This window comes from Schistocerca americana, chromosome 7 (genome assembly GCF_021461395.2).
Source record: "Schistocerca americana isolate TAMUIC-IGC-003095 chromosome 7, iqSchAmer2.1, whole genome shotgun sequence".
In the NCBI taxonomy this organism is placed as follows: Eukaryota; Metazoa; Arthropoda; class Insecta; order Orthoptera; family Acrididae; genus Schistocerca; species Schistocerca americana.
The window spans coordinates 210,790,502-211,943,934 of NC_060125.1; the positions used below are offsets into that span (position 1 = coordinate 210,790,502).

The window sequence follows — 1,153,433 nt, forward strand, 5'->3', positions numbered from 1 at the left end:
GACTAATTTTTACCCGAAGTTTCCACAATATTTCCTCTTGGCAGCTTTCAAATTATGTAGCAGCTCCACTTGCCAGAATTTCATTAAACAAACATGACTGTAAGCTTCCATTAAGGTCCCACATATCAAGATCTTACTTATTTAACAGGGCACTCCAACATAATTGCTTGTTTCCTTATTGGCTTGCGGTGACACAACTCAACAGCACAAAGACCTCAAAAGACCGTAATCTCTGGTAGATCGACTCCTCTGCCCACTTCTGCAGCTGACGTGAATATATTCTCGACAACGGTATCAAAGTGTCTTGACTTGGTTCCTTAGAAATCTTTTAGGGTACCCTGTTTTTGGCCAGCGCTGAGACGTTCTTCGTTCTTCTCTTGATATTTTCTTATTTGTGATTTCTAGTTATCCCCAATACGCCATTTGCTTCTGAAATGCGATCGATCGTGCAATCACATCCCCTACATACCGATAATGCGGCACCTAGCTATCTCCGAAACTATGGCGTGGTTCGTAAAGAATTACTTCACGTCATTCAGTTCTTCGACTTAATATACCTGCTGACCCAGCTCACGTATAATAGTTTAGGATATGATTCGCAGCAGTAGCAAAAATAAGTGGCCAGATAACCACACACGGCAACATTTTTATTTTATTTTGTTTAATTTTTATTTTTTATTTTATTCTTTTTTTGCGCCGTTAGTACCTGACGGGCGTATGAGGACTATTGTTCCGTGAAACGCCGGACGGGATTTGGGAATCAGAGAAGTGGTCGGGTTAGAAGTTAGTCAGCCACGTGTGCTCACACTGCGGGCCGGGCCGTGCAAGGGACATGTGTGTAATGAGGACGGCGAGTGCGATACAGAGATTTACATTTTAATGAAATTTTAGTTTTCTGCTTATGCGATCTCTAATAGAGTTATGCTGGGGCGACAGATTGTATTAGTGCTGCATGCTATTTTGATGAAACACGTACGGACGGCAATAAGCATGATTGTCGAGCATTGTTTCAGAAATCGGCGGCCGCGACATATTTAATTGTTGCGTCGTACTTGTATCGAAAATACGAAGTACAGTTCTAAATTCATATCTCTGGTAGTGGAATAATTGGTGCGAAATACAGAATTGTGATTTCTAAATCAAATATATTTGGCTTCTGTGTGTAGAGGTATTAAACCTGTTTCGAGAATAAACTGAAATTTTGTTATTTAGCTTGCAAATGTTTATCATTTCAAATATCCCAGTAATATTGCATTTTTCTCTGAAACTTTAACGGCGATCCTATTTGTTTAAGGCATACACTACATTATTATTGCAAATATGATTAACGCTTGTAGGGCTCTCTAAGTCAATTGTAAAATAGCTCAGTAGCATTAACTGTAAAATCCGTTTCTGCAGGGAAGCTTGCTATATACAACAGCGGTTAGCTTTAGATTTGGTCACCACGCCAATAAATTTTTAATAGCTACCAGGGTTCCAGTAATGTATCCCAGTAAAATCCTTTTGACTGTTTCACTCAGAAGACAAGAAATGTAGAACAAATTGCGAACGAAAACACTTCTGGTATAGACTGGTCTTTGTCTACTAGTCACTCTTTGTATTTTTTACTAGTTTCAAAGAATAATTTAGTAACATCAACAATCGTTGACATAGAAGTATTATCAGGAAATGCCCGATACCGTGATCGTTCTCACGCACAAAAGAATTAGGCCCATGCCAACTCCGACTTGGAGAAATTTACTATAATGGTTTCCTTAGTCGTTCTCTGCCTCTCCTTTCTGTACAACTAGTCATTGAGTATTCTTTCATCTTTAATGGTATTCATGAGTTAATCCCACCTGTTTCTGTAATCAGTTATTTTCACATCAATAGCAGGTACATTCAACTCATTTCATACATGTTCATCTTCCATTAACTCTTGTGTAGGCATTTACTCGACAATCTCGTATCTTCTGTTTGTATGTTGCTGTCTACTTTCTTTTTATCTGTCCAGCTCACGCTTTCATACAATAATAACGGAATCGACACAGTTGCATTAAACTTATTCTTTATATCTTTTCGGGTTTTGTTGCTAAGTGTTATGTCTATTATTGCTCACATTGCTTGAAATTTTGCACGTTTTTATCCATAAAATTTTCAGACTCATTACTCTTCCTGCTGCCTAAATATTTAAGTTGTGACATCTGTTCAATTAGTTTTTTTGTTAATTATTATTTACGGCCGTATTTGATATTTACCTAGAAAGGCTATAACTCGTCTTATTTAACCATATTTTGAGATTCCGTCGTGCGCATATCCCATTCAGCCGATTTACTGCTAACTGGAGGTCGTCTTTACTGTCATTTAATTATCGCCTGAGTATATTAATGCAATGTTTATCTATTTTAATTGCTGAATAATTACCTGATTTCTAATTTTTAGTGATGTTGTCCATAGAAAAGTTAAAGACAATGGTTAAAAGGGAACGCCCCAGCCTGATTCCCTGACTCAGACTTATGTCATGTGCTCCGCACGCCGTCTCAAGGCGAAAGAATATTGAGGATCCATCAAAAATGCATTTTTATTGTGCAGTTTGTTATACTAAAATATAAATTAATATTATACCTACGATTAAAGCTTTCAGAAAATAATTAACATGCCGTGGACGCGACTTATTTGTGTTCAGTTTAGTGTAATGAGGAGAGACCCAGGTCAGTGAAGTAACGATTGCCCGTTGGCTGGCTTGCTTCCCACTGGATCCAAATATTTTTTTATTGACATTGATGTTTTCTGACAGTTTCTGGTAAATTTTATTAGTTTAATGGAAGAATATTCTATTATATTCGACTTTAATTGCAATATAAGAGCAGTTTTTCTGACGAGTGAAATTGTTCCAATGGATGTATGTACAAGACGCCTTGTACTGTTTTCTGTAAGAGATTCTGCACTTCATTGTTTCAAGTTTTTATGCTGTAAAGAATCGGATATTGAATTGAAACAGAGATCGAGTAAGAGTGATATTAGAGTATTACTAAAAAGTGAGAATGGTGAAATAATTCTTATCTTATGTGGAGAACTATTGCAAATTTTCTTAGCACTATTTGTATTGGAACTTTTATAAGCCTGTTTCCTTATTGAGTGGACATGTTACTTCCTGTTTTGTCTTACGGCGTATCCATGGAAAATTAAATTTTTGAAATTTTTCCATGAGGTGAGGTTTAACAGCCATAAAGTATTTTATAAAACATATTTTAACCATACACATATAATTACGGCCAAGGATAATATCTGCGGGGATGCACACATACGCCCGAACTCTTGCGGGAGTACGCCTGGCCACGAGCATTGAGATTAATGGGCAGGGAGCACTACTTTCGTAGTGTGTGGAATAAGTTCAGAATGTGAGTATGGTGAGTGGAAGAGGGGGGGGGGCGTGTTTGGGATAAATCCGCGCAGCCGCGCTAATTCATGTGTCCTCCGTGGCTTAGGAGTTATAGTGGATGCCTAGTAAGCAGGAGATCCCGTGATCGAATGCCCGTCACGCACACATTTTCAACTCTCCCAACTGATTGTATCAACGTCCCGTATACAGTTGATGTTTGCAGATCATTTAAATTTCCTCAGCTGTTTATTTTTCCCACTAGTTATATACCGGTTTCGGTCATTAACCATCATCCAGGATGTAGGGTACAACAGATTAGCTAAAATCGTCCCATATTCCTTTGAAGCTGACACATTTTCATGTCTCCCCATTGATTGTATGTGTACACAGCTGATGTTTGTAATTCATTTAAGTTTCCTCAGGTGTTTATTTTTCCCACTAGTCATCTACCGGTTCCGGTCATTAACCATCGTCCAGGATGTAGGGTAAAACTGATTATCTAAAATCATCCGATATTTCTTTGAAGTTGAACAATATCGAAATTATCCAGTGCAATTGTATAAACAATTTATCTTAAAACACTGACAGTCGTATCTCATGTCAAGCATGAGTGTCAGTATCCTATGAAAATTGTTTGTACAATTCCACTGGGTAAATATATATACGAAGATGGTTTCCGTTCAGATAAAAATGGTTCAAATGGCTCTGAGCATTATGGGACTTAATATCTAGGGCCATCAATCCCCTAGAACTTAGAACTACTTAAACCTAACTAACCTAAGGACATCACACAACACCCAGTCATCAAGAGGCAGAGAATATTCCTGACCCCGCCGGGAATCGAACCCGGTGTGTTCAGATACCATCAGTCACTATGCAGCTCGTTAAATGAAATTACAATGAAATGAATACCCCGAAAAGAACAGATACCATCTTCATAGTTAAGGCTGGCCGGCCATTTGACCTTCTTCTTCTGTGCAGAGGCACAAACAGTGCCCGAACTCTTACGGGGGTCGGAAGTAAAGACGCGAGTAATGAGTATAATGGGCAGAGGCACTATGAATATAGCAAATGTGGGTCTCAGGGGAGGCGTGCCAGAGATAAGTCCCTGTAGTCGCACTATCCTCATTCTCCTCGGTGGCTCAGATGGCTAGAGTGTCTGCCATGTAAACAGAAGATACCGGGTTCGAGTCCTGGATGGTGTACACAATTTCAACTGTCCACGTTTACTTATATCAACGCCTGTATGCAACTAAAGGTATTCATTTCATTGTAATTCCGCTGGCTAATTCGGATACTGTTCAGCTTCAGAGGGATATGGGATACTATTAAGAACCTCCTCGATGATGGTTAATAACCCAAATCGGTAGATAACTAATGGGGACAAAAAAACAGCTGATGGTTAAAATCCATTTTGTATGAAAAAAAGAAACTGAAATTTTTCTTTATGTATACCACAGACAGAACAACGTGACTAGCATACCGAAAGGGGAGGAAATGTGCATTGTAATGGAACTAACCCGGGAAGTTTACACCCTTCCATTTGGTGAACAGAGAGATTTGCGAGCCAGATACAGCTGCCAACTGCCGGTGTAGCGCGCTGCGATAGCATAACCACGCTAACACACACATACTGTATCCACAAGTCGCATCGCTTCTGACCTTTCACATGCACGTTGAACTCGGCACCCTTAATGTTGAGTTCGAAAGCACGGTCCGCGTGCCGTAGGCTCAAGTTTCATTCTGAAAGTATCAGATATAAGAATCCGCCGGATCACGAAGAATCATGTGGCGTAACGAGGTAACACAGTATCCTTTCTAGGGTTAGAAACAGGTGCCTCACCGAATAAGAATGAAAGAGGCTGTACTCTTCCCTCGTAAGCAGTCAGGCGCCGGTACGTGTGAACGGCGTCGGGCGCGACCTTGGGGCACCGTTACGTCGCACGCCGGCGGGGCAGCCGCACATATCGACTGAGCCGCCGGCCAGCGGCCACGGCGGCATCCCAGCGGCAGACGCAGTACGCGCCTCCCCTGCCGCCGGAAACGCCGTCGCCACTGCAACCTCGCGAGTGGTGCGCCCCTCCACCAAACCCCACCTCCCACCCACCTGCGTCGACTTCAGTGCACCACAAAATGCGTGTTGCCAGATAACACTCTGCGTCACACGAGTGCTTTGACAAACATTCTCGATCTTGCACAAATATGTCGTCGATATAGATTACATGGTGCTAGTTAGATGCGAGAGACGGTCATAAAAGAAAACTGTCATATCGAAAAATCGAGCTCTGATAAATGAATTTATCGTATGGCATTTTTGGCCGGGGTACCCTATCTGGAGTATTAGCTCGCCCAGTACGAGACTTTTTATGTGGCGCCATTTCGGCAACTTGCCCATCGACGATGATGAACGGTGATGACGGCAACGCAACACCCAGTGCCCGAGCAGATCAAATCTCTGACCTCGCCTGAAACGAACCTGGGCCAACTGTATGGCAGTAAGCCGCGTCGACAACTCAGCTACGGAGGAGTACCAGGTTCCAATGGGTGACAGTCTTTCTCCACACAGGGTTACTCGGTTTCCCCTACCGGTACAGTTTTATGCAACCCCACGTAACAGAACAATGTATTTGGCCAGTTCGCTTTGACTATATGAAGCACGCTGTAAGAACGTTTCAGAATAACTGGTAGAGTACACGAAGACATCTTAGATATGCTTTACACATTTTGTTACTGTAGCTACCTTAGCACATTAAAGCGGCGCGTCATACACTGGAGTGTCAAAAGCCATGGGATAAAAATTGCGAGAGTATCGCATACATAAAGCATAGAAGCCTAGTGCATTGGCGCTCTACCATTTGTGCTCAGGTGAATCATGTGGAAAGCTTTCCGATGGTCGCATGACGGGAATCAGCAGACTTTGAACATGGAACGGTAGTTCGGGCTAGACGCATGGGACATTCCATTTTTGAAACTGATAGGGAATTCAGTAGTCCGAGAACCACAGTGTCAAGAGAGCGCCGAGAATACCAAATTTCAGGTATTTCCTCTCACCACGGTCAACACAGTGGCCGACGGCTTTCGCTTGACCGACAGGAGAGGCGTTTGCGTAGAGTTGTCAATGGTAACAGACGGGCAACATTGCACGAAATAACCGCAGAAATCAATGTGAGACGAACGTATCCGTTAGGACAGTGCGGCGAAATTTGGCGTCAAAGGGCTACGGTAGCAGACGACCGACGCGAGTGCCTACGTCGTCACCTGCAGCGCCTCTCCTGGACTCGTGACCATATTCGTTGGACGCCAGACGACTGCAGAACCGTAGTCTGGTCAGATTAGTCCCGATTTCCGTTCGTAAGGTACGGTTCGAGTGTGGCGCAGACTCCACGAAGCCACGGACCCAAGTTGTCGACAAGGCACTGTGCAGTCTGGTCGTGGCATCATTATGGTAAGGCTCCGTTTACATGAAATGGACGTGCTCAAGGACTGGAAATGGTTATGTTTAGCTACGTGGAGACGAACTGTGCAGCCTTTCACGGACTTCGTGTTCCCAAACAACAATGGAAATGTTATGGATGACAATGTACGATGTCCCGAGCTACAATTGTGAGCAGAACATTCCGGGTAACGATTTCGCCACAAAGATCGCCCGCCCTGGATCCCATCGAACATTTATGGGACACAATCGAGAGTTCAGCACGTGCACAAAATCCTGCACCAGCAACGCTTTCGCAATTATGGACAGCTACAGAGGCCGCATGGCTCGATATTTCTGCAGAGAGTTGGGTTGGGTTGTTTGGGGGAAGAGACCAAACAGCGATGTCATCGGTCTCATCGGATTAGGAAAGGATAGGGAAGGAAGTCAGCCGTGCCGTTTCATTAAAACCATCCCAGCATTTGACTGGAGCGATGTAAGAAAATCACGGAAAACGTAAATCAGGATGGCCGGACTCGGGATTGAACCGTCGTCCTCCCGAATGCGAGTCCAGTGTGCTACCACTGCGCCACCTCGCTCGGTTTCTGCAGAGGACTTACGACTATTTGTTGACTCGTCACATCGAGCTGTTACACTACGCCGGGCAAAAAGGAATCCGACTCGATATTATGAGGTATCCTATGACTTCTAGTCACATCAGTGTTTGTTAATCTATTTACTGGTTTATATACCGAAAGTTGTTACTTCCACAATTTCCATTTAGATACCCGTGTTAATTTCGTGTTTGTAACAGTGTAACCCACTGTCTGAGACAAAGTTTCAAAATCATTTATGAAACATTAAGTATTATAAACGGTATAAATTTTCCGTTGTTTCCGATGGTGGAATATGCCTTACAAGGCATCGTTGCTGCACCATTTACGAAATATTAAGTGCTATAAACAGAGTAATCTTACGGAGACGCCCAAATCCTGTACGACTACATCACTAATTACACAAAAAGAGATTGAAGACACTTGGATAAAAATGTGTAACTCATAGCCAATACCCAATTGTACTTTTAACAGTATGTTTCAGTTTGCTAACAGTCGCTCAAAGCTCTGAGAGGAAACTTACATCGATTAAGTGGCTGGTGCCTGTCTAGATCCCGTTCCTGGTAGAGACAAATGGCGGGCCGCATTAAACGATTTCTATAGTGGGAATCACCCTTCATATCCACTCTAGAATGAAATACGTTTTACCAACATTGTATCTATTGTTGCAGACGTTCATTGTAAAACTGTGTATTCCGACCGTTCAGGAAAATTTCTAATCATCTCGTTGCCACTGCTAAACTCTCTGACATGTAATGGTATTGTTATGAGAGGAAAGAGGATGCTTGTCATGTCGGGAGGGTACGGTTGATGGTGGACAAGACATCAACACGAATTCATTATCATGCTTCTCAAACTACTGTAGCATAATTCTGGCATTTTGACGCAGACAGTTATCTGCTGAAAGATGGCATCATTACAAGTGAGGGCATCAAGCGTGAAGGACTGCTGTGGTCAGCATTAACGTTAATGTCCTCAGATATCATGGTGTATTCGATTACTACGGAAGGTCCTATGAAAGCCCTGATGTTCGGAACGGTAGTCCACCAATAGCATACCCGCTTCGCCATTTCAAAAATGCACTCTCTTAGATGCAGCATCGTAAAAGCGTGCGTCGTGTCAAGTTCGCTTATTTTAGTGGATTTCTCCATTTGTGGACTGTACCGTAGCTAGAATGATTCCCCAGTCGTCTATGTTATGCTTAAATGCTTTTTTGTTTTACGATGTTCCCACAACACCAATACGTGGCAGTAGTCATCATGTATCCGCTCATCTCTCATCTCTTTGTCGAATAAAACTCCCCTCAATAACAAGAACTACAAAAATCAGCTACAAATCAGATAAGTATACGTTGAAAATGTGTTCAAAACAAACATGATAGACAAACTAAACCAAGAAATAAAAACAAATCTGATAGAATTGCCCAACAAAAAGCAGCGAACAGATCAACACTAACGCACAAACACAGGCACACAAAACAAACGTACAGAACACCGGCACACCCAACACATCTGAGAAAGGAACATTGTGGCACGTTTTATTTGTGTCGGCTCGATGGTGATGGTTGTCTCAGTCCGGTTGACATGGAACAGTGTCCGTCGATCGCAACGACTCCGATCTGTAACTGTTAAAAACAATCTCCTCGCTTGATTAGTTTCAGACACTATCTCCATTAGACTGACATGTAGCAGCAAGTCGCAATGAGTAAGCAAACCTCGTATAAAATTGATGTACTGGTGTTCGAAGTCTGTCAGTCTTCTTCACTTCGAACCCACAGAGACTGCACCACTCGGTAGCGCAACAACTCCCTTGATCTGAAACAATTAACCAAATATGCTTCCCGTGTTCGCGACAGGCTGATAAGCTTACGCGAACTTGATAACTGTAGTTCTTATGCCCCGTTTGTGAATGAGTTCAAACGCAGGTAATAGAATATCTCGAATTATAAAGTCCATCACTCAAGCCGATGCCACTTCATAGTTTGCGAGGATGTTGATTTATTAATTATTATAGCGTCGCCAAGGCGTCGCTACTGTGTTAATTCAACAACTAACACGACGTAATGATAGAGATAAAATACCCTTCGGACAACGTACGGAAAGCGTCGTATTTCGGTTTAAACTTGCTGTTCAGTGTTAATAAAATCACTAAATCACCTTTAACTTCTGCGTTCTCTCAAAAAATAGTTAACTTCACAATTACACAGTCTATTTCCATTAAATGACGTAGCCGACACGTAGCGTTAAGTTTATTTTGGAGTTTATTGAACATCGTAATTATTTAAACTTGCACTGAAAGCACACCTATCTGTCAGTCAGGGTCTTGAATCTATTTGCATCAGCGATTCATTCTGACACTGACTACAGCTTCCGACAACACTACGTAACTGTAAGTTATTCGTGATCGCGTGCAGCATTTCCTACTCAAGGCTAATAATAGAATTTATGTCGGCATTTGGTATATTGCTGTGTCATTTAATGTTCGTGACAATCACAGATCACGAAGTCTAAGTCTCATCGTTAATCAGGTATCACACGATTTACTTTTTTTTCACATATAATAACTGCTCCAATGTCTGGCTAAACCGTAAATGTTATTTTACTTCAGTTCGAAATTCTGACTAGTATATCAAGTCGATACTGTAAAATTTTTAAAACTTCAGATCGGTTTGAAACAATCTAGTAGCGTTCTATAGACTTTCTACTATTGCGACGTCTACCAGAGAGACTGAATTAACATCTCCATTGCAGTGTGACACTACAGTCGCAGCGAACTTACAGCACGATGCGGCTACAACTCTCTGCTTGGATAAATGTTATCTCTGATCTATTTATGGTCTGGGCTTTAACCTTCGTAAGGAATATATTCTGAATTGTTTGTTTAAAGTTTCAAGCTTCGTATCATCTGATTGTCTTTCATTTAGTCTTTTCTTTATAATAAACGTTATTACTTACATAGTATTCCTGTTAGTCAAATTGCAATAGTGTTAATTTTGTTGTCAGTAGCTCCCGTCAATGTCAGGATAACTAATTTTGCTATTTCGTTTGCTACCAAAGGGTTTTCAATTGGGGTTCCACATTTGAGGTGTTACAGCATCCACAAGAACAAACAAATTGCACACACTCACCTGTAACAACAAAGCAGCTCACAGGAAATTATCTTCAAAAAACAAGAACTGAAAATTGCGTGCAGAACTGATAACTCTGTACACAATAAACTGAGAGTCACCAAGACAAACACAACCCACTTGTCAAAACTGTAACACAATTTATACCGGACAAACAAGTAGAAATTTCGACATCACACAGATTGAACACAGAATCGCACTTAAGACCAACAGCAATCATTCCACCTTTGCTGATCATCTCGTGGACAAGAAAGAGAGACTAACAGGTGTAAACACAGACATAAAAATTCTTAAATGAAGCAACAGCCTTCCACAGTAATTTATAAGGGAAGAAAATTACCATATACAAAAAGCCATAGTAGAAGGATAAAGTAATAATAAATGAATACACAGAACTATGTAATGCATACCTCTTCTCAGACCTAACAGAACTATTAGAAGACACACACACACACACACACACACACAAACACACACACACACACACACACACACACACACACACACACACACACGTACACACAGAGGGATAGAGAGAGAGAGAGAGAGAGACAGAAGCAAACAAATACCCACTCCCCCAAAACCCCAATATCACAACAAAATTAGTAACAGCCACCCAGAGTAAACAGAACGAGATGGCAGTACATGCGAACATCACAAAAACACACTGTAGAAGTATGAAAACGCTACAGCAACATAAAGTAAATACATACATTTACGTACAAAGTCTGCCTCCTCTCCCAACTCATCATTTCACAAAGCGTTTTTGCAGTCGGCATACACTGTAACATTTTTAGAAATCTAGTACTGTAACCTAAATAACGCTAGTCAAAGAGTAAAACTGCTAATCTTTGTTTACAACAAAACGTGCTGTAATGGCAGTAGTGGTATAAAAAGAAACTACACTAAACTCCACCCGAAGAGGCCATGAAGGCTCAACGGTACCGACCAGTAGCCGTGTCAACCTCAGCCCATAGGCGTCACTGGATGTTGCTAAGGAGGAGCATGTGCTCAGCACACCGCTCTCCCGGCCGTTTGTCAGTTTCCGAGACCGGAGTCGCTATTTCCCAATGAAGTAGCGCATGGGCTGAGTGTACCCTGCTTACCAACAGGGCTCGGCAGACCGGATGGTCACCCACGCTAGTGCTAGCCCAGCACGACAGCGCCTAACTTCGGTGATCTGACGGGAACCGGTGTTACCACTGCTGCAAGGCCGTTGACTATAAAATGGAAAAAGTAAATAAAAACATAACAAAACCGATGATTTCATACTGAGCCTAAAATTTGGCAAATTACATAACACACCATTGGTAATGCTTATTAATTACAGATGGCATACTTGAAAGCAACAATTATTGTTGTACTGTAGATAACAGACAGCAACATGAACACAAATATGTAATACTACGGTATGTATTTATTATTCCAATTAATATTTCTGTCAGTGCTTTCATTAAAGTGAATACTATAACTTCAAAAACTTTTAGTTATTACAATGTATAAATTCTTTACATATTATTTAACAGAGAATAATTGAACTCCCTGAAGATGGAGAAACTTCTCGAAATCATGTTTGGGTACTGAAACACAAGAACAATAATATTTCCTTAAGGCAGAACGTTTTTCTCTTATTATCATTATTTGTAATTAACTGACATATAATTATAAAAATTGTATCATGTTTTTCACCCATCTTCAGCGCACCATTACCTTGAAACGGCGCATTTTCCTAATACCCGAGATACAATCTCAAAACAAAGAAATACAAAAATTCTGTAACAACCAATATGACGTTTTCCTTCATCGTTTACCTTCATTCACTTATAACAAATCGTACTAAAGGCTATGCGTTCTTTGGAGATCCTCAGATTGATAGCGCTTTCAAACTGTGGTTCTTCATAGGATTTAAGTTATAATACAAAATCCACCAAATATGTTTTTCAACTAATTTGGACTAAAATTGACACGTATAACGAATACTCTAAATTTTAATGTATTATCCAAGAGCATAAGCGATATATCGATTACAAAGACGTACTTGTGAAAGAAGACTACGAGGCAGCTATCGCTGAGGCAGAGTATGTGTAACAAAGAGCTTATGTTACGTCGCACAGTAGTGGACAATTGTGGCTCGGGAGGAGCAGGGGTAGCGCGCCAGAGGCCGGCAGTGTCTGTTGCGATGCTCCGGAGTGGGCAGCCGCTTAGTCTTAAATATTCAGTGTAATAATTCCAGTGTTGTGTACTAATGATTTATGGAAGAAATAAGGTTTGGAAGAAGATTAATCAAGAAAATGCTACAAATGTTATTATGAAATTTTGATGAAGAATCTTTCGACATACTGTTACATCGATCTACATTCTACAACAAGGTAATCAATATTCATGTGTCTATATGCTTTTGCTGTAGAATGAGTTTGAAAGAGACCAGCTTGGTATGGAACCCTAAGCTTTTATTGTTTTATTTCGTAAAGATAATTTATCTGCATAAATGTAATTTTTAACATAAGGCTTAACAATTGCAAGTCAGTTTAACAGTACAGTAAGATTTTCAAGTGAGATATTACTGTCATTCTTCTCAGTAATGTTCCGCCTCCCAATTCCAAGTCGTTTTTTTTTTTTTTTTTTTTTTTAAATTCTAAATGTGTCTCAGTCAAATAGCTTGCATTTTGCAACTGTAGTTAGTTTAGGAGTGCTGAGAGCAGAACAACGCGTTATCCAAGACGACACCAATACGAGGTAAGAAACTTATCTCCCACATTTTATGGATTTTCGCACAGGCACCACTTTTGCACTTATTCAAATTTACAGGGCAGTAGTAAGATCGGGTAGATCTGAATGTACCTACCTCTAATTCGTCATTATTGAGAACAGGTTTTCATTAGTTTAAGTTTACCTGTATTGCTTTATTGCTGGTAGACAGATTGTTTAGAACAGGGTCAGATGAATATACAGAGACACGTAATCAGACACGCACTCAGCACACCACTTGATATGTAACTGTTCTTTGTTAGACATAAACATCACACCTCACTTTAGACATAAAAGTTACAGGACGAAACTCAATATGGCGTCTCTGAAGCCCTTCTTGTGACGTAGCTATGACGTAACGTGACATAGTAAGCGCCTGAGCATTTCCAAGAGGCACAAGAGCTGTACCTCAGCTGCTTAGAGCTAAGCGGCATTTTCAGTCGTAGTTTTAACACTAGCAGCAACCTGTTCAGAAAACATCACGTAATATCAGATATCAACAGATCCGAAAATGTTGGACATCATTAGGTAAATTCCTGTCGAAAATATTCGAAATGCAAACAGATAATTTAAATTCTGTAACCCATTACTAAGACATGTGTCTTGATGTACGTTTTAGGGCGTCTCTAACTTAGAGTCTTTACTCGTGAGCCGCCCCTTGTGCTTCTGATGCCATTATGACTTCTCAACTTTCCTGCTCCATCCACGAGTGGGGCGTGGGAAGAATAACTGTCGATAATGATCCGCACGACACTTAATCTCGCTAATTTTCTCGACGTGGTCATTTCGGCAGACGTACGTGGGAGAAAGTAATATGTTTCCCGCCTCTTATTGCAGCGTATGCTCTCGAAACATGTACAGATATTACATTTGTGTCCAGTACTCGACTCTGTCCCCTCAACTTTTAACAAAAATAATTTGCACTAACTTTTGGTTCATGTAGTAGACTCAATACGATCAGAATGTAACTGCGTTACCGTACCGGCAGTTATATTTGGAGATTATATCGAAAACCTTTGTAGGAAACACGCACTGTTTTCCATTCACCGAATTATTACGGAAAATTGCGAGGTACGCGCGCAACGAAGGCGACATGCTACTCGTAAATTGGGGTTGACATATTTCCAACGGACGCATCAGGACGGGCCATCGCTCGCTCGCACGGTAATAAATCAGAATTGATTTAAAGCTCGTGTGAATTACCACTCGGAGAGGCAGCGTGCGTGCACTGAGGCCATAGAAAATTTAGGAGCAGCTTCCAAAACGGGAGTTGTTTGAATGTAATTATTCATTTATTTATTTATCAGATTCAGATCTTACATCCGATCAGGGTTTTACAAACACGGTACTTAAAAATAACATTTTGTTTATATGATAAGTAGGAATGAAATGGTGGAAATGGTAGGAAGCAAGATTTGAAGGTACCTAATGACAGTTCGCGTGGTAATACAGACTAAGAACTAATAGCGAATATACTAGCAGTACTAACCCATACGTTGAATGTGCTGTTGCTGCTGCTACTAACAACAACAACCTCAATAATAATAATAATAATAATAATAACGCAATAATTATGCTTAACGAGTAAAAAATTCGTAACTGTAACTCTAAGAAACAAGATATATCGACGAAAGTGCAATTTTGGGAACTACAGACTTTTCAAAACTAAAACGGACGAAAGAATATACTGAAAAACAGGCCACTTTTCGGTTCCCATTTCCCCTCAAGAAATACATATTAACCTCCATAACAAATGTGAAGTTTGTAAACAATACAATAATGACAGTTCCAAATGGTTCAAATGGCTCTGAGCACTACTGGACTTAACATCTGAGGTCACCAGTCCCCTAGAACTTAGAACTACGTAAACCTAATTAAATTAAGGTCATCACACACCGCCATGCCCGAGACAGGATTCGAACCTGCGGCCGTAGCAGTCGCGCGGTTCCGGACTGAAGCGCCTGGAACCGCTCGGTCACAGCGGCCGGCAATAATGACAGCCACCGTGAAATGTGCAAATAAAGCATTCATACTAGTCAGTGCACATATGTTAAACAATGACGAAAATAAAGCGAATGGCGGAAAGGTAGGCAAATCATGGGAAACACTAGGAGCAACGGTACCTAATATTCCACAAAACCGTGCCAAAATCCTACAAGGTGACATCAGTGCATAGCTAGCCAAAGAGCGAAAGTACAGGAAAACAATTCGAAATGCCCGGCATATAAAATGACGAACCAAAACGAACGATGATTACTTGAACTGAGCAGGACAACCAGTCTTAAAATTATGTCAACACGCCTCAAAAAGGAACCATCAAAAGAGTAGACATGGGGATATCACCAATCTCGCCAATCGATGAATTCCAAAGTGGCCATATACCAGTCTCTTACTCAAACTACAGATGAATTATGAAGTTCCAAATCAGAAAGGATACAAACATAAACCATTACCTGACAATAACAAAACTACGTTCAAAACCTCAGACGTTTACATAAAAACATACAAACCCTCAAATTAGGCATTAACAAACCCTACCACCTCTCAACGAAGAATTAGAGAAAAAGCAGTCAAAGAATTGGCAACAGCTTCGAAGCGATTCGATAGAAGAAGCACAAACAATAATTCCTCTGCCCTAAATAAACACCGTTCTTGAAATGAGGAATGTGTGTTTGCAATTCTGACAGGGTGCATACAACAACTTTAACAGCCACAATACTGAGGACAACTACAATAAATTCCTGACAGTGAGGAAAGAGACAGTCAAATTAATCAGAAAGACGAAAAGGAAAGTCGAAAAGGACCATGTAGTTGAAACTGAAAAAGACTTCCAAGGAAACAACACATGAAATTACTGTAAGAACTTCAAAATTGTGCTAATAGGACATCAACCACAAAGTCTCTGCTCGAAGGAGGGAGATGGGCGACTGACTGTAAACGGTCAAGAAAACTGCAAGGAACTTGGCAGATATTTCAAAGAAGTACTTAACTGCTCCGTAGCAACACAAAGATCCCCACCTCACAGACTTAGAATGATAAACATCGAGGGAAGATGAACCCACAGCATAAATCTTCAAATCATCGAGCTCAAACACCATAAAAGAAATCACCAAATCCATGCAGTACATTTGGCAAACAGAAAAAATCCCAGAAGACATAGATATACGTGTTTATTCACCAGTTACACAGGAAGGGAGACAGAAGAGATATAAATAACTGCAGTTGAAACTAACAAATATCTGTTGCATACAAGATACTATCCAAGCCTCTCCTATAGACAACACACATTTCTTAAACCAAAAACTGAAGAATATCAGGCGGTATTCAAGCCAGATCATTCATTTCCAGAGCAAATCTTCACCCTAAAGCTAATCCTAAGACAACAGAGAACATGTAGCATAAATTTAGTCTTCATATCTGCTGATTTCAGAGAAGCCTTTGACTCAGTTGACTAGGAGCCACTCCTCCAGATACTTAAAACACAAGATCTTGATCTGAAAAAACTCGTAATCATAAAACGAACACTGGAAGATAAGAAGTGTAAGGTGAAATTTCTGGGAGAAATCTCATAGCCTTTGGAAATCAAAAGGAAATAAGAGAAGTAGATAGAACAGTTCATTACTTTTCAAGTGTGTCCTTCAGAAAGTGATACAATAACGGTGCAAACAGAGGTCAGTTCTCAAAATTCACCAACCAAGCACATAAGCACATAAGGCAAACGCAAATTATCTATAAATTTCCTACCATTTTCAGATGATTTAGAAATATTAACTCGCGACACTTTATCAGCCTAAAATCAGATTGAACTCTTGAAAGAAATTGCAAAAAAGAATGCACCCTGACAGACCTGCAAAACAAATAGTTTATTTGTAAAGCCAAAACGAACACAATTAAGTACAACGTGAGATCAAAACTGTACTTAAATTTGTACACATTACTCTACAGAATGTACAAACATGCGAAACCCTCTGGTCCCAAATTAACAAATGGCAAGTTGACCAAGAGAGAAGACCAAAAGGAAAACTGAAGAAACGTGGTCTCAAGAGACAAAGGAAGAACACAGCAAGGCAATGAAAGAAATACAGGCACAAAGGATGGAAAATGCCTGCCTCTAAGTACTTTGCATAGTAATAGTGGGCTTATTCGCAAATAAATAAGCAGAAATCAAATGTACTTATGGGTGTGTAAAAGCGATATATTCTGTCAAAGTGAGTTCTAACAGAGAAAAATGAGTAAGGTCAGATAGGAAGAATGAGTATGTAGTTGTAACGGGGCACGGGGTACATAACGGACAAAGACAGATGCTATTGTGGTTTTATCACATACGCCATTAATTGTCTTTTGAAATTAGTGTTCATTTAGTTCTTTGATACAGTCAGGGGGATAATTCCAGAGCCGGGTTCGTACTTTTGAAAATGGCGTGGAGATGGAGACCGAATGATTAAGTGGTACACTTAGTTTATTTTGAGAATGAGTGTTTCTGCTGCTTTATTCAGACAGGAGCATGAAGGTAAAGTAGTGATCTAAGGTACGGTATAAGTTGATATGAGGGTAGAGGAGAAACTGTTTAGTAATCTCTGCGCTTGTTTGCCCATAGCCAGGACAACAGTGAATCAGATGATGACGTGGAATACAAGTAGTAAGAAAAGGAGATGCTAGACTGAGATTCAAATCGTCTACGAAACATCATGCTTAAAAACACATTTTCAACTGACTCTATAGTTTTCTTACCACTCTGAAACTCTTACCAGGCAGGACTAAATGAATAAATAGAGTAGATCCAACAAAGAGCAGCGTGTTGCGTCATAGGGTTGCTTAGTTGGTGCCAGAGTGTTACAGAGATGCTTAACAAACTCGAATGGCTAAGCTGCAATAGCAGCTTTGAAGCCAGGCTATTAGGTGACGCCTTGATTTGGCGTTGATTGTAATATTGACAGGAAACTATCTTTCATAAGTTCTAGGCTGTTTGGTATCTGATGATGCCAATAGCCGAAACGGCGTAATAAATAAAGAAATTCTAATAAGCGATCTAGACGGCTATATTCACAAAATTTTCACAATGATCGTGCACTGATAAAAGAAATTCATTTACTTTACAAAAAAAAATTTAGTTTGGTGGTTCCAATGGTTCAAATGGCTCTGAGCACTATGGAACTTAACATCTGAAGTCATCAGTCCCCTACACGTAGAACTACTTAAACCTAACTAACCTAAGGACATCATACACATCCATGCCCGCGGCAGAATTCGAACCTGCGACCGTAGCAGCAGCGCGATTCCGGACTGACGCGCCTAGAACCGCTCGGCCACGACGGCTGGCCTTTAGTTTGGTATTGGTGTGTGTGTGTGTGTGTGTGTGTGTGTGTGTGTGCGCTCGTAAACATTTTCAAATGAATGTATGTTGCATTAGTTATTCGACGATGAAGAGTCTTTTGCTGAGCAGACCAACTTAGAGAGCTCCATCAAACCAGTTTTCTGACATAAGATCATTACAACAATAACGAAGTCCAGTTTTTACCTGCAATACAACGCATGCCTGTATGACAAATGAGCAGTTGTTAAATTTTACAATATCCCATATTACTGTAGTATTTAAAGAAAATTTGTTTGCTATTAGTGTTCATCGGTAAAAACAAATTTACATGTTCTCTCACTCGAGTAAAGGTATCAGAAGGACAAGGAGCTATTTATTCGTAAAACAAGCTGCGTTGCCGTCTAGCTGAAAATGTATTCTTCGCCAAACGGATTGCTGTGCATCAGGCAAAGACTTTTCAACGATATTCGTATCTTCCTTTACAAGCACAGAAAAGTGACATCTCCCCGTCTGCTTTGTTTGTGTTTACGTTCCGCATGCTCTTCTTAGTTTCAATATTCTCCACTATTTTTGGCTTGTCGGGAGATTATCGGTAGGTTTCATCGTCAGCAAAATCAGTGTGAGTCTTTTGACATTCGTTGACAAAACTCCCAGCCAAGAATACTAAATGGAGAAGAGTATTATAATTCTCATGTACAATAAACGAGGCTGCTGAGTTCAGATTTTATCTCGTAACAAAAATATACGACAGAAAATAAAAATCATTACAACGCTTCCAGAGGAGCAGTATGGTTTTAGATCTGGTACGTCATGTACAGATGCCATTCCTATATAAGTTGCAGGGAAGTTCATTGAGTACAACAGACCAGCTTCTCTTTGTTTTATTGATTTACAGAAGGATTTAGATAATATTCAGTAACAGGTGTTTTAAATATGATGCCGGAGGCTTTCCGGCAGTCGTTCTTCCCGCGAACCATACGCGACTGGAACAGGAAATGGAGGTAATGACAGTGGCACGTAAAGTGCCCTCCGATACACACCGTTGGGTGGCTTGCGGAGTATAAATGTAGATGTAGATGTAGAACAATAGGGGGATTTCTTCCAACTTAATAAAAACAGTTGAAAACATTTATTCCAAAAACTACATCCAGGTGAAAATTGGTTCCAGGTTAACTAGTTGCTTAGCTGTTAATAGTGGTGTTGGACAAGGTGACTGTTCTAGCGCGCTACTTTTTAATATAGTCGTGGAAGGGGTGATGAAGAAGGTATTGTCAGGTAGTGGTTACAGAGTGGGGGACGTAGAAATAAAAATAATTTGTTATGCTGACGATGCAGTTCTTTTGGCAGACAGTGAAGATAACCTGCAGAAACTTTTACATGTATTTAACACGGCAGCCAAAAATATAAATATGTTCACTCAAGAAACCAAATGTATGACAGCATCCGTGGAACCGATCAGATGCGAACTGGAAGTGAATAGAAAAATTATTTCAGAGAGAATAGTATTTAAAAATTTTGGTATTGAACTGTCTAGTACATAAAATATAGAAAAGAATGTTAAATAACTAGTAGCAAAAGCGAAAAAGAGTAAGTCTTTCCGTGATACTGTTTGGAAAAACAAGTACAATATATAGCATAAGACGCAAAGACAAGAATAAACTAGACAATGCTGAGACCAGTTATGAAATACACAGCTCAGACAGGAGAAGAAACATGAAAAATAAGGATATTTTTGGAAATCACGAAAATGAAAATTCAGCGACGAAATACTGAGAAGACATTGAGAGACAGAGAAGTGAAAGCATAAAAAAATTATGTAAAGTGGACTCCATTAGTCAGCAGGTACATAAAAGCAACCATAAATGTAATGTACACATAGACAGGATGGATGAAAGAATGATAGTAAACATTGTAAGGAATAAATTACCTGCTGGTGAAAGAAATACTGGTCATCCAATCCTAGGGTAGAACTGAGGCTACTGATGGAAATAGGCTTTATGCTAGAAAGAAAGGAGGAGGTGGAAGACGAAGAAGAAGAAGAAAGTTCAGTTTTTTGTTACCATTCTAAGTTGGAAACAGCTAACGATGTTGGGTGGCTTGCGGAGTATAGATGTAGATGTAGATGTAGATGATATATTTCCACTACAGTCTTATTTCAGTATGATCCATATCACCAAAATTATCAGTTTGCAAATAAGCAAAGGCATAATTATATTTAAAAACTGCACTACAAACATCGTACTATTAAAAATCTTCCCCCTCATTATGGAAATTAATATATACTGTACATTCTGTGCAAGCATCTCATGAATTCCGTATCTGGCGTGGACGTTTTAGGTGGTTCACCCTGTCTATTCCGTCCATCGAGGGGGAAATTACTATGAGAGAACGTGAAGGGCACTGCATAGAAGCCCTCCATAAGTGCGCGTGCACGAAATTGGAATGTCTCAAACCAAACACAAAACTGTTGTTGTGGTCTTCAGTCCAGAGACTGCTTTGATGCAGCTCTCCATGCTACTATATCCTGCGCAAGCTTCTTCCTCTCCCAGTACCTACTGCAACCTACATCCTTCTGAATCTGCTTTGTGTATTCATCTCTTGGTCTCTCTCTACGATTTTTACCCTCCACGCCGCCCTCCAACACTAAATTGGTGATCCCTTGATGCCTCAGAATATGGCCAACCAACCAATCCCTTCTTCTAGACAAGGTGTGCCACAAATTTCTCTTCTCCCTAATTCTATTCACTACCTCCTCATTAGTTATGTGATCTACCCATCTAATCTTCTGCACTCTTCTGCAGCACCACATTTCGAAAGCTTCTATTCTTGTCCAAACCATTTATTGTCCACGTTTCACTTCTATACATGGTTATACTCTATATACAGGGTGTTTCAAAAATGACCGGTATATTTGAAACGGCAATAAAAACTAAACGAGCAGCGATAGAAATACACCGTTTGTTGCAATATGCTTGGGACAACAGTACATTTTCAGGCAGACAAACTTTCGAAATTACAGTAGTTACAATTTTCAACAACAGATGGCGCTGCGGTCTGGGAAAATCTATAGTACGATATTTTCCACATATCCACCATGCGTAGCAATAATATGGCGTAGTCTCAGAATGAAATTACCCGAAACCTTTGACAACGTGTCTGGCGGAATGGCTGCACATGCAGATGAGATGTACTGCTTCAGCTGTTCAATTGTTTCTGGATTCTGGCGGTACACCTGGTCTTTCAAGTGTCCCCACAGAAAGGAGTCACAGGGGTTCATGTCTGGCGAATAGGGAGGCCAATCCACGCCTCCTCCTGTATGTTTCGGATAGCCCAAAGCAATCACACGATCATCGAAATATTCATTCGGGAAATTAAAGACGTCGGCCGTGCGATGTGGCCGGGCACCGTCTTGCATAAACCACGAGGTGTTCGCAGTGTCGTCTAAGACAGTTTGTACCGCCACAAATTCGCGAAGAATGTCCAGATAGCGTGATGCAGTAATCGTTTCGGATCTGAAAAATGGGCCAATGATTCCTCTGGAAGAAATGGCGGCCCAGACCAGTACTTTTTGAGGATGCAGGGACGATGGGACTGCAACATGGGGCTTTTCGGTTCCCCATATGCGCCAGTTCTGTTTATTGACGAAGCCGTCCAGGTAAAAATAAGCTTCGTCAGTAAACCAAATGCTGCCCACATGCATATCGCCGTCATCAATCCTGTTCACTATATCGTTAGCGAATGTCTCTCGTGCAGCAATGGTAGCGGCGCTGAGGGGTTGCCGCGTTTGAATTTTGTATGGATAGAGGTGTAAACTCTGGCGCATGAGACGATACGTGGACGTTGGCGTCATTTGGACCGCAGATGCAACACGGCGAACGGAAACCCGAGGCTGCTGTAGGATCACCTGCTGCACTAGCTGCGCTTTGCCCTCTGTGGTTGCCGTACGCGGTCGCCCTACCTTTCCAGCACGTTCATCCGTGACGTTCCCAGTCCGTTGAAATTTTTCAAACAGATCCTTTATTATATCGCTTTTCGGTCCTTTGGTTACATTAAACCTCCGTTGAAAACTTCGTCTTGTTGCAACAACACTGTCTTCTAGGTGGTGGAATTCCAGCACCAGAATAATCCTCTGTTCTAAGGAATAAACTATGTTGTCTACAGCACACTTGCACCTTGTGAACAGCACACGCTTACAGCAGAAAGACGACGTACAGAATGGCGCACCCACAGACTGCGTTGTCTTCTATATCTTTCACATCACTTGCAGCGCCATCTGTTGTTGAAAATTGTAACTACTGTAATTTCGAAAGTTTGTCCGCCTGAAAATGTACTGGTGTCCCAAGCATATTGCAACAAACGGTGTATTTCTATCGCTGCTCGTTTAGTTTTTATTGCCGTTTCAAATATACCGGTCATTTTTGAAACACCCTGTAAATATTTTCAGAAAAGACTTCCTGACATTTAAATCTATACTCGATGTTAACAAATTTCTCTTCTTCAGAAACGCTTCCCTTACCATTTCCAGTCTATATTGTATCCCCTCTACTTCGACTAAATAGTAAAACTCATTTACTACTTTAAGTGTCTCATTTCCTAATCTAGTACCCTGAGCATCACCCGACTTAAATCGACTACATTCCATTACCCTCGTTTTGCTTTTGTTGATGTTCATCTTATATCCTCGTTTCAAGACACTATCCATTCCGTCCAGCTGCTCTTCCAGGTCTTTTGCTGTCTCTGACAGAATTACAATGTCGCGGCGCACCTCAAAGTTTTTATTTCTTCTAAATGGATTTTAATTCCTACTCCGAATTTTCCTTTTGTTTCCTTTATTACTCGCTCAGTATACAGTTGGAATAACGTCGGGGATAGGCTACAACCCTGTTTCACTCCCTTCCCAACCACTGCTTCCCTTTCATGCCCCTAGACTCTTACAACTACCATCTGGTTTCTGTAGAAATTGTAAATTGCCTCTCGCTCCCTATATTTTACCCCTGCCACCTTCAGAATTTGAAAGAGTGTATTCCAGTCAACATTGTCAAAAGCTTTCTCTAAATCTACAAATGCTAGAAACGTAGGTTTACCTTATCTATTATCTAAGATAAGTCGTAGAGTCAGTATTGCCTCACGTGTTCCAACATTTCTACGGAATCCAAACTGATCTTCCTCGAGGTCGGCTTCTACCAGTTTTTCCATTCGTCTGTAAAGAATTCGTGTTAGTATTTTGCAGCCGTGGCTTATTAAACTGATAGTTCGGTAATTTTCACATCTGTCAACACTTGCTTGCTTTGGGATTGGAATAATCATATTCTTCTTGATGTCTGAGGGTATTTCGCATGTCTCATACATTTGCTCACCATATGGTAGAGTTTTGTCGGGGCTGGCTCTCTCAAGGCTATCAGCAGTTCTAATGGAATGTTGTCTACTCCCGGGTCCTTGTTTCGACTCAAGTCTTTCAGTGCTCTGTCAAACTCTTCAGTCAGTATCGTATCTCCCATTTCATATTCATCTACATCCTCTTCCATTTCCATAATATTGTTCTCAAGTACATCGCCCTTGAACAGACCCTCTATATACTCCTTCTACCTTTCTGCTTTCCCTTCTTTGCTTAGAACTGTGTTTCTATTTGAGCTCTAGATATTCATAAAAGTGGCTCTCTTTTCTCCCAAGGTCTCTTTAATTTTCCTGTAGGCAGTATCTATCTTACCCCAAGTGAGATAAGCCTCTACATCCTTACATTTGGCGTCTAGCCATCCCTGTTTAGCCATTTCGCACTTCCGGTCGATCTCATTTTTGAGACGTATGTATTCCTTTTTGCCTGCTTCATTTACTGCATTTTTATATTTTCTCCTTTCATCAATTAAATTCAAAATTTCTTCTGTTACCCAAGGATTTCTATTAGCCCTCCTCTTTTTACCTACTTGATCCTCTGCTGCCTTCACTGTTTCATCCCTCAAAACAACATATTCTTCTTCTGCCGTATTTCTTTCCCCCATTCCTCTCAATCGTTCCCTAACGCTCTCACTGAAACTCCTTACAACCTCCGGTTCTGTCAGTTTATCCAGATCGCATCCCCTTAAATTCCCACCTTTTTGCAGTTTCTTCAGTTTTAATCTACAATTGCTTACCAATAGATTGTGGTCAGAGTCCATATCTGTCCCTGGAAATGTCTTACAGCTTAAAACTTGGTTCCTAAATCTCTGTCTTACCATTATATAATCTATCTGAAATCTTCGATTATCTCCAGGCCTCCTCCATGTATACAACCTTTTATGATTCTTGAACCAAGTATTATCTATGATTAAGTTATGCTCTGTGCAAAATTCTACCAGGTGGCTTCCTCTTTTATTTCTTACCCCCATTCGATATTCACCTACTACGTTTCCTTCTCTTCCTTTTCCTACTACCGATTTCCAGTCACCCATGACTATTAAATTTTCGTGTCCCTTCACTATCTGAATAATTTCTTATATCTCATCATACATTTCAGCAATCTCTTCATCATCTGCGGAGCTAGTTTGCATATAAACTTGTACTACTGTGGTAGGCGTGGGCTTCGTGGATGTAGAAGAAAGGGTGATAGGGTGAGAACAGTTACTAAGATCAGTCATGGAAAAAAAAAAGAAATTGACTCGGGCATTAAATGACAAGGACTGAGCGATAAAGGGTGTTATAGAAATACTTTCGAATGAACAAGTGGTTAAAAGGGCAGGGAAGATACCAGCCAATAGATCGGATAAGGCAGATCTATATACTGAAAAAGGTATAGAATGTGGGGAAATAGGAATAAATGGAAGCCGCTGAGCTTATAGTGAGAGAAATAACCATAGCGCTGCCTGCGTAATGTTGATGGTAATGCTGACCTAGTTCCCGACCTGTTCCCTGAATATGAACTTAATATTGGAAAACGGTTGTGATTTGCGAAATTTGACATTATGGTGTGCAACGGAGCGACAGATTCGCTCACATGCCTGTGGCAATAAACACGCGGTGGCTTTAGCTTCTATGCGCTACAACATGGAGGCCGCAATTCATTGCTGTTGCGGCATAAAACTACGCACGTTGACCGTGGACCAGATCCAGGTCCGTAGCTTAGCGAGTGTCACTTCCGGTACTTTATAATGGATGACATAATAGTTCGCGACAACTACAATAAGACTGAAATTACAACTACCGACGAATTTTCTACGCTAAATGTTTTTGAATTGGTCATTATTATCCTTCGTAGCACCTGTATGTGTATCGGATAAATGTGAGTACCGACGAGCAGCCACTAATTTGATACTTAGATTGCGCCTGGTTTCAGATTTCAAAGTAAAGAAACAAAACTTTTGTTCTTTTGGCGCAGTTATTTTGACATTTGGTTCTCGATCGCACTGATAAACAGATAATTTAGGTGTCCTGATACCCTTCAAATGATGAAATATTCGTCTTATGTTTCTATGTTCTAAAATAAGTCAGTTTACTCTTTAAAATGATGGTACAGTCTTATATGTAGCTTAGGTCTACATACAGGGTGTTTCAAAAATGACCGGTATATTTGAAACGGCAATAAAAACTAAACGAGCAGCGATAGAAATACACCGTTTGTTGCAATATGCTTGGGACAACAGTACATTTTCAGGCGGACAAACTTTGGAAATTACAGTAGTAACAATTTTCAACAACAGATGGCGCTGTAGGTGATGTGCAAGATATAGAAGACAACGCAGTCTGAGGGTGCGCCATTTTGTACGTCGTCTTTCTGCTGTAAGCGTGTGCTGTTCACAACGTGCAAGTGTGCTGTAGACAACATGGTTTATTCCTTAGAACAGAGGATTTTTCTGGTGTTGGAATTCCACCGCCTAGAACACAGTGTTGTTGCAACAAGACGAAGTTTTCATCGGAGGTTTAATGTAACCAAAGGACCGAAAAGCGATACAATAAAGTATCTGTTTGAAAAATTTCAACGGACTGGGAACGTGACGGATGAACGTGCTGGAAAGGTAGGGCGACCGCGTACGGCAACCACAGAGGGCAACGCGCAGCTAGTGCAGCAGGTGATCCAACAGCGGCCTCGGGTTTCCGTTCGCCGTGTTGCAGCTGCGGTCCAAATGACGCCAACGTCCACGTATCGTCTCATGCGCCAGAGTTTACACCTCTATCCATACAAAATTCAAACGCGGCAACCCCTCAGCGCCGCTACCATTGCTGCACGAGAGACATTCGCTAACGATATAGTGCACAGGATTGATGACGGCGATATGCATGTGGGCAGAATTTGGTTTACTGACGAAGCTTATTTTTACCTGGACGGACTCGTCAATAAACAGAAATGGCGCATATGGGGAACCGAAAAGCCCCATGTTGTAGTCCCATCGTCCCTGCATCCTCAAAAAGTACTGGTCTGGGCCGCCATTTCTTCCAAAGGAATCATTGGCCCATTTTTCAGATCCGAAACGATTACTGCATCACGCTATCTGGACATTCTTCGCGAATTTGTGGCGGTACAAACTGCCTTAGACGACACTGCGAACACCTCGTGGTTTATGCAAGATGGTGCCCGGCCACATCGCGCGGCCGACGTCTTTAATTTCCTGAATGAATATTTCGATGTTTGTGTGATTGCTTTGGGCTATCCGAAACATACAGGAGGAGGCGTGGATTGGCCTCCCTATTCGCCAGACATGAACCCCTGTGACTTCTTTCTGTGGGGACACGTGGAAGACCAGGCGTACCGCCAGAATCCAGAAACAATTGAACAGCTGAAGCGGTACATCTCATCTGCATGTGAAGCCATTCCGCCAGACACGTTGTCAAAGGTTTCGGGTAATTTCATTCTGAGACTACGCCATATTATTGCTACGCATGGTGGATATGTGGAAAATATCGTACTATAGAGTTTCCCAGACCGCAGCGCCATCTGTTGTTGAAAATTGTAACTACTGTAATTTCGAAACTTTGTCTGCCTGAAAATGTACTGTTGTCCCAAGCATATTGCAACAAACGGTGTATTTCTATCGCTGCTCGTTTAGTTTTCATTGCCGTTTCAAATATACCGGTCATTTTTGAAACACCCTGTACTTTCCATTTATTTTCTAAAAATAAGCAGACACAGATTTGTCACGACCTGTTTGTCACATTATGTTTTCTGAAAAGTGTTCGGCCATTCATGTTTTTCACTTATATTACAGATATACAACGGGTGTGCACCCTGCCGCCGTTGGATAAGGAGCTGCCAGCAGAAAGTCGTATACCCCTAGCTCACTCATTTGTTACATAGTTTAATTCTTAATTTCTTTGCGTGCTTTTGGTACTTGCATTGTTTAATTCATAAATTTCGAGTGTATTATAGTAACTGAGAGTTGTAGCATCGCGTTTTAGTACCTGAATATTGTAAAATCGCGTAGTCGTCTGTCTTCTGTTTTTGTTTTGAACGGCCAGTGTCGGTTGGTCACAGCCAGTGTGCTCCCTGCCGCCGTTGGATAAGCAGCTGCCAGCAGAAAGTCGTATACTCCTAGCTCACTTATTTGTTACACAGTTTAATTCTTAATTTCTTTGCGTGTTTTTGGTACTTGCATTGTTTAATTCATAAATTTTGGGCGTATTATAGTAACTGAGAGTTGTAGCATCGCGTTTTAGTACCTGAACAGTGTAAAATCGCGTAGTCTCATTCCGCCGCCGAGCTGTGTGTCAGCAGTGCGCAAGTAGCAGCATTACTGTATTTACTAGACAATCTTGTATTTTAATAACCGTTTAAATTTTGTGTCGATTTATTTGTGCTCTCTGTAGATTAGTTCAGACGTTCTTTACACAACACTTTTTAGCATGGATAGGGACTGCAACTGCTGTGTTTGGATGCAGGCTGAGTTGACATCCCTTCGCTCCCAGCTTCAGACAGTGTTGGCTTCGGTCACACAGCTTGAGGCTGTTGCCAATGGGCATCACTGTGGGGGTCCGGATGGGGGTTTGTCGGGGACGGCCAGCTCGTCCCACGCATCCCCCGATCGGACTAAGACTGTGGCTGCCCAGGATACTGCCCACATTGAGGCTGATCCCTCACCTGTGGTAGAGTCTCGAGGTGTGGCAGGGGCGAAAGACATTCCGGAGGGCTGAACGGAAGGCCTCTCCAGTTTGTCTGACGAACCGGTTTCATGCTCTGTCTCACGCTGATACTGATCTTCGGACGGACACGGCTGCTTGTCCTGTTCCAAAGGTTGCCCCTCAGTCTGCAAGATCCGGGCGGTCGCAGAGGGTGGGCATACTGGTTGTTAGGAGCTCCAACGTCAGGCGTGTAATGGGGCCCCTTAAGGATATGGCAGCAAGAGAGTGGAAGAAAACTAATGTGCACTCCGTGTGCATACCGGGGGGAGTCATTCCAGATGTGGAAAGGGTCCTTCCGGATGCCATGAAGAGTACAGGGTGCACCCATCTGCAGGTGGTCACTCATGTCGTCACCAATGATGTGCGTCGCTATGGCTCGGAGGAAATCCTCTCTGGGTTCCGGCGGCTATCTGATTTGGTGAAGACTGCCAGTCTCGCTAGCGGGATGAAAGCAGAGCTCACCATCAGCAGCATCGTCGACAGGACTCACTGCGGACCTTTGGTACAGAGCCGAGTGGAGGGTCTGAATCAGAGGCTGAGACGGTTCTGCGACCGTGTGGGCTGCAGATTCCTCGACTTGCGCCATAGGGTGGTGGGGTTTCGGGTTCCGCTGGATAGGTCAGGAGTCCACTACACGCAGCAAGCCGCTACACGGGTAGCAGGGGTTGTGTGGCGTGGACTGGGCGGTTTTTTAGGTTACATGGCCTCGGTTAAGTACAGAAAGGGCTACAGCCTCAAAAGGTGCGGGGCAAAGTCAGGACATGCGGGGACTGTCGAAGCTGCATTGGTAAAGTACCGGAACTTCAAGCGCTGATAGAAAGCACCGAAGCTGAAATCGTTATAGGTACAGAAAGCTGGCTGAAGCCAGAGATAAATTCTGCCGAAATTTTTACAAAGGCAGAGACGGTGTTTAGAAAGGATAGATTGCATGCAACCGGTGGTGGCGTGTTTGTCGGTGTTAGTAATAGTTTATCCTCTAGTGAAGTAGAAGTGGATAGTTCCCGTGAATTATTATGGGTGGAGGTTACACTCAACAACCGAGCTAGGTTAATAATTGGCTCCTTTTACCGACCTCCAGACTCAGCAGCATTAGTGGCAGAACAACTGAGAGAAAATCTGGAATACAATTGACATAAATTATCTCAGCATGTTATAGTCTTAGGTGGAGATTTCAATTTACCAGATATAGACTGGGACACTCAGATGTTTAGGACGGGTGGTAGGGACAGAGCATCGAGTGACATTATACTGAGTGCACTATCCGGAAATTACCTCGAGCAATTAAACAGAGAACCGACTCGAGGAGATAACATCTTGGACCCACTGATAACAAACAGACCCGAACTTTTCGACTCTGTAAGTGCAGAACAGGGTATCAGTGATCATAAGGCCGTTGCAGCATCCCTGATTATGGAAGTTAATAGGAATATAAAAAAAGGGAGGAAGGTTTATCTGTTTAGCAAGAGTAATAGAAGGCAGATTTCAGACTACCTAACAGATCAAAACGAAAATTTCTGTTCCGACTCTGACAATGTTGAGTGTTTATGGAAAAAGTTTAAGGCAATCGTAAAATGCGTTTTAGACAGGTACGTGCCGAGTAAAACTGTTAGGGATGGGAAAAACCCACCGTGGTTCAACAACAAAGTTAGGAAACTACTGCGAAAGCAAAGAAAGCTTCACTCCAAGTTTAAACGCAGCCAAAACCTCTCAGACAAACAGAAGCTAAACTATGTCAAAGGTAGCGTAAGGAGGGCTACGCGTGAAGCGTTCAGTGAATTCTAAAGTAAAATTCTATGTACCGACTTGACAGAATATCCTAGGAAGTTCTGGTCTTACGTTAAATCAGTAAGTGGCTCGAAACAGCATATCCAGACACTCCGGGATGATGATGGCATTGAAACAGAGGATGACACGCGTAAAGCTGAAATACTAAACACCTTTTTCCAAAGCTGTTTCACAGAGGAAAACCGCACTGCAGTTCCTTCTCTAAATCCTCGCACAAACGAAAAAATGGCTGACATCGAAAAAAGTGTCCAAGGAATAGAAAAGCAACTGGAATCACTCAACAGAGGAAAGTCCACAGGACCTGACGGGATACCAATTCGATTCTACACATAATACGCGAAAGAACTTGCCCCCCTTCTAACAGCCGTGTACAGGAAGTCTCTAGAGGAACGGAAGGTTCCAAATGATTGGAAAACAGCACACGTAGTCCTAGTCTTCAAGAAGGGTCGTCGAGCAGATGCGCAAAACTATAGACCTATATCTCTGACGTCGATCGGTTGTCGAATTTTAGAACACGCCTTTTGATCGCGTATCATGTCGTTTTTGGAAACCCAGAATCTACTCTGTAGGAATCAACATGGATTCCGGAAGCAGCGATCGTGTGAGACCCTACTCACTTTATTTGTTCATGAGACCCAGAAAATATTAGATACAGGCTTCGAGGTAGATGCTATTTTCCTTGACTTCCGGAAGGCGTTCGATGCAGTTCCGCAATGTCACCTGATAAACAAAGTAAGAGCCTGCGGAATATCTGACCAGCTGTGTGGCTGGATTGAAGAGTTTTAGCAAACAGAACACAGCATGTTGTTATCAATGGAGAGACTCTACAGACGCTAAAGTAACCTCTGGCGTGCCACAGGGGAGTGTTATGGGACCATTGCTTTTCACAATATATATAAATGACCTAGTAGATAGTGTCGGAAGTTCCATGCGGATTTTCGCGGATGATGCTGTAGTATACAGAGGAGTTGCAGCATTAGAAAATTGTAGCAAAATGCAGGAAGATCCGCAGCGGATAGGCACTTGGTGCAGGGAGTGGCAACTGACCCTTAACACAATGTAATGTCCTGCGAATACATAGAAAGAAGGGTCCTTTATTGTATGATTATATGATAGCTGAACAAACGATGGTAGCAGTTACATCTGTAAAATATCTGTTAGTATGCGTGCGGAACGACTTGAAGTGGAATGATCATATACAATTAATTGTTGGTAAGCCGGCCGCGGTGGTCTCGCGGTTCTAGGCGCGCAGTCCGGAACCGCACGACTGCTATGGTCGCAGGTTCGAATCCTGCCTCGGGCATGGATGTGTGTGATGTCCTTAGGTTAGTTAGGTTTAAGTAGTTCTAAGTTCTAGGGGACTAATGACCACAGCTGTTAAGTCCCATAGTGCTCAGAGCCATTTTTTGAATTGTTGGTAAGGCGGGTGCCAGGTTGAGATTCATTGGGAGAGTCCTTAGAAAATGTAGTCCATCAACAAAACACTCGTTCGACCTATACTTGAGTATTGCTCGTGAGTGTGGGATCCATACCAGATCGGGTTGACGGAGGTGATAGAGAAGATCCAAAGAAGAGCGGCGCGTTTCTTCACAGGGTTATTTGGTAACCGTGATAGCGTTACGGAGATGTTTAGCAAACTCGAGTGGCAGACTCTGCAAGAGAGGCGCTCTGTATCGCAGTGTAGCTTGCTCGCCAGGTTTCGACAGGGTGCGTTTCTGGATGAGGTATCGAATATATTGCTTCCCCCTACTTATACCTCGAGAGGAGATCACGAATGTAAAATTAGAGAGATTCGAGCGCGCACGGAGGCTTTCAAGCAGTCGTTCTTCCCGCGAATCATACGCGACTGGAACAGAAAAGGGAGGTAATGACAGTGGCACGTAAAGTGCCCTCTGCCACACACCGTTGAGTGGCTTGCGGAGAATAAATGTAGAATGTAGAATGTAGAATCAATGAGATGCCACATGATAAGGCAGACAATGGAGCTAGCAGTAATTCCGAGGGGAAACAAAAGGATTTGGGGAGGCAAAATAGAGAAAGGAAAACATGTACTGAAAAATGTATAGATGAGGAGTAGTCTTTTGTCTCATAAAATCGTTCCTACGGTCAGTGACCTCGTTAAACTGTGAAACCTGCACCATGATTCAAGCAAAAGTGTTTTTTCTTTTTTGTCGTATAAGCAAAATTTGTAAGGTAACTGTTAGAAATAAGGTTCTGACATCTTCACCGTTTGCACAGCAATCTGTTTACACTATCGTCATAAAGTGAGAAGAAATGAAATATCAGTGCCATCAAAAGGTAGTGAGAAACTTATTCAATTTTTCCAGTTATGTAATAACTATCAATGTAGACCGAACTCACTTTGACAAAAGGAATCAAACATACGCACCATATTACACAGAAAAAGTAATTTTATAGTGTATACTGTGCGAGAGAAAATCTGCCTTGAATATTAGTGGTAGAAATGGGAGGGGAAATTCAACGAGAGCAGTGATTCCAAAACTTCACTTCGTCAACATTTTCCTCTTGCACAAGGTTGCCTAAGTGGGGGAGATAGCAAATACAAGTCGCGTTCACAAACAATGGTGTTCAGATCCCTGTTCGCCAAGTTTACACTAGTATCCGTAATCTCTGTGCCGAATACCAGCATGGTTCTTTAAGCAAGGCATAATCGACTCCTTAGCCTGTACTTTGATAAAAAAAAACACACTCTACGTTCACTGGGTTACAGGATGACTGCTTACGTCCTGATTACCGGTTTTGCGACATTATGCTCATGTAATTGACACGCAATTTTAGTTTCACCGGTCACAACCATGTGAGCCAAAGATCCTCCATCTACGCACGTGAACTTCAGCTGTCCCTTGATAACGGTTACAATCGTGAAACTGACTTACACGCAGCGAATGAATGCTACTTTCAGTCGTACGCAGAAAGATATTTCGTTTCGTAACGAATATTTGTTACGCTCTAAACGACTCAGCCAAACGGAAGGACAATAATGTTTATCTCATAAACGTTATGCCAAAAGTGAGTAAGCTTGGAATTACGCAAAGCTTTGTCTGTAGTGCATGGCACCGAGAATCCAAATACTGGTTATCTTCTTGCAAAGGACACAAGGACTGAAAAGCACAAAGCTCAGTTGCCTATCCCCAGTTCCAAGGATTCCAAACACATTCCCTCCGAAGTAATATCGAGGGCGTAAAACACGTGAACAGATGAATAAGGGCCCGAGGTTCGTGATTTACGAGCGAAGCTTGCGGTTATGCGGTAGGTTACGTCCATCATAAAAGAGGCACTTCCATCACGTGAACATCCCAGTCACATCTTCAGATCGGCGTCAGATACTCCCCAAACAGTTAGCATCACTACCAGAGGGTGATTTTAACCGTATATTATTTTTGTGGGACTGACATCACGATCGGCAAGCCACTTTTTGTAAAAGACTAGGAAAACTGAAATAGCTGATTCCCTTTAATAACACCATGATTCACGTACCAGCAAATGTGGCAGCGTGTTTCTTTGTTTGTTTAAGAGACTGTTACCAGTACATGTAACTGATTTAGTTACCACAGAAAACTTCTATAGTTCCATGTACTGTCAGGCGATACTGTTGTACCTACGTATTTCGTAACATCTACCTTATGATAGCCACCATATAACGAGAGACAGTACCACACTTTTCCTTCAGCCAAAATTTGTGATTTAGTACCAATCTTATAACATTCTACAGAATTGCGCTTATTTCCAGTTATCAATACGTGCTATTACCATCTGCTACCAGGTACTGTCTTCTCTGCATGTTACCCTCGAAAGTTTATTTGTACCAAATACTTTGTGCAGTCAAATTCTGGCCGTATCGTGTGTAGACCACACGACAGTAAAAAAATCGTTACTCTGCAATAAGTGAAACATGCGTTATACGATAAGAAATATTGCTAGCGTTATCTTTACACGACACAATGGCGACGGAGAAAGAACGAAATGCGTTTTGATTTTGGCCAGGTTCATGGTAGACTAATGTACGTGTTCTCCTAATATTCCAATACAATATCCTAACATAAATGTTGAAGTTCGAAATACATGTGGCAAATTAGAAAGTGATACAGACCTACTCCCTTCCAATTACAGAACATTGTTAGCAGGAAGAAATATATTCCGTGCAACAGGGCGTAAATCGGGAGTTTTTCCTTTAATTACGTTGGAAATATTCGGTAAAGGGGTTGAATTAATGAAGAAACCGGAGATATTTCTGCCAGCGGTTTTTTATTCTTTCTACGATCCGCAGACTTTTGTTTGAAATAATATCTAAGTTGTTATTCTTTCGAAAGAAATATTATTTCGTCGTAAAAGGGCCGTGAAATTCGTAGCCTGTATTTGATCAAGTGATGCTTAGAGTATGAGAATATTTTTTGTTGTTATGCGCACTGGCACCCTATGTTTTTTCAGATGCATAGCCGGTCTTGGAGTTACTTCTGTGTATTAGGTGTCAAAACGTTAACTTTACTGATTTATTAGAATAAATTATAATTGTGCTCGTAAGGCTGCACTTCTCCTCTCCCACTTCGGATAAGTAGCATCTTCTCAAACAGGAATATACCACCAATTAATACAATCAATTGCAGTTAACCTAATGTTTTGTTCAGTTATTAATGCAACAACTTTATCGTTATTTTATATTGGCCCTTCTCGTAATTTTCATTCTTCTCATGTCACAACAAGGCAACCATATCCTTCTGCCCTACAGCACTGCAATTACCAAATGAAACAAACCGATTCTCTTCACACAATTGAAAGCACTTATAATCGTCGCTCTTTCTCACTAGTACAGCTCAGGGGATGAAGCAACACGTTACACGTACAATAACTATAGCGTTACCACATACAACGTACAGTAAAGTGGGGTGAATAGAACCCGTTTTCAGCATTAGAAGAAAAATATATAATTTTACAAAAACATACGGAATTCTAGGTTTTGTGCCTAGCTTTAAACGTTTAATTAGATTTAGACCATTCTCATGCTCCTATATCGTAAAAAACTGATGATTCTCTTAATCCCACACAGAGTGGAATAGAATCAGGATCGTTAATTTTTTTATTTTTTCTATTTATTGGTCTTTGGAGTGAAAAGGAACATGTCAAGATCTGTTTTTGGTCTACGAGAATAAGAAACAGATTTTATGTGCTTCAAAAAGTTTTTTCAGTACAAAAACTAAAACTACTGAATTGTGTTTTTTTCTGATTTCCAAATAATAAATGTTATATCTCTAATTACTTTGTTGTAATACTAAGTTGATGAACTTTGCATGCTTGTTAATACAAGGCACTGACATCTTGTTTAATAATTATGTCTGTGAATCTGCAAGTCGAATCCTTCCCTACCACACATCCCTCTCCACTCCCAGGAGTAAAGTAAAGCTTTCGAACATCATCTTCCCAACGAAAAAATGATTACTTATCCGTTAACAGAAATGAGTTTAATTGCTCCTGTCTTTTCAGAAAACCTGAACGTAACATTTACGACTGAAATTAAGAAAAACTGCATCCTTTCCTCATTTTTCCATGCTTAGCACAATGTGTTTCGAGAATTTATACTCATTTTCAACTGCACTCGTTTAATTAAACAGTTTTGGTGATTTCGGTGGTGTATTCATTAATGGTAAAAACAAATTTTATAATTAATAGTTAATATTACACATCCAAAAACTGAAACTATAGTGTCGGAATACCTTTGCAGCATAATTTGCTTATTAAACCAAACAGTGTGAGTGGTAATTTCCGTGTGTGTGACAGTCTGTGTAACAGAGGAGGTACAATACATGTAACTAAACAAACAAAAATACGATTTCTAACTTTAACATATAAAAAAACTCGAAGTTTCATTTTGTACCGTTTACTGAGTGCAGTATAACCTCAAAAAGACATCTACAATCCAAGTGTTGGAAATTGGAGTTGTCGGGACATTTATATCTCTGATTAATAAATTGATTTGTAAGACATAACATGTCGTAAACTCTTTGGTTATATGTATGTTCTGTGACTATGGAATAAAGGGTTGTGTTAGACTTCAAATCGCTGCTTGCTACTGTGATTCACGACATAAGAATTGGTGCCGAAACCCGGGAACTGATTTCCACGATTACTGTTGTGAACCACGAATTCTGGACGCACGTCACGCAGCAATGCCACGACGGGTTTAGTGCAGCGATTTGTCACGCCACGTAACAAGCTCTTCGACGACAACCGCCTGCGTACACAGTTAAGTTCAATTGAATTAGCACGCGACATGTTTTGTAGTGCCATTTGTAAAGGCAACTGGTTACATTATTGCCGCTCTGTACTGCTATTGTAGCTGTTCGATTGGCGCTTTAACGGATTATCAGATCTTACGCTACACCTGGAGGTTGTTTATGACTGGTGCTGCCATCTGTTACTTGTTTAAAAACCTACGTGCTATTTTGATCCGCTTAGACAACTGCAATCACTTCCGGATGTCTGACACAGAAAACGCTGAAACCAACCATCAGTTGCACCGCTTGAAAAGTGTACGGGAGAGAGCAAGAGCTAATATTACACGTATTTTGAACGAAATACACATTTTTAATCACTCATCTACGTTCGAAGATTGTGAATATTCCAGACATCGTTTGCAGGAACTATTGTACACACAAACAAATCTTCATAACAAAACACGCTATCTTCCCGATGACGCTGATCATGCTGCTGATGTATTCCAATGTAACGAATACATAGAAGTGGCAAGAGGTTATTGTACGCACGTCGCAGGGAATAGAAAGTAAACTTACTAATTGGGTGGCTTACACTACCATCACTGATTAACAACCTGCTATTAAGTTACTGGTATTACTGTAATCTCTGACACAAATTAAGAAACCAAGACAATCCTCACAGCATGCTATAGCGATACAAATAAAATTGTACAAGCTCACCTGGAGTATTTAGAATCTATTAAACCCATCCAGTTTACGAATACAGAATCCCTTAATTCTACATTTAGCAGTTCGCCCCCGGTAGCTGAGTGGTCAGCGCGACAGACTGTCAATCCTAAGGGCCCGGGTTCGATTCCCGGCTGGGTCGGAGATTTTCTCTGCTCAGGGACTGGGTGTTGTGTAGTCCTAATCATCATCATTTCATCCCCATCGACGCGCAAGTCGCCGAAGTGGCGTCAAATCGAAAGACTTGCACTAGGCGAACGGTCTACCCGACGGGAAGCCCTCGTCACACGACATTTCATTTCTACATTTAGCGAGTGCAACCGCCCCAGCCAAGATTTGCGGGCGCTCGGTGAAGACGTAAATGCTTATGGTCGCGTACGAGCACCAAAAATTCTCAAAACTTTTCCTGATGATATCTGCCGGCGCTGTCTCACTCATGTCAAGCATACCGGTCTTTCAGAAGGGGACATACTTCGATTGATGGGCTTTACAGGAACGGAAATATACACAGCGCTTGCCTCTCAGGAGATCCGCTGTGACAATAACACGTTGACTTAGACTCCCGCAGCTACAGCTCTTCAGGTCCTCGCTAATCAGAAGCAAACACTACCCACGGGCGACAGAAACTATGGTCCATTTTGCGTCTTTTACGAAGAACGTTGTCACTGGGCCCAAGAATGTGTTAAAGTTACCGACCGCACTGCCGATAAAGATGACATAAAATGTCAGATTGCAGGAAGAAGGTTAGGGCCTTTTGCGCTAACTGTAAATAACCACGTCACAAGTCGATATGCATCGAAGGTACGACGTATAAGAAATCAGCACAGATCAACTGCACTTATGTTAGCGAAACAGATGCTACTACTCCCACTTTTACCTTGATGCAAACACAAAAACACAAAACACTAAAAAAGTCACGGTGAAATCAGGCGGTCTCGAGTGGTAGTGGTGCAACGCGATCAGTCGTTGAGGCAGATAAATGTTGAGGAAGGCTTATGTGCAGACGCGTCGCCCAACGACTCACCCTGCTTTTGTTCACTGTCAGGTCTCCGTTACGAACGCCATTTTGAAGGCTGTATATAGCGGCAACACCTACCGAAACTTCACAGAACTGTATGGGCTGAAGGGGGAATGTTCCACGGTGTCCCACTACAAATACCGCATTTTTTCAACCAAAACTGGCGGAGAAAGAAAATGTGTTGCATTCGTCATTGACGCCCCTCGTACGACCAACCAGAAGCGGTATTGTGGAATCGGTTTACGCTGATTTTGGGATCACATGTCAACGTAATATGTATGTTAAAGCGGAAGCTATTTTGAAAGTAACGGAGAAGAACTGCTTAAAATGTTGTGACTCTCACCGATAGTGTGACAGACGTGAAGAGACAGGGCTGTTGAGCGGTGGGAACGACAAGTGAGACACGGGCGGCTGCCGGTTGGCGGAGCGCGTGCCTGCGGCCTGGCTCGCTGTCTCCGTGGCAGGCGGTGATCGATTCGACTCTCGCCGCGCGCTCGCTAACGCCGTCGTGCCGGAAATTGTGCTGAGGAGTCCTCCGCACTCAACGAGCAACAGTTGCTGCCATGTACATCTACAAAACGCCCCCTTGCCGGCGGAACATCACAAAAAAAATCCGATGCTACCTGATGCACAGCCACGCGGGGTAGCCGCGCGGTCTTCAACGTCTTGTCACGGTTCGAGTGGCTCCCTCCTGTCGGAGCTTCGAGTTCCTCCTCGGTCATGGGTGTGTGTGTCGTACTTTAAGTTAGATTAAGTAATGGTTTAGCTTGAGGACCGATGACCTCAGCAGTTTGGTCCCATAAGACCTTACCACAAAATTACCCAGTTCCGTGATGCACAGTCTTCCTCAATATACATGGTGGATCACCTAAACCTAGCGCCGCAGATTTTGTGTAAGTGGAAAGTGGTATTGATGAGTGGTTTTCGCAGAAAGGATTTGTAATCAGAAGCTTGTACTGTTCAAACAAATTTCGGGCTTGCAGCCGGTCGTCGTTCAATACTTCGCACGATATTTCAACTGGGCACCTGCCAGTCATCTTCAGGTGAGCCGCCGCAGACTGGCGATAAAGTTCTCCGCTCCGCAATATATAGCGTACTGTAACTATTCTGCGCATGCGTCGAAAACTTGATAGTTGAACCAACACTGCCCGCCGGCAGCGAAGAGAGAGCGCTTGAATCAGTTGCCCTGAAGCCAACAGTTTTTTGGCGGTATGTGGATGACACTTTCATAGTGTGGCCTCATGGAGAAGATACATTAATGGAGTTTCTACATCACCTCAACTCCATTCATAGCAACATCCTGATCACCATGGAAGTAGAGAAAGATGGTTGTTTGCCTTTCTTGGATGTCCTGGTTCGAAGGAAGAATGATGGTTCTCTAGGGCATTCAGTTTACCGGAAACCCACTCATACTGATTTGTACCTGCAAGCATCGAGTTGCCATCACCCATCGCAAACCATGAGTTTGCTTAAAACGCTTGTTCATAGAGCTCATACTGTCTCAGATCTAGATAGCTTATCTCAAGAACTCGCCCATCTAAAGACAGTATTCAGCGAAAATGGGTATTCCATCCGGCAGATTAACAGGGCACTAACAGTTAAAACTAAAAAGCAGGAAGTGAATAAGGAGGAGAACATGCCGGAACAATCTTTAGCTTTTCTTCCTTTCGTTGGCAACACTTCGTTTAAAATAGCAAGAATCCTCCGAAAATTTCAGGTAAAAGTGGTTTTCCGCCCACCATCGAAGATTGCGGACCTTGTGGGATCAGTTAAGGACAATCTGTTACTACGAAAGGCCGGAATTTACAAGATACCGTGCCAATGTGGTATGGCTTACATAGGTCAAACCACACGCACCGTGAAAGAACGCTGCACTGAACATCAACGTTACACCCGCCTTTTGCAGCCAAGCAAGTCCGCTATTGCTGAACATTGTATTTCTACTGGACATTCAATTGAGTATGAGAAAACAATGATTTTGTCTACAGCAACGTCTTTCTGGGACTCCATTATTAAAGAATCCGTAGAAATACGACTGGCGGAAAATCTGTTAAACCGCGACAGCGGCTACCAGCTGGACAGTGCATGGAATCCCATCATCTCCACAATTTGCTCAAATCGAAGACGACAGAGTGCGTCGATGGCCGTGGCAAACAGCAACGCAGAGGGCGACTGAGTTCCGCTATTCCACCAGCGAGGGCGCTGCCGGCGGGCAGTGTTGGTTCAACTATCAAGTTTTCGACGCATGCGCAGAATAGTTACAGTACGCTATATATTGCGGAGCGGAGAACTTTATCGCCAGTCTGCGACGGCTCACCTGAAGATGACTGGTAGGTGCCCAGTTGAAATATCGTGCGAAGTATTGAACGACGACCGGCTGCAAGCCCGAAATTTGTTTGAACAGTCAATTCGCCGGGAAAATTTTAAAATTCACAGAAGCTTGTACTGTTAGTTAAAACGCAGCTTGTAATAAGACTTGGAAAGCGTATGTTTGTGCAAACGTACACGTTTTCAAATGGAACAATGCCTATTGACAATAACAAACCAAAAGTAGGGTAAATTGGAATGTCAGTGGTGTTTATTGTAGGAGTGTAGTGCGAGTGGTTTACGAGAGATCATATTGTGCAAGGTTTCCACACCGACACTTGTTTGTGTCATTCAACCTGCGTGGTTGCTAGGTAAGATGTTGTTATGTTTGCTTAGAGCAGGGGCGGGCAGGAATCCTGCACGTGTGCGGTGCACTTGCACGCGTGCAGTAACAGGTGTTCCGCGTGCACACAGGGGCAAGTTGGCCACCCGCTTATCTCCCATCCCCACCATACCTTCTGTCCGCTCCTTCCTCTGTAATGCGTTTTGTTTCCTAGCTTGCTTTATTGAGTGAATCAATAAGGTTAGTAGGAGTGATTGAAAGAAATCATGGTTTGAAAGAGTACCTATTACCTACGATACGTTTTATTTAATTATCGCCGGCCGGAGTGGCCGAGGGTTCTAAGCGCTACAGTCTGGAACCGCGCGACCGCTACGGTCGCAGGTTCGAATCCTGCCTCGGGCATGGATGTGTATGATGTCCTTAGGTTAGTTAGATTTAAGTTCTAGCGGACTGATGACCTCAGCAGTTAAGTCCCATAGTGCTCAGAGCCATTTGAACCATTTAATTATCACAGGTGGAGTTTACAATACGTTTAATATCTGGAACAAAATTTCTACATACAGACAAACACAAACAGTTACGTAAATTTTCATCACTGATGTTTGCTCTTAACCGTGGATTATTAATTCAGCAAATGGTTTTCCAGCTCTCGCTATATTAAGCGCAGTCTTATAACTTGCACATACCGCTGGGCTATTATGTTGTCGTCCTGAAAACTTGAAAACAGTGCTCCATAAAATGTTAAATCAGATAGATGAGAGACATGACGAGAGAAAGTCACAGATCTCTCGTGACAACAGCAACTACGACAAATTCAAATGGCTCTGAGCACAATGGGACTTAACTGCTGTGGTCATCAGTCCCCTAGAACTTAGAACTACTTAAACCTAACTAACCTAAGGACATCACACACATCCATGCCCGAGGCAGGATTCGAACCTGCCACCATAGCGGTCGCGCGGTTCCAGACTGTAGTGCCTAGAACCGCTCGGCCACTCCGGCCGGCCAACTACGACAGATTCATCTGGTATCGTCAGATCGCTCTTCTTAAGCTAAGTCAATTCCCCATCCGCTCAGAATCCGACAATAAATTGTACTCGTCCTTGTGAAATTTATTATAATGGCCTTCAATACTAAACGTTTTTGCACAAAGAAAAAATGATTCTCCCATTACTTTTTAAAAGATAGCAAATCTCCAATTCTCCGTTTCTTGAAATACAACGTTCACTACATAGTGCTCGCTTCGCATCAACGACCGCAGCTTAGCCTGGCACTACACTGCCGCAACCTGCCGGCTGTTGCCACAGCCCCGGTCGACGCCTGCACGCGAGCAGCACACGTGCAGCGCTGTGCGCTCATGAGCCGCGTGCAACGTTTGCCCGCCCCTGGCTTAGAGTGTGCTTCTGTGTTCCTTAAATGCATTGCGACTCGCTAGTCGGTGAACGTGTTACATTCCACGCAGCAGGTCCTGAGTGCTCGATGGGATTTACCAACGCAGAAAAAGCCGGTATGCTCATGGTGTACGGACAGTGAAGGAAGAATGCAATTTGTTCTTATACGATATATGCGGCAAGATATCCCAATAGACGTCAACCATTTCGGCAGTTATTTGTCAGCCTCGTCAGTTACGTGAAAGTGGTAGGGTAACACCTAGACAGCGTAACAGAAGGGAACGAGTGACGACAGAAGAGGGAGAAATTAATGTTCTTGCTGCTGTTGCAGTTGATCCGTACATTAGCTCCCGCGCATCCACACGAGGAAGTGGCATGAGCCAAGCAAGTGTTTTGCGCATTCTCCGTCCACTTAGGTTTCATCCCCATCATATCTCTCTCCATCAAGAGCTGCATAAAAACCATTATAAGAGTCGTGTTAACTTTCGTTCAAGGCCGTTAACACAGGATACTCCAGATGTTCCGTATATCCTGTTTAGTGCTGAAGCCACATTTACCAATCATGGCCAGGTAGACCGCCGAAACATTCACTACGGGTCTGTTGAAAATCATTGTTGGCGTCGTGAGGTAGAACGTTATCGTCCGTGGAGTGTAGGTGTGCGGTGTGCGGTAGTGAACCATCAACTCATAGGCCTGTTTTTCACAGATGGACCACCGAACGTGCAAAACAGTCGCGGCCTCCAAACAGACCATTTTCCACGGGTGCTAAAAGACGTTCCTTTGTAGAATAGGAGGAACTTATGATACCAACATGATGGCTGTCTGGCCCTTATTGAACGAAATACTTCAGCGTGTGCCAGCCGATGTGGCCGTGCGGTTATAGGCGCTTCAGTCTGGAACCGCGTGACCGCTACGGTCGCAGGTTCGAATCTTGCCTCGGGCATGGATGTGTGTGATGTCCTTAGGTTAGTTAGGTTTAATTAGTTCTAAGTTCTAGGCGACTGATGACCTCAGCAGTTAAGTCGCATAGTGCTCAGAGCCATTTGAACCAACTTCAGCGTGTCTTCACAAATAGTTTCCAAACCGTTGGACTGGACGTAGAAAACATGTACTTTGACCGGCCAGTTCCCCGGATTTGACGTTTGTAGACGTTTCTCTGTGGGTAAGACTGAAAGCTGCTGTCTGCAATGACACACCAACTACACCCTACGACATACAACGTCTTATTACTGCAACCTGCCTCGACATCTCCTCTGATGTGCTAGTAGGTGTGCAGCAGTCATTCCATAACTCTACTGCCGCTGCAGGTGGTCATTTGAAACACAACCTGTGGTGGTAAATTGTGTCGTTACTGGTAAGCACTTGTATTTTTCCACACATATAGTACAAGTGTCGGTGCGGGAACTTTTCAGACTATGATATCTCGTAAACGACTCGCACTAGACTCCAGCAATAAACAACACTGAAATTCCGATTTATCTTACTTTTAGTCTTTTCTATGACAGTAGGCATTATTTGATTTAAAAAGTCTATGTTTGCCCGAAAAATATATTTCTAACTATTATTACAGTCTGCGTATTGGCTAACAATACGAGCCCCTGACTACCAATTCATTCTGTGAAAACCGCACATCAATAGCACTTTTCATTTCCGCAATATTTGACGTGATTAACCTCGTATACACGCCGTCCGGAAACTACCGGCCAAGCTATTGACTACGTAAAACGATAATTACATAAAAAAGGTACCGTTTTCAAAAAATGTAAGTTATTTTTAGTATATCCATGGTGCGCTTACTTGTTCAGAGTCTTATTTTATTCAGTCTCTAAATAATTGCTCGTAACCCATCCCTTAGCGTCCCAAACCAATATTCATCTACACTAGTGCTTCCTAATCTATCGACTCTGTTCGAGAAGCGTTCTACTGCAAAACACTGGTTTATACAAAATTTGCAACAAAATTAACCATCATTGCTAAGAAAGTCGTAGCCATATTAGAAGCGCTACATTACTGTTCTCGGATGAAAACAGCTTCATCAATTACACACAGTGATGGGAAGGCCCACGCTAACAATTCCTTATAATTCACCACTGAGAGCGAGATCCCTATTGGACAAGAGTTCATTGAAGTATTAGCATCTAAAGGAGTAGGAGACACATTGCTTTACGTTTACTTGCTTGTAAAGACATAGCTGAACTGTCAGGAAGCATATCTTGAACATTAATCCCGATTTTTGATTATAGACGCAGATTATTTAGAATCGTAACAGAAGGGCGTGAACGAGAACTCAAGTAGACTACAAGACTCAAAACCATGGACTATGCAATCATATTCCTGCCAGTTCCTCAGCACATGAGATACTATTCATATAGAGTTCTAGGCGTCTGACGTCTTTAACAATAAAATTCACCTTCAACCACGGACGTTTTCGGGAAAATATGCACAAAGTGTTCACTGCCGAAACTTCTTTCTATTGAGAGTGGTAAGATGCTACTCTTCTTATATTTACGTATCGAAGACAAAATCAAATTACAGCTGTCTTCTGAGATGAAAGTTGTGCACCTTGGTCATCCGTTCCCAACACCGACGACGACTTCTTTGTTGGAAACGCCGCATGAAAGATTTTACGACAGATTCGTCAGATATATTGTCACGGCAGACAATGCCGACTACATGAGTAAAAGATATTCCATCAGAGTAATGGTCTGCAACATTTGTAAGCTTTTTTTTTTGGGTCATCAGTCTACTGACTGGTTTGATGCGGCCCGCCACGAATTCCTTTCCTGTGCTAACCTCTTCATCTCAGAGTAGCACTTGCAACCTACGTCCTCAATTATTTGCTTGACGTATTCCAATCTCTGTCTTCCTCTACAGTTTTTGCCCTCTACAGCTCCCTCTAGTACCATGGAAGTCATTCCCTCATGTCTTAGCAGATGTCCTATCATCCTGTCCCTTCTCCTTACAAGTGTTTTCCACATATTCCTTTCCTCTCCGATTCTGCGTACAACCTGCTCATTCCTTACTTTATCAGTCCACCTAATTTTCAACATTCTTCTATAGCACCACATCTCAAATGCTTCGATTCTCTTCTGCTCCGGTTTTCCCACAGTCCATGTTTCACTACCATACAATGCTGTACTCCAGACGTACATCCTCAGAAATTTCTTCCTCGAATTAAGGCCGGTATTTGATAGTAGTAGACTTCTCTTGGCCAGAAATACCTTTTTTGCCATAGCGAGTCTGCTGTTGATGTCCTCCTTGCTCCGTCCGTCATTGGTTATTTTACTGCCTAGGTAGCAGAATTCCTTAACTTCATTGACTTCGTGACCATCAATCCTGATGTTAAGTTTCTCGCTGTTCTCATTTCTACTACTTCTCATTACCTTCGTCTTTCTCCGGTTTACTCTCAAACCATACTGTGTACTCATTAGACTGTTCATTCCGTTCAGCAGATCATTTAATTCTTCTTCACTTTCACTCAGGATAGCAATGTCATCAGCGAATCGTATCATTGATATCCTTTCACCTTGTATTTTAATTTCACTCCTGAACCTTTCTTTTATTTCCATCATTGCTTCCTCGATGTACAGATTGAAGAGTAGGGGCGAAAGGCTACAGCCTTGTCTTACACCCTTCTTAATACGAGCACTTCGTTCTTGATCGTCCACTCTTATTATTCCCTCTTGGTCGTTGTACATATTATATATGACCCGCCTCTCCCTATAGCTTACCCCTACTTTTTTCAGAATCTCGAACAGCTTGCACCATTTTATATTGTCGAACGCTTTTTCCAGGTCGTCAAATCCTATGAAAGTGTCTTGATTTTTCTTTAGCCTTGCTTCCATTATTAGCCGAAACGTCAGAATTGCCTCTCTCGTCCCTTTACTTTTCCTAAAGCCAAACTGTTCGTCACCTAGCGCATTCTCAATTTTCTTTTCCATTCTTCTGTATATTATTCTTGTAAGCAGCTTCGATGCATGAGCTGTTAAGATGATTGTGCGATAATTCTCGCACTTGTCAGCTCTAGCCGTCTTCGGAATTGTGTGGATGATGCTTATCCGAAAGTCAGTTAGTATATCGCCAGACTCATATATTCTACACACCAACATGGATAGTCGTTTTGTTGCCACTTCCCCCAATGATTTTAGGAATTCTGATAGAATGTTATCTATCCCTTCTGCCTTATTTGACCGTAGGTCCTCCCAAGCTCTTTTAAATTCCGATTCTAATACTGTATCCCCTATCTCTTCTAAATCGACTCCTGGGAGTTTCTTCTTCTATCACATCAGACAAATCTTCACCCTCATAGAGGCTTTCAATGTATTCTTTCCACCTATCTGCTCTCTCCTCTGCATTTAACAGTGGAATTCCCGTTGCACTCTTAATGTTACCACCGTTGCTTTTAATGTCACCAAAGGTTGTTTTGACTTTCCTGTATGCTGAGTCTGTCCTTCCGACAATCATATCTTTTTTGATATCTTCACATTTTTCCTGCAGCCATTTCGTCTTAGCTTCCCTGCACTTCCTATTTATTTCATTCTTCAGCGACTTGTATTTCTGTATTCCTGAGTTTCCCGGAACATTTTTGTACTTCTTCCTTTCAGTGATGAGTTGAAGCATTTCTTCTGTTACCCTTAGTTTCTTCGCAGCTACCTTCTTTGTGCCTATGTTTTCCTTCACAACTTCTGTGATGGCCATTCCTCTTCAACTGTACTGCCTACTGCGTTATTCCTTATTGCTGTATCTATTGCGTTAGAGAACTTCAAACGTATCTCGTCATTCCTTAGTACTTTCGTATCCCACTTCTTTGCGTATTGATTCTTCCTGACTAATGTCTTGAACTTCAGCCTGCTCTTCATCACTACTATATTGTGATCTGAGTCTATATCTGCTCCTGGGTACGCCTTACAATCCAGTATCTGATTTCGGAATCTCTGTCTGACCATGATGTAATCTAATTGAAATCTTGCCGTATCTCCCGGCCTTTTCCAGGTATACCTCCTCCTCTTGTGATTCTTGAACAGGGTATTCGCTATTACCAGCTGAAACTTGTTACAGAACTCAATTAGTCTTTCTCCTCTTTCATTCGTCGTCCCAAGCCCATATTTTCCTGTAACCTTTTCTTCTTCTCCTTCCCCTACAACTGCATTCCAGTCGCCCATGACTATTAGATTTTCGTCCCCCTTTACGTACTGCATTACCCTTTCAATATCCTCATACACTTTCTCTATCTGTTCATCTTCAGCTTGCGACGTCGGCATGTATACCTGAACTATCGTTATCGGTGTTGGTCTGTTGTCGATTCTGATTAGAACAACCTGGTCACTGAACTGTTCAAAGTAACACACCCTCTGCCCTACCTTCCTATTCATAACGAATCCTACACCTTTTATACCATTTTCTGCTGCTGTTGATATTACCCGATACTCATCTGACCCGAAATCCTTGTGTTCCTTCCATTTCACTTCACTGACCCCTACTATATCTAGATTGAGCCTTTGCATTTCCCTTTTCAGATTTTCTAGTTTCCCTACCACGTTCAAGCTTCTGACATTCCACGCCCCGACTCGTAGAACGTTATCCTTTCGTAGTTTATTCAATCTTTTTCTTATGGTAACCTCCCCCTTGGCAGTCCCCTCTCGGAGATCCGAATGGGGGACTATTCCGGAATCTTTTGCCAATGGAGAGATCATCATGACACTTCTTCAATTACAGGCCACATGTCCTGTGGATACACGTTGCGTGTCTTTAATGCAGTGGTTTCCATTGCCTTCTGCATCCTCATGTCGTTGATCATTGCTGATTCTTCCGCCTCTAGGGGCAATTACCCACCCCTAGGACAAGAGAGTGCCCTGAACCTCTATCCGCTTCTCCGCCCTCTTTGACAAGGCCGTTGGCAGAATGAGGCTGACTTCTTATGCCGGAAGTCTTCGGCCACCAATGCTGATTATTTATCAAAATTTAGGCAGTGGCGGGGATCGAACCCGGGACCGAAGACGTTTTGATTATGAATCAAAGACGCTACCCTTTTTTTTTAGACGCTACCCTTTTTCCGCTGTTTTTTTTTTCTATTGAAGCCGCTACTATTTTTTTTTTAATTTTTTTTTTCAAAAGAAATCAAAGACTCCAATTATACTGGTTTCTCCTTCCAGTAAACAAAAATGAGTCTCCTTCGTTTTGTTGGCGAAGAAGCAATCTTTTGGAAGAAAAAAGAGTTTCTCAAAGCCAAAATCAAATTTCTTTTTCCTTTAAGAACAAATTATGAGGAATAAGTAAGGAGACTTTTTTTATTTTTTTATTTATTTATTAAAGTCGTCGTGCGACTTGTAGTTAGAGACCAGTTCTTACAGGAGCTCCTGAAGTGTCTCCGCCTACAGCATGCCAGCTCGTCCAAACGTGTCTTCTCATGGCTTAGGCGTGGGTTTTGGGTAGCGGATCTATTCAGTTCCGTTCGGTATATACAGTTTTCAGCTTCTCAAGGCTTGGACGTTCCAGCTACTAGGTGGGTCACCGAAAGTTCTCCGTAAGAAATTGGAAAAATATTGCTTATAGCGTGGGTTGCGTATCAGGACGCAGTGTCGTTCGTTGAGATAAGTCCAATATCCTAGCGTAGACTTGTCGCCAGAAGTAAAAAGATAGCGGATCGTGTGGCCACAGATCCAATTCACAGAGTGAGTTTTGGCGGAGAGGTAGAAAGTCTTATCGGGTTACAAAAGCATGTGGACGTCGATCTGAGCCGGTGTCTGGCGAGTAAGAAACGCCAAAATTCGCCGCGCAAGTGTCCAGACGTCGAACGCTGTGCCACAGTGGAACCGGTGGACATCCGTGTCATCCACTCCACAGTGGGTGCAGAGGGATGAATCGGCGAGATGGATGCGGTGCAGACGATCTCGGTTAACTTGTTTGCCATTCACGGTGACGTACCATGCTGATTGAACGTCTGATTCAAGAAAACGCGCATGGATCGCCATCCATATGTGTCGCCACACGTACTGTGGATACTTGCGTTCGATGGGGTTGGACGGGCGGTACTGTTGTAACAAGTCGGAGACTGTTTTCGTGAGGTACAAACGTGTAAGTGGTAAGAACTGGTTGATATAACTGAACTCCAGGAAATATCGTTGGATGTAATAAAAGGGGGTTGGAATGGTCGATACCAGTACTGGGGCGGACAAGGAGGCCGGTGCAAAGTTGTAATGCAGGAGGCTAGTAAGGCTCTGCGGGCAACGATGCCAAAGTTTTAGTTGGGAGCTGACGTATAGGGCCTTGACACGAGTCGGCACGTGGATGAGTCCCACCCCGCGACGATCTCGTGGCAGTGCAAGGGATTCATACTGCACCTTGAATAACATCCCCGAGCTGACGAAGGAGCCGAAAGCCATCAACAGTCGTCGCGCCAGGAGATTTGGGACTGGTAGTACTTGAGCTACGTGTGGTATACGGGAAACATGATGCATGTTCACGTATTGCGCGCGTTGGATAACGTCGCGAGCTCGTAGCCGGTGATCTGCGAGATTTGCTCTGATTCTCCGTAGCAAGCGTCTACCATTGATAGTCGCTGAGCGGCGCAGGTCTGCTGTGAAATCAAGTCCAAGACACTAAGGGGGGCAGCGCATCTCTCCGGCAAGCCCTCACCAATGAGCAGGACCTTGGATTTTGACACGTTGAGGCAGCTCCCCCACGCTTCGCCGTAAGTCGCCACCCATGTCAGTGCTGCTCGTACTTCATCTTCACTACGCAGATATAGTACTATGTCGTCTGCGTAGGCTGTACAACAAAAACGGTGGCCGTGCACAGCCATACCTTCCAAACGTTGGCGCATGCCCTGGAGCAGGGGTTCCAAAGCGAAAGCATACAAAATCGTGGAAAGAGGGCAGCCTTGCCGCACAGATCGTGCGATGACCAGGGGCGGTGTTAGGTGACCATTGTACATGATTTTAGAGGTTGCACTACTCAGCAGGCTCATACCCACTGAGACAATACCGCCAGGAAAACCCATATGCTGAAGAACTGTCCGTAAATAGAAGTGGTCAACACGGTCGAAAGCGTGGCTTAAGTCCAGTGAAGCCAAGGCGCCAGGGAGACACTGATAATGCGCTAATGCTATCATGTCTCTGTAACGGCAAAGGACCGTACGGATGTTGTTGTCGCCTCCTATGGAAGTCTGGTCGCAGGATGTGACGTAACGCGCGACCTTCTTGAGTCGCGATGCCAGTAGCCGTGTGAATATTTTCATGTCGCTGTTGAGCAAAGTAATTGGTCGATAGTCCTGGACCCTCGATAACCCTCGCAGTTTATGTACGGGGATAATAATGCCTTCCACAACGGCGCTCGGGACCACTGTCATCGGTGACATCAGCTCTTGCGCGATTGCCGTCCACGTGGAAGCCAACAAATAGTGAAAACTTTTATAAAATTCGATGGGTATACCGTCAGGTCCAGGAGATCTGTTATCGGAACCCGCCTTGATAGCATCTACCACTTCATCTGTGGTTACGTCGTCTTGGAGGTCATGCAATGCATCCTCCGGAAGAGTGTTCGTAGTAAGCTGAGCGACTTCTGTGATCAGTGCTGCAGAATGTGGTACGACTGCGTATAGCCCCGCAAAACGAGCATGGAGAGTACGACCGATGCTTTGTTGGGTGTCGTGCCGGCGCCCTTCCACATCAGTGAGGACTTGGATCAGAGCTCGTCGTCGTCGTTGTCTTTCCTGAAGGAGGTGGTACATCGACGGACGTTCTTGAGGGATTCGGTTAGAAGCTCGAGAACGGACTACAGTGCTTTCCAAGCGACGCCGCATGATCAAGGAGATCTGCGCCTTCGTGCGATGGACCATCGACTGCCGGGCTGGCGAGAAAGGCATCGTCGTACAGTCACGTAGTATGGTGTAGTAGAAGTGCAGGGTATTAGTTTGCCACGCCTTTAATTCCTTCCCATAACTCATCAGAGTCTTCCTGAGGGTCGGCTTTGCACAGGAGAGCCACCATGATAAGGTGGAGTCATAGGCTTCTCGACGATGGTGGCAGCGTGCCCACGCTTCTTCGACCATACGGTGACAGTCTGAGGAGGTCAGGTGAGCGACATTGAGTTTCCACAGACCACGACTATGCCACAATTGCTGTCGGGCGAGAGTGACGTCACAGAGGTACGCATCATGGTCTGAAAAGGCCAAGGGCCAGACTTCCGCATGACGTGTGCCATCGGCAAGGGAGCGGGTAACGTAGATGCTATCTATGCGGCTTGACGAGTGAGAGGTGTAGAATGTATAGCCCGGTTGAATTCCGTAGAGCTTCTTCCATGTGTCAACAAGTCGTAGACGGTCGATGACCACTGAGAGAGATGCACAAGGGGAATGTCGCGGGAGTTGGTCCACGGTCTCTTGTTTCGAGTTAAAATCCCCACCGAGTACCAAATCGTCCTGCGGACCGGTGAAGAGTGGTGTGACGCTTTCGGCAAAAAATGTTTGTCGGTCATGACGGCGGCCAGTGCCGGACGGAGCGTAGATATTAATAATACGCACGTCGAAAAGTGTGAGGGCCATACCTCGCGCAGTGGGGAGGTAGATGACGTCCTCTGCAGGGAGTCCGTCGCGTAGCAGGATGGCGACGCCGCTACCGGTGTCGGATGCGGGGGAAACATGGGCGTTGTATCCGGTGGGAACTAGGAAGTCAGCCACAAACACCTCTTGTAAGAGTGCTATATCCACATCCGCAGAGTAAATAGTGTCTCTGAACATGGCCAGTTTATGGGGGGCACGAATGGTGGCAAGATTCATCGTGGCGATTCGATATTGCTGTGTACGGCCATCCTCAGTGTTCGCAGAACGTGCGGTAGAAGTAGCCGGCAGGTGGAGACCTGCCGCTGGTCCCGCAGAGGTGATAATTACTGGTGGGGCGCCAGCCCCATTGTCGCCGAGGTGGACTCCTGTGCAGACACGCTGGCAGTCTGTTCCGCTTCTTCTTCAACGTCATCGGCCCAGGAAGCTGACGACGTGGACATGTGACGGTCACGTACTTCCGGAACGGGTGTTGTGGATTCCGCAACATGAGTGGCAGGGGGACCGCAGTCAACATTCGTTGACAACGGCGAGGACACGTCCCGAGCCGGGAGAGGAGGCGTCACAGGAGGGGCGCTCTGTTGCTGCTGCATCGCGTGACTGGACGCAATGTGGGAGATCACCGTCAGACAACAGGTCGACATCTCGCGGGGCCGTCTGAGAAAGGGCGTCATCGGAAGGCATTCGTCGTCGTTTCCTGTGTTTGCGAGGCGACCGCTGTTTTCTGATGTGGCCTTCTGAATCAGAATGTGGTCGCCCGTCGTCTGACGCCGAACCCGTCTGGACAAAGGCAGACGTCGGCACGACACCGAGGTCGACGTCCATGGTTCCAACAGGAACATCGGCTTCGGTCAGCAACCCGGACGGTCCTGAAGCGAGCACTGTAGGCGACGCCGTGCTTGTGTCGTCGGCGCGTTGTGCTGCGGCGGGTGGTGTTGACGATGCTGCTGGCGCAATCGAGATTGGTACGACGGGGTCCCGTGCAACCTTGGCGAACGTGATGGGTAAGGACGTGACCGTCGAAGCCGGGGTCTCTTCACGTAACGGCGTCTTTATTAAACGGCGGTGTAAACATTCGGAACGTACATGTCCCTCCTGGCCACATCCTGCGCACGTTCGTAGCTGTCCATCGTATATGACGATGGCCCTCACACCGCCAATCAGCAGGTGCGATGGGACATGTTTCGTCAGCTCAATTTTTATTTACCGGACGCCATTTAATACGGGGTAGGTCGTAAATGTTTGCCACTTCTCCGCGACGTGACCCAAGACGGTGCCATATGGTTGGAAAGCGGCAATGACCACATCCTGAGGCACCTCGAACGGAAGCTCGAACACTCGCAATGTCCGGAGACCGAATCCAGCATGGGCACCCATATGTCCATCAGAGTGTTAAAATTTGAGTCCGGTGGCATGACGGTGAAGTATGTCATTGCAAATTTCCTCCGTCGACATCTTGATGTAGACAACACTTCCAGTGATGGAAAAATGTATGCCGATTACGTCCTGGGGGTTCAAACGTAGATCCTCACGTATGAACTGTTCGACTCCGAAAGCTCTGGGTCGTGGATGTTCGGCCTGAAACGTTACTCTGATCGTTGCACGGCGGTACGAGTGCGCCATGGTGTAGGTTAGTACTGGACTCGATAGACACAAACACCGCGACGCGGAAGTAAACACCGCCGAGAGCGGAGCGTCGGACGGCGCGCGGAGCAGCTCCGCACGCTAGCACGGCTGCGAGCCGACTATCGACTATGCTCCTAGACCACGGGTACTCCCTGTAATCTATCTACACAAATGAGTTGAGCCAGCCGGGGTGGCCGGGCGTTTCTAGGCGCTTCAGTCTGGAACCGCGCGACCGCTACGATCGCAGGTTAGAATCTTGCCTCGGCCATGGATGTGTGTGATGTCCTTAGGTTAGTTAGGATTAGGTAGTTCTAAGTTCTAGGGGACTGATGACCTCAGATGTTTAGTCCCATAGTGCTCAGATCCATTTGATCAAATGAGTTGACTGTGACGGAAACTTAGCGCCAACAGCTAAAATAAAATAGTTTAAGGTAAATATACGACCAATGCGACTTTTCAGGAAGTGAGACCGGAAATCACACAGTACCAGTACAGCATCAAAAGCATAGGCCTAATGCTTGTATTTTACGTTACTGTGTTGATATTCTGTACACATTCCAAGATGATATGTCTTCAATAAACATTTGCTACGGGAAAGGATACTGCTTACGATACTGCTAATATTTGCTATTAAAATTTTTAAGTATAAGAGTTTGTTGTTGTTGTTCCTGTAGTCTTCAGCATGAAGAGTGATTTGATGCAGCTCTCCATGCTTCTCTCTCCTATGCAAGCCTCTTCAGCCCCAAGTAGGTATTGCAACCTTCATCCTTCTGAATCTGCTTACTGCATTCATCATTTGTTCTATCTCGTCTATTTTATTCCCCCCCCCCCCCCCCCCCCAACCACAAACACTCTAAATCGGTGATCCTTTACTGTCTCAGAATGTGTCATGTCAATGGATCCCTCCTTTTAGTCAAACTGCCATACAAATTTCTTTTCTCCCCAGTACTGTTTAGTGCCTGCTCACTGGTTACGTGATCTACCCTTCCAATCTTCAGCTTTCTTCTGTAGCACCACATTTCAAAAATTTCTGTTCTAGTCTTGTCTAAAGTACTTACCGTTCATGTTTCACTGCCATACATGGCTACGCTCCAGAGAAATAGCTTCAGAAAATAGTTCCTTTCACATAAAACTATATTCCGTGTGAACAAATATCCCATCTTCAGAAACACTTCTCTTGCCATTGCCAGTCTACATTTTATATCCTCTCTACTTCGGGTATTGTCAGTTATTCTGCTGCTCAAAAGGGAAAACTCATCTACTACTTTATATCTCGTGTCTTAATCTAATTCCTTCAGAATCACCAGATTTAACTTGACTACAATCCATTATCATTCTTTTGACTTTGCTAATGTACGTCTTATATGCTCCCTTCATTCAACAGCTCTTCCAATTCCTTTCTTGTCTGTGACAGAATTACAGTGTCGTGGGCAAACCTCAAAGTGTTTATTTTTTTCCCTGAACTTTAATTCCTTCCCCATATGTTTCTATTCTTTCCTTTACTGCTTAGAATAAATAACATCGGGGATAGGGTACAACCATGCCTCTTTCTTTTCTCGACCACTGCTTCCCTCCCAAGCCCCACGACTCTTACAGCTGCCGTCGGATTTCTGTACAAGTTATAAATAGCTCATTGTTCCCTGTATTTTACCCCTACTACCTTCAGAATTTCAAAGAGAGTATTCAAATCAGCATTGTCAAACGCTTTCTGTATGTCCACAAACAGTATAAACGTAGTTTTGCCATTCCTTAATCCTTCTTATAAGAGGATTTGTAGGGTCAGTATTACCTCACGTATTCCTACATTTCTCCGGAATCCGTAGTGACCCTCACCGTGCTCGTCTTCTACAGGTTTTTCCATTCTCTTATGAAGAATTTGTGGTAGTATTCTGCAACCGTCACTCATTAAACTGATCGTTCGGTATGTTCACACCTTCACAACTGTCAGCACCTGCTGGCTTTAGATTTGTGCTGCAAAAAAAAAAGTATCTATATATCTGATAGTAATTTGGTCTACAGTGTTCTAGATTGCAACGAAATACGTTTCTCAAAAAAATGGTTCAAATGGCTCTGAGCCTAGAAACGCTCGGCCACACCGGCCTGCTATTATTGATAACAACGTGATTCATTGCCATTCTGTATGTTTCAACAATCGTTCAAGTTTATCTTCGAATGTAGGCAGTTTAGGTTACGACTAACTGTAAAGTTTATGAATATTATTTACGTAGCAAATAACTTCAAGCAGATACCTATCTTTCCACCAGGCGTTTGTAGGATTACATCTCCATCATCAGGCGGATTGGTCTGAAAAGTCGCAAGATAGGTGGTTCTTATGTGGAATGTGTAGCTGTGTTTGTAAAATAACTTCTTATTACAGAAGGTAAAGCGTTTTCGTTTCTTAAATAGAAATTATGGCATTTTGCTTTGCATCCTTGATACACGCAAACTGTGCCGTAAACAGTTTTTATTTCTTATCGAGCCATCAGCAAACGATCTGTTTAAAATGAGGACAGATAATGAGACGATTATTTCCGCTTTTATTTCTTTGAGTCGTATTTTATGTGACCCATTTTTATTTCTGAAGTTGCATTTATTTAAAGAGTACAATGGTGTTATTTATTTTATGAGTTCACAATATGCCATGTTATTAGTGACGTTGTATATCCTCGATGTGTTTCGTGCGTTGTAATTAAACGTATTATTTTCACGCCGTTTCCCGCTTCATCGTCACCTAGAATAACGAGTTTTCATATAAAAAAAAGAACGAATTTAGCAGATCGTATGGCGTCACACTCAACCGTAGAATAACGTCCGCAATAGTATTTCTAAATTGGTTTCGTAAAGGAAATGATACTGTACTAGGTAACATTTAAGTGGAAAGAGGATGTCATCAACACTATATGTAACTGCAATGAACGGTGTACACGTCAAGAGCGCTCAGTATCAGAAGATAATGCGTGACGTCATTTCAGGTCATAAGATGATAAACAGTAGGCCTCCATGTCAAACCGTCCCTCAAATTATTACTTATTCTGGAAAAAAAATAAGACTCTCAGAAGACACACATACGAGTCAAGATACGTGTGATAAATACACTCTAAAAAAGAGTTATCCAGATTGGTCATAAGTTGATATTCATACGGGTGTCAACGGAAACTGCGACATTGTAAATTTTGGCGGTCGATATATGAATGTGTAACACAATTTCCCCGTACAAATGGCAAGGATAATAAGCAGGGGTATGTCAATAGCAGGACATAAAATGTTTGTGAATTTCATTCAGTGAACTCTTTTGGACAGTTACTATGCCTTGCACACAGGTGCATGTACAATATACACAGATTTCCGCAAGTGTGAAATGACGTGTAGTTAGGTTCAAAAAAGTTGGTTAGAGTAATCGGCAAAGTGCTCGATATTTGAATGGAAGCGATGCCACTACTCAACGCTGTTGGCAGAAAGAGGTGAACCGTGGGCGAACACGGCGTCAAGAGGGATGCAGTGGACCTAGGGAGCCGATGGAAAGTGAGGACGGAGCAGTCCTCAGAGAGGCGCTCAGAGTCGCAGATCCTCATGGATCCGATTTGCAAATGGTGCTTCAGTGACCACAGTGACCAGTAATTGACGGAAATGGGGCAGAGCTCACTGCACCCCTTGTGCCGACTCCCACTGACCTTTCTACACACGCAAGCCCACATCAATTGGTGTCGGGCATGCCCGGAATGAAATCTCATTGACTGCAGTATTCTTCAGTGACAAGTACCGCTTCGAATTGAGCCCCGACGAGCAACAACGAATTGTATGCAGACGACACAGGTCGTTGTGGGATACCATCTGACTATCACCCGCCATATCACCATGTAATGAGGAGTGATGGTCTACGCTGCTACTTCTTTACATATCAGGACGTCCTTGGTTGTCACCCGCGGAATCCTTACAGGACAGCACAGTGGTAGGTCAACGATGCCCGTTTTATTGACCTTCATGGCAAACTATTCTGGGCCTACATTTCATCAGGGTAATGCCTACACGCACATGGCGAAATCTTCTACTGTTTGTCTTCGTGCTTGCCAAACTCTTCCTTGGCCAGCAACGATGCCGGATTTCTCTGCAGATGAGAAAGTTTAGAACATTACGCAGAGGGCTCGGGATTTTGACGACCTAACGCGCCATTTGGACGGAATTTGACATGATATCCCTCAGGACGACATCCTAGAACTTTATCAATCATCGCTAAGCCGAAAAATTGCTTGTATAAGGCCAGAGGCACACCAACGGGTTATACAGTGGAGCTCTTTCTCTTGAATAAGTCATCCAATTTTTACGAAATTGTAATCATTTGTCTGTCTATAGATATACGTCACATCTACCGATTTCCGTCCCATTCGGATAATTTCTTCGCGGTGCGCCTTTTTTTGTCTTAGAGTGCAAAGGGAAAAAATTGAAACGTTGTGATTTGCAGAATGCGGCATTCTTTATAACCATAACTTAAACAACAAAAGCCTATGACGTCAGTAAACTGAAGTGTGTCACGTGTACATTGAGAGACGGTATCATAGGTTTATTTTTCCCAGGAGGTTTTGCTTTGCTACCTGAATTTAAATTAATGTACATAACAATGGAGGTGTAATACCCCTAATACTGTAGTGTAAACGTGAACAAAAGTGGTACGGTACAGAAGCTACTCAATATTAGCAGTAGATTAAAATCCGGAAATATAATATTTTCGCTATGATTATCACTATGGCAGACCCTTCTATGATAGGTCTTTTTAGATAGCTCACTGATGACGCCACTGTGGAAGTTTCAGCGACACGATACGTGGCGGTCGGTCGCGAAGGCAATTCCGCGGAACGTGTCAGCGGATCTCGTTTACTCTGTCACTAATTTGCAGCTCTGTTCCTCTCTCTCTGGTTCCTGTCCTACTCAGTGACATCAGGTGGCCGGAGAGGGTGAAACCGCGGTCTGCACCTCAAGAGTCCTTGCCGGCCACAGAGTAGAACCAATGCGTGCAGTTCAGCGATTCGCTGGATAGCCATTTAAATACGTCGCACAGTAGAAGGGCATTGCTATGGTGCACCATCCATTTGAAGCCTAAAGTAAAACATAGATGTCCTGTTTTACAAAACGAGATGATTTACTTCTGGTTTATCAGTACTTACGTAACGTCGTCTGTTCGTTTCGGCAGGCATCATTTAACAATAGTTTCTTCTACATTTTAGTTATCTTGTAAGAATATTTTGTGGAATATAAAATACATTTAGTTACATACACCAAGTTTAATATTTAAAATAAGAGTGAACAAAAATTAAGTTCTGGCAATTACATACTGCTGTTAAACAATATTACAGAATTTTACTTTCTTGTGCATGTATCGTATAGTAGGAAGAATTCATCATGAAATTTGTGATTTTGGGGTAACGGGGTAGGAATTCACAGTGGTTTAAAGGTACCGGCTTTCAATAATAATAAAAACATCCTGGGTCCCGGGTTCCAACACAGCCGCCGCTTAAAATTTGAATAAAAATCACGAGGAGTGGTGGCCGAAAAATTCCAGGATAAACAGTCTGTCAACAGCTTTGTCAAATAGGGTGGAGGAACAAACAGAGGCTTCTGTGACCCACTTTCCCCTGCAATTGGAAACCGTCTTTAAAAACAGAAGGATAAGCAATAATTAACAGTGTGAGGATGCAGATGGTAATGGAAATCACTGCATTAGGGACGCTCGATGTGTGCCTACACAAGATGCCGCTTGTAATTGGACTTGTGTCATAAAGATCTCTCATTTGGCAAAGGATTCCGGATTAATATCCCTATTCGAATCTTCGGAACAGGACTGTTGTGGGGGAGGTGTCCATGAGGAAATGACTGAATAACCAACGAAAATGTAACATACTAGGAGTCGGAGCGTCGAATGTTAAGAATATGCCGTAATGGGAAAAGCTAGAAGATGTGAAAAAGGAGAAAAAGTACTTGTGATATTCTTAGCCGTGTGTCCCCCTCTGGGGAGTTCGGCCGCCTTTTGCAGCTTTTTTTTTTTTTTTTTTTTCATTATACACCACGTCGACGACTTGTGCGTTCATAATCATGAAACGATGATAAGAACAACACACACATCTAGTCGAGAGTGGAGAGAACTCCAGACTGGCAGGAAATCGATCCCGGATCCCCGTGATCGAGATAAAGCAACGCAGCCACAAGATAACAGGTTGCTAACCTGAAAATGGAAATGTGAAATCTCATTGTAGATACAGTGAGCTTTAGTAAAATGAAATGGAAAACCGATTGGGATACCTGGTCACAGGAGTATATGGTAAAACCAACACTAGTGGAAAATGGTGTAACGGGAGTAGAGCCAAGAGTGAGTTGCTGTGAATTGTGTAGAGGCAGAATTATTCTCACCAGAATCGCAAGCTACCCGACGCCAACAACAATAGCTCATGTATACATGTCGACGTGGCAATCTAATAATCATGGATGGCTAAAACGCAGTAGCAGGTAAAGCAATAGGAGACAGAATTACGGGAGAATATATGCTAGATAGTAGGAATGAGAGAAGAATTGTTCGAGTTCGGAAACACATTTAAGCTAGTAATAGCGAATAAACTGTAGAAAAATAGCAGGAAGTGATCGTGTAGCTGGAAAATACATGGAGGCATGGGAATATTCCACATGGTCTACATCATGGCCAGACAGAGATTCCGAAATCAAGTATTAGATTGTAAGGCGTAACGTGGAGCAGATACAGACTCAGATCATAATTTGGTAATGATGAAGAGCAGACTGAAGTTTAAGAGAATCGTCCAGAAGAATCAATGCGGCAAGAAGTGGGGTACTGTGGCAATGAGGAATGATGAAGTGCGTTTGATGCTGTAGATCCTACGATAGCAAATACCAACAGACGGCGTTCAGGCCGGCTTCTTTGGCCGAAAGGTTCTAGGCGCTTCAGTCCGGAACCATGCTGCTGCTACGTCGCAGGTTCGAAACCTGCCTCGTGTATGGATGTAGTTAGGTTTAAGTAGTACTAAGTCTAGGGGACTGATGACCTCAGATGTTAAGTCCCATAGTGCTTAGCGCCATTTGAACCATTTGAACGGCGATAAGTTGAAGAGCGATGGACATCTCTAAACATGGCAGTCACAGGAGTTGGACAGATGGAGAAGGAAAGTGCGAAGGAAATTTTTTTTCTCTCACAAAGGAGATACTTCAATGGATCAGTGAAAGAAGGAAAGATAGCCTTCAGGGAAAGAAAGGAATGCCAACTGTGAATAAATTAAACAGGAAGTCTATGGAAATTAAGGCGGAAGAGCTGTGGGAGAAATGGACAAAGAAATGTACGAGGGCAGTTCAATAAGTAATGCAACACTTTTTTTTTCTGAAACAGGGGTTGTTTTATTCAGCATTGAAATACACCAGGTTATTCCCCAATCTTTTAGCTACACAACACTATTTTTCAACGTAATCTCCATTCAATGCTACGGCCTTACGCCACCTTGAAATGAGGGCCTGTATGCCTGCACGGTACCATTCCGCTGGTCGATGTCGGAGCCAACGTCGTACTGCATCAATAACTTCTTCATCATCCGCGTAGTGCCTCCCACGGATTGCGTACTTCATTGGGCCAAACATATGGAAATCCGACGGTGCGAGATCAGGGCTGTAGGGTGCATGAGGAAGAACAGTCCACTGAAGTTTTGTGAGCTCCTCTCGGGTGCGAAGACTTGTGTGAGGTCTTGCGTTGTCATGAAGAAGGAGAAGTTCGTTCAGATTTTTGTGCCTACGAACACGCTGAAGTCGTTTCTTCAATTTCTGAAGAGTAGCACAATACACTTCAGAGTTGATCGTTTGACCATGGGGAAGGACATCGAACAGAATAACCCCTTCAGCGTCCCAGAAGACTGTAACCATGACTTTACCCGCTGAGGGTATGGCTTCAAACTTTTTCTTGGTGGGGGAGTGGGTGTGGCGGCACTCCATTGATTGCCGTTCTGTTTCAGGTTCGAAGTGATGAACCCATGTTTCATCGCCTGTAACAATCTTTGACAAGATATTGTCACCCTCAGCCACATGACGAGCAAGCAATTCCGCACAGATGGTTCTCCTTTGCTCTTTATGGTGTTCGGTTAGACAACGAGGGACCCAGCGGGAACAAACCTTTGAATATCCCAACTGGTGAACAATTGTGACAGCACTACCAACAGAGATGTCAAGTTGAGCACTGAGTTGTTTGATGGTGATCCATCGATCATCTCGAACGAGTGTGTTCGCACGCTCCGCCATTGCAGGAGTCACAGCTGTCCACCGCCGGCCCTCACGCGGGAGATCAGACAGTCTTGCTTGACCTTGCGGCGATGATGACACACGGTTTGCCCAACGACTCACCGTGCTTTTGTCCACTGCCAGATCACCGTAGACATTCTGCAAGCGCCTATGAATATCTGAGATGCCCTGGTTTTCCGCCAAAAGAAACTCGATCACTGCCTGTTGTTTGCAACTCACATCCGTTACAGATGCCATTTTAGCAGCTCCGTACAGCGCTGCCACCTGTCGGAAGTCAATGAAACTATACGAGACGAAGCGGGAATGTTTGAAAATATTCCACAAGAAATTTCCGGCTTTTTCAACCAAAATTGGCCGAGAAAAAAAATGTGTTGCATTACTTATTGAACTGCCCTCGTATTTCGGAAGGAATGATTCAGCTCTTAGAAAAGTCGAAACAGTCTTTGATGAAATTAAAAACAAACGTGTGAATATGACGAGAGCAGGAAAAATTCCATTGCTAACTGGATTGCGAATGGGTGACAAATATACATTCAAGTCGTTTAAGAGGGGTGAAACTCTCTGATGAGGTGATTGAAGAAGAAATGGCAGTCAATACGAAAGACACAGTGTGCGGATGCATTAGTCAGAATTTAACAGAGCCCTGGTAGACTTACGATCAATTAAAGCGGAACGCATAGAACTTTCCTAATTTCTAAAATCATTTGAGGAAGTCAGCTACAAGAAACTAGTCAAGTTGGTTTGTAGAATCTATGTCTATACACATATCACCCGAATATCCGAAAAATACCATTTTTACCGTACCAAAGTTAGCAAAGGCACATAAGTAAGAGAACTATAACAGAGCTCATGCATCCGTTTTCATTATTCTTAATGAAAAAAATAATGTACAAGATAACTGATGATCTATTAGATGATGATCAGTTTTGCTTTTGGAAAGATAAACGCACCAGAGAGGCAGTTCTGACGTTTTTACTAATAATGGAAGCTTGACTCAGTCAAGTTCATATGATTTGTTGACCCAGCAAAAGCGTTCGACATTGTGGTATGGTGCAATTCTCAGAAAAATTTGAGTGACCAGATAAGAGAATATTCTTCCCCATGGGTACCGGTCCTCATAAAATAATGAAAGTCGGTTCCGCTTGGAATGAATGTTTAATTATTTAACACTCTCTGTTACATCTGCATCAAGTTTCATAGATATCAGACTTGTGGTTTATAATTCAACATTTTCCATTTCCATCAGTGTATGTAAGTCACGCATACATTCATTGGGAGTAGCAAACTTTACAGACACAAAATTAAAACTGTTCTTAACAGAGCCTTGCTACCACGATACTCTTGTACGGAGGACTATGAAATGATATCACAAAATAGCACCTTTTATGTGCTTCCAATAAAGCTACTGCAATCCATGATAGGTAGACATCCTATGACAGCTCCCATAGCAGAGTTTCGAACTATAAGGTACGCTCAGTTTTTACGCTGTGACGTTGAACATAAACTCCGCAGCTGCCTGTAGGCAGGGCTTGCTAAACGTGCAGACAGAGGGATGATGCTCGCTAAGCTGTTGATAACAAATGTTGCCTTTATTGCGACTCAGATGAGATATTGCAGCAAAACGAGCAATTTGAGTCGCTTTATGCTGCCGGAGCTCAGTTATTGCCCTGTCAACTCTAATTACCAATTACGTAACACCCTTCCGGTTACAAGAGAGGCTATGTGATCTATCACCGGCCTTTGACGGAAACACGGCATGTAATCCTTCTCAGTAATGAGTGAAATTTGATATGCTTTTGCACTGCCGTGTGACGCACGCATCGCGGAATTCGTATTTATTTCTCTTTTTTCTGAAGTTCGCTGCAAAATTTTCATCAAAAATGTGATTCGCAGTTATTTCTTACTTCGAGATAATTTTATACATATATATTTATTCCCATATCAGTAAGTAGGAACACCAAATACAGTATTTCATTGAAGCCTTCGGTTTTCGTGGAGAACTCTATTAACGTTTTTTGCCTAATAAAGTTTTCTAAATGCATTGACGTATTTCATGATTTATTACGACGTCGCAGCTACTGATATCATCAAAGCGGAACCTAGAACTAGAAAGCGAAGTGGCTCAGTGGTAAAAAAATAAAATGTAGAGATCCTGATACATTTTATATGTCCACACGCGAGAGGAAGTTCACGAGAAGATCGCTCGACGACGCACTTAAAAACGCAATTGTACATCCAGAATGAGATTTTCACTCTGCAGCGGAGTGTGCGCTGATATGAAACTTCCTGGCAGATTAAAACTGTGTGCCCGACCGAGACTCGAACTAGGGACCTTTGCCTTTCGCGGGCAAGTGCTCTACCAACTGAGCTACCGAAGCACGACTCACGCCCGGTACCCACAGCTTTACTTCTGCCAGTATATCGTCTCCTACCTTCCAAACTTTACAGAAGTTCTCCTGCGAGTTCGAGTCTCGGTCGGGCACACAGTTTTAATCTGCCAGGAAGTTTCGCAATTGTACATGTTTGGCGTGACAACTGACAACATTATGTGCTGCAAAGAGCACAAAGGAAGTGCCTTGAACATTTTTGAAGACTTTGGATTTTTTTCCCATAAAAGCATCCACTAACAATTTTGACTGAATTTACTCCTAATTGCGTTTTTGAAAATTTTTCAAGAACTGCCGATGTGAATTTTGTTAGCCGTGGCGTCCTCTCCTGCTGTCTGCAGGGCCGAAGAATCTCCGGCTGGCTACGTCGCCCCGCAGACGACTTGCGCCTGGGAGCAAGGTGGCAGATCTACCTCAGGAAGTAGCTGTCTTTCCCAAAATTATTGATTTTGAGATATGTGTAGTGCTTGTAAGTTTTGGTGTAATACATACAGAAAAATATTATGTGTGCTAGATAACTTTACTCGGAAAAATCCGTAGCGGTCGAAGAGTCATTTATTGAATTCATCTCCTTTATGAATTATCTATGGTCTTTGATGTCGGTAGGGTGGATTGCGTGCCTCAGCGACACAGACAGCTATACCGTAGATTCAACCACGAAGGAGAGGTGTCTGTTCAGAGGTGTGACGATATCTAACAGTTACCGCTGGAGTAGCTGCTCTTCTGAACAGCATCCCATACGAGAAAGCCAATGGGGTGTTTACTTATGGTTATTCATACTTTCGGTACTTGGTCCACGGCTCCGTTTAAAAAGAATAGCTGGATGTAGTCGAGCCGCTCACGTCAGCTTCCATACCCCGCAGCTAGTTCGTTGTAAACAATAACTTGCAGCTGTGATCCTGCAGTCAAATGGTCCATGCAATGGCTAGAATTTCGAATTAATGCATTGCACAGAAATATAAGATAGAAGATAAATTATTAATTTAATATCAAGGGTTCTAGTCTAACTTCTGAAATTGATTTACGCGACAGAATATTATGGTGAATAATTGATGAACTCTTCTTGGGTTATCAGGCGAGTGGTGGCGTCGTCTTGTAGCAATGTTTCAATGAGTTTCGTACGCATCATCTTCAAAGGTTGATCACTTCAGAAGATGATGGATACGAAACTCACTGAAACGTCTAGACAAGACGACGCCACCACTCGGCTGATAATACGAGAAGAATTCATCAACGGAATACGTCGAGAAGGACTGCAGTCGCATATGGTGAATAATATTTACTCAAGAAAGGACATGTCAAATAAACGGGAAGTGGTCCTACGATACTCAGTTAAAATGCAGACAGAAAATACCCTTAACAAATGCAGTTAAGTCACGTTGAGAGCATACGACAATGGTATCAAAGCCTCAATCTAAGTAGTCATCAAAGACTCGCTAAAACTAAGTCCATTTCATGATGACAATACACGAAATATTCACCAGCTGAAGACAGTTCAGAGTTCAACATGACGATTCACAAACTGACAAAAGCGATACGAAGAATAGTAACTCATACACTATCTACCCTCAGCTCCGTAAATCAAGCGGAAAAAGTTAGAGTCCTAGTCTGGAGCACATTCAGACCTCTCGAAATATAAAATCCCTTCAAAAGGTAAAGTATGGTAGCGGGTTGTTCACCTCTCAGAATCAATTACCTACACGACCAAATCTCGCACTTTACCGAAAGCAGGTCTGCCTTCTTCAAAATCTCGACATATAAAGTGTCCAGAATGCGTCCTTTGAGCTCTTTACTCGAGAAGTCCCAGTCTCCATTTGACACCAGCAGTGTTCCGCCACTGTCCATCTCTCACTGGCTGAAGGCCATCCCCACCAAAATTGTGCATCGTTCTCAAGCTCTACAGACATGATCTGACACAACATGACCACATTCCCGCACTAAACGAATAACGTTAAAAATGTTCGGTCACATTCAGATTATTTACAAATATAGGTAACAGTAGGTTCATAAATAAATAAACCAGTATTTTTGCGCAAATGCGCTCACGTTCAGTGACTACAGAATATCACTAAAAATTATTTAAACTATTACTTGTGCCTTCTTCGAAGAGGGGTCTTTTGGTTCTCTTTCCAATTGTAGTGTCCGCTAACACATGCGGTTAACCACTTTTGATTCAACAGTTTTTTAATAGCACTTGCAACCAGCATTTAAATAAAGTTACTGGAACAATAGTAAACTATTCATTAAGTAAAAGCACAAGTAGGACAAAATATGAAGTAGTCGTGCTGCATGCATCTGCTATGTAAATGTGGAGAATGCGATATTCTGAAAAACATGTAAAGGACGTCTTAAATCAATAAATAAAATAGATACAGATACGTAGCTTTCAAGAATGATACCTGTAGATCAATGCTGTCATCTGAGGTAACTTTCGTTGAAAACGCATGAAGCCTTTACAAGTTGTCAATTCAGAGGGTCACTCTAAAAATGTTTAATACACTCCTGGAAATGGAAAAAAGAACACATTGACACCGGTGTGTCAGACCCACCATACTTGCTCCGGACACTGCGAGAGGGCTGTACAAGCAATGATCACACGCACGGCACAGCAGACACACCAGGAACCGCGGTGTTGGCCGTCGAATGGCGCTAGCTGCGCAGCATTTGTGCACCGCCGCCGTCAGTGTCAGCCAGTTTGCCGTGGCATACGGAGCTCCATCGCAGTCTTTAAGACTGGTAGCATGCCGCGACAGCGTGGACGTGAATCGTATGTGCAGTTGACGGACTTTGAGCGAGGGTGTATAGTGGGCATGCGGGAGGCCGGGTGGACGTACCGCCGAATTGCTCAACACGTGGGGCGTGAGGTCTCTACAGTACATCGATGTTGTCGCCAGTGGTCGGTGGAAGGTGCACGTGCCCGTCGACCTGGGACCGGACCGCAGCGACGCACGGATGCACGCCAAGACCGTAGGATCCTACACAGTGCCGTAGGGGACCGCACCGCCACTTCCCAGCAAATTAGGGACACTGTTGCTCCTGGGGTATCGGCGAGGACCATTCGCAACCGTCTCCATGAAGCTGGGCTACGGTCCCGCACACCGTTAGGCCGTCTTCCGCTCACGCCCCAACATCGTGCAGTCCGCCTCCAGTGGTGTCGCGACAGGCGTGAATGGAGGGACGAATGGAGACGTGTCGCCTTCAGCGATGAGAGTCGCTTCTGCCTTGGTGCCAATGATGGTCGTATGCGTGTTTGGCGCCGTGCAGGTGAGCGCCACAATCAGGACTGCATACGACCGAGGCACACAGGGCCAACATCCTGCATCATGGTGTGGGGAGCGATCTCCTACACTGGCCGTACACCACTGGTGATCGTCGAGGGGACACTGAATAGTACACGGTACATCCAAACCGTCATCGAACCCATCGTTCTACCATTCCTAGACCGGCAAGGGAACTTGCTGTTCCAACAGGACAATGCACGTCCGCATGTACCCCGTGCCACCCAACGTGCTCTAGAAGGTGTAAGTCAACTACCCTGGCCAGCAAGATCTCCGGATCTGTCCCCCATTGAGCATGTTTGGGACTGGATGAAGCGTCGTCTCACGCGGTCTGCACGTCCAGCACGAACGCTGGTCCAACTGAGGCGCCAGGTGGAAATGGCATGGCAAGCCGTTCCACAGGACTACATCCAGCATCTGTACGATCGTCTCCATGGGAGAATAGCAGCCTGCATTTGCTGCGAAAGGTGGATATACACTGTACTAGTGCCGACATTGTGCATGCTCTGTTGCCTGTGTCTATGTGCCTGTGGTTCTGTCAGTGTGATCATGTGATGTATCTGACCCCAGGAATGTGTCAATAAAGTTTCCCCTTCCTGGGACAATGAATTCACGGTGTTCTTATTTCAATTTCCAGGAGTGTAGTTATGATATTTTAAGTTATGCAATTTTAAAGATACTGAGATATTATTGTGTCCTTGTATGTGCCTCATTTTTTTGAGATCGGAAATGTGTTCAGATCTCCATTAGTATTTGATGTCAGTTATTGTCGGATATTAAAGAGCCGTCCAATTCCCAGCTCTGAGATTTATCCATTTCTAGTGACACGCTCATTGTCCCTGCACGCGCGCTCTCTAGTACCTGTCACCTAGGCAGAAGCTGTTTCAATTGCCGCGGCATGCCATGAGCTCTTGGGCCCGCTATCGTTAAGCCATGCAACAAATTCACCTTACCTTTTTCCAATTCAAAGCGGACGATTAGCTCGAATACATATTTGTAACGTTACAGCGGCCAGATGTGGATCCTGAAGATGGTCAGAAGCCTTTTCAGTAGTTACAGGGTCAACAGTCAGGGTGATTGACTGATCCTGCCCTGCAACGTCAATCAAAATACCCTTGCTTTTCTGGTACTACTAACAGCTGAAACAAAGGGGAAATGATAGCTGTACTTTTTCCGGAGGGCATGCTGTTGCCCTGTGTGGTTAAATGATAATGACATCCTCTTGGATAAAATATTGCGGAGTTAAAAGTCTTCCATTCAGACCTCCGGGTGGGGCCTATTCAGGAGAATTTCATCATCAGGAAAAACAAAACTGGTGTTCTACGGAGTGGAGCGTGGAATGTTTGGTCTCTTAATCACGCAGGCAGGTTAGAAAATTTAAAAAGGGAAAAGGATTGGCTGAAGTTAGATGTAGTGGGAATTAGGGAAGTTCCGTGGCAGAAATAACAGACTTCTGATCAGGTGAATGCAGGGTTATGAATACAAAATAAAACAGGGGTAATCCAGCAGAGTGTTTAATAATGAATAAGAAAACAGAAATGCGGGTAAGCTATTATTAAGAGTACAGTGAACACCTTATTGCAGCGAAAAATAGAAAAAAAGCCACACCCTCAACAATGGTAGAAAATGATAAGAAAACTAGCACCACAGATGATGAAGAGATTAAAGAAAAGTGTGAGGAGCTAATAGAAATTATTCAGATAGTTAAGAGAAACGAAAATTTCGTTGCGATGGGGGATCAGTATTAGATGGCAGGAAAAAGGGAAGAGAAGTAAGAATAGTACATGAATAAGGGTTGGGGAAAGGAATGAAACGGGAAGGCGCCTAGTAACATTTTGCACGGAGCATAGTTTAATCAACGAAGAAACTTGGTTTAAGAAGCATGGTAGTAGGTTGTACGCACGGAAGAGACCTGGAGACCACGGAAGATTTCAGATTGATTGTATAATGGTAAGACCGTGATTTCTGAACCAAATTTTAAATTGGAAATCATTTCTGCGGGCAAGATATAAAGAATAAAATAATAATACTACTAGTAACCAAAATAAGACAATTATTTTATACTCGGGCGTGCTATAGAATCAAAAAGCACAAGAACAGGCAAATTTTTGTATGGAAGCTCAACACAAATGCAGAAGGAAAACAGGTCATAAATAAATGCACTACACTCTGCTAGGGCACACTATTTTACGCATTAAAGGAACTTTACAAAGAAGACGAAACAAACAGCTAGAAACTCTACACACACACACACACACACACACACACAATCACACACACACCCACACACACACACACACATGAAAAATGGATAAATACACTCTGCAAAGGCTCACCACTTTACACACTAAAGAAACACCACGTGAAAGACAACACAAACAGCTAATAAGCATATAGAACAAACACACACACACACACACACACACACACACACACACACACACACACACACACGAACACAAAGATGATAAAATGCAAACAAAACTGGCCTGGGACACACAACAAGCACAAATACAGTGTGTACTGGTGATGTGCAAAGTGTTTTTACTAACAAATTTTGGGAAAATATGTGTAATTTTACGTGTGCTTCACACCAACTCATCAGGATCTTGAGAAAAAAGGGTTTGTCACACAAGAAAGTAAGTAAAAACGGAGCGAAATATCGCGACAAACTAAATAACGTTTAGACTGTAATGCGATAGGTTAACTCCCAATAAGATTTCTCATCAACATCATTTGGTTGCACATGACGAGCTACCTGTAATAAATGATACACAAGTGTCCTGAAAAACCATGCAAATCGAGTGTAAAGGTAGTAAATAAAAGAAACAAATTGTTGTTTGAACTAAACATCCCCTTAATTTTGTAATCATTTAGTAAAAATGTTCACATTACAGATTAAATAAAACAGAAACCCACTGATGATGGCACAGAGGTGCTGAAACATGTTTGGGAACCTGGAAAAAAGGGTGTTTTGCGTAACTGGTGGACCTTACATCCAGAAATTTTAACTGCAGAGACCGTAAACACAAGGAGCTACATATCCAAATGATGAACAAATTGTTCCATTGCGAACAATTAATTAACGCTAGATCATACCCAGAAAATGTACAAAATAATTCAGCTCATTGTATCGTGTTCACAATTTCCCCCGGTTCTGGGCGCTCAGTCAGAAACGCGTGACTGCTACGGTCGTAAGTTCGAGTCCTGCCTCGGGCATGGATGTGTGTGATGTCCTTAGGTTAGTTAGGTTTAGGTAGTTCTAAGTCTAGGGGATTGATGACCTCCGGTGTTAAGTACCCTAGGGCTCAGACACATTTTTTGAACAATTTCCCCCTCCACCCCCTTTTCATCACTCCCGCCCTCAAAATAAATAAGAAAACAAAAAGTCAATCAGTTTCAACTAACTTACACCAAAATAATATTTTCTCTCGGATGCATATATACTCTACTGGCCATTAAAATTGCTACACCAAGAAGAAATGCAGATGATAAACGGGTATTATACTACAACTGACATGTGATTACAATTCCGCGCAGTTTGGGTGCATAGATCCTGAGAAATCAGTACAAAGAACAACTACCTCTGGCCATAATAACGGCCTTTATACGCCTGGGCATTGAGTCAGACAGAGCTTGGATGGCGTGTACAGGTACAGCTGCCCATGCAACTTCAACACGATACCATAGTTCATCAAGAGTAGTGACTGGCGTATCGTGACCAGCCAGTTGCTCGACCACCATTGACCAGATGCTTTCAGTTGGTGAGAGATCAGGAGAATGTGCTAGCCAGGGCAGCAGTCGAACGTTTTCTGTATCCAGAAAGGCCCGTACAGCACCTGCAACATGCGGTCGTGCATTGTCGTGCTGAAATGTACTGTTTCACGGGGATCGAATGAAGGGTAGAGCCACAGGTCTTAACATATCTGAAATGTATCGTGCACTGTTCAAAGTGCCGTCAATGCCAACAAGAGGTGACCGAGACGTGTAACCAATGGCACCCCATACCATCACGCCGGGTGATACGCCAGTATGACGATGACGAATACACTCTTCCAATGTGCGTTCACCGGGATATGGCCAAACACGGATGCGACCATCATGATGCTGTAAACAGAACCTGTATTCATCCGAAAAAATGACTTTTTGCCATTCGTGCACAGAGGTTCGTCGTTGAGTACACCATGACAGGCGCTCCTGTCTGTGATGCAGCGTCGAGGGTAACCGCAGCCATGGTCTCCGAGCTGATAGTCCATGCTTCTGCAAACGTCGTCGAACTGTTCGTGCTGGTTATTGTTGTCTTGCAAACGTACCCATCTGTTGACTCAGGGATCCAGATTTGGCTGCACGATCCGTTACAGCTATGCGGGTAAGATACCTGTCATCTCGACCGCTAGTGATAGGAGGCCGTTGGGATCCAGCAAAGCGTTCGGTATTACGCTCCTGAACCGACGGATTCCATATTCTGCTAACAGTCACTGGATCTCGTCCAACGCGAGCAGCAATTTCGCGATACGATAAACCGCGATCACGATAGGCTGCAATCGGACATTTATCAAAGTCGGAAACGTGATGGTACGCATTCCTCCCCCTTACACGAGGCATCACAACAACGTTTCACCAGGCAACGCCGGTCAACTGCTGTTCTTATATGAGAAATCGGTTGGAAACTTTCCTCATGTCAGCACGTTGTAGGTGTCGCCACCGACGCCAACCTTGTGTGAATGCTCTGAAAAGCTAATCATTTGCATATCACAGCATCTTCTTCCTGTTGGTTAAATTTCGCGTCTGTAGCACGTCATCTTCGTGGTGTAGCAATTTTAATGGCCAGTAGTGTATTACTAAATCACTAATATGTCATTTGGTTCACACGTTGCTGCTGCAAAAACGACCTGAAATAATGTTAGACCGAAGACTCGGAATGAGGCTTTATAATCACTCTCAGACTCAGTTAACAGCAGTGAAATAACATGGTCATCTTTGCACAGAACCGCTGCACATACAGGCTAGTTAGCAATAGTGCCTCCTCTGCATTCTCTGCTAGTACAAGACTAGCCGTATAACGGACAGGCCTCACAATAACTTGCACTGGCCCTTGGAAGTGCTGTGCGTAAAACACACACACACACACACACACACACAACAGCCCATGATCTTGCCCCAGTCCGTGCTCTCCAGTAGCAGCAAGGAACAAACATCTGGGCGCCAAGAAGAAACCGGACGCCGTGTAATTCCTGTCTTCGGCACCGCACGCTCGTATAGTCTGGCACTGCCACCAGCAGTCGGCTGCAGTTCCTGCTGTTCCGCTGTTCCACAACACTTAGTCCTCCAGACTCTGCAGGCCTTCGACCGTTGCTTCCTAGAGGCGCTGGTGCGCCGCCTCTCCAGATTCCAGCTCTCTCCCGTACAGGACGAGGGAACAGCAGCAGCGTTCGCGCCACCTTTGCATCGGGCGGAACATGCCTCTTGCCACGATGTCACGGTACAAAGAAAATAAAAATTGCTGCCGTTCTCAGTTCTCTTGCTAATAATGACTAGAGAGATTTCTTCGCTACTTTTCCTTGCGTTAGACTGCCCACATTCGATGCTTACCTAATACGATTACCTGATGTCTCATTATGCTTATGAGGCATATTTGCAGCTCCGAGTAAGAGATCATCTCAACGTAACATTAAAGGAAAACTTAGTAGGGATAGGCCGAACAGGAGGACATATTAGACAACCATTTTCTACATTTATGAAGCGGCTTCTTTACTTGTGTGTGACTCTGGGTGGTCGTCAGGTAATTTATTATTAACCATTGACAGAAGGCAAAGGACAAGTAGGGGCTTACTTTGCTTCTCCGACAATGAATACGTATTCTAAAGCAACATGGGTTCGACACTGATATTCTTTCAAATGCTCGTCGGTAACACCGCTTTCAACACCGAAACCCACATCGGATTAGAAACGTAACTCACTCCATTTGTCCTACGAGGCCGAGCATTTAAAATATTTTATGCCTCTTTCTATCGGCTCTTGTGTATTGGAAAAGGCGGTATCTTGGGGAGAATTATAGCTTTATCAGCTTGTTGCACCGATGGAGGATTTTGTGGCACTCAGTAGCCATCTTTCGGAACTGTCGTGAATAAGCGAGCTCTTTAATATATTCTCAGTTCGAATGTGATAAATTTCCTTCAGACGGAAAAGCTTTATGTCTAAGGGCGGTTTCAGAAAGCATTCATCGAGCGAAACTCAGCGCGCTTTTTTCTCAGATGATATACTGCGAACTATGGATGAAGAGCAACAGGTAGATTTCGTACTTCTAGATTTCCGACAAGCATCAGTGCACCACTACAAACTGTTAACGAAATTATGAGCGTATGGAATAAGTTTCCAGATATAAGAGTGTCTCTAAGGCATCTTACGTAATACACTCCTGGAAAATGAAATAAGAACACCGTGAATTCATTGTCCCAGGAAGGGGAAACTTTATTGACACATTCCTGGGGTCAGATACATCACATGATCACACTGACAGAACCACAGGCACATAGACACAGGCAACAGAGCATGCACAATGTCGGCACTAGTACAGTGTATATCCACCTTTCGCAGCAATGCAGGCTGCTATTCTCCCATGGAGACGATCGTACAGATGCTGGATGTAGTCCTGTGGAACGGCTTGCCATGCCATTTCCACCTGGCGCTTCAGTTGGACCAGCGTTCGTGCTGGACGTGCAGACCGCGTGAGACGACGCTTCATCCAGTCCCAAACATGCTCAATGGGGGACAGATCCGGAGATCTCGCTGGCCAGGGTAGTTGACTTACACCTTCTAGAGCACGTTGGGTGGCACGGGATACATGAGGACGTGCATTGTCCTGTTGGAACAGCAAGTTCCCTTGCCGGTCTAGGAATGGTAGAACGATGGGTTCGATGACGGTTTGGATGTACCGTGCACTATTCAGTGTCCCCTCGACGATCACCAGTGGTGTACGGCCAGTGTAGGAGATCCCTCCCCACACCATGATGCCGGGTGTTGGCCCTGTGTGCCTCGGTCGTATGCAGTCCTGATTGTGGCGCTCACCTGCACGGCGCCAAACACGCATACGACCATCATTGGCACCAAGGCAGAAGCGACTCTCATCGCTGAAGACGACACGTCTCCATTCGTCCCTCCATTCACGCCTGTCGCGACACCACTGGAGGCGGGCTGCACGATGTTGGGGCGTGAGCGGAAGACGGCCTAACGGTGTGCGGGACCGTAGCCCAGCTTCATGGAGACGGTTGCGAATGGTCCTCGCCGATACCCCAGGAGCAACAGTGTCCCTAATTTGCTGGGAAGTGGCGGTGCGGTCCCCTACGGCACTGCGTAGGTTCCTACGGTCTTGGCGTGCATCCGTGCGTCGCTGCGGTCCGGTCCCAGGTCGACGGGCACGTGCACCTTCCGCCGACCACTGGCGACAACATAGATGTACTGTGGACACCTCACGCCCCACGTGTTGAGCAATTCGGCGGTACGTCCACCCGGCCTCCTGCATGCCCACTATACGCCCTCGCTCAAAGTCCGTCAACTGCACATACGGTTCACGTCCGCGCTGTCGCGGCATGCTACCAGTGTTAAAGACTGCGATGGAGCTCCGTATGCCACGGCAAACTGGCTGACACTGACGGCGGCGGTGCACAAATGCTGCGCAGCTAGCGCCATTCGACGGCCAACACCGCGGTTCCTGGTGTGTCCACTGTGCCGTGCGTGTTATCATTGCTTGTACAGCCCTCTCGCAGTGTCCGGAGCAAGTATGGTGGGTCTGACACACCGGTGTCAATGTGTTCTTTTTTCCATTTCCAGGAGTGTAGAACCCAGTACCTTGTCCTCGACGGCGAATATTTATCAGAAGCGAGGGTATCTTCAGGAGTGTCCCAGGGAACTGTGATGGAACTGCTATTACTTTCTATATACGTAAAGGATTCGGCAGACATGCAAGGCAGTCTTGTGGCACTGTTTGCTGGTCATGCTGTGGTGTAAGAGAAGGTGTCGTCCTTGAATGACTGTGGGAGGATACAAGATTACTTAAGCGAAACTTGTAGTTCATGTGATGAATGTCAGCCAGCTCTAAAAATTGAAAAACTGAAGTTAGGACAGATGAATAGGAAATACAAAATCGTAATGTTCGAATACAGCGATAGAAGTGTGCTGCTTGGCACAGTCACGTCGATTAAATATCCGGGCGTAACGTTGCGAAGGGATAGGAAATGATATGAACATGAAACGATTTTAACGGGGAAGGCGAACGCTCAGCTCCAATTTAATGTAATAATTATAGGAAGCTGTGGCTCATCTGTAAAGGAGACTGCGAAAAGAATATTAGTGCCATCTGTACTTAAGTACTGCTCCAGTGTCTGGGATCCGCAACAGGTCGAATTAAAGGAAGACATCTCAGCAGTTCATAGATGGGTTGCTAGATTTGTTACAGATAGGTTCGATCAGCATGCAGCTGTTACGGAGGTGAGGCTCTTATCAAGGAGCACTAATGAGAAAATTTAGAGACCCGCTAAGTGAAGTTGACTTCAGAACGATTCTGCTGTCGCCTATGTACAGTCTTAGACAAAAAAACTGACTGCCGAACGGCCACCACAGGGACTAAGTCCGAGTCGTTCACTTAAGGTGGCCAATAAAACTGACCGCCCCTGACAACTCTAAGTCCGGCCATCTGCACAATCTGGCAACACTGTAAGATGCGGAAGTGTTAGGAGGACGTGTTGTCTACTTCCTAGATAATTTGGTTGGAGTGAGCCCGTGGTCTTGCGGTAATCGTCGTGCATTCTAAACTTAGAGTCGCGTGTTCGCATCCAACTGTTTTTTTTTTTTTTACCACATTTCGGTCTAAACTTGTGAGTCTGATTGAACATCGAAGACAATTCGCTTATCATTCTACCCACCTGCAATAACAAGTATTCCAGAAACAATTCCGCAGGACAGCTCGTGGCTGCGTCGCGATCATAACAGCTTACGCTCGCGCTTTTCCTCGCGATGCAGAGGCTACCGGCCACCGGCCAGACGCCACCCGCCGCCTGAAATCCGGCGTCGCCCATGTGAAAACGGCGCCACGCTGTCAGTGTATGTATCAATGCCATTTTCGAATTTGAAGTTCTAGTTAGTATCTTGCAGTTAAGCATTGGATTTTGCATACCTGAATATCATGAACTACGGTTAAGCATTGTAAAATTGAGTCGCAAGTGGGAAAAGGTGTAACATCTGCAACACAGTATTTACTTTGGTATAACAGAGGGGTGAATGTAGAGGAGGCAGCTAGAAAGATTAGAACTGTGTTTGGAGCGAGTGCTTTTGGGAAAAATACGCCAGAAAAAGATATTCTTGTTTCAACAAAGATCGTTCTGGCATGAATGCTTTTCCACATTAAGGAAGTCTCGACTACTGATATATGTGACAGATTACCATTTTACCATCATGCGACATTTGCATTCAACAGGCAAAGATCCGAAGTCTGGTGTAGGAGTACTGCATGTTCTAATTCGAAACAACAAAAATCAACGGAGTGACTATTATTGAACGTCATCAGGTCGCTCATTGAGCATTCCTTTGCAGTACTGTTACTGGTGACGTGTTATGATGCCTTTATCGTTAACTTCCTAAGAAGAAATGAAAGGCTGAGTCCCTCCAAAAGACGTAGACTAGAGCAAAGAATAGTGTGAACATAATGTTTTACATTTGATAGCTCCAAAAGTGTGTTTTGGACTACAAATTCTGCCCCAAGGGGTGTGTGCAACACAGCTGGAATTTGTTGTCAACAATTGAGACACCTTTCGGTCGCAGTGTAAGAAAGTCGAGCATGAAAACTACATCACCTTTGCTACTGCATGATAACTCACTCTGTTGATTTAAGAAACAAAACTACCCAGGAGATTGATAGGAAAGTCGACTCTCAGACACTTGTATTGTTAGGGATGTCCTCTCTCAAGCACTTGTCCCTCTCGTCATGTATTCGTAAAATATTACCTTTCCCGCTCTTGATCGATCAACCATCAAGGCAATTCATTTCTAGACGAAAATACTCTTAAAACTACAGTGGTTTAACGACCTCGTTAAAAGAAGTAGGTTTCTACGGGCGTAGAATTTGTAAACAACTGCAGCCTTGTGGGTGTGTTGGACCTTCCATTGGGCTACGGACCCCCTTGAAGATGTCTCCCGCAGTCGGAGACGAAACGTTGGGAATCGACACAGAATTCATCAACCGACCACGGCATAACAGCCCGGATAATTATAATGGACAATGCCACAGTTGTTTACAAATTCTACGCCCGTAGAAACCTACTTGTTTTAGCGAGGTCGTTAAACCATTGTAGTTATAAGAGTATTTTCGTCTAGTAATGAATTGCCTTGACGGTTGATCGATCAAGAGCGGGAAAGGTAATATTTTACGAATACACGACGAGAGGGACAAGTGCTTGAGAGAGGACTTCCCTAACATTACAAGTGTCTGAGAGTCGACTTTCCTGTCAATCTCCTGGATAGTTTTGTTTCTCAAATCAACACAGTGAGTTATCATGCAGTAGTAAAGGTGATGTAGTTTTGTTGCTCGACTTTCTTACACTGCGACCGAAAGGTGTCTCAATTGTTGACAACAAATTCCAGCTGTGTTGCACACACCCCTTGGGGCAGAATTTGTAGTCCAAAACACACTTTTGGAGCTATCAAATGTAAAACATTATGTTCACACTATTCTTTGCTCTAGTCTACGTCTTTTGGAGGGACTCAGCCTTTCATTTCTTCTTAGGAAGTTAACGATAAAGGCATCATAACACGTCACCAGTAACAGTACTGCAAAGGAATGCTCAATGAGCGACCTGATGACGTTCAATAATAGTCACTCCGTTGATTTTTGTTGTTTCGAATTAGAACATGCAGTACTCCTACACCAGACTTCGGATCTTTGCCTGTTGAATGCAAATGTCGCATGATGGTAAAATGGTAATCTGTCACATATATCAGTAGTCGAGACTTCCTTAATGTGGAAAAGCATTCATGCCAGAACGATCTTTGTTGAAACAAGAATATCTTTTTCTGGCGTATTTTTCCCAAAAGCACTCGCTCCAAACACAGTTCTAATCTTTCTAGCTGCCTCCTCTACATTCACCCCTCTGTTATACCAAAGTAAATACTGTGTTGCAGATGTTACACCTTTTCCCACTTGCGACTCAATTTTACAATGCTTAACCGTAGTTCATGATATTCAGGTATGCAAAATCCAATGCTTAACTGCAAGATACTAACTAGAACTTCAAATTCGAAAATGGCATTGATACATACACTGACAGCGTGGCGCCGTTTTCACATGGGCGGCGCCGAATTTCAGGCGGCGGGTGGCGTCTGGCCGGTAGCCGGTAGCCGCTTCATCGCGAGGAAACGCCTGAGCGTAAGCCGTTATGATCGCGACGCAGCCACGAGCTGTCCTGCGGAATTGTTTCTGGAATACTTGTTATTGCAGGTGGGTAGAATGTTAAGCGAATTGTCTTCGATGTTCAATCAGACTCACAAGTTTAGACCGAAATGCGGTAAAAAAAAAAAAAAAAAAAAAAAAAACAGTAGGATGCGAACACGCGACTCTAAGTTTAGAATGCACGACGATTACCGCAAGACCATGGGGTCACTCTAACCATATCATCTAGGAAGTAGACAACACGTCCTCGTAACACTTCCGCATCTTACAGTGTTGCCAGATTGTGCAGATGGCCGGACTTAGAGTTGTCAGGGGCGGTCAGTTTTACTGGCCACCTTAAGTGAACGACTCGGACTTAGCCTCTGTGGCGGCCGGCCGGCGGTCAGTTTTTTTGACTAAGACTGTACATTTCGGTTAAGGACCATGAAGACAAGATAAATTTTGGTTCGAACGTCGACATATAGAGAGTCGTATTTCCCTTGCTCTATCTGCGAGTAGAGAAAAGGAAATTAAATGACTAATAGTGGTACCCTTCGCCATGCACCGTGTGGTGGCTTTAGGACACTGAATTGCCAGTGGCTGGGTGGAAAGTGGTGACTTCTTACTAATGAATAAAGGAACAGTGAAAGCCTATGCAGTACTTCACACTTTAAAGTGTGAGTTAATAAGAGATTATGACATCTATTCTTAACCCCTGAAACATTACCCCTTTGTATAGAATCTCATCTATAAGTGAATAAACGCAATCTAACTTCGCTTTACGTTTGGCTAGAAAGAAATTCCCATTTACGCAACGAGAATAAATAAATGGGGTTTAAGAAGGGTTAAACCAAGCTAAATGTGAATCCATAATCTGTGAAACAGATGTCATGTGGCTGCTAACTATATGTGTGCCTGAACTACATCTTTTGGATGCAGTTTGTGCATACAGAAGTGTTTGTACTCTCTATCCGTAACACCTAGTAAATTGCATAGATTTGAGCTAATTTGATAGCGGAATTTTATCTGGAAGTCTCCGTCTTTGCAAGCAGTTGTCTTGAAGTTCCACAGCAATTCGAAGTTACATACACAGCTGACAATTTCATTTAAAATGAAAATACCATCACAGCTGAAAGGAGGCTATACCCTCTTACCTTTAAAGACAGTTCATGTGAACGTAGTATATTCAGAAACGTAGTTCTCAAGTCAACAAATTTAACGTTACATGTGAAGGTTAACTTGAATAAGGATCAGGGAAGTCCTAAATCGTAAGGATCTGACTGTTTGAACACGTAATGTATTGTTGAGGAACTGGATACAAAATGTCTTGTTTCATATACAAATCACGTTCAACGATCCACATGTCTTTACACTACTATCCACATACAAATAGCAAAGAAAATCACCTTATATTTGTATTAACATTATTTAATGAATGGAACAGCAGAGAGATAAATCACCAGAAAGATGGGATGACTGAATAAAAATTGGACATAAATTTCCACGTGATTTAACAAAGTTGTTGACTCGAACAAAGGCTTTACGTTTCCCGTGTAAGAAACAACTACAAGAAGTCTGGCAGACAGAAAGCTACAACAACTGGAGCCCCCCCCCCCCCCCTTCCCCGCCTGGTCCCCCGTCCCGCCGGGCGCGGCGACGTCTCACAGAAGACGAATGTAGACCCAGATGTTTGAGCGGTAGAGTAATTATGGAGTATGCGTACGTGTCGACAGTATTTGAGCAGCAATATCCGGCATAATGTAACTGAGGCGGAATAAGGGGAACCAGTCCGCATTCGCCAAAGCAGATGGAAAACCGCCTTAAAAACTATCCACAGACTGGCCGGCACACCAGACCTCGACACTAATCCAGGGGGCGGATTCTTGCCGGGGACTGGCACGTCTTCCCGCCCGGAAAGAAATGAGTTAGTCCACACGGCCAACCGGATGGACTAACCCATATATACTGTCACAGGAAGAAAATCACAACAACGAAAAATTATAAATGTAGAGTAAAGAAATTTTGCGAATACTTTTGTCTAACATATTTAAGGGGTTAACATCGCAAGAGCATAGGTTAAGGTCAGCGCGAGATAAGCCATTGCAAATGTGAAATGTTGCCATATCAGTGACTGGTGTAACTGCAAGGATGTTGAATTTAAGCGCGCAAACATGCATGCATTGTGTTGTACAGGTTTCGGATTTTAGTTTATGGGATGGAGTCTCCTGCCTGTTTCACTTGGCCGGTCAATACAGGGACGGTTAACGCTGTTTGTCGGTGACGCTGGGGTTGCCATTCGATGATGTCCCATATGTGCTGGAGACTGATCTGGTGATCAAGCAGCAGTATGTGGCCGAGCGTTATCGTATTGCAAACCACCCCTGGACTGCTGCTCATGAATGGCAGCATAACAGGTCAAATCACCAGACTTACTTACAAATTTGCTGTCACAGTTCATGTCATAACCATGAGACTGCTCCTGCAGTCATACGAAACCGCATCTCAGAACATAAGTCCAGCTGTAGGTCCATTCTATCTAACATACAGTCAGGTTGGTGGTAGGCCCTCAGCTGGCCCCATTCTAGCCAACATATGACCATCACTCGTACGGAGGCAAGCCAGCTTTAATCAGAAAACACCACAAATCTCTACCCTGCTCTCCAATGACCTTTCGCGTGCCACCTCTGACGTTGCAAATGGCGGTGATTTTGGCTCAGTGGAATGGACCCCAGAGGGGGTCTAACTCGGAGCTGCCCTTGAAGTAACAAGGGCCGGCTTGTGTGGCCGAGCGGTTCTAGGCGCTTCAGTCTGGAACCGCGGGGCCGCAACGGCCTCAGGTTCGAATCCTGCCTCGGGCATGGATGTGTGTGATGTCCTAAGGTTAGTTAGGTTTAAGTGGTTCTAAATTCTTAGGGGACTGATGACCTCAGATGTTAAGTCCTATAGTACTCAGAGCTATTTGAACCATTTGAAGTAACAGATTTTTAACAGTTCGTTGTCTCTCTGTGGTGCCAACTGCTGCTCAAACTGCTGCTGCAGATGCAGTACGATGCGCCAGAGCCATACTCTGAACATGATAGACGTCCCTCTCGGTACTACCTTGGGAGCGTCCGGAACCCGATCTTCTTGCGACCGTACATTCTCATGATCACCTCTACCAGCAATCATATATATTGCCTACATTCTTCCCCAGTTTTTCAGCAACATCGCAGAAGGAACATCCCGCTTCTCGTTTCCCTGTTTCGCGATCCCGTTCAAACTCAGTGAACTGTTAATAATGGCGTCTTTCTCACCTTAGAGGCATTCTTGACTAACATCAACTCACCACGTCAAATCGCGAAGGTAACTAACGCTCACGACTGTTACGAGTATTTAACGCACACCTGATTTGCATCATCATAGTCGTGCTACTAACGCCACCGCACGTATGCGACTAGTGCGAAAATTGAACAGACGTAATCTTTTGTACAAACACTCCTACCAAGCTGCGTTGATGTCGCACAATTCATTTTGGGCGTTTCGATGTTTTCCGTTAGTGTGTTATAATAATGTATGTATGTTTGTTCCACATCTCCTTGCAAACCACTGGATCGATTTCAACCAAACTCCTTTACATATCCTTTACTGTCGGGAAACTGCAGGTCGGGGTGACCGAGCGGTTCTAGGCGCTTCAGTCTGGAACCGCGTGACCGCTACGGTCGCAGGCTCGAATTCTGCCTCGGGTATGGATGTGTGTGATGTCCTTAGATTAGTTATGTTTAAGTAGTTCTAAGTTCTAGGGGACTTATGACCCGAGAAGTTAAGTCCCATAGTGCTCAGAGCCATTTCAACCATTTGTCAGGCAACTATCGCTGTGGTGGTACGAATAATCTGTCATATTTCTGGAGATATGACTTCAGAAATAATGAAATGTGTAAAAATTGGCGCATCATGAATTACGTTTCAATTTATTTCTTCTGTGATATTAACTTTATTTACACTAAATTATGTATACAGTACCCAAATATACCAATAAAAGCATCTACAAAATTATATCACTGTGTCACACGTAGTTCAAGAGATATGACGTCATAAACACTGAGATGTGTGAGAAACTGCTGCATTGTGTGTGACGTTTATTACTTCTTTGCTATCAATTGTGTTCACAACTTATTCGCAGATAGTATTCACACATGCCGCTGAACGTACCTGCACAAATACATCATCGTATGACAAAAAGAGCACCTGTGGTCTAGGGGCAGTCCGCCTCCGGTGTTGTTGTGGCTCTGACGTGCCTAGGGCTCCGGCCGCGCTCTGCTAGCGCGAGCTTTGTTTACATCCGTGAAGCTCGGCATGGCGGTGCATTGATTACTACTACAAGGTGGCTCTATACTGACGGAAGGTGACAGTCAGGTTCCCACAATACACAAGACCAAAACCAAGCTACATCGAACGTTTCATGTGCCATGTGGTGAAGCTAGATGCATGGAAAGCCCGTCCGGCTACCCGCGCGGTGTAACGCGCTGCTTCCCAAGCAGAAAGGCGTGCCGGTCCCCGGCACCAATCCGCCCGGCGGATTAGCGTCGAGGTCCGGTGTGCCTGCCAGCCTATGGATGGTTTTTAAGGCGGTTTTCCATCTACCTCGGCGAAGGCGGGTTGGTTCCCCTTATTCTGCCTCAGTTACACTATGCCTGCGATTGCTGCGCAAATACTGTCTCCACGTACGCGTACACCATAATTACTCTACCACGCAAACATCTGGTGTTACACTCGTCTGGTACGAGACGTTCCCGCGGTGGAGGTAGGGTGGGGGGGGGGGGGGGGGGGAAGTCAACTGGGGGCCGAATCGCACACAATAACCCTGGGTTCAGTGTGGGGCGGCGGTGGGGTGGGTGGATTGCTGTGGCCTGTTGTGGGGTTGTGAACCACTGAGGGCTACGGCGGGACGAACCCTCTCTGTCGTTTCTAGGTCCCCGGTTTAATACACACAATACACAACGTAGCTACCATGGGACACCCAACACCCACCACAGCAGATGACATCGCCGCCTGTTGTATACATGTAAGCGCTACGGAACGACGCGAGCGACCTGCATGATAGACAGTTGCCTGTAGAGTCTACGGGTATCGCCCCCGACTCCATGTAATTGACGGTGTAGTTGCACTTGTCAGGTCATGAGCCAGACGCCCCAAAATCACTGCGGAGTCAGGATCCTTCCACGCTACCGTCCTACCCCTTCTTTAGACATGGAAGCAGATACGCAAGAGAATCGCACTTAACAGCATCCGTCAGCAGACGTGGAGGAGCGACTACGCAAATTACGGAAACAGCGACCGCAAAAGAAGCGACGGCTGTCCACAGAAGACGAACAGCACAACCGAGGCTACGAACAAGACAGTGGGAATGTTCACGATTCGTTTCCACTGACAAGCAACGAAATTCGCACCCACAGCGTCTGTGCTACGGACCATGGAAGATACGCGATGAACACAACTACACAACAACTCGACGTTCCACCTGTGAATAACAGAGACCAGCGACGGTCACCAGATAGAGCCCCCATCAATTCTTTGGGAGACCGGGCACAATAAATGGATCAAACGGACGAGCTGTAGGAGGCGTACGTTCAGTCACAGGCCCCCACCGACAATGAGTCGGGAGGGAACCTTGATCACGGCGGCCAGTGAAGCGATGTCGTATGGCTCTAGTCCAGAAAGAATGCTCCGTAGCCAGCCGATTCGTTGGTGCGTGACGTTCTACCAGTGCACACCGAACACCATATCCAACGTCTATCGTTTTGTTACAGTTAACGTCATTGGTATTAGCACCCCAATAAAGATCAAAATGCTGCAATATATATCGCGGGCAGCGGAAGTCAATATAGTCATTCCGCTGGATGTACGAAACGATACCCCAAATGAGTTTACAATTATGACGTCTATCGTTGAAGAGGTACCGACGGAAGGCGTGGCACAGGTACATTGCCACGAGAAGGAATAGTGTTAGAAGATTTGATTACTTACCAGCGATCCGTGGTGTTGGCCTGACTGTAGGCGGTTCGCTTGGTGAATGTTTAGGACCCGTCTGGCTCGACTAGAGACACGAACGCACAACCTTTTACACAGGCACAGCTGAAGTGCCATCGGTCTTTCGAGGACGTCAGGAGAATTACATTGTCGGCGGCGACTTTAAACGCGTTCTGCCGCCCCAAGATCAACGCCCACATTTCATCACTAGCCCAGCGTTACAAGCTCTGGTCCGAGACCTTGCACTGCATGACCTCTGGGAAATGAAGTACGGCGACAGCCGCTGATGTATCTACTTTACGAGCCATTCAGCCAGTCGACTAGACAGGGTGTATGCGTCGCGTGGGCTACTCCCGGCGACGTTTGGCGCTGAGGTGTGACGTACGGCCCTTATAGATCACCAGGCTTATGTCTGCACCATCGCTCTGCCACGGCAAAAGACATGGCACAGCAGGTGTCATGTAAGACCAATGTTACCCACCTGCGGGATGAGAACTTTTTCTGGGAGCCTGAAGACATGTGGCGTCAATGTCAACACCGAGAACAACGTTTAAATGGTGGATCTGCTTTGTCTAACAGGCTTTACAGAAAACGATCACACGATTTGACGAAGGTAAATCACATTGGCAACGGAGACTTTCGAATTTCATTTCGCAGTCCTATGTGAGTTCTTACGTCAGTGAAGATAGAAAGAGCCGGGACTGATCCACCATGGTAAATAAAACACGTCAGAACACTGTTGCAGAAGCATCGAAAAAGGCATGCCAAATTCAGAAGAACGCAAAATCCCCAAGATTGGCTAAGTTTCACGGAAGCTCGAAATTTAGTGTGGATGTCAATGCGAGATGATTTTAATAGTTTACACAATGAAACATTGTCTTAAAATATGGTACAAAACCCAAAGAGATTCTGGTCGTATGTAAATTACACCAGTGGCAAAAACAGTCAATACCGTCACTGCGCGTTAGCGATGGAAATGTTGCCGATGATGGTGCCACTAAAGCGGAGTTACGAAATAAAATTGTCCGTAATTCCTTCACGATAGAAGACGAAGTAAATATTCCAGAATTCGAAACCAGAGCAGCTGCTAGCATGACTGACATAATAGCAGATATCTTAGGTGTTGCGAAACAACTCAAATCACTTTAGAAAGGCAAGTCTTCCGGTACAGATGGTATACCAATAAGGCTCCTTTCAGAGTATGCAGACACAATAGCGCATTTCTTAGCAACCATATACAACCGCTCACTTGACGAAAGGTCTGTTCCTAAAGACTGGAAAGTAGCACAGGTCACACCAATATTCAAGAAAGGAAATAGGAGTAGCCCATTGAATTACAAACCCATATCATTGACCTCAATTTGCAGTAGGATTTTGGAGCATATACTGTACTCGAACATTATGAATCACCTAGAAGAAATTGACTATTTGATACATAACCAACACGGATTCAGAAAATATCGTTCTTGTGCAACGCAGCTGGCTCATTGTTCCCATGAAGTAATGAGTTCTTTCGACAAGGGATGTCAGATCGATTCCATTTTCCTAAATTTCCAGAAGGCTTTTCATACCGTTCCTCACAATCACGGATTCAGAAAATATCGTTCTTGTGCATCGCAGCTAGCTCATTGTTCCCATGAAGTAATGAGTCCTTTCGACAAGGGATGTCAGAACGATTCCATTTTCCTAAATTTCCAGAAGGCTTTTCATACCGTTCCTCACAAGCGACTATTAATCAAATTGCCTGCTGGATTCGTGATTTTCTCTCAGAGAGGTCACAGTTCGTAGAGATAGACGGTAAATCATGGAGTAGAACACAAGTGATATTTGGCGTTCCGCAAGGTAGTGTCAGATGCCCTCTGCTGTTCCTGATTTACATAAATGATCTAGGTGATAATCTGAGGAGCCCCTTTAGATTGTTTGCGGATGACGCTGTAATTTACCGTCTAGTAAGATCATCAGACGATCAATTCCAATTACAAAATGATCTAGACCGAATTTCTGTATGGTGCGAAATGTGGCAACTGGCACTAAACAAAGAAAAGTGCGTGGTCATCCACATTGGTACTAAAAGATATCCGATAACTTTTGGGTGTAAGATAAATCGCATAAATCTAAGGGCTGTCAATTCGACTAAATACCTAAGAATTACAGTTACGAGCAACTTAAATTGGAAAGACCACATAGATAATATTGTGGGGAGGGCGAAACAAAGACTGCGCTTTGTTGGCAGAACACTTACAAGATGCGACAAACCCACTAAAGAGACAGCCTACATTTCACTTGTCCGTCCTCTACTGGAATAGTGCTGCACGGTGTGGGATCCTTACCATGTAGCATTGACGGAGGACATCGAAAAAGTGCAAAGAAGGGCAGGCTCAATAAGGGTGAAAGTGTCACTGAATGATGCGCGAGTTGGGGTGGCAGTCACTGAAACAAAGGCGGTTTTCATTGCGGCGAGATCTATTAACGAAATTTCAATCACCATCTTTCTCTTCAGAATGCGAAGATATTTTATTGACACCCACCTACATAGGGATAAATGATCATCATAATAAAATAAGAGAAATCACAACTCGAACGGAATGATTTAGGTGTTCCTTTTCCCACGAGCCATTCGTGAGTGGAGTGGTAGAGAAGTAGTATGAAAATGGTTCGATGAACCCTCTGCCAAGCACTTAAGTGTGAATGGCAGAGTAACCAAGTAGATGTAGATGTAGACGTAGAGTTCAAGTACGTGCCAGGGTGTTCGATGGATTACGCAACGAACGTCATTAGACTGTATAGTGAGGAAAATGCGGTACCGGCGGCGACCCTCACACGGGACGTCGAAATGATTGATGGATCGCTGGTCACGTCACGGATAGAGCACGTAATTTCACTCACCACGATCTGTTATGCGGAGGTCCAGCTGTACAGAGCAGGGCTCTTTGAGTTCTGCTGGGCCTTTGCTTCTCTGATGGGCCGGACTCGGATACAGATGTAAAACAAACTCTGAACACCTACCTTACAAGTCACTACTGATTTCACCGAGGGTATTATGATACCCGTTCCCCTTCCAAAACCACTTGGTGGACGCGTATCACAAGACTATCAGTCTCTGACATTATTGAACGTATACTACAAAATCTTCAGACTACAAAATTTTCGCACGTATTCTTCGTGCCTGCCTTCACGTGGCAATAAAGGAAAAAATACATTTAGATCAAACGTGTTGAGGTGGGAAGAGCAATATTTACGTGACACTAGGGCATAAAGGTGCGTCATAGCACTGATGTCGCCATGTAGGTTACGAGGAACATTAATGGAAGTTGATTTACATCACGCTTTCGACCGAGTGGAACATGTGTTTCTGCTCGTGGTCATGGAATGGATGGAAATCCCCCTGATGTTTATGGGCACAATCTTGCGGCTTATTCACGGTGCGCACTCGACAGTCCTGGTAAACGGTGTTATCTCAGAACCTATCACGATTCAGAGCTCGGAGCGGCACGGTTACCCACTTTCAACCATCTTTCTTGCAGTCGCTCTTGAACCTGCACTACATGGCCTTCGAAGTCCAACTACAGACTGCGCATGGGCCAACGACGTCGATCTTTTGGTCAAGTCGGGAGACCAAGTCTGGGCAGCGCTGGGATGGCTTCAGCAGTACGAAACTGGGGCGGGAAGTGTCATTAACATAAGAAAGACCAGATGCATGGAAGTGGACAGAGGACTGCCACCAGAGACAGCAGTGCCCATTGCCAAGGTCCCCCACTCTCAAGCATTTGGGAGTGGTGTTGCAAGGAAATATACGACGTACAGCGGCGGATAATTATCGATGACTACTGCAGAAGATTCGTGCATTAGTACGACAACACGCACCGCCCACAACAGACGTGTTCTACCGCGCACAGTATGTCAGCGTTTAGCTGTCACAAAAAAAGGTCATCTGACGCATATGCTGCCGTTTCCCACCACGATTGCGTCAAGGCTACACTTAGCGTTCGTGCATTTAGTGAGTGTTGATCTCCACTTTAAAACCCATCACAATACCTTTACGCCGCTACCGATAGGATGAGGCATCTGACTCGTAAACGTGAGAAACAGAGTGCGAGGGATGTTCCTTAGTACGATATAACACCTTTGGAGAACCGAACACGTCACCTTAATGTGCGTTGTGGTCGACGATGTGCCCCCTCCCAGTCACTCAGACCACCAATCAATGCTAGTCACCTCACGGCACCGCTTGCACAACTTCGCGACTTCTTCGACAATTACAGTTACATTCTTTACGGTTTGCCGGGGGCCATGCTGCCCACTACGAAAGACGTAGGTCTAAGTTTCCTTCAACAACACTCTCGAAATGTGGTGAAGCAAACGTACCGACTATAAAAGTGGCAGAGTATACAGAGAGCGGTTCATCTTCCATCTCTCTCTACGGAGATATGATATGTGGCGGTGAACAGCAAGTTCCCGAACAGTCAAAGACTACGCTCTATTCACCTGGTCGACTTCCCTTGTGCCCCCCCCCCCAACCCCCTCCCCCTCGCCCCTGAGCGGTCGTCGAATCTTATGAGCATCATTTAGTTTGTGGCGCGACAATCGAGTGTTGGACCTTTTTTTGAATACGGTGCATAAGGCGATCAAACCTGATAACCTACTCCTCAAGGACTAAGTATACTTTTCCACCGCCAGGACTAACTCCGTAAACTGTATAAGGGGATGGCAACGTGTTATATGTGTAGCGCCGACGACAAGGACGTCATTGACTTCTGCTACATACTAAAGAGCAACATATAATCTTGCGGTGACACGTGAAATATGGAACATGTTTTTCCAATTAGTTGGGTTCATTATTCACGGAGCCCACGGCTAGCTGCGGTGTTCTGGCTGCGAGAAGTGAAGTGAGAAGGTAGGTCTTGGTCCACGAGCTTATGTTCATGCCTGATGTGCTCAGGTTTTCATCGTTTTTAAGTTAGCGAGAAGCCTACCTGCATACGCACCAGCTGGGACGTTGCAGGTTACCGTTTCCCTTTTATTAGTGGATTCGTTAAATCTAGACAACCTTGGTAGCTGTATTACGTTTGGATGTGTTGAACTGCAGCTTTAGTTTCTTTACTTGTATTTTGTACATGTAAATCACAAAAAAATTAAAAAGTAAAAATTCATCCCTTGGAGCACACTCCCAGGAACAGGAATGACGAGACATTGTGTTCAGGCCCCTGGTTGCCACCGTGCCCACTCTGCCTACGTCAACCCACGACCTGATTCCTTAAGGGCCTCGTGAAAAATAAAATTATTAAAATAAAAAGTAGCATCTATTACTAGTAATAAATAATAGAGTAAACAGAAAAAGGGTAGCGTCTTTGTTTATCAATCAAAACGTCCTCGATCTCGGTTTAGAAATCCATCACAACTTAAATATTGAATAAAGTTCACCAGCAATGGCGGCCGACGACTTCCAGGATAAGAAGCCACCCTCAATATGCCAACGGCCTTGTGAAAGAAGGCGGTGGAGTGCACGGAGGTTTAGGGCACTCTCTTGTCTTTGGGGTGAGATATTGTCCTTTATGGCGCAGCAATCAGCAATGATCTACGGAATGAGGATGTAGAAGGCTAAGGAAACCACAGCATTAAAGACACGTAATGGTTACTCACAGGATCTGTAATTGAAAAAGTGTCATGACGATCTCTCCATTGGCAAAAGATCCCGGTCTAGTCCCACATTCGGAACTCGCGGGAGGTCTGTCAAGAGGGGGGTGACCATGGGAAAAAGATCGAATAACCAACGAAAGGGTAGTGTTCTACGAGTCGGGGCGAGCAATGCCAGAAGCTTGAACGTGGTAGGGAAGCTAGAAAATCTGAAAATGAAAATTTTGAAGCTCAGCTTAGGTGTAATGGGGGTCAGTGAAGCGAAAGGGAAATAAGACAAGAACTTTCGGTCAGATGAGTACAGGTAATATCAACAGCAGCAGCAAATTGTATAACGGGAGCAGGATTCTTTCTGAATAGAAGGTAGGGCAGAAAGTGAGCTACTGTGTACAGTTCAGTGGTAAGGCTGTTCCCATCAGAATCGACAGCAAACCAAGACCGACAACAATAGTTCAGGTATACATGCCGACATCGCAAGCCGAAGAGACAGAAAAAGTATATGAGGAGAATGAACGGTAATCAGTACATAAAGGGAGATGAAAATCTTATAGACACGGGGGGTTGGGATGCGGTTTTATGGGAAGACGTACAAGAAATGTTTACAGGGGAATATGGGTTTGGTACTAGGAATGAGAGAAGAGAAAGACTAATTGAGTTATGCAATGAATTTCAGCTAGTAATAGCGAATATTCTGTTCAAGAATCACAAGAGGAGGAAGTATACTTGGAAAAGACCAGGAGATACTGGATTGTAAGGTGCACTCAAGAACAGATGTGAACTCAGATCACAGCTTAGAAGAGATGAATAGTAGGCTGAAGTTTAAGAGAGTGGTCAGAAGAAATCAATGCGCAAAGAAGTGCGGAAGCACTAAAGTACGAAGACATACGCTTCAAGTTCTGTGACGCTGTAGATAATGCGATAAGGATTATCTCAGTAGGCTTTTCAGCTGAAGAGGAATGGACATCCCTAAAATGGGCAATCACGGAAGATGAAAAAAAAAAAACTTTGAAAGAAGGTAACTGCGAAGATACGACGGGTAAGACATAAAGTAATTCCACTTGATCGATGAAAGAAGGAAGTACAAAAATGTTCAGGGACGAAATGGCTGCAGAAAAAATGTGAAGAAATCGAAAAAGGAATGATTGTCGAACAGACTGTCTCATATCGAAAACTCAAAACAAACTTCTGTGAAATTAAAAACAAGACTAGTAACAGTAAGAGTGCAACGGTAATTCCACTATTAAAATGACAGAAGTTAGCGGATAGGTGGAAAGAGTACATTGAAAGCCTCTATTAGGGGAAAGAGTTGTTTGATGACGTGAAATGTGAAGGAGCAGGAGTCTACATGGACGAGACAGGGATCCAGTATTGGAACTGGAATTTAAAAGAGCTTTGAAAGACTTACGATTGAACAAGGCAGAAGGGATAGATAACATTTCATAGGAATTTCTGCAATCATTGGGGGAATTGGCAACAAAACGACTATTCACATTGGTGTGTAGAATATATGAGTCCGGTGATTACCATATGACTCTCGGAGAAACGTCATCCACACAGTGCCAAAGACTGAAAGAGCCGACGAGTGCGGGAATTATCGCCCAATCAACTTAACAGATCATCCATACAAGTTGTTAACAAGAATAATATAGAGAAGAATGCGGAAGAGAATTGAGGAACTGAGGATGTAGGAGTGGGGAACTAAGAGCAAAGTGCTGGGATAAAAAAAGTTGTAACACAAGGATGTAGTCTTTCGCATTTACTGGTGAATCTAAACATCGAAGAAGCAATTACAGAAGTCAAAGAAAGGTCCAACGGTGGAATTAAAATTCGGGGTGAATGGATATCAATGATGATATTCCCTGATGACATTGCTATCCTCAGTGGCAGTGAAGGAGAATTACAGTATTTGGTGAATGGAACGACCCCTCTGATGAATACATAACATAGTTCGAGTGTAAATTGAAGAGAGACGAAAGTATTGAGAAGTAGTAGAAATGAGAATGGCGAGAAACTTAACGTCAAAATTGGTGATCACGAAGCAGACGACGTTAAGAAACTCTGCTATCATTGCAGAATAGTAACGTGTGATATACGGAGCACGGAAGACATCAAAGGCAGACTCACGGTGACAAAAGGGCATTCCTGACCAAGACAAGTTTACTAAAATCGAATATAGGCATTAATTTGAGGAAGAAATTTCTGAGAATCTACTTTTGGATCACAGCGTTGCATGGTAGTGAAAGACGGACTGTGGGAAAACCAGAAAAGAAGAAAATCGAAGCATCTGGGATATGGCGTTACAGAAGAATCTTGAAAATTTGTTGGGCTGATAAGGTAAGGAATGAGGAAGTTCTCCGAAAAATCAGCGAGGAAAGGATAATGAGGAAACGACTGAAAAGAAGAAGGGACATCTACATCTACATCTATACTCCGCGAGCCACCTTACGGTGTGTGGCGGAGGGTACTTATTGTACCACTATCTGATCCCCCCTTCCCTGTTCCATTCACGAATTGTGCGTGGGAAGAACGACTGCTTGTAAGTCTCCGTATTTGCTCTAATTTCTCGGATCTTTTCGTTGTGATCATTACGCGAGATATATGTGGGCGGTAGTAATATGTTGCCCATCTCTTCCCGGAATGTGCTCTCTCGTAATTTCGATAATAAACCTCTCCGTATTGCGTAACGCCTTTCTTGAAGTGTCCGCCACTGGAGCTTGTTCAGCATCTCCGTAACGCTCTCGCGCTGACTAAATGTCCCCATGACGAATCGCGCTGCTTTTCGCTGGATCATGTCTATCTCTTCTATTAATCCAACCTGGTAAGGGTCCCATACTGATGAGCAATACTCAAGAATCGGACGAACAAGCGTTTTGTAAGCTACTTCCTTCGTCGATGAGTCACATTTTCTCAGAATTCTTCCTAGGAATCTCAACCTGGCGCCTGCTATTCCCACTATTTGTTTTATGTGATCATTCCACTTCAGATCGCTCCGGATAGTAACTCCTAAGTATTTTACGGCCGTTACCACTTCCAATGATTTACCACCTATGGCATAATCGTACTGGAATGGATTTCTGCCCCTATGTATGCGCATTATATTACATTTATCTACGTTTAGGGAAAGCTGCCAGCTGTCGCACCATGCATTAATCCTCTGCAGGTCCTCCTGGAGTACGTACGAGTCTTCTGATGTTGCTACTTTCTTGTAGACAACCGTGTCATCTGCAAATAGCCTCACGGAGCTACCGATGTTGTCAACTAAGTCATTTATGTATATTGTAAACAATAAAGGTCCTATCACGCTTCCCTGCGGTACTCCCGAAATTACCTCTACATCTGCAGATTTTGAACCGTTAAGAATGACATGTTGTGTTCTTTCTTCTAGGAAATCCTGAATCCAATCACAAACCTGGTCCGATATTCCGTAAGCTCGTATTTTTTTCACTAAACGTAAGTGCGGAACCGTATCAAATGCCTTCCTGAAGTCCGGGAATACGGCATCAACCTGCTCGCCAGTGTCTACGGCACTGTGAATTTCTTGGGCAAATAGGGCGAGCTGAGTTTCACATGATCTCTGTTTGCGGAATCCATGTTGGTTATGATGAAGGAGATTTGTATTATCTAAGAACGTCATAATACGAGAACACAAAACATGTTCCATTATTCTACAACAGATTGACGTAAGCGAAATAGGCCTATAATTATTCGCATCTGATTTATGACCCTTCTTGAAAATGGGAACGACCTGCGCTTTCTTCCAGTCGATAGGTACTTTACGTTCTTCCAGCGATCTACCATGATGACAAGATATCCGTTAAGACCTCAAGGAATAACTTTCATGTTACTAGACGGAGCTATAGAGGGTAAAACCTGTAAGGGAAAATAGAGATTGGAATATATCCAGCACGTATTTGAGGACGCAGGTTGCAAGTGGTATTCTGAGATGAGGAGGTAGGCACAGGAGAGGAATTCATGGCGGGCCGCATCAAACCAGCCATAAGACTGATGTCAGCTAGATCAAGAGATACGACGTCATAAACACTGAGACGCGTGAAAAAGTGCAGTCTTACGCGTGAAGTTTTTATACGTCAGTTTCTTACTACAGTCGCGACAACTTAAGGAAGTTCATGAACCCTGGTTGCAGTTTTGACAGCTTTTATCTGTGAAACGCAAATGGCTTTAGGCGAAAACAATCGCGTATATAGAATTATGAAGAGGCGTTGGCACAGAGATGCTTACAAAATTGCGTTTTAGACTCGTGAAGCATCTGCACCCGGTGTGCAGAAACTATACGTGGTATTACCCTGTAAACCCAGTTCATTTTTTTTTTCGTTTGTAGTAGAAAATTGGCAAAATCAATACCCTGGGAATGCTGGATTGTCAGATAGTACGTATGTAACGAAGCGCCGTGCATTCACCTCGTGATTTAGGCTTTTCAGTTTGTGCAGGGTGTTCGGAAATTTCCATTATAAATTTCAATGACTTGCAGGTAGTAGTGAGTACACAATACTTTAAATGGGAACCCGTGTACGGAAACGTACGGTATCCGTTCTACGACTGTTTCAATTCAGACGTGTAACGCGTTCACATCTGTTAGGCGAAAGATAAAAGTGTCAGAGTTGCTCGTTCTGGTGCGCAGTAAGGTAATGTACTCGTATGCTCTACTTCTCGTGGGGTCGCATGCAAAGTTTAATTTATGTGACTTCTATAGAGACTGAGGAAGAGATGCTAGCACGAATAGTGGCCGCTGTACTATAAATTCTACATCAACATCCACATCTACATGGATACTCTGCAAAGAGGGTTCATCGAACCACCTTCACAGTTGTCTATTATTCAAATCTCGTATAGCGCGCGGAAAAAACGAATACGTATATCTTTCCGTGCGAGCTCTGATTTCCCTTATTTTATCATTGTGACCATTTCTCCCCAACAAAATATTCTCGCATTCGGGGGCGATAGTTGGTGATTGGAATTTCGCGAGAAGATCCCGTCGCAACGAAAAACGCCTTTCTTTTAATGATGCCTCTATCGTTTCAGTGACACTCTGTCTCCTATTTAGCGATAATACAAAACGTGATGCCCTTCTTTGAACTTTTTCGATGCACTCCGTCAATCATATCTGGTAAGAATCCCACACCATGCAGTAGTATTCCAAAGGGAGGACGGACAAGCGTAGTATAGGCAGTCTAGTTAGTAGATCTGTTATATTTTCTAAGCGTCCTACCAATAAAACGCAGTCTCTGGTTAGCTTACCCCACAACATTTTCTACGTGTTCCTTCCAAATTGAAGAGACACCAGGTGGGATAGGGAGTATGCAGCAGAACATGCTTCGTAGGTACAATGTTTGTAACAACGCTGGTGGTCGCCATATCGAGCTGCTGTTGTAATGCATCAGTACTGTTCTGTAAGTACAGTATACTGTTTTTTTGTATTGGAATAACATAAATAGGCCGGCCGCGGTGGTCTAGCGGTTCTAGGCGCGCAGTCCGGAACCGCGCGACTGCTACGGTCGCAGGTTCGAATCCTTCCTCGGGCATGGATGTGTGTGATGTCCTTAGGTTAGTTAGGTTTAAGTAGTTCTAAGTTCTAGGGGACTGATGACCACAGATGTTAAGTCCCATAGTGCTCAGAGCCATTTGAACATAAATAGGTAATGTTTAACTTTTAGTACTAACTAATCTGCTTGAGCGATAAACTGATGTATCGATATGATTGTTACCTAATAACTGTATTGGGTCGGGCTTAATATAGTTGCACAAGCAGAAGCGGATGATTTAGACATCTGCATTGAAACCGTCGTAGAATGGCAATGGCAGGTTTCTGGATATGGTTCTCTATTCATGTCCTATAAGTCCTAGAAATTTATAACGGGAATTGCCGAACACCCAGTATATTCTGCGTTGCAGTGTGTGCTGTTCTAAATTTTATTAGCATATCCGATCTGTGCTCTGGAATGGGACTCGAACCAAGATCTTCGATTTCCGCGAAAAATGCTGTTATAGACTTTTCAGGCGTGACTCATGACCCGCTCTCATAGCTTCACTTCTGCCAGTACGTCTCTCCGATATTACAAGAGCAGCGACTTCGCTGTACTAGCACTATTTTCTTAAAGGATATTGGGTAGAAAGCTAAGGGGACTGTTTCCAGAATGAGTCTTTGGTTCTCCAGAGGACTGTTCAGCTAAAACTGAAGCTGTGCAATTAGGTCAGCAATCGTGCATGAGTGGCTCAGTCGGTAAGAACACTGCACACGAAACTAATATTCCTGTTTCGCATACAGGTTCTACATACACCTTTAATCTGCCAAGAACTTTCATTCTCGTCTGGTGGTAGCACGCTCATTGTGCAGAGGGAAGTAGCAATGTACTGGCGTAGGGTGATTTATATCTGCACTACCTGAGTAAATGTGATCTGATTGTGAAATGAAAACGCGAAGGAACAACCACAACTAATAGCAGATCAGGCAGACGTCACGTTCTGACGAACAGAGACAGTCGAGCATTGCGGAAGACAACCGTAAAAAGGCGCAGGAATTCAGCTGAATGCATCACTCGTGAGTTCCAAAATGCTGCCAGCAGTAAAGATGGCACAGTGACTGTGTGTAGCGAGTAGAAGAGAATGGGGTACAGTGGTCGATCCCCTCCTCACACGCGTTTCTGCAACGAAAGCTAAGCGAAGCTTGAGATTGTGTAAAGAACGACGCCACTATACAGGTTGGTCCATTGGTAGTGACAGAGCCAAATATCTCACGAAATAAGCATCAAACGAAAAAACTACAAAGAACGAAACTCGTCTAGCTAGAAGGGGGAAACCAGATGGCGCTATGGTTGGCCGCTAGATGGCGCTGCCATAGGTCAGAAGGATATCAACAGCGTTTTTTTAAGTAGGAACCCCCATTTTAATTACATATTCGTGTAGTACGTAAAGAAATATGAATGTTTTAGTTGGACCACTTTTTTCGCTTTGTAATAGTTACAAACGTACAAGTACGTGATATCACGTCACATAACGCCAGTGCGGATGGTATTTGCTTCGTAATACATTACCCGTGTTAAAATGGACCGTTTACGAATTGTGGAAAAGGTCGATATCGTGTTGATGTATGGCTATTGTGATCAAAATGCCCAGCGGGCCTGTGCTGTGTATGCTGCTCGGTATCCTGGACGACATCATCCAAGTGTCCGGACCGTTTGTCGGATAGTTACGTTATTTAAGGAAACGGGAAGTGTTCAGCCACATGTGAAACGTCAACCGCGACATGCAACAAATGGATGATGCCCAAGTAGGTGTTTTAGCTTTGGCCGCGGTTAATCCGTACATCAGTAGCAGACAAATTGCGCGAGAATCGGGAATCGCAGAAACGTCGGTGTTGAGAATGCTACATCAACATCGATTGCACCCGCACTATGTTTCTATGCACCAGGAATTGCATGGCGACGATTTTGAACGTCGTGTACAGTTCTGCCACTGGACACAAGAGGAATTACGGGACGATGACAGATTTTTTGCACGCGTTCTATTTAGCGACGAGGCGTCATTCACCTACAGTGGTAACGCAAACCGGCATAATAGGCACTATTGGGCAACGGAAAATCCAAGGTGGCTGCGACAAGTGGAACATGAGTGACCTCGGCGGGTTAATGTATGGTGCTGCGTTATGGGAGGATGGATACTTGGTCCCCATTTTTTCGATGGCAATCTAAATGGTGCAATGTATGCTCATTCCCTACGTAATGTTCTACCTATGTTACTACAAGATGTTTCACTGCATGACAGAATGGCGATGTACTTCCAACGTGATGTATGTCCTGCACATAGCTCGCGTGCGGCTGAAGCGGTATTGAATAGCATATTTCATGACAGGTGGATTGGTCGTTCACGGGATCTCACGTTCCCGGATATCTTTCTGTGGGGAAAGTTGAAGGATATTTGATATCGTGATCCACCGACAACGCCTGACAACATGCATCAACGCATTGTCAATGTATGTGTAAACATTACGGAAGGCGAACTACTCGCTGTTGAGAGGAATGTAGTTACACGTATTGCCAAGTGCATTGAGTTTGACGGACATCATTTTCAGAATTTATTGCATTAATGTGGTATTTACAGGTATTCACGCTGTAACAGCATTCGTTCCCAGAAATGATAAGTTCGCAAAGGCACATGTATCACATTGGAACAACCGAAATAAAATGTTCAAACGTACCTACGTTCTGTATTTAAATTTAAAATACCTACCTGTTACCAACTGTTCGTCTAAAATTGTGAACTATATGTTTGTGACTATTACAGCACCATCTATCACAAAGCGAAAAAAGTGTTCGAACTAAAGCATTGATATTTCTTTGCGTACTACACGAATATGTAATAAAAATGGGGGTTCTTATTAAAAAAAAAACGCAGTTGAATTCCGTTTGACCTATGGTAGCGCCATCTATCGGGCCAACCATAGCGCCATCTGGTTTCCCACTTCGAGTTAGACAAGTTTCGTTCTTCGTAGTTCTTTCGTTTGACGCTTATTTCGTGAGATATTTGGCCTGGTCACGATCAATTGACCACCCTGTATTGTGGATGACTGGAAATGAGTGTTTCAGAGTGATGCATCGCGTTGTACCTACTTCGTGGTAATCCTATGGTAGGATTTTCGCTTGGGGAATGCCACAAGAATGTTACCTACCATTATTGTAATGCAACAGTTAAGTAAGGAAAGATGGCGTCACGGTATAGGGAGTTTAATTTTTCGTGTTTGTGGTGTAGTCCCCCTATAGAGCTTTAAAGAACGCTAATATCGGAAGGATATGAACAAATATTACAGCACCGTGTATGCGTACTCTCAGGACACGGTGATAGTACCTGCATGACAATACACCTTCTATAGAGCAGGATCTGTGAGGCGATGGTTTGTGGACTGGCCTGTCGAGGGTCCTGACCTGAACCCATTGATGAGTTAGAACGTCGACTTCCTTCCACACGCCTGCTCTGATCTGTGTTACCTTCCCTAATAATGAAAGGCTGCCATTCCTCCAAAGACATTCAGACAACTCGTTGAAAGTGTCCCCAGCAGAGTCAAGCCATCATGATGGGGAAGGGTGAACACGACCCATATTAATGTCCACTAATAGGTGATCAGATACTTTTGATGAGATACTATATTTACTATAGAAGCTTATCTCAAAAATGGTTCAAATGGCTCTGAGCAATATGAGACTCAACATCTGAGGTCATCAGTCCCCTAGAACTTAGAACTACTTAAACCTAACTAACCTAAAAACATTACACACATCCACGCCCGAGTCAGGATTCGAACCTGCTACCGTAGCGGTCGCACGGTTCCAGACTAAAGCGCCTAGAATTCCTCGGCCACAGCGGTTGGCAGAGAAGGTTATCTAATCATGCTGAAATCAGAGTATTTCAACGATCGGTTGAGCTCTGTTGACATCCAGAGGTCCAAAGACGAGGAATTGCAACAAAGTGTGTTACATTTTATAAGTGCAGATGGTCCAGGATCCGTCTCCATGATCGTTAATGGATGTCATACTCAGTATCCTATGGCGTTCGACTTTCCTGCAGTAAAATTCCACCAGATGCAGCCTCCTGTGAGACATTGCTACCTGAATTCTGTAGCAGATTGTAAAGGTGTGTTAGGTAAGTGAGTGATGAAGGAGGACTGTTGGCTGCACCAGTGTAGGAGCTTGGTACAGTATCATCCACTAGTTTTATCTAATGGTGTCTCCCAGAATTGTGCCTGTTGTGGAGGACATTACAAGAACTGTGTGAACCTCTTTTGCTTTCAACTTTTTAGCAGTGTTCTGTCTGCGTTTACAGGTTAGAGATGTTAACATCATGCTCATCACCTCTCAAAATATAGAGAATTCGGAAAAGACTAAATCTGTCATACTATCCACGACGTAATTATGCAAGTCACGACGTTAGAAACTTGTTTAAAACTGCTACAGGCCTTGTACGTGATCAGTGATATGTGCAAAGAATCATACCTTACCTAGCAAACAAAAAATGAATATAAAATAATGCACATATACAGACGAAAATGCAAAAATTTTTAACCAGTACATCAATAAATAAATTGCGAACACCCACTATCACCTAGGAGCATGTGCCCTGAGCAATTTTAGTGTTGGAAGACTACGTAAATATGTGGATTTTTAAGGTGGATGTCTGAATGAGATATATCGACAGAAGCATATAAAAGCCTGATTAACCCACGAAGGAAGCTGTACACGTGACATTAGTTCAACTATTTCGTAAGTTCTGCTCGTCATTCTGAGGCTATTACCTGGCTGAATTAATGGAGGAGATACAGATGATTCCAAGTGGGGCATTTCGCATATTTCATGAGTTCGTTTCTCAACACACAGAAATGCTCAACCAATTGAAAGACGTTACAAGAAAAACTTCTTTCTCAAAATCCCACTTTCAAGACACATTCAATATCTGTAACGACAACGATGATTTTTTGAGAGGAACTTCTCGTTTTGCAGGAAACTATCGACTGTCTCTTACCCAGCGTTTCATCCTTAAACGAGAGAGAGAGGTCCGGGATAGAGGGGACTCTAATTGATAGGTCGTATCTGGCTTCGTGACTGAATATATCTTTACAAAATAGTTTAATTTACACAATTATAAGAGACTTGATAATGGCGTTGTGAAAATAAATGCAGTGCGGCAAAAATGGATCATCTTCAAGAACTGTGTTCAGTGGTGCAGGGTATGTGCGTGCTTATTGAGGAGTTGTGGTGTTAGTGATTCATTTGTCACGGTCATTGGCGATCAAATATCCCTCTGGAGGCCTATCAGTGCACCCTCTGTTTTGACTCTGCAGGTAGTAAATGTGCTGAGTTTATGATGAGCCCTGTCTGCAGCATTTATTCTAGGGTACAGCCATGCCCGGCCAACGAATACGTAGTTCTCTTTAACAACTTCAGCTATTTGAACAGCGCCTCATTTTGGGGTTGTGGGAAACTGGATGGACATATCAATGGGTTGTTTCCCATGTTGGGCACAGTGTATCGGTGGTTTATTTCTGCTTTTAGTATTGGTCCGTGGAACACCGCGAGTGGAAAATGTTTGGGCACCCTTTACTTTGACGGGCGTTTCATGTGGTCTGAATTTGATATCGTATTCTGCTACAATGATGAACTGCTTGCCAATCACTTGTCAATAAAACAGCATTGTCGTTTAGGATGTTGCATTTATTTCCTGCAATGTAAATCGAAATGAATAACAACTGCGTTTTACTAGCAACTTACTCAAGGCATTCCTCAACTGTGATGATTGTGTGAGAGTTTACTAAGTTCCATAAAATTGATACATGTTTCAGACTGATCGTTTATCTCTAAGGAGTAACCTAAGGGACAAAGTACACACACGCCCATACTGAGAGTATACATCTTAGGAAACCAATATAAACATCTCACTAAATGCATAAGCATTGCACCACACGATCCTGATCAGAGCCCTGTTTGTGTTGTTATTGCGATAATGTATTAGCCTTTAAGTGAATTTATGAGTACGTTTATCCAAATAGCACTACATTCAATGATTTCATATCGTCTAGAGATGGGCAAAGTCATTCACCCTTGAGAGCTAGTTCACTGGTGATCGCTCTTCTTTGGGAACCGTTCATTTTTACACGTTCACCGTTCATTGTGCTTGGTATATGTTTCTTATGACATACTGAAAATTAGTAGCATAGGTGACTGAAAATGGGAGGCGCCAAAAGGGCGCACTTGCCTCCCCCCTGGAGTACAGCGTTTTTATTCGTAACAGGATTCTGACACACTTGCAATTTACGGAATTCTGCAAAACATCTCGCTTAGCCAACTGTAGCGTTATGTGGCTGATCGCAGTAAAATAATATAAGGTGGTGCACGAAAAACCGGCCCCGAGTACAGACTGCTCGCCAGTAACGCAGGATTTATTGACTGCTACGAGCAGAATAGATAAACATGTGATAATTAGGCAGTGAAGAAATAACAAATAAGCTAATGCAAACAACTTCGAAACAATAGATGACGACTGGTAAGCGACAATGCGCAGCCTAGTACTCGGGGCCGATTTTTCGTGCGCCACCATGTACCACTGAAATAATGTTGCAGGAGTTATCATATTCTCTTTACAAAATGTGACACCATACACTCGATTACGAAGCGCGGGCTCCATTCGGTTGTAAGTTGGTCTGCCTTCCATAGCAATGAACATGCTCATTTATCTTGGAGCTAAGAAAGAAAATGGCCACTCGTGTGTGTAGTGTTGCATGTCTAATAACAAAGAATCTTGCCTTTTTACAAATGTATTTTCTGCTATTTATCGTAATAGTGAAATAAGCTGATACGTCGTTTTGTTGCCTGAAAAGATGTATGTATTCCATACCACGTAATTTTTATCTAATTTACGTAATTATAAAATACATTTTAATTACCGTTCGTGGACGCTGAATAGAATACGAAAAGAATCAGAAGTTCAGAGTTCAAAAAAGGTTTGAAACAGATCTACACTCCTGGAAATTAAAATAATAAGAACACCGTGAATTCATTGTCCCAGGAAGGGGAAACTTTATTGACACATTCCTGGGGTCAGATACATCACATGATCACACTGACAGAACCACAGGCACATAGACACAGGCAACAGAGCATGCACAATGTCGGCACTAGTACAGTGTATATCCACCTTTCGCAGCAATGCAGGCTGCTATTCTCCCATGGAGACGATCGTAGAGATGCTGGATGTAGTCCTGTGGAACGGCTTGCCATGCCATTTCCACCTGGCGCCTCAGTTGGACCAGCGTTCGTGCTGGACGTGCAGACCGCGTGAGACGACGCTTCATCCAGTCCCAAACATGCTCAATGGGGGACAGATCCGGAGATCTTGCTGGCCAGGGTAGTTGACTTACACCTTCTAGAGCATGTTGGGTCTCACGGGATACACGCGGACGTGCATTGTCCTGTTGGAACAGCAAGTTCCCTTGCCGGTCTAGGAATGGTAGAACGATGGGTTCGATGACGGTTTGGATGTACCGTGCACTACTCAGTGTCCCCTCGACGATCACCAGTGGTGTACGGCCAGTGTAGGAGATCGCTCCCCACACCATGATGCCGGGTGTTGGCCCTGTGTGCCTCGGTCGTATGCAGTCCCGATTGTGGCGCTCACCTGCACGGCGCCAAACACGCATACGACCATCATTGGCACCAAGGCAGAAGCGACTCTCATCGCTGAAGACGACACGTCTCCATTCGTCCCTCCATTCACGCCTGTCGCGACACCACTGGAGGCGGGCTGCACGATGTTGGGGCGTGAGCGGAAGACGGCCTAACGGTGTGCGGGACCGTAGCCCAGCTTCATGGAGACGGTTGCGAATGGTCCTCGCCGATACCCCAGGAGCAACAGTGTCCCTAATTTGCTGGGAAGTGGCGGTGCGGTCCCCTACGGCACTGCGTAGGATCCTACGGTATTGGCGTGCATCCGTGCGTCGCTGCGGTCCGGTCCCAGGTCGACGGGCACGTGCACCTTCCGCCGACCACTGGCGACAACATCGATGTACTGTGGAGACCTCACGCCCCACGTGTTGAGCAATTCGGCGGTACGTCCACCCGGCCTCCCGCATGCCCACTATACGCCCTCGCTCAAAGTCCGTCAACTGCACATACGGTTCACGTCCACGCTGTCGCGGCATGCTACCAGTGTTAAAGACTGCGATGGAGCTCCGTATGCCACGCAAACTGGCTGACACTGACGGCGGCGGTGCACAAATGCTGCGCAGCTAGCGCCATTCGACGGCCAACACCGCGGTTCCTGGTGTGTCCGCTGTGCCGTGCGTGTGATCATTGCTTGTACAGCCCTCTCGCAGTGTCCGGAGCAAGTATGGTGAGTCTGACACACCGGTGTCAATGTGTTCTTTTTTCCATTTCCAGGAGTGTAGAATGCGCGTGCGAAGCGAACGAAATGAACAACAACAACTCGATACTGAGCTAACTATGAGCAGTCGGCAGTGGAACTGCGATCAGTCGCCACACGAAGAAGGACGAGTCCGGCCGAGCGAGACCGAGACAGACGAAACGGGACCAAGGCTGGAACGAGACCGGCCGACGTGCCGTTGCGAGAAAGACACCGACAGTATCCCGTTCCCGTGAACTATAAGTAGGATGTCGCGACCGAAGTGAACTATGAAATACTGTTCCTTAGAATTCGTTCCTCTCTCGTTCCGTTCATCTTGGTGAACCGTTCGTTTGTACCCGTCAGTTCGTGAACGAACCATCTCCAGTATCGTCATAGAGGGAATGATCCTAGTACAGTAACTACCCTCCACTCCCTACTACACAGTGCCTCTAGGAACAAAACTATAGGCGGCAGAGTCAAATTAATTAGCCTGAAATCCCTTTAAATCACACTGCGCTGTGCATGTGATATGCGTTCGGTCATGACGTCGCACGGCATGTGATTAATTTCATGGTGCCAAAAGCTTTTGCCTGCAACCTGGGATCATATAAAAGGCCTTATCGCTGATGACGCTGAAGTAATATGCGATCCAAAAGTGGCAGATTCGTCACGCCAGATCCTTTAGTGCCGGTCGATTGAACATAATGAAGGGCGCAAATCCTGCGAACAGCGAAGGCTGTGTCACGAAGAAAAATCTGTCGCACATCCACCCCACTGAATCCCTGAAGAGGCACCCATACACTCTAACACTTACTCTTGTAGACGTGTCCCACTCTCTAGGAACACATTCACTTTTGTCTTTTTGTTCTTACACCCCTCACAATACATGCAACAAATGGTGTTTCAAGAGAGAACACTCCGCCGAGAGAATAGATTTAACATGTAAGACAGCGTTAACACGTCTGCATATTTTGATTTTAATGTCACTGAAGTTCCTTGATAAGTCTAATAGCATGTTCCCTTCTTTTACATTACTAACTCTGCCCAGGACATATTCGCCTTCCTTTGTGCTGTGATAGGGGCGTTTTTCATTCTCGTTCCGAGCTTTTACTCTACCATAACCTCGACAACCGTTGTAGGTTTTTGTTGACTCCGGCGACGACTAACCCAGTATAGTCTTTTTATTCCCTCTCGAATCTTGTTCCTCATAGCGTAGCAACCGATAAATCTTTCACAAAACTGTAGGATCGCAATTAATTATATTTCAAGATTTTAAATACGGCTAAAACAGCAACAGTTGAAATACTTCACGATGAATGATGACAGCCAAACCAGTTTCAGGATAAAGATGTATTAAAAATTCTTGACCAAGTTTTCGATGCATATATATATACCTGCATCAGAAGTAAAATATCCTGAACAAGAAGACTCTTTCATTAGCAAAAACTTAGCATCGGAAATCAGAAAGAGAAAACACTATAGCTTAGGTAACCGTAAAATCAACAGAGTACTAGAGGCACAAAAACTTTTATTCACTTGCTAAAATTACATCCTGCAATGGAGATTAATAAAACAACTGTGCCAAAGGCGTCGCCAGTAGTTAAGACATCATCTCCATATACAACATGATTGTGGACACAGGGTCGATGCGAACACAGTTTAGCATCAGTACTTCGCCTACGAACTATCGTGACGAGAGTGTGAAAGCCCTAGGGCAGATAGCTTCGCCGTATCGTGACGAGAGTGTGAATGTCATAGGGCAGATAGCTTCGCCGAGAGACGGCACTTGTGGTGTTTGCCAGACACTAACGCACATTAAAATCCATGGATACATACACATGTGCAACAAAATTATTAAAAGTTGTGCTAATTCACGCCTTCTGTCATTAATAAATACAACATATCAAAACCATATTAAAAACATCTATGTAAAATAGAAAATGTTCAACCAATTTATCCGTGTTCTGGTGTTAAGTAGATGAAGCTTGTGGTACGGAACACATCTATCAAGAGAGGGCACTAGTGTTATGCGCGAGAAACTCGCGTAACGTAAACGGTAAAGTACATACTAGCGAAAACAGCCAAAATGTTGAAGTAAAACGAAACCATCTGTCGTTGTGAATAAAAACATAACAGTCAATTAACCACACGTACTCATCGAAAATCACAAACAGCAAACATCAAAAATACGTAAAATCCCAACAAGGCAGGAAAAGCGCGTCTCACCGGCAACAACAGGCAAGAAGACTAACTTCTAGTCAGCCAGACTATATTACCATAACTGTATAAACATTTTTTGTTTCTAAGCTGCACCTGATCATTAAGAACAAAACCATCTTTTTGAGAGAGATACTTGAAAATCTCTAATTCTTCGAGCAGGTCCATTTTGTGATCCTTACTCGCTTCATGAAGCAATTCTACGTCATCCAATTCACGTGGCGTATGCTGTAAGTGCCATAGATGTTCGGCAAACGTGGAATTATGTACGTTTTCCCCATTTTTACTTAGCATGTGTTCTTTATACCTTACTTTAATGGGTCTACCTGTCTGTCCGATGTAATAGTTTGGGCAGTCGTTACAAGTAATTGTGTAAACTCCGGATTTAGCGCCAAGTTTTTCCCATGCTCCAATAGTATGAATCACTCTTTGTTTCAGGCTATTATTAACGGAAAAGGCAACTCTGTAACCGTATTTTTTCTGCAGAAGTCTTCTTATCTTATATGATACGTTCCCAAAAAATGGAATAGAAATAAAGTTATAACCCTCATTCTTTTTCGCCCTGTTATCTCCTAAGGTTGAACATTTTACAGCTGTTTTTCTTTTTTTTCTAACAATTTGGTCAATTAATTTAGGGTCGTATCCATTGTTAGTAGCTATTGATTTTACTAAAGATATTTCTTTTTCTAAGAAATTCTGTTCTAAAGGTGTGCTCACAGCACGATGAACTGCAGAATGAAAGAAGGCGATTTTGTGAGTTTGAGGATGACAAGAACCTGCTGGGATAATATTATCAGAAAAAGTTTCTTTACGAAAAATGTCGAAGCTAATAGTGTTATCAGATAACTTAAGTTTCAAGTCAAGAAAATGGAGTTCTCTCTCACTGTTTTGTATCTATCTCGTGAAATTCATTTTCTCGTGAAAACTGTTAAAAACATGAAACATTTGTTGTAGATCTTGGTCACTCCCTTCAAATATGTTGAGTACATCATCAACATAAGGAGCATAGAACGAAATCATATTACCCAACACAGGATTATGTTTGAAAAAAATTTCTTCTAACGCTTCCACAAAGATGTCAGCCAAGATACCAGCTAACGGGCAACCCATGGCTAAGCCGAATTGTCGCTCATACATTCTGCCATTACACTGAAAGTAATTATAATCTAGTACAACCTGCAGTAATGACATAAGTTCCGACAAATGCAACTCACTTAAAGTTCTGTGTTGCCGAATGTTATCTTCAATAATTTTTAGAGTGAAATCCACTGGAACATTAGTGTATAAACTTACGACGTCAAAAGAAGGCAGACGAGAAGAGGAAGTGATATCTACCGCTTTTAGCTTGTTTATTACCTCAGCACTATTTTTAACCGGTTTCTTTAATTTTAGTGTGTAAGAATCTTGTTAATTTTATGATGTGGACTCTTTATTCCGTTAACGATCGGACGAATTGGGTGTTGACTTTTGTGTACCTTAAACTGACTTCTAAGGGTAGGCTCTCTAGGGTTCATATTGATTAAAGTTTTCTTTTGAAGCTCTTTCATAAGATTAAAGTTCGCGGTGTTCTGACCTATCCTTGTACTTTCTCGTGGCGTATGTGGATAATAACGTAGACTGCCTTCAGAGGATGCAGCAACTAACTGTAGCTTGGGTAACACCATTACCTTACAATTACGCGTAGAAATTCGTGCTACTCTGCATACTGCATAGCCAGCAGAGCTGAAAATTTTGAGTGGAAATTACCCGATTTTCAATTCTAAATGGAAAAGCTTCACTTTAATTCCGCACACTTCACCCAGCTTTTAGTGAACATCAATCGGAATTACGAGTGTCGTGTAAACACTCACGATTTATTTTATTGCCATTCCATGCGTCGTTAATTTAAGCGTCCATAATTACGTGGATTTGCACATGGATGACGGAGGTCAAGGAGTAGCTCCTAATATCGTATAGGACATTCACTTCCTCGGCATAGTGCAGCAACTCAACGTTCCATGGACTCAACCAGCCGTTAGATGTCCCCTCCTGAAATAGTGAGCCATGCTGCCTCTAAATCCATCTATAATTGCAGAAGTGTCACCGGTGCAGGATTATTTGCATGAACTGACGTCTCGATCATGTACCATAAATGTTTGAGGGCTTCATGTCGGCCTGCCGGGGTGGCCGAGCGGTTCTTGGCGCTACAGTCTGGAACTGCGGGACCGCTACGGTCGCAGGTTCGAATCCTGCCTCGGGCATGGATGTGTGTGATGTCCTTAGGTTAGTTAGGTTTAAGTAGTTCTGTTCTAGGGGACTGATGACCTCAGAAGCTAAGTCCCATAGTGCTCAGAGCCATTTGAACCATTTGATTCATGTCGAGAAATCTAGGTAATCAAATCATTTAGTCGAATTGTCAAAAAAGTTCTTCAAACAAGTCGCGAACAATTGCGTCCCTGTGACAGGGCGCACTGTCATCCATAAAAATTCGATCGTTGTTTGAGAACCTAAAGTCCTTGAATGACTGCAAACGACCTCCAGTTTCCAGTCAATTAACGGTTCAGTTGGACCAGAGGATGCAGTGCATTCCATGTACACAGAGCCCACGCCATTATGGAGCCACCACCAGCTTGCTCAGTGCCTTGTTTACAACTTTTTTCCATGGATTCGTGGGCTCTGTGTCATACTCAGACCCTACCAGCAGCTCTTAACAGCCGAAAGAGGGACTTACTTGACCAGGCCACGATTTTATAGTCGTCTAGGGTCCAACGGATACTGTCACTAGACCGAGAGAGGAAATGAAGGCGATGTCGTGCTGCTGCGAAAGGCACTCTAGTCAGTCGTCTGCTGCCATACTATGTTCTAACGAATAAGTTCGTCTTACGTCCCACATTGATTTCTGCAGTTAGTTCACGCAGAGTTCCTTGACTATTGGAACTGACAACTCCACGCAATCGACGCTGATGACGCTCGTACATTAAAGGCCGTAGGCCACTGCGTTGTTCATAGTGAGACATAATTTTTGAAATTTTGGTATTCTCGGGGCACACGTAACATCATGTGTCGTGGAACTCAATTCCTTAACGATTTCCGAAATGAATTTTCCATGCCTCTAGGTCCCACTACTATTCCAAGTTCAGAGTATGTTAATTCCCATTGTGCCCCCTAGTCACGTCTGAAACCTTTTCGCATGAGTCACCAGAGTACAAATGACACCTCCACTAATGACCTGCCCTTTTATAAACTGTGTTCGCAATCTATCACCATCTGTGTATGTGCGTATCGCTATCCTATGACTGTTGTCTCACCAAAATTGTTGTGTGCGTCTTGTACACGACGTTTTAGTAACCTGCTGCACTGTCCGGTAAAGGAAGCCGTAAAGAAAACACTATTTTGGGTGAAGTTTGTAAGATTTGTGGAGGACTTAGATAGCATAGATGAACAGTAATATGGACATAATTACCACGTCCTGTCGTGTTTGCATCACATATATACTTCAGTCAGTCAAGATGGAGTATGCCACTTTTTTAAAAAAAATTATAAGGCTATACGTGTAGATTACTTAGTCGACACCGATCCAACTATTATACAATTTAAGTAAGCATTCACAGCAATGCACTTTGTAGACTATGATTCCAATTCCCGTACAAGTGCTCCCCCCCTCCCCCTCCGTAACAAGGAAAGAAAAGAAAAAAAAGGTTTGGCGGAATAAATTTACGTAAGTGCCAGGAGTAAGTGGCTGGAAAGATTATGACTAATTATTCCACGAATACTGCCGTAATATGGGCTTCATAGCCATCCCTAGTGACCCTGTCGTCGACGTGATGTTGGGCACTGACCTCCCTTTCTTCCTTCTTTCCTTCCAACAAATAATTCGTCGTTGATTGGCCTGTTGGATTTCCGTGAGAAGCAAAACGCACTGCACTGATACTTCGAAGCTAATATAACCCAGCTTATTAAGGGTGAATCCTCTCTACGGATTTTTATTTGCACATTATGTTTGTGAGCTGTTACACCAACACGGAAAAATTGAAAAGTTCTTCACTTTTTAACACAGTCATCGTGATTTTCACTGCACTTACTTCATCGTTGCAAAAGCTTTCCAATACCGTCACCAACACACGAATGCAACGTTACTTTACCTGTGTGACGGAGATAAATCTTAAACGATCTGCAAGAGGACCAAACAAACGGATATCTGACTGGACGCAATCAGGAGTGCATACAGGATGCAGGTTTCACCTCGTTCTAGAGCATATTAATGTCACACTGACTGCTTACTGTAGGCCCTTTCTCCAGGTAATTCTACTGTTATAGAACCGGCCGTTGTGCTTCCCAAAAAGCTGTGAGTGTTATTTCGCTGCTGAGAACTGACTTGTGAATTACTTTGTGGCAAGAAATCCGAGGTTATTTCCATTACATACTATGGTCCTTACTCAACGGTTCAGAACTATTAACCAATGTTTCATAGCTACCGATTATCTGTTTCAACAACATTTAACATCATCAGTAGGTCGGTGCAGTAGCTGTTGAGAGATTCAAACAGCTGTTCTTTAGAACCTCGTTGAGTCGTTTTGGAACTCATCTTACCCAGACTTCATGAAAGCTGAGCCTGTTATTGATGGTTTTATACGAAGAACCATAACTGAAGCGATGTTATTTCTACATTTAATCAAATCATTCGTTAGTTATTCGGAATTGTTCAATGTTTCCGTCAGCGGTGGTTGTGATTAGGTGTTTTGACGTTCCTTCGTCCTTCACACTTGATCGTGCGCTTTTGAACTGTACAGCTCGCTGGTAAACGGTTCTCCGTAACAAAAATTTGACCCCGCATTGTGCTGAATGCTGTCATTGAATAATTGCTCCTCGAACACTTTCAGGCCACAAAATACAGAGTACAGAACACTGTTCAAACTATCGCAGCCTTATTTACTCCTGAAGAGCGCAAATCGAACTTACGTGACAATGCTGAAACCTGTGATAAACGAAGGTAACGGTCTGTTTAGTTGCTGGCTGCAGCATTAAATCACACAGCCGACCGCAAGCCGATTAGAACGAAAGTGCAGATAATTATTGGCTTAGCATTATATGTTAAATCACGGAATATTAACTTTTTCTATGCTATCCAGCACAGACACTCGTGGAAATGGTCTGTCCTCGCGGCAACGGTTTCCCCTGCTGCTAGGCAGCCTATTCGACATCAGAGCTACGCGGACGGCCAGTGGCTGCCCCTGCGCTCCGTCCGCAATCCAAACACATCTCACCTCAGCTCCCGACCCCGGCTCCATTACGGCGTCGATATCGGCGCTGGCGGTTTAATTGAGGCCGTTTTCATACACAGCCGTCCCCACTGGCTGGCTAAATGGAGTTCTGCGGAATATATCCGCTGCAATTCGGCCGCTTTCATTTACCAAAAAATGAAACATGACCGCACACGCCCCAGCGGGCTTTCGATTGCGTTAATTGCTCATTATAAAAAAACTTCCCAGTTAACATCACCCTGCTTTTTGTGTGTTTGTAAGTATCATGATGAACACTTACGTGTGTGTGTGTGTGTGTGTGTGTGTGTGTGTGTGTGTGTGTGTGTGTGTTTGTGTGTGTGTGTGTGCGCGCATCCATCCCCATATGTCAGTTTGTACGCATCATGACAAACAACCTTGAAGATAAAATACGAAAACTGTACGCAACAAATTGCTGGCGCTGTCTCAACGGAATAAGAATTAAAGCGCTCGGATTGAAACTAACAGTCGCCCACGGTGGCCAAACGGTTCTAGGCGCTACAGTCTGGAACTACGCGACCGCTACGGTCGCAGGTTCGAATCCTGCCTCGGACATGGATGTGTGTGATGTCCTTAGGTTAGTTAGGTTTAAGTAGTTCTAAGTTCTAGGGGACTGATGGCCTCAGATGTTAAGTCCCATAGTGCTCAGAGCCATTTGAACCATTTGAAACTAACACGCCAGTAATACTGTTTATACTAGTGGAATTTCACCGTTAATTTAATTGTCTTTATTAAAGGATGAAGAAAAGTGTTTTAAGGCATCAGTCCGTCTAAACATATACTTCACTCGATGCCTGGAGCTACACTATTGAACCATTGGCTCTATCACTTTAGCTATTAACATGTGTTGGTATCTGAGACTAACTGTGAAGTAAAGTCGTCTGCCATTGTTAGTTGGGATACTGTCCTGAAGCTGTTTGGACTTCTACTTAAAAAATCGCACAAGCAGTTTATCTTCGCGATGTGGGTTGGCTCAAATGGCTCTGAGCACGATGGGACTTAAATTTGAGGCCATCAGTCCACTAGAACTTAGAACTACTTAAACCTAACTAACCTAAGGACATCACACACATCCATGCCCGAGGCAGGATCCGAACCTGCGACCCTAGCGGTCGCGCGGTTCCTAATTGTAGCGCCTGGAACCGCTCGGCCACCCCGGCCGGCGATCTGGGTTTTATCTTAAGTGTAGGTGACTGTAATGAGTACGTGTAAAAGTTTGCTATCATATTTTGTGTTGATGGTAATGATGGAAATGACAGATAGGAGGTAGGAGGTGAAAACTGGTTGCTTCCTTGAGGTAGTACGAGGAGGACCACTGAACGTCAAGTAATCATCAGGAGGGTCACGTACTACCATCTGAATCTTAACTGTTCAATTGCACTATCATTTTTCAATTTTTTTAAAAGATAATCGTTAGCTTTTCCCCGCGATGTTCCGCCAGTTTATGCTAAGGTTGACGTCGATTATGCGAGTCAATCTCTTTGGACTACCTCTTTGTGTCTCTGCCAGAGCGTGTTCGTATCTTTGGTGGACAACGAAGGGCATCAACCAATAGGAAACGTTCGCAGGTGTCGAGACTAAGTATTTATAACGGGTTCACGCAATTCTATTCGTGGCTGTTCTACTCTGTTTTGCTTCTAGTTTGTTATGGTGTGTTCTGCGTTCGACGCGAACTGGTGCGGAGTGTGCGAAATTTCGTGCATTTACCTTATGACGATTTTTAACAGGAACAAGCTCCTTGGCACGTAGCAACACAGAGCCTCATCCACTGATTAGTTTTCTGGTGACAGGATGGAGTAATACCTTTTCTGTTCGTTGTGATGTACATTCATGCTTATCATCCTCTTCCGCATTGTAAATAGTTTATTGTCTTATTGGGAGAAGAGCCTTGATAATGTTTAAATTTGTTTTTCTGGTGTTCCATATTAGCACAATATCAACTGAGACACCATGTCATCTTTGTGACTTGCCTACTTTGTCTTCAGAACAATATGCTAACTATTTATAACATTTCTCTTAATTATTTTGGTCATTCTAAGTAGTTTCTTCATTTTCTCACATAAAACAGTTCCAGGTTGCCTTTCCACCATAATGAGACCACCGGTCGTTGTTGGTCTTACCTCATCAATGAGCAGTTGTGATACGATTGCTAGCATTATTCAGTCCTAGGCTACTACTGCAGCACAAGAAATATAAATACCATGTCTTGGCACGAATCATATTGCAGGTGGAGAAAGGTTGGTCACTGGACGCTGTGCTCGAATGTTGACGACTTCCGAAAACCCACTGAGTTTTATATAACAGTGCGATATTACGTGTAATATTAGGAAGTGAGGGGTTCGCTATTGTCAAGAACACATGGAGATTTTGTTCTTAAGTTGAATAAGGGTCTCACTAGATTAATGAAGCATTTGAGTAATTATTCTTTCGAGTCTAAATTCGATGATTACTTATACGAGGAAACAGGCCAATTGTACTGCTTTTGGCTATAAGCCAAAATTATGCATATCATCAAATTCTTTGCACAGGTTCTGAGTGATTCAATACCTATTATTGGGCGTTAGAATATCAAGCTATGAATATTCATTAAAGTTGCGCTTATATTAAGTTTGTGTGTATGTGTTACTACTTCATTAACACTAGAACGGCGGAAGAGGTCGTAATGACCCCTGCAATATGTTTTTGGTTCATTGTCGTATCCAATTTATTTACTTCGTTAATGAAATGATATGACTTTCCTAATTTTTCTCCTCTTTTTGAAGATGTTTTAGTATTTAGGAAATTTTTTAATTCTATTTGCCGTTTCATTCAATATACCTAGAATAGCAGAAGGTGTCAATTTCACCCCACTGTAAATTCTCTCCTGAATATAAGTAAATTATCCAACAATACATTGGCAACAGTGAGCAGTAACGCAGCGCAGTTGCTCCTCATTGTTGCAACTTGGAACGTGTACACTCCAGTCCGCCATAGCTTACGTTGTGTCACTCAGACAATCTTTGTCCGTGAAACACGTTTTCGAACATGTATGTCAGTGTGGACTCTCTGATGAAGAAGTGTTACATCTCTTAGAGAATCCCGAAGTTAAATCGGAAATTGACTTCACTGATGAAGATGATGATCATGTACCTGACACAAGTGAAGAGAAGACATTTTGAACGAGGGGCGATTAGTGGAAGAGGAATGAAATGCTGATATACGTCAATCACCTCCTCTTTCACCACAGCAGGTACAGTTGGAAGCGTCTACAAAGAAGATTTCAAGGTATGGAACAGTGTAGGAGATTGGAGATTATTCATCTTGTGGAAGACAGTCAGCTGTGAATGTTTTGTAGGAGAGAGAAAGTCCCAGTGCTTATGCTTGACAACTAGTAGACAGCTCTGTCATCAGTGCCTTCCGTCTTATTTTCCATGAAGTAATGTCACGTCTCATGAAGAAATGCACGGAATCAAATGCTCAAAAATTACTAAAAAACAATGACTGCACTATGTCACTTGAGGAATTGGAGAAACTGATAGCCATCATTTATGTTCATGGTGTATTGTGCACAAAGGTTATATCTGTGCATGATCTCTGGTCGCACTCTTGGGGGCCTGCTGTTATCATGGACATTATGCCAAGGGACACATTTCAGGAGCTTCTCAGCTTTCTTTGTTTTGATGAAAAATCAAACCAGGCTAAACGTCTGGCAGCCAAAGAATTCGCTCTTGTATCTGAAATTTAGGGAACACTGACGAGCAACTATTACCAAGGAAAGCAAGATACAAATTTACTCAATTCATGTCCAACAAACCAGACAAACATGGTGTCAGATTCTGGTTGGCTATTGATGTAACGGCAAAGTGTAAATGTAATGCTTTCCAATAGCTCGGCAAAGAGGACACGCATAGAGAGAAACAACCACTTGGAGAATACGTCTCTTGGAGTCATTTTTAAATCAAGGAAGAAATGTGACCACAGACATCTTCTTTACGTCTCTTCAACTTGCTAAAAAACTCAAAGAAAAGAGAACTTCATTTGTTGGTACAATGACCAAGATCCGCCGAGAAATCCTTGATGAAGTAAGGAAGTCGAATGCTGAAATACACTCCACCAGAATACTGCATGCCGGCCGGTGTGGCCGAGGAGTTCTAGGCACTTCAGTCTGGAACCACGTGACCACTACGGTCGCAGGTTCGAATCCTGCCTCGAGCATGGATGTATGTGATGTCCTTAGGTTAGTTAGGTTTAAGTAGTTGCAAGTTCTAGGAAACTGATGACCTCAGATGTTGTCTCATAGTGCTCAGAGCCTTTTGACCCATTTGATCAATACTGCATAATAGCGGCAACACAGATTGCGGCGTGACTGTATGCCAAGGAAAGAAGAATAAAAAGTTCATTCTCCTGAGGACGGACGACTAAACAAGGAAGGAAAGAAAAAACCTGAAACCGTAACGTCCTACAATGCAACAAAGTTCGGGATGGATGTGGTTGATCAAATGACCCATAAATATACTACGACGGCTGCATGTAGAAGATTGCCAATGCATGTCTTCTACAACATACTGGACATGCGGTAATAAATGCATGGGTCATCTATAACATAGTTATGAACAAGAAAGTGGAAAGAAAGAAGTTAATGCTTCAGCAAAACGAAGAGGATATGGGACTGAAATCACCTAGAAAGCGGAGGAAGTGCTAAATCAGCCCCTGAAAAGGCAAAAAAACCAGCGAAAACTCCGTAAAGTGCCACAATGTCGTGTGCAGGAAATGTGAAATGTGCGCGTAAAATAGAGATCACCTGTGTTAAGTTCTTCTAGCACCTTCAAATGACTTGAGTGAAAAGTAATACAAAGCTGTTTGAAAAAACAGATGTGAGAGTAAAATGGGCCAAATATACTAAATGTGTCTATAAGGTTGTAAGAATAGTTAATAAATTAAAATCTATAGTTAAGAAGCTCGTTAGCAGTAGCAACAATAATTTTTATGATACATTGTTCTTCAAATAAATTAGTAATTACTTTTTATAATTGTAAATAATTGTTGTGATTACTGGATTAACAAACACTAAAATAAGTACTTGTTTAAGTAAAATATGAAAATGTTTATGTAGGGTCAAAATGATGCCTTTCCGCCGTTTTAGGAATGTCAGAAACTCCGCCATTCTAGTGTTAACCATCTGTGGCTAGACCACGTTTTCAGTTAAGTATGTAATACAGCATAGCTTAATAAATCAGAACTTTACCTCACTGCTCATTTTAATAGCACTTTCTTCCAACACAGCAAATGCCTCACAGACTCTTTGAGGAAGCTTAGAAACGCTCGTCTTTTAAAGCAGGATGTTTGTGCAATACCTGACATCACCATTCCTCCCTTTTTCCAATCAAATACTGCAGTAGAACATTTCTTCAGCAACCAGCATTAACAACTTCCGCTCCGGAAATGGGTGACTACCATATTTTAGCAGAATGGAAGGAGAAGATAACTGGACAGCTGGTGCTGTCTCCAGTCTGCATTTTGTGACCTCCTTCGTTTACTAAATGGTTGCTAACTAGTTTTCTCCCTGTCGATTATTTGCTGTTTCTTAGATACCATCACTATGTGATCGGGTGGATGGAGTTAATTAAGCACAGAAGACTGAGCTATATTCATAGTTTATTACATCCTTTGTCGAAAGCTACTATTTAATCATCGTGTCACGATAAAAATTCAGTTTTCATGAATGCCTCAATCTTGGACGACATTCGCTACCAGCGAATTGGTGTTCAGTATTTTTCCGAAACGCGGCCATTACATTCAGTACACTACGTGGCAACCATTCGGATGCCTCTCCTGACTTGCAGTTCACGACCGAGCACGACTGTAGACTCTCCTTTAACGACTTCCGCACTGGAACGCATTCAGAAGCAAGCGACCGTAAAAGTTATAGTTGAGCCCAGAGCTGCGTAGCCGCACTTTGTCGTCCCTCAGAGAGATTTGCTCTCGTATCGATCGAGATGCAGCAACGGTGACCTCGCAGCTTTGAAGAGTACCAAAAAACACGGAAAGCAGAGTCATCTTCATCCATGATAGCAGAACTGCCACTCGAAAGTCAAGATAATTGCCAGAGCTGGTTGTAAGACAATCACTCAATTGCATGACGTATGTGCTCAATGTGGCACATGTGAGGTGGCCTGAGGACACACACGTGTTACTGGCGTGATTATCCAGCCACTATGAAACGATTGTAGAACAGTTCCGAGGTGCATCATCTTGCGGCGTAACCGAGTGAGATGGCGCAGTGATTTGCACACTGAACGCCAATTCAGGAAGACGACGGTTCAAACCCACACCAGGCTACCCAGATTTAGGTTTTCCGTGAATTCACTAAATCTGGTCCAGGAAAATGCTACGTTGGTTCCTACGAAAAACCACGGCCGCTTTCCTTCTCCATCCTTGAAACAATCTGAGCTTGTGCTCAGTTTCTAATGCCCTCGATGTCGACACGACGGAAAACCATAATCTTCCATTGTTTAGAATCTTAAGTAACGTCTACTGAAAAGTGTGAAGAGTGACATGCCAAAAGAATGAAACCGATTCAAAAAAGTGTGTGTATGCTGCGACATCAAGCCACAAGTTGGTAGACAGTGTATCAGAACAGCCAGAGGCTGCTTCCTCTTGTGCATTTGTGGAATCTACCCACCTGTAGCTATACAAAGAGCAAAGTTCATTAACAACAAAGTGATTGCTACATTTGGTTAAGTTAGGATAAATTTCATTGATTTTATAGCATATGGGTGGGTTTTGTCCAGACTTAAGGGGAGTAGGAACGATGAAAATGACAAAATTAACGATTTTTTTTTTCGTTATAAAATTATTTGGAGTTTTCTGAATAAAACAAGTCAAGTTTCACCCTTCTAAGTGAATTATAAGTGTGTTTTTTATCGCTGCAAATTGCCGCGCCTCGTAAACGGTTGTAGCGACTTGGTGTGTCACCTCTGATGGCACCCCTCGCTGGCTGCAAGCAGGGTATCTTTGCGGAATTAGACAGTGGTTTGTTTTCCAACGTTGTGTGGCTTTATTTCTGTGACAAGTGACTGTTCATATCGGTAAACATAAACGCTATACCGTGTGTGTTGACTTGTGGAGTTTGCTTTTTGTTGTTTAGCTGTTCAATTTTGCGTATTTGACGGATTTTGCTCGTACCTGTTTTACGTATTTGGTTGTGAATATCAATATGCCCCGTTTCAGCAATCGAGTGTTTAAGAAAAGGCACAATGAGTGGAAGAAGAAATCTTTTGTTTTTTCAAAGGGAGATGCTGTTCAGACTGCTTCACCGACTACTCCAAATGAATGTGATAGAACTTCTTCCAGCAAGAAACTTTATGACAGCAAAGAAAAATTTGAAAACTATGAAAGTGACAGTAATGATGCGAATGAAATAATGAACATTTCCTTGCTCTCTAATATTTTTAAATATAACGTATTATGCCAAGTTGGCAAAGAAAGAGTACTGGAATTGAAAATAATTTCACACATTGGTTTGGCATGTGAAATGTTATTGAAGTGTAACAAATGTGCTGCAGGAGTTTCGTTTTCTAATTCTAACAGTATTGCTCGTAGTGGTAGTAGTGGAAAGGAGGTGTATGATATAAATGTTAGGCCATTGTATGGCTTGCGTTGTATTGGCAAGAGCAGTGCTGCAGGGACAATGTTATGTGGAATTATGAACTTGCCAAAACCACCAACCAAGTTTGAATTTTATAATGAATTGGTGGGATCTCTTGCTAAAGTTATTGCTCAAGCAACAATGAAGAAAGCAGTTGAAGAAGCTGTGACAGATAATGGGAATTGTAGAGAATTAACTGTTGCTTTAGATGGATTATAGCAGCGTAGAGGTTATAAATCACTGAATGGAGTTGTGACAGCTACCAGTGGAGACAGTTACAAAGTAATTTATGTTGCTACTCTCTCAAAACATTGTAGATGGAAGGCCAATACCAAGGATGAACATAGTGAAAGTTGTGAAGCAAATTTTCACGGCACGAGGTGGAGCGATGGAAGTAGAGGGAGTGAATGCAATTTTTTCCAGATCACAGGAGTGGTATAATGTACGATTCACTAACTATCTAGGAGATGGTGATTCTAAGGGATATATAGCTGTAGAGGAACTCAAACCTTATGGCATGAAATTCACATAAAAAACAGGAGTACATTGGACATGGGCAGAAAGCGCATGGGGGTTCGCTTGCACAAACTAAGCAGACATTAGGATCCCAGAAGCTTAGTGATGGTAAGATTCTTGGAGGAAGAGGAAGATTAACACATGAAGCAGTTGATAGATTGCAGAGGTATTATGGGTGTGGAATTAGGCAAAATACAATGAGGAGAGCGGTATGGGCATTATATTTTCATACTGCGTCAATAATGAGCACACACAACATGCACTGTGCCCCACAGGTGATGACTCATGGTTTAAGTACCGTCAGGAATATGCCCATAAAAACAGTTGGCCAAATGCTGTAATTAATGTAATTACGTCCATATTCAGAGATTTATCACAGCGAAGTTTATTGGAAAACACAAAATCCAAATGAAAGTGTAAATAATTTAATTTGGAATAGGATTCCAAAAAGAGTGTTTGTACAGATAAAAACAGTGCATTTTGGAGTGTATGATAGAGTGACAACATAGAATGAAGGAAACATTATCAAACGTGATGTGCTGAAACGTTTAGGCTTCCACCCAGGACACAACACCATTTCCACAATGCGCATTATTGATGAAGATAGACTAAGAGGTGCAGGAAGAAGAGACAAAAGCCTACAACAAGCATCAAAGGGGAAGAAAAGACCAGCGAAAAGGAAACTAACACTTGAAAAAGAAGACGATGCTGACAATCCATCATATGGGGCAGGAATGTATTAAAAATCTTTGGAAGGTGTTTCCCGTAACTTTAAAATTTCCATATTTGAGGAACATTTTCTCAAACCCTGCTCACAATATATCAATGAAATTTGTACACAACATTGTTTACTTCTTTTCCTTCATTTTTACAATAAATTGTAAAAAAAAATTGTATAATTCAAGAGTTATTTAAGAAAAAGTGCTAAATTTTTGAGAAAAAATAAGCATTTGTTTAAAAAAATTGTAAAACAAAAAACAATAAATATTTCCTAACATGGCACTACAACTTTGTAGAGAAATATTCACTGAACATATAGTCCAAATTTCAGAGCAATATGTTTAATGGCTTTAGAAAAAATGTACCTTCTATTTGCTAAAATTAACACGGAGGAGATGGATCGTTCCATCTCCCCCTTAAGCAGATAAGGCACCAGCAATCGATGAAAGTCCGAAATGCACAATGCTATACCTGTTTATCGAATTAAAATATTTATATTAATAAATTTATGTGACTGTTTGTGCCCATAAACACAAAGCTACACTGCCATGTACAAGGTGTTGGGATATTTCCGTTACAAACTTCTAGAACTTGCTGAAGGAAGTGATTACATAATATTTTGTATAGCAACTCATGTCCGTGAGGTACAGTTACATTCTGTGACGGTTTCAGTTCCCATGTGTAACACGTCGACGTCTGCTGAGGGAAAGAGAAAAGTCTCAGAGTTGCTTGTCCTGGTATGCAATATAGTAGAGAAGGTGACGTGGGGTCGTGTGCAAAGTTTAATTTACGAGACTCCTGTAGAGACAGAGGAATGTCTGTTGGCAGGACTTCTGACAGCTACAGTAGAAACTGAAGAGACACCAGGTGGAATTGAGAGAGCGTACAGGCCGTGCTTCATAGGTACAATGTCTATGATGATTTTGGTGGTCGCCAGATCGATCCGCTGTTGTGATGCATCTGTAATGTTTTGTACACACAGTATGCTGTGTTCTATTTTGTTTTGGACTAATGTAAACGCATAGTGTTAAATGTTGATAGAAACAAATGCACCTAAGTGATAAATGGATGTTTCATAATGTTTCCTTTTGAGATTGTACCTAATAAATTTTCGAAGTCAGACCTAATTTGAATTCCTCAAGCTAAGTGGATGAGTTCAACATTTGAACTGAAACCGTCGTACGTTACATTTCCGGACATGGGTACCTATTCAGCCTAGAAGTTTGTAACGGGTAATTATTGACAGCTTATACTTATAAATCTTGTTCTTACAAACACATATAATAAATTTAAGAGATAAAGCTTTCAGAAAAAGAAACTTTTACGGAAACGGCAAAAAGCTCAACAGGCATCAATGCACGTTAAAACCCTGATCGTATTAAACAGTACAGAATATCTCTCAAGGTGATATAGCACTCCGTCTTCAGGCCACAAGTGGCCCATCGGGACCATCCGACCGCCGTGTCAGCTGAGGATGCGGATAGGTGGGTCGTGTGGTTAGCACACCGCTCTCCCGGTCGTTATGATGGTTTTCTTTGACCGGACCCGCTGCTATTCGGTCGAATAGCTCCTCAGTTGGAATCACGAGGCTGAGTGCACCCCGAAAAGCAGCAACAGCTCATGGAAGCCCGAATGGTAACCCATCCAAGTACCGGCCACGCCCGACAGTGCTTAACTTCGGTGATGTGACGGGAACCGGTGTATCCACTGCGGCAAGGCCGTTGCCAAGGTGATATAGCTATTAATTCAATTGGGGAATCAGAATAGGATTGCATGAAAACGTACAGAAAATAGACGCAATCAGTGGATGGAGCATCTCTTTCAGTTTTAACTCACATGGATCATTGTGGGCACTGTTGTTGACCTGGCAAATGTCAATATGTGCATGCTATTCACTGAAGTCGCTGACACGGATTACCCCAGAATGTGGGACAGCAGCACAGTATGAAAAATCTGTTCGCTATCCATCTGCAAATGGGAACCAATTCCACTCGATAGTACGAAGTGGATTATTTGTCTACATTTTCTGACTCCTAATGCAACTACGCCATGGCTTCTATTACGAATTGAAAGTTAGAGAGATGTTCTACCCCCTGATATGTGCCATGTTACCGTATGTCTTATACTTTTCATGTAGTTGGCTTCTGAAACCACAGCGGTACTTGTAATTAACCCTATAAAAATAACAAAACTGCTTTTCAATGAGAATTCTACCTTTGCTGTAAGCACTTGCACATTGATCACGGTGATATGTGAAATGTTGTTCTTTAGTAATTAGACACTGAAAGAAGTCAACTGCTGCATAAATTATTTCCTCGCAGGTTCTTTGCTGCAAGAGAACAAGGTATCGCTGATCGTCTCTAAGCGACTGTCACAAAATCATGCTGCATTGATGTTGGTTCTTTAAAGACGACAGGGAATTGGCGCATATCGAAATGTCGTCCTGCAGATTGCGGAGATAGTTCGTTTTGAGATATTTCTAACCGTAAATCAGGCCTTGATCGAGATGGTATGCCCCAGCGTAGTGCTTTCTCCGAACGACTTTTGCACGTTCCATTGTTCTCGCTTTTCTGTCGCGATTCTCGGTGGTCGTGCAGATATATTCTTCTTTATACATAAGTTTAATATAAAGACATAAGAGTAATTATTTCCTCTGCTCAGCCTTCTTATCATTGTTTATTTCAACTTGGCTTCTAATTCAAACTGCACTCTACATATATATCTACACTGAAGCGCCAAAGAAACTGGAATAGCCATGAGTATTAAAACACACAGATCTGTAAACAATTAGAATGCGGCGATCCAGTCAGCAACGCCTATTTAAGACTTTAGTGTGTGGCGCATTTTTTAGATGGGTTACTGCTGCTAAAATAGCTGGTTATCACGATCAAGTGAATTTGAACATGGTTTTTTAGTCGGTGCACGAGCGATGGGACACAGATTCTCCGAAGTAGCGATGAAGTAGAGATTTTCCCATACAGACATTTCACGAGTGTACGGTGAATATCAGGAATCCGGTAAAACATCAAATCTCCGACATCGTGGCGACTGGAAAAAGACCTTGCAAGAAAGGGACCAACGACGAATGAAGAGAATCGTTTAACGTGACAGAAGTGCAACTCTTCCGCAAACTGCTGCATATTTCAATGCTGGGCCATCAACAAGTGTCAGCTTGTGAACCATTCAGACGTGGGCTTTCGGAGCCGAAGGCCCACATGTGTACCCTTGATGGTTGCACGACACAAGTTTTACCCTCGCCTTGGCCCGTCAAACCGACACTGGACTGCTGATGACTTTAAACATGTTGCCTGATTGCACGAGTCTCGTTTCAAGGGGACTGTTCAAGCTGCTAAAGGCCCTCTAATGGTGTTGGGCATGTGCAGTTGGGGTGATATGGCACCCCTGATCCGTCTAGATACGACTCTGACTGATGACACGTACGTAAACATGCTATCTGATCACCTGCATCCATTCATGTTCATTTTGCACTCCGACGGACTTGGGCAGTTCCAGCAGAACAATGCGACACCCCACACATCCATAATTGCTGAAGAGCGGCTCCAGGTACACTCTTCTCTGTTTAAACACTTTTGCTGCCCACCAGAAATGGTTCAAATGGCTCTAAGCACTATGGGATTTAACTTCTGAGGTCATCAGTCCCCTAGTACATAGAACTACTTAAACCTAACTAACCTAAGGACATCACGCACATCCCATGCCCGAGGCAGGATTCGAACCTGTGACCGTAGCGGTCGCGCGGTTCCAGACTGAAGCGCCTAGAACCGCTCGGCCACTCCAGACGGCTGTCCACCAGACTCTATAGACATAAACATTATTGCGCATATCTGGGATGCCTTGCAACGTGCAACGTGCTCGGCCACTCCAGACGGCTGTCCACCAGACTCTATAGACATAAACATTATTGAGCATATCTGGGATGCCTTGCAACGTGCTGTTCAAATGAAAAAGAGTAGTCGGCATTGTGGGCCAGGAGTCTCCCATTGCCGGCCGCTGTGGCCGAGCGGATCTAGACGCATCAGTCTGGAACCGGGGTGCTGCTAAAGTCGCAGGTTCGAATCCTGCCTCGGGAATGGATGTGTGTGATGTCCTTAGATTAGTTAGGTTTAAGTAGTTCTAAGTGTGGGGGACTGATGACCTCAGATGTCAAGTCCCGCAGTGCTTAGAGTCATTCGAACCATTTTTGAAGTCGAAGAAGTTCGGCCGCCGAGGGCAAGTACGTATAGCATTCGGCGCCACATTGGGCGACTTGCTCGTCGGAGATGGGGATCAATGATGATGAGAACAGTACAACACCCAGTCCCTGAGCGGAGAAAATCTCCTGCCCCGGACCCCTTGGCGTAACATGCTGTCCAGAAGAGATGTATGGCCCACTTACTCTTACAGATTTACGGACAATCCTGGAGTATTCCTGGTGTCAGCTCCCTCCAGCACTACTTTAGACATTAGCCAAGTCCTACGGCGTGCGCGCGTGCCCTTACACGATACTGGGCAGTTTCTTTGAGTCTTCAGTGTATAACCTGCAAACGTACTCCACAAGCCACAGGGTGCCTTATACCAGTAGTAGTGGTTTCCTTTCCTGTTCCACTCGGAAAGGGAAACAACTGTCTTTATTTCTCCGTACGAGCTCTCTTCTCTTTGTTGTATCTATGCGAAATGTACGTTGGTGGCAGTAGAATCGTTCTGCCGGTTCTCTAAATTTTTTCAATAGTTTTCCTCGAAAAGAAATCTGTCGGGCTACGGGGATTCTCATTTGAGCTTACGAAGCACCTCCCTAATACTCTCGTGTTCATCGAACCTGTCAGTTACAAAGCCAGCAGCCGCTTCTGCACTGCTTCACTATCTTCCTTTACTCTGTTTGGTAATCCCAAACATTCTCTGCAGTCCGTACTGCTAAAGATGGATATTTAAGGCTTTTGAGAGGTGGTCACGCTAATGTGAGTGGATAGTGTATGTATTCGTACGTACCTCATTCAGGCAATGTTCATTGCGCAGCTGGGCTGTGTAAGAGTCTATCAGACCCACTTCCAACTCTTCTTTGTGTGCTGTTTTTTTTATTAGTATGTATCAAAAGTAGGCGAATGACAATTTTTTTTCATTTATTTCGCATCCCAGCCGGACTTATACAGCCATCATCATACATATAAGGTCTAATATTATGTAGAGCAACATGCGCATATCGTTTAATACACTGTACATCAGCATGAAGATAAAGTTACAGTTGATGCATATTAAAAGTTGACCTGTTCTTATAACAAAAATACATATAAAAGGCGATATATTGTTTAGTCTTTGAAGCACAGAAGTACGATTACAGATGTCGGCAGACAACACCCGATGGTGACCACAGATTGTTGTAGGTGACTTATAGCTTTGTCTGGGCGGACAGCCAAAAAATATGCTGACAGTGTCATCTTCCACAGCCGCACAATGGCGATACGACGAGAAGAACACGATGTAGATTCTTCCTGTAACAAAACATTAAGCTTCTTATAGTGTTCTTGGGTCTTCTGGAACATCGATGATTGTCGTAACAGAAGTTAGTACTCATCACCGGATTCTTCGGGGGAATAATCTTTGGCTTCGTATTTGGAGGTCACTTGCAGTTCTGTGTTCGGCTTCTCTCTACTAATCTGATAAAATCTGAAATGTCTGTAGTTCGTAGTTCCACGTGTTTAATCTCTCATAGATGTCTACAATGGTTAGCTTGTTTACTGTTTGACTGCCACAGTGTCCTTTTACTCGACCAAGGTAACATCGTTATTCTGACTCGTGGTCTTCAGCAAAAGATTCATGGTGTCATGAGGCATTGGGTGGCTGGGTTGCCCTCTGAGCTACTGTCTTATTGAAAACGCTGAATTGGAATCACAAAAGATGACTAACTTATGGGCTACAAACTTGTCGGCATATAGGAAAAAAACTCAACCGTCATTATTGTTAGTTCCTTGGGTAGGTTGAACTTAATTTCCATACGACAGCCGTCATCCTGTAAACACCACCATATCCATCTTCATCCTTCAAAGTGTCAGTATAGACGAATAATGCGTTTCTATGTTTTTAGAGGTACTTCTTCGTATCGCAGTAATGTAAGTAACCACAGCCAAAGTTCATATCTAGTAAAACTTGTGGTTTCAGTACACTCTTATGGTAATCTACTCCAAAACTGAGAAGTCTTCATGCAGACAGGCTTCTTTTGGAAATTGGACTAGAACCCATATACGTAAATAACAACAGGAACAAAACATCTGTCGTTTATCTAGATGTGTAGCTAAACCTCGTTAAGATATCGTTTAATTACTGGTCTTGTGTGACCCGTGACCATTTCAGTAAAAGTCTCGCACTCAGATATTCGCACGTACATGTTGGCAGGCTTATTTGTTTCGACTAAAAGAGCTTTAGTCGGTATGGAATACACTGAACCCTAGCATACTATCTGTGCTTTATACTGACGATGTTGCTACGAGTATTCGACAAGGCGGGAGACGTCGATGCAGGTGGATATTGGAACTCCATTATTATACAGTGTGTAGTAGGTAGCAGTCAGTGAAGTTAAGCACAACGTGTAATTGATCATCATACTTTCGATCTTAACATATGAATACTGGGAGAGATGGACATAAAGTAGGAGAGAGCGGGGTTAACTGGCATGGATTTTAGTTTTTAATTTTTCTGTCGTTTTGAGTAATACTTGGAGAGATACTTCTGAATACGGCGCAAAGCTAAACATTTCGACTGCAAAATCACACAGGAACCACCAGTTAAAGAAATATATAGGTAACCCAAAAGTACTTTTCCTGAAAGCTTTGAACTATGCCAGCAAACTCCTGGGAACGAGGTTAGTTGGCATACCTTGAGAGGCGAGTTGACATTACTTGAAATGGATAGGGATACTCGGGCGGAACGCAGCAATTTTCGAGCAAAACAATTTCGTTCTATCAAAGCTTGGCATAATTTCCTTTTCAAAGTATGAATTCTTCAAAAAATAAATTCCTCGTGAAGAAATAATACTTCAATACAAATAATTGTGCATAGGTGGATAAACGAAGTATGTACGTATATGCGTGAACAGACAATGAATTCTTCGAGAAAATGAAATTCTGCTTCTTTTTATAGTACTTATAGTTATTAAAATAGAATTAGCTCATTGTTCTAAACCAGCCACGTATATAGCAGTTGGGCCCTCGTTTATTTATACAGACTGATTCACTTTCTACACAATTTTACTTTGTCGTATCAAACTGACTAATCCTTGTCTGCTCATCTCCAGTTTTTCATCTTTGCGACCATGGTGGACTCGTGAACATAGTTGCTGTCGGTCACAAAAATCTTCCCAGGATACTGGCGGGCAATTTTTTGAGTCATAAGTCTTCTGACTGGACAAAATCTTCATCTCAGAGTAGCACAAGCAACCTACGTCCTCGATTATTTGCTGGATGTATTCCAATCTCTGTCTTCTTCTCCAGTTTTTGCCCTCTACAGCTCCCTATAGCGCAATGGAAGTCTTTCCATGATGTCTTAATGGGACATGCTCTTGAAAATGACCAAAAGTTAGAAAAAAATTCTTGGGCTATAGAAAAGAGCATGTCATGCTGATTTCAAAAATATATAGTTCATGGGCATTATCACTTTCCGTTCGTTCTAAAATTGACGTTGAAAGTATTGTTGCAAAGGGACGACGACCATCTATCAGTTTGAAGTGCATCAGAATACGTGATGCATTATTTTGTTCTTCCGTTTTTTTCCGTCGTTAGTGACGGATCGTTAACACAGGCGTATTCTAGAAGGCACTGACTCCTGGAACCAAAGTACAGGCCTGTCTAGAAGGCTGTGGTTCGCATGTACACAAAGATCTGAGAATATATGATTTTGGAATTTCATACACATGTGGTTTTGTGGTTATTGTGTGTTGTTTTGGTTCTGTGTGTGTGTCGTATCTGCTACAAATGCCGAGAGTAAAGAAATTTAGCCCCAAGTGAAAGTTTCGCGGCAACAAGTTCCAAACACAACAGAATAATACACATCAGTTACTTCAAAAGCCGCCCACGGAAATTGTGTCTGTAAGCAGTGCTTCTAGACGTAAAATTTCACTTTCTGCATGTAATAAGAACAAGCCTAGTAGTATTGTGAGCAGCAGTGACGATTGAAATGTTATTGTGAACTTAAATATGCTGTCAAGAGTTTTGAAGAGTGCTGTGAAATCTAAGTACAGCAATTGTGAAGATAGTATTGACGTTTCTGACGACATTTTAGCAAGGAAGGGTCTTTCTGGTCGGTTAGTGATTGCTTGTAACTCGTGCAAGATGCACAGTGATACTATGACATCGCCAGTAACTGATAGTCGACATTAAAATGTAAATATTCAGCTTGCTTATGCAATGCGATGTATTGGAAGGGGAAGGAGAGCTGCCCAGACTTTTTGTGCAATGATGGATTTTCCTCCACCTCCACTGAGGTTTGACAGATACAATGAATTAATACATGATGCTTTATATGGTGTAAGTAAACATTCAGTGAAGAGATCAGCAGAAGAAACAGTAGCCTTGTCTGAGAATACAGACATTATAGCAGCATTTGATGGATCTTGGCAGACGATAGGTCATACTTCTCTGAATGGGGTTGTAATTGCCACATTTATTGAAACTGATAAGATACTAGATTATGAATATCTAACAAAGCACAGCCAGGGTTGTTCAAGTAAATTTATTGGCACCCATGTTTGTGTAAAGAAGTTCGACGGCGCAAGTGGAAACAAGGAAACGAAAGGAGTTCGAAACATTTTTAGAAGATCATAGGCTAGTTGTGGTGTGAAGTATGTAGGTTACCTTGGATATGGAGAGTGTAAAGGACACACTACTGGTGTTTATTTTAGACCATATGAGGACACTCTGACAGAAAAGCTTGAATGTGTTGGGCATGTACGAAAGAGAATGGGAGCTCGGCTGAGAAAATTATATAAAGACTTCAGTGGAAAAAAAACTGTCAGACGGAAAACACATAGGTGGCCCTAGTCGTCTTACAAAAAGTGAAATTGATCCTTTGACTCAATATTGTGGACTAGCAATAAGGAGAAATGTAGAAGATATGGAGAACATGAGACGAACTGTTTGGGTAACATGGTTTCACATAGTGTCAAGACATGAAACCCCACAGTATGGTTTGTGTCCAAAAGGGGAAGAATCGTGTTGCAAGTATTAGTTGAGCAATGCTACAGGCATACAATATACTCACAAGCATTCCTTACCACTTGCTAAAATGAGGCAATTAGGCCTATATATAGGGATCTGTCGAATAAAAATCTGTTTAGGAAATGTATGCATGGTCTCTCTCAGAATGCAAATGAAAGCTTCAACAGCTGTATTTGGGAGAAAATGCCCTGAACTGTATTTGTTGAGCTGACAGTGCTGGAGATAGGTGTAATGGATGCAATAATAACATTCAGTGATGGTGCAGTTTGAAGGATCAATGTTATGAAGAAATTAACCATCCAGACAGGAAGGAATATGACTTGAGCTCTAACTGCTGTTAATAAGCGGCGGGTAACCGAAGCAGACACAGCTGCAGAAGCTGCTGCCAAGGAGTCAAAGATAAAGAAAAGAATGAAGAGAAAGTGTAAGGAGGACAAGGAAACTGGAGGACAAATGGAATATGCAGCTGGAATGTTTTAAACGAGCATAGTGGTAAGTTAATAAATCTGTAAATCTTCTTTTGCGATTTACCGAAAACTTGAATTTTCGTCATTCTAGTAGACTTTTCTCCTCAATGACTGAAGTTAAACTCACAAAAATTTGTACAGGTATTTAGAATGACCTCTTCTACCTCACTCGCCTACTATTTACAGAATATTTTATAACATGGTGATGATGTCAGAGATACTTGAGCTACATTTTTAAATATTTTTGTTGTATTTAAATAAATTACTTGTCCTTTTCACAGATCAACATCAGGGAAGGAAATTGGAGGCATAAAACACTTATGTGAAAGTTGTGTGTACTCTAACTCTTTTTGCAAGTTGTGCAGTCAGTGGTTCCAAAGAAAATTGTACCGCAGTGAAATAGTGTTCCGTTTTTTATACTATTATATATATATTTGTCGCTACCAAAATATAATAAATATCTCAATGATTTTTTGGGAAATGCTTTCACAAATAACCCTAACTGAGCCCGTTCAGTGGCGTGTCTGCTTAACACATGTCGTATCATCGTGTCCATTCTCCTTGACAGTGTTTTCCTCATATTCTTTCGTCTCCGATTCTGCGTAGAACCTCCTCATTCTCTACCTTATGAGTCCTCCTAACTTTCAGTAATCGTCTGTAGCACCACATCTCAAGTGCCTCGATTCTCTTCTTTTCCCGTTTCCTACAGTCCACGTTTTACTACCATACAATGCTTTACTCCAAACGTACATTCTCAGAAATTTCTTCCGCAAAGCCGCGCAGAGTGGCCGTGCGGTTAGAAGCGCCATGTCACTGACTGCGTGGCCCCTTCCTCCCTCGGGCATGTGTGTGTGTGTTTTTCTTAGCATAGGTTAGTTTAAGGTAGTTTACGTAGTGTGTAACTCTAGGGACCGATGACCTCTGCAGTTTGGTCCCTTAAGAAGTCACACACATTTGAACATCTTCCTCAAATTAAGGCCTGTGTTTGATACTAGTAGACTTTTCTTGTCTAGGAATACACTTTTTGCCAGTGCTAGTCTACTTTTGATGTCCTCCTTGTTCCGTCCTTCATTGGTCATTTTGCTGCCTAAGAAGTAGAATTCCTTAACTTCATCTACTTCGTCACCATCAATCGTGATTTCAGGTTTCGCGGTTTCCTCATTTCTGCTACTTCTCATCATTTCGTCCTTCTTCGATTTACTCTCAATCCATATTCTATACTCATCAAACTGTTCATTCCATTCAGCAGAGCATGTAATTCTTCTTCGCTTTCACTCAGCATAGTAATGTCATGAGCGAATAGTATTTTGATATTCTTTTACTTTTTTATTTTAATTCTACTCCTTAACCTTTTTTATTTCTTTCATTGCTTCTTCGACGTACAGATTGAACAGTAGGAGCGAAAGTCTACGTCCCTGTCTGACACCCTTTTTAATCCGAACACCTCTTTCTTGGTCTTCCACTCTTATTATCCCCTGTTGGTTCTTGTACATAATATATATCACCCGTCCCTCCCTACAGTTTACTCGTTTTTTTCCGGGAATTTCGAACATCTTGAACCATTTTATGTGGAACCCTTTTTCCATTTAGTCAAATCCTATGAACGTGTCTTGATTTTTCTTTAGTCTTATTGTACGAAAACAAATCCATTTACATGGTATTAATGGTATTGCTTGATACTGGTTGTTGGTCTTGTTCGATGTGACCTGTTGGCGTCTTTTGTGAGGTTCTCCAGGGATCACGGGAACGGTTGAGTGAATGCCCTCACTATCGTCTTGGCAGGAGGCAGAGGGTGAATTCTCTTCGTCATCAAGGAAGACAAGCTCTCATCACCTTTAGAATCGTTAGAATAGAAGTCATATAGATAATTCCTGGGGAGTTTATCCTTCTTCGACTTTTGAACCTTATCTATGTGACCCTTCTTCATTGTAGATGGCTTTCTCGTCTTACTGGTCCTTTTAGCGGTGATTCTATCTTTGATGGGACTCTTTGCTAGAATATAATTAAACACTCTATTTCGGCCACAGCTGGATTGCTGCCATGGCCCGCCTTTGTGGAAAAGGTGACTTTCTTGTGGGGAGATGTTAGAGAAGTAGTTTCTTTTTTAATGAATGGTAATGGAGGAGTTAGTTGTCATATGCGTGGGATGAGTTGTCATACCTATGCCAGCTGACTGCATAGCTAATTATACGAACTAGCCCCATGAGAATACCAAAAACGAAATCGATATGACAGACTCCCAAAGCTCAGAAGCAAGAGATTATGATGCATGCACGCAACCACAGTTAACCACCCCTTCGAAAACTGACGTCAGTAGCGCCTCGTTTTGACCTACAGGTTCACAATAACAGAAGTTACGGTGAAAAAATTTACTCACCAGTTAGGAAAACAATCGAACTGGGTCCTTCCTACGTGACGTTTCCAAGTGGACTGAAGTTACGGTGGATGGAGTGCCCATACATCCACTCTCCACTAGCATGATGACAGCGTTCTTTCTCTACAGTGGTTGAAAACAGAATATGTGTGCCAACTAGTCGCTTGCCAACAAATTCGGTGTTCCCTGCGTGTAAAGCTGTCATCGATACCACTCTTTCCTTTCCGCCTCCGAGAAGCACCTTGTCGTACCTCACGTGTATGCTTAATCGCAACACTACAAACACTTTCTTGATTGCAGCTCGTGAAAACTCCCAGTGGAGGACTTTCCGCTCAAGTATCTCCTCAAAACTCGAACTCTGCCTCGCTGCTTCGGCTTCGCAGCCACAGTGTTACTTCATGTCCTTAATAAGTTTTCCGATGCTTATCCTGGAATAATGATCTCCTCCACCGATTACTGTGTAGGGCTGACGACGCACGAGCTCGTTCAGTCGTTTTTATTTCGTTGGTCGAGTGCTCACTTGAAAGTATCCATGTGTAGTATCATATAAAATAGCAGCAAATTCTGTTTCTTCAAAATTTTGCCGCAATTTTTGTTCCTCTTAAATGCATGTATGCAGACTTACACGACAAACGTCACGTCGTCTGGTGTTTTCTGGTGACTGAGGGAAACAGGTGGCGTCCTATGCCGGTCCTCACTTTACACTTACCAGGAACTTTCATTGCCTGTCTCTCCTTTAGTGTTCAGATTATTCTTTTTTAGCTACCTTACAGAAATTTCGTCCTGTCGTCCACTTCGTAAGAAGAATTGATTAAGTAGTACACACATGAAGATATGCCATTCAGAAATTATCTCAGGATTATAATTATCCCATATCTACAAGTTTTATTCCTCTTAAATGGGATTACAGCTTGATAATAAATTCATATGGGAGGAGCACACCACAGAACTGCTGAAGCGTTTTAACAAATCTCTAATTGCAATGTGAATTGTGTCAGACATAGGGGACATAAAAATGAAAAAGTTGGCATACTATGCTTACTTTCATTCCACAAAGTCATATGCGATTATTGTTTTTATTTTGGGGGGGGGGGGGGAAGGGGTAATTCACCAAGCCAAGCTAAAGTTTTCCGGGCACAAAAATGTGCAGCAAGAGTTATATGTGGTGTGAACTGAACAACATCCTGCAGAAGCCTGTTTAGGGAACTAGGGATAGTAACTACTGCTTCCCAATGTATTTATTCCTTAATGAAATTTGTCATTAAAAATATCATCTACATCTACATCTACATTGATACTCCGCAAGCCACCCAACGGTGTGTGGCGGAGGGCACTTTACGTGCCACTGTCATTACCTCCCTTTCCTGTTCCAGTCGCGTATGGTTCGCGGGAAGAACGACTGTCTGAAAGCCTCCGTGCGCGCTCTAATCTCTCTAATTTTACATTCGTGATCTCCTCGGGAAGTATAAGTAGGGGGAAGCAATATATTCGATACCTCATCCAGAAACGCACCCTCTCGAAACCTGGCGAGCAAGCTACACCGCGATGCAGAGCGCCTCTCTTGCAGAGTCTGCCACTTGAGTTTATTAAACATCTCCGTAACGCTATCACGGTTACCAAATAACCCAGTGACGAAACGCGCCGCTCTTCTTTGGATCTTCTCTATCTCCTCCGTCAACCCGACCTGGTACGGATCCCACACTGATGAGCAATACTCAAGTATAGGTCGAACGAGTGTTTTGTAAGCCACCTCCTTTGATGATGGACTACATTTTCTAAGCACTCTCCCAATGAATCTCAACCTGGTACCCGCCTTACCAACAATTAGTTTTATATGATCATTCCACTTCAAATCGTTCCGTACGCATACTCCCAGATATTTTACAGAAGTAACTGCTACCAGTGTTTGTTCCGCTATCATATAATCATACAATAAAGGATCCTTCTTTCTATGTATTCGCAATACATTACATTTGTCTATGTTAAGGGTCAGTTGCCACTCCCTGCACCAAGTGCCTATCCGCTGCAGATCTTCCTGTATTTCGCTACAATTTTCTAATGCAGCAACTTCTCTGTATACTACAGCATCATCCGCGAAAAGCCGCATGGAACTTCCGACACTATCTACTAAGTCATTTATATATATTGTGAAAAGCAATGGTCCCATAACACTCCCCTGTGGCACGCCAGAGGTTACTTTAACGTCTGTAGACGTCTCTCCATTGATAACAACATGCTGTGTTCTGTTTGCCAAAAACTCCTCAATCCAGCCACACAGCTGGTCTGATATTCCGTAGGCTCTTACTTTGCTTATCAGGCGACAGTGCGGAACTGTATCGAACGCCTTCCGGAAGTCAAGAAAAATAGCATCTACCTGGGAGCCTGTATCTAATATTTTCTGGGTCTCATGAACAAATAAGGCGAGTTGGGTCTCACACGATCGCTGTTTCCGGAATCCATGTTGATTCCTACATAGTAGATTCTGGGTTTCCAGAAATGACATGATACGCGAGCAAAAAACATGTTCTAAAATTCTACAAGAGATCGACGTAAGAGATATGGGTCTATAGTTTTGCGCATCTGCTCGACGACCCTTCTTGAAGACTGGGACTATCTGTGCTCTTTTCCAATCATTTGGAACCCTCCGTTCCTCTAGAGACTTGCGGTACACGGCTGTTAGAAGGGGGGCAAGTTCTTTCGCGTACTCTGTGTAGAATCGAATTGGTATCCCGTCAGGTCCAATGGACTTTCCTCTATTGAGTGATTCCAGTTGCTTTTCTATTCCTTGGACACTTATTTCGATGTCAGCCATTTTTTCGTTTGTGCGAGGATTTAGAGAAGGAACTGCAGTGCGGTCTTCCTCTGTGAAACAGCTTTGGAAAAAGGTGTTTAGTATTTCAGCTTTACGCGTGTCATCCTCTGTTTCAATGCCATCATCATCCCGTAGTGTCTGGATATGCTGTTTCGAGCCACTTACTGATTTAACGTAAGACCAGAACTTCCTAGGATTTTCTGTCAAGTCGGTACATAGAATTTTACTTTCGAATTCAATGAACGCTTCACGCATAGCCCTCCTTACGCTAACTTTGACATCGTTTAGCTTCTGTTTGTCTGAGAGGTTTTGGCTGCGTTTAAACTTGGAGTGGAGCTCTCTTTGCTTTCGCAGTAGTTTCCTAACTTTGTTGTTGTACCACGGTGGGTTTTTCCCGTCCCTCACAGTTTTACTCGGCACGTACCTGTCTAAAACGCATTTTACGATTGCCTTGAACTTTTTCCATAAACACTCAACATTGTCAGTGTCGGAACAGAAATTTTCGTTTTGATCTGTTAGGTAGTCTGAAATCTGCCTTCTATTACTCTTGCTAAACAGATAAACCTTCCTCCCTTTTTTTATATTCCTATTAACTTCCATATTCAGGGATGCTGCAACGGCCTTATGATCACTGATTCCCTGTTCTGTACATACAGATTCGAAAAATTCGGGTCTGTTTGTTATCAGTAGGTCCAATATGTTATCTCCACGAGTCGGTTCTCTGTTTAATTGCTCGAGGTAATTTTCGGATAGTGCACTCAGTATAATGTCACTCGATGCTCTGTCCCTACCACCCGTCCTAAACATCTGAGTGTCCCAGTCTATATCTGGTAAATTGAAATCTCCACCTAAGACTATAACATGCTGAGAAAATTTATGTGAAATGTATTCCAAATTTTCTCTCAGTTGTTCCGCCACTAATGCTGCTGAGTCGGGAGGTCGGTAAAAGGAGCCAATTATTAACCTAGTTCGGTTGTTTAGTGTAACCTCCACCCATAATAATTCACAGGAACTATCCACTTCTACTTCACTACAGGATAAACTACTACTAACAGCGATGAACACTCCACCACCGGTTGCATGCAATCTATCCTTTCTAAACACCGTCTGTACCTTTGTAAAAATTTCGGCAGAATTTATCTCTGGCTTAAGCCAGCTTTCTGTACCTATAACGATTTCAGCTTCGGTGCTTTCTATCAGCGCTTGAAGTTCCGGTACTTTACCAACGCAGCTTAGGCAGTTGACAATTACAATACCGATTGCTGCTTGGTCCCCGCATGTCCTGACTTTGCCCCGCACCCGTTGAGGCTGTTGCCCTTTCTGTACTTGCCCAAGGCCATCTAACCTAAAAAACCGCCCAGCCCACGCCACACAACCCCTGCTACCCGTGTAGCCGCTTGTTGCGTGTAGTGGACTCCTGACCTATCCAGCGGAACCCGAAACCCCACCACCCTACGGCGCAAGTCGAGGAATCTTCAGCCCACACGGTCGCAGAACCGTCTCAGCCTCTGATTCAGACCCTCCACTCGGCTCTGTACCAAAGGTCCGCAGTCAGACCTGTCGACAATGCTGCAGATGGTGAGCTCTGCTTTCATCCCGCTAGCGAGACTGGCAGTCTTCACCAAATCAGATAGCCGCCGGAAGCCAGAGAGGATTTCCTCCGATCCATAGCGACACACATCATTGGTGCCGACATGAGCGACCACCTGCAGATGGGTGCACCCTGTACCCTTCATGGCATCCGGAAGGACCCTTTCCACATCTGGAATGACTCCCCCCGGTATGCACACGGAGTGCACATTGGTTTTCTTCCCCTCTCTTGCTGCCATTTCCCTAAGGGGCCCCATTACGCGCCTGACGTTGGAGCTCCCAACTACCAGTAAGCCCACCCTCTGCGACTGCCCGGATCTTGCAGACTGAGGGGCAACCTCTGGAACAGGACAAGCAGCCATGTCAGGCCGAAGATCAGTATCAGCCTGAGACAGAGCCTGAAACCGGTTCGTCAGACAAACTGGAGAGGCTTTCCGTTCAGCCCTCCGGAATGTCTTTCGCCCCCTGCCACACCTTGAAACGACCTCCCACTCTACCACAGGTGAGGGATCAGCCTCAATGCGGGCAGTATCCCGGGCAACCACAGTCGTAGTCCGATCAGGGGATGCGTGGGACGAGCTGGCCGTCCCCGACAAACCCCCATCCCGACCCCCACAGTGATGCCCATTGGCAACAGCCTCAAGCTGTGTGACCGAAGCCAACACTGCCTGAAGCTGGGAGCGAAGGGATGCCAACTCAGCCTGCATCCGAACACAGCAGTTGCAGTCCCTATCCATGCTAAAAACTGTTTTGCTAAGAACGTCTGAACTAATCTACAGAGAGCGCAAACAAATCGACAAAATTTAAACGGTTATTAAAATACAAGATTGCCTAGTAAATGCAGTAATGCTGCTACTTGCGCACTGCTGACACTGCTCGGCGGCGGAAGGAGACTAAGCGAAATTACACTATTCAGGTACTAAAACACGATGCTACACTCTCAAATACTATAATACGCCCGAAATTTATGAATTAAACAATGCAAGAACCAAAAACACGCAAAGAAAATAAGAATTAAACTATGTAACAAATGAGTGAGCTAGGAGTATACGACTTGCTGCTCAGCTGCTTATCCAACGGCGGCAGGGGGCACACTGTTTCAAACCAACAGCTCAATTCATGGAATCAATACTACAAATAAGAATAATCTTCACAAGGATTTAAAGTCACTTACTCTTGTACAAAAAGGTGGGCATTATTCAGGAACACACATTTTCAATAATTTGCCAGCAGCCATAAAAAGCTTAACAACCAATGAAATTCAGTTCAAGAGGAGACTAAAAGATTTATTGGTGGCCAACTCCTTCTACTCCATTGATGAATTTCTCCGTAGAGTGCTATCTAACTTCTGCACCATTTCAGTGGAGTAATCTGTTCATTGTAAATAAGTATTGTAGTAGTTCTATTATATATTTATTACCTTATAAATAAATAAAATTAATTTTAAATTCAGTGCATTAATGCGATCTTAGTAAATGAGTGTTTGTAAAATGATTCTTTAATATAGTGATCATTAAAAAAAAAAAAAAATTACGATCATTTCACTTGGGACCTGTGGAAGGTACATCAGCTTCTTTGTTTCAGTTGTAAATATTTGCCATGTATTGTTTGTTTTTCTGACATGTTCTACATCCTGGAGGACCTCCTCACTACAGATGAATTAGAATGAAAGTAAATATAATCTAATCTAATCTACAACGCTGTGTCCATTTTTTAACCTACTGTACCGCTGTGAAACGTTAACTGTTTTACCGCTTCCGCTCTCCGTCTTTGTAGTGTGCTGAAAAAAAAAACGACACAAATATTTTAATCATATATATCTTGTCTGATATAAACATGTGTGTTTCCGAACATAGAGAAATGGCAGCATTTGGGATGGGTTATGAAGGCGATGCGTTTCAGGTCGGGTTTAAGAATATGGATCTGATCTGCATCAACGAGTTTAGCGCTAGTGTAGGTAAAATAAGCAAGATCGGCATTTGCAGAAGAAAGTGACGAGCTATAGCAGTTCGACTCTGTACTGTCTGATATCTTATTTGACGCTGTGAAGAGGCGCTCATTGTACTCTAACCCCTATTTTTGCAACTACATTCTAAATACTTTTCCCTCATTTCTCCACGGCACGTTGTCTTACGCAAGGGATGCCAGGGTACTCATTTTAGGTGATCTGAATTTGGAAAGGAACGCGCCCACAAATTCAGTTGTAACTGCAGCTGTACGAATAGAATCAAGAACGGTACTAACTCGAACCTTCGATTAGCAAAGTAAACAGTAATTTTAAGCGTACCTAATTACAATAATACCAGCTATTTCGAATTCAGAGAAGATAATCCTGCTTATTATTTATTTAGCGAGTGGCAACATAAACCGAAGTGCAAATAACACACATGAATTGCATAATTTTACAAAATAAATAGAACTAAAACAACAAATTAATACTTATGATTTTAATCCTTTGATAGACTGCCTCCTTCACTCCAAAAGGGTCTCCTATCTTTCCTTGATAAGCTCGTCTGCTACTGCTTGCTACAATGTGTTTGATGGTCTAACGTTCGTTGTCATAGTGACGTTGAGAAGATGAAGGCTCTCCCCATCGGTGGAGGCTTTGTGCACAGATTCCAAGGCCTGTAAGAGTCCTATTAATTGTCTTTCAACCACATTTCGGTAATTCCATGCCAGTCTGCATGGTACCAGATCTCGTAGCGAATCTGATGTTTCTCATGGACAATGCTACTCCATGTTTCTAATGGCTTCCAGCTCATATTGAATTTAATTGACACTGCCAATAAAATAGATGTGGATTTTTATCGGTTCATTCTGTGACACATCAGAGTGGATTTGGAGCCCGGAAATTTTAATAAATTTCTTATGCTCCTTAAAAGCGACATTCTGTCTTCAAAGATATGGCCCCATTGTGGCTTAGGAATGGTAACCAGTGAAGAAAAGCAGACCTGATACAGCCTATTATTGCCGTCATTGCTGCATTTAGGAGAAAATAGATTTTTCACGTACGAACTACTAAGCCACTCTGGAGCACAGTATTCGGTAGCATAGCAGTGGAGTCAAAACGAACAACACCGTAGTGTTGTAGTTCTAGCGACTGATGAGGTTCAAATGGCTCTGAGCACTATGGGACTTAACTTCTGTGCTCATCAGTCCCCTAGAACTTAGAACTACTTAAACCTAACTAACCTAAGGACATCACACACAACAATGCCCGAGGCAGGATTCGAACCTGCGACCGTAGCGGTCGCGCGGTTCCAGACTGTAGCACCTAGAACCGGTCGGCCACTCAGATGAGGTTCCACGCAGCTTCGTTATGATATTATAGCGCAATCTACGTGTTTCTATGTTTTCTCTGTGTTTCTTGTGCTATCACGATTTATTTGAAATATTTTGGGAAGCGAGGAATTTGACAGTTGAAGGTGAATTTAGTTTTGCATTGGCCATTCTGTGCTAAGATGAAAGCGCTACCTCCGTTATGATGTAAATCTCCACATTTTCACATATTCATGCGCTGTATATAGAGCTCCAGAAAGTATCTATACAACATCTTCAAGATTTCTCAGCTGAGTGACCAAAGCCAGATCGTCCACGTAAAAGAACTTCCTTGACTCTGTTACAGGGAGATCAGATGTGTATAACTTGAGCAGAACTGGTACGAAAAGTGAGCCATGGGGGGGGGGGGGGGGGGGACCATTAGACCATTATTAAATTTCATCTGTGCGTTTATTCGACTGCCGAGAACCACTTGAAAGTACCTTTCAGACAGTATGTGTCTTTTGAGGTCAAGTATAGTTTGGCAATGTACAACACTTGCGAGTTCGTACATGAGTCTTTGTTTTCATCATGTACTATAGGCAGTTGCAAAATCAAGAAATACCGCGGATGTTTTAAGTCGCTGTTGTAACCCAGCTTCTGTGTGTGTGGTTAAGCGAAGTGCTTGGTATCTGCTTGTTCTTTTATGGCTGAGTCCTGCCTGTTCGATGGGACTAAATTAATAGATCTTTGGACTGGCTCCATACTGTATGCACAAAAAGGAAATGGTACAGAGCAGAATAACGTACACTATTCATGGTGCCTTGCATTATATAATTATCTAAAACTTTTAAAACAATTGGACTGATCTTCTACAGGAATATAGAAAAATTAATAAATTTTCTAAAGACTAAATAAGATATTTCTTCATCCTTTGCAACACGTAAGACTTGTCACAGGCCTAATCGGCTATGAAGACAACTTCCACTTTATTCCCTGCTACGTTATCCGTCTCACGACCCGGTATTCCCCCATCAATTACAACAGCTGAAAAGAGAAGTCAAGTACAGTTAGATAACAGAAAAATGAGCAGGGAGTGAATTTTTTCCGAAGAGGGGTGTTATTCGATCTGTGGCAATTGTAAGGTATACAGCAGTACGTCTTTTTACAGTGATAAGTCAAACAATATGACCACTGCCCGTCGCGACTTTGGATCCCGCCTGGTGACGTTGCGGTACGTGACGCTGTACCAAAAGTATGGAAGCATAGCAGACACGGGAGGGGCATCACCCTAGCGAAGATATGAGCTGAAAATGGGGAAATACGTTGAGGTAAGCGACTTTGATAAAGAGAAGATTATTACTACGAAGAGCGTGTGAACGAGTACCTCGAAAATGGCGAAGCTGGTCGATTGTTTACGAGCTACTGACGTGAGCATCTACGAAAAGAGGTACAAAACAGTGAAACTACCACTAGGTGCTAAATGGTTGGACGTCCACGACTCTTCATAGAACGTGGTTTTCGGAGGCTTGTCTGCTCTGTAAAGTAGGACAGATGATGGTCTGTGGAACTTCCGCCGAAAGAGCACAACGCTGGTGCAAGTGTTCCGCAACAAACTGTTCATCGTATATTGTTGAACATGGAGCTGCGCAGCAGACTACACCTTAGTGATCACAAGTTTATCCAAAGACATCGACAATTACGATTGCAGTGGGCACGGGACCATCGAGATTCGACCGTCGATGAATGAAGACGTGTCGGCTCTTTGGGTGAATAATATTTTTGCTATACTGCTTCAGTAATTGTCTTCACAAACGCTGTCATCGAGAAGAGCGTTAGCACGGAAGGTGCAGCGCACGACGGACGCGGACTGGTGGGAGCAGTATTGTGGTATGAGAGGCATTCTCCTGCGTCGCATAAGACCTGTGGTATTAGTAGAAGACACGCTGACAGCTGAGATCCACTGGCATCCCTTCATGCGTCCGCGTCTCGGAACCACAACCGTGCTTCAGTGGTTTGAGGAGCGTTATAGTGAAGTCACTTTGATGTCTCGGCGACCGAATTCATCTAATGTAAATGCTAAGGAACTCATCCCGGTTGCTGTCGGGCACCATCACCGTGTACGCAAATCGGCGGCATGTTATTTACGCGAATTACATGACCTGTGCGCACCTGCCAACCTACCAACGAACTGTGTGATCCCCGATACGCAGAATCAATGATGTATTTCGTTTCAAAGACGGGCAAGCAAGCTGTTAAGCAGATGGTTATAATGCTTTGGCTCACCAATGTATCTGTAATGTTGGGAATCATAGTAGCTGGAACCAAGTATAATATATTTCTGTAAAAGAATGTTGAAAATAAGCGTAAAAATTAGATATTGTCGTTTGAGGATATATTAATCTGTGATTTATCACTGATTTTATCTCTTGCTTGTTAATGTCGATTAGCACTGTCGTTCAGAGCCTACGTTATACTGAGGTTCCCTCGTAAGGTACTGGGTACGTCAATTACAAAGTCGTTGGTAGGCGACGGTGTATCACTTCCAAAAGGACCATGCCTAGTACGGCACTGTGGCGTTCAAACGAAACTGTTGGTTGATGGCTCTTGTACCGTAGCACACGAAACGACAGTGTAAAGAATAGGTGACGGAAGTTATCTACGGAAATCCTTTCCTTGTAGACAGAACAGGTTGTTGGGACATCATCTGCGACACTGGAGAATAGTTTACTTGGTAGTAAAAGGAGTAATAGAGTGATAAAACTGCGTTGAAGGTGAAATTAAATTGCACAAACATTCAGTCGGACCTTGATTAGATTTCAAATTTGTCCAAAGATTGGGGATTTGCTTTGATGCCCAGAAACGGTAGACCTTGGACCACAAAAAAGGTGAAAACTTAGTATGCTCTGACTACAATGCCAGTGATTCGCAAATGGAGTGAGTCACGTCACACAGGTACCTGACTGTAATAAATTTTGGGTGCATGAAATGAAATCATCACGAAGGTACAATTATAGGTAAAGCACTTGGAAGACTTCGCTTCATTGGCGGAACAAAGGAGAAACGCCGGCAGTCCGAAAGATAGGACTACTTGCGAAATATCTTAAAATTTTTCTCATGTGTTTGAGACCCACAGCAGATAGGAATAACAGGGAACACTGAAAGTATATTGACGGCATTACGTATATCAACAACTTTATTTGATCTATGACAGAGAGTCATTTTGAAGCTGATACACCTGAACGGTTAGACAGCTGAAGATAGATATCAACTACCCCTCAAGAGCGTACTTATAGAATTTCAAGAATCATTATTATGTAGGATGTCTAGGAATGTACTGCAGTTACATTCGTGTTGCTCGAATGGGAATCAGTAAGACAGTATTAGACTGATTACAGTGAGCACAGAGTGTATAAAAATAAATTTAATTTGGTGAGAGAGAGAGAGAGAAGTATGACGATAACATCCAGTTGAAAGACTTTTCTTTTACACAAGCACAGTGGAAGAAATTACGATAGGTACTCCTCTCAATCTTCTGCAACATGAACTTGGACTAATTAACTTTGAAAGTTTACGTCCTATTAACGATAATTACCTCTTCTCTCTTGTAGTGCGGCCATGAAGATGACGATGCGACGCTCGTCTTCTTGAAGATTATTCCCGTGCATCCTAAGATTTAACCTAATGGTTCATGACGCGCACAGAGGAGAACAGTTGTACTTCAGCTCGTAGCAATAAAATATTTAGTCACATATATAAAAATAAATAATTCAGAAGCCAAGATTGCTTAAACAGTGTTTACTAGCTGACCGGTTTAAACACATACCTTTAGTGTGTTGAAACCGGCATCTAGTAAACAGTGTTTAAGCGATCTTGGCTTCTGAATTATTTATACAACAGAGTGACCGTCCCACAGCGCACTATGTGTTCACTGCAACATATAGAGAAAGCCACAATTGTACACCAAGGCGTATGAGAACAAGAGAGCTATATTGCAAGCATTAAAACAGGAGAGGTAGTCCAGAATGAGATTTTCACTCTGCAGCGGAGTGTGCGCTGATATGAAACTTCCTGGCAGATTAAAACTGTGTGCCCGACCGAGACTCGAACTCGGGACCTTTGCAAAGGTCCCGAGTTCGAGTCTCGGTCGGGCACACAGTTTTAATCTGCCAGGAAGTTTCAGGAGAGGTAGTATTAAAAGAATGTAATACACGTCTTTTTTTAATTTTTCCAGCTCCCTCTAGATTACACTAATACGGCATAATATGAAATAACATATCTTCGGTGAATCACCTGCCTCTTGTATGAGTTAATACATGAGGCATTTCAGCAACAATATTTCACTCTCTTCGTACAACAATCGAACGGGAACAATCCCTAACACGTGAAACGATGGAAAGTACCTTCTGCCATGCACTTCACAGTGATTTGCATAGTTTAAAGGTGTGAAAGTAGATGTGAAGTTACGTCGCGTCAAACCGATTGCAGAGGACTCCGTGTTTAGTACATACAAGAAACTGGAGAGCGTGGAAGAGGTCAAGAAAGACAGAAAACACGTCAATAGACTAATGACGTTAAAGAGACTTGCTCAAAATTTTGACAGTAATACAAATTTTATCTGACTGGTATATTCCTAGTTTATTTGTTGGGTGTGTATTAATCATATTTTTTCCTACTTACACAGCAAAATAGGTATCAATAGCGTAGCTTTTCCGTAGATCGTGAAGCACGTCTTCATAACTTGTAACAATGTGCATATCGTCTTTACAGCGCGATGCCGCGAAAACGTGTCTGTGCCGCGATCAGTGGCGGCAGCTGTGTAAGAGCGCAAGAGCACGTGAAGGCCCTAACTTTCCACACATTGCGGATTTATTGGTTATTTTTCTTTTAATGCTGTCAAACGTACCATAAATGTTAACGTCTGAAAGGTACGGCACTTAAATGTACCTTTCTACTGGTCCTCTAGATTCTGTGACACTCAGCATCAGCATCATGAGTACACCTTCTTTTGTGCACGTTTTAAGGAGCTTTTTGCGCACGTGCAACTCGCGTGTTGCAATTGCCTTACGTGCCAAATACATATGGATTTAATAAACAACGTCCATTGTAGACGATGAGTACAACTAGCCCTTGCCACTCAACTAGAAGTTTACACCAGTGGCGACAGGTCGTCACACACTGCGGCAGACTTTTATCGCCGTTCGCTTGGCATCAGTCCTGCTAGACAATAGCTCACTTCTCAGATACGGTAATTCTCTTACTATATACTGTAGTTAAATTGGATCTGACGTCACTATGTGTTAAAGCTGTACTGGCAGTAAACCTATCTTGTGGGTTCCTGAATGAGTTATAGTATATTAAGTTATCAATTTTATCATACAGTAACCCATTTGAGGCGTCGACAATCATAAGGGCCTAAAGCACATCACCGTCGATTGTGAGATTGTAGTATTTCCTCATGCTTCTGTAATCTGTTGATCTTACGGTCACATCTGTGCTATAGGCCTACACTGTATATAAGAAAATTCATGAAAAGTTGTATCACTTGTTTCTCTGATATTCACTTAAATGTGGGATCGACGACGGTGTGCTTTAGGCCCTTATGGATCTCAGCGCCTCATTTGTATTCTAGTCAAGTGACCATGTTGATTGACATTACTGCTTGAGTTTAATCACTTTGTGTTTGGAGTTAGCCGCAAAGGACGTGGGCCCCCGAGAACAGATCCTTTGATTGAGAGAGTGGTGAAATCAAATAAGCGTGACTACAAGCAAACATTTAACAACATTAGTACAGGTTGTGTGGTTGCAGCGTTAGAATATCTGATTTCCAGTCCGGAAGTAAATTCGTTAACTAATACATGTGTTAGGAATCTTGTGCACCTGTCCGAGAAAAATGAAAAGCACGGAAGCTGCCACTTACATAAAAATTCGGAATGGAGAATAGCGAAAGCTTACACATTATTTCGTTATTATGTACAAAACAAAATAATTCAACAAAAACAATTCTTCCTTTGGTCATGTAAGCTATTCATCTTATTATTACTACATTGTTATTATTACTGGCAGTGGTTGTAGTTGTGTAAACTTGTTGATATGCACAACGGCTATAAAGCAGATGTTATTAATTTCACACTCTCAGGTTTATCTGAATCCAAAAATTTGTGAGCACCCAGAATGTATACTCACGAGCAGTCACTGCCACCGATGAACCAGTTACAGGCATTTAGTACATACACGATCCTGTTACACGACGTAATGACTACACTGCCGCCGTAAAAACGGTTAATCGGCGATTCTAATCAAGTATCTGTACCGCTAAAATGCAAAATAGTTTTTGATGACGCACTACTGCTTCATTTCAACCCTTGAAACATGGTTAAAAAGTCACAAATTTGACTGTCGTCTAATAATCCGAGTCTGCTGAAATTAGCCTCAAGACCTCACCAGCGGACGGGAGACACACAACGTAGCAGTTTCCTACCGACCCTTTAAAGCATCCTTGGTCGTCACGGAAAATAAAACTTCTCATAATTAGAGGTGAAACATGTTAAGTTTCGCCGGCCGGAGTGGCCGAGCGTTTCTAGGCGCTTCAGTCTGGAACCACGCGACCGCTGCGGTCGCAGGATCGAATCCTGCCTCGGGCATGGATGTGTGTGATGTCCTTAGGTTAGTTAGGTTTAAGTAGTTCTAAATTCTACGGGACTGATGACCTCAGATGTTAAGTCCCATAGTGCTCAGAGCCATTTGAACCATTTTGTTATGTGTCAGGAAGCCACATGAAAATAAAACTCGTCAGCTTCCACGAAAGAGCACCCAGTTTAATCACGCCTCAATACACTTCACCAAAACCCTAGTACCTAGTCCAGTTAACTGACTCGGTGCAAGCAGGCCACTTATTAAAGTTCGCAGGGTCTATACCACCCATCACTCGACGTCCAGAAATGTCCGTCATTTATTCCTGCCATAAAGCACTCGCTCTCGTATTTGCACGCCCACACTAAAATGAAAAAGTTCGCCTACCAAGCTCGTAATTGCCAGTAACACCTCACTACCTCGTTCAAGCCTTCTAAATAATTAGAACACCTGCTCATAGGTAACATACGTTGCAATACCGTCACAAACAGCGAGTGGTTTATGAAGTTTCACTTCACGACTAATGTTGTGCTACATTCCTTTACTGCTCGTAACTGTTGGAATCCTCATCGTGAGATCATGTCGTTCGTGTTTCAGGTATGAAGATGCAACTGCTGTGTTCCGTACTGGAGACGAATCTATGAATTCCTGAAAATAGGTTACATGTTTTGTGATTTCTGAAAAAGGATCTACAGTGGAATCGCTGGGTCATTGCCAATGTTCGTATCATTCAGGCAAAAGATCACACTGTATTTTAGACATCGTGACACATATCTCACTTTCGTTTAAGTAGCTATGAATAACATACCGAAACACTTTTCATTCAGTCGTATATTCCTGGTTACTGTTATTAAATCATCTCCAAGGTTGTTACTGTCACATATGTGATATCATGTGGTCAAGGCAGCCGAAGCCGACGATCATTCAGTAAACCACAAAATATATTTGCTAAGCAAAATTGTCGTCTTCCATACTTACATCCGTAACACGGTAGGCGAGCTTTCCGGACAGCTGAAAATAGGGAAGTTAGCTAGGGTTTTAGCACACCAGGGCCCCGTTCATGTCGGATAAACTCGAGTTTGTAGAGGCTTAAGCGCAGAGCAGGGCAAAGAATAACCCGCGAATAGAAACAAACAGACGTAGGCTAGCGCATCACCTCAACCTAACATGACAAAGAAAACAGACACGCAAAAACTAAAATGCAAACATAAGCCGGTCGAAAACGAAACAACTTACGGTGACACTCCAACAAAACTGCTAACTGAAACTGGACAGGAAGATCTAACAGTTCCAGGTACTGATCAAAATGGAGGGATTCAACCAAATTTTACAGACGTCACCCAAGACGACAATCAACACACGTACAGCATAATTCTTCAAGGCAATGCTTAACAGGGCTACATTAAACACCAAATAAACTCCGCCCGAATTAGGCCTTGAAGACCCAACGGTACCGATCGGCCGCCGTGTCATCTTCAGCCACAGGCGTCACTGGATGCGGAGAGGAGGGGCATGTGGTCAGCACACCGCTCACCCGCCCGTTGAGTTTACCAGACCGGAGCCGCTACTTCTCAGTCTAGTAGCTCCTCAGTTAGCCTCACAGGGACTGAGTGCACCCCGCTTGTAAACAGACTTGGAGAGACCGGATGGTGACCCATCGAAGATCTAGCTCAGCCCAACAGCGCTTAACTTCGGTGATCTGACGGGAACCGGTGTTACCACTGCTCCAAAGCCGTTGGCCACGGAGCTACATTACCCAGATGAAATTGATGAAAGGAAGTCATTCAACAGATACTGAGTCAGAAAATGAAGAATTAGATACAAAAGCTCATACTGATCGTAAATACTCAATTCGTATTTCAAATTTAGAAAAAATGTTGGAACAACAAAGAAACTGTACACTAAACTAAAGCAACTAAACGTAGCGCAAGAAATTACAAACAAGAAATTCATCCGAAATGATACCGTAATACTTATCAGTGGGAACCCAAATATTGAAGAACTAACTGTCAAAAACCTGAAGGAAAATTACTGACCAGAAATGAAAGTTCAAACAATAAGACCTCACAATAATTACAGACAACAGCAGCAACAAAGTCCAGGAAATTTTGCCCCAAGTCTGAGCGTAGTCCTAACAAAGGTTGACTTTGACGGCACAGTCAATGAATTCGAAGACGCCCTCAAAGAACTAGATCTCTATTTTGTCAGAGTAGTAAAAATGAAATCAGGAAACGAAATCTCAAAAATGCCGGTGATCACTCTTGATCAACACGCAATAGATTATCTTCTAATAAATCATCTGAAAATATATTAAAAAATGCATTTAGTAGAAACCTGGAAACTTCCTGCTCCACAATCAGTACAACCTGCTAAATTTTATAGCTTTGATCGCTCTTCCAACAATTGTGCAAAACCACCAAAATGTTTCAAATGCGGAGAGCAACATTTCACAAGCAGCTGTACAGAAAAAAACCTAAAATCAAAATGTCAAACATGCGGGGAAGATTATTAGCAACCGATGTAAGATGCCCTAAGAGACCAAAAGAAGCTGCATCTATACACAGATACTAAAGAACACTTTGTTAATACGTCAGCAATAAAGAAAGCTCGTTGTTGTTGTAGTCTTCAGTCCTGGGACAGGTTTGATGCAGCTCTCCATGCTACTCTATCCTGTGCAAGCTTCTTCATGCCCCAGTACCTACTGCAACCTACATCCTTCTGAATCTGCTTGGTGTATTTATCTCTTGGTCTCCCTCTACGATTTTTACCCTCCACGTTGCCCTCCAGTACTAAATTGGTGATCCCTTGATGCCTCAGAACATGTACTACCAACCGATCCCTTCTTCTGGTCAAGTTGTGCCACAAACTTCTCTTCTCCCCAATCCTATTCAACACCTCCTCATTAGTTATGTGATCTAACCATCTAATCTTCAGCATTCTTCTGTAGCACCACATTTCGAAAGCTTCTATTCTCTTCTTGTCTAAACTATTTATCGTCCATATTTCACTTCCATACATGGCTACACTCCATACAAATACTTTCAGAAACGACTTCCTGACACTTAAATCTATACTCGATGTTAACAAATTTCTCTTCTTCAGAAACGCTTTCCTTGCCATTGCCTGTCTACATTTTATATCCTCCCTACTTCGACGATCATCAGTTATTTTGCTCCCCAAATAGCAAAACTCCTTTACTACTTTAAGTGTCTCATTTCCTAATCTAATTCCCTCAGCATCACCCGACTTAATTCGACTACATTCCATTATCCTCGTTTTGCTTTTGTTGATGTTTATCTTATATCCTACTTTCAAGACACTATCCATTTCGTTCAACTGCTCTTCTAAGTCCTTTGCTGTCTCTGACAGAATTACAATGTCATCGGCGAACCCCAAAGTTTTTATTACTTCTCCATGGATTTTAATACCTACTCGAATTTTTCTTTTGTTTCCTTCACTGCTTGCTCAATATACAGATTGAATAACATCGGGGAGAGGCTACAACCCTGTCTCACTCCCTTCCCAACCACTGCTTCCCTTTCATGTCCCTCAACTCTTATAACTGCCATTTGGTTTCTATACAAATTGTAAATAGCCTTTCGCTCCCTGTATTTTACCCCTGCCACCTTCAGAATTTGAAAGAGAGTATTCCAGTGAACATTGTCAAAAGCTTTCTCTGTTTTGTTGTTTTGGTCTTCAGTCTTGAGACTGGTTTGATGCAGCTCTCCACGCTACTCTATCCTGTGCAAGCTTCTTCATCTCCCAGTACCTACTGCAACCTACATCCTTCTGAATCTGTTTAGTGTATTTATCTCTTGGTCTCCATCTACGATTTTTGCCCTCCACACTGTCCTCCAATACTAAATTGGTGATAACCCTCTACATTCTTACATTTATCCTCTAGCCATCCCTGCTTACCCATTTTGCACTTCCTGTCGATCTCATTTTTGAGACGTTTGTATTCCTTTTTGCTGCTTCATTTACTGCATTTTTATATTTCCTCCTTTCATGACTTAAATTCAATATTTCTTCTGTTACCCAAGAATTTCTACTAGCCCTAGTCTTTTTACCTACTTGATCCTCTGCTGCCTTCACTACTTCATCCCTCAAAGCTACCCATTCTTCTTCTACTGTATTTCTTTCCCCCATTCCTGCCATTTGTTCCCTTACGCTCTCCCTGAAACTCTGTACAACCTCTGGTTCTTCCAGTTTATCCAGGTCCCATCTCCTTAAATTCCCACCTTTTTGCAGTTTCTTCAGTTTTAATCTACAGTTCATAACCAATCTGACCCTGGAAATGACTTACAATTTAAAACCTGGTTCCTAAATCTTTGTTTTACCATTATATAATCTATCTGAAACTGTTTAGTATCTCCAGGGTTCTTCCATGTATACAACCTTCTTTCATGATTCTTGAACCAAGTGTTAGCTATGATTAAGTTGTGCTCTGTGCAAAATTCTACCAGGCGGCTTCCTCTTTCATTCCTTATCCCCAATCCATATTCACCTACTACGTTTCCTTCTCTCCCTTTTCCTACTACCGAATTCCAGTCACCCATGACTATTAAATTTTCGTCTCCCTTCACTATCTGAATAGTTTCTTTTATTTCGTCATACATTTGTTCAACTTCTTCTTCATCTGCAGAGCTAGTTGGCATATAAACTTGTACTACTGTAGTAGGCGTGGGCTTCGTGTCTATCTTGGCCACAATAATGCGTTCACTATGCTGTTTGTAGTAGCTTAACCGCATTCCTATTTTTTTATTCATTATTAAACCTACTCCTGCATTACCCCTATTTGATTTTGTATTTATAACCCTATATTCGCCTGACCAAAAGTCTTGTTCCTCCTGCCACCGAACTTCACTAATTCCCATTATATCTACCTTTAACCTATCCATTTCCCTTTTTAAATTTTCTAACCTACCTGCCGATTAAGGGATCTGACATTCCACGCTCCGGTCCGTAGAACGTCAGTTTTCTTTCTCCTGATAACGACGTCCTCTTGAGTAGTCCCCGCCCGGAGATCCGAATGGGGGACTATTTTACCTCCGGAATATTTTACCCAAGAGGACGCCATCATCATTAACCATACAGTAGAGCTGCATGCCTTCGGGAAAAATTACGGCTGTAGTTTTCCCTTGCTTTCAACCGTTCGCAGTACCAGCACAGTAAGGCCGTTTTGGTTAGTGTTACAAGGCCAGATCAGTCAATCATCCAGACTGTTCCCCCTGCAACTACGGAAAAGCCTGCTGCTCCTCTTCAGGAACTACACGTTTGTCTGGCCTCTCAACAGATACCCCTCCGTTGTGGTTGCACCTACGGTACGGCTATCTGTATCGCTGAGGCACGCAAGCCTCCCCACCAACGGCAAGGTCCATGGTTCATGGAGGGAAAGAAAGCTCATACTGATGAAAAACACGTTCAAGTAGCTGACCTATTCAGAGCAGGTACGACAGATGTGATCTATATACTACCTGACAGTAAGTACAAAATAGGAACTTCTATTAGAGATGTATTAAAAAAATTTAATAGGAAAATTGCTATTTAAACTGTATTCATATCCATATTAATAACCTCCAGGGACGATCAAATACAACACAAATAGATAAAAACGTTTCTAAAAAATTAATGTCATGTTACGTTACACGTGGAGTGTAAGTAGAATTGATGTCGCCTTTTGAGAATTTAAAATATAAAAACGAATGCCTTCTAATGACGTCTGATATTGATGGTGATGCTGATATGTAATTTTTCTACAATGCAGGAATTGGCTTATTAATACTATTTTGGGATACTGTCTTGGAAACTAAGTAGGATAGCAAAGACGGGCAACAGATCCCGATCCAAGAGGTTGGAAACGCAAGGTGGTTAGTAGGGAAAAGAAAAGCCAAGATATAGAAATGAGTAGGAGTATTTTGTTAACCGAGGAAGCGTGGGATGACCTCTCGCAGATTTCGTGGTCGGATAGTCTTGGGTCTCGCCCACTCGTCTCGTATAGTGTGCCTAAGGAATGCAGCGTTCTTGTAATGCTATACCATAATTCAAGCAAATAACATTAGTAGTTATATCTGTATAAAGCAGACTGACAATGCTTAATTTTGAGATTTACAAGTAGTAGCCACAAACGATGGGTGACATGCAAACAGCTATGTGCGTAGCTATAGCCGGCCGGTGTGGCCGTGCGGTTCTAGGCGCTTCAGTCTGGAACCGCGTGACCACTACGGCCGCAGGTTCGAATCCTGCCTCGGGCATGGGTGTGTGTGATGTCCTTAGGTTAGTTAGGTTTAAGTAGTTCTAAGTTCTAGGGGACTGATGGCCATAGACGTTAAGTCCCATAGTGCTCAGAACCATTTGAACCATTTTTTTTTGCGTAGCTATAGACATGCCCAGACTGGCAACTGTTAAGGATTACAACTAGCTGCTCTTGTAACATGCTCCACGAATACGTTCCACTAATGTCAGGCTGAGGCTGGAGGGAGGGGCGCTTGTATACACTTCTGTCAGGTGTCGCTCCTGTCGTGACTCGGTTGTAACCAATGCTCCACTGGCCGACGTCCTTTCACTGCCTTTCTGGTCTTGCTTTCTTCGTCTTCGTTCCGGCGCTTGAGGTTATGCTAGAACAGATACAGTGTGGAATCATAACAGTTGTCTAGGCGGCTTTTTTTAGTAAATAAGAGCCTTGAGATTAGACTGCCTATCTTACAGTGACCACTACATGGCAAGAGGACAGGGAGAAAGACTTAGACATCACTAAGAAAACTGCAGTGGTGAACGACTTTCTTTGTCAATGTTAGACAGTTAAGCAGAGACAAATAACAAAAAAGAAAGAAATCCATGGTTCTTTAGAAGACAACAATAATGTAATCAAATGAATGTCTAGCATACTTTACGTAAGTAACAGCTCTCAAAAAATAATAAACCTATTTAGGTCACATGAGGTGAAAGTAGCTTTCCCACAAGCAACACACTTCAACAGAAACTTGTCCGTAACTTTCACAATAAAAAAGATAGATTCTCGGACTCAGGAACGTATAAAATGACATGTAAAAATTGCTCAATCCGCTACTTAGGACAAAATTTTCAAATTAGGTACACTTAACACACTAACTGTTACACACATAACCAATTTACAAAACCATCAATAGCAAAACTCATAAAAACATTTGAAAAAATAGAAATAGATCTTAAGGCACCCCACCAATTTAAGAAACCACATCAATTGATTTAATGGAGTAGCTTGCAACTATTGCACACCACACCACAAAATAAATAATGAATCAGTTGATTTCTTCAAATTTTTCTCCCACATATGATAATTGTAATCATATTCGTAAGTATGTACATTCCTCATTAGAAAAAATATACTCGATAATTTTGTAAGTCAATAACGGTAAAAATACGTTTTATGATTGACAGCCTTATATATAAGCCCAAAACACTGTAACACAGACTGTGTACAATCTCTTTGTAAACCATAGTGGCGTTTTATGTTCTTAGCACGTTTTATTAACAATTAGAGTAAGTGACGATTTGCGTGTACATCATATTCTTTATATCGGAGAAGGCACAATACCTCTAGGTAGACAGACAAGAATACTATTTCCAACATTAAAAGAACTGAAAGATTCAGTTTGCTCTTTTTTTCGAGTGGAGTCTAACCGCAAAAAGACGTAAAATAGGGAGGAAACCATACATGCAAACATCATCAAACATAATGAAATTTCATTTATCAGCGCAGTGTGCGCTGATGTGAAACTTCCTGGCAGATTAAAACTATGTGCCGGACCGAGACTCGAACTCGCGACGTTTGCCTTTTGCGGGCAAAAGCTCTACCAACATTTTTCTTATTTTTTAAAAATAATTTTGAACTCGGGATCTTTGCCTTTTTCGGGCAAAGCTCTACCAACTTTTTTCTTATTTTTTTTAGTATAATTTTGAACTCGGGATCTTTGCCTTTTTCGGGCAAGTGCTCTACCAACTTCTTTTTTTTTTCTAGAATGTCCAAATTTTAGCAAATAGTGGCTAGTAGAAAATAATTATGTAAAGGAAATGAATAAAATTGAAAATATCGATATGAAAATGACAGGATGACATCGCTGACAGTACAAATACTCCTCTAGCAATTAAATGAAATCAAAGTCGGGGGCGACACCTGATCACCACCCGACGGTCGATAGAGCAATAGAGCCATCTAGCGACCCGTTCTCCAGACGTTGGTGTAAGACTCGGTCGTCTTCTCGAAAATTAACTGAGGTTCCGTTAAGTGTGATCGATGTCTGATCTGTCTCTGCTTACTTCGTCTATCTCATCTCTCACCCGTCACACCCCATCTGGATGGCAGGTCGGTAAATGTCCGCCGCAGATAATTATCGAAGTCTTGCCTATGTTTCTTATGCTGTTGCAATTCGCATGTCCATCCTGGAGAAAATGCCATAAAACCGTTTTGTCCTTTTCAACTGAGATATCCAAGCACGAATGATGACTTGTCCTCACAGCTTGAGTGGTAGTGTACTTGCCCCCAAAAGGGAAAGGTCCCGAGTTCGAATCTCGGTCCGGCACAGAGTTTTAATCTGCCAGGAAGTTTCATCATCAAACATATTCGTGTGAAAAATGCACAAATGTACTTGAAAATTGGAATAAATTCTCTAAATGCGTTGGGTCAACCATTAAACGTAAGTTACTGGTGTAATTTTCATTGTTTAAATCACCATTCCATGGATGAAATAACGGCGGTTCACTTTAATCTTTACTTTCTACGTGATGACAGATTTCCGGTCGGTTGATGAGTAATACACGATTTATTCTTCATCAAACTCAATTCTATCATTATTAGAGGCGCTGTGCTCAATAACTGTCTATTTTTCCAAATCTCGATAGTTCAGTGTGCCATTGGTGCCTTACACAGTTTTTGAAAACTGTTCATTCGGATTACAGACCAATATACTTGCTTCCTCACTGGCACGTAATATAAGTTCTGTCTTATAATAGGGCAGCTTGTGACAGTTCCAACATTGAAATAACGCTTGAGTTATTCAGTGTCCACAGATCCTGAAACTAAATTTCATATAATTTGACTCGGGGAAGCCACCGCAATAAGGAACCTAAATAAAAAATCTCCCGGGAAAATTAACTCACCAGTATGACTCATATCTGCGGCCCTAAAATTCGCCTCTGCCTGCGTTTACTAACGTTGCACCTCTCCAGACCACGCTAATAAAACGAAAGAACACCAGAAGATGACTCAAAGAGCAAATACTTGCCTCATCTTCATGCAGCAATTAAAAAAACTGCGCACTGCGCTAGATTATTGCAGACAAAATGAGAACATTTTCATTTTAATTTACACTGCAAAATTAAACCACAGTATTTTCAGACTTAAATGGTAACACACCTCGCGTTTATAGACGCACGGAAAGTTTTCGATCATTTAGATGGGAAAATCGTACGGAATATACCATACAAGAAAGGATATCCTCAGGAAATAACAAAGGTGATGTAAAGCCTGTATGTAAAAATAAAAAGAAAAACTAACCTTGCTATTTCAGAAGACTTGCCTACAAATCTAGGCTCCGAGAAAAGTGTACTTCTCACTCACGCTTTTTAATATGTACCTTTACGATAATACAGTTGACACATATAAACAGCAAACTGATTCAGGCTTGAGATTATCATACAAAATATGTTTAAATATAATGATTTTGCAGACGACAATATAATCGTACAACACAGCGAAACTTCGCTAATAAGGTCCATCTATAGATTTAGCCAGCCTTCTTAAGAATATAATATAAAATATATCCTCTCCATATACGGAAGTGATGACTTTGAAACAGAATACTAAGAGCACAATAAGAAAACAATGGAACAAGTTAGTCACATCAGCTAGCTCGGAAATATTATGAACTTCCAGAATGAACTGAACATTGAAAAGAGGCAGCTGAAATATCTAATGAAATGTAAACAGTCGATAGAATATTAAGGAACAAAGTTATAAAGACATGAAAATCAACTTTTACGACTTAATGGCCCTCTCTACCATGATGTTTAGAAGTGGTGCAGTTACTAAAACGCAAGAAACTAATGTCCAAGTGACTAAAATGAGCTTTCTGAGAGGATAGAAAGGCTGCTCGAAACTAAGCAGTCAAAGAACTGAAAACATAAGAGCAGAGCTTCAGGAATGTGCTATAAATGAGAAGATCAAGTTTAATCGACGGAGCAAACTAGAGCATCTACAAACAATGCCGTATTCGACACTAGCTAAACAAACCTCATATTTCAGACCTCTAGGTACATGTTCCGTAGGAGGACCAAGAAAAATATGGGTAGGTACTTAGAAACGAAACACAAGCCTATGGCGGAGGTCATGATGAAAGAATCAAGAATTGAAAACATTGTTCATTGAATTAAAAACATATTATTTTGTTTGAATAATATTATAAGCAATGCGAGTCGTAGTAATTACTTTGTAACAATATTTAAGGAAATATCAATAACAACTGCACTAGCCTGAGCGAGCAGCAACTATAGTCACGGCAGTGTAGAACGAATACAGTGCAAAGACTGAGTGCTAGAAAGTTCAGTTTTTGTGGTTTTTTTCTTATTGTGTGACTGAGATTGGTTGTGGGTATCGTGTCTCTTAACGGTAAACCACGGTCACGAGAATCAATATCATTTACATCGATTTCCCAGATGCTGCAGTTGCGACGTTCTTAAATGAAACATGCAATACTTCTTCCAGAAGTTATTAATAATTTTTTCCTACTTATCGCCCTCTCCCATTACGCAACAACAGTTTAAAAGTGTATGATGTGATTCTTGAGTTTCTCCCGGCGTATTTGATAATCAAAATATCCACGGGAGTACTGCCAGTCTACAGTGTCCCACGGGCACAATATTTCGGCGATCATACATGTCGCCATCATCAGGTGAACTGACGGACTGAGCACCTGTGAGCGTGCCGGTACGGAGATCCGTACGCTATGGCTGCTCAGGGGGAACTGGCTTCGGTCGCGACGGCTGCCGATTTAAATACCCTCCGCCCGCGGTGCACTCCCTCCGCCGTCCGCGCCCCGCGCCACGGTCACGCGGTGGAACAGATTGCGACGGCGTCTGAGATGACGTCGGTGTGATGGCTCTGTCCGCCGTGGTCGTCACAACTATACGTTTGCTTGATATACTCTTGATTAACCCAATCGCTGGTTCCCAAGCCTTGCTAATATTATAGCCACAGTCACGGTTTATGAGGTCATAATTGGTGCGAATTTCGATGGCCTCTCTAACAACGCTGTCCCAGTATCTCGACGTCTGTACCAGAATCCTCATGCGTTCATACTGGACACTGTAGATCGGCAGTACACCCGTGGATATTTTGATTAACAGTTTAAAAATTCGTCATCCTCTGCTTATATCTGAAATTAATATTTTAGAGAGGAGCAAAAAAAAAAAACGGAATTTGTATTACTGGACCGTCAAGGGCTTCCCTTTTGTTTCCCTTGTTGGTAGGAAAATTCCTCTTGTACATAATCAGGAGTCTGAATTGGTTTTGGCTCACTTCCACGTGTGAGATGTACAAGTGGCAATAAAATGAAAACAGGAAAGATGAAAAAAACGTAAGCCTTTTATTATTTCAAAACTACTCACTGTAAGAGTTAATACATTTATTCTACTGTGGGTGGTCCAACATGTTGTTTAGTTCGTTTCGACCACACTGAAGAAGTTTCTCCGTGAAGCCTTCCACAGAACCCCGATTTCTCCCCATGCGGTTTCCATACTTCTGGAAACCTGAAAGAGATGTACGCCTTTGTGCAAACATGGTTCCGCAGGCAGCCAGACATATTTTTTCCCTGAAGTCATAGACTGCCTGGCCTCGCAATGGGATTAGTGTATTAACAGTATGGCGGTTACCGTTGAAACAGTAAAATGTTTACTTACTCATTTTCCATCTGTCTCGTTTTCATTTAGAAATATTAGTAGCAATTGCCAATATTTTGACATGAGCTGCATTAGATATTGAAAGAATATATATTGGTGACACAAGAAAATTTATGCCCGACCGGGACTCGAAACCGGATTCAGGCTTATCGCGTGCGGTCGCCATAACAGTCTCGCCCATCCGTGCCCGGTCCCAGAACCGACCCAAGCCTCCATGAGCCACAGTGTCTGTGCCCGTAAGTGCTCGCAGCTTTACGAGGATTCACGCAACAGGCATACATGGCTAAAGAAGAAGACATTGTACAAATAAATCATTTTCGTTTGGCTGCCCCTTACAAAAACGGCTAACGTTTCGTGATGGGACTTCTTAACATTATGATTTCACTTTCCGATGCTGAAAGTTCCTAATGATGTACAAATTTTCATTCACTCTAGCCGTTTCAAGTATTTTAGTTCCAAATTCAGTATTCCACAACATTCTTACTAATTACTGCAATTGCAGAATTTTTATTTCCGCGCCTTAGAGAGTTTTTTTAGGACTATAGCTCTAAAACTAATGTTTTTCAAAAAGTTTTGAATTTAATTAAGTTTAGAAATTCGTTTCATTCAAATCAGTTTTTCAAAAACAATCAGTGGTAATAAAACTACACAGCGAATAAGGTTAATGATCAGATGGTTATTCCCCTGCAAACTGTAGCTACCGATTTGGAATAGGTACGTCATTATCTTAGCAGAGTTATGGTAGGAAATTCATTATCATTTATTTCACTTTCTTATGAAAAATATAATTATATAAAAACAAGCAGCACTTAAGACGGCTTAACTAGTACGAAGTAACTAATAATTCAGTATTCGTGAAATGGTTCCAGTCCAGAGATACGCTTGCAGTTGTCTAACATCTCGTTGTTTGTGTGAGATCTCTTATTCGAAATGTGTCACAGTCTTTTTCTGTGTTCCAGAGTTTCTGTCGCTTGGTGTCCTGAGTTGTTATGCGATGTCCGCAAGCCGGCGCCCACTGGCGTGCTGGAGCAACCTAAGGTATACTATAGCATCCTCCTCCCTTCTGCTTGCACTTCAGGATTTCATAACGCCAAGAAATAATTCTCAAAGTTTTACATTAAATGAAATTATTTATTGCTGCCCTAGAATACCTGTTGTTTGCAGTCCACAGTATATCATGGATATTCACATTTGGTTGAAAAATTAGTCTGTGGTTTCCGTTAACAGTTATAAATAAGACCTCATTCCAGCTGCATGGAGATACAAAGTTATGTTGCAGTATATCATAAGAACAATAGGTTAAATAATTCGTTATAGTGTCGGCACGCATGAGACAGCAATGGTCCCTAGCCCTCGGGCTAGGGACCATTAGTGCACCCAACAGATGGATCGTCTCGGTGCCACTGTCGTGCAGTGTGGGGTCAAAGTATGAATATTACGCACTTTCTCCTGTTTAGATAAAAGGAGAAAAATCGGTTGGTTCTTTTTGCATTTGAAGTGGTCTAAGGTGTGTTTCATAGGACTTATTGAGGCACCGCTAGTACATCTGTGGTTCTCCGGGAAACCGCAAAAAAATTTTCTTCGTAAATTCTCGTGACCAGCGGACCAAACTCCAGCACAGAAAATGGCTGTAATTTTTATGATGTATTCCTAAGATGCCTATCTCGTACAACCTTGAAAATTTTCTTCGTGTCTTCAATAAATTCTGAGATGCAGAGGTTCAAAGTTACCTTACCTGCGCACGTAAGCTACGAGCGTAAAATAGGGTGACACGGGAAAAGGCAGTTTACAAAGTGACGTAGCACGGAGTAGTATGCTGTAAATGGTCTGTTTTATCATCTGGGAACCCCACGTTGTAGTACTGAAGCACATACAATTTTTTTTCTCGTAAAATCCGGTCTGAGGTGTAAAATTAGTTTTGCATTATTTCGCTTTCACATACGTAAACTATCTACATGTTACTGACCATTACATTTCTTCTCCTATGAGTGACAGGATCTGCTGCAGCAAGGAAAAGAAGAAAACCAGAAGAAAAATACTCCTGTCGGAGCACAAAAAATGAGAATATGTTTCTGTTTATTTAAAATCCTGTTGACTTAAAAGTGAGGTACCAGCTGCCGCATTCTACCTTCCTGAGAACCTTTAAAATTTTTCACAAAAATTTTGGTATGGAAAGATATTCACACATTTTCATGCTCTAAGAGAAGAAGACAGTGGCAATGGAAAAAGTGGTGGAAAAGTAATAAATACTGGAAACAGTGAAGATGATAATGGCAGAGTGAGAGAAAGACAGTGGAACGTAGTTTACAGTGACAGAACAGTGCTAGGAAAAGATTGAGGGAGACAATGCCAAGGAGGGGAACGGGGGATACAGAGAAAGGGAAATTGGAGGTGCATAATAGCCAGCGATATTGAGTGAAATAGTTTATGACAACGACAACGAGGGAGACAGTGAAAGAGTCGGTGGGAAGAGACAGCAGCAGTAGGAAGGAATGAATAAGATATTAGCAGTAAGAGAGAGCAAGAAGCAGACAGTGGAATGACATTGTTGTGGTGGGATGGAACGAAGGGGTCTTTGGGTGTGACACAGGAGACAGTGACAGAGAGACACAAAGAGATAACGACAATGAGTTAGACTGAGTGAGTGAGTGAGAAAAGGAAACTAGGAGTGAATGAGTACGAACGACTTACAGTGATGGACTGGCGAGTGTGAGTGGTGGTAAGTTCCTATGGGGCCAAGCTGCTGACGTCGTCGGTCACTATGCTAGCACACTCCTTAATCTAACTGAAACTAACTTACGCTAAAGACAACACACACACCATGTCCGAGGGAGGACTCGAGCCTCCGACGTGGGGGAGGGGCCGCGTGAACCGTGGCAAGGCGCCTCAGGCGTAGACCACGCGGCTACACCGCGCGGTCAGTGTGAGATACAGTTAGGGAATCTTGTCGAAGTTCGAAGTTTGAGGTAATTTGCATGTTCATTAAAAGCACTAATACGAGTATGTTTTCATTCCAAAATTTTTTGGAAAATTTTTTAAATGCGTTGAGGAAGGTAGAAAAACCAGCTAGTACCCCATTTCTCACTCAGAGCCTCTTAAATAATCAGAAACATATTCGACATTTCTTTGCTCCGATAGGATAATTTTTCCGCCTGTTACCGTATACTCGTATTCTAGACGGATCAGTAAATGCAGAGTGAGCAATTGGATAGTATTCGTCGAACGATTAGGCCAAATGTATATGCATTAGATACATATTACCTTCTGAATGAGTCAACGGAGAAAACTGAATATATGCAAAATGCGGAATGATTTTAGGGATCAACAGCTACGATGATTTTTTTTGGCGAGATTTCCCAGGAGTCTCGCGGGCTCTGGAACGCAATTACATATATATTTTGGGACTTTGGAAACTTCAGTGTAGCACTGAATTTTATCACCGCTGAAAAGATCTCAAAAATTAAATATGCGAAGGCTATTATCTAAAACTTAAATAGAAGTAAACTGTACCCGATTTGTGCCGAAGCTCAGATTCAGATGATGGATGCTGACATTCAGTTGACAGGGAACAGAAGCGAGTTTTCATTTCAGTAGATCTGTCAAGAAAGCACACACCACAAAAAACTAAAGCGTAACGCGTTTAGCGCGTTTCAAAATTTATTGTCATTGGTCGATTGGCAATTGGAGGATAGTTTACGGAGCCTTGTGTTATGGAAACATTGCAATGGTCTTATGTGTACCTTGTGTTTGACTGTAGGCCAGTTTGTTCCCGAATGCGTGGAGAAAAGATGCTACTAGTCGCTTATTGTGCCCAATTTAGTCTTCTGTCCTGGTTAACGGAGGAAGTAAAACACGGAAACAACCGAACGAGCACTTCAGCGACTTCCAAGGTGGGGAAGATATGCAGAACTGAACAGAGAAACTTATCAAATGAAGAAATTGATAATCACACCAGTTTAGGTGTATGGTGGTTAAGGACGATGTGCTAGCCTTCGTAGGATTAATTTTGACTGCCTTTTGAAATATGAGTGCGGTTTATCTGCTTAAACGGCCTACGGACCAATATACGGTGCTTATTATTTAATGCGAGATAGATGGAGGTATTACAATTCTCCACATACATAAACATTCTATCGTAGTCCTATAACTGCAGCTTAACACAGTGATGAAATTATAACAGTAAATAATAGCTGTAATAAGGTCTATGAGCCTTGGCGACTGGCTCTAGTTAAGCTCCACTTGCTTCGCTGATATCGGCACTCGTGTGGTCTTATATCTCTGACTGTTCCGCCTTTGGTTTTCCGGCTTGGCGTGTGGCCGAGCTCTCTCGCTGGTCGGCGTTCAACGAGCCAACATGTTTTGAAGGCAGGCCCTCGTCTCTATCCGCTGCGCCTGGGCCTCGCCGTCCTCGCTGTTTCACCGCACGCCGGGTGGACGGTGCTGATTAGTCGGCGCGTTTGCATGCGAAACGGTGGCGGGTCCGTCATCTCAGGCTGGACATCTTCTCATCGCGTAACTGGAAACATTAAGTTACGTAGGATTCATATGCTGCTGTTAACCTGTGAAGATTTGTGAAACTTATGGTGGCATGTTGTATCTGCCGGAGATCAGCTAAGGATGGTTCTGAATAAGAGAGTGTCACACTGAACTTACGAAGTCTAAGGCTTCCAAGTGTTGTTTACTGCTTGTTTTAAAGATTCCTTGCAGTGTTAATTTGATGGATTATTTTAATTAATGTGGTCTCCGCCCAGTTTTGGTTTTAGACTTTCTTTTAATATGAAGGGCAGAGCTTTGTAAGTCACTGTAATTTTAATTGTTCTTTTATTCGGTAAATGTCTCAGTTTGGTTGTCAGTTATGTTACAGGTAGATGTGTAGTTAGTAAGCCTGGCATAGTCTTGAAAAGCTGAATCACGAGTCGGATTTGCTTGCCGCGTGAATTATTTGCTGTTGCAGTAATGGTCTGGTATGTGGGGCAGATGGGGTTTGTCGCCTTGGCGGGCAGGCTGAGATCGTGCGTGTGTTCGGCGTGTTTTCTGTCCTGGTTTGCAGTCTGATCATCTTCTAAATTGCTTGGCGGTGCTTTCTACTCGTTTGTGCCGAGTACCACCGTGTATAAGCCGTGCTGCCATCCTTTAGTAAAGTATTCTGCCTGTTCGCCGGGACGGACGAGATCTTTTTATAAGTAACACAATGTGGATCATTAGTGTTGTGTAAATTCTGGTTACGTAAGCAATGAACTGAACAGCGGGCTTATGGTGCTGACTGTCTGTGGTCGTTTTGCAATCAGATCTAATTATTATTTTTCAAATATTGTTTGTTATATTAATTCATGGCAGACGGTTAAAGTCAGTTGATATTCTCTTAAGAGGACAAAGTTCCGAATTAAATTTTATGTTGTTATTCGAATTTTGTAATTCCGTAATAATGAAATTTGTTCTTTAGTGGGAATTAATATTATGTGCCAATCACAAGTATGTCCATCAGCAAATATCCCTAGCTTCCTATCTCCTTTGAGTATCTGTGGTTAAATTACAACTTTTATTTTTCTTGCACGTGACTTGAGCAGCCACAAAGCTCAGTCTACAGTTTTGAATCTTTGCAGATACATCTATACACTGAGCCCATCGAACTACATACGAAAGTGTGGGGTTACCGAGGCTGTCGTAAAATGAAGAAAACAGTCCAGTAATATCTTACGTGAAACAGGAATACAGAAGCAGCATCGTTATTGTCAGATAGTTACAGCGTGAACTATTATGGTCAATAAATGGTAGCGATTTGAGATGAAATGATTGGTTTTCAGGTATGTAAAAAGAATCGTTCCTACCTCTGCATGGTCCTGTTGATGTTGCGGCGTTCGGAGTTAGTACCGCATTTCCGAGACGAAATAGCAACTGAGTGCCAGCTGCGGGTTCCGTGTCAGTATCGTTGTGTAACGCATGTTCACGACACATATTCCACTATCTGGGAATAATCTGACTATTTGACGCTAAACAGTGCATATCCAGTGACAAAATGTATTCTGCTTCATGACATCTGATGCTGAGATGATAGCTCTGGCGTTCACGTAGACACGACGTCAGATACCAGCACCGTGGTTATCATGCAGGCAGACACTATATCATATAGGCAATAGTAGTAGTCTGCATTAGTGTATAGGAAACGTATTATTGAAATAAAGTCACTGTTTACTCAGTTAAGTAGTGCATGAGAAGCTGACAGACGGTCGAGGGAGGCCGCAACCGGCAATAATATTTTTAAAAAGTTGTCTTATATTTACGTAACCGAATTCAGCCTATTACTACCATTATCAGTTGGCTACCTTTATTTGTTCTGTTCCACAATCAGTACTGTCAGCAACATCTCACCTGCTCCTGTACGATATGAAGTTAGCACCATTTTACATGCTCCACGGGTGCCATACATACACAAGAATATGCTAATGTTCTTGCATTGGTATTAGTCATTAGGGTAGTACATAAATAGTTGCTAACAACACCGATATCCTTATGTAGTGGAGATGCAGACGACATGTTGCCAACGATACTAATTGTTTAGTATAACAAGTGTAGTTATTTGAAGATGGAGGTAATGATCCAAATTCGATTATGGCAGTAAAATGCAGTTTTCTAAAAGGTATGTGTGACCGTTTGCGGTCCCACTCAACAGTCTTTAACTGAACAACAGTCACGATGGTCTGTCAAAGACAAAATAACAATTAAATGTTACCGTTATCTTTGGACAAGGGCATCATCAAACATCATTTACTTGTCAGTGTTCCAGTTGTCCAGTGTCTTTAGTTGCTCTGTTGTACTAAGGATAGTTTAGTTTCCTCGGTATAAAATTCTTTGCAAAATTAACTAATTATATTTCTGTGCCATCTACAGACCCCATTTCCACGTTAGATGAAAAATAATTAAAACTTTCACAAACAATACGAGACGTATGAATGTTATAGTTTTACTGAAATGTAGCACACATCGATAAGCAGTCATTTATTTATTTACCTGTTGGGAAGTCACATACGAGAGCTACAAAACCACTACACTTCAGCTTTTAAACCTAGCTTTTCAGCATAAAATAATCGAAATGAAAATAGCTATATATGGATATCAAGATCTTTTTATGTATTGTAGCACACCAATCACCGCAGCCAATAAGTCTTCAAAACGACCCTTGTAAGTAAGTGCGGGACATTTTGCCATAATGTGAGCAACTGTAGGTCGTTCTGCACCAATGTCAGACGATGGCGATGAAGATTTGCTCCACTTGTGGAGAGTGTCTGCACATCGTCCGTAGCCCGTTCTGATGTGAATCAGGGTAGTCCAAATGACTGTTCCTATCCGTGACATTCCGTAAGTCACACGTGTCTTCTGAGTGGTGCTAAAGAACAGTAACTTCAAGGCAAATATCTAAGGCCATGAAGTTCAGGCGGCGAGATAATCTCAAAGATCTCCTTGCTAAAATTCAGTATTCCGAGATCCACAGTGTCAAGAGTGTGTCAAGATTACCAAATTTCAGCCATTGCCTATCATTACGGAAAACGCAGTGGCCATCACTGAACGACTGAGAGCAGCAGTGTTTGGATAGAGTTGTCAGTGCTAACTGACAAACAACATTGCTTGAAACAACCGCAGAAATCGTTGTGGGATGTACGACGAACGTATATCCATTAGGAGAGAGCAGCGAAATTTGGTGTTAATGAGCTGTGGCAGCAGACGGCTGAAGGGGGTGACTTTGCTGACAGCACGACATCGTCTGCAGCGGCTCTCCTGGGCTCGATACCACATCGGTTGGACTCTAGACGACTAGAAAATCGTGGCCTTGTCAGATGAGTCACGATTTGAGTCGGTAAGAGCTGATGGTATGGTCCGAGTGAGGCGCATGGACACAAGTTGTCAACAAGGCATTGTGCAGGCTGTAGTGGTTCTATAATGGTGTCGACTATGTTTACATGGATTGAACCGATCATTGACTGGAAATGCTTTTGCTCGGCTACTTGAAGCCCATCTGCAGCTGTTCATTGTCTTCATTTTTCCGAACAACGATGAAAACTTTATGCATGACAAATCACCTTATCATTGGACCACAGTTGTTCGTGATTGGTTTGAAGATCATGTTGGACAATTTGAGCGAATGATTCGCCCACCCAGACCGCCCAACATGAATCCCAAACAATTCCTGGCTGCTTCGAAACCGATTGTCATTGACAGTAGGTGATACGTTTCTCTACTCCACGTCGGTTCGGCCCTTTTTACGACCAATGTTTTTACGTGGTAGTCCTTGGTTGCGAGCTGTACATAATTCCTTGTAGACAAGTTTTGCAATCCGTATTCTTATATCGACAAACCTGGAATCTTAAATTACGCTGTGTTCATGCCACATCCAACCACTCTATCATCACGTCATCACGTCGTGGTTGGAGGAAAACTTGCCGCGCGGGATTAGCCGAGCGGTCTTAGGCGCTGCAGTCACAGACTTTGCGGCTGATCTCGGCGGAGGTTCGAGTCCTCCCTCGGGCATGGGTGTGTGTGTTTGTCCTTAGGATAATTTAGGTTAAGTAGTGTGTAAGCTTAGGGCCTGGTGACCTAGGCAGTTAAGTCACATAAGATTTCACACACATTTGAATTTTTTTTTTTATTTTATTTTATTTTATTTTTTTTTTTTTTTTGGAGGAAAACGTGGCCAACTGGTACCATTTCTGCACTATCAAGAGGGCTCCAAAGTCATCAGTGTCCTCTTTCAAATGGGTAAATAATATTTGGTCCTGTGAGCTTACACACTACGAGACTTTCACGTCAGTGATATTCCGCTATCGTTAGACGCAAATTCTGAATGGCAACGAATAAACGTTATCTTAAACGGTCAGTCCGTGCGATTCGTCGTGTTATAGGTTGAGGCCTACTATATATAGCATGTCTGTAATGTAGCAACTTACTATAATACTAGTTTTTGTTGCGGAACTAAGTTCGATTTCATACTGACAAAAACTGACGTACTAGAATATCAAAATTGGGTTACCATTGACACCGTTGTTCTCATCGATTGTGTGTATGCGTTTGCGGTTTACTGGCGCTCAGCGAAGAGGCTTCCAGAGCTCTTAGGAAAACTGGTAGGAACATATATGTTGAAAGTGGCGAAAAAAGTGTGAAAACAGGTGAAGTAATTCCTAGTAATTTACACTCTCTCTCTCACAACCTCGCTCATGGTCACCCGCAAAGTCACACTATCTCACATCGCACAACACAAAGTAAAATCGTTGAAATTTTCTGCAAGTGGCAATGAGACTGCAAGTGGTACAACAGGAAAGTTAAAATAAGCACACAGTAAAATCCATCTGGCCGAACACTTAAAAAAGTTGGATGAGTCAGCCACTTTGATAACATTCACCTGATTTTCAGTTAAAAAGGGGGCAAACTGATCAGCAAATGAGCTGCTGATCTCTTTCCTGAATGTAAAACTCTCTCTACTGATGTATAGTGCACTGTGATCTGTGCACTGCAATAACCACACACTGGAGGGTGCTCTCATTGGAGCCAGAAGCCATACGTCAGAGTGCTGTGTCCAATGTGAAGACGAATGAGAAGGACCTCATCCCGTCTACGTGACTGGAAAAGATGCACGCCATGGCCTAGTTGTGGACTTTATGAGACACAGTTTATTGTCTGCCTCTTCCAGCAACTCCTCTTCCAACCTACTCCTGACTGTATCTCAGCAGTGAGGTCACAGCACACTGGGGGATTGCGAACTAAACATTGGACAGTCGCGACCCGCCTTGTTGGCTGCTATATCCACTAGTTCGTTTCCTTTAATAACCATGTGCCTTGGTACCCAGCAGAAAGACACATCCGTTCCCAGTCATTGTAGATGGTGATCGGAGTCGTGATATTGTGGACTACTTTATCTACTGGGTAAAAGAAAACAGATAAGGAAACTCAGGGAGCCGGAACAGGAATTTAGCTACCGCAGCGTATGTCCTCCGCTCCAGTGCCTCAGGATAATTTACAATTCTGCATTCAACACAGTGAATTCTCGAGGCAGTCTAATCTTGAGGAAACGACCAAGTAGAACAACAGAGCAACAAACGGAGTCCACTTGTTTAGGTCACCAATGAAAACAGCTATATAGTTGTTCTGCTCATTTAACATCACGAAAATTATGGTATTAAATACAGTTGCAGGAGTGCAGCGTCCTCTGTACTCCACAAAACGTAAAACGCGTGGCCGGTGTAACTGCTTTGGAAAATACTCCATCTCTTGATATCGTGCCTATAAGACATTAATATTGTCGGAGACTGTGATCATATTCTGCTTCAGCAAGTGCAGCTGTCGCAGTTGAAAAATTCTTCTGTACTCGTTGTAGACATATCGCAATGGTCCAGAATCCTGAAAACCTGGGCAAAATTTCAAAATCTGCTCCAGTATGGACAAAAATAGGTAAAATGGTGTTCCTGATTTCTTTTATCAAAACCAAAAAATTCAAAACTGCAAAAATAATCCGGAAAAATTAATGAATTAGACAAAGAATGTGTTCAGGCAATATTTATAATTTTGTTGGTAAGCATTTATTACCAGACTTGCTCTGTTATTGTCGTTATTACAGAATATATATATATTAATAAATAAATTAAAGTCTTACAAATCTTCTTAATCTTCTCCCTCTTGCGCTTCTGGCTCTTCATTTGAATTACTTCTTCGTCTTCTTCCTCTCTGACTTTTGTATCCCCTGCAACATTATCAACATTTGATTTTTTGTAATCCTCTCCAGCAAGTACCGAGAGGACAACAGTTTCCGACAGCAAAGTTTTCACTGGTTCCCACAAAGAAGAAATTTAGGGATCAGTTGTTCTCAGCAGTCTCCGGAACACATCGTCCATATTTTTCACGTGAGAAGACTCTCGTGCAAAACTCAAGCGATATTGCGTTAGCAACTAGGTTGTTGTTTTCTGCGCATCTTGCGGCGACTGGCAGATTGTTAAAATTGTAATAATTATATTTTTATTTTGTAAAAGCTTATTAAGAACGTTATAGAAATAACAATTAAATGATCGTGTGTGAGTATGTTTTTGGTTCGTAGTTCAGTAAAAATTAAATTTTTCTTCTCAGAGTAAATAAAGGCATTTTGCAACTGAGGCCGACGTTGAGCTGGATTTTATGGCTGATTCACGTAGTACATACTCAAGAACGGAATGAAACAGATGACGGAATGTCGAGGAACCCAAAACTTACACTTTCTTTTCTTGCACTCCGGTAAGAAATTTATTAGCAAAAACCAAATATGAATTAATGATTAAACAATGAAATAAGTTCTTGTAATTAAGTTCATACCTTCTGAAATAGATTCAGTTTAAAACAAGTTTGGTCTGATTACACTGAACAAAAATATTTTCCTGTTCGGCTAGCTCGGTCACTTGTAAGACTGGAACTCAGTAGTCTTAACATCCCTCTAAACAAACTATTAAACAAACCTTCTTCGCACCTCCGAACTTTTTTTATATGTATGGCAACGTTTTAGGATTCTGGCCCACTATGTGTGTGTGTAAATTAAATACAGATGGTATGTTTTAGAGAGTCATCAGACGTTGCGTAATTTAATCGAACAGGTGATGAACGGTGCATATATCTTTCTAAAGAAATAAAACACATTGGTCTTGGAAAAAAAAGAGAGGCAATTTACGCTTTTAGAGTCACCCTGTTTCGTAAACAAAGCATCCAGACCTCTAAGGCTCCGTGCGGGTGGCCAATAGACAAGCGTCATGGTTGCGTAAGCTGTCGTAATGCCCTGTATATGCGAGTCGGACTGTGAGATCATCCCACATCGCCTGGGAATGTGTATACATTTTGGGGGCAGCCTAACGCTCTTTGCTAGCAGTAAGGCGTCATGGAGCAGACTACGGCAGCAAACATAGTTCTTCTACCAGCGCGTCCTCTGCAGTCCGAAGATTGGGTGCGTCACGGTCGGTGGTCACCTGGTGGGCAGTGGGCAGTGGGCAGTGGAATTTCATTTAGCCTACTCCAGACGCTCCTCTTCGCATTCGACGCGGAGCCAACTAAATTAAACCACAGTGCCAATAGGGCTCACGTTACCTGATTGAGTCCCCGGAATTTACAAGTACAATCCGATCATCGCTCTTGCTGTTCCACTATCACACACACGGGTGGGAGAAATTGGCCCCCGCCAAGCCCGTCAGTTGAAAACATCGACAATTTGATCACCATACAGAAGTATCTACATCTACATCATACTCCGCAAGCCACCTAATGGTGCGTAACGGAGGGTATATTCGGTACCACTACCTGATCCCTCCAACCCTGTTCCACTCGCGAATAGTGCGTGGGAAGAACGATTGTCGGTAAGCCTCTGTATTGGTTCAGATTTCTTGAATTTTCTCCTCGTGGTCAATACGCGAGATGTATGTGGGGGGAAAGTAATATGTTGTCCGACTCCTGAAAAGGGCTGTCCCGAAATTAAATCTCTCCGTGATGCGTAACACCTCTCTTGTAACATATGCCAGTGGAGTTTGTTTAGCATCTCCGTAACGCTCTCTCGCTAGCTAAACGATCCCGTGATGAAACGCGCCGCTCTTCTTTGGGTTTCTCTATCTCCTCTATCAGTCCTACCTGATTCGGGCGAATAAGTGCCTTGTAAGATACTTCTTTCGTGGATGAGTAACATTTCCTTAAGTTTCTCTCGATGAACCTGAGTCTGCTGTCTGCTTTTCCAACTATCTGTTTTATATGGTCATTCCACTTAAGGTCGCTCTGGATAGTTACGCCTAGATATTTTACAGCAGACGCTGACCTCAGCTGTTCAGCTGTCATCAGTAGCGTAGCTCTACAGTAGTGGGTTTCTTTTACTATTTATGCGCAATATGTTACGTTTATTTACGTTCAGGGTCAACAGCCAGAGTCTGCACCATTCATCAATTCTCTGCAAGTCGTTCTGCAAATTATTACTACCTTCTGGGGTTGCTACTTTGGTACAAACAACTGCATCATCAGCGAATAGCCTTAAAGAGCATCCATCGCTTTCTACTAGATCATTTATATATGTTGTAAATAGCAACGGTACTATCACACCTCCCTGTGGTATTCTGGATATTAATTTGACATCTGTCGATTTAGTTCCGTTAAGAGTGACGTGCTCAGATCTATCTGCTAGAAAGTCTTGAATCCAATCGCATGTCTGCTCCAATACTCCGTAAGCTCGTATTTTTTTTTTATTAAACGGCAATGCGAGACGGTGTCAAATGCCTCACTGAAATCAAGGAACATGGCATCAACCTGAGCGCCGTTGTCCAATGCGCTGTGGATCTCATGGAGGAACAGGGCGAGCTGAGTTTAACAGTATCTCTGTTTGCGGAATCAATGTTGATGTTTATAGAGGAGATGTTCATTTTACAAGAACATCATAATTCTTGAGCAAAAAACATGTTCCATGATTCTACAACAGATTGACGTCAACGATATAGGTCTATAACTGTGTGGATCTGTCTGACGGCCTTTCTTAAAAATGGGAATGACCTGCGCTTCTTTCCAGTCGTTAGGTACCTATCGTTGCTCAAGCGATCTACGATAAATTACCGCTAGAAGGGGAGCAAGTTGTTTTGCTTAGTCTTTATAGAATCTTATAGGTCTCTGATCTGGTCCTGAAGCCCATCCACACTAAACGATTGTAACTACTTTCCATTTCCGCTATCGGTTATCTCAATATCTGCCATTTCGACGTTCGTACGACGATTGAAAAGAGGGACAGCGTTACGATCTTCCGCGGTGAAACAACTTCGGAAGACCGAAATCAGTATTTAGGTCTTTTCTCTGTTATCTTCCGTGTCGGTGCCGGCGTGGTCGCTGAGATAATGAATAGATGATTCTGACCCACTAACTCATTTTACATACGACCAATAACCTCTTAGGGTTTTCACTAAGGTCGGTTGACAACGTCTTACTTTCAAAATCATTGAATGCTTCTCTCTTGCCCTCCTTACGCTCATTTTCGTGTCGTTCAGCTACTGTTTGTCAGCTATGTTTTTACTCCTCTTGAATCTGAGAAGAAGTGCTCTTTGTTTATGTAGCGTAGCGTACGTCTGTTTAAACTTGGTGGATCTTTCCCATACCTTGGAACCTTTACTCGGAACACAGTTGTCTATGGCATATTGAACGATGCCTTTGAATTTTTTTCATTTGTTCTCCACATTTTCGTCCTCATCGCCGAATATTTGATGCTGACTACTGAGGTATTCTACAATTTATATCCTGTCATCCCTGCTGAGCAAATATATCTACCTACCTTTCTTAACATTCCTTGTAGGACCCATTGTCATAGAATCTGTCACAACCTTATGATCTTCCTCTACGTTAACTGATTCGATAAGTTCAGGTCTTTTTGCTGCCAGGAGGTCTAAGACGTTACCCTTACGAGTTGATTCTCTAACTATTTGCTCAAGGTAATTTTCGGACAAGACATCTAGAACAAAGCCACACGATTTCCTGTTTCTGCCACCAGTTTTGAAGGCATAACACTCCTAATGTATACCTAGCAAGCTGAAGTCACTCCCTATGACAACGGCACGATCAGGAAAATTATTAATGATATACTGCAAGTCCTGTCTGAAGCGCTCCACAACTACAGATCCTTACCCAGGTGGTCTATAAAAGCATCCGATCACCATTTTTGACCGTTCGCTGATACTCAGTTTCACACAGATTAATTCACATTCGCAATTCGTGATAAACTCGCTAGATTTTATCGAATTTTTTTCTGCAATAAACACGCCGCCACATTGGCGAGTAATCTATTCTTACGATAAACATTCCAGTCTGAACATAGGATTTCGTTGACATTGACGTCTGGCTTCAACCATGTTTCTGTTCCCAACACTATCTGTGCATTATAACCTTCAGTAAGCGATACTAATTCTGCGACCTTTCCTTGAATGCTCCTGGAGTTTACTAAAATCATATTAATATTTTCTATCTCTGATCTGCGAGGACCAAGATTTTCTGAGGTCGCTTTGACTGATTTAACAGCCAAATCGTCTTTGCTTCCAAGGGAAGGGTCCTCAAACCTAAAAAAGCCCCATGTGCCCGCCACACGTACTCCACTACCCTAGAAGCCGCTTCCTGCGTGTAGTGCATGCCTGACTTATGAAGGGGAACCCTAAAATTCTGCACCCGACACCGGAGGTCGAGAAATTCGCATCCGATACCGTCGCAGAGCCGTCTGAGTCTCTGGTTTATTTCTTCCACTCTGCTGCAAACCATAAGACCGCGATCAATCCTGGGTACGATGATACAAATAGGCAGTTTAGTCTGCGCCCTCAGTGCTTTGCTAGTTGCCTTCACCAAATCAGCCAACCGCCGAAAGAAGCCGAGGATGGCCTCAGAACCCAAGCGCAAGACGTCATTCTTGCCGACGTGTGCCACTACATGCATCCTGTTGCACCAAATGCGCTCGAAAGCCGCCAGCAGGGCCTTCTCCACATCACGGATGAGACCTTCCGGCAAACATACCGAATGCACATTGAAATTCTTTCTCGCCTTGCCTGCTACCTCCTTGAGGGGCTCCTAACATTGGAACTCCCAGTGACTAGCATACCCACCCCCTGTACTAGTCCGGACGGCCCGGAAATCGACCGCTGGCCCAACAGGAGAGACATCCCATTCTGACTCAGAGTTATCATCAACACCGGGAAGCACCTCGTAACTGTTGCTAAGACGTAGGTAGCCAGCCGCACGGCCTGCTCCCTCTTTCGCCTTCCGCACCACTGTCTGCCACCCACTCTAGAGTGACCGGTCAGATGTTGCGTATCGGAAGCCGCAGCGACGTCCGGGTCACCAGGGAATTCCAGTGGCACTAAAGATGTCGCTGGTCTCGTTACTGGCGCCCCGACGACACCGCAACTTCGAGAATTAGCTAGAAGCTTGTCGACGGTAGCCAACGCAGCTCCCAGCTGTTTACGGACAACAGCCAACTCTCCTTGTATCCGCTTACAAAAAGCACAATCTTTTGCTATATCTTACTGTGTATAAAATAGATATAAGGTCTCAAATGGCGTTACTAAGTTTGAAAATATACCAAAGGAGAATAAAGTAACCCTAAAAATTGGTGTGCAGATTTCTCACAGTACTCTAAGACTGCAAGCTATTAAAGGGAAATAAATTACTCTAGAAGTAAAATTTAGACTAGGATACACAAGGATAGTCACAAGACTTATACAACAAAGAAACTACGATTAATTTTCTAACCGCTAGTCTACACAGTAAAATACACACCTAAAGTTCACGTCCTTGCAGAAGCATGTGAACAAAAACAAAGACTAAATTAAGTTACAGTTTATCACACAAATGCTGCTGCTGCTCTGCTGCGCGTCCTCTCGGTTCTGCGGCTGCCGCTACACTATATTCAGTCTACGAGGAGAAGCTTCTCGCTGCCGAGGCTATAAAAGTATACCGTTTTCTGTTCCCGTGTGATGTTTCTTTAGGACGCTACTTGGACAAAATGACTGACGTCTCTCGCTAAAATTCATAGCAACAATGCGTTTGGTTCACACATTTGCCACTAACCCAGTTATCCGTTAATGTTCAACAATGGAGTCCTTGTTTCTACTTCGGTATAGTGTTGTAGTATACGGTGTTGTAGGTTCTGGAAGCAGGCTCTGGAGCAAGTATGCAACTGATCGACCGTTTTAGTTTTTTCCAGGTTTATGCCGACTGTGGTTTAGAGTGAGACGTGTCGGTGGGGAAAACAACAAACATGGGCAGAGTGGTTATGTGGTTTATGGGCCCATGCAGTTAGTACTTTTGATGGTCCCAAGTTGTGGCTGGCACCATTTGCTGTTTAGATAAAAATAATTCCAGAATAAGTCTTCTGTGACTCATTGATAATATAATGGGAGTTGTTAGTTCTTACATCTGCTGCTAAATTGTGTTCATATGTTGAAAGGAGTGAAAGCGGATCACCCACATACAGGGTGTCTAAGACCAGTGAACAACAAACGATGTTTTGAGACATTCCGCCTACCATTCGTTAGCACACAAGGTCCTGTAACTCTGAAGCTCTGTAGCACCGCTGGATGACATTTCGGACACGGATTCCTATCCTTCTTTCTTCCTCAAGACACCCTCTAAAGCCCGTCGAAGTTTGTCGCTACACTTCTGGGTACCCGTAGTGTCTTGACGACAATATGTGACAGCCGCTAAACTTGACTCCAATGAATTTATCAACGAGTTTGCTTCGCTGAAACCAATGAATTGCCTGTAAAATTATAATAACAACATAATACCTGGATTTGATATACTTTCTCAACTCTTAATTACAGCGATTTCCCCTTTTCCTAGTAATAATGTATGGACTATTAATAATTCATAAAGACCAAATAAATTCCTGTGCTTGTTATACTAGGGCATGCTGAATGACAGTGCTTCAAATTTTTTTATTCACTTCTCAATATTGGTTGCGCTATGAATTATCTTGCGTACTACTTGTTCGACTTTCATTATTCGCTGACGCAATTAGCAACTCTCTGCCGCTAGAGGGCTCCGAATTGTAGCGTGTAACGAGGCGCTGTGTAACGTAGCTACGTGGTGACAAACCCTCAGAAAACTAAAATCTTTAATTAGAAGATTGCCGCCTCTCTTTCAGCATCACAGTCCCAGATCACATGTTACCGCTGTAACATCTGCAACAATCCGATATCTTGGGTTCACCATCACCTCCCATCCTCCATGCAGTTCCAACTCAACTCCATCTGATTTTCAACTTTTCCCAAAACAGGAAACACCTGCAAGGACTTCCTCTGAGAGTGATGAAGCGGTGCGAGCGGAGATAATGTTGTGACTCAGGCAACAAATTCAAACATTCTACAGTGAAGGAGTGAACAAATTGGTCTTTCGCTGGAAGAAATGTGATTGTCGCCATGGTGAATATGTTGAACAATCAATATGTAAACACGAGTAATAAAGATGCATAATGTTGATAACGATTGTATTATTGAAAATGCTCTAAGATTTTTCACATAAAATATTCGGAGGCATACCTTGGTATGTCACATGAAAAACCAAGTTACAATAGGGACCACAGACACTAAGATATAGATTTTGTTTTATTTTATGAAGTTTTATAAACTTTTTGCAGACTGCAATATATTAACTGCAGGCGTAGATTTTTCCATCAATATAGGTTGTGTAAGTAAGATTTTTCAGCTATCCTTCGATTTATGAAACCTACTTACAAAATTGTAAAATTCGCTTAATCTGTGTAATGCTAATTGACAGGAATTCAATTTAGTCCGAAATAGGTGGAGGTGCTCGCGAACTCGGCAGTTCCACCAAGGTCGCAGAAACTCCTCGATATGACTCTGATTACACAACATGTAGTCGCCAAGAAGATAGACCTATAATTATGTGCAGCCGTCCGGAGATCCATCCTGGAAACGGGACTGAGAAGTGCATTTTACGAGTTTTATGGAAAGGTTCGTTAATTAAGCCACCTACGATAAACCTCTGTTAGAAAGGAAGAACTTTGCTTTGCACAATTTATACAGAAATGTTGATGTGTGTCATCAGTACCATTGCTTTTTTCCCCTCTGGACAAATTTAACTGAATTTTGATTTCACTTCCACATACGGAAAAATCTGTCGTTTTCAGCTTTCCTGCGATAATTGTGAGAAGGAACCATATTACAGTACTCCGCAGTAAAATACCTTTTGGTACAGAATTCAATATTTCTGCTATTGCACATATCGGTGGCAAGATTATCACCAAGCGACTGTATTCATGACCATCTTCCATGTAGTGACTAAGAGTAAGACTGAAACTTTTCAGGATCTTTCATCCGTTTGGACATCATCATTTTATTTTCTAATTCACTAAGCTCGCGTTGCTCCCCATTTCCTCATTTTGGCTTTACCCACTTCCTCCCCTTTCTGTAAAATGCAGTGAACCGTGACCACGCACTGCAACAGCTGTGAATGTACCAGTTCTAGTTATTCTCGCGAAAATATGATACGATTTTGACTATCGTCTGGTTGCTTGTCAAGTGTCCCTTGGAGGGTCTGTGGAACAATTATGAACAGTCAGTTGATTCTTTCACCCAGAACACGGTTGTAGGTAGTACCCCATGGCTGTAGAGGGTGGGCAATGTAAAACTGACCTGGCGAAAATCTACACCTACAGCCAAACATTTATATCTATGCTAATGATGAACCTGTAAACCTGTTGTGTCTGTAGCCGGACGCTGTGGTCGAGCGGTTCTGTGATGACCTCCGATGTTAAGTCCCATAGTGCTTAGAGCCAATTGAACCATTTTTTTTGTTGTGTCCGTACTGAAAGGTGGCTACACTGAGTCACAGCGCCAGATTGCGTCAGAGGGTATTCTTCCGCCACCTCCACTGGGGCACTAGTAGTTCTGAGGTTGCCGTGGGCAGTGCTTGTTGAGACGATGTCGATAGCAGTACTAGTTGAGGGTATGTCGTGTGCAGTTGTTCTGTTGAGCGAGACAGCAGATGCTGTTCGATTAGGGATGATGTAATGATCACAGTGTATTTTCCGACAATATATATGAAGGTAACAGAAAAAATTTGTTATCTGAAATTTCCTAAATAACAATGTCTCTTGGTCAGAGGTTCAGTCAACAAAGCATCTGGCTTGTGTTCATGGATTAGACTGTAATTCTGGTTTATATGTGCAATTATAGTATTTCTGGTTTTTTAATTACTTCATTGTAAATGGTGTTTAAAATATCTTGCCGCATCGAGGAAGAACCGTGCCAGATGTGTACGTTGAATCAGACTTCCACACACAGAACAGTTGCACTTGTGCTTTGTTGTTTCGTAGCTTTTATAGTTGCTGGGGACTTAATTAATTAATTGTGCTAACGAAATTTCCTTTCATTCTTTATTGTTATTTTATGCAGTCAGATTGCGTATTGATACTACTCAGGGCCAACCGGTTACGACACTTCGTAACCAGATACACAGCTACTAAAATTATATTTTCATTAAATAATTAAGCCCCCATGCAGGTGGCGACCGCTGCTTCGGATCGTCCCTTGGAATTCTTTTACAGTAAAAATAGCAGACAGTGGTACTGTTGTAGTAATTTGTAGTTTAGTAATTGTAGTCTATACTGCATGTGTAGATTTGGCAATTGAACATTTGTAGTTGTCTTGTCGTTCTTCTAATGGTATTTTTGCAGAATTTTATTTCTGATGTCTCGTATACGGGTTTGACAATTTTGTGTAATTATGAAGATTTCAGTTGTTCGTTAATCGACTTTGTCGGGAAGCATTTCGTGTGAACGGTATTGTTGGCGATAAAGTGTCTTATTGTGTGTAATTTTCGTATAGTGACGAGTTTTGTATGTTTTGTAAATGATTACGCGATCGATGAAAAAGGCAAACATGTTTGATAGGGAGAATGACGAAAATGTTAACATGGCGAACTCGCCAACACAGGAGAACAGTATGATGAATAATGAAGTAGAAAACAATAAGTTGGGAAAATAGTCCGGAACCAGTTCAAAATTTTTCACAATCAAAAAATTTTCAGAATACGAGATTAACGACAGAAGATTCTGGAATAGTATCGAACACAGATAGTGTTGTGTCTAGACAAGACAGCCTAGACACAATGAGAGGAAGCCGAAAGGCACGCGCTAAGTTAAAGAAGGATGGCGTGAGGTCTGAAACAGGATACGTAATGAATGCTATAAAGAAAAGTACGTAGCTTCTGGAATACTTAACTTTAATCCATCCTTTTGGTACATCTGGAGATTGTGGCGATACAAGTGAGACTCTTTAGATACATGCAATGTTACTAATGGCGCCTTGCTAGGTCGTAGCCATTGACTTAGCTGAAGGCTATTCTAACTATTGGCTCGGCTAATGAGCAATGCTTCGTCCATGTAGTCGCTAGCAAAGTCGTCCGTACAACTGGGGCGAGTGCTAGTCCGTATCTCGAGACCTGCCTTGTGGTGGCGCTCGGTTTGCGATCCCTGACAGTGGCAACACGCGGGTCCGACATGTACTAATGGACCGCGGCCGATTTAAAGCTACCACCTAGCAAGTGTGGTGTCTACCAGTGACACCACAGATAGCTTTACAGCTATGACGAAAGAAGTTGGTTTTGCGGGCAATGTTAGGGGTGAAAAGAATTTCGAACCAGTTAATATGAAGCAATTGAAGAGTGCAATATTAAATTTAGGATCTGAATTAAAAACAGTGGGATCACAAATAGGAAAAATTAAAATTGATATGGGAACAATGGAAACACAGTTAAGATCTGAATTAAAAACAGTGGGGTCACAAATAGGAACAATTAAAACTGAGATGGGAACAATGGAAACACGGTTAGACTTACTCGGATCACAGTTAGGATCTGAATTAAAAACAGAGATGGGAACTTTGGCAACATGGTTAGATACTGATATGGGAACAATGGAAACACGGTTAGACTCACGAATAGGGACATGTTTTAAAAACATGAAAGAAGAATTAAAGAAAGAAATTAGAGAAGAAGTACAACCGATTTTGAATGCTCACAATAATAGATTAATTTCAATAGAAATCAGACAAAAGGAACAGGATAAGGAACAGGAAGAAAGAGATCGCGTGATAGTACAAAAATTTTCAGAGTTAAATTTACAACGTGCACATGATAAGGAAGAAATACTTGAAAGAATCGAGGAATCCGTACAAATGAAAGAAAAAATAACCTAACACAACAGTATGAACAGTTAACTACTAAATGTGTCAATACTGAAACCCGAGTCGCGACACTTACGGAAGACGTAAATAAACAGAAAAAACAAATAGGTGACTTACCGGAAAGAGTTGAGAAGATTTCACATAAATTGACAAGTCTTAGTTTAAATGGGGACAGAGATTCAGATGATACAGCTCCATTGCCATTTGCAGAAACAGACGAGTACCAGAACATAAATAAACATGTTGAAAATCAGGGAAAATTTAATGAACGCTTTAAAAGGGAATTTGAAGCGTTACGAAAGCAAGTCAAACAAATTGAAGGCGAAATCGGAGGAAAAGACAGCAGAAGAAATTTAGAATCACAGATAGCAGAGGGCTTTGAAGAAAATAATTTATTTCATTTACGAGATGCAACAAGAGAGCGCCAGGCGCGCGAACTTGACAATAATCGACATTCGGAATGGGACAGACACGGTAGGTCTTTGTTGCCACGAGGCGAAAACTTTGACTATAAACACCTTTTAACTGTTGGGAAATTTAAGATCTTTCGCAATTCTAAGAATGACATACACCCATGTTCATGGTTAGATCAATTTATGTACGCACTTCCACCAAACCGGCCACTAAGTCACATACTGGAATTTATGTGTGGATATTTAGGAAACGAACCGGCGACGCGCATGCGCGCACTTATTAGAGATTGTAATAATTTAAAAGATTTTTATCATGCATTTCTATCGCCATATTGGTCCGAAAACACGCAAGACAGAGTCAAACATAGTCTTATTATGCAGCGTAATTTTAAACAGTCGGAGTTCCGCACGCCGGCAGAATACTTTGAAGACATGATTCGAAAGAATCAGTTCCTTTCCAAACCTTATAGCCCGACTGGTTTAATTCGCATTTGCTTAACTAAGCTGCCACAATCGATAAGACAAATTGCTTTAGCCGGAAGATGTAAAGACGACATTGAGACTTTTAAGACTTTGCTACAAGAACTTGAATATGACAACGACGACGGGACTTCTTGCAATTTTTTCAGTAACGGTAATCACAATACATATTCAGAGAGAAGGGATAATTATCGGAACGGACGTGATATGGGTAATTTTGAGAATGACAGACGAAACAGACAGGACAGTAGGTACCAGCCTTATGACAATAACAGACGTTCTAACAGAAATTACACAGACAATTATAATAACGGAGATTCCTACCGGAATGGTCAATCATACGCAAACAGTAATCGGTATCATCAAGACAGAAATTTTTCATACAATAATAGAAATTCTTACTACAGAAATAACCAGGGTAGTAGATCTAACAGTAATTTCAGAATTGACAGTCGAAATTACACAAGAAGTAGTCATGCAGATAGCCAGGAAAACAGAAATTTTAATATCACACACAACCAAGAATTTACATGTAACGGACAGGAAGGGTCTAATTGGGATCCTCCACCTGACAGAAATTCAGAGAGAGAAGTGCAAATCGTGGAAATTGATCCGCGAAATGACGCGAATAATCAAAGACGTGACGCAAACAATCGACAATGACTTGTAGCCTCGGCTTCTGGCAGCAATACAGACGGTTCAGAAAGTAATGACACGACGACTTTACACTACGTACGCCTGGAAGACATGAGAGACATTTTGCTAGACGAAAAGGAAAATAATGTAGACGCATTTTTACATCCTGTTATTGAAGTATGTGTCGGTAAGAATAATTTCACTGTGGTTTTAAATTCTGGGAGCCCATTGAATGTTATTAGTGAATCAGTTTTGCGTATATGTGTAAGAACTATTGTTTGTCCTGTGTTACCTGTTTCTAAAACTACAATTCGAGGAGCTATTTCTGGAAAATTGTGGAAGTCAAACAACAGACCAACTTAAATTTCATTTGTCAAGGATATGAATTTCCTGCTAATTTGATTATTGTTCCATTACTCAGTACACAAATTATATTAGGTATGGAGTTTCTTAACACACGTAAGGCAATTTTAAACTTTAAGGAAGGAAGTGTGAACTTGACTGTTGCCGGAATGCCAAGATGTTTGAAATTTTTCGAATGTTTAACGAAATCTGAATCAGACACAAAATGTTTAAGGTTTCTTAGTTCTGATGTTTTCGCTGAGTATTATGACGACAATGTGTTCATTCATGACAACGACAATAGATACAGAGACGCGATGGATGATATAATTAATAGTGAAGAATTAATTTATGAAAAGGTTAACAAAGCTGAAGTGCCAGATGACGTTGCAAGAGAAGAATTGCACCAAATTTTGACTTCACATGCTACAGTATTTAGTCATCACACAGGAACTATACAAGGCTTACAATATTTATTTAAAGTGAAAGAACACCACCATTTCGAGGAAAAACGTATGCTATTCCTTTGGCTTACACAGACAAGGTTAAGAATGAACTTCAATACATGTTTGATCAAGGCATTATTGAGCCAGCAGTCAGTCCTTATACCAGCTCATTATACGTCGTTCTTAAAAAGGATGGGTCAATTCGTTTGGTTCTGGACTCCAGACAGATAAATAATATCATCATTCCTGAAACTGACCGTCCACAAAATCTAGATGAACTTCTTCAACTTTTCCATGGAATTAAAGTTTTATTCACGATTGATATGCACGCAAGTTTTTGGCAAATAGAACTCCAACCTGATTGTAGAAAATACACTGCCTTCTTAGTCTTTGGTAACTGTTATCAATTTCGGAAATTACCGTTTGAACTTACTATATCTTCAGCAGCATTCATTCGCAGTTTAAACGGAATTTTACCTGTTTATCTTCGTGACAATATTACTTCATATGTTGACGATATTCTTATTGCTAAACGTTCTTGGAGTGAGCATAACAAAATTTTGGATTCATTATTACGTATTTTTGCAAGAGTTGGCATTACAGTGAACTTGGAAAAATCTGAATTTGGTCGTTCTCAGATGAAATTTCTTGGTCCTATTATTTCTACAGAAGGTATTCTTCCTCATCCAGAGAAACTAGACGCTATTCGTAATTATGCTGTTCCTACTACAAAACGTGATGTTCGTAGTTTCCTTGGTGTCTGTAATTTTCTTAGACGCTTTGTTAGATTGGACAATTTGGCCACATATCGTTTATGCAAACTATCTGGAAAGAATTCTAATTGGTGTTGGGATGAGGAAGCTCAGTCAGAATTTGAACATCTTCGTGATGCTTTAGTTACTGTTCCACTTCTTTCACATCCGGATTTATCTAAAGATTTTTGTTTGGCGACGGACTCATCATACAAAGGCCTAGGTGCACACTTATTTCAAGAGATAGAAGAAAACGGCGTTGTAGTCCAGAAAACTATTGCATTTGGAAGTCGTGTTCTCCCTAAATCAGAAAAGAGTTGTTCGATTACGGAGCTTGAAGTCTTGGCTGTTGTATGGGCTTTCACAAAATTTCGCATATTTGTGTATGGCAGACATACTAAGGTTTACACCGATCATCGAGCTCTGGAATTTCTTATGTCAACAAAATTAACACACGGAAGATTGTCACGATGGGCGCTGTATCTAAAGGAATTTGATTTTAGTATTGTTTACATGCAGGGTTCTTCAAATATTATTGCTGATGCTTTATCACGTGCACCCATGGGTTTGAAACAAAGTGCTGAGGAGGACTGCAAAGAAAACAATTATTGTTTGATGTATATTCAAGGTGTTGCGTTTGAAAATTTTATTTCGTCTTCGCTCCAGGACATCGCTAAGGAGCAAAACAAGGATCCAATCTGGAAGGACATTAAGGAAAAGTGGAGGAGAAAGGAAAGCGTAGCGATTACACAGTATAACTTAGTGCGCAATGATATTCTTTTTAAACGAAAATCGGTCGACAACTCTGTTTGGTTAGTTTGCATTCCTGATGAGTGGGTTAATAAATTGATTTGGTATACACATTTCAGTTATGCACACTTTGGTCCCAGAAAATGCTTTCATAAATTACGAGAAAAGTGCTACTTCAGTAATATGGAAAAACGTACTCGATCTGATCTTGCCAAATGCAAATTATGTCAAAAGGCTAAGCCGCCAACTATTTCTCACAGAGCACCGTTGTTTCCTATCATTCCAGCGAAATTAAAGGAGATGGCTGCAGTCGATTTGTTTGGTCCAGTGGTTCGTTCTACTAATGGTTTTGCGTACATTCTGGCAGCAGCGAAATTGACGTCTAAATATGTGTGTTTTACACCATTACGCAAAGCAACAGCTCGTTCAGTATCTAATGCTTTCATCAAACATTTTCTTAAAGAAGTGGGTCATGTTGATAAGGTTATATCAGACAATGGATCACAGTTTCGTTCTAAAATTTGGCTTCATACTCTACGGCGTCGTAAGATTAAACCAATTTTCATTTCACTTTTTCACCCTCAATCTAACGCTTCAGAGAGATGGATGAAGGAAATCAATAAATTGTGTCGTCTTTATTGTCATCAGAATCACAGAACGTGGGATCAGTATCTTCATATTTTTCAAAACATTCTGAATGAACTCCCTAATGATTCAACTTCTTTACCGCCTCTATTGATATTAAAAAATAAAGCACCGGCAAATCGCATTTCTGAAATAGTTCCTTTTCCGCCTTCACGGAAACTGCGGCATTCTGAAGTTGTCAACCTGGCTCTACGAAATATTTCCTCTGCGGCTGTTAGAAGAGAGAAATCAGCTAAACGTCCTGGTCGTTTAAAAACCTTGTCGGTTGGTCAAAAAGTGTTAATTAAGCCTCATCGTTTGTCTCACAAAGGAAATGGTTTGTGTCGCAAATGTCTTCTGCTTTATAACGGTCCGTATAGGGTTCGCAAAATTATTCATGATCACACTATCGAAGTAGAAACTCTTCAATCTCGGCGCTCTAAGGGAATACATCATACATCGAATGTTAAAATTTTTGTGGAATGACATACTTTTGAGAAACTAACAGTTGTACGTAAACGCGCAGAGAATACAAGGATACCGCGCCGTGTTCTGGCGGCGGCACATACTCAAACCAGCAGTCAAGTCTGCACGGCGTACAAGGCAGTCGTTGACCGCAAACAATTACTTCCTACGTCACGCGTACCTACAGCTGATCGAGCGCTCAGTGCGAATGCACTGACAGCCGTAAACAAATACACAGTCTAATTTCTCTGATTCAATTCAGTATAAAGCTATAGTGACTTGATAAATTATGTTATTAACGTTCAATATTTTTCAGGATACGATTGTACAAAATATTTAAGAACTTCAGGTAAATTCTGTGTGTGTCCCACGTTAAGAGGACTTGCTATCGAGAAAATTTCATGAAGAATATAATTTCGAAGAAGAAAGCAGTAAACTGAAAAGGTAACTATTAATTGAGTTTTATTTTCAGGTAACATATTTCCACTTACGTACATACTTTAGACGTAATTTGCTGCTCGCGATTATGTGATTTATACTTTGTGTTAACTGATTTTGACAATGATTGATTAATGAACAGGGTTGTTACTTATGTATATTAAGCATCGCTTGGCCGCACTGCTTTTTCACTGATGTCACATTTTTTTTATTATGTACATGCTGTGCTTATTTGTTTAAATTATAATTGTCACCTGATTAGTTGTGCTGATATGGTTATGTATGTAAGTTATACTTTGTGATTTATCTGCTTGCGCCTTCATGTTTACTTATTAAGATTACATACGAACATTTATTTGCTTACGCTGATATGATGCTAATGACCTGCTTTGCGTGTGGATTGGATATTTACACATTTTTGTTTTGTTGTCATAACTATTCTTTAATTTGATATATAGAAATGCTGATATATGGTGTACGAACGTGGAGTTTAGGTCACACTATGATATTAATTATAGATTGTGCTACATCCACTTGTTAACATTCTGTTCTCTACTGGTATAATTACTCGCTATTGCATGTTTTGCTTACGCTCAGTGCCTTATATTTTAAGATAAGAAAGGTACTGCTATAATTCTACGAACGATATTGGTACAAGAAACTTCATTGAAGTCACATGAGCTGGAGGTTTTGTGGAAGTTCTATAAATTTATGCTAGTAGGAAGGAAGCTAACGACATGAAATACCAACACTAGGTTTAGACCATTGACAGTTATTACACTGCATTCTTCGTGAGCAATTGAAATAGTAAGTGACACTTGACACAATAAATACTCGACATGTTTCCTTCTGTTTTGCCATGATTCTTGAAGTGGTGTACAGACTGTGAAATATTACGATCATTAAAACTCCGTACTCGTATTTACTTACTGAAAGTTATTCGAACTAAAGGCTGTTAGAGGTCATGTATGCATTTCTTTTATTTAATGATGGGCAAGGTAACCAAAATGTATTTTATAATTCATAATGAGTAGAAGATTTGGCTCAGGTGGACTACACAGAGGTTGTGTGTGGACATTGTGTCTTCGGATTGCATGGGATGATAAATTGATGTTTGCACTAGGATTTTGTCTGTACTTGTTCGAGGAGACTGACTAGAGGAAAGAGTTGTTATGGAAGTGAAATGATATTGGTGATAAGGTTTATATGTATCGACGTATTGAAGAGGTGTTATTGAGGTATTGAGATTGTGTGAAGTTGATGATTATTGGAGTTTTGGTGGGCAAGAGGTAAGGTAAATGATATTGATGATAAGGTTTATATGTATCGACGTAAGAGGTATTATTGAAGTATTAAGATTATGTGATGCTGATGATTTTTGAAGTTTTGGTGGATAAGAGGTGAAGTAAGTGAGGAGCATATTTTTGTTGTTGGTTTATATGGAACAAGGAGGATGAAAATGGCAGACTAGAACACTCAAGTTGAAGGAAGATTGTTTACACACACATTTTGTTAAATCAATAAGCAGTATATACTTTTGTTTGGAGAGAGGAAGTATTTGCATGTCTTGGCACACTGACAGTTGTTCAGCAACCGTACACTTGATTTGGCTTGGCAAACATTGGTCTTGACATGATGACTATGACGTTGACTAACTATTATTGACTGTTATACACTGCTGCCACTACTACTTGATACACATGTTGAACATCAAATTTTGACAGAATTGCAGTTACACAGTTAACACTATTCAATTAGAAAGATGAGTGAGTGTGTTTTGTGTGTTTGCTCTGACACCCATAAATATTATAGGCTTACTGATATTTGTGTGTTTGTAATAGTTAATATGACAATTATCTGATATCATTTGTGTGTTTATTATAATTTGTATGTTTAGTGTAAGAACATTGAGAATAAGTTTGTAAAAGCAATTGTGTGTGCATTCACACTGTTCCTCGTGCTTACACGTATTAACATTGATGGGGACCCCTTGGAAATGTTTAATTTCTGCTGATGAACTCTGATGAGCTGTCTAATTAGTGATAGTGAATATTATGGACTGTTACCTGCGCTTGTTCAACATGTTGGTTGGCAAATGGAAATGTTTAATTTCTGCTGATGACCTCCAATGAACTGTTTCATTAGTGATAGTGAATATTATGGACTGTTACCTGCACTTGTTCAACATTGGTGGGTGCCACTTGGAAACGTTAAATTACTGCTGATGAACTGTCTAATTAGTGATAGTGAATATTATGGACTGTTACCTGTTCAACATTGCTGGGTGCCACTGATGGAACTGCTTCTACTGAGATGATGTCACTTGTTGGTGTCTGCACCTGTTCAACATTACTGGGTGCCACTGTTAGAACTGCTTCTATTGAAATGATGTCACTTGTTGCTGTCTGCATCTGTCAACTGATGGAACTGCTTCTACTGAGATAATGTTCCTTGTTGGTGTCTGCACCTGTTCAACATTATTGGGTGCCATTGATATAACTGCTTCTACTGAAATGATGTCACTTGTTGGTGTCTGCACCTGCTCAACATTACTGGGTGCCACTGTTGGAACTGCTTCAACTGAAATGATGTCACTTGTTGGTGTCTGCACCTGCTCAACATTGCTTGGTGCCACTGATGGAACTGCTTCTACTGAAATGATGTCGCTTGTTGCTGTCTGCACCTGTTCAACATTACTGGGTGCCACTGGTGGAACTGCTGCTACTGAGATAATGTCACTTGTGGGTGTCTGCGCCTGCTCGCCATTGCTGGGTGCCACTGTTGGAACTGTCAACTACTCTGAGGAGTGCTACCTGTTTATTGAACTATTGAAAAGATTTTATGTGAATATTTGTATAAACTTATTTTTTGTGTATTTACTGTTTATGAAGTGTTATGAGACTCTTACCTGCGCCTATTCGTCATTGCTGACGCTATTGATTGAATTGTTTAACCACATTGTTTAACAAATGATACTTGCGTAAACTATTATGTAAACCACATGTATGTATGCATTTGTATTCCTTACTGTATTTTATATATTAGGTTATTGAAGCGTCAGTGGAAAGCCAAAATTTATTTAATTATGTGATATTTACTTATTAGTATCATCTTTTATTTTTGTCTGTATTTTTTTGAACGAATTTGGTGGTATTTTCACCACCAATGCTGGCAAAAATACCATCAAATTCTAGCCCGTGGAGGAGGGGCATATGACAGGTGGCTGCACTGAGTCACAGCGCCAGAGATTGCGTCAAAGGGTATTATTCCGCCACCTCCACTGGGGCACTAGTAGTTCTGAGGTTGCCGTGGGCAGTGCTTGTTGAGACGATGTCGATAGCAGTACTAGTTGAGGGTATGTCGTGTGCAGTTGTTCTGTTGAGCGAGACAGCAGATGCTGTTCGATTGAGGATGGTGTAATGATCACAGTGTTTCTTTCGTCAATATATATTAAGGTAAAAGAAAAAAATTTTTATTTCAAATTTCCTAAATAACAATGCCTCTTGGTCATAAGTTCAGTCAACAAAGCATCTGGCTTGTGTTCATGGACTAGACTGTAATTCTGGTTTCTATGTGCAATTATAGTATTTCTGGTTTTTTAATTACTTCAATGTAAATGGTGTTTAAAATATCTTGCTGTATGGAGGAAGAACCGTGCCAGATGTGTATGTTGAATCACACTTCCTCACACAGAACAGTTACACTTGTGGTTTGTTGTTCCGTAGCTTTTATAGTTGCTGGGGACTTAATTAATTAATTGTGTTAACGAAATTTCCTTTCATTCTTTGTTGTTAATCTTTGCAGTCAGATTGCGTACTAATATTACTCAGGGCCAACCAGTTAAGATGCTTCGTAATCGGACATAGAGCTACTAAAATTGCATTTGCATTAATTTAATTAAGCCCCCATGCAGTACACTGAAAATATTTGTCAAAATGTGATTCCAGGTGGTGTAGGGTGTGTAGCAGAAAACAATAAGACTAATTTCAAAAATTATGCCTGTCTGTCAGAACACAATAAACTCCGAAACTACTAGCCGAATTTTATGGGATTTCCACAGTTAACTCCAGCGTAGCTGGGGGTAACATATAGGCTTTATTTCATTATAATCATACCACAAAAGAAAGAGATATTTTGATTTCATGTCTTATAAGTAGGCTCAGCCTGATAGTTCGGCTGTTTACCTCAGAACCGTGATCATCATGCCATAGTACACCAAAAAACCAATAGAAAGCGCTGCTACGTTTCTCTTAACTCCGTATCAAAAGTATTTTCGGAAGTTTATGTCAGTCACAGAATTAAAAACTGCACTCTTATGTGTATCAATACACGCTAACATTGAATTTATTTCGCTACAATATACGGATTTTACGATTTTGCTTTATGAGTAAAAATTTTACAAAAATTACATTGCTTCTTTTATTAGGTGTTCTGTGTATTTTAATTCTTGGCTAGGAAAGACGAATTTATTGAATTTGCTTTGTACTTTGGGTGCCTACTTATTTTGATTTCGCTTTTTTATGACGAAGTGTCTAGAAAATAGTCGAGTTTTTCTTTGTACACTACAGTGCATAATAGACTGAGAATTATGCAGGCACAAGAATCCAATGAAAATCGTGAAAGTAGACATGCTGTGGCTCGTGGACATCAGGCTTCAACGCATTTTAGAAGCGCAACGTAACTCCGATTGAGACCGCATGCATTAACTAGCACCTCGCTACAGAAACAGTCATCCAGCAATAGATACATAGTGCTACCTGTAGGTCGCTAGTTTACAACTGACAGGAAATTGTCCTTGATAATGAACGTCACAGATGATGTTGGAAATGGCCAGAGTTGGTGTCGATGTAGTACTGAGCTTAGATGAAAAACTGAGAATCCAAAAGTACTGATTCCACTTCTCTCAAGAGAGACCGGCAGAATTCAACACCCAAAAATTCGTCTGGATGCTTTAACAAGAGTAAATTTGTAAGAATAAAGTTGTAAGTCTTTTTCCATAATATTTCGAACACAACACTCTCTTGCACTGTCCTGCAAACTCTCACGTGCACATATAAACAGAATTGAGATTACGTCGGATTTTGTTCTAGGTTTTCCTTTGCTCGAACAATGTTTTCTGATATTCAAACTTTTTCGGAAATTTACTATTTTTATTCGCTGTAGAGCCCGTTTAGCGCCATTTTGCCATTGAATTTTGTATTTCAGGTTTTGCTGGAGGTATTGCCCGAACACTTTTTTTTTTAAACTCTTGCACAAACAGTTCACGTAACTCTCGATTTTAATGAAAGCACCATGTAGTGTTCCGTTCAACTGACCACTAATACATGGGCTCTTCTCACTCACTCAAATGGAACGACACAGCAAAGTACTCGGGACATAGCACGTTTGAGATGTGCATGTGCAGATATGTGAAAGCAGCCGACTGGTGAATCAAAGTGACATTATCCCACACTTTCTGAATGGTTAGTTCTCCTGTTCATTAACAAGGGTCAATCCCCGTCAGTCTTAGCAGTATTTTCTGAGCTATTTTAATTTTGCGTACCCGGTAGAGTAGGGACGACTATAGTAGCCTGGGCGGGATAAGCGGCTGCTTCATGTTCTTGTCTTGGAGAGTGCTGCAGTCTAGTGGCAAGCATTTAAAACAGTTCAAAGAGATTTCTTTGATTTTGCCAGTGAGTTTCGTGACGGTAGCTGCGTGCTCTTCTCGCCCCTCTAAGGATAAGTGTCTTGTTTTTCCACTACGTATGATGTAAGGCAAGCGACAAATTCATCTGTATGTATTAAAAATATTTATTGTGGCATTAATTCTTACGATGTCTTTGAAATCGAACATTGTGGCCATTCACTTGATACAGCAAAGTGGCCATGTGATCACTTCAAAGAGCATACACTTTGTAATGTATTTACCTTGTTTTAGAGCAACGGAAATGATAATAAGACAAGAGTATCTAATTACGATGATGTGCCTAAAAGTAATTCTTCACACTTTTTATGTGAAAACTGTTAAAGATTTTTAAACGAAACTATCTTTACTAAGTTTCTACATCTTTGTTCATCATCTACATATTTAATTCTCAATATAATCTTTTTGGCGACGATCACATTTCTCCAAACGTTAGATCAGTCTACTGACACGGTCGCTGTAGAATGTTTCACTTTGTCGACATAGCCACAGCCTCCCCTCTGCGTGCACTGCTTCATCACTGTTAAAGTGAAGTCCTTGAAGCTGTTCTTTAGGTTTTGGAAAGAAATAAAAATCTGATGGGGCCAAGTCGGGATGTTGATTAATGAGAGTGAATCCAAGGTGTCGTATTGTTGCAGAAGTTACAGGACTTTTGTGTGGTCTGGCTTTGTCATCACCTGACACAGATTTCGTTCTTCTATGGATTTCAATTAGAGGCACGTTTCCTGAGGTTAGAAACTCGAGTACAGCTTTCTCACGCACCGACATAGGTACATCACACACCGCCATATTAAGCGCTACATTTCATAGCACTCTAGCGGATTAAAGCTGCAACTTGCTCCAGCGTAACGGGAAAGTCGGAAAATTCGGAGGTACTACGTTTCAGCACGCCCTCATATATTAAGGTATTACTATATAAACAACGTGGTGAAAGGTTATGTTCTCTTATAACAGGTGAATATTAAGATACCATAAGATCATAAACACATCAAAAACAACTGGTGCATCGTCTTGGTTCCGAGTGTTCCGGAACCTGTACACAAAATTGGAATAGAGATAAGCATAAATATCATTTCCGCCCTTTTTCTTGCTCATGGTAACCTCACTTTACATGTTGTACCATCATACAGTGAGACTTTTAGAGGTGGTGGTCCAGATTGCTGTACACACCTGTACCCCTAATACCCAGTAGCAAGTCCTCCTGCATTGACGCGTGCCTGTATTCGTCGTGCACACTATCCACAAGTTCATCAAGGCACTGTTGCTCCAGATCGTCCCACTCATCAACGGTGATTCGGCGTAATCCCTCAGAGTGGTTGGTAGATCACGTCGTCCATAAACAGCCCTTTTTAATCCGTCCCAGGCATGTTCGATAGGGTTCATGTATGGATAACATGCTTTCGATTGGGTTCATGTATGGATAACATGCTGGCCACTCTAGTCTAGTCTACCCTTCCCAAAGGAAGTCATTCATAAGACGTGCACGATGGGGGCGCAAATTCTCTTCCATGAAGACGAATGCCTCACCAATATGCTGCCCATATGTTTGCCTCGGAGGATGGCATTCATGTGTCGTACAGCCTCTATGGCGCCTTCCATGACCACCAGCGGCGTACGTCGGCCTAACATAATGCCACCCCGAAACAGCAGGGAACCTCCACCTTGCCGCACTCGCTGGACAGTGTGTCTAGGGCGTAGAGCCTGACCCGGTTGCCTCCAAACACGTCTCCTACGATTCTCTAGTAGAAAGCATGTGCGACACTCACCGGTGAAGAGAACGTGATGCCAATCATGAGCGGTCATTTTGGCATGTTGTTGGGCCCATCTGTACTGCGCTACATGGTGTCGTGGTTGCAAAGATGGACCTGGCCATGGACGTCTGGGGTAAAGTTGCGCATAGTGCAGCCCATTGCGCACAGTGTGATTCGTAACACGACGTCCTGTGGCTGCACGAAAAGCATTATTCAACATGGTGGCGTTGCTGTCTGGGGTCTTCCGAGCCATAATCCGTAGGCAGCGGTCATCCATTGAGCGAAGCATGTCATCGACAGTTCCTGTCTCTCTGCATCTCCTCCATTTTGGAACAACATCGCTTTGGTTCACTACCCTTGTTGAGAGTCCTTCCTGGCGCAAAGCAACAATGCGGACACGATCGAACCACGATACTGACTATCTAGGCGTGGTTGAACTACAGACACATGATCCATATGCCACCTTCGTGGTGGAATGACTGGAAATGATTGGCTGTCGGACCCCTTCCGTCTAATAGGCGCTGCTCACGCATGGTTGTTTACATCTTTTGGAGGGTTTAGTGACATCTGTGAACAGTCAAAGGGACTGCGTCTGTGATAAAATAGCTACAGTCAACGTCTGTCTACAGGAGTTGTGGGAACCAGGATGATGCGAAACGTTTTTTGATGGGTGTATTAGAAAACCATTACAACAATCATGGGATTTACAAGCCTAGCAACAGTCATTGGATGCCATAAGAAAAAAAAGTGTTATTGACCGCAACAGCCAAACTATTCAGTCTCTCAAGGGAACCACTTAAAACGTAACTTAGTAAAGAAAGCAGGGATGCTAATGAAGACAAGAAGATTCTTGAGAACTTCAGATATGTATTCGACCAACAGCAAGAGGAAGAGCTTCTAAGCCATACTTTTGACATGAATCGAAGGCATTACGGCTTATTAGTAACTGATTTTCACCACTTGGCATTCCACCTTTGCCGGCCGGTGTGGCCGTGCGGTTCAAGGCGCTTCAGTCTGGAACCGCGTGACCGCTACGGTCGCAGGTTCGAATCCTGCCTCGGGCATGGATGCGTGTGATGTCCTAAGGTTAGTTAGGTTTCATTAGTTCTAAGTTCTAGGCGACTGATGACCTCAGAAGTTAAGTCGCATAGCGCTCAGAGCCAGCCATTCCACCTTCCTCAGCAGAAACCCATTCAACAAAGATGAAAAATGGCAGACAAGGGTATGGTAACACTGTTTAGGAAGAGGCATAATTAGAAAACGAGAAACCGCTTCATCTGAGTCTTACTTTTGTCCGTTTCTGTCTTTCTGACCACTTTGCCCTACCTACTGGGCTAAGTGGCCTTTTCGGAGACATCCACTCACCGAGCAAGGTGGCGCAGTGAATAGCACACTGGATTCGCATTCGGAAGGACGACGGTTCAAACTCGTTTCCGGTGATATTGATATAGGTTTTCCGTGGTTTCCTTAAATCGCTTCAGGCAAATGCCGAGATGGTTCCTTTGAAAGGGCACGGCCGATTTCCTTCCCTAATCTGTTGGAACCGATGTTTTCCCCCTTCCCGAAATCAACCAACCAACTTCCACTTAAACTCACTTTTCTTTTAGAAAAAGAGGATTTAAATAATAATGCAACTGGTACACTATTTTTGTAGGAGTATTTCATATGCTCATGTATGACATGATGTCTAACAAAAACATCATTAGAGTAGTCACTAAAAAAAATACCCTTGTAAAATTGGACATGTGTTGTAAAGAAACACATTGTAGTTCTATGCTGCGTCATATAGACCATTACCTGCAACCTTATTAACCGGCAACTTGAAACCAGTGCCAAGGTAAACTTTTAGTTTCGGAGAGTAAGTTAAAATTTACTCCCAGTTTCCGCATCCATTCATGTTGAAGATACAGCCATGGCAGATCTGAGGAATCTATTTCAGACATTCAGTATTTTATTCACTTACGATATTTATTAGTTCTTAAAATAAGCCGTCGCTCCCTGTTAAAATATTTCACATCCCAGGGAAAACCGTGGCAATAGTTGTGTGTATGTCAGTCCTTTCTCTCCCACCCACAGGACTCTGCCTGCTCGAGGCATCGGTGTCGTTGATAGTCCTCATTAAGCTCAAACAGGCCTCGAGGACCGACGTCATGTCTCTAATACACCAGCGCCCAGCGCTGCAAGACAATATCCTCCCGCGGCAATCAGACAAATTATCCGCAGACGCCGTTCCGCATACTCAGTGCGTCGGCCACGCAGATCTGCAGACGCCGGCCTGTGCAGGCAGTGGTGGACTCCTTCGATCCATTACCCAGATTGCCAGGAGAGAGAGATGGGTAGGGTTAGGCCTCGCCACGCCGCGGCGCGGGCCGCGCACAGCGCCAACTCTTTCATTACGGGGCGGCCGAGAAGGGGAAGACGGCGGCGTCGCGGGTGCATTCCGTCCGTCCAGGAGCTGGCTGCGGCGGCGGCGTCGCTTTCATCAGCTGAGAGCTGACGGCGCACAAAGAGAGCAGTGACCGCGGGCAGGAGCCGCCGTCACCTGGCAGCGAGCCGTGGTCGCCGGTGCACTCCATAGAGTAGCGCATTGGCATCCACAGCGTGGCGTTCCACTATCTTGTTTTACAACGTATCTCTGAGCTACAGGTATCGTCTTGGATTTTCCTAGATGTTACCGGGCAAAGCTACCTCCTGAAGAGCTGAGCAGGGTGGCTTATCGCTTCTATTTCTGGCGGCCATGGCTACCATCAAGTCATCCAGGGTATCTTATGTACTGCAGCAGCTAGCTGACTTCATAAAAAGTATCGCTAAGTGTTTGAGACCAAGGAAAGCTCACACTTGTCGGTTTCCACAAGCCACATAAGTTCAGTGAGCTCCTGCTTTTAGCTGGTGTGGGATCAGCGGAGCGTGCTGTGCACTGATTTGCTACCGGATATGGCTTGTGCGCGAAAAACCTACGACTTCGATCACATGAGTTAGCAAGATGGGGGTAGGGGGACTGTAAGGGCTAGCACACATTACCTCTTAGAACCTGGATACAGGCATATGAAGATTTCTTTGTGCGGCTGTAATTTCGGATCTAACTCCAGTCCAGATTTTTAGATGACTGTGCTAAAATAATAGATTCCGTCTATTTCTGTCACTTCCTCGTCTTTAACGATCTGCAGAAAGCAGCGGTCCAAGACACTGGCCCACGATTTCGTCACCGATGTCCAACCCAAAATTATGGCAGCAATATACATCCCCTTTATCCACCCCAATCCAAATAAGGGTGCTCTGTCCCCTCCAGGCACAATGGAATCACAACAGTTGCTTACATTTCTCGAAGGGAAAAGAAAATCCATAATGATTTGCTGACTCTGCATTCAGTTATACACGACAAAGCTACTGTAGTTCACTTGTAAGAGCACGATCTTGGTTAACCGTTATAACTGGAGTGCAGCTACTCACGGACGCCCAGTGTGTGCTGCAATTATCGTATGGCAGCTGGAAACTTGGTAGACATTCTAATGCGTTAATGCGGAACCAATAGCCCTCCGCTCTAGCCGAGCGGTTCTAGGCGCTTGAGTCTGGGACCACGCGACAGCTACGGCTGCAGGTTCGAATCCTGTCTCGGGCATGGATGTGTGTAATGTCCTTAGGTTAGTTAAGTTTAAGTAGTTCTAGGGGACTGATGACCTCAGATGTTAAGTCCCATAGTGCTCAGAGACATTTGAACCATTTTTTTTTAAGCGGAACCAATATATTCTGGAGAAAAGTTCCGATATCTTCCACCAGGTGCTGACCTGGCGCTGTGAATTCATGAAACCCTTATAGAATCGTCTCTGTAAGTAATGGATTAGAAAATAGACTTCGTCAGAAAAGGTCAAACAACTGAGTAACGCATAATGTTCATTTTCTTATTAAACGACGCTAACGCAGTTTGTTGACGTCGACTAGGCGCTGCACGGTTGAAAGGACGTAATTTACAGTTCCTCGCAGCAGTTCCAGTGGAATTTGCGCTAGGTGTTCCTGAATGCTGGCCTTCAGTTCAGGTAGGTAGCCGAACGTATCCCTGGTAAGCGCTATCTTTTAGGTATCTCTAGACTCAAAAGACACATGAATACATTTGAGATGGTCTTTCAGGGCGCATATCTGGAAAACCTCTGGAATAACAGCAAACGTTGCACCATTTTGCAGTTACGGAGTGTGAGACTGCGGCTGGTCGATGAATTGTAAAAGTACGAGTGGCGTCCAACAACTAACTCTTCACTTTTTTCTGAACGCAGGTTGGTACCCAACACACCATATTATTCTCTACTCATTTGGCTACAAAATCCGGTATTTTAGCATAATCTCCGTTCAACACGACGGCCTTAAGCCACCTTACTGCATGGTATAACTTCACTGACTGACGGCGGAGTCAAACGTCTTGCTGTATTAATAACCTCCCCACTACTCACGTTGCCGTAACCTTGCCGGCTGAGGGTGCCGCTACGAACTTTTTCTTCGGAGAAGAGGTTGTGGATTGCTGTTTTGTTTATTGTTCGAAGTGGATAACCCACGATTCATCGCCGGTGGCGTAACGCGTAGGAAATATCGCGCATATGGTCCTTCGTTGCTCCTTATGGTCTTCTGCTGGACGGCGAGGATACCAGTGTACACATACATTTGAGTACCCCGACTGGTGGATGAGTGTGTCAACGCTACCAACAGAGACTTCAAGTTGAGCAGTAAGGTGTCTGATCGTGGTCCGTCGCTTACCTAGAATGAGAGTGTCCGCACGTCCCAACACTGCAGCAGTCACAGCTGTGTGGGGCCGGCCGCATGCGGGAGATCGCACAGGTTTGCGCGATCTTGTTACTATGATGACAGACAGCTCTTCCAAAGACTCACCGTGATTTCATTCACTGTCAACTATCCGTAGACATTGTGCAAGTGCCTATAGATATCTGCGGTGCTCTTGTTTCCAACCAAAAGAAGCCCAATGGCACCTCTCTGCTTGTAACTCACCTCCGTTGCAGACACCAATTTGAAGGCTACCTATAGCTCCACTACCTATCGGAACTTTATGAAATTATAGGGGCTGAAGCGGATATATTCCACGATGTCCCATGGATGAAATCTTAAATTGTCAACCGAAAATAACGGAAAACAGTAATGTATTTCATATTGAACGCCCCTCGTAATAGTTCAATAGCTGTCATTTTTATAACTTGTTGTTAAGGCTCTAAGCCTCGGCTGCTCAACAGAGTCATCTACAGGTCCTGTAGCATGAACGACATAAAGCATCCGGCCGTACGTACGCTACGGAATCAAAAGTGTCCGGACACCCCCAAAATATTCGTTTTTCATACTAGGTGCATTGTGTTGCCACTTACTGCCAGGTACTTCATATCAGCGACCTCAGTAGGCATCAGACACAGTGAGAGAGCTGAATGGGGCGCTCCGCAGAACTCACGGACTTTGAACGTGGTCAGCTGATTGATAGTCACTTGTGTCATACGTCTGTACGCGAGATTTCCACACTTATAAAGATCGATAGGTCCACTGCTTCCGATGGGATAATGAAGTGGATACATGAAGGGACTCGTACAGCACAAAATCGTACAGCCGATCTCGTCTGTTGACTGACAGAGACCGCCGACAGTTGATGAGGGTCGTAATGTGTAATAGGCAGACATCTATCCAGACCGTCACACAGGAATTCCAAACTGCCTCAGGATCCACTGCAAGTACTATGCCAGTTAGGCGAGAGATGAGAAAACTTGGATTTCATGGTCGAGCGATTTCTCATAAGCCACGCATCACGCCGGTAAAAGCGAAACGACGCTTCGCTTGGTGTAAGGAGCCTAAACATTGAACAATTGAACAGTGGAAAAACGTTATGTGGAGTGACGAATTACAGTACACAATGTGACGATCCGATGGCAGAGTGTGCCAGCGTGTGTAGTAACAACAGTAAAATTCGGAGGCGGTGCTGTTGTGGTGTGGTGGCGTTTTTCGTGGTTCGGGCTTGCACCCCTTGTTGTTTTGCGTATCACACCCCAGGCCTACATTGATTTTTCAAGCACTTTCTTGCTTCCCACTGTTGAAGAGCAATTCGGGGATCGAGATTGCATCTTTCAACACGATCGAGCACCTGTTCATAATAAGCGGCCCATGGCGGAGTGGTTAGACGACAATAACATCCCTGTAATGGACCGGCCTGCACAGAGTTCTGACCCGAGCCCTACACAAACACCTTTGGAATGTTTTGCAACTCTGACATAGTGCCAGACCTCATCGAGCGACATCGATACCTCTCCTCATTGCGGCTCTCCGTGAAGAATGGGCTGCCATTCCTCAAGAAACCTTTCAGCACCTGATTGAAGGTATGCCTGCGAGAGTGGAAGCTGTCATCAAGGCTAAGGGTGGGCCAACACCATACTGAATTAGAGCATTACCGATGGAGGGCGCCACGAACTTGTATGTCATTTTCAGCCAAGTGTGCGGATACTATTGATCACATAGTGTATATATAATAGGTAACTAATATCTGTGCCTGATATCCATGGAATACTTCACGAGCAATGTTTGCTCTTCACAGTTGTAACAACTATAGTTGCTAGAGGGCCTGAAGCTGATATTGTTGACGAGTCGAAAATGGTGGCCTAAATAAAAATTTATAAATTTAGAAATTTGTTGGACTATAATTTTTACTGGTTCTGGAATAACAAAAACTTGAAATTTTGCATTAAGCAGATTTTACATTGGGTGAGCAACATAAGATGTTACCTCACCTTGCATGAAAACAGTAGTTTCCACACAGCTGCGCTCTTCCAAAACAGGAATCACATGCTGTAAATGAGGTCTCGATAGCGTGCAGACGTCACGGTACAACTGATAGGCCCTCTGTGTGGATTCTCTTCAAAAACGGACAGACACAGAGTAAAGGTGCTTGTGAATCCACACCACACAGCCACAAACGGCGAGTGCAGTGACTCAACATCCGTTTAACAGTGCCCCAAATTCGGCAGTTCTCCGTATTCACTGCAGCATGTAATGCCTCGTCACTCCATGGCACATTGACCAGAAATGTGTCATCGACTTCCATCCGTTTCAGAAGCACAAATTCAGAACATTGCTGCGGATCATGAGGTTTCAGTTGCTGCACCGCCTGGATCTTGCACGAGTACCAGTGTAAAGCAGACCTCAAAACATACCGTACTATTGACTGACTATCAAAGTGGTTCAAATGGCTCTGAGCACTATGGGACTTAACATCTGTGGTCATCAGTCCCATAGAACTTAGAACTACTTAAACCTAAGTAACCTAAGGACATCACACACATCCATGCCCGAGGCACGATTCGAACCTGCTACTGTAGCGGTCACGTGGATCCAGACTGAAGCACCTAGAACCGCACGGCCACACCGGCTGGCGACTGACTATCCTCGTGACATTGCACGACCGCTAGCACCACACGGGACCCGGGACACGGGCTGCATGTCACTTACACCAACAGTAACCTCGTCAATAGCTTTCACCGAGATACGACGACTTCCTCTTGCAGGTGCCACACCTAGGTCACCCGTGTTTTCGAATTTTATTATCATCCTCTATAAACCTTTTAATGACAGCGGGCCGCTCCCCAGACCTTTCAGTCGGCGATACTCTCTCAATTCAGCACTGTAATTGCTGCGGTTTACGTAAAACAGCTTCGCCAAAAGCGTACGATCCCTCCTCTCGACATCCATACTGTTCACTCACGTTAAGGCTTGCCAAATGACAGGTTGAAGTCATGCCGCCATACAGTGTACGGCGCCATATCTGCGCCTAGGGGCCAAAACCGGAACCAGTTTTTTCCAGCGTCAGCCGTTTCCGCATTAAAGCATTAGCATATCTACCAAGTTTCTACGCCATTTGACAGCTACAGTCCACAGTGTACCCCTGTGAGTAGCTGCATTTTAATTATTACCGCCGGCCGCGGCGGCCGTGCGGTTCTAGGCGCTCCAGTCCGGAGCCGCGCTGCTGATACGGTCACAGGTTAGAATCCTGCCTTGGGCATGGGTGTGTGTGATGTCCTTAGGTTAGTTAGGTTTAAGTAATTCTATGTTCTAGGGGACTGATGACCACAGCAGTTGAGTCCCGTAGTGCTCAGAGCCATTTGAACCATTTAATTATTACCACCCGGTATATGGGTACATCTGTACTTGACCAAAAACACATCAGTCGAGTAAAGAAAATACCTTTTTCTGTGTCATAAGAGGGGCACAAACAGTGTTAACTTTCAAGATCGAAAAAATGTGCTCACCAGGCTTGGAACCATCTCAAAGCCTGTGGGTGCAACGCGCTCCTACATGTATCTGTAGAGCTACGAAATCTATTGTCCAGTGGCGTGCTACACAGTAATGTGATACGCTGGAGGGATGAGGCCTACTTTGGTGAAGTTCCAGGCTGCTAAAATTTGATTCTGCCAGCCAGTTTCGTGATGCTTTTTGATGTATTCGATAGTCATATGAGCTACACTGTTCCTAACCGAACTAAAGATATCGATTTCAGAGCACGTTTTGTTCAACTACAGTTATGGCAGTCAACAGCAAAAAATATAAAAATCTGGAAAGTAATGTAAAAATTTCATTAATGTTAACGTATGTGAAGTTTATACGCAAACAATGTGGTACAACATAAATAAGCGTATTTTGAAGTTTCCTTCGTGTTTCTCCACTTGGAGGAGTATTAATGTGGTATTTTTGTTGATATCCAGCAGGATTTTCTCAGTCTTACAAACTTTTTTCCTATATCACGTTTTTAATTTTCAGTCTCAATCTAAAGTTGACAAAATTTTTTGTGGATATTTTCGAGCTTTATTTGATAATTCTTTTGATATCCTGAATTCAGTGACATGAAGATGAACGTTCAGATCATTCTATTAAACAAGTAGCATCCAGGTCATGTGTTATTAGTATTAAAATACGTGCTTTTGGTATACTATTTAAATGTACTTAACGTTATGTACCATATTAACCTACTTTAAAAATACTATGAAGACAACTATCAATTTTTGACATAGAATAAGTTTTGTGAACTCCTTGTCAAATTTAGTTCTTAGGGACTCATCGAATCAGTTATACAGAAACGGACACGTTTTGAATCTTGTCTCTCTCCTGGAAAAATTTCTGCGGTCACCAATAACTTCAATTCTATTACTTAAACAACAAAACAAATAGTGTAACGGTTCGGTTGTTCTCGCGTTATGTGTATCCACCTTAAGCATCAAATTAATAAGTAAAGTTAGAACGATGTGTTGAAAATGTCTGATGAGTGATGGGATTAGGGCTGGGAGATCTGTTGGATGTAATGACGCCCGCGTCGACACTCAGATGCGCAATCCAGGGTACGTAGTACCTTATCTGCATGCAGGATGATAGTGCAGTGGAAGTGGAAAAACGATGAGCTAGTTAGCACAGGTTCTATAAATGCTGTTGCCGGGCGAAAAGAAGATTTGATTAAACCTTTACACAGCAGCCGTTGTCCTCTATTCTTTACTGAATGGCTTTGATTTTATTTTACATCAGACCATTATAATGAAAGTTAATATTGAATGAATGCTACTCGACGAACGTTAGCAAGGACGTATTACAGGGCACTATTACTGTACTTGGAATGAGATTTTCACTCTGCAGCGGAGTGTGCCCTGATGTGAAATTTCTTGGCACATTAAAACTGTGTGCTGGACCGAGACTCGAACTCGGGACCTTTGCCTTTCGCGGGCAAGTGCTCTACCAACTGAGCTACCCAAGCACGACTCACGTCCCCTCCTCACAGCTTTACTTCTACCAGTATCTGGTCTCCTACCTTCCACGCTTTACAGAATCTCTCCTGCGAACCTTGCAGAACTATCACTCCTGAAAGAAAGGATAGTGTGGAGACATGGCTTAGCCACAGCCTGTGGGATGTTTCCAGAATGAGATTTTCACTCTACAGAGGAGAGTGCTAGTTCTGCAAGGTTCGCAGGAGAGCTTCTGTAAAGTTTGGAAAGTAGGAGACGAGATACTGGCAGCAGTAAAGCTGTGAGGACAGGACGTTGGTAAAAAAAAAGTTGGTAGAGCACTTGCGCGCGAAAGGCAAAGGTCCCGAGTTCGAGTCTCGGTACGGCACACAGTTTTAATCTGCCAGGAAGTTTCATTACAGTACTTTCTCTTGAATAATATATACGGCACCTTTACTTCAACGATTGGAATTTTAATTTACTGAAATAACATGTGGGACAGTGTGACGACGTTATTTCCAGTTGAGAGCACTCTTCTTTTTATGTAACGACTGCTACGAGAATTAGGGTGGGATGCTTTCTTTTACAGAGTAGTCGTGGCCTTTTCCTGCCCTGAGTAACTGAATTGGGAACTTAGTTGAAGCAAGAAACTGGAGAGTAAATACATTTAGATCGCGTATTTTAGGGCGCCACTATGCCTTTTGTACTTTTACTTTATGGTCGGATCACCAGAGCCAGTTAAACATAACTGAAATTATTACTAAACTTTAACGCTCGGGTTACTGAAGATTAGAATTCTTTCAGTCAAAACGTATCATTCACTATAAATAGCCGAACCACCACAACAGAAATTCAACAAGGGTAAGAAGTCTCTTCAGTGAAAGCACTGTGACACATTTATTAAAATAATGTTACTCTTAAAATTTGTAAGATAAGAAATGTTATGAAAACCCCGAATCACTCTGAGCGTTCTCGGGTTGTCACGAACAGTTCTCCACGAAGTGATCTGCGCTGGCAATTAGTCTTGAGGTACACACCTTGTTGAAATTAGTGACTTTGAGAGTTGGATTGAGTCAGCGAGCAACACAGACGAGTTAGGTACTACGATAGTTGTTTATTTCTTGTTGTACATGAAATCTATTCTTGTTACAAATGTGAATTATGTTGGGTATGAATTATAGATCAGTGATTGTTGTGGGAATCCAATTATGTGGTTGTCGTTTCCTTATTTCACAAATGCCAACGCCGTGAATAAAATAACGGGCGTCTCTCGTGAACCTTCGACTACGTCACTTAATAGTCCATCAAAGCCTGAATATCGGAGTCTCCTACTGCGGCTATCCATTTCAGACAACAGTGCCCGAAAACAAAACGACGCCTCGCGTATCACTGCGCTGGGGCAAACTACTTGCAGTAAGACAGCCAGGCCAATACAACTTACATAACACTGCTGTCTTTACCGATGTGTTAAGATACAATTGCTACCCTCGCACGGACTGTAGTCTCGGTATGAATTATGTCAGTACCGCAAACACAGGATTGCATTTGTAGGAGGACGGTTCCATAAAATTTAAATTAAATCCTCATTGCGGCAGCAATGTCTTGTTTATTCCTGAGAAACATGACGGGGACTTAGTAACATTGTACGCTCCCGCAGTCTCCGGTAATCTGACGATAGCCACATTTCCCCCAGGCTAGTGAATCTGTATCAGACTTGCCGATTGCGGGCTGTGGTTCAAATGGCTCTGAGCACTATGGGACTCAACTTCTGAGGTCATTAGTCCCCTAGAACTTAGAACTAGTTAAACCTACCTAACCTAAGGACATCACAAACATCCATGCCCGAGGCAGGATTCGAACCTGCGACCGTAGCGGTCTTGCGGTTCCAGACTGCTGCGCCTTTAACCGCACGGCCACTTCTGCGGGCTGTGGTTTCAGCGTCTGGGTCCATAGCTCACCTTGTTTAAACTGGCCATGGGCGTTATGGTGCAGGTAACCATACTATTACGCTTAATCGCAGCGTGTAGGGACTTCTTTAATGATGTATTGCTGACAGTCATGGGGCTCTGCCTCTCATACCTTGCAGTGTGCAAAGAAGAGGCTACTTAGTATGGAAATAAAAGCACGAGAAAATAAGACAGCTCCAGAGGCGGAACTCGTTTAACAAGAAAAAGATGAAATAAAAATCCTTGCTTTACGACAGGAAGAATGAGACGTCGCTACGTGGTGTAAGGTGGCAAGATGACAATGGCTTCGTAGAAAACCGCTATCTCGGGTTGCTATTAGGGCGGATAAACTGGCCGTCGTACCTATTCTCGGAAGGTGTCCCTCCGGCCAGAGAGAGCTGTACCCCTATCCCGGCAAATACCACCTACGACAAGGTGAAGGAGGCGTCATAGACTTAGCATTACCCTTCTCCCTACTATCCTCCTGAGCTACCGTGAAAAGAGACTATGGCTTAAAATAGCTAGTCCTAAATTGCGAATGATTACTCTAGTGAGGGATCTGCAGTAGTCAGAATTTAAAGAGAACGACTCACATTAAAGGGGGATATACATTTCATGGACATTATATGAGTAGCCTTTCCGCTCGGCCCCAAAAGCGTTCGACACATACGAGTACATTGAACACATCTTCTCCTGCTGTCTCTCTCTCTCTGAGTCCACTTTTCCCTTCCCACGACTCCACTTCCTCCCACTATCTGTCCGTTTACTCCTCCCCTCTAGCTCTGTCTCTTCATCTCCACCTTCCCCATCTCTCTGTCCACCTTATCCACCCGTCCTCCTCCCTTATAACATATTCTCCCCCTCCCTTGCTCCATATCCGCCTCTATAAGTCTCTTTAGATCTCCTACTCACCTGATTACTCTAGTGAGGGATCTGCAGTAGTCAGAATTTAAAGAAAACGACTCACATTAAAGGGTGATATACATTTCATGGACATTATATGAGTAGCCTTTCCGCTCGGCCCCAAAAGCGTTCGACACATACGAGTACATTGAACACATCTTCTCCTGCTGTCTCTCTCTCTGAGTCCACTTTTCCCTTCCCACGACTCCACTTCCTCCCACTATCTGTCCGTTTACTCCTCCCCTCTAGCTCTGTCTCTTCATCTCCACCTTCCCCATCTCTCTGTCCACCTTATCCACCCGTCCTCCTCCCTTATAACATATTCTCCCCCTCCCTTGGTCCATATCCGCCTCTATAAGTCTCTTTAGATCTCCTACTCACCTGATTACTCTAGTGAGGGATCTGCAGTAGTCAGAATTTAAAGAAAACGACTCACATTAAAGGGGGATATACATTTCATGGACATTATATGAGTAGCCTTTCCGCTCGGCCCCAAAAGCGTTCGACACATACGAGTACATTGAACACATCTTCTCCTGCTGTCTCTCTCTCTGAGTCCACTTTTCCCTTCCCACGACTCCACTTCCACCCACTATCTGTCCGTTTACTCCTCCCCTCTAGCTCTGTCTCTTCATCTCCACCTTCCCCATCTCTCTGTCCACCTTATCCACCCGTCCTCCTCTCTTATAACATATTCTCCCCCTCCCTTGGTCCATATCCGCCTCTATAAATCTCTTTAGATCTCCTACTCACCTGACTTCATTGTTCACATCCTCGCTATCTTTCTGCACCTTCTTCCTGCCTCCTACACCTCCCTTTTCCTTCTCTCTCTATCCATCTCGCCCTTTCCCTCGTTACGACCATTACTTTGTACTCACTCTGTACATCTCTACCTTCTCTTTCTGTCACGTCTTCTTCTCATTTCCCTCTCTGTCCATACCTTCTGTCCCTATCACTCTGTCCATTTTGTCCATCTTCACACTCTCCATCTCCTCCTCCACTGACCCTTTGTCAGTCTCCACCTGCCGTCCCCCTCCCTTCACCGCTTACTCTCTCCATGTCTCAAGCATACCTAATGATGCCCACCGAAATGTGTAGCCTCTGCAAAACAGGTTGACAAGGCAGGCTAATACTACAATAAACACATCTGTCACGCAGGCTCACCTAGATGTTGGGGTCGTAAAACCATTTCTTGTTCACGACATGTAGACTGCCCTAAAAAGCGGGTCAATAAGGAGGGATGACACTGCTCTCCCGCAACACACCTCTTATTCAGGGGAGACAACAAAGCAAAGGCTGAAAAAAACATGGTTTTGCCCCATATCTCCGCTCCTATTCGAGCTAGGAGGTTATAATACACAAGGTGCTGATGCTCGTGAAGTTTCCTCTTCGTGTGGCAAATTTGGATGAAATCTATCCAGAGGTTTAGGAAGAGATCCTGGACATACATACTTATGGTTTGCTTTATATATAGAGGGTGCTTCAAAGGTGCACCGACAAACTTCAAAGGGATGGAGAAAGTATCCTGAGGAATAAAATGAGGATAAGAACCCGCATCTGGAAAAGTCATGCAGTGACGCTACAGAGCGACGAAGTTAAAGGCGCTGGCACCTGTTTATGTAGAAATGCTGATGTAGAAAACTTTCAGGGATGATGGAGAAGGATAAATATATCATTTGCAGGTAAGAGACCATGATCCAGAAACTGACGAGTCGAAAAACGTTATCGAGAATCGTTCGGTTACCTCTGACAGTGAAATACATGCACCTGTACTGTTGTTGCTAATACTCTAAGGTAGGCAAATTTTTGAAATAGTAGTATGGACCAAAAGAATAAAAAAAATATCTAGTTAACACGGACTACGTAATGCAGACCTGTGGAGTTACGAGCACTTGTTCGTCTCGCCACTGTGAAACACATCTCTTCTAGTGAACGCTGCTCATAACTCTTAAGGCATGCATTTTAGAGCCGTGTTTACTGGGCATGTCGGGTAGGATGGTGGGGGGGGGGGGGGGCGGAGTGTATGGGTTATTTGGTAAAGTCAAGACTGTGCTGTTGAGTGCCATATGGGCTGGAGTCTTAAAGGCCACTGGGCAGGAACTCCTGACTGCAATCAGATACAGGAAGGAAAGTGCTCCACGAGAATGGCTGAATACAGACAGGGGTGAGTGAAAGTTCCGTAATAGCGGAGTAGTGCTCGTGGATTCCTAACTTGGCTTAGATATGTAGATTGTTTGCTATATTCTTTTTACATATTTTAGTAATTCTAGGACTTGTTTGTCAGTACGTGTAGTAAGTGCTAGGAGTACCTTGTAAATGAATGTTCATATTGTAGGATAGCCTTAGCAGAAAATTATTGATTGTTCTTAAGTTGTCTGTGCTCTTAGGAGAATAGCGTGTTTCATCGGCTTAAAGTAATAAAATTATTGAAATTAAATGTCAAGAAATCTCTAACTGTGTCATATTGTACGACAGTATCATCATAACTTGTCATTTAGTGTACTAATAGTGTACTGAACTTCCTCCAGTTGACAACAGATGCTGTTAGGAGATATGGGTTCTCCTCCCTGACACAAAGAGCAGCAGCATTTCCCTTTTTTTCTGGACAGTAACGTCTAGTAGGGACCATCGTATGCTCTGTTTCATTTGTTTATTCCTTATGTCAGAGCTACCAGTATAGTTGCAACAGGCTCTTATTTAATACGTAATTTAGCAGACTAAGGGACAGTGTGGAAGAGAAATGGAGGTATTAACCTCATAAGCCGGCCGTTGTGGCCGAGCGGTTCTAGGCGCTTCAGTCTGGAACCGCACGACCGCTACGGTCGCAGGTTCGAATCCTGCCTCGGGCATGGATGTGTGTGATGTCCTTAGGTTAGTTAGGTTTAAGTAGTTCTAAGTTCTAGGGGACTGATGACCTCAGATGTTAAGTCCCATAGTGCTCAGAGCCATTTGAACCATTAACCTCATAAAGGACTTGGTACTGAATAAACGAATACATAACCAAAGCACACTCTTCGCGTAGCCACACAACAGGAAGACCGTATGAATTATTACCCAGTGTTGAGGGGAGGCTAAAACTAAATCATCTGAAGCTTACGGGAGAGCTAGTATGTCATGGTCCGTACGACGCATTTCTTTGCAGAATGGAAAAAAGGAGACACCAGCATGTGACTGCGGCAAGGTTGATGGTACTCCACGTCACCTGCGACCAGTATACATTGGAGTGACAGAAATCATGTGATATCTCCTTACATCGTGTCGGATCTCCTTTTACCGGTGTAGTGCAGCAACTTCACTTGGCATGGACTCAACAAGTCGTTATCAGTCCCTATAGAAATATGGACTCACGCTGCCTCTATAGCCGTCCATAACTGCGAAAGTGTTGCTGGACCAGAGTTCTGTGCACGAACTAAGCTCTCGATTACGTAACATAAATGTTCGTTGGGATTCGTATCAGAGGATCTGTGTGGCTCAAGCATTCGCTCGAGTTGTTCAGAATACTTTTCAAAGCTCTCGCGAGTAACAGTGGGCTGGTGACATGGCGCACTGTGTGATGGTGTGGATAGATGCCTGCCTATTACACGTTACGACCCTCTTCAGCTGTCGGCGGTCTCTGTCACTCAACAGACGAGGGCGGCCTGTTCACTTTTATGCTGTACTTGTCCCTTCACGTTTCCACTTCACTATCACATCGGAATAGTGGACCTAGAGATGTTTAATAGTGTGGAAATCTCGCGTGCGGAAGTATGACTCATGTGACACCCAATCACCTGATCACGTTCTAAGTCGGCGAGTTCCGCGGAGCTGTCCATTCTGCTCCCTCACTATGTCTAATGGCTACTATGGAGTACCAGGCAATAGGTGGCAGCACAATGCACCTAATATGAGAAACGTATGGTTTTGGGGGTGTCCAGATTCGTTTGATCACATAGTGTATGAAGGCCTGCTCTCCCATTTCACCCCATTATTTTCAACTCCCTACACACAGTCACTGAACTAGCTGGACTGCTGGCACCGCTTTGGAACTCACGAATGTTTCCTACCGCTGATCTGGTGCGATGATTTACCCCCACACTCCGTCATGCTCGACGGACCCTGTTCCTCAGTAGGTGAGGTCTGCCTGGTTATGGTTTCGCTACGATTATTTCTTCGCGTTTCCGATATACAATCACGACACCAACAGTCGACTAGAGCAGCCATAGCGGGGTTGAAATGTCTCTGATGGATCCCATGCCCAACTGACATCCAGTCAGTAATCGACAAAGTCAGTGAACTCTCGTGACTGGCCTATTTCGCCATTACTGTTTCTCTATCGACAACACAAAACTCCCCGTCCTCCTTTTGTACTGAAAGGTACATCTCTCGTGACGTCTAGTGTAAGTTACGCAACACAGGAGTGTTCGCGTACTTTTGATGAGATAGTGTACACCTTGCGCCCTGTGTAGGTTAACAATTAAGCCGCGAACGAAGCTTCCATTGGCTAATACTTGCACAGATTAACTGACACAACATTTATTCCCTGTGTAATAAGTATGAATAAACGACTGGCCACTTAATTTCTGAAGCTTAATTTATTTGTAAGATCCAATGTAGCGTGAATTGTGTTACTACTTCGTCTCGATGGGACCTAATGACGCATTTACTCCACCATTTCTTAAATTAAAACTCCACAGACATAACAATTTTTTCTCGCAGTTTTCCTGTTTACGCTGCCGTAAAGTTGTGTCCTATAGGAACTGCAATGTTTTCAAAAAGTTGTTTATATTTTACGTAACACCGCAGAAACTGACGGCTGATAAAAACCGTCAGTGGGTTACTTATTGTTTTATTCGGAGTCGCTTATCTGAATTCTACTCCTCTCGGAATGAATCATTCTCTCCGTAATTTTCAAGCCAACGACATTTTGTTTGAACGTTCTGTCACTTTTTCCTTGAGCGCAGTTAAACCTATCTCCTTCAGTCACTAATAAATGTAATTACGTTAACAGCAGGTCCTCACAGGAGCCTCCAAACCCGTTTTCCGCCTTCGCTTTGCTTGCTTCCACTGCGAGGCTAACTTTGAGGGACGAGAATCGTCGACAGACGGAAAAGTAACGTCAGGCGCCGGAGGGAAGTGAGTCGGGACTTTAGGTGTTCATGCCTGTTATTGAAGTACTGGCAAGCACTACTCAAAATTATCTCCAACTGTTTGTGAATGACTGAGCTATCTGTAATGTAGTACTAACTGAAAGAAGCTGCACAAGTGTCTGGACAATTCTTGAGACGATTTAACAGATGCGCAAAGATTGACAACGTGCTTTAAATATACATAAAACTGTTCACGTGTCAAATACAGAAAGGCAGTACACTATGATGAGAATATCGTTGAAAAAGGACTACAGTTAGTCAGCTTGAACGTATACCCCGATGTAACAGTTTGTAACTATACGAAACGGAATGGTCGTAAAGACTCGGGTCAGGCACGCAACGCAGGAGACAGAGTTCGGTTTGGTATCACGATACTGGGAAAATGCGAGCAATCTACAAAGAAAACTGCTTATGAAACTATTCTGCTTCCAATCTTATAATATTGCGCAGGTATATGACACCCATAAGATATAAGAATATTGGATATAAACAAAGAAGGGCAGCACGAATTGTCACAAGTATGTTTCACCTAAGGAAGAGCGTCATGAAAAGGATGAAGAACCAGAATTGGTAGAAGTTTGATAAACGGAAATTACTCCACGAAAGCGTGTTTACGATGATGCAAGAACTAGTATTAAGTGAAGACTCTAGATATATATTAGAACCACCTACGTACTGATCTCGCAGGGCCACGAAGACATGATGGGCTAATTACAGCACGCAAAGAGGCATCTGAGGAGCTGTTTCTCACGCGCTGATTACGCTGTAGGAGCGGAAAGAAACCTCAACATGTAGTAAACTGGTAACTACTCTCTATTATCTACTTCAAAGTGATCTGACTAGATTGTGATTTATTTATCAGAGCACACACTAGGACCCAGCATAAAGTCAGCCTATGCTGCCCCAGAAGCGTCTTATGCAGTGTACGCACTCCCGGGCTTCCGATACATTTGCCTACCTGTGGTAAAGTACACGTAAAGTGGGTGGCATGCTGATGCACAATAGTTGTGTGAGTTGTACCACATTTTTCTCCAGTGAACAGCATTATTCTGCGACATTTTCCCGTAAGATGTACTTCGGATTGCGTGCTGAAAATTTCTCGTTTGCACTCACGTTAAGTTTGTTACGCTAAGGTTATTTATCCACTGAAGTGTTCGTTATGTTTTATTGTTTTTTTGTTGTTTCGGCACAACAAGTTCTTTAATAATGTTGGCAATGTATTAAGGGTGGAACTCTATTTTGCCCCGAGACTACAGTCCCTGTGGGGGTCGCAGTTTGATCTAAGTGCATCGAAAAGAATCACAGCGTTCGGGGAACTGTACGGACCTGGCGTGTCACTTCAATTACTTGTCCAAGCGCAGTGAAAGGCGGGACGGACGATTCTCATCCTCAGATAATCAGGCTCAGCAGTGTATTAAGCAACGTAAATTTCAAAAGGGGCACCTGTTATTTTATTCGCAGTGCTAGCGTTGGTTGAAATAACAAAACCTCAGTCGCCACAAAGTCGTATGTTCACAGCGATAGGCGATCTACAAATCTACACCTGTAAATTAATATGCGTTTCATACACAAATGGACGATACGCAAATTCTTTCTAATACGTAGTTGAATACCATTGCTCACAGACTCCTAGCATGACTCCGGCCGTTCATAACTTTTCATACATTTCTAATGTTACGGTATAGTTTCTTCGGGCGACATTCTTCAAAAGATACTTCACAGAGTTATTGCCACGTCCCATTTGTATTCAGTTTTTAGCTTTCTACGACTTCGTGACACGACAAGAACTCCCTGATGGATTCATTCGTGTTTCGAATGTTATTGCCAGATTATTTGCGTTCGTACTCCCTAGTGAATAAAATGATAGTGTACCGTTTACACTTACTCAAAATCACACTTGGTTCCTCATCTAATTAATGTAGACTACAAGAAATAATTTTTGCTGTCCATGCAGCAGAACGTGAGATCGCGCCGTAGGTGCTACTGCAGCTAAATGAAGGCTCCCGTCAAACTTTGGAACCGTATGGGAAACGACATACATGGCGTCCCTTGGTTCAATACATCGCGCAAAAATTTCTATTGACGTCAACTGCATGCCATAGTACACAGGAAGCTTTGATTGTCAACAGATTAATCATGGCTGCAAGAGCGAGAAATGTTACAAAACGAAATACAACTATAGCGGTGACAAACGATGAGAGAAAGTATCTGGTACCCCCATTTTTTGCGGGGTTGGTTTGAATCAGGAACATGGTCCAATGGGGCACATCGCCCGTAATACCAGTTACTGGGACAGGCAAAAGGTGGAGCGTGCGGTGTGGAACAGAGAGAGCACAGCGAAGCACATCACGCACCTGCAGTCATACTTGCACACCAGTCTCAGCACCCAGCGGAACCGTCTTCGTCCGACTAGTCGGACGGCCGTGTAATATCACACGCAACCGAATAATCCCAAGACATATAGCGGCACAGACACGCTTCCACTGCACAGGACTAAGTCGGCCACAAACGGCCGTCTGACGGATCCCAGTGAATTAAGACTGGTTGGACGCAGTCGGTAAAAGCGAGCGCCTGTTGTTGCTTGTGTTTGGGTGTGTTTTGCACTTAAATACCAACTGTGGACATAGAGAACCTTATAAGATATGAGAATGACAACAGGTCACCGTGGAGCATGCAAGGAAACAGATATCACCACCGCGAAGTACGGAGGAAAGTGTGGTTGAAAGTAGTAAAGACAAGAGTGAAACTAATCATAATGTTGCAAAAAAGCGCAATACTGTGTTATCAGATTTATTGAATATGCACAGTATACATTCATCAAGACTTCTTAGATACTACATAGAAAATCTAAATTAAGTGGAGCTTAAAGATTCTCCACAATCATTTCTAAAAAGCCGACGCCTTAACCAACGACGGAAGAAGAAAGCGCGATCGATGTCCTCTCTCGCCTTTCTGTCGCGGTGCCGGAATGAAGCTGCTGCACCGAAGTTCTTCAAATATAAATGCCTATTAACCACCACCCAAGCACATTGTATCTACGACAGAATCGAAAGAGCTTTTCTTCGTGAGTGAATTCACACAACATGGTAGGACTTAGCAAGAATGGATGAGGAACTATTGGATATTTTCTAACAATTAAGTAGCAGAATGCACCGAGATGACTGGGACAGGATCGACAGCACCACCCACAGGAGCAAGCTAAATGATCTCGAGCGCTTCACTAAGAGATAGAAGAAAAAGTTTGCAAGATGTCGGACGAAGACTGACGAGGTGACTCCCGACATGTCATGCACAGTGGTCAACCTCACTGAACGACAACTGGCAGGAAGGGAAGTGTCCGTCCATCAAAAAGGAGGGAACTTTGCTATCATCACGAGAACTATACCTATGGAGGACATCATTGCTAACATCGAAGGGGCCATTCGAACTCTTCCTTGTGAAAGAGCAGAGGAAATACCCACTGATACAACCAGGATACTGCGCCGAGAAAACCACCAGCTTGCAACCTAAAGAAAGAACAGGTTCAAGTATTTAAGAACCTTAACGCCTGCCGATAAGGGAAAAGCGACTGTCGTCATGAAGACTGAAGATTACGAGCAGAAGATCCGAGACCTATAAGATCCGACGACGTACCGGAAGCTAAGCGCAGATCCGACCCAGCGTATCACACGGAATACGAATCGGTTAATCACAACATCTATTGACAAGTCATACAGGGGAACCTGCGCAAAACAGAAGCCCTACTACCTCGGCTGTATGCATTATCTAAGATCCATAAGAATAACATTCCACTAAGACCGATTGTTAGCGCTCCGGGCTCAACGACGTATAAACTATCAAAACAGTTGGCCTCTCTGCTCCAGCCGCACGTGGGAAAAACTGACACATACATTACGGACTCAGGACATTTCATCGAGAAGCTGAAGAAACTAAAACTTGCACCAAACGACATCCTGGTCAGCTCTGATGTTGTTTCTTTGTTTACAAAAGTGCCACTTAGGGACTCTCTGGAGCACATCGGTTCCATCTTCCCGCAAGAAATCACAAAGCTCTTCCATGCATGTCTCATCACGAGCTATTGCACGTGGAATGGCAACAGCTGGAAGGCGTTGCCATAGGTACTCCTCTTAATCCAGTGGTGGCCAACTTCTTCATGAAATACTTCGAAGCACAGGCACCTTGTAAATCTAAAGTGTGGTACAGGCATATCGATGATACCTTCGTTATGTAGAGCCAATGTGAAGAACAGATCGGTGACTTCGTAAGACACTTGAACAGTCTCCATGACAACATAAAATTTACTATGGAAGTAGAGAAGGACGAAACACTACCAGCGTGTATCGAAAACCTACACACACGTGCCTATACCTGGACTAACTATCAGATCACCACCGGAGCAAGAAAAGAGGCATGATTAAGACGCTCGTTACACAGGAAAGAGCCACAGCACCTGAGACGCGAAATACAACACTTGGAGAGTGTTCTGAGGAGTAACGGATATTCCACAAGTGATATTAGAAGCATAACAGAGCCGAACACTCGGGGAAGTAAGATATCAGGAAAAGCAATGTCGGGTACTGCCTTACTGCCATACATTCTCAGAATGACGGACAGAATCGGCCTTATATTGCGCAAACATGGCGCAAAGACTATTTACAAACCGAAAAAAATCGAACAGTTGGTCAGATCTCCAAAGAAGGAAAGGGACCAACTTGCAGTGCCAGGAATATACCGCGTACCATTCACAGCAGGCTTACAGAACATAAACGACATCGCTGGTTGGGGCAGGTGGAGAAATCGACTGTGGCAGATCACGCGCTGTGTGAGACCGACCACGTAATAAAACTCACCGACACGGAAGTTCTGGCTGTAGAGAAGAACTATCACACCCGCTCGCTCAGAGAAGCTGTAGGAACACACAAACACGAGAACAGCTTCAACAAGAAAGAGGAAATCCTCAAAGTAAACGGATCCTGGCTTCCCATGCTGCAGCGAACGGCCGTCGCAAGTAGCAAGAGGAGAACCGCACCGGAAATGAACGCGGAGAGGCCGTTTACGTTGGCGCGCCAGGTGCATATAGTCTGCGGCCGCTAGCTCGGCTCCAGTCCACCACCAGCAATGGAGGGTGAAACTTTGACAGTGCCAGCCACTCGTGCTGGCGAAACGTCAGAAAAATCATCAGACGAACGTCGGCCGAAGAACCCGAGACAGAAGCCAACAGGTATTTTGTATTACGTATGCTTGTCAGACCACCATAGGGCTGTGTATTAACTGAAACCATACAGATCTTGGAAAAAGCATATATTGTGATATGTTCTATTGAAATCTCTGTTCTTTTTGTACGTCATGTATCGACTGCATCACTAAACTCTAGAAACTCTAGAAACACTAGAAACTGTATTTAAAATCAAGATCGAGGAAAACACCTTCAATCATACATTCACCTATATAACTAGTATTCTCTAAAATACTCAGACCGCTTTCATTCGTGCGCATCTCCTGAGCAAACAACGTCATAAATCTGTCTCGGATGGAATACACTGCACTGACACTGTGGTTCTCACCCACAGAAGTTTTTCTTTTTGTCGATGTGTTAGCTGGCAAGTGAACGCAGCTGCTGGTTCTTACCCCTCCTTGTCAAATACGATGTTGTGTAACTAGAATATACATTTCAGTATAATGTTAACACTATCGGGCTTATTAATTTCACTGTTTGTGCAGCTATCTTCATTTACTATGCATCGTTTCAAACGTACTTTCTATAGCGTGTCGCATCCTAGAAAGACGTCTGTTGAAAGCAGTATGCATTGGTCCAAGTTTTGACACTCTGAATGTTGTCATCAGGTAAGTCTTCACTTCACCTGCTTCGAGACTGCTTGGTTGCCGGAAGTGTGTCGGACGTTACTTCGGCTCCAGTGGATGAGCCTCGTTGGTCGGCCGTAGTCGTACGACTATAAGGACAAACTGTTAGTCGTGGAAACGCTGTGGTCCTGTGTACCCTAGCACCAGCCAGGCATTGTCACATAGATCTGCCAGCAGGGTGAGTGCTTTCTAACGGGTAGGTGGTGGCGGTTAGTGTTTAACGTCCCGTCGACAACGAGGTCATTAGAGACGGAGCGCAAGCTCGGGTTAGGGAAGGATTGGAAAGGAAATCGGCCGTGCCCTTTCAAAGGAACCATCCCGGCATTTGCCTGAAACGATTTAGGGAAATCACGAAAAACCTAAATCAGGATGGCTGGAGACGGGATTGAACCGTCGTCCTCCCGAATGCTTTCTAACGGGTGGGTGGGGTAGAAACGCCCACTGCAAGCCACCAGGTAGGAGGGTGGGTGCCATCTCTTTCGGTTCAAGAGATTCTGCTGAGACCATTTCGAGTTGCGGCACTACTGAGATCCTCAAACAGCTAGTTTTCACTACAGTAAGAAGTCGCCTCGAACCAAACAGAAAAATGGACAGAAAAAGTAATGGACCTCTTACAGTTTAATTCAGTGTAACGTCAATAAAATTTATGTACAGTTAATTTTAATAGAAGTAATTATAGAAACTACGATAAGTGAAAGTATAAACTGATGAGTCAAAACATTATGACCACCTGCTACGGGTCCGCAGCTGGTGGTCTAGTGGCTGCCTCCTGATCGTGGGGTCCGAGTTGGATTCCCGGCCGGGTCTGGGATTTTTCTCTGCCCGGGGACTGGGTGTTTATGTTGTTCCAATCATTTCATCATCATCATCATCATCATCATCATCATCATCATCATTCTAAATTGAACTGTGTAAAAAAATTGGTCTGTGTATAAATTGGGATTTTGTAGGGGCGCTGATAACCGCGCAGTTGAGCGCCCACAAAGCAAACATCATCATTATCATCATCATCACCACCAGCTGAGAAACGTGTTGGTCCACTCGTAGTACTCAGTACAACAAGCATACGTGGCAAGTATTCAATTAGTCCCGGATGAAAGAGCATCTGAATACGAGAATCGGGCTGTTCTAACTAGAAACGAGATTTATCCAACAAGGTTACACATTTACATTGATATGCTGTCCAATCTCTGTGATCCCTTGCGCACTGCAATCGTAATTAAAGGTCTCCTTGGTTCTCAATGGACCGTTTAGAGGTAGTCTATGAGCACTATTGAGCACACATAGTCGTATGCTAAACGCTGTATTACAAAACACATTGAGACGCCTTCTAAACCCGCTGGGCGGGACAGGTAATAGGATTGCGGAAAGGGCCAAATAGGTAGAGGTCAGTTTCGCCTTCTAATTGTCATTTATTGCAATTTAATAATCTTTACAACCAAAGCGGCACATAGCCGGATCTTTACCGATTGCACTCTTTCACGGCTGAAGACCTCCGACAAGAAATCTTAACAAATCAACAACATAAAAAATCAAATTAAGATAGCAATAAAATAATTTAAGAAAACAGCAAACATACGAAAGGTGCAATACAAATGACTGAGGGCTGAAATCAAATTTCAAAATTTTAGAATATATTACCATAGACTTTTAAAGGCAGAAGGCGGCAATGTTTAAGCTTGAAAGATAAATTTAAAAATAAATTTTGCAAAATTTTAAGAAAACAATACAAATAATTATAAGCCTAAAATTTAAGTTAGCTGTAACAGATAATTAAACACCAGTGGCAGAAAGACTCCAGGGAGGTCAGTCTTCCCTCGTTCACTTAGGCGAGATAGGTGGTGAGCCCAACTATACTGGATCCGTCGGAACCCAACGATGGCACAGCCATGGACCGACCGACACAACGACTTATTGGCCACCAATCGATACATGGGAACTCACACACGAGAGTTACGAAGCACACAACATGAATGGACGTGGCTTGGGTAGTTGAAACTACTACTCAACTTCGATGTCCTGGGTTCGGTGAACCACCAAGCTCGTAGCGATCGGACAGCTCCACACACGCTACGATACTGCGCAGGGACTGGCAACCGACCCAGCGACTGCACCGCGCGGAGACTTCTTCCCTGGTCCGCCGCAACCGACCGACTTTCTGCTGGTCTGTCCCCGACTGCTGCGCAGTCGCGACTGGACTGCTGGTGCGTCTCCTACTCACATCCAGACACATGACGGCGAAAATACTGGCTCGGACCCAATCACGCAGAGGTAACACGCCCACTGACCTAAACGACATCCCTGCACCAGGAAAGGACCGACCCAAGTTCCACAATAAGATAATTGAAGGGGGCCAGAAGCGCTCAGAGAACCAGTTACATGTCGTCCTATCAGACGACCGACCTCACAGGGCCAATACACCGACATTTAAAATAACTTGTTAAAGGAAATCACGCCAACTACACACAAACCTGAAACTTCCTGGCGATTAAAACTGTGTGCCGGACCGGGACTCGAACTCGGGACTTTTGCGTTTCACTGACAAGTGCTCTACCATCTGAGCTACCCAAGTACGACTCATGCCCCGTCCTCACAGCTTTGCTTCTGCCAGTAACTCGTCTCCTACCTTCCATACTTTACAGAAGCTCTCCTGCGCAGGAGATTTACGTTATGTGATGAGGTTTGGACGTCCAACACCTTGTCGCCCGCTAGTGGTATCACCGTTCATCCACCATTTTACCAGACGCTCACGACTAGGGTTTCCAGGTTTTCCAATTGAAAGTAAGGGAGGTTCTGGAAACTGCTAACACGTTAAGCGATGTATTTCTACACTGTCGATGTTTACTGTTTTACATCAGTTTCTAACTGGTTAAATTAAAATTTGCTATTGTTCGTAAGGACGACAGTAGCACGCGAACAACTGACCACTACGTCGTTTCTGATATGTTCCTTCTCAGAATGCCGGGTGATAAGAGTCAGCACTTTGTGAGAGTCGCTTACGTCAGTGGTTTTCGCTATTTGTGTCCCGTATCGTTGCTAGAATGATTTCTCATCTCTCGTTACTAGAATGATTCCTCATCCCTCTGCCCCACTTATATAGGGGAAGGCGGGGCAAGATGGGGAAGCTAACGTTAAACCCTTTCAAAAGGGACAAAAATAAACAAATTCAAGTAGGTTTGATTATCATTTGTTTATTTAACCATTTAATTACAATAGCATGCAACGAAACCTGCAAACTTGTTACATTTAGTTAGAAATATCTCTATTTGAAATATAAACTACCAATTCCCCGTCTTGCCCCATATGCGGGGTAAGATGGGGAACTAACATGAATTCATCTCTAAAGCTTAAATAAGGACTGGAATAACGAAATCATGTGACGATAAGGTTTCGAAACATGGTTCTGCGAATTGTAGAATCAGGTATTACGTTTTATTTAGGCCTCTTACTTTCACATAGTACACAAGTGTGGACAGCCTCGTCATCGTCACTTTCTGTCCCTGCACAAGTGTCGTGGGCACCCCGACGCTGAAACACATATTTCTGTGGCACGTTGAACTGTCGAGCAGCCCTGAAAGAACCCATATGACCTTCCATAACAGCATTTACAGCACCTTCCATTGACTCCAATGACCAATCTTGCCTAGACGTTTGTCGCCGATACTTGCGAACCATCTGAAATAAAACACGTGGAACGTACTACTGAGACAGATCATTCCTGGCAATCTATATTATAAAGTAAATACCATATTTCCAATAGTCAGTCGTTAAAGCATGGCAAGAATATTGACTTTGCACGTTTTGTGTATTTTTATTCACCATATAGCCTAAGGCATACTTTGTAATTAATTAGGAAACGTTGGAATAACGAATACCATTATATTTACAATTGTATTCAACGTATAATGTACGTGTTCAAAACACGTAGCGAGGTAAACAGATGAGACGATAAGAACGTAATGGTTGGACAAATGGTATGGGCAAGACGGGGAAGCTCCCCTTCTTGCCCCTCCCCGTCTTGCCCCCTACCATTCTGTCAGGTTATATTACGCCTACATGAACGCTATGTAGTGAACATTGACTACTGACACACACTTTACTGTTAATAAGACGTACTATTCAGTGCTATATATACAGTCTGGACAAATGTTTACGAAACACATGTTTTAGGACCTCGAAAGGTGTAAAACATTGCAAATCAGTATAACAATTGTACATACCTTGCAAAGCTCACAGAAACCGCCGCGAAACTAAGGGTCAGCAATGTCGACACACTGAGACCTGCGTATTGATGATGACGTAGCTATCCACAGGTGGCAATTCTCTAACTGTAGCTTATAGCCCTTCCCTATCTTACCCCACCTCCCCGTCTTGCCCCGCCTTCCCCTACAATGATGAAGAAAGATCTCAGTACCAAAAAGTAATAATGTACAGCAATGAAATTTTTGGGAATACATTTGTCTAGGTAACATAAGAGGTTTTTAACATTGCAAGATCACAGATTAATGTAGCACGAGGTAAACCATTGCAAATGTGAAATACTGGTACATTAATAACCGATTTAATCGCCAGAATGATGAATACAAGCATTTAAACGTGCATACATTGTATTGTGCAGGTGCCGGATGTCAATTGTCCCATATTTGTTCGACTGGAGACAGATCTTGCCCGATCGAGCCGGCCAAGTCAACATTTCGACACTCTGTGGAGAATGTTGGATTACAACAACGGTATATAGGCGGATGCTATCTTGTTGAAAACGAACCCTATAATTATGTTCATGATTGGCAGTGCGACAGGTCGAAGCAGCAGACACACAAATTTACAGTTTGGGTGCATGGGGGTAGCCATGAGAGTGCTCTTACTGGTAGTAGGCCCTAATCTGGCCTTCTACTAATCAATTCACGCCAATCACTTGCACCGAGACGGAACTCACTTTCATCAGAAACACAGCAGACCTCCATCCTGATCTCCAACAAGCTCTCCCTTGACACCACTGAACTCGCAAATGGGGTGCATTGGGGTCAGCATGCTACAGGGCGTCTGGCTCGGTGCTGTCCTTGAAGTAACTGATTACTAACAGTAATATCACTGTGGTACCAACTGCTACTCAAATTTCTGCTGCAGATGCAGTAAAATGCAGAAGAGCCATGCGAGGAATACGACGGTCTTCCCTTTTTGTAGTGCCACGTGGCCGTCCTCAGCCCTGTCATCTTGCGACCCTACATTCCCGTGACCAACCCTTCCAGCAGTCATCTACAGTATGAAGATGGGGTTATGAAGATTTAATTGTAATTTCATTCTAGAGAGCTGCACGGACATGTCCGAAAGAACAGATGCCATCTTCTTATCGTTTAAGGCTAACCGGCTGATGACCTTCTTCAGTGAAGATCAACACGATTTGACTGAACTCTTACGGGACTAGGTAAGATTGTCTGCCGCGAGTAATGGGTATAATTTCAGGGGCACTACGAATGTAGTGTGTGGACTATAAGCTGAGAATGTGGGTCTCACGGGGGGTGTGCTAGCGATAAATCCTGCAGTCGCACTATCCTCTGTGCCCCCGGTGGCTCAGAGAGCGTCTGCCATGTAAGCAGGAGATCCCGGGTTCGAGTCCCGGTCGGGGCACACATTTTCAACTGTCCCAGTTGATGTATGTCAACGCCGGTCGGCAGCTAATGGTATTGATTTAATCGTAATTTCATCATCTACAGTGGCATCATTCTTGTCAACTCTTACTGCAGTACCCCAGAAGGAACATCGAGCTACACGTAGTCCAATAACGCTATGTCGTTCAAACTCAGTGAATTGTTGGTAATGGCATCTTTGTTGCCTCATAGGAATTCTTGACTAACGTCAACTCACCGCGTCCAATCTCAACGGTAACTAAAGCTGAAGATCGCTACAGCGTATATTTAAAGCAAATTTGATTTGCTTCCTGAGATTGGCGCAACTAGCGCCCCAGTTGGTGCGAAATTTGATCAGACAAACGCCAACGGGAGGTATTCAGTCTCTCGATGGAAATTGATATCAACGTTTGCCTAACCCCTATACAATAATCTTCAAAACAAGACGTCAGTACTCGATTAAAACAAATTACTAATCTGCGGCCAACAACTATTTCTTGATCACACGTATCATGAGCATCACAGCCCGACTAATTTATTATAACAGTTGTTCCTGTAATCCCACTTGCGAGAATGCTTCTGAATAGATCACCTGTTTCATTAAATAAAAAAAGAACCGGTGGGTTTTAAATATTAATGCTTACTACACTCTGAATGAAATCACGACATAATTTATTTTTATATCGCTTCTTTTATTGATATACTCAGTGATGAAAAATTTTTGCAAATAGGCTGGGCCTATATGCTTTTTGATGTTTTCCCGTAGGATAGAATATTACACCATCTTTCCGGTGCACACCCGGAATAGTACTATTTCTTCTTCCGGTACTGCGGCTGACAACCGAACATCTATCTTCAGGGTGAGTCGCTGACAGAATTAAAGCCACTTGACACAGTACCGTCGAGTAAATGCGCGAACTATCGGCAAGCGTCAATCACAGGTAAAACTTTATGATTTTAAGAATAAGTATAGGAAGCGCAGAGCCAGCAAAGCTACAGTGATTCAGGATTATGTTATCATTATGAAGACGAATGTCAAGCAGCTAAGTCTCAGAACAGTAATTTGTCTGTGAGCGCAGCCGAGATTGGTGTAGTTTCCATGATTTTTCGAGCTGGGAAGCAGGTTGTCCACGAATTGTATTGGAAATAAAATGGTCAACCCAAGAAATCTGTTGTGGCTGAACATAGCATTTTCTCAGTCCGGTACAAACAGCAAGATAAAACGTTATTTTCTATAGCTGTCTTTCTCCCTGCTTCCAGCTCGCATGTATTGGTTATACTGTTAAAGACAAGAAATGTTTTAACCCTTCAAGGGCATTGTAGATTTTGCGTTGAATAGCCCCTCTGTGAGTCTGACAACAAAACTGTCTCCGAAAATATTTCTTTTTTTTTTTTTTTTTTTTTTTTTTTTTTTTTTTTATGATGGATAACAGAGCACAGGTACGATATTGCCGTAGGGCCTAGAAGAACAAACTGAAAATACAAAAGCACTTCTTCAAATTCTTCTTCTACTTCTCCTGTGAATCCAACATCTCAGACATCCAGCAGTGGAGATCAGAAGAAAATCTATTAAAGCTGATGGAAATATACGAAGAACTGATTTACTTGCACATCTGAATAGTAAATATTATAAATGCCAATGTCACGCAAAAAAAAAGAACGTTACAGAGGCACTCACATTACTCAAAGTAGTGATCAAAGACATAGTCTCCTCCGTATCATCGCAGGGCTATACCTACGAATCCGTGTATCCCCACTCATTCCCGCAAATTCAGTGTCTTGTTTTCATTTAGGGAACAGTTCTTATACTATAATACTGATATGGACAACGCAGCGCAGCGTTTACATGTCCCCGAAGTCTTTTTCTATTTGCGTTGTGAAAACAAAGTAAGAATGGCTGAAAATGGTTGTGACGATCGCAGCGCCTGCGCACAAGTATATTATGACTATATTCATCCCACTGGAGGTAAGATGTATGATCACGTTAAGAAAACAAATGAAGTTGTTCGAGGATGGAAGAATAGAACGATTAGGAAAGAGGAGAAAGAAATAGAGCGAGTCGGAGTCTCATTTCTAATAAAAACACCGCGGCGCTGTAAAATCCTCCCACGTACGTGACTCGATCACTGCGTCGGAAGCCAATACCTTTTGCAGGAGAAGGAGCACCCTCATCAGGAATTCAGAAAACGTCTGGCGCACCACAAAGTAGCGTGGAGCGGCCGTTTACGTCCATAGCCTGAGCAAACGACCTATTCGGTAGCTGTTCGCTACAGACGTAGATGAGCACAATACAGTGCGCGCGTGGGTTAAGGACGTACTTAATATACGTTGAGACACTTTCAGAGTGATAAAAGCCGATCTCGGGTATACTGGCTCGTTGCAAGAAACCTACAGTATTTAATGTTTTAGATTTCTTTCAAGTTTCATAATGCTTACTCTACCTGATAAATCGTTAATGTTTCCTGAAAATATTGACCGTCCTGTTACGATTATTTATTGCACATCCGACGGTAATTTCGTTTCTGTTGTAAATTCGTTGTCTAAATTAGCATAATCGAACAGTCGTCGCACCTCTCGAATGTGTGTGCAAATACTTCGTATGATAGTTTGTTATTAGCCGACGATGTGACACACGGTGCAATGCCATCGGAAATTTAGGGAGGTGGAAACCGATTATTTACCTACATCTACTTGGCGAGCTATCCTGCATGAATAAAGGAAACGATGTTTTAGGAAAGTGTATTGCATATCTATGGATTTAACGAATTTAAAGTAAGTGCGAAGAAACATGTACAATGTACAATGTAACAATCGCAAACGTGATTAAATAGTTCCTGTTGAAGCTGTTCAGTGTAAGTCCTAAAGACACCTGACATTTTAGGTAAGAATACGTATTAATAATACAAACGTTTTTGCAAATGGCTGAAGAACTGAAATAATTTTGATACACAACAATTTTTGTATTTCTCTGTAGTTGAGAAATGCTTCAGTGGTACAGTTTATAACACCAGTGGTACAATTTAGGAACTCTGCTTACAAACTGTAACACTTTGCACCTCTGCACCTACTGTATTCCTTCTTTTAATCTGTAGAAAATTACCTTTCGAAACTCTCGGCACATATGACTGAGGGTATGGGCTACACATTATTAGTATCGCATTTAGCCAATGGTTCAAATGGCTCTGAGCACTATGGGACTTAACATCTGTGGTCATCAGTCCCCTAGAACTTAGAAGTACTTAAACCTAACTAACCTAAGGACATCACATACATCTATGCCCGAGGCAGGATTCGAACCTGCGACCGTAGCGGTCACGCGGTTCCAGACTGAAGCGCCTAGAACAGCACGGCCATTTAGCTAATGTATGTTAAATTTACGTTACATCAGAAAAATGTAAAATTCACGAGACTTCAGTTAATTTGTACCACACAAATCGATTTTGGTTACACCACTGTGCACCTGACTTACTGAATATCGTTTGGCGATCTCTGACAATGTAATCGGGGTCTCTTAGCATAGGATCATAGAATCAAAAAGGATAACGGTACGTTTCTGAATAATATGTCTCTATGTGGTTTCATTGCGGATGTCCATTACGTCAGCTGAGATTGCTCGAAGTCTGTGACGAGTAAGTTACTGCCAACACTATCTCAGACAAGTTCGGTGGCAGATTTATCAGGTGCATTTGTGGCCCAGGAAGGGGATAGTATTCAATATTCTTCCAAGAAACCTTACCCACTGTACGTCACATGTCATCGGAATTGACTATCACAGAGACGGAAAAGGGGGAGTACCTTCCGATCCATAACTACCACGACTTGGCAAGTGCTTTTCAGTTTGGCTTCAAAAAATGGAAAAGTAAAGTTCTTGTATCGCATTGAATTGCACTTCAGACTGTTAAAAATCTGACGTGTTGCATGCTGACACTCGTGAAGGACTCTTTGGCCATTTTTATACGTTTGCCACCAGGTGTGGCTTACATTGTCAAAGTTTTACCCCCCCATAGCCGGTTGCGAACAGGAGGCCAGCAAGCAGTTCGAGGTTGTGCACCATCTGCTCAGAAATAACCGGGCACTTCTATACGTTGCGGTACTGACCACTAAACGACACGATGTGCGGACCAAGTGGTACATACAGAGGCGGGAGTATTGTATCATCATAGAGAAGCAGGGACATCATAGTGGATAGGTAAGGAGAAGTCAGTGAATTCGTACGTCGACTAGTCGTTCAATGTCACCAGAGTACAAAATGCATCAGAGATATTTCAACACTCCTAAACCTCCCCAAATATGCTATTGGTGATGCGATTTTGAAGTTCATATGTGAAGGTAAATTAAGACCATACAGACATCGCGTACTGACCAACAGTGACGGTCGAGCATTGTGGAGGGTGGCTGTGAAAGATCACATGAAATCTGAGAACAGTCCAGCTAGCACTGTGACTCTGCATGGGGAGTCAAAAAGAAGGCGTAATGAGGCTGAGAAGCTCCTCGTAAGCCACATATTTCTATAGTCAATGCTAAGCGACGTTTAAGGTGGTCCAAAGAACGACGCCACTGGACGGTGGTTGACTGGTAATAGCGTTTAAGAAAGCACTAAATGCGGAATGTTATGAACACTTCACATAGCATTGTACACTTCGTACAATACGGTAATAGTTTGGAGAAAATGATTGCATAGGAGCTGTGGGGGAGTCGTTGGCGCCAGTGATTCTCTTATCTGGTAGGGGCAGTAATCCCGTTCGAGCTGGCTTGCGCTTCCTCTTCTGGCCGCCATTTAAGAGCTGCACTTCCGGCTAGGGCTCTCTTGGTTTCCTGCTCTGGTGCCCTAGTGGTCGTGCGTGCCCGTTGCTTGGGTTTATGTTGTGTTGGCGAGTCTTGGAGTGACCGTTACGCAGGAGCGTTGGTTGCTCGCGGCTCTGTTTCATGATTTTAGGAGTGTGGCGGCGGCCGGCAGGTGGTGATGCCCTCCAGTGCCCTAGCAAGTGTGTATATTGGATTCTCGTCGTTTCCTACTACTAACGGTTAGCATCTGCTACTTTGAAGTTGTGTTTTGTGATCAATGTGACCGTAATTTGTGTCCACAGCCTGGAACAGTAATTTGCATGAGATTATCCCCACCGTGGCGGGAATAAGTAATTCAGTCTTGGTTCCAGTATATGTTGAGTAGTGGTGTTAATGCTCAGTGATGGGAGTAAACGCGAGTAGTGTGAACGCTGTACGATCATTCTAGGATATTGCGCAGGCAGTGTTTAGTGTTAAGACAGTGTGCTTGTAATGTTACTTGAGTATCTTATGATTTCCTCTGTAGTCTCCGTTAGACGGGACCGGGACTTGGTGTCTTGTATTGTGGGTTTCTATGCTCTTGGTTCGGCAGGGCGTTAACTTCTCCAGACTTTCTGCTTGTTATTGGTATCTGCTTGTAAGAGTAAAGAATTATGAGCTGTAAGAAAGGCATAATTTTCCGTGGTATTTGTTTGAGGTCTTGCATGTGTTAAGGGTGTGGTGTCACCGCCAGACACCACACTTGCTAGGTGGTAGCTTAAATCGGCCGCGGTCCATTTAGTACATGTCGGACCCGCGTGTCGCCACTGTGTGATCGCAGACCGAGCGCCACCACAAGGCAGGTCTCGAGTTACGGACTAGCACTCGCCCCAGTTGTACGACGACTTTGCTAGCGACTACACTGACGAAGCCTTTCTCTCATTTGCCGAGAGACAGTTAGAATAGCCTTCAGCTAAGTCCATGGCTACGACCTAGCAAGGCGCCATTAGCGTTACAGAGTTTGATAGTTATCGTATGAAATGTCTCATCAAGAATGCTGTATTCACAACAAGGATAAATAAAAGTTAAGTATTCGAGGAGCTGCATACTTTTCTTATTAGCATTCAATACTCATCCTGTTCCAGAATTCACGCCCGTCTGTGTTAGATAGCGTGCATTTCGGCCTCCTCTATCTACAAGGTGTTGGCACATTTGCCAACACATCAAAGGGTATTAAATTTAAAGGGGGGACATAACTCTGAGAGTAGAGGGTTTGTGTTGCGTCCTTTGGTTTGGTTGTCTGTTGTTTATTATAATAAATTTCACAGTGTACCGTGATCGGCGGGCACAATCAGTACCAGATTGACCAATACAGGGGGCGGCGCCTCGACTTAAATACACTCCTGGAAATGGAAAATAGAACACATTGACACCGGTGTGTCAGACCCACCTTACTTGCTCCGGACACTGCGAGAGGGCTGTACAAGCAATGATCACACGCACGGCACAGCGGACACACCAGGAACCGCGGTGTTGGCCGTCGAATGGCGCTAGCTGCGCAGCATTTGTGCACCGCCGCCGTCAGTGTCAGCCAGTTTGCCGTGGCTTACGGAGCTCCATCGCAGTCTTTAACACTGGTAGCATGCCGCGACAGCGTGGACGTGAACCGTATGTGCAGTTGACGGACTTTGAGCGAGGGCGTATAGTGGGCATGCGGGAGGCCGGGTGGACGTACCGCCGAATTGCTCAACACGTGGGGCGTGAAGTGTCCACAGTACATCGGTGTTGTCGCCAGTGGTCGGCGGAAGGTGCACGTGCCCGTCGACCTGGGACCGGACCGCAGCGACGCACGGATGCACGCCAAGACCGTAGATCCTACGCAGTGCCGTAGGGGACCGCACCGCCACTTCCCAGCAAATTAGGGACACTGTCGCTCCTGGGGTATCGGCGAGGACCATTCGCAACCGTCTCCATGAAGCTGGGCTACGGTCCCGCACACCGTTAGGCCGTCTTCCGCTCACGCCCCAACATCGTGAAGCCCGCCTCCAGTGGTGTCGCGACAGGCGTGAATGGAGGGACGAATGGAGACGTGTCGTCTTCAGCGATGAGAGTCGCTTCTGCCTTGGTGCCAATGATGGTCGTATGCGTGTTTGGCGCCGTGCAGGTGAGCACCACAATCAGGACTGCATACGACCGAGGCACACAGGGCCAACACCCGGCATCATGGTGTGGGGAGCGATCTCCTACACTGGCCGTACACCACTGGTGATCGTCGAGGGGACACTGAATAGTGCACGGTACATCCAAACCGTCATCGAACCCATCGTTCTACCATTCCTAGACCGCCAAGGGAACTTGCTGTTCCAACAGGACAATGCACGTCCGCATGTATCCCGTGCCACCCAACGTGGTCTAGAAGGTGTAAGTCAACTACCCTGGCCAGCAAGATCTCCGGATCTGTCCCCCATTGAGCATGTTTGGGACTGGATGAAGCGTCGTCTCACGCGGTCTGCACGTCCAGCACGAACGCTGGTCCAACTGAGGCGCCAGGTGGAAATGGCATGGGAAGCCATTCCACAGGACTACATCCAGCATCTCTACGATCGTCTCCATGGGAGAATAGCAGCCTGCATTGCTGCGAAAGGTGGATATACACTGTACTAGTGCCGACATTGTGCATGCTCTGTTGCCTGTGTCTATGTGCCTGTGGTTCTGTCAGTGTGATCATGTGATGTATCTGACCCCAGGAATGAGTCAATAAAGTTTCCCCTTCCTGGGACAATGAATTCACGGTGTTCTTATTTCAATTTCCAGGAGTGTATGTTCACGCCGCTAGCTCAGCCAGCTACGTTTTGGTGACGTTTGGCACTACTTGGCTGTATCCTGTCGGAGTCGCGGCTCGCCCCAGTAGCTGACAGAAGCTGAGTATTCTCTCTTGTAATTATTTGGAGATTCCTCTCGTTAATGTGTACGCACTGCGCCAAGGTGCGTCACCTGTTCGTAGTAGTTTGGTCACTCTTGTATTAGGTTGGCGCATCCGTTGGGCTTCACGTCTTGTCTATGGCATGGGTATTATTTCTGAGACTCGCTAGACGATTCTAGTAGTGTATCGTTATTCCTGGATATAAGAATAGAACGATTAGGAAAGGGAAAAAAGAAATAGAGCGAGTCGGCCCCTCATTTGTAATAAAAACACCGCCGTATTGTAAAATCCTCTCACGTACGTGACTCGATCACTGTGTCGGAAGCCAATACGTTGCGTGGAACGTAAACTGACTATTAAGATAAGTGTCTTTTTCTGTCTGAATATTGTTATACTTGAAACGGATTTCAAGAGCGAGTTCAGAGGAATAAGTCACTATTTAACTGGTGGAATTCCGTTGTTCTATGATCTATTTATTGGTCTAAGGTTCCCGTTGGGAATTTGCTCTTTTGCTTAAAATTTGTTATTTAATATTCTGTACTTTGGTTTGTTTTACCAATGGGGATATAGACCCGGTAAATTCCTGTTGACTTTATTGGTAATTATGCTTGTTGCATGTATTTATCTGGAGCTACTTGTTACTTGTTTAAAAGGACGGATCCTTACTTGTTCGATTCCATATGCTCTAGTAATTATATTTGTTATTGGTGGCTATTGGAAGGCCGGTTTTGTAGAAGGTTTTGCAAAACCTTTTTTGGGGAAATGAGTAGTAAATCTTTGAACTTCAAGCCCGTGTTTGCGTTTTCTTGTGATTGTCCTTTGTGACTGGTTTGAGGATTGTAAATTTCACATCCCAGCATGTATCAGACAATACACTCTGTCATAAAGCAGCATCTGTGAAGCACTGGAGAGTGGACAATAACACTCCTGAAATGGCTTGTCCCGCTCAGAGTGCCAATTTCACCCCACTGGAATACCTTTGGGATGAGTTGGAACATCGACATCGCTATAGACCCCAGCATCAGTACCTAATCTGGTTTCTGCTCTCGAGCTAGAATGGGCTGCTATTCTTCAATGCAAGTATCCCCAGCAGAGCTCATGCTATTATAATGGCGAAGGGAGGTCACACTGCATAATACTGTTCACTGGCAGGTGTCCGGATACTTTCGACCATCTTGTGCATATACTTGCCAACGTACTAGGATCTTGTTCATAGGAGGAGCTGAAAGGTGCTCGGTGTTAGATATGACCACAGTCGTTGCATTGACGCTGGGTGAACAGGGTCAAAACGAGATTTGTGTCTTTATGAATAGCCGTACCATAAGTACACATATGTCTGAACATTACTTTTAACCCAGAACGACTTGTTACTCTGCAGCGGAGTGATATTTCCTAGGAGGTTATTCAAATGGTTCAAATGGCTCTGAGCACTATGGGACTTAACGTCTGAGGTCATCAGCCCCCTAGAAGTTAGAAGTATTTAAACGTAACTAACCTAAGGACATCACACACATCCATGCCCGAGGCAGGATTCGAACCTGCGACCTTAGCAGTCGCGCGGTTCCGCGCTGAAGCGCCTAGAACCGCTCGGCCACCGCGGCCGGCCCTGGCAGGGTAAATCTTTGAAATGGGCCGGGACTCTAACAAGAATCTTTGCCTTTTGTGACCAATGCTCTTATCGCCCAAGCTATATAGCCACCGCACATATCCACCCCCCCCCCCCCCCCCCCCTCAGAGCTTTGCCTTAGAAGTACCTGTATGCGACCCTTAAAACTTCAGTGAGCTCAACCGTAGAACTGCCGGTGAAAAGCCAAGGTTCCTGGTTTGAGTCCCACTCCACCATAAAATATTAATCTGTTAGGTATTTTATTTCTATTTATCAGAGGAACTTGACATAGACGAAATACCGTATCGTCTGTTCCTCTGTTTACAGTACCTAGTGCCTTTTACTTTGCCGCATTTTTAAATATAATTTTTATTATTATTTTATTATTATTATTTACTTTATGGCCTTCATTGGACCACTTTAGTCAAAAATACAAAGTTTTAAACAAGTTGTTACACAGGGATACAATTTGGTTCAACAATAACTTAATATGATATTTAAGTAATATAATTCTTAGTCTATTCTTATATGAAAGGTGTTATGCTGTTCTGTCTGCCAAATATTTCTTCATTCTTTCAGATATTTTATTTCTTTCTTCATCTGAGACCACACTTCCTGTACTCTTTTTGATTTTCATTTGTAGTCTGGTTTGCGGGTCTTGCAGTATTCTGGTTTTCTCTGTCTTGTTTTTTAGGTCACCTACTGTAATTTGAAGTTCTTTTATATCTTCCTTAATTTCTGTGATCCATTTAATGTCGCTCTTGCTATTACACAATTTTTGTATTATTTTTTTTACTAATTCTGTTTTCTGGAGTTCTCATTAGATGTCCAAAGAATGAGATGCGTTCCTTCCTGATTGTGCTCATGACTGTTTCTATTTTCTTATATACTGTTTCATTTGATGCTGTTCTCCAATGTCCAATTATTTTATACTGTTTATTTATACATGTCCTAATTATTCTTCTTTCTATTTTTGGTATTCTGTCAATTTCTGATGTATTAGTTGTTTTGAAGATAGTTTCAGCTGTATACTTTATTTCTGGTTGTGTAACTGTTTTATAGTGTTTCAATTTTGCATCTATAGATAGGCTTTTTTTGTTGTATGTAGTTTTGGTAATGTAGTTTGCGTAGTTAAGTTTTTTATTCTGTTCTGCCATAGTGGCTTCTCATTTAGATTGTATGGTATTATTTCGCATAAATATTTAAATTTATCAACAATTTTGATTTCCTGATCTCATATTGTAATTTTGTTTGCAAGTGGTGGATCAGTTAGCATAATCTCGGTTTTTTCAAATGATATTCTAGGGCCTACTTTCTCTGCTATTTCTTGTAGAGATTTCACTTGTTGTCTGGCTTCTTGAACTGTGTTGGCTAAGAGGGCAAGATCATCAGCGAATTCCCAGCAGCTTAAGCTAATATCGTCTTTTGCACTTCCAATTCTTACCATCTTTGGATTGTCCTTTTACCATTCTCTCATTATGTATTCCAGTGCACAGTTGAACAGTAATGGTGATAGGCAGTCACCTTGTTTTAAGCCTGTTTTTATGAGGAATGGTTCCGAAATTTTTCCTCTTAACTTCACTTTTGATTTGGTGTTTGGTTAGAGTGAGTTGTAATATTTTGATTAGTTTTGGATGGAGTCCTAGATTTCTTAAAATTTTTTATACTGAAGGTCTGTGGAGTCATATGCCTTCTTAAAATCTACAAATGTAATTGCCAGAGGTTTGTTGCGTTTCTTGTAGTATGCGATAATCAATTTTAAACTAATTATCTGCTCTGCACAGCTTCTCCATGGTCTGGAACCTTCCTGATATTTTGTATGTGCAATCTAGAAGAGAGATTCCTCTGTAGTTGTCTGGGTTGCTCTTATCTCCCTTTTTGTGTAGTGGGTGGATGATAGCTGTGGTCCAATGTTGGGGAAATCGTTCTGTTACCCAAATTTTTGTTAGAGCCATGTGTAAGGAGGTCTTGACTGTGTCACTTGCGTATTTCCACATTTCAACAAAAACCTGATCTTCTCCACATGCCTTATAATTTTTTTGTTCTTTAAGAATTTTTTCTACTTCTTGGAAAGTTGGAGGGTCTAGTTTGTTAGGTTTGGTTTTCATTGTGGTATTATTTTGATTTGTAAGTGTTCTTTGGGTTCCTCGCAATTCAGAAGTTTGTTAAATGCTTTTGCCATGATTTCTGCATTTTCCTTGTTACTGTGTGTCATTCTTCCATTATCATCTTTCAGTATTAGTGTAGGGGCCTCATATTGTTGTAGTTGTTTCCCAAAGATTTTATAGTAATACCTGGAGTTGGTTTTATGAGAATTACGTTCTATAGAGTTTATAATATCTTTATGAAATCCTCTCTTGATTCTTCTAATATTTTGTGTGAATTTTTTCTTTCATTTTTTAGGTTGATGGCATACTCTTCAGTTTTGTGTTTGAAACTTTAACCATGCTTGGTGTCTATCTTCATGGAATTTGTCACATTCTGATGTCCACCATGCATGTTTCCTTCGTGGGTTCAAGGGAGCTAGATTCTCTGCTTCTTTTTTAAGAATAGGCACTAGTTGTTCTAGATCATCTGTTAATTTGATGGTTTGTGTTATTTGCTGGTACTTATTATTTTTAATTAGCTGATGTGGGTCAAACCAGTCCCCTTCTTTAACGGAGTGAATGTGATTTTAATTTTAACCATGTAATGGTCTGAGCCTGTGTGTACTCCTCTCAGTACTTCAACATTGTCTATACAGACATGGTCTAGCTGCCACTCGCCCTTCCTCCAGTCTGGATGTTTCCATGTTTTTACTCGGCTTCCTCTTAAAGTATGTTGATTGAGATATAAGGTTGTGTTCTCTGCACAGTCCTAGACCGTTTTCTTCGTAAATTTATGCAGACTCCATTTTCCAATTACATCTTTATATTTCCTTTCTTTTCCCAACTGAACATTAAAATCTCCTAATAAGATTTTTACATTCTTTTTATTTACTCTGTTCAGTTTTTTCTAGAAGATCTCAAAATTTATCTATCTCCTCTGTTTTTGTTAGAAAATTTTTTTCATTTGTTGGGGCATGAGCATTTATTATTGTATAGGTTTCATTCACTGTTTTAAAGCTTAGAGTCGCAATTCTTGGTGATACTGCTTGGAAATCCGATACTGAATCTATTATTTTTATGTTTGCTAAAAACCCTCTTCCAAACTGGGAACATTGTTTCATTGCCCTCGGTCCTGGTTTCCCATTATAAATTCTGTATCCTTGTGATTCGAGTGGGTCCTCTGTGGTGTTTCTCATTTCTTGGACCCCTGTTATTAAAATTTTTTGTTTATTTAGTTTATCTGTGAGCTCCTTGAGTTTTCCGGTCTGAAGTAGTGAGTTGATGTTGTGTTGCTATATATTTGCTCATGTTTAATCTTCTCTTTGTGTTTTAGTGTGTATTTGGATGGCTGCAAACTCTCCGATTTGTTGCTGTCTTCTAGTTGACTTGCCACAGAATTCGATGTAGCCTTTTCCTGTCCTTTTGAGCAGGACGGTGGAATTTTTTTCCTAAAAGGCCTTTCCATTTTTGACTTTCGAAGGTTGTCAACCTTAGCTGGAGCAAGCTCCGATTTACAACTACGGTTGTTAACCGCAGAGGGTGTGCTTGGTTCGCGAGAGCTATTTTATTTCACTCAAGTCCGCCAGTAAACCGGTGAGGACTTCCCTATCCGCCACCTGGGACGCGCCACGTAGGAGTATCACCTCTCCTTCTACTATGACAGCACAGTAGATTCGTGGTAAATAAATTTTTACTATGCATTACACATTATGCCAGCAATTTAAATTATTAATTGATCGGTTGCCCCAGCGCATCACTATGTCTGGGATAATAATATGGTTTTTTACTGCACGGAGTTAATTATTCGGCAGTCTATAGTTGACAACGAAGCTGTCCTGCTACACTGATGTGACGAAAGTCGCAACATATTTACTAATATCGTGTCGGAACTCCTTCTCCCGATGTATTACAGCAACTCGACGTGACGTTGACTCAACGAGTTGTTGGAAGTCTCCAGCAGAAATATTAGGCCTCACTCCCTCTATAGCCATCCATAATTACGGAAGTGTTGCCGAAGCAGGATTTTGTGCCCCAACTGACTTCTCGATTATGCGTCATAAATGTTCGATGAGATTCATGTTGGGCAATGTGGGCGGCCAAATCAGTCGTTCGGACTGTCCAAAATGTTCTTCATATCAATCTCGAACGATTGTTGGTCGGTGACAAGGCTCATTGTCATTCACAAAAAACCTACCGTTGTTTGGGAAGTCCCTGAGTCGCAGCAGATGGTCTCCAGGCAACCGAATATGACAGTTTCCAGGCAATGATCGGATTTGTTGGACCATTAGACATATACACAGCCCACAACATTATGGAGCCGCCCTACAGCTTACAGCTTGCACAGTGCCTTGTTGACAATCTGAATCCATACTGGGTCTACAGAGCACTCGAACCCCACCATCAATTCCTTTCAACTGATATCGGGACTCGACGGACCAAACAATTGTCTCACAATCGTCTAGGGTTCTACCGATGTGGTCACGAGCCTAGGAGAGGCGCTGCAGGCGATGTCGTGCTGTTAGCAAAGACACACTCGTCGGTCGTCTGCTGCCATAGATCATTAACGTCAAATTTCACAGCACTGTACTAACAGATACATTCGTCGTACGTCCCTCACTGATTTCTGCTGTTATTTCAGGCATTGTTGTTTGTCTATTAACACTGGAAACACTACGGAAACGCGGCTGCTGTCACTAGTTAACTGTAGTCTGTCGGCCACTGCTTTGTCCATAGTGCGAGGTAACGCCAGAAATTTGGTATTCTCAGCACACAATTGCCACTATGTATCTGGGAATACTGAATTCCCTAACGATTTTAGAAATGAAATGTTCCATGCATCTAGATCCAACTAGTATTCCGCGTTCGAATTCTGTTAATTCCCGTCGTGAGGCCGTAATCACGTAGGAAAACTCTGCACATGAATCACCTGAATTCCAATGACAGCTCCGCTAATGCACTGCTCTTTTCTACCTTGTATATACGCTATACTACCGTCATCTGTGTATGTTGTTATCGCTATCCGATGGCTTTTGTGACTTCAGCGTAATAAGACATTATTGTAGTTTACAATACTAAGAAATGGTTCAATTGGCTCTGAGCACTATGGGACTTAAAATCTGAGGTCATCAGCCCCCTACAACTTAGAACTACTTAAACCTAACTAAACTAAGGACACCCTACACATCCATGCCCGAAGCAGGATTCGAACCTGCTACCGTAGCGGTCGCACGGTTCCAGACTGAAGCGCCTAGAACCGCTCGGTCACACCGGCCGGCTACAAGACTAAGATTCGCATTCATCTGTAAAGTTTGCACGTTACTTTTTCGTACAGTAACTGCTTTATTAGGTGTCAGCTCCGGTTATAAGATTAGTATTTATATTTGTAGAAATAGCAGCTCCCGCAAGGGAGAAATTCAAATCGAAATTTACTGGAAGATTTCTGGAGAAAAATAAACAATTAGCGAATGAAGTAGATTACAAAAACATTCATGAATGTACTGGAAACCAGGTGCGAGGGGAGGGACAGAAGTGTCAGTTTGATCGCGGACATCCGGGAAGAGGGAGTAATCGAACTGGGGATCGTCAGGAATGGTAAAGACATCGGAGAGGTAGGAGGCAAAGTGATTGGCCTTACTAATGGCATCAGGGAAGAGTTCGTTGTTATGAAGGCGAGGATAGTAAGGGGGGGGGGGATTAGATCCGGTAAGGCGGCGGAAGGCGGACCAGTACTTGGACGAGTTGATAGGAAGGGTGGCGTTTAAACAAAAACATTCATGAATGCGATTCAAGAGTAAATACTGGAACCCTTCTCGAAGTAGACGAGACAGAGAACACACAAAGAAGAGCAACACGTTTCGTCAGTCGATCGGCTAGTAAAAGTGGTAATTCCATGGAAATGCTGATCCAGCTCCACTGCAGCTGATCCAGCTCCGCCTCTCTCGTTGTGCGTCTCGGAGAAGTTTGTCAAAAATTCAGAGAACGCGAGTTACAAAAAGAGGTAAGCTACATGATGGTTTCAGTAGTACCCTCCACCATTCTCCGGAAAGTGTTTGTGAATTATATATGTAGATTTAGATACTGAAATTCTTGTCAAGATAATGTTTGTATAGATTTCTGTCTTTCCCATACTGTTGCTTTGGAGCTCTTTTACAAACAGAAAGCTGAAAAAAACATAAATTATATGCAAGCAATCAGCTATAAATACTGAATGATACAGTTTGTGTGTGGGAAGGCTGGTTAAGGCTTCCTGCATGTATGAACTTGCCTCCGTCATGCCTACGGTTCGTATTACATGTCGACGTAATGAGATGTTGGGGTAGGGTCACACTAATGAACTTAGACACGCACGAAACTCAGAATATGTAAGCACTAATTAAATTATCCCACTCTCGTTTATACCACTCCGGCTAGTCTATTTCATGGATAGGGTTACGTAACGGTAAAGAGCTCCCATCATTCCCAGTCATGTCGTCAAGATCAGCGCAATAGAAAATACTGAAAGAAAGGGACATTTGAAGTGAATAATAAGTTTACGCCAATCTGTTGTTACTCGTGAAATGCACTTCTATCGGCATGGGAACACGTGTAACGGATTACCAGTTTAAGCGAAGAGTGCACCGTTAAACTACTCTCGCTATATTTTTACCTGAGTAACATGTGCTGTTCAGGGGTGGAACTCGAGTTGCAGTTAAACCCGCTACACCCTCATCCATCCAAGGCCGCTATCCTTTTTACTTTTATTTACCCTCGGGAAACCCGTTCAGTAGCGCCGTAGGCCCACTCCCCTTGCCGACGAGGGTTATTGAGCTGTGTACATGACTCTCTTTACAGAGACTTTTTGCCTTTTTTTAAAATCAGTTTCCGTGCTTCATACACTCTCTGTTTGAGGGACCTGAGTTTGTGTGCACACAGTTTCATATATAGGGAAGCTGGCCGCTTTTTTCCCGTTGAAAATAGCTCTTTCTCTTCTGTTCTTACACTGCAATGTATATTTGTTCTGCGCAAGTTACATGTAGAGAAACTAACTGATTCTAAACTATTATATCTATCATTGCAGTAATCTTAATGTGCGCGAACGCACTTACACACCCGTAATCATTAGAACGAATATCACAGCAACACTAAAAGAATAAAATGTTAGTAGGATAAATCTTTTTCTGCACCTATGTCTATAGTCGTATAGTGGCTGGGAAGTAGGGCCACGGTTTTATATTTACGCAGCCAGAGTTTATGAGATTGGCCAACTGATATAAAAACGCTGCAATAATGAAGGCACAATTAACAAATCAATGTAATGAAATATAACTAAAACTCTGAGATGCTACCAGTAAATATGATACAATAAAGATTTGAGGATGAATTCTAAAAAACACAAAAAGCAAACAATTAATGTCCACGTCTGAAGTGATGAGTACGTTGACTTTTTTCACTGTAGGGTGCTGATAACTTCGCCGTTGAGCACATGTAAACTTCAAAGACACACACACACACACACACACACACACACACACACACACACACAGGCTTTTTTACCACAGACACTTTTAGTAATGCTAAAGACAATAGGCTGATTTTTCCAACGACACTTGTAGTCACAGAGAACTCATAAAAAAAAATGAAAAACGTGTTTTTGTAAATTTACTGAATTAAAGAGAACAGTTTTTTTCTAAAACTGAACTACACTGTCGTGTGCAAAGTAATAACACAAAAATTCAACGATATAGTTAATTTGAAGGTTTGAAGAGAGATTACGAAATAAATTTTCTTGCAGTAGAATAACTATGCACTACTCGAATGGTCTAGCGATTCTCAGAAATAATACCCATGCCTGAGATAAGACGTGAAACTGTGCTCAGCATTCCAGCACTTCAAAACCATAAGGATTATTTGAATCCACTACATAGAGATATGTTGAAAACCTCTTATCGCTATAAAGAATGATCCCACTTTCAGAACGTTGTAGCCGGTATGGGGATACGTTTACTTATAAAGCTTTTATATCCATATTGAATTATAATAAGCTAGCTGTTTCGATATAATTACTAGGATATAATAACTATATGAATTTAAATGGATAGGTATAATTAGTTCATAATTTTGGTTACCTTCTGTCCCTCATAAAAACTTGCATGCTCTTCTGTTGTTCTTGATGCATTTTCACGACATTATTCATAAATAAGTACGATTCTTTGAATCTTTTAGTTTTAATTCGTAAGGTTTCGAGATTGTAAATATGTAACGAAAAACGTACTGTTTATCGTCTGTGACACAACTCTCACCAAACTTGACGTACGTACGAGTGTCAATTATGTGTTGGTTGATAAGCATGGTGCTAACAGTTTCCCGTACGTTCGATAGGTATTTACGTTTATAGAAGCACAAAAACCAGCAAAATGTGTGTGCAGACATTTAGTGCGACAGAAAATTTCTCCAGAGGCGATCAGCGTCCCGCTCTGGCACATAACTTTTTTCCCGGAAGACACTACAGCTATTAGGTCTATTGTGACGAAAAATCTTCAGATGGTAAACAGAGAAATTTCTTCAGCTGAATACGCTATCCTCCTTCTGTTCATGACATTTGGCATAAGATGAACTAATTTCACAATGTCTGTACAAGAGTATTCACGAATTAACCTATTTTTATGATGCTATCTATTTCCTTGAATTGGTGTTCTAAGTCCTTTGCGTACCTGATTGAGTCATGACGCCCTTGTAAAACTTAACTTTTTTTTCTTCTCTTTGAACTTTAGTTTTATTTTGTAATTTCGTCTTGGTAGTCTTTATCGCTTCCACTACGTATGAGACGTACGGCTAATAGGCTACAAATTTGTCTCACTCCCTTCTCAATTACAATTCATCAATTTTAAGACAACAGAGTTCAGTGGGGTCAATGGGGAACGGAGGAAGCAAACTTGGCCCCCCAATCTGGCCAACGAGGGGTGGGGAACCGTGTGGTCCTTGTAGTGCTGGTATCATAAACTGTATATCCTACTCCTGCGAAAGCAGAAGTCACACACGGAAATCAGAATCGCTTTAAAATGATGATCGGAAGCTAAACGGATATCGTCTTATGCATTAACTTAGTTAATATGGATCCTGATTGTAGCAATTACGTACACTTATGGCAAGGAAAGAAAACAGAAATACCGTTTACGACACTATGAATGGCAGATTGTTTTTCGCGCTTATTGAAGCCGTCACACTTTCGTAGAAACCTTTCAAACCATCTGATCATTCTTTCTCAATGTTATGACATTCCGATGTGTCAGATTCACCGTCACTTTCATCGAAAGTGTATCTCTACTACAATATCAACGTGTTTCGAAATAATGCAATAACGAATGGTGTTTTTATACAAAGCAATGCGTCAGTAATCAAAGGTAAAGGACAAAGAAATTCGGACGAAACAGAGGGCTGCTTCAAAGCGATATCGGAAACGGAACCTTATCTTTTCTTCCTTGGCGTTTTCGGTGATATACCAGGATAATTCTTGGAAACTGTTTGATCCCCGCAATGCTACGCATACTTTGTTCCCTGTGGGCATATGTAGCAGTTCTCACGGAAGATTTGTAGATGGAGTGGAATAATTTTTTCCGCTCCGTTTCGTTTTGCAGCATTCAGTTGCACGCGATATAATTTTGCGAGCATCGCTACGTAACAATGATACCCTTCTAACAATTCGTCCACCGGTAGGAATTGTAGACGACCGGGCCAGGAACTGTCTCATGACTCATTTTGGTAACGTATCGCACAGTAAAGAACACTTAGAACAATGAAGTGCAAACCAATAACAACACAACAGGACAGGTACCTGATGCTGGCTGCAGCCAAAAACACAGATGACTGCCGGCCGAAGCAGTCGGCTAGCTAAAAGTTAATCTACTGTACTGAATTTTTTTGACCTTGCGTTATACCTGCAGTCTGGTTTCTGTGCAAGTTGCAGAAATATTTCGCTGACTGTATTTTTTTAGTAAAAAATTGGAAAAGTTTATACGCCGGTCCACACGTTTACCTGAATCTACAAATGTTATAGACTATCTGCTCTTCACCATATCTATTAAAATAAAACTGAGTGTAGTAGTCGTTGTTTCGAAGATGTGTAAGGTAAGATGCGCTGTATGACAAAAAAACCTTAGTGACTTAGTAACTCTGTGCATATGAGGAAATTGCTTTCGATGTTTATTCCCCCCCCCCCCCTCCCAACTATGTAGTTAGATAAGCATTTATGTGGGTAGTATCTGCTGTGAAATGCGAGATATCGATCTAAGGTCGGAAGGAAGAGGGCGTTAGATGTTAATGCTCTGCCGGCAGTGAAGTCATTACGAGTGGAACGCCGCCTCCAGTGGAGTCCGCCTAATTGAAGAGAAAGCGAACGAGCTTCCCGTAGAACTACCTTGATGGCCACGGCTCATCACGTCGTGTCGGACGACGCCCAACTTCGGTGCAAGAGCCTCACAAGGCGCTCTAGAGCCGATCAGCGTTCTTAATGACCTAGACGTGGCCGCGACATTAATTCTACTCTTTCCTTTGAATGAGAACAGCGTGTCGCCGTACAGTACCGGTCAGACTTGGTATTGCTGGTAGCACCTCACTTACGCCGTCAACACACGGGACGTGGCAGATAACGTTAACGTTCACGCAGACAGAATATTCAACGTCACAAAAGACAGCACCGTCAGCATATGGGACGATCTGCTAAACGTGATTTTGCACTCTCCAGCAGTTGTAGGCTTTTTATGGCTCTCAAACCATACCGTTTGTTCACGAAAATGGACGCGCAAAATTCCTATATTGTTGTTGTGGTCTTCAGTCCAGAGACTGGTTTGATGCAGCTCTCCACGGTACTGGATGCATTGGTGATAAAGGAATCTTCGTATCTAGGATTATCATGTTGTAACTTGCATGTTCCGCGATCAGGCCGTTTTAAGACAATTGCAAATTGAAAATTAATTTTTGTGATTAATGTCTATAACACAACGTCTCCCCTCACGAAGCTATAGTGCAGTGTAGTGGATAGGAACATTACTCTGCGCAACACAAATTGAGTTGGTAGAGGAATTGAATCCTGCTGTATCTAAATTTGTTTCAATTAGCATTTTCTAAAATTTTGTGGGACTTTCTTACAACATTGACAGAAATAATTTCTATAGTACTTGATATTACGCAATATAATTGCCTCCCTTTTCGACTCTAAAGTTTGAAATTTGGCTCGAAGCTGCCTGTGACCTCTCTCTTACCCACATGGATCACCCCTTCTTTTGACGCCTTTGCGGTGGGAGTTAGAACTGCGATTCCCAGGGCTGAAATCATGTGATTCTTTTTAGATTGTGCATACTTGCCTTCAGGTGCTAGAGCAGCAACGAAGCGCCAGTAATGTGAATGAGTGTCGAACACAATAAGTTACATTTTTTTATAGTGTTCAACACAGAAGCACGCCTGGCACCTAGGGTGTTGCTGAGCTGTGGAGTCTTAAAAGGGACGCTTTGCCATGTTAACTTTATGCACTTTCAATGTTGCCAAACCCTCTCCGCTTCCCTCCTTCTCCACCAAAATCATGGCACAAGAGGGCATGAAGCAGTAAGGCCGAGAAGTATAATCACACTTGGTTGCTCCGGATCACATACAAAGTTCATCAAATGCTTTTGGACGGTTCCTCACGGTTGAACCAAGTATACCCGAGCAAAAATAGCAGTCGGGTTACACTCCAAAGAGGTCGGGAAGCTTTCAGTGAGGCTTCAGGCTCCACGATGTCCTTAAAGATGGGTTGAATAGTCCGCCTATGTTTTCAGTGTCAAATATTGTCAAGAACTTGGTCCTGCTGTTCATTGCACAGTGGAATGTCGTTTACGACCGCGAAATGTGTGGAGGTGAACGCCAATGGAACAAGTGCTTTCATTGACGCCCTATATGCAACCTATTGAGGCCTCTTGATGTCTATTATGGGCGTCGGTGTCTCTCAACTGTTTTCCTCGTCCAGCCGTAAGAAAACCAAAAAATTTCAACCCTTGGTGTCGCGGTTCTGGCCTTCATCGCAGAGACGTGAAAAAAACGGTTGAAATGTGGGTAAGAGCGGTTGTGACGACCTTATCATCAAATGACACGTCCATGGTGCTGTTCGGCAAAGTTTTGGTGAAATTTCGTGCCAGTGTGACATCTTTAACTGTCCTTAAACCTCACATGACCTTCCAAGCTCTGGCCTTTTCATCGCATGTGTCAACACCTTGCTATCTGAAGTGTCGCCGAGCCCTGAGGCCACGTCATAGGGTGTCACGCTTCTGCATCAAGAGGAAGGTTGTCGGAACCTCTGAGCCAAATTTCATACTTCTGCGTCGTAAAGGGAGACAATTACGGGGTTTGCACAAAGTGATCGCTTAACTTTTTGCGAAGCGCCCTTCTGTAAGAATTATAATTGAAATGTATATGTGGTCTAATGTAATTGAAAAATATATACATACACCGTCTGGCCTAAGCCAAAACGAATCAGAACACAGGACCACGCCTTTTCCAGTCTTGATAATAGGTGGCAACAAAAGTTTCAGAGCACAGTGTACCTGTATTGTACTGTGACACAGATCATTCCACTGAAATAAGAGCAAGGAAGCGCTGTTGAAGGTGAATTTCTCTTCCTCATAAAAGTGGGCTCGAGGATACCGGCGTCAACATATAGGATATACATCGACAACTGCGTAAGTACTCCGCAAGCCACCATACATTTCGAGGTAGATGGTACCTTGTACTAGAGCTAATCATTGCCTTTTCCGTTCCACTCGCAAATAAGATACATATGCTTCCGCACGAACCATAATTTCTCTTTTCTTGTCTCTTGTCTTTGTAGTCCTTAAGCGAGGTGTAGATTGCTGGCAGCTGCTTCGTTCTGAAGTCTGTAGCTAAAGCCGGTCCTCTAAATTTCCTCAATTCTATAAGCATAGGCTTCCGCGGCCATTGTCACAGTCAGTAAAATTTTCCTGGCTTTGAGACCGCACTGTCAATATGTGAAAGTACCAACGCTTCGGTCACAGTTGCAGGTGACCTTCTTTATGGAGTTTTTTTTTTCTTTACAGTAAACAAAGAAACACGCTGATGAAGTCACTTGCGACAGTGACCTAAATGTCGGTAGTTTTACATATTGGCAGTGCGGCCATAAATCCAGAAAAATTTTATCGACTTTTTCAGTTCTGTTCCTCGAAAAGAACTTCTTCCACCTAGGGACTCATACCTCAGTTTGGGTAGCATTTCCATAAACTTCACGGTTTGATCGAACCTATCGGTGACAAATCTAGCAGCACGCTTCTGAATTGCTTCGGTGTCTTTCTCTAATCCGAGCTGGTGGGGATCCAAGGCATACTAGCACTGCTCATAAAAAGATCGCAAAAGTGTTCTGTACCAGGTATTGTCTACAAATGAGCTAAACTTTACTACAGTTCTCCCAATAAACCAAAATCATATATTCGCCTTCCTATAACTGACCTTACGTGCTCGTTCCACTTCAAGTCACTTTGCAACTTTACGTTTAAATATTTAATTGGCTTTACTGAATCACGGAGCAGACAACGAATGGTGTATCCTAACATTATACTGAGGTTACGAAAGTTACAGGTTAGCGATATGCACTTGTTAAGATGGCGGCGGTAGGGCAGTGCCGCTGTCACTTGTACTCATGTGATCCGTGTGATAAGGTTTTCGGAGTGATTATGGCCGCACGACGGGAATTAACAGACATAGAAAGCGAAATGTTTCTTGGAGCTAGGTGCATGGGACATTCCGTTTCGAAAATCGTTACAGAATTCAATATTCCGAGATCCACAGTGCCAAGAGTGAGATTTCAGTCATTATCTCTCACCATGTTCCAGGACCGAGAAAAGCAGCTTTTTCATTAACGTGTCAGTGCTAACAGACGAGCGACACTGCATGTAAGAACCGCAGAAATCAATATATACGGCGTACTGCGAACGTACCTTTTGTGAGGACATTTCGGCGAAGTTTGGTGTTAATGGGCTATGACAGTAGACGACCTGTGCGTGTGTCTTTGCGAACAGCATGACATCTCCTATAGCGCCTCTCATGGGCTCGTGATCATATCGCTTGGGCCATAGGCGAATGGAAAATCGTGCATGGTCAGATGAGTTCCGCTTTCAGTTGGTAATAGCTGATGGTAGCGCAGCCGCCATGAACCCAAGCTGTCCACAAGGCACTATGCAAGAAGGTGGTTGCACCATAGCGATGTGGGCTGTGATTACGCAAAAAGACTGGGACCTCAGGTCCAACTGGACCGATCATTGACTGGAAATGGTAATGTTCGGCTACGTGGATACCATTTGCATCCATTCATGGGCCTCATGTTCCCAAACAACGATGGAATTTTTGTGGATGACAATGCCCTATGTCGCAGGGCCACAATTCTACGCGATTGGTTTGAAGGACATTCTGGAGAATTAGGGCGAGTGATATGGTCCACCCAGATCTCCCGACATGAATCCCACCGAACACTTAAGTTATGTACTCGAGAGGTCAATTCGTGCACAAAATCCTGAACTGGAGACACTTTGGTAATTATGGACAGCTATATAGACAGCATGGCTCAGTAAGTACCCCATGACTTCTGTCACCTCAGCGTAAGGGACTGTTTCTCCTACTATATTATGCATTTCAACCGCTGCTGTAGCTGACCTTGATCAACCACTGCTATCCTTCGGGCAGCAGTGCCTAGGTTCGAAATGTTCTCCACGTACATGAAACAATGCTATGAGTAATACTTAATTCCTGGGCTACACTCGTAAAACTTCGTCCTTCCTTTTCCGCTGCAGTTCATTCCTGTGTTAAGTCGTCCTAATGTTGTCTCAGGGCTATGCTGGAATGAAGAGCGCCACCAGAGTGCACCATAACTGCTCAATGACTGACACACTCAATCACTCACACACACACTCAATCACTCACACTCACACACACACACACACACACACACACACACACACACACAAGCTCGCGCGCGCACACATAGTTAATGCGATATGTTACTTCATCTAGCTATCCCCCAACAGTCATTTCACGTAAAGACCATGAAAACAAGAAACGAACAATTGTGGCTCATATGGAGTCGTGTAGCCAGGCGTTCTCCCCTCGCTCTATTTGCAAGTGGAACAGGGAAGGAATGACTAATAGTCGTAGAGGATACCCTCCGCCACGCCACGTACCGTGCCTTATGTATGTGGGTGGAGACGTAGATATAATCCTTAAGTTGGGCAAAGCAGTGCAGTTTAGCGAGGAGGGAAACCGTAACGCATCAGTACATGCTTACTGTAGAGGTGTGCCGGCCGGTGTGGCCGTGCGGTTCTAGGCGCTTCAGTCTGGAATCGCGTGACCGCTACGGTCGCAGGTTCGAATCCTGCCTCGGGCATGGATGTGTATGATGTTCTTAGGTTAGTTAGGTTTAAGTAGTTCTAAGTTCTAGGGGACTGATGACCTCAGATGTTAAGTCCCATAGTGCTCAGAGCCATTTTTTTGTAGAGGTGTGCGAGATGATGAAAGTAGTGAATGGTCTAGAATCCTTTTAATGTGTAGTGTCACGAACTGGCTAATAACAACGACTGCTCTGGATAGTGCCCAGGTCACTGATGCTTGAGTTACGGAAACAGCTGTGCAGCGTTCACAAGCTACTCTCCTCATCCATCACGTCATACGCACGCTCTTTCCGCTTATGAATAGAACCTACGTGGTCACTGCAAAAATAACGTCCAACTGTGCTTATCCACCTTGGCTGTGGTACACTCCGTGGCAGAGCTGTACCGAGGGGCATGATGGGTAGACCCCGCCAACTTTTTTTTTCAACTGATATTTATTAATGTCTTATGAACTTACATAGTTAATTAAATATGATAAACGAGAAACTATTTGTCACTGATTGTAGTTCATTGTAACTAGATGTTACTGGGATTCCGACTGCAAGTAGAGAGGCTGACTCGTTGATCCCTCTCCTGTAGCTTTCTTCTTTCCCAGGTCTTGAGATGCTATGTTGCTGCGTCTTGATGCGGACAGGAACCCGTTGGGTTTTTGTGTTGTTGAACAGTTTATTAACCAACATGGTTGCCAAATATGTGATCAAGCGGGCAGGGACGGTGTGTGTCAATCAGTAAGCAGTTACGATGCGTTGTGGTCCATGATACACGGGCGCAACCCCCGGTCTTATGGTCTGGGACGCGATGAGCTACTGTTCTCGTTCATCCTTGGAGTTTTTGGAGGGGAAATTATCCCGCTCTCGGTACTTGAATGTTGTTAGATTGGTTCTTTTGTTGTTCTTGCGTTAGGAACCTGAAGCGTTGCTCCAACAGGATAATCCACGCCCAAGCACTGCTCGTAAAACTCAGCGTCCTGTCCAGACTCGTCTACAATCGAGCACGTATGGGATGTGATGGTACGAAATCTGACTCGTGCGACTCGTCAAGCAATAACTGTTACTGAACGACATGAACAGGTCGCGCAGGCGTGGAATAACGTAGCTCAGGACATTTCCGCCATCTGTAGTATCGACTGGATGTCTGAGTCGGTGCGTGCATTGCCTCCTGTGGAGGCTACACTATTTACTAACAGGGGGTTTTCAGCGACGGTCAATACCTCTCACCTCTGAACCGCTTTTGTTATTGATCTGTTGATGCAGTCATTTCATGTACTCCCTATGCCCTGTTGCAACAATAAATATTCACCGCAGCTCGTGATCGTGTGGTAGCGTTCTCACTTCCCGCGCCCGGGTTCCCGGGTTCGATTCCCGGCGGGGTCAGGGATTTTCTCTGCCTCGTGAAGACTGGGTGTTGTGTGATGTCCTTAGATTAGTTAAGTTTAAATAGCTCTATGTTCTAGGGGACTGATGACCATGACCTTCGCTGTTTAGTCCCCCTTAAACATACCAACAACCACCACCACTGATGACCATAGATGTTAAGCTCCATAGTGTTCAGAGCCATTTGAACAATAAATATTCAGTGTGTTGGAAACCTCTCAAAGGGTGTACTAATTTTTCCGGCAGTGTATGATGCTAATTGTGTACGCAGTTTTGACCGTTCCTCTCAACCTGTCTCATCCATTCGTATAAGAGATCACCTTTTTGCTTAAAGAAGGAAAGCCTAATAATTTTTGGGTACCATTTGGGAAAGGTCTCTCTTCGAGTAGTTTTCTGTATTAAATGCGAATCTCACTGCTTCTTGGCTTTGGGATTTACCTCTATATTCTAACACCACAGGTGGAGGATCTCATGGAACGAAAGGCTATTCGCCAAATTAAATGGCTTGCTCGCTCCCTCGACTTAATGTCTTCGAGCGCCTGTAGTAAGCGATACGGAGATGCTTTGCAGCACGTCCGCATCTATTAACGACGTTGCAGTAGTTTTCAGCTCCATGGCGAAGGAATGCAGCGCCTTACCAAAACAAAGTGTTACCAACCTTGTGCCCAAAATGTGAGCACGTTGCAAAGCATGCATTACTGGCCGTGGTGATCACACCACCATATTACGAACCATGTTTTCCCTTTTGTAATATCCAGAGTGTCATTATATAAATGCCATTATATATCGCGGTGACTTCAGTCTAATTATTGACTTTAAATTGAAGTATAATTTCTGTTCGTCTCTTTGGCTATTCCTTTCATTTGCCTTATGTACTATACAGAAGATGTAAAGAAAAACATAGGTACAAAGAAGGCAACAGCGAAGAAACCATGGATAACAGAAGAAGATAAAAGAAGAAAGTGCAAAAATTTAATTAAAAGTCACTTTGAAATGAAATAAATAGGATGTGCAAGGACGCTAAGGCAAAATGGCTGAATGAAAATTGTGCAGAAATCGAGAAAAAAATGATTTCGGAAGGACTGTCTCAGCATACGGAAAAATGAAAATAACCATCGGTGAACGTAATAGCAACGGCGGTGACATTAAGAGTACAACGGGAATCTCACTATTCAATGCAAAGGAGAGAGCGGACAAGTGAAGGAGTACATTTGATGGCCTGTGTGAGGGGGAGGACTTATCTATTAGCTGATGGAAGAAGAAACATAAGTCCATAGGGAAGAGATAGTGCAGCTTTGGAAGACTCGAGATCAATTAAGGCAGAAGAGAAAGATTACATTCTACCGAAATTTATAAAATTACTAAGGGAAGTGACGAAAAAACAACTATTCATATTAGTGTACTGAATGTATTAGACTGGCGACATATCATCAGTCTTTCGGAAAAACATCATCCAAACAACTCCGAAGATAGCAAGAGACGACACGTGCGATAATTATCACACAAACTGCTTAACAGCTCATACATCCAAGCTGCTGACAAGAATAATGCACAGAATAATGTTAAAGCAAATTGAGTATTTGTTAGACGACTATCAGTGTGGTTTTAGGAAACCTAAAGGCACCAGAGAGAGAGTTCTGACGTTGCGGTGGATAATGGAATCAAGAATGAAGAAAAATCAAGACAAGTTCATAGAATTTATCGACCCGAAAACAGTATTTGACAATTTAAAATTCTGCAAGACTATCTAAATTATGAGAAAAATACGGATAAGCTATAGGAACAGATAAGATCCGAGAGGTAACAATAATACTGGAAGACTAAGAACGAAATGGTCGGATTAATAAGGATGCCGTCTCTCGCCCCTATTGTTCAATCTATACACCTAAGAATAAATTACTTAAATGAAAGAAAGGTTCAAGAGTTGTAATAAGACTCAAGGTGAAAGGATGTCACGGATAAGATTTGCAGATTATATTGCTATCCTCAGTGAAAGTGAAGAACTATAGAATCTGTCAAACAGAATGAACAGGTTAATGTGTATAGAATTTGGACTGAGAGTAAATCGAAGAGAACGTAATGAGAAATAGCAGATCTGAGAACACCGAGAACTTATCGGAATTGGGGATTATGAAACAGTCGAAGTCAAAGAATTCTGCTACCTAGGAACAAAATAACCCGTTATGGACGGAGCAAGGAGGACGTAAAAAGCAGAACAGCACAGGCCAATAGGGCATTCCTGGTCAAGAGAAGTCTACTAGTGTCAAACGTAGGCCTTTTTCTGAGGGAGAACTATCTAAGCACGCTCGATTGGAGCACAGCGATGCATTGTGGTGAAACATAGACTGTGGGACAACCGGAAAATATGATAATCGCAATAATTGATACGTGGTTCTACATAAGAATATTGAAAAGTAGAGGAACTGATAAGGTAAGGAACGAGGAGGTTATCCGCAGAATCGGCGAGGAAAGGAATACGTGGAAAGCATTGACAAGAAAAAGAGAGAGGATAATAGCACGTCTGTTAATACATCACTGAATGACCTCCATGGTAGTAGACGGAGCCTTAGAGGGTAGGAACTGTAGAGGAAGAAAGGCATTGAATTGCATCCACCAAATAATTGACGACTTAGGTTGCAAGTGCTACTTTGAGATGAAAAGGTTGGCTAAGGAGAGGAATTCGTGGCTGGCTGCATCAAACCAGTCAGAAGACGGTTCTAATTTCATTCAACCATGGTAATTGGCAGTGACAGATTATGCGAAAGTTGCTTTAAACCTGACGTTATGCATATCTGTGTGAACGAAATGGCTGTCATCGAATTGAGAGCTATAGCGCGGGTATGTTAAACCAGAGGGCATTTTTATGCCTCCGCATTTCTTTTCGTAACGATTCTGAAATAGTTTCTGTGTTAGCAGTCTCCTGCTCTCCTCTTGAAGTATAGCTAACTATTCAGGGCGCCATTAAAGCGTTGGCATAAAGTCCTAAAAAACGGGCCTACTGCTTTATTCGAGACCTGCTGGTAGGAGAGCGTTGCCCCGCGGTTTTCTCCCCCAAGGCGTCGTGTCCGTCTTTCTCCTGCGTTATTACGACCACCAACAGCTGCGACGACGTTTTACGACGTCACAATATAGCCCAACAAATTTATGTCTGAGGGGCAACGAACTCCATAAATCCAGTTTCAGGTGCAGTAATCTACAAATTCGTGAGTGTCGGTATGGTGACAGCTGAAATGTCAAATACAACAAGCTACATTGATTGCTCACCATGTTTTTCCACTTGTAATTTTAAATTGGTGAGTGGAGCCGTCAATATGACAAAACTAGGTGTTAGGTGTTCTGAGATCTGTTATTTGATAATGCACAGAAACGAAACCTATACCCGTAGATGCTGGAAGCCAAGATGTATTTACGCCCATCGAGTAGAAAATTTTACCATTTACGTTAGGGATACAAATAATCGTCTCATAGGAATCCGATAATAGTATCACATGAGGAAACACTGTCAATTTAAGAAATAATGAAGATTTTCCGAACATAGTTGTGGCGATTCGTAACCCCACTGCCTAGCTAACTAATTAGGATGAGATCTGAAATTTTCCTGCTGTAACACAGTACTGTGTCGGCCACGGAAACAGCACAAACTGCCCTTTTAGAACTGGTGCATGTGGAAGGCTGCTGGCCCAGTTCTCAATGAAAAGATTCTCGCGTTTCTTTCCTTCCCAGCCAGAGAAAAGCGGAGATCTGCTTTTCTCGTGGTTTTCTAAACTTATCTCGCTATCCCCACTGGTTTCCTTTTCTGCTGGCCGAAGATCATAACGTGCGAGTAATGAACTGTGAATAAAAAATGTTAAGTGGGTTTCCAGTTTCGACAAATGTATCTGTAATGTATCCCCCGAAAACTTTAAAACGTGACAGATGCCCTTATGTATCATAGGTCATTACGACGTCAGATAGTGAGCATCTCACAGCAGCAACAATAATCATGAACACGGTATGGAGAGAAGCGGTAGTAAAGACACACTCACATTTGCACATCCGTACCACAGTCATGGTAAACACAGACAGAAGCATTTATCTAATTTGGCTCTTCAGTGCAACGAGACATGACTGTGTAAAATATACTATATGGCTACCTGTGTGAAAGGAATTACTTAATAACACTTACGCACTGACGAGGGTCATATATCAGTCATTATATAATTAAATTTTGTTGCCAGTTACAAGAGTTTTAATTACCTGCAGCTATGTATTATTTAGTTGCATGAGAAGTGAGACTGGGAGTTTATCTTTGAGTCGAGGGCCAATTTTATCAAGGCTGGTCTTATATTCTCGAATAACTAATTTGAAATTGAAGTAGCACTGGTTGTTACAGTTCTGAAGGGAGTCAGTTTAATCAATGCTGCTCCGCTTATGTTGCAAGCTGCACATCTTGACAAAACCAGTCTCCGTATGAACCAAATTAGGTTCTTCATTCGTCCTGTATGCGTCCATATTAACACAAGCTCCACTGCGGTGCATGCAATCAAAATATATGCTCCACCATTTTAACTTCTAAATATTGCGTCAGTTCGATAAGGTCAGTCAGAATGAACACGGGCACACCGAGTTTCCTCTATGCCTTGCGCATTTTTCCTGCTAAACAAACTGGAACGTGTAGTGAAAGAAAATGAATGTTTGACTCCTATATGATACATCAGCCTACGGCGGCACAAAATGTATCCAGTCAGCAATGACTAAAAAAGTTTACTAAATAATTATAAAACGCGTACTCCTACATGGATTGAAACAAAACATAAAATAATTCAGTTCTTGAAATAGAATAATAGTATTTCTAGAGTTGAAGACCAAATAGATAGTCACTAAGTCTAAGTTCATTAAACACACACTTCATAAAAGTAAATGTCACGTAGGACGCTCAGTGCTAAAGTACAAACTGAATCAACGAAGTTTAAGTGCCATGAGAGCAAAATTGCCTGCCAGGTTGTAGCCATTTGGAAGTTAGAAATATATCTGAAAGTCCAAAAGTCTGCCATGATGATTGAGTTCCCGTCTTCTTCCTCGAGTCGGCCGCGAACTCTCTAAGACGACAGATGGTAGCTCCCAGGATCATCAGATCAGACGTGAACGTCTTGCGACGTCATGGACGTGGCTCTCGAGTGAGAATCCAGATCGACGTCCCTGGAGAAGATGGGTTCTGTACTTGCAGTCGGAGCGGTTGGGGTGATGTTGTCTACATCTGTTGTTGTCGGTACTGACGCGGTGTGCGCAGGTGTTGAAGGCCCCTCCAATGGGCTGGCCGCCGCCGGCGGTTGAGACCATCCAGCAATGTCCAGAGTGGAAACGGTGAGTATCTGTGTCTCTGGAACAAAAGAAATTGGTAGTTTCATGGTGTAAGGAGAAGCACCATAGCAAAATTGCAAATACTTGAGATGTTTGCGACTCAGTGTGCCTTCCTGAACAGTCCTCATCTCAGCCAGGGCTCTGCGAAGGAATTAGGAAATTACTGCCTGAAACCAATGTTGGTGTCCCTTACAAAAAAAGGAAGGGGAGGGGGGGGGGCGGCACTGTGTCTTAAAGTGATAAATGGTGTCAGATAGGCCAAGTATGGAGATTGTGGACTCTATGGTGAGGAACAGAAAATTGAGACCACTGAGATGGGTCATGGATTTTCACAGCAGGAGACAACGGCGCAGTTGACCAGTGGGATGTCAGAAAAAGGGTAAGAGCATCGTTAAGAGGGTGTTGACAGTGAAGTTACAGAATTTATGTTTTAAAAGTGCGTATTAAACGTTTCTTTAGTCCGTTTGAGGCAGGAAGGAACTAGAGGAATGTCACAAAAAGTGGAAAATCCCGCATTCGCAAAGTGAGGTTTACTGTCGTTTACAATGGTACCAGGAAGTCCTACAGTGGAAAAATGCGAAATACAGTTTGAAAAACTTGACTGGTTTATGTGGTAAATATGCAGGTATCGTATGGGAACGTGCAGCCTGTGTGTATTGCGGTGAGCCACGTGTAGCCCAGGAAAGGTGCCACAAAATCCAAATGATCCTGGAGCAAGGACTAGAAAAGTCGGGCCAGGAGAAAAAAATTACCTGCTCGCTCTGGAAGGTGGTGCACGATAGTACCATTTGAGTAATAGCAGTGTCAATGCCATGCCAACAGACATAGTGTTAGGCCAGACGTTTAGTCAGCATGACATCGTAGTGCCTGACTAGGAGAAACAACCAAACGCTCTGGTAGGGAGGTGCAGGGTTGGCCACCCAGCTGCAGTAATTTTCTCCTTGAAGCAGCGGCACATCGTTTTATGTTTAGAGTTCATTCCAACGATGCTAGTAGGCCTGGATCTTCTGCTGCCGTTTACTTTGGGGTTTGGTGGTTGACCACAGCATACCAGATGGCGTATCTCATTGAGGGTTGGGTGTTCTGCGGTGTGGCATGTGATGTAGGATGCTCCTTTCACAGCGATGTCCAGGTGGAAACAATCTTTGGGATCCTTGTCGAATACTGGATCCTGACCCAGGGATGACCGTGAAAAGAGATTACCATTTTACGTTGTGTCGTAGGGTGATACTGAATATAATAATCGTAATTCGACAGTAACAGTGCCCATCACTGTAGATAGCATGCAGTTTTCATGCAAATGTTGGATGAAAGCTTGGAAAGAAGCAAATGTTAATGGTGGTTGAATAATGTGAAATGCCTACCATATACATAACCAGGTACTTCTTAAACCCGGAACTGATGGCTGATTCTTCTTTCTCAATCTGGCTATAATTTTGCTGAGCAGTAGTGAGGGTTTTGGACACAGAAGTGTCTGGGAATTGCAATTCGTTAGTAGGTTGTAACAGGACTGCATCCACCCCGTAGGTTGATGAATCTGCTACCAGGATAAGAGGTTTTTCGGGGTAGTGTGCTGTGAGGCACGAGAGGGGTGGTGAAGAGTCTCTTTTAAGTCTCTGAAAGCTTTGTCGCATGATGAGATCCTTTGCGAATGGCCATTTTCCGGCATCAGGTGGTGTAGTGGTTCAGTAATGGCAGCCGTAAAGGGAATCAACATTAGGTAGTAGTTCAATTCTCCTAATACTGATTTCAACTGTCTGGGACTGGAAAGAGCTGGAAGCTTCCGTATTGCCGCAATGTGCTGAGGTGTGGGGTGGATATTGGAAGCACTGAAAATGTGTGTTATGTATTCATCGTGACAAACAGAAACAACAAGTGTCTTTGTTACATTTTAGATGGGTCTGTTAGAGATCCATAAACAGAATGACATACTTGTTGGGCAGGTCCTTGTCATTTCTGCTGTGAATGTTGCCTAAGTAATTTGCCGTACCACTGCTAGTGAAATGCTTCGAACATCTTTCAAACATCGCCTGGCACTGGCTCCACCAAAAGAAAGTCTGTTGTACTAGAACCACGCAAAGTGAGAGTTAATTAGGATACATCGAAATTCCTCCTCGATGGTTGGTGGAAGACATCCCTCAGGTCCAGTTTTGTAAACACTTTTCTGCATACTAGGCAGGCTATGATGTTCTCTATCTTAGGTACCGAGTATGCGTCAGTGACTCACTGTGTCATCTTGAAATCTACACAAATGTGTGAGGCACTTTATGGTATTCCCGCAATGAGAATGGGAGTGGCCCATTATCTGTTCGGGACTGGAGTGAGGATACTCTCGTGAACGTTGTAATTCCCCCTGAAGCTTATTTCTGAGACGAGCAGAAACATTTCAGGCCCTAAAGTGGAAGGAGGAATTGTGGGCTTCAAATTCTCTTACACTTTAAGGCGGTTGAAAAAAATCTTTGAGGCCATGGTTTGTACTCAGTGAGTGTAAAACCATGAATCTATAATCCAAGTGCATTGAGAAAGTAGATGCCCAAGAGACGGGCAACTGGCTGCGCTCAGGACATCAATCGTGAAAATCCAGGCTCTAATGCTGTGCGACCGATACCGTACTTGGTCCTTGAATAGTAAATTAATTTTTAAAGCTCACTGCTACATTCTTGCATTGGGGTATCAGAGGGTTGGAGGGGAGTATATCCGATAATGTAATATGATTCCCAATCAACAATGGTCATAATGGACCACACATTTCTCTGCAGGGAAGTTGATACGTTATTGATTTTAACAGTTAATGAGAGATTTTCTGTAGAATGAGGGAACACTATTGATTATATGCTATGTCTGGGTACAAGGTCATCCATGTTGTTCGCCCTCGTGTCTTAGGGGTTATTGCAGGGCAGTCCACTGACATCTTCAAAGCTGATTGATAAATTTCGGCTCTATGTTTGGATTTCCGAAGACGTGCACTTTGTTCGCTGGTAATGGCATTAGTGCCGACAGACTATTCACACATCCGTTGATCAATGCGCGAAGATGGAACAACTACCACAGTCATATCTTAGCCGAAACATCTGATCGATAAGCTGAGATAAGTCTAGTCCTAACCAAAATAGCTAAGTGAATCAACGGCTTCCATCCAGACACTCATTGACCTGTTTCGTATGGCAATAGAATACAGCAAACGGAAAGCCACAGTTTTAAATGCTGCGTTAAGTACATCATTCAGGGAGGAGGATCTTGCAAACATACTGTCATCTGTATGTCGTAGAGCATTGTTAAGTACCAAGCGACTGGAAAAAGCGAAAGTGACTCCTGTTTATAATATGTTTAAAATAACGGACCCACAAAATTTGAGATAAATATCCTTAACAACGGTTGTCTGCACAATTCCTTAAGACATTCTGAGTTCAAATAAAATATATTTCCCTCAGATGGCATCCCGTTTTCTCACATGATGTATGAAGGGCAACAGGCAGATTCCATATTCCTAGATTTGCGGAGAGTGTTCGTCACGGTACGCTACTGCAAACTGTTAGCGATAGTACGAGTATATAGATTGAGTTCTCAGATATGCGAGTGGCTCAAAAACTTCTTGAGCTGTAGAATTCAGGACGTTGTCCACGACGGCGTGTGTTCATTACAGAGAAAGGCATCGTCAGGAGTGTCCCAGGAAAGAGTGATCACCGCTGTTATTATCTATGCAGATCTATGTGACAGACGGGATGAATAGTAATCTGCAGCTGTTTGCTGGTGATGCTGTGGTGCATGGGAAGGATTTGTCGTTGAGTGACTGTAGTAGGATACAGGATGATATATGCAGAATTTCTATTTGGTGTGATGAATGGGAGCTTGTTGTAAAAGTTGAAAAACGTGTGTTAATGCAGATGATGACACAGTTACGTCGATCAAATATCTAGGTGTAACATTGGAAGGCTACATGAAATGGAACGATCACGTGATGACTGTAGCAAGGAAGACGAAGGGACCATTTCGATTCGTTGGGATGATTTTATGAAAGTGTGATCATCTGGATAACAGAACGCATATAGGATGCTAGTGCGACACATTGTATTCTTGAGTACTACTCGAGTCTTTGGGATCCTCATCAGGTGGGACTGAAGGAGGAAATCGAATTAAGTCAGAGACATGCTGCTATATTTGTTACCGTTATGTTCGATCAACACGCTAGTATTACGGAGATGCTTCATAAACTACACTCCTGGAAATTGAAATAAGAACACCGTGAATTCATTGTCCCAGGAAGGGGAAACTTTATTGACACATTCCTGGGGTCAGATACATCACATGATCACACTGACAGAACCACAGGCACATAGACACAGGCAACAGAGCATGCACAATGTCGGCACTAGTACAGTGTATATCCACCTTTCGCAGCAATGCAGGCTGCTATTCTCCCATGGAGACGATCGTAGAGATGCTGGATGTAGTCCTGTGGAACGGCTTGCCATGCCATTTCCATCTGGCGCCTCAGTTGGACCAGCGTTCGTGCTGGACGTGCAGACCGCGTGAGACGACGCTTCATCCAGTCCCAAACATGCTCAATGGGGGACAGATCCGGAGATGTTGCTGGCCAGGGTAGTTGACTTACACCTTCTAGAGCACGTTGGGTGGCACGGGATACATGCGGACGTGCATTGTCCTGTTGGAACAGCAAGTTCCCTTGCCGGTCTAGGAATGGTAGAACGATGGGTTCGATGACGGTTTGGATGTACCGTGCACTATTCAGTGTCCCCTCGACGATCACAAGTGGTGTACGGCCAATGTAGGAGATCGCTCCCCACACCATGATGCCGGGTGTTGGCCCCGTGTGCCTCGGTCGTATGCAGTCCCGATTGTGGCGCTCACCTGCACGGCGCCAAACACGCAAACGACCATCACTGGCACCAAGGCAGAAGCGACTCCCATCGCTGAAGACGACACGTCTCCATTCGTCCCTCCATTCACGCCTGTCGCGACACCACTGGAGGCGGGCTGCACGATGTTGGGGCGTGAGCGGAAGACGGCCTAACGGTGTGCGGGACCGTAGCCCAGCTTCATGGAGACGGTTGCGAATGGTCCTCGCCGATACCCCAGGAGCAACAGTGTCCCTAATTTGCTGGGAAGTGGCGGTGCGGTCCCCTACGGCACTGCGTAGGATCCTACGGTCTTGGCGTGCATCCGCGCGTCGCTGCGGTCCGGTCCCAGGTCGACGGGCACGTGCACCTTCCGCCGACCACTGGCGACAACATCAATGTACTGTGGAGACCTCACGCCCCACGTGTTGAGCAATTCGGCGGTACGTCCACCCGGCCTCCCGCATGCCCACTATACGCCCTCGCTCAAAGTCCGTCAACTGCACATACGGTTCACGTCCACGCTGTCGCGGCATGCTACCAGTGTTAAATACTGCGATGGAGCTCCGTATGCCACGGAAAACTGGCTGACACTGACGGCGGCGGTGCACAAATGCTGCGCAGCTAGCGCCATTCGACGGCCAACACCGCGGTTCCTGGTGTGTCCGCTGTGCCGTGCGTGTGATCATTGCTTGTAGAGCCCTCTCGCAGTGTCCGGAGAAAGTATGGTGGGTCTGACACACCGGTGTCAATGTGTTCTTTTTTCCATTTCCAGGAGTGTAGAATGGGAATCTGTGGAGGGAAGACGACACTCTTTTCATGGAATATTACTGAAAAAATTCTGTCAACCGACATTTGAATCTGACTGCAGAAAGATTCTATTGCCCCCAACTTACATTTCGCGTAAGTACCACGACGATAAATATGAGAAATTAGGGCTCGTACTGATGCATATAGGCAGTCGTTTCCCCCTCGATCTGCAAGTGGAACAGGAAAGCAAATAACTGGATGTGGTACAAGCTACACTCCGCCACGCCTTCCACAGTGACGTATGGAGCACGTGTGTACATACAGATTTAGATTTTATGTAGATTATCTACACAGAATTCGCGCACGTGTGAAGAATGGGGCCATTGTGCAATAATGAAGAAACCGGTTTCGTTTACCAATGACTCTTTTTTTCCTATCACCATTATGCCATCTTGCTCTACGACTTCGTGTTTTCCCAAAAACAGTTTTAATTATTTCATATCCGTCTTTCTGCAAATACGTAAGTACAACCCATTTAACCCATTTCGTCGAAATGTTGATCTCTATCCATGAAGCTTCCTCAATATAGTATCGAATGAAATGAAAATATCGGCCAATATTGATCTCCAGCTGGAGACGTAAGCTAACACTGTGGTGGCACCGCCTCTAGGCTTGCCATAGTCCTTCACTCGAGTAAGAAGAGTGTCCACAGGTTTCTCCACGTATGTCATACCCACATGAAATCATCCACTGAAGATGAGTTCACGTAGGGCTAGAAAAACTGCGGGATGTTCATTATTACGTTCACCTGCCGTTCCAAATAGACCAAGATATTTTCTATTGGACAGAGCTAGTAGAGAGCGGGTGAGTCGTATCCCGAATAGGTGCTTGAGTCTTCGTCAAGTTACGATCGTATACTGCCAGCAATTTGATCACATATTTTCTCATCTTGTATGACGGGACTGTCCGCAAGATGCTTCTTGAAGGTGTAGAAGAAAGGGAAACACGTGGTCACCGGGACTGCTCAAATAGTCATGATGGCTCATGTTCACGGTAACCAGAAAGAGTGGGCCCAAGTCATGATATATAAAAAACTCCAAAAAGATCACAGAATCACCGCCGGCTTGAAATTCACCCTCCACAAACAGCCTGCTAATTGCATCGTTGGACCGCAGATGCACTCATCACCTAGAATCATTTGAGATGCAAAATTATAGCTCGTCCGGCCATGCTGCACGCATATGGCCAGCTGTTTTGACGTTTCTGTGTTATTGGGTCCATTGACGATGCGCAGCTTTAGGTGGTGATGAGGACAATCACTTTTTGCGACGTACACGTCCCTTGATGTCCATTGAATGCAGTTACCTGCGTAAAGGTCGCTCAGGAGCTGGCTGAGATAGACGTGCGCTAATTGACAGAAGAAATTCCCGTCGCGTTTGAAACCGACTGTATCAAATTATAAGACATCGAATACACACACTTTCGGTCAAATAAAGCACTGCGTCGCTGCCACCTCTGTCAGTACCAGTCTAATTTGTTTGCTGAAAAACATGCAACTGAAGTATACTTCCGTAGTGATTACCGCCGTTGCTGACGTAAATTGAAATTTAAAGAAAAATCGGAGAAGTGTAAGTACGATTCAGACAAGATATCGGTTTTGGGAATTCGAAGACTTTCGAGAATGACAAAGAAATTTGTGTTGTGGGATATTATTACAAATTAATAATATTCAGATTTTGGTCTTTTAGTTTTACTGTGGAGCCTTGCTTCTTGACAAATTTCATTATTTTAAGCCAACAGGAAGTAGGTACTCTATATTCTTTTGTGAGTTTGGAAATAATAAGAAAATGTATAAATTCAACAGACATTTTTTGACTGCATTGGCCTAGAAGCTTATTTGTGTTAAACCACAAAGGGAACGTAGTTCTTAATACGTTACATAAATCTCAACTTGACAACTCTACCAGTTCTTAAGAAAACGTGTCTTGACAAATGAACGGACGGACAGAGTCAGACAGTCGGGTAAGAAATGACACAAAAACATTTTGTGTGATGTAATTAAAAATTAACTTTTTTCGGATGTTTTCCTTTAGATGAACTGCAAAATTTGGCTTCTTTCCAAATTTCATTATTCTATGTCAGCGGGAAGTAGCCCACCCTATGAGATTTGATGAGTGAGTTCTCTAGTAACAAAACAGATGACCGTAAGTAGTCGTACCTTGTGATTGCATTGACTTAGAAGCTTCGTCAACTTTTTTATACCGCGAATGAACCGTAGATCTTAGTATTTGACATAGATTTGCACCTCATACGTCTATCCGTTCCTGACAGTAAGGTTTTCTAACAGTCGGGCTGACAGAAAGGCGGATGGCCAAAAACGTGCTCTTACAAAAGTTCCGTGTTTACCGATTGAGGGACGGAACACTAACAACCGCCAGATTCCACTTGAGCTTGTTGAGTAACACGTTTCGCACCAAATTAGCGTGTATCAACAACTGAGTGCAAATTGCTCAGTACACTAGTATCCTGTCCAAGTCAATTACGATCTTTGGCGACCACTCTTCTTACACAATGTTCAATGGCTGATGTTGGTACACCAGTTCTTGTAGAAACATTGTAGACTAAATTCGTGGGATAGCGATACGCACATATTCACATGGCGACAGTATCGCGAACACAAGGTATAAAACGGCACTGCATTGGCGAAGCTGTCATTTGTACGCAGGTGATTCGTGTGGAAAGGTTTCCGACGAGATTGTAACCGCACGACGTGAATTAACAGACATTGAACGCGGTATGGTATTTGGAACTAGAAACATAGGACATTCCATTTCGGAAATCGTTAGGAAATTCAGTATTCCGAGATCCACGGTGTCAAGAGCGTGACAAGAAAACCAGATTTCAGCTATTACCTCACATCATGGACAACGCAGTTACCTATGGTCTTCACATAACGGCCGAGAACAGTGGCGTTTGCGTAGAGAGGCTAGTGTTAAGACAAGCAACAGTGCCTGAAATAACCGCAGAAATCAAAGTGGGTCTAGCGACGAGTATATCCGTTATGACAGAGTGGCGGAATTTGGCGTTAATAGGCTAAGCTGGTGGTGGCTCAAAAACGGCCTGGGCTGTATTTACATGGATTTTTTTATGGATGACAATGCGCCATGTCACCAGGCCACAGCTGTTCGCAATTTATTTGAAGAACGTTATGGATAATTCGAGCGAATGGTTTTGCCACCCATATCGTCCGACGTGAGTCCCATCGAACATTCATGGGGCGTTAGTTTGTGCACAAAATTTTGCAAGAATGACACATTCGAATTACGGGCGGCTATAGAGACAGCATGGCTCAGTATTTCTGCAGGTGACTTCCAATGACTTGCTCAGTCCATGCCACGTAAGAGTTGCTGCACTATGCCGGGCAAAATTAGGTTAGACACGATATTAGGAGGCATCGTGAGACTTTTGTCGCCTCAGTGTATAGTCCGCAGTGATTAGTTAAGAAATAGGACAGTTTCACTCATGGCGTAGTCCAAACACTGAATGTCATTCTAGCCAACATGTCACGTCTGTGTGTAGACCCGTCCAACTGCACTAATTTGATGCAACCAAATGCCACCACGTATGTATCACATGATTACCATGGTAGGTCAGCGTTGAACGGTCACATGACCGCTTGATCTCGGTTCCTTAACCTCTACAGCACTCGAAAGCGAGACAATGAGTGAGGTAGCGCAGTAGTTAGCAGGTTAACACAGTGGACTCGCATTTCAGAGGACGACGGTTCAAATCCCCGTCGGAAACCCTCATTAAGGGTTCAAATGACTTCTCTAAATCACTTAAGGTGAATGCTGAGATGGTTCCTTTGAAAGAGTGGGAGGGGTATTTTAGTTTCGTACCTCTTCCACAACGTTCTAATTCACTGAGTTATTAGTATTCTACACTCCTGGAAATTGAAATAAGAACACCGTGAATTCATTGTCCCAGGAAGGGGAAACTTTATTGACACATTCCTGGGGTCAGATACATCACATGATCACACTGACAGAACCACAGGCACATAGACACAGGCAACAGAGCATGCACAATGTCGGCACTAGTACAGTGTATATCCACCTTTCGCAGCAATGCAGGCTGCTATTCTCCCATGGAGACGATCGTAGAGATGCTGGATGTAGTCCTGTGGAACGGCTTGCCATGCCATTTCCATCTGGCGCCTCAGTTGGACCAGCGTTCGTGCTGGACGTGCAGACCGCGTGAGACGACGCTTCATCCAGTCCCAAACATGCTCAATGGGGGACAGATCCGGAGATGTTGCTGGCCAGGGTAGTTGACTTACACCTTCTAGAGCACGTTGGGTGGCACGGGATACATGCGGACGTGCATTGTCCTGTTGGAACAGCAAGTTCCCTTGCCGGTCTAGGAATGGTAGAACGATGGGTTCGATGACGGTTTGGATGTACCGTGCACTATTCAGTGTCCCCTGACGATCACCAGTGGTGTACGGCCAGTGTAGGAGATCGCTCCCCACACCATGATGCCGGGTGTTGGCCCTGTGTGCCTCGGTCGTATGCAGTCCTGATTGTGGCGCTCACCTGCACGGCGCCAAACACGCATACGACCATCATTGGCACCAAGGCAGAAGCGACTCTCATCGCTGAAGACGACACGTCTCCATTCGTCCCTCCATTCACGCCTGTCGCGACACCACTGGAGGCGGGCTGCACGATGTTGGGGCGTGAGCGGAAGACGGCCTAACGGTGTGCGGGACCGTAGCCCAGCTTCATGGAGACGGTTGCGAATGGTCCTCGCCGATACCCCAGGAGCAACAGTGTCCCTAATTTGCTGGGAAGTGGCGGTGCGGTCCCCTACGGCACTGCGTAGGATCCTACGATCTTGGCGTGCATCCGTGCGTCGCTTCGGTCCGGTCCCAGGTCGACGGGCACGTGCACCTTCCGCCGACCACTGGCGACAACATCGATGTACTGTGGAGACCTCACGCCCCACGTGTTGAACAATTCTTCGGTACATCCACCCGGCCTCCCGCATGCCCACTATACGCCCTCGCTCAAAGTCCGTCAACTGCACATACGGTTCACGTCCACGCTTTCGCGGCATGCTACCAGTGTTAAAGACTGCGATGGAGCTCCGTATGCCACGGCAAACTGGCTGACACTGACGGCGGCGGTGCACAAATGCTGCGCAGCTAGCGCCATTCGACGGCCAACACCGCGGTTCCTGGTGTGTCCGCTGTGCCGTGCGTGTGATCATTGCTTGTACAGCCCTCTCGCAGTGTCCGGAGCAAGTATGGTGGGTCTGACACACCGGTGTCAATGTGTTCTTTTTTCCATTTCCAGGAGTGTATATTAACAATGGTTACTTGATTCATCTGCCTTTCACATATCGAAGCTTTTATTTCTCTGTATAATCTTTTGTGATTATCAGCCTAAAGCCGCCAGCCTGAATGAAGTGAGAAAATGAGCTGCTAATCAGTGGAGGGTTCCTTTCTTCTTTCTCTAGAACGCTGGTGGAGGTGTCATTTAGATTCCCCATCAAACGTAGTTGGCGGGTTCGCATCGTAACGGCAGAGCTGAAGTTGCCCTCCCCTCCCCATTCTTAGAACATCCTGACGTTTGATTGGCAGGGTAGATGGTTTGACATCCTTCTCAAAGCCTTCTCTATTTTAAAAGAACTGAGAGCAACAAACGCCTGCCCTTTTACGGGCCTCTCTAATTGGCATAGCGCATCACGTTTCTGGTGGTTGTAGGCGGTTTTTGAGTTCGCTGTCCGCTCTATACAAGACAGACGCTGACGTTTGTGACGGGTGTAGGGAGAGGAAGAATGGGAGTATAGAGTTTTCTGTAAGGAGTCGGTGAGTATTGACGCTCTGTTGAAACGCGAAGATGTAAATTTAAGTTGGTTGTGAGTTCGGACGCTTTTAAACCTGTGGGTGTCAGCACATACTGGCACAGGGAGTGACTATGACTACATTTGAATGATATTTTTTATGTGTCAGACTTGTTATTTCGAGTGAATTTTGATATCGTGAAATCAGGTTGTATCCGTTTGTTTCGACGCACCATGGTACTCGGATTAGGCTTGTACCGATCCTCCCCACTTAAATGCAGTATTAATTCACTTTATGCTTTTCATGATGGTACGGAATACTACGTGGTCTTACAAATGTTTTATTCAGTTAGCATCCATTTCAGCTGGAGAGACTCGCTAATCTAATTTGCACCGTTATTTGGTGTAATAGGTAACTTGATTCTTGAATGCAAAATCCCTTGTTCATAAGATTATTTGGAATACCGTTTGTCAAGGGATAGGTCTTCCAGAAACCGTTCCATATCGTTATTAGTAAATCATCATTCAGATGAAGATATCCAGTCCATTTAAATTTCTAGCACTGCCTGAAAGTATGTGCCCAGTTGAATCTAATACCAACGAATGTACATGTAAGTAATAACCTTTCCTGTAACTCTATACGGTGACGGGCATTGTAACGTTTTTCTCCAGTTTTAGATTGCCAGCCACCTGTGAGAACTCACAAGAGCACCGAAGGGGAGTGCAGCAGGCAGACAATAAAACTGTTTCTGCTAAGAGCCAGGTGTCAGCCATTTAAGGGCTTGCGACAGAGCACAGAGCACTGTTTTTTTCGACAGAGACAAATAAATCAACTCATCACCGAAGGGGCAGCATGCCACGAGATAGTGGCCAATATGCTGTAAGCTTTCAGAAAGTGAGGAGTTTAAAGAATCTTCTTTAGAAAAGATAAAATTGGCTGTGGTGTCAGGAAAACACGACGCACTCGTGGTGGAAGACTGACTTTGGGGGCCGAAGGAGATCACAGGCGTAGGTGTTAAATTTTTTAAGAAAGCATTAAATTTCAGAAGGAGGCCTGTGATTGGTTCATAATAATTAGTTTGATAGTGTTGATAAGAAATTGCGATTACATATAGGCAAATGTTTTCCTAGACAGGATGCGAAAACACACATTTAGCGGCAGAGAATTTCTGTCTCTCACACCTCTCTAAGAGGGCAGAATTGATTACACACGGCAGTTTCTTTAGTAGTAGGGAAATAGTTACTACTGTTATAAAATTTTCCGTGGTTGTAACTCGGAACATTTTAGGGCATAAAAGAGTATTGACTTCGTCGCAAGGCGTCAGAGAGATTACAGAGTTCTCTTCACTTTATAACTGATCGCAGATACTGGACCTGAACTTAGAATTCTCAGGCACTTCTGCAACCATCCTCCGAACCCGAGCATCAGCACAGTGGTAAGAACAGGCCGTATTTTCATACGCCATGATGAGAGGACCGCCAAGTTATTATTTTTTTTCAAGTGAAAGTTTCCTTCTTCTGAGATATTTCGTAGCCAGCTAGCTCCACCCAATATATGCTTAGACGAGAGGACTGCCACTGGTTCATACTTTTCTGAATCTTTCCTTTAGGCTATCATCTTATTTAGCAATCATTACGGATTATTGTGCACGCCAGTTTTGTATCATTCTATCTCAAACCCATTGACCTGTTCCAAGGTCTTTCGTACGTGTCTTTGCATTTTTTTTATTGCAGTTATGTGTATTATTCGTTCAGTGACTGGAATCATATAAATGCGTCTAGTAATAGTCACATATACAGTGAACTTTCGTTTCATTTAGTTGTTTGATGGAAAGCGTTACAAGAATTTCTGTGTCAGTTGTGATGTCCAAATTACATATTCACTTGGGATACCGCTTTTTAATTCAGTTAGTCAATTAGTTCTCCGTTACAAGACTTTGCCTTTTCATTTCGCATGACCTCGTGGGGAGTGATCAATTCACCCCATAAATCACCAGGTCTTACCTCTAGCCTCTCAGGGGAATGCTAAATGTTTAAGTGAAACCTCACACATCCCTTTATAGAGAAAATATATCTATGAACTGATTTGTTAAGAATAAATACTGAAATAAATTTGTCACAACTAAATTCTTCACTACATTAGCGTTTTCGCTGTGTTTATTTTAATTTGGACAGATTTATTAAAATCAGAGCTGAAATGTTTCACAGTCATGTAAGAATCCAGTACGACACTGCATTTGTAGTAGATGAAGAATCACACAAGTGTTGTCGATAATGTGGTCGTCAACGCATATCGATACCACAGATATTAGCGATGTCTCGCTGCAATGCGCAGTGACGAAAGGGAGAGGCCGGAGAAGACACACCCTTTCTCCCAACACAGCAGCGCCCTCACATGGAGGTCACTAGAGATCCGAGCATGGAAGCGCCCTGCCCCAATTCGTGAAATTAGCTGTAGCAACCAACATCATCGAGTATGGCTAAAGAGTTATTCAAGTCTCAGGCGAAAGTGCACTTTCATGAGAACAGTTAGTTACTTACTCTATCAAGTGATGCTTGAGTCAATTACCACTTTGGTGGCAGAGAGTTGTATCAAGTCAAGTAAATCATTTCGTCATTCATGTAATAAAGTGAACTAATGTTTCATCTGTTGTAGTTCCGGTGATGTATCTTCCTGAGCAATCAAGGAACCCACAGTTATGGCTGGACGATTGTAGTTTCCTCTTGTCAAACAGATAAAACTGAGCGCCACGTTATATTTTTCGTTCCAGCATGACAAATTACATCCATTAAAACAGAAATTAATGATCATCGCGTTCGAAAGACACTACCACTTCCCTTCCCGAACTTCCTTAATCCAAACTTGTGCTCCGCCTATAATGACCTCGACGTCGATTGGACGATAAATACTAATCTTCCTCCCTTTATTTTCAGAGAAGACTAGTTCGCTTTTTTTAATTGTCAGAGAGCTTATAATAGAAAGTCTGCTGAACCTGTTGTCCCATTACCAGTGGCAGATTCACGAAAGTGAGATTCCTGTACAGTGATTATTCCTCGACTTTCCTGCTGAGCGGCGAATGCTCACTGCCCGGATTCACGAGCGAGGGCAGCCCCCCACCCCCTTCCCTTCCAGGCCCTTGCTCCACGTTATCTGCTGCGGTCCTATCGGTTCGGCGCCAGATGGCGCGCTAGTCGTGGTCTCCACAATTCGCATGCAAATGGGCCAGGACGGGCTGGGCTCCCATTAGCGGCGGCATCCCACGCATTCCTCTGACGTTCGATCGCGTCTGTGAGAAACGGCGACCGTCTCCACCGAACGCACCTCGTCAGCTCCGGCCACACCGGCCGCCAATTTCTCAATTATCACGAGAAATAAAGTTCCCCTTCAAAACATGGCAGTTTAACACGATTATGTTGTTACCTATTAATCGAATTTATACCAAATTATTTCAACGACTATTAAATGAAAGAATAACTGCAGCCATTAATTGTATCCTACTTTTTGAACGCAGTATAAGCTTTTTGAAATCTTTATCAGATCCTCAGGTGATTTTCAGTTCATAGAAGCAATTTTTTCATTTCTTTTGGTTCAATTTCTGTCCCCTTAAAATTCTTATGTTGGCGGAAGGAAAACTTAATGATCTTCAGAGACTATAAAATCAAAGATTTTACTGCCTTGCGAAACATTTTGGACAAAACCTCTTTGATAATTTGGTAGCACCATTTAGTCATGCAAGAACAAATATGAAGAGACGTTCCGACTTTTATCCTGACGAGATCTCCTGCAAAGACCCAAGGAGAGTCAGTCGATAGTTCCTTTTACGCCTTGAAAATAAGGCGTCTTAATGCTTTAGAAGCTTTTATAAAAGTTTACTATGGCAATGAGGACGTAGGTACTTTTGTATTTCAAAACATGCGATGCGTATCGGCATTATATTGTAGTAACGAAAAGGACAGGAGTTTTCGGTTTAACTGTAGAAAGATGGTGGGAACAGAGCCAAATGAACTTTTACGATTTGGCTCGGTCACACATAATTTCTGCACTAAACTTGAGTTCCTATATGTGTTGTGATTTGTTGATAATGTGAAAGCAAGAACAAGTTACTGTTTGTTCTGCAACTCGTTCTTCATGTTCATGCTAATTCAATAGCAGAATGACAGATGACCTAAGGCTACTAAAAAGAGTATATTTTCACCGTAGCAGAAACCGCCTGCGCAAAGTTTACTGATTTATTGCAGACTATCGTATTTAAAGTATCTAGACACACCTGTAAATGTCAGAAGAAGAGGACAAGCCAGTATAAAAGGATACAGGGAGTACTGTGTTGTCAGCAGAGAGTAACACCAGAATCAGTCTATTAGGAGGGGTAGTGACTTTTAACACGCACTAGGCACTGAATGTCACATGGGTAATAAATCCGTCTGAGATATTTCAACTTTCTTAAACCTTTCCAAGTCAACTTTTGGCGATGTAACTGTGAAGTGGAAACACTAAGGAACAACCACAGCGATACCAAGACCAAGCAGACCTCATGGACAGGGCAATCGGACAATGCGATGGGTGGTTGTAAGAAAAAATCACGATAAGAAACCAGACGAAGGTCTCGCTCGTCAGTTTCAAAATATTACCAGCAATACAGCAAGCACAGCGACTGTGTGTAGGGAGTTAAAAAGAGTGGGGTGCAATGGTCGGGTAACTTACTCATTTCTGTTAAGTTTGTTAAATTTTCGGTTTTATAACCCATCATCAGTGGCCCTTGGTAGATACATCAAAGCCACGGGGCAAAAATCTTTCAAAATTTTATTTGTGTGAATATTAGGTGGCGAGTGAGTTGATGTAAAGAGCGACAGTGGATGAGTGGAAACGATTGATTTCAAGTGACGAATTACTCTATACCCTGTGTGAATCCGACGGAATGATTTGGCTTTGGTGGATGGCTGGGGAGGTTACTTGCTACCGTAAATAGTATGGAGCAGGTGACGTGATGGTAAGCGCTTTAGAAAGAGCTAAATATGGAAGAATATGAACTATTTTACAACATCGTATACTGCGTAAGGTAGAGAAACAGCTAGGCGATGATCATGGTCTGTATCACCATGACAGTGCAACTTGTCATACAGCAGGATATGTAGCGTAATGATTTGTGGCGAATAATATTCCTGAAAGGGGTTGGCCAGCTCTGAGTCCAGATCTGATCCCAATGGAACACTTTTAGGACGAGTTAGAGAGTCATCTTCGCTCCAGACTACAGCATCCAACATCATTACCTTCTTTGGACGAAGAATGGGCTGCCATTTCTCCATGGCCACTCAACTCACAGAAAATGTTCCCAACGGAATCAAAGCCATAATAAAGGCCACTAATAATGTGAGGTGGGCATGTCATTTCGATTTTTATAAGCTATCGAAGTGTATGTCAGACAGAGACAGCAAGTTATGTTACTATTAAACAGCCTTTGGTCTTGTTGTGGCACGGTCTTTGTCTCTGCGCAGTCTGATACATACTTCACAGAAGTCTGGTAAATGATGGATCTACTAAGGAGACTGCCTACACTACGCTTGTCAGTCCTCTTTTAGAATACTGCTGCGCAATGTGGTATCCTTACCAGATAGGACTGACGGAGTTCATCAAAAAAGTTCAAAGAAGGACAGCACGTTTTGTATAATCGCGGAATATGGGAGAGTGTCACTGAAATGATACAGTATTTGGGCTGGACATAATTAAAAGAAAGGCGTTTTCCGTTGCGACGGAATCTTCTCACGAAATAGCAATCACCAACTTTCTCCTCCGAATGCGTAAATATTTTGTTGACACCGACCTACATAGGGAGAAACTATCAACACGATAAAATAAGGGAAATCAGAGCTCATACAGAAAGATATAGGTGTTCGTTCTTTCGCGTGCTGTACGAGATTGGAATAACAGAGAATTGTGAAGGTGGTTCGATGAACCCTCTGACAGGAACTTAAATGTGATTTGCAGAGTATCCATGTAGTTGTAGATGTAGATGTACTCAGCAGTGCTGTGTTGACTTGTGGCTATTAGATGAAGAAAGATTTATTGTGAAGGACAGAAAGGGTGAATATGATGTATATACTGGATGGAGAAAAGAGTATGAATTTCGAATAATTTTTTTTTTTTTTTTTTTTTTTTGAAAGAGAGAAAGTTTCAGGTAAGGCTGCGGCACTACAGTTAGTTTCTCCGAATGATTATTGACAGCTAATTAATTTACCTGAGAGAAAAGACCACCCTACTTCCGTTAGCCATGCATTAAGACATCAACTGATTAATCACTTTGGTTTTATAGAAATTTTCTGTTAACATTGTATGCTTTTCAGATCATTGTTCACTTTGTAGCGTTCAGAGCAGTGTTATGTGTGAAGGTCATGCGAAGCTTTACTCTCTCTTTTTGAATGCGTGCTTCATTATAAAATAGTTGTTTTGGAAAATCATTTCATAGAAATAGTTACTCTTCCCATCCCACTGTTTAAAGAAGGTTTGTCATTACGCATTACCACGTCGCACCATACGATATGCAACAGCTTGAATACTGTTTGGAAATTTTATTTAAAAATAGAGATCTAACTTAGGACCTAGCCAACGGCCTTGCCCAATGTTATCGCCGGTTTCCACCAGATCACCGAAGTTAAGCGCTGTTGGCCTGGGCTAGCACTTGGATGGATGATCATCCGGTCTGTTGAGCGCTGTAGGTAGGATGCTCTGTCCTCATGAGGCAAACTGAGGAGCTAATTGATCGAGAAGTAGCGGTTCCGGTCTCGTAAACTGACATACGGCTGGGAGAGCGGTTTGCTGACCACATGCCGCCCCTCCACATCCTAATCCAGTGACGCTTGTGGGCTGAGGATGACACGGCGGCCGGTCGGTGTCGTTGGGCTTTCATGGACTGTTCAAGTGGAGTTGCTTTAGCTTAGGAGCTGCCAGCTTCCTGTATGCTGCTGTGCTTTCGATAAATCTGCTATAATATTTTGATTACGGCCAGATAGTTGTTTTACTTCAGTTGCGCATTTAACATAAGGGCAAGTTTTATTCACACCAGATATAGTTCATTTCAAATTAGGTTCCGTTTAGCCAAAGGTTAGTATACGAGTTTAAGTTGGATAACAGTTTGTGGGTACACAGCTTTGCTAATATGCCAATACCTAGATATTTTATAGAGAGTTAGGTAAATTCGGGCTAGGTTTCATACAAGAACGTGTATTTGTGGGCTTACAATACGTGTACGGATCCTTTCGATCATATCAGAGTGTGTATTTGACACGTAGGGCACACTGCCTAAAAGATTAGGGTTTTTTGCCTCTCAATAATTGTAATACAAAATTACTGAAGCACATTAATACCAGATATAGCAGCTACATAATTTCTACCCTCAGATCAGGGCCGACCCTCCCCCCCCCCCCCTCCTACCCTCGTCCCACACTACAGTATTCTTGTCTTTATTGTACACTGAGCAGCACGCCATTTAAATTCAACTAATCTCACCCTTACTTATCCTTTTTCTTTATATTTATGTTAATGTTTTTAGGAGAGTAGCCGTTATTGGTTGTTATTCATGAATAAAACTGTTGCACTGAAAAGGAAATGGAATGAGGCGTATAGGTAAACATATCGTATGATCGGCGGTGGCAAGCCAATTATTCACATCTGCACAATAAAGACAGATTTTATTGCTACAAAATTTTAGTTTCTTACTTTAATTGACTTGACCGACGGCACACAGAACAGAAGCATGAGAAGCTTCAGTATCTTTATTTTGTCCATTATAAAATAGTTGTATAGAGGCGTGTAAATATGAGCTTACTTCTGGTAGCAAATTTACAATTACTTACTACGACAGCCAGTTATTAATCACTGTTTAATTATACTAAGTACACTGTGTTTCGACAATTTTTTCTCATTTCAAAGCGCTCCATGCCAACATTTTTCATTTAGCCGACGATGCGTGTTTTTCTTTTGAGCGAGGACCCCCATTTATGGTTTAATTTGTCTTTGTTGGCAGCATATTAGGTGTTTGGCCTTTTAGAAACTCGCTCGTTGTCACATTCGAGGCACAACATTAATGAAATGAAGTACTCCGCTATGGAGATAAAAAAACGATAAATTCAACTTGTGCTGGAACAAGTGATTAAAAACGAATGATTCTTTTGAGGAAAATTGTGGAGTGGGTGATTTACGTCTTTGCGGATGGAATCGACGGATATCAGGAAATGCATGCAATTTTACTTTTATTTAGTTGCGACGTAGTTTATCACTCATTCAGCGTTGAAATGTGAAGTTCCTAAGCTACGATTTTAGCAGATATAAACACAGTGAAGACCTCGTACTGCTTCATTAGTCATTTCTGCTTATTTCCTCTAACATTTATTAAGAGTTGGGATTACATTTTCAATTACTGGGAGACCAGAAGAGAATACCACTTCTCGTTCTACGAATTGATTTAGGTATATGACGAATATTTTAAGACATGTGCCAAACGAAAAGAAAAGAAACACTAAATGTGCACATACAAATAGACCCACACATTTGGACCTTCTTTTATTTGATACTGACAAAATATTGCTGCAACGGAACGAAGATTTCTTCAAATAGCTCTTCATGCCTTACACACAATATCTACTGGCTATGATTTTAAGCCATCGACTAATAAAAATTAGACGACCACTTTCAACAAGTATTATAGCGGAAATATGTACTATAAAATAAATAAATCTGTATCGATATGTGTTGTAAAACAAAGAAGCCCGAAAGAGAAATCCCAAAGGAAAGTCCACTGAAATTGAAATTCTGTTCTGAGATTGTGATTCCGTAAACCAGCCGCAGCGCGAGTTCCAACTTAAGGATGTGGAGCCGCGTGGGATTAGCCGAGCAGTCTGAGGCGCTGCAGTCATGGACTGTGTGGCTGATCCCGGCGGAGGTTCGAGTCCTCCCTCGGGAATGGGTGTGTGTGTTTGTCCTTAGGATAATTTAGGTTAAGTAGTGTGTAAGCTTAGGGACTGATGACCTTAGCAGTCCCATAAGATTTCACACACATTTGATCATTTGAACGGATGTGGAACTTGAATAATCTGGGGGAAATAAGAAATAAAAATACTAGCTACTGATATAAAGTTTCCTAGAGCTGCAAACGTACACTTGCACATTTTACGAAAACACGTTTCCTCTAGGGAATGTATACATTCACTTAAGCTGGCGCGTCTTGTCGTATTCTGGCAACAGTCGTACAGCAACGAAATTTATTGATCTTCTTGCTGTCACGGATTAGGGAACCATTTCGCTTTGCTGTCCATGCACAAACAGGATGTTATGGGTATATAGAGAATGGAAACATTCTTTATTTATATGCCAACCCATTGACAAATATCTTAAAACAAAACAGAGAAAAGAAATGCTCCAGCTTCAAAGGCTGAATGACGGGAAAATGTCGAAACTTCTTAAGAGATACCAGGCGACAGGTAAAAGAGCTGTTGGTTAACCTATGAAGTGATGGACATCCAAGCGAAGAGTTTCCCAAACCCGTGACTGCAAGAAAATTATCTATAAATGTCAATGCTGCGTGAGTGTTCACAAAATATACGATACACCAGTTTATATGAATGGTACATTCCTAAGGGGAAAAGTGTATTCATAAAACGAGCAGATGTACACTTGCACATTTTACAAAAACACGTTCCCTTTAGGCAATGTATCCATACACTTAAACTGGCACTTATTTTATTCTGTGAACAGTCGCACAGCAATGAAATTTATTGATCACCGTCATGCAGTCATGGTTTAGGGAAACTCTTCGCTTTGATGTCAACACATACAGAGGGTGTTATGGTACAGGTACCATATATTTGGATCTTTAGAACCTTAATATGTAGGAACTTCAATGTGTCAGTTGTTTTTTCTCTGTGACTAAAAGTCTCCCTGTGAACGCATCCCATAATTTGCCACATGATGTTTTCTGCATGGTCGCAACTGCGCCATAAAGTGAACTATGCCTGTCAGTATAGACTATACGTTTTGCTGCCATGTGTCCACACCTCAACATCTGTCCTTCTGCCCAGGGGAAAACAAAAATTAATGAATTGTTATGTAAACTGAAAGTGAGGATGAGGTGGGAGTGGGGGCAGGGGCGTGGGGGAGAATGTAGGGAACTAATGATATCAGCTGCATCAAGACATCTATGTGGAAATACGAGTGAAACTGTGTGCCAGACCGGGACTCGAACCCGGAATATACTGCTCACTAGGCAGATGTTTTATGCGGAAATACAAGTGAAAATGTATGCCAGGTTGCGATTCAAATGCGGCATCTCCTACCATCTAGGCAGCTGCATTAACCACTGCGCCACCCAGACACAGCGTGTACTGCAAATTCGTGGACTATCGCGACACACTCCCCTGCTGACTCACATAGCGCCACATATCTGCAGTCCCCGACCATCCTCCATGCAGCTAATTTTAGATTCCTGCTGGAGGTAGAATGTAAATGCGCATCCACACTGGAGGTTGTGGATTCATTACCCATTGAGAGGAATCAATGATATGGATGCATGGTGTCTGTTCTTTCGCATATGTCAAAAAATACGAACACCATGCGTGATCCGCAACAGAGATGCTACTGTGTAAAGTGAAGAGCGAGGGGGAGGAGGAGGGAGGGGCGAAGGAAAGGAAAGGGAAGGGACTAATGGTATCAGATGCACTCTGACATTTTGCAGAATGAGTGAAAAATGTCTTCTGTACTTGGACGCCGGATCTTCTGATTACTAGGCAACTCCATTGACGCGTATGCCACCCGGATGCAGCGTTTATCACAAATGCGCAGACTATCTCGCCACACCTCCTTGCTGATTCACATTCGCACCTAGCACCACCTATTTGCAGTCCCCGTCCTTATCCCCCAAGCTAATATTGAATTCCCGCTGGAAGTCGAATGTGTATCAGCATTTAAGGTTGTGGATTCATTACACATCGCGGCAAATCAGTTTCACAAATGCTTGATGTCCGTTCTTTCGCACTTGTCCAAAACAACATACACCACGCATTCATATGACACTATCCTCAGTCATCTGTAGAAATATAAATATCTTCTGCAATTGTAAAATTCAACACTATATACACATATCAAAGAAAATTTTCCATCACCCTGATTCCCAGAACATTTGAAATAGACGTTGACTGTGGCTATAGAATCACAGACACTGTCCCTTTGACTGTTAAGTGATGCCTCTAAACCCGCCCAAAGATGTAAGCAACCATGCATGATCAGTGCCTATTAGACGGAGGGGGTCCGACAGCCGATCAGTTCCAGTCATTCCACCAGGAAAGAGGTACACGGCCTGGTTGTCTGTAGTTCAACAGAGTGATTCAAATGGTTCTGAGTACTATGGGACTTAACTTCTGAGGTCATCAGTCCCCTAGAACTTAGGTTACTACTTAAACCTAATTAACCTAAGGACATCACATACATCCATCCCCCAGGCAGGATTCGAACCTGCGACCGTAGCGGTCACGCGGATCCAGACTGAAGCGCCTAGAACCGCACGGTCACACCTGGCGGCTGTAGTTCAAACGTGCCTAGACGGGCAATACCGCGGTTCGATCGCGTCCACATTGTTGCTTTGTGCCGGGAAGGGCTCTCAACAAGGGAAATGTCCAGGCTTCTCGGAGTGAACCAAAGTGATTTTGTTCGGACATGGAGGAGATACGGAAAGACAGGAATTGTCAATGACATGCCTGGCTCAGGCCGCCCAAGGGCTACTACTGCTATGGATGACCGCTACCTACGGATTATGGCTCGGAGGATCATTGACAGCAAAGCCACCGTGTTGAATAATGCTTTTCGTGCAGTCATAAGACGTCATGTTACTACTCAGACCGTGCGCAATAGGCGGCTCGATGCGCAACTTCGCTCGCGACGAACATGGCGAGGTCCATCTTTGCAACCACGACACCATTCAGTGCCGTACAGATGAGCCAAACAGCATGCCGAAGGGACCCGTTGGGATTGGCATCACCTTCTCTTCACCGATGAGTGTGTCATATGTCTTCAACCAGACAATCGTCGGAGACGTGTTCGGAGGCAACCCAGTCAGGCTAAACGCCTAAGACATATTGTCTAGCGATTGCTGCCAGGTGGAGGTTCCCTCCTGTTTTGGGGTGGCATTATGTGGGGCCGACGAATGCCGCTGGTGGTCATGGAAGGCGCCGCAACGGCTGTATGACACGTGAATGCCATCCTCCGACCGACAGTGCAACCATACGGGCAGCATATTGGCGAGGCGTTCGTCTTCATGGACGACAATTCGAGACCCCATCGTGCAAATCTTGTGAATGACTTCCTTCAGGATAACGACATCGCTCCACTAGAGTGGCCAGTATGTTCTCCAGACATGAACCCTATCGCATATGCCTGGGTTAGATTGAAAAGGGCAGTTTAAGGACGACTCGACCCGCCAACCACGCCGAATCGCCGTTGAGGAGAGGGACAATCTGGACCACCAGTGCCTTGATGAACGTGGGGATAGTATGCCACGACGAATACCGGTATTCATCAGTGCAAGACGACGTGCTACTGGGTATTAGAGGTACCGGTGTGTACACCACATCTGAAAGTCTCGCTGTATGGTGGTACAACATGCAATCTGTAGGTTTCATGAGCAATAAAAAGGGCGGAAGTGATGTTTATGTTGGCCTCTATTCCAATTTTCTGTACAGGTTCAAATTGTTCAAATGGCTCTGAGCACTATGAGACTTAACATCTGACGTCATCAGTCCCCTAGAACTCTGAACTACTTAAACCGAACAAACCTAAGGACAGCACACACATCCATGCCCGAGGCAGCATTCGAACCTGCGACCGTAGCGGCCGCTCGGTTCCTGACTGTAGCGCCTAGAACCGCTCGGCCACACTGGCCGGCTCTGGACAGTTTCCGGAACTCTCGGTACCGAGGTGATGCAGAACTTTTTTTGAAGGAGCAAGGCAGAAGTGAGAAGTAGAATTGTTCAAGCAAAGGCTGCTTTTAATATGAAGAAAAACATCTTGACATCTAAGAGCATCAGCCTTGAAATCAGGAAAAGATTTTTGAAATCATATGTGTGGAGTGTGGCATGCTATGGGTGTGAAACATGGACTCTCGGGACAGAGGAAGACCAGAAGCTAAATTCTTTTTAAATGTGGTGCTACAGACACATGCTCAAAATAAAATGTATCGACAAGGTCACAAACGAAGCGGTTCTGGAAAGAGCTGGTGAGAAGAGAAGCTTCTGGAGTTTCAATGTTAAAAGAAGAGTGCAATTTACAGGTCATCTATTAAGACATAAAGGACTCCTGAGCACAATCATAGAGGGATATGTGGAGGGAAAAAGACCAAGAGGAAGACCACGACTGAGGTACATGGATCAAATCGTGAAAGATGTGGGATGTAACACCTACAAAGAAATGAAGAGAAAAGCTGAAAGACGCACAGAATGGAGACAAGCTGCCATTGTAGCTGTTGCAAACCAATCCTTGGATTGACCACTACAGTAGAAGATATAGGTTGTGCTGAGAAATAATTATTCGGAAATTATGCGGTTTCGGAGTTAATTAGCATTGAAGTTAACCAGTCGGGATGTTGCGGACTCAGGTTCAAACTACCTGCCAGATTCAGCTTCTGTCGGTTGTTCTCATAGCATAGACGATAACGCACTACATTGCTCAGTCTTAGGATCGGGTTTGATGCATATCACCGGCGCATGTCGAACATTTGTGTCGCAATTTCGTTCAGTTTTAGGAAACCAAACGAAAAACACGTTTAGCGACACTCTCCCATGGCGGACCGCTTGAATTTGCGCGCAGTGGCCTGATTGGCTAACTTAAACGCTAATTAACACGGAAACGGCGCTACGTATTGAGGTTTCTACTTAGCAATTACATCTCAGCACAACGTACCCTTTAGCACCCTTACAAGCTTTTCAGATTGTTTCTGACGACTCTATATAGTGATTCTAGGGAATGTAGAGAGGCCTTGGTAATTGAAGTTTTTGTAATGAACCCACTTCCAAAAATGCACCGTCTGCAGATAAGTTTGAATATCGGATCACTTTGAAATCTCCCGCTTCACAGTACGTGCACAAACTCAGAAGACTAAGTCTCTGTCCTTCGTCCGCCATCAATAACAGCTCTGGTGCTTCACGGGCGTGCTGCGCTCTCCACTTTGAAGAACACGTGCTCCGTCACAGAGAAGAGAACTCGTGGGCAATCACTAAATGCATTGACCATCCCATGTGCTCCTGCAGCAGACAGGTCGGAGATCATTGTCTCCGCTGTCTGCGTACCGTGGTGCGGCAGATCTGAAAGTGATCCGATCCTCAAAATGATCTTAAATCCTAACGGCACATTTCCTGAAAATGGGTTCCTTATCAAATCAGCATCTACTAAGTCCCCTCTACAGCTCCTACACGCCTGTTGATATGTGGATCCTTAAACGTACCACACTTACACACCATACCTTAAATACCATAAAAGAGGAAGCGAGATGGAATCATGGTTGATAGTCACAATTTATAATTAAGGCAGTTTATTGACATTACCACTTTTTTTAAAGAAAATTGGCCAATACAATTGTGGACGAGCGACTAGATAAAACCTTGGCAAATACAGTTAGAAGTCCAACGTACTGAGTACTCTAACAAACCATTCCAAATTAAGGAAAGAGGGTTAGTGACAAACTAGAGAACTTCAAACTCACATATAGGACTTCCCTCAAAATAGATATAATGAAAACAATTGCAGGTAAAGGGTGACTTAATAACACTTGAATACTAGTGCCAAGCTAAAATGCCATTACATAACATGATAGAACGACTTAAACAAGAAAACAACAGAAAAACTGATCTTTAAAAAATAAATGTTCACGTGCTCAGACGTGTTAATAAAAAATTACTAGAAAAAGCACAAGGAACTCAGCAGATGCTATGCAGTTTAAGGTTTAGCCAGTTGCTAGTCCCTAATATTTAAGAAAACAAGTTCATATACAAACAGGTTACATACAATATGTATGTCTACCAGTTTAACCCACGTTGAAGGCAGGAAGATAAATACTAAACTTTGGAAGGCGATATTTGAACAACTCCGGTTGTGGCCCGGTTCTTAAACACTGCCAGGCCCAGACCTCGGATGACCTTTCACTGACCGCTAAGGCGCTGGTACCATCAAAAGTTTCTGCCCAAATCACAAAAAGACTCGAATAACTCTGAAACGTAGAAACACTCGGCAGAACCTTTGACTCGCTTACACAAGGACAACTGTATTAATAGAGTGTAGGCTTTAAAAACGGCAACATAAAATCATTTGATTGCTAGAGACACAAAGCACTAGTAAAACTTCTGAGTCAAATTACGGCCATCATTTAACTAGGCCAACTGATCTCTTCCACGCCGTCTTAAGGTTTCGCTATGAAAGTCTCACCATAATAATGAAGTTTACAATCTCTCAGTGCGACGGTGAACAAACACAATTATGACTTACTCCATATCAGGTGCACAATACGAGGGAGCAGGTTCCACAGCTTCAACGCTTCCCTTCAAATTTTCTTCCCAGCGAAGTCACAGAACTTGTATCTAGAAGCTGCCCATGTCAGGAAAACGCCCAACCAATTTCCCATTACGAGTAACGGTCGTCACGCTCGTTCGGCAGCCGTTGACACTCGTCTCCCCGCGAATGTCACGAGATCTCGAGTGTTACCCATCGAAGGCTAACAACCAACTCGCTTCGCCCACCAACACGGAAGATTAGTCACGCGAAAAGCAAAGATAACTTATCTCAACCACAATCGATCTCAATGACACATGAACAAAATAACACTGGCGCCAGCTCGCCATGGCTCACCTGTAACAGAAATTTTGAACCACCCTACATATTTTTTCCGAAAGTCACTACACAGTGCTTGACAGGAGATACATCGTATCTACTAAATAGCCTTTTCCATTCGGGTGTTGTACGAGAGAAGAAAAGAGTGTTTTTACACCCCTGTAAGTGAAGTGCCGCAGTCTCTCACATTTTGTTCTTGATCTCTACACTCGACATACATCTACACATATGTTCTGCAAACAACTTGCGGTGTGTGATGGAGCATAATTTGTGCACTGTTCCACTATTTTGGTAAGCCTGTGTCGAGCCTCACTGATTGTATTGAGGGCCAACTACCAATCCCAGCACCAAGTGCCGCTCCTCTGCATGTCGTCCGGTAACTCTCTAATGTTGCAACTTCTCTGTATACATCAGCATCAGCCGCGAAAAGGCTGCTGGATCTTCCTATGTTATGCACTAGGTGATTTATATAGGTATATTGTGAACAGTAATGGCTCTATAACACTCCCTTTGGGTACAGCCGCAGTTACTTTTACGTCTGAAGCTTTCTCTTCTTCGAGAATGACATGCTGTGTTACGTTTTCTAGGAACTCTCTGTGAGTACAGCTGTTCTGATACTCTATACGCTCGCAGTTTATTCATTATGTATCGACGTAGAATTGTGTCTAACGCGTTCTGGAACTCACGGAACATGCCATCAACATCCGGTATCTCTTGTTTTCTGAGTCCCATGGATGAACACAACAAAGTGAGTTTCACACGATCCTTGCTTTTGAAACCGATGTTTATATCTGCAGAGGGGATTTTCGGCTTCCAGAAATATCGCAATACGTGAACGTATACAATGATAGCACCAGAAATGCCAAACAGTTTCTTTCGATTACTGGTCGTTTATTAGGACAAAAGTCACATTCCTTCCAAGGGTTCCCATTTAAGATCCCTGAAAATATTTTTATTTTCTTTATTTTGGTATTGATCTCTGGGTGCAATAATAAAGTCAGTTCAAACTTGCACTGATGCCTTTCCACAAAGCACTAACTAATTTAATGCACAAGTTTCATTGTCATTAACGACGACACCTTAATCAGCTAACTGGACAAAAACTCTGTATATCTTAGATCAAAAATTATGTTCTGAGTATAAACGTTTATATTCATTGTTGTCCATCAACACATTTGAGAGACATCCTTTTTTCATTTTAACCAGCTCCGCAAGTGGCTAGTCTGATTCATTGCTGTGTCTAAGAAGCCAAACTGTACACCTTGTAACAGATCTGTAGATGTTTTTGTATGTGGTACCTTAATATGTACGCACATCAATGTGTTCGTTGTTTTGTTGTCTTCTTCGAACAGTCTTCCCACAAACACGTCACAAACTTTACGACGTGGTGTTTTCTGCATGACCCTAGTGAATCACAAAGTAAAGAGTAAACATTTTGAGTTCATGTGTTCACAATTCAATACCTGAAACGCTACCCATGCAAAAATAAGCATTAACGGATCGCTCTTGCGACATGTACTTCGAAGTATTACGTAACCTATAAACATACAACTTGTAATAGCTATAATTGTTAGTCTGCAAATGATGTAAATACTGCTGTAATGTTGTTCAGTACATCGTACTCAGTCACCAATAGAAACATCTGCACTTGCACCTGTTACATCCAGTATGTGGCTCATGTCTTGATTGCCCAGCAATTGTAGTGTTTTGGAAATAGGCGTGAGTTCTATGGAAGTCTCGGTGGCAGATCTGATTGAATTTCGTTCTGGCAATGAATATTTAGAAACGCCTCTTGTTCAGTTAGCCAGCTGAGTTAGGTTTCATTCCATCGTGTCATCATATGTGAATTTGTATGTACCATGAGCTCTTGTGCAGATGAGTAGTTGTCCATTCCTGGTTTCATTCAGGTTTGGTCTTACTGCAGTCAGGTTCTCAGCTTGAAAGAATTTCTCTTATATTCGAACAGTCCACGGGTATACTGCCGGTTCATAGTGTCCAACGGGCACAATATTTCGGCGATCAGACATGTCGCCATGAACTGAGCTCCTCCTCCTCCTCAGCTCAGTTAGTCAGCGCACCTGACGATGGCGACATGTCTGATCGCCGAAATATTGTGTCCGTTGGGTACTATGAAACGGTAGTATACCCGCGGACTGTTCGAGCAACAAATACGCCGGGAGAAACTGAAGAATCACTCTCTTATATTCAATTATCGGCAGCATTGTTTGACAGTTGGTTGACGTTCTTACTTCCCACAATCCCTGGATGCTCTTTGGTCCATAGCAATGATACGAGGGTCGTTCAATATGTAATGCCCCATACTTTTTTTTCTCAGAACATATTTATTGTGAAGAGTCAGAATTTGGTGACAACATACTTCGATATGTCTTGTCCTTGACCTATTTTCTAAGTAGTCTCCATCACGTTCTATGGCCGTACGCCAACATTGTGGAAGAGCATGTATTCCTTGCTGGTATAAGCAGGTGGTGCACTCAGCTTTCGTTCCCCGTAACGATCCGTGACAGAGAGGCCTCCCCATCGGTCTCAAAACGCTCCAACACCAGATGAAATGGCCTTTCTTTGAATCTTTTGGTCCGTTGTAATAATTCGTGGAACCCATCGTGAGCACCCTTTTGAATATCCGAGAGTCTCGATCATAACAGACGCAATTCCAGTGCTGATCGACAACTGTAGAGCCAATTGTCGAGTTGTGATGCGCCGGTCGCCACGAATAATGGGATCCGCATGACCCAGCCTGTCTGGATTAGTGGCTGTGACAGGACGTACCGAGCGTGGCTGATCATGGATCTCTGTTTCTGCATTTCCTAAAACTGTAACTTCCTGTTCCCATCGCTCAACTGTACTCCTATCAACTGCAGCATCGCCATACACTGCACACAAACGTTTATTGATGTTCACCACGGTTTCTTTTTGTGCACACAGGAATTCAATAACAGCACGCTGCTTGTAACGTGTCTTATGTAGACACCATTTTGACGATGTACTGCGGCTCTGCCATCTGCCAGAACGGTTCAAAACTTCACCGACACACAGAAAAAACATCAAATGTCAGGCACCTACAAGGACGTTTGTCTATCTACGTTAATGGCCTTTCTTTTTTAAATTAGGGGCACTACTTATTGAACGACCCTCGTACTTACGCACCGTTTCGTTGTAATTCTGACAGAGCTACAGCATCTTTCGTGTGGCAAATAGCAGGTATCATTTTTTTTTCATACCGACTGATAATACTATTTGCAACTGTAACGTCTCCCAGCTACTTTCTGCTGTCACTGTAACTTTATACTGTTTGACGATACAATAGGAAAGACCTTCAGATGCCATAATTGTTTTTCCACAGACAATAGAAAAAATCGCTCAGTTTCTTTGGAACGAGTGGAGAGATATTTAATAATGTCTCTTTCTTTTCCTTACGCCCAGGTCATTTTTAACTGTTTTCGCGCTAAGCTGTATAAGACGGCATTCTGAAAAATGCCTCCAAAATTTTTAAACCAAATGTTATTAACACTCTACAGCTTTATTCTTCATGTATACATGTTTATTTCTCAACATAGTAACCCTGGCGATGAACACTTTTCTCCTAACGAGAGACCAGTTTGTTACATGTTTGACTTTGTTGACGAAACTACAGCCCCTTCTCTGATTACACCGCATCGTCATTATCAATTTGAAGAGCTCGAAGGTGTTCCTTAAATTTCGAAAACAGACGAAAATCTGATGGGACCAATTTCGGACTGTATGGAAGATGACCGACGTCAGTGAAGCCGAGGCGTTGATTTGTTGCAGAGGTCACAGCGCTCGTGTGTCGTCTGGCATCGTCATGCTAAAGGATAGGGAGGTCCTTGTGTGGACGGACTCTTCGAATTCGATAATCGATTTCAGCTTGCTGTTTCTCACGCATCGACATAGCTACATTACATACCGCCATGTTGCACGCTACAATTCGGAGACCCCTGGCTGCAAAGGGCTGCAATAATGTAGCTCTGAAGAACAAAGATGTGGAATGTTAATAACGTTTGTATGATTTAAAAAGTTTTAAGAGTTTTCACTTAAAAAGATCCGAGGCATTGTTTCTCAGCAGGCCCTCGTATTAGTACTGTGCACCAACTCTTCTTAAAGCAGATGACATTCAAATAGCTTTTATAATTTATACGAAGGAATGTGAATGAACCAGCACAATGAATTATTTAAACTGTAACACTACCATAGAGCAAAGTCCATCTGGTTATTTCCTACTCCGAAAAATCTGTTCTACGTCTATACGGAGGCCTGATTCTGACACACTCCACATCATTACGAAGTGTAGTATTCATGATCTATGGAACAACTACTAATCTAATCTAATCTAATCTAATCTAATCTAATCTACACTAGGAATAGGAATCCTGCAACCTTACGGACTGATTAGATAGCATAAAGGACAAGCCTGTTATTTCAACAACGTCAGCTTGGATACCCACATGGTATCTTAGCGCTCTTTCACTGGGTAAGAGTTACGCCTTGTAGACTGATGTTTCTGTTCGCAGAAGAGACTAATATTTTTACTTCTGGTATCACAGCCAGTGAAGAGTTCATATGCCCTATACCGGCTCTTTGCAATCCGCGTCCTGTACTCGTTGACGTCTGGTGTCATACTTCCTTCGTAAGACCTCAAGCACTCGAGTAGCATTGTAGGGTTATTTGCGCTAGAGTTTTGTATTGTATTTGCCTTGCCAGCGCGCTGCACTATTTTCAAACCTCTCCAACAAATCGAGTGTTTCATTTGCATAAACTTGTTTTGCAAGTTGCAGCCCTTTTATTGAGTCCGAAGGTGCGCACAGAATTGTCGCGCTATGCAAAACAGAATCATGTTTTGTTGCGCAATGCGAAAATCGGTGACAGAGGTGCATACATAGTCGGTGAATAATGTATGAGAGCAAAGCTCTGACCAGAAAATCTGAAAGCGACCGTTTTCGAGGCAATAATGAAGTATTGATGATACCGCATGTCAGTATTGGACGTTAACTAGCACAGTGACACCCCACATTGAACAAACGCTCTAAATGTCTCTGAAGCTGATATCGGAGGAATAAGAGATCGGCGAGGTCAGCGTTAACGATAAGTTTCACAGCAATTCAGATAACAGGGCCATGTGGGTTCTCCTTTTTTTTTTCCTTTGTGTTGCCTAAATAAACCGATGAGCAGAATACCGTTCAGATAGTAATGGAAATATAACATGTGAGCGAGAGGAATCTCTCTCTCTCTCTCTCTCTCTCTCTCTCTCTCTCTCTCTCTCTCTCTCTTGTAAAACCTCGTCGCCAGTTTTGTTTTGTAAAGGCCTCGTCGCTGCTGCAGTGGAGTCTGTGTTGCCACTGTTCTTACGATAGGCCGAGTTCGTGAGTTCGTGAAACGTCCTCTCGTGCAGTACACCACTAAGACAATTATTCCCTGCCACTATTACACAGCTATGCCCCAGAGTCGGCTATCAGGATAAGACAACGAAGGTTCTACAACACTCCAACAAATTAGTAACAAAGTCAAACAAATGAGTTAAGAGGTTTACTTATCTTTGTGGCTAGTTGAAATGATTAAGCCTGCAACACTGCATGTAATATAACATAAAATGGCCCTCAATGGCTAAATGCAAATAATCGTAGAGAAACACCACAGTACATAGTAAATGCAATTTACAACTGTCTGTTCACTTCTAAGAGTTCACTAAACGACGTTCCCTATCTAAGTCAGCCCTGGCCGATGATCTATAACCAAGTGGGCGAAAGCTGCTCTTCCATCTTCCGAGTACGTTCCGTTGTCCCCCGGTCGTTGACCGATTGTACTCGACCAACAACTGGCCGAGGCGAAGTCGATATCTTCATCCTGAGCGCCGCCCGTGGCGCTGGTGGAACTCGCTCAAGTGGCGGGTCTCCATGGGACTGGCACCAGCTCGCAGTTTTGAGCCTGTTGTGCTTTTGCCCTGGCTGTGTCTTATTCGTACGACACAACACTCTCCCTCACTCTTTTTATTTGTCAGTCTTCTTGATGGTTTAATGCAGCCCGTCACGAATTATATGTGAGTGCAGGCTTTCTCGGCCAATTTCTTATATGAAGATTTCAAGGGTTGTCAGCCGAGTACCGTCGTCGTCTCGTAGCGACGTTTCGATGGAATGCGTCTCCATCATCTTCAGGCGAAGTGTCGGGATATCGTGCTGCTCTCATCTTTCACTTTCCCCTCTTTGGGGAAGCGTGTGGGGGAGTTCGTAGCCTTTCGGCTTTTACTCTCCTGTGTATGTGTGTGTGTAGTTTTTTGGTGTCTGTGATATGTGATGATTGTTCTGTACGTGTCGGGTATTTGCCTGAGGTTGGCGAGATGTTTGGTGTTATATGGGAAGGAGCGGGATTTGGGCTTGTGTATTGGGATTTTCTCTTCGACTTAATCGTCGAAGATCGTCATAGGGCGCTTGTGCTTGTCGCGGGACGTGTCATACCGACCTAGGGAGTGGATGAGGGCGTTTCCTGATCTGGAAGAACCCTCATAGAAGGCCCATGCCAGATCTTGGAAACGCTCTCTCAGGAGTGGGATTTCAGCTGCAGCGTGCAGATCATCTATGGGGAATCCTAGGGGTAAATGCAATGCCCTCCTGAGGGCTCGGTTCTGCAGCCTCTGGAGCTTGTCCAGGTGCTGCTTCGCTGCGTATCCCCAGACAAGGCACGCATATTCCATTACTGGCTGGATCAGGGTCTGGTACACATTTACTGCTACTGGGCAAGGAAGGGAGCTGCTTGAGTTCAGGATTGGGTATAGGATGGACATTCTGTCGCAGACCTTCCTGTGGACCTCCACTATGTGGGGTTTCCACATAAGGTACTTGGCGATTCTGCGCCTGGGGAGTTGGGTTCCGTTTAGGTGAAGGTGAAGGTGGAAGGGGGGGTGGGGGGGAGGGACGTTGAGGAGGTTCGCGCCTTCCGAGCATGCGGGTAATTGGCATAGCCTGCGTCTTTTCAGAGTTGATGGTGATGCGCCAGCGACGGGCCCAGGTTTCTGTGTTGTCTAAAACCCTTTGTAGCCTACGATTGACCAGGTCCTTGTTCGCATTTCTCGTGCAGAAGGCTGTGTCGTTCACGTACTGTGCAGTGTCCGCAGTGTACAGACTGTACAAAACGGGCCCCAGGTCCGATCCCTATGGTACCCCAGCACGAATACGCCTTTTGGTGGTCGTGGCAGTTTCTACTTTGACGGAGAAAGTTCTATTCGTGAGACAGCTTTTGATCAGCTGAACTATGCTCCCGGGAAACCCTTGTGTGTACTACTTGCAGAGTAGCCCTCTATGCCATACTGAATCAAAGGCTTTGGCTACGTCTAGTAGCACTATCCTGCAGTATCCTCTGTGGTCGAAGCCCTCTGTGGCTGCTTCAACCATTCTCATGACCTGTGAGAGTGGTTCTCCCAGAACCCGAATTGGAAATACGGCAGAATTTGCTCTCTGGTAATATGTTCTTGTATGGGTCTTAGCAAGAGGCGTTCATAGATCTTGCTGAGAGTTGGCAAGAGGCTAATCGGCCTGTAGTGCTGGGGGAATGGAGGGTCTTTCCCTGGTTTGCGTATCGCGACCACTTCCGCATGTTTCCAGCAAGCTGGGAACTCGCGGGAACAAGTAACCTCGTTGAGGACGCTGTGGGTGGGAGATTTTTGACTAACTGGTTAGTTAGTTATTGTAGGGAGGGACCTGATTACTCTTGCCACGTCCTCAGGGGCAAAAAGTATGGGTTCGTCGTCTGGGTCCTCCTCAGCATTTAGGAAGACAGCCAGTTGACGACTGACCACCTCTTCATGCTCTTCATCCTGGGGTTCTGCCGCTTGAAACTGCTTCTCGAAGGAGTCGGCGATGGCGTTGGCCTTCCCAGCATGGCTGTAGACCAGTCCCCGCTCGCCGTGCAGTGGCGGCATCCTAGTGCGTCTTTTTGTGAACTGTTTGATTGCTTGCCTTAGTGTATGATCGTCTACTTTGAGAGCTGTGAGGCGGTTTTGCCATTGCTGGTTTTTGCGCTCATTGAGTGCTACCTTCAGTTCTCTCTGTAGACAATTGAGCAGCCTCCTGGTGGCCTGGTTTCTGGTGACCTTCCACTCTTTTGCCACTCTGTTCTTATGTAGAATTTGAGCTAGCAAATGTTGAGGGAGCTGTATTTGCTACGATGGGCCATCCCTTTGTGGAGGGGTGGCGTCTTCCGCTGCCTGCGAGATGGTGCCTGTTAAGTCTTGTAGCGCTTGTTTTACTGTTTCGGCAGTAGGTGGAAGAGCGCGAGCGATATCAGAGACGATAGTCTCTCGGTATCTCTCCCAGTCTGTACGTTTGTAAGACGTCTGGTACCGTGGGAGTGCTACTCATTCTCCCACATCGACTTCTAGAATCACTGGGTTGTGGTCGGAGGACATTCTGTTGATTGCCCTTGCAGCCACAAACCCTGGGATCCTCCTAGTGAGAGCTATGTCTAACACGTCGGACCTGCCTCCGTTTTTCGGAAAACGTGTGGGCTCGACTGGACCCCATGTTTTGAAGTGGTGGATGCGTGCTAGTCGTTGCAGTTTGGCGCCTGACCTGGAGGTTACTCTAGAATTCCAATGAGGGTGTTTGGCATTGAAGTCTCCCCTATTACGAGTTTGCCTTCAATTTGCCCTAGAGCAGCTATGTCTCCCTCATCTATCTGGTCATGTGGGGGTCGGTAGACTGCAACAATTGTTAGGGGTCCGGTGGCAGTGGTTACTTCCACCGCCACTGCTTTAATTTTATTGGTAGCTGGTAAGAATACCTGGTGGTGGGGGATCCCTCTTTTTATGTATATGGCCATTCCTCCGCCTTGGGTTGGCCTGTCTTGGCGATAGCTAACATAGTTGGGGATGTCGCTTTTATTCCCGGTTTTAGGTGGGTTTCTCCCATCATGGATATGTCGATGGAGAACTCCTTCATGAGTTCTCTGAGCTCGACCTCTTGATTAAGAATGCCGTCTGCGTTAAAGACGCACACTGTCAGGTCTTGGATGTTTGGTCGTTTATTCATGATGGGGTTTAGAAACTACTGAGGATGCCGCTGACGGGAGCGACTGCTTGACTGCTGCCTGAAGGACAACGAGGATCTGCGTGTTCTGCCTCTGGGTTTCCCTGAATTCCTTTATCATTTCCAGGAAGAGGTTCATGGTCTGCACCATAATGCCTAACACCTGATCCGAGGGTGTGGGCTGTGTGTGGGGTTCCCTAGAGCTTTCTCTGTAATGGTGGACCTGGTCGTTGTTGCTGTGTGTTTCCTGTTGTTGATCTTGTGATGGTGTATGGTGTTGTGGTGATGGTGCTACGTTTCTGTGGCTTCTCAAAGTAGAGACCATTTCTGCGTGTTTCCCTTGGTGTGTCCGGCCTTGGTTTTACCCAGGCCTTGTCTGTGTGTGTTGTCGTGTTTTGTTTTCTTGCGTGGCTGGATGGGATCGTGGTGTTTTGTTTGCGTGTGTGGGGGGCGGCCTTTGCGCCCTTTGCCTGCTGTGTGTGTCGTTTATGGACCTCACAACCTTGGTAACCCACTGTGTGGGCTTTTGCCACACAGCGCGCACCTTATTTGTGGGTCCGTGTGTTGTAGTGCGCATGTCCTTGTGTCGTGGGCCTCGACGCTCTTTCTGCATCTTATTGGCATGCTGCAGTTGGCGGCGATGTGGTTTAGGCCTTGACACCTGAAGCAATGCACCGTCTTGTTTTTGTGGGGCAGTGGTTCAGTGGTCACAGGGACAGGCAGGATCATCTTTATTTCCCTTTTGTTTTGTGGGATATCTGGCAGTGTGACCTGATACAGGGCCCATTTGCTCCCTATATTGCCCATCTGCTGGACCGCCTTGACGACGTACCCCTGGGCTGTCAAGTCTGTTTTGATCGCGTGGGGGTACATTTGTCTCGGTAGGTCTTGGATGACAATGTTCTTGTTTCGTGTCTTTGTTGTGGGGAATGTGTAGTGGGGTATGTTTTTGTTGTTCAGAAGTGTTTTGATAGTGGCGTAGTGCTCAAGTATGCGTACTGTTACTTTGATTTTATCACCAACAGCAGATTTTGCCTGGAAACTACCTCCCCCAATTTCTGTTTTTAGCATCTTGAAGAGTTCCTCATAATTCTGGGGAAACTCTGCGACAATCGGAGTAAGGTGGTGGGTGACCTGATTTTGTGTTTATGTTGGGTCATGTGATGTCTCTGGCTCATCGGCCACCGCCTGAAACCTGTTTGGGGTGGGTTCCACTCCCCGAGCAGCCGGAAGCCCCGGCTGGCGAAAGGTTTACTTGGCCAGCACGAAACCATCCGAGTCTTGCCCGGTTACATGGATCCCTTCGAGTGCAGTTGTTTCCTGGTCCTCTCTCAGGGGGTTGGGTAGCAATTGCGGGTTTGGGAAGGATTTTGGCTGGTTGACGGGACTTCTGCTTGCGACTTAGGTTCAAGATATCATCGGCGAGGCAATTTCGGGCGTTGGCAAGTAGGAGCGGGCTAAAGAGAGGGGTGAGAGAGGGGGGGGGGGAATCGTAAATACTGACAATGTATTTGTTTGTTTGTGTTTTGAGTTTATTTGCCGTGTCAGGAGCGGAAAGGGGGTTACTGCCAGGTGATTGTCAGTTGTCACCGTTGGGTTTTCCGATTGCATGGCTGACCCTAAGAGAACGATAGTAGACGTGGAATTCTGGACGGAGGTGGCGGAAAACCTTCCTGTGGTTCCGCGGCCTGCTTCCAGGTCCTGGCCTACTTTTACCCTATTCTTGGGGGGGGGGGGGGGGAGGGGGGGGAGGGGGGGGGGCAGAGACTAACTCTGCGACAGCCGAAGCGCTCGAAACGGCCGACGGCGCGGCCCGCGGCAACAAGAAAACGCGCGTCGTGTCGTCAGCGGAAAGATACCGCCGTAACAAGGCACCACCCAAGCTCGACATACCACCTCGACGAGGAGCCACAACAATTCTGCCGTCAGGCGACGCCATGCAAACCTTCCCTAGTGCCGTTTTCGTAAGACCTCGGTGCAAGTGCCCGTCAGTGTTTTAATAAAAACAGAGACGGAAAACACTTCTGTTTGCACCCCCGTGCAAGCGGGGCCTATGGCTCACAGTGCGCTAGTTAGAGGAGCGATGCTCAACCCTTGACTGCCACTCAGCGAGTGTCGGGATATCGTCGGTCGCTGCACCGCTCTCCGCTTCCCGCCGCCGGCCAATCACGCTCCCGCGGAATCGCCCGATGCAGCTGGCGGTGGCGGAAGGGGGGGGGGGGGGGGGTCCTACAACGGCAAAGATCGCGAGAATTCTCAACAAACATAAAGTCAAGACCCTTTTCCGAGCAGCAGGAAAAATTAAAGCCCTTCGCGGCTCAACCAAGAATCCACAAGGACGGTGTGTACAAGATCGGATGCGAATGTGGGATGCATTGTATTGTACAGACGCAGCGTTGCATCTCACAGCGCCGCAATGAACACATCATGCATGTACGCTTGGGTCAGACCAACAAATCTGCTATGGCGGAACATAGTATTGACGAGAAGCACACCTTTGATTTCGAGGAAACAAAGAAAATATGCAATACGAACGGATATTTCCACAGACCGGCAGACACGTGCAGGAGTGCCGCAGGGGCCAGTCCTCGGCCCCTCGCTGTACTCCCTGTACACTCGCGACGCCCCGAAAGTGGCAGGAGTTGAACTGGCGTTGTACGCGGATGGTACGTCCGTGTTCACTCCCAGCATGAATACCCAAATGCTGAGAAACCGCCTCCAACGCGGGTGCGACGCCTTCGGTTCATGGGCAACAAAATGGCGGCTGAAATTCAACGCCACGAAGAGCCAGGCAGTCGTCTTCACCTGAAGACTCCTGCCGCCAGGGCTTACGCCAGTCTAAATCCTGGGAGAACGTATCCCATGGAGTGGGACAGCGAAATACCTAGGGGTCACTCTAGACGCAGGCTCACCTGGAAGCATCACATCCGTGATGTCAAAGGGAAAGCAATAGGACGCCTTCGCGCCCTGTATCTAAGGCTAAACCCGCTGTCGTCATTGCCACCGCAACACGGCATCACGCTATACCTGACATTCGTCCGCCCACTGTTAGAGTATGCGGCCGTGGTCTAGGGGAAAGGCGCAGATGCTCACATTGTGACTGCAGCGGATACAGAACCGCCCGCTGAAGACTGCAATGCATCTTATGAGGCGCTTCCCGACGCGCCAACTTCACGAGGACACCGGGATCCCGCCTCTCTGAGACAGGATTCGCGGCATCGCCAAGAAGTTCTACGTGAAAGCGGCTCATCCGTGGACTGGGCCAACAGCCTCATCACAGGCCAACCACGCGTTGGCCTGGCCTGCTGAGGGACTAAATTTTACTAATCCCCCGTCAGAATGTGTCTTTCTCTTTTTCGGGCTCCACCAGCAAGGACAAATCCAAAAGAGTGGTAAGATATATTCTCTCCCCCACAGGAACTGCAGGAATGACAAATTTTGTCCAAACTGCACCATCTCGAGCCAAGGATGGGCTCGTCTTTTCAGCGTCAGCCTCAGCATATCCCGACACTTCGCCTGAAGATCATGGAGACGCATTCCATCGACATGTTGCTACGTGACGACGACGCTACTCGGCTGACAACCCGTGAAAACTTCATATAACCGTCACGAATTTCCCTCCTGTACCCACCTCTTCACCTAGGAGTGGCACTTGCATCCTACATCCTCCATTATCTGTTGGATATATTCCCTTCTCTGTCTTTCTCTTCAGTTTTTACCCCCTACAGCTCCCTCTAGTACCATAGAAGTTGTTCCCTGATGATTTAACACATGTCCTACCAGCTACATCCTGCGCATCGCTCCATTTCAGATGGCCTCATAACCAACAAGGGTACTGTTCTTTATAGAACCAACATGGTGCAGACGGAGATTACTCGTCATTCAAGTAAGTCTTTTCAGTAATCAAGGCTGCGTGCAGATGATGACGGAAATGGAAAGTGAATGATGGCTATAAAGGTACAAACCCTTAACAATTGTTAAATATATAAATTAATCAGTTTCAGTAACTTACAAAGTTCCCTCGTGGTAATGAGCCTCGGAAAGAGTTTATCATCTTAGTCGCGGATGAGTAGAAAGCGACATGGCTGACGTACAGTGGAACTGGTAGTTCCGTCCCACTTGAGACTACATGAAATAAATTAACTCCTTCTCGGATTCATCTTAATGAATTGAGTCTTGGAAATTCTCTGTACCTATTCTGTATGGCTTTCTTGCTGATGTAGTCACGTAAAGCAGTTTTTTTAGCGCTACTGGACTCTTTTTGGAGTGAACAGTACAGCTGTGTGGTTATAAATGAATATGAAGATGGCTAATTTCCTTCAAATAAATTATGGGACGCCATTACAGTGCATTTACTGACAAACACCATAAAACAGTCAATAATTACACAGTTAAGCATATATAACTACGTAATTACCTAAAACAGAGAACATGGTTTCGACAGAAACCAGGTCTGGATTGCATCCTAACGTTAACTGATTAGCAAGATGCAAAACAGAAATCTTTCGTACACTTACTATAGTTAATAATTATTCTTATGCTACCTTTAACGTAATAGTTTTCACACACAGTGTAATAGGTATAAATGCAGAGTTTTTATTGATGACTGAAGACGGTGTACTGAACAACGTTACACTACTATTTACATCGTTTGCAGGCTACTAATTACACCAACTGCAAGTCGTATGTTTTAAGTTGAATAGTACCTTCAAGTACATCTGGCAGTACCAGGCCATTAATGGCTATTTTGCCTTGGGCAGCAGATCAGGTGTTGGAGTCTGGATGCGTGGATGCAAAATGGTTTGTCTATACTGACAGTTCTAGACCACACGGTAGTACAGTTACAACTGTGCAGAAGACACAAGTTAGTACATCATGCTGCTTGTTTGTGAGAAGACTGTTCGATGATGAGAGACAACAACCAACACAGTGGTCTGTGTACATTTTAAGGTACCATATATAAAAAATGCCTCATTGCTGTAGCGTTCCAAATTGATGCTTAAGAAAAAAGAGTTATGGAGTTAACTACAGTGTCCCAGTACGATACTGAAATTAGCGAATGAAATGAGAGGCAAATAAGAGGAATGTCACAGACGTCGTGTGCATGGACAAAGTGACCGTAAGTAAGGTACTCAGTAATCAGATTACCAAAACGCAATTACCTGTAACAGAGCACACGTTAAAATCATTTGCCGCTTAGAATTTCAGCAACTATACAGTGAGGTGGAAGTAAAACAATAGACTAAAAACAATAATGCGACAGTGCAAAGACGAGACAAAAGACATACAACGACCAGATCTTAGGTTAAGATACAATATCCCAAAATGTACTACCCCAGAAGCTGACTTAACAAACTAAGACTACACAGTTGGCAAGAAAACAGAATACAAATAATAGAACACGCCACCACTGGGTGCTGGCTGCTAAACGGAGCTACAATTAACGAGAGCAGCAAATCAGCGAACGGCCACCGTAGGGATGGATCCAAATGTCACTGAGCACGATAAACAATAAAGTACAAATTCCCATAGTTTAACACACTATGGCCTTCAGCATCCTCGCTTTAGGTACTATTTAATATCTTGCACAGCGAAAAGTGACCAAGCCAGTCACGACTGTCTCCACTAAAAAAGATCTGCACTGAACACAACCGGCACAATCTCCTTTAGCCGTTGTAGCTAAACACAAACTGCGACTAATGACTTCTTGTATCCTAACAGCGTCACGTTCGCTGGAGCCACGAAGCCAAGCGTCAATTGCTCTTCCAGACGAGAACCGGCGCCTCGTATTGACAGCAAGCCACAGCAACCGAGCAGCCAAAGTTCACCGGCCTGCATCACCGCTCATACTCCGATTAAAATTACTTTGTGACTGACAGATTGCTGTGGCAGGGGGTGGGCATATTGGCACGTGCAGCCATCCACTCCAGCACGCTGCTAGAGCGAGGCTCTACACGGCACTAGAAAACTGGCGTCACAGGGTACACGTGGCGCTCGAGAAAAAAAAAACAGCTGCCCCCAACTACTCGCCTCGCCGGAATGTCAATCACGAAGTAATTTTAGTCAATCTGTATGCTGCACGAACTTCCTGCTTAGCCTCGTCCGGCTGGTTGCCGTCTTAGTTGTATGCAGATAAGTTCAGTAAATTTACAGGTTAAAGCTGTGGAGTGCTGTCGTTACTAAGCGGATGATAATGGTCTTTTACTTGAAAGTATTTATTTGTAGCTAAGTAATAAAATCTGAATGAAAAGGGTCATTATACAATATTATGTTAAAAATATTTGGTCCTCAAACCTAAAACATGACGAATGGCCAACATTTAGAGACGAGACAATGTTTATTTCTAACTTACTGCTGAGGTTCCTCTGTTATAAATGTTTTCTAACGTACATGGTGGTTAAAAAAAGAAAGCACAGATTTCAGCTGTTTATGACAGCCCAACTGTGAAAGATAGAAACACATTGCATATGTCACAAGACAAAGGGAAGTTCATAGTTTTATGTTCGCATAGACACTGAACCATACACTCAATGTGAGTACTATACGCTGCTCGAGAAACATCGAAATGGTAGTTCATTTCATTCTACATTCGAATGAACAGTTCCCTGTTTATTGACAATTTCAATTCAGTATCTCAGATCTTTAAGAGTAGCTGCTCTAGGTGGACAAAAGACTCTGTGTCTTATGTACTTTGGCAGAAAAAATCGCTACGTGTGACGTTTGGTGACCAGGAAATGCACAATGCATTTGAATAATTGATTGACTTCGTGCAAGTTCCAGCGCACAAAATGACGTCTCTTGCGCTAAAGACACCATGTTACTACAAATAAATAATAACTTTTAAACTTCCTCTACCCTTCGACATGTGTGTTTCTTTCTTTTATTGTTTGTCTGTAACATAGAACCGAAATGTATTCTTTGTTTTTGAATCATCCCCAAGCCCAACCAGAGGATCGGCAGTAAGGGCGACGGGGATTGGGGGGGGGGGGGGGGGGGGGGGCGGGCGGGCGATAAATCTCCAGAATCCGAGTCTCATGGGGGGCCCAAGCTGATAAGGGGTTCGGGTCCCCCAGTGAGCTAAGTTACCAAAAATTAGGCTGCTATCGCAAAATAATTTTTACATCGTAAGTAAAAGAACATTATCCCAGCGTTAACGTAACAAATCTAGCTCTTCCTTTCTTCTTCAGTTTTATGTATCATACAGGTCAGTTGCACACAGTTCTTTTCCATGTCAACCCTGAATGTCCAATTTTTTTTTTTTAGTCATTGTGTATTGAAAATAATGTCTGACGTATTCGAGAATGTGCTTTATTTAAATGTTGGATATCCTACCAAAACGTTTCCCCAACAAATGTACACGAAAACGGTCGGTATATTTGGTAGATTTGCCTACAACATACAAGAATAAGGCACTACCCATTCCATCACAAGGCGATTTTACACGAAAAAGGAGTACATAGAAAATATTTTGCATTCAAGAGGAAAAACAACGTAAAAGTTTGTATTTGTATGTTGTTCTCCTGGAAGAACTGTGAAACTGAAGAAATGAAATTATATGAAAGATTTGCATTGGAAATGCTGATGCTCGGAAAAAAAGATGTACCGGTAATTTTCTTCTCGTCCGTAGAATAGCCAGCTTACTAGAGGAGTAGGGAGGAGATTAGTGTTTAACGTCCTCTCCACAACGAGGTCATTAGAGACAGGGCACAAGCTCTGATAAGGAAGGATGGAGAAAGAAAGCGGCCATGCCTTTTCGAAGGAACCATCGTGGTATTTACCCGAAGCGATTTAGGGAAATCACGGAAAACCAAAATCAGGATGTGCCGGAAACAGGTTTAAACCGTATAAAACCCTACCACTACTATTGTAATTTAGTATGCATTTACCTAAATAACAAAAAACGCTGTCTCTATGTTGCCACGTATAATCCTCTTACTAAATTTAGTTTAGTTCCCAAGTAAAGTGCACTATGGGAGGATAGTTTTGCTAATAGGGAAAGCTAACCAATAGTTACCCTTTTTGCAGGATTTGACCGTGTGTTGTGTCTATGAATAAGTAAATCAGACTATTCAGTTCTTTTCCTAAGATATGACCCAGCGGTTAGAAAGAAACGAAGTATGAACAGTATTATATTGAAGCTAGGACAACTCAGCTCCAGGTTCGTTTAGTGGTTTAAAATATGTACTAACGACCGCCAGCCTATCCAGGCAATTTAACAGTGAAGTATTGGAAAAGCAGAAGTATACGTTCTTGCTACTATTTAAGTTGCTTCTTCAAATAAATTTTACTCCACGTAAAGAATGTTGGACTACACTATCATTACGTTTTTGAAAGGAAAAACGTCTAGTAGATAACTTTAAGAAAGCTAAAACGTTTAGCCAGTGGGGACCTTTTGAAAAAGCACTTCCCATAATCAACACACTTATATACTAAAATAGTTTAGCCTTAACACACAATTTCTATACTGAACATTTCACTTCAAGAAAACCTCTCTTACAGTAATTTACTTTCAATAGCTATTATTGTTTGAACTAATTCTGTTTAGTCATTTAACAGATTCTAGTAACTTGGCTTCACTCTGATTGAATTCACATAAGGAAACTTTTACTATAACACTTTTCAATAGTTTAAAATAGTCTCATTTGCACAAAAACAGTTTAAATGGTGCCTCTTTAGATTAACTGGGCACTTCATAAGCCTGTACAACAGGATACTCGGATTATTCAAACACCAGTAAGGAACCCTATATAGGTGCACGATTAAGGTGAAAAAACCGGATGAACCATTTTATTTAAAGTTCAAGAATGATTATTAAAACACAGTTTAAATTAATGGTTCACGCTGAACAAAAGAAAATGCTAATAAATCTTATCTGGTGGCTGTGGGCTTGGGTGTGGCGAACAATTATGCCGGCTGCACTATCCACAGTACAGCCTGCAAGTATCTTACTGTATGGGCTCAATTTCTCTTCTTGGCGTCGTTAAATTTTATATATAGTGATTCAACAACTCGCAGATATGCCGTAAGCCGTTTGCAGTCTTAATCCGAGGCAGTTTTGTACGAATTTGCAGGCAGAGCTTCTCCTGCTCCACAAAGGTGTTGTCTCAATCACTGCTGCCTACAGACTGTGTGACTTACTCCCCGCGCTTGCTCTAGCTAGCGCGCCAATTCGCCAAGAGAACTGGCCTTCAGAGATCAGCTCAGAAAATTGGAGTTTGGAATATGAGAGCTGTTAAGTCACTATGATCCTGTTATCGCAAAATACATTAGAAAAATCAGAGACTATTGAGATCTTGAAAGCTCTTACAAGTGCATTACCTGTCAAGTGATACGCAGAATGTGATTATTTCTAGTTGTGCCCATCATATCAGTGGTGCCCTCTTGGAACAGAGAGAAAATGAGAAGTATTATTCAATTATTGTTGATGCAGCGCCTCACTCAAATCATATTGAACGAACAACATTCATTCTGTGTTACATTTACTTCAAGAACGAAATTGGTGAATATGAAATAAGGCACTTTGAGAGCCTGTTAAATGATTTAAAATAACGCTTCGAAAATTGGGACTGCATTCTCCCTGATCTAAAAGCTGTTGCCAGTGCAATTAATATCGGTCCTGAGTTTCTGGAGCTGTGCATTAAATAGAGGAAATCATTCCATAGTGAAGACAGGAATAAAGTGGCAGACGTTAATCGAAAAGCTATATTCAAGATAAATGCATTTTATGTGGTTATTGACAATCTAGTGTCTAGCTTGAAAACCTGATTAGAAATATTTAAGATTTTAGATGAAAAATTTGGTTTTTATGAGTCATAATTAGGACGCTGTGGCATGAAAGTTATCTATAATCAATACCGTTATGAAGTCACATGATATTTAGAGGAGGAAAATAAATATTTGAAAACAATTCATATTTATAACTTTGAAAAAATTACATTCGAACCATTAGAGCTCTTAAATAATATCGACGAGCTTAAAATTTAAGCTTGTTTCCGAATGTATTTGTAGCTACGCACGTATTCTACTCTCTTTCATAGACTGTAGGTGAAACAGAAATATCATTTAGTACTCTGGCTCATGTTAAAATTTGTCTCAGATCAACTGTGCATCAACATCTCACAGATATGGAAAACTTGGTATCTGAATATAATTTCGCAAGGCAGCCAGCCTCTGATGCTGCGATTCAAACATTTCCTGGGCAAAAGCCTCGCAAAGCGGTATTGACAGTGTTATAGGTAAATAGGTTACAATATGGTCTCTGTTGCACGAATGGCAGTTCATATGCGAGAGTTCTGACGTCTGTTTACTGAAATGTGTGGCATGCCTGGAAGATGTGAAGATGTGAAGATGGAAGACTCCATGTCACAGCGGTACTGGCTTCAGACTTCTCGTTACTGTACAATTCAGTATAATACTTAGCCTTTTCTTTTAAAGTAATGTGAAAGTAAATTAAACCAATTTAAAAAATTTAATGATGCGTACATACAGTTCATAGTAATCCATTATTTCCGGTCCATACCCTCCCAAGCCAATGTATGGTGCCCAATCCGTTCTCTTTTCCATTTCCACAGTCTCACCTCGCTTTTCCTCCCACTCCTTCTGCCTCCATGTCACTGACCATCAATGTCTCATGTCTCTTTGGCTCCCGCTTCTATTGTCTTCATCCATCTCTCTTTCTCTTTCAATTTCACTTACTCTCTGTACTATCACTACCGACTCTTTTCTCTTTCTGTCTCACTGCTATAGTCTTACACTGTCACTGTCTCTCTGCTATTCTCTATCAGCACAAAAAAGCGCGAATATATTCGCATGCCAAAATATTTGGTGGGGAAGGAGGAGTTAGAATTGAGGCAGCTGGTTCCCCAGTTATCTGTCAGACTCTGTACAAAAAGAATATATTCAGCCTTTTGTGCTCCAGGAGGAGCATTTTTCTGCCGCTTGTCCTCTTTCCCTGCTACAGCAGCGTATGCAGTTTACACAAAACGAATTCTACAGTTAGTAAAGTTCTGACAGTTTCTTTATACACTTCGACACATTCATATACGTTGACACATATTATAAACAACTATTCAGTGCTCGTAATATAAGAATGAAACAAAATCATTTGGTTTGCGCTTTTCTTCAATACTAGTTCATCGAAAACGCCCAGTTTATTATTTGTTTCATGAACGAGTGAAAATGTTATCACAAATGTCTTACTGAATTTGTAGTCTTTATAGCGCTACATACTTTGTCACAGCAATTTTAAGTTATTTTTAGGCATGTTAAGACCATTTGTAGTCCATTATTTTGTTACTGCTGTACCATTTTGACCATATTTGTATGGGCGTGAAATAACCATTACACAGTGATAGTGAGTCATAACGTCTTATTGGTGAAGAATGCTGGTGAAAAATCAGAGTTTGGTGACCCCTGGATCCTTGCAGTGACCTTAGAACACTTTCCATGTGTCCAAACTGTCTGTTAAAACTACATTTACGTCTCACATAGGATATTAAATACATATTTTGCTGTATAAGCATTACTAATTTGAAACTATGGATCTTGGTAACGGATAATGAAACCGAAAAATGTTTAGAAGTTCCTGAGAATATCATCTTTAGAACATAAGGCAAAATTTTCGACTATCTGTCACGAGGAGGGATTTTAGACGTGGAAATCCTCAAAGGTGGTACTTTTCCTACACAAAAATTGTGGTTTTAAGAGATTTTCTAAGGGATCGCCAATTAACAAATCGTGATGATGTGAGCCACGTGGGGTGCACCAAACACCACGCCTAATGCAAAATAGTTTAACGATTTGCAAAATTTGCCGGGTTGGAGGAAGTACGTAATGTTTAAACTACGAGGCTGCACTGTAGGATAGCTATATTTTGCCAATTCTTCGGATAGGTATAAAAATGTTCGCTAGGCCGAGGGATATCCAAAGTAGTTGATCCCTTAACTCTGCCATCAGCGGAATACGATATACGAACCACTGAAAAATCGATTTTTTGTGCAGGGATTTTGGAACATACGTGCACCTGTACTGTGTTGCCTGGACCGATTGCATTTGTGAAGATACGCGTAGTGTTTAATAAGAAATTGTATTTATCCTATATTTCATCCCAATGAAAATTTGTTGTGAATTTCCGATACTCCCCGAATTGCATTATGTTTAAATTATGTCATATCTCGTTTAAACCAACAGTAAAATTGGGTTGCTACATTTGGAGATGGGGCCCAAACACACATTCTGCCCCAGGTGCAATCCTGACTCTTAGTATACCTGATCACTCTGTATCATGGTTCTTATCTTGGTACAGCTTCGTTATCTGGACTGGATGAAGAAATTTGGAGAACAGTCATAAAATATAAATGTTTGCTTAGGGTAAGAAACACACATTATGGATAGAAAGGGATGCCATTTCTTACAAAACATTAATGAAAAATTTCAAACACATCCTGAAGAGTCGTCAGAAATCAGATGTTTCTTGTCAGACTAATATATCTGCTTCTACTCCTGTGGAAACAGTGAAGTAAATAACATGAATGCAACAGATAGGCTACAGGATGAATTGTAATTCAGCTTCTAGTAAAAATAAAGGAAACCCAATACACAGCTTCAAACTGTATGTTACCACTTTACCTTGCCAAATGTAAAAGCAGTATTGACCACATCAATAATAGGAATTTAGTAGTAATCTTGTTAACTGTACTAATATATGTATGTTACTAATACAAGTATCCGTTCAACTTTTAAAGTCAGCTATAAGTAGGAAAAATTTTAAATGGCTCCAATTCGCAAAGTGCAGACAATCGGAATCTTGCTGCCAGTCACGTGACTTAGACGTTGGTTATAAACCTCAGCACGGCAGAGATAGGGACATACTCGGTCTGCATCTACGGTCTAAGGGCGTGGTCCCCAATTGATTGAGCCGCTTATGCGAGAGCTTGGCCGCGGGGAAGAGCTGCCTGCACTCCAGTCAACATGCCACAGCTAGATGGCAGTGGACTGACTCCTCCACCCCCCACCCATCAGTCGACCCTATTGCCCAGCGTCCGGTCGCTCGTGGCTGGCTTAATTACAGCTGCACAGCCCCCAAGGGGTACGGGGCAGGGGGCAGGCGGGGCTGGAGGTGGGGATGGGAGGCACTCGCGAGCGACAGCGACAACGGCAGCTCGGTCTGAATGGCCAGAGGGCAATAACGCTGGACGACGGCCAACCGGCCAGGAGTCGCAGCGTCTGGGTCTGCGGCGGCGGGAATTTAGCTCTCGGTTCACCCCCCCCCCCCCCCGGAACCCTCTTGCAGAACCATCAACATTCCAAGTATCTGCATCGATCGCCATATCCTAATTATAATAAACCACTCACCCTTCCATGGAGACAGTGTTGATACGACAGATATAATGCTTGTGTTAAATTGGTGTCTGCAGGTTTGGTCTAGTGTTTAGCGTCGCTGCCTCTATGTAGAGGGGTCCCGGGACTGATATCCGATCTTGTCGAAGACTTTTCCCCGCTCGGGCACAGAGTGTCTACGTTGCCCTAAACATCTCATCTCATCTTCACCAACGCGCAAGTCGCCAATGTGATGAAACATGGAAGGACTCACACCAGGCTGTTGAATAATGCTAGATGGAGTTCCCCGGCCAATAAAGCCATATGATCCCAATGGTAACAAGGCAAAACAACAGTCAATTCTAGAAACTAAATAGTTTGACTCACCTGATTTATAGTTGATAGCTCGTTACCCATACACCGAGGTGATAAAAGTCATTGGATGCCTCCCAATATCGTGTCGGATTTCCTTCTGCCCGGCATAGTGCAGCAGCTCGACGTGGCGTGGATTGAACGAGTCGTTGGAAGTCTCCTTCAGAAATATTGATTCATGTTGCCTCTACAGCCGTCCTTGATAGCGAAAGTGTTGCCGGTGCAGTTGTGCAGACAAGAACTGACCTCTCGATTACGTGCCGCAAATGTTCGATGAGTTTCATGTTGGGTGATCTGGGTAGCCAAATAATTCGCTCTGATTATCTGAAACGTTCTTCAGAAAAATCGCTAACAATTGTGACCGGGTGCATGGCGCATTATCATTTATAAAAATTCCATCGTTCTTTAGGAACATGAAGTCCATGATAGGCTGCAAGTGGTCTCCAAGTAGCCGAACACAATCGTTTCCAGTCAGCTATCGGTTTAGTTGGGCCAGAGGACCTGTACAGCCCATACCATTATAGAACCACCATCTGCTTCCACAGTGTCTTGTTGACAACTTGGGTCCACGGCCTTATGAAATCTGCGCCACACTCGATCCCTACCATCAGCTATTACCAACATCAATCGTGACTCATCCGACATGTCGTCTAGGGTCCAACCGACATGGTGTCAGTCCCAGGACAGGTGCTGTAGTTGCTAGCCTCGGTCGTCTGCCGCCTTAGCATATTAACGGCAAATTTCTCCGCGATGTCCCAACGAATATGCGCGTCGTACGTCCCAGACTGATTTCTGCTATTATTTCAGGCTGTCTTGCTTGTATTTTAGCACTGACGGCTCTACGCAGACCGAGCGAGGTGGCGCAGTGGTTAGCACACTGGAGTCGCATTCGGGAGGTCGACGGTTCAATCCCGCGTCCGACCATCCTGATTTAGGTTTTCCGTGAATTCCCTAAATCGCTCTAGGTAAATGCCGGAATGGGTCCTTTGAAAGGGATCCACTGACTTCCTTCCCTGTCCTTCCCAAATCGGATGAAATCGATGACCTTGCAGTTTGGTCTCTTTCCCCAAACAAACCCAACCCCACTACGCAGATGCCACTAATCCCAAGAAGTACAACGTTACGGATCAGTACAACTAAAATACGATCACAGTATTCTGGCAGTTGATATAATTACGGATACAATGACCGCAGTCACGGTTCGATAGCCTTAATTACATTAAGCAGCTGTATAAACTTAATACGAAAATCTCTCGCAATAAATTAACTATGTCTGAAATTCTAAATGTACAGACGTGTTGTGGAACGATAGGACTATCAGATAGTGATATAGGAATTAAAAATCCCAATGTAGCTTTAGCCCACACACTAGCGGAGGAAGTCAGTTTACCTGCTTGGGGTTGTACTGGGACATTTTTGTCCCATTGTGTCACATACAGGCTGCAACAAGAAAACTTATCTTCTATTTAACACATATTCAATTAAGATATTTTCCGGGCTATTTAACCTCCCTAACGGAAAGGCTGCCGCAGACTTCATTCGCCCTAAAGAATCAAACTGTATCAAAATTCTCCTAACTCGCAGTCCGGCTCTACCATGGTCATGGTGACAGGAAAATTTGTCGGACGTAAGAAGAGTGGGGAAGGAAGGGACTGCTGGGAAAAGACTAATCCCAAGTAGTACTCAAGGGTCATTTCCTAAATTTTCTGTCAGCAGAGATGTGGAACGAGTTATTTTAGAGATTAACTTATGTATTGAATTATTTTCAGTGGATGGGTACACGCTGGCCACTTACAAGTTCCTGGATGGGGCTCTCAAATTTCACGCTGGTTAACATATTAGTTTTCAGCCCTACTCATGCAACAAGCTAGTTTCGTGCAATTTTTAATTTTTTTGCAAGCTGTAATTTGTTAATAGAAATTCCACTGGAGTGGGAGTTATCCAGAAGAGGAGACTTTATGTTGTATTTGAAACTTGGTTTACTATTCATCAAACATTTTATGTTATTGGACATATGATGAAAAATTTTGATTGATGCATATTGAACTCCTTTCTGAGCCACTGACAGCTTTAATAATGAGTAATAAGGTTAACTTTTTCTTCTAGTGTTGTAGGTATGCACATCCGTATTTTTCACCATTTGTAATGGAATTTCTCTGACGGTTCTTATTAGCGAACATAAAATCCCTAGCGCCTTTAAGAACTACCTACAAGCTGACTGTGAGTACTAGATATTATGATTTGTGTTTGATTTAATGCAATTAACCATTACTTTATGTTAGAAGATCATACTTCACATTAAAAATTAATTTTTATCCAAAGAATTATTTTCTGCTTTTTTGTCTTCTTTGTATGAAATTACACAGTGGATTTTAAACATGTTGATGAGATTATAAGAAAGACTAGGGTTAAATTTCGGATTAATTTCAGCGTATTTTTACCGGATCAGAGCTGAAATAGAGTAATGTTATATCTACTTCCTAGTAATACAACACTCTGTTTAAATGCTATTCTAAAATAAATAAATAAATAAATAAACAAGCAGAATTAATTATCTACTATTTGTTATAAGAGTTTTATTTTCATTGTGGCAAATCAATGTGACCGGAATCGGACAGGGATTCGGAAAGACTCGAAGAGCTAGCATTTCCTCACCGACTGACCAGGGGCCGCCGACAGCAGTAAGGAAGACAACAACTGGAGGAAAATGGACAATGGAACTGGCATGGCTGAATAACAAAGATCAGACGAGCACTCCAAAAAAAAATACATAAGGCGTGGCGAAATCTGAGATTAAGCCATTGGGGTGTAATGACAATTACAGGAGAGTGCTACGAATACACAACTGAAGCCAGAGTCACGGTGCAGTTTGCTACAGGGTAACAATTATTGTATTACATCAAAGAAGAAACGTAAGTTAGTTATGAACTAATGGATGCACACACTTTATTCAACATCTAAGTGTCACTACAGATGTTCGTATTTAGGTTATGACATGTTCGATACGCCTGTCAACACTGGCGATCATGTGCTGCTGACCAGTAGAGTAATCGTCATGAAGTGTCGGAATATCCACGCTGTCGATGACCTCCTGAATGGCTGTTTTCAGCTCAGCAATTGTTTTGGGGTTATTGCTGTGCAGGATGTCTTCAGCCAACGGCCTTGGCGCAGTGGTAACACCGGTTCCCGGCAGATCACCGAAATTAGGCGCTGTCGGGCTGGGCTAGCACTTGGACCATCCGGTCTGCCGAACGCTGTTTTGCAAGCGGGGTGCACTCAACCCTTGTGAGGGAAACTGAGGACCTACTTGATTGAGAAGCAGCGGCGCCGGTCTCCGAAACTGACACACGGCCGGGAGAGCGCTGTGCTGACCACATGCCCCTCCATATCCTCATCCAGTGATGCCTGTGGGCTGAAGGTGACACGGCGGCCGGTCGGTACCGTTTGGCCTTCATGTCCTGTTCGGGAGGAGTTAGTTTAGTTTAGGTTGTCTTCGATGCAGTCCCACAAAAAGGACTTCCATGTGTTCAGTTCCGGAGAATATGGCGGTCAATCTTGGCCCAGACCAGTGGCCTCTGGGCATCCCAAAGCCAGAATGCTATGCCCAAAGTGCTCCTCCAGGACATCAAACACTCACCTACTTCGATGGGGTCGAGCTCCGTCTTGCACGAACCACATCTTGTAAAAATCAGGGTCACTTTGGATAATGGGAATGAAATAACCTTCCAAAACCTTCACGTAATGTTCGGTAGGTCACCGTGTTATCAAGGAGTATCGCACCGATGACTGGTCATTTCACACCACACAGTCACCCGTCGAGAGTGAAAAGACTTCGCGATCGCGAAATGCGGATTCCCATTCCCCCAAATGCGGCAATATAGCGTACTGAGGACCCATCCAAATGAAAGTTCGATTATACGCTAATCCAAACACCAATGTGCATACTAATTCTCATCAAGCCCCGAGGCCGACCGGTGCAGTTTGAACGTCCTAACGCAAACCGTCCAGAAGCTATGACCATTTTATTTCATATAGTTCAATAATTGTCACCATGTGTATAGTACAGGGTGGGCATGCACGTCCCGCTCTGTGGTACTAGCGCTGCAGGGGTGATTCTAGCCATCGCAGATGTGACCTATATTTTTTTATAGTGGCCATCACTCAGTTCCACCACTGTCACCTGGAATTCATTTTGGTACTGCCTACACATACACGTCTGTCCTGGCAAGGGAGATCAGTGGATCAGACTGAAAAGGAAGCAAGTGAATATTGCATTGTCGTTTCTGAGATCGGTTTGAAATGTCATGCTCATCTGGAAATCAGTTTCAAATCAGCTGCAAAATTTGTAGCAAATTGAAGAACAAACAAGAGACCGACATAATAAAAACGGGTAAAAAAACCTGACTCAAACATATCTGATTCCTCATGTAAAAGTGTGCCAAGGGGAAGTTTTGGGGAATAGATGCCAGTGACGAAGTATTTTCTTTTATGAGAGTTGTGGAAACACAGGTGGCTGTTAGAACAGTATGAAAAATTTTGTACTATTCGTAAATTTGCTAATCTCTGCAATACATTTTACATAAATTTTAAAATGGAGTATTTTCGTTATACGATAAAATATCACTTTATTCTATCATATTTGTTGATAGGAAACATTATGATGTAATTCGACTCTGCATTACATTTTACATAAATTTTAAAATGGAGTATTTTCGTTATACGATAAAACATCACTTTATTCTATCATATTTGTTGATAGGAAACATTATGATGTATTTCGATTTACATTACTTTCATAACATGCTTGGTAGTAAGATGACAGCCAAGTTTAAAATTATTATTTATATTTTAATGCTATTAATTAAAAATTATTGGACTGTAGAAAGAAAATAATAATTAAAATCGAACATATTAATACTATATGTATGAATGAAATGAAGTTATTTAAAATTTGAAATACTGTAGAACACTCAAATACTAGGGAGCAAATATCGTGAACTGTTGCGGCATCTTGTTCTTTCTCGGCGGTTTTATTCTGGACTAGGGGCAGAAAATATGTTAAGGTCATGCACATTGTAGAAAGGAAGAAATTTAGTGAAATGGACCGTGTTAGCATTAAGAGAACGTTGTGCAAACGAAAAAAAATCGGGGATACCTAAAAGAATAAATTTGGAGCTTTTCATTTGTATCAGCCGAGTTACCACGTAAAAATTACAGTGAACCCCTTGAACTGTGACAGTGTTAACTGGTTTATCTATCGACAACAAACAAACAGGGTGATGCCACTTAAAAATGTAAAGTTGCGCCAAACCGAAATACTGTGTGAGATTGTCTCGTAATTCATTTTCCCTTACTGCTACAACAGTGATTCGATCCTGAAGGACTTTCATCGACTCAATTTACACACTTCAAATGTCGGAATACGTAATTAGCGAAATTATGTTACGTTTATGTGCACAGGCTTGCCCCTTGTTGCAGCACGCCGCACACGAACGTCGCAAACGCCTCTTCGAGAGCCCCTAATGCCGACCAGTAGGGGAAGGAAATAACGGGGGGTGAACTCGTCGCTCAGAGCGCGAAGCGCAGACGTACGTGCAGGACCTGCGTAATGACTCGGCCGTGCGGTGCGTGACGCGCACGCAAAATGCGTCTCTGCGACCAGCCAGCGCTCCGAAACAAGACTTGTAGCCGAAGTGCCGGAGTGATCCTCTCCTGTCTGCCTTTAATCGAATCGTCTTTACTTCACTGTCAGGAGCAGAGGCCGCCTCTGGCTTCTCGGAGGCGCTCAGTGGGAAAAGCGAGTTTCTGCGTCTCAGCTGTTCATTACTGCTACTGTAACTCTGTTGCGTTCGTCGCCACCTTAAAGTTTAATGAATGCTGCCGGCACCGTCTCGTTTTAGATTTCTACAGTTGGTAAAAGTGGAAAATGGCGTCTCCAAAGACGTGGCACAGGAGTAGATATCCTTTTTACCACCTTCGGGCTGCAGTATCAGAACCAACATCTGCGTATACAGGTCGGACGGAAAGTTTCTTCCTGACGTTCTTTTTGGATAATTTTTATCACACAAAATTATTTTTAGCGAAACTCATTTCTACATTTGAATGAATGATGTGGATAGTGATTTGTTCATTTGCTCAGTATTTTGTGAGGCGTCCCTGATTATTAAGGCTCATTTCCCAAATCTTTCGGTGGGCGCTGCTGTTTATTCAGGCCTGACTGAGTTCCATCGCTCCTGAACACTCGAAGTAAGCTGGTCTCTGTTGCGGTTACGGGGTTCTTTCAAGGCACTATCCTATAGTGTGGCCCAAAAGTACCTTTGCGGTTTAGGTCTGGATTGTTTGCAGGCCACTCATCCCAAATTACAGGGAATGTCCTCTTCAGAAATTCAATTGTTTGTTTGGCTGAGTGAGCTGTTGCTCCACGCTGTAAAAGATCAGCATTGTCTAGATTTGTGAGAAGACCATTCGAAACTGTTTGAGCATAGACAGGAACGATCCTTTCCGGTAATAATCGGTATTTACATGTTTTCACATCAACCGCTTGCAGTTCAATTTCTCCATAGCCACAGATACCACCAGCGACCATTATCAATGCTTGTTTTAGTATGTGGACTGGGGGATATTTTCTCTGACACATTTGCACAGATATGTACATTTTGATTGTTGGACTTCGGGTAAAGCTCTATTGGGGCTCATTGGTAAACAAAATATGCATCCTTTTCTCCCTTTCCTTCAGGAGTGGTATTGCAAAACCCATCAGACATTATTCTTCCGCCAAACTCTGACGATCAAGAAATTTATTTTCTGACAGCACTGGTTTTGTTGGCCGGAAGTAACAACGTTTCCCCCAGGATTGCCTATGAATAAAGTTTTTTACAGTTTTCCTATCGATGGTCTTATGTCTTTGCCGGTGGGCTTCTGGAAATTCAGACTTATGGCATCTGCTCTTTTATCGACGACAGTTTTACCTCTTACCAAATGCCTTGTTTTGATTTTAGTGTTTGGTATGGGTTCTGTTGTTTGTCCAACTCTGTTGCTGTTACTAACATTACCATCACCTCTGTTAATCCAGAGTCGATCAAATTCCTACTTTTGAGCATTTTTGGTGTTCGACGTTCACATATCATGGAGGTTTTGAACCTGTGCATGAACATGTTCATATTGTGGACCAATATTTTAAAAACAGCATAAAAAACAAAAACTTAAATACTCATGAAACAGTAAACAAACATAGTTAAAAATTAATTTAAATAAGCAAAGTGTAAATCAATAAAATTGTAGAAAATTTAACTTTTCTCTTTTATATTCGTAATTATTCATAAACTATATTGATGAGTTTAAATATTTCTTTTTTATTCGTTGGGTGAAAACATAACTATACGTAAAAAAATTATTGAATGAGAAATTTTCATTTAATTTGCCCATTACAAGTGTCTTCAATTTATAAAAGTGATATGATTAGAATATGTACATCACTACAACAACAACTGGTATCAGCAGGTAAAAAGCTGTGGAAAAGTATTCCCAGTGACTTAGTAAGTACTACAGACTAACATAAAGTTCGTGCAGCCAACAGGATGTATTAGTGTAAAGTGATGCTGTCTCAACAAAGCATTAAATCTCTCTGGCTCTGTCAGTAAAAAAGGGAAAAACTTTCCGCAAACTACAGTGCAGTCCATGGCAGAGGGATGATGTTATTATAGGAACTGTTGAGCCGCAGAAAGATATCATCGGCAAACGCAAAACTTTCTAAAAATTTTCTCCACCCAGAGGAATAAAAGTATCTCTTGCTAATGCTGTCTCGTTAGCGCACCGCCGTCACTTTCCAGGCTCCTCCACCCTGCAAGCTCCAGTGTCTCAGTCCAGGCGCTTCCACAACAATGATTATTAAAGGGAAAAAATACCATCAAGACAGCTTGGATGGCACTTGTGGCTGACTGGAATGATAAAGAGCCATTAATAATTAAAAACTGGAATATGCAATAGAGATGTTCCACAGCAGTGCTTATTTTACATTTTCCTTTGCAGATTTTCTTGACCGTGAGAGAAATTCACTCTAGTTCGGTCATTTGGTGTGTAGACTGCTTGCCGTTCCGTCGTTACGGACCGTTGCCCGGGGTACACCGTCTTAGAGGTCGTATACACTTCGTACCCCAAGAAAAGACTGCTGTACAGCAGAATATATGACTCCATAGACAGACTAATTCCCGCAGACCAGGCAGGATTTACGAACAAACGGAGCTGCTGTGAACAAGTCCTTGCCTTAACCTCATACACTGAGTCAGGCTTTCAAAGGGCACAAAAAAACCTGTGTGGCTTTTGTGGACCTCTCGGCCGCCTATGATACCATCTGGCTCGACGGAGTCATACTCAAGCTAAAAAAAGCGATCCCTTGCCGCAAGACAACTGAGCTTCTGGAAAACGCTTTGAAAAACCGCTACTTCAGAGTAAACGTAGGTCAATCTACGAGTAAATCCTACTCAATAAACAATGGGCTCCCACAGGGATCAGTGTCGGCTCTCCTTTTCTTCAACGCATACACGAGTGACAAGCCAGCAACTAAATCGCAAAAATTCTGCTATCCAGATGACATTGCAACAGCCACTCACAGCAAGACATTCGAAGAGACGGAAGCTACTCTGTCAACGGACCTTCAACTTCTTAACCAGTATTATACAAAATGGAGGCTCTGCCCAAATCCAAATAAAACTGAGGTAAACGTATTCTACCTAAACAATCATGAGGCAAGACGAGAGTTACAAGTAATATTCTGCAATGAGCGATTGGCGCACAACAGCCATCCAAATTATCTAGGAATCACTCTTGACCGGTCACTAACCTACAAAATCTACCTAGAAATAACCGGTCAAAAGATAGAAAATCTAAATAACATATTAATAAAGCTGACAGGAACCTCCTGAGGAGCTCATGGTAACACCCTACGAACGGCAGCACAATCTCTTGTTTACTCGGGGGCAGAATACTGCGCCCCAATCTGGTACAAGAGCACACACACGAAGAAAATAGATGTCCGGCTTAATACCACCATGAGGATTGTCTCAGGAACTCTGCAATCCACTCCACTTCCCTGGCTTCATGCCCTTTGCTATTTAGCTCCTCCCTCCCTCAGAAGGAAACAAGTAGTTATACGAGAATGGAAGAAAATTAATGACCCGTCTGTCTCTGAAGATACACCTATCCGAAAAATATTGGACCATCTATCAACTACGCACCTAAAATCCAGGAACCTATATGGGAAGACGAAGTCCTCAAATTCTCAGAAATGTACGACATAGTAAGGGAATGGAGGCAGTACTGGTCGCTGAATAATCACCATACTCCCATCACTGATTTTGATCCTTCGATAGCGGTGGAAGGAATGCAGATGCCCAGAAGATCCTTCTGCAGAATTAACAGTGTGAGGACTAACCACGGCAGGTGTAATGCTATTCTCCACAAATGGAAACTCACTGATGACCCACGATGCAACTGTGGTGCAGAAGAACAAGCAATCCCTCAACTGATCTTCGAATGTCCTGCGAGGAGAATTGAAGGAGAATGGAGGGATATCATGAATGCTACTCTAAGTGCTGTTCAGGGGGTGACCCGCTTAGATGTGGACTTGTAATAGCTGCAGTAGCTGTCTCCCTAATATTTCGCATATTCTAGTTAGCAGTCAATCATTTAATAATATATTTGTAATTCATTTATTATATTAATTAATATTATGTGTGCAATTTCACTCTGTAGATGCCACACGCCAAATAAATAAATAAATGAAGTGCTTATTTTATTTTTCGTTGTGAACTGCATCTCGCCTTCCTAAGCAATAGGGTTGTTCGCGTCAGAATCGACAGCAAACCAACACCGACAACGACCGTTAAGGTATATATGCCGACGTCAGAAGCTGAAGATGAAGAAAGAGAGATAGTCTTCAAGGATATTGAACTGGTTATTCAGTACCTAAAGGGAGATCAAAATCTAATAGTTATGGGGGACTGGAATGCAGTTGCAGGTGAAGGAGCAGAAGAAAGGGTTAAGGGTGAATATCGCCTTGGTACTAGGAATGAGAGAGGAGAAAGACTAATTGACTTCTGCAATAACTATCAGCTAGTAACAGCGAATGCTGTGTTCAAGAACCACAAGGGAAAGAGGTACAACTGGAAAAGGCGGGGAGATTTCAGTTACATTACGTCATGGTCAGACAGAGATTTCCAAACCACATACTGGATTGCAAGAGGTACCCAGAACCAAACATAGACTGAAATCGCAATTCAGTAGTGATGAAGACTAGGCCGAAGTTTAACAAATTAATCAGAAAGAATCAATACGCAAAGAAGTGGGATACAGAAGTACTAAGGGATGAATATATACGCTTGAAGTTCTCTGAGGCAATAGATATTGCAATAACGAATAGCTCAGTAAGCATTTCGGTTGAAGGAAAAAGGACGTTTTCAAAAAAGCAATCATGGAAGATGTAAAGAAAATCACAGGTGCAAAGAAGTTCAAAAAATGGTTCAAATGGCTCTGAGCACTATGGGACTCAACTGCTGAGGTCATTAGTCCCCTAGAACTTAGAACTAGTTAAACCTAACTAACCTAAGGACATCACAAACATCCATGCCCGAGGCAGGATTCGAACCTGCGACCGTAGCGGTCTTGCGGTTCCAGACTGCAGCGCCTTTAACCGCACGGCCACTTCGGCCGGCTGCAAAGAAGTTAACTGCGAAGAGACCGTGGGTAATAGAAGAAATACTTTGGTTTATCGATGAAAGAAGGAAGTAGAAAAATGTGCAGGGAAATTTACTAATACCGAAATATAAGTTGCTGATGGATGAAATAAACAGTAAGTTCAGGGGAGCGCAGACAAAATCTCTGTATGAAAAATGTGAAGAAATCGAAAACAGGATTGATTGTCGGAAGGACTGATTCAGCATATAGAAAAGTCAAAACAAACTTCGGTGAAATTAATAGCAAGTTTGGTAGCATAAAGAGAGCAGTGGGAATTCCACTTTTAAACTGAGATGAGACAGTGGACAGATGGAAATCGAAGGGCTTTACAAGTGAAAGGAGTTGTCTGATGACATGATACAAGAAGAAACTGGAATCGACAGGGAAGAGCTAGGGGTCTAGTATTAGAATCAGAAGTTAAGAGAGTTTTAGAGGACTTAGTATCAAATATGTCAGAAGGGGTAGATAACATTCCATCATAATTTCTGAAAATCATAAGGGGAAGTAACAACAAAACTACTAAACATATTGGTGTGTAGAATGAATAAGCCTGGCGATATGCCATTGACTTACGAAAAAATGTCATCCACACAATTCCGAAGACTGCAAGAACTGGCAAGTGTGACGATTATTACACAATCAGCTCAACAGATCATGTATTCAAGTTGCTGGTAAACATAATATACAGATTAATGGAAATAAAACTTTAGGATGTGTTGGGTGACGGTCAGTTTGGCTTTGGGGAAGGTAAAGACGCCAGAGAGGCTGACGGTGCAGTTGATTATGGAAGCAAGAGTAAAGAAAAATCAAGACACATTCATAGGATTTGTCGACCTGGAAAAAGCGTTCGACAGCGTCAAATGGTGCAAGATAACCGAAATTCTAAGAAAAATAGGGGTAAGCTATAGGAAAAGATGGGTAACATACGTTAAGTACAAGAGGGAACACTACTGCTCAATCTATGCGTCGGAGAAGCAATGATGGAATTAAATGACGGGTTAGCATTGGAATTGAAATTCAAGGTGAAAGGAGACCAATGATAAGATTCGCTAATGACATTGCTATCCTCAGTGAAAGTGAAGAAGGTTTACAGAACCTGCTGAGTGGAATAAACAGTCTAATGAGTACAGAATATCAACTGAAAGTAAATCGAAGAAAGACGAAAGTAACGAGAAGCATCAGAAATGAGAATAGTGAGAAATTTAACATCGGGATTGATGGTCACGAAGTAGTTCAAGTTATGGAATTCAGATACCTGGGTATCAAAAGAACAGTGACGGATTGAACAAGGATAACATAGGAAGCAGACTAGCACTGACAAAAAGGGCATTCCTGACCAAGACAAGTCTACTAGTATCAACCACAGACCTTAATTTGAGGAAGAAATTTACGAGGATGTACGTTTGGGTCACAGCATTGTATCGTAGTGAAACACTAACTATGGGAAAATCGGAAAAGATTAGATTCGAAGGATTTGAGTTGTGGTGCTACAAAATACTGTCGAAAATTTCTTGGGCTGGTAAGGTAAGCAATGAGAAGGTCATCCGCAGAAACGGGGGAAAGGAATATGTGGAAAACACCGACAAGACGAAGGGTCAAGATGACAGGACGTCTGTTGACATCATGGAATAACTTCAATGGTACTACACGGAGCTATAGAGGTTAAAAGCTGTCGAAGAAGGCAGATAGAAGAATACAACCAACAAATAATTGGGGATGTAGGTAGCAAGAGCTAATGTGAGATGAAGAGGTTGGCACAGCAGAGCAATTCGTGTTTGGCAGCCTCAAACGAATCAGAAGACTGATGACTTGAAAAAAAAGAGCAACAACATTTTATAGCGAGTCATAGCGTAACGCATGTTTACGGTCGCAGCCCACACGGAGAGGCAATAAGCTTTGAAACTCAGTTCTGCGAGCGTTCCACAGAAATGAAGCCTACATCGGGAACGCTCAGAGAAGGTGTGATAAAACTTATGATGAACGATTTATCAGATAGGATCAGCAGTGCTATTAGATTGTTCATTGACTTTGCACTTGTGTACAGGAAAGAATCGTCGTTAGATTATCGCAAGTAACTGCAGCAGACATGAGCAGATTAACTCTTATTCTTAGTGCACTGAAAGGCATCTCTCTTTAAGTGAGATTAAACACAAGATAATGGCTACAAAAAGAAAATTAACCTTACAGTATTTGTTTACAAGAGGGATGCGAACATTTTGAGGATGTGAGATCGTATAAGTATTCCGGAGTAACACTAACAAACGATATGATTTGAAAGATCACGTAAATTTAGTGTTAGTGAAGGCGTATGAAAGACGTAGATTTGTTGGAAGAGTTCTGGGAAACTGCGATGTACCTGTAAATAAAACTGCATGGAAGACGCTAGTGCGACCAATTCTATTGTTCCCGTCTTTGGAGTCCATATGAAGCACGCACGGCAGAAGACATCCATTTCAGTGACGCACTAGTAGCTTCGTAGCGGGTCGGTACAACCAGTACGAAAGTATAACAGACGTAATCAGAGAACTTGAATGGGAATCATTGCCGGAAGGGCTGCGCCGTTGTCACGAAACTCTGCTGCGTAAATTTAGTGAACCTTATTCGAAGATGACAGTGCGACCGTTATGCTGTTAAAAACGTCTATCTCGCGTAGGCATCACGAGAATAAGATAACAGAGATTAGGTCGAGCACAGAGGCGAACGGGGTGAATCAGAAAATGGAACAGGTGCGAAATCTTTAATACTAATGTGATGTATCTTCCTTCACTGCTCATTGTACAGTGGCCTCTGTAGTATTTATGTAGACTGAGAATGTGTGCTCAAATGAAAATATACGAAACGTAGGAACAATCAAACCACTTGAAATTCTTATATGCCGCTTTAGTATAACGTAGTGAGACATCTAGGGATGGAATGTGGCGTCGTCACCTCAGCCACATCCGTCTAAAAATTTCAAAGCTTTGCTCTCAGCAGGAAAACTGATGCTCGCTGTATTTTCTCGACGTCCGAGGTCCGCTACTCACCTAATTCCTCAAATGCGTACTGTGAGACACTCCGTAGCCTACGCGAGTCCATTATGAACAAACGGCCGGGCTACTCACAGAGTGACCGATTCTGCTCCACGATAATGCTCGTCCACACAAGGTCACACAAAGCGTAATGGCCTAGTTCAAGCGAGAACAGCTTGAGCATCCGCGCTATAGACCTGCGGCTTCCATGCGTTTGGTCCGCTAAAAAGGAGTTTAAAGGAGAAATACTTTAATTCGGACGAGTAATTCAAAGACCGGGCGGAGGACTGGCTCTTGCTACAGTCACAGGAATTCATGGGACAGGAATGCATCGGTTCGCGGAAGGGTGGAATAGTTATGGTCAGGTCTGTGGTCACTGCTTTTGAACAAAGACATCAATTGTACCTACAGCGTTGTTTTGTACCTTTTCATCCGAACCACACCCTTATTGATAGAAATACACTACTGGCCATTAAAATTGCTACACCACGACGATATGCTACAGACTCGAAATTTAACCGACAGGAAGAAGATGCTGTAATATGGAAATGATTAGCTTTTCAGAGCATTCACACAAGGTTGGCACCGGTGGCGACACCTACATCGTGCTGACATGAGGAAAGTTTCCAACTGATTTATCATATACAAACAGCAGTTGACCAGCGTTGCCTGGTGAAACGTTGTTGTGATGCCTCGTGTAAGGAGGAGAAATGCGTACCATCACGTTTCCGACTTTGATAAAGGGTTTGATTGTAGCCTACCGTGACAGCCGTTCATCGCATCGCGACATTGCTGCTCGCGTTGGTCGAGATCCAATGTTAGCAGAATATGGAATCGGTGGGTTCAGGAGGGTAATACGGAACGCCATGCTGGATCCCAACGGCCTCGTATCACTAGCAGTCGAGATGACAGGCATCTTATCCGCATACCTGTAACGGATGGTGCAGCCACGTCTCGATCCCCGACTCAACACATGTGGACGTTTGCAAGACAACAGCCATCTGCACGAACAGTTAGACGACGTTTGCAGCAGCATGGACTATCAGCTCGGAGACCATGGCTGCGGTTACCCTTGACGCTGCATTACAGACAAGAGCCCCTGCGATGGTGTACTCAACGACGAACCTGGGTGCACGAATGGCAAAACGTCAGTTTTTCGCATGAATCCAGGTTCTGTTTACAGCATCATGATGGTCGCATAAGTGTTTGGCGACATCGTTGTGAATGCACATTGGAAGCGTGTATTCGCCATCGCCATACTGGCGTATCACCCGGCGTGATTGGTTACACGTCTCGGTCACCTCCTGTTCGCATTGACGGCACTTCGAACAGTGTACGTTGCATTTCAGATGTGTCACGACCCGTGACTCTACCCTTTATTCGATCCCTGCGAAACCCTACATTTGAGCAGGATAATGCACGACCGCATGTTGCAGGTCCTATACGGGCCTTTCTGGATACAGAAAATGTTCGACTGCTGCCCTGGCCAGCACATTCTCCAGATCTCTCACCATTTGAAAACATCTGGTCAATGGTGGCCGAGCAACTGCCTCGTCACAATACACCAGTCACTACTCTTGATGAAGTGTGGTATCGTGTTGAAGGTGCATGGGCAGCTGTACCTGTACACGGCATCCAAGCTCTGTTTGACTCAATGCCCAGGCGTATCAAGGCCGTTGTTAGGGCCAGAGGTGGTTGTTCTGGGTACTGATTTCTCAGGATCTATGCACCCAAATTGCGTGAAAATGTAATCACATGTCAGTTCTATTATAATATATTTGTCCAATGAAATCCCGTTTATCATCTGCATTTCTTCGTGGTGCAGCAGTTTTAATAGCCAGTAGTGTATATTATTTGTATGTCGTCTCTGATTCGTGTATTCAGCCAGGGAAAAATGGCATATGCCTATATATCACCATACCCGACAGAATATCCCTCATCTCTCATGATCCCTAAGACACATACTATGACCTTTTACTCGTGATTCCTAAGATACAGGGGTTGGACAATAAAACGGAAACACGAAAACACAACGCATTACCATGCCTAATACGGTGAAGGAAACAGGTTAACGTCCTAAATAGCTGCGGGCTGCGTCAGACCCTGTGTAATTTTCAAGGGAATCTTATTCCATCCTTCCTGCAAAATAATGGCAAGTTCAGGCAACGACGGTAAACGTGGATAGCAATCGCGTACACTTCTCTCCGATGCAGACCACAAATGCTCGATAAAATAGCGATCTGGTGACTGTGGTGGACAGGAGAGTCGCAACACCTCGTACTCGCTCTCACGAAACCAGTTCTGGACACTGCGAGTTGTGTGAACCATGGGGGCAGGGGAGGCGATGGGTTGTCGGCTTACAACACAGCGTTCCCATTGGAGAACAGATATTGTACCACGAAATGCACCTGAGCATCCAAATTGTTCACGTAAACTTTGTTACCACTGTTACCTTACAGAGTACCCATGGATCCCATGCAGCATCACGACATATTCGCGCATTATCGTTACTGAATCCTGGCAATTTTTCATTCTTGGTCCGTAAACTGAGACAGAAGTTGCAAACGGTTGTTTCTCTTGTGGTCTTCAGTCCTGAGACTGGTTTGATGCAGCTCTCCATGCTACTCTATCCTGTGCAGGCTTCTTCATCTCCCAGTACCTACTGCAGCCTACATCCTTCTGAATCTGCTTAGTGTATTCATCTCTTGGTCTCCCTCTACGATTTTTACTCTCCACGCTGCCCTCCAATACTAAATTGGTGATCCCTCGATGTCTCAGAACATGTCCTACCAACCGATCCCTTCTTCTAGTCAAGTTGTGCCACAAGCTTCTCTTCTCCCCAATTCTATTCAATACCTCCTCATCTAATCTTCAGTATTCTTCTGTAGCACCACATTTCGAAAGCTTCTGTTCTCTTCTTATCTAAACTATTTACCGTCCATGTTCCACTTTCATACATGGCTACACTCCACACAAATACTTTCAGAAACGACTTCCTGACATTTAAATCCATACTCGATGTTAACAAATTTCTCTTCTTCAGAAACGCTTTCCTTGCCATTGCCAGTCTATATTTTAAATCCTCTCTACTTCGACCATCGTCAGTTACTTTGCTCCACAAATAGCAAAACTCCTTTACTACTTTAAGTGTCTCATTTCCTAATCTAATTCCCTCAGCATCACCCGACTTAATTCGACTTCATTCCATTATCCTCGTTTTGCTTTTGTTGATTTTCATCTTATACCCCCCTTTCAAGACACTGTCCATTCCGTTCAACTGCTCTTCCAAGTCCTTGTCTGCTTCTGACCGAATTACAATGTCATCGGTGAACCTCAACGTTTTTATTTCTTCTCCGTGGACTTTAATACCTATTCCGAATTTTTCTTTTGTTTCCTTTACTGCTTGCTCAATATACAGATTGAGTAACATCGGAGACAGGCTACAACCCTGTCTCACTCCCTTCCCAACCACTGCTTCCGATTCATACCCCTCGACTCTTATAACTGCCATCTGCTTTCTGTATAAATTGTAAATAGCCTTTCGCTCCCTGTATTTTACCCCTACCACCATCAGAATTTGAAAGAGAGTATTCCAATCAACATTGTCAAAAGGTTTCTCTAAGACTACAAATGCTCGAAACGTATGTTTCCATTTCCTTAATCTTTCTTCTAAGATAAGTCATAGAGTCAGTATTGCCTCACGTGCTCCAACATTTCTACGGAATCCAAACTGATCTTCCCCGAGGTCGGCTTCTATCAGTTTTTCCATTCGTCTGTAAAGAATTCGCGTTAGTATTTTGCAGTTGTGACTTATTAAACTGATAGCTCGGTAATTTTCACATCTGTCAACACCTGCTTTCTTTGGGATTGGAATTATTATATTCTTCTTGAAGTCTGACGGTATTTCGCCTGTTTCATACATCTTACTCACCAGATGGTAGAGTTTTGTCAGGACTGGCTCTCCCAAGGCTGTCAGTAGTTCTAATGGAATGTTGTCTACTCCGGGGGCCTTGTTTCGGCTTAGGTCTTTCAGTGCTCTGTCAAAGTCGGCACGCAGTATCATATCTCCCATTTCATCTTCATCTACATTCTCTTCCATTTCCATAATATTGTCCTCAAGTACATCGCCCTTTCTATAGACCCTCTATATACTCCTTCCACCTTTCTGCTTTCTTTTTTTTGCTTAGAACCGGCTTTCCATCAAAGCTCTTGATATTAATGCAAGTGGTTCTCCTTTCTCCAAAGGTTTCTTTAATTTTCCTGTAGGCAGTATCTATCCTGCCCCTAGTGAGATAAGCCTCTAAATCCTTACATTTGTCCTCTAGCCATCCCTGCTTAGCCATTTTGCCCCTCCTGTCGACATCATTTTTGAGACGTTTGTATTCCTTTTTGCCTGTTTCATTTACTGCATTTTTATATTTTCTCCTTTCATTAATTAAATTCAATATTTCTTCTGTTACCCAAGGGTTACTACTAGCCCTCGGTATGCTACGATATTTATCCAGCCAATTGACTTTCTCCAGTTGCTCCACAGTCAAGGCTTCATGGCTTCGGACAGGGAGTTTTCATGTTACTGGCACTAGCATGTCTGATGAGTGGTCTTGGAACGCCTCCTCTACCGGCAGTTCACTGCCTATGGAGCTCCCTTCAGGTTATTTCAGTGCCGACATGTTTCGCGACCCTGACATTTCGCAGTGAGTCACAATCGTCTTCTATGACCATCTGTAATGATTACTCAACACACACTTTCGTCCGCGTTGTCACTTAACGGGCGATGTTCCTTCGCTTTCCTTGTATGCGGTATACATCTTCGATAAGGTGCCTCTTAAAACATCAGCCACTTCCGCCACCTTAGTTTCGGAAGCACCCGCCATACGAACACCAACAATTTACCTACGTCCGACTTCACTTATCTCTGACATAATGCACTCACGCAGAACGCTGTTCTGTCCACGAGAGACACTTGAAACATGCTGAGGATATTGCATATGTGCCGTTCGTGGACAAATACAACAGCACAACATGCATCGGCATTCATGTTCAAGCTTGCATCTGGCGGTGTTTACATATTTTTGTTCACCTGTATATATGCGATGGTGGTAGTATCATGTCTGTACAGTCTTGTTCGAATACAGGGTTTCCCAATCTAATGAACAGGATTTCGAGAGATTTATGCTACGTACTCTCTTTTACAAGAATTTCCACTTGTGTTTGCGAAGCATTTGCTACACTTTCGTAAGGGCTACATCGAACCGTCGCGAACCTAGCGGCTTCTTTCTTAATTAGTTTGACGTCTGTTTTCATACCTACTTGATAAGGACTTCCAAGAGCGGAAAACACCCTGGATTTGGCCACACTGCTGTCATTTTATGGGATTATTTTACAAACGCTGTGAACTTTCCAAGAATAAATATAACTCCTCCAATCACCTCCCCCAACACTCATTTAACGTGATCGTATCACTGAATATCGCTTCTTACAAGCGAACCTCCCCATCGCACCCCTCTCAGATTTAGTTATAAGTTGGCACAGTGGATAGGCCTTGAAAAACTGAATACAGATCAATCGAGAAAACAGGGAGAAGTTGTGTGGAACTATGAAAAAAATAAACAAAATATACAAACTGTGTAGTCCATGTGGAAGATAGGCTACATCAAGAAAACTGTGAACTTAAGAGCGCCGTGGTCCAGTGGTTAGCATGAGCAGCTGCGGAACGAGAGGTCCTTGGTTCAAGTCTTCCCTCTAGTGAAAAGTTTACTTTCTTTATTTTCGCAAAGTTATGATCTGTCCGTTCGTTTGTTGACGTCTCTGTTCGCTGTAATAAGTTTAGTGTCTGTGTTTTGCGACCGCACCGCAAAACCGTGCGATTAGTAAACGAAAGGATGTTCCTTTCCAATGGGAACCGAAAACATTTGATCGCAAGGTCATAGGTCAACCGAAAATGGTTCAAATGGCTCTGAGCACTATGGGACTCAACTGCTGAGGTCATAAGTCCCCTAGAACTTAGAACTACTTAAACCTAACTAACCTAAGGACAACACACACATCCATGCCCGAGGCAGGATTCGAACCTGCGACCGTAGCAGTCGCGCGGTTCCAGACTGTAGCGCCAGAACCGCTCGGCCACCAGCGGCCGACAGGTCAACCGAGTCCTTCACAGGAAAACACGTCTGATATATTCTATACGACACTGGTGACGGCATGTGCGTCACATGACAGTAATGTGTTGTCGACCCACCTAACTTGTACACTTGGCGAATGGGTAAAAAGATTCTTCTTCCTTGCCCGATTTAGGTTTTCTTGTGGATGTGATAATCACTTCCAAAAAAGTGATGAAAACATAAGAGTTTGTCACATAAACTGAAAATAAAAAAGTAAACTTTACACTCGAGGGTAGATTCGAACCAAGGATCTCTCATTCCGTAGCTGCCCACGCTAAACACGGGACCACGCCGTTCCTGAGATCAACTGTCCTTGATGTTGCCTACCATGCACATGGACTACTCAGTTTGTGTAGTTTGATTATTTTTTTCATAGTTCCACACAACTTCTTCCTGTTTTCTCGATTGATCAGTTTTTAAGGCCAAACCACTGTACCAACTTATAACTAAATCTGAGGGGGAGGGGGGGTGCGATGGGGAGGTTCCCTTGTTAGTACTATCCTTAAACACTTATACAATGTAAAATGCTCAAGACGTTCATCATCTTGTGATCCTACATAATGTACTTCTTTCACTTTGTGATAGTCACTAGCTTCCATTTAATCACAGTTCTTCACCATACACATTTTGCACTCGGTATCGGAAAGTTGTTGAATAAAGAATAAGTTAAAATTCAAAAAACTGTTTTTTTCCTTTGTACCATTTTCAACATTAGCTTAAAGTGAGGTACATGTAGTAGTTCACTGAAAGTAATACTAGGGACTTTCAAATAAATATTTTGGTTAAGCTTAATGTCGCTAACGACGATATACATTAATGTTTATAGTACTGCAGACGAGATACTACTCTCGTACCTCTAAGTTAATTGCAATTCAAGAAAAAAGAAAACCAACGAAACTGAGGCGCTTCGAAAGCATGTCTGTTGGTATACTAAAGTAATCGAAATAACAAGAACACAGTTAGTTTAACATTATTCCAATCTGTCGCGAAAACACAATCAGTATATTCTGAAATACGAACAGTGCTGCCTGTGGACGCTGCTAAAAACAATTTGGGATGCTGGAGTCGAGCTTGCCTCCGCAGCTGTGTCCGTGTGAAGGCGACGGAATAAAAACCTCACGTTTCATCGCTGTGCTGTGGCCGAAAATGTAATTGCGGATTAGTTGTTCACACGGAAACACGCTGACCGCACTCAAATACCAACTCTGGTTTCTGGTTGTTGTGATGTACGTAAAGCACAAAACATATCTGGCAGTTTTGTTCCATGCATTACGACCAAAACAAATATGGGCCTGGTGACCGCACGAATTGTTTGCCGGCCAGTGCCATACAGCACTGAAAGTTGGGTTCGTGTGGCTTCCGGCCTTGTGCAACGTTTTCAGTGTGACGTCTCTTCTACGCTTCCGTGTCAGTATTGCTACACTTTTATTATGAAATCAGGATCTCATTTAATCTCAGAATGTTAAATGGTATCTGTTCCTGAGGTTCCATCATAGAAAATACCTAACCGCTATACGTGTGTAGTTATGAGTCAAACCGCAGTAAAGGTAGTGGTTCAAAGGGCTCTATTATATGCAGATGTAGCAGATGTGTAGAATGATTAAAAAAACTTGTTTCAACAACATTTCAATCATTTACAAAATCCTGAATCGGTGCTTGAAGGTCATGATAAAAACGAAACAAATTTCATTGCTGATTTTGAACTTTTGCTACCAGATATCGGTTTTTTTGACCATCATATGGTGACAACTTCGTGTCCAAATCATAGAAAAAAATGGCGTACTACATACAAATGTACTAGTGACACAGAGTTTCACAAAGGAAATTGTGACATGTATAGGGTGGCCCACTTAAACGTTCAGTGCAAATCTCTTTGGAACAACAATATATACTGAAAACCGAAAATAACAGGTATGAGTGTGAGACAGGGGCTCGTAAAAGAAAACACTATGAGACATTCTAAAACATAAGCAAACAGAAGTTTCAACGCACACTTACGTTTTTTTTTAGTAGACACCCCGTATTATTTCTTACGCTATCAGTATCACGAAAAATCAAAAAAAGAATGGCGTTGGTTACATCACAATACATCAATTACATCCCGAGAAACTGCAAAGCGAAGGTGGCGCTTCAAATAAACGAAACGTGGCGCTATTGCAAATCCAGAGTTGCAAGCGTGGTCCCTACATATCGGTCTTTGTGGCAGGAAACCCTGTTATTAGTTTCGGTCCTCGCAACAGTAGTGAAAGTAGGATTACGTACTTCGGTAACATCGCGATAATAAGCAACGTTGGGTTTACGTTTGTATTTCGAGATGTGCAATAACGGATATTTTCGTTTATTTCATGCGTCAACTTCGCTTTGAAATTTCTTGGGATGCAACTGGCGTTTTGCGATGCAAGGAGCACCATTCTTTTTGTGATTTTTCGTGTTGCTGATTGCATAAGAAATAATATGGGCTGACCATTAAAAAAAAGAGAAAGAAGGGAAAAACATAATTTTGTTTTGAAACTAATATTGGTTACGTTTTCAGAATGTTTCATGGTATTTATTTTCAATTTTTACGAGCCGCTATCTTACACTCATAACAGTGAAAGCCGCTTTTGAATATTTAAGTGAGTTAATATATATATATATATATATATATATATATATATATATATATATATATATATGTGTGTGTGTGTGTGTGTGTGTTTGTGCGTGTGGGTGTGAAAACGTTACATTTCAAAATGTGTTAATGATAAAGTTGGTAATTAATTTTATTATTTTGAATCAGTACTCCTCCACACTTAGGACATACTTTAACGTACAGGAGAAAATATTCTACAACTGCTCATACAAAACTGAGGTAGCACCTTTGCGGTCTAAAGCGCTCCTTCACGAGCGGAAAGTCGTGCCGGTCCCCTGCACGAATCCACCCTGTGGATTAATGTCGAGGTCCGGTGTGCCGGCCAGCGTCTCTATGGTTTTTAAGGCGGTTTTCCATCTGCCTCGGCGAATGCGGGTGGTTCCTCTTATTCCGCCTCAGTTACACTGTGTCGGTGATTGCTGGGCAAACACCTTTCCACGTACGTGTACACCATCACTACTCTACCAAGCAAGGTTACACTCGTCTAGTATGAGCCGTTCCCGCGGGGGGGGGGGGGGGGGGGTTGTCTTCCGGGGGCCGAACCGCACAATAACCCTGGGTTCGGTGTGGGGCAGCGGCGGGGTGGGTAGACTGCTGTGGGCTGTGAACCACTGAGCGCTGCTGCGGGACGAAGCAGCACTCTGTGCTGTGTGTTCATTGTTTTCAGGTTTCTCAAATGGTGCAACTTTTCTATTGTCCTTAACAGTATGTAGAACGTCACAGTGTACTCCATACACGCTATTTGATGCAAAGCACCTGTACACTTTTTATCAATTTTATGAATATGGGGTGTGTTCATCTTTTGCCTTTATGACAGCTTAAACTCCGCAGGCAACAATTTCAGTGTGGTGAATGAATTTCAGTACAGGAATGGCAGCCAATTCTTCCTCAAGAGCTGAAACCAGAGAAGATGGTGCCGTTGGACGCTGGTGTTGCGTTCTAACGCATCCCAGACGTGTTTCAATGGATTCGGGTAGGGACTCCAGACAGAGAGTCCGTTTCAAGAATTATTGTCACAAACTTTTGTCTCACAGACGGTAGTTTATGAAAGGGTGCATTGTCATCCTGGTACAATTTTTGTCTTGGAACAATTCCTCAGCTGTAAGCGACAGAAAATGATGTCAAATATGTTCACATGCTTCCGAATTCTGCGTTTTCTTAAGCACAATAAGGGGACAACATCTAACCTAGAAAAACACCAATGTATGTGACATCACCTCCTCCGTACTTCACTGTGGCACTACTCATGGTGGTAGCTAAATTTCTGGGGGCATTGGCCAAAACCACGCAATTCCATCAGACTGCCACAGGACATAGAGTGATTGATCACTACATATCACTCCTTTTCGGTCATCAGTGGTGTCGCTTTTATCTCACATCAACCGTCACTTAAGAACGACTCCAGAAATACACTGCTGGCCACCGTAAATGCAACACCCTGAAGGAAGCATCCGAATCAAGTGAAATTTACACCATGGGTTTGCAGCGATGAGATATGCAACTGATTAGAATTTCAGCGCAGACGCACATCACGCGTGCCTGTGGCGCTACCTCATAGCGCCATTTAAGGCTTGGCGATTTCGACGAGTGTACGTTCGGCACGTGTGTTTACCTTGTGGTTGTTTCACAAGACGATCAGTTATGCCTCGTAGACAACAGCGAACATCGTTTGATCAAGTATCCGAGTTCGACAGAGGAAGGATAGTGGCTTACCGAGATTGTGGATTATCATACAGAGAAATCGCTAGTCGTGTTGGACGAAACCAAACAACTGTAATGCGGATATGTGACCGTTGGATGCATGAGGGTACGACGGACCGACGTGGTCGATCGCATTCACCTCGGTGCACCACTGCACGTGCTGATAGGCAAATTGTGCGCATGGCAGTGACGGATCGCTCAGTGACATCCCGAACCACAGACGTCTGTAAACGTAATCATTTGATACTTGGTCAACATGTTATCTACAAAATAAATTTTGTTGTGCTACCTCTTGTCTTTCTTGGTGTTGCATTTACGGTGGCCAGCAGTGTATGTTGCTACGCGGCCATTGTACCCCGTTCTTTTCAACCCCGTACGCACAGGCGATGTGCTGGCTGGTCTACTTTGGAGGTCACGGGTAATTCCTTCTGCCAGTTTCTGACAATTACCCTCGACAATGCTCGGCGATCCCCGCCCGTCAACACATGCTGCCTACCTAATCTTTGTTTAACTGTGTTTGTTCCTTCGCGTTTTCAGTTCACAACCACATCACCAAAAATTGACCCTGACAGCTGCTGCAATGTTGAAACGTCCCCGACTGATTTGTAGCGCGTGACATCCAATGACTAGTCCACGTTCCAAGTCTTTGAGCTCCCTTGACGTACCCATTCAGCTGCTATCGCTTCTCTGCCGACAACACAATACCCCCCCCCCCCCTTCCCCACCCCCACCCGCCTCATTCTTACTAACACATCCGCCTCTCGAGACATCTAGTGATCGGTTTCGAAATGCACAAAGGTGTCCGGATACTATTTATCAATTAGTATTGGTACTTTTTTGTCACAAAGAGACTGAGATGTCTTCAGCTTCTCGTATGTTCAAAATAATCGCCATGCACCTTTACGGCCGATCAATATTCACTTTACGATAGTGCTTCCACGCTATCTTATATGCAGTTCGCTTCACAATTCACTAATGCCTTAACTGTAGTACTTTTATTCGAGAACACAGATCTCTATTAGCGAGATTTTACTTCTTTTGCAAGACTACCGAAATTTTTGCCTACATTGGAATAGAGCATCTGTTTGAGTCACTATTGACTGAATCGTATTTTCAGACGCATTTCTTCTGAAACGCTGTATTAGGTAGTGGAGATATGCGACGATACACCACTGAAAGGAAACCTGCAAGTTTGTGGCATTTTTGATGCTAGTAACTTACATGAGTAGACGCCAAAAATGTGGTGGTGTATGCTGGTGTCTATATTTAGGTTCAAGAAATTTTTGGGATAGCGTCCAGTTACATAGCGTATTGACTTTTGTTATATCTGTAATGTAAATGTTGAAACAATGTATTTAAATGCCAAGTAGTACCTACACATAAAAATATCACACCATCCGCCAGCTGTTCTAGTATCGAATTTTGTTTGTCGGGAGTTGTTCACATAGAAAACTTGTGAAAACTGATCCATATGATTTCAGATAGTATAGCACTGTTATTAAATTCTGTTGAGTAGGAACTCTAGTTATCAGTCAGACGCTGATTTAAAGCACTCAGTATCTAACATATAGCCGACTCTTTCTAAATGTAAGCTCTAATTTTCCTTCCAATCTAAATTTCAGGTATTAAAATTTTTGCTGAAATACCACGGAGAAACTTTCAGCGACAAGATAAAATTTTTTTAAACTATTCGTCTTTTTTTGAAACCAGTCACCTTACCAATGTTTACACACTTGTCCTCATGTTCTTAGGCTCTTTTTTTGGAAATGATGTCTAACATTATCAGCATTTATTGAAAGTCGAATCCCACAATTCTTCGCAGTGAGGCATTGTTGTATGAGGCCACATCACCAAATTTGATGTGGAAGCACTGTTCTACTTTTTTTTGGAGCAGTCGGAAAGAAAACCAGCGTTTCCAAGCAACTGGCGTATTTCAGTCGAAGCACTAGGTCGAAGTACCTAGATACAGACAACGTATATAATGTAAAAGATGATGCTAAGATCTGATCTAATGTTAGAATCGACTCCCTAAATAAAATGCTGTCGTCTGATGAAATACATAATTTGATGTGCCTTAATGCTGGTTTCCATCCTAATGTATCCTGTGCAATCTTCTTCGTCTGTGAATACTTACCGCACCCTTACATCCATTTGAAACTTCTCACTGTATTCCAGCCTTAGTGTCTCCCTTCCGATATCCCCCCGCCCCCTCCATAAAAAAACACAAATTTCCCTCCGTTTCAGCCATAAGACCATGGGATAAATTGCCCCATATATGGGAATGTAGGGTTTCTCGGAGCATTTGGTTGAGGAAATCTTGTCAGGTTATCAGCCGAGTCACGGCGTCGTGTTGTCGCAACCTTTCACCGAGTTTCCTACTCGTCATCTGTATGCAAAGTGAGGAAATTTTGTAATGTTGGTTTGGCTGACATTTATTAAATTGCTCGTTTTCATTCCTGTAAATATTGTCGTTATATCTATTATCATTCTTATGCAGAGTTTCCTTCCTGCGAACGGGCTAGAAAATTTATAAAAGATATACTTCCATTCACTTCTGGCATGGTAGAACTTTTCTCTCTCCACTGTATCCTACTTTACTCCTGTTCTCTTGACATCTTCACTAACCTGATCTGTTCGTCTTTTCCTAGGTCACCCAATTGGTCTCTTTTCTGGTACCTCTATCCCCAAATGGAGCCAAATGCATTCGCTTCACATGACCTAACCACTTCAATCTCACAGCTCTCATTCTTTCATCCATGGTCAAGGTTATCTGCAGCTCTGTTCTTCCATATTCATACCGGACTCCGTCTCTCCTGGTTTTTGTATAGCTGACTAAGAAACTCGTTTCACATGCTTGTATTTCACTCTATTATCTCCTGTTTATATCACGGGTCTCCAGACGATTCGTCATACTTGACAAGAGATACATTTTAAAAAAATGGTTCAAATGGCTCTGAGCACTATGGGACTCAACTGCTGTGGTCATAAGTCCCCTAGAACTTAGAACTACTTAAACCTAACTAACCTAAGGACAGCACACAACACCCAGCCATCACGAGGCAGAGAAAATCCCTGACCCCGCCGGGAATCGAACCCGGGAACCCGGGCGTGGGAAGCGAGAACGCTACCGCATGACCACGAGATGCGGGCAGATACATTTTAATTCATGGTCTTGCAAACCCCATGGTGTTATCCTACCCACTTCTTGTGTAAACTGTTTATTGTCCATTTTTCACTTCCGGACAAGGCTAAAATCCAGACAACAATTTTTGCATAGTTAATAATTGATTAATACTTATATTAATAACATTTTACATATTAAATACTTGACAGTTTACGATAAATTTTGTTATTATGTCTTCAGCTCTCCTATACTCATGTAAACTCTGGACTGTGTACGTGTAATTGCCTGATGCATTTCTCATATCTGTAAGTGATTAAGATCCTGACATTGATACACTACACCTAAAAAATTCTTTAAATCGAAATATCGTGTTGTGATTTTACTTCATTTTAGTATAGCACATCAGACCAAAGATTCCTCTCGGGATGATATTACAACGAATCACAGTATTGATACCGTATATTATATATTTAAAAAAATGAAGACCGCAAAAACTGTATAAACATGAAGTTCACAGTATCGGATTCTAACCCATATGTAATTTTGAGATTGGTTTAAAATATGTTTGGCCTTCGTTAGTCCCTGGCACCTGTTATTGGATGGTTACGAAGTTGGCAGATACTGCACAGCGATGAGAAACAGAAGAATTTTACTCTGGCTGGCACTTTAAGAAAACGCTTAGTAAACAAGCAAATGGAACTCAACACATTTACTGTGACTGATTCTCTGTCTGCCAAACTCCAGTGCGCAATCATCTATTGAAGTACGGGCAGAAGTTGTGCTGCACCTGTGATCTCCTCGCTGGGGTGTTGTTCACAGTTGAGTACGCGGCGTACATACAATTCTCTGCTTACACAGTGGAGCCAGTGGGCCGTCCGCCCACTCGTAAAGATGGAAATTACCTCACTACAAGACAGAACACAGGTCAAGATCTCGTTTGCTCATTATCCAGGAACAGAAACTCGAATCAAGTATTTTTTCTTAAAGATGCACTTCAATGTGTACCGTACTCCACTGAGAGCTAAATAATCGTCACTCTAGTAAACACAATAACAAGCCTTTCATCGAGGAACGACTTTGTGTGCTCCCTGTGTCGAAAGCAGCACTTCTGAAAATCTAACCGAGAGATTCTCTATAGTGACTCTCACCAGATAAGTCTCTAGCTTGTTCCTTGGAACTGTTTTCGGCCTCTCCCAGTAGAGCAGTGATTTCCATCGATCTCTGGAGGGAAGTCATTTCTCACATCATTCACCGCTCCATCATGAACAAACGGCGTTCATGTTAGCGCTCAGACGACGAATCCCAGTCGCCATTACAAAACTGTTACCTCCCACAACACAGAACATGAATATTCGAGCTCATTACATGGAGCTAATGTTCTATCTCCCCTCCTGCATCCTTATCACTCGTCAATCAAAATACGCATCACTGCTTTTTGGTGGGAAGTGTGTCCCGGCACATCCAATTAGAATATTTCCCAGTCTGCGACCATCATTTCTGATGCCGCACTTTCCTCCACACTAAAATGATGTCCTTTCACTTTCTTCTGGGCCCGAGGTACGCTATAGCGAAATTGTTTTCCCATACCACCAAATGGAAACCTATCGCCTGCTCCGTCTGCGCTATGGAGTTTCTGCCACTTCCAGCATCGTAAACCACGGACGCTACACTCTGCTCCCTCCGAGCGCAATAAATATCTGCCCCTTGCAGAACATGAAAAGTCTTTCCGCAGCCGCTCTTTAGCCGATAGCAGCTTCTCAGGAACACTTGGTCCACTTCAGCTCTAATTAACCCCCGACATACAGAACTACATAAATTGTTAGTATATGATGCTAGCCAGCATCAAACAATGAAACTATTAATATTACAATTGTGCATCGTAAACTGTGGCCTAATATAAAAATAAATTTGTAACATATTACATGTATGGTGCCAAAATCTTGTCGCCTTACAGCCTGTTTAGCTCTTAGAGGGACTCTCTCATCCGAGTTAACACTTCATACTTGGTGGAAGAAGCTGGAGTCTTATGCTGTTCTGTTATCACTTCTAAATTATCATTCCCATCACTTGATATGACACTAGCCATATAACAGAAACCTTTCACGCATTTATCCATCTCTGCTTCCAGTACATGTTAGAAGGTGTGGCTGTCATACTCATTTTCATTTTTCAATTTTACTGCCTTGCTCTTACTCACAGTCAATGTAGATTCTTTAAACTACATACTCCAGTAATAGAGTCTCCTCTGAACATCCATTTTTGTCTCTCCCAAAATGACGATGTCATCAGCAAAAGCATAAATAATGAAATCTCCATGTCTGGAACCGCGTGACTGCTACGGTGGCAGGTTCGAATCCTACCTCGAGCATGGGTGTGTTTGATGTCCTTAGGTTGGTTAGGTTTAAGTAGTTCTAAGTTCTAGGGGACTGATGACCTCAGCTGTTAAGTCCCATAGTGCACAGAGCCATGTGTACAATTTTTGTTGTTCATATATCCATTTCCTGAAATTGTTATTATTATTATTATTATTATTACAATACCGGCCATTAAAATTTCTACACCAAGAAGAAATGCTGATGATGAACGGGTATTCATTGGACAAATATATTATACTGGAACTGACATATGATTACATTTTCACACAATTTGCGTGCATAGATCCTGAAAAACCAGTACCCAGAACAACCACCTCCGTAATATACGCCTGGGCATTGAGTCAAACAGAGCTTGCATGGCATATACAGGAACAACTGCCTATGCAGCTTCAATACGATACCACAGTTCATCAAGAGTAGTGGCTGGCGTATTGTGGCGAGGCAGTTGCTCGGCCACCATCGACCAGACGTTTTCAGATCTGGAGAATGTGCTTGCCAGGGTAGCACTCGAACATTTTCTGTATCCAGAAAGGCCTGTACAGGACCTGCGGTCGTGCATTATCCTGTTGAAATGTAACGTTTCTCAGGGGATAGAATGAAGGGTAGGGCCACGCACGGATTGTAACACATCTGAAATGTGACGTCCACTGTTGAAAGTGCCGTCAATGCGAACAAGAGGTGACCCAGACGTGTAACCAATGGCACCCCATACGATCACGCCGGGTGATACGCCAGTATGGCGATGGCGAATACACGCTTACAATATGCGTTCACCGCATTGTCGCCAAACACGGATGCGACCATATGATGCTGTAAACGGAAAGTGGATTCATCCGAAAAAATGACGTTTTGCCATTCGTGCAGCCAGGTTCGTCGTTGAGTACACCATCGCAGGCGCTCCTGCCTGTGATGCAGCGTCAAGGGTAAGCGCAGCCATGGTCTCCGAGCTGATAGTCCATGCTGCTGCAAACGTCGTCGAACTGTTCGTGCAGATGGTTGTTGTCTTGCAAACGTCCTCATCTGTTGACTGAGGGATATAGACGTGGCTGCACGATCCGTTACAGCCATGCGGATAAGATGCCTGTCATCTCGACTGCTAGTGATACGAGGCCGCTGGGATCCAGCACGGCGTTCTGTATTACCCTCCTGAACCCACCGATTCCATATTCTGCTAACAGTCATTGGATCTCGACCAACGCGAGCTGCAATGTCGCGATACGGTAAACCGAAATCACGACAGGCTACAATCTGACCTCCATCAAAGTCGCAAACGTGTTGGTACGCATTTCTCCTCCTTACACGAGGCATCACAACAACGTTTCACCAGGCAACGCGGGTCAACTGCTATTTGTGTATGAGAAGTCGGTTGGAAACTTTCCTAATGTCAGCACGTTGTAGGTGTCACCACCGGCGCAAACCTTGTGTGAATGCTCTGAAAAGCTAATCATTTGCATATCATAGCATCTTCTTACTGTCGGTCAAATTTCGCGTCTGTAGCACGTCATCTTCGTAGTGTAGCAATTTTATTGGTCAGTAGTGTATTACTATTGTTATAATATCATTCACATAATTTTATAGTGTTTACGCACTGAGAATGTATGGTTAGATGGAAGACATTAATCTTACCAGGTGAAATATATGTATAGTCTGTAGTATAGCCCCCTGACTGGGCTGTTGACCTGGCTGCAGATAGAGGACAAGCCTGATTGGCTGCAGCACTGGCAGCGCAGGTGGCTACCCAACGCCCACGTCACATTTTACCCCCAGAAAAGGTCTCTCGTTCTCATTTGACACCTAAGTGGACTTGGGGCTGTCCTGGAGAGTCTGGAAGGAGGAAAAATATCCCCATCCTTGTCTGGTATTCAACTCGGAGCCTCCAAGGCTGGAATCTAGTGCTCTACGGCATAGATTATCAGACACACGAAATACGTAAATAAAAAAGAGAAAGTAATTGCCACTTTGATGGTTCTTTGATAACTCAAGATATTTTCCTTCTTTTACTCAAATTGTGTCAAGAATTTCATTTCTCTCCCACTCCATTTCAGTACCACCCTATCAACTACACGATCTACTCGTTTAAGTTTCAAAATTTTTCTGTGGCAAGACATTTCAAATGATCCTGTTCTCCTCTTAAGTAAACTGTTTACTGTCCTTATCACACTCCCATACAAGGCTAGACTTCAGACAACGACCTTCAATTAATCAATACTTGAGTAACAGTTACAGTAATTGCAATTTGTTCACTTTTTATTTGACAGTTTACGGTACGTTTCGTTACAATGTCTTCAGCTCTTATACATTCGTTTCAAGTCAAATATTTATAAACGTGATTTGCATGTAGACATGTACGACACTTTAACAGTGCTCCGGCCGGAATGGCAGAACTGTTCTAGGCACTGCAGTCTGGAACCGCGCGACCGCTGCGGTCTCAGCGCAGGTTCGATTCCTGCCTCGGATGTGTGTGATGTCCTTAGGTTAGTTAGGTTTAAGTAATTCTAAGTTATAAGGGACTGATGGCCTCAGAAGTTAAATCCCATAGTGCTCAAAAAATAAATTTAACAGGGCCTCTTACTCCTATTACGATTCGCTGAATAGTGCAGAAAGTTGTCCAGTACCTTAATTTACAGTTTTTTTTAAAGATGAAGGGAACAGAAAGAGAATTCTTTGTCACGAATGGGTTTGTTTAATTTGTGACAGTGGGATGGATATGCAGAACTTCCCAGGAGGAAAGATCAATATTCTGAGATACAAGAGTAACGTCCATTCGAAAGAAAACGGCCTCTAAACTGCATATCTTAGGAACTATGTACACTTCTTCAACTTCGCTGCTGTGAAACACCACACACTGCACAGCCCTTGGCTTTTCACATTTTGGAATGAGGTGGAATGGACAATTAAAAGAAAACCTGGATAACATGGGCTCTGAAATGCTCACCTGAGAAGCTATGAGCTCGTGTTCAGTAAAAAAGGTGAGTTTCACAGTAGCAAAGATGAACAAATGCTCCTAAGTCCTAATATATCCACTATTCAATCCATATTTAGTGGACACTTTTTTCTTGTTGTGGTCCATACTACCTCCTCCCAAAATATTGAAAGCAAAGAGCTTGCAGTAGAAGAGAACTGTTACACAGTCTCATAGATAAAGAAGTAGTCGTAGCTCCTAAGTCTGCATTGTAGAGCCCATGTTTAAACGACATTTTTACTTCAGATGATAATTCCAACCATATATCTGAATACTGACAGTTCTTCCTGGGTCACTCTGTATGTCTAAGGCGTATCATAATTACTAACGAAAACTGACACTGTTAAAAGATTTCGATGCTAGAAGCAAAGAATACCCAGTAAACATGTATCTACAAACGAGTCATATGGGAAATAGCTACCCAAGTACGGATGGAAGTCGTCAATGATTTCAATGCGAAGTACTGAATCAGTTTTTATAACTTCACTTTAAATAGAAGTTTTTCGATTAGTGTCCCTCGAAAGGGGCTGAAATTTCTCTGAGTGGAAGCAATAAGCTGTCAATAGATATGGCCAAATATTTTTCTAATGCTATATAACTTCTATAATCTTTGTTAGTCTTGTTCGTTGGCAGTTCCGTCTATTTCATATCGTCTTTAATTTTTTGGTTTATATTCTTGCATTCAGATATTTTCTATTAGTAGTGCACTGGTAAACAATATACACTCCTGGAAATGGAAAAAAGAACACATTGACACCGGTGTGTCAGACCCACCATACTTGCTCCGGACACTGCGAGAGGGCTGTACAAGCAATGATCACACGCACGGCACAGCGGACACACCAGGAACCGCGGTGTTGGCCGTCGAATGGCGCTAGCTGCGCAGCATTTGTGCACCGCCGCCGTCAGTGTCAGCCAGTTTGCCGTGGCATACGGAGCTCCATCGCAGTATTTAACACTGGTAGCATGCCGCGACAGCGTGGACGTGAACCGTATGTGCAGTTGACGGACTTTGAGCGAGGGCGTATAGTGGGCATGCGGGAGGCCGGGTGGACGTACCGCCGAATTGCTCAACACGTGGGGCGTGAGGTCTCCACAGTACATCGATGTTGTCGCCAGTGGTCGGCGGAAGGTGCACGTGCCCGTCGACCTGGGACCGGACCGCAGCGACGCACGGATGCACGCCAAGACCGTAGGATCCTACGCAGTGCCGTAGGGGACCGCACCGCCACTTCCCAACAAATTAGGGACACTGTTGCTCCTGGGGTATCGGCGAGGACCATTCGTAACCGTCTCCATGAAGCTGGGCTACGGTCCCGCACACCGTTAGGCCGTCTTCCGCTCACGCCCCAACATCGTGCAGCCCGCCTCCAGTGGTGTCGCGACAGGCGTGAATGGAGGGACGAATGGAGACGTGTCGTCTTCAGCGATGAGAGTCGCTTCTGCCTTGGTGCCAATGATGGTCGTATGCGTGTTTGGCGCCGTGCAGGTGAGCGCCACAATCAGGACTGCATACGACCGAGGCACACAGGGCCAACACCCGGCATCATGGTGTGAGGAGCGATCTCCTACACTGGCCGTACACCACTGGTGATCGTCGAGGGGACACTGAATAGTGCACGGTACATCCAAACCGTCATCGAACCCATCGTTCTACCATTCCTAGACCGGCAAGGGAACTTGCTGTTCCAACAGGACAATGCACGTCCGCATGTATCCCGTGCCACCCAACGTGCTCTAGAAGGTGTAAGTCAACTACCCTGGCCAGCAAGATCTCCGGATCTGTCCCCCATTGAGCATGTTTGGGACTGGATGAAGCGTCGTCTCACGCGGTCTGCACGTCCAGCACGAACGCTGGTCCAACTGAGGCGCCAGGTGGAAATGGCATGGCAAGCCGTTCCACAGGACTACATCCAGCATCTCTACGATCGTCTCCATGGGAGAATAGCAGCCTGCATTGCTGCGAAAGGTGGATATACACTGTACTAGTGCCGACATTGTGCATGCTCTGTTGCCTGTGTCTATGTGCCTGTGGTTCTGTCAGTGTGATCATGTGATGTATCTGACCCCAGGAATGTGTCAATAAAGTTTCCCCTTCCTGGGACAATGAATTCACGGTGTTCTTATTTCAATTTCCAGGAGTGTATTTATTGTACTACGAAAAATTCAAATAAGGCTTGGCAGAATTTGTAGCCAGCTCCTAAGAACTTTCTTCCAGTGTCGTAACCTCTGTGGCACATTACTCTGAAATTCTCGGAATGAGCATTGATACAAGCTGAGTGGGAGAGCCGTGAAGTACGTTACTTGTTGGTCCTGATGCAGATGAGAGAGTCTCTATTAAATTTTCTCACACAGCCTGCCTCATCCAGTCGTGAAATGAAAAATCCAAACATTTTTTCTCTGCCCGTATTTCAGTAGATAGAGCTTATTTATGAGTGCTACAATAACTCGTGATTATGCGCTCTCTTTATTACCTCGCGGAGTTTCTAAATGAGACGGAGCGCCCTCCGCGTTCCCATGAATTCGAGAATGTGTTGTTGTTTTTTAGAACGGGTAAAATGACCCGGTCGATGCATTATATTTCCAATCAGCTACAGCAGCTACCGACGGCGCTGAAATGTCAATCACGTAGCCATTCTTCATGTTGCTCCATTTTTACGCTTTGGCTTTGATTTGTTGATATGCGTAGATTTTATAGATACGAGGTGCTAAATGTATGTTCATTACAACAAAGAATGTATGTTCTAGACGTGCATCACTGACAATACGTTCGTGACTCTCCGGTATTCTTCATGTAGACCAACCAAAGGAACTGCTACGTCTATTGTTCCTTCTAGGATACCAAGCATCCACTCATTCTATATTCTATAGGAAGGTACGAAATTCATAACAACGAAAAACCAGTCCAGATTTGAAAATTTACTTTTTTTATTCACTCGATGTCTAGTTTCGGGCAGAGATCCCTTTTCCGAGCATCGTACCACATTCAAAAATGGTATTTCTGAAGATGTGAAAACCATGTAAAAAATTTTGCAACGAGCTGTTACAGTGCCTACAGTAACAGTTATCTGAAGTTGCTGACCAAGAGCTACTCTAGCATGCTGGAAGTACGGAAGTTCAAAAATGGTTGCCTCGCCAGCTGATAGTACTTCATTGCAGAAATGGCGGCCATGGATTCTAATGGAACTATACATTACAACCATTCTGTCAGTCTTTTGTTTATCTGAGTTATGGGAAAGTCAGTTTGGATTCCGGAGAAATGTAGGAGCACACGAGGCAATACTGACTCTGTGATTTGCCTTCGATAATAGATTGTGGAAAGACCCACCTTTATTTAATAGCATTTGTGTTGTTGTAGTCTTTCATCCTGCGAGTGGTTTCATGCAGTTCTCTGCGCCAGCCTTTTCAATTCTGCATAGCTATAGTTTCCTATATCCATTTCAACCTGCTTATTAAAGTCAGAAACTGGCCTCCTGCAACTTTAATTCTTACATGTAACTATGTTACCAAACTGACGGACGCTCATTTTAATTGTGTTGTGCCAAAAACGTATTTACTAACTACTACTAGTTCGATCCCTTTCTGCTTGATTATTTATCCGATCTACCCACGTAATGTACAGGGTCTCTCAGAAATGTTGCGACAAAGATCGAGGGCTTGTAGAGCGGGTCTTGAGTAACAAATCGAGGATTGACGAAATAAATCTCGGGTGAACAGCCTGGTGTATGTGTACAAAGGACACAATATTTTGGCTATCGACCTTGTTGCCATCATCAGGGTTGCCGAAATATTGTGTCCTTTGTACACTGATACAAGAGATTTATTTCGTCACGAAATACGCCTGGAGAAACTGAAGAATCGAATAGAGGACTGGTACTCGCGTCCGGAAACTTCATCCAACAGCCCTACAGATGTCTAAGGTATAGGCGCCGGGACCTGCCACCTCCGGCAGCAGCCACGATACGTACACTGACAGACGATAGGTGGACCGTCTCGCAATGGCGCTTGTTATTCAGTAAACGGGACTTATTGCTACGATCGCCAGTAGTGAATATGGAGCTAGCTGCTGCGTACACAAGCCTTCTCTCCTATCAGTACGCTGCTTTGTTGTCTTAGTGGTTGATAGTTTTGGACACGAGTATCCATCTGCAGTTTATTTTTCTCCTGTATGTGGAAAACACGGAATATTTTACAGGGTTCCAAGAGAAATCTCCAAACATATACACTCAGGAAACACTTCCTAACTATTAAAAATTAAATTCGGTGATAATAGCTTTCTCGCGACTTCCTGTGTCTACGTTTCACTTCTTCACCAACTCAGCCGTCGCCAGCTATTTAACTGGCCAGATACCACAACTCATCTACTGCTCTTAGTGTTTATTTTCGTAATCCAATTCCTTGCATTCAGTGCCTGATTTAATTCGATTATATTAGATTCTCTTGTTTCGCTTTGGAAGATATTCATATTGTGAGCTCCTTTCAAGACTATAATCATTCCGCTTAACTGATCCTTCACGGCCTCTGCCTTCTCTAATTACGATGCTAGTGGCAAACCTCAAAACTTATTATGCTCCTTGACATTAGTTTCTCTTACAAATTATTCCTTCGTATCCTTTACTGCTTGCTCACTGTGCATACTGAAAATATCGTAAACGCGCCACAACATTGTCTGACGCCGTTTTTAACCATTGCTTTCATTTCTTGTCCTTCGACTCTTATAACTGAAATCTGGTATACGCACAAGTTGTGAATAACCGTTTGCCACCTGTGTTTTATCCTTGATACTTATGAAATTTGAGAGACCATTCCAGTCAACACTGTCAAAAAGCCGGCCGCGGTGGTCTCGCGGTTCTAGGCGCTCAGTCCGGAGCCGAGCGACTGCTACGGTCGCAGGTTCGAATCCTGCCTCGGGCATGGATGTGTGTGATGTCCTTAGGTTCGTTAGGTTTAAGTAGTTCTAAGTTCTAGGGGACTGATGACCACAGATGTTAAGTCCCATAGTGCTCAGAGCCATTTGAACCATTTTGAACTGTCAAAAGGTTGTTCTGAATTCATAAATGCTGTACGACATGCTGACACACTTCGTTTAAGATGAATAGGAAGACAAGTGGAAGCCTATCTCGGTGAAGATTGTTTTTGTTTCTGGGGAAATTTGGGATCACGCGAGGCAATACAGACACTTCGATGAAAAAAGGCAAACATACGGTCACAGGATCTGCAGATTTAACAAAACTTTTGAAAATGTTGACTACTGTACGTCTTTACAGACAATATATAAATAAAGTACCCTGAGAAACTCACACCTTCCCCCCCAACGACCTCCCACTTGACCACAGTTTTCGGGTCAACATTAGTTCGGGCAGTACTCAGGCTGGCTGCAGTAGTGAACTGACTGGTAGACACGTGTGACAGGTTGGTCGTCCCTTGGATACACACGTCGGAGCACCCCACATTGATGGCCATTGTTAACAGCCTGAAGGTGCATGACCTAAAGCCCATACCTCATGGAATTATCAGAATGCCTCTCTCCTTCGTCTGACAATCAGGTGTCACGATGTCTGTGGTTGATAAATGAATTGGTAAATAAAGTGTTGGGTTAACCACATTGATTCAGCTACGCTGCCCACCTCAAATATTTCCTGAACGTTTCAAGGCATCGCAATTCTTTCTTCACCAAGGTGAAATGTGAGGATGTACTCACTACACGAGAAATAATCTCTTTTCATAGCTATATTAATTACAAAGATATCGGTATCAACTTCTCATTTACAGATATAATAATTTCTGCTGCTAATTGTTTAATTATAAATGAGACGAATTCAACCGAGTTGTGCGCTTCAAGATCCGATTATTGGTGTCGGGGAGTTTACAATATATAGAACTTCGCATATACCTGTTTTGAACAATAAACTGACTACTCTCTTATGCGGAAGTTCGCATTGCTAAATGGAAGAGTCGCAACCGGCTGAGGAGGGGTTCAGCTAGAAGCAGCTCTGGAGACTGTTAGGCCTTTTGGAAAAATTTCGCTGAACGTATCTTCGGTTTTAGCTAGTTTTAAGTGCTCATAAAGATTTCAGTTTAAGTACTTTCTATTAGTATCCGAGCTCTGGTTCTTTCCCAACACAACTACGACAATTTACATCTGTAAGATCTAGGTCCAACCTTGTCCTGAGCTTGACCTTTACCCTTTGAAACTGAAGCCCTATTTGAAGCTTCCCGAGACCCTCTGACGTAAAAAACCGTTCTGTCCATTCCGCACAGTCACCCCGTTGCTCGATCACGCATTAACCCACACGACAAATTAACCTTTGGATTGTCCCTGAAGTCTTTAGTACGATAAGAGGATCTTCTGATCCCCAGATCTAGACATTATAGAGGTTAACTGAGTCGCAAACATGAAATGTACCCTCACTGCAAATACACACACGCTGCAAGAAATCATTGATCATGATCCTCATTCAAACGGTTCAGCATGTCCATTGCAAATGGTTCACCTTTTGGGAGGTCACATTGTTGCAATTTAAGAAGTTTGCGAACCACTTAACGCTCTGTACTCTTTGGCAGTTACAGCTCCGGCGAAGCTTGTCTATTCGATTTCTGTGACGACAGTGTGAATGTGGTTTCAACTGCCTGCACCATCTCCTCCGAAACAGATGGTCTACCGCTACTTGCCCGTTTCTGAACCGACCCCACCGTTAAAAAAGTTCCATCCATGTTCTAATTAACTTGACTTCAGTAAATTCCATAATGAGACACAAAGTTTCGTATCACAGTAATCGGTGATTTGGTTGCTGCTAGCACATTAGTCTTTCTCCGGGGGGAATCAGTTATTACTATATAGCTCACACAGAGTTTTGATTTGGCGAAGGTGTTGAATGGAACACAGTTATACAGAAACTCCATTGATTGTCCTAGTACACTTGCAACAAAAAACAAACGTTAATGGTTCAAATGGCTCTGAGCACTATGGGACTTAACTTCTGAGGTCATCAGTCCCCTAGAACTTAAGACCTACTTAAACCTAACTAACCTAAGGACATCACACACATCCATGCCCAAGGCAGGATTCGAAACTGCGACCGCAACGGTTGCGCGGTTCCAGACTGAAGCGCCTAGAACCGCTCTGCCACCGCGGCCGGATAAACAAATGTTACTGTCATAGACGTAACTAATACATAATCTTGATAACAGGGTTAATATATATGGATACCGTGTATATTTATACCTTGTTCATTGTGTGTGTTAGACTAGATCTGTAGATGACAAGCATGCACCCTCGAAACAATTAATGCAGTTGAATGTCGTAGCTGATGATCTTCTTCAACCCCTTGAATGACTGTGCTTAAAGTACGCGATGAATTGGTTGACAGAAAGGGAACACGACGCGGCGACCTTTTGACACGCGGCAGCTTCGGACCTGGAAGGGCTGTCGGCCCCGTTCCGCTCTGTAGCGAGCCCACACACTCACACGAGGGCGCCGCGCCCCGCATCAAAGGCCAGCTTGTAGCGGGACACCCCCAACCCCGCCCCCACTTCCAACCCGCCGGCCCGGCTTAGGCCTTTGAAGCAAAGCAACACTTGAGGCGAAGCAAGCAGACTCTACCACAGACGTGCCTCTCACAACATTTACACACTTTGCTTCAGTCACTTCCGGCGTCGCGAAAAATACTAGAGCTCCTCAAGCTTTACTCGAAAGCTCCATCTCTATCTTTATTACTTTGTGTTGCGTACAAAATTTGACACATTTTCGAGCTATTACGCCACTTTGAAGGCGGATTGTGCGTGTGGTCCAAGCTCTGACTAAGGAGCGTTTGGAATAGCGTGGAAGTTCATCAGTGACAAGTGTATCATCTATAGTGTCTGGTCCACTATTATTTTACACATACATAAAAGGGCCGACAGACATGGCGAGCAGCATTCTGCGGCTGGTTTCCCTCATGCTGTGGTTTACGAGAAGATATAGTTAGTGTAGTAGGTTATAGGATGATTGAGACAAAATTTCTGGTTGGCGTTTAGTATTTCAGCTAGATCTAACTGCAGAAAAATGTAAGGCAGTGCAGATACGCATGAAAAAAATCCCCTAATGTTCGAATACAGTGTAATGTTTAAAGCTTTTCCGGTGTACTGATTGTTCCATAAAAACATGGGAGAACGCTATTTAAAGCCGTACTGAGGTGACATTGCGCATGCGCTGCTCAGCGTGCGCGTTCATAACGGCTCCGTGCGCTGCGCCTCGCGCCCTCCACTGTGAAAGCCTGGCGTATCGATATCAGGTCGATTTTCATCTTTATGCAGATAATTACGTCGACTACGAAGTTTCTCTGTAATAGAATTCCGAGCAGAATTTAGCTGATAACCGCTATCTCGATTGATGAGAGTCTTGTTGTCAGACAATCTTATTTCCACAGAATCGAGCTCCAAAAGTTTGATGTATGGGCCAAAATTTTTGTGTCGTTGTAATTCTTGGAATGGTCTGTGGAAATACAGTGTTTGTAGTGTCACATCGATTAAATACCTGGGTGTAAAGTTACAAAACGACTTTAAAGAAACGAGGATGTAAGGACTGTAGTAGGCAAGGTGAGTGGTTAACATCGGTTTATTGGGAGAATTTTACGACAGAGTGGCTCATATGTGAAGGAGACCGCGTGAGAACGGAGGTGCTACCCTTTCTTAAGTATGTTTGAGTCCACACAGAGGTCGGACTCAAAGGAGACATCGATGCAATTCAGAGGCGGGCTGATAGATTCGTCACTGGTAGCTTGGGTTAGCACGCTAGTGTTACGGTTGAGGAACCCAAACTGGAATCCCCAGAGGGAAGGCAATGTTCATTTCGAGAACCACTACTGAGAAACTTTAGAGAGCTGGCATTTCAAATGGACTGTAGAACCATGCTACTTTCGCCAGCTTACATTTCGCGTAAGGATCATGAAGATAGAGTAGAAACTGTTGCTCGTCCGGAAGCGTATAGTCGTTTTCTCCTTCGCTCTGTTTGTAAGTGGAACAGGAAAGGAATGACTAGTAGTGGTACAAGGTACTCTCTCTGGCTTGCGAAATTTGTATCTAGATATACAAGTTAGAACAGACCAGGTCCACTGTCGACCCGAAAAAGGCGGTAGCTGTAGTTTTTGTGGCAGAGAAGAAACTTGTGGGGGTAGCCACTGAAGATATACTGAGTACCGGTGTTTACACGTGTCGCAAGGAGTGGTAATTGTCACTACTGATATTTAATTTGTACAATGAAGAAGCAGTGAAGGAATAAAAGGGTTATTTCGATGTGGAAACGACCTGTCACGGAAAGAAATTCAGCGTGGTACTGTTTGCTGATGACATTTCTATAATCACCGAATCTGAATTGCAGTGAAGTTGGGTGTTTAATGAACACAGACTTAAAACACACACACACGAAATTATAAGCGTGGTAATGGTATGTCCAACCAGTAGCCACATTAAATGCCTTGACCTTGGATAAGAAGTCCTTGAAGAGGTAGACGAATTTCACTGTGTAGGAAATAGAACATACAAACAAGAAGGACGGCAGAGCCTTAGTACCAAGTATTACACGCAGCAGAGTCTTCTGCGTAAGAAATAGCTACTAACACTCAAGACATAAAACCCCTGAATTTAGTAAAACATTAATGGAAATTCATGTTTGTAAGATAGGTATGATGACCTAAAACACAAACAAGCGCAAAGCTGATACGTGCTTCGAGACTATTTGCAGTACTAAATGGAGTTGCCAGCTATAACTAGAACAGTATTTGATGCGTTTGTCATTTCGTACAAAGCTGTTCGCGAACTTTCGTTGGATTTGTCAACACGTTTGTCTTCCACTGAGATGAGAGGAAAAATGATTTTCCTAAAATAAGCACCTTATTTGGCGATGTCTGCCAATCATTGCTCATATTGAAGGAGCAACAACCATTATAGATCATCACTTCTTTCTCCACAGAACAGTTTTAAATTCTGTGCGTACTACCAAGCTCGGAATAGGAGTCATGACGTAAGTAAGTGGGCCCTTGCCTACCGAGTGCGCCCAGTTTTTTTCCATTGCTGACGCAGATGCAGGTCACCGTGACAAAGGCGGAAACGTTTGGTTTACCCATCGAGTGAAAATAATTTTATAACAATATACAGCTCAGCCCATGGAACACATCATTGTCAAGAACGTCTGGCTGCGGCAATCTTCTTAACTATACTTGGGCCAGTAAAATTGCAACACAGGAAGGATATAAAAGAGAAACGTGTTGCATGTACTCGTTATTGTAGGAGAAACACATGATTAAATTTTTAGGTGATACATTCGTTGAACTGTTGAACTGATTTGGATTGGATTGTGTGGGGGGAAGAGACCAAAGAGCGAGGTCATCGGTCTCATCAGATTAGGGAAGGACGGGGAAGGAAGTCGGCCGTGCCCTTTCAAAGGAACCATCCCGCCATTTACCTGGAGCAATTTAGGGAAATCACGGAACACCTAAACCAGGATGGCCGGACGCGGGATTGAACCGTCGTCCTCCGGAATGCGAGTCCGATACGTTCGTATATAGGGCCAGTAATGTAGTAGATACACCTGCCAACAGGTGAGGAACAATGTCCGTACCCTAGCTTTCTATCATGTCAAAGAGCTAGGGCGAACGATATGGATAAGTTACTCGATATTACTTCAGCTCTATGCCAGAGTTCGTCAAAGACCAGCGCAGTCTGGCAACTTTCGTTCCCCCCATCCACAACTGATACGTACATCATGGTGCAATAGGCTAAACCAGGACTCGCTAGAAACGACAACCTGATGTGGCTCTAGTGTCCACTGCTGTCGTTGGGTGCACCATTGTCAGCTCGCCTGTGGTCGCTACAACACCGAGGAAAGTTGCGACATTGGCCGCCGTGTTGACACTGCATGATGCGCCAGACATAGTACATTGTCTGTGTTGCTGCAAATAAGCCCATTTCCTGAGGTAAATTGCGAGAATTGACGGTACTGACCAGCTAGGTCTTCTTACACAGTTCGCAAGAAGGCCTCCTCACAAAAAATTAGCACTGAAATGCGATAAATGATTTAGCACACTCGGGTGTAATCTTCCCTGAGATACATAATGCAGAAGGGGTTACTCTTGCTTACTAGGTGTCCTTGGGTTGAAAAGTTAATCACTTGCAATAAAAGCAACATCGCTCCACCCTAGTTGGACGTTTGCTCCAGCAGCCTTCATATTGTTGGAATTTTGATAGCCACCTGACGAAAAGAGGAATCGTCGTAAAGAGGGCTACATTGTTCTCGCTGAAAAGTATTCAGTAAATTTACTGAAACGGTTTTTGACGTAGACTTTGTCTCAGATTAACTTCTTCCGACTTGTATATCACACAGCTGCCACAAAATAAGTCTCATACGACAGTAGACGACATTCCCCCCGTCTTATTTACTTAAAAAGATTAGATACGGCTAGATAATCTTAATACGAAGAACTCCCAACCATTCACTAGATATGTAAACAGGGATGTGTGATATCGCTATAATAGCTGAGGACTGCTGTTTCTCACTACCCCTCAGAGAACTACAGAGAAGCACAATCCGCTTCACGCGGTGGCGATGGGTGTGGCCGCCCCGTGTCGCAGGTAACGAGAAGCAAACACTCAGACAATGGCCCGCCTTCTCCCCTCGCCGCCGCCGCCCCCTTCACAAGCAAACTCCTTGGCCACGTGGTCCCTTCCACTGTCCCTCTGACAGCTCTCAGCGGATCACAGCACGACCACCTGATCCACCACCATAGCTATTCCACGGACAGCGCCCATTTCAAGACGAAAGGAACGGTGTTGGCTGTATTCTTAATCCTAGACTGCTTAAAACGCACAAATTCTTCACAGTGAAATAGAAAACTTGGTGGAAGCCAGTTTTGCTTCTGGAGACTAGCAAAGTAACGTGAGGCAATATTGATCAGGCGACTCATCTTACAAGGCAGTCTAAAGAAAGACATTTTCACTTGAAGAGCATTTATAGATTTAGCAAACAGTTTTGAGAATGTTGGCTGGAACACAATCTTTTAAATTATAAAAGTAACAAGCATAACACACATGGAACGAAAAGTTGAATGACAAGGGCATGGATATGAAGCAATAGTTGACCAGAGAAAACCAAGGAGTTATTCGGAGAAGGAATTAAAGTTTAGGATGAATAAAAAAAAATATAGCTCTGTGACAGAAAACAAAAGTCTTCTCAGAGTAGGCAAACGCAACGGGTATTATCTTGAGAACAGATTATAAGGCTATACACCGAATAGTAGTATGACAACGATTTCGATTTGTATCTGGCCGTTCTGAGCTAATTACATCATGAAACGAGTTACTAAAGGAAGTAGGTGAGACTTGCCGTTTAGGCAGCAAAATGATGATGGCCGCTGAATAAATGACACAAAATACAGACTGGCATTAGCGAAAAGGAGATTTTGGAAAATGGAAATTTTTAAACACTGAATATAAATTTAACTCCTACGAAATCTTTCCTGAAGATATGCGTCTGCATTATAGGTTTCTATGGAAGTGAAACGAGACCCTAAACTCTTTAGACAAGAAAAGAGTGTGGTGTTACATATGAACGCCGAAGATTAGGTGTGAAGAACGGATAGCTAATAGGAACGTACTGATTCATACTGTGCAGAGCTGTTCTAGGAGCTACAGTCTGGAACCGCGCGACCGCTACGGTCGCAGGTTCGAATCCTGCCTCGGGCATGGATGTGTGTGATGTCCTTAGGTTAGTTATGTTTAAGTAGTTCTAAGTTCTAGGGGACTGATGACCTCAGAAGTTAAGTCCCATAGTGCTCAGAGCCATTTGAACCAATCATACTGTGCATAAATGGAATTCTTTAATTGAAAGAGATGAGGGATTGGTGATACGATATATCGTGCGGCATGATGGAGTCGTCATTTACGTAAAGAAGGGAGTGTGGAGGATATTTGAAGGTGCAGAGGGAGATTTAGGTTAGACTACTGTAAACAGGTTCAAATCAGTGTAGAGTGCAGTAGTTCACTAGAGATAAAGAGGCCTGCACAGGATAGGCCGAAGAGATGCTTCTAACCAACTAAATACGACGATAGCAAAAATAAGAACAATATTATGTACGACATTGGAAGAAATATACCTGACAGTTCCTTCTGGCAGTCCTCTTTTGTGAGTTCAGATGATTTCGTAACAGCTACAACATTTGATGAGAGCGAAGGTACCAAACGATCTCTAATTACCGGTCGTACCCACTTTGTAGTAACCAGAATACAGTTTCCGAGTATAAACTACGCGGAGGAAGATCTTTCCAATAAAGATACTATAGTAGAGCTTAAAAATTTAAGTCGCTTCGCAAGTTAATAGCTAAATATGATCCATTTCACTACCTGGAAAGAAGAAAATGTACAGGAATTTTCTATCGCCAGTCAGTGACAGACGACAGACATACGGCTTTACTAATGGGCTCGAGGGGAAGAGGGAGGAGAGATTATCACGAAGGCTGTCTGAAGAACACTGGGAGATGTGCTGGGTGTCCAAAAACGAGTGGTAAATATTCAGAGAAATGACAGGGACGATAATTCGACCCAAAGAGTCTAATGAGCATGTTCTCTACAATGCAAATCTTACGAGTCCTTAGCACTTCGTTATCTTCACTACTGTGAAACACATGTATCTTCTACTGAAAGCTCCTATCTTTCCATATTTTCCGAGTACTTGTATGGACCAAAACAAGAAAAAATCTTGAGTAAACGTCGTCGGTAAAGCGCATACCTGAAGCGCTATTAGCATTTGTTGATCTTCATTACGGCACTGTGAAAAACATCCCTTCTATTGAACAATTCTCATAGCTCTTGAGGTATGCATTTGCGAGCCCATGTTTACTAGACTATTTCTGTCGCATCCCTAAATAGTGGCCATTCCTCCTGGGCCACACAGTATGTAGTTCGTATGTGTGATGCGGAGGCAGTTGAATTTTATTATTAGAACACCTTTAATGTAAGTGCTATTCGGGAATAGAAACAATATTAATTTTGTATGAGTTTGGGAGGGCGGGCTGGGTCGGGGGAGTGTGAAGTGCAGAAATTTAAGATTTTCACCGAAAAAAGATTAATATGCACCAATGTACGGTAGAATGGAAAATAAAATGGGAATCGGTTACATGACGATCAGTTTAGGTTCAGGAAAGGTACAGCAGCAACGCGGCAGTTAACGTTGCGCTACGTAATGGACGATTTAAGTAAAAGCAGAATAGGTTCACAGAATTTATCGACCTAGGAAAAGGGTACGACTACATAAAATGGTGCAAGATGATCAGAATTTTCACGAAGATATGTATAGGCTCAAGTGAAAATCAGATAGTATACACTGTAAGGAAAAAAAAAAGCAAACGACGCACCACGAAGGAACTACCCCAATCGGACGGAAATAGGTAGATGTGACGTACATGTAGAGAGAAAAAAAAATGAAGATTACAATTTCAGAAAATTTGACGATTTATTCAAGAGACAGAGAACTACAAACCGAGCAAGCCAATAACGCGTTAGTTCACCTCTGGCCATTATAGAAGCACTTGTTCGGCTTGGCACTGATAGATCGATATGGTTGTTGGGTGCCCTCCTGAGGTACAAAGTGGCGAATTCTGTCCAGCTGGGGCGTTACATAGTCAAAATCCCGAGTTGGTTGGTGAGCCCTGCTCATAATGCTCCAAACTTTCTCAATTGGGGAGAGATCTGGCGACCTTGCTGGCGAAGGTGGTGTTTGGCAAGCATGACGACATGTGCGGGCGGGCATTATCTTGCTGAAATGTAAGGCCAGGATGGCTTGCTTGTAGGGGGGACAAACTGGGATGCAGAATGTTGTCGAAGTACCGCTGTGCTGTAACGATGCCATGAATGACAACCAAACAGATCCTGCTAGGAAATAAAATGGCACCCGAGCTACCACTCTTTGTCATCGGGCAGTATGGAGGGCGATAGTCGGGTAGATATCCCCCCCCCCCCCTCCCCGCTCCTGCTGTCTGGGGCGTCCCTGCACACGCCTTCGCTAGTCGTCGGGGCTCACTTCGATGCGGGATTCATCGCTCAACAGAATTATACGCCAGTAAATGAGATTACAGGTCGAAGACGTTTCTGGAGACGTCCCGGGTAGCGATAGGGTACCAAACAGGCTATCGTCCACCGTACGGCCCGACAACCAGGAGTGATGGTTTGGGGTAGCATTTCTTTTCATAGCAGGACCCCTTTGGAGTCATTCGCCTCACCCTTGCAGAAAAGAGATATTTCGACGATATTGTACGCCTCGTTTGGTTGCAATTCATGACAAGTAATGCTGGACTTTCATTTCAGCGACATAATAGCCGCCAGTATAGGGCTACAGTTTCTGCTGGTTATCTTCGTGCTTGCAAAATACTACGAGGTGAGCCAAGTGAAAACCTTAAATACTTTTTTAAATATTATTTATTGTGGAGAAGTGGTACAAAGCTGATTCACTTTTCAACGTAATCCCCCCCACGCTCAATAGAAGTCCTCCAGCGCTTACAAAGTATATAAATTCTTTTGGTACTCCACGCAACCACTCATGCACCGCGTGGCGTACCTCTTCATCAGAACGGAACTTCTTTCCTCCCATTGCATCTTTGGCTGGTCCAAAGATATGGAAATCGCTTGGTGATGAGGAATGGCGCCATTCCTTCCTCGCTCTAATCGTTTCCTGTTGGTGGAAGTGGGCCTGGGTTTCGTCCCCAGTAACGATTCTTGCAAGGAAGACATCACCTTCTCGTTCAACTCGCCGAAGAAGTTCTTCATAAGCATCAACATGTCGTTCTCTCATTTCAGGAGTCAGCTGCCGTTGCACCCATCTTCCAGACACTTTGTGAAACTGGAGCACATCACGCACAATGTGGTGTTCAGACCAATGACTAATCTTGACCAATCTGTATACATGCTGTAGTGTCATGCAGTGTCACTTGGGGGTTTGCCTTCACTATGGCTTCAACTGATGCAATGTTCTGTGGAGTCACAACTCGTTGTGCCTGACCTGGAAGAGGAGCATCTTCCACTGAAGTCACACCTTTTCCGAACTTCCTACTCCATTCGTAGACTTGCTGCTGTGACAAACATGCATCACTGTACCGAACCTTCATTCGTCGATGAATTTCAGTAGATTTCACACCTTCACTAAGCAAAAGCCGAATAACAGAACGCTGTTCTTCCCTGGTGCATGTCGCAAGTGGGGCAGCCATCTTTATACTAATACTGCGACGATATGTGTGCATCTGCACTATGCTGCCACCTTCAGGCCATTCTGCACCCTGTTTGTAGCATGCTTACCAACTTACAGGATAACCGCGCGAAATTTCGATTTGTTATTGCAAATTTAAAGTTTTCATTTGACTCACCCTCGTACCTTGGCCAGCCAGGTGGCCGGATCGTTGCCCAACTGAGAACGTTCGGAAAATTATGAGCTGGGCCCTCGAGATTTTGAAGATCTAACGCTCTAATTGCACAGAATTTGGTACGATATCCCTTAGGAAGACATCCAATAACTGTGTCAGCTAGTACCAAGCCTCATCACTGTTTGCAGGAGGACCGAAGGTGGACCGACGAATTATTGACTTGCTCAATTTTTGAAGTAATTTTCCTTGAATAAATCAGGCAATACTTCAGAAACTGTAGCATTTGGTTGTGTGTACATGCACATCGCATCTATAGATTTCTCACCCATTTGTCTATTTACTTCGTGGTGAGCCTTTTCTTGTCTTGGAGTGTACGATACGTAGAAAAACCAAGAGGTTAAAATAAGAATGGAAAGCCAAAAACGTTGTGCTCGGACTAACGGGGATCTAGGACTTGAATACAGTCTTTCATCCGTCTTATTTAGTATATACATAGAAGAAGCAATGAAGAAAATAAAAGTTCTGGTGTGGGTTCAAAATTGAGAGTGAAAGGATAACAACTATTAGATACGCTGACGGCATTGCTATCCTCAGTGAAAGTGAGAAAGAACTGCAAAATATACTGGTTGCATGAACAGTCTAACGAACGCAGAATACGGAGTGAACTGAAGAAAGATGAAAGTAATGAGAAGTAGCAGATATGAGATGAGAAATAAATTTGGAGGCCACCTATAGAACATGTAAAGAGTTCTTCTATCCGTGAAGGAAGGAGGACATAGTACAGATAAGGAGGGCGTTTCCGCTGGAGTTCTCCCTCGAGCATTTCTGTGTGTTGTTCTTAGCATAAGTTAGTTCAAGTAGTGTGTAATTGTAGGGACCGATGGCCTTAGCAGTTTGGTCCCTTAGAAATTCTACACATTTGAAACAGGGCGTTTCTGGCTAAAAGTAATTTAGTAGTATTTGTCATACTCCTCAGTTTGAGGAAGAGAATTCAAAGAATGTACAGTTCGAACACATCCTTTTATGTGGAACTGAGTTATCGACTGTGGGAGAATAGGAAAACAAGAGATTCGAATCGTTTGAGATGTGGTTCTGTAAAACGACGTTGAAAATTAGATGGGCAGGTAAGAAATGGGGAGGTTATCCGCAGAATCAGCGAGAAGAAAAGAAGAAGGTACAGGATGGTAGGACATTCACTAAATCATCGAGGATACCTTCGATGACAGTGGAGGGAGCTGCAGCACACGGTCGGCCACTGTGTGCCAAACCTCACGCGAGTCAGATGTACGGGCCACGCGAGGGCCAAGGCTTTGCTTGTCTCGGCTTTTTCCTGTTCTTCTCGCACAGTGAGACATTTCAGTTAGTGTTGTGGTGGGGCATTTTTCGGACGGTACAACACTCTTAAGTTCGGTAGACTCGTTGTGTCACTGCTGTTTAGCCTTCGCTGTTTGTTCGTGTTATGAAGAACTTTCACATGTCCAGTAGCTGTTTGCACAAAAAGGGCAATCTAGCGATCTGTCCTCAGAATCCTTTGAAACTGAATGGGAATGAGGAAAGAGAAATTTAAATTTCTATTGTGGATTCGCCTATTAAACGGCTACTGCACATTTGCTATGAAGCGGCATTGCGACATCATGCAGAGAGAATTAAAGATTTAGTTGAGAATGGAAAAGGTGAAAATTACAATGACAGACAGAATGCCACGATCTGTGTATCAAGAAGCACTCGGTGCTAAATTTTCAGTCATGGAGCACAAGAAGAAACTGTTGATATGAATACTAAAATTTCTTAAGTTGCACGCATTATTCCACTGTTAGTCGCAATAGTTTTCGATGGAAGTGAGTGAAAACTATGGAGACTTTAAATATAGCAAAGTATGCTGGATAAGTCAGTGACATGCCTGGAACGACTTTTCGATTTAAGACACGATGTTGTCGAGTGTATGAAGAAAAGCACAATGGAAGAACGACAATTATGAGATCCGTAATAGACTGCAGATCTCGCATTTTAAGTGGACATGACTGCATACTGCCCACAGTAAGACATGGCAAGGTGAGAAACCACTTATTTCTAATTCGATGGGCACGAATTTAGAAAAAAACAAATCACGTTATAGGAGAGTTCAGTTATTACAAACACAACCTAGTTCCCTAAGCTACCTAGCGTTAAAGAAAATGTAAGTTTCGGATAATTCGTTGTTCACTTGAAAGAATTATAAGGGCAGATTTCTAAATGTTCCAAGTACACTGCCAATTTTACTTCTGTTTTCGAGCTGCTTTAGAGACTGTTTACCGTAAGGGTTGAAAGCTTACCTGTTCTTTACAACACCGCTGTTTCAATTTCGAGTGCGTATACGACCTAAAATTCACGTTGCTAGCGCTCAGTTAGCATCTTGCACTGCTAAATGTCGGGCATACACGTGGTTGCAGATTATATAGATGAATTCGTTGCCACGTGGATGGCAGAGCTCAGGTTAATGAAGCCCTAAGTTGCGGCTTACTGGAGCACGTGAGTTCGGGGAACAGCGAAATCATACTCTCATGAAGTAATAGATGGATTAGAAACAGACCACGAACTGAGTAATATGATGCACATGGTTTCAGTTAATGCAGCTACTGTTGTCTGTTACGTTAATGTGTACAACTATGTAGCCTGTGCAATAGAAAAATGTTCAAAAGTATCCAGTTATACATTGACATTTCCGCAAGCTTCTTCAGTTGAATTGGGCAACATGTTCTACAGTATTCGATTATTTATCAAAAATTTCGTAAGCAGAACGCGCGCACACACACACACACACACACACACACACACACACACACACACACGTGTTTTTCTTCTATGTTCGAAAGTATCGTCCAGCAAATTTCATCCATCTGCCATCACTCACTCTCTCTCTCTCTCTCTCTCTCTCTCTGTGTGTGTGTGTGTGTGTGTGTGTGTGTGTGTGTGTGTGTGTGTGTGTACTTATTTGCATAAGCTATCAAACCGCACTATATTACATACATATTACAGAGGGAATGAAAGGAAAAAAAAACATAATACTACTGTTTTATTATAATTTTATATCCTTTCACACAATATTCCGCAGTTACTACTTTTTGCATTTTCGCGTATAGACAAAAATCACAATTAACTTTATCTTGCAGCACAAATCGTTTGATATCTTATACTGTCACGATGTGGAAACATACGCCTCTAATGTACATTCTTATTCATCTTCAGCACTTTAAAATACTGTCACCTTTGGCGAGCAAACAGTTGGTTGTTATTGGGACACACGTGAACTTGCAAAACATTTTTTTAGAGTTTACCACCATTTATCATCTTACATATTTTGAAATTTCCCGCCAGGAATATTTTTAAATTTAAAATTTTCCACCAACTTTTGTTTCTAAATTCTCCGTCACTCACCATCTTGATGATATCTTGCAATCATGAGTCACTGATGACGTCATGTGAGGATGTAACAGACCCACGATAATCTCAATGACCTTGAGCACACATCTGATGGTCACATTGGGCCAGAACCCCGTAGATTGCTACACTTGTTCAGCAGTGGTCTACCATTAAATGTAGGTTTCACGATCCAGTTGATATCGAGATCATTAGAGGACAAGCTCACACTCATTCGAGGGTGGGGAGGTCGACCGTGACCTTTCTGTCTGGAGCAGTTTAGGAAAAACCAAAATCTGGATGGCCGGACGCGGATTTGAATTGTCATCTTCCCGAATGCGAGTCCATTGTGCCCAGCGTTTCACCACCTCACTCGGTGTAAATTTTGTCTGCTAATGGCCTGCTGGACGTAAGTACCTAACAAACTAAATGCGATTTAGTATGTTTTTCGTACTAATATCGGTCGAAAATAATTGTAGAACGTTCTTTGCCAATGTAAAAGTAATTATTTCAATTCCTTAGGAGAAGCTGTAGGAGAGAATCGGTGCTGGAATTTTTTTTTCTCCTATAGTGGACATAACTGCTTCATAATTCACAGAAATTAAGAAAGATTGAGGTTTAACATACCGTTGACAACGGCGTCATTACAGACGGAGCACATGATCGAAACGGGAAAGAGTCTCTCATATATGACCTGCTTCGTTCGACCACTGACTTAATTTTTTCAAACATTTTTACTGATTGAGATCCAGCAAACGTGCATTATTTAGTTACAGGGTCTACGTATAGCCAACGAGGTGGCTGTACATACATTTGTAATTAACTTATTTGTACTTTAAGACTTGCAAAATATTGTAGCTTCAAATCTAATGTGACCAAGACATTTGGTGCCCTTTGGCAGAATGAAACCACTGTAGCTCTTCAACATACCTGTAAGCACAACAGTAAACCGATACATGTTATGAAACATGTATGTATGTGTGTATGTGTGTTTCTGTGCGTGCGTGCGTGCGTGCGTGTTTGTGTTTGTGTGTGTGTGTGTGTGTGTGTGTTGGTGTGTGCTCCACATCTCCTCCTAACCCATTGCACCGACTTCAGCCAAACTCGGTACACATATCCGTTGCTGTCAAGAATGAGAAGATTAGTGTTTAACGTACCGTCGACCACGAGGCCATTAGAGACGGAGCACAAGCTGGTATTAGGGTAGGATGGGGAAGGAAATCGGCCGTGCCCTTTCCCGGCATTTGCCTGAAGCGATTTAGGTAAATCACGGGAAACCTACATGTGGATGGACGGACGCGGGTTGGAACTGTCGTCCTCCCGAATGCGATTCCAGAGTGCTAATCAGTGCGCCACGTCGCTCGGCTAGTGTCAGAAACCAATCGTGTGCAGGGTTATAACCAACTACCTGTCATAATTCAACAGATATGACTTTATAAACAATGAATAATAGCCACATTATGCGTGAATGCATGATGTCTGAATGTATTACTTCTGTGGTATTAAATCTATCAGCAATAAATTACCCACGCAGTAGCCACAGGTGCCGCTAGGCAGCTACAAAAAGTACCACATATAGTTCAGAGGACATGACGTCATAGACACTGAGATGCTAGAGAATCTGCCACATTATGATGACATTGAAATTTATTACTCTTTTTCTACTACTTTATTCGGAACACGTATTTCAGACAGTATCCACAAGCACCGCTGAATGTACCTACAAAACTATATCATTGTATAATACGGACCGGGAGAAACTGCAGCATTATGCATGACGTGTAAAGTTATTACTTCTTTGTGTGTGTGTGTGTGTGTGTGTGTGTGTGTGTGTGTGTGTGTGTGTTTGTATGCATGCGTTTGGAACTGATGGACGCTCAGTGGCGAGGTTATCAGCGCCCTTACACTCATTAAAACAAACGAATGTGGATAAAATCTTTAGTATTGCTGCACACAGCGCAGAGGAAATCTATAAAACGACACACATTCGTTAACTCCCACTTCACTCGCGTCGAGCCACACAATCACACAACCACACAACCACACAACTCAGGAATGGTGGAAGGTGATACACCTGGGATTAAAACAGATGTGAAACTGTAGAAGTGCTAAAATAAAGACACAGGGAAATGTAACTGCCTGACCACTTACAGAACACAAGAGTGTGTCAGTCAACCTGTTAACACATTAAAAACATCATCCTAAAATTTTCAGAAACAAGCTGGACGCGTCACAAAATCTTAAAACCCGTACCACATTCGTTTGGACGTCACCAAATAGAGGGTAGATCTTCTGGCAAATCTGCAGCACCCTCTCGTCCGAAAATAAAATACAATCTAGTAAAATGTGACTCACTGATCTATACGCCACAAGCACCAAACACTGTAAGGTCCTCCCACCGGAGCAAGAAGCCATCCGGCAGAGGACTGTGGCCTACGCAAATACGAGTGAGGAGGACCTAACCAGGACTTCATGCCTGAAACGAAGTACGCCATGGCCACGTAGTGGGCTTTCTGAGACACTCGTTCCCCTATCGACGCATCATTGTTCCTCAACAGCGAGGCGACAGCATGCAGGGGAATGGCACACTGAAATAACTGAGAATCACGACACACCTCATTGGCTGCGACATCCCCCCTTTCATTCCACGCAGTACCCACCTGCTCTGGTACCCGGCAAAAAGACACCTGCTTCCCCAGCCGTTGTGGTTGGAGGAGGACGTCCTGGATATTAAGGGCTACTGTATGTGCTGAGAGAGGGTGAAGGGCACTCAGATCATCGGAACAGACGAGACATTTAGCATTCGAAGCACTTCTCATCTGTTCCAAGCCGTCAGGATCGTGTATATTATTGCGCCGAAAACAGTAAAGTCTCGAAGCAGTCGAACCTTGAGGACAAGATCGGGGAAAACAACATAGCATCAAATGGACTTCACCTCCTTGGACCCATCCGTAAAGATAGCTGTGGTGCTCATTAAAATGTCAGAAAATAGTATATTACAAACATATGTAGCAGTAGTCTCTCCACTACTGCAATAAATCTGTTATTACTCTGGGCCTCTGCAGTAACCAGGGTGACAGACGGTTAAAAACCTGGTTTTAGGGTTCTACTTGCTCCACACCAAGTGGCTCCATCACAAGCCACACGCGGATCACAAATCGCCTTGTTGCTCATAGACGGCTGGAGGAAACGAGTTCCAGAGGAGGACGAGAGTATGGTATAGAAGTGAATATTGAGCTGCGAGGAACGTACATGTCTGACGCACCATAAGGAGTTGCTGTCGGATTGTAAGTGGCAGCGCACCGGCCTCAGTACACAGACAGGGCATGGCACTGGCCAGCCTAATCCCCTCATGGTTGACAGCGTCAGTCGTCTTCCCACAAGAAGGTCTCGCGATTCATACACCGATCACCCACAGTCTAGTCGCTGACCTGGGAGAGGCCTGCAAAAATGCAGCAAATGCGGCCTGTCTGCTTCTAGAGACCGGTGGATAAGGAACTTCATGATGTTCAGCGCCTTTCAAGATTCTGGCTTTTACATCTCTCAGGTGTGGCAACCACGACAAGCTGGAGTAATAAAAGAGGCCCAGAAACCTTACTGAGTCTCTCAGATGTAGAATGGGGACGCTCATATGCAAGAGGGCTACATTAAAAATACGATGGCAACGATTAAAATGAATACACACACATTTATCTGCGGAAAACTGAGAACCCATATTTACAATCCACTCCTCTCACCTCCGCAATGTAAGTTTCAGCTGACGGCTCGCTATTGTAACACTGTACGAAGAACAGAAAACAGCAATATCGTCCACAAATAAGGAACACTGTACAGGACTCCTCACCACAGACGTGATACTGGTTATGTTTCTGGCACATAGGGCAACACTTAAAACGATTCCTTGAGGAACACCATTCTCCTGCTTAAAACTATCTGGCGACACATTACAAACTCGGGACCTGAAAAAGCGCTAGGAGAGGAAGAACTGTATGAAGATAGGGAGATGGCCATACACATTACTGATAGGATCTGGTCAACTGCCTTCTGCTCCTATAATAACGCGACATCACTAGTCTGTGTCAATGCGTCACGCCACCACCTAATCTTGCTAAAATTAAGAGCTCCTTTAAGCCATACGGACACACACTCTGACTCATTTATTTTTCATCGTCCTGAGAATCAACGGCATTGTAGACACATAATAAGATGTACCACTATCTCTGTTATAAACTTCACATATCTGAAATGTCCGATAAGCAATAATTTATCGACTGTCTAGTTTTGGGATAGGTACCACAGCCACAGCAACCCAATCATTATCATGTCGATTAGCGTCTGCGTTAGCAAAAGACTGAAGGGACATGCAAAATCACTTGGGCGCCTACTCCAATCTTTCTGAACAACATTAGCAACAGCTTTATATACTGTAAGGCGCTAACGTCTTCTCCTCCTATAATAACGCGGTAGGCAGCCTTAAGTATCACAGATAAGCATATTACACTGTTCTATGCAACATATACATCAAAGTATGTCGCAGTGTAAGTGAGACTCTCAGAGATGCCTCACACAGAGAGTATCGTAAAATAAATGAGCCAGAGTATCTGTCCGTATGGATTATTGAAGCGATTAAAGCTGCTGGTGATGTGACACTTTATTATAGAAATTTAAATAAGCTAGCTATCTTTTTTTAAAAAAAGAAAAACCAAAACAGTCCACAAACTGATCTTCCCAAAAGCCGAGAAGCGATTCTTTCTGGTGTTGTAGCTGTCAAGGGCACCTTGGGACGCTCTCTGTGTGAGGCACCTCTGGGCATCTCTGTGAATTTTGCTGCCGCTGCAACATATTTTGATATACTGCATTGCCATACAATAGTGTAATATGCTTACCTGCGATACTTAAGAAAGAACGTTAAGGAAGGAGGCCGTCAGGCAGAGCTCCTAGTATCCGCGTTGTTATAGGAGGAGAAGGCGTCCGTGCCTTACAGTATACAAAGCTATTGATATTATTGCTATTAGGAGGAAGAATCGAGTAGGTGCCCAAGTGATTTTGCATGGCCCTTCAGTCTTTTGCGGATGCATATTGAATTTCACGCTTTCGAACGCAGACGCTAATGGACTGGTAATGGTTGGGTTACTGTGGCTGTAGTACGTGGACCTAAAGTAGAGGCTGTAACAGGGCTGGAGGCTTTTAAGAGTCGAGAAATTATTGCTTTTCGGACATTTCAGATATGTGAAGTCTGTAACAGAGATGAGGTACATCTTATTATGTGTCTACAATGCCGTAGGTTATCAGAACGAGGAACCACAGTAAAATAAATGAGTTAAAGTCTGTGTCCGTATGGCTTGAAGGAGCTCTTAATTGTACAAGATTAAAGTTGTGGGTCTGCCTTACTGATATCAAAGAATATGCCATTACTGTGATGTTTACGTGGTTCAAGTTCTCGACAGTGGACCGAAATCTCTGGAATTGCCTGGTCTCGTACAATCAAAGTAGACGATGGTTATCCATTCGGTGCAGGGCCTTTTCTACACAGATCGTTAAAGACTACGCTCTGGTAACTACTGAAGCATGGGTTGTCCATTCCTGGTTTGAGGAGAGGTATCAGAATTGCCTCTCTCCATGACTTGGGAAAGATGCTGGTCTGCCATATAACATTAAAACATTCGAGGAGGACATCCAGTGACACTGCTGACAAATCTCGAAGCATGCAGTTCCAGATTTGGTCGTAACAGGTTGCAGTATCACGAGTCTCACAGAGTACCGACTCCAGTTCCCACATGGAAAAAGGGCAATTTTAAGACTCAAATCTGTGGTATCTGAAGTCCAACTAGCCCCTCTCTACAGACGCACACTAGTGTGAAACGCAAGATCCTGGTTGGCACCATCCCTATCCCCTGCAAAATGCTCTGCCATCGTCAGAGCAATGTCTCTGGGCATTGTTTGGAGACAACGCTGTTTGACCACTGCTGCTATTGGTAAACGATTTTGTTTACTGGAAATCGTCCTGACGGCTTCCAATACTTTTGTAGAACAAGAGGAACAGTTGATGGAGTCCAGGAACGCTTGTCATGGCCATTTCTTGCTCTCCTTAATTACACGTGGAGCCCTGGCTCCCACGACTTGAAATGCTATGACATTCTCTGCACTTGGGTGGTCTTAAACCGTCGAAGCACCACACACCTGACCTGGATTTCTGAGGGTCATTCACCAGTACACCAAGGTAGAAGTTGAATTCCATACTACTGGCCATTAAAATTGCTACACCAAGAAGAAATGCAGATGATAAACGGGTATTCATTGGACAAATATATTATACTAGAACTGACATGTGATTACATCTTCACGCAGTTTAGGTGCATAGATCCTGAGAAATCAGTACCCACAACAACCACCTCTGGCCGTTATAACGGCCTTGATACGCCTGGGCATTGAGTCAAACAGAGCTTGGATGGTGTGTACAGGTACAGCTGCCCATGCAGTTTCAACACGATACCACAGTTCATCAAGAGTAGTGACTGGCGTATTGTGACGAGCCAGTTGCTCGGCCACCATTGACCAGACGCTTTCAATTGGTGAGAGATCTGGAGAATGTACTGGCCAGGGTAGCAGTCGTAATGTAGGGTTTCACAGGGATCGAATGAAGGGTAGAGCCACGGGTCGTAACGCATCTGAAATGTAACGTCCACTGTTCAAAGTGCCGTCAATGCAAACAAGAGGTGACCGAGACGTGTAACCAATGGCACCCCATACCATCACGCCGGGTGATACGCCAGTATGGCGATGACGAATGCACGATTCCAATGTGCGTCCACCGCGATGTCGCCAAACACGGATGCGACCATCATGATGCTGTAAACAGAACCTGGATTCATCCGAAAAAATGAAGTTTTGCCATTCGTGCACCAAAGGTTCGTCGTTGAGTACGCCATCGCAGGCGCTCCTGTCTGTGATGCAGCGTCAAGGGTAACCGCAGCCATGGTCTCCGATCTGATAGTCCATGCTGCTGCAAACGTCGTCGAACTGTCCGTGCAGATGGTTGTTGTCTTGCAAACGTCCCCATCTGTTGACTCCGGGATCGAGACGTGGCTGCACGATCCGTTACAGCCATGCGGATAAGATACCTGTCATCTCGACTGCTAGTGATACGAGGCTGTTGGGATCCAGCACGTAGTTCCGTATTACACTCATGAACCCACCGATTCCATATTCTGCTAACAGTCATTGGATCTCAACCAACGCGAGCAGCAATGTCGATCCAACGCGAGCAGCAATGTCGCGATACGATAAACCGCAATCGCGATAGGCTACAATCCGACCTTTATCAAAGTCGGAAACGTTATAGTAGGCATTTCTCCTCCTTACACGAGGCATCACAACAACGTTTCACCAGGCAAGGCCGGTGAACTGCTGTTTGTGTATGAGAAATCGGTTTCAAACTTTCCTCATGGCAGCACGTTGTAGATGTCTTCGCCGGCGCCACCCTTGTGTGAATGAACTGAAAAGCAAATCATTTGCATATCGCAGCATCTTCTTCCTGTCAGTTAAATTTCGCGTCTGTAACACGTTATCTTCGTGGTGTAGCAATTTTAATGGCCAGTAATGTAAAACGACCGGAGGACTTTGTGTTCAATAAATCAGCAGCATGATGGATCATTCGTGTAATGTGGTCCACCCATTCTTGGACACTGTTTGGGTTGTCAAACACCACTAGCTGGCTGAACAGCGTCCAGTTAGCCCTGCTGACGATACATTTTGGTGGCATCTCTTCACGAACTGCTCCACCAGTAGGCAGATGCAGAGTGACAAGTGGTCACTGGAATGAAGGTCGTCAGTGACATCCCATTGAACAGAGTCTACTGCAGGGCAGAAGGAGTGGTCCATGGCTGAGAGTGTCCCAGTAGCAGCACAGAACTGAGTGGGGGTACCTGTATTGAGAATGCACAGCTCATAGAAAGGCTCTCTAGATCCCGACCAAGAGAGCAAGTAGAAGTCGAGCCTCACAGTCATGGGAGTCGTTCCATGAGATCTGTGAGGGCCTCAGAGTATGCTGCAGCTTGCGGAGGCAGGTACCGTGGGCAAAGAGTTATCCTATGACACACAAACATTTCAATGGCAATTGCTTTCAGGTCAGTAGCCAGCGAGAGAGCAGAAGAGTGATGCACGTTGTTTACAAATATAGCAACACTTTCCTTTGCTTTGCCCCTGTCAGATCATCCTCTCGGTGAAGACTATAACCCCGTAGCTAAGTGGCGTCAGTGTCTTTAAAATGTGTTTCTTGTAGACACAGGCGCAGAAGGCGTTCCTGTTTTAGCAGTTTTAGTTCCACCATATTTGTCCTGAACCCATTAATGTTCCGTTTTTATATGGGAGCCACCTTTCACGGAGGTTACTCTTTCACCGTGTCTTTCCGCTGGGTAATGTGTGGGAGCTCAGCCTTGAGGCGAGATGTTTGCCCCAGTCCGACATCAGGGCCCATTAGCTCGATAGAAGAATCAAGAGAGATGTCAGATGGGTTGACATCGACATCGTCGGACTGATTAATTCTCGACTCCGTGGGTGGTCGAAGCTTGGTCTTTGATTTCTTTTGCCCTGGGTAGGTATCAGAACAACAACCGTGGCAGTAGTGGTGGCAGGACTGGACGGTGAAGCAGACTGAACCTTTGCAGGGGCAGGGAGCTCCGCAACCTTAGAGACTACGGCTCTGCATGATGTTCTGGGAGGAAGTGTAGGCTTTGAAGTAACTGTGACAGCACAAGTGCACTGGCAGGTACTACTGCTGACAGTAGTAACCTCCGTTTGCGTAGCGTCATCGATCTTCTGAACTGGCTGATTAAGAACAGATACAAAGAAGGTAGCACACTTCAGGGACTGCGTGGCCTTATAGGTCTTTTTGGGCTCACCATCCAACATACGCTCAGTTTTTTAGTCTCCTGCATCTTCCTCTCTTCAAGGAAGACACTACAGTCCCTACTCCAGACGGGGTGCAGTTTACAGACTTCTAAGAACATGAACAACCAACATCTTCATAGGCGCCCTTACCACATTTGCCACAATTGGATTCTCCCTTACAATCGAAGGAGCTGTGCCCAAAGCGCTGACACGTAAAACAGTGCATTGGGTTAGGAATATAAAGCCGAACACAGGCGAAGGAAAACAGCCTTAACATGCTCTGGAAGTCATTATTAATGAGTCTGATTTCACTAGATCGCTATCTACAGTTTTCATTACGTTTCACACATCAACGATGCCTTTCTGGGAGCACTCAGCTTACAATTATTCTTGGGGAATGTGAACCAGATCTCTACAAGTCACAATACTTTTGCTATAGTTCAAAGAGTTGTGCAATTCACTTTCTATTGCATACTCATTAAGGCATTGAGCTTTCTGGATGGTCTTACTCGTTGGAAATTTGATGTTTCTACCAACAGCGTCCCATTCCTCAATTGCTTGATAGATTCTAAATTTCCTGCGATTCCATCTAAACCATTCTGTATGTAAAAAGGGGAATCTATCTCAGAGATCCCCTCTTTCCGTTTAGCTATAAGAAACGCATTCTGACATCAGCATGTGTTCTGTTACGCGATACTGAAAGACTGAATGATATTCGCAAGTCTGGAGGACTGGCTACACCAGCTATGAGCTGCGGCAGGTTTCCCAAAGGTTGCCCGCTAACTGCTTTTCCACCTCGGCAGACATTCTACACAAACATATCATGGTACGACAAACAGTTCAACAGATGTGACGTCATACTGAGACACGTGAAAAAATGCTGCATCACGGATGAATTCTTAATACATTTGTTGTTTACTGCTAAGACACTCCTACAGTCGAGTCAACTTAAGAGAATGCCACTGCGAAGCGCAAGCAGCTGTAGCTGAAAACAATAGCCGTCCATAGAGTTATTCAGAGCGGATATCATAGAGACGTTTACAAAATCGCATTGTAGACACGCTAAACAGCTGAAACTTCCCAGGACCATTTTTCTTAATTTGGTTACTGTACTTATACATTTGTACATTATGCGTGTTTCTTTGTACGTATGTTTCATAATTTTAGACGCTTTTTCACTAATACTTGGAAATTATTTTTTTCTATACTTCACTACAAACACAGTTAATCCTTTGTTTCCTTTTGTGATAAAAAAAGTGGCAAAATGAATACGTGGGAAATTCCGTTTTTGTCAGTTAGTATTAGTATAAATGTATAAAACATATTCAATAACGCAATTAATGCTAATGTTTCTAAATTGGAGTTAGACTAATGCTTACCAATAAACGTCACATTCCATTACGTAAAAAGCAAAATCCACCTGAAGATTATGACATGACAGAAACGCGTAGTATACGGCAAATACCCTACTTGCAGGTGACCTGACTCTTTAAATGTTGTATCTTTGACATGAGGAAGACGCTATATCCTCTTAATATCTTATCGATCCCCTGTCATTGGAATCTGTCGCAGCTGTTAGGTAACTAGAAGAATCTGAAATTTAATATGAAGCAGTCGCATACATTTAGCCATGGGGAAGAGGGGCAGGTACCATACTTAGATATATTGGATGAACAATGAGGAAGAGCAATTCATCCCTGATGCAAGCCACAAAACCGTCTAACAACTAATTTATGAGTACTGTTGTGACTGTGAAGCTGTCAACAAGTTCGTTATTGGAAGAATTAGAGAAAATTTAAGAAAACAACGAATTAACGCTTCGTCAGGCGTTTGTTTAATCACCACAACAACGTCACAGAAATGATCAGAAATCTTCTGACACATCGTGATCAGTCTCTCTGTTACGAGACACCAAATGAAATGTTACCGCCAACAAGCATCAAGGGCAGTGATCGCAATGGAAGAAAGAATTTATATAGTTTGCGAGGTGTACCAGAAATGTATCTCTTTTATCGCGTGACATCCCTGATTGAGGGGGCTCAAGAATATTTAAACATCATGTCCTGTCACCACTAAAACCTTAGCATGGCTTCTGAAGTGCAGATATGGGTGTGCACTGACAATTTGTCAGCAATGGAAGTCTGTAAGTCTGCCATGAGTTTACTTGTATACAACATCACAATTATTACAGACTTTCTGGCTAGCCTAGAAAGCTTTCAGAGACGCCGTACAACAAAGGGAAGTAAAAGACAACCTTTATATGCAATGAATACTGGAAATAACTTTTCCCATAAAGCCGCTGGCAAATGAGGAATAGGCAATTTCAAATTTCGTGCGGTATCTCAGTAAATGATATAACAGCGATTTTTCTACCTCCTTTTTTATCTGAGAACGAATTATTTGAACAGACTGAAGGCGTTGTTATGTCGGTCAATATTTTTATGGAGAATTTTGAGGAATGCACACTCGATTCAGCAGTTTTAGAACCAACAGTGTTCTGGTTATTCGTTGATGATAATTCTAAAGTTTGACCTCATAGTGTGCACAGTGTCCAACAATCCCTTCATGGGGTAATTCCACACACGAAAATATAAAATCTCTTATAGAGATGGAAAAGAAGGTTGTCTTCTGTTTCTAGGTGCCTCATTGGGACTTAGGAGCTGTGGTACAGTTGGACATGCAGGATTTAGAAATCCCATTCACACAGACCTGTTGTTACAGGCTACTAGTTACCACCATCTGGCACAAACAGTTATGAAGACCTTAATTCATGGAGTTCATAGCATCTCAGATGCCGATAACAGGCAAGCGGAATTGGAAGACTTCCAATCTTTGTTCATGGAAAACGGATATCCATCTCAACAGAGCTCTGCAGAAAAGTAAGCGGCAGAAGAGGCCATTCGTTGAGGTCACCAAGATGACAGCCTATCTGCCATTTACCTGAAACATTTCCACGAAAATAAGCAGAGTAATAAGCAAACGTGAGGACACAGTCATATTTTATACCACATATAAACTATCGACGCTTCTCGGATAGATCACACACGGCTTAAAGCTGCTCGAAGCAGGTGTTTATAACATTCAGTGCGAGTGTAGTAAATCATACATAGAGGAACTGTTGGGTATAGTTCAGGAGCGAATCGTTGAACACAAGCGGCTTATTCACCTTCTTAAAGCCAGAAAATCAGCTATCGTAGAATACAGTGAAACGAAAATTTGGTCCTATGCTTCAAACGTTTGGAACTTCATTATTAATGAATCTGTGAAAATACGACTCTATGAGGCCCTCATCAGTTGCTACGATAGTTTGTATTGATACTGCATGGAATCCTGCTGTGACCACAGTAAACACGTACTGTTTCGCACGCAGAATGTTAGGCTCAGTTCGTCACAGTGGCTACTGCCAGCATTGTAGAACATTATCTACTGGTCTGTTAACAGGTTTCCCATACACAATCGGGAAATTTTTTGAAAGTAAGACAATGATCAAAGCCTTCTTTAAGTTTTCTGTACCTTCTTCACGCAGAATGGTTATAGAAGCAAAAGCTATTGTTCGTTCCACACCAATTACGGTGTGCAAAACCACGGCTTTAAGCCCATGTTCAAATCACCAGCAGCCATGATAAGCAACTCTTAAGATCAATGTTCTTTAAGAAAGTGGGTTTAGTGAGCGCCTGCTAAAGCTTGCGGAACGCGTGTCGACATTCGGGGGACCAGTGACACTGCACATGTTTGCATAACAACTGATGTAAAGGTTCTGAAATGGCTGCAACGTGCGCAGTAAGTTTTCTTTAATAGTTGAATTGACCCAGAACACACTTGAGCTCCTCTATGTTCGTCAGAGGCTCTAACGTCTGAAAAGTCTCGTTGAGTTTCGGTTTGGAAATTACACCATCGACGCTGAATATGTGTCTCAAGTACTGTGTTTGCCTAACGAAGATAACACACTTGCCTTGTTACATTTAGCTCGTTCTAGAGACTGACAAAATGATACAAAATTACATGAAACACCACTCGCGTCTTTTCATGACGGTGATATCATCAAGATAACTGGCAGTGCCCGGAACATCTCGATTAACTGTTCGAGATGTCGACTGACAACTGGAACGCTAGAGACATTAAACTGCAACCTTTCATATCGAGAAAAGCCGGTCTGAGTATCAATCACCAAACGTTTTTCGAATGTTCACCCAAGGTTAGTAGAGGATCGATTTTGAGAAAAATGGTACCTCTTCCCAAATTAGCTATAATATCCTCCATTTTGGTGATCGGATGTGTATCCACAATCATTTGTAAATTAACAGTAGCTCTAAGGTCACAGATACCCAGAGAAACGTATGGTTTGACGACGAGCACTATAGTTGTAGCGTATCAGCTATTTAGATCAGTTCAGTGCAATCTTTTTGCTGTAATCGTTGCAGTTCCAACTAAAGCTTAACTCTCTTAGCAAAAGCACGTTAAGAGATTCTAACATCTTGGATACCACTGTAGGCTTCACAGTGGCATGCGCTTTATAAAAATGGTTCAAATGGCTCTGAGCACTATGGGACTTAACTTCTAAGGTCATCAGTCCCCTAGAACTTAGAACTACTTAAACCTAACTAACCTACGGAGATTACACACATCCATGCGCGAGGTAGGATTCGAACCTGCGACCGCAGCGGTCGCGCGGTTCCAGACTGTAGCGCCTAGAACCGCTCGGCCATTCGCTTTATAATCCCTGATAATTTTGACATTAAATACCCTCGCGTACTTCCTTAATAAATCCAGAAGGCGAGTGAGGGGTATCACAGCCAACACTTGATTGGCTGATCGCCGCTCGGGATTAGCCGAGCGTTCTAAGGCGCTGCAGTCATGGACCGTCGGTTAGTCCCGGCGCAGGTTCGAGTCGTCCCTCGGAATGAGTGTGTGTGTTTGTCCTTAGGATAATTTAGGTTAAGTAGTGTGTAAGCTTAGGGACTGAAGACCTTAGCAGTCCCATAAGATTTCACACACATTTGAAATTTTTTTTTTTTTTTTTTTTTTTGCCGGCCGAAGTGGCCGTGCGGTTAAAGGCGCTGCAGTCTGGAACCGCAAGACCGCTACGGTCGCAGGTTCGAATCCTGCCTCGGGCATGGATGTTTGTGATGTCCTTAGGTTAGTTAGGTTTAACTAGTTCTAAGTTCTAGTGGACTAATGACCTCAGCAGTTGAGTCCCATAGTGCTCAGAGCCATTTGAACCATTTTTGAAATTTTTTTTGATTTGCTGATCCGTGCGCCGCAAGACCAAACTTAGAGAACATATCGAAACCTAGTATTTTATTACCTTTCCACTTCTTCACTACAATGAATCTTGTTCCGTCTGTGGTATCCCTGTATTGCACAGTACCACACATAGAACACATATCGCCGTGCTGTCCTTACTGTAACTAAATAATTTACTGTCAGTTGGCTGTAACTTTGGTGAACCTGTATGTTTCCAAATTAAAAAAAAAAGCTCTCGAATAGAAGCTCACATCATTCTGGAACGTAACGAGAGCTCCGTTGATTGCCACTTGTAAACTAAACGATTTATTAGTAAGTGACATGGCGGAACTACCTTGAAAATTTTAGCGAAATTAGCACTCTAATGAGCATGCAGAATGCGGATCTGCACCGGTAAGGCGTGTGCCACTCACATTAAATCTACGTGAACTACACATTCCGGCTTGTGACCCTTCTTATAACAGGAATTAAACCTGACGTTAGCCGGCCAGAGTGGCCGTGCGGTTCTGGGCGCTACAGTCTGGAACCGAGCGTCCGCTACGGTCGCAGGTTCGAATCCTGCCTCGGGCATGGATGTGTGTGATGTCCTTAGGTTAGTTAGATTTAATTAGTTCTAAGTTCTAGGCGACTGATGACCTCAGAAATTAAGTCACATAGTACTCAGAGGCATTTTCCACCAAACCTGACGTTGCGAAGATAGTTATCACGTTTGTGAAAACTGACGCACTACAGACATGAATGCAACGTAGTGCTATCTTGTTTCCGTGGTGTGCCCTGCGAACGGTCGTCGGAGTCCGGCGTGCCTTGTTTACTGGGACAGCGCGAGAGCTCTCGCCCCGGCTTTGGTTTACTAGGCTGATAGGCGACGGATGGATTGCGTTACACTGTGGATGACGTCATCGTTTGCTCAAACCCACTTATGATAAACATTCATCTAATAAGGGTTTGGTCTACTTTAACACATCATTCTTCAAACACTATTAAAGGGAATATATTAAATCATGTCCCACGTTTTGGAATCAGCAATACCTACAGTTATCATTAAGATAATTATCAATCACGCTTAAATCCCAGCGAGTGAAGAATCCAGTCCTATTAATTTCACCCCATTTCCTTAATACCGTTACAAAATTTATGCCTTGCAGCAACTACAAGCATTTGCAGTTTACAATAATCTGCGAACTATACGTTTGTTAGTTCATTACGGGTTAGTTTAGGGTTTAGCTCTTTTAGAGGAGACAAACATCTCAACCTGCATAGGCAAGGGATAAAACTTTCTGCTGGCTGTCACCTGTGACTTTGCGGGCAACAAAGAGCTGTTCCAAACTAGCAATGTCCGCAGCTCGTGGTCGTGCGGTAGCGCCCTCGCTTCCCACGCCCGGTTTCCCGGGTTCGATTCCCGGCGGGGTCAGGGATTTTCTCTGCCTCGTGATGACTGGGTGTTGTGTGCTGTCCTTAGGTTAGTTAGGTTTAAGTAGTTCTACGGCAACGAAGGCTGCGCAAACTCATTAGCTATGCTGCGTCAGTATCTGGTATGGACAGTTTCGTCAACACAAGCACCTGGATAAGTCATTACAGTGAGACATCCAGTATTGGAGTTGCCATGCTGAAATGTAAAAACTTGACTATTAGACCAGCTTTCATAAAGTGATGGATACACCAAAATTACACTGCACTAGATGGCCACGAAGGGACTGGTTACCAATAATCCTCGTCGCCTTATTTACTGTGCGCAGTGTCACTATGTGCTATATTCCACCCAAAGCCTTAGTCTCAGTTTTCAAGTTGGCTACGTAACTACTGAGTGACAGAACTGAATGAAAGTCAGCTCATTTATTCCAAGTACAGTAAATACAGTTCAATCGATTTTGAAAAGTATCAACGCAAAACAGACAAGTCCACTCATCACATAAACACACACTTCTAAACAAAATAGTTTACATGTTGCTCAGTCAAAATATGTGTAACGGGCCCTGGTTTGCAGGGAAGTAGACAGTCGCAGACTACTGTTGAGCTCCTAGTGACAAATGCGAGCAACGTTAAGCACTTGTAGAACAAAAAAAATGGTTCAAATGGCTCTGAGCACTATGGGACTTAACATCTGTTGCCATCAGTCCCCTAGAACTTAGAACTACTTAAACCTAACTAACCTAAGGACATCACACACATCCATGCACGAGGCACGATTCGAACCTGCGATCGTAGCAGTCGCGCGGTTCCGGACTTGTAGAACAACTCACTGCCGTTGTTTGACCGTTGTGAGCGTGTGGGGTTGATCTGCCATTCCGTTATTCTGCGCAACGAATTAATCTGAGATGTACCCTTTACCCCGTGGCTCCTGCAAGATGCAATTTCCACCCCGACACTACTACAGAAGTCAGACAGACGCTCCTAACGTTCTAAAGAGAAATGCCTGAAAAACTCTCAGCAATAAATATCTTCTGGAGTCGTCCGCTGTAAGGAAATGACACAAACATTCACAAAATTTCTTATGTAACTAGTGGGATACTTGGGTACTGGAGTAGTGCTAGTTAGTGTAAGAAAAACATGAAACTAACGAAAGTTATTATTTATTTGGCAAAAATTCTGAGAAATGACAATGTCACTTTTAGTTATGAATTGAACAAGTTATATTCTGGTTCCTTTCGGAATGTGAAGTTACCTCTCAAGCATAGGTTTCGCTAATGAAATTTCTATACAAATTTTAAGGTTGTTATTGACTTGGCAGAATGGCTGAGAGGCGCGCCTACTCAACTTGAATAATTATCCATTAGAATGTTGCTAGGTACAGTCGAGGCTGTCGCGTGTGAAATGCAGTGAAGTGTATTGTTGTGGAGGAAATATGGAGCTCGCAAGAGCTGTAGCGCACAATACCGTAAGCTGCGATGACTGCTGTCTGCGCCGCTCCCTGCTGACAAATAAGATAACTCTCGTTCTATCTGGATTGACCTTCGCCAATCAAACTCTCCCTACGTCTTGGTGAAGTCAAGGATTCCTATTCGCCCCTAGTCTAACTACTGGCATGGTACACCGGTCAGATAACCAGTCCACCGCGATGCCACTCAAAAATTCGCTTGCAGGCGTGTAACTATAACTCTGTCAGTTCACACCGCACAATAAGTGTGCCGGCCAACACAGTGAACAACGCCGAATCGCAATGACTCGATACAGAGTGAGTGGCACTTTGATCCGCTCTCGACAGAGGTGCTCTCCCAGTGAAGTACTGAGGAGAGACTTCTTCCTCGCTCCAAGAGCGACAACGGAACGGTGCCTCTCCATGCCAGATGTGAAGGGGTATATCTTTTGGTCTCTTCCATTACTCCTTCAGCTCAAGGCGTCAGGAATATCGTCTGTCAATCAGCATTGCTCTTCTAAAACGGAAGAATGACGTTTCGTTTAAGGTGACCAATCTGGAAATCTGTAGTATCGGCATTTGGCATTTGCTGTTTCCCTGTGAAAATCTCTGAAACTGTGTGCTATGTGTAATGAATCCATAGGTTGGACGCACACACACAATGTAGCGGAATTTACTTTCAAGCCGAACACGGGGTTTTCCTCCTCTCACTCGGGCACACGCTTTCTGCCCCACGGATAGCCGAGATTGACTTGTTCTCTGAAGGGACCGGCAACCCTGTGTGCGGTCTGCCTCTCTCGAACTAACAGTTCCTGCGACCGTCGTGTCTGGAACGTGTGTGTGTACACCAGCCTTGATTATTTCAACCCCGGTGCGCACTTGTTATTTGTATATCGTTCACATGAATTCATACAACACTGACTTTATCTTATCGAGTTCAGGTTCGAATGAAGCGTCTTGATGTGCGGAATGTGATTGTGAGAGCAGAATATGTAAGCAATGAAGGTCAGGAGACTACGACGTCTTACACCGTGTAGGCCCCTGAGTACTTAGTAAGGGGAGATATCCTGCCATGCTTCTGTTGGTGAACGAGACTGCCGTTGTGAAGTAGGGCGGCCATATCGGCGCCATCTTGTCGGTTGGAGCCATGCATAATCCTGACTGGAAATTAAGTTTTGGACTATCTTGTTGATGTCTACCGAGCAGGCAATACCGCGTACCTGGCAGTACTGTGGAACATACCAGTGCCCATTGGCTATAACAAATACCGTCATAGAAAATGTTCGCATTATATGTAGCTGGCGTCTTTCTGCGATTTTACTATGTGAAGATGATCGATTTTGGCGAGCTTTTACCATGGAGGACAATAGCAACAGCCCATAGACTTGTGCAGAAGCGCATGTGCGGCGTCAGCGATGCTTGTTGAGACTCCGCCAAGCCATTCAGACGTGAAACTTCGTAGCAGGATTTCCATAAACTGCCAAGAGTAACAAGTGAAATGGTTCCATTATAAACCTCCATCATTCTGGGCCTATGCTCCATCGTTACAGACATTATTGTTGACTCGACGTTAATTTCATTATTAATCTTATGCTAAAGAACGGTGGTCCAGATTTAAATTCCTCCCGGACAGGCCATGAAGGCCCAAAAGTACCGACCGGCCACCGCGTCATCCTCAGCCCACAGGCATCACTGGGTGCGGAAATGGAGTGGCATGTGGTCAGCACACCGCTCTCCTGGCCGTATGTCAGTTTCCGAGACCGCAGCAGATACTTCTCAGTCAGGTAGCTCCTCAGTATGTCTCACAACGGCTGAGAGCACCCGACTTGCCAACAGGGCTTGGCAGACCGGATGGTCACCCATCCAAGTGCTAGGCCAGCCCGACAGCGCTTAAATCCAGATTTGGGTTCTCCATAATTTTCCTAAACCGTTTACGGTAAATACCACGATGGTTCATTTGAAAGTGCAGTGCGATTTCCTTTCCCATCGTTTCTTAAGGTGAGCTGATAGCCTCCAATGACCACGTCATCGACGGACATCAATCTTACTCCCTTCCCTAATCTTTCATTCTTCTACACGTGTTTATAGAGACGTACTCGCATGTTTTGTGCGTCGTTTCCTAACTTTTTGTTTCATCAGTGTTTTCTCATAGGTATAAACTTTAGTGAGACTGGTACTTCTGGGCGTATAACAAATGGTTCAAATGGCTCTGAGCACTATGGAACTCAACTGCTGTGGTCATTAGTCCCCTAGAACTTAGAACTACTTAAACCTAACTAACCTAAGGACATCACACACACCCATGCCCGAGGCAGGATTCGAACCTGCGACCGTAGCAGCAGCGCGGCTCCGGACTGGAGCGCCTAGAACCGCACGGCCACCGCGGCCGGCAGGGCGTATAACGAAAAAAAGCTACGTTAATATTGAAGCCTTTCTTCAGTGGGTAAAACTTCATCCAGAGACGAATATTTACACCACAATACAGTTTTTCATATGAATACATAATTATTTATCCTGTTTGACTTCTTTATCACATATCCTATTTATTCAGAATTTGACTTCAGTCTGCGTATCATTCTCGAGTAAAATTGCGCAGTTCATTCACGAATGCAGGGAGTATCATCGGTGACTCTTAACGTTCTGAAATGTTGTGATGAGGTACAAACATTTATGATGCAAAAGTTTCTTAATGAGTGCAGTGTAAATGAATCCGTGAGCAGCACAAAAGAATGTCGTCACAAGTTGAAGCCGATCTAGCACCGTATCCGATAGCTGATATCATAAGTCCATACGACGCTCTAAATTTCGGAGCCAACATATGCGGAACAGAATTCTTCTACAAAAGGCAGAGCTATTGTTGTTTCCTGAAACTGCGAATAATTACAAAAAATATGGTTTGGAGTTTGTTGCTTACCTGTTAAAGAAGTTTTCCAAGAAAGAACAGAGTAATGAATTGTTTTGTAATTTCATGTCGATCCGTTTCCAGTGAAAATGTTTTTGAACAATCTGTAGCCGGCCGTGGTTACCGAGCGGTTCTAGGCGCTTCATTCGGGAACTGCGCGACTGCTACGGCCGCAGGTTCGAATCCTGCCTTGGGCATGGATGTGTGTGATGTCCTTAGGTTAGTTATGTTTAAATAGTTCTAATTTCTAGGGGACTGATGACCTCAGATGTCAAGTCCCATAGTGCTCAAAGCCATTTGAACCATTTGAACCGGGAATCTGTAAACAGACAGTTTCAGAATAATATGTAACACTACGGTTTTGAAATTTGTCAATTTTATTCCTGAACTATTACTACTATTTAAATTAATTCGACACGTGGTACTATTATTTCTTTGTCTGGTTGTCACTGTCTTACTGCGTTACTGGTTGCCATATGCAGAGCGAAGAAACATTACGATATTATTAGTACTGGATAAGGTAATGTTCGTATGTATTACAGTGTTAATACACGAGATGTTAAAAAAGGAAGTGGAGATTAGTGTTTAATATACCGTCGACGATGAGATCGTTAGAGGTAGACCACGAGGTCGCATTGCGGAAGGAAATAGATCTCAGTGGAGTAGATACTACAGCAACTCGCACGTTCCCATGAGCATGAGTAATCCGCTGTCATCTACGGGCACGCCTGTCTAAAATTACTGAAGCCAGTAAATTATGTTTCCTGCAGGTACCACACCCTTAATGTTCACGGTGGAGGTAGGGGCTAGAGGAGCGCAGAGTACTGACCACAGATTCATTATTTATTTAAATGCTTTGACCGCAAATATACAGTGATTTGCTGGCGATTACTCCGTGTTGATTGAAATGCTTTGAGCTGACGAACAAGTAATTCATTTCACCGCAATACTGTTGCACAACGTTGCCAGCACGTTCAGTTAAAAATCGCCTCGCGCAGTCTTTTTATGCGTCCGATATTTATGGAGGATGCAACGTGATCAGAATACGATGCTCTGTAATCAGTAGCTCACCCTGCAAATACGTGCAGGGATTAAACATATTTACAGAGAGTTAACTAATTGTTGCCGGCCATCAATGAAGGCGAAAAGGCTATAGACAGGCTGTATCTTTCCTCACTCCGCTAAACTGAAATTTTATTACGTTTTGAAAGTAAGTGGAGCAGGTGGATGACTATAGAAAGACGAACTCATATGATAAAAAGTATCTTCATTTCTCAGGACTGAAGATCTCATCTCTTTTAGATATAAAGTGATTTTTTCAGGAATTCCATTAACATGTTTTGACAGGCTGATTATTTTTTGGATTTTTGATTGTCTGCGACTTTTGGTGAGCGCACGTCCGTATCGTTACATGTGATTCCTAGACGATGGTACTAGGTGCGCCTAAAAGCATCTTTCATTTATGCGTTAGTAGCAATTTTGGGTCATTTTTATTTTCTTTGCATCAATTATCCGGATAATAGACCTTCATTTAAATACGAATTGATGCATCCCGGTTTGGCACATAACTGAAACATGACAACACATTTATGGAATAATATTTTATCTACGAAATTACGACACACTTCCTCGATTGGTGTTCAGTGTGCGATTTAGTTTGAAGTCGTCTGATTGCTTGAAGATGTCAAGTCTTCACGTCTTTGTACTTTCTTCTTCACTTCTCTGTAGGTGTTACAATCGACCCATTCTTTGAAACTTCCTGGCAGATTAAAACTGTGTGCCCGACCGAGACTCGAACTCGGGACCTTTGCCTTTTGCGGGCAAGTGCTCTACCATCTGAGCTACCGAAGCACGACTCACGCCCGGTCCTCACAGCTTTAATTCTGCTAGTATCTCGTCTCCTGCAGAGTGAAAATCTCATTCTGGAAACATCCCCCAGGCTGTGGCTAAGCCATGTCTCCGCAGTATCCTTTCTTTCAGGAGTGCTAGTTCTGCAAGGTTCGCAGGAGAGCTTCTGTAAAGTTTGGAAGGTAGGAGACGAGATACTGGCAGAAGTAAAGCTGTGAGGACCGGGTGTGAGTCGTGTTTCGGTAGCTCAGATGGCCCCGCGCCCGGGTTCCCGGGTTCGATTCCCGGCGGGGTCAGGGATTTTCTCTGCCTCGTGATGGCTGGGTGTTGTGTGATGTCCTTAGATTAGTTAGGTTTAAGTAGTTTTAAGTTCTAGGGGACTGATGACCATAGCCGTTAAGTCCCATAGTGCTCAGAGCATTTGAACCATTAAAAAAAAAAAAAAAAAAAAAAAATAAATGATGGTAGAGCACTTGCCCGCGAAAGGCAAAGGTCCCCAGTTCGAGTATCGGTCGCGCGCACAGTTTTAATCTGCCAGGAAGTTTCATATCAGCGCACACTCCGCTGCAGAGTGAAAATCTCATTCTGGTGACCCATTCTTTAATTTTACCTATGTATTTCAGTTATGGCCTACCTCCAGTTCTTTTTTCATTGATGTACAGGATATACCTCTATGATTGTTGTCAGAAGCACCTGTTTTATCAGTAGATAACCAGAACTCTTATGACAGTGTTCCACCATCTCATCTTCTCTTCAGCAGTTTCAATTAATTCGTAATTCGTGATCTCTTAGTTCCTTTTTTTTCAGAAACTACAACACAAAATAGTCCAGTCTTTCTCAGTCTACAGAGTCCGAGTCTCTAGCTGATACAATGTCAACTCCAAAAGTAAAAATATACAATGTTCAATGTTACTCAGGAGGGGGTGGTGGTGGGGGGTGGGGGGGGGGGTGGGGGGGGGTAGCCGCGCAGTCTTGTCGTGGTCCGCGTGGCTCTCCCCGTTGGAGGCTCGAGTCCTCCATCGGGCATGGGTGTGTGTATCGTCCGTAGCGTAAGTTAGTTTAAGTTAGATTAAATAGTGTGTAAGCTTAGGGACCGATGACTCTCAGCAGTTTGTTCCCACAACACTTTACCACAAATTTCCAAATTTTTCCTAGTCAGGATTGCCCTCTCTTCACAGAACGCCTCATGCACACTCCTGATAGGGTTTTCAAGGCGGTATGTGCTGTTGCACTGTCCTGCTGAAAATATCCATATAGTATTTCATCTTCTGTGACTTGATCCACATATGGATAAAACAGTTCCTGGACACACTGGTACTATTAACTCTTTGTTGAAAGAATCCTGCTGTGATGCGGACATAAGACATTCCACACGTAACAGCCATTCTGACATTGTGTAAGGGTCCTTCGCAGTAACGATGGGGATGTTCTGATGAATGATGGTGCATACTCTGTAAGTCCAAAAGCCCTGAAATGCTGAAAAACGCCCAATGTGGAGAAATTAAATACTGGGGATCTAATATCCCTGCTCTAAAAGTTCTGATTTCATACGGAAACCACTAGCAGCACTTAACACGAGAATGTTCATCCGGACGTTTCCTGCACAGCGAACGGAACGCGGAAGAAAATTTAATCTGGTCAGAAATATTTTAACGCTAAAAGCTTTCAGCTTTCCTCTATACCACTGTCCAAGTGCGGCGGTCTGTCACGCCAAGGGGCACGGGTTCGATTCCCGGCTGGGTCGGAGATTTTCTGCGCTCAGGGAAAGTCGCTTATGACAGTAGACCTGTTCATTTGCGGTATCATTATTAGAACAATTCTTCATTCGTCTCTGCTACGCTTGTGCAGTATTATTAAGCGATGATCCGCAAAAAATTACTCTCAGGGAAAACTTTCACGATTGACGGAGGAAGGATAAATGTATCAGTTTGGTATAAGTGACCCTGGTCGGAAACGACTGAGTCGGAAGTTATAACGGAAATTGTTATGATGCATCTGACAGTGGATCTCGTCTACTCCCAGCCCTTTGCTGTCCATATATTTGGAAGAGGTGGTATGACCAAAACAAGGAAAAAATATGGGAAGCCTGCAGTAGAATAAATCGACTGTGAAAGGTATCAGAAAGATTTTTGTTAAGACTTTCGACTCGGTCGTTTCTGCTTTATGCTCTCTTAATCCAAATTGATGCGTTTACCATTTTCCATCATCCCTGAAATTTTGTAACATCATCATGGAATCACCACGCATATTTCTCATACCTCATCACGCATCCGCAACGCACAACGCGTCATTCGGTCTCACTGGCTGTCACATTGTTTTGACACATCACTGGTTTTACAGATTCAGTAACATGGGAGTGCGGGTAGGCAAAGCATGCGATAATACGATAAGGTGACAAAAATCATACTATTCTCCTAATATCGTGTTGGACCTTCTTTTGACTGTCGTAGTGCAGCAGTTGGACGTGGCATCGACTCAACAAGTCTCGGGAAGTCCCCTGTAGAAATATTGAGTCAGTTTCGTCTACAGCCGATAATAATCGTGAAAGTGTTGCTAGTGAACGATTTTGTCCATGAACTGACCTCTCGATTATGTTCCATATATTTTCGGAGAGGTTCATGTCGGGCGATCTGGGAGGCCAAATCATTAGCTCCAATTGTCCTGAATGATCTTCAAATCAATCATGAACAATTGTGGTGCGGTGACATGACGTAGTTGTTCGTGGACATGAAATCTATCAATGGTTACAAATTGTCTCTAAGTAGCCGAATTTAACTATTTCCTGTCAATGATCTGTCCATATTCCAGCTTACTAGCTGAAATCTGGACTCAGCTGACAAGGCACTGTTTTTCCATTGGTCTAGGTCCAACCGATATGGTCACGAGCCAAGTAGAGGCGTTGCAGGCAATGCCGCGCTGTTAGCAAAGGCTGTCTTTTCGGTCATTTGCTGTCATAGCCCATTAGCGCCAAATTGGGGACACTGTCGTGACGGATACGTTCGTCGTACGTCCCACATTGATTTCTGTTGTCATTTCACACAATGTTGCTTTCCTATTAGCACTGACAATTCCACGCATGCGCCACTGCTCTCGATCTTAAGTAACGGTCTTCGGTTGTTGTCCAGTGTGTGAGGTAATACCTGAAATATGGTATTCTCGGCGCACACTTAGCTCTGTGGATTTCGTAATATTGAATTCCCTAACGATATCCGAAACGAAATGTGCCATGCATCTAGCTCCAACTACTATTCCGCCTTCAATGTGTGGTGTCACAGCCAGACACCACACTTGCTAGGTGGTAGCCTTTAAATCGGCCGCGGTCGGGTAGTATACGTCGGACCCGCGTGTCGCCACTGTCAGTGATTGCAGACCGAGCGCCGCCACACGGCAGGTCTAGAGAGACTTCCTAGCACTCGCCCCAGTTGTACAGCCGACTTTGCTAGCGATGGTTCACTGACAAATCACGCTCTCAATTGCCGAGACGATAGTTAGCATAGCCTTCAGCTACGTCATTTGCTACGACCTAACAAGGCGCCATTATCATTTGCTATTTATCTGTGATGCATGTACCGTCAGACCGATGTTCACCAATTATGGATTAAAGTTAAGTATTCCAGAAGCTATGTACTATTTTTGCTACTATAAAGACCTTTTCCTGTTCCAGACCTCACGCCATCCTGCGTGAGCTTAAATGCGTGCCCTTCGGCCTCCCGTCCTAGTGAATTGGCTGTCTTGCCAGTCGACAAAACAAAGTCTGTTAATTCTCGTCGTGCGGCCATAACAACGTCGGAAACCTTTTCACGTGAATCACCTAAGTATAAATGACAGCTCCGCCAATGCACTACCCTTTGATGTCTTGTGTACGCGATACTGCTACAATCTGCACAAGTACATATCGCTATTCCATTACTTCTGTCGGTTCTGTTTAAGTAAATAAAATGTCATTCATTAGAGGCATTTTCTTCTGAACGTTTATTTCTTTGTTTTCTCCTTGCGCTAAGGGCAATGCTCCTTAAGCGCTTTACGGTTGGCGCCCTGCTGGTCGACTGACCCACAATGGCGCCGCTGTGAGGGAACGGACGGTAGGGTGTCTGCCCTGTGACGGACCTGTAACTGAGTTACGTCGGCCAATGCCCTTGGCTGGCCGCCGCTCCATATCGATACACGTCGCATTAATACACAAGGTGCTCGCCGTGATGGCTTAGTACCCAAAGAGGACAGCAGTTCACATGCGTAAGTGGAGCTTCCCGTCATTTACGTTCTGCACGAGAGAAGAACAAGTCGGGAAGACTAATCTGTGATGTTAGTCCTCTCTTTGCACTGCGATAACAGTCGACTGTAGTGGACCGATAGAAATGAGCAGAAAAAATTCCCTCATTCACGCAGCACGTAGTTATAATTATTTTTCTACCATGACTTTCCACTTCTCTGCCTGCATTTGTGACACAATAATTATCGAATCTATTTTATTTGTCAATAAAGGTGTTTTAGTTTGCCTATTAGTGTTTCTACACAAGCAATAATACAAGCGCATTAAGATAGAAGGTATTAAAAACCCTAATTCTGAATAACTTTAACATTAAATTGCATTATAGGGCAAGGCCTTAGTCACACAATAGATCAGAACTCGCGAATGGGACTAGAAAACAGGACAACAAACCAACAACGGCCATAGCGCAAACCAATGGCACATCGCCACATACTACCACAAATGATGATAGATGACAGAGAGATCTCTAAATTTCACTCGAACAAGCAGCTCAACGACAACTACCCAGATCATCAAAATGTAAAGACAAAGGAATCAACATCTCGGAAGACGACAAAAATTACAAGGACTCTGACTCTGAAGATGTCACCAAACACCAAGGCGCGACATGAGTACAACAGGAAGACTGCAGACGAATATACTGACTTTCAAGTAGTTACTCCAAAAAGCAACTGGAACGAAACTGATGAAACATACGGGCGCAACACAACAAATAAGAAAAAAAAACAACACCCATAGAAGTTGCCAATAAAGCACTACTAGTGGCAACAACCGCTGGTTTGAACAACTGAAATTTCAGCGCAAGTATGGTTCACTGTTAGAGAAATGATAGTGGCCTGAAACACGATAAGCGATGCACATTCACTAAGACATTTCCCTCTTTGTTCACTACAGTAATAGTCTCTAAGAACGTGTGGATTTGCAGACGGATTCTTATTTTACTGCAAAAATAGTTCGTTAATGAACAGAAGTTAGTTACGTAAAATTTAGGTAGGATATCTTCGATTTTGCTTTCTCATACTGGAGTAAATTTCATTACCATTGGAATTGCGATTAAAATGCATATATGATCCTTTTCATTTAGTTTTTCTGTAATCAATACAGTGAACCTGGTACAAGGCTAATGAAACTACAAAAATGATAGTAGGTGAAGAAATGAATTGAACGGCTGGTCCCGGCGCAGGTTCGAATCCTCCCTCGGGCATGGGTGTGTGTGTTTGTCCCTAGGATAATTTAGGCTAAGTAGTGTGTAAGCTTAGGGACTGATGACCTTAGCAGTTAAGTCGAATAAGATTTCACACACATTTGAACATTTTTCAATGAATTGAAATTCGTACCATGGCCAGGACTTGAACTAGGCAGATTGGTTAGCCACTACACTACCGTAGTAGTTTAGGTTACGCAGCCATACGGATTACCACAGCCCAACGTTCTCCCTAACACAAAATTGTAATTCAGATACAATTCTACCCTTGAATGACGTTTACTAATTTTCTATCTTCATACTCGCAGAATCCATGCGAAAAGTAGTTCATACAATAGCTATGCCATGAGCGCATAAGTATTCTTTGTAGTACTCTCTCTGGTGGTTGTTCGAAAAAAAAGAAAGGGAGCTTCCGAGATTGTCTTCGTGCCGGTTAGCCTGAGCTTGGTTTGGAAGAACTGAAATGTGTTTATTGAGATTTATCACAGAATTTAACTGATACGAACTGTACGATTAAAAGGAAATATATATAGATTGCTCCTTCAAATAAAAGGTGTGTATTTGAAATTTGAGAATTAATTATATTTATCGACATATTGCGTAGTTGTTAATCAGAAGGGAACTTCCGAAAGAGTGAATACGAACCTGCATTTATAATCCAAGAGCTCCATTACTTCTTCGGAAGGTTAAACTTCACCAAAGCCAAATATCCGCTTGATCTGAGGTTTCCCGACTGATTATACAACGCTCCCAAAATTACGAGGCATTTTATTTGTACAGATTAGCAGACTGCCGCAAAGCACGAGCCTGCAGAGAAGAAGAGTCATCGCCTGATTTCATTCTAACAAGTACTTAAGTCGATGATCCCCTCACGGAGAGCGAGTTAGGTCCCGAGCTCCGAACAACCAACAGCTGCCTCGACTGTCCGCAGCGGACCACCTGCTGCTGCCACTTCGCAGGCTGCGAAGATCTCGTGCCGCCCTTCTCTTGAGTCACATCCGATGCTGCGCTTCCAACAGCCGCTCCGAGAGCAGCGCTTCGGAGTATTTTTTGAGACTGACAATGAGTGGGATAAAGACAGCATCAGCACACATTGAGGGTTGCCTACAGGAGTATACATATAGGGGCACACCTATTGTTGTGGTTTGATTGCGGGTCCTTAACCTATTGTTCTGTTGAGAGGATTATGACCGCCTGGAGATATTTGCTCCTTTTGATTGGCATGTCGCTAACCTACTGCTCTATTAAGTGGTTCTCCAAGAAACCGATCGTGATGCGCGGTTTTTGTCCTGTCCGAAGAAACAGACACCACGCATTCATATAAATAATTTAAGATGCAACTCAGCTCACATGACCATTCTTTGATTTCGTTGATATGTTATCATAATCACCAGAATACTTTGATAGTAAGGATATTATGATGGATGCTACTTCTGTGAGAGAAATGAGTGTCATTTCCATTTTAGTGAAGGTTTTTATATAGACTTGTCTCAGGTATTCCATTACACTGTTTACTGAACCCGATAACCGCAAGCAACCAGTAACAGAAATGATGTACTTGTTTAAGAGGTTTGCAACACTAGATGCACTTGCTACCAATTTCTCAAATGGTTCAAATGGCTCTGAGCACTATAGGACTTAACTTCTGATGTCATCAGTCCCCTTGACATAGAACTACTTAAACCTAACTAACCTAAGGACAGCACACACATCCGTGCCCGAGGCAGGATTCGAACCTGCGAACATAGCAGCAGCGCGGTTCCGGAGTGAAGCGCCAAAAACCGCTCGGCCACAGCGCCCGGCACCAACATCTTATTTATTTTTAGAGCTATCTGTTCCTCAAAAATGAGATCGACAGGAAGTGCAAAATGGCTAAGCAGGGATGGCTAGAGGACAAATGTAAGGAGGTAGAGGCCTATCTCACTAGGGGTAAGATAGATACTGCCTACAGGAAAATTAGTGAGACCTTTGGAGATAAGAGAACGACTTGTATGAATATCAAGAGCTCAGATGGAAACCCAGTTCTAAGCAAAGAAGGGAAAGCAGAAAGGTGGAAGGAGTATATAGAGGGTCTATACAAGGGCGATGTACTTGAGGACAATATTATGGAAATGGAAGAGGATGTAGATGAAGATGAAATGGGAGATACGATACTGCGTGAAGAGTTTGACAGAGCACTGAAAGACCTGAGTCGAAACAAGGCCCCGGAGTAGACAACATTCCATTGGAACTACTGACGATCTTGGGAGAGGCAGTCCTGACAAAACTCTACTATCTGGTGAGCAAGATGTATGAAAGAGGCGAAATACCCTCAGACTTCAAGAAGAATATAATAATTCCAACCCCAAAGAAAGCAGGTGTTGACAGATGTGAAAATTACCGAACTATCAGTTTAATAAGTCACAGCTGCAAAATACTAACACGAATTCTTTACAGACGAATGGAAAAACTAGTAGAAGCAGACCTCGGGGAAGATCAGTTTGGATTCCGTAGAAACACTGGAACACGTGAGGCAGTACTCACCTTACGACTAATCTTAGAAGAAAGATTAAGGAAAGGCAAACCTACGTTTCTAGCATTTGTAGACTTAGAGAAACCTTTTGACAATGTTGACTGGAATACTCTCTTTTAAATTCTAAAGGTGACAGAGGTAAAATACAGGGAGCGAAAGGCTATATACAATTTGTACAGAAACCAGATGGCAGTTATAAGAGTCGAGGGACATGAAAGGGAAGCAGTGGTTGGGAAGGGAGTAAGACAGGGTTGTAACCTCTCCCCGATGTTGTTCAATCTGTATATTGAGCATGCAGTAAAGGAAACAAAAGAAAAATTCGGAGTAGGTATTAAAATTCATGGAGAAGAAATAAAGACGTTGAGGTTCGCCGATGACATTGTAATTCTGTCAGAGACAGCAAAGGGCTTGGAAGAGCAGTTGAATGGAATGGACAGTGTCTTGAAAGGAGGATATAAGATGAACATCAACAAAAGCAAAACAAAGATAATGGAATGTTATCTAATTAAGTCGGGTGATGCTGAGGGAATTAGATTAGGAAATGAGACACTTAAAGTAGTAAAGGAGTTTTGCTATTTGGGGAGCAAAATAACTGATGATGGCCGAAGTAGAGAGGATCTAAAATGTAGACTGGCAATGGCAAGGAAAGCGTTTCTGAAGAAGAGAAATTTGATAACATCGAGTATAGATTTAAGTGTCAGGAAGTCATTTCTGAAAGTATTTGTATGGAGTGTAGCCATGTATGGAAGTGGAACATGGACGATAAATAGTTTGGACAAGAAGAGAATAGAAGCTTTCGAAATGTTGTGCTACAGAAGAGTGCTGAAGATTAGATGGGTAGATCACATAACTAATGAGGAAGTATTGAATAGGATTGGGGAGAAGAGAAGTTTGTGGCACAACTTGACCAGAAGAAGGGATCGGTTGGTAGGACATGTTCTGAGGCATCAAGGGATCACCAATTTAGTTTTTCTGTAATCGTAGAGGGAGACCAAGAGATGAATACACTAAGCAGATTCAGAAGGATGTAGGTTGCACTAGGTACTGGGAGATAAAAAAGCTTGCACAGGATAGAGTAGCATGGGGAGCTGCATCAAACCAGTCTCAGGACTGAAGACCACAACAACAACAATCTGTTCCTCTTCCTTTCTGGCACCACCTTCCTCTGTCTTCACTATATCAGTATATCCCATTTAGTTTTTATTTTGTTGCCTGATGCAATTATCTTTTTCTCAGAATAATTATGCTAAGATTTCTGGATTACTTACTATAATATTTGGCTACATTCTTTATAATGCTAGCACCGGAGCTGTTCCTAAGCAGTAGATTTAATTATAATTTCGTCCCACATGATACCTTTATTGCTTGTGTGTCCTACGGTTTATTTTTAGACTTTGGTTTGATTTGAGTTGTCTTTTGGGGGAAAACAATTTTCAAACGCTGTACTAACTTTATTAATATATGCTTTGTATTTTACATTTGAGTGAGAAGTATTGTAAATATCTATCCAGTTCATGTCTTTGAGCTGTCTCCTAAAATTCTCAATTTCTTACCCTCTTGTACTCAGATTTAACAGATGTTAAACCCTGACAAGTTTCAACATTAAACATAAGATGCTGCGTGTCATAATCAAATAGCCGATTTACTGTTGGTTTTGTGATATGACCTTTATCTTAGATTTGTCTACAATGACATTACAGTAGCAATCTCAGCTCTTACACACCTTAATAGTGGTCACAGGATGTTCAAAGAGGAAGATTATATCAGGCGCTTCAGTTCAGAACCAAGCAGCTGCTACGGTCGCAGGTTCGAATCTTGCCTCGGGCATGGATGTGTGTGATATCCTTATGTTTGTTAGGTTTAAGTAGTTCTAAGTCTAGGGGACTTATGACCTCAGATATTAAGTCCCATAGTGCTCAGAGACATTTGAATCATTTTTTTGAAGATTATATGAAATAGTTTTCTCAACTCTAATAATTCTTCAACACAAATGAATTGTAACTTTAACAATGGACTTAGTCTTTGAGCAGTCTCCTAAAATTCTCAATTTATTACCCTCCTGTACTCAGATTTGAGAGATGTTAAATACTGACAAGTTTCAACATTAAACATAAGATGCTGCGTGTCATAATCAAATAGCCGATTTACTGTTGGTTTTGTGATATGACATTTAGCTTGGATTTGTCTACAATGACAATGAGTAAATTATTGCAGCATATTAAAATTTAAATTCGAAATAATTATACGAAATACTGAAAATCGAATATTTGCAGCCACTCTAAGTCAGTCGATAGGCAACCAGTATCTGATACTGGATGGCCATTTAAGGTATTTAATAAACCGAGGCGACTGTTTGCAAAGTATTACATGGAAAAATATGACTGACCTATGAAAAGAACCATAAACTCGCCATTTTTGTAATGTGCCCTCCACTTGGTGTTAATAGTGCGTTGCGTTGACAAAATAGGAACAATGCAACAAAAGAAGTTTTGTGTGTTGGCAAACATGTGATGTGTGTATACTTCGTCGATTGGTTTTTAACAGCCCCTAATGGTTCCACCCTGTACACAAGAGCAAAGGATGCCGTCGTTCTCACAGTAAACTGGTGCGGTCACGTTATAAGGGATTGATCGCCCGCAATGTGTCAAGAGCAGGATACAATCGTCCCAAGGACATTTGCCGGCCGGTGTGGCCGTGCGGTTCTAGGCGCTTCAGTCTGGAACCGCGTGACCGCTACGGTCGCAGGTTCGAATCCTGCCTCGGGCATGGATGTGTCTGATGTCCTTAGTTTAGTTAGGTTTAAGTAGTTCTAAGTTCTAGGGGACTGATGACCACAGATGTTAAGTCCCATAGTGCTCAGAGCCATTTTTTGAACCCAAGGACATAAGCAGTGTCAAAGGTTGCCTAGAACGTCGCTCTGATGGTCATCACAGTGCGGACTGTCGTTTTCGACAATGAAACATGTAGGACTGAACGTCCCATGAGAAGGGGAGGTTTCATTGATACCTTTTAAGCCACCTCCTGGGACATTTACACGTCGTTTCTAGGGCGACAGTGTATCTGAAATGTTTTCCCTGGCCACCCATAAGGAAAAAGCGTGATTTCAGCGCTAGATGTCGCGATTTTAACCTCCTTGGTGAAAGAGTCAAAAGAAAGGGTGAAATGTGGATAAGAGGGTGTTCAAAGACCTTCCCATCGCGTGAGATGTTCTTGGTAGCATTGGCTGAATTATGGTGAAATTTCGTGTCAATGTAACATCACAAACCTGCCTTACACAAACCTCAGCCCCTGAGCGCTGGCATTCATTCCCATGTGTCGACGTCTTGCTGATTGAAGCGTCGTCGAGCCAGAGGGTGACGTTGTAGGGAGTAACGTTTTTGCACCATTACAGAGAAAGCTTGTAGGCACCATTGAACAAAAATTCAAACTTATGCCTCTCAAAGAGGAACATATAGGGAGTTTCGAAAATGTATTCAATTGTATTTGGAGTGTATCATTTCGGGAAAATCTTCCATGTACAGCTCTTACCTTGATATCCGGAGTTATGATTGTTTCCGCAACCGACTGCTGATTCCAAGAATATCGTCTTCCAAGACAAGACTCACCACATTGGATTATCCATGTTTTCCGCTATCTGAACGACGAACTTAGAAATTGCTGGTTTGGGCGTCGTGTTGTAGATTATATGACTCCGTTCCCCTGGGCCCCAAGGCCACCTCACCTAACGTCTCCTGACTTGCGCCTTTGGCGGTAAATTAAGAACAATGCTCTTGTGCCCCCACTGACAAAACCACTGGAACAGCTCAAGAAATGCATCAGCTGTGATCTGATGGCCATGGGCAGGCTTTTCTACATTAGTTAAGGAACAAACTTGACTTCCGCAAGACTTGAACTTCTATCATTATCGCATTCCTATTTTACTATTTATATTCTACTAGAAAACGTTGGTTTTTATTTATTTATAGAGAAATTTGCTATTTATTCATTTGCTATCTACTCATTTCAGTATTCTGTGGCGAATGATATATAGCTTCAAATGAAAGTAACCAATGTGAAGAAAGGTGAACCAATACCTGCACGAATTTTTGGAAGTCAGTAATGGAAACTTAGATGCAAAGCACATGTGTGAGGTGCATATAAGTAAGAGCGCATGGGGTGGGCTCTTTTGGTGGTGGTGGGGGTTGGGGGGGGGGGGGGCGAGGGTGCTTCATGCAAAATTTGCGGAAGTGCAAGCCACAGAGGATGGGGATGCTGATTTCAGCGTAATGTGACATTCATGCAAACTTCATTCAAGTTTCGCTCCCACAATTGCAGAGTGGGGAGAGGAAGTGTGGTGGCTCCTGGGGGCAGAGGGTGCTTCATGCAAAATTTGCTAAAGTGCAAGGGTTTGGGGAGGCCCTCCCCTACCTTCCCCTCCCCTTCTTTCTATGATCTTGAAACGTGGCAGGATGCCGTGATCTGTGGAATTACCTTGAAGATAAAGAACTGCTGATGCTGCTGTCAGTGAAATATGATATGCGCAACTGTCTAGCTGTAATATGACACCACACATACGAAAGCACTGGTGCTGATGTCAGCACATTCTCTGTCAGAACTTGAGAGGACCGTAGAACAGCCATTACGTTCGCTACATCAGTTAAACGTACGGCTACGTCTCGCACAGAATATTATGTGCATATTTTACGTGCATAAGTACAGTAAATTTGCAGTTCTGGATCATGGTTACGGATAATGATATCTAAGAATGTTTAACCGTTCTCCAAGAATATCATCTTAAGAACATATTTTATACATTTCCAAGATTTATTATAAAAATGGTCTTTCCTTTTATTGCTGCTATTGGTAACCAAATGCCGTGGTTTTACTTGCGTATAGATTTTCTAAAACGAGAAAATTTGTTTCTAGATTAGTGTTTAAAGAATGTACTGTTCAAATCTGAGGCATTTCCTATGGTTAGTTATTTACATAATTGGGACACGCGGTGCAAAAACGGTTAAAAATCGATTTTTGCTGTATGGTGCGTAAGTATGGTAACTTTGAAACTCGGGATCTCGGTAACGGGTAACCATACCGAAAACAGTTTCCTAGTTCCCCGAGAATGTCAGCTTAAGAGCTTATAGCAGAAACTTCGACGCTCTGCAATAAATGTAAATTGTACAAGCGGTCATCCTCGCAAATGCAACTTTTTAAAAAGTCATTGTTTTCAGGCGTTTTCTCAGGAACCGCCTAGAAAAACATTTTGCTTCCATAAACCGCCACTGATCCACCCTATACCACAAGGGGTTGCTTGGGTTGGAGGATGTGTGTGATGTTTGAATTTTGACACGGTACTTTAGGATAGCTACAGCGTGCTCGTCCTTCCTTATAGGTAAAAAGTACTGGCTAGGCCAAGGGCCATCCAGAACATTTGACCCGTTATCTCTGTGATCAATAGAACCCGAGATATGACTCCCTGAAAAATCGCATTTTCGGGCCCGGATTTTTGGAACGTATTGGTACCTTGCACTGCCGCCCACGGACCCGTCACCCTGAGACACCGGTGGAAACATGATGATTCTCCACCGTCGTAGCAGTCGGGACACTACCATCATAAGTCGAATTTTACGTGAAGTGTCTTTATGTTTTTTTTTCTGCCTAAGTTTGGTACTAAGAGGTTGTTCTGGTAAGGGTAAAATATTCGCTGGAGCATACTACCGAAATATCATGGTCAGGTTAACGGATTTTTTTTCCCAATAAAACGTCCCGAAATGCGATCCAACGAAGTGTTTTTGGGCATTGAAGATTCCCAGGACATTCTGCACATACTATTAAATTTTGCTTCTCACCTCGGGGTTCTCCTGATATGTCATATACTGACTTCCTTTACAATCCTGGGATAAGGAAACCAATGTGTATCAGGTATTTTCACGATGACGACGAGAACATTCTCAAAGCCAGACCATTCATGAATAGACTAAATGCGGGAGTTTATAGCTGAGGTGTTCACCAAATCAACTGTCGCAGGGCCGGCCGGTGTGGCCGTGTGGTTCTAGGCACTTAAGTCTGAAACCGCGTGACCGCTACGGTCGCAGGTTCGAATCCTGTCTCGGGCATGGATGTGTGTGATGTTCTTAGGTTAGTTAGGTTTAAGTAGTTCTAAGTTCTAGGGGACTGATGACCTCAGATGTTAAGTCCCATAGTGCTCAGAGACATTTTTTGAACTGTCGCAGGAAGAAATGTGTCGTAGTGATAGGTGAACACACTCAAAGAAAAAAGAAAACGAAGAGAAGCTGCACCACAGATCAGACGGATATCGCTGGACGTGGTGTACATGTACAGACGAATAGCGTAGCTCAGTATCATGCTGCTCTAACTCATGCCATAACACGAGCTTCAGCTTTCCATTGATTAGTAGATTTGCTCGACTTCCTCCTCAGGTAAACAGTGCCAAATGCTCTGCTACTAGCGCGTTACATCGTCAAAATCGCTAGCTGGTTGGAGGGCACTGCCCGTAATGCTCCAAATGTTCTCAATTGGAGAAAGGAAAGATCCGGTGATGTTGCTGGCCAAGATAGCGTTTGGTAAGCACGAAGACACAATCAGTAGAAACTCTCGCCATGGAGGGGGCTATTAACTTCTAGAAATGTAAGAGCAGGACGTCTTGTCATGAAGGGCCACAAAACCAATCATATCGTCGACGTACTGCTGTGATGCCAGGGTGCCGTGGATGACATCCAGAGGGTTCTCCTATAAAATCAAATGGCACCGCAAACCCTCACTCTTGGTTATCGGGATGTATGACTGGTGACAGTCGGTTTCGGTTTGGTGTCGCACCGCTGTCCTAGGCGTTTCTGGGCAAGTCTTTGCTGTTTATCAGGGCACAGTTGGAAGGGAGACTCATCACTGAAGCCAATTCTACGCCAGTCGATCAGATTCCATGCCGAAGACGTAGACCGATCTGACTTTTGCCCGCCATACGGCCCGAATAGCATGAGCTGTGATCTGCAGTACCATTTCATTTCATAGCAGGAGCCCATTGGTCGTTATCTGCCGCACCCTAACAGCACAGCGTTTTGTCACGGCAAGCCACCTTGGGCTTGAATTCCCCCAAGATAATGCCCGACTGCACACGACAAGAATTTCTAATGTTTGTCTTTGCGCCTGTTAAACTCTACCATAGTCAGCAAGGTTGCTGGATCCATTTCCAATCGAGAACATTTGGAGAACTTCGGGCAGGATCTTCCAAGATCGGGATTTTGAAGATCTAACGTGCCAGTGGACAGAATTTGCCACGATATCCCTCAGGTGGACATCCAACAACTGTATCAATCAAAGCTAAACCGAATAACCGTTTGAACGATGGCCAGATGTGCGTCAACGCGTTATTGAATTGCTCAATTTGTTGAGTTACTTCTCTTGAATAAATCGTCCAGTTTTTCTTAAATAGTAGCCATTTGTTTCTCTGCACGTGTGCAACACTTCTACCTGTTTCCGTCCCATTCAGATAAATCCTTCGTGGCGCGTCGTACGTTTCATGACGAATGCTTTATTTTTTTCGTGGTGGTATATTGAAATTTGTGACAATTTCTGGTATTGCTCCTTTCCGAAACTGTGTTTATGTTTCAGAAAAGGTGATGTGCATGGTATACCAAAACAGAAAGCATGAAGAGCGCAATAGATGTTACTGTCCCTTAGAACAGCTTTTTGTGGACGATGAAGCGCTCTAGTTCTGTGAATCTTTTCTCAGATTCTTATTAAATACAACGTCGAAGCAGTAAAGCAAACACTCGCGTCGGAACGCCAGCTTGCAGTTTTAGTTGCAGCGATGCACGCGTCGTGAAAGCCGTACTAAAAAGTGAAATCTGTTGTCGATGTATACGATGAGAGAGCTTGTCGCAGCGCTGGTGATACTCTGGCGCGACTCCTCTGCGACCGCTCCGCCTCAAGAATCCACGGGCGTCAACTTTTAATGAGGTGACACTTCATTACTACCGCGCTGGCTCCCGGCTTCTGACGAATGCTGCTCAGAAACAAGAAGAGAGGAAATTCTGACGTCATCCTCTTTTGTCGAGTGCTTCCAACCGAGTGCTGGGAATTATCAACTTGGTGCTCTCCGGTAGGAATCACGTACTACTAATGAAGCACTATCCGAACAGATGAAGCAAGTCAGAGAAAACTGACGAAACTGTAACTTTCTACGTCGCAGATCACCGTGAATATACTTAAAGCCGACTGGTGTGGCCGAGCGGTTCTAGGCGCTACAATCTGGAACCGCGCGGTCGCTACGGTTGCAGGTTCGAATCCTGTCTCGGCATTGATGTGTGTGATGTCCTTAGGTTAGTTAGGTTTAAGTAGTTCTAAGTTCTAGGGGACTGATGACCGTAGATGTTCAGTCCCATAGTGCTCAGAGCCATTTGAACCAATATACTTAAAAACAAATTTCTATACTCTAACAGTGAGAGTGTTTACCTTTTTGATTTTTGCAGGCACGAATCTCCACGGGTGATGAGCACTTCTTGGTATTCCATCACACAGAACTTATGGCATAGAGAATGGTGCCAACCTTTGCGAGCTTTCGACACACTATTAGACATAGGGCGTTGGCTTTGATGAAATTTTGTTCTCTGGCATTATTCGGAACCGCCAATAAATCTTTGGTTGTTGGTTTGGACATAAAATGAGGTGACAAAAGTCATGGGGTACCTCGAAACTTTTTGTTGGACCTCCTTTTTTCCGCTTTAGTGCAGCAACTCGACGTACTTTGGAATATAAAAGTTGTTAGACGCCTGCAGAAATATTACGCCATGGCTCCTCTATCAACACAGCACTTCGTCTTCAGGGCACAAGTGGCCCATCGGGACCATCCGACCGCCGTGTCATCCTCAGCTGAGGATGCGGATAGGAGGGGCGTGTGGTCAGCACACCGTTCTCCCGGTCGTTATAATGGTTTTCTTCGACGGGAGCCGCTACTATTCGGTCGAGTAGCTCCTTACTTGGCATCACGAGGCTGAGTGCACCCCGAAAAGTGGGAACAGTGCATTGTGGCCTGGATGGTCACCCATCCAAGAGCCAGCTATTCCTGACAGTGCTTAACTTCGGTGAACTGACGGGAACTGGTGTATCCACTGCAGCAAGTCCGTTGCCATGCCTCCTCTATTTTTTTTTTTTTTTGGTCATCAGTCTACTGACTGGTTTGATGCGGCCCGCCACGAATTCCTTTCCTGTCCTTTGTCCTCTATAGCCGCCCATAATTGCGGAAGTGTTGTCGATGCAGGTTGTTCTGCATGAACTGATTACTCGATGATGTCCCATAAATGTTAGATGTCTTTCATGTCGCGTGACTTAGGTGGTAAAATCATTCGCTCAAGTGGTCGAGAATGTTATTCAAACCATTTGCAAAACTTGTGGCCCTATGACATGGCACGTCGTCATTTATAAAAATTCCACCGTTGAATAGCTCCAAATTGTCTCTAAGTAGCCTAATATAGCCATTTATAGTCGATGATCGATTCAGTTGGGCCAGAACTCCCAGCTCGTTCCACGTAAACACAGCTCATGCTATTATGGAGCCACGCCCTACTTACACAATACCTTGTCGACAAACTGGGTCCATGGTTTCTTGTGGTATGGGCCACACTCGAACACTACCATCGGCATTTACCAACTGAAAACCGGAGTCATCTGACAAAGCCACGGTTTTCTAGTTGTGTAGGGTCCAAACGATAAGATCATGAGCCAACGAGAGAGGCCGCAGGCGTTGTCGTGCTGTTAGCAAAGGCACTCGCGTCGGTCATTTGCTGACGTAGCCTATTAACTCCAAATTGTGAAAACTGTGCTAACTGATATGTCCCACACTGATTTCTGCTGTCATTTCATGCAGAGTTGCATATCTGTCAGCACTGACAACATCGCTCAAACGGCACAGCGCTCGATTGTTATGTGAAGTCCTTCGGTCACTGCGATGCCCGTGGTGAGAGGCAATGCCAGGAATTTGGTATTCTCGGCAAACTCTTGACACTGTGGATCTCGGTATTTACATTGCCTAACGATTTGATAAATGGAAGTCTCACGTGGCTAGCTCCCACCACCATTCCGCTTTCAGAGTCGTGCGGTCATAATCACGTCGGATGCCTTTTCATACGAATCACCTGGTATAAATGCAGCTCTGCCAGTGCACTGCCCTCTTACACCTTGGCCGGCCGTAGTGGCCGAGCGGTTCTATGCGCTACGGCCTGGAACCGCGCGACCGCAACGGTCGTAGGTTCGAATCCTGCCTCGGGCATGGATGTGTCTGATGTCCTTAGGTTAGTTAGGTTTAAGTAGTTCTAAGTTCTAGGGGACTTACTACCTCAGCAGTTGAGTCCCATAGCGCTCAGAGCCATTTGAACCATTCTTACACCTTGCGAACGCGTTACTACCGCATCTCTGTATGTGCCGCTTGTAACATCCCCCCCTCTTATCGACCTTAATGACAGTGAGAAATTAAACCGCGTGTACCTAATGGAAATTTGGGAAAAGCAAATCGTCACCGAAGTTAATCTGTCGGTAAAGAGGGAGGAAAGGGTTACATCTAAATGAAAGGAAAAATGCAAATGAAACTGGTGGAAATTAATTTTAAAAAGGGGTAAAGTTAATAAAGAAAGTAAATGTGCAGCTGTTACGTCAGCAATTAACTAGCGGTATATAGATACTTGAGATTTGGGGGAAATTACGGTCGCCAGTCCTAAGGACAATTACTATAGTAACTGAAAAAGAAAGGTTATTGCACATATAATTAGCACTAGAAGCGTGGCAACTGAAGGTTGACACGTGTAGTGTGAAAACCGAAAGTTTGTCAGAAGTAATAAATTTCGCTACACTCTGAGTTAATTTAGCAGAAGAATTAATAAAACCGGAAAATTGAAAGTTAATTTAGTGACTGAGATTAGTAGTGAGCTTTCTTTCTGGAGCACATCGAAATTCAGTAAGATATGGTTAGTCTTGGACTACCTCAACAATCATTTCAAAAGCTACTTGAATCTACGCAATTTAGAAATAAGAGATTTAACTTTGAACTTGAAGTAAATGATTCTGAACAATTAACAATAGTAAAATTTAGTACGTACCAAGCTAAGCTGCAGTCACAGGTAAGCTGAAATACGGTAACAAAACTCGCACTCTTAATTTGTGCTTGTGTAATCTAAATATTGTAGCCAGCTATTAATACCTTAACTGAACTTTGAAATTAAAGCAGTGAAATCGAATGATGCTGGCGTTTGAATTTCAACGACACTCGGGTTCATTCCGGAAAAGGAAGGGACCCTGCTTGGTAATGCAATAGGGACAATGAGCAACAAAGGTTCATGCTACGTTGCTGTAATTTTGAAACAGTTTGAATAGCTGAGGTCTGCCGTACAGTTCTGAAACTTTACGTGCTTCCAGTCTTTCTTGTTGGTTGATTGAAGGTTTGAAGCTATTGATCGAGGAGGTGGCGACAGTCACTCATTGTCGGCCGTCGCTGTTGCAGAAGCTGGATGTTGGCGCGCCTTCTTCTCGACACGGTCACCAGGCGAAACGGGCTCTTGATGTGCGCCAGCTAATGCTTCCAGTCCGTGACACCGTGTCAGAAACTATCATAGCAAGTCGAGCGCAATTACATGCTGCCCAACCCCGAAAGCGCGGCAACTCGCGGGAGCGTCACACAACACACCTGCTCCACTGCACCACCCCAGCCAGACTCTCTCTGCTCAGCCCGCGCTCTACGCGGCAGAGTTAACACTACCAAAGATCCTACACACTTTGATTCTTCACACGACCTATATATATATATACATATATATATATATATATATATATATATATATATATATATATATATATATATATATATACAAATAGTAAAACAATTACAATATGTAAAGACACAGAAATGTCATATATTCAGGTAACAAAAATAACGAAAACAAATTTATAGTACAGTAGATGGAAATAGGAGGATATGCATTTTCGGTGTTACACGCTATCCCATCGCTTTCGTCACCTTAGTGTATATCGTCATGTTACACTTTCCAGGCAATTAACGAAGACAGATTAGTTCATCAGAGACAACAGTCATGGGTAATTAGGGCTTCTGTATCAATATCATTGTAATACTCAGAGTTTGTAGAAAATTTAATCTGCTAAGCACTTTAGATTTACAAACAACAAACAGTTTCCTGGGGACAGAAACTGATGGGACACACGCAAGATTCTGTTTCAAATGACGAATGAACTTCCTGCTTTCTTGACGTCTAGTTCTTGAGCACTCATACTGAAGTCTCGAAGGACGAACGTTGTTAAAATCAGAAAAGGTGTTGACAAACTGTAGAATAAACGGTCAATTTTTTTTCTAACGCAGTTCATGTGGAACACCCACACTCATATTCCAAATCTCCCATCCACACTCCCACACACCCACACATCTAGCCATATATACAAGTGTGTCAGAAGTGATCATTAATATTCAGACATACGACAGCAATGATCAGTGGAAACAGAAAGGTCAGTTGAACACGGGCTTCAAAAGGCATGCCTTAAAAGCTATTAACAATTATTGATCTTCGATGTTATGAAACAAATCTATTCTACTGCGAACTGTTTGCTTTCCAAATTTTTGGAAAGTGATAGTATGGACCAAAACAAGAAAAAAGTGCAGTGAACATGTGCTCTAAATGTTCTGACGTAACCACAAGCGCCGGAACGGGTTTTCGTCACAGGGTTATTTGCTAAGCGTGATAGCGTTACGGAGATGTTTAGGAAAACTCAAGTGGCAGTCTCTGCAAGAGAGGCGCTCTACATCGTGGTGTAGCTTGCTGTTCAGGCTTTTGAGGGGATGCGTTTCTGAATGAGGTATCGAATATATTGCTTCCCCCTACTTATACATCCCTAGGAGATCACGAATGTAAAATTAGAGAGATTCGAGCGTGCTCGGCGGCTTTCCGGCAGTCGTTCTTCCCGCGAACCATAAGCGACTGCAACAGGAAAGGGAGGTAATGACAGTGGCACGTAAGGTGCCCTCCGCCACACACCGTTGGGTGGCTTGCGGACTATAAATGTAGATGTAGGTAGATCTAGAAGAACGCATGATCAGAGAAGGCGGTGAGGCGACGTCAGCCAATAGTCCGCTAACAAGGACCGTGCCACGACAGGAGCGACGTCTGCAAGAAATGACTGTGAGCGCCCTCCCTCCCAGCCTCGGCCGAACATTAGTGGACAGGATTTGCAGAGTATTAGCATGGCCTAGCAGAGAGTGCTACGATATCAGATTGTAGTGATCCATATGCACTGCTTGTTTGAACATTGTGTATAGAAAGGAATCGGATTTATGTTGCATGTCGCCCATCGCTTGCGACACCATTGTAAATTCAAGTTAGGTATTGTCAACCTTTTTTATTGAAATAAAACTACGAATGATATATGCTTGAATTGTTCCTATACCATTTCGAGAACGCATCATCCTTTAGGCATCCCACACGAGACGAGTGGGCAGGACCCCACACTATAATGTATACCTTAAGAGCTATGAGCGCTTGTTCATCTTCGCTAATTTGAAAGACAACCCTTCCAAAGAAACAAGTGCTCATAACTTTTAAGGTATACATTTAAGACAACACGTTTACTTGGCCTTTTTTCTTGTTCTGGTCCATGCTGCCACTTCCCAAAATATGGAAAACAAAGAACTTGCCGTAGAAGAGACTTGTTTCACAATATTGAAAATCGAGAATTGCTCATAGGTGTTAAGGTAGGCGCTTTAGAGCTTTTGTTTACTTGACTTTATTTTTTCCGAAAGATCATTCCTGTCATGTGCCTGAGTATCACTTCTGAAAGACCCTGTATCATGATACAAAAAGTTGAGGTCGAAGCTAACTTTAGCATGATGTGTCCCTGCTAAGTAATGTATTTAGAGTACGTGGAAAGAAATGCTACAATATAGCAAACAGGCAAACGGAAACATATATACAGTGAAACGGACAGTAATGACACTTTTATTTCTAGAGAATAATTGCACTGAAGTCACTTGCACCTTAGAAAAAGGGGAGATGCTGTTCTTAATATTTCGTGTGCTCTGCAACATGCCTTCAACCTACCCACAAGGTTGGTAAAGAGCTACCGGAACCGGGCGTGAGTCGTGCTTCGGTAGCTCAGTTGGTAGAGCACTTGCCCGCGAAAGGCAAAGGTCCCGAGTTCGAGTCTCGGTCGGGCACACAGTTTTAATCTGCCAGGAAGTTTCAGTTGTTCCATTCTTCACCCAGCGCGGTTCACAGTTGCTACATGATCTTTGGTGTATGTGGACGTGCTACAGCACGTCTCGCCATCGCATCCCACACTTGCTCGAAGGGGTTTCAGTCGGGGAAACGGACAGGTCAGGCCATTCACCAAATATCCTCTCATCACCAGAGCTCCTCCAAATAGTCTGTTCGATGCGGTTGCGCATTGTCATCCATAAAAATGAGCCATGGGCGAATGTGCCTCTGAAAATACAGATGTGGGAAAATATTATACTGTCATAATAACGTTGACCAGTTGAGCACCATGTTCAAAGATTTGGTGGTCAGTACGGCCATGCAACAGTATGCCGCCCCGCACTGTAACACCTGGAGCACCACAACGATCGCCTTCCACAATGTGCATTACGTATTCCCACGCCTCGCCGTGCGACGGTAAGCCGAGCATTGTCCAACATGATCGTTTTGCGGGTCCAGGTGTTTGGGGGAGGCATAATGTTGGTCGGGTGTACTTACCTCCAGATATTTGAACATGGCACACTCAGTGATCAACGTTATTATGGCACTGTACTTCTTCCCCACGTGCTTCTTTTCTGGAAAGGATTCGAAAAAAAAAATGTTTCAAATGGCTCTTAGCACTGTGGGACTTAACATCTATGGTCATCAGTCCCCTAGAACTTAGAACTAGTTAAACCTAACCAACCTAAGGACATCACACAACACCCAGTCATCACGAGGCAGAGAAAATCCCTGACCCCGCCGGGAATCGAACCCGGGAACCCGGGCATGGGAAGCGAGAACGCTGCCGCACGACCACGAGCTGCGGACGGAAAGGATTCGTTGCTGACTAAATATCTGTTGGTGACTCCTCGCCTACGCATCGAACTATGAATGTGGAGGAGCTGTTGGAACGAGAGGAAAATCGCCAAATGAACTGGCCTTCCGGTTCCCCCGACTTGCATCCCACACTGAACATCTGGGACGCCTTGGGAAGGTGTTTCGCAGTACTTCCACATGCATCGAAGTCCATCCAGCGGTTTCCCACACCGCTATGGAGGAATGGAACGCACTACCACAAGAACTCCCCACCAACCTTGTTCCCAGCAAAGGAGTCCGTTGCAGAGAACAAACTGCCGTCCATGGCGATCACATATCCTTTTAAGAACCATGTTGCGCCTTTAATAAAGTTCAGGAAACTATAATAAATCACGGTGACTTCAGCGTAATTATCGTATTTATATGAAACTGTCATTTATGATCGTTTCACTGTATCTTTCAGGTGCCCTTTGTACTGTACTGTACTACACTGTGGCAGTATTTTGTATGTGTCGTCCCAGTTTCATCGAGCTATGTTATTTGGCAGTGGCAGATCACATGAAAGTTACTTTTGTCTTTAAGTCTTGCGTACCATTGTATTATGATCATAACATGCATGTTTCCGCGTTCTTTGTATTTCCTTTGTGACAGCTGGTTTCTGGAAGTTTACCCACAGTCTCTCGCATATTATTTTACCTAACATTTAATCTCCTGATTCGGAAGGCAGAGGTATGGGATGTGATGAGTCTGGTAAGATTTTCTGACGTTTGTTACTCAAACAGCAACACATTACTCGAAAAAGTGAACAAAGTAACCCAACTTTTTATTTGTCATCCCGCAATGATCATCACAGATGCTAATGTAAAAGTTGTCAATTAGAGACGAGTAGCAGCGAATTGTTAATTCGTTTATTCTGTAACACTAAGGCTGACGGATTTTTTAAATGTAAGTCTTTGTGCTCTTCTGCTAAAGAAGGTTTGCAGCTCTCATGCTTTTCGTAATTTCTATACACTTATCTACACATTCCAGGGAAGAAACTGTTAGAGGTAGACAGAACGCCGGTTTCGGAGAAGCATATTTGGTGACCACTTGGCCATGAACATTGATCGCCATTACAAGATTAATGGGTGTCTAGTAGAGCGCAGTTGCCTTTGTTTATGTTGAGCCGAAGGAAGGAAGGTAAAGCTTTAAGTTTACGTGCCGTCGGCATCGAGGTCATCAGATGCAGAGATAATCTCGGAAGGGGAAGGTAGTAGACTGTGTCCAGTCGAAGGAACCAACAAGTCATTTGGCTAGAGCGATTTAAGGAAATCACGGAAATCTCTATGGCCGTACGCGGATATGAACCGTAGTCCTTTCAAATGCAAGCCAACTGTGTTAACCAATGCGTCATCTCGCTCGGTTTCTTAACCCGAGTGTTAGCGTTTCTTTCGTAGGTGTTCGTGATTATTAAGTGAAGCAGACATGGTTAACTTGTCCACAGAACGATTTTCAACAATCGTCGGATGACAGCACCACACAACGTCCGTTGCGTGGCTACGATCAAACAGTTGAGATCTTGCTGTTAGTTGTGGCAGCAAAGCGTTGCGTCCCAAAACTTAGATTTTTGAACCGACTGTTTCTTCAGCGTCTGACGATGTATATCACAGCTGCATCTGTTATAAAACATTCACGTTATTGCTGGTGAGTGATATATTTCGATAATTTATGTTTGCTAATACTTTCGTGCGAGTTATTTAGCGATAGCTTTTCACCTGAAACAGTTGTATGTTTTTAAGGTCATCTTATGTAAAGCGTGATAGGATTGGAGAAAACGTACCAAGGGATAAATTCGCTGTAGTTACAAGCTACGAATATTTATATGTTGTGACGCTCAATGGCGTGGTCAAGATTTTGGGATACTGCACAAGCTATCGGCTTTGACCATTAATGCAATGGTATTGGCTGCCGCGACGTAACATCTTGTGCAAGTTTTGAGCTGCGTTTCTGTGTAACGTTATTAGTTGCCATATTCTTTTGCTCAGAGGCAATTTTTTTAACCTCTGCCGTGTACAAGAAACAAAATAGCGCTTAATTTGTTTTGGCAGATATTCTTATAGTTCATTGGTTCATCAATCTATATTTTTCGACAAGCTTGTCTTCTTTTACAAGCTGTAGAGGTGTTTCTTTTAATTTTATTTACAATAGTGGATCCCTTTTGTTTCCGATAAATGGATAGACCTCTACTTGACTGATAACCGTTTCGAGCTACTGCTAAAGCCTATGTTGGCAACTACGTATCACACAGCCTCCACTTGAGCTACTGAGCTAACATACTGCATGTTCTGTGATTTCTGTTTCTTTTTCTTTGTAATGTTTTCAATTTTTTGAAACTTTGTGCCGTATGTATTGGTATTCATTACAGCTGTAAAGATTTTTTTACGACTCTGATTAATTATGTTTCTGATAAACTTTACTATTAATAGTCTATAACTGAGAACCGTCATTATAACTGAAAACATTTCTCTTTCCCTGCCAGTAAATTCTCAATATCAAAATTAACCTGATTTATTTATTTTTCAAAATATTCCCAGAAAATAATAGTATAGTCACAGAACTGCTTACGCAGTCGACGCTTGCTGACTACGTCTGGTAGAGGAGAGCTGATGGTTACGAAATTTCGTTTTGTTTTACACAAATAACGCGTAAAATATTTATCCAAAATAAAGTGTTTTGGCGTAGATATAGTGTAAAATTACCTGTTTCCACAATTTTACGAATTTCTTTCATTAAGAAATTAAATGCACATGTGATTTTTAAAAAAAGTTATAGAAGTTTTGCGTGTTATGGAATAGCGACGCGGATATCGAATAGTGGGAACAGTATTCAATGAAGTCTTCTTCATCCACAAACAATACAAATGTGCTGATCATCATACAACCAACAAATTCATCACGAAACCTTATTTGCACTGCGCAAATTATGCTCTGATTTCCTCCTTAAGGTAATTTGAAAGTTTTGCCCCAGGAAATATGCCACATGTAGTGCTACTTCATGCTTCAGAATGCCTTCTAATCTCTACTTCATCAGTAAAATCTGACGATTCTACCATTTCTGAAACACTGGAGTTTGTAATTTGGAGATCTTCTCGGTTTTCAAAGTCCTTTAAGATCATTTTTATCCCACAGTTCCTTCTGGAAGACATTGATGGATGGCCGTTTACATCGAGTGAGGTAATACAGTGGAAAGAAAGGCAAACTGTACTCAGTCATATAGAAGCTATTTCCTACCTTTGCAAGTGCTTTATAAAAGTGAAAGTGATGTAAAATGGTCTACAAAATGAAACAAAAATAATAAACAGGATTGCTGGTTTCAATATTTAATGTACTACTTACCATCTTCTACGAATGATTTAAAATACTGGGTGATTAAAAAAGAATACCACAACTTTAAAAATGTGTATGTAATGAAAGAAACATAATATAACCTTCTGTTATACATCATTACAAAGAGTATTTAAAAAGATTTTTTTTCACTCAAAAACAAATTCAGAGATGTTCAATATGGCCTCCTCCAGACACACGAGCGATATCAACCCGATATTCCAACTCGTTCCACACTCTCTGTAGCATATCAGGCGTAACAGTTTGGATAGCTGCTGTTATTTCTCGTTTCAAATCATCAATGGTGGCTGGGAGAGGTGGCCGAAACACCATATCCTTAACATACCCCCATAAGAAAAAAATCGCAGGGGGTAAGATCAGGGCTTCTTGGAGGCCAGTGATGACGTGCTCTGTCACGGGCTGCCTGGCGGCCGATCCATCGCCTCGGGTAGTTGACGTTCAGGTAGTTACGGACAGATAAGTGCCAATGTGGTGGCGCTCCATCCTGCTGTAATATGAATTGTTGTGCTTCTTGTTCGAGCTGAGGGAACAGCCAATTCTCTAACATCTCCAGATACTGTAGTCCAGTTACAGTAGCACCTTCGAAGAAAAAGGGACCAAAAACTTTATTGGCTGAAATGGCGAACAAATGAACAACTAAATGAAACTTTATAGCTCCCTTAATTCGCCGACAGATAGTGCTTAGCTCTGCCTTTTGTCGTTGCAGAGTTTTAAATTCCTAAAGTTGTGGTATTCTTTTTGAATCACCCTGCATATATTGGGGCTGGTGCGTAAGTTCGTAGCGTTTATCCAGAAGTTTAATAAACAGAACACATACACATAACAGAGACTTTAGTCATCAATAATATATTCTCCTTCACTATTTTCAACAGTCTGCGAACGCTGGGGTAACTTTGTGATTCTGCGACTGTAGAGACCACGTAGTTTTGAGGCGAAGAACTCGTCGAGTGACGTTCGGAGTGTACTTTTATCCAGGAAGGAACTTCTTTGAAAGTTGTTCGATAGGGAGTGAAAAAGGAAAAAATCTAAGGCCGTAAGATCAGGTGAATAGCTTGGGTACGGAATTTCTTTCCAACCGCACTCCTGCGTAGTGTTTTTTGTCAGTCTAGCAGAATAAATGCTAGGAGTAGCATCACTTCATGTAGTCTTCCTTGTCGTTGTTCTGTGCTTGTGTCTGCATGACGTCTCAGTTGTTCATAGCAGTGATTCCTATAACTCGGGGAAGCTATTCGTAGTATACCACACTGTTCTCGTCCCACTAGATGCATAACACTGTCTTTTATAATTCACGCTGGTCTTTGCAGGGGAGTTACTGTTTTGTTTGGGCTCAGCCATTCGTTCCTTTTCCTTATGTTGGTATAAAGACACAATTTGTCGTCACCAGTAACGATACAGGATAGAAATAGCCTGTTTTGTCCACGAACCAATTTATGACGAGCACGCAGAGATGCACATACGGGCACCCCTATAAGTTTTTGATTCCGGCTTAGAGCATATACCTACCGCACATCCGGTTTTCGAACGTTCCCTATTCCATGCAGATGGCGCACGATGGTGGAATGCTGACAGTTCATCACGTTTGCCAATACACTGACGTGCATCATTGTGAATTAATGCATTTAAGCCACCTTCATCATACTCCGAAAGTCTCAGTGCACGTGGAGAGCCACTAATATCAAAACGATCCTCCTTAATACGAGGAAAGCATTTTCTTGCCTTGCTCTGTCCATTAGCATTATTCCCATACATGGCGGAAATGTTTCTGACTGCCTCCGCTATTGTACTCTCACTGCTGAGCTCAAACAGAAGAGTATGTCGGAAATGTTTTGATTTCTCCACTTGGAATTCCATTTTCTAGAGTCCACAGCTCCATTCACTATTTCCAAATGACAAAATGACTATATGTAAACTCGAACAGCGAGAGTGAACTACAAATACAAGAATAACAATCGATAAATAAATCCATAGCAAACGGAATACCATCATGAAGAGCAAAAGCGCTACGAAATTGTGCACCAACCTAACAAGTCAGCTTTCAAAACTAGTAAATGATTTAAACAACCATGGGATACTTGGAAACGGAACTAATGCATGCTTTACTTTCTGTGTCCGGGAAACAACATTTTAACTCTATCCTTCCAAATTCTGCTACCTCAACGGCTTTTTCAGTGCATAAAAATAGATTTTCCGCAGTGCAAGTGAACTCTTTGCTCTGGTACATGATCTGGTACATGTTCGAACGTCTGTGTTTCCCATCATTCACACTGGTGATCTTCAGAGTTAACCATGTTGCCTTTACATTTTGCGACTCTTTTCCTTAATCTGTTTATTGGTCTCCGTATTCCAAACTACAGTTTTTGTCCTAGCGTGTTTTCCTCTTTGGAATGTAGGTTTATATTTTGCATAGATACTATCATAAAGATATATGGTGGGGCTGAGGGCGGCCTTCTAGCAGTACTGTCCGTTAGTCTGTTAGATAACAATTTTTGGCTTAAGACGAGTTGGAACTATTCGGTGGTTACAGATTAAGTGCCATGGGTCAGTTTGCTGTTTCTCCCTCTCTGTTCCACCAGCTACTTTATGTTGTAAGTAGCCTGTTTGTATGTTGGCAGCGCTATACACTGCGTTAATGTCGCTGACAGCGCTCTGCGCCCTTGGCAAGAGACTCTGTGGTTCGGCGGACTAGCAGTTAGCGAGTCGATAGAGATGTGTATGGACATATTTTTTCTTAGTGGAGACTGTGTTGGTAGGACATGAGCTCTAAAGTGTGACGCAAGAAAATGAGGATGGACCTTGTTGGTAATGTCTGCGTAGTGAAGTTATTGACAACTATATAATTTTAGGAATTGGATGCCGCATGAATAAAGTAAAATTTTCTAAATAAGTTGTTTGCTCTTCAATAAAATTTTTCTTTTCCTATCCATATGCCTCCAAGTAGTTAGCGTCTATAGTACACTACTGGCCATTAAAATTGCTACACCACGAAGATGACGTGCTACAGACGCAAAATTTAACCGACAGGACGAAGATGCTATAATATTCAAATGATTAGCTTTTCAGAGCATTCACACATGACTGGCGCCGTTGGCGACACCTACAACGTGCTGACATGAGGAAAGTTTCCAACCGATTTCTCATACACAAACAGCAGTTGACCGGCCTTGCCTAGTAAAACGTTGTTGTGATGCCTCGTGTAAGGAGGAGAAATGCGTACAATCACGTTTCCGACTTTGATAAAGGTCGGATTGTAGCCTATCGCGATTGTGGTTCATCGTATCGCGACATTGCTGCTCGCGTTGGTCGAGATCCAATGACTGTTAGCAGAATATGGAATCGGTCGGTTCAGGAGGGTTATACGGAACGCCGTGCTGGATCCCAACTGCCTCGTATGAGTAGCAGTCGAGATGACAGGCATCTTATCCGCATGGCTGTAACGGATCGTGCAGCCACGTCTCGATCCCTGAGTCAACAGATGGGGATGATTGCAAGACCACAGCCATCTGCACTAACAGTTCCACGACGTTTGCGGCAGCATGGACTATCAGCTCGGAGATCATGACTGCGGTTACCCTTGACGCTGCACCACAGACAGGAGCGCATGCGATGGTGTACTCAACGGCGAACCTGGGTGCACGAATGGGAAAACGTCATTTTTCCGGATGAAACGAGGTTGTGTTTACAGCATCATGATGGTCGCATCCGTGTTTGGCGACATCGTGGTGAACGCACATTGGAAGCGTGTACTCTACATCGCGGTACTGGCGTATCACCCGGCGTGATGGTATGGGGTGCCATTGGTTACACGTCTCGGTCACCTCTTGTTCGCGTTGGCGGCACTTTGAACAGTGGACGTTACATTTCAGATGCGTTACGACCCATGCTCTTCCCTTCTTCGATCCCTGCCTTTCTGGATACAGAAAATGTTCGACTGCTGCCCTGGCCAGCACATTCTCCAGATCTCTCACCAACTGGAACCTTCTGGTCAACGGTGGCCGAGCAACTGGCTCGTCACAATACGCCAGTCACTATTCTTGATGAACTGTGGTATGGTGTTGAAGCTGCATGGGCAGCTGTACCTGTACACACCATCCAAGCTCTGTTTGACTCAATGCCCAGGCGTATCAAGGCCGTTATTAGGGCCGGAGGTGGTTGTTCTGGGTACTGATTTCTCAGGATCTATGCACCCAAATTGCGTGAAAATGTAATCACATGTCAGTTCTAGTATAATATATTTTTGCAATGAATACTCGTTTGTCATCTGCATTTCTCCATGGTGTAGCAATTTTAATGGCCAGTAGTGTAGTTAGAATCATTTTATTTAGCTGGCTGTAGTTGATGCTTGCTGTAATTGTTGTAATTGGAATTATGAAAATTTTCTGTGAGGTAAGTGAGTTACGAAATAAATGAGGTTCGTGAAAAATGAGTTTAGGCAATTTAGAGATTTGGAGGTCGTTTCATATTTCTCTAATTTCTAATTTTTTTTTATAATTGTTAGGATTTCTTGCAATTCAGGGCCGTTCTTTTGTGTTAATCATTGGAAGTCATGTTGTCACTGTATAGCAGTCACATTGCTTTGGGCTTGTATATTGAGGGTAATAAATGAATAGGTTAAGCATGTGTTGTCTTTGTCAGGGAAAATTCTGTAGGTCAGTGTTAATATGACGAAAATCATTAAAGGCATAGGTTCAACGTCTGGTAAGTGGTTGTACTATAGCCATAAACGGGTAAATTTTGTGGAGAGGTATAGGCCTCAGACATCCAGTGACAATCTTGATAGTATCTTTCAAAGGGACATGTATTTGTTAGGAATGGCAAGATAACACTGGTGCCGTATATTCTCCAGTTACACAACAGTCCCACACTGCTGATGGTCGAAAAACTTCAGGCTGTGCTCCCCATGTTGATCCAGTTTACGTTTAATATTGTCTCTTGTATATATTTTTCATTAAAGCCCACTGCAGTGGTTTTCAAATGACAGAATGCGGTGTACGCTAACACCCAAGTATTTTAGTTTGATGAAACAGTTTCATCTAACCCATGACTTTATTTCCAACTGTCTTGAGGCTTCTCTGTTACGCAGTTGAAATGCGCATGCTTGAGCTTTTCCTAGTTGGGGTCCCAGTGATGTTCTTCATCGATTTCTCCAATACTTCCAATGCCTTTGCCGACTTTCATTCAACTTCTCCAAATGTTTTTCCTTGATCAGTGATGGTCGTGTGGTCTGTATGTACGAATCTTTCCATTTCCGGCTGGTGTAGCAGGTTAGTTTTGCATATACAGCTGACACTTGACAGTATTCGCAACTGCGAACAGTAATACGGGTGGGGGAGCAAGGGGTCGAGACTCCATGCCGAAACACTGTTCTTTTTAAATTTTTATTATAGTGCCACTGCAAATAAACCACAACAATTCTCAGTTTATTATGTTTATTAATTTTTTCATAAAAGGCACGAAAAGGAAAGGAGAAGGAAAATTTGAAACCACAAATATATCTCCAGGAAGGGATTGCAGCGCGTACACGAAATCTTCGTGTATAAAACTAATTTTCCCAATTAACGATTTATACGTGCTGGGATGATATTTATCGTAAAAATTAAGGAAGCAATAATTTTCTCTGAGCCCCCCACACGTTATGAACACTACATCTCTTTCCTTTAAAGTTTCTATAGAAAAACAACCGTAGTTTACAGTCGTTAAAGGTTGTCTGCCGTGGTAGAGTTTGACAGCAAATCACATGTAAAGCATCAAGTCGCAAATACTGGCAAGGTTAGCTGGTGATATACAGAGGAATGTATTTTGATGCAATCTCCACGGGATGTGATTTCTTTCTTTCCATCGATGAGATAAGAGCAGTTTGAAGCTTATTAGTGAAATTCTTTTCCTGACCATAGAAACAGACATCGCAGAGTTGCACTAGCGGAGTACGCTTGGGGGGGGGGGGGGGGGGGGGGAGAAACCACTTTAATACTGCGTCATGGCAATCCTTCTTCATCTTGAAGAATCTCATTGATTAATCGTGGATCTGTTGACCTCCCTACAAGTAATTTAATAATAGACATTTGTATCCTCCACGTACTTCGTCATCACATCAGTCAAAAAGTTTTTGTATATGGCTGTTGTACGTTTCCCAAGTTTTGATGAATAAACTAGGATATTCCTCTACTTTGTCACGGACTCCCTTTTTTTTTGAATCCTCGGTCCAGAAGAGCCAGTAATCTCTCTTAGACATATGTAGATCCTTGGAAATAATTTCCCAGGAGGGTTTAAGGCATACTGCGCTGTATATGAGTGGCTTACATTGTTCATATCCTGTCGTTTCAACAGAATTACATTTGCCCCGCAATAGTCGAGGTTTTGGTTATAGGTCGAGGAATAAGATTCACGTCGAGGAATGAGAATTCTCGATTTACCTATTTGTTTGGACGCTACAATTTGAAATTCTTCTTGGAAAGTTATTTGCTACGTCCTTGTGGATGCTGTAAGTATAATCCTTTATTGTAATTATTTTGTAATTCTAAATTTTCCTTCGTCTTTCCTTTTCATGCATTTTATGGAAATATTAATAAATATAGTATTTTGAGCAGTATTTCAGTTTGTTTTTAGTGAAACTAACATAAAAACTGAAAATAGAAAAAGAAGAAAAAGATTTGTCCAGAAGAACTCGACCTCACGACATTCGTATCACCGTTCTATACACCTTCCGCTTCGCCAAGCACTGTCTGGAAACCACGCTAACGTAAATGAGTCATGTTTCCCCCTATCCGCGCGACAAATACTATTTTGTCTAAACAATTGGCCAGCTTGAGTTCCCACTTTGTCAGTTTCGTGTCTTGCCAAGCCCTATATATACTATAAATTTGACGAAATCGATGATTATGAGCAGGCGTGATCCCTTATCAGTCGGTTACCAGGCTTTGGTAAAGGGTGAGTTAAAGTGAAAGAAGAAATTTCAGTTGCAGACGAACTATAAACGACATTGCACATGTCACTGGATGGAGGAAGGCTCAAAGCTGTATGTTCGCATATACGTTATACCATAATCTTAACACGAGCACCTTGAATTGCTCGAGAAACATCGAGACGAGACATGTATCTGTTTGCTGAATCGACAGCTTTAGCAGTTCAGTTTCTCAGGTCTTGACGAGTAGCATGTGAAACACACTTCCAAGAATTTTGTACGTCAGTCATAAATCTGCTTGTGAATCTACGGCAGAATGCACGTTGCACTTGAAGAATGGATTGACTTCGCGCGGATTCCAACACACAAAATCATTTCTCTCGTGGTGTAGTCGTATTATGGCTACTAACAATCAATAGCGCAGCCGGCAATTGGTGAGCAATCTGGTTCTGAGGGACGTTCGCGCTCAACGGAGAACTCGTTGGACAGTTGCTATAATTTTTTATCAGTTTCCATGCTCTTCGACTGTTACGTTTCATGTCCATATCAGATAGTAATTTAATCCACTTTTCCATTCGTTGATCATCTTGGTTTCGGTGTAGTTCTGCCGCTTCAGTTTCATCTGCTGAGAAAGAATCTGCGTTGTACTTGCTGTGGTCGTCATTCAATACGTCTTGCGAACTTGTGACGAATTCGAACATAAATAGGATGCTACATCCACGAAGATTACGCCTACTTTTCACAAGTTCGACAAATTCCTTTTAGATTTTCGGGTTTGCGTCTACGTTTTCAACATTGAGATAAAGGTCTTCTCTGAGATCCATACATTTCGCTTGCTTGAATGGCACATTTCTACTCGGACAACTTCAGACACTACACAGTATACAGATGAGTGTTGGATCCTGATGATGGGTTCTTCTGCTGCTTTTGTAACATTTTACACAGTGTTCTGAGCAATGAGGATGTTGTCAGGGTTATACCCCCTCTGCCATCTGCCGCTATTAAATGATGGTCCGAGTTGAGGGTCGGAAATAATATTCAGTCCATCTCATTCTGTCCAGTTCTTCAACATTTTATCAGTCGAATTATATCCCCAATTGAGACTTCGACGGTTAATATTTCTCAATTCAGTCGTGATGTTTGCTTACGAAAATTATTTGGCTTGTGCAAGGTAAAGTCAATATTAGATGGTTTGTGCATTGGCGTAGTAGTGCACAACTGGATCTCAGTTGTTAAAATTTCAATGTTGTTTGTGCCAGTTTTCGTGTTGAGTTAACCTCTATATCTGCTCTTACGAAGGTAGCACTACAATATTGTTCATTGGGGCGTTCTAATGCTATCTTCATGACTTCAATTTTTTGTCTTAGGTTGTTTATCCCACAGAATGTTTATTGCAATGTTAAAATGTCCCTCGAGTTGTTTGCACTTATCTGATAGTAAGATTTATTTCTCTTTTGACAATTTTTCAGTATCTAATGGCCATTAACTGTAGTTCAACATTTCCATGGTGCGCCAGATTACGTTCTCTGCACAAGAGTCATTCGTGAGAATTCCTTCCATGTACCTCCACTGGTCCATAATCGACTCCTACATATATCCCGGCTTCACACATGGTGGATGGTTAAATTGCAACGAATTAAAAAAGAAATACATCACCAAACAAGCCACATGAAAGCTGTGCAACCTACAGTTAAGTTATTTAATTTATATCTAACACACTTTTGAGGATCAAATGGCATCAAAGGAAGAGTTCCTATTTGTACACATTTCGAATCCTTACAATGTGGGGTATCTTCTCTCACAGGTGTATACTCGTAGCAGTGACGTTGTAAGGTCAAAGCAGCCTCTGAGGAGTCGATTTTTACGCATTAAATGTTAGAACTTGAAATAGGAATGACGTTAACGACAGATCACTGCAACTATATCGTTTTAGCTTAGGAACCGATGAAAGTATCTGCGAAAATAACTGGCGCTCGTTACAAAGTAACTGCATTTCGTGTGGCTTCTAGCCTATTTATCTCAACTGCAATTAAAACTATGCACTTCAGAGCGACTGTTGACGGTGAGCGATGCGTTTGTTATTTAGAAACACACGTGTTCCGTTAACTCAGGGTACATGCTGGTCTCAACTGCAATACCAGTTCAGTAGTGCTCGGTTTGGTAAGGGATATTTGTTTTTCAGAAGTCTTAGTTGTACGTTATCGATGATTAACACCAGTCCGGATAGATTTCCTGAAGTATAGTTGGCCTATATGCACCTCACGCATGCCTTCACCGAATGCAGTGGAAGCACGGTTCAACGATACCGTATTGAGCCATGCTGCCTATATAGCCTTCCATAATTGAAAAAGTGTTTCCTGTGCAGGATTTTGTGCACCAAGTGACCTCTCGATTACGTCCCGTAAATGTCCGACGATATTCACGTCGGGCGGTCTGGGTGGCCAAATTACTCGCTCGAAGAGTCCAGAATGTTCTTTAAACCAATCACGAACAACTGTTCCCCTATGACATGACACACTATCACCCATAAAAATTTCATAGTTGTTTCGGAGAATGAAGTCCATGAATGGCTGCAAATGATCTCTAAGTAGCCGAACATAGCCATTTCCAGTCAATGACCGGTTCATTTGGACCAGAGAACCCAGTACATTCCATGTAAACACAGCCCACATAATTATGGAGCTGCCACCAACTTGCGCAGAGCCTCGTTGACGATTCGGATCCATGCCTTCGTGGGGTCTGCGCCACTTTCGAACACCTGAAATCGGGACTCATCTGACCGGGCACGATTTTCCAGTCTTATAGGGTCCGATCGATATGGTCAAAAGCCAAAGAGAGTGGCTACAGACGATGCAGTACTGTTAACAGAGGCGCTCGCGTCATCTGCCTTTTGCAATAGTCCGTTAACACCAGATTTCGCCTCACTGTCTTGACGTGTACATTCGTTGTACGTCCCACGTTATTTTCAGCGGTTATTTGGAAAAATGTTGCTTGTCTGGTAGCATGACCTCTGTTTTCGGTCGTTAAGGCTGTCAGATGCTGTGTCGTTCGAGATGAGAGGCAACGCGTAAAATTTGGTATACTCGGCGCTCTCTTGACACTGTGGATCTCTGCATATTAAATTCCCTTTCAATTTACGTAATTTAATGTCCGTTCTGTCTAGCTTGGACTACCATTCCGCATTTAAAATCTATTAATTCCCTTCATGCGACCAAAATCATGTCGGAAACATTTTTCCATGATTCACCTGAGTGAAAATGACACCTTAGCCAACGCACTGCCCTTTTACACCTCGTGTATTTCATTTTCTTAAGCTTTCTCTGAAGATCAAATACGGCGAACGTGTTATCGTACGGTGTTTGTAGTCTCTAGCGTATTTATGAAAATCCATGAACACTTCGACTCACTCCTGAATATTGTGTGGGGAATATACACCACATACTATTAAGCAGCCTATATTTCCTTGTACCATAAGCGGTTTAAACATTCTCGAAATGTAAAGTAGAAATGCGAGAAAAGTAGTGGTTTTGCTTGTTTTGTGGCTTTTTGAAATGATTTATGGTTTATAGTTTAAGTGTATGTGAGAAAAAGAAAGAGAAGAAAGCTTGGTACTTATCGTCCGTTGACGAAGAGGTAATATGAAAAAAAACTAAAACTTCGGATGATACAAGGATACGGAAGCTAGTCGTCCATGTCTATTTTAAAAGAACCATCATAGCAAACACATAAACTCATTTTTGAAGATCACAGACAACCGAAATATGGCAATAACCTTGGAAGTTTACTACAAACTGCGAATCCAGTTCGATAATCACGGCAACTTCCCGTGCCATTTTCGATCGTAAGTGACAATGTGTACGTTACTTTAATTTGGAATTTTTCTATACTCTGCTAAATCTTGGAAATAAGAAGATTATTTGGCCTAACATTAAAATAATATTTATCAGTCCACGCTTGGTCACTTTGTAGTTAACAGGCGCTATCAGGTGGTTGTTGAAATGCTCAAGCATGAACAAAAAGCCAGCTGCCTACCAGAGTATGACAAGCAAAAATGGACAACTATAAGTACCTTGGCATGATCCAGTTTTGCAAATGAAACTCACGGGCATTCAAATGTATTTGTTAAAAATACCCGTGCATGTCTGACATGTTACGACCGCAGTAGACTGCTGAGAATGTTATATGTGCCTCTGAAACTGATGATAAATTGTACATCTAAGGGCAGTTCATTGGAACACATCAAACATATGTTACCTGCAAGTAATTTCTTATAAAAACATAAAGTGAGAAACCATCATTTATACAATAATCCTAGGTAACCTGACCATGTCAAGATTTTCACTGTTGTTTTCAGTTTACGCAAATTAACAACTTTAAAAACGATGGTTTTATCTCAAAGTGCAGTACCCTCATGGATAAGTTTGCATCTCAAACGAGATTATGCAAATTATTTCAGTGAATGGGGACATGTGAAAACGTTTCACGAATGCATTAGCGCGTTCCGATTTATTATATTAGGTATAGTTACCTGCAATATTCAGCAAGAAATCCAAATGAGATATAGCATTCTCATTAAGTCTCGCTTGTGTAACTCGCAACATTGGTAGGAATGCCATTTTGGGCGATCAGATTGATTCTGTTGAGGGACTGAGCATCTACGATATCAGAGTCAGAAAATGAGGAAATTTTTCGATAGCTAAATAGTGACCTGTCATCCGATGACTCGCATCTTAGAGCCGCTTTTCAATCCGAATGTAAATTATTGTGTGAGGAATAGGTCCTTGAATACTGTCTTTGTGTACAGCGAACAATATCTAAGAACGGAGTCCCAAATAAGGCTTTTTAAAGTCAGCTACAGAATAAAGTCTCTAAAAAGAAAAAGGGGCCGTAAGCTTTAAACCGTGAGATTGCACAAAACACGTTAACTTTTGGTGAATTGCGAATTTGCTGCACGAATGCGAGAGGATTCTCTACCGCCCAGATTCGCACATTGTTTCTGTTCACTTGACCATTAAGAAAAAATGTTGCTTCATCACTGAAAACAAGTTTCGCACTGAACGCATCCTCTTCCATGAGCTGTTGCAACCGCGCCGAAAATTTGATGCGTTTGACTTTGTCATCGGGTGTCAGGGCTTGTAGCAATTGTAAACGGTAACACTTCTGCTTTAGCCTTTTCCGTAAGATTTTCCAAACCGTCGGCTGTGGTACGTTTAGCTCCCTGCTTGCTTTATTCGTCGACTTCCGCGGGCTACGCGTGAAACTTGCCCTCACGCGTTCAACCATTTCTTCGCTCACTGCAGGCCGACCCGTTGATTTCCCCTTACAGAGGCATCCAGAAGCTTTAAACTGCGCATACCATCGCCGAATGGAGTTAGCAGTTGGTGGATCTTTGTTGAACTTCGTCCTGAAGTGTCGTTGCACTGTTATGACTGACTGATGTGAGTGCATTTCAAGCACGACATACGCTTTCTCGGCTCCTGTCGTTATTTTGACTCACTGCGCTCCCGAGAGCTCTGGCGGCAAAACCTGAAGTGCGGCTTCAGCCGAACAAAACTTTATGTGTTTTTCTACGTATCTGTAGTGTGTCGTGACCTTATGTCAATGAATGGAGCTACAGTGAATTTATGAAATCGCTTCAATCATTTGTAATAGCCCTGTATAGGAGAAAGATAGTGTTCAGATTTCTGGAATACAGGTAAATAGCGGTACGAACACTAGTATTACAGGGTGAACCAGAAATGTGACTAATTCTCAGGTATGGTAGAATGGACCAAACCAAGAAAAAATTATCCGTTAATACGGCATTAAGAACTATGAGCGCCTGTTCATTTTCCCTACTGTGGAACACATCTCTCCACAGCACAAGTGCTCATATGTCTTGAGGTATATATTTCAGAGCAAAAGATTATTAGATAATTTTTTCTTGTTTTGTTTTGGTCCTTCCCACTACCTCTGAAACTTTGTCGGTGCAGTTCAGCCTCTACTGAAGCGCATAGGATCAGCTAAATTTGCAGCAGGCATTAGTAACAGTACAGGTTATTTTCTAAGATCTCGTTGTCTTCGCCGGCGACTTGAACCAATATAATGTTTTCGGATTTGGAGTCATCTTCCTCGGAATGTGATTGGAGTGACGTTAACGGAAACGACCTGAAATTTAAGAGGACCTCAGCCAGGTGGAACCAGAGAATTCAATATTTGTTTCATCTAATGTGTATCTTAAGTATTTAAGAAAGATATAATTTTCAGAGTATTAAAACTTGTATAAAGAATTACATTTTGTATTAATTTTTTGAAGTCATACACTTATTAAGAAAATCAACAGTCACCTTTTTCTCGGTACATATATTCTTTAACATTATCTGTCGTTAGCAATACATTTATTTTCTCAATAAATAATGTTCAAAACATAAGCATAATATCACGAATAAAAGCATTTTTTATAATGACAATAATAACGATGAATGAAAGAAATGTATTCCTTAACCCACCACAGCATATCTCATCTTGCTAGAGTCAGAGAATTTTAATGACTATTCTATTGGTCAGTTTGTAGTACGACACCCCTGAAGAGCTCCGTGTCTGGTTGGTGGAACATGGTTAATCTATTGCAACATATAGAATGAAACAGTGGCAACGAATGAAACCCAACGAAGTTCCTGCTCTGTGGATGGACACGCACGTGAAACTTTTAGAAGCGTAATGCATATAAAACACCAGAAACAACAACTGAAACACGCGAAAAAACTTTTGATGAAGGGAGGAAGTCATGTTTTTTAAACAGGGCGAATGCAGAAATAGTTGGCTTCATGCTGCTACTGCAACAGGATACTCGTAATAGCGAATTTACAACGCTTCTTTCTTGAGCTAATTTGTGCCTAAATCCACGAATGACAGCACATGCAGTCGGGTCAATGTGCCGTGTCTCTGCTTCATCTACTCAAAGCTATTTGTGGTCAGCTGCCAGTCTGTGACATGTAACTCGAGCAATTATTTCCGGAACTTGCTCTATTTTCGAAACAGAGGTCCGGATGATCACTACGGTTAGAACTTCACAATTTCGCAATCGGTTTTCTAGGTGCCCTACAGAATAAAAGTTATTTATATGTCTTCTGACTCCTAATAGCGAACCCACTACATGATCTTGGATACTGTTTTCCTCTGGATTGATTACATTAATTCCTACTCGAACACTAGAAAATTGTAAAGACTAGTACAAATTTCTACTCCTTGCAATTTAACAAATGGAAATTACTAACTACAGTCCTCTATATGGTTTCCGTACATTCAACTGTGGTCTGAGTGCCTGAAACATATTCTCTGATACCTCCCTAATGCTTCTATTGCTGTTCAGGTAGACACCAATACGTGGCAGTTCAAATTCCAGGTCTATCCAGAAGCGCTACAAAACAGTGTACTTGACGTTGTCAATAACTTCAAAATGCTTCTTGCCTTCCCAAGGTCAGCAAGATAGCGTCAAACACGTATTGGCCGTCACAGAAGGACAGTTTGACGACGGCTCCCAAAACACTATCTTTTGTTATTGAGCATAACAGTGAACATATATGTATAGGAGCCGCGTTCTGAGAAATTTGCAAATTCTGTGCAATGAATTTGATGCATGTGTGCATCCGGTACGATCTGTAGCAAACGGCGTCAAAACGTCGATACAGACGGATAGAGAAACATACCAGTGTCTTTGTGTCCAATCAACAAATGAACAAAGCAGCAGCTACAATTTATTACAGCTATTGGGCGGAAAGTTTTGTGTCAAGGGCCCTGTTTCTTTTGTGTAGTTGATCAATCACGTGTACAGTATTAGGGATGACAACCCACCTAGATTTCGCTCTTTATAGCAATGTTCATAAATTCACTAGCCAATCTGAAAGTTTTTCTTTTTTAATAATCAGAGTGTTAGTTACTTTCTGTAGCTTAATATTCTTTTTTATCTATATTATGAACACAGTGCTCCATCCATTATTATGTGCATCTTAACTATGTAATAAATAATTTTCTTGCGCGGTGCAGCTAACTGTGTTCTTTATCCTTGTTTCATTTTAAGCTAATTCCCCACCACACCACGTACATATTTTAACCACGTACACCTCTCTACTATTAACTGCATTATAGGTGCATGACATCTACAAGCCATCTCACAGGATGACAATCAAGGTAACAGAGTACAGTGAAACTGCCGCGTAATGCACACACATTTATACGATGAGCATTCAATAAATAATGCCACACAACTTTTTCTCGACAGTTTCAGTGAAAAAATGCGGTATTTTCTGTGAGACTAGCGGAATATTTCCGCTTCAGCCCCCGTAGTTTAATGATGTTCCGATAGGTGGCTGTGTCTGTAACGGGGGTGTATTCCAAACAGAGAGCAGTTACTGAGTTTCTTTTAGCTGGAAACCGGAGCATCGCAGGTATTGATAGGTCCCAGCAGAATGTCTACAGAGACCTGAGAGCGAACACAAGCACGGTGAGTCATTGGGTGGGATATCTGTCATCGCCCCAGAAAGCTCGCAAATGTGCCCGGTCGGCAATGTGCCGGCAGCCCGCACGCAGCTGTGACTTATGCAATGTTGGAACGTGCAGACACACTCATTCGAGATGATCGACGAATCGCAATCGAACACCTCGCTATTCACCTGGACATCCATGTTGTTAGTGCTGACACACTTGTTCACCAGTTGAGCTACTCAAAAGTCTGTGCCCACTTGGTTCCTCGCCTTCCGAGTTCTATCTGATCAAAGATGCAATCGCCGGGACGTAGTATGTGGATTATGTGGTGTTTACTGATGAAGCAAGACGCTAGCTCCGACGTCGACTAGCAGAGCGGTACCATGCAGGTATACACGCCTTCCCAGTAATGTAGCGTAAGGCCGTCGCATTCAACAGAGATTAAGTTGAAAAATTGTTTTTTTGTAGCAAAAAGAGCAAGGAATAAAATGATTTATTGGAATCCTGAATAAAACCAAACTATTTTCAGAAAAAAATTGTTGCATTACTTACTGACCACTCCTCATATATTGTACTCTTTGACGTCAGCATGAAATCCTCGAATCTGTTTCGCGTACGCATTCCGTTTGACACAGTTTAAGCTGCTGAGCATGCCTCACGACTCGGGTTCCTGACCAATAAACAGAGGAGCACTGCTGAGACAAGGAGTATCCTGAGGGTTTCATAATGTATGGTACACATTATTATTGCAGGACAGGTAGCTTTACTGAAACTGCACTACACTTCAGACTCACACAGATAAGTGAACTACGCCTCAACATAATTACCAAGTCTCTGTAAACGATGGCCGGAACTTCCTATCAAACGCGCAGTGCGTTGATGACAGAAATCCTCTCCCTAATCACAGAGCAGTTCGAGAACCGCTGAGTGAACGTCTTCATATCTGCAGGATGTCTTTCTCCTTGATATTCTTTCAGCTTGCCGCAAAGAACGAGGCATTGATGTTAAGTCTTCCTTGCATAGCTCCGTCGGTGAGAGTATTGCCCTCGAAAGTCAAAGTTCTATGTTCCAGCCCCAGGCCCACACAATTTAATTTGTTAGGAAGTTTGAAAACAGCGCAAACACCACTAAAGAGTGAATCATTCATTCTGGAATCAGCTACGGTGTAAGATCTGTACTTGCCGATCAGCATCATTCAAGTCTGTGTGGTCTTGGTCTTGTTAGCACCTTTTCACTACCAAACTTTGAATATTGTCCAAATACTGCCTGAATTTCACTGTGAATTGTATGCACAAACTATCTTTACCGCACCAGAGCTGTGTCTGCAGAAAACACGAAACATGTAAGGCCTGCTCTTTTCTGACAATACGCCACTTTCTTGCAATGGGCTTAGTGTGGAATGATACGTGTATATCATTTTATACGTACTATGTTAACTTGTTATTACCGGTACAATGTTCCACTGCTTCTCTTTAGTTTGGATATATTTATGCCTCACTGTCTGGATGTTACAACGTTCACAGCTGTTATAGAGGAAGCTGCAAATCCTTCATGTATCATTTACCACTGGTCTAGCTGATTCCAGAATGAATGATTCACTCTTTAGTGGTGTCTGCGCTGTTTTCAAACTTCCTAACAAATTAAATTGTGTGGGCCTGGGGCTGGAAAATAGAACTTTGACTTTCGAGGGCAATACTCTCACCGACGGAGCTATGCAAGGAAGATTTAACATCAATCCTGAACTTTAATTTTATCAAATTCCTTACGTTGTGCTGTATCATGAATATCGCCAAATCTCAAATATCCATCCGTTGACAGAGTAGTGTGAAATAGTTCTGCTCCTAGTTCTTATGGAGAAAACAGACCTAGTAAATTCGTTTCAGCTGCTCTGTAAGAACCAGCAATTATCAGTAATCCAATAGAAGATCGTATTTCTATTACATCTGTTTTTGTTCTTATAGATGCGCTCAGTGACATTAATATAAAGGTTGATGCACGCTACTACCGTACGATTATTTGAGCATTTCTGAGCACATTGAAGCATTCTACAGAAATCTTGCATCTTTTAGCAATTAATTTGGTACCAGGAAACTGAATTACTATATTCTGTTTCCTAGTTCTGATACTGTTAGGCTTAGCTGTAGAAATTCATTTAGTTATTTTATCCTTACCAAGCATGAACTTGTCTGGTATTATTGAAAAGGAGGATGCTATTTCTTTTCCAGCTCATCAGTGGACGACGAGAGGGCTGAGAGGAGGTCATTTTAACTAGGTTGCGTATTAGGCATTGCCCTTTTAGTCATCGCCATTTGTTGAGTGCTGCTGCCACACCACTTTGTACACCTGGCGCCCATGTTTCAACTGTCCGCCATATCCTGACGGAATGCCCATTTTTTTAACTGTTTGCGTTCCCGCTTGGGTTTTCCATCTGAGTTATCGGCCGTTTTAGCGAAAGACGCGCGGGCTGTCGACCGCGTTTTACTTTTTATCGGTGGTAGCAATATGGTGAAGGCCATTTAATATTTGGTTCTGAACCTTCGTTTCTCTATGGGGTATTTTATAGACCTTTCTAAACGTCCCTGTTTTAGATGTCCTCTCTTACGACGATTGGGATTGACGTGTAGTCGTTTCTTAACTCCTCTCTTCCTTCGTGTTCTCTAGTTTAGACTTGGCAGCTTATGACCCAAGTTGTTTTCGCACCCTAAAATAAAACAAAACAAACTTACAGATTAATGATTACTTTCTTCACTCTGCACTTTTTCATTGTCATACGAATGTTAAAACTCCGGCATGTAACAACGATTATCATCTTCATTCAGAACTTCCTCCAATAGCCTTCTAAGATACTTTTGCTGCTCCGTATGTGACATAATGCTATACACTACTCACTGCAGAATATCGCGCTAGTAGGTAGGTGGGATATTACCAGTACCCCAACGATAAAACTTGTGGTACGCCATTGCGTGTGTTTAAAAACAGAAACAACGGTTTCGCAACAAAAACGAAGGTAACAAGCTTCTCAACAGTGTGACCAGCATCTGCCGTAAATATCAGGCAGCTTTTACATTTGGGATATTGTGAACACTCCACATCCCCAATTAAAGACTATCCGTATCCCGTGTCGCTCCTGGCCACTTCTCACCTACAGAAGCGATGTCTGTTCTTTCAGATATGTCTGGAAGAACAGACGCCACATCTGTATAACTAGGGTGGGACGGTCAAATCATCGTTTCTGTGCAGACGCACAACACGCTCGAGCACTTACCGGAATCAGGGAAGCACTGCGAACAGTGAGCGTAAGGGGCAGGGGCCCTACGTCAACAGTGTGTGGATAAGTGGAAATTTAGGTCTTTCATGGGCTGTGTCCTGATGACTGATGTGCTCAAGGCGATCGTTCGTGAGACGAGTCACGGTCCGGTTCAGAGTTTCAACATTCCCAGTTGATGTATTTCTGTTCTCGATAGCAGCTAATATCTTCCTTTCCTTTTTATCTAATAATGTATTTCTGCGTGAACAAAAATGGCGTCTGCCGGGCCGGCCGGATGGCCGAGCGGTTCTTGGCGCTTCTGTCTGGAACCGCGCGATCGCTACGGTCGCAGGCTCGAATCCTGCCTTGGGCATGGATGTGTGTGATGTCCTTAGGTTAGTTAGGTTTAAGTAGTTGTAAGTTGTAGGGGACTGATGACCTCAGCTGTCAAGTCCGATAGTGCTAAGAGCCACTTGGCGTCTGTCGAACATATCGGAAAGAACAGACACCGCATGTATTTAAGAACGACGGGACCGCCCAATGATCCTTTCTGAGCAGATTATAGCACACTCGCACTGTTGCAGGAATCAGTGAACCGCTGTGAAAAGTGAGAGTGATGGACAGGGGCCTACATCAATAGTGTGTGAGTAAATTGGAAATTTGGATCCTTCAGAGACCGTGTTCAGATGGCCGAAGCGATCGAGGCGACCGTTTGCGAGAAACGGAAAAATCGGGGTTCGAGTCCAAGTGTGGCAAAAATATTGAACTTTTTCCATTGATGCGTTTCATTTTCAAATGCCCCAAATGTCTTTCTTTCCCTTGTATCAACTCCTCGCCTAATTTAAAGCTGACGGACATATCAGAGGCAGACTGAAAATTTACGTGTTCCAACCAGGACTCCCACGACGTCTAGTTTCCCAGGTATGCGCTTTACCACTAGGCTACTATACTCGACTAGTTTCACAGAAGCTGAGATAGGAAAATAGTAACTTCGCAGCGGAGGAATCAGTGGAATCAAGATGACTTTGGGCCTGCTTCCGCACGCAGCCACCCTCAGCTAGGAAACAGTATGACGCGCCACAGCAATACGGCATTGTACAAGGCGCTGAGACTTGAACGTAGATTCCAATGTGCAGCTGGCCCTAGGAGCAAAAGGCAGGGCTTGTCCTCCCTCACTGCTTTCCCCGACATTCAACAACCCTTGTAGACCTCAAAACGAATACAAAAAGATCGAGTAGGGGAAAAAAATCTGTTTAGTCGCAAAATTTTGTACAGTGTTAGGAGGGAATGTCATGAACAACGTACTAAATTGTAACCAATGGGGTGTAAGCGTGGGGGTGTCAATGCGTTTAAACGTGACTCTTTCACGTTTTGTTTGAATAACTCGAAATCTGCGGCTTTCAGTGAAAAGATTCCCTTGTATCAAATTGAACTTTATTACATGTTATACAACAAAGATGATATTAATTTCTTCTCTAGATTTAATACTTTCGACGTTGTAGGAGACGCAAATATCGCAGATTATAGAAAATAGTGTTTTAATAGCATAGAATTAGTTTATTGTTAAGTGGCGGAGGTTAAGAACATAAATTACATGTGTGCACCTCATCTAAGTAGAACCATATTAAGGGGCAAATTGCATTCTTTCTGTGTGTCGGCCTGGGGTGCAGGAGGTTGGAGAGAAGGTAAAAATATGATGGAAGGCAGCTCGAGGGATTCTGGTCATGCACTTTCCCTGCTTGTAGGTCTGCAAACTTATTAGCAGTCAAGCGAATCTCCACTCTCTCTACTCCACGTCACAAGAAGAAACTACAGTGTGTTTCAGAAAGCTATACTTACTCTTCCGCAGTTCGTTGTAAGAGGTATGCGCTATATGCGCTGCCTGCAATAGGCAAGGCATAGGAGAGTCTCTGACCAGAGAGCAATATGTAGTTAGTTGTTGCTTGTCGCTAGTCGGCAGTAGTCTGGTGTAGTCATTGTAACAGCGGATCGAAGTGCCGACCATCAACGTTTTTTCCTTCGTTTCCTTCCGCATTGTCACTTAATAATTGTACGCCTAATTCAATTCCTCAAGCAGAAGTGAATGAGTCAAACTTCTGAACTGAAACCATAGTACAACGGAAACAGTAAGTTCCCGGACGTGGGATCCTATTCAAAATATTATGTATCACTCTACAAGTTCTAGAAGTTTGTAAAGGGAATTTCCAAATATTCTGTATACCGCCCCGTGTAAGACATTCATCTCTAACATAACTTTTCTGGAATCCAGAATGCCATTGCCAAACTCAATAGTTCAAATCTGGTAAATTCAGTAGTTCTTTAAAAGGTTCTGTTCGTATGTATTCCAATTTGTGCCACTATCAGCATTGAAGTTGCTTTCCTGACTCCAGTAGAGACACACGCTGCACTAACGGTGAGTGTCCTGACTTTCGGCTGCCTTTGGCCACTGTACAGCAATGATTTGCTAACGACTGTCCCAGGGTACACAGAAGTAACTCCTGCAATACGCCAATCCGCATCACCATGTCACATGCAGTTCATCACATGTATACGCTGCGATCTTCACTTACACAGTATGTTTTTCGTTATAGAGAATCAGTGTTCTCCTGTTGTTTATGATGATAGATCTCCAGCTCTCCTGGGTACCTTCTCAGCTGTTATCCACTGTTTCTGAAATGAGAGGGCTGATCAATATAGACTGGCGTTCCAATTTCCCTCCAGGCACAGTCACTGTCTAGTCGATGTCCTGTTCCGTTCGTCTTCCTCATTTATGCCTTGCCAAGGGTGTACGGCAACCAGTGTGACGGGAGTTGTTGTCTGGTTTGCAGGCTGTGATGCGGAGCGGACGCCATGCGGACGACCGTACTGTCTCCCTACTCGGCGCTGCGAGGCCGCGTCTGCAGTAGGCTGCACGCCAGGAGTGCCGCCATCGCCAGCGCAGTCTACACGCTGGTCAGTATCCACTGCACTGCACTACACTACAGTAGCGCTACACTGAGGCTGTAAGCTGCCCACAACAATGTCCGTATCGCCAGTGCAGTCTACACACAATTCATTACACACTACACTACGATAACTACACTACACTATACTAACGATTCCCTGATTAAGTAGACGCCAGCACTGCAGCACGATGTAGCTCGTTGCACTGGATCACAATGCATGGACTCTAGCCTATAAATTGTAAGTTAAGGTGCGCCAACGTATTGCAGCTCAGAGATCCCACAGCAAATATGCCAAGATGTTTCGATTTTAATGTCGCTGAAGACATCACATACGTCGAAAACCTAGTTTACATCTCTAACTCTGCCAAGGACATGTTCGCGTTTTTGTGCTACAATACGAACATTTGGTACTGTAGTTTATTAATATTTAGGAGTCAGTACATGTGTCTTCGGCTCACGTTGTCGTTCATTCAGATGGACTACCACGTCCCTACAATCAGTAATTTTGAGTTTCTGTATCTTTCATTAAATGAATAACTTCCCCTTGCGCGATCTTGGAGTACGTTCCTGTGACAATCTCTCCAAAGATCTATCACATAAAAAACATAAAAAGGAATGATACAATGTTGGCTTTCAGCTCGATACAAAGTTGGCTTTCACGGCGTGAGGAAAAGGCGTTCACGTTTTACAGTTTATAAAAGCAGTAGATGATGCTGAATTAGTAGCCCAACCTGCTAATTAGCACAGTTAAGGTTTCCAGGTCGCGAAGCCATAGTCGATATATAATGATCTACATCATCTACTAACGATATATATATATATTGTGGTCCATTGACCGTGACCGGGCAAAATATCTCAATATCTCACGAAATAAGTGTCAAATGAAAAAACTACAAAGCTTCGAGGGGGAAGCCAGATGGCGTTATGAAAGGCCCGCTAGATGGCTCTGCCATAGGTCAAACGGACATCAACTGCGTTTTTTTAAAATAGGAACCCCCATTTTTATTACATATTCGTGTAGTACATAAAGAAATATGAATCTTTTAGTTAGACCACTTTTTTTCGCTTTGTAATAGATGGCACTGTAATAGTCACAAATACATGGCTCACAATTTTACGCGAACAGTTGGTAACAGGTAGGTTTCTTAAATTAAAATACAAAACGTAGGTACGTTTGAACATTTTATTTCGGTTGTTTCAATGTGATACATGTACCTTTGTGAACTTATCATTTCTGAGAACGCATGCTGTTTCAGCGTGATTACCTGTAAATACCACATTAATGCAATAAATGCTCAAAATGATGTCCGTCAACCTCAATGCATTTGGCAATAAGTGTAACGACATTCACCTCAACAGCGAGTAGTTCGCCTTCCGCAAGTTCCGTAATGTGTAATATCCTTCAAATTTCCTCACATCCTCACAGAAAGAAATCCGGGGGCGTCAGATCCGGTGAACGTGCTCGCCAAGGTATGGTGCTTCGACGACCAATCCATGTGTCATGAAATATGCTATTCAGTACCGCTTCGATCGAACACGAGCTATGAGCCGGACATCCATCATGTTGGAAATACATCGCCATTCTGTCATGCAGTGAAACATCTTGTAGTAACATCGGTAGAACATTACGTAGGAAATCAGCATACATTCCACCATTTAGATTGCCATCGATAAAATGGGGGCCAATTATCCTTCCTCCCATAATGCCGCACCATACATTAACCCGCCGCGGTCGCTGACCTTCCACTTATCGCTGCCATCGTGGATTTTCCGTTGCCCAATAGTGCATATTATGCCGGTTTACGTTACCGCTGTTGGTGAATGACGCCTCGTCGCTAAATAGAACGCGTGCAAAAAAATCTGTCATCGTCCCATAATTTCTCTTGCGCCCAGTGGCAGAATTGTACACGACGTTCAAAGTCGTCTCCATGCAGTTCGTGGTGCATAGAAATATGGTACTGGTGCAATCGATGTGGATGTGGCATTCTCAACACCGACGTTTTTGAGAGTCCCGATTCTCGCGCAATTTGTCTGCTTCTGATGTGCAGATTATCCGCGACAGCAAACACCTACTTGGGCATCATCATTTGTTGCAGGTCGTGGTTGACGTTTCACATGTGGCTAAACACTTCCTGTTTCCTTAAATAACGTAACTATCCGGCGAACGGTCCGGACACTTGGATGATGTCGTCCAGGATACCGAGCATCATACATAGCATACACCCGTTGGGCATTTTGATCACAATAGCCATACATCAACACCATATTGACCTTTTCCGCAGTTGGTAAGTGGTCCATTTTAACACGGGTAATGTGTCACGAAGCAAATACCGTCCGCACTGGCGGAATGTTACGTGATACCACGTACTTCTACGTTTGTTACTATTACAGCGCCATCTGTCACAAAGCGAAAAAAGTGGTCCAACTAAAATATTCATATTTCTTTATGTACTACACGAGTACGTAATAAGAATAGTGGTTCCTATTTAAAAAAAAACGCATTTCATATCCATTTCACCTATGGCTGCGCCATCTGGTTTCCCCCCTCAAGCTAGATGAGTTTCGCTCTTTGTAGTTTTTTCGCTTGATGCATATTTCGTGAGATATTTGGCCTGGTCACTATCAATGGACCACCCTATATATATATAAAATAAAAATTCGTGTGATTGTGTCCCAATATACATTGGGCTCACGAAAAGAAAGGTCAACAACCGCTTAGCTAAACATAAAAGGAAGTGCCACCTGGGGCAAACTTACAAATAGTCCACGGAGATACATGCTTTCTGATCTGCAAACCGTGAAATAAAAATTCAGAGATACTAGCCAGCGTTTTAGCCGATACAATGTATTGTCATGCGCGTTTGTATAGAGAGGCAACACAGCGGTACAAACGCTATGTTAATTTCTACGGAAAAGAAAGAGGAATTAAGTCACTGAAATATGAATGCCCTCTTCGAGTTAACAGAATAACGGTCGATGACACTAGTCAGAGGCATTCTCACATGACAAATGGTGGTCCCCTCTATACAGTTCTATAAATCCGGGAATCCCTTGAACCTTTGATTCAGTTCCTCTTTTATCTCCGATGATGTTTCTCGTAGTCGGAGAAGAAACGTCATGAGATAGTTTTATAATGCCGACGAAGGATTCCCACCCCGCACTCAAGGTAAAAAAGAATTTTTCGTATAAAAAAAGGAAATTTCAATGGTAACAACAAACAAACTGATGTAGAGTTTTATGAACGAGTCTATAGACTATGTTTACATTACTAAACGCCTAAAAGTTTCCAGAAAGTTTGGGAGGTTGGAGGCGAGGTACTGGCAGAACTGAGGCTATGGAGGAGGGGGGAGGGGGGGGGGCGTCGTGAGCCGCGCTTGGGTAGCTCAGATGGTAGAGCACGCGCCCGCGAAAGGCAAAGGTCCCTAGTTCCAGTCTCGGTCCGGCACGCAGTTTTAATCTGCCAGGATTGAATTCCAGTTGGGTTGCTTATCTAAAGGATTCCTGAAGCAACAAAAATGTAATATTCGGTATTTCATACAATTGTTGACTGAATTTAAAAATTGAAAGTGCTTTCTTAAGCTACACATTAGGAGCTATGATGTAGCGTTAAAGGTTTACGACAGATACTCAAATATTAAGGTCCGAAACTGTGAAACTGGAGACAACGTAACTCACTTGCCGCAAACTGCCCAAGCTCTATTCGTTTAGTGTTGAGGAATGAGAGCATTTAGTGACTTCAAACAACTTTATGAATAATTCAAAACATTTTGGGAACATTGGTCGCTCACGAAAAAATGAAAGGATAATAAGTTTGTTGATTCCTACATTTTCGCTGTTCATGCAGTAAAACTGACGTTTTAATTTATCTCTCCATTACTACAACATCTATGACCAATACATTTTCCAGACAGTATCCACATACAGCGTTTAACGCACCTGCAATATTATACCATTTACTACAAATAATACAGGAGATATGAAGTCATGATATTTACCTGCGTGAAAAACTAACTTTTCTTAAAGCGGAACGCGAATCACCCAGACTACCCTCATCCAGTGTTCGATTATAAGAGCAATCAGCGACTTCCTCAAACTTTAAACGTAATATCGAACCGTATCATTTAACACATTAACTCATTTTTAAAGTAAACAAACGTCTGAAACTGTTGTCCATATGTGAGTTCGATTTCTTAATGAATGATGGAGTGACATATTATAAAACTGACGTGTCCATTTAGCTTTTGTAACTTCAAACAGTTCTTCAGTAAGCGTTGCCTTTAGTTATTGATTATTATGTAAGAACTTTGCGACCGGTAATTCGGTCATCCCAACAGTATCTCGTAGAAGACAGTAAAGTAATCCGGCAAGACACAAAAGAGTGTCTTTTTCTGCTCGTTTTCGTTTGTTTCGGGAGCACAGCAGCGAGCTCAATAGTATGGAAAGTAAACTGTCTCGGACACGATGGAAACTCGCCACTCCATTATGGAGTGTCTGTTATTACTCTTACTCACCACTTTCTGACAGAAAAGATGCTGTTCTTCCCGCAATAAATATAAACTTCTGTAAATTAAACCCGCCTTACTTCAATTCGCACTCTTTTTAACTTTACTGAATGCGTTAGCATTACAATCCCCGGGGATGGAAACCCGAATCTTCCTCCCCTCTCGTAGGGCCAGAACCTTAGATATTTCGTCACAATAATTGCCTCTAACAACATCGAGAATAATACAAAATATTTTATTTCAGAATATCCGTGGATCAGAGCCACGGCTACTGCTAGTTTATCAGTAATTTTATTGTTTTCACACTTTTTGTGGCATCGTATTTCCGTTAATGTACAGTCATGCTCAAAAGTATCCGAACGACCTCAATTACATTTCGCCTGATACGCATGCAACCCACATAATGCAGCTGTCTAGCAGGTACTCTAATCGATCCTTGGTACAGTCGTTTGACTATTGAAAATGGTTCCAACAAGTCACCACTAGAAAACTCTGCTCTGTATCGCAAGAACTCAAGACGTAAAGTAATACCACGATACTACAAATATCAAGGACCACCTTATCACAGATAAGACTCTCCTTAAGGCTTGTAAGCTCACATTTATTGCAATAAATGACATACCTGAAATGTTACCACTCTCATTTTTACATCACATAGGTAATGCACGTAGTAAGTTCATCGTATTCATGATTTCCTCTTCAAAGTAACATACCGTACTTGTTATTTAACACAAAATGACATTAAAAATTTAAGTTATTCACGAGCAGCTACTTGAGAATATGTATGAACTTCAATCACACGACGACCTGTCTCGTTCTGCGTATGGATTCAAACCCAAGTCATGCAGAGTAAGATTTCGAGACTGACGGAAACTAACAGTCATTCCTGAGTAGGCATACAGAGAGTGATATACCTCGATTTTAGACAGTATCAGTTAGCAAATATCAACTTTAAATTATATAACGTAAACGTTTTTAACCGACGCGAATTCCTACCCAGCATCTATTGTCCCTGTTAACGTACTACGAGAGATGTTAAATATTGCTTCTTCATCAGTAACTTACTTGAAATGCCGTGAGGTAAAACTTTGTGTTGGACAGGGATTCGAACCCAGAACCTAAACGGATTGTTATCGAAGCACAATCAACTGTGACATATCGGATCTTCTCGGCAGTAACCAGATGTTCTAACCGAAAAGACGAAACGAAACATTAATTTTTTCCTTCCCACGACTCCAACCCGCCACCTATCGCTGTTGTATTCTAGAGAAAACGAACGTTAAATATGGGTTGGTTACACTTGCAGCGACATGTGAGCATGTTTAAACTAGAAATAATATGACGAAGAGTTCAGTGCTGACTGGGAATCGAATCCCACGCATATTGTTGTTGACTACACACAAAGAGACGTAAGCTACCGAATTTTTCTCCACCAGAGATTTGAAGTTCATACATCGCTAGTGTTGACAACGAATGAAAATGCATTAAAGATCAAAATTAAAATCCACCAGCAGATAGGCGCTCTCATGCTAGAGCCTGATAATACATAACGAAAACTTTAGTGCCGGGCCAGGATTCGAACCCATTGACGCGCAATATGTGGACATGTCGAGGAATCTGTAGTTTTGAACAAACAACAAATTGTGGTCGAGCTGTATTGTCGCGAAGGGATCAAATTCGGCTTTAAGGGCGGTCTGAGTTGCATTCCAAGCTCAGAACCAATTTTATCGACATACAGAAGCTCAAATGAAAGATGGAATAAGTGTTCTCTGACCCTACATAGCGTTTGTTTCGTCACTAGAAATAAATAACTACTATAAGAAAGGTTACTGGTGATAGAGTTCCCACATTTCGCCCTTCCTGACTTTCTTGTGGTTCAGCGTAACGTCTACTTGGTAGTGAAGGAATATCATGATTAATGTGAATTTCATACCACAACACCATTGTACTTTCTGCACTTGGCGTAGCCAGAAGAGAATAGAATCTGTCTCTCCCTATTAAAGATCATCGGCAGAAGCTGGAATCGAACCCAGGCGACCATTGTAGGAACCTATCATCAATCTAACAGATCACTAAATGTTCTTCTCTGAAACTCAATTTTCTATCATAACACCGCTGCGGCACACTCAATGAGATTTCTGACACACAGGCTCCCTGTAGTGGTTTGTAGGATGTTCAGTACATTCATTTACTTGGTTGACCGAATCGCCATGAACTAGCTGCCTCGGCGAAACAGTGCTTACTTTCGACTCTATTTTATAATCACCGAAATAAAATCACGTAACTGCCACCTACACAGAACTGCCAACAGTGTAGGATGCAGAAATTTAAGTTGGAAGTGTTCCTTTCCATTTGTTGGAAACGTCGTGCAGTGCAAAAGAAAAGCAGTAACTGTCTGTCTCTCAGAAGTGTAGATCCGGCCATATGCATTATCTCACAGCACTGTGGAATTCGGAAGTTCTGGAGGAACTGTTCTTGACTTCTGGAGATGCTGTAGCTATATGAAAGATACTAGCGTAACGGTAAGGGTGGCTCACTCTAGATAACACGTCGCGAGTTCTATTACATTCGCTGCTACATTTTTTAAAACGCAATTCTGTGTCTTCTGAAGTTATCAATTTAATGGAACTTGGAACATAATTCCCTTCACTTCTCACCCCAAAATAGCCGCATGTGAAAAAAGGGCTAACGTCTGCGACATTTGGTTATTTTCAGGTTTAATAGACGACCAGGCAGCAGCTGCATCTCGAAACTTTTGTATTATGTATAGGGCGAGCGCATAGTGCCAAAATAGTCAGAAAAGTATTTTCAACATTAGCTGTCGTCTGTTAGTGGCATTTTATTCTTCTTCAAACTTTGTTTGACAGCTTTAACTCACAACAAGTTTTCTACACGCATGTAATCAATAAACTGCATGTGCATTGTCAGACTGTTGTCAGACTTCAATCCAATCACACAATTGGTCTGATAGTCCATATGCCCTTACTTGGTTCATTAAACGACTGTTGGGAACTGTATCGAACGCCTTGTGGAAGTCGAGAAACACGGCATCTACCTGGGAACCCGTGTCCATGGCCCCCTAGGTCTCGTGGACGAATAGCGCGAGCTGGGTTTCACACGATCGTCTTTTTCGAAACTCATGCTCATTCCTACAGAATAGGTTTCTAGTTTCCAGAAAAGTCATTATACTCGAAAATAATACGTGTTCCAAACTTCTACAACAGATCGACGTTACAGATATGGGTCTATAGTTCTGCAAATCTGTCCGTCGTCCCTTCTTGAAAACGGTGATGACCTGTGCCCTTTTCCAATCCTTTGGAACGCTACGCTCTTCTAGAGACCTACGGTACACAGCTGCAAGAAGGGGGGCAAGTTCCTTCGCGTACTCTGTGTAAAATCGAACCGGTATCTCATCAGGTCCAGCGGCCTTTCCTCTTTTGAGCGATTTTAATTGTTTCTCTATCCCTTTGTCGTCTATTTCGATATCTACCATTTTGTCATCTGTGCGACAATCTAGAGAAGGAACTACAGTGCAGTCTTCCTCTGTGAAACAGCTTTGGAAAGAGACATTTAGTATTTCGACCTTTAGTCTGTCTTCCTCTGTTTCAGTACCATTTTGGTCACAGAGTGTCTGGACATTTTGTTTTGATCCACCTACCGCTTTGACATAAGACCAAAATTTCTTAGGATTTTCTAACAAGTCAGTACACAGAACTTTACTTTCGAATTTATTGAACGCCTCTCGCATGGCCCTCCTCACATTACATTTCGCATCGCGTAATTTTTATTTGTCTGCAAGGCGTTGGCTATGTTTATGTTTGCTGTGATGTTCACTTTGCTTCCGCACAGTTTTCTAACTCGGTTGTTGTACCACGGTGGCTCTTTTCGATCTCTTACGATCTTGCTTGGCACATACTCATCTAACGCATATTGTACGATGGTTTTGAACTTTCTCCACTAATCCTCAACACTATCTGTACTTGAGACAAAACTTTCGTGTTGAGCTTTTGCTAAACAGAAAAATCTTCCTACCTTTTTTAATATCTCTATTTACAGCTGAAATCATCGATGCAGTAACCGCTTTATGATCGCTGATTCTTCGTTCTGCGTTAACTGTTTCAAATAGTTCGGGTCTGTTTGTCACCAGAAGGTCTAATATGTTATCGCCACGAGTCAGTTCTCTGTTTAACTGCTCAAGGTAGTTTTCCGATAAAGCACTTAAAAAAATTTCACTGGATTCTTTGTCCCTGCCACCCGTTATGAACGTTGGAGTCTCCCAGTCTATATCTGGCAAATTAAAATCTCCACCCAGAACTATAACATGTTGGGGAAATCTACGCGAAATATTTTCCAAATTTTCCTTCAGGTGCTCTGCCACAACAGCTGCTGAGCCAGGGGGCCTATAGAGACATCCAATTACCATGACTGAGCCTGCTTTAACCGTGACCTTCACCCTAATTATTTCACATTTCGGATCTCCGTCAATTTCCTTCGATACTATTGCACCTATTATCGCTATAAACACGCCTCCCCCTTCACTGTCCAGCCTGTCTCTGCAGTATACATTCCAATTCGAGTTCAGAACTTCATTACTGTTTACATCTGGTTTCAGCCAACTTTCTGTCCCTAGTATTATGTGGGCATTGTGACCGTTTATTAATGAGAGCAGTTCTGGAACCTTTCTATAGACGCTTCTGCAGTTTACTATTAGCACATTAATGTTGTTATTCCCTGTTGGATTTTGCCTACTCCTACCTTGCCGCGTCTCAGGAGGCGTCTTTTCGGACCTAGGGAGGGAATATTCTAACCTAAAAAACCCACATGTGCACTCCACACGTACTCCGCTACCCTTGGAGCCGCTTTCTGCGTGTAGTGCACGTCTGACCTATTCAGGGGGACCCTACATTTCTCCACCCGATAGTCGAGAAATTTGCACCCCAGACCTCCGCAGAATCGTCTGAGCCTCTGGTTTAAGCCTTCTGCTCGGCTCCAAACCAGAGGACCGCGATCGGTTCTGGGAACGATACTACAAATAGTTAACTCAGATTCCATCCGGCGAGCGAGGCTTTCCGCCTTCACCAACTCCGCCAACCGCCTGTACGAACTGAGGATAACCTCTGAACGCAGACGGCAGGAGTCATTGGTGCCGACATGAGCAACAATTTTCAGTCGGTTACACCCAGTGTTCTCTATAGCCACCGGTAGGGCCTCCTCCAAATCTCGGATGAGACACCCCGGCAAGCAGACAGAGTGAACACTGGCCTTCTTCCCCGACCTTTCCACTATTTCCCTAAGGGGATCCATCACCCGCCTAACGTTGGAGCTCCCAATAACTAATAAACCCCTCCCTCCGTGTGCCTGCTCGGACCTTGCTGAAGGAGCGGACGCATGTCCACTCACAGGCAGAGCGTGCGATGCCACACGGCCAGCCTCCACATTGAACCTCCGCCTCGTGCGCAGCGAACGCCGCTGAACCCGCCACTCCCCTTAGGGAGAGGGTGGCCCAACCGCGCCCGGTACCCGCGAAGATGTCTCGACAGCAGGGACAGTGGGTGAAGCACGTAACACCTGGGGTGTACCATGCGACGCACCAGACTCCCCACTGCCGCCACACTCCGAAGCAGCAGCCTGAAGTCGGCTGACCGCGGTCATCAACACGTTCAGCTGTTCGCGAACAGTGGCCAGCTCCTCCTGCGTCCGTACACAGCAGTCACACATTTGGCAGATTTTATTTTATTTTATTTTATTTATTTATTTATTTATTTATTTTTTTTTTTTTTTTTTGTCATCAGTCTACCGACTGGTTTGATGCGGCCCGCCACGAATTCCTTTCCTGTGCTAACCTCTTCATCTCAGAGTAGCACTTGCAACCTACGTCCTCAATTATTTGCTTGACGTATTCCAATCTCTGTCTTCCTCTACCGTTTTTGCCCTCTACAGCTCCCTCTAGTACCATGGAAGTCATTCCCTCATGTCTTAGCAGATGTCCTATCATCCTGTCCCTTCTCCTTATCAGTGTTTTCCACATATTCCTTTCCTCTCCGATTCTATGTAGAACCTCCTCATTCCTTACCTAACATTCGTCTATAGCACCACATCTCAAATGCTTCGATTCTCTTCTGTTCCGGTTTTCCCACAGTCCATGTTTCACTACCATTCAATGCTGTACTCCAGACGTACATCCTCAGAAATTTCTTCCACAAATTAAAGCCGGTATTTGATATTAGTAGACTTCTCTTGGCAAGAAATGCCTTTTTTGCCATAGCGAGTCTGCTTTTGATGTCCTCCTTGCTCCGTCCGTCATTGGTTATTTTACTGCCTAGGTAGCAGAATTCCTTAACTTCATTGACTTCGTGACCATCAATCCTAATGTTAAGTTTCTCGCTGTTCTCATTTCTACTACTTCTCATTTCCTTCGTCTTTCTCCGATTTACTCTCAAACCATACTGTGTACTCATTAGACTGTTCATTCCGTTCAGCATATCATTTAATTCTTCTTCACTTTCACTCAGGATAGCAATGTCATCGGCGAATCGTATCATTGATATCCTTTCACCTTGTATTTTAATTCCACTCCTGAACCTTTCTTTTATTTCCATCATTGCTTCCTCGATGTACAGATTGAAGAGTAGGGGCGAAAGGCTACAGCCTTGTCTTAAACCCTTCTTAATACGAGCACTTCGTTCTTGATCGTCCACTCTTATTATTCCCTCTTGGTTGTTGTACATATTGTATATGACCCGTCTGTCCCTATAGCTTACCCCTACTTTTTTCAGAATCTCGAACAGCTTGCACCATTTTATATTGTCGAACGCTTTTTCCAGGTCGACAAATCCTATGAAAGTGTCTCGATTTTTCTTTAGCCTTGCTTCCATTATTAGCCGTAACGTCAGAATTGCCTTCCTAGTCCCTTTACTTTTCCTAAAGCCAAACTGATCGTCACCTAGCGCATTCTCAATTTTCTTTTCCATTCTTCTGTATATTATTCTTGTAAACAGCTTCGATGCATGAGCTGTTAAGCTGATTGTGCGATAATTCTCGCACTTGTCAGCTCTTGCCGTCTTCGGAATTGTATGGATGATGCTTTTCCGAAAGTCAGATGGTATATCGCCAGACTCATATATTCTACACACCAACGTGAATAGTCGTTTTGTTGCCACTCCCCCCAATGATTTTAGAAATTCTGATGGAATCTTATCCATCCCATCTGCCTTATTTGACCGTAAGCCCTCCTAAGCTCTTTTAAATTCTGATTCTAATACTGGATCCCCTATCTCTTCTAAATCGACTCCTGTTTCTTCTTCTATCACATCGGACAAATCTTCACCCTCATAGAGGCTTTCAATGTATTCTTTCCACCTATCTGCTCTCTCCTCTGCATTTAACAGTGGAATTCCCGTTACACTCTTAATGTTACCACCGTTGCTTTTAATGTCACCAATGGTTGATTTGACTTTCCTGTATGCTGAGTCTGTCCTTCCAACAATCATACCTTTTTCGATGTCTTCACATTTTTCCTGCAGCTATTTCGTCTTAGCTTCCCTGCACTTCCTATTTATTTCATTCCTCAGCGACTTGTATTTCTATGTTCCTGATTTTCCTGGAACATGTTTGTACTTCCTCCTTTCATCAATCAACTGAAATATTTCTTCTGTTACCCATGGTTTCTTCGCAGCTACCTTTTTTATACCTATGTTTTCCTTCCCAACTTCTGTGATGGCCCTTTTTAGAGGTGTCCATTCCTCTTCAACTGTACTGCCTATTGCGCTATTCCTTATTGCTGTATCTATAGCGTTAGAGGACTTCAAACGTATCTCGTCATTCCTTAGTACTTCAGTAGCCCACTTCTTTGCGTATTGATTCTTCCTGACTAATGTCTTGAACTTCAGCCTACTCTTCATCACTACTATATTGTGATCTGAGTCTATATCTGCTCCTGGGTACGCCTTACAATCCAGTATCTGATTTCTGAATCTCTGTCTGACCATGATGTAACGTAATTGAAATCTTCCCGTATCTCCCGGCGTTTTCCAAGTATACCCCTTCCTCTTGTGATTCTTGAACAGGGTATTCGCTATTACTAGCTGAAACTTGTTACAGTACTCAATTAGTCTTTCTCCGCTTTCATTCCTTGTCCCAAGCCCATATTCTCCTGTAACCTTTTCTTCTACTCCTTCCCCTACAACTGCATTCCAGTCGCCCAAGACTATTAGATTTTCGTCCCCCTTTACATACTGCATTACCCTTTCAATATCCTCATACACTTTTTCTATCTGTTCATCTTCAGCTTGTGACGTCGGCATGTATACCTGAACTATCGTTGTCGGTGTTGGTCTGCTGTCGATTCTGATTAGAACAACCCTGTCACTGAACTGTTCACAGTAACACACCCTATGCCCTACCTTCCTATTCATAACGAATCCTACACCTGTTATACCATTTTCTGCTGCTGTTGATATTACCCGATACTCATCTGACCAGAAATCCTTGTCTTCCTTCCACTTCACATCACTGACCCCTACTATATCTAGATTGAGCCTTTGCATTTCCCTTTTCAGATTTTCTAGTTTCCCTACCGCGTTCAAGCTTCTGACATTCCACGCCCTGACTCGTAGAACGTTATCCTTTCGTTGATTATTCAGTCTTTTTCTCATGGTAACCTCCCCCTTGGCAGTCCCCTCCCGGAGATCCGAATCGGGGACTATTCCGGATTCTTTTGCCAATGGAGAGATCATCATGACACTTCTTCAATTACAGACCACATGTTCTGTAGATACACGTTACGTGTCTTTAATGCTGTGGTTTCCATTGCCTTCTGCATCCTCATGTCTTTGATCATTGCTGATTCTTCCGCCTTTAGGGGCAATTTCCCACCCCTAGGCCAAGAGAGTGCCCTGAACCTCTATCCGCTCCTCCGCCCTCTTTGACAAGGCCGTTGGCAGAATGAGGCTGACTTCTTATACCGGAAGCCTTCGGCCGCCAAAGACTAATGGCTCACAGATGATGCTTTACAACAATGTGCATTGTCTTACTGATACAATCGTCACCCCAGAACAGTTCCTCTACTGTATGTAGTACACAATACCGAAAAATCAGGTCGTATCCTTACGCACGTTGTTTTCTTAAGCACAAGAAGCGAACCACAGCCTAACTTCGAAAAATTCTGAACTGGTTTCACCTGCTGAATATTTCTTGTATCATGGTCATGAAATGCCGGCCGCTGTGGTCGAGCGGTTCTAGACGCTTCAGTCTGCAACCGCTAAGGTCGCAGTTTCGAATCCTACCTCGGGCATGGATGTGTGTGTTATTTAGGTTTAAGTAGTTCTAAGTTCTAGGGGACTGATGACCTCAGATGTTAAGCCCATAGTGCTCAGAGCCATTGGAACCATATATATTTATTTATTTATTTGTTTATTTATTTTGAGACAAGACGGTCAGTGCCTTTATGGAAAAATGGTTAAGGTTCCCTCCGGAACCACGGCTGTACGGACGCGTTCACCTCTTCGTCCCAAGCAAATCGACGGTCACGAATGTCTTTTTTCAGGGCTCCAAAAACATGTAAATTACATTGGGAGAGATCCGGACTGTGTGGAGGGTATGTAAGGGCTTCCCAGCGATCCTTCTGCAGCGAAGTCGGAACAAGTTTGGCAACATGTGGGTGGACGTTGTCCTGTAACAGAATGATAGCGTCCGTCAACTATCCTGCGCGTCTCGACTGGATGGCGCATTTCAGTTTTTGCATAGTGTCCACCAACATAGCGTCGGCTAGGCTAAATAAGCTGTAATAAAAATCAATAACTGCCAATCAATGTTACCGATTCTATTCTTTCTTGTTAAATATTACCACCTAACTCAGTGATGAAACGTTAATCTAAATTTTACGTGCTTAAAGTAGATGACATCAGATTAAAACGGAAACACACTCTGCGTATTTAGATGACATTGTAACACATAAGACTATCAAAATAGTTTATTTGAGGATGTATTCAACCACACCGAGAGTAGGCCTACATTATTACGTTCAGACTGTCTTTGTGCTACACTGTTGTTGTTGTTGTCTTCAGACCTGAGACTGGTTTGATGCAGCTCTCCATGCTACTCTATCCTGTGCAAGCTTCTTCATCTCCCAGTACCTACTGCAACCTACATCCTACTGAATCTGCTTAGTGTATTCATCGCTTGGTCTCCCTCTACGATTTTTACCCTCCACGCTGCCCTCCAATGCTAAATTTGTGGTCCCTTGATGTCTCAGAACATGTCCTACCAACCGGTCCCTTCTTCTTGTCAAGCTATGCCACAAACTTCTCTTCTCCCCAATTCTATTCAATACCTCCTCATTAGTTATGTGGCCTACCCATCTAATCTTCAGCATTCTTCTGTAGCACCACATTTCGAAAGCTTCTATTCTCTTTCTGTCCAAACCATTTCCTTTACTGCTTGCTCAATATAAAGACTGAATAACATCGGAGATAGGCTACACCCCTGTCTGACTCCCTTCCCAACCACTGCTTCCCTTTCATGTCCCTCGACTCTTATAACTGCCATCTGGTTTCTGTACAAATTGTAAATAGCCATTCGCTCCCTGTATTTTACCCCTACCACCTTCAGAATTTGAAAGAGAGTATTCCAGTTAACATTGTCAAAAGCTTTCTCTAAGTCTACAAATGCTAGAAATGTAGGTTTGCGTTTCCTTAATCTATTTTCTAAGATAAGTCGTAGGGTCAGTATTGCCTCACGTGTTCCAACATTTCTGCGGAATCCAAACTGATCCTCGCCGAGGTCAGCTTCTTCCAGTTTTTCCATTCGTCTGTAAAGAATTCGCGTTAGTATTTTGGAGTTGTGACTTATTAAACTGATAGTTCGGTAATTTTCATATCTGTCAACACCTGCTTTCTTTGGGATGGGAATTATTATATTCTTCTTGAAGTATGAGGGTATTTCACTTGTCTCATACATCTTGCTCACCAGATGGTAGAGTTTTGTCAGGATTGGCTCTCCCAAGGCCGTCAGTAGTTCCAATGGAATGTTGTCTTCTCCCGGGGCCTTCTTTCGACTCAGGTATTTCAGTACTCTGTCAAACTCTTCACGCAGTATCATATCTCCTATTTTGTCTTCATCTACATCTTCTTCCATTTCCATAATATTGTCCTCAAGTACTTCGCCCTTGTATAGAACCTCTATATACTCCTTCCACCTTTCTGCTTTCTCTTCTTTGGTTAGAACTTGGTTTCCATCTGAGCTCTTGATATTCATACAAGTGGCTCCCTTTTCTCCAAAGGTCTCTTTAATTTTCCTGTAGGCAGTATCTATCTTACCCCTAGTGAGATAAGCTTCTACATCCTTACATTTGTCCTCTAGTCATCCCTCCTTAGCCATTTTGCACTTCCTGTCGATCTCATTTTTGAGACGTTTGTATTCCTTTTTGCCTGCTTCATTTACCGCGTTTTTATATTTTCTCCTTTCATCAATTAAATTCAGTATTGCTTCTGTTACCCAAGGATTTCTACTAGCCCTCGCCTTTTACCTCCTTGATCATCCGCTGCCTTCACTACTTCATCTCTCAAAGCTACCCATTCTTCTTATACTGTATTTCTTTCCCCCATTCCTGTTAATTGCTCCCTTACGCTCTCCCTGAAACTCTGCACAACCTCTGGTTTAGTCAGTTTATCGAGGTCCCATCTCCTTAGATTCCCACCTTTTTGCAGTTTCTTCAGTTTTAATCTACAGTTCATAACCAATAGATTGTGGTCAGTGTCCACATCTGCCCCTGGAAATGTCTTACAATTTAAAACCTGGTTCACAAATCTCTGTCTTACCATTATATAATCTATCTGATATCTTCTAATATCTCCAGGATTCTTCCATGTATACATCCTTCTTTTATGATTCTTGAACCAAGTGTTAGCTATGATTAAGTTATGCTGTGTGCAAAATTCTACCAGACGGCTTCCTCTTTCATTTATTTCCCCCAATCTATATTCACCCGCTATGTTTCCTTCTCTCCCTTTTCCTACTCTCGAATTCCAGTCACCCATGTGCTACACTACTGGCCATTAATATTGCTACAATAAGAAGAAATGCAGATGATAAACGGGTATTCATTGGACAAATATATTGTACTAGAACTGACATGCGATTACATTTTCACGCAGTTTTGATGCTTAGATCCTGAGAAATCAGTACCCAGATCAACCACCTCTGGCTGTAATAACGGCCTTGATACGCCTGTGCATTGAGTCAAACAGAGTTTGGATGGTGTGTACAGGTACAGCTGCCTATGCAGCTTCAACACGATACCATAGTCCATCAAGAGTAGTGACTGGCGTATTGTGACGAGCTACTTGCCCGGCCATCAGTGACCAGACGTTTCCAATTTGTGTGAGGTCTGGAGAATGTGCTGGCCAGGGCAGCAGTCGAACATTTTCTGTATCCAGGACTTGCAACATGGGTCGTGTATTATCCTGCTGAAATGTAGGGTTTCGCAGGGATCGAATGAAGGGTAGAGCCACGAGTCCTAACACATCTGACATGTAACGTCCACTGTTCAAAGTGCCGTCAGTGCGAACAAGAGGTGACCGAGACGAGTAACCAATGCCACCCTATACCATGACGCCGGGTGATACGCCAGTATGGCGATGACGAATACACGCTTCCAATGTGCCTTCACCGTGATGTGTCCAAACACGGATGCGACCACATGATGCTGTAAACAGAACCTGGATTCATCCGAAGAAGTGACATTTTTCCATTCGTACACACAGGCTCGTCGTTAAGTACACCATTGCAGGCGCTCCTGTATGTGATGCAGCGTCAAGGGTAACCATAGCCATGGTCTCTGAGCTGATAGTCCATGCTGCTGCAAACGTCGTCGAACTGTTCGTGCAGATGGTTGTTGTCTCGCAAACGTCCTTATCTGTTGACTCAAGGATCGAGACGTGGCTGCACGATTCGTTACAACCATGCGGATAAGACCCCTGTCATCTCGACTGCTAGTGATACAAGATCATTGGGATCCAGCACGGCGTTCCGTATTACCCTCCTGAACCCATCGATTTAATATTCTGCTAACAGTCATTGGATCTCGACCAACGCGAGCAATATTGTCGCGATACGATAAACCGCAATCGCGATAGGCTACAATCCGACCTTTATCAAAGTCGGAAACGTTATGGTACACATGTCTCCTCCTTACACGAGGCATCACAACAACGTTTCACCAGGCAACGCCGGTCAACTGCTGTTTGTGTATGAGAAATCGGTTGGAAACTTTCCTCATGTCAGCACGTTGTAGGTGTCGCAACCGGCGCCAACCTTGTGTGAATGCTTTGAAAAGCTAATCATCTGCATATCACAGCATCTTCTTCCTGTCGGTTAAATTTCGCGTCTGTAGCACGTCATCTTCGTGGTGTAGCAATTTTAATGGCCAGTAGTGTAAGATTTTTATCAACATGAAGGTTATTGTCGATCTTCTAAGCCCAACATATCCATTAAATCGGTGTCTTAAATATGACTGTGAACTGGAAGGCAAGTCCCCGAAGGCTGTTTACATGCCTCAATAGTTACAAATGTTACGGATGTTCGTGTGTTGGAGAAGGGGGTTGGGGGGTGTAACATTTTGTGATGCGTGATGTAAAGACTGCAGCTTTTCGCACTGTACACACTTTAGACTGTGAAGAACATTGTTGCTCTTGAAAAGCATCATCGTAGATGTGGAACATAATTAAGTAAGGCTTAGTTACGTCTTAAACCAAGCGTGGTACTATAATCGGGTTTAGGATATTTGCAAGTGCAGCCATTTATTGATAATGACAAGCAACAGCAGCATATATCAGCTGGTGTTTTGGAAGCTTTTGCAGGACAATATTTGAAGTACAACAGTGTACTATTAAGATATTAATGAAAACATAGCTGCCAATAATTTTTTTAACTTGACACCATTGACGTATTTTAGGTAAGGAAATACTACAAACGTAATTTTTGACATACAATTCACGTCGTTTGAATATTTTTATCGCAAGCCAGATGGGTGCTCTGGGGTTATATTCTGATCTCATTTTATTTACTGATAAAATACCACATTATGACTGGGTCTTTCACTTTCATTACGGCTAAAATAGTAGGCCCTGTTGTAGTAGAAAAGAAGGGCTACGAACCACATGTGGGCTAGTTCTTTGGATTTTTCCCTACTAGCACAACTTGGCTGTTTCCGTCATCTTGGACTTAAATTGGCTGTTTCATTTGAATATACTAGTCGATGATTAGCTGGAGATGGGAGAGGTTCTACATTTATTATTACCAGAACTTAGGTAGTTTCGCCACCTTGGATGTTGGCTGACTACTTCATTTTAATGGTCCCTAAAATACTGGGCTGTGATTGGATAGATAGGGATTGTGGAGTATTCTAGCAGCCATTAAAATGAAACAGTCAATCAGAATCAAAGACAATAGAACTACCTCCGTTGTGCTGATGGGAAATGAAAAACCTCTATCCTCTGCAACCAGTCAAAATGGCTACTGCCATCTTGGTTGTTACGACATGGTACGTCAATAATCTGGGTCACGTAATTTAAACAAATTAAAACTTATCAACTTGTAAACAAAGTTGGGCAGTATCGGCATAGATATACTACCAGCATTCTCCATTATGTCAGTTGGCTGAAACTAGTCGGAAAAAAGTCAGAATGCTTCCCTTGGTAGAGCATTTAGACCACGTGAAAACTTCAGGTACGATGGTTTTCTGATGCATGGCATTTGTTTACACATAGTTTTCTGATGCATGGCATCTGTTTACACATCAGTATTCGCCATACTATGTTATTCCAAAGCCAACGTAGGGCCTTTCCTGCTTGTTGAAGAGCATTAATAATTAGTTTTCCATCTACATCTACATATGTGCTCGGCAAGCCCATTTACGTTATGTGGAGGACGATACTTCGTGTACTAGTGCCACGTCCTCTTCTCCTGTTCCAGTCGCGAATTGTACGAGGGATGAACGACTGCTGACAAGCCTTTGTGAGGGCTCGAATCCCTCTTATTTTTTCTTCACGATATCTTTGAAATATATACGTAGGAAGAAGCAGTAAACTGGCTGAAGAATCTAGGAACGTAATCTCACAATTTTAGCGGTAAACTATAAGATGATGCAGAACGTGTCCTGCAACGTCTACCACTGAAGTTTCCCGTGGATCTTCGTGACACTTTCGCACTTAGTAAATGGACTATACAACGAAACGTTTAGCTCTTCTTTCTATCTGCTCTGTTCTCTGTGTCAGTTCCATCTGGTATGGATCCCAGACTGACGAGCAGTTATCCAAGTATTGATCGAACTAGAGTTTTGTAAGCCATCTCCTTTGTCAATGGACATTATTTGATCGGGATTCTTTTAATGAGTCTCGGTCAGACATTTCCTTATCCGCTATTAATTTTATGTGGCTGTACGCATACTCCGAGGTATTTTACTGAAGTAATTGCTTTCGGTTACTGTTCTGCAATCGTGTAATCATACGAAAGAGGGTCTTTCTATCTATAAATTCGCAATGTAATACATTTCTTGACGTTCAGGGTCAATTGCTACTCGACGCACAAAGCGTCGATTCTCTGTAAGTCTTCCCGCAATTTGTTACAACTGTCTAGAGTCGAATTCTCGGTATACAACAGCATCATCGGCGAAAAGCGTCATGGAACTTCCGACGTTATCTACTAAGCCACTTATATTAATTCTATAATACTCCCTTCGGACACGCCCGAAGCTACTTTTACGTCTGCAGACTTCTCTCTGTGCCGGCCGGAGTGGCCGAGCGCTTCAGTCTGGAAACGCGCGACCCGCTACGGTCGCAGGTTCGAACCCTGCCTTGGGCGTGGATGTGTGTGATGTCCTTAGGTTAGTTAGGTTTAAGTAGTTCTAAGTTCTAGGGGACTGATGAGCTCAGAAGTTAAGTCCCATAGTGCTCAGAGCCATTTGAACCAACTTCTCTCCGTTGAAAATGACATGCTGTAATCATGTCAATAGAAACTCAGACACTTCAGTCCAGTCAGAGAATTGGACTACTATTTCGTAAACTCTTAATTTGTTTCAAATGGCGTAAGACTTCCTTCATACTGGAAACAGACAAAATTTTATGCTTTTAATGACTCCTAAATTTGCAACATCTTGTGTACTTTTCGTAAGAGATCTAACAGGTTTTCCCACTTCTATTGTATGAGCATGGCCGTTTCTGTTAGGAGTAATATTATGGAAGTTCTTGTTTTATTACAAGCTTTAAGCATTACTGTGGCTTAAGAGGGAAAGCTACTCGCTATGGAGACCAGCTCTGAAACGATTTAAGGAGTCGTATTAGGTTCAAAGCAGCGGTCGCCAGTGGAATACATCCCAGAATGAGAACATTACCTCTGAGCCCCTCTGTGTATACAATTTCTTCATTAAACGAGCAGTGACCTCCGTGGTGCGAAGACGCTCTTATAAAAGGAGTTGTACAGAAGACCCATCAGGAGGATTTTCTCTCCACAGTGGGATATCTATATACTGTTTGTTCCTAATATACGACTGTGAGTTCCCTATGTGAGGACCGCACTGCATCCATTCTCAGTCATCGTTAATATTCAGTAATGATTAAATATTGTGCTTGCTTATAGTATCGTAACCGAAGAGAGGTCTTGAGGGCAACAGCTTCTCGTCGGCTTCAGTCGTGGCTGACCTTGGCTTGCGGGCTGTCAAACCGATGCTCGTCACGACACGGTTACAGACATGAAAGCGGCCGCCATTCTCACTCCACTTCCTGCCGCACCCAGCCATTATTTCCACTGTGGAGTTCACGTACTCGGATCCGCTCTGACCCAATGAAATCCGCAGTAGTGCGATCGTGCCCTCTAACATTCAATTACTGCCTGATACGTCACACTGTGAACAGACCTTCTTACTGTTAAATCCTACCTAGCCGTCGGATATGGACACCATCCTTCCAAATACGAGGTCAGCATCATAACAACTGCACTGCCCCGTTCAGTTGATCCCTATTGTGCAACATTCTTTGACTTACACACTGTTCGTTCCAGATAACTTACTGTACAGTATTATTTCCTGATAGAAACTGATGTTTTGGGCTTTTTATGTAAGACAAAACTGACTCTTTTTCTAAGATTACTTATGCAACTATTAGTGAAACACTTAGTAATGTTATCCCTAATTTACGCCACAGACTGGTAAATGTACTCATCTGATGCAAGAAGGATATCCAGTTTTTCAACAAGTTCTTTACATTTAGCTCGATTACCAACTCTACTTATAATCCTTACGGTCCATCTCTGCAGTTTAAAAATTGTGTACATATTTTGTGTCCCAAATTCAAGAAGTGAATATGTAGGAATAGTAAGTCACCACAAGAGCTCGTCTGTTACAAACTAATGAAGGAAATTTAGGAGCATAGCTTGCCAGTAACATTTCTTCTCTAGCATTCTTGTGTAGTCATTTCATGTTAGTTGTCAATCAATGTTCATCCGTAATAACTAGGTTTTTGTTATTCAGTCTAAAGACTAGTTCTCCATGCTTTATACTGAAGGGCACCCTGTTAGTTCGTTTTCGATGTATTCAGTGTATTGCGAACTGGCGAGTCGTATACATCCTTGAGGACTTCATTTGCATTCGCTAATAGGAGCTCTGAAGCTTTGTCAGTGATTATGATGTAACCAACACTAGCAAACAGAACTTTTCCTTCCCTCTTTTACTGTCTGAGGTGTGAGCGTTATATATTTAAATCGGAAGTGGATTCAATACATTATCCTAAGGGACATCTACGATCATATGTTTCCGGTAGGACAATTATTTTGCTGCATATTCATCACTAAGAGACATGTAAACTACGAGTGTCTCTACCTTTTGTTGGAACCACTCGTTTGCTATTCCTCTTATTCTCAGTGCTTCTAGATTTTTTAGCGGTATATTATGTTCAACAGTGTCAAAAGCCTTGGACAAATCTAATAATACTTGTCAAGAAGTAACAGTACCACTTTCGGGAACTCCGTAACGGTTGGTTTAGGATCTTTCCCACTTCGAAAAAGAAACTGTGATTTGTTAAAAGTTTTATTTGTTCAAGAAACTCATTAGTTAAATTCTTAGTCCTTCTGAGCTGCCTTGTATTTAGTGGTTGCGTAATGACTTCGTCACGCTCTACTCGATGCATACACAGGTTACATATATGGTCGGCCGGTGCTTCCTTGCGCAGTGTGTTGCTTTCCATGTCGGCGGAACCATTCGAAATAATACAGCAGCATTTTATGTACGTTGTAGGCATTACTTTCGAATGAACCACAATGTGGAAGTTGAAATCACGGTAGTGAATATTTTCCTGAATTACTGGCTTCATCCCCAGTGCCTTTTTCAGATAGGTAGAACATTCGAGCCGTATTGACGCGTATATGTTTCCGCTCTGTTACAGCGTTTCCTTTAGACTTGTTTTATATGAATCTATGAACAGTCGAGGATAATTAAACGTGAAAATAGTTAGATGTATGGAAAAGTTGTCTACAAACATCGGCTTCATTGGAATTTCAGCTAGAGTGAAAGAGTTGTTTGCGGCGTGAAATGAAAAACATCCAAAAATCAAGACGACCTTTCCGCGGAACGGTGTTCCACGAAATATGAAATTCGATCTATAACTTCAAAATCGTACGTGATAAAGCAAAACAGCTTTTGATTTAAAATAAATGTCAAATAACTGCATTGTCAAAAACGAAAATCGTTTACATACCTACATCTTATTTATCACCGTAATTATTAAACGGTGAATTTTCCTAATCCGACGATCCTGTACCTTAGTGGCAAGTGCGCCCAATCCATAGTGTGTAGGGTTGGGGAGGGGCTAGACTAGGGGTTATGGAGTATTTTTAATATTATAGCCATCAAATAGATCCAGTTCCGATCCTGTTAAAAACCTGTGTAACACCGAGTTTTAAATCATTTTCTTGAGAGAAGAACATCTGACTACTCTATTCTTTTTCCTTTCATTGAGGGCTAGGGTGGGGGGACTGTCACCCCTATCCCCTTGTCCCCAGTTCTGGGGGTCCTTGCTTCGAGGTCCAAATTGTGTATGGGTACTATAAGACAGTTTAAAAGTTCCCTTCAATTTGTCACCTTGTGCAGTCAGTTAAGCAAAGTTATCTACGTATTAAATCTTTGTTGTATTCCAGGAATGCATCTTTATAGCCCTTACAAGTTACCTTCCTGCCATCTAAAGAATTCACTTCCACAAGATTGGAACACGGACAGTTGTGTGTTACACAATAGTACTGCTTTTCCTTTGACGCCTGAAAGAATACTTGTGTATAAACGCTCCTTTGACAACACGCCTCTTTGTAGTGGCTGCACCCCTCTGCAAGAGTGCTGTAACATGTCTTAAGACTTTATGAGCTGGAAGGGGTGGGGTGAGCGGAGGCGGATGAGATACTCTGCAACTACTGAGCAGAGCCAAGGATTACGAAGCAGCGGCGAGGGCTAAGTTACGTACCGCTTTTACTCATGAGACCTAAATTATGTGTGCGAGGGGTCTTGAACGAGGACAGGATGAAACAAGGAGTAGGGAGTACAAAAAGGCTGCAACACCGACGGCAAACCCACTACACTTAATCAAAGCCGTGCGAACCTCCTCAGCTGAGCTTCTCGATTACTGTTGATCTGGTAAATTTGATAATAAAACAAAGTATCTCCAGAATGTCCAGAAGCATTTCCTTCGCAAAGGCTTGTAGCCGATAGTGTTAGATGGTGTTCTGCCCACAGACTCGAGTATTACGCAAGATGACCATAATAAAAATCAGTCATTTTTATATATTGTCATCTAATGGCATGGATATAGTATTATTCGGATACATGTCTTAATGTTACATTAATTATAAGTTTCAGTTTTGATATAACTTTATGCCGCAAGAGCTGCATTTGCTTACATTTTTGTTGATACGTGGCTACGAAAATACAGTCACCGATACCTTGAACTTCTGGATGCGATAACTGAAGAGAATATATCTACTCTTATAGGAAAAAGAATATAAAATGAATTTGACTCATTGTTGATAACAGCAACTTCACGTTCTCATCAAAGTGATCTCGGAGAAGTGTTCACAAAGGAAATTAATTACTTTTCGTAATTTTTGCTGATTGTAGGTTATGAGAAAAGTGTTCGAAAGTAAACGAAAGTGTATTTCTCTCTGCTCTTTTTTTTTTTTTTTTTTTTTTTTTTTTTTTTTTTTTTTTTTTATATCTTCGCACAAGATGCGTTCTCTCCACAATCAAATACCTCGCTGCATGACTGGACGTCTCTGTTGGCGATGTTGACCCAATCGTTCACTGGGTAGTGGGTAGGATACTCAAAGACGTGTGCACGCTGGGTACCTCGCTGCTTAACACAAGACCATAAAGAGCAGCGAAGGACCATTTGCGCGGAATTGATTGCGCGTTACTATGCTGATCGTGACAGTCTTTTATCTAACATCGGCACAGGCGGTCCGCCCCGACAGCTGAAAAAAAAAAGTGGTCAGCGCTGTGGTCTATCACACCAAGAGGCCCAGGTTCGATTCCCGGCTGGGTCACAGATTTTTTTCGCTCAGGGACTGGGTGTTGTGTTGTCCCCATTATCATATCATCATCATCAGTGGAAGGCAACGGGAAACGACCACTGGAATCACTTCCTTAGACGCTCATGCGGTGGACCTCTCTGACGAGGCTTCCCCTATGACAAGACCTGACGTAAAGCGGAACACAAAGTTAGTCAGAGGCGATGAAACATAGGTTCATAAGTTCAAACCTGGAACAAAACGTCAATCCATGGCATGGCTCCACACCACATCCCCTTGGAAGAAATAGCTCAAAACCTCACTGCCACACGGTAAAGTCATGGCGATCATTTTCTGGGGATCTGAAGGTGTTACTCTGTTTGATGTTTACCTCATGGTGCAACGATCAACCCAGAACGATACTGTGCTACCCTCAGGAAACTGAAGAAAAGACTTCAGATTGTTCGTCACCGCAAATATGCAAACAAACTTCCCCTTCTCCATGACAACGCTGGGTCTCTCTGAAGTCTGCGCACCTGAGAGGAACTCACAAAACTTCTCTGGACTGTTCTTCCTCATTCACCCAACAGCCTGGATTTCGCACCTTCCGAATTTCATCTTAGTCCCGACATCGACCAGTAGAGTGATACCATGCGGGAATACAGGTCGCCCCAGTAAGGTGAGATATGGCCAAATTATGTTGTAAAACAGGATTTTGTAGCCAGAGTAAGGAATATTATGATATACTGGAATCATGGATAATACCAGCCGGCCTTATGGAAAAATGTATTACTTTACCTAGTGAATGCACCTCGTAGTATGACCAGTGGAAAAGTTCTCTTGGCGGGGCACAAAAAGTCGAACACTAGTTAATGAAGTTAGCCGGTCAGGGCTGGTACGACAGCTTATGTAAGATATGTGCCGTAGGTGACAACTTATGGAAATGGGCAGGTAAGCTAAGGTGTCTGCAAATTCCTTCGGGTATTTATCGTGTGAACCGCAGTGTAGTATCCTACACTATCCTGCAGAGATATGCCATTTTGTATATTGTACTTCGATGGTATACACACGGGATTTATTATTCTTTCCACGAACTAGCGACCATTCGGCCTCTAATTAATGATTAACAGATCAATTCTGTTATTATATTCAGTACCTCCCCACACCATGATTCCAGAAGCAGGAGAAGTATGAGTCTCGAGATTCGCTTCTTCCTGTGACCTTTCAGCAGGTCGTCTACGGACACGTTAGCGGCATCTGACCGTCACAAACTGGCGCAAGACTCATAGCTGAGCATCATACACCGCTTGACAACTGCTAATCAACAGAAACATTACTGGACAGGAATAGTTACACGCAATGATGGATGACGTGAAACATAGCACATACCTTATAGAGTAGTACACTTACAGCGAAAAATGGCTCTGAGTACTATGGGACTCAACTACTGAGGTCATTAGTCCCCTAGAACTTAGAACTAGTTAAACCTAACTAACCTAAGGACATCACAAACATCCATGCCCGAGGCAGGATTCGAACATGCGACCGTAGCGGTCCTGCAGTTCCAGACTGCAGCGCCTTTAACCGCACGGCCACTTCGGCCGGCCCACAGCGAAAAATGATTCTAATCGTACCGCATGGAAATGCAGGATAACAGACATAAGTAACGTTCGTGTTTTATAAAGTCGGAATCCCAACATAAAGATCGATATCGGACTTGAGCAAGGAATATGCTCTTCTCGGGCAATAATGCACGTTTTGGCCCTCTTATTCGTGCTGACTAACATGCTATTGAAGAATCCTTGGGGATATTGTCGCATCCCTCTCTCAAGGCAGTTTTCATTAATTGCACGGTTAGGAGAGGGAGTTTTCCTTGAGAAGCACGTCTGCTGAAAGCATTCCTGTCATGCTCTGTAGGATTAAGGGCCGGGGAGAAATGGCTCTGAGCACTATGGGACTTAACATCTATGGTCATCAGTCCCCTAGAACTTAGAACTACTTAAACCTAACTAACCTAAGGACATCACACAACACCCAGCCATCACGAGGCAGAGAAAATCCCTGACCCCGCCGGGAATCGAACCCGGGAACCCGGGCGTGGGAAGCGAGAACGCTACCGCACGACCACGAGCTGCGAGCAAGGGCCGGGGAGTACGCAGTAAATTCCATACATAGAATATCGACACTTTCCAAGTGTGTCCGACAACTCGGCGGTCCTATGTGGGCGGACATTGTCTTCTATAAACAGAAAGTCGGGACCTACCGCACTCTCAAAGAAGACGAACCTGATTCAGAACAAAATCCCTGCTGTACCACTTTCCTGTAATGTCATGTCGCGCAAAGGTATGCAGAGGTGTTTCACCACTGCGCATAATGTCTCAACGCTTGGTCTCAGGCGTCTTGTCACGGTCTGTGCGTCTGCCCCCGTCGGAGGTTCGAGTCCCCCCTCGGACATGCGTGTGTGTGTCGTTTTTAGCGTAAATTAGTTTAAGTTATGATTCTTGAGTTTCTCCCGGCGTATTTGATAGTCAAAATATCCACGGGTGTGCTGCCGGTCTATACTGTCCAACGGGCACAATATTTCGGCGATCATACATGTCGCCATCATCAGGTGAACTGACGGACTGAGCTCCTGTGAACGTGCCGGCACGGAGATCCGTACGCTATGGCTGCTCAGAGGGAACTGGGTTCGGTCGCGGCGGCGGCCGATTTGAATACCCCCCGCCCGCGGCGCGCTCCCTCCGCCGTCCGCGCCCCGCGCCACGGTCGCGCGGTGGAACAGATTGCGACGGCGTCTGAGATGACGTCGGAGTGATGGCTCTGTCCGCCGTGGTCGTCACAACTATACGTCTCCATAGAGACCTAAACGGAGGGTAAATTACCTTTCCTTGACGTCTTGGTCAAGAGAAGGGCTGACGGCACCCTAGGTCATGGGGTGTATCGGAAGACTACGCACACTGATCTGTATTTGCACGCAGACAGCTGCCACCACCATTCACAGAGGAATGGGGTACTTAAAACTCTAGTACATAGGGCGCGCACTATCTCTGACGCAGAGAGTCTACCCCAGGAATTGGAACATCTGAGAACTGTATTTCGAAAAAATGGGTACTCAGAGTGGCAGATTCAACGTGCTCTCCGCCCAACCACTGCAGCACAACCTGTTGAGATGGATGAAGTCACGGGGGAGGAGGTAGGTACTGCATTTATTCCATACACAGGCGCACTCTCGAGGAAAATCGCCCGCATTCTGAAGAAACACCGGGTCGGAACTGTGTTTTGTCCTCCAAATAAAACTCGTGCACTGGTGGGGAGCGCCAAAGATGACCTCGGTTTGAGGAAGGCCGGCGTGTTCCAGATTCCGTGTCAATGTGGCAAGTCGTATACTGGTCAGACGATGCGTACCGTCGAGGATGGATGCCGTGAACACCAGAGACACACTCGTCTGATGTATCCGAGCAAGTCGGCGGTCGCTGAACATTGTTTGTCGGAAAATCAAGCCATGGAATATGACCGCACGAGGATTCTGGTACAGACGTCGAGATACTGGGACAGCGTTGTTAGAGAGGCCATCGAAATTCGCACCAATGACGACCTCATAAAACGTGACTATGGCTATTATCTTAGCAAGGCTTGGGAACCAGCGATCTGGTTAATCAAGAGTAAATCGAGCAAACGTATAGTTGTGACGACCACGGCGGACAGAGCCATCACTCCGACGGCATCTCAGACGCCGTCGCAATCTGTTCCACCGCGCGACCGTGGCGCGGGGCGCGGACGGCGGAGGGAGCGCGCCGCGGGCGGAGGGTATTTAAATCGGCAGCCGCCGCGACCGAACCCAGTTCCCTCTGAGCAGCCATAGCGTACGGATCTCCGTGCCGGCATGTTCACAGGAGCTCAGTCCGTCAGTTCACCTGATGATGGCGACATGTATGATCGCCGAAATATTGTGCCCGTTGGACACTATAGACCGGCAGCACACCCGTGGATATTTTGACTAGTTTAAGTTAGATTAAATAGTGTGTAAGCTTAGGGACCGATGACCTCAGCAGTTTGGTCCCGTAACACCTTACCATAAATTCCCATTTTTTTCACACAGTAATGCCTAGGCCAAACTGACGATATTTTCAACATTCTGTCGTATGTAACATTGTTCCCCTCTATCTCCACAATGTCGGGTGACCAGAAACACTTGACACAGTGAAGCAGATCACTGTTGCTGACCCCAACCGACATGCTCCCTTTCAACAATGAACTGGTTAAATTGGGATCCATTTAACAGTCGTTCGAGGATACAAACCAGCATGATTTAATGGCCGCGAAACGTCCGTGGCAAAGACACGTGTACCGGTAGCAGTTGTAACACATGTGGCGATCTGCCTTGGAGTGAGATATCTGTTCCTTTTTGTCTCTAGGGCTACGAATAGATCCATTTGGGATGTGGTGGTACGTCTAGGACCGCCGACTTGCTTTCGCAGACCATTTCCACTTTCAGCTGCGATTTTTAACCGGGAGGTGATACTTTTTAGTACACCCATTACTGTGGCCGCAGCAGTGACACTTTGGCCGACTTAGGACCGTCCAGCTGGTGGTCCACGATCGTAAGCACCAAAAGGATGCCTTGCAAACATGTTTCCCTACCATACGGAGTGTCGCACTAACGACTGTCGTCAAACACCGTACTGCGTAAACTGCCGAATGAATGCAGAGCTTTCGTGAAGAGGCTATACTACAGTTATCGCGTCCAACCCTCTACAATTCGTTTCATTACCATTGGTCAGGTGTTCCGCAGCAATCGTCGGCTGTTCTGTAGCAACTGTGATTTGTTCTTGGCAATCGTCAAGCAGTATATAATTCAACTGAGTGGCCCAGTCGATTCTAGCTCTACACTGTGCAGGTCTCTCGTCTACGATGTAGAGTCTGCGTTAAACGAAGCTCACCTACGCGAAATCTCAACTGGAGATTACTGCTATCTTCTCCCTACGGCTCGTGGTGTGACTCTGCCTATAGCATCTACCCGGATTTCAGTTGTTTTCATCTGTTATCTCGTTCGGGCCTGTTGTGTCTCGCTCTGTACTTCTGGATCAACCAGCACCCTCTATTCTCACTTCACTGTCGTCCTGAGTCTAGCTCTCCACCACTTACTCTGGAGTCACTTCACCACGGCCAATTGTGCGTGAGCTTTGTCGATGGGATGCTCCCGTATTCCCCATGCCAAAGCCTCTATTCTCACTTCACTGTCGTCCTGAGTCTAGCTCTCCACCACTTACTCTGGAGTCACTTCACCACGGCCAATTGTGCGTGAGCTTTGTCGATGGGATGCTCCCGTATTCCCCATGCCAAAGCCCGAAAGACAGAAATAACCCGCAAGTGCACGTCCTTAAGCATACTGTGTAGTACTCTCCATTTGAAAATTTCGAGTGACCCTGGACACACCAACACAGCCACCGTGTACTCGCAACGTTCTTCACCTGTAGTGGGAGCTTTCCTAGTGTACTGTTCACTGATAAGCCAAAACATATGACCACTACTCAGCACGACGTTGGACATTGCCTGGCGTCGACGAGGGAACGTGACGCGGTAGCAGAAGTATGAAAGCGGAGCATACACGGACGGGTCATCACAAATGGCGAAATCGTCGGAGATAAGCGACTTTTATTATTATTGCGCAGAGCCTGTACACGAATATCTCGAAAACGGCGAAACTGGTCGATTGTTCACGTCCTACTGTCATTAGTATCTATGTAAAGAGGTAAAGGGGCAATGAAACTACCACTAGGCGCAAAATGTTTGGACGTTCACGACTGTTCACAGAACGAGGCGTTCGGAGGCTTGTAGTTCTCTAAAGTAGGATAGATGGTCATCTGTGGCCTCTCTACCGAAAGACGACAATGCTGGTACAAGCACAAGTGTTTCGGAGCACACCGTTTATCGTACATTGCTGAACATAGAGCTATGCTGCAGACCATCCCAACGTGCTCACACTTTGACACAACGTCATCGTCAGTTACGATTCCGGTGGGCATGAGACCATCGGGATTCGACCGTCGATCAGTGGAAAGGTGTCGGCTATTCGGGTGAATCACATTTTTGCTGTACTAGCTCGCTGTTCGTCTCCGAGGTGAATAGCGCCTCGAAACGTGCAGCACGACACTGCTGCAGGTTGGTGGGAGCAGTATTATGTACGGCAGATTTTCCCCTGCGCTTTCATGGGACTTGTGGTAGCAGTCGAAGACACGCTGACACCAGCAAACCACTTGCATCAATTCATGCTTGATGTCTTTCCCGACAGCAATATCATCTTTCAGCAATATAATTGCCCGTGTCTCGGAGCCAGAACCGTGCTACAGTTGTTTGAGGAGCATTATAGTGAACTCACGTTGATATTTCGGGGACCGAATTCACCTAATGTAAATCCCATGTAACCCATCTGGACAGCCATCGGGCGCCATCACAGCATACGCAGATTAGCGACCCGTTATTTACGCTAATTACGTGACTTGTGCGTAGACATCTAATGCCACATACCTCTACAAACCTACTAACCAACTCTCGGATCCCTGATACACAGACCCGGCCAGTGTGGCCGAGCGGTTTTAGGCGCTTCAGTCTGAAACCGCGCGACCGCTACGGTCGCAGGTTCGAATCCTACATCGGACATGGATGTGTGTGATGTCCTTGGGTTGGTTAGGTTTAAGTAGTTCTAAGTTCTAGGGGACTGATGATCTCAGATGTTAAATCCCATAGTGCTCAGGGCCATTTGAACCTGACACGCAGAATCTGTGATGCGTCCCGTTCCAGAGTCTGACAAACAAGCTATTAAACAAGTGGTCATAAAATTTTGCTTATCAGTGTAAATAAACTCGCTTAAGGATGGGATTTTATTCAAGAAATCCCAGAGATGTGACCATTAGTGTCTGCTAGTGTTCGGGTAAGGTATTTGTGATGTAACACTTTCCATTTCCATCTGTGTACGACATGGTCCAGCCGCGGCGTAAGAAAAATAGTGACTACGAATGCGATACCAGTCACCTCTGCAATACTGGTCTCTATGAAATTGGGGACTACTACTAGCGACGAGTGTGCGTTTAATGCTTTCACAGAACAAGCGTAAAACGAGCCGTTTCCAACACGTTTGAATTTTTTTCTACTAGAACGGAGCGATCTCATTGGTTACTTGGGATTGGAAGACGAATTGATAGTAAAGATATTGTGAATCTGTAAGTAAAATATTTTTGAAAATGAGTGAATCATGTTGATGGTCTTACTTTATGTGTCACGAGCTTAGCTCCCGCTGCTTCGCTCCCATAGACTGTTTGTCCTGAAGAGACATTTTTTTCTTTTTATTCAACCGGATTTTTATGTTGTTCACAAGATTTTACGCTAATTGAGACCATATAAGCATGGAGTTTTCCGAATTTGTTTCTGATCAAAAAGCGATCCTCGTAGTTGGAGTCCTACGTTTTTGTTAATTATGCCCTTTGGGTTCTTCCGGAGATATTTCCATAGCTACTTTCATAGCCTAAGAAGTATTTCTTTATATCTAACCGAGAATTGAAGTAACAATTTTCATAAATTTAGCTTCAAATTCTTTTTAATGTAACGAAATATTTTCTTAAAAATTTTCATCCCCTATTGCACACGCCTAGGGATTAAATTTAAAGAAACATTGAAACACGTATTTTTTTATTTCTAACGGAGAAGATAAATACCAATGGCCATAGAAGCAGCTGTAAAAGTCCTTTAGTATGACTTAGGTACTTATTTTCAAAAAAGTTGTCACCCACTATTTTATCCCCTTACAAACTGAATTTCCAAAATTGCTGAATCACGTATTTCTAGTTCTAGCTTCAAAATTCCCTTAATAGCAACATACATTCAAAAAGATTTTAATCCCCTATTTCACCCACTTAGGAGTGAAATTTTTGACAGTTCTTCTTAAAGATCCACTCCCTCTCCAAACTTCAGATCTCCATCCTAGGCGAAGATTAGTCAGTGAATGATTCTGACCCAATTTTACCATCTTAGGTGTTGAATTTCCAAAAACAGTCAAATAAGTGTTATATTATCTCTAACCGAGAGGCCAAACACCAATTCTCAAGGATGTAGCTTTAAAAATACTTTCGCAATGAAATATTTTCATGAAACGTTTCTCCCCCAACTTCACTCCCTTACGCGTTGAATTTCCAAAATTATTGACACGTGTAAGTTTTATTTCTAACTGAGAAGCCAAATTTAAATTTTCATTTATTTAGCTTCAGAATATGATTGCACAATTAAATAGTTCTATAAAAATTTTCATCCCCCGTTTCACGCCCATAGAGGTTGAATTTCCGAAAACTGTGAAAAACAATTTTTTTTATTTCTAACTGAGAACCGAACTATAAATTTCGTAGCTATAACTAAAAAATAATTTCAGAATAAAGTATTTTCATAGAAAAATCTCATCCCCTATTTCACACCATTTTCAGTTCAACTTCCAAAAACACTAACACACATATTTTTTAATTGTGACCGAGAAGTCAAATACCAATGCTCATAGATGTAGCTATAAAATATTTTGGAAGCTCGTATTAGTGATGTATTTTCAAAAACAGTATTCACCCACTATTTACCATCCATAGGGCAAAATTTTCAAAAATTGTGAAAAAATTATTTATTATTTCTGCAGAGAAGCCAAATACCAGTTTTCGTATCTCCAGCTTCAAAATTGCCTTAAAAGCTACATTTTTCAAAAACATTCTTCATCCCCTATTTTACCCTCTTACGGTTGGAATTTCGAAAATTCCTTTCTTAAACGACGCCTACAGCATAAGATCCTCACTTTCTCCAAATTTCAAGTTTCTATGGTTAGCGATTTGGGCCGGGCGATGATGAGTCATTCAGTCTGCCAGTCAGTCAGAACACTCCCTTTTATATTTAGAGATTATCAGACAGCAGCAGTATCATATCAAATAATATGGTTTTCTTTTGTAATCCATTTAGTCTGTTAGCTTTCCAATACATTTACTGTCCTACACAAAGTATTTGTTCCTTTTCCACTTTTGAACTACCCCTTCTAATTGTCCTTATTCTTCATATTGTCGTCTGATAGCCCCGGGATTTGCTATTTTCTCCATGATTTGGCAGATTTTTTATTTTAAACTTTGTAGTACCATACGCGTCCCGTCGCCACGCTCATCAGTTTACCTGGACGACGAAAATCATGTGCACCACCAGTCTGTGGATTATGTACGCGTTATCCTGCGTATCATCGCAGCGCGTCGTGCTTTCGGCGACTGAAAGAAGCCCAGAATTTAGTGTAAACAAGAGTGAGAAATCGCATAAGAACTACACTCGTTCTGTTAGGTGTACAAAATCAAGAGTGGTTAAACATGCGCGCTGATTCAATGCGGCGTTAGCTCAACACCTTGTTTCGTACACTGCTCATTAAGCTACACGAGCAGGACATTTCACTTTAATACGACTATTTAGATGTTTTCACGCCATAAAGTTTCGCTACGATCTTAGATACGCTGGTTGACAAGAAAAGTGTAGTATCAGAAGGGGCGGGAGGAAACGAAGTGAAACATGGAAGAAAGTAACTCACTCACAGGTTGAGAGAGTATATGATGATTCTTGAGTAATTAAAATATCGAGTCAACCTTAAAACGAACTTGGCAGTATAAGCCCACTTGTCACTATGTCGTTACGCCCCCTCTAGCTTGGATGTATGCTGTGATTCGATTAAGAAGGGTGTCATAAAGTAGTTATTTCGTTCCCCGAGACATACGGGTCAACAAATGTTTTAACTAGTCTTTGAAGTCCAGCACACTTGCACTGGGATATTGAACTGGTTCCACAGGAGAATTAGCAGGGACAGTTCTGGGCATCTCCATGGCCACGGGATTACTCAAGACTTCATACGGAGACGTCACATGTTTGGGGGAGTACTGTGCTGTTGAAAATGGGCACCGCGATACAGTCGCATGGAAGGTAACATTTGAGGGCACTTGATATCCGTCACGTATTGCTGTGTTATTAGGATGGACACCCCTGTGCCTCTCCAAAACATTGTAAGAATGGGATCTCTGCCCACGTCGCATGCCATACACCCCAACGATTGTCATCTGGCGTAGGGCAGACACTCGATTCGTGGCTGAACACAATGCGACGCCATTCACCGGCAGTCCATGCCTCCCCATCACGGCATCCCTCTAGACGCAACCCTTCCTGTTGTAGTGCTAATGGCAGCCTACGCTGGGGCATTAATTGCCTAGCATGGCTACTGCCACGCTCTGACCTATGGTGCGGGATTACGCAGAATGTTGGAGGGAGTCCAGTACTTATTCTCGCATGAAAGGCACAGATGTATAGGGTTTACGATGGACTTGGTACACATTGGTGGTGGTGGTGGTGGTTAGTGTTTAACGTCTCGTCGACAATGAGGTCATTAGAGACGGAGCGCAAGCTCGGGTTGGGGAAGGATTGGGAAGGAAATCGGCCGTGCCCTTTCGAAGGAACCATCCCGGCATTTGCCTGAAACGATTTAGGGAAATCACACAAAACCTAAATCAAGATGGCTGGAGACGGGATTGAACCGTCGTCCTCCCGAATGCGAGTCCAGTGTGCTAGCCACTGCGCCACCTCGGTCGGTCTTGATACACAGTACTGCGATCCTCCCTTGTTGTGGTTAGGCGTGGTCGACGGGACACATGACGACGAGTATGCTTGAGGTCGCCAACGGCCTCACCGCAATACTAAAACCGGTTCTCCTCGGATCAAAAATGGCTCTGAGCACTATAGGACTTAACATCTGAGGTTGTCAGTCCCCTAGAACTGAGAGCTACTTAAACCTAACTAACCTAAGGACATCACAACCATCTAATCCCGAGGCAGGATTCGAACCTGCGACCGTAGCAGTCGCGCGGTTCCGGACTGAAGCGCCTAGAACCGCTTGGCCACCGCGGCCGGCCCCATTAGATCACTCAAGTTAATGCTGTCGGGCTTGGGTAAACATCGAGGTCATCACCGACTGTATGAGTTCCCAGTATTTCCAGTTCCAATCTCAACACTACCCGAATGATGATGAGATGATGAGGACAACACAAACACACTGTCCTCGGGCGGAGAAAATTCCCTACCCGGCCGGAAATCGAACACGGGTACTTGTACGACGTTACTTACACTGGCATTCGATTATGTCTTCCGGGCGGTCAACGTTTAATAGGCAGTGTACCACCCACTTCTTTTTTTCCTATCACGCATCATAAAAACATTAGAAGACTACACACTTTTTTGTCAATGAAGAAACATTTCAGTTTCTCATACCTTTTTAAGTCATTTAACCTAATTTGGTATAGCAAAAAACAAAACAAAAAGTTACAGAACATCCTCAACGTTCATAAAGGACAAGAGAAAGAGAAATACGAGCTGTGGTGCCTTAACATAAATCAGTTCACCATCTGAAATATATCTTACACTCTCTTTGAATAGTTCTGCTGCACCGTGTTGCATTTTAGACAGAAACATGGTTAGCACTGATAGAACGAAGGATTTAGATATAGTCGTCAGCGTTAAACCTTGGACATTTTAGGACGAAAACTGATCATTGTACATGTGAAGGGACTTCAGAAAGTAAGTTACACATGCCGTCCCACTGTAACACCACTGCTTAGCAAGATTGGCACATTATCAGAAGAGAGTACACGTGTTCCGGGATTCCTGCAGACGCACTTCTCCTGCCGTAGGGATGCCAGGTGCATCACAATGTGCGACAAAAGTGATCCGGCACCTGGAAACGTACTCCAAAGTTGAAGTACGCGGGACAGTAAGATTCTAGTAGGTAAAACTTCTTAATTTCAAATGTATTCACCGGGAAATTCTGATACTGTGTGGATAAATTGCGGTCTCACGTCCAGCCACAGTGAAACGGTGCCAACAGTTTCAGCAAAGCTCCACTGACGCGGGTGATGTTGATCAGGAAGTCCAGATCTTGCACCACGCGATTTCCATCTTTTGGACAAGCTGAAAGATAATGAAGTCCTCTCGTATTAATATGAGTGCTATTACCTCAACAAAAATCGATATTGAAGAAATCTCAGCTTTTTAATATTATCTAAAGTGTTAGAAAAGAATTTTGTCAAGCGTTTACAGTTCAGCATGTATGTAAGTGATTTAAAATGGAAATTCCGACCCCTTAAAGATAGAGAACTAAGTAAGAATCCAAACTTCTCTCATCTCTCACAGCAGTAGCATGTCTCCCCGCTGAAAATGAGCGATGACTGGTTGACTATGTCGTAATTAATTTTCTCGTAGACTTTATGTGCTACGTGTTAAAAATAGATCGTAGCGATAAAAGCATGACCACTTAATGTTGATTTCTCCAAGGAAATCATTTTAAATACCACGAGAACGAGGACAAACATTGCTAAAAAACTGGCCAAATACTCTGAATTGTGTGGAGCTGTAATTAAGAAAGCTCGGGGTCGATGGTATTCAAAAGATTAGTAACTCTGTTCTGAACTCGAAAGCTAAATTAATATTATGGTGCAACATTTCAGGTGTAATTCTGCTGGAAATGGTACGTTTTTGTTTTTCTTAGTCTTGATGATTTATCCAACTTGCTATGGTATTGAAAAAATTAGTAACTCTGTTCTGATCTCGAAGGCTAAATTAATAGTATGGTACAACATTTAAGGCGTAATTCTGCTGATAATGGTACGTTTTTTATTTTCTTAGACTTGATGATTTATCCAACTAGCTATAGAAGATCCACAATTTACTTGAATCACATACCAAAACGAAGTGTAACTTGGCAACGAACACATCCGCAGGCTGTTATCCACGAGAAGAAAAGCAACTCGAAATGAAAATTTATATATCGATGGCTAAAGTCGCATCTATCCTTAATTTTTATTGCTAAACTAAGACGCCATAAGATACTTCTGTAATCAATAAGTTTCTACACTCTAGTTCCATATTCTTAACAACAATGTAGTAATTACAGCCTTTGAAGGAAGACTTCCTGCGTGAGAAAACTCTTAATGCAGTAACGGTACTTTAATTTTGAATGATATGAGTGTAACTTGATGTGATAATTCTGAGGGACATATTGATGAAATTCCTGTTTTGTGGCTGCTGTCTTACAGCTAAACATCCACACAATTCACTAAATTGATGCATGGATGGATGGATATGCTGTGATGGACGACGATTCACTAAACTGGTACGTAAAGCAGAAAGTGTCTGATATTGGTTTAGCACGGAAAACGGTGCTAAATTGGCGTCTACAGGAGCAGAATTGAACACTGCAGGCAGAAGGCATCCTAGAGTATCGAAACCAGGTAGCTCCAGTTTCTAGGATGCTGGTATATTGTCAAAAAAATTGATATGTTTGTAAAATATATATATGTGTTTCTTAGAATCTGTCTTTCTATGTGTGTCCGTCAATATTCAAATTAGTTTCAGCAGTCCTTAAAACGAATCTTCATTTTGCTCGTAATTCGTGATTTTTAATTTTTACGCCTACAGCAGATAAACGTCAACGAACGGAAGATTTTAGTAGAGCCAGTGAAAGGAAGCCTGAAAATCATCTACATTAATACAAAAATTATACAATAATCGAAGGCAAAATTGAACAAATAACGAAGTCATAGACTAGTTGATGTGTTTTGGTATTTAGAGCTGCTGAAAATAAACGGCAATATGAAATGCAAACGGAATAAAAATAAGGATAAGAATGGCTTCGATTGTTTTCGGTAAACGAGATAATGTTTTCAAAGTCAGACTTCCATTGTGTCTAGAAAGGAAATTTACAATGATCCCATGTTACAGGTTTTCCCACGTGGCAGTGAGACATTGACTTTCAGTGCGAAAATCATTCAGAGCTATCACTCGAGAGATGCATGTTAGGAATTTGCAGGAGACAAAAGAGAACGAAGAAATCGAATCGACTAGTGAATGAACTGAACTGGAATACGTAATTATGACAAAACTGACATCTCGATCGCAGTCGAAGTGAAGTGATTCAGACATCACTCACTGCCTTTATAATGTCTTCATGTATCTTTTCAACTTAAGTTCATGTACCACTCTTTCCTTTGTTTGCTAATGGTTCATCTAGTAACTTTTTATGTCTGCTATATGTTGACCTAAGTCTTTGCACAAGATGACTGGGAACGCTTTGAAGTGTCGTATCTCCGTCTCCACTCCATCTCTGTTCCTTTCTTTTCGCTTTGTTTCACCTTTTCCCATGGCTTGAATCCGCCTAGAATTGTTCTAAGATTCACTGACGTGACATGTTACACTGACTGACATGTTACATGTTATGGACGTCATCATATCTGTTTCAGTCAAATCGCTATCATTCTAGGTTCTACACCTCTATCTTACATCTACATCCACTAGTACATCCCTACTCTTCACACCACCGTGAAGTGGATAGCAAATGGTACAAACAGTTATGCAACAGTTTAGGTTTCTTTCTTCATTCCATATGTGTATGGAGAGGGCAAATTAAGTTCTTTAATTGCTCTGAATTTGCTGTTATTAGAGTAATGTTATCTTCACGGAACCTACAGGAGAAATGTGTATAGGGCTGTAATATGTTTCTAGATCATCCACTCAGTACTGCTTTTTTCGGTTACGCAGCTTGGAAAAACTCAGGAAAACTTAAAGGACACAGTAGATACGATTTCAACACAAATGGACACACTGAAACTTGTTTCAGAAAAACACAGTGAGGAAATAAATTCACTATCAGAGAAAGTAGCCGAACTGTCGGATCAGTTCACTAACTTATCCACAAAGGTAGATGATGATCTGAATGACACAAGACCTGTAGCCTTCACTGACACAGAAGAGTATGAACAAATTAGAAAACTCAAACAAAATCAAAATCAAATCAATACACAGTACAAAAGAGAAATCCGGGAAGTACAAGATCAGTTGGCACAAGTAATAAAAGAATTACATATTTCAGAGGACACTCGCGCTCCAATACGGGAAGAGGGACACAGAAATACGGAACAGTCACAAAATAATAACACAGGGCATTTCGAAAATTATGAAAGAAGTTGGCAAGGCGCACTGAATTTTGAGATGGAACCGCCGAAACGACGTAACAATGACCGACATGCGACTCGCCAAGATGATGATTTTGACTATAAGCTGTTTATTACTACACGCAAATTCAAAACATTTAAGAATTCCGGCAACGACATTCATCCATAAGCATGGCTTCATCAATTCTCTCATTGTTTTCCTCCCAACAGGTCATTAGAGCACAGATTAGAATTTATGTGTGGCTACTTAGAGAATGAACCAGTTGTAAGATTGCGATCGGTCATTCACGATTGTCACAGTCAAGAAGAATTTTATCGTGCCTTCCTCTCAGCTTATTGGTATCAAACCAGATAAGACCGAGTAAAACATAGCATCATAATGATGAAACATTTCGAACAATCTGAATTTTCCAGTCTTGTGAAATATTTTGAAGACATGGTGCACAAGAATCAGTGCCTGTCAAACCCTTACAGCCCCCCAGAACACATCCGCATTTGCTTAATCAAATTACCTGAACATTTACAGCATACTGTTTCGGCAGGACGTTGCAAAGACGACATTGAAGCTTTTCAGGGACTGTTACAAGAATTGGAAATTGACACTGACAATCGTGGAACGCGAAAACAGGAGCACAACAATTACAGGTCACATCCGTCACAATTCCGCGATGACAGAAATAATAAATGGACACAACAAGGCTATTCTTACAACGTAAATCGTGACCAAAACAGACACCACCCGTATGACAACCGTTGGCAGAATAATAGTTGCAGAGAAAGATCGTATTTCCGTAGTAATGAATATGACAGAGACAATCAGAGAAACAGACAATATGGGAACCAAAATAATTATTATCATGGGAGACAGAATAACTCCAGACGCAACGGTCCACCGTGCAGTGATAATTCAGGGAGAAATTCTCCACCACTTAACCGACAAGAAAGAAACTACAGGAACTACCGACATGACGACAGACGATATATTCGTAACGACAGACCTGAATTTCGTCAGAACTGGCGAGATTCAAACAGGGCAGGGCCCTCTCAACAACGTGAATTTGTAGAAGTTAGGTCTCCTAATCCCAATAACGACGCGCGCCAACAGAGAGACAGACAATGACTCGCACCGCAGGCAGCCACGTGCGCCGGCTGGCTCAGCGAAAAATAACATAGACGCTAACCTTGAGAGAAATTTTAGCATTCCTTACCGACGTATACTGCATGATAATTGCGTTCAAGTTGATTTGCTGAGTACTGCGAAAGGTAAGGGTTCTGGTATACACCACTTCTAACAAACACCGAACAACGCGCTCCAGTACGCGGCCGCCAAATACATCGCTGGGCGCACTTCTCTGGGCGGCCCGCTGCTTCCATCGCTGGCCGTCTTCACACGCACGCTCCCTTATGTGGCCGAGAAATACATCGCTGGCCGCACTTCTCCTGGCGGCTCGCGGCTACAATCGCTGACCGCCTTCGCGCGCGCGCGTTTGTCAGCACACAGCAATTGGCTACGCCAGGAAACATTGCGATTGGTTTTCCCTGGAAAACAGCGACCCCAGCCGACGGCTCCATTAACTAGCAAGCCTTATATAAACCCGGCCGCCGCCGCAAATGACAGTTCTCATCGGGAAGCGCAATACGCCGTGTTCCAGCTGCTTGTGGATGACTCGCCGCACCACTCGAGGTTACCTGGCTGCTCGGCGGAAATCTAGCGACTTCGCTTGGATAGACTGACTTCACTGGACTTGGGAATAATTACGGGACGTGCACCCCACTATGCACATTTGGACATTGGTATAACCAAACTTTAATTATGCATTACTTCTGAGTGTGAGCCTGGTTAGACGCTTGGCTAACATAATTGTTAAAAAGTGATTTGTGATTTAATAAACCAGACTGACGGGGTTATTGTGTTATTCCTGGTTATAACAGGATCACACCACATTTCACATGTAAAACCGTTTATTGAGAGATAATCTGTTTTTTAACTTAGTCTTTGCTATAAAAGTTTTCACTTTACATTACTAGTATGCTTCGTCAGACTTAGAATATGTTAACATGCAACAATGTTTGAAGTTAAATATCCAGTCAAGAACCAAGAGAACTTATTTAAACAGAAATTATGAATGCATTGTTACAGTCAGCAGACGACAGTGTGTTGTCATTTGTACATTCTTGCTTGTTCGTTGCACGATCACGTAACGACTATAAGGCTCACATATTTAGAACATATACCGGCACTGCTAATAAGATTTTAATGCAACATTTTGGTTTACTTGAAAAGACATTCTTTATTTGAAGTACTTTCTGTGGGATTAAAGATGACTTAGCATTAGGTTTCTTTGACAGCTACACGATTATATCACGCTACTAATGTGTGACACAATTTACATTGTTGCTTTTGTGCTGTATCTGCTTTATATCTGCACAGTTTTTCTGAATTCTTCTGGTAAGTAAAACATGTTTTAGTAGTAACTTTGTAGCACAACAATACGTTACAGTGTAGTACTTTCTTGATCACGGTACTGTGCGTAATAACTACGATATCTATACGCATAGCATTTCGCTTTTGTTTATTACGAGGTAAGTACATTAAGTTCCACAGATCTTTGCTTACGGACGACGATAATTACGACACTTGGCACATTTTTTACCCTAAAGTAATGACAGACATTATGTTACAACAAGACGCACAATGTAGCGCTACAGGATACGCATTTGAGTGATTAATCTTGTACTTAAAACATTTCTTTTTAAAGATTTTTTAATTACAAAGAAAGTTTTCCGTGATACGTTTCATTCCATTGCTGTAATCTGTAACACCTGAGGGTATAATTACATTAATCCTCAGGGGGTACACGCCTACTTTGTGTACCATGTGTTGGCAAGCACAAGGAGCCCTAGCTAATATGGTATTTGCTTATACAGCTTTACACATGGGTACCATATTTCTCTAACACAGAGTTACACAGCTATCTGATCATTTAACTGAGAGAGACAAACATTTTTTTTTTCTTTTGCTACATTAGTGACACATGTTTTCGCAATTACACAGCTGGATAACTTCATACTTATGAAATTGTATTTCGTCTGTACTTCGTGAACTCCTCATATTTTTTTCGGAACCATTGTGATACTATGAGAGCTTTGAATGATGTTTGGTATGGGATCATGGTTTTAAAGTACGTTTGAGGTAGATGACACTACTGAAATGAGCAGAGAATATTCTTTAGGTTTTGAAATTATTGCAGAAACCTACGACGATTTTGGGATTTGACTGAGATGTTATGATGTTATTATTATGACGACGATGTGTATTACGCTGTTGAGGTATGTCTATAATCAATAGGCTGATGCTATATGAGGAATTTGATTATGCTACGTATTTATTATGATGAAATATTGAAGTGTCAACGAATATGTATATGTGTAATAAGGTAAAGAGTAATGAGTAGTGGTTAGGAATTCTGATTTGTGAACAAGGATGTTGGAAACCAAGAATCGTACTTTAAGAGTTATGAAATGTGTGTAAATGCGTGGAAGTATCACAAGGCCGACGAAAATTTTTTGGGCACTGTTATATTTATAGGATTTTGTTTCTACAGATTTGTAACGCAAATATTTCGACCTGTGAAATTTTATTTGTATCAAACTGTGACTGTAGCGGAAACTGATGTCGTAAATCTTTCGGTGAGGAAGGTAGGTCACTGTAAGCACCCAGCTGCATGACAGCCGCCTGGGAAAAACCCATTAGTGTGTGCCTTTCAGAAGCACAGGTGGAAAAAAAAAAGAGGCCATTATCCTCGCTATTGACGTTCCTTTGTAGAAAGCATCGCAAATACGACACGCACATTACTTGGAAACATATTGTACTTTGTGCTACTTACTGAAATGCTTATGAACTGATGGGAAATAGGCCGGCCGGAGTGGCCGAGCGGTTAAAGGAGCTACAGTCTGGAACCGCACGACCACTACGGTCGCAGGTTCGAATCCTGCCTCGGGCATGGATGTGTGTGATGTCCTTAAGTGAGTTAGGTTTAAGTAGTTCTAAGTTCTAGGGGACTTAGGACCACAGCAGTTGAGTCCCATAGTGCTCAGAGCCATTTGAACCATTTGATGGGAAATATTCTTACATCTGCACACCTGGTTATGACAAGTGTCTTTCTACGAGAGTTGAGAGAATTTCTACTAACTTATGAAATACTACATGACTATTGAATGATATTTTTATGCTTCGCTTTAGATAGTTGCTTATTTCATTTGATATCTGGTTTCCAGCTGTGTTACAGCATTGGTTTTATAAAATAAAATTAAATGCATTTGCTAATGTGAAAACTTTCTGTCAACAGATCTGTTAAATAATAATTTTATGATCCACATTCTTCAAAAAAGGAGCACTTGGAAAGGAAAGAACAATAAGAAGGGACTAGTAACAGTAACTGCATACATATTTTTCTTTTCAAGTATATGGTAATAATTTTTTTACAATAAGTTGTCGCGGTGCACCACTTTAGTTACATAAACATTAAGATGTGAATAGACATTTTCCTTATCTGCATTGTTGTCTTTAGTGTACAATTTTTTGTTCTGTTTGAGCTTTGTCATGTTTAGATATTAGTTATTGCATTTGCTGCTGCTGTTTGCCAGGCATAGTGCTACTGAATTTCACTTTGTATTACTCTGTTAAGCCAGTTTTACTAATTTATTTTTGTTATTTGCCGCACATTGCCTTATATTAGTTGCAATGTTGCATTTGCTTTGATAATTTAGATATACTGCAGCTTGCTTTGCCAATTTCCATTTTTTTTGTCATTGCTGTTTGTATTAATTGTTTTGTGCTGCTGCATTGCCTCTTCCCTTAGTTTATGCATCTGATCTCAGTAGATTTAAGTCAGCTTAAGAGGGGGTAGATTATATAAGACAATGAGTTGTGATGAATTGGAAGCAATGCATTGAGAAGTTACACGAAAAAAGTACAGAGAGCAAGTATATATAGGACTTTTTGGACATAATGAAGAACGAAGGGAGATCTCCAAGAAGTAAAGAAAGTTTTGTTTACAAAATACTGAAGTAAAACAAACCCTGTCCTTTCCTTGTGTTATCCCCTTATGTGTTTGTGTACCCTTGTGTATTTGTGTTTTTCCTGTCTTTTTGTGTTTAGCTAATAAGAGTTATGTTGTTCAATTTTTCTAATAATATGTTATTTACTTTGTAGAGATGTTTAGACATTATTTATTCTGTTCTGTTTCAATGCTCATGCGTGAAATTAATGTTTCGAAAACTATTCTCATTATTTTATATATTTACTTATGTAATAATTCCTGTAACACTGATGTATATGTTTATTTCTATTCTTTTGTAAAGTCTGTTTAATTACAAATGTTATCTGTACTGTTATGTTCTTTAATGATGTATTTCACTGCACATGTTTCTGTTGGTCATAATATATGCACAGTATGTGGGAAGTTGGGACTCTTAGTGCTTGCACGTGTGTTGATAATTCAGCAAAGGACTTGTTAGGAGCATTGCTGGTTCTAACAAGGGAACCTCCCCATCGCACCCCCCTCAGATTTAGTTATAAGTTGGCACAGTGCATAGGCCTTGAAAAACTGAACACAGATCAATCGAGAAAACAGGAAGAAGTGGTGTGTAACTATGAAAAAAATAAGCAAAATATACAAACTGAGTAGTGCATGGGCAACAAAGGCAACATCAAGGAGACCGTGGGCACAAGAGTGCCGTGGTCCTGTGGTTAGCGTGAGCAGCTGCGGAGCGAGAGGTCCTTGGTTCAAGTCTACCCTCGAACAAAAAGTTTACTTACTATATTTTTGCAAAGTTATGGTCTGTCCGTTCGTTCATTGACGTCTCTGTTCACTGTAATAAGTTTAGTGTCTGTGTTTTGCGACCGCACCGCAAAACCGTGCGATTAGTAGAGGAAAGGACGTGCCTCTCCAATGGGAACCGAAAACATTTGATACAGGAAAACACGTCTGATATATTCTATACGACACTGGTGACGGCATGTGGGTCACATGGCAGGAATATGTTGTCGACCCACCTAACTTGCACACTTGGCGAATGGGTAAAAAGATTCTTCTACCTTGCCCGATTTATGTTTTCTTGTGAATGTGATAATCACACCCAAAAAAGTGATAAAAACATAAGAGTGTGTCACATAAACTGCAACAAATGAATGCAACAGTTTCACAGTCGCACAGTTTTCTCTGTGCTCTGTCAAAACATATGTTTTTAACGTTTTCAAATTTTTCCGTGTGTAGACCGTCAAATCCTGCATATGTCCAAGCAAATCTGATCATGTCCTGGAATTTTGGAGACCGAAATTCATTATGTGTGAGTGCCTGAACTCTGATAATTGTCTGAAAATAAAAATTTAAACTTTTTACTGGAGGGAAGACTTGAACCAATGACCTCTTGTTCCGCAACTGCTCACGCTAACCACGGGACCACGGCGCTCCTGTGCCTACATTATCCTTGATGTTGCCTATGTTGCCCATGGACTACTCAGTTTGTATATTTTGCTTATTTTTTCATAGTTCCACACAACTTCTCCCTGTTATCTCGATTGATCTGTGTTCAGTTTTTCAAAGCCTATCCACTGTGCCAAATTATAACTAAATCTGAGGGGGTTGCGATGGGGAGGTTCCCTTGTAAGGACAATTCCAAAAAGTTTGTGAGTGCACAAGTGGTGGTTTATGGACTCGCTATATTGTCCGCCAGACTCTTCGATGGTGATCGTGCACCTGCACAGTCGCAAGAGATGTCTGCTGGCCGTCTCTACAAGGACTACACTGGGTCTGCATCGTTGATGGCCCACCAATACCATTATTTCTACAAGGACTGCAGTGGGTCTGCTCTATGATGACCTACCTACCAATATTCTTCAAAACTTCGACTGACTCTGCTGTGGGTTTTCTCTGTTGTGACCCATTACCTGTCTGCATGTCAAAAGTCAACACTGTCTTTCCGTTGGATGTACAACACTACTACTTCAAGACTGCATGGAAATCCACTACTTCTGTGTGCAATTTCTTTTACTAATGAGACTTTGTGAGAAAAAAAAACTGTAATTACTATTATGTTGAATGATCAGGACTGTCTTTAAGGACTGTGAGAAAATTTTAGCTTTTGACCAACATTGTATCAATAAGTGTGTGCATTTGATTTCTTTGTTATTGTAATTATGATTATGAAAAATTTTTTCAAACATGTATTGGCCACTGCCCAAGACAATTTGTAATTTTTTTTGTGGGGAGAATGGGGGCTATGTAAGTAGGCTGTTTAGGTTCTTATATTGGTAACGCCACCGTCACCTAGCGCTCTGTATGAAAATCATTGGCTGTGCTGTGTGCAGTCTGTGGCTGGGTGGCATTGTTGAAATTTGCTATTGTAGTGTTGGGCAGTTGGCTGTTAACAGCGCGTAGCGTTGCGCAGTTGGAGGTGAGCCGCCAGCAGTGGTGGATGTGGGGAAGTGAGATGGCGGATTTTTGAGAGCGGATGATCTCGACGTGCGTCTATCAGAAACAGTACATTTGTAAGAATGGGTGTCATGAACTGCTATATATATTATGACTTTTGAACACTATTAAGGTAAATACATTCTTTGTTCTTTGTCAAAGTCTTTCATTTGCTAACTATACCTATCAGTAGTTAGTGCCTTCATTAGTTTGAATCTTTTATTTAGCTGGCAGTACTGGCGCTCGCTGTATTGCAGTAGTTCGAGTAACGAAGATTTTTGTGAGGTAAGTGATTTGTGAAAGGTATAGGTATAGGGCAATTCTTTTGTAGGGATTTTTCAAAGTCAGATTGCGTTGCGCTAAAAATATTGTGTGTCAATTTAGTGATGATCAGAATAGGTAAAGAGCGAAATCTCTGAGTATGTTCAGTTCTGCTCAGCTGTTTGAAAATCAAATAACGTAAGGGATTTACCAACACAGTAATTCATTAAGTTTTCTAAGGGGACGTTTCGAGAGCAGCCTAAATCTATACGGGGGCGTGGGTAAGTGATCATGGTGTTGGACTGCCAATCGGGCGAGCCGTGTTCATAATCCCCACGTGCCGTTTTTTTTTTTCCCCCACAACATTACTAACGATCCATCCGGTCACTTAAATGTTTGTTCTCCTTCCGTATTCTTGGCAGTAATCACGCTATACATTGCTTATAGAACATGAGTCATGTGGTAAGTATACTTCACCGTCATGAGTAAATGTGACGAACAGTGAGAGCAGACGAGATACCACATAGACGTTTCACAGAAATAAAAACAACAAATAAAGGAGTGTGAACTATGTTACAACAAAGGAATACAAGGCTTCCAAAACGGAACGCAACTTCAAAAACTTTAAAAACAAATGTTTTCGCGTATCAAATAGTAACTGTGTGGTTGTAAAATAGTTGCGTTCATTTGCTGTAGCTTATGTCACATGCTCTTATGTTTTCATAATTTCCCTGGGAGTGATCACATACACATTCATACGAGCACCGGCATCGGGCAAGGAGGCAGATCTCACTCACTTACCAGTCGTGGAAATAAGGTGCTCGATAAGAGATTCCTTTCATATGACACATTTACTGTCACTAATACTGTGACTAAACAGACGTGTTTTTCGGTGGAAAATTCGGTTCACTTGCTGGCTTTTCATCAAACGTCTGCGGTTCTCATTCAAAAGTCACTTCCTTTCGGCTGCTAATAGAGTGGTAGTGCAGAATCAACTGTCATTATAGGTCTCTACCTTAACACCTCGCTGTTGAAAACTGAAAATACACCACGACACAGACACAAATTTCAATAAAGCGAACAGCGAAAAAAAGAAAAATTGCGCTAGGGAGGTCCGCCCACCTTATAGCCCAACAGCTTAACCACTTAACCACGACGCCATTGCTTCTGCACCTTCTTCTACATTGCGCTTCTTTTCCTTGGACTGTTCACTGTTTCTCTTTTGCTTATTTTCACAGTTCAGTATATCTTCTTCCTGTTTTCATGCTTGATCTGTGTTCAGCTTTTGACGGACTATTCACTGGTACACCTTCCCACTAAAGCTGAGGGGGCTGCTGTGGGGAATTTCCCTTGTAAGCATAATCCATTGTCGACTGGCTGGATTTCCTATCTAATCACTCCATTTCATCTCCTTACGGATTGCTACGTCGGTGTATTTCAATGAGTTGACTGATACCAGTTGTGACTTTTTCCAAATTTTCTTTAGTCATCATTAACAATGTGATTTTTCGTTGCGACGGAGAAAGCTGTGAGGTTATTTAAAAATACTCCTTTACTGACAAATTTGTTAAGAGCAGATTCATGAAGAAATTAATTTATCATTGTTAGCTTATTCGTAATTCAGAGGAATGTCGTAACAATTATCTACACTTCCTGCTATATTTTTTACTCTAGTATTATATATTTATAACCAACATGGAAAGTCCCAAAGATGTCAGAATATCTATTCTCTATTGTGTCATCAACGACCTTCATATTTAATTTAAAATGTCACATTAATATGATTTGATTCAATAATGCGTTCCGTGTCATGGTGCCAAAATTAAGTATAAGATTTTTCTTTTCCGTACTGGATCCATTTCTGCAGGTAAAATATTTAAGTATTTTGCCTTAATTCAGTGAGTACTACGGTCTATATTCCGTTAAGAGAAGTATTGAATATAACTTTATCGCGTAATTTTTAAAACGAGTTGAAATTGAATACTGCTTCACACAACGATAACTGTGCCGTTATTCCTGTTGTATGAAATGTTTGTTAAAAGCCACGGCTAACTTTTCTCAGGGTGCTATCGCCAGATATATCATACATATCCCAACGCGAAAACATCCGTCTTACTCACGATGGATGAAAAATCTTTCTTTAATATTACGCGATAGCCCATTAAACACAATTCTCAATTATTTTTTCTGTGGGGCTTGATGCTCCAGGATAGCTGCCTATGTGCAACGGCAGTGTACACGTTTATAGATATTACTTTTAAAAAAACTGTACCTCTGGCCTAATTTGAATTGGAACATATTACAAGACGCCTTTTTCAGTTTATTGAGATTATTCATTTTAATACTTTTAGCATTAAGTGACCGTTAAAAGAACTTATACGATATTTGTCATCAATGGCGTCGCTACAATAATAAGCCCGCACAAAATGAGCAGGGCGACATTTAATTATTATGTAACTGAATCGCTATTGACCAAATCACATATTACCATTAATCATTTCATATATATTGAAAAAAATGCTATTATTACTACAGATAATTGTATCAGTTACACGCCGTGGACAGTAAGCATCTGTCATCTAGAACATCAGAATCGAAAATAAAATGAAAAAAAAATACACTCATCCTTCTACAAAAGGACAAAGATCATAATACAAATTGCTATTCTGAGAGCGCAGTTCAGGCTTCCATTGCTGAGTATCGATAAATTATTTATACTCTTTTTTTTTACAGTAGGGTATACTATAGCTTTTAGGTCTATTACGCTTACTTTCATCTTTTCTTCCTGCCCTGGATCTGCACACAGTGTATTAATTTATCTGTTTTCTGCAAATTGGATCGACGGGAAGTAGTTTCACTCTTAGAGCTCACGTTATAATATTGGATTTCTTCAATTGTGTCCTTACATTCCGTATGTTACTTAAGTATGTAAACCAAATGAAACAAACTGTTTGGTAAGTCGCAGTCGGTTTCTGTATATTGAGCCTTTAAGTTATCTTGCAAATTCATTGATAATTTTAAAACTCTAATTTGTGAAACATACAGTTACAGTTGGTAACAGTGCCCTTAATACAGGTTGGTAAAGCTTATGAAAGTATCAGGCACAACACGTGAGTTGTGTATTCTGTTACATCGTTGGACAGATTGTGAAAGTCTCGTATGTACATCGCCATGTGGGTGAAACAAACAGCTTCCCTGAGTTAATCCTTTTGTGTACTGTGCGGTTTTTGACCTGCATGTTCAAAGTGAATGTGGAATTAAGGTACGGAACAAACAGAATTCCGTTTAATTCTGATGGCTGGCTGCGTCTGTAGTTGACTGACTTTCCGAGTGAAGTACCGCAATTAAATTCAGCAGTAATTTAAATCATCAGATTCTGTTAAGCTTTTGTATGCTAAACAATCACAACATTGTTTCCAAAGCGCACTAATTTAATAAAAAGGAAACATCGTGTTAAAAAATTGTTTTGTCACTTACTTATATCGCTTAAATGTTGTCTATCTTTTTAAACTGTTATCTCTGGTAAAGAGTGAACTGGTAAGAGGGAAGCTACTGAATACAATGGCAAATTGCATCGACTAGATGAAATTTTGCTCTTATCGTTCACACTATAGATAACGTTTGTTTTACACCCTTGGATTTCTCCGCTAGTATCCTTACATTTGATATGTTACTTCAGTATTCAAACCAAACGAAGGCAAACAGACTAAATGCTTTAATTCATAATTACGTAAAATAACATTCATACCACAAATACTAAGCAAATCTGTTCAGCGCAATGTGTTTCAGATCACCTTTTCACAATAATAACGTTTCTGCTGACGAGGCTTGTGTAAAAGAATCCACTGATAAATGATCATTCCAGCCTTATTGTGTATCGAATGTGGTCAAACTTGAGTCAATGTACAGACATATCTCACAACCTGATTGAAAACGAAAGTATAGAAAGATAATTCTTGTTCTACTTTAGTGAAAATCGGAAATGTATGAAAGGATATGATAGACTGGTAAAACACAGACGAGTACTGCAAAAGAAAGTTAAGAACGAAGTCATCTGTATGTAGAGCTCCACATTAAAATCCACATCTACAACTGAAAAGGGCACGGATGTATATTTATACGCCGAAAGTTCTACACTTCCACACGGAGGCTCGTCAAATAGCTCCTGATAGATGTTGACGATCTCCAGCTTCCCACGAAATGTACCAAAATGGATTTTCATCAAATCACAGCGTGCCTGCTACATTTCAGTACGCTAATCCTAGGTGTAGATCTGAAATGACCACACATACATTTAGCTGCAGTTTTCAAGCCTAGTGCTAACATTCACGCTTTTCATGAACAGTCACTGATACACATGTAAATCGTCACAATGCAGACACTTCAGGCTTCTGTGCACGATACTGTATGATACCACCAATCTGTTGGTTGCAGAAAAGTCAAATCGAAGAATGCCGCCCGAAGTGGCCGTGCGGTTAAAGGCGCTGCAGTCTGGAACCGCAAGACCGCTACGGTTGCAGGTTCGAATCCTGCCTCGGGCATGGATGTTTGTGATGTCCTTAGGTTAGTTAGGTTTAACTAGTTCTAAGTTCTAGGGGACTAATGACCTCAGCAGTTGAGTCCCATAGTGCTCAGAGCCATTTTTGAAATCGAAGAATGTAGTGGTGCTTCATCTCATCCCTCAGAGAGAATAACACCAAATATCTGTCGTAGGTGCGTGACATGGAACTTGAACACACTTCACTGTACTGTTAGTTTGAACCCGTGGTTTCAAATTACTCCATCTATGTGCAGCAGAAGACCGCAGTTTTACTATCTTTCCATTACTCACTGTGTCTCAATGGAGTTCCACCACGTTGGCGTTGACAGGTTGAAACACGTATGTAACATAGCAGCGATGGCGAGGCATTGTAGCATCTGTGACCAGAGAGTATGCGCTTGACCGCGCGAGTGTTGCGAGCGGTGCTCAGTCTGTCAGTCAGTCGTTGCGAGTCTGTCAGTCAGTCGTTGCGAGTCTGTAGCTCTGTCTAGTTGAGAGCAGTACTCTGTCAGTAGTCGTCGCGAGCAGTAGCTCTGTTCAGTTGCAGAGCAGTTCGCTAATAGTCGTCATGCAGAGCGGTCGGTCAGTAGTAGTAGCCCAGTGCGGTTGTGTGATGTAGGCGGTCGGCAACACTGGTCAAGATGGTGAATAAGGTATACTGTTAATTAATATAATTATTAGATAATGAAAAATTGTAATTATTCTCCAACAAGTTCCCCAATAATAATTTTTATTTCAAAAGCATTTTCTCAAAAATTTAATTTTTTATTGAACTAAAGATCTCGTTGCACTTCCCATTTCATTCCACTTCTTTTGAAGAAAAATTTCACTAGAATCACAAAAAAAAGAGAATATTATTATTTGCAATGCAGTTCCTCCAAGCGGTGCGCAACAACAAGAGCAGAAATGTGACATCCATTTATTCTGAGGTAAGACTTTAATTCTGATTGTTTTACACAGGGCCAAAGACCGATATTTCGGTTTAATTGAATTTTCTTATCACTGAATGGACTTTAATTTTCTGGTGAAGAATTTATATTTGAGTCAGATTGCGAATTTCACATTTTTGTTCCCATTGTCAGTACATTTCATTGTGGGCAGGTTACGCATAGAGCAGTGTCCATTAGCATTTATATTAAGTATTGTCATTTTCCTTATAAAATTTCTGTGGGGAGGTTACACTTGGCGACCCTGCCAGGATCGAATTTCGTTGAGAGTCTTTTGAAAAACAGTCACATATCTGCTCTTATTTGCTTAGATATAATTAGGATTTGGCGCAACGCTTTTATTAACTTGTGACTTTCTTTCTACAGGTCAACGGCAATTCGTTGCTCTGTTGTATTTGTGTGTTGCTTTTGCATTGTGCTTATTTGTTTTGTGAATAATTGTGACTATTGCAAAAATGCCGCGAAAGACTGTGAATAGTGTATCGCGAAGTATTGTGAATGAAATTACCGACTTAAACAACGTGACCGATAGTAATTGTGATACGCAGTGTAATGATGACAATCCTGCGTTCACTAACAATCAGTGCATTCCAACCACTAATGATGACTTTTACCTTAATGATGAACAAACGAACTCAATTGTCTCGTCTGTTAACTTGACGACAATTGATGACGCGGAGCGGTCTATAGTAATGGGCGCTGCCGAGCTTAACCCACCCGATTTAGAAAATCTAAGTAATGTACAGACAAATTTTTCGAATGAAAATGGTCAGTGTAGTGAGAGTATGACGGATCCATTTAATTCCGAAATAATGCCTGACAGTGTACATCCGACTGACAAACCTTTTTCTAAATTACAGAATGACCAAATGGTCACGGAAAGCGAGAGAGTTCTAGATCCACCACTAAACAGCACAGAGAATATAAACGCTAGTTTTGACTTGGTACGAATTATGAGAAGTTTGCTACAACAGCAAAGTGAGAAAATAGACAACAGTAGTAAAGATCTCAAACAAAAATTTAGTGAACAGGACAAAAAACTTAATAAAATTGATGAAAATTTTAGACAACTTAGGGAAGATAACAAACAGCTAAATGAAAAATTAGACGACAATTCTAGACAGCTTAGTGAACAAATTAGAGCTGTTGCCGCGCAGTGTCATGACACTAAGGAACAGTTGCGCACGGAAATTGAGGCTTGTTCACAAAAAAATAGCGAAGAAATTAAGTCTGTTGCGCAAGAATTAAGGGAAATGCAAACAGACGCAACAGAAACACTCAGAGACGAAATTAGCAGAGTCGCTAAACAATGCTCTGAAAAAGCTACACAATTACGGGACGAGTTTAAAGCAATAACGGTAGAACTTTCGCGCACAATGGACGCAAAGATAGACGCGAAATTCGAACAGCAGAACACTCAGATTAACGAGCGCTTTAATCAGCACATACAGAACAGTGATACGCGTTTCCGCAAATTTATTCAAGATCAAAACAAAGCAAAACGACAAGTCATGGAAACAATCACTGCACAAAGACAAGAAGACAAACGTAAAATGTTCGCGAAAGCGAAGACGTATGTAGACAAGAATATTACTACAGTGTCCGACAAAATTAATACCATAGAACAATTGAACGCGGAATTACGGGATGAAATTTCTGACCTTAAATCAAAAACAGATACACACACAGTAAATATTCAAACAGTGACAGACAGATTCGAACAATTAGATCTAACACAGGATTGCGATGTCATCAAAGCTGATGTTAAAAAACTGAGCGAAACTACGCGTAAGTTGCAAAAACAGATTAATGCGTCCGATTCTAAAACCGACGATCAGGTTAAAATACTGACTGAAAAATGTGATGAATTGGCCAGTCGTATTGATGTTATTGAAAATACTAATGACAATAAATCAGATGATACTGCACCGGTTTCATTTAACCAAACACCTGAATTTCAAAATTTACAGCAGGCAATTAATGAGATCGATTCGTCTAACAACACGTTACGTCGGAAGTTATCAAATTTACAACAAGAAGTAACAGAGATGAAAAACATTTCAGTTAATAACATACCACAACAGACGCCACTTTATGAACATGTGTCAGACTCACGCAGCGCGTATAATTTGGGTAATCTACAGAGAGTACGAGACTTAGATTCCGATCAACCACAGTTCAATAGATTCTCTTATGATCCTGAACCTGTTCCATTACACAGAGATGATAATTTCGACTATAAACCTTTTCTGTCAGTGAGAAAGTTTAAAGTTTTTAAAAACGATAGAACGCAGATTCACCCACTGGATTGGATTCAACAATTTAGTTTTGCTCTTGCACCGACTTGGCCTGTAACACACAAACTTGAATTTATTTGCAGCTTTTTGGAAGGCGAACCGGCAACTCGTATGAGACCGATCGCGAGACAGTGTTACTCGGTAGAGGAATTTCAGAATGCTTTTCTGTCAGCGTACTGGTCGAAGACGACACAGCGCGGAATTAAAGATCAACTAGTTAGTTTGCCAAACTATGAAAACTCAAATTTTCCCAGTGTAACGCAATTTTTTGAGCACATGGTACAACAAAACCAGTACCTAAGTGAACCGTACAGTGAATCCGCACTTATACAACTATGCATCTCTAAATTACCACGGTCATTACGAGTGTCACTTCTAACGGGCCAGCAAAAAGAAAACATTTCAGCATTCAGAGATCTTTTACAGCTCTTGGAGGTACAGCAATCCGATTATTCTTTTGTAAACAAAAACTTTTCGTGTAACAACCAAGGTCAACAACAGTACTACAATTATGATCAGGGACGTAATTTCAATCGGAAAGATAACAGACGCTTTAGGAACGACAACTACCAAAACTTTAATAACAGGCAAAATTCTAATTATCAATACCGTCAAAATTTTCAGCAACAGGAACAACACTTTGGTAACAATAGAGGTGTTTCACAACAACAACATCAAAACCAGCCGGTTAGCATACCTAACCAACAATGGAATACACAAGGTCAACCAGGCTTTAATGTTTCGCCGCGTGGACGTATAGTCCCTGGTTCAACAAATAGTAACGCACGGGAGCAGAGAAACAACTATGTACAAAGAAGACAGTATTTCAATTCCCATCGCAATACACCGTATAGGAATGATTATTACGACAGACGTAAAAACGATGAGCACAATTACCAGCGTACATATAATAACAGTCGGTCTCACCAACAACAAAATTATACGCAAGAACATATTCTCATGAATGAACCCGACAGTAGGTACCATCCAGAGCGTAACACGTCTGGAAGAAGTAATAGGACAGTTCAAATAGTAGAAATGCCACAGAATCCTCCTAATAATAATAACACGTCAGATAGAATCTGACTAGATAATGTACAGGACGCATCTTCCAATAATACAAGCACTACCTTAGACACGCAAAATTTTGTTCACGAAAATGTAATTACTTTTGACGACATCAGAGACACTCTTTTACAGGAAAGACCATTTGTTCAGAAATCTATTTCACATCCTGTTATCGAAATTAAAATTGGTTCTTCGAAATTTTCAGCAGTAATCGATTCCGGATCACCTATATCAGTAATTAATGAGGAGACTTTCAACGAGTGCAACAAAGAGAATACCTATCCGACATTACCTTTAGGCAAAACAAAAGTGAAAGGAGCAGTACCGAGTAAAGGAGTAGACGTTAAATTACAGACGCATTTATCATTTTGTATCGCAGGTCACACGTTTCACTCTAATTTTTGGATTGTTCCTTTATTGACAACAGACGTTATTTTAGGTACAAATTTTCTGGTACAACACGACGCAGTTATCGATTTTCAAAATTCTTATTTAATGTTAAAGGATGAAAATGTACAATTGGCTTTAGAATTTCAGCACTCTTTATCTGCGGAAGAACAAACAATTAACCGCACAGAGGTCATTTCCGCAACACGTAACATAGACTGTAATCCCACATTGATCACGGATACGTACGTACACAACTATAATACTCCAGACGAAGCTGACTACGACGTAATGCAATTGATTTCTGATAAGGTTAAAAAGAGCAGTGCAACTACAGACGACGAACGAAAGCAATTACACAAAATTCTTTTACAGCAAGCTCCAGTTTTCGACAACATTCCTGGTACTATGTCCGGATTTATGTATGAATTTCAAGTCAAACCGCACGACACATTTAAAGCAAAGCATTATCCCATCCCATATATTCACAGAGAACAGGTTAAAAAGGAATTGCAGGATATGCTTGACCAAGGAATTATAGAACCGGCAGTTAGTCCATACATAAACCCGCTACGTATTGTTAAGAAAAAAGATGGCTCACTTCGCCTTGTACTTGATTCACGTCACATTAATGACATTATTATTAATGAAACAGATCGACCACAGACATTAGAGGAACTTCTACAGAAATTTCACGGTACAGCTATTTATTCTACACTAGATTTGAAATCGGGATTTTGGCAAATTCAACTTCATCCGAACTGCAGAAAATACACAGCTTTTCTCTGTTTCGGCGACTGTTATCAATTTTGCAAATTACCGTTCGGCTTAACTATTTCTTCTGCAGCTTTTATTCGCGGTTTGAACACTATACTTCGGACAGAACTTAAAGACAGAATTACGACGTATGTAGACGACATTCTTATCGCAGAAGCTAACTGGTCTGAACACAATCTGATTCTTGAACAACTGTTACAAACTTTCCATGCACAAGGACTTACAGTTAACCTCAGTAAATCGCATTTTGGCAAAACTTCCATAAAATTTCTTGGACACGTAATTTCAGCAGAAGGCATTGCGCCTGATCCAGAAAAACTTCAGGCTCTACGTGACATTAGTGTTCCTACGACGAAGAAACAATTACGCAGTTTTTTGGGCTTAATTAACTTTTTTCGTAAATTTATTCACCATTCTGCTTTAGACACGCCTAGACTATGCCAATTAACAGGTAAAAACAGTATTTGGTCTTGGGATAAGCAAGCACATTCTGAATTCATGAACCTGAAACATGCTCTGTTGAATGCTCCACTTTTATCGCACCCAGATCTTACTAGAAATTTTTCCATTGCCACCGACAGTTCCAACACCGCTTTAGGTGTACATATTTTCCAGGAAATTGAAGAAGATGGTTCAACAGCAATTAAAAACATCGCATTTGCAAGTCGCATTTTGTCACCCGCTGAACGAAATTATTCCGTTACAGAATTAGAAACATTATGTGTTGTATGGGCTTTTACGAGATTTAGGCACTTTCTTTATGGCAGACATACCACCGTTTACACAGACCACAGAGCGATACAATTTTTACTTTCAGCTAAATTTACTCACGACAGGTTAAGCAGATGGAAACTATATTTACAAGAATTTAATTTTACGATTGTCCACATTCCCGGCACGCAAAATGTTATAGCAGACGCACTATCGCGTTCTCTCGGCAACAATCAGCAAGACATAGCAACCAACTTCTTCAAAACAAATTTCAGTGTCATGTACATTCAGCAAGTTGCATTTGAAAACTTTATTTCATCGTCATTACAGGACATAGCACAAGAACAAAATAAAGACAATGTGTGGAAAGAAATTAAACACCTTTGGCAAGATAGGAATAATGTTACGATTAGAAACCACTACACTGTACGCAATGACATTCTGTTTCGCCGCTCTCATCCTGACAGCAACAATTGGTTATTATTCATTCCTGACGAACTGGTTAACAAACTAATCTGGTACACTCATTTAAGTTACGCACATTACGGAGCAAGAAAATGTTTTCTTATACTGAGACAGAACTGTTATTTTGCCAACATGGAGAAACGTATACGACGAGTTTTAGCGTCTTGTAAAATTTGCCAGAAAGCTAAATCAGACACCACTTCACATATTCCTCCATTATATCCCATTATACCTGTTAAATTAAGACACATGGCCGCAGTAGACATTTTTGGTCCGATTCCGAGAACTAACAGAGGTTTTTGCTACATTTTTGTCGCTGTTGAGCTCACTTCAAAATTTGTTACTTTCACTCCGTTACGCAAAGCTACTGCTAAAACTGTTTCGAAAGCATTTGTAAAACATTTTCTATCTCATGTAGGGCATGTAATGAAAGTAATTTCTGATAATGGATCACAATTTCGTAGTAGCGTATGGACACGCATGTTACGAGCTAGAAACATTTCTCCGATCTATATATCCAAGTACCACGCTTCTTCGAACCCCTGTGAAAGATTAATGAAAGAAATTGGTAAACTGTGTAGAATATACTGCCACAAAAGACATATTGATTGGGATACACACATACTCTCATTCCAAGATGTAATTAATTCCATTCCAAATGAATCCACTATGCTATCTCCGACTGTTATACTGAAAAATGCTGAACCACCTAGCAAAATTAAAGAATTAATAACATTTCCTACATCTCGTCGATTACGACACCACGAAATAATTGACATTGCGCTGAACAACATCAAACGTGCCGCAGAGCGCCGGAGAAGACAGCAAAAACAGGTTTGTACACGCCGCGACTTTCACGTTGGACAGAAGATATTGATACGTACACACTATTTATCCAGTAAATTAAAAGGTAAGTGCAGTAAATTTGAACTTCTATACGCAGGTCCGTATCGGATTCGCAGCATCCCTCACCCCAATGTTGTACACGTCGAAACTTTGAGAACCAGAAAATCGAAAGGCAATCACCATATCTCAAACATTAAACCGTTTATTGAGTGAAACCACTGTATGATTCAACACACTATGATGTCATTTACTAATGCAATTAATTCACCTGACTAATTACTGATGATTATCGTATTTTTTCTTGGCAAGTGCCCGGCAAGGTAAGGTTAGCAGGTCGCTTTTCTTGTCGTTACACATCAGACCGTGCACATTTTCCACTATTTTTGTGTATATGATTGTACTCCAGTTTTGTTTGTATGTATTGTGAAATAGTTAAGATATAACACACAACAGTCGACTTTGACATTTTTTTTTTTTTGCCCTATGACATCTCAACAAGGTGACTGTTTTACATTTTGTTTTTTGCTACTGCATTGTATTATTCTGTGTACATTTTTGCATCTGAACACGGTCAACGTCTTTAACATATTACGTTTTCTGTCATGTTATGCTGTATGGTTAATTGTGTCACCATAAACCAGTCATTATTTAGTGGGTATATGATTTAAATGCAAGACATTAATCTCTGCTCATCAATTTCAGAAAGAAATGATGTATGTAAGAAATAAATTCAACAGAAATGGGAATTTCACCTACGGGATAAACGAAAGGAGATGCAATAACTTTATGAGGAAGAGTAAATGGATCAGGATTAACAAGCATTAACAAGACTATACTGTACTCATCACAGAATAGCAGTCTTAACTAATTTTTTCTTTCAGATTACAAGGTGATTGATGCAGGCTGTCAGACTGAACTACACATCTTAGTTTTAGAGATGAAATATGCTAGAGATAAGGAATAATTGTATAATGAGTAATGAAGTGATTTTTTGCAGATGATAATGAATACTGATGAATAATGATGAAGGATATGATGTTATGAATAATGAAGTTTTTCTTTACAGATGATGATAATGGTGAAGTTATGATGATATGGATAATGAAGTTTTTTTCTTTACAGATGAGGATAATGTTGAAGTTATGTATTTATGCTACGTAGTTATTTAAGTATTTGTTGCAGTTTGCTTTGACAGCAGGTGTTACATTGCATAGTAGGATGACTGAAAGTTTTGGAAAGGACAGCTATGGAACACATTTTTATACACACTTCACTGCCTGTTAATTCGAAGTTCACTACTTTTCAGCATAGTGTGCGTTTCTTCTTTCAGGTCAATAATCCATTTTGTAATTTTTCCAGGAGAAGTTTTTCATGATACTTACTAAACCTGTTACTTATTATACCTGTTCTAGTACTTGCATTTTTTTTGTATTTTACCCATTTGTGTTTATCATTTATAAATGTGATCACACATACTGCCTTGTTACATGACCTTACTACAGCTGACTCATGACGAATGACGTTACTATCCTCATTTGCTGCAATAGGTCAAAAGCAAATAGTGTTATGTTTCAGCAATTAATTATCGATCCCAACGCAATGCATTGCTACCAAAAAAAAATGTATTACCAGTCCCACACAATGTCACTAGTTTATGATAATTCTGAATAATACTGATTAGCTCTGAATAGCATGTCACTTGAGTAATGACCTCTTAATGAGACTATATTCAAAATAATGCTTTGTCACTAGCTAATAACTGCCACTGTTTATTGTAATGATACTACTTATAATGCCTGTGATTATTAATGATTTGACTGTAATTAACTGATTTTTAATAATGACTTCGTAATGATCTGAATAATACTGAATGATGAACTATGTTTTATTCTATTCAATACTTGCTGGCCACTGAGTGCCAATAATTAATGTCACTTGAAGAATTGTTATTAATTATGCCATTAATTAGCCTTTTTTTCCCATGTTGAGTTTTCATGTTTTGGTTAATGGCCAATGAGTGCCAATAATTTGTATCACTCAATGTATTATGTTAATGCTAGGCCAATAATTGACTCTCCTTTTCAACTAAGACTTCTGATGAACATTATTCTGTCATACTAAATATACTTTGTAACTGGCCAAGGACCGCCACTGTTTATTGTAATACGATTACCCATGATGCCAGCTAGTGATTCTTAATAGATTGGAATGACACAATTAATTAACTATGGTACTGTTTAATAATGCTTTGTAATTAGGAGAATACTAATGATTCTTACTATATTAGAATGACAAATGATTAATTAACGACAAATGATTAATTAACCGTAATTAGACAAATGATTAATTAACTGTAATTAGACAAATGATTAATTAACGACAAATTATTAATTAACTGTAATTAGGAAAAGGCTAATGATTATTATTGGAATGACAAATGATTAATTAGCTGTAATTAGGAGAAGGTTAATGATTCTTAATTATATTCTGTAACTGAAAAGAATGCGATTATCTCATAATACTTTGTAACCAGGAAAAGAAGGCTACTGATTCTATGTAAAACAATTAATGAACATTTTTCTGTAATACTACATACTTGGTACAGAAATGTTCAATAACTGGGCTATAAATGCCACAAACTATCAATGAAGACTGTAATTGTCAATATTATGTGACATAATGTCCTTCACCTCATGAGTTAACTACCCTGAATTACTGCAATGTCCATTTGTCCTGTTTATCCCACTGATCATGGAGCACTATCTTTAGTTTTGCACTAATTCTACGTTGGTGTGCCTTGTAAGAGCGTGGTGTTGACACGACATGCTGTCCACCACCGTGAGCAATGAAGACGTTATTATGGTCCCACTGTTTGGTGTACCTAATGTACTGCCAAAATGAAAACATGGAACATTACTACGACAGTTCAGTGTCTTGGCTACACTGATAAATTCTGATGGGAAAAGAACTTCAAGTTGTGTCACTTGGTGTTGTACTTCTGTGGAAAGATATGGACTTTCAGAGCAGCTGTGTGCAATCTAAAGTGCTACAACCATGATGCAATCCTTCCCTTTCCTATCCTGATTCTTATCACATAAAGAAAAAAAAAAATTTTTTTTGGTAACATTTATACATTTTTCGATTCGCTGAACTCCAATGCGAGTACACTTATGTCACTTGTCAACATAATATTTTTGCCAGTCTGTTTATTTGTTCTGAATATGCTAAAGAATTTTTTCAGTGCCTGTGCACTTTGTTATCTGTCAAAAAATTTGTATATACATTTTTCTGATTTGCTACTATGTTTTGTATTCACATTTTGTCTTTGTCTGATATATTTTGTACTTAGTGCGTGTGCACAACATTTAAATATTCTGTAAGTTGTAGGATTTTGTTAATTAAAGAAAAATTTTGCCGCGCTTGGCAAGTCCAAATGACTCACCATCGCTGCCAAATTTTTGCCCCCCCAGTGGAGGGTTATGAAACACGTATGTAACATAGCAGCGATGGCGAGGCATTGTAGCATCTGTGACCAGAGAGTATGCGCTTGACCGCGCGAGTGTTGCGAGCGGTGCTCAGTCTGTCAGTCAGTCGTTGCGAGTCTGTCAGTCAGTCGTTGCGAGTCTGTAGCTCTGTCTAGTTGAGAGCAGTACTCTGTCAGTAGTCGTCGCGAGCAGTAGCTCTGTTCAGTTGCAGAGCAGTTCGCTAATAGTCGTCATGCAGAGCGGTCGGTCAGTAGTAGTAGCCCAGTGCGGTTGTGTGATGTAGGCGGTCGGCAACACTGGTCAAGATGGTGAATAAGGTATACTGTTAATTAATATAATTATTAGATAATGAAAAATTGTAATTATTCTCCAACAAGTTCCCCAATAATAATTTTTATTTCAAAAGCATTTTCTCAAAAATTTAATTTTTTATTGAACTAAAGATCTCGTTGCACTTCCCATTTCATTCCACTTCTTTTGAAGAAAAATTTCACTAGAATCACAAAAAAAAGAGAATATTATTATTTGCAATGCAGTTCCTCCAAGCGGTGCGCAACAACAAGAGCAGAAATGTGACATCCATTTATTCTGAGGTAAGACTTTAATTCTGATTGTTTTACACAGGGTCAAAGACCGATATTTCGGTTTAATTGAATTTTCTTATCACTGAATGGACTTTAATTTTCTGGTGAAGAATTTATATTTGAGTCAGATTGCGAATTTCACATTTTTGTTCCCATTGTCAGTACATTTCATTGTGGGCAGGTTACGCATAGAGCAGTGTCCATTAGCATTTATATTAAGTATTGTCATTTTCCTTATAAAATTTCTGTGGGGAGGTTACAAGGTACGTTCTCATTCGCAGTGCTGGATGCTTCCCAACACTGCAACATGTAAGGCTTTGAGAAGTACTAACGTCACTGGTAGCTTTCAGTGTCGCCTGTTTGGTGCTACTGCGTTGGTACCTCACCATCTACAGTTACGTATACACGAGGGACGTAAGTTACTTGTGCGGCTTTGGTTGACCATCGGAATGTTACCCAGTCTGTTGTGCACTGCAAATTCAATATTTGCCTACGATCCAAGAAAAAAATTTGTCACCTTCAGCCCTCGTCCCTTGAGATGGTGCCTTGCAGTGACTGTGGATGTCCATCGATGTTTCCATCCTGAAGAGCTTGAACACAATAAAATGTATCAAATGGATGTAGGTTCGAATTGTAGTGCAAATGCCCACATCTTCACTCATGCTCATAAATTAAGGCAAATTCAGAATGTGGTGCCACACAACGTGGCACTACACAAAACTGGCGCTAATACCATAGGCACATTGGGAACACACACGACACCTATCTTTAAGTCCACGGTATTGGTGATAAGCTGAGGAAACCGTTCCGAAACACATGTGCTACGAAACACCACTGTTTCCTGTGCATGTACCCCGGCATCAATATGGGATATGATCACCATGCACACGTACACAGGCCGCACAACGGGTTGGCATACTCTGGATCAGGTGGTCGAGCAGTTGCTGGGGTGTAGCCTCCCATTCTTGCACCAGTGCCAGTCGGAGTTCCTGAGGTGACGTAGGGGTTTGAAGGCGTGCAGCGGTACGTCGACCGACAGCATCCTAGACGTGCTCGATGGGGTTTAGGTCTGGAGAACAGGCAGGCCACTCCATTCGCCTGATTTCTTCTGTTTCAAGGTACTCCTGCACGACGGCAGCTCGGTGGGGCCGTGCGTTATCATCCATCAGGAGCAAGGAGGGACCCACTGCACCCCTGAAAAGGCGGACCTACTGGTGCAAAATGACGTCCCGATACACCTGACCTGTTACAGTAACTCCGTCAGAGACATGCAGGGGTGTACGGGCACCAATCATAATCCCACCCCACACCATCAAACCACGACCTCCATACAGGCCCCTTTCAAGGACATTAAGAGGTTCGTATCTCTTTCCTGGTTCACGCCAGATGAAAACCGGGCGAGAATCACCGTTCAGACTATACCTGAACTCATCCGTGAACATAACCTGGGACCACTGTTCCAATGACCGTGCACTGTGTTCTTGACACGAGGCTTTACGGGCTCTCCTGTGACAAGGGTTCAGTGGAATGCACCTTGCAAGTCTCCGAGCGAATAAACCATGTCTGGCCGGCCGCGGTGACCGAGCTGTTCTAGACGCTTCAGTCCGGAACCGGGCGACTGCTACAGTCGCAGTTCGAATCCTGCCTCGGGCATCGATGTGTGTCGTGTCCTTAGGTTAGTTAGGTTTAAGTAGTTCTAGGTTCTAGGGGACTGATGACCTCAGATGTTAAGTCCCATAGTGCTCAGAACCATTTGAACCATTTTTGAAACCATGTCTGTTCAGTCGTCTGTAGACTGTGGGTCTGGAGACAACTGTTCCAGTAGCTGCGGTAAGGTCCCGAGCAAGGCTATCTGCAGTAATCCGTGGCCGTCTGCGGGAGATATTGGTCTTCTTCTGGTGTTGTACACTCCTGGAAATTGAAATAAGAACACCGTGAATTCATTGTCCCAGGAAGGGGAAACTTTATTGACACATTCCTGGGGTCAGATACATCACATGATCACACTGACAGAACCACAGGCACATAGACACAGGCAACACAGCATGCACAATGTCGGCACTAGTACAGTGTATATCCACCTTTCGCAGCAATGCAGGCTGCTATTCTCCCATGGAGACGATCGTAGAGATGCTGGATGTAGTCCTGTGGAACGGCTTGCCATGCCATTTCCACCTGGCGTCTCAGTTGGACCAGCGTTCGTGCTGGACGTGCAGACCGCGTGAGACGACGCTTCATCCAGTCCCAAACATGCTCAATGGGGGACAGATCCGGAGATCTTGCTGGCCAGAGTAGTTGACTTACACCTTCTAGAGCACGTTGGGTGGCACGGGATACATGCGGACGTGCATTGTCCTGTTGGAACAGCAAGTTCCCTTGCCGGTCTAGGAATGGTAGAACGATGGGTTCGATGACGGTTTGGATGTACCGTGCACTATTCAGTGTCCCCTTAACGATCACCAGCGGTGTACGGCCAGTGTAGGAGATCGCTCCCCACACCATGATGCCGGGTGTTGGCCCTGTGTGCCTCGGTCGTATGCAGTCCTGATTGTGGCGCTCACCTGCACGGCGCCAAACACGCATACGACCATCATTGGCACCAAGGCAGAAGCGACTCTCATCGCTGAAGACGACACGTCTCCATTCGTCCCTCCATTCACGCCTGTCGCGACACCACTGGAGGCGGGCTGCACGATGTTGGGGCGTGAGCGGAAGACGGCCTAACGGTGTGCGGGACCGTAGCCCAGCTTCATGGAGACGGTTGCGAATGGTCCTCGCCGATACCACAGGAGCAACAGTGTCCCTAATTTGCTGGGAAGTGGCGGTGCGGTCCCCTACGGCACTGCGTAGGATCCTAAGGTCTTGGCGTGCATCCGTGCGTCGCTGCGGTCCGGTCCCAGGTCGACGGGCACGTGCACCTTCCGCCGACCACTGGCGACAACATCGATGTACTGTGGAGACCTCACGCCCCACGCGTTGAGCAATTCGGCGGTACGTCCACCCGGCCTCCCGCATGCCCACTATACGCCCTCGCTCAAAGTCCGTCAACTGCACATACGGTTCACGTCCACGCTGTCGCGGCATGCTACCAGTGTTAAAGACTGCGATGGAGCTCCGTATGCCACGGCAAACTGGCTGACACTGACGGCGGCGGTGCACAAATGCTGCGCAGCTAGCGCCATTCGACGGCCAACACCGCGGTTCCTGGTGTGTCCGCTGTGCCGTGCGTGTGATCATTGCTTGTACAGCCCTCTCGCAGTGTCCGGAGCAAGTATGGTGGGTCTGACACACCGGTGTCAATGTGTTCTTTTTTCCATTTCCAGGAGTGTACATTGTGGACGTCCCGTACTGTAGCCCCTGGACACGTTTCCTGTCTGCTGGAATCGTTGCCATAATCTTGAGATCAAACTTTGTGGCACACAGAGTGCCCGTGCTACGACCTGCTGTGTTTGACCAGCCTCCAGTCGCCCTAGTATTCTACCCCTCATAACGTCATCAATATGTGTTCTTTGAGCCATTTTAAGCACACTGTCACCATTATCTAATCTGAAAACGTCTGCACACTTACTACCTGCACCGTACTCTGACATACACCAACACACCTCTGCGTGTTTGAACTGCTGCCAGCGCCACCGTGCGACGACTACATGTCAAATGCACCGCATGGTCATATCCCAAGGTGATTTAAACCCGCAAACCGCCCACCAGAGCGTTGTTTCACCATGTATCAGAATTATCCTTAATTTATGAGCATGAGTGTACATCTACGTGACTACAATTCCCGCTTAAGTGCTTGACAAAGTGTTCATCGAACCACCTTGAGACTATTTCTCTAGCGTTCCTCTCTCGAATATCGCGCTGGAAAAACGAACACTTAAATCTTTCAGCTCCAGCTCTAATTTCTTTTCTATATTTATCTTATTATTACAACGGACATTTCTCCCAAAGTAGGTAGGAGTCAACAGAATACTTTCGCATTCAGAGGAGAAAGTTGATGTTTGAATTTTTCGAAAAGCTATCGTCGCAGCGAGAAATGCCGTTGGTCGAATACATATCACAACTACTTGATTATCACATCCGTAACACTCACTCCCCATTATGGCGATAATAGCAAACGAGCTGGCGTTCTTTGAATTTTGTCGATGCCTTCCGTCAAACGTGTATGGTAAGGGTCCAGTACGATGCAGCAGTGCTCCAGAAGAGTAACGTAGGCAGTCTCGTTAATAGATTTGTTACATCTTCCAGCTATTCTGCCAAAAAATCGCAGTAGTCGGCTCGCCTTCCCCACAAAATTTTCTGTGTTATGGTTCCAATTTGAAATGTCCGTAATTGTAATTCCTAGATATTTAGTTGAATTGTCGAACATTAAATTTATTTGATTTATCTTGTAACAAAAATTTAATATGTTCATTTTAATACTCACGTGGTTTATAGAAAGCTTCGCTTGTGCGAAACTCAGCTCGCACTTTTCTCACATGAGATCCTGTGAACCATAGGTGAAGGGCAACAGGCTGATTTCATATTCCTTGATTTCCGTACAGCATTTGACACGTTGCCACACTGTCGACTGTTAACAAAGGTACAAGTGTTCGGAATAGGTTCATAGGTATGTGAGTGGCTCGAAACAGTGTGAGCTGTAATTATCGTGTGGCAGAGAAACGCAGTAGTAATGCTAATGCGTTACTTCGGGACCGATGTACGCTGGAAAAAAAAAGTTGTAATTGAGGCCACCAGGTGCAAATCTGGTGCTGTACATTGTATGTATGACGGTATGTCTCCACACTGACATTTGAAAAGCCATAACACTAGTTACCAGTAAGACTATCAGGAAGAGACACCTTGCGCTTTTAATGAAATTTTTATGTGGCCGGCAGCAATTACAGTGCTACATTGAGGGAGTATCACCAACTGATAGGTCTGTAGACAGACCAGATGTCAGTAAATGGTTTAAAGAGTATCACATTGAAATTCGAAAACACGGGTGGTCGTGGTGTGCTACCTGGAATAGGAAGGCGTCCTACCCTGGTGAAAGTTGTTGCCGAGTTGGCTGTTTTTGTAACAGGTCACGCAGCATATGCCCCGCGTAATGCCAGTGCTGCCTCAGTGTCACGGGAATTTTCCATCTCACGGTCAACAGTATGCAAAGCTTAGCGGTCTCTTTTAAACTGGTACACGTACAATATCCAGACGGTGAAGCAACTGAAACCTCATGTTCCTCAGCAACATTCTCGATCTGCACTTCGGTTTCTCATGGATGAAAGTTGATGGAATATGCTGGGCAGTATTCTGTGGAGTGACGAAGCACATTCAACACTACATGGTGCAATCAATTCAAAGAACTGCCGAATTTGGTGTACTGTTAAACGACGTGTTGTGCACAAAGAGCCATTGCACTTGCTGAGTATGACTGTATGGAATAGGTTCACAAGCACCTTTATTCGCGATCCGTTCATCTTTGACAAGAATACACCCAGAGGGCCTGTCAGGTATACCGTGGTGTCGTCTGGACTGTATCGAGACCTCCTTGTACAGGGTGTAATTCCTGTTTCCGAGGAGCATGAGCTTGTGGAAAACTATGTTTTCAAGCAAGATGTGGTAACATCTCGTTTGCTCTCCCAGGGAAACGTCTGCTTAATGCAGCCTTCCACGAACGTGTTATCTCCAGCGGTTTCTGGATGTATGGCCTACGAAATAACTTGATTTGAATCTACGTGATTTTGTCTCTGGGGATATATGTAAGAACGCATTTTCTAGGGACGCTATCCGTATCTACCTGATCTGAAGGTCAGTATGCAGGAACGCGTTGCTCAGGTTCCACTGGAACTTCAGCGAGATACTGTTAATAACCTCATTTTACGGATGCAGCAACTTGTCGATGTCTCCGGTGCTCACACTGAACAAACTGTGTAAAATCAACATTACGCCTTTCTCACTTGTTTGAGCTTTCCCTCCCAAGTCCTTTTCTTAGTCAATTACACATGGGAACATTTCTATACGTCTTTCCAGCATGGACAGTGCCAGAGATGCACCTGGTGGCTAAAATCGGAAGTAATTTTTTCCAGGGTAAATCGGTTCCGCATTAACGCATTAGACTGTCTCCAAGTTTCACTGTTGTGCGATAATTTTTGCCCACGCTGGATCTGTGTGACTAGCAGTACTTTTAATTATAGCCACCCCGAACTTACTGGCATGTAGGGTGAACGAGTCTACAAACTAATCAGAAGCTAAGGTTGCCTTAATTAATCTAGTTCTGTGATAATAGGTTTTTAAGTTTACAGAAGTGTTAAAGTAACCTTCAAAAGAAAGAGAACAGAGCTTCTAAAAAATCTGATTTTTTATGTTTTTCAAAAATCAAAACTGAAGAAATGTTTTAAAGATCGAAAAATCTGATCCATATGATATTATCAGAAGTGATAGCATCTGACTGTTAAAGTCAGATATATATCCGCTTTCATTTTCACAATTTTCCCTGACCTTGTTTAATCTAATGGACACCAACTTTAATAACAAGTTGTAATAAATTAAAATTCATTTGTGATGAAATTCGTTTGAGTTTCTTTGTTTCTTTTTTTTTTAAAAATACTGTGCCAAGAAATTGTGCCCAAACATAGAAAAAAATCAGAATAACTTGTTATTGACGAAACAATTATTTTTTGTTTATTTAAGACAAGTATATACGTAAAAGGTGTGCTGTTCTTAATTCCCTGATTGAGAGAGCTCATCCCGTTAACAGTACTAACACCAACTTCCAAAATATCTTTCCCAAATATAGATGCGTTTAATGTTGTAGATGATTCAAATAACAACGAGAAAATCAATGGCAGGAAGACCTATGGAAGGTCGATTGTTAGTGTCACCACTGAACCGAAATCTCAACGTAAAAGTAATGTGCAGCACGTAGCAGGTGGAGAAATCAAAATTCTCTAATCACACTCTTAAAAAACATAACAGTAAAATTTGTAGAAGTATGTGTCCGGAGCGACCTACAGTGAAACTACCACATGAAACTCATAGCATGAAAAGTAGGTACGAATACAAAAGAAGTGATATCTGAAACTCATTGTCAGGAGATTCTTCGGTATTAACCGTCAGGTAATGGCACCTAGTAGGATGGTCTAGTACAACGGTCGCCCAGAAAATAGTGCACCACACTTTTGGTTTCAAGAAATATTTATTGAACCCAATGAAACGTACACAAAACAAAGAATCATGTTACTTATACACTCCATATTTTCCCATGTAACCTCCTTTCCAGCGAGACAGAATGGCGTATATACCCTGCAAATAGCATTCATTGTTCTGATCGCGAACTCATTTCTTCACTGTGCGAATCACTTCTTCGTCATTCTTAACACGTCTTCCACAAATGACATTCTTTAACGGCCAAAACAAGTGAAAGTCGGAGAAAGATAAGTCAGAGCTGTAGGGTGGATGGGGTAACATGGTTCGACCCTGTTTACTGTGTTCCGCAGTCCTCAAACTTGTGTGGGGCCGAGCGTTATCAGGTTGAGTCAATCACATAAGTGATTGATTGCATCCACACTTCCTTTACTGATTGACAGCTTCAGCGCCAACTGTTGTTCGTCGGTCCTCGCGAATGAGCACATCAGCAAGCTGCATCTTGTCAGCTGTCGCAGCCGCGTATAGCCCTCTCCCTCCCCTGAATGTTGCAAATCTTGGAACTCTGCCAAACCGCCTTCTCGTAACGGCCTCGCCCTCTTTTCCCAGTGACTGTTCGTGCTACTGTCGATTGCAGATCCTCCATAAACAGCATAGAAATGTTTTTTAATGTTCCGAATAGATTTTTTTTCCACAGTGATGAATTAAATGACGACACGTTACCTGTAACGTGCGTCAGTTACAGATGCTATTTTTAAAAATTGCTGCAACTAAGCTTTCTGTCGGAGGAAAAGGAAAATTTTCGCTGGCGCTCCGAAAACTTTCAATATTGCTTACATAAAAACCGAACGAGGTGTCGCAGTAGTAGCACACTGGACTCGCATTCGGGAGGACGACGGTTCAATCCCGCGTCCGGCCATCCTGATTTAGGTTTTCCGTGATTTCCCTACATCGCTCCAGGCAAATGCTGGGATGCTTCCTTTGAAAGCGACTTCCTTCCCCATCCTTCCCTAATCCGATGAGTCCGATGACCTCGCTATTTGGTCTCTTCCCCCAAACAACCCAACCCCAAACCATACATAAAATTTTGTATGCGTATCACTGTTGTTCGTACACAAAAAAAAGTGATGCCTTACTTTCTCGGGGACCCTCGTAAAGTATATAGAGAAAGTCAAAAGGGGGCCAGAACCTTTCGACACATCTTCGATTAATTTTTGAAGTTGCTCTTTTGAAGATGGAGAAAGCACACTGAACTCAAGCGACAGGATCTACAGGAGAAGTATTGTATGTCACGGGGTGATCTGCCGTTAAATTTTCGAGAGTTCTCGTTTTAGAAAGAGTAAGGCAACGTGTTTCTTGCCACATTACACCTATCGCCAAATGATCATGGTGATAATCTTAAAGAACTCTGAGGTGACGCGGAGGCTAAACGACAGCCGTCTATCCTAAACATCGTCAAAGAGTAGGGCAAGAAAAGAGGCAAATCATAGTGCTAGACGATACAGCTTTGTTTTTATCATAACGAATGATCGCTGTAAGATTCGTATCCTCGCTCTGAGGTCTGCAATATCGTGGGCTTACAGTGCCTGTCTTTGTGCCCTGATCAAATTCGACGAGCCCTCAAGACTACATTTCAAGAACATTTTGTGCTTAACTAGGATGGACTCCGTCAGAAACAACTTTACACTTTCCAACCATCTCAAGAGAAGGAAACAAAATTATCCTCCTTTGGAACAATTCCAAATCGTGCACTATGCCCCCAAGGGAAGGAAGCTTTCAGTTTTCGAAGAATTAGAAATTCCAAAGTTCGAGAGACGGTCTGCAGAACACTGTCTTAACGACCAGCTAATCATAAATAATCAAGTCTTTTACGATACCATGTTATCCATTTTCTTTCCTAAATGAAATGTTCGTGTCCCCACTACGACCCACCACCCTCCCCTCCCATTAATCTTGTTTCCTCATTAAAACCTGTTCCTCCCCCTCCTCCCCCCCCCCCAATTCCCTCTTCTTTCAACAATTATAGTACCTTCCTTTCCATTCTTCCCACGGCAAATTTTTGCTCTGACTGCGTGGCAGGCTTCCCTTTCCTTTCTTGCAACATTATCCTCTATGTTGTATGAATCTCTTGTCACACCATTCCGTCTTTTATCTCCCTCTTTTCCTCCTCTTTCAAATTAATACGTATGGTTCCCTATTTATTAAACCTCCTACCCTTTCCCCTCATCTCCCCCTCTCGCCTCCTCATCCCACCCATTTCCTTGCATTTAAATTCCAGCTGCTTGTAATGGTACTTGAATTACGTAACCATTACGGCACCTCACCTCAACCTCTCGATACCAGAAATATTCTGCTGTGTTTCTGTAAAATAGTTAACATATTTCTGTGACAACATTCAGAACTGATTTCATTAATGTAGAGGTGCTTCGATACATCGATATGAATATATTGCAATGATATTATTCTTATGTGTATTCTTTCTTTTGTCACTATGATCATTGATGTACTTGTAAGTTTCAATTTTGGGCGCGTAAGCGGTTATTAGAGAGTCAAGCTTCGGTCGTCATGTAAAAAAGACGCAAATTGTAGTCAGTTTATGAAATGTAAACTTTAACAGTGAGGAAGGTATTTTCAAGTTTGTTTTATATTGTGAAGTGATGTTTTGGAACGAATTACGTGATATTGCAACGAAAGTAATAGAAAAGAAGTGTAACTTAAATTCGGAGTGCTGATTAATTTTTTACATCACCATTGTCGTAACTTGCAAAAGTTTAATCTTCAAGAATGGTTTACGAAACACATCTATAAAACTTTTGAATATCGCAGAATAGCACCTAGGCCTCTTTGCATCCGAGCTTGGAATCATCACTACCTAGATTTTCGACTATTGAGCCATGAGTTCACAACGAGACCAGCGTGGGAAACACGAAAAGATGAGTGCCTAGTTTATCCATCATTTCAAGAAATGACTTTATTAACTGTGCTCTAATGACACCTGCCACATAATATAACTTTGTTGTTGCCTGAAAATGCAATATTTAGCAGCGTGAGCAACAGTACAATCATAATTAATTTTTGACCTTTGTTGTAGTAGGGCTGTTAGATGCTCCAGTGCCGCTGCCTCGCTGGCCCCCAGACAGTTCCCTGTCCGTAACCCTGCTACACCACTTCTGTGTTTACGGTTGGCGAGGGCGTTGCAGTTCCAGCGCATTCAGTTTGCTGGTTGTAAACGTGTACCTAACGCTACGCCGGCTCTTCCGTCTGTTATGGCGAGATTTAAATACATGACACTGCCTTTCTTATGGCTTTTATGTTTTACTTGCCCCTCCCCCTCTCCTCTAATCCATTATACTCATTGCTTTTGCTATTAACCTTTTTCCTCTTTTTAGGGGTCCCCTGTGATTCGTTGTAGTTTATAACAGGGGTAGTTTCCATCGCCGTATTATATGACAAGTAGGTTCCATACCTTACACCTTCGGCGTTCAACCCGGTAAGTTTCAATTTTTTTCCAATTTATTCACGACGTAGCAATGTTAGACCCGCTGCTCGCTAGATTCACGCGTTTTAGCAGTAGTTATTTCCTTATTGTTCCATTCTAATGATGGGCTAACCGCCTGAAACGCTCAGCTGGAAGTAATAAACAGGTACGTAATTGCGACAGGAACTGTCCGCTCAGTTGAATCACTAGTTAACAAGCATAGATTTCCCCGTAAGACGACATGAGTTGTAGTAGTAGTTCCTTTGACTACGTTGCTCACCTGGCAGCTGAAGCGGTCTCAGATTACCACCAGCTGACATAGCACTCGTAGCAGGAGCTTATTCGGTTTGCTTTTCAAATGCCTCATGCATAAACATAGTCTGCTGCCAAATGCAGTAAGAGCAGGAACTATGCTCTGATTATTCTAATGGCCGCGTTGATTGTACGCGGCAGTGATTACCTCCGTCTGTTACGAACAGCTGCATGACTGAACGAACGCTAGAGCACACCCCTAAAGCGCTTACATTTTCCGCTTCTTTCCTTTAATAAATTGTTTAACGTGTACATCCCATTGACACCAGCAACCGTAACATCACAGTGGCCAATATCACGCTGAAAGTTTGAGAGGGTTTGTAGCGAGAGATGCTACCAGAGTGGAGCCAATATGGCTACGATTGAGCGTTCGTGCCTTAGTTGTTAGTTTTTCTATTACACCTGTTCTTAAATCGTATTCGAGTCTTCACACGCGCAGACACACACACACACACACACACACACACACAAACACATACACACACAAAGGTGAACGCACGTGTTACGCAATTAGTAGCACAAAGCACGTACACGTTTTAAACCTATCCATACACTGCCTGCAGTAAGCCGCGCTGGTTTAAATTTAGCATGAACGGACAAGTATTATTAACAATTCTTCAGTGGAATAAAGGGTGCAGGAATTACAATTAAATTTAGGCCAGGATGTAAAATTTACTTTGCCACCTGTCAGAGATTTCGTGTTATTAGATAAACAGTCATCGCTTTCCAAAATACACTCCTGGAAATTGAAATAAGAACACCGTGAATTCATTGTCCCAGGAAGGGGAAACTTTATTGACACATTCCTGGGGTCAGATACATCACATGATCACACTGACAGAACCACAGGCACATAGACACAGGCAACAGAGCATGCACAATGTCAGCACTAGTACAGTGTATATCCACCTTTCGCAGCAATGCAGGCTGCTATTCTCCCATGGAGACGATCGTAGAGATGCTGGATGTAGTCCTGTGGAACGGCTTGCCATGCCATTTCCACCTGGCGCCTCAGTTGGACCAGCGTTCGTGCTGGACGTGCAGACCGCGTGAGACGACGCTTCATCCAGTCCCAAACATGCTCAATGGGGGACAGATCCGGAGATCTTGCTGGCCAGGGTAGTTGGCTTACACCTTCTAGAGCACGTTGGGTGGCACGGGATACATGCGGACGTGCATTGTCCTGTTGGAACAGCAAGTTCCCTTGCCGGTCTAGGAATGGTAGAACGATGGGTTCGATGACGGTTTGGATGTACCGTGCACTATTCAGTGTCCCCTCGACGATCACCAGTGGTGTACGGCCAGTGTAGGAGATCGCTCCCCACACCATGATGCCGGGTGTTGGCCCTGTGTGCCTCGGTCGTATGCAGTCCTGATTGTGGCGCTCACCTGCACGGCGCCAAACACGCATACGACCGTCATTGGCACCAAGCCAGAAGCGACTCTCATCGCTGAAGACGACACGTCTCCATTCGTCCCTCCATTCACGCCTGTCGCGACACCACTGGAGGCGGGCTGCACGATGTTGGGGCGTGAGCGGAAGACGGCCTAACGGTGTGCGGGACCGTAGCCCAGCTTCATGGAGACGGTTGCGAATGGTCCTCGCCGATACCACAGGAGCAACAGTGTCCCTAATTTGCTGGGAAGTGGCGGTGCGGTCCCCTACGGCACTGCGTAGCATCCTACGGTCTTGGCGTGCATCCGTGCGTCGCTGCGGTCCGGTCCCAGGTCGACGGGCACGTGCACCTTCCGCCGACCACTGGCGACAACATCGATGTACTGTGGAGACCTCACGCCCCACGTGTTGAGCAATCCGGCGGTACGTCCACCCGGCCACCCGCATGCCAACTATACGCCCTCGCTCGAAGTCGGTCAACTGCACATACGGTTCACGTCCACGCTGTCGCGGCATGCTACAAGTGTTAAAGACTGCGATGGAGCTCCGTATGCCACGGCAAACTGGCTGACACTGACGGCGGCGGTGCACAAATGCTGCGCAGCTAGCGCCATTCGACGGCCAACACCGCGGTTCCTGGTGTGTCCGCTGTGCCGTGCGTGTGATCATTGCTTGTACAACCCTCTCGCAGTGTCCGGAGCAAGTATGGTGAGTCTGACACACCGGTGTCAATGTGTTCTTTTTTCCATTTCCAGGAGTGTAGCCTTCTAAACTCCCGAATGAACCACTGACGTCTTTGGTAATAGTATTAAAGGCAATCCTTTCTTTTAGTGGAGACATCACTATTATCCTCAAACTGCGATGGATAATTTAAAACGACTCCCATCAGGAATTATACAAATTATAAAGTTACGGTTAAAATACCAAACTCTTCGAAAATGCCTTTACGAATTTATTGTGGCTGAATACAGCACATTATTCTAAATTCTCAGTTTCATACAATCGATATTTTCTTTCTGAGTGATGAATTACTCCATAAAGCTTCACTGAAACGTCGGAGATCACCAAGTTTACTTGTTTCTTCCCAAATAAAGCATTTATATGGAAAGCTAAAGATGAGCTTTCCAGTGACATTTTTTCCTAAGTTTCATCAACAGGTACACACTTTTTCTTGTTCAGAAAATAGTATTAATTCTTCGCGTTAGTCTATTATGGAAATGAATATACGACTTTGTAGTAATCTGAAAGTCTTGGGATAGTTAATTTTGCGAAAATCATTAAGTAATTCTTTGAAAGACAATGTTAACATTATTATCTCTTCCTATCTGTCTGTCTTAGGGTAGCTTGCATTGTTACCAGATCTCCCTCTTCCCCTTTCCATCAGCCAGCACCTCCATTCCTTTCTAGGCCAATTTTCTCGTGCATAAACGGTTGGAAATTCATAATAAAAATTGTGTTATTGTTCTATTTCCTCGGGTTACTGGACCAATTGTCATGGTGGCCAGATTTCCTGTTTTTATTTAGGACCCTCATCGTTAATATTCTATCCATGATGGCTGTTACTGTACATGTCACCCTCATCTTACGACTCTTCTCAACAGATCCGGTTTGCGATATGAACTAAACCAAGAAATATTTCAGATCACCACATCATTAAGCAATCATTTCCTTTTGACATCCCTTTTACAAAAAATTAATTGCATTATCGACGATTTCTTAGATAGAATAACACAACGTTGTAAAAGTTAAATACACGTTTGAAATAAATGAGACCAACATTTTTATCAAGGAATCTTGTCTCCTTCACACTCTCTCTCTTCTCTTCTCTTATGTAGACACGTGCTGCAGTTAGGAGGGGTGGTATTTTGTTCATGTTCGTAAGTTTTTGGACCTATATATCTATGTATGTGTGTGTGTGTGTGTGTGTGTGTGTGTGTGTGCGTGTGTGAGTGTGTATGTGTGTGTGTGTGTGCAAAAACGAAAAAAACTCATTTTTACTAAAATGTTTGTAATTACCTTCTCATTACCCACTTCAAATCTGTTTCAGCTTTGGAAGTTTTGATATGGTCATGCATGTCATTGGTCACCATTGCAGCCACCTATAATCAAATTTGCATTGTCAATTAAAGAACCTTTATTATTTTTTCATGACTTATTAAGTCTGATTACAATGTCTTGAATGCAATTTCAAGCGAAACGCCAATGGCAATTCAAAGTTTTATTAATGATACATGGTCTAGCATCACCCTGTTAATGACTGTTCATGAAAACTAGCTACACTGGTCATTTCTATGTTTTTGTTTTAAGGAATCATCATTATGCTGACAATGGCTTTAGGCACATAATATGAAGAGCATCTGATCAAAATGTATAATGCTCATTGATTGAAATTTTTCAGGAAAAGCAAAACACTGATATCTATCAAACCATTCAATGGAATGGAATGATGTTTTCACAATTAATTCCATGTTGGGGTACAGAAGTCGATCCCACTTTGAAATAGATAAAAATTTGGTTAGGATGAATATAAAATCAATTTATTTTTTGGGCAATATACTTTTTGATTGGTCATCTAGGATATTATATATCCTGATGAGTTTTCAGCATTAAATCTTTATTAATTCACATAAACTTTAATACCTGAAAATAATTATTAACTTATAGTAATTTTCAATTCCTTTACATTAATTATAAAACTTAGAAAAATGTAACATTAATATTTACTTGAGGTAATGCTCCAAAGCCTTAAATTACATAAAAGAAACTGTTCAATACAATAATTTGTTAAAGGCAGAATCAACTAAATTTTGTCCATTTCTGGTTCTTATTGTAAACAATCACATTCAGTATCTTCTGTAGTGATTCTGCTGCATGGAACCTCTGAGTACGTAAAAGATTAAGTTGTTTTTCTCTTTTGCGTTGAATGAGCAATTTGTTCACACCTTCTCTTTTCCTTTATCATGTTTGACATCGCTAGTATAGGTCTTTCAGTAGCAGAGAACATCTTATGTCCACGTTTTGCTTATTTTGTGAAAGACTGAGAAGGGTCGTCGAAGTTATAATGAATTTCTGTTTTAAATTTTATATCCTGGTCACTGACAGTCTTCAGTTTTGAGTTTTTCGGAATTATTCTTTCTACTTCACTGATACATTTATATTTTTCCATTTCTTTAAGAGTTAATTGTGGTTATTAAGCTCCCAGTCTTTTCCAATTATCCATGTTTCCCCAACTTCATTATAAATCTGTTTGCATTATCTGTATTATCTGCACATATTACAGACCTTGATTCAAAATATCTGGACTTTAGTGCAGTATTCTCTCAACTCGTCCAAAGACCCTGTCATCTGGTAAAAAGGAATTCTCTCCAACAGGAAAATATAGAAACACGTCACTTATATGTAATGGAGAACTTTTCAGTATCCATTATTCAATAGCATGAATCAGATGTTGATTTTTTATTCTGATCACCACATCCATCACCCTGAGAGATGTGGTAGTCCAGTCAAAGAATGTTTTAGAAAGAAAATCTGTGGTAACTGATGCAATTTCTTGTGGCCCTCTTCCACCTAGAGCTTCATTCCACACATAGAGAACAGAATGTGTGGTTTCTATACTTGAAACACAGAAGGTATAAAATACAATTTGTTGGGCATAGTATGCCTCTCCATTTTTCAGTTTTGGTAGAGGCTGCACTTGCTACAAGTCAAATGCAAAGGTTTTACTTCCATGTGACGATTGCTTCATTAATTTATGAAAAGTTCGAGCTTTCAGGCTATGTGCACGAAGTTCAATCACTAACTTATTTTGATTTGTATCTACAGCACTTTGAATTTCATTCCGCGTTCTAAGGCAATAACGGCATCTATCAGTGCCAGGGGAGCCAAAACCTAGATACAATTTGGAGTTGAAAATTCTGGTGAAAAATGATTTCTTAACTTTGAGATCAGCTGCAGCTGAGGTGCATAATTTTAAAAGCTTGTTTATACTTAATTCGCACGAGAGGTAGTCTTTGGCTATTAATCCGACTGTAATCTAATGACCACCCACTCTTTTATCTGTTAGTCCACTCCCAGATGCAATTCTCTTCGTAATAGTATTTAATCTTGTCTGGCATATACCAAAGAGTTTCCGAAAAAATGCAGCATACGCAGGAATTTTATCACCCCTTGATTTCACCTGCATCTTACAAAGACCCATGTTAGCATGCGATAGTTACTTGCTTATCTTTGTTAAATTATAGTGTTCTTCGGTTAGATTAGTACGCTGGAAAGTTAACTGCAAGTATTCCAGAGTCGGTTGGATTATTTCCTGTTTAGTATCGGTACAAAGATACACTTCATTAAGAAGAAAAATTAAAATGAAAAATAGTGCGAATCTGTATTAAGTCCCCAAATTAGGTGATACTTCACTGTGACAGATGTTGGTTTTACTTTGTCAATTTCTCCGCAAATGCTCGGACGCTTAAACTGCATACATGCAGAAGATACAATATTTTTTGATATTCGTGTTTTTTATTTGATGTAGAAAACACATTTCATTTGGTTCCACATAGAACGTTTATTGGGATAGAGCAGCAACCAGAACGACCCTCTCTATGTTGGCAGAGAGGATCAAAATTCATTAAATGAGGATCCTCATCACGGTATCTAGGACACAAAGAACAAGAAAGTACTATTTATCGTGGCATTATTTTCTAATAATAAGGTATACACACAAGATTTACCTGATATCAGTTTCCACTTCTCTTTTTCATTTCTTCTCCATTATTTTTCTTGTTCCCCAATTTGTACTCTTCTTCCCTAGAGTCATACTTTCCTCTTCTAAATCCATTGGACGCAGTACACACAAAACACAATAGAATATTGCTGATAAGCGGTGTTAACAATAATGAAATTGCTAAAACGATGTCAAACAGTACCAGAAGCAACAATCCCGATTGAGGCTTTGAACAGCCGCAAGCATTGGCAGAAATTAAACTCGACAGCACTGCCAAAGTAGATGAAACAAAAGCAAACTGAAACGTACATGGTGGACATTATACAGTCTTCTTCATTTAGTATATGGACAATGTACGATTTGTTTTAAGTGCTTATTCTCAATATACTTTTTCACTTTTACAGTATACAGATAGACGCAATCTGATTGGTGGCTCAGTTAGAGCATATAAAATACCACTTCAAACTATATAAAACTCAATTTTGTCCACAGGCGGACAATATACGTTTTGATTGGTTGCTCCTCATATACTGTGATGTAGAATAATGGTTCAAATGGCTCTGAGCACTATGGGACTTAACTTCTAAGGTCATCAGTCCCCTAGAACTTAGAACTACTCAAACCTAACTTAACCTAAGGACATCACACACATCCATGCCCAAGGCAGGATTCGAACTTGCGACCGTAGCGGTCACGCGGTTCCAGACTGTAGTGCCTAGTACCACTCGGTCACCTCGGCCGGCTGATGTAGAATAAAAAGAATCGAAAAATTCAACCCTTATCCTTTATATAAACCCCTACTTTGTTAACAATGTAATGACTATGTACGGAGAACGCTTTACTAAAACTACATAGACAGGTCTAAAGTGAGGAAAAGACAGTACCCTTGTAAATAATAGAAGAATACCATTTGTCATCTTTGATCTTACATAAGTGTAAAATAAAATTCTGTACACTGTCCTGTGAAGTAGATTATTGAATTATTAGTGTTGAAAGGTGGCTACACTGAGCCACAGCGCCAGAGATTGCGATTATTCAGCCGCCTCCACTGGCAGTGCTTGGGGAGAACTCGTGGTAGTCTGTACTGAGATGTCGTAGTAAAGAGTGCTTGCTGAGATGTGATACTGAAAAGTTCTTGTTGAGATGTGATAGTAACGAGTCGGTGTGGAAATATTGTAATGATTAGAGTGCTTTTCGTCAATATATGAAGGTAAAAGAAAAATAAATTTTTCCTTTTCTTTTTATTATCTCAATGTCTTAAATATTGCGTCATTACAGGTTCAGTCAACAAAGCATTTGGCTTGTGTTCTTGTATTAGAGTGTAATTCTGCTGTCCTTACGCAATTATAGTATTTATATTTTTTAATTACTTCAGTATAAATGATATTTAAAATTTCTTGTCTTAGTGAAGAAGAACCGTGCCAGATGTGTACGTTGAATCACACTTCCACACACAGAACAGTTATACTTGTGCTTTAGTTTCGTAGGTTTTATAGTTGCTGGGGACTTAATTAATTAATTGTGTTGACGAAAATTTTCATTTCATTCTTTGTTGTTGTTCCATGCAGTCAGATTGCGTAATAATACTAGTCAGGGCCAACCGTTTACGAGACTACGTAATCGGGCATACAGTTACCAAAAATTAAAATTATTTGCATTTTATTTAATTAAGCCTCCATGCAGTGTAAGGATATGTTACTTGGAAATGAGCATGTGTGTTACAAACAATTGACAGCAAGTTGCCAGGTTAGCCAATAAACTGAGTACTGAGTCAACGCCATTGAAGGGGGCTGTGTGACACCCCCCCCCCCCCCCCAACGGCCATTCCTTAGACAGACTGACGTCTGCGAAAACCAGATACGCCAATCTTTCAATTTTCTTTATTTCCAAGACTCGCCTTTATAACAAAAGTTTCATCTCTCAAAACAACTTACATAAATCGCTTTATCATCAGCCAAACCAGATATAGAGATAAAATGTTTGTTATAACCTGTAGAGAAATTGTACCACTGCATTATTTACAGGAAATTGGCATCGTGCCACTGATTGCAATGCTTATAAAAGCAGAAATGACTCCATTTTTGAAGAAGAGGGGCGACACTGATTAGTCTTTTGTTTCATGCATGCGTTGTTCATTTTTCTTGCATGATTTTAGAGGATGGAATGTTTGATGTAGCTGACTTTGATATCGGCTTCTGTGTATATATTGCAAGTTTGAAGATGCATACTGCCAAAGAAACTGATGACTGGTAAGACTGAGGAATGCATGTGGTATCTGTGGTAATTTGCCTGGTACACGCATCATCGTGACTGTTGTTCAGACATTCGCATATGGAAATCCAAGACAGGTTTCACATCACATCTATAAATGATATTCTATGCCTTTCAGGTGTTTCGCGTTGAGATAGTGTAGCATAATATTCGCTGTGATTCTATTGGAATTTGATCAAAAGTGCCATTCGAATAGATAAAAAACTGTTTCCACCCTCAACCTGTCACTGACTATGTATACTGATATCACAACAGGAAAGTAATCTGTTAAACTACATGCAACTCACAGTGATGTATACAACGCAAAATATTCAATTACTTGACCACACAGGTCCTTTCTACCATACAGGTACAGTTCGTTGCCTATACACATATGACACAATCTTTAAATTCTCGTTTCAGTAATAATACACCGATTCATAGATACATGAGCAAAAAGCAGTATACAGAGGAATTAATCGGAATTTCGCAGCAGAAGCTGTGGAGCTTTCCTGCGGTCTCAATTAGAGACGTATCTGCTCTGTCGCTGAATCTCTCATTGAAGGCAACACTAAGAAATTATAGGCCGAAGCAGTACCAACACGGAGGCTAGATAAAGCAGTATGTCAGGGAAAAGATTTGATTATTACTTCAAGTTCATTCAGTGAAGAGCAGTAAGAAGTAAAAGTGTGACACCAGGCACCAGTAGGCGCCGTCAGCTGCAAAGAACTTGAACTAGCATTTGAGTGCGATGGGCAGAATAATAGTTTGTTGAAATAACTTTCTCGTGTCGAAACATTTTGGATCACAAGATGAATACCGGTGTGATATGTGTGTATCGTACCAGCGAACCGAAGGCCGTCAAAGGAGCAATTACAAGAAGATACTACAAAAAATAACCACCATGTTTCCCATAACGGAGCGTAAAGTATCGTAGACGGGGAGTTATAAGGTGGAGCACTGCGCCGACTTACGCTTGTCTGCAGCAACAGTTTGAGGGAGTTTACCGTGGGCCAGGCTGGTGGTACGCAAGAAATACTCCAGCTTTTAATTTCCAGCAGTTACCAATGTTTCACACCACAAATAGCCAGTCATCACCACGGTTGACATGGTGGGTACTGACAGCATGTGCTTTAGATGCGATTGTAGTAACCGCATTCTGATTGGCTGCGTAGCTGAGCGGTGTAGTGGAAAGACAGCAAGTTGTTGGTCTAAGGTCACACTGAACACAACATGTAATCCCCACTCCTACATACTGAGAGCTTTGTAGACAGAAACCTCTACGTAAGGGAACTGTTACTTGTCCTTAACGCAACATTGCCAACCATAATTCAGGCCGATAACGACAGGTCCAAAATGACAAGAAAAGGGAAAGCCTTCGTCGAAGTGCGGTAGAAGCCACTGCTTCTCTGGTTGCACCTTGGCGAGACATATCACCCACGTACGCATGTATGAGGTGCACAGTTTTATAACTTTTCTGGAAGAACTAACGTTGTTCCTTAGGGGTCTGCATTTCACACTGTCAAGTGATACATTTCTAATATCTTTAAATTCATTCCATATTTTTTTCCAATGCAACTTTGTCGGGATGCGTGCGTGTAAACAAAGTGACAAAACTTGACTGTCAGTAGTAGTAGCGAGTGCGGTGTTCGTCCCAGGAAAATTATTTTAAGAGTCGATTTGTACGAATCAGAGGACGATGTGACTATGTGCTTCTCAAATAAAGATCCTGAATATTTTTCTGAACACAAATGCGCTTCAAAAGTTGTTGCTACTCCGGTAAATTCGAATATTTATTTTATCAATTTAACCATGTTAACTTGTGCTCCTATCCATTGTTTGCATAGATTTTAGTGACGGGGCTAATGGTAGGAATGTTAAAGACCATTCTTAGTATTGAGTATGTACCGCATAGGTGCTTGCTAAAATTAAATTTATACTGTGTTGAATTATAGATTAATTCTGAGGCTTTTGTACATAATTATTTGAGAAATCGTAAATCTAAATTTTATTACCAGAACTTAAACAATTTGGAACTACTACTTTGCATTTTTTCTTAGTAAGTTTACTTAATTCGCCGAGCAGGTAAACAGCTGTAAGTCAGTGCTGACCCATGTTATGTATACTCAGCTTGCTGGCAGTCAGTGCTAAGTACCCATTGACGAATTTTTAAAAATAAAATGTAGGGTAGAATTTACTATTCTAAAAACGTGGTGTTATTTTAGATACGTTTTAAAACAGTGTCTGTTTTGAACAAAAATCCCATTACGTCTACTTCAAATATCTTATTTATGATATTTAATTGAAGCTTAACTCCGCCATTTCTCAAAACAAGCAACATATCTAACACCAGTGTTTATAGCCGAGGTCTTCAGTTATCAATCATGAGTAGCATATGGTATTGGATTTTTTTACATCTTATATACCGATAATGCTGACGCTGTACTTACCATCCTGGGCTAGAAATCGGCAGTGTTGTTGTTGTCAGTCTGAAGATACCAGGTACCAGGTTGAGATTCATTGGGAGAGTGCTTAGAAAATGTAGTCCATCAACAAAGGAGGTGGCTTACAAAACACTCGTTCCACCTATACTTGAGTATTGCTCATCAGTGTGGGATCCGTACCAGGTCGGGTTGACGGAGGAGATAGAGAAGATCGAAAGAAGAGCGGCGCGTTTCGTCACTGGGTTATTTGGTAACCGTGATAGCGTTACGGAGATGTTTAATAAACTCAAGTGGCAGACTCTGCAAGAGAGGCGCTCTGCATCGCGGTGTAGCTTGCTCGCCAGGTTTCGAGAGGGTGCGTTTCTGGATGAGGTATCGAATATATTGCTTCCCCCTACTTATACTTCCCGAGGAGATCACGAATGTAAAATTAGAGAGATTAGAGCGCGCACGGAGGCTTTCAGACAGTCGTTCTTCCCGCGAACCATACGCGACTGGAACAGGAAAGGGAGGTAATGACAGTGGCACGTAAAGTGCCCTCCGCCACACACCGTTGGGTGGCTTGCGGAGTATCAATGTAGATGTAGATGTAGAAGATGCATTTGAAGTCGACCTCCTCGCTGGCCTACTTTCTGCAAGTCTCTTTATCTCTTCGTAGCTATATCATCCTACATTCAAATGAACCTGTTTACTGCATTCAAGCCTTTGTCTCTTTCTACAGTTTATATCCCTTCACTTCTGTCCATAACCAGTTAATTATTCCTTTATATCTCATGATATGTCCAATCAGCCTGTCTGTTCTTCCGTTCAAGATGCGTCATAAACTTCTTCACAGTTCAATACCTAATCATGAGTGACTCTATCCACGCAATTTTCAGCATTCTTCAGCGGCACCAAATTATAAAGTAATCTATATCGTTTTGTCTGCACTGTTTGTCAGCCACATATTACTTGCACAGCAAACACTGTGCTCTCTGAAACTGAAATATATGCAGCCGGTTCTTTCTAATTCCAACCTTGACAAATTGAAATTCTCTATAAATCGATTTTGTTGCAAGACCCTTAAAAATCGATCGACTGAAGATATCCTATGGAATTCTTACTCTCGATAAATCGCAGCGATTATTATGAATGGCCACCCACCAAACTCTCTAAAATTCAGTCAGCGACTACCTAACAGTAGGTACGTTGAACTGTTTTTTTTTCCAGTTGTTCAGATAATTCTTCAGTCATTCAGCTGTTTACGACAATTTTTGGGTTTACTGAACAATGTATAACTTAATACAGGGTGATTCAAAAAGAATACCACAACTTTAGGAATTTAAAACTCTGCAACGACAAAAGGCAGAGCTAAGCACTATCTGTCGGCGAATTAAGGGAGCTATAAAGTTTCATTTAGTTGTACATTTGTTCGCTTGAGGCGCTGTTGACTAGGCGTCAGCGTCAGTTGATGCTAAGATGGCGACCGCTCAACAGAAAGCTTTTTGTGTTATTGAGTACGGCAGAAGTGAATCGACGACAGTTGTTCAGCGTGCATTTCGAACGAAGTATGGTGTTAAACCTCCTGATAGGTGGTGTATTAAGCGTTGGTATAAACAGTTTACAGAGAATGGGTGTTTGTGCAAAGGGAAAAGTTCTGGACGGCCGAGAACGAGTGATGAAAATGTAGCACGCATCCAGCAAGCATTTGTTCGCAGCCCAGGAAAATCGATTCGCAGAGCTAGCAGAGAGCTGCAAATTCCACAATCAACTGTATGGAGAGTCCTACGAAAAAGGTTAGTTATGAAACCTTATCGTCTGAAATTGGTTCAAGCACTGTCTGCAGCTGATAAGATTAAAAGAATCGATTTCTGTGATTTTATCCTTGCTCAAATGGAAAGAGATGAATCTTTCATTTCAAAGATTGTGTTTAGTGATGAAGCAACTTTCCACACTAACGGGAAAGTCAACCGTCACAATGTCTGTATATGGGGCACTGAGAATCCGCGGGAAACAACTCAGTATGAACGTGACTCGCCTAAGGTGAACGTTTTCTGTGCCATTTCAGCCAATAAAGTTTTTGGTCCCTTTTTCTTCGAAGGTGCTACTGTAACTGGACTACAGTATCTGGAGATGTTAGAGAATTGGCTGTTCCCTCAGCTCGAACGAGAAGCACAACAATTCATATTTCAGCAGGATGGAGCGCCACCACATTGGCACTTATCTGTCCGTAACTACCTGAACGTCAACTACCCGAGGCGATGGATCGGCCGCCAGGCAGCCCGTGACAGAGCACTTCATCACTGGCCTCCTAGAAGCCCTGATCTTACCCCCTGCGATTTTTTCTTATGGGGGTATGTTAAGGATATGGTGTTTCGGCCACCTCTCCCAGCCACCATTGATGATTTGAAACGAGAAATAACAGCAGCTATCCAAACTGTTACGCCTGATATGCTACAGAGAGTGTGGAACGAGTTGGAGTATCGGGTTGATATTGCTCGAGTGTCTGGAGGGGGCCATATTGAACATCTATGAACTTGTTTTTGAGTGAAAAAAAAACCTTTTTAAATACTCTTTGTAATGATGTATAACAGAAGGTTATATTATGTTTCTTTCATTAAATACACATTTTTAAAGTTGTGGTATTCTTTTTGTATCACCCTGTATACTAGATAAATGAAAAAAATCAAAAAAGATTAGAGTTTAACGTCTTGTCGATAGTGCGGTCATTAGTGACGGAGCACAAGTTCGGATTGTGAAAGGGTGGGGAAGGAAGTGCTTCGAATCCTTAACAATGGAACCATCCCGGCATTTGCCTGGAGCGATAGAGGAAAATCACAAAAATCCTATTTTTTGAATCCGGACGGGTGTTTGAACCATAGTCCTCAAGAATGCGAACACTTTGTGCTAACCACGGTGCCATCAACCTCAGTTACATAGATATGTAGTAGAATGGTGTCAAAGAAATACAAGTCTCTGACTTTCGCAGAAACGGAACAGGTTATTGAGGTCACGGAAAGTGGAGTGGAAAAACGCAGGCGTTAGCAATTTTCTTTTAATCCACCATCCACACGGTGAGAGTCCCGAAGCAGATTACTAACAACGTATCATAAGCAGTATGGAAGTGGCCGCGGCTAGGTGAATTCTCCGTGTTGCAGCATGTTTGCTGAAACAGCTTAGACAATGTCGAGGACAAATCGTACTTGTCCGAGGTTGAATGCTTAAAGAAAAGGCTAACTTATTCGCTATTGGTTTCGGAATTGATGGGTTTCACGCTAGTGACTTATGGATCACTAAATTCAAAAACAACTAACTTGGTTTTCTAAGAGAAAATAGGAGTATTAGTGACAGAGTTTGTTCAGCACGGAAAAATTAATGAAGCTGAACTTTTTCGTGTATTAAGCAGGTAAATGGACGATAAATAGTTTGGACAAGAAGAGAATAGAAGCTTTCGAAATGTGGTGCTACAGAAGAATGCTGAAGATTAGATGGGTAGATCACATAACTAATGAGGAAGTATTGAATAGGATTGGGGAGAAGAGAAGTTTGTGGCACAACTTGACCAGAAGAAGGGATCGGTTGGTAGGACATGTTCTGAGGCATCAAGGGATCACCAATTTAGTATTGGAGGGCAGCATGGAGGGTAAAAATCGTAGAGGGAGACCAAGAGATGAATACACTAAGCAGATTCAGAAGGATGTAGGTTGCAATAGGTACTGGGAGATGAAAAAGCTTGCACAGGATAGAGTAGCATGGAGAGCTGCATCAAACCAGTCTCAGGACTGAAGACCACAACAACAACAAGCAGGTAAAGAACCGAACTACATTTTATTTGACTTCTTTTTCTTAATATCAGTTGCGCTTTGTAAAGGAATACGTATATTATTGAAACTACAATACTACTTTTTAACTTGTATTCCGCCCGCCCCCGGTAGCTGAGTGGTCAGCACGACAGAATGTCAGTCCTAAGAGCCCAGGTTCGATTCCCGGATGGGTCGGAGATATTCTCCGCTGGGTTTTGTGTTGTTCTAATTATCACCATTTTATTCCCATCGACGCGCAAGTAACCGAAGTGGCGTCAAATCGAAAGACTTGCACCCGGCGAACGGTCTATCCGACGGGGGGCCCTAGTCACACGACATTTTTTTTACTTGTACTCTTATTTGCACTTCTCCATGATTCCACTTCTATCAGTCAAACTTTCGTTAAAGTGTTCCAAAAATAAATATTTCCAAACCAAACTCTCAATTAATCGAATTTCTTGCTAGATACCTTGAATTTCGAATTATCGACACTTAGCAATCCAGGTTTAGTTTTTCCGTGGTTTTAATAATAACGAACGCAGGGGTATTTCCCGAGAAATGACGCATCCGTCATCCTTCTCGTTTCATCTCTAACGGCCCCGTAATCGACGGGTTTTCAATCTTGATTCTATTTTGGTGCTACAATTTCCACATTAGCCAGTCTGTAATACTTCCACGAAACAATTTCTGTCTGATCAGTTATTATGGAACTCTTCCCGATTACTGTATGTACTATCGTAGTAGAAAATCAAAGGTTGGAGAAGCACATGTCACCTCCGATATATTTCATCACATACCTGGACGGGCCAGTATAATAAAACAAACAGAATCCGTCTTCAAGGTTTTCCTCTCAAGTAAACCGATGGTTTTCTGACCCACTTTGTCCTGGTTTTTGTACACATTTGTTCTTCTGGCTACAATCAAACACTTCATCAACAGCCGCGTGGAGTAGCCGCGTGGTCTTAGGCGTCTTCTCATGGTCCCCGTGGCTGCCCCTGTCGGAGGTTCGAGTCCTCCCTCTGGTATGGGTGTGTGTGTTGACCAGAGCGTAAGTTAGTTTAAGTTTGATTAAGTAGTGTGTAAGCTTAGGGACCGATGACCTAAGCAGTTTGGTCCCATAAGATCTTACTACAAATTTACTTCATCACCCTGAAATTGTCTTGGGCATCACACAAAATCTTTGAGTTGGCAAATTACGTACCCACAATTAAATGGTCAATCCGTAGCAGAGTGTGCGCTGATATGATACTTCCTGGCAGATTAAAGCTGCGTGCCGGAGTGAGGCTTGCATGCGAGACCTTTGCCTTTAGAGGGTAAATGCTCTGCTGACCGAGCTACCCAAAGAAGACTGACGATCATCACTCACACCTCTACTTCCACCAGTACCGCATCTCCTACTTCCCAAACTTATCAGATGTTCTCCCGAGGAACTTGTAAGACTAGCACTCTGGGAAGAAAGTGTATTTGAAGACGTAAACCATAGTTGGGAAGTCATGCCATTTGCTAGAAAATTTGTAAAATATTCTTCTTAGCCCAGGATCCTTTCCTGTCTGCCTTTTTGAACTCTGCAAACTAGTTAACGACAACGTTTATGGATTCTTAGCAATTCTTACTAAACCTGTTTCCTCTGGCGAATGAAGCCGCTTTCAGTAATGTTGTGTTCCGTAAGAGATTTTTCAGACTGATCGTTGATGCCGGCCGCTGTGGTCGAGCGTTTCTAGGCGCTTCAGTCCGCTACAGCGCTTCTACTACGGTCGCAGGTTCGAATCTAGCCTCGGGCATGGATGTGTGTGATGTCCTTATGTTAGTTAGGTTTATGTAGTTTAAATCTAGGAGACTGATGACCTCAGATGTTAAGTCCCATAGTGCTTAGAGCCATTTGAAGCATATTTAGACTGATAGTTGTGTTTCTTAAAAGTTTATTTCCCGTAAATAGCAGAATGATGCGTTGTAGGATTTGAGCTCGGTTACCTGATGATGTACATTAGTTTTCCAGTGCGAAGTGGGTCATCCTCTTGTTGCGTGATACATGAACCGGCAGCGATGAAAGAAAATTGGTTCACAGTCAGATGTATCTGTTTGCTGATAACATCAGCAATCCGAAAGACGACCGGAGGAAAAACCAGATAATGCTTAAGAATTAGATGCTATAATGCTCTCCTAAGTGATTAAAGAATCATGAGACGACAGCTTCAAGGATTCTGAACGGTGGTACTACACGACGGTTTTCAGTATCTTAAAGGAGGAAAAAGGTTCAAGTTATTTAATATCAATTTCATGAAGCAAGTCTGCGACATGGAACTATACGGGTACTATCTCTCTGCATAGTGTTCAATCAAAGCAAATACAAAGTATGTACAAACCTTGTGGCTTTTGTAGTGCACAGGTGGATTATTATAAGGTGAAAGGTTTCCTGCAGGTGCAGTACGCCAGCTGACACAGGCAGGACATAACTGGTGTGAAAGAACCGTCTGGGTGCTAACAGCCATCGGTTTGTACTCATAAGACAAAAATTTACACATTATACAAAAAAAACTGTTTTGGAATTGTGAGAGCTTGCAATCTTGTCACAAGATAACAGTGCTTCATGAATAGTGACCACGCAACACAGAGATTTTATTCCTTTCAACGCCTTCTAAATCTTTCGTCTTGGAAATCAGAACAGCTGAATTCGAATCTTGGAAGGAAAGCTGATAACACTTTGTTTTCACAGTTTAAAAAGTTACTTGTAATAGACGGTGAATGATACATGCCATGACGAAGAAGAATGATTTGATAAATGAATGCTCTTAAATGACACTGTTGTCGTCATTGAAATTAACTTCACGGATGCTGAGGTTGAAATGTCGTGAGAAGCAGAAAAAAAAGTGCGATTTCCTGTTACAACTTGATGATCGCTTGAGCGTTTCTTTTCTAGACTACTGTATAACCCCGCTGCAAGTGTCTAGGTCGCCATCTTCCTGTTTCACGATATTAAACTCAATGGAAACGCCACTCTCGTGAGCTCCTGAGTTGGCTTTACCGGTTAATAACGGCGTATTCCTGACAGTAAACGCTATTACAGAATCCATTACAATGGCGCAACTAGCTGGCTGTTGTGCATTTATCGTGTAATACAGCGTCCGGGGCGCCCAGACCAGATACTGGCTGGGAAGACGGGTGAGTTATCGGAGTTGTTGCAGGGGGGGGGGGGGGAGAGTTGGGGGGTTCAGGGGTAGGCCAGTGGGGCACAGAGTTCCGGCAGAGTCCTGGGGGAGGGAGTTGGGCGAGTTTACGCAGCGCCTAACTTCCGTCCGTTCCTCCGGCTCGGAAGACGCCTACCTCCCGTCTCCAGCGAGAAAACAGCCGTCTCACTGCGCCGGATCAATGTCCGATGAGGCAGGAAGCCAAACGTCATTCCTCTGATGAAATTGCGATTTCACCCATCACACCGTTATTTACGTAGAACTGTAAGGTGAAAGTGAACTTCACCGACGGGTATTTTGGTATCAGTGACCCGCTGTGTCCGGTAGCTCGTTAAAGAGCACTAAAATAATTACGACTTATTTTGTTTGTTTGTCTGATTACCTTTGTCTCTGAGGAAATTTGTTTATTTTGTTTACTTACTGAATCTGGGAAAATTAGTGCCTTCAACTACTCTCTTACATCTTACCAACAATACTACATACTTACATTACACATACCGGGTGTCCCACACAAAACCTGTAGGCCTTACGCCAGACTTTTAAGTGACAATGAACTAATTAAACAAAATAAATAATAATAACAGTAAAAAACATGTAGTTACTTGTTTATAACAGATGCAGAAAGTGGTGGCCATGGGCATGCAGGCGTCGCTGACTTCGTGTGGGGATGTTACCAGCAACAATATGGTTCCACAGGCGTGATGTTAATTTCTAAAGCAATGTTCCGTTTAAGATCGTAGACTGTGCGAGGGTTTTCAGCATACACTTTGCATTTAGTGTTCACCATAAATAAAAATCACGCTGTGTTACATCCGGGGACTGATTAGTCTGTCTTCAAGGAACACGTTTGTGATGGGGGTCATACTCTGGCTGGATGTGTGAGTTGTTGCTCCACATTTTTGGAGTACTGCATATAGCTTCTCTGAATCTGTTAATGGTGCATAGAAAGCGTTAAAAATCTCTAGATATATTTCACTGTGTAAGGCGTGATTGAAAAATATCGGGCCAATAATACGCATGCTGAACAATGCAAATTTATCCTCTATCAGTGGAGAGGCTCTTCATTCAGAATATGTGGGCTGTCCTGCATCTGAAATTCTGGCAATTACATAACCTGACAAATGAAACCCGGCCTCATCTGACATGAAGGTAAGCAAGGAGTCCAAGTAACCGTTAGCAGTTGATGTCAACAGTCAGTTACAATGAAGAACTCTTTTGTCCTGATCCTTATATTTCAACTTTTGCACAACAGTCACACGATAGGCTTTCAGTGTCACATCTTTTAGTACACGAAGTACGAGATACGCCAGCCTGAAACTTCCTGGCAGATTAAAACTGTGTGCCGGACCGAGACTCGAACTCGGGACCTTTGCCTTGCGCGGGCAAGTGCTCTACCATCTGAGCTACCGAAGCACGACTCACGCCCGGTACTCACAGCTTTACTTCTGCCAGTACGTCGGCTCCTACCTTCCAAACTTTACAGAAGCTCTCCTGCGAACCTTGCAGAACTAGCACTCCTGAAAGAAAGGATATTGCGGAGACCTGGCATAGCCACAGCCTGGGGGATGTTTCCAGAATGAGATTTTCACTCTGCAGCGGAGTGTGCGCTGATATGAAACTTCCTGGCAGATTAAAACTGTGTGCCCGACCGAGGCTCGAACTCGGGACCTTTGCCTTGCGCGGGCAAGTGCTCTACCATCTGAGCTACCGAAGCACGACTCACGCCCGGTACTCACAGCTTTACTTCTGCCAGTACCTCGTCTCCTACCTTCCAAACTTTACACAAGCTCTACTGCGAACCTTGCAGAACTAGGTTCGCAGGAGAGCTTCTGTAAAGCTTGTAAGGTAGGGGACGAGGTACCGGCAGAAGTAAAGCTGTGAGGACGGTGCGTGAGTCGTGCTTGGGTAGCTCAGATGGTAGAGCACTTGCGCGAAAAAGGCAAAGGTCCGAGTTCGAGTCTCGGTCCAGCACACAGTTTTAATCTGCCAGGAAGTTCCATATCAGCACACACTCCGCTGCAAAGTGAAAATCTCATTCTGGCTACACCAGCCTGCTGCGAGAGCTTCCTTACCGACTTCTGTTGACTTCTCGTAACGACCAAGCGATTTCTGTCTATAGCTTCAGGTGTCTTCACTGTCGGTCGCCCATTCCCCTGCACGTTCTGAACGGATCATACAGCGCTTCATTTCTTGTACATACCTGAGTACTGCAGGTCTTGGAGAGTTGCGTACCAGAATATTTCGCTTGAAACATTTCCTTACATTCCTTGATGGAGCCTGTCTTTATGCATCACAGCACGAGATCAAATCGCTGTTTTAAAGCAGTCTGCCCCATTTGTGTAACAACTCAGCAGTATGAAATTCTAATAACAACGAACATACAGTTGCACTCAATTTTCCGATAATACACAGTGTAATCAACTTTCGATACAGTATAACCACTTCACAAGCAATTCGACTTGAAATCGTTAACCGGTACGTTAAGCTACCGGTTTTATGTGGGACCCTATATCACCATAAGCAGCTTGTACTACATTGAGAAACTAAACATCAGAGTGTGTATTGTGTATTGTGTATTAAACTGGGGAGGTAGAAACGACTGGGAGGCTTCGTCCCGCCGTAGCCGTCGGTGGTTCAGCAACCCACAACAGGCCACAGCAGTCCACCCACCTAACCGTCGCCTCAGACCGAACCCAGGGTTACTGTCCGGTCCGACCCCCAGTGGACCCCCCCCCCCTCCCCCCCCCCCCCTCCCGGGAACGTCTCATACCAGACGATTATAACCCCAAATGTTTGCTTGGTGGATGCATACGCGAAGACAGTGTATGTGCAGCAATCGCCTACATAATGTAATTGAGGCGGAATAAGGGGAACCAGCCCGCATTCGCCGAGGTAGATAGAATACCGCCTTAAAGATCATCCAGAGGCTGGCCGGCACACCGGACTTTGACAAGAAACCGCCAGGCGGATTCGTGCGGCGCGCGTTCTCAATTGGGAAGCAGAGCGTTACACCGCGCGGCTAGCCGGGCGGGTTAAAAAGTCACAGTAGTAAGGACATAAAAAAAACTCACACAGTTCGTATCCGTCCGAGAGAAGTACAGCAGTAATTAGAAACCACCATATAGTGATTCTTTTATTATGAATTCTGGCAGCAGTGGGCATGACAAAACGGTGCTGAAGACGTAGAGAAAGAGTGACATGGTAAAACACAGTTGACGAATATATGGGAAAAGGAGGTGGCTCTGAGCACTATGGGACTTAACTTCTAAAGTCATCAGTCGCCTAGAACTTAGAACTACTTAAACCTAACTAACCTAAGGACATAACACACAGAGAGAAAGATAAATACAATGAAGCGTGACAGGAGCAAGACAGAAGCATTGATTTCACTGTACGACGGAGGGAAAATCGGACCTTCGCAATAGTTTTGGGGATATCGTTAAGAGAGTTACAGAAGGATGTGCTTCGTTTACTCCTTAAGAACAGCACGACAATGAACCGTGGGCTGAATGCTGGACACCTTGTTGCAGAGACGGACGGCGGCAACAGAAGAGTATGCGAAACCTTTTGTTTTATGTGTGGGCATAGCTAGGATATGAAATAGGGTGAGACAGCTAAGACGGTCCACCCACATACGAGTATTTGAAGAACGAATAAATACATCGAGATGCGGTTTTTCCCCAGTTATAGCAAACAATATAGTGAATTTTCTGACATAAACAAGAAATTTTTATCATTCATGGTCGCCAAATTACGACACTAACTTTGGATGTTTCTTTTCCTTTTTTTTCCCAATGGGAGTACTTACTTTTCTCTCTGGCTTTTGAAAGAAACTTGTAAGGAACCTTCAATGACGTTACAACTATGGAAACTGTTCAAATAATATCAAGACAATAGTGCCGCAAGTCACTGTGTCGCCATCAGGAGAAGTTCCGAAAACCTCTGCCCTAACATAAGAAATGTAAGCAAACGCGTAATTCAGGTATTGTTCCTGCGTTTACCTGTGCATTTGAAGCCCACCAGTCTGTCTTCCGCTAATGCAGCAATCAGATAAGTTGCACTTAAAATCTTTGAGACATTTTGCCGAAATCCTTCTTCGTGAAAAATGTACCAAATTCAGAAAAGTAAATGTGGATGAGCCCTTCCTTTAAGACCTATCTTACGAGTTTAATGTGCACAGCTTCTAATGCATAACACGATTTTAGGCCCTAGGCGAAGAGCCTAAAATGTGGTATTTACACAATAATTTAATGCGACAGGAAGATGTCTGACCAAAACACTCCATCATTTAAACAGTCTGATTTCAGACACAGATTATCACAGATCATCAAGGAGACAATCAAGCAGCTGATTGATGTTCTCCGTCTGAAAATTGTGATTAGTGATTATAATGACAGCAGTTTTACTTGTCTGCGGGAGAAATTACGTCCGGCTAACTCAGTTATAACGGCCTGGAACTGTTTCAAAAGTAACTGTTTCCTGATGGAAAACAGTGAGTAAAAGTTTAGTGTGTGATTGAAAATGGCTCTGAGCACTATGGGACTTAACATCTATGGTCATCAGTCCCCTAGAACTTATAACTACTTAAACCTAACTAACCTAAAGACAGCACACAACACCCATCCATCACGAGGCAGAGAAAATCCCTGACCCCGCCGGGAATCGAACCCGGGAACCCGGGCGTGGGAAGCGAGAACGCTACCGCACGACCACGAGATGCGGGCTGTGATTGAAAGGTTCATACTTTCAACACATGTAGGTTGAACCTGGGATAGGCGATCGTATATAGTTCCACAGGTGCAGAATGAGAATAATCTAGCTCGCCGATGCTGATACGAATGCTCACCATAACGTAATTGCGCACAGTGATGAACGCCGCTATTTTGATAGCTATCTCGAGATGGCAAGGACAGGCTACTGCAATTGCGGCACTATTCCTTGGACTTCTCCTAACTCGGAAGTCGCTGTGGGCAGCACCACGTCTCAGCCGAAGTTGATGCCATATCCACCGCGTCTCAACCCAGAGTCGATGCGGCGTCCACTGCGTCTCCAACTTCACTCCTATATTTTTAGATGTCTCTAACGCTCCTGCCAATTGTCAGTGGTGAAATACAAAACACTAGAGCCCAACAGTAAGGTTTCCCTCCCGCACAGAGAATCCCATGAAAACGATGTGTCGTGATCTGCTGTCAATCATACAGCAACCCTCTCAACTTTACCAAAAAGCGTCCGCCCCAGGTCTGTGCTCATGACGTCACAGTCTAATGTACCAATCGCGCGTTATCACTACAGCACTAGCCTCACATGAGAGGATCTCTGATATCATAAAAGACAGCTCACGAGGTTAGCACATTACTTTCTGCAGCCCGTGTTTCATGAAGCGGCCAATGGCTGTCTACAAAGGCGGTCTGCAGAGCATGAGGATGCAGCCCCCCAACCGCGTCTCTATGCCCAGGAGTGGACACTAGACTGAGCGAGATGTTAAAGCTGGACAATGGTTTGCTACCCCCTCGGACACCTCTGCAGACTCAGTCGCGCAAATTCCACCAGAACCTCCGGTCTCCACTACCAGCAAAGTGCCGTTTTCCGTAGCATTCACTGTTTGCTCCATTTCAACTAAAATGCACTGTGTGTTCGCCCATACGGAAAAACCATTCATAAACCAATGAGTTCACCACCATGTTAAAGAAAGGAAGTGAGTCTACAGAGAGCACCTTATTAACAGTGACTATGGCCTAAGATCTTCAATAAAAATATCATTAATGCAGTCCCCACGGTTATCATCCCCTACATAAAACAATTAACCTCAAATTAAATGAAAAAGGCATGCAAAATTGCCTGCCGTGCTTCAGTTCACAGTATATTCGGCAGTCGAGAAAGTGAATATAGTTTATTTTGAATTTTACCAAACTAATAGAGCACCGGTTTTATACTGAAGAGTATCCATATCATACCAGGCAGTCAGTATACGTTTTTCAGAACATTATAAAAATAATTTCTAGAAACTGGATGTGTGGAGAATAAAATACACCAAGTACACAGAAGGGAAACTGACGAAAGAAATGAAAGTAATATTTCAGTAGGTGTAACCAACAGAACAAATGTCACGAGGAGGCATCTCGGAGGGTATTAATCAAAAAAGTAGTACGTTCCATCGCATTTCATTCTCTTCAAATTTCGTTGCGTCTACAGCTCTTTGATATTGACTTCCAAAATTGCTTACCGTTCTCCTAATTTTATGTACAAAATGTGCAAAGTGACGTAGCATATCTACGAAAAATATTTTTAAAGGAAGAAGCATCATTTGCAGACCATGTGAAAGTTCAAAATGGCTCTGAGCACTATGGGACTTAATTTCTAAGGTCATAAGTCCCCTAGAACTTAGAACTACTTAAACCTAACTAACCTAAGGACATCACACACATCCATGCCCGAGGGAGGATTCGAACCTGCGACCGTAGCGGTCGCGCAGTTCCAGACTGTAGCGCCTAGAAACACTCGGCCACACTGGCCGGCCATGTGAAAGTCTATCTTTGTAATATGCACTGAATAGTCAGTTGAAAATCGACGCTGGCTCAAAAAGATGAATAAAAACAACGCTCTTGGTGTATCACGATTTGGTATATGTTTTTCATGACTTGCGTCTTTGGTCCCTATTTTAATGTGGGGAACTTAATTATAGTCAAGTACCTGGAGATCCTAGAAGATGCTGCAGCTGCAGTTATTGGAAGACATCCCAATGGCTAGAAGACAATCAATGTTTTGCCAACATGATGGATGTCCCTCCCATTCCACAGATGTAATGACAGATCCTCTTAAGAGAAAATTTGGAGAGTACTGGAACAGTCGTTCAGGAAAAGCAAAATGGTCTGCATACGCTCCGAATGTAACACTTCTACACCATTACGTGCGTGAGAGTTAAAACAAGAAGTCTATTACGAAACACCGACGATTCCCGAAGCCATTAAATGCCTTATAACACTGGCCTGTGCCGTCGTTAATTGCTGAGGAAATTCAACGTGCAGTATCGTTTCTTCAGACTCACTCTATAGCGTGTAGCAATGCGCAAGGTCCACAGATTGAGCACTTGGCTGAACAGCCGTGATCATAAATACACGAACGAAACCTGAGTTCCGTCTTTGCTCACAGTGGGTGTAATAGGGCAGACTTTTGCGGACACTCTTCTCCTGAGCGTTGGGCTGTGGCCTGCGGCGCTGTTACCTTTATACTTTTCGATCAACCCTCAGACATGTTATGCCGTTGGAGCTCTCCTACAAGCCTCTTTCAGATACCACAGAAAAAAGTATGTAGTTCCTTTACAAAAAAGAAACAATTGCGGTGCCGCAATTTGGTGATTATAAACGATAAAAATTGCTTATGAACGTCAGGAAATTTTCAATAAGAACCGATATAACTTAGCGATAACCGGACCTCGATACGTTTATTCATTCTGGGAATATTTTGAATGCACCGCCTTGCTGCCTCACACCATAGAACTGAGACCCAGTGTTAATACTATGATGGCACAAAAGGTGTTTCACCTCTGCAGCGAGGTACTTGAATGGTTGTGCACTAAGGAGCAATTGAAATGGACTTGGCGTATGCTAGTCACGTAACATGTCTGGCTGCAATCACTATAACTTGTTGCATGAGACACTGAGTTAAAAGGGAATGAAACGATCTGACGTGGTGAAACGTACCCTGAATTTCTTTTATACAGGTAAAATACACCGAAATGAAGGCCCTTCTGTTAAGACGTACTGCAAGTAATTAAAAAAAGAAAATTTTGGAAACTGTCAAATTCGAATTTCGCCGGGCAGCTGGAGGCATGTGCATCGCTACCGCAGCTATTGCGGACTGCAAATGCGCTGCATGGCGGGCGCAGGTTCTTGTCTGATGGCGCATCGGTAAACAGATAAAACGTCTCAGCACGATCGTAATTAGCAAAAAGAAATTCTGTTTTCTTTGACAGTGTCTTTGAAACAATTGTCCGTTGTTACTCTAGACTCAAATCTATAATTCATTTAATATCCATAATAATAATTACCAGTTGTAGCATTACCGTTAAAAGTGGTGAAAAGACTGAAATAATATTCACTGCATTTAACGTTTAATATGCGCTAAAATGAAATTCGCAAAATCGTAAAACAAGCTACTGAAAGATGTACTATATAGGGTGCTCACAAAACTCCTGATACCACCATTAATAACCAACATAAGCCCCTAAACTTGAATAAAGAACATGAACAGCTCTTCTTTAGAGGAGTTTCCTTCAGATATGAACAATATAAAACTGTTCATAAGAGGCAAACCACCGTAATCGATGGATATCTACGAGACTGGGACCACCAAACCACAACTGAGATGAAAATTGTTGGTTGTAAGTTTTCATCGACCTGTTTAAATAGATGCAAGAAATCATGTAGTATATGAAGTCGGAACACAACGAAGTTTGCTTCGAGTAAAAGTATAGCGGAGATGCCTTTAATCCGCAGCTGATGTGAAGACGAAGCTTGCTGTTATCACCACATCTGCTGCGTATAATGCTGATCGGTCAGATTTCGTGAAATAAATGTGAGCTAATTGCACTTTATCATTTCGATGCGGAAAAGAACAGTCTTTTGCACAATCCATTAACGTTGTGACACATTTATATACGACGACGACCGTGGCAGTATGAGTGGATTACTGTTTCCGCAGCTTTATATCTGTCTGCCGGGACCTCAAGGCATAACAGGACCAAACATAAAAAAAGTATTGTTTAGTGGCTTATGATAGACACATACAAATCTTCAAAAGTTTAAAGGAATAATTTTAAACATTTCATTCTGCACGGTTCCTAACCAGATGTAAAAATTTATTCACGGCTTTTCTTCGACTTTTGGCCTGGACTTTATGATACTTGTGTCTTTCAAGAGGACGACGAAAAGACTTTTGACATAATTCAGACTCCACCTGAAACAACCAGTGTGGCTCGATAAAGAATTTTTTCGGCTGTGGCAATAATTTTTAAGGAAATTGTCTAACAATATGATTACTGATAGCTCTGTGTCGTCTGAGGTTTATCAGGAGTACAGTATTCTCAAATTTTATTCATTTGCGCATTATCAGTTTTCACTGGCACATGTTACAAATTTCGTTACGTAAGCTCAGTATGCGGTACAATAAGCAGAGCAATGGGCAGGACCATTTCATACTCCACTAAAATTCTGCCTAAACAAAACTAGTAACGCCATTTTGCATCTGGGATGTGATACATCAACGAGTATGTATTTTGGTTTGTACAATCCGCATATACCTTTCAAAATGTTCTAGCACGTACCATTTTTGAGTTTTGAAAGGTTTTTATTTTTCATTTTCAGTATTTCGCTTTTTGCTGTTCTTCTGTTTTGATGTTTAATTGTTTGATTTTGATTTGCAGAGGAGAGCTACAGGATCTACAAACCGTCATTAAATGGTTGGTGTGGTAATCCAGTGGCGTGAATGAGATCCTCATTGAGTCTTTCCTGTGACAGACTTTTTGTGGTTAAAACTCATACTAAGAAAAATGGTAACTAGTAAATCTCGTTGCTGTCCAAGCCACCCCGACAACTTTTGTTATGAGTGTGGGAAATTCACTCTAAAAGCCGAAAGAAAACCAATCACTGATTTGGTTAAGAAGGCATATAAATTGTATTTTGATTGTCCTGTTGCTGATCAAGATAAAAATTTGACAGCTTATATTGCCTGCATAACCTTGCTACAACCTTAAACGAGTGGTAGAAAGGAAAACGCCGAGCTATGCCATTCGCCGTTCCGATGGTGTGGTGTGAGCCTAAAGACCATAATTCTGACTGTTACTTCTGTCTTAAAAACATTTCGGGACATTCAAGCAAAACTAGACATAAAATAAAGTATCCAAATATGCATTCAGTGCATTTGCCTGTGCCCCATGATGAGGGGTTGCCTGTTCCTGTCTGTAACTTGAAAGCCACGGAACCAGACACCATGTCAAGTGAATCAGAAAGTATTGAACATATAGAAGAGTACTGCCCTCAGTATCATGACACTTCGCCTCAGCTCTTTAAACAAAAGGAACTGAACGATATGGTTCGCGATCTGAAACTTTAGAAACAGCAAGCTGAACTCTTGGGGTCGAGACTTCAACAACGGAACCTTCTAGCTCCAGGGACAAAAATTCCCTGTTTCAGATCAAAAGTTGCTTCCTTCGCTCAACATTTCGATATGCAGCATTCAATGTGTATATGTAGAGGTGTCAATGGTCTGATGATGCAGCTGGGTGTACGACATAATCCATAGAAGTGGTGACTCCAGTAAAGCCAGCTTGAAAGCAATACTACTTCATAATGACAATGCATTTCCATCGATACTTTTGGCTTCCGCAGTAGGCATGAAAGAAACTTATGAAACCATGACTTTGCTGCTAGAGGCAGTCAAATATAAGGATCATGAACGGCAGCTTTGCTGTGATTTAAAAGTTCTAGCACTTATTACAGGTTTGCAGGCAGATTCACGAAATACTGCTGCTTTTTGTGCCTTTGGGACAGCCGTGACACCAAGACCCACTATACAGTCAAGATGGCCCATAAGGAAGTCATATGTTCGTGGAAACGTAAATGTGGACAATACCACATTGGTTGAGCCCGATAAAACCATTTTGCCTCCCCTTCATATCAAGTTGGGCCTTATGAAGAACTTTGTAAAAGCTCTGGATAAAGAAGATGAGGCTTTCAATCATTTAAAAGAAAAGTTTCCCAAATTATGGTTCAAATGGCTCTGAGCACTATGGGACTCAACTGCTGAGGTCATTAGTCCCCTAGAACTTAGAACTAGTTAAACCTAACTAACCTAAGGACATCACAAACATCCATGCCCGAGGCAGGATTCGAACCTGCGACCGTAGCGGTCTTGCGGTTCCAGACTGCAGCGCCTTTAACCGCACGGCCACTTCGGCCGGCTTTCCCAAATTAAGTGAGGCAAAGCTGAAGAGGGTATATTTGTTGGCCCATAAATATGAAAATTGCTGAAAGATCCAACCTCTGATACGAAACTCACAGATACCCTATTAGCTGCTTGGTCTTTTTCTAAAGAAATTGTGAAGGGATTTTTGGGTAACAGAAAAGACAACTATGTTACCATTGTGAAGGATTTGTTGCACAATTACAAGAACATGGAGTGTAGAATGTCGCTTAAAATTCACTTTTTATATTCTCACCTTGATTTCTTTCCCGAAGATATGGTAGCCGTAAGCGAAGAGCATGGTGAACGCTTTCACCAAGACATTGTACCATGGAACATCGGTACCAAGGCCATTGTAAACCTTCGATGTTGGGTGATTACTGCTGCGGTCTTGCCAGGGAGAGTGATTAAATGGCAAACAAAAGAAGAGCTCCGTCGTCGCATTTTTCGAAAACCAAAGACGATGAAAGGTGAAAATATCTTATGAACGAATTTGGACCTTTTATTGGCATCATACCCATATATAAATAGAAAGTAATTTTGAATTCAAACGTTCTGAATGTGTATTTTTGTTTGACTTAATTGTGTCAATTTTCGCTATTACCATTTTTTATTCTGCTGTGTATCTAGGAAATGTGACGCCATAGAGAAAAGCTGATTTTACCTGTGTATTCAGCACCCCATAATTAGGTAAATTCTCCCATTTGCAAACCAGATGTAGAAAAAAAGTTTGAATTTGGTAACTAGTGTAATTACTGTGATGTATTTGCAAGCATTAATTTTTCTATCGTCACTGCTGCCTCGTGTAAGGAAAATGTTTGTTTTGATCAATCAAATGACTTTTCGCTTTATTGTGACAACTACGGCGAGTAAACAAAAAATTGTTGCATAGTTACTAAAATTTACATTTTTCAATAATTATAACAGGGACTGTACGACAGGAATTGTTATAGGGTGAGGTTTCATTTCAATAAATTTAAATCACGATTGATGGAATTCACCTGTGGTGTAACGTCAAACACTGCCCTGCTTTATTTTCCTCTGCTAGTTAACTTCGTAGGAATTTCGTATGTAACAGTTTAGCTGTAGACACGAACTGCCTCTTATTCGAAACATTAACGATACGTGACATTTTTTGTATGGGTTAAGTGCTTCAGATTCGCTTACGTCACTCCTGATATTAGCGTTACGCGGCGCCATGCACTCTTGTCACAGCCTATCGAGCGCTAGGAAAGAAGGGCTATACAAACCGCTGTCATAAGCGGTTCCTCATCAGACAAAAACAAGTAACTTTAAAAATTAAAAGAAAAATGCTTGTATTGCGTCGAATCAACTAAAATTTTGACAGTGTATTTGTTTCGTTGTATTCCTGTCAGTGCATGTAAAATTACAGAGTGCGTTTCGACATGTCGGATTGGACTATTCCCTTGTTAGTCATAAAGCCGAATGTTGCAGATACGTAACGCACACAAGCATCCGTGCATGTTTCTAGTCGCCTTGTGTTTTCACTACTCGTGCCGGGGGGGGGGGGGGGGGGGGGGGGATTGAATTACGTCGTAGTAGTGGAGGTTCGAGGAATGAGTTATTGCACAAGTTTACGTTTTACATCCTCTGTCCTCTGTTCCGGAACATTTTGAGGACGTACAAGTAAGGAGAAGTCTTTCTGCACATCGTGACAGTGTTTTCGCCCTTGGAGAGCTCATCCAAAATTACCGACAAGTTCTTCATAACATTAAAGAAGCAGCCTGTAATAAGCGTTTACCATAAAGCATGCTATACTGGGAAGTGCAACAGCCGTCATGCCAAACGCGTACACTTTTATAACAGACTATTCAATCTGTTCTGCCAGTCTACAAAATAGTACGTAGCAATTCCGGAACTTTCCATGTTAGAGCTCATTTTATTACTTCTCTTCAAATCACATTAATAATGGAATGGAAACACACAGCAACAGAACGTACCAGCGTGACTTCAAACACTTTGTTACAGGAAATGTTCAAAATGTCCTCCGTTAGCGAGGATACATGCATCCACCCTCCGTCGCATGGAATCCCTGATGCGCTGATGCAGCCCTGGAGAATGGCGTACTGTATCACAGCCGTCCACAATACGAGCACGATGAGTCTCTACATTTGGTACCGGGGTTGCGTAGACAAGAGCTTTCAAATGCCCCCATAAATGAAAGTCAAGAGGGTTGAGGTCAGAAGAGCGTGGAGGCCATGGAATTGGTCCACCTCTACCAATCCATCGGTCACCGAATCTGCTGTTGAGAAGCGTACGAACACTTCGACTGAAATGTTCAGGAGCTCCATCGTGCATGAATCACATGTTGTGTCGTACTTGTAAAGGCACATGTTCTAGCAGCACAGGTAGAGTATCCCGTATGAAATCAAGATAACGTGCTCCAATGAGCGTAGGTGGAAGAACATGGGGCCCAATCCAGACACCACCAACAATGCCTGCCCAAACGTTCACAGAAAATCTGTGTTGATGACGTGACTGCACAATTGCGTGCGGATTCTCGTCAGCCCACACATGTTCATTGTGAAAATTTACAATTTGATCACGTTGGAATGAAGCCTCATCCGTAAAGAGAACATTTGCACTGAAATGAGGATTGACACATTGTTGGATGAACCATTCGCAGAAGTGTACCCATGGAGGCCAATCAGCTGCTGATAGTGCCTGCACACGCTGTACATGGTACGGGAACAACTGGTTCTCCCGTAGCTCTCTCCATACTGTGACGTGGTCAACGTTACCTTGTACAGCAGGAACTTCTCTGACGCTGACATTAGGGTTATCGTCAACTGCACGAAGAATTGCCTCGTCCATTGCAGGTGTCCTCGTCGTTCTAGATCTTCCCCAGTCATGAGTCATAGGCTGGAATGTTCCGAGCTCCCTAAGACGCCAATCAGTTGCTTCGAACGTCTTCCTGTCGGGACACCTTCGTTCTGGAAATCTGTCTCGATACAAACGTACCGCGCCACGGCTATTGCCCCGTGCTAATCCATACATCAAATGGGCATCTGCTAACTCCGCATTTGTAAACATTGTACTGACTGCAAAACCACGTTCGTGATGAACACTAAACTGTTGATGCTACGTACTGATGTGCTTGATGCTAGTACTGTAGAGCAATGCGTGGCATGTCAACACAAGCACCGAAGTCAACATTACCTTCTTTCAATTGGGCCAACTGGCGGTGATTCGAGGAAGTACAGTATATACAGACGAAACTAGAATGAGCTCTAACATGGAAATTAAGGGTTTCCGAACACATGTCCACATAACATCTTTTCTTTATTTGTGTGTGAGGAATGTTTCATGAAAGCTTGGCCGCGCCTTTTTGTAACACCCTGAATAAATCTGTAAATCGAGGCCAATTATAAGTAGCATTATCACTTTATTTTCAGTTATTGTCCACCAAACTTTAACAGGAATTTCATTATGTTCCGTAATGATCATTTTCAGAGACAGAGAGGTGTCACATAAAAGTGGATGATCATCTATAACTCTATACAGCAGACCTGAGTAAAATACAGATCATAACAAGAAAAAACATATTTACAGTGACGGAAAAGAAATCTAAAACCCAAGAAGGAGTTGTGCCACATAAACGAAACTTGGTAGACGCATTTCTACATCTCAAAGATGTTGTCTGTTCAAATTTCACGCCAGTAAGAGTTGCTCTAGTAGCGCCATTATGAGGATCCAAATCAGGTTTGCTTTAAATGCACGCTGTAAGGTCATGAGCGTTAGTTATCTTTGAGACTGGACGTGCTGTGTTGATGTCAGTGAAGAATGCCTTTAAGGCGACAAAGCCGTCATTATCAACACCTCACTGAGTTTGAAAGAGACTGTGGAAAGGGGCTACGAGAAGCTGGATTTTCTTTCTGCAGTACTACAGAAAGACTTGGCAGGAAAGTAGGCATTGTACGTATTGCTGGCAGTGGAGGTCACGAGATTATACGGTCGCAAGAGGACCGGGCTTCGGGCGGCCACTTGGCCCTGCCGAGAGGGAAGACCATCGTGTTCGGCGTATGGCTCTGATGCAACGTAACTACATCTACAGCGGAAATTTGAGCAGCAGTGTGCACCAGAATGACACAACGAGCTATTATTAAGTCGGCTTCTTCATGGACAGATCCGAGCCACGAGCCCTGTAGCATGCATCATACTGCCCCCAAACCATCGCCATTTGCGACCTCGGTGGTGTCAAGCGAGAGTTCATTGGGGAGCAGAGAGGAGGTCAGTTGTGTCTTCTCATTAAAGCCTGTTCTGGTTCGGTGCCATTGGCGACCGTTTGTTTGTTAGAAGGAGGCCAGTTGAAGCCTGCAACCAATATATCTTATCTACAACTGGAGTTATCGTCTGGGATTAGGTTTCGCATGACAGCAAGAACATTCTCATTGCTGTCCGACGCACACTGAGTTTAAATTTGTACATATATCTGGTGATTTGACCTGTTATGCTGCCACTCATTAACAACATACCAGAGGGTGTTTTCCAACAGGATAACGGCTATGCACATACCGCTGTTGTAGCCCAACGTGCTCTGCAGAGTGTCCACATGTTTCCTTGGCGTGCGTGATCACCAGAAGTGTTTACAATAGAGCACATGTGGGATATCATTAGACAACTCCGGTGTCATCCGCAAACAGCGTTAACCATCCCTGTATAGAGCGACCAAATGCATTAGGCATAGGACTCCATCCAAAAACTGACATCCGTCGTCTGTACAACATAATGCATGCATGTCTGCATGCTTGCGTTCAGCATACTAGCTGTTACACTTGTTACGTATAATGAATCAGCATTTCACATTTTCAGTGGCTTATCCTACACTTACACAAACCTCTGATCTTGATATATTTATTACTTAAATATGTTAGGTAAACAAATGAGTTCCCGAAACTTCATTAGCCTACATTAATTATTTTTTAGTATTGTGATTGTTTTTCCTGTCAGGGCATATACAAGTGAAGTTGAGTACTGGAGAGGCTGTAACACGTCTAAATGACGTAGGAAAGTATGGTACTGGGCAATTATACCAGGGGTGTTGGGAACGTAAGGTCCGATTGATCACTGAATGGAAACCAGAGTGAATATCCGATAAATCTTTGCTTATATGTTTTGGACAGTATCTCTAGTATGCCCATCGATGGTTCACGTCACTCTTTTGAGTTCTGTGAGCATAGATATGAGGTACAGATGACTAGAAAACAGCTACTCCCACCAAGAGTGGCTGTGAGAGATTTCATCTGATTTCTTGCAGCCATAACAACGTAAGTGTTACGAACTTTCTTCTTCATGGCAATTCTCGGCCTCACACTGCAGGGCCAATGAGGACGCTTCTGAAGCATTTTCGATGGGAGGTGTATGAGCACCCACCACAGAGCACGGACTTGGCTCCCTCTGATTTTCATCTCTGCTCACATGAATCGCTGGCTGTGAAGACAACGTTTTGGCACAGACTAAAAACTGCAAATCAGCATATAGAATTGGCAGAAACCACAGAGGGCCGCCTCCTATGATGAGTGTACTGGAAAGTTGGTACAATGCTACTACAAATGTCTCAGACAGAGCGACGACTATGTAATGCAGTAGCTAGCACGTTCCAAATGGAACATATCTGATTTTCACTGTGGTTTCCATTTCGCAACCGATCGCACCTTACTTTTTGAATAGCCTTCGTAGAACTAAACCTAAAATGCTTAGACGTCTTGTAACGTACTCACGCTTGCTGTTTCGGATAGCAAGGGCAACAAAATTCAGTCTTGCTGGACTCCGCTATGTTTTTAAACCGTTGTGGTTACTTCCTCATTTTCGTATGGTGATTTTTACCGTAAATACACACGTTTCACGGGAATCCCGTTGGTAATATTCGAGATGCGGTTCAAGAAAGCCTGCTTCTGGCAACTCGTCACAGAGTAATAACACGTAAGTTTTATTCGTTTTTTTTTCTCCAATTATATTTGTTCACGTGAAGATACTTTCGTTAACAGTGAAAATGCTGAAGTACGGAATAATCAAAACGTACAAAAAAAGTAATTTAACAACCTGCACAAAAATGGGAGAGTACTTTTGTGTAGCTGCGGACACATGTCCACATAACATATTTTCTTTCTTTGTGTGTGAGGAATGTTTCCTGAAAGTTTGGCCGTACCTTTTTGTAACACCCTGTAGATTTAGACATTTCTATTGAAACTGTTGACTGGAAAATATCCTCTGAACGTCTCAAGGCAAATAAACGATAATTTATGTGGCGAAAGCCTGTGACGGAGCTACTGGGCTGACTGCAGGTAGAGTGCAGTGTTTATACGGCGCAGCACTAGTAGGGGGAGGGTGGCATGGAAGTCACCTGGTACTCCCGATAACGAGCACTGCTACTCATTTGATAGCTGGTTGACTAAACATGCTCAAAAGAGAAAAATTCCTTTCCAGTATCCGAGATGAAAACCATAAAGTATTGTACCCGGTAGACCAGCACATGCACGAACTTCCTAAATGTAGTAGGGTAAAATGTAGAGAGCAAGGGGTAATCAACAACCCAGGCTGCAGTTATAAAAGTGGAATGATATGAAAAGAAAACATTAGTTGAGTAGGGAGTACAACAGTCTGTAGCTCGTCGCCAGTGTTACTGAATCTGTACACCGAATAACCAGTAGAGGAAACCAATGACAAAGTGAGAAAGTTAATTCATCTTGAGAATTACGTGTGAGGTCAAATGTGCGACATGAGCAAAGGTCAGGGCGGTCAAAAACGTTCACCCCAGACGATAACGTGTGCTGTGTCGAAGAACTAAGTCAAGCCGATCGTCGTATTTTTGTGAGGAAGACTGCACACAACTTCAGCCAACATCTCCATCGGCAATGTAGGTGTTATCGTACACAGTACAGTGCACTGCCGGCGGTTGTGTTCATAGTGTAAACAGGCGAGAATAAAGCCAAGAGCAAGGAGCGGCCAGTATTGCGGATTATGTGGCATCGGGCGGAGGGTGTTCCACTCCTTCACCACATCGTCACAGGTGACGGAAAATGTGATAACTCAGACGCGCGATAGATCAATGTCGTGGACACATCATGATTCTCATGAAGATACAGCTCGCCCCACCTACCGCGATGTTCAAAACAACGGCATCTGCTAACAGACAGTGATTTCAGATGCGTTGGGTGTGCTGCTTGTGGATTTTCTCATACATGTGAGGATTAACGCTGATCAAAAAGTGTTCCACGCTTGTGGATTTTCTCATCCATGTGAGGATTAACGCTGATCAAAAAGTGTTCCACGCTGAATAGGGTGAAGAAGGGGACGCGGAGGAAATGACCAGGAATGCGTTCCAAACGTGTCGACTAGTTGCGCAACACTCGATCGCTTGTGGTCTCCGCTCGGCGTAATTTGCTCCTGCGTTTCAGATGGACCATATTGCAACTGAGCGATTTTCATCTCTTCATACCATTATAGAAGCACCTTGCTTTTTTTTTTTATACTTCAGAAGACATGCCGCCATTCAGGAGGCTGTATTTATGTAGTTCCGAAAAAAAAAAATGTTCAAATGTGTGTGAAATCTTTTGGGACTTGACTGCTAAGGTCATCAGTCCCAAAGCTTACACACTACTTAACCTAAATTATCCAAAGGACAAACACACACACCCATGCCCGAGGGAGGACTCGAACCACCGCCGGGACCAGCCGCAGAGTCCGTGACTGCAGCGCCTGAGACCGCTTGGCTAATCCCGCGTGGCTATGTGGTTCCAACATAAGGAACTGGATATATTTTATGACGCCATTATCAGATTAATTTCTCTTTGAAACAAATGCTTATAGAATATGCTGCCTTCTACGTATATCTCTGGGTTGTGACATAACACAGTCCGTTTGGTTTCGTGGCCTTAATTTAGAGTTTGCTTAAGTATTATCTTTTTTTTTGTTTTTGTCGTGGATTTGATATCTATTAGGCCTTCATTTTGAGTAAATATATCTCTGATACCGAATCATCTTAATTTGTCATCGACGGAAAAAATTGATCTTTTTGTTCTCACAGCAGTTGTAGCGAATGGCTGCAAGTCAGGTGCGTACTCACATTTTGTAGCTATATCGTCCAGTATAGTGGCGTTGACAAAGTTATTTGAGATTTCGCATAACACGTGATGCTATTAAATAATGTCCCATTTACCTTCACAAAAGAAGTATAAAGCAAATGTTATTTCGCTACCAAGGGTACATTAACCAGCACGATTGTCTTTATTGTAACATTGTTCCTTACAGTAATATAAACAGAAGTACCGTCTTTTCCCAATAAACCTTTGTAGTTTTTATTCGCTAATCGACTTCCACTCCTCATGACGTGATCAGAAACTTATCGGAATGTTCCATTCAGGTAACTGTGACGTTATTAAAACCTTACACGAAACTGAATTTGACTGTACTGTACAAGCACGCAGTGCGTCAACCGACTGAAACTGATGTACACTTTGTTTGCTTTTTTACATTTGTTTACTGTCTGCTCCATGAAATCAATGAGTTAAGTTACCACAGCTGTTCGCACTATCTCCTAGTACAGAAAAGTCAAATTCATTCTGTCTTACGTTTTCAATTACGTCATATTTATGGGGTTGACAGACTGTGATACGTTTCTGATCAGGTTTTGAAGAGAGGAATTGCATTAGCGAATAAAACGTACGGGGTATTTTTTTTTTTTTAATAAATACGGCTGTTGATATCTTTGTAACTAACGAGGTTAGAAGAAAGGGAATCATGCTTGTTAATCTCCTCCTGGTAGGTAAACAAAAATTGATACTTATTTTTATTTTCCTTCTGTCCTTGTTGTGGTCAAGGTAAATGAAACCTACTGTATATGTTAAAGCGGATAACCAGCAGCTAGAAAATACACATGAAGTGTGGAGAGCGGAAAGGATAATGATAGGAAACATCAGATATTACGTAATAGATTTTTGTATATTTATTTTCATTTTATAGAGATTTTTCCGGTTTTCTAATCATTCTAATTATATCCAGAATGAGATTTTCACTCTGCAGCGGAGTGTGCGCTGATATGAAACTTCCTGGCAGATTAAAACTGAGTGCCCGACCGAGACTTGAACTCGAGAACTTTGCCTTTTGCGGGCAAGTGCTCTACCAACTGAGCTACCGAAGCACGATTCACGCCCCGTACTCACAGTTGTACTTCTGCCAGTACCTCGTCTCCTACCTTCCAGACTTTACAGAAGCTCTCCTGCGAGCTGGTAGAGCACTTGCCCGTGAAAGGCAAAGGTCTCGAGTTCGAGTCTCGGTCGGGCACACAGTTTTAATCTGCCAGGAAGTTTCATTATAATTATATGTTTGCAGCGTCTTTACGTGCAAAATTTGTAAAATATCGGCAAACGTAATACGATGTAGATGTAGATTTAATGGTTATGCTTGAACTCTGGAGCCCGCATCTCGTGGTCGTGCGGTAGCGTTCTCGCTTCCCACGCCCGGGTTCCCGGGTTCGATTCCCGGCGGGGTCAGGGATTTTCTCTGCCTCGTGATGGCTGGGTGTTGTGTGCTGTCCTTAGGTTAGTTAGGTTTAAGTAGTTCTAAGTTCTAGGGGACTGATGACCATCGATGTTAAGTCCCATAGTGCTCAGAGCCATTTGAACCATTTGAACTGTGGCATGTTGTGTGGATTACCGTTTTGGCTGAAATGAGCTTCTTTTCGGCTGGTGTACCAGGAAGTTGTAAGTGATCTTAATGCATTACGGTGCGAAAGCCTAGCGGAAATCTACCACCATATGGTCACTGTTACTGGACGATGTTTCTGATTGATGCCTGTAGGGTTCACTGTACAACAAATGAGCTGGTCTGGGTTTTCGCCGGCCCGCTGTGTGAAGCAGGCGCTCACAAAAGCCACGCCGGCTGTGCGGGTGGCTGTGTTATCGCGAGGCGAGCTAACGAGCGCTTGATGGCCGCACTTGGCGGAGGACAGCAGCCGCCGCAGACCTCAAATGGCCGCCTCTCTTCTGGGCCAGGCATTAGCACGTCTCGCTACCAGAGGTCGTCAGATATAAGAGAGATTCCAGTAGTCACTTGGCACTGAGTCAATAAAATACCATCAGACAAAAGAGAATCACAGACCTGTCACAGACACAGTAACATCTTTCACCAGTGAATGTCATGAAAAGATATTGAGTGAAGGAAAGAATTATTAGAACGAGTACCAACAGAGAATACAATCTATTCTATTTTCTGTGAGGTACTAGCAGCATTAAGCGATGAATAGAAAGATAGTAGGTATTTTATTTCATTTAACAAAATCGTTTGATTGTGTGAACGATTTAATTCTTTTGCATTAGTTGAAACTTATTAGCGAAAATCATAATAACGCTCCACATCGTATCTAGACAGTAAGAAACGTAAATTTATCTTCCAGTTTCATTAAAAAGGGGAGGTATTTGAATCTGGTTAAGGTTCGGATTAGGAAAATTTGGGTAGCCTAGGGTTCTGTCCCGGTTCCGTTGCTTGTCTTGATGTAAGTTAGTGTTGGATAAGCCTGGTAAGAAAGCAAGAAAGAGTGCTTGTTTCGTAAACAGCTCATGTTGCTTCTCGACATAGTCTCCTTTAAAGATGTACACTTCATCCAGTGATCCTCCAGCTTTCTCATCCCATCGGAAAAATAGGTTCTGTCAGACTATGCAAAATACTCATTGACTGTAATTATCACTTCCTCATTTGATAAGAATCTCATCCAAGCAAGCCAAAATTTCAAGTTAGGGGACAGAAAGAAGTCACTTAGGGCTAATTCTGGTGAGCAGGGTGAACGACGAACTAATCCAAAGCCCAGTTCATGCACTTTCACCATTGTTACTGCTGATGTGTGGCATGGTGCACTATTCCGGTGAAGGAACATCTTTTTTTATACCAACTTTAGCCAATTTTCAGCCATCGGGTGCATCAAACGATGCAACAAATGGCTCTGAGCACTATGGGACTTAACGTCTATGGTCATCCGTCCCCTAGAATGTAGGACTACTTAAACCTAACTAACCTAAGGACATCACACAACACCCAGTCATCACGAGGCAGAGAAAATCCCTGACCCCACCGGGAATCGAACCCGGGAACCCGGGCGCGGGAAGCGAGAACGCTACCGCACGACCACGAGCTGCGGACTAAAACGATGCAATAATGGGGTCTATTTAGGGTTCTGCCATTTTCCAAGTAACCAATGAGGATTATGCCTTGGCAATCCCAAAAAACAATCACCATCACTTTACCAGTTCACCAAATGGTCTTTACCTTCTTCGACACTCTTTCACCATACTTTGTCCATTGTTGTGACTGCCGTTTTGACTCTGGTTTCATCGTCAGTCACAAATCGGCGCAAAAGTCTTCCGGATTGGAATTAAATACCGCCAAATATTGTGTTGAATTGTTGTTGTGCCAAATGTGCTTCTGGTGGACTGGGAGCAATCGTGGCACCCATCTCACGCAGAACTTCCTAATACTCAATTCTCCATACAGGATATTATGCATTCGCACAGTTGAGGTGTCTACAGTCTCAGTCACCTCACTATTTTTTAATCGGCGGTCTTGCGGCACCATATGGATTTTGTCAATGGATGCCTTTGCGATGACCTCAATTGGACCGCCGGACCGCCCTTCATCTTCTGTGCTTGTCTCACAACGTTTAATTTCATTAATACAAAAGTAAATTACCTTCAGCGATGGTGCAGAGTCCGCGTGATCTTGTTTCATTTGTGTTTCCTTTTGTGCGGCAGCCCAACTCTTCAAATGAAAATGTTTACTAACAGCACGAAACTTGGTTTTTTCCATTTTCATCGCAGCCGACACACTGACCAGTTCAGAAAGTCGTCAACAATCCATTGTACTCCGTACATTGGTGAATTTCTTCATACGATCCTTGGAACAAGCAAGCTTACCAACCATGTGGGCGGCACAAATATGTTCTATTCTTTCATGGAAATTTACCAGTATTAACGAACTATTACTATGTATCAATGATCTACAAACAAATCAACGATCTGCCAACAAAAACCAAAGATTATTAAATCAATTTTCTCTTAGGAGCTGGCACAAGTGCTATTAAGAAATACGTGCAATGTAATGCAAATGATTGAACTAATAGAGGATACCCGGTAACATCAGCACATTTAACTGCAACAAAACGCAGCGCATACAGTTTCTGACGCGAAAATCTTGTAATAGCGAAATTTTCCTGTCTTAAGGTAGCCAAACAGTTAATGAAATCGATCAGATTAAATTATTAACGCTGAGGGTAAAAAAAAGGTTTCCTGGAAGAATCACGTTCAAGGTCTTGACAGAAACTGAATGTTGATTGTTTGTTTTTGTTCTTGTTGTGGTCTTCAGTCCTGAGACTGGTTTGATGCAGCTCTCCATGCTACTCTATCTTGTGCAAGCTCCTTCATCTCCCAGTACCTACTGAAACCTACATCATTCTGAATGTGCTTAGTGTATTCATCTCTTGGTCTCCCTCTACGATTCTTACCCTCCACGCTGCCCTCCAATGCTAAATTTGTGATCCCTTGATGCCTCAGGACATGTCCTACCAACCGATCCCTTCTTCCAGTCAAGTTGTGCCACAAACTTCTGTTCTCCCCAATCCTATTCAATACCTCCTCATTAGTTACATGAGCTACCCACCTAATCTTCAACATTCTTCTGTAGCACCACATTTCGAAAGCTTCTATTCTCTTCTTGTCTAAACTATTTATTATCCGTGTTTCAATTCCTTACATGACTACACTCCACACAAATACTTTCAGAAACGACTTCCTGACACTTAAATCTACACTCGATGTTAACAAATTTCTCTTCTTCAGAAACGCTTTCCTTGCCATTGCCAGTCTACATTTTATACTCTCTCTACTTCTACCATCATCAGTTATTTTGCTTCCCAAATAGCAAAACTCCTTTAATACTTTAAGTGTCTCATTTCCTAATCTAATTCCCTCAGCATCACCCGACTTAATTCGACTACATTCCATTATCCTTGTTTTGCTTTTGTTGATGTTCATCTTATATCCTCCTTTCAAGATACTATCCATTCCGTTCAACTGCTCTTCCAAGTCTCTTGCTGTCTCTGACAGAATTACAATGTCATCGGCAGACCTCAAAGTTTTTATTTCTTCTCCCTGGATTTTAATACCTACTCCAAAGTTTTCTTTTGTTTCCTTTACTGCTTGCTCAATATACAGATTGAATAACATTGGGGAGAGGCTACAACCCTGTCTCACTCCCTTCCCAACCACTGCTTCCCTTTCATGCCCCTCGACTCTTATAACTGGCATCTGGTTTCTGTACAAATTGTAATTAGCCTTTCGCTCCCTGTATTTTACCTCTGCCGCCTTTAGAATTTGAAAGAGAGTATTCCAGTCAACATTGTCAAAATCTTTCTCTAAGTCTACAAATGCTAGAAACTTAGGTTTATCTTTACGTAATCTTTCTTCTAAGATAAGTCATAGGGTCAGTATTGCCTCACGTGTTCCAACATTTCTACGGAATCCAAACTAATCTTCCCCGAGGTCGGCTTCTACCAGTTTTTCCATTCGTCTGTAAATAATTCGCGTCAATATTTTGCAGCTGTGACTTATTAAACTGATAGTTCGGTAATTTTCACATCTGTCAACACCTGCTTTCTTTGGGATTGGAATTATTATATTCTTCTTGAAGTCTGAGGGTATTTCACCTGTCTCATACATCTTGCTCACCAGATGGTAGAGGTTTGTCAGGACTGGCTCTCCCAAGGCCGTCAGTAGTTGTAATGGAATGTTGTCTACTCCCAGGGCCTTGTTTCTTCTCAGGTCTTTCAGTGCTCTGTCAAACTTTTCACGCAGTATCGTATCTCCCATTTCATCTTCATCTACATCCTCTTCCATTCCCATAATATTGTCCTCAAGTACATCGCCCTTGTGTAGACCTTCTATATACTCCTTCCACCTTTCTGCTTTCCCTTCTTTGCTTAGAACTGGGTTTCCATCTGAGCTCTTGATATACATACAAGTGGCTCTCCTTTCTCCAAAGGTCTCTTTAATTTTCCTGTAGGGAGTATCTATCTTACCCCTAGTGAGATAAGCCTCTACATCCTTACATTTGTCCTCTAGCCATGCCTGCTTAGCCATTTTGCACTTCCTGTCGATCTCACTTTTGAGACGTTTGTATTCCTTTTTGCCTGCTTCATTTACTGCATTTTTATATTTTCTCCTTTCATCAATTAAATTCAATATTTCTTCTGTTACCCAAGGATTTCTACTATCCCTCGTCTTTTTACCTACTTGATCCTCTGCTGCCTTCACCACTTCATCCCACAGAGTTACCCATTCTTCTTCTACTGTATTCCTTTCCCCCATTCCTGTCAATTGCTCCCTTGTGCTCTCCTTGAAACTCTGTACAACCTCTGGTTTGGTCACTTTATCCAGGTCCCATCTCCTTAAATTCACACCTTTTTGCAATTTCTTCAGTTTTAATCTACAGTTCATAACCAATAGATGGTGGCCAGAGTCCACATCTTCCCCTGTAAATGTCTTACAATTTAAAACCTGGTTCCTAAATCTCTGTCTTACCATTATATAATCTATCTGATTCCTTTCAGTATCTCCAGGATTCTTCCATGTATACAACCTTCTTTTATGATTCTTGAACCAAGTGTTAGCTATGATTAAGTTATGCTCTGTGCAAAACTCTACCAGGCGGCTTCCTCTTTCTTTTCTTACCCCCAATCCATACTCACCTACTATGTTTCCTTCTCTCCTTTTCCTACTCTCGAATTCCAGTCACCCATGACTATTAAATTTTCGTCTCCCTTCACTACCTGAATAATTTCTTTTATCTCATCATACATTTCTTCAATTTCTTCGTCATCTGCAGAGCTAGTTGGCATATAAACTTGTACTACTGTAGTAGGCGTGGGCTTCGTGTCTATCTTGGCCACTATAATACGTTCACTATGCTGTTTGTAGTAGCTTAGCCGCACTCCAATTTTTTATTCATTATTAAACCTACTCCTGCATTTGATTTATTAATTACAAGAATAATCTACACTTTATACATCAATGAAACGCGAAGGTTTCTTACGCTACTGATTTTTAGTCTATTATATAATCTAGAACTGTGTGTTATTTGTACTCACCAAAAATATTCTTCGTCCAGAAACGGGCTGTCTGGCAGATCAACAGTGGTAGTTTATAATCTAAATATACACCTTTGTTCAGTTGTTTCGAAATACTGCCTCTGGCATCTTTGTATGCACATTGCATCTTCAGTTCTGTTGTTAACAATGTTTATTCATTCAAAAGAGACTGTAAAATTCATTCAGTGAACACTTGACGGAAAAACGATTTGCACTTCGATAAAGCTTAGTGAAACATTGTGCTTAAAGGTGTGCACTATTCAGCATGTTTCACTTTCAGTATGCTTCCAGCCCAACAGAGAAAAAAGTTGAATGACAAATCACATGCCGTCAGATTTAAGCGGGACACTCCTTTTAACTTTTACAGTGGTTCTTTGCTGCAGTTCTGTTACTTTATGGCTGCCCGAATCAGAATTCTGGTAACTATTTAATGAATCGTCCATTACAAATAGCTTTGTATAACATTTTCTCACATGACCTGATAAGTACATAATAAGTAAATAATTAAAATAAAATCAGTTCTTTTGTTAGTGTGAAGTGAAGTACCATAATAAATTTCGCCGAACGTCTTGATGGAGGTCGGAACATGAGTCTCAATATTGTGCAGCCTTATTAATGGAACATACAGTATCACACATTATATTTATTTATACAACAGTATGCTCTCAATTATGGGCAGCAAGTTAACTAACTGAGCTCCCAGTTGGTGCACATCGACAGCGCAGAAAGATACGTATATAGCCTCTTTTCTGTGTTTACTTCGTAGATTCTTACTCAAATTGCGTGTCAGTATCGTATAGGAGGTGTAATTTCGAGTTTTAGTTAGTAATCGTAAATTCAGGCAAATCGTAGCGCAGTCGTTTGGCATTGGTACAGGTTAGTTCATACATTCTTTGCGTGTTTCCCTTGCATTATCTAGGCATGGACTCGTGTTTCAGTAACTGTTGTTCAACATCGATTAGAATGGACAGGGACTGTGATTGCTGTGTTCGGATGCGGGCTGAGTTGGCATCCCTTCGCTCACAGCTGCAGGCGGCGCTGACTTCAGTCGCACAGCTTGAGGCTGTTGCCAATGGGCACCACTGTGAGGAGCCGGACTTGGGTATCACGGTGATGTTAACCTCGTCCCGTCTGTCCCCAGATCGGTCTGCCGCTGTGGTTGCCCTGGTTGAGGCCCGCAGTGGGGCTGAGCCCTCGCCTGTGGTTGATTGGGAGGTCGTTTCAAGGAGTGGCAGGCAGCGAAACACGTCCCTGGAGGCTGATCAGAAAGCCTCCCCGATGCGTCTGACAAACAGGCGAGCCAGATGCAGCTGCCTGCCCTGTTTCAGAGGATGATTCTCAGCCTTCAAGGTCTGGGCAATCGCAGAGGGTGGGCTTATTGGTAGTTAGGAGCTCCAATGTTAGGCGCGTAATGGGGCCCCTTAGGGATATGGCGGCTAATGAGGGGAAGAAATCCAGTGTGCACTCCGTGTGGATTCCGGGTGGAGTCATTCCTGATGTGGAAAGGGCCCTTCCGAATGCCATGAAGAGCACAGGATGCAGCCAGCTGCAGGTGGTGGCACATGTCGGCACTAATGACGCGTGTCGCTTTGGATCTGAGGAAATTCTCTCTGGATTACAGCGGCTATCCGATTTGGTGAAGGCTGCCAGTCTTGCTTACGAGATGAAGGCAGAGCTCACCATCTGCAGCAACATTGACAGAACCGACTGCGGACCATTGCTGCAGAGCCGGGTGGAGGGTCTGAGTCAGAGGCTCAGACGGTTTTGCGACCGTGTTGGCTGCAGATTCCTTGACTTGCGCCATTGGGTGGTGGGGTTTCGGGTTCCGCTGAGTAGGTCAGGAGTTCACTACACTCAGCTGGCGGCTACACGGGTAGCGGAGGCTGTGTGATGTGGACTGGGCGGTTTTTTAGGTTAGAAGGCCTCTGGAAAGTACGGGGTGGGCTGCAATCTCAAAGGGTGCATGGCACATACAGGACGTGCTTGGGTCAAGGAAAAGTCGGAACTGTAGTTGTAAATTGTTGTAGTTGTGCTGGGAAAGTCCCTGAGCTTCAAGCGTTAATAGAAAGCACAGAAGCTGAAATCGTTAGAAGAACAGAAAGCTGGCTAAAGCCTGAAATCTGCAGAAATTTTTACGAAGTCTCAGACGGTGTTCAGGAAAGATAGATTAGGCAGAATTGGTGGTGGAGTGTTTGTGTCGATCAGTAGTGGTTTATCTTGTAGTGAAGTCGAAGTAGATACTTCGTGCGAATTGGTATGGATGGAGGTTATACTTAACTGCCGAACTAAGTTAATAACAGGCTCCTTATATCGACCCCCAGACTCCGATGATATAGTTGCTGATCAGTTCAGAGAACATTTGAGTCTTGTAACAAATAAATACCGCACTCTTACGGTTATAGTTGGCGGGGACTTCAACCTTCCCTCGATATGTTGGCAAAAATAATTGTTCAAAACCGTTCGTAGGCAGAAAACATCTTCCGAGATTGTCCTAAATGCTTTCTCCGAAAATTATTTCGAGCAGTCAGTCCACGAACCCACGCGAATTGTAAATGGTTGCGAAAACACGCTTGACCTCTTAGCCACAAACAATCCAGAGCTAATAGAGAGCGTTATGACTGATACAGGGATTTGTGATTACAAAGTCGTTGTAGCTAGGCTCAATACCGTTTCTTCCAAATCCACCAGAAACAAACGCAAAATAAATTTTATTTAAAAAAGCCGATAAAGTGTCACTAGAAGCCTTCCTAAGAGGCAATCTCCATTCCTTCCGAACTGACTATGCAAATGTAGACGAGATGTGGCTCAAATTCAAAGATATAGTAGCAACAGCAATTGAGAGATTCATACCTCATAAATTGGTAAGAGATGGAAGTGATCCCTCATGGTACACAAAACAGGTCCGAACGCTGTTGCAGAGGCAACGGAAAAAGCATGCGAAGTTCAGAAGAACGCGAAATCCCGAAGATTGGCAAAAATTTACAGACGCGCGAAAGTTGGAACGGACTTCAATGCGAGATGCCTTTAATAGGCTCCACAACGAAACATTATCGCGAAATTTGGTAGAAAATCCGAAGAAATTCTTGTCGTATGTAAAGTACGCAAGCGGCAAGACGCAGTCAATACCTTCGCTGCGCAGTGCCGATGGTACTGTTACCGACGACTGTGCCGCTAAATCGGAGTTATTGAACGCAGTTTTCCGAAATTCCTTCACCAGGGAAGACGAATGGAATATTCCAGAATTTTGAAACACAAACAGCTGCTAGCATGAGTTTCTTAGAAGTAGATACCTTAGGGGTTGCGAAGCAACTCAAATCGCTTTATACGGGCAAGTCTTCAGGTCCAGATTGTATACCGATTAGGTTCCTTTCAGATTACGCTGGGACAATAGCTCCCTACTTAGCAATCATATACAACCGCTCGCTCACCAATAGATCTGTACCTACAGATTGGAAAGCTGCACAGGTCGCACCAGTGTTTAAGAAGGGTAGTAGGAGTAATCCATCGAACTACAGACCTATATCGTTGACGTCGGTTTGCAGTAGGGTTTTGGAGCATATATTGTATTCATACATTATGAATCACCTCGAAGGGAACGATCTATTGATACGTAATCAGCATGGTTTCAGAAAACATTGTTCTTGTGCAACGCAGCTAGCTCTTTATGGCCGCTATCGACAGGGGATCTCAAGTTGATTCCGTATTCCTAGATTTCCGGGAAGCTTTTGACACCGTTCCTCACAAGCTACTTCTAATCAAGCTGCGGGCCTATGGGGTATCGTCTCAGTTGTGCGACTGGATTCGTGATTTCCTGTCAGGAAGGTCGCAGTTCGTAGTAATAGACGGCAAATCATCGGGTAAAAATGAAGTGATATCAGGTGTTCCCCAGGGAAGCGTCCTGGGACCTCTGCTGTTCCTGATCTATATAAATGACCTGGGTGACAATCTGAGCAGTTCTCTTAGGTTGTTCGCATATGATACTGTAATTTACCGTCTAGTAAGGTCATCCGAAGACCATTATCAGTTGCAAAGCGATTTAGAAAAGATTGCTGTATTTTGTGGCAGGTGGCAGTTGACGCTAATTAACGAGAAGTGTGAGGTGATCCACATGAGTTCCAAAAGAAATCCGTTGGAATTCGATTACTCGATAAATAGTTCAATTCTCAAGGCTGTCAATTCAACTAAGTACCTGGGTGTTAAAATTACGAACAACTTCAATTGGAAAGCCCACATAGATAATATTGTGGGGAAGGCGAGCCAAAGGTTGCGTTTCATTGGCAGGACACTTAGAAGATGCAACAAGTCCACAGCTTACACTACACTCGTTCGTCCTCTGTTAGAATATTGCTGCGCAGTGTGGGATCATTACCAGGTGGGATTGACGGAGGACATCGAAAGGGTGCACAAAAGGGCAGGTCGTTTTCTATTATCACGTAATAGGGGAGAGAGTGTGGCAGATATGATACGCGAGTTGGGATGGAAGTCATTAAAGCAAAGACGGTTTTCGTCGCGGCGAGATCTATTTACGAAATGTCAGTATCCAACTTTCTCTTCCGAATGCGAAAATATTTTGTTGAGCCCAACCTACATAGGTAGGAATGATCATCAAAATAAAATAAGAGCAATCAGAGCTCGAACAGAAAGGTTTAGGTGTTCGTTTTTCCCGCGCGCTTTTCGGGACTGGGATGGTAGGGAGATAGTGTGATTGTGGTTCTATGAACCCTCTGCCAAGCACTTAAATGTGAATTTCAGAGTAATCATGTAGATGTAGATGTAGATTCTGCAGGCAGTACAGATCGGAATATTTCCAAGTGGGCGTCGTGGGTGTCTCGTCACAGTTGAAGCACGTGTCACCAGGTGCACTTTGCGCAGGTAGTTCAACAGCACTACGTAATGACTGCTTTGACGCTTTGGTAAAAGGTATCACGGTGTGTACTGCGGGAACGAGAACATGAGGTACACTACTACGTTGTAACTAGTGGGTCATTGTAACTGTACACGGAGGTGCCATCTTGCAAACTGAAGGCAGAAATCTCCAGTACGTATTCAAGTATCCGTCTTTGGTCCCACCTTCATATCGACAATAGGCACTACCTTATATATTGTAAGAAGGACAAATTACACACTACAAAATGGCCTCTCGTTGATTGATTTCACTCTCCATACTGGACGAGATATAATGCCATGCACTGAATGGTTCAGTTACGCGCAAACTCTCGGTATCAAGGACCATTATCACACACAGACCTCTGTAAGATCCACTATAGTGCAAAGCGCCCATGTTGTGAGCCATTGTCTCTCGGAACACAGGTAACAAGTTGCAATCAGCAGGCAGGAAGGTTCAGTAACTATGTGTGTTAACTTTTTATAACTACATTCGCTGATAAAACCTGTATATTCCTTAATTCGATCCTTGTTCCACTTTTGTCTTGGAAACATTGATCATGTCAGTTGTAGACAATCAGTTGTGGCTCCTGCACAGCATTACCATCGTCAAAAATTCCATTTCCAGTTGAAGCTGGGATCCACATTACTTAATAGTAATTTCACTGTTGGAAAGTCCGTTACTATATGATGTTGGCAAATTGTATTTCATTTTTACCTTGTCATTATACACTGTAAAAAATTTTAATTAGCAGACTTTACTAGTTTCATATTGATGTAGTCCTGCAACGCATGACGTTTTGTAATAACTTGATAACAATAATTTTTGAGTTATCAGGTGTGAGTCACAATTCCGTTAGCATATGTAAATTATCAATCTTGGCTATAGGTTGTCAGATGTATATATTGCTTTATCATTTAAGATTGAGACAGTGCCCTTGCCTCGCTGAATACATCGATCCCCCATCAAATCAATGCAATTAATCAACGTCGTTCGTGACCTGTAGCTGCATGAGTAGGCGCATGGATATATTACGTACTCTTGGCTGCTTTCCCTTTGCTTCACCGACAAAGGACAGGAGGCCTGGAGGCGTAAAGTCCTTGATCACCAGTCTCTTCGGCAATATCCTGGATTAAATTCCATCCGCAGTCTCTCGTGGAGAGTAGATTTGTGACACTCTTGATGCTGATCTGCCCATTGGTTGGTGGGGACATCAAGCTTGGCGGCGCCCTTGGTGTCGGTACTCCAGTTAAGAGCACACTGGGTTCCAGCAAAGCGTTTCATCTACTATTTTCTCTCATCGTCATACAACGCAGACACGCACACACACACACACGCACACACACATTACGGTCATCCGTACGTATCATCTACACGTAACACACAATTGTGACTCTCCGTGAAAGTCTCATACCTATTCACGCAATACGAGTTTCCTCTTACTGAAGACTGAGATTAAACCTCATTTCAAATCATTGAGATAATTTCTACGGCATGTTAACAGATAAATACTCCCTTATAGTTCTTTTCGAAACTTGTAGTAACGCGCTTTTTATATTATACCGTAAACCGTAGAAACTTTGTGACAGGTAGTGAAGTTTGTGCCACTTAACCATCCACGATGTATTTAAATATCGCTGATATTCCATGATACTTCAAACTTCAAAGGCTGTGTTGCCTACATGCACGATGAGAGCCACCATTTCCTAGAGCAACTGGAAACAACCTGAGTTATCTAATACAGTCGTATCAAAAAGCTACTGTTTAGCACATCTGAAGACACTGAAGAGCGTTATGCCGAAACTTTACTTTTGTGAGAGGGGAGTAAGCAGATCAATGTAGAGGAGGTGACTTTAATTTATTACTAGTTGAGACCATCTGTGTTAAAAATCTCAGATGTAGTGCATATCCTTCTTATATTTCTTATGGATACGCTAAAAATATGAAGGAACAGGGTGCAGCGTTGTGACACAATGGCGCTGTCGCAAAGTTGTCATGTAGTACTATAGGTCAGAGTTATTTTTGGATTGAGCTATATTTCTGGGTTTCTTCCCATATTTAGATAACAAAGAGGCTCTAAAGTGAACAAGAAGAGTCGACTCACGGCCGTATAGCTATTATACAATAGAAACTTTGCAAGAAGTACTTAATGAGATTAAATCATCTACTTTATCTATTTGGAATGTAGCTGAGCAGTAAGTTTCTACATATTAGCGTAATTCCTGTTGCGGTTACAGGTTTAGTTGTTGGCTTGTGTTGTGAATTCCATAGTTTATTTTTTCTGATATTCCTGTCACAGGATTCGATCTGAGACTTACAGTGAAGAAATAATTTGTCCTTGGGGAAGAGAAGCCGAAATTTTTAGAAATAATTTTTCTGGAACCAAGTGGCTAAATGCATTTATGATCCGCCATAGTACCCTAATTCTGAGGTTTTCTCAGAACGTATTGATTGCTAGGGTTGGGGTTGGTGAAAATGTAGTAAACAGATTCTTTGATCATCTCTGTTCTGAACTTGGATGCATTCCAAGTTCTAGTACCAGGAATTGGGACGAGAATAATCCTATGGATGAGCCTGAATCCATTAAAATCTTTGCAAAGAGGGACGCAAAATATCCCGAGAAAGTAAGGATGCCTCTAAGCCTGCACTTCATTATGTTCGCCGGCAGAAGTGGCCGTGCGGTTAAAGGAGCTGCAGTCTGGAACCGCAAGACCGCAACGGTCGCAGGTTCGAATCCTGCCTCGGGCATGGATGTTTGTGATGTCCTTAGGTTAATTAGGTTTAACTAGTTCTAAGTTCTAGGGGACTAATGACCTCAGCAGTTGAGTCCCATAGTGCTCAGAGCCATTTGAACCATTTTTCATTATGTTCTGTAGGAGTGCTGATGGTGAGCTTCCTCCTGTTTACATTAGCCACAGTGTAAACATATATGGAGCACGAGGACCGAAAATGGCCATTTGGCTGCTAGCTAAAATTGCACTGCATTGTAATGTTTCAACTACAGTATTTCTGAAGATTTTTTACGAATCTTTTGCTTCCTATCCTGAGAAGACAAGAAAGGACAAAGGTATTAATTGGCGTTCATTTGAACTTCCACCTGAATGTTGAAGTTATTCGACAGTGCTAGCAGTATAACATACGTTTCATAGTTTTGCTACCAAATGCTACACACTCGTTGCAGCAATTGAAGGGGTCATTCTTCCGACCCTTCAAGAGGCACTGGAAAGAACTCTTGACAGTCTGAATAAGTCTTCGGTTGCTATTTGGTGTGCAACAATGTCTAAACAGAAGTTTCCAGCTTTCGTAATGAAACTCCTAAAGAAATTGGACGAGAATAATGGTCAAGATCCGAGTGAGAGGTAATCTAAAATCAAGAAGATTAAGTAAATAAACAAGAAGAATATATACTGTTACAAAGAAAAATAAGTGACAACTTTTAGAGCCAACATGACACAGGGGAAGCTGATATTACGGAGAAAACGAGTCAGTGTCACCGCTAGAAACAGCATCTGATCAGTGATGCACATCAACAGAGTATTCTGCTACTAAATCTTAAAGTGGGTCGAACCCACCCTCTGTTGACACAAGTATGAAGTTGAAAAAGAGGGCAGCTCATCGTATCACTTGCAGCTCTGCTGAAAGTGGCGAAGACGGTGTAATGTGTACTGAATCAGATTACAGTCTGTCTCAATATTCGGACTCTGAAGCTGATATCGTGGAAGAAACTAAAGGTTTCAGGGAAGGAGGCAAGACAGTGGGGAACTATGTGGTGGTGATACGCGAAGGAGGATATTATTCGGGGGTGATAATCAAAATCAAGAATTATGTCACACTTGTTAATGATACGGTGTCAGTGGGGAAAAATTAGATATGCAATGGCAAATTATCAAGATGTAACTGAGTTTGACCGTAGTGCTATAGTCGGTGAAAGAGCGATGGGACACAGCATCTCCGCGGTAGCGATGAAGTAGGAATTTTCCCGTACGACCATTTCACGAGTGTACCGTGGATATCAGGAATCCGGTAAAACATCAAATCTCCGACATCACTGCGGCCGGCAAAAGATCCTGTATAAACGGGACCAACGACGACTGAAGAGAATCGTTCAACGGGACAGAAGTGCAACCTTTCCCCAAATTGCTGCAGATTTCGATGTTCGGCCATCAACAAGTGTCAGAGTGCAAACCATTCAACGAGACATCATTGACATAGGCTTTCGGAGCAGAAGGCCCACTCGTGTTCAAAAGGTTCAAATGGCTCTGAGCACTATGGGACTTAACATCTGAGGTCATCAATCCCCAAGAACTTAGAACTACTTAAACCTAACTAACCTAAGGACATCCATGCCCGAGGCAGTATTCGAACCTGTGACCGTAGCGGTCACCCCACTCGTGTACCCTTGATGATTGGACGACACAAAGCCTTACGCCTCGCCTACGCCCGTCAACACCAATATTGAACTGTTGATGACAGAAAACATGTTGTCTGGTCGGATGAGTCTCATTTCAAAATATATCGAGCGGATGGACGTGTACGGGTATGGAGACAACCTCATGAAACCATGGACCCTGAATGTCAGCAGGGGACTGTTCAAGCTGGTGGAGGCTCTGTAATGGTGTAGGGCGCGTGCAGTTGGAGTGATATGAGACCCCTGATACGTCTACATATGACTCTGACAGGTAAGCATCGTGTCTGATCACCTGCAACCATTCTTGTCCATTGTGCATTCCGACAGACCTGCGCAATTCCAGCAGGACAATGCGACACCACAAGTTCAGAACTGCTACAGAGTGGCTCCAGGAACACTCTTCTGAGTTTGAAAACCTCCACTGGCCACCAAACTCCACAGACATCAACATCATTGAGCATATCGGGGAAGCCTTATAACGTGTTATTTTAAACAGATCTCCACCCCCTCGTACTCTTACGGATTTACGGACAGCCTTGCGGGATTCATGGTGTCAGTTCCCTCCAGCACAACTTCAAACATTATTCGAGTCCATGCCACGTCGTGTTGCGGCACTTCTGCGTGCTCGCGTGGGCCCTGCACGATATTAGGCAGGTATACCCGTTTCTTTGACCCTTCAGTGCAAACGTCCCATAGCAAGGGACAAACCAAATATTTTGGAACTTACTCAAATGGTTAAATTTTGAGGATTATTCCGTGTTTTATATAGAATGTTGCTACTCTTGTGTTGTACATAATATTATCATTATTTTGTGCTGAAGTTTCTTTATGGCATTCTTTCTCAGCAAACTTCCTTGTATGCACTTAACTGTCCCATAGCTGACTCCGACAGTTACAATTTTCGAACAGCCCTAAATATATGAGCAGGTTAAGTAGAAATGCAACTGTCGCAAATTTCCACTCTAATACTTACAATTCTATACGACTTTTTGGCAAAATTCTGATGAAACAACATTGCATTTCATAAATGAAGAAAAACTACATCGTAGAAGAACAGCGATATTTATAAAATGATGCGCCTACGTGAATTTTTTTTAAAAAGGGGTGAAATATGTCACAAGGCTATGATTTACGGTAGCCCCACATACGCCCTCATACAACTTAAAGTGCAGCGAGTCAGAGTGTGAGGCAGGGAGGTGGTGGATAAATCCACACATGCGGATTAATAATTGTTGGTGTGTACAGTGACTAGCCTGTCTTTAGGACTGTTAAGCTGTTTTACACGTATGTTTACACAAATGCTGTGCTGGTTCCCAATTTGTGCACTACAAAATACCACGCACTAATAGTTAAAATAAGATAATAGTTGTTATAAGGTCTATGCGATGAAGTAAGAAAGTCCCGTCGACATCTAGATAATTAGGGGACGGAGATCAAGCTCAGACAGTTTTAAGGATGGGAAAGAAAATCGGAATGTAGGAACCATTCCGGAATCTGTTTACAGCGATTTACAGAAATCACGGAAAGCCTACACCTGGGTGGCCTGACGCGGATTTGAACCGTCATCCTCCAGGTTGTAATTCGAGTGTGCTGACCACTTCGCCTCCTCGCGTACTGATTCAGGCACGCCTGGCGCACACAGCTTCTCTCCACACTGACTTTACTGAGAATGTAGTGGCCGGAAGAGCATCTTTCCCAAAGTTTAAATAAAATAAATTTTGCAAATCATGTAGAAACCGAAGGAACTCGTACAATGGGATAAACGTGTAGTATACCCCACTCGGAAAACTTCCACAACCTAACAAGTAGATGTAACTAAACTTTATTTATTTGAACAGGTAAACCTCACACAGATACAGTGTGCTATTTCTGAGCAATAAACGGAAATAAATGTTCTCCAGATATTATTTTTAGTAATGTGAAGGTGAAGTCCGTCGCAAACAATTATTCTTCAGCGGAAGGGGAGTAGGCTCTTAAGATCTTAGTTACGTTCTCTTAACTGGTTCCAAACAAAGTACGTATTCAAAGACCAGACTCACTAGCAGCACGACTTGTCCACGTTGCAGAACACCAAGGCTCGGAGCACAGGACGATGAAGTGCAGCCGTCCGGCCATTTCCGATCTGAGACGGTGTCCAAACAGTGGTACGTCAGTCGCTGTGTGGCGAAAACAGAACTGGTTCTAGCAGTTCCGCACGGGCAAAAACACTCGCTTGGCGGAAAGTTACAATTTTCCTATGGGCTACCGAAGTTGCGGCGAATGCAAAAAAAGGTGCATGTCTCGGGCATCCCCTGTTGCTATCTTCTGTGACCTCTGGCTGGTTACCGGGAGCCTCTCTGGAGGCAGGGCTGTATACTGCAGAAACCAGTCTCAACGCAGGGGTCGAGCTCATGATAAACCGCTAAATCTAGATGCGCTTTTGAATGTCGGCGTCGATGGCGAAGCCGAGAGTCATAATTCTCCCCCCCCCCCCTCCACCACCTCCTCTGTCGAAAGCGACGAAGGAGAGGCGGACGCAAGTGTCGAGTCGTCAGTGATGGCTCCATCTGTGTGGGCATTGCTGGGTCGCGACAGAGACTCCACACGCTCGACGTCCATGGGAACGACTGGAGTTGATGCCTGGCAATGTGACTTATTGGGAGGAGGCAACACCATTTGCTCGATGTCCTCAAGAGACAACACTGTGTCCAGTGAATTTGGAACAAAGAAAGGTGGAAGAGACTCTGGTGAAGAAAGCGAACCACGGCCGGGGCGGGTCTCATTGAGATGCCAGCGGCAATACGTGCCATCTGGGAGATTAATCAGGATCATGGCACGGCCAAGTAGACAGGAGACATTATCAGGAAGCCACCGGAACTGTGCATAGACAAAATTCATAGCCTAAACTGGATCTTTCTGCGTGAGCCTGTGTTGATGAGAGTAAGTTAAGGAGAAGTTCGTCACAATCAACTGTTCTTCAACAAAGCGAGAACAGATTCTTGAGAGCGTAAGTTACGTTCTCTTAACTGATAAGTACAAACCAAGTAAGTATTCGAAGTCCTATCCCAAGAGTAGAACGACTTGTTCACTGCACAGAACACCAAAGTTCGGAGCACAGGTCGCGGGAGTAAAGCCGTCCGGGCAGCGAAGTCGATGTCCAACTGGAGCGGTGTCCAAACGGTGATGGTACATCAGTAGTTGGCTAGCGAAGACGGAACTGCCTGTAGCTGGTTCCTGCGTGCTGAAATACTCGCGTGGCAGAAGGTTAGAAATCTCTTAATGGCTTCTGAATTTGCGGCGGAAGCAACAAGAGGTGCATATTTGGAGCGGCCCCTGTTGCTATCTTCCGCGTCCTATGGCTGCTTAGGGGAGGCCCAGTGGAGGCTGGGCAGTATGCCGTAGAAACCAATCTGAACGCAGGGGTCGAATTGACGATTACCCGCTAAGCATAGATGCCTTGCGGGTTGGTGGATTCCAAGGCGAGACTGAAAGAGACACCGAAACGCAAAAGAGAGAGCGAAATAAATAAACAACGTGTATCCTTCGCGGAAGTAGGTGGTAAGACTATTATAATGGTGTTTCTATCAACCACTTCATTAAAGACCAATACGAATTAAAATTTTGTCGAGTTACGTGTAAGTAGTCACAGTTTCTTCAGTGGGCATGGATAGACTTTTCTACTACTTGGCATTCTATCTAGGGTTATTTGCAGATAGTGGCGCTTATTCCGTATCAAGTACGCCGTATTCGTCAAGAAACAGAAAATTGAAATTTTTGCATCAAACTCTTTCAGTTCCTACCATCTGTCCAAAAAGGCCTTGGAAGGCCCTACGGTACTGACCTACTGTCGTGTCATCCTCAGTTGACAGGTGTCACTGGATGTGGATATGGAGGGGCAGGTGGTCAGCACAACACTCTCCCGGCCGTAGTCAGTTTTCGTAGCCGGGCTACTAAATCCTGCTGCTCCTCGATTGGCCTCCCAAAAGCCGAGTGCACCCCACCTGCCAACAGCGCCCGGTAGACCCGGACGGTCAACCATGCAAGTGCTAGCCAAGCCCGGTAGCGCTTAACTTCTATGATGTGAAGGGAACCGGTGTTACCATTTCGGCAAGGCCTTTGCCAAGGTCTTTCAACGATTAAAAAATATTCATACTGTTAGAGAAGTAGATGGAATGTTCTTTGTCAGTGCGCGCAGTCGACAGACGTCGCATCTTTCTTTCTGGTCTCAAAAACACACCGCGAGGGATACATCTTGACAGCCCTATGTTCGTGGTTGACGTCACAGAGGCGATAATTTTTTACCACACCTACGAAACTACTTTTTCATTAATAATTTCCATTAAATGATACGAATTGCGGTCTCACAATAACATTACTTCCATACACAAGTTCGAGTCCCAGAGTCTGTGTACATCGACCAACATTTAAACTTGCTGTGAAAATATATGAACTGTTTTCCATTTTTTTTCGTGTGGCCGGTGCTAGTCGTACAATTCAGACTAACATATTGCTGATTCGAGGCTGAGTTACAATAATGCTCTTTCTTATTAACCGCTATTTCGAAATTGTCCGAGGATTTTTATCTTCCCAGAACACCGCAAAAGTGGCAGTAGGCATTGCTAAGCGAGTTTCAGTCGAGATGCCGATAGTTTTCACTCTCCGTCAATATTTTTGTAACTTTTTCGAGGAATAGTTTCTAATTCGATAAACATTTCATCTGCTGTTACCGTTTTTGTGGTTTGTACACAAGACAAAAAGAAGTTTTGCATCACCCCTGTTCCCAGCACTCCTGAAGATAGACGTTGACTGTGGATATTGTGTCACAGACAACGTCCCTTTGACAGACCAGAGATGCCACTAAACCCCTCCCAAAGATGTAAACAACCATGGATGAGCAGCATCTATTAGACGGAGGTGGTCCGATAGCCGATCTGTTCCAGTCATTCCATCAGAAAGGAGGTACACGGCTCTTGTTGTCTGTAGTTCAACCATGTCTAGACGGTCAATACCGACGTTCGATTGCATCCACATTGTTACATTGGACCAGGAAGGACTCTCAACAAGGGAAGTGTCCAGGCGTCTCGGAGTGAACCAAAGAAATGGTGTTAGGACATTGAGGAGATACAGGCCTCGCTCAGGCCACCCAAGGGCTACTACTGCAGTGGATGACCGCTACCTACGGATTATGGCTCGGAGGAACCCTGACAGCAACACCACCATGTTGCATAATGCTTTTCGTACAGCCGCAGGACGTCATGTTACGATTCAAAGTGTGCGCAATAGGATGCATGATGGGCAACTTCACTCCCGACGTCCATGGCGACGTCCATCTTTGCAACCACGACACCATGCAGCGCGTTACAGATAGGTCCATCAACATGTCGAATGAACTGCTCAGTTTTGGCACCATTTCTCTTGACTGATGAGGGTGGCATGTGCCTTCAACAAGACAATCTTCTGAGACGTGTTTGGAGGCAATCCGGTCAGGCTGAACGTCTTAGAAACGCTGTCCATCGAGTGCTACAATGTGCTTTGATGTGGCATTATATGGCGCCGACGTATGCCGCTGGTGGTCATGGAAGGCGCCGTAACGGCTGTACGATACATGAATGCCATCCTCCGACCGATAGTGCAACCATATCGGCAGAATATGGGCGAGTAATTCGTCTTCATGGACGGTGATTCGCGTCCCCATCATGCACATCTTGTGAATGACTTGCTTCAGGATAACGACATCGCTCGACTAGAGTGGCCAGCTTGTTCTCCAGGCATGAATCCTATCGAACATGCCTGGGATAGACTGAAGAGGGCTGTTTACGGACGACGTGACCCATCAACCGCTCTAAGGGATCTACGCCGAATCGCCGTTGAGGAGTGGGGCAATCTGCATCAACAGTACCTTGATAAACTTGTGGATAGTATGCCACTACGAATACACGCATGCATAGATGCAAGGGGACGTGCTACTGGGTATTAGAGGTACCGGTGTGGACCAATCCCTCTGAAGGTCTCGCTGTATGCCATGTGTGGTTTTCAGTAGCAATAAAATGGGCCGAAATGACGTTTATGTTGATCTCTATTCCAATTTTCTGTACAGGTTTCGGAACTCTCGGAACCGAGTGGTGCAAAACTTCTTTTGTTGTGTGTATTTATGTTAACGCCAAAGCCCGAAGTGTGACCAGTTTTCTAATGGTCGGCCATTTCTCACTTTGGCTGAGAGGTGTGTCCAAGGTCCGATTAAAAAGTAGTAAAACATATGTTGCTTTGGGCGGCCATTTCACGCGTTGGCTTGAAATATCTAGCAAAAACTCGACGTGATTATGCAGCAATGTGCGGTAGGTATGACCTTTTCGCTTTCAGTGTTAAGTGTGCCGTGCATGTGGTAGATGCTGCTTTTCGGTGATAGTCCCGCCTCTTTCCGTTGTGAATACTGTAATAATTCCTGGTATTAGTGATATATCTGCTTCCTCTGTAACTTCTTCTATTTTAGACAAATATGTTTCATTCTTAGTACTGTGGTCATTCCTGTTATTTGAATTATATTCTACCATACTATGCAGCAGAGCCCATTTATCTGATCTGAACTGGCCGTGACCTAGTCGGATGAGTAGGAAGGCCGAATGAAGCGGACCTTTAAAACTGACAAAATACATAAATTTCATTGTTTTTACGATTTCCTTTTTTCCTAACCACCGGTTTGAACTAAATTGAAGGTCGGATTAGCGAAAGTCGGATTACTGGGGCTCTACTGTGTTTTTATTTGTAACAATTAAATACTTCCTGATGTTTTCCTTTAAACGTGGCAAATCAGCAACCGAATATAGTTCTTTGCCCTGTACGCCTGTTCCGTGTAACGGTACGTCGTTTCCAGTTATTGGTAGTATTCTTCAATTGGCTGTTCCACGGCTGCAGCAGGGCGAAGTCGGATACATGCAAATATGGAACCAACATTTGATATTAATAGCTGGTTTTCTGACACTTTGATAATCTGTAGTAAGAAAAATCATAGAGCGGAATCCTCACCAGACACGGATAGTTCTCTCTTATAGAGGACGCTAGACAAGCCAATGCATAACAGAGAAAAGAGAGTATTGACTATCGTCGGGCAAGAAAATTTGACCTTATTGAAATCGACGCGAAAGAAAACCTTTTTGTGCCCGTAACATTAGCAATATCGTCATTTTGTACTAGTTGAATACAGAAGACTTGTTCGACATATTGCATGATGCTCACTTGAAAACTGGACATGGAGGTACCACATGAGTAGAGCCGGCCGCTGTAGCCGAGAGTTTCTAGGCGCTTCAGTCTGGAACCGCGCAACCGCTACGGTCGCAGGTTCGAATCCTGCGTCGGGCATGGTTGTGTGTAATGTCCTTAGGTTAGTTAGGTTTAAGTAGTTCTAAGTTCTAAGGGACTGATGACTCAGATGTTAAATTCCTTAGTGTTCTGAACCATTTGAACCATGAGTGGAAAAAGAACTACAAACTAAATACAAAAATGTCCAAAAGGAGTCATTACATTGCAGCTCTGCTTATATAAGATTTGTCAGATTAAGTTGTCTAGTCCCAAGAAAGGTTTTGTTTCCAAAACTCTGATATTTAAAGAATTTAGCTCAAGATGTCAGATTTGATAGGTTAACAAAGTAATCCTCATAGTGAGTATAAGGTTATACGCAATTACTAGGATGATTAAACCAAGTTCATATTATTGCAAGGCCGTCAAGCAAAAGAACAGAGAAAGTTGCTTACAAGCTACTTGATATCTTCATCACTATGGGAGCTCCAGGTGTGCTTCAGTCAGATAACGGGAGAGAATTTTCCAACCAGGTTATAAATGAACTGAAGGACATGTCGTGTGAACTGAAAGTGATATACGCAAAACCTAGAAATATCCAAAGCCAAGGTTCCATCGAACGCACCAACCAGGATGTTCACAATATGATAAAGTCATGAATGCAAACGTAGTATAAACACATTGGGCCGAGAGTCACCGATCTTTTCAATTAATGAAAAACCGCTCTTTTCGTTAAGGCATTCAGCAGTCACCATGTGACGCCTTGTTTGGATACAAAGCGAAAGTGGGTCTGAGCACCTCAATTCGGCTCAGCGAGGCCATAGATAACATAATGACAGATGGAGATTTTGAGAAAGGTGAACAAGGATTAGAGTATGATATAAATACAAGAATTCTCCGCGATGGAGAGGCTGCCGGCATGACGGCGGAACCATCGGAATCAACAAACCAGTTGTCTGATAATAAAAAGCTAAAATATTGCGTGTGGTGTGTCAGTGTGTAGTGGAAGCTCAGTATTGTGTCACCTGCGGAGAAAATGTCCATGCAACTTTGGAATAAGTAATGGAGGAGTCGATGGGTATGGAGAGAAAATTACTTCAAGAGTATGTAAAAATAACAAATAAATCAGGAAAAAGAGCTCAGGAGCTCATGTCAGTTTGCAAACACATGCGCGAAGACTCTTATTAAAGATACAGATGCAAAATTTCCACCAGCGAAAGTTGGAGTCAATGTTCGCGTCTGTATACCAGATGTTGACAGAAGGCAAGGGGAACCCAGAAGCGTTCTTGAATTTGTCGAGAGCACTTTCCACAAGCTATAAACGGAGGATGGTGTTATAACTGCATTCCGGAAGCAAATTTTCCAGTCTGCTCGAGAAACTGCTCACGCTGGAATCCGTAGTTACAGAAGAAAAATCAGTTCGAATCATCTCTTATTCACAATCACTGACCAGCGACCAAGTGCACCCTCCATGCGATTGGTCTACTGAATGCACGACAGATAGCTGCGACAGTAGATATTAAGAAGTGTTGGGCAATTCCAAAACTCAAAGAATTTTATCTTTATGTGAAGAGATGACTAACTATAGTATACGAAATTGATAAAGTGAGTATCCTGCCTCGGGCATGGATGCGTGTGATGTCCTTAGGTTAGTTAGGTTTAAGTAGTTCTAAGTTCTAGGGGACTGATGACCACAGCTGTTGAGTCCCATAGTGCTCAGAGCCATTTGAACCATTTTTGATGAAATGAGTGGATCGTATCAACTCTGGAAATATACACACTCATTAAATATCGAAACAATTCTGTAATTAGAAATTTCATAAAAGATCATGTTGTAATTTAAGCGACGATAGATTGCAATAGGCGAGATTGATAAAGTGAATAGCTTGTTAAAGTTTGAAATATAAAGTCTCCAAAATGGCTTAGATTTTTTCCGACTTTGGCCATTGGGTCAAAACCATACCGCGAACTGGACAACAGAAACACGAAATAAAGAAAAAATTCGGACATTGTCCGAACGATTTAGAGCGAAACAGGTCATTTCGTGACTTGGTCGGGAACTTCCCGCTTTGGGTGATTTTGAACTTTGACCGTAACGTATACATATCACACTTATTCCTCATTCCTTTGACTACACTATTAAAGAACTGACAAGGGTAATTTTGCATTTATTCAGCTACAATGGTCGTTCCATAAATTATTACCCACAGTTACTATGACGGGAAAAAATCACAACACCAGAAAACAGTCAACGTAGAGTAGTGAAATTTCGGAAATACATTTCTCTAAGTAATATATTTAAGTGATTAACACTGCAATATCACAGGGTAATGTAAACGCAAGATAATAATGTATTTTATGATATGAATTGGCCCTGTAGTCCTACACAAACAAACCGCAGCCCCTCCAAAGTGATGAACAGGGAATTTATTGGCCACGAAATTAAGCAATAACTGCAATTAATTCAGTTTATTACATTAAATTTCGCATCAGAACATCTAACCATGATTAACAGTATCATATTAGTAGCTTACCGCATCTGGATATAGGGACTGGAGTTTGATTCTAAAAGCTGTGACTTGCATTTGCATCTGTGACCAGTGACCAGAGTTGAAAGCATATTGATCGTAAAAATCTGTAAGGAAGTCTTTAGAGTGAAGCTTAAAAATTACTTAAACCGATTGAAATGATTGGACCGTGTAATAGTTTGGCTGACTGTCGCGGCTATGCCTCTCCATGTTAATCTGCAGGTGTAGACAGACGTAGCTGTAAAACCAGTCCTTGCTTTAGCACCAGCAACCTGCGCTTGTGGCTAAGCGCAACTCAGCAAGAAATATTTCTAACTCCCCAGGTCATGCGGTCAAAAAGACGGAGAATATATTTGCCCAAGAAGTGGTCCACCCATCAAGCGACCTTGCTCAGGTTTCCGCGTTTTCAATTTTTACATCATTTCACTTGGATGAGCTATGGCTATCCTCTTTATTTCGAGTAAAAAGATGCCTTACAAGAAGCCGATCCCCTCTCTGACTGATTTGAGGCAGTTAACATTCGGTGCTAAATAACAGCATACCATCTCTCTCTTCCTGCCCTCATCTATGGTCAATGAGGTGTGTTCTCGAGTGCTAATTTATTTACGTTAGCCAATTCTGGCGGCTCTTGTGTTGTCCTAAACTTTCGGTTTTTGCAGTGCCTAGGCCCTCATGTCTCACGTTTATAAAGGTTGCCTGATGTGGATCCCGAGTCCACGATTCGATCTTATTTTCTGCAGACGGTGAATTTCGAATAAAGTTCCGTTTCCTAAGTTTTTCTCTCAAAAGCGTCCTCTACTGACCTTTCTAAAACTGCATCTTCCTCCTTCCACATTCGAGTTATGAAACAGCCTCTGTTGGTGGCCCCACGAAAAATGCTATTGTGACTTCAGTGACCGCCATCCTGCAGCGTCTCCTCAAAGGAAAGTTGGCGAGCCAAGAGACACAGACTCGCGTGGCTGGCTGCCCACTCTTCCCTTCTGGGAACGCGTTTGCGGACGGCGGATGAGGAGATGAGGAAAGGGGGTGGGGTTGGGGGGGGGGGAGAAAGGCAAAGGTGGCTCGCCTGTCTGCCTACGTGACCTGATTGCACCTGCTGCTTGATTGCAGCTCATCAGAGTATGATTTCGGTGTGTCGTCTTACTTATGTGCACCATTTAGTTACTGTAAAATGTAAACTACGTTCATTAGACACGTTCAATCATTGGTACTGATATACATCTCATTAATCAGTGGGTATTATTATTTTGATATGATTAGACTCTTTAATCCTGATTTCGTATTAATTATGGGACAGTTTTAGGAAAAACGGTCGCGTAACATCGTGCTAGGACAAGATTTCTTTTGGATTCTTGTCTCACCGAACACGTCGGATACGGTTCTTGAGTCTTCAGAGTCTTCACATACGCCTCTGAATTAATTATTAGCCATTCGGAAATATGTCCACGAAACAGATACAATTGCTGCACCAAAACAGTATCATCATGTCTTCGTTAGCAGAGATAGGTGTCCTGAATTTCTTCCCTTTTGATAACTGCGCATGGGGCCGCTACAGCTGCTGCCTATTTTGTTTCTGGCTCAAAGTGATGCACACTGGTGTAGTCGCTTGTAATGATACGCGACAGAAATGCCTCACCATTTGACTAAAACTGCTTTAGTAATTAAGATGAAATTGCTTTACTTTGAGCATTCAGGAACTGATATTGGCTTTTAAATCATTGCAAAGGCACTTCCACTGTTCGTGAATAGCTGTAGAGTGGTTATCGAGCTGTGATGCTCCAGTCGGCGCAACTTGTAATGTAGGGAGTAGTGGCTGAGACAGGACGTCTCCAATGGAGCCGATCATGGAGCTCAGTTTCTGCACTTCCTCACACTTCAGCTCGCCTCACCCATCGCCCAACAATACTCATATCAACAATTTCCATACATTGCACACGGTTTCCTTTTCCGCAACAGAATTCAATTGAATCACTCCGACTACAACAAGTGTCTTCCGTAGAAGCTATTCCGGCAGTTCATTATAGCCCTGTTATCTGTTGGGATTCTTTGAAACGTCCCACACGCACAGAGGAAACACCAAATTTGAAGCAGGTAAATGGATGGTTTGGTGTATTTATTAACGGCTGTCAAAATAAAACAAAACAAAATTAGTGTATTACTTAACGAATGACCCTCATATTTTTATAATGTGACTTCATTTCGTGCACAGTTTCCTACCACGCCTCTTTAATTCCTACTCGAAAGGAAATCACTGAAAGTATTCACTAAAGTCCGAAGGCTGACCAGTCAGCATTTTCAGTTTATACTAACCGTAGTTAAGTGTCGCAAAAGTAAATACAAGAATTGTATTTGCAGCTATAGATGAATGGTCTCCATGGCGTCGTAAAACAATCAATAAACTTAAAATTAACGTAGCACTTTCTAAAAACCAGCAATATGTGCTGCTGAGACTGTCATGAACAGCTTCTAAATGATGAAAAGTATCAGTTCGGAGAAAAAGTTAATAATAGGGTGCCAAATACATAGTCATACTACGGAACCTGTCGCGACAATGACGCAAACCCATGCCGGTAGCCATATTGTCACTACTGTAACTCTTCGAAAATTCTTTATTTGATATCTGTCGTTGCGGCTCGAATGGATGACCTCTGATGCTGTAACACGTTCATAAAAGTCAGTAGAGAAGCTGAAGGTCATGGGTAGACTGAATATTTTACTGCTGAAGTCGTATTACTGGAAAATTTTTGTCGAGACACTCAAAGATGATGGACGTAAATTAAACCCTAGAGGAGACATTACATCGATATTACATGATTCACCTAAGTGTTGGAATCAAATATTTTTGTATTTATTGTAAATACTGTTAATAATGTTACTGATAAAGATGGTACTTTCAGCTCTGTTTACTGTTATTGACATCTTATCTAAAAATTGGTTTGTTATTATCTTCGCTATGAAAGAGATGAATCCACCTCTTATCTCTCTCTGAACTCCTATGACCATTCCGTAATACTTACAGAATTTGAAACGCATTGGTGTCGTTTGAAGCATCATGGCATGTGGAAATTTGTAATATGATAATGAATTCTCGCGCTTGAGTGGTGGATAGCTTCAACATAACGCTAATTTCAGAAAGGGAAGAAAAGAGCTAGGCCGTCCTATCGGCAGGATCACATATTACATACACTGTGTGATCGAAAGTATCCGGACACCTGGCAGACAATGACTTACAAGTTAGTGGCGTCCTCCATCGATAATATTGAAATTCAATACGGTGTTGGCCCACCCTTAGCCTTGATGACAACTTTCACTCTCACAGCCATACATTCAATCAGGTGCTGGAAGGTTTCTTGCGGAATGGCAGCCCATTCTTTACGGAGGGCTGTACTGAGGAGAGGTGTCGATGTCCATCGGTAAGATCTGGCACGAAGTCGGCGTTCCAAAACATCCCAAAGGTGGTCTATAGGATTCAGGTCAGGACTCTGTGCAGATCAGTACATTACAGGGACGTTACTGTCGTCTAACCATTCCGACAAAGGCCGTGCATTATGAACAGGTGCTCGATCGTGTTGAAAGACGCATTCGCCATCCCCGAATGCAAGAAGGTGCTTAAAATATCAATGTAGGCCTGTGCTGTGATAGCGCCACTCAAAAAACAACAAGAGGTGCAAGCTCCCTCCATGAAAAACACAACTACACCATAACACCACCACCTCCGAATTTTACTGTTGGCACTACACACGCTGGCAGATGACGTTCACTGTGCATTTGCCATACCCACACCCTTCCATCGGATCGTCATATTGTGTACTGTGGTTCGTCACTCCACGCAAAGTTTTTCCACTGTTCAATCGTCCAATGTTTACGCTCCTTGCGCCAAGCGAGACATCATTTTTCATTTACCGGCGTGATGTGTGGCTTATGAGCAGCCGCTCGACCATTAAATCCAAATTTTCTCAGGTACCGTGAAATATGTGTGAAATCGTATGGGACTTAACTGCTAAGGTCATCAGTCCCTACGCTTACTCACTACTTAACATAAATTATCCTAAGGACGCACACACACCCATGCCCGAGGGAGGCCTCGAACCTCCGCCGGGACCAGCCGCACTGTCCATGACTGCAGCGCGTCAGAGCGCTCGGCTAATCCCGCGCAGCATCACCTCCCGTATACTGTCATTGTACTTGCAGTGGATCCTGATGCAGTTTGGAATTCCCGTGTGATGGTCTGGATAGATATCTGCCTATTACACACTAAGACCCTCTCCAACTGTCGGCGGTCTCTTATCAGTCAACAGACGAGGTCGGCCTGTACTTTTGTGCTGTACGTGTCCCCTTCGCGGTTCCACTTCATTATTACATCAGAAACAGTGGATCTAGGGATGTTTAGGAGTGTGGAAATCTTGCGTACAGACGTACAACACAAGTGACACCCAGTCACCTGACCATGTTCGAAGTCCGTGAGTTCCGCAGAGAGACCGATTGTGTTATCTCACGATGTCTGCTGAGGTCGCTAATTTGGAGTACCTGGCAGTAGGTGGCAGGACAGTGCACCTAATACGAAAAACGTATGTTTTGGGGGTGTCCGGATACTTTTGATCACATACTGTATCTGTGAGTTAGACAACACAAAATTACGATATAAACTAAGTCAGACTGATTAAACAAGTGTAGGGGGAGAAGCAGGAAGTCCACATTATGTTAGTGTAGTGATTTAATAGTTGTAGGGAGTTATTCGTAGCCGGCCGGAGTGGCCGAGCGGTTAAAGGCGCCACAGTCTGGAACCGCGCGACCGCTACGGTCGCAGGTTCGAATCCTGCCTCGGGCATGGATGTGTGTGATGTCCTTAGGTTAGTTAGGTTTAAGTAGTTCTAAGTTCTAGGGGACTGATGACCACAGCAGTTAAGTCCCATAGTGCTCAGAGCCATTTGAACCATTTGAATTATTCGTATATATTTCATAAAACATGAGAGGATGTTTTCGTAACTGACTGGTGAGGCTGAATAGGATATTAGAGTTTTATAATTTTCTCGAACCTATGAAATACATTGTTAGGTATTTCATTAAAATACAGTACAGGTTTTTTTTATTGAATTCGAGTGCCCCATAATGAGTCATCCTGTCTAACAGAAGTCCAGACTGGCGGTGCAGGTTCAAACGAAATTAAAACGTCCAGAATTCTTCTTAATAAAACACTTCGTTAGTATCAATTGGTACAAAGTTCCTCCAGACAAGCTTTAGAATTACTGATTATGTTTTTCTCACTAGATAAGGTTTATCTTATAAACTGCAATAAAATTGTGTCTGCCTGTTAATTTACCCTGCGTACTACTTCAAACGGTTGGAAACCCGTCTCGCCAAGAATACAAACAAATGTTTGTTAATACGCGTTGATAATCTTTTCATGCTCGCACATGACAAAATATCTACTAAAGAACACTTAACAGAAAAGAGTGTACAAGTTCTTTAAAGGTAAAAACGGAGCGTGAACTGTTTTTCCATAGCGTGCTGGCTTATGATTTCTTTTCCACCAAGGCCATCACTACAACTCTTCACAAAAATTATGTTTAATTGACTGCTGTAATACTAGCGTTAACTAACAGAAGTGGAGCAGATGCATTACCAGTCTTGCGAATGACATTAAAAAACTGAAAAGAGCCGATAAACACAGTGTCAACGTTCATTGGATAGCAATATTTCTTCTCTGTCCAGTCTTTAAAATATGAACTAACAGAGATCGATAGGAGAGTATCAGAACAGTGGACCTACATAGCTACAGGATGTTCTGCAATAAAATAATGAAGAACTACAAGTCCTACCTGTGAAACCAACATATTTACTCACTATTTAACTCTCACTACTTCACATCTGTAGTCCACTCTCACAACCATCGCTATTCGCCAGGCTCGTTTCGACACTCTCCCGGGCGCACAGCTAGCTGAACAGTCACCTACAGCCGGCCGCAGTGGCCGAGCGGTTCTAGGCGCTTCAGTCTGGAGCCGCACGACCACTACGGTCACAGTTTCGAATCCTGTGTCGGGCATGGGTGTGCGTGATGTCCTTAGGTTGGTTAGGTTTAAGTAGTTCTAAGTTCTAGGGGACTGATGACCTCAGCTGTTAAGTCCCATAGTGCTCAGAGCCATTTGAACCAGTCAGCTACACCGAAACAAGCAAAACAGATCACGCGCAATCCTTAACCAGTTGGTTGATCTGTGTCAGTGTGAATACGTAATGTACTCTTAAGTGTTTCAGAAACTATCGCAAATTAATAATTTTTAGATGCTATCCTAAATAAACCAAATGTTTTATATTCCTTATATTTGCAGGCAAAGCTTTGAAGACTGTTTTACGTTGATGAAACACACGTTTTGAAACATACGTTTCTGATACAATGGGTTGCTATGCCGTTCTCATAGAAAGTTATTCCTACTTCTCTTATAAGAAGCGTGTAATCCGTATTATAGAGAATCGTGTTTTCCTGGTAACTTTGTGTAAGACGTTTGCTCAATGCCAAAGCTCTAATTCTACTGCTAGCTTTCATTCTTATACCACTAAAGACAAAGCATGCGGTTTTCTTCTCATTTGCCATCAGGAAATTATCTCTAACCCAATTTTGTGCTTTTTCTGTTGTGACACAAGCCTCCTGTCGTGAATCAGCTCACGACGTTCTGTGATAAAGATTCAGTAACATTTGGAAACAAAACACCTACAAATTCTCCTCTAGAGCGTCTAGAATTCTATCGCCGCATCTATGGTACACCCTGTGTGCCCTCGAATATGCAGTGTCACTTTATAGGGGGACCGTTCGAGCGAATGCGCGGACTCTTTCAGTATATATTCTGATCAACTGAGGAAAATTACAGGAAAAAATGTGGTAGTCGCAAAGTTTTGTACACTACGAGGAACGAATGTCATGAACAACAAAATAATGATCCTAACCGGTGCGGTGTTAGTGCTGGGGTGAGAGGGCTTTAAAAGATTCTGTTTTTCTCGAATAATTCGAAATTCGCGGCCTCTACCAAATATGTTTTCCGGTACAATTTTCAACTACTTTACATTTCGCCCAAGAAAATTCCTACTCATATTCTTCTGGCACTAATGGTTCTGCTTTGAAGGGGATGGAAGTACCGCAGATTATTAAAAATATTGTTTTAACCGTATAATATTAGTGTTTATCTTAAAATGAAGTCGGTTAAAAACAAATATGAAACTAATATATCACGTATAAGTACATTAGAGCCGTATTAGGGGATGAACTGCGTTGTGGGAGTGTAACAGGGCGAAGAGGGGATATGTGGGGTACAGGTGTAAGGGAAGATTGATCCCCAGATTGTGTTCATAAACTTCCCTCCTTAATGAGTCTGCAAACTGAAGACTGACTAGTGATTTTCTACTCTATCCACCTTACTTAGTCAAAAGAAGCACTTACAATGCTTTTCACAAAGTTCACCGACCCTGCGCAGTACACCTTATGAACCATTGGCAACGCAAAGCACACACGTGCCCAGAGTGTTTACATAGTACGTTAACCTTACAGGGAGTGAAGATTTATACTAACGATACTCACGCTAGTAACAAACGAGGACTGAGTCTGCGTAAATCTCTCCACACTGCCACACACTGCTAGAGGTGAAAATGGTTCCACGAAAGGAAATTTCTTTCATTACAAGCGCTGCTCGCTTTTCCGTTTTCAGAAATACATATCCCAAGTATTTCCTGTCCATTTCTCTTATGTGAACAGAAAAAATAACTTCAATAAGCTCTTGTTACTATAGTGGAGCTATTTTCAGTTTGTTTAAAAAGTACTATTTGTACAATTTTAATGAGCTTTTATAGAACAAACGTTGAGATAAACAATGGCTGAAAATATTTTAATTTTAAATCTGCTGCTGTCAGTCACCTTTGCAGTGTTGGTAGGATAGGGATTCGATTCGTAAATGCTACTATCTATCGTTGACAGCCTATTGTGGAACTCTTTAATCGTGATTCCCTGAATTAATGAATGGCCAGAAAGTTACTGCACTTCTCTCGTTATTAATTGTCTTTCTAGTAAGGCGCCTAAATCTCTTCCACTCAGAATTAGTTGACGCTTCTAGATTGGCATGCAATGAGTGGAGCCATAGTATATCTTCCTTAATGGATGTGAATGTGATTGATCGTATGGGACTTAGCATATTCAAGTCTACAGCAGTAATCTGCTGTAATCACTGTCAGGCTGTCTAATATGGGTCTCATGCCATGACATTATTGTACACTTGTAAAAAATCCAATTACCTAAGTCTAAGAACTGTACAGCTCATTAGTTGTTAAACAGTCATCGCAACCGTGTGTAATAGTACGACCGGTATGCAAGAGGTATGGGCTGTATTATCATTTAAAAATACGCAGAAAAGCATCTACCTCTGGCTGCCACCAGTCACACCATGAGGTTCCATCCTTCCAGCACTAAAGCCACTGCTGCAATGCACACTCATATGTGTTATGATCGCGTTGGCAACTGCCTTGCTTCTAATGAGGAGACACCATCATGGCTAGAGTTTGCCAGCAACGCATGCGCTGGAAATAAAAAAAACCTACAATCTTCCCTCCACACGTAGTAGCAGCAAGCGTCAGTGCTCCTATAGTCAGTCGATTCACTCTATGACTCATTCCTGCTGGTCTATGCAGTGGGCACCCTGCGGGGATGAAGGTATACACAGTGAGCCACTGCTGTGAATATTGTACATAGGCTGTCTTAAATAGAATCTAAGACTTTTATAACTGTAATACTTCTGGAAATGCGCTTTTATAAACATTCCATCATACTGACATTTTTCTGCAGCTAGACCTATGTTGTTCTGGTCTTCAGTCCAGAGACTGGTTTGATGCAGCTCTCCATGCTATTCTATCCTGTGCAAGATTCTTCATCTCCTAGTACCTACAGCAACCTACATCCTTCTGAATCTGTTTAGTGTATTCATCTCTTGGTCTCCATCTATGGTTTTACCCTCAATGCTGCCTTCCAATACTAAATTGGTGATCCCTTGATGTCTCAGAATATGCCCTACCAACCGATCCCTTCTTCTAGTCGTTGTGCAACAAACTCCTCTTCTGTCCAATTCTATTCAATACCTCCTCATTAATTATGTGAGCTACCCATCTAATCTTCAGTATTCTTCTGTAACACCACATCTCCAAAGCTTCTATTCTCTTCTTGTACAAACTATTTATCGTCCACGTTTCATTGATTGGCGACTCCATAGTGTCCTGTGCACTACGACCAGATAATGGGTATACTTGAAAGGAGAGACAGCATTTGTCGTATATTTTTGTTTATTATCGCAAAATCGATTTTCGGTCACTTAGTGACCATCTACAGTGCTGTAATATATAACTTAAATTAGTAAGCACTGGTGTCAATAAGCTTACGGCGATCACATAGCCTGAGTTATATTTTATAGCACTGAAGATGGTCACTAAGTGACCGAAAATCGATTTTGCGATAATAAACAAAAATATACGACCAATGCTGTCTCTCCTTTCAAGTCCACGTTTCACTTCCATACAAGGCTAACCTCCATACAAATACTTTCAGAAACGACTTCCTGACACTTAAATCTATACTCGATGTTAACAAATTTCACTTCTTCGGAAACGCTTTCCTTGCCATTACCAGTCTACATTTTATATTCTCTCTACTTCGACCATCATCAGTTATTTTGCTCCCCAAATAGCAAAAGCCATTTACGACTTTAAGCGTCTCATTTCCTAATCTAATTCCCGCAGCATCAACCGATTTAATTCGGCTACATTCTGTTATCATCATTTTACTTTTGTTGATGTTCATCTTACATTCTCCTTTCAAGACACTGTCCATTCCGTTCAGCTGCTCTTCCAGGTCCTTTGCTGTCTCTGACAGAATCACAATGTCACCGGCGAACCTCAAAGTTTTTATTTCTTCTCCATGGATTTTAATTCCTACTCCGAATTCTTCTTTTGTTTCCATAACTGCTTGCTCAATATACAGATTGAATAACATCGGGGATTGGCTACAAACCTGTCTCACTCCCTTCCCATCCACTGCTTCCCTTTCATGCCCCTCGACTCTTATAACTGCCATCTGGTTTCTGTACAAATTGTAAATAGCCTTTCGTTCCCTGTATTTTACCCCTGCCACTTTCAGAATTTGAAAGAGAGTATTCCAGTCAACGTTGTCAAAAGCTTTCTCTAAGTCTACAAATGCTAGAAACATAGGTTTGCCTTTCCTTAATCTATTTTCTAAGGTAAGTCGTAGGGTTAGTATTGCCTCATGTGTTCCAACATTTATACGGAATCCAAACTGATCTTCCCCAGGTCGGCTACTACCAGTTTTTCCATTCGTCTGTAAATAATTCGTGTTAGTATTTTGCAGCCGTGGCTTATTATACTGATAGTTCGGTAATCTGTCAACACCTGATTTCTTTGTGATTGGAATTACTATATTCCTCTTGAAGTCTGAGGGTATTTCGCCTGTCTCATACATCTTGCTCACTAGATGGTAAAATTTTGATAGGCCTGACTCTCCCAGGGCTGCCAGTGTTTCTGATGGAATGTTGTCTATTCCCGGGGTCTTGTTTCGACTTAGGTTTTTCAGTGCTCTGTCAAACTCTTCACGCAGTATCATATGTCCTGATTCATCTTCATCTACGTTCTCTTCCATTTCTATAATATTGTCCTCAAGAATATCGCTCTGTATAACCCTCTACATACTTCTTCCGCCTTTCTGCTTTCCCTTCTTTGCTTAGAACTGGGTTTCCATCCGAGCTCTAGATATTCATGCAAGTGCTTCTCTTTTATCCAAAGGTCTCTTTCATTTTCCTGTAGGCAGTATCTATCTTACCCATAGTGATAAGTTCCTCTACATCCTTACATTTGTCCGCTAGCCATCCCTGCTTAGCCATTTTGCACTTCCTGTTGATCTCATTTTTGAGACTTTTGTATTCCTCTTTGTCTGCTTCATTTACTGCATTTCTATATTTTCTCCTTTCATCAATTAAATTCAATATCTCTTCTCTAACCCGATGATTTCTATTACCTCTCGTCTTTTTACCTACTTGATCCTCTGCTACCTTCACTATTCCATCTCTCAAAGCTACCCATTCTTCTTCTACTATATTTCTTTTCCCCATTCTTGTCAATCGTTCCCTAATACTTTCCCTGAAGCTCTCTACAACCTCTGGTTCTTTCCGTTTATCTAGGTCCCATCTCGTCAAATTCCCACCTTTTTGCAGTTTCTTCAGTTTTAATCTACAGTTCATTAGGATTAGATTATGATCATATTCCACATCTGCCCCTGGAAATGTCTTACAATTTAAAGCCTGGTTCCTGAATCTCTGTCTTATCATTATAGAATCTATCTGAGACCTTCCAGTATCTCCAGACTTTTTCCATGTATACAACCTTCTTTTATGATTCTTGAACCAACTGTTCGTTATAATTAAGTTATGCTCTGTGCAAAATTCTACCAGTGGGCTTTCTCTTTTATTCCTTAATCCCATTCCATATTCACCTACTACGTGTCCTTCTCTTCCTTTTCCTAATATCGAGTTCCAGTCACCCATGACAATTAAATTTTCGTCTCCCTTCACTATCTGAATAATTTCTTTTATCTCATTGTACATATCATCAATCACTTCGTCATCTGTGGAGCTAGCTGGCATATAAACTTGTATTACTGTGGTAGGCGTGGGCTTCCTATCTATCTTTGCCACAATAATGCCTTCACTATGGCATATAAACTTGTATTACTGTGGTAGGCGTGGGCTTCCTATCTATCTTTGCCACAATAATGCCTTCACTATGTTGTTTGTAGTAGCTTACCCGCATTTCTATTTTCCTATTAATTATTAAACCTACTCATGCTTTTCCCCTATTTGATTTTGTATTTATAACCCTGTATTAACCTGACCAAAAGTCTTGTTCCTCCTGCCACCCAACTTCGCTTATTCCCACTATATCTAACTTTAACCTATCCATTTCCCTTTTTAAATTTTCTAACGTACCTGCGTGATTAAGGGATCTGACATTCCACGTTCCGATCCGTACAACGCCTGTTTTCTTTCTCCTGATAACGACGTCTTCCTGAGTAGTCCCCGCCCGGAGGTCCGAATGCGTGACTGTTTTACCTCCGGAGTATTTTACCCAAGAGGACGCCATCATCATTCAAGCATAGAGTAAAGCTGCATGCCTTCAGGTAAAATTACGGCTGTAGTTTCCCCTTGCTATCAGCCGTTCGCAGTACCAGCACTGCAAGGCTGTTTTGGTTAGTGTTACAAGGCCAAATCAGTCAATCATCCAGACTGTTGCCCCTGCAACTACTGAAAAGGCTGCTGCCCCTTTTCATGAACCACACGTTTGTCTAGCCTCTCAACAGATACCCCTCCGTTGTTGTTGCACATACGGTACGGCTATCCGTATCTCTGAGCACTTAAGCTTCCCCACCAACGGCAAGGTCCATGGTACACGTGGTGGGTGGGAGGGAGGGGGGGGGGCTAGACCTATATGGTAATCATTTTTACATTGGTAGTACTATGTGTATTAAAACTTGTCATTATCTGACAGGAGACCAATCACAAGCAGTCGTGAGCCACACCTTTTCTGCTGTCACTTTCTCTTGTGTGCATTTAGAGGATGTCAACACATTCTTTAAATACGATACAGTCTATGGAACTTGACACATGAGCATCACATAGAGTATGGGCATCTGGATAGAGACCAATCAAGACAACTGTATGATGGCCAATACAGATGAAACTTGCAGGAGTTTATATTAAAAGATTGTGCACGAATATGTTACTGTGTCAGTATATTGCTAGCTATTAGAGGAGCAGGCTGTCAATCTTATGAGTCGTCACATGAAGTTTCTCTGGTGTTTCAGTACGTATTAGCCATTTCGTTTACGCAATTTGTAGCCGAAGTTGACCCAAACAAATTTTCAGTTATGAACAAAATGATTTTATGTACCCATCCGATACAGTGGTCCCAAATTCGTCTATTGTATTTCATTTTACTTGAGATTGTACACCTGTAAATATATAGGAATGAAATAGTGAACCGCTTTATCTTTAATTTTTGTTGCTCACTAATTCGTAGTAGTGATAGAAATAACGATGAATTGCAAATGGAAATTGTTACTGTTTTATCATCTCTGCAATAAGGAAGTGCCAAAAAAGTCCAAACACGGTACCAAGCACGTTTTGCCATGTACTGGTTGGGTATACAGTTGGACAGTTGCCGAACTGTGGTGGAGGAGGAGGAGGGGATTAGTGTCTAACGTCCCGTCGACATTGAGGTCATTAGACACTAAGCAGAAGCTCGTATTAGTGAAGGATAAGGAAGGAAATCGGCAACGCCCTTTCAAAGGAACCATCACGGCATTTGCTTGAAGTCAAACTGTGGTTACCCAATTACAGAGAGAGAAGTGATGATAGAATAAACAAACTGCATTTCAAAGTCACAGATGCAATTCGATGTATATCTTGAAAACATTAGATTTCATGGCCAGAACACACGGAAAGGAAGCTTAATAGCTCTCCAGAAAAAATGATCAAGTAAGCTTTACTGCTGCACTTGTAATCATACATTGATTACTGTAGCACCTACAGATCAGCGCTACTTTGTACAACTACATAGTCCACATCTACTGTAAAAGTACAGAAACAACAAAGATTTTAGTACATGTGTAAATAATTTTTGTCACTTTCTAATCGAGGGTGGAATGAACTGACATCGAATTTCAGGAGGGACAGGTATATGTAACCCCAGTACAAATAATGCACATGGGTGCACTTGTTCCCCTTTAGTTATTTGACAGTATACTGTGTAATCTATATTGTACATATGCTTTCTCCCCAAAAATATCTATAGACACCTACTAGTGGACATTAATACTAGGTGTGTCTTCCAGTCAAAAAAATAATCAGGACTGATAAGGCTCGGACATGTGTGCAGGATTTGTGACTGTTGGTCTGTTTCATGTGTCAGCTTAAGAGTTGTTTGTACATATGTATGTGCAGTCCCTGAGCTGGTTTCTAATCTAAACATGAAATGGGGCTCAGTGGAACAATGACAATGTAGTTCTCGTGAAACGCTATCAATTAATTTTAGAGAATGATGATTCAAGACAGACTGCATGATAATTCTTCTGCCATTGTCACATATTTCACACACTGGCTATAGGAACAAGATAAGATGAATTAGAGGCCATACATACAAACACTATTCCACTGCTCAACATATGGGAATTTAATAAATGTATAAGGTAGAAAAACATAGTAATGACCTGAGGCTGCAGTGGAATGCATACTATGGGGAATATCAGACTCTGTTACATAATAATTATAATTCATTGACCACATCCGTATGTTAGAATCTTTTAATAACATTACAATTATTTTATATACCCTTGCTGATGTTAAAATGGATGAGCTGCCTGTAATACTGCAGCAGCTCTGTGTAGACACCTCTTGGGTTATGGGTGGGATTATGATATAGCGTTTTGTTTGGATGTTGAACAAAATGTTAATGTATGAGTTCCTTAACTTCGAATCAACACTTAATGGTATAGTAAACTAAAATAAGGCTTTTTAATGTGAATGAGATCCAATTGTAAAGAAATACAACAAATATGTCAGTTCACAAGGCCAGGAGTTAATGAAGTTATTGGTAACCATTTTATCAGGTTTATAATGTGGCCTGATACGTGTGTAGTAGAACGTTTTAGAGCATCCCTGGCTAAGGATAATGGTTTTAAGCTATGATTTATAACTAAGGAACTGATTGTTCGTGAATACACTGTGTACATGTATTAAGTGCTGGCGATACAGAAGTGATATATAAAAGAGGAGAAACATATTTCTTTGGAATCCAGAACACTGTAGACCAAAATACTATCAGACATATAGATACTATCGAATCACACAATATACTGCAATTAGGCTAGGTGTTTACAGTCGGATACAGTTAGTTCCTCAAATAATACTTGCATATTTTACAAACATCTAGGATATTTAGGGTACATTTGAAGCTGTGGGAGTTGCAGTTGATCAGTATTGTCGGTTATTAACTTATGATAAAGTGAGGATGAGTGTCGTCTTTGTTAGGCGGTCATAGAGCAAGGTTTTGTAAGCATCATCAAGCATAAAACTATATTTCAATAGCTAAACCAATAACATCCTCCACGTCTACCACAGTCAATGCCTTTTTGTATATATGGGATGGATTTGGCAGTTACGATTGTGTGTTAAAGAAGTTTTTCTGGGTAGAATTTTGTAGGTAGAAGATTAAATGCTCCTGTGAACTCTTTGTGCATACACTTGTTAGATGGTGGAGTCAGAATCACTGTTGCATGATAAAATAACTAACTCATGCCTTATAGGATAGCAAATGAGAACAAATATGTTGCTATATAAAATTTTTTATTAATCTTTGCATATACTTACATGTACACCGAGGGCAGATTGTGATGGCCCAGAGGCTCGGCATGAGCATTTCGGAAACAGCACGACTTGTCAGGTGTTTTAGGAGTTCTGTGGTGAGTGTCTTCAGCACATAGCTAAATCAATGTGAAACCAGGTCCAGATGATGTGGCGTTGGGCAGCGACCCCTCATTACACATGTCGGACGTTGTAGGCTGGGAAGACTGGTAAAATTGGACAGGCTGTCAACAGTGGTGGAACTAACATCAGACTTTAATGCTGGTCAGAGTACAAGTATGTTTCAACACAAAGTGACAAAGTGCACCGAACACTCCTAACTAGTGGTTTCCGCGACCGACGACCCATGCATCAGCAACTAGACTGAAATGGGCGCGTTACCATCGGCACTTGACGTTAGCGTAGTGGCAGAGCATTGCTTGATCTGTGAATTCCGATACGGTACCTTCATCATGCCGATGGGAGGGCGCGAATCCGCCGTCTTCCAGGGGAACAGCTTCTCGACACCTGTACTGCAGGATGGAGACAGGATGGCGGCGCCACCATTATGCTCTGAGGAATATTAACGTGGGCATCCATGGGACCAGTGTAGCTCGTGAAAGACACCATGATGGCCAACAACTACCATATATTGGCTGCTGATCGCGTACACCCCTTCATGACGATCATGCTTTCCAATGGCAGTGACATTTTTCAACAAGATAATACGCCATGTCACGAGGAGAGGAGTGTGATAGAGTGTTCGAGGAACACAGTGGTGAATTAATGTTGATGTGCTGTCTTCCCAGCTCGCCATATCTTAAACCGATCGAACACATCAGAGATGTGATTGAATGTGGAGTCCGAGCTTATTACCCCCTCCCCAGAATTGACGGGAATTAGTGACCTGTGTGTGCAGGTGTGGTACCAAGGCCTTCCAGGGATGTAATAAGGCCTCATTGCTGCTTTACCATGATGTGTCGCTGCTATCCATGCGAAAAGGGGGCATACCAGCCATTAGGCACGTGGTCAAAATGTTCTGGCTGATCAGTATATATGTCAAATCAAAAGGCCAGGAGTTAGTGAAGTAATTGTTAGATACTTTATCAATTGTGTTTTATGCCCTGATATGAATCTGGTAGAAACTTTTAGGTCTTCCTCGGCTAAAGACCATGGTTTTAAGCTTTGATTTATTACCACGGAATGTAATTATCATGTTTGACCCTGTGGAAAACTGTCAAACGTTTTAAATGCTATTGAATCAGAAATATTATATTAAAGCAGAAGACTCATATTTCTTGCAATCCAGAACATTGTTCACAGCAATGACATCAAATATGGAAATATTACCGAATGATGAGTGGCCCATTGAAAAACTGTTTCTGTGGTCTTAATAAATCGATACAATGTTGTTCATCGTACTCAAATGAGCACCCATTATAGATTTCTAGTGTAAAATATGTATGCAGCACGACTGTTGAAACATAATTTGTTATATTGCAGCAAAAATCATATGGATCGCTTATTGTTGCCACTGGAGTAGCGAGTGACACAATACATTTTGTGGCAGGCTTAGTGTATGCAGTCTCTCTGCAGCAGATTTGTTACATCTTCTAGTGTTCCACTAATAAAATGTGGCACTACCATAAGATACAGCAATACGTTGTAGTTTATGTGACACTTTGGACGTGAGAGACATAGAAGTAAGTATTTGTTTGGCATATTCCAGATACTTTGGATTCCATTACAGAGAGACAGTCAGAAATAATAAGACAGAGTTAACACAAAATTCAGTGTAAGTTAATATATCTAATCGATGTAGCTGATAACTGTTAAAATGATACATATTACAACAATATTGTGAGACAGGTAATACCTAAAAAAGTCAACTCTTAATATAATGGTTATGATTTCATCATTATCTTAACATTCCTTCAAAGAAACTGACTTGCTCTATACAGTTCCATATCGTCCATTACAAATCCTTTGCAATCTGAGAATAGCGTGCCGTAGGCAGCTTGTACATGCCATTAAGGTAATAATGATTCCATGTTTTATGGGGATGCATGAACTGAAAATTATTTGATTCCATTACCACAGATTACAATGAAATTATATTTCATTTCCTACAACCATTTGGCACATTAGTTTAGCAATATTACATTTAGTCATCAATAGCATATTCTCCTTCACTATTTACAAAAGTCTGCCAACGCTGGGGTAACTTTTCGTCCGTGACTGTACAAACCACCAATTTTTTAGCCAAAAAACTTGTCGAGCCATGCTTGGAACACATTTCCATGTGGAAAGGAATTTCCTGCTCGTTGTTCGATAGAGAGCGGTAAAAACTAAAATCTCAGGGCTCAAGATCAGGCGAATAAGGTGGGTGCGAAATGACTTCCCAACCCAACTCCTGTATAGTGTTCTGTGTCAATCTACCAGAAAGCGTGCGGGAGTTATCATGGAGTACCATCACTTCATACAGTCTTCCTGGTCGTTATTAATGAGTAAAATCTCTGTTATGTGTACCTGTTATGTTTATTAAAGTTATGGGAGAACGCTACGAATTTAGGCACCAACCTACATATACGAGGCTAGGAATTGCTTGTGCATAAGAGAGTCATCACTGTTTTGACATCTCTGCAGAAGAGTGGGCAGAAAAAAAAACGTTAAAAGCTGTACCAAGTACCGTTCGCCATCAGCGGGATGGGTAGACTGTTGGACGACTGTAAGATTGTGAATTAATAGTTACAGAAACAGAATTGCTGACGGCAATAAGCGAGTTGCATTACAGTATCAGGAAGTCTAAATTCACTAAATACCTAGAAGACAATTGTTTTAATGCCGAGAATATCAGGGAAGCAAATGAATAGTTCTACAGAGTAATGAACAAGTAAAGCTTGCTGCACAACCTTTCATTATACATTGCTTGCTGTACCATCCACAGACTGCTACTACTTTCTCCAACATATTCCTGTGAGGTGGTATTGCAAAAACTGTTTATTTTTTCTGCGTTCTATTTCATATCGGATTTCGGCTAAAGTAATCTATATCTTATCATACATGTGCAATAATATTAATAATGATAGTTATTTTATAAGCGACACACTTATTTCTGAAGGTGGAACCAAACTGTTGTTTAGAGACTCTTGCTCACAGGTGTAAGGAATTTGCAAATGGGTGACTGCTGTTGTTCGATCATCTGCAGCTTTTCCCTAGATGATGCTACCGTATATATAAAAAATCTGGTGCAAAAAATCCAGATGCCAACTCATAGTGTGTGTGTGTGTGTGTGTGTGTGCGTGTGCGTGTGTGTGTGTATGTGTGTGTAGAAGACTGCATCTAACATACATACATGTTCCATTCATTTGGAAAGAATGTCAGTAGAAACCCAGTATTATATTTCATTCCTCATTGTGGTCATTTCATGACAGGTGCATGTTAGGAAGTGATAAACTGCTCAGACAGAACATTATGGCAACCAATCTACTACTGGTTTAAACCTGTCCTGGCGATAGCAGGTTCCTGACAAGGAATACCTGCTGGTCTGACACACAAAAGGTGCATGTAGCATCATTAAGCATGTTTGTAGGGTGTTCATGGAGTGCTGTGGTTAGTGTCTTCAACGAATGGCGAAAACAAGGTGAAACCACATCAAGATATCGTGGGGTTGGGTGGCCACCACTCGTTACACATGTCGGACTTTCTAAGCTGGGGAAACTGATAAAACAGGATGGACAGTGAACTGTGATGGAACTAACATCAGACTTTGATGCTGGCAGAGTACAAGTGTGTATGAAGCACAGTTATCGAACACTCCTAATGGGCCTTTGTCGGCTTTGGAGCTGTGTTGATCTCGATCCATGGCCAAATATTTCCAGTGGGTGGGTTATCTGTACCATGTAATTTCCAGGGCACAGTATAGCACCATATATATTGAGGTACGCCAAGACAGCACTGGAGACGATCGGTCTTGCTTTATCATATAGTAAGAGAATTCCACTGAGACCTCAGCGATACGGCACGGTCACCATTCTTCAGATGTCAATAACGTAATATCTGCAGTACAGATAAATATGTGAACGAGAAACGACCTTTTTATGTACCTAATGACACCTTACATCATCATGCTAGGTGCTGGACCCGTTTGACTTGATGGGTACACTTCCAACTTCCATGCTCCTCAGAGACACCACACGCAGTCATCTGTCGTGATACTGTATGCAGAACTAGGACTCTTATGCTGTACCGAGGAAAGCGTAACTATGGACGCTCCAGACAAGGCTGCACTATCTGTGTGGATACTTGTGATACTGAAAATAAGCGTATTTCCTGACTTCAGGTAAGTAGCTTCTCTGCTCGATCCTGAAGTGCCAAAACTCCTAAATGTCTATCATCTAGGGCTCTGTCTGCGAGAGGCCATTGAACTACGGCATGGTGTTGAGTAAGGCACTCATGAACCGATTGGTTCCACATTGGTTCGCAAGATTGTGATGAGATGCAGATTAACAAGAGCAGCAACATCAGGAGGAGGAGGAGGAGGAGGAGGAGGAGGAGATTAGTGTTTAACGTCCCGTCGGCAACGAGGTCATTAGAGACGGAGCGCAAGCTCGGGTGAGGGAAGGATGGGGAAGGAAATCGGCCGTGCCCTTTCAAAGGAACCATCCCGGCATTCGCCTGAAGCGATTTAGGGAAATCACGGAAAACCTAAATCAGGATGGCCGGAGACGGGATTGAACCGTCGTCCTCCCGAATGCGAGTCCAGTGCGCTAACCACTGCGCCACCTCGCACGGTAGCAACATCAGGAAATGATAAACTGCAGCCTTGTCACGCCACAATACTGCCGCTGTCGAACTAAATTCTAATGTCATGCTGGTTGGCATTTCTCCTTCTTACAATTAAGACAATCTAGTCATAAGCAACAAATATTCAAATGCGATTTCTGAATGAGAAAATAGCTGCATAGTTTGTGATTTTCCCTTTGTGAGGGACCACATTCACTAGAATTTTTTAAAAGATACTTCTGTCAATTCACTGCTAATTTTTCATTTATTGTACACAGTCATGATTTTGACTTTGTAGCCACTCTCAACTGCGTGTTGAACTGGAAACTAATAAAGCATACACACCACACAGTGTACGGGGTAGAGAGAAGCCGTATTACGTATTCGCAGACCTTACTTGCATATTAAAATATATCTGACCTATCTGTGATATGACGTCATTAAATATGAGTATTTTCGTATTAAAGGATACGAGTACATAACCTAGACACAAAATATAGCCAATATAGGCCACCGTGAAAAGCATTAACACACAGTGTTCCATATTTAACAGCTAATATATTCCTGTGACCTCCGTTCATCACTTCCGGTCATCAACTGACGTTGACATATGTCAAAACTGTGCCAGGGATCGTAACAAAGTGGTACTACTCAGTGAGATAAATGATCTTTGCTTTACCAGGAAAGGGAGGTTGATATTTATTTAGATAAATGCTTAACGTGGCCTTGCAATACACACTTTTAACAGCTTATTACGGGTATACATTCTAATAATCCTACTCAAAGTGTAGATATAATTATTTCAGATACACAACAAAATTTATATCTCAAAACCATCGGAAGGCTGCAGTATTCTAAAATCTTTATTCACTGGTTCTTGAAGACTTACGTTAAAGACGTTACATCAATGCAACAACTTGCACAAGCCGCGTTAAGCGGCGTGATTGCCACAGTCCTCAGAGATGAAAGTCGGAAAGTCCCCACAGTAGAGATGACTGTTGGGTAGTGGCAAAACAATGGAGGGGTCTGGGAGAGAATAGCAAGGGAGGGACAGGTGACAGACTATCAAGATTATGAGGAGGGAAGCAGGGTGAGTTGGAAGTGCTGGGGTAGCTGAGGATTGGAACAGATTTAGAACAAGTGTACACGAGTCGTGCTGGCGGGGGGGAGGGGGGGGGGGGGGCTGGCGGGGTAGATATAGTGTGGTACTTCTATGGCCTATGTTAGATGTCTGAACATAAACTTCAGTATTACATGAACGTCCATTGAATTCATGTTGACGTACTCTCACTACATACAGCGTATGGAGACCTAAGCCCACCATAATAGATTCTATAAATATTTCCAAGACGGTACATCAGTAGGCTACCCTATACACCTAAAGTGTGCACTACTACATTACATTAATATTATTAATTATATATATATATATTTCTTTACATACATAATACAATTAATTACATGTTATTAATTACATGTAGTCTTACTACTTGAAGTATGTGAAAATTTGAACGACGTGAAATGGGCTATATATGCAACATTTTCAACGTGACGTACGTATATATTCCACTTACATATATAAGGAAATATGGGTATATCAAAACTTATTAGGAGTTATTAAAATTCTAAACCTGCCATCTGTTGTTAAGAAATCATGTAAGATGTACATGGTGCAACTATCCTAGGCTATGTTGCTCAAATGAAGACACAGTTCAGTGGTGTCACTATCAGGCATTAAGTCCTGAAATATCAAGTAAGTGATGTATGTAAGCTAGCTGCTTAAGGTAGAACACTTGGGTTTGGAAGGGGTGGGGGGCAGGTAATTGGAGTTGGAGAATACGTCAGTACGGGCAAGGGGCTGTAGTGTGGTACATTGTGTACCACCCTATGTTCTTGGGCACACATTGCAGTCATTCATTCAATCATTCATTTCCAAGTGACTTTTCTAGAAAGTAAAGTTATTACTACTGTAAAATCCCAATAACGCTTGACGTAAAGGTTCTATTAATTTTTCATTAAATTAATTAATTTTTCATTAATCCACTAATAATGATTATATCTTCATTAGTTACCGTTTGTAAGATGATAATACTCACATGTAATTCCAAGAACTTAAAATGTTTATTGAGGAAATTATGTATGCCTCTGACCTCCACTTGTCCGGATTATTAAGACCTCATCAACAGAAATTTGGGTAACAAGAGTTATGTATATAATACTACAACATATGATCATGTGCACAGTGTAATATACCAATATGGCATGCAGTTTATGGAACAAACTGTTGTGCTCCAGATCTCCTTTTATGGAAGTATGAGGAACACATCTGTTTCAAAATAAATGGGCGTATGTGTAATACTGCAATGTTTGCTGAAGTAAACACTGATGAAAAACGGTCACAAAAACAAGGAGTTGTGTGACAGAAACGAAAGATAGGAGGCATGTTTCTACACGTGAAAACTGATATCTACTAAATTTCGCGCCAGTCGCGCAGCTTTAAATACATGCTCTAGGCCTACCGGACTTGGGTGCTAGTTACCTCTGAGAATGGACGAAATGAGTTGAAGTTATTCAAGGATGCATTTAGGGCGACAAGGATGTCATTATCAACACCTCACTGAGTTTGAACGATGTCGTGTAATTGAGGCTACGAGATGCTCGATGTTCCTTCTCTGATACTGCAGAAACACTTGGCAGGAATGTAGCCAAGTACATGACTGCTGACAGCAGTGGTCAGGGGACTGTATGGCCACAAGAAGACTGTTCTCCAGATGGCCATTTGGCACTATCGTGAGGAAGTCCTTCGTGTTTGGCATATGGCTCTTGCACATCGTACTGCATCTGCAACTGGATTGTGAGCAGCAGTTGGCATCACAGTGACATGACGAACTGTTACAAATCGGTTACTTCAAGGACAGCTCAGCCCCGTAGCGTGCATTCCGCTGACCACAAACCACCGCCATTTCGGACGTCAGTGGTGTCTAGCGACAGCTTATTGGGGAGCATGGAGGTGCTCTGATGTGTTTTCTGATGAAATCTGTTTCTGCCTCAGTGCAATTAAGGGCAGCGAACAACATGTCTGCTTGCTAGACACACCTGAGCGAGACTGGGCGTAATGGTGGAGAGTGTGATTTCGTACGACAGCAGGAGCACTATCTTAGTTATTCCACGCATCCGCACTGCAAAGTTATACACAATTCTGCTGATTCTACCTGTTGTGCTGCCATTCGACAACAGCATGTTTTTCCTCCAGGATAACTCTCAGCCACATACTGCTCTTGCAACCCCAGCTGCCCTACAGAGTGACGACTGTGGCTTTCGTCTGCTCGATCACCAGATTTGTCGGCCGGGCGGTGTGGCCGTGCGGTTCTAGGCGCTTCAGTCTGGAACCGCGTGACCTCTACGGTCGCGGGTTCGAATCCTGCCTCGGGCATGGATGTGTGTGATGTCCTTAGGTTAGTTAGGTTCAAGTAGTTCTAAGTTCTAGAGGGCTGATGACCTCAGATGTTAAGTCCCATAGTGCTCAGAGCCATTTGAACCATTTGAACCAGATCTGTCTCCAGTCGAGAACATCATTGGGCGACAACTTCAGCATCATCCACAACCCGCAATAACTGTTACTCAGTTGACCGACCAAGTGAAGCAGGCATAGAACTCCATACCACAAACTGATATCTGGCGCCTGTACAACACGATGCATGTGCGTCTGCTTGCTTGCATTCGATAATCTAGCGGTTACACCAGTTATTAATGTACCAGCATTTCACAATTGCAATGACTTATCCCGTACTTACATTAACATGTGATCTTGCAAATTTTATCGCTTAAATATGTTACTTTGACAAACGTATTACAGAAAATTTCACTCTCTCTCTTTCCAAGCATTTATCCCGACTGGCAGTATCTGCTGTTACGGTTAGTCGGTTTTGGCATGTTACTCTACTGGCCATTAAAATAGCTTCACCAGGGAGAAATGCAGATAATAAAAGAGTATTCATTGGACAAATGTATTATACTAGAACTGACATTTGATTACATTTTCACGCAATTTGGGTGCTTAGATCTTGAGGAATCAGTACCCATAACAACCACCTCAGGCCGTATTAACGGCCTTGATACGCCTGGGCATTGAGTCTAACAGAGTTTGGATGCCGTGTGTAAGCTGCCCATGCAAGTTCAACACGATACCACGGTTCTTCCAGAGTAGTGACTGGCGTATTGTGACGAGCCAGTTGCTCGGTCACGATTGACCAGACGTTTTCAATTGGTGAGAGATCTGGAGAATGTGCTGGCCAGGGTAGCAGTCGAACATTTTCTGTATTCAGAAAGGCCCGTACAGGACCTGCAACATGCGGTCGTGCATTATCCTGCTGAAATGTAGGGTTTCGCAGGGATCCAATGACGGGTAGAGCCACGGGTCGTAACACATCTCAAATGTAACGTCCACTGTTCAAAGTACCGTCAATGCGAACAAGAGGTGACCGAGACGTGTAACCAAAGGCACCCCATACCATCACGTCGGGTGATATGCCAGTATGGCGATGACGAATACACGCTTCCAATGTGCGTTCACCTCGATGTCGCCAATCGCGGATGCGATCATCATGATGCTGTAAACGGAACCTGGATTCATCCGAAAAAATGACGTTTTGCCATTCGTGCACCCAGGTTCGTCGTTGAGTACACCATCGCATGCGCTCCTGTCTTTGATGCAGCGTCAAGGGTAACCGCAGCCATGGTATGCGAGCAGATTTTCGATGCTGCTGCAAACGTCGTCGAACTGTTCGTGCAGATGGTTGTTGTCTTGCAGATGTCTCCATCTGTTGACTCAGGGATCGAGAAGTGGCTGCACGATCCGTTACAGCCATGCGGATAAGATGCCTGTCATCTAGACTGCTAGTGATACGAGGCCGTTGGGATCCAGCACGGCGTTCCGTATTACCCTCCTGAACCCACCGATTCCATGTTCTGCTAACAGTAATTGGATCTCGACCAAAGCGAGCAGCAATGTCGCGATACGATAATCCGCAATCGCGATAGGCTACAATCTGACCTTCATCAAAGTCGGAAACGTGGTGGTACGCATTTCTCCTCCTTACACGATGCATCACAACAACGTTTCACCAGGCAACGCCGGTTAACTGCTGTTTGTGTACGAGAAATCGGTTGGAAACTTTCCTCATGTCAGCACGTTGTAGGTTTCGCCACTGGAGCCAACCTTGTGTGAATGCTCTGAAAAGCTAATCATTTGCATATCACAGCATCTTCTTCCTGTCGGCTAAATTTCGCAGCTGTAGCATGTCACATTCGTGGTGTAGCAGTTTTAATGGTCGGTAGTATAATTTTAAGGGGTGGCTGGATGCCCTTCCAGTCGCCGTACCCCCCGGGATGTAATGTGTGTACCACAACTGTCTGCGTGTAGTGTAATCCATGAAACAGTGCGAACGTGTTTCAAATGTCTGAGAGTCGTGCAGCTGAGTCGAAACGTGGGGACCAGCCCGATATACACCCAGCAGGATGTTAAAACCGCCTAAAACTACATCCAGGGTGGCTGGCACACTGGCCCTCGTCGTTAGTCCACCGGGTGGATTCCATCTGGAGTCGGCGCGCCTACCCGTGTCCAGGAAGCAGCGCGTTAGATCCCTCAGCTACCCTGGCGAGTATTACAGACTATTCCACTACTCTACATTAATTATATTTTGATGTGTGATTTTCTTCCGTTAGAGTAGTTCTGCAATGATGGCACCATCTGGGGCGATGTCGGCGTTCTGGGTTTGAGTGAAGCTTCCTGTAAGCCATCTGATAAATAAGTTTAAGTTTACTGTTAGTAGTTATGAAGTCTCCCACCCATAAAATGTTTATTTAATGCAGTTGAGGTGGGGAGATACCGTTTGACTTAACAAGAGTCCACATTAATACGCAGTGAGCTTAGTAATGATTTAAAGTGAATGCTCTATTAAGCCAAGCCGTGATGCAATACGTCACAGTCGCCAAGTCATTCTACTAAACAGGGAAAATGAAAGTATTATTTAGTGATACTTCGTGACACTGCCTAGGTTCAGATTTTAATTCAATGAAAGAATCTCTCAAAAGTCGCAAGTAAAAGCAGTACTGACAACCAGTAATGCCCCTTCACCAATACGGTGTCCCGGCCAAACATCGTCACTGTTTTCTATGCAAAGGTACCTTTGAGTAGTGTTTCCAATTTAGTATTGAGCTCAATGGTAACACCTCGCATCCATGGGCAGCGTAACATTGGCAGCACTGAAAAAGAAATCAATATCTGTCAACCAATACACATTATTGTTCCATCTAGCAGCACTAGCCAACAACAAGTTATCGTGGACACACAGTGCGATTGACTGACCGACTCGTGCCATGCTGTTCTGTCTACCACTTGGCCTCTCCTCTACTCTGCACTGCCGAAATTACACGGGATTAATAACTTAAAACAAATAAAATTTTCAAATTTTTGGATCTTTCACGGACCACATTTCAGCTGTTATGGGCTACTGGTGATCTGTGATCCGCTGGTTGGGAACCAGAGATCTACAGCCTGATATCGATGGTCCCGTGCCCAGTGCAATTGTAATTCACGAATTCGTTGGATAGACATTTGAACACGTAGTGGCGAATGTTGCACAGCCCTTTGTTCAACGAAGCGCGCTGAATGGTCTACTACAAATCACTTACACTGTGGCCGTATTTAGCATTAAGAACAGATCTTTGAAATGCTTATAGAGACACAATAGAGATCAATATCATACGTGAATTACCGTTTATTTAAGTGACGTATGCAGGAGATGGAGACTGTGAAGCGATTTTGTATGGCATCTGAGAGCACAGTCTTGTGACTGTCTGCTGGCAGTACTTGTCCCGACAGCGTAGCAACTTTGTATCAGAAACGTCAGACGGCAGCTAATTTATCCAGAGTATAGAGTTTCCAGCGTATTCACTCTTGTTCAGCCTCGGGTCGATGGACTACCCGTAGTGCGTGAAATCCATTAGGGCGGCAGCGCCCGGCGACGCGAGGTGGGAGAATTGTCACCGGGAACAGCGCGACTCGCACAATGGGCTGTGCGGCAGTGCCACGCTGCGCGGCGCACGCGGGTGTGTGGTGTAGTCGGGTGACGCCAGATTGAATCAGCAAGCACGCCAGACGAGGCTCGGTGGGTGTCGTCGTGTAGGCCGAAGCGGTGCGGTCGCTCAAAGGCAGGCCAGGCGATCTAAAGGGGCACAGCAGCTGTGCACCGCCATATATATGTGTGTGTGACGGAGAGGAGGGATAGGACGTTGCCGCAGTCCAACAACCTGCCGCAGCGCAACGCCAGCGTCTAACGGCTCGGGGATCGGGTTGCACCTGTCAATGATTTGTCACCAAACACAAGAGAGTAAGCTAGTTCCCACTCTCTCTACCCAGCTACGTGAAAAGCAGCAACTTCTGGTTGTTTGAGACTGCTTGCGAGCGAGATAAGGAGAAGAGCCAGTCCGCTCTTCCTCCACTCAGCTACGCCGCAAGGAGCAAATACAACTTGTTTCAGTAGGTCTGCGAACTGAAGAATGAATAAGGGAGTCCCCACTATCTGTACTGAACTACGCCATAAGCTGCTGCTATGGGTTGTTTTAGTTTGTCTCCAAACTGAGGCATAAGTAGACGAGCCCCAGCTCTCTCTTTACGCAGCTACGTTACAAGCAGTAACCAGGAATTGTTTGTTTTTCAGTGAACTGAAGAACGAATAGGAGAGTCGCCACTGTCTTTAAAGGAGCTACGTCACAAGAAGCCACTATGGATTCTTTATTACTATTACAGCACTCCTTCTGCAGCAAGTCTTCTAACCCAATGGTGACGCAGTTGTCAGACACGCACAAAGGGTAATTAGTTTTCACTCCATGCATCAGCATTACACGCGATACACAAATTCTAATGTACCCAACGCAAGTAACGCACGAGAACAAAATCTACTTAAAAAAAATGGCTCTGAGCACTATGGGACTTAACATCTGGGGTCATCAGTCCCCTAGAACTTAGAACTACTTAAACCTAACTAACCTAAGGACATCACACATATCCATGCCCGAGGCAGGATTCGAACCTGCGACCGTAGCGGCCGCGCGGTTCCAGACTGAAGCGCCTAGAACCGCTCGGTCACACCGGCCGGCCAAAATCTACTTAATTCACCGCAAATATGTAGGTCAAGAATGAAACACACATGTAATGGGTTCAGTATGTGGTTACTAACTTCGGAAGAAGTAAAGAGCATAGAGACGTGCAATACCAATTACAAATTTTCTGGAAACGAGAAATATATTGAAATTCAACACACAATAAAGTGCATTTTCCGGAATAATTTTTTTGAGCGTTTTTTATATTCAATGCGATTGTTAAAACCTGTTGTTCTATTATGCTCAAAACTATCCTAAAGACAAGAATTGCGTTATGCTTGAATTGTATGCAGCTCACATAACCCAACTGTTTTGCAGGTCATCTGCTCTCTTTTCGGTACAGTCGTTCAACTATACAAATTCGTTACTACAAGAGACCATAAGATGTGAATGTTCTGTACAGCTTTCAATATATATATATAAAGTAATACCACGATAATGCAGATATCATAAACAGGCTCTTAGAAATGGCACAGCGATTACGTTCGTAAACTCAAATTTATTACAGTAAATGACATTTCAGAATACAACTTTCACCTTGAAATAAGACCAAAATTTTTGTAATGGACTGACATCCAGGACTCTAATCCATCAATAACTGTTACTTTTAACTAAGACCGAGACGTCTTAAGTATGGTTTCAGTCACAAGTAACAAAGAGTGCGAATATTTAAACTTGAAATGACGTGGTATACAGTTTTGTCTTGGACGGAGATTTAAACCAAGCACCTAATCGGGTTGTTAACGAAGAGAAATAAAATTTTAAAAACCCTTGTTTTTGCCAGTAATGAGATGCGTGAAATTGAAACAACGAGACGAAAAAAGTTTTGACTTACAGTGATTCGGACATAGCATCTATCGTCGTTGACTTATGGCGATTAACAGGCATTAAAAATAGATTTACTTCACCAGTAGCGTCATGTACACATCTTTGAACTGGAAATACCACGAGAAAAAGTTCCATGCTGTCTGGCATTCAAACTCCACACAATCATCGTTGTTGACTACACATCAGGAGACACTGAATATAGGATAGTATTCACAAGTAACTAGGAGTGACATTTTTGAACCAGAAATGATGTGACTAAAAAGTTCCGTGTGTTGACTGGGAGTCGAAACCAGTAGATGAACGAAGAGTAAAGTGGCCACGTTGGGAAAAGTGGTCACTGCTTGTTAGATATCTTCAACAGTGCTGATTTCTACCGAGAAGTAGTCAAACTAGGTGTAATCTCCACCGTTAGTATTGTCAGATTACATAGTTTCAAATAAATGGACTTGGGTAAAGCGTTTCTTCGCACAGCTGTTCCAATGACAGCATTCAATGTGGAATTTTTCCTCTAGACTTTAACGTGTTTACCGATGAAGGCTATACTGCAGCTGAGGTTACTGATATACCTCTGGATAGGGACACAAATATTGCGCATAGTACAAATATTGGTTCTTCTCATTGCGAAACTGTGAAAACTTTTAGGTTTTTCGATCGTTTGATGTAAGATAAGTCACTTATATTACTTTAATTGTTACACTTTTATGTAGAAAAATAAGTTTTTACGAGATGAAGGTTCACGCACTGTCTTTTGTCTTACAAATATGACTCATTGTCGTTTCTTTTTGTTGTATTGTTTGGTGTGTGAACTGCTGACACAGACAGAGCGTCCGATCGGGAAAATTGGCCACCTTGGACACTATCCATGACAGTTATTTTTCAGTTTATTTATCCTAGTGAGAATTAGTTAAGTCCATATTTTGTGTATAGTACAAGAGCTGAAACTAAAGCAATACAAATCGCTTTATACACAAAACTAATATCCGGTATTCTTCTCTTCCGAAACGATTTGCAGGAGCTTCAAGATGCCAAAAAACTATATGTGGAACACATTACAACATACCTGGGACTCTGTTGCGATGCAAAAAGCAATTTAAGCAATAAAGGATGATAACATGGCTATTTCAGCAGCAGCAAAACAATTCAATATTCTACACAATACGCTAAGACGAAGACTTTTATGTCTGTATTTCGTTTTCTGAATGTAAATTTTTGTTAGAACTAAATCCCTGTGGTAAGGAACTATTGCTGAAGCGCTGAATACTGAGATAGTGAGCCGAATTGACAGGCATTAAGTCACATAACTTTAAACAAGGCATTTGGAGTAGAAGACGCTCCCTCAAAATTATTGAGATTCTTGGTTGCTCATACCATGACAAACCATTCCATCAGATATTTGAAACATATGGCATATGAAAAATAGCCCCATACTTCATAATTGAAGTGTCAAATGTAGCACCTATTGACCAATGAGACTATTACCGAACTATCGGTCAAAAAGTTATGGGTGCGAAATATTGACTCGAATTGTTTTCAGAAGTATCGACGAAAAAAGTTGTGGAAGCCGGTCTCAGGGATGATCGCTTTCGATTCCGAATAAATGTTCGAACGTGTGAGGTAATACTGATCCTACTTTAGAAAATACGTTGAAGAATGGCAAACTTACGTTTCTGACATTCATTGACATTCAGAAAGCATTTGACAAAGTTGACTGGAGGGGACACAGAATTTCTGAGGGTAGCAGAGATAAAATACAGGGTGTGAAAGGTTTTCTATCTCTTGTATAAAAAAAGTAGATCCTGGTTGAAAGTCATGAAGGGCAGCAGTTGTTGAGAAGAGAGTGAGACATTGGTATAGTCTATTCCCGACGTTATTCAGTCTATGCATTGAGCAACCAATCATCGGTGACGAGGACAAATTTTGAAAGTAAATTAAAGTTCAGAAAGAAAAAATAAAAACTGAGTTTTGGCAGTGACAATATAGCTCTGTTGGTAGCGGTAAAAAACTTAAGAGCAGCAGTTTAATGGAATGGACAGCGTGACATGATAAATGTCCACAAAAGTAGAACAAGGATAACGAAATGTATTTGAAGTAACACAGGTGATGTTGAAGGAAGTAGATTAAGCAGCGGGATATTAAAAATAGTAGATACGTTTTGTTATTTAGGCACCAAAATAAGTGAGAGTGGTCGATGTAGAAGGAACAGAAAAATCAGGGACCAATAACAAGAGAACATTTTCTGGAAAGGAGAAACTACCTTACACTTAATACAAACTTAAATGTTGGAAAGTCTTTTGGAAAAATATTTTGCTAGAGTGTAGCCTGGACCGGAATTAAAATATGGGCTAAGAGAATTCGGAAAAGAAGGAAATATAAGCGTCTGAAATGCGATTCATCAGAAGAATTCTGAGGATTTGAAGAGTAGATCGGATAATGAGGAGAGGAAGGAAAGAAATTTATTTTACAACTTAACTAAAAGCGCTAAGGCATCAAGCAGTCTTCATTTCTATAAGTGCTAGGGGGGGGGGGGGGGGAGGGAGAACAAAATGGTTCAAATGGCTCTAAGCACTATGGGACCTAACATCTGAGGTCATCAGTCCCCTAGACTTAGAACCGCTTAAACCTAAGTAAACAAAGGACATCACACACATCCATGGCGGAGGCAGGATTCTTCGAACCTACGACCGTAACAGCAGCGCAGTTCCGGGCTGAAGCGCCTAGAAACACTCGGCCACAGCGGCCGGCTAGGGGGTGAGAAAATATCAGGTCTGAGTATGGTGGGAAGGTCTAAGTGAATACAGGTTACAGTAGTTATGTAGTGATAATGCACATGATGTTGGATTAGAGTAGAAACTGCATCAAACGAATCCTCGAACTAAAGATCGCAAGAGCAACAAAATAATATACATAATTCTCAAACGAAGTAGTTTTTTCCTCAGTCTTCTGAATGATTTGAGGCAGCTTGTCACGATTACCTCTTCTGTGTTAACCTCTGCATTTGCACTAATCGCTTTCAGTTATATGATGCTTGTATTTCAATATCTGTTTTCATCTACAGCTTTTGTCCTCTACAGTTCTGTCTAGTACCATGGATGTTTTCCCCTACTGTCGTAACGCGTGTTCCGTCACCCTGTTTTAATTAATATTTTCCACGTTTTCATTTCGTCGTCGTTTCTGCAGGTAAGCTCGTTTCTTATCTTATCAGACACAAACTTTTCATCACTCTTCTGTAAAACCATACCTCAAGCAAATTGACATTCTTTTCCGATTTTTAATTGAAAATTTATTTGTGTCACAAAAACTGCCAATGGCGAAAGTTCCTGTGCTGCAACTTTTAGAATGAGCCATTTCAATAATTGGAACACTTTAAACATTTGTTTCGTATGATAAAATATTGAGAAGTACCCAGTATCTTGACATTCGGTAGTTGTTTTGAGATTTCGCAAAGAGGTGCTAACATGTGAAATCGAGCGAGTGCATTGAGAGGAAATGTGTGGAAATGAGTGTACAGAAATATATTATACTGCTTCAATGGTTCACGGGTTACGGGTCGGATGTTGGGGAAGCTGCACAAATTGCGACAAGAGAGCTGTCTGTCATCTTCAGTAATCATCTGAAGATGACGAGCAGCTGTGTCTTTGAAATATAGTGAAGCTCCCACAGCTTTATCCGACGCGATGCCCGTGAACCATTGAAGTAGTTACTACGTCGGGGAGGTCTTAAACAGCCTATGTATTATATTCTTAGGAACTTTCTTGCAGGACGTGCTAGCTTTCAGTAGAATTCGAAACAGTGAAGGACAGCTGGCAGGGGACTGATTAATAACAAATTGAAGCACACGGAACGTTGCGCAGTGTCCGTCATTTCGCCTGTGTTGAAAGAAGATTAGATTTGTTACGCAAATTATCTGTGGAATTAACAGGCCCGCTTGGGGTGCCAAGCTGACAGGTACGCCACTACCGATACACGATGTACCACATTCAGATGCGGCCGCATGCTGTGACCCTGGCGCCCAGATGCAAGGTTTGTGTGTACCGTTCATATCGCCTTCAGTAGCGAAAAAATTTGTGCGAGTAAGAATTTACGAGGGAAAAGCGGAGGAAAGGGCGGGCCCCAAATGATAAGTTGCTAACTCTTAAAAAAATTGGAGACCCGCCCTGAGAATTCACACAATAACTGAAGCAAGCAAGGAATTAGGATAGTGAATATCGAGTTGCTAAGAAGAGATAACACGTACAACATGTCTGCAACCAGTTTTGTGTCTCAGCCGATACAGCACTGTCTTGACCTTTCACAAGGCAGGCAACGTTACTTTCAGAGAAGTTCGGACTCATACTGCATGTCATCAGAGTCATCTTCAGCCGCAAGCTAAGTACTGTCTAACGAAGTAGTCAGTTTTCACAATTACGCTACGTTAATTCTGACACGAAATTTCTGATAGCGTTGAGGCCTCAGTAGTATGGAACTGTCAGGAAATAATTCTAGAGCAATAGAAACGTCAACCCATTCTCGTCTTGTGGACCTCTTACTGATATTTTGGTTTCCCTCGGGCTGAAGTGTACTGCATGTTGACACGCTATTTCACCAGATACATTTGACTTTCACTGACAAAGCAATACAAGAGTTTATATCGCATTTACTATGAGTAGATTAAACCATTCATTATTTTGATTACTGCAAACTGAATGGCAGTTTCGCTTGATAAAGACGTATTTATGAAAATAATGTTAGGGTTTCGTGTTCTTGTTTACATGTCCTGATAACAGCTGCTTCTTCCTCTGTGTTAGCAGAGGCTCAAATCGAATTTGTTCCGCGGACATGTCTTTGCGAGTTTGTGAGCCTACTTTGTTTCCTTGATCTGAAACCTCACATCTTTCGTAGCTTTCCTTATATACCAATTAAAATATTCTTAAGAAAAATTATTTTTAGTTCCCTAATGATCGAAAGAACAACGAGTGTCCTCTCTCCATAATTTTTACTGTATAGCCATGGATGATGGCAGAAAATAAGAAGAAGTCAACTGTATCTAAGGAATGAATTTCTCAGTTTTATGGAAAAAAGTAATTATGGCAGCTGCTTAAGAGTAAGGCCATCCATATAATTTCCCTTACTGATTATTTATAATGTTTGATTTACAGTCGTTGAGTCTGCAAATTATTCGTAAGTATAGTTTAGATCAAAGTTATAGTTACAAGAATCCAAAAATAAAAGTGCGGTAGTAGACAGGTTCGCCGCGTCCTCGAGAGGACAGATTCCCAAGTAACTAGCTTGCTCAACACCTCTGCTGAGCCAACGTATTTCTCCTGCCTCCAGGCTAATAGAGAACTGGCAACGTTGTAGAATACGTGTGGCAACTATGTCCTCGTCGATTTACTTCCTGAAGGGATTCATCTTCGTCCTCCAAAATTTACTTGACATTTCGTTTCCATTCGAGGTTAAATCATCTCTCTGATTCTCCCTTAAGATTTAACATTGGGGTGTCACATTCACTATTTAGTTTTATAAAGGTCGTCCTGCACGGAATTTATAACTAATCTCATATTTAACGTTACTAATTCTCTCTAGTAATTAACACTAGCGCACTGAGAGCAGGGCATTGCAGCAGTGGCTCCCTAGCTAAGCGGCGATGTGATTGATTTGTGCAAACAAGCGCTGCGGCTGTTTTGGGTTCCATTCTCCCTAGAGGCCTAAGAATTATGTCGGCATTTTACTTCTCTTACCGAGTTATAACCTTCTATATCGAAAACCATTAATGAAATATTAACTTCACCATTTTAAATCTCATAGCATTTTCGCTTTATTACCCAGTAGAAATAAAAGAAAGGGTACCCGTGGACTAGGGGTAGCGTCTTTGATTCATAATCAAAAACGCAAAGAAGTGGGATACGGAAGTGCTAAGGAATGACGAGATAAGTTTGAAGTTCTCTAACGCTATAGATACAGCAATAAGGAATAGCGCAGTAGGCAGTACAGTTGAAGAGGAATGGACATCTCCAAAAAGGGCCATCACAGAAGTTCGGAAGGAAAACATAGGTACAAAGAAGGTAGCTGCGAAGAAACCATGGGTAACAGAAGAAATACTTCAGTTGATTGATGAAAGGAGGAAGTACAAACATGTTCCGGGAAAATCAGGAATACAGAAATACAAGTCGCTGAGGAATGAAATAAATAGGAAGTGCAGGCTGGCTAAAACGAAATGGCTACAGGAAAAATGTGAAGACATCCAAAATGATATGATTGTCGGAAGGACAGACTCAGCATACAGGAAAGTCAAAATAACCTTTGGTGACATTAAAATCAATGGTGGTAACATTAAGAGTGCAACGGGAATTCCACTGTTAAATGCAGAGGAGAGAGCAGATAGGTGGAAAGAATACATTGAAAGCCTCTATGCGGATGAAGATTTGTCTGACGTGATAGAGGAAAAAACAGGAGTCGAATTAGAAGAGATAGGGATCCAGTATTAGAATCGGAATTTAAAAGAGCTTTGGAAGGCTTACGGTCAAATAAGGCAGAAGGTATAGATAACATTCCATCAGAATTTCTAAAATCATTGGGGGAAGTGGCAACAAAACGACTATTCACGTTGGAGTGTAGAATATATGAGTATGGCGACATACCATCTGACTTTCGGAAAAGCATCATCCACACAATTCCGAAGACGGCAAGAGCTGACAAGTGCGAGAATTATCGCACAATCAACTTAACAGCTCATGCATCGAAGCTGCTTACAAGAATAATGTACAGAAGAATGGAAAAGAAAATTGAGAATGCGCTAGGTGACGATCAGTTTGGCTTTAGGAAAAGTAAAGGGACGATAGAGGCAATTCTGACGTTACGGCTAATATTGGAAGCAAGGCTAAAGAAAAATCAAGACACTTTCAAAGGATTTGTCGACCTACAAAAACGTTTAACAATATAAAACGGTGCAAGCTGTTCGAGATTCTGAAAAAAGTAGGGGTAAGCTATAGGGAGAGACGGGTCATATACAGTATGTACAACAACCAAGAGGTAATAATAAGAGTGGACGATCAAGAACGAAGTGCTCGTATTAAGAAGGGTGTAAGACAAGGCTGTAGCCTTTCGCCCCTACTCTTCAATCTGTACATCGAGGAAGCAATGATGGAAATAAAAGAAAGGTTCAGGAGTGGAATTAAAATACAAGGTGAAAGGATATCAATGATACGATTCGCTGATGACCTTGCTATCCTGAGTGAAAGTGAAGAAGAATTAAATGATCTGCTGAACGGAATGAACAGTCTAATGAGTACACAGTATGGTTTGAGAGTAAATCGGAGAAAGACGAAGGTAATGAGAAGTAGTAGAAATGAGAACAGCGAGAAACTTAACATCAGGATTGATGGTCACGAAGTCAATGTAGTTAAGGAATTCTGCTACCTAGGCAGTAAAATAACCAATGACGGACGGAGCAAGGAGGACATCAAAAGCAGACTCGCTATGGCAAAGAAGGCATTTCTGGCCAAGAGAAGTCTACTAATATCAAATACCGGCCTTAATTTGAGGAAGAATTTTCTGAGGATGTACGTCTGGAGTACAGCATTGTATGGTAGTGAAACATGGACTGTGGGAAAACCGGAACAGAAGAGAATCGAGTATGATAACCCGCTTGAGAGAGCTAAATCTGAAGGAGTACGCTGTTGATTGCTTTCTGCCGGCCTGGCTGGCCGAGCGGTTCTAGGCGCTACAGTCTGGAATCGCGCGACCGCTACGGTTGCAGGTTCGAATCCTGCCTCGGGAATGGATGTGTGTGATGTCCTTAGGTTAGGTAGGTTTAAGGGAACCCGGAACCTAAATATGATGAAATTTTGGGTTTTCAGTTTATTGTGAAATAAAATACTACAGATCTTCCTCATTAAACTGACATATTAATCTTACCTGTAGCTCAACTCCAAGTATTGAAAATATTTTCAATAATGTGCTGTAGAGGGCATGTCGCGACGTTGAATTTCCATGGATACATTTTCATTGAAAACATCGTTTTTCAAAACTTCCGGTCTTGCCAAAGACTTTATATTATGTTGGCAACACGATTTGACAGGCAACTGTTTTGTCTGCGTGTTGTAGTCTTTGGATACTGTTGTTTACATTGAGCATTTGGTGGTTATTGCACGATTTGTGTTGTATTCCTGCTGCGTAACTGGAACTTATCAATTATGCCTCGATTTAGTAACAGAGTTTACAAGAGGAAGAAGCCTTCTCCGAGGTACACTAGTCGAACTGTGACAATTTCTCCGACCTTGGGAAATGATTCTGAAAATAGTGAGGTTATTCATGAAGTGAAATCTACTCCTGTCTCTAGCACAAGCAAGAAGTTGCATGGATCAACTGAAAAATACTGCAGTTTATTGGAGAAGTGTAGTGAGGATAATGTGAACGAAATAGTTAACATTTCATTGCTCTCAAAGGTAATTGAGAGTTCAGTACTATGTAAGGAATGTTGCAAATTGAGTATGTCAGTAAATGTCAAGCGACACATAGGACTTGCAGCAGAAATCTGTCTCCATTGTACTAGTTGTCATTACAGTGTTTCATTTTGGAACTCAGAATATGTCGAAATCGGCCAAGGTGAAACTGATAGTGAGAAAGCTAGTACTATGGTGTAAATATTAGATGTGTTTATGCTCTAAGGTCGATCTGTAAGGGATACTCTGCTGGTCAAATGTTTTGCGGTGTAATAAATCTACCACCACCACCACCAACGAAATTCTCAAAATATAACTCGGTTGTTGGATCCTGTATTGAAGATATTGCCCAAGAATCCATGAAAGAAGCAATGGAGGAGGCTGTGGCGGTGAATGAAGAAATTCCAGATGTTCAGAATCCTCGGGACCTGACTGTCGCACTAGGTGGTACGTGGCAGAAGCGCGGGCACACTTCACATAATAGGGTAATAACGGCAACAAGTGCTGATACTACAAAAGTTATAGATGTTTTAATTAAATCCAAGCACTGTAGATGTCCTAAAAGAGTGAAGGATGAGCATGCAGAAAACTGTCGAAGGAATTGCAGTGGGTCTAGTGGGGCCATGGAAGTTTCCAGTGTGAAAGACATTTTCAGTCGCTCTCTTCTGTGGCACAAGGTCAGATACCTACAGTTCCTGGGTGATGGTGATTCGAAGTCTTTTGATGCTGTATCTGAGCTGAAACCTTATGGAAATTATGTTACCATTACTAAACAGGAGTGCATAGGTCACGTTCAGAAACGTACGGGAATAAGGCTCCGTCGACTGAAGACCACAATGAAATGCCAAGTACTCATTGATGGAAAACCTTTGGGAGGAGCTAAAAGATTGACAGACGAGGTAATCAACAGATTGCAGAGAGACTATGGACTGGCAATAAGACAAAATACTCAGTGTTGATGCAATGAAAAAGGCTGTAATGGCACTTTACTACCACACTTTATGGACTGACGAGGAACCACTACATGGACTATGCCCACAGGGACCCAATTCCTGGTGCAAGTACAACAAATATCAGGGATCTGAAAGTGTATACAGGCACCATCACAGTCTACCAGAAACTGTCATGAAGGCTATAAAACCTATTTTCAGAGATCTTTCTGGTACTGAACTTTCGAAGAAATGTCTCCCTGGACGTACACAAAATCAAAATGAGAATGTGAATAATGTAATTTGGACCAGAATCGCAAAAAATGTGTTTGTGGATTTTCATACTCTTCATTTTGGAGTATATGATGCCATTGCTACGTACAACAAAGGTAACATTATAAAGTGCAATGTGCTGCAGAAGTTGGATGTGATGCCCGCAAAGTACATGGTGAGTCCAATGATGTCGATAGACAATGAGAGGAAACGGGATGCTGAAAGGAAAGAAAAGGAGTATGAGAGGCATGCAGACAAAGAATGAAAGGTGTGAAAAGAAGGCTAGATGGGGAGATGTCTAGTGACATTCAAAACCCCTCTTATGGTGCTGGACCAAAATGTTAGTGAAACTTTGAAACTCGTTTTCCACAAGATCACTTTTCTGCCATGTAAGGAACATATTCTTCTAAACTATTAGAGATAAGGACTTAAAATTTTCAAGGAATGTAAGCAGTGCCAGTATACACCTTGTATCATAGCCTTTTTGTGATACATAATTGATAACAGATTTCATTTCAAAGATACTATGCCAAAAATGTGCCAATTATTTTCAGTAACAAAATAATTAATATCTTCCCAAAAACCACCAATAAATTAAAATCCATATGGTACATGGTACTAAATATATGTAATACTATACTGTAAAAGTTTCATCATTCTGGTGTTAAATAGTTCATAAGAAAATGTTCCTTACATTTATCATTGGAAGTATAGGACGTTCCGTGTCCCCTTAAGTAGTTCTAGGGGACTGATGACCTCAGAAGTTGAGTTCCATAGTGCTCAGAGTCATTTGAACCATTTTTGATTGCTTTCCAGATAAACTCTTCGACAGTTTAGATGAATGTTCTGGTACAGCAGCAACACTAGTTTCAGTTTCCTTGGTCGCTTTACGTACGCTGCGACCACGTGGCGCCACCGTTGTTGACAATACACCAAAACTCCAATGAACATATCACTGAGATGTAGTTCTTGACACTAAATAACGGAACATTCTGAGGACTCAAACTGGCCTTTGCTTCAGATCAATTCTGTTATTACCAACTACTAATTTCTACCTATGAAGTTCATGCAAAGTGATTCAAATCCCCGTCTGACCGTCCTGATGTAAGTTTCTCGTTACTTACTTAAAGCGATGAAGGTAAATAGTGGGATCTTTCCTGCAAACGACCAACGTTGATTTCCTTCCCAGTCTTTCCAGTCGTAGTTTCTCCTTTAGCTTTGATGACGTTAAAGCTGACGGGATGTTTAACCCTCAGCTTCCTTTCTTTAATTTTCACACAACATTCAGTGCACGTAGGTTAAATGGTCGCAGGTCACCATAATTGCCCGCAATCGGGTACTGTATATTGGTAAACTGAATTTGCCGAATAAATCATATTCAGCGATTCTCCTTGAAACGAGTAAACAATTTTTTGACGTGTTTTCCTCTATGCACCTCCCCCATATTCGGCAAAACCTTTCTACCTTCCTAAACAGCCTACAACCATCTATTAAATCCTATGGGAACAAAATATCAAAAATATTAGTCTTTTTCCCCATATCACTCCTGGCCGATTAAAGCCGGACCGAGACTCGAACTCGGGATCTTAACCTTCCACGGGCAAGTGCTCTACCAACTGCGCTACCCAAGCACGACTGACGCCCCGTCCTCACAGCTTTAATTCCGCCAGTACTCGTCTCCGAGTCTCGGTCGGGCACACAGTTTTAATATGCCAGGAAGTTTCATATCAGCGCACACTCTGCTGCAGAGTGAAAATCTCATTCTGGAGACATCCCCCAGGCTGTGGCTAAGCCATGTCTCCGCAATATCCTTTCTTTCAGGAGTGCTGGTTCTGCGTGTTCGCAGGAGAGCTTCTGTAACGTTTGGAAGGTAGGAGAGGAGGTACTGGCGCAATTATAGCTGTAAGGACGGGGCGTAGGTCGTGCTTGGGTAGCTCAGTTGGTAGAGCACTTGTCCGCGAAAGGCGAAGGTCCCGAGTTCGAGTCTCAGTCCGGCACGCAGTTTTATTCTGCCAGGAAGTCTCGTATCATCGCACACTCCGCTGCAGAGTGAAAATCTCATTCTAAAAATATACTGATTTACAGCAATACGTGATGCTACAGACCAACAAACAGACAGTTCTGGCATATAAATTAAATACACTGAGGTAACAAAAGTCAGCGGATACCTCCTAATTTCGTGTCGAATCTCCTTGTGTGCGACGTAGTGCAGCTGTCCGGAGTGACGTGGACTCAGTAAGTCGTTGGAAGTGCCCTTCACATATACTGAGCCATGCAGCCTCTACAGCCGTCCATAATAGCGAAAATGTTGCGGGTGCAGGGTATTGTGCACGAACTGACGTTTTGATTATGTCCCATAAACGTTCGATGGGATTCATTCCGTGCGGTCGTTACGGCGGAATCATTCGCTTGACATGTCCGGAATGTTCCACAAACTAATCGCGAACAACTGTGGCCTTGTGACAAGATATCGTTGTTTGGGGACATTAAGTCAATGAATGGCTGAAAATGGTCTCGAAGCAGCGGAATATAACCATTTCCAGTAATGATCGTGTCATCTGGACCATCGGACCAAGTCTGTTCCACGTGAACACAATCACCACCATTATGGAGTCAACATCAGCTTGCACAGTGCCTTGTTGACAACTTGGTTCCGTGCTTCGTGGGGTCTGGAACACACTCGAACCCTGCCATCAGCTCTTACCAACAGAAATCGGGGTTCATATGACCAAGGGACGGTTTTCCACTCGTCCAGGGTCCAACCCGCGTGGTTGCAGGCGATGTCTGCTGTTAGCAAAGGTACTCACGTAGGTCGTCTGCTCCCACAGCCCATTAACGCCAAATCTCGCCGAATCGTCCTAAGCGATACGTTCGCCGTTCGTCCCTCATTGGTTTCTGCAGTTATTTCACGAAGTGTTGCTCGTCTGTTATCACTGACAACGCTACGTGAACGCTGTTGCTCTCTGTCTTAAGTGAAGGCCGTCGGCCTCTGCGTTGCCATGTTGAGAGGAAATTTGGAAATATGTGGTAAGAGCCTATCGAACCAAACTGCTGAGGTCATCGGGTCCTAAGCTTACACACTACTTTAACTTAAACTAGGAAATATGTGGTAAGAGCTTATGGAACCAGACTGCTAAGTTCATCGCTTTCTAAGCTTACACACTACTTAATGTAACTTAAACTAACTTACGCTAAGGACAAGACACATACCCATGCCCAAGGGAGGACTCGAACTTCCGACGGGGAGTAGCCACGCAACTTGTGACAAGGCGCCTCAGACCTCGCGGCTGCCCCGCGCGGTCGTGTTGAGAGTCAAGGCCTGAAATGTGATATTCTAGATGCACTCTTGACACTATAGATCTCGGAATATTGAATTCCCTAACGGTTTCTGAAATGGAGTGTCACATGTTTCTAGCTCCAACTGCCATTCTGCGTTCAAAGTCTGTTAGTTCCCCATGAGCGGCCATAATCACGTCGGAAACCTTTTTTCCTCAGTCACCTGAGTACAAGTGACTATTTGGACAATGCTCTGCCCCTTTATGCCTTGTGTATGCGATACCTTACCACCATTTGTGTGTGTGCATGAATCTTGTCATCTCAGTGTGTATTCACAAAGTCTAGAGACTTGAAATGAGAGGTAACTTGTTACACGCTATAAAAATCGATCTACTCACAATTAATGAAATAACCTGGCACTAAAATGGCTTTCTATAGGTCAAGACAAGTAAAGATATCACTGAACACAGGAACTAAAAATGAAGGGCTCATCCAGGCCCTTGAGAATTTGAAATGAATTGGGAAATAATGATTAGCTGTTGGCCAGCGTTTTATTCATACACTAGCTTGATTAGCTTACAGCGTCAGCATGAATAAATCGCGATGCCCATTGGTCAAGAGGTTTGTAGAATAGCTACAGAAATTACCACTACCGTATTATTCAGAAACTGTGGCATTAATCCGTAGTGCTCTGTCGATAGCCACAACCAAACAACGGAAGAAAGCTCACGGAAGCCAAAATGGTGGCAACACACAATCCACTATTACTACAAGAATCTCCAACCGAGAACTGCAGCGAAATAAGGCACTGAGAGAGGCTCTAAGCTCTTATGTCTGTTCGGATACACTCCAAAGTAAACGTCTGTCGGCAAAAACAACATCCCGCAGTGAATCTAACAGGGTCTGACTTGGACGGTTACAATCTGTTCTGCTTTCCCAGTTCAGAAGATGGGGAGTCTGGAGGGGCACGAATTCTGCGAAACGAGGCAAGCCTTACATTCCTGAGCGTCGAAGTAGCACTGGCTTGAACGTAAACCCAAGGTTCGGAGCCTCTGTAGAAGCTCGCCATTTTGCATAGATTTAACAATAATTAGTCTGTGGTCCTGAAAATTTATCCAACCACACACCAAAAGATAGTACTCTCTTCAGTCTATCCATCGGATGGTTTCACATTGCTGGGTAAAATTGATTCAATGCAATTTCTTCGTTATTTAATTATATTGGGTTTGAAATTAATAACTAGATATACCCGTGAATGTCATCTGATTCGTAATTTCAAAAGTAATCCGCATCTCTGATAGGTAAATTAAGTTTAATTTAATTAGCAATTTTCTCTTTGTCAGGGTTCAGGGAAGGGGTGCAACTGTGGGTTTCCAACGCCTCATACATGTCGAAGAAAAAGCCTACACCACAAAATGATAAACCGAGTCGTCGTTTATCTAATTTTCTCGGCCAGCGTGTATTTGCTACTGACACTGCGAGAATGGTGTAGCTCGTAATTCGTGCTGCGGTCAGCGTGCAATCAGCCAGAGCTGCTCGTTACTTGCGGCGGTAGCCTCGTGAATCTGTTATTCCGCTGCTGTCCGGAAACAGGATGACGAGTGTGCGCGCTCCACGTGGCCGCCGCTATCAACGCTGAATCACGGCTGTGTGCTGTCACAAACTTGTTCGCGACACACACCACTTGCGACTGCCGACCAAATATATCTTCAAGTTTATCATAAGTTGAAATACATATTTTCTGCCGCTCCACACAAATGTTAATCAAAGGTATAACGGTATTAGCTGCTATTGAGAACTGAGTTAAATGAGTGGGGCAAGTTGCAAATTTGTGACAACCCGGATATTTCCGTTCCTCGCTAATGGTCGCCTTGACCGCCTCGGCTATCCGGACACGGCCCCCCACCGGCCCCAGTTGTCACCTCCCACGCACTAGTGATGCAGCGCCCCTGCCCATTACCCCTACCACTCACAGCGATCGCTGATTCCTACAGGAGTTTGGGCTGTTTCATGTGTATCCACTGAGAGGATCATTTGCCGTCTCTCCCCATCTATACTTATGTAGTGATCTTCCTTTCGGGCATGTCCGAAAGAGAAAATACCATCTTTGATCCTGCAGCCTAACAATGACATTAGCTGTCAGATTTAATTCAAGTCCAAGTAGAAGCTAATTTACAATCACATACTTTTTTAAAACGGAACAATGCCTATTGACTTCAACAAATTAAAGTAGGGTAAATTAGGATGTCAGAAGTGTTTGTTGCTGGGTTCTAGATACCATATTTTGAAAAGCTCTTCCTCGACCGACACTTACACAATTACCTGTGGTAGCACACACTAAACAGCACAAGTACATACACTAGATGCATGGGTTCTGACCAGTGCAGTCTACAAGGAAAGATATAACAGATGATGTCAACCATCTGGGCAATTATTTTGTAACCTCTTCAACCAGTTACGTGAAAATGGTAATGTAACACCTACACAACAAAACAGAATGAAACAAGTGACGACATAAGAGGAGGAATTTAATGTTCTTGCTGCTGTTGAGTTGATTTGCAAGTTAGCACGACGATGTGGCACGGGCATGAGTCAGGCAAGTGTCCTAAGTATTCTCCATATTCTCCATCGATACAGTTCCATCCCTAACACATCCTTCTCCGAGAAGAGAAACGACTATGAGAATCGTGTTAACTTCTGTACATGGTCATTAATACAGGATAAGGCACATTTACCAATCATGACCAGGTAAACTGGCGAAACATCCACTATTGGTCTGTTGACAGTCCCTGTAGAATTCGCCAGGTGGAACGTCAGCGCCCATGGAGTGTAAATGTGTGGTGTGGGATGGTGAACCATCAACTTATAGGCCAATTTTTCACAGTTGAAACGCTGAACGTGCACAAGTACCGAGGCCTTCTAACAGACCATCCTCTACAGATGCTAGAAGACGTTCCTCTCCAGACTATTAGGAACCTGCGGTACCAGCATGATGGCTGTGCAGCCATAGAAGTACTACAGCATGTCTTCAATAATTGCTTCCAGATTGTTGGATTGGACACAGAGAACCTGCACCTTTGCCGGCCATTTCCCCGGATTTAATGTATGCATACTTTAAACTATGGCAAAAGCTGAAAGACGCTGTCTGCAAGGACATACCTACTACAGTCAATGATGTGCAACAACGTGTTACTGCAGCCTGCGCGGACATCTCCGCTGAAATGCTAGCAAGTCTGCAGCACTCGTTCCAAACCACAATGGAGGCGTGTGTCTCCGCTCTCGGGTGAACCACTCACACTAGGATCCTGCAACAGACACCACTGATATTCTAATTTACCCTACTTTGCTGATGTCAACAGGCATTGTCCGATTTAAAATAGTGTATGTTTGCACAATTTCTAAATATAACAACAGTCTGTTGATCGGCTTAAAGTACAAGTTCCTGGCTAACAATCCATCCTGTGAAAATAGCACACCTAGAGCACTTCATATTTGCGCAATAGTTACAGTGCTAATCTTAGTTGATACGCTATCGACCGAAAAGTTTAATATTGAGTCATACTCGGAGGTATTATTTAATGTGAAGTTGAAGCTTATTCTATGAGAGCAGTGAACTGATTTAACGGGGCTCAAATGGCTCTAAGCACTATGGGTCTTAACATCTGAGGTCATCAGTCCCCTAGACTTAGAACTATTTAAACCTAACTAACCTAAAGACATCACACTCATCCATGCCCGAGGCAGGATTCGAACCTGCGACCGTAGCAACAGCGCGGTTCCGGACTGAAGCGCCTAGAACCTCTCGGCCACAGAGGCCGGTGGTTTACTGAGGCTGCGATTATTATTTTCCTTGGGATGACATACTCTATAATCAGAGAGTGATGTTTTATTGAATGGTCTGAATTTATCTTTACGTGAAAATTTTTGACTCTTTGTTTGGAACCACTTTGACGGTCAGTGGCGGTTAATTGAATTAACTGCCTGCAGTTTAAAGTAAAGCAACCAGTTACTGTCATCATCCATATTATTCTTCTAACGTTATTGCTCTCTCGTTTTGGCCACAAGTGAATGTTGAAAACTTGAATTTTTTCCCAGCGGAACTGAATACATGAAAATGTGCAACTTCGGTAAAACACCATGAAAGTAGGAACCATTTAATACAAAATTTTGATTACGCTATCTGCCTACAGATTCATAAACATATTCAAGAGTAGGAGATGCTTACATCGCGAAATGGGAAGAAATAGGTCATGAATGGATATTCAAATAAATTTTTGATCACGATTAGTACTCACATTTAGTATTCATAGTTGGTCTTCCATGCAGGTAGAACTGCAATGAGGATGTGAACCTCAGGGTGATAGCCTAACACCTGTCCACACAAGAACATGAAATATATCAGTCACATCGAACATAATCTAGAAAACTGCAAGTTCTTTCGGAGTCGGCGCAGCACAGCTTACCATTCGAGGTGGGCAGCCAAGCCAAGAGTTGAAAAACGGTTATGTTGGTTGTAGAGAGCTGACATGAATTAGTAGAAAGCTAATTTTTAAATTATTAATGACCGATTTTCAACCCATAACATAATTTTATGACTTGTGATAGCTTGTCTGCTAGCTAATACTTTGGAATCAGTGCGTAAGGAACAATCACATTTCTACAAAGGCCGTGTCACGTTTCTGTACAAACATACGGAGACAATCACAGAAAAGATCAGAAAACGCAGACGACAATTCTATGGACACCTATACAGAATGCCATCACACAGGCTGACCAAACAGATCTTTGACTGGGTAACCACTAGAAACAACAAATGGGTGGCAGAGGTAGAAAACGACCTGAACCAGCTCAACATAACAGCTGACACAATAAACGACAGAATAAAGTTCAGAAACATCATTAAGAAAAGTAAACTACATGAGACACAATGCAACAAACGAACAGGCATAAAATGGACCGAAGAACGCAAGCAAGATCACAGCCAGAAGATGAAAGAAATATGGGCAACCAAAAAGGCAATCAAGATGAAGCCGAAGACACAAAGCCGACAAGAAGCATGGACAGAGGACCGGAAACAGAAACACAGCGAGCGAATGAGGGAAGTTTTGGCAGCAAGGAAGGCAGCAAAAGGAACTGGCTATGTAGTTTATCCAAATGCGCTCTTTAAGGGCAAAACACCAATAATATATATATATATATATATATATATATATATATATATATATATAGGGATGAATAAGTAGAAAGCTGACATGAATAAGTAGAAAGCTAATTTTTAAATTATTAATGACCGATTTTCAAACTATAACATAATTTTATGACTTGTGATAGCTTGTCTGCTAGCTAATACTTTGGAATCAGTGCATATATATATATATATATATATATATATATATATATATATATATATATATATATATATATGTGTGTGTGTGTGTGTGTGTGTGTGTATAGCAGGAGAGCTAACCAGCATCACACAGCCCTGCAATAAGACTTGGCTGAACTTAAGTTGTTTCTGCGTAATGTGCTCGTCACGCCACACCGGCCAGCACTGGAAACTGCTAGAAACGCTTTTCTTAAATACAGAAATATATCAACGCTGAAAGAAAATAGTTGTTTAAAGACTGACTTTACACGGACGTTACTTGCTGACAATCTGCTGTAAGTACCAGTATAGAACAGAATGTTAAGAAATACGCCGATACAAACAAATTAGATAGATAGTATGTGATACTAATGTGGTGGTGGTGCATCCAACTGAGGAGAAAGCTTGAAGGTATCAACGCATAAGCTAATTTGATATAATGAAGACAAATGGGAGAGGGGAGTTAGGGATGGAACACAGATTAATATGGGTAAAGGCTGCACTAGTTATACAGAAAAGAAGTGATTTTCTCAGGACAGATGAGGACTGCATAAAACTTGTCTCGAGACTGAAGACCATAGCAATATGAGAACACGTATTACGAAAATAAGGAAGAAGGTAAATTGTCTGTCAAAAAGTAAAAGCAAAGTTGCGCGGGAAGTAACTCGTGGCCTTCACTGTTCCAGTATGACCACACTGCAGGAAAGAAGAGTATTTAGCCCCAGGAGGCATCACGCTAGTATCGTGTAACAGTGTCTCAGTTCTTGATAATGACTTAAACGAACTCATCCAGGAAGAGTACACAAGTTTTCTCATTATATATGCCACGATACGCAAGTTTCTTCATACATTTCCTTGCAAACCAGTCGTTCACCCAATCGAGAATATGATAAACGACCAACATTTCCAAGTAGTCACGGTATCCAACAAAGGTCCCCAAGAAAATTAAAAGACAGTCTACCATAGAGATCAGTCCTTGCCACACTTCTCTTCACCTTGGACATTGCAGACATACAAAAAACCACATCAAGGAACTACAGCTAAGCCGATGTCTGATAAGAGGAGGCGACGACGCTGGGATCACGGTTTTATTTCAAACTTTGACAGCTTTAGATGGCCAAAAAAAAAAAAATGTGCAAGTAGTAAGGTGCACTATTCTGGCAGTTACGAGAAAATCGCAAGTAACTGATGTAGCTGTGCGAAAGTTCGGGCATCAAGACGTGACGTCATGGGACGTCCGCCCGAACAAATGCAACGAACAATAACGAACAAAATGAGATTAAAGAAAAGTGTTTCACGCGTAGCAAGAGGGTCATGGACGAGGCGAATGTTCGAATCCCGCTAATTCGTATTTTTTACTCTATATTTTTTCATCTGTGGTGACATCACATTTAATTAATGTGACAGTTGAAAGATAACGGGAAAAAAACCACATGCATTTTCATAAAGTTGTAGTGAATTTCGTATGTTATTTGACTATTCACAATTTGTCATTAAATTTTCGGGGACGAGGGACAGACCTAGAAAGGCCGAATCAAACATCGAAAAATAATCATGTGAATGACGTTACTCACAACAATAATCTAGTAGGTCACAATGTGGCAGAGCACAAGAGTAATGTACAATTACTCGTCGGATGTTCTCCCGATATCACACGTTGCAGGATGGAATTTGCCATACAGACATGTAAAAGATAAATTGAAACTTCTTGCAAATAGACGTGGTCTTTTTTTCATTGTATTACCTCTCAAACGTCGTATAAATTAAATGATATGACCAGTGATGAAAAAATAGGTTAATAAATAAGCTGAGCTGGAGTAGAAAGTCTGCTCATATACATTTGTCTAACTAAGCTCGAACACTGATCACTTGACCACCTTGAACTCTTAACGTCCGGTACCAACGCACATATGCATAAGCCACACAACAGACGCGTAAAACTCCTCTTGCGATTTGCTCTGAATTGCAGAGTATTGCGCCTTACTGCTCACACATTATGTTGTTTTCATGGCCTACTAAATGCGTACAAAGTTTGATATAAATCTGTGATCCCAACGTATTGGCCTTCCCTTGTGAATACTTGCTGCAATTTGTACCTCAATTTAGCAGTCAGAAGAAATTCTAATGCGTGAGCTGAATATCGTGGGGAACCCGCGGATGGAGACTCCAATACAACGCTATGAAAACGGAGGTTTCCTGCTGCCACCTAAATAATAAACCAACCGGAAAAGAACTTGGCGTAGAGTTTGAAAACACTGCATTCACTCATAATAAAACAAAAACAACAAAGTAGCTGGGATAACCCCTGATAGAACTCTACCATTCAGAGAGCATCAAGCAAAAATAGAGAGAAAATTAAATATAAGAAATGACATCATTCAAAAGCTTTGTGATACAACCTGGGGAACAGCAGCATCCACGCTACGTTTGCTACTCTGCGTCATGTCTTCTCGAATGCTGGATACTGTGGTCCAGTTTGAATGATCAGTCTATATGCACAAAAGACAGATGTCCAAATAATTAACTCCAAGAGAATGGTTGCTGGCGTTACTAAATCAACACCTACAGAATGGCTGCCAGCACTAAGCCACATTCAAATCCCCCAACTACGTCGCATAAATGGTCTCACAAATGTGCACAAGAAGATCATGAATAACAAATATCCACCAGTCCATAACCGAGCCCAAGCCAGACGATACCAACAATAACAGCACGTGTCGCTGCGGAAGATGATTTCAACATTACTAATATTTGGAATCAAGGATGGACTGGACAGCAAAATAGTAATATGCCATTTATCATCAAAGAAACTCGCAAAATGAGGTCAATACTAAACAGAATCAGAGCCCTACACGGAAGATATGCATATTTTCGCACAAATAGGGTAAGCAACCATTTCCGCTTATTTGAGGAACCACAGTTCATCAGATGCATCACAGAAGAACTCTCCACAAAATCATATGATAGTACTCCAGAAGACTTCCTTTTGGCAACTCCATAGTCGATAGATTATACAAACGCTCTAGATGTTTGCTATAAGTTTTTATGTTGTAATATCATGCTCTACAATCCTAGTATTTTTTCCAGTGTGTTAAAAGGTCATGTTGTTGTGGTCGCCAGTCCGAAGACTGGTTAGGTGCAACTGTCCACGCTGTTCTTTTCTGTGAAATCCTCTTCACGTCCGCTGCAACCTGCATCTTCCTGAATCTCCATACTGTATTCGTCTCTTCGTCTCCCTCTTTAATTTTTACCACCCACACTTCCCTCCAATACTAAATTCGCGATCCCCTGATGTCTCAGAACGTGTCCTGTCGAACGATCTCGACTTTTAGTCAAGTTGTACCACAATTTTATTTCCTCCCCAATTCTGTTCAGCACCAACTCATTGGTGACATGATCTACCCACCTCATCTTCAGCGTTCTTCTGTAGTAGTATATTTCAAAAGCCTCTATCATCTTCTTTTGTAAACTCTTTGTCGTACATGTTTCACTTCCACACAAGGTACACGCCACGAAAACACAGTCATAAAAGACTTCCTGATACTTAAATCTGTCTTCGATTTTAACAAATTTGTCTTCTTCAGAAATTCTTTTCTTTCCGTTCCCAGCATAAATTGCATTCTCTCTGATTCGGCCGTTATCAGTTGCTTCGTTGCTCTAACAACAAAACTGAGGCCCTGCCTTCAGTGCCTCATTTCATAGTCTAATTCTCTCAGCATGATGTAATTTAAATCTAAAGCAGTCCATTATCCTTGTTTTTCTTTTGTCGATGTTCATGTTACCTCCTCCTTTAAATACGCTGCCCATTCCGTTCAACTGCTCTTCCTCGTCCTTTACTGTCTCTGATAGAATTACAATGTCATCGGCCAAGCTCAACGTTTTCGTTTCTTCTCTCTGAACTTCAATTCCTACAGCAAATTTTTGTTTGGTTTCCTCTACTGCTTGCTCAATGTACACATTGAATAACGTCGGGCACATGTTACAACTCTCACTCCATTCTCAGCCACTTCTTCCCTTTCATGGCTCCTGTCTCGTTTCTGTATAAGTTGTGAATAGCATTTTACTCCCAGCGTTTTACTCCTGCTACCTTCAGAGCTTCAAAGAGAACCGTGTGATTAAGAAATACATAAATTAATGGTACGCCATATCTAGCTAAACCCATTCACTGATAAATACATCCCGCAGATTTACTAAACTGCTGAGATAATGGTTCCTGTATTCCGTCCATTTCTGTAAGTAGTCCCACATATTTTCCACACCATTATTATCATATGATTTATTGGGGCAGCTGAGGTGCTATGGGTGCTCGAGTGGTTTTCAAAGCAGGAGCGTAACCATACATCATTGTGAACACGACTGTTGTCATTCTGGAACAGGGGAGTGACCACAGCATATTAATCACGAAGATGTAGAATAAAGGGCAATACTTGATCGCCCAGAATTTTGAAAAAAACATCCTGGATCATGTTCACGGTGACATAAATTAGGAGTCTCAAGTCATGGTTCGAAACGCGCGACCCCATGCCCCAACATACAATTAAAATCATCACATAACCGCCAGAGGCCTGAACTTCACCCTAAACGCACGGCGGGCTAAAGGTGTGATTTGGCCGTTGGTGTACTTGGCACCTGATATTATTTGGCCAACTGGCGATTCTTTTGACCATATCTCACGCATATAGTCAGCTACCGCCCAGTTCCCGTGCCGTTATAGACACACAGCCTTACATGCCTCTGTGAGCAGTAGCCTTTTATGAGGTAGCCCAATCCAGGTGTACACTGCAAGCAATATCATTCGTAATCTTTGCACAGATACTGGTTTGAGACGAACCTGAACTCATTGATAGCTCCCGTAGCAATTCGTGTCGGGTATGAAATCGATTGTCAGTGACGAAGCATGAGAATCGTTACCCGTCCCTGTCGGTTGGGCTCTTTTACGACTACTGTTGTTACGTGTGTCCCATAGCTTTAAGTGGTACACCATTCCTTGCATACAAGTAGGACGATCCAAGTTCAGAGGCCGTGAAACTGGGCAGGAGGATGACAAGCGTTGGTGCTACCGAATTAAATCTTGAACTGGTTTCTAGTGATTGAACTTTACTTGAGAATTTTGGTGCGCACCTTAAGTGACATTCAAGTAATAACTGAACCTGGAGCTTGACCAGCGTTTGTACTTTTGAAATTAAATCTTGAACTTGTTTTAGTTAATTGTACTCTTATTTCAGAATTTTGGTATGCTCGCTAAGTGCCACTTAAATTATAACTAAAGGTGGTGCTGGACCATCATTTGTTTTACACGGTCAAATCTTTTATTGATTTATAATTATTGTAAAAGTTGAAACACTGCCTTGCGTAATCCCTTAAGCGACCGCTGAGATTAGTTTTTATTAAAATTGTTCCTGCTAAATTTTAGAGTAAGAGACTCGTTATATTGTGGAACAATTTTAATTAGAACTGGGTTCACACTCTCTTCGAGTTAGAATTTTTATGCCTGTGAAATAGAGATGGTGTGAAATATGTATACATCTTTCAGACCAGCATCATCGCTCCTCAATGATCAGTTGCGCTACAGCGACTTCTTTTACGATATAGTCATTTACCTCCAGACACGATAGTTGCATTCTGTCGACCTTTCATGTCACCACGTCGACGAGTCTTACTTCGTTGATTCCTTACAACCGACTGGAACAAATACATCACTTCAGTGAAACGACTTACGTTAGTGATGGAGTCTCACAAGATAATCTACAGCCCTGTGAAATGACATGTTGATCCTGTTGATGAATGTCTAATATTTCGTGCACTGAGCTTCCGTTATACATTGTATATAATGGTCCTGGAAATCGGCAGCGAACACTTTATTTGGAATAGAACAAAACATGGAAATCATGCCTCTTTCGATGCTGACGACATGTCATCCACTCTGCTGTGGACTGCAAATTTAATAATTGCCCATGACTCTAAAAATCTGTCATCCTCCGTTCTCAGCACATGTGACGGTGCTTTGTAGGGAAGGTTGATCTCCGTCATACGCGTCGATAAAATCTGCAACTGTTTGCTGCAGAGGGAGTTCGAGGCTTCAAATACAGTAAACTGGTTCAAACGGATGTAGTTTGCAACGCAGCTATGGAGAGACTTGCTCAGGACAGTCTAATCGAAAGAGCTGCATCAAATCATTGTTCGTTCTGATTATGAAAACAAAATGGTTCAAATGGCTCTGAGCACTATGGGACTCAACTGCTGAGGTCGTAAGTCCCCTATAACTTAGAACTACTTAAACCTAACTAACCTAAGGACATCACACACATCAATGCCCGAGTCAGGATTCGAACCTGCGACCGTAGCGGTCGCGCAGTTCCGGACTGTAGCGCCTAGAACCGCTCGGCCACTCCGGCCGGCTTACAACAAAACCGACACTTGGTTACTACTGCGTCTACAGCATCGGAGTATCAATGATAATCGTTTGAGCTTCTTGTATTTCTCCTACGCAATTTTATAGCATAAAATCTCCATCACCTACTTATATGTGGTAATTTTTCAGTTCCCACTAGTGTATTAATGATGGATTTTCTTAGGTGTCACATGAGAGTGTAAAAATGACCAGCAACTGCCTAATGTAACAGACCTATTAGACCTATTACAAAACATGAAAAATTGACTTATGTCCTCATGAATGTGAATATTTTGTTTTCAACTAATGATATTGTTGAATATAAATTTTATACAGTTTTAGTAGAAAGGCTTATATGTATGTAGTGTAGTCTTTCATGACTTACGTTTTCAGATTTATATTATTCTCTTCGTAACTGTCTACCGAATACCTTGTAACAGGACAATAACATGTATTTGTGAGATAGTTGATTCGATTACATACACCAAGACAAAAATAAATCATAAAAGATTCCAATGTGACACAACTGTTAAGATACATTTAAAAATCTTTTATCCCTCATTTGTAATCTGCGCCCATACTATTTATTGATCTCCAGTAAATTATTACTCACTATAGTCTAGATGATTGGAGAATTAGGCATCAGACAGTTATAAGCAGTCCGTTAAGGAGGACGAACTTACTCCCAAGGTACATGTGCCGTTAGCTGATGTTCTGACCGTGAGCTCTATTTATTGTCCCACATTACTCTGTAATTAACTGCCTTCCTAAATATTCTAATAATAATGAAGAGGTTGTGATATGCGAACAGTTTTAGTATGACCCATCTAATTTATTCCACTTCGAATCCAAATAACACGTCCCTACTAGTTCTGAAGACTGTCGCATTACAATATTACATTCTCATTTTGCTCACACAAATACGCGTTCTACTGACGTGATGGCTCTAGCGCGATTTTCTGAAACCTTTCCCACATATACTTCATTTTGACACGCACTCGAGCCGGCCGGTGTGGCCGCGCGGTTAAAGGCGCTTCAGTCTGGATCCGCGTGACCGCTACGGTCGCAGGTTCGAATCCTGCCTCGGGCATGGATGTGTGTGATGTCCTTATGTTAGTTAGGTTTAATTAGTTCTGAGTTCTAGGCGACTGATGACCTCAGAAGTTGAGTCGCATAATGCTCAGAGCCATTTGAACAGGCACTCGAGATCTTCCCTGAACGCATGCTCCGGTGTACTGACTCACTCCTTCGCAACAAATCATAGCTATGGGGCATTCCCGTCAGCGATAGCGCTGCGCTGTAGCAAAGAAGGGTATAGTTAGATTCCATCCTTCAAGTACAGGATCGCTGTCTGTACTCATACGACCTTCTCAGAAGAATCACATACGGTAACATTTTAGTGAGAATGGACAGCTTACAGCCCCCAAAGCATCAATGAATGAAATAGGGAAATAGGCCAGTGACTTTCGTGAGTCTGTAGGTGAGCACGTAAGACTAACATTCATGTCAGCACACTATCATCCAAATCGTTCCAAAATCATTTAAGAACAATGAAGTCTAATTTAATTTTTATGGTTGATTTCAAGTGTACAGGAGAAAAAAGGTGGTAATTATGAATCGGAGGAAGTAGTTTTTGGACCCCTGAAGGTCGACTACTCTCAGATATGACGTTGCGTACGAAAATAACGCCACTTCACATCCACAGGAGAAACACTTAGTCATATTAAGTGATTGATAACTTTTACAAGACCGTCTCATGAGTATCTAACAATACCGTTACCGGTTTAGAGCATCCAGTAGTCATATTCAAACCGCTAAACGATAGAAGCGGGAGATAATCATTATAGAACCAGCAAAATCTGGCAACTGAATACATACGTAATGTTATAAACGAACGTAATTAGAACAGAAGCCACATGCTGAGAGAGGTGATGTAACTGTCCCGATGCGTTGTCAACGGTACTAAAGGCAACGGTATTTAGAGGCAGAAGTTTCATACACGATGTGAAATCCTCTTTTGTGTCTCTTTATACAGGTCAGTTTTCGCAAAACTAACAGCTACTTCAGCATATTTTATAGTTATATTCATTATAGTAACGTGATATAAATCCGCTAGTAACCTATAGAGGCTTCAGAAATTTTAAAGGACTTTTAAATATCAGCATTTCTGACAAGGGGGAAGAGGAATGGTGACGTTGACGAAGTGGCTCACGATTGCATGGATACATGGTGACGTACGTACATTAAAGAAGGAAACTGTTGGATAAGAGCAATAAATAAGTGTAGCAAAGAACACAGGAAAGGAGACTACAAAATAAGTCACATATTACGTTCTTTGGTAAAAAATACATATGAAATTCCCGCTGACGTCTACGTGGCGATGCGTTATCCACGAAGCGCGGCAATTTCAGGCACCATTTCCTCGTTGAATGTCGGAATGGAGCGGACGGCATGCAGCAGTTGGATGCCGCTGCAGAACGCCAGGAGCGATGCGTAGCGCAATGTCAGGGATGCGGCTCAGCGAGCCTAAGGTCACGAGCTCGTCGTAGATGTTTAGACAGTGGGGAACTCTTCCTCTTTGTTCAGCAGGTTATTATCAGATACTTAGACACAATAATGGATTGATAATATTTTTTAAAAACAGATGTGTTAATTGACGGTGTTCATTCTCAACATTGCCTCCGTGAGCACAATATAATCCATAAAAATTCCAGTTGTTTAGTTCCCCCAAAAGCGAAGCTTTTTTCCAAATCTACAGTGTTCATACCAGTAGATATTCAGCAAAAATATGTTGCCGTCATGTTTTGACACATGAGTACGAACGAGAAGACTAAATCTTATTAATCGTTCGCGAGTAGCTCTGCTGCAGCCCAGCTAGAACTCGTTCCGTATTGCAAACGTTGCATCAAGAGCAAGCACATCTTACTGACCCAGTAGCACACAGCTTCTGGCTGACTTCGGAAATTTGTGGTAAGATCTTACTGAACCAAAGTGCTGAGGTCTTCTGTCCCTAAGTTTACGCACTACTTAATGCAACTTAAAGTAAATTACGCTAGGGACAACACACACACCCATCCCCTGGAGAGGACTCGAACCTCCTACGGAGGGAGCCGCGCGGACCGTGACAAGGTGCCCGAGACCGCGCGGCTGCCACGTTCGGCTCAAAATGGTTCAAATGGCTCTGAGCACTATGGGACTTAACATCTGTGGTCATCAGTCCCCTAGAACTTAGAACTACTTAAACCTAACTAACCTAAGGACATCACACACATCCATGCCCGAGGCAGGATTCGAACCTGCGACCGTAGCAGTCGCGCGGCTCCGGACTGAGCGCCTAGAACCGCTAGACCACCGCGGCCGGCACGTGCGGCTCGCTGACTTCATTCGCTTCTACTGCATGTCAGTAACATCGGGCATTGCTTAATAAAACCCGATCGCAGCTCCAGCGATTGCCGTATTCTCAGTGACGATAATACCTTGTGGATCAAAAGCCGGTGTCACTACGTCTCCCTTCTCCCCCAACCACTTGGTATTTACTTTCATCGAGACATTTTCACCATCACCGAATCACCGTTGTAACTGTTGTTTTGTCTTTTGAGTACCATAAAAATGTGTCGCAACGAGACATCAGATATTCCTCAACTACTGTAAACACGACTGCGAACTGTTGTTCGTCGACTGCTTTTTACCCAAAGTCAACAAATGTATCTGCTCAGCTGCACACTCTGATGTTTAACGCATTGTTTGTTAATTATTATCTGGTATCCGTATTCACAAAAACAAGACGGACATTACCACAAACGCTTCGCATCATGATAATATCAATTATCATGATGCATTGTTCTACAGACATCATCGAAAAACTAGAGACATGCTAGTGCAATCATTCTTAAAGTGATTTCTCCAGCAATGGTTAGGTTCGTTTAGGGATATTTCGAAAACTGGAGGTCTCGATTGCATTAATAAACCGCCCACTTGGAACAGACCATCTGGCTGAAAGGAACGGTACTACACTACAAGGCACTTCATACTTCATCAAAAACGGACGTTGTAATCAACTAAAATGTAATGTATATTGTGACATTAGTTATCAAGTATAGTTGATCTCAGTATCACATTAACAGTCGGAAACGTAATAATTTGCAAGCTGTTCACCATATTTAAACATTCGTGTTCACGTTACTTCCGGACCCATGTGCGTTTTGTTCATACTTTGAAGATTAATATTGGTTGTAATTATTACAAAAACCCTGAAGAAGTTCAGAGCCTGCAGTTCGCGTCATCTATTGTGGGCAGCTGTAACTCAGGAGGGTTTCGAAATTGTGTGCGGGAGATCCTAATACGTTTCTACACTACTGGCCATTAAAATTGTTACACCACGAACATGATGTTCTACAGACGCGAAATTTAACAGACAGGAAGAAGATGCTGTGATATGCAAATGATTAGCTTTTCAGACCATTCACACAAGGTTGGCGCCGGTGGCGACACCTACCGTGTGCTGACATGAGGAAAGTTTCCAACCGATTTCGCATACACCAACAGCAGTTGACCGGCGTTACCTGGTAAAACGTTGTTGTGATGCCTCGTGTATGGAGGAGAAATGCGTACCATCACGTTTCTGACTTTGACAAAGGTCGGACTGTAGCCTATCGCGAATGCGGTTTATCGTATCGCGACATTGCTGCTCGCGTTGGTCAAGATGCAATGACTGTTAGCAGAATATGGAATCGGTGGGTTCAGGAGGGTAATACGGAACGCCGTGCTGGACCCCAACGGCCTCGTATCACTAGCAGTCGAGATGACAGGCATCTTATCCACATGGCTGTAACGAATCGTGCAGCCACCTCTCGATCCCTGAGTCAACAAATGGGGACGTTTGCAAGACAACAACCATCTGCACGAACAGTTTGACGACGTTTGCAGCAGCATGGACTATCAGCTCGGTGACCATGGCTACGGTTACCCGTGACGCTGCATCATAGACAGGAGCGCCTTCGATGGTGTACTCAACGACGAACCTGGGCGCACGAATGGCAAAACGTCATTTTTTCGGATTGATCGAGGTCCAGTTTACAGCATCATGATGGTCGCATCCGTGTTTGGCGACATCGCGGTGAACGCACATTGGAAGCGTGTATTCGTCATCGCCATACTGGCGTATCACCCGGCGTGATGGTATGGGGTGCCATTGGTTGCACGTCTCGGTCACCTCTTGTTCGAATTGACGGCACTTTGAACAGTGAACGTTACATTTCAGATGTGTTACGACCCGTGGCTCTACCCTTCATTGGATCCCTGCGAAACCCTACATTTCAGCAGGATAATGCACGACCACATGTAGCAGGTCCTGTACTGGCTTTTCTGCATACAGAAAATGTTCGACTGCTGCCCTGGCCAGCACGTTCTCCAGATCTCTCACCAATTGAAAACGTCTGGTCAATGATGGCCGAGCAACTGACTCGTCACAATATGCCAGTCACTACTCTTGATGAACTGTAGTATCGTGTTGACGTTGCATGGGCAGGTGTACCTGTTCACGCGATCCAAACTCAGTTTGACTCAATGCTCAGGCGTATCAAGGCCGTTGTTACGGCAAGAGGTGGTTGTTCCAGGTACTGATTTCTCAGGATCTAAGCACCCAAATTGTGTGGAAATGTAATCACATGTCAGTACTAGTATAATATATTTGTCCAATGAATACCCGTTTATCATCTGCATTTCTTCTTGATGTAGCAATCTTAATGACCAGTAGTGTAGTTCTCCCTTACCTTATGATGTCTCGAATTTTCATAACTTCCTTTTGTTTAGGTTGAAAATGCGACAGAAATATAAGGGTATTATTGGACTTGGAGTGTAGAAGAAAAGTTTGCAGGAACAAAACATGCTGCAGCAAATGTGATGCCACTTGCGTTAGCTGTGAAATGATTCTGTGAACCAAAGAAAAAACAACAAAATAAATAAAAATTCGTTCTAGGTTAATCCTAGGGATACGAGACAACACGCAAACTGGTGAAGCTACAATTCTGGCCAAAGACCAGAGTATCAGATGACCAGTCTTTTTTTGGTGTTAGGTTCGACAGACTACCCTTCAGCTCTTACGGAACTAAGGGAGCAATAATATAAGCTCGCTACTATGAACAACACTATAATTAAGTTTGAAGGCGAAAGGACAATGGCAGGATAAAACTGTGTCGATGCTGCTGTGTTCTATTAAAAGAACGCGGCGATGATGAGAGCAGAATTTATGAAAACAACCTGCCCTCTGATTCGCAATTAACAGTTACATGTAGCCTTATCTGGTACTTTGCTGCTGTTTCGACACCATATCGCCTGGTAGGGCTTTATGATTGCTTGGAAGTGCAAGGTTAATTAAGTCTTATTCACACACAGTTATTCAACCAACTTAGCAAGTCTTACTCAAGCACGGGACAAAAGGAAAAAATAATTGTGATATTAATGAGCGTTTCCATAAAAGAGAGAGCACAATTAGAGAGTCATCAAATGATTAACAGCCACAACAATGTAATAGGTTGAAGCCCTGGAAGGGACAGTGCAAAGTAGTGCTATTATTACGAAAGCGTAGCTTCAGTTTGCCAGTCGACTGAGACGTAAACTATTGCATTTCTACGAATTCACTACCAAAATAATCACCGTTGCGTTACAGGTAATGCGAAGCAACACTAACCCGAGCTTCGACGTCCTTTGCTCCAACGAAGAGCAGCAAGCGTGTAGAAGGATATATAAATGTTGGCGACGACTGCGCTTTTGGAGATCACGAACCGACTCCATCCAAAAAATGCCAACGACTGAGGATGGGAGTGCTTCTGTCGTGTTTTGTTACCGTGGTCACTGCACCTCAGGAGGCTTCCGCCGGCGGAATGAGGCGCCCGTCGCCAACCTGGAAAGGATGAAAGTTAGAATTTGCTGTGGCCAGCAAGATCTGGTCTCACGGGTGGGGCACGTGAAGTGGCAGCAATTCTGCGAAAGAGCGGGACTTTCTAGCGACAGTGTGCCGCGAGGAAGCCTTGGCTAGAAATTCAATGTAACGGCTCCACCAGCCTTTCTGGCTACTCGCCATTTTGCAAATTATTATGAACAATGAAACCAAAGTCGAAAATTCCTCCACCCCTACGAGACAACAATCCTCTGACTATGGAAGCGTCCGGTGATCTCTAAATGCAGGGAAGAATTAGTCTGACACCATTTAATTAATGATTAATTGATCGACGTTCAGATGTTATTTTGAGCGACCGATGACAAATATCAGAAGATTCGTAAATTTGCGTACAATCTGAATATACCTTCGGAAATGTAAATTATACTTTATCGGGACACTATCTCTTTGTCACTTAGGCTCGACTGGGCAACATTTGTTCCTACAGAGCACCTTCTGGTAGGCGATATAAAAGTCTCTGCTCTGCATATGGCTGTATCCTTTTTGAGGAGGAGATAACAAATCATTACTGTGAGCAATGCTGTGGCTTGATTTATGCAGATAAATCTCGTGACCCTTCGGTGTAAAGCGAAGGCGTCCGCAAGAGGGTGTACTTGCCCCTGACGTAATCAAGCGATATCGACATCTTATTCATTACAAAATTGTTTTATTTTTCTAGCAACGATTATATACGAAACTACTACCCTGAAGATTTAGTGTTACTGAGTGCTATGGGAATTACTGTTGCCTCTGTAATCGTTAAACGACCTGCATTCGTTCGGTTGTCTCGCTGTTAGCGAGACACACTGCCATTTTCCCGGCTGTTTCGGGGTTTTCCTGATGCCTAGGTGGATGTGAACCTATACAGAACGTAGCGGAAATATACTGAAATGACAAAAGCTATGAGATAGTGACATGCACATATACAGATGCGGCAGGTACAAAAGGGCAGTGCACTGACGGCGCAGTCTTTCGTACTCAGGTGATTCATGTGAAAAAGGTTTCCCACGTCATTAAGGCCGCCACAGGAGTTAAGAGTTTGAACGCGGACTGATAGTTGTAACTAGATTCATGGAACATTCCATTTCGGAAGTGCTTAGGGACTTTAATATACCGAGCTCCACAGTGTGAGGAATCTGTCAGGAATACCAAATTTCAGGTATTTCCTCTCAGCATGAACAACGTAGTGGCCGACGGCCTTCACTTAATGACCGAGAGCAGCGACGTTTGCTTTGAGCTGTCAGTGCTGACAGACAACCAGCACTGCGCGGAAAAGCTACAGTTATCAATATCGGACATACGACAAACGTATCCATTAGGACAGTGGGAGAAATTTGGCGTTACCGGCTATGGTAGCAGGCGACCTACGCAAGTGCTCTCGTTAACATCACGACGTCACTTGCGGTGCCTCTCCTGGGCTCGTGCCCATATCGGTTGGACCCTAGAGGACTGGAAATATATGGCCTGGGCAGATGAGTCCAGATTTAAGTTGGTAAGAAATGATGATAGGGTTCTAGTTTGCCATGGACCCAAGTCCTCAACAAGGCAATGTGCAAGCTGGTAGTGGCTCCATAATGGTGTGGGGTGTGTTTTCATGGCATGGACTGGATCCTCTGATCCACTGGACAGACCATTGATGGAAATGGTTATGTTCTGCTACTTGGAGAACATTTGCAGCCGTTCGACGACGTCGTGTTCCCAAACAACGATGTCATGTCGTCAAATCACAATTGTTTGAGAAAGGATTGCAGAACGTTCTGGACAATTTGAGCGAATGATTTGGCCATTCAAATCGCCCGACATGAATCCCATCGACCATCGAACATCTGTGGGCTATAATCGAGACGTCATCGTGTACGAAATGCTGCACTGGCAACACTTTCATAGTTATGGACCCCAACACTTTCGCAATGGATAGTTATTGAGGTAAAGTAGCTTGTTGAGTGCACACCACGACGTGATGCTCCACTACGCCGGAAAATGGAGGTAAGACACGATGTTCTGTCACCTCAGTGGAGTGTCCCTAATCTTTTATTAGTCGCTACACCGTACGTCCACTGTGCAACTGTAAAAAGTGATAGCTCCAGCAGCCTGTAGCCTGAATCGCGGGATGAGTTCAAAGCAAAATATATTACATGGCATCGTTACGCCCCACTGACATCCGTCCCAAACTCATACAAAAACGGCATGTCCCCATCCAGCGTAATTTAATTGTAGCTTAATTCATTACTTGTTAGTGGACCAAAAATGCCCGTATGGTTTCCTGAGGCTGCATTCAGATTTACACAGTACAGCTATTGTCCTAGAGATAACGATACGACGACGATTACAGCAGATATGTATATCAATACGTGTTTGGACCTCAACTTAACAGCAGCGGAGAGAGTATAAAAAGGAGGTATCACCTCTGAACGTGGCCCTTCCCACACTCTATGCTGTGCAAGACTACGCGACACGCAGTCATAGTTTCGGATTCTGCTGACTGCTTACCATGGCTGCACAACAATTTGTCACACTGGGGGCTGGAGGACTGTCTTGGTTCGTTCTTAGGCAGTTACAAGTCGATTCTACTGACATGTTAAAAAGGTTTTAGATGGTTTTCGACAGTCTTCTAGCTACAATTTACTAAAAAAGGTGAAAAATGTAGCTCCCAAAGCACATATTGTTCGCCTTAAGTCATGTCAGTCTTTTTTATTTTAAAGAATACATGGAAATAATGCAATAAATTCAGTAGCTTCTTCATCTGTGAAGCTTAGTAAGGAATTAAACTATTACAGACGGCAACAAGGTTTTTAGTTTACTACCTGTTCCTCTAATTTTAGGAATGTTAAAGCGGTGAATTAGTTTTGTTAGCAACCAGTAAGGTTTTCTCAGTCATTTTGACTTTTAGATTCTATTCCAGAGTTTTAATTTTAAGTGTCTTCGTAACCTTATTTTTGTTCACATAGAAGTCCTGTTTGTGAGTAACTCATTTAATATCCTGGGTGTTATCATAAGAATATAACTCCGGATCGTTGTATCTATAAGGTATCATTCATGCCCGCATTAATAATATAAAACGGTGTCCTTCCCAAACACTAGTGAAATGTGCTTACAACATTGGTATAAGAGCAATCTCCATTAGAGAGATTGACTTGATACGTATCAGTCGCTTCGAGGCAACAGTTTTTGTGTATTTCCTGTCAAATTTGTTTCTTGGCGCACGATACCTCCTCGGATTCACCGAATCAGTTACATCAATAGCAGCAATATTAGAACTGCGTCCCCTTTCGGATGGAATTCTGTACCCTCCCCATGGTGCAAAGTATTACAAAATGAAATGGTGTGTACATGATGAGGAAAAGGAAACTTTGCCATCAACCATCATGAACTGGTAGGTTTAAAGAGTGAAGGAATCACCCTCACATGCGGAGAAACTAACAGTGGCAGCATATTGCAACTAAAAGAAACCTAAGACTGAAAGAATTTTTTTTCAACGAGTAAATAAAATAATAAAAAACATGTGTAACAATTATTTTTCCGATTAAAAGTTAAGAATTACAGACAAATATATTTTTCTCTTATCCGGTCGAAATTTCTCTACGTCATTAGAATTTTCAATGGTATTTTAGAGTCTTTATCAGTTTCCCAGTTTCCAGCTTGTACCAAGGTGCCTCGCCACTCTTTATATAATTCTATTTTTCCCTCCTATTACAGTTCGATGTGCGCCTATCCATACCATCGGAATAAGTGCCACCGACATATCACTATAGTCGTCAAATAAGCATCTGGAATAGACAAGGCACCCTGAGTCACAGTCGGAAAGCGTCACGCCACTTAAGAAAATTTCCCTCGATATCGCAGAAATGCAACGGACTTGGAAATCTGCCTGCTCGTCCACATTTGGCACATCAGGCGCGGAAGCAGCAGACGCCGTCCCAGATTTTCCTGAGCGTCCCAGCTTAGAAAGCGCAGTTTATCCCCCTTCCAGCTTACCTCCGTTCGGCCTCCAGCCGCTTCACTGGAGACGATAATCCGCTTCCAGCCGCCTTTGCCTCTCCCGAGTAAAATTGCCTACTGTCTTCGGGCTTCTCGTTGCTCCTGCAGCTGTAGATCCCTGCCTCTTTCGATTCACTTGTTCAAAGTTAGATGCGTTTATGAATATTCTGGAACCAGTAACCGTAGTCCTATTTAATATGTTTCCATAAAATACTAAACCAGTACTATGACTATTGGTCGTTACAGCATTCTCTCATACTGAAGATGTGTGGGCAAGTAAGCATACTTTTCGATAGCTTGGAACATCTTCAGCTAAACTTTAAATACTTACGTTTTACTACGTGGCAAAAAACACTGGTTAAAACGCTTTCTTAGCGATCGAGCAGAATCGTAAAAATGTTCGAATCAGAAATAATCGACATCAAATCCTAGATGGGTCATTTTTCAGGATCAACTAAAATTCGATTTTCAGTATTTTATATAATTACCTAGCGAATTTAAAATTTTTAAATATTGTCATAATTTACTCGTTAAGAGGTATAGTCTCACGTCAAAGGCTTAACACAATAAGTCAAAAACTTTGTATATGTGAAGAGGCAGCATAACTCAAAGAGTGCAAATTACCCAAACTGTATTCATCCAGTATTTGAGAATGAGAGATCTTGGCGACTTCCAACAAAGTCTATGCACAATTTAAACCTTTTCAAGACTTTTTCGATGACCCCTTTCAAAAATAACGAAGTATCACATGTTCCCCCCTTCGTGCAGCATAACTTCACCATCTAACATGACGTTTTAGTTCATTAATTCGTGGAGAGCAGCGGTTTTTTTTATTACTATAAAATAAATATAAATAGTCACAACCGCAAGAAACTTTTTTATTGAGGTCACCGGTGTCAGTCTGTTTTAGACCATCTTCAGATCTAATACCATGATGTGTAGGCAGTGGCTGTATACAGATCGAGCACTACATCATCACGAATGCTAACTGCTCGGAATTATTTGCTACTAACCCTATATGTAATCCTTTTCCAGATAGTACAGCACTAAATTTAAATGCAAACTTATGTCATTGTGTGAAACATACCTCAGAAGATGTGACATTATAAATACAGAGATACTTGAAAAACTAGCTTTTCTTAAAACAGAGTGATCTGATTCATTAAAATTTCGTGGGAGGGAAGTTACTGGCATGAAACTAATTAGCAGTCATCCGGTAGCATTCCAGAATGTTGGTTTCGATAATTAGCCGTAAATAAAGACGGCAAAAATTTTGAGTAGAGCCTTTCATTGTTGAACTCCTCTTAGTCTAGCCCTCACCCAAAGTGCATGCTTAATACTGTTAAATCAGTAAGAAATAAAACTGTATTTGGTCAGGATATTCTGGTCCGCGTTATTTGTATTAATTAACGGCTAAACTATGCTTGAACTAACGGAGTACGTCAATTCAGAAGTGAAAGATAAAGTCGGTGTAAGATTTCGTATAAAATTATAGACATTTAAAACTCACAATATTACTGCATGACGATTCAAATATCTTCACATTACTAATTTAGGAGTAGAAATTTGCAATACTGAGAGGAATTTCCCGCTTCCTAACAAGTCGTAACACACAATTTCTCAAACACACTGATTTTTATGCTTCCTCTTGCGATAAAAGTGCAAGTATGACGAGATTTCAACGACCTTGATCTAGCTGTTATTAGGGTAATAAGAAATAACCAACAGATTATGGATGAATGAGGCACTAATTTTCTTAGATGTTTGTGACATCATTCTGCTTGAAGAAATATCATCCCTACGTTTTATGGAAATAGCTGCAGTTTTCCACGATTTTTTACGAACGTACTTAGCTTACAATTTTTCTTCCGCCAGATACGGCTATCCTTCCCTAAATGAATTATCTCTGTGGAAATGAAACGATGGAATTGATTGCCATGGCAGCTGCAGTGAGCACGTAATTGGCTGGCGGTCTGAGTGAAGAACCGCGCCATAAATCGCGAACAAAAGCGAACAATCATCTCTCATTCCGGCCGCAGAAAAAGTCCGCAGGACTGAGTTTGAATTATTGTCTCACATCGATGGAATCAATACTTCGGTCACCCAGAATTTTCCATGACCCATGTAAGAAGTTATATCTAACTATGGCGTAGGGCGCCTGTACTTGTTGATTCAAAGTTTCTGTCATACACAAAAATCGCCGACAAAGATCACACAAGTTGGGAAAGATATTTAAACCAAAGATTTCAACCATTTAACCACGAAATTTGTGGGGCTTGTCCCTTACAAATTTATGTACTCGTGCCAGTGGGATATTCTAGCACTTTAGAAATGTAATTAATAGAATTTATCGTATTTTTGTATTTCGGTTTTAGAACGAACGAAGTTATTCTGCTTGTCACACGGTAAACAATAACCCCAGATGTTCCATTAGTCTTTGTCTCAATCTGCCTGCAATTTTGAAATAATCTTAAGTACCCTGTATTCAAGGGGTTTATAAATTAATTATACTAAAGTAACCTTTGATTTTGAAAAGGGTAAATAACTTACTGGAACATTTGATGCAGTGCTGAATACAGCACAGCTTCAAATCTTATTTCCGTCTAACACTGCTAGTTGCCGACGTTCCCGCTAGATGGGATGCACAAATGAGTTATGGCAACAGTCATCATGGAGTCTTAAAACGGTGCAGCCTGTGTGCAGTGTTGTTTATCGTTTCATCAATCCAAATCCGCTACAACAGTTCAGAGACAATTCATATATCACAAGCCGCCACCTCAAAGACAAACTGTTACTGATTGGTACAGTCATTTCACCGAAACTGGCTGTGTGTCACATAGGACGCCGTGTCAGGATCGAACAGTAGTCTCTAAGCCAGAAGTTGAAGAAGTTCGGCAGAGTTACGTTCGTAGTCCGGGTAAATCAACGTGACGTGCTGGCTCAGAATTGAATATGCCTAGTGTTAGAGCGTGGAAGGAATAACAGAATCACCTGTCATTACGACGCTACATATTCGAACTGTTGTATGCTTTCAGAGAAAGTGACAAAGAAAAACGAGATGAGGTTTTGTGTAGAAATGTTTAGCAAAATGCAGACTGAAGATGATTTTCTTAATAAAATTATATTCAGTGACGAAGTCGCCTTCTATACTTGCGGTAAAGTGAATCGGCATAATGTTTGGATATGGGATGAGCAGGAACGACATCACGTATTAGAAAACGTGCGGGACTCGCCTAAGATAAGCGCTGTAAGCTGTAACAAGATTTACGGTCCTTTCCTGACTCGACTGTAACCTGCCTACCGTACCTGGACGTATTTGAACATATGTAATGCCTCAATTACAACAGGATATGGGCACAGATTTTATTTTCCAGCAATATGCCGCGAAACTACACTATCATCGTCAAGTTGGCGCTATCTCCATAGGATTATGCAGACTGGGATGTGATGTCGCTGAACATTATCTTACCTTATTTAACCCCAATGGACATCTGTGAGTGGGGTTATATTGAAGACAGAGTGCAATTTTGTCATATGATGACATGATGGAGACTGTGGCTGTTGTTTGAAGACAAATGTTGATGGTGTTGGGACAGACAGGCAGAAGTTTTGAAATTAGATATAAAGAGCACATTGATGCTTTAAGACTTGAACAAATCCGCATTTGCAGCCCATGTTGCTGAAGAAAACCATTCAGTGGGAAACAATGAGGACAACTTAAAAATTTTACACTAGCAGAAAAAGGAGCCACTATGAATTTATTATAAGAAATAGAAATACACACACACAAAAACAACACCCCAGACTACATCATTAATGAACAAACGGAGTCATCTAACACCCCTTTCCTGAAAAATTTCCAAAAATTATTTTCCAACCTCCAAAGCAAATAATATTAGTACGCCTATCTAGAGATCAAGTAGCAAATTTATATGTTACTATAATTCTCATGATGCTAAATGTAATTAAATAATGCACTATTATATATATATATATATATATATATATATATATATATATATATATATATATATATATATATATATACAAAAAGAAACTTTATAATTAATGCACTAATATCAACTCAAAATATCAGTGTCTCTGTACTAGTGTAAAAGGCATTACAGTTGCGTAAATGAATATATGATCCTTTTCAAACACAGGACATCATCGTCAAATGTTATGATATATCATAGCATCCTTGATACTCATATGTTTGTAAGCTCTTTCTATGTATCAAAACATGTGGTGCGTGATAGAAAGCTTCTCAGTGGCAAATCGAAAGTGTTCAGTGAGAAAAATTTACGTGTGCAACAATAGGAATGCTGTGGGAATGTATTCACATCTGTTGGACGAATATTATGAAAACAAACACTCCAGACCGACATTGCACGTCACATCCAACGAAAACTGTAACGTAACTATCTGTGTGTGGCATGTTTATACTTATGTATTATTTATAGTTTAGGACAATTAATCTGTAAAAATCACACCACATGTCACAAAGAAAGCGTATAAACTGTCTGAGGATGAATCACAACGATTCGAAAATGGTAGCGGTCCCATTGAATAAAGGAACTGAAAGTAAATTTGTGACTGGTTGCTGTTCGAAGTCCATCAACATTTGTCTTGAAGACAGAGTGTCTGTTCCCCCTCTTCCTGGAAGCGTCGACGAGCTGCGACAACGGATAACACAAGCAGCTACCACCATACATCAAGGCTTGTTTCATAGGATTTGGCCGCACACTGATTACAGCGGGACATTTGTCGTGTTAAAAAAGTAGTCACACTGACCATTTGTGAATAAAACTTGAAGGTATACCACATTTAGGGCTGTATCAAACATTTCTGTAAGTTATTTACTTTTTTCATAACTAAAGATTATATCTGTGTAACACATTTATAAATACCCGTTAGTTACACAGAAAAGGAAGAAAGAGTTCAATATATCGTCTTCTAGGCGGCGACAGTATTAGAGGTGGAGAATAAATTTAGATTTCGGATGGATGGAGAAGGAAACTGATCGTGTGCTCTCCAAAGGTACCATCCGGGCAATTCGGTAATATGATTTAATGTAATCACGGAAAAGTTAAATCAACATTCTCGGAATTGGATTATGCTACCGATCCCCTCCCCCTTTTTCATTCCCTTCGAATATCACTTTCATGTGCCAACCTATGTTCTAGCTCTTTCGGAACAGCAAGACGCATGCAACCATTTGAAAGTTCAGCGAAAAGCTCACAAAACAAAGAAAACCGTGGATACAAACAAAATGCTTTTTTCCGCCTTGAAAACAATTTCCGTTGGCGAGAATAATCTTTGTTAAGATTCGCCTACTTTACGTGTATTTCTTCGTTGATTGTTCTCGGTGCTGTGGTACTGCGTTGCTACACTGGCTGAAAAATGGGGTGTGGAAGTACAACACTGACTACTTTAAATAACGTAGCCAACAGGTTTGCCATTGCCTGCCTCCGACCGTAATGGGGATGAATTATGATGATGAAGACGACACAACAACACCCAGTCATCTCGAGGCAGGGAAAATCCCTGACCCCGCCCCGGAATCGACACCGCGGGAAGTGAGAACACTACCACAAGACCACGAGCTGTGGAGCATAAGTACACGGGTAATATCATACAAAACTAATTCTTTAGTAAGGAACCGAAACGTTGAGATTGGAAAAATCTGAAAAATAGCTTTCTGGATTACACCCCGTAGGATATATTACAAGATCCGAAAGACATCAGCTGTATGAAATCAACGTAAGTAAAATTTTAAATAAAAATAAATTGCTAGCCCCCACAGGCTGCTTACACCACATCGATCTTTTAGCAATACGGCGGGAGTATGCACATCATACGGGATTTTAAATTTCACTTAGATTGATTTTGTATAAATGATACCTACCTGATCTCATAATATATCCTACGGGGCGTTATTCGGTAATTCATTTTTCAGAATTTTCGCATTCTCGATGTTTCAGTTCCATAGTAATTATTTCTTGGATGATAGTTCCCGTGTACTTATAGTGTTTTTTCCAGACGTTAGTTAATTTCAAGACATTTTATCACCGTTCACAGTTGTGTCCCATACGTTATTCGTCTTTTACTCCACTTTTTTCTATGCGTGGGTGATTCATTAATCTTCCCTTGTTTATTTTGAAAGCATCTTTTGGGTGTACTCATTTTTATTATGAAAGCTCTCCAATGTCGTCTGACTCTTAACATGGGTAACTTTCCGAAATTGCCCGTCTAGGTTATGGAAATATTATCATTGTAAGTACTTGTCAATGTTTCTTACTGAATTCAAACACTACCATTCTGAATTTCTGCCATTTCAAAAATTCCATTCAGTGATTTGTATTCTTGACAGAAAAACCTGAAGATGCGTTTTCAGCGACGTGACGCAGTTTCCTACCGATATGCGGCTTTGGGAAACCTAATCATTATTATTTTTTAATTGTTATAATTTTATGATAATTTTAATGGTTATTGAGTGATGAGTGTAGTTATTGTTATTCACAACAATAATATTTCTTAACATTTGGGGGAACCAGTTCACAAGAGAAATTGTAACAGTCTTAGATTGAGAGAAGCAAGGAATATTCAGGTTATGCATAATAATGAGGAACTTATATATAGTACATTGTTTCGGGATTACCTCAAAATTTCGACACCTCTTCGCCCGGAATCGACAATTTTTCAGTAGTCAGGCCGCTCAAAGGCAATGGACCTCGCCTCGCTCTCGTCTGCCTACCTCCCTCCACCGCTCATAGTTTATTCTCCGCTTCAAAATTTTTCATCCTTACTTTCTACTGACGACTTCACAGTCAGTGCGCTGTCACCAACATCTCATGTGCTTACCTAGGTATTCTTCGTAACTTGTATCACAGGTTGATATTTATTCGTTGTTCAGTTGTACAGTCATATGTTTCGGGTTCACAGAAGATGGATCTACATCACTTCCTATCATGTCAAGTACTGCGCGGCCCCTCCCGCCGGAGGTTCGAGTCCTCACTTGGCCATGGATGTGTGTGTTGTTCTTAGAATAAGTCAGTTTAAGTTAACTGAAATAGTGAGTACGTCTAGGGACCGAGGACCTCAGCAGTTTGGTCCCTTAGGAATTAACACACATCACTTGCAAGTAGGCTGTTTAGGTTTTTATGTTGGTAACGCCACGTAGCGCTCTGTATGAAAATCACTGACTGTGCTGTGTGCAGCCTGTGGCTGGTTTGCATTGTTGCTTATTTGCTATTGTAGTGTTGGACAGTTGGCTGTTAACAGCGCGTAGCGTTGCGCAGTTGGAGGTGAGCCGCCAGCAGTGGTGGATGCGGGGAGAGAGATGGCGGAGTTTTGAGAGCGGATGATCTGGACGTGTGTCCATCAGAGACAGTAAATTTGTAAGACTGGATGTCATGAACTGATATATATATATATATATATATATATATATATATATATATATATATATATATATATATATATATATATATAATGACTTTTGAACACTATTAAGGTAAATACATTGTTTGTTCTCTATCAAAGTCTTTCATTTGCTAACTATACCTATCAGTAGCTAGTGACTTCAGTAGTTTGAATCTTTTACTTAGCTGGCAGTAGTGGCGCTCGCTGTACTGCAGTAGTTCGAGTAACGAAGATTTTTGTGACGTAAGTGATTTGTGAAAGGTATAGGTTAATGTTAGTCACGGCCATTCTTTTGTGGGCATTATTAAAAGTCAGATTGCGTTGCGCTAAAAATATTGTGTGTCAGTTTAGTGTTGATCAGAATAAGTAAAGAGAGAAATGTCTGAATACGTTCAGTTTTGTTCAGCTGTTTGAAAATCAAATAACGTAAGAGGTTTATCAGCACAGTAATTCATTAATTTTTCTAAGGGGAAGTTTCACACTTCTAACATGCCCCTTTAAGTGGATAAGCGTGTCTACACATTCTGGTACACGTTGTCATTAACGTACGTATTAACTTGCCGAACTTTAACTAAATCATTGTAGGGCTGTAGTATCACAAATAAAGTGCAAATACGGATCATTGAAGAGAGCCGTTACCAGCTGTCCTGCTTGACATGAAAATTTTGACTGACTAGAAATCGTGTATTATTCCTATCGGTCATGTAAACAAACTATTTTAGAGTACAACTAAAGAAGCAACAGCTGTCTGCCTCATGTGATTTTTGAATATTTGTTCCAATCAGTAATTCTAAGAGCTTTTTCAGAACAATCGACAGGTAGCGTCTTTCCATTCCACTAAATCACGAGCAATGTTCTGGGTGTTGCATGGCAGTAGAGTTGGTGCAATCTACAGTGTGAAACGCAAATAAACGACCACTTTTCCGAAAGCCCTAATTGTATCCCATTGCGACGTAGATTTGAAACCCCTTGAAATCCCTTAGGTTTCACATGCCTACTCGCAGGCGGAAGTGCAGCTGCGTAGCCTGCCTGTGAGTGCATAGTACTTTCGTCACAGTTTATCTCTGTACAGGTACAGTTTAAAAGTACTCAACAAAGGTGTGTGGGTGGCACCAAGTATGTTACCGAACTGAGGGGTTTACTTAGAGGGACCTCCTTCTATTCTATCCATGCATGTGTCAATGTTGCATCCCTCTGTCAGCATACCACAGGAAGGCTCAAAGTACAATGGCTGAAAAAGTGCAAGCACCTTTGGCTTCTTCTGTTCGTGTTCAACTTTCATTGAATGGCTTTGAGCGATCCCTAGTGGTGGAACCCCATACAACAGAGCAAGAAATACGGCCACAATGCGCTCCAAAGAAGTACAGCCACTTTCAGTGGGGTTCTGACCTACGATGTCTTTGGAGAAAGGTTGAATAGTCCGTGGAAAGTCATTTGTGTCAAAGGTAATTAAGAACGTCGTCCTGTTGCTCATGACGTTACAAAATGCTGTTTTCGGCTGCCAAACGTGTGGGAATAAACGATCCAAAAAAGGGGTGGTTACACTGACGTTACACTGAAGGGATGTTCCCAAGTATGTGTATAAACGTGAAACCAAGCGAAAACGGTCATCTTCTGAATTTATTTCTGAACAAAGTATGTAATTGTATATACTGTACATATGGACAATTAACATTTGTAATCCTTTATATACATTTGAGACCAGATAATTTATATATTTTCTTTTGTGCTTTACATAGTTCTGGTACAATGTGGATTTACAAAGTATTTTCATTCATGTAATATTATTTTCATTTTTTTCTTACTATTTTTCTTTTCTACTTACAAAATTGACACTGAAATTTATCCATGCATAACACATAACATAATTCAAGTAATTATTCACTTAAAATTTGTTATGCTGAATCTTGGAACATGAATACATATTCAGTTAGTGAGTATACAAAAATGTGGATTACTTTTTTAAAAAACTAGTGCTAAATATATATGAAGATGATGATTTTATATCATTTTATACCGAAATAGCCGGCCGGTGTGGCCGAGCGGTTCTAGGCGCTACAGTCTGGAACCGCACGACCTCTACGGTCGCAGGTTCGAATCCTGCCTCGGGCATGGATGTGTGTGATGTCCTTAGGTTAGTTAGGTTTAAGTATGTCTAAGTTCTAGGGGACTGATGACCTCAGAAGCTAAGTCCCATAGTGTTCAGAGCCATTTGAACCATACCGAAATAAGCACAATTAACTCAAAATCATGCAATTTACACACGTTCACTTCAAATTTGTTGTTCAGTCTAACTTTTCCCGTACTTCGAACAGTCCGAGCATATGCTCCGTCTCGAAGTCCTCGATGTGGACAGGGCGTTTAACCTTAAATTTTCTTCCTTACTTCGTGGCTCACCGTATTGAGCTGTATTGTGAATTTTTGGGGCCGTTGGATTATAATCGAATAAAAACAATAACATTCATGACCTCAAACGTTAGCATCTTTATATTAGAATCTTCATTATCGACGTCATTACGTAACAATTATTCATCGGACGTGGAGTAGTAGGAGGGAATACTATGGACCGCAAGAAACGTTTTGTATTGACCCAATATTGCCATCACAGAAAAGTTGCGGTGAGCGAATTTCAAAGTCATCAGAGGTGCTTCGTAATCCAGTGAAACAATGTCGCAGAAAAGTGAAATGTAATTGGCGTGTTCACATTTTTTCCAGGTAAAGAAACAAGTCTACAATGACTGCTTCTAACAATTATGGTAATCACGATTGTTGAAGGAAGATAATGCATCTACTCCTAAAACATAAAGCAATGAGTGTAGAAATGACGCAAGAAAGTGAAAAGGAATTTAGAGAATAAATGAAATATTAAAACATTCATGCTCTACAGGTAAGCCGGAGGTTAAAATCTAAAGTGACAGGTGTGCGCAACGGGGGTGCGATTCAGAGGCAGAGAACTATGAAAAGAACGAAGCTATCGAAGGAAAAAATGACCATGGAACTTGCCTATTGACACAGATGAAATGCACAGGGAATCGAGTCCAGTAATAAAAAAAATTACTAATGCGAACTGAACTGCTTTTTGAACATTGTCAGTGATAGTCTTATCAGAAGACATCAGGTTAAGCTATTCGACCTCTATAAATAATATAACCTAGTAGACGTAATGAAGCGGTTCTTAGTAGCCATTTAGGTACTCAGCGGGAGGTCAAGTAAATATCTCTCTGTGTGCGACACATGAGTACCAGCAAAGGAAGGTGGGTAAAGGGCGTTGTCTATCGATAAGCAACATTTGATCAGTTTGAGAATCGATTTTGTTGCCGATATTGGTCTAGTGAGAAACCGCATAATGTTAAACAAAAACAATTATCTATCAACACTTGCTAGCAGAGAGAGAGAAGGATGAAACGTTAGCTGATAAAAGTGTTCGTACCAAAATACTTATTTGGATCATCCGATTAGTGATGACGATTTGAACATTGTGTTTCCGAAACACCTGCCTTGCAGTGTGTGCGAAGAATTGACTGTTGGAAGGTACTGTGATATGCAAGAATCATTAAGCAATGTTGATAAACTGAGGTACGCAAAGCGAATGCAGAAGAGAAAGAAAAGTGGTGGAAGAAGAAACAAGTACTCGAAGAAAGGGAATCATAATATAAGAGGAGCAAAGAGAACGGAGGAACAGAGGTGTGGGACAAAACAGTGTGAAAACACGAAGACTTTTCATCGCCAGGAAAAGGACAATAGCAAACCTGTGTGATTACTTTGTGTATCACAGTTTGGTCAGGATTGCTCCTTGAGATATTATTAATGAACTGTGCACTGTGTGTTAGTGCTAGCGTAAAGGATGAGCACCTCTCTGCCTGTGAACATTTTGTGTGATATATGAATTTGTGTTCTGTGTTGATTTTTTTCATAGACTTGACGGGAGGACAGATACACCAGCTAAGTCAAGTATATTAATCGATGTGTAGTCGCGTATACGTTATATAGCATATGATGTCAATGGAGCAGACCACATCTTTTTACGAGACGCAATTGTCTTAGCATTGAGATGCTACCAGTTAACCCTTTTTGTTTAAGGGCACCGGTTGTGCAACGTACAGATTCAAGTAAGCCTTCGACGTCACAGTTACGTCAGCCTAACTCCGACAACCGTCACCTGTCCGCTACTCGACGCCATGTGGGGGATGTGACTTGAGGTTAGCTGGACTGTGACTATTGACTTTATCTATAACAGAGTACGCGCAATTGTTTTACAGCTCAGAACGGTGGCATAAGTCCCATAAACATCAAACATTAAAGTCTTAATAAGTAACTTGATACACTTACAAACGTCTTTATGATTAAAAGTAGAAAACGTTTTGCGTAATGTATCCCAATTTTAGTACTCCCCCTTTTTTAGTTTAAGCCCTCATGGTTATATACTTCTATTTGGTGTTTTTAGAGTTGTTTACATTATGAAACTCCCTAAAGGATATCTGGAAGCAATATATTCATGTACATATATCCCTTTCTTATACTAAAATTTTTTTTGCATTTTACCTTTGACAACAACAAACTGTGAAACTACTTATAATCCTATAAGATCTAAATTTGCACGTCCTCTTATTTATTTTTCCACTATATGTGCAAGCGTCTTTTACTTTACTGCCAGTTCTGAATATCTACTTGAGGTCATATTATGTGACAGTTAAAGATCTTTATTTCGTTTCTTTTGGCATGTTATAATGTTTACATTTAAGAAAAAAGCAAATATATAACCTAACATTGGCTACTTGATTTCAGTTTGTTTACCGTACTTTTAGAGTGCTGTAAGTAATACTTGTTATACATATTACTCATTTTTACCAAATGACAAACAAGCAATTCGTGATATGTTGTTATCACTTTTATTTTCCGAATTTCAGTTTTGATATGGACGCATCTTTATGTTTCCAAACATTCACTCGGTATAAGTCTATTTTCTACATCTTTCCTTTGTTTGCATCGCAACCACTTGATTTTATTTTTGCGCTGTTTAGATTTATGGTGCCTTTCTATTTTCGTTACCTGATGGGCATTTATTTCTTCTGACAATGTAACGTTAGATCGCTCCCGTGGTCAAGTTTACACGGGAGCCGCACGAACTTCCCCTCACCAATTTCATTCATATTGACAGCTTACGTAGGGCACGACTACTAATTCAACATATGTAATCAGGGAGAGGCAGCTCACAAATGTCTTCGAAAAAATTCGAGTTTGATAAATTTACGCGCATACATATATTTCGTATGGACGCAAAAACTCAAGAAGTCCGCATCCGAGTGCATTAAATCGTTAGTTTCACGACTGCGAGGTCAGTGAATCGCATATCCCTGCCTGCGATTTTTTTCTGTTCTTTTCTTCCCACGTAATTATTACGGCTGTGCAGACTGTCACTGCTGGAAGTTTCATTTATTGTGATCATAATCTTTACCATGGAAAAAAAACCTTCATAATGAGACTGGAAAAATAGATGTAAAAGAACATTCAATCAAATCAGTATAGTCATTTTATTTATGTTATTTGAGCTACGTATATGACACGTATAATATGCAACTTTAGGAGCACGTACGAATCAGGAGGATTCTGATCATACAAACACGAGAGAGAATAACTATCGCGATATACAACACTTGTAATGGTCGCCGAATCCTTGCATGTGCAAGGGTTTTTCAGTGTCTATTGCAGAAAAAACTTGGGTTACATTCGTAAGCGGTGCTCGGACATCCCACACTTTAGCGGCGTACCACGCTTATGTGTTGTTAGAATTACGTGGGAATGAAATAAAAAAAGTACTAGAAAAGAGAGTCGATTCACAGACCTTGTTCTTTTGGAACTAAGGGCTTACTCACTTGGCTGCGGAATCCTTGATCACTAGCGACCATACGTAGTACGAAAGCGTGCCCAAAATGTTCAAACGCGATGTTCTCGAAAACGGTTGAGAGTCCTAGTCGTGCCCTGTACAGCCTGCCAATAGTAATCAAATCGATGAGTGTAAAGTAGGGTCTCCTTCTTAGACACTGCCGTATCTACAACACTACCTGACAGCTCTCCACCTACACCAACACGGTTACTCTGCAGTTCAGGATTAAGGGCCTGGTAGAGGGTTCGTCGAAGAACCTTCAAGCTATTTCTCGAATTTTCCACTCTCGAACAGTGCGCAGGAAAAACGAGCAGCTGAGTCTTTGCGTGAGGGCTTGACTCCTGATATTTTACTACGATGATCGTTTCTCCATAGGTAAATGGAAGGCAACAAAATATTTTCACACTCTGAGGAGAAAGTTGGTGATTGAAATTTCATGAAAATAACCCTCCTCAAGAATTAATGCCATTGTTTTAATGATTACAACTCCAAAACGAGCTGCCCTTCTTCTGACTTTTCTACATCCTCCGTCAATAGCAGTCTTATGTTTGTTTTCCCCACAACATTATCAATGTGATCGTTCCAATTTAAGATATTGGTAACTGTGATCTCTAATTATCTAGCTGAATTGACAGCCTTTAGATGTATGTGATTTATCGTGAAACGTAAGTTAGCAGATTCCTTTTAGAACTTATGTGGATGGCTACAAGCTTTCCGTTATTTAGAGTCAATTGTCACCTTTTGTATCGTACAGGTATGTTTTATAAATCATTTTGGAGTTGGTTTTGATCATCCGACGACTTTACAAGACCGTAAATGAGAGTTTCAGTTGCAACAGATCGATGTGGGCTGTCAGATGGTCTCCTAAATCATTTATTGAGATTAGGAACGGCAGGGGGCGTATAACACTTCCTTGGGGAACGCCTGATATTACTTCTGTTTGTTCGATGACTTTCGGTCACTTACTACGAACAGTGACCTTTCTGGCAGGAAGTCACGAATACTGTCCCATAACTGAGACGATACTCCACGGACACGCAATTTGATTACAATTTGTTTGTGAGGAAATTAAAATCCTTCAGGAAGCCTAAAAATATGGAATCAATTTGACATCCCCTGTCCCGTGTCGATAGAACTCACCAGTTTGTGAGAATAAAGAGCTAGTTGTGTTTCACAAGAACTACTTTTTCTGAATCCTTTTAGGCTGTTTGTTAATAAATACACTCCTGGAAATGGAAAAAAGAACACATTGACACCGGTGTGTCAGACCCACCATACTTGCTCCGGACACTGCGAGAGGGCTGTACAAGCAATGATCACACGCACGGCACAGCGGACACACCAGGAATCGCGGTGTTGGCCGTCGAATGGCGCTAGCTGCGCAGCATTTGTGCACCGCCGCCGTCAGTGTCAGCCAGTTTGCCGTGGCATACGGAGCTCCATCGCAGTCTTTAACACAGGTAGCATGCCGCGACAGCGTGGACGTGAACCGTATGTGCAGTTGACGGACTTTGAGCGAGGGCGTGTAGTGGGCATGCGGGAGGCTGGGTGGACGTACCGCCGAATTGCTCAACACGTGGGGCGTGAGGTCTCCACAGTACATCGATGTTGTCGCCAGTGGTCGGCGGAAGGTGCACGTGCCCGTCGACCTGGGACCGGACCGCAGCGACGCACGGATGCACGCCAAGACCATAGGATCCTACGCAGTGCCGTAGGGGACCGCACCGCCACTTCCCAGCAAATTAGGGACACTGTTGCTCCTGGAGTATCGGCGAGGACCATTCGCAACCGTCCCCATGAAGCTGGGCTACGGTCCCGCACACCGTTAGGCCGTCTTCCGCTCACGCCCCAACATCGTGCAGCCCGCCTCCAGTGGTGTCGCGACAGGCGTGAATGGAGGGACGAATGGAGACGTGTCGTCTACAGTGATGAGAGTCGCTTCTGCCTTGGTGCCAATGATGGTCGTATGCGTGTTTGGCGCCGTGCAGGTGAGCGCCACAATCAGGACTGCATACGACCGAGGCACACAGGGCCAACACCCGGCATCATGGTGTGGGGAGCGATCTCCTACACTGGCCGTACACCACTGGTGATCGTCGAGGGGACACTGAATAGTGCACGGTACATCCAAACCGTCATCGAACCCATCGTTCTACCATTCCTAGACCGGCAAGGGAACTTGCTGTTCCAACAGGACAATGCACGTCCGCATGTATCCCGTGCCACCCAACGTGCTCTAGAAGGTGTAAGTCAACTACCCTCGCCAGCAAGATCTCCGGATCTGTCCCCCATTGAGCATGTTTGGGACTGGATGAAGCGTCGTCACGTGGTCTGCACGTCCAGCACGAACGCTGGTCCAACTGAGGCGCCAGGTGGAAATGGCATGGCAAGCCGTTCCACAGGACTACATCCAGCATCTCTACGATCGTCTCCATGGGAGAATAGCAGCCTGCATTGCTGCGAAAGGTGGATATACACTGTACTAGTGCCGACATTGTGCATGCTCTGTTGCCTGTGTCTATGTGCCTGTGGATCTGTCAGTGTGATCATGTGATGTATCTGACCCCAGGAATGTGTCAATAAAGTTTCCCCTTCCTGGGACAATGAATTCACGGTGTTCTTATTTCAATTTCCAGGAGTGTAGTTTTCTTCGAGGTAATCCACAATCATAGAGCACACTGTATGTTTCAAAGTCCTACTGCGGATTTACGTGAGCGATATGGATCTGCAATTCAGCGGATTACTACTGTTTCTTTTCTTGGGTATTGGTGTGACTTCTGCAACTTTCCAATCTTTTGACGAATTAATGGTTTTATGTGATTGCTAACTATGGAACTACTGCATCAGCATACTTTTAAAGAAACCTGACTGGTATACAATCTGGATCGGCGGCCTTACCTGCATTACGTGACTGAAGCTGGTTCGCTACATCGAGAATATCTACTTCTAAGTTACTCATGTTTGCGAATTCAGGGATGTTTACTTCGGTTTTTTAGATGTGGGACTTTCGAAAATATGTGTTTGTTAAATCAATTCACATCAAAGTGCTTGGCAATGGAGCCACAGAACAACCGTCAGACTACTTCTACATCGTTCGATTCTAAAATAGCAACACCTTAATCTTTCCGTGCGAGCTCTGATTTATATATTTTATTGTGTTTGTGATTCTTCCTTATGTAGGAAGGAGCAAAAAAGAATATTTTCCCATTCGGTGGAGACAGTTGGTAACTGAAATTTTGTGAAAACATCAAGCTGCAACGAAATAAGCCTTTATTTCAGTAATTGCCATCCCAAATGACTTTTCATGTCCGTGACACTCTTACTCGTATTACGAGCTGCCCTTCTCTGAACTTTTTCGATATAGTACGTCAATCTTATCTGGTAAGAATCCCCTAATGCACAGCAGTTCTCTAGTAGAAGACTATCAGCTGTAGAGTAGGCAGTCTATTTTGTATAGATTTGTTACGCTTTCTGTTGCTCTGGCAAAAAAAGTAGTCTTTGGATCACCACGCTCACAATGTTTTCTACGTGATGGTTCCAGTCTGAGTTGTTTATGATTGTTATCCCTATGGATTTAGTTGAATGGGCAACTTTATAATTTGCATTATTTACCCTTTAATGGAAATTTAACAGATTCTGCTTAGTAATCGTGTGGAGGGCTCACACTTTTTTTGTTTAGGCTCAATACCCATTTTCTTGTCTAAATCACTTTGTAATTCGTATTGATCTTCTGATAACTTTACTAGACAATAAACGACAACAGCGTCTCCAAACAATCTAAGAGGGCTGAACACTCTGTCATGTACATAGATTAGAAACAGCAAGAGAACTGTAGCACCTCTTTGGTGGGCAGCAGATATCACTTCCGTTTCACTTGATAAATTTCCGTCGATTACAACAAACTGTGTTCTTCCTGACAGAAAATCATGAATCATGTCCCACAACTGAGACGATATGCCGCAGGCTTGCAATTTGATAAGAATGCGCTTGTGAGGAACGGTGTCAGAAGCTTTTTGGGAACCTACAAATGGAATCAACCTGGACTCCCTCGTCGGCGGCGCTCATTGCTTCGTATTAATAAACGGCAACTTTATTTCACATGATCGGTATTTTTCATTTTATAAGTTTTTACATACGGTGACGTTTGTCGCTATATCTTGGAACATGTTGGTTAGATAATCCATCTCCACGTGAGTTTTAAAATCATTCTAAGATTCTACAGAGAGTTATATGTGTTGCAATTTTATTATTATGTGCATGTACTTGACGACATCGAAAATGACCTCTTGGCCTTTCCAGGCCTTTGTAACTCTTTGGTGCCCCACAGAGCTACGATAAACTGTTACTAGAAGGGAACCAAGTTGTTTCGCGTAATCCTTATGGAATCGTACATATATCTCATTAGGTAGGTTAACGTTGTAGTTCCGTTATCAGTTATCAAACATATATCACTTAGGAATTTTGTTGAGGGATTGAAAGCAGGAACGGAGGTATGACCTTCGTCTATCTCAGGCGCGGCTCACACTGAAGCAATACGATATCAATACGATACGCGACGCGACTCGTGAAGCAATCAGCATCGCCGGAGCACATAGAAACTTCTAAGAAGCCATAATACAGAACCACATCACATACGTTACCCTGTTGTAGTTGATTCACACTGGTTCGGCAGTGGTACCACACCGATATGTCCATCGGACATATCGCTCGCGGCAGCACGGTGTGCTGGTTGTCCCTTGCGACTTGTGTCGTACGATACAAGGGGAGATAAATTTAAAGGCAACCGATATGCCTAAAAAAACATGGTTTGTGTGGATGAAGCAAAGCTACATCCTTCTGTGTAGTAAGTTTCGTAATAGAACTCTTACTTTTTGCGTAATAAACTACAAAATACTGTTTTGGAGTTGACGTTTGTTGTACACTACGCAGTCTTTCTCATTTGATTTTGAGAAGAACTATTAGATAAAATACCCTGATTAAAAAGTGGTTTGCAGGCCGGTGTGGCCGAGCGGTTCTAGGCGCTGCAGTCTGGAACTGCACGACCGCTACGGTCGCAGGTTCGAATCCTGCCTCGGGCATGGATGTGTGTAATGTCCTTAGCTTAGTTAGGTTTAAGTAGTTCTAAGTTCTAGGGGACTGATGACCACTGCAGTTAAGTGCCATAGTTCTCAGAACCATTATAAAGGGGTTTAATTTTCGGTACTGTCCATAGTTATCGTGATAACTATAAGTAAAACAAATCATTGTTTATGTTTAGTACGTTTCGTGACTATATGCTGTAAGTAACATATCGAAACTGTTTTTAACTGTGGAAGGGGAGTCGTATCTCTTTCCATTCCTCAGAAAATAGATGAGATGTATTGGAGGCTGTCCGTGACGAGAGTGTCAGCTAGGAGACACACGAAAGGCTATTGCTGCTATGCGGAGTGTGGAGCTGCTCATGTTTCTCTTCTTCGTATGCTGCCGATATACGCTGAAGCTAGAAATTAAAAGCCGTACTGAAATGAAAAGACACAGGGAGTCATCAGGTAATGATGCTGATCGGATGTTTTCACAATCTATGTTCCCTGATTCCAGGACACGTTGTGAAAGGAGTAAAAGATACCTGAAAGATAATTCCTATTATTTCTGAATGACCAGCTGCACAAAGCATACAGTGATATGTCAGGATTTTCCTAATTGTCACTGCCTTCTTCTGTTTCTTCAAACACATCGTCTGTCCCTAGGCAGAGTTCACCACTCACTGCTACGAAGTCAACAGCGTTTCTTCTCCTCGAGCTGAGTCACATATATTACTTTGCGAAATTGTACAGCTGAGGAAATACTATCCTAAGTTTATTAATATGGAATCTTTACTTATATATGTACCACAGGTGTACTTAAAAAATATTTTCTTGGTGCTATTTTTAATAACATTGACACACTCGCACCTACTTCTCAGTTGGTCGAAAATTTGTGTCGCTGTTTAACACAGAAGTTGACACTAGCTGCTCCGAGAAGTGGAAACTTGGGGTAGCCGCGCGGTCTCAGGAGCGTCGCTAAGGTTCGTGCGGCTTCCCCCGTCGCGTCGGAGATTGGAGTCCTCCCTCGGGAATAGATGTGTGTGTTGTCCTTAGCGTAAGTTAGTTTAAACTAGATTAAGTAGTGTGTAAGCCTGAGGAGCGATGATCTCAGCAGTTTGGTCCCATAGGTACTTATCACGAAAGTGGAGATTTACTGGAGCCATTCTATTGGATTCGTGGAACTTGTGTTCATATAGGCAGACCTCACGAGAAACCACAGCCGAACGCGTGACTGATATTTATATAGCTGCAACCAGAAATTACTACCTTTTTAGTTTTTTCAGCTTTAAATAATGATAAACCACAATACTTCCGCTTCAGAAGAGCTCAGGAGTGCAGCTAAAACTGAAACAGAAACGTGATATGTACTGTCGCATGGCGAATCACATCACGTATCGTATCGCGTATCATCCCGATGGTAACAACAAACAGGGCACACCGGTAAGTGTCGCGTCGAGTGATTTTCATTGAAACGTGTCGTATCGCGTACCACATCGTATCGTCTCAAACGATATGCCGACGAGAGTGGCATGCGAGAATGATTCAGGGAGTCTGTCAGGGTGGATCGCTGGTCAGTCTCACTGTATTCTGAATTAATACTTCCTCTGTACCTCGATCAAAATAAGAAACTGTTGACAGTTAAGCACAGACGGGGGGGGGGGGGGGGGGGGGCGATATTGTCGGTTCACGTTTGTGTACGCGCACCATACGGCTGTGGCAATAATAACTGGGAGTTTCCATTCTGGATACTTTTTCACGCTGCCCGCGAACCTGCAATTTTGGATTTGCTTAGCTGAATGGTAATAGCCTAACCAGTCTTCTGAGTATTTTCTCAACAAGTTCAAGACATCCTGTCGCGGAAAATAAACACGCCGCACGCACAAACAACGCATCGAATGAAAACCAATCTCTGTTGTTACGTTACTGGCTGCTAGCGTCGTTTGCCACCGACAGCCACTCCAGGTGGAAGAGTGATATGACAGTTGTGTTCTGTGGTAGATTGCTTGTAAACAAGTAGTTGTCACTCTCCTTGTTATACTGATTCGGGTATAAAAACATACAGTTGGAGGCCTTGTAAACATGCCTGTGGTTAGTTTTCCTTCGACAGTGGATGTGTTCACACACTAAAAGCAGAATAGGACAGCTAACTCAGAGCAGCACGTTAAGCATGGGCACGGATACAGCTACGTCAGAATAGTCGCCCGTTGCACCCTTGCGTTCCAGTGTCTGTTAGCTACATGTTTGTATAGCGGAACAAACAGGCGAGGGCCATTTGTCAAATGCGGCTGTCGGATCCGTTGTGCCCCAATGTTTGAGTAACTTGTTGTTCGTGCTCCTGTGTACGCCGTTACGTCAGTAATGTGCGTATCTCGTTCGGGATCATTCGCCTTTGATTGTAAATTACATGACAAATGTGAACCTCATTTCCCTATCAAATAACTCTACATAATTCCTGCTGTATGAAGTCCCCTTTCTCTCGCTTCCAATGCATCCCATAAAAAAACATTACCTTGTCACTGTAATGCAGTTTCCTGCTGACGAGGACAGAGTGGCGTATTAATGTCTTGAACAGTTACCAAATAGACTGAAATATATGGAGGGAAGTGAAAAGCGAAGTTATTCACAATAAAGGACTGATAAACCAGGAAGTAACAGGAAATGTGACTGAATGGGAAAACCGTCTAAATATTAGGGAATTTAATTAGCGAATTTATTGTTTCGAGAGCTCTTCTAGTTTATTTGTATACGTGTGTACCGGATACCATGATGCCTTTTCTACTGCAAGGCAGCATATGCTGTCCTCAGTGTAACACAGTACTACATGAGTTATTAGCGGCTTTAGTCAATGTTGATTAAGAATATTTTACTGCTGCTTATGTTTTTAGTTGATTTAGTCTCTGTTAATTTGATATAATTCTGCTCAAAATACGGAACTGATTTCTGTTTTTATTGTTCATAAAAGCGTTGAGTAATAGGCCAAATCTTTCAATATTGAAAAACATTAGAAAAAAATTATGTACCTTAAAACATAAGCCAGAAGGACGAACATTACTTAATATGAAACTATACGCACTGATCTGCACCCTAATAGTACCTCTCAGTTTAATGCTGCAGTCAGCCTTTCTACTCAATTAAGCTTTTTCCCTTCACAGAGAATATATCAGAATGACTGCCACATATCCAAAAATTATCCAGCCCTGTTTCAGCGCGAGACTACGACGCATTATTCAATAACTGATTTTAAAGTTGGGAGTTGCAAAGGCGGTATTGAAATATAACCGCTCAGAATACGCGCAGGATCCCATTTGAGACAGCTGAAAGTAAAATCACGAGCAATGAATACTATAGTTTGTTCTTTTCTTGTTAGCAAGCTTTCGACTAATAAGGACGGCTCGAAATTATTATTTAACTGAGGCGTTAAAACTCGAAAGCCTATATTTCAACTTTTCCATCGACAATAGCTTTAACAAATTTTTGTAGCGGCTTTTCTGAAATATTTTGGTATTCCTCCGAATAACATTCGCAATTAGGGCGATATAAACTGTTCTATAGAAAGTTACCGTTTAATTGAAAAAGCCGATTGTTTCTTTGGCATGTGAGATTCAGACACAAATCTTTCGATGAGTAAGAACTAACCACGTAGATTACGAAACACGTCTTTACGTCAGTTCTTTCCCATGCACTCAGTTCTAGTACACTAGATCTTCTGCATTCAGTGTGAATGTGATTTGGGTAGAAAAAGTTCAATGGATAGTATTGTAAATACAGATTCTCCAGGAAGGGGAAGAAAGAAACAGTGGTGATGCTGAAATCAAAACAACTATGAGTTATAATTTAAAAAGTTTGTTGTTGTCATTTCTGTTACGCTGATGTGTCATTCTGTACTGTTATTTACTTTTACGCAAATATTATGTATCAGTTATTGGTTGTAGTTAGTATGTCACTTCACGAACACAGTTTACCAAATTCTGGCACTCTCAGAAGAATCGCGTTTCTTTCAAGTGTCATTTATTGATGAATAATGATGTGATACTGTTTCACCATTTGTTCAACAAAAATAAAACGGAAATCTAACAGAATAATTTTATTTTGGAAATCTGCAGTGTTGCTCCTTCACAAAGGTGTAAATATCAACCAGTTCTTACATCACCGTGCTATCCCAGTTAAATATGAACCATCATATGCGAAAATCAAAACAGTTGTCACAGTTCACAGGGGTGCTTTTCTTCACGTCAGTGGGAATAAATCAACAGAAGATTGCCGAAATTAAAAATGACCTCATACGTCACACAAGTGTCCATACATCCACACAGTTTAAGCGAAAGCTTTCCTTAAAATTCAGCTCGACATATACGAAAGACTTATAACGTTATGACTCTCAGAAAAAGTTGATTGTGTCTGAATTATCTCTTACTAACCACTACAGCTGTACACTTACAACTTCACAATGCTTGGTGAATTTTGGAAACAGACAGTATTTTTTTATTTACTCATGGACAGAAATTTGGCATCTGATCTCATCTAATGATACAGTGTCAGCCGGATATCATAAGTCTCTAACGACTAATTTTGCAGCAGTGAAAGAAATAGTAAAATTGACAACAGACGGCCGTGGTGGGAAAAAATAAAAACACCAATATCGCAATTATTTGCTTGAAGTGGTTTCTGGAACATCAAAAATACTGTGAAAAAGAAACGAGAGATATTAATAAATCACAACGATCAAATAAAAACGTGCAAGGAATTTGGAACAATCAAAAACATAAGGATTACGTGCTTTGGACTGTAAAAGCCAACTTAAGCACTGGAACTTTCTAGGACATCGAAACTAGAAATTTAACCAAGTTAAACAAATGCTCTGAACTTTTTCAAGCGAAGTCACAAAGAAAAGAGGTGAGCCTATCTCCAAATATGGCTCTGATTCAAACCAGTCAGTATTTACGAAAGGAGAGAATGTATTTTCTATCAATTTTAGTGCTTTGCAGTTCTACCCTTGAAGAAGGCGAACGTTTCCGACTTTGACATACTTCTTAAGAAACGTTGCAGTCTCAGGTGGAAGCATTTTAATGGTGTCAAGTCTTATCGTCGACTCCCTGAGTCAGCTACAGAATGTAATGTCAGAGAGGAAGATGTGTGTGTGAATCAAACGATGAATATAAGGTGTGGCGTATCTGAGAACTGATTATGGCGGAAGCATTACTCATTGTTTAGGCAAATATTGGCACTTATTCTCCAAGTATGTTCTAAGATTGTCAGAAATTCATTCTGAGAGAACTAATGAAACTTATGTAGCGTATAGGATGTTATTTCATTACTTAGTACATACATAAAATACACTTCACTATTATATTTTCAATAAGTTTGTATTGCAACTTAATTTAATTAGCCTACAATGTCTAATCACTAGGAGATGGTCATGAGTCTACCAGTCTCAGCCAGAAACTCTGGCATTTAGGTTATTTTAGACTGCAAACAGTGCGTTTTTCTTGCCTATCGAATATGTACTTGCGCAGCTGAAAGCTCTGGCACCATTTGACAAAATCATGGATAGTATAAAGTTACAAATTTTCATGTAATATAGTTTTCGTGATCCTGAATAATTATCGGAAGTGTAAATGTTGGGATCTGAATTTTATCGCATCAACTAATTATTTAAAATACTGAGAAATGGTACATATTTGTCTCCATTCTTGTTAATGACATAGTAATTACTATCTTACATTCGATAAGCCAGCTTTTCTGAACTACGAGGGTTGCTCAGAAAGTAATGCACAGCCTTTTTTGCTCAGCCGAAACCAATGCTACGAATGCGAAACGTTACTTATGTATTATTTGAAGTCTCGTGAGTGCGCCAAGTTTCCGTCACTTCCGACAGACAGCGTAGCGGCAAGACAATGTTAAAATGGCGTCTGTAGGTGATGTACGTTACAAGCTACGTGCCGTCGTTGAATTTCTCGCTGCAGAGAAAGAAATTGTGGGGAGTATTCACAAACGGTTGTGCGAAGTCTATGGTGCATCTGCTGTCGACAGAAGTACAGTTAGTCGCTGGGCACGGAGGTTCAGGTCATCAGAAGGCAGTTTATGGCTCTGAGCACTATGGGACTCAACATCTGAGGTCATCAGTCCCCTAGAACTTAGAACTACTTAAACCTAACTAACCTAAGGACATTACACACATCCATGCCCGAGGCAGGATTCGAACCTGCGACCGTAGCGGTCACGCGGTTCCAAACTGAAGCGCCCAGAACGGCACGGCCACACAGGGCGGCAGAGGGCGGTTTGGCGGAGCTCCACGATTTGCAGCGATCGGGGAAACCATCCACGATAGTCACACCTGACATGTTGTAGCGAGCGGATGTTGTGATTAGCGAGCACAGATGCATTCGTGGAAGCTATTTTGAGGAGGACGAGGTGATTCACACAGGGAAGCACTGGCTCCGCCACCAAGACAATGATTGGTACCGACAGGGCATACACGCCCGTGTTTCTGGAAGGAGAAAGGCCATAGAACGGGATGGAGGCTGCGATAAAACACCATTCTTCCGCTTGCGTAATTCTCATTATGTTCAATAAAGAATTTCTGAAGAAAAAATGGGGTGCATTACTTTCTGGGCAACCCTCGTAGTACCAGACAAGTGGGAAATTTAATTGCTGCAATACAATTAAGATACATGTTTTCTGACTTTTTTCCAGTCACGGAAGACTCCAATAATATCATCAGCTAAGGTTAGGAATGTATTGCACAAGGCAAGTTTCTAAATTTGCGCAAACGTGTGCTCCAATTGTTTCTTAAAAAATATTATATGTATACGGAAAGAGGCTATATACACTTCTGTACATATATTATTACATGAAAAGGTGTACCGTAGACTTTGTGATTTGGATAAGATTCTATTAAATACGAAAATATTAGAATTAGCAGCAAGAGAAGTGGAAATTTGGGAATTTGTGGTAAGGCCTTACGGGACCAAACTGCTGAGGTCATCGGCACCTAATCTTACACACTATTTAATCTACCTTAAACTATCTTACGTTAAGGACGACACACACCCATGCCCGAGGGAGGACTCGAACCTCCGACAGGGGGAGCCGAGCGGACCGTGACAAGACGCCCAGACGGTAGGTCAATGGTAGTGGCATTTTGTTTATGTAAACAAATGTATTATCGTCTTTTAGCTGTAATAGTCTTGCCAATTAAAAAAGGCTTCAGACAGAGAGAAAACACGTCTTGGAAAACAGACAGGCACATAGAATGAAGTGATTCCTGTTGTCAGAGTTCGACAAATTTAATCTTTTGTTCCCAAAAGGGTTACAGGGAATAGAAAGGAAACATAACTATTGAAGAATAAATTCCTATAATAGGTACCTTGAACTTGAAATTTGTAGGCCAGTAAACGAGTGATTAAAAAGACTTTAAGGAAAATGTTTACGAAACACGAGACGCTTGAAATTATTTTAATGGCAGACACATGGTAGTGTGCATCTGGCGGAAAGTTGCAATTCTGTTGCCATCTTCGGGATGCCCTTGTGTTGGTATGGATATGTGATACTACGAGGATCGTAGTAATGCCCAACATTTTTATACTCAGAACATGTTTATTGTTAAGAGTCAGAATTTGGTGACAATATACATCAAAATGTCTTACCCATGTCTACTTTTCTACGTAGTTTTCAGCACATTCTATGGCAGTACGCCATAATTGTGGAAGAGAATGTATTCCCTGCTGCTAAAAGCTCTTGTCCTGTAGGCGTAGCCATGTTTTGAATGAATGACTGACCCTCGTTTTATCTTCAAGGTGTATTCCCCATAGAGAATCTTTGAGCATCCCAAAGAGATGAAAGTCCGAGGGTACTACGTCAGGACTGTAGGGTGGATGAGGCAATGATGTCAAACGCAATTTGGCAATGTGTCCTGGGTTCTCAGACTTGTGAGTGGGCGTGCATTATCGTGTTGGAGCAAGATTTGTGATGGATTCTTGTCCGATCGAACACGTCGAAAACGGTTATTGAGTTTATTCAGAGTCTTTCAAGTATGCCTCTGAATTGATAGTTGACCCTCTGGGCACAAAATCCACGAGAATGACGCCATTAAAATCCCAGAAGACTGTCACCATGACTTTTCCGACAGAGGGGATTGTCTTGAATTTTTTCTTTTGTGGTGAATGAGGATGATACCACTCCATGGACGGCCTTTTTGTTTCCGGCTCAAAGCGGTACACCCAGCTTTCATCCCCTGTAACGATCCGTGACGGAAAGGCTTCTCCGTCGGTCTCAAAACGCTCCAACAGTTCAGACGAAATGGCCTTTCATGAATCTTGTGGTCCGCTGTGAGCATTCGTGGAACCCATCGTGAGCACCTCTTTGGATATCCGAGTGTCTCGATCATTGAAGACGCACTTCCAACGCTCACCGACAACTGTAGAGCCATTGTCGAGTTGTGATGCGCCGGTCGGCACGAATAATGGCATGTGCATGACTCAGCAAGTCTGGAACAGCGGCTGTGACAAGACGCCCCGAGCGTGGCTGATCATGGAGCTCTGTTTCTGCATTTCCTGAGGCTGTAACTTTCTTTACCCATCGACCAACTGTACTCCTATGAACTGCAGCATCGCCATACACTGCACACAAACGTTTATGGACGTTCACCACGGTTGCATTTTCTGCACACAAGAATTCAATAACAGAGTGCCGCTTGTATCGTGAGTCGTATGTAGACGCCATTTTGACGCTGTACTGCGGCTCTGCCTTACATCATAACGGTTCTAAACTTCGCCGACGCACAGTACAAACATCAAATGTGAAGCACGAACAAGGACAATTGTCTATCTATATTAATGGATTTTGTAAAAAAATGTGGCACATTACTTATTGAACGACCTTCATATATCCCATCTCATTGTCGTCGTGTAGTGCAGATGAGTTAACAACGACGGGGGCGAGGGCAGGATGTAGGTGGCAACGAGGAGATGGAAGCCGAATCTGAGTCCAGTGCCGAGCATTCGCCTCCAACCCCGGCAATGGGAGCCCGTCCGTGAACACGAGCCGAAAAGCTGGGCAGATGGCGTGCACCCACATCCAGAGCGAAGCAGCAAACGGACGTAGAGGAATCCTGAAGATTACTGAGGTCTATTGTCAGTCACAGTCATTTGAGGAATCTCTCGAGACAGATGATCGATGACGGGGCCTGAACTGTGCAACGAGCCAAAGCAGAATGCGTAGGAGCCGTGAAGGGAAATTTCCTGACAGCTTCAGTGACGATGAGCCAACATGTATTCCAGAGAGGGCCCGCAAAATCCAAGGGCACACGTTGCCCATGTGCTTGAGGTTTGGGCCATGCGGCTGATTGATGCGCACCACAGGCTCGGCTCTGAGAAGTCTACTGTTCAGTTTCCACATCCAGACGGTGCCAAGTGTCAAGTGTCATCACACCAACTGCTTGGAGCGACGACGCCACAGTGACCTTGGGTGTAGCAAGCCAAGCACATGAAGCTGGAGACCCTCGGGAGCCACAACGCGTGACTCCTCATTTCGGTGCAAAGCAAAATGACACCTCGGGAAACTGCAAGGTTGTTCCGGCGGGCACAGCATCAGCGGACGACCGAACTACGAATATTTGTGGCTGAGCGTGGCTAGATAGTGTGGACGTAGTGCAACAGAATCTGCAAATCAGGATCTGCTGCTGTGGCCTGGGCAGTTTGCGGAAAGCCTTGCAAAGGATCTGTATCTTCTGCACCAATGAATCAACAAGAGCAGGGGACGAGGTGAATGCGGAATCTGGGCCAATAGAGAGGCGAGAATGATCATCTGCGTTGGCATCCTTAGAAGTGATCCAAAACGCAATCTAATATTTTTTATTTGAGAAAGGAAGAACCCACTGTCACAGATTCTGCCCTGTGCGAGTAGTTACTGACTGAGAAGTGCTAAACAAAGATTGTAGAGGTTTATTGTCAATCAGCAACGAAAATGTTCTTCAATAAAGATACTGGTGAAACTTATTGAAACCGCAGAGAATAGTGAGAGACTCCTTTCCAATTTGCGGATAATTGCACTGAGCTTGCTTCCATAACATCAAAGCAAAGGCAATCAGCCTGTCAACAGCACAAAATCTATGCTACAATACTGCACCGATGCCGTAAGCAGAAGCATCCGCACCCAAAGCCACAGGATTGTTTGTATGAAAATAAACAGTGCATCTATCACTAAGCAAAACATCTTCCAACTTCTGGAAAGCAGACTGAGATTTCTGAGAACAAGCAAAAGGAACGTCCTTTCTGTGCAACGGATGCAAAGCAGCCGCGGCCTCAAAATGGCTGGGAATACGGGATGATTATAATTAAACTTCCAAACCGCTGTACAAATAACACCACAGGTCAGAATAACGTCGGAGAAGGGGGAAAACGTATGGCTGAAGAAGACTAATAGTTACAAAATGTAGCAATTTATGTAGCTATAACCATCATAATTTAAAGCGGTAGACCACAAATGACAAATGAATCATACAAGCCGGTCGCTGTGACAAGCGGTTCTAGGCGCTTCAGTCTGCAACCGCGCGACCGCTACGTTGGCAGGTTCGAATCTTGCCTCGGGCATGGATGTGTGTGATGTCCTTAGCTTAGTTAGGTTTAAGTAGGTATAAGTTCTAGGGGACTGATGACCTCAGATGTTATATCCCATAATGCTCAGAGCTATTTGAACCATTTGAATCACACAAAAATTCCTGTGGTGTACATTTGACGTTAAACCAACTGTAATACTCAATGCGCATGGGCGTACAGGTTTGATACTGTTAGTTACGTAAGCGCTTCCACCACTGCAAGGTCATATAAAATTGGATGGGAAAATTCGGTTTTTAATTGCCCTGAGGCCAGAAACCACATAAAAAGCATCAATAAAAATCAAATCGGATTATTAATTTCCGTGTAACTTGCGCAAAACATGTCCAGTATGCTGTCCATCGTTTTCTGCAACAAGTTGAAATCGAAAAACAGCATGTTCTACAACTGACTGAAGTGTTTCCGGCGTCACTTTCAGAATGTGTTGCACAATGCGTGACTTCAATGCACCTAAGTTTGCAATCGAACACTCAACACAGCTTTCAGGCATCTTCACAGCCAGAAGTTACACGGATTAAGATCAGGAGATCGGGACGGTCATGGTGTAGGGAAATGGCAGCTGATAATTCTAGCATTTTCAAATTGGCGCATCAGCAGCAGTAACTCGATTTGCAATGTGCGGAGATGCGCCATCTTGCATAAAAATGATCCCATCCACACATCCATGCCGTTGAAGAGCTGGAATGTCGTGCTTGCGCAAAGGACACTCATACCGCTTACCAGTGACGGTACAAGTTACAGGACCGGAAGCACATGTCTCTTCCAAAAAATATAGCCCTATGATAAATGATGCCGTAAATCCGCACTACACAGTGATCTTTTCCGGATGAAGTTGTAATGGTTAATTTGCGTGTGAATTTTCCGTTGCCCATATTCGACAATTCTGTATATTGACATATCCTGTCAGATGGAAGTTGGCCTTATCTGTCCACAAAATCTTCCACGGCCAATCATTGTCCACTTCCATGCGGGCAAGAAATTCTAAAGCAAAGGTCTCTCTTGTTGGCAGATCCACAGGAAGTAACTCGTGCACATGGGTAATTTTGAATGGGTAGCAAAGAAGTATGTTTAGAAAGAGCTTATACACTGTGCTCACGGATATGTCCAATGTTCGGGTGAATCTCCGTGCACTACATGTTTGGACACCACCACACGTCTCCTCCTGTATTACTGTGGCCACTGCTTCCACTGACGTCGAATCAATTCGTTTCCTCCCTCTACCAGGTTGCACACCAAAGGAAAACGTCCTTTCGAATTTCCGAATCATTTTCTCCAGACCCATGGCAGTCATCGGACCAACGCCTTTTTTCAAACCCTTCAGTGTCTGGGACTTCGACAGAGCGACGTGTGCACAGTCATCATTCTTGTAATACAGCTTTACAAGCAGAACGGTATCCTGCATTGAGACAGTCATGCGACCGTCACAGACGCGAAAGGAGGAAAATCTGTGTACGTGGCGTGTTTATACCAACTGCAATGGGTTGCGCGAATGACAGGTATTTTCACTTACGTCTTCTGAACCATACAGTGCCATCTATTGATCAATTTTTTTCTTATGCCTTACGTTTTTCCCCTTCTCCGATAACATTCCGATGCAGTTTGACACCATTCTGACCAGTGGTGTTATTTCTACAGCGTTCTGAAAGTTTAATTATAATCACCGCGTATATCGGACGTAATACGTGAACTTCCCTAAAGGTGCGTTTACACTGCGATTCGTATCGGCACATGTATGAGATACATGTATATGCGACTTTGCGACATGTATCGCGACTTGTATGAGTTGGCAAGTATCAACCTCATACATGTATGAGCGTGCGTTTACACTGGTTGATATGTATCACTGTGCGATAGCTTCCGACGACGATTTGGAAGATTTCACATTTTTATGTGCTGATACACTTGCTCTTTTGGAAGATGATAGGAAGAAATGGCGGAGGAAGCGTAGATGGTGGCACAGAGAGTTTCTCGCGAATTAACGCTAGAGGATGGCGCATATTTTAGAAATTATGTTAGGATGAGTATGGAGGATTTCCGCGGTTTGTTATCACTTGTGGCTCCTCTTGTGTCCAAAACCAACACAAACTTTCGGGAAGCGATTCCACCAAAGGATCAGTTGGCAGTAACACTCCGTTTTTTAGCCACTTGGGATTCCTCGTAAAACGAAGATTTCATGACAAAACATTTGCATTGTCGCGCGATTGCTAATGCCAACGTCTCACACACGATTGTCGGCATCCGTTGTCAACATTATCACGCGAGGCCGCCGGAATAATAGCAAAACATTGATATACTTGCCAGATGCGTGAAAAAATTATATAATGTATTACTTACTCTGATATATATATATAAAACTTTTACCTTCACTTCTTGGGATAACACTTGCACAATGGCCTCGCAAACACGAAGAATACTGTTGCGTATGTCACTTTTTGATATTCTATGCAGATATATTAACGTCGAAACGACAGTCGGCACCGTCAAAACTCAAACAGCCGCCAAAGAGCCTGGTACTACGCATGAGCTAATCGTCGAAATAAGCGGCAGTCGACAAGACGACAGGAAATGATAGTACTGCGCATGCGCGAGTTCTTCAAATGTCGCTCATACATGTCGCGTATATGGCCAAAAAGCGATATACAAAATGTATACGCGACATGTATGAGCTCTAGGGTCCGCATACAAGTTCCGTGAATTTTTGTATGAGGTGATATATCGCGACATGTCAAATTGACATGTCGCTCATACATGTCGCGATACATGTATCCCAGTGTAAACGTACCTTAAACAGACTGAAATTCCCGCTCATTACGTAGGGGTGGAAGGTCACGGATAACAAGCAAATGTAATTGCAATGGGTGAACACCCTGCTTATTAATGACGTATCCTAAGTAACCAAGTTCAGTCTGAAAAATAAAACACACACATTTTTCGCTGTTACATTTGAGACCAGCTGCAGACAGCACTTGAAACAGAGAGCGAAGATTGCTCACGCGGTCTTCCGGAGTGTTACCTGAGACGACAATGTGATCGAAATAATTTGAGCAAAAAGTAAATTTTGCAATCAGCTGCTCCAGAATGTGCTGAAATACAGTGGGTGTAGAAGCGCTGCGAAATGGGAATCTCAGAAATTTGAAGAGACCCAGATCCAACAGATCTTCCAGATGCGAGAAGGGGTAACAGTTGTCTTGAAATAGGCCCACAGCCGGATTCTGCCGGACGGCTTCTTTAGAATAATAAGATAGTACACCCACTGGCTGCCAGTAACGAGTGCTTCGAGGCCGCTATCTTGCAAAGCAGTGAGTTCCCGAGCCACCTGCACTCTTAAGAGCCTAAGAACAGATCGAGCTCTAACAAAATATGGCTGTGCATTGTCCTTTGTTGCGACAAGGGCAGATGGTTCAAATGGCTCTGAGCACTATGGGGCTTAACATCTGAAGTCATTGGTCCCCTAGACTTAGAACTACTTAAACCTAACTAACCTAAGGACATCACACACATTCATGCCCGAGGCAGGATTCGAACTTGCGACCGTAGCAGCAGCGCAGCTCCGGACTGAATGACAAGGGCAACAAAACTGCTGACTTTGCCTATAGCCTCAGAAAACAAATCCTGAAATTCTGCACATGGATCCCCGAGGATCAAAGTAAGAAGCAGAAAGTACGTTGTCCTGAATGTTTAACCTAAACAAATCAAAGCCAAAAATATTAGCAATGTCTCGGGAGTAAAGCACTGTAAATTTCACTATCTTCATCAAATTTCGGAAAGCTGCATGAAGGCTACAACTGCGTAAGACAGGAATGTCTCGGCTGTTACATGCCGTCAGCATGTGATGTGATGTGCACAACTTAGGTTGGCCAAGCAGTCCGTAAATGCTACGGTTGAGGAAAGTCTGAAGCTCCAATGACAAGTTGCAAACGATCCAGCATTAGTAAGACACGCGAAATGTTTGTTATGTTTACACAGTATTGGAGATGAGTTGGGAGCCTTTCCTGAACGGCTGTTATAGTGTTCGTTTGCACTAATACCGCTGTGGCGTTTTGGAAACACACTGTACACGGTTTGTGATTTCGCTTTGCCTGGAGGAGTGGCAGAAGTGGGTGCATTACGCTTCTGTAAGCACACAGACTGCATATGTGCCCCTATGCTCCAAAAAAAGCAAGTCACATTACGCGAGAGGCAATATCGGTGATCATGTGCCGTATTACAGCGAGGAGAGGACTGCACACCTTGTTTGGGACTTGACAAGTGTTTAGGCGAGCGTTCTGGCAGTGGCCGGCCAGGCCGCTGCCTACAAGCTGACTGCGAGGCCCCTTTGTCTAAGAAATGAGAATGTTCGTCAACACGTTGTATGTGATGCACTGCGACGTATGTACTGAATTGTGCGAGGTACTCCGTTCAGTCTTCCTCAGCCTCGACAAACTCACGAAATGGGGGCGCATACTTAGGTGGTGGCACTGCCGTTGGGTCCGGCATCTTGTATGAAGTCATCTTCGCCGTTATGAAGCGATTCATCACTTGAAGCAATTGCGCCATTTGTTGACTCTGAAACTGAACGAACTGAGACAGGCCAACTGCAGGCAGCGCAGGAGGTGATTGCGGCGCCGTAGCCATGATTAATTAAGCAATGCACAAAATAAGACAGTTAAGGACAAAGAAAGCAAATGAGGGGTGCAAAAGCAGTAACCACGAAATCTGAAACATAAAGAGCAGAAGCAAGTCAAACACAGGGGACAAAAAGACAAGTAACCGAAAGAAACGACTAAGAAGACGACATAACAGGGAGAAAGCAACTAGAATTGACTGCCATTCATAGCTATGAATATTTCTCCCCACCTATGTCGTGTATGGCTTCGTACGCAATGGTGAGCAGAGATGGGCTACAGAATGGTGCAGCAATTGTTGTCGTATGAAAACAATACAGAAGAAGAAATGATTACCCAACAAGTTAACATTGTAAACAGGGGATTTACTTAACTTATATTTCTCCAGGTATACTAATTTCCATAACAAATAATACAGCAAGGATTCGAATCTAGCTTGTACAGTGACAGTTAGGATGAGTTTCATGTACTAAGAAGAGGTGATGGTTTCCTAGCGATGAGGCTGAAACTGCAAGTGTGTGGAGCGGCAGCAGAGGGCGCTCACGATCTACAGCTACTGGAGGCATGGCTCAGCAGGTGTGGACCATTGGATCTGCCAGATCCCGTGCGATTGCTCTCAGCGTCTCACGCAAACTTGCAATTCCGTTGTCGACTTCGCAACACCTGTGGGGTTGTTTCGGTATGTGGTAACAAACTCTGTGCCGTGTTTCTGGGAAGAGGGTACATCAGCGCGGTGGAGAGATTGCGGCTCGTTTCTGGGCTAAAACAGTATCTTGTTTCAACTTGTGGTCTTTTATTACATTTTATTAAACTATGAAATAATGTTTACAAAGTGTTTCTGGTAGGATGAATAATCATAACCGCGTAGCTGGTTTTAGACATATTCTGAAAACGCCACTCCTTTTGCAGAACATCTCCATCCTGGTGGTGCTGCTCTATAGCTGGAGGATCGGAGCGAACGCCAACCGACACGCCGCTCTTCAGGACGTCTACTACGGTGAGATTCCTTAATATTGCATTATTGTTCGGCATATGTTACCCATTAGTTTTTCTGCATGTCTACTGACCTTGATAAAATAAGTTCACAACATGTGATATCTCTGTACTTGGATGTGGATTGTCATATTTCATTCCATACCAAATTTAGCGGTACAGTCAGATAATCTCGTACAATTTAAATTGGATTCCCCTTGCAAGTCATTGGAATTTAGATGAAATGAGTCTAAAATACTACCGTGGCCCTCGGTGCCCTCCAGGTTAAGGGATAAAACTAAGAGGAATATCGGTACCTGGCGAAGGCAAGGAGAAAGCGATGCAATCTACCCAACAACTTTTGCTGGGTATAGGGTAGAACTAATTAATGTGGCATCTGGAACAAAATAAATTGCCTTTGGCAGAGGTTCACGTAACTGCAGCATTATGTCTAATGACATGCTGTACCATTTGTAGTAAATAATGAACTGCCGGCTGCTGTCGCCGAGCTGTTCTTGGCGCTTCAGTCTGGAACTGCGCTACCACTAAGGTCGTAGGTTCGAATCCTGCCTCGGGCAAGGATGTGTGTGATGTCCTTAGGTTAGTTAGGTTTAAGTAGTTCTAAGCTCTAGGGGACCGATGACCTCAGATGTTAAGTCCCACAGGCCTCAGAGCCATTTGAATCATTTGAAGTAAATGAACTTTCCGATTTCGTTGAGGTATAAAAATGGTTCAAATGGCTCTGAGCACTATGGGACTTAACTTCTGTGGTCATCAGTCCCCTAGGACGTAGAACTACTTAAACCTAACCAACCTAAGGACATCATACACATCCATGCGCTAGGCAGGATTCGAACCTGCGACCGTAGCGGTCGCGCGGTTCCAGACTGGAGCGCCTAGAACCGCTCGGCCACACCGGCCGGCGTTGAGGTATAGTGGTGCACTTTTGCGACCTCTAGCTCTGCATTACAGATTACAATGATCCAGACACCTTAAAAATTTAGTGTTTTTGGAGTACACGGATGACGTGTTGTTTCACCCAAACTAAGAAACGACTTAGGTATTTCCAGCAGATGTTCTCATGTTCAATAAAAATTTCTGTGCTGAGAGTAATATTTGTGCCACAGGATGGAGCTGATTCCATAACACAGTTCCATAGACTAAACCAGTTATTTTGTCAAATCAAATTTATATAATTTATTTTTCATTTTCGGTTACAAATTGCATACAGTATGAGTAGTTTCGAGCTCCCTCGATCATCTTCAGATGTACGTAGTTTCGTCAGCAACCCTTCTTCTCTCTGTCGCTACTACACGTGGAAAACTGTTCCGATGTGGAATTGTGACTGAAATTTAAAAATCGACAGAGGTGCTGATTCCTTTCGCGAAGAATACTTTGACTATAGCGGAAATACCTTTCGTCCTCGTGTAATGATAGGACCCACAGAACACCACCACGAAACTTTCCCAGTCATTACACAACATCATCCACGTTTCTTTATACAAAGTCCGTAGCCTTGACTGCACACGCCAGCTTTCGCTATAGCGGGTTGATGTCATAGGCTTCAGTCTGATGGTTGGTTCAATACAGGTCACCACGTTACTCTATCCTGCAAACGCCTCTTCTCCTCAGCATTACCACTGACATCTGACCCTCTTTACTAGAGTCAACGCTTCTAACAGATCTGACCGCCCTTCACCACACCTTTTCCTTTATTACTGGATTACCAATTTCTTGATGCCTCATGAGGTGTCCTATCAACTTTGTCGTCCTTTTAGTTAAGAGGTGCCATAATTGTATTTCCTCCACAGTGCAATTCAGTTACTCATCATCAGCTATCAGATGTACTCATACACTGTCCAGTCACATTAATGTAACCACCACTCAAAATCCTGGATAACCACCTTTTTCAGCGCATATCACTGTGAGACGTGACGGAGGAGAGTCAGTTTCCTGGAAGATACCACCAGGGATGTGAAGCCATGACAACTCAAGTGCCACGGTCAGCTGCGCTAGGTTCAGAATGCCCGATCAAGATGGTCCCACAGATGCTCGCTTGGGAGTACAATAAATATAACGTGGTGCTCTTCGAACCACGCACGTACCATGCGACTTGTGTGACATGTTGCATTGTCCTGCTAGTAGATGCCATCGTGCCGAGGAAAAACAAATGTGTTTATGGGTAGATGAGGTTCACAAGGACGGATGCATACTTGTGTTGATCCATTGTGCCTTCCTTCATGTCGGGTTTATGCAGTGAATGCCACGAAAATATTCCCCACAACACAAAGTTCCCTCCTTCACACTGGACCTTTTGTTTTCAGAAGTTTCACGCCGTACACGTCATCTGCCATCCGTCTGACAGAGCATAAAACGTGATTCATCTGAATCGGCCTGCTGTCCCCATTCAGTCCAGTTGTGATACTAGCATGCAAATTTCAGCCTTCGTAGCCGATGAACAGCTATCAGTAAGGATGCAAGGACCTGCTACTTGCTGCAGAGGCCAATATGCAACAACGTTCTCTGAACGTACGTGGAGAAGACGCTGTTGGTAGCCCGTTAGGACATCTGGGCGGTCGGTAGCCAACAGTTTCACGTACACTCGCCCGTAAACGTCTCTGCAGTCGTCGTTCGCCACTGTCGTGTATGGCGGTTGTTGGACCGCAATCATCTGAGGGCTGGTTTTTGATAGTGCCATTTTGTCATGCTCGGGACCACGTGCCACAACGCACGAGAACAGCTTGAAAACCTAGCCGTTTCGGAAATGCTCCCACCCTTGTCCCTAAAACCGATGATAATGCCCTTTTGTACTTGGATAAATAACTCCGTTTCCGCTTTACGAGAACGACTGCACTGTTTTCTCCATCCTCCCGACACGCTTTACATACCAACCGCTTTCAGTGCTGCCACCTGCGGTCTGTGAGTTACTGCACGCTAACGTCAAACGTAGCGGGTGATCACCTTAATAATGTTAAGCTTTCTTCTGCAACACTCCATTTCTCAACCTTCTATCGTTTTCTCGTCTGAATTGTTTATTGTCCACTTTCCACTTCCGTACATGAATGCACACCTTCAGAAAAAGACCTGTGACGTTTAAGTTTTCGTTAGAAGCTGACAAAGTTTCCTTTTTCTGAAATACATTCCTTCTTATTACCACTCCTCAAGCAATATCTTCGCCACTTAGGCTACGGCCAGTTATTAGTGTCGGACGTCGTAACGTAATATCCTCAGCATTGCCTGGTTGACTACGCTACATTACCCTTATGTTACTATTCATGATATCCGTCTTACAACCCCTTTTAATGACACTATCAGTTCCGTTCAACTTATCATACAAATCACTTGCCACCTCTCACAGAACAGCAGTCTCACCGAAAAGCTCAGTTTTCCTTATTCTTTTCTCTTCACTTTAATACCCTTTCCAAATATCTCGAAGCTCTCTTTTACTGCATCCACAATGCACAGATCGAATAACATCAGGGATAGATAATTGTTCTATCTCGTCTGATGCTCTCTTGTCATTTGATCCTTATAACTGCTAACTGATTTATATAGAAGTTGCAAACAAATCCGCGCGATCGCTACAGTCGCAGTTCGAATCCTGCCTCGGGCACGGATGTGTGTGATGTCCTTAGGTTAGTTAGCTTTAAGTAGTTCTAAGTTCTAGGTAACTGATGACCTCAGATGTTAAGTCCCACAGTGCTCAGACCCATTTGAACCATTTTGCAAACAAACTTTCGCTCCCTGCTACCTTCAGCATTTCAAAGCGCGCATTTCGCTCAGTAAAGCTAAACGCTTTCGCTTAATATACCGACCCTGTAAACATAGGTTTGCTTTCTTCAATTCTGTCTTATAAGATAAGCCGTAAGATAAGCAGTTACTGTCTCGCGTGTTTCTACATTTCTCTGCAACCCAACGCATCTTCCCAGTTGTTGGCTCTTATAAGTCTTTTCATTCTTCTTCAATTAACTCATATCACTATACTGCAACCGTGACTTATTGAACAGGTGGTTCAGTAATACTCGTATTCACACCTGTCAGCTTCTGACTTCCTTGGAATATTACGTCTTCTAATAAAGTAGAATTAGGCACAGCAGATACTATTCCATGTTTGCATTAGTCGTACTCGAAGTTCGCGCTCGTCTCTCTACTGCAGGGCCGGCCAGAAATTCTGCATGCGTGCGGTGCTCCTGCACATGTGCAACTTCCGGGTCACAGCGTGCACGCCGCAGCCGTCAGCGTACATGTAGTGCATGTTTCTACGCACAGATGTCGTTCCTCTGTTACACAAAGTTCGTTATCGACACCTCGTATGTATATCACAACCTGGGCTGTATCTGTAAGACCTGTTGCTTCATCGAGCGCAACAGAGAAAGCAACAAAGTATTTAGCCTTATTTATTAGCTGCCTGTGCAGATCGCCGGCCATAGGACTGATACGTCTTGTCACTGTTTGTTTGGATAGACTGATTTCTTGAAACCTGCTAACGTTCGTGGGACACACAAGTTCTGCAGCATCAATCAGACACCCTTTCACAAACTCCCCTTCGGAAAAGGGTTTCCCAGATTGTGCAATTCTTAATGCGATTTTAAAACTTGCTCGCTGTGAAGATTTAGTGTGGTTGTCATTCTAGAAAATGGAAAACAGTACGTTGTACAGCGTACAGTAAAACAGACGTAAATGTAACACAAAAAACTAAGAGTTCAAGAAGTATCAGTCACTTTGACGTACAGTAAAATCGAGTTGATGTGTCTCATCCATTTTCTGAAGGACGTTTAATTTTGCTTGCCGTTCTTCACTGTTGAGTACACTACACTTGTGTTTGTGATATGTATTGTAATGTCTTTCAATTGAAAACTTATGCTGGACCCCTATTATTCGGCGGCACAGCAAACACTGTGAGTTTTCACCAACGGCTACAAAAAAGAATTGCAGTTCCCAGTCATTTTTAAACGACTGAGAGCATAGATCTCCCGTCCTTTGCGTTTTCATAGTACTTGCCATTTCTCAGTACTTTCTGTTAAGGTTACAGTCACCAGAGGTAAACGAGACTGGATGTGTTGCGCTCTTGCTTGTACCAAAGGGAAGTGGAGCCGCCGCCGTTCATTTAGCAAACATGTCTCATAACAGATGTCGCTATCGCGCGCTGTCACACACGTGCGCAAATGTGCAGCACTTCCGCACGTCTGCACTCTGTGCAGCGTTTGGCCGGCCCTGCTCTACTGAATGCTCTTCTTTGCTTTCAGCGTATTTACAGTAGTACGTCCACTACGAAGGTTTTTTTGTCTATGTAATTCCTGTCACCCTGCTCCCGGTTGCACTGCTTTCCCTAAATGCATGTTAAACCCAGTATTGTCTTGCTGGAATCAGTCTTCTTGTTAGAAACAGCGTACTCTTTAATGGTTTCCTATGCCTATTTCAGTTTATAGTTTTTGTTTTGCTGTCGTGTTCACTGAGGAAGTTTTCCCCAAAACAGTGAGTCACATCGAATACAGCAGCTATACGTGCTCCTGCCTTTCACGAATACACAATCAAAGCGAAAAACGGTGATTTACTTTACTTGTAATTGTGTTAGGCCTTATATCATGGTAGGTTAATACACCGTCAAAGCAAACACAGACGCACTGCCTCTTATAATACTTACAGTACTGAAGGAAGGAAAAGACAATGTCAGTGCGTCAAGTCAGGAAACACACCCCGGATGTGTGTATTGACACAAGGGGTGTCATATTGTCTTGTCCAACCTCTGTTTGTACATGTTGGATAAAACAGGAATACGAAAATATTTAGATTTGTGTGTGGTAGAATTATGCAAACATACTACGCTAGTACTTGTAATTGATTGGAACATGTTCGTTAATGGGAATTAGTGGAGGTGATATATTGTCCAGTCACACTACCAACAAACACGTGTCACTGAAAATGAGTAAGCGAAGCAAATTTTAATCTTCGTAGAATCTATTAGCCTACAACGTTAAATCTTGTCTGAGATACCAAAATTGCTTTTACAGAACACCTACTACACTATACTACGTGTGTTAAAACAGTATTAAAAATATAGATATGACTGGAACGGCAAGACAGTCGAAAAATAGGGACCGAATCAAATGAGGCAATGATAGAGGTTCATAGTATCTTTTGTGAAGTACTTCCAAATGTATCGCTTTCTGCAGATTACTAAATTATGAAAGAAATAGTCTAGTATACTACTCCGCAAGTACTTCTAACTACAACGTGGGTAGGTTACGCAAAATATACATGACGGTATACAAGAAAAATATTTAGTTTCGAAGAATTGTTGGTTTTTCCTGGAGGAACAAGTAAGCAATAACAATTTTTGTCTGGAAACATGATTCAACAAAGTTTCACAGCATAGAAATTATGCCGTCCGAAGCCTGCAAAAGTTTTGGAAACGGTCGCTGTATCGGTCCAATGATATCTAGAAGTAACAATAAAGATTACTATAGGAAACCGCTTAGCAGTTTTTGAGCGTCTAAATATGGAGATCATTTATAATTTTTATGTGCAATTTCTTATCGACGACGCGATACTACATGTCATACTTCTGTACAAAGATAGCTTTTGATTCAAGTCATGTATATCTACAGTTTCAAGTATCTCTTAAGTAGGTGGTTCTCGGCTAGGCGGCTCAGTCCATCATTGATATCTGTGTAGTAAGATGCATCCCCGGCGCAAGTTGTTCCTAGGTATTTAGATTCCGGCCAGGATCGGCTCCAGGGATTTGGCAGGCCCCTGCAAAAAGTTTGAGCAATGGCCTATCTCGCGCTTACATTATCTGAGATTTAACGTTAATCACTTACATATGTTGCCTAGACGAATGTACTTCCGAAATTTCATTACTCTGTGTTAGTGATTTTTTGTGTTGCATTATTTTTTCCTTTAGTGTATTTTACAAGTCACCGAGATAGTCGTATCGATCGGCTTTACGCCACACATAGTCTCACAAATGCTGTCGAGGCACTTGTAAGACGAATATAAGATGTTGTAAGTCCTTTGGGTGAAATTAAAACAGGTGACACCGGGTCCACAATCCATTATATTGAGATAGGGAACCGATGATCGGAAATGCATATTTATTGTATTGTGGACATACACAGCGTACACTGCATAACAACAGCGTAGCTCATTGTGATATTTCAAAGTGACGACGGCCTGTCTCAATGCATGTATGACAACGGCGCCTGCAATTCTGCGGCACTCTCTCAAAGGTCCGTGGTGTCTGTTGTACTTTGAGTCAGGCAGCTTGGAACCTGACGAGCTTATCTTCATGCGTCAGATTCTAGGGGGGTTTCATAGGCCAACGCCTTGACGTAACCCCAGAGGAAAAAGTGCAGAGGAGTGAGATCCGGGGTTCGCGCTGGACATGGGACAGAACCTCCCCTCTCATTCCAATGGTGAAGGATCATTTTGTTCATGTGCTCGCGAACATTAACATCGAAGTGGGCTAGTGCAACGTCGGGTTGAAACCACATCCTTTAGCTTACAACAATGGGTGCAGCCTCTCAGCACATCTCACAGGCACACCAGTAACGTGGACCAGTCAAACAGGGAGGCAGCAAGTGAGGTTCTGTTAGGGGACCTTGTCCAATGCCCACCTGTATGTTGATATAAAATAGTTGCTGGTGGCCATCGATATGGGTGGCGTGGGGATTGTCCTCACTCGAGCCATGGTTGTGGACACTATTTGAAACACCATCACAGGTAACGAAGCTTCATCTATTAACAATACGGACTAAACAAAATCCAGCATTATAATACTGCGGTAGATAATCCATCGACAAAAGTGAACGTGGGACTGAAAATCTGTTGGTCCCAGTACTTACTTCTTTATGATAAAGGTGTAATACGTATTCCACCAGTGCCCTCCACAATGTAACCTTCGAAGTGTCCTTTTCGCGCAATTTGATGTGTGCTTTCTGCTTGGTGGTCGGCCACACGATCCAGCAAATGGTTCAAATGGCTCTGAGCCATTCACTGGGAATTCGCCATACCCACACCCTCCCATCGGATCACCACATTTTCTACGATGAATCGTCACCCTACACAATGTTTATCCACTGTTCAATCGTCCAGAGTTTACGCTCCTTACACCAAGCGAGGCGTCGTTTGGCGCTCCGGTCAACAACTCATAACCATAACTTCGTCATGAAGCTCAATCGGGCACGTGCATTAGTTTATTTTGAGCATTTCAGGTCAAATATGCTAATCTTGAATAATGACCATCTATATTAAATGTCCCGCGTTGCCGGATGTTACAGACTAGATGTAGACTTGTTCATAAGTTCATTCATAACTACTTGTGTGCTAAGTCAATAGGATGTTCATGCGTTGTAACCATAGCAAAGCAAATGCTTAACATTTACATCTAAAAAAAAATTTTTTTTAGACCTAGTCATAATAATGACGATGTTGGCTTTATATTATCCTTCCCACTCCTAAGTTCTTTAAGGTGATTACACTTCATGTTTAAGCACAAAAGTTTCCTAGACAGGCCACACGTTGTAAGCACGTGATGTCTTCCTCATATCATGACCAACGAATACTTCATAGATGTTAAGACAGTCAATCTAAGTACGTTCTGCACAGGATAACATATACGCCCTTTTCCTCAGCTGTAACTTCCTTCTATTTCACTTTACTAGTGAATTCAAGTTTAGGAGTTAGGTTCGCGTCTTGTCCCAGGAAGTACTCTTCACACAGTTTATGCACAGGCACAAGGTATTGTGTCCGCCTAGACGGGCCTCACGACGCTACGGTCAATTCCAGTACAGCACTCGTGGCAGCCGCATCGCTGTCGCGAAGTGGGGCCGATGCAGTTTTAGATACGTTTATGGATTTGTAATTTTAGTTTGACGATGTCCACTATGGACAAACGGTAGTTACTTTTATTCTGAAGAAGGTTGGGTTATCCCGACTGAAAACTAGGTAAATATAGGTAATCTGTGCAACTGAGGCAGGTGATATTTAATAATAAAATTAATATTTATACAGTTGCTGACAGGGCTCCGAAATGTTGAAAATATAAATAGCGAAAGGTCAGTATATGATTCAGGCATATGGGATGAGTATTGGAGACATTCTCCTACCGCTAATGACTCACCCGGAGAGCCACAAAGTTCCTTCAAGATGAGACCAAGTGAAAAAAGAAGTGTTCAACCACAAACGCTATGCTTCGAAATCCAGTAAATAATGAATTTATGTGCAGGTCAAGATACCGTATTAGTACGGTATGTTGATGATTTTCACTTATGGACCGTCTGACAGCAACTGAATAAAACACAATTTTAGTGCCATACGCGTTTCGCCTTTATTTTCTGCAAGGCATCATCAGTGGCCTGTAATATGTACATATGTTAGCTATTTTATTTACATTTTTGTCACTGTGCCTATAGGTTATAAACAGTTCTGGTGGTTGGTATTTCCTATTAAGTAGTAGTGTTTTGAACTGTACTTACAGGTTGCGTAGACAGTTTCTTACATATTACGCTCCTGTTGCATTTTTGGTCTTGTTCGTCTTCCTATGAGCGCCAATTTGCTGTTTTTTCTGCATTCCACAGCACTATGCACTGAACGCTTTTTTTAAATGCAATGTTTTGGTTTCTGTTGCCGACTGTCAAATGTTTTTGCCAAAGATCGAATATTACTGCCAAACTTATGAGTGTAACTATCGAAGTATCTGTGGTCTGTTCGTGTATGCATTTGTGTGTGCGCTTGTGTATATGTGTGTGTGTGTGTGTGTGTGTGTGTGTGTGTGTGAGTGTTTTTTCGTGTCATATTATTTAATTTTATTTAATTTTATTGTATTTAAATAAATACAATAAATACAATAGATACAATAAAATAAAATTAAATAATATGACACCAAAAAACACTCACTCACACACACACACACACACACACACACATATACACAAGCGCACACACAAATGCATACACGAACAGACCACAGATACTTCGATAGTTACACTCATAAGTTTGGCAGTAATATTCGATCTTTGGCAAAAACATTTGACAGTCGGCAACAGAAACCAAAACATTGCATTTAAAAAAAGCGTTCAGTGCATAGTGCTGTGGAATGCAGAAAAAACAGCAAATTGGCGCTCGTAGGAAGACGAACAAGACCAAAAATGCAACAGGAGCGTAATATGTAAGAAACTGTCTACGCAACCTGTAAGTACAGTTCAAAACACTACTACTTAATAGGAAATACCAACCACCAGAACTGTTTATAACCTATAGGCACAGTGACAAAAATGTAAATAAAATAGCTAACATATGTACATATTACAGGCCACTGATGATGCCTTGCAGAAAATAAAGGCGAAACGCGTATGGCACTAAAATTGTGTTTTATTCAGTTGCTGTCAGACGGTCCATAAGTGAAAATCATCAACATACCGTTGTATTATGCGCAACTGAGGAGGACAGGACCAAAAAATTGAAGATACCGTATTAGCATTACCATTTCCTTACATTTAAAACCCACTACCGCCGATTTTTAAATATTCGACATCGTGTGCAAATAGTAAAAATTCTCCTCCTGTCAAAAAGGGCAGGACTTGGAATACCCAGATAAACTGTCAAAATCTTTGAATGGTTGTATCTTCGATTATACGGGGTTTTCGAAAATTCCCTTTACAAACTTCTATGACCTGTAAAGGGGAGTGAGTACTTAAAGATTTGAAAAGGAGCCCATGTCCGGAAATGTACCGTTACCGTGCTACAGCCGTTTGAAAACAAGCTTGCCAGGTAGGTATACAACAAGTTAGTCATGGTGGGGAAAGGGGTAGTGGGAGGTCACGTCGTATCGTCTAATGCCATCTGATGTCTGTCTTACCTCTCTGACCTGATTCGAGCCTCATTCGCATGTATGTGAGCGTGTACACGTTTGCAGAATACATCGGCACGATCCTTCTGAATGCCGAAGCTCACGATACTGGAAGAGCTGCTTGTCGCCGTTACCAAGATCGTTCTCCACAAAGTCCGACTACATCGCATACCATTTTCGCCACCACTACGCAACGGTTTCGAGAATGGGTACCTTCACCGTCAGCAGATGTGACTATGGTGCTCCAGGGAGACACCGCGCACCCGATTCGAAAAAGCCCGTACTGCGTCACGTGGAAGAGAAACCATCAACGAGCACATGAGCGATTTCTCTGTCCACTAATAAGTGGAACTGTGAAACAAATTATGTACTGGGTCACGCATGGCCAATTACTTGTGAAAGTGGTCGCGTTACCAACATGTTTTCAAATGGTTTTAGTAAGGAAACAAATCAAAATATTGTCTACTCATTCCTCTGTACAAATCGTAAGGGCTTTCAACGAGAATTTCCGAACCCCCCCGTGTATCTGGCTCAGTAGCTACATAGCACCTCTTCTTCAGTGGTTTCACAGACTACAGCTGTAACAATGATGTCCTTCGATTTTTGATCGGATGTCGCTCAGAATGAAATCTTCATTGGGAACTTTCTACAATGCCAAACATGGAGGAGACTTTACTATTGCTAAAGGAAGCATAAGTGCAAAACACATAATTTATGTACACTAACGGTATTTTCACTTTAACAAAAAATATAGCAAGTCACGCAAATTCAGTTTTGGAAGCATATGAACTTAGAACAAGCTGTCCAGCATAAATTTCGAGCAAGAGCTCCTTCAAGAAAATGTTATAGGAAGCAACGCCCAAAAAATGCAGACTTTCAGGGCTGGTAGTTATGTCATTGGTGACTTTTGTTTTATGCTCATTAGTCTGTGGTCGAAGGCGTGTTTCTTGACTCAAGTTTTGCCTTCTAATGCTAAAGCCATCATCATAGGTTATAAAATCTCAGATACCAGATGCAGACCTAAATAAGCTCAGGAAGCTGAAATTACACTTTCACTGCTGTGCACGTGCTACAATCTGCAAACGTCCTCGTTACAATGTCTTGAACTATTTATTTAGTATGAATGAAAATTGTGATTTCCACATAATACTGGTTGATTCTTTTTATTTTTCTTAATGTTTCGAGAAATTTTACTACATTTTTGTATTCTTTTACGTTTAGTTCTTGTAATTTTTTCACGGAACAGTGGCTTTACCTTGTTTTAATACAGTTAAAAGCTACAACACAACTTAACACATAGCAGGAAGTGGTAATATAAATATCTTTCTGTAAATTATTCTCACTGTGATAATCTTGTTTCATATCATTAAAAATAATTGAAGTGGCTATAGCTACTTTTAGAAAGTTTTCATTTTATCGTAGTACAGAATGTTACAGTATCGACACAAGCATTGTCTCTGGTGATATTTGGGAACCAATACAGTTACTGCTGGAGAGGCTCCGAACGCCAATGACCCTAACGCGCCACTTCTCGGTTTGCGGCATGTAATGTACCATTTATAGCCAAGAATTAAAGCACCTGAGTTAGGAGTGGCCTTAGAAAGGAGTCCATGTATATCTAGTTATCTTTTATTTTCTGGAATGTACAGTCAAATGAATTTTTGTAAACAGCGATACTGTCTCTTTTCGCGGTCTAAATTATTTATTTATAAAGTTGACAATCATCATTTTGTGTTCTCTTAATTTTCAAGACCGAGAAATCCCGTGCTTAAGTAAATTTAAAAATTTAAATATATCAAATAATGTGTATATTTTGGAGTACCATACGATACTACCATCAGAAACACCGCACAGTATTGTGAAATATGCATATTGATGAAAGAAAATGATTTTCCTTGCGATTTTGTGAGAATTTATCTTGTAATTTAGGATTTGTAATATATGTATTTTATGATTTCTTAATAAATGAAATATTGGTAAATGAATGTCGACAATGAGAGCATGAATGATGAGGGGCCACTCGAGGAAATATTGTAAAAGTTTAGTATGATATTAATGATGAAGTAAACAATAACTTTGATGTTGTGAATCCATCTCATTATGCAGATCATAGCAGAATTAGAGAAGCGCATGGGCAACTGGATGTAAATGACAGATTGAGTGATATTCATTTGCCAGGTAGTGAAGATGAATTTAGTGTTGAGAGTCCCAAATGATTTGATCTAAGGGAAATGCTACGTGCAATAATGCAAATGTCAAAAGGTCTCCCTAGGCACACTGAACAAGATAACAGTGAAACAGAACAAACTATTAAGGAATTGTGTAGGTGAATGGAACAAAGTAGTGAAAGTAAAAAGTTATGGAAGAAACTAGTAAAACCACTAATGATTGAACTGATTACCTGACAGAATCTAACAAAGATTGTAAGACTGAAATAAAAGAAGGAATTAGACGAAAATTACTCTGATATGACGAATATAAATATATGTTGATGGATCTCGATAGGAGGGTAAATACCAAAAACAAAATAAATTAAGCTACTGGAAGTACTGACAGATTATTTACTACCAAAATAATGTACATGAATATGATAATGAAAATGGGGAACAGTGAGATGTACAGTTATGAATTAAAATCAAACTTAGAGGACAGTTCATGTGAAAACGCGAAAATAAAGATGAAAAAAGGGAAACGGTTTAAAAAAGTATCGAAAAAATAATTGTAAAATGTAGATATTGTAATATTAATGTTCATATATCGGAAGAACGTATTTAACTGGTATACAATTGGTATTGGTAACAGATAAATGTCAAGTACAGGTAACATAGTCATGAATTAAGTAAATTAACCATCTTGTGACAATTATGAGAAATATAATGCCGCTTCTCATAACCCAAAACGGAGTAGTAGCCTTGACTTTTGCAGACTAAAGTGGAGCTTTATTGTGCAAATAAAAATACTCATGAAGCAATTAAGGATAAACTATGGCAGATATAGAATACAGGATTATACGGGAAAGTGATGGTAAGGAAACTGCCGAGGAAACAGTAGAAAATATTTCCCGAAAGAGTTGATCTTAGGAAGGACTATGTTTACCGCTTTGGAGAAAACGAACCTAGCGTTTTCGGACTGCTACATTACGTCATACCCACAGTAAAGTGGAAAGCTGTAGTTTATAACATTAATTATTTTGAAATAAGCGGTTTTTCGAGATGCATCTGCTACATCGTAGACATTAAATACTACTGTATCGAAAAATTTTTATGTGTTTTACATTACACTGGTATATAAGATGTTTCTTTTAGGAAGACAGAAGTAACAAAGTAGGGTTAGTTATATAACGTGAACATGTTATTGTGTATGCTCTTCCATTGTCGCGCTTGAATTACCTGTAAGTCTTTTTGTTAGTTCTTAATTCTCTGAAATAAAGTTACATTGTATTGTTCATACAGACTCTAAGATAAAAATAGATACATCACGAAGTGATTATTCGAATGGGAAGGAAGTCTCTAGATGTGACTTACATGTAAAAATAAACAACTGATTACACTTTCAGAAAAATTGAATCAAAAGAAGGAACTCCACAAATTGTACAAGAGTCAACGCCTTAGTCCATCTCTGGCTCCTATGCAAGCAGTTATTCTGCTTGGAATTTATTGATAGAGTTATCGAATGTCGTCTTGAGGAACATCGCGTCAAATTTTATGTAACTGGTACTTTATATCGCAGATATTCCGAACTGGTTGGAGGGTCTTGCTCATAATGGTCCAAACTTTTTCAGTTGGAGAGGCCTCCGGTGTCTTTGCAGGTCAGGAGAGGGTTTCGTAAGAACGAAGACAAGCAGTGCGAACTCTCTCCGTGTGTGGGTGGGCATTATCTTGGCGAAATGTAAGCTTAGGATGGCTTATCATGAAGGGCAGCAAAAAGAGGTAATAGAGTACTGTAAGCGTGCCACGGGTAACAATCAAAAGGGACCACTATGAAAGGAAATAGCACCGCCCCCCCCCCCCCCCCCGACAAGTCCTCCTGATTGTTGGGCAATGTGTCATGTGACGGTCAGGTTGGTATCTCACTGCTCGCTAGTGGCGTATCCAGAGACATCTTCGTTGATCATCGGGGCTCAATTCGAAGCTGAACTCATCACTGAAGACAGTTCTACTCCTGTCGATGAGATTCCTGGAGCCAAGGACCTCCGGAGACGCCCTGGACAGTGGTGGGATGCTAACGTGACTGTCCTCAGCTGAGAACGTTTTGGGCATTCTGGGCAGGGCCCTGCACACACTCGGGATTTGGTCGATTTAACGCTCCAATTTGACCGAATTTGGCACGATGTATCTCAGGAGGCCAAACAAGAACTCTGTCAATCGACGCCGACCCCATAAATTGCTTTCATGAGGACTAGAGATGGACCAACGTGCGACTGACTTTCTGAATTTGTGAATCTCTTTCTCTTGAGGAAATCACCCAGTTTTCCTGAAAGTGTAATCATTTTGTTGTCCGTACATGTACGTCAAAACTAACGATTTCCACGTCATTCAAAGGCTGTAGATGTACTGATGAGAATTTTGAGAACCTCGACGGCGGTTGTTCCGCAAGTTCATCCCATCCTTCATCTGAGTGTGTCCACATCTGTGTGAAATGACGCTACTGAGATAACAGTTTGAAGTGTTAAACAGTGCAGTGATTTTACCAGAGTTCTTTCCTGCGCCGCTTCCTAACCATCTAATTTGTTCTAGGTTAAGATCGATACACCATTTTCCACAGTGTCATAAACGACGGCAGCCTACAATGGGACAAGAGCAGCAAAATTAGTCGCCCGATAAAGCTGATCTTTTGTACATGCGTACTGCTAATGTAGCTATAATTCTACCCTTTCTTTAACTTCATATCTCTAACGTTAGAGATGATTTCGAGCTTTGTTCATTTTTCTACGGCACTGTTTCAGGAGTGCAGATCGCGTACCTGACCATAATAGGCACGCAGCTCTTCATGATCGCTCTCAGCATACTGCTCCTCGCCGCCATCTTCAAGGTTAGTTTAACATCTCTCTCATTCTCTGCCGATTGTGGAAACTATTAGCTGAGGATCACGCAGTTCATACCTGTGAGAGCTTCATCATATGGAGTAAATTCAACTGTTTTAGGCTGAAAAAGTATTACTCATCTTTATATTTATCGTTGCATAATAATGTTAGTACGGTACTACTGGAATTTCAGAAGGGTACTTCAAATGAGCCTGCCTTGTACACATTCTGCCACCAAATTTTACGTACTGACACATTTGGCGATCTCCCGTTAAAGACATCTCTCTGTGTAAACAATCAAAATTGGTAGAGAAGAGAAATTTAATAGAACTAATGGCACTGCGATTAAATGCCTCTCGATTAACTCCCCGTAAAGACTGCCGCAAGTAGTGCTGCATAAATCAACAAATGTGGCAGGGAGTGTGCTTATAACTGACGAAAAACATTCAGTGCAGTTTTGCGAGGGTTGCCCAGAAAGTAGTCCACCGCATTTTTTTTCTTCAACAATTCCTTATTGAACATAATGAGAATTACGCACACGAAAAAATGGTGTTTTATCTATACACCCTATTTTTCCACGTAATCTCCACCCCGTTCTGTGACCTTCCTCAAGCGCGAAACAAGGGTGTGTACAACCTGTCGGTACTAATCCTTGTCCTGGTGGCGGAGGCAGTGCTTCACTGCCAGAATCACCTCCTCACCCTCCTCAAAATGCCTTCCACGAATGTCATCCTTTAATGTCTTCGCGAATGGCAAAATCAGCTCGCTGCAAGATGTCAGCTGTGACAGCCACAGATGGTCTCCCTGACCGCTGCAAATGGTGGAACTCCGCCGAACCGCCTTCTGATGACCTCATCCTCCGTGACCAGCGACTGCCTGTACTTCTGTCGACAGCAGATGCTCCATAGACTTTGCAGAAGCGTTTGTGAACATTCCCCACTGTTTCTTTCTCTGCAGTGAGAAATTCAATGACGGTACGTTCTTGTAAGGTGCATCACCTCCAGACCCCAGTTTGAAACTGTCTTGCAGCTGTCGGAAGTGACGTAAACTTGGCGTGGTCATCAGGAGACTTCAGATAATACATAACTAATGTTTCACATTCGTAGCATTTTTTTTTTGTCTGAGAAAAAAGAAGTGCAGTGCATTACTTTCTGGGCGAGGTATATTACTATAGTTCGTTTCTTCCTGGATGTAAATAACATCCGATTTAATGTACAAGAAAGAGTAAAATTCATCTCCCGGATAAAGAAAGCGAAACAGACGTATTTTACAGGATAAACAGCAAACACAGTTATTTCAGCAAATGAGTATTTTTTGTGGAGAGTTTGCAATACCGATAAATAAAAGTAAAAAAGCAACATATTCAGTCGGCGCAACAAAAGAAAGAGCAGCAACTACAATGTAACATGCGCGTTTTTGCAACATGAAGTCAGGGCAGGACCAGAAACCTGTATAGCAAATTCCTGTTTGTAATTCCGTCACAGCTGCGTTTTATTAAGTTGGCGACTAGTTTCGAATTACCGAGTTCATTTTCAAGCCAACCCTATTAAACCTAGAATACATACATGTATAAGCATATGTAAATATAAAATTTGGAATACAAAATGCAGCTTTGCAGGTTTCAGTTACTGTTCACTAAACTGTAGAATACCTCTACTAACAGTGCTTGCTTACGGGAAAACCACTCTAGTTCAACCGCACTTCATGAATACATATATATTAAGAAATTGGCCGGACATTTCATGTGACTATGTATAATATTTGTATTCCCTGTGTGTGTATGAAATGATTGTCCCCTGATCAAGCACTATTAGTGCAGGTATCTTACACTTCAGCGAATAACTACTGATATCTTAACAATTGCATTTTGTTTTCCAAATTCTGTTTTTTTTTGTGTTCTTATCAGCGTTTATATTTTAACTTTAATACGCGTGGCCTGAAAATTAACTTGGTACTTCGAAACTGATCGCCGGCTTATTGAAACGAAACTATGACGGAATTACGATAAATAGTTTATAAGATAATATGTGGCAGAGAGCTAGTAACTGCAACGTAAATCTTCAAATCATTTTTACGTTGGGCAGATTCATGACAACTCAGATTGAAAGAAATTAAAAGAAATACAAAACACGATGTGTCCTCTCTTCCATGAGTCAGTTCAGCTGCTTTTATGTCATAATATGTCTTCGACTCACGAATCAATAACTTAACATATTTAGTTCATTGTAAACCTGGTATGCCAAGTGCAGTTACGTTCCAGCGTAATACGATGTTGAGAATGTCATTTAACAATAGCGTACAAGGGAAATGAATCTGAGTAGCACATCCACGATCATCTCTCAAATTATCGTTCTGCGACAAACTTATCTTAGCTACAGTTTCACTTTGCACACACTCTCTCACGATACTTGAGCTAAACATTCTGTTACACTTCACAAGTAACAACGAACTCGTAAAATACAGTATTACAAGCAAAACTTCCTTTCCTTTTATATTTATTTAAACTACTTTAACTGTGAAAGGGCTGAATAATTCTGCTGTCGACATATTTTATCACCTAATAATTCAAGCCGACTAACATGTAGCAAAGCTGACTTCTAAAACCAAGCGTAAATAATTTAGTCTTGGGAAACTGCTTCTGTTTCATTGATAAGCTACTGTTAAATGTTACCTCCGTCTTTTGCAAGCAGAAAGTAACAGAACATTAACAAAGTTTACTGATATCATGCATGGCACAAAAATTTCACTTGTACTGCGAGAACGGTTTCTTTTCCACTACTGTGCAGGAATAGCAGTTTACACACCACATGTAAAACACGCCTCACTTTTCATTGCTTTGCCTTTGCCAGTGAACTGGTATGAAGCATGAATATTCCTTTCTGTAGGAACTCCGCCAGTAGGATGTCACACGAAGCAGAAGTGTAGATAAAGGAGATCCGTCGTCCGTGCTTACGGAATGTCTGTGATTCGCGCAGACAGCTGCGAGCTCACGCTTTTTTAGTATGCAATAAACTGGCCTGCAGCGAAGTAAGACAGACGTGTGCTTAATTTCCCCAGGGTGAACAGAAAATTAAAACTGTATATCCTGGTTGAAACACCCTTGAAATTGCATTCGCGTCGTGCCGAGCGCAAAGAAATATCTGCTGCGGACGTGACGTGAAGTCATTTGTCGTGCCAGATAAGTCAACATCCAGCAAGAGGAAATTGAACAACTGCCATTCCCTCAGCATGAGAAGCTATTCGAAATACATTCCTCTACTTTCTGTTAGTTTTTAAATCCTTATATCGGCAATATAAATGCAAGATATTAGTACTTAACTTCATAGGTCATCAGAGTAAACTCTGAAAAAGTAAATAAAAAACACAATACCGACTTATGGTGCTATTATCGTTTAGTGGGAGGTCTTCTAGATTAGGAAACACTTCTTCACGGAAATATTAAAGAATTACAGTTCCAATTTAGAAGGCTGTCAGATTATTAGACAAAAAGCTTCAGGCATTAAACGTACCGTTTTATAATAGAAAATTTTTTAAATAATTAAAATAATACGTTTTTAAGTTGGACCAAAAGTACTAAAATAATTTATCTTAGCTCTGTACAGATTCCTAACCCCGTATAGAAAGTTCTGATATTTTGGGCTTGTCATTGTTTCAATAGGTATGGAAATACTTGCAATATTTATAACGAAAAACGTAGGGTGCATATAATATATAATCGATGCATAAATAGTCCACCTGCTAACTATTATCTATTGGGTGTTCTCCACGCTTGTCATTATAAAATTTACAAGTATTATCACATCTTTTAAAAACTCTCAAGGACAGATTTTCAGGACTGTCTGTATAGGGGCTAGACATCTACATGGGACTCCGAGACACTGTCTCGTAAAATATGATTTGTTTTTAAAACGAAAAATATTAAAAATTAATTATTATGTAAGTAACTATTTTCTGGTTTTTGGTGTTGTGTATGTGCGAAATTTATCAACGGATTTTAGCCATTTTAATGAGATTACTTTTTATTTCGATAATTATTGATATACCAACTAAGAAACCGGACGTTGTCCAGGTTCACGAGTATGTCTAGCTGTGCGTCCACGCACCTATCACGCACTGCATGACTTTGTACTTAATGTCTATGACGTCATATCACGTGACCTATGCGTCGTGCATTCATATAAATATATAAATACATTCAGTAGAATATGTAGATAATCTCTACAAAGTGGGTTGCGAATTCAATTAGTATCTACGAAGTAATAAATTTAAAGTTGTGCACGATGTAGTAGTTAAGGATACATGTAACTGTTTATGGCGTTATATCTCCTGAACCACGTGTCTTACAGTGATGTAATATTATTGGCACGTTCAGCGGCGCATGTGGGTACTGTCTGAGAAATTTATTGCAAATAGACTTAGTAGCAAATACGTTGTAACTTTAAACGTCATGCATGATACGGCAGTTTCTTACTGGTGTCCTTACTTACGACGTCATATCTGCTGAACTATGTGCCTCACAATGATATAATTTTGCACTTGCATTCAGTGGTATATTGGTGTATACACTGTAAAATGTGTCGCGAACACAGTTAGTAGTAAATAGGTAATAAATTACAGTGTCATGCACCACACGACACTTCTGCTGCATGAACATTGGAAAAGCAGTAAGGGATAAACATTTTTCCACTCATCATTTTGTAGAGGTTGTCAAGAAGATAAACTTTCGTGGATGTTTGAAATATTGTGTAAAGTTTGTTGAAAGTAGCTGCGTGCTCTCATTCTCAGATACTGCATGAATAAAATCTCGGAATATACGCGTCACCGACTACCCTTATTTTCTGATCCCACGCCCTAGCACTTCGACAGGAAAGTGGTTCTTACCCTTCATATACTGTCCCCTGACGGAAAGATATATGTTTACTAAGTTTGGTTGAAATTTACACGCATACAAACAACACACACACACATACACACACACACACACACACACAAACACACACACACACACACACACACACACACACACACACATAAATACATATAACCATTTGTAGATCGATTATGGATGGTAGCCAAGTCTCGTGTTAGCGGATTAGAAACCGGCCACTGCTTAAATTCTGATTAATCATCAGCATTGGATACCGAAGACTTCCGGCATAGGAAGACACCGTCAATATGCCAACGGCCAGGTCAAAGAGGGCGGAGGAGCGGATAGAGGTCTAGGGCACTCTTTTATCAAAAAAATGGTTCAAATGGCTCCGAGCACTGTGGGACTCAACTGCTGAGGTCATTAGTCCCCTAGAACTTAGAACTAGTTAAACCTAACTAACCTAAGGACATCACAAACATCCATGCCCGAGGCAGGATTCGAACCTGCGACCGTAGCGGTCTTGCGGTTCCAGACTGCAGCGCCTTTAACCGCACGGCCACTTCGGCCGGCGCACTCTTTTATCCTTGGGGTGCAAAAATGCCCTAATTGCGGAATAATCACCAATGATCAACGGCATGAAGATGCAGAATGCAATGGAAGCCACTGAATTAAAGACACATAACGTGTATCCACAGGACAAGTTGCCAGCAACTGAAAAAGTGTGATGATAATCCCTCCATTGCCGAAAGGTTCCGGAGTAGTGCCCCATTTGGATCTCCAGGAGGAGACTGCCAAGGGGGAGGTGACCATGAGAAAAAGATGGAATAACCAACGAAAGGATAACATTTAAGGAGTCGGGGCGTGGGATGTCAGAAGCTTGAACGCCTAGGGAAGCTATAAAATCTGAAAAGCGAAATGCGCATGCTCATTACAGATATAGTACAGGTTAGTGACGCGAAATGAGAGAAAAAGACATCGACTTCTGGTCACCTGAGTATAGAGTAATGTCAACAGCAGCAGAAAATGATGTAATGGGAGTGGGATTCGTTATGAATAGGAATGTAGGGGGGACATGCCAACGTTCCAAGCTGGATATGAAGAGATAAAGCATATAAGGATACTGAAAGTGTAATACGGTATGTAAAGTGGGTTTAAATTCTAATAGCCATGAGGGACTGGAATGCATTTGTAAGTGGAGGAGAAGAAGAAAGTTTTATGGGAGAGTATGATCTTGGGACAAGAAATGAATGAGGAGAATGACTAGTTCAGTTCTGTAATAAATTTCTGCAAGTATTGGAGAATAATCTATTCAAGAATCACAAGATGAGGAGGTATATTTCCAAAATAGGGGTGATAGGGAAAGATTTCAGTTAGTTTACATTTCGAGACCAGTTACTGGACTGTAAGGCGTACTCAGGAGCACATATAGATTCAGGTCATAGTGTAGTAGTGACGAAGAGAAGGCTGAAATTTAAGAGATTAATAAGAAAGAATCAATACTCAAAGAAGTGGAATACGGAAGTACTAAGGACTGACGAGATACACCTGAAGTTCTCTAAGGCTATAGACATGGCAATAACGAATAGCTCACGAGGCAGTACACTTTTAAGTTGAATGGACATCTCTAAAAAGAGTAATCACAGAAGCTGGAAGGAAAAAATAGGTACAAAGAAAGTAACAGTGAAGAAACCATGGATAACATAAGAAATACTTCAGTTGATCGATGAAAGTATGGAAGTACAAAATTGTTCACGGTAATTCAGGAACGAAATAAATAGGAAGTGTTGGGAAGCTAAGACGAAGTAGCTGCATGAAAAATGTGAAGGAATCAAAAAAGAAATGATTGTCGGAAGGAGTGACTCAGCGTATAACAAAGTTAAAATAACATTTGGCGAAATCAAAAGCACTTGTGGTAACATTAAGAGTGCAACGGGAATCCCACTGTTAAATGCAGAGGAGATAGTGGTTACGTGGAAAGCGTAGATTGAAGGCCTCTGTGAGGGGAAGATCTGTCTGATGTTATAGACGAAGAGACAGAAGTCGACTTACAAGAGACAGGGTATCAAGTGTTAGAGTGAGAATTTAAAAGATCTTCAGATGACTTAGGATCAAATAAGGTAGAAGTGATAGGTAACATACCATCAGAATTTCTAAAATCATACGAGGCAGTGGCTACAAAACGACCATTGACATTGTTGTGTAGAATGAATGAGTCTAGCGACATACCATCTGACTTTCTGAAAAATATCACCCACACAATACCGAAGACTGCAAGAGCTGACAACTGCGATAATTATTTCACAAACAGATTAACAGCTCATGCATTCTAGTTGATAACGAGGATAATACACAGAAGAATGGAAAATAAAATTGAGCATGTGTTAAAGGACGATCAGTTTGACTTTAGGAATGGTAAAGGCACCAGAAAGTCATTTCTGACATTGCGCTTGATAATGGAAGCAAGATTAAAGAAAAATCGAGACACGTTCATAGAACTTGTTGACCTCGAAAAAGCGTTCGGCAGTGTAAAATGATGCAAGATTTTCGAAATTCTGAGAACAATAGTGTTGAGCTATAGGGAGAGACGGGTAATATACAATATGAACAAGAGCCAAGAGGGAACAAAAAGAGTGAGCGAAGAAGAACAACGTGCTCGGATTAGAATAGGTTTAAGACAAGGTTGCAGTCTTTGGTCCGTGCTGTTCAATCTGTACATTGGAAAAGCAATGATGGAATTAAAAGATAGTTTCTGGAGTGGAATTCAAATTCATGGTGAAAGGACATCAACGATATGACTCGCTGATGACATTGCTATCCAGAGTGAAAGTGAAGAAGAATTGTATGATCTGCTTAAAGGAATAAACATTCTATTGAGTGCAGAAAACTGACTGAAAGAGAATCGAAGAAAGACGAAAGTGAGAAGTAGCAAAAATGAGAACAGCGAGAAACTTAACATCAGGATTAATTGTCACATAGTAGATGAAATTAAGGAATTCTGTTACCTCTGCAGCATGGCAGTCGGAGCAAGCAGGCCGTCAAAGCAGACTAGCAAAGGCAAAAAGTGCATTCCTTGCCAAGAGAAGTCTACTAATATCAAGCATAGGCCTTAATTTGAGGAAGAAATTTCTAAGAATGTACGTTTGGAGGACAGAATTGGATTGTAGTGAAAAACGCAACAAAGGATAATCGAAGCACTTGAGATGTGGAGCTACAGACGAATATTGAGAATTAGGTGGTCTGATAAGGCAAGGTATGAGGAGGTTCTGTGGAGACTCAGAGGGGAAATGAATATTAGGAAAACATTGACAAGGAGAGGGGACAGGATGATAACACATCTGTTAAGAGATCAGGGAATAAATTCCGTGGTATTAGAGGGAGCTGCACATGGCAAAAGCTGGAGAGGATGACAGAGACTGGAATACATCCAACAAATAACTGAGAACGTAGGTTCCACGTGCTACTCTGAGATGAAGACGTTGGAACAGGAGAGGAATTTGTGGTGGGCCACATCACACCAGTCAGAAGGCTGATGACTGATGACTCAAAAAAAAATTGATACACCACCTTTTTACCCTCAGACCTGCCTCTGTACATTTAAATCACACCTCTCTTTACCCTTTCTCTCCGTTCACTGGTGCCCAACTGCTCTCACAGCGTCTGAAACGCTTTCCAATGCTCACTGCACAGCAAGGTGATCCTGCAGGGCAGCCTAGATGTCAGGCATACCAAACTTCCATCCCCACCCATACCTCTTAAGAACTGACCAACAAGAAAGCGAAATAATATTGTACTGACATCCAGTTCTGAGATATCTTTAATAATTCAAGTTTCTACCCTATTGGGGAAGTTAGTTTAAAATGAACTGCAAAATCTATACTGAACAGATACACAAAAAAGAGATCTTATAAAAACATGTGGTAATTGGCAATATTTTTCCACTGTGGACATTATTATTCTTGATACAAGTATCTTTTTAGGTGAAGCGATTAAGTTTCCTTTGGTTATTAAGACAATTTTATAATTTTTTATTTTATCAGAGTAGTAATCATTCTTCCACACATCCGATTTCATCAAGATGTGAATTATTGAGTGTTTAGGGATAACTAGCAGTCACTACATGTTTGAAAGAAGTTAAGACTTGTTATCTTCTACACCTTACAACCATACATCAGAAGTCATAGTGTTCTACACATCAAAAAGAGTTTTGCATCACCCCAGTTCCCAGAACTTCTGAAGATAGATGTGACTGTGGATATTGTATCGCAGACACAGTCCCTTTGACTGTTCATAGATGTCACTAAACGCGCCCAAATATGTAAAGAACCATGCATGAGGGGATCCGACAGCCGACCAGTACCAGTCATTCCACCAGTAAGGAGGTACACAGCTCGGGTTGTCTGTAGTTCAACCATGCCTAGACGGTCAATACCACATTGTTACTTTGTGCCAGGAAGGGCTCTCAACAAGGAAAGTGTCCAGGCATCCCAGAGTGAACCAAAGCGATGTTTTTGGGACATGGATGAGATACAGTGAGAGAGCCTCGCTCAAGCGGCCCAAGCGCTACTACTGCAGTGGATGACCGTTACAAACGGATTGTGACTTGGAGGAACCCTGACAGCAACGCCACCATTTTGAATAATGCTTTTCGTGAAGGACGTCGCACTACGACTTAAACTGTGCGCGATATATTGCATGATGCGCAACTTCATTCCCAACATCCATGGCTATGTCCATCTTTGTAATCACGATACCATTCATCGGGGTACAGATGGGCCCAGCAAGATGTCGAATGGAGCCATCATGATTGGCATCACTTTCTCTTTACCGATGAGTGTCGCATATGCCTTCAACCAGACAATCATCGAGGACGTGTTTAGGGGCAACCCAGTCAGACTGAACACCTTAGACACACTGTCCAGCGAGTGCAGCAAGGTGCAGTTCCCTGCTGTTTTGGGGTGGCATTATGTGGGGCCAACATACGCCACTGTTGGTCAAAGAAGGTGCAGTAACGGCTGTACAATACGTGAATGCCATCCTCCGACCGATAGTGCAACCATATCTGCAGCATATTGGCGAGGCATTCGTCTTCATGGAAACATTTCGCGTCCCCCTCGTGCACATCTTGTGAATGACTTCCTTCAGGATAACGACATCGCTCGACTAGAGTGGCCAACATGTTCTCCAGATATGAACCCTATCGAACATGTCTGGGACAGATTGAAAAGGGCTGTTTACGGACACATTCCCATACTCGAGGGAGGACTCGAACCTCCGACGGGTGCAGCTCCAATGATCGTGACAAGGCGCCTGAGACCACGCTGCTGCCCCGCGTGGTGATCTACGCCGAATCACCGTTGAGGAGTGGGACAATCTGGACCAACAGTGCCTTGATGGACTTGTGGATAGTATGCCAGGCATGCATCAATGCAAGAGCACGTGGTATTGGGTATTGAATGCACTGATATGTACAGCAATCTGGATCACCATCACTGGAGGTCTCGCTGTATGGTGGTACAACATACGGTGTGTGGTTTTCATGAGCAGTAAAAAGGGCGGAAATGATGTTTATGTTAATTCTATTCCAATTTTCTGTACAGGTTCCGGAACTCTCGCAACCGAGATGATGCAAATTTTTTTTTTGATATGTGTATTTGAAATATTCCTTTCGTGATTCATTTTTAAGGTGTTATATGACTTTTGGCAGTAATATTGTGTTTTCTTTTTCTCTGTATTAGTTTGAATATGAACACATCAGTTGTGAAAATGTAAAGGAGATAGTGTCTGACAGTAAAACTGTTACATATGTAAGTTTGTTGCACTACATATCTGATGGCGACAGTGCAGTTGAACAATACATGTGCTTCCCAGAGTGACTGTGCGCTGACCTGAAACTCCCTGTTAGGTTAAAACTGAGAACTGAACCAGGACACAAACCTCAGGCCTCTGCGAAGATCAAAGATCCTATATAGAAGTCTCAGTACATATGCCACTGCCTTGTCAACTCAGCGAACTGTACTCTGTTTTAAACGAAATGCACTAATACTTTAACATTCATCTCTGTAAAAAGTCTCATTAATTTCATATTCTTTCAGCATGAACTGTAGTCGAGAGGTCTGCGGGTGAGCGTTTGAAGTTCTACAGTGGTCTAAATATTTTATTTCTAGGAACCATAAAGCCTTTCTGCAAGTTAAAGTGTCTTAATTACGAGGGCAATGTGAACTTTTTCCAGAAATATGATGGCCAAACCAAGGTCAGAATCATGCTACAGTGGTTTGAGGAGCATGATAGTGAACTCACGTTGATATTTCAGCTGCATGAGCTACTACAAGAACGTCCCATAGCTTCAGCTACAAAAGAACCTTTAGGGAAAGTGCTAAATGTATCCTCATACGTTTGATGATTAACTGTATTCTAAATACCTAATGAAATGTATGTAATGAGGAAGAGTACGTTACATTGTACGTACAGAATTCACAGTGACAAGAATCTGTGGAAGATGAGAGACATACTTGTGGAATAGGGACCAACAGCAAATGAAAAACTGAATTTTTTTGCAGTTTGGGGTAATTTCAAAAATAAGGATTGATATTCCATGACTTTAAACTGTTAATAAGGCACAATTCAGCAATCCGGCCGCGGTGGCCGTGCGGTTCTAGGCGCTTCAGTCCGGAACCGCGGGTCTGCTACGGTCGCAGGTTCGAATCCTGCCTCGGGCATGGATGTGTGTGATGTACTTAGGTTAGTTAGGTTTAAGTAGTTCTAAGTTCTAGGGGACTGATGACCTCAGAAGTTAAGTCCCATAGTGCTCAGAGCCATTTGAACCATTTGAACAATTCAGCATTTCACGTCACAAAGCAAACTACAATTCTGTAACCTGTACAAGAAGCGAACACTTGTATATTCCAGTATTTATGTTATTAAACAGTAATACAACATGAATGATTCTTGTTTCCTAAAAACCTGGAGTAGGAAAGGAAGTAACCGCACCATAGTAGCAAAGGCAATAAGGGTACGGTCGCTGAGCATAGCTGGAAACGATTTGCTTGAGGTGAGTACCCGAAATGAACTCGTTTTCTCCTGCTTTGAGGCTGGTTATATTGCCATCCTCTTAATTCCCTAAGAAGCAAGCAGACATGGCTGGCGGACACCTAGCAAGTTACCATCGTTTGTGCCGGAACTACTAAACTTACGATGTCCTGGTCTCTCCCATCGATGCGTCTTCGTTCACCATCGCTGACGTAAGATATAAGAGCAATCAAAAGTGGTTTGGAAGGCGGAGGGAGAGACCAAGGAATGGAGGTAGGTGACCATGCACCTAAAAAAAAATGAAAAGAAAGAGGAAATCGATATCATCTGATTAAGATGCTACCACCATTGCTTGATCCGCTGCTTTTGCAAAGCATGTTCTAGAGGTCCACATATGTGAAAATTATGTTATACGAGATTGGATTGAAAAATAAAAACACTTGCTGTCAAGGCAATGTACATCCTTATGTTGGATCGTATGCATTATATACGATACGATATTTATGGAATGTGAAGTATGAATAGTTGGAAGCCAATTTGCACTAATGAGTCAAGACATTGAAACTACTGAACTTCTGGCCACCGCAAGAATGAAAGCCGCCTGGTTCCGTTGCTGGCACTTGACACTGTAAGGAAAGTAGGTAAGCGGAACAGAGAGAATGAGAAACATGCCAGTGGTGATACGGCCACAAATGGGGAAATCCACTGATGTAAGCGAATTTGACAAAGTTCAGATTGCTATGGCCCGGTACCTGAGGACGAGCAAATCGGAAACGATGCCACTAGTCGGCTGTCCGGATGCTGCTGTCGTGAATATCCACCGAAAGTGGTTAACGGGTGGTGAAACTGGGAGTAGGCGACAAGGCGTTGGACGTCCATGCCTCATCACAGAAGATGGAGATCGGAGGCTTCCTCGCTCTGTAAAGCAGGACTGGCCGCGATCTGTCGCTGGTGCTAGCGCAAGTGTTTCGGTGCACACCGTTCAGCGCACATTGTTGAATATGCGTCCCTTCTGTCCATAACTCATCTGTGGCCCCAGTTTGACACAACATCGGGAATTACGATTGCAGTGGATACGGGGTCATTGAGACTTGTTCGTGGATCAACGGATCAACGGAAACGCCAGAATAGAGATTCAGTGATTTGAGGAGTATAAAAGTAAAGTCATCATGATATCTTCACCCCGAAATTCACATTAGTCTATATTAAAACCGATGTATCGTATCTGGAACGCTGTCACCTCCATGCCCACGAACTACCTGCCTGTAATTTACGGGGAATTATGTGAACTGCGAGTAGACATCTGGTGCCGCATGCCTAAGGGAACTTACCAAGTACTTATTCATGCCATGCATAATCGCTGCTATATTACATTCCTAAGGGCGAAAGTGAAATTCAATATCGTACCCAAGAAATGAGAGTTGTGTTGGGTCAGATGCGGGAGTTCCACGTCTTGAGCATGGTTCTACTGTCCTAGAAGAGGCATTCACAATCACGAGTCAGCGGATTCATTAAAATGAAAAAGAGTAAAATCAAAATGGGGGAGGGGTGCGGTGCTGTAGTAGACACAGTCGAGAATGAGGCATGACAGTACCTATTGTGAGGTTATGGCTGAGCGTTTGACATGCCCCTGTGGGTGACGAAATGACTCTTATCGGTTGAACTTGCCGGTGGTCGGGTCAATCTTCATGGACTCATAGGCAATTAATCAAAAAGGTGACGACCAATCAACGAAAAACGCGACTGGGGTGGCCCCAGCAAATGCTGATGTTGTACCTCACAGAAGATAATAAAATGGCTGTTAATTTAACAAAGAAATGAAACAATTGTCCATTTCATTACACTTTATTGTAAAGCTACCTGTTGATATACATAAATAAAACGAGTTTTGCAGGATCAGTTCAGTTACAAGCAACACAAAGAGTGAGAAAATCATTTGTTGTTAACATGCGTCAGTAACAGTCTAACACGTGAATATCTCAGCAAAGATTGGATATTTCAGGTGAATGGGACAAGACCGTAACCTATACACGAATTATGAGAACAAAATTCGACAGTGGCTGCGCAGTGACTGCCTGAATTAGCCATATGAAAGAAGGAATTAAGCGTGTAACTGATATTTTCGATAGAGTCGTAATGGGCCTCGGACTACTCGGGAAATTACTACATTCTGGGGTGAGGATAATCCTACCACTGCACCTAACGGGGAATGTCGATTCTCACACCCTGCTCGCCTAAGCTGCATTCCCTACTCAGCCCTCAGATGCAAGAACCATAGTGGACGCCAGAACCTGTCGCAAACTGCAATAGGTCTGCCTCGGGACTTCAAATGAAACTGTTCTCTTCCGTCCCCAAACTAGAGGTCACTTTGACCTTGTTCCAAGCCGAAGTATGCACCATCGCTCCTCGAACAGAGGTGTCCTCCACTGTACCACGAACAGAAGTGATCTCTGTCGTGCCTTCAACTGAAACGCACTCTGTATACGAAAGTAAGTTCATTCCCCACTATACAAATCCGCTTAAAACTTGGGCACCATTGGGAACGACTCTGTAAAGTACTGACCAACAACATATTTGTTCAAAAATGGTTCAAATGGCTCTGAGCACTATGGGACTTAACTTCTAAGGTCATCAGTCCCCCAGAACTTAGAACTACATAACCTAACTAACCTAAGGACATCACACACATCCACGCCCGAGGCAGGATTCGAACCTGCGACCGTAGCGGTCGCGCATTTCCAGACTGTAGCGCCTAGAACCGCTCGGCCACCTTGGCCGGCAACATATTTGTTAGCACACTCTAACATGTGTGTGACTGGTTCTGATCCATTTTCCTAATATAGTTGCCTAAGGATGCTCTGTGAGTGTTTTAGGTATTTGGTGTTGAACATATAGCGTGCAAAGTAGGAAGATAGTATCTCACGGATGCAGAGTTCAGAAGAGTGCAGCAGTGTGGACAGCGATGTAATCAGACAATGATCTCAATGTCGGCTCCACTACACTCCCTGTAAAGGAAACGTTGTCGCTAGCAGAAATTGGTGTATGGGCTCAGGGGTATCTATATGTTAGCAAAAATGAAAATCTTAGATTTTTGTTATAAAGGTTTATTTTTTCCTTAAGTATGATTTCATGATATAGCAATATTAGCAAAATTATGTCCAGGACGGTAAAATATTGATATTGGGTTTCACAACTCTGAAGCGAAATTCCTAACTATTATAATATTCTTTAATGGTAAGATGGTTGATAATCATGTCTGAGGGACGATAGAAATACAAACAAATTAAATACGATTGGGGATAGAGATATCAATGATGCAAAAATGCACAATCAAAATAACCCAAATATGAATGGGCATCAGTAAACAGCAATCAAAAGAGGTACAAAATTAAAACAACACTAAATATCTCTACAGTGGCTGATCAATCCTTTCCATTACATTGGACATCTCACATTTCTGTTTCAATTAAGCCGGAAAATCGTGAATATGTTTAACTACAGGTCATGGTTAAGTGAACGAAAAATTAGGAGAGACGGAGGCGAGTGCAGTTCTGAGTGTCAATTGAATATCACTTTCTGATGTCTTGTGTGAATGCATGATTACCTTGTGTCGGCGGCAACAGTGGCGGCTGTCGGCGCGAACTGCGAACCTGAGAATCTGTTCTAAATCTCTCTCGACTGCTAACACCAGTCTGCTACAATTCCTACGTATTCGGTGAAGCCGAGACACCTAGTTATTCCCTAGATGAGTTATTGGCATTGTACATGCTATTTGGCTGGAACGGCGTGTACATCATTGCCCTTAAATCGCTTGCAAGCGTTAACTGTCAGTGCTCGGTGCGATTCTCCATACTAGGAGCTTTTCAGTTTTACTCGTTACGAGTTAAGGCGAGCCTGTGAACAAGTGTTCACATAACGACTCTCGCAATCATCTCAGCACAGCGCGAGTTGCCTTGTTCAGATACATGACGATTTTGTGCAAGAGAAGAAGCCAGTTACTCCCCCTGCAATTTGATTATATCAAAGGTGGTGCGCAAGTGTTTTGTTTCTGGCCAGTCAGAGCGGTCGTACTTGTTTTAACTCAACCCACTAGAGTTTTTGTTGGCTATCACAGGCGTCATTTCTTTCGTAAGGCGATAAACCGCTTTTTCTTTCATTTGAATTTTTAACATTGATGGCAACAGTGATTCACCATCGTTTTCAGTTGGGTTTCTCAGGACGTTTATCTCGCATCTCTCTTCGTTTTCCTGTATAAAGGCTTTCCAATAGGGTTGTCGTTAAAACAAGGGACAAGGGGCGGCTTTTGCCGGTGACCTACACAGTGGCTCTGGTGTCTCATTGTGTCCGCTAGGTGTCCTGTGGCGAAGGTGTCGGCCTACATGGAAAGGGATTTGCCATCGTAAAATTCTCCTTCACTCAAAACTGCATCTCATAGCTCGGTGAAGGGAAATTACTTGTGTGCAACTACTCACAAAATGCTGGCTTATTTATTAGATCTACATATTAATAAAATTCGTACAATTTCACAAAACTATGTTGAGTGGCATATCGAGTTAACCAGAACTGTTTCAGGAATTCAGTGTTAGATGTGTCATTTGATTCACACCTTAGAGCATCAACAGTCTCCCTCAGCCTGAAAGTCTTGCAGTATTAACAATCGTTACACAATCAAACTTGAAGTTCCTAATAACACTGAGTTACTCTCACACTATTCAGACAGTTCGATGTTTTAGCCAACAAGGTCACTTCTACAAAGCATTTCTGGCAAACTGCCGTCTATTCTGCCTTCTGTTTAGATAAGGCAATAAGGTGACCACTTACAACATTTTATGATAGAGGTCATCCGCTTTGAATACAGTGAAGCCTGCAAGTCGGCCCTGTTGTCTTCAAAGAGGAACGACTTTCTGTTTACAAAGCAGGCTGGCCGATTCTCAAGGCACTCCAAGATGTTTATCTATTACTCAATGCCTCTCGCATAGTAATCTCGGAAGGCGAGTTCGAAACACAAAACCAATCTCATTTTAAATTTGCTTTGCTCGAATGTCCCTGCTAATAAAAGTCGCAAAACTTGGGGAGAGCACGTGTTCATTACATTATGTTAGTTATTTCTGTGAATGCAGTCCTGGACCTACGTCGCACAAAGCTTTATGTAACATCAGCAGGAAGATGCCGGGCTGTCACCAGCCCCGGCCAATGGTGGGGTGGCATTCCATACCTGCCCCTGCCAGTCACTGTGGTTTATGCTGTCCTCTAAGGAGACAGGCCCACTGCTCTCCAGGGGTGTTGTCCCTAACTTTGGGACACTGGCCTGGCCTGTACTGCTTTGCTCATCACGTATTCATCAGAGGTACAGAGAAATTTACATGCAAAATCTCTCATTCCTACTTCTTCTCATTACTTTCGTCTTTCTTCGATTTTATCTCAATCCATATTTTGCTCTCATTAGACTATTCATTCCATGCAGTACATACGGTAATTCTTCTTCACTTTCACAAAGGATAGCAATGTCACGAGGAAATCTTGTCAATCATATCCTTTCGCCTTGAATTTTAATCCCACTCTTGGAACTTTCTTTCATATCCGTTATTGCATCTTCGATGTGTAGAGTGAACACTAGGGGCGACAGTCTACTTCACAGTCTTACACACTTTTTAATCTGAGTATTTCGTTCTTGGCCTACCACTCTTAACATTTCCTCCGGTTCTTGTACATATTGCACATTACCTGTCTTTCCGTATAGTTTAGTCCGGTTCTTCTTAGAATTTCAACCTTCTTGCACCATTCCACGTTCTCGAACGCTTTTATAGGATGACAAATCCCATAAACGAGTCTTGATTTTCCCTCACTCTTGCTTCCACTATCAGGCGCCACTACTCGACTGGATCTCTGGTGCCTTTACTTTTCCTAAAGGCAAACTGCTCATTAAATAATATTTTTTCCCATTCTTCCGGATGCTTTTCTTAACAGTAAGTTAAATGTAACAGCTTTTCAGCTGGTTGTGCAATTGTTAGTGCACTTAGCTGCCCTTCCTGTATTCGGAATTGTGTGGATGCTAATTTTCCTAAAGTCGGAAGGTATTCGTCAAACTTGAATAGTCCTTTTCTTGCCCCCTCTCGCAATGATTTTAGAAATTCCGATGGATTGTTGTCTATCCCTCCTCAACTCCTCCAAAGCTCTCTTAAATTTTGCCTCTAATATTGTATCCCCTATCTCTTCCATATCGACTCCAACTTCTTCTTCCCTCAGTTCACCAGAAAATATCTCTCTCTAATAGTGGCATTGGATGTATTCTTTTCATCTATCCACACTCCCAACTGCCTTTAAGAGTGGAACTCCCATTGTACGTAAAATGTTGTCGTCCTTGAGTTTAATTTTACCAAAGGTTGTTTAGATTTTTTATATGTTGAGTCAATCCTATCGACGTTAATTTATTTTTCGATTTCTTCACATTTCTCCTGCAGCTATATCACTTCGGCTTTCCTGCATTTCCTATTTATTTCACTCTTAAGTATTTTGTAGTACTGTAACTTATTCTTGTCTTTCACTGAACATTTTTGTAGTTCCTTCTTGCACCGATCAGTTGAAGCACTTTTTCTGTTACCCAAGGTTTGTTTGTTGTTCTGTTCCTAGTACCTACGTTTGTCTTTCCGAGATCTGTGTCTACACCTTTTAAGGTTGCATACTCCTCTTCAACTGAACTGCCTACTATGGGATTCCTTATCCCGATATGCACATCTTTAGCGGACTTTAAACTTGTCTCATTATTCCTCATCACTTCCTTATCATAGTTCCTTCAACACTGATTCGTCTGTACCATTCTCTTGAACTTTAGTCAACTCTTCATCATTACTAAATCGTGATTTCAGTCTGTATCTACTCCTGGATAAGCCTTAAAATCCAGTTACTAATTTCGGTATCTCTGTCTAACATTGATATAATCTTGCTGGAATCTTCCGTTGTATCCAGGATTTTTCCAAGTATAGCTCTTTCTCTTGCAGCTCTTGAACAGAGTATTCGCTGTTACTAGATGGAGTCTGTAGCGAACTCAATTAGTCTTTCTTCTTTCTCAGTTCTACTACCAAGCCGGCCGGGGTGGCCGAGCGGTTCTGGGCGCTACAGTCTGGAACCGCGCGACCGCTACGGTCGCTGGTCCGAATCTTGCCTGGGCATGGTTGTGTATGATGTCCTTAGGTTAGTTAGGTTTAAGTAGTTCTAAGTTCTAGGGGACTGATGACCTCAGAAGTTAAGTCCCATAGTGCTCAGAGCCATTTGAACCATTTTTTCTACTACCAAATTTATATTTTCCCGTTACTCTTTCGTCTACTACGTCTCTACGCATTTCAGTGCAGCAAGATTATCAGATTTTACCCTTCCTTTACGTATTACATTACCCGTTCAGTATTCCCATGTATTTCTTCCATCTCTTCATAAATATTTAAAAGTTTCTGTCTCGATACACAGTCAACATTTACGAAATATATTTTGCTTTGATAAACCTTGTGAAGTATACTTTGTGAGTCATTGCATCATCCACGCAGTTCATCTCTTTCCCCTAGCTCATGTGTCGTATTAAATTAGAACTTCTTGGGAAACAAAAATGTTGAAAGCAGACTGGGTATACGAGGGTCTTTTAAAACATTCTGGAAGTAATGAAATTATGTTAAATTCTTTTTTGCACAAAATAAGTTAAGAGGCCTTCAATGTAATCTCCATAGTTCTCAACAATAGCGGCTCAGTGATTTTGTGCGAGAGTTGTATTCCGATCAGGACGCCATCTTTGGTGATCTGTCTCATTACTGGGCTCATTGCTTCAAAAGCTTCCTCCGTAGTTTGAAAACGCTTCTCTTGGGGTTGTCTCTTGAGTTTTGGAAAGAAATCAAAGTCTGGTTGGCTCATATCGGGAGCGCAGGCAGTATGGCGAAGGAGTTCTCATCCACAATTCTCGAAAACTCCGCGTTCTGTCTCTGCCATATGCGACCATGTGATATCATAACGCAGAATGATCACTCATGCTGAGATAGTGTAGAACTTTCTTTGACGAATCATAGCCCAAAAACACATTGCATGGAAAAGCTTTGTAGTATCGCCCTGTTACAATGCTTCCGAGGAGCAATTTATCTGATGCTGCCCCGTAATTTCGTCATAAACTATAATCGTCGTCATCTTCATTTTGGATTGTCGGGACATTTTTTGGACTTGTCGTAAACAATAAGCCCACCTGACGTTCCGCTTCGGTCCATTACACTATCCCCACAATCTTTAAATACAGCGTAAATTTTTGGTACATGTCACAAATTTTCTGTTTTGATGTATGAAACCTGGTCACTACGTGAGATTTGACCTGAGCCATTTTCTCCCCTCATTTCAATTTAAAAGCACAAATTAGCATAACAGTGGAAACATGTGATGGCAGATAAAATGTGTCGCTCACACGCTCGGGAATCGTCTCAATTTAGAGTAGCGCATTAGCTCTGTGCAGAACTTTTTGTATCGCCCTTGTACGGTCTTTCTCACAGGAAGATCAACAGGTTTGAAGGACACTTAAGTAATAAATTTTTGATAGCTCAGCAAAGATCAATATCAAGTACTTATGTTTTTCGTTTTTATTAGTCCGCCTTCGTGCTTGCCTCCCATGCAAGCAGGCCCGGTTTCGATTCCTGGCCGGGGATGGAGATTTTCTCCGCTCGTGGACTGGGTGTTGTGTTGTCCTCATCATCATTTCATCCTCTCACTCATCCTCTCACTAACTCAAGTCGCCCAATGTGGCGTCGACTGCAGTAAGACTTCCACTTGGCGGCCGAACTTCCAAGGATGGGTCCACCAGGCCAACGATGCCATGCGCTCATTTCCATTTTCCTTTTTATTCAAGTATGTAAGGTTGCAGTATTCCAGAATCTGAACATATCTACGATAAAAAAAAATGGTGTTCAAAAGTTAAAAGCACTCTAACACAGCGAATGGATAAATTATTTAATCAATTCCGCGAAGTAATCTTCTCATAGGGAAGTAATGTAAGAGATCGCCAAACAAAGTTAATACTACTTACATTTCGTGTCTATTCTTTCAACATTTTTCACACAGAATTACAGCACTTCTCAGATCGTTATTTAAGGTGAAACAACAGACAGTAATATCTTTCTGCTCTCCCTACCCGTACTCCTGTAGTAATATACAAATCTCGGAATATAGTCCATTTTCCAAAAACAGACAATATCGGATTGCAGAAGTAACTTTGCAACGTGCGTCTTGCTCTGTGTTTTCTATGAGATGCAGTTTCCAAAGATAACACTATTTAACTCCCCAGTAATTATTTTCCCATCCTGCTCTATCGAGAAAACAGACACTCTTCGCCGTTCTTCAGGTAATATATTGTTATTTCAGAACAGTATCTTCGAATGAGACACGGTCTAGGAAGTGCCTCTGTTTTAGAGACATGCAAAGGGGATGAAAAATTGTCAGGATTTAAGAATGTCCATCACTAATTGATATATAATAAAGGTTTAAAAAGTTTTCCTTTCCACACGTAATTTTTTCCCGTGGAAGACGCTGGACGTTTACAGAATACTGAGAGAGATTAGTGACAAATATCCCACAGCAGACCATGCGCAGTATATTTGCTACACATAAACTTATTATAGAGGCAGGTAGGTCTGGAACAATAGAGCCAGTCCGCGAAATGCGAGCGAAGACGAAAATGCAGTAAGTGAATTTAATACGTCCATAACTTATGGAACGAAGTATTTTTAAGTCTATAACCAAACGTAAGTTACAAATGTATTTGATTCAAGACTACGGATGATGTTTTAAATTAATAGAGGAGACGCATGTTGTAATATAAATTCGGGTTTTTAGCAGTTGTGTAGATGGCTTCGAAGTACCTTACATAATTATTAAACAGTTATGAAATCCTAAACTCAGCTTGGAATGTATACCGCGGAGACAGGCTGGACAGTGAAGGGCAACAGTATCGAAGGGAATTGACGGAGATCCGAAATGTGAAATGATTTGGGTGAAGGTCACTGTTAAATCAGGCTCAGACATGGTAATTGGATGTCTCTATAGGCCCCCGGGCTCAGCAGGTGGCCGAGCACCTGAAGCATAATTTGGAAAATATTTCAGTAGATTTCCCCACCATGTTATAGTTCTGGGTGGAGATTTTAATTTGCCGGATATAGACTGGCAGACTCAAACGTTCATAACGGGTGGCAGGGACAAAGAATCCAGTGAAAGTTTTTTAAGTGCTTTATCTGAAAATTACCTTGAGCAGTTAAACAGAGAACCGACTCGTGGCGATAACGTATTAGACCTTCTGGTGACAAACAGACCAGAACTATTTGAAACAGTTAATGCAGAACAGGGAATCAGCGATCATAAAGCTGTTACTGCATCGATGATTTCAGCCGTAAATAGATATATTAAGAAAGGTAGGAAGATTTTTCTGTTTAGCAAAAGTGACAAAAAGCAGATTACAGAGTACCTGACGGCTCAACACAAAAGTTTCGTCTCAAGTACAGATAGTGTTGAGGATCAGTGGACAAAGTTCAAAACCATCGTACAATATGCGTTAGATGAGTATGTGCCAAGCAAGATCGTAAGAGATGGAAAAGAGCCACCGTGGTACAACAACCGAGTTAGGAAACTGCTGCGGAAGCAAAGGGAACTTCACAGCAAACATAAACATAGCCAAAACCTTGCAGACAAACAAAAATTACGAGAAGCGAAATGTAGTGTGAGGAGGGCTATGCGATAGGCGTTCAATGAATTCGAAAGTAAAGTTTTATGTACTGACTTGGCAGAAAATCCTAAGAAATTTTGGTCTTATGCCAAAGCGGTAGGTGGATCAAAACAAAATGTCCAGACACTCTGTGACCAAAATAGTACTGAAACAGAGGATGACTGACTAAAGGCCGAAATACTAAATGCCTTTTTCCAAAGCTGTTTCACAGAGGAAGACTGCACTGTAGTTTCTTCTCTAGATTGTCGCACAGATGACAAAATGGTAGATATCGAAAAAGATGACAGAGGGATAGAGAAACAATTAAAATCGCTCAAAAGAGGAAAGGCCGCTGGACCTGATGGGATACCAGTTCGATTTTACACAGAGTACGCGAAGGAACTTGCCCCCCTTCGTGCAGCGGTGTACCGTAGGTCTCTAGAAGAGCGTAGCGTTCCAAAGGATTGGAAAAGGGCACAGATCATCCCCGTTTTCAAGAAGGGACGTCGAACAGATGTGCAGAACTATAGACCTATATCTCCAGCGTCGATCAGTTGTAGAATTTAGGAACACGTATTATGTTCGAGTATAATGACTTTTCTGGAGACTAAAAATCTACTCTGTAGGAATCAGCATGTGTTTCGAAAAAGACGGTCGTGTGAAACCCAGCTCGCGCTATTCGTCCACGAGACTCAGAGGGCCATAGACACGGGTTCACAGGTAGATGCCGTGTTTCTTGACTTCCGCAAGGCGCTCGATACAGTTCCCCACAGTCGTTTAATGAACAAAGTGAGAGCATATCGACTATCAGACCAATTGTGTGATTGGATTGAAGAGTTCCTAGATAACAGAACGCAGCATGTCATTCTCAATGGAGAGAAGTCTTCCGAAGTAAGAGTGATTTCAGGTGTGCCGCAGGGGAGTGTCATAGGACCGTTGCTATTCACAATATACATAAATGACCTGATGGATGACATCGGAAGTTCACTGAGGCTTTTTGCAGATGATGCTGTGGTGCATCGAGAGGTTGGAACAATGGAAAATTGTACTGCAATGCAGGAGGATCTGCAGCGTATTGACGCATGGTGCAGGGAATGGCAATTGAATCTTAATGTAGACAAGTGTAATGTGCTGCGAATACATGGAAAGATAGATCCCTTATCATTTAGCTACAAAATAGCAGGTCAGCAACTGGAAGCAGTTAATTCCATAAATTATCTGGTAGTACGCATTAGGAGTGATTTAAATTGGAATGATCATATAAAGTTGACCGTCGGTAAGGCAGATGCCAGACTGAGATTCATTGGAAGAATCCTAAGGAAATGCAATCCGAAAACAAAGGAAGTAGGTTACAGTACGCTTGTTCGCCCACTGCTTGAATACTGCTCAGTAGTGTGGGATCCGTACCAGACAGGGTTGACAGAAGAGATAGAGAAGTTCCAACGGAGAGCAGCGCGCTTCGTTGCAGGATCATTTAGTAATCGCGAAAGCTTTACGAAGATGATAGATAAACTCCAGTGGAAGACTCTGCAGGAGAGACGCTCAGTAGCTCGGTACGGGCTTTTGTTCAAGTTTCGAGAACATACTTTCACCGAAGAGTCAAGCAGTATATTGCTCCCTCCTACGTATATCTCGCGAAGAGTCCATGAGGATAAAATCAGAGCGATTAGAGCCCACACAGAATCCTTCTTTCCACGAACAAATTTTTTTTTTTTTTTTGTCATCAGTCTGCTGACTGGTTTGATGCGTTCCGCCACGAATTTCTTTGCTGTGCTAACCTCTTCATCTCAGAGTAGCACTTGCAACCTACGTCCTCAATTATTTGCTTGACGTATTCCAATCTCTGTCTTCCTCTACAGTTTTTGCCCTCTACAGCTCCCTCTAGTACCATGGAAGTCATTCCCTCATGTCTTAGCAGATGTCCTATCATCCTGTCCTTTCTCCTTATCAGTGTTTTCCACATATTCCTTTCCTCTCCGATTCTGCGTAGAACCTCCTCATTCCTTACCTAATCAGTCCACCTAATTTTCAACATTCGTCTATAGCACCACGTCTCAAATGCTTCGATTCTCTTCTGTTCCGGTTTTCCCACAGTCCATGTTTCACTACCATACAAAGCTGTACTCCAGACGTACATCCTCAGAAATTTCTTCCTCAAATTAAGGCCGGTATTTGATATTAGTAGACTTCTCTTGGCGAGAAATGCCTTTTTTGCCATAGCGAGTCTGCTTTTCATGTCTTCCCTGCTCCGTCCGTCATTGGTTATTTTACTGCCAAGGTAGCAGAATTCCTTAAATTAATTCACTTCGTGACCGTCAATCCTGATGTTAAGTTTCTCGCTGTTCTCATTTCTACTACTTCTCATTACCTTCGTCTTTCTCCGATTTACTCTCAAACCATACTGTGTACTCATTAGACTGTTCATTCCGTTCAGCAGAGAATTTAATTCCTCTTCACTTTCACTCAGGATAGCAATGTCATCAGCGAATCGTATCATTGGTATCCTTTCACCTTGTGTTTTAATTCCACTCCTGAACCTTTTTTTTATTTCCATCATTGCTTCCTCGATGTACAGATTGAAGAGTAGGGGCGAAAGGCTACTGCCTTGTCTTACACCCTTCTTAATACGAGCACTTCGTTCTTGATCGTCCACTCTTATTATTCCCTCTTGGTTGTTGCACATATTGTATGTGACCCGTCTCTCCCTATAGCTTACCCCTACTTTTTCAGAATCTCGAACAGCTTGCACCATTTTATATTGTCAAACGCTTTTTCCAGGTCGACAAATCCTATGAAAGTGTCTTGATTTTTCTTTAGCCTTGCTTCCATTATTAGCCGTAACGTCAGAGTTGCCTCTCTCGTCCCTTTACTTTTCCTAAAGCCAAACTGATCGTCACCTAGCGCATTCTCAGTTTTCTTTTCCATTCTTCTGTATATTATTCTTGTAAGCAGCTTCGATGCATGGGCTGTTGAGCTGAATGTGCGATAATTCTCGCACTTGTCAACCCTTGCCGTCTTCGGAATTGTGTGGATGATGCTTTTCTGAAAGTCAGATGGTATATCGCCAGACTCATATATTCTACACACCAACGTGAAAAGTCGTTTTGTTGCCTCTTCCTCCAATGATTTTAGAAATTCTGATGGAATGTTATCTATCCCTTCTGCCTTATTTGACCGTAAGTCCTCCAAAGCTCTTTTAAATTCCGATTCTAATACTGGATCCCCTATCTCTTCTAAATCGACTCCTGTTTCATCTTCTATCACATCAGACAAATATTCACCCTCATAGAGGCTTTCAATGCATTCTTTTCACCTATCTGCTCTCTACTCTGCATTTAACAGTGGAATTCCCGTTGCACTCTTAATGTTACCACCGTTGCTTTTAATGTCACCAAAGGTTGTTTTGACTTTCCTGTATGCTGAGTCTGTCCTTCCGACAATCATATCGTTTTCGATGTCTTCACATTTTTCCTGCAGCCATTTCGTCTTAGCTTCCCTGCACTTCCTATTTATTTCATTCCTCAGCGACTTGTATTTCTGTATTCCTGATTTTCCCGGAACATGTTTGTACTTCCTCCTTTCATCAATCAACTGAAGTATTTCTTCTGTTACCCACGGTTTCTTCGCAGCAACCTTCTTTGTACCTATGTTTTCCTTCCCAACTTCTGTGATGGCCCTTTTTAGAGATATCCATTCCTCTTCAACAGTATTGCCTACTGCGCTATTCCTTATTGCTGTATCTATAGCGTTAGAGAACTTCAAAAGTATCTCGTCATTCCTTAGTACTTCCGTATCCCACTTCTTTGCGTGTTGATTCTTCCTGACTAATGTCTTGAACTTCAGCCCACTCTTCATCACTACTATATTGTGATCTGCGTCTATATCTGCTCCTGGGTACGCCTTAGAATCCAATATCTGATTTCGGAATCTCTGTCTGACCATGATGTAATCTAATTGAAATCTTCCCGTATCTCCCGGCCTTTTCCAAGTATACCTCCTCCTCTTGTGATTGTTGAACAGGGTATTCGCTATTACTGGCTGAAACTTGTTACAGAACTCAATTAGTCTTTCTCCTCTTTCATTCCTCGTCCCAAGCCCTTATTCTCCTGTAACCTTTTCTTCTACTCCTTCCCCTACAACTGCATTCCAGTCGCCCATGACTATTAGATTTTCGTCCCCCTTTACATACTGCATTACCCTTTCAATATCCTCATACACTTGCTCTATCTGTTCATCTTCAGCTTGCGACGTCGGCATGTATACCTGAACTATCGTTGTCGGTGTTGGTCTGCTGTCGATTCTCATTAGAACAACCCGGTCACTGAACTGTTACAGTAACACACCCTCTGACCTACCTTCCTATTCATAACGAATCCTACACCTGTTATACCATTTTCTGCTGCTGTTGATATTACCCGATACACATCTGACCAAAAATCCTTGTCTTGCTTCCACTTCACTTCACTGACCCCTACTATATCTAGATTGAGCCTTTGCATTTCCCTTTTCAGATTTTCTAGTTTCCCTACCAAGTTCAAGCTTCTGACATTCCACGCCCCGACTCGTAGAACGTTATCCTTTTGTTGATTATTCAATCTTTTTCTCGTGGTAACCTCCCCCTTGGCAGTCCCCTCTCGGAGATCCGAATGGGGGACTATTCCGGAATCTTTTGCCAATGGAGAGATCATCATGACACTACTTGAATTACAGGCCACATGTCCTGTGGATACACGTTACGTGTCTTTAATGCAGTGGTTTCCATTGCCTTCTGCATCCTCATGTCGTTGATCATTGCTGATTCTTTCGCCTTTAGGGGCAATTTCCCACCCGTAGGACAAGAGAGTGCCCTGAACCTTTATCCGCTCCTTCGCCCTCTTTGACAAGGCCGTTGGCAGAATGAGGCTGACTTCTTATGCCGGAAGTCTTCGGCCGCCAATGCTGATTATTTATCAAAATTTAGGCAGTGGCGGCGATCGAACCCGGGACCGAAGACGTTTTGATTATGAATCAAAGATGCTACCCCTAGACCACGGGTACGCCCCCACGAACAATACGAGACTGGAATAGAACGGAGAACCGATAGAGGTACTCAGGGTACCCTCCGCCACACACCGCCAGGTGGCTTGCGGAGTATGGATGTAGATGTAGATGTAGATGTAGAGTATACTGATGAGCCAAAACATTATGGCCACCTGCTTAATAGAATGTTGCTTCAGCTTTGGAAAGAAATACATTAGCGCTTCTGCACGCCAAGGATCCGACAAGTCTTTCGTAGGTTTCTGGAAGTATTTCGTACCAAATGTCTACGCAGTACATATGTTAAAATTATTCGGCCATTTTTAACGGCGAGCAGGTGTTGAATTTCATGGTAACGTTACGGAAGTCATAGTCATCGTCAACCTTCCAGTCGATCATACCTTACTCTGCACCAAGCTCTTCGCAATATCTTAACATCGGCGCGTGCCTTTCTAGAACACGCTGTGTTTTCTTTCCACCGCTGGTTGGAGACCAGCAGCAGTAGGACTAAGGAATTACCGTCCTGTGTACAGACTGCTCTTACCATCACAAAGTAAATGGCTGCGTTTGGAGTAGTGTCGTGACGGGGAACTACGGACTGCGGATGAATGGTGTCACACTGTGTTTAGAGTCGAATCGCGGTTCTGCACTACTTCAGATAACCATCGTTGATGAATATGATGCAGAACTGGGAAAAGGTCTCATACTTCCAATGTTGTGGAGAGGCATAGCGGTGTTATTCCTGGTGTCATTGCATGGGAAGACATTCAGTACTTATCCAGGTGGTAGCTGTTTGTTATTGGGGGAATTCTGGCGGCACTACTGTAAATCACGGACATCCTACATACTGATGTGTTATCCCTCATGCAACAGCACCGTGGTGCCATTTTTCAATAGGACAGTGTTCGCCCAAACGTGGCACGCGGCTCAATTACTGGTTGCGTGATGCTGAGGAACTCCTGTGGCCAAAGCAGATCCCCTGACCTGTCCCCGATAGAACGTGGGTGGGAGCAGCTCGGATGTCATCTTCTTGTGAGTGCCAGTAGGTGGTATCTCAAGGACCACTTACAACAGTCTCAGACAACTCGTCAAGGAAAGTGGGACTGCAGCATGACAAGTAGTACTTGAATAATGATAGCAAACCCAGCGGATTTACTTGAATGTGGCGTCGTTTATTCTTTTTAACACAGGTTACCAGTTTCGACACCGCATTGCGTCATTAACTAATTTATTTACTCGTCTAGTTCTGTAGGACGAAATCGAGGAGTAAACCCCCAAGGTCATGGAACGTGTCAGTACATGAAATTACAACATAAACATAATAACAGATAAAAATAAAATGTTTATGAACCCGAAAAAAGTCAAACCATAAGTTTAAGTAAACGTGATCAACAATATAACACAAGAACCAGTTTACTTTTTCAAGGAACTCCTCAACAGAATAGGAGTGACCCATGATGAAACTTTTCAGTTTCGATTTGAAAGCAATTGGATTACTGAATTCTTGTGGTATCTTGTTGAAAATGAATGCAGCACTGTATTACACACTTTTCTGCACGAGAGTTAAGGAAGTGCGATCCAAATTCTGGCTAGACTTCTCCTGAGTGTTAATTGAGTGAAAGCTGCTAATTCTCGGCAATAAGCTGATATTTTTAACAAGAAACAACAGTAAAGAAAATATATGTATTGAGAGGCCAATGTCAAAATACCCAGAATAGTGAACAAGGTTTCGACAAGAAGTTCGCCAACTTACACCACTTATTGCCCGAACTGCCCGTTTCTGAGCAAGAAAATGTTCTTTTCGAATGGGAAGAGTTACCTCATAATATAATACCATATGACGTAAGCGAATGGAAATAAGCGAAGTACACTAATTTTCGTGTCCAACTATCACTTACTTCAGATACTGTTCGATTAGCAAAAATGGCAGCATTAAGTCTTTGAACAAGATCGTGAACGTGGAATTTCCACCACAGTTTAGTATCTATACGAACACCTAGAAATTTGAACTCATCAGTTTCACTAATCATATGCCCCATTCTGTGAAATTAAAACGTCGGGTTTTGTCGAATTGTGTCTTAGAAACTATAAAAAATTAGTCTTACTATGATTTAGCGTTAGTTTATTTCCTACAAGCCATGAACTTATGTCAAGAGCGGCACTATCTGAAACCGAGCCAATGTTTCACACAACATCCTTTACTACCAAGCTAGTGACATCAGCAACCAGAAATATTTTGGAATTACCTGTAATACTAGAGTGCATACAATTTATATAAATAAGGAACAGGAGTGGCTCCAACACTGATCCTCGGGGCAAACCCCTCCCCTCTCCTTTTAACTGCAACCCGCTCAGATACCACATCACAGCCATTCTCAACACTGTGTATATGACCTTTTGCTGTCTGTTGTTACAGTGAGAGGTGAACCAACGGTTACCTCTTCCCTGGATTCTGTAATGGTCCAACTTCTGGAGCAACGCCTTAATTAATTCAAAAAATATGCCTAGCTTCCGAAACCTTTTGTTTAATCCATCCATTACCTCACAGAGAAAAAAGACTATATCATATTCAATCGTTAAACGACTTCTAAAGCCGCACTGTATATTTGATAGAAAAGTATGTGATATAAAATGATCAATTATGCTTCCATACACAGTCCTATCGATAACTTTACTAAACAGTAATGGCATAGAAATAGGTCTACATTATCCCCTTCCACCTTTTTGTAAAGCGGCTTTACTACTGAGTACCTTAATCACTCAGGAAATTGACCATTCTTAAAGGAAAAATTACAAATATGGCTTAGTACAGGGCTAACGGCTAATATGTGTACCACAGTACTTTAATATTCTGCTAGGCACTCCATCATATCCATGAGAGTCCTTAATCTTCAGAGATTTAATTATGGACTCAATCTCCAGAAGGTCTGTATCACAGAGGACTATTTTAGACATCCGTTTCGGAAAGGTATTTTCCAGGAGAGTTATATGACTCCCTGTAGAAACTAAATTTTTATTTAATTCTCCAGCAAGGCCCAGAAAATGATTGTTAAATACTGTACATACATTGAACTTACCAGTAACAGAAATATTTTTACTGCGAACTGACATTATATCGACGACCTTGTGCTGCTGACCAGACACATCCTTCACAACTGACCATATTGTTTTAATTTTATTCTGTGAATTAACTATTCTATTTGCGTACCACATCCTCTATGCCTTCCTGATAACATTTTTAAGTACGTTACAATACAGTTTGCTATAATTCCCGCTTTTTTCTACATGATATCCTTATAGAACTAGTCAGCCACCCAGGCCGCCTTTTGCTGCTAGTACCCCTTTTAGAACGTTCTAATGGATATCAACTTTCAAAGAGCATGAGAAATGTATTGAGGAAAGCATTAAATTTGTCACCTGTGTTATCGGCAATATTAACATCCACTCTTGTTCCTTGACAAGGGCTCTCTGTTACCGTTGGATTAGCTTTCCTACATAATTTGTGATTATATGTCACATTCGTTTGAGTACAAAAACCTTTTAGAGTTAAAATTTGTGCATCATGTTCTGAAAGGCCATTCACCCTTTTACTAAGAGGATGCCCATCTTGTAATGCAGAATGAATAAAAATATTGTCAATGGCAGTGCTACTGTTCCCATGCACCCTAGTTGGAAAAAACACAGTCTGCATCAGATCATATGAGTTTATACGATCTACCAACACCCTTTTTCTTGAACAATCACTTACGAAATTATTATTGAAGTCACCACAAATAATTGATTTCTGGTAGTTCCTATTAAGTGAACCCTGTAGCTTGAGCAGAAATGCTCTGAAGTCAGAGTTAGGGAACCTATAAACAACAATAGGTAGAAGTTCAGTTTAATTAAATTCAACTGCCCCTGCACATCATTCAAATTTCTGTTTAGTGCAGTGCCATGATACGCCTATGGACTCAAACGCAATACTATTTTTTGCGTACATGGCCACTTCCCCCACTCCGCAAGGAAGTCCTTGAAAAACAGCCAGCTAATCAGTATCCTGGTAAAAGAAATATTCAGTTGTCAAATTAGTTAAGTGGTGCTCCGATGTACCAATAATGTCAGAGTCAACATCTATAAGCAGTTTACTAACATTGTCTCTAATACCTCTTATATTATGATGAAATATGGTAATTCCTTCTTTACTTTGAAATATGGCGTCCTCTGAATGTGATTCCTTAGTTAGAAGGACTTTCTTTAAGAAGGTATACCTATCAACTGACGTCAATCTAAAAAAGAAGCAGCTCTAACACCAACTAATACAGGAATTTTTCCATGAGTGATCCCACCACCACCACAACCCACTACACTGTCACGTATAAGCTTTGCTAAACCCAACTAGCACCACTGAGATGAGACCCATGCCCTCTGTCACCAGCGCCCTCCCCAGCCCCATGTTAAAGCACCTAACAGCCGCATTAAGATGAGGCCGATCATGACGCTGAAACATTTGCACGAAATGCACATTAGTGCCACCAGTTTGAGTAGGTATCTTTACTAGGTCACCACCTACATCCTATTCCCCGTCCTTATCAACACTATTCTCTGCTCCACCTACTATCACTACCTGATTTTCTTTCGTAAAATTCCTACATAACTCCTCTATGCTGTCAGTCACCTAGGCCAACCTTGCACTAGGCTTCACAATGCTGGTGACCTGGTACTCACTATCCAAAATTTTCTGCAACTGCTGGCCCGCCCTCTACTGTGCGACACTTCAGACCCTGAACATAACCTGCCATCCAAAACCGTTTACATGTAAATCGTATGCTGACCTTGTTGTTGCCATGGAAAGTACAGAATCCGGTTAGTTTTGGTCCGCTGTATACGATTTTGTTCATCTCACATGAAAACGGTTGTGGACGGGAGGTTACGTTCAAGGCCTGAAGATGACACCATGTGGTGTCGAAACTGGTAGCTTGTGATTCTTTCTATGCACACTCATACCAGGATGTTCACCCGAGATTTATTTCGTCGCGGTAGCATGTGTTAAAAAGAACAAACGACGTTAGATTCAAATATAGCCGCTGGTTTTGTTATTATTATTCATGGTTTTATAACAATAGTGGGTCAGAAAAAAGGTATAGAACGGCTTCGTGACACCGTTTCCAAACGAATCAGCGCTTGCATCCAGGCCCGATTGGAGGGAACATCATACTTATAAGTGAGCTGAGACTGAGTTCTTTCTAAATTGGAATCGAATTTATAATTACCGCAATAACACCGCATAAGTTTTCAGCTCGTGGGTTTCACTTCGTTTACGCCTCCTCTTTTGGGTGCTTTACGTTTCTGGCAGGTGGTGTATGCGGAAGTTGTTAATGCTACTTACCAACAGTACTGGTCCAGTACCCTCCATCTTTTGATAACCGAAGAAACTTTTACTTCGGAAGGTTTCTACCTGGTAAGTGTGAAATTCCGTGCCCCGTTTGCTAGAAGCAGTTCAATCCATTTACGAAGCTCGTCTGATGTTCCGCGTTCTCGCATCTTGTTCATTGGACTATATCAAACGTCTTTCGGATGTCAAGGATCACGGCGCCAACCTAGCTGGACCTCGCAGATTCCAGACATGCGCTTTAGTAGTATTCCACCAGGCCCCACTTCTTGACCTGGTAATAGACGTTATGAGACACATACCACACTCGCTGCCCTCATTCCTGTCGCGCCCATTCTTCTCCGCGGTTCTCACAGGCAGACAGTAAGTTCGTCCACGAAGGCCTTGAAGACGGCGTCACAGATGGCTGCTATCGATACGCACGGTGGCGCAGGTGATTAATTGGGACGGCGCGCTGTCGACACGGTCGGGAGGAGGATCGATGTCAGGAGACGCGCGCAAACAAGGCGGGCGCTAATGCATCGCGGCGGAGACTTGGCGCGCGGGCAGCAGGCAGCGGGCAGACTCAGACAATGGCGGCGCTCGCGGCATTGTTCGCGGCGCGCTCTGTCTGCCCGTCTTTGTTTGCCGCCCCCAGCTCCGGCAACTCGTTCCCCAGCCGACGCGACGCGTTCCATTACTTATGGATGCGTCTCCGGGGAGGCAGGAGCTGCCGGTAAAAATCCCTGCTGCGCCGTCGTGCCGGAAAACGGCCCGTAATGCCGCGGTATTACCGGGATCTGGCGGAGCCTCCGGCGTGACACGCAGGCGGGCGTGATGCGTCAGATCACTGTGGCGGCTCTCGCTGGCTCCGGAACGGCTTGAAGCGGTCGTCTGCCGATACCGAAAGAATAAACGGAGTTTGACTGTTACAGGTACAAACGAAAAGCGCAAGTGTAGGACTATAAAACAATCTAGCCCATGTTGTTGTTGTGGTCTTCAGTCCAGAGACTGGTTTGATGCAGCTCTCCATGCTACTCTATCCTGTGCAAGCTTTTTCATCTCCCAGTACTTACTGCAACCTACATCCTTCTGAATCTGCTTAGTGTATTCACCTCTTGGTGTCCCTCTACGATTTTTACCCTCCACGCAGCCCTCTAATACTAAATTGGAGATCCCTTGATGCGTCAGAATATGCCCTACCAACCGATCTCTTCTTCTAGTCAAGTTGTGCCACAAATTTCTCTTCACACCAATTCTATTCAATACCTCCTCATTCGTTATGTGATCTACGCATCTAATCTTCAGCATTCTTATGTAGCACCACATTTCTAAAGCTTCTGTTCTCTTCTTGCCTAAACTATTTATCGTCCACGTTTCACTTCCATACATGGCTACACTCCACACAAATACTTTCAGAAAAGACTTCCTGACACTAAAATCTATACTCGATGTCAACAAATTTCTCTTCTTCAGAAACGCTTTCCTTGCCATTGCCAGTCTACATTTTATGTCTTCTCTACTTCGACCATCATCAGTTATTTTGCTCCCCAAATAGGAAATCTCCTTTACTACTTTAAATGTCTCATTTCCTAATCAAATTCCGTCAGCATCACCCAATTTAATTCGACAACATTCCATTATCCTCGTTTTGCTTTTGTTGATGTTCATCTTATATCCTTCTTTCAAGACAATGTCCATTCCGGTCAACTGCTCTTCCAGGTCCTTTGTTGTCTCTGACAGAATTACAATGTCATCGGCGAACCTCAAAGTTTTTATTTCTTCTCCATGGATTTTAATACCTACTCCGCTTGCTCAATATACAGATGAATAACATCGGGGATAGGGTGCAACCCTGTCTCACTCCCTTCCCAACCACTGCTTCCCTTTTATGCCCCTCGACTCTCATAACTGCCATCTGGTTTCTTTACAAATTGTAAATAGCCTTTCGCTCCCTGTATTTTACCCCTGCCACCTTCATAATTTGAAAGAGAGTATTCCAATCAACATTGTCAAAAGCTTTCTCTAAGCCTACAAATGCTAAAAACGTAGGTTTGCCTTTCCTTAATCTATTTTCCAAGATAAGTCGTAGGGTCAGGTTAGTATTTTGCAGCCGTGGCTTATTAAACTGATAGTTCGGTAATTTTCACATCTGTCAACACCTGCTTTCTTTGGGATTGCCCGCATCTCGTGGTCGTTCTGTAGCGTTCTCGCTTCCTGCGCCCGGGTTCCCGGGTTCGATTCCCGGCGGGGTCAGGGATTTTCTCTGCCTCGTGATGACTGGGTGTTGTGTGATGTCCTTAGGTTAGTTAGGTTTAAGTAGTTCTAAGTTCTAGGGGACTGATGACCATAGATGTTAAGTCCCATAGTGCTCAGAGCCATTTGAACCAGTGCTCAGAGCCATTTGAACCATTTTTCTTTGGGATTGGAACTATTATATTCTTCTTAAAGTCTGAGGGTATTTCGCCTGTCTCATGCGTCTTGCTCACTAAATGGCAGAGTTTTGTTAGGTCTGGCTCTCCTAAGGCTGTCATTCGCTCTAATGGGATGTTGTCTACTCCCGGGGCCTTGTTTCGACTTAGGCCTTTCAGTGCTCTGTCAAACTCTTCACGCAGTATTGTGGTGTCACAGCCAGACACCACACTTGCTAGGTGGCAGCCTTTAAATCGGCCGCGGTCCGGTAGTATACGTCGGACCCGCGTGTCGCCACTGTCAGTGATTGCAGACCGAGCGCCGCCACACGGCAGGTCTAGAGAGACGTCCTAGCACTCGCCACAGTTGTACAGCCGACTTTGCTAGCGATGGTTCACTGACAAATTACGCTCTCATTTGCCGAGACGATAGTTAGCATAGCCTTCAGTTACGTCATTTGCTATGACCTAGCAAGGCGCCATTATCAATTGCTATTTATCTTGTGATGCATGTACCGTCAGACCGATGTTCACCACTTATGGATTAAAGTTAAGTATTCCAACAGATACGTACTATTTTTGCTAGTCTCATATCCCTGACCTGTTCCAGACCTCACGCCATCCTGCGTGAGCTTAAACGCGTGCCTTTCGGAATCCTCTCATAGTGACTTGGCTGTCTTGCCAAGTCACAACAAGTATCATATCTCATACTTTACCTTCATCTACATTCTCTTCCATTTCTATATTATTGTCCTCAAGAACATCGCCCTTGTATAGACCCTCTATATACTACTTCCACCTTTCTGCTTTCCCTTCTTTGCTTAGTACGGGGTTTCCATCTGAGCTCTTGATATTCATGCAGGTCGTCCTCTTTTCTCCAAAGGTCTCTTTAATTTTCCTCTCGGCAGTATCTATCTTACCCTTAGTGATATGCGCCTCTACACCCTTACATTTGTCCTCTAGCCATCCCTGCTTAGCCATTTTGCACTTCCTGTCGATTTCATTTTTGAGACGTTTGTATTCCTTTTTGCAAGTCCATACATATTGTAAAAGTCGCTGTATGTAGACGGTCCAGCTACATTAACACTCAATGAGTGTTGTGGGGTACGAGGATACATGCTCGAACATTCCAATGTGCATGACGCCGGAATTTTCCAAACTGTACACTTCTGCTGCTCAGTAGCTTCCGTTCAGTTCGTTAAGAGCATTTGTTTTGAATAGTCGTTGTTGCGAGCTGCTGTTAATTTGACTTCGTAAGTAGAATAAGTCGTTGCGGCTATGGCGCGATTCAACAACACAGTTTATGCTATGAACTCACCAATTTTAAACACTTCATATTTTGCATTATTACAGAAATATCACGAGGCGTGGTTAACAAGGACAGAGATGGTGTTTCGCCACAAGGCTTTGAGGCTGTTGTCACTCAGTGGTTACGCGAGATGGAAGACAGTGATGCTGAAGCTGACAATGAAAGTGATCCTGAATGCAGTAGTGAACACCGTACTGAATGTGAAATGTATATTTATCAGATAGAGCTGAACATGTACTAGTTAGTGAAGGAACAAAACAGCACCCTTTCTATGGGTCCGACGAATGTAACTGTCTACTTCGAGTCTGTGAGTGAATGAAATTTTTCTCAAGTTCACGGTTCGTGAAAAAGCCTTAGATTGAAGATTACTTGATTAATCTTTGTTTTGTATTATATTTTGGACACTAAAGCACATAACTGCACTGCTCTTAATTAACAATGATATTAATTAAAGTTTTTCAATAATTAATTGGTCAATACAATTTGAAGCTCGTGCACTAGTATTAATTTTAAACATAGCATTTTTATTTTTTGATTTTGTAAATCTGTTTTTATGTCAATAAATACTAAATAACAATCGGAATAGCCTGTATTCGTTACTATAGATTTCTGTCCAAACGCCTGACTAGAAAATGCAGTAAGTGTGTGGGATATGTAAATACCCCATGACACAGTCCATTTCATAAAACATTCATTAGACTGACTCGGGCGTAATACGACCAGCACCTACGTTGGGCGTCAACGTGAAATAACCGCACTAGAAGTGCAGGGTTTATAATGAATGTTGTTGGGGGGGGGGGCAGGGGGGTGCACAAAACAGTGCATTCATTGTTGTAATGCGGAAATGGAGCGATTTATTTGATCTCCAAAAGGTATGGTCATTGGATTTCGGTCCAAGGGTGGAAGCATTTCCCAAACAACTAAGTTTGTGGAGTGTTCACGTGCTAAACTATACCGTGTATGGCAAAATGGCACTATCCAAAACCGGCGGCGAGGCGACTGTTCTGCTTTATAGGTCATAGGTGACAGGGGTGAACGAGGGTTGTGGACATGTTTACGGACGAGTAGATGTGCACCTGTTGAGCATCTGACCGCTCAGATGAACCTACGGACTACCAATAGTGTCTTCTCAACAACCGTCAGCGAACGTTACTGCACATGGGCCTCCGAAACAGCGGCTTGATTCATACACCTGTGTTGATTCCTGTTCATCGGCGACGAAGGCTAGAATTTGCACGCCAGTACCGCAACTGCATGTCCATTGAATGGCGACAGATGATCTCTCCGGATGAATCACGTTTTATGCTCCATCGGACACAGGGTTGCTAGCGTGTACGCCGTCAAACGTTGGAAACACCCTGGGACAATCATCCTAGTGGTCCAGTCGCTGTTCCTCTGGTCACTAAATTGTCGAATTTAAATCCAACCGCGAATCGATAGACAGCGCAGCTGGCCACAGCACTGGAGTCGGCATGGCTTTACATCCCGGTCTGTACCTTCCAAAACCTCAATGATTCTCTTCCTGCAGGTATCGGAGTCTGTGCTTGATAGTTGGTTGTTCGGGCTTTTGAGGTAGTCACATTAATGTGAATGGATACTGTTTGTTTGTATGTGTGTTCCACATCTGCTCCTAAACCGCTGGATCAATTTCAACCCCACTTGACACACGTATCACTCACTATCTGAAAAGAACCACTGTAAGGTTAACAGCCGTATCAGACAAATTGCGGTGAAAATAGACGGAATATGTATCAAAGATTTACGAGACTTATTTTTTACTGAAAAAGGTATACAGCTTACTACATAATCGCTGTTCAGTCTGTAAAAGAAGTCACATCAGGTATAACGCTTAAATTTATTACTTTTTTCTACTAATTCTATGTGCAACACATTTTTCAGACAGTATGCACATATACCACTGGATATATCTGTAAAATTATATCGCAGTACGACAAATAGCTCAGGATATCTCACGTCATAAAATTTGAGCTGCATGAAAACGAAATTGCAGGGTGAAATTCACTAGAGATATAGCTGAAATATGTGTACAAATATGAGTGAAATACGTTAAATATGTTAGAAATATACGCGACAAGTGCGTAGAATGGAAAAGCCGATGGTTAATAGATCCTCCTAAACCCTGGTTCGATGTCAATCAAACTTGGTACACATATTACTTAATACTTGAAATTATAAATGTGTGGTAAGAACTATTAACTTCCTGCTTAGTTTGAGGTGACAGACTGGTGACAGAATGAAAAAGAGGAGATGGATGGACTGAGAAGCCGGCCGCGGTGGTCTAGCGGTTCTGGCGCTGCAGTCCGGAACCGCGGGACTACTACGGTCGCAGGTTCGAATCCTGCTTCGGGCATGGGTGTGTGTGATGTCCTTAGGTTAGTTAGGTTTAAGTAGTTCTAAGTTCTAGGGGACTTATGACCTAAGATGTTGAGTCCCATAGTGCTCAGAGCCATTTTTTTGGACTGAGAAGATGATCAAAGCGAGGAGGAGGCAGAAATGGACACAGGAGAGGAAGAAGAGGAAATTGAATGAAAGAGAGAGAGAGATATATGAGTAGATGGACAGAGAAAGGAAAGAGGGAGAGATGGACAGAGTCATTGAGTGGCGGAGACTGACAGAGCGAAAGAAGGAAATAAAAAGAGGGAGAGGGAGAAGGAAATGGAATGAGGCAGAAAAGAAGGGCAATAGAAAGGGCTTGTGGTAAAAGGAGATGGACAGGGAATGGAAATAATAAATGGACAGAGAGAGGGTGGAGGAGCAGATGTATAGAAAGACTGGAAAGAGAATCTGTACAGGAATTGGGAAAGGGAGGAGATGGGCAGAAAGAGGGGAAGGAGGAAATGGACAAGGAGAGTGTGAGGAGGATGTGGAATAGAGAGAGGGAGGAGGAAATCGAGAAAGAGAAGGGGAGGAAGGAATGGTCAGACAGAGGGAGAGAAGGATATGTAAGAGAGAGAGAGAGAGGGACGAGATAACAGGGAGAGGGAAGGAGGGAATGTAGAAGAAGAGGGGTGAGGAACAGAGGAGCAAGAGATGAAATTAGAGGGGGAGTATGAGATCGACTGAGTGGGAAAGGGCAGATGGATGAAGATAGGAGCAGCAGATGGAACGACAGAGGCGTTGGAGAAGATGGAATCAGATAGAGTGGGAAGCAGGTGGACAGAGAGAGTGGGGAGAGGCAGATGGACCAAGAGAGGGGTGGGAGAAAATGGACAGGGAGGGAGTGGTCAAGGAATTAGGTATTCAGAGTCAGAGAAGGAATTGGACGGAGTGACAGGAGAAGCAGTTGGGTAGAGAGTGTGCAAACGATGAGATGGGCTGATAAAAGATTGGAATGAATACACGCCTATACGATGTTGGCTACTCGGCTGTACTGTATGAAGTGATACATTAATATACAGGGTGAGTCACTAACTATTGCCACCTAGAATAACTCCGAAAACATGATAGTAGCTAAAAAGTTTGTGGTACAAATGGTGCATGAGACAATGGTAGCCATAATATGACGTTGGTTTTTGGTTGCTATGTTGGTCGCGTCAGAGATATGCTGAACTTTGTTTTTTAAATGTGATGCTGTTGTTTGGTAGTTACTTTCTGATAGTGGCTATCGAGAAGAATCCTATGATGTGTAACAATAAGTTCATTGAAGGTCAACGAAGGTCAAAAAGGTTACATGAACGTCCATTTACAGAAGGTGTTCGAAGTGAAGACCATTGGTATCAGTGCAGTGCTACAATCTTCTTATCATGGGTTTAGTGGCATTACTTATCACTTCAGCATTTATTGAAGCACATCCTCTGACAATTCTCTCTCTTATGTCGTGCAAATAGAAAATAACGTGCTATTCACATGTAAACACCATTCGATGGTTTCGCAATACAACAGTAACAGGAACGGTAAGACTAGTATCGTCGAATCAAGCAAATATGAACGATGTATTCCTTCGAACAACAAGTTGATGTGCTTCACATTTACGGAGCATGCCAACGAAATTCAATGAGAGCTAGAGACTCATAGGCTGAAAGATATCCTCAACGTACTCGCAGTAAACATCGTACATTTAAATATATGTGCGGTAAATTGAGAACAACTTGGTCTTTAACGCATCCGAAATATATCTGGCAAAGGAAAGTTACTAACGAGGAAAGGTAATTTGGTACTCTTGCCACTGTGGTATGAGATCCTTGTGTTAGTTCACGTGAAGTCGCAAGGGAATCTGGCATGAACCAGAGTAGTGTTGTTCGTGTTCTGCATCACCATAAATATAATCCGTACCATATCAATCTCCACTAAGAATTTACTGGTACGGTTTGTATGCGTCGCATTGAGTTTTGCCGATTGGCTCAACTTCAGATTCAGAGGGATGACACATTTATTAATGTGATGTTATTTACTGACGAAGCTACATTCATTAATCATGGAAATGTTAATTTGCTTAACATACATTATTGGGAACTGAAAAACCATATTTGCTGCGGCAAACTGCACACCAAAAACCGTTATCGGTGAATGTATGGTGTGGGATTCTGGAGGACAGAGTTATAGGCCACTATTTCATCGAAGGAAATCTTAATGGTAGGAAGTACACCACATTCTTGCAAGAAACATTAGGTCTGTTGGAGAAAGAAATACCTTTAGGAACAAGGAACAGGGTGTGGTATCAACACGATGGGTGTGTGGCACATTTCTTGCTGATGGCTAGAAATGAGTTCCAGAGACAATTCCCAAATCTTTCGATTGGACTCGGAGGAGATGTGTCATGGCTGGATAGTTCGCCAGACTTGACGCCTCTGCATTTTTTCTTGTGTAGATTCTTAGAAGAATTGTTTGTAAAGACGTTCCTACTACACCCGAAGATATGCGAGAGAGAGTTGTCAGAGCATGTGCTTCGATAAATGTCGATGTGGTAAGGAATACCAAACAGTCCATGATAAGAAGATTGCAGTACTGTATTGATACCAATGGTCATCACTTCTAACACTTTCTGTAAATGGACGTTCATGCCACATACTTGACCTTCGTTGACCTTCAAAGACCTTACTGTTACACATCACTGGATTCGTCTCGATAGCCGCTGTCAGAAAATAAGTTTCAAACTATAGCATCCCATTAAAAAAATTTTGACCTTCATATCTCTGAAGCGACCCCACCTAGCAACAAAAAACCAGCGTCATATTACGGCTCCTGTTGTCTCATGCAAATTTTGTCGCACAAACGTTTCAGCTCCTATCATACTTCTGGAATTATTCTTGGTGCCAATATTTAGTGACTCACCCTGTATAGTGACAGCTGCAAATATTCGTGACATTCCAGTGGAGATGGATAGTAACAAAGTTAAGTATTTCGCCCTCTTCACCTTATTATAGTGTGATCCAAGATTTTGCCTATCACGTCATTTTGGGCCCTCCAGGAATAAAGATAAGACCTCACCACCACTAGTCTTTGCGGCAGAATTATGTATTATGGCTAAGGCCAGCGGGGTTTGCAGCAATCGTGAAACAAACGTGGTGACAGGAATAGATATTCGCAAAGCTGAGCTAGAATAATCGGTAAGCAAAGTACTGGATGCAGGACGAATCTTATAAATGCAGAGGGTACTATTAATGGCACTAATGATGAATAACAACAATAATGTAGTAATAAAATGCTAATTAAAAATGGAAGTAAGACTAAGTTGGTATAGTAGATAAAATAAGTAAGAAACAATAAATAACAGGAACTAACAATGAAGTAAACCAAAGCAGTTTATCCATTAGGTAAGTTATGGTTAATTATAATCTACAAGAATAATATGAACCTGAAAACTAGAGGCAGGACGTACTGACATGTTCTTAGCTCCTAAAGCACCTTAATGACCTGTACTATTTATCAAAAATGATTCAAATGGCTCTGAGAACTATGGGACTTAATTTCTGAGGTCATCAGTCCCCTAGAATTTAGAACTACTTAAACTTAACTAACCTAAGGACATCATACACATACATGCCCGGGCAGGATAAGAACCTGCGACCGTAGCGGTCGCGCGGTTCCAGACTGTAGCGCCTAGAACCGCTCGGCCACTCCGCCCGGCATTTATCAAAAGTATTTAAGTGTGTTGCGAATACTATATATTTACGTGCCAAAAATATGTAAGCTTCTTACAACTTTGGGTGACGACAGGTTCAAAAGTATTTCATTGCTTACTGAAAATACATAAGGATATTGACAAAAGTGGTATAACATGGCTCTATAAAGATTAATATGTTAAATAACAGTCAGCCTGAGCTTAGTCCGATTAATATCTCACGCTTGGTATAAGGCTCAGTAGATACTCGAACTGAATTCCGCTAGCGCCGCGCGCGCGCGCGCGCGCGCTCACACACAAACTTCTGTGTTGTGAGCCATTTTCAGAAGTGTCCGAATGACTTCCATTTTCCAAAATATGTAAACTTCATTTGCATTGCGTAAATTGGTGTGATGATCAAAGAATTCAAACGATCTGTGTTATTTATTAAAAATATATAAATGAAGTAACAAACAGTATTTCGTTGCCAAAAATATATGTGAAGCAGAGTCACCAACTCAATCATTTTGTCAAATGTAGCCTTGCTATTTTCGTGTGAAATTACATATCGAGTGTAATTTGCAACATTTCCATAGCTAAATTGTTTTATAAATGTGCAAGACACATGTCATGTACCAAAATGAGATCGCATGCAAGAAGTTCATTTTGCATCCTGGGACTAAATGAGGCTATACACAAAAACGAAACTGACAAACACAGTTTTAATGTGGAAGAAGATATCAACATAAAAAATGTTTAGGCAAAGTCTCACAATGTTATTTTGAAGTTTAAAATACCCATAAAATTTGTAAAGAGTGTAACTAATGGTTTTTAGTGTTTAAAAGTTACATCAAAAAAATTCTTCAGAACACGCATCAAGATTCATTCAAGTGCTAAAACGGTATCTCCGCGAAGAAAATATTAGCCAAAATACGTAGAAGATGTTAGTATTTACTTTGTAGGGTTGCTTGACACCGTGTTACTCGTGTACAAACGTCGAACTAGGACTATTTGGTAAGTTACAGAAAATTCTCAGCAATACTTCACATCACTGAACATTTTTTTAGAGGGGAAGAAGATACAGCGTCATGTTCTATACTAGAAAAATAGTATAATTAATGATACTGACTGGCTAAAACTGATTTTTGTTATATCAGATCGAGGCCTTCTTGAGGTTATGTTCCAATGTTGGTACAGAAACGAACTTTATAGAAAGGCTGCTACATTTACTGCGCAGAACTATGCTATCCAGGACCTAAATTACTTGTAATATTCATGAAAATACATAAAGTCAATGGCATTTCGCACTGAGATTGTGTTATTGGTGATACATAGATCAAAGTTTCATAGTCTGCCGTGGTTTTCAGTTATGGGTCTCCACACCAAGCACCATTTTAGGGAATGATGTACACTTTAAAAATATAATTGGCGTGTCTTGTTGACTACTTTTGATGTTATATTTCACTGGTGTTCTATACAACAACATCAAATTTTCTGCCGACTTAACATAACAAACCGTACTAAAATTGATGCATCTGAAGAGATAATTAATTCATTATATCATTTATACAGTGTGTTTTTTAATATGAAAGTATAACTTCATAATGTTCCTAATATCAAATGTAAACACACAAAATGCAGGCCGCGGTGGCCGAGCAGTTTTAGGTGCTTCAGTCCAGAACCGCGCGACTGCTACTGTCGCAGGTTCGAATCCTGTCTTGGGTGTGGATGTGTGTGATGTCCTTAGGTTGGTTAGGTTTTAGTACTTCTAAGTTCTAGGGGACTGATGACCTCAGATGTTAAGTCACATAGTGCTCAGAGCCATTTGAACCATATTTTTTAAACACACAAAATGAAAACACAGCAGAATATGGATAAAGACAATGCTAGGCCAAGTTCCATGAACAGCTTCCAACAACAGATCCCTGATTATGAATTGGAATTCTATTTTGCACAAAATTAAAATTATTTATCAAGATGCAAAGGATTTCGAAGACCGGACACATGAAGCCAAACTGTTGTAACCTAATTGTAATACAAGATTTAAAAACATACACAAAGCTCACGTAATAGCACTACTGATACAGCTTACTAGTTAAAGTACCCTTCTCAAGGAATCGCTAATGCTCATACACTTAGGAACCCACGTGGGACTTCAACGAAACATCATAACCACAGGGATATGTTATGTATCAAATATCACATTCTAGCCGCTTACTCATGCAAAACAAATATGGGTGACGAAGGAGTTGTTACATATATTGAGACAGAACACAAGTTCAAAAGCAATAAGTCAAATAGAATTAGTAGGCATCAGCATATAGAAACGTGTGCTTGTGAATCAATACTCAGAATTGATTAACTTTTAATTGTAACTGTGTATCTCGAAATGTATGTCTCCACTGGGATCCATTACTATACCATCTCTCAGAGAGCAAATATCTCTTAACAGTCTGAGGTGATTTCAGTGTAGATTTTCCAAATAACTGTAATCTGAAAAATGATAGGAGAACATTCTTCAAGCCCTAAAATATGATGTCAGTAACTAATTTTCAAACATGGATGGATAAAGACATTAGGATCCTAATAGATAAAATTTTTTGCTGAAGCTATGGTAAAACAATAAAGTAAATGTCTGCCCAGTAACAAATGCCCTCTTTGATTGTAATGCACTGTTAGTCAGAATGAATAAGATGGTGCGCTGTCATTTGGATGCTCCTCATACCAAATCAGCCAGAATAATTAATGACTCCAAGACTAATTTTTTAAAGAAAATTATGACGAACCAGCACTTACCATAAAATTTAATCTAATCCATGATAAACTGATTTCATTACTTGAAAACAGCTTTCCAGATAAGCTAATTAAAACTGACACTAAACAGATATGCAAAAAAAAAAAAAATGACAAGTTGGAATAAAGCATCTTCTGAATGGAGAAAGGAAACTGACAAGAACAAGTTTATATCCTATAGTAGTTCCACACTACAGAAACTACTCAAAATTACTATGAAAGGTTATTAAAAATTAAAGGGATGTGCAAATTATATCAGAAATGAAAAGCTCCAACAACAGACTGCAATGGAATGCAATGAACTGAGAGACAGGACAACTGGACCGATACAAATCGGATAACACAACTATTTAAATGCATGGAAGGCCTATAAATGATGAGCCATAGGCAGCAAATCTATTTAATATGCATATCTTAAATAGACTAGAAAATAAGTTGGGAAACAGTTCAAGAGAAAAAACACAGCAGTATGTTGAGAAAGTAGCTCCCATATAATTCAGTCATATTGATGTATCACCATTTCTGCCCTCCAAAATAAAGAAAAACAAACAATCTGTCAAAAATAATAGCTTAGCTGATTTTGATAGAGTAATAAGATTTATTCACATGTAATATATCTCGTTTTATCAGAAATATGTTATACATTACTAACTGAAGATATTTTTCCAAAAATTCAGAAATATGTCTTTGTCAAACACCTGCTGAAGATAGGTGATAGAAGAGATGTCAATAAATACTGTCTTGTTGTACTGCTGACATCATTATGGAAATATGTAAAGAGCAGGTTGCAAAGTGACTCATTAGTCACTTCGCTCCCAATCGCTCAATGGCTGATCTTGATCACTGGCTTATCCTCTCACTGGGTGATTCCACTCATTCGCAGACCGAGCTCACTGGCTGATCTGGCTCATTGTTATTTGCATGGGGAAAATCAAACAATCTCTCATGTGTCGTCGTGTTCTCTGTGCTCTTGGCTTGTTCAGTGGTAAAGCTTGCAGCTCACTTTCTTGACTCAATAAATCTCCATCCAAGAATGGGTCGACTGCATACCTTTCGTTGCAATAAAAACTGTACATATTTACAAAACAGTTTTTATGTATGTGATAGTTCATGCATATCTTATTTGTTTTCATGTATTTATTTACTAATTTATTTAACTGGACTCTAATTATGCCTTCAGGATCCTTCTTACAACAGAAATTGGTATTATATGGAATTTCATTACTTATAACATTACCCTTACTTAAAACTAATAACATTTTAATATGAGATGTCTACTTCCTCTTTCTGCATGTATTAGGCATTTGTCTGTTGTGTCCTCTTGGTTGAAATTATTGATCTTCCCTCCTTTTCTCAAGACTTCTTGAAGTTTGCTGTCCACTGGGTAATAATTTATCATTAGTTCTGGTATTCTGTTGCCTTCCTTTCTTGTGATATAGTTCTTTCAGTTATTTATGTATTCCTTAATCTGCTCATTTATACTTCTAATTCTCAATTGTTCTTTGATATCAGCATTCGTAATCCTGTCAGATAGTTTGCACTCAGCAATCCACGAAATGCATTTCTGATGCTTGTATTCTTTGTTTATTCATTTATGTTACAGACCATGGCTCACTTCCAAATGTCGTAGTTGGTTCTGACATTGATTACTATAATTTAAAGTTTTCTCTCTTACTTTAGTTGTGACGATTGTATAGAATGTTCCATTAATGTAGTTATATCTCTGTACTTTCTTTTGTATGTCAATATCTGTCCTGAACAACAAAGAATTTTCTAAGACTTAGAATAAGTTCAGTATTTCTGTGTTCTGATCATTTATTATAATTTTGTTTGGAATTGGCTTCTGGCACCTGAAAGCTGTAACTTCTGGTTACTTTGAAGATATGAACAGATTGTATAACTCAGTTGCTGTGGATAACACATGAATAGTTACTTGGAGTATGTGTTCAGCTCCAAGGATATGGGAGATGTGGCAAATGGTGAACTAGACAAATATTTATCTGAAGAATATTTGCCTAGAAACAGCAATCCCTTGAACTGGTGAAAACGAGAAAATTTCTCTACCTTATAAAATACCAGCTGGTTCACAAAATAAGTGTATCTTTTCAAAAGCAGGACTAATGTGCACTGAGGAAAGAAACATGCATCAAGTAAAATGGCTGAAAATTTAATTGTAGATCATAATACTGATTTATTTCTTCTTCTTGGGCACACATGCAGGGTGATTCGCAATTTCCATTACTGACTTCTAGGTGTTGTAGACAGGACTTAGTAGATGAAATTTTGATGAGAAAATCATGTCTGGAAATGTTCCATTGGGATTTCAGATCAGTTAGAAGATTGGATCATATTCAAATCTCTGGCTGTAAGATATGCACACAGTGGAGACAATGAGCTCTGACCTTTGTGCTATAGGACCACATGGTGTGGGCAACTTTTCTAGTACTTGTCGTTGGGTTCACTTTTATATGTCAAAGCACATCCTCTTCAAAGTCAAGAGTGCAGCTTGTCCATGGAACACCACAGGTAACACTCCTAGTTTCACAGGTACCAATATCCTGCAGCCATTATTGTAGTTGGATGATGGTGTTATTTGATGTCATAATTACTATAGGGTCTCATGGCGGCGCCCTTTTCTCAGCTTGTGTGTACTATGAAGTTGGAGATTGAAAGTGAACCGGACGTGGGTTTCTTATTAAACTTCATCTAGCATCTCCCCTCTAGAAGCATGTAATATGAATTTTGAACCACACTGTATTCTCATACAGATTCTAAATTAATAACAATTCTGTTATATTTCTTCCATTTTATCTTGTCTCCAATAAAAATGTGAAAAAATAAGGAGAATTGGTCTTACATTTAAGGTTTTCCCACTCGATATAATATTTAGAATTTAGTTATAACAATTATAATTTTCCAGCAGACGAAATGCATAACTTTTAAATCTTGAAACTAGTAGCAACACGATACAGACTTACTACTCTTCCTACCATGTTCTTCCCAAGTTAAAAATTAAAAGCAGTTAAACAGGGAAAGTGCCTTCCTTTTATTTATTTTTGTGAGTTACTGGTGAGTGGCGAGACATGAAAAAGAGTGAAGGAGCAGTTTGACCAAATCTAATTTTGATTTTTTTCGTCCAAAATGTAATTTTCTTTCGTAATCAGAGTTCCGTTTTTATTCTCTGTGTGAGGAAACTCATCCATCATTATCTTTGACCATGTTCTGTTTTGAGGTTATTTTGTGTCTATACATCTCATATTGGTAGCATTATGAAAAAATATCCAGTTTAAGTGATGTAATGTATTAATAATCTCTTCATAATACATTATTTTTAGTACAGTTTGGTGTCAGAAACTATGACATTGGTGTGCAGAACATCAATGTAACGTAACTACATGTATGTTCCACACCAAAAGAAATTTTAAAAAACGCTATTATCAGGCAATAGTGTTACTCATCCTTTTTCAGTGTAGAACATGATGCATTAAATTCTTGCTCCCTAAAATGGTGCTTGCCGAGGAGAGCCTTTACTGAAAATCTGTGGGTATGGAAGTTCGACCTATGTACCAGCAGTACAATAGCCCCAGATCTAAATGCCAATACCTTTACGAATTGTCGTAAATATTACAGACACATTATAGCCATTGCCCCATGGTTTTCATCACTACATATCGCAGGAGCCCTCGAAAGTTTTTTTGTGCCAAAAGTGATGCAGAATGTCAAGTAGTCCAGCTCCACATGTATTAAAAAGTCATATTAGCTAGTCAGACTCACTGATTATAATATTTTTCTAGTGGAGTACATGATGAAATGTCATCTTACCCTCTAAAAGAGAAATTTCTTTAAACACTAGTCGCTCTTAATGCGATTTTTGTATCTCGAGTAACACAGCTTCAATTAAGCCTATAATCGAATACCTACACACTTTCCGTATTTTGACAAATATTTTCGACGTGGGGATACCTTCGTAAAAGATGACATAGACATTGTGTGTGTTGAGGACTTATTTTTTGAAACACATTTTAGACAGGGAAATACAGTAAACAACACTCTTTAGACATTCTTCTTAAATAGTACAGTTCATTTGGACACACCGAACATGACACCAACTTAAGCAATTTATCTATTAATATGTTTTGATCAAGAATACAAGCGATTCACTTACTTCTGAAAATTGTGAAAATTTCGGTGTGTGTATTTGTGTGTGTGTGTGTGTGTGTGTGTGTGTGTGTGTGTGTGTGTGTGTATGCGTGCATGTGTGCGTGTGTGTGTCAAACAGAGAGAGAGCGAGAGAGAGAGAGGGAGAGAGAGAGAGAGAGATAGAAGGGAAGAGAGAGATACAGAGAGTTTTGAAATTGAGGGTGCATTGTACCTTACAGCAGGTAATCGAAATAAGCCCCTGACAAGTGCTGCTTAACGACTAAAGTAGATCACTAGCGACAATTTGCGCCAGTATTGTCAGCATGTTTGTTTTCCTGACAAATAATCGAATAATTTTGAGCTTGGAATCAAGTTTTGGAAGCTTAAGCATTTCTGATCAGGAAATTCTGCATTATTGTAAATTTATTAACATATTTTTATAAGAAATACGAATCATTTGAGTACTTTTCAACGCGACGCAAATTACAAGTTGTTCCGATATTTTTGAAGATGACGCCACAGTGGTCACTAGCGCAAGCGCGACATATTGGATTTTTTCGGTATTTTGTTTAGAAGTAATTTAGAAAGTTTTTTTTAATATCCGTCTAGCACAACTGCGTTAGTTCCACCGTCTTCCATTTTTTAAATTTTATGCCAGTGCCAACTTAGAATTTTGAATTTCTCACCATTGTCGTCTTGGATTCTGCGACTGCAGTGCCCCGACCGCAGTGCCGACCAGCGGCAGTTGCTTGAACTGTGTGCCACGGTGTACTTTGATATACTGCTACAGCATACTAAATAATGCTGATTTTGAAGAGAAAGCAGAAAAGATGTACTTTGTCAGAATGATAATGTTTCCAAAAATGTTTGGAAATGTGTCACACACGCTGGTGCAAGTTTAGTAGCACATCAACGATGTGGTACTTAGAGAGGGAAAGTCAGCTTGGTTTGCAGATTCTACGCAAAGGAAATTAGCTGTGTCATTTTCTGAAAAATGTTCTTCGCTTGTCCCTTAAGAAATGGAAACTTTGAGAAACCTGGGGAAAACTGGATGACACTGGTTGGACTGATGTTTGAACCACCATCCTGGACCATGCTATTTCATTCTCTTAGTCTGGCTCCATCTAATCTTGTCCTCAGCGAGGAAGTGATCCGCAACGTGCAGTGTAGATCAGTAGACATTAGCTTATATGTAATGTTTGGAAATTGCTGAAACGTCTGTAATCATCATTGAACGGAAATGACACTTGTGAGAAACATCAGAAAAGAATCCAGCAAAGTAAACTTCAGCGCTAGAAAAGAGTTGGAATTCTGGTATTAGTTTCACCGTTGGCATTATATCTTTCTCGTTGCTCCATCTTTTTCGAAACTTTGCGCCTGTTACAGGCAACCTACTTCCGGGCATTTGTTTTATTTCTGGATACCAACTTCTGTAGTTTAATTTTTATTAACAAGCGGTTCAACTGTAAGGTACTTCTTATTAAAAACTTTTCCGGCCTAAAAATAAACCCAAGTTCTACTAAAATGTTATATTTCTGTCACATTAAACAACAATGTCTCTCTCCTCCTTACTTCTCTTTGTTTTCACATACAAAGACAAAAAACCTAACTTTCGCTAATAATATTTTGGAGATGCATTCAATCATAACTTACTTAAACTTGAAAATAATACAGTGACGCCAAGGGACGAATACTTCTCTGGAGTTTCAACAACATAGTCATTTCTGTTGCAAAGTGATCCATGAATACAATGTACTACGTACAAACATGCATTTTTTTCCACTAGTAAATTTCCTTGCACGGTGCAGTTTAGCTAAGAGCATAGATAAACCTAGAGTTACATGGTGTTACAACAAACTACACTCTAGAAGCCGATATAATGTTTCTGATAATTTGACGGTCTCCCTGATATACAGTAACGTCGTTTCCAGTACAACGTACTGTCTGAGAAAATGCTAGAGGAATGTTATATTAAATGTATGGCGCATCTCGCGTGGTACACCTCGTGTCTCCCTTCGTCGTAAATACATTAGAATTATTCAGGGTTGAACAACACTTAGGCAGTTTTCTTATTAGGCCATCTCAGGATAACTACCGGCTATTGTTTACAAGGAGCTAGTGTTCTTAACGAACCAAACATTTTGGACTAAGATGGAAAACACTTACATACCATCTGTAGTTGTGGTATTGCCTTTGGAATTGTCAAACGGATCTTTTGACTTTTTGTTCTGTAGAAATGTTTTTTAACAAAATGTGATTTATATGTTAAAAAACAGTTTTACAGAACAACTTGTCAAAAGAGACGTTTGACAATTCCAAAGACAATACCACAATTAAAGATGGTATGTAAGTGCGTTGTATCTTAGTCCGAAATGTTTGGTTCGTAAGAACACATGCTCCTTGTAAACAATAGCCAGTAGTTATCTGAAGATGGCCTAATCAGCCGAAAACTAGTTCATATAAATAAAAATCAGTGGAACAAAAAACCCCGAAGCGGCCGAAGAATCCCTAAATAACGTTAGAATTAACTGCTACTGTCTGCTAACAAGTTTGTGATTTGGAGCCGGTGTTAAAATCGTTTTTAATGAGCAAGCCAACCAGTTTGTTTCGCTAAATAGCAGAATACCACCTGTTACGTCCGTCCCTACCGCTGCCCTGGCTGCAGCCAAATTAATGAGGTCGCTAGGGAGCGTAACAGCGCGAAACAGCAACGTTTAAATTGGAAGCCAGACACTTTCCGGACTGGAATTAAATTAACGACATTGAGGCCCTCGTGCACGAGTTGTGAAAATCAGCGATGAAGCCTTCGTTGTGAAGGAATGGGGGCAAATGCACTGCATTATATATGGAGTTTAGTAGTCTTGCACGTCTGGATAATTGATTTACATTCTACCACGGAAAGAGCGTGCATATTTATTGCAGAAATGAAACTCCGAAACTGTGAGCGCGTTTTAAGGCGAGTGGCGAAAACAGAAACCCCTTAGTACATGTTTCCTGGTTACAATTCCACCCTTCGCATTTCTGGTGCACGTAAAGTTGATACTACTAATTCCCAAATTTGGTTCCCCATAACCAAATATAATCATCAAGGGTAGTGCATAACAAGAACGTGTTTCTCCGAAAATAGACCTACTAATTTTGGACTTTGGGTGGAAAGCAGAATGGAACATGAATTGTAGTAAAACACACAGACATGAAATTTCAGTTCGTAACATATCTCGCATTAGTGAGTACGTTTTCGATTTTTAATTAATCACCTGCCATAGTACATTCTGGAAAATACCTTAATGAGCACCGTACGCATTTAGAAAACACTGCCGCGCGGGATTAGTCGAGCGGTGTGGGGCGCTGCAGTCATGGACTGTGCGGCTGGTCCCGGTGGAGATTAGAGTCCTCCCTCGGGCGTTGGTGTATGAGTTTGTCCTTAGGATAATTTAGGTTAAGTAGTGTGTAAGCTTAGGGACTGATGACTTCAGCAGTTAAGTCCCATAAGATTTCACACACATCTGAACATTTTGGAAAAAACTGACGTCAACTATCTAGTAAAACTGTATATAGATTCGCAAGCAAAATTCTTTCTTGTATTGCCAAGGGCGATTGAAGCTCAAATTCTCATTACAGAAATTTGAAATCTCTCCTAACTGTAGTTTCTCTGTTACATTTGGCTTATCTCTTCTTATGTGTCCTTATAGGATTTTTCATGTGACTAACTACATCTCCTTTATATTTAAAATCAAGTTTATGAAAGAGAAATATAGACATTAAATACTATTAAGTACTATCGATCCATGTGAGTATGGAAACGAATAAGTTTTTGACGGATTTGATGCCTACAGGTCTTAAGTTAAAACAGCCTTTGTAACCGTGATGTGCTTACTATTCTGAGAATAAGAGAATTTGAATTAGAATAAGAATTACTTTGTTACATCTCTGAATGTAGTCGTCAAAATCTAAGTACCCTAGATACTCGTATGTCATTATCAATAAGATGTAAACAACTATTTCCGACAAATAGATCACTGATATAGTAACGGTACCAAAGTGGGTTAGTGGACTATTAAGTGATAGTGTTACACACCAATGCTTCTAATGACAAACTACCGTAATAATGTTAACTGTTACCCCCAAAATGAGGGTAGAAATTACAACAAGAAATTGTAGAATGGTCTCTCTCTTTCTCCTCTCTCTCTCTCTCTCTCTCTCTCTCTCTCTCTCTCTCCATCTCTCTATCTCTCTCTCTCTATGCGCGCGCGTGTGTGTGTGTGTGTGTGTGTGTGTGTGTGTGTGTGTGTAATTGATAAATTATGATTGTACAGTTGTGGTCCTATGTACTGCCCAGTTGTTTGGAGCTACTTTCAAATGACGCTGTCATCACTGATGTCTCTACTTGAGTAATTTCTTTGACTTTTTTTTTACTTTTTGCTAGCGGGACTCCTCTGGAAAACCGACTCTCTTGAGAGGGCTAAATTAAGATAATAGCAGCAATGCTAATACAAGAAATTACATCAAGTACGACAAAATCAGCGCAAAACTTCCGCAACGAACAAAGTAAATAATTGACGTGTACATAATTGACGTGTACATAATTGACCTCTTTAACTACTGCTTATAACAGTGATGCATCTCCTCCATCCGGGAAGCAGCGTATATTATGATATGAAAAGTTGAAGAGAAAAATCTCACACAACCTGTCATGAGGTCACGCTTACGATTAAATACGCAGCACGAACACCACTATCGACTATAATGGGATGTGTGTACAGTACATCGAGCACTCACAAGTGTGGCACAAAAGCATATTCCTTTCATATAGAGAAAATCGGTTGATCTGGAAATGAAAGTAATATGTGACAGAAATTATGGCTGATATTGAGTGCTTACTCCAACATACGGTGACCCTCGTTTCTGGGAAATATGACAATTGGAAGGCCCAAAACTGAGTAGTCAACTGTCTGAGAGGTAAACTCCAGGGCAGAATGGTTTATTCGACAGGACATGCTACAGCTTGAGGTGTTACAAAGATTTGTCAAAGACTTTCATCCGTAGTCCCATATTTTAAGACATGTTAACTGAATCAGCTGTTCATGCCGCAAGCAAACGTTACCCCATTGCCTAAGTAGTGGCATGAACTGACAGTCATGTTATCAGCAACTCTGCCAGTGTGAGCTTCATTGAAACGTACTACAAATACAGCAGTTGTTCTACAGCAGAAATAGTTCTGTAATGATGAACTTGTGGCTCCAATTGAGAGGAAGTCATTTCATCTGGTAGGACTCTACTATCACCATGCCCTCATAAACGTGTGTTTTAGGAAACCTCGAACTAGTAAATAATGTATTTCTAGTAGAGGATACTACAGGCCGTTTACCAATGCTTATACTGATAATGATTATGGTGCTCTAGTAACGATCCAGCATCTGAAAGAAGGAAGTTGATACGAAAAATATGAGATGCTGTACCCATGGCATTCCCAGAGAAAAATCAGTGACCTGATACGCACTACGGACAAAAACTCCCGTAATGCTGTCATACGCAGATCATGTCACGCTGATACCTTTGACATTTGGTGAGGAAGGGATTCCACATGTTTCTTCACGTATGCCACAACCAGGTGAAACCATTACGTTCTGCAGAGTCACAAGAAAGCGGGAACGTTGACTGTTACGTCACATGCGCTATTCAAAATAGGGTCACATATTCTTTATAGGACTGAGCTGAGCTCATTTTGTGGGTTAGACATGTTGTGAAAGAATATCTGAGTGTTTTTCCAACCAGAAACATATTCATGCGGCTTAATGAACACGGCATTTGTCATCTAGAAACACGGAAGTGTCCATCATGAGATTGTAGACTAAAAGGGGGGCACTTGGTGCCTGAGAATATTGATGTAAAGATCCTTGTTCGTATTCACAGTAATTCGAATGAGTGATCAAAAGTTACAGTAGAAAAGCGTTACAGAGCCATCTGCAGCTTACCTTCGTCTTCCATGGAGGTTGGGCTGAGCAGCTAATTGGACGATGGTTCATTCGATCCTTTTATTCATCTGATAATAGAAATCGCGACTGTTCAGACCACAGTTAGCTACTGTCCAGTCTCTGTATAGTTTGGTCCATGTGTCTCTCTGAGCTACGTCCTTATCCGAGGTACCTAAGTCCAAATGCTACTGCGTGCAGTACCCTTCACGATGTTCATTCAGAAAGTTGTTGAGATGGCCCTGCATTCACATTACAACAGCAGCTTCAGACGAGTTTTGAAACCAACTGTCAAAGTGTGACATTCATTTCCTGTCTCTGTCGGTTGCGATATTTTCACGACCCGATGGGACAATGGCCTTTGCTGCCTCAACAAATCTGGAACTTTCTACCACGGTGTGGCAATGTGATCGTTCAATCGCGACAGCTCCTTTGTACCATTCTGCTCCGTTTCCGTGTCGACCCACAGTTCTCTTCTGATTCTCACAAGCGACTGGCACATGAACATCACTTAACCGCCAAGGCTCACTCGTACATCAGCGACGCTGGGTCACATGGTTTCTTGGTTTGCAGTTCTGCCACGTCTACAGCGCTCCAAAGTAACTTTCTTGCTCTTTTAAACGCTGGCTAATATTTTTGGAGGTTATGTTACATATCACTGGTGCCGACAGTAAGGCATATACGGAGACAATGTTTATGGTTCTGCTCGATGGTTACTTGATTTACAGGAAGTTCATTCAGGTGACACTTGTACCCCTGATGCCGAAAAGTATAATATCTTTTATGGAAGCTGTGAGACAAGAAACAAACTGGGTATAAGATTTTGTGTTAGTAACGATATAGCTGCTATAGTCTCTGGATTTTCGTTAGTGACCTCTACAAAAGCAGTAGTAACAACAGACATGAAGGTAATATGCAAAATGTCGTTTGTGAATTGCAACGAACTCACAGAAGAACTCCAACACCAAGTGCAAGACGAATTAATGAGGCATGTAGGTTGGTGCGGATACCATCCCCAACACGAACTGTGATGAAGTACTGGCAGATATTAGTGCTAAAATAGGACGAGAAGAAGTATTCCATTGAATAACTGGAAGACATAGTTTTCATGAACTCAACGATGACAGTGACGTCTGGTTTATCACTTTTACAATATCGAAAGGCATGATCATCGACATCACAAATTGCCAACCGAAGGATATACATAAACGAACTCGAGCGTCGTCTGATGTTAAAAGAGTTGACGAGGTAGATCATACTGCACCTGACATCCAAGCAAACAACTCGGTCATGATTGTAAAGACGGGCCGGCCGAAGTGGCCGTGCGGTTTTAGGGGCTACAGTCTGGAGCCGAGCCACCGCTACGGTCGCAGGTTCGAATCCTACCACGGGCATGAATGTGTGTGATGTTCTTAGATTAGTTAGGTTTAATTAGTTCTAAGTCCAAGGCGACCGGTGACCTCAGAAGTTAAGTCGCATAGTGCTCGGAGGCATTTGGACCATTTTGTAAAGACGGCACGTGGGAGCGACCAATTTCTAATAAAATTATGGCTGCAAGCATATCCCATAGCCAGGGCTACTAATAATCTTAAGAAAGTAGGTACCACGTCGATTCACTCAAAGTTACTACAAAGAAAGACGAATTCCAGCTCCAGTTCCGCAACCACTTCGAAATTCTGCCGGAAGGGGAATCACAGAGAAGGAGAAGTGTGGAAGGAGGTCACGCATACAGATTGCAAACTCAGTCCTCAACAAGGGGATCTGGGGTAGGAAGATTTGGTTCAGGGACGAATGCACTGAGGCATCAGCCAGATGAGAATGCAAGGACAGATAGCTACGTGGCGCGGGTTTTTCTCAAGACAAACCACAATTGGAAGAAATACAGAGAACTACCCAAGCAACCCTGATCAGAGCAAAGCGAATGTACTGTGCATCAAAGGAATGATAGAGGAGACTGTACGACATTTCTTGGGGAAAGGGGCGTAAAAGGTACACCTTAAAGTTACCTTGTTTAAGAAGAGATGCAAGAAATGCCAAAAATTCATCATGGACAATAACGTGAACATACTCACCAATGAGTTCAACATTGCTGTGGGATGGAAACAATACTTCAGGGAACTCCTTAACTGAGATGAATCCCAACATCTGCTCAAATTTCAGTTTACTTACATTTTAGATTTAGATAACTCCGTACCTATGTTGGAGGAAATAAATATTGAAATAATGAGGCAGAATAAGACAGAAGTCCAGGAGAAGATGGAATATGGCCAAAAGTCATTGAAGCTGGAGTAAAGAGATTCCACAAGAAAATTCACCAACTAATGAAGAGGGTCTGGAATTTTTAGGAGATCCCAGAAGATTGGGAAACAGCTCTTATATGATCTATTCACAAGAAATGTGTCAAAACGGACTTCACCAGCTACAGAAGAATCGCCCTCCTGAACGTCTGCTATAAGATCTTGTCCAACTGCATAGTAGATAGAATCCAGCTGTTTGCAGAAGTAGTGACTGGTGAATATCAAGGAGGTTTCAGAAAGGGCCCTTCGACTATTAGCAACGTTTATCACCGATTAGATGTGGGAATAAGGGTGGGGGGGAATCTACATGGGTTCTTCATGGATTTTAGGACGACGTATGACTGCATCCATTGGGACTGTCTTACGAATTGCCTAACCGGTTTCGGAATACCTAAGACACTCCTCAGTTATAGCTCGTCTCACTGATTACAATGCAAAGTGAAGCTCGGGAACCAAGTCACGGAGAGCTTTTACATAATCACAGGGTTGAGACACGGAGGTGGTGTGCTGGTTCAAATGGTTCTGAGCACTATGGGACTTAACTTCTGAGGTCATGTCCCCACATCCATACCCGAGGCAGGATTCGAACCTGCGACCGTAGCAGCCGCGCGGTTGCGGACTGAAGCACCTAGAAACGCTCGGTCACAACGGCCGGCGTGGCCTTGTCAGATGAGTCCCGATTTCGGTTGTTAAGAACTGATGGTAGGTTTGGAATATGGCGTATACCCCACGACACTATGGTCCCATGTTGTCATATCTGGTGATGAGCAGGAGTAATGGCTGATCAAGAGACCCACTCCATCCTCTAGTAGTAGGAAACCATTCATACAAAAGGGTACAGAATATATATCTGGGTGTAATTTCTACAAAGGTCGCATTGTGTGAGGCAGAAATCAAAGCGAGGACCCAAGTCGCAATCCCATCATACTTCAATCTGAGACCGCTTTTTAAATTGTGCTGTCTCTCAAAGAATTTCAAACTCCAGCTGTATGAAACACTGATCGAACCTTTAGGGCTGTATGGTTGAGAAACCAGAATTGTCTCGAAAAATGTTTGAAATAATCCTTCCGTTTTCGAGCGAAAACTCTCAAGGAGGATCTATAGTCTGGTACAACAAGGGATGGCTGGATATTGAAGAATACGCCGTAACTGTGAGTCGGATGAAATTTACAACAGACCACACTTCGTAGGTCTGATGAGAAACAAGCGGCTAGTACGGGTAGGACATGTTCCTCGGATGGTTTAACACCGATGGCCTTTGAAATCCAATGGTTTTACTCCCTACGGAAGAAGACCACTAGGAAGACCAAAGTAAAGTTGGTTATATGGAATTCATGAGCAGCAGCAGATCGGCATAGTTGGTGTTAGGAGAAAGAAGGCACAGAACACAAATCAGTGGGATCAGTGGGAGAGGAACCTTGTAGTTGCTCACGGCCGTCTGGGACTGATTGTGTAAAGTAATTAGACATTACGGTTATTCGCTCGAAGAAACGTAAGGAGACGTGAATTTCAGTAATGCTTACGGTACGGGAGCCAAAATAAAATTCATGCGATTGACAGAAGCACTACAACAGGAGTGAATTAAACAACTGGTTGTATACACGATTAGAATAACTTGGTATGACGCTAGTGTAGGTATACGGAATCTTCCAGCTGTGACAAAAAGAGGAAAGCTAAGTGAACTTCTTTCGACTAGCTCACCAGTTACCAGTTCTGAGAGATTACGAATTAATGCGACGGGGGGGGGGGGAATCTTCTGAACGTCTTAAGATATGCTTATTGGGCCAATGACTCATATTAATCATTAAAGAGTGTTTCACAATTCTTTTTGGGGACTATACGAATTTTCATCAAGAAGGCGTTGAAAAACATTTTCTGTCTGGAGATGCACTGTTCGATGATAAAAACTTTGAAGACGCCATATGTTTAGCAACAGAGTAAAAACTTCCTGCGATAGGTTTTCGTCAGTGATACTAGAAACGTGAATGAGCAGAAGGCTCTTTGCTGTAAAACAAGCCCCTACGCTCGGTACGGAATGAGTATTGGCAAACGCAGACGACGCCAGTTATCATTGATGCTAATGTCGGCTACATTCGTAAATCTCACACAAATTCTGGTTTTAATTTAATGACCATTTTAATCTGAAATAAATTCACTTTATAGTCAGCAGCAAACCAGAGGTAATTACCTGCTCGAGTAACTGGCTCTGCAGGATCTGATTGGTTAATGAATATTGGTGTATGCCTCTCTGTTTCGCAACTGGCGGTGTGGTGGTTGTTACGGAACTCTAGTTTTGTGATACGAAATAATGCTTTAAATGTTCCATCTGCCTCTTCGTATGAACGTATACACTGCAGATGTCTGTGACGTGTAAACTTCTCACTTCTCATGATCCCTCTTCTTTCCCAGTGACCAATTGTGCAAAAAAATCTGAGAAGGACCTACAACACTTCCTTATAATCTTATTCATCGAAAAGAAACAAAAACACGAGAAGTCATTGCAAATAAGATACCATAGACGTATCAAAACAAAATAAAGTAGTTGGCTCTAATTAAAATTAGTATCTCAACTGATAAAGTACACTTATCATATCATAACTCCTTTCTGTAGCATGTGGCAGCACCTTGAGACCGTGATGTGGCGAACAAAATCATACAGGCTGCGGTGGACTTTCTACCTAGGGGCGCTGACTATACTTGTATCTATGTACTATCTGCCAATCTGCTTGCCAGAATCTGACTGGGCCAAAACGGAACTATCGACTAAGGGAGATGCCGCACAAAAGGGCCAGATGAAAATCCCCAGCTACCTTGTAATATCTAATCAAGCCGTGAACTATTTAACCGAGTGGTCAAGCAGGAGGACAAACGTGACAACATGATTACTAGAAAAGAGTCACAAACACAAAGAATATCTCACTTTCACGGAGCAAACATACTGTCACTTTCGTAAAACTATTTATCAAAGGGAATTCTAAATCAATACTGACTTCAAACCAACACATTTGTCATCGCATCAGTTCATCAGAACGTTACCATAATTCGAACTACTGATCACTTTCATGAATTATTAATCCCAACATACTGCCTCGTGATTCGTACAGTAATGCACAATTTAAGATCCGTGACTAAACTTCAGTCTAGTAATTACCTCGTAGTGTAAATTCAATAATCTGTCTTGGCGCTCATAGATACGTACAGACCAACAGATCCAGTACATCATACAAACTGACATGATTACAACGTATTTTAGTATCTTTATTTTGTCGCCAGCGCGATCAGGGTATTCCTTAACGCGGTCTCATTATAGCGAAGATGGCGGCTGCCTGCTGCTAGTGGCTGGCTCCTCAATATCCTATTTGCATCAGTAACAAGAAGCAAACGCATTCTTCCTGCAACATTTTTACGTTGATTGACATACAGAAAATCTTTCGTTTGGACGGTTGTTGACATCTCAGCCCTGCTTTTTACCTAACATCGTAAAGGAAATGGAACTCTGGATTGACTAGCAAAATAAGTTAGGGTGGTTACGATTTGTGTCCCGGGAGACACTCAGGGCCTAGACTAAGCATACCATGGTGACAGCTGAGTTGATACAATATTCCTCAACCTCAGTCAAGAAATTTGATCTTTCTCGGATAAAGTAATATAGACACACTCTACTTGTTTCTCCATAGTTAATTAACATCCATCTTTTGCTTCAGTTACATCAGTTATAGCATTCTCTTCAGGTTACGATGGAGCATTATCATAAGTAAACTGTATAGTTTTCTACAATACACAATTTCATAAATTAGAAGCACTTCCATTCATAACAAATTAATATACTTCTTTCACTTCTCAATTACAGTTGCCCTAAATTAGGATCATATTCCAAATAACACGACTATGTTTCACGCAGTGTCGCTACCTAAAATTGTTATAAATAAAATAAGGCAATCATCTTTTTACCTTATTACTGCTAAGTGCTACTACTATCTTTAACACCTTCAGCTTTCAAGTCCATCCATCTCTTATATTACTTCGTACATCTTTAACTCATACGCTTCAGCAAGCACACGTACGGAAGTATATAGCATTCCCTACAAGAATATGTTCGCATCAACATCGATTTATTGTCAGTCCTCATATAACCCCCATTTCCTCTTTTTATTACACCAGTAAACATAACTTCATTAATTAAAAACAGTTTGGTCTTCATTCGATTCCACATTCCCTTCCAGTTACGTTAAATTACTCAAATCACTCAATATACCCTACGTTTTCCCATTGTAATTCATTACTTAAGCTAACTATAGATAAATTAGCGTTCATACGCTTTCGCCACTCATACATAGTAGAAAGTACGAAGGTTTCAACTTTAATAGTGGCAACTACTTATTTACAGCTCGTACAAAATACCTGTTTCAACGTTTTACTGACCTTCAAACTGGCCACCTGCATTGTGCATAACCCGTTGCCGGCGATGTGGAAGTCGTAGGATACTATTAGCAGCACCAGTTGTGTTGACAGTTCAAGCAGCGCGGGCTATTGCCCGACGAATTTGTAGCAGTTCTGAGGCGAATGCCTTGAAATGTTTCCTTCCGTTTAGAAAGCGATTTGAACTTACGAGGGCTTAAGTCAGGGGAGTGCAGTAGGTTGTATAGCACTCAGCAGCTCCGTCAATCAAACAAGTCAGTAACAGCTTGCACTGTACGTGCTTGTGCATAGTTCTGCAAAATGGTGGTGAGATCCTGTCATCACCTCTGTACTACGCTGTTAATTTTTGGACCACAACCCAGGACCAGCTTAGAGACAGAAGTGATGAGACTTTCTGCAGGACCTGTCCATCATTTTACAGGACAATGCAAGCTGTTACTGATTTGTTTGACTGATGGGGCTGCTAAGTGATATACTACCGACTTCCTTCCCCTGACTTAAGCCCTCGTAAGTTCAACTCGATTTCTAAACTGAAGGAAACTCTTCACGGCATTCGCTTCAGAACTGGTACAAATTCTTCGGGCAATAGCCCGCGCCGCTCGAGCTGTCAACACAACTGGCACTGCTAAGAGTATCCTACGACTTCCACATCGCTGGAAACGGGTTGTACACAATGCTCGTGACTACTCTGAAGGTCAGTAAAACTTTGAAACACGTATCTATTTTGTACGAGCTGTAAATAAATAGTTGTCACTATTAAGTTCCAACCCTCGTATTAGGTCTTACAACTCAATTGTTTATCTAGACACATTGATATCATATCCACAGTTTACTACACATTTATTTAGCCTTCGTTAATTATCATATGAACTTTTAAAACATTGCAGAAACTTGTTTTCCATTTTTCAACTATAGCTACTTATTTAAGGTGGTAGAACCCTATTCCATTTTACTTCGACCACTATCGGTGACAGATTTGTGAGGCCAAATGAGGAGTTGTTCGAGTAAAGAAACGGTGGAATAGACATGATTCATCGACTCGCAATTACAGCTGAAAAGGTTGGCGACATGCTGATCAGATTTCATATGACCATACAGTGTTTGTATAAAGAGTAGTAAGAAAAGTTTCGTAAAAAGAAGATTTATACCTCAAAATTCTGCGGAGTTCACCCCTCATTCTTCTAATACGATCGCCAGTGGCTTTCCCACAGCTCAAAAAGGCACCATGGTATGCTGATTCCGGAAGGTCTTCAAGAGTATACGTGCTAGCATCTTTCACGGGATATAGGATGCCATGGTGGTGTCCTTCGAAGGAGGATTTCACTTTTGGGTTCAGGATGTAGTCTGCTGGTACCAAGTCGGAGCTGTAATGGGGTTGCGGAATCGTCGCAATGCCGTCTGTCGTCAGGCAGTCTGTGACCTTGGAGCAGGTGTGGCTGGATGCACTGTCGTGATGCAGTTTCTTATTTCTGCCTGGATGTGCAAATTCGATTTTTTTTCTTTTTTTTTTTTTGGGTATGGGGCGGGAGCATGGGGAGCGAGATGACGCTGCAATGTGCCATTGGGAATGTGGTCGCCTTGTTCCCAGGTCGTATTCGAATATCTAAATTTCGTCTCCTGTTACTATGTTGTCGAGGAAGCTGGGGTCTTCTTTAGCGCGATGCAGAAGGTCTTGACAAGCAGACACACACCTCTTCTTTTGGTAGTCGAGCAAACTTAACCGACGGTCAGAATTCAGCGCTTCACGTACACGTTGCGCGTTGTCGTTGGTTCTTGACATCAACGGCCGTCCAATGCGGGGCTCGTCCTTCACACACTCTCGGCCATCTTTGAAGAATTTGTGCCATTTAAAAACTGCAGTCTGTGACCAGCTTTCTTCCCTGAACGCTCGGTGAATCGTGCCCACAGTCTCTGTACCCGATTTCCCCCGTCCAACACAAAATTTAATGGTATACCGCTGTTCAGTCGTTTGTTCCACCTTGCGCTTGCAGCGAGTCGCTCGAAAGTATACCACTAAAAATACGATCTCGGCTGAACGAACACTCTTGGCGCGGCTGGCGCTCGGCGCGTGATGAAAGGTCACTGCCCCCACCATAGAGCACGTGTGATGCGAGCGAGCTGCGACGTACGGTCAATTCAGCGAAAAATTGTTCCCGATGCCTTGTATACAAACTCTGTAGACTCATCGTACTGCTTTCTAGGCAGCAGTCTGCCAGGCAGAATAGGCCTACGGCTTGATCCGTCAGCGATGTTTACGTTTAGGTTTGGCTCTGAGCACTATGGGACTTAACTTCTGAGGTCATCAGCCCCCTAGAACTTAGAACTACTTAAACCTAACTAACCTAAGGACATCACACACACCCATACCCGAAGCAGGATTCGAACCTGCGGCCGTAGCGAACGCGCGGTTCCAGATTGTAGCGCCCAGTACCGCTCGGCCACCCCAGCCGCCCGTTTACGTTTACCACATTATGGGTTGTAACCTCTCCGCACGAAATATTGTTAAATAAAAATGCAAAATGGAGCCAAGCGTAACCTCCCCACAAAAATTAAAAAAATGATAACTGACCATAAACCTCACAATAATATTGATTAAATAATGAACCATGAACCAAATGTAACCTCTCAACAGAAATAATAATATCTGGCAAATTTTATAAGGGCATCAGCGCTGACCTTCGGTCCTGTATTCTGAATAAAAAAGCAAAAATTCTTACCTCAATAAAAACTGCATCTATATCTGCTCTTAATTATACATTCTTCGACACAGGTTCGTGCAATGCTGGGGTATATATATATATATATTTTTGATTCTTGGAGGGAATGCATAGGAAATATTCTTTAAATTGAAATGAATGTTTTTCTTTAAAAGAATTACTTTATAAAAAAATTATTATTGGGGCATTTTTTGAACAAATTAATTACAATTAACATACATTATTAGATATGCGCAATGCTGCTTCTTTACCTTGTACAACAATACTCATCGTCCAGAGTCCTGACCAGAGTCGCGAGCAGAGCACACAGCCGACGCATGCCGACTCCCGCAGACTACTACTGTCCACTCGCTACTAAAGCCGGCCGACTATCACTGCAGACTGACTACAACTGACGACTCCCTTCTACTGTATCCGACTCGCGCAGACTAGCGCAGACTCGCGACAAGCAACAACTAACAATAAACTACTCTCTGGTCAGAGATTCTGTCATGCCTCGCCCAACGCCGGCGAAACATACACCTTACATAACCCTCCACTGGGGTGGGGGGGGGGGGGGGGAGGGGGGTAAAAATTTGACAGCGATGGTGAGTCAATTGGACTTGCCATGAGCAACAAAATTTTCATAATTAACTAAGTTTACAATCACAGAATATTTACAGATACATAAGTGCAGAACATGAAATAAAATATAGTGCACACGCACTGAGTACAGAACATATCAGGCAATGACAAAATGTATACACAATGAGTACAAAATACATTAACAAATGGCAAAAATGCACATGCACTGTAAAACTCTTTAGCATTTTTACAACAAATAAACATAATGAGTACAAATCATATTGACAAATGACAAAAATGCACACGCACTGCAGTTCAGAACATATCAGCAAATCCCAAAAATGTATATGCAATGAATACAAATCATGTTAAAAAAAATGACGAAAGTGCACACGCACTGTAGTACAAAACATATCAGGAAATCACAAATGTATACGTAATGAGTACAAATGGTATTAACAAATGGCATAGAGTGCACACGCACTGTAAAACTCTCTAGCATTTTTTTGCAACAAATAAACATATCAAGGAGTGAGATGAAGTGCACGTGCACTATAGAAGTCTTAAGTATTTTTAGGACAACTGATCTTGTTAACAAATGAAAGGAAGTGCACACGCACTGTATATGTCTTTATCATTTTACAAGAATTACGACAGGAATGGGAAGGATAGCGTCATGGGTGTAGCACTTTAGGTTGCACGCGGCTGCACTGAAAGTCCATATCTTTCTACAGAAGCACAATACCAAGTAAGACAATCTGAAGCTCTTTTCCTTGAAGTATTAATCAGTGTAGCCAAGACACTGCAATGTCGTAATAATATTCCATGCTATCATTTTGGTAGTACACTAGGTACACCAAACAGTGGGACCATAATAACATCTCCATCGCTCAAGGTGGTGGACAGCATGCCGTGTCAACACCAGGTTCTTGTAAAGTAGACCAACGTAGAATTAGTGCAAAAACCAAATATAGTGCTCCATGATCATGAGGATAGACAGGACAAATGGATATTGCAGTAATTTCTGGTAATTAGGTCAGAAGGTGAAGGACATTAAGTCACATAGTAGTCTTCATTGAGAATTACACTAGTCTAACAACTGATTTGAATAATTGGTGGCACTCATAGCCCAGTTACTGAACATTTCTGTACCATGTATGTAGTATTACAGAATAATGTTCATAAATTATCTGAATGTAGTAATTATTGGCACTCATTGCTCAGTTACAAACCATCAGAAGTCATCATTCAAAACAGAAGCTAATGAATGGCATAGTATTAACATAATTCACTTAATTATAGTAATCATTGCCATCATAGGTCATCTTATTACAGTAATCAGTGGCATTCATTGGCCAGCTACAAATCATTTTTTTTTGTATTTTTCAGAAGTCATTATTCCAAATGAGTTAATTATTGGCATACCATTTATACATAATTAATCTAATTATAGTAATCATTGACATCATAGGTCATCTTATTACAATAATCAGTGGCATTCATTGGCCAGTTACAAAACATTTTTTTTTGTATGTATTATTCAGAAGTCATTATTGAAGTGACATACTATTCAGAGCTGATCAGTATTACTCAGAACTGTATTAAACTAGTAGCATTATTTGGGACTGGTAATTACTTTGTTTGCTTTTGAGTTATTGCTGCAAATGAAGATGCGTAACGTCGTTCGTCATGAGTCAGCTGTAGCAAGGTTATGAAACAAGTACAGTATATGTGATCACATTCATAAACGACGTAGGTTTAATAAACAACTATTTATACCACATTAATTTCATGAATAATTTCTCCTGCAAAATATACAAAAATGGATTACGAAACGGAAAGAAGAAACGCATATTATGCTGAAAAGTAGTGAACTTCGAATTAACAGGTAGTGAAATGTGTATAAAAATATATATGTTCTCTAGCTGTCCTTTCCAAAACCTTCAGTCATCATACCATGCGATATAAGACATACTGTCAAAACGAACTGCAACAAATACTTAAATAACTACATAGCATCACTTAACTAACAGCAAATATATAAACTTCATCATTATTTTCATCTGCAAAGAAAAACTTCATTATCCATATCACCATAACTGCATTATTATCATCACCTGTAAAGAAAAACTTCATTATCCATAGTAGCACATTCTTCATCATTATTCATCACCATTCATTATCATCTGCAAAAAAGTCACTTCATTATTCATTATACAACTATTCCTTATTTATAGCATATTTCATCGCTAAAACTAAGATGTGTAGTTCTGTCTGACAGCCTGCATCAATCGCCTCGTATTCTGAAAGAGAAAATTAGTTAAGACTGCTATCATACGATGTGTATAGTATATTCTTGTTAATGCTTGTTAATTCTGATCCATTTACTCTTCATCACGAGGTATTGCATTCTCTTTCGTTCATTCCGAAGGTGAAATTCCCATTTCTGTTTAATTTATTTCATTTACATGTTATCTCTTTCTGAAAATGATGAACAAGGATTAATATCTTGCATTTAATACATATACCCATCAGATAAAAACTGGTTTATAGTAACATAATTGAGCAGACAGCATAGCATGACAGAAAAAGTAATATGTCAAAAACATCGACAGTGTTCAGAAGCAAAAATGTACACAGTATATCACAATGTAGCAGCAAAAAAAAAAAAAAAAAAAAAAAAGGATAAATTTTAAAGTCAACTGGTGTTTGTTATATCTTAAATATTTCATAGTGCATACAAACAAAACAGGAAAACAATCATACATACATAAAAAAATGGAAAATATGCACGGTCTGATGTGTAACGACAAGAAATGTGATCTTCTTTGTGTATAGCTTGTATGTTGTGTAGTTAATGAAGGCAAGAATTGAAGACTTTAATGGAGAGAAAATTTGATAAAATTAATATATCACTAGATATAATTGCATAATTATTTGTAAGATACGTAATTTTATCTGGAAAATGTGCACTTTCTGATGTGTAACGACAAGAAAAGCGACCTGCTAACCTTACCTTGCCGGGCATTTGCCAAGAAAAAAATACGAAAATCATCAGTACGTAGTCACATAAATACAATTGCATAAGTGGTCACAAAATGTATAAGTTCATCTGGAAAAATATGCACGGTCTGATGTGTAACGACAAGAAAAGCGACCTGCTAACCTTGCATTGCCGGGCACTTGCCAAGAAAAAATTACGATAATCATCAGTAGGTGTTCATGTGAATATAATTGCATAAGCGGTCATAAAAAATTAGGAAAGGGCATTACAATGTGATAAATCATAAAGTATTTTCATTCAATAAAAGGTTTGACGTTTGACAGGTTGTGGTTCCCTTTGGTTTTTCTGGTTCTCAAAGTTCGGTTTAGGAACGCTGCGAATCCGATATGGACCTGCGAATAGAAGCTCAAATTTACTGCATCTACTCTTTCCTTTGTTGGATAAATAGTGTGTACGTACTAATATCTTCTGTCCAATGTGAAAGTCACGGCGTGTACATACCTGTTTTTGCTGTCTTCTCCGGCGCTCTGCGGCACGTTTGATGTTGTTCAGCGCAATGTCAATTATTTCATGGTGTCGTAGTCGACGAGATGTAGGAAATGTTACTAATTCTTTAATTTTGTTAGGCGGTTCAACATTTTTCAGTATAACAGACGGAGATAGCATAGTAGATTCATTTGGTATGGAACTAATTACATCTTGCAATGAGAGTATGTGTGTGTCCCAATCAATATGTTTTTTATGGCAGTAAATTCAACACAGTTTACCAATTTCTTTCATTAATCGTTCACAAGGGTTCGAAGAAGCATGGTACCTGGATATATAGACCGGAGAAATGTTTCTAGCTCGTAACATACGTGTCCATATAGCAGATCGAAACTGTGGTCCATTGTCTGAAATTACTTTCAACACATGCCCTACATGAAATAGAAAATGTTTTACAAATGCTTTCGAAACAGTTTTAGCAGTAGCTTTGCGTAACGGAGTGAAGGTAACAAATTTTGAAGTGAGTTCCACAGCGACAAAGAGGTAGCAAAAACCTCTATTAGTTCTAGGAATCGGACCAAAAATGTCTACAGCGGCCATGTGTCTTAATTTAACAGGAACAATGGGATGTAATGGAGGAATATGTGAAGTGGTGTCTGATTTAGCTTTCTGGCAGATTTTACATGACGCTAAAACTCGTCGAATACGTTTCTCCATGTTGGTAAAATAACAGTTCTGTCTCAGTATAAGAAAACATTTTCTGGCTCCGTAATGTGCGTAACTTAAATGAGTATACCAGATTAATTTGTTAACAAGTTCGTCAGGAATGCATAATAACCAATTGTTGCTGTCAGGCTGAGAGCGGCGAAACAGAATGTCATTGCGTACAGTGTAATGGTTTCTAATGGTAACATTATTCCTATCTTGCCAAAGGTGTTTAATTTCTTTCCACACGTTCTCTATACTCTGCTCTTGTGCTATGTCTTGTAATGATGACGAAATGAAGTTTTCAAATGCAACTTGTTGAATGTACATGACGCTGAAATTTGCTTTGCAGAAATTGGTTGCGATGTCTTGCTGATTGTTGTTAAGAGAACGGGATAGTGCGTCTGCTACAATATTTTGTGTACCGGGAATGTGAACAATTGTAAAATTAAATTCCTGCAAATAAAGTTTCATTCTACTTAATCTGTCGTGTGTAAATTTGGCCGAAAGCAAAAATTGTATCGCTCTATGGTCTGTATAAACTGTAGTGTGTCTTCCATAAAGAAAATGCCTAAATCTGGTAAAAGCCCATACAACACATAATGTTTCAAGTTCTGTAACAGAATAATTTCGTTCAGCAGATGACAGAATGCGACTTGCAAAAGCGATGTTTTTGATTACTGTACAACTATCTTCTTCAATTTCCTGAAAAATATGTACACCTAAAGCGGTGTTAGAACTGTCGTTGGCAATAGAAAAATTTCTGGTAAGATCTGGGTGCGATAAAAGTGGTGCATTCACAAAGCACGTTTCAAATAACATTCTCATGAACAAGATTCTGCGTGTCAAAAGTATTGCTTGCGTTACTGGAAGATGCAACCTGTACTGTATCTGGTCAAATTCTATCTGACGTGTTATTATTTTCGGGAGGATTCTGTGGCATTTCGACTATTTGAACTGTTCTGTTATATCTTCCTGACGTATTACGTTCGGGATGATATCTACTGTCTGGTTCATTCATGATAATATGTTGTTGCTGATGTTCTCGCTGCTGATGAGATCGACTGTTATTAAACGTACGCTGAAAATTGTGCTCATTATTTTTACGTCTGTCGTGATAGTCATTTCTATACGGTGCATTGCGATAGGAATTGAAATAGTGTGTTTTCTGTACGTAGTTATTTCCTTGTTGCTGTGCGTTACTATTTGTTGGAGCTGAGACTATACGTGCACGCAGCGAAACATTAAAGCTTGGTTGACCTTGTACATTACATTGTTGGTTAGGTATGCTAACAGGCTTGTTTTGATGCTGTTGCGGAGAAAAACCTGTATTGTTACCAAAATGCGTTCGCTGTTGCTGATAATTTTACACGCACTGATGATTAAAATTTTATCTGTTGTTAAAGTTACGGCAATAGTTGTCATTTCTAGAGCGTCTAATGAAAAATGTCACTTTCGGTAAAAGTTGTCTTATCGGGTTTTCTTTACACATTCTTACACATAGACAGGGCGATAGTTGAAGAGCTGTTCTGATAGATATAAAGGATAGTAGAAGAGAAGGCAGCAGTGCAGAAAACTAAAGATGAAACAGCACTACTACGGCTCGGGGCCCTGTGCATGCTACGGCACATATTCATTAAAGAGTAATGAATCCCCTGAGGTCTATTACGCGCTGCAAATAAATTTTAGCTTCTGCGTTACAGGCAATGCCGGTGAAAACTCAAAAGCAAACTGCTGTATCGATGCTAATTCTAGTTTCTGCCTTACAGGCCAAGCTGGTGAAAGTACAAAAATAAATCGACGTATCCAGTTCAAAGCGTATACCTGTGCTCTGTCATTTTTAAATTCCTTAGATTTTCTTACAGATAAAAATTGCTCGTCATCAACGTTATCGTCTCTGAATGTGTGAACAGGTTCACGATTGCATAAGAATCTGTTTGTCTGTGTCTTTTCGGATTTTAAGTCGCGTAGTCTCTGTAAATTGCCTAAGTTACACTGGCTGTGTGAATGTGACAAGTGTTCGGAACGTGCCGTATGCTGTGACGTGTTATTGACTGAAATATTTTTTATCTCTGTCACCTCTTGCTCCCCCCCATGAACCATGGACCTTGCCGTTGGTGGGGAGGCTTGCGTGCCTCAGCGATACAGATAGCCGTACCGTAGGTGCAACCACAACGGAGGGGTATCTGTTGAGAGGCCAGACAAACGTGTGGTTCCTGAAGAGGGGCAGCAGCCTTTTCAGTAGTTGCAAGGGCAACAGTCTGGATGATTGACTGATCTGGCCTTGTAACAATAACCAAAACGGCCTTGCTGTGCTGGTACTGCGAACGGCTGAAAGCAAGGGGAAACTACAGCCGTAATTTTTCCCGAGGGCATGCAGCTTTACTGTATGATTACATGATGATGGCGTCCTCTTGGGTAAAATATTCCGGAGGTAAAATAGTCCCCCATTCGGATCTCCGGGCGGGGACTACTCAAGAGGATGTCGTTATCAGGAGAAAGCCTATCTCACTAGGGGTAAGATAGATACCGCCTACAGGAAAATTAAAGAGACCTTTGGAGATAAGAGAACGACTTGTATGAATATCAAGAGCTCAGATGGAAACCCAGTTCTAAGCAAAGAAGGGAAAGCAGTAAGGTGGAAGGAGTATATAGAGGGTCTATACAAGGGCGATGTACTTGAGGACAATATTATGGAAATGGAAGAGGATGTAGATGAAGATGAAATGGGAGATACGATACTGCGTGAAGAGTTTGACAGAGCACTGAAAAACCTGAGTCGAAACAAGGCCCCCGGAGTAGACAATATTCCATTGGAACTACTGACGGCCGTGGGAGAGCCAGTCCTGACAAAACTCTACCATCTGGTGAGCAAGATGTATGAAACAGGCGAAATACCCTCAGACTTCAAGAAGAATATAATAATTCCAATCCCAAAGAAAGCAGGTGTTGACAGATGTGAAAATTACCGAACTATCAGCTTAATAAGTCACAGCTGCAAAATACTAACACGAATTCTTTACAGACGAGTGGAAAAACTAGTAGAAGCCAACCTCGGGGAAGATCAGTTTGGATTCCGTAGAAACACTGGAACACGTGAGGCAATACTGACCTTACGACTTATCTTAGAAGAAAGATTAAGGAAAGGCAAACCTACGTTTCTAGCATTTGTAGACTTAGAGAAAGCTTTCGACAATGTTGCCTGGAATACTCTCTTTCAAATTCTAAAGGTGGCAGGGGTAAAATACAGGGAGCGAAAGGCTATTTACAATTTGTACAGAAAGCAGATGGCAGTTATAAGAGTCGAGGGACATGAAAGGGAAGCAGTGGTTGGGAAGGGAGTAAGACAGGGTTGTAGCCTCTCCCCGATGTTGTTCAATCTGTATATTGAGCAAGCAGTAAAGGAAACAAAAGAAAAATTCGGGGTAGGTATTAAAATTCATGGAGAAGAAATGAAAACTTTGAGGTTCGCCGATGACATTGTAATTCTGTCAGAGACAGCAAAGGACTTGGAAGAGCAGCTGAATGGAATGGACAGTGTCTTGAAAGGAGGATATAAGATGAACATCAACAAAAGCAAAACAAGGATAATGGAATGTAGTCTAATTAAGTCGGGTGATGCTGAGGGAATTAGATTAGGAAATGAGGCACTTAAAGTAGTAAAGGAGTTTTGCTATTTGGGGAGCAAAATAACTGATGATGGTCGAAGTAGAGAGGATATAAAATGTAGGCTGGCAATGGCAAGGAAAGCGTTTCTGAAGAAGAGAAATCTGTTAACATCCAGTATTGATTTAAGCGTCAGGAAGTCATTTCTGAAAGTATTCGTATGGAGTGTAGCCATGTATGGAAGTGAAACATGGACGATAAATAGTTTGGACAAGAAGAGAATAGAAGCTTTCGAAATGTGGTGCTACAGAAGAATGCTGAAGATTAGATGGATAGATCACATAACTAATGAGGAGGTATTGAATAGGATTGGGGAGGAGAGAAGTTTGTGGCACAACTTGACCAGAAGAAGGGATCGGTTGGTAGGACATGTTCGGAGGCATCAAGGGATCACCAATTTAGTGTTGGAGGGCAGCGTGGAGGGTAAAAATCGTAGAGGGAGACCAAGAGATGAATACACTAAGCAGATTCAGAAGGATGTAGGTTGCAGTAGGTACTGGGAGATGAAAAAGCTTGCACAGGATAGAGTAGCATGGAGAGCTGCATCAAACCAGTCTCAGGACTGAAGACCACAACAACAACAACAACCTCTTGCTGTAAAGTTGACAATTTTCTACGTAATGTATTATTAGACGAATCTATCTCACTGATCGTCTGCTGTAAATTTTGGAATTCAGGTGTTTGATTAAACGAAATCGGTGAAGTATCGTCTGATTTGCTGTCATTATTACTTTCAATAACGTCAATACGACTGGCCAATTCATCATATTTTTCAGTCAGTATTTTTACCTGATCATCGTTTTTAGTGTCACAAGCATTAATTTGTTTTTGTATTTTACGTGTGGTTTCGTTCAATATTTTAACGTCAGGTTTGATGACATCGGGATCCTGAATTACTTCTAATTGTTCAAGTCTGTCGGTCACTGTCTGAAAGTCTAGTGTGTGTGTATCTGTTTTTGATTTAAGATCGGAAATTTCATCACGCAATTCGGTGTTCGACTGTTTGATTGTATTAATTTCGTCTGATACAGTAGCAATATTGTTGTCTACGCATGTTTTTGCTTTCGTAAACAATTTGCGTTTATCTTCCTGTCTCTGTGCGGTAATTGTTCCCATAACTTGTCGCTTTACTTTATTCTGATCCTGTATAAATTTACAGAAACACGTTTCACTGTTTTGCAGGTGATGATTAAAACGTTGGTCAATTTGACTGTTCTGTTGGTCGAATTTCTCGTCTACTTTTGCATCCAGTGTACGCGAAAGTTCTGCTGACATTAATTTAAACTCTTCGCGTAACTGTGTTGCTTTTTCAGAGCATTGTTTACCGACTGCACTAATTTCGTCTTTAAGTGATTCTGTTGCAGCTGTTTGCATATCCCTTAATTCTTGGGCAACAGATCTAATTTCTTCACTACTTTTCCTAGCGCAAGCCTCAATTCCCTCCCGTAATTGTTCTTTAGTATCATGACACTGCGCGGCAACGGCTGTAATCTGTTCACTAAGCTGTCTGAAATTGTTGTCTAATTTTTCATTCAACTGTTTGGAATTGGTGTCTAGTTTTCCATTAAGCTGTTGTTTGAGATTTTCATTATTTTCATTAAGTTGCTTGAAGTTGTTATCTTGTTCTTCATTAATTTCATTAATTTGTTGTTTGAGACTTTCTCTAAGTTGTTTGTGATTGTTGTCTTGTATTTCATTAATTTGTTTGACATTTTCATTAGTTTCATTAAGCTGTTTGAAATTTTCACTATATTGTAGCAATATTGCCATAATTTGATCCAAGCCAAAATTACCTACTCTATTCTCTGTGCTGTTTGATGGCGTATCTGCAATTGTCACGTTTTCTGTAACCACTTGGTTATTCTGTGGTTCTTGAAAATGTTTGCTAATCAGATGTGCACTGTTAGTCACTACACCGGAATTAAATAAATCTGTCGTACTCTGATTACATTGTTCATTTTCATTAGAAAAATTTGTCTGTTCGTCACGTGAATCCTGCTAACCGGGTGTGTCAAGCTGGGCAGCGCTCATTGCAACAGAACGTCCCGCGTCATCAATTGTCGTTAAATTAACAGAGGACACAATTGAATTTATTTGTTCATCATTATGATCAAAATCATTATTCATAATCCGCAAACTCTGATTGTCTGTAAATAGACGACTGTCATTAAGACAATGAGTGTCGCAAGTACTATCGGTGAAATTATTTGAGTCGGCTATTTCACTCATTGCACATCGCGATGTACTGTTAACAGTTTTTCGCGGAATTTTTCACAAATAAAAAAAAATCAAAATTATTCACAAATGAAACAAACACAATGCAAAAATGCAAGAAACACAAATACAACAAAGAGCAAAAAATTGCCGATGATCTGTGAAAGAAAGAGCGACAAATAAGTAAATGCGTTGCGCCAGATACAAACTACGTTTAAGTAATTAAGAGCACATATATGACTACCTCTCAGAAGATTCACAAAGAAATACGATTCTGGCCGGATGTCGCCAAGTGTAACCTCTCCGCACGAAATATTGTTAAATAAAAATGCAAAATGGAGCCAAGCGTAACCTCCCCACAAAAATTAAAAAAATGATAACTGACCATAAACCTCACAATAATATTGATTAAATAATGAACCATGAACCTAATGTAATTTCTCAACAGAAATAATAATATCTGGTAAATTTTATAAGGGCAGCAGCGCTGACCTTCGGCCCTGTATTCGGAATAAAAAAGCAAAAATTCTTACGTCAATAAAAACTGCATCTGTATCTGCTCTTAATTATACATTCTTCGACACAGCTTCGAGCAGTGCTGGCGTATATATATATATATTTTTTTTTGATTCTTGGAGGGAATGCATTGGAAATATTCTTTAAATTGAAAAGAATGTTTTTCTTTAAAAGAGTTACTTTACAAAAAAAATTATTATTGGGGCATTTTTGAACAAATTAATGACATTAACATACATTATTAGATATGCGGAATGCTGCTTCTTTACCTTGTACAACAATACTCATCGTCCAGAGTCCTGACCAGAGTCGCGAGCAGAGCACACAGCCGACGCATGCCGACTCCCGCAGACTACTACTGTCCACCCGCTACTAAAGCCGACCGACTATCACTGCAGACTGACTACAACTGACGACTCCCTTCTACTGTATCCGACTCGCGCAGACTAGCGCAGACTCGCGACAAGCAACAACTAACAATAAACTACTCTCTGGTCAGAGATTCTGTCATGCCTCGCCCATCGACGGCGAAGCACACACCTTACAGGGTGCATAACAGTTTTTGTTGATATGTTCTGGGTTTATTTCTTAATAGGATTGGTACCGTTGATTTTATCATATGAAGATGAATTTCAGAGCGTTGAATCAAACAGGGCTGATCAAGATCCATATTAATAGCAAAAATAGATGTACTTCGCATGTATGCTTTCAACTTGAATATAAGTCTCCCTTAAAAATACTGATAGAATAACTGTTAATCGCTTGAGGCACAGTAAGTTTTTTAGTAGTTGTTGTAAATTTAGTTCCGAGGTCATGAAATATTTCCAAACTCTTCGAATTACGAGTAGATATATGAGAAATGGTAACTTCAAATTTTTACACCCTCTTAGAAAAATGTCTTCGTACGTCCTTGGATTCGCGGAACACGGCGAACAGTCTCAGTTCCAGTTTGTCAATCTAAAGGTTTCAAAGAGCAGAAAAATTTAAGTTTCGGTATTTCGTATAAATACTGGCTGAGTTTATAACGTTGTTGAAATGTGGCCATTAAGAATTAAATGTTAAACGTAAGTCAAAATCTGATATTAGAAACAGTGTGTATGTCTCGAAGCTGCGTTGGTGCGCAAGTTACCCAGACTTTATTCATCGAGTATATGACAATTAGCGACTTCTAACAAACATTACACATAATTTAAACCATTTTGTAGTTTTTCTCGTTGACACCTTCTGATGTGTTGGTAAATGTGCCAACACCTTGTAGATAGAGGAGGCCGAAATCTAACGCAGACAGGCGTGAATTCTGGAACAGGATAGGTAGTGAATTCTAATAAGAAAAGTATGCAGCTCCTCGAATACTTAACTTTATTCTATCCTTGTGGTACATCGCTCTTGATAATACAAATAAGACTATCTTCAGATACGGTTAATGGCGCCTTGCTAGGTCGTAGCCAGGGACTTAGCTGAAGGCTATTCTGTCTCTCGGCAAATGAGAGAAAGGCCTCGTAAGTGTAGTCGCTAGCAAAGTCGTCGTACAACTGGGGCGAGTGCTGTTCCGTATCTCGAGACCTGCCTTGTGGTGGCGCTCGGTCTGCGATCTCACAGTGGCGACACGCGGGTCCGACATGTACTAAATGGACCGCGGCCGATTTAAGCTACCACCTAGCAAGTGTGGTGTCTGGCGGTGACACCACACCTTCTCCTCCCCTCCCTCCCCCCCGCCCCCCACTCCCCCACCCACAAAGGTTAGAATGAAAAGAACTAAGTTTATCCCTTACTACATTTTCGCTGTTTATGTGGTAAAACTTCAGCAACAGGTACCACATTTAAATTTATTACTTCTTTGCTATTAACTGTATTTAAACCCATATTACAGACATTATCCAAATACGACTGAATGTATATCATTGTAATCAGACTATACTCGTATAGTGTTTGATAATAAGAGTAATTAGCGACTTTGAGCAAACTATAAACCCAGTTTCAATACTTTTAAAAATTTTCACTCGTCCGCTGATAAACAGTTTGAAAATAATAAAAACAACATAACAATGGTTTAGCGTCTCCAACCATTAAAAATATACGTGGTAATCGTCAATAATTTAACACAATAAATCAATTGCCAGTAGTCAGGCGTTTGAAACCACTTATATAAGGCGCTGTCGAATGAGAACGAGGAACGATGTATAACGATCTTGGTGCGGGCGTCGGCAACATCCTCTATTGTGAATGAGTAAGGAACAGCGCGAACGTTCACCGCTGTGCTGTTTGCCTCCCACTTGTGCTGGATGTGAGGTCAGCTAGTCGGATGAGAGTCCACTGCACTATGATGGCCGGGAATGAGAAACAGCGATGTATTCTGAGGTTTTTGACTGTCGGAGTGGTAGGAAGTGAATTTCATGCCAGAATGCTATCTACGGCGAACGCAATACGTCATGAGCGCGTGTGTTTGCATGGAACGAACGATATCCAGAAAGCCAGGTGTCGCTGATAGACAGCAGTCGACCTTGACAGGCTCGTTGTGTTGTTACCGCTGCTGGCATTGCTGCGGTGGATGCTGCCGTCAGAAACGTCCGTCAGTGGACGGTGGAAGATATTCGGTTCGTGTTGGCCATCAGTCACGGTAGCACCCACGCCATCACAACAGAGCCTCTGGAGAATCGGAAAATGTGGGCGCGGTGGGCTCTCCACAGCCAGACAAGTTGAACAGAACGTCGATATCGCTGCAGCATGTGGAACGGTGTCACGACGACTGTCATTCAGTGTCCCATAATGCCAAGGGAGACGAAACGTGGTGTCATCATTTCGAGCCGGAGATAATGTGTCAGAGCAAACAATAGAAACATATGGCTTAACCCCCATCGAAAAAAATCCAAAACCATGCACGCCAGCTCCGGGAAAGTCACGATGTCCTTTTTCATAGATTACAATGGTCAGCTGCTCATTGAGTTTCTGGAACACGGTGCCATAATTAACGCACGGCGGTATGTGATCACTTCGCAAAAACTGAAGCACGCCATCAACTCCAAACGCCATGGAATATTGATGGACGGCATCAGTCTGTTGCAGCATAACGCCCGCCCACATGTTGATAAGGTTGTTGTGAGTACGCTGCAAAAGGTTCGCTGGGAAGCCGTGACATATCCTTTTAACAGTTGCGATCACTCTCCAAGCGATTTCGATATTCTTGAAGGCTTGAAGAAAGACTTTCGTAGCCGATGATTTGGTTCGCAAGAAGATGTGTTCGCCTGGGTTCAATTGTGGTTCCGTAGGCAACAGCAAACATTTTTTCATGAATGCAATTACCGTATTGTCTAACAGTCGGATGAATAAGTTAAGATATGGTTATTATTTTTGGAATAATAAACAATTTACTTACTTCTTTCCATCTCTCAAGTTTTTACTTGACTGACACTTACACATGGGAGCACGATTTCTTAAAGAAAGAGAAAGAGGCTGAAGGGGTAGGTCACCGGTATTGCAGAGAACCAGCGACGCATAAGGGGTACGATAGACTATGTCATACAACTACCAATAATAAACTGCTCAAAATACTTAGGGGAACATGACTTCGGGCGCCTGAGTAATGACTGAGGACTGGGTACGTTACCAAATTATATGTTTATCTTTCACAAATTAAGTACGCAACAAAACATCATTACATCATCATTCGTTTATATGAAAAGAACTGAAATGTCCAACAAATGTCGAAAACAAAGTGGAAACTATGATTCATCCCGTCACGCAGGGTGCTTTTCGTTGGACTTTGAGAGCTTCTGTACGGTGCATGGCCTGCGTGAGCATTTATCACTGCCTGACACCTACGTGGCATACTCCGTATAAATCTACGGAGGGCTTAGGTCGCGACTCATTACTGGCCATTGCGTTACTTAAATGTTCAGGCTTCGCTAGGCATCTCCACTGACCCCCGACACATAAGCCCTAGCATTAAAAGGAATTCACGACCACCACCACACGCAGTAGCTACCACATTGTTCAACGTGATCTGTTCGATGTACTGCCTGGCGGTAAGGTGACCATGGACAACGACAAGATCCGTATGCCTGTCAACACTGAAGTCTCCCCATAACATCAGAGAACTTTGGAAACCTGCCGATTTCCTGGACAGCATTTGGCAGGTGCCACTCACCACAAGTGTACGTGCACGAACAATGCCGTCAACAGATATCTGGACTCGTCTGTGAACTACACGCTTCGCCAGGGACGAAGTTGCCAGTTGACTGGCAACAGCAGAACTCAAGGCTGCAATGTGTTGCCAAGTCAAGCGGGGTACTCTTACAGGACGTCTGTATCGTAAGGTTTCTTCTCGTAAAGTGTTCATTACAGTCAGATCGTCTTTCAGTGCTCAACAATATCCGTACCATGTCAAAACGCAGAGATGGACTGATATCGGTCTTCAAGTCGGGTTGTAATGAGTCTGCAATCTTGCCAAACTCGCCTTGTAAGGTGACCTGTCTCCGTGTTGCGTCCACAACCTATGAATGACACGTTGAGAGCGATTGGCATCTGCAGTAACATGACTGAAAGTTCGTCTCTTTTGATCAAACAGACCATCCTTGTAACTTTCACTGCATTACGATGTTGTATTGAATGTGCTTGGTTGAATACAACTTCTACAAATGAGAACTACCATGTGTGTGCCTCACAAGGAAACACTGGGACCAGTACTGACTTCCTTCTGAGGGTCACCTAACACTGTAATGCTAAACACGACGACGAATGAAGTTAATTGTTACCTACATTGAAAGCGAAGATCTCAAACCATGCAGTAAGACCACAGGCGAAGCCCGATTCAGAACAGGTTTAACACACCGGACGTTGATAAATATGTTTCTCCAATTATCTCGAACACTTTAGTACACTTACTACACTCATGCTCAAAAATTAAGGATAACTGCAGAATGTAGTGCCACACAACGTGGCACTACACAAAACTGGCGCTAATAGCATAGGCACAGAGGGAACACACACGCACATATCTGTAAGTCCACGGTATTAGTGATAAGTCGAGAAAACAGTCCTGAAACACATTTGCTACAAAATGCCACTGTTTCTTGCGTATGTACCCCGACATCGATATGGCATATGATCACCATGCACACGTACACACGGCGCACAACGGGTTGGCATACTCTGGATCAGGTGGTCGAGCAGCTGCTGCGGTATAGCCTCCGATTCTTGCACCAGTGCCTGTCGGAACTCCTGAAGTGTCCTAGGGGTTGAAGACGTGGAGCGATACGTTGACCGAGAGCATCCCAGACGTGATCGATGGGGTTTAGGTCTGGAGACAAGCAGGCCACTCCATTCGCCTGATATCCTCTGTTTCAAGGTGCTTCTCCACTATGGAAGCTCGGTGGGACCGTGCATTATCATCCATCAGGAGGAAGGTGGGATCCACTGCACCCCTGAAAAGGCGGGCATGCTAGTGCAAAATGACGTCCCAATACACTTGACCTGTTAAATTTCCTCTGTCAAAGACATGCAGGGGTGTAAGTGCACCAATCATAATCCCACCCCACACCATCAAACTGCGACCGAGGTTCGAGTCCTCCATCGGGCATGGGTGTTTGTGTTTGTCCTTAGGATAATTTAGGTTAAGTATTGTGTAAGCTTAGGGACTGATGACCTTAGCAGTTAAGTCCCATAAGATATCACAGACATTTGAACATTTTTTTGAAACCACGACCTCCATACAGGTCCCTTTTACTGACATCAAGGGGTTGGTATCTGGTTCCTGGTTGACGCCAGATGAAAACCCGGCGAGAATAACTGTTCAGACTATACCTGGACTAGTCCGTGAACATAACCTGGGACCACTATTCCAATGACCATGTATTGTGTTCTTGACACCAAGCTTTATGAGCTCTCCTGTGACCAGGGGTCAGTGGAATGCACCTTGCAAGTCTCCGGGCGTATAAACCAAGTCTGTTGAGTCCAGACTGTGAGTCCGGAAACAACTGTTGCAGTGGTTGCGGTAAGGTTCCGAGCAAAGCTACCTGCAGTACTCTGTGGTCGTCTGCGGGCACTGATGGTGAGATATCGGTCTTCTTGTGGTGTTGTACACATTGGACGTCCCGTACTGTTGCGCCTGGACACGTTTCCTGTCTGCTGGAATCGTTGCAATACTCTTGAGATCACACTTTGTGGCACACGGATGGCCCGTGCTACGACCTGCTGTGTTTGACCAGCCTCCAGTCGCCCTAGAATTCTAGCCCTCATAACGCGATCAATATGTGTTCTTTGAGCCATTTTCAACACGTAGTAACCATTAGCACGTCTGGAAACGTCTGCACACTTACTCGCTGCACCATACTCTGACATGCACCAACACACCTCTGCGTATGTGGACTGCTGCCAGCGCCACCGTACGACGACCGTAGGTCAAATGCACCGCATAGTCATACCCCGAGGTGATTTAAACCCGCAGACCGCCCACCAGAGCGCTGCTTCATCATGTATCAGCATTAGTTTATGAGCAAGAGTGTAGATTATGTAACTATCTTGTGATTTTATCATCTCGGCGTTATCAAACACAAGTATAATATACATACTGCTACGGACATCGCGCAGTAACAGGCAGGAGGTACACACTGGCCGTATGTACGTCACCAGCTGCTGCCGTCCGGTGGCTACTTTCCCCTGCGGAGCGGTTATCGACGTGCGCGTGGCTGCCGCGATCCGACAGCACGATGGCCTGGGCCGGCCTCCCCCCTGGGGACCACTGGGACAAATGTATTGCCCGCCGCGCCGCCACGCCGCTACGCTTATTGGTCGTGGGAGGGGCGGAGCGGTGGCGCTCAGTTGCCTCCAGGGATGACCGCCGCGCGCTGGAAGCCGAAGTCCGTTTTCTTCCTGAGCGGCCGCACGAGATGCGCGAGGCGGTACGGCGCCCAGGGGAAGGGAAAAAAGAATCTGCTCCTCATTCCGCGTTTCACGCACATCGCGGAGAACAGGTCATTTGCTACACGGAAGAAAGTCACAGCAGAAAAGATTTTGTCAGGTACCAGACACATACTGGAACCCGATAAAAAGGGGCTAGTCTCATTTCAAGCGAGCTAAGAAATACTTTTTACGCTGAAATGATAAGTAAATCAAGATTCTACGCTGCCGACAGGCGTTGATGTACATCAACGGGGCAGGTGAAAATGGTTGCTCCGACCGGGACTCGAACCCGCTATATCCTGCTTACATGGCAGACGCTCTATCCATCTGAGCCACCGAGGGCACAGTGGATAGGGCGACTGCAGGGACTTACTCCTTGCACGCTCTCCGTGAGACCCACATTCCTAACTTAATGTCCACACACTGTGGACGTGTGCGAAAGAACAGATAGCATCTTCATATACACTTTTTTACGCTTATCTTAAGCGCAACATAGACTCATGTCTTAAAGTTCAAACAGAGCAGAGTTAATATTAGAAGCGAATCATGCTATTACAACATTATTATTGTATCTGTTTCCATTGAAATGCTTAGTGCTGCGCTGCAGATAATCTCTTTCAGTGCCAATCCAGACATACTATAAAGGCACATATATCTACGCATGTACATGTATATATATGGTTCAAATGGCTCTGGGCACTATGGGACTTAACATCTGAGGTCATCAGTCCCCTAGAACTTAGAACTACTTAAACCTAACTAACCTAAGGACATCACACACATCCATGCCCGCGGCAGGATTCGAACCTGCTACCGTAGCAGTCGCACGGTTCCAGACTGAAGCGCCTAGAACTGCTCGGCCACCAACGGCCGGCGAGTATATGTAATTATTATGCATCTCTTAAACCATAGGATCGATGTGAAGCAAAATTGGTAAACATATCACCTACTGCCTCGAAAGAAACACTGAAGAGTAAGAAAGAGAGTAAGAAAGACCTACCTCTCAAAGGTGTGGGGGTGAAAAAGAAGCTTAGCTGACAAGGCAAAACTAGCCCGGACGAATTCGGAATGAAAACTCTTAGCTACTGGCAACCAATTTCACATAGAATTTCAAATTTTTACGGGACGTTTTCTCGTTGACCACTCTTAAGAACGGCGAAAGGAAAAAAATACTTCATCGCTTATTACAATTTAGTAGTTCATGCAGTAGTATAATCGAAAAAAACGTTTCACTTTATACGTGGAAAAATCTTTGAAAAAGTCGTAGAAAGAAATGTGCAACGCGATTTCGTACACGTCTCTATGACAGCGCCTCTTCATAACTCTGTGGGTGGCTACTGTGTTCGCCTCAGTCGCTTTCAAAAGCGTTGTCAGGTGTCAGGGATTTCCTTACGTCGATACGACTGCAGGGGTGCTATAATAGTAAAGAATAAATGTATTAAAACTTAATGTATGATGTGGCAGTTTTTCACGAATCTCAGTGATTATGACGTCATAACTCTTGAACTATGTGTCGTACATTGTTTTATTTGTGTACGTACGTACGGGTGCATATATCGATACTGTCTGTGGAATATCTTGTGAGAATAGTTGGTAGAAAAGAGTAATGAATTTCAACGCAATGCATGATGGGGCGGTTTTTCAAGGATCTCGTTACTTACGACGTCATATCTGTTGAACTATTACAAGGTAGCGATTGTTGCCTGACAGTGAGGCATATGTGTACGAAGTCTGATTGAAATCGGTTCAGTGGTTTAGAAGGAGATACGGGACATACACACAGTATATACATCCATTTTTATGTTGTGTATGGATTCGTAATTCTACTAGCAATCCGAATAAGCGATTGGAAATGTAAAAAAAATTTTATTCAATTACTCTCCCTTTGTCATGAAGCTGGAAAAAGCAGTACTCGTTGCAGTTGCACGCCTTGTTGTTGGTCAGAGAAAAGTCTCTGATCTACAGTGCATTACAAACCCTGTACACATTCATTGTATTTTGTCGTGAACGAAAATGATTTTACGCTATGAAATTTGATAGTAGCTGTAGTAGCTGTTATTCACTCTATGTAAATTGTACGACAAATGCGCTCTTGTCCATAGCCCGACAATCCACTCGGCAAAGGGATTACCACAAATAACTTGACAAAAATTATTCAGTCAATGCAGCCATTTTTCGACCTTGTGAGATACATAAATAAAGTTCTCGTATCGAGTGTCCATTCTTTTCCTTCCACAAACAAAACATAATTTGAGTTAAAGACACGCAAATATCGTCAACTCCTCTTAAAATAATATGATTAGCCACAGCTTTTTCGCACTTGAGAAAACTGGTGTGCTATAATCTGTACAGAGAGAAATTTACACCTTGTCAAATTTGCGCCCAGGAAAGGCTGAGTAAGTTCCACTAACTCTACTGTCTGAACTCTGCCGTTTGTGACAGTTATGTCGAATGAAAATTGTATGGAGATTGAATTTGTTGGAATTTCTGTAGAGCCGAAGACAACTCAAGTAGTATTTTGCTTTCATATTTTTGTTGTCTTCGCCAACTCACAACCAGTCATTCGACTTCCAGCCTATCCTAGATCTCGGACTAAGCTACGGACAGTCTGTCACCACAAGCACGGTTTTTAATTTTACATTCTTGAAGTGCCTCTGGAATCGCAGAAGTATTCCAATCCCAAACTTCGTAACTTGCCCGGCTCCTAAGGAGCAAAGGGCTGTTACTTCGTATTTTACATTACAAGAAAGCCTGATTGGTTGAGAAGACTTTGAAATGCGCGAACAAGATTTGTAATGTAAGAACATTTACAAACGGAAATGAAAATAATTTATTTTCTATTACGTCTGAAGCAATCAGAAAGTGTTTTTGATTTACATGCGGTTTGTCCCAACGGTTTTATAACGTTCTCTTCTTTGCTTACTGTTCTGGTATTTCAATAAATCATACTCTCGGTTGTGCAGGTCACCAAATGCTTTGAAGATTTTAAAGACTGAATTCTCATTCTTCACGTGCCGTCTTATTCGGATAACTCCGTAAACGACACTTTTAAGTGAGCGTTATTCGTATCTTGTCATTAATGCTCGTTTCAAGTAAGCACCTAACGATATTTGGTCTCAAGCATTACTCGCCAACATATTGATTCCTTCTTTGAACAGCTCCAAATCACAGTCCAGTTTACATTGAGTCTCTTGAAGATATGCTGCTGAAATTTATAGGGGCCACATGGCTTACTATAGATGGTCTATGATATATGACGTATGATGTATATCGAAACCACAAGCAGACAAAAACGCAAGACCCACGAACTAACAACTAGGAAAGTCAATCGTACGCAGGATGACTGTTCAAGCAGTCATCCTCTGCGGTGGACTTTGAGAGTACAGGCAGAATGTGACTCATAGGGGCCGTTTCCGGTGAGCGTGGACTCTCATGATACAGGTAGGCCGTGAATAAGTGAGTATATTGTTACAAGAAATACTGGGCACAAATTTCACCGATTTTAGTACGAGCACAAATGTCACTGGGTACAATTCTCGTTTATCTGAGAAAACTCCTTTCATTTGGGACACTGCAGAATAATGTTATACGAAAAGTCCCCCACATTGCATCACGTTTATTGCATGACATACGTTGACTAATATATATATATATATATATATCACGAGAAAGATTTCGCCGAATAAATTTTACGAATCTCACACTGCGCTATCTCACCAAAACTACTTCGAATCACTTCGTTGATATTTTTCTTACGTACCCTTCATAAAAGGGTGATTACTGTTGGTTTGCAGCACTTTTTGGTGGTCTTTCTTCTCTCAACTTCTCGGAAACTCATACGGGAATTCCTGGACGGCAGGCGACGTTCCATTCGAGAAACACTGTTTGGAAAATTTAGAGAACCGTCATTTGAAGCTGACTGCCGAACGATTCTACTGCCGCCAACATACATTGCGCGTAAGGACCACGATGATAACATTCAAGAAATTATGGCTCATATGGAGGCATATAGGCAGTCGTTTATCCATCGCTCTACTTGCGAGTGGGACAGGAAAGGAAAACGCTAGTAGTGGCACAGGGTACCCTCAACGACCCACCGTAAGGTTACCTGCGCAGTATCTACGTAAATGGAGATGTAGATCAACGATAAATTTAGTGAGGGTTATAATGTATCCGGCTTTAGAAGCCGTAATTTTCAACACCAAGCTTCACTTCATAGTTTGGTTGATATTTCATTAGCCTATGTGTGACGTAAGAAGTGGAGCGAGGTGCAGACAACGGATGGTACAGTGCGTGCTGATTCATGTGAATCTGCGCCAATTTAGTTGTCGGGTAATTTGAGTGGCTGCCACAACAGGAGTTGTAAATATTACCCTTGGGTCAGCGCGCCGAATCTCTAGTTTTTATTTATCGCCGGCCGCTGTGGCCGAGCGGTTATAGGCACTTCAGTCCGGAACCGCGCTGCTGCTACGGTCGCAGGTTCGAATCCTGCCTCGTGCATGGATGTGTGTGATGTTCATAGGTTAGTTAAGTTTAAGTGGTTCTAAGTCTAGGGAACTGATGACCTCAGATGTTAAGTCCCATAGTGCTTAGAGCCATTTGAACCATGTTTGTTATTTATTAGTGCACTAACTGATTGCCTGGCGTTGACCACGTATGCATTTATTTCAATCTTGTATTAGTCCATCTCACCCTCCCTTGTCTCTCTGTCAATAAAATACCCCCCCCCCCCCCGCCACCTGTGCAACTGCTGCTTCCCCTCCCCCCACCGTCTATTTCCTCAACCCCCCCCCCCCCACTCCATCCCATCTAATTCGATTTCCTCTTCCTGTGCACTCTATCCATCTCCTCTTCCCCTCTCTGTCTGGTAATCTGCACCTACCCCCTCTGTCCTATTGCCACTTTCCACTCTGTCCGTCTCCTTCTACTCCCTACAATTTTATCTCATCCTCCCCAGCTCTTCGTCGATTTGCTCCATCTCCCTCTTTCTGTTCAACTCATCCCCCCTTCTCCCTGACTACCCTCTCCTCCTCTTTGTCGCTGCCCCTCCTTCCTTTCTCTGTACATCTCCTCTTGTTCCCTTTTGCTTTCCATATCGTTCCCATTCTCCGTGTGTCCGTCTCCAGCTCCCACCTCTCTCTGCCTACCAATCTCCCTTAGTCCCTGTCCCTCTTCTCCTCGTTCCTTTCTATGTCCACCTCCTATCTACTTTTTCTGTCTATTTTTCCTCCCTCTGTCAGTCTGTCCATACCCTCCCCCCCCCCCCCTTATCAGTGCCCATCTCTTCGATCCCCCTCGCTGCCTGTTCATCTGCTCCTCCGCTCTTGCCGGCCGAAGTGGCCGTGCGGTTAAAGGCGCTGCAGTCTGTAACCGCAAGACCGCTACGGTCGCAGGTTCGAATCCTGCCTCGGGCATGGATATTTGTGATGTCCTTAGGTTAGTTAGGTTTAACTAGTTCTAAGTTCTAGGGACTAATGACCTCAGCAGTTGAGTCCCGTAGTGCTCAGAGCCATTTGAACCATTTGAACCATTCCTCCCCTCTTCCATCTCTAAGTTATCACGCTAATATCGTTCCAGAGGTTTAGGATGTTATCTTTACCCGTTGCTTTGCTGCTTACGCACATGTAAGATATATTCCTCATATATTTAACATAGTTCACACGTATTGTCATACGTAGTTCACCTGTGTCTCTAACGAGTTTCACCTTGCAATTTCATTTGTACCCAACTCTACGACGTCGTAACTTCTGAACAATGTGTCGTACTATGATATGCTTTTGTAGATATATCCAGCAGCATATGTGGATACTGTCTGCGGAAAGTACTGCGAATAGATTAGTAACAACGAAGTAATATCTTATGCATCAGTTTTTCACGCATATTAGTGACTATGATGTCATACCTCCTGAACAGTACGCCGTTCAATAATATAATTTTTCTGATACAATCAATGTTATATGTGAATAATATCTGGAAAATATGACGCTAATATATTCATTAGTAAAAAAGTAATAAATTGGAACATCGTGCTACATGCGACAGTTTTACTGCACGAGCAGCGTAAGTGCAGTAAGCGATAAACTTCTTTCTTTTAATTTATTTTTTATTTTTTGTGGGGTCGTCAGCGAGAAAAAGTTTCTTAAAGGTGTGTAACTGCGTGTAAAGTTTGTTCCATGTCTCTAAGAGCTCTCGTTCTCAAATACTGGATGACAAAATTGTGGGTATTCGCGCGTAGTGGGCAACACCTCTTTTTCATCCCCACCCCACCCCTTTGATAGACTGGTGGTTCTTACGTTCACAGCGATGACTTCCAGAGAGTAAGCGATACGTGTATCACGTTTGTTTGAAGTATTATATTATGTATAGATTTTAAAATGTAGCTCAGATTTAATTTACAATGGTACTAGGTATTCTCTCAGTAGTAAGCTGTCATACATTCATTTCAGATTTCATTTTAAGAACTACTTTTAACAACATTGTAGTAACGATATGCAGGCGAAGCACTTCAAATGCTCTGGCCGAAGATACGCACCGAGCGAAGTAATGCGTGATGACCAGTCCAGTCGATAAGGCCATACGATACATCGCGGTTTAGAGGCCACACGACTAAGATCTAAACTGCGCGTCGTATACAATGACATTAAGTAACCGCGCTCTTCTAGCAGTGCGGGGGAGAAAATAATATACTAGAATTTGTAAATAGATCTGTGACAATAATTTCTACAATATATTTAATGCACCAGCATTATAAGTGTCACATATATTAACTGTTTTACCTGTGACTTTGTGAGCTTACGTTTGTGAAATATTTTGCCAGCCATTTAGGGATTTATCTGCTCCGTGTGCGACAAATAAATAAAAATTGCTGTGGCATCCCAGTTAACTTCGGATACTCACTTACTAGCGTTATGAGCCTTAGCCTACTCATTGATAAATTTCAGAGAGAACAGCGGACTCGCGATCTGAGTGCTACTTCTGTGCAGATACAAGGGCCTAAATGTCGGTGATCACTTTGATGCTGCACAGTTCAAATAAGGCCCTCACATGTCCTGCATTTCCAGTGGAAATGGGAATACTTAAATGCTATCTGTGATAACACAAAGCAGGGAATGTATACGCAGAACTCATGTCTCACTGGACACTGATTGTCGTCATATTCGATTGCAGAAAGTGTACATTCTGTCGCGTATATCATTTAATCTCTGTAAGGCCAATCAGACTCGATTGCGTCGAAGCTGTGCGAAAAATGTTTGAACAGGATCGTAAAGTGACGTGCCATGAGAGAGGGACATCACTGAGCGTATCTCCAATAGCAGCACATTTTCTGTGGCATGAACATTTAGTTGTGAAAAAGAAACATTACTGGTGGACTACGCACAATTCGACTGGAGCTCGAAAAGTGGATCGTAATTCTGGCTCCCCTGCCTCTACCAAATATATTCCCATATCTTTCTCAATCATGTCTTCAGACAATTCCTCTCCATCACAGAAGCCTTCAGTATATCTTTGCACCTGTCTGCTCTCTCCTGCAGATGACAGTCGAATTCCCATTGCACTATTCATGTTGACGCCCTTGCTTCAAATACCGGAAATTGTTTTCACTGTTAGTGAATCATTTCTTTCGATGAACTCTTCTTTTTCAAATTCATTACCTTTTTCCTTCACCCATTCCGCTTTCGTTTCCCTACATTCTGTAGTTATTTTATTCCTAACCGATTTATATTTCTATGTTCTTGAGTTTTCCTGAACATTTTTGTATCTCTATTTTCCTTCGATTAGTTGAAACATTTCTTCTATTAACCAAGGTTTCTTCGGTATTACCTTCTTTGTGCCTATATTTGTTTGCCAAATTTCTGTGACTCTCCATTCCTCTTCAGCTTAACTGCCAGCTGTTGCATTCATTATCGGCGTATTTATATCATCAGAAAACATCCGAAGCGCTTCACAGTGCGTCGCAATTCAATATCCCATTTCTTTGCTTACTTTTTTTACCGGAAATGTCTCTTAATATTCAGCTTCTAATGTACTGAGATGCGAGTCTGTAACTGCTCCTCGGTAATCCTTGGAATTTAGTATCTGAATTAGAAATCTGTTTCTCTCCATCATGTACACCTGTTGGAATTTTCTCGTATCTCCTTGCCTTTTCCAAGTATACCTTCTCCTCTTGTGATTTTTGATTAATGTACACGCTTTACTCACTGCAATTTATTGCAGAACTCAGTTAATCTCCTTTGTAATTCCTAATATCAAGCATATATTCTCTTTTAAATGTCTTCTATATCTTCATCTATCATCACGTTCCAGTACCCTGTAATTATTAGATTACCAGCTGCCATTATACATTGAACTACACATTCAATATCATCGTACACTTTTCCTCTCTCCTCATCTTCTGTTTGTGACGTGGGAATGTGCACCTAAACTATTGTTGCTGGGTTTAGTCTGCTGGCGGTTCTCGTAAGAACAACCGTATAACTAAACTGTTCGCAGTAAGTTACTCTCTACCAGACTTTCCTATTCACAACGAATCCCGCTCCCATTAAATAATCTGCACTGCATTTGATATTACCCCTTAATCCTCTGACTACAAATACTTTTGTTCTTTCCATTTCAATTCACGGACCTCCGCTGTATCTCTATTGGGGCTTTGCATTTCCATTTTTAAGTATTCTAGCTTCTCTGCCACGTTCAAACGTCCGACATACCACGCTCTAATCCGTTGTTTGTTACCCTTCCTTTGTGTTGGTTATTCAATTATTTTCTCACGGCTATCTCCCCTTTGGCAGTCGCCTCCCTGAAGTTCGAATTAGAAACTAAAATGGAATTTTTTATCGATGGAGACAAAAAATGACACTTTTTCAATTACCTTTCACATCTCCTGTCAATACGCGTTATGTTTCTTTAATGTAGTGGTTTCCATTGTCTTCTACACCCTCATGCCACCGATCATTGCTGACTCTTGCATCTTTCAGGTTCAGTTTCCCACGCAAGGGGGAAGAGAGTGCCCTGTAGCTCTGTACAGTCCTCTGCCTTCTTTGACAAGGCCGTTGGCAGAACAAGGATGACTCCTTACAGCGGTGATCTTAAACCTCCATTGCTTACGATGCTTTAGCAGTGCTTAGGCTCGAACCATGGACCCATGATGTTTTGATTACTAGCCAAAAACACTACCCGTGGACCACAGAGTTTTATTGTTTACTGTAGTTGAAAATTTTGAATTGCAGTGCTGTACAAAGGTAGTGGCGAACATTAAGCACAAACAATAACAATTATTACATTGACCAAGAAATAAGAGTAAAGAAACAATGAAATAGATAATTCCGGCGTACATTTGTACGCACAAGAATACAGCCTTTTTTTAAAAAGATCCTAATGACTTCGTGTTACAGGACATTTCACATTCTTCGGAATGTACCTGTTTTTTCAGACTGTTGACCGGAATTACGACGGAAAATTGTACCAGGAAGCACCATGGTTGTAGAAACCTTAGAAATCAAGTCCACGCAGATGTCTAAAGCAGTAACACAAACTACATTCTTCGTACGTGCCCCGAAGAAATCCAATTGGTGATCGGGCTGAGCAGTCATTATTTCCCGAGCTTGGTCTTACATATTTGCCTTTATTCTTGGATATGTACGACTGTGTGTATGTACAGGTCCACTTACACTAAACGCCTCCACAGGAGACAGAAATTTTGCGGCACTCAATTGTTCGGGCATTCCAAGATCATCAGAAACTAACAAATCTTAGTTTCTTCACGAATGATCGCTTGTTCCTTTGGTTACTTTCAAATGTTAAAAAGGAATTACTGCCGGTACTGGTGCTGTAATGGTGAGTCGTGAGTGGTGCTTTGTGCTTGGATAGCTCAGTCGGTAGAGTCTATCCCAGGATGAAATCTGTGTGGCAGACACTTCCAATCTTCCAGGAACTTTCAGCTCACTATGAATTGGCAGATGTGTTGCACAGCATTACATGTGCATCTCAGTCACGCGCAGAGTACATTAACAAAAATCTTCTGAACAGAGATATTTCAAAAGACCTCTGTGTATGACCAGTGGTCGGCGAGGTCCAGAAAGACGCTACATTCGTTATATTAGAGAAATGATGGATAAATTTTCCCATGTATTACGTCACCTGCAGCTAATATTATTATTTATGAGAAGAGAACTGAAGATTTCCGATTGTGATGCTGCAGAGAAATGCTGACGGTTATATGGCCAGAAAATATAACTAATGAAGAAATACTGAATAATATGAGAGAGAAGAGACCTTGATGGCATTACTAAAAGGAGAGATAGGCTGATAATACATCGTAAGGCATCAAGGAATGGTTAATTTCCTAATTCAGACAAGAGTGGGAGGATGGGGATGGAAATTATAGAGAGAGAGCACGGCGTGAATACAGCAAGTAAGCTGAACTGATTGTATGGAGTAGCTGTTGCGAAGCCATGAATAGTCTTTTAGGACAGACCGGCCCTGAGATCATTATCAACTCATCTTTCGTAATGAAGACTGCAAGAACAGCGTCAACAATACTTCAAGGCTTTGGATATCGAAAGAACCACCAAGTTTTATTACAGTCCTTATTTTCGACAACATAAATATGCCACACAACCGTCCGACTAAAAAAATGTTTACTCCACTTGAGGCCGTATAGCGATATACACTGAGATGACATTGAATGCTTCCTAACGTCGAGTCGGCCCTCCTTTTGCCGGCGTAGTGCAGCAACTCGACGTTGCTTGAACTCAACAAGTCGGCAATCCCCTGCAGAAATACTGTGTCAAGCTGCCTCTATTGCCGTCAATAACTGCGAAAGTGTAGCCTGTGCAGGATATTGCGCTCGAACCGAGTTCTCGATATGTGACATAACTGTTTGTAGGGAGTCATGTCCGATGATCTTGGCCACATCATTGTCTCGAACTGTCCAGAACGTTCTTCAAACAAATCGCGAACAATTATGAGCCGGTGAAATAGCGCATTGCCACCTATAAAAGTTCCAACTTTGTTTGGGAACGTGAAGTCCATGAATTGCTGTAAATGCTCTCCAAGTAGCTGAACGTAACATTTTACAGCCAATGATAAGTTCCGTGGGACCTAGTCCATTCCATGTGAACAGCCCACACTATTGTGGAGCCACCAACAGCTTGCACATTGCCTTGTTAACAACTTCGTGTTATGGGGTCTGAGCCACACTCGATCACTTCCACCAGTTCTTGCAAACTGAAAACGGGACTCACCTGACGAGCGCACGATTTTCGAGTCGTCTAGGATCCAACCGATATGTCCAAGAGCCCAAGACAGGCTCTGCAGGCGATGCCGTGCTGTTGGCAATGCCACTCGCGTCGGCTGTTTATCACCACAGCCCATTAACACTAAATTTCCCATCACTGTCCTAACGGATACGTTCGTCGTGCCTCCCACATTAATTTATTCTGTTACTTCACGCAGAGTTGCTTGTCTGTTAGCACTGACAACTCTACCCATACGCCGTTGTTCTCGATCATCAAGTGAAAGCCGTCGGCCCCTGCGTTGTCCATAGTGAGGAGTAATGCCTGATATATGCCAATCTCGGCACGCTATTGACACTGCGGATGTCGCAATATTGAATTCCTTAACGATTTCCGAAATGGAATGTTCCATGCTTCCAGCTCAAACTACCATTTTGGGTTTAGAGTAAGATAATTCCCGTCGAGTGGTCGTGTATGTGCGTATCGCTTTCAAATGACTTTTTGTTTTTGTACCCTCAGTGTTTAGTATCTGATAAAAACTATATGCACACCTCTATGTAAGGTGGAATTGCCCGCTAAATGTCTCAAGAGGTCCACCCGCTAGCAGGAAAGCAGAAGGGAAGTGTAGTGTTGTCAGCAGAGAAGCAATAACAGCAGCTCAGTGACTTGGACATGGACTAGTATTTGGATATCACCTGAGTAGCAAATCTGTGAGCCATAATTCTACCCTTCTAAGGTTTTCCAAGTGGAGTGTTGGAGAGGTAACTGTGAAGTGCAAAACGGAAAGGAACAAACACAGCTAACCCAAGACGAGGTAGACCTCCTGCACTAATGGATATGGATCGTCGAAAATTGCGGAAGATGGTTGTAAAAATCGAATGAAATCAACGGAAGAAATCCCTCGTAAGTTCCAAAGTGCTACCGGCATTCCATCTAGTACAGTGACCGTGCGTATTGAACTGAAAAGAATTGTACAATGGTCGAACAGCTCCTCATAAGCCACCCATATCTGTAGTCAGTGCTAAGTTACGCTTGAGGGGGTGTAAACACTAATGTCACTGGACAGTGGATGATGGAAACGAGTTACGTGGAGAGATGAATCACGCTGTACTGTGTGGCCAAGCAATACATCTACATACATAGTGGCGTTTGGGTCTGGCGAATGGGGGTGGTGTTTCGTTGTGGGGGTATTTTTCGAGATTGGGATGTGATCCCCTATTGCGCTTAAGAAAACGCTAAATGCGAAAGGATATGACGGTATTTTCCAGCACTGTGTGCTATTTAAAATAGAGAAACATGGCGGAAACGATGACGTTTATATCAACATGACAATGCGAGTCATCTGTGAACCAATTGTTTCTGGACAGGAACATTCCTGATATGAAACGGAATGACCAGGATCCCGAAGTGAACCCAACGGAGAATCTTTTGGGTCAGCTAGAATGCAGGCTACCCTCCAGGTCACCGTTTCCAACATCAGTACCTTCTCTGGTTTACACTCTTGTGAAAGAATGGGCTGCTATTCCTCCACGAGCATTCAGACAACTCGTTTATGTGTCTCAAGCAGAGTTCAGGCCTTCGTAAAGGTGACTGGTGGACGCACCCCATACTAATGTCTACCATTCCGTCCGGATTCTGTAAAAGTTTTAATAACCAAATCAAACCTAAACCAGCAGATTCGGTTTTTGTTTAATTATACAGTTTAGTAGGATATTTCGACTCGTTTGACTCTATCTATCTATCTTCCCCTCATCTTTCTACTCCTCATTTCTTTATGTCCATCCTCCTCTACGAGTAACGTAGCAAAGCTGTTAAGCGCACTGGGCTCGCTTTCTTAAGGGGTGGACATTACATATCCGTATGACAACCAAGCTTGGCGTTTTCCATGGTTCCTCTATGTACAATTACAGTCATGATGTCTGTGAAAATACGTCGACTCGTACCTGTGTCATCTTTCTCCAATAATAGCTTGTTTGTATTATGAAATCGTAGTCGATGTGACGTATTTAATTTTATTCCCTTTTTCCACAGCCAGCTTCCCAGGAAACCTGTATCACCTACACCAATGGTTTACTCCCCTTACATGACCGTTCGCATTTTACTTTGAGAGCCAAATCTACCACAGAAAATGTTAGCACGAGTCTTAGGAACCCGTCACTGTACACCATCAGGCTGACTGACCGATTATGTCGAAATTTATCCGCTCCTACTTATTTTTAAGTAAAGCGTGCAGGAAGGCAATTGCTACGAACGCCTCGCTAATTCCATCTATAGCACGCTGTCACTGTTAGGAAAAAGTTCGTATTCGCGTCCTAACGAAAGATAAAAAGAAAAATATAATAACAATGCAAAAGCGAAGAGAAAGTGAAGGCCACTAGATTCCATTAACTCTGAAAAATATGTGAACATATAAATCTGACATTTATACTCTTCAGTGGCGTGAGCAAAAGGTGGGGGAAGGAGGGAACGGGGGAAAGACAGACAGACAGAGATAATGAGAAAACAACACACCCTTCGTTATTTTCGTGAAACACCGTATTACGGATATTTTTGTGACAGGTGTTGGAGAAAAGAAGGGACTGATCTAGTTTACAGTAAGGAAAACTTACAAACCAAGATGGTTGAGAGAGTACAACATTACACATGAGATTGTAGGAGGTACCTTCGAAATTAACTTTCTTACAAATATTGAAATAATAGTGACGATTTACGGTATCGGGGATTACTGGTAAGGTATGGTGGAACGAAAGAAACATAAAACCTGTCTTGGTGTGTTACGTGCTGCCAGATAGCGTCGGAAACGAAGGCGTCTGACTGGTGAGGCGACATCGCTTAGTTTGCGGCAGCCGTACAAGGTATGGCTAGTTAAACAGTCATGAATAAATCTCTTTCTTGAAAGTTCGCGAGTTTTCTCAGCTTAACAAATGATTCCTGGGAGATATTGAAACATTTCTCCTTATTACGTAAGTCTACGATTGTTTTCACTCAACTTCCACAAAGCAAGACCAAGGGTGATATTAAGATCTCAGCATGATGCAACTGACGAAAATAAATATGATTAATGCGTGATCGTTTACAGAGTCTCATAATGGTATTGATAATTCACACAAGAAATTATCCTGAGGCATATATTATGCATACGTGTTGATCCAAACCTGAAGCTTCTCGATGACGATATTCATCTCAATGGATAAACGTGTAAATGTTTCTGCCGTACAGTCTGTTTCCGAAAAAAATCGCAGTCATATTGTTTCACAGATATACTACTGCTCAAAAACCACTGGCAGAAATCAGACCTTGCGTGCAGAGAATAAGTTAGTGACGCAGAAGTCTTCGTATGGGTTCTTTGCAACATGTTACTGCTGCAAGCAGCAAATTGCGGATAAAATACAGCGTTACTGTCAGCTATGCCTCATCAACACGTCTCAAACAACTGTCGAGAAGTTGGAGACGGCTGACTTACATGACGAGGAAAAGCTGTCGGCAAAGCAGAATTCTGAGCAGCCCGCTGTTCGTTACGACTGAGTAATGAGAGAAGTATTACAAGGCAGGAGACATTGATCCGCTGTGGTTGAAAAACAACCAAAGAAGAATGAAGTACTAGATTATCTTTAATAATAATTTATCCATGCTGTCACAGAAAATTAAAAAAAGGTGAAGAACATATATAACAGAATGAATAAAAAGAGGTATCTATCGACAAGCTGCCTTAAATTGAGTAGACAAGGAATGGGGTTTTCTTTTTATGATGGACTATATTTATTTAGAGTCGTTGAAAATGAACTGAGTCAGTACTCGGAAGAAATGGGATTCCTTAGAATAGAACCTGGATATTGATCTTGTTATGAAACGTTAGACGAACGGTACAAAGGCGGAATAGAGTCGTAAAACCAGTTATGATCGTCAGGTTTCTGTACTCAAACCAATGTTTTGAGGGAGATATATTATAAACGGAATATTCTGTGACTGTTTGTCTTTGAAGATGTCGGTGGATATTGTCAATGTCAGTCAATAGAACTTCTGAATCCGATGAAAAATAATAAATAATAGTACATAATTAGTTGTATATCTTCATGCTTTCGCTTGGCATAACCACTGAATATTTCAGTTTCAGACAGAGGCATGATGGACGGGCCTTCGGATTTTGTTTGGGAAAAGAGTTCATACTAATTCTACTTAAGGCAGCTGTATTAAGGATTGCGTAAACTACTTAGCTACCGAGTAGCACGCAGAGCGCCTCTATTCCTGATGACGGCCTTGAGGCATCGTTCCAGGTAGTCCATAAGATACCGAAAGCCTTCGGGAACCGATCGATGCCCTCATCTTATGGAGACATGTCAGGTCTGGTTCCCGTTCACATATATCTCTCAAGGGCGCCCCAGATGTGATGAACAGGACTGAGATCGAATTACCTGGAAGAGCTCTCGTGCATACACACACCCACGTACTTACTCACACATACAACTCACACGTGTTCGACTCACCATAGCGACACATTTCTGAATCTCTGGGATAGGTACAATGATTTGCTGAAAGAACAAGCCGTAAGTACGGGTGTGCTATGTACCTAATGTTGTCAACCCGTCAGGGAGACAGATAGTGCGAACACACGTTACCTAGTGACTTGTCGACGATGTGTCGACTCTATTCAGTCTCTGCTCAGGGCAGCGTCTGTAAATGTTCGTTACGTTATTATGTCCTTTTTCATATCGTATGATGACGAATACATTTGAATGACAATCCGTCAAATCTTGATTACTTTGTATGAATGCTTGGTGTCTGTTCTTTCGGATACCACGTGTTCCTATAGTTGATTTGCCTCGATGGGCAATTAATTCGCCAACTTCAGTGCTGTTACAAGTTACGTATCACCTCCCGTAGAAATTTCAAAGTAGCGAGCATGAACGTTACGGAAGAGGACTGCGGATAGGTGGCGACAGCTGGGAATGTGAAGCGGCCGCGAGGGTTTGCAACTGCCTAGTAGGCAGGAGATACTGGTTTCAGATCCCGGTCCGGCACACATTTTCATTTGTCACCGCTGATTCCGCTTAAAGTACCTATGCAGCTGATATTGTCAGTAGTCTCTTTCCTTCCTTTCTTCCCCCTCCACCTTCAATTTACATAATCTTTATTAGGTTGTTTAGTGGTGTTATCCCAATTTACAGTATTTCTGTCCTAGTGAGACAATAGTGACAATACTTTTCCTTCGTTTTTCGACACGGCACACTGCGCAAGGAGATGCGTTACTCTGAATGATAGTTGGAAGAGAGAAGTTGAACTCCTCCTACAGAACAGGCCTCGGAAGACCGAACGGTACCGACCGACCGCCGTGTCTTCTGAGCCGGTCTCCCAGTCGATGTCGGTTCTCGTGATTGGAGCCTTCTCAGTCAAGTAGGTCCTCAATTGGCCTCACAAGGACTGAGTGCGCCCCACTTGCCAACAGCGCTCGGCAGACTCGGATTGTGATCCATACAAATGTTTGCTACACAAGTCCGACAGTGCCGAATGGCGGTGATTTGATGAGTTTTACCACTTCAGGAAGGCCATTGGCAAAGTCGAATTAAGTATACTTTTTTTAACGCAAGGTACGATCTCTACATAGCAAACTAAGTGAAAATCTTACATAATATCACCGAAACCATGAACAAAATGTAAGGAAAAAAATGACGCAGTGTAAATCAATAATTGATAAGTATTTGTTATAGAGACGATGGCCTCCATTGACTAAGTAATGAGGATTGAGAATTTTAAGAATATTGCTTTATTTAGCCGTTCGCCTTATCTGTCCTCTACATTACCAACTAAGCTAATATGTAACTCGTCAGATATAATGATTTACATGTACTGGAACACATAGAGCATTTAATAATTTTTCTCTTGCAAATAGTGTTCTTAATATTTTCTTTATTTAGTTCCCTTGTGCAGAACTTTATTGGTTAGCGTTTGCTGCAGTTTAGTAACTATGGGTAAATATTCATTGTTTTCGGATGTACAGGTCAGTAGGTATTAGTATACTTATTTCAGTCGATACTGTTATTTAAAATGATCCTAATAGAAGGTACTCCATTATAAAATAGTTCACGTGTGAATGACTGGGTGTCCGTGTCCAAGGGACGCCATGTTTCAGCAAGCACCAACGTTGCCATCATCAGGAACGCTGATTAGCTGACTGCATAGCAGCTGGAGCAGTGCTTTTATCTCCTCCTCCCCTCCCTCCGACCTTCTGCTCTGTCCATCGCTCACGCCTACATGAGGGTGTATGGATGTCGTGTGTAACAGAAAGCGCGTCCGGATGGCCGAAGCGGTTAAGCCTATCATTGTAGAGGAGTGGATCAATCGGGTTCGAGTAACAGTTCCGTATAAAATTTCAACATTCGCCGTTGCATTGCCGCCAGCAACTGTGTGGCTGGAAGTGATTATTTCCTTTCTCTCTCTTTCGCATCCAGTTTTCTTTCCATTCCTTTCACCACAATTATTCTTGTATATGTCTCAGTTGCTTCATTGTGAGTAGTGACTTTTCTGACGGAGATGTCCAACAGAAAAGATACCGCTCATACGCATAAAAGCAAACCAAGGAGGCAGATGCAAGACTCAGACGTATTAGAAGATTCCTGCAGAAGCGTGATTCATGCACGAAAGAGGTCGCTTGCAAGGGCGCTCGTTCGTTCTTGAGTAACGCTTATCAGTTTGGAGAACTTGCCAAGTTGAACTTAAGGGGCAGATGCAAAAAAATTCAAAGAAGAGCTGCACGATTATTAACAGAATAGTTCAGTTGTCATGAAACTGAAGAGCTGCACGATCTTGACGGAACAGTTTAGTCAACATGAAACTGTGACGAAAATCCTCAACCATCTACAGTCACAAAAAATATCTCGGAGAGGCATACTAGAAGTCTGCAGTTTCTTGAAACTGTCGTGAAGCCAGCTGAAGTGACTTGCCATTTATGAAACTGAACTGAGCACTTTAGAAATGTTGAATGCTGACAAGGATTCACTCACAAACGCCGCAGAATCAAAACATCAGTTCCCCGTCACTAATTTCACTGTTTCACTGGGTTTACAGCAGAAAGTCACAGCTTCAGCCTGTGTTGCCCACCTTGTTACCACTGGCTCTGGAGGCAGAGGTATATCACGTAGCTGCTGCTTGTAGCGTTGTCCACGGAAAGGGCATTTAAAGAAAATCTTCTTCGTTGCACGTATCAGAGTGTTTACTTCTGGAAATCGACGTTTAACTGACTCTGCCACTCGTTGAGATGTTCGAGTCGTACATGAAACATACACTAACTTTGAATAAAATACATTAAGCGATTTCCACACTTTCAACATGCAAGGAGCTGTATTTATGCACATCGGTGGGACAGTATATTCTTTTACAACATAAGGTCGTACTACCTTACGTCCATCATTGGTAAATCTAGCAGCCGGCCGCGGTGGCCGTGCGGTTCTAGGGGCTGCAGTCCGGAACTGCTACGGTCGCTGGTTCGAATCCTGCCTCGAGCATGGATGTGTGTGATGTCCTTAGGTTAGTTAGGTTTAAGTAGTTCTAAGTTCTAGGGGTCTGATGACCTAAGATGTTAAGTCCCGTGGTGTTCAGAGCCACATCTAGCAGTTGTAGATCTACTTACCGCCTCCAGTGGTTTACAGTAAATTAAACAACATGTAGGTGGATCCCGATAGTCCACCTTGTTCACAATTAGAAGGCGATGAAAAGGCGTACAGCATGCATCATTTCATTAGCAGAAACCCCCATTCGTGATGTGCCAATGCCAACCCTGGCTTTTTTCTAATATGTCGACATAACAGTAACCCAGATAATTCTTCCTGTTAGTGGAGTTGTCGGGAACGTTGCGGTTGCATTTTGCTGACGAAATGTTTCAACTCCGATACCTGAAATTCGTTCCAGAGTAGGACCCCTGAAACCAATGCAAAACATAGTTATTTGTAAGATTCAATGTTAGTTGATGTAGGCTGTCCGTGCAACTGTGTATGTGTAACCTGTTTCTTTCAAGAACACATTGCTTCACAAATGATGTTCAGTTTAAGATTTCCTTATTCGTCCTGTATATTTGTCACAAGAATGGCAGAGGACTATTTTAGCGTTAAAGCACTGTCAATAGAAATCCATGCTTTCAGCTTTGATATCAACGAAGACGTAAATAGTGCTACGGTTAACAGAAACGCAATTGACTGTTACACTTTTTGGAGCGTTTAATAACAAGTCAGGAAAGCGTTCGAAACTAGCCGTTTTTGGCCGCATAGAAGTTGTGCAGTTTAGCTTTGACTCTAACGGGATTGTCAGCAGAATGAGGAACACAATCATAAAAATCAGTTATTTAGTTGCTTGCTATGTAACGAAAATTGTTTTGGTCATAAGCAAACGTTTAATAATTTCGTAATATTAAAATAGGTAAAATTATGTACAATGGTGTCAAATATGTATTACACCAGAAAATATGTAAAAATACATAATTTAATACTCTGAAGTAAGGAACCTTTCAGTGTTATTCGTCAATATTTTAGCTTTTCTTGTAACCACATATAAAGTTTTAGAATATGTAAAGACATAAAATCCGGCCTCTTGTAATTACTTTTCGTTAAAAAATCGTAGCAACGGTTCCAGCGACAGCACGAAAGGAGCATTGAGAGCGGGCGGCCATGTAGCACACACCGATGAATGTTAAAACGTTTTGTTAACTACCTGTTAACTTTTAACCCAGCGAATATCCAGTGATCATATTCCGAATGATTGTTATTACACTCTCTTCCACTCCCACGTTCCCCATTGTTCTCATTATGTACTGATAGCAAACAAGATCAAACGCAAAACGAAAATCGATGGAAACAAGAGCGAGTTTGAAGTTTTCCACAGCAGCTACTGAAACGAAGCCTCTAATTTAAGAAGCAGCTGACATTACAGTTCTTCCAGGGACGCAAACTTCTCTGGTAACAGTATGCAATCAAAGTTTAGCAGTACTCGTATAATAGGCTGCAAGATTTGCAAGTTTTCAGACCTCAATTGTTTCGTACGAGAACAATTTTGCCCTCTTTCATCTCGTTAAGCACAAATCCCGCCACTAATTATGTCATTTGCAATAGCAGTAAAAGTAGTCCTGACGACATCCCAGAATTTGTGATAAAACTCTTTGGGAAGTCCGTACGGTCCTGCGGCTTTGTGAGCTGGTGATTTAGCATTGAATGCAATACCTAATCCTCACTAAAATCAGCTACTAATTCGTTACCGCCTTCGATAATTTCTATGTTCATCTGTTGTATGGCTTTAGTTGTAAAATAGTGATCGATGTGACTCACACAGTAAAGTTTCTGGCAGTGTCGATAAATATCATATACCATCTTGTTTTTGAGAGTGACACCCTCTATTTGCAGCTCATTTACGAAAGTCCGTCTGTAGTTTGGTGTTCGATGGTCTGCCACCTGGAAGCTGTCTGGGCTTCTACTATGGATCTTGCTGTAGTTTTGATCTTCAGATCACCTGACTCTTTCCTTTGGAGGGTAAAGAGCTTCGCTTTAATTCTGCTTACCTGTTGTATGTGCTCCTTCGTAAGGTTGGTTTTTCGCACAGTTTTCTGAGGATGGTAAAGCAACAGACCATGATTTTCTTTACTTCATTGCTTTTACACTTAGGTGACGGAAGTAACGGGATGGCGATCTGCACATTAACATTTAGAGGTGGTATCGATCATTCAGGTATAAAAGGGCAGCGCATTGGCGGAGCTGTCATTTGTACTCAGGTGATTCAGGTGAAAGGGTTCCTTCGGCATTATGGACGTACGACGGGAATTAACAGACTCTGAACGCGGAATGACAGCTGGAGCTAGCCGCATGGGACATTTCATTTAGGGAATAGTTAGGGAATTCAGAACTCCACTATCAAATGTTCAAAAATGTTCAAATGTGTGAGAAATCTTATGGGACTTAACTGGTAAGGTCATCAGTCCTTAAGCTTACACACTACTTAACCTAAATTATCCCAAGGACAAACAGACACAACCATTCCCGATGGGAGGACTCGAACCTCCGCCGGGACCAACCACACAGTCCATGACTGCAGCGCCCCAAACCGCTCGGCTAATCCCGCGCGCAATTCCACAATCCACAGTGTCGCGACTGTTCCGAGGCTGTGCCAAATTCCAGGCTTTGCGTCTCATCACGGACAACGAAATGGCCGACAGTCTTCATTTAACGGCCAGATGCAGCGGTGCTTGCTCAGAGTTGTCGGTGCTGAAAGACAAACAACGCTGAACGACATAACCGTCCATTTGGAGAATGCGGTATTATCTGGTGTTAATGGACTATGGCAGCAGACGACCGACGATTTCGTCTGTAGCGTTTGCCCTAGGCTTGTGACCATGTTAGTTGGACCCAAGACGACTGGAAAACAATTGCTGGTGAAATGAGCCCCGGTTTCAGTTGGTAAAAGCTAATGATAGGGTTTGAGTGTGTCGTAGACACCACGACATCACGGATCCATGTGTTCAACAGGATACTGTGCAACCTTGTGGTGACTCCATAATGGTGTGACCCTCAAAATGGTTCAGATGGCTCTAAGCATTATGGGACTTAATATCTGAGGTCATCAGTCCCCTAGACTTAGAACTACTTAAACCTAATTAACCACATATCAATGCCCGAAGGAGGATTCGAACCTGCGACCGTAGCAGCCGCGTGGTTCCGGACTAAGCTCCTAGAACCGCTCGGTCACAGAGGCTGTGTTTACATAAAATGGATTTGGTCCTTTACACTACTGGCCATTAAAATTGCTACACCACGAAGATGACGTGCTACAGGCGAGAAATTTAACCGACAGGAAGAAGATGCTGTGATATGCAAATGATTAGCTTTTCAGAGCATTCACACAAGGTTGGCGCCAGTGGCGACACCTACAACGTGCTGACATGAGGAACGTTTTCAACGGATTTCTCATACACAAACAGCAGTTGACGGGCGTTGCCTGGTCAAACTTTGTTGTGATGCCACGTGGTAAGGAGGAGAAATGCGTACCATCACGTTTCCGACTTTGATAAAGGTCGGATAGTAGCCTATCGAGATTGTCATTTATCGTATCGCGACATTGCTGCTAGCGTTGGTCGAGATCGAATGACTGTTAGCAGAATATTGAATCGTTGGGTTCAGGAGGGTAATACGAAACGCCGTGCTGGACCCCAACGGCCTCGTATCACTAGAGGTCGGATTGACAGGCGTCTTTTCCGCAAGGCTGTAACGGATCGTGCAGCCACGTGTCGATCCCTGAGTCACCAGATGGGTACGTTTGTAGGACAACAACCATGTGCACGAACAGTTCGACGACGTTTGCAGCAGCATGGACTGTCAGCTCGGAGACCATAGCTGCGGTTACCCTTGACGTTGCATCACAGACAGGAGCGCCTGCGATGGTGTACTCAACGACGAACCTGGGTGCAAAAAATGGCAAAACGTCATTTTTTCAGATGAATCCAGGTTCTGTTTACACCATCATGATGGTCGCATCCGTGCTTAGCGACATCGCAGTGAACGCACATTGGAAGTGTGTATTTGTCATCGCCATACTGGCGTATCACCTGGCGCGATGGTATGGGGTACCATTGGTTACACGTCTCGGTCACCTCTTGTTCGCATTGATGGCACTTTGAACAGTGGACGTTACATTTCAGAAGTGTTACGACCTGTGGCTCTACCCTTCATTCGATCCCTGCGAAACCCTACATTTCAGTGGGATAATGCACGATCGCGAGTTGCAGGTCCCTTACTGGCCTTTTTGGATACAGAAAACGTTCGACTGCTGCCTTGGCCAGCCCATTCTCCAGATCTCTCACCAAATGTAAACGTCAGGTAAATGGTGGCCGAGCAACTGGCTCGTCACAATACGCCAGTCAGTACTCTTGATGAACTGTGGTATCGTGTTGAAGCTGCATGGGCAGCTGTACCGGTACACGCCATCCAAGCTCTGTCTGACTAAATGCCAAGGCATATCAAGGCCGTTATTACGGCCAGAGGTGGTTGTTCTGGGTACTGATTTCTCAGGATCTATGCATCCAAATTGCGTGAAAATATAATCACATATCAGTTCTAGTACAATATATTTGTCCAATGAATAACCGTTTATCATCTGCGTTTCGTCTTGGTTAGCAATTTTAATGGCCAGTAGTGTAGATGTTAAGCTACTTGGAGACCATTTTCAGCCTTTCATGCACATCATTTTCTCAAAGAACGATGGAGTTTTTATGAGTGATAATGCGCCAAGTCACCGGGGCACAGCTGTTTGCATTTGAAGAACATTCTGTACAGTTCGAAAGAATGATTTCGCTACCCTTATCGCCCGACAAGTATCCCATCGAATATTTTTGGAACATGATCGAGAGGTCAGCTGGTGCTCTAAATCCTGCACCAGCAACACTTTCGCTGTTACTGACGGCTATACACGCGGCATAGCTCAGCATTTCTCCAGGGGACTTCCAACGTCTTGCAGAGTCCATGCCACATCGAGTTTCTGCATTACGCTGGACAAAAGAATGTCCGGCATGATATTATGAGGTATCCCATGACTTTTGCAATATCAGTGTATGTCTTCCACGAGTTATTAGATGTGTTGTTATACATGAGCATTTCAAAAGTGGTTAAGCGTCTTTTAGCAAGTTCGGTCCTCGAGTAGGCCTCTGATGTGAAGCTATCGAATGGACGTAGGCAGCTGGTCCATGTGTTGTGTTAGCGACAGGTAAGTCTAATTCATCTACGTGCGAGACGTTTGACATCCACTGCCTTGTATATCTCGTTGCAGGCACTCTAGATTTAACATTACAAGTGACGCAACATGCTCTCAAATTGGAACAAGGATGACGTTTGCAGTAGGAACTCGTTGCCGCCTGTTCTCTGTTATGTACATTCTATAAATTCAGATGTTCGAAGTTCACACCAGGAAAGTATACAGTGTGTTCAGAAATTCCGGTTACAAACTTTCGGATTCGTAGAGGGAAGTGAGAAAACAATACTTCGAAGAGGAACCGATATCCGGAAGCTTACCGTTTCCGTGCTACAGTCATCTGAAAACTTGTTTGCTAGGTAGGTATGCAATAGAGTAATCGTCGTGGAGGGTAATTAAGTCGGATTGGCTGATGTCATTTGACGTCTGTACTACCTCTTTAGGGTTCCAGCCTAGGCTGAGTGCACGTTTGCAATCCTTTTGAATGGCAACGCTCACGGTAACGAGAGAGCTGTTCGTTGCCTTTATCAAGATCGTTCTCCACAAAGTCCGACTCCACCGCATACTCTTTTCACCACAATTACCCAACGGCTTCGAGAATGGTGTGACTGCGATGCTGCAAGGAGATGCCACACCCCGAACTGCAAGAGGCATACTGCATCACGTTGAAGCAAACCCGTCAACGAGTACACGAATAACATCTTTTGCTGACAATGAGTGGAGTTGCAAAACGAATGATGTACGGAGTCACGCCTAATCAATTACTTGTGAAAGTAATCAACATGTCTTCAAATTATTGTATTACGAATGCGGTACGTTTGCTGACAAGGGTTCCGATTTACGATGTTATCTACTCACTCTTCTCTATAAGTCTTTGTTGTTTATAACGGGGATTTCCGGACACCCTGTGTTTCATAAGTGTAGCATACTTTAATTCCCATGCATCCATGAGCTACAAACTATTCGCAAGGTCGTGTTGTTCTTTACAGGCTGTCGCTGGTCTTTCCCATTAAATACACAGATAAAGTCACCTCGCGTAAGTAGATTAGGTGAGCCATCTCCGAGAAGATAAGTTATTTTCTCTTTTGAGATGGCAACTCGTTTCAACGTTTCTCCTGAGCGGCGTTAATGTTTATAAGGGTGACATCGTAAATTTTTCAAGTAATTCCTCTCCCGAATTCTAGTTTATCATTACTTTATACGGGTATACCTTCATACATAAGATGTTTTGTTATGAGAGAATTATGTCGACGTCAGATGGATATATGTATTAATACAGTGCAGCTATTTTTAAATAAGATGTGACTCTTTTTAAGTTTAGCTTATGAACTGTGTGTGCCTGCAACATTGCTTAATTAGCTTGTTGTGCATTCAGTCTGTATTTAAAGTCCTCGGTCCGCTCCATTAGCATGTGTTTTGCAGTGTCGGATTCTTGACTTTCTTTACCTTTAGCTTTGGCTTTTTTATTGAAGCTCTTCATTTGATGATTTTTACGTTGGGTTGCTCTTTTGTCCGACTATGTGTGCTGATGTTCTCTTGAACTACAATTGAAAGTGACGGGATGGCGTTACTGACAGCCTGTTACTGTTTCTCGTCTGTGATTTCACGCTTAGTCGTTTGCAAAATGGGTCGATTTTCTTTCAGCTGGAATTTATATTATGACTGCTACTTCACTCCTGTCTGTGTACACTGGCTGCCCTACTGGGAATGTTGTCGACGGTAGGCAATAGTATGTTTTTTTTACTGTCACTAGGTTCCGTGACGCTTGTTTTTCTTACTCCTGTGCCCTCATTCTTTGGTGGCGTCCCTGGTGGCGCGAAATACGTGCGGAAGTTGGTGTCACGACTTCATGCTGCCATTCGAGAAACCGACTTAATTCCTGTGTCATTAAGGCACTGGCAATTTTACTACATGATAATATATGAGCGGTTCTTGAGTGTTCCTATTAGACGACTGTCGCGTTTGGGTAATTTCTTTATCGGAACTGTTCCCTTCGTCCGTTCTTCGACTCCACATAGCTGCCATTGAAGCAAAATTTTTAGATATAGATTCTTTGACATCAGGTTTGCTTGCCACCAGTGGAAGATCTTTACCACGTAGTATGTTAGAAGTTTGTTTGATTCAAGATGCCCTTGGCTGAACTTCGTCAGGTGGCTGATTTGCGGTTCCGAGATCTGCTAAGATTAGATTCTTCGGTTGCTGCAGATAGTTCTGAAAAACGAAGACTCTTTTAGGACAATTCTGGCTAATGTTATCGCTTTCATTACGTATATAGCACATAAAGTCTTGGCCCGAGTATGAAGCCTGCACGTCGTATCCACATATGTGCCACGCGGGGTAGGATCGTGGCCTAAGACGCCTGTGTGTTGTCCTTAGCTTAAGTTAGTTTAAGTTAGATCAAGTAGTGTGTAAGCTTATGGACCGATGACCTCAGCAGTTCGGTCCCATAGGACTTTACCACATATTCAAAAAAATTCCGGATTTGTGACGGAATATAGACTTTTATCTGCATGTGTGCAAGCCACACGCATTTGTAAATATGCAATCTATGGTGGCTGGGTCACTGTTCAATTATGTTTTCACTTTCCCCATACATTTTAAGTTCATCTGATAGCAATTTTGTACTTGAGGCGGGAAGTTAAAGACACGAACAGCTGCCGGCCGAAGTGACCGTGCGGTTAAAGGCGCTGCAGTCTGGAACCGCAAGACCGCTACGGTCGCAGGTTCGAATCCTGCCTCGGGCATGGATGTTTGTGATGTCCTTAGGTTAGTTAGGTTTAACTAGTTCTAAGTTCTAGGGGACTAATGACCTCAGCAGTTGAGTCCCATAGTGCTCGAGCCATTTGAACACGAACAGCTTTATAATCAACATATGCTCTGATATCGGAATGCTACAGTTTGTTTGTGTTTCATCACTAACACAAGATTCAGCAGTTTTACGAAAAGGCTGCACTCTTCCAGGTCATAACCATACGGATGTACTTGATCACTTGTGATTCCTACTATACCAACTACCCAAAAGTGTACTTCCTGTGAACTTTCTGATACAACTAGGCGATTTCATGCTGCAGGGCATTTCTCCTTCTAACGTGGTAGGCATTCTGCTAATGAACCCGAGAGTTTAGTACCGAATGAACACTCAAAAATTGGAAATTTGTGGTAAGTTGCTATGTGCCCAAACTGCTAAGGTCATCCGTCCCTACACACTACTTAATCTAACTTAAACTAAATTACGCTAAGGACAACACACACACCCATGCCCAAGGGAGGATTCGAACCTCCGACGTGGCGAACCTTGCGAAAGGTGACAAGGCACCCTAGACCGCGCGGCTAAGCCATGCGGCTGAACACTCAAGAACACGGTTGACTGAACAAGACTATCACAAACGCGCGCGCGCACACACACACACACACACACACACACACACACACACACACACACACACAGAGTCACGCTGGCGCATGCGCAAGTACGCACACACACGCAGAAGAAATGGAAACATATGTGATACAAAACTTGTCAACAACGCTGGGAGCCGAAACACTTATGTGTTGACCATTACCGCGTTTCAAGTGAAACTAACTTCGCTATGGAGGCGGTCAGCGGTAACATGGATGTATTCCTTGCACTAAAGCATTGATGCAAAAAAATCCGAATAAATTTTTCGAATACCAAATATAAGTTATGGACTTCTGAATTCCGAGAAGAATTGCTTCTTGTTCTCCTCGACTGTATTCCAGTACAATGAAAATATTGGATGTAACTTTGGACTGGGCAGAAAATACTATCGCAACACGCAGAGGGAATTTCGCTTATCTCTGTGTCCTTAAAAAACCTTCAAATGTTTTTGCACAAGATGTGAAACGTAATTTGTGGAATCATTATTCCGATGTTATCCAGCATGGCATTTGTAAAGACTGCACCGACAATTACGACTAATGATGAATGTTTCTATGCGCTAGATCTACTACATCTGTATATTTCACCGTGTCAGCGCCCCAGTTGCGGACAAACAGGTACGTGTCGACCACAAGTTATGTTTACCTCATCAGCTCCTCAGTGTGCAATAATGCCAGCATCTCGATGATGATGTTTGGTTTGTGAGGCGCTCAACGATGAGGTCATCAGCTCCAGTACAAATTCCCAATCTCTTCCCTGTCCAGTCTCTCCATTTTCCCTAATTATGATTAAATGATGAGGACAACACAAATTCCCTGATAGGGCAGGGAATCGAACCAGGGAAACCGTGATCCAGAGGTAGTCACGCTAACCACTGGACCACGAGCTACGGAGCCAGCACCTTCACTCAGAGATTACAAACATGTCATCTCATCATAATGGAAATATGAAGTCGCTCATATCTAGTACATATCAGTCCCCATTCACCACACTGCACTCTAGGAACAGTTCAGTGAGCTGTTGCTTTTATGAAAAAGGTAAACCACTTCTGTTCGCCACCATAGAAAATTTTCTCCAAAAATCAGCGTCTATTGGCAGTTTCCCCACTATGTATCGGTAAAGCAATTATTCACATTTTCTCTCATTTCCGCTTCTTTCCCTTCCAGTTTATCTGGCACTCATTCCGGTTTTTTTCCCCTCATCTTCATTAATTCTGTTTTATTACATTCCTCCCTTTTTTCCTCTTCCGCCACTTCCCCCGTGGCTATTGCTACTAGTCCACATAGTTTAAACCCATCTTCGTGGAACTTGTCTTTATTGTTGAATCTCTCATAAAGAAACGTGAAACTATTTGTATTTGTCCACTTCTGCATTACAGCAATTATCAAATGTTTCATGAATGTGTAACATATTTATTATCATGAGTGTAATGTAAATACACAGAGGAAAAATAATCGCAACTCCAAATTATAATTAGTACAGAGTAATGAAATTTCAGGATCACCTTCATGTCGACAACATATTTATGTGATTAACATTGCAAGATCACATATTAATGTAAGTGCGAGCTAATTCATTCCAAATGTGAAATGCTGGTACATTATAACCGGTGTTGCTGCCAGAATGTTGAATGCAACCACACAAACCTGTGCGCATTGTATTTTTCAAGTGCCGGTATCTGTATGTTGCAAAAGGAGGCAATCGACTCTAAATAATGAAAAATGTGAAGTCATCCTCATGAGAACTAAAATCAGTCAGCTAAATTTCGGTTACACGATAAATCACACTATCCTAAGGGCTTTAAACTGAACTAATACTTATGGATTAGAATTACGAATAACCTAACCTGGAACGATAACATATATAATGCTGCGGGGAAAGCAGGCCAAAGACTGCGATTGAACGTCAGAAGACTTAGAAAGTGCAACAAGTCTACTCTTTAGAACACTGCTTAAACTACGCTTGTCCACGCTCTTCTGGAGTATTGCTGTGCTGTGCGGGATCCGTGTCAGGGAGGACTGATGAAGGACATCGAAAAGTTTCGAAGAAGGTCAGCTCGTTTTGTACTGTAGCGAAATAACAGAGGGTGTGCCACGGATATGATACGCGAATTGGTGTGACAGTCACAAAAAAGGTGTTTTCCACTGTGGCGGGACTTCTCATGAGATTTCAATCACCAACATTTTCCTGAAATTGTGAAAGTATTTTGTTGGCGACCACTTATATGGGGAGATTTCAATCACCAACATTCCCCTGAAATTGTGAAAGTATTTTGTTGGCGACCACTTACATGGGGAGGAATAATCATCGTAATGAAAATAAGAGAAATCAGAACCCGCACGGAAATATTTAACTGTGTTTTTTTTTCCTGCACCCTGTTCAAGAGTGGAACGGTAGTGAAGTAGCTTGAAGGTGGTTCGATGAACCCTCTGCCAGGCACTTAACTGTAAATTGCAAGGTAATTACATAGACGTAGATGCAGAGGAATGTAATTGGTATGTGGTGGATTTTTTTTTGGGTGGGGGGGGAGCTGGGGAGAGGGGAGGGGGCAGAATGAAGCATGTACACAATGTATCCTCCACCGCACACTTCAGGGTGGGTTCAGGAATCAAACGTATATGAATAATTATGTTTTACTTTGCAATAAAGGGAGGCAACCAGCGGGGGTTCCCTGACGGTTTTGTATTGGGACCGCCGTTGTTGGCTGCTGGCCGCCCCTCCTCTCCGGCAGCCCGGCAGGAAGTGATGCGCCGCTTGTAGCAAACACATTAGGCGCGCAAACACGCTCGCTGCACCACGCCACGCGATAGTCGATAATCCACGTCGCTGCTGTCGAGGGCCTCCCCGTTCGCGCCACACCCTTCTGACGGTGCCGCTACCATTGGGAGAGCACCTCGTTGTTCCAGTGATCAATTTCTGAGGGGGAATACCAAACAGTGCACTTCGTTTCCTGTGAAACTGTCTCATGGTTAAATCATTTAAACACATCAGCATATTTTCTGCATTTTTTCTAGTACTTTTTCTCAGGTATCACACCCTGTATTTTCCTCGCGTTCCGAGCACCACTAGATCACGGAATGAATCAAATTCAACACATAGAGGAAAGTGCCTTAAGCTGGACTCCCCATTCCCCTTCCTAACGCTCACCCACTGGTCACTTGTCTCTGCATTATCCTGAATTCTTCTGGGACCAACTGTTGGAACTAATGAAAACTCTTGTGGATATAACTAGGATTGTTTTTCTTGATCTATATCAATCTTTCTGATTGGAAGTCAAATGATTTATACTAAAAAAATCAATTATCTACTTCATCAATAAATAGAGATGTATGGGAATAATCATACTACATCTCGTCATCATTGAATTATAGTTAATAAGGTAATTCCAAATCCATTTATGAATAAGTTAATGTTGAATAAGTGAAATCATTTTGCTAATTCTGATACTAAGCCTTTTAACCAATATGTGTTCTTAGATTGTAAGATTTAAGGTTGGTGTTTATGGTGAAACTGTTTCATTTAGCTGTTTGGTTGAATAATTATTGGATTAACGATCTGTAGACCAGATCCCCTTCAGTGGCCTAAACAAGACCCCTTTGTGTTTCATGTTTAAAGTCTGACTGTATTAGTAGACATACTTGTTCTATTGCAATTCTCTCGCAGCTTTGAAGAGTATAATGGAGAAGGTATATCGCTAAATGTGGAGTCCATCTAAAATGACTAAAGCTACTGAAACAGATCGGAAATATTGGGTGGCGTGGAAGAAAGCCAGTAAACGGTATAATTCTCCACGGACAACAGTTACAAGGTCGTCAAAAGTGAAATACTATAAATCAGAGGAAGCAGTGACGAAAGGTGCAGACCTACAAATTTGGGTAAATATCTTGAAGAAGGTCTGGTATATATTGCCTTTCTACGGAATTTCCTTCCTTTGGGCTTGCTCATAATGGGCTGTGAAGAATGGAGTACAGAAATGAAACTGAAAAAGTGTTTCTTAAACGCTACAAAACCAAAATGTCAGAAAGGGAATATAAGGGCACTCCCTATATCAAGGCACCATCTTGAAAGTGTTATATGACACGTACTTTGAAACTAGATTGTATGTTACCTGATTGAATACCTTTTTCTAGTTTTATATAGCGTTACTTTTACTATTTTTCCTAGAGGTCCGATTTTGGCAACTCTTTATCAAACTCGCTAAGTGTAAGTTTTTTTTTTCTCATAACTTCTGATAACACAAAATCCTACATTTTAACGGCACCATCAGTTCCAATAAAACGTGTTTTGTAGATGAGGCGATACCATTTTTAGCTCTACCTCTATATTTAAATCTATACACAGTGAGACACTTCACGGTGTGTCGCGGATAGTAATTCTGGTGCCCACTATCTCTTCCCCATTCCTGTTCTCCTCACGAGTGATTGTCGGTACTGCTACGTATAACTTCTATAACTTCTAATTCTTCAGATTTCCTCGTCATTATCAGTTCACGAGACGTTTGAGGGAAGAAGTAATATGCTGCCCAATTCTATTTGAATTCTACGCTCTCGAAATTTCAACTGTGAACCTCTCCATGATGCACAACGCCTCTCTTGTAGCATCTGCAACTACATCTATAAGAGTACTCTGCAATTCACACGTATGTGCTAGGTAGGGAGTTCGTCGAACAACGTTCAGACTGCAGCTCCACCGTTATGCTCTCGAATAGCACGTGACAAAAATACTCGTAAAGATTTACATCTTTCTGTGCCATCTCCGGTTCCTCTTATTTTTGTATTTTTGTTTCCCCTCCCTTAAGTGGGAGTTATTGAAATGTTTTCGCACTCATATAAGAAAGATAGTAAGTGAAATACCTTGCCGAAACCAAAAACACCTTCGTTTTAATGATTAACACCTCAACTCGTGCATCACATCCATGATACACTATTACATTTCTTGCGACAATACAAAACGAATTGCCCCTTTTTCAAGTTTTTCGATGTCTTCCGACGAACCTATCTGATGAGGAACCCATACCACATACAATACTCCAGAAAATGACAGACAAGCGTAATATATGCCATATATTTAGTATTCTGTCAGTAAAACGCAATTACTGGTTCGTCTTCCCTACAACGTTCTCTATATGAGCGTTCGAAATTAAGTTGTTCGTAATTGTAGCCCCTAGGTACATAGTTGAGTTCACAACGTATAAATCTGTGTCATTTATTCGGCAAGCGAAATTTAGCGGATTCGTTTTGGTAATCACGTGACTGACAAAATACTTATAATTGTGTACAGTTAACTGTCATTTTTCGCACCGTACAGATACCTTCTTTTAAACATTTTACAACTGGCTTTGATCTCCTGATGGTTTTACTTATTTCTGGATATTTTAAACATTTCCGTAATGCTCTTGCGCCGACTAACTCAAGAGAGATACTCTGTGGCTCATGAAGGAAACAGCTTCCTATTTTTTAATTTTCTCTCTGTTAATGAATATGCAACTAAATATGTTTCCAGGCCTGAGTCTATCTGCCTGGTGAGTCGTATTGTTCATTGTGTCATATCAAGATGACAGTTTTCAACTGAACCCGATAGTAATAATAAACGAATTCAATATAGCTCTGTGTCATACGTCTTTCAAAACATGTTATTGCTGTCGATACCTGACTGAAGAAAATGTTTGAAGTACAGACAGTTACCATATCTTCCAAATAAATTAAGAGACACCTATTGGAAATCCGAAGTCTGAATCGCCTGGTTAGGAACTGCGTGAAGTGGATATAGAGGGTTTCCTGTTCAGATAGAGCCGCGAAATGTTCTTCCGTTCAGCTAACCAGGATCTGGCATGATCTGCCCCTCTGTGATTCGTGTTGGTTGTTTATGTCACAAAAATGAAAGATTACCTGACTTTTATCGAGCCGTGACGCTTAACAGCTTAAAATCTGACACTTGATTGAACTTCCCGAGAGAGTAAGACTGTGTGCACCCCCAGACGTCAGATTCAGACTTGCCCTGTACGGGAGCAATGCTTTCATCGGTTGAGATGCCCCTACGTTTTTCGCCGTTTCCATCAGATTGTTCTCTCTTAGATGTGTTTCAGTTCTTAGTCATCGACATGGTGCAGCAAAAATTTGTTTCGCCCGAAGAGCCGAAGTCAGGTAACCTTTCATTTTTGTGACATAAACAACCAACACGAATCACAGAGGGGCAGATCATGACAGATCCTGGTTAGCTGAACGGAGGAACATTTCGCGGCTCTATCTGAACAGGAAACCCTCTACATCCACTTTACGCAGTTCCTATCTTATCGTCAGTTCAACTGATTAAGAAACTCGTCCTAAAACAAATGCTAGAAGATGGATAAGTAGTCTCAATGATTTACGTTTTCTAGACATTGCCATTCCAGCATGATGTGAAGCAGTTATTTTTGACGTCTGGAGATCACGTGACAGTTACGTGCAGACTGAATCTGCAATATGCGTCATGAGTCGTGCCTTGATTGTTGAGCAGAAAAGAGCACTGTATGTGAACAGTGGGGTTTGAGGTGTCATTCCTGGTTTTGTACATGGTTATTAAAAAAGGAAAGATCGCCTTGAATTTAATGACTCGTTGACCTCAAGGTCTTTAGAGCCAAACGATACGTTCAGATAGGCAACGTCTGTGTAAGGAAATAAGCAACGTTCTTTAAAAAGGAATAATTAAACGATAATAACTCATCGTTAAAAGGAAGTAAGGAAATCTGAAATAAATGGGGCGATTTTAAATTGTGAATAGCTCTGGCCTCTAACTTACGACCAGGGAAGAGCAAATGCCGATTTTGGCACCAAAAATGTTCAACTTGAAGTAACATAAGTTATACCACATAGTGAGAACTATTTATAATCTGGAATCATCACTTACAGTGATAAGCCAAAACATTATGACCCCTATCCACCGCGACGTTGGATGCCGCCTGGTGACGTAGCTGGCTTACAAAAGTATGTAAGCGAAGCAGACACAGACGAGGGATCACCCCAGCGAAGATACGGGTTTCAAATGGGGAAATCCATCGAGAGAAGCGACTTCGACAAAGGGTAGATGATTATTCTGCCGAGCCTGTGAACTAGTACCTCGAAAACGACGAAGCTAGTCGAATGTGCACGTGCTACTGCCGTGAGCAGCTACGGAAAGGGAGAGAAGGACAGTGCAACTACCACTAGGCGCAGAGTGGTTCGATGACCACGACTCTTCACGGAATGTGGGGTTCGTAGGCTTGTGTACTCCGTAAAGTAGAACAGATGGTGATCTGTGGCATCTCTGCCGAAAGAGCACAATGCCGATGCACGCACAAGTGTTTTAAAGCACATCGTTCATCATTCGTTGTTGAACATGGAGCTCTGGAGTAGTCCACCGCTACATGTTGACATATTGACCCAACGACATCGTCATTTACCATCGTAGTGGTCACGGGACAATTGGGATTCAACCCACGATCAGTGGAAATGCATCGACTCTTCGGGCGAAACAAATTTTTGCTGCACCACGTCGATGGTCGTCTCCACAAATGCCGTCATCGAGGTGAACGGGGGCTAGAAACGCAGCGCGCCACAGACGCTGGCTGTTGGGAGCAGTATTATGCTATGGGAGACATTCTCCTGACATTGCATGAGACCTGCAGCAGTAGTCGAAGACATACTGACAGCTGCGAACAACCTACACTCCTTCATACTTGACGTCTACCCCGACGACGATGTCATCTTTCAGCAGCATAATTATCCGTGTCTCGGAGCCAGAACCTTGCAACAATAGTTTGAAGAGAATTATACAGAACTCACTTCGATGTCTCGGCGACCAAATTCATCTGATGCAAAACTTATGGAACCCACCTGAATCGCTAGCTGGCGCCATCAATGCGTACGCAAAGCACGACCCGATATTTATGCGAATCATATGATCTGATGCCACATACCTCCATAAACCTGCCGACAAAGTTTCAGATACCCAATAAGCAGAATCAGTGACGTATTTCCTTCCAAACGCGGACGAACCAGTTATTAAGCAGGTGGTCATTATGACTTGGCTCATCAGTGTATAAAAGCCTCACTGTATCGTTCCGCAGTAAATGCACTGAAGACGCATTTAATATTAAGAGGCTAAACGCCTTGCAACGTGAATAAGTGAGATATTACAGTAAAACAAATAATCGTAGTTGATAAAACGAATATAAGGCCCCCACATCTTTCATAAGTTATCAGCCATCCACGGCGATGGCCGTTAATAACAGTATCGCTAATGGTGCATACTGTATCTCCGTCATCGCTGTGTACCGTATTGCACATTAATAGCCGGAGAGGTCCATTAACGTTAAATTACACTGTTGGCGATAAATCATTGGAAACAGTACTAACAGCATTCCTCCAGAGTAACATAAAGTGGAATAACCATATATAACTTTAGATAAAGATCCCGGAGAGAATGCTTCCAAAACACTCTCTACACATTTTGGAGTATTACACATCAATCTGAACGGTTCCACGCTGCAGTTTAATTTAAAGAGAGGGTGCGTCGTTTCGCCTCCTCAGCTAAGTTTATAAGCGCGAAATGTTACGGTGATGCTCAACAGATCCCAGTGGCAGGTGCTACAAGAGAGGCGTTGATTATCAAGGAGAGATCAATTCTCAAATTTCCGATAGCGCGTCTTAAGCGAAGAGTCAGGGTTAACTTACTTCCTCATATTTGCTATACATTTCGCGAAATGACAACGATTACAATATGAGATATGAGAACTTATAGAGGGCTCTACAGTTAATTGTTTCCGGCAAGCACCGTCCGCCACTGGAATAGGAAAGGTAAGCTACTAGAGCTAACAGGTACTCCCTCCATCACAAGAGTGACCTGGTTCCCGGAATGTCATTGCTGTTGTAGATGTAAATGAGTACATTCAGATTCCATCAGTCTAGTTTGCAAACTTCACGTTAGGAGAAAGGAAAACCGCTGTTCCAAAACGTTTTGACCACTGCCACCGTAAAACTGAATGCCGATTACTGGCGCTGAGAACACTAGATGCAGCAAGCCAGGTACAAAGGGAGTTCAGTACGTAAAATAACACCTTTTTTCTGAAATCAGGTTGATTTTTTTTTTAGAATTCCATTGCAGTATGTTATTCTCCACTCTTTTTGCTACAAGAACCTTTCTTTCACCATAATCTCCGTTAGTGAGAAGGCATGTATGCCCGCATGGTATCACTCGACTGTTTGACGTCGGAGCCAACATCTAGCTGCATGGTTAACCTCCCTAGCATCCACGTACTGCCTCCCATAGAGCGCATTCTCCATTGGACAAAACAAATGGAAGCTCTTTATGTTCTTCTGTTAGATAATAAGGAACATAGAGGGCACAGAGTACCCAACGGGAGGACGACTGTCATCACTAAGAACAGAGGCGTCCTGTTGAGCAGTGAGGTCTTTGTTTCTCATCAACTCGAGTGCTGATGTCCACACGTTCCAACATTGCAGGAATCACAGTTTCGTGTGGCCGGCCGGCACGCTTGAGATCGGACAGGTTTACACGACGTTGTTGCGAACATGACACACACCTTGCCCAACGATTCACCGCGCTTTTGTTCACTGCCAGTTATGCGTAGGAACTCTGCAAGTGCCTCTGAATATCTATGATGCTCTGATTTTCCGTCAAAAGGAAATTAACAACAGCTCTCTGCCTGGAACTCATCTCCGTTTCAGACGCCATTTTGAAGCCTACATATGGCACCGTCAACTATCGGAACTTCATGAAACTGTGGGGCTGAAGAAGGAATATTCCACAATGTCCCACAGCAAATTACGCACTTTTTCAAGCGAAACTGGAGGAGAAAACGTAATTGTGTTGCATTATTTATTGACTGACCCTCGAAGATAAGGGGAGTGGGGCGAACAGGATATCATTCTAGCGACGATGTAGACCACTAATTGGGATATTTACTGACATAACTTACTGGGGTTGAGAGGAGCTCATTGTTATTGTCTGACGACTGGGAACGATTACTTCTGAAACGGCGAAGCTCGTCGGCCGTTGCCGAGCTTCTGTCTTGAACATCTGTGGAATGCAGTAGGACGGCACAGATGGGCTACAAAGTGTTGGAACTCCACCAGTCGTTATAGAACGTGGAAGTTCCTGCTCTGCGGACCAGCACAGGCGGCCATCTGAGGCATATCTGACGACAGAGCACTATGCTGGTGCAGCCACAAGTGTTACGGAGCACACTTCCAGCGTTCATTTATAAAAATACTGCAGACGAACCCTACGTGTTGCCAAGATGACGCAATGACGTTGCCTGTTACGACTGCCGTGATTACGGGTTTATGCAGACTGGGCGTTGGATTAATTTAAACGCGTCGTCTGGCCGTTTCTTGTTACACCAATTCGATGATTGTGTTTGAATGTGCCGTCATTCAGGCGGACGGCCTCTCGAAACGTGCACCACGCTATGGACGCAGCTGGGTGGGGGCAGTATTACGTATCACACAACGAAGGACGTTTACCTGGAATACCATGAGACCTGCGATAGCAGTCGAAGTTACCATCAGAACTGAAAGCTATGTGAACATTATTGCGGACCTGCTGCACCCCTCCATGCTTGATGTCCTCCTCGTTGGCCATGGCATCTTCCAACTAAATAACTGTGCGCGACAAAAGACAACGATGCTACTACAGTAGTTTGAAGAACACAATAGTGAACTCATGTTGATGTCTTGGATTCCAAACTCGCTCTATCTGAACCCGATGGATAACGTCTGGGACGCAATTGATTTACGGCCACTGCGTGACCTATGTATCTATATCTCGTATCATACGCCCGCAGAAACACGCCTGATACTTGTGGAATCGCTTCCATATTTCAGAATGTGGCCCCACATGCTAGTAAGCAAGTGGTCACGAACTCTTATTTTTTCCATAGTAATTTCGTTTCTATTGTCGAATTGTGAACTAACATATTGTTGTGATTCTCATTTAGTTAGACACTAATGTTTGCTACTGACCACCAACAATTACTTATTGAAACACTGTGCATTTCTGAACATATTGTCGTGTAAGGAATTCGCATTATTGATTGTTCCGTATGGACACTAATAAATCTCTCTAAGCTAATGGTCGTCTGAGACAAGTTACACACTTAACGTTTTGGCTAACCAAGACGCGAAGCAGGCCTAATGTTTTAATTTTTAGTGCTATGTTGCTTCTGTGTTTCCGTTCATGCTTAATCATTTACGACTTTATGTTTAAAAATATATTGATGCATGCATATAATTGAATGATATGTACGGATGTACTGTATAAAATTGTTAAACACAAACAGGGTTCAGGAAATTACAAAATAACAGGCACATAGGAAAGTTTCATGAGAGCTATTTTAATCTGTACTATCATATCTTTTCTGCTTTCTTTTCTTTTACGCTGCTGGAAAAAAATGTAACGCTCTAATGAAGAAGAAGGTCATTTAATTGAAAAGTGAGGTGACAGGTAGCTCTTCATTGTAGGAGTATGTGATATTCAATTCAGACCAAAGGATGTGCAAAGAGTCTTATGAAGATACAGTGTACACCTCTCTGGCGCCGCGCCGGTGTGGGAATCTTACACAGACTACTGTTGAAAGAAGCGACACATCACCGATATATTATGTCCAGCATGTGCAGCTATCCATAGATACGTCCATCCAGCTCCAGCACGCCCACCGCGGCTGCAGCTGTTCAAAAGTAGTGCATCGTCGTTGCCGTGACATGGTTGTACATTAGAAAGAACGTTGCAGACTCTGTTCACCTCTAACCTCATCACAGCTGTAGCCTGCAGAATCAAAACAAAGGGAGCACAGGCAAGCTTCCAGAGCGACACCTGATCGCCAATGATTGTGGCGGATTAATTACTAAGACTACCACTCTTCAGTATGCACACATTATACCGTGGTGTCACTGACACCGTCCTTGACGGTTATGCATTGTTTATCCGGCAGTGTAAATTGAAGTGACAAAAATCAAGGGATAGCGACATGCACATATACTGATGGCAGTACTAATGTGTACATAAGGTATAAAAGGGCAGTGCATAGGTGGAGCTGTCATTTCTAGTCAACTGATTCATGTGGAAAAGTTTCCGACGTAATTATGGTCACACGACAGGAATTAATGGACTCTGAACCCGAAATGTTAGTTGGAGCTAGACGCTTTGGACATAACTTTTTGGAAATCGTTAGGGAATTCAATATCCCGAGCTCCACAGTATCAAGAATGGGCAGAAAATATCAGATGTCTGCTATTACTTCTCAGCACGCCGACGGCCTTCACTTAACCACAGACAGAAGTTGCGTTTCCTTAGAGTTGTCATTTCTGGCAGACAAGCAACACTGCATGAAATAACAGCAAACATCAATGTGGGACGTGCGACGAACATATCTGTCAGGACAGTACGGCGAAATGTGTCGTTAATGACCTATGGCAGCAGACGATCGACACTAGTTTCTTTGGTAACCGCTCAACATCGCCTCTAGACCCTCTCCTAAGCTCGTGACCATATCAGATGGACCCTAGACGACTTGGAACAGTGGCCTGGTCATATGAGTCTCAATTTCAGTTGGTAAGGGCTGATGGTACGGTTCGAGTGCGGCGCAGGCCTCACAGAGCCATTGACCGAAGTAGTCAGTAAGACTCTGTGGAAGTTCGTGGTGGCTCCTAAATGGGATGGGCTGTGTTTACATGGGATGGACTGGATCCTTTGCTCCAGGTGAACCAATCACCGGCAGGAACTGTCTATGTTCAGCTACGTGGAGACCAAATGCCACCATTCGCGGACTTCATATTTCCAAAGAAGCACGGAATTTTTAAAAATTGCAGTGTGCCATTTCAGAACATTCTGGACAATTTGCGTAGATGATTTGGCCACACAGATCGACCGACACCAAACTTCACCAAACATTTATTCGACGTAATCGAGAGATTAGTTCGTGCAAAAAATCCAGTACCGCAATATTTTAGATATTATGGACGGTTGTAAAGGCAGCATGGCTCAATATTTTTGCATGGGGCTTCCAACGACTTGTTGAGTCCACGTCGCGTCGAGCTGATGCCGTACGCTAGGCAAAAGGAAGTCTGACTCGATGTAGGGAGGTATCCCATTACTTTCATCACCTTACTGTATATCGCACGTACTCCGTTATGCAGGTGCTACGATAAAACGACGTCCTACCCCAAACGAGTGTGAGTAATTGCTTGCGTTGCAGCTAACAGTTCCCAGTTACCACCAGTCACAACAGATACCGCAGTTATTAATTAAACTAGCTGAAGATAATGAGTTCACCCGAGCGATCAAAGGTAGACCAATGTCTATAATACTATCAGTGGCTGGTTACGTTAAACATGGATTTCGTCTTATGGCTGTTGAGAAGAGAGCCATTATGAACAAAGTACTTAAATATACCAAAATGTCAATAATTTTTTAAGATAATAACCTGTACTGCAAAAACAGCACTGCAGGTGAAAAGTCATCAATAATAGTATCTAAAGAGCACATGCTTTGATTGTTGCTAATGTACAGAAATAAGTCGATGAGCAAGCGTTAACTGAGACAACTGCGAAAAAGAAAACAGAAATTAAATTCATTACAATCTTTATTCCTCACATTACTGTTCTTTACTACAAATAGCTGGCCTCTGTGGTCGAGTGATTCTAGACGCTTCAGTCCGGAACCGCGCTGCTGCTACGGTCGCAGGTTCGAATCCTGCCTCGGGAATGGATGTGTGTGATGTCCTTAGGTTAGTTAGGTTTAAGTAGTTCTAATTCTAGGGGACTGATGACCTCATGTGTTAAGTCCCATAGTGCTTAGAGCCATTTGAACCATTTTACCACGAATGCTCGAAAATGCTGCCTCAAAACTTGCTGCTTAATTGACACTGTACAAAAAATTACTGGCGTTACACGCTGCTGGACACACCGAAACACATTAGTTTCCAGTGTAAACTTCCGCGAGTTCGTCGCCGATTCACTGTCGTTCTCTCTAGTAGCTCCCTAGTGATGCGTTCGCGGCATTCACTACCTGATCAAAAGAACTCCAACTCCACTATGCAACGCAGAAGTGATCACTACATATCACCAGAGGCGGAAGCGACAGTATAAAAGGAGACGGTAATTATTGTGTCGTTAGTAGAGAAGCAGTACCTGACGAATGGGTCGGTCGGGACAGTTCAGTAAGCTTTTTTCTCAAACTTAGAGTAGTCGTTGGTTGCCACCTGAGTGATAAATCGGTAAGGCAGATACCATCCCTTCTTAAGCTGCCTAAGTCGACTGTTCGACATGTGAATGAGGTGGAAACACGAGCCAACAACCACAGCTGAGCCTAGAAGAGTTAAACCTCTACTGACCTACAGGGGTCGTCAAGCATTGTGGAGGGTGCTTGTAAAATATCGCATGAGATCAGCGAAAAGAATCACTCATGAGCTATGAAGTGCTACCAGCAGTCCAACTGGCATGATGACTGTGCATTGGGAATTAAGTGAGAATAGGGTAGAGTGTTCGGGCAACCCCACATAAGCTATGCATATCGGTAGTCACTGACAAGTGACGCTTGAACTAGAGTACAGGGGTACGCCACTAGACGATACAAGTCTTCGGATTTGTCGAATTCGCAGACAACGACCTACCATAATGTTCACGGCCGACAATGGAGTTCGTAGGGATGGTGTTGATGTACGCTGAAGGATATGAACACATGTTACAATACTGCATACTGCGAGGAACAGTTCGGAGACGATTCTTGTATTAGCATGACAATGCCCCTGTAATAAAGCATTATCTTTGAGGCAATGGTTTGTGTACAACAACATACTTTGAACGAAATCGAACACCTTTTGGTTTATATGGAATGTCGACTTCCCTTCAAACCCTTGTGTCCAAAATTACTGCTTTCTCTGGGTTTGGCTATTGAGGTAGAGTAGGCTGCCACGCGTCCAGACAGACTTTTTGTTATTATTAGCTATCGGTACCGAAGACTCATCTGTCCGAAGAGCAGGAGAATGGACACTCTTCACATTAATGGCCAGTGACACCTAAACGAATTCTTTTGATCGGATAGTGTCTGGTTATATGGAAAATTTTGCCTGACTCGACGACCATTACCGTGCCGTGACCTTACTATCAAGTTATTTCATCTTCTGTCAGTATACACACCACACATCCAAGTTCTAACAGAATAGTTGTTATGAATCATTAGCCCACGGCAAATTTGTAATATTCTTTAGTATTTATTGTTCGGGTAACCTATTTTCGACATCTAGGCTCTCATCAGGCAAAAAGAATAATATCTGTGACTGTGACCTTTTGTGAGATGAAGTATCTGAAACTAGGTTGGAGAAAACAAAATGTCTATCTACTTCAAAATGACCTTCCAGACAATATTAATAGTAAAACCTTGCTTTTTGCAGATGATGCAGCTGTCTATAATGGAGTACTATGTGAAAGAAATTGGTACCTTCGTAAATTTTCAGAGTGGTTCAGAGATTGGCAGTTTCTTTTAAGTGTTCAGAAATGTAAAATTTTGCACATCACAAAACGAGAAAACGTAGTACCCTATGAGTCACTTTTGGAATCGGCCAACTCATACTGACACCTAGGTGTAGCACCTTGCAGGAGTATGAAATCGATAGATCTCATACGTTCAGTCGCGGGTAAAGCAGGTGGTAACATTCGGTTTATTGACAGAATACTGGGGAAGCGCCAACAATCTACACTCCTGGAAATGGGAAAAAGAACACATTGACACCGGTGTGTCAGACCCACCATACTTGCTCCGGACACTGCGTGAGGGCTGTACAAGCAATGATCACACGCACGGCACAGCGGACACACCAGGAACCGCGGTGTTGACCGTCGAATGGCGCTAGCTGCGCAGCATTTGTGCACCGCCGCCGTCAGTGTCAGTCAGTTTTCCGTGGCATACGGAGCTCCATCGCAGTCTTTAACACTGGTAGCATGCCGCGACAGCATGGACGTGAACCGTATGTGCAGTTGACGGACTTTGAGCGAGGGCGTACAGTGGGCATGCGGGAGGCCGGGTGGACGTACCGCCGAATTGCTCAACACGTGGGGCGTGAGGTCTCCACAGTACATCGATGTTGTCGCCAGTGGTCGGCGGAAGGTGCACGTACCCGTCGACCTGGGACCGGACCGCAGCGACGCACGGATGCACGCCAAGACCGTAGGATCCTACGCAGTGCCGTAGGGGACCGCACCGCCACTTCCCAGCAAATTAGGGACACTGTTGCTCCTGGGGTATCGGCGAGGACCATTCGCAACCGTCTCCATGAAGCTAGGCTACGGTCCCGCACACCGTTAGGCCGTCTTCCGCTCACGCCCCAACATCGTGCAGCCCGCCTCCAGTGGTGTCGCGACAGGCGTGAATGGAGGGACGAATGGAGACGTGTCGTCTTCAGCGATGAGAGTCGCTTCTGCCTTGGTGCCAATGATGGTCGTATGCGTGTTTGGCGCCGTGCAGGTGAGCGCCACAATCAGGACTGCATACGACCGAGGCACACAGGGCCAACACCCGGCATCATGGTGTGGGGAGCGATCTCCTACACTGGCCGTACACCACTGGTGATCGTCGAGGGGACACTGAATAGTGCACGGTACATCCAAACCGTCATCGAACCCATCGTTGTACCATTCCTAGACCGGCAAGGGAACGTGCTGTTCCAACAGGACAATGCACGTCCGCATGTATCCCGTGCCACCCAACATGCTCTAGAAGGTGTAAGTCAACTACCCTGGCCAGCAAGATCTCCGGATCTGTCCCCCATTGAGCATGTTTGGGACTGGATGAAGCGTCGTCTCACGCGGTCTGCACGTCCAGCACGAATGCTGGTCCAACTGAGGCGCCAGGTGGAAATGGCATGGCAAGCCGTTCCACAGGACTACATCCAGCATCTCTACGATCGTCTCCATGGGAGAATAGCAGCCTGCATTGCTGCGAAAGGTGGATATACACTGTACTAGTGCCGACATTGTGCATGCTCTGTTGCCTGTGTCTATGTGCCTGTGGTTCTGTCAGTGTGATCATGTGATGTATCTGACCCCAGGAATGTGTCAATAAAGTTTCCCCTTCCTGGGACAATGAATTCACAGTGTTCTTATTTCAATTTCCAGGAGTGTATAAAGGTGATTGCTTAAAAATCACTCGTGCGGTCGGTTATAGAATATTGCTCAACAATGTGGGACCCATACGAAATAGGACGAACACGGGATGTTGAACGTATACGCAGAAGGTCAGCACGAATGGTCACAGCTTTGTTTAATCCGTGTGAGAACGTCACCGAGCTACTGACAGACTGGAAACTCTTAACGATAGAAGTAAATTGTTCCGAGAAAATGTGTTAAAAAGTTTCAAAACCGGCTTTAAATAATTATTCTAGGAATATACTACAAACCCCATATGTATCATGTGAAGAAAAGCTTTGAATAATTACCACACGCACAGAGGCATTCAAACCATCGTTCTTCCCGTGCCTCATACGTGATTGGAATAGGAAGAAACTCTGATAACTCGTACGATGGGACGTCCCCTCTGCCATGCACCTCAGGGTGTTTTGCCAAGTATAGATGTAGATGTAGAACTGGCTATCAAAGAAAACACTCATTACTGTTCGATATAAGACAAAAGTGGGTTGAATGATTCATTTTGCATGTAAAAAGACAATCACAGACACACACACAGTCTTTCATATAGAACACAATAATTTTGTCCACAACAGTGTAACATTCCTAATTGCAAATTTTCGATGAAAAGAACTATCTACATTAAATTCGCTATCGTTGCAGGTGCCGAACCGTGAAAGAAAAGCAGGTATAACGAAAAAATCGATATATAAAACCACAAAAGGCAGAGCAAAGTATATACAAAAAGGTTTGGCTGTTTCCAAACTTGTCAAAATTTTTCTTAAAAACTGATATGATGGATGTACAGTTAGTAAAGGGCAATTTTACTGTTATTTACTAAAATGAAAATAAAAAGCCCACTGATCGTTGTCTAATTTTAGCGAACGTGTATTGATAAAAAGAAGAAGAAATCGTATTTTCTCAAAGCTGCACATACCCGGAAAAAAATCGACATAAATTATTTGAACAAAAATGTGAAATACAGGAATTTGTTTTAGACTGTATTACACGCTGAGTTAATCAACTATGACAAATTACAACAGTTGTTCAGAGAAGAAAAATAAACTAAGGGAATAACAGTAAATTTTGTTGGCATGTTTGTAGGACGTGACAGAATAGCTGTTCTTCCATACATAAAGAAAACAAATTTAGCGGGTAAATGACTTCAGTTAAATTTTCAACATTACATACTTAGCTGTGAGTTACTAAAGAGACCAATACGTCATTTCTTTATCAAGGGATAAGTGTGAAGTCCATTAAATATTGAATGTACTATGACACTCACATGAAAGAATTCTCTCTTATGAATAATGAAAGGGAGGAGAATGTAAACAAGCTCTATAGTTCTAAAGGCGATGTTTCTGTCAAAAAAGTTTCCAATTAAGACTTCCCGACTTGATGCTTCATCATTAGCCAAGAATTTTAAACTAATATATAGAGGTTCAAAAGTTTGATAGGTGCTTGATATCTAGTTTGCTACAGACATCGCCGTACCTGGGACAAAAGGAAAATTTGTAGGTAGAGAGGGGCATGCAGAGTTCAGAAGCTTGCTGGGTGGCAGTAATGAACAAAGCAACCTATAGTCCGTGTGATGAGATTTGGAGACAATTAAGTTTAGTTAACAGTTGAGGGATTTTAGCTAAGCTCCTTCCGAGTACAAGTGTAGAGTCTTAAACTCTGCACCACTTTCCTCGATGAGAGTACATCTTGTTATAGTGGGTGTGCTGATTTCCTTTCTCGAATCTTCTCTCTGACTAGGACCTGGAACTTATTATAGCAATCACTCTTTCTCTGGATCTGCTTTGCGTTCATGGGTTTAAGTGCTTTTAATATCTGTAACGGCGTCAGGACTACTCGTTGTGAAAGGTTTCAAATCATATTTTCAATTTTAAGGCGCGCTGTAGATGCTACATTCAAATATTACTACAGAAGTAACGAGATTTAACTATCGTCATATTCATGTGTAATAAAAAAGGTTTTATACGTAGTAGTAAATTAAGTACTGTTGTGATTCGTTATTTAGCAAATGTAGTCCCACGTTGGGAAGCCAGCTGTTTGATGATCACTTTTGTGGTTAGCTGGGAAAATATGAAATGTTCAGTTTAATTTTAAGTAACTAATACTTAATTAGATGGATGCACTAATGTGTAGTATCTGCAATAAAATACATAGAAATATGAAGTGCACCATATATAGGAATGCAATACAGTTACATTGTAGTTGGTTTCATTTCGCATGATTCACTTGCTCATAACTAAATTTGATTTACGTTACCCATCTCAGAACACCATAGACATCGACGCATTATATGTATAGTCTTACTATCAACGTAAATAAAAACATATTCTTTCGTTTCTTCGAAATCTTAAATGTCCGAAAGTTTCTCACAGATTGCTTTGAAATCTTGCATTATGCACATTTGTAACGTGTATTGGAACTGGATGTACGTCCTAATCTCTTTTTCCCCCTATTTCCATTCATCTCCTCCTCACCCTTTCTCTTTCCATCTCCTTCCCGCTGTCTCTATTCACCACATCTTCCTCTTTTTCTGTCAATCATCTCTTCCCCCTCTCTTTTTCCATTCCTCCTGCCCCTACTCTCTGTCCTTCTCCTTCTTTCCCTCTCTGTGTCCATTTCTTCCCATCCCTCTATCTTTCTCCTCTCGCTCTCCACCCAGTATTACCTTGAATCTTGTTTACTTGTTTACTGTTGCTGCAAACTCAAAGTCTGTGGAAATGAAGTCCCCTGCTTCTTGACAGAGGGTAGGGGAACGATGCGGGAGACCCGCACCGTCCTACTAAGCAAGGTACTAATGGACGAGGTTTATGGTTGCCTTTCTGCGAACGTAATGGGGATGAAGGATGATGATGATGACACAACAACATTCAGTCATTTTGGGCAGGTGAAAGTCCCTGACTGCACCGGGAATCGAACCCAGGACCCCGTACTCGGGAAGCGAGAACGCTACCGCGAGACCACGAGCTGCAGACTCAGAGTATGTAGCAGTATTTTAATCATAGGCCAAAAAGCCAGGAAAACATCATTTCTGCTTTCTGTAGAAAAGTGCCTGTAAGGCAGAGAACAAAACAGTGCAATGTTGTGTATACAATTTATATTTAGAAATATATATATATTGTAAAGGAAAATATATGAGAGAAACAATTTGTTTAATGATTTAAATGCCGCGCTGTCGTAGCTAATACAGCCTACGACAAACGAAAGAACACCACATGGTTTTTCAGCAGACGATATTTTTTCTGACCGCCACTTTCAACTGAAAACCTGTAAATTTCTGTTTAAATAAATGCATGGACTATATACATCTGAATGTTTAATAGATTATCGTTTAAAATTTGAAATAAATCGGACAGAAACCTTTCATTCTTTTATATTAATTAACACACACACACACACACACACACACTGTGTGTGTGTGTGTGTGTGTGTGTGTGTGTGTGTGTGTGTGTGTGTTAATATACATAGTATGTATATAGGCCATCAGGCCATCTGAATGCTTAGGGTATCGCGTAAAAATTTAAAGTAAATCGGTCAAAAACCCTTCAAAATTTTTTTGTAATAATTTTTCTTCTTTATTATTATTTACACTGGAAATATGTAGCCTAGGTCCATGCGAGTATTTGTCAGAGTATCGTATAAAAATCAGAAATAAATTGGTCAGCAACGTTTCGAGATATTTCATAACAAGGTTTCCATTACATGTGTAGAAAATAGCTATACAAGAACACGCTGTGCGAAAATTTCACAGCAATCGATCAACTACATATCGAATTTTGGGAGCAGAAACATTGCACCCTGAAGTTGTATATACAAAGACTAGCTGACTACTCAGCCCTCCCCTGGTATGTATTTATTCTAGTCAGCTATTAGTCCATCTCCTCCGTCCTCGTTTCTCTGTCGTCTTCCTCCACCCACCACTATCTGTCAATCTCCACCTTATCCCTGTTCGGGTCCATCTGCTTCTTCCCCCTCTGTCCGTATCCTCCTTCCCCCTATCCATCTACTCCTCTCCCCTTTAACTCTATCACCTACTCCCCCTCTCCTTTTCCATCTCCTATTCCCACTCTCTTCCAGTCCTTCTCCTCTTGCCCCATATCTATGTCCACAGCCTCCTTCCCCCAATGTCTGTCCAACTCCTCCCTCCTCTTTCCTCATCAAGTTATCATCCCCAACCCAATAGGAGGCCGTTGGTTCTCACATATAGACACAGTACTTTATATGCGTACCAAAATCCATTGAAATCGTTCGAAAGATTTACATTGGGCTTTTTACCCATGGATTTGTTGCGTACGCACATGTCAAATATATTTCACATATATTTGACATATTTCACAGGTATCTGTACTCATACTTCAGCTGTATCTCTAGGGAATTTCGCCCTGCAATTTCATTTTCACGCAGCTCAAAGTTTATTACGTTATATCTCCTAAACAATGTGTCACACAATAATCTAATTTGGCAGCTATATGCTGCAGTGTATGTAGCTTCAGTCTGCGAAACGTATTGTGAATAGATTAGTAGTAAAGAAGCAATAAATTAAAACATCAGGAATTTTGTGGCACTTTTCAGGCATCTCAATATTTAGTGACATCTCCTGAACCATGTATCGTACAATGATATATTTTTGTAGGTACGTACAGTAGCTTATGTGTATACTGTCTGCGGAATGTGTTATCAGTGGTGTTTGTAGCAATGAATTAATAAATTTAACGTCGCGCACGATACGGAAGTGTGTTTACGTTGCCGTATTTCCTGAACTAGGTGCCGTACAACGTTATAATTTTGCTGGTACATTCAGTAGTATGTGTCAATAATGCCTGCCTAATATATTGCGAATAAAATATTAGTATAGAAATGATAACTAAAACGTCGTGCTTCATGCGGCAACTTTACTACAAGAACAGCGAATATATAGGAAGCGAGGAACACTTTTCATATTTTTGTTTGGGTTGTCAGTGAGAATAAGTGTCGTAAAGGTTTTAAAATTTTGTGTAAGGTTTGATGCAAAGAACTAAATGCCCACAATCTCAAATACTGGAATATGGACTATAGGTATTAGTGTAATGTGGATTACACTGTTTTTCACTCCCATCCCCACCACTTTCGCAAGCAGATTTGTTTTGCCCCCACATCGATTATTTTCAAACAATAACTGTTTTGTTTACTAAGTCTGGTTGAAATCGGCAGTGGCTTAGAAGGAGATGCGGAACATTCACGAATGATACACACATACAGTATGTGATCAAAAGTATCCAGAAACCCCCTCCCCATCAAAACATAGGTTTTTCATAGTAAGTGCATTGTGCTGCCACCTACTACCAGGCAGGTACTCTATATAAGCGATCTCAGTAGGCATTATACATCGTCAGAGGGCAGAATGGGGCGCTCCACGGAACTCACGGACTTCGAACGTGATCAGGTGATTGCGTGTCACTTGTGTCATTCGTCTGTATACGAGATTTACGCACTCCTGAACACACCTAACTCCCCTGTTTCTGATGTGATAGTGAAGTGGAAACTTAAAGGGACTTGTACAGCACAAAAGCCTTCATACCGACCTCGTCTGTTGACTGACACAAACTGCCGACAGTTGAAAAGGGTCGTAATGTGTAATAGGCAAAATCTATCCAGATGATCACACAGGAATTCCTAACTTCATCAGGATCCATAGCAAGTACTATGACAGTTAGGCGCGAGGTGAGAAAACTCGGATTTCTGCTCATAAGCCACACATCAAGCCAGTAAATGCTAAACGACGCCTCGCTTGATATAAGGAGCGATAACATTGGACAATTGAACAGTGGAAAAACGATGTGTGGAGTGACATATCACGATACACAATATGGTGATCCTGCAGAGTCTGGGTTTGGCGAATGCCCGGTGAACGTCATCTGCCAGAGAGTGTAGTGTCAACAGTAAAATTCGGAGGCGGTCATGTTACGGTGTGGTCGTGTTTCTCTGGAAGGGGCTTGTACCCCTTGTTGTATTGCGTGGCACTATCACAGCACATACCTACATTGATGTTTTAAGCGCCTTCTTGCTTCCCACTGTTGAAGAGCAATTCGTGGATGGCGATTGCATCTTTCAACACGATTGAACACCTGTTCATAATGCACGGCCTATGGCAGAGTGGTTGCTGAAAATAACATCCCTATAATGGACTGGCCTGTACAGAGTCCTGACCTGAATCCTGTAGAAGACGTATGGTATGTTTTGGAACGCCGGCCTCTGCCAGACCTCATCGACCGACATCGATACCTCTCCTCAGTGCAGCACTCCGTGAAGAATGGGCTGCCATTTCCCAAGAAACCTTTCAGCACCAGATTGAACGCATGCCTGCGAGAGTGGAAGCTGTCATCAAGGCTAATGGTGGGCCAACACCATGTTGAATTCCACCATTACCGATGGAGGGCACCACGAATTTGTAAGCCATTGTCAGCCAGGTGTCAGGATACTTTTGATCACATGGTGTGCATAAATACGTTTTCATAAAACGTATGGATATGAAATAGGGACACAATCTTAACTAAAATCTCGAAAAGATCCTGACCAATTTACTCCAAAGTCCTACATGGAATATTCGTATGGACATAAGCTATATATATTTATAAACAGGTGGTCTGTTAATATTGACTTCTAGAAAGAATACTAGTGGGCTTGTTTTCTCCCGTGCAATTAATTTTTACTACAGTAAAATGGTGTTTAAACCATTAAAAATTTGCATGAATGTGTGGTGCCTGTTCTTGCAGGCACGCTGCTCTGGTAGCCGTTACGTAAACTGAAGGTGGGGAAGGGGGAGGAGGGGGGGGGGAGAGAAAGGAATGGAAAGGGAAAGAACTAATGATATCAGCTGCAGTGGGACTTCATGCGGAATTAGCAGCAACGAGTGAAAAAATGAGGACTAGAACCGGTGATCCCATTCTTACTAGGCAGTTGCATTATCCACTACACGACATGAACAAAGTCTTTATCGTAAATGCATAGACTACCTCGGCAAGCTTCCTGGTCAAGTAAAATTCCCACATAGATCCACCTGTCAGCAGTCCCAGTCCATATCCTCCCTGCTTGCTGATTTTAGATTGCCACTGGAGTTCTAACATAAATGTACATCGGCACTGAGGGTTGTCAATACAGTGCCCGTCGAGACGGATCAGTTATATGAATGCGTGGTGTCTGTTCTTTTGGACATGCATGACACGGAAGTTTTTCAAGCACCTCAGTGTTTATGAGATCGTATCTCCTATGTGTTGCAAAATGGTATAATTTTGCTGGCACAGTCATATACGTTAATGCTGTCTGCAAAAGAACGGCCACCACACATTCACATACACCTCAATGGGCAATGAATCCGCAACCATCAGCGCTGATAGATATTTATGTTCGACCTCCAGTGGGGATCTAAAATTAGCCAGCATGGAGGACATGCATATAGGTGGCGCTGTATGGGAGTCTGTATCGACTGGGGAGCGTGCCGAGATTGTATGGCAGTTGCGGTAAACACTGTGTCTGGGTGGTGCAGTGGTGAATGCAACTGCCTCGTAAGCATGATATTCCAGGTTTGAATCCCGGTTCAGCAGACATTTTCATTCCTTCCGCTGATGTCATTAGTTTCTTCCCTTTCCTTTTATTTCTCCCCTATCCATTATATATATATATATATATATATATATATATATATATATATATATTAGTGCATATAAACTAAAATTGTATGCACAGCAAAGCACTATTTTGTTTCTTCACTGTCAGTTTTCACAGAAATGTTGTCTTTATGGCTTGCCAGTTTGTGATAAGAATACTGTAACGATTCTGAATTCGCAATAGCAGTAGATTCTGGATCAGAGAGAAGAGGTTGGTGGACAGAGAAGGGAGGGAGGAAATAGTCACAATGAAGAGGAAGAAGGAGATGGACATAGAGTGGGGCAGGAGTGGATGGAGAGAGAGGGAGAGGAGGAGATGGACAAGGAGGGAAAGAAGGTGAAGGACAGAAAGAGGTAAAAGAGGTGATGGAAAGAGAGATGGGGAAGATGAGACTATGGACAAAGAAAATGGGGCGAGTATATGGGCAGAGAGATGGGGGAGAATGAGTTAAGGAAATACGTGGATCAGTCAGATCAACGTGACCACCAACTATGTATTACATCAACGGGCAATAACCACTCACAGACGGCAGTCGGCGGTATTAACAGTGGAGAAAACATAAGGCATTTCTAGGTGAAGTGGAAGTGTGCAGTCATTACCACATTACGGAAACGGAATGATTTACCCGACGTTCGAAAGGACATGACCACTGGCTTTGGGGCCAAGAGTGGAAGCATTTCAGAATCCGCTAAATTTTTAAACTGTTCACGTGTCATGGTGGCTAAGTGTAACATGCATGGGAAAATCGCGCAATCGAAAACCAGCGCTGAAGCAGCTGTAATGCAAGGCCCGTAGATGACAGGGGTAAATGATGTTTGCAGAGATGTCTACGGGTGAACAGACGTCCAGATGTTGAGGCAATTACCACTCCCATCCCACACATAAAGCAAGAGACTACCAGCAGCGTCTCCTCAGAACCGTTCTGCGAATGTTGCTGTGTATGTGCCTCGGCAGCGGGTGTCTGCTTCATGCATTCATGCGGGTGGCTGTCCATTTGCACTCCAGTACAGTAGCTGCACGCCCACTAAGTGCCAACAGGTGGTCTTTTCAAATTAATCTCGTTTTACGTTTCCTGGGACACACGGTCGTTAGCGTGTACGGCACGAAACGTGTGAAAGCAAATATCCTATAACAACCGTTCGAAAAGTCCAGGCCGCAGGAGGGAACGTTATGGCATGGGAAATGTTTCGTGGCGTCCCCGGGTGATCTCGTCATTCTGGAAGGCACAGTAGACCAAAATGATTATGCACCGAACCCTGGGGAACATGTCCACCCCAAATACAATTTGTTATACCTCGGCACGATGGCATCTACCAGAAGGACAACGCCACGTTTCACATGCGTGGTTCCAAGAGCACCGGGATGAGCTTACTGTACCCCGTGGCCATAAACTTCGCTGATTTACACCTAACTGAGAATCTGTAGGACCAAATAGACAGGACTCTTCGCGACACGGCTCCTCAACCGAGAAACGTAGCGCAGCTGACCACAGCACTGCAGTAGGCATGGCTCTACGTCCCTGTCGCTACCTTCCATCTCCTCATTGACTCTCTTTCTGTACTTCTCGCTCTGCAAAACTTCGCATTTAAGACTTTTGACAGGTTCAAAAATGGTTCAGATGGCTCTGAGCACTATGGGACTTAACATCTGACGTCATCAGTCCCCTAGAACTTAGAACCACTTAAACCTAACTAACCTAAGGACATCACACACATCCATGCCCGAGGCAGGATTCGAACATACGAGCATTGCGGTTGTGCGGTTCCAGACTGAAGCGCCTAGAACCGCTCGACCACTGCGGCCGGCTTTTGACCGGCGTTCACATTAATATGACTGGACAATGTATATCCAGTTCCGAAACATATTTAGCAATTGTAAGACACTGTCGGCTTCGCTGCTCTAATATACTCATTGTTAGTCTTTTTATGGTCACATTTGCTGGATAAACTATGACAAGAATATCCTAGTATACAAAAGTGAACATTTCTATAGATCATCATGCAAATGCAGCAACACTAACTGAAGACTGCTTCGTAATTGTTCTAAGCAGAAAGGGAGAAAAAATTCGTGAGGAAAGTCCTAGACAAAAAGTTTTCCTTCCAGTAGACGAATGCATGCGCCCACGAAGATTCTTTTGCCATTGTAAAAGTGACAGACTTAAAGTACATACGAATGGAAAAATGCCATCTTCATCTGATTTGTTTCCAAGTCACTTCTGTCCACCTCCATATCAAAAGACATTTACGACTGGGAAAAAATTTTAATGTAACGTAGGAGGTGAGACACCTTAGAATGATATTTAGAAGATTATTTATATTGGTAATTCCGGAATGGAATCTACAAACGGGAACACTGTTGCATAAAGTTAGGGCAAATAAAATGGTATTGTGTCGGTAAGCAAACGCATGGCTTCTAGAAAGAGAGGTCTCACAGTCAAACCAGGAACGATCTAGAGAATCTGACATCATATGACACGGTGATGGACTTCCTGCCATTATTGTGGAGCAGATACAGTATCAAGAGGTCTAGAGGCAACCTTTGTCTAAAATTTCTACAAATATCGGTAGCTTCCTGTAGATAAAGTTATGAGAAACAATACAGCCAATTAACAAGGAACTCTTCTTTTGCACTGCAAGACTTTTCACTAAACTGCTTGGCGAATAATTGTGAAGTATACGGGCAGCTACACTCACAAGTTGATATTTATTAACCATTTATCTTCCGCCCGGGCCAGGCGCTCTGAGTTGTCCAGAATATTGATTAATCACCTTATTCCATTAGAAATACACATTGATAACAAAGTTGTATTTTTAATTATTTCTGTTGGGAAAATATTTGTAAACATCCGAAACACAACACATTACCCCATACGTAATACGGCGTAGCAAACGAATTGGCGTTCAGAACAGCTTCCAGTAGTATCTAAATGTGTGAATACTGGTCCTGTGTGGTGTTCACTGGAATCTTATACCCTCCTACCTGCAGAGCAGCAGCACGTTCAGGTAAAGATGATGGAGGAGGATAGCGATATTGCACACTTTACTACCAAGCAGTCCACTAAAGCTCACAATATTGAGATCTCCTAACCGTGGTGTCAACGGGAGGTGCAACAGGTCACCCACATGCTCACAAAACAAGTCCTAGGTGATACAAGCTGTCGTGTTGGAACACAGCACCGCCATCAAGGAACAAACATGGTCACGTAAACCTTGACAGTAACGCGACTCGCAGAGTAGCCATGAGCCTCATGGTGTACAGCGATACGGTAGTCCAATTCATCACCGAAACCCTGCCATATATCACTCTTTGAACGTAATCTCGCCCGGAAGTTCGAAACAGTGTGAAACAAGATTCATCCTACCAAATGACATTCTTCCATTGCTCTTGGCCCAATTTCTGTGGTTTTCGCACCACATTTTTTCATTACGGGCATTTGTAATATAGGTGAATGGATTCGAAATTCCAGCTCACCCTATATTTCTATGGTCATCGAGCTCCGTTCACGTCATTTTGCTGCTGATAGTGTTCGATAGGTTGACATTCAGTTCGGCAGTGGCTTTTGCAACTGTCGCCCTGTTATTTTGCGTCACAATCTTCTTCAATGACCTCCGTCACGAACCCTCAACATACAGTGTTGTCAACTTTGAATGTAGTGGATGATGTCTACCCGCTCTCTCTGTAAGCAGTATAAATCTTCTATATGGTGCCGCTAGAAACACCAAACACATCGGTTACCTTGGTTACGGGAACGTACACCATACGAGCGCCAACAAGTTACCCACATTCTGATTCACTTAGTTGCCTCATAACGTACTCACAACAACACAGAACGTTTTTCTGACCACGACTGGCACATTCAGTGATTTCCTAGCTGCCGTTTGTGGTCAGATACAACAACGCAATCCTTAGGCTTAACTAGCAGGTGCATATACCTTCAGGCATGCATTTCTCCACTTGTTTCCGTAGTTTTGTCCCTCCCCTGTATCTGGTTCCATTTCAGCAGCTTTTCCTTCATCCAATCAATTCTCTGATGTCTGAATTTGTTCTCTGTTCGTTGACCGCCAGATACCTATCACTGTGTACTTGTGTCGTCTGCTCCTGTTGTGTGGGTCATACGCCTCTCTTACTAACCTTTGTACTTATAAGGGAAGCTCACGCCCTTATTTGCGGAGAATAGAACAAAACTATTTTTGTTTTGTTACTGACTGGAATGGAAAACGCTTCGTAAAGTTTTACTTGCTGTAATGCAGTTGTATTGACAGGACGAGGAGGAATGAGTTCCGTCTCCCTACTAAAGCCTAACAATTACGTATCGCTCTGGAAGCATCGCAGTGGTCACAGTGAGGGTCAGATGGGTTTGTTACAGTAGATCACATTATCTTTATTGTACGGAAGTATCTTTACCGAGTTAGTGTTTCGCCGTGGAAAATGACACAGGCAGTAATTTTGAAACGGTTAGTGGATTACTTAAGTATTGCAGAATATGTACTTACAGGAGAAGAGCGCATTCTTTACGAGCAGATAAAGCTAAAGTTGACAGAAGAGGATCCTGTAATAACAGAGGTTACTACATATTTAACACATGAAGAGGCATCAGATGAAGGGGCATCAAACGAAGTGGCATCAAATGAAGAGGCATCAGATGAAGAAAATAGTAGTGCTGTGTCTGGGACGAATGAAGCAACATCACCAATGGAGGACTTCCAGGAATGCAGCAGTTCATCTTATTAGCCACCACCTCCAAGGACACAAACGAAGTTTCCGGAAACAGATCTGACTGATGCGTACAAGATATAAACAAAATAACTGAGGGAAAACGATGAAAATGTTGATATTCCTCTTCTGTATCACCCTGGGTTAGCATCTGATATGACATCGTGTCTGAAAATTGCAAGAGTGGTGGCACACAAAATGAAAACAAAGGGCAAGACTGTGTTATAAAATTTTGAAAACAGGCTAAAACAAAGTCATTCGTCAAACCAAAAGCTCTGTAGGATATGATAAATAGTGAATCATTTTATAGCAAGTAGATAGGGAAATGGAATAGTAATATGTGACCGACTATTGAGACTTGGACACTGAAAATAAAGAACACGATTGAACCGGACAATTCACCATAGTATAAGGCTTTCAAGTCGTTGGTAAAGAAATTTAAATGTAAGACTAAAATTGTCTGTCGCAAAATAACCCACCAAATTAATAAGCGGTTGGTTGTAGTGAATGCCAATGTTCAACAAAGAAAAAGCTTATTATGTGATAAAAGAAAGGAGGCCTGTTACTCAGGAAACACGTCTGTACCCAGATATACTAAAAGAAAAAGAAACTAAAGCTGTTCCTTTGCTTGACTCCTGGATAGCCAATACAGATAACGGCCGGTCGTTGTGGCCGAGCGGTTCTAAGCGCTTCAGTCTGGAACCGCGCGACCGCTACGGTCGCGGGTTCGAATCCTGCATCGGGCATGGATGTGTGTGATCTCCTTAGGTTAGTTAGGTTTAAGTAGTTCTAAGTTCTAGGGGACTAATGACGACAGAAGTTAAGTCCCATAGTGCTCTGAGCCATTTGAACCATTTTTTTTTCTCCTTCACTCGTTTGTTTTTTCCACTTCTCGGCGGAACGGTTCTCCAAAGGATTTGCATTTTTTCGATCCGGCTACACCAAAGACGTTCCTGATGTATTTCCCAACACCCTTGGAGTACTGCTTCGAAGCAGCATTAAAAATGGTTGAAATGGCTCTGAGCACTATGGAACTCAACATCTGAGGTCATCAGCCCCTAGAACTTAGAACTACTTAAACCTAACTAACCTAAGGACATCACATACATCCATGCCCGAGGCAGGATTCGAACCTGTGACCGTAGCAGTCGCGCGGTTCCAGACTGAAGTGCCTACAACCGCTCGGCCAACCCGGCCACCGAAGCAGGTATGCCGCAGGGGAGTGTCGTAGGACCGTTACTATTCACAATATACATAAATGACCTTGTGGATGACATCGAAAGTTCACTGAGGGTTTTGCGGATGATGCTGTGGTATATCGAGACGTTGTAACAATCTAAAATTGAACTGAAGTGCAGGAGGATCTGCAGCGAATTGACGCATGGTGCAGGGAATGGCAATTGAATCTCAATGTAGACAAGTGTAATGTTCTGCGCATACATAGAAAGATAGATCCATTAGCATTTAGCTACAAAATAGTAGGTCAGCAACTGGAAGCAGTTAATTCCATAAATTATCTGGGTGTACGCATTAGGAGTGAGTTAAAATGGAATGATCATATAAAGTTGATCGTTGGCAAAGCAGATGCCAGACCGAGATTCATTGGAAGAATCCTAAGGAAATGCAATCCGCAAACAAAGGAAGTAGGTTACAGCACATTTGTTCGCCCACTGCTTGAATACTGCTCAGCAGTGTGGGATCCGTACCAGATAGGGTTGATAGAAGAGATAGAGATGATCCAACGGAGAGCAGCGGGCTTCGTTACAGCATCATCTAGTAATCGCGAAAGCGTTACAGAGATGATACATAAACTCCAATGGAAGACTCTGCAGGAGAGACGCTCAGTAGCTCGGTACGGGCTTTTGTTGAAGTTTCGAGAACATACCTTCACCGAAGAGTCAAGCAGTATATTGCTCCCTCCTACGTATATCTCGCGAAGAGACCATGAAAATAAAATCAGAGAGACTAGAGCCCACACAGAATCATACCGAGAATCCTTCTTTCCACGAGCAATACCAGACTGGAATAGAAGGGAGAACCGATAGAGGTACTCAAGGTACCCTCCGCCGCGGAGTATGGGTGTAGATGTAGATGCAGAAAGAGTTTATGCATGAGAACCGTAATCAACTTGTTTCCATTACATGCGCACACTGCGTGAACTGTTCATCTATTGACAAATCTATTATTGCTGTCTTGAAAATATTTTGCGTCCGACCGTGTAATCAAGCACGTAAATTCTGTTTTGAGTGTTACATGCCATATTATTCATTACTTGTCTCAAGTGATCCTCTCATACTCACAGTATTCTCATCGTCATTTTGGCGACTGATATCTCCTATTCTAATAGTCTATAGCAGCATATGTTCGAATGTTCGGATGTGTGTGAAATCTTATGCGACTTAACTGCTAAGGTCATCAGTTCCTAAGCTTACACACTACTTAACCTAAATTATTCTATGGGCAAACACACACGCCCATGCCCGAGGAAGGACTCGAACCTCCGCCGGGACCAGCCGTCTATAGCAGCTGTAATTTTTATGGTGTATGTGTATTTTGTTGCTCTATTGTCTGACCTGTGAATGAACATAATTTGCGCGACAGAATGACGTGACCATGCATTGTTAGTTTTCTCCTGTTCACGTGCGCCAGATGGTATCTGGTGAGGATCTGGGAACGCATCGTAAGACTTTGCAGAACAACGGGCTTAATGCCTACCTCGTGCCTGGAGGCAGGCCCCTGCGCTGGAAGTACTTGTTAACAACGGCGCTAGTCGGGCGTCGCAGCGCTCGCCTGCACTGTGCACGGCCGATAATGAGGCGTCGGAATGCCAAGGAGGGCGGTGCTGGCGTAAGGGAGGTGGGGGCGCGGAGAGGTATGAGGGAAGAGGGGGAATCACTTGCTGGCTGGTGGCAGGTTTCCAGCGCCGTGAGTCTCCTGGCAGGAGCACAGGTAGTCCCAAAGGATCGTCGAGCAGATGCGCAAAACTATAGACCTATATCTCTGACGTCGATCTGTTGTACAATTTTAGAACATGTTCTTTGCTCGCGTATCATGTCGTTTCTGGAAACCCAGAATCTACTCTGTAGGAATCAACATGGATTCCGGAAACAGCGATCGTGTGAGACCGAACTCGCTTTATTTGTTCATGAGACCCAGAAAATATTAGATACAGGCTCCCAGGTAGATGCCATTTTCCTTGACTTCCGGAAGGCGTTCGATACAGTTCCGCACTGTCGCCTGATAAACAAAGTGAGAGCCTACGGAATACCAGACCAGCTGTGTGGCTGGATTGAAGAGTTTTTAGCAAACAGAACACAGCATAATTTTATCAATGGAGAGACGTCTACAGACGTTAAAGTAACTTCTGGCGTGCCACAGGGGAGTGTTATGGGGCCAATGCTTTTCAAAATATATAAAAATGACCTATTAGATTGTGTCGGAACTTCCATGCGGCTTTTCGCTGATGTTGCTGTAGTATACAGAGAAGTTGCAGCATTAGAAAATTGTAGTGAAATGCTGGAAGATCTGCAGCGGATAGGCACTTGGAGCAGGGAGTGGCAACTGACCCTTAACATAGACAAATGTAATGTACTGCGAATACATAGAAAAAAGGATCCTTTATTGTATGATTATAAGATAGCAGAACAAACACTGGTAGCAGTTACTTCTGTAAAATATCTAAAAGTATGCGTACGGAACGATTTGAAGTGGAATGATCATGTAAAATTAATTGTTGGTAAGGCGGGTGTCAGGTTCAGATTCATTGGGAGAGTCCTTAGAAATTTAGTCCATCAACAAAGGAGATGGCTTACAAAACACTCTTTCGACATATACTTATTGCTCATCAGTGTGGGATCCGTACCAGGTCGGGTTGACAGAGGAGATAGAGAAGATCCAAAGAAGAGCGGCGCGTTTCGTCACAGGGTTATTTGGTAAGCGTGATAGTGTTACGGAGATGTTTAGCAAACAAGTGGCAGCCTCTGCAAGACAGGCGCTCTGCATCGCGGTGTGTCTTGCTGTCCAGGTTTCGAGAGGGTGCGTTTCTGGATGTGGTGTCGAATATATTGCTTCCCCCTATTTATACCTCCCCAGGATATCACGAATGTAAAATTAGATAGATTCGTGCGCGCACGGAGGCTTTCAGACAGTCGTTCTTCCCGCGAACCATACGCGACTGGAACAGGAAAGGGAGGTAATGAAAGTGGTACGAGAAGTGCCCTCCGCCACACACCGTTGGGTAGCTTGCGGAGTACAAATGTAGATGTAGGTGACTTACTGGTCTTGAGATGATGTATGCAATATAGTTGATAGCTACCATAACATATCGGAAAGATAATTGTATTAATTAACAATAAATTCTTAGAAACATTTGATAGATTTCTGTATTTAGGGCAAGTAATAAATTATGATTAAATTAAAATAACACATTTTCAACAAATTTATAACGTATAACTACGCTGCTGGCCACCCAGAATGCAACACACTGATGGCAACATTCATATCAGCAAGGGTTCGCGGCGAGGAGAGATCTTCGACCATATATATAATAGACTGGCCCTGACGTCATTTTCGTGGCTCCAACATCTCTGGGCTAAAGTCACGTGAATGTCGGCAAAACGTGGTTGTTTCGTGTTGCGCTTATGGTTGTATTCAGTGTTTTGTCGGGAGAAATGGCATTACATTTCACGTGTAAGTGTTTCTATGATAGTGCAGATGCGTTTATTGAAATCTGCTCACGTGACTTTTATATGTTTTTTACACTTGAAATAGAGTATCACATAAATTAAAGTGTTGAAAGTGATGCCTGTGAAGTCAGACGCATATTACATTTTGGAAAGTATCTGTGATAAATCGGTTACAGATGTAAGTATAACTGTTTCTCGTTCCTACTAATAGGTTCCCTAAGGGTGAAAACCGGAGGCAGCTTTGGATACAGGCCCTGAAACGGAAAAACTTTAAGCCATCTGCACGTACGCGCCTTTTTGTATATACAAGTGAAATTATAACAAGGTAAGAGCACCCATAGTCGACACATGAAGAGATTTTTTTTTCTTTCTTCTAATACTATTAAATGTAGGCTCCAAAATTATTTTTTGAAACTTCTAAGTCTCACCTTTCATCTAAAATATTATTTTTTTAAATAAACTTCTGTAAAAAAAGTAGGAATTGAACCTTTGAAGAGCACCTAAAATTGACACTCTAAAATGGACCTGCTCCTAAAGTCGACAATTTTGGCACCTATAGTTGACATAATTCCCATATCCCTTTTTCTTTTATAAGTGACTAGAGCTCAAACCGCAGCGAACCCAATGTTTAAAGTTTTGACACGAGCCCATTCTTACTGTTTAAAAGAATTCTAACGATATTTTACTTTAATTGATAGTTTATAGTAATTTCGTCCCGTTGCCCACCAGGGGGGCGTTCGATATATTTGTTAGATTTTATAAATGGTACTGTGAACAAATCCAGGTTAAAATGTAGTTCTGACATAATTTTTCGCAAACAAAAAAGTAATTTTTGTTGAAAGCGTTTGGCAGTCAACTGAGATATGTGGGTAAAATACGATTCCAACATAGGATGGCAGACTGCTGATTTGAAATCCCGCCACGTTTTGCCAACAGTCACATGGTTTATGTCTGAGCCACACCATCGCTATAGCTTCTGCACAGCAAGGCCAGTCTACTAGTATCTATGGTCGAAGGGAGAGATGCACATGACTGTAGTTCAATTCTTTTATCTTGGCGGTTCGCGCATGCCCGCCCAGACGCGGGAGATTGCTGCGTTGCCAGTTGCACGCGCCAAGCAAACTTACGTTTAGGGGGGAGCGCGCAGTTTATGAAGTAAAGCCACCACGGCCGCATTAACCCTTTCGCTGCTACAGAGACGTGCTGCCCGCATTCCACGCTGTGCGCGACTTTGTCATCACTGCACTGCTCGCCTGTGCAGACACATGGTGTTCCGACAGCTTTGACACACTTATCATTCGATTTCACAAAAAGTATTTGGCCCAAAAATTTGATTTTTACACATCTTCTTGACTGATACCTTCCTCCCATAAATGACTTAATTTTGTTTCGATGTTCAGAGCAGTTATTGTGCAGAATTAAATTAAGTAAACCACTGCACGAAATTTTGAAGAGTTTACAGAGGTAAAAGTCCATAGCGTATACTTTCCGTATGGTTGATCTCAGTTGCCGCTAGAAATTTCAAAAAAAAATAGATTCAAACGAATAAAATTCATGAAGTAAGACACTTCGATATTGTTTTTAAATAAAGAAAATATAAAGCACAGAAGAAGGTTTGAAGTGGGAACTTTTCGATTAGGAGCCAAACACTTTAACCATTACGCTAACACAGCTCGTCATTCAATATGAATCCTGGAGGACTTTAAACTACGACGCAAAATACCGACAAACACACTTGGTATAACTATGAATTACTCACGTTTCATCGAACTACAATAGGAAATAAACAATTACCGCTGTTCCTTATTGCGTAAAAGCGGTTAGTGAGAATGGTACAAACACCTTCCCTTGCTATCGCCTGAATTAGGAGGCTTATGACTTGTTTGGTTTAATTAAATAATAGAATATGAAGCAATTGGTATAAAGAAAGCTTTTTCCAAACATTCTAGAAAAGAAATTCTGCTATCAAGACATTGCTTTCGTTCAGTTACTTTATTTATGACTGAACGTTTCTAAAACTGAAGACACTCGTCCGTGCTCTGTACTGCAGTCGAGCTCTGGGAACGTCGTTCCCTGTTCATTGGCTGACTGTGTTTTGTGACGTCAGATGCGCAGAACGAACCTGAACTCGGCCGCCTTCATAAATGACGCGCACTTTAGCGTTTCAGCGCAGGCGCACATTATGGGCGCCGGTAGTGCCACCTGTAAGCGCTGTACACTGAACGGCTAAAGCAGTGTGACCATTGTCCACTGCGACGGTGGTCCGTCTCGTTCGTAACACAGCCGCCCGTGCTGTACGTGGATCCCCAAAGCCTCGTTCCTATAACTAGCCGATATGTCAAGCATACTGGTATGTTATGTTCAGCTATTTCAGTTGCAACAGCGAAACTAGGGATCTAGAGACGTATAATGAAATTAATTTGCGGGCATATAAGGAAATTCTGTGTTATTTATAAACAGTTGTGGTAAGGAACTTTTCTCGATGCAGTTTTGATATAATTCTGTTATAACAGGCTTAACTTAATATAGCATTCATTGTGGGAAATAAGAACCACATTTGTACATGAACCTCTCTATAGTAGGCTTTCAAGAAATCTTTTTACTTTCGAGTGCAATTTCTCAATAGCATATGTTCATTACAAATCGAAGTGTGTTAGTACTCCATATGTTGTCCTGCGTCGCCCAGCAGCAGTCATCATGTTCATACCTCACAGACTACCCACAGCAGAGAAATTTCTTCATAATGTGGTTGTACTGTACTGTTTGACAGCAACAACTTCTTCACTGTCTCTGGCAGGCCCTTGTCACTAGATGACGGAAGTAATCGTCTTAGAACTGCTGTCGACCGATGTTAACTAACACTATTAAGGCTGAACCGGCCGTTGTGGGCGAGTGGTTCTAGGCGCTTCAGACTGGAACCGCGCGACCGCTACGGTAGCGGGTTGTAATCCTTCCTCGGGCATGGATGTGTGTCATGTCCTTAGGTTGGTTAGGTTTAAGTAGTTCTAAGTTACAGGGGACTGATGATCTCAGATGTTAAGTTCCATAGTGCTCAGAGCCATTTGAACCATTTCAATAACGCTGCAGTATTACCAGCGTGTTTGGTACTACCACTGAAGATGCGAGCGTACTTTGCTATAAGATTTTCAAACTGAATTCATAGAGTTTCAATCTGATAACTTTAAAGAATTGTATCGGGTGATCAAAAAGTCAGTATAATTCTGAAAACTGAATAAATCACGGAATAATGTAGATAGATATGTACAAATTGACACACATGTTTGGAATGGCATGGGGTTTTATTAGAACCAAAAATTACAAAAGTTCAAAAACTTTCCGACAGATGGCGCCTCATCTGGTCAGAGTAGCAATAATTAGCATAACAAAGTAAGACAAAGCAAAGATGATGTTCTTTACAGGAAATGCTCATTATGTCCACCATCATTCCTCAACAATAGCTGCAGTCGAGGAACAATGTTGTGAACAGCACTGTAAAGCATGTCCGGAGTTACGGTGAGGCATTGGCGTTGGATGTTGTCTTTCAGCATCCCTAGAGATGTCGGTCGATCACGATACACTTGCGACAGGTAACCCCAAAGCCAATAATCGCACGGACTGAGGTCTGGGGACCTGGGAGGCCAAGCATGACGAAAGTGGCGGCTGAGCACACGATCATCAGCAAACGACGCGCATATGTCGGACATTTTGTGAACTTTGTTTTTTTTTTTGTTCTAATAAAACCCCATGCCATTCCAAGAATGTGTGTCAATTTTTACCTCTCTATCTACATTTTTCCGTGGTTTATTAAGTTTTCAAATTTATACTGACTTTTTGATCACTCGGTATATTTGTTCGGCTTTTACAAGTCATACCTCCCAAGTCTTGCGTTACATAAATCATCTTATGTGAATAGTTATTTTCAAGATTAAAGCACACTTAGAGTAAAAACAGGACTAAATTTCAAATAAACGCCATGAAACACACTGAGAATTGCAACCACTTCGATCGATCCTGTTTCCCAAATTCAAAGTCAAATGTCCCATTGAGTCTACGATTTGTAATTACGTATCTATAATATTTGTAATGAAACTTCAAATAAACAATAACAAGTTAGTTCCATCTTGCGTTTTTAAAATAAAGAATCATAAATTCTGCGTTCCTTAAATGTATTAGCTATATATCTCCGATCGTCCCATTTTTTTCCCTTAGCGGTTATTGTTAGTGTTAAGTACATTACGTGCTGCCCAAAACTTCTCGTCTTCTTCCGGCACGGCACAGATGAGTTAAAAAGTTCGACATCTATAATCGAAATCTCGCACTCCCCAGAAAACTTACCAGCAGATACGTGTGACTCTTTAGTGGAATGCTTCACAGTATTGGTAGAATATTGCAAACCTGCTGTTTTTGTACGAAATACATCGTTTAAAATATATTTGCGATGCCCATATCGCAGTTCTGATCACTCATATCGTTTCAGTATCTGCTTTCATTAATTTGGACATCGTGCGTATACAAAGCATACCAGCACAAATGGCCACTGGCTTGTATGACTGAGGTGAAAAGTAAGAGAAATGCTGTACCGTATCAGCTGGCGAGGACTCAAAGAATGTCGCTGTATGTATTGAGGAGACTTGCTTATAAAATTACAAGAACTGGATATTATGTCGCAGCTTTCTAATATTCTTCAGTATCCCACTTCTGTAATTCGTTTATGTCACGAACATAATAGCCTAATAGTAGATGTCGGACAAGTGTGTAATCTATAGTTCTTGTTACATTCTACGCGTGAACAGAATGGGGATAAACTTGAATGCATAGAGCGATCGAAGGTATCCTCCCGTATCATACACTTTGTAGCGAATTACTGAATATAGACGTACTCCTAGACGTGTAAGAATATCAGTGCTGTTATCCTTAATGTCCTCATAACAGCCGTGCTCCTCTCCCCATTACTGATTGTAACTTTCCATATCAATCTTAAAGCTTACTGACGCTTTTGTCTTGGCGTTCACACATAATTATGCTGTTGAAATAACATCGCAATTTCTGCAGCAGTCACATCTGCGTCGTCCACGCGTTATTTGAGGAAATAATGTCGACACTGACTACTTCTCTCCATTGACTGTTTGAAGCCATTCGGCTGCTCGCACTTTATCGATCTTGTTGCCTTATTATATCACTTACATATTATAAACATTTAATTTTCTTATCACCGACGTGAATGGTGTGAGTTCAACTTGCATAGTGAACTTCCCACTTCCCACCCCTGGTGCTTTGCTGCTGGAAGGCTTTTTGTGGATCACAAGCTCGGTTTGTCATTTGCCAGCTGCGTGTCGCTAGCTAATTAAATGGCGCACGAAATCTGACCACTGTGAACACGCATTTATTAAGGTCAGCGTCACTGACTGTGAAATTAACTTTGTGCATCAGACGTACCGGAAATTCTGCCCGAGTAATCTCTTATAGTATTAGTACGGCCAAAGATAATTAGTGTACATGATACGTGTACATGAGGGAAGATCCTTCTTCTGTAATCAGTAGAATGCCTGTAGTTGGTTAGTACTGCATGGAACCAGTGCACATGTTAGAGTTAACAGTTGCTCTCTCTGTCTCTCTGTCTCTCTCTCTTTCTCTCTCTCTCTGTCTCGCTCTCTCTCTCTCTCACACACACACACACACACACACACACACACACACACATTTACATCTGCATGACTAATGTGCAATTCACAATTAAATACGTGGCAGAGGGTTCCTCGAACCACCTTTAAGCAACTTCCTTACCGTTCCACTCTCGAACAGCGCGAGGGTAAAACGAAAACGTAAATCATTCCTTGCGAGCTCTGATTTATCTTATTTTATTATGATGATCGCTTCTCTCTATGTACGTGGACGCGAACAAAGTATTTTCACACTCTGAGGAGAAAATTGATGACTGAACCTTCATGAGAAGGTCCTGCAGCAGCGAAAACTGTCTTTCTTTTAATGATTTCCGCCACAGATCCTTTATCATATCCTCTCCCATACAACTTGATAACAGAAAAGGAACTGCCCTTCTTTGATCTTTTTCGATATCTTCCTTCAGTGCTGTCTTGTTGCTGCTCCCACATGGCACAGCAGTACTCCAGAAGAGGGCGGACAAGCGTAGTGTAAGCAGTCTCTTTATTAAACCTATTACGAGTGTTTTGCCTATAGATCGCAGTCTTTGATTTGCTTTCCCCACGTCATTATCTAGGTGAACGTTACAATGTAAGTTATTCGTAACTATAATCCCTAAGTATTTAGTTGAGTTTACAGCCTTTAGATTTCCGCGGTTTATGTGTAACTGACGTTTAGCGTATTCTTTTTAGTGCCCGTGTAGTCTGCTTCTCACTTTTCAAGATTTGGAGTCAATTTCCATTTTCTGCACCATACAGATATCTTGTCTAAGTCATTTTGCAATTCCTTTTGGTCGTCTGATGGTATTACATGACGGTGAATGAATACATCGTCAGCAAACGCTCTAAGAGGACTGCTCATCGTTTATAGATATCAGGAGCGACGGAGGGTCTCTAACACTTCCTTGGGGAAGGCCAAGACTTACTTCAGTTTTACTCGATCACTTTCCGTCAGTTACTATGAACCGTGACCTTTCTGACAGGAAATTACGAATCCAGTCAGATAACTGCGATCACACTCCACAGGCACGCACTTGAATTACCAGTTGCTTGTGAGGAATGGTGTCAAAAGCCTTCTGGAAACCTAAAAATATCGAATCAGTTTCACTTCCCTCCGTCCATTGCACTCATTACTTCGTAAGAATAAAGAGCTACTTGTGTTTAACAAGAATGATATTTCCTGAATACTTGTTGTCTATTTGTCAATAAAACGTTTTCATCGAGGTGACTCATAATCCTCAAGCAAAATATATGTTCCAAAATCCTGTTGCAAATCGACGTTAGTGATATGGGTCTGCAATTCAGCAGATTATTTCTATTTCCGACGTTCCAGTTTCTGGGTACGGATATTTATATGACCGAGCGGTTATATGTGATTGCTATTAAGCTGTTGTATAATCATACTCTAAAAGGAACCTGACTGGTATACAATTGGGACCGAAAGCGTTGCCTTTCTTAAGTGATTTAAGCGGCTTCGTTGCACCAAAATATCTCCTTCTAAGTTACTGGTGTTGGCAGTTGTTCTTGATTTGAATTATGGGATGTTTATTTCGTCTTCTTTTGTGAAGGAATTTCTGAAAATCGTTTTTAGTAACTATCCTTTAGTGCCTCTGACATCAAAACATCACAACTGCAAACGTGCAGTGAAGGTATTTACTGTGTCTTGCCACTGATGTACTTTATATATGAGTAGAATCTTTTTGGTTTTCTGCCAGATTTCTAGACAGAGTCTCACTGTGGAAATTATTAAAAGCATCTCGCCTTGATGTTCACGCAAAATTTCCAACTTTTGTAAATCTAGGGAATTTTCCGTTTTTCTGAATTTAGTAAACTTTTTTTCGTTGCTTCTGCAATAATGCTGTGACCTGTTTTATGTGCAATGTAGGATTAGTAGCATCTCTTGTTAATTTATTTGATATACTCGTATATCTCTCAATTGTCGTCGATATTGATTCTCTGAATCTAAACCACATGTGGTCTACCCTTGCATGGCCAGACTGGAGGGACTGGAGACTGTCTCTTAGGAAGGTCTCAAGCGAATTTTTATGTTTTTTTTAAATAGATGCATTTTCTGTTTAATTTGGGTGGATTTCGATGTTACGGTATTCAGTCTAGTTGATACTCGTTACTTGGTAAGGATTATTTCTGCTAAGAGATCAAGTACGTTTTCGTAACCATTTACACTTCGAGTGGGCTCCTGAACCAGTTCTTGACAATACCTTTTTGAGAAGGTATTTACTACGATTTCGGACGACGTTTTATGACTACAGCAGCTTTAAATATGTATTTTCGCCAACATATCGAGAGTAGTTCGAAGTCACCACCAACTATAGCTGTACAAGTGAGGTACCTATTTGAAATAGCGGTCCAGTTTTCTTTGAACTGTTCACCAACTGCATCATATGTGTCACGGGATCGTTAAAAGTAACCATTTATTATTATATTCCGGATGTCAAGTATACCGTCTACCCATACTCACTCACAAGAGCTTGAGTTTTACTACAGGGTTAACAACTTCAGAATGAATAAACAGTCATCCACCTACTCCATTTAATCTCTCCTTTCTGAACACAAGTAAATATATTGGCTGAACTTATTTCCGATTTTGGCCAGTTTTCCATTTATATAACGTTTTGAGTTTCAGTTCTTCCCATTAGTACGTGGAGCTATGGTTCTTTTCCATCACAGCAGCAACAGTTTACATCTACGAGATTGATTTTTCACGTATGTACCTTCTTCCTATTCGTCGTGCACCCTTTGAAATTGAACCTCTTTCTGTACCTTCCCCAAGACCCTCTAATCCAAAACAAACCGCTCAGTCTCCTGCTCAGAGTCCCCGCTACCCGTGTAGCTACTTCCTGACTTACTTAGTGGAACCTGGAAACCCACCACCCTATGGCGCAAGTCGAGGAAGCTGGAACTTCTTGATCGCAGAACTGTCTGAGCCTCTGATTCAAAACCTCCATACCCCTATGTATCACAGGACCACAGTCGCTTCTGTCGACAATAATACAGACGGCGAGCTCTGCCTTCATCTTGAAAGCAAGATTGGCTGTCTCTACTACTTCAGCTATCTGTCCAAAGCCAAAGAGAATCTCTTCCAATCGAAAGCTACACACATCGTTAGTACCAACAAGAGCCACCTCCTGCAATCGGCTACACCCTGTGCTCTTCTTGACATCTGGAAGCACCCGATCCACAACCAGAATGACTTCTTCCGGTATACCCACAGAGTGCACATTGTATTCCTTCCCCTCTTCGTAGTCATATTCCTAAGGAGCCCCACTACGCGTCTAATGTTGGAACTGTCACGTACCAGTAATCTCAACCTCTGCGAATGGCCAGGCTTTGCCGATCGAGAGGATTCCTCTGAAAAAGCACGAGGGAATTCATCTGGTTCAGGGAGTTCGTTAGCCATAGACACCAGCCGATAACTGTTCGTCTGACGAACTCCTCGGAAAGATTTTCGCTGCCAGCCACACACTGGAACTACCTCCCACTCGACCGTAGGTGAGGGATCAATCTCAGTGCGGGCAGTACCCGCGGCAGCGACAGTAGTTAAGTAGACAGATTGGGGGATACACGAGTCGTGTTGGAAGTCCATTGGATCTACCCATCTAGCCACACATGGTGATGCCCAATGGCAACAGCCACAAGCTGCATGGCCAAAGCCAACACCACCTGAAGCTGTGAGCGATGGGTCACTAATTCACCTCGCATCTAAGATCAGCAGTCACAGTTCCTGTCCATACTAAAAACAGCCTGATAAATACACAGAGAAACATAAAATATAGGAATTGAAGGTAAAGAACACTTACTAAATGTAATGTAAGTCGCTTTATATGAGAAGCTATGACAACTAGCAAATGGACGTTGTACTTACTTTTATATGCAGCAGGAACGCAGCTTCTCTGTCACTGATAGACTTGCTGACACTGACCTGATCTAGACAAAGCAAGTAAACAAAACCCTGTACGTCACGAGGGTCATACAAGCGTCGATACAAGCCGCAATATTTTAGACAACACTGCTATTAAAACGAAAGACACAACATATTAAACAAATTCTTTCTTTCTGCCTCTTAACCTGAACAAATAAGAGTTAGCTGCATTAAGATTTTTTCAGCGAAAATCTTACAGATGAAGCGGAATCAAGACAGCACGTTACATTATCCGTTGCCTATATCTAAACGTACCAGCGTTGGAACGAGTCAGAATGATCGAACCCCAGGAAATAAATTTGTTGTATTTCGGACCATATGCTATTAGGACAGTGGAATCCATAGCGAGGTGCGAGTCAAAGGCACTCAAGTAAAGTGCAAAAACACGGGAGATAGCCATCATGTTCATTTGATATAAGCAACGGCACAGTTAAGGCCACACCTTTTGATCGATCCAGGACCACTTCAACAGATGTGGACCTGTCTGTCTCGACGATAAGACTTTGTTCACTGCCGGCCGCCGTGGTCTAGCGGTTCTAGGCGCGCAGTCCGGAACCGCGCGACTGCTACGGTCGCAGGTTCGAATCCTGCCTCGGGCATGGATGTGTGTGATGTCCTTAGGTTAGTTAGGTTTAAGTAGTTCTAAGTTCTAGGGGACTGATGACCACAATAGTTAAGTGCCATAGTGCTCAGAGCAATTTGAACTTTGCGCACTGACACTGCCCTGTTGACTTGCGTGCCATTACCTCGAAATCCACTATCTAAAGCTCACATATGTCTCAAATGGCAATGAGAACTTGAACTATATCGTTGGCATACTGAGTAGTAAAAATGTGATTTATTTCGGAGACGTCCCACTATGGATTTTGAAACAGATGCGGCTAGATACGTATTAGTGTTAAGATGACCACTACTTGAGAGCATACATTCTTCAGCTTCCCAGCACAAAAAGTGGTATTGGATCTCCTGTGGGTTTAATATGCTGTCGTGACCGTTACTATAGTCAAAGGGATCGGTAGTCGATGTTTAAAAAGCGTTTCAGTGTCTGGGTTACCTCCGTTCTTGAGGCCTCCTTATATTTGATATTTCAACATAAAAATGCCCAGCTACGGGTGAACGAAAACAGCAAACGTGATTCGATGTTCCTGAATAACATGTCCGCCAGACGTGTGGGTCATCGAACATGTCCGAGATATACTTAGTCGGCACTTTCTACAACACAGTTCTCCGTGAAACATTGCTGATAATTTATGGCTCGTGTTCAGTTTGTGCGTCGTCACGTTCACCATGAACATATTAGAGCACTCCTTCCCCAGGGCTTTTAGAAGCTCCGATTGCAATCCTTGTGTGCTGAATTCTCAGAGCTCATGTTTACCTTCGTAATGTAAAGATTTGTGTGTTATTTACATAAGACACGATGTAAAGTAGATTTCATCCTTTTGCTCACATTAGCGTTCTGTTCCTTGGCTAGTGTGATGTTTTACACCTACTTTGAATTACGAGGGCTATCCGGAAACTAATGTCCGCTCGGTCACGAAACGGAAACCACAGTTAAAACAAAAAAACATTTTATTTCCAACAGTTAGCTACACTTTCTAGTTGCTTCTCTACATAGACGCCGCTCTGACCGTGACATGTGTTGTATCATTGTACCAACTTTCCAATACGCTCGTCATAGAAGGTAGCAGCAAGTGCTTTCTATCAATTCTCTATGCTGATCTGCAATTTATTGTCTGCGCCAGAATGTGTTCATAGCCTGTGGTTCATGTGAGCAGAGACGAAAATCAGAGGGAGCCAAGTCCGGGCTGTGTGGTAGGTAATCAAATACTTCTTATCGAAAACGCTGCAGTAGCGTCGTCATTGCTCCTGTAGTGTGCAGCCGAGAATTGTCGTCAAGAAGGAAATGCATGACAGTTACGTTATGTGGGCAGCATGAAATCAGGCAAAATCTCTCACAATGACTTACACTTCGTGGGAGATACTATTTTACACGCATCTTTACGTGTTCACCATGCGCTTATAACTGAAAAGAGAGACGTGACGGGATCTATGGGCATACTCGAGAGACTGTCCGACATATATGCAAAGATTAATCGGATTTTCACCTTTTTCCCATTTTCGATCGATCGTACCTTACTTTCCGAATATCACACGAAATAAAGTATTGATCTGAAATTTTATGAATGATAAGTATTACGTTTTGAACCAGGCTACCTCAAAGGACTCATATCGAGAAATCTCTGTTGGTAACACGATTGTCTGTTAGATGTTTTCCCAGTTCCTTTGTACAGTGTAACGCGTCGTGAGCGTCGCTACAGAGAGAAGCTTTCCCTCTTGAATTACTGATAAGCGATTTACTCAAGACTCGCCACTAAGATTGTAGCATAGTATACTATAAAGAAAGGGGTCTCGTCTGCAAGCAAATAAAATTAACTGCTTATTTTTAGATCTATACGAGACTAGCGTGCTACGGGTCGGCAGTTAAAACTCTACCACCAGCAATTATTTCTTGTTTAGTGTTTCTGTCCTTTTATAAATGGTCATTAAGTATATTATGAATGAAAACACAAAACACCGGTGCAATATTCTACAATATTTATTATTTATTTCAGAAACCGATTTTCGGCTGTTACGCCATCATCAGATACAAAGATAAATATGTGGTGCAGAGAAGTTTCTCTAGGATAAAAGATTTTAAACCAGAGCATCTACAGAACATCTCGGTTCCCGAAAACGAAAATTGTTCGTTTTAGATTAGGACTAAAACGAGAGGAATAATTTCAGTGAAAATAGAATGTAAGATTATTTAACCAAGTTAACGTATATGGCACATTAAGGAATGATATATATAACATATTACCTCAACTGTTTGTAGAAGAATAAAAATTGAACAATAAACTTTGATGATATGGTCCAAGGGAGCGGAAGATTAACAAAAAATGGAAAAGAGCATATGGCGTCGTCGACCACCAAATGGAAGTCTTATTTCAGTCGACGCCACATTGGGGACGAATGACGATGAGGACAAGACAACACCCAGCCGCCGAGCGAATAAAATCTCCAACCTGGCCGGGAATCGAACCCGGGCCCGCTTGCATGAGAGGCGAGCACGTTACAACCCAGCTAAGCAAGCGGACTGGAAGATTAACAGTCTCCATCTTTGTAAACATTGATACTCTGTAGATGCACTGGTTTAAAACATTTGATCCTACAGAACTTTCACTGTAACGCATATTTATTTATGTACCTGATGATGGCTTAACACCCGAAAACCGGTTTCGAGATAAATAATAAGTACTATGAAATATTACACCAGTGCTGTGTGAGTTTTCATTCATAATGAGTAAAATATTCTACCAAGAACCGAAGGAAGAATCAGTCAATCCATATCAAATGTTTGTATACCCTGGAATATTCAATGTATGTATAAGCACCTGAATCCTGGAATATTAGATGTTCGAATAAATAACTGCACTCTTCTTCCAGCAGTTCAGATTTGTCCTGGCTGTGCGTTGGTTTCAGTAATAAGCGTGCTTTCAATTATAAGTGTTGTACTTCAGTGACGACCCAGCTTTCGGATCTTGAGTTGATTGTAATTTCGACGTGACATTGTTTCGTGAAGACGCAGAGCGCTGAAAAACATCTAAATCAACGTGGCCCTCATTAGGCAATGTAAAAGATATTACTAACACAGATCGCGGCTGAAGAATAAGCAGTGCATCGTTCCTGCGACTCTTATGTTCAGGAATCAAATGAGTTCCAAAACAGCAGTAAGTCAGCAGCATATCACCCACTCGTCAGTGTTTTCCGGAGTTGAGGGTCATTAACTGTCGTAATGGCTGAAGGATTCAACCCAGCGCCAAATACTACGAGTTCGGTGATGTGATGTGTTTACAAATGTATACTTTTCCTTGGGCGCAACAGCCCATCAGTTGCTCGCGAACAACGAAGGGAAGCTCAATAGCAGGAATAAATTAGGGGACGAATTGAAGGAAATGTTCCACGACCGTCAACAACAACTCCGCTTAGCGGAAGAACAACTGATGTACAGGGTCAAACGGAATGGGGAAACGACACAGCTGTATATATAGAACGTTCTACCCTTATGCCACATCGTTGAGCCGAATACGACAGAAGCCAACAGTCTCTAGTTCTCGATGAAAGGAATCATAGAACTTTTATACCGAGATCTTCTGTTTCAAGATTTGACGGCGATTATGAATTCATTAGACATCGTCAGCTCATCGAGAAAGTTCAACAGAAAAGCGTTGACAAAAGAGATATGGCCGAATGCAAAATTTGGCTCCTATGGTAGCTGTGGAAGACTACCATCAGCTCACCTTTCTCAGTGTAATGAAGCAGGAAATATGTGTACAAGACATAGCAGCCAAGAATGTCGACCTCACACGTCAGAAAGTATCAGAGAATGTCGAATGGGAGGTGTATCGATCTTTAGCACCAATCTCCTGTGTGCTTCCAATATGATCGCCCTGGACACATTGGATGCTACTGCAGAGAAAGAAGGCCAATTTTCGGCGGCTTCTATGTGCCAGATGCCAACCATCACAACAGTTCCATTTGAATAGAGCTCTTGTGATGGTCAGTCATCGGCAGACGATTACAGTTGACCTGTGGAACGAAGCTCTTCGCCATACCCTGGACTAGATCGCTCCTCGATATGCAGCAGCCGTTCCCGTCGCCATGCAGCGGTACCAGAAGCTCACCTAGCCACCACCTTCGGAAAAACTAAGCGAGGTCACATCGGGTGGACGTGTCACAGATGCAGATCCTGCATGGGCGACAGACTACAAGCTGCCAGGAAACGTCAGTGGCGTCATCGTTGATGGCCAACATGTCCGGGTGCTGGCAGACTCTGCACTTCCTATGCTTTAATTCCGGATGCTTACTGTCGTCGGGTAAAAAAGACTATGTTCAGTGATACGAAAGAGATTGCACTGAAAGTCGCAAATGGGAAATACTTTCATCAGACAGGAACATGTAACACTATCGCATTAATAACTATTACCGATAGAACACAACCTTTCGGATTCGTAGTTTTAAAAACAAATAGTCATTATCTTCTCCTGGGATTGGCGCTTCTAAGCAAACATAGACGGTGGAGGATCAGAGCTCCACACTGACGGAGCTATTCCAACAAACAAAGTTAACAAAGTCTGTACTTCGCAGTTGGGTTGAAATGGCTCTGAGCACTCTAGGACTTAACATTTGAGGTCATCAATCCCATGAACTTAGAACTACTTACACCTAACTAACCTAAGGACATCACACACATCCATTCCCGCGGCAGGATTCGAACCTGCGTCTGTAGCAGTCGCGCGGATCCGGACTGAAGAGCCTAGAACCGCTCGGCCACCGCGGCCGGCACATCGCAGTTGTTTTCCGTTGAAGACGTTATCTGTCCATCATCAACGAGATGAGTTCCTGTCATGTGAAGCTTTCCTCGCTTGTGAATGTTACTGAGGATCACAAAAATTAACGGCGCAACGACGATTAAAAGGATTAAAGGATGTCAAGAAGTAGTTCTGGATAACTAATTGCCACGAGCAGCTCCAGCTCATCTCTAAAGGTGTCTTTTTTGGACTAAAATCTCCTAAATGGCTAACGGATCTAATGAAGAGCTGCATCAGCATCTTGCCATCCTTATGGTCTGAAGAAAAGCAAGAGTGGTAGCCCTATTAAAACCAGGTAACATCTAATGAAAGTTAAGAATTTTCGTCCTGTGCAGCCTGTTCAAGTCCCTCGAGATAATGATGCAGAATAGATGTTTAAAGCTGTAGATGAGACGGCTTTACACCAGGAAGTTGATGCACTGGACATATTTTGAATGTAACCTGGCACGTTGGAGAGGGATGTGAAAGGAAGCAAGTGACTGGTGTGGCTTCCACTGATCAGAGCGATGCCTGTGACACCACTAATCACAGTACACTGTTATATAAGGTTTACGAGGTGACTAAGGACTTTGGATTTTCAATATTTCTGCAGCGTGTGCTACAGAATAGGTGCGTCTATGTTACCATGCACGGAAAAAAATAATTGATGGAAAAAATATGGGCTGGCTCAGGGCAGTGTACTAGGTCCGTTACTGTTCAATGTATACACCAACAACCAGTCAACACATTCGATGGCAGGTACTTCATATATGCAGGTGACATGGCCGACGCTGCTCAAGAGATCACCTTCGAGGAAGCAGAGATAAAATTAGCTAGCAGCCTTTAAATAACGGGAGCTTACTATCATCAAAACCACCTAAAACTAAACCCAGTAAAGAATCAGGTTTCCGGTTTCCACCGGAGGAAGGAGGAAGTCAAAAGGAAACTCTATGTGTATTGGAAATCACTGCTACACTTCCAAATACTTAGGTGTGAACTTTGGAAGAAACATCTCATCTAAACAGCACTGTTTGGACGCTAAAGGAAAGATCAGTGCTAGGATTATCATTCGTAAATTGACCTACGCAAACTAGGATGCTGACCCACAAGTGCTTCTAACAACAGTCATTGCTCTCCGTTTATCAGCAGCTAAATATGCCGCGTCTGTCTGGAAGAATTCTGCCCACGTGGGACACTTAATGTGCCATAAATGAGTCATTCCGCGTCATATCAGTATGTCTGTGGCCCACGCTGACAGAGTACATCTGCCATCTCGTAGGGATAGCTCCATGCAACATATGGCTGCAAGTAGCTGCCGAGGTAAAGCGGAAGAAACAGATGACGGCAGATAATCATCGTCCCCGATAAGGACGCTAACAACATCCTAGTCGAAGACGCTCTAGAAAGAGCTTCCTTTAAACACAACAGGCTATCAGCCTCACCGTAGGAGGGGTGAGACATTAGATATCAAATCCTGCACTGGAGCTGAAGGAAAAACTTACGGCTACAAGGAACAGCGTAGAAGGATCTCAACAGGATGAAGTGAAGACTAGGATCTCAAATTGCAACTTTGGCCGATGTGACTGCGGGAATGTCCAAACGGACTACCACACTTCAGCATAAGCTGTACCCCGCTGCATTTACAGCTAGCTAAAATTAAGGTGGTCTGTGTATCTGATTAATGGGCAAAACATATTTTAACTTTAAATTTTATTTCAGTTGACTTACACTAGATTTTCAATGCATTGTGTTCTGTACACGGAACATAAATAAATAGTACATAGGAACTGCCGAAGCAATCCAGGAGGGGCAGTTTAGTGTCATCGACGAAGAAAGGTGCTCCTCAACCACTACAGACAACCCTGAGGAGGAAGCTACTACTGAGCGGCCAACAAGATCTGGGTAGACTTTGGAAAAACATTGGCAAGTGATAGCTGCTTTGTGTCAGTTTCCGGATCCGTTCAAATCCAGAGCGGAGAACAGAGAGACCAAGAGGCCCATGGTAAGACGCCGTATTAACCATGGGAATCATCCACCCATTAGCCTGTGCTCATAAAATCGCCAGCTGAACGATGCCTAAACCAGGGGAAGTGGAGAATATGCTGCAAGATGACATCGTTGAAACTTCAGGGGGTCATTTGTCCTCTCCTGAACTCTTTAAGTAGAAGAAGAACGGCACATGGCATTTCTGCGTCAACTACTGAACACTGAACAAAGTCATAATGAAAGACCAGAATGAGATTTTCACTCTGCAGCGGAGTGTGCGCTGTTATGAAACTTTCTGGCAGATTAAAACTGTGTGCTGGACCAAGACTTGAATCGGGACCTTTGAAAAGGTCCCGAGTTCGAGTCTCGGTCTGGCACACAGTTTTAATCTGCCAAGAAGTTTCATATCAGCACACACTCTGCTACAGAGTGAAAATCTCATTCTGGAGACAACCCCCAGGACTTGGCTAAGCCATGTCTCCGCAATATCCTTTCTTCCAGGAGTGCTAGATCTGGAATGCTCGCAGGAGAGCTTCTGTAAAGTTTGGAAGCTAGGAGACGAGGTACTGGCAGAATAAAGTTGTGAGGACGGGGCGTGAGTCGTGCTTGGGTAGCTCAGATGGTAGAGTACTTGCCCGCGAAAGGAAACGGTTCCGAGTTCGTGTCTCGGTCGGGCACACGGTTTTAATCTGCCAGGAAGTTTCATAATGAAAGACGTCTGCCAATTGACGACAGTTGGTGACACCCTAGACTGCCTGAGAGAAACGAAGTATCTCTCAGCTATGGATATACAGGCAGGCTACTGGTAAACCAAGGCTGACAGCGAGAAAAGGCTACCTCCAAAACTCCTGATGGCGTCCAGGAATTTAAAGCTATCCCGTTTGGACTGTATAACGCTCCAGTCACCTTCATGGACCTCTTTCGTTGACACGTATTCTGAACGATATGTGTTTGCTAAATTTATGACGTTAACGTGTTTTCGATGACGTTCGAAGGACATCCAAGTTGCCTGACAATCGTGTTGAAGTGTTTTCAGACTGCAGGTCTCTGCCTCAATTCGAAAAGAAATAAAAGTCTTGGACCACCAGATGAATGGCGATGGAGTCAGCCCTGATCCGTAGAAAATAAGAGCAGCCACAGATTTTCCGCCGGCCGAGGTGGCCGAGCGGTTGTAGGCCCTACAGTCTGGAACTAGTCCAAACCGACGCCGAATTCTCCTGAAACGAGGTGCCACAACGATATTCGCTTGCGCTTAAGGAGGCGCTAACATCCTGTTTAGTACTAGCACCGTGTGATGAAAAGAATGTGGACTTGTAATGAAAATTCAGGTAGGTGCTGAAAAGATGATAGCTTATGATTCTACAGTGCTCTCAGAGTTCGAATGAACAATTCCATAACCAATAAAGAGCGTCTTGCAATTCTTTGGATCATTAACAAGCTCCAGGGATATTTATTTTAGAAGCCACTGACCATTTTGTCGAACCAACATTCTCTATGCTACCAGGCAGCCGACGAATCCGACGGGTTGACTGGCAGGCTGGGGACTGGGGCTTTAGGAGATCGACGTCTCAGTGGTATACAAAAGTGTTTCGGACACAAGGACGCGACTGCCTTTCAAGGGATCCTTTGGCGGTACACAGCAGCGCGGATTAAATCTCAGTCGTCGCTCCAGTAAGTGGTACTGCTGCCTGCCGCAAGGAAGATCCAACACACCTGAAATCCGTAGAAACCGTGAAGAAGCAGGAACTGACGGAAGAATAATTCAATTTAATTAACGGATCATTGTATAAGGGGAACTGTGGTCCAGTGGTTGCTCGTCATCCCAGCTCTTCTACAACCGTTTATCTTGAAGCATTATCATTATGCTTCAACATCTGGTCTCCTGGAATTCGCGAAGACTAGAGCGAATCAGATGCATCTATCATTGGCCCGGTCTCTACAGTTCCGTTAGATTCTATATGAGCCACAGCAAGGAATTCCGAAGAAAGACGCACGAGCCTCAGCTACATCTGAAGAATCTATTACCAAACCCGCCTGCAGCAGCGCCATTCCACCAACTTGGATTCGACCGCTTGGGGAGGTTCCCCGAGTCAGCGTACGACAATCCATGCACTGACTGCCTCATCCGCTATGTTATCACTAAAGCTGTGCTGATTGACGAAACTCCCGAAATTGCAAAGTTTCTTGTAGAAAACGTCCGATGTGATGATCTCTATTCATGAAAGGTTTTCGAGACGAAAATTGTATCAAAGGTAATTTCACTTTGTGCCATCACTTACATGATCAGAACTTCCTAGTGTCCACAGACGAATGGTCTCACTGAACGCTAAACACTGGGAGATACGCCCTCGATTTACATTGACGTTGCATGCAATAGGATGTCTGTGGCTAGCGTGCTGCGCGTTTCCGGTCCAAACCCAACCACCTGCAGTTATTTGTTATTTAGCATTTCTCATCTCTGGAAACTTCTTTAAATATCTTATGGTAGCGACGTTTGTACATTCTGGAATATTCAGTGTTCGTATAAATGCCAGCATTCTGCAAAATTCTATGTTTGTGTAAATAGCTGCACTCGCTGTCCAGAAATTCGAATCTGTTCTGGCTGTACGTTGGTATCAACAATAAACGTGCTATCAGTTCTTCAGTGTTATTCATCATTGACGATCGTGCCTTCGGATGTGGACTTGATTGTGCTTGCGATGTGACAGTATATTACTTAATCAATGCTTCTTGCCCATGCCATACTGAACCAAGTATCTGCAGTATTAATTTTGCATTTGGGGGACGAATCTACTGTTCCTATCTGGAAACTTTGACAGTTCCTCTACTAGAATACGTTCATTTGACTTTCAATGCATAATGTCGTGGAGAGCATCTTGTTCTTGCAATTGCCAAAAGTGATAAGGTTTTAGCGGCGCAGTGATTGAAGTGCTACGGTCGCAGGCTGGAATCCTGCCTCGGTCATGGAAGTGTGTGATGTCCTTAGGTTAGTCAAGTAGTTTTAAGTCTAGGGGACTGATGACCACAGATGTTAAGTCCCATAGTGGTTAGAGCCATTTGGTTATGGGTCCAGAACAAACTATTGGATGATTACTAAATTGCATTTCGCGGATTTGGTGTTCATGGCCAAGAAGTAATCATAGGAGGTAAATTTATTGAAATGTATCTGGAGGGACTGTTCGAATGTATGTAGAACTTGGTGCACGGAAAAGAAGTCGCTGAAGTGGGTATACTAGAGCGAATGGATGCGGACACGTGGCTAGGGTATATCAGCAGGAAACTTAGGAGTGTACAGTAGACAAGAACGATATTTTGCGATCTCCTGCAGACGGATGGAGGACACGGCGTTGGTAATGGTTGCCGATGTCAAGAGAGAAGATGTCATTCAGAAAATAAGCAGTGATAAGGACTTAATCGATTGGAGGTCAATAGGTTCACAGTTTACTAAGACGTTGGAAATAGGTAACCGGTCAAAGTCTTTTTTTTTCAAGTTTTAGGGTCGCTAAGATAGTGGGATGGGTTTTGCTCATTTGTATGAGATCAGACTGCAGCTGTCGCAGCTAGCAGTATGGCAACTGGTAGTGGGGTGTCATGTGTTTTGATGTTGGCCATTAATGGGTACCAAAACTGAGCCGCAGTTTCCAGGACGGCTATGGACAACAAATGGATCACAATTTTACAATAAATTCCTAAGATCTCGATCTCGAACAACGCTGAAAATTTTATCGCTATCTTTATCCGTTTCCGGGACAAATAGGTTCAAAATTACCCTACTTCTAAACGTAAAATACACTCGTAAAATCCATTGTGAGATGAAAATGTAGTTTATAAGCGACGTCGTTCGAAGAAAGATGCATTAAAGTGTCTCCATTGTCGTCGTTAGGGTTCTGACAACCTCATTGTGTAGTACTGAAGCTCACGAAAAATTTTTTAGTGCGTAAAATGCGATCTGAGGTGTAAAATTAGCTTTGCGTTGTTTCCATTTCAAGTACGTAAACTATTAAAATTTTTCTGAGCAATACATATCGTTTAAAATTAATGATTTGCTGTGCTGCCATAGAAAAGAAGGGAATCAGAGAAAAAGTACTCCTATTGGAGCACAAAAAATGCGAATATGTTCCTGTCCTTATGAAAGTCTCTGGCTGAAAAGTTGGGTACCAGTGGCCTCTTTCTACGTTCCTTAGCGCCTTTAAAAATTATCGCAAGAATTCTACCTTGAGAACATATTCGCACATTTTTACGGCGAGAGAGAAGGAGATAATGCCAGTGCGAAACAGGCGGAAAAGTAATAAATACTGGAAAGTAGTAGGCATCACAATGGTAGTGTGAGGGAAAGAGAGGGACACTGCGGATGTGGGACATAGTTCACTGTAACAGAACCGTTCTAGGAAAAGAATGATGGAGACTGTGCCAGTGACAGAGGAATAAGATAAGAAGAAAGGGGATATAGTTGAGAGCCATTGATAACGAGAGACGAAGTCTGTGACATTGACCACCAGTAAGAGAGAGATAGTGACAGTGAGCAGCAGTGGGAAGGAATGGAAGAGATAGTAGCAGCAGGAGAGAGCAAGAGGGAGACGGTGAGATGAGACAGCAGTGATAGGAGAGAACGAAGGAGACTGTGGCTGGGACACAGAAAAAAGCGTCAAAGAGACACAAAGAGATAATGGCAGCAATGGACTAGTGGGGCTGAGCGAGATACAATTAGGAGAGCTTTTGGGCGTCAGAGGTATGTTGCATGCTAACATTTTTGAGAAAAATTTTAAAGGTACTGAGGAAGGTGGAATAAGGAAGCTGGTAACCCACTTTTCAGTCAGTCTTTTAAATAAACAGGAACATATTCCAATTTTTGTGCTCCAATAGGAGCATCTTTACATTGGTGATAGTAAAGGCATGAATCAGTGGGGTATCATTTTCATATTGCTTATGCAAGTATTGGGACAACACGGGGCATAATTCCAAAGTACTGATATCCAAGATGGCAGCAATTACGTCATTCAGGATGGCGGATTTGGGTGGGAAGTTTGAATTTTGGCGGGAAAGTGCCACGACCCCCCTCTCCCAGAAAAATGGCGCGAATTTCAAATTCCAACATGATAATGCGTCACACCTAGGAAAATGACGGGAAAAAAGGATATGTCTATTATTTAACCAGTTTCATGCATGTGTATTCGCCATAGGGTCTGGACTCCAGCTGACCTAGTTCATATCGTCGCTACCAGAGAGCGCACTGTGGCGTCAGATCATGACCCCAGTACCGTTACTCAAGGTGGCTGCACCCAGTGTATACACCACGTGGCTTGGTACACAGAGGATGCTGTCGTGACGCCAGCTTATCACGCGAGTACCGTTATGCAATATAGCTCTGACATCCCGAACACGCCACGCCGTCCGACATTTCGCGAGCACGTTGGGGCTCTTGACAGCTGCCACGTCGTCTGACAGCTAGCGAGCACGTGGGACTGCCCCGTCGCCGCAGCCGGCGGACGGGCCCGCGCTAATAGCGCGCTGTGGTCCTGCCTGCTGCGGCAGCGTAACTGTACATCACCGTTTGACCCCACAGCATCAAGCCCGCACCTTTATACTCGCGCCATACATAGATTTCTGTAAATATGTTAACTAAAGCAACAAGCACATCGCGCATCTAACCTACCAGTTACCTAAGTACTTAATTCCATTTCAACTTTAATCATATTGAATAATTCAATTTACAGTTTCAATATTCAATAATCAAATGAGAAGTTCCACATTTTCCCACTATCAGTGCGGTGTTCATTCATGACCAACCCCCCCCCCCTCCCCCCACCACACCTAGAATGCTACACTCCTATTGGCCACGAGATTCGACTTAATATAGATATGAAAAGCTGTTCACTATACTTTCAAGTACCTAGTATCAACTACTTTTCAAAGTCCAGCCCGCCACCTCTTCCTAGGAACCGCCGACGAGTTTGAATTCTGGCAGTAAGGAAAGGTCACTTGCGCTTTCGCCACCAACCTAAACAAATTGTTGCAAACGAAGCGCACAACCTTTCGTAGGGGTTGCTGGTAAAGGGACTCAGCCCGCACTACGCTGATGGAGAGACGAAGGAATGTAGTTTAATTATTTGGGAGCAACGTATTTAGGGATGTAGTGTATTTATCACAGAACAAGCGCTCAGCCATGCCCCACATCATACAGTCCTGTAATCTACTCCTACATAACTCATCTATAACGCTCTAGACACACTCTGGATTATAATAAACCATCAAAAATAACACACTGCAAAATCTACAGACATACCAACAACTTGTAAATAATGCAAAGCATTTTCGTCCAGATAGGCAAAAAACTCGTAAATTGTCAAAATAATAATCCATCTAAGAAACTGTGGTTGCTAATCGTCAACTGACGAAATCATTCACCAGCCTTTATTTAAAGAATTAGAGACAGCACTACCACTATGTGTATTCGCCACTGAGTCCATGAGTAACTGACTTAGTTCATATGCATGCCACTAAAGGACGCTGTAGTGATGTAAGATGATGCCGCAAGTACCTAATCTAAGATGGCGCCACCTAGCGGGTTCACCTCGAGCTCCAGACCCCAACCGTCTTAATACATTTCGTTGCCACCAGATGACGCCTCCGTGACACCAGCTGATGAAGCAAGTACAGTTATCCACGATGGCGGCAAACTGTATTCTCCACGAGGTGTAATACTCACTATCACCAGCAGAGGACGTTGTCGTCCTCTTCGTGACGTAAACCAAGATGGCGAGGGAAAATGGTGGGAAAACAACTGTCTGCTCTGGGCTGCTAGGGGGAGTAAGGCTGGAGTGCACTCTATTTATTTTCAAACAACCTATTTAACGATGGAGTATATCTATCACACTGATATAGAAGATCCACCCGGATGTGCCTGGGGCCATGTTGCACAGTCCACAGACACGCAATCAACTCGTAATTACAGTACACAAGAGCGAACTACTTCTAAATATTTCTTCAAACTGATGTGTAGACACGCTCAGTACTCTTCAACTGTACAGGGCCTACAGAATAGCACACAAAATAATGCAATCAACGAACGCAAGCACAGTCGACTGCCCCCTGTCAACTAGAGTACGCAGGAGGTAGCGGTAAGTGACGCATCAGTCAGATGTCAACCCCACACAGCCACTCCTCAGATTCCGGAAGCATGAGATGTTGGCACACCCATTCATACATAACAACTAAGAAATTCCTATCCGCTAGATACCGATGATGAAGCAATCTCACGTTCGTTCGACACGGCCGTCAGCAGTCAAACCACTCACAGACCTCCGTTTAGGGTCGTCATCACAGTTCGCGAGCCGGCGTCGTCGAACACTGGTGAAAATTGCATGCCTCCATACAGTCACCATTATACAGTCCCAGCATTTCAAAGCGCATTCCCACCAGTCTCAAATTCGAGGCATCTCCAGGTGCCACTTGTCTTTACAATTGAAGGCAGAATAGCAGAGAGCATGTTGACACACGCGTTCAACTGCACGTACCCGCCACAGCTTGACTGATACATTGCTATCTGAAACATTCTCAATGTTATTCTTACGTCACATGGCTTTTTGAAAAAAAATATCAGCCACGTCCAACTCCCTGTAATTTTATAGTGCCCCAGAAAGAGTTAACGCTCGCTATCTTGTTCTCTTAGCTTATATGCGCCAAAATTACAGACCTAACAGAATCTGTTTACCAAAATATCGCCGAATCCAATCTCTCTCCTGGACATAACGTGATGGCCTTCCTGCTCGCAACATATGCAAATGTTCCCACCGCTCCTATATCCCACCACAATCAATCGATCATTTTCTTTCTAAGAGTTTCTGACGTTATTTGCTAAGTTGCACCAACAGTTCCCTCAATCTATACACCGCTAACCTGTTCTTTCTTTCTACAGACGGTACACTCGGTGGTAATAAACTATTTTAAACTGATCTCCATTTCGCACCGAAAACTGAGTATCACGAAGTTTTCTACACGTCATCAAATACATACGATACTTGCAAGAATATTGGAGCGTCAAACCGATCTCCAACCAGGGAATTAATCACCAAGTACTGTCTCGATCTAGTAAACACGCAATTCATATCCCACATCATACCAAACCATCCCCTTTACTTCAGAAAACCAAAGTCACTCTCTCAGAACTGATGTGCATAGACAGGCTCGTTTCACCCCGGCACAAACGCATTACTGTTTCCGCTTTCTTGCTTGCATTTCTACAGGCATTTCCTTACTCCTTGATTACATGAACAACCATGTTAACTCCATAATATTATACAATTTTCGCCATACTTCTCGATATCAAGCACACGGCAGTAGCCTCCCGATCGCTAACACGTAACAATACATTTGATATAGACTGTAAATTATTTATCCTGAAACACCAAACTTTAGCGAGTGCAGCGTGCTGTAAACCATTGACTAACTAGAAACAAATAGAGTAAACGTATATTTGCTCTCTCGAATAATAAAGTCGGTGTAATAAATATAGATGATCACTATTGTATAGAAACCAACTACGTTCATTCCCACGTCTCGAGAACAGGCAAATGTTTGCCCAACGCACCACACTCGATATTCCCTCAACTAAATAAAGGTACCAATCGTACAGTAGCAGTCGTCCAAACAATTTACATGGGAGGCAATAACGCTCCACCGAAAAAGCATCTTCTCAAAGTTACACTTGATGACGAGAGTCGCCCAGCACATACTTATTTCGCTATTCGATCGTCTAGAAGATGGTAAAGTTAACTATGATAGATTCTTACATTCCAACAGGGTCTGCATTCGGAAGACTGCTGCCATTAACATGGTTCAAAATAGCTCTGAGCACTATGGGACTTAACTGCTGAAGTCATCACTCCCCTAGAACTTAGAACTACTTAAACCTAACTAACCTAAGGACATCACACAAATCCAGGCCCTAGGCAGGATTCAAACCTGCGACCGTAGCGGTCGCGCGTTTCCAGACTGTAGCGCCTAGAACCGCTCGGCCACATCGGCCGGCCATTAGCATTGGAACGCGAATCAATACCACCACAGACTTTGCATACACGAACACATTCTAGAAAGCCCCTCACATATCTCCTATCATTATACATACAATTAAATCTTAGTGCGGCTTTTCCCGGCGGATTTGCGAGTCCTCCCTCGGGCATGGGTGTATGTATTTGTCCTTTGGATAATTTGGGTTAAGTAGAGTGTAAGCTTAGGGACTGAAGACGTTAGCAGTTAAGTTCCATAAGATCTCACACACATTTGAACAATTAAATCTTACGATCGCGGTCTCAACTGAAAGAAATTCGGCAAAGAGCGAAGTATTGGAAATACACTGTGTTGAAACCCTGTGGCTCTGGAAATACCTGTACCTTCCATAAAACTAGACATACTCTTCCCTTGGCTATCACAGTACTCCAAGTCAAATCCATACCCTCTCTACAACAGCACATAGACATTTCCTTGCCGGCCAGAGTCGCCGAGCGGTTCTAGGCACTTCAGTCTGCAACCGCATGACCGCTACGATCGCAGGTTCGAATCCTGCCTCGGGCATGGTTGTGTGTGTTGTCCTTAGGTTAGTTAGGTTTAAGTAGTTCTAAGTTCTAGGGGACTGATGACCTCAGATGTTAAGTCCCATAGGGCTCAGAACCCTATTTTTTTTTAACTCATTTTGTTCGATATAGTCCGTTGCGTTTGGACGTCACAAGACATCCGTTCAAAGCGATCGTTGGTTCCTTGACTCAGTTTTTTTTTATTACAGAGAACACGCAGCCCTCTGACCGAAGACGTTGAGCTACCGTGCCGGCAGAACCATTTGAACCATTTTTTTTAGACATTTCCTTTACACAAACAAATATACTTTATAAACGTGATGCTCAAATGCGAACATGTCACACACCCAGCACTAATACTAATACTACCTCCTCAATAACTGGATGCAAACGACACCAAATAATACTGACCACAAATCAACGATGGGTGTGCGTGTGTCTAACGTTCTTCCTACGAGTCATACGACTGTGTCATAGACGTAATCGAGCACATGTTAAAGAAAAAATCCCGATCGAACAACTGTATGTTACTCTCACAAGATCTCATCGCTATACAGGTGCACTCAAGTATACACGTTAAAACCTATAACCACTGTACGAATCGTGGTACGACATTACTTCTGAATGAGGTGGTGTTTTCCAGAGAAATACCGTGACAGTCATCATAGAAATGTGTGTATTCAGAGCCATCGATACAACCTCGCGATAAACTCAATGAACTTTGAAAGTCATTCGGCTAAGGAACGTCATGTGCAACAGCTATTTGCAACCCCATCACACTGCACGCAACTCCATAATTGATTAGTTTTTGCAACGCTTTCTGTCTGGAGACCATATAAGAGTTCCGCAATATATCCTTTACGTTATAGGCGATGACAGACAATAGTAGTAGATGATGTGCTGATTAAGGTCCTAAGAAGAAAAATATACACTAACTTCTCAGATCTCTAGCCTTATATTACGTCCATTCAAACACATACTTGTATAGGATCACACCCACAAGTCAATCATATTTCAAGCAACCTCTAAAGGAGACATCTTCCTCGATCTGTCTGCTACCTCCTTTTAATCACACCCTACACATCCTCCAGTCGCACCCATTTCTACAGCTTTCCACAAGTGCTATTTCAAATTTAAATTGGAGAAAGACTTATACAACACTTTCTGTAACCCGTGTAGAAACAGATCGAGCTGAGTTACTGCAACAGGACCGTGTTTTCAGCATTCGGTGGAAATGCGCGCTATGTGCTGCATACCCAAACTAGATACAAGTACTACAGATTCCCAACATGCTATCTTCGTTATTCAATACCCACCCCAACATAGAATAATTACGAACAATAAAAGCTCATCCTATTTACAAGTCACCTAGGAGTCGATGCCGGCGCAATGACTTATAGCGATATACAATCACAGCATAGACCACTTTAAACTTTCATCGTCTATACTGTAAGCGAATGATAGTATGAGTCGCCCCCTCTGCTCCTGTTTCAAACACTGTTTTCTAACACGCTTTTGTACATTAACAAACGTTTCGTTTTCTGCCACGACTTTGAGGCCTGTGTCAGATTCTAAACTGACATTAAAACGCTCTGATCCACGACCTCTCACAGAAAACTAGACATTACATGGTGTAAATCATATTCTTATGGTGGATGATTTTTAAATAAAACACTCTTACGACATAAGGAAACAAAAAGAGTTTGGCAGCGTTTTGGAGATTTCCCAAACTACCGTCCGAAAGTGATTCATGAAGTCTACAATTAAACTCATATGTCACCTTGACCTAATAGATGATGGCTCCACGTTCCATTTCGAGTTATTCCTAATTTTGCACTCATGTACGTGATCGCTGTTGAGCTGCTAGCAACCCCCAGAAGTTGTCAGAAATCCACAAAGCTTTTTCCCCAACTCAAACAAGCGATGTCACTCAATCATTGTGTGGCAAACAATGCGAGGATGTTATGGGAAAGACACCGTCGATGTACTGTAATATTAAGCAACAGACTTGATAGCGCGAAGAATTTTACACTAAGTTCAGCACTGTCCAATTATGTGACAGCATGTTTCCCCAATTTCAGTATCATAGCTAAACCATGCCCTCTCGACGTTGAGAGTATCATTGCGAACATCGATAGATGACTGAGTAGTACGTCCATTAACTCTTAATTATCGAACACATAAACCATCAAAATACACGAGACAGTGCTCTACATATTTCTATCACCTCGAGCATAGTGTTTAATTTGCGATCTATCTCTCAGTGCACGGGAGTCACAGAGCATTCTCGCCGTCTTATGGTGAAAGACCATCCTCATGCTGTCATTGACCAACAAGCGCTGCAGCACATTTAGCGAATTAATCTGCAACCGACCATAGGAAGGCCACTATAATCTACGTCTCCTGAATGAATTGAGCTTTCTGAGTCCTAACCCGTCCAAGTGCACGAGATTTCTCGAGATACGACTATGTCGAGGAGCTTAGCACCCCTTATCGATGTATAGTAACAGAGTCCAAAGTGCGGTCATATAATAGCAGACAGTTAAGAAGAACAACAAATGATTGGTTTTTATATGCGATGGAGCCCCAGAGGGATGGAGTTCAACGGATTTTCACGTAAATCAACCAAGCTATCAACTCTAAAGAATTGTTCTAGAGTACAGGATCCGCACTTGGATGGTATTCCTAAGAGAGAGAACATAAACACATACACTCTTAAGACTACAACGTTCTGCACTTAAAAACTAGCTATAATGTTAGATCGCATGCGATTCCGAACTATCAGACTATCTTCCCCGTTTCTCTACGCTGAACTATCTTATGGAATCATAAAATATTTGCGTTGCATGATACGAGCACAATATATCTTTGCTGAGACGTATAGTGACCACTGTTCACATCCGATCATTGTTCACAAATTAAACTATGACTCCATCATGCCTATATATAAAATGATAGTTAGTAGTGGGGGACACATCCTACAAGGAAACAGATAAACACATAGCAGCAGCATCCGACCTATGGAAATGGCAAGTCGTTCCATCACTAACTCTGTAAACGGCACATCAGTCGGGCAAATGTGTAGACAGGGATTTTAGCACGTCACAAGCTCTTACCGCTAAGTTACGTATGACGCAGAAGTCTCGATTGTACACACACAAGTGCGACAGGGGCATCGCACAAAATCAAAATTCGTTTAGAGGAATGTGTCAAGTTTCTCCACACATGAGATGGAAGTCCTCTGATGACAGACAGGTTTACCGTTAACGATCGCAAGTAGATAGTGCTTTAAAACACATACAGAACACGGAGCTGTATACGAGTAGAACGTGGGCTATATCACATAACTGATGCATCCAGACAGAAAACTTGAAAAAATTGACCTCCAACAATTTATCCTTCTCTAGAATGAATCAGTCAGCCATTAAATCGTACCTAGTTACAGCTCTTTCTCATTCGAATTAGTATAAAATTCATCGCGCTATCAAGTCTGTTGCTTAATATTACAGAACATCGATGGTGTCTTTTCCATCACATCTGCGCATTGCTTAGCACATAATGATTGAGTGACATCTCTTCTTTGAGTTGGGGAAGAACTTTTGTGGATGGGTGACAGCTTCTGGGGGTAGCTAGAAGCTAAACAGCGATCGCGTACATGAGTGAAAAATTAGGAATAATTAGGAATCAGGGTTTCAACAGAGTGCATTTCCAATACTTCGCTCATTGTCGAATACCTTTAAGTTGAGACACCGATCGTAAGATTTAATTGTATGTGGAATGATAGGAAATATGTGATGGGCTTTCTAGAATGTGTTCGTGTATGCAAAGTCTGTGGTGGTACTGATTCGCGTTCCCATGTTAATGGTAGCAGTCTTCCGAATGCAGAGGCCTGTTGGAGTGCAGGAATCTATCATAGTTAACTTTACCATCTTCTAGATGATCGAATAGAGAACTAATCCCTAGTATCTGCTGGACGACTTTCGTGATCATACGTAACTTTGAGAAGATGGTGCGTTTTCGGCGGAGCGTTATTGCCTCCCATGTAAATTGTTTGGGCGACTGCTTCTCTACATTTTGTATCTTTAATTAGTAGAGGGAATATCGATTGTGGCAAGTTGGAGAAACGTTTGCCTGTTCTCTAGACGTAGAAAAGATCGTATAATGATCATCAGGAAATTGTTACATCACCGACTTCGGTATTCGAGAGAGCAGGTATACGTTTACTCTATTTGTACGGCGAAAATTGTATAATATTATGGCGTAAACATGGTTGTTCTTTTAATCAAGAAGTAAGGAAATGTGTGTAGAAACGTGAGCAAGAAAGCGGAAACAGTAATGCGTTTGTGCCGGGTTGAAACGAGCCTGTCTTTGCACATCAGTTCTGAGAGAGTGACTTTGGTTCGCTGAAGTAAAGGGGGTGATTTGGTATGGTGGAGGATATTAATTGCGTGTTTACTTGATCGAGACAGTACTTGGTGATTAATTCCCTGGTTGCAGATCGGTCTGACGGTCCAATATTCTTGCAAGTATCGTATGTACAGGGTGTTTCAAAAATGACCGATATATTTGAAACGGCAATAAAAACTAAACGAGCAGCGATAGAAATACACCGTGTGTTGCAATATGCTTGGGACAACAGTACATTTTCAGGCAGACAAACTTTCGAAATTACAGTAGTTACAATTTTCAACAACAGATGGCGCTGCAAGTGATATGAAAGATATAGAAGACAACGCAGTCTGTGGGTGCGCCATTCTGTACGTCGTCTTTCTGCTGTAGGCGTTCAAATGGTTCAAATGGCTCTGAGCACTATGGGACTCAACTGCTGAGGTCATTAGTCCCCTAGAACTTAGAACTAGTTAAACCTAACTAACCTAAGGACATCACAAACATCCATGCCCGAGGCAGGATTCGAACCTGCGACCGTAGCGGCCTTGCGGTTCCAGACTGCAGCGCCTTTAACCGCACGGCCACTTCGGCCGGCTTGCTGTAGGCGTGTGCTGTTCACAACGTGCAAGTGTGCTGTAGACAACATGGTTTATTCCTTAGAACAGAGGATTTTTCTGGTGTTGGAATTCCACCGCCTAGAACACAGTGTTGTTGCAACAAGACGAAGTTTTCAACGGAGGTTTAATGTAACCAAAGGACCGAAAAGCGATACAATAAAGGATCTGTTTGAAAATTTTCAACGGACTGGGAACGTGACGGATGAACGTGCTGGAAAGGTAGGGCGACCGCATACGGCAACCACAGAGGGCAACGCGCAGCTAGTGCAGCAGGTGATCCAACAGCGGCCTCGGGTTTCCGTTCGCCGTGTTGCAGCTGCGGTCCAAATGACGCCAACGGTCGCGCGGTTCCCGACTGTAGCGCGTATAAACGCTCGGCGAATCCGGCCGGCCTGCCTCACTTCGTGGAAATATGTGAGTGCTTTGACAGCTGACGGCCGTGTGGACCGTACGTGCAATTGCTTCATCATCGGATCTAGCGGATAGGAATTTCTCTGGTGTTACGTATGAATGGGAGTGCCAACACCTCATTCTTGCAGAAGCTGAGCAGTGGCTGTGCGGGTTTGACATCTGAGTGATGCGTCACTTATCGCTACCTCCTGTGTGCTCTACTGGACAGGGGGCAGTGGACTGTGCTTGTGTGCGTTGATTGCATTATTTTGTGAGTGGTGTTACGTATGAATGGGGGTGCCAACAGCACATGCTTGCAGAAGCTGAGCAGTGGCTGTGCAGGTTTGACACCTGAGTGATGTGTCACTTATCGCTACCTCCCGTGTACTCTACTGGACAGGGGGCAGTGGACTGCGCTTGTGTGCGTTGATTGCATTATTTTGTAAGTGGCTCTGTAGGCCCTGCTATGCGCTATTTGGACAATTTACGAGTACTGAGCGTGTCTACACATCAGTTTGAAGATTTATTTAGGAGCAGTTTGCTGTTGTGTACTGTAATAACGAATTGGTTGCCTGTCTGTGGGCTGTGCAACATGGCCCCAGGCACATCTGCGTGGATCTTTTGTATCAGTGTGATACGTATACTCTATCGTTAAATAAGTTGTTTGAAAATAAATAGAGTGCACTCCAGCCTTACTCCCGCCAGCAGCCCAGAGCAGACAGTTGTTTTCCCACCATTTTCCCTCGCCATCTTGGTTTACGTCACGATGAGGACGACAACGTCCTCTGCTGGTGGTACTGAGTATTAGACCTCGGGGAGAATACACTGTTTGCCGCCATCATGGATAACTGTACTTGCGTTATCAGCTGATGTCACGGAGGCGTCATCTGGTGGCAACGAAATATACTAAGACAGTTGGGGGTCTGGAGCTCGTGGTGAACCCGCTAGGTGGCGCCATCTTAGATTAGGTACTTGCGGCATCACCTTACATCACTACAGCGTCCTCTAGTGGCATAGATATGAACTAAGTCAGTTGGCTATGGACTAAGTGGCAAATACACTTGGTGGTGGTCCTGCCCCTAGTTCTTTAAATATAGGCTGATGTATGATTTCGACAGTTGACGATTAGCAAGCAGATTCTTTTAGATGGATTATTATTTTGACAATTTACGAGTAGTTTTGCTATCTGGACATAAATGTTTTGCCTTATTTATGAGTGGATCGCATGTCTGTAGGTTGAACAACGTGTTATTTTTGACGGTTTACAATTTGCAAGCGTGTGTGTCGAGCGTTACAGATGAGTCATGTAGTAGTAGTTTGCAGGTCTGTATGATGTGGGGCATGTCAGAGCGCATTTTCTGTGATACATATACTCCATCCCAAAATAAATTGCTCCCAAATAAGTAAAGTACATTCCTTCGTCTCTCCATCAGCCTAGTGTGGGCTGAGTCCTTTTACCAGCAATCCCTACGAAGAGGGCCGGCCGGAATCACCGTGCGGTTCTAGGCGCTACAGTCTGGAGCCGAGCGACAACTACGGTCCCAGGTTCGAATCCTGCCTCAGGCATGGATGTGTGTGATTTCGTTAGGTTAGTTATGTTTAATTAGTTCTAAGTTCTAGGCGACTGATAACCTCAAAAGTTAAGTCGGATAGTTCTCAGAGCCTACTAAGAAGTTGGGCCCTGGAGGCCTAAGTTACTGGTGGTGAGCTTCGTTTGCAACAATTTTCTTAGGTTAGTGGCGAAAGCCCAAGTGACCTTTCTTTACTGCCAGAACTCAAACTCGGTAGCGGTTCCTATGAAGAGGTGGTGGTCGGGACCTTGAAAAGCAATTGAAACTAGGTAGTTGTAAGTCGGGTCAAGTGGGTCAAATGGCTCTGAGCACTATGGGACTTAACATCTATGGTCATCAGTCCCCTAGAACTTAGAACTACTTAAACCTAACTAACCTAAGGACATCACGCAACACCCAGCCATCACGAGGCAGAGAAAATCCCTGACCCCGCCGGGAATCGAACCCGGGCGTGGGAAGCGAGAACGCTACCGCACGACCACGGGATGTGGGCAGTTGAAAGTCGGATCACGTAACCAATAGGAGTGTAGCATTCTAGGGGGTGGGGGTGGGGGGGGTGCTTAGTCATGAATGAACGCCGCACTAATAGTCGGCAAATGTGGAACTTCTCGTTTAATCATTGAATACTGAAATTTTAAGTTGAATTATTGAATATGATTAAAATTGAAATGGAATTAAGTACTTAGGTAACTGATAGGTTAGATGCGCGATTTGGGCGTTGCTTTAGTTAGCATATTTACAGAAGACTATGTACGCTGCTAGCATATAGGTGCGGGCTTGATGCTGTGGGGTCAAACGGCGACGTACAGTTTCGCTGCCGCAGCAGGCAGGACCACAGCGCGCTTTTAGCGCGGGCCCGTCCGCCGGCTGCGGCGACGGGACAGTCCCACGTGCTCGCTAGCTGTCAGACGACGTGGCAGCTGTCAACAGCCCCAACGTGCTCGCGAAATGTCGGACGGCGCGGCGTGTTCGGGATGTCAGAGCAATACTGCATAACGGTACTCGCGTGATAAGCTGGCGTCACGACAGCATCCTCTGTGTACCAAGCCACGTGGTGGATACACTGGGCGCAGCCATCTTGCGTAACGGTACTTGTGTCATGATCTGACGTCACAGTGCGCTCTCTGGTTGCGACGATATGAACTAAGCCAGTTTAAGTCCAGACCCCGTGGCGAACAGACATGCTTGAAACTAGTTAAATAATATAGATAAGTCCTTTTTTCCCTCCATTTTTCTAGGTGTGACACATTATCATGTTGTAATTTGAAATTCGCGCAATTTTTCAATGCGAGTGGGGCGTGGCAGTTTTTTGCCAAAATTCAGTTCCCCTCAAAATCTGCCATCTTGAATGACTTCATCTCTCTCCCTCCCCCCCCCCCCCCCCCCCCGCATCTTGGATGACGTCATCGAAAACATCTTGTATAACGGTACTTTGGAATTATGCCCCTGTTGTCCCAACACTTATGTAACAGCTTCCAAGGTCAACAAAAATTTTATTTTCAGTTTTTTATACAATTATAGTAACAAGAAAATATAGAATGCTTTCACAATCTACTCCTCAAGTAATGTAGTCTTACGTAAAAGTGTAACATAAAAGTCAACTCTTAAAGTTATAATTGTGTGTATGTGCTGAGGCAGCAGAGATCTCTGGGCTCAAATTACCCACACTATAGGTTCACTTACTATTTGAGAAATGAGAGAACTTAGCAATTTCCAACAAACTTAATTTCAAACCATTTCGAATGTGTTTCTTGCTGATAGTTTCACGAAGTAATGAAAGGAAAAAGGTTTACCGCTTACTATATTTTCGATGCTGATTAAAAAAACATCTGAATCAGTCATTACATTCTAATTTATTACTATTTTACCAGTAATTCTATTCGCAACACGTTTAGCAAACAGTATCTGCAAATAGCACTGATCGTACTGCAAAAGTCGACGAGATATGACGTCATAAGCATCGCGCTGGATGAAAAATTAGTTTTCTCATGACACAGTGCAAATTATATAGTGTTTGATAATGAGAACACGTTGCAACTGCCAGGATTCTTTAGGCACCATTTTTGATTTTGACGTTTTCATTAATCATCCCTCAATGAATTATCTGAAAAACAACATAATTAGGGTTTTCCGTAAGACCATGAAGACTTCATAGGCATTACGTCAGATACGTAACGTGTTAACTCATTCGTCAAGTAGTTGGACTTAAAAACTGAAATCAACTTTTTAAATAAGGCGGAGTCGGGGGATTATTGATCTATCGCTACCATGGGTACAACATAGCAACTGATGCGAAAGATCGACTCCACGGCCTATATGTCTACATTTCTATCAGACAAATTTGCAAGAATCCAGTTACACAGTTTCCTGATTTAGCCAACAAAGGTGGCGTGGCACTTTAGTATTTCGTCACTTGAGTCTTGCAGCATTCATAAATATATCAATCCTGTGCTCCGGAGTCCCATACCCTATTAACGTCTAATATGATTGTGTTTTATAATGTTTTAGTCTAAGGTGGCTTACAAAAGTGCTCGTAGACAACCTACGTCGTGTTTAGAAAGTCGTTCTAATTGTGAAACGGGAGTGTGAGAGTAACGATGATGTTTTCGCATGCCTGTGGCAGGAGAACGCGGGCCTGGTGGTGCCGTGGATCACCGGCTTCATCACCTTCATGGCGCTCGAGGCCATGGCCATGGTCTACTCGAACGTCCTCAGGGACCACGTGAACAAGGTAAGCTCAGCACTGCCGCTACTTCACAATTCCTTGAACTCACAGCTTGATGGTTTTTGCTAATGCCATAAAAAAGTAGGCTTCGTAGTTGTATTTTATTAGGTGAATTGCCTCAGAATCGGCCCACGAGGTGCGATAGCATGAATATGTTATTCCTCAACACCTCAGAAGTCATTATAATTTTAGACAAGTATACACAAGAAAGATATAGTCGCCACCGCAGCAGCAGGAAACGATCCTTTCGTCCCATGTATGATCAGATTTTGATTGAAATTTTTCTTTTCTCTTTCAGTACTTTGCCGATCATAGTAAAGTTATTCCATTTACACGTTTCAATTGCAAAACCACTCACCACTAACGCAAATATCCACAACAGGAAAACTTGGTACCGTGTCTATAAAACCTGAGCTATAGGGCGATGAAAGAAATTTATTTGGTCGAACGAGATTTGTTCCTCACTAACTTCTGATCGAGTTTACGTCCGAAGAGCGAAACATAACGGCTTGCGATGATGATCTGGGCAGCAATATAGTGATTATCCATTGGCACCAATGTTCCTCTGACAGGTCGCATTACGGCCATTTTGGCTGATCAGGCCCAACCCATGTTAGGGTGTTTGCTCTCATCCTTCAGAACTGGTTTTGTGAGCACGAGCATCAACTGTCGCATCTCCCCTGGCCACCTCTGTCACTGTCTTTGTGGTCTACTTTCAAGGGAAGGGTACGTGATTTCTACCCACCCCCATTATCGGTACCTCAACTTACGGTTATTTTGCTGGAAGAATGGTACAAATTCCATTTAAAGCCATACAGAATGTCTATTTATCCGTTACGGGGCGGGTTGAAGCTGTTCTGAATGCCAAAGAGCTTCCTACACCATATTAGCTATGGTACATCTACATCTACATCTACATTTATACTCCGCAAGCCGGAGGGCACTTTACGTCCCACTGTCATTACCTCCCTTTCCTGTTCCACTCACGTACGGTTTGCGGGAAGAACGACTGCCGGAAAGCCTCCGTGCCCGCTCGAATCTCTCTAAGTTTACATTCGTGATCTCCTCGGGAGATATAAGTAGGGGGGAATCAATATATTCGATACCTCATCCAGAAACGCACCCTCTCGAAACCTGAACAGCAAGCTACACCGTGATGCACAGCGCCTCCCTTGATGAGTCTGCCACTTGAGTTTGCTAAACACCTCCGTAACGCTATCAAGCTTACCAAATAACCCTGTGACGAAACGTGCCGCTCTTCTTTGGATCTTCTCTATATCCTCTGTCAACCCGACCTGGTACGGATCCCACACTGATGAGCAATACTCAAGTATAGGCCGAACGAGTGTTTTGTCAGCCAACTCCTTTGTTGATGTACTACATTTTTTAAGGACTCTCCCAATGAATCTCATCCTGGCACCCACCTTACCAACAATTAATTTTATATGATCATTGCGCTACAAATCGTTCCGTACGCATACTCCCAGATATTTTACAGAAGTAACTGCTACCAGTGTTTGTTCTCTTATCATATAATCATACAATGAGGGATGCCTCTTTCTATGTATTCGCAATACATTACATTTGTCTATGTTGCCGGTCAGTTACCACTCCCTGCTCAAAGTGCCTATACGCTGCAGATCTTCCTGCATTTCGCTGCAATTTTCTAATGCTGCAACTTCTCTGTATACTACAGCATCATCCGCGAAAAGGCGCATGGAACTTCCGACACTGTCTGCTAGGTAACTGGTAACGTTTTGGGTTGCGGGTGTTCCCGTATTTTTGCCCATCGATGTATTTCATGATTTGAGGATGTCCGATGCCGCCCGCAAGCGGTATTTTCGTTTTAAATTAGTGTCATTGTATCTGAAAATACATTATTATTCTCAGTTTCTACTGAAACATAGTTCAAAAATTGGATGTGTTTGGGGAGTTGGCAAGTGTGGCTTAAACCTACAACAAAAACAGGATAGAGCATCCCTGCGAATATATGCCCTGCAGTAATGAAACATTACACAAAGCACTGCTGAGGCGTCACAGGTGTTTTTCAAAGTGTCTGCAACGATCACCTACACATGCGTGACAATGCGTCTATGTTGACTGGCAAAGGTACTCCATGATACCTAGTTTCTCTGAAGCTTCTGCTTAGTCGATACTCAGACGTGTCTTCCTGAAGGTGATGTCGCTATCTGGATTAACGGGCGCTATACTATTCACACTTCCACTATCCTGTCACGTAACAGGAAGGCATACACTCTACAGCAATGGCTATAACATGGCTGGATATAAAACTGGGTTAGCTTGGATTGCAGAATGGTACGTTAGTCTATGATATTTTGACTGTACGGCAGTGTCACGCACTGGAAGTGGCTCGCGAATGATGGCACGTCACGCTGTCGCCAACTCTGGATAGATATTGTCAGTGGGTGAGAGGTCTGGAAATTGTGCTGGCCAGGGCAACAGTGTAACACCTTCTTTATGGATGCGAGTCGGGGCAGTCGAGATATCATCTGATCTTGTCCACGAGTTCCAACAAAATATGTTTCTTCTGTCCAGTGATCCAAGAATGTATTTACATATTTTTATTGCACTTACGTGTCACCAAAGCTTTTTAGTACAACAGGTAATTAATTTTCGTCCCTAATGACCATCTCAAGTTCTCCAAAATGCAGAGACAACTTACCGTATATATTGTACCAAAATTACAAACGAAATTCATCAGAAACCGATTTGAGTATAAACAAAACAGTAACATTTCTGACAAGATACATTCCTCCTGTGTATCACCGATATTGAAATAAAATTAATTGCGATGAAAACGTCAGATGTAATCAGTGCTTACTGCACCATTTTAGCTGCCTATAGCAGTAATTATGCGTGTAATTGAGCCTTACTGCACCATTTTAGTTGCCTATAGCAGTAATTATACGTGTAATAGAGCCTTATAGATAGTGCTGTAATAGTAATAGCACAGGAAACACAGGTAAAACGTAACGATTATTATTACTTATTTATTTCATTTAACTATACTTGCGTATTATGACGCATGCTTGCGTGTCTTGGAGTAGAAATCTCTTGAACACAAATGTAAGCGACAGTATGCACAATGGATAAATGATGCGATTGCACTCTTGGGTGTTGAGCAACTTGTATTTTCCGTATTGTAGACAATACTGTCACGAGCATCAAAAACACTACATTCACCTGGAAAATGTACCTTTGCATCATGGTTGATGATAGCGTTAGGACTGTGAAGTTCAGTATCAGTGCTGTCAAGTACAACTCGCCCATAAAAAGGTGTGGGAACGTTTTTTCACTGGGGAAAACTTTATGCATCCAAAGCCTGAACAAGGGACGTTGTGCCTGGACGAATGGTTGTTACCTATACGTGTTTATCTCGAATTAGGAACAGATTCTCTTGATGGAGTGAAAATGAATAAAATCCCAGACAACAGCACTGGAATAACACAGTTATCCCACCATTGTTCAACAATATGCTGGTCTACTCTGATTTTGAAGCCGTTATGTATACGTTCGAAGGTCGGATTATTTCCTTTTTCACAAGAGGACCAAATGTACGAATTGCTTCACGGAAGACAACGAGTAGAGGAGAAAGAAATCAACCATCCATGGAAATAATTGGATGAATTGTGTACGAATGTGATGTTTCAGACCTGACTGCACCCCGAGAACCGTGTCTCGTTCATCCATGCTACATTGTGTGCGCTCTCTGCGAATTTCATAATTAAATCCAGAAAGGTCGATATCTAGAATTTCAGGTGCTGAATGATTACGAACAATGGTGTCCGTGAATTACAATACCAGATTCGACCACGTAACTGTCTCTCTCTTTTTGCGCTCAAGCATGTTAGTACATTACAAACTGCGTAACTTTACGACTCACAATCTAGTGAACTGTCTTAACATTCTATAGTCAGGTAGATCTTGCTTTCAAATAGTCAGTCCAAGCGCTCTAGATTTGGGCACGCCCACCGCCTTATATGAGGATAATTCACAGCCAAGCATTAGTCCTTACCTTTTGAAATAGAGACCAAAATTACTCCGATGTAACCTTGAGTTTCACACGTTTTGTTCCTTGTTGTTCATAGTATCTCTAATAACGACGTAGATAATTCTTGTCCGTTCTGAAGTGATGCATAATTGTTTTCAACGGCCAGCCTTTGTTTTTTGCTTCAGTTACCCTCTTGACATATTCGAAAGTACATCATGAGTAAAAGGCTCATACATATTTTCGGCATTAGTAATGTCCTCGTAAGGCATTTGCACCAGTTCTATATTCTCCAGGATTTCAGTCATAGTGGCATCTTTAAGTTTCTTGATCAAACCGAAGATAGTGTTTGCAGTGAGTCTTTGCTCTTCATGTAATTCACGTGATGAAGACGGTAATTCAATGTGGTGTACAACCTCTAACACCCTGTTTCTTTTAATTCTCACTCTGCACGATATAAACCCAAATAAAAATTGTCCATAACAGTTCACAATACCACTCACAGACAATTACTACCGAGTCAGAACATACTTCTCTTCTACTAAAAAGGCACTATGATGCCCCGCCCAAGGATTACCTGCAGCCGACGTTCTGGTACGAAGCAGTTAAAATGAGCAGCTAACATATGCGTTACTGACATATAGTGGATGGGTTACGCCTACGAACAAAACATGCGTTCAGCGCCCAAGAGACATTTGGCGAAATTACTGTATGAGTAGCCTACATACAGTGTGGTAATCATATCGAGTCAACATAGTATAAAAATTATTCGGTCGCGATAATGAGCCTTCGTCGTATACATATGAAATTTGACACTCCTGGAAAGCCGCGCACGGTAGCACCCTGCATGCGGAATTCGGGGAGGCTCACCGTCCCCGGATACAATCCACCTGACGGATTAATGCCGACATCTGGTGTGCCGGCCATTCTCTATGTGGCTTTTAGGCCGTTTCCCACATCCGACTAGGTTAATACCGAGCTGGTACCCACGTATCCCCTAAGAAAACGTTCGGACACCTTCACATAGGATAACACTAAAGGCAGACAGCTGTGGTACACAAATTCTCTCCACAGATGGGGGTGTGTTGGATGGCGTGGTTGGCGAAAAGAGGTGATGACAGGAAGGGCATCCGGCCACCCTGTACTGCCAACGTCGTCAAATCGGAAAAGTAGCATGGTGAACCCACGAAGATACGGGACAAAGGCCAAGATGAAGAAGAAGAAGAAGAAGAAGTGTTTATATAAAATTAGTACCACACGCATAGTAGAAATAAATATGTTGTCTACAGAGTGTTCGGAAATTCCCGTAACAAATTTCTAAGACTTATAGAGGGGAGTGAATACATAGTATTTTGATCAGGAACACGTGTCCGAAAACGTCTCGTTTCCGTTCTACGACGGTTTCATTGCAGATGTGTATCACATTCATATTTGTTAAGAGAGAATACTGAGAGCTGCTTGTCCTGGTATGCATTAGGGTAGACAGGATGACCTGTACTAGGTCGGACGTCTGTCTTGCTGCCAGATGTATTCAGTGCAAGTGCATGTGCATCTCCGATACAATAAACGTGGTTAGGTACGTGTTTTCGCAAAAAACATACATGCTGCTAGCGTACGGCGAAGCTAGAGGGAGCGATAGAGCTGCTAGTCGGTTGTATCACGCCATCGAAAAAATCTTTTGCCTTAGTTACGCAGCGGCTCCGAGAAACACCCACCTTCACCGTGAGGAGGCAGGACTGTAGTGCTGCACGGCAACGTCCCACGCCCATGTTTGAAGAAGATACGTTGCATGGCGTTGGAGAGACGCCGGCAACGTGTTTTCGAATAATTTCGTGTGCAATGGGTGTTAGTCACAGTACCGTCTGGGACGTTCTGTATGAGCAACAGTTACATGCGTACCACTTACAAAGGGTACACCGTATGGGTCTCACAGGTTTTCTACGACTCCTTGTCTACTGTACTTGGTTCTTGCACCGCTGCATCGACACACCCCTGTTTCCACGTCGACTTTTGTTCAGAGTTGAATGTAAGTTCACTAGGAACTGTGTTCTGAAATCGTGAAACTGCCACGTTGTGGCAGACGAAAACCCTCGAGCCACGCACTTTCAGGGATTTCAGCACCGGTTAGGTAGTAACGTGATGGCAGGTATTCTGGGCGGTAATGTGGTCTGACCATACCTCCTTCCACACAAGCTAACTGGTGCTTGATCTTCCTACAAAACATATTGGACTCGTTCTTGGAAGCTGTGCCACTGAATGTCCGTCAGGAAATGTGGTTTTAACAAGATAATGCACCACCTCACTTTCCATGTGCAGTTTGGAGACATCTCAACAGACGATATGATGAAAGATGGAGGGACCGCGGTGGTCCAACCGCCGTGGCCGGATTTAACTCGTATGGCCTACTTCTTGTGAGGCAGTAGACGAGGTTTAAGTTACAAGACTCGTATAGCGACACAGGAAGATCTGCTAACACAAGTTCTGGTAGCTGCAATAGTAATTGAAGAGACAAAGGGGGGGTTGGAGGGAGAGTACCAGAAAGTACTTCGTAGGTACAATGTCTGTAACAACGTTGATGGTCACCACATGGAGCCGCTGTTGTAATGCATCAGTACTGTTCTGTACGTACTGAACGTAGACACGTAATGTTTAGGTGTTCATACAAACCAATGTGCTTCAATGATAAATTGATGTTTCCTTACGTTCTCTTCCGAATTGTTGGCTACTAAATATACTACATCGCGGCTAATTCAGTTCCTCAAGCAGAATTGGATGTTCAAACATCTGCAATAAAAGCATGTATAAAGGAAACGGTACGTTTCCGGACATGGGTTCCTATTCAAAATATGCACCCTCTTACTTGTGAGTGGAATTTCCGAAAACCATGTACACTGATGAGTCAAAACATTATGATCACCTGCTCAATAGCTTATTGGTCCGCGTTTGGAACGAAATATATCACTAATTCTTCGTATCTGGGATCCGACAGTTAATTCTTATAAGTAACGGGCAGCTGAATTGCGTATGCGGTCAAGGTTCCCAAGAGCGACTCAGGTGGGTTCTACAGGATTTACATCAGACGACCTTGGTCGCCTAGACATCAACGTGAGTTCGCTATAATGCTCCTCGAACCAGTGTAGCACGGTTATGGCTCCGAAACAAGGACAATTATACTTCTGAAATATGATATCGCCGTCAGGAAGACATCAAGCATGAAGAGATACAGGGGCTTCGCAACTGTTATCATGTCATCGATATGTACAAATGATCACATGAAATCACAGGAGAATATCTCCCATAGCTTAATACTGCTCCCACCAGCCTATATCGGTGGCGCGCTTCACTTTCGAGCCACCGTTTACCTCGATGACGACGTTTGTGGAGACGACCACCGACGTAGTGTAGCAAAAATCTGATTCACCAGAAGAGCCGACACGTTTCCATTGATTGACGGTGGAGTACCAATGGTCGCGTACCTACTCCGATCGTAATTGACGATGCAGGTGGGTCAACATGTCTGCTGTGGAGCTCCATGTTCAACAATGTACGGTGAAAGATGTGCCCCGAAACGCTTGTGCGTGCACCAGCATTGTGCTCTTTCGGTAGAGATGACACAGATGACAATCTATCATACTTCATAGAGCAGACAAGCCTCCGAACCCCACATTCTGTGAAGGGTCGTTGATTACCAATCGTTTAGCGCCTAGTGGTAGTTTCACTGTCCTTCCACTTCTTTCCCTAGATGCTCACTACAGTAGCACATGGACATTCGACCAGCTTAGACGTTTTCGAATTACTCGTTCAGAGGCTCTGTGTAATAATAATCTGCCCTTTGTCAAAGTCGCTTACCCCAATTGATTTCCCCATTCCCACTGATATCTTCACTAGGGTGATCCCCCCTCCGTGTCTGCTCCGCTTACGTACTTTTGTTACCCCTCCACGTGCCCGCAAAGCCACCCTGCATCATCCAGCGTCGCGATGGGGAGTGACCATAATGTTTTGGCTTATCAGTGTATATGAAGAAACAGTTTCCCGCTATGAAGCGACGACTGACGTGCCTGCAGTAAGGCACGCTGTGTATTGCTATAGCATAGCAGTTTCCCTTTTGCCTTAACTGTTTATTTAATAAAGGAATGGAAAAATTTTCTCAGTGGGGGTTACTGAAACTTCATATAAGTGCACTCGTTAGAGTGTCAGTACACTGCAAAGATAAGGGATGCTTTATTTAATTTCATTAATATAAGGGGATTTCAAAAAGAAACAAGCCGGAGGCACAATTACAGAAACCAGTACCTGTATGTTAGGAGTATTGACCCTGGCTATTGCGACACTTGTCCCACCGTGACACTAGGCGGTGAATGTCTGTCTCATAAAATTCCCAGGGCTGCGATGTTAACCAGTTCCGCACCTACAGCTGGTTGTCGTCGTCAGAGGTGAATCGTTTTCACCTCAGAGACTTCTTAAGGGGACAAAAAATTGCGTAATCACAGGTCTGGACTGTATGGAGAGTGGCCGAGAACCTGTAACACTGCGCTAATGCACACGATACTCTTTAGAGCCTGTACTATGGTAAGTTGACGGGCTTCACCTTAAGAGAAAGGATTTTTGTATAGATTTTGACCGCGTGTACCTGAATGGAGACAAATCAGACTTACACCCACTCAGTAATAATAATGATACATCAAGCAATTCCGGAGTGCAACCACACGTTAGGACGGACAAGAAACAACACAGCAGATGCTACCAAATTGTTAATAATACGGTCGCCAGCATAATTAGGCATCAACTGAGTTTCTTCCCTGTACAAGTTGACTTACGTTCATAGAAAACAACACGTAATAACACTGCATAATATGGTAAATTTTAGAACCAGAAAATCTACTGAACTAATAATTTCACTTTCTGTACTAACATGGACAAGCCATAAATACACAACAAAACACTATAATGTTTACTACAAACTTCGTACTGTCTATTGATCTGCTTAAAATCGGGTATAGGTTACCCTAGAAATTGCACTTTCGAAACACACATACAATGTCAATTTTTAAAAAGGTAAAACACTGATAAATTTTGGTTTTATATTGACTTTAACTTTGCTGGTCAAATCAGTTCAGTACACTACAGAACTCAAATAAATAGAAAAGAAAAGGGGGGGGGGGGGACCCTGAAACTATTATGATCACTGTATTGAAAATTGTCATTATTGAAATCATTAAGTACTCAAGATTTCCAATATATGAGTTACTACTCTTTTTGTCTTATTTCCTGCTCATTTAACTACCATTAGTTCTGCCTCAAAATAATGAAACTTCATTACTAATTCAATTTCAAAATTATCTTCCAACTTTGTCAGACCTTTGTTATTTACCTATATATTAATTAACAACAAAGTTCTTTAAACATCATTCTAACATAGCTAGGCCTGCAGGTAATTATTATTAACATAAACTTTAATTCTTCATTTCGGGACACTCGGATTGCACAACATGTGGAAAGGACCCTGCCTAGGTTAGTTGTGAGGATAATTAAATGATAGGGCAGTTCTGGTAAAATTTAAGTTGTTATTGAACAGTATGGAACAAAAATAACACTGGTCCACACGAATACAGTACTAAAAGTTTCAACCTGTTCGTATCGCTGCGGCGGTCGGCAGGCGGTGAGATGGCGAGGCACAGAGCACACATACAATCACAGCAATGGCTCTTGATGTATCGGCACTTTGCTTCTTCTTAGCGTCGCAATACTTTTCCGTTTAGTGCCTATGGAATATTGCCATGCTGTATAGGCGTCGGGACGGCACATCCGAGGCTCAATGAAACTACATCTTCCAAGAGAGCCTCTTTGATCCCGAACGTGTGGCTCAGACCAATGCCCAACTCCGACTGCTGCTGCTGAGCCCGTTATGCCGTGCAGCGCGCCCGTGTACATTTTCCCGTGCTCGCCTGCCATCCAACTTTTAACGCTCCCTACAGACAGGGTATTCACCAGAGGTTTTGCATTCTACATATCCCAATACATTGCCTATGTATGGACCAGACGCACAATTATAACTTTAACATCTTACAACAGATTCAACGTTTCTTACATTTCAATTCGGTTACAATATTGTTTGGCATTTGACATAAACATTAATATTCACATCGAAATTTGTTTACAGTTTTCTTAACACAATGACATGAAAAGAAAAGAAATGAAATCAGAATATCGATTACACTAATTTATCGAAAATCAGAAGAAAAATGTTATATGTACAATAGTACAGCGTTGTTGTTGTTACAAACCTTCAATTTGAATTTCTGCAAGATTGTCGTGACTGTGTTGACCGTATGAGGTTTTGCATTGTCGTGGTGCAGAATGGCCCCACCGGTGAGATTGGCTGGTCGTTTTGATTTGATCGCTTGACGAAGGGTGCTCAAGGTTTGCGAGTAATTCTGGGAATTCACAGTTGTCCCGTGCTGCAAGAAGAGGATCAGAAGGGAGCCATCTCGGTCGAAGAAGAACGTCAGCATAAGTTTTATTGTGTGGATGGCCTTCGCTTTTTCTGATGGTGGTGACCCTGGATGCTTCTACTATAGACTTCGTCGTTTTGATTCAGGTTCGAACTGATGACACCATAACTTCATCTCCAACCACCACTCGTGCCAGAAACACATTCCCTTCCTGACCATGGCGCTGCGGATGAGGAAGACAGTGGGCCATTTGACATGCTTCGTGGTGTGGTTGAAGACTTTGGGGCACTCATTGGGCACACACTTTGCGCGTGTTCCTTCATGATGGTGTGAACAAGTCCGCTTTCAGAAAACGAACAACACCTCTTTGCTCTTCTTTTGACGCCTCTGTGTCACTGTTTGCAACGCGACTGGCAGCGTGCAACGATTGATGCATGCTGTTGCTAGCTCTGTATAATCACGTGACGTGCATGTGTGCCCTCTAACGACGGGCTGTGAACTTACACGCTCTGGTCGGAACCACACCTCGTTACACACGCCATGATATTACCTTCCTGTCACTGGTTTGCGCATTCCTGACTCTGGCTTGTTTCTTTTTGAACACCTCTTATAAGTATGTTACAAAACAAATGGGTCCACAGTCGGCTTACGTTTGTCTGAAAGTGAGCGTCGACGTAATGGATGTGGCCATTTTGAAGAACATTGTGATGCAATTTTCGTTGGAGCACTCCACGGTCTGGCCTCTGACCACGACCCGATGCTCCGGCACCTTACCGACGACGCTCTGTCTTTAGCTGTCCGTTCAACCTTGACCCTCACGGATTGGGACAAATTTTCCGGGATAGTTAACAACACTACTGGACAACATCTCTACCCAATAACGCCTGCCAATGTGGTTAGTGCTATTGATTACCACAAAACAAAAATCCAAAAGGTGAAGGTGGCCTCTACTTCCGTTGTCCCAAGGACTTTAACCCCACTCGATGACTTGCGTCCCTTCGTGTGCAAACTCAAAATCCATAAGAACCGCTGCTGCAGGAGGTGGAAGCAATTTCGTGATCCTCGCAATAAGCATCGCATGAAGCTTCTTCAAAGTGAATTCTACCACCTGCTCGCCGACTGGAAAACAGAACAGTGAGAGCTCAAGATGTCCGCCTTTCTCCTACAACATAAATCCGAATCGGCTTTTGTCCGAGCCCTGCGGTGCTCTGCAGTGAAGACCAAGCATCCCATCCACACAGTGGATGGCTTAACTTTTGATGCCCTCCGTGTTGTAGGAACTTTGGCCGATGTGTTTGAGGCCCAGAACCGATTGCTCATCCAGGACCTCACACCTGATGAACTCCAAAATGAACGCGATTTTCTAGCGGCCGTTGCCGCTTTAAGACAGATACCACTCTGACTACCCCTCACCTTACGTCCCCAGCGGAAATCCAATGGATCCTCCGGTGGAAGCGTGGGCAGTCGGCTTTAGGTTTGGATGGCATCTTAAATAAACACCTCCGCCGACGCCCACGCAAGCCGTTGGTCTTATTTAGCAGCATCCTTACCCGCTGTCTCACAACTGGCCTTCTTCCCCCACAGTGAAAGCAGGGAAAAATGATTGCCATCCACAAGCCCTCGAAGGATCCGACATTCCCTACTAGCAACAGGCCCATTTGCCTTCTGAATACAATGGCCAAAGTTCTAGAATCATTGGTCCTCCACCGCATTTCCCAGTCTGGCGGCGGCTGGGATAATCCATCCGGAACAGTTTGGATTCGCTTCCCACCTGTCGGCTGAACTTCAAATCCTTAGAGTCACAGGACATGTCAGCAACTGCTTTAACTCCACCATGTCGACGCCAGTGATTTACCTGGACCTGCAAAACACGTATGACAAGATCTATCAGGACAATTTTGTGTGTAAAACGCTGACGTAGACGACCGTCCCCGACATCTATGTGAAGATCATGGATTTCTTGGTTATTCAGCAAGGTCAACACTCCAGCTTACGTCACATGTCGATGGGTACCCCTCAGGGCTCTATGCTGTCTCCCATCCATTTTAACATTTATGTTAATGATATTCTCATACCGATGATATGGTGCTCTGTAACACTGCCTGCAACACAGACCAGCTCATTGCTCGCCTGCAGAGGCAGGTGGACGCGACAGTGACCTGGTGTCGTTCCAACATGATTACCCTCAATGCCGCGAAAACTACAGCAGTCCACTAAACGGCGCCCCATCTTCCGCCACACCATCGCTATTGCAGGTGTCCAGGTCCCATGGTCCTCTGATACCAAATACCTAGGTGTCCAGATGGATAAAAAACTGCTCTTCCATCGGCATACAAAACATGTAACCCAAAATGGATTCAAGCTGATAAAAGCGTTGTACCCAATGTTCACCAGCGGAAAACTGAACCTCGACACCCAGCTGCAGCTGTAATGGATGGTTGTCCACCCCTCCCTCACCTATGACTCCACTGTGTGGGCTACCATTAATGCCTCCCAGATGCAGACCTTACAGCGTCTGCAGAATAAGGTGCTTCGGTGGAGTCCGCATGCACCTCCCCTCAAGAGAGTAACTACCCTCCAGAAGGAAACGCACATGGGCACTCTCAAGACGTTCATGCGAGAGAAAGTAAGGCGTCTGTATGCCAAAGCAGAAGCCATACGTGACAGAGTCGCTAGCTTACATATCACTGGTACAACGCCTCCCCGGCACTGGCACCGACACCCTGTTCGTCTCACCGTCCTTGAGGACTCCGATTCTGACCATGGCTAACGATAGAACTATTACGGCCACTAATGAAGCGTTAATGTTGACTCGATCACTTGATGGGTATCGACCGTCGTAAACCACCACTGTTGATACGTAATGTAGTTCGAAGTTAGTTAACATTCGCCTGCTACCTGAACTTCCACAATCGGAGGGTGGTATGGGACTTCAAGTCCTTCCACCACAGCTTCAACGTGCACTCCAGTTATGTCTTTGGAATGACATCATTGTCGAACGGATCAGTTTTACTATCCACCAAGACTGTAACCGTGATCCACAGGTGAAGCTGTATTTCAACCTCCCACCAAAAACATTATCTTTGTTGTTATTTGCAGTATTTCTTCTTCGATGCTGGAATGATAGAAATACGAACGCTGCGTCTTCTGCATGGGGAGAAATCGTATTGATCGTTCGGCTGGGCTCGATACGGGCTCATTTCTGTTCTTCCTCTGTGTCAGTTACGTGTCATTTAGTTATAATCAGGAGTCATAGCCAGCCCATATTCCAAATGATACAAGAATATTTATTGAGCAAAGTAAAATCTCCAGGGAAGACAGTAAAATATCGTTTTGTTTAATTGTTACCTAGTCTTGCATAAAAAAGACTAATTTTAACCTTTAAACACACCTCATCCAGTTTTGTACTGTCAGAACTGCCTCACCTCCATTTAATGCAGCGTACAAACAAAATATAGGTTTCTAATTAGATAAATATGTGTATTCATGAAAGCTTAGGTTCAACTACTTGTATCTTCATAACTGGGACATCTGAATCAGTCATTTGAAATATTTTGAATATTTTCTGACAATGACGTCTTGTGGTGCTCAACTGTGAGTTCACTTCTGCCTTGGAAAAACCATAATGATTGCAGCGCAAAAATTCATAGGCAGGATTCACACACAAATAAATTTGGCATCTGTTTAAGCAATTTATAATAGTAACTACAACCTTGGTGTAGATCTAGTCGCAGATAAAATTTGCTTGCGACAAATATTTGAGATTCAAACTAATGGAGATGTTCACAAGTGCAACACCAGTAAGAAAAGTGATCTGCACTCCCGAACAGTGAAAGCTTTCTGCCTTCTGCTATAATATTAAGATATTTCTCTTCCTAGACGTCAGCAAGATATCATCCGGGTTTCTTAATCTCGAAGTGGGCACAACGGCGATAGACTGTAACTGTGGACGGTAAACTACCTCGGCTACAGTAGGTATATTTGTTTTAGTTATGGGTTTCGGAATGTACTAACGAAAGGGGTGTCACAGTATAAGACACTAGATTCGGGATGATGGCGGCTCAATCAGCGTCAGGTCATCAAGTTTAAACTTTTCCACTGTTTCCATTAATCGCTTAAGATAAATGGCGAGGTTCTCTCTGTAGAATCTATTTTTTAAATCATGAGTTCGAGGTCACGTTTATTGATGATAATAAACAGTACAGTCACAAACTGCAGTTCATCTTTGACAATATCCATGGCCATAAACCCAATGGAATCACCTTCAACGCCCTCTGCTCTACGTTTGCTACTTGAAAGGAGATTTAAGATCTGATCAGAATAGCAATAACACTTGCCAAAATCTTTATTAGCTATCTCACCAATGATAAGTGCTATAAGCCATCACGTCACGAGAATCAAAGCTCTCTAACCCAACAGCAGCACCTGATGCTGCCGTGCGTTAGAATCAGCTCTTACAACGGTAACCGTTAACCAACCGTCACCATTGCTGAAGACATCTTTATCAACAGTACTAAAATTATAATTACAGACTACAAATACACATGGATCATCGAGGATAGACGCAGAAGCAGCTGCTTTCAGTTTATTTTTTTGCGACATCCACTCCAGTGTCACTCTTTGTTTCTACATTTAGTTTCATCGCGTTGTCTGTCTGGCTCGTGCTGTTGCAAATGCAGCTGCATTGAACTGAGCCACTGGTCCATGCCGCGCTACGGACGTCGTCGACGTGCGCATCTCGCTCTACTGTATTTAAGAGTGTTTTGAACATTCAAACAAAGAGCGGCACTGGTGTGGGATGTCGCCAAGAATAAACAGAACATCTACGTCTATCGTAGATGATTCATGATCTGCATATTCAATTTTAGTATTGTCAATAACGATGCTTTCATTCTTCATGCCTGCGCCGGCCGAAGTGGCCGTGCGGTTAAAGGCGCTGCAGTCTGGAACCGCAAGACCGCTGCGGTCGCAGGTTCGAATCCTGCCTCGGGCATGGATGTTTGTGATGTCCTTAGGTTAGTTAGGTTTAACTAGTTCTAAGTTCTAGGGGACTAATAACCTCAGCAGTTGAGTCCCATAGTGCTCAGAGCCATTCTTCATGCCGTTTGGTTTCAAATGTTCAAATGTGTGTTAAATTTTATGCGACTTAACTGCTAAGGTCATCAGTTCCTAAGCTTACACACTACTTAACCGAAATTATCCTAAGGACAGACACATACACCCATGCCCGAGAGAGGACTCGAACCTCCGCCTGGATCAGCCGCACAGTCCATGACTGCTGCGCCCCTAGACCGCTCGGCTAATCCCGCGCGGCAATTCCACTATCCACAGTGTCGCGGCCGGTTTGGTTTATAGCTGCTTTTGTAAGAGCTGGTAGTAGTGCTCCTGCTGTGTCCGTTTTGGAGAGTTTGATTCTCGTAATGCGTATGGCACCTACCATGTTGGTGAGAGGTAGCTAATAAAGACTCTTTCAGGTCCTATTATTATCCTGATAAGGTCTTAACACAGTTTTCTCGTAGCCAACGTACGGTAGAGAGTAGTAAAGGTGTTTTTATTTGGTTTAAAGGTCATAGATGTGTTTACCCTTCCCAGTCTTATTCTCTCCGCGCTGGGGCTCAAATCTCTAATGACATCGTTAGCGACGGGTGGTTAAACGCTAATCTTCTTTACTTTTTTCTTTGGTAAAGATTCGCTTTTCAATCGAGTAAACTTCGTATTTTGTCACTAATTTACTAATATCTGGCAAGGTTATTCTCCCAAGAGCGGGGTAAACGTTTGATTGTTCGAAGTAATACGGTCCATTTCCACTTGATACTGGAACGAGTGTATACCGAAACCAGTAGCGAAAACAAAGATTACCCATTGCGTGGGAGATTGTCCTTAAACAATCGAGAATCTTCAACTAATAGCGTGGTGAAAGATACTATTACTTAGGTAGGCTCCGCAAAACTAAGAACTTTGCATAAAATTCGATAATAAAGTTTTGTTCGCAACTGCCTGAGCTCTTCCAGTCCAATGAGTCTCGTTTCAAAGCATATCTTCTGCTTACAGCAGCTATAATCCTATTACTAGATTCACGGGACTGAGTAAATAAAATAAGGTTTTCAAGAATAATTCTCTGCACCATCAGTTATGAAATACATTAACTTTATTTTCAGGGCGTATCAGTCCATAACACGAGTCTTCCATGTGTCGGAATTAGGTAACAAATTATTACCTTAACTGACGGAAACTGTATTTAGCGGGTGTGATGATCTGCATGTGCTATAAGTTCCAGCAGTGTTAACCCGTCACTTCATCGTACCTAATGGAAAATTGCGCACAGCTAATGCAATATGCAAGTGTACTGCACTCTCCTGTGTCCCAACGGCCACGTTTTTTTAATCCTAACATCGCTGCGAGCCTGGTATAAACTGCACTCAGCTACCAGAAGCACTAGTGATGGCAATTCACTCGTAGCAAAAACGACTGCAATTTCCTGATTTCGTATTACTACATTCTTCGGTAAATGTCCGCACATTGGATGCTGTTACTGTACTCGAACTAGAGGGTTGTATATTTCTCTCCTTTCCAGATTATTGTAACGTCCAGTAAGAGGGAAAGAAAACTACATGTAGGTTACATGTAATTACATGGTCGTATAGAAGTGTGATATAATACTTGCGAATACTATTAATTGGGGTAAGATTATAATTGTTCCTTTATTCGTCATTCACATTAACCAGCTGATTAATTCTTGCCGTTCTCGTTGGAGGTATTTTCACATTACTGTAACTAACCCAAAATAAAATTATTATGCACAGTCTGATTTTGGTACTGACATTACTCAACAGTTTTAATAGTAAGTCAATTAAGTAAACTTTTTTTTTTAATTTGAACAAACGGTTGTTAGAATTAAGGAGGAAAGCATTAAATAGTGAGATCCAGAATCTTTATGACATTGTGCGCTGTCATTAATGCCTACGTTAGTATTGCTCATATCTCGAACCTTTATGTTTTCAATTTGTTTTACCTCTCGACAGAAAAACACAGCAAAGAAGAGAAAGAATAAATTTTACAAAGTCTCTTGATAGCTTCAATTTGATTCTGTTAATATAATACATGGCATTACAATATCTAGCTTCAAACTGTACAATTAATAGAAACTGTAGTCATCTGAGGTGAGTATTTCTCTACTAGGAGAGGAGGGATGACCGAAAGTCCTTTTCACATATTCTAATGCCGGTATAAAATTACATTTTCAAATAATGTACCAACATGTTGATAAATAAAATTAATGAATTCCCGCAAATCCTGAAGCTTGTGCTGTGGTATAGTTATTTCAGATACGGCAGCAAAATTCGTCAGAAAGCTGAAGTGCTATATATACTTGCCAGCCAGTAAGAATGTCTAGATAAGTTAATTATGATACTTAAATTAATTATTTACGTAAGTATGCATTTTCAACTGAAAAATGGTACAGTACCATACGTTTGATCATATGGCACTTACGTTCAATGCGGGAAAGAAAAAACAATGGGCTCTGTGTGGTTTCAGAACGTTCGCTGTTCAATACCACAACAAGACAACATATTTCCAAGTTTTCTGTAATATCGGTTACGAGAAGCCAGGCATACACATACGTAAACAATGTAAATAATTTCAATGGATTCACAGGCATTAAATCAGAAGCGCTAATAATACAAATTCGCTACGCTAGGAACAGAGACCCCTTGTGTCAGGAGGTCATTATGCATTGAGGTTGGACAGTTGAAGCAGTGACGTTACAGGTGTCAGAAGACGAGCTCTGAGGGCTGATGAGAGTTTCAGTGTTACGCCTGAAGGCGTCAGTCAGACAATGGTATCGTTAACAACCCTTCTTGAAGTGATTCCTACAATGAATGTTGTCTTTTCCGGCTCAAAAGAAACGGGCCGAGCTGCTCGCTGAGGAATGCTGCACAAAGCACTCCAGCAGATCACATAGCTTGCGGCATGTGAGGCACAATGCCTGACAGGTGTCAGAGCAGAGTGCGGTAGCGTGGATCGGCGAGACGGCCCGCGGATGCGCCTATGTGGAGTACCACAACATCTTCTCCGGAAGATGGACGCGCGCTTAGCCGTGCACCCATTGCATCGTACGGATATTTCCAAGGAAGAAGTAAAAGGCTTCCTCGGCACAAACACCGTAAGTCAAAATGTCTGGGAGGCAATACTCAGGTGCCCACATAGAAGCGAAAGATGGCAGTCGGTGCGGCCCTTCACCGGAAGAAGGCCCATTATGTCCACATCTATTGTCAGGGCTGTGACCCGTCTGTAATGGCAGCGTGGAGCTATGAAGTCCAAGTGCAGTTTAACGCGTGCTATTCACAGTGTTGTTACAGCTGGCAGGTTGCAATCTCGTAGCTGAAGTCTTCAAACAGGCAGAGCGCAGCACATCACGGTTCGCAAGTAGAGTTAACCTGTGATTAGCGAGGCCGTCATTCCGGCGCGATCGGTGATGCAGACGAAATAACACGAACTGAGGAAGAGATCTACTATCCTCGGAAGTCAACCTATTCTCGTGGTTGTCACTCCTGATAAAGTAATGGATTCTGTGCTTCTGTGTCTTCTTATTCTTTAGTTTATCATTTGCTTCATTCTCGTGACACTTTGCGAAGGTTTAATAAGCGTGAAAAACTTTTCTGTGAGTCTTGTTTCACAAAAAAAGGACCAACATCTGGAGGTGAAAACTGAAACAGGTTACACAATACTTGAATACTAGGAAGCCTATATTGTGTATAAATTAGATCCTAAATTGATGAGTCAGTTTTCACTGAATAGCCTTCACAGGCAAAACAGTTGTCTCCATTCAATCAGAAAATGCAGTTGTTTTTAACTTTATTTGGTACATAGAGAGAAAACAAAAGTACAATGAACAAAACAAAGCATTCCATGTATCGCTTTCTGAAAACTAAAGTGTAAGCACATTTATACGTGCACTGTGGAAAATTTATCATCCAAACTTTGTCAAGAACATCGGTTATATTCCCATATTTTACACCTCGAATGGTGTCTAATAATTACGCGTTCACCGTTCGCTGTAGTGCTAAGCGACGTGACGTGTTGACGGATCGTCTAGTGTGAAGAAACTCTCAACCACACTGACGGAAAAAATGCACAACACCAAAAAGTAATTAATGTAGAGTAATGAAAATTCAGGAATAGATTTTTCTACATATAGGCTCGATCGGAGACAGATCTTGCGATCTAGCAGTCCAAGAGAAAACGTCGACACTCCGTAGAGCAAGTTGGGTTACAACAGTGGTATGCTGGCGAGCAGTATCCTGTTGTAAAACACCCATGGAATCCTGTTCATGATTGGCAACACAAGATGTCGAATCACCAGACTGACGAACGAATTGGCACTCAGGTTGCGTGGGATGACCACGAAAGTGCTCCTCCTGTCATACGAATTCGCACCTCAGACCATAACGCCATGTGTGGACCCAGTGCGTTTAGCACGCAGGGAGGTTGGATGCAGACCTTGAACTGGATTCCTTCTAACCAATACACGGCCCTCACTGGCATCGTGGCAGAACCAGCGTTCATCAGAAAACACAAATGACCTCCACCCTGCCCTCCAACGAGCTCTCGCCTGACACCTCTGAAGCAGCAAAGGGCGGTGGTTTGGGAACTGTGGAGTGCACGCTACAGGGGGTCTTGTTCGGGGCTGTTCTTGAAATTAACAGTTTGTAGCAGTTGTGTCACTGTGGTGCCAATTGCTGCTCAAATTGCTGCTGCAGAAGCAGTATGATGCGCCAGTGAGATACTTCTAATCCGATGGTCTTCCTTCTCGGTATTTCAAAAATGGTTCAAATGGCTCTGAGCACTATGGGACTTAACATCTATGGTCATCAGTTCCCTAGAACTTAGAACTACTTAAACCTAACTAATTCCTCTCCGATTCTGCGTAGAACCTCCTCATTCCTTACCTTATCAGTCCACCTAATTTTCAACATTCGTCTACAGCACCACATCTCAAATGCTTCGATTCTCTTCTGTTCCGGTTTTCCCACAGTCCATGTTTCACTACCATACAATGCTGTACTCCAGACGTACATCCTCAGAATTTTCTTCCTCAAATTAAGGCCGGTATTTGATATTAGTAGAATTCTCTTGGCCAGAAATGCCTTTTTTGCCATAGCGAGTCTGCTTTTGATGTCCTCCTTGCTCCGTCCGTCATTGGTTATTTTACTGCCTAGGTAGCAGAATTGCTTAACTTCATTGACTTCGTGACCATCAATCCTGATGTTAAGTTTCTCGCTGTTCTCATTTCTACTACTTCTCATTACCTTCGTCTTTCTCCGATTTACTCTCAAACCATACAGTGTACTCATTAGACTGTTCATTCCGTTCAGCAGATCATTTAATTCTTCTTCACTTTCACTCAGGATAGCAATGTCATCAGCGAATCGTATCATTGATATTCTTTCACCTTGTATTTTAATTCCACTCCTGAACCTTTCTTTTATTTCCATCATTACTTCCTCGATGTACAGATTGAAGAGTAGGGGCGAAAGGCTACAGCCTTGTCTTACACCCTTCTTAATACGAGCACTTCGTTCTTGATCGTCCACTCTTATTATTCCCTCTTGGTTGTTGTACATATTGTATATGACCCGTCTCTCCCTTTAGCTTACCCGTACTTTTTTCAGAATCTCGAACAGCTTGCACCATTTTATATTGTCTAACGCTTTTTCCAGGTCGACAAATCCTATGAAAGTGTCAGATTCTTAAAAGCAATTAACAGTCACTGAACAAGCCGTTACAGTTAGCCCAAATTGACTGATCATATTTTAAGCAAATGATTACTAAACAGCTACTACTAATTATGGCCGCAATGTCGTTGAGTGGAGAGGGAACACTGACTTTTTAAAAAAAGAAAGCAATTAAGAGTCACTGATTAGGCAGCTGCAATTACCCAAAATTCACTGATCAGTTTTTAACCAGATTACTTTTGAGTAGCTTCTATCAGTTACGAGTGGTGTTTGCATAAATACTACCAGGAGGGGAGGGCGGTAAAGGGGAAGAGTGAGATGTAAGGACATACATGGAAGTTACTCGACTTGGACAGAATGGCCTCCGTCCTTCCAATCCTTAATCCTGCGAGAGACCGGACACCCTTCACTAATGTTGAACAGTCCAAATAACTGCCAAGTCGCTGGTGTGTTTTCCAAAAGATAATGCTCACTCACGGAAAAGTCTTCGCAGGGGAGGAGATAACCAACAGTCAAAACCAGGCTCGGTGCCTTGACAGGAGCCGATTAGTTCTCTCGTGAACCATCCAGAACTTGAAACCTCTCGCTCTCCCAGCCGACTCACGCCGCACACCACACACTCACTGTCCAAAACCGTCCGGCTTCGCGGCTTTTGTCCCCATCGATGGTGCTACCGGCGTGCCTCCAAAGTTATCCGAACAAAGATCGTCATCGAGGGGCGAAATCGACAGAAGGCCGAGACTGCAAGGCTCAGTGGTGTCACAATATTCCTCACTTGCAAAAATTAAAAACTACTTGCGTACTTCAGAAAATTCACTACGGTGTACACCATAACTTGCCAGTATAATTACTTTTCCTTGATATACTGTATTTTGGACAGTCTGTCTTAGCTGCCTCATCTTGTACCTGTAATCTGCAGGTTTCTTCCGTGCAAGTCAACTCGCAGTAAGATCCATCGGCCACAACCTCTCTTTCTGATACTACAAAACTTGTAGTTAGCAGACAATTAGGCCTCGAGGTAGCGTTTCTGTACCGTGAAACTGTATTCATACTTCGCTTTCCACATGCAGCATGCGCATATGCTTTTTTATTTGCTTTTACGGTGTATATTCTCCTTAGTTGCACAACATCTGTCAACAGATATTTCATATGAGAGTCTCTCTCTGCGTTTATCTGTCTGTATGATCACGCTAATCTCAGTAACTACAGCGGGTATTCTTATACGGTTTTCACTACACTAACGAATATGGGATGATTAACAGAGTGAATGCCCTTCGTCCAAAATGAGTCTGGCCGTGATTCATGGGGAAGGGAGATATGCGCTGGTCAGCTACAGAGGAGGCGCTATCTGAAGGAAAGGGCATAAACAGCCACCAGAACTGCAGAATGCAGTGAAGCTTGACCACTGCATATATCTGGCCTGATGGGCTAGCGTTTAAGTCCGTGCTTGGAAACTGAAATACTACGGGTTCGAATCCTGATGGTACCACTACTTTTTCACTCTGCCTTTTGATGTAGCATTCCCTTCTCAATGAGTGGAGATTCGCCAGGATCGGCAAGTCCTTCCGACTCCACGTTAAACTGGCGCTCCGCTATCCCCGCCTATGTAGGTAGGGCAGGTTGGGGGTATGCAAGTCACCGAAATGACATTCTATTAAAAGGCTCGTACCTGATCATCGAGCCATACCAAATTATTGCTACCGGAATCTGTGCATATCTTCTTCTGCACACATTATAAACTTAAGTCCCCGCCTCGTTTTTGTGTATGTCTATCATGGCTCAACTCAGGAATACAGAAGGGATTTTGATACGCTTTTCTCTAACAGATAGACTCATTTACGACGAAGATTTGTGTGTTTCACTTATTACCGCTGCGCCACACAAGTCGTCTGACCTTAGATGCTTTGTGCTCCGCGTATGGAGCCTGGGTGGATCGCAAGTAGTGTTATAAGTGAATGCATATGAAGTGTCTCAATATTTAGGTTCAAAACTGTGTCGTCTGTAGAAAATCCTAACCTCAGTTCCTTGTTATAAGGAAATAATGGGCAGGAACAGTTATTATGTTTTATACACGAAACGTATACTTCGCAAGTTTTTAATTTACTTTATATTAACATAGCTTACACCTAATAACGACAGATTAGGCCCATAGAAACTCTTCGAACAGATGACCATAATCTACTCCGCTTCTAATACTGCCGGTACTGTTTTCTTCGAAGTTTACATTACATACACGGGAGAGTTGATGGATCTTAACTGTGAATTTTCTCCCAGGTGATTCAAAACAACTGTCTCAGATTCAGCCTGTGTGAAAAATGCTTCATCGAGATCATCAGCTCTCCATTATTAGAAAGTCTTGGTTTCTAGAAGTTTTCCACGCATTGTTTTCTGTCTGGATGACACCTGTTTCGAGATGTTTCCAGTACATTCGTTGCAATTACCGGACATTAAAACCTTCTGCGTCACACACTAAATCCTAGTCTACATGTGTATAAAACGAATAATGTTTCATCTTTGAGGACCAGCCACCAACTGTAAACGGTACTAATCCACATCTTGAACACATTACAGGCTATTGTCCTTCGTTTCCAGTTAGTCGTCCCCCCCCCCCCCCCCCCGCAACCACCACCATCACCCTCCTCCCCCTACAATGATGCGCCAGCCGGTAATGTACAACGAACCACAAACATTTTACAAGTACGTGTTTCACACATATTCCTCGTTCAGGTCCTCCTGCTAGAGTTCTAAAAAATCAACAGTTGGATTCTTATCTTACGAAATTTGTTTAGGTCCTCTAAAATCCGTACAGTTCTGACATTGCCTTTCCGTTGTGTGTACATTGCGTGCAACCGATAACCGAAATACAACGTCATTTATCCTGCATAGGCATATTGTCTCAGGAGAAAACATTGATCGTTGTAAGTTCCATTACCTGCCTTTTATAGTTTGGTTTCGGGGAGATCGAACACGAATATGGTATGATTAACAGAGAGAATGCCCTTCGTCGAAAATGAGTCTGGCCGCATGGCTTGGTGCCGAAATGTGTCCCTTTACCTCGCAAACACTAAAAGGTCGTCAGACCCAAGTGTAAATATATTGCTTTGAAAGAATAGCAGCACAGACGATTTTAGTTTTGTTAACTGAATGTTTACATGTAGTACACTTCCTAACAATTTCTACACCCAACTCTGTTCGGATTGATAAATCTACCCCACTTTCACACTGAAGTATGTCATTGTTGTACTGCTTATCCGAATTAATCTTTCAAGTTATAAATGTCCATGGTAGTCTTTTAATAACTCTTCAAATAGTAATTTGAGCCACTAGCGGAAGCTACTGCCTAACGACGACGATACAGTTTAGTCCATTCATTTCGTATATAATCACGACCACGTTCCGCAAATAAACTGTATCATTCTTCGATGTTTACCCTACCTACAGTTATAATACTACCAAACTTATGATTAATCACTGGAGCAAAGTATTCGCATCATTTCAGTGCGATGCATCTGCACGCGACCGTTCCGCACAAGCCTCGAAAAACGACTCTTCACCCGCCCGGTGGTGCGTGATCGGTAGCTATTAGGTTTCGTTCAATGTTAAATAAGCAAGACAATGCTTCAGACGGAAAATGGCACTCTCAGTTCCGAAAGTTCCAGAGGACAAGCAATACGTAAGTTTAACGATTTCTTACCTGGTATTACTATCGATAACAGTATGTCTTACACCGTGCTGTAAACAAAATTCTTCATCTCTTTCCTCTGCCTTTGTCCCACGTCGGTGGAAGGCCGGCATGGTTATTTACGGATTTTCCATGTTTAATTTAAGAGATGTCGCCATTCCGTTACCTCTGGGGAATGAATATGTGTACCCGAAGCGTCTGTGTGTAGTGCCATTCATGTGAAAGTGAGAGAAAGTTTTCTGAATGTATGCGAATGATGTGCCTGAGGTGGGACTTAGGTACCATCCCGGAATTAATCTAATAGGATGTGGGGAACCGCCTAAAAACTACATACATGCTGGCCAGCACGTTGATTCTCGTCGGCGCACCTCCCCGTCCCGGAAACGGCGCTTTAACACACACAGATACCCGAGCGGGACTGCTGTAAACAAAATTTTTGTATTTGTCAACTTTGGTTGCCGGCCGCTGGTGGCCGAGCGGTTCTAGGCGCTTCAGTCTGGAACCGCACGACCGCTACGGTCTCAGGTTCGAATCCTGCCTCGGGCATGGATGTGTGTGATGTCCTTAGGTTAGTTAGGTTTAAGTAGTTCTAAGTTCTAGTGGACTGATGACCTCAGATGTTAAGTCCCATAGTGCTCAGAGCCATTTGAACCATTTGAAGCCAACTTTGGTTCGGAGAAATAACACTGGAACCAGTTTCCTCTTCCACAGAAGTCACCATAAGATGATTTAAATACGTTTCATACTAAATCGTTTTAAGAGTAGTTTTAGTTCAAAAACTTAGTATGTGACGTATTCACATTAGCTGATGATGTTCAGGTAACTTATTAGAATGAAGCCGGGAAACGTCGTAGACACCTAGTATACTTCGACAGGAACGCAACCTGTCATTTTCAAGACAAAACTGCAGCAAGTAAGTGCTGTGCAAGAGAATTTAAAACCTCGCTTTGTAGAGAAATTCCAGAGAGACAACAGACACGCACACACAGACACACACACACACACACACACACACACACACACACACACACATTGTAAACATTAGCGTCAGCAGAAACCAAAGATTACCAATGTCAGAATTTATCGATAGTGAAGTTAATATTCAATATGTGAGGTGACATTTTTTTCTGTCCCACTGTTTGCTGACAAGGGAGAGAGAGGTCAGGATTCCATGCAGCATTTAAACACAGAACACTATCTCTGTTTATAAAATTACCTGCTAATTTACTTTCAACTGCTTCCGTAATAACACTAGCTCAATAGCTGGAAGTACACTCCGGAATCTCCACGTTGTTACATTCCTTAGGGTGACCAGTGCCAAGACAATATTGTGCAATGGCAGACTCGCTCGGTTGTTGAAAGGGTGTGTGACGCTTTTGCTCAGCACACCGGTCCTCCACAGTTCCGATAGCCTGACCAATATATGACAAGCCACAACTGGAAGGAACGCGGAATCCTGTGGAATATAATAACACGGAGATTATGGCATGCACGTCTAGCTATTGGGATAGTGTTACTGAGGGAGCAGTTGAAATTAAGTCAGCAAAGTAACCTTGTGAACAGAGATGGCGGTTAGTGTTTAAATCCTGCACAGAACGGTGCTCTCTCCCTTGCCAAAAAACTGAGGGATGGAGTTAATGCTACCTCACTCATCGACTATTAATTTCACAATCGATAACTTCTGTCGTCGGTCATCTTTGGTGTCTGATAGCGCTACTGTTGACAAAGTGTGTGTGTGTGGGTGTGTGTGTGTGTGTGTGTGTGTGCGCGCGTGTGTGTGTGTGTGTGTGTGTGTGTGCGTGTGAGAGGTATCTTTCTGGAATTTCTCTGCAGACCGAGATTTTAAATTCTCTTGCACAGCGGGACTAGCTGCAGTTTTTGCTTGAAAATGGCAGGTTGTCGAAATATCGGCGGTTGTTGACGACATCACCAGGCTGAATTTTCAAAAGTTATTTGATTATTCTAACGCCAGAAGAAATTTAGGTATCACAGCTGATGATGACTTTCTAAGAAGCCGAAACCGGTGACGATATTATTTGTGTGAACTGAGCCCAAAAAATGGAATAAAAGAGATTTGAATGCAACGGCAATTTAAGATTAAGCGCAACACATTTATATGACTTTTTGTGTTATAGCTTTCTGTGTTATATCATAATATAACCACGAAATAAGAACTATTTGCTAACAGTCAGAATGTTACAATAAACTGTTCGATTTGTTAACATCGGTGTAGTTCAAAAAATGGCAAACGGACCAGCGATGTCTAGTAATGGTCGTCTCGTCATGGTCTGTGGAATCATCGTGACTAGCATTTCGATATCACTGATAACTTCGTGTTATACTGAAAAAACGTTTCCCACGAAATAAGACTACAAATGAAAGTAAAATCATCTGTATCACTTCGTGGCGTAATACATAGTGTTTTGTAGCTTGTTAGACTTTCTCACGGCAGGATATAAGCAGTGACGCAGGAAGGCATGGATCGAGTAGGAGTTTTGTCGCATGGAGACTGCGAGGTAATTAGAACTGAGCGGAAAGTTCGTTGTACAGGTAGTTAGCAGGAACTGCAGGCGGGGGAGAGAGACGCTCTAATCTAAAACTTCTTAACGGGGGAGAAACCTACACGCAGCCCCCCCCCCCCCCAGCTCTGGTAGCTGAGGCCATCTTGTGGATTCATTGTAAGACAACATTTGTCCCACACCTTAAGGAAACATGTTTTTTAAAACTGATATAAAGTAACTTCCCACGTAAAGTTAAAGAAAAAAGGTTCAGATTTCTTGACAAGATATGCACACTCCAGTCACCTCTGCTACATTCCTATATCTGCGAACGTACTGGTACCTCGTCTTGCCTTTCATTGTGACCACTTTATTTATCACATTCCCGTTACTGACCAGGTGCATTATTTCAGAGAATCAGCTGTACATTGCATTATTCACAAATGAGGGCTATACTTTTTTCCTTCATTCTGTCGTTCATACTTCATTACAGGATACAGGTCTCTTTTTGTCGTCAATGTTCCAGATAGACTCAACTTGACCTCTGTCCGGCTTACCCTTACTAACCAGCTCCATTAATTCCCTTTTCCTATAGTGTTTCTCCTGCTCGTTGCTTCTAACACCAATATGATCAATCCTGGACACTATAGCAAACGTCTACCTACTTTGTCAAAGTTTCCCCATAGAATTCAACCCTCATCTTATTGACATCACTTGATCTCATACCTTATCTCTGAACTTTATTTTTTATACGCTTCCAAATACGTCTCTACCGAATCCCTTGGTCCATAATTCACTTCCATGTTCCATATGCGTAAACTGAGGAGCATTTTATCCAATTCCATATCGATGCACCATGCCTTTAGCAAAATAAAAATTTTCGTCGTTTGGACCAAAATGTTTTCGGCATCTTCCTTGTTTCGGTCATTCCATGTCATCTTCCTCTGTAGATGAGGGAAATCTTTCACTTCTGCTGCAAGAGGCTATCAGAACTGAGTTACTCATTATTATCCAAACCAAAGTTCGTTTTATTGAAGTCTTCACTACACGTTAAAGATACACCGGTAGATGTCACTATCATCCAACACATTCACCTAGGTTCTGTTAACAACAATCGGAACGTTCTACCAGTCGTTCAATTACTAGGCTACAGAAATACGTACCTTGGTCACTGAGCGATTCTAAAACTGCTGTGTTAACGTTCTCAACATCGCAGATCTGAAATTGCTTCAGGTCAGTTTCTCAATTGTCTGGACATTGTTGTGTGTGGTTAGTGTCGCTGGTCATCCTTTCTAATCAGCATCAAGTACGTCTATGCGACCTTGATCAAATTGTTGGCACCATTTCACAGTGGCTGGTACAAATGGTTCAAATTGTTTAAATGGCTCTGAGCACTATGGGACTTAATATCTGAGATCATCAGTTACCTAGAACTTAGAACTACTTAAACCTAACCAACCTAAGGACATCACACACATCCATGCCCGAGGCAGGATTCGAACCTGCGAGCATAGCAGTCGTACCGTTCCAGACTGAAGCTCCTAGAACCGCTCGGTCACAACGGCCAGCACATTGGCTGGCTGCGGCATTTCATTTGGTTCACACATCAGCATAATTTCATGGGAATATATATCTAGTAGTTACGGGACCATTTTTCTGGAGACACTCACGTATCATATGCAGATATGTGATGGAAGTCACGTTTGATGGGACTGTTTAATTGATTCCGATGAATATGATAAACAGCAGTATTAGTGGCTGTCAATAAATCCTAGTTAAACCTTACTATTCTTTTGTTGTTAATTTGAATTTGCATGTCTTTTAGATGTGATAAAATGTAGAAATCATTCTGAAGAGTGAGAATGCATGTGAATCGCCAGAGGCAGTATAGTCAGTTGCCCCTTGGAGCCAGTTCGCAGAAGGATCATTGAGGGAGAGCAGAAGGTCAATAACCCTCCGGACATCGGCCACCTCCTTGTCGCACAGCCCTAGGGCGTTCAGCCGCCTTGTGTACGAGCACAGGTAACATCTCACATGGAACTATCTGGTTACGGCCTGCGACTGAGAATGCTCGCGTTAGCAGAAAGACCGAGTGGGGTGCAGCGGTTGGACCATTGAAATCCCGTTCAGGAGAACAACGGTTCAAACATTCGTTTGGCCATCCACATTTAGAGTCTCTGTAATTTCCTTAAATCACTCCAGTCAAATATCAGGATGATTCCACTGAAATGGCACAGCAGATTTCCTTCCTCCATCTCTAATGATCTCGATGTCAACAGAAAGTTAAATCCAACGTTCCTTCCTTTCCTTTTTTTATCGGAAGGTACCATTATGCTCAAAACTAAGAAAGCTTGCCGTTTCTACATAAAGCAATGGAACCTAGAGATACACATCTCAAAGACATATTGGGGACACACATCCTGTGCCTTTAAAAATGTAAGACACTGCTGAATACTTTGATTCAGCAAAAATCAAATATTTACGCTGTGTAAGAAATCTCCATCATTGGCTAATGTAAATAAATTGTAAGTTAGAAAGAGACACAGGTTGGTGACGGCGAAGAGCGTCTCATTATTCACAGAGGAGTTACAGAAAGTGTGACGTAACTTCTTCCGTGAAGGGTCGTAGGACTAACTTATTGGTCAACGAGCTAGAAGAAGGGGACTAATGTTTTGTAAGGAGCAGGGTTATCAGTGGACGTTCAAAGGATCTGGAATCTAGCCAATTAAAATTCACTGGGAGACACAGAATGCGCTAATGCGAAGCTTCCTCGTAATTAACATTTGATGAGGACTCACTCAGTTATTGAGAGTGTCCGTTGTCAAACTTCTCTGTTGAGACACACCGTGAACGTGGCGTGCCACCCGAGATGATGTGTTGGGGACTTAGGATATTTGTGGGCTGATCTGCACTCAACCGCTGGCGAGGGTCCTTGGTTCCACTAGTGACTGGTTCTGCTGCCACGCATTCTGCAGTTCTCTCCACAGTCGTGATGGATATTCAGTCTTCAACACCACAAATGCCTGCGTGATTTGAAACCCGCATTGGCAAATTGTGGCAGTCGCCTCTGGTTCTCTTTAACCACTAGCCTTCTTACGCGTGTTCAGCCATACGTTACAGACAGGTTCGACTGTTGGCAGTGATACACTACAAATCGGACATCGTCATTCACGGTGTGTCCATACGGAGGTCCAAATACACTTACAAAGGAAACTCCCCACCGCTCCCCTCTCAGATTTAGTGGTAAGATGGCCCCGTGGATAGCCTGTCAAAATCTGAACACATATGAAGCATGAAAACGTGAAGGTGTACAGAAGAAGGAAAATGAAGCAAAACCGAAAGAGTGAACGGTCGAAACGCAAGAAGTGTAATTAACAGTTGCGTGAAACAGCAATGGCGTCGTGGTTACAATGATAGAGTAGCAAGCGGACGAGCCCTGTTCAACACTCCAATGTGCTATTTTTTTTTTCAAAACATTCTGAACAGCCTTTCTCATCATTGAAATATTGGTTCTCGTTCTGTAGTCCTTGCATTGGGAAGATGGCAACACGTGAATTTGCAGGGACCATAAAATTTCCGACAATTAAGAGGCCGGTGATATGCGTACGCGATGCTGACCACCGGTAGCGCATCATACCTGTTTCTTTGAACTCATTTCAGGCGAATCTGGTTGACAAGACATCAACCTTAGTTCACTAGTATGCCCCTTGAAAAACTATAATACGATTCTGCCCTTGTTACCCTATTGGAAGATGTCATCGCCTTCGGAGAAGACATAAAGCATGAATGAATGCAGGTGGTCTGCATTAATGTTCCCGTACTCCACAACCGCCATGATGCTTTAGATTACTACCACAGATCCCATGGGTTTGTAAGTGACTATTTTCCATAGCAAATACTGCCCCCATCGGCCTTTTACACTCCTGGCCATTAAAATTGCTACACCACGACGATGACGTGTTACAGACGCGAAATTTAACCGATAGGAAGAAGATCGTGTGAGATGCAAATGATTAGCTTTTCAGAGCATTCACGCAAGGTTGACGCCGGTGGCGACACCTACAACGTGCTGACGAGAGGTACGTTTTCAACCGATTTCTCATACACAAACAGTAGTTCACCGGCGTTGCCTGGTGAAACATTGTTGTGATGCCTCGTGTAAGGAGGAGAAATGCGTACCACCACGTTTCCGACTTTGATAAAGGTCGGATTGTAGCCTAACGCGATTGCGATTTATCGTATCGTGACATTGCTGCTCGCGTTGGTCGAGATCCAATAACTGTTAGCAGAATATGGAATCAGTGGGTTCAGGAAGATAATACGGAACTCTGTGCTGGATCCCAACGACCTCGTATCACTAGCAGTCGTCATGACAGGCGTCTTATCCGCATGGCTTTAAGGGATCGTGTAGCCAAGTCTCTACCCCTGAGTCAACAGATAAGGACGTTTGCAAGACAACAACCATCTGCATGAACAGTTCGACGACGTTTGCAGCAGCATGGACTATCAGCTCGGTGACCATGGCTGCGGTTACCCTTGACGCTGCATCACAGACAGGAGCGCCTGCGATGGTGTACTCAACGACGAACCTGGCTGCACGAATGGCAAAACGTCATTTTTTCAGATGAATCTAGGTTCTGTTTACAGCATCAGGATGGTCGCATCCGTATTTTGCGACATCGCGGTGAACGCACATTGGAAGCGTGTATTTGTCATCGCCATACTGGCGTAACATCCAGCGTGATGGTATGGGGTGCCATTGGTTACACGTCTCGGTCACCTCTTGTTCACATTGAGGGCACTTTGAACAGTGGACGTTACATTTCAGATGCGTTACGACCCGTGGCTCTACCCTTTATTCGATCCCTGCGAAACCCTACATTTCAGCAGGATAATGCACGACCGCATGTTGCAGATCCTGTACGGGCCTTTCTGGATAAAGAAAATGTTCGACTGCGGCCCTGGCCAGCACATTCTCCAGATCTCTCACCAACAGGAAACGTCTGGTCAATGGTGGCCGAGCAACTGGCTCGTCACAATACGCGTCACTACTCTTGATGAACTCTGGTGTCGGTTGAAGCTGCATGGGCAGCCGTACCTGTACACGCCATTGAAGCTCTGTTTGATTCAATGCCCAGGCGTATCTGGGCCGTTATTACGGCTAGAGGTGGTTGTTGTCGGTACTTATTTCTCAGGACCTATGCACCCAAATTGCGTTAAGATGTAATCACATGTCAGTTCTAGTATAATATATTTGTCCAATGAATACCCGTTTATCATCTTCATTTCTTTTTGGTGTAGCAATTTTAATGGCCAGCATTTGAGAGAGTGACTATTCGAGAAGCAGTTCGCCAGAATGACGGATCATCCAGAAACATCCATCTATCTAGTATAACAAGAAACGTGATTTATTTGGCCACCTTCCACTGAACTACGGTGCAATCTCGGGTCCCTTACCCACTGCAGTGGTAAATAATGATGTCATTCGTTCAAAATTGGGAACATATAGGGTTCGTCTTGTGCGGGGCTCTATGTTCAACATTGTGGGCTGAATGGAGTGGTTCAAAATACTTGTGCCTGCACTAGTAATGAAACCTGTCGTCAGGTGTTCCACTCGCTCCTGCTCATCGTGCTTTACAGAGCCAGAAAGGTTCCCGCCTCCACTCTGTGTGACTAGGCGTAGCCGTTTAATACTATGTAGTCTACCAGTGATACTTTAAACGGTCACTCTCGAATCGGAGGTGACACGGGATTTTGAAGTCATTCGTTTCGTGGTACTCAAGCGCTTGCATACAAGAGTGAAACGGCGACGAGGTCAAGCTGAGATTTTTCAGATCTCTCTGGTTGTAGACAATACAGAGAGACTTTGATGTCACGCTAATGAAGAGAGAAGGTGAGACTCTAGGACTGCTTACTGATCTGCTTCTTATTGATGCTTCAGGTGTTAGACATGGCATACGGAGGAGCACAGACCCAGTTTTATGAGAAGAGATGAGGGTTACTAGTTTTTCCAATCAATTACAAGGACAAATGGCCACGCTGGCCTATAACTTTATTAAGATTCAGGTATACAAAGCAAAGTGTGGTGCTACAGACCACGAATCATGGAATGGCCAGATTCAATTGCTCTAATTGAACGCTTAGTTTCGTGTACATGTAACAGTGTAACTGGCACAGGTACATGTTGACAAATGTACAACGAAAATAAATAACCATAGCCCAGAGGTAGGTGCAGGCAAGTTTTTCGCAAGTCGTCTTTAGTGCACGACGTTAACTGAACTGCTCACTTACAAAGCATATGCTAGTGGCTCTTCCATCCGAGGAAGCTGTCGCTCGATCTTTTGCATTTGCTGAAACTCTCGAACTCTGCCGAAGTCTGCCTTGCTTTATGCTTAAGAGCCTCTATATACGACGTTGAGGGTGTTCGCTTATACATGATACGTGACTGCGTCGCTCTTTAGCTCCAGTTCGCAATCAACGAGCGGGAAATCAGCAGTTTCTCAATGAAAATGCCTTCTTAATGGAATGACAAAAGAGGCTTGCACTCCGCGACTCTACCTAAGATACAAGGCTTACAGTTAATATTGATGCTTAGATGATTTTTTCTCCTTATATCTGTCAACCACTCATGATTTGGTTATTACACTATCCTACAATCACTTTTCATGACTGTTCGCGACAGATGCACTCAATCAGCCGACCAGCTTCACCGTTTCCGGGATGCCCGTTCCCATCTGCAGGGTCGTAACAGTCCGATCTTCTCCGAAGTCTCTTATGCCAATGGATTTCCCATTTTCGGTTCTTATCAACTCTAGAACGAGTACTTAATCGTGTCTGCTTCACTTATAAACATTCCTTACCACGTCACGTGCCCGAAGCGTCACCAGGCGAAATTCAGTCATGCGGTGGCCGTTGCTCATAATGTTAAGGCGCATCAGGGTGATTGCATGTATGCATCACACGTACATTCACAGCGAAAAACCGGCAGCGATGTGCCACGTCACCCATTTCTCTGAAAAGAAGGAAAAGTAATGTTTAATGTCGGCAAGCTAACGTGGCCCTTGAAGATAAAGAACCACCTTGCACAGCTCGGAGATAGGAATGAAATCGGCCATTTCATTTTCCGAGGAACCGTTCCCAATCCCTTTAGTTAAACCCGTGTAACACCAAACCTACATATCCGGTCGATAAGTTTGGCTCTGATCCTTCCAAATGCTAACACAATGTAGTCTCACTCGAAATGAGAGGTGAGTTGCAAGATTAGTGGCTAGTGACACTTTAGGAAAATCTGATTTTTGAAACTGAATTACGGTATTTCTGAAGTGTGTGTAGTCGTATTAGTATGCATTTAGCCCGTTGAAAATTTTTATTTCGTAAACCGATTCAAATCAACTTAAATATGTACGGAATGGTTCTTGTTCTAAATAGTGTTACAAACAGACAAATAGTTTTGTCAGTATGGGAGAAATAGCGCCAAACAAGGAGTGCCTGAAATAGGGTGACTGGAATTTTAGAACCGCTACTTCAGCGTTTCTCATTTGATGTCGCACACTAACTGACAAGTTTGTTTTAAACGGTTTTGTGTGAAACACATGTAAAGTGTGGAACTACTTTCTAAACTATAGTCGTACATATCAATATCAGCTTACAGCATGATCTTATAATTGTACGTACTTTTCTTATCCATAAAATGTTGACGGGGCACTTCTGTCTTTGTTTCAGCAGTTTGACGCCCTGTGTAAAATGGAAGTCGCCTTTTTCACTTCGAGAGCCGCACTAAACGTAAGTCTTACGCTCTGACTTCGCCAGAGTGTAATAAATAATCTAATGTAGGTTTAAGATTTACGTATTAAATTAATTTTTTGAGCTATCTATTCTCAGAGCACCACTGTAAGTAGTAATCCACTTAAATAATTTGTTTTTCTCACTGGTATTTCGTTAGTGCTAATATGATTTGTTTATGAGCTAGTATTAGCTTCTGAAGTGGTTCTGATACAGAATAGCAAAATCTGTGCTTCTTAGTAATTCTTCGATGATGTAAAGTGATGTCAGATGTTTGAAATTCTCATAAAATGGGTATACGTTGTACAGAAAGGAGGGCAATATGCCATGTATACTTGAATACTGGGGGTTCACTAAGAATGAAAGAGCAAATGAAAATCTGCTCGGACTAAAAAGAGTGTAATTTAAAGCGCTGTCTTTCCCCTTTCCTGTAAATCAAAGAAACAATGAAAGTACTAAATCCAAATTTCAGGAGTGTGTTAAAAATGCTAGGTGAAAGGGTCTGATGAAATATATTGATGATGTGCCTGTTCCCTGTGAAAATATAGAGGTGTTTGAAGAAATGTTTAAAGAAATGAACAATTTATTCGACACAAAATATAGTGAGTTAAGCCAACGTAAGACGAACGAATTAAAGAGCAACAGAATTTAGATTAGCGACAAACGCATCATAAAAACTGGAGACCAATTTGCAGACAAAGTGTACGATTTTTGTTACCCTGGAGGCAAAATAACGCGTAGAAGTCGAGACATTGAGAAGATAAGAAGAAGACAAGCACCAGCAAAGAGAACACTACTCTCTACATAAATCTTCTACTGTGAAACATAAACCTTAATTCGAAAAAAAATTCGTAGGAAGTATGTGTGCAGCATTGCACTGATGGATGTGAATAACGAACTGTTAGAAAACCCTAAAACAAATGAACCGAGCCGTTAGCGACGTAGTGATAAAGAAAGTTGCTCAGAATGAAGCAGAATGATGAAGACTGAGGAAGATTTCTGACAAATGGAAAGCGAAAGGAGTATGTGGATACACTTACTAGAAGCGGGGGCAGAAGGATAGAAAAGGAAGTAGCCGGCCGGTGTGGCCGTGCGGTTAAAGGCGCTTCAGTCTGGAACCGCGTGACCGCTACGGCCGCAGGTTCGAATCCTGCCTCGGGCATGGATGTGTGTGATGTCGTTAGGTTTAATTAGTTCTAAGTTCTAGGCGACTGATGACCTCAGAAGTTAAGTCGCATAGTGCTCAGAGCCATTTGAACCATTTTTTAGAAAAGGAAGTAAGACATCAGGGAATAACTGTCACGTCTGACAGTGGAAGAACAACAACTGAAAGAGGAAAGCATCCTGATACCATTGTAAAGATAAACGAGGAGAAAATTTACTTCTGGAATTCGCTAGAAATCCCTGGACGGCGTTTCTCACTGAAACTTTGCAAATCTGGCATCAGCAATTATAACACTTGAATTATACCGAGCTACAAGTGCTTCCGAAATGTGTTGAAGGAATCAAAACTGAAGATATGAACATACCCGAATCTGGCATCATCTGCACGAAAGGAAGGATAACAAGACTACCACATAGTCGGAAGATGACAAGGTTAGTACACAGTGACGTCATCGGTCCTACTGCTCCCACGTCCTGTGACAGAAAGAGGTACGTCGTTACATTTATAGATGACTATACACATGTAAAACCTGTATATATAGTGCAAAATCAATCTGAAGTACTGGAATATGTTAAACAGGATGAAGCCGTCGCAACTTCTCACTTCAGTTTGAGGATAAGTGTATTCCTTCGCGATATCGGATGTAAATACCTGTCATGTGAGACGAACAACTTCTTTAAAGAGACTGGAACCCAGTATGCATTTACAATAAGATACGCACCACAATAAAATGGGGTGAGCGAACTCATGAATAGGAACATTAAAAACCAGATTCACTGCATGTTATTGAACAGTTAACTTGAAAAATATTTTTGGTCAGAAGCAATAAAGACTTTTGTTTATTTGACAAACTGAACGCCAATATGTGGATTAAACTGACAATTTATACTATTCTGAGGTGTGCTGAAATGTGAAAAATGACGAAATTTAAAGTTTTTGGTTGAGTAGCATATTTAAGACGACATATAGAAGCGATAGTACATGATGATTAATGGCGGATGGCGCTAAACAGGTAGGTCATCAGTGACAGTGACTTCTGGGAAGTTTCATTACAGGATAAAGAAGTGCTTCATGGTCGGATATTGTCTTAATACACTCCTGGAAATGGAAAAAAGAACACATTGACACCGGTGTGTCAGACCCACCATACTTGCTCCGGACACTGCGAGAGGGCTGTACAAGCAATGATCACACGCACGGCACAGCGGACACACCAGGAACCGCGGTGTTGCCCGTCGAATGGCGCTAGCATTTGTGCACCGCCGCCAGTGTCAGCCAGTTTGCCGTGGCATACGGAGCTCCATAGCAGTCTTTAACACTGGTAGCATGCCGCGACAGCGTGGACGTGAACCGTATGTGCAGTTGACGGACTTTGAGCGAGGGCGTATAGTGGGCATGCGGGAGGCCGGGTGGACGTACCGCCGAAATGCTCAACACGTGGGGCGTGAGGTCTCCACAGTACATCGATGTTGCCGCCAGTGGTCGGCGGAACGTGCACGTGCCCGTCGACCTGGGACCGGACCGCAGCGACGCACGGATGCACGCCAAGACCGTAGGATCCTACGCAGTGCCGTAGGGGACCGCACCGCCACTTCCCAGCAAATTAGGGACACTGTTGCTCCTGGGGTATCGGCGAGGACAATTCGCAAACGTCTCCATGAAGCTGGGCTACGGTCCCGCACACCATTAGGCCATCTTCCGCTCACGCCCCAACATCGTGCAGCCCGCCTCCAGTGGTGTCGCGACAGGCGTGAATGGAGGGACGAATGGACACGTGTCGTCTTGAGCGATGAGAGTCGCTTCTGCCTTGGTGCCAATGATGGTCGTATGCGTGTTTGGCGCCGTGCAGGTGAGCGCCACAATCAGGACTGCATACGACCGAGGCACACAGGGCCAACACCCGGCATCATGGTGTGGGGAGCGATCTCCTACACTGGCCGTACACCATTGGTGATCGTCGAGGGGACACTGAATAGTGCACGGTACATCCAAACCGTCATCAAACCCATCGTTCTACCATTCCTAGACCGGCAAGGGAACTTGCTGTTCCAACAGGACAATGCACGTCCGCATGTATCCCGTGCCACCCAACGTGCTCTAGAAGGTGTAAGTCAACTATCCTGGCCAACAAGATCTCCGGATCTGTCCCCCATTGAGCATGTTTGGGACTAGATGAAGCGTCGTCTCACGCGGTCTGCACGTCCAGCACGAACGCTGGTCCAACTGAGGCGCCAGGTGGAAATGGCATGGCAAGACGTTCCACAGGACTACATCCAGCATCTCTACGATCGTCTCCATGGGAGAATAGCACCCTGCATTGCTGCGAAAGGTGGATATACACTGCACTAGTGCCGACATTGTGCATGCTCTGTTGCCTGTGTCTATGTGCCTGTGGTTCTGTCAGTGTGATCGTGTGATGTATCTGACCCCAGGAATGTGTCAATAAGGTTTCCCCTTCCTGGGACAATGAATTCACGGTGTTCTTATTTCAATTTCCAGGAGTATAGATATCGTCTATAGCGTCCTGAAGAGAGACAATTATTCGTGGAGCAGATGTCAAGTTTAATGAAAGTAGTCTTGATTTTAATAATGAAGACTGGATCTTTTGCGAAGAAGACACGAACGCTGGGCTTATCATTGGTGAAGAAATTGTTAATTACTACATTAATGACTCGATATCAATTGAAAATTAAGATCTTAAACCTCCCGAAATCCGCAAAAGTGGAAGAGGTAGAAAATGTCCGTTGTTGATGGAAGACTACGCTGTATTAGCAATAAATGGAGAAATGTACGTCGAGAATGTTCTGGAGACTTTCAGTGACATTTGGAGCAGATCAGATACAGAGTCTCTATGCTGTTGCAGAAGAGATGAAAGTAATGAATGGAAACGAAACCTGGACACTACGCCAGTTACCTGAAAACATAAGGCTGCTGACACAAGCAGTGAGTGGGTTTTTAATGTGAAATGTGGTGACGTAGGAAATTTTATATAATGCTACATATACATCTACAACCACATACATAATCCGCAAGCTGACGTACTGTGAGTGGAGGAGGGTACGGTGTGGCACTACTGGTCGTTTCCTGTCCTGTTTCACTTCCACACAGAGCAAGGGGAAAACGACTATCTACATGCCTCCGAAAGTGCCCATATTTCTCGTGTCTTATTCTCATGGTCCTTACGTGAAATGTATGTGATGGCGGTAGGCTCGTTCTGCGGTCAGCTTCAAGTGCCGGTTCTTTAAATTTTCTCAAAAGTCTTCCTTGAAATGAAAGTCGCCTTCACTTCAAGGGCTTTCGTTTGAGTTCCAGAAGCACCTCCGTAACACTTAAGTGTTGCTCGAATCAAACGGTAAAAAATATAGCAGCCTGCCTCTGAACTGCTTCGATTTCTTCGTTTAATCCAACTCGGTACTGATCCCAAACATTCCAGCAGCACTCAAGAATAGGTCGCACTAGCGTTCTGTATGTGGTCTCCATCTCAGGACTAACCACACTTCCCCAAAATTGTCCCAATAAACCAGAGTCGTCCATTCACCTTCCCTATCACAATCCTCGGATGCCCGTTCCATTCTAGCTATTTAAACGAGGCCACTGTCTCAAGCAGGACACCACTAATACTGTATCCCAAAATTACGGGTCATTACGGGTCTGGTTTTCCTACTGAACCGCATTAACTTACTTTTTACATTTAAAGATACATCACACCAACTAGAAATTTTGACTCAGTCGGTTTGTATCATCCTACAGTCACTCAAAGATGACACCTTCCCGTATACTACAGCATCATCAGCAAAAAAACCGCAGATTGCTTTTCCCCATTCCACTAACGTATACAGAAAATAATAGCGAGATCCTATCACACTTCCCTAGCACGCTCCTGACTATGCTCTTGTCTCCGAGGGCCACATACTAGGATCTATTACTTAAGAAACCTTCGAATCATTCACATGTTTGAGAACCTATTCCGTTTGCTCGTACCTTCGTTAACAGTCTGCAATGGGGTACCGTGACAAATGCTTTTCGTAAACCTCTGAGTAAGGAATCTGCCTGTTCTCCTTCATCGATAGTTTGCAGTATATCATGTGAGAAAAGGTCAAGCTGAGTTTCATAAGAGTCATGCTTTCTAAAACCGTGTTGATTCGTTGTCACACTCTTTCTGGTCTCTACGGAACTTATTCCATTCGAGGTTGTAAAATACGCATTGGAACTCTGCATCAAACCCATATTAATGATACTGCTCGGTAATTTTGAGGGTCTGTTCTTCTACTCTACTTATATACAATAGTCACCTGCCCTTTGTTTTAGTCGCTTGGGATATTGCGTTAGGTGGCGATTTACGATAAATGCAATCTAAGCAAGAGAATCGAATTGGGATTCCATCCTGACCTGTCGACTTATTTGTTTTCAACTCTTCCAGCTTTTTTCCTACGCCAGGGATGCTTACTACCCTGTCATACCCACGGGACACTGTGAGATGGTCAAACGACGGTATGTTTGTAAGATTCTCCTGTTTGAACGATTTTTTAAGCACGGGATTTAAAATTTCGGCTTCCGTTTTTCTTTCTTCAACTGACGCTTCAGACTGAAGTGACTGGATGGAAGCCTTAGACCCTCTAAGCGATTTTAAATAGGGCCAGAACAGAGTAGTTTCTTGAGTTTGTGCTAGAAGGAAGGGAATTGACTATAACGACACATAATTATGCCCCTGCAGCAAGTTTCACAGCTCTCAGAACATTACTTTCTGTCACGAATCATGAAAAATTGATTGCACGTAAAAGGTTTGTAGAAAGTGCTTTTCCTCATGACAATTTAAATGAAGAAATTTATTTAATGGTAGCCGCAGAATTTGTTGCAGAACCACGTGTTGTAGGCAAGGTAACCAAAGCATTTGATGGTTTACATCAGGCTTAAATATCCTGAAATTTTATGTTGGACAAGTCTGTTAAGGATTTAGATTTTGTGCAACGCAGTACTGATGGATATCTTTATACGTAAAATAACTTAAACGCTCCATTTTGTGAAATGTAGATGATATTTTCATTTTAGATAATGATGTGATGAGAACTGAAGAATTCAGATTACCCTTAAGAAGAAAATTTAAAATGAAAGATGTAGAAGATTTGAAATTGTAGATAAGAGTGAAGCAGGAATAATTTTGAGTCATAAAACTTATAAGTTATGAGGACAATCAGACTTGTACTGCTTCTCTTTGTAGATGAGAATATAGTACGCTAAAACACAGGGATGTTGCGTACCAGTTTCATTAGTGGAAACTAAATGTCAAGCGCACTGTTACAAAATGTCACTTTCCTGTCATTTTTTTTACAAACGCGTGCAATCAAAGTTTTGAAAAGTTGTCACAAGTAAGGGAATAGGGAATATTTAAAGGTGTGAGTACATGTTGAATTTCGATATTACGAAAAAGGTTATTTCTGCTACAATGTCTTTGCTTTCCTTACTTCTGGGAGGAGAAATTAATGACCAAAACAAGAAAAAAAGTCTAGTACACACAGGATTTTAAATGCATACTTTAAGAGCTGTGATCAGTTGTTCATCTTCGCTAGTGTAAAACTTATCTCTTCGACTGAGCATTGTACCGAACAAGTGCTCATAGCTCTTAAGGTATGCATTTAAGAACCTATGCTTACCTGAAATTTTTTCTTGCTTTTTGTTCATAGTACATCCTTCCAGAATATGAAAAGCAAAGAGCTTGCAGCAGAAGAGATGTGTTTCATAGTATCGAATGTGAACAAGTGCTCATATCTCTTTAGCTACGAGCTTCAGAGCCCGTGTTTATTATATTTTTCCTCTCATTTTTATTTAAGGAGCCCGTCTCTAAAGTTCGTCGGCATTTTTGTGGAACACTGTGTTTATCGAGGTCCTTATGATCACTTTTACATGTCTTAAATTTTGGAGATGAAAAATTTTCAACTTGTCTGCTCTGAATGTATGCTTATTAAATACTGTTGTTACTTGTTTCTTGTATTGCGCGTTCTTTATTGTACTCAGCTAGTAAATCAGTTAAATCCGAATATGTTTTACTTGCAACTATAATCTTCTAACAGATTTCTTCGACGTCTCTCTGGTGACTTTGTTATATTTTGGGTACATCTGTCATCCAGTGGATTTGTGACACTCCATCGTCAATTTAAACTCGACAAATATTAAAGTTCCAAATTCCGCAGCACGCTCTCACTGTTCAATATTCTCTTATGCATATTCTCAGTTCACGTCAGCGCATCTCAATGAGAGCTACGAGGAAGCTCCTACTTTTTTTTTTTTTTTTTTTTTTTTTGTTAAATAGCGTTCACATGTGCTGCGTCAGATCATACCACAGAAAAACCTGATTACAGAGGCTGCTAGAACATCTTTCTAATTGAAAGACAGAATTCGTTTTCTGTTCTTGTTACTTACTTTGTAGTTTCAAGTAATTCATTTTGATTTTAAAGAGGTATAAAAATTAAAGTAACAATTTAAGAAATTATCATATGTGAATGTCTTTGTGACTTCAAATACACTGACTGACGAAAAAACGGAAGCACCCAGGAAACATTGTCGGACGTCAGTATGACTTCGTACACTTACGCTCCATTAGCTGATATGTGGATGATTAGAGTTGCAGTCTTGTGAGAGAGGTAGAACGCCCACATGAATGCATTAGTGTATTAGTGTTGTTCGTATTTAGTGTTGTTACCTGGCTTGGTAGGGTTTAAAGGCAGCTTGAACAGCATCAGATGTCGAGAGACTGGTTTTATTGGCCGATGACGCATCTTATTCGTGTAAGACAGTGCCATCAGCACCTACCGGTGCTTGAAAGAGCCTCATTAGGATTTCCATTTGGCCGGTTCTTCGAACGGAACAATGTTCAGAAAGGTCAGGTAATTGGATGTAATAGCTCCCCGATGTTGGACTGCATGGGAACGTAAATGCCGCGAAACTCGTCATCAGTGCTGACCTACACAAGAAGGGAGAGCCGTGTTGTGCAACAAGTACATTGTAACCCCTTCACGTTTTGCGCCTGCCGCTTGAGAACAACTAGTGGTTTCCCAGAACATCCTATGTCATCCCCCACCACTTGTCGGTGACTATCAGCAGACGGAATACGGAACTACCGTCCAATACGTAGGCGTTTGCAGCGGTGCCGTGACCGGGAAGTATGGAAAGCTAATAAATGGCCTCACATTATGTTCAGCAATAACTGCGGTTCTACACTGCCCAAGATGACTATTGTTGGCGAGTCTCGCGACAGCCTGGGGAGAGCTTTCGTTCTTCCAATGTTTTGGAGAGGCCCAGCTGTGTTAATCATGGCATCACGGTATGGCTAACCATTGGATATGACTTCAGTTCATGGTCAGCGTGATTAAGGAGACACAGACAACACAAAAGAACCTCAGGAACATTCTACATCTCCGTGCCTTACCTCTCATGATAACTTTTTCAGGGCAGTGTTTGTTCGCGTACAGCACTTGACTGAATGAACTGTGTAAGTGATGTTGTGGTACTCTCGTCATCGGCTAGATTTCAAGACCAGTCCCCGATGGAACAAGTATGGGCCCAGCTTGGGCGTCAACTCTATTCCAGCGCCAGTGCCTGGGGCACAGGGACCTGTTACAACAGTTGTTGGCCAGGTTGCCTCATGAGAGGCTACGGCAGCATTATGATACCCTTCGCACCCGAATCAGTCCACTAGTCGAGGCCAGAGGGGATGTAACGTGACATTGATAAGCACGCTCGTGAATTGTGAGTTTGACTCGATGCTGTAATCACTCAAACAACACAACATACTCTCTCAATCAGTAAAGATTCATTTTATTTCCTCCCGCCCTTTTGAATTTTCACTTTTTGCATTAGGCAGTTAAGTTTACATTAAATGTAGACAGAAACAAAAACTGAACCATACGAAATGTTTTACGTTGTACGATGGTAGAAAACGCCCATCTAAACGTTAATCACTAATTTAACTATACACCTCATTCCCTTTCGTTTTTTATTCGTTGCTATGGATTTTCACAATCCGCTAGCAGCTATAATAATCAGTAGAAAAAGAAATGACGATTTTACTAAAGTGATATTGCGATTGGTGTCGTAGCAACGGTCTTGTTTCTTGCCGGACCAATAAAACCCAGTGCTCTTTCATTAGCTGTCGCCTCGTTTAGGACGGTCTTGCGCTTTCTTACAGCCCAATAGGCACAGGATTTATGCACATCCTATATACTCCTGCGAAACTCTTTGTCAATTTAATGGTTCTCGCAACGTTCTTCTGCCCGGCTCTCCAATTGATTAAGCTAACTCTTATGTAGTCTTTTGTTTCAAAATAAGTGTTGCCTTCTAACTATTCATTTGAATTAGAGCTCTAACACTTTTTATAAAAAATGCACGTCTTTTCTTTTTATCCTTTTTTTATGTCTTTAATTGAACAATAGTAGCTGTCGAAATTATGATTTGATAGAGAAACATATATCACCTCTTCCTGATTTAAAAAATGATCACTGTTTTTGTACTTTACCAAATGGATTACAGTTATCACTCAGTTTCCAGCATACAGTGACACACGGCCTGCAAACTAGTTGTTTCGATGTGTTTCCAGAATTAGATATTCAGTGAAAATGATTCTACGTATATTGTTCACAGTGTTAAATGCGTGCAACACTAGAGACGACGTGTAGGTAATCTACCAAAACATTGCGAAACTTTAACGACCCGATTGGGTGCAACGCGCGAAACTCTGAGCAGCATATTTCCTCGAGTTCAACGTTTTGCAGTAAAGTTTCCTTATCCCTCTACTAATGTAGTGTCCATGGAACTGTCTGCATAGAACGAATTTACGAGGGCAGCAGAAAATTTCAGGAAGTTCAAAAATGAATCAGTATCTACTAAAGCTCGGGAAACTCTTGTGATAGCGAATGTAAAAGCACAGAACATGTGCGTTCTACTTCCTCCAGCTGCACATCTAGTACGCAAGCTACTGTAGAGCCTTTGCAGGTTGGAAACGATAACTGTTTTACAACGTACTGCTGGGGTGTTGGTATCATCTTATTGAACAATTTGATATATGACACTTGTGGTCTATTTGAACTGTGTAAAAATGGCAATTAAATCATATTGTTACTTCGGTCTTCTTACTATGGATATAATAGTTAAGTTTAGATCAAATTGGAAACGCTATTTGTTTTTCCATAACTTGTTCAATAGTCTTTTAGTTTCATTATCATAACAGGAAAGGCTAACTTATTATTATGAACTAAATCCGGTGGCATAAGAGGACGAGGGGATACTAAAAATCTTGAGCTGCGCGCGTTCACTGTTACTTAGTGGGCTTTTGTAGGCCAGTACTCGAGATTATTTTCAGACCTGACAGACCTCTGTATCTTTTATCAAATTGTTCGTTTCGACATCCCCTCACCACTGCGGTACGTTGTAAACTGTTGTCATTTACATGCTGTAGAAGAGATTCTACGTACAAACATTAGCAGCAGACTGTCCTGTTGGATTTGTTGTTTCCGTGGCCCGGTACTCGACTCAAGGGGATAGTACTCTACGAACGCATCAAATAGCGGGTATTTCGTGACTTTTTCAAGTAAAATAAAACGTAATGTTAAATCTGATGATACAGTTTTATTCCTTATACTTTTATCTTCAAGCCAACATTTTTGGTCCACATCGGACGTTACCTCTGACCGCTGCATCGGATGGAAGGAGCCCTTCCACCCGAAAAGTCGCTCTCCGGTGTGAATTCCCCAAGCCCTCCTACTAGACCCGTAACAAAATAAGGTTGTGTAAGTTATTTTCAATATATTTTTCATTAGCTTACATAGAAAGTTTTCAAAATATTAAGTTCTAACTAAATGGTGGCGTATTATAACAAACGTCTTACCTTTGGCAAAAAATTCGAAACAAAAACGTGGACCGAAACCCTTCTGAACATTTAGCAAAACTTCTACGTACAATGATACGGAATTCAGTTTAAAATGCCGGCATCAAATTCCGATCAACATCATATGAACCCCTCTCAAACTATGTTTCCCGCCTATTTGAAATTTACGGTTTCGAGAAAAACGAGTTGAAAGTTGTGAGGTACATCTTTCGTAGTTAAGTCACACATAACCTCTAATCAGCACTCCCTGGACCATACATTAGTCCTTCCATATCGAAAAGGAGGTCCTCCTCCATCTTCTTCGCTGCCATGGTTGTCCTGTGGGCCTCTCTGGCAGATTCTGTCATCTCCTGCTCTGCTCGCTCGATATGCTTTTCGGTTGCTTTTGTGCTCAAGTTGGAAAGATTATTCCTATCTCACGCTCGAGCAGGTTCATAATTACCATAATGCTTGTTAGGCTACCGTTGAAATTACATGGAGCCGTGATGGGCCCGATGTGGACTAATTTTTCCCCGCCATTAACTCGATAACACAGTTTTTGGCGAACTTGGTAAGAACACTACAATAAATCAGGTATTCCAGAAAATATTGTTCGCCAAAAACATCGATTTTTTTGAAAGTTTAAAAGATAACTATCTTCCAATTTGCCGTATCTTATTCTCAAGATATGATCCCCAATGTGCGCTGAACCGTAGGTGCAGTAAAGCTGTTGTGCTGTCTTCCTCTAGTAATGGTCCTCTGAATATACAGTTTCGTGATAGTAATGTCGACTTTCTTCCATAGATTAAAAGCAGCCTTAGAATTTCTGGTACACATTCATATGCGCAATCCCAGGTCAAAGCAATTCTGGACATTCCCTCCTTCGATGTCTGCTGCCATGTCTACATAATAAAAACTCCAAGCCCTACGAGATGTGGCTCAAATTCAAAGATATAGTAGCAACAGGAACTGAGAGATTCATACCTCATAAATTGGTAACAGATGGAACTGATCCCCCAAGGACACAAAACAGGTCCGAACGCTGTTGCAGAGGCAACGGAAAAAGGCATGCGAAGTTCAGAAGAACGCGAAATTCCGAAGATTGACTAAAATTTACAGACGCGCGAAATTTGGCACAGACTTCAATGTGAGATGCCTTTAATAGGTCCCACAACGAAACATTGTCTCGAAATTTGGTAGAAAATCCGAAGAAATTCTGGTCGTATGTAAAGTACACAAGCGGCAAGACGCAGTCAATACCTTCGCTGCGCAGTGCCGATGATACTGTTACCGACGACTGTGCCGCTAAATCGGAGTTATTGAATGCAGTTTTCCGAAATTACTTCACCAGGGAAGACGAATGGAATATTCCAGAATTTGAAAGACGAACAGCTGCTAGCATGAGTTTCTTAGAAGTAGATACCTTAGGGGTTGCGAAGGTTCAGATTGTATACCGATTAGGTTCCTTTCAGATTACGCGGATACAATAGCTCCCTACTTAGCAATCATATACAACCGCTCGCTCACCGATAGATCTGTACCTGCAGATTGGAAAATTGGCCAGGTCGCACCAGTGTTTAAGAAGGGTAGTAGGAGTAATCCATCGAACTACAGACCTATATCATTGACGTCGGTTTGCAGTAGGGTTTTGGAGCATATACTGTATTCAAACATTATGAATCACCTCGAAGGGATCGATCTATTGATACGTAATCAGCATGGTTTCAGAAAACATCGTTCTTGTGCATCGCAGCTAGCTCTTTATTCGCACGAAGTAATGGCCGCTATCGACAGGGGATCTCAAGTTGATTCCGTGTTTCTAGATTTCCGGAAAGCTTTTGACACCGTTCCTCACAAGCGACTTCTAATCAAGCTGCCGGCCTATGGGGTATCGTCTCAGTTGTGCGACTGGATTCGTGATTTCCTGTCAGGAAGGTCGCGGTTCGTAGTAATAGACGGCAAATCATAGAGTAAAACTGAAGTGATATCAGATGTTCCCCAGGGAAGTGTCCTGGGACCTCTGCTGTTCCTGATCTATATAAATGACCTGGGTGACAATCTGAGCAGTTCTCTTAGGTTGTTCGCAGATGATGCTGTAATTTACCGTCTAGTAAGGTCATCCGAAGACCAGTATCAGTTGCAAAGCGGTTTAGAAAAGATTGCTGTATGGTGTTGCAGGTGGCAGTTGACGCTAAATAACGAAAAGTGTGAGGTGATCCACATGAGTTACGAAAGAAATCTGTTGGAATTCGATTACTCGATAAACAGTACAAGTCTCAAGGCTGTCAATTCAACTAAGTTCCTGCGTGTAAAAATTACGAACAACTTCAGGAAAGACCACACAGATAATATTGTGGGAAAGGTGAGCCAAAGGTTGCGTTTCATTGGCAGGACACTTAGAAGATGCAACAAGTCCACTAAAGAGACAGCTTACACTACACTCGTTCGTCCTCTGTTAGAATATTGCTGCACGCTGTGGGATGCTTACCAGGTGGGATTGACGGAGGACATCGAAAGGGTGCAAAAAAGGGCAGCTCGTTTTGTATTATCACGTAATAGGGGAGAGAGTGTGGCAGATATGATACGCGAGTTGGGATGGAAGTCATTAAAGCAAAGCCGTTTTTCATCGCGGCGAGATCTATTTACGAAATTTCAGTCACCAACTTTCTCTTCCGAATGCGAAAATATTTTGTTGAGCCCATCCTACATAGGTAGGAATGATCATCAAAATAAAATAAGAGAAATCAGAGCTCGAACAGAAAGGTTTAGGTGTTCGTTTTTCCCGCGCGCTGTTCGGGAGTGGAATGGTAGGGAGATAGTATGATTGTGGTTCGATGAACCCTCTGCCAAGCACTTAAATGTGAATTGCAGAGTAATCATGTAGATGTAGATGTAGATGTACATGCATTACACCGTAATCGATCATACCCAGGTCAAGTAAGCGGCTCCTATCAGATATGCCCTACGATGTCCTAGAATCTTCTAAGTCCAGTGTTCATATCCTGTATTATTCATTTCATCTGTTCACATCACTGCATATCGCGTCGCAGTATTATCCCTAGATATTTATTCCTCGTGATTGGCTCCGGTGTTCTGTCACAACTTGTAATTGACAATTTTTGGTATTTTCTTTTGATAAACGTAATATTCAGCATTTACCTACATTAAAGAGAGCTGCTATTCAGAACACTAAGTGGAAATACAGTCTAAGTTGTTCATTTCGTTGCCATTGCGATACCAGGCAAAAGGGGAGTAAGTTTTTCAGTAATGCGCATTTGATTTATTAAATACTAATTGTCCCCGACCAGGCATTGTTGTGCTCAGTCTGGTAAATGAAAAAGAAGGAAAAGAGAAGACATTCGTTTCTGGTATGTACAGATATTGGATATACGGCCTAATCTCTCCCCCCCCCCCCCCCCCATCTCCTTCCATCTTCTTCTTCCCCTCTGTACGTTCATCCCCTCCTCCATCCCCCTCCCTCTGTCTATCACTTCTCCCCTTTCTCTGTGTGCATTTTCTCCTCCCCATTTCTCTCCATTTGCTCACCCCCCCCCCCCCCCGCGCCCCACTCTCCATCACCCCTTTCCCAATTTCTGTGTTCATTTGCTCTTTCCTCCCTCCCTGACCTTGAAGTTTGTTAACGTTTGTTTATTGTTACTGCAAATTCAGATTCCATAGTAGTATACCAATCATAAGCTGCTAAGCCATAAGTGCAACTTCGTTGCACCTTATGTCCGTCCGAATGTTCGTCAGAATATTATGTAAAACTCTGAAGTAAATTGGTCAACAGTTTTTCGCGATTTTTGGTAATAACGTTCCCCCTTAACATATTACATATTTATTTATGTACTATACATATTAAAAATTGGCATTTGAATGCAATATTGTGTCAAAATTTTGAAGCAGTCGGTCAATTTTGGATAAACGAACATTTACGTTTTTATGTAAATTTCCGCTGTAGTTACTATAGTATTGTATGTAGCGCTCTAATAGTTATACAAAAACACGAGCGTATTTGAGTGTAATGCTGTGTCAAGGTTTCAAAGGAACTGTTTAAGAACTGTTGGAGCTATACGATTCTGAACAAATAAAGATTTACGTTTTTATTTATATACTGTAAACATAATTAAGGACAATAGAACTACTTTTATTGATGACAACAACCCTTGCTCAAAATTTGGAATTAAATCTTTAAACAACTCAAAATACTGTGACACTAAAGCTATTTTAAAAATGAGAAATTAATTTTGCAATGTTTAAAATACAGAATTACAACTCCGCCTTAAAGATGACGACTTGATTCAAGAGCTAGCTACTCTAAATAAATAGCAATATGCACAATATCAGCTTGGCCAAATGCTTAATTGCAGATGTTAAATATTAATAGTAGGCGTTAAAAAAATATCGGCAAAAAGATGGACAAGATTCCACCAACAGAATATTAAACCAAGAAACCGGTACGTAAGGCTGCGCTGGCAGTACTAACGGTGGTAGAGCTTAGAACAACAACTTACATGAAATACGTTTAACAGCCATGGGAGCAGTACAACAGCACTATCTGCCCCGCCCCCATAGCCGACACGCGGAAGTCTTCAACGTTAAGTCAGTCACTGCCACTTGCGCCCCTCTGGGCTGATTGCTGTCCAGTCCAACTCCCGTGGAAGACTCAACACGGGCAGCGCGTGTCCTCGGTCAAGACGAGGACAAAAGCACCCTCTATATTGTCCAGTTAGCTAACTTGGCAACACCGCCGGCAGATTAAAACAAAACGGTGTTGCGCCCATCACTGCACAAATTAAGCGATGCCGTGACCATCAAGATACGCACCTCGCTGTTCTACAAATTTTGAAGAGTTGATTGTTACGGTGAAGGAAATATCATTTCTTGGGATTTCGTAGGACTCAAACGGATGAAAGGATGGTAAATTTTTTGTTTCGTTCTCATTTCAGAGCTAATGGCACTATCTTACCCGTATGTGACTTGTTAGGAGAGAAGAAAAGAGTCTCTTCCTGTCCTGCCTTTGGTACTGTGTTGCAGGAGCGACCCCTTCTACTCCCCAGCAATAATCACTTAACATAGCAGGGCTCTATTGCTTTGTTTTGTATGTTTTCCCCATAGGACGTATAGCCTGCTGTTTGTGCTCGTCATGTTGGTTGCTCACAACACCACAGTCCACATGGACAAAATAATAAGCAATTCCGAAAACTGTATTTTTAGTGACATGTTAAACTGCAGTGCACCAGTGTGTAAGCAGTCAAATCCTGTAGGAATGAACTTTACCACTGTATACAGGGTGAGTCACTAACTATTACCACCAATAATAACTCCGAATTTATGATAGGAGCTGAAAAGTTTGTGGGACAAAAGTTGCATGGGACAACGGCGGCCATAATATGACGTTTGTTTTTTCTTGCTAAATGGGGTCGCTTCAGAGATATGAATGTCAACTTCGTTTTTGTGGGATGATATGGTTTGGTACTTATTTTCTGATAGCGCCTATCGACACGAATCCAATGATGTGTAACAGTAAGGTCTTTAAAGGTCAACGAAGGTCAAAAAGGTGGTATGAACGTCAATTAACAGAAGGTGTTCGAAGTGATGACCATTGGTATCAATGCAGTGCTGAAATCTTTTTATTATGGATTTATTGGTATTCCTTATCACATCGGCACTTATCGACTATAACACCACGTTCAAACTCACTTAAATCTTGATAACCTTGCATTGTAGCAGCAGTAACCGATCTAACAACTGCACCAGACACTTCTTGTTATATATAGTATTGTCGGCCGCAGAACCGTTTTCTGCCTGTTACGTATCTCTGTATTTGTATATGCATGCCTATACCAATTGTTTTGGCGCTTCTGTGTATCTGAAGGGATGAAGTTATTCAGCCAAGGCTGTATATTGTACTATGCTAACGGATGACGGTAACAGATTACCAGTTATGTTTAAGCTGTTTAGCAACGAAAAACTGACCAAGGAAACTAGAAGAGAGAACATTTTTGGGGAGTACTTTAGATATTATCCTTGAAAAATCAGCTGAACCAAACCGTGCACTTTTCTTGGTACCGTGCGGCACATGATAGACTACAGATGCACAGTTTTTACGCGAACAGCGTTTACATATAGATAAAAAATATTTGATATGCTGTACTGAAGGGAAGAATGATTGAAGAGGCTATATAACTCCTCGAATCAAGTGACTGAAGTCCTTTCTGTAATCATTTTCGTGGCAAATGACTCCATAAAACGCAAATCTTTTGCAACAGCATGCAAAGCACATGTTCACGTCCGCAATTCACAAGAATTAGTAAAAACCTAACCATGTAACGCGAGCACCTCACGAATTATTTACCAGCATATCCTCGGTCACGAGCAGTTCCTTCAGACAACAGCAGTGAATAAAGCTATCTCAATAAAACTGTATACCAGTCGCATCCGCTTTTAACAATAGTCAGCCAACTTCACCCGCGCTAAGCACCACTGATGCTGGTTTTAAAAGCCACGTCACCGCGTTCTCGTATACCGGCTGGCATTCATTGGCGTATGACTACGTATGACTACGTTTCTGTCGATACTGACGTAGAGAAAACTTCAAAGATAGTAACTGTCCGTAGTCGATACTCGCAGAGAATCATCTTTGCATTGATGTTCTGACTACCAGTTCGCTAAATAAAGTAATAATACAACTAAAAGATGTAAGTGGCTGTTTAACAGGTAACTTTCAAGATATAAGTCTACATCTGTTCAAATAGATAAGTTTTTCTATTCACTGCAGAATTCATTAGATCTCACATAAAGCTTTTGTAGCGTAGGATTTGGGTAGCGTGGGGGTTCGGGTTTGGGTGTGGCGACTTGGGCTCAGTTTAGTAATTAAAATAGTAAGCATAAAATCTTCTTATAATAGGACAGTAACATAATAACGGTGAAACAGAGCTTAATTTGCACCCCCGTATAATTTTTGAAAGCGTGATTCAAATAAGGGAGTAAAATAAAATACTTTCAGTACAATAAACGTAGTCAAAAATCAATCATTTTCCCCTGGAACAAAATCGCACAACAGTGCAACAATTGCAATACATAGCAATCGGACACACACAGGAAATATACTAGAAATAAATTCTACTGTTAACTGTAAGATATTGAAACATCTCTTAGACTTATTTAAGATCATCTACATAGCACGTCATTGAGATCGGCCTGGTACTACTGCCATCACCAATTAATCATTAGGAGCTAGCCACTACGGAAGCTATCAATAACGCATTACAAACTGTCCGCCCATGGTAGCTGAGTGGTCAGCTCGACGGAATATCTTACCCAACGGTCCGGAGTCGATTCCCGGCTGGGTCGGATATTTTCTCCGCTCAGGGACTGGGTGTTGTGTTGTCCTAATCATCATCATTTCATCCCCATCGACATGCAAGTCGCCGAAGTGGCGTCAACTCGAAAGACTTGCACCAGGCGAACTATCTACCGCACGGAAGGCCCTAGCCACACGGCATTTCCATTTTCCACTACTAAACGATCGACGCATATATCTCAATAAAATCCTGTACAATAAAATATACTAATTAACGCACAGAGCAAATGACAGAGTGACTTTCTTGGACAAATTTGCATCAATAAACCAGCGACGCTCACAGCGCAATACAGACAATATCAGTTTCTGTATAATACGGATCAGTCACATCCGGAACGTGTAATTTAGCAAATAGAAGCGTGTAGTTTAGGAAATACAAAATCGCTCTTACTTTCAGAGAGCACACCTGCATGTACAGCGTGCCATCAGACAATAACAACATGGCACACGGTAACCACGGACTTCTGTGCACAATATTGCTTGCTGAGAATGGCACAGAAAGGGCCGAAATACTAATCGTCCTTTCCCAAAATTGTTTCACAGAGGAAGATCACGATTTAGCTTCTCCTTTAAACCGTCGCACGAAGGACGAAATGACAAATATCGAAATAAGTGACCAAGGGATAGAAAAGCAACTGGAATCGCTCAACAGAGGAGAGGCCACTGAATCTGACGGGATACCAGTACGATTCTACACGTAGTCTGCGAAAGAAGTTGGTCGTCTCCTAGTAGCAGAGTACCGTAGGCCTCGTGAGAAACGAAGCATTCCTATTGACTAGAAGAAACAAAGTGTCGTCGAACAGACGCACAAAACTGTACGCTTGTATCTCTGACGTCGACCTGTTTTAGTATTGTGGAATATTTTTTATGTTCGCATATTATGACATTTGTGAAAACGGAAATTCTCCTCTAAGGGAAGCAACAACGGTTGTGAAACCCAGCTCGCTCTGTTCGTCCTGGAGACCTCTACAGTTTTTGCCCTCTACAGTCCATCTAGTACCATGGAAGTCATTCCCTCATGTCTTAGCAGATGTCCTACCATCCTGTCCCATCTCCTTATCAGTGTTTTCCACATATTCCTTTCCTCTCCGATTCTGCGTAGAACCTCCTTATTCCTTACCTTATGAGTCCACCTAATTTTAAACATTCGTCTAGAGCACCACATCTCAAATACTTCGATTCTCTTCTGTTCCGATTTTCCCACAGTCCATGTTTCACTACCATACAATGCTGTACTCCAGACGTACAACCTCAGAAATTTCTTCCTCAAATTCAGGCCGGTATTTGATATTAGTAGACTTCTCTTGGCCAGAAATGCTTTTTGCCATAGCGAGTCTGCTTTGATGTCCTCCTTGCTCCGTCCTTCATTGGTTATTTTACTGCCTAGGTAGCAGAATTCCTTAACTTCATTGACTTCGTGACCATCAATCATGATGTTAAGTTTCTCGCTGTTCTCATTTCTACTACTTCTCATCACCTTCATCTTTCTCCGATATACTCTCAAATCATACTGTGTACTCATTAGACTGTTCATTCCGTTCAGCAGATCATTTAATTCTTCTACACTTTCACTCAGGATAGCAATGTCATCAGCGAATCGTATCATTGATAGCCTTTCACCTTGTATTTTAATTCCACTCCTGAACCTTTCTTTTATTTCCATCATTGCTTCCTCGATGTACAGATTGAAGAATAGGGGCGAAAGGCTACAGCCTGGTCTTACACTCTTCTTAATACGAGCACTTCGTTCTTGATCGTCCACTCTTATTATTCCCTCTTGGTTGTTGTACATATTGTATATGACCCGTCTCTCCCTATAGCTTACCCCTACGTTTTTCAGAATCTCGAACAGCTTGCACCATTTTATATTGTCGAACGCTTTTTCCAGGTCGACAAATCCTATGAAAGTGTCTTGATTTTTCTTTAGCCTTGCTTCCATTATTAGCCGTAACGTCAGAATTGCCTCTCTCGTCCATTTACTTTTCCTAAAGCCAAACTGATCGTCACCTAGCGCATTCTCAATTTTCTTTTCCATTCTTCTGTATATTATTCTTGTAAGCAGCTTCGATGCATGAGCTGTTAAGCTGATTGTGCGATAATTCTCGCACTTGTCAGCTCTTGCCGTCTTCGGAATTTTGTGCATGATGCTTTTCCGAAAGTCAGATGGTATATCGCCAGACGCATATATTCTACACACCAACGTGAATAGTCGTTTTGTTGCCACTTCCCCCAATGATTTTAGAAATTCTGATGGAATGTTATCTATCCCTTCTGCCTTATTTGACCGTAAGTCCTCCAAAGCTGTTTTAAATTCCGATTCTAATACTGGCTCCCCTATCTCTTCTAAATCGACTCCTGTCTCTTCTTCTATCACATCAGACAAATCTTCACCCTCATAGAGGCTTCCAATGTATTCTTTCCACCTATCTGGTCTCTCCTCTGCATTTAACAGTGCAATTCCCGTTGCACTCTTAATGTTACCACCGTTGCTTTTAATGTCACCAAAGGTTGTTTTGACTTTCCTGTATGCTGAGTCTGTCCTTCCGACAGTCATATCTTTTTCGATGTCTTCACATTTCGATGTCTTCACATTTTTCCTGCAGCCATTTCGTCTTAGCTTCCCTGCACTTCCTATTTATTTCATTCCTCAGCGACTTGTATTTCTGTATTCCTGATTTTCCCGGAACATGTTTGTACTTCCTTCTTTCATCAATCAACTGAAGTATTTCTTCTGTTACCCATGGTTTCTTCGCAGCTACCTTCTTTGTACCTATGTTTTCCTTCCCAACTTCTGTGATGGCCCTTTTTAGAGATGTCCATTCCTCTTCAACTGTACTGCCTACTGCGCTATTCCTTATTGCTGTATCTATAGCGTTAGAGAACTTCAAACGTATCTCGTCATTCCTTAGTACTTCCGTATCCCACTTCTTTGCGTATTGATTCTTCCTGACTAACGTCTTGAACTTCAGCCTACTCTTCATCACTACTATATTGTGATCTGAGTCTATATCTGATCCTGGGTACGCCTTACAATCCAGTATCTGATTTCGGAATCTCTGTCTGACCATGATGTAATCTAATTGAAATCTTCCCGTATCTCCCGGCCTTTTCCAAGTATACCTCCTCCTCTTGTGATTCTTGAACAGGGTATTCGCTATTACTAGCTGAAACTTGTTACAGAACTCAATTAGTCTTTCTCCTCTTTCATTCCTCGTCCCAAGCCCATATTCTCCTGTAACCTTTTCTTCTACTCCTTCCCCTACAACTGCATTCCAGTCGCCCATGACTATTAGATTTTCGTCCCCCTTTACATACTGCCTCCTAGTGAACAAATTAGGAACGTAAGGAAAATCAGACCAACTATGTGACCGGATTCAAGAGTTTCTAGCATACAGAACAATGCATATCATTCTGAACGGAAGGTCATGGTCCGAAAGAACAGACACCATATCCATATAAGTATATAGTTCTGGCAATACCGGCCATGACCTTTTTCTTCTGTGCGGATTCACACATATTACCTGAACTCTTCCGGGACTTGGTAGGAATGTCTTCCACGAGTAATGAGTGTGTTGGGTAGGGACACTAGGAATGTAATGTGTGGACATAAGAGGTGAGAATGAGGGTCTCGCGGAAGGCGTGCGCGAGATAGTCCCTGCAGTCGCACTATCCTCTGTACCCTCGGTGGTTCAGATGGATAGAGCGTCTGCCATGTAACCTGGAGATCCGGGGTTCGTGTCACGGTCGGGGCACACATTTTCACCTGTCCCCATTGATATATATCAACGCCCGTCAGCAGCTGAAGGTATTAATATATAATACTAATTTCGTTTCGTCAGGATGGTCCCTGAGTATTCTGGAAATCAACGCAGGCGAAAAGACATAAGATTTCTTTTCCCAGTCATCACGCATTAGGTTGACTTTTGGTCTTGGTCATGTTTCTTACAGCTGAAATGCATGAAATGTATCCTTTTTATAGAAATATTAGTTGAACTCCTCCTCGATGTAAATATCACTTCACCACAGATGTAACAGATGTTATCTGCACTATTAAAGCACTTACAACACACTATTCTACGTGCTCGTTAATAGCATGTTGCTAACTAAGGGAATATCGTAACAGGATTTTAACGAAAACACTTCGAAAAATCAAAATTTCAGTATAAAAGTTCTTAGGAGGTGGCGACCCCTATCTGGCCGCATCGCCCCTGATCAAGTGCTGAATATCTGAAAAATGTGAACTGTATCCCGTGATGACAACATACTAGAACTGCTGTAGTTATATATGGTGTCTTGAAACCATAGAAAAACGCAGTTACAGGCAATGGCTGCAGTTTATAACATAGAGCCAATAAGTTAAATTTAACATCAGTCCAAATTAAGTGGCATCAGTATAACAATTTTCAGTCTATTTTGATTTCCATAACATTCTGTGTGCTGAATAATACTCTCTTGTTGACAATAGTAGCAGTAAGGTGACAAAGAGTGCCGCTGACCCCATGTGATACACCGTGTATGTTCACTGCCTGACAGAAAAAGCAGCCATAAGAAATAGTCAGATGCCAATGTAACTTAGTATACGTACGCACCATCGGTGTGTGTGTAAACGATCAAATTTAGCATTGTGTGTGATATTTAGAACGGCCACCAGAGTGCATTAGCGCTACACTCCAAGAAAAAAAAGATCACATTTGCAGAAAAATTGGAGGGTCATTGAGGAGAAAGAGCGTCACAAATTGAGCAACCCAATAATGCGTTGGTCCATCTCTGGCCCTTATGCAAGCAGTTATTCGCTTGCCACTGATCGACAGATTTGTAGGGTATTCTCCTGAGAGATACGATGAGCTGGAAGGCCATGCCCATAATGCTGCAAACGTTCTCAATTGGGGAGAGATACGATAACGTTGCTGGTGAAGGTAAGACAGGAAGATAAGCAGTGGAAACTCTCGCCGAGTAGAGGCGAGCATTGTCTTGGTAAAATGTGAGATCAGGATGGCTTGATATGCAGGGCAAAACGGGCGTACAAGATTGCCGACATACCGCTATGCTTTAACGATGTCGCAGATGACAATCAAAGGGGTCCTGTTATAAAAAACCATAGCAACTCAGATCATCGCTCCTGGTGGTGTGACCATAGGATGGGCCAAAGTCAGGATGGTATCCTTCCGCTGTCTGGGCCGTCTCCAGACATATCTTCGCTGTTCATTGCGGTTCGATTCAAAGCGGGACTCGTCGCTGAAGACAGTTCTACTCTAGCCAATGAGATTCTAAGTTGAAGACATGTCCGCAGGTGCCCTGAACCCTGGTGGGATACCAACCTAGCTGTCACTGACCCATGGGGTGCCATTTATTCTCATGACAAGGCATTTTGGTCGTCTTCTGCTTCACCCTTGCAGCACAGCGGTACGTCGACTATATTCTACGCCCAGTTTTGTAGACCTTCGTGGCAAGGCATCCTGGTTCAGCAAGATGATGTCCACCCGCACATGGTGAGAGTTTCTATTGCTCGTTTTCGTGCTTTCCATATCCTACAACAACGAGGAAGTTCGCCCGATCTCATCCCAATTGAGAATGTGTGGAGCATTAAGGAAAGTGAACTGAAACCATATTGGGTTTTTCTCTATATAAGGCACCAACTGGACAAACTTCGACACGATATCCCTCAGGACGACATCCAATACCTCTGTCTACCAATACCACGCCGAATAACTGCATGCGTAAGGACCAAATGTAGACCAAAGCGTTATTGTCTTGCTCAATTTATGAAGAACAATCTCTTCAATAAATCATCCAATTTTTTCACAAATAGTAACTATTTGTGAAACACCTCTACTGATTCGCCCCATTTGGATGATTCCATCGTGCTATCTTTTCCCTTACAATAAAGCGTATTTCCATTAAGTGTCGTTACCATGTGGTTAGGTAAATAAGCGTATGAGCAATGTTAGGTGTTGAATGATCACCGTCATAGTCGTGGGCATGCCACGGGAGAGACAGCATTGTCGACATCTCACGGAGCGTGAAACGGGCCTCATTGTCGGTCAACATTTTTATGTGTTGTTCGTATCGTGGAATATCCATATTTGTGGGGGGTTCAGACATTACATTGACCTGAAGCTGGTCTGCAGGGTACATTAGGCAAGAAATACTCGTCGTTAAGGTCCCAGTTGATCACATTTGACACCATAATAGCGGACATCGCCTTCCTATCTGTGCTTGCCATCCGAGAACACATAATCAACTGCCTGCGATATTCTGTCATGGCCGGCCGCGGTGGCCTAGCGGTTCTAGGCGCTCAGTCCGGAGCCTCGCGACTGCTACGGTCGCAGGTTCGAATCCGGCCTCGGGCATGGATGTGTGTGATGTCCTTAGGTTAGTTAGGTTTAAGTAGTTCTAAGTTCTAGGGGACTGATGACCACAGATGTTAAGTCCCATAGTGCTCAGAGACATTTGAACCATTTTTTATTCTGTCATGTGAATCCATTGGTTGGAGACTATTAGGATTTACAATCCCATGCCTAGGCTGTCATCACAACACAGTCAGAAACCGTTTGAGACCTGCCGTGACTAGAGGCATGGACTTTTGGCGAGTGACATCGCATTGTGCTCGTCAATGAATAGCAGTTCTGCATTGCCCTGGTTGACCATCGTGGGCGGGTATTGTGACAATCTGTGAAAAAGTCCAATTTTTCCAACGGTTTGGAGAGGCACCGCGGTGTTACTCATGGCGTCATGGTGTGGGGAGCCACCGCATGTGATTTTTGGTCATGCTGGTAATGACTAAGGGAACTCAGACGGCACAACGGTACGTCATGGACATCCTACATCCTCATATCTTAGCTCAGATGCGTCAGAATCGTGGTGGCAATTTTCAACAGATCAACGCTCGTCCACACAGGATACCTGTCCTTATGAACTGTCTGCGTGGTGCTGAGGTACTTCTTTCGCCAGCTAGATCTCCAGATTTGTTCCTGACAGCGCATGTGTGGGACCAACGTGGTCATCAACTCCAACATTTGTGGACCAGCTTCCCCTAGTAGCTTGCCTAAGGTGTTGCTACAACGCCTTTATGGTCCTTTTCGCAGCTGAATCAATACATGCATCCAAGCACACAGGCCAGAGATGATTCAGGATCATAGTCATAAGTGGGCTTATGCTGCCAAGTTCTTTGTTAATTTGGCCCGGTATTGTAATCACTGAAATAACTTCACGTAACCCATGAAGTTTCATTGTGTTTTCTTCACCCTTCATAGGTGCTTTACTCTTTTTGTCAGGTAATGTATAATGACAGCGTCTGCTCACCCTACATATACAGTCTACATTACGTTCGCTCTACTGAATGTTCACCGTCCTGTATAAAGAATTGTGGTTCTATGAATTAAAACTTCTTCCATGCAACCATACATTTACGGAGTTTTTTCGTATAATCGTACCTTTGTTGCATAATTTTTTAGAATCGATCTGGATGGAACTTACTTGATGCCCTTCATGTACTACTTGCAAAATATGTTTTTTCACACATGCGTCTTCTTCCTAAAATTATGGCGACAATTTCGCAGAATAATTTCTGCAAGAACATTATAATTTTCTGGCTTAGACTATACATTAAGAACCTACTACAGACCAAGTTAGGAACATCGATCCCTCATTTCAGTCTCTGCAGCCCTTCTTACACACCGAGGCTTTATCGTCAAGCGAAATGTTCATAGACCCAGAACATAAATACAGCGTCTTAATACGATATCATTGAGAGGTGTATTAAGCATGTACAGTGGTTTCCAAAACAGTCTCGGGGTGTGTCCTGTACGTAATACTACAGATATCTCATCTGTAGTCACATTCTCGGCAAGCCCTCTCGCAGAGTTCTGAGTGACAGTATCGATGGCTGTTGCTCGTCGCTCCTCAATACAGCAAACGTCAATGTGAGAGAGTGAGTGCTTTGTCCCTGATGAAATCTCTCAGCATGAAGTGACATCCTGACAGCTTCAACAAGTGTGCGGGACGTTTCGCTTACGTCCTATGTGCGGTTGATTCATCGACCACGCGTGATTCGATAAAGACGCTGCTGGTGGTTTACTCGCCCTTATCGTGACGACCCGCCATTTATGAAGATGACCCGCTGCCAAGAGTTATGATATTAGCCAGTGCAACAAAATCATTATGCATATTTCGTAGCAAACCGTAAAAAGTAATAGTCCATACAGAGCTTCATTACAAATAACTCAAGGGTCATTTTCTTTCGGCATTTTATGTTCCTCAACAAAAGTGCGACGTATTTCGGATTATCACCCCCACAAATAGTCCACATAATGCAATGCGAAGATAATTTATCGGTGGTGGCACGTGGCAGGTAACACTGGATTTTAGTAAGATAAACTGTTTAAATCATTTAGTAACAATATGATTTGTGCTCTATTTGAAATACTTTGTTATTAGTTTCAACTGGCGGTTTCGAGCAGTCTGTTCATCTCTAGATACCTGCCATGCATTTAAGACAGGAGTATTGCATGTTGTTTGAGTTGTTCCAATGGGAATGGGAGATAGTTCTGACTTCCAGTACGTGTTAATAAGGCTAGAGATAATTTCTAAAGGGCAAACCAAATGCGAAAAATGTGAATACGATATGAATTAACAATATCTTCTCGGGTTTCTAGCCACGTCAGGTGGTTAAAATCCCACGAGTTGCAGTCAGAGGACTCTGTCGTCGCGCCTGCTCTTCCCTGCCTATGAGAGAGAATACATTTCAATAGGGGCAGCTGAATTCTGATGGTCGCGAGCTCCTGGCTGTCGACCTGCCAACGACAGAACTTAGAACTAAATTGGGAGTGGGTCCACGTAGCCACTGTAGAAAAACAGATGTCATCACAGAAGAGGACCGCAGAGAAACAGAAAGGCAAATCCAGCCGGCTATTTGAACAACACTGTGCAAAACGTGAATAAGTGAAATGAGCTGCCATCAGTGTGACGGAGACGTGGGTGCCGGTTCGGAGCTGTAGAATGGTCTAGACTTAGCACCAGCGCCTCGGAGTATGCATATGTGTAATATCATAAGTAGGGTAGAGCAAGCAATCCGTAAGGCACTTACTGCAGACGACATTCTTCACGAAACGTGCCGGATTACACTCATGTTCAGATAAACCAGAACAGCTTGAACGAGTAGAGATAGGACGTTCATATTCACAGTACATGCACGTAAGTACTTTCTGCAGAAATGATTAGCATTTCAAATGGCTCTGAGCACTATGGGACTTAACATCTGTGGTCATCAGTCCCCTAGAACTTAGAACTACTTAAACCTAAGGACATCACACACATCCATGCCCGAGGCAGGATTCGAACCTGCGACCGTAGCAGTCCCGCGGTTCCGGACTGAGCGCCTAGAACCGCTACACCACCGCGGCCAGCGATTAGCATTTCAGTCACATAGATTCAGCATGTGTCCTGTTGCCTAGTAGGCACAGAGTCCGCCATGGGCCCAGATAACTTGTTTCATGCAAGATGGCATCGACACATTTAAGGCGCAAATCTGTCCTGTGCTATAGCCATTCATACTGTATTCACCTGGTCCCGAAGTTCATCTATGATGGTTGACACTGAGTCACAACGCTGCACCAGTCATTTCACCACATCCCACACATCTTCGATTGGCGACAAGTCTGGTACAAGTCTGGTGATCTGGCTGGCTAGCGCAGAAGGTTGACACACTGTCACACCAGGAGGGCACGTGTTCGTGCAGGAACATGTGGGTGTGCATTGTCTTGCTGAAAAATGGCGCCTGGGGTATTGTGCAGAATGGGAATGGCTACGCAGGATGTCATTCAAGTAGGTCACACTGCTCACAGTGCCCTGCACACGCACTGTGATTTGTGGCTGTACCCTACAGCACACCACACCATAAGGCATTGAGGTGGCGCTGTATGTCATGTGCGGATGCATTCACTGTGATGCCGGTCCCACTGTCTGCGGTGAACCAAAATGCGGCCATCATTTTCAAACCAACGGAACCTGGATTCGTCCGAAAACACTATCTGATGCCATTCCTGTTCCCAGTGATGTTGTTCCGTACACCATTGCCGTATAGCATGTTTTTGCACATTCGTCGATGGTAGACGGAGAAGGACGACACGCAATTAACCCATGCCGTAATGAACGAGGCCGGACTTTCATCTCTGATACTGTACGATGTGCTACACTGTTCCACTGTTGCCCCACAGCCGAGGAGGAGGCAGATATCTCCTGCAATGGCATTTGGATGAGGTGTCAATCTTCTCGGGGGATGATGTGGGTGGTGCGATGTGACTCATCGCGTCGTGTTCTACGGCCTTCCGTGAATGATTCTGCACACACCTGTTGCACTGCAGAAACACTGAGCCCACACGAGTAGCAATTTTGCGGATGGATGCTTCACATTCGCTTATGCCAATATTGCGCCCGGTTTCAAACTCACTGATTTGCCGGTGCGGTTGGCGCATGAGTCTGCAAGGCATTCTGCACGCATGCTCAAGTAACGCTGATGCATTACCTTCGGTTAACAGCGACAACGAGGGCCGGATGCACATTTTACTTACATGTCATCTCGTACCGCGATATTCATGTTGTCCTTGAACCCACGGGTTGGCATAGCTCAAATGTTCGCCATTTCTGTAGAACATACTGTGCACTTGTACTGTAAATATAATCGTCCTATCTCTAGTAGTACAAGGTGTCCTGTTTTTTCTATACATGAATGTATTTCAAAATCTAAATCACTGCCGTCTAACTTGACTAGGTGTGAACTCAATAGACTTCGCGCAGCAAATCTGTTTTCTACAGAAACTTTAAAACAATCATGTAGTTATAAAAAAGTGGCATTTATAGCGTTTGCAAGATGTCATGATAATTACTGGCTCGTCTATTGTTACGATGAATATCACTCCAGCACCTATAAATCATCCCCTGCAAATAGTAGTATTTAATTTCATATACGAAGTTCCGCTTACAAACTTTATGTAAATTTTCTTGCAGCCTCAAATTATCTGCTCGCTGGTGTGGCCGAGCGGTTCTAGGCGCTTAATCTGAAACCGCGCGACCACTACGGTCGCAGGTTCGAATCCTGCCTCGGACATGGATGTAAGTGATGTCCTTAGGTTGGTTATGTTTAAGTAGTTATAAGTTCTGGGGAACTGATGACCTCAGATGTTAAACCCCATAGTGCTCAGAGCCATTTTGTGAACCAAATTTTCTTTGGCGTTCCTTTTGATGCCTTTTACGAAAGCATTCACAAATACAGTCTGTTGCACATTATTTCGGGCTGTGTTCAGTGTAGTAACGTAGAAATTCAAAATAAAAACGGACTCTTCCGCGTAGGGACTCGTCCTCACACGGCCCTCTGATTACTGTTCTGTACCCATTACGCTGTGCCACCAGCTGCCTAGAAACTGCACTAACACACACTGAGGTGACAAAACATAAGCGATACCTCCTTTTGCCGTGTCGGACCTCCTTTTGCCCGGTGTAGTGCAGCAGCTTGACGTGGCGTGGACTACAAAAAAAAAAAAAAAAAAAAAAAAAAAAAAAAAAAAAAAAAAAAGGCTCTGAGTACTATGTGACTTAACATCTGAGGTCATCAGTCCCCTAGACTTAGAACTACTTAAACCTAACTAACCTAAGGACTTCACATACATCCATGCCCGAGACAGGATTCGAACCTGCGACCGTAGGAGTACCGCGGTTCCAGACTGAAGCGCCTAGAACCGCTCCATGGACTAAACAAGCCGTAGAAATATTGAGCCATGCTGCGACTATAGCCGTCCATAATTTCGAAAATGTGTCCAGTGTAGGAGTTTGAGCACAAATTGACCTGCCGATTTTCTCTCTTAAAAGTCGGTAGGATTCACGTCGGGCGATCTGCGTGGAAAAATCTTGTGTCCGAATTGCCCAGAACGTTCTTCAAACTAATCACGAACAATTGTGCCCAGGTGACACGGCGCATTGTCGCTTGGGAACATGAAGGCGTGGTGTGACCTTGTGTAGCCAACTAAAATCAAACAGCCGACATGAATAATCGCACGTACACTACACGTGATTAAGACCCATTAACGGTTAATCGCTGCTCCTTGCAACACTCCCTAAGCTGTCTCACTGAGGAGTGAGACTCTTTCTGGCAGCTGTGTCAAACCGTGTATTACGAATAGTGGCGTGGGAATCAGAGAGGCATCCTACAAATGTAATCCTGCTAATCTTATGAAGCTTCGTACTCACCCTTTTCCAAGTATGATCCTTCCCCACTCTATACCTAGCTTTATCAACCTACCACTCATCTTTCTCAAGCTAGTTATCCCACCCTTCACGTCACACGCTACTGTAAACGCCTATTATGCCTTATTGTCAAGACGTGAACATTAAACATGTAAATTTCGAAAGACCTATTTACTAAAAGAAATCCGCGAAATGTCGCGACAGTCGCATTTTTTATCATAGTGGTCGTCGAATTTCGCAATAATCCTGAACTTGGCCTCTTATCCCAATGCAGGACATCGCACTTCAAGAGCCCTATGGTCCCACTGACGTATTTGCTTAAACATTGACTCTTTAGAGCTACGACCGATGCCATTTAGCACATTTCTTTAATACTCCATAATTCTCTGCTCGTCAGAGCTCCCTGATATCCAATACATTCTCACATTATGGCATACATTTTTTCGGACAGTTACCTTACGTAAAATTTCCGCTATCGCCCCCGATAAACCATGGGGCATCTAGTGCTGTGTAACGATGACATCACGGATGAGGACCCGTCTCGCATCCATAGTATCTGAGCGCCTTTCTAAGATGATTGTAGCCAGCGTCGCAAGACGTGAAGACAAAAAACCCACTGGTATATTATTTTGTCGACTCTGTACTGCAATTTACGACTATCACACTAGAAAATAGAACAAACAGCAGGTTTCGGCACAGAAACAGAAGGTGAGAGAAAAGTTCAGCACACCACTCAGGCATTCTGTGAAGTTATGCCAGATGTCTACAAGTGTAGACCCTTGGAGAGCTCATAAACTCATAATTCACCGCAACTACACAGTTTCCAACAAGTATCCTTATAGTTGTCTATAATAAACAAAACATCTCTGGTACAAACAGCCCTTATGTCTCCACCAAGCACTTTCCTTACATTGTCTTGCACAATGCCCCTTTGTGGCGGCACAACCAGCATACCGCGTTGTGAGATTCGACGCACGCGGCCACAAGACCTGGCAGATTACGCTGTTTACAGGCAACCGCCGTCACTGGTTTATCTCTTGGGTCTTCCCAGGTACCACAAACAAATCAATACATGCCATACCGAAAAATAGGACAATGGATAGAGGAAAAATGCAAGCACAACAGATACAAGGACCCCAAGAACAGTTACGGAATGCTCGTGCCGCTGCTTACTTGCATTGTCCTTCGTTGCTCCAAACGCCGGAACACCATTGCAGTCTCCGTCAACAATTCTGAGACCACTTGCACTAGATGTGGGTGTACTCTGGTAGAGGATAGTTTATAAAGAAGAGCCAGACGCCTTTCAGGAGCTGCATAATACCTTTAATACGTCCAGTAGTTGATAGCGCAACAAAGGAAGGAATCAGGTGGTGATGGAAGGGGGTCTCGAACAACGGACCCCGGTAACAAAGCGCTGCTGTTGGCCGATACTACGCTCAGCGCGGCCCAGGCATGGTGAAACCTTGCGCATTCAATCGTCTGAGACTATTTTAGAGTGTACTGGTAGAAATTTTACTGCTATGGAGTTAATGTTTGCTCTGCAACAGAATAAACTGAGTACTTATGGTACAGAAATATTTATGACAAACGAACGGAAATGAAGAATATACTGTGGATTTCTTTAAAAAAGAATCTTTAGTTTTCGTTTGAAGTTTTTTTCAATCTTGTTATTGGTACAAGTGAGCATAATGGCTTTTCCTTTAAAACTCGACTTTGTCATCCAGACTAGCTTTCAGTGCTTTCTGCTGCCTACACATTTCACTTAAAATGACTTTTAGGTACTATTCCAGAGCCCCACCAAGTTGCACAGTGCCTTGTTGACAATTTGGATCCACGTATCGATGGATCTGCGCCACACTCAAACCGTAGAATCAGCTCTCACCAACTAAATTGATAGCTCATCTGTACAGGTCACGGTTTTCCAGTCACCAAAGGTCCACGAGCCATCACAGGAGAGGTTTTGGAGGCGACATTGTGCCGGTATCAAAGGCACTCACGTCGGTCGTCTGCTGCCATAGCCCATTTTGTCGAACTGTTCCAATTTTTACGTTCGTCGTACGTCCCACATTGATTTCTGCGGTCCTTTCACGTAGGAGTGCTCTACGCAAACGTCACTGCTCTCATTCGTTAAGTGAAAGCCATCGGCCACTGCGTTGTCCTTGGTGAACGGCAACACGCACTTTTGACGCTGTAGCTGACCGTTGTTGCCGAGCGGTTCCAAGCACTTCAGCCCGGAACCGCGCTGCTGCTACGGTCGCAGGTTTGAATCCTGCCTCGGGCGTGGATGTGTGTGATGTCCTTAGGTTAGTTTTGTCTACGTAGTTCTAAGTCTAGGGGACTTATAACCTAAGATGTTAAGTCCCATAGTGCTTAGAGCCATTTGAACCACTTTTTTGACACTTTGGATCTCGAAAGATTGAATTTCCTAACCATTTCCGGAATGGAATATCCCATTCGTCTAGCTCCAACTATCATTGCGCGTTCAGTGTCTGTTAGTTCCCGTCGTGCGGCCATAATCAGGTAGGAAACCTTTTGACGTGAATCACATGAGTACAAATGACAGCTACAACAATTCAAAACCTTTCTATACTTTGTTTACGTAGTACTATCGCCATCTGTATATGTGCATTATGTAAATATCCATACCCAATGACTTTTGTCAGCTCTGTATATGTAAGTGTTAGTGATTAATTTAGTTATCTATCACTGATCCATGTTCGTGCCAAGTACAATGGCTAACTTTAAGGCGCTTGGTAATGGTGGTATGCAAGCTGGGGTACAAGTGACGATAGGAGGTGATCATATTTGTTTATAGCATGTAAATTTCGTGTTCCCCATAAATGCCTTTCATTCAGAAAATATACCTGTCACTGATATTACATTGAACTCCGGTTGATCGGAAAGGAGAGTGACAGACCACATGGTTGGAGTTAGGCATACAATTAGGAACAGTAATTAGCAGCATGTTCGATCTAGAGGCATGTATCCTGCTCCAACAGTTGTCCACTGCTGCATATAGAAGAAAAGTGTCTTACTCCTCGTAAATTTACTTTCCGATGACGTGGACAAAAATACAGATGACGCATTTTCTAACAAATATGGAAACGGGACGTTACAGATTTGGATCGGCTCTCTCCGAACCGAACACCACCACAGAGGTGGTCAGTGTGTAAGTAGCAGCAGGCGCAATGAACCTCTGTTCTGTTTGGTGTCCACAGTGCCTGGCGATCTACGGCGTCATCCGCTTCTACAACCTGCTGCGCGCCGGCGCCTCGTGGAAGTCACCGGAGTGCGTGGAGCTCTGATACCAAGCGCCGCCCTGGGAGGACGACGACCGGCTGTTGGGCGACTCCGTCTGACCAGCGGCGGCGGTCCCAGGGGCGAGCTCCGGACACTCGCTGCAGCGCTGCGCTCTGGCGAGGCGCCAACCGGCTACCGGCAGTCGGCACCGCACCGCTCTCTCACGGGAGTGCTTAATTCTGCGAGGCGCCCTGGAAGGACTCCAGATTGTTGCCGAATGAGTTCGGCACCCCAGGCGTCCTCGGGGAGACCTCATCTGGGCCTTCTATGCCGAGCAGCATACTGCGTGTTGTGCTGGCTGGGTCCATCACGTCGGTAGTGTCCATCTGCGGCAGTAGGTGTGTGGCCCTCGGTGAACTGTCAGCTTCGTCACTCCTGCTGGCGAGGAGTAATTTGTATATGATACTGGCAGGGTCCACAGAGGTCACCGACAAAATTTCTGAATATTTCCCACATACCCTCAGAAACTGAACTGGGCAGATGGCCTGACGTATGTAGTGGCTGATGCGGGCACAGCCACTCCTTATAGACAAATGTCACTCCTCACTGTACATACGTGGAATCCTGTGAGAAACTGTACTTTCTTTTTTTTTTAACTGGACTTTTCCTGTAAGGTGTGAAATAAAGTGCGCTGTATTCAGCATGTAATATTGTTTTTCACGTAGCAAGCAGCACATATGATTGGCAGCGGGACTCTCATTCGTCAGGAGTCCGTCGTTTCACCTTCATCTTTCATTCTTTGTAGCCTGTTGTGATTAACTGTGCTTCCCACCGCACTATACCATATCACAAAACTTAACATAAAATGTAAATTTGTTACATAGTAGTGCTCTGTCCGAAGTCGTTGGCTGCAGAATGCTTATTCGTATTCTCAAGCGTGTTATCGTAAAAGCCCTTCTCACTAGAGTTGGCGTTGTAGAACATCGGCTACTATACTCTGTTTCTTTTTTGTATCCATGGTGTCTAGCTAGGAAATATGTGCCAAATTAAGTCCCATCTCATTTTCAGTATTTATCTGATATTCTTCTTTGTACTGGGAATTTTTGCCTTTCTCTTCTGAGATAATGTTATTATTTTACTTACCTCTACCGCCATATATCAGCAGGGACGTTGTAACGTAAACAATGGACTTATCCCTTTCGATACTTAGCTCAACTTTATCAATACCATCACGTTGGACAGGTTGATACGCACTATTTTAGGTCAAACACGTAATGACTATTGACTGCCAAAAAGACACCAATAGGTCCTTTTTATAAAAATATGTCCCGACAACGATGACAGTTTGTTTTCTCAGCTTCCTTCTGAAACAGACGAGTAGTGACACCTCCACCTCTATCTCACACCTATATTCATCATCTAAAATACAGAGGCTGTATTAAAAAGAACTTGAACAAACATTGTTTGCGAATTCCTCCCACTAAAACAGGGAAGTCGCTTCGTGTAAAAGTATATCCGACAAAAGGTTAGTTTTCTTAGCTTTTAAAACAGCACGTGAGTTTTCAATTAATTATTTTTATTCCTTTCGTAGTTTGTTCAACAGACATACATACCCTTACCTATAGAGTGCATCAGAAATAACCCAAAGAAAAATACGGAAATAAAACAGGTAGTAATTACAGTGATGTTGAGCATACCAATTACGTATTACACTATTTACTGTGTTTAGTAACGGGCAAGGAATGGTAAAGGATTCGATTGTAGACTCTCAGTGGGACAAATTTCCCCATTCGTCTGATATGATTCGGGAAGATTGTGGTGAACCCAAATCAGGACAGCTGGATCAAGCAATGCCTACATCATCTCTACAGGAATAGTTGGCCCCATCATTTTCACTAGAGATTAGGGAGTCAGTGATCATAATACATTCGAAGTGACCTAAAATAACCGTATCTTGAACATAGTTCTATTTTTAGTTTTAGTTCAATTAATTGCAATCACCATAAAGTATATAATGACACATATGGAGGATAGAAAAAAAGTCAGCAGAAAAGAGTGAAATTTGGGATTAAAAACCTATTATTTGTGGGTGATATCATTCAGAAATTCTACAAATGTGTTGAAAATATATGTTACAGTTTGCTGCCCACGCTTCTCAAAGCTACTTCAGAATGTTCACACACAGTTGTGCTTAAAAATATTATCTCGTCCTCTCGTGTTCACATTATTTGGTTTCAATTGTTACCTCAGTGGAATTCTGCACAATATCACGAACACACAAAATCTCATATGAAAAGATGGAAATGACTTCTTCTTTTAGTTCTATGGATACTCGAAGGAATTCATTATTACAACCTTTCGAAGAAACCTCCCATCGAAATGGTATCGATTTCTTGCATGGGCTGCCATAGCACTTTGATAAGGAATACGAACTGTCTGCCATGTAAATCAATTCTTTCAAGTGTTCTCGCAGATAAAGTGCAGAACACCGAGAGCAGGTAAACATGTAAGCTAAGGAAATGTTTCTCCCTAACCAATCAATCTGTTTTGCTTCATATTTATCACTATATCTCAAACAATGTGACAAAATTGTTTTGGATTCGGATCATCCGTAAGACAGATAAATTTTATTGTTTCTCTGATCACATCCTCCTACTAAAGTTTATTCCAGTGGTCCCATCTTAAGGGTCGCAACGTGAGTGTCATACTGGAGACCATCTAAGCACAACTGCACAGACATAACTAAAGTGAACAGTCGACCATGCCATCAACCTTTATCTAGAATACAATAAGATCTCATTGAGCTGATTTTTGTCAATAACAATACATAAGAAGTTATATCAGTAATAAGAAGAATGAAGCATTTATACGTTCTTGCTTGAGTTTTTCACAGTGTTTTGAAGTCAGCAATCGAACCCTACACTTTGTCCAAGTATTTTTCTCCTTTCCATGTAGTCATTATTCTAGAGATTTCTTGATATACCTCTTTCGAATCTAATTTCATTTGTAGTGATGAATTACAAATCTATTTAGCATTAACTGCTTCTTGTGAAACCAACATAAACGCTCCACATCGGTCAACATTTAAAAAAATTAATTCAATGATACATAATTAACTCTGGCAACGAGCTGATGCAGAGAATATCTTTATATTGGTTTTTGGAATTATTATTTTTTGCTCACAGATAGTATATAACTGGCTAGTTAACTTCGAATCATCTCTTTATTATAATGATTCACAGAGACCTAACATATTTTTGATATTTATTTCAAAATTTTTTATTAAGTCATTGATTGCAACTAGAGTCTCGCTGCCATTGAGTTAAATGCTGCTGTGACTAGGTATCATCAACTTAATGTGTATTATGATTGTATCTAGTGTTTACGACTATGACACATGCATACTTACAGGTCGGAGAAGACAATGCCAGAGTATGAAATTTATCAGTCCATTCTATCTCTTAACGAGAAGTCATTTTTACAAAGTCTTCCCAAGAGAAGGAAAACAATACAAAATAAATAGAAGATAATTTCTAATGTGTAAGTAGTTAGAGAGCAACTGCCTATATATTTTCTACTAAATATCTTTTGTTAAAAAAGGAATATAATGTTACTTTTACAACACGTTTTATTTAAGAGGTGCCGTTACTAGTTTTCCCCAGCCGCCTAGGTGTCATCTCTGGCTGCAGAAATTAAGTGCTTCCGTTATTTCTAGTTTACACGAACCACGGAATTGAAGACCAGTTATATTTCAGAAAAGGTTTTTAATGATTTGATGTAAATAGCATGCAAGTGATGATTGTTAATACGATAATAAACATATATTACATAGTAAATTCCAGGTATGTGTTGCCTTGAAAGCATATTTTCGTCGTAGATAACCACATGTGTACAAATAATAAGAATCTATAAATATATTTCGTACATTATTTTTAAAACATTCAAATGTATGCCAAGACTGGACATTGTATAATATGTACCAAAGCTTAATGTCTGTAGAACTACTTACATACAGGTTAGATAGAGTGTTCCCAAATACAGTGAATCTTAGAGTCACAGCGTGCTGATATTTTAGTTGAATACAACTAAGAAGAAATGTAAAATTTCTTGTGCCATGGAAAAATGTTACCACATTTAATCAAAAATGCCTTTTTTGTAGGTGAAATGCTGCTTATATCTACATTAAAAAAAGTTTTCAAAATAATCTTAGAATCCCGTACTGGAGAATAGGATATTTTATCTCTGTGACCAGAGATTCTAAATATTTGGGACCTAACATATCTAGCGAGAGATTTAATTCGTGAGATATTGTTGTTTACATTTATATGTCTGTATTAGTGCCTGTACTTGCTTAGACATGAAAGGGTTAAAGATTCGCAGTGTATTTTACACAGAGTTAAAAGTCGCAAGGTGAATATTGTAATAAAAGTTATTAAAGTCCACATTTTTCATTATCTCTAACCATGGAAACAATACCAGTTGTGAATTATAATGCTGAATCAAATCTATTAAAGTGTGATAGCATCGATAAGACACTTGAATCACTGAACTTCAGTGTGTAGGCAGTTCTCTTTTGTTGTGATATGTTGATATAAAAATATTTACTTACTGTAGTTAGGATGAAAGACCAACAATGTGTTGGAAAAATATTCCCAGAACATATTTTGACATGGAGCAATTTGGCTTCTCCCATCGCTCACGTATAAACACCAAGGCGCAACCACCAGGGATCTCTCTTTTCTAAAGAAATAGCCAAATCTCCCACTGAATAACTTATTGGTGATTCGTCATTAAATGGTTTGAAGTTGCTCGCATTCTTAATATTTTTGAATGTCATAGGCGTAAGCTGATGCAAATTTTTTTCTTATACATATGCCAATAAACGGTTTCAGAATGAAGAATAGGATAATACTTTCCAGCAGGTCAGAATTTTGTTACCTTATTCTCTTAGGTAAAAAGCAGGAATTTTGCAACTAATTTCAGTAATATCGTGTTCTGAGGAAGAACACATTACTTCCTCCAAGGAGATACGCGATACAAAACTCACAAACAGAGCGGTGGGTTCTTTTTTCATTTCCCTAGTGTTTATTCTGTCCAGCACGCGAACTGATATCTAAGGATTTGGCAAGTTTTATTTCGTAATTAAACTTTGTAGCCCGACGCCACAGTAGTCACGGGAACCTCACAGAGAAAAGTCGTGTGCGTCGCCCGTCAATGTATCTTGTAAACGTCGTTCTGTGTGTATTTTAACAGTGTGTGTATCGTAATCTCTGAGGCGGAATTTGGAGACCAGCCCAACATTTACCTAACCGGTCACGGGAAACTGCCTACAAACCACACTAGCTGGCCGGTGTACAATTCCACGGCCGTTAATCCGAGTCGTGGATTCAGTTGGGATTTGGTTCACCTCCTTAGCTGAGAAGCTAGCACGCTGTGCGTTACCGTGTATGAGCCGGTCGACTGTTTTACCAGTTACGACTGCTCCTAATAACAGTTACTCAATAGTCATCTTTTTATTCAATTAATCATTATACGGATACATGGTTTTGTGGCTACATGTACTGACAAAATTCGTTCGAGCTTCCAACCACGAAAGTGGGTTAAAAGCCGCCAGATTTCGGCTAAATACTCTTCGGCCATTCTCAGTTGGTGGCGGTCTTTCGATTTCTGGTACTGTCCTTATGCAGCCGTCCTCAGGGGCTCATCATTCGTTTGCCGGGTACAGGCTTGGGGGCAGGGACTGGTACGCGTCGCCAGTCCTCTGTCACCGTAAGCTGTCATGCTTTAGCGAACAGCGTGCGTCGCTACGGTGGAATGTTGTGTGTCACAGGGAACGGGCATCTTGGTTTGACTGCCCGGATCGCGTGTATGGAATGAAAGCCTATAAAAAAAACCCTCAGTCTCAATGTGTACTGCGTGCTGATGAGATGCATAGCTGTTAAAGCTGAACTTCTAGCATCTCAGTTGTGTAAGGCTTACCCCGCGCACGCAGGGTTCTATCTAGAGGGACTTGTATTTCCTTAGCTGCTCGTGGGACCAAGATGGAGTCTTAGAAATTTTCCCTTCCTCCTCCCAGAGGATAGAGTGGGCCGCTGGGAGGTAACAACATCCAGCCTAACAAGAGGGCTAGGGTAGCCCGCTCTACAGACCAGGAGAAAATCCGAACAACGCAGTAAGCAGCAACAGAACACAGGCTGGTAAGAGAATGAGTTTATAGTTCTAAAAAGAAAAGTTGGAAGTTTCGAGAAAGTCTCGCCTTTGTACATCCAGAAGGAGCTATAAGGAACTGCCTGGACTCTCAAACCTGTAAAGTGGTTGTGAAATGGGGTGCTGTTGGTTGAAACATCCAGCCCCAAATAAGCTGTTACCCTACAGAGAGCTAAGTGCCTGCAAGAATATGCAATCGATACAGAGCTACACAGAATCTTGAATTTCGGCAAAGATGTTGTGTCATGTAGGGACCTAGTTACTGTTCCTAAAGAAGAAATAAAGCGTGAGTCGGCTCGGAGGGAATTGTTGATGGCCAGAACATCATGAAAAAGGTTGATGGAGAACTGATAAAATCCAATTCCTTCATTCTCACCGTTAATACAAAAAAAAACTCTAAGAGCACGTCAACGTGAGCTTCCTTTGCGTAAACGTACTGCCGTATGGGCCAAACCGGATGCTCTGTTTCATATGCCAGCGTTTTTTAGGCATACAATACTTAGGGTGTAAGGGGGACGCGACGTTTGATAACTGCGGTATAGAAGACCGTGAAGGAGTTAGTTGTTCGTCTCCTGCCAAATGTATAAACTGCTCTGGAAACCACCCTGATTGGAGTAGAAAGTGTAGAAACTTTCTAGAGGAATCCAAAGTACAGGAAAAGAAAACAACAAAACCTATCCTCTATGGCGAGGCCAAAAAGATCTACGAACCCATGCAGCCTTCCCAATTTCATACAACATTTCCACCGATCCTTCAGAAACCTATTCGCAAAGCTGATGTCTCTATCTAAATGCAGGTTGCGAGTGTCAGCATTAACACTTGCAAGTGTCACTGCACTTGAAATGCAGCAAGTGTTTCAAAAGCTGTGGCCCCCTCCCCCCCCCCCCCCCCCCCCCACTAGGGTGTCAGAAAAATGTACAGTGGCCAACATGGGAAAACACCAGGCACCTCCAACGGCTGAGGCTGTTCGGAAGCCCAAGACAACCATTACGGATCCTACTCCAGCTCCAGCAAAGCCCTCAAGAGAAAGCAGGTAAAATCTGGTAGTAAACTGTTGGGCCATGTCGACATGATTCTCCTTGATGCTTTATCTGACTCTTTCCCAGAGCTGATGGAATATGGGGTTTGTGTGGGACAATCATCTCGCCCCACAGCTGTACCTTCAACCACTTCAGCCTCCCCATCCGTGCAGAGGCACAGGATGAAGGTGCTACCCCTGTGATAGACGGCTCCAATACTTTAGTGGAACTTGCAAGGCATGTGGAGGAGCTTCGTCCAATACATAAAAGTGACCACTGTGTCTCTGTCTCCAGGAGACTAATTTCCATGAGTCATACACCTCTCAGCTATGAAGCTATTTACTCCATAAAAAGGACGACCTGAGGGGAGAGAGAGCTCGAGGAGGTGTAGGTGTTATCGTCAGTATCGATTACCGCTCCTCGCCTCAATCATTTACAACGAATTTACTTGCAGTTTCCATTTCAGTGCATGTGCATTATCCGTTGACAATGTGTTCCCTTTGACTACCCCCACATTGTGTTCTGAATGAAGACGCTCTCAATTGCCTTCTTACACAGCTCCCCCAACCCCTCATTCTGTGTGATGATCTTAATGCACACAAAGACGCAAAGTGCTTTGGGGCTCTACAACTGTCTGCACCAAGGGTAGAGCAGCTGAGAGGCTTCTCATATCATCATGTGCCTGTTTGCTAAATGCAGCACAAAGTACGTACTTCTGCGCTGCAACTGGATTGTTCTCTGCCATCGATCTCTCGTTTTGCTCTTGCTCACACTGCTCAATGGGAAGTGGTGGACTACTTGAACGGAAGTGATCACTTCCCGATCTGGTTTCACCTACCTGATGGAGTGAAACCCTAAAGGAATCCGCGTCGATGTGTGCTCAGTAGAGCAGACTGGACACCAAGATGATCCACCATGCTGCTGAAGCATCAGTTCCAGAGTCCAAGGGACAATGGAAGAGGTAGTCTGTCCCTTGGTGGAGCAACGAATTCCCCTCTGCAGTCAGGTCTAGGCGTTTGGTTTTGCTTAGGTTCAAGTGCCGGCCAACAGCGGAGAATCTTGCAGCCTTTCGGGTGGCGCGGGCGAAATGTCGCTGCAGAGGTCACTGCAGAGGTCGGTGCAGAGGTCGTGGTAACAGTTCCTGAATGCAGTTAATCTTTCCACGAAGAGTTCTCTTGTTTGGGAGACCAACAGGAGAATTTCTGGGAGAGAAGGAAGATGGCCCATGACTGCTGTAATGGGGAATATAACTCCCAATACAGTCCGCGAGACATTGTCCAGGCTATGATGGCGAATTTTTGCCACAGTTACTGCAACCGCCAGTCAGGATCCCGTTATCCAGCTCCAGAGAGCGGTTGGTGAGAGGAGCAGTTTGGAATTCCTGTTCTTCACTGATGTATCTTACATATGCCCATTTCCCGTATGGGAGCTGGATACTACATGTTCTGAGTCTCGTGACACATCCCCTGGTCATGACAGAATCTATTACAGTATGCCACGGCACCATACAAGGCGAAACAAAGAGATCTTCCTCGCATTTTTAAATGGCGTTTGGGTTTCAGGTCACTTTCCCGACTCATCTACATCTACATCTACATACATACTCCGCAATCCACCGTACGGTGCGTGGCGGAGTGTACCTCGTACCACAACTAGCATCTTCTCTCCCTGTTCAACTCCCAAACAGAAAGAGGGAAAAATGACAGCCTATATGCCTCTGTACGAGCCCTAATCTCTCTTATCTTATCTTTGTGGTCTTTCCGCGAAATGTAAGTTGGCGGCAGTAAAATTGTACTGCAGTCAGCCTCAAATGCCGGTTCTCTAAATTTCCTCTGTAGTGATTCACGAAAAGAACGCCTCCTTGTAGACTTAGAGAAAGCTTTTGACAATGTTGACTGGTAGAAGCTGACCTCGGGGAAGATCAGTTTGGATTCCGTAGGAATGTTGGAACACGTGAGGCAATACTGACCCTACGACTTACCTTAGAAGCTAGATTAAGGAAAGGCAAACCTACGTTTTTAGCATTTGTAGACTTAAAGAAAGCTTTTGACAATGTTGACTGGAATACTCTCAAATTCTTAAGGTGGCAGGGGTAAAATACAGGGAGCGAAAGGCTAATTACAATTAGTACAGAAACCAGATGGCAGTTATAAGAGTCGAGGGGCACAAAAGGGAAGCAGTGTTTGGGAAGGGAGTGAGACAGGGTTTTAGCCTATCCCCGATGTTATTCAATCTGTATATTGAGCAAGCAGTGAAGAAAAATTCGGGGTAGGTATTAAAATCCATGGAGAAGAAATAAAAACTTTGAGGTTCGCCGATGACATTCAAATTCTGTCAGAGACAGCAAAGGACTTGGAAGAGCAGTTGAACGGAATGGACAGTGTCATGAAACGAGGATAATGCAATGTAGTCGAATTAAGTCGGGTGATGCTGAGGGAATTAGATTAGGAAATGAGACACTTGAAGTAGTAAAGGGGTTTTGCTATTTGGGGAGCAAAATAACTGATGATGGTCGAAGTAGAGAGGATATAAAATGTAGACTGGCAATGGCAAGGAAAGCGTTTCTGAAAAAGAGAAATTTGTTAACATCGAATATTGATTTAAGTGTCAGGAAGTCGTTTCTGAAAGTATCTGTACGGAGCGTAGCCATGTATGGATGTGAAACATGGATGATAACTAGCTTGGACAAGAAGAGAATAGAAGCTTTCGAAATGTGGTGCTATAGAAGAATGCTGAAGATTAGATGGGTAGATCATATAACTGATGAGGAGGTATTGAATAGGATTGGGGAGAAGAGAAGTTTGTGGCACAACTTAACTAGAAGAAGGGATCGGTTGGTAGGACATGTTCTGAGGCATCAAGGGATCACCAATTTAGTATTGGAGGGCACCGTGGAGGGAAAAAATCGTAGAGGGAGACCAAGAGATGAATACACTAAACAGATTCAGAAGGATGTAGGTTGCAGTAGGTACTGGGAGATAAAGAAGCTTGCACAGGATAGAGTAGCATGGAGAGCTGCATCAAACCAGTCTCAGGACTGAAGACCACAACAACAACAACCTTGCCCTCCTGCAGGCGGCTATACAGCAGGTTTTTCTGCACGGGCATCACCTTCTATGTATATTTATTGACATCGGAAAGGTCTACGATACTACTCGGAAGCATCTTATCCTCGAGCAGCTTCACGAATGGGGTTTGCGTGGATGTCTTCTAATTTTTATTTGGTCCTTTCTATCGCCACAGCATTTTCGATACCGAGTCCTGTCTGATAGCTTTGAGCAGGAGAATATGGTTATAGTGTTTTAAATGTTACTGTTTTTGCATAGTTATTAGTAGTATTATGACAGTAGTGAAAACTCCTGTCCAATGTTCTTTGCTTATGGAGTTTTGCACTTCTTCAAGCCTTGCAAAGAAAACGTGTCAGTTGCAACAAACTCTTAGACCTTTGGATGAAAAGGCGCAGAAGAGCGTTTTTATCAACCGAGAAGTCCGTGTGTGTTCTTTTTAAGTCCCTTTCTTTGGATGAAAGGGCGCAGAAGAGCGTTTTTATCAACCGAGAAGTCCGTGTGTGTTCTTTTTAAGTCCTCTTTCCATTTTGGACTTTCTTGAATGGGGATTGAGGTGCAATGCTCTTAATTTTGAATAACCGGTGTGGTTTCTGGGTGTCATATTTGACTGTAAACTTACATAGTTGCCGTAGTTTGAGGCCCTGAAGATACGGGCCCTTAAGGCTCTTTTTTAAAATATCTTAGAAACAGTCCTCGGGGAGCAGACAGGACTTGTCCGCTCTGTTTTAACAGAGCCTTGGCACGTTCTCGACTAGATCATGGGTGCACGGCGTCTGGGTCTGCGATACCCTCTTATTTAAAGATATTGGAACTGGTGCACTATGAAGGAATTTGGTTGGCGACTGGAGCGTGCAGAACAAGCCCCATACCAAGCCAGTGTGCCGAGGCTGGTGAACCCTCACTTCATATCAGGCGACGGCTACTTACGGTACGCCAGGGATATAAAACGCTGTCCACATCAAACAAACCTGTATATCATACCATTGCTCGGCCTCCAATGGAAATGCTTTTTCATAACCGCAACGAACGACGAGGCCCTATGGAATTCGCGCAAATTATTGCGTTTTATACACTCCTGGAAATGGAAAAAAGAACACATTGACACCGGTGTGACAGACCCACCATACTTGCTCCGGACACTGCGAGAGGGCTGTACAAGCAATGATCACACGCACGGCACAGCGGACACACCAGGAACCGCGGTGTTGGCCGTCGAATGGCGCTAGCTGCGCAGCATTTGTGCACCGCCGCCGTCAGTGTCAGCCAGTTTGCCGTGGCATACGGAGCTCCATCGCAGTCTTTAACACTGGTAGCATGCCGCGACAGCGTGGACGTGAACCGTATGTGCAGTTGACGGACTTTGAGCGAGGGCGTATAGTGGGCATGCGGGAGGCCGGGTGGACGTACCGCCGAATTGCTCAACACGTGGGGCGTGAGGTCTCCACAGTACATCGATGTTGTCGCCAGTGGTCGGCGGAACGTGCACGTGCCCGTCGACCTGGGACCGGACCGCAGCGACGCACGGATGCACGCCAAGACCGTAGGATCCCACGCAGTGCCGTAGGGGACCGCACCGCCACTTCCCAGCAAATTAGGGACACTGTTGCTCCTGGGGTATCGGCGAGGACCATTCGCAACCGTCTCCATGAAGCTGGGCTACGGTCCCGCACACCGTTAGGCCGTCTTCCGCTCACGCCCCAACATCGTGCAGCCCGCCTCCAGTGGTGTCTCGACAGGCGTGAATGGAGGGACGAATGGAGACGTGTCGTCTTCAGCGATGAGAGTCGCTTCTGCCTTGGTGCCAATGATGGTCGTATGCGTGTTTGGCGCCGTGCAGGTGAGCGCCACAATCAGGACTGCATACGACCGAGGCACACAGGGCCAACACCCGGCATCATGGTGTGGGGAGCGATCTCCTACACTGGCCGTACACCACTGGTGATCGTCGAGGGGACACTGAATAGTGCACGGTACATCCAAACCGTCATCGAACCCATCGTTCTACCATTCCTAGACCGGCAAGGGAACTTGCTGTTCCAACAGGACAATGCACGTCCGCATGTATCCCGTGCCACCCAACGTGCTCTAGAAGGTGGAAGTCAACTACCCTGGCCAGCAAGATCTCCGGATCTGTCCCCCATTGAGCATGTTTGGGACTGGATGAAGCGTCGTCTCACGCGGTCTGCACGTCCAGCACGAACGCTGGTCCAACTGAGGCGCCAGGTGGAAATGGCGTGGCAAGCCGTTCCACAGGACTACATCCAGCATCTCCACGATCGTCTCCATGGGAGAATAGCAGCCTGCATTGCTGCGAAAGGTGGATATACACTGTACTAGTGCCGACATTGTGCATGCTCTGTTGCCTGTGTCTATGTGCCTGTGGTTCTGTCAGTGTGATCATGTGATGTATCTGACCCCAGGAATGTGTCAATAAAGTTTCCCCTTCCTGGGACAATGAATTCACGGTGTTCTTATTTCAATTCCCAGGAGTGTAGATGAGTATGGCCGGTCTTAATATTTTACATCAAAGACGGCATAGATTTCCACCTTGCTTCACCAGAGTCTTATTTTAAACTTAAACAAATTTAAGAATGATAGTTGGCCAGATTTTACATTCCAATCTCTGTGTTTTATTAGTTTAGATAGTGTCAACGGAATTCGCCTTTATGATGAGTATAGCGTTTTCTCAGCGGAGCTCCACGCGATCCTGAAGGCACTGGAGCATATGAGTCGTATTCAGAGCAAACGATTTTCATCTGCTCTGATTCCTTAGTGCCCTACAATCGTTGCAGAACCTGTACACACCTGAGAAGTAGGCCTACCTAATACACGACCAACTACATTTGCTCCAACGGCAATGAAAACAGGTATCGTTCTGCTGGGTGCCTGGGCATGTGGGATACGGGTAAGCCAAGGAGGCTTGCAGAGGACAGGATGTGTTTGTGTCCCATTCCCTTGCAGGCTGTCGTTTCTGCACTACGTAGCAAGTTCACGCAGTTGTGGAATAGGAATGGCTGGCAGTAACGGGCAATAAGTTGGGGTTGGTGAAGTCAACTAATCGGCCTTAGCGTTCCTCCTGCCGGTTGCTCAGGTGGGATGAAGTGACCCTCACACGTTTTGGCATTGGGCATTGCCCTCCTACACATGGATTTCTACTACGCTTGAGAATCCTTCGTTGCATGATGCTCGTCGCGTGCACATCTATGTGAGTCTAATTTCAACAGGGTGCTCTTACTGTGATGTAACGGCAGAAGCAAATACCTGTGGTGATCTGCCCTGTATTTTAGCTCGTATGAGACGAGTGTGACTAAAGTTTTAAAATTTTGTGATGTATCTGGACTCTGGCCTACGGTTTTAGGCTCGAGGTTTTAGTGTGCCGCAGAGTGACTGATTCATCCTTTTTTTTATTTTTGCTGTCAGCCAGCCATGTCCATCTGCACATAATTTTAATTCCTTCTACCAACTTCTTCCTGTTTCGTTGGTGTTTTTTATATTAACACGGTACTTCGATCCTTGTTTCCATGTAGGTACACACACAGCTTTCCACATTTTGTCACTTCCAGTTTCTGTGATTTTTTTATCCACTGTTAGTGTATTTTACCGACGTTCATCTCAAACTGTTTTTACGCGGGCGCTAAAGACCTTGCTGTCGTGAGCCCTTACCAACATATTCATCTATACAGCCATTATCTATCTTATATATGTTTTCGTTACGCCCGCTTCAGGCTACCGATGGCCGGGTCCAAACAATGCTTAGCTGCTGGCGACCGTTTTTATTGGGTGCTGTCAGAAATTTTTATCCCCATTGCTTCTTTAATTACGCTCTCTCAGGAACTACTATTACGCGTAATAATTAATGTTTTTTCGAATGTAATACGATGTCCGTTTTCTAGAGCGTACTCCGCTACCGCTGATTTCTCAGGACGTCGAATGCGGTAACATCCCTCGTGTTCAACATTGTTCAGTAGTACGCCAGTCTGCCCGACATGAAACTGTGCACTCACGCACGGCATTTTATATGCTCATGGCGTTCTGAGACCGTCTTTCACAGGCCTCATGAGTTGTCGATACTACGTGCTTCCAGAGAGTGAACTCTTGACCATATGTTGGGATTTCATTTTGGGGTTGATGTGCAGAGCATCTTTGACATATACCTGCAGAAGGAATCAAATGACAGGGAAATTACACTGAAAATCTAAAGAAACTGGTAAATCTGCCTAATGTCGTTTATGGCCCCCTCGAGCACGGTGAAGTACCGCAACACTATGTAGCATGAACTCAAACAATGTCGGAAGTAATGCTGGAGGCAACTGACACCATGAATCCTGCAGGGCTGTCCATAAATCCGTAACATTAAGAGGGGGTGGAGATCTCTTCTAAACAGCCCAGATAAGCTCAATAATATCCATGTATGGGGAGTTTGGTGGCCAGTGGAAGTGTTTAAACTCAGAAGACTGACCCTGGAGCCACTCTGTAGCAATTCGGGACGTATGTGGTGCCGCATTGTCCTGCTGGAATTGCTCAATTCCGTCGGAATGCATAATGGACATGAATGGATGCAGGTGATCAGAGAGGATGCTTATATATGTGTCACCTGTCAGAGTCGTATCTAGGACTCCACCAGCTTGAACAGTCCCTTGCTAACATGCAGGGTCCATGGAGTCATGAGATTGTCTTATGCCCGTACGCATCCATTTGCCCCATACAACTTGAAACGAGACGCGTCCGACGAGGCTATACGTCTCCAATCATCAACAGTCCATCGTCTGTGTTGACGGGCAGAGACAAGGCGTAAAGTTTTGTGTCGTGCAGGCGTCAAGCATACACGAGTGGGCCTTCTGCTCCGAAAGCCCATATCGATGTTTCGTTAAATGGTTCGCACGCTGACACTTGATGGCCCAGCACTGAAATCTGCAGGAATCTGCGAAGGGTTACACTTCTGTCATGTTGGACGATTCTCTTCAGCCGTAGTTGGTCTTGATAACCTGCCACTGTAGCAGTAACCAATCTAACAGGTGCGCCAGACACTTGATGTCGTATATAGGAGTTCCGATTGCAGCGCCATCTTCTGCCTGTTATATATATAAAGATTAAAGCTGAAAGGAAAATGCGTTTCATACTACAATAAGAAAGTGGAACTATAACTGGATCATATCGGGCCATTGTCATAGGTACGTGTATTCCGCTCGGCCTTGGAACATTAGGGAGACTGGAGGAAAGGCGGCAAGTCAAAAATCTCTTTCTTTTGTCATCAGTCTTCTGACTGGTTTGATGCAGCCCATCACGAAGATTCCTCTTCATCTCAGAGCATCACTTGTCCGAAAACACCGTCGAATGTTTGTCCCCTACATACTTTACTTCCTGCAGCTCCTTCAGGCACCATGGTAAATATTCCATCATGCCTTAAAATGTGTGCTGTTTCCTGAACCGTCTTCTTGCCAACCGTATCTCCGTTTTCCTCTCCCAGAGATTCATCGGAAAACCGTTTCATTCCTGATTTTATCAGTCCATCAAATTTTCGATTTACTTCTACAGAACCACATCTGTAACGCTTAACTCTTCTGTTCGCTTCTTCTCCGATTTTCTATTGTCCAAAATTCACTTCCCTTTCAAATTAATTTGTCCTCCGATTAGTTTTCAAATGCCTAGCATGCACCTAGAAAACTATGTATATTAAAGAAAGAAGTATCTAGACTGGCCAGCAGCTTACAATCCCATTAAGTAATGGCAGTGGATAAGTTCTTTGTGTTTTTCAAATACCTAAATGGGATACCAATTTCTTACGTAACATAGTAAAATAACAAAAATTATCCCCTCCTTTCTTTAAAATAAGAAATCTCTGATCCATTCAACTCATCAATCTCCAAGTGTCGTTCCTGCTTTCTCGATGTTTGAGAAGAGGTACAGTTGAAAGGATTTTACATTAAATACTGTAGACCATACTAAATTTTTTGTCAACTCACCATCTTCTTAAACAAAATCAGTTGCAAATGCGTGCGCCTTTTTGGTTTTGCGATCGCTCACTATAACTGCTATCAGAACAAGAAAACTGTACATTGTTTTTCTCCTTACGTCGGTGATAAATGAAATTGAGTCGGAAATAGAGATACATTTGTTCGAGTGAGCGCCTGATCAATACGAAAAGAAACTTGAACTTAAAAATAATGAAGGAGAACTGCACCTTACAACCGCGAGAACCAAACGGATTGTGTGATGCCTTAGTCGAAATAAGTGTGAAGTATTATACCGAGATATCCTCCAAGTTAGTAAACTCATGACATGCGATTAGGGAAAATTCACTGCGACACAGATTTAAAGGATCACTGTGGTTAAACCCCGTAAGTCACAACCATTGCGACTCTTTAAGTTTGAAATTTTTCTACCAAGTGAGTACGGCTTTTCTCGGTAATGGTGGAAAAGCGAGGCGCCCTGCGACGCCACCCTCGGGCTCAAAACGCTCAAAACAGAAAGGTATCGACACATGCGATAAAAATGCCACGTCTCACTTGTCAGTTCATTTGAGCTGTAAGGTGAGCTAGTGATGCCGCATTAACACTAGACTACACCACGATTGTGCCCGGTGCCACTGTGAAAGTCTCACATGATCTTAAGGTTGTCACACTCATTCTTACACACATTTCATCCTTCTTTTGACGCCCCTGCGATGGTGGTCAGAAACATGACGCCCAGCATTGAAATCACGTGGTCCTGAGTGTCCTGAGGAAATATTCCAGGCGCACAGACATTCAGAATCAGTACGAAAAGGCCGCAGGGGATGGCATAAGCGCGTCAATGAAGCCACCCTTTTGTCTAGGGCGTTGACCTAAACAGGTCGATTACGTCAGTTTGCACTGCAATGAGGAACTGGAAGATGTTGTTCTCAACCTTGGACACTGCTGGCATCCTCGGTTATTCCAGCTCTTCTCGAAAGAGTACTGCGACTACATGTGCATTGAACATGATCGTACCCGTCTGGAGAGCAGCGGACAGCTATTTCTGCTCTCGTGTGTAGGCTGGAACCACCAGGGAACGTTCAGAACGATTCGAGGATAGTTCAATACGATCAGAGTTAGCTAAGGGTGCTCTGCTTTCTCAGCGCATCTATTGGCGTCCTCCTGCGGTTTGATCATGGGGCGATGTGACATTGACCCATGCTTGAATGAAACGGCAAAGGGCACCTCTAAGCCCTAACCCCCATCCCCCAGTCGGTAAAATTCACGGTGGTAGCCCGCCCGTTTTTACTGACTTTTTAAAAAATGTACCAGTACATACATCTACATCTACATCTATACTCCGCGAGCCACCTTACGGTGTGTGGCGGAGGGTACTTATTGTACCACTATCTGATCCCCCCTTCCCTGTTCCATTCACGAATTGTGCGTGGGAAGAACGACTGCTTGTAAGTCTCCGTATTTGCTCTAATTTCTCGGATCTTTTCGTTGTGATCATTACGCGAGATATATGTGGGCGGTAGTAATATGTTGCCCATCTCTTCCCGGAATGTGCTCTCTCGTAATTTCGATAATAAACCTCTCCGTATTGCGTAACGCCTTTCTTGAAGTGTCCGCCACTGGAGCTTGTTCAGCATCTCCGTAACGCTCTCGCGCTGACTAAATGTCCCCATGACGAATCGCGCTCCTTTTCGCTGGATCATGTCTATCTCTTCTATTAATCCAACCTGGTAAGGGTCCCATACTGATGAGCAATACTCAAGAATCGGACGAACAAGCGTTTTGTAAGCTACTTCTTTCGTCGATGAGTCAGATTTTCTTAGAATTCTTCCTATGAATCTCAACCTGGCGCCTGCTTTTCCCACTATTTGTTTTATGTGATCATTCCACTTCAGATCGCTCCGGATAGTAACTCCTAAGTATTTTACGGTCGTTACCGCTTCCAATGATTTACCACCTATGGCATAATCGTACTGGAATGGATTTCTGCCCCTATGTATGCGCATTATATTACATTTATCTACGTTTAGGGAAAGCTGCCAGCTGTCGCACCATGCATTAATCCTCTGCAGGTCCTCCTGGAGTACGTACGAGTCTTCTGATGTTGCTACTTTCTTGTAGACAACCGTGTCATCTGCAAATAGCCTCACGGAGCTACCGATGTTGTCAACTAAGTCATTTATGTATATTGTAAACAATAAAGGTCCTATCACGCTTCCCTGCGGTACTCCCGAAATTACCTCTACATCTGCAGATTTTGAACCGTTAAGAATGACATGTTGTGTTCTTTCTTCTAGGAAATCCTGAATCCAATCACAAACCTGGTCCGATATTCCGTAAGCTCGTATTTTTTTCACTAAACGTAAGTGCGGAACCGTATCAAATGCCTTCCTGAAGTCCAGGAATACGGCATCAATCTGCTCGCCAGTGTCTACGGCACTGTGAATTTCTTGGGCAAATAGGGCGAGCTGAGTTTCACATGATCTCTGTTTGCGGAATCCATGTTGGTTATGATGAAGGAGATTTGTATTATCTAAGAACGTCATAATACGAGAACACAAAACATGTTCCATTATTCTACAACAAATTGACGTAAGCGAAATAGGCCTATAATCATTCGCATCTGATTTATGACCCTTCTTGAAAATGGGAACGACCTGCGCTTTCTTCCAGTCGCTAGGTACTTTACGTTCTTCCAGCGATCTACGATAAATTGCTGATAGAAAGGGGGCAAGTTCTTTAGCATAATCACTGTAGAAACTTAAGGGTATCTCGTCTGGTCCGGATGCTTTTCCGCTACTAAGTGATAGCAGTTGTTTTTCAATTCCGATATCGTTTATTTCAATATTTTCCATTTTGGCGTCCGTGCGACGGCTGAAGTCAGGGACCGTGTTACGATTTTCCGCAGTGAAACAGTTTCGGAACACTGAATTCAGTATTTCTGCCTTTCTTCGGTCGTCCTCTGTTTCGGTGCCATCGTGGTCAACGAGTGACTGAACAGGGGATTTAGATCCGCTTACCGATTTTACATATGACCAAAACTTTTTAGTGTCGGGAGTACCAGGCGCCTACACGCAGGCTATGCCGCTGCTCTTCCGCCGCTACACTGCTGCTCTTGCAACTGATAGTAGGCTATACGGAATCGGAAAATGTTGAAGTGATTACCGTGATGCTGCCTGCGGGTCACTGTGCTCTAAAAGGCTATGATCACTTTCGATAGGGAGACAGCCCTAAAACGTCCTTAGAGAAGGGTCCAAACGTCAGAGGGGGGTCAGCAGTGTCAGAGGCTGTGAAGTACGTCTTCCAGTTGCTCATCGCAGAAGGTGTGGGAATCAACGGCCAAGACAAGGAGATGGTTTCATTAACGCACTTTATACCAGCCCCTACGACCATTTCGATCCGATTCTGAACGGCTGTGAGTCTGCAATATTTTCCTAGGCCACTAACACGAAAACAGCGTTATTTTCAACGATGGGTATGGCTGTTCTGACCTCCACCGCAGAGGCGTGAAAAGAAGGGCTGAAATGTGGCTAAGAGTGAGTGTGACGACCTTTCGAGCGCGTGACGCGTCCGCGTCGCCATTGGGAAGAGTTGTGGAGAAATTTGGTGCCAGTGTTCTACATCTATATCTACAAATATACTCCGCTAGCCACCAAGCGGTGTGTGGCGGAGGGCACAATTCGCGCCAAAGTCATATCCCCCTCCTCCCCTCCCCCCCCCCCCCTCCTCTGTTCCACTCGCAGATCGCGCAAGGGAAAAACGACTGTCTGAACGCCTCAGTACGAGCTCTTATTTCCCTTATCTTTAAATGGTGATTATTGCACGATTTGAAACTTGGTGGTAATAATATATGCTCTGCATCCTCGGCGAAGACCGGATTTCGGAATTTAGTGAGCAGCTCCTTCCGTTTAGCGCATCGTGTAACTGCAAATGTGTCCCAGTTCAAACTTGCTACGAGATTTATAACGCTCTCGCTATGGCTAAATGTACCAATCTTGCCGCTCTTCTTTGGACCTTCTCAATCTCTTGAATCAGACCCAACTCGTAAGGGTCCCATACAGACGAACAATACTCTTAAGACTGGACGAACTAACGTATTGTAAGCAATTTTTTTTTTGTTGAAGGACTGCACCGCTAGAGGATTCTGCCAATAAGCTGCAATGTAGAGTTCGCCTTGCCCTTTACCTGTGTAATCTGATCATTCTATTTGATATCATTTCAAATAGTCACGCCCGGATACCTGACGGATGTTACCGCTTCCAAAGACTTGGCATTTATTTTGTACTCGTACATTAACGGGTATCTTCGCCTTGTTATACTCAGTAGGTTACACTTCCTAATATTGAGAGATAACTGCCAGTCACTACACCACGCATTTTTTCTGCAAAACCTCATTGTTTTCTTCACAACTTTCGTGTGACACTACCTTCCTGTAGACTACAGTATCATCGACAAACATTCTAATACCGCTGCCAATACCATCAACCAGATCGTTTACGTAAATCGTAAAAAGCTGTGGACCTATTACGCTGCCCTGGGGCACACCTAAAGATACTCTTGTTTCTGTTGAAGTCACCCCATTTAGGCCGATATACTGCTCTCTGTCTGTTAGAAAACTTTCTATCCAACCGCATATGTCATCGGATAGACCGTAAGCGTCCACATTTTGGTCCAAGCGTCATTAATCCCCTTGCACGACACATGAACCTCTGAGCAGTGACCTTTTCTTCGTACGTGTTGACATCTTGATGTCTGAAGCGTCGTCGAGTCCAAGGGTGACGTAGCAGGGCGTCACGCTTTTGCACCATTACAGAGGGAGGCCGTACGCACCTTTGCGCCACATTCCAAACTTTAGCATCGCAATAGTTGGGAATTAAAAGATTTCTAAGAAGTGATACTGTAATCCTGTTCTGCAGTGCAGTTTAGTATTGGGCAGATTTGTGGCCACGGCTTTTACATTAGCGTGTTTTGTGTGACTATATGCAGTTTAGTATGAAGCCACGTATAGTAAAGCTTATTAATTCTGCTGCCTTGGGTCTCTTAATGCTTTGTGTTAACTTTCATAAACTCATCAAGCCAGACATTTCATGACATGAATTAGTTATCAGAAGGGCAATTAAACGATTACATCCAGAATTTCGAGTGGAGACCGTTCTATAATTCATCGCCTAACAAAGTATTCGCTTTCCCAAGGACTTCTCTTGTTTGCAAGTGAACATAACATTTCGTCCTAGATGGTGTTTCGTATTTTTGTTTAGTTTTCTCAACTCTTGAAGAGTGGCAAACGATACTTTAAGCAGTCTAATTTTTAAGCGTATTTACTAGCTTGCTCTGTCCAACAGCATTTTCCATATCTTTGGTATCTTTAAGAGAGCTTCTGCTATAGCTCGCTCACGAACAATTCGAATTTTTAAAATTACGCGCCATCAAATATGGGGAAATATTATTTTCTTTGTGTCTACAGCTCTATAATATTTTATAAATGACAGAATTATCCGTTCCGACTGTTATTACATGTACTTATTCAAGATCGCGATGTCAGTCTCTCATGTCACAGAAAAGCGACAACTCTTCCTGCCCCCTATGCTACATTTTTTTACCTACATTGAAAGACTCTTGTCATATTACACTTGTGGAATGCTTAAATTTGGTTGACGAGAAGACGGTGATCTTTTAAAAGGAATGATTTTGCGACAACGAATTTGATAGTGGGGTAGGAACAGCCGTCATTCGAGAACGAGTCTCTCTCTTTCTAAGCATTAATCCCAACTTGCGGGGTCTGCTGTTTTGCTACATCTCCTCCATTTCTCCCTGTCGTTGACATCTTATGGTATTAAGCCAACTACGTGCATGTCTCCCCTGACGTTGTCAGTCCATCTCTTCGCCGGTCTTCCTGGTGGTCTTGTTCCTCCTGGGTTGATGTGAAGCGCTGTTTTTGCGACTGAGTTGTCTTGCTTTTTCATAAAGTGGCCGTACCAGCGGAGACGGGATTCCCTCACTTTGTCGGCGATAGGCGCGGCCAGCCGCGATGGCAGAGCGGCTCTAGGCGCTTCAGTCCAGAACTGCGCGACTGCTACGGTCGCAGGTTCGTATCCTGCCTTGGGCATGGATGTGTGTGGTGTCCTTAGGTTAGTTAGGTTTAAGTAGTTCTAAGTTCTAGGGGACTGATGACGTCAGGTGTTAAGTCCCATACTGCTCAGAGCCAAGCCATTTGATCGGCGCGACACCAAATCCGTATTTTTTACGTGGTTACATCGTGTCAGCTCGATGGACCATTGAAGCATCTTCATGTACATGGTGTGTAACATTTGCTCCTGTTGTTTCGTCATAGAGCGACACTCAGTCCTATACATTGTTGCTGGGTGTATCATGGTCTTATATACTTTTGCCTTTAAATTCTAAGGCATTTTTTTATCGCTTCGGACTCCAGTGACCTGTCTCCACTTGAGCCAAGCTGCATTCACCCTCATTCGAGTATCAAGAGTTGTGTCGCAGTCTGAGGTGACGACAGACTCTAGGTACTTAAAATACGTGGTCTTCTGCAGGGCTTCTTTGCCGATACTTATGGTGCCTCTGGTTTGGTAGCAGCTTTCTAGGTACTCTGTCTTCTGAGCTTTGAGGTGCAGCACAATTTCATCCAGTCTGTCCTTCCACGGTTGAATCTGGTGATGGATTTCAGAGCGGGCTTGGTCGGGAAGTACCACATCATCTGCATAGAGAAGGGTCCAGGGACGTGAAGTCTGTATGCCAGCTGTTGCAGTATCCATGCAAAGGATGAATAGCGATGGTGAAATGGCAGAACCCTGATGCGGGAGAAAGGGCGAAGAAATTCCAGCACGACTCCAAACGACACTAGTGTAATTACAGTGCAAAAGTTGCGCCCATCTTACGTAATCTTCAGGGACGCCATGGCAGCGAAGAGCTCGCCATATAAGGTAGTGTGGGATACGATCGACATCCATTTCTAGGTCTATAAACTCCATGTGTACGCTCTTCTGCATCTCTTTGTGTTTTTCCATCAAAAGGTGCGTGGCATGGATAGCACCGATGGTGCTGCATCCCTTAACAAATCCGCGCTGGTTTGGTGTTACAGAGACAGTACTTCTGAGACTGCTATCCAGTACCCGTTCAAGTATGACAGAGGAGTCGAATAGGGAGATACGGCGAGCGGTCTTTCACGTCTCCTTTTCCCTTCCAGATTGGAACTGTTATTCTAGTTATCCATACTAGTGGAAGTTGTTTTTCGGCGATGATTCGGTTGAAGAGTGAGGCAAGGAATTCTGAAGTAGGCTTTCCGAACATTTTCCAGATTTCCGCTGGTAGATCATCTCGTAGGATCAGGACTAATAACGGGTGGATGCGTAAACTCTTTGTTTCTGATGTTATGAAAGTAGTCTGTCCAACGCTGAAGAATAAATAGTTTATCTCTTAGCAGTTTGGCGTCTGCTCCCTTGATGTGCATGACGTGTACAATGCCCTGAGTTGAACGGTTACGTGAATTAGCAAGACGGTAGATGTTGTCTTCTCCCGATGGTGTGTCAAGCTGATCTTACAGTGTCTGGTAATCCTGGTCTTTTGTTGCAGCTACTGCTCTTTTTGTTGCTGATTTCAGGTTGCGATATTTCTGGAGATCAGTGTCGTGAGTTCCAACAACTCTTGTACGCCATCTCCTTGGTTGCTTGTTTGACTTCATCTGTCCACCACCAGGTTTGTTTATTAATGTATTTTCTTCCAGGTATGGTTGTTCCAGTGTTTTTGTCGCTGCTTGATGTATTTGTTAGACAGTATCTTACAACATATATTCAGCCGACTGATCGGTCTTCGCGTAGAAGTTTGCCAAGGCTGCCATTAACTCGTTTTGCTGGGTGCTCGTTCGCCACCACTTAATTCGATCAGGCCCAGGCTTAAATTTAGGTGTGGGTTGTATAACACACTTACGAATATCGAGGACAAGCTATCGGTGTTGAGGGGCGATGCAGTCATACGGAATTACTTTGGTATCCGTTACCAGCTTCATATCTCGTTGATGAACTAGCCAATAATCTATATGAGTAGCATGACCTCCACTTGTATAAGTAGCCAAAAGTGTTGGCCTCTTTTCAAAGTGGCCAACACAGTATTACTCATTCGAAAATGACTAATAGGCCCAAATTGCGTTCGTCAGTCAATGCAATTACTAACATTGTCAATCGTAAAATACTGGGGAGGCTCAGTATAACTCTAACGTGGTCCGCTACGGTTATCTATTTTGTATGCAGAGACTTGTTTACGACGCAGCTGACCTGTTTACGATAGTTAAAAGAACAAATAAAACAAAAATATCAATAACATATTCTGTGAAATGATTCATCTTAAAGTTAGGAATAAGAAGTAAAATAGCTCAGACAAACAGTTGATTTGTTGTACATGATTTCGAGCGTCGTTCAAAGGCACGTATAAATTTTTCTTTAATTTATTTTACTTCTTAATTTTAGACATATTATTTCACAAAAGGGCTAAACCACGTTTATTATTTCTTTTTTTCCAAGTTTTCTGCAGAAAACGTGATGTTTTTGATGTCTTTTAATTTCCTAGCGTTCCCTAAGCGTCCTAAATTTAGTGCTTCATTCGAAGGAATCCGTTTTGACAGTTAAATATAATACCAATGTTAGTTTTTATGTACAGAATGGATAGGCCTTAAGAGATGAAATTTTGAACACTTCATTTATGAAGCTAACAGCAGCAGGTGACGAAATCTTTCAATTTTCTCTCAAATCACTAACTACTTTTTTCTTAATTACCCGGATTACTTTCAGACAGTTGCGTATTTTTCACAAAGCTAGATCTCATGCTGGGCAGTTTGTTGCTTTATTTGACCATTTTCTAGTCTTCATCCTGCTATGAAAATTTGGAAAAAATTCGTTGTATTATTTTCAACAATTCATTAATTAAGGTTTTATTAAATACCATGATTAAGGATATTAAATATTTTCGCGGAAAACTATACGCTGTGCTTGTCAGTTTGATACTCCAATTGCTCATTTTCCACTCTACGTTTTGGCTGTGAAAACATCGACAAAAATATCTCCAGAAATCATTAGTTAATTTTGTATTAGCTGCACTGATTACTTCGAAGCAAATAAATCATATCCGGAATACTAGACCTAGCGTCGGTCAACTTTATGCCCCATTTTTCTGCTTCCCACTTTTAGTTTGGCTATAATAATTCGAACAAAAACTTTTCGCGAAAGTTATAAGTAGTCTTTATATTCGCTCAACTCTCATCTGACCTGTACTGCACGACTTTAAAGCTCAATAAGAACGCTAACAGAGCACGATGACTGGCAATATGTAACAAGTACAGATGTGAAACCCACGAGAAATCAGAACAGAAGAAAGAGGAAAAGAAGCAAGATGTAACACAGCAAAACAAACCCCAGTACTAGCGATACTTTGCTAGATACGTAATGTAAGTGATGCAACTGCCATTTTCCAAGGAAACTATCTGTCATCCGGAAACCAGACGGGGTTCTCAAATGAGGTATTTCAGAATAAGAATCCACAATCTTAAGAATTACAATGCTTCGCTAGTTGACAGTAACTAACGTCTGCTCTAATCTTCTCCTCTGCCGCTCCTCACTTCCTTTTCTTTCTTTTCTTCCAATTAAAATCTAGTGGGAAGCATACGTTTGAGATGGCAGTAAAACGTTTTAACGATTGTGTGCCAAAGAAAGACTTGTCCACTTATAGAGTGCTTTCGTCCTTAACGATTCCCCCGCTGTTTCATTACGACATGGAAGCCATTTAAAGGAAAGCCCTTGCCTGGCAATTCCCTCTGTAGTTATATTCCTTAGGCACGAAACTGAATGGTACAGCAATCACAAATACACGGAGGCCATTTTGACAATTCGACTATTACGGTCAGTTACTGTTGAAACAAGATGGAACTTGTCGACATTGGCCGCGACTGTTATTCCTTCGCTGCCATTTCAGGAGCCTCGTGCAAACGAACAACACTCCTCTTCAAGAACAATAAAAGAGCCTCTGCTGCTTGTATGTTGTTATTTCAGTGCACATCTTACCCTTGTTTAAAGATTATCCAGTACATGACACCCCTAATTTTTGCTTGTTCCTGCTGAGTGTGGGTGTCCCTTCGTCTACAAGGAATGGTACGGTGATATGGAGAAAATCTTTGCAGGAATCAGTTGTTCCGTTCAAAATATTTTGTTCCTTACTAACGAGCAAATTAAGGACTTAGCAAAAGTGGAATTATTTTAGTGGCTTAAATCCTTCAGAAGCAGCTTAAAAACAGATCTTGGATCACTACTGGAAGGCATCTCAGTACAAGAAGTTCAAGAAGCACATACACTCCCAATATCATATTTTCTTTATAGCGCTCGGCGCTATGGGATATAACTCACATACGCTTCTGAGGCACGAAATTAATGCTATACATGTACAACCACTATACATTTATTAGTGGTGTGAACGTACAAGTCTTTAAGTAATATTAAACTATGCCTTCATTACGAATCAAAACAGTAGGGACCCAGCGACTTGAATGATGAAAACAGAGCTTAACATAGGCTGTGGAGTCAGGGAATGCGATAAAATCTTTATCAGTGCGGAGGACACTAACTTGAGAAGCAGATTTGTTAGTAACACACTGGATTCTGCTACACGGCAAATAATAATGATGTACGGTTATCGTAAAGTAGTCACATAATGGGAAAACGTTCGAGAAATCCACAAACCAAAAGAAAATCCAGGAGACAAATTGAGTCTGTTATGAAACACAACAGTAGTCTCTCAAGAGAATTTCAGACAAGTACCAAGTAACTCTTACTATTTCCGACATTCACGGTTACCGGTTACCTCCAATGAGACAAGAACATTGACTGAAGTTCTCATTGATAACAGCTTTATTGCTACTTGTCAGAAGTGAGATCCGCTCGGACTCTCACTTGCGCTCCGATGAACCAGGTTCAAAATAATCGAGGGAGGAGCCTCGTGGACGTTGACAAATTAACCTCGTTATCAGGTGGGGACATTAAATCTCCTCCAATGTTCACTAACTTTTAGTGTCAGAAATTGATTGGATGGTGCGTCGACATGCGATGCATAGGCAACGCCGCTGCTAGTATGTATGTCAGCATTGGCAAGATAATGACTGGTAGAGACTGAAACAGACTGTTTGTCTGGTCCTGGAAAAGGGTGCTATTTTCCACTTCCAGTGATGAAAGAGGTGCAAATTTTTAAGGGTGGAAGAGATAGCTCCACCTATAGATGAGCCCAAACGTAACCAGTAATTGGACAAGGCATTTGTGCTATAGGGAGAGGTTGTAATACCGATGGTTTTGTGGTGTTTGGTTTTGAGGCAGAGTAGGCAGTTTGAAGAAGTGATAGGAGGTGTCTAACCGTAACTAGGGTACTCCGTTCAGACACTGGTGCTGGTTTCGTATCAGCATGCTGTCGCTGCTGCAGCTGATGGTGACGTTTGAGGTGTCTGACGTCTGACAATTGACCAGTGGTCTATCTTGATTATGACTTGTAACATGGTGGGTGTCATCCGATTCACAAGGCTTACGTTGGACTGAATGTCCACTGCGAATAGCCTTATAGTTCTCAAGAATCGATCAGTGAATTTGATGTACACACGCTCATGTAGGTGGCCTGACGGAAGTCACAGAGAGTAATATTGCTAGAGCACCAGCTAGTTATGGGCCACGATGGTACCAAGCACTCAAAATATGTTGCACCCATGCCCCTATTGTAGCACACGGCGGGGGAGTAAGTGACTTGTGCTACGTTTTGAATGATCTGCAACATGCGTGAGGTTGCAATTACCAAGTTGTAGTCGAATAATCCTATCGTCAGCAGAATTACTTCTTAAATAACGTTTAGACAACTTTTACAGAAATTAAAATATGCATAGTTGACGATATGACAGCCGTCAGACGTTTCTGTACTCCATATTGAAAGGTAACCCTCTGGGGCCTATATAAATGATTGAGAATGTAGGCAGACGTTTTAGACTTCTAACAACATTTATGTTTTTAAAGGAAAAAAAAGACGTAAATTATGCTAAGCAAGTTATTGACTGAATATCTTAAACAACTAACAGTTGGTGTAAGAGTACAATGGACAATGATCCTAGGTGGCAGAAGTGAGCCAAGTAGTGTGGCCCTAAAAATGTGGATAACGCAATCCGAGTTGATCTGACACTGAGCAGATTATTGTAGTTTTACTACATAGGTGCATTGAGAGCAAGTGGCGATTGAGATCTGTACGTCCTGACAAAGCGGGAGCGGCACTCCTTTACCCTGTCTGCCCCATGTGACGATGTAGCTTGCAGCTGGCGAGATGGGTACGGCGGAGGTGAGACGTGAGGCGGCACCTGTGAATCGATAGTGGCCACGAAATAAATGCAAAAATCTCACGGTTTAGCGATCAGCTAGACGCATTGCAACTTACTCTCTACAAGAACCCTGAAATCACGGTAGATTTCAGTGTGTGCCAGATACCCACCCGCTGGTCATACCAGGGACCAATTTGGCTCATTTATATGACAGAGTGCACAAGGATACCAAACGTCAATACTGATAAACCAAAAACGAATACGTGTGCCCTTGACAAATGAGAAGTTCGAGACATTGTCCCCTCCCACACGACAGCCAAACCCATATCTAACCCGGGCAAGAGTTAAGAAACAAGTGTTTCTGGAAAGAAAAGGATCGCCCAATTACTGGCTTTTTTTAAGATTTCACGGAGGGGGAAAATGATTTTCTCCAAAGTCATGTCACTTCTCATACCAACAAGCGAACACGTACAATCTTAAAGATCTTTATCTAAAACGCCTGGGCCCAGGAGCTTCTTAGTAGTAGCGCTGAGGTGTAATAAAGATTCTACCTCCAAACATTTCTCAGACGCCGGAGTTTCTTATACAACTGAGACAGTTGACAGAAGTGGTTCACAGGCCTATTTGCAGTATCGGTAAACACAAAAACTTGTGAATTTTTGTTATGTGTGGCTCTCCACAAAATGCCCGGTTTATGACTTCACTGTGTACAAGCATTCCTTCAGTCCATCGCCCCTAGTCAAGCCTTCTGCTGGCGCCACTGCAGGAAGCTCGGCATTGTTCTGCTGGAGACCTATCTTTACAAGTGGCTGCCCTGTCTGCCCTGTATGGCTGTGGGCCTGTCCAGCAAGATTTCAATTGCCAACATGCCATTTCTACGAGCTAAGAAACATAAAAATACCTCATGCTTTTAGCGCCCTACCAGGCTCCATCAATTGCCAACATGCCATTTCTACGAGCTAAGAAACATAAAAATACCTCATGCTTTTAGCGCCCTACCAGGCTCCATCAACGTCTGCTCCGGCCATTAACTTTCTAGAGTCTCGCTTGCACTTCGTCAGGTTGTAATAAAATCCTTAATAATTTTCCTTCTGCGGATAATAGGTGAGGGAATAACTCGTCCTCTCCCAATATTAAACACAGATAAACGTTGTATGTGACACTGTTTTGTGTTTTGTTGCATAGGCAGTATCTTAAGCTCTAGTAGGGAAGTATTCCAGTGTGCCGGAAGAATAGTACTATGTGGCTCTCAAAATATAGACGAGGGTCTATTCGCAGCAGAGATAAGGAGTCGTGATTGCATGTTGTGTGATGGGTCTGTATTAAACTGAATAGTGGTAGTTACGTAGCAGTAGTTTCCATCGCTGGAGGTGTTGATCTCTTCTTTCTGCGTCTGGACGTGATAGCGAAAGACAGTAATCAGGAGTTTGGGATCCATATTCTGATGTAAACAGAGCCTGCACGAAACCCACGGATATTAAAAACAACCGCCAAAACCTCTTAGTATTATTTTGAATTATTAATTGGGTCATTGGGTTTTTCGACCCATTGGCACTTTTACATGACAGTGTTTCCGGATGTTTGTGCCACCATAGGTCTATCAGCAGGCCACGCTTCTCATGTATGTTACGAGTTGGCAGACTGCGTATGTGGGACAGGCGCTCGAAAGCGCGTCAGATGTGTTTCATTGTGATCAGATAAGACATACTTGAGGGTCAAGATTTCATCGTGAGTTCGCTGCCATGCTCTTCAAACTGCTGTAGCATGCTTCTGGCCCTTTGACATGGATTATTATTGTAATGGAAAATGGTGTCCCCCGTGGAAGACTTCAATCAAGAAGGGATGCGAGTGGTTCATATTTAATTTCTTGTAGTCTGTGGCTGTTACCTTCCTTCGGTTAGTACCACAGAACGCTACCTGTCCTGCTATACACAGCAAACAACCTTCACCTTTGGTGATGAAGTAAGACATTCAACAACTCAATGTCTAGTCGTGATTTCACAATACTTCAACGATTTCCCATGGACCCGTACTACATAAGCACACCGACATTCAACCAGCTTCACTGTTCCCGAGTTGCTCGTTCCCTGGTACAGACCGACAAGAGAGTGTCCTTTGTAAAAGTCCTTTATTTCAACGTATTTCCGCATTTCAGTACGTGTCCTCGCTAGAATGAATCCCATTTGCCTCTGCTGCAATTATATACTTACCCAGTCACGCGTCTCTAACAGCACCTGGCGGCTGTCAGTTAAACGGTGTTGCTAAAGTTTTGATGTATCAATGTACGTTCATTTCACACAATTTCAGCGTTATCTCGCAAACTTGAGTCTGGTGTCTCGGCAATCACTACCACTTCCTGCGTGGAGCTAATAACCAACTTGGTTCCTGAACTCACCCATGTGCAGGTAATAAATATATCTCTCATGCAGAGGTACCTGTGTCGATGTATAAAAAACTAACACTTGTCTTTAGTATTAGTGTATGGTTTACTTTATTTCGAGAACAGCATCTGTTAGAAATACTGGCCACTTCGTCACACAATAGATGTATGTCCATCAGTGCTTCGCTGTTGCGCTTCATGTTACGTTTGGTGAAGAACAGTGTGGTGTGTAAATTACCAGCGCATTACTAACGACGTCCTACTGTGACGCAACATGGCACTCTGTCAAAAAGAAATAAAAAATAACTGACGATATTGCAGCAATGTCTCTGTTTTCTCGTCTTTTTGCCTTAGCATAAGGACAGTAGCGTAATTGTCAGTTTACGCGACATGCTAAACAGTAGTGCGGGTGGCCTATGCCTCAGGGAACCAGTTATTTGCCTTAAGCCAAAATAACACATTTCTGCGCTATTGGTAAGCCCTACAATGGCCGTTATTTCTTACTCCATTTTGCATACTGCTTCGTAATATGTCGCATAAACTAGTTTCAGATGCAGAGTTTTTAACTCCAAACAGTATCAGTGCGTATGAACTTAAGTGCTGCAAAGAGGTGTTGAGTTTCTATACCACAGTGTTTAATTCCTCCCCCCCCCTCCCCCAACGAATCGTGGACCTCGCCGTTGGTGGGGAGGCTTACGTACCTCAGCGATGCAGATAGCTGTACCGTAGGTGCAACCACGATGGAGCGGTATCTGTTGAGAGGCCAGACAAACTTGTGGTTCCTGAAGAGGGGCAGCAGCCTTATCAGTACAGTCTAGATGACTGCGAAAGGCTCAAAGCAAGCGGACACTACAGCCGCAGTTTTTCACGAGTGCATGCAGCTTTGCTGTATGGTTAAATGATGATGGCGTCAGCTTGGGTAAAATATTCCGGAGGTAAAATAGTCAACCATTCGGATATTAGGGCAGGGATTACTCAGAAGGACGTCGTTATCAGAGGAAACAAAACTGGCGTTCTACGGATCAGAACATGGAATGAGAGATCCCTTAATCGCACAGGTAGATTAGAAAGCTTAAATACGGAAATGGTTAGACCCAAGTGAAATACAGTGGGAATTAATGAAGTTTGGTGGCAGGAGGTACAAGACATATGGGCTGGTAAATATAAGGCTAAAAATACAAAATCAAATAGGGGTAGTGCAGGAGTAGGTTTAATATTGAATAAAAAAATAGAAACGTTGGTAAGCTACTACGAACAGCACACTGACATCATTAATGTAGCCACGATAGACACGAAGTCTATGCCTAAGGCTGTAGTACAAGTTTATATGCCAACAAGCTACGCAGATGATGGAGAGATTGAAGAAATGTACGGTGAGATAAAAGAAATTATTCGGATAGTTAAGGGAGATGAAAATTTAATAATCATGGCGGACTGGAGATCGATAGTAGGAAAAGGAAGAGAGGGAAAAGTAGTAATGTAGTAGGTGAATATGGGCTGGGGGTAAGGAATAAAAGAGGAAGCCTGCTAGCAGAATTTTGCACACAGCATAACTTAATCATAGCTAACACTAAGTTTAAGAATCATGAAAAAAGGCTGTACATGTGGAAGAGACCTGGAGAAACCAGAAGGTTTCAGATTGTCAATATAATGGTAACACAGAGATTTAGCAATCAGGGATTAAACGGTATGATACTTCCAAGGGCAGATGTGGACTCTGACCACAATTTATTGGTTTTGAACTCTAGATTAAAACTGAAGAAACCGCAAAAAGGTAGGAACTTAAGGAGATATGACTTGGGTAAATTGAAAGAACCAAAGGTTATAGAGAGTTTCATAGAAAATGTTAGGGAACTATTGACATGAACAGGGGAAAGGAACACAGTAAAAAAATAATGGGTACTGCTGAGAGAGGAAATAGAGAAGGCAGCAAAGCAACAGAGGATCAAGTAGGTAAAAAGACGAGGGCTTGTACAAATCCTTGGGTAACAGAAGAGATACTGGAATTAATTGACGAAAGGAGAAAATATAAAAACACAGTAAATGAAGCGGGCGAAAAGGAATACAAACATATAAAAAATGAGATCGACAGGAAATGCCAAACTGCTAAGCAGGAATGGCTGGGGGGGGAAATGTAAGAATGTAGTAGAAGCATATATCACTAGGGGTAAGATAGATGCCGCCTACGGAAGAATTAAAGAGACATTTGGAAGAAAGAGTACCACCTCGATGAATTTTAGTGACTTAGAGGGAAAAAGGTCCTAAGCAACGAAGTGAGAGCAGAAAGATGGAAGAGTATATACAGGGACTCTACAAGGGAGATGTACGTAAGGAAAATGTTATGGAAAAGTGGAACGTCCCCTCAGAACAATTGCACAAGACTGCTTAAACTGACACACAATATTTTTAGCGCAACGCAATCTGACTTTCAAAAATCCCTACAAAAAAATGGCCCTGACTAGCATTAATCTATGCGTTTCACAAATCGCTTACCTCACAAAAATCTTGGTTACTCGAACTACTGCAATACAGCGAGCGCCACTACTGCCAGCTAAATAAAAGATTCAAACTACGGAAGGCTCTAACTACTGATAGGCATAGTTAGCAAATGAAAGATTTTGATAGAGAACAAATGATGTATTTACCTTAATAGTCATAATATATATAGCAGTTCATGACATCCAGTCTTACGAATTTCAAAACTCCGCCATCTCTCTCCCCACATCCACCACTGCTGGCGGCTCACCTCCAGCTGTGCAACGCTACGAGCTGTTCACATCCAGCTGCCCAACACTACAATGGCAGACAACAATGCAAACTAGTCACAGACTGCACACAGCACAGCCAGTGATTTTCATACAGAGCGCTACGTAACGTTGCCAATAAGAAAACATAAATAGCCTACTTACATAGCCCCCATGCTCCCCACAAAAATTTTTACAAATTGTTTTGGGCAGTGGCCAATACTGATTTGATAAAATTTTTCATAATTACAATAAAAAAGAAATCAAATGCACACACTTATTGATACAATGTTGGTCAAAAGCTAAAATTTTCTCACAGTCCATAAAGACAGTCCTGATCGTTCATCACAGTAAAATAGCAGTGTTTTTCTCAAAGTCTGAGCAGTAGAAGAAAATGCACACGGAAGTAGTGGATTTCCATGCAGTCTTGAAGAAGTAGTATTGTCCTTCCAATGAAAATACAGTGCTGACTCTTGACATGCAGACAGGTAATGGGCCACAACAGAGCAAACCCACAGCAGAGTCAATCAAAATTTTGAAGAATATTGGTAGGTAGGTCATCACATAGACCCACTGTAGTCCTGGTAGAGATTACGGTATTGGTGGGCCATCAAAGATGCAGATCCACTATAGTCCTTGTAGAGATAATGGTATTGGTGGGCCATCAAAGATGCAGACCAACTATAGTCCTTGTAGAGACGGCCAGCAGCCATCTGTTGCAACTGTGCAGTTGCACAATCACCATCGAAGAGTCTTGCGGACAATATAGCAAGTCCATAAACCACCACTTGTGCACTCACTAAATTTTTGGAATTGTCCTTAGAACCAGCAATGCTGTTATCCAGTCCCTTGCTGAACCATTAACACACGTGCAAACACTATCAGTCCCTGCTTCTCACATATAGTCCATATACTATGACCTACAGAAATGTGTGCAGTGAAATGTAACTTACAAGTTACTTAATTTGATGAACTGGTGTCAGTTACAGTTTTATAACATAAGAATACAATAATAATGGTACAAAATACATCATTAGAAACATAACAGTACCGATAACACTTGTAGTACAAGCTTTACAAAAGAATCGAAATAACATATACATCAGTGTTACAGGAATTATGACATGAGTACATACATAAAAGATCAGAATAACTTACGAAACATCAACTTCACACATGAGCATTAAAACAAAAGAGAACAAATAATGTCTAAGCATCTTTACAAGGTAAATAACATAGTATTTGAAAAATTCTACAACATAAATCTTATTAGCTAAACACTTAAAGACAGGAAAAAGACAAATACACAATGGTACATAAACACATAGCAAAATAATACAAAAGGAATGACAAGGTTGGTTTTCATTGTGACATTTGGTACTGCAGTCCAACCCAAAACTTCATTCCATAGATCTTTCATCTTATTTCAACATTTGTTTCCACCAAAAAAATCCTGTCCAAGCATGCTTTCTGTATTTATATGTTCACATATTTCTTACCTCATTATTTATTTTCCATTATCTTACATCATTTATTTCCAAGAAAATCCTACCTAAACTTGTTGTCTCTAAAACCTACTTTTTTGTTCATATCCTCTTTCAAAATACTTTCTTGGGTAAACCATATTCTTATAGCTTCTCAATGCATTTCTCCCAATTCATCACAACTCGTTCTCTTATATAGCCTACGCCATTTTCAGCTAACTTAAGTCTACTGAGCTCAGATGCTAAACTAAGGGATGAGGCAATGCAGCAGTACAAAACAATTAACACAAACAGCAAGGACAAAAAAAATACAAATTGGCAAAGTAAGCAACAATATTACAACTAATATAAGGCAATGAGCAGCAAACAAGAAAAATAAATCAGTAGTAAACTGGCTTAGCAGAGTAACACAAAGTCAAATTCAGTAACACTAGGCCTGGCAAACAGCAGCAGCAAATAATATAACTTATATCTAATCATGACATAGCACAAGCAGAAAAAATTATTACACTAAAGACAACAGTGTAGACAAGGGAAATATATATTCACATCTTAATGTCTATGTAATTAAAGTGGTGCACCACAATAAGTTATTCTACCAAAAAATTACCAAGCAGTTGAAAAGAAAATTCTGTATGCAATTCCTGTGATGGGAAATGCTTTTTTTTGTGCTCCTTCGTTTTTTTTAAGTACTTCCATCATAAAGTTATTTTTTACTGGATCTGTAGGCATAAAATATTTATATTAGTACATCTATAAAATTTTATTTTAATCAATGCGGCAGTGCAGCTAGGAACTAGATATTAAACAAAATAGGCAAAGCAAGGCGTGAAACGTCATTCACTAGCCATATGGCATTTCATAATGCAGTAAGCAATCTTTCAACTAGCAAGACAATAGACATGAAATGTTTCTCATCATTTCATTTCAGTAAATATCATAAATTAAGAATTCTACAGTGTAATCATGTTTTCAAGTTTGAGGGTGTCGTATTTACGATGCTTTCTACAAAGGAATGCCAATAGCGAGGATAATGGTTTTTTTTTTACCTGTGCCTCTGAAAGGCACACACTGTAATGGCTTTTTTTCAGGCGACTGTCACGCTGCTGCCCACGACGCATTACATGCAGGTGGTCACTTAACTTTCTTATGGAAATATTTACGATAGCAGTTTCTGCTACAGTGACAGTCTCATATAAAAATATTTCACAGGCCAAGAATTTGCGTTACAAATCTGTAGAAACAAAATCCTATTGATATAACAGAGTCCAAAAAATTTTCGGTGACATTGTAATACATTCACGCATTTACATACATTTAATAACTCTTAAAGTACAATTCTTGGTCTCCAACAACCTTTTTCACAAACCAGAGTCCCTAACGACTATTCATTATTCCTTACCTTATTCGTCGACACTTCTTCAATATTTCATCATAACAGATACGTGGCATACTCAAATAACTCATGTAGCATCAGCTTATTGATCATAAACATACCTCAACAGCATAATACACATAGTCATTGTAATAATAACATCATAACACCTCAGTCTACTCTCAAAAACGTCGTAGCTTTCTGCAATAATTTCAAAACCTAAAGAAAATTCTCTGCTCATTTCAAAAGTGTCATCTACCTCAAACGTACTTTAAAAATCGTGCTCCATTACCAAATACATCATTCAATGCTCTCGTAGTATCACAATGGTTCCAAAAAAAGTACGAGCAGTTCACAAAGTACAGACAAAATACAATTTCATAAGTGTGAAGTTATCCAACTGTGTAACTGTGTAAACACGTGTCACTGATATAGTAAAAGAATTGTTTATCTCTCAGTTAAATGATCAGATAGCTGTGTAATTTGTGTGTTAGAGAAATATGATACCGATGTGTAAAGTTGTATAAGCAAATACCATATTAGCTAGGGCTCCTTGTGCTTGCCAAACACATGGTACACAAAGTAGGCGTGTACCCCCCTGACGATTAATGTAATTATACCCTCAGGTGTTACAGATTACAGCAATGGAAAGAAATGTATCATGGAAAACCCTTGTATCATTGTACTTCAAATATCTTAAAAAAATGTTTTAAGTGCGAAATTAATCACTCAAATGCGTGTACTGTAGCACTAAACTGTGCGTCATGTTGTAAAATAATCTCTGTGGAAGTCACGTAGTTATCGTCCTCCAAATGCGAAGTTCTGCAGAAGTCAATGTATTTACCTCATGATAAACAAAAGTGAAATGCTTTATGTATAGATATCATAGTTATTACGCTTATTGCTGTGATGAAGAAAGTACTGTACTGTAACGTATTGTTGTGCTATGGAAAAGGCTGTCTCATTGTAGCTATACCACAAAAGTTACTACTAAAATATGTTTTACTTTCCAGAACACAACAGAAAACTGTGCAGATATAAAACAGAAACACTGCAAAAGCAACATTGTAAATTGTCACTCATTAGTAGCGTCGTGATAAAATCGTGTAGCTTTCACATAAACTAACCACTATGTCATCTGGTATCTCACTGAATGTACTTTAAATTCAGAATGTATTTTCAAGTAAACCAAAATGTTGCATGAAAATCTCATTAGCGTTGCTGTTATATGTTCTAAGTATGTGATCCTTATAGTCGTTACGTGATCGTGGAACTAACAAGCAAGAATGTACAAATAACAACACTTTGTCGTCTGCTCGCTATAACAATGCATTCGTAATTTCTGTTTAAATAATTTCTCTTGGTTCTTGACTGGATATTTAACTTCAAACATTGTTGCATGTTAACAGATTCTAAGTCTGACAAAGCATACTAGAAATGTAAAGTGAAAAGTTTTATGGCAAAGACAAAGTTAAAAAGCCGATTATCTTTCAATAAGCGGTCTTACATGTGAAATGTGGTGCAATCCTTTACTCTCTAGTGCGCAGAGTTTCAACTTCAAAGCAATTATCATGTTGTATACGTCGGTAAGGAATGCTAAAAATTTTCTCAAGGCTAGCGTCTTACGTTATTTTTCTCGGAGCCAGCGGGCGCACGTGGCTGCCTGCGGTGCGAGTCCTTGTCTGTCTCTTTGTTAGCGCGCGTCGTTATTGGGATTAGGAGACCTAACTTCTACTAATTCATCTTGTCGAGAGTGCCCTGCTCTATTCGAATCTCGCCAGTTCTGATGCAATTCAAGTCTGTCGTTATGATTATATCGTCTGTCGTTCCTGTAGTTTCTTTCTTGTCGGTTAAGTGGTGGAGAATTTCTCCCTGAATTATCACTGCACGGTGGACCGTTCCGTATGAAGTTATTCTGTCTCCCGTGATAATAATAGTTCTGGTTGCCAAATTGTCTGTTTCTATGATTGTCTCTATCATATTCATTACTACGGAAATGCGATTTTTCTCTGTAACTGTTACTCTGCCAGTGGTTGTCATATGGGTGTGTCTGTTTTGTTCACGATTTGAGTTGTAAGAATAGCCTTGTCGTGTCCAGTTATTATTTCTTTCATGGCGGAATTGTGATGGATGTGATCTGTAATTGTTATGTTCCTGTTTTCGCGTTCCGCGATTGTCAGTGTCAATTTCCATTTCTTGTAACAGTCCCTGAAAAGCTTCATTGCTATATTTGCAACGTCCTTCCAAAATAATATGTCGTAAATGTTCAGGTAGTTTGATTAAGCAAATGCGGATGAGTTCTGAGGGGCTGTATGGGTTTGACAGGTACTGATTCTTGTGCAACATGTCTTCGAAATATTTCACAAGACTGGAAAATGTTTCATCATTATGATGCTATGTTTTTCTCGGTCTTGTGTGGCTTGAGACCAATATGCTGAGAGGAAGGCATGATAAAATTCTCCTTCACTGTGACAATCGTGAATGACCGATCGCATTCTTACAGCTGGTTCATTCTCTAAATAGCCACACATAAATTCTACTCCGTGCCCTAATGACCAGTTGGGAGGAAAACGATGAGAGAATTGATGGAGCCACGATTGTGGATGAATGTCGTTGCCAGAATTCTTAAACGTTTTGAATTTACGTGTGGTAATGAACAGCTTATAGTCAAAATCATCATGTCGGCGAGTCGCATGTCGGTCATTGTTACGTCGTGTCGGCGGTTCCATCTCAAAATTCGGTGCACATTGCCAATTTCTTTCATAACTTCCGAAATGCCCTGTGTTATTATTTTGTGGCTGTTCTGTATTTCTATGTCCTCTTCCCGTATTGGGGCGCGAGTGTCCTCTGAAATACGTAATTCTTGTATTACCTGTGTCAACTGATCTTGTACTTCCCGGATTTCTCTTTTGTACTGTGTATTGATTTGATTTTGATTTTGTTTGAATTTTCTAATTTGTTCGCACTCTTCTGCGTCATTAAAGACTACCGGTTTTGTGTCATTCAGATTATCATCTACCTTCGTAGATAAATTATTTAGCTGATCCGAAAGTTCAACTACTTTCTCTGATAATGAACTAATTTCCTCCATGTGTCTTTCTACTGTGTCCTTTAAGTTTTCCTGAGTTTTGCAAGTTGCGTAACCGAATCGGTAGATGCAACTGAGTCAATTTTAGCTTGCAAGGTCTCATGATTTTCATGATCAATAATTTATAGTTCTTTTATGACTGCTTCGTGATTCTGTAATGCATTTTCACGCCGCGAAAAAATAGGTTGAAAATGCTCACAAATTTGTGTTTTTACGTCATTACAGACTTTTTGACATTTCGATTCAATGTTATGTAAATCAGTAGTTAAATCTTCACGTGTTTGTTCAAGCATGGTGTCTAACTTTTGAAGATTTTGTTCCATTGCGTCTAGCTGTTGCTGTGTTTGTCTCTGGTGTTGTTCCATTGTGTCTAACTTTTGAAGATTTTGTTCCATTGTGTCTAACTTTTGAAGATTTTGTTCCATTGTGCCTAACTTTTGCTGTGTTTGTCTCTGATTCTGTTCCATTGTGTTTAACTTTTGAAGCTTTTGTCCCATTTGTTGCATTACTTGTAATAACAATGCACTGGTGTCTGAAATATGTTCCTCAATGCTATTCGGCAGTGCATTTGAACCGGCAATATTCGCATTTTGAAGAGCAGAAAATGTGTCTTGACTTATTTGAGAAAACGGTGAGGACGCAAAACCTGAATCTACAGTATTTGCAAGATTGTGTCCTGTCATTTCCGATTCCAGAGGCGAGCTGTTGCCGACCGATCGATCGATAATGCTTCCCTGTTCACAAATTGTTTCACTGCCTACACCATTATTTGCAGCCCGCTCCATTTCCCTATGCACAGTTACCAAATTACTACTTTCAATATTACTTAATTCATTACATGGTGGCGCTAACACACTGCTTTCGTCTTCACTGTCATTTCTCAGTTTACTTTGGAGCCTAGTATTACGATTTTCACACGCCATTGTTGTCACAATATTTCACACGACAACACAGAAAAGCCCAATTTGAAGAGCAAAAATAAGAGAACACATTAACAAAGCACTGAAAATAGTATCTAGTTAATTACAGCTGCGAAATACTTGGTGCAAATCTACATGCGTGCCACACCTGTTTTACTGTACAACAATGAAAGACTGCAACTACAAAGGAAATTCTCTCTATAATTACGCGCTAGTAATAAACAATAGCTACACTAATTACACAAACTACAACAAAAAATTCAGAAGATTTCAGTGAGGTATCCTAGGCTAAGGGTCGACATATGAAACGTCCCCTTAGAACAATTATACACGTGACTGGGCTTAAACTGACGCGCAATATTTTTAGGGCAACGCAATCTTACTTTCAAAAATCCCTACAAAAAAATGGCCCTGACTAACATTAACCTATGCGTTTCACAAATCGCTTACCTCACAAAAAATCTTGGTTACTCGAACTACTGCAATACAGCGAGCGCCACTACTGCCAGCTAAATAAAAGATTCAAACTACGGAAGGCACTAACTACTGATAGGCATAGTTAGCAAATGAAAGATTTTGATAGAGAACAAATGATGTATTTACCTTAATAGTCATAATATATATAGCAGTTCATGACATCCAGTCTTACGAATTTCAAAACTCCGCCATCTCTCTCCCCACATCCACCACTGCTGGCGGCTCACCTCCAGCTGTGCAACGCTACGAGCTGTTCACATCCAGCTGCCCAACACTACAATGGCAGACAACAATGCAAACTAGCCACAGACTGCACACAGCACAGCCAGTGATTTTCATACAGAGCGCTACGTAACGTTGCCAATAAGAAAACATAAACAGCCTACTTACAAAAGTAAGAGGACATAGATGAAGATGACGTGAGAGATATGATACTGCGTGAACAATTTTACAGAGTACTGTAAAACCTAAGTCCAAACAAAGCCCCAGGAGTAGACAACATGCCATTAGATCTACTCATAGCCTTGGGAGAGCTAGCCATGGCCAAACCTGGAGAGCAAGATGTATAAGAGAGGCAAAATACCCTCAGACTTCAAGAAGAATATAATAATTCCAATTCCAAGGAAAGCAGGTGCTGACAGTGTAAGAATTACAGAACTATGATTTTAATAAATCACGACTGAACACTAGCACGAATCCTTTACAGACGAATGAAAAAACTGGTAGAAAGCGACCCCACGGAGGATCAGATGGGATTCCGTAGACATGTAAGAAAGCGAGAGGAAAAATTAACCTTAACCTAGAAGGGTTAAGGAAACACGAACCTACATTTATAACATTTGTAAAATTAGAGAAAGCCTTTGACAATGTTGACTGGAATACTCTCTTTGAAATTCTGAAGGTGGTAGGGGTAAAATACAGGGAGCGAAAGCTTATTTATAATTTGTACTGAAACCAGATCGCAGTTATAAGCGTCGAAGGGTACGAAAGGGAAGCAATGGTTGGGAATGGAGTGAGACAGTGTTGTAGTCAATCCCCGATGTTATTCAGGTTGTATATTGAGCAACCAAAAAAGGAAACAAAAGAAAAATTCGGTGAAGGAATTAAAATCCAGTGAGAAGAAATAAAGACCGTGAGGTTGGCCGATGACATTGTAATTCTGTCAGAGACAGCAATGGACTTAGAAGAGCTGTTGAACGGAATGGACAGTATCTTGAAAGGAGAATATAAGTTGAACATTAACAAAGGCAAAACAAGGATAATGGAATGTACTCGAATTATATTAGGTGATGCTGAGGGAATCAGATTAGGGACTGAGACACTGAAAATAGTAGATGAGTTTTGCTAATTGGACAGAAATATAACTGATGATTGTCGAAACAGAGAGGACATAAAATGTAGGCTGGCGATGGCAAGGAAATTATTTCTGAAGAAGAGATATTTGTAACATCGGGTATAGACTCAAGTGTCAGAAAATCGTTTCTGAAACTATTTGTATGAAGTGTAGCCATGTATGGAAGTGAAACTTGGACGATGAATAGTTTAGACAAGAAGAGAATAGAAGTCTTAGAAATGTGGTACTAGAAAAGGATACTGAAGATTAGATGGGTAGATCACATAACTAATGAGGAGGTGCTGAATAGAATTCGGGAGAAGAGGAATTCGTGGCACAATTTGACAAGAAGAAGGGATCGGTTGATAGGACACTTTCTGAGGCATGAAGGGGTCAACAATTTAGTTTTGGAGGGAAGCGTGGAGGATAAAAACGGTAGAGGGAGACCAAGGCATGAATACAATAAGCAGATTCAGAAGGCTGTAGGTTGCAGTAGGTACTCGGAGAAGAAGAGGCTCGCACAGGATAGAGTAGCAAGGGAAGCTGCATCAAACCAGTCTCTGGACTAAAGACGACGAGGACGACGACGACAACAACAACAACAAGAAAAGTGTTTAATAGTAACGTGATTGATCGATCCTGGCTTCTACGCCATTTTTCATTGCTTCACTGCTAGCTATATCTAATCTATAGTTGAAACTTGTATTACAAGCCAGAACGCTTCAAGGCACGTATCTTGCTTTATAAAATTAGTTTCGACCTTGAGTTCTGTGAATGTTGCTCTGAGCCGGCCGCTGTGGCCGAGCGGTTCTAGGCGCTTCAGTTCGAAACAGCGCTGCTGCTACGGTCGCACGATCGAATCCTGCCTTGGGTATGGATGTGTGTGATGTCCTTAGGCTAGTTAGGGTTAAGTAGTTCTAAGTCTAGAGGACTGATAACCTCCGATGTTAAGTCCCATAGTTTTTAGAGCCATTTGAAACATTTTTGAATGATGCTGTGTTTGTTCTGGAAGGAAATTGGTTACAGCTTATTACTGTGTAATAATGAAGCATCCTGTATACCAGTAGAGCATTATCTGCCAATATTTTGTTGACACTTGTGATTGTTGACGTCATTGCGGAGTAATGTTTATCATTGTATAGATTTTTACTCGTGCGCCAAAAAAAAGTTCCATCGCAGGTAAACACTGATTCGGTGTGCCACGTAGAATGAAAATGTTTTAATTGGGAGTTCTAAAACCGATGGCACATTCGAGTGCGGCAGTCTATCCCAAAAATAATCTCAAAAGTCCTCCCCAGATCTGTCTTAAGTTATTTCGGCGGTGGTCAAAGCAAGAAACTGGAAGTTGTGCATAGATCTGGATATTGAAGCAAACTGTACTTCTACCTGAGAGATGTGACGAGGAAGACACAGACTATAATCGACGAGGCTAAATTTTGGTCAGCCATTGTATAAAAAGTTGTCAAAGATCGATTTTCTTTCGTTGACTGTACACTCTGTACTTCTGACACGGTAATAAATAAAATCGAGCTCCGAAATTTTACGAGATCTCACTAAAGTAAAGTATCATTTCGAGAAACATACGGACACCGAGCTTTTAGTTGTTTGTCTTAGATCTAAGGGGCAGCCATTTTGAACTGCAGCAAACAAATCATGAAAATCACGAAAAAGTGTAGTAACAATCGTAAATCTGAATACTGTAAAATACATATAAAAACTATGTGTAGATGTATGAAATTTCAGAAAAAGTAATAATGTATACAGGGTGTTGCAAAAAGGTACGGCCAAACTTTCAGGAAACATTCCTCACACACAAAGAAAAAAAATGTTATGTGGACATGTGTCCGGAAACGCTTACTTTCCATGTTAGAGCTCATTTTATTACTTCTCTTCATATCACATTAATCATGGAATGGAAGCACACAGCAACAGAACGTACCAGCATGACTTCAAACACTTTTTTTACTCGAAATGTTCAAAATGTCCTCCGTTACCAAGGATACATTTATCCACCCTCCGTCGCATGGAATCCCAGATGCGCTGATGCAGCCTTGGAGAATACCGTATTGTGTCACAGCCGTCTACAATACGAGCACGAAGAGTCTCTACATTTGGTACCGGGGTTGCGTATACAAGAGCTTTCAAATGCCCTCATAAATGAAAGTCAAGAGGGTTGAGGTCAGGAGAGCGTGGAGGCCATGGAATTGGTCCGCCTCTACCAATCCGTCGGTCGCCGAATCTGTTGTTGAGAAGCGTACGAGCATTTCTACTGAAATGTGCAGGAGCTCCATCGTGCATGAACCACATGCTGTGTCGTACTTGTAAAGGCACATATTCTAACAGCACAGGTAGAATTTCCCGTATGAAATCATGATAACGTGCTCCATTGAGCGTAGGTTGAAGAACATGGGGCCCAATCAAGACATCACCAACAATGCCTGCCCAAACTTTCACAGAAAGTCTGTGTTGATGACGTGATTGCACAATTGCGTGCGGATTCTCGTCAGCCCACACATGTTGATTGTGCAAATTTACAATTTGATCACATACTGACGAAACTAAAATGAGCTCTAACATGGAAACATGTCCACATAACATCTTTTCTTTATTTGTGTGTGAGGAACGTTTCCTGAAAGTTTGACCGTACCCTTTTGTAACACCCTGTAAATGAATTTCATTTATTTTGTTACAATACGTGTGAACATACAACTAATCTGCTGGAAAAGAATTAGTATAGTGTTTTAGAGGTTTCCAATTCTCTAACGATTTGTTTTTATCACAGCTCATACGACGTACATAAAATGATTACTTTTACTTATCAATAGCACAAGCAGTACAGAGGTATCGTGTATTGACCCGTGCCGAAACACTCATATCAGTACGTGGTGTAGCCTCTACAGGCGCCAGCGGAGGCGCCGATTCTGGCATCATGTCAATCGTACAGATGGCGAATACTGATCTAGGATACGTTATGCCACACCTGCTTGGCCTTTTCAGGTAGTTGTCAAAGAGTTGTTGGTTGCCAAGCCGCACTGATCACTTCTCGTCCCACCATATCCCACATGTGATCGATTGGAGACAAGACCAAAGATCTTACTGACCAGGGAAGTTGTTGCACGTCTTCCAGAGCACGTTCAATTTCAGGGACACTGTGTCGGCAAGGGTACTCCTATTGGAACTACGTATCACCTTCCTGTTCGAAGGACGGCGAAAGAACAGGTGTAACAACATTCTGTGCGTAGCGAACGCTCGTTATCGTCCCCTCCAGAGACACCAAAGGTGAACTAATGTTGTAACTTATAGCACCCAAGGCCACAAGGCCTGGGTTTGGCCGAGTGTGTTTTCGAAGAATGCACTCTGCGAGACAGCACTCACAAGGTCTACACCGTACGAGTGAACGACCATCATTTGGATGTGGGCAGAATCTGCTTTTATCGCTGACGACCACGGCGCACCATTCCACGATCCAAGTGAACTTCTGATAGAACCAGCCGAGAAGTGCACGACGGTACTGTGGCGTGAGTGAAAGACGGGCTAGAGGTCTGCGTCCACACAGTCCCACTGCTGGTAACCAGTTCGCAATAGTTCGAGTTGATACATCTGGGCTCACCAGGCCTCTTGTCTGTGCAGTGGAACCTTTACGATCAGCCACTCCTGCCTTTACAAGACGACGATCTTGGCGGGCGACTGTTCTGCGTGGACGTCCAGAACCTGGCCTATGGATATGAGAATGATCACTTGGCAGCTGATACCAGCATAGTTGCACACCGAACGCCGCATGTGACAGTTCTCCGAAAAGACCTTCCCGACTCTCGGAAAGCCAGTAACTGACCCACTTCAAATCAGCTCATTTGGTTGTACGAAGTACGAATGCACCTCCGCGGCGTGGTAGCCTACTTGCTTCACACGTCTGCACCACACTGAGCCTTCTGGGTGTGAGCATTCCCTGTTAAAGGTTTGAAACCACTGTCAGTACATCTGCTATCCTCCAGGTGGCATATGCCGTCATCGGATCAAAATAGACGTCGTAATTGTAGGTGTACCAATTTTCCCCCGGCAATTCGGCTAAACAGGAGCTACTATAGTTGTTGCACGAAAAAACGTTCCGTTGCACAGGATCATTTTGTGTAGGGTCTAAATAATGATGCACATTACACTCGATAATCTCACTGTCTGGAAACCGTCAGTATTAGTAAACATATAAAAGGATCTCTTAAGCAGCAATATTAACCGACCACAATTCTGTAATACGTACTTTGATTATTCATACAAAGACCCTTCCCGTACAGTAGGTGTAAACAACACTATGATTGTAGTGAAGAGTGTAAATTTTCCTCATGCAAAAGTAAGAGATTTAAAATTTCTCTTAGATACCGTCTTATTACCTAGATAAAACAAAGAGGAGAATTTATTTACTTGTCCATTTCAGGTAAAGCAACACACTGCACCCGTTTTTATCATGACTGCGGTTCACAGAAAATACAAATCTATGTACCACACGAAGAAGTATCAGCATTTCAGCGGCCACTGTGTAGCGGCAGAAAGCAACTAAAAATATTTTGCCATTGCATTTACAATGCTTACATTAACAACTGAATTCATTTTCCCTCTGAACAGGAAAAAATATCTGTCCCAAAAAATGGTAAGCTTATCACACCACACCACACTAAGATAAGTGCTGTTCGCCAGTCTTCCGACAGGAATCAGTTAAAACAGAAAAAAATAAATAGTAAAGTTATAGACAGCTCAACACAATATATCAACTAGAAATAGAGAATGGGCACTACACATAAATACTAAACAAAGTAATGAACAAAATAAAAAATCATATTACGATAGAACTAACTGTGAAAAGATTATCAACAAGAACAAAGAGACAGAAACACCTTCGCATAACAATCACAGAGAACCCAACGAATCAGAAACATCTAACAAAGAACACAGCAAGGCACTTACTAAATTACAGTAACAAATATGGCCACAGGATGCGGCACACTCTGCAAATGTCATACTTCACAAAAAATGCGGTACAAGATTATTGAAACACTAAGAACACCCCCAGAGCAAAATTTTCCAAAGCTGGAATCTATTAGTTAACCTGTTGATCGTTTCAATCAGTCTACATAAGCCAAAGATGCAGAAATCTTAGAACTAGATATCCTGAAAATCTTAGAGCCGTAAAAAGTGCCAGTGCGCCTTCTACTTTGGCGGATTATCACATAAAAAGAAATCAGAACCCAGACAAGTTTGAGACTGATATCAATAGGGCGTAGAAAAGTTTCCGCTACCTGTCACAGTGTGCAACTAAGTGCAAAAACTGTCACTACAGCGTAATTACAGTAATGATGCTTCATCTTTATGGAAGTACAGACATATTTTCGACAAAGTTTAGTCACCAGCAAATAAAAATCTTCGTATTTATGCCGTGATCTCCAGCAATATAAGCATGTACAAGAATGTATAAACACGTAAGGAGGGGCACAAGCCCGAAACTGGTCGTGTGAAGAATAAATAATCCTTCATTGTGACTGGTAGAGGAAATTTTTCTACACCCTATAAATGAACAGTCACGGAGTTCTACAGCATTCATTATAGATAAAATTCACTTGATATCAATATCCCCAGAGAAAGCAACAGCATCTATCAAGATCTCATCATATAGGAAAACTATCACGTACAGAAAGCAGTAACACAAGGAAGGAAAGTCTGGAATGAAAACACAACACTGTGCAAATAATCACTGTTTGCAGCAAACAATGATTTATAGAAATGCATTTACCCTTATAAGACATGGAAAGACATCTGCTGCCAAATACCCTAGCCCCCTTTTTTTTCTCTCTCCTTCACTTCCTCCCCCCACCTCTCTCGCTCATTCCAAACACACACACACACACACAAACACACACACACACACACACACACACTTTCTCGCTCAGGAGGCATACCACATTAGTTTCCACCAAACATTCGAAACATTCTAAAAACAAGTGAGCGGCAACAATGACATACCACCTCTCTAAGAGTGTGTTGACGCAAGCGTTGTCTCGAATACCGTTCTGAGTAAAATACGTGTGAAATAAAGGAGAGAGTGAAATGAGTAAAAGAAGGTGCAGCCGCAGTGTACACAACGGCAACAGAAAAAGAAAATCCGACAGAGATGCACAACTTAACGGAACATGTAAGTACGCTAACATACACGACTATTACTCATCAGAAATTAATTCATAAATAAGCAAATTTCTTAAAGACTTCTCTGCAAAAAACACTGTCAGAAATAAGCAAATACAAATATTCGACGTCATCACACAAAGAATCAAATCATACACTCGTAAATACAAGGCTACCCAGACAAATCCATTTTAACAAGCAATGTAGTTCCAGGTGAGCAATCGAAAAAAATTAAACAACGTACATATGTTATAGCTTTAGATCTAAATAAATAAAGCAGCTACGATTTTGTGTGACTTTTTCAGAAATAAATGGAAAACATTAGAAGAAACATTGGTGTCGGAACGTGTATGTGTTAACAAAAACCTATGACATTGTTTCTTTTATAATTTCAAAGAAGAGAGAAAAGACATCAGGAGCTCCCAAACTGAGCAAAATTACTATCCCAAAGCATTGCCAAGCGTTTCTCACAAATCGTAGAACAAATTGAAGAATACGACAGTATAGTTGCACAACACTATCCTCAACTTTAAGCTAAAAAAGTTATGTCTGAGTAACAATATTTATCCTGGTTTTGTAAAAGTCAATTTCAACAGTAGGTCACCAGTAACTCAAGAAACCAAAATAAAAGGAGATACTCTTGGGTTTTCAATATGCTCAATAACAACATCCCAGTGTTCAGTTATATAAAATACATTTCAATTAGTTAATGTATAAAAATATCAGCCCATTTCGACGATATCACACAAAGAATCAAATCATACACAGAAACACTAATAAAAGTGAAAAAGAAATACATAACAGAATATTTTATAGTATTGTAAAATGCACAACAACTATCCACAAAAAAAACACAGGAAGTGCGCCCAAGGCAAGTTCCATGAGACATCTGTCAATGTAACTGACGTAGAATAAACAGAAGATGGAGAATTACTTGTTAAGGAACCAAAACACCACGTAAAGACAAAAATATCACACAAGACAATTGAAAACCCGATCACAGTAACAGAACGCAGAATAAAACGAGAAGAATAGTTGGAAGAGTTTAATTTCAATATGAACTTGACAAGGGAACTTGTCAAGAAGAGATGAAACACATAATCCAGGGGAATAAGACCTGCATGAACTCAGAAAAAGAAGCAGAAAAAAGTAATTCCTGAAAAGTAAATAAAAAACTAGAAGAGCATAAAACTTGCACCACCAAAGCGGACAATGGAGGTACCTTAGTATTTATGAGCAAATCGTAACAGGTCAACAAATCAGATGATTTATTCATGGAACACAATAACACCAAATTAATCAATGAGCCATCCATGAGATAGCAAAGAAAAACAGAAACTTGTCTAAATACGCAAAATTCCCATCACAAACATTTAAAAAAATGCATGACACAAGTGAATCCCAAGGCTAAAAAAATAAGCACTCATAACTATACGATTAGACTGATAATTAACTTAAACCATGCAGTATCTTACCACCTTTCTAGACACATACATACATCACTACAGAAAGTGAACACTTTTACAGACAAGAAGTACCTATAAAACAACCAAAAACTGACAGAAAAGACAAGGGAGGGAAATATACTACGAACAGTGAATCCTTCTGTCTTTTGATTATCACATCCAGGTATACAACTGTATCATTAGGAGAAACGATAACCATTATTAAAGAACAGGTATAGAAATGAGCAAACACAACAAAAGTGCTCATTAATGAAAGTCGAGATACGCAATAGATTATGACAGAACAGAATTACTCTATTTCCTACAAAGAGTTCTATTTACAAAAAAAAAAAGTCTGCAAATTGGTTCACCCGTCAATGGTCGAATTGTAGACATATTTCTGAATCACAATGAAAACAAAATATCCAATTAAATTATACATAAAAAGTAATACAAAGCTATATACTGGTACCATTATGTGAAGAACATCATTTGAGTGATAGATGAGACACCCAGATAAAACAAATAACCTCTGACATAAGCGCAGTTCACCCCAAGGTAAGATTCATAGTACAGATGCGAGCAGACGTGTTACTTTATTTCCTAGAAGTCACCACACACAGGCTTTACGGCAAACATAATTTTGGAACATTCAGGAAATTCACAGCCACTAGTTCAACCGATCACCACAGTTCCAATCATCCACCGAAACACAAATTTTCAAGCTTTTGACACATCATACAAAGGCTTAAAAGAATCCCACTGGACAAATTCAGCAGCATACAGTAACTATACACAAAACAGTAGATAGCAGGAAGGATTTGGTACAACAAAAATAATAAAGAAACCGTACACCAAATAAAAAACAAAAAGGAACAAATTATGAGTAAGTTACCAGCCATAAAAAAGAGCCAGGAACGCAAAACATGACAGAGAACATTCGGTACCAGGACCACCTTGCACAGAACACAGCAAGGAGCATACTAAAATACAGCATCAAAACCGTAGAAGACAGGGTGCGGAACATTCTGAAGAAGTTATGACTACAAAGAGTTTTTCTCCCAAAAAAAAGTGTAAACGCTCACAACGTCTCCACAGGCTGATTTTCCAGTGTTGGAATCTATTAATTAACCTGTAGTTCATTTCAGTCTGTCTAGACAGACCAGACATGAAGAAGTTTTAGAACTAGATATTCTGTTCATCTCAGACTTTTAAAAAGAGACATGAACACGCTCCACGTTTGCTGGTCATCTCATATAAGCCACCCTCCTCCCCCGCCCCTACCCCCCTACCCCAAAGAAACATCTCTGAGAGTGGAAACAAGATCCTCAGGGAACGCAAGAGTCTCTATCAAAAAATCAGCATGGAGAAGAACTACCACATGTAGAAAGATGTGATACAAGAGAGGAAAATCTCGAATGAAAATAAAACACTGTTTGTAGCAGTCAATTGTTTATACAAAGACAGTTCCCCATTTGAAACATAATGTTCAGACGTCGCCGAATATCGAAAATATCTGCTTCCCAATCCCTAACGCCCCTTACTCTCGACCTCTTTCCCACTCTCAGTCCTTGCTTCTTTCCTGCCCCCCCCCCCTTCTCCCCACCCCTCTCTCTTTATCTCTCTCTCTCACTCTCTTCCTGTCTCTCTCTCTCTCCATCTCCCTCTCTCTATCTATCTATATCCCTCACTCATTAAACACACAAATATCACATCACATCACGTGAGTTCTCCCCCAGCAGACGCACCACAATTATTTCCACCAAACATTCCAAATTAGCGTCACACTGAACAAAAAAAAAATGCCGTGAACAAGTGAGCTGTGACAATAACGTAGCACCGCTTAACCAAGCGTTGCGATGTAAGTGTTTGCTCAAATCCTATTTTGAGTAAAATACTTGTTAGTAAAAAGTGAGAGTGAAATAAAGAAAGGTGTAGAGATGCACAACGGGGTGGAAAACGTGAGTACGGTGACGTGAACAACTACTACTTACGAGGAAATATTAAAAAATAGCAGCTATTCATGACTTCTTTACAAGCGACATGCTGTCAAAACGAGAAAAAGGTTTCAATACAAGTCGAGCTACAGAAGTTTTACAAATAATACCAGGTGGACAATCGAAATAAATCAAAAATAATGCACATGTTACAGTTTGGAGGCCTAAAACCGAAAAATACCTATGACCTTTGAAATGTGCTTTCTGGAAATAGATCGAAATCCGTAGTAGATGACGTACAGGTTACGAAACATTTGTGGGTAAATAATAACGAAATACATTGTGTTTCACGTATGACGGATTAAACAAAAAATTGCCTCAGTTACGTATGTTCACAAATTTCAGCCTTGATCTCCAAAAGTAATAAACCGATATCATTACAATGCACAAACAGAGGGAGGAAACCGCCTTCAGTAACCAACAAAGGTTTTATACTAATACACGATGTACCCCGATCAGTGGAGACTCATCTTCAGCGGAATGATCAGTCTACATCATTCTTTTAAATTTCGGTCACTACCGATCCTATTAAGAGTACAAAGGTCCATTATAATTCGAAAGAAATTAAACAGAATGCACATGTTACAGTTTTTAGGTCTGTAGCCGAAGAACAAGAATTAAGAGAACCCCAAAAATTGCATACTGTTTCCAGTAGTTCTTGCATAGTTTATAAGCAAGGTTTCAGCAGGCGTACTTATATACATACGCTTTAATCAGAAAACACGACGCACCACAAAAGCATTATTGGTATGAGGTGGAAATCAGTAGATGTGACATACGAGTACAGAAAAACAATGAGTATGACTTCAGAAAAATTGGATGAATCGTTCAAAAGAAAGAGCTTCACAAAATGAGTAAGATATGGTGGACGTCCTCCTAAGGATTATAGTACTAAATCCAGTCCATTTGACACGTTAGATCGACAAAAATCCCACGCTAGTTGAGGGCCCTGCCCATAAGGCTCGAAACGTATTCAACTGCGGAAAGACCCGACGACCATTGGCCAAGGCAGGGTTAGGCAAGCACGAAACAAGCAGTAGAAACTCTCATCGTCAGCAAAAGGGCGTTATCCTGCTGATATTTGAGCCCAATATGGCTTGCCATAAGGGGAAACAAAACGGGTCGTGGAACAGGGCCAACGTATCATTGTGGTGTAAGGTTGCCTCAGAGGGTAACCATAGGGAACCAGCTATGAAATGAAAAGGCACCCCAGAATATCAATCCTGGTTATCGGGCCGTATGGTAGATGGTAATCAGGTTGGTGGTACAGCACACCCCTGCCAGTGGTGGTTTCACATACCTCTTCGCTGGTCACTGGGGCCTGGAAACACATTACCTAGAGTAGAATTGTCTTCAGTGATGAGGCCCGTGTCGAAGTGACCCTCGATGAACAGCGAAGACGAGTCTGGAGACATTCCGACCAGTGGTGGTATGCCAAGCTGAGTGTCACCAGCCATGCTGCCCGACCACCAGGACTGATGGTCTGGGGCGCCATTTCATTTCATTGCAGGACCCTTTTGATTGCTATCTGCGGCGCCCTTACAGCACAGCGGTACGTCTACGCTATTCTACAACCCGTTTTCTTGCCCTTTGTGAAAAGCCATCCCGGGCTTACAGTTTAGCAAGAAATGACCGACCGAAAACGCCGAAAATTTCTACTGCTTGACTTCTTGCTGGCCAAACACTACCTTCACCAACAAGGCCAACAGATGTCTCCGTAACTGAGAACTTTTGGGGCATTTTGGGCAGGATCCCCGAACGAGCTCAAGATGCGGATGATCTAAGGCGCCATTGGGAAATGGTTCGGCACAGTAATCCGCAGCAGGACAGCCAACAACTTTATCATTCAATGCCAAAACGAATAACTGCTTGCGTAAGGGCCAGAGGTGGAGCAATGCGTTATTGACTTGCTCAATTTGTGAAACTCCTTCTCTTGAACGAATCATCCAAATTTTCTGAAACTGCATATATTTGTTTATCTATAAATATACATCACATCTGCCGATTTCCATTCCAGTCGGGTAGCTGCTGTATTGTATGTTTTTTTGTCTTGAAGCGTATATGCACTTTCGTCTCAAAGCAGATTTTTCTGAAAATGTTTGAGATGAACGAACAGTTTAATAGTAACAGTATTTTCAGAAATGTCACTACCTTAATTTTACTAAAGAAAGAAGTCTTTAGTACTAGCAACCATTTTGTGATACAGTGCTGCATGTGATAACTGCGAAAGTAATTTTATGTAGATTTGATCCATGTACAATGAATAATGTAACTTATTTGCTTTATCTTAGAAATACCAGCTTCTGGGCAAATGCGGAAACGTAACACTTTTGTCGTTGAATATTCTATGGCTTGGAGTTTTGAAACACACCTGAAAATCCAAGAAATTGAAGACTACTGTCAACTTCGCTAATTAATCAGTCTGACAGATTCATACATTACCTAATGCAGATTGGCTGTCTTAACTGCATTATGTTCTCATAGATGAGTCATACATTTGATGCCTTTCTGCTGCTACAGTCCTATCCTGCGTTTGAGAAGTCTTTTCTAAGTTTATTATTGTACATGCCCAATAAGTACAATTGTACTACATAATAATTTCTCCACTGGCCTGTGAATATTTTTATTTTATTGTAATTACTACACGATATATTCAAAGCTTTATTTATAGCTGCCCTGATTGGATTTTATTTTTACTTTCAGCATCATTACTCAGATAAAAAAAGGTTCTAATACAGTTGTAAGCACTGCAATGGCCACACAAGATTTTATTTACTTATTTTTTCACGTTCCTTGTAAATCGCGAATTCCCTTATCCTTGTAAGATGTGCAGCAATACAAACTTTCAGCTCTCCAATCTACTCCCTAATATGAACTGATCCATAAGTCCTGCTTCAGAGTGTAGTGTTAATTTCTCATTGCTCTACATATTTACTGTTTTCACTATCTGACAGCCCTGTTGTAATGGAATGATACTATTAATTCAATCCAAACAGCCATGGTAGCAAAAACTGATTTGCTGCTACAATTCTTTAAGGGCGGCCATTATGCACTTGTGTGAACTACAACAGAAATGTGGCAACACAATAAGAAATCACAATCAGTATCTGTTAAGAGTATTTTAGAAAATGGTGCTAAATTTTGGGCAGTGTGTTACATGGTACTTGATGTTCTATCCAAATATGATGATATCCAAATAACTTTGCTGTCTATTGGCGGTCTATGTACAACTGATAGCAATTTTGCAGATTCTCTTGGTACTCTAATTGTTCCATAAATATCGACTGCTAAGTCAGAAGGTAATTTTCAGAGTACTGTGCTGAGCTGACTGCTGGATTTGAACTGAACCCTACATGTCGACAGAACAGTCTCCATGTCCGCCGACGCAAAGCAGAAGTAATGTAGTCCACTGCCGACAATGCTCTCTTTAGCAGCTGTCAACACTGACGGAGGACGTCACGATTCTCTGAAGGATGTGGCACAGAAGCAGAAAGAGGTCCAGACTGTGAGCGCCACTGGAGGCTAATGCTCGGAACTGAGAGGTGCCAGGCAAGTGGTTGTGCCTGTGTGGTGGCAGCCTCTCATGGTACTTGTTTTGTGCCTCTTGCTTAGTACACAAACATTCTTCAACTTCTCATTCCTAAATTTACTTCTTTCTTGTGACTTCCTACAGTATTCATGTTTAGTCCAGCAGGTCCTTCTCCATTTTCGAGCACTTCCACTGTCCTAAAATACCTTATTTTACCCTAGGTTCAAGAGGTATTTCTTGTATAGTGCTGACAAAAAAATTGGCGAAGTGCTAGTGGGAGTCACACACTGAGGATTATATATATATATATATATATATATATATATATATATATATATATATATATATATATATATTCCGCAGTTTAACCCAGACATACAAAAAGAAGCGAGCAAGGGACTTCACTTCATATATTTAGAGAGACAATTCTCAATAAAATATTTCTATTCGCTTTACAAAATTATGACTACAACTTACATTTTGAGTTGGCATACTTTTGACGGAAGATAAGTGCAGTGTATATTGAAAAGATGAAAGATATTTTTTGTGTGAGATGATTACAATTTAACAAGTTTCAGGTTTTTTGCTTTATTCTCAATGTAAGGTCGCAGTTCTTGACGAATTTTATGATACTAGTCAACCAGAAGCGCCCTATAGGTTTCGAGGAGTGAGATTGAAAGTATCAGAACATGTGACGTAAGTGACCGAATCTTTTGATTGCACTGACAAAAAAACAAATTTCTTACGTCTCCATTGGACCATAGACTTCAGTACGTGACATCAATTTGAACTTAATACGAGAAACTGCTCCAGAGAAAAAAGGGGTCTTAAAAGACGGACAGAAAGGCAGACGGATAAAAAATGACACAAAAATATTTTTTCGTTTGACATGATTAAAAATTAACAGTCTTTTTATTTTTTTCTCCACTTACACTGTGAAACGTTGCTTCTTGCCAACTTTGATCATTCTAGGTCATCGGGAAGTACCTTATTGCTTTTAGTGAGTGAGCCTTCGAGTGTCAGAACGTGTGACACAATGGGCCATATCTTTCGATTGTGTTGACTTGGAATTCTAGAATTTTTTCTCCAACTAGGTATCATAGACTTAAGTATACAACAGATCTTAAGACGATACGTCAAACTGTTTCGGGCAAAACCGGTCTTAACAAATGAACAGACAAATAGAGAGACGGGTAAAAAATGAGAAAATAAATATTTTGTCTTGTTATATAATTAAAAACTAACAATTTTCTGATTTTTTCTTCACTCGTAATGCGAGATCTTACTTCTTACCAAATTTCATTAGTCCTCGTGAACGTGAAGCATCCTATAGGTTTTCATGATTGAGATATCGAGTATCGCAATGTGCAACATAAATTGGCATATCGTGTGATTAAATTGACTTAAAAGCTAAAAATTTTAATCCTCCAATGGACCATAGACCTCAATATGTGACATAAACTTGATACGTCTGCTTGTACCTGAGAAAAAGGGTTCTTAACAGTCTGCCAGACAGACAGATAGAGGGAAACAAAGCAATCCTGTAGGAGTTCCGTTTTTACAGTCTGTTGCACGGAATCCTAAAAAGAAACCAGATATGGAAAGTGAATCTCTCACTTTTCAAAAATTAATATTTCTCTATTCAGCATTCCTGTCAAACTTTGTGAACAAATAACAAAAAAAAAAAAATAAATAAATAAATCACTAGCCAGTCGGAACGATCTGATTTATTAATAACTATAAAATATGGTTTCAATACTTACATAATAATTGGCTTACACTCCGCTTGTCACTTCAATAGCACAATTGCACCTACAATAAATTATGTTCTCTGTAAAATAAACACAGTGTAACAGTTCTCCCAAATGTGCAACTTGTAAACAGCAATATTATTTAAGACTGTGATCAATACTACTGGGTGTGTATCTTCGTGCACTGGAGACAATTGCATGGGAGGGGAAACCTGTCTCAAACTTTCTGCGGAGAAAGAAGGTGACTACTGTGCGACACAGCCAGATTGCCTATAGTGTGTTGTAATTTTAGTATTTGCAAGAAGACTTGGGTGTGGGAGTTTCGAACGGAATTGCTGTGCAGATTATGAAGAATATACAACTGTTCTTTCAGACGGCGTAAACAGCAACAGCAACAAAAAGAAGACATTTAGAAACTACATTGAGTCGCAAAAACTAAGATATTACTTGACGACCAAACACAATGGGATTGAGAAAAAGCTTAATAATAGTTCTTATGAACAAAAGTGGTAGACGATAAATTATATCGAAGAACACCTATACGAAATTTCTGGGTAAGAGATGCAAGAAAAGACTGTAAGGTAATTTATTTATTTAGAAGTTATGCGTTTTCCTGATTCATATAACAAGTAATAGCAGGTTCTAAGTAGCTTTGGCATTCTTCCAACAAATTCATGTACGGTAGACAAGATGTAAATTCAATTTTTATCACCTAGAGACGTAAAATTTAACTACCAAGAAGTAAAAAAATTGAATACTTGTATTGTATCGAATGTCATACTCTTGTAGTTAAAGTTACAATTACCATCAAGGTCCTGGGTCCTCCGCAGTTTCATGCAAAAGTAGTGTTTCAGGTTCTTATTATTATCTTGTAAATCAAAATGCCAATTTCATGCTGTCCCGGTTATTGCATTTTAACATATGCTGTTCATTCAGTATCTTTTAGATTTTAGACATTCATATTCTGGACGAATTACAGATTCAGGGCTAGAAAGCTTGCGGTCAAAAATTGCTCTTTGAATTTTCACACGAATTTTAGTATCTATAACTACGTATTTGTCTTTGCAATACTTAGCAAAGGCATTTGATGGTCATCTTCTTTTAGTCGAGTCAAACTCTATGAAGTATGTTGGATATTATGAGTGAGTTATTTCAAATCACTTTGTTATGGTACTTAACAGACGACGTGTAGATCATTTCAGTCATGTAATCTAATTATTCGTAGAGTTATTTGGCGATAATTCCGTGTACCTTGTGGTGAATTATAGTCTCCATATGCGCATCGGCACGAAGGCTCAAAAGTCGATGGTGTTTCGTAAACTGAAAGCTCATTTATATGATCGAGTAAGATCCATTCAATCCATTGCACTGCAAGTCCAATCTTAGCAGTCTCACCTGCGTTATGAATCGTTTATTCTCTTCCTAGGTGACGTATGTGGAGAACATGGTGTTTTATCGGTTCTTCCAGAACTTCAATCCATATTACGCTTACTGAGAGTCCATGTTGTTTTCGTGATTTGTCGGCACAATTTTTTAGAACTGTATAGCAGTTGTATTGTATACTCCTATTAATTAGTTTACTCAATCGAAATCATAATCAATCGTTTTTCATTGACCGTTAACTAGCTACAATACATTCAGCAATGCCACCATCATGTAGCCACCTGTTGCTGCAGTCTTGTTTCTGCAATAATTTAGTGTCCCAATACCCAGGTAATTCAGTAGCATGCTACTGCTTCCGCAAATTAATAGTAAATATCCCCTTCTGTGCATGAATGATTTATACGAGGTGTCGAGATGTGTAAGAAAAATAATGAGACTGAAAACACTGCGAGCAATCTGGCAACATTGTGTTGTTCTACTTGTGCAGACCGATGTGCTCATTCCTTCCAGATGCTCAGTCCGAATTTAATCACCGTACAACCATCATGTGATTTTTGACAGCGTCATCAGTCAAGCCGTGTTATTCTTCTGTGATACGAAAATGGAAGAGCGCAATTTAGAGCAAGGTTAAGAAATCAAGTTTTGTGTTTCACTTGGGGAACCCGTGAATGTGACCTTCGAAAGTTGAAACAGGCCTTTGGGGAACATTCTTCATCAATAGAACAACTTTTCGCCAGCATGAATCATTTTTCGAAGGCTGAAACAGTCGAAGATGAACCTCGCTCAGGGAGGCTTTCAAAACCGACGTAAAGGACGGGCGTGTTGATGCTCTTGTGAGATGAAACCGACTTTTAACAATAAGGATGATGGGTGACGTGTTAAAAATTTTCGCCGTACTTCAAATTTTGACCGAAATTTTGCACATGCGAGAGGTTTGCGCCAAAATGGTGCCGAGAAGCCTCACAATTTAGCAGAAGGAAAATCGAAGAAACGTGTGTGCTGAGGTTCTTGAGAAAACTGCAAATGACCATGAATAATTCAGTCGTGTGAGGACAGGTGTTGAGTCCTGGTTTTCTTAGTAATATCCCAAGACAAAGTGCCTAAGTGGGGAGTGGCACACTAAGACATCGCCCCGACAGAAAAATAAACAACTCAAAGATCAGAACAGTTCTGGTTTGCTTCTATGACAGTAGGGTTATCGTGTATAGTTAATGTGCTCCTCCAGCGCAAATTGTCAATCAAGTGTGTTACAAAAATGTCAGTTAAAGACCAAGGAGAATGATGAATCGAGTGAGACCGGATATGGAGACACGTGGATGCTGACGCACGACAACGCCTAATGTCACTCGACCACTTCCATCACGGGATTTTTGACCTCAAACGGCACTGCTGTTGTTCCACAGCCCCCTTACCCTCCCTATTCACCTGATCTAAGCCCTTGTGAACTTTTTCTTTTCCAGCAGCTGAAATGTGTCCTAAAAGGACGTCATTTTGAAATTCAGGAGTAAGTTCAGAAGAATGAATGTCATTATAATGTTATCTGTTTCTTCTGGGGAGAAACTAAACTAGACTGGAGAATTAAATCCGACAGTCGCGTGTAATAGTAACTTATGTAATCGCATCGGTAATTTGATGTTGCCTTAAGCACATGTCCTTTAACGTTCGTAACGTTGACCCTGTTAAGCATTCACCTAAGTCGTTTATATCGCCTGATTGTTCCTTCTCTTACCATTTAAATGATTCGCTTCTTTTAGCTGCAACTGACGGTTCGTTGGATATCCAATCCACTGTTCTTATCTCTAAACCCACTCCCTTCAGCTTCTTTCTTCCTAAAATTTCCAACGGGAGAGTAAGCAGCACACGAGACCAATTTGTCTGCTTGCAATTCTCATTAGAAGAAATTAAACACATGGAATCCTGTTGCTGTAGCACGTTTATGTAGCACTCGGTGCTTTTATTTTTCTTCGCCCATTGCAATTAGCGCGAGAACTATGTAGCTGTCAACACACGGGCACTGAAGTGAAAATCACCACTGAACATTCAAACCACGCTCAGTTACGGCGGAAGAGAAGGGACTACCGAACGACAACACTATTAACTCGAGAGTCACGTGGTATTCTGTGTCCTTATACTGCGCATCTTCCATGGTATCTGTGAAAGAAATGGTTCATTTTAACTTCAAAACAGTGCGACCATCATAACTAAGTTTCCAGTGGCTAAAGTCAGAAAAATGAACAGTTAAAGAAAAGTCAGGTGAAAATTGCCAGAGTTCAGTTGTTAAATACTGACATTAATGTAAACAGTCTCGTCATTACTATGGTCTTCACAAATATGACATCATAGCATCTAAATACAGCAATTCAAACAAAACTACAACATTTTACTCATTGAAAAAGTTAATCTTCGTCTCACATTTTTGTTACACTGTACTTGGTAAGTCTTGGTTAACATATTAAACCCATACCTCCTTCAGTACACTGCTCAAACGCACTCTGTCTTTTTTCCTTTGGATTATGAACGTTAGATGTTAGTTAATTATTGAAAATAGCTTGGGTATAATAATATAGAATAATTCTGCTCAAACGTCACACTCATAATACTCGTAAGTGACAAATACTGTATGGCAGTTGCTATTGTTTATTTGGAACAAGATTCGAGCCTAATCCCGATTAGGGGCGGTGAATAAAAAATCTAATTATCACGAAAGAGACTCTGTAAGTGCATTGCTTCCGATAAAAACTTAACCTCGCCAAAAGACATAATAATCACAGAAAATTTGAGCTACTTCTCGCAACTTACCCCCACAATTTTCCTTTATGCCTACAGAACACTAACAGCCTGGCCAACAACACATTTTAGTACTCATCGTTGATACAACACAATTCATTGACAGTGCATTCGTCATTAGTAACACTGTTTACGTAAAAATTACCTGTGAGGACTCGTTCCTTATAATATTATATAAAATATTTTTAATATGCTCTTTATTGGATTCACTTGAATTGCGCAGTATTTGCGCCTGAACAAATAAGACAGTTTTGTGAGCAGGCTTTTATAACTTATTTGTTTGACTCACTAAAGTCCCATTGCCAGTAAATATAATGCCAACCTTCAGATATTCAATACATCACTACTGTTCCTTCTTCAAGTAGTACGTACATCCAAATGTTGACATTAACCTTTCTCATTTGTACTTTGTAGCAAACATCCATCTCAACAAAATTTTTGGGCTTTGCCTAAGGCAGCGTAAGCGATTTTTTAAAGAAACATAAGCTTAATTTTTCATAAACAAATAGCTTTACGAAATCTGAACCCAGAAACATATCCTGCTATAATATTTTCGCCTACAGGAGGACTGTACGATCTTCCCTCGCCGATTTGATTCATATTGACAGGTTGTGTAGGACACGAGCAGGACTTCAACACGTGTGTATAGCAAGACGCAACTCTCAACCGCTCTCGAGAAAATCGGTTTAAACATTTTACGTCTGCTCCAATACTTCGTATAGTCGTTAGTAGTCCAGCATTCCGCAGCCAAGCGAGTAAGTGATGAATTTCATAAGAGAGACATCTGTCATTGGAATCTCACTTGACTGTACTGATTCGATTGAATGCTATTCTGTATCTATTTGCCTTTTCAATCCCCTTAAGATAAAACTTTTTTCCTCTTTTCAGGGCAAAGATTATGAAAATAATAAATGTGTCATACAATAGTAACAGTCTGCAGTGTTATAATAATTACACGGAAAGAAAAATAAATCTAATCCATTGTAGGAAAAAAAAGAAGGATTTAGAGCAGGAATTAAAATCCATGGTGAAGAAATAAAAACTTTGAGGTTTGCCGATGACATTGTAATTCTGCCAGAGACAGCAAAGGACCTGGAAGAGCAATTGGACGGATGGACAATGTCTTGAAAAGAAGATAAAAGATGAGTATCAACAAAAGCAACACGAAGATAATGGAATGTAATCGAACTAAATCAGGTGATGCTGAGGGAATTAGATTAGGAAATGAAACACTTCAAGTAGTAAATGAATTTTGCTATTTGCGGAGCAAAATAACTGATGATGGTCGAAGCTGAGAGGATGTAAAATGTAGACTGGCTATGGTAAGGAAAGCGTTTCTGGAGAAGAGAACTTTGTTAACATGGAGTATAGATCTAGGTGTCAGGAAGTCTTTTCTGAAAATGTTTGTATGGACTGTAGCCATGTATGGAAGTGAAACATGGACGATAAATAGTTTGAACAAGAATGGAATAGAAGCCTTAGAAACGTGGTGCTGGAAAATGCTGAAGATTATACGGGGCGATCTCGTAACTAATGAGGAAGTACAGAATAGAACTGGGGAGAAGAGGAATTTGTGGCACAACTTGACCAGAAGAAGGATTCTGTTGGTAGGACACTTTCTGAGTCATTAAGGGATCACCAGTTTAGTATTGGAGGGAAGCATGGAGGGTAAAAATCGTAGAGGGTGACCAGGGGATGAATATACTTAGCGGATTCAGAAGGCTGTAGGTTGGTGTAGTTACTCGGAGCGGGAGAAGCTTGCACAGCTGAATCAAACCAATCTGTGGACTGTGAACCACAACAACAACAACAATTCATTGACGTCGCTGTCCTGAAAATAACCACTTAAAAGACTCGGCTAAGGGTTTCGTTAGTGCTAGTGACCATTCAAAATATGTAAATCAGTGTAATAGTTTCAAAATATATTTTCTAAAACGAGTGTTAGTTGCGTCTTCCTATTTACACAATTTGAGGTCGTAGTAGTGCCCAGCACATCTTGTCAATGCGAAACACATCGGAGGTGAGGGGGGGGGGGGGGGGGAGTTCGTACTGTCCCTTCTTACGTGTGTGTTTCGTCTCTTTACATTCAGGCGATACATTTCTGTAGTTATGTTTGTACCTGTTATTGATGGGATTAATGCCGAGCTTTGGCACAAGAAGTCAAAAATTCTCACACATTTTGCGATCGCCTTAGAAGCTTGCTAATTCCGATTAAGGCAAGTGAAATACAATAGATTAGGGCTCTGAGACAGAGGGTTGTGCATTTCCGTTAGAACACCGATTACATTCGTTTGTAACAATTGCTGTGGTTTCACGTCTTGTCATCCAGTTAAATGTATTTGTAGTCTATTTTAAGTGATCTCTATTACCTTTCGTAAAATTGGATTCTGCACGTTGCTCTTTACCTGAAGCTCTTTTTTTCAGCAACTAGCCCCCGAGTCCGCAGCTCATGGTCGTGCGGCAGCGTTCTCACTTCCCACGCCCGGGTTCCCGGATTCGATTCCCGGCGGGGTCATGGATTGTCTCTGCCTCGTGATGACTGGGTGTTGTGTGCTGTCCTTAGGTAAGTTAGGTTTAAGTAGTTCTAAGTTCTAGGGGACTGATGACCATAGATGTTAAGTCCCATAGAGCTCAGAGCCATTTGAACTAGCCCCCGATATCATGATGAAACATTAGAAGAGCCATATTCTTTCATACACTTAGACACATTTCATCTATGGCATGTTTTGTTTGATGTGAATGAGAGCATATGCATTCCTGAATGAAGACCGGTCTACTTCTACGGCATTTCTCTCTAGTCCATTTTGATATCACACATAGTTGTAACATTACACCTATTTCGAAACTGTGTTTCTGCAATAAGTTTAGAACAGACTGGATTTCTCTCCCATAAAATCAGCACGGTTTTATGATATCACTGTCATTTAGTTGACTGAAACGGAGATGTGTGTATTAAGGTGATGCGTAAACAATAATAAATATTTAAAATACTGCATTCAGATAGTGTAGCACGTTTATCTATATATTGCTTCCAGTCATGGCAGTGGTACTCTAACATAAATACGGTGGATGTCCTAGGGATAAGTATCCATGGAATTGTAAACTATAAGAAAATTTGCTTCTCCTGAGGTAATGGAATTGCTCCTGGAAACGACGGTCTGCATGACGGTACATTCACCGAAGGAATGAAGGGTGTAGAATAGGACAGTAATTTCTGTTTGAGCATAATTATTTTTTTGGCCTAAAATTTTCCTTCGAGAATCTATTTTTAAGATTCATTAATACAGAGTGTGTCATAAATGTTAAAAAATATGTTGAAACTGCACTTTACTGCACGGAGGTCTGGCACATCGGAGTGCTCGAATGCGACCAATATAATACGACAGTAGTCACCTACGGGATGGGTGTCCTGTTAGTTTCGAATAGTATCACAGGGGACATTAGAAATCAACAGAAATACAGTTCTCAGTATTTCTCTTCGTAATATAGTTCGTTTATGGTAAACAGTCTGAAAGTACGTGATTGTCTGGCGTCTGCTTAACTTGTTCATTTTTGTTGCTTTTTATACAAAGTGAAACATGAGAGACAAAAAAGTATTTATATGAACATAAAATATTAGAAAAGTAATCCCAATCGTGCAAGAAACGCTTCGATCGCCAAGCGGAAGCCAGTCAATAAATGCAATTTCTACAAAATGAGAGTGTTTCGACATCGGTGAAAACAAGTGTCAGCTGTACCGTGCTGGCACTGCTTTTATGGTTTGTTCAATTTCACCATTAAAAAACAAATTTTTAAACTTTTTTGCAATGTATTTTAGTTTCTGTTTAAGGCACACGTTTTTTGGACGACTTTTTATTGAAAAAATTCACTTTTCCTTCATAGTGTAGCTATTTGGTGAAAACTAGTTTTTTACTGTAAGTACGTACTACGTTAGATAATATCATCAGTAAGAAGGCATTTTCTGAAATTTTGCTCTAGGTTGAAAATAGAACTCTGCCTGGGGTCAGATGCCTTGCCACAGCCACCCTGCCGGTTCCAAGCCCGCATAAAGGGGGAGGGTAGGGCACTGGGCTAACAACCCAGTCCTGTAAAAAACTCTAACAGAAACTTGCCTCGGACATGGACGGATACAATGGAATACCAAAACTGGGAAGGAAAAACGGTATGCGATTTCGAAATTCTAATTTTGGATCTTGGAATGTTCAGAACCCGTATAGACCAGGAACCATCCAGACTATGGTCTCAGAAATTAACGGATATAAACTGGACCTGCTGGCGGTACAAGAGAAGATGGCTAGGAGAGGGAACTCAAAAAGAGGATGGAAGCACACAATTTTACGGCGGATGTGTAGATAAACACAAATTCGGCACTGGTTTTGTAATACACAACAAAGCAGCAAATTCAGTTAAAGAATTCAAAGCTATTAACAAGAGAATATCCAAGTGTCAGACATCACATTCATCAATGTTCGTGCCCTGACTGAGGATAAAAGTGATGAGGAAAAGAATATTTCTATGACCAACTAGAACAAACAACTAGAAATATCAGGATAGTGCTGGGAGATTTTAACGGAAAATCAGGAAATGAAGAATTCTACATACCAACTATAGGAAGGTACAGTTTGCATGATGAGACCAATGAGAATTGTCAAATGATGATCAATTTAGCTGTCTCAAGAGACTACATAAGGGAACATGATGCTCACTGGATGGAAGAACCACCATCCAGATAGATCACATCTTGGTGGACCAGCGCTATAGGCATAGAATCGTGGACGTCAGGTCGTATAGAGGACCCGACTATGCGTCACACCACTTCCTCATTGTGTGCAGGCTTAAACTCATTTTCACCTACATGCATAAGACGAAGGGGACACTAGAACCTGACTAGAATGTTGAGAAACAACGAGAAAGTTCCATTAAAGAACAATACGTTATAGAAATCAAAACCCGTTTTGAGTTCCTAGAAACCCTGCAAGCAAGAGAGAACGTAGAGGAAAGGTGGAAAGAAATAAAGTGCACGGTACTAAGTGTAGCAGAGGATATATTGGGAATAAAGAAGAGGAAATGGTTCAAAGAGACATGGCAGAAGGCTACAGAAAAGAAGAGGAAGCTGAGGGAGAAGTGGCTAGCTGGCAGTGAGATTGAGCAGAACAGGAAACATTTTATCGACGTCAGAATGGAGACAATGTGAATCCTAAGTGCAGAGAATAGAATATATCTAACCAGTGTGCTAGAACAAATTGAGGCAGAGAGCCAAAACAAGAATTCAAGGCAATTCTTCCAATACATAAGAAATGGGGAACGTGGATTCCAGAGCCCAAATTTTTTCATTAGATGTAAGAACGGCTACTTGCTAAATGACAAAGAAAGAATTATATAAAGATGGAAAGAATATTTCTCAGAACTGATGAATCGACCAGACCCAGATGAGGTGTCACCTGCAGACACTACAGAGGAAACATGAAGAAGAATGAGAAGTTAGTGAAGCGACGTGAAGATCGCAATCAAAGGACTCAGAAACAACGAAGCTTCATTGGAGGACAGTATAACATCAGTATTAATCAGGGAGGGAAGTGAGAGCTTACACTTAGAGATATATAGACTCAGCCAGTTGATATGGGAGAAAGAGACACTGCCAGAAGAATGGAAATTGGCTACAATATGCGCAATAGACAAGAAGGGAAGCAAAATGGAATGTGGTAACCACTGAGGAATCAGCTTGTTGAACGTAATGCATAAGGTACTGTCCGTAATTATCATCAGAAAATTGCACCATTCATAAAGAACAACATACAAAAGTACCAAGCTGACTTTCGACCAAAGCGATCGACAATAGATCACGTTTTCACTCTAAGACAATTGTTTGACAAACACTGGGAATACTATAAAGATACATACAGCCTGTTCGTCAGTTTTCAACGTGCACATGACAGCCTCCACAGGAATAGCCTATAAAGGCAATGCGTGACTTCGGAACCCCTGAGAAGCTAGTGAGAATGGTCCAAGCTTCTTTGGAAGGGTCAAAGGGAGCTGTACGTTTCCGAGGAGCCACATTAGAGACATTCGAGACTGAGACAGGCCTCAGACAAGGGAATGCTCTCTCATGTGTTCTGTTCAATGTCATCTTAGAGCAAGTAATAAGAGAGTGGAAGGTCTGAGGAGAGCCCTAATATCATTAAATGATTTAAACAAGATGGTACTGAAATTCGAAACCACGGATGAGAATAGTGTGGCACCTGTAAGAAGAAGCCGTCTTATAATGTGGAAGTTATTGACGAGGTTGCTGTTGCTGCAACTGACCATGCAGCACGTGCTCGTGCAGCGTCGTGATAACTGTCCAACCCATCGCCAATAGTGCTCTATCCATTTTACATTGGTATCCCTGCAAGATCCAGTCAGTGCAGCAACTGAAACTTCATGATCTGCAGAAATGTTCTGTACATGGTCCTCAGTGTCTGGCATGGATCGAAGTTGATGAGATGTTGTGGGGATATATTCTATGGAGTGACGAGGCAGATATTATGCTAGATGGTGCAGTGGATCCGTATAAAGCCCGAATTTGGGGTAGTGTTAAGCAGCGTGATGTGCACGAAGAGGTTTTGCCCTCGCCGTAATTGACTCTGTGGTGTGGATTCACAAGCTCTTTTTTCCTCGGTCCGTTGTTCTTTGAAGAGAATACACCCAGAAAGCCTATCACGTATACTCTGACGTCTTCACATTGTCGAGACCTCCTTACATGATACGTGACTCCTTCCTTGGATGATTGCAATTGTGGGGAGACGTTTTCACACAAGATGTGGCAACACCTCAGGTCATTGTCCAGCGAATGATGTCCTTATACAACTTTCCACTAATATGGTATCTCCATAAGTTTCCCAAATGAATGGCCTGCAGTATAACGTCATCTGAATCTATGTGACTTTCAGTTCTGGGGATATCTAAAAGAAAGCGATTACCTGGAACACGCTCGGCCTCTACCTGCTCCGAAGGCCAGTTTACAGGAACACTTCGTTCAGACTCCTATAGGACTGCTTCGAGCAACTGCTGATCACGACGTTTAAGGATTGCGGAATATCGTCGACGTCTCTGGTTCAAATGGCTCTGAGCAATATGGGAATGAACATCTGAGGTCATCGGTCCCCTAGAACTTAGAACTACTTAAACCTAACTAACCTAAGGACATCATACACATGTGTGCCCGAGGCAGGATTCGAACCTGCGACCGTAGCGGTTGCGCGGTTCCGGACTGAAGCGCCTAGAACCGCTCGGCCACAACGGCCGGCGACGTCTCTGGTGCTCATGTTCTTTATTCATTACATATGGAAACATTTCTGAATGTCTATTATGCGTTCACAGCGTTAGTTTCCAACTGGTGGCCGAAACTGGAACTAATTTGTTCCAGTGTACATTGGTTCCGCATTAGCACATTACAGTATCTACCAAGTTATGCTGCCATACGATAATTACAGCCTACACTAGACCTCTGTTAGTAGATGCATTTTAATTATAACCACCCAGTACAACAGCAAGTGCAACCTTTGGGAGAGTAAACAGCATGGCTCCAGGTAACGCCGGCAGGAAATGTATCCTGTGCTGTGCCACATGTCTCTGACAATTGTAGAAAGTCGATACATTAACTGATCCGAGTATTCTGTTCTTGTTGTTCTGAGTGTGTGCGATCAGGAAACATGCAAATGGCTCTGAGCACTATGGGACTCAACTGCTGAGGTCATTAGTCCCCTAGAACTTAAAACTAGTTAAACCTAACTAACCTAAGGACATCACAAATATCCATGCCCCAGGCAGGATTCGAACCTGCGACCGTAGCGGTCTTGCGGTTCCAGACTGCAGCGTCTTTAACCGCACGGCCACTTCGGCCGGCAGGAAACATGCAGAATGTGACCTCTGAGTTCGGTAATGGAAGGCGATGGTCCCCATTAAGCACTGTCGTATCTACTGCACACAGTGGACTATTAACCGTCTGTAAAGCTCTTCTGTCGCACTGCATTTCACTTCGCTTTATATTTCACATTTCTTAACTACATAGGTCACAAACGAAACATATTTTCAGTATTATTTAATAATCTTTGGCCCTTAGAAGGCATAAAATAAATTTTATCTGGTACAAACTGTTAGCATACGGACAGACTATTTCACAGAATTTCGCACTCAAGTTGCCACGTAATCGTGACTTATTTAGTTTCATTATCGAAAAAAGGTCTTTTAGACAAATATGTCCATAGAAATACTGTAGCAATTTTGCAATCTCATTATGGATACTTGGAAACTCTGCCTGAGGAACTCATTGTATATGTCCTGGACAGTTTTAACGTAAAAAAGTTTGTCATTGTAATCTGTAATTACTTCGCAAGTCAATCAGTTACATCGACACATGCGGAGGGGCGTATTCAACTGATATGGCAAGCGGTCTGGAAAACAGCATGGTAACAGGTGTAACATTGACAGTGCCATCAAGATCTTTATAAAACTATTCTCGTAATTATTTGAAGGCCAAAATGAATTCTTCGAACCCCGCGTTTTCTTTAATGCCAGTGAACTAAGGAAAGTGGTCTGTCTTTGTCAGAATGTGTCACTTCTACAGTGCTATTTTCTTTTTAAATGCAGCCTCATCGTATCAGAAAGAACATACCTTGCAATGTCTTAATATGAGCAATTTGCAGTCAAGCCCATTTTAAATCCTATGTCTGCAATCCATTCCGGATGTTCTACTTTTCGTACCGCTTTTTCCTCTGTAAATTCAATAAAAGCGAAGTTTAACTCGGAAAATCGTTCCAGGCATGCCCCATTGACTTAACCAACGTACTTTCCTCTTATGCATGAAATCTCCATACTCTTCGTTCAGTTTCATTCAAAACGGTTGCTACAGACAATAGAATAATAATTACGACTTCAAATACTTTTAGTATTCGTACCAACAATTTCCTCAGGCGCTCCAGGCCTGTAAATTTAGCAAAAATTGCTTTTCTAAGGAAAAATGAATCTCATCCGTCGATCGTCTTAATTATTTGCTCTATTATTCTCAATTAATCATTACATTCTTTATGCATAATATTGTAATGTCGTTTCATAGCAAACATGCAGTAGCTGTCGCTTATGCGAATTAAGAAATCTCATCCCTCTTTTATGTGTTTCCCATTGATTTTAAACCTCTTTTTGTGCAAACAGCCACTGGACCTGTGAATGGTACTCATAACACGAACAAACAGCGAAGTTCAAACGGCGCTGACAGCACGATTCTGCAGATGTTCAATTGTTCAAACGTGTGTGAATTCTTAATGTGACCAAATTGCTGAAGTCATCGGTCCCTATATTTCCACACTATTTAAACTAACTTAGACTGACTTACGCTAAGGACAACACACACACACTCATGCCCGAAGGGAGGATTTGAACCTCCGGCGGGAGGGGCCTCCCGATTAGTGACATGGCGCCTCTGACCGCACGGCCACTCCGCGTGGCACACGATTCTGTTGAACTTGCAGAGTTGTGCCAACCGAAAAATACCGCACTGTAATGTTAAATGAAATGTCGCACTGTTTCTTATACTTCCGAGAAGGAGAGAAAAACCCTGAGTGCAGAGCGAGCCTTGGCTCGCCAGCTGCCCGCACACGCTGCACGCGTGAATTCTGACATGCTATGGCTGGCTCTGCAGTATATTTACCTCCTGTCTCAATCCGTGTGGATGCAAACTGGGCACCGGGGTCGATCTCATCTCGCTTTTGCCGAAAAGGTATCATTTTAAGTCGCTATAGCAGCCAAACTGTGCGCAGTAAGGCAGTGCTCGCTGTTCCAGAAGAGAGATACATTTTGCATACTTACCCATTATGAGGCAGTGCAGGGTTTGCCGTCTTTTGTCATGCGGAGAACTTCCTTTCAGGATGGTTCTTAGTTTACTCGAAAGTTTTTCTTAATTTATTGTAATCCTTTGATCCATTCAGTATCCTTCTTAAAGCTTGAATGAACTTTCTTGGATATCTATTCTTTTTCATTTTAGATTGTTGAATGCTTTTGCGTTCTGCATCGTGCAGGGTGTTTCATGAGATCTACGACAAAATTTGGGAGTTGACTGTATAGACTGATTCGAATAAAGCATTGCCGGCCGTAATGACCGATTGGTTCTAGGCGCTACAGTCTGCTGCCTCGGGCATGGATGTGTGTGATGTCGTTAGGTTAGTTAGGTTTAAGTAGCTCCAAGTTCTAGGGGACTGATGACTTCAGAAGTTAAGTCGCATAGTGCTCAGAGCCATTTGAATAAAGCATTACATATAACAGGTGGCAAATTTTTATGGGCCACAGAGGTGGAGCTGGTTACATAGATAAATTTCCATTTTGAGTGATGCTTCTCCCACAATGGTGTGTTTAATCACATATTGTTATTTTTATTCTGAAGCTCAATTTATGAAGTTTTACTTTACTTCTGACAGTGAAATTTTCCAGCTGTGGTTATATTTATAATTTATTGGTCTGTTGTGTAAACGCATCATCTTACACCTCTTCCTTGTTACTTACTCTTTCTTGTAAACAAGCTTCTTCCAGCACTTCTGAAAGAGTTCTTTTGATCACAAGGATGTGCATCTTCTTCCATTGGGACGGGACTCGTGCACTTTCTAGCTGTCACATAGGCAAAGCAACCATAGCTCCGCGTTGTGTCCCTGATGGGCCAGTCTGAACAGACTGACCGCCATGTTATCCCCTGCCTACGTTGCTCGGTGGTCAGCGTGTCTGGCTGCTATGCGGAAGACCCGCTACTGCCAGGGAATACTCCTTGGTGAGAGGACTGGAGCGGGGTGCTTGTCTGAGAAGAGAAGAGCTGACAATGATAGTGAGAGCGGTGAGGTGACACTACGCCCTTCCATACTGCACCCAGCGGGTCATCATACAATCCACCATTATAGTCTTACGTTCTCCAGAAGAGATGATCCAAGAAATGATTTGTTTACTGGCCACCAAGATCCCCGAAGTTTACTCACTTAGAATTTTGCATGTTGAGGCGATTGAAAGGTGAAGCCTGCAAAGAAGAAGTAGACAAGAAAGTCCAGTTGATAGTTTTGACTGCGGATACTGGTGTTGTCATAAAAGAAGGCCAAGACAACACTAGAACAACTTCAGAAATCGAAATTGCGTTGAAGTCGGAGTTGCAATTTACGAAATTAAAACTTGAATCTAACCATTGCCTCTGGTTCACACCTTCAGTGAACAATTGTTTGGATGATCTCTTCTTACAGCAATATATCTACGATCAATAAAAATTGGACACATGTTATGGGGACTGTTTTATTGCAATTGTTCTGTACTACCAACTCCTAAAAGACTTCCCTATATTTGTGTATTAATAAGTTCATTTCTCGGTTGTTTCCTGTTCCAAAAAATACATTCATCATCCTTATCAAATTACCCTTTATCCAACCAAAAATAAGAACAAATTTGTTTTGAAAAATTGCTAGTTATTTTTGTATTAGTTATATCTAAATCTGGAAGTTATATGGTGTCTGAAGAACCTGTTCTTGATTAGAATATTAAGTCACTGTCTCGCATGTTGAAACATCCCATTAGAAAAATTAATCAATTATTATGCTGATAAACCTGTTACATTATTTGATATTCAAACAGCTGAGCAGAACTGAACGTACTCGGACATTTCTCTCTTTACTTATTCTGGTCAATGCTAAACTGACACACAATATTTGTAGTGTAACGCAATCTGACTTTCAATAATCCCTACAAAAGAATGGCCCTGACTAACCATAACCTATATCTTTCATGAATCACTTATCTCACAAACATCTTCGTTACTCGAACCACTCAATACAGCGAGCGCCAAGAGTGCCAGCTAAACACAGGTTTCTAACTACTGAAGGCACTAACTACTGATTGGCATAGTTAGCAAATGAACGATTTTGATAGAGAACAAACAATGCATTTACCTTAATAGTGTTCAAAAGTCATAATAGATATATTAGTTCATGGTATACAGTATTACAAATTGACTCTTTCTGACTCTCAAAATTCTGCCATCTCTCTCCCCACATCCACCACTGCTGGCGGCTCACCTCCAATTGCCCAACGCTACGCTGTGTTCACATCCAACTGCCCAACACTACAATAGCAAAACTTCCAACAATGCAAACCAGCCACAGACTGCACGCAGCACAGTAAGTGATTTTCATACAGAGCGCTATGTGGCGTTACCAACATACAAACCGAAACAGCCTACTTACATAGCCCCCATGCTCCCCACAAAAATTTTACAAATTGTTTTGGGCACTGGCCAATACAGATTAGAAAAAAGTTTCATAATTACAATAACAAAGATATCATATGCACACACTTACTGATACATTGTTGATCAAAAGCAAAGATTTTCTCACAGTCCATAAAGACAGTCCTGATCATTCATCACAGTAGTAATTACAGTGTTTTTCTCAAAGTCTGAGCAGTAAAAGAAAATGCACATGGAAGTAGTGGATTTCCATGCAGTCTTGAAGAAGTAGTGTTGTCCTTCCAGTGGAAAGACAATGCTGACTCTTGACATGCAGACAGGTAATGGGCCACAACAGAGCAAACCCACAGCACATTCAGTCGAAGTTTTGAAGAGTATAGGTAGGTAGGTCATCACAGAGCAGACCCACTGTAGTCCTGGTGGAGAGTATTGCATTGGTGGGCCACCAGACGTGCAGACCTACAGCAGTGCTTGTAGAAATAATGGTATTGGAGGGTAATCAAATGTGTAGACCCACTGTAGTCCTTGTAGAGATTGCCAGCAGCCATCTGTTGTCACTGTGTGGGTGCAAAAGAGTCTTCTGGACAATACAGCAAGTCCATAAACCACCGCTTGTGCACTCACAAAAATTTTCGGAGTTTTCCTTAGAACCAGCAATGCTGTTAACCAGTACCTTGCTGAATAATTAACACATGCGCAAACACTAACAGTTCCAACTTCTCACATATTGTGCATATACTACGACCCACAGAAACATGTGCATTGAAATGAAACTTAATTTGAAGAACTGGTGTCTATACAATTATGAATTTACAACATGAGAATACAATTACAAAGGTATAAAATACATCATTAAAGATCATAACAATACAGATAACATTTGTAGTAATACGGGCCTTACAAAAGAATCGAAATAACATAAACATCAGCGTTATAGGAATTATGACATAAGTGTTGTGTGCATAGGTCCACGTAGTCAGCGCGTACACAACTTTCCCAATAGAGCGCGCCCCGCTAAGCACAACAGCTCAGGCGCAGCGCTCGTCCGTCTCCACCCTACGAGATGGCGCTATCTTAGAGACGGACCAAATTCTGCTTCCGCCGTTCCACATATTAATATGTAATACACCCCCTGAGAGTGCTGCTAATGTAGAACCTTTTCTCCTCGTGGATCACACCCGCGCAGTGATACAGGAACGCGCGAGGTATTATAACGAGTGTACAGACCTCCGATTACTCAGTCTGCATTTGTCTGCACCAGTCTGTGCCAGTCTACATTAGTCTGTAACAGTCTACATTAGTCTGTACCAGTCTATAGTCAAGTTTCAGTCTGCACCTAACAAATTACCATATTCCTGTACATAGCCATGAAGATAAATGAATAGACACTTTGCCAAGTATCAGAGATATGTGAGAATATGATTAACGTACCAAGACCAGAGGACTTCAGAATGTCAATGTAAATAGCATCCAGAACCAAGTTAAGTTATTTTTATGCTTGTTATTATTTTAATAAATGTGTGTGAAAATTAATCAAGTTCTGTTTAAAGTTGGTCATCCTCAATCTGCTACTCTAAGAGTGCAAGTGGCATTTCTATCGTCTGACCTGATGGCAGAAGATAAACATGCCACGATAAGACCACGAGACATATTGCGGACACTCGCCTACTTCGCTAGAGCGACAAGTCAAATAATCTGATGGTGTGTATACCGAAGGTCTTACAGTACGCACCCCACAATAAGTAAATACATAAAAGATCAGACTAACTTTCGAAACATCAGCTTCACACATGAGCATTCAAACAAAACAGAATAAATAATGTCTAAACATCTTTACAAAGTAAATACTATGTTATTAGAAAATTTCTACAATGTAACTCTTATCAAATAAACACGTAAAGACAGGAGGAACACAAATACACAAGGGCACTCAAACACATAGCGATACAACACAAAAGGAAAGACAGGGTTTTGTTTACAGTATAACATTTGGTACTGCAGTCCAATCCAAAACTTCATTCAATAGATCTTTCCTCTTATTTCAATATTTTTTGTTTTCCAAAAAGGTCCTATTTAAGCATGTTTTCTGCATTTTCCATTATCTTACCTCATCATTTGTTTGCAAGAAAATCCTACCTAAACCTATTGTCCCTAAACCCTACTTTTTGTTCGAATCCTCTTTCAAAATAATTATTCTTCATCGTACAGTACTGATTTTGGCCCAAATCTTTTTCTCATAACTTCTCAATGCATTCTTTCCCTATTCTCTATGGTTTGTTTCTTATGTAGTATCTCCCCCCTTAAGGTAAACTAAATCTACTAAGCTCAGATACATAAACTAAGGGATGAGGCAATGCAGCAGCACAAAACAATTAACACAAACAGCAATAACAAAAAATGCAAATTGGCAAAGCAAGCAGCAGTATATCTAAATTAGCAAAGCAAATGCAACGTTACAACTAATATGAGCCAATGTGCAGCAACAAGAAAAATAAATCAGTAGTAAAACTGAGTTAATACAATGTAAAATTCTGTAGGACTATGCCTGGCAAACAGCAGCAGCAAATGCAATAACTTATACCTAAATATGGTAAAGCTAAGTCATATATTAACATAGGAGTGATGCATCACAAAAACTTACTCTGTCAAAAAAATTACCAAATCGTTGAAAAATTATGCATGCAGTTCCTGTGAAGGGAAATCTCTGTTTGTGTTCCTCCCATTTTTTTTAAGAACATAGATCGTATGATTATTATTTAATGGATCTGTAGGCATAAAATAGGGATATTAGTACATCTATTACATTTTGTTTTAACCAACGCTGCACTGCAACTAGAAACTAGATATTAAACAAAACAGCCAAATATATACATAAAGCAAGGCATGAAACGTCATTCACTAGCCATATGGCATCTCCTGAGGCAGTAAAATATCTTTCAACTAGAGAGACATTAGTCAAAATGTTTCTCATCATTTTATTGGGCATTTCAGTAAATAACAGAAAGTACAAGCTCCAAACTGTAATCATATGTTTTCAAGTACGAGCGTGTAGTATTTGCGATGCTTTCTGCGAAGGAATGACAACAACGAGGTTAATGGCCTCTTTTTTCTCCACCTAATGGCTTTTTCTCCAGGCGACTGGCAAAGCTGGGCGCCCACATTGCATTACGTCATGATCACTTAACTTCCTTACTGAAACATTTGAAACACTTACAACAGCGATCTCCGCTACAGTGACAGTTTGAAACCAATAAAACTTCACAGGTCTAAAAGTTACAGTAGAAATGTGTAGAAACGAAGTCTCATATATAGCAGTGTTGTGATACATTCACGTATGCACACACGTTTCGTAACTATTAAACTACGATTCTTGGTTTCCAACATCCTTTTTCACAAATCAGAGTCCTTAACCACTACTCGTTAATCCTTACCTTATCACACATATACGTATTCATCGACACTTCTTCAATATTTCATCGTAATAAATACGTGGCATAATCAGATTCCTCATATAGCATCAGCTTATTGATCATAAACATACCTCAACAGCATAATACACATCGTGGCCATAATAATATCATAACACCTCAGTCAAATCTCAAAAACGTCGTAGCTTTCTGCAATAATTACAAAACCTAAAAAAATTCTATGCTCATTTCAATAGTGCCATGTACCTCAAACGTACTTTAAAAATCGTGATCCCATATCAAATACATCATTCAAAGCTCTCATAGTATCAAATGGTTCCCAAAAAATATGAAGAGTTCACAAAGTACAGACAAAATACAATTTCATAAGTGTGAAGTTATCCAGCTGTGTAATTGCGTAAACATGTGTCACTGACATAGTAAACATAAGGTTTATCTCTCTCAGTTAAATGATCAGATAGCTGTGTAATATGGTACCAATGTGTAAAGTTGTATAAGCAAATACCATTTTAGCTAGGGCTCCTAGCGCTTGCAACTACTTAGTACACAAAATACGCGTGTACACCCCTGAGGATTAATGTAATTATACCCTCACATGCTACAGATTACAGCACTGGAAAGAAATGTATCACGGAAATCTTTGTATCTTAGTGATTAAAAAATCTTTTAAAATAAATGCTTTAAGTACAAAATTAATCACTCAAATATATGTACTGTAGCGCTAAACTGTGCGTCTTGTAAGATAATCTTTGTCATTACTTAGGGATAAAATATGTGCCAAGTGTCGTAATTATCGTCGTCCTTAAGCAAAGTTCTGTAGAAGTCAATGTACTTACCTCGTAATAAACAAAAGTGAAATGCTATGCATATAGATATCGTAGTTATTATGTACATAACCTTGATCAAGAAAGTACTATACTGTCACATATTGTTGTGCTACGAAATAGGCTGTCTCACTGTAGCTATACCACAAAAGTTGCTACTAAAACATGTTTTACTTTCCAGAAGAATTCAGAAAAAGTGAGCAGATATAAAACAGATACAGCGGAAAAGCAATAATATAAATTCTGTCACTCATTAGTAGCGTCATGATATAATCGTGTAGCTGTCAAGTAAACTAACCACTGTGTCATCTGCTATCTCTCAGAAAGTACTTCAAATCCAGAATGTATTTTCAAGTAAACCAAAATATTGCATTAAAATCTCATTAGCAGCACCAGTATATGTTCTAAGAATGTGAGCCTTATAGTCGCTACGTAATCGTGCTACTAACAAGCAAGAATGTACACACACAATAACACTGTGTCGTCTGTTCACTATAACAAGGCATTCATAATTACTGTCTAAATACGTTCCCTAGGTTCTAGACTGGTTACTTAACTTCAAAACATTGTTGCATGTTAACAGTTTCTAAGTGTGACAAAGCATACTAGTACTGTGAAGTGAATAATTTTATAGCAAAGGCTACGTTAAAAAGCAGATTATCTCTCAATAAACAATTTTATATGTGAAATGTGGTATAAACCTTTACGCTTCCTACTACATAGAGTTTCAACTTGAACGCCATTATTATGCGGTGTACGTTGGTAAAGAATACTGGAATTTTTCTCAAGGTTATCTTATGTTATTTATCTCAAGCCCAGCCGACGCTCGTGGCCGCCTGCGGTGTGGTTCATTGTCTGTTACCTTTGTATTCGCGCGTCGTTGCTGGGATTTGGAGACCTAACTTCTATAAATTCACCTTGCCGAGAGGGCCCTGCCCTGTTTGAATCCCGTCAGTTCTGATGAAATTCGGGTCTGTCATTGTGTAGGTAGTTTCCATAGTTTCTGTTTTGTCGGTCATGTCGTGGAGAATTTCTCCCTGAACCGTAACTGCGCGTTGGACCGTTGCATCTGAAATTGTTCTGTCTCCCTTCATAATAATTATTTTGGTTCCAATATTGTCTGTTTCTCTGATTGTCTCTGTCATAGTCATTACCACAGAGAGGTGATCTTTCCCTGTGATTATTATTACTCTGCCAGTGGTTGTCATATTGGTGGTGTCTGTTTTGGTCACGATTTGCGTTGTAAGAATAGCCTTGTCGTGTCCAGTTGTTTTTTCTGTCGTCACGGAAATGTGACGTATGTGACCTGTAATGATTGTTTTCCTGTTTTCACAGCATGCGACTGTCTGTCTCAATTTCTAATTCTTGTAAGAGTCCCTGAAAAGCTTCAATGTCGTCTTTGGAACGTCCTGCCAAAATAATATGTCTTACATGTTCAGGCAATTATATTAAGCAAATGCGGATGAGTTCTGAGGGGCTGTATGGGTTTGACAGGTACTGATTCTTGTGCAACATGTCTTCAAAATATTTGACAAGTCTGGAAAATTCCGTTTGTTCAAAGTGTTTCATCATCATGATGCTATTTTTATGCGATCTTGAGTAGCTTAAGACACATATGCTGAAAGGAAGGCATGATAAAATTCTCCTTGACTATGACAATCGTGAATGACCGATCGCATTCTTACAGCTGGTTCATTCTCTAAGTAGCCACACATAAATTCTAATCTGTACTCCAACGACCAGTTGGGAGGAAAACAATGAGAGAATTGATGAAGCCACGCTTGTGGATGAATGTCGTTGCCAGAATTCGTAAATGATTTGAATTTACGTGTAGTAATGAACAGCTTATAGTCAAAGTCATCGTGTCGGCGAGTCGCATATAGGTCATTGTTGCGTCGTGTCGGCGGTTCCATCTCAAAATTCGGTGCACCTTGGCAATTTCTTTCATATTTTCCGAAATGCCCTGTGTTATTATTTTGTGTCTTTTCCATATTTCTAAGTACCTCTTCCCGTGATGGGGCGCGAGTCTCCTCTGAAATATGTAAATCTTGTATTACTTGTGCCAACGGATCTTGTACTACCCTAGTTTCTCTTTTGTGTTGCGTATTAATTTTATTCTGAGTTTGTTTGAATTTCCTAATTTGTTTGTACTCTTCTGTGTCATTAAAGACTACCGGTCTTGTGTCATGGAGATTATCATCTACCTTCGTAGATAAATTATTTATCTACGTTCTCTATAATGAACTAACTTCCTCCAAGTGTCTTTCTGAACCATTTTTCACAGTATCTACTGTGTCCTTTAACTTTTCCTGGGTTTTTGCAAGTTGCGTAACCGAATTGGTAGATGCAACTGAGTCTATTTTAGCCCGCTAGGTCTCGTAATTTTCGTCAACAATAGTTTGCAGTTCTTTTATGGCTGCTTTATGATTCTGTAATGCATTTTCATGCCGCGAAAAAATAGGTTCAAAATGCACACAAATTTGTGTTTTTACGTCATTCGATGTTATGTAACTCAGTAGTTAAATCTTCACGTGTTTGTTGAAGTGTTCCTTTAATTAGATTCTGATTTTGTTCAATTTTGACACAGTGCGTCTAACTGTTGCTGTGTTTGTCTCTGGTGTTGTCCCATTGTGTCTAACTTTTGAAGGTTTTGTCCCATTTGTTGCGTTAATTGTAATAACAATGCACTGGTGTCTGAAACATGTTCCTCAGTGCTATTCGGCAGTGCATTTGAACCGGCAATATTCTCATTTTGAAAAGCAGAAAATGTGTCATGACTTATTTGAGAAAACGATGAGGACGCAAAACCTGAATCTACAGTATTTGCAAGATTGTGTCCTGTCATTTCGGATTCCAGAGGAGAGCTGTTGCCGACCGATCGATCGATAATGCTTCCCTGTTCATTAATTGTTTCACTGTCTACACGATTATTTGCCACCTGGTCCATTTCGCTTTGCACAATTACCAAATGCAAATGTTGAACATTAGTTAATTCATTACACGGTGGCGCTAACACACTACTCTCGTCTTCACTGTCATTCCTCAGTTCACTTTGGAGCCTAGTATTACGTTTTTCACACGCAACAAATGTCACAATATTTCACATAGTAACACAGAAAAGCGCAATTTGAAGAGTAAAATAAGAAAACACATTGAAATAGCACTGAAAATAATATCTAATTAATTGCAAGCAAAGCTGCAAAATACTTGGTGCGAATCTACATGCATGCCACATCTGTGGCATGCACGTAATGAAAAACTACAACTACAAAGAAGATTCTCTCCACAATTACGCGCTAGCAATAAACAATAGCTATACTAATTACACAAACTACAAGATAAAATCTGAAGATTCCAGTGAGGTATCCTCGGCTAAGTGTCGACATATGAAGCATCCCCGTACTCGGACATTTCTCTCCTTACTTATTCCGATCAACACTAAGCTGACGCACAATATTTTTAGCGCAACGCAATCTGACTTTCAATAATCCCTACAAAAGAATGGCCCTGACTAACCATAACCTATACCTTTCATGAATCACTTATCTCACAAACATCTTCGTTACTCGAACTACTGCAATACAGCGAGCTCCAATACTGCCAGCTAAATAAAGGATTCTAACTACTGAAGGCACTAACTACTGCTAGACATAGTTAGCAAATGAAAGATTTTGATAGAGAACAAGCAATGTATTTACCTTAATACTGTTCAACAGTCATAATAGATATATCAGTTCATGATACACAGTATTACAAACTTACTCTTTCTGATGGACACACGTCCATATCGTCCACTCTCAAAATTCTGCCATCTCTCTCCCCACATCCAACACTGCTGACGGCTCATCTCCAACTGCTCAACGCTACGCTCTGTTCACATCCAACTGCCCAACACTACAATAGCAAAAATTCCAACAATGAAAACCATCCACAGGCTGCACACAGCACAGTAATTGATTTTGATACAGAGCGCTACGTGGCGTTACCAACATAAAAACCTAAACAGCCTACTTACAATTCATCAGGTATTCTTATTCTTTGCCAGTGATTCACATTCTTTAATCTGCTTATTTTGAATTGCGAAATAAATACTTATATTGTTAACAACTAATTCTGAAACTTTCATACAGATACACACACTCCGCTAATGTTCTTTTATAGATTACATCAGACTGTATAACAGTCTGTTGTCGGTTTCAGCAGTTTCATTAAAATGTTATGCCAATTTATTGAGGGTTCTCTTTCATACTGTAATTGCTCGGTAACTGAAATTGTTATACATTGCGCTGTAAAACTTACCATGTCCGAAAATCACTCGTTCCTTCAGACAAATCTCTAGCTCACGAGTGTTTTCATGAATGAGGAGAAGTTTGATGTGTTCATAAGATCTATTCGGAAGAAATATTCCGTACTTCTGCCTCAAATCTGCTCCGTAAAATTTTCTGAAACGTTTTGTTATCAGCTACCATTGCTGTTGCTGAGTATTTGATAGGCCGGCCGCTGTGGCAGAGCGGTTCTAGGCGCTTCAGTCTGAAACCGCGCTGCTGCTGCGGTCGCAGGTTCGAATCCTGCCTCGGGCATGGATGTGTATGATGTCCTTAGGTTACTTACGTTTAAGTAGTTCTAAGTCTAGAGGACTGATGACCTCAGATGTTAAGTGCCATAGTGCTTACAGCCATTTGAACCATTTTGGAATATTTGAATACATTCATCCTCGTGGCAGAGAAAGAACAGCGTTTGTACAGCAAGCGGCTAACGGATACTGGGACCGAAAGTTATCTTAGGTAAGTGGACTCGTTTAACCATGTGCGAAGAGTCTAGGTGTTCGGAAGAGTTGGCATAAAGCAAGGCACTGTGCTGCCTTAGAATGGGAAACTCCGTTTAAAGGTGATTTTACCAGCATTCAGCGACATAGAATGGAGAATTGCAGGGAGAAACCATTCCATTAACGATTTTCATTATATGCGCTGCTTTTCAGCAACAATGGAGGAGTTTGTAGCTAATCAGTACTGAGTTAAAGTAGATTCCAACTCCTACCTCCGACTGGGGTGAGGGACTGTTTCGAAGAAATGAAAGAACTGAAGGGAATGCTATGGAACCTGGAATATAATATATCTCAATATTAGGGCAAATGACCTGAGTAAGGGGACTTTGAGAGCGATTACTCCGAATAGCAGAGTCCGGAGAAAATGGAAGTTAGACAGGTATAGACGAATTCCACGAATAAAATGTAAGGGCTATGTGCAATACAGTGATAGAACATTAATGGTGAGAAAAGAAGGTGGACTAGCTGAAACAATAAGAATAACAAAGGTACACATATCAACAACTAGTCAAACATGTGAAGAAGAAGACAAATGGTACGATCAATTACAGGAAGTGGCTGAAACGCCTGATAACGATACTCTAATTATTCTAGGAAAGTGGAACGATTCTGTAAGGTAGGGGAACAATGAGAATACAGTGGGTCATACTGGTGGTGAGAAATTTCAAGGAACAACAACTGATAGATATTTGTAACGTGAAAGGACAAGTACAGAAACTTCGCCATATCAGACCAAAAGAAGAACGTAAACTTAGATTGAAGCAGGAAGAAAGGACAATGCCAAAGATATTAGTGAAGCAATGCGAATGTTATCCAGAGGGTGTTGCTGAGAGCAACAGCTACCTATTATCGTTAGAATTTGGTTTAATACCAGGAACATAGAGGGAGAAATTTGAAAAATGTTGTATATAGAACAAAATAGAGTCCAGGGAATCTATTAAAAATGTAATACAGAAAATAAAGGTCCATACAATAAATGAGAAATGGTTGGACGTTAAAAACTCTGTTTTAGAAGCCACGGATCAAGAAATAAAAAAATGTCAAGAAACAAGTACGAGAACCATGGATTACAAAAAGACTGTTGAATGTCTGAAGGAAAGGAGTAAATTCAGAAGTGTGAAAAAAGAATTATACATCAGAAGACTCTGAAAGCTAGTCAACACAGAAGCACAGAAAATCAGGAGATAGTAATAATAAGACAACGCAAAATAAGGGAAAAAGACTGAGGAAAGGATGGAGAAAGAAAACGCAGCAACAGTTTTCAAAGTGATTAAGGAACAAAGAAAAGGGAAAAGGGAAACAGGTATTAGAGGTCAAAGAAGTGAGAGAAAGGTGGAAGCGGTACGTGGGAAAAATCATATAAAGATGTAGCAGTGTTGAATGATCCTGAAAATTAAAATAGTACAACAAGAGATGAGTTGGAACCTTCCTTAACAAGTGATGAGAAATGAGAGATGGATTGGGTAATCTGAATATATGAAGTCGGAGGAATTCCGTAAGATATTAAACAGTATTCACAATCGAAATACCAAAGAAAGCTGGACCTCTAAAATATTAATAAAACAACAACGGAGACTATTGTGGCGCACATAAAAATTATTGACCAGTGATACATAATCGAATAAGCAATGGATCTGAACCAAATTTAGATGAAGACCAGTTAGAATTTAGACAGAACTTAAACATAAGAGAATCTGTCGTAATATTACCACATAGTTTAAAATAAATGTTTGTCGTAAGAAAAATATAACATATGGCATTCGTAGACTGAAAAAACGCCGCCGGCCGCGGTGGTCTCGCGGTTCTAGGCGCGCAGTCCGGAACCGTGCGACTGCTACGGTCGCAGGTTCGAATCCTGCCTCGGGCATGGATGTGTGTGATGTCCTTAGGTTAGTTAGGTTTAAGTAGTTCTAAGTTCTAGGGGACTGATGACCACAGCTGTTAAGTCCCATAGTGCTCAGAGCCATTTGAACCATTTTTTTGAAAAAACGCCTTTGAATATATGGCCTGAAAAATGTTAGTGGTCAGTATACCTAGTATTGGTATAGATATCAGACAGAGAGGAATAGTATAGGACTTGCCCAAAAAACCAAAAGGGCGTCACGAAACACAAAAAATTGTACTAATTATTTTTCACAAAAAAAAAAAATTTCGAGAAGTGAGTTCAGGAGTCCACTTGAAGTGTAAATGGTTGCGAAAATACATTTGACATCTTAGCAACAAATAATCCAGAGCAAGTAGGTATACGGTGACGAACACAGGGATTAGTGAACGTAAGATCGTTGTATCAAGACTGAACACCGCAACTACTCCACCAAAAGTAAACGCAAAACATATCTGTTCAGGAAAGGAGACGCCTTCCGAAGTGACAGTCTCCACTCCTTCACAACTAACTATGTAAGTGTCGACCAGATGTGGTTTCAATTCAACGAAATAGTGTCTGCGACAGTCGAGAGATCTGTACCAAATAAATTAATAAATAACGGTAGTGATTCAGAGTGATACACATAAAGGGTCAGAAAATTATAGCAGAAACAACGAAACAAGCGTGCCAAATTTAAAGGAACACAAATATCCTAGATAGGCGAAGCTTTGCTAAACTACGAAACTTGACGAGGATGTCAATGTGAGATGCTTTCAATAGAATCGACAATGAAACTGAATCGAAATCTAACAGAACATACAAAGAGCTTCTGGTCGTATGTAAAGCACACTAGCGACAAGACACAATCAACACCTTCACTGAGCGATTCCAATGGTAATATTAGTACCGCTGAAGCGGAGTTATTAAACTTGGTCTTCCGAAATTCCTTCAACAAAGAAAACGAAGTAATATCTCATAATTCGAATCAAGAACAGGTGCCAACATGAGTAACTTAGAAGGAGGTATCCTCGGTGTAGAGAAGAAGCTTAAATCACTTAATAAGGACAAGTTTTCAAGTTCCCGTTGAGTACCAGTTTGGTTTCTTTCATAGCATGCTGATACAATAGTTCAGTCAGCATTAGTATACGATCGTTCGCTCTACGAAAGATCCATATGAAATGACTGCAATGTTACACAAATCACACGAGTATTCAAAACGTAAAGTAGGAGTAAACCGATTAAATACAGACCCATTTCAATGACATCGATTTGTAGTAGGATTATGGCATACAGACTGTGTTCAAAAGTTTGAATTATCTTAAAGAAAACTGCCTATTGACACTCAGTCAGCAAGCATTCAGAAAATTTCGTTGTTGTGAAACACAACCAGCACTCTATCCATAAGAACTAATGACAGCTATCGACGAGGTATCTCAAATTGCTTCCGTATTTCTAGAAGTCATGATGGCTTTTGGCATCAACCTCAAAAGAATTCTAATCATATCGCGTGTCTAGAGCGTATGGCTTCAAATGTGGACTGGATTTTTTATTTTCTGTCAGGAGGTTGCAGTATACAGTAATCGACGGAAAATTATCAAGTAAAACAGAAGTGACATACGATGTTCCCCAAGGAAGTGTTATAGGCGCTCTCCTGTTACTAATCTCTATAAACGATTTAGGAGAAAATCTGAGCAGCTTTCTTACGTTTGCAGATGATGCTGTCACTTTTTGTGTATTAAATTCATCAGAAGATCAAAACGAATTTCAAAACACCTTCGACAAAATATCTGTATGGTACGAAAAGCGACAGTTTCTGATTAAAGATAAGGGAAAAACTTCGTTTAGATTGTATGTCACCTAAATTTAAAGGCTATCAGTTCAGCTAAATACCTAGGTAATGAAATCAAAAACAACTCAAACTGAATCAAGTAGATAATGTTTCGAAAGGGGGGGGGGCGGTCACGAAAACCAAAGACTGCGTTTTATTGTAAGAAGACTTAGAAGATGCAACAGGTGTACTAAAGAGACTGCCAACAATACACCTGTCCGTCCTCTGCTAGAGTACTGCTGCGCAGTGTGGGACAATTAGCAGATTGAACTGTCGGAGGACATGCACCATGAGACTTAACAGTTGTGGTGACCAGTCCCCTAGAACTTAGAACTACTTAAACCTAGCCAACATAAGGACAACACACACATCCATGCCCGAGGCAGGATTCGAACCTGCGACCGTAGCGGTAGCGCGGTTCCAGGCTAAAGCACCCCGGCCAGTTAAAGGCCAAAGAAGATCACACCATTTTTTATTTATTTATTGTTCTGTGGTACCAAATTAAGGAGAAGTCTCCATGGTCATGGAACGAGTCAATACATGAAATTATAACACGATAGTAGAAACAGATAAAATGAAATATAAAATACATATTCAGGTGACAAGTCGTAGGTTTAAATAAAGAAAATCAACAATGTAACACTGTAATTTGCTTAATTTTTTAGCTCTTGCAGGAGCTCCTCGACAGAATAGAAGGAGTGAGCCATGAGGAAACTTTTCAGTTTACACTTAAAAGAGTTTGGGGTACTGCTAAGATTTTTGAGTTCTTGTGGTAGCTTATTGAAAGTGGATGCAGCAGAATACTGCACTCCTTTTTGCACAAGAGTCAAGGAAGTGCCTTCCACATGCAGATTTGATTTCTGCTTAGTATTAACTGAGTGAAAGCTACTAACTCTTGGGAATAGGCTAATATTGCTAACAACAAACGACATTAAAGAAAATATATACTGTGAGGGCAATGTCAGAATTCCCAGACTATTGAATAGGGGTCGACAAGAGGTTCTCGAACTTACACCACATATAGCTCAAACAGCCCGTTTTTGAGCCAAAAATACCCTTTTTGAATCAGAAGAATTACCACAAAAAATAATACCATACGACATAAGCAAATGAAAATATGCGAAGTAAACTACTTTTCGTAATTTACTGTCACTTATTTCAGATACTGTTCTAATGGTAAAAAAGCAGCATTTAGTCTCTGAACAAGATCCTGGATATGGGCTTTCCACAACAGCTTACTATCTATCCGAACGCCTAGGAACTTGAACTGTTCCGTCTCGCTTATAACATGCCCATTCTGTCTGATCAAAATATCGGTTCTTGTTGAATTGTGAGTTAGAAACTGAAAAAAATGGAGTCTTACTGTGATATAGCATCAAATTATTTTCCACAAGTCATGAACTTATTTCATGAACTACATTATTTGATACTGTTTCAATATTACACACAAGATCCTTCACTACCAAGCTGGTGCCATCAGCAAACAGAAATATTTTTGAATCACCTGTAATACTAGAAGGCATATCATTTATATAAACAAGAAACAGCAGTGGCCCCAGCACCGATTCTTGGGGAACGCCCCACTTAACAGTGCCCCGTTGGGACTGAACATCACTACCACTCTCAATATTGCAGAGAATTACCTTCTGCTTTCTGGTCTTAAAGTAAGAGGCGAACCAATTGTTAGCTACTCCCCTTACTCCATAATGGTCCAACTTCTACAGTAATATTTTGTGGTCAACACAGTCAAAAGCCTTCGTTAAATCAAAGAAAACACCTAACGTTCGCAACCGTTTATTTAATCCGTCCAAAACCTCACAGAGAAAAGAGAATATAGCATTTTCAGTTGTTAAACCATTTCTAAAACCAAACTGTACATTTGACAGCAAATTATGTGAATTTAAATGCTCCAGTAACCGTGTATATACCACCTTCTCGATAACTTCAGATAACACCGATGGCATAGAAATAGGTCTAAAATTGTCAAAATTATCCCTGTCTCCCTTTTTATAAAGTGGCTTCACTACCAGGTACTTTAATCGGTCAGGAAACCGACCACTTCTAAAGGAGAAGTTACAGATATTGCTAAGTACTAGGCTCACATACATAGAACAATACTTCAGTATTCTGCTAGATACCCCGTCACATCCATGAGAGTTCTTGGTCTTTAGTGATTTAGTTATTAACTCAATCTCCCTCTTGTGAATATCATGGAGGAGCATTTCATGCAACAGTCTCACAACACTTTTCTCTAAGAGAGCTATATGATTCCCTGTTGGGACTAGGTTTCTATTTAGTTCACTTGCTATATTCAGAAAGTGATTATTAAATACTGTACATACATGTGACTTATCAGTAACACGGACATTCCCACTACGCACTGATTCTATATCCTCGAACTGTCTCTGCAGACCAGCCACTTCTTTTACGACTGACTATATGGTTTTAAATTTATCCTGAGACTTAGCTATTCTATCTGCATACCACATACTTTTTGCCTTCCTAATAACATTTTTAAGCACCTTACAATACTGTTTGTAATGGGCTACTGCATTTAGATTTTGCCTGTGTCTAACGTTTTGATGTAATTGCCACTTTGTTCTACAAGATATTCTTATGCCTTTAGTCAGCCACCCAGGCTGCCTCTTTGTGCTAGTACCCTGTTTTGAACGTTCTAACGGAAAGCAACTTTCAAAGAGCACAAGAAAAGTCTTGAGAAAAGCATTATATTTATCATCTACTGTATCAGCGCTATAAACATCGTGCCACTCTTGTTCCTCGATAAGGTTTACAAAGGTCTCTACAGCAACTGGATCAGCTTTCCTAAACAGTTGATAACTATATTTAACATGTGTTGCAGCACATCATGATCTGAAAGGCCATTCACCTTTTTGCTAACAGAATGCCCTTCTAGTAATGAGGAATGAACAAAAATGTTGTCTATGGTTGTTCTACTGTTCCCTTGCACTCTCGTTGGAAAGAATACGGTTTCCATAAGATTATATGAATTAAGGAGGTCTACCAGCATACTTTTCCTTGCACAATCACTTATACAATTAATGTTGAAGTCACCACATATAACTAACTTTTTCTATTTCCTATAAAGTGAACCAAGAACCTCCTCTAGCTTTAGCAAAAATGTTGTGAAATCGGAGTCTGGGGATATATAAATAACAACAGTTAGAAGTTCAGCTCCATTAAATTTAACCACACCTGCACAACATTCAAACACCTTTTCAGTGCAGTACTTTGTAACATCGCACAGAAGAGGCGATGCAGGCGATGTCGCGCTGCTAGCAAAGGCACATGGTGTCGGTCATCTGCTGCCATAGCCTCAACACTGTCCTAACGGATACATTCGTCGTACGTTTGACATTGATTTCTGCTGTTATTTCATGCACTGTTGCTCTTGTGTTAGCAACGACATCTCTACGCAAACGCCGCTGCTCTCGCTCGTTAAGTAACGGCCGTCGGTATCTTCTTTGTCCGTGAAGAGAGGTAATGCTTGATAATCGGTTGTCTGGGCGCACTACTGACATTGTGAATCTCGGAACACTGAGTTTCCTAACGATCTCTGAATATCCCATGCGTCTAACTCGACCTACACTACTGGCAATTAAAATTACTACACCACGAAGATGACGTGCTACAGACGCGAAATTCAACCGACAGGAAGAAGATGCTGTGATATGCAAATGATTAGCTTTTCAGAGCATTCACACAAGGTTGGCGCCGGTGGCAGCACCTACAACGTGCCGACATGAGGAAAGTTTCCAGCCGATGTCTCATACACAAACAGCAGTTGACCGGCGTTGCCTATTGAAACGTTGTTGCGATGCCTGGTGTAAGGAGGAGAAATGCGTACCATCACGTTTCCGACTTTGATAAAGGTCGGATTGTAGCCAATGGCGATTGCGGTTTATCCTGTCGCGATATTGCTGCTCGCGTTGGTCGAGATCCAATGGCTGTCAACAGAATATGGAATCGGTGGCTTCAGGAGGGTAATACGGAACACCGTGCTGGATCCCAACGGCCTCGTATCACTATCAGTCGAGATGACAGGCATCCTATCAGCATGGCTGTAACGGATCGTGCTGCCACGTCTCGATCTCTAAGTCAACAGATGGGGGCGTATGCTAAACAACAACCATTTGCACGAACAGTTCGACGACGTTTGCAGCAGCATGGACTATCAGCTCGGATACCATGGCTGCGTCTATCCTTGACGCTGCATCACAGTCAGGAGCGCCTGCGGTAGTGTACTCAACGACGAACCTGGGCCCACGAATGGCAAAACGTTAATTTTTCGGATGAATCGAGTTTCTGTTTACAGCGTCATGATGGTCGCATCCGTTTGGCGACATCGCGGTGAACGCACATTGGAAGCGTGTATTCGTCCTCGCCATACTGGCACATCACCCGGAGTGATGGTATGGGGTACCATTGATTACACGTCTCGGTCGCCTCTTATTCGCATTGAAGCCACTTTGACCAGTGGACGTTACATTTCAGATGTGTTACGACCCGTGGCTCTACCCTTCATTCGATCCCCGCGAAACAAAGCATTTCAGCAGGATAATGCACGACCGTGTGTTGCAGGTCCTGTACGGGCCTTTCTAGTTACAGAAAATGTTCGACTGCTGTCCTGGCCAGCACATTCTCCAGATCTCTCACCAATTGAAAACGTCTGGTCAATGTTGGCCGAGCAACTGGCTCGTCACAATACGCTAATCACTACTCTTGATGAACTGTAGTATCGTGTTGAAGTTGCATGGGCAGCTGTATCTGTACACACCATCCAAGCTCTGTTAGAGTCAATGCCCAGGCGTATCAACGCCTTTATTACGACCAGAGGTGGTTGTCCTGGGTACTGATTTCTCAGGATCTATGAACCCAAATCGCGTGAAAATGTAATCACACGTTAGTTCCAGTATATTCGTCCATGAATACCCGCTCATCATCTGCATTTCTTCTTGGTGCAGCAATTTTAATGGCCAGTAGTGTACATTCCGCGTTCAAAATCTTTTGATTCCATTCGTGTGGCAACGTTCACGTTGCAGACATTCTTGCAGGAATCAGCTGAGTCCAAATGATAGCTCCGCCATTGTAATGCCAATTTATACGTTGTGTACGCGGTTCTTCATCTGTATTTGTACACATCGCTGTGCCTCATCTTTTCTCACCTCATTGTATAGTTCCGAAGGAAACTGATCAAGTGAGAACCGCACAGAATATTTTAGAGTTCTAGGTTCGCAGTAGGAACCAAATATAAATCGCACCACATTACACTCTGATTCACTGTACGAACCGCACCACGCCGTCGTATCGCGGACGTCAAGTGTCCTCGGCCGCCGATGCCATCGCAGTGGCCTCTTGGGAGCCAGCGGCGGCCTCAGTGAGCTCGCTGATTGACTGATTGTTCGAGGGCACTCAGCACGAGGGTCATCAACTCCAGCAAGCAGCGGGTGCTGCGGTAGCCGACGGAAGATTCCAACATTTCACAACGCAGTGATTCTTTTCCCACATTCTCTCCATTCGTAGCTATGCTCCTCTCAACCTGCCGTGTACGGTTTGTGATTCGGCATTTCTTCATATTCTCTTTCTTTCCCTCGATAAATGCTAAATATATATGTAAATATGTATGTATAACTGTCTGTAGAAACGGTGAACGGTATGCTCACTCATTTGTGGTATCTTGTTCCGACACAAGACGGATGGAAAACTGAGGGTTACAGATCAGTGTGCAATATTCGAGCGGTTAGGAGCAACTGCGGGAAGGCAAACTGTCAGTGAAGGGAGATTGCTTGCAGTAGTACCAAGCACTATCATAAGCCAGCTGTGAGAGGTACGCACTTTAACAATTTATAGGGTGCTTGCAGCAGGTGACTCAAGGATACTCGAGGGTCTGATTAACACTGTTTACTTGCAATCAGACTGACTACTATAATGGGTGTAAATGTGTTAGAAAAAAAACACTGAGATCCATAGTCCTAAGTTTTATCTCAAAGGAGAATTACGGCTTAGTATCACTTCGAGACGGTGTTAAATTGACGGCGGTTTGGGTGGGAGGGGGGAAATATCTGGATGAGTACTTGTCAAGAGCAGTTTAGTAATTTTAACAGAATGTATTAGATTCTGCCGCCTTCTCCCCCTAATCCCCATATATTAGTGTATGTCCACCTCTCCACTTTAGAAACGAAACTATAATAAAAGCAGTGTTGCGAGGACAGTGGTCTTGCCCCACTACTCGATTTCACCTGCCAAAAATATTATCGCGGAAAATGCGCTTTTTTTTATCGATTACCTAGCGTATGGTAAAACAGTAACTGGTGAGTTGTATGCAAGGAATGTGGACCAATTGGAGGTGAAAAACATCTCAAAAGAGCTGCTACTTACTGAACTAATATTCATCATTCATCAGAAATCATTTAATATACAGCTAATACAGCGACACAGAAGCGGATTTTGTTCGTATGAATTCCACTTTTTTCAGCACTTGTAAACCTATGGGAAGCGTCAAAGTCGTCACGTTGACCTTCTAACTGAACTGAATACTTGGCAAGGAGGACTGATTAAGCGGTTCGTTATTGACGCCGTACTTGCGGAGACTATGGAATGCGTCAATTACCTTCCCTTTTGGATTTGGAATTTTATTTTGGAACTTTTATTTAGGAAATTATTAAAAATGCGTGGGCTGTAATAATAACATTATAAATCTGGTCATCTCCAATTAGAGATCCTGGTTGTCCTAGTTCAGCATGAATAAGTATTCTTTTCTATGTTCCTACTATTCCTGCTCATTAGGGTGATTATTTTGCTGGCTTTCGTTACGTGCCCGTACAGCCATCTCAACTTCGTAATGATAATTAAGACAATACCAACGTAAGAACGACACCCAATGGCCGAGCGGAGAAACTCTCCGACACGGCCGGGAATCGAAGTTGGGCCTCTCCGGTTAGCGGTCCGCCGCTCTGAGCGCGCATACAAGTGTAATAGTTATAAGAGCATGTAGGTATCAACTGTCCTAGAAAAGTGTGCACTGTCAAATAAGTCCCACTAGCATAACTCACGCAACAACATCTACAGTGAATGCTTGCATAATGCTGCTATTCTGTAACCAGCCACTTATATTTCCGCTTTGTGGATGGCACCTGTGTGAGAGAGCACGTTTTGTAGGACGGTTCATATTGAGAGAATACGAACGAAAACGTTATGTGTCACACTATCTGATCAGAAGCATTGAATAAATTAATATGTTGTGTGTCCAACATTCGCCTCTATTACGGCTGGAACCCTGCAGGGGATACTCTGAATGAGGTGTCTGAAAGTGGAGAAGTGGCTGACGATTCTCCATGAAGAGCCTAAACGAGAGAAGGTGTTGGTGTTGGACGCTGGGATTCGGGTCGAAGATGTTTTCCATTTGCACAGGCCAGTCTATATCCAGAATGTTTACGTCCACAAACCAGTGCCTCACAGACGCTACTACATGGCAGGGTGCATTGTCATGTTGACACAGTCATCGTCTCTGACTGTTCCTTCACTGTACGCAGCACACACTGCTGTAAAATGTCTTCATATCGTCCCACACTTAGCATTTCCTAAGCGCAGTAAACCATACACACCCTGACCACGAGCCGCGTGAGGTAGCCGAGCGGTCTCAAGCGCCTTGCACGGTTCACGAGGCACCACCCATCGGAGGTTCGAGTCCTCCCTCGGGCATGGGTGTGTGTGCTGTCCTTAGAATAAGTTAAAGTTAGATTAAATAGTGTATAATAAGCTTAGGGACCGATGACCACAGCAGTTGTATCCCACAAGACCATAACACAGATTTCCAAATCTTTCCCTGACCACGAGAAATACTCCCATAACGTGACATCAGCTCCTCCGCTCTTCACTGTTCGCGTTACACATGGTGGCAGGTAAAGTTCTAAACGTATTCACCAAATCCAAACGAAACCATCGGATTTCTACATCGCTCCACATCACTCGTTTCCAGTCATCGTCTGTCTTTACACTATCTCAATCGTCGCTTGGCACTGACTACCGAAATGTGTGGTTTATGAGTGGGAGTTCGACAATTGTCTCCAGTCTTCGTTCGTTGTGCTAGCTGGACTGGTGGTACACTGTAGAACTCACGAGTGATCCTTTCCACTCATTTAAAGCGATTTTGACAGCCACCCTCCGCAAAGCTCGAAGGTCTGTGACCGTCAGTGCGTGAGGTCTACCCTGTCTTGATTTTGCTGTGGTTGTTCCTTCACGTTTCCACTTCAGAATTGTCATGTCGTCAGTCATACGACCACACCGACGCCTGAGAGATCGATCCACCGGATGCGATTCTCTCGATAAACGCAACAGAAGAACGGCTATGTTAGCCAAAGAGTACACAGACAGTCGCAGTGCTTATGTTCGCCGCGAGGCGCCGCTAGGCCACTTCAGGTAGCATGAGTGTGGTGCAGATGTGCCAGTCTAGAGTTCGTAGCCGCGCTCAGTGGTCAGCCAGCGTCGATGTAAGTCAGTCATCGTCTGCAGCTCAGTCATTGCTGCCATCAAGTCTTTGTAGCCCAGTTATTACAAATTCACCGGATTCGACATTCAAGATTACGAGAGATTAATTCGTCACTGCAGGATTTGTAACTTGTAAATTATGTCATTCTACAGACGCTTAGTAGCGTCTTCTATAATTGTCAACCAACAGATCATGGACTGCCACAAAGTAATAAATACTTTCATATTTTGTACTCCTGCTAATTAAATGTGCTTTCTTGTTGTAGCTTCCAAGCAGTCTTGGCATAGAAGAACCCACGTTTCCACCTCCTTTGCTACCTCATATTTGCTACCTCATGTTGATGGATTCGGTTATGGTGGAAGATCGAAATCCATCAAGAATCACATCATCTAGAATTGACTCGGACACTAGTAGAAGACTTGCAATATCCCTGCTGAAACTGTTAAACAGGAGACATCCACTGACTACTCCACTGAGCTCCCCTGAGCGATCCATTCCGCTGATCCTGCTTTGCTCCTCAAAACACAATACCTTCCGCCTCCTTTAATACTGGCGCGTCCACCTCTAGCGACGCCTACTACTCAGTTCCACAGTGCGTATGGGTGTCCATATACTTTTATCAGGACGTGTACTTCTGTGAAACAAACAGTGATTGAAATATGAGGCTTTCCACTTGTTTCTCCTCTGATTGATATTAGTACTAGTGGCAGTTTCAACAGTTCTGTTTCTTATATCACGAACTGTGGGTGACGGACAGATTTGGTCACAAAGTTTACGGTACAGATTAATAGGTGATGTTTGACACCAATCTCTGCGTATCAAACTTCCAGAGTTACTGGGAAATGAGAACTAAACAGTTATCTGCGCCTGCTTAAACTTAAATAAAACATACCTTTAATGAAATGTAGATGATTTATGAGATTCAGGAACATGGAGTCCCCTGTTAACCTGACCTTAATGCCTTAGATTTCTGACAGTGGTGTACTCCACATCCATCGACAACGAGCAGTCGTTACAGGAGTGAGTGTCCCATACAATCTTATGCCAGACAATTTTGTTCGTACAAGTTAGTGTTTGTTGGACAAGGAGGGCTAAGGACTGAGCGGTAACCATACTGAGTACAGTCTAAAGTGCAACACACAGCAGAATGAACAATATGTCAAGATCGTCATATTTCCAGAGATACGTTTACATAATTGTGTTTTCCCAATTTCGATCAGTATCATTTCCTGTAGGAATATGAACAACTTTGTTGACCGCACCTTATGCTTATCAGATGGATGATGCGGCTGGACTACCCGAAATCGATAATGACAACATAAGAATTAAACCATTTATAAGAGGCAGTCAATAGGAGACCAGATATGTGGTAGAAAAGTAAGTAAAATATTTGCTGTTCCAGAAGTAACCGCCATCATTGTCAATACGTTTGTCCCACTGTGTGAGGGCCTACATGTTACCAAGGACCACAAGTTTCGCCGTGAAACCTTTACACATCCTCCATACAGTCTCACTCACTCCCCATGCGATTTTCACATTTTTAAAGTTTTGAAGGACATTCGTGGCCTTTGATTTGCTTCGGATGAAAAAGTGCACGCTTGGGTACAGTCTCGTTTCGTATGCAGTCACGAACATTTTTCCATGAGGCTCTTACTATCTTGTCTCACAGTACGATACATGTATTAAGAGTTACAGCGATTACTTTTGAAATAATAAACAGTAACTTTTTCTCCATCTCTCTCGTTTTCTGGCTCGCCTGCCACGTTCATATGGCGATTAATTAAAATATAATCACAAAAGAATAGAAAGTGAGTATCGACACGGATATCTAAAAACACATAGACAGTTGCATACAGTAAAAGGGGCGGGCCGATTAATGGACTGATAGAAATAGATACACAGAGGAGCGAAGAAGTAAGTGGATGAAGACTGCCAGGAGAAAGGGTATCACGTAGGAGTGGGTCTGTGTGGGTGGATATTTGGAGGAGGGATCGGGGAAGAGTGGAGAGGGATGCTTTTTCGAAGCAAGACTTAAGAAGTGAGTGGCCATGGCTGGGGGTAGGGGAGCCCTGACAAGGGGAGTGTGGTAGGGGATCTCCTAGATCCGGTCGGATGGGTATATATCAGGGCGAAAATCACGGTCGGGTGAGAGTTTTCAAATGTGTGTGAATTTGTAAGGGACCAAACTGCTGAGGTCATCGGTCGATTGACTTACACACTACTTAAACTAACTTATGCTAAAAACAATGCCCGAGGGAGGACTCAAACCTCCGACGGGTCGAGCCGCGTGAACCGTGACAAGGCGCCCTAAACCTCGTGGCCACTCCGCGCGGCGGTGGAAGGATGTGTGAAGGACTTAAAGGTATAGGGTTTGGGGAATGTGGGGGTAGAAGTGCGGCAGAGTGCCAGGATTAGTGAGCAGGGGGCAAACTGTGGGTTTGGTAGTACTGATTTTGCGTGTAATGTAGAATATTCGGAGGTGTTCAAAATGAAGAGTGATCTGGGCAAAGGCAAGCGGACCCGAGAGGCTAGGCACAGTGCATGGCATTCGAGGATCTGTAGGCTATGATTAAAAGGGGAAGGAGCGGAAGTCTATGCCTCACTAGCATAGCAGAGGACAGGTCAAATTAGGGATCTATATATGTGGAAGATTGTGGTACGGGGCAATTCCTGTGATGGGTCGGTTAGTAGTTTTAGTAATTTTAGCCTATTGAGGACCTTCTGTTGAATGTTTAGTAGACGGGCCATCTATGTAAGTAGCCTATCAAGCGTAGGTTCGAGGAACTTTAATGTGTTAGTTAAGTGGGTAGAACGGTTGTAACGTAAATATCGTGGGGGTGGAAGCTGCGAGAGGTTCGGTCTTTCGGTAACGTTAAGGATTTGGGTCTTTCCCTGAACATTATGCAGATCTTTATTTTGGATGCCTTACAGAATCGCACAACAGCAATGAAAATTAGTGTTACCAGAAAGGGAGCTAATAACACCTTGGACTTTAAATAGCACAGTGTCTTGCACTAGCGGTTTGAAACTGCGGTGGCAAAGTGGTATCACTATAAAGCAACGATGACGATGCATGGCTTTGCCGGAAGTTAGTGTAAACAAACGCCAGCTGCCTCAAATTAGCTCCAGCAGGTGGCAGCAGTCCTCTGTCCAGCGGAGCCTCGCTGCCCCCGGCGTCTGCAGGCGGTGCACAGGCCGCCTCGCGCTGCCCCCGCCCCCACCCCCGGCTACCAGCACCCTGAATTATTCATGGCGCGTCCCAGGCCTCGTCCAGATCATTGACGGGAGCTTCCAGCAACCAACGACGACCGAGAGCAGAAGCGCCCTCCTGGCGGACAGCGGGGACCAGTAACCAAACTCTGATTTGTGGCTCCCTCTCTGTTGCTCGTGTGAATTACGAGCGCTACCTGTGGGGGGTATGAATAAAGAATTCCGGACCTGTTACACCGTTATACGGCCGCAAGCTTATTCTACCCTTGGTACCCAATGAGTTATTATTGTCTTTCGATCTTCATAACAAGTTTATATCCTACACTAGAGCTCGGCGGTAAATGCAAACAGATGACACGAACACATTTCAAATACCCTGCACGAGCGTTGAAATTTACCTCTTAAAAACGCCAAAGCATATTATCATACTTTACGTCTTGAGTGTGCAGCCACCCTCAACGTAACAGTTCTGTGGGTCTACTGTACGTTGGAACACAACAAATCGTAAGGGGACGAATAAGCGATTACTTAATTGTTTTTTATTCTACTTGTCGCTAATCTTATTTCTGCTTCACCTCACCACTTTCATCTTGTCTCAGTTTACTGTCTATAGTGTGTACTTATTAGACTGCTCACTCCATTTATCACGTCCTGAAATATTTTTCCACTTCACTGATGATACCAGTGCCATCATCGAATGTTATTTCATATATCCTTTCACCCTGAAATTTAACTCCAACCTGAACCCATATTTTAATTGCGCCGTTACTTCTCCAGTGTACAAAATTAACAGTTTCGAAGAAGGCGTCTTATGACTCTTTTAACCTTGCATTGCTACTGTGTTCGATCGTATCACGTTTCTGCTATTGATCTGTTAGACCCAATTTGCCCTTCTCTCTATTTTTTAATGACTGGAGTACAAAAGCCTTGACATTGATTTGGGATGAATGCATACAGTAACCAAACAAGTTTTGCTTAGGACTTAAATAACTTTTTCTTTGTTTTACTACTTGGTTGATGGTCCTTCAGAAGTGACGGGACCAGTTCGTAGCTCGCAAACTGGTTGTCCATGGGTATGTAAACGTAGGCCTCCGTAGCCGTTGCCACAGTAAATAAAATTCTTCTGACTTCTTGACCGTAGTGTCAACTATAAAATTCCGACGTTTCGGCGACTATTGCAAGAGGCCTTCCTCGGGGTGTTATCCATGGGTATGTTGCTTGATGTTCTGGAAATATAATTACACAACCTTTCCACGCCCTCGACGTCAGCTACACGGTTACTTGGTTGCTCTCCTCAATATACAGGGTGATTCAAAAAGAATAGCACAACTTTAAAAATGTGTATTTAATGAAAGAAACATAATATAACCTTCTGTTATACATCATTACAAAGAGTATTTAAAAAGGTTTTTTTTTTCACTCAAAAACAAGTTTAGAGATGTTCAATATGGCCCCCTCCAGACACTCGAGCAATATCAACCCGATACTCCAACTCGTTCCACACTCTCTTTAGCATATCAGGCGTAACAGTTTGGATAGCTGCTGTTATTTCTCGTTTCAAATCATAAATGGTGGCTGGGAGAGGTGGCCGAAACACCATATCCTTAACATACCCCCATAAGAAAAAATCGCAGGGGGTAAGATCAGGGCTTCTTGGAGGCCAGTGATGAAGTGCTCTGTCACGGGCTGCCTGGCGGCCGATCCATCGCCTCGGGTAGTTGACGTTCAGGTAGTTACGGACAGATAAGTGCCAATGTGGTGGCGCTCCATCCTGCTGAAATATGAATTGTTGTGCTTCTTGTTCGGGCTGAGGGAACAGCCAATTCTCTAACATCTCCAGATACTGTAGTCCAGTTACAGTAGCACCTTCGAAGAAAAAGGAACCAAAAACTTTATTGGCTGAAATGGCACAGAAAACGTTCACCTTAGGCGAGTCACGATTATACTGAGTTGTTTCCCGCGGATTCTCAGTGCCCACTATACAGACATTGTGACGGTTGACTTTCCCGTTAGTGTGGAAAGTTGCTTCATCACTAAACACAATCTTTGAAACGAAAGATTCATCTGTTTCCATTTGAGCAAGGATAAAATCACAGAAATCGATTCTTTTAATCTTATCAGCTGCAGACAGTGCTTGAACCAATTTCAGACGATAAGGTTTCATAACTAACCTTTTTCGTAGGACTCTCCATACAGTTGATTGTGGAATTTGCAGCTCTCTGCTAGCTCTGCGAGTCGATTTTCCTGGGCTGCGAACAAATGCTTGCTGGATGCGTGCTACATTTTCATGACTCGTTCTCGGCCGTCCAGAACTTTTCCCTTTGCACAAACACCCATTCTCTGTAAACTGTTTATACCAACGTTTAATACACCACCTATCAGGAGGTTTAACACCATACTTCGTTCGAAATGCACGGTGATCAACTGTCGTCGATTCACTTCTGCCGTACTCAATAACACAAAAGCTTTCTGTTGAGCGGTCGCCATTTTAGCATCAACTGACGCTGACGCCTAGTCAACAGCGCCTCAAGCGAACAAATGTACAACTAAATGAAACTTTATAGGTCTCTTAATTCGCCGAGAGATAGTGCTTAGCTCTGCCTTTTGTCGTTGCAGAGTTTTAAATTCCTAAAGTTGTGGTATTCTTTTTGAATCACCCTGTACTTCCAAATTTGAGGTGCAAGCTATCCTTGCACCAACTGGACTGAATATTTTTATTCAATATTTGCAGGGTTTGGAATGAATGTACATTAGAAAACTACATCGTCCTTCAAATTTTACAAGAATTTCACCTACTGTCACATATTCTCCACGAGAATAGTGCGCCATGCAATTTTTGGTGAAGAAATCAAAGATGTTTCGTATAGGATCAAATTTATCCCGTATCCCTCTGTGAGACCTAGTGGACGTATTATCATATCATAGACATTACACTAGAAACTTGAACCTCTCTAGAGTGATTGCCGAATAGAGTATTTCTAATTCTGTATTTTCTCTGCCCCAGAGTTCTTCTACGTTTACCTTAAGCAGCCTTGTATTTTCCACACAAATACGTTAGACCAACAAAGTCTTCGATTTCAACTCTGTCACATGAATAAAGGACTGAGAAGAAGAGTATCTAGAATTGGCAGTCATGATACATAGGTCAGTACATGTCACTACTTCGTCCACAATTTCATTAGTGAAAAACAACCGGCCTTTTTATATTTCTGTCATTTTATCCTTTCACCTCACACCTGAAATTTGCGATACAATATTATGTGATAAATTATTACGTGACCTGGTCCTGATACGAAGATTAGGAATGTCTTTCCTCCATTTTGCATGATGGTCCTTACCAAAAAAATGTAATTATTATTCTGATTTGTATCGCAGTTGTAGTGTTGGCAGAAAAGCCAACACTGTTTTTATAGAGGAGGCAGAAATGCACGCGTTTAATTACACGCTGACTGGCGTGAGGTCTGGAACAGGACAATATCTTGAGAATTGTAAATAAAGTAAGTAGTTCATATAATACTTAACTTTAATCCACAATTGTAGAACACCGCTCTTGATGATACATGCTTCATATAATAAATATCAATTTAATACGGCGCCTTGCTAGGTCGTAGCAAATGTAGCTGAAAGCTATGCTAACTATCGTCTCGGCAAATGAGAGCTTATTTGTCAGTGAACCATTCCTAGCAAAGTTGGCTGTACAACTGGGACGAGTGCTAGTACGTCTCTCTAGACCTGCCGTGTGTTGGCGCTCGGTCTGCTATCACTGACAGTGGCGACACGCGGGTCTGACGTATACTAATGGACCGCGGTCGATTTAAAGGCTACCACCTAGCCTGTGGTGTCTGCCGATGACATGTCTGGCGGTGACACCACAGCAGTCGTTCCATCTTACTTCACTTTCTGTATCGTGTGCACTACATAGTCCGAATTCTGAGACTACACCTTCTTCACCTGACTTTTCTTTAGCCATTTCATTTAACAATATATATTTACACAGATCTCCTGTCTCATCCAGATTAGCCCTCTTCTGAAATAAACAGGGTGATTCAGCGTGTTGAATGTGTGCTAAAATAGTATTTGTGTTACTAAAAAGATATTACAAGGAGTACCGTGGGTCCTGCAAAAACAGCACTCACTTCGTGGCTGCCAGCGGTTCTGACAGACCCACGTCAAATTCACGCCTAAACATTAGAAATCCACATTTAACAATCAAATTTCGCAATAGTGAAAGACAACAACCTACACGAAATACGGCACGTGTTTATTGTTGTAAACCAAACAAAAACAAATAACCCACTCAGCCTTGGGTCTGGAAGATGCGACAGTAAGAATGGAAGGTTGATATGAGCATTCGTTCTTGATCGCCCTTTCTTTTTAATATCTCTTTCTTCTAGTACATATTGTGTGTTACACTCATTTTCCTGCCGCTTACACCTATTTTCGCAGCATCTGAAACATCTTCAACAATTTTATGATATTGAACGTATTTTATTGGCCGCATATGCTATGAAGTAGTTCCGATTTTTCTTGAATCTTGCGTCCATTATAGAGCCCAAATTCTTAACTTGAAATCTTACTTTCCTTTTTTTTCTATTCTTTTTGTATTGGTTTTATTTTTCAATGAGACGTTCTGGAAATCTGCAGAGGTTGTAAAACCTGACAGCCGCTTTCACTTACTCAGGAAAGTGGAGGAAAACTCTCCCAGCGATTTCACGCTCGAATATTGAGCTTGTGGAGATAAGTTGTTAATTCTGTAATAATTCTCAATTAAGTTAATATTAAAACATAAGGAAGTTAATTAGAGTCTATTCCATCTTATCTATTGAAGGTTTCAATCGCTTCAAAGCATTTCTCGCAAAGAAATAGGGGAGAGCAACAATGCCGTACAGCTAGGTAATACCGCGTACCGCTTTATCCAGTTTCCCAGAGAGCGCAAAGAGCGCTGTACGGTGCTGCCACATAGCGGAAGTAACTATAATCAGATACAGAGAGGTCTATATCGTTCAACGGCGTAGACGTCTTCGACAATCGGTTTCAACTGATTTCAACTGTTTTCTTATAAAATCTGAAGATTGTAAGTCTAGAGGTGAACGAAATATGTTAATAGCAACAGTATTTAAAGAAGCTCTATTTAATTACGCATTTCTTGATCTTCTTTTAAACATCAAATGTTAGACGTTAAATTTCGTGATTGTTGCGTTAGAATTAACAATGGCGAGTCATGTCGTCTTGGGGCAGTACCGTGCCCGATGCACGTTATTGCCCCGTGGTGAACGGTATTGCCCCATATGGTAATTTCTTTTGGTTTTTTCATGAACTATATATTTGGAAGAAAAGCAGCTGAGAGCAAAAAAGCAAAATTAATAAATAGAGAAAGAAAATCAGTGCTAAAGCCAAAGGGAAAAAGCAAGTTCAGAAAGTTTTCTTCAAAGATAAGACCTCAAAAATTTGAAACAAAGAAAGGTCGACCGAATTTGTCTTTTGATTCTTCATCAGATGATGATTTGGACCTACCATTGCACAAACTTTGTAGTAACGATGAGATGGATGATGTTGACCCTTTCGGAGAAACTAGTGTTAGGCCTACGAGCAAGAATGGAACTTTTAGGGACGACGACTCTGCTTGCTTTGCGGAGAGTTCGAGAAAAACCTGGAGCTGTGGTTTAGATGTGTGATTTGCAGTGGATGGGTTCATTCAGAGTGTAGTGCACGTGACACAGCTGAAAACTATATTTGCGACTACTGCCATTAAAACAGGGGATAAATGTGCTCGGAGACAAGTTGACACCATAATCCAATAATTTTGTTTTACCAGTAAAAGGATTTTCTGCCTTTAGAAACTTTAATAAGTTGTAAAATTTATGTTTCTCATTTCTAAATAAATTCTGGATTTCGAATTTCTTAATTTGATTTATTTTTACAGAGTTTTTGTCATTTTATGTGCTATGCTGTATCATAAGATATATTGCGCGGTATTACCCCACCCCTCGGGGTAATACCGTGTAACGTAACACTTTTGTAAAACGGCTGTAGGAACATAAATCGATTTAGTATAGCAATTATGAAGCCATAAACGTGTAGGGCATTGATTTATTGCCCAAAAAAAGGTGTTCAGCATTTCAATTGAGTTCGAAAAATACGAAATATATGAAAAATGGCTTACGTGCACGGTATTTCCCCGCTCTCCCGTAATATCCTAAGGGCCGGCGCCTGCGTAGGTTTTCATACAAAACAAAGACATTCGAGTAGGTATTAAGTGAAGAATTTGTTTTGTTTTCATTACACATATATTAAGTAGTTTCGTATCTACTTGGTGAATTAAAGGTTCTAAGTTTTATATTTCTTTTCAAAACGCAAAATGAAATGAAATGATCGTATGGCATTGTTGGCCGGGAGGGGGGGGGGGGGGGGGAGTTCGGCCGCCGTGTCCATTTTTATTCACTGCTTTCATATGGAATCATATTTTCGAAAATTCATCATTAAGGGGAAAAGTTTTCATTGTACGTCTAATCAGAACAATAGCTGGAGCCCACCAAAGATCACGTTGCAGACATTTACTTAAGGGACTCACTGTACCTACGCAATACGTATATTCACTTATGAAACTGGTTTATAATAGTCCATCAGAATTCAGAAGTAAGAGCAACGTGGGTAGCTACAACTCTAGAAGATAGGATGACCTTCACTCTTGTAGGCTAAATCTGACTTTGGCACAGAAAGAGGTGAATTACGCTGCAACAGAAGTGTTTGATCATTTACCAAATCGCATTAAAGACCTGACAGATAGCTAACCAACAGTCAATAATAAATCAGAAGAATTTTTGAATGACAACTCCTAGTCAGTAGAAGAATTTTCAGCGGAAAGAAAACTTATATTAAACTGACACGTTCCACATCATTACAAAATGTCGTATTCATGATCTATGGAACAAGTATTTATGTAATGTAATGAAATGTGACCCCTTCAAACAATTTAATGAGAACTTTGCTTGGTGCATAACCATTCATGCAGAACATAACAATCAAATCTTTCGACTGAGAAGTCATCAATTTAGTATCAGTGTGGGTACCTCTGTTACAAAGGATCACTGGTACAATGAAAGCACGGATTAAAAGGACCAAATGTGACTGAAGAAGTTTATGAGATTTTCAGTAAAATGGGTCGCTCGTTCAAAGTCATAAATTTGAGCGAAGTAAGTCCAAAGGATCACTTTTAATTAATCTAGTTCATTTAGTTGATGTTGAAGTGTTGGCAGAAGAGCCAACACCATGTTGCTAGAGGAGGCCGAAATGCACGCTTTTAAGCTCACGCAGTCTGGCGTGAGGTCTGGAACAGGTCAGAGAAATAAGACTAGCAAAACAGGAGGTAACTGGTAGAATACTTAACTTTAATCCATAAGTGGTGTACATCGGTCTGATGGTACAGGCATCACAAGTTAAATCTCTATTGATAATGGCGCCTTGCTAGGTCGTAGCAAATGACGCAGCTGAAGGCTATGCTAACTATCGTCTCAGCAAATGAGAGCGCATTTGTCAGTGAACCTTTCCTAGCAAAGTCGGCTGTACCACTGGGACGAGTGCTAGGAAGCCTCTCTAGACCTGCCGTGTGGCGGCGCTCGGTCTGCAATCACTGACAGTGGCGACACGGGGGTATACTAACGGACCGCGGCCGATTTAAAGGCTACCACCTAGCAAGTGTGGTGTCTGGCGGTGCACATTCCTCCCCCGCAAATCGGCGTACGGTTGTGTTATAAGGCTTCCGCCCGCCGTGGGGAGGACCCCATGTTGACGTATGCGACAAGGTGGGGAGCCTAACAACAGGCGGGGCTGTGCCACCCGCACCCGGCCATTCGTTCCGAGGGGAGCTAGGAAACGCCTGAAATCCTAGTCCAGGGTGCACGCCAACATGCGGTGTATGCGCCCGTAAAGAGACAGGAGGGGCCGAAGATTCGACCTCTATCGGGGCGGGGCAGCCGACGGGCGAAGACGACATCTGGTGCGGAGCGGGCAAGAGTTCCATGTCGGAGGACAGCTGGTCACGGGAAGGGATCGGCGGCGCGTGACCCAGGGAGGCGCTTGGCGGCTGCAGCGAAGCGTCCACTGCGGGCGGCGCCGGCGGGAGAACAGGCGGCGGCGGCGCGTCGCAATGGGGCAAAATGGAAGGCAGCGTCGGTAACACCTGGGGATGAGGCGAGCCAATAGATGGGTCCCCAGGGCGCTGACCGGACGGCACCGTCGCTGAAAGCAGACGGGGAGCGGCAGAACCCGTGCGACGACAGAGGCGCAGCTGATTGAGATGCCGACACACCTCACCAGAGGCCCCCAAAACCAGATACATAGCACGGCCGAGGCAGCGAAGAATGCGCCCTGCGAGCCAACGCCGTGAACCGCGATAGTTGCGATAGTATACAACGTCGCCTGGAGCAAAAGCAGGTGGCTGCCGCTGCACAGGAACCTGATGCGGCGGATGTAACAAAGACATCAAGGTTCAATGAGGACGACCGTGGAGCAACTCAGCCGGCGAGCGACCATCTCGGGGCTGAGAGTGATACGAGGATAAAAAGACCAATAACGCGTCCTCCCGAGAATGCGACTCTTTCAATATCAACATCGGGGACTTGAAAATCCGGACCAATCGTTCAGCGGTACCGTTTGACTGAGGCGAACACGGTGCGGATGTCAGATGTTGAATACCGTGAAGAATGACTGAAATTCTGCGGACATGAATTGTGGGCCATTGTCGGAAACAATAGTCTGTGGAAGACCTTCAATGCAAAAGATAGCGGATAACGCTTGGATGGTGGCAGACGACGTCGTGGAAGACATTTGGACAACAAAAGGAAAATTACTGAATGAATCTACCACAACCAACCATCGAGCATTCCAGATTGGACCAGCAAAATCGATGTGTAAGCGTTGCCAAGGGGAAGTGGCTTTCGGCCATGCAAAGAATTTCCGCGGCGGTGCGGATTGTTGTTCGGCACACACCATGCAAGAAGAGCACATATACGTAATCGCAGCATCGATTCCGAACCAAGTACAGTGCTGACGAGCGAGTTGTTTCGTTCGCACTATACCCCAATGTCCTAGGTGGAGAAGCCGTAAGACAGAGGACTGTAACGAACGTGGGACCACGAACCTGGACTGATCATTATCCGAACGCAACAGCAAAACACCACGTCGTACAAAAAGTCTCTCCCTGTGAGCAAAAAATCGGCGAGCCAACGGATCCTCGATCCGTGACTTTGACAAGGGCCATTGCGTAGCAACAAAACACAAAACGTTAGCAAGGACAGGGTCGGCAGCTGTGGCTGTAGCTACACGACGAAAATCAATCAGAAACGATTCGACCACGTCACCGGTTTCCGCATCAATGAACACGCAAGCAAGTTCGGAGGAATCGAATGCTCTATCCTCAGCAACAGGCAAACGGGACAACGCATCAGCGTTTCCGTACTTAGCAGTGGACCGATACAAGATATCGTAACGGTACTGCGAGAGGACAATAGACCAGCGAATGAATTTCTGCGATGTACGTGGAGGAACAGGCTTGTTCGGATGAAAAAGCGACGTCAAGGGTTTGTGGTCGGTGATGATGGTAAAGTGACGACCATACAAGAAATCATGAAACTTAGTAACACCAAATACGAGAGCCAAAGCTTCTTTCTCTATCTGTGAATAATTTCTTTGCGCAGACGAGAGCAATTTGGACGCAAAGGCAATAGGGCGATCATGCGATCCATCTTTGTGCGCAAGCACAGCACCGATCCCGAAATCCGATGCATCTACCATCAACAAAAGGGGTTTCTCGGGATCGAATGGCGTATGGTAAGTATTTGAAAGCAACGCCGATTTCAACTGACGAAAGGCGCGTTCGCATTCCGTCGTCCAGACGAACGGAACACCTTTACGGCGTAAGCGATGAAGCGGAGCTGAAACGGCAGAAGCATGTGGCACATATCTGTGGTAATAATTAATTTTTCCCACCACACTCTGTAGCTGCTTCAAATTCTGTGGCGAAGGCAAGTCTTGTATGGCACGGAGGTGCTCGGGATTGTGATGTATGCCTTGAGCATTGATTACATGTCCCAGATATGGTAAGTCACGAGCAAAAAACACACATTTGTCCTTCCGCAAGCGAAGACCAGTTTGTCGCAAGACCTGAAATAATGTCCTAAGATTGGCTAAATGTTCTTCTTCCATCTTTCCGGAGATCACAATATCGTCCAGATAGTTTGCTGCAGTAGGGACCGACGCACAAACAGTTTGCAGATATTGCTGAAACAATGCAGTGGCGGATGCACACCCGAATGGCAGTCTTTTGAATGGGTACAAACCAAGATGCGTTTTAACCACCAAAACGCGCTGGGATTCTTCGTCCACCGGTATTTGCAAGTACGCATCTGCTAGGTCCAACTTCGAAAAATATTTACCCGGGCACAGTTTGTCAAAAACATCTTCCGGGCAGGGTAAAGGATAAGTTGCAATCACTAATTGTGGATTCACTGTTGCCTTGAAGTCCACACAAAGTCTCAATTTTCCAGAAGGTTTTGGCAAAATTACTAAGGGTGATGCACAGAGAGAAGCCTGCACACGTTCAATCACACCTTGTGATTCCAAATCGTGTAAGGTTCTTGCGACCTCATCACACAATGCGTGGGAAACATTTCGCACCCTGAAAAATTTTGGTTGCGCATTTACTTTCAGTTCCAAATGTGCTTTATAGTTCTTAGCGCAACCAAGGCCCGGTGCAAAAATGTCTGCAAATTCTTCACATAGACGAGAAACACTGTCTGAAGGCACAGTCTGGTTCACTGATAGGACCTGATTTACTATAGACAAGTTAAACAACTGAAATAAATCTAAACCAAACAAGTTCACTGCAGAAGATGAACGAAGGACGTAAAATGACACAAGTTTTGTTTGTCCCTTGTACGTTGCAAGAAGGCTGCACTGTCCTAACACAGGGATCTTGTGACCTGAATATGTAGTTATCTTAACATTTGCGTCACGCAACGGAGGTGTGCCCAGTTGTTTGTACGTGTCTTTATTGATCAATGAAACTGCAGCTCCGGTATCGAGCTGGAATGGTATCACGGTGCCATGAATGTCCAAGTCTACAAAAAGTTTATTGTCCTGCTGATGACAAGAGCGACTGTCTCGTGCAAAGTGAGCAGACACTGGTACAGAAGCACTTGCTACTTGACGCGATTTCCGTCGACGTCGACGTCGACGCACACTATTTGTGGGACGAACACAGTCACTGTTAGAGAGAATGGCACTGGGCGGAGTGGAATTAACTACATGAATTTGCATGGGCGAAGGTTCACGAGCCTGTGTATTCTTGGTTCGATTCCAGCGCAAAGCAGAGGGCCTGGAATGGTTGCGAGTGTCCGTTCTGAGCTTTTTGTGGCAAACACTCTGAACATGTCCTTTTTTATTACAGAAAAAGCAAATAGCTTGGCGTGACGGGCAATTCTCAGGCGAATGTCTAGTAGCACACCGCGGGCATGATTTTAGCACTGCATTTGCGTGCTTGCGCGGCACACGTGGCGAATAGCTTAATGGCAGCTGCGCGGACGGGCGTGAGGGCTGTTTACTGTTCCCTGCAGCTCGCCCGGCGGGCCGGTTAACGTGACACACGGCTGGCGAAGTGGCAAACGATTCCTGAGCAAAGTCAAGTGTGTCCTGCCTATCCAATATGTCCATCACTTGTTGAAGGGAGGGATTGGTTAGTTTCAAAATCTGTTTCTGTATACGAACATCAGAAACGTTCTGTGCAATTGCATCGCGCACCATAGTATCTGAATAAGGAAGGCCACATTCAAACTCAAAAGCACAATCCCTAGTAAGGCCTTGCAAGGTTGCAACCTACTCCCTATTAGTCTGGCCAGCCACACGTTTTGTACGAAAGAACGCATACCTTTTGGCAACGACATTGACTGTTTCTTTGAAATATGCATCTAATGCCGACAAAATTTCGTCGTAGGACGAAGTTGCTACGTCGCGTCGGGGAAATAATTTCACTATCACACGGTACGTGTGCACCCCGACGGATGCTAACAAAAAAGGCTGCCACTCGTTTCCTTGAATTCTGTAGAAGGTGAGATGAAATCCAAATTGGCGTGACCACTCCGTCCAGCTTTCCAGTGCCGCATCAAAAGGACGAAAAGGTGGTGCAACTGCGTGCTGTGGTTGCGGCAGCGGTGAAGCGGCAGCGGCCGCATCGTTTTGCATTGCACGTTGACCCTGGACGAGCTGTCCAAGGGCATCCAATAAGGCCTGCGTCTGCTGATTCTGCAAGCGATAAAATTCGGACAGTACATCTGGAGATTGTGGCGAAGCCATGACAAGTAATTTAAGCAAGTATAAAGAAGAAGACCCTTTGTAGACTCGTCGCCATATGAAGTGTTGGCAGAAGAGCCAACACCATGTTGCTAGAGGAGGCCGAAATGCACACTTTTAAGCTCACGCAGTCTGGCGTGAGGTCTGGAACAGGTCAGAGAAATAAGACTAGCAAAACAGGAGGTAACTGGTAGAATACTTATCTTTAATCCATAAGTGGTGTACATCGGTCTGATGGTACAGGCATCACAAGTTAAATATCTATTGATAATGGCGCCTTGCTAGGTCGTAGCAAATGACGTAGCTGAAGGCTATGCTAACTATCGTCTCGGCAAATGAGAGCGTATTTGTCAGTGAACCTTTCCTAGCAAAGTCGGCTGTACCAGTGGGGCGAGTGCTAGGAAGTCTCTCTAGACCTGCCGTGTGGCGACACTCGGTCTGCAATCACTGACAGTGGCGACACGCGGGTCCGCCGTATACTAACGGACCGCGGCCGATTTAAAGGCTACCACCTAGCAAGTGTGGTGTCTGGCGGTGACAGCACAGATGTAGACAATACAATATAATGTCATAAAACATAGAGTTTGTTGTAAGAATGGAATAATAAAAAAGAGCTAGCTTGAAACTAAAAATCGTGGTGTCTTAACAATCCACAAAATCCCCACAGTTTCACAAAGATGGGTATGCAACACCGTTAAACTAACTGTTAAGAAAGACTCTTCACAAAGAAGATAGATTTATCAAACCGCAGAGTTGATTACACCCTATATATTCATGAGCAATTGAACCCAGTAACAAGGAAGAGTGCTACTGAATGTGCACATCGTGTTCCAATAGGTCTGAGCAGTTTGAAAACGTAACTAAAGGAAACTGTTGGATACTAAATCCAGCTCTGACTTAATACAACAACGCAAGTTGAGATTTAAAGGACATTTAAGGTGCGAAATACTCAGACGTTAAAGGACAAAGCTGCTGCGAAATTGTGACACTTGTTCAAACAGTTAACCCGTCCAAGGCGGCTGACTAGCGTCTCGCGATCGAAAATCGGATCTTGAGGACCCACGCGCCACTCTCCACTCTCTCTACAACCACACATTCTCATTCCAAAACGCCACGTCCTCTACGGAAGAGTCTATCACGACTACCAGTCCGACAACCAAGCGTTTCTTTTTCCAGCACAAAACGCAGCGGAAAAACTGCTAAAATTTTTGAATAGAGTGCAGTGGGTATTCTTTAGCTGTTTGAAGATTGGAACAAATATTACTATCTCGCCGCTCATTAGGTATATCAGAAACAGAGGTGGGCGGCTCCTGGATCTTACAGACTACGAGAAGATCTTGCTCTATCTAAGCGCAAAGTAGGTTGAATAGATTTGTCCCGCTTGTGAACACTTCCGGGACTCAACGGAACTTCGTGACTTCAAAGAGCGCGCTCCGTACTGCCGACAGATAAAAACTGTCACAGGTATCCTTTGAGGTTTTGGAACTTAGTGGCACTTCAGAAGCTTAGGGAAAAAGCCCTTGTGATCCGAAGCGGCCAACCATCCCAGGCACGATCTGACTAGCCTGGGCTATTTCACACAAGAGAAAATATTGTAACTTGGCTCCAACAATAACTACATGTAATCCCTATCCCAGCATAGATAAGAAAACACAGATATTTGCAGACAGAATGCAGATCACGTCAAGACATGTAACAACCAGTTACGTTAGAACATGTATTTCTTACAAAGTGTTGCTCAGAAACTGAAAGTCACTGGTGCTTGTCGTCTTGCGTCATGGCTAATCAACTTAATCCGTAGCGCTTAATTGTTGAGTGTGGCATAAGTGATTGAAATTTCAGGATGATCTGACTTATAGTTTCATTGTTCCTGAATCTGTCTCGCAACACCGTTCACCATGACTTCAGTCTATACACATAAAATCATATCTGTATGACACCAGTAAAGTCTCTGAAATTATGTCATTTCATGTGTAAAGTACCTGCACCTAGGTTTCAGGATGGATCCCCCATTTACGTTCGATGCTGAGATGCGATTTCACAACATGAAGAGGCTCGACAATGCAATTCGTGTTTAAGGGGAATTCAAATTAGATTAGAGAGGCAGTCAAAATTTAGATCGAGGAGGGAAATGTGCCAGGGTTATCCGTGCCGTTATGTGAATCGCTACGCGAAGGTAGCGAAGAGGCTAACGCATCTGCATACTAAGCAGGAGACCGAGCTTCGATTCCCGGCTTCGGTATATGAAAATCATACCTTTACTAAGCCCTTGTCTACCTCTTCAGTATGGGATATTTTGACTTTGACTAATGATTTTCACATTTCTAAACTTCCTGACGACACTTAAAGTCGGCTGCGTGTTTCAACTCCTACTCGAACTATTAGGCCCACTTGACTTCGACAGCTGCTGAAACGCGATTTCCGTATGTACCAAATATCTCTCAGGCAGTGTTCCCATTCGCTCGACTCCTAGTTCTTATTTATCCTCTTCCCCACAGTTATCCTCCGTCGTTCAAAATATTGTCTCCTAGCTTCCTGAACTTGCTCCCGTACGACACAGGTTTTTCTGTTCTGTCTGTTGATCAAAATGTTAGTACCGCAGACTGCAATCCTAGGACAGGACCTGTTGGGCTTCCTAACTAAATTTCCACTGCACTCTCATCGGCGAAACAGTTTTCCTCAATATTCACAATAAATCGAACCAGCTCCTGTTTTACGACAGCTCCCACGTTTCCACGCATGGAATTATTTCTTCGCTACCGAGAACCAGCAATAAAACAAGATAAATCCGCAGCTTTTTGGAAACCTCGTTATGAGCGGAAGAACGGTTAAGTTCACCTGTGTTCAAACGAACGCTAGTGAAGCACACATTTATCTTGCGGAACTCACTCTACACATTTAGAGATAATAAAACAGTAGAGTGTTTTACTATGGTGTTATGCTGTTTTAACGGGAATGACAATATAAAATTAGTATGGTAAGTTTCATCTCACTTCATACACTGAAAACATAGACCTACGTCAAGTGGAACACAAATTCAAATTGAACCAGGTATACCGGGTGGTCAGAAACAGCCTGAAAAGCTTGAAAGGTTATCGGCGTGTAGAGTGTGCTGATAAATAATCGCTAAAAAAGAAATTATATATATTGCGCCATTCCCAAGTTAATTTCTATTGAAGTTAGTGAATTATTCCGTTGCGCGCAAATTCCGTAGATTACAGCGCACTAGCCTACTCACCCTTTCTCTCGGGTTCGCTACTTATTACCGTCTCATGTCCAGTTTTCGTATCGCTCTCTCGCTTGGTTTTAGGAAACCAAACGAAGGCCACCGTCCTGGCGGGCCACTTGAATTTGCGCTCGCAACGGCCTGGTTCCCTAACTTTAATCGGGAATGGTGCAACGTATCGAATAATTTTCTTAACAGCTATTTCTCAGCATAATATATTCTGCAACACACTTACAACCTTTTCACACTGTTTTTTACCACTCTGTACATTAAAATATACTGGAGAACTTTATATCTTCACTTTCGTGTCAACATAAAAAGATATTCAAATAAAACTCTGTTAACTATTACATAGGTTATACATTAATGCGTGCGTCTCCCTTTGCGGCCATCCTAGATTTGAAGTACACGGGATTGTACCCTCCAAATGGCAGACAAGAAAGGAGGATTAACATTTTGATTCTCTTTACTTCAAATTTACACAGTGCTTTAGGCGGTGTAAGGTAGCTTCTTTTGCATTTCAACGTTTGACTGTTTCCACGCAAATCTCTGCAGGCGTAAACACAGACGTGCAGTGCGGTCAGACACTATCTTCTCGTGAGTAATGCTGCGACCACATATCACCTGCTGCACCGGGTGGCAGCTCTATTCCGCTCAAGCATCAATATTCTGCTGTCCCACACGGTTCTGACTACGGGTATAATTTGACCGCGTTTATCGAGTTCATGGAAGATTGCGACTATGTCACTGTCGCAGTAATTTGCAAAATGTGCAAACTGACATTTCAGATTCCTACGACTCAATGTTTTTGATGCACACAAATTTAGTCTTCACAGATTTTGCACTAAGGTGGTGACATCCTATCTCTCTAAGGTACGTCAGCAGATAACTGATACTCTGATGTTAATCAAGACTCCGAAAATTAATTTTACTGCAAAGAGGTCTATGAATTTGAAACACCATGATATGAGTAACGTATCCGACTTCTTGAAAGACGTATCTGCTAAAGTTCTTTGTGCTTTCATTCATATAAGCTGTGATCAAAAAGTTTTCCCTCGAAGACTGTACACTGCAGAATCGGTATGGAAATCTGGCAGAATGGCCGTGAACATTGACTCCGTCAATTACGGGCGCACCAGGTGGAAGATACCGTTTGCTAAATCATCATCTCGTGCTGTGTGAACAAGTCCGTAACTGCCTGCTGCATATCCTCGTCCGACAGGAATCATCGACCCTTCATGACCATTTTCAAGGAACTGAAGGCGTGATAACCGTGGAGTCGACACCAATTGTAGTGCGGGCTTCCGCCACTGCTCAACAGCCATCCCGACACGAGGAGTGCACCGGTGTCTGGCTCTGCCAGACAGCCGGAGCTCTGGGGCGCATACCAGTACGCCTTCGTCGCCTGAAACCAGGACCGCTCGCACCCGTCCTCTCTTACACTGTGCACGGTTGATCTGCTTCACCCTGCAGCTCTGCTTGTACTGCCAGCCACCAGGGAATGCCACGTCACAAGGTCGCTAGGTTACTAGGTCACTGTACTTTGCGGACGTATCGAATACTACCTTCGTCGCTTCTACACGTCGTGCTCTGATGACCATGGGTTTGACGCCCACCACCCAGTACCAACATGGCGTGGTCATTACTGTTCAGATAGGAAATAAACGAATGTTTCTATTGTAATCCAGCTGTTTGTTACTTTTACTACCCGCCTACCTCCACCAGACGACACGTACACCACATACCGGGTGATCAAATAGTCAGTGTAAATTTGAAAACTGAATAAATCACGGAATAATGTAGATAGAGAGGTACAAATTGACACACATGCTTTGAATGGCATGGGGTTTTATTAGAACCAAAAAAATGCAAAAGTTTAAAAAATGTCCGACAGATGGTGCTTCATCTGATTAGTATAGCAATAATTAGCATAACAAAGTAAGACAAAGCAAAGATGATGTTCTTTACAGGAAATGCTCAATATGTCCACCATCATTCCTCAAAATAGCTGTAGTCGAGGAATAATGTTGTGAACAGCACTGTAAAGGATGTCCGGAGTTATGGTGAGGCATTGGCGTCGGATGTTGTCTTTCAGCATCCCAAAGATGTCGGTCGATCACTATACACTTGCGACTTCAGGTAACCCCAAAGCCAATAATCGCACGTACTGAGGTCTGGGGACCTGGGAGGCCAAGCAAGACGAAAGTGGCGGCTGAGCACACGATCACTTACGGTTTGGTGTCCAGCGCCATCTGGCGGACATTTTGTGAACTTTGTTTTTTCTTTTGGTTCTAATAAAACCCCATGTCATTCCAAACATGTGTGTCAATTTTTACTTCTCTATCTGCATTATTCGGTGCTTTATTAAGTTTCCAAATTTATACTGACTCTTTGATCACCCGGCATTATGTTTGCAGGGGATATTTGAATCACACTAAAAGCCTATTAAATGATTTTGAAACTGGCTGGCGTATATTCAGTGTATTCATTTCTTATAAACTTCTGGGCTGAATATGAGGCACACATTGACAAACCATCAATCACAAATGGTTCATATGGCTCTAAGCACTATGGGACTTAACATCTGACGTCATCAGTCCCCTAGACTTAGACCTACTTAAACCTAACTAACCCTAAGAACATCACACAGATCCATTAGCGAGACAGGATTCGAACCTGCGACCGTAGCAGCCGCGTGGTTCCCGGCTGAAGCACCTATAACCGCTCGGCTATAGCGGCCGGGTCAATTACGTCAAGAAAAGTTTCTTGTAAGGAATATCCGCATCGGAAGTTTTAAACGTACAGGTACATATTACAAATACTACAAAGCACGGGGTGAGTAGACCTCAGCCCAGGTACCCAGAGCTCACGCCAAGTATCCCACGTCTGAAGAAATATGTACAGTACTATAAAAACTATAACCTCTAGAAAAGCCGTTGAACACGCCTATAGAGGTTCTCAATAATAATATGCCACTCGAACTGAAGGCTACTTAAGACTATAACGCACCTATACACACTGATTTCTCTTTCTCTATTACAAAAAATATTTGGCTTTTCCATTTCCAAGTTAACGCATGTGTTACGTCCAGTCGTTGGATTTAACACGTTTCAGGAAATTGGACTCGTTTAAAATAGTGTTGGAATATGACCTATTGGAAACAACAAAGTGATCAAATTGAATCACCCCCTTTATATTACTTGGCAGTCCGTAATACTCCACAGCCCTGCGTTTTGCGTGGTGTGAACTTCATCGAACTACATGAAGGAAAGCCAAAACACCATGCTGTCTTTACAGGTGATTGATGAAGTAAACTTCCGAATGTAACCTTACTACAGTAAAGTATTTTGTGTCAAAGATCATTGTGCACCAGTGCGCCAGCAAACAAGATGCCAAAAGTTTTAAGTGCAAGACAGTTCCCGCATTCATATTCGTGCATGATGGAATGCTCTGAGCAATGATAAAAATAAAGAAAATAAAACAGTCTCGTTTCAGTACGACCGGCGGGATATAGTCAAATAATTTAGTTTTTCCTCTTCCCGTGGCATTCTAATAAATTGGAAATTTGTGGTAAGTTCTTATGGGACCAAACTGCTACGGTCTTCGGTCTCTAAGCTTACCCAAGACTTAACATAACTTAAACTACCTTACGCTAAGGACAACCTACACCCCCTTGCCCGAGGGAGGACTCGAACCTTCGACGAAGGGAGCCACGCGGTCCGTGTCAAGGCGCCTCAGACCGCATTCTAATAAACAACAGAACAGGATTAGCAGCGCAGGGAGCTGTATCTTGATTGCGGCACTGTTGATGAACTCGTACAGTAGCCTGTACGTTACTATATCTTTGGATTCTAGCAAGGTTTGAAGGATGCTTCGGAACTAATCACAAAGAGCCCGAATTTTGCTTGCAAGGTTGCTTATGTGATACGTGTTCCGAGAACAATGTAGAGATATATGGTTTGGATCTTTTTCCTCTCCGCAAACACATCGGGAGATGGTCCTAGGTTGAGCCAACATAAGTGTTCGTTGGACGTCCAATGATTAAATTTCAGCCGTGCTGTTAGCTACTTGATGCTTGTGCCTTATTAAACCATTACACCCCTGGAATAGTGGGATGAATTAACGCATGGTGACTGCCTTTGATTTTTGGTGTCCGCGACCACTCCTCTTACTGATCGAAGTGATGCAGTGGTTAGTAAATTGTACTCGCGTTCGGGAGGACTTCATGTCTGCATCTCCTTGTATTCAGCCGCGACGGGTGGAAGTTGCTTATTTTTCTGATACATTACGAACACACGGAACTATGTTAATATACAGACTGTTTCGTCAAGAGGGTAATGTTCGTCGAAGTACAGTCGCAGGGCGAATTTCTTGAAGAGGAATATTCGCCGCAGCTTTGGTTCATTCGCTTCAATGAGAAATGAGGGAAGTTTGGGTTGATAAGAATGCCCATGTAGCTATACACACAGCTTTGTACTGTATAGTGTCGAGTCTTTGGATCGTGGTGTCTGATGCTGATCCGTAGCACATGTGTCCGTAATCAAAGAGTATATTTAATAGGAACCAGTATAGAGACATCGCTGTCCGCCGATCAAAGCCCCACCACACTGAGATCAGATTGCAGCTTTTTTCACGTCTGGTAATGATATCTCGGATCTGAGGAGCCTATCTTAGGTTATCATCAACAATCATGCCAAGAAATTGAGATGTAAGTTGTCCCTAGTGGATTGTTTGGTGAAATGGAATCCTATGGCGAGTGGAGATCATAAGAGTAGACATTCTTTGAAAGATTTCGAATCAACTCTGTGTGTACCATTCACGCAAATGCATGATAGAGGTGTACATTTCCAGTGGACAAGACTGATGGGTTCTGTCTTCGGGATGTACTCATACGTCGTCTGCTTATAGTAAATTGAGATGTCAGTGGCATGAAGTCAGGAAGGTCTGCAGTATAGGGGTTGAATAATAAGGTAGCCAATAATGATAACTGCAGGAGTCCTCTGCTAGTTTCCTTGGGTCCTAGTGTAGTTTAGTGTTCCGATTTACTGTCTCCCAATTGCTCAGAAAGCTTACAGTACTACGCACGAGAGGTTCAGGAATCTCGTATTTCTCCAGGTTTTTTCCTAAGACTGAAAACACGATCTTGTCGTATACTTTAAGTGTATGAACGCTACTATCATACAAATGATTCGGAGAGAAAAGTAGCTGTATGTCAGTAACTAACCGCAAAAGGATTTCATTTGTCGCTTTTCCTTTTCTAAACCCAGTTGGTTTTTACATATAATAATTTCTTGTCTTCACACCACCACCAAAAGTGCAGCCTCATAGTCATTTTCGGTAGCTTCGCCGAACACGATTGTAAGGTGATAAGCCGATATGACTCGGTTTTATCACACCTTTCTCCCGATATGTGGATGGGGGTTCAAAGTGGTTCAAATGGCTCTGAGCACTATGGGACTTAACATCTGAGGTCTTCAGGTCCCCTAGAACTTAAAACTACTTAAACCTAACTAACCTAAGGACATCACACACATCCATGCCCGAGGCAGCAGTCGAACCTGCGACCGTAGCAGTCGTGCGGTTCCGGACTACAGCGCCTAGAACCGCATGGCCACCACGGCCGGCTATGTGGATGGGGACGACACGACATGTTTTCAGCGATTTTGATCCTTGTTGACCATACACTATTGTAAATTTTGAACAGCAGCAGTTTCCCTTTGTTTAGATCGTGTTGTAGCTTGGTTAGTCAATAGGACCCGAGTCATGTGCAATACGCTTCCCTTGGGAGAGAGCGATCTGGATTCCTCCCAGCGAAAAGGGTTGTGCAAAGACATTATTGTCCTCATCGTATGATGCCACTTATTCCTTGTCCATTACAGCGCGTGGGGCTGCATATACGAGAACGATTCTAAGAGTTCGTCGAATGGTGGAGGTGTGTGCATGTCCACTGTCTGAGCCATTTTAATGTTCCGTAGTATTTTACAGATCTGGTTAATGGAGTTTCTTTGCAGACTGCAGTACGAAAATCGTGCCAAGATATTCCTTTTTTTGTGCTTTTATATTTTCTTGGATACAGCGTATGCATTAAGTACAAGGAAGTTTGTCTCATTATTCGTTCCTCGAGGACTCTGAATCCCGTCAACAGGGTAAAGGGCGACGATAAGTCTGCTTATGTACTTTTTATGGTATCGAGACTCCCGCTGCTTCATTGTTAAATGATACCAAGACCTCACTGTTTTTTTCGGGATTCTCAGTTTCGATCGTCGATTACACTTTGTCTTCAGTATTGTTTTATATTAGTTCCAAATGACTTTGTTTGTGTTCCACTTCCGGCTGATTCCGTGTTTGACAGTCATCCTAGGTTGTTAGTTTTTTATGATTTGAATTGGCAAGTGATCCGAATCTAACGTATACTGGACCACTTCACATATTTTTCGGGTAGACAGTGCTATACTCAAGTCCCCTGCCGTCGGGACTTCATTTGTCGGGCTGTATGGGAGGACCATCATTTAATTTTATTATGTTCTTAGATTCTACTACATCCACTAGCATTTTTCCCGCTGCGTTTACATTTCTGCAGCCTCACAGTGTTTACGTCACCGAGTAGTAGAAGAGGTTTTCCGAGGGAGACAATGGTCCTTGTTAACTGTTGTTTGGAAAGTCTGTCCTTACTTACTTTGGATGCTGAGATCAAATTCAGATGAAAGTCCTTGATACGCAGGCGGATATCCCCCACATGCAATGGATCATGATGAGTGCCACTACTGCCAGCATCAAAGCGGGCATCTTGCTTTACCAACATCGCTGCACCGCCGAAGCCATCATCACTAGTTGGCAGAGTAGGCCTGCGAATGGTTCGTTCTCTTTTAACTATGTTTTGGTGGTGGCAAATATGTCTACTGTGTTTCGAGTACAAAATATCTAAGTCAATTTAGTTTGCCTTGACCGACCTTGCGTACCGTTGGATGATTTTATAGGCCATTTCGTGGTATAAGGGATGGCGTCAACAGGTTTTGGATTGAATCGGGAGCGAAACTGTTTGCAGTACTGGACAGGGCCCATTAGAAGCCTGCTGGTACGATATAGCATTCACAACAGCCATAATTATACCTGAAAAATATTGTTAACGAGGTAGTCCCCTACATCACTCTGTGGGTTGCGTCGGTGAAATTGTGGTGGTTAGAGGTTGGGACCCACTGGAGCAAGAGAAAGGCTGAGTTCTGGTTGGTATATTTGGCCCCAAGGGACCACGTTTTGATGGGGTCCTCTACGTTATACAGAATTTACGTGTTGCTTATGGGGTAGTTGGGTATGCTGTATTAGAGGGGACTACGGTGCCACCGTTTCTCACGGCTGCGGCATTGTCTTCATGATTTGGGTTGGTTGCTGCGTGTCGTTGGTCGCCGTGGTGATACTTGCACTAAGCCTCTTCTGAATCGGGAGAGGCGGGAATTCTGTACCCTGTCTCGTAATGTCCGGGGGAGAAGAAGCCTATTTTCAAATACAGGTGCTGCTTCTTATAAGGTAATATTTTTGAGACAGTTAAATTTTATGAATTTCTTTATGTGTGAGATGCAATGGGAAGGTTCGAGATGGGGCCCTGTGACCACTGATACGATGAACTGAGGTTGGTTAATTGCCGTCAACACAGATATCATTTCTGTTTCACAGTACGAAATAAACACATCTTGTGTTACTTCTGCACTATTAGCGGCCATGTCCACATCGCAAACAATTGTAGCACTCTAGGACAGAGTGTACACGGACGTGCACGGGACAGCGAACTCCGTGAATATGAACGAATTGTGAGAGCCGGTATGATCTAGATGTCATAAGACTAACTGGAGACAGCTTTGTTACCTTTTGACCGTCTGAACTATAATTTTATTAAATCTCCCGATGGAAATAACTTTCCTGGAACACGTAAGTTCCGTTGGTGTTTCGTGTTCACAAATGAGGTTTCCACATTGTTGATAATACCTTGCTTTGAACTAAATAATTCCAGAATGTAGCTCTCCATTTTTTTTTACTAGGAAAGTGTGGTACACTAACTGGTGGTTAATCCTGACACAGACAGTTTTAACGCGTCTCTGCCCTGCCGCCGTAATATTGACCATGCGCTTGAATACCGACTCGCAGTCCCTCGAAATTAGTTTGCCTAGTGCAATAGGGTTATGTTTCTGTCTCTTTTTTCAGCAAATAAGATGAAAGGCCCTTTATCGATAACTGCGTATAAGTTAGTAGTGCGACTGCATCCCGACAGGTGGAACATGTTGGGACATGTCGGGTGTGTCTGCGTTGCGTGGCACAATGACTGCGTCACTAACCACGTCACTGATAAGTGTTTGAAGTACTTCAGTATCATTGCGACACTGCGTGGTTTTTTCGTGACGTTTTTGGAGCAGGAGTGCTGCAATCTCAAACTTTGGGTGGTGGTGATTGCAGCATACAAAAAGTCTTAAAGATTCTGTAGGGCCTGCGGAAATACACACATGAAAAAAGTTTTCCATCATCTCGGATCCGCGAGTTCCTGAACCTGTACAGAAAAGTGGAATAGAGATCAACATAAACAATATTTCCACCCTTTTTATTGCTCATGAAAAACACACATTGCATTTTGTACCAACATACAGCGAGACCTTCAGAGGTGGTGGCCCAGAGTGCTGTACACACTGGTGCCTCTAATACCCAGTAGTACGTCCTCTTGCCCTGATGCATGCATATATTCGTCGTGAATATTAAACACAAGCTCATCAAGGCACTTTTGGTCCACATTGTCCCACTCCTCAACGGCGATTCGGCGTAGATCCCTTAGAGTGGTTGGTAGGTCACTTCATCCATAAACAACCCTTTACAACCTACCCCAGGTATGGTTGATAGGGTTCATGTCTGGAGAACATGCTGGCCACTCTAGTCGAGCGATTTCGTTATCCTGAAGGAAGTCATTCACAAGATGTTCACGATGCGGGCCCGAATTGTCGTCCATGAAGACGAATGCCTCGCCAGTACGCTGGCGATATGGCTGGACTATCGTACGGAGGATGGAATTCAAGTATCGTACAGCCGTTACGGCGTCTTCCATGACCTCCAGTTGTGTACGTCGGCCCCACACAACGCCACGCACAAACAGCACGGAACTTTCACCTTGCTGCACTCGCTGGACAGTGTGTCTAAGGCGTTCAGCCTGACCGGGTTGCCTCCATACACGTCTCCGGCGATAGTCTGGTTGAAGGTATATGCGACACACATCGGTGAAGAGAACGTGATGCCAATCCGGAGTGGTCCATTGTTGGACCCCGCGCTGCATGGTGTCGTGGTTGCAAAGATGGACCTCTCCATGGACGTCGGGAGTGACGCTGCGCATCATGCAGCCTACTGTGCACAGTTTGAGTCGTAACACGTCCTGTGGCTGAATGAAAAGCATTATTCATGGTGGTGGCGTTGCTGTCAGAGTTCCTCCGAGCCATAATCCATAGGTAGCGGGCATCCACTGCAGTAGTAATCCTCGGGCGGCGTGAGCAAAGCATGTCATAGACAGTTCCTGTCTCTCTGTATCTCCTCCATGTTCGAACAACATCGCTTTGGTTCACTCCGAGACCCCTGGACACTTCCCTTGTTGAGAGCCCTTCCTGGCACAAAGTAACAATGCGGACGCGATCGAACTGCACTATTGACCGTCTAGGCATGGTTGAACTACAGACAACAAGAGCCGTGTACCTATTTCCTGGTGGAATGACTGGAACTGATCAGCTGTCAGACGCCCTCCGCCTAATGGGCGCTGCTCATGCATGGCTGTTTATATCTTTGGGCGTGTGTAGTGACATCTCTGAACAGTGAAAGGGACTGTCTCTGTGATACAATATCCACAGCCATCGTCTGTATTCAGGAATACTGGGAAGTGGGGTGATAAAAAACATTTTTTTAATGTGAGTAGAAGAAATACAGGATATAACAATCACTGTGTACACTGGGTGAGCATTAGCCGACTAGAAAGTGGTTACCCCGTAGCGCGCCGATGTTGTCTCTTCCCGCTTACCGGAGCGAACTGCATTTAAAGTTACGTGTTACACTACCTGCAGTCGAAACCGTTTCGAAGATTGTACTCTTCCCATACGTGGCTCTACAAATGCTATTACCTCTTATATAATTACGGATGTTCAACTGGCCGATGGAGCCGTGCTATTAGCAATTGTTCTTGAATTTTGAGGGAGCATGGTTCACATCTACCCTGCGTCGCACCTAAGCTGTAGCCTTCCTGTAATATCGGCGAATTTAAGTTTCTGTGGCTGGCCATACAAAGGTAATAATAATATCCAGATTTTAAAAATTAGGAAAAAACTAAAGGAAAACCAGTTAATGCAGATGCACAAGTATAACCATATAAATGCGTTATTAAAATATCCAACAAATGTCCTGTTTATCCCAGTCATTTCGATTCAGTGAGTGAGAAACCGACTTACAATTTAACGAGGGGTTGTCAACACAGTTATCTGATGTACACTGAAAGCTATTAAAATTACAACAGCAGAACGATAGCGAGATATTAATTTAAGTTACTGTGCGTATACAATACTGTAAGGATGAATACTGTTTCTTCCTATCACTACAGCAATGGCTCTTAGGTTGACTTGTTCAAACATGAAGCCAAGGGGATTTTGAGTATAGGAAGCATATGTATGTGAAAAATGTAGTGGGTGCTGCCAAATTACTGGCTATGCGAACTAGAGGAGATCGCGTTGTGTTCTCAGTAGAAACCTAGATCATCAACCCAGGTTCTGGGTACATAAAGGTTGTTTCCGTAAGAGGGTGTAATTATTTATCAGACATAAAGAATGCTCCAGGTACGGAACCTGAGGTCCGAAAAGCCAGCTTATGGAGATAAGAGAAATAAAATCACATTACTGTGTACGTTTTTATTTACATTATATTTACATTAGTTACAGTGAACTGCAAGTATCATCATTGAGACAATGAACGAACCATTTGTACTGTATCTAACAAAATGTCCAGAAACTGACGGCCATCAACATCAATGCATGCATGACTTCGGCGAACAAGGTTCTGACGCACCCTGACAAATATCCCTGGTGTGTTTCGGACTACATCAGACGCAGCTACAATTCTGGCAGTTCCTTGTTTAAAAACAAAGATGAACAGTTAAAACCGCAAGAAACCTCTTTTTAATGAGGTTACCCTTTTCGGTATGCTTTAGACCATCTTCAGAGCTCACACCGTGATGGTAGAGGGTGGCTGTGTACGGAGTAGGCGCTACGATTCCAGGAACGCTAACTGGTCGTCACGGATACAAAATCTTTCCCGGTGCCGAAATTACTTGGAGTGAAGATGGAGGTACTGTTGCTGCCAAAGTCCAGTGAGGTGACTGGGTCCCTTCGTAGACAGCTTGACAGACTTGTCTTTGCTCCTACTCTCATAATGTTCGAGGAGTAAGTGGCTCCCCCCCGCTGCTACGTTCATACACACCGACCGAAAAAGCCGTAGCACGAAATAAGCAATTACTGGAAAGCAATGAAATGTAGGGAATACATTTGTCTAGGTAAGACTTTTGAGTGATTAACATTGCAAGATCACAGGTTAATGTAAGCAGTAGATAAGACACTGAAAATGTGAAATGTTGGTACATTAATAGCCGATGTATCCGCCAAAATGTTGAATGCAACCATGCAAAATTACATCCATTGTGTAGTACAAGTGCCGGATTTCAGTTTGTCGGGTGGCGTTCCATGACTGTTGAACTTGTTCCGTAAACATAGGGACGGTGAATGCTGTTTGTGGAAGAAGCTGGAGTTCTTGTCTGATGATATCCCATTCACGCTCGATGGGAGACATATCTGGTGATCGAGCAGGACAAGGAAACATGTCGACATCATGTTGGGTTACAACAGCGATATGTGGACGAGGGCTGTCCTGTTGGAAAAAACCCCTTGGTATGGTGTTCATAAATGGCTGCAACATAGATCAAATCACCAGACTGACGTACAATTTTGACGTCAGTGCGTGTGGTCTGACTACGGAGTGCTCCTGCTGTTACGAAACTGCATCCCAGACCATAACTACAGGTGTAGATCCAGTGTGTCTAGGACGCAGACAGCTTGGCCTCCTCCTGACCAACACACGGACATCACTGGCACCGAGAGGGAACCAGGTTCCATGACAAAATACAACAGACCTCCACTCGACCTCCAATGCGCTCTCAATTATCACCATTCAAGTCACAAATGGTACTAGTCTGGGATCAGTGAATGTATGGTACTGTGCGACTAGCTCAGATTTGAAGCAATCGATTTTTAACAATTCGCTATGTCGCTGTAGTGCCAACTGCTGCTCGGTAGTGCCACGTGGCCGGGGGGAGCCGGTATTCTTGCGACCGTACATTCTCGTGATCATCGCTTCCGACAATCATGTACAGTGGCTACATTCCTTCCCAGTTTTTCTGCAGTATCGCAGAAGGAACAACCAGCTCATAGATCTTTTACACGACCTTGCCCAAGCTCAGTGAATGACGATAATGGTGCCTTTGTCGTCCTAGAGGCTTCGTTGACAAAGCCCAGTCTCAAGGGTAACTAATGCTCATGACCGTTATAGCGTGCATTTGAAGCAAACCTAATTTGCATCGTCTTAGTGGTGCTAAAAGCGCCACCCTTACGTCACTGGCGCCAAATCTGAATAAACATCATCTTTCAGACGTAGAAACACGCCTACCAACTTCCATTTATGTCACACAACTCCTTCGTGGTCTTGCGAATTTTGTTCCTTCCAATGTGTTTGCTCCTGTTAACCATGTGACTATGTCACGACTTGCTCCGCCTCTACAATTTGCATCACCACACACTTCCCTCCATTACTAAACTGACAATGCCTTGATGACTCAGGATGTGTCATACTATCCGACACCTACGCCATACGTTAATTTTCTTCTTAGTTCGACTCACTACTTCTTATATAATTATGCAGTCTAGCCATCGGTATTGTTCTGCAGCGAGACAGTTTTGGGGCTGCGCTCCACAGGAATACGTTCAGAAAAGTCTTCACAGCACTTAAATTTATTAAAATTATAGAGTGGCCACGAGTCACATGTAACTTTCCAGAAGTCATTTAGCTGAGGGCTACACGTTACAAATATCATGCTGTGCATAGCGTCGCAGTCATACTTTTGTTTTTGTAATGTATAACTGCGGCGCTGTACAAAACCTGATATTTGTAATGTGTGGCCCTCAGCTACGTAATTTCTGAAGATGTTCTCGTCGGTCGTGTGAAACATATCAAAAATACAAGAATAGTTACATGCGACTTAATTCAATAAACTTATTCCCTCATTGTCACCTAATCTGATTCCGCTAGATTCTTCTGTTTTACTTTTGTTTATGTTCAGCTTAGTAGTGTACTATCTGCTCTATTAAACTGATGTTCTAAGTCCTCTGACGTCTCTGACAGAGCTATAACGTCACTGACAAACCCTACTGATTTTATGTCTTTAGTGAACTGTAATTACTTTTACAAATTTGTGTTTGGTTTGGTATACTGCTTGCAGTATCTACAACTGAACAACTGGAGGATTTGCTACAACCCTATCTTACTCACACTTACATACGCCAGATTCATATGCCCAAAGATGGTATTGCAGTCAACAGCTCTCTGTTTTGTTTTGTTTTTTTCCTTTTGGGCCATCAGTCTTCTGACTAGTTTCTTGCCTCCCGCCACCACTTCCTCTCCTATTCCAACCTCTTCATTTCAAGGGGCAATTGCTACCTATGTCCTCATTCACTGGTTGCATGTATTCAAACATATGCCTTCCTCTGCAGTTTCCACCCTCTACAGGTACCTCTAGCACCATGAAAGTTATTCCCTGATGTCTTTCTGACGTATTTACATTACAAATGGAATGATTTTATCGTGGGACGTTCTCGATCTATCTCTGGAATTCTGAGCAAATAACGTCGACAAGAGGTGCATGATTATGACTGACTGCTAAGTGAGTGTTCAGATTGTGTTGGCTGTCTCTTCTTATTGTCAGGATTTGTATTCCAAACATTCATTCTCAACAATTTCTTCCTCACATTGGGGCTTATTTTTGATACCAGTAGACCTCTCCTGCTGAGGAATGCCATTTTTGCTAGTGCTATAATCTACAAATGCTACAAACTTAGATTTCCTTTTATCTAACTTCTTTTATAACATTTCCTCGCTTCTTCTAACATTTCTTCGATATCCAAGCTGATCTTTCCCGAAGTTGATGTCTAGCAGTCTTTCCACTGCTCTGAAAACTATTTGTGTCAGCATTTTGCAATCATGATTTCTTAAAATGATGGTCTGATAATATTCACACCTGCTAGCAACTGCCTTCTTTGGCCCTGGAACCGTTATATTCCTCATTAAACGCAGAATTATTTCATCGTAGTACAGTCTCCGAGTTGTCTCAGGAATTCTGAGCAAATAATGTCGACTTACTGCTCAGTGATAGTTCAGGTCATCTTGGTTGTCGAAGATTGGTGTTAATAATATTATGAAGGTCATAACATAATTTAATCGACCGCGATAACAGGTAGTCTCTTTCTCTGTCTTTCCTATGGGCATTTGTTCAGTGCTCCAGGAGATCAGTTACAGTTATGACGATAACTTACCTCTCACCTTGATGATCTGTATAAGTACTGAAATTGGAGGTTATGTCCTTGTGCGATTTTCTACAGTGTACGGAACCACTATTTCGACGTTACTCAGGACACGCTTTATGATGCAAGTTTGCAACATTCGCGGCGAGATCCTTCTTGTAGAGTGGGGAGCAGCAGCATCAGGAACACAAGGGGACGGAGCTCCCATTCCTCACAACAGCCCAGAAATATTAAAGGTGCTCGCGGGAGAATGAAAAGAGAAATTGCTGCAATTACTTAAGGGAGGCGAGTGCAGCAAAGCCCACCTCTGTCTCAGGCTTTCTCCCGGAAAGACGCTCGCCCACACACACACACACACACACACACACACACACAGAACTGTTCCACCACGGCCTTTCCCTTGCACGCCGTTACACCTTCTTCCCCGCTACGCTTTTCGGTCTGCGCCTCCCTTTTTGTGTGTGTGTGTGTGTGTGTGTGTGTGGGCGCGCGCGCCAGCATATCCGCACTATGGCGCTATTGAGTGCACGGCGGGTCGCTTTGGTCCGCACGGCGTGCGATATTGCCCCCGCGGGGCCCCACAAAAGGTTGGTAAGAGAGGGGAGGGTGGAAGCACAGACGCCTTACAGGTCCCCTCTTGGGGAGCACAGAAGACGCCGAATTTATCTGTCCGTCGCTTCCGTCTCTGCTTCCTCTCTGCTTTAATATCGCTCTCTCTCCGGGGAGAACATATATGAGAGTAGAGAGAAATCTCTGCTACTTTCGAAGCGTTTTCGTGCAAGTCTTCAGTGTCATTCATCTACCCAATTGTAAAGAATGTGGACAGCGGGAACGGTTAGGAGCGCGTAGACTCCACGTCAATCTGTTTACGTCCTAACACCATCAGAGTATTTGCACGTTGATGGTCAAAGTCCTTGAAGGAAGTAAAACGACAAGTAACGAAAGTGCATTTCTTCCATAAATATCGATGTTGAATAAAAAAACTACATTTGCCTAGACAGATACGAGCTAGGATCATATTCTGAAATAATTTACCCCAAAAATCACATCCTAATATTTTTGATGCTGTTGATCCGTCAATTCAAAAATGTGAATAACGTAAATCACTAAGGAGGATATCGCGTCGGACCTCCTCCCGCAGCAACACGGCATGACATGGACTCTATAACTCATCAAACTCTCCTGCAGAAATACTGAGCCAAACCGAAAGTGCTACCGGTGCAGAACTTTGTGCACCAACTGACCTCTTGATCATGTACCATAAATGTTCGATGAGATTTTGGGCTACATGAGTGGCCAAACCTGTCGCTAGAACTCTCCAGATTTCTTCAAATCAAGTACGAACAATTGTGGCCAGTCATCCATAAAAATTCCGCCTTTGTTTCGAAACATGACGTCAGTGAATGGCTGTAAATGGTCTCCAAGTTGCCGAAAATAACCGTTCCAGTCACTAATTGGTTCACTTGGACCAGGGCACCCAGTCCACTCCATGTAAATAAACGTCAGCAGATTGCACAGTGTCTTGTTGATGACAAGGGTCCATTGCTTCGCGGAATCTGCGCCACACTCAGGTACTATCAGCAGCTATTATCAACTGAAATCGGTCCTCATCCGACGATTCCGTGGTTTATCAGTCGTCTACAGTCCAAACGATATGTTTACGAGCCCAGGAGAAGCGCTGCAGGCGATGTCGAGCTGGTATCAAAGGCACTCGCGTTGATCGTCTGTTACCGTAGCCTATTAACGCGAAAACTTCTCCGCACTCTACATCTACGTGATTACTCTGCTACTCACAATAAAGTGCCTGGCAGAGTGTTCAATGAACCATCTTCAAGCTGTCTCTCAACCGTTCCGCTCTCGAACGGCACGCGGGAAAAACGAGCGCTTAAATTTTTTTGTGCGAGCCCTGATTTCTCTTATTTTATATTGAAGATCATTTCTCCCTATGTAGGTGGATGCCAACAGAATGTTTTCGCAATCGGAGGAGAAAAATGGGGATTGAAATTTCATCGTCCGTAGCTCGTGGTCGTGCGGTAGCGTTCTCGCTTTCCACGCCCGGGTTTCCGCTTTCGATTCCCGGCGGGGTCAGGGATTTTCTCTGCCTCGTGATGACTGGGTGCTGTGTGAGGTCCTTAGGTTAGTTAGGCTTAAGTAGTTCTAAGTTCTAGGGGGCTGATGACCATAGATGTTAAGTCCCATAGTGCTCAGAGCAATTTGAAATTTCATGAGAAGATCCCGTCGCAACTAAAAACGTCTTTGTTTTAATGATTTCCACTCCAATACACGTATCATTTCTGTGACACTATCTCCCCTATTTCGCGATAGTAAAAAAGGAGCTGCCCTTCTTTGTACTCTTTCGATGTCATCCATCAGTCCCACCTGATGCGGATCCCACACCGCACAGCAATACTCCAGAAAAGGGCGGACAAGCGTGGAGTAAGCAGTCTCTTTAGTAGACCTGTTGCACCTTCTAAGTGTTCTGCCAATGAATCGCAGTCTCTGGTTTGCTCTACCCACAATATTATCTATGTGATTGTTCCAATTTAGGTTATTTGTAATTGTAATCCCTAAGTATTTAGTTGAATTTACAGCCTTCAGATTTGTGTGACTTATCGCGTAATCGAAATTTAGCTGATTTCTTTCAGTACTCATGTGAATAACTTCACACTTTTCCTTATTCAGGGTCAAGTGCCACTTTTCGCATCATACAGATATCTTAACTAAATCATTTTGCAAGTCGTTTTCATCATCTGATGACTTTACAAGACGGTAAATGACAGTGCGATCTGCGAAGAGTCTAAGACGGCAGATTGTCTCCTATGTCGTTAATATACATAAGGAACAATAGTTCGCCTGTAACACTTCCTTGGGGAACGCCGAATATTACTTCTGTTTTACTCGATGACTTTCCGTCTATTACTACGAACTGTGACCTTTCTGACAGGAAATCACGAATCCAGTCGCACAACTGAGGCGATACTCCGTAGGCACGCAGTTTGGTTAGAAGACGCTTGTGGGGATTTGTCGAAATCCTTTTGGAAATCTAAAAATATGGAATCAATTGGACGTCCCCTGTTGATAGCACTTATTACTTCATGAGTATGAAGAGCTAGTTGTGTTTCACAAGAACGATATTTTCTGAAACCATGCTGACTATGTGTCAATAAATCGTATTCTTCGAGGTACTTCATAATGTTCGAATACATTATATGTTCCAACACCTTACTGCAAATCGACGTTAGTGATACACGCCTGTAATTCAGCGGATTACTCCTACTTCCCTTTTTGGGTATTGGAGTGCCTTGAGCAATTTTCCAGTAATTAGGTACAGATCTTTCTGTGAGCGAGTGGTTGTATATAATTGCGAAATATGGAGCTATTTTATCAGTATACACTGAGAGGAACCTGACTGGTATACAATCTGGACCGGAGGCCTAGCCTTTTTTAAGTGATTTAAGCTGCTTCGCTACACCGAGGATACCTACTTCTATGTTTCTCATCATGGCAGTTGTTCTTGATCGGAATTCAGGAATATTTACTTCGTCCTCTTTGGTGACCGGATACGTTCGTCGTACGTCCCACATTGTTTTCCGTGGTTACTTCACGCAGTGTTGCTTGTCTCCTAGCACTAACCGCTGTTAGCACTAACAACTCTACGCAAACGCCGCTGCTCTGGATCGTTAAGTTAGAGCCGTGGAAAGAGGTAATGGTTGAAATACGGTATTCTGACACACTTTCGACACTAAAAATCTCGGAACATTGAATATCCTAACAATTTCGGAAATGGAATGTCCCATTCATCTAGTGCCAACTACCATTCCGCGTTCAGAGTCTGTTAATTTCCGTAGTACGGCCATATACACGTCTGAAATATTTTCACATGAATGACCTGAGCGCAAACGACAGCTCCGCCAATGCACTGCCGTTTTTACCCTGTGTACGCGACACAACCGCCATCTGTGTAATGTGCATACCGCTATATGACGACTTTTGTCACCTCAGTATATATACATGAATTGTACGTCATGTCTTTGTTTGCTAATCAGTAAACGAAATTCTCTGAAACATCTTCAGTGATCAGAAGTACATAATTATACTCACGTTGAGGGCTTTTAACTTTGATTCATCGTAATTTATGTCTTTAGAAAACCTTCACCAGCATTGTTAGTGATTTAACTGATAAAGCGCTGCATCAGTTATGGAGCAAAAAAAAGTGGTATTCTGCTTCTTAATTAATCATGAACCGAATAACAAGGGTACATGCAGTGCAACAAATACAGTAATAACACAAGACATTTCAAGCAAGAAAGTAGTAGCGGCAGAAATTTTAATTATGTTATGTTTGTAGTCGCATTATATGTAAAATAAAAGTGCTGTATTCTAAGGGAAAATTTTCAGATTTCTGGAGGTTCTTCAATATATCCAGGCGAAAAGTGTATGACAAACGTGGTCTGCGATGTACGAGGCGAAAATTTAACTGTAATTTTTTACTGAACAAGTTAATTTATATAGATTTAATTTTTTCAGCGATTGTGGTTGCTTCTACAGGGTGTTACAAAAAGGTACGGCCAAACTTTCAGGAAACATTCCTCACACACAAAGAAAGAAAATATGTTATGTGGACATGTGTCCGGAAACGCTTAATTTCCATGTTAGAGCTCATTTTCGTTTCGTCAGTATGTACTGTACCTCCTCGATTCACCGCCAGTTGGCACAATTGAAGGAAGGTAATTTTGACTTCGGTGCTCGTGTTGACATGCGACTCATTGCTCGACAGTACTAGCATCAAGCACATCAGTACGTAGCATCAACAGGTCAGTATTCATCACGAACGTGGTTTTGCAGTCAGTGCAATGTTTACAAATGCGGAGTTGGCAGACGCCCATTTGATATATGGATTAGCACGGGGCAATAGCCGTGGCGCGATACGTTTGTATCGAGACAGATTTCCAGAACGAAGGTGTCCCGACAGGAAGACGTTCGAAGCAATTGATCGGCGTCTTAGGGAGCACGGAACATTCCAGCCTATGACTCGCGACTGGGGAAGACGTAGAACGACGAGGACACCTGCAATGGACGAGGCAATTCTTCGTGCAGTAGATGATAACCCTAATGTCAGCGTCAGAGAAGTTGCTGCTGTACAAGGTAACGTTGACCACGTCACTGTATGGATAGTGCTACGGGAGAACTGGTTATGGTTTCCGTACCATGTACAGCTTGTGCAGGCACTATAAGCAGCTGATTGGCCTCCACGGGTACACTTCTGCGAATGGTTCGTCCAACAATGTGTCAATCCTCATTTCAGTGCAATTGTTCTCTTTACGGATGAGGCTTCATTCCAACGTGATCAGATTGTAAATTTTCACAATCAACATGTGTGGGCTGACGCGAATCCTCACGAAATTGTGCAATCACGTCATCAACACAAATTTTCTGTGAACGTTTGGGCTGGCATGTTGGTGATGTCTTGATTGGGCCCCATGTTCTTCCACCTACGCTCAATGGAGCACGTTATCATGATTTCATACGGGATACTCTACCTGTGCTGCTAGAACATGTGCCTTTGCAAGTACGACACAACATGTGGTTCATGCACGATGGAGCTCCTGCACATTTCAGTCGAAGTGTTCGTACGCTTCTCAACAACAGATTCGGTGACCGATGGGTTGGTAGAGACGTACCAATTCCATGGCCTCCACGCTCTCCTGACCTCAACCCTCTTGACTTTCATTTATGGGGGCATTTGAAAGCTCTTGTCTACGCAACCCCGGTACCAAATGTAGAGACTCTTCGTGCTCGTATTGTGGACGGCTGTGAAACAACACGCCATTCTCCAGGGCTGCATCAGTGCATCAGGGATTCCATGTGACGGAGGGTGGATGCATGTATCCTCGCTAACGGAGGACATTTCCTGTAACAAAGTGTTTGAAGTCACGCTGGTACGTTCTGTTGCTGTGTGTTTCCATTCCATGATTAATGTGATTTGAAGAGAAGTAATAAAATGAGCTCTAACACGGAAAGTAAGCGCTCCGGACACATGTCTACATAACATACTTTCTTTCCTTGTGTGTGAGGAATGTTTCCTGGAAGTTTGGCCGTACCTTTTTGTAACATCCTGTATGAATCTAACAGCATTTAATTACTTGCCCAAAGACATATCCAACAGTCGTTAATGTCAGTTTCCATGTTATCTCTATTAAATGTAATGTTTACTGAGCATTAAATTTTATGAACAAATAGACGAAGGCCTCGCGGGGTGACCGCGCGGTTTGAGGTGCCATGCCACGGATTGCGCGGCCCGTCCCGACAGATGTTCGAGTCCTCCCTCGGGCATGGGTAAGTGTGTTGCTCTTAGCATAAGTTAAAGTTAGTTTAAGTAGTGTGTAAGTGTAGCGTCCGATGGCCTCACAAGTTTGGTCCCTTAGCAATTCAGACACAGTCGGCCGGGGTGGCCGAGCGGTTCTAGGAGCTACAGTCTGGAGCCGCGCGACCGCTACGGTCGCAGGTTCGAATCCTGCCTCGAGCATGGATGTTTGTGATGTCCTTAGGTTAGTTAGGTTTAAGTAGTTCTAAGTTCTAGGGGACTGATGACCTCAGAAGTTAAGTCCCATAGTGCTCAGAGCCAATTCACACACATTTGAACATTTGAAACAGTCGACATAGTCTTTTCTTGCTGTTTGTCAGCCTTGGTCACATTAAGGTTTAGGGAGGATTCTGAGGAGAAGTCGCTGTAATGGCTGATTTTAAATCTCATATTCCGGAAGTATGCGAGGTGACACTGCACCAGCCGCTAAAAGCAGGGTACGAACAATGTGAATTCTTGCAGCATTCCAGTCCTTTTGTGACATCTAATTTACCACCGACATCGAAAAAATGTTAGCAGGAATTAAATTATAATGTCATTTTCAAACTTATTTTCTAATTTTATAACTGGATCAGTCTCGAAAGACATTTTCCAGTGGTTATGTACCTAGTATCGTAGGGGTGCACAGTCTGCATCTATGACCCACACATCGACAGGCTCATAACCACTGGTTGCTGTCAGGCCTTCGTATGAAGCAGCTGCTCAACGATTGGAATTGACGATATCCAGTTTTATGGCGTTACACGATAATTTCGTTGATTTAAAAGAAAAGCGTATTAGGCTGAAGATGGCTTAATGAATTTCCGGAGCTGGTTGCTTCCAGAATTAAAAAAATATGTTACAGTGTACGGTTGTTGGTGAAGTTTATTGAATTGAAAAGTACATACCAGTCGATGTCCCCTGGCTGTGATGGACAAAGACTTGAAAATGGTTTTGGAGACTGATCCGGTCGTAATGTTAGAAAATAAAATTGCAAATGGAGTAGTAATTCATATCCAGTTAATTACTAAAGTTGTGGGTTATCGATACACTGAATAATGTGCAAAATGTAACTGCAAGATTTAGAGCTTCCTGAGACATGATATTTACCGCTAGCAACCCAAACACAAGTATCTAAGAGGGGCGTTCAATAAGTATAGAACACTTTTTTTCGTAAAGCAGGTAGGTTTTATTCAGAATTTCAATGCACCACATTATTTCCCACTCTCTTGGCTACAAAAGCCTATTTTTCGACATAATGTACGTGCAATGCGATGTGTTACGCCATCTTACCAGGAGGGCCTGTATGATCGCACGGTACCATCTACTCTTTGACGTCGGAGCATGCGTCATGGAAATTGGAAGGTGCGAGGGTGGATAAGGAAGAACATTTCAACAAAATTTTGTGAACCCCTCTAGGATGGACAGACTTCTGCCAGCCGATGTGCTGTGATGTAGGTTCGTTTGCCTTTTTGTAGCGACGAAAACTCTGAAGACATTTCTTCAATTTTCTGATGGGTATGGCAATACACTTACGAACTGATCGTTTTACCGTAAGGGAGGACATCAAACAGGACAACGGCTTCCGAGTCCCAGAAGCCCATCTTGAACTTTTTCTTCGGAGGATAGATGGTGTAGCGCATCTCCATGGATTGCCGTTTTGTTTTGGGTTCGAAGTCATGAACATATGTTTTATCGATTGTGATGATGTTCGACCAAAAAATTGTCACGATTAGCCTCTTAACGAGCAAGCAATTCCGCCCAGATGGTCCGTAGCTGCTCTCTGTCGTCTGACTATGAATACCGCAGCTGGTGGGCGAGTGTGTCAGCACTGACGACAGAGACGTCCAGTTAAGCAGTGAAGTGGTTGTAAATGGTCGATCACCTCGAATGAGAATAGATGTAGCTCCGTCTTGGGCTCAGGAGTGTGGGACAGGCCCTGTCGATGAAATATAATAATACTGTTCGAACAGCCGTTACTTTGTTATTGTTTTATTAAGCAAGCAGTTTGGACGTCCATTCAAGTCAGCTTCAGCTTGAATGGCCCCAAGTACCACTCGTGCTTGTATAAGGCAAGGCGCAAATATTCAGTTGCTGTCACATGTAAAATTAAGCTAGGATATCTATGGGTCAAATATGTATACTGGGATCTTGTCTTATGTAAGAACATCAGGTGCTTGGTATCCTCTATGCGACGGGCCTGAAGATGCAGTGATTGGGTCGTCGAATCTGGCTGCCAATAAAACAATATCAGAATAACGGCAGTATTATTGCATTTAGAAAGAGAGCGACCGTACTTCCCGATATTGCAGGAGCCACAATTGTTACAGCCGGCAGTAAAGCAGGAGATCGTATAGGTTTGCGGAACCACCTTCAAATGATGACACGCCTCGCCCCACGACTCACCGTCCATTTGTGCACTATCAGTTCTCCGTAGACTTTCAGGAAGCGCCTACGAATATCTGCGACGACCTGATTTTCTGCTAAAATGAAGTCAATGACAGCTCTATGATTGGAAAGCACCTGCGTCATAGACACCATTTTTAAGGTTACGTATGGCGTCGTCACATATCGGAACTTTATGAAATTATAGCGGTTGACGTGCGAATATTCTACGGTGCCCCACAACGAATTTCGCAATTTTTTAACCCATATTTGCCGAGAAAAAATGTTCGTTCATGGTATTTGAGGGTGGTTGTCATCGTTTTCTGCTGACCTTCCACGTCACATGTACCCACAATGCCACCGATTGGATCAAAACTTTCAATTCTGGCCGCAATGATTTTTATCTGTCTCTTTGCCGTGGGAGTGATGCTCAGCATTGTGGCACAGGATATGGTTGGAGTTATGTCTATGACTTATCAAGTCAGAACTCCTTAACAAGTTTTACAATCATTAATTAATCATACTCGAAAGCCCGAGTACTTGCACAAGATGATCACAGCAAATAATCCAGCCCTCACTTTACAAAATTCCAACTTACTATCTAGCACAATACATCATACAATGAAACACACTGGCCCTCAGAATAACTTCAGCTTTACGATAAGAAGGCACAGGAAACGATATTATATATTATTGAGGAATACATATCGCAGCTAGTAACAATTATCCTGGCAGCACCATTTCCTGTGATCCACGAAGCCAACACCATCCACTTGTACACGATAGAACCAATGGCCTGTGTTGACAGCAAACCACCACAAGTCCAGATAGTAGTTTCTGCCAAGCTGACTCCTACGCTGCATGAGATTCTGCTCCACCTTATAAAGCTGGCTGCCCTCTCACACCGTCGGTTACTATCTTCACTTGACCGATACTCCCGTTTCCGCTGCGGCTCCCCTCGGGTGACGACTGCGGCAGTTCCATCCTCCTGATCACCGGCTGACTCCAGACCATAAACAATAATGGGCGATTCGCCACCCAAGACCTGAGCCACAAGGCACCCACTCACAGCCTGACTGGTTCGCCGACCCATCTGCCAACTCGTCTGAAAGTGGGTAAATACTGGCGACTGCATAGCGGAAGCTTCTAGCCTGCACTGACGGAGTGTGGGCAGGCACTTAGCTGTCGGGGAAAGCAGGGAGTGATCCGCCGGTAGAATCCATTTACCAGATCACAGACATGACCGTGAGTCCACCACCCACTCAGTGGCGAGCGGGCCGGGAAAGATCAGCTCGCCGAGGCGCTGTTGCTGGCGTTCTGTGCCGTGGCGTAAGGCAACACCAGCACTGGCGCCAGCAGCCAGACCAGCACTGGTGCCAGCAGCCAGGTGGGGCGCGAGTACAGCTTTGTCGTGAATCACTAAGTAGCGAGACAATGTTTTTCCATGTCACTGGCAGCAAGCGACACTGCATACATTGCTTTTTGTAGTAAAGTTTCCTCCTAAAACGGGGAAGAAATACTAAGGTATAACGTCTTGTGATGTCATTAGAGATTCAGTTATTTATTCAAGAGAAAGAGCTTCACGGACTGAGCAAGTCAGTAGCACATCGGTCTATCTCTGCGCTTTATTCAACCAGTTATTTGGCTTGGCGTTGGTTGATATGGTTGTTGGATATCCTCCTATGCCCCTATGGGTTATCGCACCAAATTATGTGCAGTTGGCGCATCATTTCATCAACATGTCGAGGTGCCAGGTGGGCCCTGCCCGTAATGCAACAAATTTTTTCATTTGGGGAGAAATCCGGGGACCTTTTTGACCAAGGTGGCGTTTGGAAAGCACAAGTATTACAAACTCTGGCATCGCAGATCATAATTCATGATTTTCATTCGATAATCAGGTAGGTACCCCATGAATGTTTGGGGCGTCTCCAGACACGTCTTCACTGGTCGTATAGGCTCATTTCCAAGTGGGATTCAACACGGAAGACAATTCTACTCCGGTAAATGAGATTCTTTGACAGAGACATGTCTTGAAACATACAGGACAATGGTGGGATACCAACCTGTCACGCGCCATAGGGGCAAGCAGCTACGAGTGATGGTCTGAAACGACATTTCATTTCATTGTAGGCCCCTTTGGTTGCCAACGGCTGCATCCTTACAGCACAGCGATAGGTCGACGATATTCTATGCACCATTTTGTTGCCCTTCATAGCAACCAATGCTCGACTTAAATTTCAGCAAGATAATGCCTTCCCGTACACGGCGAAAGCTTCTACTGCTTGTCTTACTGTAGCGGCACTACCGTTTAGGATAGAGAAAGTTAGTTTCGTGAAATATTCTGCAGGTGCAGGCCAGATTGCAGTGAGTTCTGCATACCAACAGTTGTGAAGCAGAATAGAGGCCACAGGGCCATCAAATTTCTGAAAGAGTATGCGTAGCGGTTTTTTACAGGCAGAAGGAGCCCAATGGCCAACCTAGCGTGTTATGAGTATGTGACGCGAAGCTGCGCATATGGCAAAAGAGGTGATCAGCAGCGTATAAATAGGTGCAGGTTTCTAACGAGAGTCATTCAAGTGTGGCAGCTCTCTTGGATGGCAAGGCATGTCACACTACCAGCTACATGCAGCAGCAGAAGGGGCGCCAGCATTCCAGTCCCAGGTGGGTCGTTGGTTCGACCTTCGGAGGACAATGCAGGGCCCGAGGCCAGCCAGCGACGGGCCACTCCACTGGCCGCTACCGCGGGCAGGCATCCTGGCTTCCAACACACACTGGAGACATCCCGAGGCAAGGGCCGCAGATGCGGATGCTGGATCGCGGGCACTTGTAGTCACCACGATCTCAGCCACGCCGGAGAGAAGCACGCAGCTGGCCGCCTGCGGCTCACACCAAGTGACACTGAGTCGGCAGGAACGCAGACCACTGAGTCGACTGCCGGCATCCTGATGACGCCGCAACTCCTCTGGCGTACAAGACCGACACACAGTTCATGCACGGGTCGCTGAGGCAGCCATTCCGCTTCAAACCGTTTCACAGACACCGAAGTGCTGTTCTCAGCATTGCGGGACCTAGTGACGCAGACTGAGGGGGGAACACGTCACTGTGGTTCGATACAATGAATCACTTGGAAAGCTGAGACGAGCCTTAATACAGTACCTTCTGCCTCTTCTCACTACATTTGTGCATCCTGATACATTCGGTGGCAAAAGTTTCCACTTAATTAGCAAACCCTTCCTTGGCCATCAAGGTCTCTGGATCTCTCCCCAGGTGAGAGCGTTTGGAATGTTATGAGCAGCGTCCTTCAACCAGCAGTGGATTTTGACCATAAAATGCGCCAATTGGATAGTATTTTGCACATCTTCCCTGAGGGTGATGCAACATATCTATCAATCAGTACCAAGCCCAATAACTCCTTGCATAAGAAACAGAGGTGGACCAACGCATTACCGACTTGTTCTATTTGCGAAACTCTTCTCTAGAATAAATCACACTATCTTTTCTGAAATTGTAATCATCTGTTTGTCTGCCCCATTCAGATAATTTCTTCATGGTGCATCGTTTTTCCTGTCTTAGAATGCAGATTAGTCGGCTAATGAATCTGGTTTGTATGTTGAAACTATTTGACCCGCTGAACTATACACTCATAAGCCAAAATATTTTGATCACTGCCCACTGCATGGTGGCGTGGCAGGCACGTGATATGGCAACAAAAACATGTAAGTGGAGCTGACACTGATGGGGCATCAGCTTAAGGAATATATGGACTGAAAATGGGTAAATCCATTGAGACAAGCGACTCTTTGAGACCACAGATCATTATTACCCATCACCTGTGAATGAGTATTTCTAAAACGAAGAAACTGCTCGAATGTTCACGTGCTACTGTCGTGAGCGATTACAGAAAAAAGTAGAAGGGCAGTGAAATTACCACTACGTGCTAAATCGCTGGACGCTCACGAATCTTCACAGAACAAGGGATTCGGAGTCTTCTCTGACCTGTCAAGTAGGATAGATGGCGATCTGTGGGATCTATGCCGAAAGGGCAAAATGCTAATACCCGCACGCTAGGTCGATGGACATCTCCACAAACCCCGTCATCGGGGTGAACGACTGCTCGAAACGTGCAGCGCGCAACAGATGCAGGCTGTGGGAGATATTATCCTGCTCTTGCATGGATGGGACCTGCAGTACTAATTGAAGACACACTGTCAGCTTTGAACCACCTGCATCCTTTGATACCTGATGTCTTCCCCGCCGGCGATATCATCTTTCAGCTATATAAATGCCCGTGACGGCCGCTGTGGCCGAGCTGTTATAGGCGTTTCAGTCTTGAACCGCGCTGCTGCTACGGTCGCAGGTTCGAATCCTGCCTCAGGCATGGATGTGTGTAATGTCGTTAGGTTAGTTAGGTTTAAGTAGTTCTTAGTCTAGGGGACTGATGACCTCTGTTTGTCTTGGAGACTAATGACCTCAGATGTTACGCCCCATAGTGCTTAGAGTCATTTGAACCATTTAAATGCCCGTGTCTTGAAGGCAGAACCATGATATAGTGGTTTGAGGGGCATTATAGTGAACTCACGTTGATGTCTTGGTAACCCTAATCGCCTGATGTAATTACTATGGAACCCATCTGGGTCGATATCAAGCGCCATCACAGCGCACGCAAATCAGCGGCCCGTTATTTACGCGAATTGTATAACCTGTGCGTAGACATCTAATGCCACATATCTCCAAAAACCTATCAACCGGCTGTCGGGTCCCTGATATGCAGAATAATGTTTAGGCTCGTAGGTGTATCTGAAGATCTCAGCCGTAAACTATGTTAGAGGGCACTTTATGACAAACAGAGATATTGCATGTAAAACATAGTACGCTGTGTGCTTTGCTCTTATTAGCCACTCGTGCTGGCGGAACGTCAGAAAAATCTTCAATCTCACATCAGTCAAAGGACCCGAGACAAAAGTGAATAGGCATTTTGTCAATGTGTGCGATTCTCGTGCTTTAAAAATGCTTTTCGGTTGTGATTTGTACAAATCTGAGGATGTTGTGGTTAAGTACGACTTAGATAAAGACACTGAATATGTTCTTGAACGCATACGCTCTTCAAAAGCTGTTACTAATCAGGTAAATATGAATAATTCTTTAAGCAAATAGACAATGTTAATATGTGTCCCTTACCACTGCTTACGGCGGTTAACGTAAGTGTCATGAGAAAAAAGGTTAAGGTCCTTGCTATACATTGTGCTGATTCACGCATTACTTTTTGAGGTTGTTGTACCTGATTGTTTTCTGATATTGGCATTGCAGGTCTTAGTATCATAAAGTGAGACAGTGTGCAGCTTCGAAACTTGTATTTTTGAGAGTACTGCTAAGTTAACTCGCCCAGTAAGCTTGCTATGGTAAGTCAATGGTAATTGACGTCCGGTACTCTCCGTCTGCATGTAAACAATTTCAAGTAACCATTTTAAGAATAAAATTTTGGACAGAAATTACTGTTTTAAAAACGTGCCTTTACTGTAGAATATTTGGAAATGATGTATTATCGGAATAAAAATGTCATAATGGAGGTACTTGAAGCATCTTGTTCACAAGACTTTATTGAAACTTTAGTGTGCAATTTTTCAAAATTATCAAGTTTTCCCTTAAGTACGATATTGCAGTGCCTGTGTTCTTAAGATTTACAGTGCAATGCAATATTGCACTACATAGCTGATGGTTGTCCACATTCGCAACTGCGAATACATTTCACGTCGTCCCTTATCATTGTTTACAGCTGAAGTCTCCATTTGTGTGTCCGCCTCTGTAGTGCAGCAGTAGCGTTATCACCTAGCGCGATAATTCTGCCCCCATGTTCATAAATCGCTGATTAGATGTTGTTCAACATCCCCATTTCTAAAACAGCCTGCTAAGCGTAATGGCTCTTTTATTGTCACTTTGATGATCAGAAACATCTTTCAATTCAGTAAGAAATAATATTATTTGTGTCAATGATAAAGTAAAGAGAATAATGATAATATACCAGGTGATAATCTCAAACTTAACTTTGTTACGTTGTTTAACTTGTGACGCCTTCCTTTGTCAGTCCTGCTTGTAGCAATCGGCCATAAATACTCCCCAGTGTAGCCTTGGACAAGTAATCCCTTCTTGATACCTGCCTAATCTCACTACCTCCCTTAGCTATAGATAGTCTCAGTATAAGCGGATAACAGGATGTCTAGTTTTGTGGGTGCGGCGGATGCGAATTGTAAAGTAAAGTAAAGTGGACGCAGAAATTATTCACTGTACTAAGATATACGATGACAGTGTAGAGGTTTCTTTTTATTTTTTAAGTATATCGAAATATGTCGGTGGAAGGGTATCGCTGATAAACTGGTGGGATCTAAGACACGTGAGGTATAAGCAACAATCTACTCCGTTGGCGGAATAACAAGCTATTTCTGCTCAATGGTGTAATCGCCAATCTACAGAATGATTTATGTTCGATACTGGTGATTCATTGCCTTATCCTTTATTGACCAGGCTTATCTTGATGACACGAACGAGGAATGTTACTTGCTGAAATATCAGTGGATAAAATCTCACTTTTCGTACCACGCTCAACTGCCTGCCGAACATTTTTGTTTTGTCACAAAATTTCAGATTCGCAAATGGAATATTTATTACAAATTGTATCTTCGACTAAGGAAAAATATTCGAACATGTTCAAGATAATAGTCTAATGAGTTTTTCTCTTTCTAAAATTAATTTATTAAAGATTTCGTCTTTTTCAGTGTTATTGTTTCTTTATTATCAGTTTTTGTTTCGTTTTATATGTTCCTAATCTTACATATTAACTCGTTGCTCTTTGCCTTCTAGAATCTGCAGTAATCTGTCTGTACGTATTAAGAGATGTGGGTTTGGGCTGTCTGTGGTGAGGGAGCAGATGATTTAGCGAAAGAGAATTTGTTTGGTGTACTATACATTACTATTAAGAATTCTGTGAACATCCTGGTACGATGAAAGATTTTTCCTATCAGACTAAGGAGAAACAGTGAAAAAGGTCTTTTCGTCAGACTGTATCCTGTCCGAGAGATTCATAATACACATATTGATGCAAAGGTTGTTTGAACTTGCTGAGACGTCTGATAATAATAAGTTGTTAGTGATGTCTAAGAAGGGAATGGCATTTGACTGGTGCTAGATTTCAGACTAATTCGTACGGTTATTGCAGCAGTAACGTATTGACTATTGACCTTAGATAACTTGTTGCAATAATATCACGGTATTAAGGTTCCTTCCTCTATTGGCTTACGAAAGTTACTGGCAGTTCGAGCCTCAACTTTGCCGTCGAAAATTCACAGCATTCCTATGTTAAGGCTGTTGCTACCTTTTGGGTTGAACATCTAGTTAGCTGCACTTCTTACAGGTCTTAATAGGATTATTCCTGGCGATTTGAGAAAAATGTTGACTACCTACATTGACAATGTGTTGATCGCCTAGGAGAGCTTGGAAAGTCATTTTTACAGGCCGTCGACAAGTTAGCTTAGAAAAATCGCAAATTTAGTAGGTGTCACGTGAAATTTCTTGGACATATTGTGAAGGCATCAAGGATTCCACATGATTATGTAAAGATTGAGGTAATTAGATGCTCTCCTGTTATAAAAATTAGGAAGAAGATTAGAACATCAATTTTTAGAAAAGGTTTACCAATAAGAATATTTTGATTAAGCACAGCTGTGTAGATTTATGGGAAAGAAAAGTTGTTGGCATTGGGAAGGCACAAACGTTACAATTTAAAATCCTATCGTCAGATTCCGGAAGGATGTGAAGGAAACTGGTGGTGCCCTCTTCATAAGAACCATTCTGAAATTTGCCTTGAGCGATTTAGGGAAATCAGGGAAAATCTGAATCCCAAATGACCGGATAGGAATTAAATTTTCATCCTTCCAAGTGTGAGTTCTGCAGGCTAACCACTGGACCTAGGACACACAAAAAAGGCAGAATTTGAGTATGTGACGCTGGCTGTTTCAGGGCTGCCTCTTTTCATATCCAGACTTGCAGGTAAGTGATGAATGTTGTCCAAGCTGAGAAAGGTCTTGGTGCTGTTATTTTAGAAGAAACTGCAGTGCACAGCCCAACAGAATTAAAAGATTACTTCTTCAAAACTCGGTAATCTCCACCCATTGCAGCGCATTAGTTTGATATATGGCTCAAAGACGCAACCATCTTCCTCTACAATCCTGTGGCGTCCTGCGATGTCACCCTCAGGTTCGACGTTGCTTCGAAGAGCTTGGTGTCGACACCTGTGAAGAAAAGATCACAGCTCAAAAGTTCATGTCACATGTAAGGTGAATTAATGATGTCACATTGACATCCCAGTTCTCCCCAATGTCACCGTGGACGAGTTATGTGATGGAAAGGTCGTAACACCGCTTAATTGACGCCCTTCCAATGGAGTTCAGAATCGCGTCGCCAAGCGTATAAATGACTAGGTTTTCTTATACGTGGCTGAGGAGATCATTCCAGACACACCTCTCCGAATCGAAACGAAAGGCCGCAAGTTGTGACATAAAGGGGGCAAGGGAAATCATTTTACCCTGTGGGGTTGATTCCCACACATTTCGAGTTCGAGAACAACAGTTTACAGTGTTCTGATCAACAGGAAGACATTCTTGGCAACTATTGACACTGATGACATCCTCGAGCGATTGAACTATTATCTAATGACATTTTGGGTTTGCACCACAGCACAACGTGATTGCACAAATGAAGGGTTTGCTGGTTGAATCCACCACTGACCGTCTGAAACCATTTGAAGAAATTTGAACGTGATCCAGAGCAGAAAAGGGTGCGTAAGCATTTTCAGTGCTTCTGTTTGTGTCCTCCCATAGCGTGACCATGCGGGATGCGACATTACCTCATGCGTGAATAAAACGGCAAAGACTCCCTCTAAGACACCCCTCCCCCGCCACAGTACGGCAAAACCCTCGGTGGCATCTGTGCACCTTCAATGAGATTTTTAAAAATGTTTCTCTACAGACGGAATATGTGACGAGAGTCCCACGTCCCTACAAGCAGGCTTCGCTGCTGCTCTTTTGGCACCAGGGTGCTGCTCTTGCACCTGGTAGCAGGCATCGGGAGACGGAGAGTGGCGGAAGGGTTTGATAGTCTAAAAACACCTAGGGCTTCGGCATGGGTTCTGTCTGTAAAGTTAAATTTTTAAAATTTTCAAATAAGGTAGGCAGGTGCCACCGTGGGTTTTGCCAAACTTGGCATTATTTGATCTCTAGATCCTCTGTTTGCCATTTTATCCACTCTTGTGTCAATGTCATATCCCCATCGTGTTCACATCACAAGAGGACAAAGTAAGAACGCTGAAAAAGCATGAAATCACTTAGCTGCTTCGGTTCACATTCATCTACATCTACATCTACATTGATACTCCGCAAGCCACCCAACGGTGTGTGGCGGAGGGCACTTTACGTGCCACTGTCATTACCTCCCTTTCCTGTTCCAGTCGCGTATGGTTCGCGGGAAGAACGACTGTCTGAAAGCCTCCGTGCGCGCTCTAATCTCTCTAATTTTACATTCGTGATCTCCTCGGGAAGTATAAGTAGGGGGAAGCAATTTTATTCGATACCTCATCCAGAAACGCACCCTCTCGAAACCTGGCGAGCAAGCTACACCGCGATGCAGAGCGCCTCTCTTGCAGAGTCTGCCACTTGAGTTTATTAAACATCTCCGTAACGCTATCACGGTTACCAAATAACCCAGTGACGAAACGCGCCGCTCTTCTTTGGATCTTCTCTATCTCCTCCGTCAACCCGACCTGGTACGGATCCCACACTGATGAGCAATACTCAAGTATAGGTCGAACGAGTGTTTTGTAAGCCACCTCCTTTGTTGATGGACTACATCTTCTAAGCACTCTCCCAATGAATCTCATCCTGGTACCCGCCTTACCAACAAATAGTTTTATATGATCATTCCACTTCAAATCGTTCCGTACGCATACTCCCAGATATTTTACAGAAGTAACTGCTACCAGTGTTTGTTCCGCTATCATATAATCATACAATAAAGGATCCTTCTTTCTATGTATTCGCAATACATTACATTTGTCTATGTTAAGGGTCAGTTGCCACTCCCTGCACCAAGTGCCTATCCGCTGCAGATCTTCCTGTATTTCGCTACAATTTTCTAATGCAGCAACTTCTCTGTATACTACAGCATCATCCGCGAAAAGCCGCATGGAACTTCCGACACTATCTACTAAGTCATTTATATATATTGTGAAAAGCAATGGTCCCATAACACTCCCCTGTGGCACGCCAGAGGTTACTTTAACGTCTGTAGACGTCTCTCCATTGATAACAACATGCTGTGTTCTGTTTGCTAAAAACTCTTCAATCCAGCCACACAGCTGGTCTGATATTCCGTAGGCTCTTACTTTGTTTATCAGGCGACAGTGCGGAACTGTATCGAACGCCTTCCGGAAGTCAAGAAAAATAGCATCTACCTGGGAGCCTGTATCTAATATTTTCTGGGTCTCATGAACAAATAAGGCGAGTTGGGTCTCACACGATCGCTGTTTCCGAAATCCATGTTGATTCCTACATAGTAGATTCTGGGTTTCCAGAAATGACATGATACGCGAGCAAAAAACATGTTCTAAAATTCTACAAGAGATCGACGTAAGAGATATAGGTCTATAGTTTTGCGCATCTGCTCGACGATTTCTTCAAATAGTTTTGAACGGTCGGCAGCGGTTCCAACCAGTACACAAGAGCAAAAATAGCGGTCACGCTGCGCTGTAAATGTGTGCATCACATTATGTGGTAATGCAGCCCCAAAATGTCCCTAGAGATGGGTTCAAGATCCTGAGGGTGTCAGCAGTGCCAAAGGTTGTGAAGAATGCCTTCCTGGTGCTTACAGCACTACAAACTGTCGTTTAGGACAGCGAAGTGGTGGGAATTAGCGTTCAAGGGAAAAGGGAGTTTCAATGACGCTCTTAATGCCACCCGCTGCGGTCTTTTCGTGCCGATTCTGTGCGGCGGTGTGTCCGGAATGTTTTCTTCGGTTACTTATAAGAGGCCGGTTATGCACACCTTTGAGGTATATTTCAAACGTAATCATCATAGTGGGTGGAAATTACGGGGTTTCGGAATAGCGATCCCCTAATTCTGTTGTGCAGTGTAGACGGGGTACTATGACGTCATAATGTTGCTTTTGTGAGTCGGGTGGTCATTAATGTGAATGCAATAGCTCAGTTATGGAGCTTGATACTCTAGCTATGGAAGAATAGTACTTGTTTGGTCCGATGACGAAAATTAAAACTCATGATCGAACTCTGGAAATTTTGATGAGTACGAAGCTGACTCGTGGACATTTAATCAGGTGGACATTATAACTACAAGAACTGAATTTCAAAACTGTACGAGGGAGAGCTGAAAAGTCATGCTTCCAAATCTGTTATGTGAAAATTCTGAAAACAAGCTTTCATAACATTCTACATCGTTATTCTTCATGTCTACGTATACATTTCTCAGCACTATTTTATCCTGGCAACGAACACATTCTCCCAATGTGAGACCAGTATGTTGATACCGTCACTGTAGTGTGACATTGTTGACTGACCCACAACATCACCTCCACTTGCACTGCTTCATTACTAACAAAATGAGTTTCTCGAAGGTATTCGTTTTCAGAAACAGATGAAAATTAGATGGACGAGGTTGGGACCGTGTGGAGGATGACTGGTGGCAGTGAATCCAAGACGTCGGGTTACTGCAGGTGTCGCAGTGCTCATGTGTTGACTGGCATGGTCATGCTGAAGAAGAGTGTCCTCCATGTGTGGACAAACTCGTCGAATCCGTAACTCGATTACGGTACTCTGTTTCTCACACACCGACATGTTTGTGTTACACGCCACCATGTTTCACCCTACCACATCAGCACTCTAACGGCAGAGAGTTGCAAATATGTAGACATGGAGAACAAAGATGTAGAATGTTATTAGCGTTTGCTTCATTTAAAAAGCTTTACGAGTTTTCGTAAATAAAATTCGGAGGCGTTACTTTTCAGCACACCTTCTCAGACATGCCTGGAAAAGATATCATTGCTGACAATCTCTCAAGATATCCTCTAGTATTGAATCATGGACCAGAGAATGACTTAGAAGACAACAATTCAGTGTAATGTACTCACTGAAAACTTGCTTTTGGTCATTACGTTGGCAGTGCATTTGAAAACATTTAGAAGGGGCCAGTTAAGATGCAGCTTGGAAAGAGGTTAAGGAGAAGTGGAAAGGCCAAGACAACAAAGCAACAGGAAGATTTATTTGGTGAAATATGACATTTAGTTTGAGAAAAGAACTGGAAATAATTCAGAGTGTGTTGTCTCTATTCTTGGAGAATTAGTCAATAAATTAATCTGGCACATACATTTTAGTTATGTGTACCACTGTGCAATCAACTGTTTTCGCAAACTTTGTAAAGCATGTTACTATCTCAATGAGGAGAAGCACATTTGCAAAACTTTCCCTTCTTGTAAGCTCTGTCAAAAGATATAACCGCCAACGCATCACGTCATGCACCTTCCGTTCCAATCACACCAACAAGATTGAAAGAACTCCCTCCAGTTCACCTGCTTGAAGCTCCTCCAAGATCTGCTGAAGGTTATTTCTGTATTTTTGTGGCTGTGGAGTTGACTCCAAAATTTGTTTTTCTCATGCCACTATGGACAGCTACCAGTATGTAGTATGAGCATTTCTGCGTTATTTTCTGAGTAAAGTCGATCATATTGACCAGCTGATACCTGACAATGGTCCACAATATTTATCATTAGTCTGGAAGCCAGCTTCACAAAACAAGAGAATACAAACAATTCACATTTCATCTGACCACCCGGCATATAATCCCTTCGCAAACTGCGTAGGTTGTTGCGCCAACATTTTCATGGGTCTTAGTATTTGTATCTACATTTCTTTCAGGAAGCAATCAATGTGTTTGCGAATGGTTTGACATCTTTGCCGCGTATATTAGTATTGAATAACAAGTTTCCAGCATATAAGAAAGGAGAAATGTACCGTTTCCAAGTTTCTCTAAATCGAGGTGCAGTGATATTGTGAAGTTAGCACTGCAAAACATTAGGATAACTGTGGAGAGGCGTCAGACAAACGACAAAAACGACACTACTGAAAAAATTTTTCAATGTCAGGCAGAAGCTTCCAGTGAAATTGCGCAAACTATCCCACAAACGATCTGCGTTGACTCGGAAGTTCGCCGGTCGTGGTGGCCGAGCGGTTATAGGCGCTACAGTCTGGAACCGCGCTACCGCTACGGTCGCAGGTTCGAATCCTGCCTCGGGCATGGATGTGTGTGATGTCCTTAGGTTAGTTAGGTTTAAGTAGTTCTAAGTTCTAGGGGACTGATGACCTCAGATATTAAGTCCCATAGTTCTCAGAGCCATTTGAACCATTTTGACTTGGGAGTTCTTTCTAATAATTGTAAGTCCTTTCAGAGTGCGACATATGGCACTCTCAGATGCCACAGAAGCAGAGCTGTTGGAAAACAGGAATCTGAAGGGAGTTCATCGTGTCTTTAATTTAGAACTGTTGCTCGAGTATTGTTAGGATGAGTAGTAAAGTTACTCCATCTTTTGTATAGGTGTTGCCAAGATTTATGCTTGCATAATTGATCAAATTATTATTATGTTCCAATGTATGAATGATCCCTTATTGTGGTTCTTGGCCTACGTGTGGATGACAGTGGGTAGTCAAGGAGAAGTCTTGACAGTAAGGATACGTCCAGTGTGGAAGGTTTTGAATATAATACCTCCAAAGTAAATGTGTTGGTATATCACACTGAGAGTGATCATAGTGTTGATAAAGAGAAGGAAGCTGGTAAAAGGCACTAGTATTGTCCAAACAGTCCACTGTGCACGAGGACAATGCTGACATATTGAAGTGAATTAACTGGGTGTGCGACAGTTTATATTTAGTTTCAACGCGTCGCCTATCCGGGACAACATGTAGTACAAGTTAAAGGACTTACAAATCTAAGTGAAGATTGAGATTAACAGTTACTTATTTGCTCTCATAATTCAAGTAGTTCACAATGAAATTAACACAGCGCAAAGTTGCATGCAACTCAAATCAAATTGCAAAGTTACACTAACACAATGGGGAGGTACGGTACCAAAAACTGTGAAAGATTCAATTGAGTGAGCGCAACAAGATCTGCATGGCAGGTTGCGAAATCAAAGTTAAGCTTACAGTAGGAAACCACAGATTAAAACCAAATCAAAGAAAAAGGAGTCTGGAAAAATAAGCAAGTAGCGAGCAGTAGATAATATGGAACGTGCTACCATAGCTGTGACACTCAGGTTGCCAGAAACAGCTAGTGTGCGCCGATCAGCACGAGACGGCGGCTGAAGATGACCCATTCTCTGTGATGACTCGGAGTACAAAGATCAGAATCTAGGGGCACTGTCCTACAATCTTTAGTTTCAAAATACTCTACATGACGCAAACAACTCCATGGTATTGGCAAAATGACAGGCAAAAATTGTTGCTAAAGTCACGAAGAAGCAGAGGAAGGCACTGGCAGCTTCCCTCTTCAAGCGTGCAAGATGCACATTTATAGATATGAATTTGGTATTTGGCCAAAGCAGTGTCTTCACGAATGGTCAACCTTACGCACCAATAACCGAGTGAAGCAGTACTACTGTCTGAACCAAATTCTATGAGCGAGCACAACTCTCTCTCTCATGCTGGTCTGAGTGTGCTGCGGTATCTGTCTGAAGTATATGCAGAAAGGAGTAGATGTAATACTGAATCCCTGGAGGCTGTGGGGTAGCTACAGTGTTCACAGACTACTAGGGCTGCCGACACCTGGCTGGCATTCAATAGCCACTGAGCGGGTCTGTTCATGGCTTCTGCAGAGCTGTCCGTATCCCATGGGTTGGTCCTCTAGTACTAATGAGATTCACAGGTTGCTTTCTGACAACAAAAGAAACATTTCCGACGCCACACCACCATAGCATGGCAAGCGCAAGAATATCTTCCTAAATACAATGTCTCACTGAACTTAATCATCAGATGGGTTAGGTAGTTTGAAACTCATGTAACTCAAATATTCAATGTTCATCAAAACCAGAAAACGACTCCCGTGTCTCACATGAAAGAAAGGAATTAATACGGCACTTAAAATTCATACGCAGATCGTTTGTATGAGCGAAAGAAAAGTAAAGAGACAAATATAGGAACCTTTGATCTCTATGAATATTTACAAATTAATTCTTGGTGTGGCAAAAATGAACATTGTCTTTACAGAAATGTAACAAAGTGTACGCAACAAAATATTTTCAAAATAACTCGACTTGATAACTGCTTTTCTTTATTATAATTAAAAAAAAATGTTTTCCTACATTGGGGTAGTCTCGCCATAACAACTATTTTTTCTTACATTAGCAAAGGTTTTGCCTATTAATATGATTGAGAAAGGACATAAAATAAATTAGTTACACTAACTGCATATTGTGACATGACGTTGTTGGTGGTAAGTTGAATTATTACATGGTGGTGACTGCCACATTTAGACGAAAAAAGTGTGAGTGTGCATGGGTGTATGTGAAACATCATTTACAATCCTTGTGGTTATCTATATCTGAATGAAAATGTATACATTTTGAAGTTGGGCATCTGTTATTCCACTGTGTGCATACACAAACTCAGAGCCTGAGATATTATTATCGCTAGTCGTAGCGGGCTAGCAGTTGTCGAGGGGAGTCGGGAGTGGTCGACGCAGGGTGCGGTGGAGAGCAGCCATGCGACGTGCGAGGTCACATCCTGCCGCAATCGTGCCAGTTACGCCGAAGTAGACTTTGGTACTAATTGAGGATTATTTGGTAATTTGCCTTTTCGCTTCAAGTAGTTGTTGATTGCATGCGCACTACAGGCATTTTGTCGAATTTGTGTATGGATACACTCAGAGCTAATTCGTATCTTGGTGTGATCAGAAACGTGTTTGTTGAGGACATACATTGTGGAATAATTAAAAGTCTGTGTAAAGGTGCCGCGCGGGATAGCCGCGTGGTCTTAGGCTCCTTACCACGGTTCGCACTGCTTCCCTCGGCTGTTCGAGTGCTTCCTCGGTCATTTACGTGTGTGTTTTGTCCTTAGCGTAAGTTAGTTTAAGTTAAATTAAGTAGTGCGTAAGCCTAGGAGCAGTTTGGTCCCATTGGAACTTACCACAAATTCCCAAATTTTCTGTGTATAGTTTGTCAGCATTTAAATCAATTTTCATAAAATAGTAAATTAAAAGTTTTATTGGTTTAATTCATTTTTATTTACATCGTATAAGGGTACTTGACTAATCCCTCCCGATCACTCAATTTCTATGTACAAAAGTATGGCAGTAATTGTTGCAATTAGTCCACGCACTGCACTCTGCATGGATCGCAGTATTGCTTTTCGAATTATTATGTTGCTGATCATGCACTTGCAGCGGCAAGACGAGGTAAGTTGTCTGTTACGTACAAGAGCATTGCAGAACAGTTGTTAGGAGACTTTAGAGGATATTTTAAAACTCACAGTCACATTTTTGAGAATTGATTTCTATATAGTTAGTGGGAGCAGTAATTAATTTTGTGTTGAGATTTCTTTTTCCTTTCTTCTCAATCAGCATTCTGTTATTATCAAAGACGGTACGTCACACACACATTTCCGTACAAAATAATTACGAACCCGTTTCACATTCAAGAGTGTATTTACAAAATGTATCTTTTTTTGCATGTGCTCAACGTGTGCAATTATACTGAAAACACGTGTCACGCACAGCGACTCTTCTGGCAAATTTCCTGCCAGCCTGGTGGCTACGGGTTTGCTGACCTTTTCATATGTCGACACCAGCAGCTTGCCGGGCTGTACGCTGAACAGGCAGGCATGTTGCGGACCCCTGTGCGTCCCAGCGAATTCTACTCCTGCCAGCTGATCCCCTTCTACACCTGTTCGCAACATATCCGCCTCTGTAACACCTAAAGCGTGGTCACTTCTAAAAGCCACAGCACAGCAGATTATGCCCTTGTCGCTACATGTTTTTCAGAGTGAAACTACGCAGCCATGACGAATTCAATGAACAACTTTAGCTCCAAGTATAGCACTACATTTTAGCGCAAATTAATTCATTATTATTGCACCGATAGTTAATGTTGCGTTCTGAGTGATAAATCTCCTTTACTCAAAAGCTTTTAGAATCTTTGCTCCAAAGATTTAAGTTTAACAAATTATTGTTGGAGTTCAGTTCAAGGTCTCTCTGTATGGTGACCAAAGTGAAATATATTTCTTACGCGTCAAGTTGCGAGTAGGGTGGCTTAAATTCAGATTACTATCATTTTCTGACTACACAGGCTGGTGGACACACTAGAACTGATATCGGGGAGTACGCAGTAACTAAGAAGAAACGTGGTCGAGATCGCTCAGTGTTCTACTTGCAAACTATGGTGTCTGACAAATCTTAAAATCAATTCAGCATGTACCGCAGGACATCCCTTATTTCATGCAACTGTCGGAGACGAAAAAACTCACAATAACAGCCGCTGTGCGTCCTATGATCACGTAGAGCATGAAGCCCATTAACGCTCCTCACACGACACAGGAAAGGAACACATCTTACGACACACAACGATTCACTACACCCTTGTCCGCCCCCGGTAGCTGAGTAGTTAGCGCGACAGAATGTAAATCTTAAGGGCCCGGGTTCGATTCCCGGCTGGGTCGGAGATCCTTCAGGGACTGGGTGTTGTGTTGTCCTAATCATCAACATCCCCATCGACGCGCAAGTCGCCGAAGTGGCGTCAAATCGAAAGAGTTGCACCCGGTGAACGGTCTACCCGACAGGAGGCCTTAGTCACACGAGATTTTTACTACACCCTTCAGAACCCTATGACAGTTGGCTAAAACTAACGGTTACCCTCCAAGAAATTCACCGTCTCACTAGAAACCTAAAGTCACACAAGATACGTATTCTATGTTAAGAAAAAAACAGTGAAGTATGGCACTGTAAGATAAATTAGAAGAAAAAAACCGTGCATTAATACCTTGACTTTGCCACGCTTCCAACAGAAAACTAAAACAATGTTATCAGGATCCACCAATAATCCACCAATACGATGACTGTACTTCAGTCTCAGACTTTTGCAAATAGGGACTGTGCTTTTACAGTAAGTAATTATGGTACTATGGTACTATGCACTAATTTAAAAGTAAAATGATGTTGAGGAGTGCACCTAACTCTGACGTCTAATGCATCTGTTTACCCTTGACATGCCTTCAACGGCTCATGTACATGGGAAAAAATGAAGAGTGTAACACCTAAAACTTCCACCGCAAATAATGAAAAAATGAAAAGTGCCGGTGATCTGCAATTTTCACAGACTGGATTGGTAATCAGGGTCTCGTATTGTTAGCCAATAAACAGATTTTAATAATACTAAAAAAAAATATGTTCAAATGTGTGTGAAATCTTATGGGACTTAACTTCTAAGGTCATCAGTCCCTCAGCTTACACAACACTTAACCTAAATTATCCTAAGGACAAACACACACACCCATGCCCGAGGGAGGACACGAACCTCCGCCGGAGCCAGCCGCACAGTCCATGACTGCAGCGCCTGAGACCGCTCGGCTAATCCCGCGCAATAATACTAAGAAAGTGTACTTATTGTGAAAACATATACTTTTCAAGTGTAACAATGCCTATTGACATTAGCAAACAAAATCTAGGGTAAACTGGAATGTCAGTCGTGTTTGTTATGGGATTATAGCGCGAGTCATTTACAAAGTATAGAGTCACTTCCACAAGAAAGTGTACGCTGTTATCTGCAAGAAATAAAAGATACTATTATAAATATATGTTTACATGCGCGTAAGCTACTACAAACAGCATAGTGAACGCATTATTGTGGCCAAGATAGATACGAAGCCCTCGCCTACCACAGTAGTACAAGTTTATATGCCAACTAGCTCCGTATATGACGACGAGATTGATGAAATGTATGATGAGATAACAGAAATTATTCAGCTAGTGAAGGGTCACGAAAACTTAATAGTAATGGCTGACTGGAATTCTATAGTAGGAAAAGGGAGGGAAGGAAACGTAGTAGGTGAATATGGATTTGGGGGAAGAAATGAAAGAGGAAGCCGCCTGGTAGAATTTTGCACAGAGCATAACTTAATCATAGCTAACACTTGTTTCAAGAATCATAAAAGAGGGTTGAATACATGGAAGAACCCTGGAGATACTGACAGGTTTCAGATAGATTATATAATGGTAAGACAGAGATTCAGGAACCAGGTTTTAAATTGTAAGACTTTTCCAGGGGCGGATGTGGACTCTGACCACAATCTATTGGTTATGAACTGTACATGAAAACTGAAGAAACTGCAAAAAGGTGGGAATTTGAGGAGGTGGGACCTGGATAAACTGAATGAACCAGAGGTTGTAGAGAGCTTCAGGGAGAGCATTAGGGAACGATTGACAAGAATGGGGAAAAGAAATACAGTAGAAGAAGAATGGGTAGCTTGGAGAGACGAAATAGTGAAGGTAGCAGAGAATCAAGTAGGTGAAAAGACGAGGGCTAATATAAATCATTGGGTAGCAGAAGAGATATTGAATTTAATTGATGAAAGAAGAAAATATAAAAATACGGTAAATGAAGCAGGTAAAAAGGAATACAAACGTCTCAAAAATGAGATCGACAGGAAGTGCAAAATGGCTAAGCAGGGATGGCTAGAGGACTAATGTAAGGATGTAGAGGTGAATGTCATTAGGGGTAAGATACATACCGCCTACAGGAAAATTAAAGAGACCTTTGGCGAAAAGAGAACAACTTGTATGGATATCAAGAGCTCAGATGGAAACTCAGTTCTAAGCAAAGAAGGGAAAGCAGAAAGGTGAAAGGAGTATATAGAGGGTCTATACAACGGCGATGTTCTTAAGGACAAAATTACAGAAATGGAAGAGAATGTAGGTGAAGATGAAATGGGAGATACGACACTGCGTGAAGTGTTTTACAGAGCACTGAAAGACCTGAGTCGAAACAAGGCCCCCGGAGTAGACAACATTCCATTAGAACTACTGACTGCTTTGGGAGAGCCAGTCCTGACAAAACTCTACCACCTGGTGAGCAAGATGTATGAGACAGGCGAAATACCCTCAGACAACAAGAAGAATATAATAATTCCAATCCCAAAGAAAGCAGGTGTCGACAGATGTGAAAATTACCGAACTAAAAGTTTAATAAATCACGGATGCAAAATACTAACGCGAATACTTTACAGACAAATAGAAAAACTCGTATAAGGTCAGTTTGGATTCCGTAGAAATATGGGAACACGTGAGGCAATACTGACCCTACGACTTATAATAGGAAATAGATTAAGGAAAGGCAAACCTACGTTTATAGCGTTTGTAGACTTAGAGAAAGCTTTTGACAATCTTGACTGGAATACTCTCAAATTCTGAAGGTGGCAGGGGTAAAATACAGGGAACGAAAGGCTACTTGCAATTTGTACAGAAACCAGATGGCATTTATAAGAGTCAAGGGACATGAAAGGGAAGCAGTGGTTGGGAAGGGATTGAGACAGGGTTATAGCCTCTCCCAGATGTCATTCAATCTGTATACTGAGCAGGCAGTAAAGGAAACAAAAGAAAAATTTGGAGTAAGAATTAAAATCCACGGAGAAGAAATAAAAACATTGAGGTTCGCCGATGACATTGTAATTCTGTCAGAGACAGCAAAGGACCTGGAAGAGCAGCCGAACAGAATGGTAATAGTCTTGAAAGGAGGATATAAGATGAACGTCAACGAAAGCATAACGAGAATAATGGAATGTAGTCGAATTAAATCGGGAGATGCTGCGGGAATTAGATTAGGAAATGAGACGCTTAAAGTAGTAAATGGGTATTGCTATTTGGGGAGCAAAATAACACATGATGGTCGAAGTAGAGAAGATATAAAATTTAGACTGGCAATGGAAAGAAGAGAAATTTATTAACATCGAGTATCGATTTAAGTGTCAGGAAGTCGTTTCTGAAAGTATTTGAATCGAGTGTATCCATGTATGGAAGTGAAAAATGGACGATGATTAGTTTAGACAAGAAGAGAATAGAAGCTTTCGAAATGTGGTGCTACAGAAGAATGCTGAAGCTTAGATTGGTAGATCACATAACTAATGAGGAGGTACTGAATAGAATTGGAGAGAAGAGAAATTTATGGCACAACTTGAGTAGAAGGAGGGATCGCTTGGCAAGGCATATTCTGAGGCATCAAGGGATCACCAATTTTGTATTGGAGGGCAGCGTGGAGGGTAAAAATCGCCGAGGGAGACCAAGAGATGAATACACTAAACAGACCAGAAGTATGTAGGTTGCAGTAGGTACTGGGAGATGATGAAGCTTGCACAGGATAGAGTAGCATGGAGAGCTGCATCAAACCAGTCTCTGGACTAAAGACCACAACAACAACAACATGAAAATACATGTTATTACTAATTGCACAATTATCTAATAGTTAATCCAATGGCCGCCAATATCTATTACAGCTTGGCACAATCTTGACATGCCTTTCACTAGATTTTCTGCATATTCTCTCTGTAACGATCTTCATATTGTCCTGATATTATATGACAGCTACTTAAAAGTATAGTGTCTTTCCTTTAGGCTTCATCTTAATATACGACCAAACTTTTCGACTGGAGTTGCATCCAAGACATTGCAGGCCAATCCAAAGTGGACACCCACACAGCTGCGATATTACGGATTATTATTCTCTTGAAGCACCCAGTTTGCCTCGTGCTAACCAAATGGCTTCTTAACGGACCTCTGAAGGCATTTTTGATAAATATTGCACATTTCTGCACTGCCTCGTGACGCTTCAGATATTTGCACTAATTTTAAACTGCAACTGACAAAACAAAACATTCAACTTTTCTCACTGTTTATCTATACAGTGTGCAAAAGCGCACTGAGTACAGATTCGAGACCACTACCAGAGATGTTTCTGCGTACATTTCAAATTATGGCGTACACTTTCTTATGGACCTGACTGTATTTTGGAAAATTTCCCACACGGACACTTGTATAATACACTAGGTAGCACACACCAAGGAACAACACAACAGCATAAATTAGTTATGTGGATTTTGACCAGTAACGAGACAACTGACCATCACAAAAAATGGTTCACATGGCTCTAACAAGGGAAATTCCCCATCGAACCCCCTCAGATTTAGTTATAAGTTGGCACAGTGGATAGGCCTTGAAACACTGAACACATGTCAATCGAGAAAACAGGAAGAAGTTGTGTGGAACTATGAAAAAAATAAGCAAAATATACAAACTGAGTAATTCATGCGCAGGATATGCAACATTAAGGAGAACGTGAGCTCAGGAGCGGCGTGCTCCCGTGGTTAGCGTGTGCAGCTGCGGAACGAGAGGTCCTGTGCGCGTTCAGTGTTCCGTGTACGAAAGCCGGGGCTATGAGCTGATGGCTCACTGTCCCACACCGCACGTTGCATGGGGGCTTACCTTCCATCTGATGAAACTAATGTGGATTGTCAGCAGACCAACAATGAATGTTTCGGTGGTTTACCTGGCAGTGATTGGTAAATGAGGTTTCAACACTAAACGAGACACAAGCTATACCTGGAATATTCTGTCTTAATGCCCATATGCAGAAGTTAAAGCGGTCCTCATATTTGTTTCCATGCTGCCCTTGATGGAGAGAGGTGTGGCAGGGATGAGACGTATGTCGATGGAGAATGCGTAGCACACTAGCCTGACTCATAGTTTTTCCTTGTGCGATTGCGAGAGGCTAACGTTGGGACCAATTGCAACAGCAACAAGAACATTAATTTCCCCCTCTTCTGTCGACACTTGTTTCCTTCTGTTACGTAGTCTAGGTGTAACACTACCACTTTCACGTAACTGCTAAAGAGTTTTATAAATAATTGCAAAGGCCGTAGATGTTTTTCCAGACGTCTTTCCCGATATATCGAACTGCACTCTTCCTACACTCTCTGTACACCATGAACATGTTGGCTCTTTCTGCATTGGTAAATCCCATAGTCCACTCACGAACTAGCGCTTGGACTGTCACTCACGGACTGACTAACAAGTCGCAATGAAATCAAGGCACAAACATAGTATCATACGTAGCAACTACGCAGGTTGAATGGCACAAACAAGTGTCGGTGTGGCTACTGTTCAAAATTCGATATCTCGTAAACGACTAGCACCAGAACCCTGCAACAAATTCCACTGACATTCTAATTTACCCTACGTTTAGTTTGTTAATGTCCATAGGCATTCTTCCATTTACAAAAGTGTATAATTGCACAAAAAATACACTTTCTAAGTATTGGTACAATCCGGTTACCGTCTGAATTCCGTTCTGTCAAAGTCGCACATCAATAGCACTTTTCATTTCTGCAATATTTGCGGTGCAAGTTTTAGGTGATTAACCTCTACAATACCCACAAGCTAAAACATAACACAAATTACACAAAAAACTTACTGTTGATCACCAACAGGAACTTAAGGTAAGGAGAATCTCTAAATAACTTACTTAACAATGACGCATTACACAACATAGACTAAAACTAAGGCAACCCTACAGACATTGATTAGTCAAGCTTGTTGACTATGTTCTGGAGCCGCTTTTTTTGTTGCAATTACCTCGAGTCCTCCGTTTTCTCGTTCCTTCGCTATTGCTTAAAAGATATCTGCTGAGCGTGATCTCTCCTCGTAACGACTGAATCTCTGATTGCAGCTATTGTTCCTCTCACTTTGAGGCCGGATAGTGTTGCTATTTTTCCCGACATTTCCATTTGTCCACTCATTGTGCACTGAGTTTCTGCGTTAATGTCGCTCCAACGCCGAGCTTATTCTTTTTCATTATTGTACCTAGTCACTGAGGTCTGTTAAAAGAAGCTGATATGTCTCCAGTTCTCGATAATGTGTAGGGATCTTTTTTGTTCTGTTGTTATTGTACTGTGCACCTATATTAAACTACAGCTACTTTTGGAGGTCCTGTGTGGGCTGTAATTTTCATATGGAAGCGAAACGTCGTAGATATGCTAATGTGGGAGCGATTTATGAGGAGAAAAATAGTTCCAATTTTGGCCACCAGTTGTAAACTGGCGCTTGGAATGGAAGAAAGACGTATAGAATTTTATTTTTTATTTTTTTTTATTTTTTTTACGTAATGTGTAAGGAACGGGACGAGGGCAGACAAGATCAAACAGGCGAGCAAGGGAGATTGTTGAGTTCATTATTATTCGCCGCTTACGAAATTCGTTCACTGTAAGTCCTAGAGACGAACGCACCGGTAGGCGGCGGACTGTGCATACACCAGTTTTGTAGGACCGGTTTCTACAGGATGCTGGTACGACCCTAGTACAAGCTCCGGGCAACATAGTATAATCTAAAATTCGATAATGTGCATCGTGCATGAGAACCGCTACAACCATTATCACCTTAACGACTGCAAGCATTATCAGTAGCAGATTTCCTTCTCCAGGATTTTCTTGGTAGTTTGTCCACCAGAATATCACAGTTATAATTCAGAGAGGACTGATAAGTGTCATGACATAAAAGCCAAAATACAGATACATAGGAGGCATAATGAACCAAAATTGCTTCTGTCTTTGCTCCCCTGGCACTCAAAATGTTCACTGTTTGGTAACAACTGACCCCTTCTCTCTCGTACGCACACAAACACACACACACACACACACACACACACACACACACACACACACACACAAAGACATTTTCAGTATTTCGCTCCAAATCACCTGTCACATTCCCGCTTACAGTGCTTCTTTACAAAAGAACTTTCCTCCAGGTTTTACGTGTGTGCAAACCTACTTACCCAGTTCAGGAACAAGTTAAATAGACTACTCTTTGACATTTTAGCCCTATAATGGAGCACAATTCTAAGGATTAGTGATTCTTGTTAATCAACTGTACAGGAAATAAGAACAACTGTTTACATATGTGTTAGCCGAAGAACACACAGGGTGTCCAGAAAAGGGCTCCCTGATTTCAAAATTAAGTATCTCGAAAACAAAGATCGATGGAGGAATGCAGTAAACGGTATGTTTATTGTGAAAGCTGTAAGAAGTTTATACAGCAGTTTGAAATAATAGTTACAAAAGCTGCTAACAGATGGTGCTGTACGCTGTACAGCTCATATCAGCATACATAAGTGAAACAATAGTATGAAAATAATCTTTGCAAACAATCACATCACAATGTTTTCAAAAGTTCACCATTGGCACTACTGAGGTGGCGCAAACGAAGAATGAAATTCGCCATCACATTTCGTAGTGTCTCAACCGAAATGGGTTCACATGCCACAGAGATCGCCGATTCTGTGCCCCACAAAAAAAAGTCACAGGTAGTCAAATCCGTAGAATATGGAGGCCAATCCATGCCTGCACCAGTAAATTTGGAATATTCCAAAGCAATACCTCGATTCCTGAAGCATCCCTCAAGAAAGCGAAACACTTGTTCGGTCCGATGTGGTCGGGCTCCATTTTTCATAAACCATTCAGTACCTGGTCGATCCTCTAACGCTTGCTGTGTGGCGACAAATTGTTCCAAAATTGCAACGTAACGTGCACCAGTGACCGTTTCTGGAGTGAAAAAAGGGCCAATAATGCCTCTGCTGCATACTGCAGCCCACTCAGTAACTTCAGGAGAATACAGGGGTTTCGCTTCACACCAATATTGCTTTTCGGAACCCCAAAATCGCCAGTTCTGCTTATTCACGTACCCATTCAGGTGGAAGTGTGCTTCATCTGTAAACCAGATGCAGCCAACATCAAATCCTTCACTATCAATCATTGTGAGCATCTGATTAGCAAAGCATCTGATTAGCACAGCTCGTACGGGTATGGCCTGGTACGTTTGAATTTTAAATGGAAATGTGGTGTCACCGCCAGACACCACACTTGCTAGGTGGTAGCCTTTAAATCGGCCGCGGTCCGTTAGTATACGTCGGACCCGCGTGTCGCCACTATCAGTGATTGCAGACCGAGCGCCGCCACACGGCAGGTCTAAAGAGACGTCCTAGCACTCGCCCCAGTTGTACAGCCGACTTTGCTAGCGATGGTTCACTGACAAATTACGCTCTCATTTGCTGAGACGATAGATAGCATAGCATTCAGCTACGTCATTTGCTACAACCTAGTAAGGCGCCATTATCTTTTGCTATTTATCTTGTGATGCATGTACCGTCAAGAGCTATGTTCACCACTTATGCATTAAAGTAAAGTATTCCAGCAGCTTCGTACTTTATTTGCTAGTCTCAATTACTTTACCTGTTCCAGACCTCACGCCAGCCTGCGTGAGCTTAAACGCGTGCCTTTCGGCTTCCTCCTAGTGGCTTGGCTGTCTTGCCAAGCCACAACAGGAAACATGTGTAGGCTCTTTCTCAGTATTTTCTGCGTACTGGAACGCTTCAAACCAGTCTGAGATGCAATTCTAAGGACGGATGACATTGGATTTCGCTGAATAATTCCAGAAACTGTGGCGACATTTTCATGCGTAACTGCGGTTTGCTTGTGGCCAACATGCCCCACTAGATCATTAGTTACGCTGCCTGTTCGTTGTAATTGAAAACTTCGCCTTGTTGCCGTAGAACTCTCTTCTAACATGTGGTACTCTAGTACCAGAAAAACGCGTTGTTCAATGGAGAACATGGTTTTAATCTCTTCCTTCGGTACGCTAACCTCCTTTCACGTTTCAATAGTGGAACTGATCGCTCTGGGCTTCGGATCACTATTTATGCTAGGAATTACGTATGGCGATTACAGCGCCATCTGTTAGCAGCTTTTGTAACTATTATTTGAAACTGCTGTATAAACTTCTTACAGCGTTCACAATAAACATACCGTTTACTGCATTCCTCTATCGATCTTTGTTTTCGAGATATTTAATTTTGAAATCAGGGAGTCCTTTTCTGAACACCCTGTAGTAATACAATTATTAAATTATGCACAAGAAAACATATAAGTTACATGAAAGAGGTATAATCGATACTGAACATGAATGCTACACAAAGACAAGAAGCAAAAGATATTAATCGCGGTTTCGGTACCAATCTTAATGGCTAGGTTACAGATATAAAGTTTGATGATTTGAACAGTAGATGTAATACCTGGGCATATCTTAGGTTGCACCTCAAGGGCATCAAGCAGTCGTCCGCTCTCAGGTTAGGTATCAAAATAATAGCATGTAATTTCTGCAACATAAAGTTCGACTTTCACAAGTGGTCCTGAAAGGAATAATTTGGACAACATACATATTTCACACAATGAAGTGACAAAGTATAAAGTAGTTACATGAAATGTACCTGAGCTCAGCGCATGGGGGTCTCTTTTCATTCTAATTTGCCTACTAACCATAATTTAGTGTCAAGCACACGGTTATTTAGATCATCAGGGTTTTGTGATGAATATTTTGTGGTGAAAAAATGGATAGGAAACGAGATGGAAGGAGATAGAAGGGGCATTTAGGCAGTAAAATGGCGAGAATTGAAAATTTTTACCGGACTGGGCTCAAACCCAGACGCTCCGGTTCTCTAGAACAGTTGTCATAAGCACCTCGACGATCCGGAGATCCTTTCAGGCAGACGAAAATAAGCAACTTCCTGCTCGTCGTAACGCAAACTCCCATCCATTAACCCCCAACTCGCAGATTTCTGTTTTCCGTAGCAGTTCAGACATTGGTTGTGCGTCTACACTGAAACTTTTTCATCAAACAACTTTCGCGTCCACAGAATTAAAGATTAGTGTGTCTCTTCGGTCAAGCAAGTCTGCCAGAATAGACACCACTGACATCTATAATGCTTACGATGTTAAAGTCTCTGTGGGGCAAATTTTTCATTGTTGTCAATAGACACTTAAACCAATAATGGCGGCGTACTGCTGCACATAAGTCCAAAATCAGGTGCGGCGTGAGCCACGAACAACTGTTAGCCGTGCCACTGTGATGCTATGACGGTTACATGTCGATCGTCTGAATTCTTTAGCGTGCGCAAGTGCCTCTATAAAACCGTCCCACCTCACACTCAGAAAACTTTATCATATCGCACCACACCGTAGATCAAACTGACCGTTGAGTTCATCTGAGATACGTTCAAATTTTATCATACTACTTCTGTTGGCGCTTCTGTTCCAGTTGTCAATATCAAAAAGCCCTAACACAGTGCTAACTTGTCTGTACCATAACTTTTCACCACATTTACTTTTGCAATAGTACTCCTTTCAGTCTTGAGTCCACTGTATTGATGCTCTTGTACATTTATTACTCGCAAATGGAATCGTTCATTTCATCCTTTTGGAGCACAACATTTTTTTTAGAATAAAATACAGGTGAAATTCATGCATTATATTTGCGTGTATCTTCCTCCATGAATTACATCCATGCTCTGTTAGAAAATTAAGTTTAGAATTCCTGTAACTGTTTTCATTTACGACTCTGACCTGCCTTCGTAAAATCCTAGCATGTTCGATGTTTCGGCCTCTAAGTAGGCCAGAACATCTAGAATTCTCTGTTTTTTGGTCTTTAAGTAGGCCAGGACATCGTAAATTCATACGACATAATTAACCTTCACCAATGAGAATTATGTCAAAATAACACGTGGAAGCTGCCAAAACAGGAAGAAGAAGAAAAGCATACAACTGGGCAGAATATTTACTTAGAACTCGCAAGGTGCCAAAACAAATGTAATCATTCAAAGCCCATTTACCATACTAAGATTTCCACTTTCATGCTTTTGACTACTAATAATACAAAATTAACTTTACACTGTTACCTTATAGTGACATGAGATGTTACGCATATATGTAGTGTGCCACTCGTGCTGGAGAATCGTCGCAAAATCCGTCAAACAAACGTGAGCCGGAGAACCCGAATCTAACGTGAACAGCAGTTCGTTAATGTATGCTGTGTTCGTGCCAGATGTGTTAAATGTTACAGGATTTAAGTTAGCTTCTTACCTCTGCAGGGAAAATATGGAGAAAGGAGGAGTTGCCATATTTGTCAGAAACTGTTTTGATTTAAGGGATATTGATATTAATACATTTTGCTCAGAGCAGCACTTAAAACCTTGTGCAAGAGAAGTAGTAATTCATAATAAGTCCTTTATAATCGTAGGTATATACAGTTCACCTTCAGGACATTTTAACCTCTTTATAAAAAACCTAGAAGCTCTGTTTTTCCATCTCACGGTAAAAAATAAGGAATTAGTGATTGCTGGTGATTTTAATGTGCATTTATTGAAAAGCTCTGTCAGTGAACAATTAATGCAGTCATTAATATTATCATTCAATTTAGTTCCTAATATGAACTATGCAGCTACATATTTAAATCCTCTGAGATTGCTTTAGATAATATCTTTGTAGACTAATGTAGGGAAAAAAGACATATCACAAAACCAATAGTAAATGGGCTATCTGATCATGACATGCAGCATCTTAGCATCTTGTGTTGGATGTTGAAAGTTGTCAGGATAAAACTCTATTAAATCTGAGTATGGGAGGGTAATAAATGAGTCAAAAACTGATAAATTCAAGAAATTGCTCAAAGACATGAACTGGATAGATGTTTACAATATATCTGACTGAAATGTAAAATACAAAGCATTCATCATTAAAGCTACCTCCTCTTTTGAAAATTGTTTTCCCCTAAAGGTAACTCAAATCACACAGAAGTCAAAAAGAAAACCGTGGATTACATAAGGAATAAAGATATCATGTGGGAAAAAAGGAGATGGTATCTACTATCTAGGAACAGTTCTGATGTTAGAATCGCAATGCATTACAAAGAATGCTGCTAAATATTCAAGCAAGTAATCGAGATATCGAAGCATCTGTATTATGAGAAAAAGATAATAACATCAGGCAACAAAATAAAAACTGTATGGGATATAGTGAAGACAGAGAAAGTTGGGACCAAAAAGGAAGAAGAACAAATAGCTCTGAAAACAAATGCATATAGTGTTGCAAACCTCTTAAGCAGGTGCTTCATTTCTGTTTCTGACGGCTTGGGGTTATCAGTTTCGGTGAACAGTGTAACGGATTATCTGCAACCAGTCTTTAAAAATAACTGCAGTAAAATGGTAATGACACTCACATTTCCAACAGAACTAGCATATATCATAAAATCCTTACAGTCTAATTATTCTAGTGATTATGATTACATAACAACGGAGTTAATCAAAGAGTGCTCATACAAGTTGAGTTATCTTATTTGTGCAATCAATCTCTTATCAGGAGAACATTTACAATCTGGCTAAAATATGCTGAAGTTAAGCCTGTGTACAAGAAGGGGGATAAAGAGATACCATAAAACAATCGACCAATTTCACTTTTGCCAGCTTTCTCAAAAATATTTGGAAAGGTGTTCGAGCATCTCCTTAACCATCTGACTCCAAATAGTATATTGTCCTAGTCACAGTTTCGATTTCTTAAGGATTCTGATACAGAGTGTTATTTACACTTACAGTGAGAGCGTGTTTAATTCTTTAGATAATAAATTAGACGCTACTGGCATTTTCTGTGACCCGTCAAAATCCTTTGACTCTGTGAACCACAGCAGTCTCTTAAGTAAATTAGAATATTATGGTGTCACCAGCAATGCTGTGGAGTGGTTTGAGTATTATCTATCCAACAGGAAACAAAGTGTGTCGTTGCAAATTACCTGTGCAGTAAGTAGTCAGTCTTCATGTGATTGGGAATTAATTACATGTGGTGTTCCTCAAGATTCCATCTTGGGTCCCATTGTTTTTCTCTTGTGTACGTTAATAACATCTCGTCTGTTACATTGCCACATGCTAAGTTTGTTTTGTCTGCAGATGATACAAACTTTGGAACAAGTAGCTAGTGAAGAACAGTGTTAGAAACAGCTGTTAATCAAATTCTCACTGACATTAATAAATGGTTTAAAGCTAATTCACTGTCATTAAACTATGACAAGACCCACCATATGCAGTTCAAAACCTGTAAGAGATTTCCTTCCAGCATGTGTGTAACACATGAAGACATGCAGATCGAAGAGGATGACAGTGTTAAATTTCTGCGCTTACAATTCGATAGTAAATTCAGTTTGGAAGGGCGTACCACAGAATTGCTTAAGCACCTAAACAAATCTGTATTTGCAGTGAGAATGATGTCAGATGTAGGAGATATAAGTATAAAAAAACATGCATACTTTGCTTACTTTCATTCTATTATGTCATACGGAATCATATTGTGGGGTAACTCATCAAAGCGAGTAAAAGTTTTTAGGGTGTAAAAGGGTGTGATAAGCATCATTTGTGGTGTAAATTCAAGAACATCACGTAGAAACCTGTTCAAGGAACTTGGTACTCTAACCATGCATTTTAGTATATTTATTCCTTAATGAAATTTGTAGCAAGTAATAAATACTTATTTCCAACCAATAGCTCAATACATAGTAGCAATACTTGGAATAACAACAATCTACAAGAAGTCCTAAAATCACTTACCTTGCTCCAAAAAGGGATCCAATATTCAGGAACACACATTTTCAATAAATTGCCAGCAACCATTAAAAACTTGCTTTCATATAACGCACAGTTTAAACATGGTTTGAAAGACGTTTTGATAGACAACTCCTTCTACTCTATGGAAGAATATCTCAACAAAGACTGTTAAGCCAGGTTAAGTAAAAATGTTAGATTTAAGTTTTGACAGCACTTGTTCACAACGGTGAAGATTATGTATTTTTTGTATTATAGATTTATTAATAGTGCATAACAATGTTTCATTCCGACAGCATGTTAATTCTGTAAATATTAGCTGCGCCAGTTTACCTCATTATATTCACCTGTTACGACAATATCCTGACAAATGATGAGGGTAGTAAGTATTACATTCAAATGTTTCATGTTCTTATGTTGCACTTTCTGACATGTTCCACACCCACGATAATCATCTCAATTTTTGGGTCTATGGAACGAAAACTGAATCTAATCTGATCTAATCTAACCTAATCAGAAAAACGCTTTTGAGGACAATTTGGACATCAAATAAAACGTACATTTTGCTAGGGCTCCCATTCGGTAGACCGTTGGATTGGTGCTTTTTTTTTTTTTAATTTAAGACACTTCGGTGACTTGCGAGTCGATGAGGATGAAATGATGATGACAACAAACTGCCCAGTCCCCAAGCAGAGAAAATCGCCGGTCCGGCCGGGGACAGAACCCAAACCCCTCGCTTTGCATTCTGCCAAGCCGACCATTTTTTTTCTTTATTATTTCACTTCTTTTTTATTTTATTTCCTCTTCATTGACTTTTTTCAAAGAACTCAATAACATTGGAAAATCAATCGAAGTAATTCAGAAACACGTGTCTTTTCATCATATTACCTTCTAAATGTAATATCTATGAAGCAATATGAGTAGTGTTGAAAAAATATAAATAAAAGAAATGAGCGAACTGGATCCATCGAACTGCTGATTAAATAAATTTTTTCCCTTTGTGATTAATGTTGAAAAAAATATGAATTAAAAAAAAACCTGAGTGGGACTCGATGCGTGTGTCCTTTGATGAGGAAACTTTATTTTTCTTTTCCTGTTTTATGTACGGAAGCACTTTTTAATCGCTGGCAAGCGCTCTATCGACCTTTATTTTTCAAGTACGTACAGCCGTCAGCTTCCAGCTAGTGGAGACAGGGTGGGCAGGGGTCGTAACACTTGGACTGTCCTAATGCACCCTCCCAGCTGTCCCTGAATTGCCCCTGCAGTATTCAGGTTTTATTTTATTTTTTCCTTCCTAACCAAAAAATTTGGGATACAAATTTGATAAGAATTAGTTTTGTTGTAGAGAAGAAATTGCAAACGATGTAAATAACATTAATCACGCCAACACGAAATAAAACGGAAGCACTTTTCCTTCTCGAATTCGTCTTTCAACATACGAGTGAACTCAAAATATCAGAGAACAAAACAGTACATGAAAGTTGCTATAGTTATAGCGCTTATATGACGACTACACGGTCGAGAGAGATCCAAGTAAGGATGACATCGTTGTAATTTTGAAGAATTTCTTCCGTATTCTCATGTCTGTTTCTTTCTTTTCATATATTATATTTAACCTTTTTGCATTAATTACTATTGGCACTCCAATATCGGACATGTCTGAAAGAACAGGCACCATTTTGTTCCTACAGCCATTATAAATGAAGACACAACGGGCATTTAGCTGCTATTCGGCATTAATTTACATCAATGGTGAATTTGAAAAAGGGTGCCATACCAGGATTCGAACCCAGGTGTCCTGCTCACTAGGCAGATGCTCTGACCACTAAGTTCTTTGGGCACAGCACTCGCCGCAATTGCACACACTACTCTAGCACGCCTCAAAAATGGTTCAAATGGCACTGAACACTATGTGACTTAACTGCTGAGGTCATCAGTCCCCTAGAACTTAGAACTACTCAAACCTAACTAAGATAAGGACATCACACACATCCATACCCGAGGCATGATTCGAACCTGCGACCGTAGCGGTCGCGCGGTTCCAGACTGTAGTGCCTAGAACCGCTCGGCCACACTGGCCGGCTAGCAAGCCTCCCGTCAGATCTCAGTTCTCAACTTACCCACGCACCATTGACGTAGTGCTCCCGCCCATCATCCTCTTTACTCGCAGCGTTTCCCCGATTCTCCTAAGAGTCCAAGTGCATTTGCACTGGAGGGATCATAGCGAGCCTAGCCTCAACTGCATATGACGCGTCTGCTCTTTCAAAGTTTCCCCAATGATAAAATCAGTGGCCACTCGCAGCTAAATTTGATTAATTCATTTTTACCTTGTCACTGGTGTATCTTTCCATTACATACCATTCCAGAAAATGTAGTGACTAAGAACTAATCAGCGTCTGTTTGGCAGTCGCTTGAAAGTGCTTGTACGCTAACTGATGAGTTTATAGGTAGCACACTTCAGTGGCAACCAACATCAGTCTTAACTAAATCGACCATGCCGGTACTTCAGCGCCTCTACGTAATACGGTTGATGGAGGTGGAGGAGCCAGTGTCAGAGCGGGCGCAGACAGGTGGTAATTACCGCGGCGCTGCCTCCGTGCCTGGCGAGCCGCCAGTCGCAGCCGCTGCCGCAGCCGTAGCCACAACCACAGCCACGGGCCGCTAATGAGGCCGTGTCTGACCACGGACGCCGGGCTGCCGACGACAGGTAGCGCAGCGGCCGCTCCGACCAGTCCCAGAATGCTAGCCGCACACAAGTCAGGCCGTGACACCTCCCCCTACACTCGCCGAAATACGCACCTGAGAAATGGACAACACCGTATCTGATCAAAAGTGTAGGCACACTCTAGTGTCATGCGCTTACTACACTACTGGCCATTAAAATTGCTACGCCACGAAGATAACGTGCTACACACGCGAAATGTAACCGACACGAAGAAGATGCTGTGACATGCAAATGATTAGCTTTTCAGAGCGTTCACACAAGAATGGCGCCAGTGGCGACACCTACAACTTGTTGACATGAGGAAAGTTTCCAACCGATTTCTCATACACAAACAGCAGTTGACCGGCGTTGACTGGTGAAACGTTGTTGTGATGACTCGTGTAAGGAGGAGAAATGCCTACCACCACGTTTCCGACTTTGGTAAAGGTCGGATTGTAGCCTATCGCGATTGCGGTTTATCGTATGGCGACATTGCTCCTCGCGTTGGTCGAGATCCAATGACTGTTAGCAGCACATGGAATCGGTGGGTTCAGGAGTGTAATACGGAACGCCGCGCTGGATCCCAATGGCCTCGTATCACTAGCAGTCCAGATGACAGGCGTCTTATCCACATGGCTGTAACGGATCGTGCACCCACGTCCCGATCCCTGAGTCAACAGATGGGAACGTTTACAAGACAACAACCATCTGCACGAACAGTTCGACGACATTTGCAGCAGCATGAACTATCAGCTCGGAGACCACGGCTGCGGTTACCCTTGACGCTGCATCACAGACAGGAGCACCCGTGATGGTGTACTCAACGACGAACCTGGGTGCACGAATGGCAAAACGTCATTTTTCTGATGAATGCAGGTTCTCTTTACAGCATCACGATGGTCGCATCCGTGTTTGGCGACATCGCGGTGATCGCACGTTGGAAGCGTGTATTCGTCATCGCCATACAGGCGTATCACCCAGCGTGATGGTGTGGGGTGCCATTGGTTACACGTCTCGGTCACCTCTTGTTCGCATTGACCGCACTTTGAACAGTGGACCTTACATTTCAGATGTGTTACGACCCGTGGCTGTAACCTTCATTCGATCCCTGTGAAACCCTACATTTCAGCAGGATAATGCACGACTGAAAGTTGCAGGTCCCGTACGGGCCTTTCTGGATACAGAAAATGTTCGACTGCTGCCCTGGCCAGCACACTCTCCAGATCTCTTACCAACTGAAAACGTCTGGTCAATGGTGGCCGGGCAACTGGCTCGTCACAATACGCCAGTCAGTACTCTTGATGAACTGTGGTATCGTGTTGAAGCTGCATGGGCAGCTGTACCTGTACACGTCATCCAAGCTCTGTTTGACTCAATGCCCAGGCGTGTCAAGGCCGTTATTACCCCCAAAGGTGATTGTTCTGGGTACTGATTTCTCAGGATCTATGCACCCAAATTGCGTGAAAATGTAATCACATATCAGTTCTAGTATAATATATTTGTCCAGTGAATACCCGTTTACAGTCTGCATTTCTTCTTGGTGTAGCAATTTTAATGGCCTGTAGTGTAACAGCGAAGAGTGCCATGGGAATTCCACTGTCTAATGCTGAGAAGGGAGCGAATAGGTGGAAAAAGTGTTTGAAGGCCTCTGTGACGGGGAAGACTTGTTTAATGACGTGATAGGAGAAGAGACAGGAATCGATATAGACGCGACTGGAGAGTCAGTATTTCAGAATTTAAAAGAGCTTTGTAAGATTTACAATCGAAGAAGGCAGACGGGATAGATAACATTCCAACAGAATTTCTAAAATCATTAGGAGAAGTGGAAACTGTCAGGTTTTCCTCTAAAATGTATGAGTCTGGCGATATACCGTCGGAATTTCGGAAAAAAGTCATCCACACAATTCCTAAGATCGCATGAACGGACAGATGGGAGAATTATGGCACAATGAGCCTTACAGCTCCGGCATCTAAGTCGCTGATGGAATAAAATAAAGAAGAACAGAAAATTTAGGATGTGTTAGATGACGATCAGTTTCCCTTTAGAAAAGATAAAGGCACCAGAGAGCCGATTCTGACGTTGTGCTTGATAGCGGAAGAAGAAGTAAAGTAAAATCAAGACTCGCTCATAGGATTTGTCGACCTGGAAAAAGCGTTAGACAGTGGCAAATGATGCACAATGTTCGAATTTCTGAGTTAAACAGGGGAGACTGCAGGGTAATATACAACATGTAAAAGAACAAAGAGGGAACAATAAAAGTGGGAGACAAAGAACCAAATGTTCGGATTAAAAACGGTGTAATGCAACGATGTACTCTTTCGCCCTACTGTTGAGTCCACACATCGAAGAAGCAATGACGGAAATAAAGGTTCAACAGAGCAAGTAAAATTCGGTGTGAAAGGATATCAGTAGTACGATTGGCTGATGACATTGCTATCCTCAGTGAAAGTGAAGAATAGTTGGATCTGCTGAACAGAATGAGCAATGTAAAATGGTCTAATAAGCATAAAATATGGATTGCGAGTAAATAGAAGAAAGACAAAAGTAGTGAGAAGCAGCAGAAATCAGTAAAACGTGAAACTTAGCACTGGAAGTGTGATCACAAAATAGATGAAGTTAAGGAATTGTGCTACCTAGGTAGAAAAATAACACATGATGTTTGGAGCGAGAAGGATATCAAAAGCAGACTAGTACCGGTAAAAATGACATTGCTGACCAACAGAAGTCTACTAGCATTAAACATAGGCTTAATTTGAGGAAGAAATTTCTGAGAATGTACGTTTAGAGCAGAGCATTGTTTCGAAGCATTTGAAATGGGGTGTTACAGACGAAGACTGAAAATCAGGTGGACTGACACGGTAAAGAATGAAGAGGTTCTCTGGAGAACCGGCGAGGAAGTGAATGTATGGAAAGCACCGACGAGAAGAACGGTCAGAGTTTGAGAACATTTGTTGACACATAATGGAGCAATTGTAATTATAATAGAGGGCGCTGTAGGGGAAAAAGTGTAGAGTAAAACAATTATTGGAATACATCTAGTAAATAAATGAGGACATAAGTTGCAAATGGTACTCTGAGATATGGAGGTTGGCACAGGAGAGGAATTCTTGGTGGGCCGCGTATTACCAGCACTTGCCGTTAGTGTGTTGTCACCCCTGCTGCCGGCTACCGTTCGCTTATAGGTGACACACAAACACGGCGCATTATTTCACAGGCGTTGTTATTGTGTAGCGTGGAGCAATATTGGAACCGCCGTCGCGAGTTACGACGGAAATGGGAGATGCTTTGTCGATAGCTGATATTAAGTGACCTGTGACAGAAATGCTGCACACGATGGGTTTTGTAGCCTAACCAGAAACTCGTGATGCGCAATGTATCCGAGAAAACGACAATCAACAGTTTGCGGAAGAACTAAAATTATGATTGCTTTGTTCATGGCTTTTCAGGCTAACCTGTACAAGCAAACTCAAGACGGAACAATTTCGTAATATGCTCGCATAGACGTCTTCCGTAGAAATATATCAGTGTTAGCGATAAAAGTAAATTGTAATTGCTCGCTGTGGTTGGGGATGATGCGTTACCAACCGGTGAGCAATCCAGGTTGGGACGTGGTTGCAGATTATAGGCGACAATAGCAGATTCCAAGGAAAAAGAGAATGATAGGAAGAAAAATGATAGCAAATAAAAAACTCAATAATATGACGAAAATGATGCTGCAAAGCAATGAAAATGTGAAAAATAGTCAAGCGAATAAAAGCGAAAATCAAAGTCTTTTGATTAGATGTAGAAAACTTAAAAAAATCGCTGCCTTTGACGAGACAAGTATGTTGTATTTATGATCCCAGTGTCCAAATCGCTACAATTAACTCATAGCCTTCAAAAATTCGGGTTCACGCAACGTCATTTTAAGCTTATTTAATGTAAGCCGATCTGTGTGATTACAATTATTGTGTAAATGACGCTGAATCGCGTCTTGTGCGGAAGGATTCAGCAGTGTTTGGTTAGTACTCTGCATGAAACACGTGTCATTAGTATCGTTGTATGTGTGTTTGTTTGTCTGTGGTTATCATGTTTGATGAAATAGGAAATGAAAGTACCAAACCCAGCATTCGCGATCCAAACACACTATGAAAGAAAACTAGACAGTTCACTGGAAGTGAACTAATTGTTGTGGTAGTATGGTGACGGCGAACGGTTCGGCCGTGACGTTGAGAGCTACAACACATGAAGTGTCAACTATCCAAACGTTAATCGGACTATAGATGTCACGAGAGGCTTACCCGGAAGAGTAAAATTATGAGGGGAGTATTGTATTGTCGTTAGAAAAGTAGTACTAGCAGAATAGGTCGGCCAGGAGAGCTCAGTAACTTTGATCATTGACTAGTCTTGGGACGTAACCTGAGTAACAAATTCATCAGGTAATATTTCAGCCCTTCTAAAACTGCCTAGGTCGACTGTTAGTGATGTTGTTGTGATATGGAAATGCGACGTAACAACCACAGCCAAACGAAGACCAGGGAGACCTCGTGTACTGATGGACAGGGACCGTCGAGCATTATGGAGGTGGTTGTAAGGAATCTCATGAAATCAGCGGAAGGATTCACTCATAAAATCCAAAGTACTCCCAGCGGTCCGTCTAGTACAATGACAGTGCTTACTGAATAAAAAAGATTGTGGTACAATGGGCGAACAACTCTCCATAAACCACTTACCTCTGTAGCCAGTACCAAGCGACACTTCCGAAACACTGCCGGAGTAAAAATAGTATCCCTCTGAGAGGTTTCCAAATCACTCGAGATTTGTTGGTGCAACAGTGTATATGGTGTACATGTAATTATTACATTTACAGATCAATAGTACAAGCGGTTCTGAGGCACCAGGTATCGACAGATCCTGAACCAGCCACCTTAGTACGTTGTATAGCCTCCACGGGCCGCAGTGCAGGCGCTGACTCTGGCATCGTCTACACTACAAATAGTGAACACTATCCTGGGGTACGCCATTTCTCGCCCGCTCAACGTGTTCACGTAGTTCTCTAAGATTTGTTGGCTGACGAGTCACCCCTCGTCCTATTACGTCCATAAATGCTCGATTGGAGACAAGTTCGGAGATCGTGTTGGCCAGGTGAGTTGCTGCACGTTTCGCAGAGCACGTTGAGTTTCATGGGCAGTGTGTGAGTGAGCATTATCCAGTTGGAAATACACGTCACTTTCCTATTGCAAGAAAGACAAAAGAACGGGGCTAACAACTTTCAGCACGTATCGAGCGCTGGTTAACGTGCCATCCAAAAACACCAAAGGCGAAAGAGAATTATAGCTTATGGCACCCCAGACCATAAGACCTCGGGTGGGGCCAGTGTGTCTCAATCAAACAGCGCTCAGCAGGTCTGCGTTGTACGTGCAAACGACCATCACTTGCATGCGGACCGAACACGCTTTAATCAGTGAAGCCCGCATCTCGTGGTCGTGCGGTAGCGTTCTCGCTTCCCACGCCCGGGTTCCCGGGTTCGATTCCCGGCGGGGTCAGGGATTTTCTCTGCCTCGTGATGGCTGGATGTTGTGTGCTGTCTTTAGGTTAGTTAGGTTTAAGTAGTTCTAAGTTCTAGGGGACTTATGACCACAGCAGTTGAGTCCCATAGTGCTCAGAGCCCTTTGAACCATTTTTTTAATCAGTGAAGACCAGGGCGCCCCATTGCGTCTTCCAAATGATCCTTCAACAGTATTAGTCGATCCATGCACGTCCATGTTGTGGTGTAAGTGGAAGATGGACTACTGCTTGAAAGTTTCCATTAAATTCTCTGTTTTTTTTTTTTTTTTTTTTTTTTTTTTTTTTTTTTTTTTTTTTTTTTAAACTCGTATTCGCTTGATTGGTTGGTTGTAGCTTTACTGGTGATCAGGTTTGCGTGACATTTCCAACTGCAAGACAAATTGACTATATCTGCCTGCGAGAATACAACATGAAAATGTACAAACATTAAACCCTCAACTTAACTATTAATCTCTTTAATTAAACAAAGTGATCCCTGTGCATTAACCATCCACCTAACAATGCTGTTCATGAAATCGTCCCTGTGCGTCGATTATTTTTGTAGCAAGCTGCTCCTGAAACGTAAATATCGTACTTCGTAATGTAGCTTTTTGCAAACACAGTGCTGGCTGCAAATTTCTAACTACAGTACTGAGAGCTTAGTGCAATATTCCAGACAACAAGTCTCTGAGCACTATGGGACTTAACTTCTAAGGTCATCAGTCCCCTAGAACTAAGAACTATTTAAACCTAACTAACCTACGGGCATCACACACATCCATGCCCGAGGCAGGATTCGAATCTGCGACCGTAGTGGTCACGCGGTTCCAGGTTGTAGCACCTAGAACCGCTCGGCCACACCGGCCGGCACTCTTTAAATAAAAACGGCTTGGATCGCGGATGTGGACAATGCTATTAGGTGAAATATTTCTTTAATACATTTAAATTATCTGATACATTATTGTATGAACCTCAAGTTACAACACTCATTAACATTGACAAAGGGCAACATTGATATCAAACTCTTACTCTGACAAATGTGAGACAATTAATTAATAAGTATGAAAACACTGTACAGTAAAAATTACTCAATCTTTAATGAGTTCGTTTGCATGACCATCCTCCGCAGCAAGTAGAGAAATATTTGTTTTCTGAACAAACAAAACAGAAAGACAAACACAGTGAACTCAACCTAGTTATATTTATATACTAATGTTATGTCTGTATTAGTAACATAAGACTGATATTGCAGCACGACAACAAAGGCAAACAAAAAGAAAAGTGGAAAGAAAAATGGTCGAAAGGCAAAAATATGCTTATCTTACGTAAACGGGTGACCTTCACGTGACCAGGTTACAAGGAAGACCGATGCCAACTAAAAACGCGAAGAACTATCTCACTGGTGATGTCTTAAAGTGAAAAAAGGCGAAAGGCGTCTAGGAGAGTAAAATACATTCAGTAAGAGAAGGCGTTTTTTATTTAGAAGACAAATGCTCAATCTTTAACGAAAAATCTAACGTTCTCTGATACTGATGTCTCATTTAACAATGGCTCCAAAATACGCGCGACTGCAATGCAACTAAATGAAAAATATTACCTTCATTCCTTTCCTAATCTCATTACTTTTAATTTCATTCTAGATCCCTAATTGATCTTTCTCCTCTGTTTCGCAATATTCAAACACAAATCATTTTATTTAAACACAGATGAACTTAACTTTATGTCCACATTGCCACGAGTTCACTGCTAGGCGCCTGTCTCACTGCTGGTCTAACGATAGAAGTGCCACGCTCCTCGCTGACAAGCAGCGATGACAAAACAAGCAAAGCTTTCAGCGACACAGCTACTCTGACCAAAGACTGCGCGCGAACACTGAGCAAATTCAAAATTGTCTCCTAGCGTATGAGACATCCAGAGTATGAACAAATTCCAGAAATGCAAATGTCAAACTACAAATAGACCACTTTAAAGGTGTGTGTGTTCCCAGAGTTCCACTGCTACATAACCTGTTCGCAGCAGTTCTTTCTTATCTGATCTGTGGTAGCTGTACGATCTGCCACTACTGTCTGTACAATATCAGGTTCCTGGAGGATATCTATGCTTTGTGGCGTCCACAACCTCATCTAAGGGTGTGAGGATGTTCACGCATTCACTGATGCCATCATCATTGCACAACTGGCGCAGCACGTCCAACTTGCGTGACAGTTCTCCAGTTTCAAATTCGCTCAATTGGCTGTAGGAAGCGCGAGTGCGTCTCCGTGGCATGGTCGCATACTTGCTTCACACGTTTTGCACCACACTGAGCCTTCTGTTTATGAGTACTTCCTATTAAATAGTAGACACAGATGGCGCTCTGGCAGCTATTCGTTTGCTATCTGTACGTCTACTATCCCCCTGGTGGCATATGGCGTCATCGGATAAAAATCGACACTACCTTTTCAAGTAAACTATTTTTTCCCGACAGTGTAGTTAAAGAGCGACGGCCCTCGACAGTGGATGTCTGGAAACGAGTTATTCGCACTGATGAATCACGCTATAGCACCTGCCAATTCGATGGAAGGGTTTCGTTTTGGCGAACGCCTGCAACATGTTGCCTGCCATCACGTGTAGTGCCAAAAGCGAAGTACGGAGAAGGGTGTGTTGCGCTATGGGGATGTCCCCTTCTCGCCCTAAAGGAAACGCTAAATGAGCAAAGATTCTAACACAATTTACAGCATTACGTCCGGTTTAGAGTGGAGGAACTGATCGAAGACGATGCCTTGGAGAGGATGATTCTATCAGTATGACAGCGCAACGCTTTATCGACGATAGCATTCCTTAAATGGACTGACCTGCCAAATGCCCCGACCCCGACTCAGTGGATCAACGCTGGGATGAGTTGGGACGTCGACTTCGCTCCAGACTCCAGCTTCCCACGTCACTACCTTCTCTGGTTTCGGACACTGAGGGAGAGTGCTACTTTTTAGAAGACACTACACGTCCCCAGCCAGGTACTGTCCATTTTCTGTGTTGTTTGACCCAATTAGAATTACCAACGTTATCTACTGCTGTTACCTACGTCCTTTTGCGAGGTATAAGTCTCGAAACGTTTACTGCGTGCAATTCCCTTGACAATGTTCTCTCTGAAGCTCGCTGAGACGAATCTACATTCACAGGCGGCAGCAATTCCTGTCTGATTCCAAACTGATTATCATTGACAAGGCATGACCATCGCCTCTAATCTCTGTAGGTCAGGAGTTTTCTATAAACACTGTTCTCGCATAGTGTTGGATGCCTGTAAGTCTTGCACCTTTTCTTCATAGAAATATTGGACAGTCAGTTCTGGTACATATTCTCACGGCAGTCGCTGTTTGCTGTAACACACGCTCTTAACTGTTAGTTTATCCAAAGGGGTTGCCTACAGCCACTGTCAGTTTCACTAAAATCTGAAATTTTATTCACGACACACAGTAGAACTTGGAAAAGCTAGGAATGTCACTTCTGACCCTAATGAAAACTAAGAGAGTTAATAGACCACTTAGACGCTATAAAAGAGAGTTTAACAATTACTTACACGCACAGTCGAAAGACAAACACGTGTGAATGATGTGCTGGATGGTCCATCGACGGTTTGCCAACGACCACGGTTTGCAGCTCGCTGATCTCGTTGGTGCTGGATCGGAATGTAACTTATTGACTTCACTAACGGAACCCCGCTCTTGAAGAAGTTTTAGCACGTGCCTTATGGGCAGATAAGAACGGGGTGAAAGCAGTTGCAGTTGAGTTTTGTGTGCTAACGCGGTCAGTGCTGGCACTGACTACATATGTCTGGAAGTCCAGAGTTTTTTTTTTGGTCATCAGTCTACTGACTGGTTTGATGCGGCCCGCCACGAATTCCTTTCCTGTGCTAACCTCTTCATCTCAGAGCAGTACTTGCAACCTACGTCCTCAATTATTTGCTTGACGTATTCCAATCTCTGTCTTCCTCTACAGTTTTTGCCCTCTACAGCTCCCTCTAGTACCATGGAAGTCATTCCCTCATGTCTTAGCAGATGTCCTATCATCCTGTCCCTTCTCCTTATCAGTGTTTTCCACATATTCCTTTCCTTTCCGATTCTGCGTAGAACCTCCTCATTCCTTACCTTATCAGTCCACCTAATTTTCAACATTCGTCTATAGCACCACATCTCAAATGCTTCGATTCTCTTCTGTTCCGGTTTTCACACAGTCCATGTTTCACTACCATACAGTGCTGTACTCCAGACGTACAGCCTCAGAAATTTCTTCCTCCAATTAAGGCCGGTATTTGATATTAGTAGACTTCTCTTGGCCAGAAATGCCTTTTTTGCCATAGCGAGTCTGCTTTTGATGTCCTCCTTGCTCCGTCCGTCATTGGTTATTTTACTGCCTAGGTATCAGAATTCCTTAACTTCATTGACTTCGTGACCATCAATCCTGATGTTAAGTTTCTCGCTGTTCTCGTTTCTACTACTTCTCATTACCTTCGTCTTTCTCCGATTTACTCTCAAACCATAATGTGTACTCATTAGACTGTTCATTCCGTTCAGCAGATCATTTAATTCTTCTTCACTTTCACTCAGGATAGCAATGTCATCAGCGAATCGTATCATTGATATCCTTTCACCTTGTATTTTAATTCCACTCCTGAACCTCTCTTTTATTTACATCATTGCTTCCTCGATGTACGCATTGAAGAGTAGGGGCGAAAGGCTACAGCCTTGTCTTACACCCTTCTTAATACGAGCACTTCGTTCTTAATCGTCCACTCTTATTATTCCCTCTTGGTTGTTGTACATATTGTATATTTTATGCTGTCGAACGCTTTTTCCAGGTCGAGAAATCCTATGAAAGTGTCCTGATTTTTCTGTTGCCTTGCTTCCATTATTAGCCGTAACGTCAGAATGGCCTCTCTCGTCTCTTTACTTTTCCTAAAGCCAAACTGATCGTCACCTAGCGCATTTTCAATTTTCTTTTCCATTCTTCTGTACATTATTCTTGTAAGCAGCTTCGATGCATGAGCTGTTAAGCTGACTCTGCGATAATTCTCGCACTTGTCAGCTCTTGCCGTCTTCGGAATTGTGTGGATGATGCTCCTCCGAAAGTCAGATGGTATATCGCCAGACTCAAATACTCTACACACCAACGTGAATAGTCGTTTTGTTGCCACTTGCCCCAATGATTCTAGAAATTCTGATGGAATGTTATCCATCCCTTCTGCCTTATTTGACCCTAAGTCCTCCAAAGCTCTTTTAAATTCCGATTCTAATACTGGATCCCCTATCTCTTCTAAATCGACTCCTGTTTCTTCTTCTATCACATCAGACAAATCTTCACCCTCATAGAGGCTTTCAATTTATTCTTTCCACCTATCTGCTCTCTCCTCTGCGTTTAACAGTGAAATTCCCGTTGCACTCTTAATGTTACCACCGTTGCTTTTAATGTCACCAAAGGTTGTTTTGACTTTCCTGTATGCTGAGTCTGTCCTTCCGACAATCATATCTTTTTCGATGTCTTCACATTTTTCCTGCAGCCATTTCGTCTTAGCTTCCCTGCACTTCCTATTTATTTCATTCCTCAGCGACTTGTATTTCTGTATTCCCGATTTTCCCGGAACATGTTTGTACTTCCTCCTTTCATCAATCAACTGAAGTATTTCTTCTGTTACCCATGGTTTCTTCGCAGATACCTTCTTTGTACCTATGTTTTCCTTCCCAACTTCTGTGATGGCCCTTTTTAGAGATGTCCATTCCTGTTCAACTGTACTGCCTACTGAGCTATTCCTTATTGCTGTATCTATAGCGTTAGAGAACTTCAAACGTATCTCGTCATTCCTTAGTACTTCCGTATCCCACTTCTTTGCGTATTGATTCTTCCTGACTAATGTCTTGAACTTCAGCCTACTCTTCATCACTACTATATTGTGATCTGAGTCTATATCTGCTCCTGGGTACGCCTTACAATTCAGTATCTGATTTCGAAAACTCTGTCTGACCATGATGTAATCTAATTGAAATCTTCCCGTATCTCCCGGCCTTTTCCAAGTATACCTCCTCCTCTTGTGATTCTTGAACAGGGTATTCGCTATTACTAGCTGAAACTTGTTACAGAACTCAATTAGTCTTTCTCCTCTTTCATTCCTGGTCCCAAGCCCATATTCTCCTGTAACTTTTTCTTCTACTCCTTCCCCTACAACTGCATTCCAGTCGCCCATGACTATTAGATTTTCGTCCCCCTTTACATACTGCATTACCCTTTCAATATCCTCATACACTTTCTCTATCTGTTCATCTTCAGCTTGAGACGTCGGCATGTATACCTGAACTATCGTTGTCGGTGTTGGTCTGCTGTCGATTCTGATTAGAACAACCCGGTCACTGAACTGTTCAAAGTAACACACCCTCTGCCCTACCTTCCTATTCATAACGAATCCTACACCTCTTATACCATTTTCTGCTGCTGTTGATATTACCCGATACTCATCTGACCAGAAACCCTTGTCTTCCTTCCACTTCACTTCACTGACCCCTACTATATCTAGATTGAGCCTTTGCATTTCCCTTTTCAGATTTTCTAGTTTCCCTACCACGTTCAAGCTTCTGACATTCGACGCCCCGACTCGTAGAACGTTATCCTTTCGTTGATTATTCAATCTTTTTCTCATGGTAACCTCCCCCATGGCAGTCCCCTCCCGAAGATCCGAATGGGGGACTATTCCGGAAGCTTTTGCCAGTGGAGAGATCATCATGACACTTCTTCAATTACAGGCCACATGTCCTGTTGATACACGTTACGTGTCTTTAATGCAGTGGTTTCCATTGCCTTCTGCATCCTCATGTCGTTGATCATTGCTGATTCTTCCGCCTTTAGGGGCAATTTCCCACCCCTAGGACAAGAGAGTGCCCTGAACCTCTATCCCCTCCTCCACCCTCTTTGACAAGGCTGTTGGCAGATTGAGGCTGACTTCTTATGCCGAAAGTCTTCGGCCGTCAATGCTGATTATTTATCAAATTCTAGGCAGTGGTGGGGATCGAACCTGGGATCGATGACGTTTTGGTTATGAATCAAAGACACTACCCCTAGACCACTAAGTCCAGACTCGGTCGGGAGAAATTTTACATGTGTGGTAAGACAAGACTGACTCCCAGGAAATTTTGTGGCTCCTGGAATTGCTACCAGTAAATTTTGGTACATTGCATTCCGATGATAATTGTAAGAATAGATTTCAAATGCAGACTGCCATTTCAATACAGGAGAGCTTGGGAAGTGACGGTATTAAGAGTAGGAATGTATATGAACTTTTGGATTATTGCGGCACTGGCTGATAGAGCTGCGCCTTACCAAGCAAGTATTATTGGCATTTTTTTTTGTATTAAGATTTGTTGCAATCGGACAATGATACGATTTATTCCGTATTTTGTGGCGAGTGGTACTGTTTGGCACCCTCTAATGTAATTGAGTGGCCGCCGTAGTTATGTTCTAATTTAGCACACTTTGATGCAATTGAATGGTTGTAGTATTTGTTTGGGGATTTGACTCCCTTTAGAGTAATTGAGTGATTGCTTTATGTGTACGACAAATTGGTGTAGTGATCTGCATTGAGTGAGGTATTGACTCAGTTGCAGATACTTTCTTTAACAACCACTAGCGCTTTTAGAACGAACTTTTCTTTGGTCATGTGGCGTGTTTCGCCCGAAAATTCACAAATATCTGTCCAAGAATAAAATCACAGCTGTACCCTCTCGGAACCATTAATGTGTGATTTGTGATGTGTACATTACTTGCAGAATTATTATGGCCAGTGACCATTCACTTAGAAAACTTTAGTGGGGTGCGTTTATGGCAGAATTTTCTTTCAGTTGTTTGACTGCAGGGCGTAAAGTGGGCCCGTAGGTTTCCCTTTGTTCGTATCTTTTTATGATTTTACTATCGTTGTTGTTTCGCTGTCAGTTTTGCTGGCATTTGTACAGAGCCGAAGATACTGGTGTAAGGTAACAGGGATTAAATAAAACTTTGACTAGTGAAAGTTTAATATAGAGATCCCGACTTTTTATTTTAACGCAAAAATGTAATTTTCCATGAATTAATCTTGAGCCGGAAAGAAAGGGTAATAGAAAATATATCTTAATAGTACATAAAGAAAAGAAAAGGCCAAGATATTAACGTTTTCAGTTTGCTTATTTAGAGAATAGCAGTTCAGAGATAGAAATTTCGTACATTATGCCTATCTAGGTGGATATAATCTGTAATATTATCTTTGATTAAAGAGCTAAGAACTGAAAATAAACTAATCAGTACAGGCGAAAGACAGAAAAGGAATAGTTGATAGAAGTTTTATGATACGAAAATAACTCAAGAATGGTACATTTTTGTAATTATGCTCCGACTGCGCATCGCTAGATGATGTGCGTGCAACCTAAAATATCACTATATATCAGTTATTTCTGTGGCATGTAGCACATCAGTATTGAGTAATAAGAAGTACGAAAGGATCTACCGTTACCAATTTGGGATCTAGATTGAGCTCTGGCAAATCGTCTTTATCGATTCGTTGATTTAAAGCAATACTATCCTATACTACGAAGCTTTAAGTATTAAAAGTATACACTTAGATATTTCAATTATTATGAATAATTAGCAGGAAAACTGATGTTATTTGCGAAACCTTAGTTCAATAGTAACTGATTGGTTATATACAAGTGTGATACGAAGTATAAGTGAAAATGAGGAACTCATACTGGTTTGCATATTAAAAATTAAAACAGGTACATGCAACATATTGAACATATCTGGATGTATGTGCTAGGTACATGTCAGTCAGATGCGTAGTTGCTGAAGGTTGCATCTACATACATATTCAAAACGTGTGATGGCAAGGAGTAATATGTGATCAATACAACCTGGGCTTTTACTCACAACCTACGCACGTAATTATTATTGACAGAAGTGCTCCAGACAGCAATACATAAAGGAGGGGTTCAATACGTGAAGTGTTGACCATTGCTGTGATATATTTTAAGCCACCACTACATGAGCTGCGACCCTACATTGGGGACGATTGTCGCGATATATATATATATATATATATATATATATATATATATATATACCGCTTGTTGTTCGCACAATACATGAAGGGGTGTTTATGTTGTTAATATTGCCAGGAGTATTATTAAATAAGACTTTACGTGCAATTGTGCAATTACCGGACTTGAGGTATCAACCATATTATTCCATCACAGTATAGTCTGAAGATATTTTGTTTGCATTCGCTTGGCTAAACCGCAGACTGAAGCTCCATATGATACCTTTGAAAGTACCCTTGCTTTGTACAATCAGAATTTCATCGATGTACCTAATTCCTTGCTTGTAAAAATTGGCACTAGCTGTTTGGTCACGACATACACCCTGTTCTTGAGGGCACAACGTGCTTACGGTCGAAGAAATGTTTGTTTAACTTGACGCCCAGACAGGTCACCGTCACACTCCGAGAAAAGTCTTGTACGTGCAATATGAAGTTCGTGATGAGTTCATGGCGTTTCGAACTAAAATGAATCACTATCAACTACGCTGATTTTAAATGGACCTGGTTATTTGAGCACAAAGCAACCATCGCATCCAGTTTGCGTTATAATGGACTAATATTTGCTTGTGCATGACGTGCACTAGTAATGAAGTCTGTATCATCGGCGAATTATGCAATATGAACACCCTCGATTGATGGCATTTGTTAACATACATAGTGAATATTAACGTGGACAGTACAGACCTATGTGTTAATTCCTGCTCTGCCCAGTCTGGTGTCAGATAATTGGCCTTTAATGGTAACAAAAATTTTCCTATCGTACCAGGAAGTTGGCCATGAGATTCACGTAACAAGCTCGCCTTAAGTCGTGTTGCCTCTTAAATGCTGGTATAGCAGAAGCTTACGTGCCCCGCTCATTTGTTGGCACATGATCGGTGTCGGAAGTTATAGTAAACATGTTTGGAACAGTGATCAAAAATTTTTTCTTTCAAAAATTCAGTCTTGATCACACCACCTATGCTTCAAGAATTTTTGAAAGAACATTTTTTGGAAATTGTAGTGTGGCGATTTCGTCAGCTCCAGTGGCGAAGTTTGTGTCTCCGGTATTAGTGAAGTCTTCATTGGATCCGTCCCGTAGAAGTGTCATTATTTACATGTTGTTGGTGTCTGCCAGGTTACGCAGCCTGACAGCAAAAAAATGGCTCTGAGCACTATGGGACTTAACATCTGAGGTCATCAGTCCCCTAGAACTTAGAACTACTTAAACCTAACTAACCTGAGGACATCACACACATCCATGCCCGAGGCAAGATTCGAACCTGCGACCGTAGCGGTCGCGCTGTTCCGGACTGAAGCGCCTAGAACCGCTCGGCCACACTGGCCGGCCAACCTGACAGCAGTCGGCCTAGCTTCGGTATGTCTTTATTGTTTGGCTCCAGATTCGTCCACCAGAGGCATTTAATGTTCGAAGTTGTGGAACAGCTGTAAGTCGGAATTTACTATTGCTACCGTTTGTAACTGAATAATGGCGGTCGAACAGAAACTGCTTATGCAACCCCCTGCACACCACGGCCTAGCACGCCAAAAACATCAATACTTCTCATATTCTGAAAAATGACAGCAGTTACATAGTTAAGTTTTGTGACATTACCGTCAGATAATCGGTACCTGATACTGAATCTTTCTTTTCCATCATTTTGTGGTTAGCTTTGTTTTGAGTGTACGAGGCATATTTGCTAGAAGGAAAGATCCTCATTATCGGCTGGAGATGGTCAATGAATCTCTTAAGGAGGGTGAAGGTACAGCGTGGAATGGGTAGTTTTCGTGGAAGTGAGGTACGACTTGCCTCATGCTTTTGTGAGCGGAACTACCCCCTCTCCCAGCCCTGAGCGGAGACGCCATATCACCATTGCCATCCAGAAGAATATTTGAGCACGAAGTTTTGGTCTATTCTGTTCAGACATCAAAAGATGAGACACCATGACAAAACTTCGCCTGCGTGAGACGTCTGTTGCATTCGCTACAAAATTTCGTGTAGTGCATCACAAGAGGTGCACCGTCACAGTGTTTGGTGAAAAATGGTCGTCCAGTAGATGGGACACTGCTGGATCGCAGCACCAATTGTTATGGTGCGTTTTGTACGCCAAGAGAGGGTTTCAGCAGCGTTCCGCTCCTAGTTTCAGAAAATAAGCGAAATTCTCGTTCATCACATTGGCAATAGCAATGATTCACCCCATCTGCATAGCAGTTTCGAACAGTTAGGCAGTTGAGGACTGTGAAGTAAGATCATAGTCTGTTGTTCAGAGAAAGTCATATCCAGCTGCCATTTGGTGCTAACTGGTGCACCTTACCTGATTTGTGGGGTTGCTAGCGTAGCTACTTTCGGTAGTGCGATCCATATTCTGTTATGCTCGTTACTTGCTTACTTTGCCATTCAACTTGTGTTGTTTATATATTGGTTGGTTGATTTGGGGGACGGGACTAAACAGATAGGCCATCGCTCTCATCGGATTAAGGAAGGATGGGGAGGAAATCGTGCCCTTTCAGAGGAACCATCACGGGATTTGCTTCAGCGATTTAGGGAAACCACGGAAAAATTAAATCAGGATGGCCGCTAGCGGGTTTGAAACGCCGTCCTGCCGAGTGTGTATTCTTGTTCTAGTATTGACTTTGATATCAAGAGCTGCTCAGTGTTACCGTCATTTTATAGTTTGGTCTGAGTTCTACAGGTATTTGTTCTTTCTTAATTGTGTTGTGATTTATGAGAGTTAAAAATGATTCAAATGGCTCTGAGCACTGTGGGACTTAACAACTGAGGTCAGCAGTCCCCTAGAACCGAGAACTACTTAAACCTCACTAACCTAAGGACATCACACACATCCATGCCCGAGGCACGATTCGAACCTGCGGCCGTAGTTATGAGAGTAATTACAGCAAATAAATATGTATAATGCCCAGACTTTGATATTAAAAATCTTTAAATTTTCCTAAAATTTTTTCATCGCTAGGCGACCAACTGATAATAAAAATAACCAGGTGCACACTTAAGTTCGTGGATGTCACTGTGGCAGGTGGTATCATAGTGGACAGTTGCAAATCAAACGATCATCCTATCATTCTCTTATTATTCACTGAAGAAGATTGCCCTCACTCGTCTTGTTTGATCATATATCTGAGTATTGCCCTGGAGAGTTGTGTCGATTTTTAGTAGGATTATAATTTTCTTTCTGTTGTTTCATTACTGTTTAAAAACAACATTGAAATATATTGGGTATATCGCAGAGAAGAAACTTTCAGTCCACAATATTTCTTATACAGTGTACGTATATTCACGGAAACGTAATTATTACACATAGTGACACATGTATTGTGCAGTAGACAATCACATACAAAGTTTACATTCAGTATCGCTTGTCAACACTAGACAGTGTCTAATGTACACATATGTACAGTGTTGTTACATTACAACATGATGTGCCAAGGATCAATGATCGTGCTGCCCATTGGGATTTCGAGACGTGTGTGTGTACATAGTGCCCTGGGTCTAATCTTACGTAACCCTAGCGCTATAGCAACCGCATCACGGTGGGCAAAGTGACGTCATTTATGTACGAGGAGTCTTTGAAAAATAAGGTACACATTAGTATAGTTATTGAACACTGTGCATGACCAGATACAACACACTATTTTTCAACACAGTCAGCAACTCTCAGTAAACAACGGTCGGACATATCGTTCAGTTTCACTGCAATTTGAGTCCGCTCCTTGGCCTCTGAGCCATTCGAGAACGGACATGTAAACGTCGTCATCGTCAAAAAATCTACCACTCCTGGATATCGATTGCTCGATTGCCTGTACATTGTCGTCTGTGGTCGGTGTCGATGATTTTCATTATTGGTTAAGTTGTCAGCACCACATCATTTCAGCTGGACGTGGCATTGCATTTGGTCCATACACAATCATATTTGTCAGTGAATCTGTGTGCAACTGAGGTGTTTTGCCCGTAAAAATTGTACTGTCCCGCCTACTTCAACTTTGGAGTACGTTTCCATTTGCCAGTCATGTGACTCCTGCAGCGTCACATACATGTTATCCAGACTGGAGGACCCATAACAACTGTTTTCTTCTGGCAATACTCTACTCTTGTTGTGTGATGTGCAACTTACCTTTCGGAGCCTTATTATGTACCGTTCTTCGTTTTCTTCGACAGAGGTCACGTATTTGTCATCGTTGTTGGCTATTCCGACCGGCGCCGCACCAAACCCCACCTCTTAACGAGCGTCTCATCGCCTGACATTCACCTGTAGTTGTCAATGTAGTGGTTGGTGCTTCACTGAAGACGAACAGTACTGACCTTAGTGCAGAATATATTCTGATCATCAAAGACAACTTTTCCTCGTATATTTCTGCTGTGTCGTGCGCCGTTATTCCATGAGATCCTGCCAGTGTGGAAATCCTAGAGAACACCTAGAATAATATTGCAGCCTGGTTGGTAGGTACTATGAGAGCGCACAGGATAAGGCTATGTTTGTGGATGGGGCCGTAAACAGTTACTATGAGTTGCACAATCAAACACACAACTCTATTTTTCTACGAACCACTAATTTATACATTGCTTTAAAAGCTCACAATTAGATAATACGACTTAAAGCCTACTTAAAGAAAACTTGAGATGCTTTCTTGGCTAAAGGTCCCTAAACCACACCAAAAACAAAAACGGCTGAAATTCTGGCTTAGAAATCAAAAGCCATTATAAAACAGAAGGTAATTTTTTTAACAAAACCAGCAATTGAAAACAATTAGCGGCCGAAGGCCTACACTAAACGTCTGAAAGACAACTTTAATGAAAACACATCAATAAACAATTTTTTCTAACCAATAAATTTCGGATTAAACTTACAACAGAATGGCCAAAAGCCTAATTAAAGAAATATTAACTTATTGCATGGCTGAAGGCCACAAACAAATTTGAAACAACAGCTGAAAGGCTGAACAACAAGTCAGACAAATAATTTAAAATAAACTCTTTCTTCTTATAAAAATAATTTTCCTTTAAAGATTACACATGACTGAAGGCAATATTAAAAGGGGTTCACGTAAATCCTTGGCTGAAGGCCACACATAACACATCGAACAACTAACGGATTGGGGACTGCTATTACAAACAATTTCAGATATAGGAAGATGGCTGCAAGATTTCGCCGACTCCAAGACATCACACTCTGCTGCTAGCCCCAACGGCCCAGGGAGCAACAACCCGCAAATGAACGATGTGATGTCACTATAGTTGAGGTTTCATAACAGGTTAACTAATCACTCAACTTCAGTGCCCAGGTTTAGTGGGCAACGAACTGTGTCGCTCTCGCGACAAGCGCCTCACGATCCTACAGCATGTGCACGACGCCAGCAGTCACGACCTGGCCTGGCGCTACAGAAACTTCCTTGCTGCTCCATCCCAACCGACTGACCACCACACACACCGCCGACCAGAGTGGCTGAGCGCTTCTAGGCGCTACAGTCTGGAACCGAACGACCGCTACCGTTGCAGGTTCCAATCCTGCCTCGGGCATGGATTAGTTAGGTTTAAGTAGTTCTAAGTTCTAGGGGACTGATGACCACAGAAGTTAAGTCCCATAGTGCTCACAGCCATTTGAACCACCACAAGTACCACCACCACCCAGAAATTCTAGCGGTCATCCCAAAGATAGTACGATAGTACTATTATCGATAATCGCTGCTGCTGCCACTCAAGGATGCAAGCCAGCAACTTCGTTACCCCAATAGGTAAGGAAGAAACAAGACACCACTCGATGTGACAAATGCCAAAGAACAAACGGCTTGAACGTGAGCCGCACATGGCTCAAATATTGTACTGTTTCCATAATATCAACTACTTCGCTTATTCTACGTCTCTCGGTGTGTATGAGTTCGATTAGTCGATTCCGACTCTATGTGACTGCAGAAACTAAAATATGTCAGTTTCCTCCTCACTTTCTCCTGCAGGCTTTTCATGTTTTAATCCTTCACCTGTGTGATGCCATCGATCCATCTCATCCTTTGCCGCTGTCTTCTCCATGTGTTTTCTATCTTCCCACGCATTAAGGAATTTTCCAGCAAATGATGTCTTCCAATACCATGGCCAAATTAGGTCAGCTTTTGTTTCAGTGTCAGATATTCCAAGGATCAATCTGGTTTAATTAGCTGTTACACTGCTCAGTCATTCTCTTTGCGCTCCATGAAACGCTGAGAAGTTTCTTCCAACACCACGGTCTATTCTAACCCGTTCAGCCTCTCCTGTGTTCTCGATCTCGCATCCGTGCATCACAATTGGAAAGACTGTAGATCATACTATATAGAGCTCTCTTTTTAAGGCTATGTCTCGACTCGTTAAAACTTCGTCAAGGTTGAACATCGCCTCATCATTAGACCAGTCTTCACACTTTATTTTTTCACCTTTAGTAAGAGTATCTCTCTACTCCAATTCACTTTCTGCAATCAGGGAGGTATCACTCGCATGTCTGTGGTTATTTTTATTTATCTCAGCTGTTTGAATTCCAGTTTCTTCCTCATCTAGCCCTTCATTTCTCATAATTTGCGTGTTTCACAGAGGGAGATCGTAATACGGTGCCTCCTTTCTACCATCGGACGAACGCCAAAATACCAGACACTGAAATAAGCGATCGCAGAAAAGAAAAGCAACTACAATCGCTTAATAGATTAAAGGCATCAGGACCAGATGAGATATCTATAATATTCTACAAATTATGGAAAATAACTTGCTTTCCTTCCAGCAGCAGGTTTTCATAGATCTCTGGAGCAATGAATGGTACGTAGCGACTGGAAGAAAGCGCAGGTCTTTCCCGTTTTAGAGATAGGTCGTAGGACAGATGCACATAATTATAGGCCTATATCATTTGCGACAATATGTTGTAGAATTGTGGAATATGTTCCAGAATAATGACGTTTTTAGGGAAAGAAATCATGTCTATATGAATCAACAAGGCTTCTACAAACAGAGATCATGAGAAACCCAGCTCGTTCTGTTCCTGTATGGCATTTGTAGCGCTATATAGAGCGGTGTTCAGGTTAAAGCGGTGTTTTCCTTGCCGTGAGGAAGGCATTTGACACACTCCCGCACTGTAGTTTAGTGAAAAAAACCGGGATTACACAGTATCGGACCAGATTTGCGACTTCTTTGAAGACAGAACTCAACACGCCACTCTGAAGGGAAGAAAAAACGACAGATGTAAAGGTAATTTCCGGTGTACCCCAAGCGGTTCTAAGCGCTTCATTCCGGAACCACGCGACTGCTACAGTCGCAGGTTCGAATCCTACCTCGGGCATGGACGTGTGTGATGTCCTTAGGTTCGTTAGGTTTAAGTAGTTCTAAGTTCTAGGGGACTGATGACCTTCGACGTTAAGTCCCATATTACACAGAGCCATTTGGACCCCAAGAAAATGAGATAGGAGCGTTGATGTTTACAATGTATATAAATGTTAGATGACAATCAGTTTGGTTTAAGGAAAGGTAAAGGCAGCAGAGAGGCAATTCTGACGTTGTGGTTGATGATAAAAGCAAGAATAATGAAAAATCGAGAGACGTTTATAGGATTTATCGACCTGTAAAAACCGGTCGACAATGTAAAATGGTGCAAGTTGTTCGAAATTTTGAGAAAAATAGGGGTAAGCTATGGGAATAGACGGGTGACATGCAATACATTTAAGAGCCAAGAGGAAATAATAAGATTGGACGACCAAGAACGAAGTGCTCGAATTAAAAAAGGTATAAGTCAGGGATGTAACCTTTCGCTCCTTCTGTTCCATATGCACATCGAAGAAATAATGACGAAAATAAATGAAGGTTTCAGGAGTGCAATTAAAACTCTAGGTGAAAGGATATCAGTGATATGATTTGCTGATGACACTGCTATCCTAAGTGAATGTGAAGAAGAATAACTAGATCTGCTGAGTGGATTGAACAGCCTAATGACTACAGAATACAGATTGAGAGTAAATCGAAGAAAGACGAAAGTAATGAAAAGCAGCAGAAATGAGAACAGTGAGAAAATTAGAATTTATGGTCACGAAGTAGATGAAGCTAGGGAAGCAAAATAACCAGTGAGGGATGGAACAAGGAGGTACATTCCTGGCCAAGAGAATTCTGCTAGTATCAAACATAAGCCTTAATTTGAGGAAGTAATTTCTGAGAATGTACGTTTGGAACACGCCATTGTATATTATTGATACATGGACTTTGAGAAAACCGGAGCATAAGAGAATCGAAGAATTTGAGATACGATGCTAGAGAATTGGCGGATTGATAAGGTAAGTAATGAGGAGGGTCTGCACAACATCCGAGAGGCATGGAATACATAGAAAACACTGAGAAGGTGAAGGTACAGGATGATAGGACATCTGTTAAGACGTCGTAGAATGACTTCCAAGGTATTAGAGGGAGCTCTAGAGAGACAAAACTGCAGAGAAAGACGGCGAGTGGAATACGACCAGCAAATAATTGAGGAAGTGTATTGCAAGTTTTACTGTGAGAGGAAGAGGTTGCCACAGGAGAGGAATTCGTAGCGGGCCACATCGAACCAGTCAGAAGACTGATGACTTAAAAAAATTATGTCATATAAAGTTTCAGAAGCTCTTCAAGACTGTTGACAGATGATGCAGTTGTCTATAATAGAGTAGCAACGCCAGAAGACAGCATCGATTTGTAGATTCACATGCAGAGGACTGGCGAATGGTGCAGGCTCTTGTTCATCGGATTTTTTAGTATTTTTCATCTCCTTGGGATTCTTATCAAATAGGACTGATACAGAAGAGACAGCAGGAAGATCAAACGAAGAGCGGTATGTTTCGTCATAGTTTCGTTTAGTTGTCTCGTGTGGGTTACAGAGAGTACAACAAACTAAGGTGGCTGACTTTACAAGAGAGCCTTTGTGCATCGTGGGGAAGTTTACTATTAAATTTCTATAGATAACTTTTCGGAAGAGTGGGACAACAAATTAGCTCCTCCTATATATACATCGCGAATTGACGACGACGAGAAAATTGGAGCAGTTAGAGCTAGAACAGGGGCTTACCGACAATCGATATTCTCACGTGCCATTCGCGAATGTAACATAAAAGGGAGGGACGATTAGTGATACCAGAAGTACTCAACATCACACAGGTGGGTGGCTTGCGGAGTATGATGCAGATGTCGATTGGTCTGCTGTTACCTTTCTTTCTCGAAAGTATTGTTTCTCAATGTAACTGCTGTCCATTAAGATTACGAGAACGCAAAGGAGCCATTAACCAAACGTCAAATTGCCATGAAGTACATTATATGCTCAGACACACAAAACAGCCACACATACACATCTGCATCCAATCTACATACACATTCCAAAAGCCACCGTTCGATGCGTGGCGGAATGTACCCTGTACCAAAACTCGTCATTTCCTTTTCCGTTCAACTAATTTCTCGTACCTTATCTTCGATGTCCTTACGCTAAATGTATGATGGCAGCAGTAGACGCGTTCTTCAGTCAGCTTCAAATGCTGGTTCTCTCAATTTTTTCAATAATGTCTCTCAAAAATAATGTCAGCCTCCTTCAAAAGATTCCTATTTGAGTTCCCAAAATGCAGGCTAAGTACGGAGCCAATGCCGGAAAGTACTCTTCGTAAAACCGAACTGGGTGTGAGTAACACTATCTACATTCTGAATATAAGGAAAAAGTTACGCAAATGGATTTCTCATGCAGAACGTGCTTTAGAAAGTGGGCTGTTTGTCAGAAGATGGTGTTGTGGCTAATGCCAGAACGAGAAACTTCTAGCAGCACATGCTGAAATTCAACAGTGACAAAATTGTGGCCTATCGAGACTACGGTTCACCGTTTCACGATGTTGCTGCTGGCGTTGATAGCGACTCCAGGACTGTCATGAGAAGGAGTCTGTGAGTTCATGATCATACTCTAAGACATCTACATCTACATCCATACTCCGCAAGCCACCTGACGGTGTGTGGCGGAGGGTACTTGGAGTACCTCTATCGGTTCTCCCTTCTATTCCAGTCTCGTATTGTTCGTGGAAAGAAAGATTGTCGGTATGCCTCTGTGTGGGCTCTAATCTCTCTGATTTTATCCTCATAGTCTCTTCGCGTAGGGGGAAGCAATATACTGCTTGACCCCTCGGTGAAGGTATGTTCTCGAAACTTCAACAAAAGCCCGTACCGAGCTACTGAGCGTCTCTCTTGCAGAGTCTTCCACTGGAGTTTATCAATCACCTCCGTAACGCTTTCGCGATTAGTAAATGATCCTATAACGAAGAGCGCTGCTCTCCGTTGGACCTTCTCTCTCTCTTCTATCAACCCCATCTGGTACAGATCCCACACCGGTCAGCAGTATTCAAGCAGTGGGCGAACAACTGTATTGTAGCCTACTTCCTTTGTTTACGGATTGCATTTCCTTAGGATTCTTCCAGTGAATCTCAGTCTGGCATCTGCTTTACCGACGATTAATTTTATATGGTCTTTCCGTTTTAAATCACTCCTAATGCCTACTCCCAGATAATTTATGGAATTAAATGCTTCTAGTTGCTGACCTGCTACATTGAGATTCAATTGCCATTCCCTGCAACATGCGTCAAATCGTTGCAGATCCTTCTGAATTTCAGTACAATTTTCCATTGTTACAACCTCTCGATATACTACGGCATCATCCGCAAAAAGCCTCAGTGTACTTCCGATGTTATCCACAAGGTCATTAATCAATATTTTGAATAGCAACGGTCCTACGACACTCCCCTTCGGCACACCTGAAATCACTCTTATTTCGGAAGACTTCTTACCATTGAGAATGACATGCTGCGTTCTGTTATCTAGGAACTCTTCACTCCAATCACACAATTGGTCTGATAGTCCATATGCTCTTACTTTGTTCATTAAACGACCGTGGGAAACTGTATCAAACGCCTTGCGGAAGTGAAAAAACACGGCATCTACCTGGGAACCCGTGTCTATGGCCCCCGAGTCTCGTGGACGAATAGCGCGAGCTGGGTTTCACACGATAGTCTTTTTCGGAACCCATGTTGATTCCTACAGAGTGGATTTCTAGTCTCCAGAAAAGTCATTATACTCGAACATGGTGCGTGTTCCAAAATTCTACAACTGATCGACGTTAGAGATATAGGTCTATAGCTCTGCTCATCTGTTCGATGGCCCTTCTTGAAAACGGGGATGACCTGCGCCTTTTTCCAATCCTTTGGAACGCTACGCTCTTCTAGAGACCGACGGTACACCGCTGCAAGAAGGGGCCAAGTTCCTTCGCGTACTCTGTGTAAAATCGAACTGGTATCCCATCAGGTCCAGCGGCCTTTCCTCTTTTGAGTGATTTTGTTTTTCTATCCCTCTGTCATCTATACCGATATCTACCATTTGGCCATCTGTACGACAATCTAGATAAGTAACTACAGTGCAGTCCTCCTCTGTGAAACAGCTTTGGAAAAAGGCATTTAGTATTTCGCCATTTAGTCTGTCATCCTCTGTTTCAGTACCAATTTGGTCACAGAGTGTCTGGACATTTTGTTTTGATCCACCTACCGCTTTGAAATAAGACCAACATTTCTTAGGATTTTCTGCCATGTCAGTACATAGAACCTTACTTTCGAATTCATTGAACGCCTCTCGCATAGCCCTCCTCACACTACATTTCGCTTCGCGTAATTTTTGTTTGTCTGCAAGGCTTTGGCTATGTTTATGTTTGCTGTGAAGTTCCCTCTGCTTCCGTAGCCCTTTCCTAACTCGGTTGTTGTGCCACGGTGGTTCTTTTCCATCTCTTACGATCTTGCTTCGCACGTACTCATCTAATGCATATTGTACGATGGTTTTGAACTTTGTCCACTGATCCTGAACACCATCTGTACTTGAGACAGAACTTTTGTGTTGAGCCGTCAAGTACTTTGAAATCTGCTTTTTGTCACTTTTGCTAAACATACAAATCTTCCTGCTTTTTTAATATTTCTATTTACGGCTGAAATCATAGATGCAGTGAACGCTTTATGATCGCTGATTCCCTGTTCTGCGTTAACTGTTTCTAATAGTTCGGGTCTGTTTGTTACCAGAAGGTCTAATATGTTATCGCCACGAGTCAGTTCTCTATTTAACTGCTCAAGGTAGTTTTCAGATAATGCACTCAAAAAAATTTCAGCCGATTCTTTGTCCCTGCCACAATTATAAACGTTTGAGTCTCTCAGTCTGTATCTGGTAAATTAAAATCTCCACTCAGAACTATAACATGGTCGGGAAATCTACTCGAAATACTTTCCAGATTTTTCTTCAGGTGCTCTGCCACAACAGCTGCTGAACTAGGGGGCCTATAGAGACATCAAATTACCATGTTTGAGCCTGCTTTAACCGTGACCTTCACCCAAATTATTTCACATTTCGGATATCCGTCAATTTCCTTCGATACTATTGCACTTTTTATCGCTATAAACACGCCTCCCCCTTCATCGCCCAGCCTGTCTCTACGGTACACATTCCAATCTGAGTTCAGAATTTCATTACTGTTTATATCTGGTTTCAGCCAACTTTCCGTCCGTAGTACTATGTGGGCATTGTGACTGTTTATTAATGAGAGCAGTTCTGGGACCTTTCTATAGACGCTCCTGCAGTTTACTATTACCACATTACTATTGTTATTCCCTGTTGCGTTTTGCCTACTACTACCTTGTCGCGTCTCAGAAGGTGTCTTGTCGGGCCTAGGGAGGAAATTCTCTAACCTAAAAAACCCACATGTGCCCTCCACACGTACTCTGCTACTCTTTTAGCCGCTACCTGCGTGTAGTGCACTCCTGAGCTACTCAGGGGGACCCTACATTTCTCCACCCGATAGCGGAGGTCTAGAAATTTGCACTCCAGATCTCCGCAGAATCGTCTGAGCCTCTGGTTTAAGCCTTCCACTCGGCTCCAAACCAGAGGACCGCGATCGGTTCTGGGAACGACACTACAGATAGTCAGCTCAGATTCCACCACGCGAGCGAGGCTTTCCGCCTTCACCAACTCCGCCAACCGCCTGTACGAACTGAGGATGACCTCTTAATCCAGACGGCAGGAGTCATTGGTGCCGACATGAGCAACAAGTTGCAGTCGGGTGCACCCAGTGCTGTCTGTCGCCGCCGGCAGGGCCTCCTCCACATCTCGGATGAGACCCCCCGGCAAGAAGAGTGAACACTGGCCTTCAACCCCAACCTTTCCGCTATTTCCCTAAGGGGCTCCATCACTCGCCTAACATTGGAGATTCCTAATCACTAATAAACCCCTCCCCCCGTGTGCCTGCATGAGGATCATTGAATAAATAATACAACATAGTTTTTTTCTCGGCAGATTTAGGTTAGAAATGTGAAACTTGCTGTAGAAAAATGGTGAAATATTTCCGCTTCAGGCCAATAGTTTCAAGAAGTTTCGAGAGGCAGCGGTGCTATAAGTAATCTTCAAAACTGCGTTTGTAACGGAGGTGCGTTTCAAGCAAAGAATCATTTAGCATCTTTTGGCGGTAAACCAGAGCACTGCAGATATTCATAGGCGCTTTCAGAATATCTACCGAGACCTGACAGTACACAGGAGCACGGTGAAACGTTGGCCGAACCTCTCCCAACATCGCAAGAAGGTCACCCAAAAGTGTCCGATCTCCCGCGTGGCGGGTGGCGGTACACAGTTGTGACTCTCGCAGTGCTGGAACGTTCGGACACTCTCATTCGAGGTGGTCAATGTATTACAATCAAATATCTCGCTGCTCAGCTGGAAGTCTCTGTTGATAGTGCTGACACAATTGTCCACCAATTTGGTTACTTCAAGGTCTGTGTCCTCTGGATTACTTGCCGCCTAACAAAAGACTATAAAGAACCAGAAGGACATTGTGTTCGGAGTTTCTTGAGTGTTAAGAAGTTCATTGAAACAACTATTTGTTTACCATCTTAACAGGCCATGAAACATGGGTCAGCACTTCGAACCGGAAACAAAACGGCAGACCGTGAAATGGCGTCACACTATGTCTCCTGTGCGTATAAAAGTTCTACGCCACACCCTCAACTGGTAAAGTCATGACGACATCCTTCTGTGACTTTACGGGGCTACTCTGTTTGAAGTCCTCCCTCATGGCGCAAAAATCAACTCTGAAGTGTATCAAACTTCCTGGCAGATTAAAACTGTGTGCCCGACCGAGACTCGAACTCGGGACATTTGCCTTTCGCGGGCAAGTGCTCTACCAACTGAGCTACCGAAGCACGACTCACGTCCGGTACTCACAGCTTTACTTCTGCCAGTACCTCGTCTCCTACCTTCCAAACTTTACAGAAGCTCTCCTGCGAACCTTGCAGAACTAGCACTCTTGAAAGAAAGGATATTGCGGAGACATGGCTTAGCCACAGCTGAAGTGTATCGTTCTACCTTGAAGAAATTGGAGAGCGTTGGTCGACACAAAAGAGCAAGCGAACTTCTCCTTGTCCACAACGCTGAAGTCTGCGCATCCGATAGTTAACGTTCTCTTTAAATAGTAAGATTATGACTGCCGTACTCTGTTCGAATTATAAGAGATGTGCAAAATTAACCATGAATTGTTATGGATAATTGAACTGCCGTAACGAGAAGGCAAGCCCTTAATACTGGTAAAGTAAATAATCTGACTGCAAGAATTTTGAACAGTGTAAACTGCCTCAATAATGAACTTTGACATAAAACCTACGATAATTAGTTTCGCAAAACTGATCATAGAACCCAGAACAAAAACTAATACAATATACAGAAAAATATAACTGTCTCTGAATGACGTAAGTTAGCTCTTATTGAATAACAAAAAAAACATGAAAATATTTAGTCAAAAATGGTTCAAATGGCTCTGAGCACTATGGGACTTAACATCTATGGTCATCAGTCCCCTAGAACTTAGAACTACTTAAACCTAACTAACCTAAGGACAGCACACAACACCCAGCCATCACGAGGCAGAGAAAATCCCTGACCCCGCCGGGAATCGAACCCGGGAACCCGGGCGCGGGAAGCGAGAACGCTACCGCACGACCACAAGATGCGGGCAAAAAATATTTAGTCCTTACCTCTGTTCTGCGGAAATCTGGATAACACGTGGTACTGCTCTGTCCTGCGCGCCGCTATGCTAAAGTTGCAAATTACTGTATCTACACAGAGACACTGGCGTGGTGCAATGATTTCTCTGTTAGTTGCAAATCGAAGTATTTTTGGAGCACACTTGGTTTCTTATCTACTTTTGAAAAAACCATGACCAATTAAAAATTGTAAGAGAATGGTATGTGAAAAATGTCGCTGCAATAATAAGAGTGACTTCAAGAGAATTATCTTGTAATTCCTCTTCACGTAAGTAAAAGATTCCGTTACGCTTCCTCATGCTGTGCCACCTACTCGCACACCAAAAATGATAACCTAACCCTGCAATGCTGCTTACAACATCGCTGCTCGCTCACATGTAACAGCTCGAGAGCAAATAAACGACTTTATTGCGCAGTCGATTAATACTAAAATGAGACATATCAAGAGGAACTTAGGAAACTTCTTTGGACTGTTCTTTCTCATCTTCTCTATGGCACGGATCTCGCACCTTCCGACTTTCTCCTGTTTGGCCCAATGAAAGATGCAGTCCGTGGGAGCAGTATGTAGATTATGCTAAGGTCATTGATGCAGTACGACATTGGCTCTGATGTCGAGTAGTACCATGTAGCCATACAGTAACTCACAATAAGGTGACGTGAGGATTCACATTGAAAACAGACAATGTTGAAAAATACGGTATTGTGGCTGAAAGAGAGGGAAATAATGTGGTGTACTGGACTCCTGAATAAAAACAACATGCTTTCAGAAAAAAATGAGCTACATTACTTAGTAGAACACCTGAACAGCCCAGTATGTTGTTTATTTGAGCCTGCAAGTTCGTGTCAACACCTCGTGGACTTTGACTCAGGAAACGGACTTGCTAGCAGGAAGACACGTATCCACGCAAATGGACAGCGTAACTTCTGAACCAGTACACCCCTCAGCAAGGTGACGACTGTTGCGGCTTCTCTCTACCTGGGGGTAGAGAGAGGCGTGACGACAGTGGATAGAAAAATGGCTCTAAGCACTATGGGACTTAACATCTGAGGTCATCAGTCCCCTAGTCTTAGAACAACTTAAACCTGACTAACCTAAGGACATCGCACATATCCATGACCGAGGCAGGATTCGAACCTGCGACCGTAACAGCAGCTCGGTTCCACACGCGTCTAGAACTGTCCGGCCACACTGGCTGGCGACGGTGGATCGCCCAACGACAACACTGGATACATGGGTTGCATCATGTCGTCGTTTCTGAGTATCCCATTTGTATGTACAGCATAAAGATAGAAGTAGCCATGTCTGGAGGCTCAGAGGACAATGAGGTTACCATACAGCACTCCTTATCATATGGACCGCCAATGTGATTTGGCTTTATGGGACGACACTGGGTCCACAACTACATCACCCCTCGTTGGCAGATGATTTGGACAGAATTTCTGACATGTTAAAGCTAGTGACTGTTGATAGGGTCTGAGGGGCCCTGTTAATCCAGCAGGACCGGACAGGTAGTAGGAATTGTGGAACGGGGCCAGAATGAGAGGCTGTCAGTTACACTCCAAACATAACACTTCCTTTAGTTGTCCAAACATTACAGCACAACTTCTGTGCTTGGCTATCGACTGAAAAATATCTTTAATTCCTAAATCGGCTGAAGGCCCTTAAAGCAACATAACTACAATAACCTTTCAATATTCATATTGCCCAAGTTATACGACCAATAAGAAACCTTACTTCACAATGGTTGAAGGACTTTATTTTAAAAAAAACTGCAATCAGTTTTCCAAGGCAGTTGGTCCAAAGCCTTTAACCTTAAATAGTATTTAAGCCCAAGTGCTGCAAGACTTCATAAGTAAGAATAAATAACTTTTAAGCAGCTGAAGGCCCATAATTTTAAGAAAAACGCAACAAAAACAAATTTTCAACACGCAGAATGCCCACAGCTTATTTTGAATGAAAGTAATACTTGATAAGTAAGAACCTTAAAACATGAAGCGGCTGAAGGCCGATGCTTTTAAAAACAATACACTACAATAAATTTTCAACAGGCAGACAGCTCATTAGCTTTATCCTCCAAAAGGTAAGATTTGCCCAATTTAGAAAACTTACTTTTGAAACGGCTGAAGCCCACTGATTTTAAAGTCACAATAACAAACAAACAAATCCCAACCATCGACTATGAGCCATTAAAAATACACAGTTAAACGCCAATAAGAAAGGCAGCATAGGCGACGGTGCTCAGAAGTTTGCATGGGGCTCAGTCTGCCCTTGAAATCTTGAAGTTCACTTAGGTGAGACAAGAAGTCGGCCCTACTATACTCGATCAGCAGGCAACACAACCAAGGGACAGTCAGGGACCCACCGACAAGACGACTTGCTAACCACCAACCTGTATACGAGAATTCCAAAGCCAAAAAGCTACAGACATAGTCGCCCACAACCAAAAAACGCATTAAGCGGTCAAAAACTACACACCATGTTGGACAGCGACAACAGGTGAGGAATGGACACTGCCTGAATTTACGCCAGTGACCAAGGCAGATAACCGGAACACTAACGACCACAAGGCCGAAAATTCCGCTGGTGCTCTTGAATTTCAAACCAACAAATGCAGTTAATTTCACCACACCGCAGCTACATCTTCACCAACTCGAACGCTCGCTTTTCCTCCCAGGAATACCGCCATCCGCCAACCACCAACCAAGGCGACGACGTTAACAGACGTGGCTTCGGTAATTAAATCACCACTCAACTTTCATGTCCTGGGTCGGTGAGCCATGAACCTCGTAGCACTCGGAATAGCCCCCACACCCTCCAACACAGTGTAGAGACCACCAGCGTGCCCGGCCGACTTCACTGCGCGGACACTTGCTTGCTGATCCGCTCCAGCCGACCGACTGGGTGCACACCGCCAAGCCAGAGATATAAGCACCAGACCAAAGATGGTATACGGTGTAAATTTCGATAAACACTTCTGCTGCTAAACGTAGAAAGAACAGGAACCACAGCATAACCACAATAACAGTGGGAAACCAAACGCAGAGTAACAGCCAAGTTTTAAAGCAATGCATAAGCCGGGGTCAGCATGGCTCAGGGGCCTTTGAGCCCTTTAGGATTTCCGGAAAATGATAAAAAAGGTTGGACTGGACCCCAACGTTCTCTCTTCAGCAACATTCGTCGTTTGATAAAAATATGAAAAATGGTTCTGTTACATAAATAAGAGGGGCCAGCAATTAACAAAAGCAACTAATTAGTCAGAAATTTGAAGGTGTCACCAAATTTATAAACTGACATATACTTCACAACAAAGAAAAACTTAAAAGCCATAAAATATTGTTCCATTAAATTAACAATAGGCAAAACTAATATTCTCCTAATTATCGTACAACATGAATCCAAAGGGGTTAAAACCAATAAATAGTATAAGACTCATGAAATTATAGCCTTTATCAGGACACCAATATGAAAATCATTTACTTCTACAATTTCTTAAGCATTCATTATTACTGCATGGATAAGTGTCCGTCAAAAAAAAAAAAAAAAAAAAAAAAAAGGCTCTTAATAGTATTTTACTTCAAAAGTAACTGACAATTTGCACATCTTTCACTGATAAGTTGTAACAGGAGACCACAATCTGACAAGGTGGCAAATACAACTTGTAACCTCCCCACAAGTTTCAATAATTAATATTAAATAATATTCACGTTTAGTGTAACCTCCCAAGAAAATAATTTCCGTAACCTGGTAATAATACAATGTAACTAACCTCTCAATTAAATTGTCGCTCACTTATGACTTTTCAATAATTGACTGTGAATTTAACCTGGTAAATTTTGGACGTCAGCAGTGCTGCGTCATGGCCCTGAAAGATCATTCTGAATAAAAAAGAGAAATTCTTACCTCAATGAAGTCGCCGGAAAACGCATATATATCTGCTCTTACAATGAATTTTTCTGGCACAGCCCTGTGCAATGCTGGCCGATAGATTTGTCGTTTTATGAAAGGAAGCAACTTATTTTTCTTTTGCAACAATCGGGATGATCATGGATTGCAGAAATTAGTAAATTTTTTAAATTGAAATGAATGGTTGTTAAAAGTTACTTTTTATGAGAAAGATTATTATTACGAGATTTTTAAAACATTTACATGGGACTTGAGATAATATTACTACATATGCGCGAGGCTGCTTTTTACCTTATACAATAATACTCAGGCTCCAGCATCACTGCACCGTGACCGGCCCAGCCAACACGATACACCAGAGCAGACTGCAGACTAGCAACAACTTACTGCTACTGCTACACAGTTCCTACTGCAGTCAACACTGCTCTCTGGTCAGAGATTCTCTTATACCTTGCATATCGCAGGCAGCGCATGAGCAATACATAGAAATTACATCTGCTCGGACCTCTTACATAAAATTACACCAGCTCGGACCTCTTACATAACCCTCCACTGGGGGGGCAAAAATTTGGCAGCGATTATGAATCAATTGGACTTGCCATGAGCAACAAATTTTTCTTAATTAACTAAGTTTGCAGTCACAGAGTATATATATATATATATATATATATATATATATATATATATATATATATATATATATATATAAAAGTGCAGAACATGAAATGAAATAGAGTGTACATGCACTGAGTACAGAAAATATCAAGAAATGACAAAATGTATATGCAATGAGTACAAAACATATTAACAAATGACATAAAGTGCACACGCACTGTATATATTTTTACCATTTTACAGGAACTAGGAAAGTAATGGGAAGGATTGCATCATTGTTGTAGCACATTACGTTGCACGTAGCTGCACTGAAAGTCCATATCTTTCTACAGAAGCACAACACCAAGTGAGACAATCTGAAGTTCTCTTCCCTGAAGTATTAATCAGTATAGCCAGGACACTGAAATGTTGTATTAATATTCAATGTTCATATTGGTAGTACATTAGGTACACCAAACAGTAGGACCATAATAACATCTCCATCGTTCAAGGTGGTGAACAGCATGATGTGTCAACACCACATTCTTGTAGAATCTACACTCTTTCACCAATGTAGAATTAGTGCAAAATCCAAATATAGTACTCCATGATCATGAGGATGGATAGGACAAACGGATGTTGCAGTAATTTCTGGTAATTAGGTCAGAAGGTGAAGGACATTAAGTCTTATACTAGTCATCATTGAGAATTGTACTAGTCTATCAACTGATTCGAGTAATTGTTGGCACTCATTGGCTAGTTACTAAACATTTCTGTACTATGTATGGAGTATTACAGAAAATTATTCACCAGTCATCTGATTACAGTAAATACTGGCACTCATTGGCCAGTTACAAACCATTTTTATGCATTATTCAGAAGTGGTCATTCAAAGCAAGAGTTAATTAATGGCATAGCATATACATAATTCATCTAATTATAGTAATCATTGGCACTCATTGGCCAGTTACAAACCATTTTTATGCGTTGTTCAGAAGTCATCATTCAAAACAAGAGGTAATTAAAGGCATCGCATTTACATAATGCATCTAATTATAGTAATCATTGGAATTCATTGGCCAGTTACAAACCATTTTTATGCATAATTCGGAAGTCATCATTCAAAACAAGAGGTAATTAATGGCATAGCATTTACATAATTAATCTAATTATAGTAATCATTGGCATACATTGGCCAGTTACTAAACATGTAGTAAGTATTGAATATTACAATACACTATTCATAACTCATCTGATTGCAGTAATTATTGGCACCCATTGGCCAGTTACAAACCATTTTATGCATAATTCAGAAGTCATCATTCAAAACAGGAGCTAATGAGTGTAGCATCAGGCTACTGGTATTCATATATAATATCATGTAAGTGACATTAAGAAAAATTTAAAATATAAGGAAGAGTGGCATTCATTGGCCAGTTACTAAACATATAGCAAGTAATGAATATTACAAAACATTTTTCATAACTCATCTGATTGTGGTAATTATTGACACTCATTGGCCAGTTACAAAGTATTCATATCGTTTTATAAAACATTATTCAGTATTATTCAGAAGCCATCATTCAAAATGAGAGTTAATTATTGGCATAGCATTTATAGAGTATAACAAAAATATTATTTACAGAAATTATTGGCATAGCATTTATGCATTATTACAAGACATCATTCCGTATTACTCAGAACTCATCATTCAAGTGACATAGGACATATTGAAAATGTAACACACTGTAATTATTACTCAAGGTCTGTGGTCCAATAATACATAGATACAATGGATTCAATACATCTGAGAAATTTGCATTATATTTAGAACTAGAAATATCTCTTAAACTGGTAGCATTATTTGGTTGTATACTGGTAATACATTTTTTGTGCTAACAATGCATTGAGATCGATAATTAATTGCTGGGGCATGAAAATATATGCTCTTGACTTATTGCTGGAAATAAGGATAAATAACATCATTCGTCATGAGTCAGCTGTAGCAAGGTTATGAAACAACTAGAGTATATGTGATCACATTCATGAATGACACACACACAAATGGGTAAAAAAATGCAAGTACTAGAACAGGTTTAATGACTAACTGCTTATAGCACATTAACTTCATGAATAGCTTCTCCTGGAAAAAATACAAAATGGATTATTGAGCTGAAAGAAGAAAGGCATATTATGCTGAAAAGAGTGAACTTCGAATTAACAGGTAATGACACGTGTACTCAATATGTATGTACTCTAGCTGTCCCTTCCAAAACATTCAGTCATTATACCATGCGACATAAGACATACTGTCAAAACGAACTGCAACAAATACTTAAATAACTACATAGCATCTCTTAACTAACAGTAAATATATAAACTTCATCATTATTCTCATCTGCAAGGAAAAACTTCATTATTCATATTACCATAACTTCATTACTATCATCACCTGCAAAGGACAACTTCATTATTCATATTAGCATAAACTTCATCATTATTCATCATCATTCATTATCATCTGCAAAAAAGACACTTCATTATTCACATTCATATTACTATTTACTTCATACAACTATTCATAGTATAGAGTTTCTTATTACTAGCATATTTCGTCACTAAAACTAAGATGTTTATTTCTGTCTGACAGCCTGCATCAATCGCCTCGTATTCTGAAAGAAAAATAATTAGTTAAGACTGCTATCATACGATGTGTATAGTATATTCTTGTTTATGCTTGTTAATTCTGATCCATTTACTCTTCATGACAAGGTATTGCATTTTCTTTCGTTCATTCCGAAGGTGAAATTCCCATTTCATAGTAATCCACTGTGGTTTGTTTAAGTTATTTCTTTTACACGTTATTGCTTTCTGAAAATGATGAATAAGGATTAATATCTTGCATTTAAACCATATACTCATTAAATAAAAACTTGTTTCTAGTGATATAATTAAGCATACAGCATAGCATGACAGAAAACGTATTATGTGAAAAACATAGACAGTTTTCAAGTGCAAAAAATGTACACACAGTAGGATAATGTAGTGGCAAAAACTGTAGAATAGTCAAGATATTGAGATATCATAAGGAAAAATGTCAAAGTCAACTGGTGTTTGTTATATTTTAAAGATTACATAGTGCATACAAACCAAACAGGAAAACAATAATACATACACGAAAAATGGAAAATGTGCACGGTCTGATATAAAACGACAAGAAAAGCGACCTGCTAACCTTACCTTGCCAGGCACTTGCACAGAAAAAATGAGATAATCATCAGTAAGTAATGGAAATGAGCGTTTGGCGTCATTGGCCGGGAGGCCCCTCGCGGGGCAGGTCCGGCCGCCATATCGCAGGTCTTATTACATTCGGCGCCACATTGGGCGACCTGCACGCCGGATGGGGATGAAATGATGATGAACACAACACAACACCCAGTCCCTGAGCGGAGAAAATCTCCGACCCAGCCGGGAATCGAACCCGGGCCCAGAGGACGGCAATCCGTCACGCTGACCACTCAGCTACTGGGGCGGACATCAGTAAGTAATCACATAGATAGAATTGTATAATTGGTCATAAAATATGTAAGTTTATCTGGAAAAAAATGTGCATGGTCTGATGTGTAACGACAAGAAAAGCGACCTGCTAACCTTACCTTGCTGGGCACTTGCCAAGAAAAAATATGGTAACCATCAGTACGTGTTCATATAAATATAATTGCGTAAGTGGTCATAAAAATTGCAGGAAAAGGCATTACAGTGTGATAAATTGTAAAGTATGTTCATTCAATAAAGAGTTTAATATTGGAGACATGGTATTGCCCTTGCTTTTTTTGGTTCTCAAAGTTTCGACGTGTACTACTTTGGGGTGAGGAATGCTGCGAATTCGATGTGGACCTGCGTACAGAAGCTCAAATTTACTGCATCTACTCTTTCCTCTGCTGGATAAATAGTGTGTGCGTACTAATATCTTCTGTCCAACGTGAAAATCACGGCGTGTACAAAACTGTTTTTGCTGTCTTCTCCGGCGCTCTGCGGCACGTTTGATGTTGATGAGCGCAATGTCAATTACTTCATGGTGGCGTAGTCGACGAGATGTAGAAAAGGATACTAATTCTTTAATTTTGTTAGTTGGTTCAACATTTTTCAATATAACAGTCGGAGATAGCATAGTAGATTCATTTGGTATCGAGTTAATTACATCCTGGAATGACAGTATATGTGTATCCCAATCAATATGTTTTTTATGGCAGTATATTCTACATAGTTTACCAATTTCTTTCATTAGTCGTTCAGAAGGGTTCGAAGAAGCGTGATACTTGGATATATAGATCGGAGAAATGTTTCTTGCTCGTAACATACGTGTCCATATAGCAGATTGAAATTGTGGTCCATTGTCGGAAATTACTTTAAGTACATGCCCTACATGAAATAAAAAAATGTTTTACAAATGTATTCGAAATCGATTTAGCAGTAGCTTTGCGTAACGGAGTGAAGGTAACGAATTTCGAAGTGAGTTCAACAGCGACAAATATGTAGCAAAAACCTCTATTAGTTCTGGGAATCGGACCAAAAATGTCTACAGCGGCCATGTGTCTCAATTTAACGGGTACAATGGGATGTAACGGAGGAATATGTGAAGTCGTGTCTGACTTAGCTTTCTGGCAGATTTTACATGACGCTAAAACTCGTCGAATACGTTTCTCCATGTTGGCAAAATAACAGTTCTGTCTCAGTATAAGAAAACATTTTCTGGCTCCGTAATGTGCGTAACTTAAATGAGTATACCAAATTACTTTGTTAACAAGCTCGTCAGGAATACATAGTAACCAGTTGTTGCTGTCAGGGTGAGAGCGGCGAAACAGAATGTCATTGCGTACAGTGTAATGGTTTCTGATGGTAACATTATTCCTATCTTGCCAAAGGTGTTTAATTTCTTTCCATACGTTGTCTTTACTCTGCTCTTGTGCTATGTCTCGTAATGATGCCGAAATAAAATTTTCGAATGCAACTTGTTGAATATACATGACGCTAAAATTTACTTGGCAGAAGTTGGTTGCGATGTCTTGCTGATTGTTGCTGAGAGAACGGGATAGTGCGTCTGCTACAATATTTTGCGTACCGGGAATATGAACAATTGTAAAATTAAATTCCTGTAAATAAAGTTTCCATCTGCTTAATCTGTCATGTGAAAATTTTGCTGAAAGTAAAAAACTGGATAGCTCTATGATCTGTGTAAACGGTCGTATGTCTTCCATCAAAGATAATGCCTAAATCTCGTAAATGCCCATACAACACATAATGTTTCAAGTTCTGTGACAGAATAATTGCGTTCAGCAGGTGACAGAATGCGACTCGCAAACGTGATGTTTTTAATTATTGTAGAACCATCTTCTTCAATTTCCTGAAAAATGTGTACGCCTAAAGCGGTGTTAGAATTGTCGGTGGCAATGGAAAAATTTCTAGTAAGATCTGGATGTGATAAAAGTGGTGCATTCAACAAAGCTTGTCTCAAATTAACAAACTCAGACTGTGCTTGGCTATCCCAGGACCAAATAACGTTTTTACCTGTCAATTGACATAATCTAGGGGTGTCTAAAGCAGAGGAATGAATAAATTTACGAAAAAAGTTAATTAATCCCAGAAAGCTGCTTAATTGTTTCTTCGTCGTAGGAACAGTAATGTCACGTAAAGCTTGAAGTTTTTCCGGGTCAGGCGCAATGCCTTCTGCTGAAATTACATATCCAAGAAATTTTATGGAAGTTTTACCAAAGTGCGATTTGCTAAGATTAACTGTGAGTCCTTGTGCACGAAAAGTTTGTAACAGTTGTTCAAGAATCAAATTGTGTTCAGACCAGTTAGCTTCTGCAATAAGAATGTCGTCTACATACGTTGTGATTCTGTCTTTCATCCAAAAGTGTGTATCGGATGCCGTCAAAACTAATAACATTTTCGTGAACAAAATTCTGTGTGTCAAAAGTAGTGCTTGCGTTGCTGGAAGATGCAACCTGTACTGTATCTAGTCAAATTCTATCTGACGTGCTATTATTTGCGGGAGGATGCTGTGGCATTTCATCTATGTGTACTGTTCTGTTATTTCTTCCTGACGTATTACGTTCGGGATGATATCGACTGTCTGGTTCATTCATGATAATCTGTTGTTGCGGGTGATTTTGCTGCTGGTAAGACCGACTGTTACGCTAAAAAATGGTGCTCGTTACTTTTACGTCTGTCATGATAGTCATTACTATACGGCGCGTTGCGATACGAGTTGAAATGATGTGTCTTCTGCACATAGTGGTTTCCTTGTTGCTGTGCGTTACTATTTGGCGGAGCCGACGCTATACGTGTAGCCGGCGTAACATTAAAGCTAGGTTGACCTTGCAGACTACATTGTTTGTTAGGTATGCTAACGGGCTGGTTTTGTTGTTGTTGAGGGTAAAACCCTCTATTGTTACCAAAATTTGTTTCCTGTTGCTGATAATTTTGACGCTACTGATAATTAAAATTTTGCCTGTTGTTAAAATTATGCTGGTAGTTCTTGTCGCTTCAGGAGTGTCTAAAGAAAAATTTGTCATATCAGGTTTTCTTTACTCATTCTTAATCCTAGATAGATCGATAGTTGAAGAGCTGTTTTGATAGATATAAAGGATAGTAAAAGAGAAGGTAGCAGTGCAGGATTGTATGATAACCTATTTGTCTGTGACTATTCGGAATCTAAGTCACGTACTTTCTGTAAATTACCTAAATTATACTGGCTGTGTTAGTCTGAGAAATGTGGCGTATGCTGTGTCGTGTTAGAGGCTGAAACATTTTTCATTTCTGTCACTTTAAAACGTTCGTCAATTTGGCTGTTCTGTTGTTCACATTTCTTATCGACTTTCGCTTCCAGAGTGCGTGAAAGTTCTGCTGACATTAATTTAAACTCGTCGCGTAACTCTGTTGCTTTTTCAGAACATTGTTCAGTGACTGCGCTACTCTCATCTCTAAGTGATTTCGTTGTGGCTACACGTGTACTACAAAATTCTTGTGCCACAGGTCTAATTTCTTCACTACTGTTCCTAGCACAAGCCTTAATTTCCTCACGTAATTGTTCTTTAGTATCATGACATTGCGCGGCAACGGCTGCAACCTGTTCAGCAAGTTGTTTGAAATTGTTGTCTTGTTTTTCATTAATTTGTTGTTTGAGATTTTCATCAAGTTGTTTGTTCGATTCATTGAGTCGTTTGTAATTATCGTCATGTTCTTTCTTCGACTGTTTGGAATTGTTGTCTATTTTTTCATTAAGTTGTAGCAATACAGCCATAACTTGATCCGTGCTAAAAGTAGTGACTCTATTTTCTATGCTGTGTGTTGGTGTATCTGCATTTGACACGTTTTGAATAACCATTTGGTCATTGTCTGATTCACGAAAAGGGTCGCTAATCGGATGTGCACTGTTGGCCACTACATCGGATTCAAATAAATCTGACGTGTTTTGTGTATATTGGTCACCTTCGTTAGAAACAATTATCTGTTCGCTACGTAAATTTTGCAAATCAGGCGTGTCAAACTGGGCAGCGTTCATTGTATCGGAACGTTCCGCGTCATCAATTGTTAAATTTACTGTGGACATAATTGAATTTATTTGCCCGTCATTAGGATTTGACTCAATGCTAGTGATTGGCACACACTGATTATCTGTAATTGGGATATTATCATTATTACACTGAGTGTCGCAAGTACTATCGGTCAAATTATTCGAGTCGGCTATTTCACTCATTGCACATCGCGATGTACTGTTAACATTTTTCACAAATCAAAATTAAGCACAAAAATGAAACAAAGACGAAGCAAAAATGGAACAAACACAATTACAACAAAGAGCAATAAATTGCCGATGATCTGTGAAAGAAAGAGTGACAAATTAGTAAATGCGTTGCGCCAGATGCAAACTACATTTAAGTAAATAAGAGCAGATATATGACTACTTCTCAGAAATTCACAAAGAAAATACGATCCTGGCCGGTTGTCGCCAAGTGTAACCTCCCCACAAAATAAAATAAATTATAAGTGTAACCTTCCCACAAAATTCATTCCTATTATACCTCCCCTCAAAATTCATTCACATTTAGTGTAACCTCAAAACAGAAAAATATTAACATAAATAATATTCACGTTTAGTGTAAGCTCAAAACAGAAAAACTGCTAACCCTCTCAACGGTAAAAAATATAATTATGTCGTTCACATTCAGTGTAACGTCCCAACAAAATAATTTCCGTAACCTGGTAAAAATACAGTGTAACTAACCTCTCAATTAAATTGGCACTCACTTATGACTTTTTAATAATTGACTATGAATTTAACCTGGTAAATTTTGGACGTCAGCAGTGCTGCGTCATGGCCCTGAAAGATCATTCTGAATAAAAAGGAGAAATTCTTACCTCAATGAAGTCGCCGGATAACGCATATATATCTGCTCTTACAATAAATTTTTCTGGCACAGCCCTGTGCAATGCTGGCCGATAGATTTGTCATTTTATGAAAGGAAGCAACTGATTTTTCTTTTGCGACAATCGGGATGATCATGGATTGGAGAAATTAGTAAATTCTTTAAATTGAAATGAATGGTTGTTGAAAGTTACTTTTTATGAGAAAGATTATTATTACGAGATTCTTAAAACATTTACATGGGACTTGAGATAACATTACTACATTCGCGCGAGGCTGCTTTTTACCTTATACAATAATACTCAGGCTCCGGCATCGCTGCACCGCGACCGGCCCAGCCAACACGATACACCAGACCAGACCAGAGCAGACTGCAGACTAGCAACAACTTACTGCTACTGCTACAAAGTTCCTACTGCAGTCAACACTGCCCTCTGGTCAGAGATTCTCTTATACCTTGCATGAGCAATACATCGAAATTACATCTGCTGGGACCTCTTACATAATACTACATCTGCTCCGACCTCTTACAAACTATTAGATGAAATCTCAAAGACACAGAGCCAAAAGGGCACACTATAATTTTTTACAGTAAGCTTAACGTGTAAACTCGATCCACTCATTGAGATCGGCATGTTCTAAGTACAGGGCGGGAACCCCGTGCCGCTAACATTTCCGATATTTATGTTCCCGTTTGTGGGAACCAGGAAGGCGAGGAAACCGCCTGACGCTCTGAAGGCACCTGGGAATCTTCCAGCAGTTGAAAGGGCCCCCCGAACTTCAGTAACAAATATGAGATGCCCATCTCGGAAGATCTTATTAGTTAAGATATAAAATCCATATCTTCACATGATCTACACACACCGGAAGAAGAAGGTACAATACTACAACCTGGGTACAATAATTTTAAGGAAGTCTTCGTGTTTAATATTTGCTTAAGAGTGCCAAAGCCGTAAATTCTTGGGCGAACTAAAAGGCGACCTCCAGTTCAGTCACGTTAGTATCAAATGCCCAGTAACAAATATAAGGAAACAAGAAGCTTTCAATAATTTTCTCGCTAGGCGACATAACAAGTACGAATAAATACAAATGGTATTTTATTACAATGAAAATATTAAGTCATCATCATTAAATGGAGAACTACAAACAATTCAGGACCGTGTGGAGCGTCCCCCACTGATTGGCGTTCAGAAAAATTTAGAAAGCGGGAGAAATATAATTTACTAGTTTACAGTTTACATCTCTCCCGCCAGCAATCAGACAGGTAAATGACACGGCTTAACATCTATCGACGGGCACAACCGCGCAGTGACGTGGGATTCACCTAAACTTAGCGGGCTCTGTGGGAACACCTAAATATACTAAAATACATATCGATTCCTTAAGCAAGGAAAGTGCTCTAGGAATTACATTAAAACCGCTCAAATGCCGTCTTAAGAACATTAGCACGTCATACATATAAATGTTACTAATATTCCTAGGGATTAAGACTCTAATCGTAGCTGAGAGGCTATCTTTCTCTCACACCACCAAGAAGTGAAAGATCAGGACAAGACGGTAACAAAGCATGGATTGAGAGGGCTAGGACATGTACTAGCTCAGCGTCCTAAATAATAATTTCTTTCCTTTCAAGTTCGGCCAAGACACGAAGAGGGTTGAAATGCAATAAACCCAGGGGTCTAGTTTCGGGATGATGACTACAGCACTGCATTGCTAGGGCCAGAACAACACGGGCTGCAACAGCAGAGTTGCTCGCAGCCGCACAGGCCCACACAAACTCTCTCGCCACACCCCGGCTCCACTCCACCCGACCCACCCTGCCTAACTTGCTTCTCGGGAGCCACCTCACCTCGCTTTCTGAGAGCCACCTCCCTTCCACGTACGAAGGCCGGCCAAAGGTTCTGCTTTCGGTGGGAGACAAACTCTTGAGGGAGCCGCCACACCTCAACAGTGTCCCATCTTCCAGGTTTGTGATGGCTCACTTAGTGGAGAGAGTGGCTCGAGGCTCGCTTGGGGACGAGAGGCCTAGCGACCGCTGAACGCAGAGAATTCAAGTGGTTCCTAGAAATGTTTGTCAAGACGGCTTCCGACCCTTGCTGTAGAACCGTAGCGACTGTGAGAACTCCGAGACTATTTCGCAAAAATAGAACGGAGGTTTCTCGGGAGATGACGACTGCCAAACACAGCCAAGCTAACCGTTCTCGGAAGCGTTTGTCCCGACGCTTTGCGACCTCTGGAGTTGTTATGGAAGCGTGGCGGCTCTTGGAACTTCGAGTGGATTCATCTGCGAGAGCATGAGAGGTAGTCGGGTATCACGGAACTGAGTGACTTACGACTGCTCGTCGCTAAGGTGCTTTGTGAGACGCCCAAACAAAAGAATGCAATCTTTGTTGATCCATTATGGACTGTTTGACAACGACTGGCATGTATTTCTTGATGCAATAATTTACCTACAGCCGTATGTATTGCAGAAATTTATTTTATGAATTTCTTATATGCTTGGTGGCCACGAAGAGCTGTTGCATAGCGATTTAATGCACGGATCTGGTTATATGGCTCCTTCCGTGTATAGCGACTTTACGACTATGGCGTGTGAAGCCTGAAGATGGCATCAATGTAAAACCGAAATTGGCAGAATATAAGAAGTTCATAAAATAAATTTCTACAATACATACGGCTCTTGGTAAATTATTGCATCAAGAAAAAGACTGCAATGGTCAAGACGTGCACCGGAGCACAGAAGTGAAAAGAGTAGGGAAAGCAGAGAGTGTTAGCCTCGATTCGGGGCCGGTAGTGGAAGTGTGCAGTGGTGACTGCGGCGGAAGGAGTTGAAAGCAGCCGGGAAGACAAGGGCAGCAGTTCGGCAAGGACCTTTGTAGTTTCTGAAGTTTTATTTACGAGTGGTAGCAAGTAATTCTGATTGGTCAAAGACTGGAGGATGGGTAGTTTGTGGGTATTACTAGTTATCACGAAGGACTAGAAGTGTCTAAGGTTTATGGATGGGAGAAACATACCGGTGAAAACTGATACCGGTAGTTTAGTTATAATTAACGGGTATTTTTCGATATTTGTATGATCTCGGTTTGCAAGTGAAACTGCTTTTAAAAACGGGTATTGTTTATCTGTAAAGTTTCCATTCCTTAGAGACACTGGATTACTATAATAATTGAGAAAAACTGTTACTGGTACTTTAGTAACAATATTGAGAGAAACGAGAAACAAATACATAATAATCAGTACGTTATTGCTGAGAGTATAATGTAACAGTTGCCATGTGGCGTCGTCTACTAGCCGATGATCGTAGCACTTGTAAATGGACAGCTTAACGCGGAAGATAGAGTTTTCCAATATCAGCTTTGTCCCTTTAGCACTGACTATTGGCTATTTGTAATATCTAAATAGTAGTATGATCCTCGATTACAACATCATTTTTAAAAGTTTAAAAAGTAGGAGACTACCAGTAATTTTATGTAGTGTTTAAGCCCTCACGGTGGACAGATTAATAATTGATAGTTTGATTTTGTGTAACTTAGAATGCACAATGCCAAAGTATGAGTGAGTCTTAAGATTTTCTCAAGCTTTGTTCGGTATCTACATATATTACATAATATAATAGCAATAAAAAACCAACGGTCGTTTTGTGCACTTTTAACAACCGGGGTAAACTGAAGATGAAAAAGAAGAAAAAAAAAAACAGAATAATCGAAAACCAGTTGTTTCAGCGATAACCGCCATCCCAATAAGTCCGTAACAGAGGGTAGATTAAACCTGATTTATCAAAGTTTATTGGACAATATAAATACAGAGAGTAGCGTAAAAGAATGCAAATGATTATTGAACGATGTGAATAAAGCCCATATCACTTTAAATTTATAAGGTCAAGTCACTCTCCACCTGTTACACGTCCCGTGTGGCATCATTTCTTTTTCAGTGTGCACAGTAAGCTTTGTCTGCTATTAATCTATGATTATAGATAGTGTTCAAACTTCTGGATAGCTTTCCCTATGATTCGACGATCCTTATGAACGGACACTTGGTCTTCGTGACTGTGACTTTGTGACTGTCACATGGGTCAATGATTTCCGTTTAGAATAGTTCCCCTTGTCTCACTGGGTAAATCTTTCATAATGAGGCTTGCGACACAAATTAACTACAGTTATCGGTGTTAGGAGAGTGGGTATTAATTACAACAAGTAGCAGTTAATCTTATTTATCAGTTAAAGGCATACTGTCTCAAAATGAGCCCGTGATCATATTTTTGTCACTTTATTTTACAGGTCCGTCTTGATCACATAAATTTTTACATTTCACTATGACAGGTTTCAGCTACTGCCATCTTCTGATCATAAAATATTCTGATGAATCAACGTCAAACTAAACATGTAGGTAAATAGTAAATCTGATTTAAGTAGTACTTTGCAAGGAGCGAACATTGCAAATTTCCGTGACGTTACCTTTCTACAAGATAACGGTAGACCGCATGTAGCCGGCGTTGCTTTAACCTACCTCGATACAGACGGTATTTGAGTGTTGCTCACCACAGAACGCTCTACAGATTTCTCATGCATGGGAAACATTTGCTCATGGGCAGCTGAGACGTTTGTACGCCATCACTTGCACTACCGCTGATGAACTCTCGCTCAGAGTTCAAACACTGTGGAATGACGTTCCTATATCCGCCAACACGTTTATTTTTTCTCGATACCCAGCCTCGTGGCAGCTCTGTGTACTAAATTTAGCATCCTGGTGTTTATTATTATGCTTGACAGTCAGAAGATTGATTTAATGCAGCTCTCAGCGCTATTCTATCTTGTCTCAGCCTCTTCATCTTTAAGTAACTACTGCAACCTACATCCACTCGCATACGAGTATGTTTACTACATTCATATTTAGCGCTTAGTCTACAATTTTTATCCTCTGCGCTTCCCTACGTTGCTTAATGCCTCAGGATGTGTCCTGTCAGCTGACCCCATCATTTAGTCAAGTTTTACGATGCATTTCATTTTTCCCTAGTTCTATTCAGTACCTACACGTTAATTATTCGACTTACCTATCTAACCCGCATCATTCTTCTGTAACATCACATTTCAAAAACTTCTAATCTCTTCCCACCTGAATTGCTTATCGTCCGCGTTTCACTTCCCTTCAAGGCTGCCATACAGACAAATAGCTTCAGAAAAGAGATAGTAACAACTAAATTCATTTCTGTGTTAGCAAACTCCTTCTTTTAGAAATGAGTTTCTTGATATTGCGAGTCTGCATATTCTATTCACCAGCTTCTGCCATCTTCAGTTATTTCGGTGACAAATCTCATCTACCAACTTAATGTCTGACTTCAAATTCTATCACCATCTCCCGATTTAATTCGACAACATTCCATTACTCTTGTTTTACTTTCACTGCTGTTAATCTTATAATCTCTTTCCAAGACACTATCCATTATAGTCACCAACTCTTCCGAGTCCTCTGTCTTCTCGGACAGAAATACAATGTCATCGGCAAAGCTGAAATTTTCGTACGTCTCCTCCCTGACTTTTATTCCCTCTCCATTTTTGTTAATCGTTTCCTTTACCGCTTGCTCAATGTACAGGCTGAACCACATTGGGGATAGGTTAGAGTACTGTTACGCTCAGATCTCTACCACTGCTTTCCTTTCATGTCCTACTCTATAGGTTCAGTTTAGTTTCAGTCTAAGTTTCCGATAACATTATTGTCCCTGTATTTTATCTCTGCAAACTAAAAAATTTCAAAGTGTGTATCCTTATAATGTCATAAGCTTTATCTAATTCTATAAATTCTGTGCAAGTAATTTTATCTTTCTGTGGCCAATCTTCTAAGATAAATTGTAGTACTGCCATTGGTGTTCATATATTTCACCGGTACCCAAACTGAAAATCCTCTAATTCGGCCTCTATCTGGTTTCCCACGCATCTGTAAAGAATTTATGTGAACGTTTGGCAACCACGACTCGTTAAACTGACAGGTCGTTAGTATTCACACATTTCAGGAGCTGCCTTGTTTAGAATTGGAATTGTCACATTCTTCTCGAAAGATGAGGGTGTTTTGTCTGCCTGATATACCTTGCACTCATGTGTAATAGCACTGCCATGACTGACTCCCCAAAGATCTGCATAATTCTGACGGAATCTCATCTACTCCAGGAGTACTCTGTCAAATTATTATTGGAGTTTCACTTCTTCTTGTGTTCCGTTCTTCCACAGTCCATGAACAGAAGAGAATCGAAGCGTTTGAGATATGGTTCTACAGAAAAATGTTGAAAATTAGGATGATGGTGATGAGATGAGATGCTTCAGTTTTCGTTCCATAGACCCAAAACTGAAACGATTCTCTTGGGTGTGAACTGTGTCAGGAGGGTAAGATATGTGGAGATTCTTCGCAGAATTGATGAAGAGAGGACCACACGGAAACACTGACAGAAAGAAGGGACAGGACGATAGGTTATGTGTTGAGACATCAAGGTGGTAGAGGAATCTGCAGAGGGTCAGAACTGTAGAGGAAGACCAATATTGGGATTCAAAATGATTGAGGACGTAGACTGGAAGTACTATTCTGAGACCAAGAGGTTACGACGGGACAGGAATTCATGCCGAGTCGCATCAAAAGTATCCGAACACTAATGACTCCAAAAAATTTTCTGAATTCGCTTTCGACTGCTACATGTATTCTCCTGTGTTTTATAACGACAAGTACAATTTCGTAATTTGCTATACAACCTGGTGTTGTAATTTTAGTGGCCAGCAATGTGTTTCTTAACAACATCTCATGTTTAACTAAAAGGCCGGGAACTCGTTTTTTATTTGAAGAACTACTACGCAGTTTTTTCTTTCTTTCGTTTCGTTGGAAGCATCTTCAGGTGGTCCTCTTCAGAAAGTTCTAAAATCGACACTTATAAGCGCCTTCTTTCGATGTCGATCATGTCAGGGAATTTTTCAGAAGGAAAATCCTGTACTGACCCAGAATATAATGAAGTTCAGCTGGAGTTAACTAAGCGCGTAGGCCCCACCTTAACGTATATTAAGTTTTTACTTACGCAGCAAGGCACGTACAGCAAAAGACTACACTTTCAGCATGACTAATACTGGTGTAGTTGAGACAAGTTCAGCGTTTTTGTGCTGCGGAAGTATTGTTTACTGTGCCTACAGTACAACGCATTCAGTCACTCACATTTCTACCCTCTATCAAAGCACTACGAAAGTATGACAATTAGGATGTCATTTATTTAGGTGTATTGTGTGTTCATTACCACAAGAGACAGTGCAATGTTTGGACTAGCAGCTTACATTAGACACTGAAACGAATGCTACGTATTAGGGCTACGACGAGGATCAGATGCGGTGTTCCTGTCCCCTTTCGGCGTCTACATTTACTTTTAGTATTATGTGTATTAACGGCTTAGGTGAATGTGGAGATGTTTTCTATAAAGACTCTAAAGCGTATATCTGCCCAGCCGTCAAACTGAATTGAAGTCAGGAGTCTAACGACCTCAAGTCATATTGAAATTCAAACACCAAATTTCCTTCGATCTTCCAGTAATTCAGTTTCTGAACGATATTTTCAATTTTTTAATCGGTGATCTTATTTCGTGAGAGAAACGTCATACAGGGTAGGCCGTAACTCAGTTGACACTAGCAACCCTTACATTTTGTTGAGCGTAGCGTAGTGGTAGTGAGTTGTCGAACTGACTAGTGCATAGTTCCACAAGCCAGTTGAGACTAGCAATTCGAATCTGGTTTGCTTGTTGACATCTGAGGAATAATAAACAGAAAGATAACTACAGAACAGCGCGTGTTTATTTTGCAGAAATGGTGCAAGTATGTTCGTAACTATATTGATGTTTGTGGTATGTTTGTCGAGAGTTTTGTAAACATCCAACCTGCATGTCGACAAGATATTCGCAAATTAAATTTAAGATTTGAAGAGAATGGCTCAGAAACGAAACTTCCTGATTCAGGCAAGTAAAATTTTATCAATACAGAAGAGAACTCAATGTTGAAGCGCAATTTTTTAAGCAAACGCAGATAAGTGTCCAAGGAGTATGGAATACTAAGAACAACCCTACGAAGGATTGAGAAAAGGTCGAAATTGAGACCACATAGGCCTTATTTTCTTCAAGGCCTATATTAAGATGATGTTGACAGGCGATGGAGTTCTATGAGTTGTACACAACCCGAGCATACATTTTCGACATTGTCTGCAGGTTTTAATGTTATGGCAACAAGATCGAGCGCCCCCTTATTGCGAAAACTTTGATGAAAAGAGAGACGGACAGGTTACTACTGATTGGCCTCATGATCCCCCGATATCATTTCCATGGATTTTTAAGTCTGGAGTTACAAAATACGTGGTTTATTTCGTCAAGATTCGTGATGTTGAGGATCTGAAGGAATCAACCAGTCGGAATCAGAAAGCCTGCAGTCCCAGAAGGTTTGCGACAAAATTCTTGAATGGTGTCCAAAAGATGCAATGTTTGCTTAGAGCAGCACGGGAACTACTTTGGTAGTCTTTTGTAGGTTCCTTGAACTCTAAATGTATTTCTGTATTGAAAAAAAACATTTGTGTGTTCGTTTTTTAATAATTATTACGGCACCAAACGCATTTTTGTCAGTTGAACTACGCTGTGGTTATGTCCGGTTCTGGCTTATTTTAAAGCCATCCCGAGATTTTTTGGGCCTGCAAGGGTAGGAACAGCAAAGTTACAAACAGCACTACTACATATGGCGTTAAAAGAAAATAGAGAAATAGTGTAGCATTCACCCCAATGGCTGGTGCTGGCGATTTCGCGGTTTTCCACGTGATGATTTCATGGCGACCATCTTGCGGTTTACGTTGACTAGACAACGGCGTCGTTTTGAATTATAACCAGAGAGCCTGGCTAGTAAATAGACAACGACATGTGTAAATTTTAATGGTTGTGTCATTTAATATAATTATACCTGCTATTATATATTTTTGTAATATCTGTATGTGCATACAGTTACTACTGTCTACTTTATCCGTTTTTCGACAAAACTTTAATAATACCGATACGTTCATTATTCACAACAATGTCAGTAGATGACACTGCTTCTTCTGTTTATTTTATTTTAAGATAAATGATAACTTAACTGATGGTTTATAATGTTTTAACTTCTTATGTACTCGTACTTGGTCTACGAGAACTCGCTTTGTAAATTTCATTCAGCAACGACATTTCAGTTCCTCTGAACCGTTTGCCGTTGTCTGTTGCTGACATAATTCATAGTCGGCGCGGAAATCGCTCATTATGTCACCCGTGGCTCCGCAGCCTTCAGCCACACTGTACGATCGTGGTATCACGTGAAAAACCTAGGAGCCGCCAGCATCAGCCATAGAGGTACAAGCTACAGCATTTCTCTATCTTTTTAACGCCGTATGTATTAATAATGTTTGTAACTTTGCTGTTCCTACCATTGCAGGGCCCAAAGAATCCGAGGATGTCTTTAACATAAGCCGAAACCGGTCACAATAAACCAATTTTATTGCGACCTTGACTGTTGTTTTAACCAGAGTAGCGCCAGATAGCTGCGCTACACGGACAATGCTGTCTAAATTTATGAACTCAACTATGGTCCCCCCTGCATTTAAACCACGATGCTGTAACAGCTTACACATCTTTAAGATACTTGAAGGCGATCTGAAAGTCGAATCCGATTGCGAATATGAAATTATTTTTCCGTGGCTCTCTGCGGTTGAAATACGACCTTCTGGAAATACTGTGAGGCGCATTGCAGATAATGCTGCTGTAATGATTTGTAGTAATGTAGCACTGGTGGCCGACACAAGAGCCAAACAATGTGCAGTGATGTGACAATGCGAGGCAATGGCAATTTGCGCATGAATATCGGATGAGGCAGTTGCCATACAAATACAACTGGGAACGTAAGCTCCAGAGAATGGGAAACGTGATAAACATGATGTTCCAC

At 42.4% G+C, this 1,153,433-nt stretch overlaps 1 protein-coding gene and 1 pseudogene across 2 annotated transcripts; one reads left to right on the plus strand and one right to left on the minus strand.

Moving 5' to 3' along the window:
- Positions 1-122,490: 122,490 nt before the first annotated feature.
- Positions 122,491-122,608, minus strand: LOC124623409 (annotated as a pseudogene).
- A 37,523-nt stretch (positions 122,609-160,131) lies between these two features.
- Positions 160,132-930,456, plus strand: LOC124622288. Of its 2 annotated transcripts, none has more exons than XM_047147957.1 (7): positions 160,132-160,191; positions 426,429-426,552; positions 663,633-663,720; positions 679,490-679,575; positions 860,405-860,512; positions 895,606-895,665; positions 929,508-930,456. In XM_047147957.1, exons 2-7 carry the CDS (start codon positions 426,451-426,453, stop codon positions 929,592-929,594), a joined length of 531 nt encoding a protein of 176 aa, XP_047003913.1. In that variant the 5' UTR covers positions 160,132-160,191; positions 426,429-426,450; the 3' UTR covers positions 929,595-930,456. The 2 variants fall into 2 exon arrangements, with proteins under 2 accessions (XP_047003913.1, XP_047003914.1); XM_047147958.1 differs by having other exon boundaries at positions 895,609-895,665.
- Positions 930,457-1,153,433: the final 222,977 nt, after the last annotated feature.

Coding starts and splice junctions, on each gene's coding strand:
- LOC124622288 (XM_047147957.1), top strand. CDS start 426,451: ATGCGGACGACCGTACTGTCTCCCTACTCGGCGCTGCGAGGCCGCGTC. Junction 426,553..663,632: donor CCAGCGCAGTCTACACGCTG/GTCAGTATCCAC, acceptor CTCCTTTTGCAG/AACATCTCCATCCTGGTGGT. Junction 895,666..929,507: donor CTTCGAGAGCCGCACTAAAC/GTAAGTCTTACG, acceptor TGGTGTCCACAG/TGCCTGGCGATCTACGGCGT.